The sequence below is a fragment of the Muscardinus avellanarius genome (genome assembly GCF_963383645.1).
Source record: "Muscardinus avellanarius genome assembly, chromosome: 4".
In the NCBI taxonomy this organism is placed as follows: domain Eukaryota; kingdom Metazoa; phylum Chordata; class Mammalia; order Rodentia; family Gliridae; genus Muscardinus; species Muscardinus avellanarius.
In genome coordinates this window covers 74,289,396-75,442,828 of record NC_137789.1, presented here as the reverse complement: position 1 = coordinate 75,442,828, position 1,153,433 = coordinate 74,289,396, and the positions used below count along the sequence as shown (strand labels likewise).

The following is a 1,153,433-nucleotide window of genomic DNA, read 5'->3' as shown; positions in this document are numbered from 1 at the left end:
TAAAAGGCTTTCATTGTCTTCAGGGACAGCTGCCACCTGCCTTCTTTAAGCCCACCGTTGGGAAGTCTTGGTTTGCTTCTGAGCTCATAAACAACGCTTTGTTACAGCACCCAGCCCACGTAGCTCTGATGTGCTTGGCTCTTGTGTCCAGGTTCTGAGGTTCTGTCATCACCCAGCAAAGAATTTTCACCTTCTTATAGAGTTCTTCTGACACACAGGTGTTCTTATATTTATGATGTTCAGCATCTATTTTCAACACCATCAGTCTTTTTAGATGATTCTGTCTAGCCTCACCTGAATGCCTCGCCTGAGGATAATTAATATCAGGTGGAGTGTCACCCGGTTCTTCCAACAAAATGCTAAACAGATGAGAACAGAAATAAAATCTGAATGCTGGTCCATAAAGGAAGATTAAACAATATCTTCCAAAGTTGAAAGCCATTTCTGGCTCTGACTATCTGTAAGGTCCCCTCTCTCCCCTCCTTTCTGAGTCTGGAGCAGCAAAGTGCAGTGGCCTCTGGGTTGTCCTGGGCAGGCACTCACAGGGAGCACAGGCAGGTAGGTGGTTCAGGCTGCTCCGGAGGCCTTGACCTTCCGCCCAGCTCGCGCCCTGTGCTCCGCCTATCCTCAATTTCCTTGCTTCACTTTGTGCACAGATGGGATTCCATGTCACCTCACTTGAGCGAATTCATGATTTCTTTTACATTTGTTGCACTGGAACAACTGTAAAAACCGTAAGTTCACCATCTGTTGAATTAAAGTGACTGACAGCAATTTTTAGGGTTGTTAAGTGTTTGATAGACTCAGATCATAAATGAAAAGTTGGATAATGAATGTTTTCTAAAGAAACCAACTTAAAAAATAAAAAGAAAAGCCTGTTAAAAATGCAAATTACAATGACTTTTCATAAACAGTAGAAATATGTAAATTAGCAATCACCTTCAGTTTTATGTTCAGAAAAAGCTATTATAGGCTTAAGAAAGACATTTTATGTGGAAACAGATTATCTTTTAAACTTTTTCTTTATCATTAGTTGGATTGGGTTAAGTCTCTGAAAATCATTTCTAAGTCTTAAGCTACTTAAATGTGTGAATTGAGCTGATTATGGGGGTGGTAGATGGATGATTAAAGTTACAGACTTTTCTTCCAAGAAGTATTTGCCACATTGACCCTTTCTGAATATTAATTTCAGTCCATCTAAGGAAGGAATGCAGAAAGTTCATATCTTTCAGAGGTAGTAAGGAAAGGGTGGCATGTCTGCATACACAAGTACAGAACTGAATGTAGACAACTGTGCAAATGATGAATTATGCAAACAAATTAACAGCCAGCAGTTATTCATCACCCTGTATATAGCCCTTTAGTGGGCTAGGTGGTGTGAATGATGCAGAGTAAAGGCTTTACAAATACATATCAATTTCCAAGAAAAAAAGACCCAAATACTATTCAGAAGAAAGGAAAAATTGATATCTAAAGTCAATATGCAGCCTTTATTTAACTTTCAACCATAACCCAAATACTTTCATAATTGTCGTTTTTACTTAAATAGGTGACTCTCTGATTCACTTAATACTATGAAGAGTCCTTAAAAATTGCAAACTGATTTTTTTAAGTAACTGTGGAATATAGATGGGTAATACTTAGACACATGAGTGGTGAGGCATTATTTTGGCTGTCAAAGAACACTCTTTAAAAGGATTTGGCTGTTTCAAATGCTTCTTTAGAAACAATACAAACACTGCAACAGCCATAATTCTTAACTAGCATGTTGTGCTTTCCATTTTTCTGAAACATTAATATGAAAGTTTGACATTTGATCATTTGGTAGCTCAAGAGGAAAGAGAATGCACCATTAAATTAGGGTATTTCAGAAAAGCTTTTATTTATGAGTAATAATAATAATAATAATAATAATAATAATAATAATAACAATATAACAATAACAACCACAATAATAATAACTATTATTATTATTAGCAGGATTATTGTTAAAAAATCACAGAACAGAAACCCAGTAGCAGCAGCTGAGCTACATCCATGTTTTCACTTGAAAGGTGGCATCTCAGATGTTAACAAAAAGATATGCTGCAGACACCAGGCAGAACACTTCCTCCTGCAGGTGCTTTGAGCATTTTTTTTTTTTTTTGTTATTGTTGAACATCTTTAAGTTGTCCTTCCTTATTGAAGAGTTGAGAAAGAGGACAGAGAAATAATCAATGTCACCCTGGCTTCTTTCAGTTTCATCCCAACACACCCTTATCTCTCCAAGGCCAGCAGTGACTTTGAAACTAGACCCTCTGGACACCTTGCCAGCAGACTTGTAGTTACCAAGGCTCTCTAGTTATAGTGATAGTACTCAAGCTAAAACTGGCTTAGGGAGAAAGGAGCATTTGGAAGGTGAAGAGCCTGAGTTTATTACTTAGCCCCAGTTCCCATGGAAGCCAGGAGATTGTGTCTAGCTGTGAAATGAGACACAGTCCCATGACGTCCATGGAAACTGGGAATGAATTTCTGAAGCTATGTTCCTGGGTCATGTTCCAAGCCTGTGGCCATTGGGTGGATCAATTCAGAGCACATAAGGTCGGACCAGAGGAAGCCTGGCTACTACCAGGAAAGCTAATGTGCCTTTTCCAGAAGAGGCAATCTGATAAAACACACACATTCTCTCTCACTCTTGCTCTCACTCTCTCACTCTCTATATTGAACCCTCAGGATCATTCTGTCACTGAGCTTCATTTCCAAGTTTTAAAATCTTTTTGCCAAAATATGGAACCAACCTAGATCTCTATCATCAGATGACTGGATTGCAAAATTATGGGAAATACACACAATGGAATTCTATTCAGCTATAAAGAAGAACAAAATCATGCCATTTGGAAGAAGATGGAAAGATCCGGAGATCATTAAGTGAGGTCAGCCAAGCACAGAAAGAGAAGGGACATATGTTTTCTCTAATATGCCCAAACTAGGGAGCATTGGGGATACCAGAGGGACTCCAGATAATGGAGGGGAAATCTCAGCAAAGCTGAGAATGGAAGGATAGGAGAGGAAGAAGGCTGAGGTTGAATAATGGAGGGGATACATTTGAATATGTGTAAAAGTATGAATATGGCATGGTTACCCTGGACACTTGTTGTTGGGAGGTGGGAAGGGGAAGCTGTGTGTGTGGGGAGAGGGCACCAAGCACTGTCTAAATGTATACCATTTTCAATATGTTTCACATATAAATAAAACAAAAAAACAAATTACTCCTACCATGTTTAAAGAAAAAAAATTTGTGAATGGGTCTCATTAAGTCGCCCAGGTTGGCCTTGAACTTGTCCACCTGCTTTCGCCAACCTGGGATTACAGGTGTGTGCCATTGTGACTTACTTCATTATCATTTTAATTCTATTTGATTTGTTAGAAATATTTGAATACAGTAACCCCTTTATGAAGCACTCTTGCTTTCTTTGGCATTACTTAAATTTTCACCAACCCCCTGGGCTGTTTCTAGTACACATTTTTAGAGGATGTACCATTCACAGTACATTCATCAGTGCCCATATAGGTTCTGACCTTCTCTCCTTGGTCTTGCTTGCATACCCTCATCTTTCATTAGATAAGCCCATGAAGGCTCACATCATTTCAACAGGTGCATAGTCCTGGCAGCCACAGCCACTGATGTCTCTGATCACCTAATCTCATTTTTTCCTCCTCTGGAAACAATGGTATGAGATTAGCAAAGTGTGCATGGACTAACCATGGAGGAGCTTTAGCAGGTCCAGTGCTCCATTTACACCACAAGGTCCCAAAGCTTGAGCTTTCTAAGCAGTTATGTGAACGCACACAGTAACCAACCCTAGAAATATGGAGTGTTAATATACAGGGAGCTTTTTTCGATAAATAAGCCACAGGATAAAAATCAGCAGATAACTTACTTGTCTTTTCTTTCTTTTTTTTCTTTTCTTTTTATAGTATTGAGGATGGAACCCAGGAGCCTTCTACCACTGGGCTACACTCCCAGACCTATTTTATATTTTATTTGAAAACAGAGTCTCTTAAGCCAGCTGAGGCTGGCTTCGAACCTGCGCAATCCTCCTGTCTCAGCCTCCCAAGTGCAGGGATTACAAGTGTGTTCCACCATGCCTGGCTCTTACTTGTCTTTTATTACCCTGAAAATGACAAACAAAACTCTTTCCTGGACTTCCTGTGGCCTTTCTGAAGATTCCTATGTGAATAAACGTGTCTATATATCTTGTGAGACTGCGCACATATCTAGAACATGGGTTTTGTTTGTAACATAGGTTTAGTGTTACCAAACAAGTTATGTGGATCCCTGTGGGATTCCAGAGGCAAGTGCAAGTTAGAGATGTCCTCTGCTCATCAAACTTCTTCAAGAGCATGAGGCAGTACCTATGTGAATGTTGGTTTCTGGTTTATTTCCTTCGAAGGTTATATCACAGTATTGAAATTCATTTCTTATTCTCAACAGTAAGGTGAAACAGCCATAGACTTTGCCCCCAACATGGCTTCCTCTTCCAGATGTGAGAAGATTCCGCATAAGATTATAGAATTATAATTCCACTGTTCTGCTTTCTGTGAACTTAACCCATCTCATCTCTCCAGGCAAATAGAGCTCTCTCTGCCCCCATGATCCTTGCAAGTGCCTGTTACAGCAGCCTCTCACCTCTCTCCCCCATTTAAATAGGGGACACTTGAATGGTAAAGGACTTTGTTTCTCTTTGTAGCTCTGTGTCTATCACAGTGCCGGACACATTGTGAAAAATCAATGAATATATGCTAAGTGATAGATGACAGTTATGAAGGCCTCTCTGGAATCTATTTGCTAGAAAACCAAAGACTAAGATTCCTAGGATGTCATGCTAATATGCATTTTCAAATATAAACTATGATAAAGCATGGCTCTATTATTTTACTCTGTTGTGGTTAATTTGAATTTACTGAAATGCATCTAACAAATAATTAGACTTATTCCATAAAATCTTTTAATTGACCCCAAAGTTACAAATTTTAAGATTTAATTATAAAGCAAAAACTTTACAGAACAATAACATTCTGGAGATTACAATATCGATTTTTTTTATGCGAATGGATTAAGTGTGGGTTTTGAAATTTTTTGTCTGGGTGCAAAATCTTCACATTAAAAAATCTGAGTTAGCCAGGCGTGGTGGCGCACACTTGTAATTCCCGCGCTTGGGAGGCGGAGACAGGAGGATTGCGCAGGTTCGAAGCCAGCTGTGCTGGCTTAAGAGACCCTGTTTCCAAAAATAAAAAAAAGTATAAAATAGGTCTGGGAGTGTAGCTGGGAGGTAGAAGGGCTTCCAGGAACCCCAGTACCACCAAAAAAAAATCTGAGTTATTGATATTATATATCAACAAACTGGTCTTATGGCTCCAAAATGGTAGGGTACAGCAGAAATTAAAGTACATTTCTAATTTTATAAACTAAAACAGATGTTAGAAAAATAGCATATTTTATATTAGATCCTAGAGTATATCTACATAATAATGTCTGTGGACTTCCAGAGAATCTAGGTATTCACTATCACATTCTATGCAGAAGCTTTTTAGTTTGATGGAATCCAATTTATCTATTTTTACTTTTGTTGCTGGTGCTTTTGGAGTTCTATCAAAAAATTATTAATACACTTAAACAATGGAGTGAAAGATCTCTACAGTGAAAGACATAAAGCACTGATCAGAGAAACTATAAAGGACACATTAAAAAAATGAAAAAGTGTTTCATGTTTATATTTTTGAAGAATAAGTATGGGTAAAATGGACAAACTACCCAAAGCATTCTATAGATCCAACCCAATTTTCATCAAAATTCCAATGAATTTCTTCACAGAAAAGGAAAAAATCCTAAAATTCATATGGAAACACAAAGTAACCCTTTTCAAATAAATAAGGCTAAAGGCATCACAATACTTAACATAAAAACCAACAACAATGCTACAGTTGCTTATAAAACATGGTACTGGCATAAAAACACACATAGACCAATGGAATAAAATAGAGAATACAGAAATTAATCCAAACTAACACAAACAATTTTTGACAAAGGCACCAAGAACATATAATGGAGAAAAAAATAATAACTTCAACAAATGGCACCAGGAAAAATGAATTGACATCTACTGTAGAAGAATATTAGACCCTATTTTCTTATACACAAAACTCAACTCACAATGTATTAAAGATCTAAATATTAAAAATTAAAGTATGAAACTACCACAAGAAAATGTAGGAGAACCACTTCAAGACATTGGTGTAGAAAATTATAATTTATATAGGACCCCAAAAGTACAGGCAGTGAAAGTAAAAATAAAGTAACAATTTTGAGAAAATTCAGGGAATTAGGGTGAGTTCTTACTAAGCACAATACAAAGAAAACTCTCAAAACTTGCAGGGTCTGATTTTACCAGGAATTATTCTTGAGCTTGTGATACCCAAATGTGTTGCAAAATCATCAGGGAGTGAATGATAGTGGGAGTACCTGCCCAAGCTCTGTTCTTAAATTACTTCCCCAGTCCAACTGCTCCTGATCAGCATTGGGAACAACAAATATTCTGCTCTGATTTGTCTTTAATGCATATATCATAAAGTAATGTGGACTCTCTCTCTCTCGAAGTAGTATTTGCTCCATAATTCCTCTTTAGCTGTTATTTTAATCTACTTAGTGGGGAATTTTTGACAATCAGATTTTTAAAGATAATGAAGCTAAGAATGGCAGCCTGCATGTACAGCTCTGCTGTTGAATGTAGGCAACTGCATGTGTAATGATGGAAATAAATCATCTGTATCGTGCCCAACACTATGTTTAGGTGCTGTGAACAAGGCAGGATGAAGGCTTTTAAAATTTACATTGATTTCTTGGAAACTATTTTAAATAAACATCATAAAATCATTCAGAAAGAAAAAGGCAGGATCAATATTTAAAATCAATATGTGGCCATTATTTTGCTTTTAGCAATGACCAACATTGCCACTTTATAGTTCTCTCCAAGCCTCTGATTTTGTTGGGTGAAAGTCTGATTGACTGGCTCTTTCAAAAAGTCCTATGAGGCATAAAACTGGATGTCTAATAACTAGGATATTGTTAAGAGATGACAGATGCTCATATTGGCATGGCATTTTGAAGGACTTAGGTACTGAACCAAGTACTTTCCATATAAGAAAATCTTAAATTTCCACAAATGTTTATGAGAATTTATTTGGCCAGGACACTAAATATATTCTCAGAGAAGACACTAGGAGCTATCAACATTCTGTCTTTGAATAACTTGTGATCAGTCTGGGGAGACATAATTTTCACATACCAGTGGTTATTAATAATATAATTTAGAAAATTATAAAGTTATAAGCATGGACAAACCCCATAACAGCTTCCCCAGCTAGATCAAATTTTCTACACACCCTGAGCCCACGTTCTCTTCCTTCCCGGTCTTTCAACGTCCTTGTCACTGCCTATGGTATTTCCCAACTTATGCTTTAGACTTTTCAGTCCTGATCTATTTAGCATCATTTTTCATAATTACCTTTCTTTTGCAAAACTTATTATTTTTATTCCAACTCAGTCATTATCATGGATCTAAAGATATTCTCCAATATTTTCTGTATTTGAATAACAAAACAAAAATCCAATACACCCTAGAATTTTTCTTCCTTCAGTCACTACCTCATCTTTCAGTTTATCTTGGCACTGACCTGGGAACATTTGTCTTCAGACACAGTTGCCTAGTTCTCCTCTTGCGTGCTTATTTTCACACAGCTTCAGGGAGCCTCACTCCCACTTGATTATTGCAGAGTGTTTATTTAAGACAGCAGAGCCAGGTGTGGTGGTACATGCCTCTAATCCCCGCCCTCAGGCCGAGGGGGAAAAGGACCACAGGTTCAAGACCAGCCTGGACGACTTAACAAGACCTTGTTAATAAAATAGAAATGGGCTGGGGTGAAGCTTAGAGGTAGAATGCCCCTGAGGTCAATCCTCAATTCCCAGTACTTGAAAGAGAGATAAATGATAGATGATAGATAGATAGACAGACAGAGAAGTATTTCAGATGAGGTTTTTCGGGAGGGGACATCAAGGTTGTTTGTGTCTTTAGGAAAATCAGTCACCTTTCTACTCACTTTATAAAACTTATTATGGCCCTTTTCTTTCCTAAAGTTTTCCATTCTTAGTGTGGGTAGTCTTTCTAGGACCACTTATTTGGAGGATAGTATATTTTGAGATATTTTTATAATGTAGGAAAGACAAAAATCATTACTATTCTATGTGACATCTTTTCTTTAAAAATACTGTGCCACCACAATTAGGAAAACATGCTTGTTCAAATTCCTTTTGAACTGAATGGAATTTGCCATGAACACATTCCCTGGATGGTGGTTAGAGCATGTTGCGGGCTGAAAGGGCAAGACCATCTGATATTTATATTCTACTGTGCATTCTCACTCCTTCCTTCCCTTCCTGGTGCTTACCATCTGACCCAAGACAGAAGGACCTCAATACCAGGCCCCAGTATGAGCCCCCAACCCTTGAGTTCTACCTTCTGGAAGCCTCTTTCTGTCCAGACATTTGAATTGACACTACACATCTTGACTTCAAGAAGGAGTTTATTACAAACCCTCAGGAATTAAAGGCTTTCCTTGTGCAAGAATTGGAAGACCTAGGGGTCCATTCAGGCTCAACCAGTACCAATTCAAAGGGGAAAAGGGGGGTTATGGGGAGGATACTTTTAAATGGACTTCGAGATGCAGCTATGAAGAATACTTCCTGTGGGATGTGCTAAGTAATGGATTTTTATTTCCTTTTCATGCAGAAATTCCAGACTTTATTTCCATTGCTGAGCAGTTTTTTTTTTTCCTTGATACTGGGTATTGAACTTAGGGACATTCTACCTTACAGCTCCAGCTCCAGCCCTTTGTATTTTTTATTTTGAAGCAGGGTCTTGCAAGGTTCTCCTGTCTCATCCTCCTATATACTGGGGTTATAACGGCACAATAATACCTGGCTGTGAGCAGTTAACTTTACAGTCCTCCTGTTAGAGCTTTCCTGTGTGTGGTAGCTGACACTGTACACTCATTTACATGTCATTCTTATTGCACAGGGTGTCAGGCATTGCTCCAGAGCTCACTCATCTCATAGCTAAGAGATGACATTTGCTAGAAAGTCTTTGAGCAGTTTTAGGGCTGTGCTTCAAGGATCCAGCTCATAAATGAGGGAATTTTTATATGTGTATACATCATATGTATGTTGCATATACTGTATAAAATATTTACATATATTATATATACTTATATATATTTATGCTTGGCTTTGTCCACCATTAATTTTTGTCCTTAAAATATTCTTTACTAGAATGACAAGCTTTCAGTAATATTTTCCCAGTAAATGCTGAATTGCATTTAATTTTTAAAAGAACTTGATATTTGTTTGTGTGTATAAAAATAAAAACTATATTTTTAATAAAAATGAAGATATGTCATTACAAATCAAATTTGAGAGAATGTAATTTTCTGTTTCACTTACTCAGAGTGCAGGAATTAAATGTGCTAACAATTGTAAAATATATGAATAATGATAATGGTTTGCTATTATCATATAATGTAAATTTAATTAAAAACATTTAGTTCTATTATGCAATACTTTTTAGCAGTATTTATGCTAAGGAATGTTTTCCTCTTATTTAGAACATCAAATACACTGAAAAATGTATAAATAATTTATTACTCTAGCACTTGTCAACCACACTTTTATAAATGCAATCTAGTGTATGAGAAAAGGCCTGGAGGAAAAAGGCTTCCATCAGTATCAGTTGGGTTACTGATGGACATGGAGTGCAATGCTGCCACCTAGGTAGCTACAATTTACATTTACTCAAATATCTGATTAGTCTTAAAGGGAAGTTTTTATATTCAGGCTGAGACATTTTTCTTAGAACTGCTAAGGACATGACTTTTTAAAATTTCTGAGTGATTTATATTTTAAACTTTGGTCTGAGCTACTGCATATTTCATCTTTAGAGGCCAGGGAGAAATAGACCATGTTAAATACTACATGGTCTGGGAATGAGCATCATAAGGAGCAATTGTGCAATGGTTAGGTGTGTGTGTATGTGTGTGTGTGTGTGTGTGTGTGTGTGTGTGTGTGTGTGTGTGTGAGTGCTATGCAGGGGTGTTCTTTCATCAGAGATAAAATCATTTCAATCATCAGGGTTTTTAAATATTTAAGCTCCATATTTCTTTATCTTGAGGTTGTCAAGAAACTTTCATGATGGTATGTTCCTATAGAATATTCGGGGAATAGATTTACCACAAATTAGAAAATGAGTGCCAGAGAGCAATTGATTATCAGTTAAAACGGTTGGAGAAACTGGGGCCTGGTCGCAGGACCCTGGGCCCTGGGCAGGATTGTGCAGAGCACAGGCCCCTGGAGAAACCAGGGCCTGGTAGCAAGGCCCTGGGCCCCGGGCAGGTGTCAGGCAGGGCACTCCATATCCCTGGAAGAGCCAGGGCCTGAGTCGCAGGACTCTGGGCTCCAGGTGGGATGGCGCGGAGCACGCCAGACCCCTGGAGAGACCAGGCCCTGACGCAAGGCCCTGGGTCCTGGATGCAAGGCCCTGGGTCCCGGGCGGGGGTCAGGCGGGACACAGCGGACCCCCTGAGAAACTGGGCCGGGTTGCAGGACCCTGGGCCCCGGGCGGGATCGCCTGGAGCGCTCCAGACCCCTGGAGAAACCAGGGCTGGTCGCAAGGCCCTTGGCCCTGGGCGGGGGTCAGGCGGGGCATGCCGGGTCCCTGGAAGAGCCAGGGCCCAGGTCACAGGACTCTGGGCCCCGGGCAGAATCATGTGGAGCACGCTGGACCCTTGGGGAAACTGGGCCAGGTCACAGTGCTACTGAGTGCCTGATCCCATAACCTCCTCAAACCACACATACTGTCTTCTCTTATTTAAAAAAAAAAAAAAGGAAAAGAAAAAGAAAAAAGAAAAATATCAGAGAGGGGTCAAGAAGGCCGTGGCAGATGCCAGGATACTGGAGATGCAGACAAAACTTATCCAAATGAACTGGAACTTTTGGAAAAATTCCCCGCGAAGGAGGACTCCTTCTTCTCTATATTCTTAAGAATCTTGGACATCACCTGTAAGGAGAGAGTTTAGTGGAGACCTAGGAGAAAGGCGGTGTTGGAAGCGGTCTTCGCAATGGTGGTGAAGACTTGTATTCAGGAGAGGCAGAAATCGAATCCTACCAACCTTATTTTTTTGAGAAATTACACCAAACGTTGAATGCTGCCATCGCACATAATTAGGAACACTGGACAACATTCAGAGTGGAAAAAGAGCTTGGGAAAGATTTGAAATGGTGGAGGAAGTGGCAATAGCAGTGGCCAGATCTCAGGGGAGGCAGAGATCTGATGCATTATACCTGGAACTTTTGAAGTAATAATCTCAGAGGCAGAATGCTACCACCACGCACCCTTGAGGATGTGGGGCAAATGGCTGGGCGAAGAGGGTGCTTGGTTTGGAGCCTGCCAAGGGGTGAGGCCAGTGACAGAGACAGCAAAGCTGGGATTGAGCCTGCTTTGAGACAAGGCTGATGCTGGAGCCTCCAAGGCCGGGATCAGAGCCTGCCAAGGGGTTAGACCAATGCCGGGGCCAGTGGCCAGCATCAGAGCCTGCCATGAGGCAAGGCCGGTGCTGGGGCCTCTGAAGTTGGGATCAGAGCCTGCCGAGGGGTTAGGCCATTTCCGGGGCCAGCGGCCAGCATCGGAGCCTTCCGTTAGGCAATGCCGCTACTTGAGACCTCCGAGGCCAGGATCAGAGCCTGCCGAGGGGTTAGGCCGGTGCTGGGGCCAGTAAGGCCGGGATCGGAGCCTGCCATGAGGCAAGGTTGATGCTTGTGCCTCCGAGGCCAGGATAGGAGTCTGTTGAGGGGTTAGGCTGAGGGGTCAGAGAGGCTGGGATGGAGCCTGCCTTGAGGCTAGGCTGGTGCTGGTGCCACTGAGGCCGGGATTGGAGCCAGCTGAGGGGTTAGGCCAGTGTGGGGGTTAGCAAGGCCAGAATTGGGGCCTCCCATGAGGCAAGGCCGCTGCTTGAGCCAGTGAGGTCTGGATCAGTCCACGGGGTAGCCAGGCCACTACTGGGGCCGTCAAGAGTGGGATCGGTACTTGCAGTGCGGCATGCACAGAGAAATATCGCAGAAAATAAAAAACCAGATGCTTCCCCTAATCAGCAATAACTAGGAGGAAAGGGGTAACAGGAAGAGGTCGAGTTATAGAAAGGGCCCTATAGTGAAGCAATAAAGGTGACCAATCAGAGGGTATGGAATAGGGGAGGATGGAGCCTCTTTAAAACACAGGAGGTACATAAACAAATGTATCAAAGTTAATCACCAAACAAACATGGGATCGAGGGAGGGGGAGGAAATGGGATGGGGGCTGGATGAGGGCTAATTGGATAATGTGTGCTTGTATATCCTCTCAAGTCTTGTATTCCAATGTGATGTATGATTACAATGCACCAATAAAAATAAGTTTAAAAAAAAGTTGGCATTTCTAATCATGATTCCAACTCCCCAACTCTTTTGGGCTTAAAAGAAAAATAAACACCCCCCAATGCACACATGCATGTGTGTGTGTGTGTGTGTGTGCGCATGTGTGTGTGTGTGTGTGTGTGTGTGTGTGTGTGTGTGTAGTAGTTTGATTGGTGTTCTTCCTCTTCCAGAGATATGTTTGCTCAGAACCAGGAAACCTGACTTCACTTGGAAAAAAGATCTTAGTAAGTTAACTGTCTTCAGATGAGATTATCCTGAAACATCCAAATGAGCCCTAAATCCGATGACAAGTGATCTGTAAGAGAATGACAAGGGGATTTGAGACACAGAGAAGAAGGAAGATGGAGGCAGAGACTGGCCAAGGAACATCTGAAGCCACTGAAAGATGGAAGAAGCAAGGAACGGATCCTTCCCTAGAGCCTTTGAAGGCCGAGGCCCTGCTGAAACCTCAGTTTCAGATATCTGGCCTCCAAAATAAAGAATATATTTCTACTGTTTAAGCCACCTGGTTTATGGTAATTTGTTATAGCAGTTCTAGGGAAGGAAGGCTGGGCATGTCTCTCACTGTGATGGTTTGGATTTAGAATTTTCCCCTAGGTCTCATGGAAACAAGGTAGCAATGTTGGAAGCAGGGCTTCCTCCTCTCCCTGCTTGCTTTCTGCTTCCAGACTCCAGAATATGAGAGCAGAGCTGTGCATCTACGCTTGTTCTCTCAGCTTCCTGCTGCTATTGCCCTGAATTTCAGACCCTGGCCTTATATAGACTGAAGAGAATCTCCAAGACAACTGAGCAAATAAATCTTTTTTCCTCTAAGTTGTGTGGTCATTCATTTTGGATCATGGCAGTGAGTGTTGACTGAGACACTCGTGCACATGGCATGTTCAGGGAGGTCTATTTATTTTTTACACTAAGGCAAAGGTAGCCATTGATTCAGATGTTTACTTTTGGTGAGTTAATTCACATTGCCATGTGATTTCTGGAGCAGTTTTATCTAAAATTTGTATCACTAAAGGTATATGCGTCTGATGAAATTATCCTAAGGCAGATACCAAATCTAAAATTGCCCTCTCCTTCTCTGGAGAGGGTCAAGTTCCTTCTCTCCTCACCTGAGGACTGGCTTGAAGCCTACACATTGGCCTTTTCAAGTCAACTTTATATTATTGTAGCCTCAACATTTCTTCAAATGCAGGAGTTATTTTTAATACTATTTGTGAAAACCACAAAATGAAAAGTTAAGACACAGCAAAATATATTTAGTTCTGATGACAATAGGCCACAATTTCAGGCTGTATAACCTACCATACATTTAAAGCATCAAAATATCTTCACCGGTTCAATCTTGTTCTTCTTTACCTTCAGATTTAGGTCTATGGATAAAAAGGAGTTTTTTTTTTTTTTCCAAGACTGATATTTTTGAGGCAGAACTGATTCCTCAACAACTTAATCGAGGTATCTCACCAGTTGCCTAGCCTTGTGCCTAAATCTTGAGCTTTCTGTCTTTTAGCTTCCCTGAGTTGAGCTTCTTGGACAGGAAAACACCCCGAGCTCCCTTGTTCTCTCTTCCTTCCTTCTTTCCTTGCCTCCTTTCTCTGCTTCTTCTGTTTCTTTTTCCTCTACCTCCTTTGTCTGCCATGTTTTTCAAGCTGTCTTAGACCCCCAGAGCAGCGTTTCAGCTCATGCTTATGCATCTATTTGGTTATCTTTTCACCTCTATTCTCTTTCTGTCGGTCTCTACTACTCTTCCTCCATAGAAAGTCTGTGCTGGCATGACCACACTTCTTGTTTTTGTCCCTTTCCTGTCAGCTGTCTCTGCATATCCCCAACCAGGATTGCCTCTTCCAATCTTATAGAACAAAGAAATGTACAGAGAAATACTTCAGAATTACTATCCCAAGTTCTTGCCTTTAAGTGAAATACAGATTACTCAATCCACTCTACTTTTTAAAAATACTTTGATTGGTGGAATGGGATTATATATCATAGTGAGATTAAAGTGATACAAACATACATGCACACAGTACTTGGTGTATTTGCCAGTTCTTTATTAGTGAGCACTAAGCCCTCCTGTTGCTCACTACTTGCATTGACTATGCTCATTCAGATGTTAAGGGACAAAGGAGGAGGGAGGCAGTTGTGGATGACAGGTGCCTCTTGCAAGGCACCTCACACATATTCTCTCACCATCAGATAGCTAAAACAGGTCTGATAGGACGCCCACAGCTGGAGTTTCTTTTTTTTTTTCTTTTTTTTTTCTTTTTATTTTTTTGCGGGTCTGGGGATGGACCCAGGGGCATTTGACCTCCAAGCTACACTCTCAACCCTAATTTTTATTCTTTATTTTGAAACCGGGTCTCACTAAGTAGTTGAGGCTGTCCGCAAACCACGATCCTCCGGTCTCAGGATCCCGAATGCTGGGATTACAAGTGTGCACCACCATGCCTGGCATACACAGCTGGGGTTTCTGCCAGTACTCCCAGCATGACCAGGATCTCCATCTGGTTCAGGCACAGCTGCCTCCAGTCATGTGGCTCAAGTTGGATGGTTAAGTGGCAGAGAGCGTGGCAGCTATGATCAAGGTCAAGCTGAACTTTTGACAGCTTTGTTTCCAAGGCGCTATGCACAGGACTACCCTACCCCAGGTACTGCTTAGCTCGTCCTCAGTCTTGCCACCCTGGAGGTGTGCGGGGAGACTGCTGAAGAAGAGAATAGAAACCATACACACAAGAGCCTGTCACTCAGAGACTCATTTTGTCTTCACTTTGGTCCCCTATCTCTTTCCATTGCAGTTACCTTTTCCAACCTGAGAGAAATTCTTCCTTCTTCTAGAATGCACACACTATGTATTCAACAACTGACTTATTGAACACTTGCCACAGACAGGCCATTCATCTGCCCAGGCCCAGGGATCAAAATTAGAAGAGTTCTTGCTCTTAAGGAACTTGCAGCTAATTCAGAGTGTCCAACAGCAGAGGGCAGATGGACTCTGGCAAAGCAAGTGTCCGCTGATAGCAAGAAATTCAAGCATGTGTATTTTTTCATTCCAAGAAATACACAACTGCAGAGAAAAGTTAGGTCTATAAATGTGAGTTTGACTTTTTGCACATAAAACCCTTACCCCAAACTGTGAGGATCCCAGTGTAGAGATTTTGGAATCCATGTCTCTGGAAATAATGATGGATAACTACATAAAAATATGTGTTTTTTCTTGTAATAATTATATTTTTAATTTAAAAATATAATAACATAGATTTACCATACAATAAACTTTATCCTTTAAGTTATATCCATAGCAACCTTGTAAGGTTGGGAATAGTTGGGTAACTTGCTCAGTCATCAGCATTTAGGCCACAGGGTGAGGACCTGGAGCAGGGAGTCCAGTCTCCTGAGCCCTGGCTTGGGCTCTACACTTTCTGGCCTCCCTGCATGTCATCTGAAAACTTATGAGGGTTGCTTTGCTCCTGTAGCCAATGGTCATTCTGCCTCAGTATCTGGCCTCCCCCTGCTGAATGAGAGATGAAACATTTCCCCTTGGTAGTAATATATTGAGAGTGGTGTATTTTAATTGAATTAGAGTAAAATTTATATTGTATTTGGGGTATAAATTTATTCTCCCTTTTACAACCCTTCAGGGCCATTTTTATCCTATCTCTAAGTTTTAGCTTTAGCACCAAACTTGGATTCCTGAGTATTTTATTCTTCAAACTCCATTTGGTCTAATAGAATATATTTTTGAACCAGCAGAACTGAAACATTTTAAAATTAATTTTGATGAAAGGAAGGTTGGTATTTTTATCTTACACCAAGACTCAGTATCTCCCAAAATGTATCTTAGGAGGATGTCAGCATTTCTTCAGAGCTAACCGATAATGAAATTTCATTAAGAAAATAATATGCTAACAATATATTAGATTATACATACATATATATGTACAAGCTTCACTGTATACAAAATACAAACACCACTAAACAATTATTAATTAATAAATTTATTCATTTTTTGTGGTATTGGGGATGGAATCCAGGAGTCTTCAACCTCAGGATATACCCTCAGCCTTTTTAAAATTTTTATTTATTTTTGGTTTAGAAACGAAGTCTTACTAAGTTGCTGAGAGCCTCACTAAGTTGATGAGGGTGGCTAAGAACCTGCAATCCTCCTGTCTAAGCTTCCCAAGTCCTGAGATTATAGGCATGCCCCACAACAACTGGCTACAAATTTTTATTTTTAATATTTTATAGTTTATTTTTTAAGAAAACAGGTGCTAATCTTGAGCCTGAGCATCCTTTGAAAGGACTTCCTAGTGAGGATGCCCTAAGCTCTTTTCAGCACATCTAAGAGTGGCTGGAGGTGTGGCTTTTCTCCTGTGTTTGTTTATCTGAGAATATATCATGTTGTACATTTGCCTTATATAATTGTAAGAAGCAGTTAAGGCTTGATATTGTGTCTTCTCCATGCCAATCACTTGTTGTAACCTAGGATTATAAAGACTAAGAGGAGATTGTGTCTGCCCACTGAGTTGCTCAGCTGGTAAGAGAGACAGTGAGCCAACCTGTGTTAGAGAGTGGCCTGACCAGTGGTGACCTGCAGGTAGGCACAGGGAGCTCAGGCAAGTCAGGAAAGGGGCAAGTCAAGTAGACACAGGATTCCAGAGGCTTTTCTAGGAAAGGTGATGCTCAAGAAGATATGAAAGGTGAAAAAACAATGCAGGCATGGAGGAGGCATACAAAGTCTCTAAAGAAGCCAACATGTCTTCTGAAATCATTTATGTATTATGAAATCACAAGTTATGAATTATGATGAAGAGTTTTTTTCTTTTAGGATGTTCTTTCCACATTTATTTTATACATGGTACTATTTTTAAAATTTTTGTTTTTTTAAATATCTACCTGGGAGTGGTGGTGCACACTTGTAATCATAGTTCTTGGGAGATTGAGACAGGAGGATTGTAGATTCGAGGACAGTCTCAGCAAAAAATGAACACTTGCAGTAACTAATGGGGCTTTTGCTCAGAGGTAGAATGTCCCGGAGTTCAATACCCAGTACCACTAAGAAGAAACAAAATACAAAAAAAAAAAAAAAAAAAAAACCAAAAAACCCCCACCTTCTATGATTTAATGTACCTCAACATGAATATTCTCTATTACATTTTCCTATCATTTGTGCCTCCTTGATGTTTGGTGTACACAGAAGTTCACCCCCTATATGCTTCTATACAAACCACAAATTTGATGCAAATAGTACTGATAATGTTAATGTTCAAGCTCATGTCTTCCAGGGTTAGGATAAGTACTGACTGGAACTATGATCAGCAACAACCCTGCTATATAAGGGTCCTCTTATCCTCTCATGCACATAATTACTCTTGAACCAGTCAGTCACTTGGCTGGGTTCTTATTCAGTTTCAATTCACTCAGAGTTCCTAGATTTCACTGATTGGAAGGGATATCAATAAAGATGAAGCATGGATTTTAAACTGAAGTTTTAGTGTTGTCTTACTGCATGATCCCTCCCTTCCCCAGAGTTTGGCTTTCCTCTTTCCATGGAAATTGCAATTTTTGTATTTTCAGCTTTCAGATTCTGTCTTCCATTTCTCCCCTCTCATTTCTCCTCTCTCCTCTTTCTCCACTTTCCTCCTCCTCTATTCTCTCTCTTTTGTGATAAGGGAAATTGAATCCAGGAACAATTTTACCACCGAGCTACACTCCTAACACTTTTTGTTTTTTATTTTGAAACACATCTCACTAAGTTGCTCATGCTGGCCTCAAACTGTGATCCTCTGGTTTCAGCCTCCCAAGTACTGGGATTACAGGCATGTGCCATTGTACCCAGCTTCAGGTTGTCAACACTTAGGATTTTTTATTATACTCAAAAATAAAATTTTTTTAGTATCAATTTTTTAAAAATTTCAATTATTATGTAGAACATATTAAAATGGCATACATTCACATTGTGATTGGTGCCCCCCCAGCTTCCCCTTTCCTCCCAACAATGAGTGTCCAGGTTGACCATGCTATATTCATACTTTTTCACATATTTGAATGTAGCTCATCCATTAATCAACCTCAGCCTTCTTCCTTTCCTATCCTTCCACTCTAGCTTTGCTGAGATTTCCCCTTCATTATATAGAGTCTCTCTAGTTTTCTTAATACTCCTTAGTTTTGGCATATTAGAAAAAACATATGTCCCTTCTCTTTCTGTGCTTGACTGATCTCACTTAACATAATGTTCTCCAGATCTTTCCATCTTCTTGCGAAAGAAATGATTTTGTTCTTCTTTATAGCTGAATAGAATTCCATGGTGTGTATTTCCTATAATTTTGCAATCCAGTCATCTGTTGATGGGAACCTAGGTTGGTTCCATATTTTGGCTATTACGCATTGTGCTGCTATGAACATGAGTATGTATATGTTGCTGTAGTTCTCTGATTTCAACCCCTTTAGACAAATACCCAGGAGTGGTATAGCCATATCATATGGTGGATCTATTCCCAGTTTTTTAAGGAATCTCCACACTGATCTCCATAGTGACTGAACTCGTTTGTACTCCCAACAACACTTAGGATTTTAATGTTCAAACTGATGTCTTCCAGTGTTAGAATAAGTACTGACTGGGAACTATGAAAAACAAGACCACAAATGAGTGTGGAGAGGGGAAGTTACATGCTTATGCTTATGACATTATTTTAAATGTGGAGTTGGGGATAAAACCATCAAACCCAAGGGTATTCTACCTCTGAACTACATCCTCCAGCCATATATACATATATATATATATATATATATATATATATATATATATATATATGTGCATCGTAGTCATATATTACAATGGAATACAAGACTTGGGAGGATATACAAGCACACATCATCCAATTAGCCCTTATATAATCCCCACCCATTCCATCCCCCTCCCTCGATCCCATGCTTGATTGGTGATTACCTTTGAAATATTTGTTTACATACATCATGAGTTTTAAAGAGATTTCACCCTCCCCCATTTCATCCCCTCTCATTGGTCACCTTAATTGCTCCTCTATAGGGTCCTTTCTTCAACTAGATCCCCTCCTATTACCTATTTCTTCCTAGTTTTTGCATATTATGGAAAGCATCTTTTTTTAATTTTCTGTAATATTTCTCTGTGTATGCCACAGTGCAAGTTCTGATTCCACTGTTTATGGTCCCGGCCCTGGTCTGGCCACCCAGCAGACTCTGATCCCAGCCTAGATGGCTCCAAGACCAGCCTTGCCTCATGGGAGGCCCTGATCCCAGCCTCACTGGCCCCGGCACCGGCCTCAACCCTCAGCAGGCTTCGTTCCTGGCCTCATAGGCCCCAGCACGAGCCTTGCCTCATGGCAGGCTCCGATCCCATCCTCGCTGGCCCTGGCACAGGCCTAACCTTTTGGCAGGCACCGATCCCAGCCTTGGAGGCCCCAGCACCAGCCTTGCCTCATAGCAGGCTCTGATCCCGGCCTCGCTGGCCCCGGCACTGGCCTAATCCCTCGGCAGGCTCCAATCCTGGCCTTGGTGGCCCTGGCACTGACCTTGCCTCATGGCAGGCTCCAATCATGGCCTCGCTGGCCCCGGCATCAGCCTAACCCCTCGGTAGGCTCCAATCCTGGCCTCAGAGGCCCCTGCACCAGCCTCACCCCTTGGCAGGCTCCGATCCTGTCCTTGGAGGCCCCAGTGCCCGGGTCCAGCCCTAGCAAGAGTCGGGGGTCCGCGAGCAGTGGAGTGAGGAGTTGGCGAAGTTTGGCAGAGAAACAGCACACAGACACAATGGAGAGTGAAACTGCTCTATTTACTTTTGGTTTTGGCAAGCGTTTTATACTTTCTTTTTTGGCTACATTCTACTCTTACAATTTTTTCTGGAAATAATCCATCAGTAAGTATACAAAAACTAATACATCAAGGCAATGTGACAGACGGCCAGGTTTCTTTTTAAGGGAATATTTCCTCTTACAAGCAACCATGGAAAAGATCAGAAGTTTATAATTAACTACTAATATAATATCAAAATAATATCCTATGCTAAGCATTATACTTTTTGATTAATATATATATCATTGTTTTTTAATCAATAGGCACTACTAAGGAGAGGAACATTTCATACTTTTCCATGTCCCAAGGCTGTGCCTGGGTACCCATCTATTCTGCTGCTGTCCACATACCCATTGTACAACCAAAAGGGGGTAGGGTTACTGGGGGGTCGGTAGCCACTCTACCATAGCCTACCTCTGATTAAATATGCTGGCTTTTTAGAATTCATGACGGTGAGAACAACTTGTCTTGGCTCTCTTTTATGTGTATTGTTAATATTGCTTGGGAAAAACCTGGGGAGGATCGGTTGCCTTTAAGGCTTGTTCTGCTTGTTATTGTCTGAGTCTTTATAGAATTCTTGTTAGATCGGTTATTTGGAAATTTAGGTGGAACTCATACATAAATGTTACAGTTTCAGGAAGTAAATCTTGAATTATTTAAAACAATTTGAAGCCATTAATAACATGAGTCTCAGGTATCTTTTGGTAACAAAACCAATACCAGAAAATCCCCAAATCCCCATGCCTAATACTATTCCCCAGAAGGAGATGCTGCGTGCCTGTTCCAGGGAATGTCTGCCATGCAGCATTCCTGCTAAAGTGAGCCTTACTCAGTTTTAGACTGGGTAAGAAGGTGCGGCACCCCAGCACCAGCCTTGCCTCATAGCAGGCCCCTATCCTGACCAGGCTGGCCCCAGCACTGGCCTCACCCCTCAGCGAGCTCCAATCCCGGCGTCGCTGGCCCCGGCACTGGCCTAACTCCTCAGCAGACTCCAATCCTGGCCTTGGTGGCCCAGGCACCGGCCTAACCCCTTGGCAGGCTCTGATCCCGGTCTCAGAGGCCCCAGCATCAGCCTTGCCTCGTGGCAGGCTCCGATCCCGGCCTTGCTGGTTCCAGCACTGGCCTAACCCCTTGGCAGGCTCTGATCCTGGCCTCAGAGGCCCCTGCACTGGCCTTGCCTCATGGCAGGATCCAATCCCAGCCTTGATGTCCCTGGCATTGGCCTCACCCCAATCAGGCTTTGATCCGAGCACCCTCTTCACACAGCATGTTGTCCCAAGTTCCCAAGCGTGCACGGTAGTAGTGTTCTGCCTCTGGGGTTATTTCTTCAAAAGGTCCAGGTGTGTTGCATCAGATCTCTGCCTCTCCTAAGTACTGGCCGCTGCCATTGCCGCTGCCTCCACCATCTCAATTCTTTCCCAAACTCTTTTCCCACACTGCATGTTGTCCAGTATTCCTGAGCATGCGCGACAGTAGCATTCCACCTTTGGGGTAATTTCTTCAGAAGATCAGGGTGGGATGGATCAGATCTCTGCCTCTCCCAAATACAAGCCTCCACTGCTACCTCAGCCACCACTGCAAACACCGCCTTCCTCTTAGGTCTCTGCTGAGCTCCCTCCTTAAGCATGTAAGGAGGAAGCAGTCCCCCTTTGCAGGGAATTTTTTCAAAAGTTTCAGGTCAGTTAGATATGTATTGTCTGCATCTCCAGAATCCTGGCTGCTGCTGTGGCCATCTTAACCCCTCTCCAATATTTTTTCTTTTCTTTTCTTTTCTTTCTTTCTTTCTTTCTTTCTTTCTTTCTTTCTTTCTTTCTTTCTTTCTTTCTTTCTGAATAAGAGAAGACAGTGTGTGTGGTTTGAAGTGGTTGTGGGATCGGGCACTTGGTAGCAATGAATTTATTCTCCCTTCCAAGAGCAGAGTCCCACAGCCTCACCACACAGAGCAGGATCTGCTGTTCTAAGCACATCATGGCCCGGTGCAGCACAGCAGCTCTGAGTTCCTCGGTACCTGCAGCTTGGCCTCCTGCCTGGCACCAGGCCTTCCCAGGAGCAGGCCGGGCCACCTACCCCAGCCTTATTTTGTATTTCTTATTTTGAAACAGGATCTCACTAAGTTTCAGGGGACCTCACTAAGTAGCTGAGGCTGGCCATGTGCCTGCAATCCTCCTGCCTCAGCCTCCCAAGTACTGGGATTACAAGCTTGTCCTACCAAACTTGGTGACCTGCTACATTTTTAAGGAAAGAATAAAAAACAAAATCATATGATTTAGCCAATTAGTTTCAAAAGTCATGCATGCATAAAGAATTTTACAATATATTTTTATTTTTAATAATTTAAAATATATTATTTTAGGAAAATAGTGTTTATCTTATATGAAATTTCAGCTTAGCTATTATTGAAGATGCTTATTTGGTATTATGTCATTGAGTTTACTTGGAAACATTATGTGGTATATACAGTTGTTATTCCCAAACCACTGCTGAGATTTTTACCTATAACCATACCATGATACCAATAGGTACCACCTGAATTCTGTTATGATAAGCTCTATGTGGCAAAATATGAAAGACAGTCGAGTAGAGTGAGGCATGAGTTTGTCTTCAAAATGATGTTCTAAAAGAGACAAAATTTTCATCTAATCATATATATCTTTTATTTTTGTTTTGTCTCTCTGGGTTCATAATCCAGTTTGTAAAATTGAGCAGTGTACTATCAGGTTTAATAATTTTTTTAAACAAAGAATTGACACTTTTTTTTGCCATATGTGGATGGAACCCAGGGGCATTATACCTCTGAGCTACACCTCTAGCCCTATTTTTTATTCTTTATTTTGAAACAGGGTCTGATTGAGTTACAAAGTACCTCACTTAGTAGCTGAGGCTGTCCAGCATGCCTGGATGAATTGACACAGTGAGAGAGTAATGATCTAATTAGGATTTCTGTTAAAAAACACTCTAGTGCTTGATATCTATCATCAAATTATACAATTGTACATTTTATTCTTGAAAACTGAAATCAAGATAAAAAAGCAATTTATTAAACAATCTTCATTTCTTTGTCTTTTGAGAAAATTGTAGAAGAAAGGAATGATGGAAACCAGTTACTAAAACACATAATATACTTTAAAAAAATATCAAAGTCAATCACTAAGCCAAGCATGAGAAGAAGGGATGGGGAGGAAATGGGGTGGGAATTGGGTAAGGGATAATGGAGTGATGTGTGCATGTATGTCTCTACCATCTTGTATCCTATTAAAATGTATGACTACAATGCACCAATAAAAAATAAAAAAATAAAAAACACTTGCAAATGCAAATACAAAGGCAACTAAAAGAATGATAGCTATTGAACAGAAAAAAATGGCTCCCAGCCCTCAGGGATCTAGAAGAAGTACATGAGACATGATTAAGTTTTGTTTTAGAAATATCATATTGTACCAGATGTGGTGGTGCATCCTTGTAATTCTAGTACCTGGGAGGTTGAGACAGGAGGTTCATAGGTTCAAGTTCAGCTTTAACAACAGTGCAAGGTCCTCTGCAACCTAGTGAGATCCAATTTCAAAATAAGAAATAAAATAAGAGCCAGGTGAGGTGGCTCATATGTGTAATCCCAGTGCATGGGAGGCTGAGAAAGGAGGATCACACAGGTTCAAAGCCAGCCTGTTACTTAGTGAGGCTCTCAGCAACTTAGTGAGACTCTGTTCCCAAATAAAGTATAAAATAGGTCTGAGAGTATAGCCCAGAGGTAGAAAAGCCCCTGGGTTCTACCCCCAGTACCACACACACACACACACACACACACACACACACACACATACAAAAAATAGGGCTGGGGCATAGCTCAGAGGTAGAATGACACTTGGTTCCAACCCCAGTTCAGAAAAAAAAAAAGAAAAGAAAAAAGAGAAAGAAAAAAGAAAGAAAGAAAGAAAGAAAGGAAATAGGGCTGAGAGTGTAACTTGGGGTAGAATGCCCTGGGTTCAATCTCTAGGAGCACAGAAAGAGGGAGGGAGGAAAGGAGGAAGGAAGGATGAATAGATGGATGGAAAGAAGAAACAGAAGGAGGGTAAGGGAGGGCCCTACTGTGAACATTATTATAAAAATTAACAAAATATTTTTCTCTACATATAAAAATAAATAAAATGCAAAAATATAAAAGAAATGGTTTCACTTTTCAAATTTATATTATTGCTAAACATAAAAGTTTAGTTTCTCATATAAAAAGAAAACCTCAATTTGTATTTTAAAAGATAACAATTGGCACATGTAATTTCATAGTAGGAATTAAAATAAGAACCATTGTTTATAAGGTTTAAGTTTCCAGGAAAATGTAGAAGAGTACAATAAGTTAATGTAAACAGTGAAAATAAATTTAGAAATGTACAATTCATTTTATTCTGAAGCAAAAATAAATGATCAACCACAGACTGTTCCTGATGGGTTATTTTGTTTGTTTGTCTTCGTTTGGGTGGTACTGGGGTTCCAAGAAACCCTCTATCACCAGGCTACACTCCTAAATGCCTATTTTTTATATTTTTATTTGGAAACAGGGTCTCTTAAGCTAGTGAGACTGGCTTCGAACCTGCACAATCCTCCTGTCTCAGCCTCCCAAGTGTGGGGATTACAAGCCTGTGCCACCACGCCTGGATCCTGATATTTTTCAAATGTGAAATTCTTTTCAGGTAACCAATGGTTGTGGATTTCTTGGAATTTAAATTTTTACTAAAAATTTCTGAATTCATGGTTTGTTTGTTTTTTTTTGTACTAGGAATGGAACTCAGGGCACTGTACCTCTGAGCTACACCCCAGTCCTGGTTTTTTTTTTATTATTCTTTATTTAAAAATAAATATTTTTGCAGGTCTGGGGTTAGAGCCTAGGGGCATTCAAATCCAAACTATATCCCCTGCCTTATTTTTTCTTCCTTATTTTTTATTGTTACATTGTATTCATACATCATAATGAGATAAAAGAAAAAAAAACTTATGTAGACATATGTGAATATATCACCCAGTTAGCCCCTACCTCATTCTCACCCTTTCTCTCCCCATCTCTCCTTCCCATGCTTGGTTTAGTGGTTGACATCATGTGCTTTAGAGAGTTTCCTTCTTCCCCCTCCCATCCCCTCAGTTATGTTACCTTGTTTGCACCTCTATAGGATCTCATTTTTCACCTGGAGTTCCTCCTATGACCCATTTCACCTTAGCTTTCACATACTAGGGAAAGCATCTGATTTCTTACTTTTTGTGACTGACTAATCTCGCTTAGCATAATGTCCTCCAGTTCCATTAATTTCCCTGTAAATGATGTAATTGTTTTTTTTTATTGCTGAGTAAAATTCCATTGTGTACATATCCCACAGTTTTGTAATCCATTTATCTGTTGATGGACATCTTGGCTGGTTCCATAGTTAGGCAATGGTGAATTGTGCAGCTATGAACATATATACACATGCATTAGTTTAGTAGTTTGGTTTGCTTTCTTTTGGATAAATACCCAGAAGTGGTATTGCTGGGTCAAATGATAAATTAGTTCCCATTTTTCTGAGAATTCTCCATACTGTTTTCCAAAGTGGTTGCACTAATTTGCAATGCCACCAACAATATTTTAGAGTTCCCACTTCTCCACATCCTCACCAGCATTTGTTGTTGTTTGTGGTTTGAATGATTGCCATCCTAGCTAGGGTAAGGTGAAATCTCAGGTAGTTTTTATTTTCATCTTTCTGATTGCCAATGATGCTGAGCATATTTTCATGCATTTACTGGCCATTTGAATTTCTTCTTTCATGAAGTGTCTATTTAGTTCACTTGCCCATATTTTTATTGGATTATTATTTTTTTTAGTGTTGAGTTTCTTAATCTCTCTGTATATTCTAGATTTTAGTCCTCTATCTGAGGAATATGTTGCAAAGTCTTCTCCCATTCTGTTGACTCTTGGTGGAGGATCTTGACAATTTCCTTTGCTGAATAAAAACAGCTCATTAGTTTCATGCAGTCCCATGTATTGAATCACCTTTTAGTTTCTTGAGCCTTGGGGGGTCTTGTTTAGAAAGTTTTTATCTGTGCCTATGTGTTGCAATGTTGGACCCATGCCTTCTTCAAGGATCCTCAAGTTCACTGGTCTAATTTTCAAGTATTTGATCCATCTTGAATTGACTTTTGTGCAGGGTGAGAAAGTGGGATTTATTTCTATTTTTTTTTTTTGCATATGGTTAACCAGTTTTGTCAACACTATTTGTTGAACACACTATCTTTCTTCAAGTGTGTGTTTTTGGCCCCTTTGTTAAAAATCAATTGGCTGTAAGTGTGTAGATTTTGAGTGTTCTCTCCTACTCCACTGATCTATGTATCTGGTTTTGCACTAGTAGCAAGCTGATTTTATTGCAATGGCATTGTAGTATAGTTTAAAGTCAGGTATTGTGATTCCTCCTGCATGGTTTTTGTTGCTGAGAGGTATTTTGGCTCTTCTGGTGTTTTATTTTTGCTCCAAATGAATTTAAGGACTGATTTTTCTATGTCTGTAAGCAATGATTTTGGTAACTTAATGGGTATTGCATTGAATCTGTAGATCATTTTTGGCCATTTGGATAATAATGATTCTGCCTATCCATGAACATGGAAGTTCTTTCCATCTTCTAAGATCTTCAATTTATTTCAATGTTTTATAACTTTCTTTCTAGAAGTATTTTATCTCCTTGGTTAAGTTTATTCATAAGTATTTTAATTTTTATGTGAAATTCTGAGTGGAAGTGTTTTCTGAATTTCTTTTTCAGTGGATTTATGGTTGGTGTACAGAAAAGTTTATGATTTTTTAAGATTGATTTTGTATCCAGACACTTTGCTGAATTTTTTGATCAGTTCTATAAGTCTTTCTTTTGAGTTTGTTGGGTCTTCTAGGTATAATATCATGTCATCTGCAAATAGGGAAAGTTTGAGTTCTTCCTTTCCTTTCCTTTCTGTGCCTTCTGATTTATTTTAGGAAGGTTATATTTATCTAGAATGTTGTCAATTTTCTCCAGATTTTCCATTTTGTTGTAGTATTGTTTTTCAAAGTAATTTCTGATAATTCTTTGAATTTCTGTACTGTCAGTTGTGATATCTCCTTTTTCCTCTCTTATCTTCAAAATTTGGGTTGATTCTCTCTCTTTTTTTAGTTACACTGGCTAGTGGTTTATTTATCTTATTACTTTTTTTGAGGAACCAGCTTTTGGTTTTTTTGGTTTTCTGTATTTTTTATTCTCTACTTTATTTCTGTTCTGGTTTTGACAATTTCTTGTCTTCTACTGGCTTTGGGTTTAGATTGTTCCTGTTTTTTCAAGGGCTTTGAGTTTTGTCATTAAGTTATTTAATGATTTTTTGTTTTTCTTATGTGGGCACTCAGTGCTATAAATTTTCCTCTTAATACTGACTTCAATGTTTCCCAGAGGTTTTGATATGTTGTATCTCTATTTTTTTTTTTGTTTTTAGAAAATTTTAAATTTCACCCCTTACTTTTTCTATGACCCATTCTTCATTTAGAAGTGTGGTGTTCAGTCTCCACATGTTTATGTGGTTTCTTTGAGTCTTCTTATAGTTGATTTCTAGTTTTATTCTATAATGGTCTGAAAAGAGACAGGAAATTATGTAACTTTTCTTGAATTTGTTGGTGCTCACTTTGTGGCCCAGGATGTGATCTATCTTGGAGAAGGTTCTGTGAGCTGCTGAAAACATGTGAATTCTGCTATAGATGAGTGGGCTATTCTATATATGTCTAACAGGTCCATTTGATTAATGGTGTTCTTTAGGTCTGAGGTGTCTTTACAGACCTTTTGTTTAGAAGATCAATATAATGGTGTGAGAGGTGTGTTGAAGTCTCCCAGTATTATTGTAATGGGATTTATATGTGACTTAATATTACAAAGAATTTGTTTTATGAAAGTAGCTGCATCTAAGTTTGGAGCATAAATGTTGATTATTGTTATTTTCTCATGCTGGATTGTTCTTTTTACATTAAAAAATGACCTTATTTGTCTCTTCTAATAAGCTTGGGCTTGAAGTCTAACTTATCTGATATCATAGTTACAACTCCTGCCTATCTTCGTGTTCCATTTGCATGGATTACCTTGCTCTAGCCCTTTACCTTGAGTTTGTTGCTATCTTCATTTGTAAGGTATGTTTCTTGCAAGCAGCATATAGATGGATTATGTTCTTTATTCCATTTTGCCACTTTATGTTTTTTTATTGGGTCATTGAGTCCATTTGCATTCAGTGTGATTATTGAGAGATAATTTTTAATTTCCAACATGTTGAGATTTTACTTCTGCAGGAAATATTGTTTTACTCTTCTTAGTTGTCTTCTGGATGGAAATTCTTGTTTCTCTGGTTCTGGTGTGTATTTCTTGTTTCTTCTTTGTAGTTGATCTCTTTGAGTATTTCATCTAGTGCTGGTTTTGAAGACATAAATTCCTTAAGCTTCTGCTTGTCATGGAAGAATTTTATTTCCGATTTAATTTGAGATATAGTTTTGCTGGGTAGAAAATTTTTGGCTGCAAGTTGTTTTCCTTCAGATTTTGGAATATGTTACTGCAGGCCCTTTTGGGTTTCATGACTTGGTTTGGGAAGTCTGGAGTGATTCTAATTGGTTTCCCTCTGAATGTCACTTTGTCTTTTGTTTTTGTTGCTTTTAAGATTCTCTCCTTGGCTTCTACATTGGTCATTGGTCAATTTGACTATTATTTGGCATGGGGAACCTTTTCTCTGATCTTGTCTAAAGGGAGTTCTATAAGTTTCCTGTACCAGTTAGTCAATTTCTTGTTCTATGTTTGGAAAATTTTCTGCTATTACTTCTTTGTAAAGATTGTTGAGCCCCTTGGTTTCACATTCGTTTCCATCCTCTATGCCAATTATTCTTAAATTATCTCTTTTAAGATGGGCCCATATTTCTTCAATGTCTAATTCCTGCTGTAAAATTGTTTTTTCTATTTTATAAACTATGTGTTCATTTTTGGAGTGAACATCTTCTAGGAGCAAGATTCTACTCTCCATGTGGTCTAGGCAATTGTTTATTATTTGAATAGATGTCTTTACTTCAGTGATTGCATCTTTTTTTATTTCAGACTCTCTCTAAATTCTTTTCAGAATTCCTGTATTAATTCTACAGTTATATTTCTGATTTGGTCTTCTGGAGAATTCTGCAATTCTGTGTTATCCAGTTCTGTAGTTGTGGAGTTGTGGGAGCTTATTGCTCTTTTGTTGTTCCTCCTTTTTATGACTTCAGACGTTTGCCTCTGTTGCTTTTGGTAAATTTCTCTCAGTGTCTAGGTGTTAGCTGTTATATACAAGGGCAGTTTGTATTGTATTCAACAGTGAAGGTTGAAGGAGGCAAGTGCAGGAGTAAATGGAAGTATAGGTTAAAATCTCAGATAGAGTTGAATCGAATGAAAGTATGAGTTGGGTACAATAGTATATACTAGAGATTAGAGATAGTAAGGATAAAGTAGTGTTCTAGTAATCAATGTAGAATTTGTGGTATAATGATATGAAGTGGATTTGGTACAAGACAAGGGAGAGATTAAAAGCAGAAGAAAGATAGGAAAGGGATGGTGAGAAGAGAGTTGGTATGTAGAAAGAAAGAAGCTTGGGAGAGGATTTGGTAATAGGTTAAAACAAAACTACAACAAAAACAACCAGTTATACATACTCACACATGAAAAAAAGGAACAAATTAAACCAAAACAACCTCAACCATGAATTAATGCAACTCTAAAACTAAATGACTATCCAGCATATAGGTCTGCAGCAGTCTCTCTCTGTGCAGATACTGAGTACCGCTGGTACCCTTCCTGCTGTGAGTTTGGTTCTCTGAGATTTTCTCAGTCTATGTAGATGCTCACTCCCATTCAGGCTGTGTTAGGTATTAAGCACAGGTCGCCCTCATGTTTTCCTTCAGTTTGGAGTGTAGGTCTCTCTCTGCCACCATAATTTATGTGTGTCTCTGAGACCAAACTCAATATAGGAGTCTCTGTTCTCCACAGCTAGGCGTGGACTGGTCTGACTTCTCCATGTTCACCATGATTGGGAGATCTGTGGTGATCCCGGAGCTTCTATTAGTTGGGTCTATCTAGATTTTCCTTCCACATTTTCCACTGATCATAGCCTGAGTATTAGAGCTTCTGTTATGTCCAACAGCATCCCCCTCTCCCACTTTCTCCAGGATGTATCCGGAAGTCTCAGACCCAGGGTGTTTATTGGGATTGTGTGAGACCCTAAGGGCGTCCAGCTAGGTGATTTCCCATTGGGGCTGTGAGCTTGCTTACAGTATTATTGAGAGAAGCTCTGAGTCTCTGGACAGTGTGATACTCTCTGTCACCACTCCTCCTTTACTGAGTTGAACCACAAGATCTCAGACCCAGAGAGTTTATCATGGCTGTGTGAGTCTCTCGGGGCACAGTAATTGAGGTTTTTTTTTTTTTTTGATGGCTGAGTAAAATTCCATTGTGTACATATCCCACAGTTTTGTAATCCATTCATTTGTTGATGGACATCTTGGCTGGTTCTATAATTTGGCAATGGTGAATTTGCCAGCTATGAACATAGATACACATGCATTAGTTTGGTTGTTTGGTTTTCTTTCTTTTGGGTAGATGCCCAAAGTGATATTGCTGGATCATATGGTAAATTCATTCCCATTCTTCTGAGGATCCTTCATGTTGTTTTCCAAAGTGGTTGCACTAATTTGCAATGCCACCAACAATATTTTAGAGTTCCCACTTCTCCACATTCTTGCCAACATTTTTTGTTGTTTGTTTTTTGAATGATTGCCATTCTAGTTGGAGTTAGGTGAAATCTTAGGGTAGTTTTGATTTGATTCTCTCTGATTGCCAATGATGTTGAACATTTATTCATTCATTTGGCCATTTGAATTTCTTTCTTCGTAAAGTGTCTATTTAATTCACTTGCCCATTTTTTTAATTGGGTTGTTTGTTTTCTTAGTGCTGAGTTTCTTGAGTTCTCTGCATATTCTAGATATTAGTCCTCTATTGGAGGAATAGGTGGTGAAAATATTCTCCCATTCTGTTAGCTCTTGTTTGAGGTTCTTGATAGTTTCCTTTGCTGTACAGAAGCTCTTAAGTTTAATGAAATCCCACATATTGATTCACCTTTTAGTTTTTTGTGCCGTTGGGGTCTTTATGAGAAAGTTTTTCTCTGTGCCTATGTGTTGCAGTGTTGGACCTATGCCCTCTTCAAGTAGCCTCAAAGTCTCTGGTCTAATTTCTAAGTCTTTGATACATCTTGAATTGACTCTTGTCTAGGGTGAGAAAGTGAGATTTATTTTCATATTTCTGCATATGGTTAGCCAGTTTTGCCAACACTATTTGTCAAAGAGGCTATCTTTTTTCCCAGTGTATGTTTTTGGCTCCTTTGTCAAAAGTCAATTGGCTGTAAGTGTGTGAATTTGGTTTTGTATCTTCTATTCTGCTTAATTGGTCTATGTATCTGTTTTTTTGTGCCAGTACCAAGATGATTTTTATCACTATGGCTTTGTAGTATAAAGTCATGTATTTTGATTCCTCCTGCATGGTTTTTGTTGCTGAGAAGTACTTTGGCTATTCTGGGTTTTTTGTTGTTCCAAATGAATTTAAGGATTGAGTTTTCTAAGTCTGTGAGGAATGATCTTGGTAATTTAATGGGTATTGTATTGAATTTATAGATCACTTTTGGAAGAATGGCCATTGTGATGATGGTTTTTCTGCCTATCCATGAACATGGAATAGCTTTTCATCTTCTAAGGTTTTCTTCAATTTCTTTTTTCAGTGTTTTAAAATTTTCTTTGTAGAGGTCTTTTACCTCTTTAGCTAAGTTTATTTCTAAATATTTTTGGTGGGGGGAAATCCTGAATAGGAGTGTTTTCTGAATTTCTTTTTCAGTGGATTTATGGTCAGTGTACAGAAAAGCTTCTGGTTTTTTAAGATTGATTTTGTATCGAGACAATTTGCTGAATTTGTTGATCAGTTCTATAAGTCTTTTGGTTGAGTTAGTTGGGTCTTCTAAGTATAGTATCATGTCATCTGAAAATAGAGAAAGTTTGAGTTCTTCTTTTCCTATTTGTAATCCTTTGATTTTCTTTTATTGTCTTTTTGCTCTGGCTAGAATCTCTAGTACTATATCAAAGAGAAGTGGTGATAATGGACATCCTTGTCTCGTTCCTATTTTTAGGGGGATTCTTGAAGTTTTTCCCCATTTAATATGATGTTGGCTGTAGGCATGTTGTGGATTGTCTTTATGATGTTTAGATATGTTGCCTCTATTCCGATTCTTTGCAATGTTGTTATCATAAATGAATGTTGGATTTTGTCAAATGCTTTTTCAGCATCTATTGAAATGGTGTGATTTTTGTCTTTGGATCTGTTTATATGATGAATTACATGGATTGATTTTCACATGTTGAACCAGCCTTGCATTCCTGGATAAACCCTACCTGGTCATGGTGTATGATTTTTTTTATGTGGTTTTGAATGCATGTTTCTAGTATTTTGTTTAGCAGTTTTGCATCCATGTTCATCCAAGATATAAGCCTATAATTTTCATTCCTTGAACTGTATTTGATTTTGTTATTAATGTGCTGTTGGCTTCATAGAATTATTTTGGAGAGTTCTGTTTGTTTTTCTATTTAATGAAATAGATTGAGGAATATCAGAATTAGCTCTTCCATAAAGGTTGTACAAAATTCACTTGGGAAACCATGTGGTCCTGGGCTTTTCTATGATGGTAAGCTATTTATTGCAATCTCTTTAATTGCTATTAATTTGTTTAAATTTTCTATATCTTTTTTACTCAGGTTAGGCAGGTTATATTTATCTAGAATGTTGTCAATTTTCTCTAGATTTTCCATTTTGCGAGTATAGCTTTTCAAAATACTTTCTGGTAATCCTTTGAATTTCTACACAGTCAGTGGTAATATCTCCTTTTTCATCTCTTACCTTTGTAATGTGAGTTGATTCTCTCTTTTTTGATTAAATTGACTAGTGGTGTATCTATCTTCTTAATGTTTTTGTGAAATCAGTTTTTGGTTTTGTTGATTTACTGTATTGTTTTTTATTCTCTACTTCATTTATGTCTGCTCTGATTCTTTTTATTTTTTGTATGTGTGGTACTGGGGTTTTTGGAAACCCTTCTACCTCCAGACTACACTCCCAGACACCTGTTTTTTATATTTTTATTTGGAAACAGAGTCTCTTAATCCAGCAAGCCTGGCTTCAAACCTGCACGATCCTCCTGTATCCACTTCCCAAATGCAGAAATTACAAGCGTTTGCCACCATGCCTGGCCTCTGCTCTGATTTAAATAATTTCCCTTCTTCTACTGGCTTTGGGGTTAGATTGTTCCTGTTATTCAAGGGCTTTGAGGTGGTTCATTAGGCTATTTATTTGGTGATTTTCTTTTCTTTTTTTCTTATTTGAGTACTCAGCACTATGAATTTTCCTCTTAATACTGCCTTCAAAGTGTCCCAGAGGTTTTGATATGTTGTATCTTTATTTTAGGGTTTTTTTTTATAGAATTTTCTTAATTTCACTCCTTACTTCTTCTATTACACATGCTTTATTCAGCAGTGTGGTGTTCAGTCTCCACATGTTTATGTGGTTTTTCTTGGTCTTAGAGTTGATTTCTAGTTTCATTCCATTACAGTCTAAAAAGACACAGAGAAGCATGTCACATTTTTTTTTTTGGTGGTACTGGGGTTTCTGGAAGCCCTTCTACCTCCGGGCTACACTCCCAGACCTATTTTTACATTTTTATTTGGAAACAGGGTCTCCTAAGCCAGTGCGTGTGGCTGGCTTCGAACCTACGCAATCCTCCTGTCTCTGCCTCCCAAGCGCGGGGATTACAAGCATGCGCCACCACACCTGGCTCACATTTTTTGAATTTGCTAGTACTCACTTTGTGGCACAGGATGTGATCTATATGGAGAAAGTTCTGTGAACAGCTGAGAAAAATGTGAACTCTGTTATAGTTGGGTGGAATATTCTCTATGTGTCTAACAGGTTTGTTTGATTAATGGTATTCTTTAGGTTTGAGGCATCTTTAATGACCTTTTGTCTAGAAGACTGGTTTAACAGTGTGAGAGGGGTGTTGAAATCTCCAAGAATTATTGTTTTGGGATTTATGTGTAACTTAATGTCACAAAAGTTTGTCTTATGAAAGAAGCTGCACCTATGTTTGGAGCATAGATGTGGACCTATAATTCCAGTACTAGGGAGGCTGAGACAGGAGGATTGTAGGTTTGAGGAATCCTGAATAACTTGTGAGACGCTCATCAACTTAATGAGACCTTGTTTCAAAATAAAAAATAAAGAATGAGGTAGGTATAGCTCAAAGGTAGATTGTCCCTGGTTCATTCCCCAATACCCAAATCAAAGAAATAAATAAGCAAACAAACAGTAAGGATGATCTCCAACATAGTAAAGTCACCACATGCCTTTCCATGCTCTATTCCTTTGAGGCAGGTTACTTAGTCCAGTGACAGTAAAAAGAAAGAGAATTAATTTTCACCTCTGGGGTGGGAGGGATGTTAGAGTTGATATATATATATATATATATATATATATATATATATATATATATATATATATATATGTTTAAGATAACACAGTAATAAATAAATATTTTGAGGGAGATACTTTGAAGCTACACAGGTCAGATGTTTATCTTTAATTTTTTCTCTTTAAAATTTTGCCTATTAGTTTTGGCATTTTCAGTGGATCTTGCCTGCAACAATTATTTCTGGAGCATCCAGTGTTGATGTTCTGCTTACCTCACACCACATTTTTTTGGAAAGCAATTAAAAGTATAAGTACAGGAATAAAGTAATTACATCTACCAGGGTGGTTTAGGACTAAATAAAGTCCATGCACATTGTTTTCTCCTTAATAACATCAGATCTAAGGAGCAGCACATCATCACACTCTGTGGATTTCAGGTGCACTGGAGCCTGAGCGAGGCAAAGATATTAATGGAACAGAAAAGACAGATCCCCCTTCCCAGACAGCACTCATTTGCATACACACAGCAGGAGGTGTGCATTCAGGGGTCTCTTTGAGCAGAAATAGAGACATTCTCAGGGAATAGCAATTCTTCATAAACTTTATAACCTCATTTCAAACTCCAATTGTCAGTTTCCAGCTTTCCAGGTTGAAATCTTAAATCAAGAAAATGTCACACATATACAGTTACTGGCCTAATCTCTTCTATAAATTGCTACCTGTGGTTTCCAAAAACATAGTAAATTGCTGGCAATTGACAAAGTGACTCTCCGCATAGTGAACTTCACTTCGGCAGTTAACAAGTCAGTCTTCAATTATTCATGCACATTATCTCATGTCTAGGCTTTGATTGACAGCCATTGACTTTAGGGTCCTATAACTCCATCTTTTATACTAAATTAAAATTTGTCACCTCATTGTTTCCATGCTTTAGAAATGTAAGATTAAAATTGTAAACAGAAAAAAATAACTATACCCTCTTTATCAGTAGTAAAGGTGATTAAAGGTAAGCACAACTTACTATTCATGTAGAACATGCTGTCTCATGCTGCTCAAAAACAGAACATAAAAGACTAGTGGCTTCAATGTTTTCTAATGGCTCAAATATACAGAGAAATTTTTCTCCATTCAATAATTTTAAGAGAACAATAAAATAATTATTGTATATATAAATGAAAATATGAGATGACCCTATTACATGATGACACATTATCCTAGAAACAAAGTCAGATCATTACCCAAAGGGCTCAATCAAGTAGAATTTTTTTTTCTAAAATAAGTTTGAACATGCAGTACTTCCTCTGAAAAGACTTCTATCATTTTTAGCAACATATTTTCATAAGGTGATTTTTCTGGAATAATATCTTTCCTTGATACAAGTTTTTTGAGCAGTGGGGATTGAACCTTGGGGTATTCTACCTCTGAGCTACACCCCTAGCCCTTTTTCTTTATGTTTATTTTGAAATAGGTTGCTGGGGTCTAGCCTCAAACCTGTAATTCTCCTATCTCAGCTTCTTACATACAGGTATGTGTCAATGTGCCCGATTTTTGATACAGTTTTTAAAATTAATACTGTCTCTAAGCTAAATATTATACTTGTGCCAAGAAGGAGCCTTTTACATTTGAGGAGTACATCGATGTTTGCACAGGGAAAATAACTTCAGGGCATTGTGCCAAGCAGGAAGGTATGCTGTTGTTTTTCTGGTCTATAACACACCTTTGTTAGAGTATGTCTCTACAAGATCACATTCTAAGGGTAGTGACCCATGCTCTGACCCATGATGGCACATGTTTACATTATAAACCACAGGTAGAGAGTCTGAAAAAGAAAGAACATAAATGAACAAGTACAAATTCATTGCAGTAAATAGAAAAACAAACTGCTTTTCCACACGTGGTTGGTTATAAGCATAATTCTTATATGTGACTAGCAGCATTAAGTATTAAATATTAAGGCTGAATTCACCCGGTTTGTAAGTATAGTAATATGCAAACATCACACATTTTTTGCAAAAGTTCTAAAATTTATCAGTCATTTCTAATATTCAAAATCAACATCTCTCATTATTTATTTTTATTCATGAGCTTAAGCACACGCCACAAGTCTCACTGTCACCACTGCAATGAATTTAATGTGATGGAAGCAAAACCTGAGTCTCAGTGTAGCCACAGAGATAATTCTGGACATCAGTTTTCTCTGCCTATTCTCATCTTAGATAAGGCTTCTCAAACATTGTTTCTGGAAGACCTTTGCTCAGTCAATGTGTTTAACACTCTTGTTCTATGTACTCATAATTCTAAGAAATGCCGCTATCATAAGAGTTCCGTATTCTATTTTATTTATTTATTTATTTATTTATTTATTTATTTAGCAGGTCTGGGGATGAAACCCAGGGGTATTCAACCTCCAAGCTACACCACGTGTTCTATTTTTTATTCTTTTTTTTGAAACAGGGTCTCACTGAGTTGATAAGGGCCTCACTAAGTAGCTGAGGCTGGCCAAGAAAAGTGATCCTCCAGTCTCAGCCTCCCAGATGCTGGGATTACAAGCATGCACCACCATGCCCAGCTATTTTGGTTATTTAAATTGTCAAAGTTTTCCAGGCATAGTGGTACACACTTGTAATCCCAGCGCTTGGGGGGCTGAGACCGGAGGATCGCACAGGTTCAAAGCCAGCCTCAGCTACTTAGTGAGGCTCTCAGCAACTTAGTGAGAATATGTTTCCAAATAAAATATAAAAAATAGGTCTGGGAGTATAACCCAGGGGTAGAAAGCCTCTAGATTCCAGCCCCAGTACCACCAAAAATAAAAATAAATTAATAAATAAATAAAATTGTCAAAGTTTTTCATTATGCAGAAAATTTTATGAGAAGAGACCTATCTGATATATTCTCACATTCTAATTTCCATGCTAATAAGTTCTAAATTAAAATTTGTGTATTAGTTTGTATTTTGCAGATTGTATATTTCAGAAAGGCCCCAGCACAATAGCATAATGGAGGGTCTATCCCATAAAAGATAGATGAGGGATGATGCATTAGGTCTACAAAGATGAAGACCTAGGCTTTTTTCTTCTGCACTATTATTCTAATCAGTGACTTATGGCTCAAGGTTATTTTACTGTATCAACTGGCCATCTCAGCTCCAAACCAATCCTTTTAAATGTTTTCCCTACACAATTGCTTTTCTTTCCTTATTATTCTGCTTATCTTCATTTTCAGTCTTAACCTTTTCTAGTAAGGGTTTTAGAATTTTTGTGCTAGGCTTAAGGGAGATTTGTGGGCATTCTGTGTTACCATACCAAACAAATCACAAATCAATGCAACACCACTACAGCATCCCTCATGTTCAAGGCCACCTCAAAGATTTATCCCAAAATTTATCATAAAATCAACAATAAAATTTCTCTGTGAAAAGTAAATGAGAGGTGCCTATATGTTATTTTTTTCAAATAAATTATAGAAGCAAATTTGTGTAGCAGTTGAGTGCCTCACATTTTTTGCCTTACAAAGGCAAAAAAAGTTACAAACTGCAAAAGATCATCATATTAGATATAATTGTAAACTCTTCTCCTGCAAGGCCCTTCAGGTATATTCTCATCCATTATCATTTAGTCATGTAATACTACTCTGTTTTATTACATAAAACTAGCTAAAGGCATACGCTGCTATTCTGTTAAAAAACAAAAAGGGGAGATAAATCTGTTTATCACGCTCTCTTTTATAATCTTATGAGCCATTGCAAATACTTCCTAAAATTTATTTTTATTTTACTCTTAATCGAAGTTTCTCAACCATGAGATTGTATTCATTAAGTATACTAATTAACTTCACAGCAAAAGAATCCATAATCTTAATGACATTTGTTGATAATCTATTTGTTCTTTGTATTGTTGTTCTAGAATGGCCTTATGTTCAGTTCACTTCATCAAGAATTCCACCTGTGTAGTTTAATTCCCTTTAAAGAGGCAGAGCAGCATGTTTCATAGAGGCCTTTCAAGCTGGTTTCTCTGGATCTCCAAACTGTTTCCATTGAAGTTTAGCAACCATGATCTGCTCTTAGTATTTTTTTCCCCAGTAAGTGGCCCAATAAACTCTAATTTATTGAAATAATTATGGGTTTATTAAGAAAAAAAGTGTTCTGGGCATGATGGCACAAATCTGTAATCCCAGTACTTGGGAGGTTAAAACAGGATGATTGCAGGTTTCCAGCCAGTAGCAGCAACTTAACAAGACCCTCAGCAACTCAGTGAGACCCTGTTCCAAAATAAAACATAAAAAGGGCCAGGCATGTAGGCCAGAGGTAGAGTGTCCCTGGGCTCAACCCCCATAACTTCCCTCCCAAATTTTTTATTAAGAAAAAAATGATGTTTTCACAAAGCATTTAGGATAGCTGGGCAAATTTGGAGACCATCATATCTGCAGGGCTCCCAGGGCACCAGAGAAGCCAAATGAGGTCAGATCCCCTCCCAGCCTTCCACCCAGTGTCAGGCTGGCTGAGGATGATGACTTCTGCTGGTCCCCTGTCCTCCACTGAGGCAGCAGCAGAGTCTGGAAGACACAGGATGAGTAAGGTAAAAAGCCTCAAACCACCAACCACTTAGTTTGGTTTATTACGACCAAGCAAGGAAACATGAGACCGTGTGTGTGTGTGTGTGTGTGTGTGTGTGTGTGTGTGTGTGTATCCCTGGAAATTAACACAGGAACATTCTACATCTTGGCTTCACACTTATCCCCATTTTCTTCTTTTGTTCTCTTTTTTGAAACAGGGTCTTGTTAAGTTATTAAGAGTATCACTAGGTTGCTGAGTCTGGCTGTGAACCTGAGATCCTCCTGTCTCAGCCTCCCAAGTACTGAGATTATAGGTGTACTCCACCACACTTGGTTATGAGACCAAATGCTTCCACTTCAGTTTAAACGGGGAAAGTTAGTATGGGAATGTGATATATTTAGGAACTCAAAAAGAGGTATTAACACAGAAGAGTTAGAGAAGGAGTTATTGGAGAAAATAAAATCATTTCATCTTTATATTCCTTAACTTAAACTGAAATAAACCCATTACACATGTAAAATATTTACTTTTCTCTGTTCATTCTCATATTTTTATTGGAGGGCAAATATAGTATGAAATAAAAATGGCAGAGACCATGCATTTCTAGGTAAGTATTCAATTAGTTTTCCACAAATCTTGTTTAACAAGTTAAGTAGAAATAGAGAATAATAAATTCATCTACTGCAGAGGAAAACTAATACAACTGCTCCAGAAAATGAAGAAATAAAACTTACTTGCATTCTGTTTGTGAAGAGAGATATATTGCTATTGCACAGCTATCTGGTTAGTGCAACACCAACCTCAGCAATCAATTGTAGGTTTAGATGGTTTCTTTGTCATTAGACTGAGTAACCTAGCAGTAAATTAAATTTCCTTATTTTCTCCCAAGGAAATGAGTCTCAGAATCATTGTCTTTGTACTAAAGCTCATGCTAAAATAACAACTGAAGTTGTAAATTGCAGGGTTTCACATTATTTTATTTTATTTATTTTAGTACTGGGAATTGAATCCAGGGGGATTCTATCTCTGAGCTACACTCCCAGCCCAAATTTTTATTCTGGGATTACAAGTGTGTGTCACCATGCCCAGATAACCAAACACTTTAAATGCAGCCTGTAATCCCAGTACTTAGGAAGCTGAGACAGGAGGACCAATAAAATATAGCTGGGAGGGCAGACTAGAAGTAGAATGCCCCTGAGTTTAATATCCAGTAACATAAACACACACACATGGTTCTGGGAAGATGGTGATGGAGAAAAGCAGGGCTTACGAGCCCTGCTAACAACCAATCTCTATTACCACAAAATCAGCACCTTTCATAGCCACAGAGGAGGGGAACTCAGAACGGAGCTCAGAGCCAGAGAGGAGATACACCGGCCTCACGCCCGAGGATGCGGCAGCAGCACCTTACTGCTGGTGGCAGCAGCGAGTTCACCGGATGGCTACAAACCAACGCACTCAACAGCCCACCAGGCTCCAGAGAGGAGCGGTGGACAGCGAGTGAGGTGAGCTGCTGCAGAACAGCCAGGCGGAATTCAGCAGATTTTTCAGTGCAGGGAGCATCTAAAGCTCCCAGTGGCTGGGCTCAGCACACCCTGCAGGAACTCAGAGAAGAGTTCAAAACCAAAGAAGAAATACACCAGCCTCACGGCCAAGGGCATAGCAGTGGCGCCATATTGCCACCGGCGGCAACAGCAGCGAATTCAACGAGTCCGCTACAGCTCCATCAGAGCACTCAACAGAAGTGAGTCAAATTGCGGCCCCTAGAGGAGAAATCCCAGTACTCCTCTCCTAGGGACTTGACCCAGTAGAGGAGTGGCAGTGGCAGAGATATCACACCATAGGAGAACGCCCAACCTGGCACCCTCCATGGTCTAAAGCAGCCTCGATTGACTCCCTGGGTCTGAGACTCTGCCATACAACCTAGTAAAGGAGTAGTGGGGATGGAGATACCACAGACTTGAGATCCGGAGCACCTTAAGTGAAGTCTTAGTAACCCAAGGGAAGAACCCAGAGAAGGCATAAACTTCCAAAATCATGGGAAAGAGGAATAACACTGAAGCAATGAATGCCCACAACCCCACAACATCAGAACCTGATAAAACAGAAATTCAGAGATTTCTAGAAGATCAAATCAGGAAAATAACTGTAGAAATAATAGAGGTGTTTTGAAAAGAATTCAAAGAGAGCAAAAAAGAGATAAAGGATGCAATTAATGAAGTAAAATCCTCAATTCAAAGTACAAACAACCGATTAGACCAGATGCAGAATAGAATCTCACTCTTAGAAGATGATCACTCCAAAAATGAATGCATAGTTTCTAATCTAGGAAAAAAAAATCCGAGAGCAGGAATCTGACATTGAAGAAATATGGGCCCATTTTAAGAGAGCTAACCTAAGAATAATTGGAATAGAAGAGGGAAAAGAAGGTGAAACCAAAGGGATCAACAATCTCTTCAAGGAAGTAATAGCAGAAAATTTTTCAAACATAGAGCAAGAGGTCAATACACAGATCCAGGAAACTTATAGAACCCCCTTTAGACAGGAACAGAGAAGAGGATCCCCACACCACATAATTGTAAAAAATGACCAATGTGGAAGCCAAGCAGAGAATCTTAAAGGCAACAAAAACAAAGGGCCAAGTGACATTCAGAGGAGGGCCAAGTGACATTCAGAGGCAAACCAATTAGAATCACTCCAGACTTCCCAAACCAAGTCATGAGAGCCAGAAGGGCTTGGAGTAACATATTCCAAACTCTGAAAGAAAACAACTTCCAGCCAAAAGTTTCCTACCCAGCAAAACTTTCTATCAAATTTGATGGGAAAATAAGAAGCTTCCATAACAAACAGAACCTGAAGGAATTTATATCTTCAAAACCAGTGCTAGAGAAAATACTCAAAGAGATTAACTACAAAGAAGAATTAGGTAACACACACCAGAACCAGAGAAACAAGATTTTCCATCCAACAGACAACTAAGATTGGTTATCTGTGGTGATTCATTATTTATGTTAGTCTTTTACATACCTCTAAAGTGTATTGTTTGCTTTTATTGTTGCTATTTTTTAGGATTTCTCTGTGGGATATAAATATACCTTCAGATATAGCATTTGGAAATATTTTATCCCATTATATCAGTAACTTTTAACTCTGTTTACATTGTCTTTGGATATACAATATTTTTTTTATTTTTTAGGGAGTGTGTTTACCCTTCTGTTGCCTGTGCCATTGAAATCATATCCAAGAAATCACTGCCAATTTTAATGTTGTGAGGTTTAATGACCCAGATTTTCTTCTAAAAGTTTATAGTCTTAAGATTTATATTTAGGTCTTTTATCTATTTTGAGTTAATATTTGTATATGGTGTTAGGTAAGGGTCCAATTTTATTCTTTTTCATGTAATTATTATTTTTCAACAATATTTAGTTAAAAGATTATTATCTCCACCACCAAATGTTCGTGGAAACCTTGTCAAAAATAACTTGACAATATATGGAAGAATTTATCTCTAGGCTTTTATTTAACTCCAATGGTTTATATATCTGCCTTTATAACAGTATTACACTGTTTCAATTATTATAGCTTTATAAGGTTTGAAATCAGAAAATATACATCTAGCTTTGTTCTTTTTCAAGATCATTTTGGGTATCTAGAGTCCATATTCCATATTAGGATAGATTTTTTTCTGATAAATAAATAAATGTATGATAGTTTCACCTAAAAAAAAAAGAAAAAAATATTCTCTGGTAAGAAAGAAAGGAAAGAAAGCAAAAAGAAATATTGAAATGTTATGTTTAAGTCATCAAAAGTTTGGTATCAGACAAATGAAACTGTTATGTGAGATTATCATTGTTAATTTTGGATAAATTGCTATAATACTAGATGTAAACCACTAAGCCAAGCATGGCAAGGAGGGATGGGGAGGGAATGGGGTGGGGAATGGGTAGGGGCTAATTGGGCAATGTGTGTATGTATGTCTACAAAAGTTTTTTTTTTTTAATATCCCATTATGCTGTATGAATACAGTGCACCAATAAAAAAAGAACACACACACACACACACACACACACACAAATATCCAAGTGAATATAATTCTAAAAAAATAAAGTTTTAGTTGTTCTTCACTGTTATGGTGACCTAATTTTAAAGTGTTTGGAAAGCCGGGCCTAGTGGCACATGTTGTTTCTATTTATTTATTTTTAACATTCATTTACTTTTATTTGCATTTATTTTATGCTGAATTTATTCCCATGCCATAATTTTTTTTCTTTCATTTTCTTACTGAATATCTTTTTCTTCTGTGCAACCTCCTCTTCTGGTTTAGGAACAATTTGTTCCTTCTCAGTGAGGATTATCTCAGTGTGGCAGGAGGAGCTCATGTACAGGTTAATTTGACCATGAGCTTTGTACTTACAGCAATGCATCTTAGGGGCTTTGTTCACCTGGATGTGTTCCATGACCAGAAAATCAACATCTAAGTCCTTAAGTTCAGCATTGCTTTCTGCATTTGTAAGAATGCACAGCAAAAATTCATCACTCTTTTTGGGCCACCAACCTTGTGTCCAACCCCACTGTTTGGCCTGGGCACACCTACCAACTCCATGGTTGTAATGCTGGAATGGCAGTTTTATGGGTGTTCTTAAAGTGAACGTGTAGATTTGAACCTCTTGATTTGCATGATTTTGTGGGGTTTTCTGGGTCAAGAGAGTAGCGAACCATTTTCACAGATCACCTCAGGCCACTTACAGGAAGAACAGTTGTATCTATTTAAATGAAAATGAAAACAGCTAAGCTCCATCATACAAAATAAAAAAAGATAAATAAAAATTTGTTAATGTAATAGATGGAATTTTATCACCTAGAGGAAACTTGAATTTGAGTATTCCATGTTTAATACTCTTATTTGATTATTCAAAATGTTCCTGATTCAAAATACCTTATCTGACACAAAAAAATAAGCAAATCTTATAAGTTAGAAAAACAAAATGAATATTAAGCAAGACAAACTATTTTCTCAGCTATGTTCATGGGGATATTTTTCCCTAAAATTTTATTTGTGTAATGTAATTATACGTCATAGTGAGGTTCAAAGTGATATATTCATATATGTGCAGAATATTTCTTTGTGCGTTTTCTTCTGCCTCCTGCCTCACTATCTCCTTCCTACTTTTTCATACATGTTAGTGAGACTGGTAGTGATACCATCATGCATGAACATAATATTATTTGAACCATTTTCTTCCTCAAGCTTCCTTTTATCCCTCTCCTTCCTCCTCCCTCAATCTCCTTCCTCTCATCTACTGGTCTCTTTATTTTTATGGAGTCAATTATCCTTTCTATTTTTCTCTCTAGCTTCCATATATAAAAGAAAATATATGGCCCTTGACTTTTTAAAATTGGTTTATCTCATCATAATATTCTTTAGTTCCATTCATTTTCCAGAAAATGACATAATTTTGTTCTTCTTTAGGGTTGAGTAAAATCCCATTTTGTGTCTATACCACATTTTCTTCATTCATTTGTTGACAGACATTGAGGTTAGTTCCATAATTTGGCTATTGTAAGTTGTGCTTCTATAAACATGGATATGCATGTATCATGATAATATTGTAGATTTAATTCTTTTGAAAAGAAACCAAGAAATAGTATAGCTAGATCATTTGATCTTTTGAGGAAAATCTATACTGATTTTCACAGTGATTGTACTAACTTACAACTATACCAAGAGTATATAAGCATTTCTTTTCCTCATGAGAAGAATTTAAAGTCAGTAATAAGAATGACTTTAAAAAGAAGACTTGGCCGCTGCTGGGCGGGGGCCTTGGCAGTGCGGGCCTCTGTGGGGGCGGGGCGCGCGGCTGGAGGAGGCCTGGGCAGGGCCTGTGGGCTAGGAGGATGAACCGGCTCCACATAGGGAACCTGAGCCCCGCCACCACCACCGATGACCTGTGGCAGCTCTTAGGGGCCAGGGAGCTACCCCTAGCTAGACAGGTCCTTCTCAAGTCCGGCTACACCTTCGTGGACTACCCCGACCAGAACTGGGCCATCCGCGCCATCGAGACCCTCTCGGGTAAAGTGGAGCTGCATGGGAAAATCATGGAAGTTGATTACTCAGTCTCTAAAAAGCTAAGAAGCAGGAAAATTTAGATTAGAAACATCCCTCCTCACCTGCAGTGGGAGGTATTGGATGGACTTTTGGCTCAGTATGGAACAGTGGAGAATGTGGAACAAGTTTTTGCTTCTTTCATAGTCAATACAGACACAGAAATTGCCGTTGTCAATGTCACCTATGCATCAAGAAGCAAAAATAGCCATCGAGAAGCTAAGTGGGCATCAGTTTGAGAACTACTCCTTCAAGATTTCCTACATCCTGGATGAAGAGGTTTTAAACTGTTTTTTGCATACTGCTATGTAATTCTCTGTCTCTCTTTGTTTCTCTCTTCCCTTCCTCCCTCCCCTTCTCCATCCCTGTTCTTTTGAATTCCCTCATCCCTCTCTCTGTCTCAATGCCCTGTATCTATGCACCCCCCCCCCCCCAGGCAAAGCAGTGCTCTGAGTATCACATCACACAGGAACACAAACGTGAAACACACAAACCAGCCTCAACTTACACTTGGTTACTCAAAAGAACAAGAGTCAATGGTACTTGTCCTAGCATTTTGGAAGAGGAAAACAGGAATCCATCAAACCAACCGGCCAAACAAACAATGAAAAATACCATAAAGAAAGAATGTATTTTGTCTTTTTACGTTTTGGTGTATAAGCCATCAGCATTCAGCAAAATGATTTCTTTCTTTAAAAAAAAATTGTGGAGGAAATAGCAAATTACACAAGGTTGTTGGCCCAGGGTGTTAAATTTAGATTTTTTTTTAAGGAGAAAAACACACATAAAAAGCTACCTCAGGTGGTTTTTTTTTTTTTTTTTTTTTTTTTTTTTTTTTTTTTTTTTTTTTTTTTTACCTCAGCATCTTGCTCTTGTGTTTCCCTTAGAGATTTTGTAAAACTGATAGTTGGAGCATTTAAAAAATTTTTTTAAATAAAAATGAGTTGGAAAAAAAATAAGATATCAAATGCCAGCCTGGAGAAGGTGACAGTCCAAGTGTACAACAGCTGTTCTGACCTGTCTTCTGTTAGCCAAGAACCTATATGGCCTTCTTTTGGACAAACCTTGAAAATGTTTATTTTTAAAAAATGACAAAGAAAAACAGAGAGAGAAACTGTTGGAGATGTCCTGAATTTCAATAGGGTACGCGCCATTAGGGCTTTTTGCGCTAAAGGATGAACATGTACTGGTTTATGTGAACAAGCCATTATACCACCAGACTGCAATGCCAGTTTCCTCTACTGCAAACAGTGTTCTGTGACAAAAAAGGAAAAAAAGTAGAAAAAAGAGGAAAGAGAAAAAAAGAAATATATCCAGCTAACAATAAATAAATAAATAAATAAATAAATAAATAAATAAATAGAAGACTTATTTTATTGGTCCTGCCTAATATTTTGGTGAAGTATTTCATGAGAAAATGAGTTTTATGGGCAAGGATGTGAAGTCAAAATAGAAAAATAAAGTTCTATTTTTGGTACTTAAAGTGCTTACATTTCTTAAAGAAATCTAAATGTTTGATAAAGTGTAAAACTCATTAACCAAGTCTATGTGGATGGCCATGTGGTATATCAGGAAAATATCTCACAGTCCAGACCTGAAGATAAAGTCTACTTTCCTCATTGACTACATATGTCTTTTTGAAATATTGCTTAGATTCTTTGAGCTGAGGTTCTTTATAGAATAAGAAAAATAATGCTTCCTTGAGAGTTGCTATAGGTCTACAACAAAAAATATAAATGTAAAATAATGTACACAGAGTAGGCAACCAGGATATGGCAGACATATTTCCTACCATTGCTTTTAGAAGATCTTGAGTACAAATTTATGATTCGTGTAAAATAAACTATTATAAAGTTCATCACATTTGCCTGTCATATGTCTAGGTATAAGTATGGTTTAATTCTACATATTCTGAATACTTGGAGAGTTTTAAACATTAAAGATACTAGGGGATTACTAGGATAAAAATCCCCATGCTTCTCCAAAAAGTAAATAAGAAAGAGCATTAACCTATCATTTTAGCTATCACCAAGATTATCATCAATTTCAATAATTTCAGGCTAATTCCTTTGAAAAATAAAAGTATGATTTGAATTTTCAATATATTTCTCGGTATCTTAAATGTGCCAAATGAAATGAGCTTCATATTTATGTGCTGCATGTATTATTTGGAAGTAAAATTATTACAAATCATGTAACTTCCAAGAAAGCAACAATAGCCTAATTATGCCCTTGTGGATCTTTAAGTGTAGCATGAAAAATAGCCACAGAGACTTCTAGAGATGCCCATAATATTCCTACTGAGAGCAGTTGGGACACCAAGAGAATCTGGCAGCAGATGTAGATCAAAAAGCTATTCACATATTAAAAGACAGGATTTAATTAATAGTATTATATCTGTGAAGTCAGTGTGCAAATCTGAGGCTCTTTCACAAGGAACGGGCTACTTATTTAAAATGTCACTTGATCCTACAGTTTTGCTTTTATCTTAATGCATAGTAGTAAATATACATATCAGGTATTGGCTGAGTGATTTGATGGCTGTTACTAATAACAATAATAATGAACATGGTGATAGCTACCATTTACTGAATGCTCAAAATATGCATTCTTTTACTAAGCACTTTGTATGCATCCTCCCAGTTAATTTTCTCAACAATCCAATTGAGTTGGTGCTATTACCAACTCTATCTTGTAGAAAGAGTAAAATGAAGGCTTTAGTAGATTGAGTAAAAAAATCAGTAACACTGATTTCATTCAAGCATGAGAACACCTAGCAAAGCCAAGTTCTTATCTAGATCCTGGAATGAAATCTTGAGCAATTTTATTCTGGCACAATTCCTTTATTCTCCCTCATGATTAGGAAGTGAGGTTGGGCACATATCTCAGAAGAAAGAGTTCTGCCTCATGGCTTGTATGAAAATGTTCTCCCCTACATGTATTCAAATAGTTACTTCTCAAAATGTCATAAAATTAAACTGTAGTAATGAAGCAAATACAAATATTATGTTACCCGAAGGTAAAAGTTAAAAACATACAATTAGCAAATAGGAAAACAAAATGAGCTGCTTACTTAGTATAGCTAAAGATATTCAAGCATATGTAACCAAAGAAATTTCTAACCCTGGGGAAAAACAAAACCAAAGTTTTTATTTTTTTACTATCAAAATAGCAAAGAAATGACATTAGCAGTGTTAAAGGAAGTGTGGTTACTTACATACCATTTGTATGCTACTTATATTGATTATTTACTGCTGCCTAACAACATCTCCCTACAAGTTAGAGGGTATATAAAAATGAATATTTTTATATCCGTGGTTTGTGTTGGGAGGGACATTGGGAATAGATCATCTAGCTTGGGATTGGTTATGGGGTTGTGGTCAGGTTGTTATTTAGAGATGCAATTATTTGAAAGCTTCCCACAGGGTTGGAGATCATACTTCTAAGACAGCTGATTAACATGACAGACTTAATTCCTCACCATGTGTACTTCTTCATGTGGTTGTTAGAGGATTCTTGCAAGATGATGTCTTGCCTCCTCTAAAACAAGTAATTCCAGAGAATCTGGTAGAAGCCATAATGCCTTCGAGCTAACCTTGGACCTCACATATGGCCACTTATATGACATGCTATTCATTAGAAGAAAGTCCATGAGCATAGCCAACATTCCAGGGAAGTCTCAGAGATTTTGTTGACCTATGCTTAAGCCATCATAATCCATTTAGTTTTTTTTTAAATTTATTTTATTGGTGCACTGTATTCGTACGTCATAGTGGGATACAAACTTTTGTAGACATACATGCACACATCGCCCAGTCAGCCCCCACCCGATCCCCACCCCATTCCCTCCCCACCCCTCCTTCCCATGCTTGGTTTAGTGGTTGACATCTAGTATTATAGCAAATTATCCAAAATTAAAAATGATAATCTCACATAACAGTTTCATTTGTCTGATACCAAGCTTTTGATGACTTAAAGATAACATTTCAATATTTCTTTTTGCTTTCTTTCTTACCAGAGAATTTTTTTTTCTATTTTTTTAGGTGAAACTATAATATATTTATATATTTATTTTTCAGAAAAAAATCTATCCTACTATGGAATATGGATTCTAGAAACCCAAAATGATCTTGAAAAAGAACAAAGCTAGAAGATATATATTTTCTGATTTCAAACCATATAAAGCTACAATAATTGAAAAAGTGTAGTACTGTTCTAAAGGCAGATATATAAACCATTGGAGTTAAATACAAGCCTAGAGCTAAATTCTTCCCTGTATTATCAAGTTATTTTTGACAAGGTTTCCACGAACATTTGGTGGTGGAGATAATAATCTTTTAACTAAGTATTGTTGAAAAATAATAATTATATGGAAAAGAATAAAATTGGACCCTTACCTAATCCCATATACAAGTATTAACTCAAAATAGATAAAAGACCTAAATATAAATCTTAAGACTATAAACTTTTAGAAGAAAATCTGGGTCATAAAGCCTCACAACATTGAAATTGGCAGTGATTTCTTGGATATGATTTCAATGGCACAGGCAACAGAAGAGTATACAAACTCCCTAAAAAATAAAAAAAAAATTGTATATCCAAAGACAATGTAAACAGAGTTAAAAGTTACTAATAGAATTGGATAAAATATTTCCAAATGTTATATCTGAAGGTATATTAATATTCCAACTAGAAATTCTAAAAATTAACAACAATAAAGGCAAACAATACAATTTAGAGATAGGTAAAAGACTAACATAACTAATGAATCTCCACAGATAACCAATCTTAGTTGTCTGTTGGATGGAAAATCTTGTTTCTCTGGTTCTGGTGTGTGTTACCTATTTCTTCTTTGTAGTTAATGTCTTTGAGTATTTTCTCTAGCACTGGTTTTGAAGACATAAATTCCTTCAGTTTCTGTTTGTCATGGAAGCTTCTTATTTTTCCATCTAATTTGATAGAAAGTTTTGCTGGGTAGGAAACTTTTGGCTGGAAGTTGTTTTCTTTCAGAGTTTGGAATATGTTACTCCAAGCCCTTCTGGCTCTCATGACTTGGTTTGGGAAGTCTGGAGTGATTCTAATTGGTTTGCCTCTGAATGTCACTTGGCCCTTTGTTTTTGTTGCCTTTAAGATTCTCTGCTTGGCTTCCACATTGGTCATTTTGACAATTATGTGGCGTGGGGATCCTCTTCTCCAATCCTGTCTAAAGGGAGTTCTATACGTTTCCTGGATCTGTGTATCAACCTCTTGCTCTATGTTTGGAAAATTTTCTGCTATTACTTCCTTGAAGAGATTGTTGATCCCTTTTGTATCACTTTCTTTTCCCTCCTCTATTCCAATTATTCTTAGGTTAGCTCTCTTAAAATGGGCCCATATTTCTTCAATGTCAGATTCCTGCTGTTGGATATTTTTTTCTAGATTAGAAACTATGCGTTCATTTTTGGAATGATCATCTTCTAAGAGCGAGATTCTGTTCTCCATGTGGTCTAATTGGTTGTTTGTGCTTTGAATTGAGGTCTTTACTTCATTAATTGCATCCTTTATCTCTTTTTGGCTCTCTCTGAGTTCTTTTGGAAGCACCTCTATTATTTCTACAGTTATTTTCCTGATTTGATCTTCTAGAAATCTCTGATTTTCTGTTTTATCGGGTTCTGATGTTGTGGGGTTGTGGGCATTCATTGCTTCAGTGTTATTCCTCTTTCCCATGATTTAGGAAGTTTGTGCCTTCTCTGGGTTCTTCCCTTGGGTCACTATGACTTCACTTAAGGTGCTCTGGATCTCGAGTCTGTAGTATCTCAGACCCCACTACTCCTTTACTGGGTTGTATCACAGAGTCTCCGACCCAGGGAATCGATAGAGGCTGCTTTAAACTATAGGGGGTGCCAGGTTGCACGTTCTCATATGGTGTGATATCTCTCCACCACCACTCCCCCACTGGGTCAAGTCCCAGGAAGTACAGTACTGGGATTTCTCCTCTGTGGCCTGCAATTTGACTCACTGTTCTTGAGTTCGCAGATGTAGTTGGTGGCAATATGGCAGCACTGCTTGCCCTCGGCCGTGAGGCTGGCTTATTTCTTCTTGGTTTTGAATTCCACTCTGAGTTATTGCAGCGTGTGCTGAGCTCAGCCACTGGGAGCTTTAGATGTTCCTGCACTGAAAAATCCGCCCGGCTATTCCGCAGCGGCTCACCTCGGCTTGCTGTAGCTGTCCGGTGAATTCGCCGCTTCTGCCAGCAGTATGGCACTGATGCCGCGTCCTCGGGCGTGAGGCCGGTGTATCTCCTCTGTGGCTCTGAGCTCTGTTCTCAGACCGCTTTTCTGTGGAGCCTGGTGATTTTTTTGTTTCTCTGGTGATGGTGTTTTCTGGCTATGAAAGGCACTGATTTTGTGGTAATGGAGATTGGTTGTTAGCGAGGCTCTTAAACCCCGCTTTTCTCGGTCGCCATCTTCCCGGAAGTCCCATTTAGTTTTTAATTTGAATGGAGTTAGCAAGAATGTACGAGGATCCTCTTAAATGCACACACTTTTTTTTTTTTTTTGGTGGTACTGAGGTTCCTGGAAGCCCTTCTACCTCCGGGCTACACTCCCAGACATATTTTATATTTTTGAAACAGGGTCTCTTACACCAGCGTGGCTGGCTTTGAACCTGCGCGATCCTCCTGTCTCTGCCTCCCAAACGCGGGGATTACAAGCGTGCACCACCATGCCCGGCCAAATACACACACTTTTTAAGTCTATAATTTCAGTTGTGGAATTCCAGCAGGTAAAATAAATTTAAGCAAGAAAAACTAATAACATTCATTGTATTATTAATTATATTAGAAAATTTGAAGCAACATGATTGACAGGAAAAAGAAAATAATATGTTATGTATAGTATGATGGCAATGCCGTAACAACTTAAAAAAAAGATTGATAATTCTGGCCATGATATAGTAACTGGTACCAGAATTGTCCTTTTAATGAAAATAACATTAAAACTTGAGCACAAAAATGAAGTAAGTTTCCGGCCATTGAACATGAGGCAGATCAGGAATGTAATATTTGAAGTAACGCAAATTTTCAATGTGATATGCAAAATAGCTCAGCCTGGTTTTCTGATTAGAGAGCCTTTTCTGCTATAGATCAATGTTGTTTCTGCTTGGAAGAAGATGAGATAGAATGTGTTAGAAGATGAGATAGAAGTTCATGTATTAGAAACTCAACTCCCTCCTGGAACAGTGTTGGGAGTGGGTTTAATGGGAAGTGTTTAGGTCACGAGGGATCAACTCTCATGAATGGATTAATGTTTAACATAAAGGGGCTTGAGGCTCTGTGGTCTGTCTTTTGTCCTTTTCTACCCTTTCTATGCTCTTCTCCTCTCTGCTATAAAATGATGCAGTAAGTAAAACTTTCCTGATGTCGGCATCTTGAAATTGGATTTCCCAGTCTCCCAAACTTTAAGTCAATGAATTTTTGTTCATTATAGGTAATCCAATCTGTGGTATTCTGTTATAGAAGCACAAAATGAACTAAGACATCTTTTTTTTTTTAATGGTGGGAATTTACTTGGTTTTATTTCATAAGGTAGGGGCATGATGGGTAAGGAGAGCAAGAGTTTTCTTGAGAAAGCATGATAGCTGAGTAACCAAGGCTTATGATTTACATGTGCAGGATGGTTCCCCATAAAGTTTAGAAAAAATTACCTCCTTTGGGGCTGAAAGATAACGAATCACTAAAGGTCAAGTAGGACTAGAAGATTAAGGGTTCTGGTTTAGCCACACTTGAAGGACTTCACTAAATATATTGACTGTTAATTGAAGACTCCAGAAAGGACAAATCTTCGAAGCAGAAAGCATATCCTAGAATAAAGGCCATGTCCCAAGACTATGTTGAAGATTAAAAGAGACCTTTCTAGCTAATAATTGAAACAAGACATATTGGACAAAAGGATTTGTCGATTAGCTGCTTGCCAAAACAGAACTCAACATGCTGTAAAAGAAGACAACACAGTCTAAGTTACCCTATAATGTATCATCAATGAGGCTCTAAATATAATAAAAAGTTAAAAACACACTAATAAATGGGAATATATAACCCATCATGAAGAAAAATGAAAAAAAAAATGAAAACCTCAAGATGACCTAGATGTTAAAATTAACAAACGAGGGCCTTATTACTTAGTTTTTATCCAGATAATGATATGTTGGTGCTATTTTCTTTTATAAGAAACTTTTCATTTTTAATTGGCAAATAATAATTTCACATATTCATGGATACAATGTGACATTTTGATACACACATGCATTATGGAATGACTAGATTAAGGTTATTCTCTGTTATGGTGCAAATATTTGAGATGAGGACTTTAAAATGCTCTTATAAATATATTCAAGGACTGGAAAAAAAAGAAAATGCGGATGAATCAAAATATGTAAAAATCTTGCCAAAAATATGAGAAATAAAAATAGTAGAAATTCTAAACATAAAAGTACAATATATAAAATTATAAATTAATTAGAAAAATTAGCAAAATTTTGAGACTATAGAAGGAAGTAATATTGAGCTTAAAGATATTATCTAGGCATAGAGAGAAAAGATGGAGAGGGTATCAGAAGAATGGTGCCTTAGGGATTTTTGAGAAAATATACAGCTTTCTGAGATCTGACAAATGTGTGATTAGAATTCCAAAGAGAATTTTATACTAAAAATAATAATGGCTAAATTTTTTAAAATTCAGTAAAATGCATGAGCTTACAGATTAAAAAGGTCAAACAAACTTCAAGCAGAATAAACACAAAGTGAGCACACTTAGGTATATTAGATTTAAACTGCTGCAAAAGAAAGATAAAGAGAAATATCTTAAAAGTACCCAGAGAAAAAGGAATCTTTACATAACTGGAGGAGATATAATGAGGGGAGCCCTGTCCTTATCTGAAACAAAGGAGACCAGAACAAAATGGTAGAACCTTCCAGCTGCTCAAGCCTTGGAATTACAGGCATGTGCCACCATGCTCGGGTGTTCAAAATTCAAAAAGAAAAAAAAATTCTGCCCATTTTGTGAAATTTCTTTTAAAAATGAGGATGGAATTAAAATGTTTTTTTTTTTTTTTTATAAATGGAAGTGAGAGAATATGTTGCCAGCAGACATATACTAAAAGAAATACTTAAGTAAATTTGAAGAGGAGGAAAATAAAATCAGATTGATATATAGAACATCAGGAATTTAATGATAATATGCCAAATATCAGGTTAAATAGGAAAAGTTAAAGATTAAGAAATATATCAAAACCAAAATATAAAATACATATATTTTGTAGTGGTAGTCTTTGAATCATCTGAATGTGTTTCAAATAATCTGTAGATAATTTTTTTAGTACAGAGAGGAATAAATTTGGTTTTAAATGAGTAGTCTGGATGAGAACAGTAAATCCCATAAATAGGGTACATGTAGAGAAATGGGGAAAGAGGTGTCTGTCTGAAGTGGTGGTGTATGGGAACCTTTGAGGAAAATCAAGGAATGAAGAGATGGTCAAGGTTCATGATGCCTTCTGGTCAGGTTCTACTTGTATGCTGTTCTTTCATTTCTCCCTTTTTAAAGTCACATCTCCCACAAGTGTATTCTATACACAACAGTCCCATGTGAATGAAATCTTAGAAAACCAAAGAAGTGAGCTGGAAGATAGACGGCTTTCCAGGAAACTGAAGTGGCAATGGGAGCCCAGGCACAGCAGGGAACGAGGCCATAGATGCCAATTTCAAAGCAAATACCTTCTCTGGTTCAATTGACAATCCATCTCAAACATATTAAGTGGAAGTTTAAAAGATATCACATTACAAGACACAAAGATGGATTAAAAGACAACACAAAAATTAATGTTCATGATGATTATATATATATAATCTGAGGTTATTGTGTAATCTGTATTTGAGAAAAGATACTATGAATGACTAACGAAATAGCAGCACACAATTGAAGAGAAATACTAGTGTGTGCAGGTGTTGAAAATTGCACAGGAAATGCAGTGTCTGGTTCTTTCACACTTTTATTGATGTGAGAGATATAAGAAACAGAGACAGGTTCTGACCATAATGTGCTTATAAGGGAGAACAAATAAAAACCATTTTAGGAGTTCCTAGAGCAAATCCTTATGGATTTTGTATGCTTCCACTGATTCAAATGCCCTTGGTTACACAATGAACTTCACCAGTTTCTGTTAGACAAATTAGCCAAATGTGGAATCAGTTTAGATGTTCATCAACAGACAAATGGATTACAAAGTTATGGGATATATACACAATGGAATTCTACTCAGCAGTAAAGAAGAACAAAATTATGTCATTTGTAGGAAGATGGATGGACCTGGAGAACATCATGTTAAATGAGATTAATCAGTTATAGACAGTGAAGGGTCATATTTTTTCTCATATATGGAAGCTAGGGAATAATCTAGATACAAGAGAGGTTTTAGATAATAGAGGAGAAACTCCACTCCAGTGGAGTCAGGGAGATGGTCGGAGAGAGAGAGAGAGAGAGAGAGAGAGAGAGAGAGAGAGAGAGAGAGAGAGAGAGAGAGAGAGAATGAATATGAGAGAGAATGAGAGAGAATGAGTGAGAGAGAATGAGAGAATATTAATGAAGGAAACACTTCTGTTGACATTATGTATATATGTGAGGATACCAATGCCAATCTCAGTATCATATATGGTGGTGGTGGGAGTGAGAAGGGAGCCAAGGGAAAGCTTACCAAGTGCTGTGTACATATATGTTACTATCACTCTGAACTACATTATGATGTAAGACTATAGCACACCAAAGAAAGTACATAAAGAAAGAACATGTGCAGGCCAGGTATGTTTTCTAAACTGTAAACCACAAAGTTAAGTAGACACTGTTTAGGGTACTTGGAGAAATTTGAGAGCAACTTAAAACAACATACATTTGAATACTATAGTTGCAAATCAAAAGTTAAAAAAATAGATGGAGCTTTTTATTTACTCATATGGTTTTAGGTTCTTCTTTACAATAACAAATTATGCTGTGTGCAAGAAAATATTTAAATCACTAAAATAAAAATTCAACACAGGATGCTCTTCTATTTGGATGGCAATCAAAACATGTTTCTTGAAGAATCAAAATGAAAATCCTGTGCTTGGCCAAGTACAAGCCACATAAACTGATGATATGGTATTTTTAGACAACTCTGGGGCAGCTAATCAGGAATTAGAAATAGAATTCACAACTAAAATGATTGGCTGGTTATGAATAAGTGTTACTCTTTAAAAAGTAGAGATGCTATCCACTATAATATGTTTATTTTTAAGAATTGCTATTCAAACTTTAATACCAATATGCTACATGTATTATATGCATATTCTTGGTCAATACTTTTTCTTCTTAATGATGAGAATGTTTAAGGAAAGTTTCCCCTTAGCCTTTTGAAGCTAAGATCATGCTGTCATTATTCATTTAAAAAATATAGCCAGGAGTGGTGGTGCACGCTTGTAATCCCAGCATTCAGGAGGCTGAGACAGGAGGATCGCCAGTTGAGAACAGCCTCAGCTACTTAGTGAGGCCCTTTGCAACTCAGTGAGACCCTGTTTCAAAATAAAAAATAAAAAAAATAGGTCTGGGGGTGTAGCTTGGAGGTAGAGTGCCCCTGGATTCCATCCCCAGTACTGCAAAAAACAAAACAAAACAAAACAAAACAAATAAAAAAATATATATGTAAAGATATATTGGGAACCAAGTTTCATATAAATATAAAAACTATAACACAAGGCTATTGTTTTAAAGTTTTATTATATTTTATATATTTCCAGCATCATTTGCCATTTTAATTAGCATTTAATGATATTAACTTGTTTGTAATATTAATAATAATGCCAAAGAATAATAATTTATAAGTGTAAATTTTTCATACCAGTTGTTGATCATATGGTTAAAATATTAACTAATAAAGGCCATAGAACTTTTGTGAATATGGTTAGGATTCACAGAAGATTTTCATAGGGAAGGAGAGACTTTCAATCAGACCTCCAATTGCATTTTGGATCTGGACTGCTGCCCAAGGATCACGTATTGAAGGCTTGGACCCCAGTGCAGCAGTGTTAAGAGGTGGGGTGGCATGGTTTGGGAAGTGATTGGTTTATAAGGGTTCTGACCTCATCAATGACTTACTCCATTCCTGGGGTCATATTTGTATGAACTACCGGGAGGTGGAAGAAACTGAGGAGGGGAGCCTGCTTGAAGAAAGTAGGTTGGTAGGGCATATTTTGTCCAGCCTCCCCCCTTTGCTTACTGGCTACCATGAAGTAACTGGCTTTGCTCCATCACAATCTACCTGCCATGATGTTCTCACCTCAAACCCAGAATCAATAGAGCCAGTAGAGCCAGTGGACTGTGGACTTGGAAACCTTGGAAACCATGAGCCAAAATAAATCTTTCTTCCTCTCAGTTGTTTTCCTCAGGTTATTTTGTTAAAGCAAGAAAAAGCTAACATGCCTATAGTCTTTAAATCTGTTGAAATCATGGGATATGTTTCATTAATAGTAAATTTATTATTTTGTATTAGAAAATACCATAATTACTGATTTGGTTTCTTTTTAAAGAAAGCAGAACTTTCTTTAAAAAAGTATTGAATTGACAAAAATTGCATATATTTAGGGTATAAAATGTAATGATTTGATATATGCATATAGTGTGTAATCATTATCACAGTCAAATTAACACATCCATCAGCATCCACACTGTATATTAGATCCAAGAACTTGTTTATATTATATTTAAAAGTTTGTACCTCCAATCAACATCTTCACATTTTCTCTACCCCAGCCTATGGCCATTGGTTATTTTTAACTCAATTGTTTACACCTAGATGGAGATCTTAGAGTCTAACTAATTTAACAACTTTTATATTCAGGCAAAGAAACTATTCCCCCAATAGCCTGGATGACCAGGAATAACAATTTCCTTCAAAAGTTACCACATTAGCCAAGTGTGGTGGTGCATGCTTGTAATCCCAATACTTGAGAGACTGGGACAGGAGGATTGCAAGTTCAAGAACAGCCCAGCAAGTAGTGACACTCTCATCAACTTAGCAAAACTGTCTCTAAGTAAAAATAAATGGGGCTGGGGTGGGTGTAGCTCAGAGATAAAATGCCTTTGGGATCAATCCCTTGTAAAACACACACACACACACACACACACACACACACACACACACACCACTACATTAAATGTAGTACTTTCCCCATTTATTTTACTTTATTAGAGAAGTCCATACATTCTTAGTTTTCTACATTTTCATTGTAGAGGCATACTACTTGTTTTCTGTCAGTGATGAATGACTTTTAAGTGAAATAAATTATAAAAGTATATTTGTTTTTATCAGATTAACTTAAATCAATTATATATTTTACCTAATAATAGACTCATGAATACTGGGTGTTGCCTATAGATAGTCACTATAGTTTCTCAGTGGCTCATAATAGTCAAAAATTTTAATTTATATCCCCTGTATATATTGTCAGTCATGGATTTTTTTCCCTAAAATTTTAGTCCAAGAACTGATTAAATTTGATGACATAATCTCATCCTCCTTTGAAGTGGAAGTTTTCCTGGTACAATTTATTTTTAAAGGGTCATAAAAATTATAACAATGAACTAGTGAAACGGGGGTTTCTTGTGAGAAAACCCCGGCAAGTTCTTGTCTATGGAGAGTGAAGAATGACACCTGCAGACCTCAGGAAGGGGAGTAAAAGGTTTATTGGAAGCAGCAGGGAATGGGGCAAGGGTGGCTGAACACCCCCAAAGGGGCTGGAACTCTGGGTCCAGCAGCTGCCTTCAGGACAATACTTGAGAGTAGCCCAAGCTGAATTGCCTTCAGGTGCAGGCTGCTTTCTTCCAGAGCCAACGCGATCTGCCAGAAGGGAATAGAGAAAAGTGGCCGAACACCCCATAGGGGCCGTCGGAACTCCGGGGTCCAGTAGCTGCCTTCAGGGTCACTACCCGAGTGTCGCCCGAGCCGAGTGCCCATCAGTTGCAAACTACTTTCTCCCAGAGTCCACGTGATCTGCCAGAAAAGAGGTGCAGGTAACCCCTAGGGGCCTGGCCAGCCATGATGTCCAGCAGAGGCCTTCAGGTCACTACTCAAGAGTCGCCCGAGCCACGTGCCCTCAGATGCACTCTGCCTTCTCTCAGGGCCAACACGACCTGACCTGCGAGAGAGAGAACAGCTCCCCAAAGGGGAGGGGGTCCCGAGCAGGAAAGTGCCCGCTTTTGCCATCTGACTGGCCGATGCCTGACCGCTTGCAAGTCCGTTTGTGGTTAGGGTGACTTTGAGATTTCAAGGAGAATTTGCATAGGACATTTGCAAGTTCTTTGAAGGGTCTCCTTTCAGGAATGCCAGACTTGCTCCGTGGGTTTGTTGATTAGGAAACTCAGGATGGCTTTGTGAAGCTCTGATCCTTCTTATCTCTGAGCCTTTGGAATTTCAGGCACTTGTTGCCCCTCAGGAAACTCAGGAAATTAACTTTTTTTTTTTTACCAAGGCCTTTTCCCTATCTGCCTATTTCCTTTCTATCTCCTCACTAGTATTCCTAACTCTAGAGATTTAGAGAACCAGGATAATGAAAAAAAGTGATAAAATAGGATTTGGAGACTTGCAGGTTTCGCTATATGTAAAGAAGTCATCACTCATGAATTATAACTCTCATATCACAAGACCAACTGGACAAACTGAACAGCAATGTTTTTAATGGGCTCATGAGTAAATTGAAATTTCAGGACAAACACCATTGTTATATGAGAGAGGGAGGGAGGGAGAGAGAGAGAGGGAGGGAGGGAGGGAGGGAGGGAGGGAGGGAGAGAGAGAGAGAGAGAGAGAGAGAGAGAGAGAGAGAGAGAGAGAACACACTGAGTTCTGTTTACAGTGAGTAGACTGTCAGAATGGATCACAAGATCCAGCTAAGTTGCTTAAATATGACTTGCTTTGAATACAAAAGCACAATTAGGCTCATGTAAAGTGTACCCGTATTGGGAAGAGGCATCAAAATGTATTAATGTGCCAGTATTGGAAAATTGCTTTGATAATCTCCAAAGTGTAAAATATAATCAGAGCCTAGGTGCTGTGCAAGTACTCAGGCAGGGAGGGGCTGCAGCTGTTACAATGCAGAGTTTTTCTCTGTCTTTACCCTTCATTATAATCATTAACCTAAAGTAATAGCCTTAGAGTCAATTGAAGCCTTTAGCTCTAAAATTACAATAGAGGCAATTGGTGCCTCTGTTTACCTCCTCTCACTGTGATCCGGCCTGAGCATAGGAAAGGTAAACATTGTGTGCGACTTCAAAGCACCCTAGTTGATGAGCAACTAATACTTGCCCAATACAACAGAGCTGAGGGCAGGTACATTCTTGACCCTTATACTTAGTAAGTGCACTGTCCAAAGACAAAGAGGCACCACCTGGCTAAGGAATAAGTAACTAGCCCATTGCCCTGGTAATGCTAATGAGAAAGATACTAATACAAAATCTATTTAAAGGTTGGGGTCCCCAAAAGGGGCCAGATTTACATTTTGGGGGCTCTCCAGCATACGGGTCAGCATGCTACTTTTTCCTTCTATTCTCTATTTCCTACTGCTCTATTTACTACCAATTTTGTAATAAATATTTGTTAAAGCTGCACTGAGCTGCCTGTTAGTTTTAATTTTTCTTTTCAACCAACCTTAGTTTAATAAGAAAAAGAACCAGACTTCCGGGAAGTTGGTGACTGAGAAAGCGGCATTTACAAGTCCCGCTAACAATCGATCTCTATTACCACAAAAACAGTGCCTTTCATAGCCAGAAAACACCATTAGCAGAGAAATAAAAACTGTAAATACAAGGGACTGAGAAAAAGAGGGCTGGAAGAAAAATCAGACACCAGAAAAAAAAAAACAGCCTGCAGTCTGCGGCTGGAGCTGCGGCGAGGAGCCGCACTGGCGCCATCTTCCCTTGCTGCACCAGGATCCATAGAGGAGGGAGACTCAGAACTTAGCTCAAAACCAGAGAGGAGATACACTGGCCTCACGGCTGTGGATGCCGCAGCAGTGCCATACTGCTGGCACCAGTGGTGAGTTCACCAGATGGCTCCATATCAGCGCACTCGACAACCCACCAGGCTCCAGAGAGGAGGGGTTGACAGCGAGCTGAGGTGAGTGGAACAGCTAGGTATAACTCCGCAGTTTTTTCAGCGCAAGGAGCGTCTAAAGCTCCCAGAGGCCAGGCTCAGCACACCCTGCAGGGACTCAGAGCAGAGCTCAAAACCAGAGAAGAAACACCAGGCTCACAACCGAGGGTGTGGCAGTGGGACCATATTGCCAGTGGTGGCAGCAGCAAGTTCACCAAGTCCACTACAGCTCCATCAGCGCACTCAACAACCGTGAGTCAAATTGCGGCCCCTAGAGGAGAAGTCCCAGTACTGCACTCACAGGGACTTGTGCAGATAGTCTCCCTGGTCAGAGAACTTTGCAGGCCAACCCAGTGGGGGAGTGGTGGTGGCAGAGATATCACACCATAGTTTCAGCTTCCCATGGGAGAATGCCCAGCCTGGCACCCCCATGGTCTAAAGCAGCCTTGATTGACTCCCTGGGTCTGAGACTTTGCAATACAACCCAGTAAAGGAGTCATGGTGACTAAGATACCACAGACTTGAGATCCAGAGCACCTTAAGTAAAGTTGTAGTGACACAGGGAAGAACCCAGAGAAGGCACAAACTTCCAAAATCATGGGAAAGAGGAATAACAATGAAGTAATGAATGCCCACAACCCCACAATGTTAGAACCTGATAACACAGAAATTCAGAGATCTCTAGAAGATAATATCAGGAATATAACTGTAGAAATAATAGAGGTGTTTCGAAAAGAATTTAGAGAGAGCCTAAAAGAGATACAGGATGCAATCATTGAAGTAAAGGCCTCAATTCAAAGTATAAACAACAGATTAGACCACATGGAGAATAGAATCTCACTCCTAGAAGAGGATCACTCCAAAAATGAATGCATAGTCTCTAATTTAGAAAAAAAATCAACAGCAGGAATTTGACATTGAAGAAATATGGGCCCAATTTTTTTTTTTGTGTGTGTGTGTGTGGTACTAGGGGTAGAACCCAGAGGCTTTCTACCTCCGGGCTATACTCCCAGACCTTTTTTATATTTTATTTGGAAACAGGGTCTCACTAAGTTGCTGAAAGCCTCACTAAGTAGCTGAGGCTGGCTCGAACCTTTTTGATCCTCCTATCTCAGCCTCCCAAGCGCGGGGATTAAAAGCATGCACCTTCACGCCCAGCAATATGGGCCCATTTTAAGAGAGCTAACCTAAGAATAATTGAAATAGAGGAGGGAAAAGAAGGTGAAACCAAACGGATCAATAATCTCTTCAAGGAAGTGATAGCAGAAAATTTTCCAAATATAGAGCAAGAGGTTGATACACAGGTCCAGGAAACTTATAGAACTCCCTTTAGACAGGATCAGAGAAGAGTATCCCCAAGCTACATAATTGTTAAAATGAATAATTTGGAAGCCAAGGAGAGAATCTTAAAGGCAACTAAAACAGAAGGACAAGTGACATTCAGAGGCAAACCAATTAGAATCACTCCAGACTTCCCAAACCAAGTCATAAAAGCAGAAGGGCATGGAGTAACATATTCCAAACTCTGAAAGAAAACAACTTCCAGCCAAAAATTTCCTACCCAGCAAAACTATCATTCAAATTAGATGGGGAAATAAGAAGCCTCCATGACAAACAGAAGCTGAAGAAATTTATGTCTTAAAAACCAGCACTAGAGAAAATAATCAAGGAGATTAATTCCAAAGAAGAACTAGGTAATACATGCCAGAACCAAAGAAACAAGATTTCCCATCCAGCAGACAACTAAGCAAAGAAGAATAAACAGTATCTCAGACAGAAATAAAATCTTAACATGTTAGGAATTAAAAATTATCTCTCTATAATCACACTGAATGTAAATGGCCTCAACTCCCCAATAAAAAGACATAAAGTGGCAAAATGGATTTAAAACCAGAATCCATTCATCTGCTGCTTTGAAGAAACACATCTTACAGGTAAAGATAGGGACAAACTCAAGGTAAAGGGCTGGAGCAAGGTAATGCATGCAAATGGAACTCGAAGACAAGCAGGAGTAGCAACTATGATATCAGACAAGTTAGACTTCAAACCCAAACTTATTAGAAGAGACAAAGAAGGTCATATTTTACTGGTAAAAGGAATAATCCAGCAAGAGGAAATAACAATAATCAATATCTATGCCCCAAATATAGGTGCAGCTACTTTCATAAATCAAACTCTTTATGACATGAAGTCACACATAAATCCCAATACAATAATACTGGGAGATTTCAACACACCTTCCACAACACTAGACTGATCTTCCAGACAAATGGTCAGTAAAGATGTTTCAGAACTAAAGAACACCATTAACCAAATGGACCTGTTGGAAACATATAGAATATTTCACCCAACTACAGCAGAATTTACATTTTTCACAGCTGCTCACGGAACCTTCTCCAAAATAGATCACATACTGGGACACAAAATGAGCACTAGCAAATTCAAAAAAAGATACATACCTCCCTATGTCATTTCAGACCATAATGGAATAAAACTATAAATCATCTATAAGAATACCCAGAGAAACAACATAAACTTGTGAAGACTGAACACCACATTTCTGAATAAAAATGGGTCATAGGAGATATAAGAGGTGAAATCAAGAAATTTCTAGAAACAAATAAAAATAAAGATACAACATATCAAAACCTCTGGGACACTTTGATTGCAATATTAAGAGGAAAATTTATAGCGCCAAGTGCTCACATAAGAAAAACAGAAAATCTTAAAATAAATAACCTAAGGACACACCTCAAAGCCCTTGAAAAGCAGGAACAATTGAACCCCAAAGCCAGTAGAAGACAGGAAATTATTAAAATTAGAGCAGAAATTAACGAAATAGAGAATGAAAAAACAATATAGAAAATCAACAAAACCAAAAGCTGGTTTCTTGAAAAAATTAACAAGATTGATAAACCACTAGTCAACCTCACTAAAAAAAAAAAAAAAAGAATCAAGCCAAATCATGAAGATAAGGAATGAAAAAGGAGACATTACTTCTGACAGTGTAGAAATACAGAGAATTATCAGAAACTACTTTGAAAAACTATACTCCAACAAAATGGAAAATCTGGAGGAAATTGACAACTTCCTAGATAAATACAACCTTCCTAAACTGAGTCAAGAAGATATAGAACACTTAAACCAACCAATAACATTCAAAGAGATTGAAACAGCAATAAAGAGCTTATCATAAAAGAAAAGCCTAGGACCTAAGTGATTTCTATCAAACCTTTATAGAAGAGCTAATCTCAATATTCCTCAATCTATTTCATGAAATTGAAGAAACCGGGACTCTCCCAAATACATTCTATGAAGCCAACATCATCCTAATACCCAAACCGAATAAAGACAATTCAAGGAAGGAAAACTACAGGCCTATACTTCTGATGAACTTGGATGCAAAATATTAAACAAAATACTAGCAACACACATGCAAAACCACATCACGAAAATCATACAACATGACCCAGTAGGGTTCATCTCAGGGATGCAAGGCTGGTTCAACATATGAAAATCAATTCGTGTAATTCACCATATAGACAGAATCAAGGACAAAAATCACATGATCATTTCAATAGATGCTGAAAAACATTTGATAAAATTCAACAGACATTTATGATAAAAACACTGCAGAGAATTGGAACAGAAGGAACATATATCAACATTATTAAGTCAATCTACAGTAAGCCCACTGACAACATCATATTAAATGGGGAAAAACTTCAAGAATTCCCCCTAAAAACAGAAATGAGACAAGGATGTTCATTATCACCACTTCTCTTCAATATAGTACTAGAGACTCTAGCCAGAGCAATAAGGCAAGGAAAGGAAATCAGAGGAGTACAAATAGGAAAAGAACTCAAACTTTCACTATTTGCACATGACATAATACTATATTTAGAAAACCAACAAACTCAACCAAAAGGCTTATAGAACTGATCAACAAATTCAGCAAAGTATCTGGATACAAAATCAATCTTAAAAAATCAGAAGCTTTCCTGTACACCAACCATAAATCCACTGAAAAAGAAATTCAGAAAACACTTCAACTCAGAATCTCCCACAAAAAAAAAAAAAATACGTAGGAAAAAACTTGACCAAGGAGGTAAAAGATCTCTAAAAAAAATTATAAAACACTGAAAAGAGAAATTGAAGAAGACCTTAGAAGATGGAAGGATCTTCCATGTTCATGGATTGGCAGAATAAATATCATTAAAATGGACATCCTCCCAAAAGTGATCTACAGATTTAATGCAATGCCCATTAAACTACCAAGATCATTCCTCACAGACATAGAAAAATCAGTCCTTAAATTTATCTTGAATAACAAAAAGCCCAGAATAGCCAAGGTAGTTCTTAGCAACAAAAACCATTCGGGAGGAATCACAATACCTGACTTTAACTATACTACAAAGCCATTGCAATAAAAACAGCATGGTACTGGCAAAAACAAAAAAAACAAAAAAAAAACAAAAAACCAAAAACAACAACAACAACAAAAAAGCCATAGACCAATGAAGCAGAATAGAAGACCCAGAAACAAGTCCACACACTTTCAGCCAATTGATTTTTGACAAAGGGTCCAAAAACATACACTGGATACAAGATAGCCTCTTTAACAAATGGTGTTGGCAAAACTAGTTAACCACATGCAGAAAATTGGAAATTAATCCCACTTTCTCACGCTGTACAAAAGTCAATTCAAGATGGATCAAAGACTTGGAAATCAAACCAGAGACCTTGAAGCTCCTTGATGAGGGCATAGGTTCAACACCTCAACACATAGGCACAGATAAACACTTTCTCAACAAGACCCCAAAGGACAACATGCATTATTAGCTATAGTTGATAGCATTATTAGTCAAATTAATTTAATCAATACTTTTAGAAAATTCCACCTAATAGTAGAACAATACTTTATTTATTTATTTTTTTTGCAATACTACCCATTCTACCTCTGAGCTATACCCCAAGCCCTATTTTTTATTCTTTTATTTTTGAAAAAGAGTTTCACAGAGTTTCAAATAACCTCACTAAGTAGCTGAAGTTGTCCTTGAACCGCAATCCTTCAGTCTCAGCCTCTCAAAATGCTGGGATTACAAGTGTGCGCCACCATGCCCGGCAGAACAAAACATATTTTTTTCAAGTTTTAATGGGACTTTCACTAAATTAGATCACATTCAGTATAACAAACACACCCTAACATTTTAAAAGAATAAAAATAATACCAAGTGTGCTTTCAGATCACAATGGAATTAAACTAGAAATTAATAACAGAAAAGTTGTCAGAAAATCTAATTAACACACAGGTTAAAGAGTTTCAAGAAGAGCTTTTAAATATTTAGAAGAAATTAAAATTATCATATATAGCAAAAATAATAATTAGAACTACATATATCACATTAAATACATATAGTTAAAAAGAGATAAATCAAATAATATAATTTCTCCTGTTAGGAAACTAGAGAAAGAAAATCAAATAAAGCCCAAAGCAAGCAAAAGAAAGTGAATAATAGTTTTAAAAATTTTATCATAGCCCGGTGTGGTGGCACATGCTTGTAATCCCTGCGCTTAGGAGGCGGAGACAGGAGGATCACGCTTATTCGAAGCTAGCCTCACTGGCTTAAGAGACCCTGTTTTCAAATAAAAATATAAAATAGGTCTGGGTGTATAGCCCGGAGTTAGAAGGGTTTCCAGGATCCCCAGTACCACCGTCACACACACACACACACACACACACACACACACACACACACAATTATCATATATTAAGAGTTAAAGAAAGAAAACGATAGAGAAAGTCAATGAATCAAAAGCCAGTACTTTGAAATGATCAGAAAAATTGATTAATCTCTCACCAGGGTCATAAAGGAAAAATAAAAAATGTCACTATCAACATTAGAAAGAATGGTCATCACCATTTCTACCTCAAACACTAAAAGGATAATAAGAAAATGCTGCTAACACAATCTTTACACATTTGATAAAGTGGGCCAATTTCTTGATGATGTATATATAAAATAATGTTTAAAAATAAACAAAACACCAGAAGAAACAAAAAACTGAATTATTTTGTCTATTAAACTATTTAAGTAAATAATTTAAAATCTAAAAAACAGCACCATGCACAAATACTTTTACTTGTAAAATCTGCTTACCATTTAGAGAAAATACCAATTCTCCACATTATCTCCCAGAGGACAGAATCTAGTTTAGTTTCCATTTCCAATCCCTGTATCTCTTATTTCTTTTTCTTATCTAATTATACTAACTAGGACTCTGCATACTATGGTAAGTAGAAATGTGTTGAGAGCAGACATTCTTGTCTTGTTTGTGATCTTACAGAGAAAGGGTTCACCTTCTCCCCATTATATATGTTAGCTGTAGGTTTTCTGTAGATGTTCTTTATTTAGTTGAGATAGTTCCCCTGTATCTTTGATGTAGATGTTCTTTTATGTAGATTTTATCTTGTTGAGATTGTTTCCCTGTCCTAAATTATTCTATAAGGCTGTACAAAATCTAAAGATATTATAAAAGAGAATATACATAAAACTCTGCAAAATATCAGCAAATTGATTCCAACTATGTATAAAAATAAGTATACACTATTACCATTTGGAATTTATTCTAGATATATACCATTGGTTCAACACTGGCAAATGAATGTAATCTATATATGCCAAATAAAATATCACATGAACTTATCAGTTGACACAGAAAATGAATTCAATACAATTTAGCACGTGTTTATGAGAAAAATTGCAACAAACTAAGATACAGTGGAACTATCTCAAGTAGATAAGGACATCCACAGAAAACCTACAACTAAAATATATAATAGGGGGGATGTTCTTATATTTACCATAGTACACAGAGTCCTAGTTAGTATAATTAGACAAGAAAAAGAAATAAAAGATACATAGATTGGAAATAGGAGACTAAACTAGCTCTACAGACAATGATATGATCACTATGTAGAAAGTCCCAAGATTAAAACCAAACTAATTATTAAAAAATAACAAGATACTATGTCATAATTAAAAGGACACAAGGTCAACACATGAGAGTGTATTGGTTTTCTATGGCTCAGCATTAAAAATTAGAATTTAAAATTTTAAAATATCAGCTATAATAGTGATTAAATGGGGAAATTTAAAAAATAAATCCAACAATCTTATACTAAGGTATAACTCCATCAGTAGATTTTGAGATCTAGAGATGAACTCTTAATGAAAAAATAGAACTCTAAATAAATGGACATTTCATGGTCATAGATTAGAAGACTCAATATTATTAAGATTTCAGTTATTTCCAACTTGAACTATAGATTTACTGCATGCAATCCCTGTTGCAGTTAATAGAAAACCATTTTTATGGATTTGACTCTGAAAAATATTCTAAAATAAAACACTTATGTTTTAATTTTTGATGTTGGTACTGTACATTGAAACTGGGGGTATTCTACCTCTGAGTTAGACCCCAAGCCCTTTTAATTTTGAAACAGGGTCTCTTTAAGTTTCTGTATTTCTAAATTGCAAAAGCTGGCTGTGAATGTGAAATCCTCCTGTCTAGGCTTTTAAGTACCAGTATTACAGGTGTGTTCCATCACAGTCAACTAAAATGTTTATTTTAAATAATCTGAAAAAGGTGATATCCTTGATACTCACAAATATTGATGATACTAATCTATTTTTAAAGTATTCTAGAACAAGTAGATTTGCATTCTTTTAAAAGGTGTGTCAGTCTCATTAAAATATAATACCTTGAGCTGGAAAACCTTCAAATAAACCTTGAAACTAGCTAAGATGAAGCCTTAAATTGTAATTTTTAAAATAACCAAGTCACATTCAACACTAATCACTTTGTGACTATTGCTCATAGGGCTTCATCTAGAATTTGATATTCTCTAAGTAAAATAATTAGAATACAATGCAAGTTGTTAGTGTTGAGAACTAAATCTTGAAGGGGAGAAAAAGCATGACAGGTGATAAGTTCCTAAGAGGAAACAAGAGGTGAAAATTAAAACTTGTTCAGAAAATTAAAACTTATTCATAAATATTATAATTATCAACATAAACCTCTAAATTTTGTGTCAGGGGAGTCAGGCAATTTACCAATATGACAAATATAATAAATCTATTTCAAAATTATAGTACCTGCTTAAAATTAAAATACATATAAGATCTCATAAGCTGTGTTGTGCAATAACACACATATTAATGCTACTATCAAAGCAAAATTGTCAGGTTGAGTTGACTTATTTTTTTAACTCCTAAATTCATTAATCATTATATTTATTCCCCCATCACTTTTCCTCTTTCTTTCATGTTTCCTCTGTGCCAGGAACTGTATCATGAGCTGTATAATGAGATATATTGGGGATAAGACCCTAGTCTAAACACAAAATTAATTTATATCATTATATTCATAGATGTTATTTCATCTAAAAATCACATTAAAATTGAAAAATTTAAAGGTAATTATTTAGTTAACCACTATGTAGCAGAGTTTGACATTTGAACATGGGAAATCTGGCTTCAGAGATAGTATAGTCTGATTATAAATTATCTGTTCACACACTTAGCAGTTTGCCAAAAGACCAATGTACTGTACTAACAAAACTTATTTCTGGTATTTATGCATGTTTATTATGTATGATAGTTTCACCTAAAAAAAAAAAAAGAAAAAATATTCTCTGGTAAGAAAGAAAGCAAAAAGAAATATTGAAATGTTATCTTTAAGTCATCAAAAGTTTGGTACCAGACAAATGAAACTGTTATGTGAGATTATCAATGTTAATATTGTATAAATTGTTATAATACTAGATGTCAACCAGTAAGCCAAGCGTGGGAAGGAGGGATGGGGAGGGAATGGGGTGGGGATCGTGGTAGGGGCTAACTGGGCGAGATGTGCATGTATGTCTACAAAAGTATTTTCTTTATACCACTATGATGTGTAAATACACTGCACCAATAAAAAATAAATTAAAAAAAAAAAAAAAAGATGAATATTCCTTATCTGAAATGCTTGAGACCAGAGTGTTTTAATTTCTTTAGATTGTATAATACTTGTATACATATCATGAGATATGTTAGGGACAAGACCCTGAGTTTAAACAAAAAAATATTTTTGTTTTATACATACCTTATATACATTGCCTGAAGTTAATATTAGCACATCCAAGTTTTGACTACACTGTCACCTGAGGTTAGGTGTGGAATTTTCTACTTGTCGTATTATATTGGTGCTCAAAATTTTTATTTTATTTTTTTGCAAGTTTAAGAAATTTTATTATTACAAAGGTAGAAAGAAGGGAAGAACAATAAAGCACTGCATCGGGGGATGCAAAGGAGTACCTTGAAAATAAGACAATGAAGTTTTTGAACATAGAACAGTTTTTATAAGGATTTATTTTCTCTCATTGTGCATAACCAATAGTCTATCTGCCTCTGACCTGATGCAGGTATAGGCCCACCCATTATTTCTAGTGCAAGCCTTTGTTATGATTGTAGAGGTTCACTATCTCCCATCTTGCTTGACTAAGTCTTTTTATCTGATCTTCACCTGATTCAGGTGTGGGCCTGCCCATTATCTCTGGTACAACAAGCCTTTTTTATGACCAAGATGTGTTACTTGGTTAGCAAAGTCAGGGATATATGCCCTCTTTGATGAAGGCCGGTACCATCCTCCCACTTCCTTGGGAGTTTTGGTCTATCTGCTAGAAGTTATTTATTATGTCAAGTTGTCTTTAAAATATGAAGGCCCTGGGCTACAACTCTTTTGTGTACTTGATAATAACTTTTGGTGAGGGGAACTCTGCATTACAACAGCTGCCTCTCCTTCCTGCCTGAGTACCTGTGCAGCACCCAGGCCCTGACTGCTTTTTACATTTTTAAAATTAATACCAAAGCAATATTTCCAATATTGACACATTTCTCCCTTGGTCTATTAACTTCCTGATACCTCTCAGGCCAAAGGGAATGGGGATGAAGTTCAATTGAGCTAATTTCATGCTGAGAGGGGATGAAGTGGGGCCCCAGCCTTGAGGGTGCAAAAATGTCACTTGTGAGGATTAGATAAGCTGATGTTTGAGGTGTACATGGCTGTCCAAGGGGCTCCAGCAGATATTCATCTTGGATATTATCTGGAGCATCATCTGGAACTTGATGGCTTTAATTCTGTTGAAGACAAACTTAACCACACAATTTAGTAACCATGGGCCAAATATAAGTATGAATAGAATGGCCTCTAGACATTCTATTCATACTTATATTTCAAAACAAAAATACTTATATCTCAAAACAGGTAGGCTTAATAGAAACTTATTGCAAGTCTTTTAACTAAGTTTTATATAGAACCACCTTTATCACATATGCAAACTTTATTTCTTTACCAACATTCCACAAATGCTTTATGACTTGTCTCAACCATCTTCACCTTAGGAGCAGGCTAAATCTTGATTAAAGAAACATTTCAGGGGCTGGTCTGATATTCCCCTGACTATAGCTATACATTTGGACCTTGGGCCAGGAGAGAAGGTTAATGCTGTAAACCTACCCCTGGTATCTACCAGAAATGGAACAATCTGAGATCTCACTGTAAGGATTGCCCAAGCTTCTTTAGTCTTAACCCAGGTGGCGGGAGCCAGGAGGAATTGTCCTGGGACCCATTGTTGGAAACCTGGCTCTGAGGTTATCCCAAGTCTTTTAGTGGTCTCCCCTGCACTGTGGGCAGGGCCTTGGAGGGCCTTTGTAAACTCCTAGTTGAGGGCATTTATGCTGGAGATGGCCTGGCTTTCAATACCTAAAACATACTTGAGTCCTAGATTTGTGGGATTAACACTCATATGCATGGCAGCCAGAATTTTTCCATGGCATTTGTCCTTTTGTTTTTCCCTTTCCAATTTCTTATTATTATAAACTAAATTGTCAGCCTGCAGTAGTGATTTTAGATTAAATTTGTCTAACTCAAACACCAGTTTTTGTAGTTTATATCAGGATCAGGTGCAGACTGAGTTAAGAATTTGTTTCGGAGGATGGCCTCCCCTTCTACCAAGTGTGGAGTCAAGTTGGTAAATTTTATTATGGCTTCCTTTAAACTTTCAAGGAAGGCCATTGGGGACTCCTCTGCATTTTGATGAATGGCAGCCAATAAGCCATAGTTGATGGGTTTAATCTTAGCTCATTTTAGTTACTCAATTACACAGCATAAAAGATGGGTCCTTTCCCAATCAGGCCTTGTATTGTTATGGTTCCATAGGGGATCATATAATAGGACAACCTGGTCTTCCATTGGGATCATTCATTCTATTTTCACAGAGGGCTATTGGGAATTACAATAATCATCACCTACTTCCCTAGCCACCTTATATACTCATCTCTCTCCAGTGAGGTCAATGTTTAATCTAAGAGCAATTTGATATCCCTCCAGGTTAGGATGTATAAACAATTGAGTAACTTGAATGTCTGCACATATTGTTCAGGGTCAGTGGTATAACTACCAAGGTCTGTTTAAATTTCTTTAAGCCTATCCAGTGAAAATGGTTTATGGACAGATTGAACTCCAACCCCCCCCCCCACACACACACACACTGCTGTCAGGGGAAACATTCCTTTTAGTCCTCTTAAAATTGGTCCTGGCTGTTGTCTTTTAGTTTTGGGTGTCTCTCAGACCTCTCAGTTGGAGGGGGTTGTATCATGGTATGGAGGGAGCCTACTTAGGCACTGCTCCCCAGGTGCTAAGGGTACCTCTACTGGTCCTTTAGATCCTGCAGGACAGTCATCATACTTTGGGGGGGGGCTACCTTATCTTTGGGTTTTGCCTCCACTACTGCTATTAAAATTCCCTCAGGGTTGCAATCTATGAATAAGTCTGAATGGCTCCAAAAATAATTTTAAAAAAGCTGAATATATGGCCTCTCATTGTACTTAATCTCCCCTCTGCAGAACAAGTCTAACTGCAAGATAGTATTAAAGTTTAAGCTTCCTGGTGGTGGCCAGGCCTCCCCATCCCTCAGCAAGTACCATGGCCAGGCTTGAGTGCAAAAGAAAATGAGAGCTCATTTTTTTTTTAAGATCTGAAAAGTCTAACCTATCCCAGTATATGAGGATATATGGGATCCCATCTAAAAGAGAGAGAGAATGTAATTGGAGGGTGTACAGAAGGTCACCCTCCTTCCTTGCTGGGAGCTTGTGTGTGTGTGTGTGTGTGTGTGTGTGTGTGTGTGTACTCGGTGAGAGTGGCCTCACTGCCCACTGGGAAGGGTCTCTATGGGCTTGAGGATTTGCCACTGTTGCCCCTGCCTCACCTCCACCCCTTCCTACCTGCTGGTAGCCTCTCTCTATTTGGATGAGGTTCCCGATATCCTTGTTTGTACCCTAAATATTTTTGATATTTTTAAATTAAGAAAACATTGCAGTTCCAAGAACACTCTCATTGTCCACAGACAGACTGTGGAGATTAAAGCTAAAGTCTTGAGTGTAGGAGGATTCTGTCTCTCATTAATTTGCCTCACTGAGAATGTGGCACAACTTAGGTGGGAATAAACATCTAAGACTAACAAGAGGTTTGAAATGGCCACCCATGGGCGCTCTTCCTTTCTAGTTTCTTCGCTGAGGGCCTTTCAGTGCACACAGGAGCAGTCTCTAATTAGATAATAGTGGAGGAGAGCCCAGGGACCAGAGAACAGATGTCCCTATAACCTTCAATACAGAGTCTGTGTACAGTAGGGGCATGGATTTTTCTGAGCACATAGCCTGCATTTGAAAGGGTGAGCATTCTCCCTGAGTTCTATTTCCCAGAGGTCTTTTTAGCAGAGTGTCCCATATTTGATGGGGACATAATGGATGGGCACTCACTGGGCCTTACAAGACAACAGTCCATTTTCCCAGAACCCCAATATAGATCTTGATACAGATCTAGCCTCACTTATGAGAACATAAGGCAACATCAGCCATTACCTCAAAAGACATGAGGCTCCCAAGTCACTGTTTGTTTGCCTATAAGTTCATATAGTAACCTTGAGAAGGGTCTGGAGTCCCTTCTTGTTTCCTACTCTAATTAAAGGGGAATTTTCCCCTCCCCTGGAGAGTCTGCTCTAGCTAAGTGGTGGCAGGGGGATCTCCATGATCATGGAGAGCCAGTTGGCACCAGTTATCCAGTCATCCTCTAGGATCTGATCACATTTTGGGGAGGGTTATTAACCTTCAAGATGCAGTGGCGTTAGGCCACCATTGGCTGGAGCCCCACTGTTGGGTACCAAAACTGTAATGGTGTGAGATGGTGACATGGGTTCTTATTCTTAGCTAGTTTAGAAAAAATAGCCAGAACTATAGTGCTACAAGATTAAGCAATTTTATTATTACAAAGGTAGAAAGAAGGGACAGAATAATAAAGTACTGAATTAGAGGGATGCCATAAAAATAAGACACTAAAATTTTACATTTTGGAGCATTGCAGATTTTGCATTTTTAGATTAAAGATGCTCAACCTGTAGCAATTTGTGCTATTATTTTTGTGTTACCTATTGTTTAGCCTAGCTTTTGAATGCAAGTTCCAAAGTACTTTGAATGTAATGGAGCATGCCTGTTAAGTATGTCAAGGGCTTTGTAAGTAATAGTGTAGGTTTGTGCTTCTAATATGGTGATCTGCATCCAAGAAGAAAAATAATCCAAAAATATTTTAATTAAAAAATAAAACCACTAATGCAGAACTTGGTTTTTAATAAGTATAATCTATATTTCTTCTACCTAATATCCATATCTCTCTACTTAGAAATAAAAAGATACAAATTTTCAGTGTTGCAAATTTTTTTATGGGCAACCAACCTAGAAAAGAAGTACTTAATACAACAGTGACATAAAATACTTGAGTTTTCCTAAAGTGAACATATGTATTAGCTCTGCTTTCATTTTGAAGTTTCCTATTAGTTGCAATTCATTGAAATGATAATAAAATAGATAGAATTCATTTATTACCACATACCATTTAACTATCAGAGCGCATACATACATATCATATAATCATGTGGATTCTGAGTGCAGAACCACTCAGCCCTTGTGCTGTCCCATGTCTCTACCCTGGCTCAGGTGTTACTACCATTGCCTTGCCCTCCAGTGTCCACTTTCCTAATTTGAATAATTGACTATTATATAATAGACCCCTATAATTTGAGTTTTTATTTCTCCAGGGCTAACATAGTATATTAGATCCTCAAATGAATTAATAAAACATATCAGCTTGTGTCCTTAAATTCTATGCCATGTGCTAGAGTAAAGCTTGTAAAATCTTTCTGTTAGAACTTGCACACCTAGGACAACTCCCTCACTTTGTCTCTCCATTCTGCAACATTCTGATTTTGCAATTTAGCATTTATTGGAAAAGATTGGTAGAAGTCAGCTTCTCTTCACTAGGCTGTACATCTAACAGAAGATGGCATTTTTTATTAATAGGAGTATTCCGGGAAAAAAAATATATATATTCTGGGATGAATACATTTTGTTTTGTTTTGTTTTGTTTGTTTTTGTTTTTTGGTGGTACTGGGGTTCCTGGAAGCCCTTCTACCTCTGGGCTAGACTCCCAGACCTATTTTTATATATTTTTTATTTGGAAACAGGGTTTATTAAACCAGCAAGGCTGGCTTCAAACCAGCGCGATCCTCCTGTCTCTGATTCCCAAGCGTGGGGATTACAAGCGTGTGCTACCACGCCCAGCAGGATGAATACATTTTAAAAGAAAAAGAAGGAAGCAAGAAAGAGAAGAAGAAAAAAAGGGAAGGGAAGAGGAAGAGAAAGGTGTGAGGGAGTTCTGTTATGTAGGAAGGCCAGTAAATAGTGTTGTGTACTGTTGTTGTTTGTTTCATCCTGTTGATCATAAGGGACAATAAATAATTTCAAGCAAAGGTAATACATGATTTCAGAAACAATGCAAAAAATCTATCACAGGGGAAAGAGTTGAGGCAAGCAGCCAGTGATAACCTAAGAGTGGTGAGAGAAGCAAAATCCAAGATAGTGGTAAAAACTCAAGGGAGTATCAACAGAATAAAGGCAATACGACTTTAAAACAGCACTATCGTGCACATGCTCCATCCAATATAAGCAATTGGCTTGAGGATCAGCTGTCATTTTGTGACTAACAGGATACCAACATCATAAAATAAAAAAATATACTAGGTTGTAAAAGTGCTTTATTTTTCTAGTAACAAACTACAACAGATTCAGCATTCAATAATAGTGTGGTATTCTAAAAAACAATGTCATGCTGGCAAATTTCATTCCACCAAATATCTTTGTAGGGGCTGTGCAGAGGGCTATAGAGGCTAGCTTCCACAGATGAAGGACAGACATTGCTTAAAGTCAGGAAAAAAGCTGGTGGATAGAAAAATCTCCAGTGTGTCCTATGACAGGCATTTGGAGCAGAGTGACTGTTCTTTGACCCCTATATCTTAACATTTGTGATATGATAGAAAACTAGGTCTTCTATTTTGAGTTTGCTGCTTTTAGAGAATTGCTTATAATTTTACTTTTTAGGTAGATGAGGATAAATTTATATCAGAACTAAACATTGGCTCATTTTTAGATAGAATATTGTTATTCTCTAAGATCATGGTACTGTAGAGTAAAATAATAATTCTACAACCAAACTGAAAACTAAATGTTTGAATAATTTCTTTGAGAATTTAATTTACATTTATCTATAGGTCTTAATATTTTGCATAACATTATTTTTTCACAAGTAATATTAAACGTAGTCTTTATAAAAAAGAAATAAAGTATAATAAAAACTTTTATTAGATTGTGGCTCACAGTATATGTCTTTTATCTTAGCCTAGAGGAATATATGATTCATTCATGTTTGAAAAAGTTAGTATGTAGAGATTTTGTGTTTTCTTTCTTTCATCTAAATTAATTTGATATGGGCAAATATTTAAAAATGTGTACAGGATAAAATTTATGACTCAACAGCCCACCAGGCTCCAGAGAGGAGTGGTGGAGAGCGAGCCGAGATGAGCCACTGCAGAACAGCCGGGCGGGATTCGGCAGATTTTTCGGTGCAGGGAGCATCTAAAGCTCCCTAGTGGCTGGGCTCAACACACCCTGCAGGGACTCAGAACTGAGCTCAAAACCAGAGAAGAAATACACCAGCCTCACGGCCGAGGGTGTGGCATCGGCGCCATATTGCCACCAGCGCCAACAGCAGCGAATTCACCGAGTCCATTACAGCTCCATCAGTGCACACAACAGTAAGTCAAATTGCAGCCCCTAGAGGAGAAATCCCAGTACTGCACTCCCAGGGACTTAACCCAATGGGGGAGTGGTGGTGGCAGAGATATCACACCATAGGAGAATGCCCAACCTGGCATCCCCCCATGGTCTAAAGAAGCCTTTTTTGACTCCCTGTGTCTGAGACTCAGCGATACAACCTAATAAAGGAGTAGTGGGGACTGAGATCCAGAGCACCTTAAGTGAAGTCTTAGTGACCCTAGGGAAGAACCCAGAGAAGGCACAAACTTCCGAAACCATGGGAAAGAGGAATAACAATGGAGCAATGAATACCCAAAACCCCACAACTTCAGAACCTGATAAAACAGAAATTCAGAGATTTCTAGAAGATCAAATCAGGAAAATAACTGTAGAAATAATAGAGGTGTTTTGAAAAGAATTCAGAGAGAGTCAAAAAGAGATAAAGGATGCAATTAATGAAGTAAAGGCTTCAATTCAAAGTACAAACAACGGAGTAGACAGCATGGAGAATAGAATCTCGCTCCTAGAAGATGATCACTCCAAAAATGAACGCATAGTTTCTAATTTAGAAAAAAAATCCAACAGCAGGAATCTGACATTGAAGAAATATGGGCCCATTTTAAGAGAGCTAACCTAAGAATAATTGGAATAGGGGAGGGAAAAGGAGGTGAAACCAAAGGGATCAACAATCTCTTCAAGGAAGTAATAGCAGAAAATTTTCCAAACATAGAGCAAGAGGTCAATACACAAGTCCAGGAAACTTATAGAACCCCCTTTAGACAAGATCGGAGAAGAGGATCTCCACACCACATAATTGTCAAAATGACCTATGTGGAAGCCAAACAGAGAATCTTAAAGGCAACAAAAACAAAGGGCCAAGTGACATTCAGAGGCAAACAAATTAGAATCACTCCAGACTTCCCAAACCAAGTCATGAGAGCCAGAAGGGCTTGGAGTAACATATTCCAAACTCTCAAAGAAAACAACTTCCAGCCAAAAATTTCCTACCCAGCAAAACTTTCTATCAAATTAGATGGGGAAATAAGAAGCTTCCACGACAAACAGAAACTGAAGGAATTTATGTCTTCAAAACCAGTGCTAGAGAAAATACTCAAAGAGATTAACTACAAAGAAGAATTAGTTAACACACACCAGAACCAGAGAAACAAGATTTTTCATCCAACAGACAACTAAGACTGGTTATCTGTGGAGATTCATTATTTATGTTAGTCTTTTACATATCTCTAAATTGTAATGTTTGCTTTTATTGTTGCTAATTTTTAGGATTTCTAGTTGGAATATTAATATACTTTTAGATATAGCATTTGGAAATATTTTATCCCATTCTATCAGTAACTTTTAACTCTGTTTACATTGTCTTTGGATATACAATATTTTTTTTATTTTTTAGGGAGTTTGTTTACCCTTCTGTTGCCTGTGCCACTGAAATCATATCTAAGAAATCACTGCCAATTTTAATGTTGTGAGGTTTAATGACCCAGATTTTCTTCTAAAAGTTTATAGTCTTAAGATTTATATTTAGGTCTTTTATCTATTTTGAGTTAATATTTGTATATGGTGTTAGGTAAGGGTCCAATTTTATTCTTTTTCATGTAATTATTATTTTTTGACAATATTTAGTCAAAATATTATTATTTCCTCCACCAAATGTTTGTGGAAACCTTGTCAAAAATAACTTGACAATATATGGAAGAATTTAACTCTAGAATATATACATACCTTCTTAATCTAAGATAATTTTTTTCTTTTGAAGAATATGGCAAAAATTACAGAGATGCAAGGGTTTGTAGCTATGTCAGGTTAGTATATATCCATTAGATATGTTACATTGATAAGCAATTAGAAAATCTGCTAAAATATACAATTATATAATGTTTGATGATGGAACTGTATTTCATCCAGTTAAGTTACTATCAACAAGATCATTAACAAATATAAATGATAGATATGATTCTGCTTGTAATTTAGAAAATCCTACCTGCTGTAATAGGACTATGTGACATATTTACACAGGATTTACATTGATTCAATAAAATGAACTAATTGTAGCTATGCTGGTAGCTAGCACCAGGAGCTGGGGAGTAGAAGCAAAAATAGCACCAAAAGTATTTGACTAGATATGTGTGGCAGGGGTTTCACTTGAAAATTTGAAGATATTTAATCTCCTTTGGAAGGAAAAGAAACTTACTTTCTCCAGGATGCTAAATATACCTTGGTTAAGATTCACCATCAGTCAGTTGTGAAGGGGAAATGGGAAAATGCTAGGCAATGCCCATGCCTGAATCACACTTATTTCACGAGTATCCCCTAATTGTGAAGTGATTTGCCACCATTAACTGCAGCCTCATATTGAAAAAATGTAGAGAAGTAACAACAAAGCAAAGTGATCAGAGTAATGTAGGTAAATGGGAAGCCTCATGATTTCTTGTCTTTGCTCATGACCCTACATAGTTCCCAGGAACATCTAGTAAAAATGTAGACATCTGTTTCTCAATCTATATTTAACTTGAAAGTGCAAAGGTAAGGATTGTGTTCAGACAGAATGATCCCTAGGAGCAACTGTGAGGGGATACATTCTAAAATTCCACATTATTTTTAACCTGTCATGTATAATAAAACTTTCAGAGAAATAAAATATATCTTCTATTCTGTCAGAAATGCATGTGTAACATTTCATTTCATGATGTTAGAAAAAAATCACATAATAAAAGTCTGCATGTTAATAACAATTATTATGATATTTATACTCTTTACTGAGAAAGACATCTATTCATTATCTATTTACCTATTTATCTATCTATTTGTCATACATTTTTATGAAAACTTTAAAAACACATTTGAAGTATTTTTTTTTTTTTTTTTTTTTAACAATTTTTTATTGAACATAAATAGTATACATTTACACTATATTTGGTGCCCTCTCCCCCCGCCCCCATTTTCTCTCCCCCCCCCCCACCAATGGTTGGCCAGGTTAACCATGTCTTATTCATAATTTTACACATGTTCAGGTGAAGATGCTCCTTAATCAAGATCGGCCTTTCTCCTCTCCTATCTTTCCATTAAAACTTAGCTAGTATTTCCCCTCTAATATCTGGGGTCCTACTGGTATCCTTTGTGTTTTCTAGTTTGGGCATATTAGAGGAAACATGTGTATCTTCTCCTTCTGTGCTTGGCTGATCTCACTTAACATGATGCTTTCCAGGGCTTTCCATCTTCTTGCAAATGATAAAATTTTGTTCTTCTTTATGGCTGAATAGAATTCCATTGTGTGTATTTCCCACAGTTTTGCTATCCATTCATCTGTTGATGGTGATCTGGGTTGGATCCATATTTTGGCTATTACAAATTGTGCTGCTATGAACATAGGTATGCATATGTTGCTGTATTTCTCTGAATTCAACCCTTTTGGAAAGATACCCAGGAGTGGTATAGCTGGATCATATGGTGGATCTATTCCCACCTTTCTTAGGAATCTCCACACAGATCTCCATAGTGGCTGAACTAGTTTGCACTCCCACCAACAGTGTAAAAGAGTTCCTCTTTCCCCACATCCTCGCCAGCATTTGTTGTTGTTTGATTTCTTTATGCTTGCTACTCTCACTGGGGTTAGATGGAATCTCAGTGTAGTTTTGATTTGCATCTCCCTGATGGCCAGTGATGAAGAACATCTTTTCATGTATCTATTAGCCCTTTGTATCTCTTCTTTTGTGAAGTGTCTATTTAGTTCATTTGCCCATTTCTTGATTGGGTTGTTTGTTTTGTTGGTGTAGAGCCTTTTGAGCTCTTTGTATACTCTGGATATTAGCCCCCTATCAGAATGGTGGCTGGTAAAGATCCTTTCCCATTCTGTAGGCTTCCTCTTTAGGTTATTGATAGTTTCCTTTGATGAGAAGAAACTTTTTAGTTTAATGTTATCCCACTTGTTTATTCTTGCTTTAATTTCCTGAGCTTTGGAGGTTTTGTTGAGAAAGTTACTGCCTGTGCCAATATGTTGTAGTGTTGAACCTATGTTCTCCTCTACTAACTTCACCGTCTCAGGTCTAATTTCTAAGTCTTTGATCCATCTTGAGTTGATTCCTGTGTTAGGTGAGATATAGGGGTTTAGCTTCATCTTTTTACAAATGGCTAGCCAGTTCTCCCAGCACCACTTGTTGAAAAGGCTGTCTTTTCTCCAGCGTATGTGTTTGGCCCCTTTGTCAAAGATTAATTGACTAAAGATGTGTGGGTTTGTTTCTGTATCTTCTATTCTAATCCACTGGTCAGTATATCTGTTTTTGTGCCAGTACCATGCTGTTTTTACTACTATTGCTCTATAGTATAGTTTGAAGTCTGGGATTGTAATGCCTCCTGCGTGTTTCTTGTTATTGAGAATTGCTTTGGCTATTCTAGGTCTTTTCTTTCTCCATATGAAGTTCATGATTGATTTTTCTAGGTCTCTGAAGAATGTCACTGGTATTTTAATGGGAATTGCATTGAACCTATAGATCAGTTTTGGCAGAATGGCCATTTTGATGATATTTATTCTGCCTATCCATGAGCACGGGAGATCTTTCCATCTTCCAAGGTCTTCTTCTATTTCTTTTTTTAATGTTTTATAGTTTTTGTTGTAGAGGTCTTTTACATCTTGGGTTAGGTTTATTCCTAGGTATTTTATTGGTTTTGAGGTTATAGTGAATGGAATTGTTGTTTTTGTTTCCTTCATTGTGGATTCGTTGTTGGCATAAAGAAAGGCCACTGATTTCTTTAGGTTGATTTTGTAACCCGCGACTTTGCCGAATTTGTCGATCAGCTCCAGAAGTCTTTTGGTTGAGTTCTTTGGGTCTTCCAGGTAAAGGATCATGTCATCTGCGAATAAGGATAATTTCACTTCCTCTCTTCCTATGTGGATTCCTTTGATTTCCTTCTCTTGTCTGATTGCTGCAGCAAGAGTCTCAAGGACTATATTGAAAAGGAGAGGTGAAAGTGGGCATCCTTGTCTTGTTCCTGACTGTAGCGGAAATTCTTGCAGTTTTTCCCCATTCAATATAATGTTGGCTTTGGGTTTGCAGTATATTGCCTTGATGATGTTGAAGTACTTTCCTTCTATCCCAATTTTTTGCAGTGTTTTTAACATAAATGGGTGTTGGATTTTGTCGAATGCTTTTTCAGCATCTATTGCTATGATGATGTGGTTTTTGTTCTTGGTTCTATTTATGTGGTGAATAACATGTATTGATTTGCGTATGTTGAACCAGCCTTGTTTTTCTGGGATGAAACCGACTTGGTCGTGATGAATTATTCTCTTGATATAGTTTTGAATGCGTATAGCTAGTATTTTGTTTAGAATTTTTGCATCTATGTTCATTAAGGATATTGGTCTGTAGTTTTCCTTTCTTGAGGTATCTTTATTTGGTTTGGGGATTAATGTGATACTGGCCTCATAGAAGGAATTTGGAAGAGTTCCATCTCTTTCAATTTCCCGGAACGTGTTATGAAGTATTGGTATTAGTTGTTCACTGAAGGTTTTGTAGAATTCAGCTGGGAACCCATCTGGGCCTGGGCTTTTCTTTGGTGGAAGAATTTTTATTGCCGTTTCTATTTCTTTGGTTGTTATTGGTTGGTTTAGGCTTGCTATGTCCTCTTGGTTGAGTGTAGGAAGGTTAACTGTGTTTAGAAATCTGTCAATTTCATCCAGGTTTTCAAATCTATTGGAGTATAAATTTTTAAAGTAGTTTCTGATAATGTTTTGAATTTCTTCACTATCAGTGGTGATATCTCCTTTTTCATTTCTAATTTTGGTAATTTGAGTTGATTCTCTTTTTCTTTTGGTTAGGTTGGCCAGGGGTTTATCAATTCTATTAATCTTTTCAAAGAACCAACTTTTTGTTTTATTGATTCTTTGAATTGTTTTTTTGTTCTCTATTTCATTTATTTCTGCTCTAATTTTGATGATTTCTCGTCTTCTGCTGGCTTTGGGAATGGATTGTTGCAGAATTTCTAGATCCTTGAGTTGTTTCATTAGGTTCTTTACTTGGTGGTTCTCCATCCTTTTTATGTGGGCACTCAATGCGATAAACTTTCCTCTTAGTACTGCCTTCATGGTGTCCCATAGGTTTTGGTGGGTTGTGTCTCTGTTTTCGTTTGTTTCCATAAATTTCTTTATTTCTTCCCTAATTTCTGCTCTTACCCATTCGTCATTTAGTAGTGTATCATTCATTCTCCATGAATTTGAATACTTTCTTTCGAGTTTCCTGTTGTTGATTTCTACTTTTATTCCATTGTGGTCTGAAAAGATGCATGGGATTATATTACATTTTTTGAATTTGCTGGTATTTTCTTTGTGTCCCAGGATGTGATCTATTTTGGAGAAGGTTCCATGGGCTGCTGAGAAGAAAGTGTATTCTGTAGTTCCTGGTTGAAATACTCTGAAAACGTCTATTAGGTCCATTTGGTTTATGGTTTCCTTTAGTTCTAGAGCATCTTTACTCATCTTTTGCCTCGAAGATCGATCCAGTGGTGTGAGAGGCGTATTAAAGTCTCCCAGAATTATTGTATTTGGGTCTACTTGGGATCTTATGTCCAGAAGGGTTTGTTTTACGAATGTGGTTGCACCCACATTTGGGGCATAGATATTTACTATCATTATATCTTCTTGGTGTATTGTTCCTTTTAATAAAAGGAAGTGCCCTGATTTGTCTCTTTTGATGTGTTTTATTTTAAAGTCTGTTTTGTTGGATATCAGGGTTGCTACCCCTGCTCTTTTTCGGTCACTGGTGGCATGGTATATCTTTTTCCATCCTTTCACCTTCAACCTGTGAATGTCTTTGGCTGTGAGGTGAGTTTCTTGCAGACAGCATATGTTTGGATTATGTTTCCTAATCCACATTGCCAGTCTATGTCTTTTGATTGGTGAGTTAAGTCCTTTGACATTAAGTGATATTATTGAAATATGCTTTTTGTTTTCTGCCATTTTGTGTTCTGTCTACTCTTGGGTGTTGTGATCTTTCTTCTTTACTTAAATGGCCCACTTATTAACTTCCTCGCTTCTCTGATTCTGGAGTCTGCTTCTTTTTTCTTCCTTATGATTTATTTCTTTAAGAATTTTCTCTAGTGTTGGCTTTGAATTCATGAATTTTTTGAGATTCTGTTTATCCTGAAAGACTTTGACTTCCCCATTGATCTTGAATAGTAGTTTTGCTGGGTAGATTAATTTGGGCTGGAAGTTATGTTCTTCCAGGGTCTGAATCACGTCATACCAGTCTCTCCTAGCATTCCTGACCTGGGTTGTATAGTCTGGGGTGATTCTTATTGTTTTGCCTCTATATGTCACCTGTCCTTTTGTTCTCACTGCTTTTAAGATTCCTTCCTTGGCCTCTATGCTGGTCAATTTGGTTATTATGTGGCGTGGAGTGGTTTTTCTTTGGTCCTGTCTCAGTGGAGTTCTGTATGCCTCCTGTACTTGAAGATTCAAGTCTCTTTCCATATTTGGAAAATTCTCTGAGATTATTTCCTTGAAGATATTACATATGCCCTTGGTCTGTACCTCTATCCCTTCCTCAATGCCTATTATCCGTAAATTAGGGCGCTTCATATTATCCCATAATTGCTGGATGTTTAGGTTTTGTTGCTGTAAAGATTTCTGTATATCGCTGACTGTGTTTTCGGTTTGGGATGTACTGTCTTCTAATATTGATATTCTGTTTTCCATTTCATCTAATCTTCCAGAGTTTCTTTCTATTGCTGTCTTCATTTCACTTATTGCCTCTTTCATTTCATTCCAGACCTCTTTCTGATTCTTTTTTAGTGTTTCTATTTCACCTTTAACCTCCTCTATACTTGTTTTAAAACCTTTCATCATATTGAACAACAAGATTCTGAACTCCCCTTCTTGCATTTCTAGTAGGTCAGTATTCGTGATTTCTGCTGTCTCTTCATAACTCCTGGTTCTCATATTTATAGTGTTCTCTGTCCTGTTTTTCTGATTTCTACCCATCGTTCGTGAGTAATGTGTTTAGTCAAATCTTAATATTAGGAGTTTAGGAGTATCGGCCAGTCAGCAGAGCCTTTCCAGTGTTGAAAGTGGGTGATGTGGGAGGAGCTGGGGTGATGGGTAAAGGAGTCAGATTAGGTGGAGGATATGTTAGGTTGAGAAGGACTTTAAGTATGATAAAGTAATAACTTGCTATGAATGAGAGAGAGTTAACTACTAGGACTCTTGTTGTTAGTAGAGTAGTTATGGATATAAAAAATACTTTGAGTTTTAAACCATGAGGTATATTATGGGGAAAAGTTTTGGGGGAGAAATGTATGTAGGTTAGTGTGGGAAGGTTTGTAAATAGGGATGCTGGTAGGAGCAGGCAGACATAAAAAAAAAAAAAAAAAAAAAAAAAAGAATCCGCTCAAGATACCAAGACTATTATGTAATCCAAGAAAAAGGAAGGTAAACCAATCAAAGGAGGAGAATGAAAGAAAAGGAAGGAAAAGGGAAGAAAGAGGAAAAAGGAAGAGGAATAAAATAAAAGGAACTAGTAGCCGTGTGAAATAAAGAAATAAGGCAAACTATCCAATGTATATATATATAAAACAACAAGTTAAAGTAAGAGAAGTTTGGCTTAAAAGAAGAAAGAAAAAGAAAAAAAAGAAAACAGCAATAACCATACTAAAACAAAAGCACTTTAAAAGCAAAAGAAAACATAACATCCACATTAAAAGTAAAACAAACAGTCCTACTTATTTACGCATATGGGGTCAGGTCCATATAATATGTGTGTATCTGATTGCTTGGTAGCTTTCAGGATACCGTCCAATGTCTCTTAGTTTTCTTTGTACTCTATTTTTATCTTCTTAAGTCACTCTGGGTGTTTGGACACCTTTTTCTCCTTTAGCTGCTTTAGGTTTATGTGTCCGGGTGTCTGGTTTCACTGTTATTTGATTCTGTACAGTTCACAGATTCTGCGAAATTCTAACCTGTGGTCAGCACATCTGCACTCACCACCCTCGCCTCCAGCCTGTGCTTCCCTACAGCAGGGGTGGAGAGTGACTAAAGTGTAATTGGCACTTCCCCCTGAGGTCCTGAGCAGATTTTGTGGCCCGATGGATTTTCTTGTGTCTCTGGAAATTCCAGCTGGGCTAGCCAGGTGTGGTCCCAAGATGTGCCCTGGGCAAATGAATGCTGGTTCCTGGGTGGCCACACTTACTGCCAGAGCTCTGCCTATTCCAAGAGTGCAGGCTGGATGCCCTGTTAATACTGGACCCTAGTGAGAGTGGGTGCAGCTGTCTATTGCTGCTGGTATGTTCTTCCAAGGTGTATTGAGCTGTGTTCTCACTTAGAACTAAGCATCTGGCTACCAGGAGGTTGGGAATACCCCGCGGTGGGCCAGGGGTGCAGGGTAGGTGCTCAAGGGTCCAGTGTGCGGTGTCCAGCAATGGTCTCTGCGTCCCGCGGGACGTAGAGGCTGGGGGTGCCCCAAGGAGATTTCCGGGTCTCCCAGTGCTTTTGCAGCCTGGAGGGTAGGCTCTGGCAAGGTGGCAGGGGTTAGCCACAGAAGCAGGCTCCAATTTAGGAGGGCAGTGTACAGGCGCTGATTACTAGTAGGGGACAGGCAGGATGCGCGAGGAGAGTGCTCTGAGGCTTGAGCCCGTGGTGGGGGTTTGAGACTGCGACTCCGCACACGCTAGGACCCCAGTTACTAGGGCGCCCTCAGGTACCTGTCTTGGTGCAGGAATCCGTGTGAGTCTCTGTGCCGATGTGATCCGGTCGCTGGTGGGCAGACAGAGTTCTGGAGGGTGCTGCTCGCTGCTTAGGATGCGGTCCTAAGTCCGTTTTTATTCCCGGATTATCTTGCCGTGGAAATATCGGGCAGGCAGCTCCTTGGACAGCTGCCAAAGCAGCCCGCGGCTCAGCGTTCTGGTCCGCGGTCAGATTGTATCTGCAGCAGGTCCCGTGTCCGATCTTTGTTCTTCTTGTTCAAGTTCAGGGTTCCGCCGAGGTACAGGATGTGTTTTGGTTCCTGGTATGTATTTGTTTTGTTGATTTAGACACTGCTTTCTCAGTATTTAAACTTTATTTACTTCAGCTACTGAGAGGTGCTGTGTCCCTCAGTCGCCATTTTGAAAAAAAAAAAACCACATTTGAAGTATTTTAAAATAAGAATTCTTGCATACCATGTTCATAGCACATAACATAGCAGCACAATTCATAATAGCAAAAATATGGAACCAACATAGGTCTCCATCAACAGATGAATGGATTGCAAAATTATGGAAAATATATACAATGGAATTCTACTCAGCTATAAAGTGTCTTTAGAAGGGATTGTGGGATGGTAATTAGTCCTTGGATTCTTGTTTCAAGATGTGTTCTCTTACTTTATTCTCACATACTCCCACCATGATGTCAAGAGGCCCCTCACCAAAGCTTAGCTGAGGCCAGCAGCATGCCCCTGAGCTTCTGGAACCATGAGCTATGTAAGCCTCTTTCCTTTATATGTTAGATTATATCAAGAATTTTATAATAGTAATTTAAAACTAACTTATACATATATAATTACAAAATAAATAACATAATTTGTTTATAACATTTAAAATCAAACTATACAATGCCTGAAAATATTTTAAAAATTTATTAGACAAAAGGTATAAGATGATAAAATTTTTGTGCTATATCTTAAATATTATGGCTAGAGGAAGATATTTTTAACCTCTTTCACAAAGTTTGACATTTTTTCATCTGGGACAAAGGTTAAAATGATTCCCCTTATGGGATACCAGTGTATTTGCCCTGCCATCACTCAATAAACTCCTATACCTCAGGACATGGACCTGTTTAGCCAGTCATGTCCTGCTCAAGTTACAGGACACATATAGATGCATATACTGGGTGTTTATAGAAGTAGATTTTAATTAATATTTATATTTCCTAAAATACTTTATATGATACTTTTACACCTCTACATAGTAAGCATTTTATCTATATGACTAAATTCAATGTTTATTTATATAGTTACTTACATAAATTTCACACAACATGGCATGTTCATGGACATTTACTTAGTCTGGACCTATAGAATGAGTTTTGTACAAATTAAAACTTGATAAAGATGTTTATCTCTTAAGAATTGAATACCATAGCCTTGGAAACACTCATTATAAGTAAATGAGCTGCCATTTATTCTTACTGTTTCTGCTGACTAGAAAGGTGAGATAAGTGTTTACAGCACACCATGCCTCCCAGTAATACACTTAAAAATGTCAATATTATGAGTTAAAGTCTTTACCCTTCTTTGCCTAGAGAAAATGGCTTTCATGCCAGTAATGAAAAGAATTATTTGTGCTATGTTGAGTGACTCTTAATAATCAATAAGAATACTTAGCACTTGTGGGGCAATTTTTATCTACAAACTACTTTCCCGGCATAAACAAATTCATGATGCTATCATTTTCTCAGGAAATGTATGGGAAGAAAAGTTGTAGTTTGCTTGCCATTCCAGATTTCAAAATGTGATTTGTGGAAGCATATATTTCCCACAAATCACGTGGTGCCAAACCATCTTCTGCAGCTAAAGAAAAATATGTCAATGGTAAATTTTATTATTTATAAAAGTAAATCCAGGCATGATGGTGCACACCTGTAATCCCAGTACTTGGGAGGCTGAGGCAAGAAGAGCACAGGTTTGAAGAGAGTCTTACAATGTAATGAGACTCTCAGTGCCTAGCCAGATCCCATTTCAAAATAAAATTGGTCTGAGGGTATACCTCATATGTAGAATGCCCTTGGGTTCAATCCTCAGTACTCCAATGAAAGTAATATATGTTTACTATATGGTCAAATAAATGAAAATACACAAAATATTAAGAAAATAAAGTCCTGCTGAGTAAGATGGTGTATGCCTATAATCCCATAACTTGGGAGGCTGAGAGAGAAGGATCACAGGTTTGAGACCATCCTAAGCAATTTAGACTCTCAGAAGTCTAACTAAACCTTGTTTCAAAATAAAAAGTAAAAGGGGTTGAGGATGTAGGACAGATATAGAATGTCCCTGGGTTCAATCTCCAGTATCAGAGTATCTCCAGTATCACCAAAATATAATCAAATTAATCATATAAATTATTTTAAATCTCATTACATGTAAGTAGATTTTAATATACTTCTAATTATCATCTAATTTTTAAATGGATTTTATTTTTCATTTTTGAATTTTTTTAGATTTTTAAATTTTTTAAATTTTTTAAAAATTTTTATTGGTACATTACATCATAATGGAATACAAGATGGTGGAGACATACATGTACACATCATCCAATTAGCCCTTACCCAATTTCTGCCCCCATTCTCTTCCTTTCCCTTCTTATCATGTTTGGCTTAGTGATTGATTTTGATATTTTTGTTAATGTACATCATGAACATTAGAGAATTTCCCTCTTTCCCCCTCCTATCCCATCAGTTAGGTCACCTTATTTGCTCATCTATAGGATATTCTTCATCTAGAGTTTCTCCTGTGACCCATTTTCTCCCTAGAATTCCCATATTAGGGAGAGCTTCTGATTTCTTCTTTTTTGTAACTAATATCACTTAGTATCATGGTCTCCAGTTTCATCCATTTTTCTTTAAATGACATAATTGTGTTTTTCTTGTGTTTTTCTTTATATCCAAGCAAAATTCCATTGTGTACATATTCCATAGTTTTGTAATCCATTCATCTGTTGATGGACAACTTGGCTGTTTCCATAGTTTGCCAATTGTGAAATGTGCAGGTATGAACATAGATACACATTAATTATTTTGGTACTTTGGTTTCCATTTCTTTTGGTAGATACTCAGAAGTAATATTGACTAATTATATTGTAAGTTTGTTCCCATTCTTCTGAGGACCATTCATACAATTTTCCAAAGTGGTTGCACTAATTTTCAGTCCCATCAGCAATTTAGTAGAGTTCCTACTTCTCCACATTCTCACCAGCATTTGTTGCTGTTTGTGTTTTGAATGAATGCTATTCTAGGTTGGAGTTAGGTGAAATCTAACGGTAGTTTTGATTTGCATTTCTCTGATTGCTACATCTATTTATTGGCCATTTGAGAAAGATTTTAGCTATGCTTGTGTACTAAAGTGTTGGGCCTATATCCTCTTCAAATAGCTGCAAGATCTGGTCTGATTTTTAAGTGTGACCCATCTTGAATTGACTCTTGTGTAGGATGAGAAATTGGGGTTTATTTTCATTTTTTGGATATGGTTAACCAGTTTTGCCAACATCATTTGTTGAATAGGCTCTCTTTTTTTAGTATATATTTTTGACTCCTTTGTAAAAAATCAATTGGCTGTAAGTATAAAGATTTGTTTCTCAGTCTTCTATTCTGTCCTTATTTGTTTGTGGTTGTTTTTTTGTTTTTGTTTTTTGGTTCTGGGGATGGAACTCAGGGCCATTCAAACTCTGAGCTACACCCTCTTCCGTATGTTTTATTCTTTTTTTTGAAACAGGATTTCACTAAGTTGTGAAGGGCCTCACTAAGTAGCTGAGGATGTCCATGAACTACAATCCTCTGGTCTCAGCCTCCCGAATGTTGGGATTACAAGTGTGTTCCACTATGCCCAGTTATATTTTGTCCTTTTTTGAGAGCTCAGAGAACCAGGCTTGCAGGGGGGAAACAGAAAGACACAAGACCACAGTCCCAATCACTGAAGAAGACCAAAATGTAGGGCTATAAACTGACATCATTTTCATAGGTTACAGAGTAAATGAGAGTACTTGGAACATGCTCGAGAACCTATTATAGATGTGAACCGTAAGCAGGTCAAAGAATACACACAGACCTAGGAGGACTTCAGAGGCCAAGTCTGCTCAATATTCATATATTTGTTATGTTGTATTATTTTGTTTTTTCTTTGTTATTTTTGTGTGTGTTTGTTTATACTTGTTTGCTCTCTTCCTCAGACCTTTCACAAGCTTCTTCCCTCATATATATCTACCCTCTTCTCTTTTCTGTCATCCCTTTTTTTTTTCTTTTACCTTCTTTGTCTTGTAATAAATCCACTTCACATCATTATGTTAAGTACTCTACATTGGTTACTAGAATCCTACTATATTCTCACTATCTTTAATATCTACTATGTATTACTTACCAAACTTAAACTCTCATTGTATTTGATCCTATCTGCTACTTGACCCCATTTTTACATTTATAACTTCACTTCCTTCCTCCACACTCAACGTTCACCATAAAATACAACACAGCTTGCCCTTGTATATACCAGCTGATACCAACAAAGTGAGAGAAAGCTATTAAAGCAACACAGATACAAACTTAAGAAACCTGAAATCATGAGAAGGAGGAAGAACAAGAAAGCAATGAGCTTTCATAGTGACACAATAACAGAACACAACAACACAAAATTGCAGAAATTATCAGAAGGACAAATCAGAAATTTAACATTAGAAATGATATAAGATTTTTGAGAAGAATTTGAGAGAGCATTTAATCTTTATGTAGCTTTTGGTAGTATGGCTATTTAGATGATACTTATTCTGCCTATTTAAGAACATGGGAATTCTTTCCATCTATTAAAAAAGAAAACTGAAAAAAAATTATTCACTGTAGCCTCAAAAATTACTTAAGGATATATTAACCAAAGCGGTAAAAGACCTCTACAATAACAATTACAGGACACTAAGGAAAAAATGGTCAAAGCTGGTAATTTTTTTATCTCCTCTTCCTGTTATGCTAGTCCCACCCCTCCCAGCTTTCAATACATGTTTTCAGAAGTTAAGTGCATTTCAATTTTGTGCCAATTCAAGTAGAGATAGAAGGACTTAAATAATAATTGGTGGACCTGATGAATCCATTCAGAAAATTTAGTGCCTATATTTAATTGTTAGAATTTTGGATTATTCTAGACAATTTTTTAACCACTATTCCTCAGTTGTTGCATCTACCTTCACTCAATATACAGAGTTTCAAACTCAGGTGATTTAATGGTAGGGAATCAGTTTCCACAAGTAATTGAACTCTTAAAATTTACTTTTCTAGTCTTCTAAGTCACATTAATATAATGTCCTATATCTTTTTTAATTTCTTTTTTTTCTTTATTTTTTAATTTTTTATTGGTGCATTATATTCATACATCATATTGGGGTAAAAAAAAAACTTGTGTGTACATACATGTACACATCACTGATTTAAACTGTACCCAATTCCCACCCCATCTCCTCCCCATTCCTCCTTCCCCTGCTTGGCTTTGGAGAAGTGGGAACTCCTATATCTTATCAATAGCTACTTTGTAAAGGGTGAGGTTTCAGAGAGGTTTTATAAAGAATTTATAGTGAAATTAAAATTATTAATGTCGACATAAACACATTACACCATAACTAAAGCAGGGCAACTATTGACATTTCTTCAAGCATGAAAAGCCATGATTAATTCCAAACAAGACCTTGAAGAGAAAGGTACTGAAGAAAATTTACTTCCTTGATGATGTCTTTAAACATATTGATGATTAATAGGACATTTTAAATAGTTTGTTTCTGAAGTTACATGATTAATATATACTAATGCAAGCCTCGTAACTGCATAAGACTCCTTTATATATTCACAAATTTTACATAACATTCACACTGAAGGAAATACTTCATTATTTGTCTTTTAGCTGCCACAACTGCTACTTGACTCACAGTCCTTTCTCCATGGTCAAGTTCATTACTCAGCAGCACAATTTGCTAATTTTTTTTTCAAATTTTATCCAATTTGACAACTGTTGACCAGAAGCCCTTACCTTTTTCCCCCTTTCTTTTGCTTTTTTGAATCATTCAGAAGTCATATTGTTGTATTTCAGAACATATATCACAGAGGGCAGAGGGAAAATTGGCATCATCTAAAGGCAATTTCAGAGCCAGAAATTCTACATCTGTTATTTTTCACAAGAGTAAAGATCTCTTTAGCAACTAAAAGTTCACAAACTGTATACAGCAATATCTGAAATTCTAGCAGAATAAGAAATAAGGAGAAACACGGGAATTGACATTATGGTTAGAATACAGTGCAAAGGAAATATTTGTGTTACTGAGTCACAGAGTGGTAATGACTGTCATCAGTCTCTCTGCTTTAGTTATTTTTAATATACTTTTATTTGAAATTATACATTATAGTGAAGTTCAAAGTGACAGAAACATACATGCACACTGTACTTGGTAGGTTGACTTTTCTTAAGCCTTTTCTCCTTCAAATATTACCAGTTCTAATTCAATTCTCTGTTACTTAGCATCTCTCAGACAATTAAAATATATAAATATTTTTATTACCCATTAAATGAAATGTATGTCATATTACAAAAATTAGTTATGTAAAAAATCTGGGCATGGTGGTGCACTGCTGTATCCCTGCACTTGGGATCCCAAAAAAGGAAGATCACAGGTTTTAGCATAGCTTAAGCAATGAGGCAAGACTCTCAGTAACCTAGCCAGACCCAGTTTAAAAAAAATTAAAATGAAATAAAGGGTTATGGGTGTAGCATGGAGATATAGTTTTTCTGGGTTTAATCTCTTATACTACACACACAGATGCAAAATGTGGACATAACATTTCAGTTCAAAAAAATCCTAACACTGTGACTTTTTCTCTACCACCACCTTATGCTATTGTGTTCTCTGGAGAGTGTTGTGAAGAGTGTGAGATAGTAACCAAATAGACTTATTTTTCAAAACTTTATTCATTTATGTAACTTTATTTAAACTAACAGATCTTTTAGTCATTAGCTCTACTTTACCAAAGTCAGAGTTTATAGAAAGGTGAGGATATGGATGAATTAAAAACAATTAATAGCAACACTGTGCTCTATACAAAGGCAGAGAACATTGGGCAGGAGAAAGGCAGAGAACGTTGGGCAGGAGTTATGTCCTCAGGAGTACTCTGGATGATGGCTGGTAACTCCTAAGATATCCTAGGTCATCAGAGGTAGTACAGTTGTTTGCAGACTTTGTGCTGCTGTTGTTTGTAGACTGTATTTGTGAATTTTCTACTTGTTAAATATTGTTTGCAATACCAAAAGCAACAGTGACAGTGATTTTGTGGTAATTTCTGGGCATGTACAGAGTGGCCAAAATATTGAGTCACCCAGTAGGTAAGTGTCATACAGTAATCTGGAAAGCAAATAGGTCTCCTTTATGAAATCTATTTTGTGAGAAACTTTTCTCACTAAATAGACTTTTTCTTGGTGGCTTTACAGCTTGAAATAGTTCTAAGCATAGGTTATAGTGATGTTCAGTGCTCCTAAGCAGAAGAAGGTTGAAAGTGTTTGCGGAAAATTACCTGGCCTGCACTACAGAAATTCAAAAATGCTCAGGGATGGGCACTCTCGGGTATCTCTGGTGGAGAACTGGGGTGTGGTACAGTAGAGGAAAGAATGTAAACAATATTAAAGAAAATTTCTGACAACACCAAGCATTGTCAAGGGGGCAGAGAAAGATTTATATATTGTTAAAAAGATTAACATCTGTTCCACTAATACAAGTACTTTGGAAAACAATTGAGAAAACTGAGTAAAGGTGAAGATGCAGATGGTGTTGGCAAAACCATATGGAGAAAATAAACACCATTTCTCATGCTGTACAAGAGTCAATTCAAGATGATTCGAAGACTTGGAAATCAAACCAGAGACCTTGCAGCTTCTTGAAAAGGGCATAAGTCCAATAGTTTAACACATAGGCACAGGTAAATACTTTCTTATCAAGACCCAAATGCACAAAAATTTTAAAGGAGGATCAATATGTGGAATTGAATTAAACTGAAGAGCTTCTGTACGGCAAAGGAAACTATCAAGAACCTCAACAAAGAGCCAATAGAATGGGAGAAATATTTTTTCAACCAACTCTCTGATAGAGAACTGATATCTAGAATGCCAAAACCAGCCAGCAAAAGTACAGGTTCTGAAGAGAGGCGTGAGGATAAAGAATTTTTAATTCTAATGTGGGGGAGCCACCAGCCTAGTATCTCTACTGGCCAACCCCGGTGTCTGGGTCAATATTTCCTACTGGTTGATGACTATGCCTGGGTCAGTATTCTCTGTTGTGCTGATGCTCCTGGCCAACAACTACTTCTGGGTCAATCTCATCTTTACTGCGCTGAAGCCGGATTTGTTTTTCCAGAGGTATTTATACAGTCACAAGTCAATTAATATTCTCATGCTATCACCACTGGAATACAATACAGACCAATCCAAAGCACATACATTACAGGTAGATTAATCAATACTGTCATGTCATCACCACCTGATCTTTTCCCCAAATCTTGTTGACTCTGGGCGAAGGACAGTCAGCTGAGTCAGAGACACTAATCTAGGGGAAAGCCTTAATGGCTCACCACAATTCCCCCTTCTTTACTATATTCAAAGAAGGCTGTGCCTGTCTTAGGTTGTTTCCTTCAGGTATCAAGGATTACCTCCTTGTCCCAAGGAAATCTTACCCATCATTGGCTACCAGCCAATATACAAAGAACTCTAAGGAGTCTACACACCGATCTCTATAGTGGCTGAACTACTTTGCACTCCCACCAACAGTGTAAAAGAGTTCCTCTTTCCCCACATCCTCACCTGCAATTGTTGTTTGATTTCTTTATGCTTGCCACTCTGATTGGGGTTAGATGTAATCTCAGCGTAGTTTTGATTTGATTAGCATCTCCCTGATGGCTAGTGATGTTGAACATCTTTTTATGTATCTATTGGCCATTTGTATCTCTTTTTTTGTGAAGTGTCTGTTCAGTTCAGTTGCCCATTTCTTGATTGGGTTGTTTGTTTTGCTAGTGTGGGGTCTTTTGAGCTCTTTGTATATTCTGCATATTAGCTCCCTATCAGAGTGGTGGCTGGTAAAGCTCTTCTCCTATTCTGTACGCTTCCTCTTTAGGTTCTTGATGGTTTCCTTTGATGAGAAGAAACATTTTAGTTTGAAGAGATCCCACTTATTAATTCTTGCTTTAATTTCCTGCGCTTTGGAAGTCTTATTGAGAAAGTTACTGCCTGTGCCTATATGTTGGAGTGTTAATCCTATGCCTTTCTCTAATAACATAACAGTGTCTCATCTAATTTCAAAGTCTTTTATCCATCTTAAGTTGATTCCTGTGTATGGTGAGAAGTAAGGATTCAGATCCAACATTCTACAAATGGATAGCCAGTTCTCCCAGCACCATTTGTTGAAAAGGCTGTCTTTTCTCCAGCATATGAGTTTGGCCCATTTGTCCAAGATCAATTGATTATAGATGTGTGGGTTTGTTTCTGTATCTTTTATTCTATTCCACTGGTCAGTATACCTGTTATTGTGCCAGTACCATGATGTTTTTACTATTATTGCTCTATAATATAATTTGAAGTCTGGAATTGTGATGACTCCTGCCTGGTTCTTGTTGATGAGAATTGCATTGGCTATTCTGGGTCTTTTCTTTCTCCATTAAAAATTATAACTGATTTTTCCAGGTCTATGAGAAATGTTGTTTGTATATTAATGGGAATTGCATTGAATCTATAGATCACTTTTGGAAAAATGGCCCTTTTAATGACATTTATTCTGCCTATCCATGAGCAAGGGAGAACTTTCCATCTTCCAAGTTCTTCTTCAATTTCTTTCTTTAATGTTTTGTAGTTTTCTCTGTAGAGGTCTTTTACATCTTTGGTTAGGTTTATTCCTAGTTATTTTATTGGTTTAGAGGTTATAGTAAATGGAATAGTTTTCTTTATTTCCTTTGTTGTGGATTCATTGTTGGCATAAAGAAAAGCAACTGATTTCTTTAGGTTGATCTTGTATCCTGCAACTTTGCTGAATTGGTTAATCAGCTCCAGAAGTCTTTTGTTTGAGTTAATTGGATCTTCTAGATAAAGAATCATATCATCTGCAAATAAGGATAGTTTTAGCTCCTCTCTTCCTCTTTGAATTACTTTGATTTTCTTCTTTTGTCTTACTGCTGTGGCAAGAGTCTCAAGGACTCTATTGAAAAGGAGTGGTGATAATGGGCAACCTTGTCTTGTGCCTGATTTTAAAGGGAATTATTCAGTTTTTCTCCATTCAATATGATGTTGGCTTTGGGTTTATTGTATATAGCCTTAATGATGTTGAAATATGTCCCTTCTATTCCAATTTTCTGTAGTGTTTTTAACATAAATGGGTGTTGGATTTTCTTGAATGCCTTTTCAGCATTTGTTGATATGATCATGTGGATTTGTTCTTAGTTCTATTTATGTGGTGAATAACATGTATTGATTTGCATATGTTGAACCAGCCTTGCTTTTCTGGGATGAAACCAACTTGGTCATGGTGTACATTTCTCTTGATATGGTTTTGAATGTGTATAGCTAGTATTTTGTTTAAAAATTTTACATCTATGTTCATTATGGATATTGGTCTGTAATTTTCCTTTCTTGAAGTATCTGTATTTGGTTTGAGGATTAATGTGATACTGGCCTCATAGAAGGAATTAGGGAGAATTTCATCTCTTTCAATTTTCCGGAACAAGTTGTGAAGTATTGCTTTTAGTTCTTCACTGAAATATTTGTAGAATTCAGCTGGAAACCCTAGGCTTTTCCTTGTTGGAAGAATTTTTTCTGCTGTTTCTATTACTTTGCTTGCTATTGGTTGGTTTAAGTGTTTTATGTCCTCTTGGTTCCATTTAGTTGGGTTATATGTGCTTAGAAATGTATCGATTTCAGCCAGATGTGGTGGCGCACGCTTGTATTCTCCGCGCTTGGGAGGCTGAGACAGGAGGATCGCATGGGTTCGAAGCCAACCTCAGCTACTTAGTGAGGCTTTCAGCAACTTAGTGAGACCCTGTTTCCAAATAAAATATTAAAAAAGGTCTGGGAGTATCATCCAGAGGTAGAAAGCCTCTGGGTTCCATTCCAGTACCACAAAAAAAAAAAAAATCTATCCGTTTCTTTTATGTTTTCGAGTTTGTTGGAGTATAAATTCTCAAAATAGTTTCTGATAATACTTTGAATTTCCCCTCTGTCTGTGTCAATGTCTCCTTTTTCATTTCTGATTTTAATAATTTGAGTTCAGTCTCTCTTTCTTTTGATTAGGTTGGCCAGGGGTTTGTCTATTATTCTTAAATAACCAGCTTTTTGTTTTGTTGATTCTTTGAATTGTATTTTGTTCTCTATTTCATTTATTTCTGTTCTGATTTTAATAATTTCCTGCCTTCTGCTGGCTTTGGGATTAGACTGTTGCAGTCTTTATAGGTCCTTTAGTTGTGTCATTAGGTTGTTTGGTGGCGGCTTTCTGTTCTTCTCATGTGGGCACTCAATGATATGAACTTTCCTCTCAACACTGCCTTTAAAGTGTCCCATAGATTTTGGTAAGTTCTTTCTCTATTTTCATTTAATTCCAGAAACTTCTTTATTTCTCCCCTAATTTCAGATCTTACCCACTCATCACTCAATAGTATATCATTCAATCTCCATGTATTTAAATAGTTTCTTTTGGGTTTCCTATTGATTTCTACTTTCATTCCATTATGGTCGGAAAAGATGCATGGAATTATATTACATGTTGAATTTGTGGGTGCTTGCTTTGTGTCCCAGAATGTGGATCTATTTTGGAGAAGGTGCCATGGGCTTCTGAGAGGAATGTGTATTCTGTTGTTCCTGGTTGAAATATTCAATATATGTCTATTAAGTCCATTTGGTTTATAGTTTTCATTAGTTCTGAAGAGTCTTTACTCATCTTTTACCTTGAAGGTCTATCCAGTGTTGTGAGAAGTGTATTGAAGTCTCCCACTATTATTGCATTTGGGTCTATTTGAGATCTTATGTCCAAGAGGGTTTGTTTTACAAATGTGGCTGTACCCGCATTCAGGACATAAACATTTACTATCATTATATCTTCTTGGTGGATTGTTCCTTTTAATAAAAGGAGGTGACCTTCTTTGTCTCTTCTGGTGTCTTTTAGCTTAAAGTCTGTCTTGTTGGATATCAGTGTTGCTACCCCTGCCTGTTTTTGCTCCCCATTGGCAAGATATATCTTTTTCCATACTTTCACTTTCAGTCTGTGAATGTTTTTTGCTGTAAGGTCTGTTTCTTGCAAACAGCATATATTTGGATTATATTTTTTAACCCACATTGCCAGTCTGTGCCTTTTGATTGAATAGTTAAGTCTTTTGACATTCAGTGTTATTATTGAAATATGTTGTTTGCTTCCTGTCATTTTGTGTTCTATCTTCTATTGGATGTAGTATTATTTCTTCTTAGTTAGATGCCCTGCTGATCAACTTCATCTTTTCTCTGTTTCTGAAGTCTGCTTCTTTTTTCTTCTTTATGGTTTATTTCTTTAAGTATTTTCTCTAGTGTTGGCTTAGATTCATGAATTTTTGGAAGTTCTGCTTATCTTGAAACACTTTTGTTCCAACATCAATTTTGAATAATAGGTTTGCTGGATATAGCAGTTTTGGTTTGAAGTTGTTTTCTCCCAGGATCTGAATTACATGATACCAGTCTTTCCTGGCATTCATGACTTGGGATATACAGTCTGAAGTGTTTCTTATTGTTTTTCCTGGATATGTCACCCATTCTTTGTTCTCACTGCTTTTAAGATTCTTTCCCTGATGTCTATGTTGGTCATTTTGATTAGTATATGGCATGGGGATGTTCTTCTTTGATTTTGTCTTAGTAATGTTCTGTATGTCTCCTGAATATGAAGATCTAAGTCTCTTTTAATGTTTGGAAACATCTCTGAAATTATTTCTTTGAAGAGGTTACAGATGCCCTTGGTCTGTACTTCTATTCCTTCTTTAATGCCTCTAATTCATAAGTTAGGATGCTTCATATTGTCCCATAGTTGCTGGATATTTAGGTTTTGTTGCTGTACTGACTTCTCTATGCTGTTGACTGTGTTTTTGGTTTTGAATGAACTGTCTTCTAACAGTGATATTCTACTTTCCATTTCATCTAATCTTCCAGGATTTCCTTCTATTGCTATCTTCATTTCATTTATTGACTCTTTCATTTTATTTCAGGCCTCTTTCTGATTCTTTCTTAGTGTTTCAATTTCCTCTTTCATTTTTTGTAGACTTGTTTTAAAGCCTTTCATCATATTGTAGATCAAGATTCTGAACTCCACTTCTTGCATTTCTTGTAGGTCAGTATTCGTGATTTCTGTTTTCTCTTCATTATTTCTGGTTCTCATATTTTCAATGTTCTAAGTCCTGTTTTTCTGATGTCTACCCATCTTTTTTGAATATATTGTCTAATGAAGTCTTAGTATTAGGAATTTAGAGGTATCAGCAGGCCAGCAGTGCTTTTTACAATGTTTAGGGTTGGGTGATGGGGGAGGAGCCAGTGTGATGGGTACAGGAGTTGGGTTAGGTAGATGATATGTTTAGGTTGAGTAAGAATTTAAGTATGATAAGGTAATATCTTGTTGAGAATGAGAGAGAGTTAAATAGTGGGACTCTTGTAGTTAGTAGAGTATTTAAGTATGGAGATATGAAATACTTTGAATATTAAGCAAAGAGATATAGTAGGGGAAAAAGTTTTGAGGGAAGAGAGTAGATAGGTTAGAGTGGGGAAGTTTATAAGAGGGGTGGGGTGAGGAGCAAACAAACACAAATAAAGTATCAACACAAGATACAAAATTAACTATTATATAATCAAAGAAAAAAACAACTGAAAGAGGAAAAAGAAAAAAGAGTAAGAAAGAGGAAAAAAAGACAAAAAGAATAAAAAGAACTAGCAACTGTTTGAGACCAGAAAACAAAGCAAACTATCAATATATATATATATATATATATATATATATATATATATATATATATATATATATATATATCCCAAATAAAATAAAATAAAGAAGGGGAAAAAAAACAAAACAACAACAACAACAAAAAAAAACACAAGAAAAAAACCCAGTTCTACTAGTTTATGAATATGGGGTCAGTCCATATAATATTTTAATTTCTGATTGCTGTGGTAGCTTTTGGAGTATAATCCAATGTCTCTTTATTTTCTCTGTACTCTATTGTCAGCTTCTTAAGCCACTCTCTGGGTGTTTGAACACCTTTCTTTCCTTTGATAGCTTTGGGTTTAGGTGTCAGGGCATCTGGTGTCACTGTTAATAAATTCTGTACAAGTTCTGGTTTCTGTGTATTTGCAGTCTGTAGTCAGCGTCTCTGTACTCTCCACCCTAGACTCAGGCCTGTGCTTCCCTACTGCAGGGGGTGGAGGATGCCCCAAGTAGTCTTGGAACCTCCCCCTATGACCCTGTGCAGTTATTGCATCTTGATGAGTTTTCCTGTGTCTCTGGAAATTCTAACTGGGCTAGCCTGTGGGGTCCCAAGATGCACCCTGGGCAAAGGGTTGCTTTAGGGTCCCCAGGTGCACACAATTACTGCCAGAGCACTGCCAGGTTCCAGGGTACAGGCTTGGTGCATGGCTTTCACTGGACCCAAGTGGGGGTGGGCGCAGATGTCTAGCGCCTGGTCCTGGGCTCAGGCAGTGTGCACAGGGCTAGAGCCAGACCCAGGGTGCAGGCTGAGAGCTCTAGACTAGCACAGAGTCTCCAGCTGTGGGGCGGGTACAGATAGGCAGCAGGAGTCAGGGGTGTGGGGCAGATGCAGATGGGTCTTGGGCTTCAGGTGGAGCGCAGGTTCTAGCACTGGTTTCTGGCTCAGGCAGAGCACACTAGGGTAGCACTAGGTCCCAGGGTGTGGGGCGGGCATACATGGCTAGTGCTGGACCTGGTGTGTGGGCTGGGGGCCCAAGGATAGCTCCCAGTCTCTAGGTGCGGGTGGGGCACACACAGCTATCACCGCCTGCAGAGCGGGCAAGGCCCGCAAGCTTAATGCCTGGGCTTGGGCAGGGTGCATGGGCTATGTTCACAAGATGAGTGCCGAGTCAAGGGGTGCGGATGGCACAGACAACTAGCGTGTGTTCTGGGGCGTGGGCAAAGTGCACGAGGATAGTGCTGGGTCCTGGGGCAGGGGACAGGCACCCAGGGCTAGGGACCTGGGGCACACACTAAGACCTGCAGCTTCTCTAGATGCAATCAGATACCTGGCTTCCTTGATCCAGGTGTCTGGAGGATTCACTGTGCCGCTGTGGTCCCATCTTTGGTGAGCACAGAGGCTTCTGGCTCTGGCACTGCTCACTGCTGAAGATGTTGGAGCTCTATGTCCATTTTCAAACTCTTGGGTTATTTTTGCCACGGTGGTGTCAGTCAGGTCCAGGGATTGCGGTTTGGGCCGGCAACCCATGCAGGCACCGGCGGGCGGCCCGGTTGTGTCTGCAGCAGATCTGATCCGTATGCAATTTTAGAAATTAAATGCCATAGGTTAAAAAAGTATATTATTAGCCATGTGTGGTGGTATATGCTTGTATTCACATTATTTGGCAGGCTTAGACAGAAGGATCACAGATTTGAATCTAGCCTTAGAAACTTAGAAGATTCTTGTTACCATAATAAGACTCTGTTTCAAAATTTAAAATAAAGGAGATGGGGGTATATCTAAGAGTTACAATGGCCTTGGGTTTAATCTATGGTACCAATAATAAAAAGAGTATATTAGTGTTTCTTAAAAGGTATAGCAGACTCAGTTTTTTATGAGCAGAAAATCAAGAAATGCATAGACTACTGATTGCCTTTATTTTGAATGTTGATTGACTGACTAAACATTTCATGTTGGAATATTTTCTTTAACAGAAGTACAGAAGAGTTTGCTTAGACATCTTCTGTGACTCAGACAAAATCACCCATCTGGTTTTTAATAATTTCTACATCATGTATCCTAGATCTTGGTGATTTTTAGTGAAAGTCTATGACAGGTGGTCAATATTGTATTGCAGGAACAAGAAGTAAATCATTCCCCTGTGTCTGCCAGTTTCACAGATCGACCTTTCAGATACTGAAAGTGTATTTACTTCAATGCTCAAGTTTCAATTCCTTGTTTTGATTAAAAAACAAATATTTAATATTTATATTTTTGCATTCTTCAAATTTCCTTATTATCACTTGAATATTCAAATAAGAAATTATTGTTCCTAATGTCTTTTTGTCATCTGGTGTTGCTAATTCTCAATAAAATGAATTGATCAGATGGGATAGTTTGAAACCCCTTGCATAAGAATGATACACATACTTAATGAAAGATAGTGTGTAGCATGTATCAGACTTAAATGTTCAGAGAAATCAGGTGTGGTGGCATAACCCTGTAATCCCACTTCTTGAAAGTCAGAGACAGGAGGATTGCAGGATAGAGGCCAGTCTCAGAAATTTAGTGAGAAAATCAGAAATATAAAAACCCTGTTGCAAAATAAAAATTAAAAAATTAAAAAAAGGATGTAGGTGTGGCTTGTAGGTAGACTACTCCTACATTCTATCCCCAGTACTAGAAAAATAATTTTTAAAAAACACTCAAAGGATAAAACATGAGTGAATCTTGTTTATCTCTTCATGGATCATTTGCTGAACATTTGCCCTTTCTACTTCATGCTGCTTCAGATACTGAGGCATGGGAATAAAATCTCATTTTTATGGTGGTTTAAAAAGTGTGTGACATGTCACATGGGATAATGCATGGATGACAAAGAGAAATGTCATCTTCTATTTATGATTTCTGAAGTGCTTTTGACTATGTTATTTTCTTCTCCTCCTTTATCATTCTTGTTTCATATTCAAAATATTAAAAAGTAGCATTTCACTAGACAACAGTATTGCCTAGAGTTATATGAAAGAATATTATTGGCAGAAACAAAGGAATTGTCATTAATTTTAACTGAATTCCCAGAGGTGAAGTCATTCGATGGTGTTAAATTATTATTTTTTTTTTATGCTTTTATTTTTTATTTTTTTTATATATAACAATTTTTTTATTGAACATAAATAGTATACATTTACACTATAGTGTTAAATTATTTTAAATCAGTCAGTATAGAGAAAACTTATTTCACCACAAGGCAGAGATCCAACAAGAATCACTTTTGTTACCATAATTAGCAAATTTGAATTTTTTATGCAAGAATATTGACTCTAAAACTGCTTTTTTGGACATTAAGTCTAAATCTGTTTGGGGGAAAACAAAATTAGAAGGTAAAGATAAACATATGCAAAATTTTCTGTATGAAAGACTACTCTTACACAGTACACACTTACAGATCAAGACAGAGTTACTATTTGCCAAGCTTCTTGGGACTGTGCTTTTCTGTCTGTCCCTTCCCCAGGCTCATTCACTTGCTTTATGCCAGATGAAGCAGCTCCCGGCAGAGCCCCTGCACTGTGGGAAGGTTGATTTATAATCACACTTGTAATCAGAGTAAGGCCAGGCAAAGCAACACAGAAGACTCAGACTCAGTTTGTATTCTCTTATTCATTAGAGTAATACCAATGGTAACTTTGGAGAATTTATTACACTCTCAATTATCTCCATCAATAGTTATAGCTTCTTCACAGGGAAAATACATATATATTTATGTATATATAAAACTGAGTCAGTATAAAGAAACCTTGATTATACATGAAAATGTATAATTTTAAACTTTAATATTTATAACATTTTATATTTTTACTGATATATGAAGAATATTCTATAAAATATAAGTAAACATCTTAGCAACCTTTGGTATTATACCTTAAGTAAAAATAGCACCCTTCTGTGAGAAACCACTTAGCATCTTCTTTCTAGCAGATGGTTCTTTCTACACTGTGCCTTAATAGAGATTCTGGAGTGGCTCCTGCTTACACAACAGCTAAGTGACAAGAAAAGTACTTCTTAAATGTAGAATGAGGGATCATGTTGCTTTCATTGGAAATACTCTTTTATCCAGACTCATTCCAAAGCAAAGTGAGAGAGAAAGACTAGTTTCCATCAAAATCTAACCTTATAGTGCTATATCTATTGATATGGCACTATGGAAGATGTCAGGGTTCAGGCTGAGAATGTTTGATTTGCTTTGTAAGCAATAATTCCTAGACAGAAATCTAAAGTCATGTGGCTAACATTGGTTAAGGAGAATCTGGCCAAATTGCCTGATTGAAATTAATCTATTCCTTTGCCAAATGAATGCAATTCATGGAAGGGAAGGACAGGATGAGGAGGAGAAGGAGGAGGAAGAGAGGAGGAGAAAAATGCTTCAAGAGAATTTGACTATTCTAAGATAAATTATGGCTACAGATTCTTTTTCTGTCCATGTGTTTTTTCCACATTTTCTTAAGATTTTGTACAGAGTTCTTTGAAAAGCAAAACACCTGGGAGAATATCCAGGGAAATATTCTCCTACTGTTCTTCTATTCTCATGTCAAATTTTTACAAAAAAGGCATATATCAAAAGTATATTTACTAATTTCTATCACTTAAAATATGACATGGAGATAGCTCTTTGAGGAAAGAGAGAACATAAATATCAATCCCAAAGCACACTAGTAGGTATCACATACCCAATATCCTGAATTTGCCATGGCAAGAATGCATCTGCATGCAGGGATGATGTTAGCCCTTACAGTCTTTGTGGCTCCACACTCTCCAGTGCATCCTAGTGCTCATAGCGAGTCTGCCAAATTTCTTTCATGTCTAACAACTTGCAAGTCAGGATGATATTGTTTTCTGTGATTCAATAATGGTGTTGTATTGACTCAGAGTCCACAGGGAAAATACTTGAAGGAATCTAGATATAACTCACCTTTCTATGATAAAAATACAGCATTTGACAAATCCAGATTTTTTTTGTCTTTAAAAAATAGTTTATAATGCAATAAAAAGGAAGGCAATTTTAGAAATTGGAATTAAGCAGCCATCTTATTTACAAAGAAAAAAATAGAGAGCTAATGGGGAAATTATACTAAAATCAAAAGTAAAGGGAATTCTGTCCTTCACCAGTAATGCATGATTGCCAAAGAACAATTTTCTTGTCCAAGCATCAGGAAACTCTGGTTTGGGAGAAAGGAGAATGAAAACCAAATAACAGACTATTAAACTTACTGGCTAACTTTTCTCTTGTGAGAAAAACAAATTACTCATTGCTCCCCTTGGCACTTCCATGGCCCCTTTGTTTTTATTCAACCACCCAATTGTACCCAAAGCTACTTCTACTCACACTGATGGGTCCAGCATTAAGCTTGGAAGATATTGGTAGCTCTAGCTTTGGAAATCTTTAGTCACAAGAAAAGCCTGTTATAATTTATAGTCCACATAAGGGATTTAGGCTACCCTGATGAAGTTGAGTCTAGGTCCAACTACAAAACATTTTGAGTTTCATGGCCACCTTTAGAATTTATAACTAGGGACAACTGGATTCCTCATTTTATTCTAGCTAGAGCAGTATCTGTTTTTTGCCATTACCATGCTGTTTTTATACAATGGCTTTGTAGTATAGTTTGAAGTCAGGTATTTTGATGCCTCCTTCATGGATTTTGTTGCTGAGAACTACTTTGACCACACCCGGCTTGCTGAGAGTTTTAATAGGTTCCTGCGGTTGGCTTTGAAACTGCAATCCTCCTGTCTCAGCCTCCCAAGTACTGAGATTACAACTATGTGCCATGACACCCAGATGCCAGTTCTATTTCCTACTTACCACATGCTATTTTTGCTTTAAAGTTTTTTTTTATTAACCCAATATCTGTGATTCTTCAAGAATAGTTTTGTCCATTTTTTCCTCCTGTGATTAGGTTATACTGTCCTGTTTCTTTTCATGCATTGTAGTATTTTGTAGAAAACTAAATTGAATATTGTAACTTGACAATTTTTTATGTTAGATAACCCATTTCTCTAGTTTTTCAGTTGTTGATTGTTGAGGGCTGAAGTTATTCATTTCTTTAATGACTTTTTAAACTATTTTTTACAAAGACTATATTCCTTGTGTTTGTAGTCACAGAGTGTCTGTTTTTTTCAGGTATCAGCCAGTAACCTGACAAAACAAGTAGCCATGTCTTCTCCAACACTGACTCTGCAAATTTTTCTCAGATGGAGCTCTTTTTCAACCCTAATCTAGGCTATATACAACTTTGACTTATGCTTTACCTCTGCTTGCTTAGAACCCACATATTAAGTAGAAATGCAAAACTATGTTCTTGTCAGGTATTCTTTCTCTGGTATGATACAAAGGCCAGCTCAAACTTGAAAAAATACCTCATGCAAGATATAAAACTATATAATTATTTGAAGAAAACACAAGTGTTCTTTGGAATCTTGTATTTGGTAAAGAGATCTTAGATATGCGAAAAGTACAAGTTAAAAAATAAAAATACATAAATGTGGCTTCAAAATAAAATAAAATTCTTTCATATTTAAAAAGTACAATCACAAAAGAGAAAGATAATCACACAACAAAAAGATATTTTAAGATCATAAATATGTTGAAAAACTTCTTTTTGGACTATATAAAGAACAATTACAACACAATTATGGAAAACAAAATGCACAAATAAAATTAAGCAAAGAATCTGAAAAGATAGTCCTCTAAGGAAAACAAATGAATATCCAACAAGACCCAATGGTATAGAAAAGATGCTCAACATTATTAGCAATTAGAAACATGCAAATAAAAATATAGTGGTATACAATATCACATTCTCATTGCTATTATAAAACGACTGCAGTATAATTACCCTAAAAAGCATGATGATGATGAGAATGTAAAAAAATCAGAATCCTCAAATATTGTTGTCAGAATGTAAAATTGGTAACCTACTTTGGAAAAGAATCTGACAGTTCTTCAGAAAGTTATAAAAATAATCTTTAATCCAATAACTCCACTCAGTTTTAGAACCAAGTTATAAATTGAAGCTGTACATCCACAAAGAAAATTCAGTCAAAGCTGGGTGTGGTGGCGCATGCTTGTAATCCCCATACTTGGGAGGCAGAGACAGGAGGATCACGTAGGTTCGAAGCCAGCCATGCTGGCTTAAGAGACCCTGTTTCCAAATAAAAATATAAAATAGGTCTGGGAGTGTAGCCTGGAGGTAGAAGGGTTTCCAGGAACCCCAGTACCACCACCAAAAAAAAAAAAAAAAAAAGAAATTCAGTCAAAAATGTTTTCTGCTGAATTATTCTTAGTAGCCAGAAAATAAACATAGCCTAAAGTTTCACCAACTGTTGAAATAATAAACAAAATTATGACATTCTAAATAATAAAATATTATTTAGCCAAATATAAGAATGGTATAGTGACACATACAAAATGGGTCAACTTTGAAAACATGCTAAATGAAGAAACTAATCACAAAGACTGTATTCCATAACTATACATTATTTAATGATGGGTACATATTCTAAAAAATGCATTATGAGGTGATTTTATGCTCCTGAGGACTTCATAGAATATACACAAACCTACATGTTATCACAATACTTCTGGACTATATCGCATAACCTATTCTTTCTAGGCTGCAAACCTATGCAGCATGCTACTGTACTGAATGTGGCAGGCCACTGTAATACAATGGTAATATCTGTGCATATAAACAAAGAAAATTACAGTGAGAATATAGAATGAGATTTTTGAAATGGTACTCCTATAGAGAGAGTGGTATGATGTAATTCAGACCCTGGAAGAAAGCAACTTTCAACAAAACTGCTATATCCAGCAAGGTTATTATTTAAAATTAATAGAGAAATAAAAATGTTTCAAGATAAGCAGAATATTTAAAACTTTATTAATACTAAGCCAGCACTAGGGAAATACTTAAACTAATAAATCATAAAAAGAAGCAAATTTCAGAACCACAGAAGAGATTAACTAAATCAGTGGAAAACTATACAAGGAAGAAATAACACGGTATCAAACAGAATATAGAACACAAAATGACAAGAAACAAAAATCATATCTCATAATAACACTGAATGTCAAAGGACTTAACAATTAAAAGACATAGACATATGTGAATTAAAAAAAAAAAAACCATAATCCAAGCAGGGCATGGTGGTGCACACTTGTAATCCCAATGCTTGGGAGGCTGAGACAGGAAGATTGCACAAGTTCAAAGCCAGCCTCAGCTACTTAGTGAGGCTCTAAGCAACTTAGTGAGACCCTGCCTCCAAATAAAGTATTGAATGAGTCTGGGAGTATAACTTGAAGGTAGAAAAGCCCCTGGGTTCCACCCCCAGTACCCCCAAAAAACACAAAACAAAACAAAAAACATAATCCAATATGGGCTTGCTGGTAGCTTACCTTATAGCCAAAGACATTCATAGGCTAAAAGTGAAAGGATGGGAAAAGATATATCATGCCAATGGCAATAAAAATTGAGCAGGGATAACAATTATGATATCCAGTAAAACAGACTTTAAGCTAAAATAAATTAGAAGAGACAAAGCAGGACACTTTCTATTATTGAAGGAAACAATACAGTAAGAGGAGATAATGATAGTAAATTTTATGCCCCAAATGTGGTTGCACCCACATTTGTGAAACATCAGGTCTAAATTAGACCAAAATTCAATAATATTGGTGGATTTCAACACACCATGTAAGCCACTAGATCGATCTTCAAGGAAAAAGATGAATAAAGACTCTTCAGAACTAAAGAAAACTATAAACCAAATGGACATGATAAACATATAGAGAATATTTCAACCAGGAACAGCAGATTACACATTCACCTCAACTGCCCATGAAACCTTTTCCAAATTAGATCACATACTGGGCCACAAAACAATCACCAGCACATTCAAAATATGTAATATAATTTCCTGCATCTTTTCAGATCACAATGGAAAAAAAAGTAGAAATCAACAGCAGGAAGCCAAAAGAAAATACATAAGTACATGTAATTGAATGATACATTATTGAATGAGGAGTGGATAAGATCAGAAATAGAGGGAGAAGTAAAAAAAAAATTCCTGGAATTAGACAAAAATAGAGACAACATACCAAAATATATGGGACAGTTTGAAGGCACTACTAAGAAAATTTATAGCATTGAGTGCTCATATAAAAAGAACAGAGAGTCATCAAATAAATAACCTGATGATACATCTCAAGAACCTATAAAAACAGCAACAGTCTAATCCCAAAGCCAGCAGAATGCAGGAAATACTTAAAATCAGAGCAGAGATAAATGAAATAGAGAATAAAAGGACAATACAAAGGTCCAACACAACAAAAAGCTGGTTCTTTAAAAAGATTAACAAGATTGACAAACCCATGGCCAACCTAACCAAAAGAAAGAGAATCAACTCAAATGATTAAATCAGAAATAAAAAAGGAGACATCATCATAGATGTGAAAAATTAAAAGGACTACCAAACCTATTGTGAAAATTTATACTCCAATAGACTGGAAAATGTGGAGGAATCGATAGATTTCTAAGTACATGTAACCTACCTAAATTGAAACAAGAGGACATAGCAAGCCTAAACCAATCAATAGCAAGCAAAAATATACAAACAGCAATAAAAATCCTTCCATCAAAGAAAAACCCAGGCTCAGAGGGGTTTACAGCTGAATTCTATAAAACTTTTAGAGAATAACTAATCCCAATACTCCACAACTTGTTTCAAAAGAGATTGAATTCTTTCAATCTCCTTCTGTGAGGCTGCTATCACATTCTTACCAAAACCAAATAAAGATACCTTAAGAAAAGAGAATTACAAACCAATAATTTTGATGAACATAGATGCAAAAATTCTAAACAAAATGCTAGGTATATGCATTCAAAACCATACCAAGGGAATTATACACCACAACCAATTTGGTTTCATCCCAGGAAAGCAAGGCTGATTCAACTACACAAATCAATACATGTATTCACCACATAAATAGAACTGAAAACAAAAACCACATGATCATATCAATAGAAGCTGGAAAAGCATCTGACAAAATCCAACACCCATTCATGTTAAAAAAACTGCAGAAAATTGGAATAGAAAGAATGTATCTCAATATCATTAAGGCAATATACAATAAACTCAAAGCCAACATCATGTTGAATGGGGGAAAACTGCAATAATTTCCTCTAAAATCAGGAACAGGACAAGAATGCCCACTATCACCACTCCTTTTCAATATAGTTCTTGAGACTCTATTCAGATAAATAAGACAAGAGAAGCATATCAAATGTATTCAAATACATTCGGGAGGCTAAGATCTGAGGATTGAGGTTTGTGGACAGCCTCAGCTACTTAGTGAGGCCCTCTGAAACTCAGTGAGACCTAGTTTCAAAGTAAAGAATAAAAAATAGGGCAGGGGGTATAGATCAGAGGTCAAATGCCACTGGGTTCCATCCTCAGACCCACAAAAAAAGGTATTCAAATAGGTAAAGAAGAATTAAAATTATTATTGTTTATAGACAACACAGTCCTATATATAGAAAACCCAAAAAACTCAAACAAATGACTATTGGAGCTGACTGAAAAATTCTACAAAGTGGCAGGACCAACCTAAATAAATAACTGCTTTTCTATATCCCAACATTAATTAACAAAGAAGGAAATAAAGAAAATAATTTCACTCACAATAACCTCAAAAATCAATGAAATACCAAGGAATAAACCTAAACAAAGATGTAAAAGACCTCAACAATAAAAATTATAAAACATTAAGGAAAGAAATTGAATAAGACCTTGGAAGATGGAAAGACCTCCCTTGCTCTTGGATAGGCAGAGTAAATATCTTCAAAATGGCTATTCTGCCAAAAGTGATCGACAGATTCAATGCAATCCCTATCAAAATACTAGCAACACTCTTCATAGACCTAGAAAAATCAGGCATGAATTTTATATGGAGAAACAAAAGACCCAAATAGTGAAAGAAATTCTCATGAATTAGAACCACATGGTAGGCATCACAATTCCTGACTTTAAATTATATGACAGAGTGATAGTGGTTAAAACAGCATGGTATTGGCACCAAAACAGGCACACAAACTAATGGAGCAGAATATAAGATACAGAAACAAATGAACACACTTATAATCAATTGACCTTTGACAAAGGAGACAAATCCATATTCTAGAGAAAAGACAGCCTATTCAATGAATGGTGCTGTGGGAACTGACTATCCATTTGTAGAAAATTTTGCACAGGAATCAACTTGAGATGGATCGAAGACCTGGAAATCAGATCAGAGACTATGAAGCTATTAGAGGATGGCATAGATTTAACACTTCAACATATAAAGACAGGGAGTAACTTTTTCAACAATATCACCAAATCTCAGGATATTGAAACAAGAATTAACAAGTGGGATGGCATAAAAATAAAATGTTTCTGCTCATCAAAGGAAACCATCAAGACCTGAAAAGAAAGCTTATGTAATGGAAGAAGATCTTTACCAGCCACCACTCTGATAGAGGGCTAATATCCAGAATATACAAAAAGCTCAAAAGACTCTTAGAGTAACAAAACAAATAACCCAATCAAGAAATGGGCAACTGAATTGAATAGACACTTCACAAAAGAATAGGTACAAATGGTCAATAGATACATGAAAAGATATTCAACATCATTAGCCATCAGGGAGATACAAATCAAAACTACACTAAGATTCCATCTAACCTCAATCATAGTGACAAGCATAAAGAAATTAAATAATAAGAAATGCTGGCAAGTATGTGGGAAAATAGGAACTTTTCTACACTGTTGGTGGGAGGGCAAACTAGTTCACCTGCTATAGAGATCAGTGTGGAGATTCCCTAGAAAATTAGAATGAATCTTTCATATAATCTAGCTATACTGCTACTGGGTATCTTTCCAAAGGGGGCAAAGTCAAAGTATTATAGTAGCATATGCATAGCCATGTTCATAGCAGCAGTTACCAATAGTAAAAATATAGAACCAAAGAAGGTCTCCATCAACAAATGAATAGATTGCAAAATTATGGGAAGTACACACAATGGAATTCTACTCAGCTATAAAGAAGAAGAAAATCATGTTACTCATAAGAAGATGGAAAGACCTGGTGAACATAGTGAGATAAGCCAGGCACATAAAGAGAAGAGACATATGTTTTCTCTAATATGCCCAAACTAGGGAGTATTGGGGATACCAGAGGGACTCCATATAATGGAAGGTAATCCTCAGCAAAGATGGAATGGAAGGGTAACAGATGAAGAAGGCTGAGGTTGATTAATGTAGGAGCTACTTCCAAATATGTGTAAAAGTATGAATATAGCATGGGTAACCTGGACACTCATTATTGGGAGGGAGGAAGAGGAAGTAAAGAAGAGAGGGCACCAAGCACAGTCTGAATGTATGCCATTTTCAATATGAGCCAAATAAAAATAAAAATAAATAAAATAAAATCCAGATAAAAATACATATGGGGATGGAGACAGCAGGGTAGGATGCAGAGGGTAATACAAACTTATGGGAAATACACACAATGGTATTCTACTCAGCAATAAAAAAGAACAAAATATGGAAAGACCTGGAGAACATTATGTTAAGTGAGGTTAACCAAGAATGGAAAGAGAAGGGACTTATGTTTTCTCTAATATACCTAAGATAGGGAGAATTATGGATACCAGAGGGACTCCAGGTAATGAAGGTGAAATCTCAGTAAAGCCAAGAAGTAAGGGTAGGAGAGGAAGAAGGCTGAGGTTCATTAATGGAAAAGCTACATGTGACTATGTGTATACATGTGAATATAACATTGTTAACCTGGACACTCAGAATTGGGAAGAATATGTGGAAGTGAGGACAAGGAGGTCATCAAGTACTGTGTGAATATATGTCAATGTTAACATGATCCACATTATGGTGTGAGACCATACTGCACCAATAAAAATAAATAAATAATAAATAATAAAAAAAAGAAATGGTTTTCCTGTATAGGGCACATCTCATGAACAGAGATGGCAGGATTTGTTATTGTTGAGTTAGTGATGACTGGAGAATGAAGAAGAAGGCCTACAATTATCACTGTCCACTACTGTAGACCTTAAAAACATTAAAAACTTAGGTTACACTGAATTTGTCATGTTTTTCTTTTCTCAGTAATAACTTTAGCTTACTATAACTTACTATTAACTACTACTACTATTACTATTTTACTCTTTACTTTCTTAATTTTTACAAATTTTTATTGGTGCATTGTAGTCATACATCATAATGGGGTACAAGATGGTAGAGACATACATGTACACATTGTCCAGTAAGCCCTTATCCAGTTCCTGCCCCATTCCCTCTTCCTCCCTCCTCATGTTTGGCTTAGTGATTGACTTTGATATGTTTGTTAAAGTACATCATATGCATTAGAGAATTTCCTTTTCCCCCTCCCATCCCCTCAGTTAGGTCACCCTTTTGCTCATCTGTACTATCTCCTTCTGTGTCTAGAGTTTCTTTTATGACCCATTTTCTCTCTAGCTTCCACATATTAGGAAGACCATCTGATTTCTTATTTTTTGTGACTGACTAATATCAATTAGCATAATGTCCTCCAGTTCCATCCATTTCCCTGTAAATGACTTAATTGTGTTTTTCTTTATGGCTGAGTAGAATTCTATTGTGTATATATATCCCACAGTTTTTTAATTCATTCATCTGTTGATGGATGTTGATGGACATCTGGGCTGGCTCCATAACCTGACAATGGTGAATTGGGCAGCTATGAACATAGATACGCATGCATTAGTTTGCTAGTTTGGTTTATAATCTTTTAGGTAAATGCCCAGAAGTGGTATTGCATGGTAAGTTCATTTCCATTCTGAGGATCCTCCACACTGTTTTTCAAAGTGGTTGCACTAATTTGCACAATTCATTAGAGTTCCTACTTCTCCACATCTTCAACAGCATTTGTTGTTGTTTGTGTTTTGAATGATTGCCATTTTAGTTGGACTTAGGTGAAATCCAAGGGTATGTTTGATTTGCATCTCCTTGATTGCTAATGATGTTGAGCATTTTTTATGCATTTATTGACCATTTGAATTTCTTTTGTGAAGTATCTATTTAATTCACTTACCCACTTTTTGATTGGGTTATTATTATTTTTTTTAGTTCTGAATTTCCTTAGTTCTTTGTATATTCTAGATATTAGTCCTCTATCAGAGGAGTAGGTGACAAAAATCTTCTTCCATTCTTTTGGCTCTTGGATGAGGTTCTTGACAATTTCCTTTACTGTACAGAAGTTCTTCAGTTTGATGCAATCCCACATATTGATTCACCTTTTAGTTTCTTGTGCCTTTAGGGTCTTGTTGAGAAAGTTTTACCTGTTCCTATGTTTGCAGTAACAGACATATGCCCTCTTAAATGAGCCTCTGATCTAATTTCCAAGTCTTTGATCCATCTTGAATTAACTCTTATGCAGGGTGAGAAAATGTGATTTTTTCCCCATTTTTCTACATATGGTTAACCAGTTTTCCCAACACCATTTGTCACAGAGGCTATCTTTTTTCCAGTGTATGTTTTTGACTCATTTGTCAAAAATCAACTGGCTGTATGTGAGGATTTCTTTCTTTCTTTCTTTCTTTCTTTTTTTCTTTCTTTCTTTCTTCTCTCTTCTTTCTTTCTTTCTTTCTTTCTTTCTTTCTTTCTTTCTTTCTTTCTTTCTTTCTTTTATTTCTTTTTTTGTTGGTCTGGGGATGGAACCCAGAGGCATTTGACCTCTGAGCTACACCCCTGCCCAATTTTTTATTCTTTCTTTTGAAACAGGGTCTCACTGAGTTGCAAAGGGGCTCACTAAGTAGCTGAGGCTGCCTGCGAACTGCGATCCTCTGGTCTCAGCCTCCTGAATGCTGGGATTAAAAGCATTTGCCACCATGCCTGGTGAGGATTTGTTTCTGAGTCTTCTATTCCATTGGTCTATGTATCTGTTTATGTGCAAGTACCATGCTTGTGATTCCTTCTGCATGGTTTCTGTTGCTGAGAACACTTTGGCTATTCTGTTTTTTTTTTTTTTTCCAAATGAATTTAAGGACTGATTTTTCTATGTCTGTGAGGAATGACCTTGGTAATTTAATGGGAATTGTGTTGAATCTGTAGATCACATTTGGAAGTCTGGCCATTTTGATGCTATTTATTCTGCCTATCCATGAACATGGAAGATTTTTCCATCTTCTAAGTTTATCTTCAATTTCTTTTTTCAATGTTTTATAATTTTATTTGTAGAGGCCTTTTACCTCCTTGGTTAAGTTTATTCCTAAGTATTTTATTTTTTGTGGCATATCCTGAGTGGAAATGTTTTCTGAATTTCTTTTTCAGTAGATTTATGGTGGTATACAGAAAAGCTCCTGATATTTAAAGATCTGATTTTATATCTAGACAACTTCCTGAATTTGTTGATCAGTTCTATAAATCATTTGGTTGAGATTTTTGGGTCTTCTAAGTAGAAACTTTGAGTTCTTCTTTTTCTATTTTTACTCCTTTGATTTTCTTTGCCTTAATACTCTGGCCTGAGTTTCCAGTACTATATTGAAAAGAAGTGGTGATAATGGACATCCTTGTCTTGTTCCTGTTTTTAGGGAAAATTCTTGAAGATTTTCTGCATTTAATATGATGCTGGCTGTGGGCCTATTGTAGATTGCCTTTATAATGTTGAGGTATATTTCTTGTATTCCAATTCTCTGCAGTGATTTTTAGTATAAATAGATAAATTCTGTCAAATGATTTTTCAGCATTTATTGAAATGATCATATGATTTTTGTCTGTGGTTCTGTTTGTGTGATGAATTACATGGATTGTTTTTCTATATTGAACCAGCCTTACATCCCTGAAATGAACCCCACCTGGTCATGGTGTATTATTTTCTTCATGTGGTTTTGAATGCGTGTTGCTAGTATTTTGTTTAGCAGTATTTTATCAGTATTTTGTTTAGCAGTATTTTCATCAAAGATATAGGCCTGTATTTTTTCTTCTTTGAGATGTCTTTATTTGGGTTTGGTATTACTGTGATATATGCTTTATAGAATGCATTTAAGAGAGTCTTTTTTCTATTTCATGAAATAGATTGAGGAATATTGAGATTAGCTCTTCTATAAATGTTTTATAAAATACATTTGGGAAACCATCTGGTCTTGGTCTTTTCTTTGATGGTAGGCTCTTTGTTGCTGCTTCAATCACTTTGAATGTTATTGGTTGGTTTAAGTTTTCTATATCTTCTTGACTCAGCTTAGAAAGGTTGTATTTATCTAGAAATTTGTCAGTATCTTCCAGATTTTCCATTTTGTTGGAGTATAGCTTTTCAAAGTACTTTCTGGTAATCCTCTGAATTTCTATACTGTCAGTGGTAATATTTCCTTTTTCATCTCTTACCTTCATAATGTTAGTTAATTCTCTGTTTTTGATTAAGTTGGCTAATGGTATATCTATCTTGTTAATGTTTTTGAGAAATTAGTTTTTGGTTTTGTTGATTTTTTGTATTGGTTTTTATTCTCTATTTTGTTGATTTCTGCTCTGATTTTAATAATTTACCTTATTCTACTGGCTTTGGGGTTAGATTGTTCCTGTTTCTTAAGGGCTTTGAGGTGTGCCATTAGCTTATTTATTAGGTGATTTTCTGTTCTTCTTATGTGAGCATTCAGTGCTATGAATTTTCCTTTTAGGTTAGCTCTTTTAAAATGGGTCCATATTTATTCAATGTTCAATTCATGCTGTCAAATTGTTTTTTGTAAGTTATATACTATGCATTTGTCTTTTTGAGTGATCATCTTCTAGGAGGAAGCTTCTATTCTTCATGTGGTCTAATCAATTGTTTATAATTTGAATTGATGCCTTCACTTCAATTATTTCATTCTTTATTTCTTTTAGTCTCTCTAAATTATTTCTACAGTTACATTCCTGATTTGATCTTCTGGAGATCTCTGCAATTTTGTGTTGTCAGGGTATATTAATGTGGTGTTGTGAGAGCTTGTTGCTTCCTTGTTATTCCTCCTTATGATTTCAGAAGTTTGTATCTGTTGTTTTTGAAAAATTTCTCTCAGTCTCTAGGTGTCACCATGTATATACAAGCACATGTTATATTGTATTCAACATTGAATGTTGAGTGAGGAGGGAATTGAAGTCATAAATCCCAGAGTAGGGTAAAGCCACAGATATAATTGAATGTAATGAGAATATGAGTTTGGTAAGGTAGTATATAACAGAGATTAGAAATAGTGAATATATAGTAGTATTTTAATAACCAATGTAGAGTTTCTGATATAGTGATACAAAGTGGATTTGATAAAAGACAAAGAAGAGAAAAGAATAGGGAGAAAATAAAAATATAAGGAATAGAGACGAGAGTAGGTATGTACAAGAGAAGAAACTTGGGAGAGGGGTTGGGAAGAGCAATCAAACAAGCATGCAGACTCACACACACACACACACACACACACACACAAAGAACAATAAACAAAAACAACACCAATAAATTACTACAACTCTACAAATATATGAATATTCAACGGACTGGGTTTCTGCAATTTTCTGTGCAGATACCAAGTGCCACCAGCACCTTTTCTGCTGCAAACCTGGTTTCTAAGTATTTTCTAATCTATGCATATGGCCATTTAATAGGGATGGATCTAGTGTTAAGCACAGGTCACCCTCCACACTTTCCACAGATATGGAGTCTCAGCCTCTCTCTGTCTCTGTAAGTGGTAGATGCCTCTGAGACCAAACGCAATCTAAGAGTCTCTTTTCTGCACAGCTAGGAATGGGTTGGTCTAACTTCTCCCCATTCACCACAATTGCATGGTCTGTAATGATCCCTGAGATTCTACTAGTTTGATATAAAGTTAAGTGTAGGTCTCCCTCCACACTTTCCACTCATGCAGCACCCTAGTCTATCCTAGTCTCTGCTATGTCCACTGGCACAGTCCACCCCCATCTTCTCTGGTTGAACCACAAATTCTCAGACCCAGGGAGTTTATCATGGTTGCACAAATCCCTGGGGGCACAATTCTGGTTGTTTTTCTGTGAGGACATTGGCTTCACTTATGGTATTGTTGAGCACTGGTCTGGATCTCTGGAGGGTGTGGTGAGCTTGGCTGCCACTGCTGCAAGTTGAAGCCAGTGTTTGTGTAGGAGGAACTGATGGCTTACAATTCTGATGATCTGAAGCTGCTTACTTCAAGTCCTCAGTTGTTCTCTTTTTCTTCCCTGGAGTTGGTTGCATTGAGGCATGCAATGTAGTTTTTTTGGTTGAAAATTTATCTTTCACTTTTTGAACTTTTTTTTTGTTAAAATCCAAATTACAACCACACACATTAGCTGAGGCCAACACAGGGTCAAAATCATAATATCACTGTCTTCCAGTACCATGTCTTTTGTCACTAGAGGGTCTACAGGAGCAAGGACAGGCATGGAGCTGTCATCTTCTGTGACTATAATGTCTTTATCTGTAATCCCTTCTGAAGGACCTGCCAGAGGCTGATTTAAAGTTAACTTTTTAAAATAAATACACTCTATATGAACACATTGGTATATACCTGTAATCTCAGTAATTGGGAAGCTGAGACAGGAGGATCACAGGCTAGAGGCCAGTCTCAGCAAGTTAGTGAGACCCTCAGAAACATAATGAGACACTGTTTCAAAATAAAATAAAAAGAACTGGGGTTTATCTGAGAGATAGAATGTCCTTGGACTCAATCCCTAGTTAACAAAAGAGAGAGAGAGAGAAAGAGAGAAGAAAAGAAGGAAGGAAGGAAGGAAGGAATAAAGAAAGGAATTCTAGTAACAAATTCTCTAATGTACATGATATACATTCACACATATCAAAGTCAATTACTAAGCCTAATATGGGAGAGGAAAGGGAATTGGGCAAGGGCTAAGTGAGTGATGTGTGTATGTATGCCTCAACCATTTTGTATTCCATTAAGATATATGACTACAATGCACCAATAAAAAATACGGTATAGTAAATACATAGACCAGTAACATAGTTGTTTATTATCATTATTAAATATTATATACTGTACATGGTTACATATTCCATGTTTTTATACAACCAGGAGTGCAGTGGTTTTATTTCTACCAGCACCACCACCAATATATGAGCAACGTATTGTATTAAGACATTACAACTGCTACAGTATCACTAAACAATAGAAAATTTTCAACTTTGTTATAATCATGTGAGACCACCAGTGTATATGTGGTTTGTCATTAATTGAAATATCATTATGCAGTATACAACTGAAACTTATTACATTTATATAAAATGTCCAGATAGGCAAACTTATAAAGACAAAAAGTAGATTAGTGGGTGCAAACCTCATGTGTTAAAATTAAATTGCACAGAACTTTGTTTAGGGGTTCGACAAACATTCAAAATTAACTGTGCTGATGGTTGCACAATTCTGTGAATATACGGAAAACCAATGAATTCTATTTATTACATAGGTGAATTATAAGCTTCATGAATAATCTCAATAAAGACATCACAAAAAGATTATAAATCATGTGATAAATTAGAAAACTGTTAGCCCATACTGATCTAAATGAAGGAATGGACAAATTTAATTTGATCAGGAACAGAACATTTCATTATTTAAAAAGTACCTCTGGAGAATCAGTTCAGAAAATGTATCCGAAGTATCCTAACAGAAGTTCCTTGTAAACAACTTTCAGTAAAATCTTTATTAGAGATTTGGATTCTCCAGAGATATAACACTAAAAGTAAAAAAAAGTCACAGATTACCCATTTATCATCTATCTATCTATCATCTATGTATATCTATCCATCCATCTATCTTTTCCATTTTACCAATACATCTATCTGCCTATGCACCTCTATCTTTATATTTAATAATGAATAGTTATTAATATGTTGTGCAAATGTACTAAGGGATTTATTTCAAAGAGTTGGCTCACATGATTGTGGGTATTAAAATTACAAGTTTAAATTCATAAACAGGCAGTGGGCTGGAAAGTTTGGTAGGAGTTTGTGCCAACAGTCTTAGAGCAGGTTTTCTTCTTCATTAATTCTTTCTCTCAAGGATTCTTTCTCTTAAGGCCTGATTGAATGAGATCCATTCCATTTTTAAGACTAATCTCTTTTACTTAAAATCAACTGATCTTAGATGTTAATGATATCTATGAAATATCTTAGCAGCAGTACCTACAATAGTGCTGATTAAATAACTGGTTACTATAGCCTAGTCATGTTGACACATGAAACCAAACTACCTCCACATAAAATACCATTAATTATAGAGAAAGGAAATAAAGTCACAATGGGCCCTGGTAAGAACAAGATCATCAGTAATGACACACATAAAACTATTTGTTTTCTAACAGAACACAATATTACCATCCTTTCTGTGATATCCCTGCCAAAGATGAATAAAAATAACCAAGAAAAACATCAGTGAAACTGCAACTGAAGGAGATTCCATGAAATAAATTACTTTTAATCTTGAAAAATGTCAAGGTCATGAAAGGGATATCATCTTTCTTGCTCTCCAACTTGATTTGACAAGTCTTTGTCTACAGGCTTGGCAAGCAAAAGAAACACCACTGTGTTCATATATGTAGATTGTAAACAATCTTATTTTTTCAGGACAAAAGCTCAGGTTTCTATTTGAGAAAGAGACAGATAAATGGCAGTTGGAATCAAATTTTTTGAAGGAACAGATTTCCTTCACCATGCCATTATGTAGGAATGGCTCTAGCCACAGACAGATACTCACTGACATAAAATCTCTCAAGTGTTATGTGGCACAAATACTACTCATTGATGGCTACATAATTTTTAACTTTGTATATTTTTCTAATAGGACATACTTGTGAGGTTTTTTGCAGTATGAAACCTAGGAGAATTCTACCTCCAAGATATAGCCCCAGTCCTATTTTTGTTATTCTTTATTTTGAAACAGGGTGTCACTAAGTTGCAAAGGGCCTCACCAAGTAGCTGAGGCTATCCATGAACCTGCTTCCTCCTATCTCAGCCTCCCAAGTGCTGAGATTACAAGTGTGCACCACCACACCCAGCTTGAGTTATATTTTTTCTAATTGTAAATAAAGATTTAAGTTGTAAATGTTTTAAACTTTCATGGAGAAAAATTAGATCTGTGTTAATTTATGGCATATGACTTTGTTTCCATTTATGAAGGAGATAGAATTCTCAGAGAACATAGTGCTGGAATGCCAAGGGTTAATTTGCTGGTCTGTTCTGTACCCAAATGTAGAAGTATGTTGTAGGTAAAAATCACATTTTCGATGTATTACTATAAAAATGTGGAGAACTGATCTAACTTATAGTGAATAAAATTACCTATAGGATTTATAAACTGGCTAAATTTAATGGTGAGCAAGATTAAATGATAAACATAGAATATATAGACAAAACAAAAAATGATATGAAAGGCTTTTACAAAAACTTACATGCTAATAATAATAGGCACACTATAATTTTGGGGGGTTCTGGAAAACCCTTCTACCTCTGGGTTACACTCCCAGACCTATTTTTTATATTTTTTTTATTTGGAAACAGGGTCTCTTAAGCCAACGAGGCTTGCTTTGAACCTACATGATCCTCCTGTCTTTTCCTCCCAAAGCGAGGATTACAAGCCTGCGCCACCACGTCCGGCATAGGTACACTATAATTTTCAAAGGCTTCTTATGCAGATAACTTGGCCTAACTCAAGAATTTATTTGTTCTCAAAAGTGGTAAGAAACTGAATTCCACAGGAGAAGGTAAAGGGATGCCCTATGAGATGCCTTCACAGATTTACCAGAAGCATGGGATGGGATTCTTTCAATGTTCTTCTTTTCTCTCATTATAAAACTACCTCTTTTATTGCATCATCCTCTATCTTCTTCTTTTACTCAATTTATTTTTTGTGATTTCAAATTTTGAAAGGTCACAATTAAGTATATTCCTTGACTAAGAATTTGAGAGAAAAAATAAGCAGCATTAGTTAGAGGATTCTGGGTAGAATTCCTGGTACACCCCCCCCCCCCCACAAAAGCTAATCTGAACATAGTTAATGGCTCACAGAAGGAAGTATAAAGGTGTTGGTGATTTAAAAATGTGTGTTTGTTCATTTTTATCAGGCCATCCATTCCTTTCACCTCCCAGGAGGAACCTCTGCACAGGAGAAGATGGCAGAGCTCCTTTTCGTAGACACTTCAATCACATTTAATCCTAAAGTGCAATTAGTACATCTTTAACATGATCATATACATCACTAAATGAGAGCAGATTTTAAATCTGAGCAAGCTACACATTCTCCTGAGGCCTGCATCATTCTCAAAATGTCAAGATGTACTCTGTAATGAGCAAGTAACCGAGCCTCAAAGAAGTTGACAGAGTGCTCTTAGGAATAGAGTTTAAATATAAAAGAGCTTAAATATCATAGTTGCTCTGATTCAAACTTTTGCAAAGACAGTAAAACAAATTTTAAAAGTTCTGGATAACTATGTAAAATGGGTAAATATTAATAATGTGGGAATTAGATAAGAATTTATTAAGGCCAGTGGAATAAAGATAAAGGTAAATTGATGATAGACAATATTTTTCTTTCAGTTCTATTTTCTTATCAATATGAAAGTAGTTATCAATCACAATTCCTCTGCACTAATGTTCATCCTAGTAAAAAAAAAAAACGAAATCAATCTAATTACTAGTGCATAATTAGACCAACATGATTTTTAATTTGGATACAGGGTCTGTTAAGCCAATGCGGCTGGCTTCCAACCTGCGCGATCCTCCTGTCTCCGCCTCCAAAGTGTGGGGATTACAAGGGTGCACCACCACGCCCAGTCCAACATGGTCTTTATAGTAGAGAATTTTGGAGGTGACATGAGAAATATTTACAAATCAGATTATATTTATATAATGTTTATTTTTCTAAAACATAGTGTAGTCCTAATACAGCATCAAAATCTAATTGCTACTAAATCAGTTTGATGAGAATAAATTGATTGGAATATTATTTGAATGAATATAGTCTAAAAATTTTAATTATTTTCTATTCACTATTTTCATATATATCCAATTTTGTCAGTATTGATAATAAAAATATTTCATTTTTATCTGTAAAAAATGTCTTTAAACTCTAGTGGTTAAAATAATCCTTTAAGATTGTATTTTTCCAGACATGGTGACTTATGTAATCAACAATGCTTAAGAAGCCTAATGCCTGTAATCCTAATACTCAAGAGGCTGAGGCAGGAGAATAAAGGTTTGAGGCCAGTCTCAGCAATGTAGTGAGACCCTGTTTCAAAATTAAAAAGAAGTGGGGCCTAAACAGTGTATTTCAGAGGTAGAATGCCCCAGAGTTTAATCCCCAGTAGTACACACACACACACACACACACACACACACACACGAGCATACACATATACACATGCACACACCCATATCTATAAAATAACTGTATCATCACTCTTTTTTAAGAAAATAATTTTATTTTTAACTGACAAATAAAACCATGTGTTGTACATATTAGTGAAGTACAATATGATATTTGATACTTGTATACATTGAATAATGTTTAAGTTAGGTAAAACACTTAGCTTCTCAAATATTCATTTTTTTTATGGTGAAAATATTTTAAAATACTTTTTTCTAGCTTTTTGAAATGTGCTGTACATTATTGTTAGCTATGGCCACCCACCTGTGTAATATGTCCCATCACTCTTGATGATCAAAGGCACACATGAGAAATTCCTGTTACTGTAATAATTCCTGTACCACAAAATATGACAACCAGATTCTACCTAATCTTTCAGCTGAAGAGCAACATAAAGTTTCAGCCTTTAATTTAGCTCAACTTGCACTTAATTCAAATTCCCTTCATCTTGTTTCTGTTGCATTCCACTTTCCTATTACTAGACCTAGATAAATCCTTCATTGGTATCTAACCCCTTCTCTCCTTCCAACATTTAGAGTATTAGTGTCCTTATGGCTACTTGACATTGTAGCCACCTGCAGAATCAGGACACATTTATGTACAAGCTGTGGCTTGGATATCAAAACTGATGATGCTGCACACACAGCCCAATAGGGTATGAACAGGTTTATTACTTACATAATGAGGCTTTCTGGTGAGAGAGCAAGGCAGGCTTTCCAAGCTGATCTGAAAATAGCTTGAGAGATAGAGCTTTATGGAATTTGGTATGTGAGACTAGTATGAGCATTCCTGTAGGGTTATGGGCAGAGGTTTCTAGAGCTTGAATTCCCCAAAGATGCTTAAGTAAAAGAGTACCTCGTACTTCTTAAACACTCCTAGCAGTAGTGCATGGAAACAGAGGCATCCTCTCTAAAGTGGTCTTGGGAATGGCAGGTGCCCATACTGGGCACTCCAAAGGTATGAAAAATTCTATTTCCTTTACCTGAACAAGCATTTCCCCATGCAGATGCCACTGGGTAACAGTGGGTGACAGTGAGTCATTTAATTGTTCTCTATTAGGGAGCTATCTAGTTTTTCTTTTTTCACAAACAACTTTACCATGTTTTATGGATTTAATTAAATCTATAAGGGATTTCATGAATGATAGATATTGAAATACTGTAAAGGTCAACAAAGAACTAATTTTGGCTCAAGCACTAGCAGTGACCCTCCCCCTCCACTTCCCACCACATACAACATTCAATACTGTTTTATGTGTGCATAAGATGAGCCTGATGGCTACTATCTTAACTTCTTGTGAATGTTACATAACTTCAAATGATTTCTTCTATTCAGTTTCACCTCCATGAGTATATTGACAAGTTTAGACTGTGGAGCCACCAGCTATTGATACCTTTATTTTCCTAACATCTGGCTGGTCTACAGAGGAACCCCATGTCTAACTTAAGCTAATACTGTGACCTCTTCTTTTATACTTCATGCATTTTAAAGCAAACACAGCTTTAAAAATTAAAAACTCGCCAGGCGGGGTGGTGCACGCTTGCTTGGGAGGCAGAGACAGGAGGATTGCGCAGGTTCGAAGCCAGCCACACTGGTTTAAGAGACCCTGTTTCCAAATAAAAAAGTATAAAAATAAGTCTAGCCCATGGGAGTGTAGCCAGAGGTAGAAGGGCTTCCAGGAAACCCAGTACCCCACACACAAAAATTAAAAACTCTTTGACATTATAAACAGTATGAATTAGAGTAAACTTTATCTGTGATCATATTATGCAATAAAATTTATGTTATATCAACCAGAGGTATTTTCTCAGTTCTAGAATCCATCTTCCCTAAGGACACTTCATTAATGCATCTCTGATCTAAATTAAAAATGATGGGGTAGAGAACCAGATGTTGCGACCTGGGTAAAAAATTATGATCCCTTTTCTACTGATTGAATGCTATAGGACATTTGCAATTCTTTGCATTGATGATTGCTTGTAAGTGAAATCTATGGACCCATCCTCTGAAAATAATTCAACAGAATGTGTCTTCACTTCAGAAGTTGTCTATAGACCATTTAAGTGGCATGTTTGTATGTCCTTCAAGGATAGATGTGGCATTAAATATTTACTAAACAAAAGCATAATTCTCTTTATAGAAGAGAAACTTCCTCTTTATGACTGAGTAAAATTCTGTTGTATTTATATACCATAATTTTGTGATTCATCTATTGATAGATACATAGGCTAGTTCTATAATTCGGCTATTGTGAGTTGTGCTTCTATGAACATAAATATGCATGAATTGCTATAATATTTTTACTTCATTTCTTTTGGAAAGATGCCCAGAAGTATAATAAATGGGTCATATGGTGGTTCCATTCCCAAACTTCTGAGAAACTGCCACACTGATCTCCACAGTAATGGTACTATTTTGGAGTCCCACCAACAGAATATGAGTTCTTATTTCCCCACATTTTTGCCAGCATTTATTGTTGTTTGTATTATTGACCATAGCCTTTCTAAATGGAGTTAGATGAAATGTCAGTGTAGTTTTGATTTGTATTTTGATCATTGCTAGTAATGTTGAACATTTTTCATTTATTTATTGGCCATAAAGAAGAACACAATTATGTTATTTATAGGAAAATGGGTGGAACTTGAGAATATAATGCTAAGTAAGATTAATCAGTCTCAGAAAGTAAAAAAGTTGTATGTATTTTCTCATATGTGGGAGCTAGGTAGAAATTGGGAAACAAAAGAGACCTCAAAGGAGCAGAGATTCCAATAGAAGTGTTTAGAGGAAGAAAGAGAGGGAATATATATATATATATATATATATATATATATATATATATATATATTATAAGATTGTCAATGTCAATCTCAATTAATGGGAAAGAGAGGGACAGAGGGAGAGAGGTGTTCTGGAAGAAAATTTCCAAGTGTTGTGAGTATGTATATTCCTGTCACTGTATACCTCAGTATGATGTATATAACAATGTATTAATAAAAGTATAAAAGACTGATAACCAAAAAGAAAATAAGGGAAACATTTTACCAACTTGCTTCCCCTAATTTTATAATAAAGATCCTACTCAATTATCAGTCCACTCCTAAGGGGAAGAGGATAAAAAATTCTCTAGCACTAGTCATGTAATTATAGATTAATTGCTTTCTCAATAATGTTTCAAACTAGCTGGTCATGTGGCCTCTCTACCCATAGGTTATCTTAGAATCCTGGACTCAGGGCAGAAGAGACCTTAAAAGAACATAGATGAAATCTTCCATCCTCCAGGAAGGCCTGCAGCTAAATCTTCCTAGATAGAGGTTTAGTGTCCTAATTTTGATGAGCTCCAGGGACAGAACCCTGGACACTTTCTGTTCTGAACAGAGAGAAATTCTTTTTTGCAGCTCAACAATCTCTTCCAGTAGAGCCAGTCTATTCACTCGTATCTGCCTGTTGTTTGAGGTAGAGAATGGGCTCTGTAAAGCTTTTTATTTTCACACTGTATTCAAAATTGAGGCATTTTCTTTTTCATGGGCACTATTTTTCAATAAAAATTCTTAAAGTTACTTTAAAACACTTTTAAACTGTTTAAATTTCCTGTAATGGCTCTCACACCTTTATAATTTATCTGCTTTCCTCTTTATTTCTCTAATCAAGAAATACATTATGTGAGTCAGCTTTCTGTCACTCTAACAAATACTTGAGACAATACCTTACAAAGAAAAAAATGTTTATTTTGGCTCATCATTTCAGAGGTTTTAGTCCAAGATAGAGGGGACCCATTGTTTTTAGGTCTCTAGTTGGGTGCCAAATGACAAGTAACAGAGCAAAATTATTTACCTGTGGTAATCCAGAGGACAAAAAGGCAGAGTAGAAAGCCCATGGTCCGTAAAGGCATCTCTCAGTGACCTGAGCCCCACCTTTTAAAGTTTTCATACCCACCCAAGATCACTGTTCTGAGAACCAAGCCTTTAGTCCATGAGCTTGTGGGGGACATTCAAGATTCCATACATACATACTACTTTTCAGGAGCACTCTAAATCAGTATTGGGAAAACTGTCTTCATTTTAGATGGTTTTTTTTTTCATGTAGGCATTTTTATTTTTATATAGGTTCAGCTTATGTGGAAGAGTTAAAGGGCATGTTATTAAAACTCTAATATAAATTATTCAAGTTTAGGGCATGTCTGAATTAATTATAGCACCTGTTTACTTGGTACTATAACATTGTATAATGCTCACATATGTATTTTATTGCTGATTACAATGAATTATGAACTTTAAAAATATTTTTCTGAGTCATAAAAACATTTACAGGATAAACTTTATAGTATAAAGTTGTTGACTTATGGGAAGATGGTGACCGAGGGAAGCAGCACATATAAGCCCTGCTTGACCGCATTCTTACAAAAGAAAGAAACCAGCATAAATTTGCACAAAGCACCAACAAGTGAGAAGAAGCAGAAAATGAGCTAGAAGGCAGATCAGAGAACAGAAGAGTACCCCACCTGCCTCCAATGGCTTCAGTTGTGGGCACCACAGTGGTGCCATATTGCCTCATCACACTGGGACTGCTGGCATGGTGACTTCCAAAACCCCTTAGAAAAAATCCACCAACTTGAAATGAAGTGAGCAATTGCAACTCTACAAAATTGTAAGCTGTCAATTCTTCCTGCCCACACACCAGCTATGACTTTCAGAAGTGGTGGCTGAGGTTACTGCACTCTCCAGAGATCCAGAATGACACTTAACAACACTGAAAGTGAATCCACCATCCCCAAGGGAAATTGCCCAGCACAGCTGGTCTCCCAGCATGGCCTCAGAGACTTGCTCAGCAAGCAATAGAGATGCAGGTTCTGAGACTTTGCATTTCAACCTGGAGGGGGAGATGGAGTCAGTCTGCTGTTGGACATAGCAGAGGCTCTGATCAGCACACAGCCTCCAGAGCCAATCATACAAAAGTCCTATAGTTCCCAGGGCTCAGATCCCTAGTAGGACCTTTGGAGATCAACACAGATCACCCAGTCATAGTGACTGGGGAGAAGTCAGACCAACCCAACCCTAGCTGTAGAGAACAGAAACTCATACATATACACTGGGTTTGGTCTCAGAGGCACCTGCCACCTATACAGGCAGGTAGAGACTCAAGCTCAGTATCAATGGAAAATATGAAGGGAGACCTGCACTTAACACTAGATTCAGCCCCATTGATACTGGCCACCTGTATAGACTGAGAAAGTCTCAGAGACAGAGGGTTACTACAGCAAAGGTACTGGTGACACTAGGCACCTACACGGAGAGAGACTGCAAAAACCAAGTCTGTTCAATATTTATATATTTGTAGGGTTGCATTGTTTTGTTGTTGTTTTGTTCTGTTATTTTTGTGTATATGCTTGTTTGTTTGCTCTCTTCCCCATCCCTTTCACAAGCCTTCTCCCTCATACATATCTATGTTCCTTTCCCCATCCCTTTCCTTTTTTTTTTTCTTTTTCTCTGCTTTGATATGAAGTGTCTAAATCCACTTTATATCACTATACTAAATACTCTACATTGGTTATTATAATCCTACTACATATTCACTATCTCTAATCTCTACTATATACTAACTTACCAAACACACTTTCATTCTATTTGATCCTATCTGTGACTTTACTCTATTTTTGCATTTACCACTTCCTCACTTTCCACCTCACTCAACCTTCACCATTGAATACAACACAACTTGTCCTTGTATATAGAGCACAACTTCCCAGCTGAAACCTACAGACTGAGATAAATTTATCAAAGGCAAAAAAGATACAAACTTCTGAAATCATGATAAGGAGATAAAACAAAAAAGCAATGAGCTCCCACAACCCCACAGTAAAAGAACCTGACCACACAGAATTGCTGAGATCATCAGAAGGACAAATAAAAAAATCAACAGTAGAAATGATATAGGATTAAGAATTTAGAGAGAGTCTGAAAGAAATAAAGGATACTATCATTGAATTGAAAGTATCAATACATTATAATATGTATTAAAAACAATAGATTAGACTACATGAAGAATAGCATCTCACTCTTAGAAGATGATCCCATAGTATATAATCTAGTAAAACAATTTGATAGCATGAATTGAACATTGAAGAGATATGGGCCCATCTTAAAAGACCTAACATAAGAATAATTGGCAGAGAAGAGAGAATAGAAGGTGAAACCAAAGAGATCAACAATCTTTTCAAAGAAGTAATATCAGAAAATTGTCTAAACATAGAAAAAGAGGCAAATACAGAGGTACAGAAAACTTATAGAAACCTCTTTAGACATGATAAGAGAAAAGGGTCACCAAGCCACATAATAGTCAAACTGACCAATGTAGAAGCCAAGGAGAAAATCTTTTTTTTTTTTATTGGTGCACTGAATTCATACATCATAGTGGGATACAAACTTTTGTAGACATACATGCACACATCGCCCAGTCAGCCCCCATCTGATCCCCACCCCATTTCCTCCCCATCCCTCCTTCCCATGCTTGGCTTAGTGGTTGACATCTAGTATTATAGCAATTTATCCAAAATTAAAAATGATAATCTCACATAACAGTGTCATTTGTCTGATACCAAGCCTTTGATGACTTAAAGATAACATTTCAATATTTCTTTTTGCTTTCTTTCTTACCAGAGAATATTTTTTTTCTATTTTTTTAGGTGAAACTATCATATATTTATATGTTTAATTTTCAGAAAAAAATCTATCCTAATATGGAATATGGATTCTAGATACCCAAAATGATCTTGAAAAAGAACAAAGTTAGAAGATATATATTTTCTGATTTCAAACCATATAAAGCTACAATAATTGAAAAAGTGTAGTACTGTTCTAAAGGCAGATATATAAACCATTGGAGTTAAATACAAGCCTAGAGCTAAATTCTTCCCTGTATTATCAAGTTATTTTTGACAAGGTTTCCACGAACATTTGGTGGTGGAGATAATAATATTTTAACTAAATATTGTTGAAAAATAATAATTACATGGAAAATAATAAAATTGGACCCTTACCTAATCCCATATACAAGTATTAACTCAAAATAGATAAAAGACCTAAATATAAATCTTAAGACTATAAACTTTTAGAAGAAAATCTGGGTCATAAAACCTCACAACATTGAAATTGGCAGTGATTTCTTGGATATGATTTCAATGGCACAGGCAACAGAAGAGTATACAAACTCCCTAAAAAATAAAAAAATATTGTATATCCAAAGACAATGTAAACAGAGTTAAAAGTTACTAATAGAATTGGATAAAATATTTCCAATTGCTGTATCTGAAGGTATATTAATATTCCAACTAGAAATCCTAAAAATTAACAACAATAAAGGCAAACAATACCATTTAGAGATAGGTAAAAGACTAACATAAATAATGAATCTCCACAGATAACCAATCTTAGTTGTCTGTTGGATGGAAAATCTTGTTTCTCTGGTTCTGGTGTGTGTTACCTATTTCTTTGTAGTTAATCTCTTTGAGTATTTTCTCTAGCGCTGGTTTTGAAGACATAAATTCCTTCAGTTTCTGTTTGTCATGGAAGCTTCTTATTTCTCCATCTAATTTGATAGAAAGTTTTGCTGGGTAGGAAATTTTTGGCTGGAAGTTGTTTTCTTTCAAAATTGGGAATATGTTACTCCAAGCCCTTCTGGCTCTCATAACTTGGTTTGGGAAGTCTGGAGTGATTCTAATTGGTTTGCCTCTGAATGTCACTTGGCCCTTTGCTTTTGTTGCCTTTAAGATTCTCTGCTTGGCTTCCACATTGGTCATTTTGACAATTATGTGGCATGGGGATCCTCTTCTCCGATCCTGTCTAAAGGGAGTTCTATAAGTTTCCTGGATCTGTGTATCAACCTCTTGCTCTATGTTTGGAAAATTTTCTGCTATTACTTCCTTGAAGAGATTGTTGATCCCTTTGGTATCACTTTCTTTTCCCTCCTCTATTCCAATTATTCTTAGGTTAGCTCTCTTAAAATGGGCCCATATTTCTTCAATGTCAGATTCCTGCTGTTGGATATTTTTTTCTAGATTAGAAACTATGCATTCATTTTTGGAATGATCATCTTCTAAGAGTGAGATTCTGTTCTCCATGTGGTCTAATGGGTTGTTTGTGCTTTGAATTGAGGTCTTTACTTCATTAATTGCATCCTTTATCTCTTTTTGGCTCTCTCTGAGTTCTTTTCGAAGCACCTCTATTATTTCTACAGTTATTTTCCTGATTTGATCTTCTAGAAATCTCTGATTTTCTGTTTTACCGTGTTCTGATGTTGTGGGGTTGTGGGCATTCATTGCTCCAGTGCTATTCCTCTTTCCCATGATTTAGGAAGTTTGTGCCTTCTCTGGGTTCTTCCCTTGGGTCACTATGACTTCACTTAAGGTGCTCTGGATCTCGAGTCTGTAGTATCTCAGACCCCACTACTCCTTTACTGGGTTGTATCACAGAGTCTCCGACCCAGGGAATCGATAGAGGCTGCTTTAAACTATAGGAGGTGCCAGGTTGCACGTTCTCATATGGTGTGATATCTCTGCCACTGCCACTCCTCCACTGGGTCAAGTCCCAGGAAGTACAGTACTGGGATTTCTCCTCTGTGGCCTGCAATTTGACTCACTGTTCTCGAGTTCGCAGATGTAGCTGTACTGGACTCGTTGAATTCGCTGCTGCTGCCGCCAGTGGCAATATGGCGCCACTGCTATGCCCTTGTCCATGAGGTTGGCTTATTTCTTCTTGGTTTTGAATTCCGCTCTGAGTCCTTGCAGCGTGTGCTGAGCTCAGCCACTGGGAGCTTTAGATGTTCCCTGCGCTGAAAAATCCCGCCTGGCTGTTCCGCAGTGGCTCACCTCGGCTTGCTGTAGCTGTCCGGTGAATTCGTCGCTGCCGCCGGCAGTATGGCGCTGCTGCCATGTCTTCGGGCGGGAGGCCGGTGTATCTCCTCTGTGGCTCTGAGCTCTGTTCTCAGTCTGCTTTCTCTCTGGAGCCTGGTGATTTTTTTGTTTCTCTGGTGATGGTATTTTCTGGCTATGAAAGGCGCTGATTTTGTGGTATTGGAGATTGGTTGTTAGCGGGGCTCTTAAGCCCTGCTTTTCTCGGTCGCCATCTTCCCGGAAGTCCTCCCAAGGAGAAAATCTTAAAGGCAACAAAAGCAAAAGACCAAATGACATTCAGAAGCAACCCAATTAGAATCACTCTATACTTCCCAAAACAAGTCATGAAAGCCAGGAGGGCCTGGAGGGCCTGGAGTAACATATTCCAAACTCTGACAAAAGCAATCTGCAGCCAAAATTTTTCTACCCAGCAAAACTATGTCTCAAACTAGACAGGGAAATAAAAATCTTCCATGGCAAAGAGAAGCTGAAAGAATTTATGTCTTCCAAACCAACACTAGAGAAATGCTCAAATAAATTAACTGCAGGGGTCACTTTCCCACTCGGGACCCCCTCCCCTTTGGGGGAGCTGTTCTCTCTCTCGCAGGTCGTGTTGGCCCTGAGAGAAGGCAGAGTGCATCTGAGGGCACGTGGCTCGGGCAACTCTCGAGTAGTGACCTGAAGGCCTCTGCTGGACATCATGGCTGACCAGGCCCTTAGGGGTGACCTGTACCTCTTTTCTGGCAGATCGCGTGGACTCTGGGAGAAGGTCGTTTGTAATTGATGGCACTGGGCTCGGGCGACACTCGAGTAGTGACCTGAAGGCAGCTACTGGACAACAGAGACCCGACAGCCCTTAGGGGTGTTCGGCCACTTTTCTCTATTCCCTTCTGGCAGACCACGCAGACTCTGGAAGAAAGCAGCCTGCACCTGAAGGCAATTCGGCTTGGGCTACTCTCAAGTATTGTCCTGAAGGCAGCTGCTGGACCCAGAGTTCCAGACCCTTTGGGGGTGTTCAGCCACCCTTGCCCCATTCCCTGCTGCTTCCAATAAACCTTTTACTCCCCTTCCTGAGGTCTGCGGGTGTCATTCTTCGCTCTCCGTAGACAAGAACTCGCAGGGGTTTTCTCGCAAGAAACCCCCATTTCATTTTGGAGGTCCCACCGAGATATCATTTTCCACCGAGATATCATCTATGAGATATCATCTACGGAGGGGTGAGTAATTGCGTGAATCTCCCGGTTTCCTAGTGTTTTTCTGTAGGATGTTTTCTGTAGCTGCTCAAAATTTCAGTAATATTCCATCTGAGCAGAGATTAACTAGTTGTGCCTTTACTCGATCTTAGTGGAGACGCCTTGTACCTTTGGAAGGAAATGTAGCTCACAGATAATATCAGAAATCCCTCTCCAAAGAAATAGACAAAGGGAAAGATTGGTAACTTAAAATGTGCTTAAACATCGGGCTTATTTTAGAAGGAACAAAGTTTGAAGCTGGGGACGCAAAATGTAGCAGACTCTCGCCAGGATTCCCTTCAGAGTCCTCCCCTCAACTAAGAAAGGTTCCAGGTTTATTCAGCTAGGGCGGAACCAGGCTTTTTCAGCTAAAACTTCTCTTGGGAATTTAGGGCCCACAGACAGGCACTAGGGGTACATGCACAGCGGCATGTGCTGACAGTTGTCAGGGTGCTGAGCACAGCTTGCTGACATTCGGCCATTAGGCCCAGGCGTCTAATGGTGGTGACGGATGCCAGTTCCAGCCACGCCGGTAGAGCATGGATAGAACCCGGTAGGCTAAAGCATCATCGTTTATGGCCATGCATGAAACGATATGCGAGCCCAGAGGACGCTCTGGGAAGGTTGCGATAGTGGGAGAAACTATGGGACGCCATTGTTTTTTCCCCTGTCTTTCCGATGGGAAATCGCCCATCTCCAAAGCTCACCAGCACCCCCAGTAGATTGCGTACGGAACAACTGGGGATCCTTATTCCCAGACATTGAGGAAGAAGCATTTGGCCTTCTTCTCCAGTCGTGCCTGGCCTCTATCAGGTGGGAGATGATAGAAGCTGCCCTCCCCTCGAGGAAAATGCAAATTGTGATACCATCTTAGATGCCTTTTGCAGGCGAAAGGCTAAATGGGCTGAACTGCCTCAGGTACAACTATTCCTGGCTTTAAGGGAAGATTAGCAGCATGTAAATACACTGGTTGGAATAATTCAAACGGCAGTAGCACCCCAGAAAAAGAGAAAGATATTGCCAATGTTCCTTCAGCACCTTACTCAGGGTTTCTAGATCAGAGAAGGCCTATACCCCGTCGTATTGGATGCTCAGGGCGTGCACAGGCATCCCTTACCCCCTCCAAGCTTTACCTGCTGGGGATGAACTTGGAGAAACTATTTGGGTACAGGTCCCCTTTTTTCCCTTCAAGATATGAGACAGATTAAGGCAGATCTAGGAGAATTTTCAGATGATCCAGATAGAAGTTTCAGAAACTTAATCAGACCTTTGATCTTTCCGGGAGGAATGTAAAATTAATAAAGGATCAGACTCTCACAACTAGTGAGAGAAGGGCAATTTTAGATGCTGCTCAAAATTGTTCAAGGTTTAAATCTATTAAAAGTTGTTTATGTTTGACTTAAATAGAATTTCCAAATACAGAGATATGATCTTACAAGATACAGAGACTTTAAAATTCCTTTGTGTAATTGATAATTAATATTGGAATAATACAGCTTGTTTTTATCTTTAGCCTAAACTGTTATAACAATTTATATGATAGATTTTCTAAGTGCAGGGGTTTGTGTTTTAACACTTGGTGTTAACTAGACTAAGGGTTAGCGTGTCTGACCAAGGTCAATGTTTAAAACAAAATTATAACTCTAGCCTGACGGCTCAGAGGCAAAGAAAAAGATTTTTGTTTGGCCTACATCTGAAGGCTTATTCTTGATACTGGTTCAATCCTGGAGGCTCAGTCTCCAGCAGCTTTTGTTCTTAAAGGAAAACTTTGTTAAATGTTTGTTAAGTGAGTAAAACAAAACTAAGAAAACACCTTAGTTCAGTTCATGTGGCTTAAATTGCTAACAGTTTAAGTTTGTTAATTTCAAAATTGTCACTAAAAGATTAACATGCTTTGGGTTTCTTCAGGTTAAAACAACTACCATTATATTGTCTTCCTGGTAATAAATGTTTAAGTTGTAATGCCATTCTAAAGATTTGTTTTGTTAAAATTGATGGTTTAATCCACTAGCTGGTTATTAGAAAGGATAAATTAATGGGCAGATGTAAGTAAATAGAATGTGTCTATATCTAAAAACTAAATGTGTTGTGTATCTAGAGTTATCTAAATATGTTAAAAGATTTCAAAAATCAAAAGTTAAAGGTTAAAGGTATAAGTTTTATTTGTATGTGAACTGACCAATAAGATTTTTGTCTTTAATTCAGAGATTTTAGCCTTAAGACCTGGTTTGCATCTGTTTGTCCTGATTGAGTAAATGTCTTCTTGTATAAAAAAATACAGCTGATGGTCGGTCAGGTAACACATTCATTTTAATTGTTAAGGTTATTCTCTAAAATTATAAAATTGTTAATGTTGTCATCTAAAAGATAAAGCTATCTGGTTTTTGTCAATACTGTTAGCTCACATAGACTTATAGTTACCAGTGTAGTCCAGTATAAAATTGGGTCAATGGACTACCAGAGCAAGGCCAGCATAAACATGGGTAAATGTACAAAAAAAAACTTTATAGATATATAGACCTGGCTATTATGTTTGATCTAACAAATGAGATGCATATCTTGTCTCTGGAATGAATGGTCCCATTAATCAGCTTTTAAGTTTGACCTTTGGGATGTCTCAACAACAGAAATAAGGAGACAATTGCAGACACAGGGACAAGCTCATTCTATAGCCCTACATTTGGGTAATAAGTCTTTGCTCCCTCAAGATACCAACGGCTTCCCATACAGAGAGGGAAAGAGCTAAAGGCCTTATACCTGTCATCATGGCAAAGGTGCCTAGGTGTCATGTCAAGGACTGCCCTGAGAGGAGTCCCATCTGCATCTGGGCTATGCCACCTCTAAAAAGCAAGCATGCTACCCTCATCTTCGAAGGAAAGTGAGGTCAGTCTGCTTCCGGAACGTGGCTACCCTCAAAGCTGAGAATTAAGGATGCCCAAGGCTCGGCAAGGCCCCTCTGATCAGCCCTCTGACCAGCTTGGAGAAAGCCTGGGTAGCTCTTGAGGTGACGGGCAAAATGTTGGTTTTTTAAATACAAGGCTTAGTCCTCTGCTTGCTTTGTCTCTTCTGTTTTGTATCTGGGGTTGACAGCACCCCAAGGCCAAAGAAATTTGTAATGTCTTACAAATTCTCTCTTACCCAGAGACCAAGGGGGATCTAGAACAATAGACCCAGCACTCAGTCACCAGTATCTCCCCCCTACATCAGAAATAATAAGTCTTCATGGGAAGTACAATGCTTTAAAGTGTTCTTAAATACCTAAGGTTTAAAGTGACTCCTAAGTCTTTTAAATGATTTTTTATTGCTGATATATAAACAACATTAAATGATATGCTTCTTTTGGGTTTGGTTTTATATAACAACAAAAGACAGACGTAGAGAATACATATGTTAATGAATACGGAGAAAGAAAAGTTTGTGAGACTAAAAAAGCATATTATAAGATTTATTCTGGTTGTCCCAAAGGAAAATAAAGGACCAGATAAAGCCAGAGGGTTCAAGCTAGTTATAAAATATTGATGGAATATTTGTTTGATTGTAAGTTTTATCCTAAAATTGTCCCATATGGGAAAGAAAGGACCAAAATAAGACAAGAAGGCTAAAGTAAGTTGCAGAAGGTGTGTGATAGGTTGCAAAAAAATGTCTGTAAAATGTTTGTTTGCATATGTGATAAAGATGGATTATTAACAAGATGGAGATTTCTAATAAACATACTGTTTATATATTCCCAAAAAAAAGAATTCAGCAACAGAATATACTATGATACAGTTTTAAGGTATGTGGTCAAATAAGATATCCATTGTCTTTGATATTACTTCTTTGGCAAAATTAAAAATTGTGGCTGGTTTAGGAGCAGGAATTGCCCTAAACGCAGCCTCAGTGGCTAATTTAACTACCTCAGTGACTCCAGTGGCCAGTGACACTAGACTAAATTGAGACTCATTGATACACATGGTTTTAGATCACAGACTGGCTCTTGATTATTTGCTAGCTGACCAAGGAGGAGTTTATGCTACATATATATATATATATATATATATATATATATATATATATATATATATACTCCTCAGGAACAGTAAAAACTAGAACTGAGGACATTCTAAGACAACCTAAGTGGCTACAAAAAGGAGCTGCAAAATCTCTGTTACCCAAATGTGAAAACAGATCCAAAATAGGTTTCCATCCATTACCTCGTGGCTGCTGCCCTTTCTGGGCCCTTTAATCATGTTAATTGTCATTCTCATCTTTGGTGCATATCTTCTTAACATGCTAACCAGTTCATCTCTTCTCATTTAGAAAAATTCAAGCTACAAATGGTACTTCAATTGGAGCCTCTCATGAATTTCCAAGCCCCAGTCTACCATGGCCGTCTAGATTGCCCACCTCCGATGGGGTCCTAACTGCCGCTGCCCCACGATGCCCCTTTACAGCAGGAAGTCGCTAAGAGCGGTCATCGCCCCGTTAGGGTTTCCTATTCGGAAGGGGGGATTGAGGAGATAGAAAGGAAATAGGCAGATAGGGAAAAGGCCTTGGTAGAAAAAAGTTAATTTCCTGAGTTCCCTGAGGGGCAACAAATGCCTGAAACTCCAAAGGCTCAGAGATAAGAAGATCAAAGCTTCACAAGGCCATCCTGAGTTTCCTAATCAACAAACCCACTGAGCAAGTCTGGCATTCCTGAAAGGAGACCCTTCAAAGAACTTGCAAATGTCCTATGCAAATTCTCCTTGGAGTCACCACAACCACAAACGGACTTGCAAGCGGTCAGGCATCAGCCAGTCAGATGGCAAAAGCGGGTCACTTTCCCACTCGGGACCCCCTCCCCTTTGGGGGAGCTGTTCTCTCTCTCGCAGGTCGTGTTGGCCCTGAGAGAAGGCAGAGTGCATCTGAGGGCACGTGGCTCGGGCAACTCTTGAGTAGTGACCTGAAGGCCTCTGCTGGACATCATGGCTGACCAGGCCCTTAGGGGTGACCTGTACCTCTTTTCTGGCAGATCATGTGGACTCTGGGAGAAGGTCGTTTGTAATTGACGGCACTGGGCTCGGGCGACACTCGAGTAGTGACCTGAAGGCAGCTACTGGACAACAGAGACCCGACAGCCCTTAGGGGTGTTCGGCCACTTTTCTCTATTCCCTTCTGGCAGACCACGCAGACTCTGGAAGAAAGCAGCCTGCACCTGAAGGCAATTCGGCTTGGGCTACTCTCAAGTATTGTCCTGAAGGCAGCTGCTGGACCCAGAGTTCCAGACCCTTTGGGGGTGTTCAGCCACCCTTGCCCCATTCCCTGCTGCTTCCAATAAACCTTTTACTCCCCTTCAAAAAAATAAAAAATAAAAAATAAATAAATTAACTGCAAATAAGAAATAACTAATAAGAAACAATTTTTCCATCAAGCAAACAACTAAGTAAAGAAGAACAAACATTACCTCAAATAGAACCTAAATCTCAAAATGTTAAGAATTAAAAATAATCTCTCAATAATCACACTAAACATAAATGTCTTCAACTCACCAATAAAAAGACATAAGGTGACAAAATGGATTAAAACCAGAATACATCTATCTTTTGTCTGCAATAAAAACACCTTACAAGTAAAGATAGTAACAAACTAAAGGTGAAGATCTGGAGCAAGGTAATCCATGCCAATGAAACTTGAGACAAGCAAGAATAACAACTATGATATCATAAAGAAGACTTCAAATTAGACTTCAAACCCAAGCTTAGCAGAAGAGACAAAGCAGCTCATTTATTACTGGTAAAAGAAAAAATCCAGCAAGAGGAAATAATGATAGTCAAAATTTATGCCCCAACATAGGTGCAGCTACTTTCATAAAACAAATTCTTTGTGACATTAAGTCACACACACATAGATGCCCAAAAAAATAGTACTTGGAAGTTCAAACACCCCTTTCACACTGCTAGACCAATCTTCCAGACAAAAAGTCAGTAAAGATGCTTCAGACTTAAAGAACACCATCAACCAAAAGGACCTATTAGACACATATAGAATATTCCTCCAAACTACAGCAAAGTTCACTTTTTTCTCAGTTGCTCACAGAGCCTTCTCCAAAATATAACACATCCTGGGCCACAAAGTGAGCACTAGCAAATTAAAAAATGTGACATACTCCCCTGAGTCTTTTCAGACCACAATGAAATGAAACTAGAAATAAACTCCAAGAAGACCCAGAGTAACCACTTAACATGCTGAGACTGAACACCACACTGCTGAATGAGGAATGGGTCAAAGAAGAAAGGGGTAAAATTATGAAATGTATTCATAATTTTTTGTTTTTAGAAAAAAATGTAAATAGAAATACAAAATATCAAAAACCCTCTGGTACACCTTGAAGGCAATATTTGAAGGAAAATTCATAGCATGAAATGCCCACATAAAATGAACAGAAAATTGCCAAATAAATAATCTAATGACACACCTTAAAGCTGTAACAAACTCAACCAAAAAGCTTATAGAACTAACCAACAAATTCAGCAAAGTATTTGAATACAGAATAAATCTTAAAAAATCAGAAGCCTAGCTGGGCGTGGTGGCACATGCTTGTAATTCCAGAATTTGGGAGGTGGAGACCAGAGGATCGCAGTTTGAGGACAGCCTCAGCTACTTAGTGGAGCCCTTCACAAATCAGTGAGATCCTGTCTCAAAAACTAAAAATACTAAGAAATAGGGCTGGTGGTGTAGCTCAGAGGTAAAATGTCCCTGGGTTCCATCCTCAATACTGCCAAAAATAAAAAATAAAAAACAAAAACAAAATAAAACAAAGAAACAGAAGCTTCAAGTATGTCAACTATAAATCCACTGAAAAAGAAATCCAGGAAACACTTCCACTCAGGATATCCCACAAAAATAAATACAATATTTAAGAATAAAATTAATCAAGGAAGTAAAAGACTCTAAAAGGAAAATTAGAAAACACTAAACAAAGAAATAAAAGAAGACTTTAGAAAATGGAAAGACCCTCTATGTTTTTGGATAGGTAGAATAAATATCATCAAAATGGCTATTCTTCCAAAATTTCTACAGATTTAATGCAATACCCAAATTACTAACATCATTCCTCATAGACAGACATAGAAAAACCAGTTTTTAAATTCATTTGGCATAACAAAAAAACAACAATAGAATAGCCAAAGTAGTTCCCATCAACAAAAACAATGCAGGTGGTATCACAAAACCTGACTTCAAACTATACTACAAAGCCATAATAATAAAACAGTATGCTACTGACACAAAAACAGATACATAGACCAATGGAACAGAATAGAAGACTTAAAAAATTTACATACTTACAGTCAATTGATTTTTGACAATGGGTCCAAAAATATACACTGAAAAAAGATAGTCTATTCAACAATGGTGTTGAAAAAAAGATTAATCATATGCAGAATATTGGAAATAAACTCCACTTTCTCACTCTGCACAGAGTCAATTCAGGATGTATCAAAAACTTGGAAATCAGATCAAATACCTTGCAGCTTCTTGAAGAGAGCATAGGTCCAACACTTCAATACATAGGCACAGGTAAAAACTTTCTTAACAAGACCTCAAAGGAAAAATAAATTAAAAGGCAGATCAATACATGTGATTGCATTAAACTGAAGAGCTTCTGTACAGCAAAGAAAACTAACAATAACCTCAACAGAGAGCTGACAGAATGGGAGAAAATTTTTGCCAACTAGTATAGAGGAATATATCTAGAATATAAAAAGAACTCAAGAAACTCACTGCTAAGAAAACTAATAACCCAATAAAACATGGGCAAGTGAACCAAATAGATACTTCACAAAGAAATTAAAATCCCCATAGGCCAGTTATCTTCAAATTAATTTTTGTACATTGTAAAAATTATACTGTTATTATATATTTTAGAACAATATATGAAGGATTATGATTTATCCAGAGGAAAGTTTTATACTACACATTGAGGTTGTAATTCTATGTTAAAATTAGAAGCTAGAATTAGATTAGTTAAATCTCAAGAGACCTGTGGTCCAATCATGTTAGGCCATTTCCACATCCCTGACCTAGGGAGCACTGAGATTCAGGCTAGAATCTCAGTACTGACTGTTTGAAAGTTTAGAAAGTAATTCTGAAAATTAATTTGGCTATGAATATATTAGTAACCTGTGCTAGTAATGTTAGTAGCTAGTGATATAATGTTAGTAGTTTATGATACTAAAATTATTTATGAAAAATGGTAGCTTACAGATTAGAGGTAAAAATAGACCAATAATCAGAATTCAACACAGGCTAGAGAAGTTGCTTAGTATTAACTGAAATTATATAGAGGGACTTTCACAAACAACACAAATACATCATGAAGACTTTCTAAAGTTTAGTCTTATCTTCTGTTTTTAACCATGAGCTTTATATAGTTATTTTTAAAATATTTAGACAAAATTTATATATATTGAAATGCCACAATTTTTAATGAATTTATCCAGGTAATCACCAGACCTGTGAAGATATAGAACATTCAATTGCCTAGAGGTATTTCTCCATGCTTTCTTCCTATAAGTTCTTTTTTATTGATGAATTATAGATATGTATTTTAATGGGGTACAAAATGCTGGAGACATATTCGAATACATCATTTATTTAGCCCTTCTCCAATTCTCACCCCATTCCCTCCCCCTCCCTCTTTCTCATGTTTGGCTTAGTGATTGACTGTGATAAGTTTGTGAATGTACATCATGTATATTAGAAAATTTCCCTCTTCCCCTCTCTCATCATCCCCAGTTAGATTTTTTTATTTGCTCATCTGTGGTTTCTCCTCTTTATTCTAGAGTTGCTTTTATGAACCTTTTTCTCCCTAGCTTCCAGATATTAGGAAGAGCATTCCATGTTTTACTTTTTGTGAGACTAATTTCACTTAGTGTAATGTTCTCCAGTTTCATCCATTTCCCCATAAATGATGTAATTGTATTCTTCTTGATAGTTGAGTAAAATTCCACTGTGTACATATCCCATAGTTCTGTAATCCATTCATCTGTTGAGGGACATCTTGGCTGATTCCATAGTTTGGCAATTGTGAATCATGTGGCTATGAACATAGATACACATGCAGTAGCTTGGTAGTTTGGTTTTCATTTTTGGGGGGTAGATACCAAGAAGTGGTATTGCTAGATAATATGGTAGGCTCCTTACCATTATTCTGAGGATCCTCCATACTGTTTTCCAAAGTTGTTGCACTAATTTGCAATCCCACCAATGTATTAGAGTTCCCACTTCTCCACATCCTCACCAGCATTTATTATTTGTGTTTTGAATGATTGCCATTTTAATTGAGTTAGGTGAAGTCTCAGGGTAGTTTTGATTTGCATCTCTCAGATTGCTAATGATGTTGAGCATTTTTCATACTTTTTTGGATATTTGAATTTCTTCTTTGTGAAGTGTCTATTTAGTTCACTTGCCCAGTTTTTGATTGGGTTATTTGTATTCATAGTGATGAGTTTCTTGAGTTCTCTGAATATTCTAGATTTAGTCCTCAGTAGGAATTTTTTTCAGCTATATGATGAAAAATGATTTTAATTTCCATTTTCAAAAGATAATTAGCTTGGCTTCTTCTTAAGTTTCACATAAATGGAATCATATGTTAAGAATTTTATTTCTGGCTTTTACTAAGGTCCAGAACTAAAGTCCCTCTCTTCTGATGAAACTTTAAGAAGAGCATAATCCTAGTGATCTTGTCTATACATCTGGTTTTATACATGACTCAGAGCTCTGAGGAGCAGCTGTCAGCATGATGCATCCTTCATCTCTACATTTACCTTCAAAGTTAGACATGCTAACCACTAATGCCTGCTCGACTGTAAAACAGAGAGAGAGAGAGAGAGAGAGAGAGAGAGAGAGAGAGAGAGAGAGAGAGAGAGACAGAGACACCATCCCTAATAAGCAAGTCTGCCAGAGATACACACCTTTACTAGGACTGAATTTATTAGATCCATTTTCTTGGATGAGGGGTCTAGGGGATTGAATTCAGTGGAACTCTACCTCCAAACTACACCCCCAGTTCTTTTATATTTTTTGTTTTGAAACAGGATCTTGGTAGATTACTGAGTCTCACTACATTGCTAAGGCTGGTCTTGAATCTACAATCCTTCTGTGTCAGCCTTCCTAGTACTGGGATTTCAGGCATGTGCCACCATGCCCTATTTAGATCCTTTTTTGAGAGTAAGTTCTTGTAGAGGAATCTGGGCAGAGCAAAAGTGGGTGTGAAAACAGTGAAGTGGAGCAGAGCCAGGTGGGTAAAAAAAACACAAAACACTACTCCATCCTCACTCACAGCACAATTTTTCTAGGACTGTTCCTTGCAGGTGAACTGAATTCTTTCTTTAGGTAAAGCATAAATGTCCTGCATGTGGTGGGTGAGATGATGGCCACCCAAAGATGCTCATATTAGAATCCCCAGAAACTGAACAGATGACAAAGGGGAGTTAAGGATGCTATACAGTGGACCTGAAAAAAATTGTCTTTGATTTTCTGGTTGGCGCGAATGTAATCAAGTATAGCTTGAAGGTAGAATGTCTCTGGGTTCAATCCCCAGTATGGGTTATTTTAAAAAATAAAATAGCCTATCATGAAGACTATTGTAATTCAATTATTTGCTGAATTTCACCTTTTTCTCTAAGATATATCATTAAACACCTTCTCTGTGTGTGATTTAAAAAAGAATTCTATATTTTTTAAGAATTCTACATATTAATAAAGTTTTTAATGATTTCATTTTACTTATCCTGTTAATATGTCTTAATCATATATGTTAATTCCAAGACATTTCTCATGTGAATGACTAAAGTTTATTAAAAGGATAATTTTATCCAGGGTATTACAATAGAAAAATTGTTCAATAATGTGGAAAGCTAAAGGAGAAAACCTGTGGCTTTAGAGAAGCAATTAAATAGGGGATTCATAGAGAGGTTGGACAGTGAGTCTTATAGGACTCAAAGGTGAGGTGGAGAGGGATCTTATCTCTGAATGTAGTAGGGAAAGGTATTTCATCATGGTTAGTTGTTTTCAGGAACATAAAGTGGCTTTTTAGCCATTGCTGCTTTGGGGATCATGTGACTCAAACAGTGCTCAACACCATTTCAAACAGGTGGAATATTTCTGAGAAAAGAGACTGAGCGCATTGTCAATAAATAATAAGCAAAGAGCAACAGACAATACAATTCATATGTTTGAGAAAAAGGAGTGCAGTCAGTAAAGCTAGCAGAACTTCTATATCTACTTTAATTTGCTAAATAAGAAAATTTATTCATTATTAAAATTATCCTTAATTAATTGTTTAGAGTAGACTGAAAATTTAAAGACAATCCATACTAAGTGTTTTAATGAGTTAAAACTTTATTAAATACTGACCCAGTTCTTGGGCATATAAAGATAAAAACTCTAGACATTTTTTTTCAAGAGCTCATATTCCACATATGCAAAAATCTTAATCTTCTCCACCTAGTGAATCTGAGAGATGGTATAAAATGTATTAGTCTAACTAAATATACATGGATTTAACAATCCTCACCACAAAAATGAATGATTGAATGATATCTCTGGAATTAACTATATATACAGTTAGCTACAGTCTAATAGGGCAAAAGCAATATCAACACAGATTAGAAAAATATATATGAGGTACACTGTGTTTTTTGGCCACAAATACACTAAAGATAATTTAAAGGTCAATATATCTATTTCCTATCTCTGCTAAGTTTGAGGTTATGTGAGCTGATAGGATAAAATATACTTTTGTAGAATTGTGAAAAATCTGCATTACAATTAGTTTCAATAAATTAGTTATTTTCTCAGGTAAGTATGAGGCAACTATTTGTCATATGTATTACAAATATTTATTTAATGTAGTACTTTTTTCCTTGTGTACCAATGCTTTGACAAAATAAAATTATTTTCTTCCTTTAATTGCCTTAGTAAAAAGAGACAGTAATCAACTTCATTTGACATTTTTTACAATGACTTTTATTATGTCAAAAGGAATTGATGATGGGATAAAAATCTTCATATGATGATAGTTTGTACATCCTGCTGCCAGATTTAAAAAATTTTCTTGTTTCTATGCAATTGCTTATAATGTTCTATGTGTTCAGAGAAAGTGAAATATGATGGTAAGCAAAAGTTTTCCTGATGAGAAAAAAGAAGAGAGCCAGAATAAGGTTGCAAACAAGAATAATCAAACCTTGAGTATATGAACACCCAATTACTCTCCACAGGTAGGAGCCATGTTTGTAATTGAATAAGCAGCTCAAATACCAACATTACAACTGAATATACAGGCTGATCACTGCAAAGTAAAGAGGGCTTTTCGGTAGAAACAATTCTATTGCACCTCTGCAGTATGAGGTGATCCATAAGATTGCTAGAAAATGCCTTCTTTGCAACTTTTTAGCATAAAATTGTAACAAGCATAAAAGTAGAATTTCAGAATTAGAAATGTGTCTGAGAAGATTAAAAGACAAATAGATTTGTTTCAACATCTATTGTTTTATAATCACTAGAAATATAATGAATTAAAATATTTATTGATTTTTATGGGTTGCATAGCTACAATCCTTTCTGTGTTGGAGGATAACATCCTTGCTGCACAGCATATGGAGGGAAAATCATATGGAGCTAAAACATAAAAGCTGGTCTTCTCATCCTGCATGTGGCAACTAATTACTGCTTCATATTAAATCTACTATGACATGACCAGGAAAATGTTGCCAGGGCTCTATCCAGAGGACTCAATTCTGATCCCTAATATTAGAATTCTTCAATTAATGACCCTACTTTCTGAGCTGTTGGCTCTATTCTCATAGTCATTATTCCTTTTTACAAAATAATGGGTGATATTTTCAGCTGACTAATTATTTCAGTGCACTTCTTGCTCAGATAAAGTAGGTAGGCAGAGGCCTCTTTTCATTTTGAATTTACTATGCTTATTTTAGTTCACTTAGGTAATTGTCCATTAAAATTTTTCCTTGGTGAAAATGAGTCAAGTCATTTGAATTAATAAAAAAGGCACATGTCTTACTCAAAACTATCTCAAAATGCTTTAGAGACTTCAATCTAGGATGGAAAACCATAAAGCTTTTAGAAAAAAAGAACATAAGAGAAAATAATTGATATCTAGTGCTAAGCAAAAAGTTCTAGGACTAGACACCAAAAATACAAAGGAAAAATTAATAATTGAAGCTCACCAAATTTTAACAAATATTCAAATCAAAAGACAGAAGAAGCTGGGTGTGGTGGCACACACTTGTAATCAGAGTGCTTGGGATGCTGAGAAAGGAGAATCACACAGGTTGGAAGCCAGCCTCAGGTACTTAGTGAGCTCTCAGCAACTTAGTGAGACTCTGTTTCCAAATAAAGTATGAAATAAATCTGGGAATATAACCCGAAGGTAGAAAAGCCCCTGGGTTTCACCCATAGTACCACACACAAAAAATACAAAGAAAGAAAGAAAGAAAGAAAGAAAGAAAGAAAGAAAGAAAGAAAGAAAGAAAGAAAGAAAGAAAAGAAAAGAGGAGGGAAAGACAGGAGGCACACTGGAAGAAAATAAAACCACACACATATGAAGGTCTTGTAAAAAAATTTATATAAAACTCTAAAAAATTCTGTAGAAGCCAGGCATGATAGTGCACACTTGTTAATCCCAGTACTGCAGAGGCTGAGACAGGAGGATGACAGATTCTAGATCAGCTTTCACAACATAGCAAAACTATCAGTAACTTACTGAGACTCTCAACAACCTAGCAAGACCCTGTTTCAAAAGAAAAAATAAAATGAGCTGGGGGTATAGATTAGAGGTGAATTTTTCTGAGTTCAATCCTCAAAACACAACACACTCACACACACACACACACACACACACGGAGTTCTGTAGAATATATAATCATACAATTAAATTAATTAAATTAGACAGTGGGACAAAGACAGGAACATTTTATCAGAGTGCATACATAGACATCAAATAAGCATGTGAGAAGAAGTTCAAAATCAATTTGCTACTAGGAAAGCAAAACCCCAATGAAATGTTATCATGCACACATCAGAATGGTTTAAACAAAAAGAGTGACAACACCAAATGAAGCATAGCAGCGAATCATGTGTACAAATTTAATATGGTACAGCCACTCTGTAAAGCAGTTTGGTCCTTTCTTTATAAAGCTAAAAATTAAATTACCATATGATGCAGAAGGTTCACCAAAAGCCTGTACTCAAATATTCATAGTAACTTCATCTGTTGCTGAATTTGTCTCCAAAAGGAAAACAAATCAGATGTCCTTTAGTGACTGAATTGTTTATCCAACTGTGTTACATCTGTGCCATAGGATACTATTTGTCATGGAAAAAAATTAAACCATTGATAGATGTAATAGATTATTTTTGGGTAGTTTTGCTGAATAAAAAATCCAATAATCACAAGTTACATGTCATAAAAGCCCATTTATATGAAATTTATTAAATGATAAACTTTTTAAAATGGAGACTAGAGTAGTGGTTATAGGGATTTTAAAAGTGAGTAAGGGTGTGAGAAAAGAGGTGAATGTCTTTGAAGGGGCCAAGTGTGGAATTTTGTTGTTATAAAATCATTCTGTGTCCTGACTGCTACTATATTAATAGCCTGATTTTGACATTGTTCTATAGTACTTTTATAAGATGCTACCATTGGAATGATTGGTAAAGGGATGCAGGTTCTTTCCCTATTATTTCTTACATCTACATATGAATCTATAGCTATTTCAAAAAATAAAATAAAGAAAGATAAATAAGCATTTTTGAGGCAGGTCCCTCTCTTATAGACTGAGAGTCTAGACCTATAGGAGGATACCCAATGGTGCCTTTTCTGATAGCATTGCCATAGCACTAAATATTTAACAAAAAGATCTCTAGTGAAGACAAGATTTATCTACAGTGTTTGCTCTTGTCAGAACACTGACAAGAGTAATACTTGTCAGTATTATTAAGTTGGCATGATTAGTATTAAGTTGGCATGATAGAAATCAAGTCCAAGTAAATACTTCTATCATGACTGATATAAAGGTAACCAATACAGTTATGGAATGCTAGCTGGGAGATGATGCACAGAATTGTGCTCACAAGTCAGTATGAATGAGCATCAACACACTGCTGGTGAGGTGGTCTGTGATGTTCTTTCTTAAAGCATTATGAGGTCTTAACAAAGCATCTAATAGCTTTAATCTTGATTTGATCTTCCTCTCAGCATCTTGGATGTTGAAGAATTCTTGCTTTGAAAGTCTTTTGCTGTCTGGAGAGGCTGATAATGACAATGACAATTTTAATTTCCAAACCAAGAATTTTGTGTTAGATATATTATCTTGAAAATTCTGTCTAAAATTTGCCTATTTTTATATTCTTCAATATTTTATAATATGCCACTATAAGAAATCAATTGACATTTTAATACTCTGCAAAAAAATCTCTGTAACTGGACTCACAAATTCATTTTCTACCTCTAACCAATACAAAGATGAACCTGTCTTTTTCTAATGTGTCACACTAGCTTTCTCAAAGACCTTTAAATCTTTCTACTGCATTTGTCATACAAAAGTCCCAAAGTCAATGCCATACGTTTTATGTTCTTTTTATAGTAAAAACAAGTTTCAGTTATCCATTTCTGTATCAGCAGGGCTCCATTGGAAAGTGCCACTATGTTATGTGGGGAATAGGGCATTGCCTATAGGAATTTCAGTGTGCCTGAGCCTGGAAAGAAAGTTTGAAATGTAGAACTGGAAGAAAAAAACAGCCACTAACCAATATGATAAACCAGGCTGATCCAGTTGCTGAGGAGATAAAAAGAGTTGCTGGTGTTGAAGTTCATGAGACACTGTTTCCAGATGTATGGGTCTGTAGGAAAATGTCTGTGAGCGCTGACTAGAGCTGCTGCTAAAGGGCCTGTAGTTGGGAGACTTTTTGGACATAAATGAAGGAGAACAAGAAGAAGCTAAAACTTTCTGCCCCCATAGAATAACAGTTGCTTCATGCTTCTGCCTTCTAAATTTTACACTAATTTCTTTATGAACAATTCAAGTTTGGGGATATATAAACAATAATAATTTTTGGAAATATGGTTCTGGTTTAAATAAGTTGGCATGATAGAAATCAAGTCCAAACTATATAATGTTAGAGAAAAAGAAAGCCAAAACTCTTAAAATTCAGCCAAAATCAAATTCTATGTCATGTCTAAACAATAATTTTTGGAAATATGGTTCTGGCTTAACTAAGTTGGCAGGATAGAAACCAAGTCCAAACTATATGATGTTAGAGGAAAAAAAGCAAAAACTCTTAAAATTCAGCCAAAATCAAATTCTATGTCATGTCTGTTTCTGTGGTATGATTACAAAAGATAGAGGTACTTGGTTTTGGTCCAACTGGTTTTGGTCCTTAAATAATACTTTTTGAAAGAAAGTTAAAGTTGAGAGAAATGTATTAATAGAACTAGAAAGAAGAGGTGGATCTAAAATTTTCAAACATTTCCATCCTGTTCCCTTCACCACAGATTTATCAGCCTGATGTTAAGACAATGCTTCTTTAATTCAATGTTTTAATAACAATTTTTTAGGTTTCATGTGTAAATACTGTGAAAAGTCTTAATGTTCTTAGGATAAAACAGAGAGACAAACCATTTTTATATGATTTAATCCATAAATTTATGAAATAATTATCTTTATCAAAGTGTAATACATGCTAGTAACTTTGGGAGGCATTAAATAAAATGAGCAAATGTAGATGTAGTGATTTCTCTTTGGAGAGGGATACATATTAATCAAATAATCACACAAGAAAGTACAGTATTTCAAAGATAAATACACTAGATGGTTAGCACATGGTTCTCTGAAAACACAGAACTGCAGTATTACAGAATTCCCTGAAAATTTAAGATGCTAATGAGCATTAGATAATTTTGAAATTGCAGGTCCAAGCCTCATGGAAACCTGGTAATTATATTACACCTCTGTTTCTTGGATGCTTAAATTACTTTTTAAGAATTGGAAACTACAATTACTATTGCATTTCACCTATAAGTCCACAGATTAAAAAAATAGTCACACACAAGAAACATAAGATAATGAAGGAAGCACATGAAGCACAGCAATAAGCAAAAGGGTCAGACAAAGTATGCCAAGAACAAGGGCCACAAATATTACTGGATGGGACTCTTCCCCTGGATGGGTGGTATTGTGGGCACTTCAAGTCACTACAGCAAAATGAAGCAAAGTTTGAGGCATGAGTTACAATGTGAGATGTAAAATATAGAGGGAAACACCTCCATGAAGCCCCTCTCTTTTTAATTTCAATGTTGGGGCAAAATCTCAAGGTTCCCATTTCTATTCCATTCCTTAAAACATTTAACTGATGTTTCATTTTCTACACGAAGTGTGGACCATGTGCAGTATTTTACACATAGTTACTTACTCTTACTGTCTTTTTCTTGTTTTCTCTGCTCTCCTTTCTTCATTTCTTGGTGCCATTGCCCTCATCAATAGGTCCGCAAACCAACCAAGGGTAAAATCTACAGTTAATTCCTGTGTTAGAAGTCCGCTTCTACCCAAATCTAATGTAGAATGCTCCACACTGTGAATGGTAAACCAATCCAACAAAGTGGCATCAGCTCCTTTCTCTGTGTTTCTTTGATAAGTACAACTATCACCACTGAAAATAATGTAAGAGCCAAACAAAAGGAGGACTCTGAAAGATGGCAAAAGACTTCAGAACACAGGACTAAAAGAATATAGCATCTTTAGAAAACAATACTAATCAAATGAAAAATAGGAAACGCTTAGTAAAGAAATAAAAATTACAAGAAGATCCAAAAGGAATTAATAGAATTAAAATACTATTGCTCAAAATATAAAATACCAGATAAACTTAATAAAAAAGTGGAAATGACAGGATAGAAACAGTGAACTTGAGGTCAGGTAATAAGATTTACCCTATTTGAAACAAGGGAGAAAAGTAGCCCTTTCTTTCTCTCTCAAAAATGAATAGAATCATATAATAAACACATAATACATAATCATATAATAAACATATAATAGAACAATAGCTAAAAATCTCACATTTTATCATCAGAATCTCAGAAATAAAAAGCAAACTGAGTGGAACTGAGATTATTTAAAAAAATAATACAACATCAGGACCTGATAAAACAGAAATTCAGAGATTTCTAGAAGATCAAATCAGGAAAATAACTGTAGAAATAATAGAGGTGTTTCGAAAAGAATTCAGAGAGATCCAAAAAGAGATAAAGGATGCAATTAATGAAGTAAAGGCCTCAATTCAAAGTACAAACAACTGATTAGACAACATGGGGAATAGAATCTCACTCCTAGAAGATTATCAATCCAAAAATGAACGCATAGTTTCTAATCTAGAAAAAAAATATCTGACAGCAGGAATCTGACATTGAAGAAAGATGGGGAGGGAATGGGGTGGGGATCGGGTAGGGGCTACTTGGGCAATGTGTGCATGTATGTCTACAAAAGTATTTTCTTTATACCATTATGTATGAATACATTGCACCAATAAAAATAATTTTTTTTAATTTTATTTTATTTTTTATTTTTTTTAACAATTTTTTTATTGAACATAAATAGTATACATTTACACTATATTTGGTGCCCTCTCCCACCCGCCCCCGTTTTCTCTCCCCCCCCCACCAATGGTTGGCCAGGTTAACGATGTCTTATTCATAATTTTACACATGTTCAGGTGAAGATGCTCCTTAATCAAGATCGGCCTTTCTCCTCTCCTATCTTTCCATTAAAACTTAGCTAGTATTTCCCCTCTAATATCTGGGGTCCTACTGGTATCCTTTGTGTTTTCTAGTTTGGGCATATTAGAGGAAACATGTGTATCTTCTCCTGTGCTTGGCTGATCTCACTTAACATGATGCTTTCCAGGGCTTTCCATCTTCTTGCAAATGATATAATTTTGTTCTTCTTTATGGCTGAATAGAATTCCATTGTGTGTATTTCCCACAGTTTTGCTATCCATTCATCTGTTGATGGTGATCTGGGTTGGATCCATATTTTGGCTATTACAAATTGTGCTGTTATGAACATAGGTATGCATATGTTGCTGTATTTCTCTGAATTCAACCCTTTTGGAAAGATACCCAGGAGTGGTATAGCTGGATCATATGGTGGATCTATTCCCACCTTTCTTAGGAATCTCCACACAAATCTCCATAGTGGCTGAACTAGTTTGCACTCCCACCAACAGTGTAAGAGAGTTCCTCTTTCCCCACATCCTCGCCAGCATTTGTTGTTGTTTGATTTCTTTATGCTTGCTACTCTCACTGGGGTTAGATGGAATCTCAGTGTAGTTTTGATTTGCATCTCCCTGATGGCCAGTGATGAAGAACATCTTTTCATGTATCTATTAGCCCTTTGTATCTCTTCTTTTGTGAAGTGTCTATTTAGTTCATTTGCCCATTTCTTGATTGGGTTGTTTGTTTTGTTGGTGTAGAGCCTTTTGAGCTCTTTGTATACTCTGGATATTAGCCCCCTATCAGAATGGTGGCTGGTAAAGATCCTTTCCCATTCTGTAGGCTTCCTCTTTAGGTTATTGATAGTTTCCTTTGATGAGAAGAAACTTTTTAGTTTAATGTTATCCCACTTGTTTATTCTTGCTTTAATTTCCTGAGCTTTGGAGGTTTTGTTGAGAAAGTTACTGCCTGTGCCAATATGTTGTAGTGTTGAACCTATGTTCTCCTCTACTAACTTCACCGTCTCAGGTCTAATTTCTAAGTCTTTGATCCATCTTGAGTTGATTCCTGTGTTAGGTGAGATATAGGGGTTTAGATTCATCTTTTTACAAATGGTTAGCCAGTTCTCCCAGCACCACTTGTTGAAAAGGCTGTCTTTTCTCCAGCGTATGTGTTTGGCCCCTTTGTCAAAGATTAATTGACTAAAGATGTGTGGGTTTGTTTCTGTATCTTCTATTCTAATCCACTGGCCAGTATATCTGTTTTTGTGCCAGTACCATGCTGTTTTTACTACTATTGCTCTATAGTATAGTTTGAAGTCTGGGATTGTAATGCCTCCTGCGTGTTTCTTGTTATTGAGAATTGCTTTGGCTATTCTAGGTCTTTTCTTTCTCCATATGAAGTTCATGATTGATTTTTCTAGGTCTCTGAAGAATGTCACTGGTATTTTAATGGGAATTGCATTGAACCTATAGATCAGTTTTGGCAGAATGGCCATTTTGATATTTATTCTGCCTATCCATGAGCACGGGAGATCTTTCCATCTTCCAAGGTCTTCTTCTATTTCTTTCTTTAATGTTTTATAGTTTTTGTTGTAGAGGTCTTTTACATCTTGGGTTAGGTTTATTCCTAGGTATTTTATTGGTTTTGAGGTTATAGTGAATGGAATTGTTGTTTTTGTTTCCTTCATTGTGGATTCGTTGTTGGCATAAAGAAAGGCCACTGATTTCTTTAGGTTGATTTTGTAACCTGCGACTTTGCCGAATTTGTCGGTCAGCTCCAGAAGTCTTTTGGTTGAGTTCTTTGGGTCTTCCAGATAAAGGATCATGTCATCTGCGAATAAGGATAATTTCACTTCCTCTCTTCCTATGTGGATTCCTTTGATTTCCTTCTCTTGTCTGATTGTTGCAGCAAGAGTCTCAAGGACTATATTGAAAAGGAGAGGTGAAAGTGGGCATCCTTGTCTTGTTCCTGACTGTAGCAGAAATTCTTGCAGTTTTTCCCCATTCAATATAATGTTGGCTTTGGGTTTGCAGTATATTGCCTTGATGATGTTGAAGTACTTTCCTTCTATCCCAATTTTTTGCAGTGTTTTTAACATAAATGGGTGTTGGATTTTGTCGAATGCTTTTTCAGCATCTATTGCTATGATGATGTGGTTTTTGTTCTTGGTTCTATTTATGTGGTGAATAACATGTATTGATTTGCGTATGTTGAACCAGCCTTGTTTTTCTGGGATGAAACCGACTTGGTCGTGATGAATTATTCTGATATAGTTTTGAATGCGTATAGCTAGTATTTTGTTTAGAATTTTTGCATCTATGTTCATTAAGGATATTGGTCTGTAGTTTTCCTTTCTTGAGGTATCTTTATTTGGTTTGGGGATTAATGTGATACTGGCCTCATAGAAGGAATTTGGAAGAGTTCCATCTCTTTCAATTTCCCGGAACGTGTTATGAAGTATTGGTATTAGTTGTTCACTGAAGGTTTTGTAGAATTCAGCTGGGAACCCATCTGGGCCTGGGCTTTTCTTTGGTGGAAGAATTTTTATTGCTGTTTCTATTTCTTTGGTTGTTATTGGTTGGTTTAGGCTTGCTATGTCCTCTTGGTTGAGTGTAGGAAGGTTAACTGTGTTTAGAAATCTGTCAATTTCATCCAGGTTTTCAAATCTATTGGAGTATAAATTTTTAAAGTAGTTTCTGATAATGTTTTGAATTTCTTCACTATCAGTGGTGATATCTCCTTTTTCATTTCTAATTTTGGTAATTTGAGTTGATTCTCTTTTTCTTTTGGTTAGGTTGGCCAGGGGTTTATCAATTCTATTAATCTTTTCAAAGAACCAACTTTTTGTTTTACTGATTCTTTGAATTGTTTTTTTGTTCTCTATTTCATTTATTTCTGCTCTAATTTTGATGATTTCTCGTCTTCTGCTGGCTTTGGGAATGGATTGTTGCAGAATTTCTAGATCCTTGAGTTGTGTCATTAGGTTCTTTACTTGGTGGTTCTCCATCCTTTTTATGTGGGCACTCAATGCGATAAACTTTCCTCTTAGTACTGCCTTCATGGTGTCCCATAGGTTTTGGTAGGTTGTGTCTCTGTTTTCGTTTGTTTCCATAAATTTCTTTATTTCTTCCCTAATTTCTGCTCTTACCCATTCGTCATTTAGTAGTGTATCATTCATTCTCCATGAATTTGAATACTTTCTTTCGAGTTTCCTGTTGTTGATTTCTACTTTTATTCCATTGTGGTCTGAAAAGATGCATGGGATTATATTACATTTTTTGAATTTGCTGGTATTTTCTTTGTGTCCCAGGATGTGATCTATTTTGGAGAAGGTTTCATGGGCTGCTGAGAAGAAAGTGTATTCTGTAGTTCCTGGTTGAAATACTCTGAAAACGTCTATTAGGTCCATTTGGTTTATGGTTTCCTTTAGTTCTAAAGCATCTTTACTCATCTTTTGCCTCGAAGATCGATCCAGTGGTGTGAGAGGCGTATTAAAGTCTCCCAGAATTATTGTATTTGGGTCTACTTGGGATCTTATGTCCAGAAGGGTTTGTTTTACGAATGTGGTTGCACCCACATTTGGGGCATAAATATTTACTATCATTATATCTTCTTGGTGTATTGTTCCTTTTAATAAAAGGAAGTGCCCTGATTTGTCTCTTTTGATGTGTTTTATTTTAAAGTCTGTTTTGTTGGATATCAGGGTTGCTACCCCTGCTCTTTTTCGGTCACTGGTGGCATGGTATATCTTTTTCCATCCTTTCACCTTCAGCCTGTGAATGTCTTTGGCTGTGAGGTGAGTTTCTTGCAGACAGCATATGTTTGGATTATGTTTCCTAATCCACATTGCCAGTCTATGTCTTTTGATTGGTGAGTTAAGTCCTTTGACATTAAGTGATATTATTGAAATATGCTTTTTGTTTTCTGCCATTTTGTGTTCTGTCTACTCTTGGGTGTTGTGATCTTTCTTCTTTACTTAAATGGCCCACTTATTAACTTCCTCTCTTCTCTGATTCTGGAGTCTGCTTCTTTTTTCTTCCTTATGATTTATTTCTTTAAGAATTTTCTCTAGTGTTGGCTTTGAATTCATGAATTTTTTGAGATTCTGTTTATCCTGAAAGACTTTGACTTCCCCATTGATCTTGAATAGTAGTTTTGCTGGATAGATTAATTTGGGCTGGAAGTTATGTTCTTCCAGGGTCTGAATCACGTCGTACCAGTCTCTCCTAGCATTCCTGACCTGGGTTGTATAGTCTGGGGTGATTCTTATTGTTTTGCCTCTATATGTCACCTGTCCTTTTGTTCTCACTGCTTTTAAGATTCTTTCCTTGGCCTCTATGCTGGTCAATTTGGTTATTATGTGGCGTGGAGTGGTTTTTCTTTGGTCCTGTCTCAGTGGAGTTCTGTATGCCTCCTGTACTTGAAGATTCAAGTCTCTTTCCATATTTGGAAAATTCTCTGAGATTATTTCCTTGAAGATATTACATATGCCCTTGGCCTGTACCTCTATCCCTTCCTCAATGCCTATTATCCGTAAATTAGGGCGCTTCATATTATCCCATAATTGCTGGATATTTAGGTTTTGTTGCTGTAAAGATTTCTGTATATCGCTGACTGTGTTTTCGGTTTGGGATGTACTGTCTTCTAATATTGATATTCTGTTTTCCATTTCATCTAATCTTCCAGAGTTTCTTTCTATTGCTGTCTTCATTTCACTTATTGCCTCTTTCATTTCATTCCAGACCTCTTTCTGATTCTTTTTTAGTGTTTCTATTTCACCTTTAACCTCCTCTATACTTGTTTTAAAACCTTTCATCATATTGAACAACAAGATTCTGAACTCCCCTTCTTGCATTTCTAGTAGGTCAGTATTCGTGATTTCTGCTGTCTCTTCATAACTCCTGGTTCTCATATTTATAGTGTTCTCTGTCCTGTTTTTCTGATTTCTACCCATCGTTCGTGAGTAATGTGTTTAGTCAAATCTTAATATTAGGAGTTTAGGGGTATCGGCAAGTCAGCAGAGCCTTTCCAGTGTTGAGGGTGGGTGATGTGGGAGGAGCTGGGGTGATGGGTAAAGGAGTCAGATTAGGTGGAGGATATGTTAGGTTGAGGAGGACTTTAAGTATGATAAGGTAATAACTTGCTAGGAATGTGAGAGAGTTAACTACTAGGACTCTTGTTGTTAGTAGAGTAGTTATGGATATAAAAAATACTTTGAGTTTTAAACCATGAGGTATATTATGGGGAAAAGTTTTGGGGGAGAAATGTATGTAGGTTAGTGTGGGAAGGTTTGTAAATAGGGATGCTGGTAGGAGCAGACAGATATAAAAAAAAAAAAAAAAGAATCCCCACAAGATACCAAGACTATTATGTAATCCAAGAAAAGGAAGGTAAACCAATCAAAGGAGGAGAATGAAAGAAAAGGAAGGAAAGAGGAAGAAAGAGGAAAAAGGAAGAGGAATAAAATAAAAGGAACTAGCAGCCGTGTGAAATAAAAAAATAAGGCAAACTATCCAATGTATATATATATAAAACAACAAGTTAAAGTAAGAGAAGTTTGGATTAAAAGAAGAAAAAAAAAAGAAAAAATAAAACAGCAATAACCATACTAAAACAAAAGCACTTTAAAAGCAAAATAAAACATAACATCCACATTAAAAGTAAAACAAACAGTCCTCCTTATTTACGCATATGGGGTCAGGTCCATATAATATGTGCGTATCTGATTGCTTGGTAGCTTTCAGAATACCATCCAATGTCTTTTAGTTTTCTTTGTACTCTATTTTTATCTTCTTAAGTCACTCTGGGTGTTTGGACACCTTTTTCTCCTTTAGCTGCTTTAGGTTTATGTGTCCGGGTGTCTGGTTTCACTGTTATTTGATTCTGTACAGTTCACAGATTCTGCGAAATTCTAACCTGTGGTCAGCAGATCTGCACTCACCACCCTCGCCTCCAGCCTGTGCTTCCCTACAGCAGGGGTGGAGAGTGACTAAAGTGTAATTGGAACTTCCCCCTGAGGTCCTGAGCAGATTTTGTGGCCCGATGGATTTTCTTGTGTCTCTGGAAATTCCAGCTGGGCTAGCCGGTGTGGTCCCAAGATGTGCCCTGGGCAAATGAATGCTGGTTCCTGGGTGGCCACACTTACTGCCAGAGCTCTGCCTATTCCAAGAGTGCAGGCTGGATGCACTGTTAATACTGGACCCTAGTGAGAGTGGGTGCAGCTGTCTATTGCTGCTGGTATGTTCTTCCAAGGTGTATTGAGCTGTGTTCTCACTTAGAACTAAGCATCTGGCTACCAGGAGGTTGGGAATACCCAGCGGTGGGCCAGGGGTGCAGGGTAGGTGCTCAAGGGTCCAGTGTGCGGTGTCCAGCAATGGTCTCTGCCTCCCGCGGGATGTAGAGGCTGGGGGTGCCCCAAGGAGATTTCCGGGTCTCCCAGTGCTTTTGCAGCCTGGAGGGTAGGCTCTGGCAAGGTGGCAGGGGTTAGCCACAGAAGCAGGCTCCAATTTAGGGGGGCAGTGTACAGGCACTGATTACTAGTAGGGGACAGGCAGGATGCGCGAGGAGAGTGCTCTGAGGCTTGAGCCCGTGGTGGGGGGTTGAGACTGCGCACACGCTAGGACCCCAGTTTACTAGGGCGCCCTCAGGTACCTGTCTTGGTGCAGGAATCCGTGTGAGTCTCTGTGCCGATGTGATCCGGTCGCTGGTGGGCAGACAGAGTTCTGGTGGGTGCTGCTCGCTGCTTAGGATGCGGTCCTAAGTCCGTTTTTATTCCCGGATTATCTTGCCGTGGTAATATCGGGCAGGCAGCTCCTTGGACAGCTGCTAAAGCAGCCCGCGGCTCAGCGTTTTGATCCGCGGTCAGACTGTATCTGCAGCAGGTCCCGTGTCCGATCTTTGTTCTTCTTGTTCAAGTTCAGGGTTCCGCCGAGGTACCAGGATGTGTTTTGGTTCCTGGTATGTATTTATTTTGTTGATTTAGACACTGCTTTCTCAGTATTTAAACTTTATTTACTTCAGCTACTGAGAGGTGCTGTGTCCCTCAGTCGCCATTTAAAAAAAAAAAAAAAAAAAAAACTAAAAATAAATTTAAAAAAATAGCTAAAAACTTCCTAAATTTCCAGAGTCAAGGAGCCCACGAATACCCAAAAGGGATAAACCCAAATAAGTAAATGCCAAGACACATTGTAATTAAACTTCTGAATACAGAAAATGCAGAAAAAAAAACAACTCTTGAATAAAGCCAGAGAGAAATGCCATATAACCCATAAGAAACACTAATTTGTATGATAACAGACCACTTTTAAAACCACTGAGGCCACAGGGAAGGAACACATTCTTCAAGTGCTTAATGTCAACTGTGATGGATTCTGTGGCAAAACTATGCATAAGAAATAAAGGGTAAATAAAGACATTCTGCAGTGAAGGAAAACAGTTTGTCACTAGAAGATCTAGTCTCAAGAGCTGTTTAAAAGGATTCTTCAAAGAGAATCTCTAAAAGGAAAGACTGTTGGAGCATAATGAGGGAAGCAGGAGCAAATTGAGTATGTTTAGTAGACTATTGTTTTTCAAGGAGTTTTATGAATTGATTTTATAATTGAATAAAATTTATCACAATATCTCATTTTAAGGTAGTGATATTTAAATATAGACTTGGTAAAGGGACTTAACTAGAGTGAAGTTTCCATAATTCACTTGAAGTAAAAAGATGTTAATTCACAACAGAATGTGAAGCCACAATGTATATTTTAATACCCATCAAGACCACTATAAAAGCTATACAAAGACATACTCAAACACAAATAAATCAGAAGGAATCCTAAAACCCTTCTAAGTATTCCAAAGGAAGATAAAGGGAACCAGAAGAATAAGAAACAAGAAGAAAACAGCAAAAACCAAGTTATGATATGACAGACTTAAGCTCTATAATATCAGTAATTACATGAAATATAAATGATCTTAATATGTCTATACAACAACAGATATTAGCAGAGCAGATTAAAAACCACATGCTTACTATACTGTTTACAATAACATCACTTAAAGGTCAACAGTACAGGTAGATTAAAGAGCAAATAATGGATGATAGTGTGCAGTGTAAATATTACGCATGATATATTATATAGAAAATACACATACATATATGGGATAAGAACCCATTAAAGATCTGAATGAGAGAAGAGCAAGGGATCCAAATCAATGTGCATCACTGAATGGCTGGGAAGCTCACCTCTAATGCTATAGAGTTTAAAAAGCATGTCCAAGCACATTAAATTTTTTGGATCTCCAAATATATTCATTGAATAGGCATGTTTAACTGGCCCTCTTTAGCAAACAGGGCACCTAGGTAATGTGTCAGGCTACTGTGTCAAATGTTGTGGCCCCTTAGAGAACAGATGAAATTAGATACTTAGAGCAAAGAGAAACTTTACTTCTCACAAAAATCAGACCCTGCAGGGTTGGAAGTAAGATGTAGGCAAGAGCAAAGCAACTTGGCAACAGGGAAGAAACTAAGCTGAGCAGATATGATTTGGAAGGCTGGATTCATAAAAGTCATTTGGCACAGAAAGTGAATTCCATTTTTGAGATGTTGGAAGAGAAACCCAGGGGCGGAAGAAAAGCTATTAAGAGTCCAGTTGGAAGGGTTGGAAGGATTCCCAATTTGCCAAAAAAGAAATAACTTGCTGAAAACTGTGTCATAATTGGCGGAGCTAGAATTGGCCTTTTAAGGTTCCTTACTCAAGTTGGTGGAGATGTGAGTAGAGTCCAGGATGCTCCTCAATATCATGTGACTTCTATAAATTTATTTATATTTTATATTTTTTATTGAAAGTAAATGTTTTACATTTAATCTGTATTTGGTGCCCCCCTCATTTTCCCTTCCCCTCTCCCAACAATTAATACCCAGGGTAACCTTGCTATATTCATACTTTTATACCTATTCAGAAGTAGCCCCTCATTAATCAAGTTCAGCCTCCTTCCTCTTCTAGCTTTCCATTCAAACTTTGCTGAGATTTTCCTTCCATTACCTGAAGTCCCTCTGGTATCCCCAATGCTCACTAGTTTGGGCATATTAGAAGAAGCATATATCCCTTCTCTTTCTGTGTTTGGCTGATCTCACTTAACATAATTCTTCCCAGCACTTTCCATCTTCTTACACATGACATGATTTTGTTCTTCTTTATAGCTAAATAGAATTTCATTGTGTGTATTTCCCATAATTTTGCAAACCATTCATCAGTTGATAGGGACCTAGGTTGTTTCCATATTTTGACTATTAAAAATTGTGCTGCTATGAACATAGGAATGCATATGTTTCTGTAGTTCTCTGTTTTCAACACCTTTGGAAAAATACCTAGGAGTGGTAAAGCTGGATCATATGGTAGATCTATTCCCAGTTTTCTAAAGAATCTCCACACAGATCTCCATAGTGGCTGAACTAGTTTGCACTCCCACCAACAATGTAAAAGAGTTCCTCTTACCCTACATCCTCACCAGAATTTGTTGTTATTTGATTTATTTATGCTTGCCAATCTGACTGGGGTTAGATGGAATCTCAGCATAGTTTTGATTTGCATCTCCCTGATGGCTAATGATGAAGAACATCTTTTCATGAATCTATTGGCCATTTTTATCTCTTCTTTTGTAAAGTGTCTATTCAATTCAATTGTCCATTTTTTGTTTGGGTTGTTTGCTTTGCTAGTGTAGAGTCTTTTGAGCTCTTTGTAAATTCTAGATATTAGCCCCCTATTGGAGTGGTGACTGGTAAAGATCTTCTCCCATTCTGTAGACTTTCTCTTTAGGTTATTGATGGTTTCCTTTGATGAGAAGAAACTTTTTAGTTTTTTAATTCTTGCTTTAATTTCCTGAGCTTTGGAGGTTTTGTTGAGAAAGTTACTGCCTGTGCCTATATGTTGGAGTGTTGAGCCTATGCTCTCCTCTAATAGCTTCACAGTCTCAGGTCTAATTTCTAAGTCTTTGATCCCTCTTGAGTTGATTCCTGTGCATGGTGAGAGGTAAGCATTCAGTTCCATTTTTCTACAAATAGATCGCCACTTCTCCTAGCACCATTTGTTGAAAAGGCTGTCTTTTCTCCAGCATATGAGTTTTGCCCCTTTGTCAAAGATTAATTGATTGTAGATGTGTGGATTTGTTTCTGTATCTTCTATTCTGTTCCACTGGTCAGTATACCTGTTATTGTGTCAGTACCATGCTGTTTTTACTATTATTGCTCTATAGTATAATTTAAAGTCTAGAAATGTTATGCCTCCTGCATGATTCTTATTGCTGAGAATTGCTTTGGCTATTCTGGGCCTTTCTTTCTCCATATAAAGTTCATGATTGCTTTTTCTAGGTCTGTGAAGAATGCTGTTGGTATTTTAATGGGAATTGCATTGAATCTATAAATTATTTTTGGCAGAATGGCCATTTTCATGATATTTATTTTGCTTATCCATGAGCACAGGAGGTCTTTCCATCTTCCAATGTCTTCTTCAATTTCTTTCTTTAATGTTTTATCATTTTTGTTGTAGAGGTCTTTTACATATTTGGTTAGGTTTATTCCTAGGTATTTTATTGGTTTTGAGGTTATAGTGAATGGAATTGATTGCTTTATTTCTTTCATTGTGGATTCATTGTTGGTGTAAAGAAAAGCCACTGATTTCTTTAGGTTGATTTTGTATCCTGCAACTTTGCTGAATTTTTTAAATAGCTCCAGAAGTTTTTGGTCGAGTTCTTAGGGTATTCTAGATAAAGGATCATGTCATCTGCAAATAAGGATAATTTTAATTCCTCTCTTCCTATGTGAATTCCTTTGATTTCCTTCTCTTTTCATTGCTGTGGCAAGAGTCTCAAGGACTATATTGAAAAGGAGTGGTGATAGTGGGCATTCTTGTCTTGTTTCCAATTTTAGAGGAAATTCTTGCAGTTTTCCCCCATTCAATTTAATGTTAGCTTTGGGTTTGTTGTATATTGCCTTAATGATATTGAGGTATGTTCCTTCTATTCCAATTTTCTGCAGTGTTTTTAACATGAATTGGTGTTGGATTTTGTTGAATTCTCTCTCAGCATCAATTGCTATAACGATGTGGTTTTTATTCTTGATTTTATTTATGTGGTGAATGACATGTATTTATTTGCATATGTTGAACCAACCTTGTTTTTCCAGGATGAAACCAACTTGGTCAAGGTATACCATTCTCTTGGTATGGTTTTGAATGCATATGGATAGTATTTTGTTAAACATTTTTGCATCTATGTTTATTAAGGATATTGGTCTATAGTTTTCCTTTCTTGAGTATCTTTATTTGGTTTGGGGATTAATGTGATACTGGCCTCATAGAAGGAATTTGGGATAGTTCCATCTCTTTCAATTTCCTGGAATAAGTTATGAAATATTGGTATTAGTTCTTTACTGAATGTTTTGTAGAATTCAGCTGGAAACCCATCTGGGCCTGGCCTTTTCTTTGATGGAAGAATTTTTATCACTATTTCTATTTCTTTTTTTTTTGCTATTGGTTGGTTTAGAATTCTATGTCCTCTTGGTTCAGTTTAGGTAGGTTAACTGTATTTAGGAATCTATTAATTTCTTCCATGTTTTCTTGTCCATTGGAGTATAAATTTTTAAAGTCGTTTCTGATAATCCTTTGAATTTCTCCACTATCTGTGGTGATGTCTCCTTTTTCATTTCTGATTTTAGTAATTTGAGTTGATTCTCTTTTTCTTTTGGTTAGGTTGGCCAGGGATTTATCAATTCTATTAATCTTTTCACAAACCAGCTTTTTGTTTTGTTGATTCTTTGAATTTTTTGTTCTCTATTTCATTGATTTCTGCTTGAATTTTAATAATTACCTGTCTTCTGCTGGCTTTGGGATTGGACTGTTGCAGTCTTTCTAGGTCCTTGAGTTGTGCCAATAGCATCTAAACTTAGTGATTCTCAGTCCTTCTTATGTGGGCACTCAATACACTTTCCTCTTAATACTGCCTTCATAGTATCCTATAGATTTTGGTAATTTGTGTCTCTGTTTTCATTTATTTCCATAAATTTCTTTATTTCTTTCCTAATCTCTCCTCTTACCCATTCATCATTCAATAGTGTATCATTAAATCTCCATGTATTTGCATAGTTTCTTTTGAGTTTCCTGTTGTTGATTTCTACTTTCATTCCATTATGGTCTGAAAAGATGGAAGGAATTATATTACATCTTTTGAATTTACTGGTGCTTTCTTTGTGTACCAGGATGTGATCTATTTTGGAGAAGGTTTAATGGGCTGATGAGAAGAATGTGTATTCTATAATTTCTGGATGAAATATTCTGTTTATGTCTATTAGGTCTATTTGTTTTATAGTTTTCTTTAGTTCTAAAGAGTCTTTATTCATCTTTTGTCTTGAAGATTGATCCAGTGGTGTGAGAGAGTTATTAAAGTCTCCCAGAATTATTGTATTTGGATCTATTTGAGATCTGATGTCCAGAAGGTTTTGTTTTACAAATGTGGTTGCACTCACATTTGGGGCAAAAACACTTACTATCATTATATCATCTTTGTATATTGTTCTTTTTAATAAAAGGAAGTTCCCTGATTTGTCTCTTCTGATGTGTCTTAGATTAAAGTCTGTTTTGTTGGATATCAGGATTGCTACCCCTGTCCTTTGTTGTTCTCCAGTAGCATGGTATATCTTTTTCTATCCTTTCACTTTCAGTCTGTGAATGTCTTTGGCTGTTAGAAGAGTTTCTTGCGAACAGTATATATTTAGATTTTTTTTTGATCCACATTCCCAGTCTATGTCTTTTGATTGGTGAGTTAACTCCTTTGACATTGAGTTATTATTGAAATATGATTTTTGTTTTCTGTCATTTTGTGTTCTGTCATCTGTTTGGTAGTTTTTTCTTTCTTTACTTAGAAGGCCCTCTGATCACTTTCCTCTCTTCTCTGGTTCTGAAGTCTGCTTCTTTTTTATTCTTATGGTTTATTTCTTTAAGTATTTTCTCTAGTGTTGGCTTTGAAATCATAATTTTTTTGAGAGTTTGTTTATCTTGAAACACTTTTGTTTCTCTATCAATTTTGAATAGTAGTTTTGCTGGATATTGTAGTTTTGGTTGGAAGTTATTTTCATCCAAGGTCCGAATCACGTCTTACTAGTCTCTCCTGGCATAAATGCCCTGGTTTGTATAGTCTGGGGTGATTCTTATTGTTTTGCCTCTGTATGTCACCCAACCTTTTGTTCTCACTGCTTTTAAGATATTTTCCTTGGCCTGTATATTAGTCATTTTGACTATTGTGTTGTGTGGGGAGGTCCTTCTTTGATCTTGTCTTAATGGTGTTCTGTATCTCCTGAAAATGAAGATCTATGTCTCTTTCCATGTTTGGGAAATTCTCCAAAATTATTTCTGTGAAGAGATTACGGATGCCCCTGGTCTGTACCTCTATCCCTTCTTCAATGCCTTTTATCCGTAATTTAGGATGTTTCATGTTGTCCCAAATTTGCTGTATGTTTAGGTTTTGTTGCTGTAATGACTTCAGTATACTATTGACTGAGTTTAAGGTTTTGGATGAACTGTCTTCTAACAGTGATATTCTACTTTCCATTTTATGTAATCTTCCAGAATTTCTTTCTATTGCTGACTTCATTTCATTTATTGACTCTTTCATTTCATTCCAGACCCCTTTCTGATTCTTTCTTAGTATTTCTAACTCATTTTTCATCTCCTCTAAACTTGTTTTAAATCCTTTCATCATATTGTAGATCAAGATTCGGAACTCCCCTTCTTGCATTTCTTGTAGGTCAGTATTTGTGACTTCTGTCATTGTTACACTATTCCTGTTTCTTGTATTTTCAAAGTTCTCAGGCCTGTTTTTATGCTCTTTACATTGTTTGTGGTATTATGTTTAGTCCAGTCTTAGTAGTAGAAATTTAGAAACATCAACTGGTAAGCAGTACTTTTTCGAGTGGCAAGGGTTGGGTGATGGTGGAGTAGCTAGGGTGATGGGTGCAGGAGTCAGGTAAGGTAGAAAATATGATTAGGTTGTGGAAGGATTTACAGGTAATAAGGTTGTATTTGGTTGAGAATGGGAGAAATTTAGATAGTAAGGCTGTTGTATTTATTGGAATATATAAGTATGGAGATGTGAGAAACTTTGTGTATTAAACAAAGAGATACACTTAGGGGACAAAGAGAAAGTTTTGAGGGAAGATAGTATAAAGCCTAAATTGAAGACTTTGTAGAAGGAGTGGGGGAATGGAGGAAAGACAAATGGATAAAGAAACAAAATAAGGTACAAAGGCTAACTTTTATACTTCATGTATAGACAGCAACTTTGACAAAAAAATACTGCCAAAAGAGAACAAAAAAGGTTAAGAGAATAAACAGGATGAAAATAAAATAAAATAAAACAAAACACTAACCACCATATATAAGTAAAAAAAGAAGAAAAAAACTTATTCCCCCAGAACACCAAAAACCAAAACAAACCCAAAGACCCCAAAAATAAAACAAACAATACCAAACAGCAAAAATAAAAAATAAAATATAAAAGGATAGAAAAATAATAAAAAATAGCAGTCCTACTACATTACGAATATACGGTGTATGTGCCACTGTCTTGTATTTGTTTGGAACATCTCTTTCTGGCCCTGTGCAGATATCATGCCTTAAGTGCCCTTCTGTGATACCAGAGTTGAGATGGCCCCCTCTGCGCACACTGGCACTCACAGTTATTGCCCTCAGTGTGTGCTCGCCGGGTCCTGTGGCTCCTCTGTGTTCATGCCTTTACCTGAAAGCCCAGTCTGGGGCTCTGAAGTTCTGGAAGCTCTTCCATATCCCACTGATTTTCTGCTCCCATGGTTAGCAGGTCTGCTTCTGGGTCCCTGAAGGTCTCCAGGTACCTCTGCGGGGCCACCTTTGGTGGGCAAACAGTGCCACTTAGGAGCTCCAGTTAGCTGGCAACTTTAGGTATTGGAACTCTATGGCCACTTTAAGAATTTAGGGCCTCTCTTGGAATGTTATGGTCCCAAAATCCCTGTTTGGGCCACTGGCACCTACACCTGAAATCTGCTGGCTGCCTGCATCTTCAGCTCACTTTCTGCTTTCTTTGTGTGTTGCAGTGAATCTTGGAATTCAGTTGTTGGATTTTTTCTGCCGTAGTCCCCAAGTCTGTTTTGGGTCGTATGCTGAATTTTTTTCTTTATTAAGACACTTCCTTCTCAGTAGTTGAACTTAATTTGCTTCAGCTTGTGAGATTTGCTATGTCTCTCCATCGCCATCTTGATCCCCCGACTTCTATGAATTTAAAGAGAGGCTTTACAGAGAATTTGACATAGAAGAAATCATTCCCTGAAAGTAATGATGTTTCACCTTCCTTTTTAACAACAATCAATGCAGTTGTAAAAGACATTTGTCTCAGCTGATCCTGTCTTGTACATGCTTTTCAGCATTATTTGTTTTAAAAAAACTTAAACTGGAATCTTCTGACACCAATTTTTGAGCCAGAATTTTCTCTTTGCCTTTATTATAGCCATCTTCCTTTGTCTTCTCCTAGATTTCTTTTCAAGTAACTTCCTTTCTGATATTTGCAATGGAAAGTCCAGTACATTTTTATATATATTTTGAAAATTACATCAAATTTTTAATATTTTAAGTAGTTTGTGTCAATTCTGGACATGTTCATGTGATGTAGCTTAATGAGACAAATAAATACCATATCCATTTAATTGTTAGGAGTTATTTACAGCAAAAAACAAAACAAGAGAAATATGATGGTAGGTTCATTATTTATTTTAAGTTATTTTTAAGTTTTATGGTGTTAACATTATTCAGGAGAGTGATAACACTGGCAGTATGCAGATAAAGAGCTAGCATGCTGTATCCTACAGAACAATAAAAGATGTCTTAGTGTAGGCATTAGTTCCAGAGTGGCATGGACAACTGTAGTGATAGGTATTAATCTAATTTTCAGAAACAATTATCTCTACATAATTCCAAATTCCATGTGAGTAGGCAAGAATATAAAGGTGACTAGGGAAAAGAAGAATAGAAAATGCTTCTATCATTCATATATTATTCATTTACTAAGTTCTTGCTGTGTGATGAGAGCTAGAAAGTTGCAGAGGCAAAGATAGCATTGATTTTAAATATGTCTCAGTAACTAATTCATGATCCAGATGAAGCAGTTTACACATTCAAGACTCAAGTCAAAAATCTTCATTCAATTGGATTTTTATAAAAATATCCAAGACTATTAAAATTTGGTAAAGTAAATTCATAATAGCAACATTAACTAACCACTCATATAGCCACTCAATTTATCTCTTTTTTTGCTTGTTTGTTTTTGGTACTATATACACATGTGTGTACACACACACACACACACACACACACACACACACACACATATATATATATATATATATCATATATATGTAGATGTGTCTATACATATATATGTAATATATATGTTACAGAAATATCAATTGCTTTTTAAAAATCATATGAAGCTTTTTTCAATATTTTTTGTTAGAGAATTGTTAAGACCCCTACCATTGTTTTATTCAACTCCTTATAAAGTTCCAAATAGAAAGTTTCTGTCAAACATTACTATTGAGAGAAATTTTCCTTTTTATGAAGAATGCCATGTTTTTCTTTGAAAATTTGAGGCATGTAACTTGCCATTTTATGTTCCCTGTGAATTTGGTATTTGCATCCCAAAGGTTTAGCATACTGTAAAACTTAGGAAAGTAAATGAACTTCCATTTGTGAAGTGAATTAATACATAAATGTTATAGTTTTATTTGGTATGGAGTTTAGATCTTGGTTTGTCAATGATCAACAATCATATTGGGCCATAACATTGGTATATTTATTCTTCTTAATTCCAGTTTTCTACTTTTATTTATATTTTACTATCTTGGTTTTATTTTTATTTCTGCTTTCAATGGGCCCAATTTGTGGTGAAAAAAGACACCTGCACACTTAACAACAATATAAGAAAAGAAAAGATAAAACTCTTAACAGAGATGTAAGCTACATGTTGATTGTTCCCAGAAAAAGAAGCAGTTGGGACTAGCTGGACTCTGTTAAGGGAAGAGAGGCATTGCAAATGTAGGAAATGTTCTGAGGACTTATAGCAGCACATTTTGGAGAAAGTTAATTATTCTGGATGGAGCAAAGAATTCATAAAGAGAAGTATTAGGAGATGAAACTGAAAAGACAACTAAGAGTCAGACATGGGAGGATGGTGAATGCCAGGAATGTGTTTGGTTGTTATATTATGCAAGTAAAGTCACTAAAGTTATTTGAGAAAATGTAAAGGTAACATTGTCTTTCCTTAGGGAAATAACACAAATGGCCACATGAAAGATAATTTGAAGAACTAAGAGACTTAAAAATGGATGGAATTAGAAAGTCTTGCTAAGCTTCCAGTTGTATATAGTAAGGGCCAATAGAGAGGAAGAGAGGTATGGATTAAAAAAAAGAAAAAAGAAAATTTATATGACTTGATTGACCATTAAAAGTATATGAAGATAAAACAGGGCGTGGTAGAGCACACTTGTAATTCCCATGGTTGGGAGGCGGAGACAGGAGGATCGTGCAGGTTCGAAGCCAGCCTCATTGGCTTAAGAGACCTTTTCTCAAATAAAAATATAAGAAATAAGTGTCTGGGAGTGTAGCCTGGAGGTAGAAGGGTGTCCAGGAACCCCAGCACCACCATAAAAAAAGTATAAGAAGATATAGTGAAAGGAATTCAGATTTATAAGAATGTTCTTTAAATATATAAGGGTCCAAAAGAAAAGCAGACATTGAAAAGAAGGCAATATGAACTGTCACCCAGGTATCATGTGCCATGGCATTTTAGGCCATGTGTTCAGTGTTCCATTTTCAACCTAACTCTATGAGTTAGGTTCTTTTTTTCCCTCCAAATTGTAGTTGCATGTACTTCTGAAGGGTCTTTTCCACAGTTACCCAAGAAACAAATGTCCAAGGCAAAATTTGCCTCTGGTGTGTCTGAGTCCAAAGGTCTTCCTTTGTGCACCTCACCTTCTGTGCACCACTTTTCTTCAGAACAGGTTAAGTGCAGGGTTATTGTCCAGCAAAGGGTTGTGAGCGACTAGATGGAGTATCTAGGAGAGCCAGGCTGGGAGGAGAGGGTTCAAACTTCTGAAGGAAGCAGAGCAGAGATTGGTATGTTGTAGTTGCTGAAATCAAGAAGACCATGTGAGAGAAGACTGAGGATGCATCCTTGATTAAACTGCACTTAGTTTGTCCCCATTCAAATGCCTGTTGAATTTTGATTCAGTATGTAACATTTATGAGAGATGGTGAGATCTTTAAGAGCTAAGTAGGTCAGATGACTCCACTCTCAAGAATGGATCAGTATCTTTCTCCAGAGACTGGATTCAGTCTTTGGGGAGTGCGTTGGTTCTTATGGGTCTGGATTAGATTCATAAGCACAGCAGATTGTCCTAAAGCAATGTTCGCCCCCAGGTTCTGACTCCTTTGCACTTGCCTGCTCACAGCTCTTGCTTGTGTTTCAGCCATGTGATGTTTCTACTGTGATACCTCAGCAGGAACTGAGCAGATGCTGGTGGCATGTTTGTGGACTGACCTATCAGTGAGCTGGATAACCTTTCTTATCAATATCTCAGCCTTAGGTATTTTGTTGCAGCCACCTAAACTGGTATAAGATGACCCAAAAGCATGTAGAATTCATATGGAGGCTGTTAAATAGTCAAATGAGAACAAGGAAACTAAGATTAAGCTACAAAGGAGCACATCAAGAAATATTAATGAGTTGGGGATAGTGGAACACACTTGTAATCCTAGCACTGGAGAGACTGAGACAGGAGGATTGCAGTTTTGAGGAAAGCCTCAGCGAGTAGAGACACTCCGTAATTTAATGAGACCTTTTTCAAAAACAAGAAAATAAATTTAAAAAGAGCTGGAGTTGTACCTTAGAGTTAGAAAGTTCCTGGGTTCAGTTCCTTGTAACACACACACACGCACACACACACACGAGTGGTCAGCTGTACCATTACTTCAGAAAGTCACATAGTGGTGAGGGCCAGGAAGAGGCCCCTGCATATTGCAAAGAAATATTCATTGATGATTCTAGAAAAGCAATATCAACCAGGTATCAGATTGTGACATTTGAAAGCAACTCTTTGGGATATTAGGGAATGATGCTCTAATGTCATTTTTTTGTGCTTGTTGATAGTGATGAAAAATAGAGATGGGAAAAAGAGAAAGTAGGTGAATCTTATGAGTGTTTTCTTGTTGATTGCTTTGATTTCCTTTTTCTTTATTGACTATAATGGAGTGTAAAAGTAGATGGTGATAAGATATAAAAATAGCAAAAAGGGGAGGGAGGGAGGGAGGGAGGGAGGGAGAGAGAGAGAGAGAGAGAGAGAGAGAGAGAGAGAGAGAGAGAGAGAGAGAGAGAAGAGAAGAGAATGTGATAGGGGAGCTAAGGAAAAATGTATTATCTTAGTCTCTAACTAGCAGCCTCTGTTATTATGGGCTTCAGGCATAGCTGTGCAGCAGCTGAATGACAAACTCAGCAAAATGGAACCACAGAAAGACTCTTTAACTTAGACATCATATCTAATTAAGTATTCTGGTACATAAAATGCATTCACTGTGAGAATTCTGTCTCTCAGACACAACTGACTCACTATTTAGCATGTTTATGTCAAGAAATATTAGAGATGCTCCCTCAAGCAGATGGTTGTATATTCACATGTGAAATGGAACTTATTTTGACATCTAGGAAAACCCAGGGGTTTATATTTTCTACAGAAGTTTCTATATTTCATTTTTTATAAACTGGAAAACTGTATTTCTCTCTCTAAAGAATACTTCCAAATAGCTCTCCCTACAGATTGCTGAGCTGAGCCTTCAAATCTTCTACTACCTGTTTTTTTCCCAAAACTCTCTTACATGCTAACATATGGACTTCCACTATTAATAGGGGGACTATTTCTCTTTTTAAAAATATTTTATTGGTGCATTATATTCATACATCATATTGGGGTAAAAAACTTGTGTGTACATACCTGTACACATCACTGATTTAACCCCTACCCAATTCCCACCCCATTCCCTCCCATTCCTCCTTCCCTTGTTTGGCTTAGTGGTTGATTTTGATATGTTTAAGTACATTGTGTGTTTTAGAGATTTTCCTCCCCCCCTCCTTTCTCCTCCTTTAGGTTGCCTTGTTTGCTCCTCTATAGGATTTCCTTTTTCATCTAGAGTTCCTCCTATGACCCATTTATGATAGCTAGTTCCTCCTATGACCTAGCTATCACATATTAGGGAAAACATCTGCTTTTTTATTTTTAGTGACTGACTAATCTCACTTAGCATAATGTCCTCCAGTTCCATTCATTTCCCTGAAAATAATGTAATTGAGTTTTTTAATGGCTGAGTAAAATTCCACTGTATATATATCCCACAGTTTTGTAATACATTAATCTGTTGATGGACATCTTGGCTGGTTCCATAGTTTGGCTATGGTGAATTGTGCAGCTATGAACATAGATACATATGCATTAGTTTGGTAGTTTGGTTTCCTATCTTTTGGGTAGATACCCAGAAGTGATATTGCTGTATCAAATGGTAGATATGTTTCTGTTCTTCTGAGGATTCTCCATACTGTTTTCCAAAGTGGTTGCACTAATTTGCAATCCCATCAACAATGTCTTAGAGTTCCCACTTCTCCACATCCTTGCCAGCATCTGTTGTTGTTTGTGTTTTGAATGACTGGCATTCTAGTTGGAATTAGGTGAAATCTTAGGGTAGTTTTGATTTGCATCTCTCTGATTGCCAGTGATGTGGAACATTTTTTATGCATTTAATGGCCATTTGAATGTCTTCTTTTGTGAAGTGTCTATTTAGTTCACTTTCCCATTTTGTTATTGGATGCTTTGTTTTCTTAGTGTTGAGTTTCTTGAGTTCTCTGTATATTTTAGATATTAGTCCTCTTTCAGAGGTTTAGGTGACAAAAATCTTCTCCCATTCTGTTGGCTCTCCATTGAAGTTCTTGATAGTTTCCTTTGCTGAACAGAAGCTCTTCAGTTTCATGCAATTCCACATATTGATTCGCCTTTTAATTTGTTGTGCCTTTGGGGTCTTGTTGAGAAAGTGTTTATCTGTGCCTATGTGTTGCAGTGTTGGACCTATGGCCTCTTCAAGGAGCTTCAAGGTCTCTGGTTTGATTTCCAAGTCTTTGATCCATCTAGAATTGACTTTTGTACAGTGTGAGAAAGTGGGATTAATTTCCAATTTTCTGCATATGTTTAACCAATTTTGCCAACACCATTTGTTGAAGAGGCTATCTTGTATCCAGTGTATGTTTTTGGCCCCTTTGTCAAAAATCAATTGGCTGAAAGTGTGTGGACTTGTTTCTGGGTCTTCTGCTCCATTGGTCTATGTATCTGTTTTTTTTTTTTTGCCAGTACCATGCTGTTTTGATTACAATGGTTTTGTAGTATAGTTTAAAGTCAGGTATTGTGATTCCTCCTGCATGGATTTTGTTGATGAGAACTACCTTGGCTAGTCTGGGATTTCTGTTATTCCAGATAAATTTAAGGACTGATTTTTCTAAGTCTGTGAGGAATGATCTTGGTAGTTTAATGGGCATTGCATTAAATCTGTAGATCACTTTTGGAATTATGGCCATTTTAATTATATTTATTCTGCCAATCCATGAACATGGAAAATCCTTCTATCTCTTAAGTTCTTCTTTGATTTCTTTATTCAGTGTTGTATAATTTTCTTTGTAGAGATCTTTTACCTCCTTGGTCAATTTTATTCCTAAGTATTTTATTTTTTTGTGGGAGATTTTGAGTGGAAGTGTTTTCTGAATTTCTTTTCCAGTGGATTTATGGTTGGTGTATAGGAAAGCTTCTGATTTTTTAAGATTGATTTTGTATCCAGATACTTTGCTGAATTTGTTGATCAGTTCTATAAGACCTTTGGTTGAGTTTGTTGAGTTTTCTATAGTATTATGTCATCTGCAAATAGTGAAAGTTTGAGTTCTTCTTTTCCTATTTGAGCTCCTCAGATTTTCATTTCTTGCCTTATTGCTCTGGCTAGAGTCTCTAGTAATATATTGAAGAGATGTGGTGATAATGGACATCCTTGTCTTGTTCCTGTTTTAGGGGGAATTCTTGAAGCTTTTCCCCATTTAATATGATGTTGGCAGTGGGCTTATTGTAGATTGCCTTAATAATGTTGAGATATGTTCCTTCTATTCCAATTCTCTGCAGTGTTTATATCATAAATGAATGTTGAATTTTATCAAATGCTTTTTCAGCATCTATTGAATTGATCATGCGATTTTTCTCCTTCGTGCTTTTTCTATGGTGAATTACATGGATTGATTTTCATATGTTGAACTAGCCTTGCATCCCTGGGATGAACCCTACCTGGTCATGGTGTATGATTTTCTTGATGTGGTTTTGAATGCATGTTGCTAGTATTTTGTTTAATAATTTTGCATCCAATTTCATCAGAGATATAGGCTTGTCGTTTTCCTTCCTTGAACTGTCTTTATTAAGTTTGGGTATTAGTGTGATGTTGGCTTCATAGAATTTATTTGGGAGAGTCCTGGTTTTTTCTATTTCGCAAAATAGTTTGAGGCATGTTGGGGTTAGCTCTTTTATAAAGGTTTTATAGAATTCACTTTGGAAATCATCTGGTCCTGGGCTTTTCTTTCATGATAAGCTCTTTATTGCTGTTTCAATCTCCTTGACTGTTATTGGTTGGTTTAAGTGTTCTATATCTTCTTGAGTCAGTTTAGGAAGGCTGTATTTATCTAGGAAGTTGTTGATTTCCTCCAGATTTTCCATTTTGTTGGAGTATAGTTTTTCAACGTAGTTTCTGATAATCCTGTAGATTTACACACTGTCAGTAGTAATTTCTCCTTTATCATCCTTTATCTTTATAATTTGGGTTGATTCGCTCTTTTTTTTTTTTTAGTTAGGTTGGCTAGTGGTTTATCTATCTTGTTAATTTTTTCAGGAAACCAGCTTTTGGTTTTGTTGATTTTCTGTATTCTCTTTTTATTCTCTATTTTGTTAATTTCTGGTCTAATTTTCATAATTTTCTGTCTTCTACTGGCTTTAGTGTTCAATTGTTCCTGCTTTTCAAGGGCCTTGAGGTGTGTTGTTAGGTTATCTATTTGAAGATTTTCTGTTTTTTTATGCGAGCACTCAGTGCTATAAATTTTCCTCTTAATACTGCCTTAAAGTGTCCCAGAGGTTTTGATATGTTGTATCTTTATTTTCATTTGTTTGTAGAAATATTTTATTTCACCTCTTACACCTTCTATGACCCATTTTTCATTCAGAAGTGTGGTATTCAGTCTCCACATGTTTATGTTGTTTCTCTGGGTCTTCTTATAGTTGATTTCTAGTTTCATTCCATTATGTTCTGATATGACTCAGAGAAGTATGTAACATTTTAAAAATTTGCTAGTGCTCATTTTGTGTAACAGGATGTGATCTATTTTGGAGAAGGTTCTGTGAGCAGCTGAGAAAAATGTAAACTCTGCTGTAGTTGAGTGAAATATTCTATATGTGTCCAACAGGTCCATTTGGTTAATGGTGTTCTTTAGTTCTGAGGCATCTTTTGACCCTTTGTCTGGAAGATTAGTCTAGTGTTATGAGAGGTGTGTTGAAGTCTCCCAGTATTATTGTATTAATTGCGATTTATGTGTGACTTCATGTCACAAAGAATTTGATTTATGAAAGTAGCTGCACCTATCTTTGCGGCATATATTTTGATTCTTGTTATTTCCTCTTGCTAGATTATTCCTTTTACCAGTAAAATGTGACCTTCTTTGTCTCTTCTAATAAGTTTGGGTTTGAAGTCTAACTTGTCTGATATCATAGTTGCTACTCCTGCTTGTCTTCGAGTTCCATTAGCATAGATTACCTTGCTCCAGCCCTTTACTTTGAGTTTGTTCCTATCTTTACTTGTAAGGTGTGTATATTGTAAGCAGCAGATGGATGGATTCTGGTTTTTAATCCATTTTGCCACTTTATATCTTTTTATTGGGGAGTTGAGGCCATTTAAATTCAGTGTGATTATAGAGAGATAATTTTTGATTCCTAACATGTTAAGATTTTATTTCTGTTTGAGATACTGTGGTGAGCCACCATTGAAAGATGGCACCGGCTTACTGCCTCTGAGCTTGATTAGGCACATGGCTGTGCAGGAAGCAACTCCATATTTGGAGGCTAGGGTTGCGTAACACATGACATGGTGGTGACCTGACAAGCGTGAGCCAGTGAGTGAGTGAGATGTGGCAGGAAGTGATTGGGTGAGTTAATGTTTATAATGCCCTGCACGAGGCAGATCTTCGCCATTCCGCCATTACTAGTATCCTGAATAAACGGCTTGCAAGAGCTTCGTGTCGTGTCTTAATCGCTGGTCGAGGGACACGACAAGATACTGTTTATTCTTCTTTGCTTAGTTGTCTGCTGGATGGGAAATCTTGTTTCTTTGGTTCTGGTGTGTATTACCTGATTCTTCTTTGCAGTTAATCTCATTGAGTAATTTCTCTAGCACTGATTTTGAAGACATATATTTCTTCAGTTTCTGTTTGTCATGGAAGCTTCTTATTTCCCCATTTAATTGAACAATAGTTTTGCTGGATAGGAAATTTTTGGCTGGAAGTTTTTTTCTTTCAGAGTTTGGAATATGTTACTCCATGTCCTTCTGGCTCTCATGATTTTGTTTGGGATGTCTAGAGTGATTCTAATTAGTTTGCCTCTGAATGTCACTTGGCCTTTTGTTTTTGTTGCCTTTGAGATTCTCTCCTTGGCTTCCACATTAGTCATTTTGACAATCATGTGGTGTGGGGATCCTATTCTCTGATCCTGTCTAAAGGGAGTTCTATAAGTTTCCTGGACCTGTGTATTGACCTCTTGTTCTATGTTTGGAAAATACTCTGCTATCACTTCCTTGAAGAGATTATTGATGCCTTTGGTTTCACCTTTTACCTCCTCTATTCCAATTATTCTTAGGTTAGCTCTCTTAACATGGGTCCCTATTTCTTCAATGTCAAATTCCTGCTGTCAGATTTTTTTTCCTAAATTAGAGATTATTCATTCATTTTTGGAGTGATCATCTTCTAAGAGCAAGATTCTAATCTGTTGTTTATACTTTGAATTGAGGCCTTTACTTCAATGATTGCATCCTTTATCTTTTTTGACTCTCTCTGAATTCTTTTTGAAAGTCCTCTATTATTTCTACAGTTCTTTTCCTGATTTGATCTTCTAGAGATCTCTGAATTTCTATGTTATCAGGTTCTAACATTGTGGGGTTGTGGGCATTCTTTGTTCCATTGTTATTTCTCTTTTTTATGATTTTGGAAGTTAGTGCCTTCTCTGGGTTCTTCCCTGGGTCACTACAACTTCACTTAAGGTGCTCTGGATCTCGAGTCTGTGGTATCTCAGTCACCACTACTCCTTTACTGGGTTGTATTGCAAAGTCTCAGACCCAGGGAGTCAATTGAGGCTGCTTTAGACCATGGGGGTGCCAGGCTGGGCATTCTCCCACAGGAAGCTGCAACTGTGGTGTAATATCTCTGCCGCTGCTACTCCCCTACTGGGTTAGACTGCAAAAATCTCTGACCCAGGGAGACAATCTGCGCAAGTCCCTTGGAGTGCATTACTGTGATTTCTCTTCTAGGGGCCACAATTTGACTCACAGTTGTTGAGTGCCTTGATCGAGCTGTAGTGGACTGGGTAACTCGCTGCTGCCACCACTGGCAATATGGTGCCACTGCCATGCCCTTGGCCGTGAAGCTGGTGTATTTCTTCTCTTGTTTTGAGCTCTGCTCTGAGTTCCTGCAGGGTGTGCTGAGCCTGGTCCCTGGGAGCTTTAGTCACTCCTTGCACCAAAAAAACTGCTTAATTACACCCAGCTGTTTCAGAGCTGTTCACCTCGTCTTACTCTCCACCCCTCCTCTCTAGAGCCTGGTGGCTTGTTGAGTGAGCTGAGCAGGCACCATCCAGTGAACTCGTGGCTGCAGCCGGCAGTATGGTGCTGCTGCTGAATCCTCGGCTGTCAGGCTGGCATATCGCCTCTGATTTTGAGCTCAGTTCTGAGTCCCCCTCCTCTCTGGAGCCTGGTGCTGCAAGGGAAGATGGCACCGGTTCTGCTCTGTGCCGTGGCTCTGGCCATGGCACTGCAGGCTGTTTTCTTTTCTGGTGTCTGGTCGTTCTTCCAGCCCTCTTTTTCTCTTTCCCTTGTATTTACAGTTTTTATTTCTCTGCTGATGGTGTTTTCTGGCTATGAAAGGCGCTGATTTTGTGGTAATAGAAATCAATTGTTAGCAGGACTCGTAAACCTCTATGTTTCATTTTTAAATAAGCAATAATAAAACAAATATTCCAGAGTCAATAAAGAACCAAAAGACCATTCTCTGAGAATGTCACAGGATTTGGGTTTTCTATATGTCAAGTTGTAACATGCAAAAGCAGTAATGAACATTTTGCATAATGACAAAATTAAGAGTAATAGAGTATATTTTGACTCCAAAAGGAGAGCTATGACAGAAGCTTTGAAGTCAGAAATTTCAAACTGTAGAGAAATTAGAACAGAAAAATATGAGTGAGCAGAATGCCTATTAATTTGCAATAAATTCAAAGAGTAGAGTGAAATACAGAAAAATAGGCATGACACTCCTAAATGGAAGCCCCATCACAAAATATTGTTGCATTCTAGGTAAAGATAGCAAAGAATCCCTAGGAATGGAGTTGCTATTCCTTACAGTGTATGTTTCACTTTATTAAAAAACCTGGTAACTATTTTTCAAAGTGGCTCAATTGTTTTATTTTTCCACCCACAGTATTTATTATTTTTAGGTTTTTAAAAGACTTAGCCATTTTTATATGGATGAGGTATATCTAACATCTTAATTTTTTTTATCTACAACATAAAGCTGACGTATTTGAAGGTAAAAACAAGATAAAGTAGAAATGCCTTTTTATTCCCAATCTCACAATTACAGTTTAGTCATAAATGAAATAAAGTCCATGGAAATTGTTCAGTGGTACCAACTGGCAACATTAAGAAACTCATGTATTTAGAAGGTTATTGACATGTTCTTACTTTTTCTCAACATTAAGATGTCATCTTTCCCTTTATTATTTGTGAGGCAGAGCAAATCACAATTTCTTTCACACAAAGCTAAGTAAGTCAGACAGGGGAACATTCTGACCCAGAGTATTTTTGTTTATAGCTATAATGTTAAGACTTAGTTGATAGTAGATGACAGCAAATGAGGGTTAAGCGTTTGACAGGGCATCATCTCATCACTTGTAGTGGCTTAAGTTAACAGACTCAATTCTCCACTCCTCCCTGTGTTCACACCTTTTGCCATGTAACTGCAGTTCTGCTCATAAAAATCAGAGTACACGCCGGGCGTGGTGGCGCACGCTTGTAATCCCCGCGCTTGGGAGGCAGAGACAGGAGGATCGCGCAGGTTCGAAGCCAGCCGCGCGCGCTGGCTTAGGAGACCCTGTTTCCAAATAAAAATGCAAAAATAGGTCTGGGAGTGTAGCCCGGAGGTAGAAGGGCTTCCAGGAACCCCAGTACCACCAAAAAAAAAAAAAAAATCAGAGTACACTACCTGAGTGAGATGATGCATACCTACAATCCACTTGGTAGGCTCAGACAGGAATAACTCAGGTTCAAGGACAGCATGTGGTAACTTAGCAAGACCTTGTTTCAAAATAAAAAATAAAAAGTGAGGGTATAAGTCATTTGGTAGAGCAATCCTGGTTCAATCTCCAGTTGCACACATACACAAAGACATGAACACACACACACACACACACACACACACACACACACACACGTGCACATGCGCAGAGTATATTTTGCCATGGCCTGAACTCTGGCTTAGTTGTGTGACTTGCTTTGGTCAATCTGGTGTTTCCAGTTGTGAGGAGCAGAGACTTGACTGAGTTTGCACAGTTGGGCTTGCCTTGTTGGTCATTTCTAATTATTATAAGAAGAATATGCTAGCTTGCCTGATGGTGCCAGGCCAAGAAGGTAGACACACAGAGAGGACCCACAGCAGTGAACTGCATCCTGAGACCCAGCTATTCCCATTGACCTATTATATTAAGAGTAATAGATCATCATTAGGTGCTGCTGAGGTTTGGAGGCTGTTTGTTATGCAGTGCTGAGAGATTGCACACTTGTCCATGACAAAGAGGAGACTAGGATGACTGACAAGTCACTTAGAAAAAGGAATATAATGAGGCCAAAGTGGTCTGTGTGTATGTATGAGGTTTGTGTCAGAGGGTTCATATGGGGCACAGGAATGATGGGGGGATGGTTTTGAATACCAAGTTGAAAAAATATATTGGAATATGTGGAGAAAAAGAATGAAATGACAGAAACATTCTGTTTAACATAGAGCTAAGTAAGATGAGGTCAGAAACTAGGGGATGCAGAAATGAACTATATTTTATACAATGCTTCAATGCCCAAGATAAGAGATTTTAATTTACTGCCTTTCCATCATTACTTTGTTAAAACCCAGAGATGCTCCATTATTACATGTAAACCATTTCTTATTCTAAAACTGATGCAAACTACCTGTTCTCTCATTTAATTCAATCTAAAAGCCAATGACTGTCCAATGTCTCCTAGTAGCAATGTCAGTCACTGTCACCATCAATATATTAGGGAAAAGTGCACCATTCTACAAAGTGCAAGTAACCAAGCAGCAATGCTAATCTTAAGCAGTCTGTGCCTGAAGGCAGCCTTTTAGATCTGGTGAGGAACTGCACCAGATGAAGCATGGGGAGGTTAGAGTCAAGTTGACAGTCACAGGACAGGACAACCAGATGGTAGCACAAGGTCAAACGGATGTTTGAGAGCATTGTGACCAGCAATGGTATTGGCCTGGATTAGATATTTAGGGTGCTCTACAGTAGCTTCCAAAATAGGAAGACAACTCACGCAGACAGGACTCTCCATAAAAAAAAAATCTGGAAGCAAATGGGGTCTTAAAGGTAAGAAGTTAAAATAGAAGCAGCAGACAGGATGCTTCCTTTAGTGAGAATGTATTTCAATCCCACTGCTTGAAGGAATAAAAACACTTCTGCAATCTCTGGGAGGTATGAGAGAAGAAAATTCAAAGTGCACTTGTTGTTACTATTCAAGTAACACAATCCACTGAAGAGTCTCCTTTTTTCTCAAACCAGACATAAATATAGTAATTCTTTTACTATCAAAATTCCTTTGAGTCCACATTGAAACCAGAATTTCTTTGTGCACTGATCTTTTCCTTAAAAGTTGTCATTTTTCTTTCCTTAAATTGTACTTTATTAATAATTAAAACAGGATTCTATGCTATTGTATCTATATGTATTATTAGGCTGTGTATTATATGACACATAAATGTTGTATTATATGTATATAGTATAATAGTTATAGATGTACTGACTTTCACATAATTTACCATCTGCAATTTGAGAGTCACAAGAAATACTGTGTATATATTACATATATGATACCACATCTCTATGTCATCTAGATACAGAGGTGTAGTACTATATATAAATAACATATATTATGCTCTATCATGTTTAGTATTTCATACAAACACATATAAACACCCATACCCAAGTCATCCTTCAGTACTTAGGAGGATTGATGCAGCACTTCTGAGAATACCAGTGCCCATGGGTGCCTTAGTGTCTTCTGTAAATAAGGTGTATTAGAATGAAACCTATATATACCCTCCAGTAAACTTTAGATCCTGTCTCTATGACATATAATGCCCAATACAATGTAAATGCTCTGGGACTAATTCTTATACTGTGATGTTTAAGGAACAGTGACAAGAAAATAAAATGTCTGTACGTGTTCAGTACAGACACACCATCATGGCTCCACCCTTCCAAAGACCCAAGATCTTTATTTTTTTTCTGAGACATAACACTTCACACTTCTGTTAACCTTTATAGGATGATTTCACCTGCTTAATTGATTTTTGGAGCCAATTTCGGTGTGTAATTAGAAGACTTGCTTTTACTTTACAGAAACAAAGCACAGATACCATAGTGGCAAACGTAGGAGGCTGGAGGTAAGCAAGGGTCTTAGGAGTGCTGGGGGAGACTGAGGGCCGGTGGATGAGATGTGGAGCTGCAGCAAAGCAGCCTACATATCATTGCATTCAGGACCAAGACTCACCATAGGGCTCAGAGCACAGCACATACAAAGTTTGCATCCTGGAACTTACAGGCATTTTTCCCCCAGAGGTTTTCAATTCATGGTAGCTTGATTCTGTGCATGTAGAACCTGCATATGTAGAGGGCCAGATGCATGGTGGTGGTTTGTGATGGAAAATCACATTTCATGTCTGTGAATTACATCAATATTAGGGACAGATTGGTAAAACTAATATTTCTGAGTCTTCAATCAGAACAAAAGGAGTTTTGGATTCTAATTTAGATGGCAATGTTATATAGTTAGGAAAATGTCTTTTTTTTTTTTACAAAAGACCTTGAACTTCAATGTCCACTAAATTGTGAAACTTGTTAAGTGGTCATGGATGGCATTATTTTCTAAAGCTCTTATCTATTAAACAGAGGTTAGCCATTGCATTGCAGTTATAAGATATTAGGAATTGCTGTCCTGGAAAAGAGGCCAGAAAATGAGGCTATTGAACAAAAGTAAAACATTTCTGGCTAGGAAACAAGTTACATAAATCTATGTAGAGAAACAAAGCATCTACCTTTGAAAAGAAGAGGAATGAAGTTGGTCTAATCTAATTATGGTATCCAACGTGTTTTAACTGTGCTTCTCTGAAAGGGAGTCTCTAGTCATTTAGAAGTGTCCCTATATTTCTGCCGCACTTGCAAGCTAAGAGTCCTGTAATCTCAACCAAAGTAACAGAGGAAATAAGTGCATGCATAAGTTAACCATTCACAGTCCCAGCTCTGCATCCTCAGGACTCCCTTCAGAGGTTTTGTGGGGAACAAGGCAGGCACATGAAGCTTTGATTTTTTTTTTTTTTCAAGAGCTCTGCAAGTTTCTCATGGCCTCCAGGGGGGATTCTTACCATGACTTGATTCTCTGTACTCCCACTACCATTTAGATAGAAACAAAAGCTGATGCCATTAGAGGTACTGATAACCTCTTCTTCCCTCCCCACCTGGTCATACCACATTAGGAGTGTTGGGGGGTTTTATGCTCAATCAAAGGCACTTAGTAATCTCACATTAGGTACATTGCATTAGGGGCATTTTAGTGATTTTTTGCCTTTTACTTTATTTATATTTGTAAAAGTGAAAGTAAACATGTAATTAAAAGCTGTTAATAAGCTGGGCATGGTGGCACACATGCATGCTTGTAATTGCAGCATTCAGGAGGCTGGGATCAGAGGATCTCTGTTCAGGGACAGCTTCAGCTACTTAGTGAGGTCCTCTGCAACTTAGTGAAACCCTGTTTCAAAATAAAGAATAAAAAATAGGGCAGGGGGTGTAGCTCAGAGTTTGAATGCCCCTGGGTTCCATCTCCAGACCCAAAAACAAACAAACAAAAACAAAAACAAAAACTGTTAATAAATTAGGACTGATGACTTTTTGATAAAAGCATATAACCATATATTGCAGCCAGCACATAAAGCCCTCTGGAATTGCTCTAACTGATTACTGGGCTCCGATTTTCCAATTAAAATGTTTCAAAGATTCCAGCTGGTCATTTGTGCTTCAGAGCAGGCACTGGACTAGGAGTCAATGTAGTGGGGCCTCATCACGGATGAGGAGCATGATGGTGTGGTGTTGGACAAGTTACTTAACCTTGATAAATTTCAGTTACAAGATTTACAAATGGAGGCTCTCATTTCATAGGGTTGTTAAGAGTGTTAAATAAGATCATATGTGTATTTCAGGGAATTATTAAGAGTGTTAAATAAGATCATTGTGTAAGCAATTTGAGATTACACAGAATACATGATTACTGGATGGAATAAAAATTATGTGAGCTGCTCGAGCCTCTCCATACTTTGACACTTTTATTTGTAAAATGAACAAGTTAAACTAAAAAAAAAAGACTTTTTAGGTCTTTCTAAATCTCAAAATCTATGTTTTTATATTTCTTACTAGATTGTACACCAAGAGTAGACATCATTTTTTCTTTTATTTATTTTATTGGTGTATTGTAATCATACATCTTGATGAAGATCAGTGTGGGAGAGAGGCATATATGCACAAAGCACTCCCCCAGTTCCCACTCTTCTCCCTCCCCCTTTCCTCCTATCCATGCTCAGCACAACGTTTGACAAGTTTGTATACATACATCATGTCCATTGAGGTGTTTCCCTCTTACCCTCTTCCATCTTCCTCAGTTGGGTCGCCTTTGTCACCCATCTAAGGATTCTCCTCTTTTGTCTGGAGTCCCTCCTATGTCCTGTTTTTTCCCTGGCTTCCACTTATAAGAAAGAACCTCTGACTTTTCACTGTTTGTGACTATCTAATCTCACTTAGCATAATATTCTCCAATTCCATCCATTTACCTGTAAATGACTTAATTTTGTTCTTCTTAGTGGCTGAGTAAAATTCTAATGTGTACATATCCCATAGTTTTGTAATCTAGTCATCTATTGATGGGTATCTCAGCTTGTTCCATAGTTTGGCAATTTTGAATTATGCAGCTATAAACATAGATATCATGCATTGCTTTGGTAGTTTGGCTTCCATTCTTCTGGGTAAATACCCAGAAGCAGTATTTTGCTGGGTCATTTTGTAGGTTTCTTCCTATTCCACTGAGGATCTTCCACATTATTTTCCAAAGTGATTGTACTAGTTTGCAGTCCCACTAATAAAAAGTTCCTACTTCTCCAATCCTTGCCAGTATTTGTTTTTATTTGTATTTTTAATGATTGTCATTCTATTTTGGGTTAAGTGAAATCTCAGAATAGTTTTGATTTATATCTTTAATTGCTAATGAGGTATCAGTTCTTAAATTCATTTGGAACAACAAAAAACTCAAAATAGCCAAAGTAGTTCTCGGCAATAAGAACCATGCAGGAGACATCACAATACCTGACTTCAAACTACACTACAACTCATACTCTCCCTCATTTGTTTACATCTCAGCCTTACATCTTTTTTCCTTTTGCCAGAGTCAGACATAAGTGGGCACAAGAGAGTGAAAAGGCCACAGCCCAGGGCACCACTGGGCAGAGGTTTGGTTCCAGTCTCCATAGTTTGAGAGCATTCTGTACACTTAGAAACTGAAGATAAGGGTGAAGGATTTCTGAGTAGTGAAGAATAAATAAATGTTTCTTTTCCCTCCAAAGTGGCTACCAAAACATCACTGAAAATATACTGTGGTACTCATTTACAACTTCAAAAGGCAGAACTATAGGGCTGGGTGTGTTGTCACATAATCCCAGTACTTGGGAGTGTGAGACAACAGGATCACAAGTCTCCAGGCAAGCCTCATCAATTTAGCAAGACCCTCAGCAACTTAGCAAGACCCTGTTTCAAAATAAAAAGGTCAAGGGATATACCTCCAAGGTAGAATGCCCCTGGATTTTATCTCATGAGACCATGAGAAAAGCCCACTTATAAAGATGAGTCTGTACCCTGGGAAGGTAGAGGTGAGGTGGAACAATCCTGGGTCCTTGGTGACAGAGCTGGACCACTGATTTACTGAACTTGGCACCAACATTTAAATGAATTCATCCCTATTGCCTTTTTTATATTAACTCTTTCAAAATTACAAGAAACAGTTCAATCAATTTGCCTTGGCCACATGTTCACACCAGGTCAACTGAGTGCCACTACCACCAAACTATACAAACACCAAGGGTAATTGTTCAAAAGGGAAATAGTTACTAGAATTCCTACCTTAAGCAGGGCAAGGATACTTAGTAACCACACAAGCAAGTGTTCATTGTACGTGTGGAGAGGTAAATCTAGCTATCCCTCAATATATGGCTTTATATAAACCAAACATTCAGCACAAATCCTCACAAACTTAATGTATAGCAAATCCAAATTATATTTTAATTCAGGAAGTTTAAAGAAGTGTTAAACAAATTTTAATTTGTTTTTGCCTTCCATCCATGGTGGTCTCACTTCCTCCAATTTCTCAAAGAGAATCTTTTTATCCTTTATAATCCTTTATCTCATCCTGCTTTGGTCTGGGATTGCCATCATTGATTTATCTGCAGAGGAGATAGATGGATTAAACTATTATTAATTGAGTACAACTACTTGTTTGCAATTCATCAATACTGTACTCATTTTAATCCTTTACAAGTTTTAAGGTCATGGAAGAGGGTTGATTAGTCTCTAATAACAAAAGAGAATAAAGAGGATCTGAGGAATTTGAAAAAATATCAAAGTCTCTGAGTTAGACAACAGTGGAGTTGGTACTTGATTCCACATCTGCTGTTACAGACACCTTGTGCTGGAGGTCACGGCATTGATTATTATCTGAGGCATTGTGCAATAGTCACAAGGAAATATTACAACTTCAATTTTTAGTGATCCTCAGATCCTATATTCAGGCTACTTTAAAACTCAGTGAGTTGTACTCTGGGTTTATTGATTGCTTTTCTCTATTGCTTTTTAAAATAGAATATAAAATATGATACCACCCTGCAATACCTAAAGGAACAGCTGCTACATTCCTATTTTTCCCACTTGCTATTGCTTATGACCTATTTGGTCAAATTTAGATTTTTATCTCTATTTTCCTGATAAAAAAAAAGGGCAAAGTGTACTTACAGTTACAAAGGGCATCAAAGATCATTAATTTTGGTCTAATTCTTTTGTCTCTTTTTCTTATTTTCCCAATGTAATATAGAGCAGATAGCATTATGTACTAAAGTTTTTAAATGTTTCATTTTCAACTTATCCAGAGTATATTTTTCAATGGTTGCTAATATACATATTCATTTTAAGATTCAGACAAACATGCATATCTTGAAACTCAAATTAAAGAAAAAATTATTCAAAATAGGAATAGTAACAATAATAGCTAGAGTCTAGCAGCCTGTGTCAGGCAATTTGACAAGGATTTTATTTAATGTTTATTTCATTAATCATGCTCAATACTTTAGAATTTTGGTTTTCTAGCATTAAGAAGTAAGAGGTAAGAAAGATTAAAAATGGCAACTGCAAGACACAGCACATCTCAGTAGCTGGAACAAATAAAATCCAACTACTGAGAAGGTAGCATCATGACAAACAAAATAAAGCAGTGGAAGATACTCATAAACCAAAAAACAAATGGGAGTCACAGTGAAAAAACTACAGTACTATGAATACAAGATTTGCTGCAAAAAGCCCAAGCATATGACTGACCTGGTGCAGCTGCCGGCGCCATCTTGGGCTGCCAGCATGAATCATGAGTGCTGGCTCTGGTGTTGCTGACCCTGGTGCTGCAGCCCCCCCAAATCCTGAAAAATAATCCAAGAAGTTGAAGTGCAGAAAGCAGCAGCAGAGCTCCAACATCTTAAGCGACCAGCATCATACTTGAGTGATAGAGAAAAAGATCCAAAAGCTCTTGCACTCACCAAAGGTGCCACCCGCAGCAGTGCATTATGCCCTCAAGAGACACAGTCCTCAGGACAGCCAGGTAACCACTTATGTTACTCATTACTCAGTGTAAGACCACCAAGAACAGCCATGGGACCCTGGTGGGCTAAGCCTTGGTGGCCCACCCTAAAGATATCTAATTAGAACATCCAGAGACACAGGAAATTCCCATAGCATTCAAGGCATGGTACCTGCACAGGGTCATGGGGGTCACTTCAGACTACACTGGATGCTCTCTGCTGGTGTAGGTCGAGAGGCGCAGGCCCAAGGCAGGTGCAGAGCAGAGGGCCTGAGCCCAGGGTGGAGAGCTCGGATCCTGCCAGAGAGCACAGAGCCCAGGGCATGAGGGTGCACAGAGCACAAGGTGGGGAAGCGCAGAACCCTGAACTTACACAGAACTCATTAACAGTGACACCCAATGCCCTGACACCTAAACACAAAGCTGATGCAGGTGAGAGAGGGGCACAAAAACTCATAAAGTGAGATTCTAACCCCAATCAGAGTGGCAAGCATAAAGTCAAATAACAACAAAAGCTGACAAGGATATGGGGAAATTGGAACTCTTTTTCTCTGTTTGGGGGAGTGAAAACTAGTTCAGCCACTATGGAGATCAGTGTGGACATTCCTTAGAAAATTGGGAATAGATCCACCATATGATCCAGCTATACCACTCAAAGGTATCTTTCCAAAGGGGTTGAAATTAGAGAACTACAGCAACATATGCATGCCCATGTTCATAGCAGCGCAACCATAATAGCCAAAATGTGGAACCAACCTAGGTCTTCATCAAAAGATGAATGGAAGCTGGGCATAGTGGCAAACACTTTTAATCCCTGTGCTTGGGAATCTGAGACAGGAGGATTTCACAGGTTTGAAGCCAGCCTCAGCTACTTAGTGAGGCTCTCAGCAACTCAGTGAGACCCTGTTTCCAAATAAAGTATAAAATAGGTCTGGGAGTGTAGCCTGGAGGTAGAAAGCCCCTGGATTCCATTCCTGGTGCAAAAAAAAGAAGATGAATGGATTACAAAATTATGGGAAATAGACACAATGGAATTCTATTCAGAAATAAAGAACAAAATCATGCAAGAAGATGGAAAGACCTGGAAAGCATTGCATTAAGTGAGATCAGTGAAGCACAGAAAGACAAGAGACATATGTGTTTTTCTAATATTTCAAACTAGGGAGTATTAGGAATATGAGAAGGACTCCAGGTAATGGAGAGGAAACCTCAACAAAGCTAGAAAGGAAGAGTAGGAGAGGAAGAAGGCTGAGGTTAATTAATGGAGGAGTTACATTCAAATATGTATATTAGTATGAATGTAGCATGGTTAACCTGGACACTCATTGTTGGGAGAGGGAAGGAAAATATGGGTGGAGGGAACCAAGAACTGTGTGAATGTATGCCATCTTCAATATGATCCACATAAAAAAATAAAATATATAAAAAGGAAGTGATATGTAGAGAGATTAAAACTTAGTTTTCTGGTAAGTGGCAGAACAGCAGTTTAAGGATGTAGTGTCAGGGAGAATACTCTTAACTCCACTATGTTATGGAAAGCCAACTAATATAGCCATTCTTTTATCTTCTTATCTAACCTATGTTCTCTGATCAATGCAGCCTGTCACATGATTCTTTAAAACTCAAATTCTGTAAGGCTTCTAACTTGCTCATGGTGTCTGGCTGTCTTTCTTAGGCACCTGTGCAGTCATTTTAGTTACTGAGAAAGTTTAAATTCTGGTTTTAAGATTCCCTAAATGTGTTAAAGACTTGGTCCCCAGAGTAGCACTAGAGGGAAATAGTGAGACTTTTAGGGGGTGAGGCCTGGCGGAAGGACCTTAGGTCACTGAGGATATGCCCTTAAAGAAGACGATAGAACTCTAGTCTCTTCTTCATTTTCTTTGCTCCCTGGTTCATGAAATGCATAGTTTTGTCCCATCATGGCTCCTGCTAACACTCTTAGCCCCACTATGTTATGGAAAGTCAACAAACATGGCCATTCTTTTATCTGTTGCTTTTCCACAGGCCCAAAGCAATGGGGCCAAATGAACATGAGATTAGTCAGTCACAAAAAGTAAAAATTGGCCCAGGTGGGGTGGTGCATGCTTGTAATTCCAGCATTCAGGAGGCTGAGATGGGAGAATCATGGTTCATGGACAGCCTCAGCTACTTGTGCAGCCCTTTGCAACTCAGTGCAATCTCATTTCAAAATAAAGAAAAAAAATAGGACTGAGGGTATAGCTCAGAGGTTGAATGACCCTGGGTTCAATTTCCAATACCACACACAAAAAATTGGATGCTTTTTCTGATATGCATAAGCTAGAGAGAAAATGGGTGATGGGAGGGACTCTAGATGAAGAAGGAGAAACCTTAGATGAACAAATAAGGCAACCTAACTGAGGGAAAATTTTTATGTGGATCATATAAAATAAAATTCCCTAATGTACTGATATACAAACATTTAAAAGTAAATCAGTAAGCCAAATATGAGAATGAGGGAGGGGAAAGAAAAATGGGGCAGGAATTGGGGAAGGGCTAAATGAGTGATGTGTACGTGCATGCCTCTACCATCCTGTACCTCATAATTATGTATGATTACAGTGCACCAATAAAGAAAAAATCACAAAAATGAACATGACTATAATGTCCAAGACTGTGATCCAGAATAAATTTTTTCTTTTAGAATTTAATTTTCTGAGGTATTTAATTCTAGTGACACAAAGCTGACTGACACAGTCATTTTTATTTAATCAATTTTCTCCATGTTCTCCATGTTAAGCTAGTTCTATAACCTTGATAACTTCTTCCATAAGTTCTACATGATATTTAGAAGCATAGAACACCCAATGCATAGCATTAATTCACATAACTAAGTCACATATTAATTCATTTATGATAGACTAAAGATAGTGTCACATTCATGTAAATACTGGGGACTCAAGATGAGTAAGAATGAATCTCTATTGTCAAATAACCCCATGTCTGGTGAGGGTTTGAGAGGGGTTCAATTATATATCTTGATAAGCAAGCATTATATTAAATGACATATATCCACTATGGGAGATGGAAGGAAAGTGATAGAAAAATCATGAATCTAGCAAGCCTTCTTTTCTGGAGAAGTGACATCCTTGAGATTATCACTGGGCGTGAAAAATGAAGGAATCACTTCAAATCTCATAAAAGTGTATTGCTGTGACTAGTAAATTTTCCTTGTTTCTAAGTAAAAGAAAAGAAGCCAATGCAGTTTTAGGATGGCATACATGTGATGTCTTTGGCTTCTCAGGAGGTAGAGCTAATATTGAATGGGCTACTGGCAAATAATGTCATCACTGTATTCTATCAAAGCTAAAATTCTTTACATTTTATAGAGTTTCAATGTAAAAATGCAGTATTTGAAGTCATAAAATAATACATTCACAGAAATTAAATATCCAATAAATCTCTTAAGAACTTGAAATGAGTTCCTTAGTGATTATGATAGTCAGCGTTTTGTCACTGTGACCAAAATACCTCAAAAAATAAAGAAAGGTTTATTTTGACTTATGATTTTATAGGTTTCAGTGCATGGTCAACTTACTTTGCCACTGTTAAGGCTGTAGTGAGGTAGAACAGAATCATGATAGAGAGTGTCACGCTGTTTATCTTCTGGTAGCCAGGAATCAGAAAAAGAGAGGAAGAAGCTGGTGAAAAGGCATGCCCTTCTGGAGCACATCGCTAGTGACCCACTTCCTCCAGTTAAGCACTACCTTCCATCATGCCCACCATCTTTCAATAATTCCAGCAAATTATCATTTTATTTCTATCAAAGTATGAATATATAAATTGATTAATCTATTCATAAGGGCCCATAATATCCAGCCACCTCCCAAAGTCTCCACATCTAAACACTGCTGAAATGGGAACAAAATTCTCCACACATGATTTTAGGTGACTTCCTAAGAATCTCATCAGCTACAAAAGTAAAGTTATCACATTCACTAATATTACCAAGAGCAGCCAAGAGAATTACTATGTTTTGTCATTCTCATGATTTACTTCCTAACTTTATTTCCTTGGGTAGTTTGTGGCTGGTGACCAAGCATTGTATGAATTTTAACTGCAGCTTTTATATGGTGACCCACTGCATGTCAAGAAAATGATGTTTGGTAATAATGAGTTTCAGAGTGATATATATATATATATATATATATATATATATATATATATATATATATATCTCACTTAAGAATAATCCATATTGTGGCTTTATTTATACATATTGGCAATGAAGACAACTCATGTCCTAAAGAAGTCAATTAACCTGAAACTAGCAAAGAAATATTGCAACCAAACAGAAATTTAGCCAAGACTCTATATTTGCAACATAATTTTGAAATTCAGTAGCATAAAATGTAGTTGTATCTTCAAAAAATATATGCCATTTCAAATGAGCTTGAAAGGTAACTTTATCTTCTAGGATTGAGTGGAATAGTGATCAATTGGATGGTCATACTTGTAAGTGTCATGTTTTAAACTTTGGCACCTCATCATACCTTTCCTAGGTTTTCATCACTTAGTGGCCCATGGCTTTCCTTCATTTCTTAAACTGACCTCTGTAGTTCTGAGTTTATCCTGCTTAAAAGGGAATCATAGATAGGTTCAACTCCTCATCACATTCTTTGTTGCCTTGAAAACTAAATCTCTATAGCAGAAACTCTGCTTTCCAATCTCTTGCTCATCAAGTATTGTAGCTTTGCCTGATTACAGAATGCACTGCCATGTGCCCACCCAAGATGGAAGTGTGTACTCAATGCAGTGAAGATAATTAATACCTTTCCAGAAGTTTAAATGATTAAGCTGTCATTATAATTAGTTATAGATAACTCTCTTAGCTGACAAGGTCAGGGAATGGGATATACTAATTAATGATTCAAATGAAAGGAAGAAAAAATAAAAGATTTAATGTTTCTGAGATTTAATCTGGAACTGCACAAAATGACTGGATTTAGCCAGAGTTTTTCTCCTCACCTAGACCATTGTATTGCACCATCTGAAAGCCAAGATGCAAAAGAGTTTTGATATAATTTTATCAAACCTGATTTAAATGATCTCTGACACTCTTTCCTTCTTCCAGTTTATAGCTTCTTCTCAGATAAAGGATGTGGGATGAAGTTATTGCCAGCCACAATTTATCAAAACTTGAGACAATCTGAAGCAGTAATAGGAGTAGCTACTAGTATTGTTCAGTAGGAATAGATACTACTACTCCTAGTATTGGAACTACCCTATGAACATTAAGGTACACTCCACCTTATTTTTTCATTCATATAGCCTAGGGCATTTTCTTCATGTGTATTTGTAAAGTTGTAATAAAATGTGTTAAGTTTTCTTATTGGCTTAGGTCAAAGATTTTATGGAAAAATCAAATACAAGCCAAGAGTGGCAGCACACACTTGTAATTTTAGTACTCAGGAGGCTAAAATGGGTGTATCAAAGGTCTGCAATCAGCTTCAGCAATTTAGCAAGGCCCTCTGCAACTTAGTCAGACCTATTTAAAAATAATAAACCTAACCCAAGATGTAAAAGACCACTACAACAAAAACTATAAAACATTAAAGAAAGAAATAGAAGACCTTGGAAGATGGAAAGATCTCCCGTGCTCATGGATAAGCAGAATAAATATTATCAAAATGGCCATTCTGCCAAAACTGATCTATAGGTTCAATGCAATTCCCATTAAAATACCAGTGACATTCTTCAGAGACCTAGAAAAATCAATCATGAACTTCATATGGAGAAAGAAAAGACCTAGAATAGCCAAAGCAATTCTCAATAACAAGAAACACGCAGGAGGCATTACAATCCCAGACTTCAAACTATACTATAGAGCAATAGTAGTAAAAACAGCATGGTACTGGCACAAAAACAGATATACTGACCAGTGGATTAGAATAGAAGATACAGAAACAAACCCACACATCTTTAGTCAATTAATCTTTGACAAAGGGGCCAAACACATACGCTGGAGAAAAGACAGCCTTTTCAACAAGTGGTGCTGGGAGAACTGGCTAACCATTTGTAAACAGATGAATCTAAACCCCTATATCTCACAAAACACAGGAATCAACTCAAGATGGATCAAAGACTTAGAAATTAGACCTGAGACGGTGAAGTTAATAGAGGAGAACATAGGTTCAACACTACAACATATTGACACAGGCAGTAACTTTCTCAACAAAACCTCCAAAGCTCAGGAAATTAAAGCAAGAATAAACAAGTGGGATATCGTCAAACTAAAAAGTTTCTTCTCATCAAAGGAAACTATCAATAACCTAAAGAGGAAGCCTACAGAATGGGAAAGGATTTTTACCAGCCACCATTCTGATAGGGGCTAATATCCAGAGTATACAAAGAGCTCAAAAGACTCTACACTAGCAAAACAAACAACCCAATCAAGAAATGGACAAATGATCTAAATAGACACTTCACAAAAGAAGAGATACAAAGGGCTAATAGATACATGAAAAGATGTTCTTCATCACTGGCCATCAGGGAGATGCAAATCAAAACTACACTGAGATTCCATCTAACCCCAGTCAGAGTAGCAAGCATAAAGAAATAAAACAACAACAAATGCTGGCAAGGATGTGGGGAAAGAGGAACTCTTTTACACTGTTGGTGGGAATGCAAACTAGTTCAGCCACTATGGAGATCTGTGTGGAGATTCCTAAGAAAGGTGGGAATAGATCCACCATATGATCCAGCTATACCACTCCTGGGTATCTTTCCAAAGGGGTTGAATTCAGAGAAAGACAGCAACATATGCATACCTATGTTCATAGCAGCACAATTTGTAATAGCCAAAATATGGAACCAACCCAAATCACCATCAACAGATGAATGGATAGCAAAACTGTGGGAAATGCACACAATGGAATTCTATTCAGCCATAAAGAATAACAAAATTATATCATTTGCAAGAAGATGGAATGCCCTGGAGAACATCATGTTAAGTGAGATCAGCCAAGCACAGAAGGAGAAGATATACATGTTTCCTCTAATATGCCCAAACTAGAAAACACAAAGGATACCAGTGGGACTCCAGATATTAGAGGGGAAATACTAGCTAAGTTTTAATGGAAAGATAGGAGAGGAGAAAGGCTGATCTTGATTAATGAGGGTCTACAACTGAACATGTGTAAAATTATGAATAAGACATAGTTAACCTGGACAACCATTGATGGGAGGGGGGAAGAGAAAACGTGGGCGGGGGGAGAGGGCACCAAAATATAGTATAAATGTATACTATTTATGTTCAATAAAAATTGTTAAAAAAAATAATAAAAACAATAAAACAGGGCTGGGAGTGTTGCTCAGAGGTAGAATTTCCCTGGGTTCAATCCCTAGTATCATAAAAAATAAGACAGAATAAAATGCAAGTGATAGAGATAGCCAATTCTGGAAGGGAGAGTGTAACTCAGTGGAAGAGCTTGTGCTTAGCTTGCACATGATCCTAAGTTCAATTACAAGTGTATGCATGCACAGGAGTACACACATAAACACACACCTCATTTTAAAAATTAAAAAAAAATTATAAGTGGAACATATTGAAAATGGTGTATATTTAGATTGTGCTTCGTGCCCTTCCTCTCCTCATTTCCCTTCCCCCCTCCCAATAAGGAGTCTCCAGGTTAACCATGCTATATTTATAGTATTACACATATTCATTTGTAGCTCCTCCATTAACAACCTCAGCTTTCTTCCTCTCCTATCCTTCCATTCTAGCTTTGCTGAGATTTCCCCTTCATCATCTAGATTCCCTCTGGTCTGCTTGCCAGGTGGCCATAGCTCTGTGTGCCCCACCTGCACCCTGAGATTGTGAGATATACTTGGGCCTCCAGCCCACACTCCGGGTCCAGCACTAGCATGTATGCCTACTGCATGCTGGGACCTATTGCTACTGTCGTGCACCCTGCCTGAGCCAGAGACCAGTGCTGAACCCTGTGCTATCTATGCCTGTGTCCCCAGACCCATGTGCAACCACCCCGCACCCCTGACCCACCACTGTCTGTCTGCGCCCACCCTGCATCTGGAGACTCAGTTCTAGTTTAGAGTGCTCAGCCCAAGCCCTGGGTCAGGCTCCAGCCCTGTGCATCCTGCCAGAGTCCAGGACCAGGCACTAAGCATCTGCATCCACTCATGCCAGTGTCTAGTAATAGCTGTGCACCCAGCCTGCACCCTGGGACCTGACAGTGCTCTGGCAGTAATTGTGTGTGCCCTGGGACCCTACAGCAACCCTTTGCCCAAGGTGCATCTTGGAACCTCATGGGCTAGCCCAGTTAGAATTTCCAGAGACACAGGAAAAATCGTCAAGACACAATACCTGCACAGGGCCTCAGGGGGAGGTTCCAAGTCTACTTTGGACATCCTTTACCCATGCAGTAGGAAAGCACAGGCCTGAGTCTAGGATGGAGAGTGCGGAGGTGCTGACTACAGGCTGGAAATACACAGAACCTGAGAATTGTACAGAATTTATTAATAGTGACACCATATGTCCTGACACTTAAACTCAAAGCTGTCAAAGGAAAGAAAGGTGTCCAAACACTCAGAGAGTGGCTTAAGAAGCTGACAATAGAGTACAGAGCAAATGAAGAGACATTGGATTATATTCTGAAAGCTACCATAGCAATCAGACATTTAAATATTATATGGAACCGACCCCATATTCATAAATTAGTAGGACTGTTTTTTTGTTGTTTTATTGTTTTTGTTTTGTTATTGTTGCTGTGTTGTTTTTCCCCATCTTCTTTTACTTTTATTTGTTTTTTTATATATTTGATAGTTTGCTTTGTTTTCTGGCTTCACACAGTCACTAGTTCTTTTTATTTTATTCTTGTCCTATTTTTCTCTTTCTTCCTCTTTTATTTTTTTCCCTCTTTTGGTTGGTTTTCGCTTTGATTACATAATAGTTAGCCTTTGCATGTAGTGTCGATACTTTATATATGTTTGTTTGCTCCTCTCCCTCCCTTTTACAAACTTCCCCACACACCTCATTTTGATAAGAAGTACAAGAAGTACATTTTGTTTCCATTTAATTTGTGCAATATTTTAAATTTTCTTGGTGCCCTTTTACAAATATCTAATATATTAATTGTGTACCATTTAAAAATATCTACAAGCCAGGTGTGGTGGTCCATGCTTGTAATCCCCACGTTTGGGAGGCCAAGACAAAAGGATCACACAGGTTTGAAGCCAGCCTCAGATACTTAATGAGGCTCTCAGCAACTTAGTGAGACCCTGTTTCCAAATAAAATATAAAATAGATCTGGAAGTATAGCCTGGAGGTAGAAAGCCCCTAGGTTCCACCCCTAGTACCACAAAAAAATGAACAAATATTTTTTAATGTAGTTTAAGAAACACTGTGACCCTGGGACAAGATTCAGTGGACTGTCTTCCTTTCCTGATTGCATCTATGAGTGAGGAATTGACTTATGCCTGCTGGTCTCCTGACTGTGGGCCACTTCCACTTCTTGAGAATCCTCTCAGAGAATCCCCTGTACTCTTTTCACCTGGTCGTCCATTTGCTTAGCTTTCTCAACTTTCTTTGCTGGCTTGTTATTTTTATCTTTTCTCTTTAATACTGTTATGAAGCACATCTTTTTTGTTTCAATTCTACTTTCTACCTTTGTAATATACTCTTCATATGACTTCAGTGATACACTAAAATTATATCTGATCTAATTTGATCTCCACTTCTAATCTCTCTTCTTAGATAGGAGTCTTTTTTTTCCCAATGTTTTGAATAATTTTCTAGTACAACCAACCTGTACTGGAGATTTTCTTAGGAGTTATATCTCCCTTTAATCATTTTTTTTCTTGATACCCAATGCATAAACATTGCCATTGAGATGCACATTCCTTTAATTGTGCTATCTATTGCAAAGAAGTTTTAAAATATATATTTTCTTACTTTTTCTATTTTCATGTCTTCCTCATTTCCCTACTTATTTATTTATTTAGAACTTTATTGAGAAATAATTCACATTCCACACAATTCACTCACTTAAAGCACACAATCCAATGGCTTTTTATATTAAAAGTTACGTGCAGTCTGAGTATGGTGGCACACACTTTTAATCCCAGTACTTGGGAGGCTGAGACAGGAGGATTGCACAGGTTCAAAGCCAGTGTCAGCTACTTAGTGAGGCTCTCAGTAACTTAGTGAGACGTTGTTTCCAAAAAAATATAAAATAGGTCTTGGAGTATAAAGCCCCTGAGTTCCATTCCCAGTACCATAAATGAATAAATAAATAAATAAATAAATAAATAAATAAATGTTATATGCAGACATTATCAAATTCAACTCCTAAAATTTTTGTAAAATCACAAAGAAACCTCATGCTTTTTGCCCTCTTTTTCTCCCTTAGCCATAAATAACCACTAAACTTTTTTGTGAATTTTCTTTTTCTGTACTTGATATAAGTGGTACCATACAATACAAATCTTTTGTAAATGACTTGAACTTTCATGCTTTTAAGACTCATACATCTATGTATCAGTACTTCATTATTTTTAGTGGTCAACAATATTCCATTGGGTGACAAACCACTTTTTACTTATCCAATTAACTACTAGAGATAGCTGGATGATTTCCACCTTTTGGCCATATTGAATAATGCTGGTAAAACATTCAAGTTAAGCTTTGTGTGAACCTATTCTTTCTTTTTCTTTAGGTACACCTCAGAGTGGAATTGCTGAGTTAAATGGTAATTCTAAAGGTGAATTTGAATGCAGATTTCATGGTTAAAATCAGGTGAAGTCCTAAATTGTCTTTAAAAATTTTTTATTGGTGCATTGTATTCATACATCATAATGGGGTAAAATAATTTGTTTAGATATACATGCACATATCGCCCAGTTAGCCCCTACCCAATCCTCAGCCATTCCCTCCCCATCCAGCCTTTCCATGCTTGACTTAGTGGTTGACTTTGATATGTTTAAGTACATTGTGTGTTTTAGAGAGTCTCCTTCTTCCCCCCTGCAATCTCCTCAGTTAGGTTGTCTTATTTGCTCCTCTATAGGATTTCTTTTTTCATCTAAAATACCTCCTATGACCCATTTCTCCTTAGCTTTTGCATATTAGGGAAAGCATCTGATTTCTTATTTTTTGTGACTGACTAATCTCACTTAGAATAATGTCCTCCAGTTCCATCTATTTCCCTGTAAATGATGTAATTGTGTTTTTATTTATGGCAGAGTAAAATTCCATTGTCTACATATCCCACAGTTTTGTAATCCATTCATTTGTTGATGGACATCTTGACTGATTCCATACTTTGGCATGTTGAATTGTGCAGCTATGACCATAGATACACATGCATTAGTTTGGTAGTTTGGTTTCCATTCTTTTGGGTAGATACCCAGAAGTGGTATTGCTGGATCGAATGGTAGATTTGTTCCTATTCTTCTGAGGATTTTCCATACTGTTTTGCAAAGTGGTTGCACTAATTTGCAATTCCACCAACAATGTTTTAGAGTTCCCACTTCTCCACATCCTTGCCAGCATTTGTTGTCATTTGTGTTCTGAATGATTGCCATTCTAGTTGGAGTTTGGTGAAATCTCAGGGTAATTTTGATTTGTAGTTTTCTGATTGCCAGTGATGGTGAGCATTTTTTCATGCATTTATTGGCCATTTGAATTTCTTCTTTCATGAAGTGTCTATTTAGTTCACTTGCCAATTTTTGATTAGTTTATTTTTTTAGTGTTGATTTTCATGAGTTCTCTGTATATTCTAGATATTAGTCCTCTATTGGAGATTGGAGGAGTAGGTGGCAAAAATCTCCAATTCTGCTGGCTCTCAATTGAGGTTATTGACAGTTTTCTTTGCTGTACAGAAGCTCTTGAGTTTCATGAAATCCCTCATATTGATTTGCCTCGTATTGATTTGGTTTGTTGTGTCTTTCAGGTCTTGTTGAGAAAGTGTTTATCTGTGCCTATGTGTTGCAGTGTTGGACCTACACCCTCTTCAGGGAGCCTCAAGGTCTTTGATCTAATTTCCAAGTCTTTGGTCTATCTTGGATTGACTCTTGTGCAGGGTGAGAAAGTGGGATTAATTTCCATTTTTCTGCATATGTTTAACCAGTTTTGCCAACACCATTTGTTGAACAGGCTATCTTTTTTCCAGTGTATGTTGTTGGATTGACAACTTTCTAGATAAATAAAACCTTCCTAAACTGAGTCAAGAAGATACAGAAAATATAAACCAACCAATAACAATCAAAGAGATTGAAACAGCAGCAAAAATCTTACCATCTAAAAAAAGCCCAGGAACAGATGGTTTCCCAAGTGAGTTCTATAAAACCTTTATAGAAGAGATAATTCCAATACTCCTCAATCTATTTCATGAAATAGAAAAAAACAGGACTCTCCCAAATATATTCTATGAAGCCAAGATCACATTAATACCAAATCCAAATAAACACACTTCAATGAAGAAAAACTACAGGCCTATATCTTTGATGAACATGTATGCAAAACTGCAAAACAAAATACTAGCAACACACATTCAAAGGTACATCAAGAATATCATACTCCATGACCAGGTAGGGTTCATTCCAGGGATGCAAGGCTGGTTCAACATATGAAAATCAATCCATCATATAAACAGAACCAAAGGCAAAAATCACATGATCATTTCAATATATGCTGAAAAAGCATTTGATTAAATCCAACATATATTTATGACAAAAGCACTGCAGAGAATTGGAACAGAAGGAACATATCTCAACATCATAAAGGCAATCTACAATAAACCCATAGCCAACACCATATTAAATGGGGAAAAACTTTAAGAATTCCCCCTAAAAATAGGAACAAGACAAGGATGTTCATTATCACCACTTCTCTTCAATATAGTACTGGAGACTCTAGCCAGAGAAATAAGGCAAGAAAAGAAAATCAAAGTAGTACAAATAGAAAGGCAGAAATCAAAATTTCATTATTTGCAGATGACATTATACTATATTTAGAAAATTCAACGAACTCAACCAAAAGACTTAGAGAACTGATCAACAAATTCAGCAAAATGTCTGTATACAAAATCAATCTTAAAAAATGAGAAGCTTTTCTGAACACTGGCTATAAATCCACTGAAAAAGAAATTCAGAAAACACTTCCACTCAGGTTTTCCCACAAAAAATTAAATACGTAAGAATAAACTTAACCAAGGAGGTAAAAGACCTCTACAAAGAAAATTAAAATCTTTTAACTAAATATTGTTGCAAAATAATAATTACATGAAAAAGAATAAAATTGAACCCTTACCTAATCCCATATACAAATATTAACTCAAAATAGATAAAAGACCTAAATATAAATCTTAATACTATAAACTTTTAGAAGAAAATCTGGGTCATAAAACCTCACAACATTGAAATTGGCAGTGATTTCTTGGATATGATTTCAATGGCACAGGCAACAAAAGGGTATACAAACTCCCTAAAAAATAAAATATTGTATATCCAAAGACAATATCCTCTACCAAATGTTCATGGAAACCTTGTCAAAAATAACTTGACACTATATGGAAGAATGTATCTCTAGGCTTTTATTTAACTCCAATGGTTTATATATCTGCCTTTAGAACAGTACTACACTGTTTCAATCATTGTGGCTTTATATGGTTTGAAATTAGAAAATATATATCTTCTAGCTTTGTTCTTTTTTGAGATCGTTTTGGGTATCTAGAGTCCATATTCCATATTAGGATAGATTTTTTCTGAAAAATAAATATATAAATATATGATAGTTTCACCTAAAAAAAAAGAAAAAATATTCTCTGGTAAGAAAGAAAGCAAAAAGAAATATTGAAATGTTATCTTTAAGTCATCAAAAGCTTGGTATCAGACAAATGAAACTGTTATGTGAGATTATCATTTTTAATTTTGGATAAATTGATATAATACTAGATGTCAACCACTAAGCCAAGCATGGGAGAGAGGGATGGGGAGAGAATGGGGTGGGGATTGGGTGGGAGCTGACTGGGCGATATGTGCATGTATGTCTACAAAAGTTTTTTGTATCCCACTACGATGTATGAATACAGTGCACCAATAAAAAATAAAAAAAAATTAAAAAAAAGAAAATTATAAAACATTGAAAAAATAAATTGAGGAAGATATTAGAAGATGGAAAGACCTTCCATGTTCATGAATAGGCAGAACAAATATTAATAAGATGGCCATACTTCCAAAAGTTATCTACAGATTCAACACAGTGCCCATTAAATTACCAAGATCATTCCTCACAGACATAGAAAAATCAGTCCTTAAATTCATTTGGAACAACAAAAATCCCAGAACAGCCAAAGTAGTTCTCAGTAACAAAAATCATGCAGGAGGAATCAAAATGCCTGACTTTAAACTATACTACAAAGCCTTTGTAATAAATACAGCATGGTACTGGTACTAAAACAGATACATAGTCCAATGGAGCAGAATAGAAGGCCCAGAAGCAAATCTACACACTTACATCCAATTGTTTTTTGACAAAGGGTCCTAAATTTTTTTTTAGTTTATAAAAGTTAACTATGTTTTATTATTTGAATAATGTCAAGACCACTTATAAAAACATATTCATCATTGTGTATTCCCATGAGCCACATGTGAAAGATTTAATTTTTCTATATCCTCACCAATACTTGTTACTTAACTAGTTGGCTTTAACTTTATTAGTGAATGAAAAGAGACATCTATTTGTGGTTTTGCCTGAAGATTAATGATGCTGAGAATCCTTTCCCATGATTTTGACCATTTCTGTATCCACCTGGATACATTTATATTGTATGTCCTTCATGTGATGTCATTTATTACCCTGGTCTTGGGCTACCCTTCACTTATTGCTGCTAGTGTGATTTAATTTTTGCATGTTATTCCCTGTCCCCTTTCCTCAGAAAACCAAAATAGCATGAAATATATCTTATTAGCTATTCCTTTCACAGTTTTTATTCCTGTGAAATAATTTATCTTGTATCTCACAGGGGCATCACAACTATAGTAAGATCTTGTGCTTACAAAAGCTAGCATATTTCCTGTCTCTTGTCACATTTATTGTACACAAAGTACAATGGAGCATAGCCTCTTCTTCTGTCGATGTTAATATTCCTTAGTAAAATGAAATGTATAGGGCTGCTTTTTATAGTTTCTATTAAAATAAAAATAATCATGTTTTTCTTTTTGGCTCATAAATATTAATTTTTTTCCCCTAGGCTAGGATCATGTTAGGCAAACAGAACTGGTAGTTTTTATTTGGTAGTTATTCAATCTCTCGTTTACTAGAAAGATGTTCTCCTCTCCTTGGTTCCACATACCATTCTTATTTCAAACTTCTTTACTACTCTCAATTGATTGCATACTTTTTCCCTTTGCATAAACCACATCAGCAGTCACATCATTCTCCATATTTATTATAGAGGCCCTGCATCCCATTCATTTGTCTCCAATTTCCCAACATCCTTACTTGACATGGTGCTGTCTAGAAAACTGCAAAGACATCACAAGGTGTCCTTTTGTTTTTCTCACCATTGCAGCCAGCAGCTTACCTGCATGTAATACTGTTTCCAAAGCCCGAAATACCATAGCTTTGGGAGTGTACAAACAATGGCCTTAAGATAGCATCCAGATGGAAATTGTTTCCTTCGCTTGTGATTTGTAGGTGAGCCATGGTAGCTATGAAAGCAAAGCAACCAGTCCTAGAGCTGTTGGTCTAGTCAGACCCTAAGCCTTAAACACAGTGAACTGGGGAGGCACAAAAGGTGATGAGCGGGATGAGTTGGAGAACTCAGGGAATCATTATTACTTATCAGGGGATCATTATAACAGTTATGAAAATAATAGCCTCTGCTACTTGTTCCTCAGTTATTTCAGCATGGCACACACACAGAGAAAACCCACAGCTCCCAGCCACCAGTTCACAGGTCCCATCACAATGACAGAATAAGTATGCTGTTCAAACTATCAGAAGATGTTTAACACACATGCATATTGGTTTGCGCATGTGCATATATGAGTGTCTTGGTATGAATGGTGTGTAAGTTGAAGCCCATCCTTGCCCCCATTCCATCCCTGGCAAAGAGCCATAAGTATTTCTGCTCATGATTCATATTCATTTGAAGATGTTGTTTCCTGTTCCTTCCTCTGCAGAAATAGCCCCCACTGACTCTTTCCTCTGCCAGGAGAACTGCAATAGTTCTTTCTGTTCCCAGCTCTTCCTCGTGTATCACCTCAGTCAAAGCTGCCTCTGCTTTGCAGTAAAAAAAAAAAAAAAAAAAAAAAAAAAAAAACTCTTCTCATTCTAAAATTGCAGTAAATTTTCATGCTTCTCATTTCCTCCTTTGCATCTGTATCAATTTAGTTTAAAATTCCTGTTACTCATTTAGAATGACACAGAAAAAGTAGTATATTATTTATGAAATTAGAGAAAAGATCCATGTACAAAGAGAAAAAAGAAAAATGTAGTAGAGATTGCCAGAAAGAAAAACATGGGGGAAGTGAGAGAAGTATTTTACATATTTTTAGAATTACTAGAAAATCATGTACCTACTATAAAATGTGCAGTCTCATAGCAATATTAAAATAATGAAAATATAGAAGTCATTCCCAACTTCCTCCCTGTCCCAAATCACATCTGGATGAAAATGTGAGTGATTTACTTTCTTAATACTTCCTTCTGTGTTGTCATACATCTAATGCATCCAGTGATCCAGTAGTTATATGGAACACAGATCATGACACTAGTTCTGAAAATCTAAGGTTTTCTATTCAGTGCTGATACAGAGCAAACAAATGCTCTAACTTGCTTCTGATTGGCAATTGGTAACTAATCTACAAATGATAACAATACCAAATATTGATTTAAGGCCTCCCATGTACCACGCATTCTTATTTTGTTTCATTTAGGTTTCATGTCAGCCTTGTAATCATGTATTGCTTAAGCCTAGTAAATTGAATCACAAGGAATTTGAATAATTTGCCTGAGTTCCTCAGTAAGACACAGGGAGGAGACATAGATCGTCTGCAGGTTATCCAATCACAAAGCTATTGTTTTAAGCCTCACCTTTATGTAACTGTTTATTAAGCTACACACTCTACTGATAGTCTTTAATGTTTCTTGTGTAAGTCAACCTAATTCCACCCTAGGCAAATACCTTATACAACGCTGGGGTCACCACACACAGACACACTGTGAATTGTGCTTCTTGAAGACTTTCCACACTTGGGCCTTCAGTACACTGGGGGGTTTCCATGTCCTTGTTCTCACCATCATAATACTTCTGGACTTAAAAAATCTAACAAACAAGTAAAATAAAATAAAACATTGCTTAGGAAAGAGAAGTGGTGAGGCTTGGGTTCTCCAGTTCTAGTCAAAATGCAGATTCCTGAGCTGATGTATTCGTTTTCAGTGACTATTAGTGTGTGTCAATTTGATTCTCTAGCTTCCAGGCTTTGCTTAAGGTACCAGTCTCCCCCTTTTGATATTATCTCCTCTGATCACTGCACTTTGAACTTAGTTTCTCTATAAGCCAGTCAGCCTACAGATCCAGTAACTCCACCATCACTGTACCCAGAAGGGATTTTAATAACACCAAGAAATAAAGGATGCCTTTCATTAGATTTCAATTTGTACTGTTTACGTGTGTGTGTGTGTGTGTGTGTGTGTGTGTGTGTGTGTGTGTTTTACTGGGGATTGAACTCAGAAGTATTTTAACTCCAAGCTACACCCCCAGCCCTATTTTATTTTTTACTTTGAAACAGTTCTAAGTTGTTGAAATGTCTCAAAGCTGCAATCCTCCTGTCAGCCTCCCAAGTGCTGGGATTACAGGTGTGTGACACCACACCTGGCTGTACTTTTTTTGTATGAACAATTGGGTCAGATTGCCTATAGTTAGGTGCAAGCTCTAAAGAATTATGAGGACTTAGGCAAAAAAGAAAATAAAAATATTTCAAGTCTCTTCTTGTTCTATAAGGTCTATTGACTTTAGGTAGAAAGATGACTTTTAATTGAATAAAAAAAAACTATATTCCTATGCTGAAGGGTCTGACTGAGAAAGTAAACCCTAAGCTAGCTTGTAAATAAGAGAGAGCAAATGATAAATGCTATGCATTATAGGATTTCAATGGAGTTGAAAAAGTAAAAATGAGTATTGATATGTCCAGAAAGTATTAAAAAATGAGTCAAAAATTGAGTAGGCTGTATAAAAGGAAATTAATTTTGGAAAAAATTCTAAGATGTATTATTTAACTGGCATATGATGTGTTTAGAGGAAAATAAGAAGGAAATTATAAAAAAAAGCTCTCTGTCAAGTTAAAAATCAGCTGAGGTTCTTGAAGGATAGTGTAAACATAAAAGTACAGTTACATATCCTAAAACAACATTTAGGTCTACCACATATATATCATCTTTGTCCCATAGATTTATGATGGAATGTAGAAATTTCTATCACCTAATGATGTTATAACACAACATATTACTTACATGTTTGTGGTGATGCTGATCTAAACACTCCTACTGTGCTGCCAGTCATAGAAAAGTGTGACAATACAGTTACATACAGTACATATTACCCAATGATGATAATAAGTAGCTGTGTGACATTTATATTTTAAATTTACTGTAGTATGCTTTCTAATCATCACTTTTGAGTGTCTCTATTTATAGAAATATATCCCTAGAAGTAGTATGCTGTGTTACTCTGACAGCAGGCTCAGACATCTCATGTTTAATGTGTCCTGACTGTGTCACAAGGCCACATGGGGTGACTGACCTACAGCACCTCGGTTTGTGTGAATAAACTCTATCATGTTCCCACAGCGATGATGACATCAACTCTCAAAATGCTGCTCAAAGCATTTCCTGTTTACTAAATAGTACATAACTATAATGAATTTTATTTTATCATCAAAGGACAGTACAAAGTCTTTTTCAGTAAGTCCATCGACTTTGACTCCATTTGAGGTAACAGTAATTTTATGCTTTTAACTTTTCTTGGAGGTGTCCTCTTCAGATTCTATAGGTCTTTGGCTTCTACGTGGTCTGTTTTGCGGCTTTCCTCTTATCCAGCTAAAAGAATGATATTGATTCCACCATCAGGACAGTGAAACAACTGAAATTATCTCTTTCCTATCTGATAACTGAAAATCTAAATGGTGGAGAAATTATAAATGTTGAGCACAAGACATTTAAGCAGCTTTCTCTACTTCAGTGCACAATTCTAAATCCCCCTTGCAATCTTTTCCAACATTCAAACCTGCCAGGAACTAATTAACTTGCTCTGGTTATAGGAAGATGTGGCAGTGTGATTCACAGTTGCTGAATGGCTGCAAGGTATTTAATTTGAACAATGGATGAATTAAAGGGCAGCAGTTAGCAAGAGTATCAGCAGAGAAAGTATGCCTACTTAAATGGTTCTTATTCAATTTTCAAATTGCCTGCCAGAAGATTTATATTGGGATTTAAAAAAAATAAAAAAGATGGTCTTACATTGCAGACACCAGCAAGGGAAGCCACCCCTCTATAATTCAGTGTTGGAAAGCATAGCATAATATTTTTGGTAATAGTTACATATGCATGGATATGAGTGGTTTATGGTGTAGGCTTTCTCTAATCTTATTTTACTGAGTATATAATATCAGCCCATCTGTCAATGATTATCTTGAAAATTTGAGGAGTTTACTGAGGATCTATTAAGTATCTGTTTTACTAATTATGAGTCCTGCACCCCTGCCTCATCTCTTAGTCTCAGAAGTTGTATCTCACTTTGAGTGTTTCTTGCATTCAATGTAAAGAGAGCCTCAGATTAAGATTCCAAACTGGTCCCTGACTTCAGACCCCCAATTCATTTCCATCGTTACTGCCCTTTGTGAATGGAGAAGAACCTAAGATATTGTGTGCTGCCAAGGTCTTCCATATGCCACTTTGTTTATGCCCCATGAAAAGATAGTCATTCTGATGAAGCTAAATTTCACAGCCCAGTCAGATGTCTCCATGGAGTTCTCTCTCATGACAGCTCTGAATTCTTCATATCTTATGCTAGGCCCACTACTGATACCATGGGGAGTGAAAGATACTTAAAACTGCCTTTCCACCTGAGCTGCCTCTCATCTAGTCCAGATGCTCTTGGGGAGGAAATAGATGGTGGCTGAAGAAGTCTTGGGGTCAATTCCCTGAATATTGAGGGTTTCTCTGTGCTGCCGTGGCCCCAGCCCCATTCACCAGAAAGTTTCTTGTATGAATTTCTTGTGACTCTTATGATATAGTTCCACAAGTTTGGTAGCTTAAAATAATTAATATTTATTTTTTCTCAGTTCTGCAGACAAGAAATCTGAAACTTTGATGTGGGCAGAGCCATGTGCCCTCTCTAAGTTCTAGAAAAGAGTCTTTGCTTCTTTATAAAATCTGGTGGTTTACAGCAATCCTTATCTTGTGGCTGTCTCATTCCAATTTCTACCTCCATATCCAAGTGTCTATCTTCCCTTTCTATTTTTTCTATCTTTTTTTTTCTATCTTTTGTAAGTCTATATCTTTTCTCTATCCTTACAAGGATAATAATCTTTGAATTTAGAGCCTATTCTAACCCAATATGACTTCATCTTAATTCAGTACATTTTCAAAGATGCTATTTCTATTTCATTTTTGTGGTACTTGGGATTGAGCCCAAGGGTATTCTACCTCTGAGCTATGCATTCATTTCTATTTTTTAATTTATATTTTGAAACAGGGTCTTGATAAGTTGATGAGAGTCTTACTACTTCCGGAGGCTGTCCTTGAATCTGTGATTCTCCTATCTGGGAGAATACTGGGACTACAGGAATGTACCACCATGCCCAGCTTGCTATTTCTAAATAATGCCATTTTCTGATGTTCCAGGTGGAAATGAGAATTTGGGGGATACAGTTTACCCAGTACAGTACAGTGCTGCTTAATTACTCACTTATGTGAACAGTCTTGTTATATATAATTTTCTCATGATTGAAATTTTGTTTTTGTATTTTCTCTTCTCTCATTTTTTTTTTTTTTTGGTGGTACTGGGGTTCCTGGAAGCCCTTCTACCTCCGGGCTACACTCCCAGACCTATTTTTGCATTTTTATTTGGAAACAGGGTCTCCTAAACCAGTGTGCGCAGCTGGCTTCGAACCTGCGCGATCCTCCTGTCTCTGCCTCCCAAGCGCAGGGATTACAAGCGTGCGCCACCACGCCCGGCTTCTTCTCTCATATTATTATGATAAAATACATACCATTTGAAATTGATTCTTTTTAACCATTTTAAAGTGCATAGTTCAGTGGAAAAAAGTATATATACTTTGTTGTGTACTCATCACCACCATCTATCTCTAGAAAATTTTAACTTTACAGATTAAACTCCATACCTATCAAATAATAGCCCCCACTCCCAGTTATGGCAACCATCATTCTTTCTGTCTCTATAAATTTATCTATTCTAGGTACCTCATATAAATCAACTCTTGCAAAGATTTTTTCTTTTATGTTTGGTTTATTTTACTTTGCATAATGTCCTTAGCATTATAATTAGAATATGTTAGAATTTCCTTCTTTTTAAGCCATGCATAGTGGTGCATGCTTGTAATCCCAGCAATTGGGAGGCTGAGAGAGAAGGATCCAGGTTCCCGGTCAGCCTCAGCTACTTAGTGAGGCCCTCAGCAACTTAGTGAGACTCTGTTTGAAAATAAAGAATAAACAAACAGGGCTGGGGGTGTAGCTCAGAGGTAGAATGTCCCAATGTTTCATCCCCAGTACCACAAAATAAATAAATAAATAAATAAATAAATAAATAAATAAATAAATAAATAATAAAATTCCCTTCTTTTTATGTAGTGATAGTGAATAGTATTCCCTTATGTATATACCAAAAATTGTTTATCTACTTATCTGTTGATGGACACACAGGTTATTTGGGCTCTTATGAAGAATCCTGCTATGAACATTGGTGTAAAATGTCTGTTTGATCATCACTTTTAATTCTTCTGAGAATTTCTCAGAAGTCTCTGCTTTCTTGTCCTTATTGGATGCTATTGACTGAATTGAGGTAGGGTGAAAATAAGTCAAGGAGAATCTTGACTTATAAAGTGTATGATATGTCAGGTTACGAAGTGCATTGCTTAAAAGGAAATACAATTTGTACTGCAAAATGAAGTTATACATTTTTGTATTGTCAAGTTGTAGAAAATGGATGAAGTGTGTAAATGAAGAGAATAGCTGTAATAATGATTTGACAAGCAAAAGGAGCCTGATTTACATAGCAGGGAGACAAATAACAGATAAAAATATACCATGAAATTTCTAGTAGTAGAAAAATAATAAAAGGGAGGGAGAGAGGAAGGAGAAAGAAAAGGAGGAAGAGAATACAGAATTAATAATTTTTTTTTTTTTTTTTTTTTTTTTTTGGTGGTACTGGGGTTCCTGGAAGCCCTTCTACCTCCGGGCTACACTCCCAGACCTATTTTTACATTTTCATTTTTGGAAACAGGGTCTCCTAAGCCAGCGCGCGCGGCTGGCTTCGAACCTGCGTGATCCTCCTGTCTCTGCCTCCCAAGCGCGGGGATTACAAGCGTGCGCCACCGCGCCCGGCTAATAATTATTATTGCTGGGTATGGTGGCGCATACTTGTTATCCCCACGCTTGGGAGGCGGAGACAGGAGGATCACGCAGGTTCAGAGCCAGCAGCGCTGGCTTAAGAGACCCTGTTTCCAAATAAAAATATAGAATAGGTCTGGGAGTGTAGCCCGGAGGTAGAAGGGTTTCCAGGAACCCCAGTACCACCAAAAAAAAAAGTAATAATTATTATTTTTCCTAGCACATGGCTGAATTTTTTAAACATAGAGATAACTCTTTTTGAATGAGGTAATTAGATATGTGTATATATCCTCTTATCAGTAACTCTAATGCACTTAGAAACATATAGCTTCTTATCTTAAAGAGCACCCTATACCTCTTCCTTGAATTTAAGATTATTTTTAATTTAATCAGTCACTCAGTAAAACAGACATAGAGCTATAATGAAGATTAAGTAGACATTATTACTTTTTCTAGTTTGTTTTAAATTACTTTGAAAGAAAGGGAAAAATACTGCAAAGCCTTACATCTGTCCCTTTTTCTTTCTTTTTCATTTCCCAAAGGTGGTGACCAACAGAAAGGTAGAATAAATAATTCCATATGCTTTTCCATTTTCTTCAATAAAAGCACATCTTTATAAAACTTAATATTATAAATTTATGTCAGTTATATCCTATTGTTTTTTCAACATATTTTTTATGAATTTTTGACATTTGCCCTAGAGAATCTTATGTAAATGCTATGAATTTTTTCCATAGCACTGCATAAAAAGTGGAAAAAACTGTAAACAAGCTAATCATCCCAAGCTAAAGTATTAATAAAACTATTTTATTAGTGAAATTAAATGCTATTTATCAGTTAAAATGACTAGATAAAATCTTAGAATTTAAGACAAGTCAAAAATACTCAAACCATGTTCAAAAATTATTTATGTAATTATCTATATTTTAATGATTACTTCATTGCAAATATAAAATATTAAATAATTTTATTCAAAGGCTTTGCTATAATTGTTTTCTTTAACTGAATATATGAAAACCTGTCCAGTTGCATGTTGAAAATCACATTCAAGTCAGCTGCAGAAAGTGGGATTAAGATATTGCAATAAATCCACATTTAAAAAAAAAAACTCATATATCCCTTGTCATTGGCTCTACTAAAAAGAGGTAAAACATTTTTCTTTTTCTAAGAACTATTCTTATTTGCTGTAGCTCTGAACAGTAATCAGATTAGTTTGGTTTCTCTTAGATCTTGATGTACCAACTTTTTCTGCAAAGGCTTTAGGTAATTTTTATTTACAAATTGGCAGCTCACACTACTGCAGAGAATTTTCCTGCATGGGCAACATTAAATTATCTTCTGAACTACTTTCAGGCAATTAAAATAGTAGGGAAATTAGAGTAATGTATTTGTGCATATTACTATTATCAGTAGGTACACAATCAATAAAGCACTATTTTTCAGTAACTATATGAGTGCATAAATATTCAGTAAAACTTCACACAGGGAAGCAAGTATCCATGGAGTCAGTATAAGTATGTTGCCCTCCTACTCAGTTGATGAAATTAAGCAGTTCTTTACTTTCCAGAATAGAGCAGGTCAGCCTTGCTGTGCACTATGCTTTTCCTTGATAGAACTTACTACACCAGCAATTGTGTAGTTGTTTGTATCATCACTTCACTAAGGCTTTTCTTCCCTTTGAGACACTCAGCTGGATGAGGTCAGAGACCTTGCACTGGATTTTTAAGACATCTGAAAAGGGAGGTAAAGGAAATATCCTTATTAAAACGAATCCAAACCAATGGTGTCAGTGAGTACGCACAAAAGATCAGGTAATATTTCCCTGTTTGTGTAAAGTTTGCCACTACATGTGAAAAATTATAAAATGAATAAAAGCACTTGAGTTGGTTATCAAAAGCCAAAACCTTGTCCAGAAATGGCCAATACATGGCACATATGCTGCCACTTCTGACTGCTGTGACTTTGGCAGACATTAGCAATTATCTGGGCATTTTGCCTGGAGAGCTCACTCTCAGACTGTCTATAATACAGTGCAGCAGCCTCTCTCAGCCAGTCAGACATAGCACGTAGGAGACAGCCTGCTCTCCTTCCCTGGCAAAAGTCAACCACACTGTATTTAAATAAGAAAATGGAGGCCTCAAGAGGTGAAAAGTATTCCCCTGAAAACGTATAGAGCAAATTACCATACTTCTCCTGGTTAGTGTATGTTATAGTTTGAATCTGGCATATTCCCTAAGGTTCATATGTTACAGGCTCAGTCTCCACCTGATGACGCTATTGGGAAGTAATGGAAACATTAGAAATTGGAGCCTAGTTGGAGAACACAGGCCACTGGTGTCTGATCATGAGGCATGTAGACCCCTGGGGTGTCTCTGGCTCTTAATTTTCTAGCTCTCTGCTTCATGGCTTCCTATTCCACCACACCCTTCTACCACCATGATATTCTAACTCACCTTGGGCCTAAAGCAATGGAGCCAGTAGAGCCTGGAATGCGACCTCTGAAACCAGGAGTCAAAACATGTCTTTTCCTCCTCTAAGCTGAGTTTCTCAAGTATTTTGTCACAGCAGTGCATTTATGATAATTATTTCTATTTGTACATTAGTTCAGTCAACTTTACTGTCATAAACTGTCTCAAATATATGTAAGAAAATGTTAGCCAGTCAGTATGTATATATAATGATTTTTTTGGAGTCATGTAACTAATTGTTAGTAAGTGAAGAGTCTAGTCAGCTTGCTAAGTAGGCGGACTTGTGTTTTTGAATAAGCTAATTATGTAAGAAACTGTGAAAAGAAAAAAAATGTTGGATTTTCTTTTTTCTAATTATTCCAATGGTAGAAATACATTTAAGAGTCCTCACCATCTTTTCTTGATGCCAGAAAGTTAGTGAAAATGAAGACATAAGCACAAGCTACTGTAGGCAGCTTTAAAAAGAAATGTGAAATTTCAAAGTTGTGTTTCAAACACTTATAATTTTAAAGCAATAGGAATAATAGATAATTGATCCCAAATGATGATTTTAGCTTCCTGGCTGAATTTCAATCAGATTTTTACAGAGGCAATTATATTTTTGTATCAATTACTTAATTTATATATTGATTAAGTATTGACTATAATCTGGTGATATTTCAGTATATATTAAATATCTATGAGGTTTATAATGGATAGATATTTTCCTTGATAACATTGTTATTAACATGATTTATTTGCTATGAAACTATTGGTTATAAGTGCTTTTATTATTTTTCTATGAAAATATATGGACTATTTGTGGTATGGATTTTTTAGACAGATGGGAATTTGTACAAAGAAAGTGCAACTGAAAGCTATCTAAATTGTGTGGGCTTTGGAAGTCAGGGGACAAAAGCCTGCCTTTTTGGCAGAGGAAGGAAAGAAAAAGCAAGGGTCCCCAGACAACAAGAAATGTAACATATTTTAGAACAAACACTCCTATCCTGGCTGCCATAGTGAACAAAGAAGAACAGGGAAGATGGTTGGCCCAAGAGCTAAGGAGTGGCCCACACAGAGACAGTTGCCTAGGCAAAGCTAAGGAGCTGGATTTTAATATAAATCTATTGGAAAATCGTGATTGAGTTATAAGTGCTAAAGTAAACTGACCTATCTTTTTAAAGTGATTACATCCATTTAACTTTGAATTATTGCCATTTGGGTAAATAATTCCTGGCAAACTAGTCACTAAGCATCTCAAGGTCAGGGATAGGTTTTGATTAATCCCTGACTTTTCCACTCATATCTATTTATGACAGAATTATGACCAGGAGTAAACATTCATCATATGTATGAAAGAATGAATGGATTACGGAATGAATAATTGAATATAGAAATCAAAGTATCAAGTGGATACAGTTAAAAATACATATTGGTCCAACCAATTCTAGCCACATCTAAAATCTGAATGAAAAACAAGAAGCACTTATGTCTTATGCCAGAGATGTAATTGGTCTCTGAAATTAGCCTTCTTCAGAATTTTATTTTTTAATTCTTGTGTTAATTTTCTTGTTTTACTTAAGTAATTTCTTGCTGATTAGTATGCATTTAAATGACCAGGGTAAATTTTAAAATTGCATATTTACAGAGAAGTTAAGTTATAGTAATTTTATATGTGTAACAAACAATAATAAAATAAATATAATGATGCTATACAAGTAATAATAGACAAGATAGAGGCAACACAATGAGACATTAAACACTTGAAATATTGAATATTATGGATTTGGGCTCAAATATTCTCAAAAAGCCTTTTAAATGGTAACTCCTCATTCAGTGTTTCTAATATATTGTGTTTTCTCTGCCTAAATGTTTTCTAAATGGGTACAATGTAATTTAAAAAATTAAATTCTCTTTACATGATAAATAGCTATATTAAAGAATTTTCATTATATTTTCAAAATGGATTATAGCCTCAATTGTGTGTGTGTGTGTGATACTGGGGATTGAACTTGCATGAGTTCTGCTTCTGAGTTACTCTCTCAGCCCTATGTTTTTTTTTTTTTTTATTAAACGGAATCTCATTAAATTGCTTGAGTATGTTGCTAACTTGCTGAGATTAGCCAAAAAATGTGTAATGCTCCTGTCTCAGCTTCCCAAGGCATGTGCCACCACACTCAGAAATAGCCTCATACTTTTTAAAATTATTTTCATTGATCACATGTCTTATGACAGGTAGTTCACAGAATCTTTGCTACTATGTGCCAATCAATGATTAAATTATCTATTCAGGCCTGTCAACTTTAGTAGGTGCATTTTCCAAAGTGCACTGCAATCATATCCTTCATTCCATGTTTTCTCCCACATGTCCTTTTCATTATCAACAGGTGGAATTTTTGCCTCCCATGGCAGGGACAGGGCAGGCTGGTGACTGCTGTGTAGCAGAGAAGGGTTTTAGCCTTTATGTATTTGGAAACTTCTGCTTCCTGCTTTTCCAAATGCTAAAACTTGCATGTGTTCTTTTAGTTTAAATTAAATCTTTCATAACATTTATGATTGCATTACAATTATATATTTAATTAGTTACATATTCTCCTAAAGAATGTAATATATTTTTACTACCACATCTTTGGCACATGGTAAGGACTGCATAAGTATTTATTGAATCAATGAAATCCTACCTATTAGGAAAAAATATAAGCTGACCTGCAATCACTTCAATTTTAAAGGACCAGTGTCAAGGCAGACTTCAGACCAGGGCCAAACCACTTGTTACCTGAAGCAGAGACCTCTAATGTCAGATAACTCAGAGGCTTTTGAAGACTAACTAACCTTCCAAGGGTGGGCTCCTTCTCATTCAGACCCAACTTCTTTGCCTTTTTATCGACCCACAGCCCTATTTTTTTTTTTTAAACAGGGTCTCACTAAGTTGTGGAAGGCCACACTAAGTTGCTGAGGCTGGTTGCAAACTTGTGATCCTCCTGTCTCAGCCTCCCACATACTAGGATTACAAGCATGCACTACCATGCCTAGCTGCCTTCTATATTTAGTAGAAAGAAAGACCTGGGCTTCAGAAGAGATTATTTTTCCCTCCAGCTTGAGCTGTATGGAATTCTGACAGATGATAATAGTACAATAGAAGTAGGGATTGGTGAGTTTTGGGAAAAGTGCAAACCTAGCTGCATTGCTGATGTAATAAGCTAACCAACAATAAAGTAACAAGCTCTGTTCTTTAACAAGGGACCTAATTGCATCAAAAAATATTCTGTACTACAGAGAAAAAAATACAATGGAAAAAACACTTGTAGAATAGGAGAAAATATTTGCAAATTATTTATCTGATAATGAATTAACAATAGAATTCATAAAAACTTAACAGCAAAAAACTAATTTAGAAAATTGGTAAATAATCTGAATAGATATTTCTCAAATGAAGATATAGAGCTGGCCAACAAGTATGAGGAATATTGTTTAGCATCATGAAAATGCAAATTAAAACTTCAGTGAGATAGCATCTCACCTCAGTTAGAATGGCTATAATCAACAAACAGACTGTAACAGATGCTGGTAAGCTTATAGAGAAAGAAAAGTTTTTTATATTATGGACAAATGCAAATTAGCACAGTCATGATGGAAACAGCATGGGAGTACTCAAAAAAACTAAAACTAAGCCAAACATATGATTTAACTATCCTAATAATTGGTATTTATCCACAGAAAATGAAATTACTATATCAAAGAGATACTATACTCACACATTTATTGCAGAAATATTCACAGAAGTCAAGAATTAGAATCACTAGAGTTATCCATTAGCAGATGAACAGACAATAAGATGTGTATATGCACAATGAAATATTTTTCACCTGTAAGAAAGATTCAAACCCTGTCATTTGCAGCAACACATGTCAAACTGGTGGAAAACATTATGTCAAGAGAAATATCTAATCACAGAAAGATACCTGCCACATGTTCTCACATATATACAGAAGGTAAAATATTGAAATCAGAGTCAGGGAGAATATACTAGTGATTACCAAAAGACCACTAAAATGAATTGTAGGGAATTAGACACATAGATAAAAGTATGATAATGGACACCAAAATATAGGAGAAGTAAGTTATAATATTTTATAGCAAATTACTGTGATTACAGTTCAACAACATTTTATAATACATTTTATAAAGAACTACAAGAAAGGAGCTTAAAGTTTTTTCATACATACATACACTAAAAGAAATATTTAAGGACATGGAAATGTTAATTATCATGATTGATCATTATACATTATATGTACTGAATTATCACACTGTAACTCATAAATGTGTAAAATGAGTATGTCCAAAATAAATTAATCTTATAGAAGTTACTGGAGGCTGAGGAAGGTGGGAGGAAAGGAGATGTGGAGAGGTTTGTCAATTGGTACAAAATTATAGCTATAGGAGAAGTAAGTTTTCATATACTGCTCAATAGGGTGATCATTGTCAATAATAATGAATTGTATATGTCAAAATACCCGAAGAAAATATTTCAAATGCTCTCTTATAAAGTAATGATTAATGTCTAAAGAGATATGATAATTTGCCATGGCCAGCTTTCCTTGATTTTCCTTGATGTCTGCGTGTGCCCCCATGCTTGACTGACTGGCATATCTCAAGGAGAAGCCCCGAGGGAATGTTGCCTCTGGCCAAAGTACTCCATGCTCTTAGACATAAGCTATTATTCCTTTGGTAAAAATTCTATAGTAATAAGCTCCAATGATGTAAAACGGGACCCCAAGAATTAGGACTGTGGGAGAAACTGAGTCCGTGGAAAATAAATTTTCTAGTAATTTGTCTAAGCCCTTAAATGCCCTCCCCTCGGCTTTGCTCAAGATGTAATTATAGTCAGAATTCAGATGCTGTGGTTGCATTCCAGCTACAGCAATTACAAATGCAGAATTCCTCCCTATCTTTGACCTTCATTCTAATCATTACAATAGAGACAGGGCTAGGAGGAATCTTGACCTTTGCACCTAGTAATAGCACTGCCTGGAGACAGGGCGACACCACCTGGTTAAAATAGTTATGACAGAACAAAAGACAGATATAATAAAAACTTCATGTTGTTTTTGGGCCCTGTCTGCAAAAATATATTTTAAGTGTTTAATAGGGTGAAGCATTCAGACAGCAGATGGTATTGCAGACAAAATACGGCAAACATTCATAGAAATCCTCTAAATCACCATAAATGTACATGGATTTCCCTACGCCAACTACATGTATGAAAGCTGGAATCTCCGACTTCATCCCCATTCAGCTCAAAGGAGGTTGCTAGATAGAGAAGGACATTGGACTAAGCCCTAGTAATAAAAGGTTCCAAAAGGGTTAAAGAAAGCTCTTAAAAACTGAATTCTTCAAGTAATTTTAGGTGTGACTTTTATTCTTCTGGAATTTGCCCACTAAAAGCCTCTGCAGCTGCAAGGCCAAGGCAAGGCCAAAGAGGCTGACTTAAAGCACAAGACCCACCTGCAGGGTCATGGAACTAATTTCAATCACAAAGACCTGTGATGTCACAGGCCTTACTTTTGTCTTGTTTAGCGTTGGTGATTTACATCTATATTTCACTATTGTTTTTTGGTGTTTACACTTTTCTACTAGGGAATCACGGGGAAATAGGGAAATATAAAAAATCTTGTGTCTAAAATAAAGTGGTCAATTTCACAAGAGGCATTTGTCTGTGTCAATCATCTCAGATTTTTCCTGGAGAGGAATCTCCACATTTAGTGTCATAGACAGAAACTTGAAGTTTATTTCATCAAAAAGGGAAAAATTGCTGCAGATAAGTGGCTGCAGAACTATAACCTAAGCCTTTGCCCACCTTTCTGAGAAACTCAGTCCCAAATGGACTCAGTGCCAGGATTTTTTATTTTGCCCAGCTGAGCAAGCCTGTCCCAATAATTACCTTGATTATGTCACTATATAGTATATACATCACATGGGTATCATGTGATGCTTTTACAATTATGACCTGTAGTAGAGTAGAAAGGGATTTGGGAGGAATGTGGGGAAGGAAAGGGGGACACCTGATGAAGGAAATAATTCAAAGAATTCATCATAAACTCCAGGGAAGAGAGGGAACAGGGTGGGATCCAGAAGAAAATAAATTGGATACTATGTATATATAGGTTTCTATCACACTAAGCTTCAATATAATATATGGCTACATTTCACCACTAAAATATATTTAAAAATTAAATTAAACAAAAAGTATTATACAACAGAGAAGCAAACTTTCACTTGAGACATGAAATAGTAACTGCAATCAGATTTACCTTTTCACCATAAACTACTATTAAGCTCTTCAAAATACACGAAGCAACTTTTTGGCACTGGCTAGCAGCCTGCAGGGAAGGGAGGTGGAGTAGCCTCTCTTTCTGCCTTTTTATTCACTGAGCCTCAATGAATGAATAAAGATAAAAATTGTGGAGAAAATAGTCCCACCAAGCTGATGGTGCAGACATTCCATTCTAGGGATGCTCAGGAGACTGTATTTCAGGCAGGTACATGGAGGATGGAACCCTGGTACCCTTTGGGGACTTGTTTCTGGAGTCACTTAAGTCATTTCTTCCAGAGGCCCCAGGGAAGTGATCACAGGGCTCTCTCTTGAAAGGGGTGTTGATGTCACATTGTAGACAGCTCTTGTGAGTTTGGGGAATTTGTTGTGGTCTTATGAAAGCACAACATTCTAGGCTAGTAATTCCATTATATGGAATGGGCTAAGTACTTTATCTTAGGTCTGGTTTCTCTCAAATTTTACATGAAAAAACAAGGAACACAATAAACATTTGCTGTGTCTGGGGCACTGATTCAATAGGAGAGTTCCTAGAGTTCATTGAGAGAAGCCTGGGTTAGGGAAGGAAAAGGACTTCTCTTCCACCTTGTGAGAAGCCAGATCACCAGATCTGCATACTCACATCCCACGTGAGAGAGGTGTGGGCTGAGGGTCTCTGCCCAAGTTGATAAGTTTTGGCCTTTGTTCTTCTATCCCAGCAGCTGCATACACCAGACTGTGTACTTCAAAAAGAAACTGTTAATGAGTAGCCAATGCCACTACTGTCCCTGTTGTGACTTCCACTGGAATTATATTATTTTATAGACATTCATTACTCTTACATTATTTTTTTGGCATAAAGTTGGTTTTACTTTGTTCAGAAGGCTTATCTTTTTTCTTCTGTTTATCTGTGCTTTTAAAAACATTTCCTGAAAGGCAAGCTTGCATTAAGTCTGTGATTTGTTCTATTTAATCATGATATTTAACCTTTAATGACAGTTCTCTTTAATAATTATATTTAATTTCTAGTAGGTTATATTTTCACATCCTTGGAGAAAAGACTTGTGAAAAGGGAAAGTGCCAGTCTTATTTAAGCCACCATGGGGCCTTTATTAATTCATTTTCATGCATCTCTCACTGTAATTTAATTTTCTTGAATATTTTACTAGAAAGGGCAGAATGTATAGGTACTTCAGAGACCAGAAATCTACTGGTTAAATATTTAAATGGCATCATGATGATATTACAGAAAAGGACATAGAAGTTGGATTTTAGGTTGGCAAAAACTATGTATGAGACCTTTGGCAAGTCAAACTGCCTGCACCTCTACCTCCGTATAGGTGATATACTTGGGCCAGATAATTATTAGTGTCTGGACTTTATTTCTGCAAAACAAGTTGTAGATTTACCTAATTATCTTAGTAATATAATCAGTCATTGAAGGTTTGTGACTTTGAAGGATTTTTTAAGATACACATAAACCTTTTGCTTTCCATTTGCAAATTGGTTTTTGAATTGATATGATTTTCCATGATTGCCCATACAAAATGTAGAAATATATTTTTAAATTAGCACAAATGTGATTCAACAATGTTTTATCAATAGTGTATTAATGTGTAAAGTGATGTTCTGTAGGCCAAAGCCAGCCTTATTTGGGGTGGGGGGACAAGTCATTTTGGAACACATCTGTGTCATTCTTTTATGTGTAGTATATGGCTGTTTTTTTATTATGGCATAAATGAGCAGTTGAGATAGAACTCATAGTACCATAAAGCATAAAATATATACTTTCTATTCCTTTCCAGAAAAGAATTGTCTGCCTCTAGTTTCAAACAAAGAAAATCAAACCCAAACAGAAGTCAAAATTTTCATCCTTAGTGTATTAGTTTTCCATCACTATAATGAAATACCTGAATCAAGCTAATTATGATAAAAAGAGGTTCATTTAGGTCATACTTCTGCTTTTCAAAGTCCAAACTGCTCAATATTGACTCAGTGGGCCACCCTTGCCTGTATCACCTTAGAGTGGACAGCAACAACTGGAATACCATAGAAGCAAACAAGTAGATATATCCTAGATTCAGAGCAGAGAGCTGAGTGAGGCTAGGTTTGCTCCCTTTGTAACAAGCCATTCAGGAGCACTCAAGAGGGTAATGAGACCTGCCACCCAAAAGCACAGATGTCCCCAGTGCCCAAAGGGTCCTTGATGGGTCCCACCTCTTAAAGGTTCTACCATTTTTCAGTAAATGGGGACCAAGATTCCAATCAGATAAGATTTTGGAGGGACCAATTAAACAATATCTAAGCCAAATATATGTAATGTAATTCCTCTGGTTGAATCTGGGTGGCAAGATGCTTTCCAAGACTTTAAGCTATACACACACACACACACACACACACACACACACACACACACACACATTATAGTCCCACTTCACAATATAGCTTGTAGTAGTAGTGACATACATATACTCAGTAATTGGGGAGCCCTCTGCACATGCTTCATTTTCCCATACATGACAATGAGATTGGCCTTGGTAACTTCAAATATGTACATAACTTCATTAGAAGTATTTCCTTCATTAATTCTTCTCCACCCTTAACACCTACTCCTAGACCCATTCTATCACTCCACTGAGGTTTTTCCTTTCCATTTTCTAAAGTCTCACAGGTATCCTGATTACTTCCTGGCATTCACATATGAGAGAAAACATGGCCCTTCACTTTCCATGACTGGCTAATCTCAAGATAATCTTCTCCAGGTCCATTCATTTTCTTGTGCATTACATAATTGTGTTTTTCTTTATTACTGAGTAGAAACCCATCATGCATATATCTCACAATTTGTAATCCATTCATTTGTTGATGGACATCTAGGTTGGCCTCATAATTTGGTTACTATGAATTGTGCTACTATGGATATGTATCTATAATATTCTGATTTCATTATCTTTGGAAAGATACCCAGGAGTGGTAGAGATGGGTTGCATGGTGGATCCATTCCAAGATTTTTAAGGAATCTCCACACTGATCTCCATAGTGACTGCACTAATTTGCAATCCTACCAACAGTGTAAAAGAGTTCCTATTTGCTGACATTATCATCTGCATTTATTGCTCAGCAATTAAAGACTTTAAATGCCATGTTCACCAAAACTTGGATAGGGGACTGAGGGCCATCCTCCACCTTTTAAGTTTTGTTGTTTTTTTTTAAATATCAAGGGCTGATTTCCCTATGAAATAGATTGCCAACACCATGGATCCTGCCTCAATAGAGGGATCTAAATGAGTGTAGAGGGTGAAAGCCTCTGAAGACAATTAGGAAAAACAGCTGGGTTTTCATCTGGACCTTGGGTGATTTCCTTAATTTTATCATAATTAACCACCTTATGGGAAATAGCCTGTATGCCCTTGAGAAGGCATAGGATCATATGGTCTCTCGTTTTTAATCTCTCACCCCTACCATTTGGGGTTGGCTGATAATCTCAGTGGGAATCTTCAGAAGGTACTTCAGCCACTTCCATAGGGAGGGCTGGGTTAGTTAAATGAGCCTGGTTGGCTTGTTCTTGGTCAGCCTTTAAAATACAATCCCATTCATCTGGAGTTAAGGCAAAGGTTAAAATAATATGAAGATCCTGCCATGTGAGATCATATACTTGCACAATATATTGTAATTTCTTTATACAACCAAATGGATTAGTAGAAAAAGAACCCATTTTTCTTTCAATTTGAGCAAGGTCTGGGAAGGAGAAAGGGCCATGCATGCAGACTACTTTCTCTGCACTGGCCTCTTCATGGAATAAGGCCAAGAGAGAAGGGGTGGTGTCTTGTAGCGGGTATAGTAACTTATGGGGGATGGCAAGTGGGAGGTAGATGTTGGTCCCTTAAGGGAGGGCGGAGTGAGAGAGAAAGGATCAGGTTAGAGTGAGAGGTTCTTGGAGGGGGCTCCAATGGCAGGTTAAGATTGGAGAGGGAGGAATAGATATGTGGAACTGGGGCAAAATCAGTAAATAGCACCTGTAACCCGGCAAGGTCACAAGATGGTGACTGCATGCCACCACAGTGGGGTGACCAAGATAGTGTCTGTGTGACAGCATGAGATCTCAGCTGCTTGCTATCACAATGGAACAACTAAAGCCATTTGGCAACTGTGTAACATCACAGGGTCACAACTGTGCTTCATTACAATGGGGCAACCAAGATGGCAACTGTGTAATGCCAATAGGTTGTGACTGTGACCTAGCAGAGTTAGAAAATTGTGGCTGCCAGGAAGATTGTGGCTGCTGGGAAATAGCGGCTGACAGGGGAGAAAGGTCAGAGGTACAGGAGAACAGAACAAAGAAGGCCTGGACATAAAGGACTTCTGACCATTTACAAGACCACTTACAAAAGTTGCTGAGGTTGGTCAGGTTATTAACATCTAGAGTTTCATTTTAGGGCCACTGTTACTCATTATTTTGGAATTTTGGCTCCTCATGTCTGGTCCATGCATGAGAACAAAGAACAGGAAACAAGCATCTCTGATATCCTGATCAACATCAAAGAACAGGGACCAAGAATATGAGGGACATCTCCACTCCCTTCTCAGGACTGGAGGAACCAAGAGGATGGGAGGGATTTCTCCACTATCTTCTCAAGGCCAGAGGATGACCTGGTCATCCAGAGGCAACTCTGACAGGGCTATGCATTTGGATAAACAAAGAAGCCAGAAGCAAGAAGCTGGAAGGCAAGAAGCCAGAGAACCCGCTTACCAGAGAAAGGGAAGAAACTTATGCTTTCTGAAAGTGAGAGCAGTCAGTCCAATTAAAAGTCTGAGTTCCAAGTTCCTGGGAGTAAAGAGGAGGGTTCCCGAGAAGAGGGCTAAAAAGAAGAAAGAAAAAATAAAATAAAATCCCACTCATGTTAGGTGGGTTTCAGCACCATATGTAACGTTAGAATTGAGTTGGGTGTTTCAAAGGAGGCAAAAAACAGACAAGTTATTGTGTGAGACCAAGACTTTTTAATTAAACTGGCACCTTTGGGCGAGGTCTGCCAACCATGGGGACAAGGACTGATGACCAGGCAACAAAGTCACGGTCAGCAGAGTCACAGTCAGCAGTGTCACAGTAAGCAGTCATGATGCAGAGAGGAAGTGAGGGTATTTATGTAGCTGGGTCTTGGGAAGGGGCTAGTGGCATGGGAAAGCCAGTCCTCTCGTGACATCTAGAGTCTCACAGCATCTGGAGTCTGCCCTATGATGTCTGGAGTCTCACGATGTCTGAAGTCTCATGATATCTGAAGTCTCGCAATGTCTCTGCTTCTGGCTTTTGGGGTTCCACCTCCTGTCCTGTGAGGAAAGTGGGAGGGGCTGACCTATCAGTTGGGTCTAGTGTTAAGTGTTGGTGTCCCCACACTTTCCACTGATCAAAGCCTGAGTCTTTCTAAGCCTCTGCTATGTCCAACACCAGACCCCACTCCCACCTTCTCTGGGTTGTACCACAAAGTCTCAGACCCAGGGAGTTTATCAGGGCTGCACCAGTTCCTAGGGGTGCCAGGCTGGGCATTATCCTATGGGAACTATGACTTTACTTACACAGTTATTGAGCACTGCTCTGGATCTCTAGAAGGTACAGTAATATCAGCTGCCACTACTTTTTCTCTGGGTTGAACCACAAAATTCAGACCCAGGGAGTACAGTGCAGCTGCACAAGTCAATGGGGGTACAGCGCTGGAAGTTCTCCTGCAGGAACTGCAGTTTTACTTATGATTTTGGTTTGCACTGGTCTGGATCTCTGAAGGGTATGGTGAGCTTGGCCACTGCTGGCAAGATGGTGCCACTAAGGTGTCCTTGGCCATGAGGCAGGCAGGTTTCTTTTCTGGTGTTTTCTTCTTCTTCTTCTTCTTCTTCTTCTTCTTCTTCTTCTTCTTCTTCTTCTTCTTCTTCTTCTTCTTCTTCTTCTTCTCCTCCTCCTCCTCCTCCTCCTCCTCCTCCTCCTCCTCCTCCTTCTTCTTCTTCTTCTTCTTCTTCTTCCTCCTCCTCCTCCTCCTCCTCCTCCTCCTCCTCCTCCTCCTCCTCCTCCTCCTCTTCCTTCTCTTCTTTTTCTCCTCTTATGATTATTCTTATCCTTGGTGTTGGGAATTTAATTCAGGGGCACTTTTTCTCCAAGATACTCTCCAGAGCACCCAGTTTTTGAAACAGGGTCTTTATAAGTTGCTGATGTTGGCCTTTAACCTGTGATCCTCTTGTCTCAGTTTTCCAAGTAATGGGATTTCAAGTGTGTGCCACCATACCTGGCTCTTATTTCTGTTTTTAAACCTAGATGCCTAGATGTTACCCTTGTGCTAGAATATCAGGGTTAAGCCAGTGGTTGATCAAAGTTTGTACCTAAATGCTTTGAAACAGTAATAATTACACATTTTGCTTACTGTTTATTATGTGGATTGAGAACACATTGAAATTTCAAATATATCACAAGTTGGCCTCAATGTTTATTTCCTGCTTATGCAAGGCATTCACATTTGTCTCATGGGAACAAGAAGGTTGGGGTCCCCTCAACTTTATCCTAAGCTGCATAATGCCTTGGAGAGGCACATGGAATTCCAGACCACCAGTAATATCTTGAAACATGTCAAGTCCATTGATAAACCTTTCACATCTGATTTCCCAAATGTCACTATTAAATTTTCTGGTTGGTTGGTTTCTTGCCACAAACACTACTAGAATTTTATTTTTTTAACAATTTTTTAATTGAACATAAATAGTATACATTTAAACTATATTTGGTGCCCTCTCCCCTCCACCCCCATTTTCCCTTCCCCCTCCCACCAATGGTTGTCCAGGTTAACCATGTCTTATTCATAATTTTACACATATTCAGATGTAGACCCTGATTAATCAAGATCAGCCTTCCTCCTCTCCTATCTTTCATTCAAACTTTGCTGGTATTTCCCCTCCATTATCTGGAGTCCCACTGGTATCCTTTGTGTTTCCTAGCTTGGGCATATTAGAGGAAACATATGTACCTTCTCCTTCTGTGCTTGGCTGATCTCACTTAACATAATGTTCTCCAGGGCTTTCCATCTTCTTGCAAATGATATAATTTTGTTCTTCTTTATGGCTGAATAGAATTCCGTTGTGTGTATTTCCCACAGTTTTGCTATCCATTCATCTGTTGATAGTGGTCTGGGATGGTTCCATATTTTGGCTATTACAAATTGTGCTGCTATGAACATAGGTATGCATATGTTTCTGTATTTCTCTGAATTCAACCCCTTAGGAAAGATACCCAGGAGTGGTATAGCTGGATCATATGGTAGATCTATTATTCCCACCTTTCTTAGGAATCTCCACACAGATCTCCATAGTGGTTGAACTAGTTTGCATTCCCACCAACAGTGTAAAAGAGTTCCTCTTTCCCCACATCCTCACCAGCATTTGTTGTTGTTTGATTTCTTTATGCTTGCCACTCTGACTGGGGTTAGATGGAATCTCAGTGTACTTTTGATTTGCATCTCCCTGATGGCCAGTGATGAAGAACATCTTTTCATGTATCTATTGGCCCGTTGTATCTCTTCTTTTGTGAAGTGTCTATTTAGTTTATTTGCCCATTTCTTGATTGGGTTGTTTGTTTTGCTAGTGTAGAGTTTTTTGAGCTCTTTGTATATTCTGGATATTAGCCCCCTATCAGAGTGGTGGCTGGTAAAGATCTTTTCCCATTCTGTAGGCTTCCTCTTTAGGTTATTGATAGTTTCCTTTGATGAGAAGAAGCTTTTTAGTTTGATGTCCTACTTGTTTATTCTTGCTTTAATTTCCTGAGCTTTGGGGGTTTTGTTGAGAAAGTTACTGTCTGTGCCAATATGTTGTAGTGTTGAACCTATGCTCTCCTCTACTAACTTCAAAGTCTCAGGTCTAATTTCTAAGTCTTTGATCCATCTTGAGTTGATTCCTGTGTTTGGTGAGATATAGGGGTTTAGATTCATCTTTTTACAAATGGTTAGCCAGTTCTCCCAGCACTACTTATTGAAAAGGCTGTCTTTTACCCAGCATATGTGTTTGGCCCCTTTGTCAAAGATTAATTGACTAAAGATGTGTGGGTTTGTTTCCGTATCTTCTATTCTATTCCACTGGTCAGTATATCTGTTATTGTGCCAGTACCATGCTGTTTTTACTACTATTGCTCTATAGTACAATTTGAAGTCTGGATTGTAATGCCTCCTGCATGTTTCTTATTGTTGAGAATTGCTTTGGGTATTCTAGGTCTTTTCTTTCTCCATATGAAGTTCATGATTGATTTTTCTAGGTCTCTGAAGAATGTCACTGGTATTTTAATGGGAATTGCATTGAACCTATAGATCAGTTTTGGCAGAATGGCCATTTTGATAATATTTATTCTGCCTATCCATGAGCACAGAAGATCTTTCAATCTTCCAAGGTCTTCTTCTATTTCTTTCTTTAATGTTTGATAGTTTTTGTTGTAGAGATCTTTTACGTCTTGGGTTAGGTTTATTCCTAGATATTTTATTGGTTTTGAGGTTATAGTGAATGGAATTGTTTTGTTGTTGTTGTTGTTGTTGTTTCTTTCATTGTGGATTCGTTGTTGACATAAAGAAAAGCCACTGATTTCTTTAGGTTGATTTTGTAACCTGAGACTTTGCTGAATTTGTCAGTCAGCTCCAGAAGTCTTTTGGTTGAGTGCTTTGGGTCTTCCAGATATAGGATCATGTCATCTGAAAATAAGAATAATTTTAATTCCTCTCTTCCTATGTGAATTCCTTTGATTTCCTTCTCTTGTCTGATTGCTGCAGCAAGAGTCTCAAGGACTATATTGAAAAGGAGTGGTGATAGTGGGCATCCTTGTCTTGTTCCTGACTGTAGCGGAAATTCTTGCAGTTTTTCCCCATTCAATATAATGTTGGCTTTGGGTTTGCAGTATATTGCCTTAATGATGTTGAAGTACTTTCCTTCTATCCCAATTTTTTGCAGTGTTTTTAACATAAATGGGTGTTGGATTTTGTCGAATGCTTTTTCAGCATCTATTGCTATGATGATGTGGTTTTTGTTCTTGGTTCTATTTATGTGGTGAATAACATGTATTGGTTTGCATATGTTGAACCAGCTTTGTTTTTCTGGGATGAAACCGACTTGGTCGTGATGTATTATTCTTTTGATATAGTTTTGAATTCATATAGCTAGTATTTTGTTTAGAATTTTTGCATCTATGTTCATTAAGGATATTTGTCTGTAGTTTTCCTTTCTTGAGGTGTCTTTGTTTGTTTGGGGGATTAATGTGATACTGGCCTCATAGAAGGAATTTTGGAGAGTTCCATCTCTTTCGATTTCCCGGCATATGTTATGAAGTATTGGTATTAGTTGTTCACTGAAGGTTTTGTAGAATTCAGCTGGGAACCCATCTGGGTTCGGCTTTTCTTTAGTGGAAGAATTTTTATTGTCGTTTCTATTTCTTTGGTTGTTATTGGTTGGTTTAGGCTTGCTATGTCCTCTTGGTTGAGTGTAGGAAGGTTAACTGTGCATAGAAATCTCTCAATTTCTTCCAGGTTTTCAAGTCTATTGTAGTATTAATTTTTAAAATAGTTTCTGACAATCTTTTGAATTTCTTCACTATCTGTGGTGATATCTCCTTTTTCATTTCTAATTTTGATAATTTGAGTTGATTCTCTTTTTCTTTTGGTGACGTTGGCCAGGGGTTTATGAATTTTATTAATCTTTTCAAAGAATCAACTTTTTGTTTTATTGATTCTTTTAATTTTTTTTGTTCTCTATTTCATTTATTTCTGCTCTAATTTTGATGATTTCTTGCCTTCTGCTGGGTTTGGGAATAGACTGTTGCAGAATTTTCCCTTGATTTGTGTCATTAGGTTCTTTACTTGGTGGTTCTCTGTCCTTCTTATGTGGGCACTAATGCAATAAACTTTCCTCTTAATACTGCCTTCATGGTGTTCCATAGATTTTCGTAGGTTGTATCACTGTTTTCGTTTGTTTACATATATTTCTTTATTTCTTCCCTAATTTCTGCTCTTTCCCATTCATCATTCAATAGTGTATCATTCATTCTCCATGAATTTGAATACTTCCTTTCGAGTTTCCTGTTGTTGATTTCTACTTTTATTCCGTTGTGGTCTGAAAAGATACAAGAAATTATATTACATATTTTGAATTTGCTGGTATTTTCTTTGTGTCGCAAGATGTGGTCTATTTTGGAGAAGGTTCCATGGGCTGCTGAGAAGAATGTGTATTCTGTAGTTCCTGGTTGAAATACTCTGAAAATGTCTATTAGGTTCATTTGGTTCATGGTTTCCTTTAGTTCTCAAGCGTCTTTATTCATCTTTTGCCTTGAATTTAGATCCAGTGGTGTGAGAGGCGTATTAAAGTCTCCCAGAATTATTGTATTTGGGTCTACTTGGGATCCTATGTCCAGAAGGGTTTGTTTTACAAATGTGGTTGCACCCACGTTTGGGGCATAAATATTTACTATCATTATATCTTCTTGGTGTATTGTTCCTTTTAATAAAAGGAAGTGTCCTGATTTGTCTCTTTTGATGTGTTTTAGTTTAAAGTCTGTTTTGTTGGATATCAGGGTTGCTACCCCTGCTCTTTTTTGGTCACCATTGGCATGGTACATTTTTTCCCATCCTTTCACTTTCAGCCTGTGAATGTCTTTGGCTTTGAGGTGAGTTTCTTGCAGACAGCATATATTTGGGTTATGTTTCCTAATCCACATTACCAGTCTATGTCTTTTGATTGGTGAGTTAAGTCCTTTGACATTAAGAGATATTATTGAAATATAATTTTTGTTTTCTGCCATTTTGTGTTCTGTCTACTCTTGGATGGTGTGATCTTTCTTCTTTACTTAAATGGCCCACTTATTAACTTCCTCTCTTCTCTGATTCTGAAGTCTGCTTCTTTTTTCTTCCTTATGGTTTATTTCTTTAAGAATTTTCTCTACTTTTGGCTTTCAATTCATGAATTTTTTGAGATTCTGTTTATCCTGAAAGACTTTGGTTTCACCATTGATCTTGAATAGTAGTTTTGTTGGATAGATGAGCTTTGGTTGGAATTTTTTTCTTCCAGGGTCTAAATCACGTCGTATCAGTCTCTCCTAGCATTCATGACCTGGGTTGTATAGTCTGGGGTGATTCTTATTGTTTTGCCTCTATATGTTACCCTTCCTTTTGCTCTCACTGCTTTTAAGATTTATTCCTTGGTCTCTATGTTGGTCATTTTGGTTATTATGTGGTTTTGGAGTGGTCTTTCTTTGGTCCTGTCTCAGTGGAGTTCTGTATGCCTCTTGGACATGAAGGTCCAAGTCTCTTTCCAAATTTGGTAATTCTCTGAGATTATTTCCTTGAAGAGATTACAGATGCCCTTGGTCTGTACCTCTATTCCCTCTTCAATGCCTATTATCCATAAGTTAGGACACTTCATATTATCCCATATTTGCTGGATGTTTAGGTTTTGTTGCTGTAGAGATTTCTGTATATCAATGACTGTGTTTTCGGTTTGGGATGTACTCTCTTCTAATATTGATATTCTGTTTTCCATTTCATCTAATCTTCCAGAATTTCTTTCTATTGCTGTCTTCATTTCACTTATTGCCTCTTTCATTTCATTCCAGACCTCTTTCTGATTCTTTTTTAGTGTTTCTAACTCACATTTAACCTCCTCTATACTTGTTTTAAATCCTTTTATCATATTGAACATCAAGATTCTAAACTCCCCTTCTTGCATTTCTAGTAGGTCAGTATTCGTGATTTCTGCTGTCTTTTCATAGTTCCTGGTTCTCATATTTATAGCGTTCTCTGTCTTGTTTTTCTGATTTCTACCCATCTTTTGTGAGTATTATGCTTAGTTCAATCTTAGTATTAGGAGTTTAGGTGTATCATCAAGTCAGCAGAACTTTTCCAGTTGAGGGTGGGTGATGTGGGAGGAGCTGGGGTGATGGGTAAAGAAGTTGGATTAGGTAGAGGATATGTTTAGGTTGAGAAAGACTTTAAGTATGATAAGGTAATATCTTGCTAAGAATGAGAGAGAGTTAACTAGTAGGACTCTTGTCGTTAGTAGAGTAAGTATGGATATATGAAATACTTTGAGTATTAAACAAGGAGGTATATTATGGGGAAAAGTTTTGGGGGAGAAGAGTATGTAGGTTAGTGTGAAAAAGTTTGTAAAGGGGGGTGATGGAAGGAGCAGAACACATAAAAAAAAATCCACACAAGATACCAAGGCTATTATGTAATACAAGAAAAATAAAGGAAAAACCAATCAAAGGAGGAGAATTAAAAAAGGAAGGAAAGAGGAAGAAAGAGGAAAATAGGACAAGAATAAAATAAAAGGAACTAGTAGCTGTGTGAAATCAGAAAATAAGGCAAACTATCAAATATTTATTAAAAAACAACAAGTTAAAGTAAAAGAAGTGTGGGTTAAGAAAAAAATATAAAACAGCAATAACCATACCAAAAACAAAAGCACTGTAAAAGCAAAACAAAACAAAACATCCACAATAAAAGTAAAACAAACAGTCCTACTTATTTATGAATATGGGGTCAGGTCCATATAATATTTGCATATTGATTGCTTTGGTAGCTTTCAGAATATAATCCAATGTCTCTTAGTTTTCTTTGTACTCTATTTTTATCTTCTTAGGTCACTCTGGGTGTTTGGACCTTTCTTTCCTTTAACTGCTTTGGGTTTATGTGTCAGGATATCTGGTTTCACTGTTATTAGATTCTGTACAAATCTCAGGTTCTGCAAAATTCCAACCTGTAGTCAGCACCTCTGCACTCACCACCCTAGACTCCCGCCTGTGTTTCCCTACAGCAGGGGTGGAGTATGTCCAAAGTATACTTGGAGCCTCCCCCTGAGGTCCTGTGCAGATATTGTATCTCGAAGGATTTTCCTGTGTCTCTGGAAATTCCAACTGGGCTAGCCGGTGTGGTCCCAAGATGTACCCTTGGCAAAGGGATGCCGGTTCCTGGATGCCCACACTTATTGCCAGAGCTCTGCCTATTCCGAGAGTGCAGGCTGGGTGCGCTGCTATTACTGGACCCAGGTGTGAGTGGGTGCAGCTGTCTATAGCTGCTGCTATGCTCTTCCAAAGTGTATTGAGCTGTGTTCTCAATTAGAACTAAGCATCAGCCTACCGGGCGGGCAGGAACTTCCAGTGGTAGGCCAGGGGTGCAGGATAGGTGCGCAAGGGCCCAGGTGCACAGGCAGTATGAGGTATCCAGCAGTGATCTCTGCCTCCCGCTGGACGTAGGAGCTGGGGGGTCCCAAGGAGATTTCCGGGGCACACTGAGCTTTCGCTGCCTGGAAGGCAGGCTCAGATTTAGGGGTGGCAGTGGCGCAGGCACTGACTAATAGCAGGGGTCTGGGGCGCAGACCGGGTGTGCGAGGACAGTGCTGGGTTCTGAGGCGTGAGACAAATGCCCCGGGCCAGTGCTGGGTTTGGGGCTGGGGCGCACGCTAGGACCCTCACTTTCCCTGGACGCACTCAGGTACCTGGCTTCCTTGGTTCAGGCTTCCGTGGGAGTCCCCATGCTGTTGTGATCCAGTCGCTGGTGAGCACACAGAATTCTGACGTGGGTGCTGCTCGCTGCTTAAAATGAGGTCCTATGTCCGTTTTCAGTCCCGGATTATCTTGCCACAGTGACTTCAGTAGGGCTCGGGATTGCCTTTTGGTCTGGCAGGCAGCCGGGCAGCCAGCCCACTGGCGGGCGTCCCGATTGTATCTGCAGCAGGTCCGGTGTCGATCTTTGTTCTTCTTCTTCGAGTTCAGGGTTCCGCTGAGGTACCTGGATCTGTTTTGGCTCCTGGTATGTATTTATTTTGTTGATTAAGACACTGCTTTCTAAGTAGTTGAACTTTATTTGTTTCAGCTACTGAGAAGTGCTGTGTCCCTCAGTGTTAGCCTCTATTAGCTGTGTGCTATCAATTTTTTATGATTTTTGGCAACACCCATGAAGTGTTCTCTCAGTCCTCTTCAAATCAGGCTGAACTCCTACAGCTAGACAACTGCCTATTCTCTCAGTTTGTCTTATGTTCCTACACAGTTTAAAAGGAGAATGAGAACTTCTCCAGGATAAAACAGTAGATTCCTTGTATTTTTTTAAATTTTATAAGTTTTCCCTTAATGAACATTTCTGAAACTGTTGTGTTTTTTTGATCAGTTTCCAGAGTCATAAAATGGTAGATACTAAAATAATTTTCTTAATTTTATAATTGCTTCTTGGTATAAAATTTTCTAAGCTTTAATTCTTCTATTCCTAAAATTCAGCTTCTGTAAGTGTCTTAAAACCTAACTCACTCTCGTGTTAACAGGCTGACTTGATTTGTGTAGATGTGATTATCTTTATACTTGTTCTGCCTGAGTTTTGGTGAGCTTTTTGGATGTGCATATTTATGTCCTTCATCAATTTTGAAAAAATTTTAGCCATTATATTTTCTGATATTTTTCTTCCTTCTTTTAGTGATCTCCTTTCATTGGAATTTAAATTTTAATCATTATAATTTATATATTATATCATATATATTTTTTATTTTGTTATAATTTTTTAGTAATTTGGGGTTTCTTGTTTTGCTTCCATTTTTATAATGTCTTTGTGTAATTTGTTTCAGGTTTATCGATCCTACTTTTGGAGGGATCAAAGAGCTGAATCAAGTGTGCTATTAACTATATTTATTCAGTTTTTCATTTCAAGTATTATTTTTTAAAATTATTATTATTATTATTTTTTTTTGGTGGTACTGGGGTTCCTGGAAGCCTTTCTACCTCCGGGCTACACTCCCAGACCAATTTTATATTTTCTTATTTGGAAACAGGGTCTCTTAAGCCAGTGCGGCTGGCTTCAAACCTGCGCAATCCTCCTGTCTCTGCCTCCCAAGCGCGGGGATTACAAGCGTGCACCACCATGCCCGACTTTTTAAAATTTTTTATTGGTGCATTGTGGTCATACATCTTAATGGGGTACAAGATAGAAGACATACATGCACACACCATTCCTTTAGTCCTTCTCCAACTCCCACCCCAATTTCTCCACTCTTCCTTCTTTTCATGTTTGACTTAGTGATTGACTTTGATTTGTTTGTGAATGTACATTAGGGAATTTCCCCTTTTCCCTCTCCTATCCCTCTCAAGTATGTTGCCTTATTTGCTCATCTATGGTTTCCCCTTCCTAGAGTTCCTCCTATGACACTTTTTCTCCCTAGTTTCCACATATTAGGGAGAACATCTGATTTTTTTACTTTTGGTGATGGATGGACTAATCTCACTTAGCATAATGTTCTCCAGTTCTATCCATTTTCCTGCAAATGACATATTTTGTTATTATGACTGAGTAAAATTCCATTGTGTACATATCCCTTAGTTTTGTAATCCATTCATCTGTTGATGGACATTTCACTGGTTCCATAGTTTGGCAACTGTAAACTGTGCAGCTATGAACATAGATATGCATACAATAGTTTGATAGTTTGGTTTCCACTCTTTTGGGTAAATACCCAGAAGTGGTATTGCTGATATAGTTTTTCAGTTTTTTATAATTTTTCTCTTGTTTCTTTTGAAATTTTCATTTTCTGCTGAAATTCACCTCGATCTATGTTATCAGTACAATATATTTCATAAGTTTTAAAAAATATACCTTTATTGATACACTGTAATTTTGCATCATAATGAGGTTCAGAGAGATATAAACACACACACACACACACACACACACACACACATATATATATATATCTTATAGTAGATATTTTATAGTATCTAATATAGATACTTTGTAGTATTTTATAGTAGATATTTTACTGTCCATACCTGCTAACACTAATACTTTGTTCAACTTTGGTTATACTCTTTGTAACAACTTTTTTCCTTGAAGTTTGATTATAATTTCCTAATTTATAGGACTAGTTTTGGTTTGACATGTCATATTATGTTTTATCTTATATTGCATCTTTTGTATAAAATGAAGCAAGTTCATAAGTAATACTTGATTAAATTATTAATAATTTATTTTGTTTTTCTGGATGATTAGAGACTGAACCTAGGGCTTGGCACATGCTAGACAAGTACTGTACCATTGAGCTATATTCCCTTCTCTTTTTTTATTTGATTTTCAAACAGGGCCTTGCTAAGTGTCAAGGTTGGCATTGAAGTTGCAATCTTCCTGCTTCAGACTTTGAGTAGCAGGAATAACAGGCATGCAACACTATACCTGATGCTTTTTAATTTTAGAACAGTGAATACCTCTTTCTTTGCCAGATCTGATTTTGGTGACTAGATGCGGTATAGGTTACAGTTTTTGTCCATTTGAGTTAACACCTGGCTTTATATGTTTGGCAGGTGAGATCAGGAATTCTACTTTCAGAAGGATATGGAACCCAAGGACAGTGCAATTCTCAATATTTATGTTGTGTGGACAGCTTTTGGGGTCACTAGTGAGTTTTCCAACCACCACCTGTACAGCACTTATGCAACTCAGTAGCTCTTATGCTGCCTTCTCGTTTAGATATTTGGAGTTATACTTGAAAGAAATTGTGTATATCTGAAGAAGTACTTCTCCCATGAGATCTTATAGAATCCAACCTATTTGGCAACCGACATTGAAAGTTCCTCCTTATATATGGGGCAGCTTTTGTTTATGGAGGATTATATCTTTTGTTTATTCTCTCCTGAGATATAAAATAAATTATCACTTTCCTTTCCTCTGGGAACTACTCATTTCTCTCTGGAGTTTAGTTATTTTTTTTCTTTTATACATCTTTAGGTTTCTAATGGCTTTTTAAAAAACTGACCTGAAATTCAGTGAAAAATTTTAATTGTTATGAACCTATGAAGTCTTTTGGCTGTTTTTATACTAACAAGAGATAATAGTTTTACTTTGGGTCACTTGTCTTTATATGAGTAAAAAAAAGAAAAGAGGTAACCTGCCATTTAGGCAGGAACTAAGGGCCTTAAAGGTGGTTTTATGTATATATATACAAATATACAGAAATGGGAAAACATTGCTGGATTGTTTTTGAAGTCGTTTTCAAATGTTAAATTGCTTTTGCTGTGTGTATATGTACTAGCATACACATGTAATCTTGTTACTTGGGAGGATGAGACTGAAGAATTTCAGATTTGAAGTCAGTCTCAGAAACAAGAAGATTCTCAGCAACCTAGAGAGAGCCTTTTTGTTTCAAAACAAAAAGATAAACAGTCTGGTGGGTGTAGGTCTAAGGTAGAATGCCCTTTGGCTGAATGCCCACTAATACACACACACACACACACACACACACACACACACACACTACTTTTAATGTGCCAAAGAGAAAAATACCTTCTGTGAGGAGGTATATTTTCACATCTTAAGAACAAACACAAATTGTTTCTTTTTTTACTAAATCTTGTTTTCAGTGGAGGTAGTTGCCTTATGCAAATTTATGAGGAAACAGTGATAACATTTGCCTGAAAACATTCAGGGTGCTCCACATATGAACCTCTGAGCGTAAGAGCAAGTGTTCTTGTTCCTAATGTGTGGGTATGATGTGAGGGAGACACAGTCTGTGTGCTGCTTGGTGTCCCCTCAGCATGGAAACTGAATGTAAGGAATGTTGAGGGACATGTGTTTATCAAGCATTTAGGGGTGCTTGTGTCTTAATTTGGACATGTTATTTCATGCCCAAACACTGTTGAGTTTACTTGCAGAAGATGAGCTGCATGGAGTCAAAATAATATTGACAGAGAAATTTAAGCTGCAGAATAATTGTCTTGATAGTCTTCTGAAAATCACCATCTCCCATATTGTGAATACTACATTGCACTGAAGTGAGTCTTTCTTGTGGAAAAAGAATACATCTTAGTAAATGGTGGGCCTTGGATAGAAATCTTACTTTTTCATTTACTATCTTGGTGATATTTGGCCACATGCATAGTAAAAGATGCCACCCTCTTAAAACTAAAAACCTTTCTAGAGCTTCCTAATGAGCTTCCTTCACATGTGGTACAAGGCTGTGCCACTTCTTTCAGTGTAACTCAGACTGTGTACCAGCTTGCTTTCTGCACCACATATGTCATATCTTAGTTTTCCAAACCTACGAAATTGTTTTGTGTCCTCAAATAAGGAGACCTTGGAAATGCCAGTTAACAACATTTTGATAACAGATATTGGCTTTCCTCCTGTGGCCATGGTCATGTGTGACAGCAGAGGGTCTCTTAGCATTGGTCTATAACACCTCCTGAAGAAGCTGCTGCATGGGATAGAGGGAAGGGAAGAGCAAGGGCCCACTGCAGACTGCGAGCAGAGCATTTTCATTAACAAAGGGCAAGTCTTCAGGGGAAAAGCCTGTACTGATTATTGCTCCACAGTGAGAAGGAAACTTCTTTGAGTCCATTCCACTTTGCTCTTATCTAATGTAGAGAGGAGGGAAACCTAAGAAACATTTCTAAAGGTCACATTCCAGTGACACCATCCTGCTCAAAGACTGAGATTTAAGCCTAGGAGTATAGATTGCTTCTCTTCTAGTTTGCAGGCACACAAATAGGACTCCAATATTGTGACAACATGTGACAACTTAAAGAGCTACAAGTTGCACCTTCTATCAGAAAGGGGGCTTGATGAAAGGCCTAAAGGGAATCAAGAAGAAAGACACACAGATGCTAGTTGAAATGAAGCCTCTGACAGCAGAGCCTACTGTAAACAGAGCTCACATATAGCCTGACTTCTATCCAGATCAATATAAAACCTCACAATAAAAATAAAATAAAATGAAAATGAAAATAAATAAGAAATGACATCAGAATCCTCATCAGAACCCTGCATGTGGTATGAGAGTAAAATATTTTAGAAACTGAGGGAGATAAATACCCTTTAGAATTCAATATCTAGTGAAATTGCCTTTTGACATTAAAGGAGAAATAAACACAAACCAAAAAACTTATGATGTTACTACTCTGAAGGGTGTGGCTAAAAGAAGTTTTTCAGGAAAAAGAAGAATTATATAGGTCAGGAATGCAGAACCAGAAAAATGAGAAGAGTTTTAAGGAAAAAATAAATGGGGGTGAAATTAAATCCTTTATTCTTATAATTCTCTATCCATCTAAGAGATATTTGTTTAAAACATAGAAACAGAGTATTAGATAATTATAGTAACTGAATGAGTGAATTAAGTAACAATAAATAATAGAAACAGGAACAGTTTGTTACAACTTACCTGTGTTCTATATGAAGGGACCAAGTGATATTAGAGGTGGACTTGGGTTAATATATTTTACAAATTATAGAGAAACCACTAAAAGTCTTAAAAAGAACTAAAGCTAATACACAGAGAAGAGGTAAAAGTCCTATCAAGTATACTGCTTTGTTAAAAACAGAGAAAATACAAGAGGACTGGAGAAAAATCAAGCATCAATGGCAGTGAGCAGAAGGTTATAAGCCAATTATTCTTTCAATGTTAATGATCTAAATATGTAACATAAAGACAGATTGCTAAAAGTGGATAATATAAAAGTGAGACCCATATATTTTAACTACAAGGAACAGATTTTAAATACAAAGACTCAGAAAGCTTCAAAGTAAAGTGGTGGAAAAATATACTGTGATAATACTAAAGAAATTGGAGCAATTGTATTCATTTCAGACAAATAAGACTTAAAAACAAAGTTTTAGAGATAAAGAGTACTATTGTGTGATTACAAAGATGTCAGTTCACCAAAATGAACTAATAATTCTTTTTGTGTGTGTGTGTGTGTGTGTGTGTGTGGTACTGGTCTCACTAAGTTGCTGAGAGCCTCACTAGGTAGCTGAGGCTGTCTTCGAACCTGTGTGATTCTCCTGTCTCAGCCTCCCAAGCGCTAGGATTACAAGCATGTGCCACCACGCCCGGCATGAACTAATAATTCTAAGCATGTATGCCCTGAACAATAGATTGTCAGTATGTGAAACAAAAACTTAGTCATGTAAAGAAAAACAGACAATTTTACTATTCTATTTGGAGGTCTCAACACTGTATTTTCATTATTGATACATAAAGCAAACAAAAAATATTTAAGAATATAAATGACCTGAACACAGTATTAATGACCAGATCTTATTGACATTTATGCCCTATCACACAGAACAAGACAGAATAAATATTTTCCCCTCCTTGCACAGGTCATTCACTGAGATACACATTATTATGGACCATAAAGTAGACTTGACATGTTTAAAAGAAAAAAAATACAGAAATGTATTTTCAGACCAATGAAATTTAACTAGAACTCAATAATAAAAATATATCTGGAATAGGCCTGAACACTTTGAGAAGAAGCAGGATATGTAAATGACACATGAATCAGAGAAGTCTCAAGAGGACTATAAAAATATTGTGAAATTAAAAAGAAAACACAACTTTTTGAAATTTGTGTGACAATGCAAAAGCAGTTTTGAGAGAAATTTATAGCATTAGATGCATATAGCCAAGAAGAAATAAAGTCAATAATTTTATTTATATCTTAAGAAACTGAAGAAGAATATCTAGAGCAAACAGAAGCATATAAATAATACAAATTAAAGCAGATATCAATAAAAATGAAAACAGGACAATAGATATAAATTGTTTCCAGAAATGGTTCTTTAAAAAAAGCCAGAAAGAAAAAAAATGTTAAGTCAACCAAAGAAAAACAGAGAGAAAAACCTGGCTTATCTCATAAGAGCATGATATTCTTCAGTTCTATCCATTTTCCTACAAATAACATAATTTTGTTTTTTATGGCTGAGTAAAGTCTCATTATATTTGAATAATAATATAACATTTTAAATGTATTCATCTGTAGATGTGCATCCAGGGTGGTTCTATAAGCTGGACATTGTGCATTTTTCCTCCATAAACATGGATACGCATGTATTGGTACAGTATTATGACTTTAAGTCTTTTGGAAAGATACTGAGAAATAGTATAGGTGGCCTCATTCCTAGTCTTTTGAGACACCTTCATAATGATCTCCAGATTGGTTATCCAATCAATAGCCAATATCCATGTTTGTTATTGATTTATAATCCAAATGATGTAAAGGTTACTATTTCCCACACATACTTACCAGCATTTATTATTGTTTGTATTGCTGATGATTGCCATTCTAATTCAAGTGAGATGATCTAATTCAAGTGAGATGAAATCTCAGTATACTTTTCATTTTTTATTTCCTGATTGCTAAGGCTGCTGAACAGATATTTATTTATTTTCCATTTACATTTCTTTTCTTGACAAATGTCTTTATAATTCAGTTGTCCATTTATTGTTCAGTGTTTTTTACTTTCAGTGCTTTTATTTTTATTATTTTTATTTCTTTAATTTATGTATTCTGAATATTAATCCTCTGTCAGAGGAGTAGCTGGAAAATTTTTCTCCCATTATGTGGACTCTTCCTTAATGCTTTTGTTTCTTTTGATGTGCAGAAACTTAATTTGATGTCATCACATTTATTAATGCTTGTTTTTATGTCTTGAGCCTCAGGATCCTTAATGAGAAATTCACTGCCTGTGCATATTTGTTTTCTTTTGGCAGTTGTTATGTTTCTGATCTAATTCCTATGAGTTTGATCCACTTGGAGATGACTTTTTGGGGGTGAGGGGAGGAGTCTAGTTTCATTCTTCTCCATCCAATTTTCCCAGGACCATGTTGAACAGGTTTTTTCTTCAGTATGTGTTTTTTGGTACCTTTGTCAGAGATTAACTGGCTATAACCATGTAGCCTTATCTCTATAACTTCTATTCTATCACTGTATGAATCTGTTTTTGTCAGTATCATGATATTTTTGTTACTATAGCTTGATCATGTAATTTGAAATCAGGTATTGTGATGCCAATGCATGGCTCCTATTGCTCAGAATTGCTTTGACTATTTTGGTCTTTTATTCTTCCATATGAGTTTTAGGACTGTTTTTTCTAGTTCTATATAAAATTGCACTTGATAGGAATTGCACTGAAACTGTAGATGGCTTTTGGTAATATTGCCATTTTCACAATATTAATTCTTCCTATCCAAGAACATGGAAGTTCTTTCCATCTTCTAATGTTTTCTTCAGTGTGAAGTTTGTTTTGATAGTCAAGTTATTTGTGGAGCAGTTTCACACATTTGAGATTTCTTTTTAAAACTTTGAGGGTGGGTCTAGATGGGATTTACTCTATGTGCAATTCTTCTGTTTTTCTGAGGTATGAGCCTCCTGGGTTCTCTACCAAATGCTTTGAGTGTTCTGTGAAGCATCAGCACTTTGGCAGGTGGTAACTTGAACATCTTCTAGCTATGGGGAGCTCTGGAAATCGATAACATGGAACATGTCTTACCCAAGGAACTTACCTTACACATGAACAAATTAATGTTCAGCAACAAACCAAATTGGCACTGTGCAGATCTCTGGACCTTTCTCTGCATTGGATTCCATGTCTCCAATACTCTATACAAAAGTTTAGCTGCCAGAGCCCCATGAAAAATGCATTTTTTTTCCTCCTCAATTCAGCAGAACAGCCATGGTCTGCTTTATATTCTGACTGTGAAAGTACCTCCATGTAAAACTGCAGGGCACCTTCTAAGCTTCTTTGTTCATTTAATTCACTCAAGGATCACAGTCCTCTGCTGCCTGCTGTCCAGTGTGCAAAATCAGCTTTTTCTGTATTGTCTCCAGCTGTTCCTTTGGCTGCTGATGCCAGAAAGTACAACTTGATACTGATTCCTTCCACATAATTGTGATTTCACAGCTTCCCAGGCACATTTTCTTTATTAAAATCAAAGATTGGTCTCAGAAGTCTTCTTGCCATCTAGCTGGAAGTAGAAATCAGGATTAAAATATTTCTTAGACTATAAAAGTTTGTCAAATTGTGATTAAGTGTCATCCTACTGGGAGTGTACCAGTGTGCTGTAAGAATGGCTAGTGGTCTCTTACGTGTCTCTCTCTCAGTGAGAAGGATTATTTCTATGTCTTATCTTGTACCAAGTCATCACATGAGACTTACAAAGACTAAAGGCATGGCATAAAGCTTAGTATTTAGCCTTGATCAGGTATAAAATCACTGCTAGTGGACAAAAGAGTGCTGAGGAAACCTAGTTTTAGACCTATAAATGGAAATATCAAAGAACTGTAACATGTTTTTTTCACAGCTTCATTATTGCATGTTTATGTTGAAACACAATTTAATTTGGAAGTTTAGGATTCAGTTATGCCTCAGTCTATTCCCCATGAAAAGATCAGAGATAACATGACAATATACTTGAGTCATGATAATATGCCCTGCTAGTCCTAGGCTATTTTGAAGTATATGCCCTTAATTCAAATCAGTGTCACAGATGTATTCTAGGTGAAAATGTTTTTTCTCTTCTTAGAACTAGTTTATTAAAACATTTCTAGCCCAGTGGTGGTGGTACACACTTGTAATCCCAGCACTTGGGAGGATGAGACAAGAGGATCTCACAGGTTTAAAGCCAGCCTCAGCTACTTAGGAAGGCTTTCAGCAATTTAGTGAGACCCTATTTCCAAATTAAATATAAAATAGGTCTGGGAGTGTAGCCCGGGGGTAAAAAGGCCCTGGGTTCCATCCCAGTACCACACACACAAAGAAAAAAATTTCTATAATATTACATAATATCAAAGATAATTGTACAACTTTTTTTGTTTAAGGCTGTTAAAAAAATTTAAGAGGTTTTAGGCCAAGTTTTTTCCTGTACTAAAAAGGCAATGCTGCATTGGAAAATTAAACAAAATATCTAGAGGGACACCTATTCAATAGTTTGTAATGGTTTGAGACTTGCAAATAATAGTCATAATGGTCCTATTTTTTCTGCATGTCTGAAACATTAGAAATCTCCTGTATTCTTGTGGATTATTTTGTGCACTTTACCTATATTATAGAAGTAATAATTTAAAGAGAAATAAGAATAGTTATAAATATATAATCTACATCTGATTATGTAAAGTATTTTACATAAAAGTTTTAAAATATTTTCTATTGTTTATTTTCTTCTTGTTGCATAAATTATCTGTCATATTAAGCAGTTGATAGTGAGTTGATAATGTTTTAATTATACCTTAATTGGATGAGTATAGCTCTTAGGGCAAGTTAATTAACTCCTGTTTATAGGCCTTTCCTTCAGTTGTTCTCAGAGGATGGCAGAAAGATAATTAAGCATTCTCTAGGGCATTTTTTACCATCTTAGCTATAACTGATTGCTAACAAGATAGCAGACAATAATTGACTTATTTTAGGTTAACAGAATAATTTGAAAAGCTTTTAGTTATTCAGAGTATGATAATATAAATTACTCTAGCAATAGTACTTTTCAGAGACAAACTGGAGTTAGAGAAAGCACAGAGATGCCATTTATTGCATTTTTCTATATTTTAAGCTATCTGTAAATAGGAGAACTTAGACATAGAATTGTTGATCAGAGCTCACACTTCATAAATTATAAGTTCATATATAGTAGTAGTTTAGTGTAAATTTTACTTTAATAAATTTAATACATATCAATTTAGCTTGAGCCCCAGGTATATAAGATAATATTGTTGCCACAAAAGAAAAATATATGAATATTTTTACTTTATATGTAGCTACATTTAACTGCAAGAGTGAACTATTTGATGCATTCATATTAGCTTATGATACTGTTTCAAATGATTATTCTGGCTGATTGAATAAAAATGTCATCATATAGTTAGCTCATATATGATTAACATATTTATATATTTACAAAAAATTTATAATCAGGAACTACAAAAACATTTAGATAAAGTATCATGTGTTCTTTAGCAATCCTCAAGCCAAATCAGGAGCAGGCATTTTAATTCCCCATTTTTCTCACTTAACTGTATAATATCTATGCTTGAGTGAACAAATTCATTCATTTAACATACTCTTCTTTAAGCTCATTATCCTTCCCTGGGAAATTTTCATAAAGTGATATGTTGGAGGCAACCTTTACTTCAGTCTTTAAATCTATGTGTGTTTTGAACTTGAAGAAGAAGAGTAGGGCAAACAGCTGGAGCACCACTCCCCCAAGGTCACTCTCTCAAGATGCTTTTGCGTATGGTAGAGCCATTGTCCTATTCACATCACATGCTCTTGCTCAGCTGCCCCTCCAGAAGAAGGCCTTTGTCAATCTCTGCCCTACACCACACCTGCCTGCCTGGCAAGCAGATTCCTCACCCAAGCCTGAATCTGAATTCAACTTACTTCATTCATTAATTTTACCTGAACATTCTGTAACACAATCCAAAGGAGGATTCTCATTCTCATTCATTCTCTCTCTCTCTCTCTCTCTCTCTCTCTCTCTCTCTCTCTCTCCCTCCCTCCCTCCCTCTCCCTCTCTCTCTCTCTGTCTCTCCTGTGCTTTTTTTACCTGCATGGAAAGGAAATGACATTTTCTTTGATTAGTGAAAAAATCAAGTATTTTAATTTTTTTAAATTTTATTGGCGTATCATAATCATGCATCGTAATGAAATTCAGAGTTATAGAGACATACCTGCACACAGCACTTTGCAAGCTTTCTTCTAGCTCCTACCCTACTTATCTCCTTCTCCAGACACCATTTTGATATTGGCATTGTTAATTTTATATATGTATGTAGTATCAATTGAGGTGTTTTCTTCATTAATTCTCCCTGAACCTCCCTCCTCTAGACTCCCTTCACCACTCCACTGGGGTTTCTCCTCTTTGTCCAGAGTCCCATTTATAGCTCAGTTTTTCCCTAGATTACTCATGTAAGAGAAAACAAATGACCATTTTTTGTGTGATTGGCTAAACTCACAGAGCATATTCTCTAGTTCCATCCATTTTTCTGCATATGACATAATTTTGTTTGTTGATGAGTAGAATCATTTGTGTGTGTGTGTGTGTGTGTGTGTGTGTGTGTGTGTGTGTGTGTATTCTCATAATTTCATAATCTAGTCATCTGATGATAGGTACCTAGGCTGGTTCCATAATTTGGCTATTGTAGATTGCATTGCTATAAACATCGATGTACATGCATCACTATAATATTCTGGTTTCAGTCCCTTTGGGAGGATATCCAGGGATGGTGTGGCTGGATCAGTGTTGGTTGCTTCCTAGTCTTATAAGGAACCTCCACACTGATCTCTACAGTGGCTGCACTAATTTTCAACTTCACCAACAATACATGAGTTCTTATTTTCCCACATCCTTGATTACATTTATTGTTGTATGTATTCTTGATGATTTTCTTTCTAATTGGGTCTAGTTGAAATCTTAATGTAGTTTTGATTTGCATCTCTCTGATTGCCAATGATGTGGAATTGGAATTTGGGGAATAGTAGTTATAAGGTTTTTCTAAACATTAAATTATATAAATTTAAAATACATCTTCAGCATTCACTATACATTTTTTCATATACTTACTGACCATTTGTATTTTTTCTTTTGTGAAGTGCATATTTAATTCACTTGCTCACGTTTTGATTGTGTTGTGTTTTAGTGTTAAATTTTTAAAATTCTATTTATATAAACACAAATCTTGGACAGGAATAAAATTTTCCATTCATTTCTATTGTTTTTGGTATTCCTATTACTCAGCAGTTGTTTTCTTTTATTAATTGTAGTAACAACCCTGAACATGAGATATTTGTATAATGCTATAATTAACATGGGGGTGATATAGCTCTTTAGTATCTGGATTTCTGTTCTTTTGGAAATATACCTAGAAATGGATCATATGGAAATTCTATTTTTAATTTGTTAAAGAACAAAATACTATTTTTATAATGAACATTTTATATTCCCTCAAAAGGTATATAAGTGTTCCAATTTCTGGATCAATAAACTTTAAATTTCAGTTTCATTACCTGTAAGTCATAATTTATTTATTTTTATTCTGCCTCTATTTCTTTACTTGAAATTTTGGGGTAATAGTAGTTATGTTATAAAGTGATTCTAAACATTAAATTATATAAACTTAAAAATACATCTTCAGCATTCACTACACATTAGCTAGTAAGTAAAAAATTCTTCACATCCATATCCACAGGCAATTCGTGGAGAGAAAAAGATACCCATGGAGAAAACGTCCTTTAGAAACTTTGTCAGTTGCTTCAGAAAATTGAACCAGCCTCAGAGGCCAACACTGCCCAAACTAACTACTTAGTCAAAAAGCAAAACCATGGGAAGTCAAATTATTTTCTGCCACCACTACTGCATAAAATAGTTAATGTTTAGTTAGATGATGTGTGTTTGATAGAACACAGGGAAACAGATTCCTTTATACACTCCACTAGGAATATGAATGAGTACAGATATTTGCATCTTTGTTTGGCAAGGTTTTCAATATCCTTGAATATTTATTTATTTATTTATTTATTTATTTATTTATTTAGTGGTACTGGGGATGGAACCTTTCTACCTCCGGGCTACACTCCCAGACCTATTTCATATTTTATTTGGAAACAGGGTCTCTTAAGCCTATACAATCCTCCTGTCTACGCCTCCCAAGTGTGTGGATTACCACCACGCCCGGCTATCCTTGAAGATTTAAATCACACTATCAGGAAATTGCATTTTTAGAATTAAAATTAAATAATTAGTCATATGTGCAGATTAAATAATATAGTAGAGTAACATATGTAATGATAAATAAAATTCTCCAAGTGGCCAACAGTGGGTTAATAGATACATTTTTAACACATGGTTATTTTATTTCTATGAAAGAAAATATCACATAATCAAATAAATATACTATAAAATAATATATAATACCATGTAAAGAGTTTCATAATGTAATTTACTATAGTTAAATTCTATATTTATGCATATATATAAAGCAGGAAAAATCTAAATACTTACTTATTTATCCAGACCACAAATTTAAGCACACATACAAAACACCTAAGAGGGATCTGGACAGATCTGTACCAAAATCAGTTCTGACAACGGTTATGAGTAGATAAAATCACGATGCTCAAATTTTATAAACTTTCTACCATAAATTCTTGTAAAATTTGTGAGGAAAACATTAAGGAGCATTTGTTATATGACCAGTAATGCTGTGCAAGTCAGGGTCCTGTGACTTCTAAAGAAGCTTATTTGCTGTCCCCAGTCTTCAGTAGGAGAGTGTTCCTGATTGTGTCAGGGAGGGAATTCAACCCTTCAGAGAAATTTCCATCACACGAGTCTTTTGCGGTGTAGGAGGCCAGGAATTTGAGGGAGTTAATCTTGCAAGGATAGTTACCTCTCCTGGTGAAATACAACCTGTATAAGTAGATTCCAAGTTCGTTTCTACAGTCACAAGCAAATTGAAAATTATCTTTCTGGGGGTAGGGAGCTGAAGAAAAGTTAAAGAAAGTTGCTTCTAGGATGCCTGGCTGCTTTGAATTATGATTTTTCACTCTAAAGTTTGCTAGCCTGTAGACAGAAAGGATGCTTGAATATGTGTATTCGAACATTTGACATATTTTAATGCTTATATCTTTGGTCAAAAGGCATTGTTTAAGGGCACTGAATATTGAGTATAAACAAAAAGAACATCAGCATTTTTCTAGTAGAAAAAAAAGGAAAATTTTCTACCTTAAAAATGCCTCATATCTATAAAGTTTCAAGTAAGACCCAGAAGATTCATCTGATGAAGTGATAAAAATTTCCCTCTGTTGTTTATGCTATAGTCTCTTATTTCTATGGAACAATAAAGCCACTGAACAAAATAGCTAATCGCAGCAGAATTTTATTAAAGGCCACATTGTAAATTTTATCAATCATAATATAAAATATAAATGATGAACAGTCATATTTACCATATATCTTTTTCATCTAATGCTTTATATAAGATCTGCTTATGCATCCCATAGGTATATATTCAGTATAATAAGGGGATGTCTTTACCAGTAAAGAAATTACTCCACTCTTGTAAGAAGACTAATGATAAGATAAAATATTACAAAATATTCACAATTTCCATTATGGTCAAGGCCATTAAAAATAAGTCTAAGCAGTAAAGGGACACTTTGCTGAAGAAATTATTATAAAACTGCAAGCTATAGGATGCCAAATGCAGTGATGATAAAAAAAAAAAGGACATTCTCATTAAGGAGTATGACATGAGATGCACTGAAAGCCAGTACTATCCTCATTTTACAAAAATCAATAGAGAAACTTGGAGATTGAGGTAGAATACTTAAGTCCTACAACATGCAAATGAGGCAGCCTAAATTTGAATACAGATGTATTTGATATCAATATTCTATTTTTTGCATAATTATCTATTTGCTTTCATAGAAAATTGATGTCTAAATTCTTATTCACAGTCAGTTCTGTTTGTTAAGTTATTGTCATTAAATTCAAATTTTTTTAGTGAACAGTTTTTTGTTATTTTGATCTTTTATTTACTAGTTATGTAAAAACTCTTATGATCTTAATGGTTTATTAATGTTTAATTTTTAACAAAATAGACAAATATTAGATATAAATATAGGCCAATTAGTATCTACCCACTGTAAATATAAAAAAATTAGTTTATAAGATTTATATATGACTTAAAGTATATAATCATTTTTCATAATCAGGAGAACATTTCTTATTTTACTGAGAAATTTAAGACAAATTGTCTTAGATGAAAAATACAGAAAGAATGATTTTAGTCCAAATTTGATTATACCAACTCTTAATAAAACATTAAAATATGACCAAAAGTTATGTCTGTATATTTTGCATCAAAGAACATCTCTATATCCTATCAAAGCATAATTAATAATATATATGGCATCAGATTCATGTACTTGATTATAATTTCACTGTGGTCTATTTATCCACCTAATATCACTATTATTGAAACCAGTTAATAGTAGTAGAAAGGTATGTTTAATCACCATAAAATTTTTTTCTTCATAATAGAAAGAAAATAGAAGTATTCTTTGAAAACTTTACTTATCACATAATTTGTAAGATTTCCAGAAAAATTTGTGATAGTCATTCCAATACTAGTTCACTTTGTCTAGTACAATGTCAAGCTTGGGATGTAGCTCGGAGGTAGAATGTCTCTGGGTTCAATCCCCAGTAACTGCAGCCCTCTCTCCCTGGGGGAAAAAAAAGACTAAAATGAATAAAGAAACTGCTAAAATTCTACCTTCGGCAAAAGTTTTACTTCTCTTTGTTACAATCTCTCTGTCTCTGTCTCTGTCTGTCTCTCTCTCTTCACTTTCTCTCTGTTTTTAAAGAATACTTCTGTCATAGATAGATGACAGATAGATAGATGATAGGTAGATAGATAGATAGATAGATAGATAGATAGATAGATACATAGATAGATATAGAAAGAAGAGAGATTTTTTTTTTTACTTGAGATTAAACCTAGGTGTAATTTACCTCTAAACTGCCTCCTCAGGCCTTTTAAAATTTTTCCTTTGAAACAAGACAGTCTTTTTTCCAAAGTATTTTTCTGGCTCATTTGTTGAAAATCAATTTGTTATAACTGTTTCTATATCTCCTATTCTGCACTATTAGTCAGTATATCTTTTGTTGTGCCAATACCATGCTGTTTTTATTACTATGGCTCTGTAGTATAATTTGAAGACAGCTATTCTCATGTCTCCTACATGGTTCTTATTGCTGAGAATTGCTTTGGCTAATCTGTGTCTTTTGTTTTTTCATTTTAAATTTAAAACAGATTTTTATAGTTCTGAGAAGAATGACATTGGTATTTTGATAGTAACTCCATTATTCTGGAGATCAGTTTTGGTAGAATTGCCATTTAGATGGTATTTATTCTGCCTACCCAAGAGTATGGAAGATCTTTCCAGTTTTTAAGATTTTCTTCAATTTCTTTATTTAGTGTTACGTAATTTTTATTGTAGAGATCTTTGACTTCCTTGATTAGATTAATTCTAAGGTACTTTATTGTCTTTGAGGTTATTGTGAGTGGAATTTTTTCTGGTTTTCTTTTTCAGTGAATTCATGGTTGACATTTTCAACAAATGGTTTTGGGAAAACTGGTTATTCCTTTGTAGAAAAATTAAATTAAATCATTACTTCTTACCTTGCACAAAAGTCAACTCAAGATATTTCAAAACCCTGGAAAATAGATCAGAGGCTTTGAAATTACTAGAGGAAAGCATAGATATAATATGCACTGATAGAAACTTCCTCAATCAGATCCCCGAAGCTCAGGAAATTAAAGCAAGAATTACTAAATTGAATTAAATTAAACCAAAAAATGTTTCTTCTTATCAAAGTAAAGTATCAAGAGTATAAAGAGAGGGCCTACAGAATGGGAGAAAATATTTGCCAACTATTCCTCTGGCAGAGGACTAATATTTACAATATACAAATTACTTAAAAGACTTAACTCTAAGCCAGGCATGGTGGTGCATGCTTGTAATCCCAGCCTTCAGGAGGATGAGACAGGAGGATTGTGGTTCGTGGATAGCCTCAGCTACTTAGTGAGGCCCTCTGCAACTTAGTGAGACCCTGTTTCAAAATTAAGAATAAAAAAATAGGGCAGGGGGTATAGCTGGGGGTTGAATGCCACTCGGTTCCATCCTCAGACCTGCAAAAAAAAAAAAACAAAAAAAACAAAAACTTAACTCTAAAAAAATCCTAATAACCCAATTAGGAAATGAGAAATTGAACTAAATGGATACTTCTCAAAAGAAATACAAATGCTCAAAACATGGAAAAATATTCCACATCATTAACAATCAGGGAGACACAAATCTAAACTTCATAGAGAACTGAGCCCAGTGACACATGTCTGTAATCATAGTACTTGTAAATCTGAGACAGGAGGATCACAGGTTCATGGCCAGCCTCAGCAAACTTGTGTGTGAGGCACTCTGGAACTTAGCAAAAACCTGTTTCAAATTTAAAAAATTAAAAAAAAAATAGGGTTGGGAAGTGTAGCTCCCAGGCAGAATGACTGAACTTAATCCCAAGTACCAGAAACAAACAAAAAACTACACTGAGACTCCATCTAATCCCAATTACAAAAAACAATCATCAAGAAGTCAATAATAAATTCTGGTGAGGACATAGGGATGTAGAATTCTTTTACACTGTTGGTGGGACTGAAAATTAGTATGGCTGCTATAAAGATCAGTGTGAAGATTCCTCAAAAAATTGGGAATGGATTCACCATATGATTCAGCTACACTACCCCTGAATATCTTTCCAAAGGGCCTGAAATCAAAATATTATTTAATATATGTATATCTATGTTAATAGCACAATTCATAATAGTCAAATTATGGAACAAAACCAGGTGTATATCAACAGATGATTGGAACGCAAAATTATGAGTTATACATACATTGGAGTTCTACTTATCAATAAAGAACAAAATTATGTTATTTGGAGTAAAAGGAATGAACCTGGAGAACATTAAGTTAAATGAGATTAGCCAGTCACAGAAAGTGAAGGGTCATATATTTTCTCTCACATGTGGAAGCTAGGGAGTAATCAAGATACAAGAAAGAATTTAAATACTGGAGGAGAAACTCCAGTAGAGCTAGGAAGGTGGTCTTGGGGAGGAGGGAGTAGAAAGGGAGAATAAAGGAAACACTTGTAGTGACATGTACATATGTGAAAATACCAATGCAAGTCTCAATATATTTATAGAAAAATGGGGGGGGGCAGGGGAAAACTCATGAAGTGCTATGTGCATATCATTATGAATTGTATTATGATGTGAGACTACAATGCACCAATAAAAGTATATTTCAAAAAAGAAATAAGATCTCACTAAATTTCTGAGGGTCTGCTAAGTTGTTAAGGGTGGCCTTCAACCTTCTATCATCCTGCCTCAACCTCCTAAATCCTTGGATTGCAAATGTGTGCCATCATGCCAGGCTGAAAAAAATCCTTAGCATCAATTAAATAGTATGTATTTTTAAAAATTAAATAAAGCTCTTTTTCCTAAGAACTCACATACATAGTTCATATATTACAACAAATATAATCATCAAAGGAGACTCATACTCCATTTTGTTTCTTTAATTTTTAAAATTTTATTGGTGCATTGTAGTCATACATCTTAATGCAGTACAAGATGTTAGAGGCATATATTTAGTAAGGTATAAGTGATGAAATTATTTACATGTTTTCATATCAAGTCAACAAGTATTTATTGAGCATCCTATATATATCTACCCACATGCTAGGCTTTCGAGAGACACAGAATAAGAATAAATATATCATCCCTAAGAAAGACATCAAAATAGGCTTTCATCCATCACTTTTAGTGATTAAGATAAATCTTCCCTGGCTCTATTCTTGTGAGCATTATTGACTGAAGATCTGACAATCTTATTGAGGAAATGAGCCTTATAAAGTAGAAACAATTGGTAATTAGTACAAAATAATTTATAGCCAAGTGAAATCTTGTACAGTATAAATTATTCATGCTTCATTTGTTAGGATAGAAAAATTATCGTGAGTTAAAATAATAGGAAGGCTTCATCGGAAGTATTCGAATTGAACCTTAAACATAAGTGGGATTGCAGTAGGTAGAAAGAATACAATGTAGGGCTTAGCAAGGAAGAACAGACCAGTATAATGGCGCAGAGAAGGAGATGAGCACATGCAGAAAGCATGAGGGGCACTTAGAGTATTTTAAAGTTTAATTAAGTAAGTTCAATTGTATTAAATGTTAGCATAATCTAGCATATTTATTGTAGCAACTTAACCTGTATTGAAACTGCTTAGCACACGAGTCATGGGGATTTGTAAATGTGACCTGTAGTGAATGGACATATGCTGATGAACCTGAGGTGGTCTAAGATCAGTGGAAGACCAGGGAACAGGGAGCAAGACAAGAGAGTGCACTAGAATCTGCTTAGAGAGATTCACTCTCTAATTCTTGGCTTGACCAAGAAGAGGTAAGTCTTGGGACTGGAAATAGCTTTAGGAATGAAGAAAATAGTCTAGAAAGATCACACACTATTGTGTGAGACAAGATGTATCAATGCTCTAATAATCTGTGAGGTTATTTTTGTCTATTTTTGGGGGGATACTTGGAATTGAACCCAGTGATGTTCTACTTCTGAGATAGACCTCCAGCCTTATTTTACTTTTCATTTTGAGACAGAGTCTCACTAAGTTGCTAAAGGTCTCACTAAGTTGCTAAGATTGGCCTGGAACTTTAATTCTCCTGTTTCAGCCTCCCAAATACTGAGGTTATGGGCATGTGTCACAATGCTCAGCCCTTTTTAAATTTTTATCTATCAATAAGTAGGCTGGTCTTCCCCACTCAGATTTTTGCTTGTTTGCTTTCTTTCATCTACCTGATCCCTCCTTTTGAATTTTGTCATAAAATTGGAATGAAAAGCAGAGGGCACTAGAACAAAAGTGATGGTTAGAATTGGATCAGGGAATAAGTTTTAAAGGTACTAGATGTAAGCTGTCAAACATGATTTATGTGAAAAAAAAGGGGAAGGATTAAGTGTTGCCACATTTACTATGTAATGTATGTAAAAAAAAAAAAACAAAGAATAATTGAAGTTTTGTAATTGCTTGCAGTTGTTGGTGCTGTTGTTCCCAGAACTCTGCTCTGAGACTGAACCATGGTCACTCATGATGTTAGTAGACTCATAAAATGAAAAGTCCAGCTTTTTACTATAATATAAAAGGCAAATCAGTGGCATTGTTCAGCTTATTCACACCCCTAATCTCTGAAGGGCATCCTGATACCCTGTACTTCCAAAGCCTTCTCCTGCTTCCTTGGTCACTCTACTACAAAAAGTCTCTGTAGTGAGAAAGGAGAAGGGAGAAGGGAGAAGAGTGTGTAGAAATGTCTATGATCCACTAGAGATCTGTCCAGAAGAGGCTCTAGATAAAATTCCACTACTGTGCCTGTGACTCATCTCAGCCTGACAGGATCCACGCCTCAAAAAAACCATAAATCTAACTACCTCTTACATTGCTATTATTTCATAGAATCTACACATATGATTATTGGACAGAAGAAAATATTCTTTATGAAACTTCCCTAGAGTTCAGTAGAGATGTTCTCTGATTAGATAATCACATTAGTGACTGTTTATTGAGTTCTTACTGTGTTCCAGGGACTATTCTAACTGCTTGGCAGCTTTTACATATAAAACAGTCCTACGAGTAAGAGTATACTAGTATAGGTACTGACCCCAGAATGAACGGCATAGTAGCATTTCTAACTAGCCAATAGGTTCTTCACTTTAAATATATGTAAATACTATGTATAAAATAAGTCTTTACTGACTATTGATCCATTGGAAAAGATTATTATGAGAGAGCTACAAACATGTCACCCCCAAAAGATAATTTTAATTACAAGTTTTAAGAATAAAAAGTTATTATTATTGTTCCTATTGTTAAATATTGACCAATATTTGTAATATTATTGCTAATAAAACATAATTTCATGGATTTACACCGAAGTTCTCTAGCAGGAAAGATTTTGTACCTGGGGACACTTGGCAATGTCTGGAGACATTGTTGGTTGTTCAGATCAGAAGGCACTAAATGTCCTACAAGGCATAGCACAGATCCTACAAGAAAGGAGCATGTAGATCACAGGTCCATAGCCCTGAGGTTGAAAAACTGTGATGTCATCTATAAATGTTCACTTGGTATTTTATAATAAATGAAATCATTAAACAAAATTTAATACATGTTTATTGATTTCTCTTTTCCTCTATCTTCTATCTTCAAACTGTCAAATGGCTCCAGGAATATATTTTCTAAGTTTGGTTTTAAATCCCACCAATCATCACTGTCAACCTTAGGTCAAATCATTTTTGCTTTGCAAATCAAAACATTTTTGCTTTTGCAATCAAAACATTTGCTTTGTACCTGTGTAATGTTTCCAAAGCCTAAAGACAATAGCCTTTCCTGGCTTCAAACTCTCCATTTGCATTTTTTTTCCTAATTTAAAATCAATCCACTGCAAACCATGACCTGCCATTCACCAAGAGATTTGTTGCTGCCTAAACTCAGTTCTCATTGGTCCCTTTTGCACTGTTTCAGGCACACTGGACTCTTAATTGTCCGTGCATATGCCAAGTTCACTGCTGTTTCAAAGCTTCACACCTTCATTCCCTCTGACCAGAAAAGTCTTTGTCCTGAGTTTGACATGACTTTTCTTTTAAATTTTTTAGGACTCAGCTTGAGGGGAACTTTTTATAAAATACCTTATTCTTGTTCCACAATTGATTTTCTCATAATATTATCACTTTTTGACATTACATTTTTGTGTGTTCTGTACCAGAGATTGAACCCACAGGTGGTCTACCTCTGAAATTCACCCTCAGCCCTTTTATGTATGTATGTATGAATGTATGTATGTATGTATGTATGTATGTATATATTAGAAACAGTCTAAATAGGTTGTTGAGTCTTACTATGTTGTCTTGAACCTGAGATATTCCTGTCTCAGACTCCCAAGTACTGGGATTACAGGTGTGTGTCACCGTGTCTGGATCATCATTTTGTGTTTTTATGTCTTAATTGACTATTCATCACATGTTTCTAAGAATCCGAAGGAAGGGACTTGGCCTTACATTGATCTTGTAACCTATGTCTGGAACAAAAAGAGATCTAATGATTTGGGTAAATAGAAGGGCTGCTGATGAGTAGAGTATTTCTGTCTACATTTATAGTTTAACATTTAGGACTCACACTGGATAAATTATAAAATAGTTCATTGCCAGTGAGAAAGGAAAACCCAGGGACAGATGGCTACAGCATATAAAGCATTTTAGAAATTTTGTAAGATGTATTTCTTTACTGGTGAGACTAGTTGTGATTGATTTAATTTTTCTTCTCCTATTCAGGTGCAGACCTGCTAAATTATGTTTCACAAGATAGAGTGGTCAGATTCAATCAGACCATTCATTTGCACAAGCCAGGGCTCCAAGTAATTACATTTTGTCCCAGATAATTGTAATGTGCCTTCCATTTACATAATGAAATTACTTCATATTATTCTCCCCAGATCTCATGGGAGATATTTTAAAATATTAATATCTGGTAATTATTAATTGTTTATTTCATTTGCTTAACACTACTTAGCATATTCTACTATGTGCAGGTGCTGCTAGTATTTACACACCAAGCAGGACGATCATAATTATTTGCAAAACTCAAAGCTAAACAGTTATTTGGATCTCTATGAAAAAGTAATTCAAATAATTCAGGACCCAGTGTGAAATGTTGAGGGACTGTATAATTGGATTTAATCACGTTCATAAAAAATTAATCAAATAATATCACATAATTTTCTTCTAATTTGTAAGCCAAAATTAATGAAAAATTATTCATGTTAGTGTGATTTAAATTTGGTTTTCACTTAGTCTATGTGTTAGCTTTTCATTGCTATGACAGATACCTGCAAAAAGCCACTTGGAGCAAGAAGAGTTATTTGTCTTACACTCCAAAGGTCTCAGCCCTTGGTTGGATGACTCCATTTCTGTGGCCTGCAGGGAGGCAGATAATGGTAGAAGGGTGCATGTGTGTGGGGGGAAACTGCTTAGTTCATAAGAGCCTTAAGCAGAGAGACAGAGGAAGGGGCTGAGGCAAAATATATTTTTGAAGGCACAACCTCAGTGACCTACTTTCTCTAACCATGGTCCACCTACCTAGAGTGCCCACCACCTCCCAGTAGTCCATTCAGGTACCAACGGAAAAATCAGCTGATGAGGTCAGAGTCCTCATAATCCAGTCACTGCCCAGTAACCTCACCTGTCACCTCGGCTGCATTGATGGCTGGCCTTCAGCACATGAGTCTTTGGGGAACATTCCATATCCACACCCTAATGGTCTGTGAGGTTCTATGGCTGTCATTGTTTTGTAATCAGAAACTGATCCTTTTCTTCATGTTCTTTGCATGTAGCAGAGTACTGGACCAGAGTAGACACAAAATGTATATTTGTTGAACAGAACATACAGAATAATTGTCATTTCCCCCTTGCGAATAACCTGGATATAAATTTGGCTGTTGGGCAGTTTATTTGAATGTTTATGAAATCATATATTGAAAACTGATTTCAAATTCTGCTAGCAATATTTGGCAGTTGAACAGTTAAGTATATTGTAATTTTTCTCTAGCATAAGTATCCTGGTCAGTTGTTTTCATCACAGGGACACCTGTGACTCTCTAGTGATGAGCTTTTGTAAAAACATGAATGCTTGTTTGTTCGTGGATAATTTATACTCGCATCTTGCTTCACCTACGAATTTTATTGACAATGGAATGTAGATGACTGAAGGCATATTATTACTAATATTAAATATTAATATTAAAATAATGTGAAACTAAAAGGAAGTTTGTTTAGCATTAATGAAGACTTTATACAAACTATTATTGTACTGTCAAATTAGCACTGGAGACATGTAAAACTCATTGGCCAAAAAATCATAAACTTGAATCACAGCAATGTCAGTACTTTCATAACTGATAAAAGAAAAGATGTTTTGTTGAAGATAAATACTAAACAATTATAAATTTATTTTATTGATACACTATAGTCTCACATCATAATGTGGATCATGTTGGCAATGGCATATATTCACATAGTACTTGGTGCCTCCTTCCCCACTTTTCCTTTCCCTCCCTCACAATATTGAGTGTCCAGGTTATATTCACATGTATACACATACTTGAATGTAGCTTTCACACTAATAAACCTCAGCCTTATTCCTCCCCTACCCCTCCTTTCTGGATTCACTGAGGTTTCCCCTCCATTTTCTGGAGTCCCACTGATATACATAATACTCCCTAACTTGAGCACATTAGAGAAAACATATGCCCCTTCTCTTTCTGTCCTTGGCTAATCTCTCTTAACCTAATGTTCTCCAGGACTTTCCATCTTCTTACAAATGACATTATTTTGTTATTCTTTATTGCTGAATAAAATTCTATTTAGTGTATTTCCCATAATTTTGCAATCCATTCATCTGTTGATGGAGACGTAGGTTGGTTTCATATTTTTACTATTGTGAATTGTACAAATTATAAATTTTAAAATGAGATGTACAATCTAGGCTAAGCATATATGAAAAATAAGTAAGTCATATTAAACAGAACAAAATAAATAAAACTACCAAAATTCTAAAGTCTATAAAATGCTTATTTTTTCATTTATTTTCCCAGTATTTGGAGGCAGGCCTGAGGGAATCTGAACATGAGCCTTTCTGTTCAGGCATGGCAGGTATGACCACCTGAGCATCTAAGTGAGGTTGAATGGAGGTGGAATCTTGACAGCTTTGACATCCTTTTAATCTGACCTTCTTGGCATGACTCATACAATGGTAATCTAACAGTAGCCCATGGAAGTACACCTTTTTTCTGTAATTGGACATCATAACTATTTTCATCAAAATCACAAAGATAGAAAGTGTGCTCTTCCATCAGAAAAATGACCAAATGTACATAAGCTGGGCAGTATTTTTAAAATTTGACTTTTTGAATAACATTTTGTCCCATCATCCCAGGTGTAGAATATCTATAAAAAATATAGTATATAATATGTTATAGAATATAACTATATATTATATACATATTAAATGCCTTATATAGAGATTATATAGAGAGATGTATTTATATCTTACTATAGTCATATTTAAGATCTGGATTATGATTTATAACCTATTGTAATGCATCTTTGTCAGTTTTATCAAAATTCCATAGAATTGAAAGCTTACTGTATTAATATATATATATATTTTTTTGGTGGTATTGGGGTTCCTGGAAGCCCTTCTACCTCCGGGCTACACTCCCAGACCTATTTTATATTTTTGAAACAGGGTCTCTTATGCCAGCGCGGCTGGCTTCGGGAACCTGCGCGATCCTCCTGTCTCCGCCTCCCAAGCGCGGGGATTACAAGCGTGCGCCACCACGCCCGGCTGATATTTTGAGCAGTTCTTTCTTTGTGACCTTTTCATAATTCAGATTGGATCTTCACCTGAGACTAATTATCTCAGAGAAGAAAATACAAAATAAAAAAGGAAATTTTTCTATTGATAATATAGGCCTTAAGAAGTATTAAATATAATCAAAGCATAATTTTAATAGCTTAATAATTAGGTTTTTCTTGGAGGAAACTCCAAAATGCCAATGCACAAAGAAATGAGATATTCATTTTGGAAGAATGTATAACAATATACAAATGAATGCTTTTTCAGAGAAATTCACTCAGGAGAACAGGAACTGGCTGCTTCTTTCTCCTTCCTTTGGACAAGGACCCAGTGGATGCACATGAGAAAAAACTGTTAGAAATATTTTAAGAGTGGAGGGGAGTTAAAAGTAGATGGAACCTGGTCCCATTTCCCTAGTAAAATCTGAAGTTAAGCAGAAGGGTAAAGTAGCAGATTAACAGGAAATGTGTTATGTTAATCAGCTTTCTGTACTATGATAAAACATCTGAGAAAATTTATAAGGAAGAACAATTTGTTTTGTCTCATGAACTCAGAGGCTTCATTTCATGCTTGGCTGGCTCCTTCTCTTTTGGGCCTGTGGTGAAGCACAGCATCAAGGTGGCAAGGATGCTTTACATCAAAGGTCATCACTTTATAATGCCTGAAAAGGATGAGTGGGGCTGGTATCTCAATATCCCCCTCCAGGGCAAATTTATTAAGGCCTAACTTCCTTCCCCTAGGCTCTACCTCCTAAAAGTTGCACTGACACCCAATAGCACCAGTGGCTTGCAACCAAGCCTTTAGCAAATAAGACTTGAGGGATATTTTAGATCAAACCATAACAGGTGACCAGACATGGCCAGGCAGAAGGTGCATATGCCAATCTCCTAAATCCTCTGGTTTCACATAAAGATAGAGTTTAGCAAAGTCTCCCATGACATTAGAAGAGATTTGGGTGTAGCAATGATTTATGAACCTGTTAAACTATATTAAACCACAGATTCAAAAGAGCTGATATTAGCATATTCAAAGTATGGGTTAATACAGTGATTCTCCAAGTGTGATCCTTAGAGCAGCAAGAACCAGTATAAGTAAGCATGGCATAAGAAAGGGAGAGAATCAGATGCTCAGTCTCAGTTTCTCAGTTTTTGTTCTAAGAAACTTTTCAGGAGATTTTGATGCAGATTCAAATACAAAGACCAGTTTTGTTTTTTTTTTTTTCCAAAATGGCGACTGAGGGACACAGCACTTCTCAGTAGCTGAAGCAAATAAAGTTCAAATACTTAGAAAGCAGTGTCTTAATCAACAAAATAAATACATACCAGGAACCAAAACAGATCCAGGTACCTCGGCAGAACCCTGAACTTGAAGAAGAAGAAGAACAAAGATCGGACACCGGACCTGCTGCAGATACAATCGGATCGCCTGCGTGGCTGCCTGTGCGGCTGTCTGCCTGATATTATGGCGGCAAGATAATCCGGGACTGAAAACAGACTTAGGACCTCATCTTAAGCAGCGAGCAGCACCCACGTTAGAACTCTGTGTGTCACCAGCGACTGGATCACAACAGCGCAGAGATCTCCATGGAAACCTGAACCAAGGACACCAGGTACCTGAGTCTGCCCAAGGGAAAGTACGGGTCCCAGCGTGCACCGTAGCCCCAACCCCCCAGCACTGGCCCAAGCCCCAGAACACAACACTCTCCTCGCGCACCTTGTCTGTGCCCCGGTCCCCTGCTAGTAGTCAGTGCCTGTGCCACTGCCACTCCTAAATCGGAGCTTACTTGCCTGTGTGTCTAGCCCCTGCCACCTTGCCAGAGCCTGCCTTTCAGGCTGCGAAAGCCCTGTATGCCCTGGAAATCTCCTTGGGGCACCCCCAGCTTCTTCGTCCCACGGGAGGCAGAGACCATTGCTGGACACCGCACACTGCCTGTGCACCTGGACCCGTGAGCACCTATCCTGCACCCCTGGCCCACTGCTGGGTGTTCCCACCTGCCTGGTAGCCAGATGCTTAGTTCCAAATGAGAACACAGCTCAATACACCTTGGAAGAGCATACCAGCAGCAATAGGCAGCTGCATCCACTCACACCTGGGCCCAGTAATAGCAGAGCACCCAGCCTGCAATCTCGGAATAGGCAGAGCTCTGGCAGTAAGTGTGGGCATCCAGGAACCGGCATCCCTTTGCCAAGGGTACATCTTGGGACCACACCGGCTAGCCCAGTTGGAATTTCCAGAGACACAGGAAAATCCTTCGAGACACAATATCTGCACAGGCCATCAGGGGGAGGTTTCAATTATACTTTGGTCATCCTCCACCCCTGCTGTAGGGAAGTACAGGCAGGAGTCTAGGGAGGTGAGTGCAGAGGTGCTGACTACAGGTTGGAATTTCGCAGAACCTGTGAATTGTACAGAATCAAATAACAGTGAAACCAGACATCCGGACACATAAACCTAAAGCAGTTAAAGGAGAGAAAGGTGTCCAAACACCCAGAGTGACCTAAGAAGATAAAAATAGAGTACAAAGAAAACTAAGAGACATTGGACTATATTCTGAAAGCTACCAAAGCAATCAGATACACACATATTATATGGACCTGACCCCATATGCGTAAATAAGTAGGACTGTTTGTTTTACTTTTAATGTGGATGTTTTGTTTTATTTTGCTTTTATAGTGCTTTTGTTTTGATATGGTTATTGCTATTTTATTTTTTTTCTTAACCCACACTTCTTTTACTTTAACTTGTTATATATATGATAGTTTACCTTATTTTCTGATTTCACACAGCGGCTAGTTCCTTTTATTTTATTCTTGTTCTTTTTTCCTCTTTCTTCCTCTTTCCCTCCTTTTTTTTGTTCTCCTCCTTTGATCGGTTTTTCCTTTCTTTTTCTTGGATTACACAATAGTCTTGGTATCTTGTGTGGATTTTTTTTTTATGTTTGTCTGCTCTTTCCATCACCCCATTTACAAACCTTCCCACACTAACCTACATACCTTTCCCCCCCAAAACTTTTCCCCATAATGTACCTCCTGGTTTAATACTCAAAGTATTTCTTATATCCATACTTTCTCTACTAACGACAAGAGTCCTACTAGTTAACTCTCTCTCATTCCTAGCAAGATACTACCTTATCATACTTAAAGTCTTTCTCAACCTAAACATATACTCTACCTAATCCGACTCCTTTACCAATCACCCCAGCGCCTTCCACATCACTCACCCTAAACACTGGAAAGGCTCTGCTGACTTGCCGATACCCCTAATCTCCTAATATTAAGATTAGACTAAGCATAATACTCACAAACAATGGGTAGAAATCAGAAAAACAGGACAGAGAACGCTATAAATATGAGAACCAGGAATTATGAAGAGACAGCAGAAATCACGAATACTGACCTACTAGAAATGCAAGAAGGGGAGTTCAGAATCTTGATGTACAATATGATGAAATGATTTAAAACAAGTATAGAGGAGGTTAAAGGTGAATTAGAAACACTAAAAAAGAATCAGAAAGAGGTCTGGAATGAAATGAAAGAGGCAATAAGTGAAATGAAGACAGCAATAGAAAGAAATTCTGGAAGATTAGATGAAATGGAAAACAGAATATCAATATTAGAAGATAGTACATCCCAAACCGAAAACACAGTCAGCGATATACAGAAATCTTTACAGCAACAAAACCTAAACATCCAGCAATTATGGGATAATATGAAGTGTCCTAATTTACAGATAATAGGCATCGAGAAAGGGATAGAGGTACAGACTAAGGGCATCTGTAATATCTTCAAGGAAATAATCCCAGAGAATTTTCCAAATATGGAAAGAGACTTGAACCTTCAAGTCCCGGAGGCATACAGAACTCCACTGAGACAGGACCAAAGAAAGACCACTCCACACCACATAATAACCAAATTGACCAACATAGAGGCTAAGGAAGGAATCTTAAAAGCAGTGAGAACAAAAGGACGGGTGACATATAGAGGCAAAACAATAAAAATCACCCCCTACTATACAACCCAGGTCAGTAATGCTAGGAGAGACTGGTACGACATGATTCAGACCCTGGAAGAAAATAACTTCCAACCAAGGCTCATCTATCCAGCAAAACTACTATTCAAGATCAATGGTGAAACCAAAGTCTTTCAGGATAAACAGAATCTCAAAAATTCATGAATTCAAAGCCAACACTAGAGAAAATTCTTAAAGAAATAAACCATAAGGAAGAAAAAAGAAGCAGACTTCAGAATCAGAAAAGAGAGGAAGTTAATAAGTGGCCCATTTAAGTAAAGAAGAAAGGTCACACAATCCAAGAGTAGACAGAACACAAAATGGCAGAAAACAAAAATCATACTTCAATAATATCTCTTAATGTCAAAGAACTTAACTCACCAATCAAAAGACATAGACTGGCAATGTGGATTAGGAAACATAATCCAAATATATGCTGTCTGCAAGAAACTCACCTCACAGCCAAAGACATTCACAGGCTGAAGGTGAAAGGATGGAAAAAGATATACCATGCCACCAGTGACCAAAAAAGAGCAGGGGTAGCAACCATGATATCCAACAAAACAGACTTCAAACTAAAACACATCAAAAGAGACAAATCAGGGCACTTCCTTTTATTAAAAGGAACAATACACCAAGAAGATATAATGATAGTAAATATTTATGCCCCAAATGTGGGTGCAACCACATTTGTAAAACAAACCCTTCTGGACATAAGATCCCAAGTAGTCCCAAATACAATAATTCTGGGAGACTTTAATACACCTCTCACACCACTGGATTGATCTTCAAGGCAAAAGATGAGTAAAGATGCTCTAGAACTAAAGGAAACCATAAACCAAATGGACCTAATAGACATTTTCAGATTATTTCAACCAGGAACTACAGAATACACTTTCTTCTCAGCAGCCCATGGAACCTTCTCCAAAATAGACCACATCTTGCGACACAAAGAAAATACCAGCAAATTAAAAAAATGTAATATAATTCCTTGCATCTTTTCAGACCACAACGGAATAAAAGTAGAAATCAACAACAGGAAACTCGAAAGAAAGTATTCAAATTCATGGAGAATGAATGATACACTATTGAATGACGAATGAGTAAGAGCAGAAATTAGCAAAGAAATAAAAAAAATTATGGAATCAAACGAAAACAGAGACACAACCTACCAAAATCTATGGGACACCATGAAGGCAGTACTAAGAGGAAAGTTTATTGCATTGAGTGCCCACATAAAAAGGACGGAAAACCACCAAGTAAAGAACCTAATGACACAACTCAAGGATCTAGAAATTCTGCAACAGTCTATTCCCAAACCCAGCAGAAGGCAAGAAATCATCAAAATTAGAGCAGAAATAAATAAAATAGAGAACAAAAAAATTCAAAGAATCAATAAAACAAAAAGTTGGTTCTTTGAAAAGATTAATAGAATTGATAAACCCCTGGCCAACGTCACCAAAAGAAAAAGAGAATAAACTCAAATTTTCAAAATTAGAAATGAAAAAGGAGATATCACCACAGATAGTGAAGAAATTCAAAAGATTATCAGAAACTACTTTAGAAATTTATACTCCAATAGACTTGAAAACCTGGAAGAAATTGATAGATTTCTATGCACAGTTAACCTTCCTACACTCATCCAAGAGGACATAGCAAGCCTAAACCAACCAATAACAATCAAAGAAATAGAAACGGCAATAAAAATTCTTCCACCAAAGAAAAGGCCAGGCCCAGATGAGTTCCCAGCTGAATTCTACAAAACCTTCAGTGAGCAACTAATACCAATACTTCACAACATGTTCCGGGAAATTGAAAGAGATGGAACTCTTCCAAATTCCTTCTATGAGGCCAGTATCACATTAATCCCCAAACCAAACAAAGACACCTCAAGAAAGGAAAACTATAGACCAATATCCTTAATGAACATAGATGCAAAAATTCTAAACAAAATACTAGCTATATGCATTCAAAATTATATTAAGAGAATAATACATCACGACCAAGTCAGTTTCATCCCAGAAAAACAAGGCTGGTTCAACATACGCAAACCAATACATGTTATTCACCACATAAATAGAACCAAGAACAAAAACCACATCATCATAGCAATAGATGCTGAAAAAGCATTCGACAAAATCCAACACCCATTTATGTTAAAAACACTGCAAAAATTGGGGTAGAAGGAAAGTACTTCAACATCATTAAGGCAATATACTGCAAACCCAAAGCCAACATTATATTGAATGGGGAAAAACTGCAAGAATTTCCGCTACAGTCAGGAACAAGACAAGGATGCCCACTATCACCACTCCTTTTCAATATAGTCCTTGAAAATCTTGCTGCAGCAATCAAACAAGAGAAGGAAATCAAATGAATTCACATAGGAAGAGAGGAATTAAAATTATCCTTATTTGCAGATGACATGATCCTTTATCTGGAAGACCCAAAGCACTCAAACAAAAGACTTCTGGAACTGATTGACAAATTCAGCAAAGTCACAGGTTACAAAATCAACCTAAAGAAATCAGTGGCTTTTCTTTATGCCAACAACGAATCCACAATGAAAGAAACAAAGAAAACTATTCCATTCACTAAAACCTCAAAACCAATAAAATACCTAGGAATAAACCTAACCCAAGATGTAAAAGACCTCTACAACAAAAACTATAAAACATTAAAGAAAGAAATTGAAGAAGACCTTGGAAGATGGAAAGATCTCCCATGCTCATTGATAGGCAGAATAAATATCATCAAAATGGCCATTCTGCCAAAACTGATCTATAGGTTCAATGGAATTCCCACTAAAATACCAGTGACATTCTTCAGAGACCTAGAAAAATCAATCATGAACTTCATATGGAGAAAGAAAAGACCTAGAATAGCCAAAGTAATTCTCAATAATAAGAAACATGCAGGAGGCATTACAATCCCAGACTTCAAACTATACTATAGAGCAATTGTAGTAAAAACAGCATGGTACTGGCACAAAAAAAGATATTCTGACGAATGGATTAGAATAGAAGATACAGAAACAAACCCACACATCTGCAGTCAATTAATCTTTGGCAAAGGGGCCAAACACATACGCTGGAGAAAAGACAGCCTTTTCAACAAGTGGTGCTGGGAGAACTGGCTAACCATTTGTAAAAAGATGAATCTAAACCCCTATATCTCACCAAACACAGGAATCAACTCAAGATGGATCAAAGACTTAGAAATTAGACCTGAGACTATGTAGTTAGTTGAGGAGAATATAGGTTCAACACTACAACATATTGGCACAGGCAGTAACTTTCTCAACAAAACCTCCAAAGCTCAGGAAATTAAAGCAAGAATAAACAAGTGGGATAACATCAAACTAAAGTTTCTTCTCATCAAAGGAAACTATCAATAACCTAAAGAGGAAGCCTACAGAATGGGAAAAGATCTTTACCATCCGCCATTCTGATAGGGGGCTAATATCCAGAGTATACAAAGAGCTCAAAAGACTCTGCACTAGCAAAACAAACAACCCAATCAAGAAATGGGCAAATGAACTAAATAGACACTTCACAAAAGAAGAGATACAAAGGGCCAATAGATACATGAAAAGATGTTCTTCATCACTGGCCATCAGGGAGATGCAAATCAAAACTACACTGAGATTCCATCTAACCCCAGTCAGAGTGGCAAGCATAAAGAAATCAAATAACAACAAATGTTGGCGAGGATGTGGGGAGAGAGGAACTCTTTTACACTGTTGGTGGGAATGCAAACTAGTTCAACCACTATGGAGATCTGTGTGGAGATTCCTAAGAAAGGTGGGAATAGATCCACCATATGATCCAGCTATACCACTCCTGGGTATCTTTCCAAAGGGGCTGAATTCAGAGAAATACAGCAACATATGCATACCTATGTTCATAGCAGCACAATTTGTAATAGCCAAAATATGGAACCAACCCAGATCTCCATCAATGGATGAATGGATAGCAAAACTGTGGGAAATACACACAATAGAATTTTATTCAGCCATAAAGAAGAACAAGATTATATCATTTGCAAGAAGATGGAAAGCCCTGGAGAACATTATGTTAAGTGAGATCAGCCAAGCACAATAGGAGAAGATACATATGTTTCCTCTAATATGCCTAAACTAGGAAACACAAAGGATACCAATGGTACTCCAGATATTGGAGGGGAAATACTAGCTAAGTTTGAATGGTAAGATAGGAGAGGAGGAAGGCTGATCTTGATTAATGAGGGTCTACACCTGAACATGTGTAAAATTTATGAACAAAACATGTTTAACCTGGACAACCATTGGTGGGAGGGGGGAAGGGAAAAAGGGGCGGGGGGCAGAGGGCACCAAATATAGTTTAAATGTATACTATTTATGTTCAATAAAAAAATTGAAAAAAAAAGTAAAAATTAAAAAATTAAAAAATAAAAAGTAAAAAAAATACAGGAAATGATTTGTCCACGTTTAAAGTTATTGGACTTCCCTCAAGATTATAGAAAATAAACAAAAATTTTGAAAGGGAAAAAAGAAATCGACTTTGTCTATATACTCACAGAACTTAGTGCTCAAAGTGGACTCCAAATCCCAGGCTCTTCTTCCCTATCGGGTCCTGTTGTAACCTTTTGTGATCTGTACACTTGTGGGGCCACTCAAGGTGATCATGTGTGTTTACACATCATTTCTTAGTGTGTTAAGGTGAGTTCCAGTTTGTTTCCTACCCAGGTAGGGAACATAGTTTGCCTACCCAGGTAGGCAAACTATGAAAATGAGCATACTTATAAAATACAGTACCTATTTTCTCTTAGCATACACAAAAGTATAAACTCTTGTTCATCCAAGTAAATTCAATATATTTACTATCAAAATTGTACTCCTTCCTCCAATAAATGAGATTGGAAACTGAAAAAAAAAAAAAAAACAAATACAAAGACCACTACTAATGGGCATCTACAGAGGACAGAGGATTTCTGGGGACTGTGGACCAGTAGCCAAAGTTCTGAGGAAGAGTGGAAAGGTGGGGAATAGAGTAGGGGCAGAACTTTAAGTTTCAAAGCCTAAACTGATGAAGAAATTACTAAATTTGAGGAAATTAATGTGATGATTTCATTGTTTTCTTCATTAGAAAAGAAAAAGGGAGCTGGGCGTGGTGGTACACACTTGTAATCCCTGTGCTTGGGAGGCATAGACAGGAGGATTGCGCAGGTTCCTAGCCAGCCTTGCTGGTTTAGAAGACCCTGTTTCCAAATAAAAAATATAAAAAATAGATCTGGGAGTATAGCCCGGAGGTAGAAGGGTTTCCAGCAACCCCAGTACCACTTAAAAAAAAATCAGATCCCTTAATAAAATAAATTGGGAATTTCTTGCACATATAATGGTGGCATTGAAAATTCATACACGCTATACATGTCTTCATCTCAAACTTTTGAATTCTTTTTGAACTACCACACAAAGTATCTCTAATATACAGATTTTAAAACAGAAACTTTGCAGTACATATATATGTATATATATGTACATATGTATATATGTATGTATATATATATTGTTTATATGTGTGTATATATATGTATGTGTATGGAACATATGAGTTCTATCTATAAATATATTTAAATTTTTACATTGTATATTAGGTAATATTTTCTATAAAGGTTACATAAAATAATATTTAAATAATACCAGTTACCTGTTTATCTTTCTTTCTGAGTTTCCAAAGTTTCTAAACACTTTAAAACATTTTATAAGTCTTTTACATAAATTATAAATAATTATTGATTCATTCTTGTTTGTGTGTCTGGTTCCATCTGTGGGAATGTGCATTGTGTGTTCTTTCTTGTAACACAAAAGCCTTAATACCAAGATATTTTGTCTAGGTGTGATTGTGGCTTGGTTAAATTGCTAAGAGTTCAGACATGATTATTTATGGTCTTCTGTAATCACTGATTTTAAATATATTTCCTTTGTAAATTTTTATGATGCATACAAAACTGGAAATAATAGATACTATAAACATTAATAAGGCAGTGAAATATTGAGGAGGAAATTTTTCTTAGTCAAAAAGAAGACAGAGATAGGGAGAAAGTAGGGGACAGGGCAGGGAAAAAAAGAAGGGAAAGAAAAAGGAAGAAAGTAGAGAGAAAAATCCTAAACAAATAATTCCAAATGAGGCTAAGTACTTCAAAATGAATCCAATAAATTGCCTTAAATTCCATGTAAAGAGTGTTGAATTATATTTCAGATATTTGACTTTCTTTAAAAAAAGGAAGAACCCAGTAAGCTGGCTAGTTTTTTTTTTTTTTTTTTTGCTTTGTTTTGCAGGTCTGGGGATGGAACTCAGGGGCGTTCGACCTCCAAGCTACACCCCAGCCCTATTTTTAATTATTTAATTGGAAACAGGGTCTCACTGAGTTGCAAAGTGCCTCACTTAATAGCTGAGGCTGTGGGTGAACGGCGATCCTTTGGTCTCAGCCTCCTGAATGCTGGGATTACAAGCATGTGCCACCACGCCTGGCTCAAGATGGTTAGTTTTTAATGTGCATTTTCTCTGTGTACAGCTCTGTGAAGGAGCACACAGGATTCTGCACCTTAAAAAAGTTGTCTCCAACCTGTGCTTCCTCTGGAGCCCTCCCACTTTGGGCACTGTATGTGTGGCCAGGATGCAAGTGCCTATCACTCATTGTGTCCTTGAGTGCTGCGGCTCAGGAGACCACAGGGCTGATTGTGAAATCAGTTATCATAATGTTAGGTTATACAATTTATTAATGGTAAGGTGGTTATAAAATATTCATTTGTAATCAGCATCATATAAAGATGTACACCTAATTATAAAGAAGTACACCTAACATAAAGATACACCTCACATAAAGTACACTTCATATAAAGAATTACACCTAAATTGTAATAGATAAAAATAGAAAAGTGCTGGGCGTGGTGGCCACGCTTGTAATCCCTGTGCTTGGGAGGCAGAGACAGGAGGATTGCGCAGGTTCCAAGCCAGCCGCTGGCTTAAGAGACCCTGTTTCCAAATAAAAATATAAAATAGGTCTGGGAGTGTAGTCCAGAGAAGGGTTTCCAGGAACCACAGTACCAACCCCTTCCCCCCAAAAAAGGAAAATTAATTGCAAGAAGTTGCTATTTCTTTGCTCACCCAATATACAGATGCAGAAATGGGCAGTTAATCTTCTTAGGTTCTTTGTTTAATTTACACATTATCCCTGTATGGTCAACTATTTTTATGCCAGTCTATCATTTAGTAATTCAATAAACATAATACATGTGTGGTTTTGTTCCATAAGTGGTCAAGTCTGTAATATAACTTTTTGAGGTTAAAGTATTCAGAGGCTCTCAACTCATTTTATATTTTTATTATCCATTAATGTTAATTAAATTGTATTCAGAGTTTTCTCTGTAATTTTTTACATTTGCTCTAAAAATTTTTTAATCCATGAAATGAATTTTCTTACTAATATTTGTACTTTAGAAGAGACTATGCCGCTGGAAAAATTAACTTAAAAAGTGGGATAAGTCTATTTCTCTGTTTAAATTATGCATTTTTTCATATAAAATTTAACTATAACATAGATTAAAATACTTTGCAAAGAAACATATTAGTAATATATATATATCCTAAAAGGCATCTTGAAGCCTTACAGATATAAGACATTGAAGTAGTAGTTGGGTCATGATTATCAAACTGAATATTTTTCTTTTCTCCAAAATTACTTTAAAGTTTCAATTTTTAAATTTTTCTATAAATATTATTGTGCTTTATTTTTAATACAAAGAAAAGTTTACAAGCTAATGACTAGAAGATATATTAAACAATTAAGCAGATTAAGCTAGGTAACATTTTTACTAAAGTTAGACAATTTATTATTTATTTATTTTTCAAAATATTTTTAAATTTATTTTTATTGGTGCATTGTAATCATACATCACATTGGAATATAAGACTTGAGAGGATATACAAGCACACATCATCCAATTAGCCCTCATCCACTCCCCATCCCATTCCCTCCTCCTCCCTGGATCCCATGCTTGTTTGGTGATTAACTGTGATACATTTGTTTACGTACCTCTTGAGTTTTAAAGAGGTTCCATCTTCCCCTATCCCATACCCTCTAATTGGTCACCTTAATTGCTTCACTATAAGGCCCTTTCTATAACTCGACCTCTTCCTGTTACCCCTTTCCTCCTAGTTATTGCTGATAAGGGGAAGCATCTGGTTTTTATTTTCCGCGATATTTCTCTGTGCATGCCGTGTTGCAAGTACCGATCCCACTCTTGACAGCCCCAGTGGTGGCCTGGCTACCCGGTGGACTGATCCAGACCTCGCTGGCTCAAGCAGTGGCCTTGCCTCATGGGAGGCCCTGATTCTGACCTCTCTGTCCCCCATACTGGCCTAACCCCTTGGCAGGCTCCCATCCCGGCCTCAGAGGCCCCAGCACCGGCCTTGCCTCACGGCAGGCTCCTATCCCAGCCTCACTGGCCCCAGCACCAGCCTAACCCCTCAGCAGGCTCCAATCCCGGCCTCGGAGGCTCCAGCATCAGCCTTGCCTCACAGCAGGCACCAATCCCAGCTTTCCTGTCCCCGTTGCTGGCCTCGCCCCTCATCAGGCTCCAATCTGAGCACCCTCTTCGCCCAGCAGGTTGTCCCACTTTCCCAAGGGTGCGTGGTGGTAGCATTCTGCCTCTGGGGTTATTACTTCAAAAATTTCAGGTGTAATGCATCAGATCTCTGCCCCCCTGAGTACTGACCACTGCCATTGCCACTGCCTCCACCATTTCAAACTTTCCCAAGATCTTTTTCAACTCTGAATGTTGTCCAGTGTTCCTAAGCATGCGTGATGGTAGCATTCGACGTTTGGTGTAATTGCTCCAAAAAATAAGGTTGGTAGGATCAGATTTCTGCCTCTCCTGAATACAAGTCTACAGTGCCATTGCGGCGACCACTTCCACCACTGCCTTCCGCCTAGGTTTCCGCTAAAGTCTCTCCTTACAGGTGATGTTCAGGATTCTTAAGAATGTAGAGTAGAAGCATTCCTCCTTTTCAGGGAATTTTTCCAAAAGTTCCAGTTCATTTGGATAAGTTTTGTCTGCATCCCCAGTATCCTGGCATCTGCTGAGGCCTTCTTGACCCCTCTCCAATATTTTTCTTTTCTTTTCTTTTTTCTTTTTTTTTCCTTTTTTTTTTTAAATAAGAGAAGACAGTATGTGTGGTTTGAAGAGGTTGTGGGATCAGGCACTCAATAGCATGGCGGTCTGGGCCCCTGTTCTTTCAGGGGTCCTGCGTGCCCTAAGTGACCCCCGCCAGGGACCCAGGGTCCTGTGGCCTGAGCCCTGGTTCTTCTGGGGGTCCAGTGTGCCTCTCGCGACCACGCCCATGGCCCAAGGTCCTGCGACCAGGCCCCAGTTCCTCTGGAGGTCCGGCATGCCCTGCACGACTCCGCCCCAGGCCCAGAGTTCTGCGACCTGGGCCCGGCTCTTCTGGGGGTCCAGCATGCCCCACCTGACCCCGCCTGAGGCCCAGGGTTTTGCTACCTGGGCCTTGGTTTCTCCGGGGTCTGGTATGCTCCACACAACTCCACCTGGGGCCCAGAGTCCTGCGACCCAGGCCAAGTTAGACAATTTATAAGAGTATGTTTGAGAACAAAATTTTTTTTTTTTTTTTTTTTTGGTGGTACTGGGGTTCCTGGAAGCCCTTCTACCTCCGGGCTACACTCCCAGACCTATTTTTTACATTTTCATTTTGGAAACAGGGTCTCCTAAACCACCGCGCGCGGCTGGCTTCGAACCTGCGCGATCCTCCTGTCTCTGCCTCCCAAGCGCGGGGATTACAAGCGTGCGCCACCACGCCCGGCGAGAACAAAATTTTGACATGCCACACAAATACAATGTACACATACATGTATAGTATAACTGGAAAAATATTTACCTTTTTGATTAATATAACATTTTTATTTCTAGTTGTAAGTTTTTAAAGATATTGATAACTACTATAAAAAGCTGTTACTATAATTAGAAATATTACTCAAAATATATATCCCAGAGTGTTTCAATAAATTAGATACTCAGTTTTCAGGCATTTTCTTTTATATTAATTTCTAAAATTAAATAAATAAAATGATTAAGAATCTGAATAATTGTGGATACACCATAAGAACAAAGAGAATAAGAGTAAAGTCAGAGGAAATGAAAAGAGAAGTAAGAGTGTCTTAAAGAGTATGTTCTGGGCAGGCGTGGTGGCATATATTTCAAAGACATAAAGAACAAAGTTATTCTGCCACTTTATAGTAGCAAGCTAAAGAAGACATCTAGCCAGACCAACTGGCTATACTGGAAAGTCTGGTTTTCAGTTTAAAATACTTCCAAGGCCAGGCGTGGTGGCGCACGCTTGTAATCCCCGCGCTTGGGAGGCAGAGACAGGAGGATCACTCAGGTTTGAAGCCAGCCCCGGGCTGGCTTAGGAGACCCTGTTTCCAAATAAAAATGTAAAAATAGATCTGGGAGTGTAGCCTGGAGATCGAAGGGATTCTAGGAACCCCAGTACCACCAAAAAGTAAAAAAAATAAAAAATAAATAAAATACTTCCAATATGATAAACAGGACTCACAGTGAACAAAAGCACGGGACACTGATATATTTTCCAGTGGTGAGTTATTTAAAATGCTGTTGGTCTTACATAGTCAAAGGATTCATAGCATCTACATTGTCCTGATCACTATTCTTATTTATGGAAAATATATGAAGAATCTAAAATATGAAAATATGTCAAAAAAGTCTCAAATGGTCTGCATCTTTAAGGTCATGCTTCTAATTACTCATAAAATAGCCAATTCATCCATTCCGTTTTCATTTTTTTAATCTCCCTTCTCAAAAGCTGGAAAATGTCTTTCTCAAAAACTGTCATCATCAATAAGCCAGAATATTATACACAATTTTCCAGAATTTTAAATGGAGGCAACAGGATTTATATAGATATATAAGAAGAGATTTATTACAGAGTTTGGCTCCCATGACCATGGAGGCTGAGAGGTTTTACAATATGCCTCTGCTAATGAAAGTGGAATCATTCAGTAGGAGTATAATGACCTGAGGACCCGGGGAGCTAGTGGTGTGTGACTCTGACACTGAAAACAGGAGGACAATGGGTGCTGGTGTAAATACTGGAGCCTGAGAGATGCCAAAAGTGTAGGAAGAAAAGGATATTCCACCCCATCAGGAAGAGACAGCAAGAGTGGAGATAGAGATCTATTTCTCTTGTTTTGCTCAGTTCCTCAAAGGACTCGGTGATGCATTCCATCATGGGTGATGTTGGATCTTCTTTTACTCAGTCTTTCTGGAAATGCCTCACAAATATGCCCAGAAATAATTTTAACAGATAGCTTGGAATCCTTTAGACCAGTCAAGTTGACACATAAAAATACCATCATACCAAGGAATTCTGAAAAGTGGTTTTCTTCCAAAAATATAGAGAGTGCATGCAATTGTGTGTGTGTGTGTGTGTGTGTGTGTGTGTGTGTGTGAGAGAGAGAGAGAGAGAGAGAGAGAGAGAGAGAGAGAGAGAGAGAGAGAGAGAAAGTAACATGGGAGTGGGAGTGGGAAATAAGGAAATGGAAGGAAACCAGCTTCAGTAGCAAACAATTTCCTTAACAACATGCAGACTTGTATTCATAATGTCACTTTTTGGAGTTAGAAGTGTTTTCATATTCTGTATTTTCCATTTTAAAGTAGGGAATAGAACTCCTTATATCAGGTTGTGTTTTCTTTTTTAATATATTCTTCACATCTGTTCAAACTACTATTTTTAAATACGTATTTTTTTATCTATAGGGTTTTATGGTTTTCCTTTTTATTTCATGCCTACACTTTTCTTCCTTCATTATATTCAAATAAATTTTGTTCACATTTAAATTCTTTTTCTCTGATTCTAGGTACCCCTTTGATTTTGCCTTGTCTCTGAGACTCTTCCCCTATTTCCTTGGTTGGATTTTATTCTTACTTTTATCACCAAGTTAGTGGTTTCATTTTACTTCCTTTTTAAAGGCTATGCAAATTTTCTATTCGTTTGTGGACTAATGCCATTAATGCCAAGATACCTTGGATATTCTGTAGACAAAGCATCCTGCTTGGTTGCCCAAGGACAGCAGGGGGTCATTAGGATGACAGTGTTCTGTGAGGCATCCTAGAGGCAGCAACAATGATTGTCCTCCCTCCATTCCCAAAAGAGAAAATGTTTATTTCATTGAGTAGATAATTATTTCCCCTAGAACATTTATCTCTGCAGGGGCTCTAAAGACAAATACTCCTCATAGGCTAAACTTCATGTCCATTTTATTAAAGAAAAAGCATTTAAAAATAACATCAATTCTCTAAGAATCTGTTATTACATTGCATTAAATGATCTCCAAGGGGCCTGAGAACTTAATTGAATTCCTGGCAATTATAAAATGTTATCAGGAAGTAGCTCAATAAAGATTTTCTGCTTTTTTGAAGAGAAAAGATAATTATCTTTTGTTAGTCAAGTGCAGACATACCTATATTCATTCCAAGGAACATACATAGAAATATATTTAAAATTTTCCCCTTTGTAAAACTATTACTCAACATAAAATTTCAAGCAAGGAGATGGGTTGATTTTTCAGCAATATTGAATTCTTTCTGAACATTATAGTAAATACTACCTTAAAATATGCATTATCTCCTGAGATTTATGCCATATTTTTATGGCAGAGATTGTCCACATTAAGATACCCTTTGAGTACAAACTTGGAAAGATTACAGCTTTCCATTTCTCATTTTATACCTCAGCTTATAAGGGATAGTTCTAGATAGAAGACACCTTTATCTTTAACATTTTTACTATTTTTTATAGGACAACTAAATCTGTAACATACCATTAAGATTGGTGAAAGACAATTACTAACTGAATGCTTATTCCCCACTGCACTAATTTATAGGTTGAAATCTTGCCCCTCGTTGTGATGGATTTAAAAGGAGGGGGTCTTAGTGCCAGGCATGGTGGCGCACACTTGTAATCCCCGTGCTTGGGAGTTGGAGACAGGAGGATCGCTCAGGTTCAAAGCTAGCCGCCCTGGCTTAAGAGACCCTGTTTCAAAATAATAAAAAAGAAGTCTGGGAGTGTAGCCCGGAGGTAGAAGGGCTTCCAGGAACCCCAGTACCACCAAAAAATAAAAATAAAATAAAAAAAGGATGGGTCTTTGAGAAGTGAGCGATGAGGGTGAGATGGGGTCCTTATAACAAAAACCCCAAAGAGCCAGAGGACAATGTTCAGTGGCTTTAAAACACGTAAACAGGTTTGCAGATGATCCTCTCATCAAAAGATAAAACCCAATTCTGCTCACATTCAATATGGGCTGGCTCAAGTAAATTTCTTGATGAATAGAAAGCATGATTTTACATTGAAATAACATATCATGATTTTTAAGAGTAAGTTAGAAAAAGTGATACCATTTCCACCTGGTTTTCTCTTTGTCAGACTTTTTCCCCCTAGATCCTAGATTATGAGGAAATCAACAGGGCCAGTTGTAGAATACACAGCCCAGTGGAGATCTAGGCTGGCATCCAGTATCAGCTGCCATGAATGTGAGTGAGTGATCATCAAATAACTCCAGTCTTTAAACTGCCAAATGGAACACATAGGAGGCATCACTGTCAGGTCCTGACCACATTAGTTTCATGAGAAAAGCAAATATTGTCATAGTTTTAAGCCATAGATTTCTAGTCCTGGTTTATTAGGCAACAATAGATAAACAGAATACTGGTCATCTAAACTAACAAAATAATTTTACTATTCAATATGACTTTTGTGTTATGTACATTCCCTGAATTACAGAGTATAGTGTGTCCTATACACCAAGTACATGATATTCATTCTCTCTCTCTCTCTCTCTCTCTCTCTCTCTCTCTCTCTCTCTCTCTCTCTCTCTCCATAATTTTCAATGTGCTAATGTGCTACTTTCCTTTTACTCTGCAAATCACTGCATATGGGCTTTAACTATCATGTATTGCAGGTATGAGAACTTCAATTTTAATTTCCTATTATTTTTGTAACTGATACTCCTATCTTATGAATTAGAAAAGTAACAAACCAGTAAGTTTTCATAGATTATTTTATCTGAAAACATTAAATCTTTGGAACCCAGGACTGATGATAGTGGGGACTCAAATGCAACACAGGTTTTAGCAAGAAAAGTAGGACCCAATTACCTGTTCCTGGGCCCTTGCTTTCTCTCTCTGATCTTTCTTCCTGACCTATAAGTGCAAGCCACAGCCTTATCACTCAATATCTTTGAAGTTGAAGACATAAAAGCATGCTATTTTAAGGAAGTGATAACCTCAAACTTGTGGAGCCACCGTAACTGCCCAGCACTGGGTTGAGCCCTTCCATGCTTTGTCGCATTTAATCCTGAGGGGTATATGAAGATACTGGTTATAACACTGCCCCATAGTTGACAGTCCTGGCGCTCAGAGAACTGAAGGCATTGGCCAGATCTCTTGATCAGCAGCAGGGACAGGCACAGTTGAATCAGCCAGTTCCCACAGCCCCACGCTTAGTGACTTGGTTAAATATCACCTCCATCATGGAAGGCACTGGGTCACTGGGACATGGTTTCTATTCTAAGGGATGATAGCATCAACTTCTTGACCAAAAGATTGCACAAGAAGTATGGGGATAATGGAAACTTCGACCATTGATTTGGTATCTTCATTATTTTCTGATGTAAACTTTAATCTGTTTTCCTTTAGGAGTTTATTTTATTACAAACCATGGATTTTGAGATCTGGTGTTTTCATCTTCATTCACATAAAATCTTTTCTAGTTTTATTTTTGAATGTACACACAGTTACTTAAGTCTGTCTTGAAAAGTACTTTTCTTTCTTCATCATGTTGGTTTGGTGTCATTAGAGAATTGGTGGGTTATACAAGTGTGGACATATTTTTGACCACTCCAGTGTATTTCATTTGTCTATTCATCTTTCTTTATGCCACTAACATTACAATACTTTCTTGATTATTGTAAATTTATAGTAGATATTGAAATCACATAATGTGGGCTATCTAACTTATCCTTTTTTTTCCTTTTGGTGGTACTGGGGTTCCTGGAAACCCTTCTACCTCCAGGCTATGCTCCCAGACTGGGGATTACAAGCGTGTGCCACCACACCTGGCTAACTTTTTCCTTTTTAAAGAAATATTTATATTAAACCTATTTTAGGTTGTTTGCATTTCTTTATAAATTTCAAATTCATTTTATTACTCTTAAAAGGAAGAGGAGGAAGAGGAAAGGAAAGATGAAGGTATCAAAGCAAAGAAGCAAAAACCTTCCTGAAAATATGGTTGGGATTTTATTGAATCTACAAGTAAATTCAAAGAAAATTGACCTCGTAATAATACTGAATCTTTCAATTCACAAATATGATATCTTCATTTATGTAGGGCCTTTCCAGTTTATCTAAGCAATATTTTTAACTTTTTAACATATAGTCTTGCATAAAGTTCTGTTAGATTCATAAACATTTCATTATATGCTATTAATGTTATTGTGCATTTAAAAATTTTTTATTTTCTATTATTTTGCAGATAGAATATAGAAAATACAATTGATTCACATTTATTGATCTAGTGACCTGTGACCATGATAAATTCATGGTGTGGTTTTGGGATATGGTTTAAGTGTGTTGAAAACTTGATCCCCAAAATGGTGATATTGGGAGGTGGTAGGGCCCACTGCAAAGTAATTAGGTCATGAGACAACACCTTGGAAGAGGTTAATGTTGGACTCATGAAGTGAAGTAGTTCCCCCAAGAACTAGTCACTATTACAAGAAAATCCTGATGCCTGAAACTATCTGGATTCTGGTCTCTTCCTGTTATCTCTTCTTCTTGCATCTGTTCCTATCATGGTGATACCATCTGCCATGAAGTCCTTACCAGAGACCAAACAGATGGACTGGTCAATCTTGAGCTTTCTGCTTTCAAAACCAGGATATCATTCTTTTCTATATAAAGTACACTGTAATAGGTATTTTCAGAAAATGTACTAATACAGTATTCTGCTTAGTTTTGTGACTTTCATTTATTCCAGTACATTGGTTGAGCAAACTCTGAAGTTAGTGTGTAAGACTCAAAGGAAATGACTTGCTTTAATTTTTAGGTGTATTAGGACATTTTGATTATTCCTTTGTGATGTATTAAATCACATTTACATTTTCAGAACCATGGATATATTTGTGGTATATTAATTCAATAATTTATAATATGAACAACTGTTATTGCATTGTTCTTGTAAGAAAATAATTGATTTAAAAAGAAACATTGAAATAATCTTACTTTATTTTTATTAAATATAGTTCATATTTTGTAATATTAACTAGTTATCTTTCTCCTGTATCACAATGTTTTCTTTTTCACTTACTTTCTCTTTCACAATACAAAATATTCATTCATAGTCTTATTTCTAATATCCTGTATTTCATAAAAATTTCTTGTTCCAATAAAGTCTATTTCCTCTGCCATAAAGGCTACTCATTTTGATCTTAATAATCTATCTTTGTTGTAACTGATTATGATAATAGAGCATCTTTTATTCCAAAACTCTGAAAATAATTACAAACTATTTACCAGAAAGTGTTCCTTGATCTGCTATTTATTTTCTCTCTAAGGAAAGAATAAGAAGATTATAGTAGTAAAAAGGAAAAACATATAATAAATTTCTAAAAATCACTAGGAGAAAATATGAAACTCTATAAAGTAATGTTCTTTTTTATGTCATGTTGTTTAGGGAGTAGAATGAATACTAAAACTCCTTCCAAAATTAAATTTTTAATAATGTTCTATCAAAATATTTTTGGAACAATATAAGTATACTAATAAACACAAACAACATTCTTTCAATAGTAAAGGAAAAATAAAATAAATATAAAATTATATAGTATTTTTGGTTAAAGAAATTATCTTCCTTCTAAGTTATTATAAAAACATAGTTAAAACACCTGTATCTCAGGGTCATTTTTCTTTTTATATGGATGGGGATTGAAGGTCCACATTTTTTTAGAAAATTATTATTTCAATTTTATTCATAGTTTTCCAGCACAATTTCTTGTATACCAAGATGTGTCACTTGGTCACATAACTTTATCACATGGCAAAAGATGTGCTAAAAACAGACATTTAGATTTTAACAAAACCCTCACACTTTGCGTAATTTTTGGTTTGTAGACAGTGTTTTTCAAATTCCATTCCTTCTTTGTGCATTATATCCAGTCGTAGCCATAGGCCTGTCTTGTGCCAGGCACACATCTGTAATTTATACTGGCTCTGATGGATGGATCCACCCTGGCCTGCTTCCTTAAGCAAGACTTGAGTCAGCAAAGGTGTGTGTTAGATATGTCATAAATATATGACATATGATAGTAAAAGCATTTCAATATTGTCTAGGTTGGTCTCAAATTCACTGATGTGCCCACAGTGATCTGATGATTTGAGGAAACACTGACCATTGCCCCTGGACCTGTCCCTAGGTCCTGTCCATTCATCACATGAGTGGTGCTGGCTCTGCCCCTGGGGCTTCACCACCACAGTCAGCTCAGGGCTGAGGTCCCTAGCCCAGAGCTTCTTTCTACACGGCTTCCCCAGATGATCCTGGAAACTGCAGCTGAAGTTATACACATAGTGTTCTATTTATTGTAACTTCTTAAAGAATACTGCTTTCCTTTCTTTCCCTAGCTTCTACAGTGAAGTCTCTGGTCCCTGTTTCAAACATCCATCATCTTTAGCTAGATGCTTCCCATCCTGTGACTTTCTTTTTCTGGTGCAGACACCCAACACATGGACACAGTGCTTGTCTTATTCTAATCTTTTTTCTGGTTTACTTGGTGATGGCTTTTCCCTCCAGTTACAGATAGTTGTAACTTATTTTACACATTATTTTAATACTCTGTGAAGCCTCTTGCCTGTGAGAACAGGTCTTATTATTACAAGAAATCTATGGTTATTTCTGCTTCACATGAGTCAGAAAAATTGACTTCCTTAGTGATTACTTCACTAGACACTACTTTCCATGAAAAAAACCCCAAGATTTCTATATATCTAAGTTAATTTTTTGTTCTAATAAACATTGCATTATGGTTTTCAATAGTTGCAGTATTTGATAACTTATATGCAAATAAAATATTTTAACATTCTATGTAAGAGATTTGTTGAGATATAATTCACATACCACACATTTAAACTTTATAACTTGATGGTTTCTATTATGTTCACAAATTGATGGAACCATCAATACAATCCATTGTAGAACATCTTCATTTCCTCAAAAAAAAAATTAAAACAAACAAAAACACCAAACCCATTAGCAGATAATGCCCACTCCCACCTAAGTACCTGCTGTAAGTACTATGACAGTGAGAACATTTTGGATAACTGTAATTATACAATATGTAGTCATTTTAGTGGCTTATTTAATTTAGCATAATGTTTTAAAATCCATTTATGCTGTGCCATATGTTAATACTTTATTTGTTAAATTTTTTTTTGTACTGGGGATTGATTCAGGGATATTATACCTCTAAGCTATACCTTCCAACCCCTTTTATTTGTTATTTTGAAACAATATCTCCTTAACTTTTTGAGGTTTGTCTCATACCTATGATCCTCCTGTATCAGCCTCCCAAGTACTGGTATTAGAGACATGTCCCACCATTCCCCACATTTCATTCATTTTTATTGCTGGATATCATGCCATTGCTGGATTTTATTTGGGCATACATTAGTTCCTACACATTTGGCAACTTTCACATTTTATTTATTATGGAATGTTTTCATAAGTATCTTTGACAAGATTTTATGTGTACACATGATTTCTTTTCTCTTACATATTGACCTAGTAGTAGAATTGCTATGTCATATGGTAATTTTATTTTTTACATTTTGAGGAGCTTCCAGACTATTTTCCAAAATGACTGCATAATTGTACAGTCCCACCATCTTTATGTAAGAGTGTCAATATCACTACATCTTTGTTAGAACAGGTTTTACTCTGCATTATATTATTATTCACTTGGTATATAGTAGATGGATTTCTTTGAGGTTTTGATTAGCATTCTCACCATGGCTAATGATGTTGAGATATTTTCATGCTTATTGGTTCTTTGTATAAATTCCTTGGACAAATGTCTAGTCTGATATTTTGTCCATTTTAATTGATTTGTCTTTTCCTTGACAAAGCGTTATAAAATTTTTAATATATTTTATAAAGAAAATTCAATTTATCATCTCTATATATACTAGATTTGGCTACTACCTCTGATATAATGTGCAGTAGTGGTGAGAATGGGAACACTTGTCTTATTTATTATAGGCGAAAGACTTTAGTCTTTAACCATTAAGTACATTAGGTGCATCTTTTTGTAAACACCCTTTATCAAGTTGAAGAAGCTTCCTTCTATTGTTTTGTTAAGTTTTACAAAAATGTTGCATTTTGTTTAATACTTTTCCATCTCAAAAGTTGTCTCAGTCAACATTTTTACTGAAATAATCCAAAAGGAGAGAACACACAAAATAGAGCAAGGTAGATTTGTTTGCTCACAATTTTGGAGATTTTAGGGTTCAGGCCATATCAGGTAGGCTGTGCATGGTGGCAGGAAGCAGAGAGATTGGGAGAGAGTGCAAGGGCTCTGCTCTTTACCTCATGGAGGCTGAAAGCAGAGATAGCAAGCAAGACAAAGCACAGCTGCTAAGGCCACACCCCCAGAGACCCACCTTCTCCATCCTCATCCCATGTGCCTAGATTACCACCCAGTAAGTCCATTACAATGAGTTTATTTATTGATGAGATTACACCCCTCCTTAATTCACTATAATAACTCTGAACATTAACACACAAGCTTTTCAGGAGATATTCTATAACAATAGGTGATGATATGATTTCTATATTTCTATCTTCTATTCATACAGTCTATTTCATTTTATATATTGATGGATTTGGTTTGCTACTATTTTGTTGAAAATTTCTGCATCTATTCATAAAAGGGATGTTGGTCTATATTTTCTCTTTTGTGATTTTTTTAAAGTATCAAACTGGCATTTTACTGGTGCCAAATATGAATTGGGAAGTATTTCTTTGTTTCTTTGTTTTCTGCTTTTTGGGGAAAAATGTGAAATATTGATGTTAATTACTTTTTAAGAATTTGGTAGAATTCACCACTGAATCTATTTGGGGGTAGAATTTACTTTGTGAGGATATTAATTACTAATTTAATTTCCTAGTTCTATTTAAATTTTTATTTCCTCATGAGTTCATCTTGGTAGTTTGTATTTTTGTATACATCTTCTCATTTTATCTAAGTTATCTAATTTGTTGGCCTACAGTTGTTTATACTAGTCCCTTATAATACTTTTTTATTAAGATCAGTAGGATTAGGCTTTTATTTTCTAATTTTCTAATTTAAGTTTCATCTCTGTTTTAAATGTTATGATAGTTTGTCATGTCCCTAAGGCTCCGACCTGCAGAGCCCCAGGAAAGAAGACACAAACGCTGAGTCTGCTGATGATACTTCTTCTTTAATGCTTCCCCTTCAATGCACCCAGCAGGCAAATATATATCAGTCTCATAACCCCTCCCTCATCATGCCACCAACCCCAAGCTTCCCACAGCTAGGGCATGCACATTTCTAACCCTCTCATAGGTGGGCTGGTGGTAGCACGAGGCACTGCATCACTGATCATCTGTAGGGCGCCTGATAGGGATCACTGCACAGGTTCAGGGCACTGCCAGCCCCGTGAGCCTTGTGACTTGGCAACATGCCTAGGTGCCATCTTGAGCCACCGCCCCATCCCAGTCTAGCCGAGCGGGCCCCGACATCTCCCCCTTTTTATTTTATTAAAATTAAGGCTCAGGACCGTGCCTGTCTTAGGTTGTCAAACCTCAAGGATCATTCTTACCCGTCATCGGGAAAGCAATAGCATGATTACTCCCCTGTCTTAGGTTGATATGATCCCAGGGACGATCGTACCCGTCTTTGACTACTGATCCAGCATATTGAGCCATATGTGAGGAGATGAGCCAGCTTCAAGGGAAGCCAGAGCTTGCACCAGCATGTGCTGTGGCTCCAATTTCCCAGAAGCATTCTGCCTATCTGTCGGGATAGATTGCCTGCATGGGAAAAATTCTGTTACTGCACAGAGGTTATGCATAATCCAGACAATTTTTGAATACATGGTACCATGGCCATCTGTCCCAAGATGTCGACCTGTTCTTGTAATAGGTCAACTCTTTGATTTACCATAATTATGCCTGCTTTAAGCTGCCTATTTCTTTCACTCCTCCCTTAAGAAGAATCTTACAGAGAGCCTCTTTGACTTTCATAGTAGTTGTAACCTTAGACCCCATGATAAGTCTTGCTTCGTCGCAATCTGCGAGCTTTCTACTTCGTCGCTAAATCCTGCGAACCTACACAGCACTGTACCTGTGAATTTACCCCACAGCTTGCTTTGTCGCAATCCGAAAGCTTTCTACTTTGTCGCTAAATCCTGCGAACCTACACAGCGCTGTCCCTTCGTCGCTTACCTGCGAACTTACCCCACGGTGTTCCCGGGTTTCGGCACCACTTGTCGCGTCCCTAAGGCTCTGACCTGCAGAACCCCAGGAAAGAAGACACAAACACTGAGTCTGCTGATGATACTTCTTCTTTAATGCTTCCCCTTCAATGCGCCCAGCAGGAAAATATATATCAGTCTCATAACCCCTCCCTCATCACCCCACCAATCCCAAGCTTCCCACAGCTAGGGCATGCACATTTCTAACCCTCTCATAGGTGGGCTGGTGGTAGCATGAGGCGCTACATCACTGATCATCTGTAGGGCGCCTGATAGGGCACACTGCACAGGTTCAGGGCACCGCCAGCCCCGTGAGCCTTGTGACTTGGCAACATGCCTAGGTGCCATCTTGAGCCACCGCCCCATCCCGGTGTAGTGGAGCAGGCCCCGACAATAGTTAAATTTTGTCAGTTTTGCTGATCTTTCAAAAAGATATATTTAATTCCTGCTGTTATCTCCCTGCTACAACACAGCTCTATTCCCACCTACTGTGCTGTGCTGCTAATGCACAATAGGCATTTCTCTATATGATAGCTCCAACAATAAAATTACATAAATTATCTTTATAAAGTTACTTTATAATCAGGGAAGAAAGAAGAAATGCATGAATTAATACTTTTATAATCATTACATTTTCTAATATTTTTTTCCATGTGGGTTGAATTACAATCTGGAATAACATTATATGGAATAATATATAAGTATTATATGTTAATAACTTATATTATATATTAATATATTAATAGTTTTATTAATAATACATTAGTTTTATTAATAACATATTAACTATTATGTATTAATAGCTTTGTAACCTGAAAAAAAGTTCCTTTAGTATTTTACAAGTTTTTTTTATTACCACATTCTTTCTATTGTTTATTATCTTAGCATATTTTTGCTCTGCCTTCAGTTCTGAATGACACTTTTGCTGAATCTGAACTTCTCGAAAATTGATTTTTTTCTTTTCAATATTTTAAATGTGTTATCACAGTATTTCTGGCTTCCCTTAGTCTTTATAAGAATTCAGCTGTTAATTTTATTTCCTTATATGGAACCAATTTCTTGTTCCTGATGCTTTAAGATTTTCTGTTTGCTTTTGCATTTACACACACACATTTTTTTTTTCTTTTTGCTGCTAGAGATTGAATTTAGGAGTGTTCCTGCTCTGAGCTACACCCAAAGTCCTCTTTTATTATCTTTTTTTACTTTGAAACAGGGTCTCATTAAGTTGAGAGGCTGTCTTCAAACTTGAGATCCTCCTGCCTCTGGCCCCCAAACACTGAGATTACAGGCATATACCACTACACTTAACTATGTTTTAATATTCTGACTAAGATGTGGCTGGGTGTGAGTCTTTCTGCATTTATCTTACTTGTACCTTGTTGTGTTTCTTGAATGTATGGGTTATTGATTTCTACCAAACTCAGAAAACGTTCAGCTATCATCTTTTGAATATTATTTCTGCTTCTTTTTTCTTCTCTCTTTCTAATACACTCATTTCACATTTATTGATATGCTTAAAGGTATTTTTCATTTTTTGAGGCTCCATTTGTTTGTACTCATTTTTTTTCCCTGTTCTTTGGATTGAATCATTTCTCTTGATCTATCTTCAGCCTTGCTTATTCCTCTAGAGACTGCTTCATTTCCAGATTTGTATCTTTCTTTCTTTTTCTTTCTTCATATATATATATATATATATATATATATATATATATATATATATATATATATATATATAATTTTTTTTTTTGTACTGGGGATTGAACCCAGGGGTTCATTCTTCCTCTGAGTGACACTTCCAGGATTTTTTTTTTTTTTTTGCCACACTGGAGATGGAACCCAGGGGCAGTCTACCTCCGAGCTACACTCCCAGCCCTATTAGCCCTGTTTTTTATTCTTTATTTTGAAATATCATTTCACTGAGTTGCAAAGGGCATCACTAAGTAGCTGAGGTGGGCCTTGAACCGCGATCCTCCTGTCTCAGCCTCCCAAATGCTGGGATTACGAGTGTGTGTAACCATGCCCAGCTCCCAGCTCTATATTTTATTTTTTTATTTTGAAACAGGGTCTCACTGAGTTGCAAAGGGCCTCACTAAGTATCTGAGGTTGTCTGTGAACCATGATCCTCCTGTCTCAGACTCTCAAATGTTGGGATTACAAGCGTGCATAACCACGCCAGCACATATATGTATTTTTTAACGCCATAATTTCCTCTTGGCTCATTTTAAATAATTTCTATCATTTATTGATGTTTTCTATTTGATACAATGTTATCTCTATATCTTTCTTTAATTCTTAAATTGTGACTTTTTAGTGTTCTGAAAATATTTCTAATGACTGCTTTAATGTCAGCCTGAGAAGCCCAACATCTGGGTCTTCTCATGAGTAGATTTTGTTGACTCTTCCCTCAACTCCAATATACTAATACCATTCCTCTGTGTCTACATTTTTTAAATTTTTTGTTGATAACTAGACTTTTTTGTGTGTGTGGTACTGGAGTTCCTGGAAGCCCTTCTACCTCCGGGCTGTACTCCCAGACTTATTTTATATTTTTTTATTTGGAAACAAGGTCTCTTAAGACAGCGAGGCTGGCTCCAAACCAGCATGATCCTCCTCTCTCTTCCTCCAAAGCGCCGGGATTACAAGTGTGCGCCATCACGCCTGGCATAACTAGACATTTTTATAGTGTGTAATAGCAACTTTGAATGTCAGTTCCCTTTCTTGTCTTGTTATTGTTGTTTATTTGTTTTCAGATTTAATTTGTTTTAGTAAAGTTTAGTTCTTGCACAGCATGAGCCTCTTTTGTTGATCCTCAAAGTTTGTAATCACCAACTTGCCCAAGATCACTCTTGGATGACTATGTTTTAAGCAGGGCTGTCTTTACCTCCCTCATTTTTGTTAAATCATCTTTTTCTGATTATATTAAGCTTGTTTTTTAGGTTATTTTAATTGGACAGTTTCTATTGCTTTAGGTACTTTTGTGCAAGAGCATAAATTGCTCTGTATTTATATGCAGAACCTCCTACATTTAGACCTTTTCTCTTTATCTTTAGCTTACTTTTCAAATGTATATGACCCTTCTCTTAATATCATATATCTAAATCATCCACTGTTTTAGGGAGGGATCTTAGATTTGGACTTCTTCACACTCTGCTCTAAATATAGTCAGTTTGCAGAGTATAGTGGTGCACACTTGTAATCCCAGCACTTAGGAGGCTGAGACAGGAGGATTGCACAGATTCGAAGCCAGTCTCAGCTACTTAGTGAGGCTCTCTGCAACTTAGTGAGACCCTGTTTCCAAATAAAATAGAAAATAGGTCTGAAAGTATAGCCTGGAGGTAGAAATCCTCTGGGTTCCACCCCCAGTACCACCAAAAGATAATAAATAAATAAATAAATAAATAAATAAATAAAGTCAATTCTTTTGATGAAAGTTTCAGAACTCTCTGTTCTAAGGCCTACCTCTTACCCTGAGCAGTATCTCTGAACCAGTGGTCCCAACTTAAACTGGGGACAGTAGCTTCCTTCTCTTGGAGTGGAATTCCTGTTTAATGATCAAGAGTTCTGGGTGAAAACAGTAATTTCTGACTGTTGTTTCTTGCCTCTCCCATGGAGGAGCCTCATTTTCACAAGTGAGCAGAGCCAAAGGCATTTGAGACCTCATTCTTCTTGGATTGTCATGCTCTATGTAGGTTCTTTGTCATTTATAATTGATAGTTGTGGTAAGAATGATTCTCTTTCTTAACCACACTTACCTGGAATTATATTTCTGCAGCTCAGAGCCCAGGGTAAAAGTGCTGGCAGCTATACCTCCTGAAGATATGCCAGTTCTGAATGGAACTGGGAGAAAAGGGCCATGTCCAGGTATTCATGGCTAAGGCTTCCCATGAGGTTTGCTTCTGACCAAGCTGGGAGATCTAGGAAGGGAGGCTTGGGGTGATGGCCCAAGTGCTTACAGATACAGCTCTTAGTATGGCTAAGTAGATTTTCTCAAATAAATGTTTCTTTATTTCAGCTTATTATTAGGAAAACTTACAAATACTATCTTATTTAAAATATATTTTCACAAGTGTTTTTATTTCACTAGTATGCAAGTCTTCTCATAGCATCATTCCAAAAATTAAAGCACAATTATCTATTGTACAGCTTCTCTCTACAAGGTACTGTATTCCCTATGAATATTTAATTGGATTAAAAAACCATTCCTATCTTCAATTACTTAATTGAGGTGGCAAAATGTTCTCAATTAGTCATTGTATTGAGCAATTGTGGTAAGCGCTAAAGAAGAGGTACAAAAAGCTGTCAAAGCTCAGTTGAAGGTCAGATGTGTTTGAAGCAGTCTAAAAAGGTTTCTCAGAAAAGTAGGGTGGGAATGTGGGAATGGCTTAAACAAAGATGGAGGAAAATGCAAGATGTAGGGAAGGTCAAGATGTTCAAGGACAATGATGAGGAATTCACTGGGCCTGCAGCAAGAGGACCAAACATCAGACACTGCTGGGGGAGGGGGAAAATCTGTGAATCAGGCCAAAGACATTTTATAAAGATTCTTTGATTCCATATTAAAAGGTTTTTCTAGAGTTTGGGACTAAAGATGTTTTTGAGATAAAAATGACTCAATAGAGTTAAACATCAAAATACCATATGATATATGATGAAGAGTAAACTTATGTGAGTTTTCACCATCATGGAAATGAACTATGAAACGACAATCAAAACAGGGCCTGATTCAGGTTAAAATAAAAGAATGCAAATAAAAACACAAATAGAAGCCCAGCTTAAATGTATAATTTAACACATCAACATGTGTTTATTGAGTAAAGACACATAAATTATTTGGTTTATTTCAAGAACCAAAAGAGCACAAAGGTGAATATAGGGAAAGCTCTATCATTTAATATTTCTAATAAAGTTGTCAAGTTGACAAATATGGTTCAAGACTAAAAGTTTAAATTCCATAAAATAGTAGAGTAAAATATTCTAGTAATGCAAAGAGAAAATGATTCATCTGAAGCAACAAAGGAAGAAGATACAATGGAGAAGACTGACATTCTACCCACATTTGAATGTAGAAAAACTCTTCTTGTGTTGCTCAAAGAAAGTCAATTTCAGTTATGGTATGAGATGTGCCAGCAAACCCCAAGAATTTGGAAATCTTAGAATCAAATCGTGGGGCTCCTCAGAGAAGAACAGAAATTCAGTTTGAAAATTATGGACGTTCCATAAAGCCTTACTTTAAAATATTTTTGCAGATTGAACATCTGATTAAGTCTAACAACTTCTACTAAACAAATGGTTCTTTTTTAACTTTGACCATTTTTGTACTCATATTTCAATTAGGTCAATTTAGTAAAAGCAAGGTAGTGGATGGAGATCAAAGTTTTTTTTTAAACAGCTAAGAAAACAGCTTAGAAGCTGTATTTTTTATTTTTAATATATTATTATATTTTTATAGATATTTTTATTGAAAATAAATGGTATACATTTAAACTGTACTTGGTGCCCTTTTCCCTTCAACCCCTGTTTTCCCTTTCCCCCTACCACCAATAATTGTTCAGGGTAACTATGCTATATTCATACTTTTATACATATTCGAATATAGACCACCATTAATCAAGCTCAGCCTTCTTCCTCTCCTAGCTTTCCATTCAAACTTTGCTGAGATTTCCATTTCATTATCTGGAGTCCCTCTGGTATCCCCTATGCTCCCTATTTTGGGCATATTAGAGGAAAGATATGTCCCTTCTCTTTCTCTGCTTGGCTGATCTCACTTAAGATAATGCTCTCCAGGATTTTCCATGTTCTTGCAAATGACATGATTTTGCTCTTCTTTATAGCTGAATAGAATTCCATTGTGTGTATTTCCAATAATTTTGCAAAGCATTCATCAGTTGATAGGGACCTGGTTTGGTTCCATATTTTAACTATTAAAAATTGTGCTGCCATGAACATAGGTATGCATATGTTGCTGTAGTTCTCTGATTTCAACCCTTTTGGAAAAATACCCAGGAGTAGTAGAGCTGGATCATATGGTGGATCTATTCCCAGTTTTCTAAGGAATCTCCACAAAGATCTCCAAAGTAGCTGAACTAGTTTGAAATCTCACCAACAGTGTAAAAGAGTTCCTCTTTACCCACATCCTCACCAGCATTTGTTGTTATTTGATTTCTTTATGTTTTCCATTCTGACTGGGGTTAGATGGAATCTCAGTGTAGTTGTGATTTGTATCTCCTGGATTGCTAATGATGTAGAACATCTTTTCATGTATCTATTGGCCCTTTGTATCTCTTCTTTTGTAAAGTGTTTATTCAGTTCAATTGCCCAATTCTTGATTGGGTTGTTTGTTTTGCTAGTGTAGAGTCCTTTGAACTCTTTGTATATTCTGGATATACAGATAGCTGCCTATCAGAGTGGTGGCTGGTAAAGATCTTTTCCCATTCTGTAGGCTTCCTCTTTAGGTTACTGATGGTTTCCTTTGATAAGAAGAAACTTTTTAGTTTGATGTCCCACTTGTTTATTCTTGCTTTAATTTCCTGAGCTCTGGAGGTTTTGTTGAGAAAGTTACTGCCTGTGCCAATATGTTGTAGTGTTGAGCCTATGCTCTCCTCTAAAAACTTCACAGTCTCTGGTATAATTTCTAAGTCTTTGATCCATCTCGAGTTGATTTCTGTGCATGTTGAGAGGTAAGGATTTAGTTCCATCTTTCTACAAATGGATAGCCAGTTCTCCTAGCACCATTTGTTGAAAAGGCTGTCTTTTCTCCAGCATATGAGTCTGTCCCCTATGTCAAAGATTAATTGACTATAGGTGTGTGGATTTGTTTCTGTATCTTCTATTCTGTTCCACTTGTCAGTATACCTGTTATTGTGCCAATATCATGCCATTTTTACTACTATTGATCTATAGTATAATTTGAATACTGGAAATGTGATGCCTCCTGTGTGATTCTTATTGCTGAGAATTGCTTTGGCTATTCTGGGTCTTTTATTTCTCCACATAAAGTTCATGATGGATTTTTCTATGTCTATTAAGAATGTCATTGGTATTTTAATGGGAATTGCATTGAATCTATAGATCAGTTTTGGCAGAATGGTCATTTTTATGATATTTATTCTGCCTATCCATGAGCATTGGAGGTCTTTCCATCTTCCAAGGTCTTCCTCAATTTCTTTCTCTTATGTTTTATAGTTTTTGTTGTAGAGGTGTTTTACATCTTGGGTTAGGTTTATTCCTAGGTATTTTATTGGTTTTGATGTTATAGTGAATGGAATTTTTTCTTTATTTCTTTCATTGTGGATTCATTGTTGGCATAAAGAAAAGCCACTGATTTCTTTAGATTGATTTTTTATCCTGAAACTTTGCTGAATTGGTTAATCAGCTCCAGAAGTCTTTTGGTTGAGTTCATTGGTTCTTCTAGGTAAAGAATCATATCATCTGCAAATAAGGATAGTTTTAGCTCCTCTGTTCCTATCTGAATTCCTTTGATTTCCTTCTCTTGTCTTATTGCTGTGGCAAGAGTCTCAAGGACTATATTGAAAAGGAGTGATGATAGTGGGCATCCTTGTATCATTCCTGATTTTAGAGGAGATTCTTGCAGTTTTTGCTCATTCAATATAATGTTGGCTTTGGGTTTATTTACAGTATATTGCCTTAATGATGTTGAAGAACGTTCCTTCTATTCCAATTTTCTGCAGTGTTTTTTAACATAAAGGGGGGTTGGATTTTGTCGAATGCTTTTTCAGCATCTATTGATATGATCATGTGGTTTTTGTTCTTAATTGAATTTATGTGGTGAATAACATGCATTGATTTGCGTATATTGAACCAGCCTTGCTTTTCTGGGATGAAACCAACTTGGTCATGGTGTACAATTCTCTTGATATGGTTTTGAATGCGTATGGATAGTATTTTGTTTAGAATTTTTGCATCTATGTTCATTAAGGATATTGGTTTGTAGTTTTCCTTTCTTGAGGTATATTTATTTGGTTTGGGGATTAATGTAATACTGGCCTCATAGAAGGAATTTGGGATAGTTCCATCTCTTTCAATTTTCTGGAACAAGTTATGAAGTATTGGTATTAGTTCTTCAGTGAAGGTTTTGTAGAATTCTGCTGGAAACCCATCTGGGCCTGGGCTTTTCTTTGATGGAAGAATTTTTATTGCCATATCTATTTTGTTGTTTGCTATTTGTTTGTTTAGGCTTGCTATGTCCTGTTGGTTCAGTTTAGGTAGGTTAACTGGTTAGAAATCTATTTCTTTCATGTTTTCTAGTTTATTGGAGTACAAATTTTTGCTTGTTTGTTTGTTTGGGGGTTTTTTGTTGGTCCTGGGTTCCTGAAGGCTACACTCTCAGACCTATTTTATTTTTTATTTTACTTTTTATTTGGAAACAGGGTCTCTTAAACCAGTGTGGCTGACTTCAAACCTGCATGATCCTCCTGTCTCCACCTCCCAAGCGTGGGGATTACAAGCGTGCACCACAATACCTGGCCTTGGAGTATAAATTTTTAAAGTAGTTTCTGATAAACCTTTGAATTTCTCCACTATCGGTAGTGATGTCTCCTTTTTAATTTCTAATTTTAATAATTTGAGTTGATTCTCTTTTTCTTTTGGTGACGTTGGCCAGGGTTTTATCAATTCTATTAATCGTTTCAAAGAACCAGCTTTTTGTTTTGTTGATTCTTTTACTTGTTCTTTTGTTCTCTATTTAATTTATTTCTGCTTTGATTTTAATAATTTCCTGCCTTCTGCTGGCTTTGGGATTAGACTGTTGCAGTCTTTCTAGATCCTTGAGTTGTGTCATTAGATTCTTTACTTGGTGATTATCTGTTCTTCTTTTGTGAGCACTCAGTGCAATAAGCTTTCCTCTTAATACTATCTTCATAATTTCCATTTTTATCCATTCATCATTCAATAGTGTATCATTCAATCTCCATGTATTTGCATAGTTTCTTTTGAGTTTTCTGTTGTTGATTTCTACTTTCATTCCATTATGGTCTGAAAAGATGCAAGGAATTATATTACATCTTTTGAATTTGCTGGTGCTTTCTTTGTTTCCCATGATGTGGTCTATTTTGGAGAATGTTCCATGGGCTTCTGAGAAGAAAACTACAGACCAATATCCTTAATGAACATAGATGCAAAAATTCTAAACAAAATACTAGCTATACGAATTCAGAACTATATCAAGAGAATAATACATCATGACCAAGTCAGTTTCATCCCAGAAAAACAAGGCTGGTTCAACATACACAAATCAAAACACGTTACTCATCACATAAATAGAACCAAGAACAAAAACCACATCATCATAGCAATAGATGCTGAAAAAGCATTAGACAAAATCCAACACCCATTTATGTTAAAAACACTGCAAAAAATTGGGATAGAAGGAAAGTACTTCAACATCATTAAGGCAATATACTGCAAGCCCAAAGCCAACATTATATTGAATGGGCAAAAACTGCAAGAATTTCTGCTAAAGTCAGGAACAAGACAAGGATGCCCACTAGCACCACTCCTTTTCAATATAGTCCTTGAAAATCTTGCTGTAGCAATAAGACAAGAGAAGGAAACCAAAGGAATTCACATAGAAAGAGAGGAATTAAAATTATTCTTATTTTCAGATGACATGATCCTTTATCTGAAAGACCCAAAGCACTCAACCAAAAGACTTCTGGAACTGATTGATAAATTCAGCAAAGTCACAGGTTACAAAATCAACCTAAAGAAATTAGTGGCTTTTCTTTATGCCAACAACAAATCCACAATGAAAGAAACAAAGAAAACTATTCCATTCACTAAAACCTCAAAACCAATAAAATACCTAGGAATAAACCTAACCCAAGATGTAAAAGACCTCTACAACAAAAACTATAAAACATTAAAGAAAGAAATTGAAGAAGACCTTGGAAGATGGAAAGATCTCCCATGCTCATGGATAGGCAGAATAAATATCATCAAAATGGCCATTCTGCCAAAACTGATCTATAGGTTCAATGCAATTCCCATTAAAATACCAGTGACATTCTTCAGAGACCTAGAAAAATCAGTCATGAACTTTATATGGAGAAAGAAAAGACCTAGAATAGCCAAAGTAATTCTCAATAATAAGAAACATGCAGGAGGCATTACAATCCCAGACTTCAAACTATACTATAGAGCAATTGTAGTAAAAACAGCATGGTACTGGCACAAAAAAAGATATTCTGACGAATGGATTAGAATAGAAGATACAGAAACAAACCCACACATCTGCAGTCAATTAATCTTTGGCAAAGGGGCCAAACACATACGCTGGAGAAAAGACAGCCTTTTCAACAAGTGGTGCTGGGCGAACTGGCTAACCATTTGTAAACAGATGAATCTAAACCCCTATATCTCACCAAACACAGGAATCAACTCAAGATGGATCAAAGACTTAGAAATTAGACCTGAGACTATGTAGTTAGTTGAGGAGAATATAGGTTCAACACTACAACATATTGGCACAGGCAGTAACTTTCTCAACAAAACCTCCAAAGCTCAGGAAATTAAAGCAAGAATAAACAAGTGGAATAACATCAAACTAAAGTTTCTTCTCATCAAAGGAAACTATCAATAACCTAAAGAGGAAGCCTACAGAATGGGAAAAGATCTTTACCATCCGCCATTCTGATAGGGGACTAATATCCAGAGTATACAAAGAGCTCAAAAGACTCTACACTAGCAAAACAAACAACCCAATCAAGAAATGGGAAAATGAACTAAATAGACACTTCACAAAAGAAGAGATACAAAGGGCCAATAGATACATGAAAAGATGTTCTTCATCACTGGCCATCAGGGAGATGCAAATCAAAAGTACACTGAGATTCCATCTAACCCCAGTCAGAGTGGCAAGCATAAAGAATCAAACAACAACAAATGCTGGGGAGGATGTGGGGAAAGAGGAACTCTTTTACACTGTTGGTGGGAATGAAAACTAGTTCAACCACTATGGAGATCTGTGTGGAGATTCCTAAGAAAGGTGGGAATAGATCCACCATATGATCCAGCTATACCACTCCTGGGTATCTTTCCAAAGGGGCTGAATTCAGAGAAAGACAGCAACATATGCATACCTATATTCATAGCAGCACAATTTGTAATAGCCAAAATATGGAACCAACCCAGATCTCCATCAACAGATGAATGGATAGCAAAACTGTGGGAAATACACACAATGGAATTTTATTCAGCCATAAAGAAGAACACAGTTATATCATTTGCAAGAAGATGGAAAGCTCTGGAGAAGATTGTGTTAAGTGAGATCAGCCAAGCACAGAAGGAGAAGGTACATATGTTTCCTCTAATATGCCCAAGCTAGGAAACACAAAGGATACCAGTGGGACTCCAGATAATGGGGGGAAATATCAGCAAAGTTTGAATGGAAAGATAGGAGAGGAGGAAGGCCAATCTTGATTAATGAGGGTCTACATCTGACCATGTGTAAAATTATAAATAAGACATTTTTAACCTGGACAACCACTGGTGGGAGGGGGGAAGGGAAAACGGGGGTAGGGGGAGAGGGCACCAAATATAGTTTAAATGTATACTATTTATGTTCAATTAAAAATTGTTAAAAGCAAAAAGGCTAAGAAGGAATAATAACAACAACAACAAGTGACAAATTCTGGTGAGAATGTGAGGAAAGGGCACTCTTAGCAAGGTGTTGGTGGGAATATAAATTAGTAAAGCTTTTTTGGAGAACAGTATGGAGTTTCCTCAAAAAACTAAAAATATATCTACTTTACGATCCATTTATCCCACTACTATATATGTACTCAAAGGAAAGGCAATGAGCACATAAAAAATGTACCAATATCTATATTTACTAGGACACTTTTTACAATAGCCAAAATATGGTTCAAACTAGATGCCCCTTAACAGATGAAAGTATACAATAATTGGCAGTTATACACAATGGAGATTTTCATCCATAAACAAAAAATGAAATTCTGTCATTTCAGCAAGATGGAGGATGATGTTTAAAGGAAATAAGCCAGGCATAAACACACAACACACACACACACACATGTTCTTTCTCATATGTGAAAGCTAAACAAGTTAACCTGATTAAGAGAGATGGGAAGAACATGTGAGTGTGAGTAAAGGGAGTTTGAATTTGATCAGTGCATGCTTAACCCCAATAATAAGTACAATTAGTACATGTTGATTTAAAATGTCTAATAGCATTAGTTGAATTTTGTACCACACATACACTGCCCATGCATTCCCCTCCTTATGCTTTGGCCTCTCAGGCTGATGGTCCTGCTAAGATGGAGAAGCTTGAGCTGTAGCTGCAATAACAGATGAGGCCTTTGTGTCTTCTGCCTTTGGCCACTTGTCTTTCTGTCCATCTAGGGCACCCTTCAATGGGAGGCCAGTTCCCTGCTCCAGCAGCCCTGTAACAAGGCAATGGTTGGTGCTGTCACAGTGTTTCTCTAATATTTTTATTTAATTGCTTAAGGATATCCTATAAACAATGGCAATTTGCCACTTCTTTATTTCCATCAGTACCTGCTCTCTATAATATATGTATAATTAATATAATTATACTAGTATAATTAATGTAGAATTTAATGCAAGTAATAAAACTCCTAGAATTAATATTTATGTAATTCTTGGTTACAAATCATATTTATGTTAGCACAGTGGAAGCTGGGCTAAAATAAATTCCTGGATTCCAGTCTGCATCAACTCCAGTCTAATATTGTAAGAAAGCATATTCTCTCTAGAGTAGTATTTTTTAAAGTTTTCTGTGGGATGTTAATAAGAAACTCATTTGAGAAACAGCTCCATAATAATAAAATTTCTGAGTTTAGTAAAATTTAATAGATTCTTTATTGTGGAACTTTTCAGGGCTTATGAGAAGCTGGTGTGCATTGTAAAGCTTAAAAAAGGGACTGTAGTACTCATTGTTGTCCAAACATATTTAGCTACAGAATCTCATATAACAGAGCTGAAGAAGAAGTACGAGATGATAGGAAAAATGTCAGTGGAGTTTGGAAGGAGATATTCCCATCTCTCCCTGCTCAGCTCACTGATTAGCCCTTGTATTCCTACTGATAAAGATATTCACGGACATTTGTTAGCTATTTGTCAACAGTTTGGGCCAATCAGATTTAGATAGTATATAACAGCATTTTATACAAAAGAAAATAGGCAATCTGCTGACTATACTACATGTTATCAATTGTGTACATGACACACAATTTTATAGCACTTACTAATAAAATTTAGATAAAAGGATAAACTTTAAAATGGTGCTTTTCATTTGTATACTGAAAATAACCAGGATAATAGCTGTAGACTCCCAATAAGACCAGTAAGAACAATTGTGTATGTCTAATAAAACTATTTTAAAATGCCCCCAACTATTTGATCTCTGAAAATCTTTAAAATATAATTTAAAAGATATTTATTTTTAAATCTAATTAATTAGCTAATTAATTATTTTTTAATTAAAATCAGGGGCATTTACCTAAGAACTACACCCCCAGCCCTTTATTTTATTTTTTATTTTGAAACAGGGCCTTCCTAGGATGATGAGTCTCACTAAGATTCTGAGGCTGGTGTTGTATCTGTGATCCTTCTGTCTCAGCATACTAATCACAGAAGACTTTTGGGGTAGTGTATATCTAGAATGTTCCCTGAAGGCTCATGTATCAAAGGCTTTGTCCTCTGCTTGGTGATATTGGGAGGTGGTAAAATCTTTAAGAGTTGGGGCTTTGAGGGAGGTCATTAGGGGACAAAAACTGTCTTATAAACTTTAAGTAAATCTATTGAACATTTTTAATGTTAATAACTCCTTTTGAATTAGTCATTGAAAATTTGCTTCTAGTAGTTTTTTTTTCATAAAACAAGTATTTCTAAGTCTCATTAACACATGAGTTTCAAAAGCCAAAAAGTGGTTCTTTCCCAGGAGTAAAAGAATAATTAAAAAGGTTCTAAAAATACTCTCACTGGGCCCACCATTTCCCTTCCTAAGGTTAACATTTTCTCATAAAAAATAATTTAGTTGCATTAGAATCAAGGTTGGTACTTATTTTTCAAGTAAGCAGCCTTTTACTTCTGTAAGCAGATTGTTTACAAAGCAGATGTGGATTACAAATAAGCAGAGCAGACATTTTGAATAATTTCTGCTCAAGGTACATGAAAATGATTTTTAAGCATCTTCTAATATTTTTCAGTTGAGTTAGTTTTAAAGTTTCAAAACAAACAAATATATAGCAGCTCTAAAGCTGCTAAAAACATAGTTTTATTGTTCACATTTTTTTCCAGCTTTAAAATATCTTAACTAATGTCTTCATCAGTAATTGGACAACTGAGTACTAAGGTGATTGATTTTAACCTTTGTCTCTTGCAAATTATAATTTCCTAGTTACTTTCTCATCCATGTTTATACTGTTTCTCCCCCCCCCCTTTTAACTACCTTTCTATTTACATAATTTTAAACAAATTGGATAATAAAAGTGAATCTGCACATGGGTTGTTAAGAGTTTAGGTCATTTTAGCCACTTTGCCAACTATTTATATTTTGGACAGAGATCCAGCAGTTTTGCTAAGCTGAGGACTATGAGTACCAGATTAGTTCTAGAAGGTAATTGCAAGAATAGCCATAATCATTACATGCTGAATAAGAACCACTTTATGTAATCACCAAAAAATTGCCACGTCCCCTTGGCTCTTGCCAAGAATCAAAGGACTGAATGTTTTGAGCATGGGTACATTCCATGAACCAATATTTCTCAAATAATTTCAGCTTCAAAAAAGGATTATTTAATCATTGGATATTAGAAATGTTGAAGTTCTGTGGGAAGGCAGTGAACATGAAAACAAAAATTGGACTAGATGCCTAAGAACCAATAGAATGAAGAAAGAACAACACAAGAAGTTGAGAATTCCCAGTAGAATGTAGCAAGTGGAATACCCAACTGGAGTCTTTGTTGCACAAGGTGAAACAACATGGGGGACTGAGAATCTACAGTAACCTGTGAGTTGAGCTGTAGACAGAGCCATGTGCTACATGGGAAACTCTCTTTGAGCACTGGCACTGTTACTCTAAATTAATTGTGTTGTGTGTATGTAAGTGTGGAGGGATGTGATACAATATAGTTTACTCACTAAAGAAATACATAACATAAAAATGAATTGAAAAATTTTTCCATCTCTGCCCACTACTTCCTCTGGTCTCACCCAGCCAGAGAATGGAGGCTTTGTATTCCCTTGCTTTGAGGCAACTGAATGAAGAGGGCTTCTTCTGCCTCCAGGAATGGCCCCAGGAGCTTTGCTAATACAGCAAAGCTCAAGGGTAAGAAAACTCCTAAGCTTCAGGGCATCTCAACCCACCAGAACCTCCACTTGTGTTACATTAAGCATCACATGATAATTACATAGTTTTTATCCTCTTCAACAAAGTTCTTGGGAAGCAGCATACACCAAAGCAAATGCTTTTCATTTTGTTTTGTGTACCCTAGAATTGCAAGTTTAAACCAAACCAACTGAATTTGTGCATTTTGTTTATTAGAGTTCTAGATTGTATTTTGATAAATGCAAATGGGAATCATTTTGATAAAAGGGATCTGGGTAATATTTTGATTAAATGGGGATGTGTTCTTTTAAACATATTTTAGGAAGACTGATATAATGCTTAAAATCTTATTTGAATTTAGAGTGGACAGAATTCGAATCTTGGCTCTACCACTTTGGTTGGAGTGTACTTGGCAAACCCACCTCAGCATCAAATGAATCATCTGAAAATAATAACACAAACAGTATTTTACAAGGTCATCATGAGTCCATATGAATATAAAATTCACCATAGTGCTTGAAACATCATCTGAAACCAGTGGGAAACTCTACTGTCAGAGTCCTGGAATATTTCTCAGTGCTTTAGAGTCTAACATGACCTTTGTATCTGGCTTTATTATAAGTGGAGTCCAATCTAGAACAGATCTTTGTCCACAAAACCACAAAATTATTTTTAAAACTCTATAGATCAATGATAATTAATACATTTGATTTTGGGAAGTCTAAATAACTTGAACTCTTTATAGCTAAACTAATGGTTATCATTGAATAATTTATACATACTCACATGCATACAATTCCTGTAATAATGCTGTAAGATAAATATTACTAACTATATTTCAAACAGACACTAAAGAACAAAATGGTTATGGCTGGTAGACATAACCATAATCTAGGAAGTGACAAGGCCATATTAGAACTCACATGGTTTGACTCCAACACCTGGCCCTTTTTGTTTTCTACCATCTTTGGTTTTTCAGCGAGTACCACACTCCTGGAGGCCAAGAGCTCTAGCATCCCTGGCAGGCGCTCTCACAGCTATTTACTGTGGTTTCTCTGTATTACTGTGCCACAGCCCCTCAAGCTTTTTTCCTGCACTGATGACCCTTAGCAGACAGACACTGACCACTGATTACAACAGCACTTGCCCTGGCTGGGGTGAAGAAACTATGAGTTTCCCAGGTGCATTATAACAATGTTCCACAAATTGGTTGGTTTAAAACAATAGGTATTGTGTGTGCGTGTGTGTGTGTGTGTGTGTGTGTGTGTGTGTGTGTGTGTGTGTGGTACTGGAGATTCCCAGGGGAATTGTACTTCCAAGCTATATCTCCAGCCCTACATTTATTTTTTATATTTGAAACAGGGTCTCACTGAGTTGCAGAGGGCCTCCCTAAGTAGCTGAGGTTGTTCATGTGCTTCAATCTTCCTGTCTCAGCCTTACAAATACTGGTATTACAAGTGTGCACCAACACTCTCTACTGGGAATTTTTTTTTGTCTCACAGTTGAGGAATCCAGAAGCCTTGAGATCAAGAGAGCAATAGGGCCATCTGTCCTCTGGAAGCCAAAGGAGAATCCTTCCCTGATTCATCCTGGCTTCTGAAGCTTTGCTAGAAACTCTGGCCTTCCTGGGATGAAAAGAACACCCCTCTAATCTCTGCTTTTGTCCTTGCATAGAATTTTGCTGTATGTCTATTTTCCCATGGTAGTTTTCTTATAAGGACACCTGTCATGTTGGGCTCATGGTGCATTTCAGTCCAGAATGACTTCATTTTATCTAGTTACTTCTACAATGTCCATATTTCTAAATAAGATCACATTCTGAGGGTTAGGGTTTCAAAATATTGTTTATAAGGAGATGCAATTAAATTCAAAACAGAGAGAAACTGGCTTCTCTGGGTTTTTTCTTTATATTTTCTAAAAATTTGTTTTTTTCTGGGGTCATGACCTTTACTAAGAACTTATGATCAGAAATACTATTGTTATAAAATACAACAGACTTACAGATTCAGAGTAATACAATATTTATTTTTAAGCCATCCACTTGGAACATCTCTTTTGGCTTCTTCCAAAGACTCCTTGAGTATACTTGTGACAGCATAAGTAATTAACAAAACCTAAGTTCACCCACAGATATTAAGCCAGAGTTTGTTCATATCTTCCCTTTGCCATTGACTCAGTGGTTTGGTTTCTCTAGAGTTAGATCTTTGCTACCCTTATCATTTTCCAGAAAAGTTTCTCATCCTTTATTACTCCTCAGTATAACAGCAGCACATCTTTGAGACCACATGAAAATTTAGAGAATAGGTTAAGAGACTGCATCTGAATTTCATTTTATGCTTGAAAATACAGGAGAGAGCCCTTGGCCTAGAGGCAGAGCAGGTGACTAGTGAAGAACAGATGGCATAGAAGAGTGGCCACATAGGCCATCTGCAATGTCATGCTGCCGCCGGCATCGCAGCTTAGTCACTGCTGTGATGAAATGGCTGGGAACAAAAGAAACCATCCAGGAACAGAAAGAGGAAAATGGTTGTGAAGGTGGCTACAAAAACTGAGCACACTGAAGAGATGGGATCATTGTAGGATGATTCCAACAACAAATGAATGAACTGTAAAGATCCCCATTGCTGTTAGTCCTCAGCACTTGCAAATGAAAAGGTTAAGCATGAACTTTGAGCACATTTTTTAGGGAAGGCCCTGGAGAGCCTTAGAGAAGAGGATGTACATTTGTTCCAATTAATGCATGTAATGTTAGCACAAAAACCAATTTCTAGCCTCCAAATAACCCACCTTAAAATATTTCTGCATATATGTATTAACTATACCCAAGTCCTAAAAATTCAGCGAACTCCTAGGCACACTGTGTCCCAGGAATTCAGTTAGAAGTGGGTTATGTGAAGGAAGTGATTTCCTCTATGAGCTGTGCTACGTGGTGACTACAGGCAGTTCAATGTCACAGGCACAACAGAGTACATTTATGATAGTATCCTCATGATATTATAATGGAACTGAAAATTTTCAGTTAACCAAGTGACATTATAACCATTGCCATGTCATAACACAGTGCATCATTCATGTGTTTGTGATGATGCTGGTGTAAACAAACCTGCCAGTCATATAAAAGTAGAGCACATACAGTTATGCACATTACCTAATACTTGATAATAAACTATGTTACTCATTTCTATATTTGCTATATTATAGCTTTTATCATTATTTTATTTTTTGTGGTCCTTAGGATTAAACCCTTACATGCTCTGATCTGAGATATATCCCAAGTCCTATTTTATTTTTCATTTTGAAACAGTCTCACCAAGTTGCAGGGGCCTTAATAAGTTGTTGAGGCTGGCCTTGAAACTATGATCCTCCTGTTTCAGCCTCCCAAGTACTGGGTTTATAGACATGCATCACCATGGTGTGTTTACTTTTATAGCAGCTAGATTGCATAGTTAACTTCTTGGTGACTACCATTTTGTTTGGGGTTAGAGTGAATCTCAGTATAGTTTTGATGCACATCTTCCTAAATGCTAATGCATTGAAGATTTTTCATATATTTAGTGGCCATTTGTATTTTTTCTTTTGTGAAGTGTCTATTTAGTTCTATTGCCCATTTATTGATTGGGTTATTAGATATTGTAGTGTTAAGTCTTTTAAATACTTTGTGTATTTTAGATATCAATCCTTTATCAAAGGAATATCTGACAAAGATCTTCTCCCATTCTGTAGGCTCTCCCTAGACTCTTGATGGTTTCTTTTGATGAATAGAAACTTAGTTTAATGATATTCTATTTACTAATTTTTGTTTTACTTTTCTGAGTTTTGGGGGTCTTATTGAAGATATTTCTTTTTTTATTAATTTATTTTTTAAATTGGTACATTGTAGTCATATATCAATCACATTGGAGTACAAGACTTGAGAGGATATACAAGCACACATCATCCAATTAGCCCTCCTCCAGCCCCCATCCCATTCCCTCCCCCTCCCTCCATCCCAGGCTTCTTTGGTGATTTACTTTGATACATTTGTTTATGTACCTCCTGCGTTTTAAAGAGGCTCCGTCCTCCAGTATTACATACCCTCTGCTTGGTCACATTAGTTGCTTCACTATAGGGCCCTTTCTATAGCTCAACCTCTTCCTGTTGCCCTTTTCCTCCTAGTTATTGCTGATTAAGAGAAGCGTCTGATTTATATTTTCTGCGATATTTCTCTGTGCATGCTGCATTGCAAGTACCGATCCCACTCTTGATGGTCCCAGTTGTGGCCTGGCTACTCAGTGGACTGATCCAGACCTCGCTGGCTCAAGCAGCAGCCTTGCCTCATGGGAGGCCCCAGTTCTGGTCTCGCTGGCCCCTGCACCGGTCTAACCCCTAAGCTAGCTTTGGTCCCGGCCTTGGAGGCCGCAGGAGTGAACTTGCCTCACGCCAGGCTCCGATGCTGGCCATTGGCCCCTGCACCGGCCTAACCCCTTGGCAGGATTCCAATCCAGGCCTCGGAGGCCCCAGCACCGGCCTTGCCTCACAGCAGGCCCCGATGCCGGCCTCGCTGGCCCCAGCACCGGCCTAACCTCTCGGCAGGCTCTTATCCTGGCCTCGGAGGCCCCAGTACCGGCCTTGCCTCAAAGCAGGCTCCAATCCCGCCCTCGGAGGCCTTAGCACTGGCCTTGCCTCATGGCAGGCTCCAATGCCGGCCTCGCTGGCCCCAGCATCGGCCTCACCCCTCGGCAGGCTCTAATCCCGGCCTCGGAGGCCCCAGTACCGGCCTTGCCTCATGGCAAGCTCCGGTGCCGGCCTCGCTTGCCCCAGCACCGGCCTAACCCCTCGGCCGGCTCCGATACTGGCCTCGGAGGTCCCAGCACCGGCCATGCCTCACGGCAGGCTGCGATGCCAGCCTCACTGGCTCCAGCACCGGCCTAACCCCTCAGCAGGCTCTTATCCTGGCCTAGGAGGTGCCAGTATCAGCCTTGCCTCACGGCAGGCTCTGATGCCGGCCTCGCTGGCCCCAGCACTGGCCTAACCCCTCGGCAGGCTCTTATCCTGGCCTCGGAGGCCCCAGTACCGGCCTTGCCTCAAGGCAGGCTCCTATGCCGGCCTCACTGGCCCCAGCACCAGCCTAACCCCTCGGCAGGCTCCAATTATTGAAGATATATCTACCTGGGCCTATATGTTAGAGTGTTGGGACTAACATATGGCCTCCTCTAATAACTTCAGTCTCTGGATTAATCTCCAGGGTTTTTTTTTTTTTTTTTTTTTTTTTTGTGTGTGTGTGTGTGTGTGTGTGTGGTACTGGAGAGGGAAACCTGGGACATTCTACCTCTGAGTTACACCCCAAATGCTATTTTTAAATCTTTACTTTGATACAGCGTTTCACTGAGTTGCCAAGAGGCTAAGTAGCTGAAGCTGTCCTCAAACCTCGATCCTCCTGCCTCAGCCTCTCAAATGCTGGGATTACAAGTATGCACCATCACATCTGACTAGTCTCTAGGTTTTGATGGATCATAAGTTGACTTTTGTTCAAGGTGAGATGTAGAGATTTAATTCATTTTCTACAAAAGGATAACAAATTTTTTCAATACCACTTATTGAAAATGCTATCTTTTCTCCAACACATGTTTGGCACCTTTATGGAAAACTAATTACTGTTAGTGTGTGGATTTGTTTCTATATCTTCTATTTTGTTCCATTGGTCTACGTGTCTGTTCTGTGCCAGTACCATACTGTTTTTATTTATATAGTTCTGTAGTACAATTTGAAGCCAGGAATGATTGTGATATCTCCTGCATGAATGCTGAGGAGGATGTGGGAAAATAGAAACTCTTCTACACTGTTGAGCATGCAAATTAGTGCAGCCAATATGGAAATTAGTGTAGAGATTCCTCAGAAAATTGGGAATGGATTCACTTTTTGATCCAGCTGTGCAACTCCTGGGTATCTTTTTAAAGTGATTGAAATCAGAACATTATATTAATGCATGAATATCCATGTTTAAAGCAATACAATTTATAATAGTCAAGTTATGTAGCCAATCTAGGTGTCCATCAACAGATGAATGGATTAAAAATTATGGGATACCCACACAATGGAATTATACTCAGCAATAAGGAAGAACAAAATTCTGTCAATTTCAGGAAATGGAGGAACCTTTAAATTATTAAATGAGAATATAAAGTCACAGAAAGTGAAGGATCATATTTTTCTCTCATATGTATAAGCTAGGGTGTAATATGGATACCACAGAGACTTCATATAATGGAGGAGAAACTTTAGTGGAGCCAGGTAGGTGGTCTAGGGAAAAGAGGGTGGAGAGCAGGAGAATCATTGAAGAAATCACTTCCATTACATTATGTGCATATGTGAGAATACCAATATCAATCTCTTGTATAGGAAAGGGGGGATATGGGAGGGAGCCAGGGAAAAGATTACCAAGGGTTGTGTGCATGTATATCACCATCACTGTGAATTAGTAAACTATATTATGATATAATGCTACAGTATAGTGTACCAATAAAAGTATAAACATAAATAAATTATATAGTTAAATGGGAATATGAGAATAATCACTATCCCTAAATCTTTTAAGTTTGAAATAATTCCCACTATAGACTGGTTCTTGAATGTCCTCTAAAGACCCAAACATTAAAGGTTTGATGCAGTTGTGGCACATTGGAAGACTATGGAACCTTTAGAATATGGAGACTTGTAATATGTCCTTATGTGTCTGAGTCATGCCCTCATAAGGGATATCCCTCCTGTCCTTTGTTTGGCTTTCTGATTGATGACATCAGTGATTCTGCTTCACCATGTGCTCCCTGCCTTTGCCATCCAGCACCCCATCAGAGGCCAAGGCAATGGTTCCATCCAGTCTTGGACAGTAATGTCCAAAAGGATGAGCCCAATAAACATTCTCTCTTTTAAGTTAATTACCAGAGGTATCTCATTATACTAAATTGAAGCAGACAAATACCTAGTTTGTGATGTTGCCCATAATAAACTGGAGTACTTAAATTCATGATGTGTTTTGTGTAGGAAGGGAGAGCTTCAGGATATCTACTTGACCCTTTACACAAATGGTCATAGCTTATCAGCAGAGAAAACCATGTAGGGATGCTCCCTCTTTCTAAAGATGCTTATTCAAACTGTAAAAATACCCCAAAATGGGATTGAAGAACTCTAGCTTTTCCAGGAGGCTAATATAAAATCTGTACTTTCCTACTGATGTCCATAAGCCCAAAGTAAAATTTGTGATATGCAGCAGTATTTTGAGGTCCAGGAATTAGCACAGTTTCTAATTTTCTTGAAGAATAGGTATTTAGATTTCATTAAATAATTTGATTACAGCTAAAAAATGAGAGTACATAGAGTATTGATTTATTTCAGGGTTCATTTTGAGTATGTCTTCTTTATCTCAAGAAATGGGAACTATTTCAGAATTAGGAATTGAGTGAGAACCAAAGCTCTTTATTGTAGCAACTCAAGACACACTTTTTTCCCCAAGATGTGAATTTCATTTTCATTTTTTTATTTGATTCCAGAAAAACTCATGCTCAGTTGACCATGCAATATTGTGAATCAAAATATTGTAACAGTTCTACTATTTGTTGTGTTCATCATTTTGTCCTCAGAGAGTAAAATGACCTGTGATTTGTCACACTGGTTCTGGAAGAGCTCTCATTCTTCATTGCAGAAGCAATGCAATCTCCTATATCTTTTTCATAAATAGAAACTTGATTTAGGGTGAACACAGGTGGAAATTTAAATAATTAATCTAAATACTTCATTCCATTGAGTACTACCAGTAGGAATTGTCATTTTCTCCTGTCTTATTTTGCTTAGAGCCAATTCCAACTTTCTCTTATTTAACCAACAAGTAACAAAATTGTTACTTGCACTGTTGTTAACCTAATTGTTAATTTGGGTTTATTTATGAAAGCAACAGAAGTCAGTATTAAACAATAAAGGGAGATGTATAACAACACAATTAGATGAGCTCATGAAATAATTAGGTTGCTGAACCCCATATTTGAAAAAGATGTAGGAATCAAAGAGCTCTGAATGGATGGATAAAATGGATGATAGGCCAGCACAGAGTCAGATTTCTGATTGTAATGTATGTTGTCTTTTTAAATCAATAGAGTTGTAAACACAATAAAAATAAATATATGCATTATTGGCAATTGCCTGAACAAAAATTATGTGGTTTTATTGCAAGTTTATTTTGAAGACATCTCTAGAGAGTTTTTTCTTCAAATGTTTACACCAGTACACTAAGAAACAAGAGAAAAGCATTTAATAGAATGGTAATTGTGCTAAGATGAACAATTAGACTACTTCTAAGTATGGCCCCTTCAGTTAGATAATAAACATTTCCACAGTAAGAAAGTGAGTGGTAATTGAAACATTTGCTACTTAGATTTCTGTTGAAATTTCAGCTTGTAGGTTAGTCTTGTTAATATGATCTCAGAACACCCTGGGGCCAATTTCCTTGTTTGGTAATGAGAAGCCGAGTTAAGTTATTGAGTACCTGGAGCAGGCAGTCACTCTTGGGAAGATATGTATAAATTAATTGAGGTCAGAATCAAAAGAAGTGGAAACATTTGTGCAAAATAAAACAAAAACAAATAAACAAAAATCTAACCAAGTCCCATGTCAATATAAGAATTTTAAAAAAGATAATAATGGCAAAGAAAACCACAAGAACTAGAAAATACCAAGCTTCAGAAAAAAGAAAAAAAATTTAGAATTCTACCTCTTATCTGCCAAGGAAATATTACTTAAGATCATAGATAAAGATTAACCTCTGGCTGATAACCTTACAAGAAAGACACTCTAGCAAAACTTCAGAGCTTCTGCTACAGAAGAGATTTCTCCCCATCGGAGAACAGAACAAATCTCTTGAACTGCTTGCATTACCAGGAGCTATGCTTAATATTGCCTGGTAGATGGGTGGGTAATTACTCAGAGGTGGTTTCAGATGATTGAAAGGAATTCAAATAATTCTAAACTCAGATAAAGCACGTATTACTCTTCTGGCCCAATTGGTTCTACCCTTTTATTGAGTTACTTGAATCTGCCTGCCTACTTCAGAACAGAAAGGGGCATATCAATATTGTATTGGTGATAATGCAGGTGGGGTGGTGATGACAAAGGTTAAAAGCCAAAAAATTGCTATATTATGTAATAGGGTTGTTCCAATTCTTTAGATCCTCCATACTATTTTCCAAAGTGGTTGCATTAATTTGCAATCCCACCAACAATGTATTAGAGTTCCCACTTCTCCAAATCCTCACCAGTATTTGTTGTTGTTTGTGTTTTTGATGATTGCCATTCTAGTTGGAGTCAGGTGAAATCTCAGGGTAATTTTGATTTGCATCTCTTTGATTGCTAATAATGCTGAAAATTTTTTCACACATTTTTGCCATTTGAATTTCTTCTTTTGTGAAGTGTCTATTTAGTTCACTTGCCCATTTTTTTATTCAGTTATTTGTTTTCTTAACTGTGAGTTTCTTTAGTTCTCCGTATATTCTAGATATTAGTCTTCTATTGGAGGAATAGTTAGCAAAATTTTTCTCCCATTCTTTTGGCTCTCTGTTGAGGTTCTTGATAATTTCCTTGCTGCACAAACGCTCTCATGTTTAATGAAATCTCATGTATTGAACCTCCTTATAATTTCTTGTGCCTTTGGGGTCTTAATGGAAGTTTTTACCTGTGCCTATGTGTTGAAGTGTTGAACATAATGCTCTCTTCAAGGAGCTGCAAGGTCTCTGGTCAAATTTCCAAGTTTTTGATCCACCTTGAATTGACTCTTGTGCATGGTGATTCAGCAATACCTCTTCTGGATATCTACCCAAAAGAATGGAAACTAAAATACCAAATTAGTGCATGCATATCTTTGCACATAGCCATATAATTCACAATTAAGATGTATGACTACAATGCACCAATAAAATATTTAAATAAATAAATAAAAGCCAAAAAATCATTTCACATTTGGAAGCCCAGTTTATATCCAGTGGAAAGAGTATATGGACTGATATGCTGCTTCATCAACAAATTCAAACTTATTCTATAACCCTAAAAATCACAGATATCCCTTCTATCACATGAAAGTTATAAATAATTTTTGAGCATTCTGGATTTGTGCTTCTGCATGAAGCATTTAACTCACTAAAGGTGAGTTGTTTTACTATGAAAAATACTGCTATCTGTTTCCTTTTAAACATTTTTTTTTCTTTTTTGTCCAGCACAGTCAGACTTCACACATATTTACTGTTAACACTAGGGGTCAGGCTAAGAATAGTCCTGTTTTTCCTGTTATGAATTATACTTGAGATATTTCAACTTTTTTCAGATAAATCTGAATTTCTATTACATATTATTAGATTACTCATCTATGATTTTTCAACAATAAAAATATCTGAGTTTCTCTAAAAACTGAAACAATTTAAAGGGAATAAAAAGAATATTTTTAAATGTTTGTGCTAATATTATAAGTAAAAGTTTAGCAGACAAATTCAGAGCAAAATAATCAGCAATCTACATTTTCCTTACCTAAATATACTATTATTATGCATGTTTAACCTCACCCATTTCCTTCTCCCTGTTCACATTTCTCTCAGATTACAAGTACTATGAAAAAAGCAATAATTTACCACAAACTTGATAATTTTTAAAATCAAATAAATGCATCGAGGCCAGGCATAGTGGCACACACTTGTAATTCCAGCATTTGAGAGGCTGAGATAGTTCACAGACAGACTCAGCTGCTACTTAGTGAGGCCCTTTGAAACTCAGCGAGACCCTGTTTCAAAATAAGAAATAAAAAATAGGGCTGGAGTTGTGGCTTGGAGATAGAACGTCCCTGGGTTCCGTCCTCAGTACTGCAAAAGAATAAAAAATTAAAATTAAATGCATCCATAAAGAGTCATTTTAAGCTTAAGGCTTTAGGTGTTCATGTTTGGTTTTTAATTTATGCAGATTTTAGATACACCTTATACATAGCTTATCTCACTGACAAGTGCTCAGAGAAATAGACTTAATTCCATTTTGCATAGGATTAATAAATTCATTCATGCCACATTCAATAATCAAAGAATAGGATATGGCATAAAGATATAGTTTAAAGTTCAAAAGAAAACTGGAAAATATTATGTTGGGGTTTCATGGGCCATACTAGGTGAAGCTGGTTTCTAAGCAGCATTGTAATAGATTAAAAAAAAAGTATTCTTTGCATTTTGCAACACACCTACACTCTACAGAAATAAGTATGTAAATAAAAAAAGAAGTGCATCTTTTGTGTGAGTTTTTTTTTCATTCACTTAAATAACTTTATAGATATTAGCAACTAAGCCTTTAAAAATGTTTTTAACTTGCCTAAGATTGTGCATGTAGATCTTCATGATACATCCTCTAAAATGAAATAAAAATTTCAGGAAATTATCCTATTTTCAAAGAGCCAATACAATCAATCCTCTTCATATAGGAAAATATGCCTGATGTATCATTTGATTACAAGCCAAATGAAGCACTGCAAAGAATAAGGAAGACTTCCCTAAAGATGTTCTTGTGTTGCAAAAATACACCAAACCAAGGAAGAACAATGACTTCCAGTGTCACTTATTTCCTGTGTACCCTGACCCACATTTTTTATGACTGCTTCCCCCTTTCCTATGGTTGAGAGGCCCAAGAGCTCCAGCTGCTACAGTGTGTTGATCATTTGGCAGCCCTTTAAACTCCCATTTGTATTATTTTCTGCAGAGCTTTCTTCCTAGACAGGTGGGATGCTCTCCATCTATGGAAAATAATGGTTCCTCAAGGATTCAATTTGAAGGTTGAGAGCTAGGAACAGAGAAGGTCTCCAGACTCTTTCTGATACTTCTGTGAGAACAGGTATAACTCTATATTTGCTTAATTATTTTTTCCTATTTTTATTTTTATTATTATTACTATTATTTTTTCAGAAGGCTCTTCCTTTTCCCTCCTAATAACAAAGTTAAAAGCATAATAATAGTATGTGAATTTTTTTTGTGTGTGTGTGTGGTACTGGGGTTCCTGGAAACCCTTCTACCTCCGGGATACACTCCCAGACCTATTTTTATATTTTTATTTGGAAACAGGGTGTCTTAAGCCAGAGAGGCTGGCTTCAAACCTGCGCAATACTCCTGTCTCTGCCTCCCAAGTGCGGGGATTACAAGTGTGCGCCATCGCGCCCAGCAATATGTAAAATTTTATTATAAACTTTTATTGGTGCATTATAGTCTTACATCATAATGTAAATCATGTTGAGGGTAACATGCATCCGCACACTTGATGCCTCCTTATCCCACTCCCTTCTCATAGCTCTATTCCCTGCTTCCCCATACAATGTACTAAGATTGACATTGGTATTTTCATGTATATACATAAAATCAATGATAGTATTTTCTTCAATGATTCTCATTGTCCCCCATCTCCTTCCCATAGACCACCTTCATGGCTCCACTGAAGATTCTCCTCTATTATCTGGAGTTGCTCTGGTATCCTAATACTTTATTGCTTACATATACTAGAGAAAAATATAACCCTTCACTTTCTGTGACTAGATAATCTCACTTGAAATAATGTTCTCTAGGTCCTTCAACTTTATTAAAAATTACATAATTTTGTTTTCTTTGTTGCTGAGTAGAATTCCATTGTGTGTATATTTCACAATTTTGTAATTCATTCATCTTTTGATGGATACCTAGATTGGTTCCATAATTGGGCTATTATGAATTGTGCTGCTATGAACATAGATATGCACATTTTATTGTAGTTCTCTGATTTTAGTACCTTTGGAAAGATATCCAGGAGTGGTATAGATGGACCATTTGGTGAAACCATTCCCAGTTTTCTAAGGAATTGCCACACTGATCTCCATAGCCTCTGAACTAATTTACAATCCCATCAACAGTACAGAAGAGTTCCAATTTCCCCACATCCTTGATTTTTTTACTTTTTTTATGATTGCCATTCTTACTGGGGTTAGATGGAATTTCAGTGTGGTTTTGATTTTTATCTCCCTGATTGCTAATGATGTTGAACCTTTTTTTGAATATTTATTGGCCATTTGTATCTTTTTTGTGGGAAATGTCTATTTAGTTCAGTTGCCCATTTCTTGATTGGGTTATTTGTTTTCTTAGTGTTACATACTTTAAGTTCTTTGTATATTCTAGATATTTGTCCTCTGTTAGAGGAATAACTGGCAAAGATCTTCTCTACTTGTAGGCTTTTTCTTTCAACTTGATGGTTTCCTTTTATGAGCAGAAACTTTTATTTTTTTAAATTTTTATTGGTGCATTGTATATATACATCATATTGGGATAAAAGACTTATGTAGACATAAATGCACACATCACTTAGCCAGCCCCCACCCAGTCCCCAACCTACTCCCTCCCCATCTCTCCCTCCCATGCTTGGCTTAGTGGTTGACTATGATATGAATAAGTACATTGTGTACTTCAAAGAATTTCCTTCTTCCCCCCTCCCATTCCCACAGTTAGGTTGCCTTATTTGCTCCTCTATAGGATCTCCTTTTTCACCTGGAGTTCCTCCTATGACCCATTTCACCCTAGCTTTCACATATTAGGGAGAGTATCTGATTTCTTAATTTTTGCCACTGACTAATTTCTCTTAGCATAATGTCCTCTAGTTCCATCCATTTCTCTGTAAATGCTGCAATTGTGTTTTCTATGGCTGAGTAAAATTCCATTGTGTACATATCCCACAGCTTTGTAATCCATTCATCTATTGATAGACATCTTGGCTGGTTCCATAGTTTGGCTATGGTGAATTGGGCAGATATGAACATAGATACACATGCATTAGTTTGGTAGTTTGGTCCTTTCTTTTGGGTAGATACTCAGAAGTGGTATTGCTGAATTGAATGGTAAATTTGTTCTTATTCTTCTGAGAATCCTCCCTCCTGTTTTCCAAAGTGGTTGTACTAACTTGCAATCCCACCACAATGTTTTAGAGTTCCCACTTCTCTACATCCTTGCAAGCATTTGTTGTTTGTGTTTTGAATAGTTGCCATTCTAGTTGGGGTAAGGTAAAATCTCTCTGATTGCCAATGATGCTGAACATTTTTAATGCATTTATTGCCCATTTGAATTTCTTCTTTCGTGAAGCATCTATTTAGTTCACTTGCCCATTTTTTTATTGGATTATTTTTTAGTGTTGAGTTTCTTGAGTTCTCTGTATATTCTAGTTATTAGTCCTCTTTTGGGGTAGCAGGTGGCAAAAATATTCTCCCATTTTGTTGGCTCTTGGTTGAGGCTCTTGACAGTTTCCTTTGCTGTACAGAAGCTCTTCAGTTTCATGCAGTCCCACATATTGATTCCCCTTTTAATTTGTTGTGCCTTTGGGGTCTTGTTGAGAAAGCTTTTTCTGTGAGTTGCAATGTTGGGCCTATGACCTCTTCAAGGAGCTTCAAGATCTCTGGTCTAATTTCCAAGTCTTTGATTCATCTTGAATTGACTCTTATACAGGGTGAGAAAATGGGATTAATTTCCAATTTTCTGCATATGGTTAACCAGTTTTGCCAACACCATTTGTTGAACAGGCTATCTATTTTCTAGTGTATGTTTTTGGCCCCTTTGTCAAAACTCAATTGGCTGAAAGGTGTGGGCTTGTTTCTGGGTCTCCTATTCTGCTCCATTGGTCTGTGTATTTGTTTTGTGCCATTACAATGCTGTTTTTATTACAATTGCTTTGTAGCATAGTCAGGTATTGTAATTCCTCCTGCATGATTTTTGTTGCTGAGAACTACTTTAGCTATTCTTAGCTTTTTGTTGTTCCAAATGAATTTAAGGACTGATTTTTCTATGTGTGAGGAATGATCTTGGTAATTTAATGGGCATTGCATTGAATCTGTAGATCACTTTTGGAAGTATGGCCATTTTAATTATATAAACTTAACCAACTAGGTAAAAGATCTCTACAAAGAAAATTATAAAATGTTGAAAAAAGAAACTGAAGAAGATATTAGAAGATGGAAAGATTTTCCCTGTTCATGGATAGGCAGAATTAATATAATTAACATGGCCATCCTTCCAAAAGTGATCTACACAAACTTTTAATTTAATGCCATTTCATTTCTTAATTCTTATTCCAATTTCTTGAGCTATGGGGGGTTTGTTGAGAGTTGGAGGTATGCCCTGCTTTAGTAGATTCAAAGTCTCTAGTATAATTTTTAGGTCTTTGATCCATCTTGAATTGACTCATGTACAAAGTGAGAGGTAACAATTTAGCTCTATTTTCTTTTACAACCGGATAACCAGTTTTTCCCAACACAATTTGTTGAAAAGGCTGTCTTTTCTCCAGTGTATTTTTGGTACCTTTGTTAAAGATCAATTGGCTATAAGTGTGAATTTGTTTCTGTATCATCTATTCTGTCCCATTGGTTTATGTGTCTGTTTTGTGTCAATACTAGCTGTTTTATTGTTATAGATTTGTATAATTTAAAGCTAGGAATTGTGATGGCTCCTGCATGGTTTTTATTGCTGAGAGTTGTTTTTGCTATTCTGGGTTTTTTGTTTCTCCATATAAAATGTATCACTGATTTTCCTAAATGTGAAAATTGATACTGAAATTTTGATAGAGATTGTATTGACTCTGTAGATCACTTTTGGTAAAATGACTATTTTTGTTATATTTAGTCTGCCTAACCAAGAGCAAGGAAAATCTTTCCATCTTTCAAGATCTTCAATTTCTTTCTTTAATGCTTTATAATTTCCATTATAGTGGTAATTTACCTTCTTGTCTTGGTTTATTCCTAGATATTTTATTGGTTTTGATGTTTTTGTGAGTGGAATTATTTTCTGAATTTCTTTCTCAGTGGATTCATGTTGAAATTTAGAAAAGCTATTGATGCTTTTAGATTTATTTTGAGTCCAGTTGCTTTGCTGAGTTTGTTAGTCAGTTGTAGTAGTCCTTTGCTTGAGTTTTGAGTTTTCTAAATATAGGATCATGCTGGGCATGGTGTCACATGCTTGTAATCTCAGGATTCAGGAGACTGAGACAGGAGGATCCTGATTCGTGGACAGTGTCAGCAACCTAGAGAGGCCTTTTGCAACTCAGTGAGTCTCTGTTTCAAAAATAAAGACTAAAAACAGGAGTGAGGGTGTATCCCAGAGGTATAATGCCCCTGGGTTCCATTCCCAGTACTTCAAAAAAATTATATATATATATATATGTATATATATTTTTTTCTTTTTCTATTTAAAATATTTTTCTATTTAAAAGATATTTTAAAATATTAAAAGATATATTAAATATAATTTAATAATTTTAATTTAAAAGATAATTTTAATATCTATATTAAAAGATATTTTTTCTTTTTCTATTTAAAATTTTGATATCTTTTCCTGTATTATTGTATTATTATTATTCGAACCAGTGTGATCCTCCTGTCTCCACCTCTCAAGCATGGGGATAATAAGCTTGTGCCACCATGCAGGGCTTCTCATTGCTTTTAAGATTCTTTTATTGGCATCTATGCTAGTCATTTTAATCATTACATGGCATGAGCAAGTCTTCTTTGATTTTGTCTTGTTGATGTTCTGAATGTCATCTATGTGTGAATATACAAGTCTTGTTCTGTGTTATAAATTCTCTCATAATATTGCTCTGAAGAGGTTTCAAATACTCTTGGTTTGTGCTTTTATACTCTCTTCAATGTCTATCATCTGTAAGTTAGATCATTTTATATTATCCCATATTTCTTGGATGTTCAGGTTTTGTTGTATTACTGTCTTTTCTATATGTTAACTAAGTTTTTAGTTTTTAATGAACTATTTTCTAAGAGTGATACTATGTTTTTTATGTGATCTATCATGCAGTGGTGGTTTCTTCTGCAGTCTTTATTTTATTATCGACTGCTTTATTTTGCTAAAAGCCTTTTTTGTTTCTTAATTAGGGTTCCAATTTCTTCAATTTCCCTATTTATCTATTTATATGCTCTTTTATTTCCTTTATACTTTTTTTTAAAAAAACCCAGGGGCAATCGACCTCTGAGCTATACCCCCTGCCCTATTTTTTATTCTTTCCTTTGAAACTGGATCTCACTGAGTTGTAGAAGGCCTCACTAAGTAGCTGAGGCTGTCCATAAACCGCGATCCTCTGGTCTCAGCCTCCTGAATGCTGGGATTATGAGCATGTGCCACCACGCCTGGCTCCTTTATACTTTTTCTGAGAACCTTCTTTTGTAGTGTTGGGGATTGAACATAGGAGGAATTCTACATCTGAGCTACATTCCCAGCCCTATTTTTATTCTTTATTTTTAATCAGGGTCTCACTAAGTTGTGGGGGGCCTCACTAAGTAGCTGAGTCTGACCATAAATCTGTATCTTTTTGTCTCAGCCTCCCAAGTACTGAGATTACAAGTGTTTGCCACAAAATTTGGAATTTTTTTGCTGGCATTTCCTGTAGGTCAGTTTAGTGATCTCCCTTGTTGAGTTGTGAGAATTTGTTTAATCATTGTAATGTTTTTAGCATTATCAGGTTTGTATTTCTGTTGTCATCTTCATCTTTGTGTGAGTGTCCTGTGCCTATTTATCATCTCTTTATAATAAAGTCTATTTGGGGTGGTTATATTTTTGCCTCTACAAATCTATCTCATAGAATCAAACGTTTGACTTTGTTCTACACAGCCCTCTTTAATGATATCTCTTTAATGAGATATAATTTTGGTGCAGGCAACAGGGGTCTCTATTTGTCTGCAGGCCACTATGTTCTCCATGTTCACATTCCATAAAGCTAGAGACTATGATGTTCTGTTCAGAGCCTGTAATATGCTGGTTGAAAGTCAATGCCCCACAGACACCACTACTGCTCTATTGATTGTGACCCATGAAACTGCAGAGTTCTGACCTCCAGCTTCTTTGGCAGTGGGATTAAGCTCAGAAGGGCCAGAGATTGCTATGTTCTGAGCTTGTGTGCCAGCTTGCTGAACTTTTATGGCCCAGGGACACCACCATTGGTCTTCTGGTTACAATCATGTGGAGCAGTGTCATTCACTGGCATGCATGCATGCCAGGAAAACTCTGCTGGCAGAGAAAGTTTTGAGTTCCCAGCTTGTAGCTGTGACCACAAACCCCTGTGGGTCCCTGGCCTCCTTACTTTCAGGGCCCAATCTCTGGCAGGGAGAGATTGTACCATTCTAAACCCTGGGTGTGTGTTGCTCAGTGGTTTAGCCCTAGGGACACCACTGTTGATTTGGGGCTTCAATCACATGAGACCCTGATGCCCTCTGGCCTTGGTGCTTTTAGTGCCCCAATACAGTTGGGTGCAAATTCATCATTTCTGAGCCTGTAACTCATTATTTTATTTCACACCACCAACACTATGGCTGTCTGTCTTGTGGTGATTGCTGAAGACCATGCAAGGGAGCTGCAAACAGCCAAGGTCATTCCATCCTGAATTTCTCTAAAGGCTGTCTGTTAATTTATGTTTCTGCTGTGTCCAGCTATAGCACCCACCGCCTCCTCTGCAAAGATGATTTACAAATCCTGTGAGTTTTTTTATTGCCATGCAAGCCCCTGTGGCTCTGTAGGGCTGTCTCACTGGGAAGTTTTGTTAACACATAGGTTTAATGATTCAGGTCCCTGAAGGCAGAAATAAGTAAGATTTTGCTGTGTAGTCTAGCTGGAAAGTTTATGTGGTCTAGCTGGGCCCTTTGGGTAGTCAGTCTTGGTTGAATGTGGAGAGAAAAGTGTGAGTGCTTTTAATGATGTTCTCCACAAGATTCTGATGCTTATTTGCTGGAGTTGGTCTCTGGTAGTCTTGGTCCTGGCAGGTACCAACCCTGGCGTGGACTGGCAAGATGCTTCTGCTGCTGCTGGTCTCCACTCACCAGACAAGACCTGCAGAGCTCCTTCCAGTACTCTCCTCTCTGCTGCCTCCAATGCTACCATATTTTAGCTGTTGCTGTTTTATTGAGTTGTGGCTTCTTTCCTTCCCTTGTCAAAAGGTAGTCTTCCTGCTGGTTGAGTTCCGACTTTTGGAGTGTCTGAACTATTCTGCATCTCTCTATTCTGCTGTCTTTAACCCATCTTCCTTTTTTTTTTTGTTTAAAGACAAGAGTTCATTTTATCAAAACCACTTTTACCCAAGCACACAAATAACCAATCAAGACACTCTTCTGTTATTATTTTCTATTTCTTTCCCACTCAGGTCTCTAAATCACAGGGTAGTTATGCTCCTACCCTATAATTAGAATAGCCTGGTCCACAATACCCTAAGAAAAAGAACCCAGTTGTGGAATCCTTGAGCTATCAGGGAGAAACTGGCAGTAGAACAAAAAGATATGCTAGCATATATACATATGCATATATATATATATATATATATATATATAATTTAATTTTACATTTGCAAAACAAGATTAGTTTTGAGTAGCTTTGGCAAAAATGTTGTAAGATAGTTCACATAATAACCAAATATTCAGCTTGCTCCTGTAGCCAATTAGAATTAAATAAAATACATTTAATTTTACATTTGCAAAACAAGATTAGTTTTGAGTAGCTTTGGCAAAAATGTTGTCAGATAGTTCACATAATAACCAAATATTCAGCTTGCTCCTGTAGCCAATTAGAATCTAGAATATATAGCACTGTCACAGATCATAAAATACTCAACTGCTATAACATTAGTAAGAATGGCTTACACTATGTAAATGCAATGTAATGTACTCATGTATGTTAATCTTTATTGCTTAGTTCTCTTTTTATGATTGATATGCTCATTAAAAGTTTCCTGGGGATAATGTATTAATAAAAGTAATTCTACAATAGTGCCTTATCATTTAAGATTTTTCTGTGGGTATATTTAGTGAAATGAATAATCTCATCTTAATTATTTACTCTGTGTATTTGTATCAGTATGTGGATTTTAATGCATTTATATTACAAAATCTATATAAATATACATAGGACTGTGTGTTAATAAGAAAGAAAAATAGAAAATAAGTAAAGGTACAGTTTACTGACTTATGTACCCAGCACCATACCAAGCTTGCCACCTCATTATTATTTTTGTTTTACTAGAGAGTGAACTCAGAGACATTCTACCTCTGAGCTACACCCCAGTCCTATTTTCTATTCTTTATTTTGAAACATTGTCTCATTAAGTTGCAGAGGTCCTCACTGAGGTTGGCCATAAATCTGTAATTCTCCTATCTCAGCCTTTCAAACACTGGGATTACAAGCATGTGCTACAATACCCAGCTCACTTCATTAAATTTTAACAACAAAGCAAAGTCCTAATATGAACTTCAGTTTATAGGAGTGCAAATGAAACTCAGATATGTTCACTCACCCACAATCACTCAGTGCATAGTATACAGAGCAGGGTATAAAAATTGCTTCTTCTAGACTTTAATAACTTGAGCTTGAACCATTCTGATATCAAGACCAGCTTTTTCAAAGTCAGTCACCTTTGCTGTCATTCCTGATGCATATACTGAAGCTAAGGCTGACATAACAGGCTACAGTGTGGTAGGCTACATAAAGGAACCTGAGAGTATTTTTTTTTACTGATTTTTTCTTTTTATTGGTGCATTGTAGTCATACATCTTAATGGAGTACAAGATAGTAGAGGCATACCTGCACACATCACTTTAGCCCTTATCCAATTTGCACCCCATTTCTTCTTCCTTCCCTTTTTCTCATGTTTGGCTTAGTGACTGACTTTGATGTGTTTGTAAATGTACATCATATACATTAGGAAGTTTCTCTCTTTCCCACTCTCATCACCCTCAGTTAGTCCTCTTTATTTGCTCATCTATGGTTTCTCCTCCTTTTTCTAGCATTCCACCTTGATCTTTTTTCCCCCTAGCTTCTGCATATTTGGGAGAACATTTTTAAAATCTTATTTTTTTACATTACAAAAATAGAACATGTTAATTTTTTTAGTTTTTTTTTTTCAGGTCTGGGGATGGAACCCAGGGGCATTTGACCTCTGAGCTATACCCCCTGCCCTATTTTTTATTCTTTTTTTTCCCAATGGTACTGGGGTTCCTGGAAACCCTTCTACCTGTGGACTACACTCCCAGACCTATTTTTTATATTTTTATTTGGAAACAGGGTCTCTTAAGCCGGCAAGACTGTCTTCAAACCTGTGCTATCCACCTGTCTTCCCCTTCCAAGCGCAGGATTACAAGCGTGCACCACCACACCTGGCGAACATGTTAACTTTAACAATTTTGGAAATAAAACAAAGGGAGAAAAAGGCAAAAAGTCACTAAATATTAGTTAGAAAATCTATTTTTCAATCATTATTTCAAATCTAGTTGATTTTTTTCCAACACAGATGTAATAATGGTTTGAAATGTGTATTTTGATCTGTATTTTTATAGACACCTCAAAGTATTGCACTCTTATTCATGCCACACTTTAGTTTCAGTATGTCAAATTTATTTGACTTTAAGAGCTATTCTTTATTTTGATTCCATTTAAAACTACAGAAGAACAAATTCTGTGTATATTCTAGATATTAGTCCTGATCTATCAGAGGAGTAGGTGGGAAAAATCTCCAATTCTGTTGGATCTTGGTTGAAGTTCTTGATAGTTTCCTTTGCTATATAGAAGCTCTTCAGTTTCATGGGATTCCATGTATTGATTTGCCTTTTAGTTTCTTGTGCCTTTGGGGTCTTGTTGAGAAAGTTTCTACCAGTGCCTATGTGTTGCAGTGTTGGACCTATGCTGTTTTCAAGGAACCTCAAGGTTTCTGGTCTAATTTCCAAGTCTTTGATTTATCTTGAATTGACTTTTATTCAGGGTGAGAAAGTAGGATTTATTTCCATTTTTATGCATATGGTTAAACAGTTTTGCCAGCACAATTTGATAAAGAGGCTATCTTTTCTCCAATGTATGTTTTTGGGCCCTTTGTCAAAAAACAATTGGCTGTAAGTGTGCAGATTTGTTTCTGAGTCTTCTATTCTGCTCCATTGGTCTATGTATCTGTTTTTTGTGCCAGTACCATGCTTTTTTTTATTACTTTGGTTTTGTAGTAGTTTAAAGTCAGGTATTGTGATTACTCCTACATGGTTTCTGTTGCTGAGAACTATGTTGGCTATTCTGGGGTTTTGATGTTCCAAATGAATTTAAGGACTGATTTTTCTATGTCTGTAAGGAATGACCTTGGTAATTTAATGGGTATTACATTAAATCTGTAGATCAGTTTTGGAAGTATGGCCATTTTGATTATATTTATTCTGTCAATCCATGAACATGGAGAATTTTTTCATCTTCTAAGATCTTTTTTAATTTCTTTTTCAACATTTTATTTTCTTTGTAGAGGTCTTTTACCTCTTTGGTTAAGTTTATTGCTAAGTATTTTACATTTTTTGTGGGATATCCTAAGTGGAAGTGTTTTCTGGATTTATTACTCAATGGATTTATGGTTGGTATACAGAAAAACTTCCAATTTTTTAAGATTTATTTTGTATCCAGACACTATGTTAAATTTGTTGATCAGTTCTATAAGCCTTTTGGTTGAGTTTATTGGATCTTCTAAGTACAGTATCATGTCATCAGCAAATACTGAACGTGAGATTTTCTTTGCCTATTTGTACTCCTTTGATTTATTTTTTCTAGTCTTATTGCTCTGAGTAGAGACTCAAGTACTATATTGAAGAGAAATAGTGATAATGGACATCCTTATATTGTTTCTGCCTTAGGGAAATTCTCACAGCTTTTCCCCATTTAATATGATGTTGTTTGTGGTTCTACTGTGGATTGCCTTTATGTTTACTATGTTCTTTTTATACTTTTTTATTGAACATAAATGGTATAAATTTAAACTATACTTGGTGCCCTCTTCCTCCCACTCCTGTTTTCCCTTCCCCCCTCCCACCAATGAATGTCCAGGGTAACCATGCCATATTCATAATGTTATACATATTCGGATGTAGACCCTCATTAATCAAGTTCAGTCTTCCTCCTCTCCTATCTTTCCATTCAAGCTTTGCTGGTATTTCCCCTCCATTTCCTAGAGTACCACTGGTATCCTCTACATTCCCTAGTTTGGGCATATTTGAGGGAACATATGTACCTTCTCCTGTGCTTGGCTGATCTCACTTAACATAATGCTCTCCAGGAATTTCCATCTTCTTGCAAATGGTATTATTTTGTTCTTCTTTATGGCTGAGTAGAATTCCATTGTGTGTATTTCCCAGAGTTTTGCAATCCATTCTTCTGTTGATGGAGACCTGGGTTTGTTCCATATTTTGGCTATTACGAATTGTGCTGCTATGAACATAGGTATGCATATGTTGCTATAGTTCTCTGGATTCAACCCTTCTGGGAAAATACCCAGGAGTGGTAGAGCTGGATCGTATGGTAGATCTATTCCTAGCTTTCTTAGAAATCTCCACACAGATCTTCATAGTGGCTGAACTAGTTTAAAATCCCACCAACAGTGTAAAAGAGTTCCTCTTTCCCCACATCTTCACCAGCATTTGTTGTTATTTGATTTCTTTATGCTTGCCACTCTGACTGGGGTTAGATGGAATCTCAATGTAGTTTTGATTTGCATCTCCCTGATGGCCAATGATGTAGAACATCTTTTCATGTATCTATTGGCCCTTTGTATCTCTTCTTTTGTAAAGTGTCTATTTAGTTCATTTGCCTATTTCTTGATTAGGTTGTTTGTTTTGCTAGTGTAGAGTCTTTTGAGCTCTTTGTATATTCTGGATATTAGCCCCTTATCAGAGTGGTGGCTGGTAAAGATCTTTTCCCATTCTGTAGGCTTCCTCTTTAGGTTACTGATGGTTTCCTTTGATGAGAAGAAACTTTTTAGTTTGATGCTATCCCACTTGTTAATTCTTGCTTTAATTTCCTGAGCTTTGGAGGTTTTGTTGAGAAAGTTACTGCCTGTGCCAATATGTTGTAGTGTTGAGCCTATGCCCTCCTCTAATAACTTCACAGTTATCTTGATTCTTTGCAGTGTTTTTAGCATAAATGGATGTTGGATTTTTATCAAATGCTTTTTCAGCATCTGTTGAAATAATCATGTGATTTTTGTTTTTTGTTTTGTTTGTGTGATGAATTACATGGATTTATTTTTATGTGCTGAACAAGCCTTGCATCCCTAGAATAAACCCCTACTTGGTCATGGTGTATGATTTTCTTGATGTGGTTTTGAATGTGTGTTGCTAGTATTTTGTTTAGCAGTTTTGCATCCAAGTTCATCAGTGATATAGGCCTTTAGTTTTTCTTCCTTGAGCTATTTGGTTTTGGTATTAATGTGATGTTGGATTCATAGAATGTATTTGACGAGTTCTGTTTTTTTCTATTTCATAAAATAGATTGAGGAGTATTGGGATTAGCTCTTATATAAAAGCTTTATAAAATTCACTTGGGAAACCATCTGGTCATGGGCTTTTCATTGCTGTTTCAATCTCTTTGATTGCTATTGGTTGGTTTAAATTTTCTATATCTTCTTGACTCAGATTAAGAGGGTTGTAATTATTTAAAAAGTTGTCAATTTCTTTCATATATTTCAATTTTGTTGGTGTATAGTTTTTCAAAATAGTTTCTGATAATCTGCCAGATTTCTACACTGTTGGTGGTAATATCTCCTTTTTCATCTCTTATCTTCATAATTTGGGTTGAGTCTCTTTTTTTTGGATAAGTTGGCTAGTAGTTTATCTATCTTGTTTATATTTTTGAGAAGTCAGCTTTTGGTTTTGTTGATTTTCTGTATTATTTTTATTCTCTACTTCATTGATTTCTGCTTTGATTTTAGTAATTTCCTGCCTTCTACTGGCTTTGGGGTTAGACTGTTCCTGTTTTTCAAGGGCTTTGAAGTGTGTCATTAGGTTATTATTTGGTGATTTTCAATTTTTCTTATGTGGGCATTCAGTGCTATAAAATTTCCTCTTAATACTGCCTTCAGAGTGTTCCAGAAGTTTTGATATGTTGTAGATCTCTTTTCATTTGTTTCTAGAAATTTCTTGATCTCACCCCTTATTTCTTCTATGACCCATTCTTCATTCACCAGTGTAGTGTTCAGTCTCCACATGTTTATTTGGTTTCTCTGGGTCTTCTTATAGTTAATTTCTAGTTTTATTCTATTATGGTCTGAAAAGGCACAGGGAAGTATGTCACATTTTTTGAATTTGCTAGTGCTCACTTTGTGGCCCAGGATGTGATCTATCTTAAAAAAGGTTCCATGAGCACCTGAGAAATATGTGAATTCTGCTGTAGTTGGGTGAAATATTCTATATGTGTCTAAGTGATCCATTTGGTTGATGGTTTTCTTTAGGTCTTAGGCATCTTTACTGACCTTTTGTTTACAAGATTGGTTTTTGTGAGAGGAGTGTTGAAGTCTTCCAGTATTATTGTTTTGGGACATGTGTGACTTAATTTCACAAAAAGTTTGCTTTATAAAAGTACCTGCACTTATGTTTGGGTCATAAATGTTGACTATCATAATTTTCTCTTGCTGGATTGTTTCTTTTACCAGTAAAAATGACATTATTCATCTTTTCTAATAATCTTGGGCCTGAAGTCTAATTTGTCTGATGTCATAGTTGCTACATCTACTTGTCTTTGATTTCCATTGGTCTGGATTACCTTTCTCCAGCCCTTTACCTTAGTTTGTTACTATCTTTATTTGTAAAGTGTGTTTCTGGTGGGCAGCAGATAGATGGATTCTGGTTTTTAATCCATTTTACCATCTTATGTCTTCTTATTGGGGAGTTGAGGTCATTTATTTTCTGTATGATTATTGAAAGATGGTTTTTAATTTCTAACATATTGAGATTTAACTTCTGTTTGAGGTAGTTTTTGTTCTTTTTTGCTTAGTTGTTTTATGGGTAAAAATTTTTGTTTCCCTGATCCTGGCCTGTATGACTTATTTCTTCTTTTCATTTAATCTCTTTGAGTATTTTTTCTAATGCTGGTTTGAAAGACATAAATTGATTCAGCTTCTGTTTGTCATGGATGATTTTTATTTCCCTGTCTAATTTTGCTGGGTAGAAAAAATTTTGGCTGCAAGTTGTTTTCTTTCAGAGTTTGAAATATGCTACTCCAGGCCCTTTTGGCTTTCATGACTTGGTTTGGGAAGTTTGTAATAATTTTAATTGGTTTGCCTCTGAATGTCACATGGTCTTTTGTTTTTGCTGCTCTTAAGATTCTCTCCTTGGCTTCTACATTAGTCAGTCTGACTACTATGTGGTGTGATGGACCTTTTCTTCGATCTTGTCTAAAGAGGGATCTATAAGTTTCCTGTACCTGTGTATCCACTTTTTGTCCTATGTTTGGAAAATTGGAAAAAAATTGTATATTACTTCTTTGAAAAGATTGTTGATCCCTTTGGTTTCATCTTCTATTTCCTTTTCTATGCTAATATTCTTAGGTTAGCTCTTTTAAAATGGGCCCATTTTTCTTCAATGCCCAATTCATGCTGTTAATTTTTTTTCTAAATTATATACTATGCATTCATTTTTGGAGTGATCATGTTCTGGGAGTGAGATTTTATTCTTCATGTGGTCTTATTGATTGTTTATAGTTTGAATTGATGCCTTCACTTCAATTATTGCACCATTTATTTCTTTCAGACTCTCTCTAAATTCTTTTCAAAAGTCCTGTATTATTTCTACAATTACAATCCTCATTTGACCTTCTGGAGATCTTTTCAATTCTGTGTTGTCAGGTTCTGTTATTGTGGGGTTGTGGGAGATCATTAGCTCATTGCTTCCTTGTTATTTCTTTTTTCCATGATCTCAGGAGCTTTTATCTGTTTCTTTTGGTAGATTTTTCTCAGTCTCTAGGTGTCAGCTGGTATATCCAAAGACAAGTTGTGTTGTGTTGTATTCAACAGTGAAAGTTGAGTGAGGAGGATAGTGAAGTCATAAATGCAGGAATAGAGTAAATCCACAGATAGGTTCAAGTAGAATGAATATGATTTTGGTATGTTACTATATAGTCTAGATTAGAGATGGTGAATTTTTATTTTTATAATATAAAATTATATTATTTTTATTTAATTTTTAATATTTAGAAAATATTTACTTTCTAAATATTCTAGTAATAGAATATTTAGTAATACTAATACTAGAATATTTAGTAGTATTCTAGTAATCAATGTAAAAATTTTTGGTATAGTGGTATGAAGTGGATTTAATACAAGACAAAGAATTGAAAAAGAATTAAAAAAAAGAAAAGGTATGGAGAGAAGAGAGTAGGTATGTAGGTTGGGAGCGGGGTTGGAAATAGAGCAATCAAACAAGCAAGCATACAAAGACAAAAATAAAAAACCAAAATAATGCATATATAAATATTCAGCTGATTGAACCTCTGCAGTCTTTCTCTGAACAGACACCAAGTTCTCCTGGCATCTTTCCTGCTGCAAGCCTGAGTCTTTCTCAGTCTATGCATATGGCCATTATCAATGGAGCTGGATCTATGGTTAAGTGTAGGTCACCCTCCACACTTTTGACAGATCTGGAGTTTCGATCACTCTCTGTCCCTGTAGTTGGCAGATGCCTCTGACACCAAACTCTAAGAGTCTCTTTTCTGCATAGCTAGTGCAGCGCTGGTCTAAATTCTCCCCATTCACCTCCATTGCGTGGTCTGTGGTAATCCCAGAGATCCTACTATTTGAATCTAGTGTTATGCATAGGTCTCCCCACACTTCCTACTGATTCAGAGCCTGAGTCTATCCAAGCCTCTGCTATGTCCAACAGCAGACTTACTCCCACCTTCACTGGACTGAACCACAAAGTCTCAGGCCCAGGGAGTTTATTGCAGCTGGCGGCACGAGTCCCTGGGGACCCCACTCTGGGCATTCTCCCATGGGGATGTGGAGTTTGCTTACTGATAGGGATTGAGCGGTGTTGCTGAGCAATTGTTTGAATCTCTGGAGGGCATGGTGAGCTCAGCTGTCACTGCTGCAAGTTGTAGGTGGTGTTTGTGCAGGAGGAACTGATGATTTGCAATTGCAATAATTTATAGCCACTTACTACAAGTCCTTGGTTGTTTTCCTGTTCATCTCTAGAGTTGGGAGCAGAGATGCAAGATGGTGCTGCCAAGGTACTCACGGATGGGTTTCTTTTCTGGTGTTATTGAGTGCCGCTCTGAATCTCTGGAGAATGTAGTGAGCTTGGCCGGCTACCACTGCTGGATGTTGTTGATGGATTACAATTCTGATGATCTGCAGCTGCTTACTCCGGGTCCTTGATTCTTTTCCTTTTTGTCTCTGGAGTTGGGTGCAATGAGACAAAATGTTGTTGTGGTGCTGGAGGCTGAAAGGCAGGTGAGTTTCTTTTCTGATGTTGTTGAGTGCTGCTCTGGGTCTCTGGAGGGCGTGGTGAGCTCAGTTACCACTGTTGGAAGTTGTAGCTGGTGTTTGCGCAGGTGGAACCGATGACTTAAAATTCCAATGATCTGCAGCCTCTTACTTCAGATCTTTAGTTGTCTTCCTTTTTGTCTCTGGAGTCAGGTGCAGTGGGGCAAGTTGGTGCCTTGGTTGAGCCCATGGCTGCAAGAAAGGTGGGTTTCTTTTCTGCTCACTGATTTGTCTTCTAGTCTCTCTCTTTCTGTCATCTTTTTTCTTTTTTAAGTTGTGGTTTTTCCTGGCTTTTGTAAGAATGTTGTTTTTAAGGCAATGGAGATCAAGTGTCAGTAGAACTGGTATGTGCTGCTTCCCTTGGTCACCATATTCCTGGAAGTCCCCTAGAACTTTTTTTAAAGCACACCTTACAACCTTTAGAAAGTTACTGCCAGGAGCTGCATGATATAATGACTCTTCTTTCAAATCGGCATTAGATTAAAATAATATTTCCAAGTGAAAAGGTTTATGGTTTCTGTGGGTTGGGAATCCAGAAACAGCTTGATGGAGTTGGGGGGAGTTGGGGTTCTGTCTCACAATCTCCCTTGAAGTTGTGGTCATTCTGTTAACACAATTCCCATTTTGGTGTGGTGGATGCAGCAGTGCTTAGGTGCTCAATAAGCCAGGTAGGGGGCTTTGGCTGGGGCAGGGAGGTGACACTGGCAGGGTAGGGATCCACAGGGTGTGAGGAAGAAAGTAAGGTCGAGTTTCAGAGAGCTCCTGGGCTGTGACTAGAGCCCAGAGGGCAGGCATCTGGGGTGCAGCTGAGAGTGCTGCAGAGCCAGAGCTGCCACAAGGGCTTCTGCTGACTTGCAACCTCTAAGTATGGGGCCATTAATGATATACATTAATGATATGTTATAACCAACATTTTCAAATATTCATTATGCACTGGTTGAAAGGTTAAGTTTCTATTAAGTAGGTATAAAGTTTTTTGTATTAATACAAAAATAAGATTTTTGTATTCATACAGTGTGCAGTGTATAGTTTTATTATGTTGTTTAGCTCCTCAGTATGTTTCATTTTTAATCACTAAACTGTCCTGCAAATAATGTTCATGTCTTTTTATTAGTATGTTCAAGTCTTCTTCTTAGTGCTTTTCTATTTCTTCTTTTTTTTCTTTCCATTTGCTTTCACTTTTTACAGTTTGTGCATTTTAAAGCAAGAAGTATGTTATTTGATATTTAGATATTCATAGCTATTAGATATTTATTGAAAAATGGTATCATTTATCATTAAAGGATACTCCTTTGACACACTTAAAATTACTTATTTTTTCCAATATTTTATTTTGATTCTCTTACTGGTGCATTATATTCTCACATGATATTATAGTTAATAGTGATAGGGATTCACATGTGCACAGCAGTTGGGGTTAGTTTTCCCCAGGCTCCCTCCCCACTCTCCCCCTTCCCAATACAGAATATTGAGATAGGTATTGGTGTCCTGACATATGTACATGATAGCAATAGAAGTGATTCTTTCATTAATTCTTCCACATGCTCCCCCAAACTACCTTCCTCACTCCACCACAGTTTCTCCTCCATTATCCAAACTCTTTCTTATATAACAATTACTCTGTAGATTTCACATATGAGAGAAAATATATTATCCTTCATTTTCAGTGACTGGTTAATCCCACTTAAAAAATGTAATCTAGGCTAATTCATTTTTCTGCAAATGAAATAGTTTTGTTCTTCTTTATTGCTGAGTAGAATTCCATTGTATGCATATCTCATAATTTTATAATCTCTTCATCTGTTCAGATACCTAGGTTGGTCTCATAATTTGACTATTATAAATTATGCTGCTATAAACATGGATATGCATGTATTAATATAATATTCTGGTTTCAGTTCTTTAGAAAGATATCCAGGAGTGACAAAGCTGTATCACATGGTGAATCCATTCTCCGTTTTTTAAATTTTTTTGTTTGTGCCTTGTAGTCATAAATCTTAATGGAGTACAAGATGGTAAAGGCATACATGTACACATCACTCATTTAGCCTTTCTCCAATTCCCACCCATTCCATTCCCCCTTCCTCCTTCTCATATTTGGCTTAGTAATTGATTTTGATATGTTTGTGAATGTATATCATGTACATTAGGGAATTTCTCTAATCTCCCCTTCTATCACCCCCAGTTAGGCCTTCTTATTTCTCAGTTTTCTTAGGAATCTCTACACTGATCTCTATAATAGCTGCACTGATTTTCAGCCACCCCCCTCCAACAGTGTAGAAGTTCTCCTACTTCCTCACATCCTCATCAGCATTTATTGTTGTTTCACTTCTTTATGATTTCTATTTTAATTGGGACTAGATAAAATCTCAGTGTAGTTTTCTTTTTGTTTGTTGTACTGGGGGTTGTACTCAGAGTCATTCTATCCTTGGAGCTACACCACCCAACTCTATTTTTTATTTTTTATTATTTATTTTTATTTTTTGTTTTAAAATAGGATTTTATATAAGGAATTGATTGTTCATGAGATGTTATGGATCCAGTGGCACATGAATACCTAGGGACAACTTTGTGTGTGTGTGTTTGTTTATTTTTTCAATTTGTTTATCTATCCATTCATCCATCCATCATTTATCTATCCACAAATGCTTCTATGAAAATATATAATTCAGTTCAGCATACTGTGTTAGTCTTCTGCTCTGTAATCATCTTGCTGAGAGATAATATTCATTAGGTAAAAAGTTTGATTCTCACTGTTTTTCTGTTGAAAATAATGGTATGTAGATGAAGACAGTTTATATCTATGCAATTTGTGAACAGGATACCAGTGGGATGGGTGACAATACTCTTATTTCAAGGCATTTTCTAAAATTATGCTAAAACTCAAATTTTTATCAAATTTTTATTTTTTGCCTTATTTGGTTTGTTTAGTTTGAGAAGAGATTGAATGTACCTTATTTTATTTTTTTATTCTCTCTTTTTCTTGCAGAACCAGTTTTTACTTTTTGCTAGTTTTTTTCCTTTTCCCCTACCAACTTAAAAGGATTTTCTCTATTTATTGTGCTCTCATCCTTCAGAAATGCACTCAGTCTTGTCATGGTGAGTCCTACACACTATTATATCCCTTCTCTACAGCCAGTGGTCTGACTTACCAAAAATAGTTTTCAGTGTTTTTCCACTTACAGTGGGCTTTCTGTGTGTGATGATTTTAGATCAATGATAGGCCCTTTATTCTCCTATTCTCTATCCCCCACTCACCCAGCTACTCATCTCCTATTTTTCCCAATCTTCCCACTCCATCTGCAACATTTGAGAAATGGCTATGTTGAAAATTGGTGTTTATTTGTGTACTTACAGGGAATTTCAAGTTTGTAGTACTCTCTGAATTCTAGTTACTTCCCTGGTTTTATTTGTTATATTGAGCAAAAGTTACTATGAAGGAGTGGCCCATGGGGAGGATACAGTGTCACAAAGCTAAGGACTAACAATTTTTCAAGAACAATGGAGGGATCAATATGTCAAGTGCTGCTGGGAGGTTGAAAACTGAATACTAACCGATGGTTCAGGTAGCTTTGAAGAGTCTGCTGTTGAGAAACCAGTACAAAAGTCCTATTGGAAGATAGTCTATAGAGAAATGGTGTGGGAAAGTAGGTACAGTCAGTGGGGCAGGAACAAGACATTTATTTGAGAAGGATTATCATAAAAAGTCAGATCCATGTATGGAAGGTAGAGGCAACCACAGAATCAAAGTTATTTTGTTTTTATTTTGTTTCACTTTTAACTTAAGCTATATAGCAGGACTCTCTTATCTAGTCTGATTTTCATGGGTTTAGCTACCTATGTTCAATCACAGTTCAAAAATACTAAATTAAAAATCCTAGCTATCAATAAGTCATATATTCTAAATAACTTGTTATGGTATATTGTAATATATATAATTGACCTATTATATTATTAATATTGTTGATAATCCTTTAGTGTGCCTAATTTATAAATTAAACCTAATCATTGTTATATGTGAATAAGATAAAACAAATATAGAATATAGGAAGTCCAGTACTATACATAGTTTCAGGTATTCATTGGAGGTTTTGAATATTTTTTTGGTATCAAGAGGGATTGCTGTGCTTACAAAAAAGAACATATCTTAAATCTAGCCTGAATTTTCAAAAACTTAGCAGCCTGCATATCAAAGAAACATGCATTGTTACTTTTACAGAAGACACAATTCTCCAGGCAATAAAATTTCCCCCCTAATGGGCAGATCCTCTACTGATGTTTGCCTCCACTGGGTTAGACACTGTGTGTCTGGCTTTTCCTGCTGTGCATGACCTCTGCGTGAATGTCATTTTGTTATGAGTAGTTATAGGTTTATTTTTCTCATTAATGTTTAATTTTCTGTCTAGGTATATGATAATTTATCTATTATAGTGTTGAAGGGAACCTGAGTAGTTTATAGTTTGGGACTATTATTAATAGTGATGCTATATACTATTCATAATTTTCTAGTATATAGTCATATGTTTTTTGATACATGACTTTCAATAAACATATGTATGGATTTCTATAGGGCCTATATCAAAGAATGTAACTGCTGGATTACAAAAGATAATACATTAAGTAACTATAGCAAAAGAACACTAAAATTATTATTTCCACAAAGCATTTTAATAAGAATTTTAATTGTTGAATATTTTGCCAAAATTTGGATGCATTTTGTAAATTTTATCAGTTGTGATAGGCTTTTAATTTGTATTGCACTGATAACCAATGAAGCCATGTGTCTGTTGGCCACTTGAACAATTGTAGTTTCTCTTAGGAGGTGTCAATTCAAGTTGTTTCCCAGGTTTTCTCTTTAGTTAGTTCTTTTACACATTATTGATTTGTATGTTTCTATATACTTTGATTATAAGCAATTTACTGGAAGAGTATATTTTAAGATGTGAAAAATATTTTTGTGCTGGTAAAAATAATTTAGTGATTAAAAATACAGAAGGAAGAACTACAGAAAAAACTGCTTGAGTAAGCAGCAGTGTGGGGGACTATATATAGCAAGAGGTACTGTTCTTTAAGTTCGTGTAATACTTAACAAATTCTTGCTTTTCCTAAGTGTTTCTAATATTTTGCTATCTCAAATATGTTAAGTATTTTAAGTTAATAAAATTTTTCAAATATATTGGGGACTATTTCAACTTTCTAAATATAAGAAGTCACAACTAAAAAAAGTTATAGCCTTTAGTACAAATATAAAGGAAACCTTTTTGTGCTGTGTGTTATAAAGATGTGTGCCCCTGTTTGTGGTATGTGTCCATAGAAGATTGTCATTTGGCATTAAACACTGTTTGTTCATTTGCTTTTCTTTTTTGCTCTAATTTTTGGATAATATTCATTTTTCATTATTTTATTTAACTATATTGCATCCTTTTACATTTAAGTACTTTAAAAAATGTTCTATGTTTTCTCTACTATGCCCAAACTAGGAAGTATTAGGGATACCATAGGGACTCCAGATGCTGGAGATAAAAGGAAGGGTAGGAGAAGAAGAAGGCTGAGGTTGATTAACTGAAGGAGCTACATTCGAATATGTGTATAACTGTGAATGTAGCATGGTCAGCCTGGACACTGATTGTTGGGAGGTGGGAAAGGGGAAGTGGGAGGGAGGCCACCAAGCATTGTGTCAATGTATGCCATTTTCAATATTATCTACATAAAAAAATAAAAATCTTCTTAAGAAAAAAAGGTCCTAATGCATATTTCAACAACTTGAAATTTTTCATCAAAATTTTTTGCATTTTACTTTTAGGACTTATTACAGAAAGCCTTAGTAGTTTTTAAAATTATTATTGATACAGTGTATTCATATATCATAATGAGATTAAAAAAAACTTGTGTAGACATACATGCATACATTACCCAGTTAGAACCTACCCCATACCCACCCCATTCCCTCCCCATCCCTCCTTCCCTTGCTTGGTTTAGTGGTTGACATCTATATGTTTGTTTAAGTACATCATGTATTTAGAGAGTTTCCCTCTTTCCCCATCACATCCCTTTAGTTAGGTTGCCTTGTTTACTCCTCTATAGAATCTTCTTTTTCACCTGGAGATTCTCCTATGACCCATTTCACTTTAGCTTTCACACATTAGGGAAAGCATCTGATTTCCTACATTTTGCGACTGACTAATCTTGCTTAGCATAATGTCCTCCAGTTCCATCCATTTCCCTGAAAATGATGTAATTGTGAGTTTTTTTGATGGCTGAGTAAAATTCCATTGTGTATATATCCCACAGTTTTGTAATCCATTCATCTGTTGATGGACATCTTGGCTGGTTCCATCATTTGGCTATGGTGAATTGTGCATCTATGAACATAGATACACATGGATTAGTTTGGTACTTTGGTTTCCTTTCAGATAGATACCCAGAAATGGTATTTCTGGGTCAAATGGTAAATTAGTTTCCAATCTTCTGAGGATCCTCCATACTGTTTTCCAAAGTGATTGCACTAATTTTCAGTCCCACCAACAATGTTTTAGAGTTCCCACTTCTTCACATCCTCACCAGCATTTGTTGTTGTTTATGTTTTGAATAGTTGCCATTCTAGTTGGAGTTAGGTGAAATCTCAGGGTAGTTTTGATTTGAATCTCTTTGATTGCCAATGATGTTGAACATTTTTTCATGCATTTATTGGCCATTTGAATTTTTTCTTTCGTAAAGTGTCTATTTAGTTCACTTGCCCATTTTTTTATTGGATTATTTGTTTTTTTAGCGTTGAGTTCCTTAATCTCTCTGTATATTCTAGATATTAATACTCTAGTAGTTTTGATTTTTTTAAACCTTATTTTTTTTTTCTTTTTGATGGTATTGGGAATTGAACCTAAAGACTTTCTACCTCTGAGCTACACCCAAAGGCCTATTTTTATTTTTTAATTTTTAAACAGAGTCTCACTAAGTTGCAAAGGGCATTGCTAAGTTGTTGAGGTTGGCCTCAAACCTACAATCATCTTGTCTACAATCTCCCTGGTACTGGGATTACAGAAATGCCACACTATGCCCCAGCTTTATTATTGCCTTTAATTGTTCTGGTATTTTATTTTTGCTAGATTTATTTTTAGCAGTTTCCAATTTACCTAGGAGAAAATACATTACGATCAGTGATGTAATTAATTCATGCCTTAGCTCAAAATTTTATTCTCTCATTAGATCCTCATTGATTTGAAGCCTTTTATATTCCTGTTTTTAGAAAACACATAGTTGAGAAACTAGTCTCTTGATACAATCATTGGGCATAAGATAGGTTTTGAAATATGTAGCTGCTTAAAAGAAGAGAGATGTGAAAAGCTGATAACTACCAATAAAAGATGCCTTTTTTAGACCTAATCAAACAGTTAATTTTCATAAGAGTCCCAAGTGTGCTTTTCTACTCCTGGATGCTAAGGAAAGGCTGACTCTGGCTGAGAATCTTTCTTATATAATTCTGGACAGTTTGTATTTCTGTGGGATCACCTAACAACACAAAATCAATCCCTAAGAAGGCAGCATGAGTTTGTATGATATTTCACAACAAAAAGAATCTTGGCCTCCTACTTTAACCTTCAGCTGTTCTAAAGGAAGGATGGATTGTTTTCAATAATGTTCCTTGTGACATCAGAATCAACTCTATTTTTTTTTAAAAAACAATCCTAGCCTCTTTACAAAGTTAGCCAACATTAATGGGTAAATAGATCTGGTATTCTCATTGATAATGGAGTTTATGATCATGTTCTCACTCTAATAACTTTCCCTTAGTCAGCTAGTTTTTATTTGTGTGTGTGTGTGGTAATGGGGGTAGAACTCAGGTTTTTTTTTTTTTTTAACTTTCCCTTAGTCAGCTAGTTTTTATTTGTGTGTGTGTGTGGTAATGGGGGTGGAACTCAGGGTTTTTTTTTACCTCCAGGCTATAATCCCAGACATATTTTATACTTTATTTGGAAACAGGGTCTCATTAAATTGCTGAGAGCCTCACTAAGTAGCTGAGGCTGGCTTCAAACCTGTGTGATCCTCCTGTCTCAGCCTCCCAAGTGCTGGGTTTACAAGCATGCACCACCATGCCCGGCCTTCCTCTATACCCTATTATCATAAGATAATCACCCCTCAAAGTCCTCCCTCTTACCTACAGCTTTATAGACCCTTAATTATCTGCTTTTCTCATTATCAGCCACCTGAAGGCAGGAGTTATATATGACAGTAATTCTAAACTGATTTGATTCTTAGTTTGCCATGCATCTTTAAATAAAATGCATTCTATAAACAAGAGGAATGTTCCACCAGGAAAAAAATGGGCAAATGTAAGATACTCTAACCTGAGTTAGTCCTGCCATCCACAGTGAGAGGTTATATTTATCAAACCAGTTACTTATCTTCCTTTTCCTGAAGCAAGTGATGGGTCATTTTTGTACTGGAAAGACTGCAGACGATATATCCCAGTGGATAACATAGTTTTAATAATCTTGATATTTTAACTTTTCTTTTTGGCTTTTATATTTCTACCTCACCCAGTCCCCAATATACCTAAATTTGATAAAGTAAGACTATTTTCTTTAAGGCTTTTGGCTATTAACTCTTTAGGTATGAAGAAGAAAAATTTATAATAGAAAGAGACTGACCATTTTAATACCAATCATGATATACAGGGAAAAGTTTTAGAGGTTACAATTGAACTCATAGGCCCTGGGACACATTTCATAGCTTTCTCATTTTAATTCTAATATTTATTAGAGATAACATGCTTTAACATCTGTAGTCCTCTTGCAAGAACTTTCCAGTAACTGATTTCACAAGGAAGTCTTTTGTCCATGGGATCATCCATATCCTAACAATACTCATTCATCAAGGCAAGAGCACTAGGCTTGGGCATGGCACAGTAATTGAGAGATGTTGTCAATCTAGACTTGTTGGATTGTTTCCTCTGGGTTCTCGTTTCTAGATAGATTGTGGCTTCAGGATCAATGACCTGACAGTATAGGTCAACTGAGTTTAATCAGTGATGTCAAAGGAAGTAAGATGAAATTTTTGCTTACTAAGAAAGAGAGAATTGTGCCTGCAGGATGTAATTCTTTAAAAAAATAAAGCCAAATGAAAATATAGAGGTTTGGTGAAGCACACAGTTCATGACTGGTGGCCGTACACAAGCAAGACCAAAATAATATGTTGACCTTTAAATGAGGAGAGCTGGTCATTGAAGCATAGCTGTTGAAGGTTAGCTCACTTAAGAAGTATAGATCTGCCACCAAATGCCTGACATTTAAAAGTGTGATTACTGATGTGAATATTTCATGGATCAACTGAGATTATTTAATATCAGATCTGAGAGTTACTTGTTATTGTGGCCAAAGCATAGTAAGTCCTTTTCTTGGGAAATTAAGATATTTTTGTTATCGTCAAACATTTTTCATACTCCTTTAGATAGAGTAATGCATACCCATATTTCCTGTACTTAACCTTATTTTAGTACCTTGAGTAACCTTACCTTGTAAAATATCATCCCTGTAGTGGCTTAGTACCTTATGATAACTGGCCCTCAGTGGGTTGAGATACTACATGACCAACTTCTTCAAGAATTCAACACTAGGAATCTGGCTTTTTTGACTTCTCAAAACTACCTTCATCTATAATTCCACCTGCAACTGCAGGTCTATACCCATTCCTCAGCCAATACTGACTGCTCATTTTCCTCTACCCTGCCATCCTTTCCTCAGTCCAGAGGAAATTATTTTTAACATAATTTCCATCTGAAACCTAGTTGAAATGTGATCTTTTCCATAACGTCAGGCTCCTCTTCCTTTCCATGAGTCACTAGGATTGGGGACTGTGTACTTCTGCCTCAAGTCTCTGCAGACCTTGGCCTTCTTTATGTGCTAATTTAAAGATGAGGTATTTGCCAAAGATCCAGACCCACCTCTAGTCCAGAGATTCATCTTAAGCTTTGTACTTTGGACTGCCTGTCTATAGCCTCATTTGAACTATATAAATAGTGCTAGAAATTCAGAGGCCACATGGATATTTGAGAAGCTCCTGTTGTCTTCTCTGAAACTAGCCTTTAAGAACAAATTGATTTTCCTTGAATCTTAACTCTATAAATTATTGGAAGTCCAGGTTTCCTTGCATCATTCCAACTCTGTACTTTGTTTTAGCATCCTTCTTACATCCAATCCAAGCACTCACAAATATAACTACTATTTATATGTTAAAGTTTACTAATTATGAAAGGAAGCATTTGTGTGTATTAGAAGACATTGTTAAAATAGCACAATTCATAATCTCATGTAATCAAGCAAACACATACATTGTGAACATCTGTTATAATTTGATTAATGAATAACAAATTTGGCAAAGCAACCTAATCATTGCTTAATACTCAAATGAAAGTAATTGTAAAGAAGACTTGATGTCAAAATTTTATTTTCAATATGAAATATATAATAATATTATTAACATGTAGTTTTAGACTAAAGTGAAAGAGGGGTATACATTTTTAAAGGACTAATGTTTTATGGAAGATTCCAGGTAATGGAAACAAAATCTGCAGTAAATTAGAGTAATACAATATTGCCAGTCATACAACACTGATGTCTGGGGAGTTCCTTCAGTAATTTCAAGTCATGGGAACATACTGGAAAAGCAGGAAAACTCCAACACTTTTTCAGTGCTCAACACAATGAATATTGATTTCATGGATGAATAGAATTTATTCATTTTGGAAAAAATCCAAGCCATTTTTCTTATTGACAAAGGAAAATTAAGAATATGGCAAATAGTGGGCATTATGCAAAAGAAGTCAGTATTAGGAATGTTTCACAAGTGGAAGAAAAATGAATAAGGAAAGGTAACTTTGAATAGATTTATTTAATGAAATGGAAGAGATCAGCAAAAAAGTAAAGAGATGGAGTCACTGCAGTTCTATCATTTTAAGGGTTTGTAAACCAAACATAGTTGTTGGGAAATATGGATGAGGGCCTCTGAGTTGAGAGTAGGGAGTTTTTATGGAAGGGATATATTTTCAAATGATTATTTGAACATGTAAGCTTATTAATAAAACTATAAATTTTCTGGTTTACTTTTACTAACATCTCTAGGTATTTATTGGGTTCTTATTAAGTCAGAGGTTTATAATGGGAGTGAGTTCAAAGGAAGTCTCCAATGCTTGATAAACAAAGTTTTTAAAATTTGGCTACAGAGGCCGGGCGTGGTGGCACATGCTTGTAATCCCAGCACTTGAGAGGCTGAGACAGGAGGATCGCGCAGGTTCGAAGCCAGCCTCAGCTACTTAGTGAGGTTCTCAGCAACTTAGTGACACCCTGTTTCCAAATAAAATATAAAATAGGTCTGGGAGTGTAGCCCAGAGGTATAAAGCCTCTGGGTTCCATTACCAGTCCCACAAAAAATTTTTTTTGGCTACAGAGAAAATGGGCAATAAAGTGACTACCTGCAAGAGAAACTTTAGTGGATGGCATTAGGAAAGGGTGAAGTGAGATAAGATATACTATTTATGGACAGTGGAATAGGAATTTTTTGAAAATTTTCTGTAAAATTAATTTGCAAAGTAAGTAACTAGTTATATTTGACCCAGTATTTCCATTTCTTGGTATTGATTCTAAAAACAAATTTACATGAATTTTTTAAAAGTATGGTATAGAATGCAAGTAGGGCATAATATAAACATATTTTTTTCTTACTGGGTGTGGTGCCACATGCCTATAATTCCAGTAATTTGGGGATGGCATGGCAACAGAAGAATTGTATGTTTAGGACCAGCAGTGTGCAATAACTGAGCAAGACCCTGTTTTAAAATAAAAAAATAAAAAGTGCTGAGGTGTACCTCAGAGATAGAATGCATACAGATTCAATCCCTAGTATTATACAAAAATAAAATTATTTATTTTAATTGATACCAAAGAACAAAATAGAGGTGAAATAAATTATTTTAGACCAAGAGACTATACCATTGTACTCTTACTGACTTAAGTTTTTGAAGTGATTTAAGTAATTTATTTAATAAAAATTATATAAAACTAAGAGCAACTATGAGTATATTATGTTCTTTATATATGATTATAATACATAGATATATTAATAATACTTATATATCAAAAAGTATTAATATTGATTACTTCTTTAGAGATAAGCTTTATCTTCTTTTTGCTTATTATTTTTCAGATTGTAAGTGACCCACTTAAATTGTATATTAGAATTCATATTTATTTATTTATTTATTTATTTATTTATTTATTTATTTTTGGTGGTACTTGGGGTGGAACCCTTATGCCTCTGGGCTACACTCCCAGATCTATTTTTTATATTTTATTTGGAAACAGGGTCTCTTAAACCAGTGAGGCTGGCTTTGAACCTGTGCGATCCTCCTGTCTCTACCTTGCAAGCATGGGGATTACAGGCGTGCACCACCATGCCTGGCTTTATATTGGAATTTAAGTAAATTCAACTTCAGTACTGAGATGTAGCCTGAGGGAAGGCAAGAATAGACAGTGATCTGAACTATGGCTGGTCTTTTCTTAGCACTGACTTTATCTTTCTTGTGATTGAAACACCTCCAGCCTCTGACATCACTGATATTTCCTGACCAAACTTTTAAAATACCCAAATTTCTGTATCACCCCACAACTCAGTAGGTGTATGCCTTAATATTCCTAAGAGAGGGCCGAACTAACCCAGATTGAAAAATGATTAAAATTATATCATCACCCAGAATAACTGAAACAGTTAATGCCTAGAAGCATTCATTGATGAAACTACCTTATAAAATGACTAGAGTAGGATGCCCAGGAGGAAAGAACCTTGCTTTCTTGCAGGCTCTGATACAGGCCAAGCTCTATACCAGGCTTTACACGCATTGTACAATGTTCATTTTTACTAGTAACAGTCAAAAGTTTTGTTTGGTTGTTGTTTTTAGTTGAGCTATAATTGAGACACTGAAAGTCAGGATGTATAGATAGGTAACAATGTCCCCCAGGAGTTGGGCATAGTCACAGCATATTTAACCTGACAACCAGTTATATCCTCTAATTTTCACGAGAAATTAAAAGGCACCTTATCTACCACTTAAGTTCAGATATCTAGACCATGTACATTTGTGCCCAGAGACATGATGAGGCTGAACTTTCAGAGTGCTTGGGTAAGAAAGAAGATTGACAGAAAAATCCAGATCATAGCTTGATCCCCCTAGAGCTTATTGGATGTTTTAGTCATTAAGTTTTGGGTTGACTACTGGGAGTGGGCACAAGGTGTGGAAATGCTTATCTCACAGATTTAGTGCTTACCTGAATGGATCACTCTAGAGGAGGAACTAAACATTTTAGTAGATAGTCTGACTTACCCAGCAGATAGCAGGCAGCCCATGTTATCAGCATCTTAGTGCATGAAAAATGGGCTCTAGGATGTAGCAGTTATTTTGGCAGAAGATGAAGGCTAACAACATGCCAACAACATGTTCCCTTTTTCACAAGGCAGATGTATCTGTTGCCATTGCTAAATGTCCCACCTGCTAACAACAGATCCAGTGCCAGGCTGAAGGATGATGTATAATATGTATAATCCAACTCTGTAGCACCTGTATTATAGCTGACATTTTCAACAATACAACTGGTGACTTTCATTCTGATTGGACTGACACCTATTCTAGGTTTGGATTTGCCTTTCTTGTCTGCAATCACTCAGCCAAAACTACTATCCAAGATGCAGTTTCTGAATCATAACCTAGTATCCTTCACAATATCACCATGGACCCATAGACTCATTTTCTAACAAAGAAGATAAACAGTTCACACATGGTGTTTCTGTCAGCTTTCTTTCAGCCATAATCTAAGGATCTGACTATATACCTTAGAGGAAAAAAGATTTATTTTCTTATGGTTTCAGGGAGAGGGAGAGGGAGAGGGAGAGGGAGAGAGAGAGAGAGAGAGAGAGAGAGAGAGAGAGAGAGAGAGAGAGAGAGAAGAAGAAGAAGAAGAAGAAGGAGGAGGAGGAGGAGGAGGAGGAGGAGGAGGAGGAGGAGGAGGAGGAGGAGGAGGAGGATCCCTTTATATAATCCCAAAGGCTACACCCATAGTAACCCACCTCTAGCCATACCCTACTGGCCTGGATCTCCACCTAGATTTATCCATTGCTGGGATTACAACCCTCATGACTCTACTATATCAAACCTGAATATTAATAAATGATCATTTTAAGGTATATTTTATATCTAACTTTAACACATGGTTATGGTAGTTCCTAATTACATATACACTGTACCATAGAGAAAATGGCGATACAGAGTAACCCTTTCTTAAATTTACAGCTGAGGTGACAGCTTGGAGATGACATGTGTGCTATTACTCTTCCATATGATATGCATCTTGGTATAAATCAATGGCCATGACCTGGTGCATTAACCACGTGGTGAATGCAGAGGTAGAGTATAGGAGTGGTTTAGTCTCCTTCCTCCAGTGACCCAGTGAGTGAACATGCTCCACAGGTTTAGATTCTACAGCTCAGAAATGCAGAGTAAGTATTTCATTGTGTGTATCAGCTTTACATTGCTAGAATACCTATAAGGAAAAGAAAATATTTATTTTGCCTCACAGTCATGGAGCTTCAAATCTAAAATAAGGCCACTCCACCACCCCATTGTTTTGGGTTTCTGGGGAGCGAGAGCGAGAGCGAGAGCGAGAGCGAGAGCGAGAGCGAGAGCGAGAGCGAGAGCGAGAGCGAGAGAGAAGAATGAAGAGAAAGAAGAGTGCAGCACATCATGATGAGAACAAGTGACTAGGTGAATGTGCATGACACAGGCCAGGAAGGAGAGCAAGAGAGAGGAATAGATGGGTAGATGGGGTCCCACAATCCCTTTTCTTTTCTGAGAGCACATCCTCAGTGATATAAGGACCTCCCACTAGGTTCCACTTCCTAAAGTTTCTACAACCTCCCAAAACACTACCTCATTCAAACCATGGCACCCATCAAACAAAAGAGTAATGGTGTGAATGCTGCAGGTCATTATCATCATTATCATCTTCTTCTTCTTCTTCTTCTTCTTCTTCTTCTTCTTCTTCTTCTTCTTCTTCTTCTTCTTCTTCTTCTCCTCCTCCTCCTCCTCCTCCTCCTCCTTCTTTTTCTCCTTCTTCTTCTCCTCCTCCCCCTTTTTCTCCTCCTTCTCCTCCTCCTCTTCCTCCTCTTCTTCCTCTTTCTAATTTATGATTACTTTGGTTAATTTTCATTGCTCTTATGATTACTTTTACTACTTTTGTTGGTACATTGTAATTATACATCAGTGAAATTCAAAGTGATACATAAATACAAGCACACATCACTTGGTGTATTTATCTCTGTATTCTTATGCCAAAAGAGTAACAATGAAAGGTATTACCATAATAACATGTGTGATTTTCTCTAATCATCAAAAGGAGGTAACGATACATGTATAAAATGAGGGCAAGATTTCATGTGAGCAGCACTCAGTGGCTCCTGGTGGCATTACACAGTATGCCTATGTGCAAAGTTCCTGCATTTTGGCAAGTAGAGCTATAGTCTGATAAGAGTGTGGTATCTGAATCCTCAGAGCCCTCAAGTATTAGGTAGGGGTCAAATCATCACAAAGAAGCCACCTATACTAGTAGAAGTGCTAGCTGATAGAGAAGAAGATATAGAATTATCAGTGCAGGAAGATGCTATTAGATAGCAGTGGAGCTTCAAGATCAACTGTACATGCAGTGCTTTCATTTGTCCCAATAACATCCTCTTGTAAGCTTCCCCAGCAATCATAACGACCCAGAATCCTAAAGAAATTGTGCATGGAAAAAGAAAACAACTATATAAGTTCTAAAATAGGTAAACTCTTCTGTATTCTTTTGATGTCTACTCTAGAGTCATTTTTGAGGATGGAGTACTCCAGCTGCTGTCAGTGTTGTTGCAAATGACTAATAAACAGCAGTAGTGACCATATTCTATGGAAAATTGTCCTGGACCAAACATGCTTCACCCAACCTGGAGCCACACACCTTGTACTCTCCTTAGTTGGCCCAAGCCAAGGAAAGCAAATACAAGGATGTGAAAGTACAACTCTCTTGCTCAGTATAGGACAAAATCTAGTATAGCTCTATGATGCCCATTTCAGTCTCCAGCTGAGACATTGTTACAACTTTTCCTCTGTCACATTTTTATCATACCTCCTCTTCTAGAAGCACTCCTGCAAGAAATAGCCTCACCCCAGATTATGCTTCTGGAAAACTGGATTTATGAATGAATGAATCTTAGATCCATGTTAGTGAGTCTTCCAATTGCTGATGATAAGATATCTTTCCTGGAAAAATACTTAGAGCATGCACAAAACATGTACATATCAGCCACCAGAAACTAAAAACCTTCAGAAGTCTCAAGGGCAACAAACCTGTTCTTTTTAACTCCTATGGTATAGGAGAATATTGAAAGGTTTGTTTTTGTTTTTGTTTTTTTTTTTGTGTGTGTGTGTGTGGTGTGTGTGTGTGTGGTATAGGGGATGGAACCCAGGGACTTTTCTACCTCTGGGCTATACTCCAGACCTATTTTATATTTTGTTTGGAAACACGGTCTCACTGAGTTGCTGAGAGCCTCACTAAGTAGCTGAGGCTGGCTTCAAACCTGTGCGATCCTCCTGTCTCAAGCCTCCCAAGCGCTGGGATTACAAGCATGCACCACCATGCCTGGCAAAAGTTTTTAATCTTATATGTTTAGCAACATTCCTCAAAGAGAGATCCAAAAGTTATTGCACTACATGCAAAGGAAGTTCAAGAGCCCCCAAATTGGCATTAATTATTTATGAATTAGCTTGATAAATATTGCATAATCAACTCTATTGATGGAAAAATGCTACTATGTGGGAAATTATGGGAAAAAAAAGACTATGAGTCACAGAATTATTCATTCGAGGTATAACTTTAGTGTAAAGAAGTTTTAACAAACATATTTAACATATTTTAAACATGTATATTAATGGGCTATATGATAAATATTTGTATTTTTAACTGGAAATATATCTTTAAGTATAAAGTGAAATTTTTAAGTAAAAATATTTTATTATATCTTATTTGTAGCCTATTATTCAGTGATATATTAAATAATAATATGACTTACAATCAACTGCATTATATATTGAGTGAAATAAAGTGATAGTTGCATCAGTTAGCATCTTATTCTGCTGTAAATACCAGACAAATTGCCCAACAGTGGCTTAAATAAGTGTATTAACTATGTTCTCAATAAGAAGTCTCAGGCTGATTTAGAAATTCAATGTCATTAGTGACTTGAATGTTCCTTTCTTATCTGTCTGTCATCCTTCATGACAGATGTTGGTGTTTCATTTTATGGTTTTTTTCTCATTGTGGCAATACAACTGCTGTAACTTTAGGCATCATATCTATATTCAAGGTAGAAAGAAGAAAAAAATGACAGAACATAAGAAATCTCTTTTAAGGAATCAAATCTCTCAAGTATAGTTTCTACGTCTCCTTGGAGAAAATGATTTAATACAACCAACCACAGCTTCAAAACAATCCAGGACAAAATGAGTACTGGGTTATTCTCTATTAAGGAATAGCAAAAAGTGTGTGTGTGTGTGTGTGTGTGTGTGTGTGTGTGTGTGTGTGTGTTACTAGGGAATTGAATCTAGAGGCATTCTACCACTGAATTCCATTATTAGCTCTTTTGTTTTTGTCCCACTGGGTCTTTCTAAGTTACTGTGTGCTACTTTCAAACCTGTGATCTTCCTGCCTCAGTTTCCCAAGTACTGGGATCACAGGTATGTACTACTGTGCCCAGCTAGTAAGACCTTTTTAAAGTAAGTGTTTTATTGAATCTGAACATGGCCAGAGCTTAGAAAGGTGTGAAAGCAGATGGATGAGTCCTTTGGCTGAACTGTGTGATACAGGACATGATTAATTGTAAGAAAAGGAAGATTGAATGAAACCTGGATGTCAGGAGTGTGGGCAAGTGGAGCCCTGGCTCTGGGTGTAATCAGAAGTGTCCATCATAAGTCATGGGCAAAAGCCTATCAATCATAGATCGTACTGGAACTGTGAGCAGTGACATCTTCGTGGGTTTGAAGATATCTCACTTGATGTTACTGTTTCCAATGCCAAGTAACCCTCTGGTTTTCTCTGCTAAGGTAAGTTGGTGGACACCTGTATTATTTTCAAATATGGACTAGTATGTTGGTGAATCTAAAAGCTGAGTGTAGTACTCAAGTGTCAGGGTGTAATCAATCTTTCTGCAAATCTCTCCACGATGTTGGTAAAATGTTTTCCAGTAATTGAATCCTTGCTTTACTCTCATCTATTTACAGACTACCTTCTTGCATCTTAAACCTAGAGGGTTCCTTGTGTAGGTTCTAGAAATCTATACTCAGCCAATTTTCTTCCAGTGCCAGAAATCATTATTTTCTTTTCTGCATTAACCTTACTTCAGTCCTTGTCTCATCTTTTCTACACTACTGTAAGCCCCTTGAGCACAAGGAGAGCATCTCTTTATTTGTATCCCTAATGCAATTTTGCATTGAAATTGCATAGGCAGATGACACAATAAACCTTTCTGAATTAACTGATATAATTAGTTAAGATCTTTAAGCATATATCAGAAAAACTTCGAGGGGAGTTTAAATCTCAAGATAAAAACCTAGTGACCTTTTAGTAGCTGAAATCTCAAATAATTCCCTAATCAATTAGCACCTTCAAGTTCTTAGAATGGTTTACTTATACAGTATATGTACCAGTTATTATTCATATGGTCAGCCAGAGGTCTATTTGTCCATGTTCATTAAAACCTGTAAATGCTTCTTGTTACTTTGGAGTCATTGTACCCTTGCATTAAGATATATCCTTATTTCCAATCTACAGAATACCTCTCATTCATTCATTCATTCATTCATTCATTCATTCTGCTCTCTTGCTAATTATCCCTTGCTACAAAACTAATTTCATTGTACCCTTGCATCAAGATATATCCTCATTTCCAATCTACAGAATACCTCTCATTCATTCATTCATTGCTCTCTTGCTAATTATCCCTTGCTACAAAACTAATTAGCTCAAAGTATAGTTGCTTAAAACAAACATTTCTTTTTTTAAGCCTACTGGAGTCCTCTCAGACCACCTTAAATTTTCTCCTTGGTAGCATTTAGTCACAGCCACCTCCAAGCACTAAGCTGAGTGTATAGTTGGGCTGAATCAGTTTTGATATGACATTGAACTGTAAAAATGATCATGGGCCATCTCAAGCTGGAACAGAGGCAGGAGTGGTGTTGGAGCAGGAGATGGTAGAGGCTGCAGCAGGTTCTGAGAGTGGCAGAGCAGGAAGCTTAACAGGGATGCCCAGTCTATCACTGAAATGCCTATGCAGCAGTTGGTTTTACTTGCAAATACCTACAACTAGAGACTCTCCTTGGATTCTGATCTCAGATTCAGAGCCTCCATAAGGATCTGATCTCTCTGTAATTGCTTTTTTTTACTGAAACTTTATTTTTTACTTTATTTTTATGTGGATAATATTGAAAATGGCATAATACATTCACACAGTGCTTAATCCCCCTGCACACTTCCTTTACCCCCTCCCAACAATGAGTGTTCAGGTTGACCATGCTACATTCACACTTATGCACATATTCAAATGTAGCCCCTTCAAACCTTTCATTAGAGTCAAGATTTTGCTGATTAGAACTTGGAAATGCTTGTCTGAGTATTTTCTCTTCTTTGACTGGCACTGGTCCCTGTTATTCAGCCAGATTGTTTTGGAAGATCCATACAGCTTCACCGCCATGCCTGGTACTTGGAGGGCACTGTCTGGAAAACCAATCTCAGCTGAGCTCCTTGGCTTCCCTACATAGTCCTAAGTCTCCTTTATGAGTTATGAATCCATGTCATACCAGACTCCACCTAGGAAGTAAGATTTATAGTAGCCGCTAAGAGATTTAAGGGTTTGAAGTAGAGAATCCCAGGTGCCTTAACATCTGTCCCTGGAACTGACATTATTCCCCCATGCCATGTGTTCCAAGGAGTCTTAGTTCAGTATAGATTCAATAGGAAGTTAAGAATATTCCAAACTTCTCAGTGGGAGAAACATCAAATAATATGGGAAATTTTCAGGCCTTGTTACTTTGCTTTTTTTGTCCTATAGCCACTAATTATGTAAATTTACCACACATGCAAAATGTATTCACCCCCTGCAGGATGCATTATCCCATTGAGGCATCCTCTCAAAGTTCAGAATTTTATCAAAATAAGTATCAGGTTTGGATAAATGTTCTCAAGAGGGGTTCCTTATATGGTTCCTCTTTTCCTGAATACCTTTGAGCCAAACAGGCTAGTCATCAGCACCTCACATACCCAATATGCATTGTGAGACAGAGATGGGGTGACAATGGACACTCCACTTCAAACTCTGTGAAAATAGGAGGAACAGAACAAAGATATACAGAAATGATGAACCCATCCAGGTACATGTTTTTGGCTTAGAATTCTATCAGAATATCCTATCTGATAGACAAGGCTTTATCCGGATTTTAAGGAAATATTCCTGTTCTATTTGGATCCATCTTTCTGGATTTGAGTCATCTTTCATTTTCCATCAGAAATGCACCAGGTTTGGAGCAAAGAGGCTTTTTCGTTCTACTTCCTATCCATAGGAGTTTTTTCTTTTAGCTCAAATATCAAAGTTTTGTTTTATTTACTTATTTTTTTTTTACATTCTGTACCATTTTGTGGGAGTACAAAACTAAAATATTTCTAAATATCAAATTACCTTTCACTTTCTTAGACAAAAGTTTCACCCATGTTATTCCAGAAGGCACTTAACTGCTTTGGGCACTTTGTGAGGTTTTTAGCAAAAACATTGCTAAGAATACACTACACTGATGTCTAAAAAAGATGATCCATGAAGATCCATTATATCTTTCTGATGTACTTGACAATGGGACTTAAAGCCCCATTCTGATTTCAGTCTTTCCCAGAGACTAGTCTAATTGGCTTGGACATAACTTATGCCCTAAAACTATTTTTGATCTTGAAATTCTTTTGTTGGCTGGAAATATTGTCCTGGGTATTCTACAGGTCCTCTAAGACCTATTTGAAGATGGAACCATTTCTATTTCTATTTTTATGCTTTATCATAGACTGTACCATTTTATCATGGCTAGAATAGTCAACATGTCAACATTTCAACATTTTCGCAAATATTTCTGCCTTGAAATCCATTGAGCTAAATCATTCCTCATTAGGTAAGTACATTTCCTTTTTTTCCTCCATTGCTACAAGTCATAAATGTTGCAGGATCTCTATGTAGTCAAGATTTCTTTTCTTTAGTTCCAATAATGTTCTCCTCGTTGTTTTTTAAGTATTTGTGAGCAATCTCCCCAAGGGAATATCAGCTTTCATCAACAGTCTCTGGGAGGCCATTATAGCTTCTTTCTGCCTGATCCTGATGCTAGTGCTTTCAGTTTCTGATTTGATATGGGACTATCTCTCTACTGTTCACAAGTACTGTTTCAGTTATTTATTGTTCTATGATAAAGTGCCCAAACTTAGTGGCTTAGAATAACTTCGGCTTACTTAAATCTCTGTGGTGCCAGAATTTGGGCAGGGCTTAGATAGGTGGCTGATTCTTCTGCTCTGTATGGCATCATCTGGGATCACTTGGCATCTGCCAAGAGAGAGGTCTATCTGAGGGCTCAACTGAGCCACACACACACACACACACACACACACACACACACACACACACACGGTACCGTGGAAGGGATGTTGAAAACACCAGGTTAATGGAACCATTCTTCTTCTTCATGTAGCTTCAGAGCCCTTCCTTCTATCTGCTTTACCTTGAAGGATTATCAGATTTTATTTTATTGTATTTTATTTGCAGTGTGGTCTAGGAATTAAAGGCAAAAGGAATAAACTTTACTTTCTTAAAGATTAGTGACAAATTGGTCCATCATTATTTCTACTATACTCGCTTAATCAATCACAGGCCAGGCCAGATTCAAAAGTAGAGGAAAGAAAATCCAGTCTTGATGAAAAGAATGTTTAAAAATTGACAACCCCTGATCTTTTTCTCCACTCACTATTCAATTGCTAATCCCAGGCATCAAGAAAAATACGACATATAAATTCCTAGAAGGCCTGCACCTAAGTTCCCAGCAATCTCTAGTTTTTAAAGTTTGCATGTCCAGCATAAAAGTGTTTTTTAAAATGTTTGCTGTTTCATATTATCTTATGACCCTATACTCTCCACAATCAGTTCATCTCCTTCACATATATAGCCTATTTATTTCTTCTCTTCTTTTCACTTTACCCTAATCTACCCAGGAGAATATATCAATTCTTCTCTACTTTCTTTCCTGTTCTTTCTTTCTCTCTTATCTATATGCAAAACAAAATATTCTGTTTACTGCTTATCAACATGTCCTATTTGCTTTTTGGGTTTTTACTCCAGCTCCATCCTAAGCATCTTTCCCCTTTGCTCTCTGAATTCCTGCCACATTTACTCTCTGTAGGCTCTTTCAGCTAAAGTCATGTAACCATGTGAAATAATCTTCAGCTGCTATCATGTTGTCAATATGTCTCACCAATTGAATTGCAAGTTCCATAGAGACAGAGTCCTCATCTGTTTGAACACTGCTGTATGCCGGCATCCAGCCCAGTGACTGATACAGGTTTGGTGCTCAGAAATTGTTTGATCAACAAGTAATCCAAATATGAACACTATCAAAGTTAAGTGAAAAATGGCAATAAAATGTACCTCTCACCAAGAAAAGAAGCCAAAAATATTAGGATAAAACTATATATGGTACTCAATGTCACACTATAAGCCTATAAAATGACCAGGGTTCTTTGAAGCCACATAAATTTCTTCATACCTCCTTCTCTGATAAAACTCATTTCCTTATCTTTATTTTTTTGTTTTTTAAGGTTGAAGCAGAGTTCTTTCCTTCCTTAGATTAAATAAGTTTTTGCAAGATAAACAGGTAAAAAGATCAACATTACTCATTAAAAAGGTACTATTTCTCAGAACCCCAAGTTTTAGAGCACAACTACAATAAGCAAATAACTGCTTAAATAGCTATAAATATAAAAAAAAAATAAATAGGTTATATGCCACTTAAAAACAGCATGGGCATGGTACAATTTTTGATATTTGTGTCTTTTTATTATTTTGCAGTATAGATGCAGGGCTAGCATTTTGGAAGGTTTCTAATGTCTCCTGTCTTCTGAATTTAAACAGTAAATGACTGAATGCTTTGGAAGTACTTTCTCACTGTGTAGTTTTTATTTATTTTTCTTTTTTGTGATAATGGGAATGGAACCCAGGGGCATTGTCCCTCTGAGCTACAGCCCCAGCCCTATTTTTTAGTCTTTTTTTTTTCTTTTTTTGAAGCAGGGTCTCACTGAGTTGTGAAGTGCTGCCTCACTAAGTAGCTAAGGCTGTCCATGAACCGTGATCCTCCAATCTCCGCCTCCCTAATGCTGGGGTTACAAACATGCACCACCATGTCAGGCTCACTGTGTAGGTTTTAAGGCCTACATTAAAAAACTATGGTACTCCCAACCCCTGCAAGACTTTGAAGCCATTGCAATTTTGGCAACCAAAGAAACAGTAAATATCTTCAAAGGCAGAAGCAGTATTAGCTTATCATACTATAAGTGCAATGAACCCCCTTAGACTATTTTGTTTGTATTCTTCTCATATTGATATCACTTTTGCAACAGATGTCATTTATTTTAAAGCATAAATCATGGAATATCATTCCTAGAATGAATCATCTGTTCCATATCCCTGCTTTCATATATGAACTTACAGCTCCACACTAATGTTCATTGATTCCATTTGTTAAAAGACCTTTTCAGAAAAAGAATGTTTCAGTTTTGTTCTGTAGCACATGTCAGTGTTTAATAACTCATAAGGCTCTTAGGAAATTCCTCCTTATATCCATCCTAAATTACCAATGGCACATAAGTTTAGAATTCAATTTTAAATAACTGGAATAAATTACCTCTGCTATGGAAACAGACACTTATTCTGAATTTGAAGAAGTGTTGCCTATGTGAAATAAACTGGAAATATTGCTTCTCGGGAATGAAGTAAGTGATTTTCAAGCAGTTTTCTAAGCTCCAAAAGGTGAAGTGCAAAGGTAGGCTGGGTAACTGCCATCAAACATCATGGTGCATAGCCAGTGTGGTGGTACATACCTGTAATCCCAGCATTTAGGAGTCTGAGACAGCAGGATTTCAGTTCATGGCTTAGCTACCCAGTGAGGATCTCTGCAACTCAGTGATATCTTGTTTCAAAATAAAGAATAAAAAATAGGGCTGGGGGTGTGGCTTGGAGGAAATCATGCCTTTAGGTTCCACCCCCAGTACCATAAAAAATACATATATAGCCCTCTGGACACTGTGAACAGCATCATTAGCTCAGCTAAAGTGGCGAGAAAAAGTCAAACCATGACAAGATAAAGTGTGGTCAAGCTGTCTGGATGATGAGTTGTTCTTCTTTTTTTTTTTTTTTAGGAGGAAAAGCTAATAAGACACTTTATTAAATAACATCAAAACTTTACATCTGATATGCCTGAGAACTGATAAAATATAATGTAAATTCTTAGATACATCTAGGTCACTATAACGGAAATCATGCCTTTTCCAGCTTCCTTCTTTGGAACTTGGACACAGCTTCAGAAAACATTATTTCTTTTTCCATATATGTAACCTTTGTTTTTTTTTAAATTTTTTATTGGTGCACTGTATTCATACATCATAGTGGGATACAAACTTTTGTAGACATACATGCACACATCGCCCAGTCAGCCCCCACCCAATCCCCATCCCATTTTCTCCCCATCCCTCCCTCCCATGCTTGGCTTAGTGGTTGACATCTAGTATTATAGCAATTTATCCAAACTTAAAAATGATAATCTCACATAACAGTTTCATTTGTCTGATACCAAGCTTTTGATGACTTAAAGATAACATTTCAATATTTCCTTTTACTTTCTTTCTTACCAGAGAATATTTTTTTTCTATTTTTTTTTTTGGTGAAACTATCATATATTTATATATTTATTTTTCAGAGAAAAAAATCTATCCTAATATGGAATATGGACTCTAGATACCCACAATGATCTTGAAAAAGAACGAAGCTAGAAGATATACATTTTCTGATTTCAAACCATATAAAGCTACAATAATTGAAACAGTGTAGTACTGTTCTAAAGGCAGATATATAAACCATTGGAGTTAAATACAAGCCTAGAGCTAAATTCTTCCCTATATTGTCAAGTTATTTTTGACAAAGTTTCCATGAACATTTGGTGGCGGAAAAATAATCTTTTAACTAAATATTGTTGAAATATAATAATTACATGGAAAAGAATAAAATAGGACCCTTACCTAATCCCATATACAAATATTAACTCAAAATAGATAAAAGACCTAAATATAAATCTTAAGCCTATAAACTTTTAGGAGAAAATCTAGGTCATAAAACCTCACAACATTGAAATTGGAAGTGATTTCTTGGATATGATTTCAATGGCACAGGCAACAGAAGAGTATACAAACTCCCTAAAAAATAAAAAAAAAATATATTGTATATCCAAATACAATGTAAACAGAGTTAACAGTTACTAATAGAATGGGATAAAATATTTCCAAATGCTATATCTGAAGGTATATTAATATTCCAACTAGAAATCCTAAAAATTAACAATAAAGGCAAACAATACAATTTAGAGATAGGTAAAAGACTAACATAAATAATGAATCTCCACAGATAACCAATCTTAGTTGTCTGTTGGATGGAAAATCTTATTTCTCTGGTTCTGGTGTGTGTTACCTATTTCTTCTTTGTAGTTAATCTCTTTGAGTATTTTCTCTAGTGCTGGTTTTGAAGACATAAATTCCTTCAGTTTCTGTTTGTCATGGAAGCTTCTTATTTCTCCATGTAATTTGATAGAAAGTTTTGCTGGGTAGGAAATTTTTAGCTGGAAGTTGTTTTCTTTCAGAGTTTGGAATATGTTACTCCAAGCCCTTCTGGGTCTCATGACTTGGTTTGGGAAGTCTGGAGTGATTCTAATTGGTTTGCCTCTGAATGTCACTTGGCCCTTTGTTTTTGTTGCCTTTAAGATTCTCTGCTTGGCTTCCACATTGGTCATTTTGACAATTATGTGGCGTGGGGATGCTCTTCTCCGATCCTGTCTAAAGGGAGTTCTATAAGTTTCCTGGACCTTTGTATCAACCTCTTGCTCTATGTTTGGAAAATTTTCTGCTATTTCTTCCTTGAAGAGATTGTTGATCCCTTTGGTATCACTTTCTTTTCCCTCCTCTATTCCAATTATTCTTAGGTTAGCTCTCTTAAGATGGGCCCATATTTCTTCAATATCAGATTCCTGCTGTCGGATTTTTTTTCTAGATTAGAAACTATGTGTTCATTTTTGAAATGATCATCTTCTAAGAGCGAGATTCTGTTCTCCATGTGGTCTAATCGGTTGTTTGTGCTTTGAATTGAGGCCTTTACTTCATTAATTGCATCCTTTATCTCTTTTTGGCTCTCTCTGAGTTCTTTTCGAAGCACCTCTATTATTTCTACAGTTATTTTCCTGATTTGATCTTTTAGAAATCTCTGATTTTCTGATTTATCGGGTTCTGATGTTGTGGGATGGTGGGCATTCATTGCTCTAGTATTATTCCTCTTTCCCATGATTTTGGAAGTTTGTTCCTTCTCTGGGTTCTTCCCTTGGGTCACTATGACTTCACTTAAGGTGTTCTGGATCTCGAGTCAGTAGTATCTCAGACCCCACTACTCCTTTACTGGGTTGTATCACAGAGTCTCCGACCCAGAGAGTCGATAGAGGCTGCTTTAGACTGTGGGGGGTACCAGGTTGCACGTTCTCCTATGGTGTGATATCTCTGCCACTGCCACTCCCCCACTGGTTCAAGTCCCAGGGAGTACAGTACTGCGATTTCTCCTCTGTGGCCCGCAATTTGACTCACTGTTCTTGAGTACGCAGATGTAGCCGTACTGGACTCGGTGAATTCGCTGCTGCTGCTACCGGTGGCAATATGGCACCGCTGCCATGCCCTCGACCATGAGGCTGGCGTATTTCTTCTTGGTTTTGATTTCTACTCTGAATCCCTGCAGCGTGTGCGGAGCTCAGCCACTGGGAGCTTTAGATGCTCTCTGCGGCGAGAAATCCCGCCTGGCTGTTCTGCAGTGGCTCACCTCGGCTTGCTGTAGCCGTCTAGTGAAATCGCCGCTGCCACCGGCAGTATGGCGCTGCTGCTGCGTCCTTGGGCGTGAGGCCGGTGTATCTCATCTGTGGCTCTGAGCTCTGTTCTCAGTCTGCTTTCTCTCTGGAGCCTGGTGATTTTTTGTTTCTCTGGTGATGGTGTTTTCTGGCTATGAAAGGCGTTGATTTTGTGGTAATGGAGATTGGTTGTTAGTGGGGCTTGTAAGCCCCGCTTTTCTCGGTCGCCATCTTCCCAGAAGTCCGAGTTGTTCTTGAAGATAGGCATTTTGCTCTGATCTCAGCAAACACACTGTGGCCGCAGCACTGGTCTCAATAAAAACATACTGGTCTCAGTAAAAACACTCATATCTAAACACATGAGAATCAGCTGAATGGAGGATATTGTGCATGCCAATATCTTATGAGCTAGAAGTGGGAGCCACCAACAGAAACTCTTAACTAAAAGGTTTTTTTCATAACACTACTGTATTATCTGCAACTGTACAACTAATTCATTTTCAGGTTAAAGTCTTCTTGCTTCTTCTTTTTTTTTTTTTTTTGTGGTTCTGGGGATGGAACCCAGAGGCATTTTACCTCTGAGTTGCACTCCCAGTCATCTTTTTAATCCTTTATTTTGAAACAAGATATCACTGAGTTGCAGAGGTCCTCAAGAAATAATAGCAAGACTGGAGAAACCGGACCCAGTAAGACGCTGGGTTCTGGGCGGGGGTCGCGGGCTGGGCACGCCAGATGGGGCCCGGGTCGCGGGACTCTGGGCCCCAGGCCGAACTGCGAGTAGCACGCCAGACCCCTGGAGAAACCAGGCCCAGTAAGACGCTGGGTTCTGGGCGGGGTTCGCGGGCTGGGCACGCCAGATGGGGCCCGGGTCACAGGACTCTGGGCCCCAGGCCGAACTGCGAGTAGCACACCAGACCCCTGGAGAAACCAGGCCCAGGAAGACGCTGGGTTCTGGGCGGGGGTCGCGGGCTGGGCACGCCAGATGGGGCCCGGGTCGCGGGACTCTGGGTCCCGGCCGAACTGCGCATAGCACGCCAGACCCCTGGAGAAAACGGGCCCAGAACAGAAAAAGATAAAGAAAAATATTGGAGAGGAGGTAAGAAAGCCGTTATGGATGCCAGGACACTGGAGATGCAGACAAAACTTATCTAAATGCACTGGAACTTATGGAAAAATTCGCCGTGAAAGAGGACTGCTATTGTTAAGAATCTCAGACATCACATATAAGGAGAGAGTTTAGCGGAGACCAAGGAGAAATGCGGTGTTGAAAGAGTTCTCCGCGATGGTGGTGGAGACTTGTATTCAGAGAAGCAGAAACCGGATCTTACCAACTTTATTTTTTTGGAGAAATTACACCAAATGTCGAATGCTACCATCATGCATGCTTAGGAACACTGGACAACATTCAGAGTGGAAAAAGAGCCTGGGAAGGATTTGAAATGGTGGAGGCAGTGGCAATGCCAGTGGCCAATATTCGGGGGAGGCAGAGATCTGATACATTACAACTGGAACCTTTGAAATAATAACCACAGAGACAGTGATCGGAACCTGCTGAGGGGTTAGGCGGGCGCCGGGGCCAGTGGCCGACAACGGAGCTTGCTGTGAGGCAAGGCCACTACTGAGGCCTCCGTGGCCGAGATTGGAACCTGCAGAGGGGTTAGACCGATGCTGGGGCCAGCGAGGCCGGCATTGGAGTCTGCCATGAGGCAAGGCTTGTGCTAGGGTCTCCGAGGTCAGGTCCGGAACTTGCTGAGGGGTTAGGCCGGTGCTGGGGTCAGCGAGGCCGACATCAGAGCCTGCCTTGAGGCAAGGCCAGTGTTGGGGCCCCCAAGGACGGGACAGGAGCCTGCTGAGGGGTTAGGCTGGTGCTGGGGCCAGCGAGGCTGGCATCAGAGCCTGCCATGAGGCAAGGCCGGTACTTGGGCCTCCGAGGCCAGGATAAGAGCCTGCCAAGGGGTTAGGCCGGTGCTGGGGCCAGCGAGGCAGGCATCGGAGCCTGCCTTGAGGCAAGGCCGGTACTGGGGCCTCCGAGGCCAGGATAAGAGCCTGCCGAGGGGTTAGGCCGGTGCTGGGGCCAGCAAGGCCGGCATCGGAGCCTGCCTTGAGGCATGACCAGTGCTGCGGCCTCCGAGGCCGGGATTGGAGCCTGCCGAGGGGTTAGGCCGGTGCTGGGGCCAGCAAGGCTGGCATCGGAGCCTGCCGTGAGGCAAGGCCAGTACTGGGGCCTCCGAGGCCAGGACAAAAGCCTGCCGAGGGGTTAGGCCGGTGCTGGGGCCAGCGAGGCCGGCATCGGAGCCTGCTGTGAGGCAAGGCCGGTACTGGGGCCTCCGAGGCCAGGATAAGAGCCTACTGAGGGGTTAGGCCAGTGCTGGGGCCAGCGAGGCCGGCATCGGAGCCTGCCTTGATGCATGACCAGTGCTGGGGCCTCCAAATCCGGGATCGGAGCCTGCCAAGGGGTTAGGCCGGTGCTGGGGCCAGCGAGGCCGGCATTGGAGCCTGCCTTGAGGCAAGGCCGGTACTGGGGCCTCCGAGGCCAGGATAAGAGCCTGCCGAGGGGTTAGGCCGGTGCTGGGGCCAGTGAGGCCGGCATCGGAGCCTGCCTTAAGGCAAGGCCGGTACTGGGGCCTCCGAGGCCAGGATAAGAGCCTGCCGAGGGTTTAGGCCGGTGCTGGGGCCAGCGAGGCTGGCACTGGAGCCTGCCGTGAGGCATGACCAGTGCTGGGTCCTCCAAATCCGGGATCGGAGCCTGCCAAGGGGTTAGGCCGGTGTTGGGGCCAGCGAGGCCGGCATTGGAGCCTGCCTTGAGGCAAGTCCGGTACTGGGGCCTCTGAGGCCAGGATAAGAGCCTGCCGAGGGGTTAGGCAGGTGCTGGGGCCAGCGAGGCCGGCATCGGAGCATGCCGTGAGGCATGACCAGTGCTGGGGCCTCCGAGGCCGGGATCGGAGCCTGCTGTGAGGCAAGGCCGGTACTGGGGCCTCCGAGGCCAGGATAAGAGCCTGCTGAGGGGTTAGGCCGGTGCTGGGGCCAGCGAGGCCGGCATCGGAGCCTGCCTTGATGCATGACCAGTGCTGGGTCCTCCAAATCCGGGATCGGAGCCTGCCAAGGGGTTAGGCCGGTGCTGGGGCCAGCGAGGCCGGCATCGGAGCCTGCCTTGAGGCAAGTCCGGTACTGGGGCCTCCGAGGCCAGGATAAGAGCCTGCCGAGGGGTTAGGCCGGTGCTGGGGCCAGCGAGGCCGGCATCGGAGCCTGCCGTGAGGCATGACCAGTGCTGGTTCCTCCAAATCCGGGATCGGAGCCTGCCAAGGGGTTAGGCCGGTGCTGGGGCCAGCAAGGCCGGCATCGGAGCCTGCCTTGAGGCAAGTCCGGTACTGGGGCCTCTGAGGCCAGGATAAGAGCCTGCCGAGGGGTTAGGCAGGTCCTGGGGCCAGCGAGGCCGGCATCGGAGCATGCCGTGAGGCATGACCAGTGCTGGGGTCTCCGAGGCCGGGATCGGAGCCTGCCGAGGGGTTAGGCCGGTGCTGGGGCCAGCGAGGCCGGCATCGGAGCCTGCCGTGAGGCAAGGCCGGTACTGGGGCCTCCAAGGCCAGGATAAGAGCCTGCCGAGGGGTTAGGCCGGTGCTGGGGCCAGCGAGGCCGGCATCGGAGCCTGCCTTGAGGCAAGGCCGGTACTGGGGCCCTTGAGGCCAGGATAAGAGCCTGCCGAGGGGTTAGGCCGGTGCTGGGGCCAGCGAGGCCGGCATCGGAGTCTGCCTTGAGGCATCACCAGTGCTGGGGCCTCCAAGGCCAGAATCGGAGCCTGCCGAGGGGTTAGGCTGGTGCTGGGCCAACAAGGCCGGCATTGTAGCCTGCCATGAGGCTAGGCCGGTTTCTGGCCTCCGAGGCCGGGATTGGAATCCTGCCAAGGGGTTAGACCGTTGCAGGGGCCAATGGCCAGCATCGGAGCCTGGCGTGAGGCAAGTTCACTCCTGCGGCCTCCAAGGCCGGGACCAAAGCCAGTTTAGGGGTTAGACCGGTTCAGGGGCCAGCGAGACCAGAACTGGGGCCTCCCATGAGGCAAGGCCGCTGCTTGAGCCAGCGAGGTCTGGATCAGTCCACTGAGTAGCCAGGCCACTACTGGGACCATCAAGAGTGGGATTGGTACTTGCAACGCAGCATGCACAGAGAAATATCGCAGAAAATATAAATCAGACGCTTCTCTTAATCAGCAATAACTAGGAGGAAAAGGGCAACAGGAAGAGGTTGAGCTATAGAAAGGGCCCTATAGTGAAGCAACTAATGTGACCAATCAGAGGGTATGTAATACTGGAGGACGGAGCCTCTTTAAAACGCAGGAGGTACATAAACAAATGTATCAAAGTAAATCACCAAAGAAGTGTGGGATGGAGGGAGGGGAAGGGAATGGGATGGGGGCTGGAGGAGGGCTAATTGGATGATGTGTGCTTGTATATCCTCTCAAGTCTTGTACTCCAATGTGATTGATATATGACTACAATGCACCAATTTAAAAAATAAATTAATTAAAAAAAAAGAAATAATAGCAAGAATTGACTAGTAGGATTACATTGAATTAAAAAGTTTCTGTGTAGCAAAAGAAATAATCAATTTGATTGAAGAACTAACCTACAGACCAGGAAGAAACTTTGCTAGCTAGTTCCCTGAAAGAGGATTAATATCCAGAATACACAAAGAACAAAAACAAAAAAAATCTTTTAAAACAAGTAATCCAATCAATAAATGAACTAATGAGCTTAACAAACATTTTTCTAAAGAATAAAAACAAATGGCCAATAAATATATGAAAAAAAATGCTCAACATTTTTAGCCATCAGAGAAATGCAAATCAGAACTACAGTGAGATGCCATCTAATCTAGTTAGAATGAGGACTATCAACAGATCAAATATAACAAATGCTAGTGTAACTTCAGGGAAAAGAGAAACTTTTAAAGTACAATTAGTACAGCAACTGTGGAAAGCAGTATGAAGGTACCTGAAAAATCTAAAAATAGAAATGCCATATAATCCACCTGCACCACACCTGATTACATAATCAAAGGAATCAAAGTCAACATATAATAGCGATACCTGAATACCTATGTCTTTTTTGTGGCACTCTTCACAATACCAGTTTATGGGATCTGCCTAGGTGCCCATAAACAGATGACTAGAAAAAGAAAATGTGGTATATACGCACACAAAATAGAAACACTGGAGTGTTATTAGACTATAAAGAATAACATCATGCCATTTGCATGGAAAAGGATGAAAATGCAGGGCATTGTGTTAAGTGAAATAAGGCAGACCGAAAGACAAATATCACATGCTTTCTCTCATATGTGGAATCTAGGGCTAAAAGAAGATAAAATGAAAATAGGAGATGAACTTCTCAAGCAGGGAAAGTAGATCAGGAAATGGGTAAGAGGTAATCCATTATTTTATCTAATTAATGTGTTCTAATAATTATAATAAAGATTAAATAAAATTATGTTGCTTCATATTCGATCTTGTCCCCTGATGGGTTCTGGTGGTGGAAGGTAAAGAGTTTGTGTGAATAGTCAATCCACTCTACAGATGAAAAAGTTGTTGGTTGCAAAGCAAGCTCCTGAAGTTGGCTGGTTATGGATTTGAGTCCTTGTTAATTGTGTAACTGGGTAAATGATTTAAACTTTTGAAGCTAAATTACTTTGACAATAAAATAGAGAAAATCATATCAACAGCACAAGTTTACATGAGGATGAAACCATATAGTCCATGAGGAAATCTCAGTGATCTTCACTATTTTCTTTGACAATTAATGTATGTGAGTATGAATGTGCTAATATTAAAGTGATTTATTTATTTTAATTAAGTAGGGCTTTGTCTATCATCAATATAAAGTACAAGATCCATATTCAGGCATTTTTGTGGGCTCAAAAATTAATTTTTATACCATGTTATATTCATTTTTGTGATATAACAAGGGTCCACATCCGAATATGTGTAAAAAATGAATTTTTTTAAAATACCAAATTTGTCCAGTATGGAGAAGTAAGTCCTAACTAGCAAGCATAGATTCTCAATAAATATTTGTGAATATTGTTAATTAATATTCTTCAGTGGGAAAAGTCATTGTTATACAATATAGAGAGATGTTAGCTACAAAAAAAAACTAAAGCTTTCTATAGTTCAAAGGGGGATGGCAGAAGTAGGTAGATAGGAAGACGTGAAAAGTAATATTCAATGTTGATAAAGAGTGTGAACTAGAGCTGGGCGTGGCAGCGCACGCTTGTAATCCTAGCATTCGGGAGGCTGAGACTGGAGGATCGCAGTTCGCGGACAGCCTCAGCTACTACTTAGTGAGGTCCTCTGCAACTTAGTATGACCTTGTTTCAAAATAAAGAACAAAAAATATAGGGCAGGGGCGTGTAGCTCAGAGGTCAAATGCCCCTGGGTTCCATCCCCATACCTGCAAAAAAAAAAAAAAAAAAGTGCGAACTAGCAGAGATATCTTTTGCATATTTTTTCCTGATTAGCACTTGTCAAGAATACATAGAAACATCCTAGTTTTCCAGTTAAACTGTCCACTTAAAAGGAGAATGACACCAAGCTTGACTTCATTTAAACACCTTTACAGATGACCAATGGAAAAGGACATCACTCTCCAATGTGCAGGGCTCGACTCTTTTGTTGGAGGATACATAATCACCTGTGCTAAAGTCAAATTCCCTCTGTATTAGTTAACTTTATGACACTATAATGAGATACTTGAGACAATTCACTTGTGAAGATAAAAGGTTTATTTGGGCTCCTGGTTCTGGAAATGCATGCCCATTGCTGTAGGCCTCTGGTGAGGGCGGTATATACTGCTGGGAGTATGTGGCAGAGCAGACTGTTTGCATGATGAGCCAAGAAGAAGCAGAGAGAAAGACTGGATGGACCAGAGTCCCAAATCCCCTTTGCAAGCAGCACTCCCGCTGATCTTTAAATCTCCACCTCCCCAAGGTTCCACTGTTACCTAGATTGGAACAAGCAGGGCAGAGAAAAAGCACAGAGCAAGCCTTACTGAAAGAAAGTACAAGAAGTGTCCTGCCCAGCTTGTTCAGAGACTTCCAGCCTATTACTTTCAGCTTCAGATTTCCCACATCTAACAATTGTGCACGGTTGCACTAAACCATAGATCAAAACCCAAATTACTCTGCCTAAAAAGGGGTGAGATTTCTAGACGATGTAAGGGACCCATCATGCATTAGGCAAGTCTCTCTTTTTTGGCCCCTCTCCCCTTTATTCCTCTCAGCAACCCTCCTGTGGAACCTATCCAATAAAGCCTGTTTATTTCTACCATATCTGCATCCTCCAAATGAAATCTTTCTTTAGTAGAGACAAGAACCGAGGGAAACTCATGGCCTTTGTAACACCACCACCACCCAGTAGTGCTTCTTTGTGGGTCACACCTTCAGCACATGGCTGTTTGGAAGGACACTATTAGAAATACAGTGCCTCCCATCCAGTTTTCCATTGGATTCTTCCCTTTTCTCTACCTTCACCTCTCCCCATCATTTGGCTCATTATGTGTAGTTCAAATCTAGCACAAAGTGAATAAATTCATCTAATCCTTTGTCTGTTACATTCTTTCACATCTCGATTTGCTACTTTAAAAAAGTCATTTGTGGGACATTTAGTTTATGGTCCAGCATATAAGGAGCTTAAAGTCACTACCCCATCCTAACAAATACAAACCAATACAAATTGAAAAATCAGCAACTTTTTTTAGATCTGGTAGAGAAATGAGACCATAGGACAAAGTGCCATCAAGCATTGGATATATAGAGAGACAGACAGTTGGATATAGAAAACCTCAATTTAAACCCAGAAGTAGTCATTTCCATAGGAAGCCAGTGTCACAGAGAAAACTCTGAACTGTAATGACAAGTTAATGGAGGGTTAGAGTACATAGGTCAGAGAGAGAGAAGAGAAGAGGAGAGGAGAGAGAGAAAGAGAGAGAGAGGTGGGGGAGGGCACAAACCTCAGGGGTACTTAGACATTGAGGGCCACAAACTTTTGTAAATTTTACTATCCAGATCTTTACAAAGTTTTCAAGTGAATATTGGAGAAAAATCAACTAAGAATTCAGCAAGGATAGGGGAAAAGTAATCAACTTAAAATGTGCTAGATCATTCTTTTCTATTAATAAGATATGTTCTAGAAATTAATCTATCAGAGTATTTATCAGAGCCTATCCAACATCAGGGAAGGGAGACACCCAAATCAATCCCCTTGTGGCCATCCTAGGTTTTATGAACCTAACTGAATGGAAAAAAAATGAAAAGTATTTGTGAAATTCACAGCCAGTTAAACAAGCTCAGTGAGAGACTGGGGTCCCGTCATTGGCCTGTGAAGTGTTTTTTCTCTCTGCTCCTCTGATCACTATTTTATCAAAAGTCTATTTACCTAGTTCATCATGCCTGCCTTTTCACACACACACACACAAAAATTATAAGACATATAAAATGGCATAGAGCATAGGTTAAAGAGATAAAGCAAGCATCAGAGCAAAGCTCAGATACTGCAGAATGTGGCAATTTTCAGATTCGGTCAGCAGTCTCACTGTTTTAATTCAAAACACCTGACCACCACAACTTAGAGAAGGGAGATTTATTTACTTACATTTCTGGAAATTTCAGGGGTTCTGTGTAGGTTACATGCAAAGTTACATCTGTGAAGCCCAGGGTATGGCAGTAGGGTCAGAAAATGAAGAAAACAAATGCTCTCTTCTCACATCATAGAAGCCAGAAGAAAGAGAGATCAAGGAGAGGAGGCATCTTATATAATCTTCAAAACAACACTTCCAGAGACCCCTCCTCAAGAACCAAGCCCTGCTTCTAACATGACACCTGTCTCCTTGAGGTCTCAGGAGACATTCTAAAACAAAACCATAAAAATAAATTTAAAGTAATTATAACTAATATGGTAGGTGGTCTAATGGAAAAAAAGCAGATAGAATGTAAGAATAGATAAGAACTGTAAATCAGAGACATAGGTCTTCTGGAGAATAAGCAAAGAGAAATGGCACTTTGATGACGTGAAGGATGCCTTTTGTGAGTTCCTAAACTGACTTGGTACAGCCAAAAAAAGTGTCTGAACTTATGGATATGTCAATAGAAGCATTTAAAACTGAAAAGCAAAGTGAATAAATATTGAAAAAATAAACTGGAAGAGAATATTTAATAACTATGATAAAACTACAAAAGATATCTTATAGATAAAGAGAATCCAAGAAATAAGGTAGAAAGAAAAAGAAGAAATATTTGGAGGAAGAATCACTGATTCTTCCTCAAAAAAATTGTCAGACACCAAACCACAGATCTGAGAAACTCACAGAATACCTACCTACCAGAATAAATCCCCAGAAAAGCTACACTTGGTATGTCAGATAAAATCAAAGGTAAAGAAAAATCTTGAAAGAAGCTGGAGGAAAAAAAAAAAAAACTACCTGGGCGTGGTGGCACACACTCGTAATCCCTGCACTTGGGAGGCTGAGACAGGAGGATTGCACAGGTTCAAAACCAGCCTCAGCTACTTACTAGGGCTCTCAGCAACTTAGTAAAACTTGTTTCCAAATAAAATATAAAATAGGTCTGGGAGTATAGCCTAGAGGTAGAAACCCAGTACCACCAAAAAAAAAAAAAAAAAAAAAAAAACCTAATCTATAGAGGACCAAAGACAAATATTAATCTGAGTTTTTTTTAAATAGAGTAATTATTTAAATATTGAAGGAAAACTCTTTAGAATTCTGTATTATTTTAAAAGTAAAGAAGAAATAAAGTTTTGCTCAAACAGAAAATGAAGGAATTTGTTCTCAGTAAGCCTAAATTATAAAAAATAAGTTAAGCTATTCAAATAAGGAAAATAATGTAGGCCAGAAAATCAGATCCACAGAATGAAAAGAAGAGCATCAAAAAAGGCATACGTGAAGCCAGGCATGGTGGTGCATGTTTGTAATCCCAGCATTCGGGAGGCTGAGACTGGAGGATCGTGGTTCACGGACAGCCTCAGCTACTTAGTGAGGCCCTCTGCAACTCAGTGAGATCCGGTTTCAAAATAAAGAATAAAAAATAGGGCAGGAGGTGTAGCTCGGGTGTCAAATGCCACTGGGTTCCATCTCCAAACCCGCAAAAAAAAAAAAAAGAAATAAAAACGTTTACTTTCTAATTCATCCTTGTTATAATACAAAAGTTTGATAAATAATAGCAATGTATTTAATTATGGATGTGTATATAATATTACTTATGCTCGTATTTAAGTTAAATAAATACCAGCAATGATAGAAAGATGTAAAGAAGGAATTGGGAATATTTTTTATAAGATATTTTTTATAAGATATTTTCTATAGCTCGACTTCTTCCTGTTGCCCCTTTCCTCCTAGTTATTGCTGATTAGGGGAAGCATCTGGTTTTTATTTTCTGCGATATTTCTCTGTGCATGCCGCATTGCAAGTACCGATCCCACTCTTGACGGCCCCAGTAGTGGCCTGGCTACCTGGTGGACTAATCCAGACCTCCCTGGCTCAAGTAGTGGCCTTGCCTCATGGGAGGCCCTGATTCTGGTCTTGCTGGCCCCGACACCAGCCTAACTCCTCAGCTGGCTCCAATCCTGGCCTTGGTGTCTCCAGCACTGGCCTAACCCCTCGACAGACTCCTATCCCAGCCTTGAAGGCCCCAGCACCAGCCTTTCCTCACAGCAGGCTCCGAATCTGGCCTCACTGGCCCCAGCATTAGCCTAACCCCTTGGCAGGCTCCGATCCTGGCCTCGGAGGCTCCAGAAGTGGCCTTGCCTCACAGCAGGCTCTGATGTCGGCCATTGGCCTCGGCACAGGCCTAACCCCTCAGCAGGCTCCAATCCTGGCCTCACTGGCCCCAGCACTGGCCTAACCCCTCGGCAGGTTCTGATCCCTGCCTCAGAGGCTCCAGCACCGGCCTTGCCTCACAGCAAGCTCCAATCCCAGCTTTGCTGTGTCCGTCGCTGGCCTCACCCCTCATCAGGCTCCAATCCGAGCACCCTTTTCGCCCAACCATTTGTCCCACGTTCTCGAGGGTGCGTGGTGGTAGCATTCTGCCTCTGGGGTTATTACTTCAAAGGTTCCAGGTGTTATGCATCTGCCTCCCCTGAGTACTGGCCACTGCCATTGCCACTGCCTCCACCATTTCAAATCTTTCCCAAGCTGTTTTTTCACTCTGAATGTTGTCCAGTGTTCCTAAGCATGCGTGACGGTAGCATTCAACATTTGGTGTAATTTCTCCAAAAAAGTAAGGTTGGTAGGATCCGATTTCTGCTTCTCCTGAATAAAAGTCTTCACCGCCATCGCAGAGACCTCTTTCAACACCGCCTTTCTCCTTGGTCTCCGCTAAACTCTCTCCTTACAGGTGATGTCCAAGATTATTAACAATGTAGAGAAGAAGCAGTCCTCCTTCACGGGGAATTTTTCCAAAAGTTCCAGTTCATTTGGATAAGTTTTGTCTGCATCTCAAGTATCCTGGCATCTGCCACAGCCTTCTTGACCCCTCTCTGATATTTTTCTTTTTTCTTTTTTCTTTTTCTTTTCCTTTTTTTTTTTTTTTTAAATAAGAGAAGACAGTATGTGTGGTTTGAGGAGGTTGTGGGATCAGGCACTCAGTAGCACTGTGACGTTTCCCCAGGGGTCCAGCGTGCTCCTCACTATTCTGCCTGGGGCCCAGAGTCCTGCAACCTGGGCTCTGCTCTTCCAGGGGTCCGGCGTTCCCCACCTGACCCCCGCTCGGGGCCCAGGGTCTTACGACTGGGCCCGGTTTCTCCAGGGGTCCGGCATGCTCCACAAGGTCCAGCCTGGAGCCCAGAGTCCTGCGACCCGAACCTTGTCTCAAGACTTGTTTTTTGACCCAGCATGTGGTCTATCCTGAAAAAGGTTTCCTGTGACATTGAGAAAAATGTGCCTTTTGCTGCTGTTGTGGAAAGTTCTGGATATGTCTGTTAGGTTGCTCGAGTCAGCTGTTTATTGATTTTCTTATATCTTTTATTGAAACTGAGGTATTGGAGGTTTTTTTCTTTGTTATTATCATGAGACTTGCATAAAATTTCTTAAAGACACAATCTGTTTTAATTGCTAATAACTAAAGTTAAATTGAATACAAAAGATCCATACTTTATTACTCACAGATTTGATTATATTTCTACATTTACGTCACAGCTTGTTAACAAACATCCTTCTTCTTTCTTCCTGTTTTCCAGTGCCTGTTCCTTACAAATAATTATAAGAGTATACTATATATACTTAAGTGGCAAGCAAGAACTACCTGAATTCATGTAGTCAAGATTCTCACACTGTAATTTTTCTTTACTTATTTGTAGTATCCAGAATTAATGGGGTAGTAATTCTCACACTAAGTTTTTTTTTTTTTTACTTTTTTATGTGGTATTGGGATTAAACCCAGAAAAAAATCTACCTTTAAGCTAAATTCCAGCTCAATTTTATTTTTTATTTGAAAGCAGGGTCTCATTAGATTGATGAGAGTGTCACTATTTGCTGAGGCTGTCCTTCAACTTGGCAATCCTCCCATCTCAGCCTCTCAAACAAAGGGATTACAAGGGGGCACCACCACACCTGGACACACTGTAATTTTTATAAGTTAAGAAAGGCTAAGTTTGCTGATGTGGTAGTGCACACTTGTAAACCCGGCATTTGGGAGTCTGAGACAGGAGGATAGTGGTTCGAGGACAGCCTCAGCTACTACTTAGTGAGGCCCTATGCAACTCAGTGAGACTCTGTTTCAAAATAAAGAATAAAATCTAGGGCTAGGTTTAGCTCAGAGGTAGAATACCCCTGGATTCCATCTCTAATACAGAAAAAAAAAAAAGGCTAAGTTTACAGGAGAGTCCTAAGAGATTTTAGACTCAATCTACATTTTAAGCCAACATCTTAGAAAACTAAATTGTATTGTACAATAGAGGATAATACACAAGCCCAATTCAAAAGTTATTACCTTTAATAACCTGAATTTGCACAGGAAACTTTGGCTTCCTTTGGCATACATTTCTTAGCCACCCATACTTTGAGAATACAGTAAGCATGAAGCATAAGAGGAAAATAATTTAGATTTTCTTTTTCTTTCTTCTGTTTTCTCCATGGGTTTTCAAGTAACAATGATTGCTTTTGCTCAGGTTTCCCAGCAAAGATCAATATAAAAGCATTTATGCTAGCTTATGTATGATAGAGCTATCACCTATGAGACAGTTTGGTGTTGGACGGAGAGATGCAGGTGATGCAGTAAGGGAAGAGGGATGTGCAGCCCTGGGAGGGGAAAGAAGCAGGAGCAGACTCCAGGAGGAACTCGCTTAATGACTCACTGACTTTAGCCCAGAGACACTGATTTTTATCATCTGACCTCCACAACTGTAAGAGAATAAATACATGTTGTTTTAAGCCATTAAGTTTGTGGTGACTTTTTTAGTAAAAATGGAAAAATAACATATTTTGTTACTGTAAACAAAGAAAAGCAAATAAATACTGAAAAAAACATCATAAATAAGAAATAAGGAAGAAAACAAGAAACAAAAGGGACTTCAGATAAATCAGACACCAGCAGAATAGTGGACTGGGACTGGGGGAGGCTGGTAGGGAGAGAAGAAAGGAGGACTGAGGAAGGGAGCAGGTCAAATAAAGATAGGTTCATTTATGAAAGTATCACTTCTAATGTCACTACCATTTATGGGGCAGGATGAAGGGTGGGAAATACACCAAATGTGTGTGCATGTATGAATATATCACTTTGAACCTTACTATGATATATAGTTATAAAACACCAATAAAAGTATATAAAAATATACAGACTGAAAAGGTTCTATGGTGAGAACTTAGAAGAAGAACCATAGTAAAGATACTCTATAGAATTTTAGAACAGAATGCTGTTAGAAATATCATGAGTAGGGTTACGGCCCTATAGTGAAGCAATTAAGGTGACCAATCAGAGGGTATGGAATAGGGGAGGATGGAACCTCTTTAAAATGCAGGAGGTACATAAACAAATGTATCAAAGTTAATCACCAAACAAGCATGGGATTGAGGGAGGAGGAGGGAATGGGATGGGGGCTGGATGAGGGCTAATTGGATGATGTGTGCTTGTATATCCTCTCAAGTTGTGTATTCCAATGTGATATATGATTACAATGCACCAATAAAAATAAATTAAAAAAACAAGTCTTAACAATTATAAGATTGAAATCATACAAAGGACCTTTCCAGACAAAGGTAGAATGAAATGAAAATAAAAAATAGAGAGAAAACAGAAAAACTCACAAACACAAGGAAACTAAACAGTACTCTTAAAGATTTGGGTAAAAGAAGACATCAAGATAATATTTTTAAAGTACCTTAAGACAAACAGACACATACACACAAAAATAAGTTAATGAAACTTATGAAGTGTTGATAAAGTATTTCTAAGATTATATGATATTAAATACCAATATTTAAAAAGAAAAAATATCTCTATTAAACAGCCTAATTTTAAAACCCAAGTAAAGACAAAAAGTAAAAACTAGGCACTAAGGCAGACCAAAGGAAAGAAAAAGAAAGTTTCACTATAAATAAATAAAATAGAATAGATAAAGCATTAGAAAAAAAACAACCAAACTGATCTATTTTTCCAAAAGATAAATGCAAATGACAAAGTTTTAGTTAGACCAAGAAAAATGGAAGACTCAAAATTAGAAATAAAGAGGAGAAATTTCAGTGGATGACACAAAAAAAGAAATGATAAGGGGTTATTGCAAACAATTAAACTTCAGCAAATTGGATAACTTAGAATGAATTGATAAATTTCTAGAAATATATGACTTGTCATTATCAAGTCAAGGAGAAATAAAAATCCTGAATAGATCAATGACAAACAAGGAGATTGAATCTGTTACCAGCAAACTTTAAATGAAGTAGAGCCTAGGACCAGCTGGCTTCACAGGTAAATTGTCTCCTGAGAATAAAACACCCAAATTAATCTTACATGGTCAGGATCACCTGATTCCAAAGGCAGGTGAAGAAAATGCAAGGAAAGAAACCTACAAGCCAATATCCCCAAACAGTGCTGGAGATAACACATTACCTAATCTCAAAATCTACTGCATGAGTACTGGGACAAAAACAGAAAAATGAACTAATGAATAGACTACAGAGCTGAGAAAAAAATCCATAAATTCAAAATGAAGAGCACACAATGGGGTTTCTTCTATAAGTGGGGTTGGAACAAATGAATATCCACCTTCAGAAGAAGTAAACTGGAACCCTTTCTCACATCATAGATTAAAAAAATCAATTGAAAGTGGATTAATGGATTAAATTGTGTCAAGGCTCCAGGTGATGGAAGGATTCAGGGAAGAGTCCTTAGATAGCTTCAGGTAATGGCCAATTAATGTCTGAGGGGGATTCCACATTTTAACATGAGTATTGCCCTCCCAGTGTGATCTAAATACATATAGATGTTTTCCTTGAGAGCAGAAAGTATGTTTTACTTTTCATTAAACACTATAGACCCACAAGCCTTTGTCTGAAATCCTGAAGTCTAAAAAGTTTTAAAAATACTCTAACTCATTTGGCTACAAAACCTACTTTATCTTGATGTGAGGCCATTTATAAACTTTATTATTCCTAAGTGAATAGTCATGATTTTCACTGCTGACACATTAATGTGTTTGATTATAGGATTCTTCTCAGGGACCCCGTGGGGTCATTTTATAATAGAAGATATATATACTGTTTTACTTCTTTAAATTTGAAAAAATATGCATTCAGAAGCATATCTGGTACCAAGGGTTACATAAAGGATATATATACACATACCATCTAGTTTGGTATCTGCTCTGGGGCAGAAAGGATATTTGACCAATTCTGCATTGTTGAGAGACTGTACCTATGAGACTTTAAAAACTTTGCTTTGATGAGATAAAATTTTATAAGGATGAGAAAGCCAAATTCTGCTCAGACTCAGTTTTCTATATCTTTTTAAATCTAAAAAATCAGAACCAATAATATCGATGGATTTATATCATCCTATTGTTTTCTCTAACAACAAAAATGAATCACACTTCCATGTGAGTAATCTGTACTTACACAAACTTTCAAACTCATATGTACAGTCTCATGCATGGAAGATATTCACAATTCTTTATGTTAGTAATTACATTAGAGGGATGATCAATGTCAATTTAGGGAACAATTTACTTGACTCAGAAACATTTCCAACTTTGAAAAATACTCTGAAAATCCCTTGCTAAGAGTCAAATTGGCTTTTATGAACTTAAAATGATTAAAATTATAACACAGCAACACTAAAATTACAAGAAATAATCTTATTGGAATAACGAGAAGAATTATTAAAGATTGGATAGGAGAAACCCAATGTTTTGAAACAGATTTACACGAAATTTCCTGCAAGATGCATTGAACCCACTGAAAACTCATTAGATTTTTTCATCATTGAAGGAGCTTCATCAAGCCACTATCACTTAACACAGAAAGGAAGCATTATGGAGGCCGGAATGGAGGATGATGAAAACACAAAGAAAGCCAAACATAGGTGGCCTTGGAAGATAGGCATACCTCCGGAAAGAGATTGAGTGTAGGAGAATATGCTCCCCAGGAGTGGGGCTGTGGTGGGAGTGGGGCAATGCCTTCTTACCACTGGAAGTTCTTGGAAACCTTGGAAAATGAAAGTCCTGAGTGCATCTCTGAAATACTGTCTGGAGACATGAAGAAAGCATTTCAGAGGCAGAACATTGCAATAAATCAGTTTAAGCGTGATGAGACACTGAGCCACAGCAGTAATCCTGGGATGGGAAAGCAGAGTGAGGGAAGACCGAATACATTACATTTCTTATTTACCCTTTCCACTTTAAGCTTAGATCCATGCTAATGAGTTAGTAACTCTGGGTTGATGAGCTTGAAGCTGATAGATCTTGCCTCTTTTAGCACATTTTTTATGTTTATAAGGAAGAAAACCTAAGATTAATGAGCATAAGTATGGCAATGGTTAGAAACGTTTTGTGAATGTTTCATGAGAAACTGAAGATGTATAGCAGCCTTGCACAATTGTCATAATCTGATGTATTTTACCATTGCTTTCTGTCACATTTATGGGAAGAAGAGAAGAAGAAAGATGTGCAAATCTGCCCTTGGTGAGATTTGACTACAGCAGCAGTGATGCTCCTTTTTTAATCAAAGCATCATTCTTCTTCATGATGAACTCAGAGAGTAATAGAAACTACATTGAGGAGGTAAGACTACAAATATATGAGGTACCTTTTGCTGTGCTGAAAACAAGTAAAAGATAACATTTTATAGAAATCATTTGCACTGCACCACAATCCATCAGGCTATTAAACATTCCTTGGAGGAGAAAATTCTCAAATTATTAATCTATCTGAAACCAAGTTCTTCACACTTAAGAAAAGCAGAAAAAATTTCCCTAGGGAATTTCTACATTTCTCTAAGCCTGGAAAAAAGAACTTATACAGAGTTTCATCTGCATACCTTTAAATAAGTTAATGCAAAATTTTTCTTAAATGAAATACTCCTCCTGTTAGAAATATTCTACCTCTGTTGGGAATCAGTCATTAGTGCTTTTCTGAATTGAACAATGTTTTGAAGTATCAAGATCTGAATAAAGAACTAGATAAAGTAGCTACCCACCTATTCACTTTAAATTTTCTCCATCACTGTTCATAATGTGTTGCTATTGAAAGATATTGTTATTTATATTTTTATAGAGGGCCTTATATATACCTTACATTTGTTAAGCTCTTTGCCTTTATGGATTATATAAAAACAGAAACAACTTTTACCTGATAAATATTTTGTGAAAATAAATTTGCATATGTAATTATTGCTTATAGCAGTGTGGGAGCCTGTGTGACTTTGGGAATTTCTCTTTATATGTAGACCTTGTCACAGATATAAGTAAAACTAAGAACAGAAAAGAATTACCCAGGAATATAAATATATATTCTGAAAATATTTTTCTACCATTATTAAAATGTCAATAATACTTGATTTATATCAAGTATATCAAGGAACACTTCTGCATCCATTTATAATATAACATAGTATATTGTGGGAAACTGATAAATGTTTTGAAGGGTATTCTTTTGTGAATTTTTCTGGAGCTTTTCTTGGTGCTCTAACTGAAATCCTCATAGACAAGGACAAATGTAGAAATGAATAAAACTTAAGGACAGAGCATCAAGACGGTGATAGTCCTTACAACCCAAGAATCCTGCATCACAGATACATTGTCTTATAAACTAACAAATGATTCTGAAAAGGCAGATAGATTTTTCTGCAAGGTCCTTTTTTATAGAACAATTTTTCTCTAAGCCTTCTATTTGATAATAAAAATGTTCACTGAAGATTTCCATGTTTACATTGACTCAAGAAGTTTTGACCACTGGGAAATACTACTGGAAAGATTATTTCAGAAAGTCTTGAGCAGTGGGTGATAGTCTTCACAGGTACTTCAGTTACAGTGCTTTTCCTCTTTTGGATTTTATATTTATATTACTGAAACACATCTTTAATACCTACTCTTACCTTTTGCTACTAAAAAAAACTTCGGAGGTATGTACATATGAATTTATCTACTACACTGTGGGTGTTGAAATTTCAAGTGAGAAAAATGAGTGATCTCCAGAGCTTTTTAAAAATTGTCTTTTCATAATTCTAAACTTCATCACCACTGGAATTTTTTTGAAAAGTACAGAATAGTTACATCAGTTTAACTCCCCTACTTATACTTTTCAGTATTTGTTGACGTATATACATTATCTTACCATGATATCAGATGTCCTTTTCTAAAAACATATTTGTTTGCCTTTATTGATTTGGGGATCCCACTTTGTACTTCCTGAAGCATTGTAAATGATTCTGAATATAGCTTTTTGCTTTTACTGTTTTGCATAATAACACTCTACCTTGAATGAAGTGGTGCCTTTATTTCACCTTAGTGTCATTTAAATTCGTTAAGGAACATCTTCTCTAAATCTAGAATTGTGTTAAGTTTTATAGGAGATTGTAAACAAAGTAAGTAAAACAAACAAAGCACACAGGCCTTTCTATGAACCTGAGTCTGAGTTCTTCATTTATAGTTTTTTTCTTTCCCTCACCTGGGTTCAAAGACACCTTTTATTCCCTTCTCTCTTTATCCAGTTCTTAAGCTATTTCATATTTGTAGCACAAATATCAATGAATGGACAAGGAACCTGAACTCACTATTAAATAAGATTCTGTAGTCTAATCCCGATGGCTGGGTACCTGTACACTGCACCAAGTGTACATCCCTGTTAATCAGAGGCAAGCACTTGAGCAGAAGTGGCACATACGCTTTTGTGGGCTCTGAGTCAAAACAAGCTCTTCTTTCTCCTTCAGAGGCTAATTTCACTCAAGTACCCAGCCTTAGTCTGCTGTGCAAACTATTGAATAAAGGAAATCCTTTTGGCTTTATCCCTGCAGAATGGTATAGCATCTGCCAGGCAGGCTTTCATTATTAGTCTTCTTCTGTGTTTGGATAAAATTTTCAACCTTAGAATAAGTGATATATTCCTTTTCTGTGTAGTTTTATCTCTTCCAGAATGTCAAATAGTTGGAATTATGTGATAGTTATCTTTTGAAGTCTGCCTTTTGTTCTTACTTACCAAAGCCAATTTGAGATTCCATCACAATGTGTATATGCATAGTTCACTTGATCTTAGTTGTGAATTTTTGTTTGTTTGTTTGTGGTACTGGGGTTCCTGGAAACCCTTCTACCTCCAGGCTACACTCCCAGACCTATTTATACTTTTTATTTGGAAACAGGGTCTCTTAGGCCAGTGCGGCTGGCTTCGAACCTGCGCAATTCTCCTGTCTCCGCCCCCAAGCGTGGGGATTACAAGCGTGTGCCACCGCGCCCGGCAGTTTTTGTGAAATATTTAATTGTATAAATATATAATATTTTTAAGTACAGTAGTCAATTGAAGGAAATAGCAGATGTTTTCAGTCTAGGGTGATTATGAATACAGCTGATACAGGCTTAGTATCTAGGAGCAAGATTGCTGGGTCACGTGGTAAGTGATGCTTTATGCAGTGACGGGAATAGTGTGCATTCTCTTGGGCATTGTAGCAGAGCTCCAGTTTCACATCCTCACCAGTGCTTGATATTTTCCATTATTTGGTTTTGTCTTGTGGTTTTAGCCATTCTGGTATCAATAGGGGGTTATCTCATTGTGATCAATGAGATTTAATTTTCTAATTATTGATGACTAAATGATGTTGATAGTATTATCATGTGTTTACTTGGCATCCACATGTCTTCTTTGTCACTGCCTTTTTTGTTAAGTTTTTATTGAAATTTTCTTGTTTACACAGTTTGTTATGTATTTGGACAAATTTTTTGTCACACAAGTTATTTTCAAATATTTTCTTTTATTATGAAGCTTGTCTTTTAAGTCTTCTTTTAATAGTAACTTAAATAACAAAAATACATTTACAAATACAGAACTAATCACTAAAATGAGAAAATTTTAAATTTTAAGTGACAAATGTAAACTTGCTTGCAAATTTGAATTACTTACTAGATGAAGTACATAATTGTCTATGAAAGAATTAACTTCACCAAAATTAACTTCAGTAGGTTTTATTTATTTTTATTTTTTGGTGGTACTGGGTGTGGAAGCCAGAGCCTTTCTACTTCTGGGCTATACTCCCAGACCTATTTTTATATTTTATTTGGAAACAGGGTCTCACTAAGTTGCTGAGAGCCTCACTAAGTATCTGAGGCTGGCTTCGAACCTGTGTGATCCTCCTGTCTCAGCCTCCCAAGTGCTGGGATTACAAGCGTGCGCCACCACGCCTGGCAACTTCAGTAGGTTTAACAATTACTATAGAAGGAATCAAAGTAGCTCTCAAGTTTCCAACAACAAGCACTAGACCTACATTATTTTGATTGTTTTTTTTAATAAATTTTTATTTGTGCATTGTAGTCATTAATGGGATAAAAAAAACAATGGGATAAAAAAACTTGTGGAGATATAAATGCATACATCACCCAATCCAATCAGCCCTTCCCCAATTCTTTACCCCTTCCCTCTCACTTCCTTCTACCCATGCTTGGCTTCCTGATTGACTTTGATATCAAGTGCTTTAAAGAGTTTCTCTCTTCCCTCCTCCCATCCTCTCAGATAGGTCACCTTAATTACTCCTCTATAGGATCCTTACTTCATCCAGAGTCCCTCCTCTTACCCATTTCTCCCTAGTTTTTGCACATTAGGGAAAGAATCTCATTTCTTTTTTTTGTGACATTTCACTGTAAATGCCAAAATTCCATTGTGTACACATCCCATAGTTTTGAAATCCACTTATCTGTTGAAAGACATCTTGGCTGGTTCCACAGTTTGGCAACGGTTAACTGTGCAGCTATGAACATGGTTGCTCATGTATTAGTTTGGTATTTTGGTTTTCATTCTTTTTGGTAGAGGTGTGATTTCTGGACCATATGGTAAGTTCGCTTTCCTTCTTCTGAGGATCTTACATACTGTTTTCCAAAGTGGTTGCACCAACTTGCAATCCCACCAACAATGTATTAGAGCTTCTATTTCTTCACATCCAATCAATTACAGTTTCTTTCTTCCTTGGAAGTCCTTCTTTTAATTTCCACACTTATTCCCACTTACTGAAATCCTGAAAGCCAGAAGGTAAGTAAATTTGACAAGATCATCCACTCACAACCTTACAAATAGAGGTCACTTGGATCTGGGAATCTGCTGATAATGAGGTGAGACAGCGGCAGCTTCTAGTGCTTCTGGGCCTCATGATTGTAGGGACCTGCTGGCCCTTTGCTGTGGAGCAGGACCTGGTCCCAAGCCTGCCATGTGGCAGGCTCCGGGCCCAGCCTCACTGGCTCCAGGCCCAGCCTCACAGCATGGCAGGCTCCGGTCCTTGTCACCATGGGCAGGACATCTACAGAAGTTTCCATTTTTACTTCCATTTTTTTTCTTTTCTTTTCTTTTCTTTTCTTTTTCTTTCTTTTTTTTTTTTTTTTTTTTTGGTGGTACTGGGGTTCCTGGAAGCCCTTGAACCTCCGGGCTACACACCCAGACCTATTTTATATTTTTATTTGGAAACAGGGTCTCCTAAGGCAGCGCGGCTGGCTTCGAACCTACATGATCCTCCTGTCTCTGCCTCCCAAGCACGGGGATTACAAGCGTGCGCCACCATGCCCGGCTTCATTTTTTTCAAATAGGAGAGAACAGCATGTGTCATTTGTAGAAGTTTGGAGCCTGATTCCCTAGCAGCAATGGATTTTATCTCCCCACTGAAAGCGGAGGCCCACAGCCTCAAAATGGAGAGTGGGATCCACTGCTCCAAGCACACCCTGGCCCCCAGCATAGCACAGAGGAGTAGGCAGCCATGAGCATTGAGGGCTCTCGGGATGCTCGGTGCAGCAAGCTGGCCTGGCCATATGAGTGGAGCTCTCTCCAACTGCCCTGGATATTTTTCTTACATAGTATGTCATCCGGAATTTCTGAGCATGTGCAGCAGGAGCAGTCTACTTCTGGGGAAAGTTCTTCAGAAATTCAACGTGAATTTGATTGGATCTGTTTGCCTCTGCTGAATACTAGCTGCCACTGCCACCACCACCTTTTTGGTCTCTACTAGAGAGTATTAAGAATTAAGAATTTCTGTACATGTGCTGCAGGAGCAGTCTACTTTCTGATCTCTTCTGGGATGTCCCTCCAAAAATCACTTTTCTTGCAGTGACGGGCGCCACACTGCCATCTTGTTTCTAATTACACCATTTTCCACTCTCTCTGCTATATTTCAGAGAGAAGTCATGACTAGAAATGTCTTTATATGTTGTCCCAATCAGCTATTAAACCAAAATCTGTTGTCCAGGGTTTCTCAGAGGGATGCATGTCCTATTTGGCTGCCGCCAAGCATCACCACTGCGGCCCTGGTTGCTGCTGTAGCCGTAGCCACCGCTATCTTTCTCCCTCTTCAATATTTTTTAATAAAAGAAAACAGTACATGTCCTTTGCAGAAGTTACAGGCCCAAATACTTAGCAGCAATGAGTTTTATCTCCCTTCCAAGAGCAGAGACCCAAAGCTTCACCACGGAGAATGGGTTCTGTTGCTCTGAGCACACCTCGGCCTTCTTCACAGCGCAGAGGAGCACAGCAGCCAGGAGCACCTTTGTCTCCCAGGATGTGGGGAACACCAGTGGACCTGGCTATGCAGGGCTCCCTCTGACACACCCTGAACCTTTTTCTTACATGTTGTCCAGAGTTCCTGAGCATGTAGGGCAGGTACAGTCTACTTTCGGGAAGATTTCCTCAAAAGTTCAGGGTGGATTAGATTGAATTTGTCTATTTCTCCCCAATACTGGCCACCGCCACCAACGCTGCCACTGCTGCTGCCATCTTGGTTCTCCTCCCGAGCATTTTTCTTATATAGTATGTTGTCCAGAGTTCCTGAGCATGTGGGGCAGGAACAGTCTGTTTGGGGGGAGATTTCTCCAACTTTTCAAAGTGGGTTGGATTGTTTGGGGGGAGATTTCTCCAACAGCTCCAGGTGGGTTGGATTCGATTTGTCTGCCTCTCCTGAATACTGGCTGCCCCTCCTCCGCCACCGCTGCCATCTTGGTCTGTCTCTTTTCTCTTATATTTTAGGTAGAAAGTCATCACTGTAAATGTCTCTGGATGTTGTCCCAATCAGATATTAAACCAAAATCTGTTGTCCGAGGTTTCTCAGAGGAATACATGTCCTATTCAGCTGTAGCTAGGATGGTCATGGTCGCCACCGTGGCAGTGGCCACCTCCATCTTCCACCTTCTTTTTTGAGACTCAGGCTCTGATTGAACCTGTGTAGATTCTGATCTCATTGTATTGGATTTCTGGAGCTCTTTGGAAACCTTTAGTAGCAGCTCCTCAAACTGCACTGTCTCTTCTCCCATAGTCTCTGCCTTGCTTAGCTCAGGTGCTAGCAGCTTTGAGCCTGCCATGATCCTGGGACAGAAACCTAGGTAACCTCATCTCCCTGAATGTGGGGAACTTTTCCCGGGATCTGAATTCTGAGGCTTACTTCTTGGACCACAATCAACTCCAACAAAGTGATTTATTTAAACACCTAATATTCTGGCAACAGACTACAGTTTCATTCTAGATCAGACACCATCATCAAATCCTTTAGGATCCAGTATTCCTGGGCTCGTTCTCGGTTCTATTTGCTAAAGGTGTAAATAAAAGCCACCTTGATTATTTGCATTGAGTCATAAATTTCTTTTGAGGGGAAGTGTTGACCAACTTATACAGATCAAAAAATCCAAAAGTTACTTAAACTATTTTAGAGCATAAAAAAGATAAAAAATTAAATTTCCTTATATGATTTGCTTCAAAACAATGCTAGGGGATTTGTGGAAATATAAATGAAACAAAGCTTGTATTGAGATCTAAGAAAACCAGGTGACTGATCAGGTGACAAGTCATTAGGGCTAATTATAGTTTTCTCTGTAGTTTAGAATATTTGATATGTTACATAGTGACCATTTTTAGTAAATGCGGCTCCACATCACAATGAATATAAACATTTATAAATAAAAGTGAAAATATCATCAATAACTCATAAAACTATAGAGAATAATTAGTAAAACCAGATTCCTGCCATTATTAAGAGACTTAAACAGAGCAAGCTGAGACAAGTAATTAGAACAAAAAATAATGAGAAGAATTGAACAAATATCATCATTTCATTAATGTAAGGTAAAATCATTCTCTTATGGTAATACATACATGAAACTAGAAATTAATTTTTGAAAAGGGTGAGGTCTTTACAATCAGAATTTTAAAACTTCCTTATGAACATCTTGTGAGACAAAGGCAATAAACAAATCAAAATTGAAGAATTTATTTTAGAAATGAGTAAAACTGTACAAAAGATACTGTAAAGGATAAAACTAAAACAATATTCAAAAGAAAATTTATAACAATATAAATAACAATCAAAACTGAGAAAGGGGAAGAATCAACTAACTACCCATTCCATAAAGCAAGAAATAAACAAAATAAAGGTGAAGAGCAACAGAACAAAAATAAAAACAGGAACTAATTAAAAAACAAAAAAAAAATGAGCTGGGTGTGTTGGCGTATGCTTGTAATCCCCATGTTTGGGAGGCTGAGACAGAAGGCTTGCACAGGTTTGAAGCCAGCCTCAGCTACTTAGTGAGGCTCTCAGCAACTTTGTGAGACCGTGTTTCCAAATAAAGTATAAAATAGGTCTGGGAGTATAGCCCAGAGGTAGAAAAGCCCCTGGGTTCCACCCTCAGTACCACACACAAAAAAAAAAATGTAGCTAATATATAAGTAAGTAAGCTGATTCTTGGATGAAATCTAAAAATAAACCTAACAGATAAACCATTGGCTAACATAGTCAAGAGAAAAAGGAATAAAAACAAATGCTTAAGATGATAGACAAAATAATTCCTGATGTCACACAAAGTTTTAAAAATTGATAAGAGAAGACTACATAATTCTATGTAAATCAAATTTTAAACTTAGATGAAAAGGATTAATTTTTAGGAAAATAAAATTTCCAAGCCAATCTTCCCAAAATAGAAAACTTAAATTTAAATATGTTTAATTTTTATTGGTACATTGTAATCATACATCTTAATGGGGCACAAGATGCTAAGGGCATACATGCACACATCACTTATTTAGCCTTTCCCCAATTACCACCCCATTTCTTCCCTCTCCCTCCTTCTTATATTTGGCTTAGTGATTGATATGTTTATGAATGTACATTGTGTACATTAGAGAATTTCCCTCTTCCTCCCTCCCATCCCCTCAGTTAGGTTGCCTTATTTGCTCATTTTGGTTTTTCCTTCCTCATCTAGCATTCCTCCTATGACACTTTTCTCCCTAGCTTCCCCAGAGGAGCATCTGATTTTTTACTTTTTGTGACTGACTAATCAGAAGTGTGTGTGTGTGTGTGTGTGTGTGTGTGTGTGTGTGTGTATGTGTGTGTACCCAAATATGTTTTTAAAAGATACTTATCTGACATTTTTTAAACATTATGAGAATTTTGCTGCGTGTGATAGCACACACTTTTAATCTCAGTACTTACCTAGGAGGATTGCAGGTTTGACTATAATGTACCAATAAAAAATTAAAAAGAGAAAGACACCAGTTAAAAAATAAAGTAAGTCATTTTAAAGTCTATTTTGCCTATTTAGAAGAATGAGGACACAATTCCAGGGCTGAGGATGGAATATGCACACACTTAGATAATCGGTGACTGGAAACTACTAAGTGCTACTTTCACTGTGGTGCCTTAGAGCATCTGTCAGCACTCCTGGGCCACTGGGGGCTGCAGTCCTGTGAAGCCTGGAAATCCCATTTAGCTTTTTCATGACTCATTGATCTAAGCTTTTAGACACTCTTGAACTTCACGTTTCTTAGAAGGTGGTTAGAACTAGTAGCAGACTGCTCACTAGGGACAACTTGGGATGCCCCTAAAACAGTATTAATGATGACATGTGCTGGATATGTAAGGGAATCTGAGAGGTGGAAAATCATAAGCCCGCAAGGTATATTCTCTCCAATGCTTTCAATTTTGCTCTGGGGTAGATTTTCTCTAAAAATATGTTATCTAAGTGACTGTTAAAAATTCCAATAGCAATAACTCGTCTGTCTGTGACTGTAGCTTTTCAGCATCTCTGCCAAGTTTTATGGTGAAGAGTCTGCAAAGTAGTAGAAATCGGAAATCTGGCATGTACCCAAGACTTATACTGCTCAGGTGCTCTAAATAATAAATATTCCTTATCCGATATTCAATCCAGCTAACTTTTCAGCAGGGGTGAGCACATTTGTCATGAGGCAGAAAAAAGACTTTGGAGTCATTTTGTATGTTTTAGTTTCCACTACAAGTAGAGCCTGAGAAGGGGCTTCAGGGCAGGTAGTTTGTCTGAGACACGATCTCAAAAAGCAGAAGTCAGATATGGAAGGAGAGAGAAAGGCACAGAAAGGAGGGAATCCAATATAAGTGTACATTATTGCTCCCACTGCTTAAGGCAGTTGTGCTCAGCTCATCCAGAACCACTGAGAAATGAACAGACTACTTCCCAGAAATATCCTCATGCATCAGGAGGCTCAAGCCCTTTCCAATGACACCCACTGGTTGAAGGTCACTGCCAAAGGTATTGGTTTTAGGATGATAGTTTAAGCAGTCCAAAACCAGTTCTCTTGACATCTCTGAAAGTGCCGGGGCATGAAGCATTGATGCAAGCTGTGCTGTTTGGGGTAAAGCAAGATAAATCAGATCTCGCATGCTTCAAATCACCTGCTACCACAGGTGAAGCTGCAGAGGAGGTGAGCCAAGTGACATCTGCCGTGGAACAGCCTATTGCATCGTCTAGATTACTTCATTTCCTTCACCAGATCCATGTTGTCACCGCATTTTCAAGGTGGAGACTGGCTGCAATTTCCATCTGAAAACTTCATTTAGGTAGATTTATGCAAACAAGCAATAGTCCTCCCTGTCACAACTGGTACCAATACCAGAAGTGGAAACTATCACCTCTAATTTCCTTCACTCCGTCTAAATTTGTTTCTTACTAACACTTCGGCAGAACTAAATAGCTTATCCAATAGCATGTTTGGAATTTCATGCCTCATGATCTGACTTCTTGTTTGCCCTATTCTTTTTGTGCCATGGATGGTACAATTTCTATCCATAGTTATCAATTGGCAGAGTGATACCAGTAGCTCCATTCTTCAAAGAGGTGTATAAAATGTTCCCAGCAACATTCAAATGACCTTCTTACTCACACAGAAATGCCAAATTTTCTTCACTTCCAGGATCTGTGTGAGCAGAGGCTGAAATGAGGCCACACTATGTCAGCAAGGCCTTGGGAGAGAAAGGCAGGGGATCCACGGTGCTCTATTACATCAGGATTCTGGCAGCACAGAAGTAGGCTGGCTTCATTGTTACTGTCCACCACAGTTAAAAGTGAGATCAGAAATAGTCCAAATCACTGTGAAGGCAGCATATGGCTTGCCTGATGTGGTGTGTTCCTTAAGGAAGGGCAGAATCCCTTCACCTGACTTGCCCTTTCCATCTTGAACACTGGCATGCTGGCTGTCCATCCTGAACACCACCTATCAATAAGACGTCTGTGTGCATGCTTGGAGAGCAGCCAGATACCCCCAGCACATTCTCCTTCACTCTTGTGTACCACTCTGCAGCTGATGCTGATTGCATGTAAAACAGGCCTGCAGACCTTTTTGGAAAAATGTGACTTCACACTGCATAGAGGGGACCCTTGTCTTTCCCCATTCCTCACAGTGCATATCAAAATTAGGCCACACAGAACCTGATATCCTCTCCAAAGGCAGGGAGGAGGATGGAGTTAGTGCAAGGACTGGAGTGACAGACCAGGTTTAATTTCTTTCTCTTAAGCAACTATGCATTCTTTGTCAAGTTTAAGCAAACATTTCCAGCTTTGACTGCCTTATTGTTAACAAGGGAATATTGTCTCTTTCCCAAGTTTGTTAGATGGTCTTATGTGTTTATATACATACAGTATTTAATGTGTTTTATACACTGCTGGTACCCAGCCAATGCTTTGTAAGTATCCCAAAGGACTGGAGCTTTAGCCTGCTGGGCCATTGCCCAGTCTCTGCAACTCCCCAGAATGCACCTCTCTCAGGAATCCTTCACAGCATCCTCTGAAGCATCCTTTGATGCGCTTGGTCAGAGTTGCTCATTGCTCAGTGCCCAGTAATATGCATGGACCAAATATAACAGTTACCTGAGACACTGCCATATGCTTTTAGAAAACACAATGTCTTCTGCACTTCTCCTTGTGTATTCATATAGTAACCCAATTAAAAATAAAATTAATGTAACCTGACTTACAGTTAGAAAACCCCTGCTATACTTTTCTCACTTCCCACAGATCTTGATACATCACTCTCCACTCTTTCACACATAGACTCTATAGCTGGTAGTACTGAAGACTGGTGGCCATCTCTGGTTCATAGACTTAAGCTTGTGCTAGTTCAGGTCTTCAAATAAGCTGTTGCTAAGACAGTTCACTGTGTGAGATATTTGATGGAGAAATGCAATGGATTCTTTTATTTTTTATTTTATTCTTTTTTATGACTTCTTTTTTAAACTTTTTGCTGGTGCATTGTAGTCATACATCTTAACAGGATAAAAGACTTGTGTAGACATGTGCGCACATCACCCAATTAGGACTTACCCAATCCCCATCCTATTCCCACCCCCATCCCTCCTTCCCATGTTTGGCTTAGTGATTAACTTTAAAATGCTTGTTTAATTACATCATGTGCTTTAGAGAGTTTTCTCCCGCCCCCCATCCCCTCAGTTAGGATTCCTTATTTGCTCTTCTGTAGAATCTCCTTTATCTAGAGTTCCTCCTGTTACCCATTTCTCCTTAGCTTTCGCATAATAAGGAAAGCACCTGATTTCTTCTTTTAATGTTATTCTATGAACATATCTTTATTCTTTAAGAGAAAGTAGCACGAGTGGGAGAAAGATTTTTTGGAATATGATGTAGGCTTGGTCTCTTTAAGAGAAAGGTTGAGGAGAAAGGGTCTTGGGGTGTAGAGCAGTTCTGAAGTAGTCTCACCAAGCTGACAGGAGGTCCCCAAGAAATTTCCTGATAGCAGTGCCATGTTTAGTGGCCTTGCTTCACACAGTATTTGACAGAAGCAGCAGTGGAAATAAGTGCTCAGTGTGTACAAATCTATATATACTTAGCTCCCTCATAAAGATTCAGGTTCTCTAAATAAGGTAAAACGTGCAAGGTAGTTTTTGAGTCAGACAGGAAGAGATGGTTCTTATGACATGCAGCATGGATTATCTTGCCCATGAATGGCATTTGGCTCAGCCATTCCAGACCACTCCTATCCCAAATGTATAGGATTTTAGACAAATAGTTAGCCAAGAGGGTTATACCCACTGTTCATCTAAGCAGTAGACTGCAGATTTTTTGCTACATCACTGGGCTTTGGCATTTGACCAACTCCAGGCACTGTGGGCAATTCCTTTGACTGATCCAGAGCCTTCTGTCTCTTTCAGGATATCACTCCTTCATTTCCCCACGCCCTGCACATTTCTTTTTAAGAGATGTTCATGTAGGCTGCACTTGGCAGGTTGAGTGGAGGCCTTAGACTGATCTTTTAACAGAAAGCTTTGTCTCTTTCCTGTGGTTTATCAGACAGTTTCACATACACTATAATGAGTTTGCCAAGCTCATCTTTTGTCTCTATTGATGAGCTTCTGGCTACATTTTTTTTTTTTCATCTAGGAGGAGTCTTTCTCTGTCTACAGATCAATTTGGACTTGACGTTTAAAACTAAGACTTCCTTCCATTTCTGAGTAGTTTTATTGATATCGGTTTCTACACCCTGTCAGTTCCAATGCTATTTAGTATCTTTTCTAATTTAGGGTTAAGAACATTGCAGAAAATATAAACAACCTGGCACTTTTGAGACTTCTTTCACTCCAGTCTTTGTCAGTTGCAGTTTATCTGTTTTGTTGATAACCACGAAGCCAGACAGGTCTTATCTTTTTAGCATGGAAAATTGAATGCCATGAGCTTTTTCTTCCAGGTGGTGCAACCTAGCCAGCTAAGTCAATTTTTGGTGCAGGAGTGTACAATGGTTTCTTGATTTTATCTCCCCAAAGAGAGCTGAGAGTGGCAGGTGTGATGTGATAGGGTGACCAAGCACTTAGAGGCTGGCTGTTCCTGTGGATAATTCTGCACTCCTTTCCAAATTATGAGGTCATTTGGGAAGTATTAGAATACTGTCCAAATTCTTATATATGAGGTCATTGAAAAAAGGTTTAGCTCTCCAAAGAGAGCTTCTTCCTTAGACCATTATCTGCATTCCTACTTAATGATTATTTAGGAATTTAAGTGCTTTACAAACAGCAGTTCATTTTATCAAATCCCTTTTGTGAGGTAGAAAAGGAAGTAAAAATATCATCAAGGTATAATCTCAGTAAGGTCGGTGGTGGTGAAGTAATACAGCCATCAGCGCCTTTCAATTCCCACGGTTTGATTGTTGTACTTAATACTGGTTTCCCCCTTTCTTTTTATATGCTTTCATTTTTAATTGGGTACCAATGGCCTGGCATGCAGAATGTAAGAAAAGTGTGTCACTGACAACAATATATGGCTAGTAAATCATATATCACTGAGAGTTTTTTATTGTATGTCCATTTTTCTTCTGCTAGCTATTTTATTCTAGTCATGTATGGCAAGAGAAAGAAGCTTCTCTCTCTTTCTCTCTCTCTCTCTCTGTCTCTCTCTCTGTTTCTCTCTGTCTCTCTCTCCCTCCCTCTCTCTCTCATTTCCTCCCTCTCTCCCTTCCTCCTTCCCTGAATATATTTTTATTCCGATGACTGTTTTGTTTCATATACTTTTCCTGGGACAACATTTGCTGTTTTCTATCATTGTTTCTTGCTCTCAGTATATTCACTCAGTACAGTGCTACCTTTCAGGGTGGGAGAAAACACAAAAGCAGCCAGCCTCCTCTTTTTGACCTTGAGGTCTGATATTTAGGGGCCTTCTTGCTCTGTGTCCCCACATAACAAAGAGAACACTGAAAGCCTCAGAACCACTTTCAGTTCAATTCCATTAAGTGAAAATTTATGGAAAGTAGTTCCACAGAGTTAAAGGAACACACTTTTTATGATTATTATTATTGATTGCAATCACCTTCAGTCCCATTCTAAACCTGGTATCCAGGGCCCATAGTGGATATGAATAAGGTCTCTGTGACCTTGGACTGGACCAGGTTTTTTTTTTTTTCTATTGTTTGCTCTTAAATATGAGATGCATAAAGTCTATTCTATTTAATGTGCACCAAAGTGAATTTTAATTTTTTGATGGATTTACTTCCAAAAATTATAATATTTTAGGAGTAATATTTTTTGGTGGTATTGGGATTAAAACCAGGGACATTCTACTTCCATGCTACACTCCCTGCCCTATTTTATTTTTTTATTTTGAAACAGGGTATTGCTAGGTTATAGAGATTCTCATTAAGTTGCTGATGCTGGCCACAATCCTATGATCCTTCTTTCTCAGTCTCCCAAATACTGGGATTATGAGGGCTCTTTTTGTTGTATTAAATTTAGGTACCAGGCACAGTGATTGGCCTCAGGGGACACAGGGATGGAGAAGTCACTGCTCCATCTCTCAAGGAGTGTTTAGTTCACTGATTAAAAAGCATAGAAATGAATAAATTTTCTTTAGGTATTTGTGTTATGTGAGAGAAGGAGCTCTTGGGAGGGTCATAACCCCTTGAGGATCAAGGAAGGTATCTTGAAGAGATCCTTGTTTGGTGACCAAAGACATTCCTTTTTAACCAAATGTGCTGATTTTGAATGCAGTATAACTGGAATAAAAGGTTAATGTATTTAGTGAGGAGCATTTTACAGAAATCTCAAGCATTTTGAAAGTTTCTTGAAGAACAATTTTATATTCAAAAGGACTTCAGAAATAGTGGAATTTAGGGAGTATGGCTGAATGTCAAATAATATATTTCAATTATCCTCTTTTCTCATGGTACATAGAGCCTAAAAAATTTCAGATCTTTAGTCATAGATGTTTGTTTGTTTGTTTGTTTGTTTATATTGGTACTGGGGATGGAACCCAGGGGCCTTCTATCTCCGGGCTACACTCCCAGAACTATTTTATATTTTATTTGGAAACAGGCTCTCTTAAACCTGAGAGAAGCTGAGGCTGGCTTCGAACGTGCACGATCCTCCTGTCTCAGCCTCCCAAGCGTGGGGATTACAAGTGTGCGCCACCACACCCAGCATTAGTCATAGATTTTTACAATTTAAATTTGACTATACTCTTGTAGAAAAAAATGTCACCCGATGCCAAAAACTTAATGATTATAAGCCTCATCTTTATACTAAAATTTCATTCACTTCAGACAATAAATTCTGATTAACATTTGTATGGTTGTAAAAGAAAGAACTAGCTGGGCACAGTGACACACACTTGTAATCTGAATACTTGGAAGGCTGAGACAGGGCTCACAACTAGCCTCAGCTACTTATTGAGGCCCTCTGCAACTTAGTGAGGCCCTGTTTCAAAATAAAGAACAAAAACTAGGGCTGTGGGTGTAGTTCAGAGGTAGAATTCCCCTGGCTTCCACCCCCACTACAAGAAAGAAAGAAAGAAAGAAAGAAAGAAAGAAAGAAAGAAAGAAAGAAAGAAAGAAAGAGAAAGAAAGATGGAAGGAGGAGAGAGAGAGAGAGAGAGAGAGGAAGGAAGGAAGGAAGGAAGGAAGGAAGGAAGGAAGGAAGGAAGCAGGCAAGCTAGCTGAACTAGAGATCATCAATACAGTTAAAATTAAAAATTTTAGCTGGGTGTGGTAGCACATGCTTGTAATCCCAGTACTTGTGAAGCTGAGACAGGAGGACCACAGGTTCAAGGACAGCCCCAGTAAGTAGTGAGACTCATCAACCTAGTGAGACCCTATTTCCAAATAAGAATGCCTCTGAGTTCAATCCCAATACCACACACACACACACAAAAAAAAGTTTTCGCAAATATACTCAATCATTGAGTCAAATGTTTTGGGTAATGTCAAAGCATTTATTATTCACCTTATATTATTTATTTATTCATTTTTGTGGTACTGGGGATGGAACCCAGGACATTCTACCTCCTAGCTACACCCCTAGTCCAATTTTTTATACTTTATTTTGAAACAGGGTCTCACTGAGTTGCAAAGGGCCTAAGTAGCTGACGCTGGCCACAAACTGCAATCCTCCTGTCTCAGCCTCCCAAATGTTGGGATTACAAGCGTGCACCAGCACACCCAGCTCTTCACCTTATAATTTTTAGAACATGTAATTGATAAAAATAGGAGAATGTTTTTTATGTTTAGTAAAAATAAAGCTTATTACATTGTGATCCCATTCTCATGTAAGAAACAAGGGTTCCAGAGCTTCGAGCCTTGCCTAAGGCACCTCTGAGGACTGTGCTTTGTGAATGGCAGGGGCCCCAGTGGGTGCGGTACATGTGGCTCCTTGCAAGGAGTGCAGTATATGTTCTTCATTCAGACTGAGAGACAATGGGTAGTCTGGCTCCTTCATTTCATTTTCTTTCCTTTTCATCTGTCTGTAGCGCAATAAAGGAAATTAAAATCAGTGATTGATTGTATTGACTGTGTTATCATCAAGATAGAATATATAAACAATGCACCAAATAAGCTATTCAATCACATATCGTTTCTTTTTTTCTTTCCTGTGTATTTAACTCTGTGTATCATGAGCCAAGTAACTGACACCTATTTAGGAGATGAAAATAAATTCATTTACTCCATTTGAGTGTTTCTCCTGTGTTAATAGAACATTCTGTTTTCCTTGAAGTAATTATATTTAGGAAAGTAAACAAAATATTTATTAAATGGAAATAATGATCATATAACCCCTTGAAAGCAATACTTTTTCATTTTTATCCTTACTTGGTATTAGTTTATTTTAATTAAAAAATTCTTGTGTGAAAATTTTGACATTTTCAATAGACCAGGACATTTTCTTTATGGGAAAAGGCTTTGAATGGGTGTTCTTTTTATTGAGTCAGAATATCTTATTGCATTAGATTTCATTTGGGAATAAGTTTGATACTCTTAAAATAGGGGAGAAAATGTATTCAAACACTTCTAATTATCAAAATTACTTCCAAAGATAAGTCTATGCCCTAGAAGAATCAGATCATATATTTTATTTTATTTGATTAATTACTAATGAGATGGTAAAGACATTTGTGTTTCTAAACGGGCTATGGACCAGCAGTAAATAAAATGAGTTGGCATTACATAGCAGTTAGGCACACAAAAGACAAGTTGAGTCTGGAGGAAAACGTGAGATTTTTCTTAAAAATTATATTTTCTGTCCTCCCTTTTGAGAGAATTTGTGACTTGATCATTGAAATGCTATTCATTTATTTAGTTAAGTATATATAAAAGGAGCTATTTTATAAGTAGTTGTATGATTTCTTAGAGCCCAGTCTCTGTGAGATAGGTTGTGGTAATTTATGAAAGACTGTGATAAACTGATTCAGAAGCATTTTTTGGAATTCATACAATTTTAATGTTTCCAACAATCTACCTGAGAGTTTTCTTTGAAACAATACTCTGTGATAGGGATAAGGCTTGTATATATTTTTAAAAGTCACAATAAATGTTGTATTTCTATTACTTAACCTAAGTATTCCTCCACCCCTGTCCTTATATCTCCTCTCTGGCTCTCCTGAGGTTTCTCCTCATGATCCCTATCCTGCACATATTAAAGAAAACATATGAACCTTCACTCTCTGTGACTGGCTAATCTCATTTAGCATAATGTTCACCAGGTCCTTCCATTTTCTTGAAGATGACGTAACTTTATTTTCCTTTATTGCTGAGTAGAATTCCATAGATTATTTGTATACATGCAAATATACCAACTTCAATTTGGGTACTCTGTATTGGAAGGGAGGGAAATGGAGGGGGCATCAAGTGTGTATATATAAGTCGTTATCAACATGATTTACATTATGATATTAGACTGTAATGCATCAATAAAAGCACAGAAATGCACAAAATAAAAAATAAATGTGGTCATACAAAGAAATGATAAATCTTTGAGGAGAAGGCTATATTACCCTGACTTGAACAACACACAATGCCTATGTGTAGGAAACCAACACATGGCAACCCATAAATCTGTGCAAGTTTATGTGTCACTTAAAATAAGATAAATGAAAACAAACAAACAGAAATTTACTTCTTTCATAAACTCACTGTGCTCTGTTGGACAAGTCACTTAGCCTCCCTGGGCCTCATTTTTCTCATCTATAAAATAAAGATAAACAAAGGAAGTATAATTCTATTGCTGGTAAAGTACCTACTGTCCAAGACTGATAGTCCCGCTATGATAGTTCCAGTTTCTAGATGACAGTAATCAATTTCATTAAAATGGCATATTAGGAGCCGGGCATGGTGGCACATACTTTTAATCTGGTACTTGGGAGACTGAGATAGGAGGATGCAGGTTTGTGGCCAGCCTCGGTTACTTAGTGAGTCTCTGCATAACTGAGACCCTATTTCAAAATAAAGAATACAAAATATGGCTTGGGATGTAGCTCAGAGGTAGAATGTGTCTGGGTTCAATCCCCAGTACGGAAAAAAAGAAAAACGACACATCAGGGATCTTATTTTACCAGGACTTTAGAAATCAGAAGTGGTGAAGCAGAGCCATGTGAGTGCACACAGAAATATAGGTGTATTGTGATGAGTGTGTGTGTATGAGAGAGAGAGAGAGAGAGAGAGAGAGAGAGAGAGAGAGAGAGAGAGAGAGAAAGAGAGAGAATCAAATTATTTAATGCCTGAGTAGCCCTGGGAGCTTTGATTTTGCTTTCTTAAGGCTCTTCTAGGATGTAGATTGTAGATTGGGTATTAACAAAAAAGATGCAGCATAGTAAGAATAAATACCAAAAAATGTCTAATAAGATCAATACTTTCCCTTGATTTACTACTGGATTTTTGTTATTCACATATGATTCTTGGAGGCAAAGCCTGGGGCTGTGCATGAAATATACTTGAACTTTAAACATCAAATCAAAGTAAATAAGAGGAAGGAATCTTTTCATTAGGAAAAATCTGATTGTGTTAATTTCTATAATTAGAAATTATATATAAATAACATGTACTCACATTAGGACAAGCAATTAGAACCAAGAAGAAAGCACAAAAATAAAATGATTTCCAATTTTAAATTTGTTAAGTTATTCCTTCCTCCTTTTAGTTTTTCTTTATTGATATTCAAAGTAAATATTTCTAATTTTGATTCAGAATTTTTTCTTTATAAAAAATAAACTTTCCAAGTATAATGAAAGTTTCTGTTCCCATCTAATTCCCCAAATATCTTAGTTTGTGTGTGCTCACATATGTGTGTAGATATAAACAGTCTGTTTTACAATATGGGCTTTTACAGTTCACATAAATTATATTTTACATAATTTTGCATTTGCTCTTTTCATTCAACATGTTTTCTACTCCCATTATTTATGTATTATTGAGTCTAAGAAATTTAATTATTATTGTTATAATTAATGTTAATAATTGATAAGGTATTCCACAAAGTAATCTTTTTTTATGCTTTAATTTTTTTTTATTTTTATTTTTTTTATTGGTGCATTATATTCATACAACTTATTGGGGTAAAAAACTTGTGTGTATAAACATGTACTCATCGCTGATTTAACCCCTACCCAAATACCACCCCATTCCCTCCCCGTCCCTCCCTTCCTTGCCTGGCTTAGTGATTGACTTTGATATGTTTAAGTACATTGTGTGCTTTAGAGATTTTTCTCTTCCCCCTCCTTTCTCTTCCTTTAGGTTATCTTGTTTGCTCCTCTTTTCTCCCTAACTCTCACATATTAGGGAAAGCATCTGATTTCTTATTTTTTTGTGACTGACTAATCTCACTTAGCCTAATGTCCTCCAGTTCCATCCATTTCCCTGAAAATGATGTAATTGAGTTTTTTTTGATGGCTGAGTAAAATTCCATTGTGTACATATCCCACAGTTTTGTAATCCATTCATCTGTTGATGGACATCTTGGCTGGTTCCATAGTTTGGCTATGGTGAATTTTGCAGCTATGAACATAGATACACATGCATTAGTTTGGTAGTTTGGAGAATCCTCAGAAGAATGGGAACACACCTACCATTTGATCCAGCAATACCACTGTTGGGTATCTACCCAAAAGAAAAGAAACCAAAGAAACCAAAGTAATCTTATCTCTTATTTTCCATTGATTTTTTAAATTATGACTTTTAAAATCAAAATTTAAGAAAAATACTGCTGAGATAAAAAAGATATTTGACCCTTGGAGATGTTTGGTGAATGTTAATTGAATCCTAGGGAATGAACTAGATTAGTAGCCATCTCTTTTTTCTGTGTGTGTGTGTGTGTGTGTGTGTGTGTGTGTGTGTGTGTTACTGAGGATTGAACCTAGGAGAATTCTACCTCTGAACTATAATCCAGGTTCTATTTTATTTTTTATTTTGAAACAGGGTTAAAATAACCGTATACTGGCACTTATTTCTTTCCATATAATGGAATAATTTTAGGAGATTTTAATACAAGGACTACTTATAGCATAGTAGGCATAGCAAGGAAGAACCAGCAAGAACAGAGTTCAATGGTGTCCATCTGTATTGCCCTTTGTTTTGAAGAAGCAAGGGGAAAGAGGGGCTTCTGACCCCAGGGACATTGTCTGCTTGCAGAAGAAAGGTCAGATAGAAGCTGTGGCCTTCAGCCATTGGTCACCTTGTGCTGACCCTTCAGAGAAGAAGACAGATGAGAAACATTCATTCTTCTCTTTTTTATTTATTTATTTTTTGCCTATCTCCCACCTGCATTGACTGAAGCCTGAGGCATAAAGGAAGGGAGACTTCTGAAGTATCCAACTCAATTCAGCCTTCGCAGATATTAAGCAGGTTGTAGAAAAGCAAAACTTGAGTCTAGAGAAGAAGTGGAAATCTTTATCAGGAGTAGATGATAGAGCAAGAAGAGAAACATACCTGAATACTTTGGAGATTCCCAGACACTGAAGGTGAGGTGCCATTAATACTTGGAGCCTCTGGTATCTTCTGGATTCCTTTATTTAAAATATGAGCTCATGCATTTTAAGCAAATTATTAAAATTTCTGATGATAAACATCCAAAACTGTTGAAATTTTTGGTGGTCACATAAATGGAGTCTTGGCTTCACTCTGTCTCACAATGGATCGATTTTAAGGATTCATTCTGTGAAAATGGATCTATATTGTGGCCAGACTGACATAAATGAAAGGCGACAAACTTTTCACCTTGGCTCTTTGATCTCCCTAATTTCCTAACAATTTTACCAGAAGTGGACCCTGATTTGTGGGTAGTTCATAATAAATTGGCTAGGTGATCAAATAATTTAAGAGTTAATAATTGAAAGATGAATGACAAAAGAATGGCCTCTTAAAACAGGCATTGTGCAGGAGGCTATTTTTGTCTCACAGGAGGGAACTAAAGGAAATCCAGGGCAGAGTAAACTCAGTCATCAGGTGCACAAATGACTCAAACTATAGATATCATTCAATGGTACTTTTTTTTTTTTTTTTGGTGGTACTGGGGTTCCTGGAAGCCCTTCTTCCTCTGGGCTACACTCCCAGACCTATTTTATATTTTTGAAACAGGGTCTCTTACGCCAGCACGGCTGGCTTCGAACCTGTGCGATCCTCCTGTCTCTGCCTCCCAAGCACGGGGATTACAAGCGTGCGCCACCATGCCTGGCTTTCAATGGTACTTATTCAGAGGAATAATGGACAAAATGTACCTGTCATTAAGGAATATGCATGACTTCACATCACCAAATTGTATCCAGACCAATGTAGAACAACTGAGTCCCAGATGGCGACTTTCCATCAAGTAGCTAGCCAGAAAACCTGCAGATTGACAACACTGGGATTTATCCATCATCAGAGATTTTTTTTTCAGGTTTGGGGATGGAACCCAGGGGCATTTGACCTACGAGCTATACTCCTGCCCTCTATTTTATTCCTTATTGTAAAACAGGTTCTCACTAAGTTGTGGAGGGCCTCACTAAGTAGCTGAGGTGGTCCATGAACCAAGATCTTCCTGTCTCAGTATTATTGGGGATTTTGATAATCCCTTATCAGGGACTTTGTCTTCACTTAATCTGAGTATAAATTCACCTTTTACATTTGTAGTTTTTCTGTCAGCACTATTATCCATGAGCTTATAATTTGTTTTTATAATCATGGCATCCCAAATAATACTCTTTTTTTACTAGAAAACTCATTTCACTGCCAAAATATATGATAATGGGCTTATATCTATGCAACTTTCTGGATTCACAACATAATCTTATTACACAGGAGAACCTGAAATGATGTGATAGAATCATGTAACAATATTCCCAGCAGGTAAACAACATGCATAAGGTTGGGATGTTTTCCTGTGGTATCTACTAAACCTTTGAATTAGTGTCAGTATATATTATTATTTCTCCTATAGTTAAGACACATGAATCTGAAAATCAATGAGCGGAAGTGGTTAGTTTAAATATTATACTTAATATGAGATTCATAGAATCTTTCTCTCTTTTCATGCAATTTTGGGCTCTTCTGGTTTAGAAACCTTAATTCCCAAGAAAAAATGTTTTCTTAGATGTCACTTTTCATTAAAGTGAAAATTGAAATGATGCTTGCCCATATTTGGTCCTTTGTGAAACAAAAAATAAAGAGGTGAATGTATTGACAGAGACAATTGATCTGGAGATTGCCAAGATAAAATGTGTTTCTCTGTACAATAAGTGCAGAAAGGACTATGTGTAGAATACAGTGGTAGCTCACTAATACCAGGAGTAATAGAAAAAGAAAGAGACAAGCTGTTCTAGTGTTATTTACAGTGCAAAATGCTTCTTCTTCCTAGTATGGTGCCTTGTTAGATACAAATATGGCAGTTTATGCTGTTTTCTCTTTTCTTCTTAAATCAGACTGAATCCAGGGCATGTCCCACTGCTATCTGGTTTTCATTATTTGTCGCAAACAACAAATTTTGTATTAGTATCTTAGGGAATTTTCTCAATCTTGGAAATGCTTTTATTTTCCTGGGATCTGGCTCTGGGTACCCACTCTCTGTTTCCTCTCTCACCCTTGCTTATTTACAACTATTTGGGGGAACCCCTTTTATTTTTCATTCAATGATCACTGCCCTCCGCATTTATCAAACACATAATTTGGGGGAATTTCTCATTTTGTTGTTTCTATTATAAGATTAGGAATCCTCGAATTTATCAGATTGGCATTAGCATTGATATCCTCTCTCTTTTCTTTGCAAATCAAATATTTGATATTTGTTTACAGTGTGTAAAAATGTAATGTGTTGCTTGAATTCTATGTGGAATAAAATATAAAGAAATATTTTGTATGGAGTCAGCATGTTAAAATACAAATGGCTTGGGGAGCTGTTGGTGTAGCTCAGTAGTAGACTACTTGTCTAGTATATATTAGGACCTGAGTTTGATCCCAGCACCATATAAAAAAACAACCCATTCAAATAAATTAGTTGACTTTTCCTATCAACATATCTTGGTGTCAATATTTCTGTTGTATCAGCTTTGTGAATGTATATGTGTGTTAACTGGGGACTGATCCAAAGTGATTTACCACGGAGCTTCACCCCAGCCCTTTTATTTATTTATTTTTTATTTTATATTTTGTGTGTGTGTGTGTGTGTGTGTGTGTGTGTGTGTGTGTGTTACTTGGGATTAAACAAGGGACATTTTACCTCTGAGCTATTCCCTCCAGCCCTATTTTATTTTTTTTAATCTTGAAACAAAGTCTTACTAAATTAATAAGGATAGCCTTAAGTCTGCAATCTTCAAGTCTCAGCTCTGAAGTACTGGGATTACAGGCATGTACCATCATGCCTGGCTCACTTGTTAGATGTTTGATATAAAATAATTTATTTTTATTGATAGTACTCCCTTTTCTTATCTTTAGTATTTGGAATATTTCATTAGAATTAAATTTGTAAGAGGAAAGTCTGACATCTCTGTCACTTAATATTAGTTCTATTTCTTCTTTAAATGACTGAGGATTAGCCGGGCGTGTAATCCCAGCATTTGGGAGGCTGAGACAGGAGGACTACAGTTCTTGGCCAGCCTCAGCTACTTAGTGAGGCCCTTTGCAACTCAGTGAGACCCTGTGACCCTGTTTCAAAATAAAGAATAAAAAACAGGGCTGGGAATGTAGCTCAGAGGTAGAATGCCCCTGGGTTCCGTCGCCAGTACCGCAAAAAAAAAAAAAAAAAGACTGAGGGTTGAATGAAGAGGGGGAGGAGAATGAAGAGGGGGAGGAGGAGGGATGTTTTATGGAGAAGACTTTGGTAAACCTAGCTACTAGCATTACTGAGAGATATTAATGGAATCATATTATATCATAACTTTGCCAAGGTTGGCCAGAAGTCTTGTGGTGGAGAACAAAAATGAACTACAAACAACAAGATTCTTATCTAGAACGAGAATAAAAGAAAGAAACTCTTCAACAAAAGAGGCTGAACAATTATTCCAAAGGCAAATGTGACTCACTTATTTTGTTGACCTATGGTGTTTTGAAATTTTGTTAATTAATCACAATTGTAGGAAGTTGGGAGGGATCTCATAAACATATAGTTTTGGGCTTTGTTTTGACAGTCAATGCTGATTCAGGCTTCTGACAGGCAGCAATTTACAGCGCTGAGTAATGGTTATTCCCTTTATTTTTTTCCGGGGGAGTGTACTGGAGGTTTAACCCAGGAGTATTCTACCTGCAAGCTATACCAGCAGCCCTTTATTTAAAAAAATATTTTTTATTGGTGCATTGTAGTCATACATCTTAATGTGGTACAAGATGGTAGAGGCATACATGCACACATCACTCAATTAGCCTTTACCCAGTTTTCACCCCATTCCCTTTCTCCTTCTCATATTTGGCTTAGTGATTGACATTGATATGTTTGTGAATGTACATCATGTACATTAGACAATTTTCCTCTTCCCCCCTCCCATTCCCTAAGTTAGGTTACCTTATTTGCTTATCTATAGTTTTTCTTTCTTTGTCTAGAGTTTCTCCTATGACCCATTTTTCCCCTAGCTTCTGCATATTAGAGAGAGCATCCGATTTTTTTATTTTTTTTTGTAACTGATTAATCTTACTTAGCATAATGTTCTCCGGTTCCCTGTAAGTGATCCATTTCCCTGTAAATGATGTAATTTTGTTCTTTATGGCTGAGTAAAATTCCATTGTATACATATCCCATAGTTTTGTAATCCATTCATCTATTGATGGACATCTTGGCTGGTTCCATAGTTCGGCAATCTTGAATTGTAGGGCTATGAACATAGATCCACAAGCCCCTTAAAAAAACCTTTTTTGTTTTGTTTTGCTTCTGAAACAGGGTCTCACTAGGTTGTTGATATCTTCTCTAAGCTGCTGAAGCTGGTCTCAAAACTGTGATCCTCTTGTCTCATCCTCCCAAGTACTGGGATTACAGGTGTGCACCCCCCTTTCCCTGGCTGTCTGAGCCCTTCTAACAAGACTTTCCTCCACAGTTCCCTGCATTTCCACCAGCTGGATCCCAAGGTCACACTGCTGCCTGGCTGATGCACACTGCTTGTCAGCATGCCTGCTGCAAAGGGTCATCTGGCATAGCAGAACTGCAAGAATTTTATTTTTTACTCATCAAACAAGGTTAAATTTGAGTAGTAATATTTAGTCACTTGTAGTTATAAGTAATGAATAGATGATCAAATAAATAGAGTATTAAAATTAATTGGAAACTTCTGCAACAGCAGACTTAGTTTTTTCTTTTCAAGGTTTAAGTAAAAGATGCTATTATTTGTGCCAGATTCTCAACTCGCTCTAGCTTTAGATTTGTTTTTTTCTTTCCATATATATGCATCCTTTGAAGTCGACCAGAGCTGACTGCAGAGGACTCTTTGTGCAGTCCAATCAGGCTAATTTCAATTTTAAGTGCAAGAGACAGGCCTGTTTTTCATCGCATCCTCTGTGAAGCTATGGCGGACTGGCTAGTGTTGAGTTAGTAAGGTTTCCAGGAAAAGACAGCGCAAATGCTGTCTTAAGCAACCGCTTAACTAATAAATGGACCTCCAGTCTCAAAGTCATGGGCTGGCTGGTGTGTTAGAACAGAGGAAAGCTTCGCTGGAGCACAGAATACATTTTGCGTTGCACTTTCATCAGAAAAGCTGCCAGTATGGATATTTCTACATGATTCAAATAAGAAACACAAGTAAGGAATCCTATCTATAATAATAAACTTTGAAAAGCAAAACCTGGTAATAAGGAAATATGGTTTTATTCTAATTCGAATATACTTTCTATACATATTCCTATTTTCTCATATTCATCTAAAATATTTTATAGAAATCTCTTTGTCAAGGATATGTCTAAAATAAAATGAGATAAGCTCTTAAAATAATTAAAATTAATAACTAAAATTATTTCAGAATATTGTTGTGTATTATGTGTTCTTAATTATAAAAACTTCAAATCATAATTTGAAAAGAAGCATAGCTCAACTAGATTAGAAAAATTGAAATGTTTTCTAATAATTTTCTTTAGTTTACTGTTCATTGCTTGAATTTATATAATATAAATATAACATGGATTTTCAATTAAAATCAAGGTAATTCTAAAAATTGTTCGAATCAAAGTTACACCCTCCTTTTACTGCATATTCACCACCAGTGTGAGAGAGTTCCAACTGCTTTGTACATATTTCGTCATTTAGTCTTCTAACACTTACATACCTTCTTGAATACCTTTATTATCCTCTTCTCTTCACAGAAAAGGACATGGAAGCAGCATAAGTTTCTCAAAGCCATGGAGTAATCCACAGTAGAGTAGGATGCAGCCCAGCTAATGTGGGTCTGAAGTTTTTAACCACAACATAATGCTGGCTCTTGATTGCTAGAAAAGTATGTTGACATTTAGATTTACAACATTGAACTTTGTGAGTGCTTTCTCCATTAGACGTGAACATTAGATGTGTCTTTAGAGATCTCAGGGCACATTAATTCTCTCTAATTTCCCCTGCCCCTTCTTGTCCTCTTCAGTTTGTCTGAAGTTCTGTGGAAATGTTCTATCCTGAAGGGGGAGTTTGATGAAGGTGAGGGACAGAGGAGCAGTGGGCTAAGTCATCACAGAGCAGTGGACATTTCAAATGAGTCTTGAGTTGGATGAAGAATTTCTCAGGAAAAGTGGAGGGATTCATACATTATGAAGTACCTACCCTGAACTTGGTTGTGAGGGAGGAATACTGGTGGAAATGTGGTCATGCCAGGGAGAAAATAATAAGAGATTAAAATTCATGATAAAGGGCTTTGTCAACCATGCTTAGGACCTCTCCCATGCTTGCACCATAAGTCAGCAAGCTAGAAGGCAGGACTTGCCAAAATCTTTCCACATGCTCCAGGATATCTAGTGTACCACAAAGCTAAAAGTCCTGATAGGTCAGGCTTTCCATCAGCTTCGACTTTTAACCAACTTAGGCATTAAACAAAACAAAACAAAACAAAACAAAACAAAACACATCATCTTTAATTGAGGGAAACTAGCCTAGGCAAGCAAATTTCTTCCAGTCTTTTCATAATGGGTATCTGTCCAGTCAAGAAGTCAGGACTCTCTGGTCCTTTCCCATGGCTCTCCTCCTCCACCCCTGGACTCATCTCACCTATTACTCACTCTTTATCCAGACTCTTTATCCATACACTGTTTATTCTGTGAACAGTGAAATCTAGCATTATTGCAAACATGTTGTTCTATATTTTCATCATCCTACGAAATCCTAGCACTTCCAAGAGCATGAAGATGCCCTTGAAGTTGGAATTGGTTTTACCCTCATTAGTGTTTGTTTCTGATACTAAAGCAGTCTGCCTTAAGTATTTTCAAGAAATTATAGTTCCATTTTTTTTTTTTTTTGGTGGTGGTGGTACTGGGGTTCCTGTAAACCCTCTACGTTCAGGCTACACTCCCAGACCTATTTTTACATTATTTTTTATTTAAAAACAGGGTCTCTTAAGCCAGTGAGGCTGACTCCAAACCAGCGTGATCCTCCTGTCTCCACCTCCCAAGCGCAGGGATTACAAGCATGCACCACCATGCCTGGCTCTATAGTTCCATTCTTAAATAAAAATGTATCAAAATCCATAGCATCAACTTATAATACTGCATTCTGCCCATTTTTATGTAATTAGTCTCTGAGTCACTCTTCTAGATTTAGGAAGAACTTGGGGGGTCTGATTTGTGGATTTGTTTTCCTATTGCGATTTCTAACACTTTTAGGGAAATAGATTTCTTTGACTACTTGATTTATATTTATTTTGCTTCCATTCAGTTTTAGCCACTTCTTTTCAATAATGAAGACTTAGAACTTCACATTCGCCAAATTCATTCATTTCTGAAAGTTGAAACTCTGTAGGTTACTCTATGAATATAGCACTTACCAGAAACAGTCTTGGTTAAGCATTCACTCTAGTCTTCCTCACACCCAAATATTGTCTTGTGTTTTGCCTTGCTACCTTGCCCCTGCTGAGAGACTCCCCAGTTGTCTCCCCTAACTCCATTTATTAAAGAGAAAGGAAAAGTTTTTCTTGTATAGAGGCCAGCAGACAGTGATGGGGTTTCATAATGAATCACTGGTCTGAAGGTGTAGTTCAATGATAGAGCCACAGTAACTCCCCCTAAAATCACTAATAGAATTTATTCACCATAGTATAAATACTCAATAAATTTTCTAACAGTAAAATTCCTCATAATGAATACTTTAATAATTTTATATTATGTGAGTAAAAGCTACTAAAATCCTATGGTCCTGCTCTGGTTACTCTATATTTGAAATTATATTCATAGATGGGTTTATTTTGGCTTGAAAGTCATAGAAACATGAAGAAATATTTGAGTTGTTTACATTACATCATCATGATCTCTGCTTGTGGGCCCATCTGAAAAAAAATGTCATCCCTGACAAGTAGTTTTCATGTCTTAAAATGATTTATTTTAGGTATGTTGTATAAAGTACATAATATCATGCTATAATGCATATGTAAGCATAAATATATATATGTATATATATATACATATATATATATATATATTCCTTTCTCATTACTTGCAATAGTTATATTCTGTAAAGTTGATGGTTACCTTGAGGTTTGCATAAAATATTTTGTAGTTATAACCATCTATTTTAAGTTGTTAACAACTTCAATTGCATATTTTATATTTTTACTTCCTTTTCCCACTTTGTTTTCTTAAGATATACATATACTTATTTTTACATAGGGTATATATTAGTGGTTTTGTGATTATTTTTATTCTTAATATTTTATCTTTTAATTTTATATTAAGTTGGACAACTACTCTTGCACTTCTATTACGTAAAGTACTAAGTGTTCTTACCAAAACAATTAGGCAAAACAAAGAAATAAAAGCATTTAAATTAGAAAGGTGACATAATTGGACCTGGCGTGGTGGCGCACACTTGTAATCCCTGCGCTTGGGAGGCAGAGACAGGAGGGTCGCGCTGGTTCAGAGCCAGCCTTGCTGGCTTAAGAGACCCTGTTTCCAAATAAAAAAGTATAAATAGGTCTGGGAGTGTAGCACAGCGGTAGAAGGGTTTCCAGAACCCCAGTACCATCACCAAAAAAAAAAAAGAAAGGTGACATAATCATACACACATATATATATATATATGTAAATATATATAAAATCTTAAAGTCATATATATATATACATATATATATATAATCTTAAAGAATCAACAACAAAAATTCTATTAGAACTAATAAAAATTCAGTACAGTTTCCAGATACAAATTCAACATTAAAAATTAGTAATTTTTCCAGATACAATTAGCAAAACATCTAAAATATAAATTAAGAAATGAATCTTATTTACAGTAGCAGCAAAAGAATTCGATACTTAAGAATTAAGTTAACCAAAGGAAGACAGAATTTTACACTAAAATTATAAAATAATAATAAAAATTTAAAGAAGACACAGATGAATAGAATGATACCCATATTCATGGATTGGAAGAATGAATATTGTTAAAATGTCCACATTTCCCAGGATGATCTATAGAAATAATACAATCCTTATCAAAATTCCAATGGCATTCTTTACAAAAATAAAAAAATCCTAAAATTCTATTAAAAGATGAATAAATGAAGACATTGTGTAGATAATAGAATACTAGTCCATCTTAACAACAAAGGAAATCCTGTCATTTTTGGCATCATAGATGAACCTGGATGATGTTATTCTATGTGACATAAAAGAAGCTCAAAAAATAAAATGGGTGATCTCAATTAGATGTAGAATTTGGAAAAGTCAGACATATGAGAGCAGAGAATGGTGTTTCTCAGGGGCTGGGAAGTGTATAGTGAGAAAATGTTGGTCAGCTATGCAAGATACATTCTAGAGAGCTAACATAAAGCATGATGACTGTAGTTAATAATACTATTTTACATAAGAAACTCACAAAGATGAAGATATTAAGTGCATTCACTAACAAAAATAAAAAAAGAATAAAGAAGTAGTTTGTGTCAATAATTTTATAATGCATATATATATATATATATATATATATATATATATATATTTCAAAGCATCAAGCTGTGTACCTTTTTAAGTTAACAACTTCAATTGCATAATTTTCCTACTTTGTGTTCTTAAAATATACAAATGCTTCTTTTTACATAGGGTATACATTTCTATTTAGTAAAGTACTAGGTGTTCTTACCAAAACAATTAGGCAAAGAAATAAAAGCATCCAAATTAGAAAGGTGACATAATTACACGCACACACACACACATACCATGATCACCACCAACAACCACCACCACCATACAACAATAACAATAACAAACAGAGTGTCACCTATTTAACCTCAATTGAGAAGGTGTCCATCAGGCACTCAATTTTTTTCCTGCACTGCATGTCTGTAAATGATTGTAAAATGTTGTTAATTTACTGATTTGAAGGTTACAAATAAATTTAACTAGTATGTGAATTTGCTAAAACATACTCTGAAAATAGTAAACATTAGCCTTTTATTCTAGCAGTTTTTGCTCTTTTATATTAGCAAAGAGTGGTAGTTATGTTTGGGTAAGTAGCCTGGAGCCAGCTTCTTGCCTGGGTGTTAAAGGAAATCCCAAACACAATGCAATTTCTAATTTCATGTATAACAACAAAAATTTAACCAGGCCTTTTCTGGTGAAACTTGCATTTGTAGGTCATCCAATAGGCTTCCAGGACTGAGAACAATCTGTTAATTTTGGACAAAGGAGAAAAACTTAGAAGCTCCTTAGCCAGAAGTTTGAGAAGTAAACTGCCTTTGGGTAGGACTACAGGTCAACATTTAGCTAGGCTTTTGTTCCAGATATTAAAATATGAGGACATAGAGACTGAAACCCAACCTTGACTCTTGCTTGGAGAGCCTAGGGATGTAAGAAAGGTGTCAGGGATGAGCCAGTACTGCTGCTTCTGACCAACTCTATAGGAATCCTGGTGGATTTTGACACGACTGTCCTTTGGGGCTGTAACTCTGAATTTTAAATAAAAGTTATTGTCAATTCTTTTTTTTTTTTTTTGGTGGTGGAACTGGGGTTCCTTGAAGCCCTTCTACCTCCGGGCTACACTCCCAGACCTATTTTATATTTTTTGAAACAGGGTCTCTTACGCCAGCGCGGCTGGCTTCGAACTTGCGCGATCCTCCTGTCTCGCCTACCAAGCGCGGGGATTACAAGCGTGCGCCACCACGCCCTTCTTCAATTATTCTTTTAAAACAAAACAGAATTTTGATCTCCCTACTAAATGTGATTCATGGGTGTGACAAATCTGACTACTTCTTCCTTTTCCACCAGGATAAAGGGAAATAAACTATTGATTTATAGAGTTAAACCAATGTATTTTCTTTTCACACCTCTCTACTCTAGCAAAAAAAAAAAAAAAGTAAAAGTCAAATTCTTTTGACACTTATTATTCCATAGCACACTGGAACAGATTGAAACAGATTTCATGGAGCCAGGTACTTTAGTGCCTATTGAAAATCCTTGCTTATTATTCATGCTAGAGAACATTATCACTAGATAAATAGTATGTAGTGATATTAACAGGGCTAAAAAAAGGGGGATTAATAATCACTTGAGGAGCCTACTACTCTCATCTTTTTGGCATGTAATAAATTTTGTGTGTTCTTTTTTCTTGACTTTTACCACCACCCAAAAAACAGTACTTGAACATCTTTGAAATAGAAATGGTCAGAAATTAGGATTCTCAAAAGGTTGAGACCAGAGGATTGTAGTTCGTTGACAGCCTTAGCTGCTTAGCGAAGCCCTTTGAAACTCAGTGAGATCCTGTTTCAAAATAAAGAATAAAAAATAAGGCTGGGGGTGTAGCTCAGAGGTAGAATGCCCCTGGGTTCTATCCTCAGTACCACACACACACACTAAAAAAAAAGGAAAAAAGAAAAGAAATTAGGATTCTATGTGACAGATATGTAAAAAAAGACAAACTTGTAGACATATGAAGAAAAACTATGGCCGGGCGTGGTGGCGCACGCTTGTAATCCCCGCGCTTGGGAGGCAGAGACAGGAGGATCGCGCAGGTTCGAAGCCAGCCGCGCGCGCTGGCTTAGGAGACCCTGTTTCCAAAATGAAAATGTAAAAATAGGTCTGGGAGTGTAGCCCAGAGGTAGAAGGGCTTCCAGGAACCCCAGTATCACAAAAAAAAAAAGAAAAGAAAAGAAAAACTATGCTATTCAAGTCAATTATAGCTTTTACTGATGTAGGATAAATGCAGAGCATAATTATTTTACCTTTTAAATATATTATTTTATAATTAGAAAGGCTTAACTGACTACATAAGATTTGATAATCTTCCCCATTTTAATACTGTGATGAAATAATGAATTCAAGTTGAAAGACAACAACCTGCTTTGATCTACCTGCGGAGTAGATTCATAGAGGAAGAAAGGGTTTGAGGAAGGAAGTTCACGATGCCTCTCAAATGCATGTTTCCTCTCCCTCTCAAATCCCTCAGTCTGACTGAGTTCATATATGACCATCTCTTGAGAAATGCTGGGATTTCATCCCCTTGGAGGAAATGGTTGCTTATAAAATCTTACAGATGGCCCGTTCCATGGGCTTAAAACTTAGGTTGCATCCTGTTAAGGAGAGAACTAATGGGTCCAGTAGTTCCCCAGATTTGTGATTGAGCATCAGAGTCACCTTAGAGTTGTTTTTAAAATTCAGATTATTTGGCCTCTCCCTGCTTCTGTTATGCTGTGTAACAAACACTGCTAAAATGCCTCATGGTTTGTAAACATTTATCTCTTACTCACAGGTGGGAATCTGGTGGTGCTTCAGTGGGAATGGTGATATCGTGCAAATGTTTGTGCATCCCCAAGAATGGAGAGGGAGAGGGAGAGAAGGAGAAAGAGGGAGAGATTCATTGTGTTAAGCTACTAAGATTTAGTATTTTCTATACCAGTTATTATTATTCTCTTTAATATAGTACAAATATGTTCTACTAATGATAAGCAATTGCAATGAAGTTAGAGAAAAAGTGAAAGCACTAACCAGGTGTATTAGTGAACTTTTTTTTTCTAGATATCGTGGGGATTATTCTGAGATCCATGTGGATTAAAAGATATGATTGCAATTTGTAAATATAATCCCAAGCACAGCATTACTATGGACACACAGGCTGCCAAATGTGAGGAGTGGTTTACAAAGTGCAGACACCAGGTGCTGAGCACAATGGTTCAGCGTCTGCTTGGAGGCCAGGTGAACCACAGTGGTGTTTTTCCAGCAACTGGTTTAATTTTATGTATTTTGATGTGTGCCCTCCTCCAAAGTCCATGTCTAACTGCAGCTTAAGTGAGCTCTTTCCTCCCCTTTTTTCAACCTTGGAAATATTTGTTATTGTACATGACATTTTTTTAAAAAAAAGGCACTTCTGCTCCATTTCAGAGGATGATACAATCTGTAAGTTACTCCTTCTGCCAAAAGGATTAGAGACATAAAGGTCCCCATTTTCTTTTCAAGATGAGAACTCATAAAATAGCTCAGTTCTGCTAAATAGAGAAATGGGTCTTTACTGTAGATGTAAAGGACTGGCAGGTGGAAAAGCTGTGGTTAGGGGCAACTTTTTGTGAATATAAGATATGATACTTTTGCAATGAAAGTTGATGTGAACCACACACAAGCAGAAAGTGGGAATATTGGGCATATAACAATAACAGTTGTCATATAATGGCAACATGTAGCATAACTGGCATACAATTACAATATTTAACAAGAGGGCAGGATGGCTTCATTGGTTATCTTCTGGGAAGATAATAATAGAAGATACATAGAAGTGAGCCTGGCAGAATCATCAATACCAGAAAAGAAATATACTTGGTCAAACAAAGTTCTAGTTCTAGTTACTCCTTGTAGGGAGTAGAGAATAGAAAGTCACATGAGCATTCCCACTGTGAACAATCTTTAATACACTGCGTACTTGATGCCTGGGTTCCTGTTCATGAAATGCACGCAACTCTGAGCCCACATTGTGATATGGTAGTTATTCCCTAATATTTCCATTATCTTTGAGAAATCTGCATTCAAAGACTTCGAGTTGTTTTCAGATGTTAAAAATGGGGTTGTATACTACTCATTATTTATTGATGATCCTGGTTCCATGAATGCAACTGTGTCTTAGTTTGAGATTTTATGGAAGGAGATTCTGAGAATTCAAATGTAAATATTCTGTTTGGAAGATGATCTCTGGAAACTACAGTAGATAGAGGAGTGAAAAAGTAAAGCCACCAATAAGAAGGGCCAATAAAAGATGGACTATGAAATACATTACTGCCAGAACCCATCCAACCTGGTGAACTCTGGAAATGGTAGAGTATATGTACTTTGGAGTCAAGTTTAGGGTCCAGGGAACTGAAATATTTATGTGGCAGCTCCTGTCAGTCGCAGGTTGAGAGTTCTTCCTGGAAGGTGTTCTACAGCTGCAGCCTGGACTATAGGTGAAACCCTTGGACATGCCAGAGGAAGTTGACCCTCTGCATACTGAAATGGTAAGGGCAAGGAAAGTCTTTAAGTAAAAACTGACATATAGTTCCAACTGTTTTCAAGAGCCATCAGTTCCTACCACTGCTACACACTACTGAAAACATGCTAAGTAAAATCTAAGATAAACGGACACTGTCTAATAAAGTGGGGTCCCCTGTAGTGATTTGTACCCCTTGCAGGTGAAATCATAGTCTTATTGAGGGCATATGTAGGACCCAGTCAATGCAAAGGGAATACACACAATTTGGCCTTGAATGACACTTCTAATTTTCAAAAGTGCTTCCTTATATCCTAGCAATGTTTTTGCATATCACTACTCACTCTCTCTAGTTACCCATTCCATTTTTCTATTTTCTCATTTAAGAGCATAGAGGAAAAATGTGTGATTTTACTGTTTTAATCGTTGTTTGAAATCCTCTCAATTTCCTGAATAAAAATGTATGGGAGGCTAAGGATTGTAGCTCAGTGGTAGGGTTTGTGCTTACTATGTACAAGATCTTGGTATAGACACCTAGAACCAATAAATAATTAAAATCTCAGGAAAAAAGAGAGTGGAGTTCATTTTAAATTATCCCATTGATTTACAAAACAAGACAAATGCTATATTCATGTCTATACCATAAATAACCAAAACAACTATAACTAAACAGGGAGAGAATTACCAAAGGAAAATGTTTTGATTCAAGAAATGTTATTTATAACTAGTTTTGGAATTAGAAAGAAATAGCCAAACACCACCTTTTTAAAACTAGTTTTGAAACGCAAAGATATAAAGTGCTTATGATAGCAAGAAGTGTCTTTTCTAGAGTATAAGAAGATACAGAAACTATAACTACTACCTCTCTCCCTTTTCCTTCTAACTTTCCAGAACATACATTTTTGTGCATAAGTGAACCGATTCTAACTAAAAGAGTGGTCTCAGCAGGTATGAAGCTGCATTAATGTACTGCAGCCCTCCACAGGCTGGCTTCAGACTTTCCATGTACATGTGTGCACATTTGGCTGCAATGTAAATTTTATCTTTGTTCTAATGGAGCTGGCATACTGTTTTCCCAATGTCTGTCAGATAATCATGAAATGAAGCCAGTTATAGGAGGAAGTAGAAAGGATAATATTTGGTTTGCTCTAGCCATGTTCCCAGGAGAGACTTCACTGTTAAGCAAGCATCAGAGAAAAGGCACATATTTAGGGGCACATTCAGAAACATTTCACAACAAAAAAGGAAGCTTAAGCTGGGCGTGGTGGTACATGCTTATAATCCCAGCATTTGGGAGGCTGTAACAGGAGGATCATGGTTCATGGCCAGTCTCAGCTACTTAGTGAGGCCCTTTGCATCTCAGTGAGACCTTGTTTCAAAATAAAGAATAAAAAAATTGGGCTGGGGATGTGGCTCTGAGGTAGAATCCCCCTGAGTTCCATCCCCATTACTGAAAAAAAAAAAATAGGGCTGGAGGTGTAGCTAGGAGGTAGAACGCCCCTGAGTTCTATCCCTAGTAACACACACACACACACACACACACACACACACACACACACACACACACCACATGGAAGCTTAATTAGGCTATAAATTATTTTACGTGAAAATACAGGACTGTCAGACTTTAATAAAACAGTGAAATAATTGGAAACAAAGTTTAATTAGGAAGAAACCTTAATTTAATGAGGAACTTAAAACTGTTGTCCCAAATCCTGGTACAGGTTGAGTATCCCTGAACTGAATATTAGAAATAAAAGTGCTTCAAAATCTGAATCTTTTGGGATCCCTACATGAGGCACAAATAGAAATGTCACCACTAGCCTCATGTTGCAGGCAAAATGCAGGTGCACTAAAAATATTATATAAAATTACCTTCATGCTGTGTGTATAAAACATAAATGTCATGTTTAGACTTTTTTCCCATCTTAAATATATCTCATTTTGTGAATGCAAATGTTCTAAATCTAGACTTTTGGTCCCAAGCAGTTTGGATCAGGAAATCTCCACTTGTGTTTTAAAGTTCTGTGGATCCAAAAACGTTGGAAACCTAGAAATATAAAAACATGCACTTTCAGATTAGATCTGGCCTCTTAGGAGTGCTGTCTTCTCCTGAGTTATCTTGTAGTTTGGGCAACTCTTCACCCTCAACTTTAAGGGAGATAGGAGGCAGAGAGTTCTCCAAAGGAATTTTTTTTTTTTTTAATCAATCAATAAGACAACAACCAAGAATCCCACATAGACTGGAATGGGATTGAAGTATGTGTGGGTGTGTATATGTGGAATTGAATACTTATTATATGTTCTTTGTGGGGTATACATAAATTTATCTTGCTCCATTTTCTGCTACTGTAACAGAATGGCATAGACTGGGAAAATTAGGAACAATAAAATTTATTGGGATCACGGTTTGGGAGGCTGAGAAGTCAAAGAGCAAGGGTCGCATCTGGTGAGGGCCTTCTTGCTGTACCAAAACATGGTGGAAAACATCAGAGGGTGACAGAGGGTGGCTGGGAAGGGGACAGCAAGGGGTATATTTTCCTTCCTTTATAACTCATTGTTATGGTTTGAATTTAGAATATCCTCCCCAAAAGCTCATGTGCTAAAAGCATAGGCCCCATTGCAGGAAGGCTCAGAGACTAGGGAATTACAGGTGAAGTGGGTTGCTTAGGGTGGGGCTTGGAGACTGCATATGTCTCTCTCCCTTCCTCTAGCCATCTCTGCTTCTGGCAGCCATGACTGAAAGCAGCTTTGTTTTGTGCCATACATCCTGTCACTGCGGTGTCTGCCTTGGAGCTGGCCGACCATGGACTGAGCCCCTAAATCTATGAGACCAATAAACCTTTCCTCCTTAAAGTTGTGCTTTTCAGGTATTTTGGTGATAGTGATGGAAAAGCTGACTAAAACACCCACGCCCATGATCCCTAACTCATTCTTACAATAAAGGCATTACTCCATTGATGAGGACAGAGACTTCATGGTCTTGTCACCTTTTGAAGGTCCCATCTTTTAATATTGTCACAATAACATGTACATTTCAACCTAATTTTCTGAGGGTGCATTTGAACCATAGCAACAGTCAAGACTGTATGCAAAATATTATGCTAAAATATGCATGTTTTCATTTTTCTTTCAACAAATATTAAATTTACCTATTATTATACACTTGAGGAAACAGTAGTGTGTTTGAATGGGGAATACAGTGAATAATAAAGTGAGAATATAAGTGTTTTGAAGAAAAGGAAAATAGAATGACTGGACATTATTTTAAGACTTCCTAAGGCCATGATAGAAAGAAAAGTCAATGACAGCACTAGGTGCCAGGCTATGTCGGAGGGGGATCTACTTTTGTTCACCTGCTCACACTTCCTATTCATAAACCCTTGGGGAGAGGGCAGGGAGTAGCATTGTAGACCTTTGTCCTCCTGGCCCTAGCAAGGCCCTTCATATCATGAGCAGTTAAGAGGTGAAGCACATAGCCTGGTCGATAGTAAAGTGGAGGATGGAGAAAGGGAGGATACCAAAGAGGGAGGAAGATTTTTAGTTCAAGAGTTAATATAATTTAGAAGACAGGGAGACTGCAGAGAGAAATAATGGTAGCTTCAAACAATTGTTATAGTTGTTACTAGTATTGTGTTATCTTTGAATCTTTAAATGCATTAGAGACACATTTTTCAGCCATCTTAAGTTACATAAAGAAACTTCAAAGTGGATTTCCTGGGAGAAAGGTGATGAGAAAGGCGGGGGGGGGGGGGGAATACAAGAAACCATTCTGGTCTCCTTAAGTTACAGCACATGGATGACATGGACCGTGGAGTTTAGATCAGTGCAGAGTATTATGGCTATGGAGCAGTTGGTTTCAGTGCTGGTAAGTGTGACCTGGGTCCTAAGTTTCTGAGGCAGCATGGTAGATATGTTAGTCCAGAGGCACTGAACTGGCTTCCCTGCCCTGGAATTCCTGTTCCTCCATTTGGTAATCAGAGGGTCCCCTGCTCCTTTTTCAACTTTCCATTTCTGGGGATGGTCACAGCACCTCTCTTATGAGCTTGTTCTGGGGCTTAAATGAATGAACATACACAAAGCACTAAGACTGGTACCTGACAAGGACCCAATTAATGTTAGTTGGCTAAGGTACTACTTAAATAAACAAAATCACAAAGTACATAGAGTTACCCTAATAAGTTGGTGAGAAGGAGTAATCCTTGTCAATTTCCACAATTGTCATGGATCTTTGGATCTGAAGAGGCTACAGTAATTTCTGGAGGTTGTGGAGACACTTGTTCATTTCCCCTCACTCTTTGTTCATTCCTCTGGCTTTTGGAGGGGTCCATATATTGAATAAGACACTCTGTAGGGTCCTTTTCCATGTGCTAAATTATTTATTTGCAGGTACTGTATTTTCCTGTTGTTTTCTTCCCTCATGATATGATAGCTAAGCTCATTTTGTATAAAAGCTGCATGCACACATAATCCTCCATCCTGGATGTCTCCAAGGATGGGTGGAAAAGGTTTCTGACTCCATGTTCGCCTTATCCATGACAATGGACAGAAGCAAGCGGATCCTAAACAATGAATATTCTTAACTCTTTTACTGACCCCAAATCTGAGGTAATTCATATGTTCCTACTAACAATTCAATTATATCTTGGAAAGTAAAACTATTACATTCTAAGCATAAAATATCTAGCTAATTGTAAAACAAAAAAATCAGACAGAAGTGGCTTTAATGCCTGAAAGAATGACTTCTAAGTATGGAACAAACGTTTCAAAATCGCAAAGCTCTTTCTTACCGACTTACCACTAAAACCCAGGAGGGCAGCAGTGAGTTATAGACAGTGTCTCTATGCCAAGTGCTGAAGACAGCCTCCTCTGAGTCTACTGACCAGGGGGCTTGTTCTGGTGTGCTCCGGAGCTGCGTGTCCAGTTCCAGGATGTACCGATCCATCACTGAGCACTAGTCAGATTAAATTCTCTGCTCCTTGTGAGAGCTGGCCCAGGATCTTAACTATCCAGGACCAGATTTTACTTCCAAGCCCTTCTCAATTTCTTTCTTTGTGGCAAGAAATCATATTTATCTTTATTCAGAAAACATTCCTATTAAAAACCACTCATCCACTTCCTGGTGTTGTCTTTTCTCACACCAGGATGAGGGTTTCAAAGGCTCTGAGTTGAGAACCCCAAAGTCAGGTCTCGGGGAGTCCTGGCTGGTCTCTGTCCTCTGACCCAAGCATCCCTTTTCCGCAGCGACTGTCAACCAACTCCGTCCAACTTTCCCTCGCAGACTCCAGCAGGGGCGCCCTGCCGGCGATCTACTGCGGCGGACAAAAGCGGCCAGGGCTAGGAGACTCGGAGCTGGCGGGGGACTTGCCCGCAGCCTCCCGGCGCAGGCAGCTGCCACCGCGCTCTGGCCGCAGGTTCCGACCTCTGCCGCGCTCGGGAGCGCTCCTCTACGCTCGGCTACTTCTCCTCTCTGGGCCATTCTTCCTCGGACGCCAAGCCATCCTAATCCTCTCTACCTAGCCGGCAGTTTAGCTAAACCCTTTCTATTGCAAACGCCGGCTACTTCTCCATCTCCTCCAGCCCAGCCCCCCCCCCCCAGCACAACCCCCAGTTAGAAAACCCAGTCCGCGCCTCTGCTGTGACCAGGGCCCCAGAGGGGCTCCGGCCTCGCCGGCCGCCCCAATTCAGGCTCATTCATATTCATTCTTTTTCTCTCCGTTTCTCTCTCTCCCCCAAAGACTCCTAACAAGATAGGCCGATCCTCCCCAGGGGCACTCCCTTTCATTCATCCCCTCCCACCACACACGCGCGCGCGCGCGCACACACACACACACACACACACACACACACACACACACCCCGACCCAGACAGCCCACTGCACTTTGCAGACACCCACCTCCTGCACACTCCCCTCCCCTGAAGCGGCGCGCACCCCTTCACCCTCTGCAGCCTCCTTCCGTCCTCCCGGCTCCCCCTCGCCTAGAAGACGACCTGCACCCGGGGAGCCAGGGACCCCCAAAGACGCGGGTCGAGCGCCTCCCTGACCTCCGCCCGCTCCGCCGGGAAACTAACAAAGGCGGCGCGAGCTCCCGCCCGCGAGCGCGGCCGCGGACCGCCGGGAGGAGCGCTGCTCCGGGTGCGAGGCTGCGGCGCCGGAGGACGCGATCGCCCACCCTGGTGCGCTCGGACGCCGTGGGCACCATGGGCTGCTGCACCGGGCGCTGCTCTCTCATCTGCCTCTGCGCGCTGCAGCTGGTGAGTGCCCGCGCCCGGCCCGGGACGATGCGGACCGAGCTCTCGCTGCCCCGGGACGCGCCTTTCGGGCCCCCACCCCCAGCCCGCGGGTGGGGGCGGGGGTCGGGGTGCTGGAGCGGGCGCTCCAGTGGTCCTCACCCTCCCCGCCGCCCCGACTCGGCTGGCGCTGTCCCCGGCCGGGGCGCTCGGCGGGTCTCCCTTGTCCGCGGGAGGGCGCGGTCGCCCTCTGGGTCCGGTGGCCGGGTTCCCTGCGCCCCCGCCGGGCGTCCCCGCGTGGTCCGGGTGTGCAGCCGCCGCCGAGGTGCTTCTGGAGTGAGCGAGTTTCCAGCCCGGGGTCTGACACCTAGCTCCTGTGCCCTGTGCATTGCCACTGAAGTTTAGTAGTGTTGAGGGCTTTCTCTTCTTGGGATGGCTTCTAGTAATGTTGCTTAACTGGAAGGTGCGCGGGGATGCTCAGATTCCGGGGCGACAGCAGCAGCCTCAACTCTTAGTCAACAGCTCCTGCTTCGGTTCTTCAGCAGGTTGAAAGCGATGGATGAGGAGTCTTGGGACTCCTGGAAGGAGACCTGGCTGTGTGCCTTTAAACACAGTACCTAATCCCAGCCCCTGACCTTCCAATTTCGCGTTGTTAGCTTTTGTGTTGAACGGAGTGGCAGCTGTCACTGGGAGAGAACGGAGTGAACGGGCTCTTTGGCCCGGTGCCTTGTGGAGAGAATGCGTGTAATAGGAAGTTGGAAAACAGTGGAGAAAAAAGACATCTCGGTTTGGAACAAGTACTCTTAATCCCTTTGGAACTTGGACTGACCCCGCTGTCTATTGGATGGCCACTCGAGGCCAAGGCCACAGACCTTTCGTGTCAGACTTTTGAATGTGAGCGATTAATAGACATCTCCCTTTCACCGCGCTTAACACAGATTCTGTAGGCGCTCCGCTCCCCGCGACAGGCTTTTGTGCAAGTCTGGCATTTGTTTGGGCACAAACCACAAAGGTGTAACTAGCATATTTTGACAAGCAAAGGAAAAAAGCTTTCAATGAACTTTACTGAATAATGTCAACTCTTGCAAGACTCATTAACTGAAGGATGAAGCAGTGCTATTTAACAGTTAGTCCTTGTTCCTTGAAGATCTTTAAGTGTTTTCTCTTATCCCTTCCCTTCAGTGTTCCATAAGAACCTCACTTTGGTGCGCTCACTCCTTATGTTCACATAATGCAGGCGTTATTTATATGTTCATGGCTTACAATCCGTTGCTTCTTGCCTGTAAGTCTGTTGAACAATCCTTTCTGACCTGCAAAACTTATCCATAGTATGTGTGCATAGAGTTTTCTTGAAAACCTAATTTGAAAAATTCGCTCAAACATAAATGTTTGCTTCCATTAAAGAAAAAGGCCAAAAGACTGCTTATATTTCAATTTTTAGAAACAGACATGCCTAATAAGTTGGAAAAATGAATAAGTATTTTGTTAAACCTGGATTCTATAAGATTGTGGCTAAGCAATCTGGATTGTATAATTCATAATGGCATAATTTCTCTTTTACATGAAAATAGCATAAGGTTTCTGTGCAGAGCTATTGATACAATTATGACTTTTATAACTAGAATTGTAATATTTGCAAGGATAAATTTTGAAGTTTATCAGACCAGAATGTCTTCATTTTCCATCTACACTTTCTCAGTTGATACAAATGCAACCTATTCTTCATGTCTTTTCTCCAAAGTCTATTTCTCTGTGAATTCTTCATGCTCCAAGAAAATAATACTTCTTTCCTTTAATTTCGCCAACTTAGTTTTTTCTCTTATGACACATTTCATCCTTTCTTTGATTACCTTAAGTTATTTAAGTTATTATCTCTCATAATTAGTCCGTAAGCAACTTAAGAACAGGGACCCAACATCATTCATTTTTGCAAACTCTGTAAATTCTTAATGTTTCTATTACCAGCTAAAACATATTTGCTGAATTTATGATAGATAATGTGTTATATTTGTAATCTATACAAGGTTTGCCATAAACAATTTTTTTGACTCCTGAAATTCTTCCCCAAGAAAGATACCCATTTCACTCTTGGGCAAAAGACATTAATATTCATAGTTAAACAATTTCTTCAAAAGTGATAGTTTGGGGATGATACAGACAGTGAGATGATGATACATATTTAACAACTCAATCTCAAAGAAAGCAAAGCATATATATGTATATATTACATTATTATATCATCCCTGATAATAGTATTGATACAGCATAGTAATAATCAAACATGCAATACTCCAGTGCAAATTCTTTATGGCCAATTAATTCTGGCAGGACCCTTTTGTGGAGCTTGATGAACTCACGTCTGTCATGACCATAGAAAATCATGTGAAGTTAATCTTTTTTGAAAAAATGATTCATAGCTGTACCACTGATCTATCAAGCCATCACAGGACTTTTAAATACACTTTATGTGAAGATAGTTTAGGTTGTGATTGTTTTTTTTAAATAATATGTCTTTCTATCATCATATATGTGTAGACTAGACCTAAAAAAGAACACCAGACCACATCCTTTAGACCTAAGTTATTATTAGTCACCACATTTAAATGAGCCTCAATCACATGCTTTTAAAGTCTGACAGTAACTCTATATGCCGTTCAAAGCCACCTTCCTGAAGAGTTGAGCTTCCTGTGGTAGGCACTGAGCCCCCATAGCTTTAGGCATCTTCCCAACCTCACAGAGGTCCTATTCTAAGACATTTTTCTGGGTGTTGTTACCAGTGGAGACTGTTGTACCTCACAGTGACTTTAAGGTGAAAGCCATATTTACTATTAGACCTAATAATCAATGCAACAAATGTCAAAAATCTCACTTGACTTATAGTCACAAACCAAAAAAAAAAAAAAAAGTATAACAGGCAATCATCTTTCAACACACACATGGAGTACATGTTTTTGTTTTAGAGGAAATCCTCTCAAAATATTGCCTTTTTTTTTTCCTCACAGGGAAAATAAAGTTTCATTTACTTTCTTTCCATAAGGCATTCAAACCATTTTTGAACAAAGACACCTGTGACTATGATACAAAGATAAAATGTTTTGGAGGTGTCTGAATGATGGTGGAGCAGCTGTTATAACAAATTTTAATTAAATTGTATGAAATGTATGGCTTACTTGTCTTAGGTATCAGGCAGTTAATTTAGAAATACATTTCTATTATTATGTAGATATTCTGATACTTTTGTTTTAACTTGGTTTTAACAGCACTTTTCCTTTTTGTGTGCAATATAATTCTTAACCATTTAGTTTCCATTCTCATGCTTTATTTCAATACTCTGGTTCATCCTACAAAATTTAGAAAAAGGTGGGGGAATTAAAGTCCTGGCTAAATAATGAGAACTTCTTTATAATGTGCCTGGTGCTGAAGTCTTCCTGCATTAGTTAATGCTGAGGGGTTGGCCTACACATCATGAATAGCAGAATGAATTCTGGTGCTTTGGAAAAACGTGGGAAGATTAGGAAGTATGTGTGTAGGTCAAGAAGAAATGTATTGACACATAAAGGCTCAGTTTCAGACACTTTAATATTCTGACACCTGTGGCCAGGTATATGATCTTAGAGCTCAGAGGACAAGATTGAAGCAAACATCCAGAGTTGGGAATCACAAACAATCTTGGCATGTAAAGCCCTGGGTAAAATCACCTTGGGAGTGAATGTAGAGATAAGAATAGCAGTGAAATCAGAACTCCAAATAGGGTGAATAGAAGAACAAGGTGCCAGCTAAGAATACAGATGAAATGACCAGCTTGCTTGACAAAACAGATCTGGTATTTCAAGATAAAAGTAGAAGAAAAAAATAAAATAAAATCATAATGCTAGATTTACAAATAATAAAGTTAATAATAAAGATCTAGGCCAGGAAATGATGATTATAAAATTGTATCATTTGACTTTTTTTCTGGGAGGATAAGAGCAAGATAGTTGTCTTAATATGATCAGTTATTAAAAGTTTAGAAATGCTTTTATTTTTTGTAATCTTTCCAGTCAGACAGGTTCTGTAGTATCAAAGTCAGTATAAGAAACAACTCATTGAGAAATCACATTTCATGGTGTAGCATTTTATTTCATGAAAATTAATTAATAATATTATTAAACATTTCCTAAAGCATTAAACAGTCATTTTAAATTAGCTTTTTCATTATACAGTTAACTTGTATTACTAATAATAAGAAACTGTGGGCCCTTCAGCTAACAGAGCATTTTGCTTTTTATGAAGAAACAAGTAAATAAGAGAAAATTCTGAAAGTATAGGACTGAGGAGAGTGCTTTGGAATGAATTCTATCTCCCAAGAAAGGTGTGATGATGTGCTGGCACCCTGAACCTCAAAATGGGAGCTTATTTGTAAATGGGGTCTTTAAAAAGGTAATTCAGTTAAAATGATGCCATTAAGGTAGGCCAAACCTAGTATGACTGGTGGCCTTACCAAAGGGAAATTTGGATACAAAAATATCCCAGCACAGAGGGAAGGAGAAGTGATGGCTGTGGACAGAGTGATGCTTTTCAAGGCAAGGATGCCAGAGATTTCTGGAAAACCAGCAGAAGCTAGGAAGAGGCTAGGAAGAATTCCCTTACCAGTTTCAGAGGGGGCATGGCCATGCTCATGTTGACCTTCTGACCTCCAGAACTATGAAACAAGAGAGTTTTTTTTTTTTTAATTGTTTGTTGTAAGTCTGTCTTGAGGACTTTTATGTAGTGGTTCCCTCCTGGGAGTCTTGGGATCAGGAATATCAGAGTCAACTGAAGGACTTCTGAGAGATAGTGGGTCAAGCTATGACAAAGTCTACCAAGACGAAATACTTTGGAGAAGGTCTCTTTTGCTCAACATTCCAAAAATGACTAACACACAATTTAGAGGAGGGGAGATTTATTTGCTCATAGTCTTAAGATTTAGAGGTTCAGTTTGTGCCAGGCGGGGTATGTGGAGCAGAGAGAGAACGAGAGCCAGTGTGAGCACACTAGCACTCTGATCCTCAAATGATGGAAGCCAGAAGCAGAGAGAGAGCAGAGCAAGAAGACCTCACATAGTCCCCGTGGCCAACCCCAGAGACCCCTACTTAGCAACCAAGCCCTCTTCCAACCTTGATATTTTTTCTGTGATGACTTGGGAGACATTCTAAATCCAAACCATTACAAGTTTTTAGAAATCTTAAATGATTGAAAGCTCTTTGTATGATATTGAGGTACATAAAAATTCATTGTGATTCTGAGATACACAAGTCCAAATTTTATTACTATTATTTAAAATTGACAAATAATAATTGTATATATTTATGGATATGATGTGATGTTTTGCTATATGTATGTAATGTTGAATTATTGAAACAAGCCAACATGTTCATCACATAGCAATTTTGAAAAACATACTACATTTTATTATTAACCATAGTCACTGCTCTGTGCAATAATTCTTGAACCAAAGCTCTTAAATTTGTAATCCTGGCTGTTATTACTGTTAATATATTTTGGATGGTACTTTAAATCAAGTTTTGAGGATCTACATCCTAACTTCCAGGGACAGGAGTCTTAGTATGGCAAGGAAAATCTATATTCATAATTCTGTGCCCTCACATGTAGTTCAGATTTTCTGAAATAAATTTCAGGTTAAAAGAGAGAGAGAGAGAGAGAGAGAGAGAGAGAGAGAGAGAGAGAGAGAGAGAGAGAGAGAGAGAGAGAGAGAGGAAATTGAACTAAGTTCACTGACATGGAAATATTTATAAATACCTGTGTTATTTTGTCATAAAGTATGATCTTTAAAATAATGTCTCTAATTTTGATCAAATTGTTTCCATTCAGTTCTCTTTCACATGGATTTTGCCAAGTTTTTTAATTTTTCTCTAAGAACATAATTATTATATGATTTTGAGAAATTGGTTTTTATCCTTTGAGCTTCAGTAGCATTTACTATCAAAACATGAGCTGCTTTGTCCACTTTTATTTTTAACCTTTCCCTTGAAATTTGTTCCTGTGAAGTAATAATGTATAGAGTAGGGCTCCAGGAAAGACTTGAATGATTATCCAGATTGTATAAGAGAAGAATTTTAAGTAATTTAAACAAAAGACATTTTGAGTTGATCCTACTTAAGAACTTAGTATTAGACATAAAATGCAAAGTGATGTAAGCTTTGCATTGCTTCTTTACAGAAGTACATGATGAATGAGCAGGAAAAAGTAAATTTACATGTTTATTTGAACTCTTCAGCATTTACTTTCATCAGATGAAATTTCTTTTGCTCAAAGGAGCAAAGTAAGGCTAGATAATGTTATAATTAGGATTTAAAAAATAATGGGAAACTTAAAAAGAAAACCACAATGACTCATTATTAATTACGTACCATGGTCTTCATATATTATTTTCCATGTTATATTTAAAGTAACTTTAATATTAATTTTGAAAATAATTCAAACATAATTTTGAAGATTTTCAAAATGTGAGTTTTAGAGATATTATTTGGCAAGTGCTTTATAGGTTTAAAGTATAGCTTCTTTCTTAAGTACATCAAAAGTTCATGCTTTTAATTCCCATTCCCACCCACTAGTGCTAATGTATGTGAATCTTTATATATTGACAGCAGAATATCACATAGCATCCAAAGATAATACTTTATCCATTATTAGTACTCAAAAATGTCAGTTAAATGGTAGTACATGCAGGTGACAGGTAGCACAACTATTTAATTTATATTTTTAATTTGATATATTTTACAACAATATGAAAATAATATGGGGAATAGACTCTGAGTACTCTGTGATGGGACATTCTTATCTAGTCTCAGTAGCTTATGGGATAGGTTTTTTAAGATGAAAATAGTAAAAATGCAAATGAAAGAGTTGACATATATTAGGAAAGATGAAACCCTAGAACTAGTGAATTGTTCTTTCTTTGATACCAGTAAGATAATTTGTGAATTGTTGTTCTTTCTTTGATACCAGTTCTTTGATTTGGAAAGGAAGTACTTTTCCATTGGAAAAGGGAGCTGATTAATTTGCATTCTGAATGGTTCCTGCAGATGTTCAATTCATTTATTAACAAAAGGTACTTGAACGGGATTGAAACAATAAGGTTCTCCACAGAGATGTGAGTTCGGTGGAAATGATGATAAGTCAAAAATATATTGCTGACAGTCTCTCTCCATTCCAGTGATGAGATATATAGTTATACTTTGGTATTGATTAAGATGTAGTATAATAAGAATTTGCCTGTGGAAAGCCACAGGCTATAGAGGTTGATTGGTTAAATAGGTTAATTACGGTACAAAGAGGAATACTCTACACTCCAGTGATGTTTCCTGTACTGATAACTAGTTGTAAATGACCTTAATTAAGATAATGGGAAATACAGAATTCTCATTAAAGAAAATTATTTGTGAAACTTGTATTCAAAAAGAAGTGTGTGTGTGTGTGTGTGTGTGTGTGTGTGTGTGTGTGCGCGCGCGCACGCACGCGCGCGCACTGGGGACTGAATCAGGGCCAAGGACATTCTACCTCTGAGCCATGCCCTCAGCCCTATTTTTTTTTTTTTTTCTGTTTTGAAACAGGATCTTGCTAAGTTGCTGGTAGTATTGCTAAATTGCTGTGAATGTCCTTGAGCTTGTGATCCTCCTGTCTCAGAATCCCCAGAATGGGGATTACAGGAACCCACTTATAAATTCCTGAGAAGGCTATCTTCCAAGGTATAGTCTAAAATGGAAAATAGCTTAGATCTGAAGCTTTTCAAGAAAACACCTAGAGCCATCTTGAGGTACTTAGACGGGACTGTATGAGACTCTGTGGTACTGTAGGCTTTACTGTTGATTCTTAGATATCTCCCTTGAGAAGGGTGATTTTTCTTTTTTCTATCTTATATACATTTGGTTTTTATGTGAGTGATGAGAAGCAGAAGTGAGGAGAGGCCGGAGCCAACTTTTACAGGGGAGGATAGTTATTGTCAGGCTTTCAGGAATTTGGGAAGCTAGTTTTAAACACAGTTATATTAGAAATTAATTACATAGACATAAAATTAAGTTATTTTAAAAAGGCCATAAGGGTATATTCATTCGAGTCACCCCTCCATGCCACTCTGGCATGGGGCTATATTTCTATTTTCTGTATTTCTATCTTTTTAATAAACTTCTTTAAATCTTCAAAAAAAAATTAAAAAGGCAATAAATAGCTGGGTGTGGTGGCGCACCCTTGTAATCCCCGTGCTTGGGAGGTGGAGACAGGAGGAACCCAATTCATCTTGCTTCCAAAGGAAGCAACCCAATTCATCTTGAAATGAATGAAATGCTAGCTTTCTGCAGACCAAGGATTCTGCATCTTTTGCATGCTCTATTTTCTTCAATGGATGAACCATTTTTGGCAATGCTTTCTCACTGTTCATATGTATTCTGCTAATAACAATGGGACCTGGACTCCATAAGAGTTTTAGACAGTAATTCTTCTTGCTGTCTGATGAGAAACACTTCCTTGGCCTTAGAGTGCAGGATTGCCATCGGTTTGGATGTTGTGGCCACACCATTGACTGAATGTCTTAAATGCAGAGCCAATTAGAGGGAAGCCTTAGATGGAGCCTCTGAGCCCTTAGGGGGTCTGCAGAAAACCCCTAACAGTCTTTTCCTCTCACAGAGCTCTGTGGTTGGAAATTCACAGATGGAGTTGTCCTCAGGGATATGGCTCATGTGGGCTCTGTTGAAGCATTTCACAAGTAGGAGTCAATGTTTTGTAACATTTCACAGACCCTACATGGTACAGAGGAACCTTGATCATCTATTATTCATATATTTGTTTGGCCAGACTAAAAATGTCTTTATAAATGCTTTTTAACTCCTTCTTTACTAATGGTACTTTATTAGATAGAAAAAGTTCGGAGGGGAGTGGTTGTTACACATATAAGCAATATTATGATTCAGAAGCTCAATTTTTTTAGGAAAATGCAAAGTATAGAATATTAATTTTCTTAGTATATTTCTCCTTATTGATGACAACCAAGTTTGGTATTTGCAAAAATGTGTATTGGTTTTAATTAAAAATGTTTATTTTTATCTTATATTTAGGAAATAGTATTGTTTTTGTATTTAGAAGACCACATCAAGGCTAAATAGATTATTATATTTAAACATATTTTCAGCTATGTTTTATATTTCTTATATTTCTAGTTATCACATAAAACTTAAGTTGATTCCAAATTATTATTTGATTGCCTTTATGTCAATAAAAGTTTAAAATACTTTTAAGAGAATGGTAGACAAAGCACATTTTATATGTAGAATACTTCTTTAGTTTTTCACATTATATTTAATTATGTGGTAATCTGAGGATTTGGATCCAATTTCACCTACTATGTCTATGTGATTTCCATCACCTAAAATAAAGCACAATGGAGCATCATTATCCTATAGGTATTCTAAGTATGGTTGGCTGCTAGGTAGCTAAGGTTCTCCCTAAGCTGCTCAGTTTAGTCTAGAAGCCATCCTGGTGGGAAGGGGGTGCCTGGGCAAGAAACTGCAACTAGATGGCAGGGTTAGCACTATAAGAGCAACATTTCTTGTGAAATAATTGAACCCAAAATGATATATGAGAGAAGCAGAACTAGGCTAATGGCAGTAGAAATAGGTTGTCTCAATTAATGAAATGTGAGGGAAAAGATAGTGCAGTAAATCTAGGTAAATTTAATAAGCTTCATTTGTAAACCTAAGGAATAAGTTGCACGTTTGTAGAAATCCCTGATAATTTGGGCTCATTGTCTTTCTGTTCCATTCAAGTATAGGGGAAATGGTGTTTTGAGCAGGATTATATTATATATTCATGTATAAAGTACAATATGTGCAACAACAAAAATTGTAAGAAAATCCCAGGTATAAAGATCTAAATAGTAATAAACTCCAGGCAAAAGATGAATCATCAATGTAATACAGTCTTAAGCAGTAAATATTAGAATGCAATAATATAGGCATGCCAGGTTACAATTCATTCTTGACATCAATCAGATATATTTTAATAAAGGTATGTGAGTTTCATATTTCTTATAGTGAAGTATTTTGCAAGATACATTGTTTAAAAAAAAAGAGAAAGAAGCACAGGGCATCAGGGTACATGCTTGTAATCCCAGCATTCCGGTGGTGGAGACTAGAGGATCATGATTCGTGGACAACCTCAGCTACTTAGCGAGGCCCTTCACAACTTAGTGACACCCAATTTAAAAAAAAAATTTAAAGACAAAAAAATAGGGCTGGGAGTGTAGGTTGCAGGTAGAATGCCCATGCATTCCATCCCCAGAACTGCAAATAAATATAAATAAATAAATAAATAAATAAATAAATAAACTAATTTGGAAATACCTGTATTTAGAATAAAAAATGAAAGAATTCAGGTTATTTAGCCTAATGGCAGATTATTCATATCACAAGTAGCTGGCTGTGGTGGTGGACACTTGTAATCCCAGTACTTGGAAGGTTGAGACAGGAGGATTGCTGGTTCATGGACAGCCTCAGCTACTTAGTGAGACACTCTGCAACTTAGTAAGACCTTGTTTCAAAAATTAAGAATAAAAAATAGGGCTGGGGGTGTAGTTCAGAGGTAGGATATTCCTGGGTTCCATTCCCTGTACTGCAAAACACACACACACAAAAACCCAAAAACAAAAAAAGAGCTGTCACGAAGTATTCAACAAATGTATTCCCTCCTTTTCTTTGCTTCAGTCCCTGTTTTCTACTTCCCTGGAATCTGCATCTCACTGTGCAAGTTATTGTCCATACCAAATACAAAGTCAATATTGACAGAGCTAAGACTATTATCTTCCTGTCTTTATTTGGTTTATGTTAAAGATTTTTATCATATATTTAAATCTTTTTTAGAAGCAGAAAGAATAAGTAATTACGATATTCTGAGATAGTTTACTAGAGAAACTTATACACCTTACAGAAATGACCTTTGTCACTTCTTACCCACTCAATTCCAAAGTTTTTTAGTGGTTCTCAGGATTTGGCAACTGGTAACAGCAGCTCTACCCTGTGGTATTGGACTGGGTTTGTGGGTAGCTAAGGTGCAACTGACGCTCAAGTGCACCATAGTTAGCTACACCTGCCAGTTGACTTTTCTGCATTTGCTACTTCTTGTTGAGAAGGATGTAGACACAGAGGTTTATGTCTCGATTTTTTGTATACCACATCCTCACTCTGCAGATGCCAGCTGCAGTTTGATCTGTCCAGTTGTTCATTGAGGTGCATGGCGTGTGTGCTGATGCTCCTGTGACAGCAATCTCCCTCTGTCACACCATGAATCTCTCTCTTCGGTCATATTTCCGTGAGAGTGACACTCCTATGGAGACTCTCTGGCTGCCTAGAGAGCATTTTATGACCCGGCCTTTTCTGCCCCTATGGCTGAGAGAGGAGCCCTGTGACATTTTCAGTAAGACCACTTTCTTGACAGAAGAGAAAAGTGTTACCAGAAACTCACAACTTATGGCACACACTGTGGACAAAACAGGTGCATAAAAGGTGCCATTACAAAAAAGGAGTTTCATGTTAACTTAGGTGTGTATGTGATCAAGTATTAACTGTCTGCTTCCCAAGCCATTATTCAAAATTGCTACCTTGAGCTTGAGAGTAGGTGCATGCTTCTTTCTACGAATTCATTTGCTTCTCAGAGTAAAGCTATGGTGGTGACTAGTCTATAATTATTCTCTTCTACAAAGAGGCAGGTATGACCAAATTCTACAAGCACTTTCACTTCAATAGGATGTATTGTGAAGTTTGTCAAAGAAGATTTTAGAAACGATTTCTGTGATAAACTGAACAATGAAGCAGAATGGAGCTAGTTTTATTAAAAAAATGTGGTATAGTCATTATTAGAAGCAAAGAAATACACTATGCAGATTGCAGAAAAGTTTTATAGACACACAGTAGGTACTTACCATTTGCAAAGCAAACATGTTTTATATTTCTAGGGTAAATTTGAAATGAAATTTTATTTAGATATGATGCTAATTATTTCTTACATTTGTCTGTATTTAGGTCTTTGAGATGGTTCACACCCTCTTTTTATTTTTTTATTCACACTTTATTTTTTTCCCCTTTACTTGGAATTGAATCCAGGGACACTCTACAATTGAGCTACATCCCTAGCCCCCCCCCTTTTTTTTTTTACTTTCTGTCTTGAGACAGAGTCTAGTTAAGTTGCCCGGGCAGAGCTTCAAGTGTTGCTCTTCCTCTTTCAGCCTCCCAGGAAGCTGGTATTACTGGTGTGTGCCCAGGCAGATTGCAGAAAACTACTCACACTTACATTTTTGACACTGTGAAATGCAGTCTCTGGAAAGCTCTGTGTGATAAAACGTCTTCAGCTGCCTTTTTTTAAGTATACATTTTTATGGAAAGATGTGGCATTAACAATATCATCAAGTGACTTCAGATTTCAGGACACAAGGACATTTAAAAAAATTTGGAAGTTTTAACATTGTATCATGCCTTCTCAGCTTGGTATAAGAATTTAAGTATTTGAAAGTTAGCAACCTCAAATATATGGCAGGATTCCTGCATCTATCATGTATGACCACAATGCCAATAAACCGTCCTTTGGGGACAAAACTCTCAGGATATCACATGGCCCAGGAACTGGTATGTTGATTTCTACGTCACCCCAAAGACAAAGCTTCTGTCTTGCTCTATTTTTCCTCTTTCTCTTCCTTCTTCATTCACTTGTCTCTCACCTATCTTAGGGTCTCAGAAAGTGTCTCTTGGGAGCCAGGCACGGTGGTGGATGCTTGTGATACCTTGTTATCCCAGCATTTGGGAGGCTGAGACAGGAGGATCACAGGTTCACGGCCAGCCTCAGCTACTTAGGGAGACCCTTTGCAACTCACTGAGACCCTGATTCAAAATAAAGAATAAAATATAGGGCTGGGGGTGTAGCTCAGAGGTAGAATGCCCCTGGGTTCCATCCCCAGTACAGGAAAAAAAAAAAAAAAAAGGAATTGGCTCTTTGACTGCTCAAAGGGGGAGCTACCAAGAAAGGAGGCCAGTGACTCTGCTCCTGACCTTATTTAGTAGGAAATGTATGCTCAGAGCATTTTAATAAAAAATAGTTAAGATTCCATCTTTTATAAAAGATAGGGTCTAGATAAGAATTGATTTGGAAAAGGGGTTCTACTGCTGAAAATATCATAAAACCACTACTTAAAAGTGTGGGGTACAGTGATTGTAGATTTCTGTAATCTTGCTAGGAATTTTTCATGTTTACAAAATTAAAATTTCTCTCTGCTCGTGCATTCTTCTTGGTAAATGATAGCAAGTCGCTTTAGAAACTGGCACATGCATCAAAACTATGTTGTGTAAGATGGTTATGTTAGATACATGACATACTCAAAGGGGAACATGGCATAATTGAGTGTACCATAGTTGGCTTTTAGAATCTTGAGGACTGTGGTGTGTGTTTTCTGTGGGCTTGAAGTAGGTTCCATCCTTCATTGCCATCACACAGTGGTAATATTTCAAGCAGATGTGTTTGCGCTGTGTTACACTATTTTTAAAAGTATGACAACTCCATCTTCTGAGTTTTAACAAATAATACATGGAACTCTCTGTTTTCCATGATGAAAATTTTGATAGATAATGATTTAAAATTGGAGCAATAGGACAAATCATTCATCTGATTTTCCCACCACAGCTTTTTTCCTTACATAGAAAACTTACCCACCTGTTCTTTTTAAAAATAGATGATTAAGCCGGGCGTGGTGGCGCACGCTTGTAATCCCCGCGCTTGGGAGGCAGAGACAGGAGGATCGCGCAGGTTCGAAGCCAGCCGCCCGCGCTGGCTTTGGAGACCCTGTTTCCAAATATAAAATGTAAAAAGAGGTCTGGGAGTGTAGCCCGGAGGGAGAAGGGCTTCCAGGAACCCCAGTACCACCAAAAAAAAAAAAAAAAATAGATGATTAAATCAGTAAATCTTTGTGACATTTCAATCAAATTTTGGTGTTTTTACATGAAATATTGACTGTTCCTTAAGTTTTATCTTATTTGTTATGATTCTCTTATCTGAAAATATAATACATTAATGTGAATAAGGTTTACGTTTAAAGATGATTGTCTTCTCTAAATTATTTATCCATTCTAATATCCTAAATTACTTCTACTTTTTAGCATTTTTATACAAATTTTTTATTGAAAATAAATGGTATACATTTAAACTGTACTTGGTGCCCTGTTCACCCCGCCCCTGTTTTCCCTTAAGCTCCCCCTCCCACCAATGATTGTCCAGGGTAACCATGCCATATTCATACTTTTACACATTTTCGGATGTAGGCCCTCATTAATCAAGTTCAGCCTTCTTCCTCTCCTATCTTTCAATTCAAAATTTGCTGAGATTTCCCCTCCATTATCTGCCATTATCTGGAGTCCCTCTGATATCCCCTTTGTTCTTAGTTTGGGCATATAAGAGGGAACTTATGTCCCTTCTCCTTCGCTCTATTTAAGGTTAGATAGATGGATTCCTGCCTTTTTTTTTTTTTTTGTACTTCCCACATTGCCTGTACCCTGATTTCCAGCTAGCAGTTGCTCAATAGATACTTGGTGAATACTGGGAAAATGATTGATTATGTTTTCTTTATCATTAGGATGCTTTTGGTGGCAGGAAGCAAAGTACCCAGGTGAAAGTTGTTGAAACAAGTACACTTGAAGTGTAGTTCAGAGATGCTTGTCAGTATACAAACTATTTGTTTCTGATCTGCAGGGAGCTAAGTGTAGTTGTTAAAAGTAAGCATCTAGAAACATTTATAGCAATTTGAATTTATCATGACATTCAAGTGCCTGGCCCTTTTCTTATGAATTTGTTTTTATTATGCTTTACCACTGTGTCCTCAACTGATTGAAACTAAAACTAAAACAATAAAACAATAAAACAACCCCCTCCTTTATTACAGAAGGTTTTTGAAGCACAGGTTTGGGCATACATGTTTATTAGTAAGTCTCACATCATAAGAAATCAAGAGGAACATAGTTCCTGGGTTTGGATACAATAGTACTGAATAGCATTCCGTGGAGCTCACCACTGGTGTTTCTGGGATTCTCTTGATCTTTTATCCTGGTTATAATTTGCCTTCAGCAGTTAGGTGCCTCATGTTTTCCATGAAAATATTCAGCTTCAGAAGGAAATGAGCAGATGCAAGAGCCTTTCCTTTCTTATCCTTCTGTTTTGTATGGAAATATTTTTTTTCCAGATTTCTCCTTGTATCTAATCAGAATTGTGTTTCCTGCCCTAGCTTGGACCAGTCCCTAAAACTCAGTTGTGCCTGAGTCCAGTAGCATTCCCCTTGTGGAAGGGACACCTCACAGGCTGACCTAAGCTGAGGATATCTCAGCAAGAACTGGAAAGTGGCTGTTCTGCAAACTTCTCTAAAGATCTAAAATCACCAGAAATTGACATAAGCGCTGAGAGTGCTTTCACACCTGAGAGAAATCATGATAGTTCAGCTTTATAGAATATCCACATATTATGTTAAACATTTACTCAATTATTCGTATTTTATACAACTACCTTATATAGTCAGTGTTATCTCTCTTATAGATAGTGAGAGGCATCATGGAGAAGTTTATTATCTTACCTTGTCCAAGGTTACATGTCTGAGATTCCAATTAAGTATCATGAATGTCTAGACTCAGCTTCTTTTTCCTGTGCTACAAATCCTTTTAGTTTGGTGCTATTGGGGTGGTTCTGGTGGACCTGATGTCAGAAACCTGAGAAAATCTGATGCAGGAAACTGGTTTAAACGATGGCATCTCTTAATTATGTAATATGAAATATCTTAATGTTTTGAAGCACAGTTATTGAATTTCTGGCACATGGGTCTTCTCTCTGTTGCTATTTCCCATGCATTTATTTCCCCATACAGCATGTGCCATTGCTGCTCTGTAGGTCAGAGGCCCTGCTGTTGTCAGGGGGTTGGATGTAATATGTAGAAGATATATTCTGTGTATTTCTATAATCTAGAAGCAAATTTCTCAATAAAATTCCTGTGCATGATGGATAAGTATAGCTTTCTACTTTCCTAATATTTTATGGCAATGCTCTCTATTAGTAGTGCTGTGTCTTACCTAAATTTTTAATGGGCTTTCAAAGACAATGTTAACCCCAAAAGAGTACCAAACAACCAACTTTCAATACCTCTTTGTAGAATAACCATTTGGTAAACAAAATTGCCTATAAATGGGATTCTCTCTTTTGATCTTTTAGTTTCTTATATTCCAGTTCCCTAGAAAATTGCTTTTGAAGCCATGCATGGTGGCACATGCTTGTAATCCCAGTACTTGGGAGGCTGAAACAGGAGAATCACAGATTCCAGGGCAGCTTCAGTTACTTAGTGAGGCTCTCCACATATTAATGAGATGCTGTTTCAAATTAAAGGATAAAAATAAGGCTGAGGATGTAGCTCAGAGGATGAAGGCCCCTGGGTTCCATTTCTAGAACTGAAAAAAAGGAAAAGAAAGAAAGAAAGAAAGAAAGAAAGAAAGAAAGAAAGAAAGAAAGAAAGAAAGAAGAAAACTGCTTTTGGAAAAGGTTAGATGATGCATCTATACAGAAGTCTATATTTTTCTCTCTTTACACTGTTGAGTCAGGCATACAATCCTAATTATCTTTGACCATGTTCCTTTCTGCAGGTGATATTTGGTTTTATCCTAAGGCAGACTGCATAGCAATTTTCATAGGGCTGGAAAAATAAGCTTAGGAATATTCATCTATGATGCCTGAATATATAGATTTTATTGAAAATCTTATCACTTAGCAAGCTAGCATGAATTGACCTTAAAGTATGTTTTTTCCATCATGCCACCATATATTATAAGTTATATTCAATTGTAAATACTTCAGGTCATCAAGTTTGGCTTGTGCAGCATCTGATGAAGCTCATTAATGTTATTAATACTCATTTTAGATGAAAAACCGTAACATATGTGTAATGAATAATTAAACATTCTCATCATATTCATGATTTTATGAGGTCATAAAAGCAAAACTTGGGACAAAATAAGTCCCTCTATTTTCTAAAAACATGAGTGTACCTTACTTTAAGTAAAATAAAACTAATACTTTATGTTGATACATACATGATGATGAAAAACAAAATTATTTTATTTTAAATAATTTGGAGGTCTTTCTATCCCCAACAATTAACCTAAATCTCACAATTTTTACTTAGAGAACATATTATCAGTATTACAGTAGTGAAGGGGTGGTTACAGTGAACTTTAGCAGGTCTTGATAAATTATTTATTTAGAATTTGAAACAGAGCATTCTCTCTGAAAAATTCAAAATATTTATAGTACACTTTAGGTAGAAGCAATATACAGTGAAGATTCAAATTATACATCTAAATGCATCTGTTTCTGGTAAGATTGAAGTGAGGTATGTACATCACAGCTCATGGTAGCAAGAGAGAACCGCAAATGAGTTTTTCTATTACAGTAAGTTCTGTAACTTGTCCACTATTAGTATTGTCTTTAAGTCTGAGATTTTTGGCAGGCCCAGAGATTGGAAAATATTAGAAAGATTGATTTACTCAGGCCAAGAATTAAGAATAGCTTGGTTTTCTTGTCTGGGAGAAAGTGTCAGGGTATTTCTAAGAGCTAAGATATATAAGCAAGTTCCAACTCTGAAATGGTAGTATTAGGAAATTTTCAAGGTAGGCTGAGCTAAGAAGTGTTAATGTGAACAAATTTAATATTGTTCACGTAACGTGGGCATCTAGGAAGACACCTGTTTACTCAAAGCTGAGAAGATGTAAACTCTATCAGCCTGACCCCCTGCCCTCTTCCCCTTGTGAGATGTTTGCCCAAAGGAGATTTTTAGACGATGGTTGTGTGACTTCTGATATCCTAGGCATGGGCCACTTAGCCCTTGATGTGAGAAGGAAAGGGTTAACACGGTCTGTTAAGCCAGGTGTGGTGGAGCACTCTTGTAATCCCAGCATTCCAAGACAGGAGGATTCCATTCATGGACAGCCTCGGCTACTTAGTGAGGCCCTTTGCAACTCAGTGAGACCCTGTTTCAAAATCTTAGATCATACTAAATTATTTGTATAGATGTCTTATGTTAATTCTGAGTTTTTTACATTAAAAATTGAGTAGAAGGATTTTATTATAAGTGGAGAAAAAGCAGTACATTGCTAGGCAACATCATTTAACTTAAGAAAAGGAAACTATAAATAAAGCAATTATGGTCTTCTGATGACCTAATGACTCATTATTGAAATGAGAGGTCATATGCTAAAATTTATACATATGTTCTATATTAATTTTGATTGTGCCTTTATGTTTTATCTATTAAAATAAATTTTTAGCTGGGCATGATAGCACACACTTGTAATTCCTGCACTTGTGAGGTGGAGAGAGGAGGATAGCGTAGGTTCAAAGCCAGCCATGCTGGCTTAAGAGAGCCAGTTTCCAAATCAAAAGTATAAAATAGGTCTGGGAGTATAGCCCCAAAGTAGAAGGGTTTTCAGGAACCCTAGTACCAACCCCCAAAATAAATAAATAAAATAATAATTTTTTAAAAATTTGGTTGAAAAATTACCCAGTTATTAGTTTCCCTATTTTAAGATAGAGGCAGGCAGTATTCAATAGAATGCTAAGAGAGGTTAAATTTAAAGGGTTAAAATAATTACTAACAATCATTCTTAAATTTATAAGTAGGGTAATTTTGAATGCTTTTAATATTTTCTGTTTTATTTATATCAACCATTGCATTATAATCATTTTGATTCTGATTTTTTTTATATCAACTAATATTTTATGCTTTATTTTTTCCATATTTTATTTTATTTATGTGTGGAACATATTGAAAATGGTATACATTTAGATTGTGCCTTGTGCCCTCTCCCCACCATCCCCCTTCCCCCTCCCAATAAAGAGTGTCCAGGTTAATCATGCTATATTTATACTACTACACATATTTGAATGTATCTCCTCCATTGAACAACCTCAGCTTTCTTCCTCTCCTATCCTTCCACTCTAGCATTGCTGAGATTTCCCCTCCATTATTTGGAGTTATTCTGATATTACCACTACTCCCTAGCTTGGGCATATTAAAGAAAACATGTGTCCCATCTCTTTCTGTGCTTGACTAATCTCACTTAACATAATGTTCTTCAGTTCCTTCCGTCTTCTTGCAAATGCTATTATTTTATTCTTGTTTATAGCTGACTAGAATTCCATTGTGTGTATTTCTGATAATTCTGCAATCCATTCATTTGTTGATGGAGATCTAGGTTGATTCCATATTTTGGCTATTACAAACTGTGCTGCTATGAACATGGATATTCATATGTTAATGCAGTTCTCTGATTTCAAGCCCTTTGGAAACATACCCAGGAGTGGTATAGCCAGATCAAATCTATTTCCAGTTTTCTAAGGAATCTCCATAGTGGCTGAACTACTCTGCACTCCCACCAACAGTGTAAAAGAGTTCCTCTTTCCCCACATCCTCACCAGCAATTGTTGCTGTTTGATTTATTTATGCTTGCCACTCTGATTGGGGTTAGATGGCATCTCAGCGTAGTTTTGATTTGCATCTCCCTGATGGCTAGTGATGTTGAACATCTTTTCATGTATCTATTGGGCATTTGCATCTCTTCTTTTGTGAAACGTCTATTCATTTCAGTGGCCCATTTCTTGATTGGGTTTTTTGTTTTGCTAGTGTAGAGTCTATTGAGCTCTTTGTATATTCTGGATATTAGCCCCTTCTCAGAGTGGTGGCTGGTAAAGATCTTCTCCCATTCTGTAGGCTTCCTCTTTAGGTTTGGTTTCCTTTGATGAGAAGAAACATTTTAGTTTGATGCAATCTCACTTGTTAATTCATGCTTTAATTTCCTGAGCTTTGGAAGTCTTGTTGAGAAAGTTACTGCCTGTATCTATATGTTAGAGTGTTGATTCTATGCCTTTCTCTAATAACTTCACAGTCTCTGGTCTAATTTCTAAGTCTTTGATCCATCTCGAGTTGATTTCTGTGCACGGAGAGAAGTAAGGATTCAGATCCAACTTTCTACAAATGTATATCCAGTTCTCCCAGCACCATTTATTGAACAGGCTGTCTTCTCTAGCGTGTGAATTTGGCCCCTTTGTCAAAGATCAATTGACTATAGATGTGTGGGTTTGTTTCTGTATCTTCTATTCTGTTCCACTGGTCAGTCTGCCTATTGTTGTGCCAGTACCATGCTGTTTTTACTACTATTGCTCTATAGTATAATTTGAAGTCTGGGATTGTGATGCCTCCTGCCTGGTTCTTGTTGCTGAGAATTGTTTTGGCTATTCTGGGTCTTTTCTTTCTCCATACAAAATTCATAACTGATTTTTCCAGGTCTATGAGAAATGTTGTTGGTATTTTAATAGGGATTGCATTGAATCTATAGATCACTTTTGGCAGAATGGCCATTTTGATTATATTTATTCTGCCTATCCATGAGCAAGGGAGATCTTTCCATCTTCAAAGGTCTTCTTGAATTTATTTCTTTAATATTTTGTAGTTTTTTCTGTAGAGGTCTTTAATGTCTCTGGTTAGATTTATTCCTAGGTGTTTTATTGGCTTAGAGGTTATAATAAATGGAATAGTTTTCTTTATTTCTTTCATAGTGGATTCATTGTTGGCATAAAGAAAAGCAACTGATTTCTTTAGGTTGATTGTCTTATTGCTGTGGCAAGAGTCTTAAGGACTATATTGAAAAGGAGTGGTTATAATGGGCATCCTTGTCTTGTTCCTGACTTTAAAGGGAATTCTTGAAGTTTTTCTCCATTCAATATGATGTTGGCTTTGGGTTTATTGTATATAGCCTTAATGATGTTGAAATATGTTCCTTCTACTCCAATTTTCTGCAGTGTTTTTAACATAAATGGGTTTTGAATTTTGTCGAATGCTCTTTCAGCATCTATTGATATGATCATGTGGTTTTTGTTCTTAGTTTTATTTATGTGGTGAAAAACATGTATTGATTTGTGTATGTTGAACCTGCCTTACTTTTCTGGGATGAAACCAACTTGGTCATGGTATACAATTCTCTTGATATGGTTTTGAATGCATATAGCTAGTATTTTGTTTAGAATTTTTGCATCTATGCTCAATAAAGATATTGGTCTGTAATTTTCCTTTCTTGAAGTATCTTTATTTGGTTTGGGGATTAATGGAATACTGGCCTCATAGAAGGAATTAGGAAGAATTTCACCTCTTTCAATATTCTGGAACAAGTTGTGAAGTATTGGTATTAATTCTTCTCTGAAAGTTTTGTCCAATTCAGCTGGAAACACATCAGGGCCTGGGCTTTTCTTTGATGGCAGAATTTTGATTGCTGTTTCTATTTCTTTGTTTGCTATTGGTTGGTTTAGGCTTGGTATGTCCTCTTGGTTTAGTTTAGTAGGTTATATATGCTTAGAAATCTACAGATTTCTTCCATGTTTTCCAGTCTGTTGGAGTATAAAGTTTAAAAATAATTTCTTATAATCCTTTGAATTTCCCCTCTGTCTGTGGTGATGTCTCCTTTTTCATTTGTGATTTTAATAATTTGAGTTGATTCTCTCTTTCTTTTAATTAGGTTGGCCAGGGGTTTTTCAATCCTATTAATCTTCTCAAAAACCAGCTTTTTGTTTTGTTGATTCTTTGAATATTTTTGTTCTCTTTTTCTTTTTTCTTTTTTTTTGCTTTGATTTTAATAATTTCCTGCCTTCTCCTGGCTTTGGGATTAGATTTTTGCAGTCTTTCTTGGTCCTTTAGTTGTGTCATTAGGTTGTTTGTTTGGCAATTTTCTGTTCTTCTTAGGTGGGCACTCAATGCTGTGAACATTCCTCTCAACAATGCCTTCAAAGTGTCCCATAGATTTTGATAAGTTGTTTCTCTATTTTCATTTAATTCCAGAAATTTCTTTATTTCTCCCCTAATTACTGATCTTACCCAGTCATCGTTCAAAATGTATCATTCTATCTCCATATATTTAAATGTTTTTTCCTGGGTTTCCTGTTGCTGATTTCTACTTTCATTCAATTATGGTCTAAAACTATGCAGGGAATTATATTACATCTTTTTAAATTTGCTGGTGCTTGATTTGTGTCCCAGGATGTGATCTATTTTGGAGAAGGTGCCATGGGCTGCTGAGAAGAATGTGTATTCTCTTGTTCTTGGTTGAAATATTATCTGTATATGTCTATTTCCATTTGGTTTATAGTTTTCATTAGTTCTGAAGAGTCTTTATTCATCTCTTGCCATGTAGGTCTATCCAGTAGTGTGAGAGGTGTATTGAAGTCTCTCACTATTATTATATTTGGGTCTATTTGAGTTCTGATGTCCTGGAGGGTTTGTTATACAAATGTGGCTGCACCCACATTTGGGGCATAAACATTTATTATCATTATAACTTCTTGGTGGATTATACCTTTTAATAAAAGGAAGTGCCCTTCTTTGTCTCATGTGTTTTAGCTTAAAATCTGTTTTGTTGGATATCAGTGTTGCTACTCTGGCCCATTTTTTGTCTTCATTGGTATGATATATCTTTTTCCATCCTTTCACTTTCAGTCTGTGAATGTCTTTTGCTGTAAAGTGAGTTTCTTTCAAACAGCATATATTTGTATTATGTTTTTAATACACATTCCCAGTCTATGTCTTTTGATTGGAGAGTTAAGTCCTTTGACATTCTGTGTTATTATTGAAATATGGTGTTTGTTTTCTGCCATTTTGTGTTCTATCTTCTGTTGGAAATAATAATATTTCTTCTTTACTTAGATTCCCTGCTGACTAACTTTTTTTCTTCTCTGGTTCTGGAGTCTGCTTCTTTTTTCTTCTTTATAGTTTATTTAAGTATTTTCTCTAGTATTGGCTTAGAATTTATGAATTTTTTGAAGGTCTTCTTATCTTGAAACACTTTTGTTTCTCCATAAATTTTGAATAACAGTTTTGCTGGATACAGCAGTTTTGGTTGGAAGTTGTTTTCTTCCAGGGTATGGATCACATCATACCAGTCTCTCCTGGCATTCATGACTTTGGATGTATAGTCTTGGGTGATTCTTATTGTTTTTCCTCTATATGTCACCCATCTTTTTTTCTCATTGCTTTTAAGATTCTTTCCTTGATGTCTATGTTGGTCATTTTGATTATTATATGACATGGGGACATTCTTCTTTGATCTTGTCTTAATGGTGTTCTGTATGTCTCCTGAACATGGAGATTCAAGTCTCTTTCCATGTTTGGAAAATTTTCTGAAATTATCCTTTGAAGAGATTACAGGTGCCCTTGGTCTGTACCTCTATACCTTCTTCAATGCCTTTTATATGTACATTAGGATGCTTCATATTGTCCCATAGTTGTTGGATGTTTAGGTTTTATTGCTGTAATGACTTCTGTATGCTGTTGACTGTGCTTTTGGTTTTGAATGAACTATCTTCTTTTTTTTTTTTTGGTGGTACTGCAGTTCCTGGAAGCCCTTCTACCTCCGGGCTACACACCCAGACCTATTTTTTACATTTTTATTTGGAAACAGAGCCTCTTAAGCCAGTGCGCGCGGCTGGCTTCGAACCTGCGAGATCCTCCTGTCTCTGCCTCCCAAGCGTGGAGATTACAAGCGTGCACCACCACGCCCGGCAGAATAAACTATCTTCTAACAGTGATATTCTACTTTCCATTTCATCAAATCTTCCAGAATTTCTTTCTATTGCTGTCTTCATTTCATTTATTGACTCTCTCATTTCATTCCATATCTCTTTCTGATTCTTTCTTACTGTTTCTATTTCCTCTTTTATTTCCTGTAGACTTGTTGTAAAGCCTTTCATCATTTTTTAGATCATGATTCTGAACTCCCCTTCTTGCATTTCTTGTAGGTCAGCATTCATGATTTGTTTCATTATTATTCCTGGTTCTCGCATTTTCAAGGTTCTCAAGCCTGTTTTTTTTTTATGTCTACCCATCATTTGTGAGTATTATGTCTAATCCAATCTTAGTATTAGGAATTTAGAGGTGTTAGCAGGTCAGCAGTACTTTTTCCAATGATGAGTGTTGATGATGGGGAAGGAGCCAGGGTGATGGGTACAGGAGTCAGATTAGGTAGAGGATATGTTTAGGTTGAGTAAGAATTTAAGTATAATAAGGTAATATCTTGTTGTGAATGAGAGAGTTAAATAGTAGGACTCTTGTAGTAAGTAGAGTATTTAAGGATGGAGATATGAAATACTTTGAATATTAAACAGGGAGATATAGTACAATAAAATGTTTTGAGGGAAGAGAGTAGATATGCTAGAGTGGGGAAGTTTGTAAGAGGGATGGGGGAAGGAGCAAACAAACATAAATAAAGTATCAACACAAGAGACAAATGCTAACTATTATATAATCAAAGAAAAAAAAAACACCTGAAAGAGGAAAAAGAAAAAAGGAAAAAAGTAAGAAAGAGGAAATAAAGGACAAGAATAAAAAGAACTAGCGACTGTGTGTGACCAGAAAGCAAAGCAAACTATCAAACATATATTTAAAAAACCCAAATAAAAGGAAAAGAAAGAAGGGGAAAAAGAGAACAAAAAACCAAAAAAAAAAAAAACCAAAACAGTCCTACTATTTTACAAATATGGCATCAGGTCCATATAATATCTGAATGTCTGATTGCTCTGGTAACTTTCAGAGTATAGTCCAATGTCTCTTAATTTGCTCTGTACTCTATTGTCAGCTTCTTAATCCACTTTCTGGGTATGTTGACCCCTTTCTTGCCTTTTACAGTTTTGGGTTTAGGTGTCAGGACATCTGGTGTCTGTTAATAAATTCTGTACAAGTTCTAGGTTCTGAATATTTCCAGCCTGTAGTCAGCACCTCTGCACTCTCCACCCTGGACTCAGGCCTGTGCTTCCCTACTGCAGGGGTGGAGGGTGTCCAAAGTAGTCTGGGTACCTCCTCCTGAGGCCCTGTGCAGGTATTGCACCTTGAGGACTTTTTATGTGTCTCTGGAAATTCTAGCTGGGCTACCCTGTGGGGTCCCAAGGTTTACCCTGGGGAAAGGGTTGCTTAAGGGTCCCGGGGCACACACTATTACCTCCAGAGTGCTGCTGGATCCCAGTGTGTGGACTGGGAGCACACCTATAGCTGGTCCTGGGGTGCGGGTGGGCGCAGACGCCTAGCACCCAGGCCAGGGCTCAGGCAGAGTGCCCAGGGCTAGTGCTGGACTGAGGGCATGGGCTGGGCATTCTAGGCTAGTGCCAAGTCTTGGGGCATGGGGCGGGTGTAGACAGATAGTGGTGGGTCTCAGGGTCGCGGGGTGGGTGCAGACAGCTAGCACTGGGTCTGTGGGCACAGGTGGGGCGCAGATGCTAGCACTGGTCAGGATCAGCCAGGGTGCATGAGAGTAGCAGGAGTTCCCATGGCGTCAGCCTGGCATACACGGCTAGTGTTGGACCTGGGGTGCGGGCTGGGGGCCCAAGTTTAGTACCCAGTCTCTGGGTGCAGGTGGGGCGCACACAGCTAGTGCCATCCTGGGGAGTGTGCAGGGCCTGCGAGGGCAGCACCCCGGAGCTCAGGGAGGGTGCACGGGCTAGGCGCATAAGGATAGCTCTGGGACCTGGGGCAGGGGACAGGCACCCAGGGTTAGCACCAGACCCGCAAGCTAATACCCTCAGCTTCTCTGAACACACCCAGATACCTGGCTTAGTTAATCCAGGTGTCTGGAGGATTCAGTGTGCCACTGTGGTCCTGCCTTTGGTGAGCGCATGGGCTTCTGGCTTGGGTGCCACTCAGAGTCAGGGAGAAATGGGTCATAGGAGGAACTCTAGATGAAAAAGGAAATCCTATGGAGGAGCAAACAAGACAACCTAAAGGAGGAGAAAGGGGGGGGAGAGGAAAATTTCTAAAACACACAATGTACTTAAACATATCGAAGTCAACCACTAAGCTGAGTAAGGGAGGGAGAGACGGGGAGGGAATGGGGTGGGAATTGGGTAGGGGTTAAATTAGTGATGTGTACATGTCTGTACACACAAGTTTTTTGCCCCAATATAATGTATGAATATAATGCACCAATAAAAATAAAAAAATGAAAATAAAAAAGATGTTGGAGCTCTATATCTGTTTTCAAACTCTTGGATTATTTTGCCACTTTGGTGTCAGTCAGATCCAGGGATTGTTGTTTGGGCCAGCAACCTGCGCTGGCTTGGCGGCCTGGCTGTGTCTGCAGCAGATCCAATGCTCGAACTATTTTTTTTTTTTTTTCAGTAGATCTTGCAGTTCAGGGTTTCAGGATTCCTTTCATCGAAAGGATCTGTTTTGGTTCCTGATATATATTTATTTTGTTGGTTAAGACACTGCCTTTGAACTTTATTTCAGCCACTGAGACGTGCTGTGTCCTGCAGTCGCCATTTTGAATCCTTATGCTTTAGTTTTAATGGTAAATGAAATATTTACTTTCATTATTTTTCTGAATTTTAGTTCCCTAGTACTCATGTACCTACTACATAAGGTTCTTTCCTTAGAATTATATTGACCACTAGATTCCAGTTTTAGTTAATGATGCTTGAAATGCCTGTTTTGAAATAAAATCAATGATATATACTATTGAAATTAATAGTTTGTTATTATATAAAAAGTGTATTTCAGCTACACTTTTAATGAACCTGTCAAAAGAGTTATTAGAAAGTTATGCAACAGATATCTTGTTTTACATAATCTGTGTAATTACTAGTGTGTAGTGACCAAGAGGTGGTTTGTATTTTTCAACATCTGGCTTTCTCCAGATGCTCCAAAGTTAAGCTGGGGAAACTTGTTGAGATGTGTAAAGATGAAAATGGACTGCTTTATAAGAAACTGTTAGCTACCAACTGTCTCTTACTCTTCTGACCCCTGCACTGCCCAGTGCTGCCCACACTCCCTCTGTGGGCTGAGATGGTGAATGATCCTATCAGCAAGAGAGATGTGTGATTTTCATTCATATGACATAGCCTGTGTAATAGAGAAATGTATCATTTTCTTTGAAACTGGTATAAAGTCATGCTTAGGGTTAAAATAAAATTTACTTATATAAGGCTACTTTTAGATAGAAAGTTTATAAGAAGAGGATTTAGTATTTTTCTGCTTTGAAATGGATTAAGGCAAATTACTGTAAGACAGCACAAAGTGGGTGAGACAGTGGTTGCAGATGCAGCTCACAGGCTGCATGTGATCTGATTTGAGAGAAGGGTGACCTATAGTGTGCTGCAGAGACCTGGAGACTATCCAGAGAGCATGCCTGATTTTCAGGTTTACTATAAACCTACAGTAATCACAACAATGTGACCTGGCATGGGGATTACCCAAGTAGATTAAAGGAATTTAAAGAGAATGAATAAATCTATACCCAGTTGCTCTATTAATTTTTGATAAAGGTGCATGCCAATTTAGTAGAATAAAGAAAATATTTTCAACAGATGGTGATGGAACACTGGATACTTAGAGAAAAATACTATATAGAAAAATATAAATCCCTATTTTCTTCCATTCACAAAAAAATTTGAACTCCTAACTATCTAGAAGAAACTGAGAGAATATCTTTGTAACCTTGGGATAAACAAAATATGCAAGAGTATTAACCATAAAATGTAAAAAAAGATAGATTATACTTTATTAAATTTAGAAACTTTGATCTGGGTGTGGTGGCACACACTTGTACTCCCAGCATTTGGGAGGCTGAGACAGGAGGATTGCAGTTCTAGGACAGCCTCAGCTACTACTTAGTGAGGCCCTTTGCAACTCAGTGAGACTGTGTTTCAAAATAAAGAGAATAAAAAAATAGGGTTGGGTTGTAGCTCGGAGGTTCCATCCCCAGTACTGGAAAAAAAAAATTAGAAACTTTTATTCAATGACAAACTGTACAAATAAGACAAGACACATGCTTCAGAAAAAATATTTGCAGTCTAGTTTTCTGACAAGAGACTTGGGATTAAAATATTTTAAGAACTAATATAAACCAATAATTAACAGAAAAAATAACAATTTAAAAATACTTGTGTCAATTTCACAAGAATGTAAATAAATGCCAGTATACTTATGAAATATGTTTTCATCATTATTATTTATCAGAAAGATGCAAATGGAAATAAAAAAGTCATTCTTATTTGGAATTCTAATCTTAAAAAGAATAATTTTGTAAGTTGTAGATGGAATGCGGGACAATTTGAACATTCATGTAGTGTTGAGGGGATATAAAATGGTATAATCACTTTGAAAATTTGGTAGTTTCACAGAAACTGAAACATGTATGTATTCTGTGATCCAGGATTCTACTCTAAAGTTTTTACACAAAAAATTTAACATATGTCAAAATAAAAATTTATATACAATTTTCCTTTTAATTAAATTTTTAAATTGAAAAAAATGTAGTAATTTACTATGTTCAACATGTTTTAAAATATGTATGCGTTGTGAAATGAATAGAGATATTTTCATAGGCATCTCATTCATTGCTTATCATTTTTCTGTGATGAGGATTCTAAACATCTATTCTCTTTGTAATTTTCAAGAATACAATAGCACATTGCTATTCATTATATTCACCAGATTGTACAATGGCTCCCTTGAACTTCCTCTGGTCTAACTGAAATTTTGTATCCTTTGAGCAGCATCTTCCCAACCTGCATTCCCAGGCTCTGAAAACAACTTTTCTATTCTTTGAGTTTAATATATGTAGGTTCCACATATAAGAGAGATAATAAGTATTTATTGCTTAATTCATGTAGTATAATGTTCCACAGACATATTCATATTGTTGCAGGTTGATTTCATTCTTTTAAAAACTGAACACTATTCTATATTAATGCCATTTTATAGTAGCATTATATATAAACCCCGAATTGGAGACAACCCTAATGCTGAATAAACACATTGTGTTACTACTCATCAAAGAGAAAGAATGAACTACTCGTGGGAAAATGCAGGTGAGTTTCAAGCATATGATATTGAGAGAAAGAAGACAGGCATTGTATTTTAAAGGAAACATGGAGGTCCTTACTGCATAATATATTTATGTGAATTTCAATACTTATATGGTTGCAAAAGCAGTGTGGTGGTTTCTAATGATTGGGGAGAAAGAGGATTGACAAGAAGGTGGCAATCAATGAGAATTGGTAGCTAAAAGAATGTGCCTGTCTCTGCAAACTCACTGGATTATATAAATAAGATCTTAATGTTTCACTTCTATATAAATCTTTTCTCTATTTTGAAATACTCAGTTGTATATTTCCTTTCACTACTCTGAAAGCTTGAATATTTTAGGTTTCTCATTAAGTAAAAAAAATCATTTTTATATGTTGCAAATTCACCTGCTAATAACTTTCCTAATTTTTCATTCTGATAACATCAAACATGATGCTGGCAGTGGTCATAGGTCTATCATGCATTTTGGCTTTTCATTAGAAAGCTTGAGCTGGGTGTGGTGGTGCATGCTTTTAATCACAGTACTTGGGAAGTGAGATAGGAGGATCATAGGTTCCAGGCCAAGTTCAACAATTTAGCAAGGGCCTTGGAAACTTTGTGAGACTGTTTCAAAATAAAAAATAAATAGGGCTGGGGTATAGCTCATAAGGCTGGGTGTGTGGCTCATAGGTAGGGTGGCCTGGATTCAATCCAAGTGCCACTACCATAAGAAAAAAATATCTTCAATTTGATAATTATTGTGTCTGTTCTCTGAAATGAACAAATAATTATCAATAAATTTCCATGAATATCTGAAAAACAGGCAAATAGATTATTTTCTTTTTAGGCCTGATTTTTTAATTTCATTTTGAGGCTTTGTGGCCATAGGGAACAAATATGTATAACCCCCAGTAGGGTTTTAAATGCTTGTTATTATCCCGTTGTTTTACAGAATTGTCAGGGGCACAAAGCTACTTTAGGAAGAGACCTCATGAGCAGTAATGATTGCAGATTGCAAGAATAGGAGGAGGACTAATGAGACACAATATAGTACTGCTGAATTCACACCAAGTAGAAGCCTCGCTCATTAAATACCTTTCTAAAACCAATTATCTGGAATTCTTTGTTTACTGAATTTTCCAATAAACTGACAATATTTTGGCTTAACACTTGCTAAGCTTGGTTATAGAATGGAAGATAATTACAGGCCAACTCTGACTTGTGACAGAGTTTGTAGATGAAGCAAATGTCAACCTACCTAAATGCAGGTTACTTGATAGTTTTTATTGGGAACTCCAAAGTGAGTGTGACATGGTTTCTGGAAACATCAAGACATTTACAATTTAGGGAGAAACAGCCATGTAAAGTCTTTCCAAGACCATGTTAAGTACTATCAGGTTGCAAGAGGAAGGAATTAGTTCACACTGAGATGGGGGATGCTTCATAGAAAATATTTTATTTGAACAAAAGTAGTACATATTTTTAAATACCTTATTTTCTGATGATAAAAGTAATTCAGATGTGTGGAAAAATTAGAAAATAAAGACAGGTATAAAGGCATTAAAAACAACTGCAATCTTACCCATGGTTAGCCAGCTAATATAAAATATTATTTCTCTTTAATCTTTTTGTTTGTTGTTTAGATAGGTCAAGTGTGTGCTTATCTGTGTCCAGGTAAATGTGTGTATGTATCCAGATGTGTTATGTTGTGAGTTCACATGTCCTTTCGATGCTAAGCACGTATCTGAGGCCAGGCATTTTCTGAGTTCCCATGACAGGTAATATGTGTGCTCCGACCCATTCCCTTGTTCTGTCACTGCCACTTCACCGGATGCCCTGTTTTCCTGCAAGTTATCTATTACTGATTCAAGACCATCTTCCTTCAGGTGGCTGTCTTTTGGGATCCTCTGAATATATTTGCCCTTAGTTGTGGACACAGGAAAATCTTTCAATTTCTCAAAGTTGTCATGGAGATAGGGCTGTTTTATAGAATATGATGTTCGTCTAGGTTCAGGGTGAACAAAGCAGTTGAACAAAAGGAAAATTTTAAATTGATCCTTAGTTTTGTCCACAGGCCCAAGTCTTTCTTCAGGATCTCTTATTGCTCAAATCTCTGATTCCTGGTATACCCCAATGTTGCTATTTTAAATATTTATTTGCAATTTTTTTAGTATTGAAGCTCTATATAGTGTTATTAAATTTTTAAATGTCTTATTATTTGAGCCTGGACCTATTATTGTATCAGAAGATTCATGTACTTTTTTAATGATATAATTTTATAAACTGCAAATATTGATGGTTTCTCTCTTCTTTTTCTTTATACTTGTGCCCAGCATTTCTGTATTTTAGAGTGTAGTACTTGAGATCATTTTAAGTGATTCTTGGACTTTTGCTTAGAAATTTTTCATTCATGTACTTCAGGAAAAAATATAGCAAACACATGAAACTCATTAATTTCTTTGGAAATATAATTTATTATTTTAAAAAATTCACATTTAATGTACTTTAGAAAAAATATAACAACCACACAAAACTAGTTAATTCATTTGGGTATACATTTCTTATTTCTTATAATGTACTGATTTAAAAAGTAATCTTACAGAGGTGTCAGGAAGTATGAAGCTGGCATGTCAAAATTAGTCTGAAAATATTATTCATGTTCATGGAAAAACTGAGATGCCTCCTTGCCTGCCTCTGATGAACACCTTCCACTTTCCATTCTCAGACCTTGAGACCCACAGCCCCATATGCCACATTGACTTGCTCCCCCACAGAACACAATCATCCTTGAAAGAGGGTAAGAAAAAAGCTCCTGCAGGGGTGGGATGAGCCAGCAGTGCATTGGTTAGATATGAAATGTGTGTTTGGGAGAATCTAGAAAGTTGGTAATTTTGTTGTTTATGGAAACCCCTGTGACTATGACTTAGGAGTCATAGTGGGGATGCTGACAGCAGGGGCCAGTCAGTCTCTTCCATACTGCTCTTTCCATTCTGGTGAAGATGGAAGAGTATGTGCTTAGTTCTAGGGAGTATACTCCTTCAATATCCAGCATGGATGAAGCAAAGTGGGCAGAATTTCAACAAGAAGAAATGGGTGAAGCATGAATGTGGTATAAATGAGACGCAAAGATGAGCTCCATAACAGGAGCATTTCACACACTTAAGGCCTCCCACCTAAGTGTGGCCCAGATGCTCACTGTGATGTCTGACTTCATCTGCCACTAACTTGGTGGGAACACCAGCCTCTAGTTTTCAGATTCTCTTTAGTGAAAAGTGGCAAAAAAAAAAAAACATTTTAAAACGTTGGTCCAGGAGTGCAATAGAAGGTCTCTATAATTTCATTTCAAGTATATTACTATTTCTGGAAAATAAAGGGGCACTGTCCTAGGGCTCTTCAATACTCATCCTAAAGTGTCTTCTCAGTATTTCCCTTGATATATATCAGGCTTTACAAATGCTAAAGCTCCCAAAATATAACTTTCACTAGAGAAGAAAGAATCACTATAAAATTGAGAATAGATGGATTATAAACCATGGATCTGAAGTTGCTAGCTATAAAATCTTGACAAAATAATGCATCTATTGAATTATATATTTTATGATGGAGAAAAGTTGGCAGTCTATACAACTGTGTATTGTGCTCACCTACAAAGATAGCATCTGCTTCCTTTGGAAATGATAGCTTTTTGAGGGAAATTTTAGCTTTGCTATATCTCATTATCAAGAGCTATGTGTTCTTTTGAGGGGCTGCTGGAATAAGGACTGAAGTTTTTAAAGCTGAACCTAAACCAGCTGAGGCCAAACTGCTCTTCAGTTGGACAGTCATCAGAGTGTCCCTGACCCCTGTCCTGGACTTCATAATATGCTCTGGGCTGTCCTCTCCTCTTCCCCACAGGGCCGTGTGAGGACTTCAGAGATGTCTACTACTGCAGAGTAACTCCCAGAACTCTTTGTGTGAGAGCAGCTATTATTGGTCCCACTGCCCATGTGAATGCTGCCTTCTGAATTTTGATGAAATTTGATAACTGGTAAATCTTCAGATTTCATCTCTTTGCCCTGGACTTGGAAATTAGGGTAACCCATAATTATGGTTTATATAATAGAATGCCCCTGGTAGAGCCCATGCATTGATGTGCACAGTTGATGTAATGAGTGTTTTAATGTCTTCATTAAATAAATCTATTAGAATGGATTTATTGGGTGGTAACCTATGCAGGTGGGTATGACTAGAGAAATAAGTAATTGAGAGTGTGGTCTTGGGGACTGTGTTTCTTGCATCCCCTTGCTAGTTCTCTCTTGCTTCTGTCCTCTGTGATGTAAGAGAAAAGCACCTTCTTTCTCTCTTCTCCCTCCCTCTCCCCCTTTCTCTCTGCCTCTCATCTCCATATACTGAGCTCTGAAGACTTTAACTGGCCCAGTATTAACTGAATCCTTGAAATCTCCAGAATTCTGGGCAAATAAATCTTCCTTCCTCTAAGATGTATGGTGGTCAGGTGTTTTGGATGACAACAATGAGAATGCTGACTGAAACACCCATTTGTATAGAAATATTTAGACTAGAATGGCTGAACTTTATATGATTTATAAATTCAATTTTCTGTACTTGTATATTAGGGGAAAAACTAAATTAGATACAGCTTTTCTTCTGGACAATTGAATCTGTGTATTCTGCAGGTGGGCATATTTATTTATGATGTGTCTTCTTGTGGTGGCTTACATATTTATTTTAAAGTATGTGGTAGGATATATATTTGTATCTGCATCACAAATATCTGGCCAGGTGCTTGGAATATTTTAGGTATTCAATAAGTGACTGTTAAAATTTAATTTTAAATAGAGCAAAGATGGATTAAGAAAAGAAAGCAATCATACCAAACAATTGAAGGCAACAATTGATGATTATCAATGGGGCATTAATTTGAACCCAAGATAACTAGATTTGGCATACTATCTTCTTTGTAATAAATTGTTCAAGATTTCGTTTCTGACAAAATAGCACCTATGAAAATTACCTTGAAAAATAAAAGAATTTTAAAACTTTTTAGTAGGCCTTAGAGAAGTAAGTGGTGAAATATAGTGGTTAGTATCCTTGACTATTTTTATTTATATGAAAGAAGATGCAGAAATGTTTTTAAATGGACAATTTTTATATACTCCCTTTTCACATCTTCTCCCTCAAAGTCAACCCTCTCACCATGCTAGCTCTGGGCTGCTTCAGGTCTCTCTCTGCCCTTCAGCCTTGGGCCTCTTGGCTTCCAGATCCATGAAATGAGCAAACATTTATGTGTTTGTATGTTGTGAAGGGAAACTGAAGGGGTATGGGGAATTGAACCCAGAGATGTGCTGCTTCTAAGCTATGCCCTCAGCACTTTATTTATTTATTTATTTATTTATTTATTTATTTATTTAATTTATTTATTGCAGTACTGGGGATGAAACCCAGGGGTATTCTGCCTCCGAGCTACAATCTCAGCCCTATTTTTTTAATTTTTTACTTTGAAACAAGGTCTCACTGAGTTGCAGAGGGTTACAGCAAGTAACTCAGGCTGTCCAGAAACCGTGATCCTCCTGTCCTAGCCTCCCAAATGCTGGGATTACAAGCATACATCACTACGCCTGTCTTTTTTTTATTATTATTTTGATACAGGATCTCATTATGTTACTGAGGGCCTTGCTAAGTTGATAGGTCTAGCCTCAAGCCTGTGATTTTCCTGTCTCAGCTTCCTAAGTACTGGGATTACAGGCAAGCACCATCATGCTTAGCCTGAGAAAACTTATTTTTTAATTACTCATATATGATATTTGATTTTAGCAAAATAAAACGGACAAATGTAGCCATCAAAATTTTTTGTGCTGGGGATATAGCAATGAACAAGACAGACAAATCTATGCCTCTTTGACCAATGTAGTTATTCAGCTTTAGCCAAGATCAGCTTGAACATCAGAGGATGAAACTATTGTACATTTTTCTTTGATCCACCAAAACTACATCAAATTATGTAAAAAATTGCTGGCTATGGCTAGAACAATTCACCTTATCTTAGTTTTACTGTGATTTGTGCAATTTCATGTGGATCTAAGACTCTGTGGGGTGTGTGTGTGTGTGTGTGTGTGTGTGTGTGTGTGTTCATGCGTGCTATTGGGGATTGAACCCAGGGGCATTCTACCTCTGAGCTACACCCCCAGTCATGTTTTTATTATTTATTTTTTGAAATAGAATCTCACTAAGTTGCAGAGGGCCTCAGTGAATAGCTGAGGCTGGCTGAGAACCTGCGATCCTCCTGTCTCAGTCTCCCAAGTACTGGAGTTACAAACATGCCCCACCACACCCAGCAATCTGTGTTCAGAGAAAAGATGTTTTGCAGAGACAGGAGGGTATATGAAGACTTATTCATGGAGAAATTTAAGAAGTAAATGTTGGAATTCTTGTTGCCATCTCCTACTAGGGTACAATTAAAGATGGGAGTGGTGAAATATAAAGGAGTTGTAATACTTTGCAAGAGACAGCCTTGGGAACATTACTGCTATCAAGAGCATGACTGACCATTGAATGCGTCTGCATGAACTTTGCAATCATTTCATCAGGACCCACCACAATCTGTGTGGAATTTAATGAGATGGGAATGGAAAAGGCCATTCTAATAAGCATTTAGAAAAAATTCTGTGGGGCTTAGGTTTGAAAAGCTTTGAATACATCACCTCAGATTCAAGGTGTTGCAAAATCTGGAGGTTTAAAAAAAGGAGATATTTTGGTTATTGCAATCAACACCTTCAAAAAAGCAAAAAAAGCAAGATTGATTTCAAGTGATTAAAACCTTGAATTTTCAGTTTGGTGTGATAGAAACTATATTAGGCTTAAAACTTTTGCAGATCTACATCAAGAGGAGAAAAAATAAATATATTCCTTAGCTATATAAATATAAATATATTTCTGAGCCAACAGCTCCTCAAATCCTAGCTCTGGCCCATACTTTGATCTGGGTTTGAGAGCTACATACCAGTTGCTTCTCCTTCTCTTGGCTCCCCCATGTAGGATTCCAAAGTGTAGTGTTTGGCTCTCATCCCCTGCTCATCCATGTCAATATCTTTGCCAGCTTTTCTATCTGTAGCTGCTATTTCCATTCAGTGACTCATTGTAGAAACATAAGAACCTCACACTCCCTCATCACTCCAGATCAATCACTAAGTCTCAGATTCTGTTTCCTAATAGCTGTCAAATGGATTTGCTTTTCTCCATCTCACCAGTATCCCATGATAAAACTGTCACTTCTTGCTAGACCTCTGCAACCACTTGCTACATAGACTGCTCTACTTCCTCATGCCCTCCGCACAGTGATCTTGGGGATAATCTGTCAAAGGGAAGAGTGGCTCGGGTCTGTATCATGACATTCCCCAGTATGGATCCTGCCAAAACTCCCAACCATGATTAAGATGGTTCTCTGTGGTCTGTGGTAAAACTTGCTTTGATGTCTGACTCCCTTTCTCACCTTTGTCCCCCATGCTGTACCCACATTGGCATTTCCCCCCTGTTCTGTAAAGACCTCCATTCTCTTTTTTTTCCGGAGCTTTACCACATGCTGTTCCTCTTAGGTAAACTATGTGGATCTCCCTTCACTTCTTAAAAAACAGGACTCAGTATAATGCCACTTTTAAAAAAGAAGTCTGCTCTTTCCCACCTGAACATGCTCCACCAGTTATAACTGTTGCTTTTGTTCCTTGTGGTATTTATGGTAATGTGTGTTTGTGAGTGAATGTATACACATACATATATAATTGTATGCATGAACACATATGTATACATATATATAATGTGTGTATGCATTTATGTGTACATATCTATGTACACATATATATTCTTAGTGTGTTGTATGTATCCTGAAAAATCCATGTGAATAGGAACCGTCTCAGTGTTCTCACAGCTGTATCCCAAGCTTCCCACAGAGTTCCAAACATTAACTCAGTGAATATTTGTCACACTCCAATATTATGGAAACACATAATTTTATAATACATGGAGTTAATCAACTGGTACTTGTTTCATATTAAGTTACTGTCAAAATTAATTTTTTACTGGATAGTTTCTCTTTCCTTAAGAAAATACTTTGAGATCTCATTTACGGCCACCTCCCCTCTTGCCAAGCCTTCTTCAGTTGCCTTTTGTTTCTGTGGTGCAGTGACTTTCCAGTGACCGGTACTCAGATGAGGGCAGTGTTCTGGGTAATGGGCTTTAAAATGCTTCTGCATTATTCAATTAGCATGGGTTTGCCTCCCAGGGAGACTGAGGGGTCTCTCATCTTGTTAGGAGGAATGTTCCCCACATTGTGAATTTGGAAGTTGATGATTCAAGAAAGGAAAATCTCTGCACATTACCACATAGTCTTCTTGTCTCCTGTATTGAATAGACTTGTATGGTAACATTCTTAGATAATGTGCTAAATGAGGTTTATATTTTAGTTACAAATAGAAATATGGTCCTATTGTAATGATATGTATATCTACATATACATATATATTTCATTTTTGTTACATTTTACACATTTTCCTCATTTAAAATGAAAGAAAATTGTGTTACTGACTTTCGGGCATTATTTTAGTTAAAAAAATCTTTTGACAATTGATATGCTTCTTTGAGTTCTAGTGATGGTCAGAAAAGTCTAGATGATACATTTGGGGAATAGTGTTTGTCAGGGCGTGGATCTTAAATGGCCCACAAAGGTCAATCGGATGAAGGCTTAGCTGTCAGGCAGCCTGTGGTGCTGTTGGGAGGTAGTGGAACCTTTAAGTGGTGGGGCATCATTGAAGGAGGTTAGATCACTTGCGGGGGTGTCCTTGAAGATGACATTGGTACCCCGGGCCCTCCTCTCTGGCTATTTGCTTTCTGAATGCAGTGAGGTGAGCAGTCTTGCTCCACTATGTAGTCCTCACCATGATGTCCTTCACCACAAGCCCAAAGCCAACAGAGCCAGCTGAACATGGATGAAAACCTCTGAACAAGGAGATGAAGTAAACCTTTCTTCCTTTAGAGTTGTTTATATGAGGTATTTTTTTCCCAGTGATGGAAAACTGACTATTGCAGTGAGACTATTGGTTTCTTAAATCATGATCGACAAAAAATCATTTCCTTTTGGTCCATAAGATCTGAGTGGAGACATGATTTTCACATCTTATAGTAGCTATAATCTATCCATACTGTTGACTGTAGATAATATTTGCATCACAAATTAGGTCCCTTTCTGTGTGTGTGGTGGGGTGAGGGTGACCACAAAATAAAAATAAAAGAAAAAATTTTCTTCAGTAACCTGAAACATAATCATATTGTTTTACTTCAAAGTAGACAAAAATCCTTTTTGAAAAGATGCAACAGCAAAATTAAAGAAAAAGCAACACATGAAGGTTTTAATATGGACTCACAGACAGCCTTAGTTACTTAGTGAGGCCCTTTGCAACTCCGTGAGACCCTGTTTTAAAATAAAGAATAAAGAATAGGACTGGGAGTGTAGATCAGAGATAGAATGCCCCTGGGTTCCGTCCCTAGTACCACAAAAAATTCTAATAATTAAAGGAAAAATATGAAATTAAAAATGGGATAAATAAAAGATCTTCCAAAGTATTCTATTGAGCTAAAGTAACTTATCATTTTTGGAGTTTACCTTATATTTCAATGTTTTATGTAAAATGGGAAAATAATTTTTTATATAAAATTTAAAGAAGCCACAGTCAGTTAGCAACAGATGTTTTTGGTGGAGCAGAGAACTTTTGATGAGTATGGGAAGCATATGGAGTGTTTAGGGTCCACTGAATCATTTTTATGTTTCTTAAACTTTTCCTTTTTTCTCCCAAACCAGATTTTGAAGATTGTTTATTGTTGGGACAATTATGAAGTGAAAATTATGAAGATAAAGATAATATATTAAAATATACAACATTAGTATTATTAGCAACTATCCAACAGGCAGATTTCACAAAGGATAATTATTTTAGTGCATGGAAACATAGGCAGTGTCATTGAGATGTATCTTGGATATATTTCACATAGTTAAAGCATTAAATTTCTGCAATCTACAATGTTAATCTCATACTCCTTAGGGATTCTAATACTCCTAATGGATGCCTGGAATAAGGCTAGCACCCAACCTTATATATACCACTTTTTTCTCCCTATAAGATACATATGTGTGATTAAATTTAAAATTAATCACAATAAGATATTAAAATAATAACTAACAATGAAATAGAACAATTATAACAACATACTATAATAAAAGTTATATGAATTTACTTTTTCTCTTTCTTTTTCTGAATACCTTATTGTATAGTAGTAATGACAGTTGACTACAGATAATTAAAACTATAGAAAGCAAAAAACAGATAAAGAGGGATGACTGCAATTAATGTTTGATCTAACTGTATATTCAGAGAAATTTAAGTTCACTTGATATAAACAGTACTGTAAGAAAATCAAAATATTTTCAGGGTCTCTGGCACACACTCTTTAAAATATCAGTACTTTGGAGGCTGAAATAGGAAGATTCCAGGTTCTAGGCCAGTCTCAAAAATTTAGCTCAGAGGTAGAACAGCCCTGGATCAAATCCCCAGGATTGCTGTGCATGGTGGTGCACACTTGTAATCCCCGCACTTGGGAGGCTGAGACAGGAGGATCACACAGGTTTGAAGCCAGCCTCAGCTACTTAGTGAGTCTCTCAGCAACTTGTGAGACCCTGTTTCCAAATAAAGTATAAAATATGTCTTGGTGTATAGCCTGGAGGTAGAAAAGCCCCTGAGTTTCACCCCCAGGACCACACACACAAAACAACAACAAATCCCCAGGATAAAAAAAAAAGCAAGAAACAGAAAATAAAAACACTAAAATTTTATTTAAATGAAACGTTTCTGTGGCTATTGTAGACATATTAAAAAGAAAATTAATTTTAAAAGTCCCCAATTTTTAAAGTTTTGGCACAAAAATAGACATAAAGCACAGTAGGTTTTTTTGTTTTTTTTTTTTTTTTGGTGATACTGGGGTTGGGGTTCCTGGAAACCCTCTGCCTTCGGGCTACACTTCCAGACCTATTTTATATTTTTATTTGGAAACAGGGTCTCTTAAGCCAGCGAGGCTGGCTTCAAACCAGCACGATCCTCCTATCTCTGCCTCCCAAGTGTAGGGATTACAAGCATGCGTCACCATGCCCAGATAAAGCACAGAAGTAGTTGATTATATTTTGAAATTTAACCAATATTAAAGGAATAACTCCAAAATAATGAAGGTAGAGGGAGACTACTTAATCACTATATTGTTAGAAATTTTGGGAATGATGAACATAAAACCTTGCCTGAGGCTGTCAATTTCTGCAGAAAAAAATGATTCTCTATACTTCAAAATTGAGAAATAGGAAAGAGACAATGATTAGATGAGAATAAAACTTGTGTGGAAAAAAACTAAAAAAGATAAGCAAGAAATTAAGGCAATATCGGCAACAATGTAATGAAGGTATTTCTATACAAGAGTTTGTAAATTAATTAGACAAACATTAAAAATTAGTGGATTAATGCCCCAAATTGTTCATAGTGACGATCCTTAAAACATAGAAACTGGAAATGGGACAACCAAGCCCCAACAGAGTGGTGCTCAGTAAATTATAGAAAGTCACCTTGACAGGAAAGTACAGAGCCCTTCAGATAGTGCAGTGGACGAGGAGGCTGCAGAGGAGGATGCTTAAAATGCTGATGCACAGTAATAAGTGAAAATGCAGGATGCAAACCACATGCACTATCTTTATAATGGGGCAAAAAGGGTCTAAAATACCAGAAGGGAATATATACACATTTTAAAAGTTCATAAAGGTGACATGGTGTTTTCTTTTTACTCTATCTAAAAAACTTCAGTATTTTACAGTTTTTAAAATAAAAAAAATACTTTTAAGTTTAAAAGTAAGAATTTGGAAAAGTTCTTATACTCCAGAAGTAATAAATAAACTAAACATTATGAATGTTTTGTAAATTTTACGTATTCTGAAATACTCTACTATACATATGAATATAATATCTCCCACTTGAATATCACACTAAAAACAATTCAGGCTATGTTTTATTTTGTGTAATATACAGATGATACGTTAGGTGTGGGTAATAGAAGTTATTAACATATTTTTATTCCTAAGATAATAATCATTTTGCATTTTACTTGAACTGGTATCACATAGTAGTATATGGATTTTTTTTATGGTGCCATTGCATGAATCTGGTTCATTGTATGAATCTTGTCTTTTCTTTTCTTTTCTTTTCTTTCTTGTGGCAGTACTGGGGATTGAACCCAGGGGCATTCTACCTCTGAGCTATATCCTCAGTCCTATTTTTTATTCTTTATTGTGAAACAGGGTCTCACTAAGTTGCAGAGGGCCTCACTAAGTAGCTGAGGCTGCCCACAAACCTGTGATGCTCTTGTCTCAGCCTCCCAAGTACTGGAATTACAAGTGTACGCCATCATGCCTGGTTCTGCCTTTGCTATAAAGTTAGCATTCTCCTCTTAGAACCAACTCCCAATATGGATTCATATAATGATTCTTCTGAGTGAGAGCCAATCCCACAATCTTCTGTAGGGCCTCTTTTGGCCTTTTGTACATCTTCAGTGCCATTCAACTTTCTAAATAGAAGAGAATTGTAGAATTGGATCCTGGTTCTGCCTGCTCTTCCTCTCTCTCTCAGTTTCCTCCTCTTCATGTTTCAAACATGTCATGCCAATCTCTCTGGGTTCTGGGACACTGAGTCAGTTCTGTGTGCAAAAACAAGAATCAGGAATGAGCTTTTTTTTGCATAGAAATGAAACCAGAAACTAGGTAAGAAAACCCAGGTCTAAATTCCAGGGAGTGGCTAAATACAGAGGGAGTTTGAGAAATAAAATAGAAAATGGAATACAGATTAGGGAACCAGGAGATGTTGTTGTGGAGGCACACATTCATCAAAGGGAGCATGGCTAGGGAGGGTCCAAGAGGCAGGATAAAAAAGGAAGTGCCATTACTCATGTGTTCATTGATTTCCTCAGTGTTCAGTGATTGCCTCCTCTTGACAGACTACATAAAAGACTGGGGATAATGTCATGATCCTCAAGTGCTAGCCTCATGGAGCCCACAAGGGTTTATTGAGTATTTTCCAGGAAAGCTATGCATATAGTATGTCATCAGTAGCATCTTTTGCAATGACATAAGCCAGTCAAATGGGTAGAAGAGTGGGGACTCATGATTATCAGTCTGAATTACATCTGTTCAGTGAGAGGTTATCAGAAGCAATACAGGTTGAAAGGGTAAAACTGAAATGAATATTGAGGGAACATTTTTAAGAAATGAACCCGTCACTTAAGTGGCTAAAAATCTTGGTGTTCTCTATTATGTAGGTTTTTAGAACCTATAGGATATGGAGTTAACTACTTTTCTTCTTTTTGGTGACTCAATTGTTTAAAATGCCTAGTGTATCTCTTAAGGGATAGTTAATAATTACAGCTTCTAGCAGTGTCGCACACTGGTATTGTTCACATCTCAACCTAGTTTGTGTGAACTGGTTTGAGCATTCTCTTTATGACTTTGGTCAAGATTTATGGTTTTCCTTTTAAATATCTTAGCAATATCTCCAGACCCCGACTAACAGTGATAACAGGGATGATGGTGACAAGAACTATAACCATGCTTCTGGATGGTTTCTTTCTTCAGCAGGAGCATTTCAGCTTTATCTTGCCTAGCAGTTCTACTCAGAATGGGAGAAGATGACGATATAGGAATTTAGCCTTCCGTTTTCCAAGTTTTTGAAGTTAAGCTAACTACTCTTCACTTTTGGTGACTCAACTAGTTAAAATCCTCAGTGATACAGTGAGGAGAGCCTGAGGGCTTGGGGCTTCAAAAATGTGTGAAATGCAAATTTCTAATTTTACTAAATATATATGAAGCAAATTAGTGTTCGTCTATAATGTTTTCTAGGAGGTAAATTCCAAGATTCTACTTTAATGTAAAAATATGCTTTATGAAAATATTTCAATGAGACATGACATAAATTGAAAATAAGATAGCTTACATATAAAAATAGTAGCCTGTATTTGCTTTTGAACCCATATCATGGGCTGATCTCACAGTGCTGTGGAATAGACATGGCAGGCACAATCCAACCAGCATATTTTAAACTGAGGATATTGTACCAAAAAGTGCAGCATCAAAGTGACTTTCCTGGAGCAGAGACCTAACCAGGATGATCTCCACGAAGGAGACTCCAAGTTGGCAGGAGTATGTCGTATTAAAAAAAATAATAAGAAAAGGACCAAGAGCCAAAACACAAAGAAAAAAGGGTATATGATGTTCATGTTATTCTATCAGTTTCCTTTTATTCTCATGGAGCCTTTAATGCAGTCTTACTTTTTCAGAATTGGTCAAAGCAGAGCCAAAGATAATTACAATGAGAATCTTCACTTGGTCCAGAGCTCTGGGTGGGGAGGGGCAAGTAGATAGGCTGTGGCAACAGTAGTCACTGAGTGGACCCTATAGAAGGACAGTACCAGGATCCCTGTGCAGAGGATGGGGGCAACTAGCCCTCACTAAGATTCTCCTCCTTAAAAACCCTGGGAGATGCAAGTTCTTATTTTATACAAGGACCAAAATCACACTTCATGAATTAACTCTGTTCCTCATGGACATTCTGGTCCTTACCCATGTTCCAAATGCCACAGAGAATTCCTAAATTCTAAAGATATTTGTGTGTGTGTGTGTGTGTGTGTGTGTGTGTGTGTGTGTGTGTATGTGCGTGGTATTGGTGATTGGACACAGGTGTTCTACCTTTGACCTATACCCCCACCCTATTTTATTTTGAAACAGAGTCTCACTAAGTTGCACAGGGCCTTGCCAAGTTGCTGAGTCTGGCTCTGAATCTGCGATCATCCTGTCTCAGCTTCCCAAGTACTGGGATCATATGCAGGCACAACGACACCAATCCAAGGTCTAAAATCTCATACTTTGTCCTATGGGTCCCAACACCCATTGCCCAGCTCTTCAATCCTATTGGGGTATCTACGACATATCCCTTGTTACCTTCATTTCCTTCCAATTTGTTTACTTATTTACAAAACTGTGACCATACTTACAGCAGTTACTTCAGTGCCCTTTACCAATCTGCTATACTTACCCTGAAAGTTTTTAACCTTGAATCATTCTAGTCATTTACCTACATTTAAGTTTTGAACCATGTGAAGAAAATAACACTATTATATAGTTTGTTGTTGATCCATGATTAGAATTTGCAAATTTATCTAGATACATATAGCTTTCAGGGAGCTATTTTCTTGTTATGAAAAGTGTGCACTTTCATTCCTGAGAGTGATCATTCCAAAACTTAATGGATCACTTCAAGGCCTTTTGTCATTAACATCTATGGAGATTAGTGTGGAGGTTCCTCAGAAGACTGGGAACAGACCTACTACATGACCCAGCTATACCATTCCTCAGTATCTTCCCAAAGGAATTGAAGTCAGGATATTATAGTGGCTCATGCAGATTATATTTCTAGTAACACAGCTCACAATAGACAGATTATGGAACCGGTGTAAGTTTTTGTGAACAGATGAATGGATAATGAAAATGGTGTATTCACACAATGGATTTTTGATTTACCATTTCTAGTTAATTGGTTCTAATTTACTCTTCAATAGATGTAGTATTATTTTGCCCCCTCATTCTTGTAAAGCTTGCTTTGATAAAGGCTTCCTTCCTGGCAAATGATAAAATATTTTTAGGAATTAATTTTTTGGTATTAACTTGAATTTCCTGGAACACTTTTTATTGCGATTTAGTTGTGCTTGACACTCTTTCATGTCCACTGACCTCCTTGTTCTGATGCCTTACTCATGTTTACTAAACATTTATTGAACAACTGTTATGTTCTGCCCAAATGGAGAGTGACCTTGTGTCCTCTGCATTCAAGTGCTGAAGAAGATTGACCCTGGAGAATAGAACATGGTTTAGGACAAAAAGGAGAACTACAGGGGCTTTGTGGGAACACGAGGGACCCACATTCATGTAGAGGGCTGTAGGGGACGTAGAAGGCTTAATTAAAGAAGTGGTATTTATGTTATACCTGAAGGATGAGAAAGAATTGGGTAAAGAGGGGAGGAAGAAGAAACTCATAAAGGAAGATGAGGAATGCCACAATCAACCTATTATACACTAAAAGATTACAGAGTATAAATTGTAAATCCGTTTCCTCCCTTATATCAAGAACTCATTAAAGGGATATTTGGCTATTCTCTGCTAGTTGTCCATGTCTAATATTGTAGCTCAATAATTTGAAAAGAACAATAAATTTTAACTAACAAAAAATGCATATACAATACTTATTTTGAATCAAACTGGATTTGTAGTTTCTTGTGCCTTTGGAGTCGTGTGGAGAAAGATTTACCTGTGCCTATGTGTTGCAGTGTTGGACCTTTGCCCTTTTCAAGGAGCTTCAAAGATTCTGGTCTAATTTCCAAATCTTTGACCCATCTTCAATTGACTCTTGTACAGGGTACGAAAATTTTTTTTTTTTTTTTTTTTGGTGGTACTGGGGTTCCTGGAAGCCCTTCTACCTCTGGGCTACACTCCCAGATCTATTTATTTTATATTTTTGAAACAGGGTCTCTTACGCCAGCGCGGCTGGCTTCGAACCTGCGCGATCCTCCTGTCTCTGCCTCCTAAGCGCGGGGATTACAAGCGTGCGCCACCACGCCCGGCCCAAAAATGGGGTTTATTTCTATTTTTCTGCATATATTTAACCAGTTTTGTCAACACCATTTCTTGATTGAGCTATCTTTTTCTAGTGTATTCTTGTCTCTTTATGAAATCTGTATGACCTTGTTGTTTTCAACCAGACTTTGGCGTCTGCAAAGTAGTTTCAAAAAAGCACAGACCTAGACAGCTGCAAATATTCATAAATGCCACTCTCTACACTCCATAATTCTTTAGTACGTTCCTTGCAATCTTTTCTACAGAAAACTTGGTTTTAATCTTCCCTTATAAAAGTGATTTAGTGGATCAATATGCTTGAACTCTAAAGCCTGGCCGCTTGGCTAAGGTCAGACAGAGTCCCAAAGGAGTAACCTGGTACTGCTTGGCCATGGAGGCTGAGACAGGAAACATGTTTCCCCTGCCATATTTCTTCTTTATTGTTCCCAAGCATTCCTTGGGTGATTTCCTTTGCCTTGTGTGTGTAGATACTGTACAACATGTTTTTAGTATTGGCTAGTCTAAAACATCAAGTAATTTTATGTGATAGTCGTGTTATAAATTTGTAAGCTGATCTATAAGTAAACAGTCATCCATTATCTAGCTAGTGGTGGCTGAAATCTGAGCTGATGTACATCTGACTCTACAGCCTTGTGTCTTTCCAAACATTGCACTATTTGAACTGTTTATTTTTATTTATTTATTTTTTCTGCCAGGAGCTCAACTTGGACTTCCAGCTTTCTTTTGCTCTTTTGAAGACTGCAGTTCTCATTAAGAAAGAAACCTGATTTAGCCTTAATTCATTTATAATATTCATTTATTCATCTAATATTCATTCATTTATAATATTCTGCAAAGTGTTTGTGTGTTATACATGGCTATATATTACAACTGTCGTGTTATGTATTGAGATGTTACTAGGATGAATGTCACACATTATCATCTTTAATGAACTCAAAGATGATGGGAATGGAAGCAGGAGAGTATCTGTAGCTGCAGTTGAAGGAAACAAAGACTAATAGAGACACACAGGATGAAGGGGACACAGGCAGGGTATAGGATCCTTGGGTCAAAAGGTGTTTTATAGGTTCCTGTGGTTAGTGTCAGTTACTGATCTAGGGGCCTTTAATTTTTATGTGCTTGAGTGCATAGCTAAACTTGTCAGACAAAATGGCAGACGGCTTAAGTTCCTAGGTGCTGAGGCTCAGTCTGCAGGGATTGCAATTCACAGAGCCTCATGTTTGGATCCTGGACTTTAGTTTCCTCACTACAGGCTGAGCAGAGGAATGACATGTGGTTAGGACTCCCCTGCTCTGCTGTGAAGTGCACCTTGCTCCTGGTACTCTCTGATCCTGTCCTCCAAGGGCTCTGGCACATGGCCATCCACCAGAGCCAAGCCCAGAATAGCGTGAATGTGGTCCAAATGAAGGAGGCACACACCCTGCTCAAATATCTGTCTGGATAATTTTTCCACGAGGCCGGAGGCCCCACACAATTTATGACCATTCAGTAACTTCTGGAAAGGGTTGCAGATGGGGGAGTAGGAGCAGAAGAAGTGTTCAGTCACTTCATTAGGCTTTTCCATGGCTGAGCTACACTGGATATAGAACTACAGTTATTCAACTTAAACAGGGAGATATATACTCAGATTTTTAAATTTTGGACCAGTTTTTGTTCTCTATTTCTGTTTGTCTCTTTTGTTTTCTATTGCATATGTCTTTTCTGTGTCTGACTACATAAACACACATGCATACATGCGCACAGGCATAAACACAAGCTCTGTGGTTGCTAATAGTCTTAATCTGACCAATATCATTTCAAAAATTAGGCTTTTTAATTTCAGTCAGTGTTTTAGAGTACCATATAAAGTACATAGGTGTTTTATCTTGCAAGATACTAAAGTTGAAATCAAAGCAAGTCAGGGAAGGAATCAGAACAAATAATGTTATATGCATATATGAACACACCACTGAAATCCACTATTATGTATGATTATAAGGTACCAATAGCAATTTTTTTTATTTTTGTGGGTCTGGGGATGGAACCCAGGGGCATTTGACCTCTGAGCTACACCCCCTGCCCTATTTTTTATTCTTTATTTTGAAACCAGGTCTCACTGAGTTGCAGAGGGCCTCACTGAGTAGCTGAGGCTGTCCGCAAACCGTGATCCTCCGGTCTCAGCCTAATAACAATTTTTAAAAAGAAATCAAACCAGGATATCCATTGGGTCTTAATATTTGCATTTTATATTGGAAAGCCTTTCTGAGTGCGATCCTATCCTAGTACCTTTTAGAAATTCTTGTTTTCTGCAGTAGCCACCACAGACTATCATAAAATTAGCCTGAAGGCCACTCCATCCACCTGCTTGCACTTCTCTTCTTACCCTACAAGATTTCCCAATGCATAAAAACATACTCATTCAGAACTGCCCTTTTCCATGCTCAGAATTCCCAACTGCAGCTATTCATGGGGGCATGACTTGGCGGTGTTTTCTACTTCAGGTTTGCCAAATGTGTAAACCAGGGCATTCGTGTGGGTTACCTATTCATCAGGAAGAAAGCCGTTCTCTACACTTGCTCATTAATCTTTTCTGCTTCCCTCAATCACGTGATTTAAAGACACCCTTTCTTCCTACCTCAGCTGGGCTTTGAACTTCTTTGGCAAGCCTCGTCAAAGGGAAAAGTGCATGTCAGTATTTCAGAATAGGCACTGTTGTTAGGTACTGTTCAGAAAATTAATTAAAGTTTATTACACAAAAGCTATTCTCCCTTTAGCTTCTCTTTTAAAGCCTGAATCAATAACAAGGAAAGTTTAAACATTAATTTAGACATATCGCTTTAACATTATGCTTCGTTACAGTGACAGATTAGCTCAAGTTAGTGACCATTAGGGACGTCAATATATGTGGAGATTTGAGACTGATTTCTGGCTTTTGTCCCAAAGCTAGGCACAAAAAAAGTACCCAGTGAATATTTGCTGAATAAAGATAGCAATCCTATAATCCATGTGGATTCAGAGATAATAGAACTAACAGTAAATCTCCAGAGAAAAGGTTAAAGAGTTTGTTTTCTTCTTAGTAAACAAATACATGAAACTGATGGTAGGGTTTAAACGGATCATAACAAAGTTGATGATTTTGTGCTTCCACACCATCCCTGGGGGTTCTCTTTGAGGGGTTGCCTTTTATAGTAGTCTAGGCTGTTAACATTTCCCATACTGTATCACTCAAGAACACAGGAGTCTTTTGACAGGTTTGTGTTGCAAATCATCCAAGCTGCATCCCTGAGCTCTAATGGGTATAGTGAGTGTACAAAGAGAAACGGGGTTCCTAGTCATGGTTTGGGAGTCCTTGGGACTATTAAAAGCAAGGTATAGAATTCAAAGGAGTAGGGGCAATGGGGGAAATGTGATCTCCAATGGTTGATTTACTGGTTCTTTTTAAAATAGTCACACTCTTAGGTTACTAATTCCATGACAATTAAAACGAAATGTGTGAAACTGTAGAATGATCCCTGGATGTCTAATAACCCTGGAATGTTCCACCATGTGAGCAAAGCTTCCCACTCCAATCTGCTGAGGTTTATCACAAGGCCCCTGAAAAACAGCCAGTGGCCGAAAGTCTAATTTCCGGTCCACTCATTTCTTACCTCATGTTTTTTTTTTTTTTCTTAATAGGATTTTTTCCCCAAAATGTTGCTTGCTAATAACACCTATCTATACTTCAAAGTACCCAAGTGGGTTTTATCTGAATCAGATCATGCTAATTGCAGAATACATTTCCTTAAAATGAGAACACATTTTGGAATTATAGGTTAATGTGGTAAAGGGATTTGCATATGTAATTTAGATGTTATGAGAAAATGTTGACTCATCAGAGTATAGCATTGAAAGACACTCCACCTTATTTTTTTTCTCTATAAAATTAGTATTGTAAGAGTATAAATGTGTAAAATGAAAATAACCCATTCAGTTTGCAGAATTGTAACCATACTATAGGTTCCAAGGGAGTGTTTAATATTCTTCCATTTCTAATTTCAATTTTGAAAAATTTGATTAGAACTGTCTTTTTAAAAAACTTGCCAGGAGCAAGGAAGTAGAAAATGGAACAAGACTTCATCTTTTCCCCAAAGAGCCATGGGATCCCAGGCAAGTCATGATTTTACATGTAATTGAAATAGAACAAGCATAGCCATCAGCAAACATTCATTCTACAGGATGGTGTGACTCTATATTGCTGAGGAGATGTGTATCTGTCTAAATTTATTAGGATTGCTCCTACCCCTAATCAAATTGTCCAGCAGGAGGAGAACCAGTCCAAGATCTCAGTGCTCTATGAGCCCCAGTCAAGGGACAGAGAAAGGAAGTGTAGTTGGGTGGAAATATTCTTTGTAAAGATCCAAGTCACTTTAGTTTTAGTGGAATGATACATTTAGCCAAAGGTCAGGTAAGAGAATCCCACATGGAATTCAGGGTGAATGACTGCTGAGCAGATAGATTCCTCAGAGCATCCTTCTCTCATGTTGCTCCCCTTTGAGATCATGTAACAAACTAGCCAGGTCCTGATCTGCATGCTCACCAGGCTGCTTTACCCCTAACAGGTGGCTGGATGGGAGTGCATCCACAGGAAGTCAGTGTGCCCATCAAGCCCTCCTCAGTTCTCCAGTTTTGTTTCTCTTGAATACATTAGAAGAGTCAAGTAGCATTTCGGTTCTACCACTTTGATATTTGTGAGCTTGGGGAATCTGAAACCCCTTTGGAGAAATGATTCATTGCAATAACATGCTTGGGTTTCGCAGCTCATGGAGCTGCAGGAACTTCCCTGGACAATCTGCTGCGGACCCTTGAGAACTTAATGCTCTGCAGCTGGTTTCTAGCTGCACATTAACTGTCCCATATACAGTCCCATCTTAAATATCATCTTACCTAATTGTTTTGAAAGAAACACATAGCTATTTTTCTTTTACTTTAGTTCACTGTCTACTAGAAAAATGCTGCACAACTAGCTTTATTCGTTGGAAAGTCATTGGAAACAAATACAAAATTCTATATGAAATACATTTTTCTCTCTCCTCTTTTCATTTCTTCCATTTCTTCCACCCTTCCTCTTGTCCCTTTCTTTCTTTTCTTTTATCCTCACTCTCTTCCTACTTGTTTATTTTTGTTCTTTCCTCTCTTCCATTTGCAATTTTTGAGCAAAGTGTGCAATAAACATTTTACTCCCTACTAGGTATACAAAGCTCTTAAAATCTTATAGGAATGAGATTCAGACAAGTCCGTAGCTGACATTTAAAGATACTCTTCATGTGTGGCATAGATTCACTTTAACTCCACAGATATGTGCAGCATTTCTTTGTGTGCAAGCAGTACTTTACGTTTCATCGAAGAAGAACAAAGAATTGTGAAGCTTGTCCTCAAATTATTTCTATCCTACAAAGTTTTATTACACGTTTAGATATTATTAAAAGAAACTTTTAGAAGAATGTGAGAAATCTTTGTTAGGTTTTTAGGCACAATAAAAAAGGCGAGAGAGACCGGTGTGCCAAAAGAAAAAGAATTTTAATGCGGTCTTCTCTCGGGGATAAGAGCTGGACCACTCCTGAAGACCTCAGAGCTCCTCTGCAGAAAAGGAAATGCCCTTACTTTTAAAGTTTACGTCTTGTGGGTGAGGTTACGCATAGAAACTCCGCCCCTCTCGCGATATAGCCTGTCTCAAGATATCCCCCAGCAGTCTCCTCCTTTTCTAAGGTCCCTTCCTGTGGGACCCAACCTGTCAATCTTACATTACTTTTACAAAACATTTTGGCAGATAATAGGTAGCACTTGTAGCTGAGTGTTCTTGGATAAAGTGAGTGGTGTCAGGGTGGGCAGTAGGATGGCTTAAGACTTAGAGGCATTGCTTTTTGAGGCACAAGACTCCACAGGTGTGATACATCAGGAAATCATAGCATTTAGTTAGAAGCTGTGGTCTAGGATTGAAGGACAAGTTTGGATAGATATCTAGGTTGAAGTTAGAGTCAGAGCAGTTTCTTCTTATGGCTAAGAAATGGGAGATAATTACTAACTACTGTGAAACTGATTTTGAGAGAATTATACTTTTTAAATTTCTCCTTAACTCTGAGTGGTCTAGTGAGCTGTACCTCAGATGATTATTCATCTTACAGTCCTCAGCCATGTGGCTCTCCTCCTCTCCCATATATGTGAGGATAATAAGATAACCCAAAGACCTGGCATTTGTGAGGAGTAAATGTTATTCAAGCCAGTTTATAAAGCTGTTAAGATAGCTGATCTGTAGAGACTAGTGACAACCATAATCCACTTTAAATAAATGGAACTGAATTCATATAGCAGTGTGACGACTTTGAAGGCTTATTAGGAAAAGCCTTAATGGAGCAATAACTCCATTTTGGGAAGATAATTCTGCCTAAAGAAAATCCAGATACCAGAGAACATTCCTGGGCCTATTACAACATCTTGGAACAAGGAAGGAGATATAGAGTAGGTGCCTTATACATGGAAGGTCATGCTAATGAGTCATGGTGGAGGTAAAAATCAACGGAATTTGGCATCAATGAAAAGCAAGAATCATGAACCAGGCGTGGTGGCACACACTTGTAATGCCAGCATTTGAGAGGCTGAGACAGGAGGATTCCAGTTCAGAGACAGCCTCAGATACTTAGTGAGGCCCTCTGCAACTCAGTGAGACCCTGTTTCAAAATAAAGAATAAAAAATAGGGTTGGGGTTATAGCTCGAAGGTAGAATGCCCCTGGGTTCCATCCTTGGTACCACAAAGAGAGCAAGAGCGAGAGCGAGAGCGAGAGAGAGAGACTAAATCTAAATAATAAGACACTTCCTTGAAGAAGAAAAGGTACCATTAACAGAAGTAGGAAAACAAGCAAGTACATGAAGAGATATGAAATTTGTCAAAAACCATCTTGGCATTCACAGTTGAAGGTTTCCCCATACACCAGTAGGAGGAACTTGTTTACCTTCATAATAAAATATGTATCATTTTGTGTCACTCTTAGAAAGTGACTCAACTACTCAACCATGTGTTGATATTTGAAAGGGTTTGATATTTCCCCCAGTTATCTTGAAAGTTAGTGGCATTCAAACTAAATAAAAAAATTTCCTGTTTCAACTAAAAAAGAAAAAAGCATACTTTAACACTGCAAATAAACAACCATTATAAAACTATACTCAAGACATGTATCAAAAGGTAATTTGTTTCATAAAAATGGTTTTCATATAGAATTTGAACTAAAAAATTAATATCATTTGCCCATCTGTTATTTGTTCAAACTGAAACAATTTGTTTAATCATGATTTGAGAAGTCTCAAGTGTAACATTAAAAAAGATTTAAATTGCCAAGTTTAAATTTCTTATAAATTTATAAATCACATATGCTTATAAGAAACATTCTGTGCTTACTGAAAAGGAAAAATGCCCTGCTAGAATATTTCCTATTTTGACACAGCACATGTAAGTCACATTCAGAAGGGGTTGAAAAGCATGGAACTTTGATGCAGCTATAATCTAATACATGGGGAAAGATAAAACCATCACTTATTTTGTTGAGGTCTGGCTTCAGGAAGTTGGTAGTTAACAGGTTCTGAGTTATATTTTAAGAAAAAAGAAAAATTGAATTGTTGGCAATAAAAATGCTAATCCCGAATGTGTACTCTCCCAAACCCTTGGGTCTGTTACCTCCATAGCACTCAATCGTGGAGCTTCAAATACTTCTAGTGTGTATCTATGTGATTTTCAGTTGAATGTCAGTAAGAGTTATTGTTCAGAGTATTTACATCATCTGAAATAGAGACATGCTTTTGTCATGGTTTAGCATGAAAGCAAGAAGGACTTACAGCTTTGAATCATTCACAATAGTTTATTGTGATTCATTTATTATTTAAAATTAAATTTTTAACTAATAAAAATTGTACACATTTATGGGGGTACCATGTCATGTTTTGTTGCATTATACAATTTTTTAAATATGGTAAACACATGTACTTTTTCAAATATGCATCATCTAAACATTTATCATTCCCTTCTGTGCCGTAACACACCAGACCTCCTGGCTCCTATGAACTGTAACTTAGCACCAGTTGATCAGCATTTCCCACCCCACTGCTTCCTCTCTTAACCTCTAGTAACCACCATTCTACTTGCCCCATCTAGAGGATTAACTTTTCTTTATATTCTGCACATGAGTGAGAGCATGTATAGTGAAACTTTTGATATAACTGCATCTTTCCAAAGGTCCCAGGGGATTTTTGAGCTATTTACACTAAAATAGATGAGATATGATGTCTCCAAAACTTGTCTATTTTCCACAGTTTTGTTGGAGCTGTGTAAATATTGCATTTACCTCAACTATAAATTAATTTATATATGCTGATGCACAAATAAAAATTCTAAAGGTGATATTTTAAAAAATAGGATGGTAAATGATACTCTGTCGACCTGGTGGTAGTGGTAGTGGGCCTTGTTGGTTGCTTTCATAAAATAGGCCATAATTTATTTTCAGACTGCATTTTTATACTGACTTATAAAATGATTCAGTGTCAGAGCAATGACATGCTAAATAGAGAGGAGAACATTAAGTGAAATTTAAATTGAAAAAATGGTCTTAAAGGCTTGAAGAAGAAAATAGATGGGGTCAAAGTCATTACCATATAAGCAAAGGCACAATCTTGACTATTTCTTTTAAAATATTGAAACCCAGGGAATGATCTTTGAAAGCTGAATTCAGTTAGGGACAGAAGAGACAGCTGTGCGTAAAGAATTACAAAGGAAACAGTGGATATTAATTTTAACATTGCTGAAAAAACATTTAAAGGAGGATTAGCATGCTTAGAAAGTATTTTCATAATAGAGATGTTTGTGCACAATAGCAGGTGCTAGAGTGTGTGTGTCTTCCTCCTTAGGTTTCTAAAATTGTTTGTACGCTAGTGGGTCTGTTGGGATTCTGAAGTCCTGTAACATTAAAGTGGGGTTAGCCCTTGCCTGAAGTACCTGATCAGGCACGGAATAGTCAGAGGAGCTGATTCTCTTGCCCACCCTTGGAGGCCTTATAATCAAATCAGAACAGACCCACTCATAGCATGCTTTGCTCTGACTCAGAACCAGCTGGTTCTGTGGGACTATCAAGAAGTCACTGCTCTGCTACAGACCTTACAGGGAGTCTTGAGTGGGTGTGCGTGAGCGCTAATGACTTCAGCATATCCCTGCACAGAGATGGAAGTGTTCATGTCCAGGGCTTTGCAGTGGTTAATCCAAAATGGCAGCCAGGCCACCCAACAAGTAGACCTGGTCAGGAACAATGCAGTACAACTACTGAACGGGGGAGACACTTTCTTCAAACTCACCTCCCTACTGGGATTTGGCTAAAATCCCACCCCTTGGGGACTTATTACGTAGATGCAGCCTTTGGTAACTGATGTTAAAATCCAAGAAAACAAAACAAATAACCAGTGCACACACATGAAAAATGTAACTCCGACTCCTTTTCTGCCATTTTATGTTTTAGCTTTAGGTAAATCTGATTAATGAATATAGTCTACCTCCCCATATCCATGAGTTTTACATCTGCAGATTCAAGTAACCACAGATTGAAAATATTTGAAAAATATTTTTCTGTTTGTTATTCTTTAAATAATATAGTATTGCTGGGTGTGGTGGCACATGCTTGTAATCCCTGTGCTTGGGAGGCTGAGACAGGAGGATCGCACAGGTTCAAAGCCAGCCTCAGCTACTTAGTGAGCCACTCAGCAACTTAGTGAGAGCCTGTTTACAAATAAAATATAAAATAGGTCTGAGAGTATAGCCCAGAGGTAGAAAACCCCTGGGTTCTACCAGCAGTACCACCAAAAAAATAATATATTATAGCAAGTATTTAAATAATATTTACATTTTGTTAGGTATTATAAGTAATCTGGAGATGATTTAAAGTATATGGGATTGAAGGCCGGGAGTGGTGGCGCACGCTTGTAATCCCCTCGCTTGGGAGGCGGAGACAGGAGGATGGTGCAGGTTCGAAGCCACCTGTGCTGGTGTAAGAGACCCTGTTTCAAAAATATAAAATAGGTTTGGGAGTCTAGCCTGGAGGTAGAAGAGCTTCCAGGAACCCCAGTACCACACACAAAAAATAAAGTATATGGGACTGTGTGCATATATAATATGCAAATATCTTATGTAAATTATTGAGCAGCCATGATTTAGGTGTCTTCATGGGGTCTTGGAACAGATCTGCTCTTGATACTCTGTGACAACTTATCAAATTTTGGTAAGGAGTTGAGAGATAAGGAGAGGGAGGCATATTGGTTAACCTGTAAATGAGGGTGGCAGAAAAGAAGCAAATTAAATAATGTATTGTGTACTGTGTCTGGAACTTCAAAAACACATTGCTTCCATGAACCTCACAAAGGCAGGCACTACTGACCCTGTTTATATAATGAGGAAATTGGGGCCCAGAGACTTAAATGACTTGACTATGTTTATTCTGATAAGTTTTGGGTCTGTACTTCTTTCTCATGTGGGTCTGACTCTAGACCCCATGGTGTTTCAGTGCCTGAGACTGCATTCCTCTGGAAGGTCAAGAGGTGGGACAAGAGGCCACCCCAGTGACTTATGGAAGAGTTTTAGTGCCACTGAGCCTTTAGCCAAGCAGTTTTCATTTGGGGATATGTGTGCCACTGAGGTCTGGTCAGGACTGTCCATGGGGGCCTGCTCATGAGGACATTAAGGAAGGTAGGCCTCAGAGCCTCTGCTTCTGTATCATCTTCTATAAAATCCGTCTGCTTGAAATATACCTATAGTCGAAATAGGCTTTCTCACATTACATTCTAAAATTCATTCACCTAAACTGCAAAATAAACCGGGCGTGGTGGTGCACGCTTGTAATCCCTGTGCTTGGGAGGCTGAGACAGGAGGATCGCGCAAGTTCTAAGGAGCCTCAGCTACTTAGTGAGGCTCTCAGCAACTTAGTGAGACCCTGTTTCCAAATAAAATATGGGTCTGGGAGTATAGCCCGGAGGTAGAAAGCCTCTGGGTTCCACCCCCAGTACCACCACACACACAAAAAAAGTAAACTGAAAAATAAACATCTGCCTTCCACTTTCTTGTATTTTTATTGAGATATGCTGTTCCAAGAAGCAAAAACCACAGAGAACTAAAGAAAGAGAGCTTTCAAAACAGTCATGCCAGAATTTAAAAAACTAAAGAAAGAGATTTCAAAACAGACATGCCAGAATTGAAAGTGAATGATTGATAGTGACAGAAAATAAAAATATTATTCAAAAAAGTGTGATTAGTAGAGAAAAAGTTTTCAAACAGGAATAGGTACAGAGGATGCACTTTTATAGGGAAGTGAGATGTCAATAAGAATTTGAGAAGAGAATGAAACTATACAAGATTTATGACCCTTAAAAAAGAGTTTGTTCATGTGTTTTTAAAATAGATGATTTTGGATTCATTATAATATTTTGATTAAGTGAATATATGTAAAACAGGTACATAGTTTGATTTTAAACTATAATCAACTATTGGATAGTGGAATTGACACCTTTCAAAACTACTTAATCGTTTAAATGTTGGTAGCATAAAATGCGTGTGTTTGGAAGAAAAAAATCACCAAGTATATATAAGTAAAAAATGTTGATGATCATTATTCTGTGTACCTTGAGATTGAATAAAAGCAGCTAGTTAGAATCTTTATTATTATCACATTAGAATTAAATTGAGAGAAAGGGAGGAAGGCAAATATATGAGAATCAGCCATTTTCTCCCCTTCTTTCAGCATGGCTTTTGCATATGCAATTTAAAAGATATACTGAGGATGAGGGGGATAGTCTGAGTTTACAAGCACAAGGCCTCTAAAAATTGACTGAAAGAAAACTGTATTTGTTGCTGAATACTCCAGCTTCCTTCCTACTGAATTGTTTCTGTCTCCAATTTTCAGGAGGAGAGAATAGCTGACAGTTGGCATGAAGAAAGATGTATGAAAATAAGTTAAATAAATAGTTCAACCAATGGGAAACTATGGTGTTTAAATTAGTAACTCTAACTCCCTATTATTTACCACCTTATTGCAAGCAAAGAAGTAAGAAGCATTTACTTTGTTTCTGTCTCTGTTATAAGCTAGTGATGAATGTGTGACTTGAACCCAAGGAAATGCTGACAAACTCTAACTCAGGTAAACACTCTTACTCAAGTGCTCATGATTACTGATCAAATAGATAATTGTGGTTTTTCCTTTATAGAATCAGTTGTTCAGATTACATGGGGGGGGAACTCATGGGTATAAGGCTTTTAAACAATGAAAAATATATCTTTAAAATATCACTACATCCAGCCAGGCGTGCTGGTGCATGCTTGTAATCCCCACGCTTGGACAAGAGGATCGTACAGGTTCGAAGCCAACAGCTCTGGCTTAAGAGACCCTGTTTCCAAATTTAAAAAAAAAAGTATAAAATAGGTCTGGGAGTGAAGCCCAGAGGTAGAAGGGCTTCGAGGAACCCCAGTACCACCAAAAAATATTATATCAATACATCCATTTTTTCCTTTTTTACAGAAATTTTTGTGGAATTCTGTTTTCTCTTTTTTTCTGGAAGATAGAAATTATGCAATTATCAAGTATTGATACACAACTGGCTTATAAATTCCCCTAGGATATAAGTGAAAATGTTTCTGTAGAAAAGCAAAGGTGCTCAGGCATAAATGGTAGCAATTTTGAAAAAGTTACTATTAATTACAAGGAGCTCAAGGGGGAAGTAGTAGATGTTATTGGTGTGAATAACAGACACAAGAGCTACATATATAAACAGGTTTGGTTCTATTTGGGAAATTTTCTAAATATTTTGTTCAAATGTTCCAAATGGCATACAAGTTTGTCTTTTTAAAAACTGTGCTATATAATAATACCAGCACCTTTGTCAAGTGATATATACATTAGCACAACCAGTCACAGTACATTAAATTCACATTCACCAAATAAATTTACTATCCTGGATGTTCTATGTTCTTTCACACAGTTATTTGTCCATTCACACAATGTGTATCTGAATGTACTGTGTACAAAGCGCTGGCAACATTGTTGTAAATAATTTAAATCCCATCTGTGTACAGAGGAGTGAAAGAATGTTTTCAGTTAAACTGAAATAAAACGTATTAGTGCATTTTTAAAAATTATTGCTTGTGTTGTTCCTCTCTTACATTAGACTCATTATAAGCAATTTGTAGGTAAATTCATCTTCTGCATAATTATTTGTTTCTTAGATATCTCCCAGGCACTCAGAATAAGGTCGTATGTTAAGGGAAGATTTGAAATATTCTGCATTTATCTTGGCATATGGTGCATTCCTATAGTCTGGGTACTTGGGAGCCTGAGACAGGAGGATCGCAGGTTCACCACCAGCTGCATAAACTTAGCAAGGCCTTTGCAACTTAGTGAAGTCTTGTTTCAAAATAAAAAATAAAATAGATCTGAAGCTGATGCTCGGTCAGAATGTTCCTGGGTTTATTGCCAGTAACACACACACACACACACACACACACACACACACACACACCACTTAATGCAATATTGAATTAAATATTGAACACATAGCAGAATAGTATTTTTAATTGTTAAACTGCTAGGTAAATTTTACCTCTTTCCATATTAAATAGCGCCCTGGAAATGCATATTGAATATATGAGTGCGATTTGTGTGTGCCACCATCCAACTTCCAGTCACATCTCCTTTGTCCCTCTTGCTTGCTGGGAGAGCTCAGTGTTTGTGAAGAAACCAGATTCCTTTCTTTGACTTTAGAGTTACCTTGAAAAAACAAGCTTCAATCTGATTTTTCCTTGTGAAAGAGACTCTCCTCTCAAGTGTCATTACCCCCAACTGCAATGCTAACTGGTACCACATACTTCTCCTGCTTGACAGGGTTAAATATCAGAATTAGTCATCTTGCTTGTGGCACCGTGAGATTTGAGACTTTCCTTGAGAGGCAACCTTTAGTCAAAGAAAATATTGTCCAGTGAGGTGCCCCTATTAGCAAGATTCTGGCTTGGTAAGTAATATGCTAGCTACTACGTACTCTGCAGTGTGTGTGTGTGTGTGTGTGTGTGTGTGTGTGTGTGTGTGTGTGTTATAGGGGGCTGAACACAGAGGCCTTCTAATGCTGAGTTAAAGACCCAGCCCTATTTTATTTGAAACGGAGTCTCACTAAGTTACTGCACGCTGGACTCAAACCTGTGATCCTCCTACCTCAATCTCCCGAGTACTGGGATTACAAGTGTGCATCACCACAATGGGCTCAGCAGATATCTTTTAATGTAAATTTTACCCTTTATTTACAGTAGCTTACTCTTAAGTACAAATACCGTGACTCATATACATTGAACTCAAAATTCTCTTGTGAACAAACTGTGTTTCAGGACTCTAAGTCTTGAGAGCTCTAACTTACAGAAGTTACGTGTGAGATGACTCAGCTTGCTTGTTTGCACTTTCTGTGCTCAGTATGGAGGGCTCCATTGAGGGATAGAATCCCTGATGTTTGGTATGAATATATTGCAGAGGAAGACTTAATAGGCTTTTTATGCCAGAACCATCATGCATGAGACATCTCTTGTTTTTCTGATAAGGATAGCAAGTCTGCTTTAGCACATGTTATCTAAGAAACAGTCATTGTTTAACTGTATATTACAGTTATTTAAAAAAGAAACTAAAAATGAAAATATTATCTAAAATGAAATTTGCTGGAAGCTTTTACATGGTTTCCAGAGCTTGACTCCCAGCACAAATTATAATGCAAACCTAATGTGATGGGTAGTATTATTGCATACATTTCTGTTGCTTATTCACAGGACTTTGAGCTGAAGACCCAGCTATTAAATGTCTTCACCTCAATTTCCAGGATGGCTCCAGGGATTCTTCAGGATTTGCTACAAATGCTAAGGAGGGGGTATTTTTAAAATTCAAATGGGGTGAGCCAATTGTCCATAATACTTCACTGAAGTTGATTTAGCCTGAGAATTTTTTTAAAAAGCTGTTGATCCTGGGTAATTGGAGTAAGAGGATAGCCCTACTTCCAATATTGACAATGTAAATGTGTCTTGGAATTGCTGTCATAATTAGCTAGGGAAAGGGCAAAAATCAAGGGATGTGGCTAACATCTGGTGCAGCAAAGTAATGGCTTCGGCCTCTCTACCCCAGGGACTGATGTCCAGCTAGAAAAAGGTTAAGATTCTTAACATGAAAATTTAGCAACTCCTTGGGAAAGAAGCAGGAGTTTTGATAGCCAAGTTTTTTATTTTCATCAAACTTTTTTCTGGTTCAAGTACTCAAGTATGTATTGTTTTTGGAGAATGAGTAAAAGTATATCAGCATTTATTCTCAATGATTATGGCCGAAAAATGCCTTTACCAATCATCTTTTTGTGCATGTATGTGCAAGCCCATATTATAGTAGAAAAGCACTTTAAATGGGCATCTTCACACAATTGTTGAATAAATACATGAGGGTCATATTCCAAGTTTTTAAGGTCATACAAAGGCATAAGAAAATTAGTGATGCTATTTATGAAGGACCATACCATAGGTGGAGACAAAATATTTGGGAAAAAATCTCCTTGTATTTAATAAAGAACTGCTATTTAAAACATATAACAAACTTAAAGAACAATAGGGAAAATACCTGAACATGCTATACTAAAAGGTATACAGAGACAGCAATGAGCATATGAAAAAATGTTCTACATAGTATCTTGTTAGAGAAATGCAAATTAAAACAATTAAATATCACTTATGCTTATTATGATCCTTATTAGGATGGCTGAATCCCAAACAGTTGGGACATTTGATGCTAGCGAGAGTATGGATGGATGAGTGGGAGTGCACTCATACACCTCTGGTGGGCACACACATGTTTCACAAGGAAGAACACAGGGATGTTTAGGGCCCTGAAATAATTCCATAAAATACTATAACAGTGGATACATTTGTAGAATCAAGTGAATACATACCCAGAATGAACTTTAATGTGAACTCTGGACATTAGTTATTAATACTATTTCAACATAGTCTCATTTATTACAGCAGATGTACCATATAATAAAGGCAGATGTTAATGATAGGGGAATCTGAGGAGCAAGAAGAAAATATCAGGGAATTCTGTACTTTTTTGCTTGTATTTCTGTAAACCTTAAACTGCTAAAATATAAATATGTTTTAAAAGGGGGGGTATAAGCCTATAAACTAGATGCAGTAGAGTCACTAAATGAAAACATTTTTAATGTGTGTAGTACTGGGGATGGAACCTAGGGTCTTCTACCTCCAGGCTATACCCCCTAGCCCTGTTTTATCTTATTAGCAAATAGGGTCTTACTAAGGAGACTCTTGCTGAGGCTGGCTTTAAATCTGCATTTCTCCCATCTCAGCCCCCTAAGTGGTAGGATTATAAAAATTTGACACCATGCCTGACTTGGAAACTTTTTAGTAAGAATTCTATAACATATATTTGTGAGTAACAAAATTACATTTTCTTTCATGATATCCTCTGACAAATTAAAAGTGACCTTTTTTTTACCAGTAATTCAAAACCAAGATTTATTTGATATCAAAGCACAGGCAATGTGTTGAATTAATAGCATTCATATTGGAGATAGGCTGTATTATCAAGTATTATATAATGCATAGGTTTTCAGAAAACATTCATTACAAGAAATAGATAAAAACTGAAGTGTCAGTCTCTTTTAGATTACCTCGATTTAAACAAACAAACAAAAATTTCGTCCAAGAAAAGCAGAAAGAAAGCACTAAATTCCAGAAAAGTCAACAGAACTACAAGGCACATATAAACCATTTTGACTCTTCACTGGTAAGAGCAATGGGATCTTTGAAGATGAACATTTTGATAAGTCTCAGAATTCCGTGCTTGAGAATGAAATGTAGCTTTCTATTCTGCTGATGGTACAAAATAGTAACTCGGCTATTCTTTCTTGCCTGCAAACTTGAAAATCTTAGACATTATACCCTTTCTGATAAAATGAGGAAAAGGAGGAGGAAGAAGAGGTGGAGGAGGAGAAGGAGGAGGAGGAGGAGGAGGAGGAGTAAAACAAATGTCATCCTACAGTGTTTCATCCTTCCAAGTCCTCTCCCGGGTATTAATATATAGTATTATGTCTTTTTTTTTTTTTTTTTTTTTTTTACTTTCCCATGAAAATGAGTTCAGATGGAGTTTGTTCAGACAAACTGTATTTACTTTTTCTATTTGAAAAGATAACTACCACATTACTCACTCTGTCAGTGGACATTGGGTTCTTTCTACATCTGGAAGTTGTGAATAAGACATGCAAATACATGTTTTATCCTTGCTTTCAGTTTTTTTAGAATGTACAAATAGAAGAGGAATTGTTGAGTCATATGGTAAATGGTAAATATAATTTATTTATGTATTTATTTATTTGCCACTAGGAAACTTCCACACTATTTTTCCAAAGTGACCACACCATTCACAATCTCACCAATCGGGTATACAGACTAGAATTTGTTCACATCCTTCTCAATACTTGTTATCTTTTAAATTTTTTATGGAAGTCAGTTTAATGGGATCATTATGGTATTGATTTGAGATTTTCTGTTTAGTGATGTTGAAAATCTTTTTTCATGTTTATTGTCCATTTGTGTGTCTTCTATGAGGAAATGTCTATTTAAGTCCTTTACCTAATATTAAATCAGATATTTTTTGTTGAGCTTTTGAAATTCTCTACATACTCTTGTTATTACCCTTTATAAGACAGATGATTTGCAAATATTTATCCTGTTCTATAAACTGCCATTTCATTCTGTTAATGTGGTCCTTTGATTCATAAAAGTGTTAAATTTTAAGAATTTTTTTCTTTTGTTGACTGTGCCTTTGATATTGTGTCCAAGAAAACATTGATAACTATGATGCTGTGAAACTTTTGCCCTATGCTTTATTATAGTGTTATATTTTACCTTTAGGCTTTGGGTCCACTTTTATTTGTTTTATATGATGTTAGATTCGAGTCTAACTTTATTCTTTTCCATGTAGACATTCAGTTTTCCAGAGACACTTGTTGAATACTCTCCTTTCCTAATTGAATGTCCCTGGAATCATTGGGAACTCAGAAAACAACAAATAAGCAAACAAACAACAACAACAACTACAAACACATCTTTTCACCATCTACAAAGAGAATTACATTGGTTTTTATGTTTGTCTTTATGCCTATGGCACTGTTTTGGTTACCATAGCTTTGCAGCAAGTTTTAAAATCAGGAAATCTGACTCCTCCAGCTTTGTTCTTTTTCCATATGAAATGCTTATCAATTGCACGTGGGAGATAAAAATTTATCAGAACAGTTAAATGTAGATACTACAGTATACCTAGAAAAGAGTACCAATACACAAACATATTATTGTAATAATGTCATTTTTAATAAGAACTCACTCAGTTCAGTATTATTGTCTAAAAAACTTACAAATCCAATGAAAAGTAAAATAGTTTAATATCCTTCACCTTGTTTATGGTTTTCATTTTCTTTCTTAATAGACCTATTTTTTCAGACTTTGTTTTCTTTTATTTCTTAATCAACTTAAATGATTCAAAGTACCAATAATGAGGTAATTCATAATACAAGTAAACATGAGAATCTGTGTGTAGCAAAATTTTTTCTGCTTGTTTGCTTTTCAGAAAGTAAAGAAATGATGTTGATATTATCTCACTGAGATCTCCTGTGTGCTTATTCTTCTGGGAGTAAAGAACCATATGCCATTAAACTAATCCTCATTGTACCAGATGTCATATGCAAAATACGAAGTCCTAGAGATTATGACATGTACATTTTTAGGAGAAAAATATGTTAAGGGAGTAGAAAATAAATTTTTTTACATCGATAAATCCTCTAGAGTAATTAAACTGCAAACTTTGCATAAACTTGTTTATTTTTTTTATTCATTCACTCATTAATTCATTCTCAAATATCTGTTTGGTACCTCTTATGGGCTGGCTGCACTGCTGTGTGTTTGGGACGATGGGATGCTTCTCTTTCTTTCTGCTCACACTCTCATGTGCATAGCCCTGTCCATTGTGCCAGGGTTGTCCTGTGTGACCAGGAGAATGTGGTAGCCATGATGACATTTTTCTTCTGGGATTAGGAAGTAAACACTGTGACTTCCATCTCGGACTTTACCTCTCTCAATCAGCATTTCTGGGGAAACCATGTCACCAGCAGCCCAGGTGATAAGGAACTGAACCAGCAGCTGTGTGAGTGAGGTGGGCATTAGACCTTCTCGACCCAGCTGGGTTTCCAATGACTGTAGTTCTAGATGGATACTCTGGCAACCTCATGGCTGACCTCAGGCCAGCACCCTTAGATAGGATAGTCTAGAATTCCCAAGAATGGGAAGGTGAATGGGGACCAGAGGAGGACAGTGTGTGTAATATAGGAAGGAGTTTGCATTTGTCCTGAAATTATAGGACAGCCACTAGAGAGACAAGAACATGACTATCCTCCAGAAAACAAGACAGACATCTAAGTCTGGAAACCAAGAGGTGTTGGCCATGGAGCAAAAACCATGGAACAGCTTATCAGAAAACATCAGCAAAAGGTACAGGGAGACCAGGATGAGATGCTGTAATTGACAGAAATCTGATGTTAAAACATATCACTAACCCTCCTCATAGTATCTATGCTAAGAACCCAAGACACCTGATTCCTGTGTTTTTCTTTTCTGATATAGCCGTCTCAGAGAAAGGCATCACATACATTTCATTTGCTGAAGAGGAGAATGTGGACATATCTGGAAATAGGCTTCACTGTTTCTTTCAACTGTATCCAATTATTAAGCAAATTTTTATGCCTAATGTCTAAAATATTCCTTGTTTGTCCCTTCCCCTCTGTTTCCAGCTAAGTAGTGTCACATAAACACTTATCATTTTTTCCTCAATTTTTATTATAGTTCATCACAGTTCTGTTCCTACCCATGCTCTGTACTCTCACCAGGTGCATTAAACCAACAACAACAGCAACAACAACACTAACAACAACAATAGAATGAGTAAGCATTCACTAAATGTGAGCACTCCTCTACCCTGCTCAGACATGTGCATGAACTACTGAGGACACAGTCCACGTTTTTCTTCTTAGACACAAATCACTTTTATGCATTCTCTAGCCTCCTCCTTTCTTTCCTTCCTCCTTCCTCCCTCCATCTCTCCCTCTTCTGCCTTCTCTTCTTCTGCTCAAAGCTCTATGCCACAGTCATATTGCAAAGAGATGGGGCTGTTTATACACCTTCACATCTGCACTTTTCTTCAAGTGTATCCCTACCCCCTCCTTTCCTATGTGTCTTTAAAGACTCAGCTAACATGCTGCTGGTCTTGGACATATAAGCTGGTCTCTATAATTCTTTGTGATCCCAGTTTTCATCCTACCATATTCAATTTGTGATTCTCTGGGTAATGTCTCCTGAAGTCTGGAAAACTCCCTGAGGACAATGTTAATAGATAAAAATCTCCCCTAAAGAGCTCATTTATTAATGTTTGGGGCTGATGTATTTGAATCATGAGGGTTATAATTTCAATAGATTTATCCACCGGATTATGGCTGGAGGTGGGTCCCTAGGGGTGTGCCTTGGGGATTATATATGGTTCTCCCCCTGTTCTCTTTCTTGCTTCTGGCCTCTGTGATGTGAGGAACCCAGCTCATATGCTTTCCCTCTCTCGGGCTCCTGCTGCCATTCCCTGAGATCTGTGGTTCCTGGCCTCACATGGATTGAACCAGTAGCTCTAAGAAAATAAATCATTTTTCCTCAAGTGGCTTGGTCAGTATTTTAGAATATAATTGCAAGAATGCTGATCAGAACATACAAGAACCATCACTCATGGACTTGGTGCAGTAAACACAGTATCTGACACAAAATAAGCACTGCATAAATGCCAATAAGTAGGTAGAGCAGTGTGCTCAAATATTCCACTGTTTGTGTCTTCCTCAAAAAATACAATCCAAAGAAAAAGACATCGAGGTTAAGGATATTTTGTTCTTTAAGAGATAGAAAAGATTGAACACTTCCTTCTTTTAAGCTACGAGATCAAAGGAATTTGATTTTTATCCTGGATAAACTGGTGACTTAACAAGCATAAAGAAGAAATGTCTCCCACCTCAACTTCTGACAACTGATGTTTAACTCCAGGGCCAATAGATTATTGTGTTTGTGCAAAATCAGTTCAAGAGTGCTTTGTAATAGTACTTTTAGGATGATAACAAAAATCCTATTTTTATGTTTATTTTTGTCTTTAGATTTGATTCAACTGACTTCTCTCAGAAAAGATTTCTCTGAAGTCATGGATAATTCCCCAGGTAGACAGCCTGGGCAGAATCACACACTGAGTGATCAGGATATGAATTTGAAGGGAACACCTAATGAGTTATTTCCATCTTGACTCTAATAGCAATCCTTTTTACTTGTCTGCCCTTCAACCTGTCTGCATTCCAGCTAAAACTTCAATGGAGCTGTATGTCAGAGCTGCTAAAAGGAATTTGGAAAGGGAATGTGTAAAATCATAAATATTTCAGAGAGAAGAAAATGATTTTCCATCTATTATATCCATAAACCCTTATTTCTTCTTAGCAGACTTTGCTAAAGATCAAGACGAATGTTTCGCAATGTATGCTTCAAACTCCCAAGAACATTCTGTTTCTATCCCAGATGTCCATTGCTAATAAATGACTGGCTTGGAATATTCTAAGTTTACATTTTCAGTATAAATAAAAACTCATCATGAGAAACAAAAGAGCATAGGGCTGGGCGTGGTGGCGCACGCTTGTAATCCCCATGCTTGGGAGGCGGAGACAGGAGGATCTTGCAGGTTTGAAGCCAGCCTTGCTGGCTTAAGAGACCCTGTTTCCAAATAAAAATATAAAATAGGTCTGGGAATGTAGCCCGGAGGTAGAAGGGTTTCCAGGAAGCATCCCAGTACCACAAGAAAGAAAGAAAGAAAGAAAGAAAGAAAGAAAGAAAGAAAGAAAGAAAGAAAGAAAGAAAGGAAGAAAGAAAGAAGGAAGCATAAAACAAATCAAAACATGATATTAGTAGTCCTAAATTAGAGAGGAATGTACATAAAAATGTGTGTAATTTGGGATCACTTTCCCAATTAGGCTAATGAATAACATAACCTCTACATAGGTTTTGCAATTTACAATGATTACTTTCTGTGTACTTTTCTTCATTTCTATCATAACAATTTAGTGGTGCAGGTAATCATGCAGTTTTGTTCTATTCATGAAGAGACTAAGGTCTTAGAATGTTAGGACATTTAGGTCACCCTGCTAACCTCTGAATGAGCTGTGTGTGAAGTTAGGTCTGCAGTCACTAACTTAAACTAGAGTTACCTGTCTCTGAAAGATATTTTCCTAAGGTACTCAAAGACATTTTAAAATTTGTGGTTCATTTCACCTTTTTATGACTCCAGAAATGAAATGTTTCTTGGCTGTACATCAAAAGATTAGCATGTAGTTATTATTTATTTTTATAGCTCTGATGAATCTGATACTAGCTCATTATAGTTCATGTCCTGTTGGCCAAATGAATACAATCTGGATATATGACATGCATTTCTAATGATAATAAAGCAATAATTTTGTATTCTGTGCAGGTGTTCCAGGGGCTACTTAAGGGAAGTTTAATGTCTATTAAGAAATGCTGAAATGTCCTTACTGGAATACTGTGATAGTTACCTTAATCTGGTCATGAATTTCATGAATTTTCATTTCAGGATAAACAACAAGTTTGAAAGAGGGCATACTAAGTGTTCACTGTATTCATTATTAGCTATGCATGTTATTTTCTGTAAGCAGAAGTAGCACATATTTATTCCTGTTTTCAATGCTGTCATTCAATGCTGCACATATGGCTTGGAGCCAAAGCCTCATTATCTGAGAGTATTTAAAATGAGTAACTAAAAGCCCTAGAAAATGTCCAAGTTTCATTTTAGAGATTAGCTACAGTTATCTGTAACCAAAGTACTGGTGAGTAATGGCATTGTCTTACTAGGCTTTACCCCTTTTATGACTGTGGTTCTTCCTCAGGTATCAGGTCAATAAGCCTTTAAGTTCATTTGGAATGTCAGGAGGACTGGAGACCTAGGGTGACTTCAGGAATCAGCATGTGAAACAGACAGCATTGGTGAAAGACAGAGAACCAGCCTAAGTATTTGAAATTTCTTTTAAAAATTATCCTAAATTATTCTATTGGTTCATTGCAATGATACATAATGGTAAGCTTCTATGTGTTAAAAAACACAAATGCACACAGCTCTTTGTGTATTTCTCTCCATATCCTACCCTGATACTCCCTCCTTCCTCCCCAAATTAGTCAGTGAGATTTCCTTAGTATTATTTCAATTATTTCATTCTTCAATCCTCCCTCTTCCCTTCCCTAACTCTCTCCCTTATGTCCCTCCAACTACTCTATATATCTTTTTCTGAATTATATAAAGTACATTGTATTTCCTTTTTTCTCTCTAGCTTCCACATATGAGAAAAAATACAGCCCTTAACTTTCTGAGACTGACTGATCTCAGTATAATATTATCTAGTTTCATCCATTTTCCTGGGAATTAGATAATTTTGTTCATCTCCTTGATTAAAATCCCCAAATTTCTATATGCTGGGCCATGTGAGGATGGCTACCTAGCATTAATAATATTACAAGACTTGTTGTACGCGATCAGTAGTATTTGTAATAAGCTTACAAATTCTACTATATGATATCTGCTTTAGCAAACTAAATTAGTTACCTACAGCTGTGCTAATGTAGTCCACAAACCAGGTGGACTAAAAGAATGAAAATTTATTATTTCATAGTGTTGGAAGCTATAAGTTCAAAATCAAGATGACAGAGGACGCTGGGCTTGGTGGCACACGCTTGTAATCCCCGCACTTGGGAGATGGAGACAGGAGGATGGTGCTGGTTCAAAGCCAGCCCTGCTGGCTTAAGAGACCCTGTTTCAAAAAATTTAAAAAAATGTATAAAATAGGTCTGGGAGTGTAACCTGGAGGTAGAAGGGCTTCCAGGAACCCCAGTACCACCAAAAAAAAAAAAAAAAAAAAAAAAGACAGAGGACCAATATCTTCCCGAAGGCTCTAGGGAAAGATTCCCTTTAAGTTTTTGGTCTGCCAGCAGCCATCAGTATTCCTTGGCTTATAGCTGTGTCTTTCTAGTCTGTCTTTATCTTCATGGCCTCCTTCCTGGTATGTGTCTGTCTAAATTTCTTGTTTAGGGTTGACCATAATTGATCATGGCTCTTTCTTAATTTTATTTCATCTGCAAAAACATTTTCCAGTTCAGCATAACTAACACAAAGGCTTTGGAGATTTGTGAATTTGAAAGTAAATTGCATATTTGTAGTATCATTCCCAAAACTTAGTTCCTTAAAGCACAAACCATTCTTCAGGGTTTTCCAGGCAGTTCTCCAAGTGGCTAGCAGTTTAGCTGGAAGGTCTAAAATGGTTAGCCCTTTCCGGAAGAATGCTTAAAATATTGTATGGCAATTCAGGGCTTCAAGAGCAAGCATAAAACAGATAGAAATTATAAATTTTTACTTTTTTAGGGATAGGCTTACAAAATGGCACAGCGTAGTTTCTACCATATTCTTTTGTTCAATATAGTTTTTAAAGCACTCAAGTTTAAAAGGAGAGATATAACTAACTCTTTTCAGAAGGACCATTGTCTACCTTTTGGCCACAGATTACTCACAGTTCTCCATATTTGAAAATTTAACCCTGTTACAGTGCTGCATTGACTGTAAGAAGATGATAATATAAATTAGGGCATGTATAGGTGAGACTCTTTGAATATGGTTCCTCTCCACTTGAAGACCTGTGAACCCAAGGGATAATTTATCTGCCCTATCTACAATATATAATTGTCTTATAGAAATAGGTTAACTGTACACTTCTTTTCAAGAAGTAGAGAATGGGAGCCACACATCTATTATTGGTCCACAGTAATTCTGAAATTCAACCTGACGCAGGTTATTAATCTATTGATTAGCCTCCAGTCCTGTGCTGTAAAAATGATTGCAATGACTCTTCATGCCCCTTAGCCATCCTCCTTTTGTATAAAAAGACTTTATGAGAGTCATTTGTGTGAAATGATTATCCAGCCCACCAAATAACAGTCACACACTTTTGTTTCTAATCTGTTCTTTTGGCTTAACTTTAGGATATTCTGGGGAAAGTGACACAGTAAGTCTTCTTTTGAGTTGAAAGGGTTACCAGGAATACCTTTAAAATACATAGAGATAAGCTGGGCGTGGGTGGCACATGCTTGTAATCCCCATGCTTGGGAGGTGGAGACAGGAGTATAGCGCAGGTTTGAAGCCAGCCGCGCTGGCTTAGGAGACCCTGTCTCTAAATAAAAATATATATAAAAAATATAGGTCTGGGAGTGTAGCCCAGAGGTAGAAGGGCTTCCAGGAACCCCAGTACCTCAAAAAATATATATATATATACATAGAGATATATCCACAGGATACCTATAGGCTCTATTTGGCTTTCCCTCAAATCTTGAGACCTCAACAAGGAACACCCTTAAGTTTTTCAACCACATGGCCATATTAAACAGCTAGCAGCTTGTGTTTGGCCTTGGTTCTGAGGCAACTTCTGACTTTGTGCATCTATTGCAGGGAGAGAATGGGAATGCAGAACAGTTTTATTTTCATACCCAGAACACCCTGGCTTCTTTATGTTTCCTCTGAAGTCTGCTCGCCAACTGCACGGTTTCTTTTTCAGGCCCTCTCTCTTCCCATATTTTACCCTAGGCAATTATAAAGCCAGTTGGTGTTTCCTCTAACTTATTTCTTGCTCTTCCTTGCCAAATCCTCAAATTCATTAGGTTCCTTTTCTACTTTCTTTGTTCTCACATGCAACACTAAAGCCAAACTTTCTGCTGATACAGAAAATATGTGTCATATTCTGCATCCTCCAATAACATGTTTTCATCCTCCCGTAAGGTAGTACCAATAATCTTTTCCATGTTCTGTGGGCTTTTGCTAACAGTCTGTGAAGTCCTTCTCTCCCCCCAGTTACAGTCTCCATGAAGCCCTTCCTCTCTCCACTGCCTGACTCCAGATCCATGTACACACACACCAGGCTTTATATAGCTGCACCATACTTCCAGTTGGTGACTCTTGTCCCAGTTTTCTACTGTTGCATACAAACAAGGGTCTTAAAACAACAACCTATTTTTTTTTGTGGTGCCAGGGATTGAATCCAGGGGCATTCTACTTCTGACCTACATCCACAGCCTTTTTTTTTTAATTCTTTATCTTGGAACGGGGTCTCACTAAGTTGCAGAGGGTCTTACTAAGTAGCAGCAGCTGGCTGTGGGCCTGGATCCTCCTGTCTCAGCCTCCCAAGTACTTGGATTACAAGCATGCACCACCACACCCAGCTAAACAAAAAACCATTTTATTTGTGATTTTTGCAGACCAAGAATACAGGCTCATCCAGGCTTACTGGGGTATGCCTGCAATCCCAGTACTTGGGAGACTGAGACAGGAGGATCACAGGTTGGAGGCCAGGTCCAGCAACTTAGTGAACCCCACCCACAACAGAAACTTAGTGAAGGATTGGAGTGTAGTTAAGAGGTAAAAAAACCTCTGTGTTCAGCCCGTACAGCTAAAAACTAATTATAAGCTCAGCTTCTCTGAGACATTATTCTACTCTGTGCAATGTCATTTATTGTCATCCGTGTGTGTGTGTGTGTGTGTATGCGTGTGCACATGTGCATATGTTTGTTTTGCTAATAGTAGCTAACAATGATTTCTGTCCCTTTTACTGTCAAATACAATGGTTTTAAACTTGTTTTTGTACAATCGATGATTTACATAGTACCCTAGAATAAACATACCTGACATCCACAACACCCACACACACATAGGTACACATACAGTACATGTATATAAGACATGTGCACTGATATGCATAAGCACATACATACATGAACTTTCAAATAAAAATACGTTTTTTTCAGATAAAAAGAACATATTTTTGTTATTTTTCATTCTTCCTATTGTCTTTAGTTTTAGGAAATTCTAGACATTTTCCACTGAATTGGCTTCACAGCTGCAGTTTAATTTCAGCTGAAGTGTGAAAAGCAACTGGTTTAGGGAAGGCAGAGGACAAGGACTCTTGTGAGGTTTTGTTGCGCTAGCTATTGTTAAAATGTTTTTTATAGAATTTATCAGGGGAATATGAAAGCACTTTTCATACAAATTCTTTACCTACTTGCTTCTTGGACCAAACAGAACATGCCAATATCTTTTGAGATGTTAGTTGACACTTTGCCAATTATGTGCCTGGCAATTTTGAGCTACTAGAAAAATGCTTTAGTTTGAAGTAGTCATAAAACTTTGTTGACTTTGATATGTTGTGAAAATGCCATTGTATTCTTGTAGAAGTCATTATAGCTTATGAAGAAACAAATAATTTTTATTTGTATAAAAGCTGTTTATTTAAGTTGAGAATTTAAACTAGGAAAACAATATGAGAAAATGACCATGAAATGAATTTGGTTAAATATTAATATAATAACTATAAAATATGATAAAATATAGTCATTATGTATTATCTATTAAAGAAATATTTAGTGTTTCATGAATAGTTAAATAGCAAACAAGTCAGAACAAACATTTCATCTGAAATCTATGCTCTACAGATTGAAGAAAACAAGATGACAAACAGATAAAACAATTGTACATTGTAATGAACACCAAGAAAAGAAGAAACAGGAGCTCGAATAGAGAATATTAAGGATATCCCTGGAACCAGGCATGTGATGGAGGCCTCTCTGAGAAGTTAGCATTTAAGAAGAGACTGAAGAGCCAGCTGTGGTGGGATGCACCTGTAATCCCGGTACTTGAGAGGCTGACACAGGGGGATTGCCATTTTGAGACCAGCTTACTGAGACTTTTAGCAATCTAACAGGACCCTGTTTCAGAAAAAAAATAAAAATAAAAAAGGGTTGGTAGTGTAGCTCAAAGCTTGAATGCTATTGGGTTCAAGCCCTAGAATTCATCCCCCCTACACACACACACACACACACACACACACACACACACACATCTTGGTCTGAAGTGGTTGCTGATTTAGGGGCTGAAGCCTCAGAATAAGAGAGGACTATGAAATTAGGAAAGGGAGTTATCTGAGATAATATGAGAAGAGTGTCAGAAAGCCATCTAGCAGGGCCTCCTAGGCTTTAATTAGGAGTTTGGGATTTTTTTTTCCTTTTTTCTCAGCCCCATAAAAGCTATTCAGGTAAGGGCAAGGTATAGCTTACATGTCAAAAAGCTCATTTGACACTAGATGGAATGAATGGGTAAGATTGAAAGTGAGAAGAACATTTGCCGTATGCCTTCTGAACATCCAGGGGTAAATGATTAGTTTGTATATTGACTGTTATCTATAGAATATTTTGCTATTGGAAGTTAAATATATCAGCATGGAGCACCATTAAATTTAATTTTTTTTGTGGATCAGAGATTGAGCTCAGGGATATTCTACTTCCAAGCTATACATCCAATCCTATTTTATTTTTATTTGGAAACAGAGTCTTACTAGAGTGATGAAGGTCTCACTACTTGCTGAGGCTGTCCTCACACCTGCAATCCCTCTGTCTCAGCCTCGCAAGTAATGTGATTACAAGCATGTACCACCATGACTGGCTTGAATTTAAAAGATCAGGTTTTTGTTTAATTTTTCCAAAACCATCCTCTAAATATTGATAAACTTTCTTTTTTTAATTTAATTTAATTTATTTATTTTTTTATTAATTTATTTTTTAAATTGGTGCATTGTAGTCATATATCAATCACATTGGAGTACAAGACTTGAGAGGATATACAAGCACACATCATCCAATTAGCCATCCTCCAGCCCCCATCCCATTCCCTCCCCCTCCCTCCATCCCACACTTCTTTGGTGATTTACTTTGATACATTTGTTTATGTACCTCCTGCGTTTTAAAGAGGCTCCGTCCTCCAGTATTACATACCCTCTGTTTGGTCACATTAGTTGCTTCACTATAGGGCCCTTTCTATAGCTCAACCTCTTCCTGTTGCCCTTTTTCTCCTAGTTATTGCTGATTAAGAGAAGCGTCTGATTTATATTTTCTGCGATATTTCTCTGTGCATGCTGCGTTGCAAGTACCGATCCCACTCTTGATGGTCCCAGTAGTGGCCTGGCTACTCAGTGGACTGATCCAGACCTCGCTGGCTCAAGCAGCGGCCTTGCCTCATGGGAGGCCCCAGTTCTGGTCTCGCTGGCCCCTGCACCGGTCTAACCCCTAAGCTGGCTTTGGTCCCGGCCTTGGAGGCCGCAGGAGTGAACTTGCCTCATGCCAGGCTCCGATGCTGGCCATTGGCCCCTGCACCAGTCTAACCCCTTGGCAGGATTCCAATCCCGGCCTCGGAGGCCCCAGCACCGGCCTAGCCTCACAGCAGGCTCCAATGCCGGCCTCGTTGGCCCCAGCACCAGCCTAACCCCTCGGCAGGATCCGTTCCCGGGTTAGGAGGCCCCAGCACTGGCCATGTCTCACGGCAGGCTCCGATGCTGGCCTCGCCTCACGGCAGGCCCCGATGCCGGCCTTGCTGGCCCCAGCACCGGTCTAGAACTTCGGCAGGTTGTTATCCTGGCCTCGGAAGCCCCAGTACCGGCCTTGCCTCACGGCAGCCTCCGATGCTGGCCTCGCTGGCCCCAGCACCATCCTAACCCCTCGGCAGGCTCCGATCCGGGCCTCAGAGGCCCCAGCACTGGTCATGCCTCAAGGCAGGCTCCGATGCCGGCCTCGCTGGCCCCAGCACCGGCCTAACCCCTCGGCAGGCTCTTATCCTGGCCTTGGAGGCCCCAGCACCGGCCTTGCCTCACGGCAGGCTCCGATGCCGGCCTCGCTGGCCCCAGCACCGGCCTAACCCCTCGGCAGGCTCTTATCCCGGCCTCAGATGCCCCAGTACCAGCCTTGCCTCAAGGCAGGCTGATGCCGGCCTCGGAGGAACCAGCACCGGCCTTGCCTCACGGCAGGCTCCGATGCCAGCCTCGCTAGCCCCAGCACCGGACTAACCCCTCAGCAGGCTCTTATCTTGGCCTCGGAAGCCCCAGTACCGGCCTTGACTCGAGGCAGTCTCCGATGCTGGCCTCGCTGACCCCAACACCGGCCTAACCCCTCGGCAGGCTCCGATCCCGGCCTTGGAGGCCCCAGCACTGGTCATGCCTCATGGCAGGCTCCGATGCTGGCCTCGCTGGCCCCAGCACCGGCCTAACCCCTCAGCAGGCTCTTATCCTGGCCTCGGAGGCCCCAGCACAGGCCTTGCCTCACAGCAGGCTCCGATGCCAGCCTCGCTGGCCGCAGCACCAGCCTAACCCCTCGGCAGGCTCTTATCCTGGCCTCGGAGGCCCCAGTACCGGCCTTGCCTCAAGGCAGGCTCCGATGCCGGCCTCGCGGGCCCCAGCACCGGCCTAACCCCTCGGCAGGCTCTTATCCTGGCCTCGGAGGCCCCAGTACCGGCCTTGCCTCAAGGCAGGCTCCAATCCCGGCCTCGGAGGCCCCAGTACTGGCCTTGCCTCAAGGCAGGCTCCGACGCCGGCCTCACTGGCCCCAGCACTGGCCTAACCCCTCGGCAGGCTCTTATCCCGGCCTCGGAGGCCCCAGCACTGGCCTTGCCTCACGGCAGGCTCCGATGCCAGCCACACTGACCCCAGCACCGGCCTAACCCCTGGGCAGGCTCTTATCCTGACCTCGGAGGCCCCAGTACCGGCCTTGCCTCATGGCAGGCTCTGATGCCAGCCCCGCTGGTCCCAGCACCAGCCTAACCCCTCAGCAGGCTCTGGTCCCGTCCTCGGGGGCCCCAGCACTGGCCTTGCCTCACGGCAGGCTCCGATGCCGGCCTCGCTGACCCCAGAACCGGCCTAACCCCTCAGCAAGTTCCGGACCCGACCTCGGAGGCCCTAGCACAAGCCTTGCTTCATGGAAGGCTCCAATGCCGGCCTCACTGGCCCCAGCATCAGTCTAACCCCTCTGCAGGTTCCAATCCCGGCCACGGAGGCCTCAGTAGTGGCCTTGCCTCACAGCAAGCTCCGATGTCGGCCACTGGCCCCGGCGCCCGCCTAACCCCTCAGCAGGTTCCGATCACTGTCTCTGTGGTTATTATTTCAAAGGTTCCAGGTGTAATGTATCAGATCTCTGCCTCCCCTGAGTATTGGCCACTGGCATTGCCACTGCCTCCACCGTTTCAAATCCTTCCCATGCTCCTTTTCCACTCTGAATGTTGTCCAGTGTTCCTAAGCATGCGTGATGGTAGCATTCGACATTTGGTGTAATTTCTCCAAAAAAATAAAGTTTGTAAGATCCGGTTTCTGCTTCTCCTGAATACAAGTCTCTACCACCATCGCGGAGAACTCTTTCAACACCGCATTTCTCCTTGGTCTCGGCTAAACTCTCTCCTTATATGTGATGCCTGAGATTCTTAACAATATAGAGAAATAGCAGTCCTCTTTCACGGCGAATTTTTCCATAAGTTCCAGTGCAGTTAGACAAGTTTTGTCTGCATCTCCAGTGTCCTGGCATCCATAACGGCTTTCTTATCTCCTCTCCGATATTTTTCTTTATCTTTTTCTGTTCTGGGCCCGGTTTCTCCAGGGGTCTGGCGTGCTACTCGCAGTTCGGCCCGGGGCCCAGAGTCCTCCGACCCGAGCCCCAGCTGGCGTGCCCCGTGCGGGACCCCCGCCCAGAACCCAGCATCTTACTGGGCCTGGTTTCTCCAGGGGTCTGGCGTGCTACTCGCAGTTCGGCCTGGGGCCCAGAGTCCCGCGACCTGGGCCCCATCTGGCGTGCCCTGCGCGCGACGCCTGCCCAGAACCCAGCTTCTTACTGGGCCCGGTTTCTCCAGGGGTCTGGCGTGCTACTCGCAGTTTGGCCTGGGGCCCAGAGTCCCGCGACCCGGGCCCCATCTGGCGTGCCCCGCGCGCGACCCCCGCCCAGAACCCAGCATCTTACTGGGCCTGGTTTCTCCAGGGGTCTGGCGTGCTACTCGCAGTTCGGCCGGGGCCCAGGGTCCCGCGACCCAGGCCCCGGCTGTCGATAAACTTTCAAAGTAACATCAATGCCTTATTTTTCTTTAACAACATGTAGATTTTTAAAAATTGAAATATAATTTTATTCATACAGATATTAGTAATTTCTAAGAGGTGTCAGCAAGCAACCTGTGTTTGTATACCTGTCCTGGATTTTATGTAAAAAAATAGTGTGTATTTTCTAAAGATGGAATATTTAAACTAAGAACTAATAGCTTATTATTAAACCTAAACTTTTATAATACTTTTATAAAGTGATAAGAAGATTTTATTTAGGAATCTCATGTCAGGTGTCAAGACTAAGACAATAGAGAAGAGAAAAGACAAGTGAGCCCAAAAGGTGTAGTGCCTTCTCCTCACCCATCACAATGGTTGTGACTAACAAAAGACAAATTCACTTAAAAGAACAGTGTAACGTATTTATTTGTAAAAGTTTTACATGAGTTAGGTCAAGGAAAGTCTTCTCATTATGCATTCATTCCTTAAACAGACAAGATACAGCTGCCACAAAGCATGATAGATTGATGGTTATATTTTCCATGCTACCCATTAAAGTACTTACATTTTTATTTATCTAGAAATTGCAGCTATATACTTTGAAGCTTTTAGATTACCCTTGGAACCACTCTTGGCAACAGCAAGGTTTCTGTGTAGCTTATTTTGAAATTTACAGGACATACAGACAGCTCACTTGTTAGCCATTAATCTGAACCTTTTAAAGACAAAAGTGGCAGTGGGAACTTTGAAGTGTTTATGTGAAATTATGTGTCATGTAATGATGGGGACATGCTTGGAAAAATGCAGAGACAATTCAGTCATTGTGTGAATATCACAGCATGCACTTATGCAAACCTAGGTAGTCTAGGTCAGTCCCTCCATGAGACCTCTTGATTAAATCAAAAGACACAATATACATAAGATACATGAGACTGCTCTTGGCATAATATGGCTACCTATTTTAAGTAAACTTTTTATTTTGTTGCTGTGATGATGATGATGATGGTGATGATGATGATGATGATGATGATGATGGTGATGATACTAGGGATTGAGCCCAGGGATGTTTTATCTCCAAGCTACACCTAGGAGTCTTTATTTTTATTTTGAAAGGTGTCTTGCTAAGTTTCTGAGGCTGGCCTCAAACCAGCAGTCTTGTCTCAGCTTCCCAAGTACTGCAATGATAGATGTGCACTACCATGCCCTGCCTGCTATTTGTTTTCTTCTTTCTTTTTAAGTACCTAGAAGGAATAGAGTCTAAGTAAAAATAGAATGTAGTATAATAAATGCATACATCTGTGAGATAGTCATTCATTATATTTGACAACTCTTACATATTGTCCATAATTGTCTGAGCCATCCTTTTATAAAAGAAAGCAAAGTAGGTTTGTTTATACCAGACATAGCAAGTGATGCATTGCCCTATGGGATTGCCACAAGGCTAAGAAGTTACTAGGCCATTTAAGGACCATCTTTATATACACAGTCTGTCACTGACTGAAACATTGTTATGTGGTTCACACTTGTATGTGCTTATAAATTCAAAAAGCATTGCTTTTCAGGTTCTGTTATTTTGTTCTTTTATGTAAAGTACATGATTTCATTCTAATTAAATAATTTATTTATTTTTGTGATACTAGGGATTGAAACCAGGGGCATTTTAACTCCAAGTCACACCATAGCCCTATTTATTTATCCATTCATTTATTTATTTTTATTTTGAAATACGGTCTTACTAAGTTGCTGAGGGCCTTCCTAAGGTTCTCAGATTGGTTGTGAACCTGTGATCCTCCTGTCTCAGCTTCCCAAGTAATGAGATTACAGGTGCACCCCATCAAGTGCAGCTTCAAATATATTTATGATCTTAATTTTATGAGAAATAGGAAAGTGATGGAGATGTCACACTGAGGCACCTAGGCTGACACAGAACGTTAACAACAATAGTGAGGTTAAGTGGAATTCTTTCTATAAATAATAGAACATGTGAATTGGAAGAAACCTTAAAGTTCATCTCTTTGGTGACTATTTTTGTCAAGTTAGAGCATTGAGAGAAATTTACCTGAACTCTTCAAAGAAATTACCTTTGCTCAAGTGCAATTCAATATAATGTCTTTAGCCTTTCTTCAGGGCTTCTGTGTTTCTCAAGATGAAAAACCTAAGTTGGTGTGTCATTGTTTTAAAAGCCACAAGCCAAAGTGTTTTCGAAATTTGAGAGAGAGAGAGAGAGAGAGAGAGAGAGAGAGAGAGAGAGAGAGAGAGAGAGAGGAACTTTATCCATGGTCAAGAGGTGCTGGGTATTCCTTTAGCCATTATGAGACTCAAGATTTTATGAGACAGCCATGTTTGATTTTATATATGGTACTAGGGATTGAATCCAGAGGCATTCTATCTGTGAACTACATCTTCAGCCCTCTTTTTTTATTCTTTATTTTTGAAATAAGGCTTCACTAAGTTGCCAAGGCTAGACTCGAACCTACAATCCTCCTATCTCAGCCTCCCAATTACTGGGATTACAGGCATCCACCACTATGCCCAGCTTGATTTCGTGTGTGTGTGTGTGTGTGTGTGTGTGTGTGTGTGTGTGTCCTATGCCTGAGAAGCTGGATGAAGCAGGGTTAAGAAAATATTATTCTGTCTTTCTATTCTGTGATGCCTCTAATTTTCCCTTTAACTCTCTTATGTTCTTTCATTTATAAGTTCTTATTGCAAGCCATCACACAAATGCCTTTCAAAAGCTATCAAACTATAAATTATTCAGAAATAAATGCACAGTAGCAAAGTAAAGATTACAATTCAGGCCTTCCATCTTCCAATTAAATTTCAATCCACTTTTTTACAATTGATAAAGCATTCATATAGCTGATAAATTATTTCCCTGTTGATAAAAATGTTTCCAATGTTTGTGTAAAAGGGAGAAAAAGAACAAGAAATGCTTAACTATATCTATAGCTTTGGTTCAAATTTCAATACTTAGCAATTGCACTTGTCAACAATAAAGCAAAAAAGAAGGGAAGGAAAAAGAAAAGATAGGGAGAAAGGAGGGACTATGAGAGGGAGGGAAAGAAGGAAGGAAGGAAGGAAGGAAGGAAGGAAGGAAGGAAGGAAGGAAGGAAGGAAGGGAGCCTTCTGTTTGTTTTTCTTTGCTTTGGAGATTTGGTAGTATATTGTTTTATTGGCACTCAAAGCCTGAGACTTCAGCACAAAGGTCCTCTCAGAGCTCTTGATGTTTTTCATCTGGTGACACAGGATTACAGGGCTGCTCTTTCATTGGTGTGCTGAGTGGAGGAAGAGTTGTCCCAATAGCCACAGCCAGCAGGGCACAGCTGCCTGTACTCCTTGTAATGTTCTCTGAAAAGAATATATTAATAATGTCAAAAGTTGGGTCCAGCTGTCTGTCACAGAAATAACTGGCCTCAAGAAGTTAGGATTTGCTTTCTTAAAATCCAGTGGTGTCTTGGCAGATGTTAGAAAGATGGAGCTAGTTATTCTTTAATATAAATATTAATATGCAAATATGGACATTTGATAAAGAAGCTGGGATTATTATTACACTTACCAGAAACATGTCTGATGAGGACTAAGATAGTTGAAGATACAAACAAGGAATGTTACCTTGTACTTCTGGCTGTTACACACCATACTTTCTTTTTTTATCACCATTGTTATTGCAGAGTATGAGCAAATTGTTTGAGTCATTATTATTAATTCTTTAGAAAATCATTATTTGGTCTGCATATACCAGAATTGTTCCAGCTGTATCCAAGTTCTGGTTTCATGACATAACTACTGAGCTCCCTGGGAAATTTACTTAAGCAGGTTCTGCCTCCCTCCTCTATCTGCAGAGTGGGGCAGTAATAATGCCTGTATGTGGGATTGTTGTGGGATTGATGAAATCATGTTTGATAGTAGTTGTAATTCACACAATCCTGCCTGGAAAAGAATCAGCATTACTTGAGTCATTGGTATTTTCATAGAAGCCATCATTTTTACTCAGGTGATAAATTATTTTTCTGCTAAAACCTTATTCTTTCATTTATAATATACACAAGACTTCTGCTGCAAAAATCTTATCATGATTTCCGTGGTCACGTTGAGCATCCTGCATAACAAATGTTGGAAAGTGTCGTTAGTGTCTTGTTTATATGAACAAGCATTTCCAAAGTGAGTGTAAAATTTTTGTAGTCCAGAGACCACACTTTGCTTCTTTATAGATGAATGTGATAGTCATTCTGGTTAATGCATACTTAGCATCCAGGTGTTGCTTAATATATTAAAAATTAACATTACTACTGACATTAGAGAATTATTTCAGCAAGTGAAAGATGAGAAAAAATGAAAAAATTTCATCTTGACATGAAAGTTTGGATTGATTGTTGAAATTTAGAAATACACTTGACAATCAGGCTGGTGGGTGGAGGGTTATTAAGGCTTCTGAGGCAACAGCATGCATTGAGCTGCATTTCAATGGATGAAAACCAAGCAAATAGCTAATTTTTTGAGGTAACATTAAATGTCAAGTAGCCCAATCTCTATGACTTCTGTTTACAGCAGTTGATGTGTCTATACACATATGTTGTACCTAAGTGCCTAAGTACACACGGAATTTTCATAGCTATACATTTTGAATTATTTTTTCATGATACTTCTTTTTATGGCATTTTAAAAGTTCTATCTACAGAGGAAACTACTAAAAACATTGAGAAAAGAACACATTAAATTACTTTTTTTTTTGAGCTGGGTAGCTTAGCCTTCAAACATTTTCAACAGACAATGGTGCATTAAATTTCCTATTGTGTAAGTTACTGTTTTTTTTAATGAGTTGGTAGTAGGTAGGGGTAAACCATGTGACTTAATAAGGACTTTACTGCTATATATTTTATATTGCAACCCAGTTGCTTAGAGGTATTGACTGATGTCAGTTTTCTACTTTGCTAAATAGGCAGCATACTACTGTTAAAACTAAGAAATTTGAAATTGTGTAGTGTACTCTATTAGCCAATAAATTACAAGACTTCAGTGATTTTCAAACTTTATTCAACTATTTAACTAACAAGTCCTATCTTCTTGCATTTAAAAACTTTGTAAATAAGTACTCACATGTGTATTCTAAGGGCTATAAAATCATATCCACATAGGTAAGGAGTTGGCTCTCATTGAAGGGATTGAATAGCCTTCTTATGGTAATATTCTAAAATCAGTGTCCATCAGTGGAGAAGAGAAGGATGAATCCAGGTGGTCTGCATGAGCTGCTCTGCATGGAATTATCAGGGGCATTGTAGACAAACAAGGCGGGATGACTCCTCTGTGACTCAGAAAAGTCACAGATTTGACATTTCAGTTACCATCACAGAGTGTTTGAAATGACCAGTGATCTGCTCCAGGAGCAAATGAATGACATACTCTGTCCACTTTACTTTTCATTCATTATGGTCAAATTAAAAATCCAAAAGACAAGTGAAAATTAACAGAAGGAAGACATGAGGAGAGGTGAATGAGAGGATGTTTGCCTCCATTCCTGAAGAACGAACATCAATACCCGCCTGGGAACAGATACGGTCACAAGTGATGTTTTCCAACGTAATCTACAAGTTGGTTCTGGAGGGCATAGTAGAAACGGAGGGTTTTAATGTGAAGACATCTACTGGGAATCCAGGTCACTAAAAGTAGAGCCCTTGGCTGCTCTCTGTGCTGCATAACTTAAAACTGCACTTCTATAAATGAAGATAAGAGCTTTTGTTGAAGTCATTCTCTCCAAAGAGGAAAATGTATTGATGTTTTAGATCACCTGGGAATCTTGGTAATCCCATGATGCTATTAACCTAGCAGGTGCAGTGAAGGGGAAATGTTAGGCATCTGCAGATATGACTCCTGGAATTTTGAAAGAAGATATCAGAAAATTTTAGAAAAAGATACTAATTTTCATATTCAAAGATTCTAAATTGAGAGGTTATCTGAGAGTAGGTAGAAGACATTGAAAAGGCAAATCCTGATTGTACAATGACAAATGATCATAATGAAGATGAAAAGCAAAAATTTCTGTAGGAATATAAGTAGGTCTTTAATAAACTTTTTGATGGAAGAAGTATATAAAATATCAATAAAGAAGCATAACTAAGCAAAGTTTAAAAATAGGTAAATAAACATGTAAGAATGGTACCAGACTGAGGCCGTTAATGGGATGATACTTTATTTTTTCTAATTTTTTATTTTTATGTGGCTCATAGTGAAAATAGTATACATTCAGACTGTGCTCAGTGACCTCTCCCTGCCTTCTGCTTCCCCTCCCCCTCCTAACAATGAGTGTCCAGGTTAATCATGCTCTATTCATACTTTTACACATATTAGGATGTAGCTCCTCCATTAATCATCCTCAGCCTTCTTCCTCTCCTCTCCTTCCATTCTAGCTTTGCTGAGGTTTCCCCTCCATTATCTAGAGTCCCTCTGGTATTCCGAATACACCCTAGTTTGGGCATATTAGAGAAAACATATGTCTCTTCTCTTTCTGTGCTTGGCTGATCTCACTTAACATAATGTTCTCCAGGTCTTTCCATCTTCTTGCAAATGACATGATTTTGTTCTTCTTTATAGCTGAGTAGAATTCCACTGTGTGTATTTCCCATAATTTTGCAATCCATTTCTCTTTTGATGGAGACCTAGGTTGGTTCCATATTTTTGCTATTATGAATTGTGGTGCTATGAACATGGGTATGCATATTTTACTGTAGTTCTCTGATTTCAAACCCTTTGAATAAATACCCAGGCATGGTATAGCTGGATCAAATAGTAGATTCATTCCCAGTTTTCTAAGGAATCTCCACACTGATCTTCATAGTGGCTGAACTAGTTTTCACTCCCACCAACAGTGTAAAATAGTTCCTCTTTCTAATGGGGTGATACTTTAAAAATGTGAATAATTTTTGTGTTATTGCAAAGCTTGTTAAACCAAGAATAATGAGAAAGACATGACAAGATCGTTACAGGTATAGATTGTATGAGGCTACAAAATGACAATGAGAAAGCAAGAATTACCCATTTTACACTTCTATTTTACCAGAGTAGGAGAATAAACTTTAAATTGAATAAATAGACTCTTCATCATTCAGATAGATGACCAGAAAATAAGAAAACACTTGGTATTAAACAAGTTGAACCTTAGACACAATCATTATTAGGTCTCTAAAGAGTTTGAATATATGAGTTTAGAGTCACTGTCAGTATTTTTTTAGAAATTATCTTTGTCCATAGATATGGTAGACTGCCAGAGATAGGCAATCTTAAACAATTCTAAAACTAAGGAAAACATGAATTCATGTAACCAAAAATTATTATACATAGTAAGTAATACCCATCAAAGAGCTATTAAGCAAAAGGCATAAATACTTTAAAAAGAATATTGTGATCACTAGAAAACTTCATGGGGTCACTAAGAACAAATAATCCAACTTAAATTATTTTTACTCTGCTAAAGGATTTCTTGTCTCAGGAAGCATGCTTTTATTTTTAGATGAAACAGTTTGTAAGGCATTGTATATAAATTTAACATCATTACCAAACCTAAAAATTATTTCAATTGGTTCACATGATGAAAAGAAACAGCCAAGATAATACGTCAGCCCCCCAATTGCAGAATAGAGAAAGAGCTATGTAACCATACTCATGTAAAAGTATTCAGAGGTTTCAGTTGTTCTCCATTTGCATGGGACAAAGTTTTCTTCTTGGGATTATAAAAAAAAAGCTCATATAATCTTAAATGCTTTACAAGAATGCAGAGCTGAGATTTAACAGAGTTCTCCACTGAGAAGTCCTTATCTGGGGTATCTGGCTATAAATTTCAAGGTGGACCTTAATAAACAAGAATTTCCTCACATGAGAAGAATGAAAATCTAGATTCATGAGAAACTGTTTAAACAACTAGAGATAGTGGTTTGGAAAGAATTAAGAATGAGGGTTTTATTCAAACACAAGAACAATAATTTGACTCACTTATGTCTCATCCAAAAAGTAAAGCTGACTAAGAAATATGAACCAGAGATTGTCTGTCCTATTCCACAGGGATAAGAAATGTCTTGGTCATATTGTCTTTTAGAAAAGTCCTCTATGTTTTCATATTTCAAGATTTCCTTTAGTAGAGGTAATAGTTTCTTCTGTTTAGCCACATAAATCCTTGAATGGGTCATTACTCAAATATACCCAGATCATCATAACAGCAACCGTCATATTAATCATTTTCAAAATAACTCCATATAAATAAAACGTCTTGAGTATGGCCTAAGACTCATTATTTCTCAAGACTGTTAGACATCACTGCATTGCTTCCCTCATACTTAAACGTGCAGTTGAAGCTGTGAATACAGATGTTCATCTGCTCTCCTACATGGAGACCCAGGTGTCTTCAAGTAGAAGTACAAAAAAGAAAGGTTATTTTGTACTTCATTTTTCTAGGGAAGGTTGGAGCCACTTACCCTGCTTTAGAGGGTCCAGGAATCTGGAACAATGAAATTGGAATTGGGAGTGAACTCAAGAAATTTAGGGGCTGAGCGTTCGCAAAAACCTAAGGAGAAGGTGAGGATTAGGGTTTAGAACTGGTATGGTGTTAGAGTAGATAGACTGTGATCTGTTCAATTGGTAGAAATCAAGATATATTTGATGGATAACACTGCCTTTACACATAAGACTTATATAAAGTTGAGGGAAAAGTAAACCTTGGAAAAGAGTTATTAGAGAAATATGGATTATAACTGGTTATGGGCTTAAGCACTAAAGCTAACTATGATTTTGGCACAGACATGGATCCCAACAGGTTCAAACACACAGAAAATTTGTTAGGATCGATTTATTTATTTATTTATTTATTTATTTATTTATTTATTTATTTGGTGGTACTAGGGTTCCTGGAAGCCCTTCTACTTCCGGCTTACACTCCCAGACTTATTTTATAGTTCTTTTATTTGGAAAGAGGGTCTCTTAAGCCAGCGAGGCTGGCTCCAAACCAGCGCAATCCTCCTGTCTCCGCCTCCCAAGCATGGGGATTACAAGCATGTGCCACCACACCCAGCTTGTTAGGATCTATTTAGAAGGAATAAACAAGCTAGGCTCATTCTCCAGGACACTGGAGTCCATTGAATAGCAATATGAAGAGCACATAACTCCTTAGGATACTTTGTTCAGAAGACAAACTTTCAGCTCTTCTCAGTTTCAGAAGATGGGGGTAGATACATCAAGACCCTCTCCAGGGAAGTTCCTCTTCTGTCCCTTCTTCTGTTTCTCCAAGAACCTGAAGAAACACTCACAGCATTTTTACTTCCTTGAGTGTGGATTTGTCTGGCAAGGAGTTTACTTGTCTTGACAAATTAATGTTTGTGTTTAATTTTGTGTAGTTCCAAATACATTGCCTTATGGGATTCTCTTGCTTAGGTGGTGGAAATGGAAAATGGTGCAGCTGCTGTGGAAAATACTTTGGCAGTTCCTTAAAAAATTTGACAGAACAACCATATGTTCCAGCAATTTTATTTTTTGGATATATATTAGAGTTGAATTAAAGGACTCAAACATGTATTTGCAAATAATTGCTGAAAGGTAGAAATAATTCAAATAGCTTTTGACAAATGAATGAATCCACAAAATATGGTAATACATACAATATAATATTACTTGGCCTGAAAAAGAAGTAGAATTCTGTTTTCATGGTGGTGCAAGTTTGTAATCTCAGTATATGGGAGGCAGAGACAAAAGAACAAGTTTGAGGCCAGCCTCAGCAACTTAGAAAGATCCAATTTTAAAATAAAAAATTAAAAGACTGTTGGTGTAGATAAGAAGTAGAATACTTTTGGGTTCAATATCCAGTACCAAAAAAAAAGGAATAAAATTTAAATTCTATGTGCTGTAACATGGATGAATCTTGAAAATACCAAGCTAAATGAAATAAACCAGACACAAAAAGACAAATACTGTATTAACTGAGTTATATGAAGTACCTGGAATAATCGAACTGATAAATACAAAAAGTCAAATGGTGATTACCAGGGGCTGAGGGGAGAGGAAGAGGGAAGTTGTTGTTGGTGGGCACAGAGTTTTAGGTCGTGATGATGAAACGTTTCGAAGATGGATGGTGGTGATAGTGGCACAAAGTGTGAATATCCCTAATCTCACTGAACTACACATTTAAAATGACTAAAACAGTGACTTTTAAATTAAAGAAATGCTAGAACAATCAAATGATCTGGCATACATGAAATTGACCATAACAGCACCTGTGGTTTCCCAAATGTCCATTAGATGTTTATTTCTACTGAACTGATTGTCCTGAAATAACCTTTCACTGTTTGAGAAAATATGATTCTTAGAAGAAGCAGCATTACAAAAAGTAATGATGGTTTATCTTGAGTTCCCATGCCAGTTTTTTTGGCTGCCGGGGAAAAAGCAGGGTTGCAGAAGTTGTGCTACAGGGCAGACAGGGACATTTCTCCTGGGAGGTTCTACTTGAGTTGTAGATAAATGGCAGAGATGGAGCTAGTGGGATGGCCAAAGGCCAGCTATGAGACTGGCAACGCCTGCCCAACAAGGAGATGTGTTGCAGCCAAAGAACCAGCTAAGTGCTGAAGGGAGGCCTCATGATGGGAGAGCTGCACCCCTGGAGCAGGTCATACTTCTTTCCTGGGCTGGGAGGGATATGTGGAGAAGCCGGGCCATGGTGGAGCCAGAGTTGCTGAGACATGGCCATCCACTCTACTCCATGCTGCTGGCTTCAACACATGTCTCTCACCTCCATGCTGTGCCTCTGTGATGAGCACCCATTTAACCTCTCAGCTTTCTTTTTATTTTTTGTCGGTCTGAGGATGGAACAAAGGGGCATTTGACCTCTGAACTATACCCCCTGATCTATGTTTTATTCTTTATTTTTGAAACAAGTCAGTTTTCTGATGAAGATCTCCCCACAGCCTTTCCAGCAACCCCAGCCAGAAACCATACCATTCGTACTTGACACATTTCTATCATAGCCTGTGGACAAGCTTATTCACTTATGCTGATTTGAAACTATTTACTATACTTTAAGTATATTGAAGGGAAGACCATATTTGTAGTATGAATAGGTATGTATGTGTGTGCGTGCATGCATGTGTGTGTTTGTTGTTTTTTTACTTCAAGAATTATTATGAAATGAATAAGTTAAATTAAAAGCATGCTAAGACTAGGAGGTTATGAAATTTTTAAGCCAGCAAGGGGCTCTGGAGGATTTTCTGAGTGAAAAGAAATAAGCTGAACATTATCTAAACCCTCCCAACATTAAACACAACTGGGGCATTTGATTTACATCTGGAAGAATTACGTAAAATGGTTGCTTTTTGTCTTGTGAGATTACTACTTGGACTTTTCAGCAGGACTTTCTCCCTCTCCATGCCAGATTCCTCATATACACAAGATGGAGTCCATCTGTGGTACTTCCACTACTTGATTCCCTAGGCAGTTGCTACAGAAATATCTTAGGTGTCACTTTAGCAATTGTGGATTGAATGAATTAATTAATGATAACAATTTCAAGGATTCTGCCAGCTACTTACAAATACCTAGTGTATACTATGTACTGTATTCTAGTTTAGTACAGTCAGTCAACTGATAACTTTGGTGCTTTGCACCACTTGAAAGCACAAAAGCCTATCTGCCTGTTTATTACTTGATCATCAATCAAGTCAAACCAATAGCCTCCAAACTCAGAGTGAGGCTATTTTTTTTTTTTTTTTGGTACCGAGGATGGAAATCAGGGGCATTCTACCTCTGAGCTACACCCCCGGCCCTATCTTTTATCCTTTATTTTATTGAAACAGGGTCTCACTAAGTTGCGGAGGGTCTCACTAAGTTGTGGACGGCCTCACTAAGTAGCTGAGGCTGTCCGTGAACCACTATCCTCCAGTCTCAGTCTCCTGAATGCTGGGATTACAGGTGTGCACCACCACACCCGGTTGTGAGGCTGTGTTTTTAAAACCAAAACCAAAAACAACAAAGCCTCAGTAGGCATCTCAGCGCAACATCACATGGAAGACTGAGCTATACAAAACCTGTGATAGGAGCTAGCTGTATACAGTAACCTCTCAGAATCTATGGGTTCTGCATCCATGATTTAACAAAATCATTGAGAAAAAAAAATTCTGGAAAGCTCCAGTAAAGCAAAACTTGGGTGCTGCATGCCATTCACTACAGTGGATGCTCCCAAATGCAGTAATATATGGGGAGGCCCTCTGTATCCTCCTGCCAGCCACAGATATGCAGTACTGCTCCAGCACCATGCTTGAGCAGTGTGCGCCTAGAGTCATCTCTGTAGATATATGTAGATAGGCCCAAGATGCTTTTGCATTTTTTTGCTATTATTTCCTAAGCAATACAGTATAACAACTATTTACATAGCATTTATTTTTATGTTTAGCTATTTATTTATTTATTATTTATAAGTGGAACATATTGATGATTTTATTTTATTTTATTTTATTTTATTTTATTTTATTTTATTTGTGGTACTGGGGATCCTGGAAGCCCTTCTACTTCTGGGCTATACTCCCAGACCTATTTTATGTGGGTTTTTTTTTTTTTTTTTTTTTTTTTGAAACAGGGTCTCCTAAGCCAGCGTGTGTGGCTGGCTTCGAACCAGCGTGATCCTCCTGTCTCCGCCTCCCAAGTGTGGGGATTACAAGCGTGCGCCACACGTCTGGTTTAAGTGGAACATATTGAAAATGGTGTATATTTAGATTGTGCTTCGTGCCCTTTCCCCTCCATTTCCCTTCCCCCCCTTCCAATAAAGAGTGTCCGGATTAATCATATTATATGTATACTATTACACATATCCATATGTAGCTCCTCCATTGAAAAACCTCAGCTTTCTTCCTCTCTATCCTTCCATTCAAGCTTTGCTGAGATTTCACCTCCATCATCTGAAGTCCCTCTGGTATGACCACTACTCTCTAGCTTGGGCATATTAGAGAAAACATATGTCCCTTCTCTATCTGTGCTTGACTAATCTCACTTAACATAATGTTCTCCAGTTCCTCCCATCTTCTTGCAAATGCTATTATTTTATTCTTCTTTATAGCTGAATAGAATTCCATTGTGTGTATTTCCCATAATTTTGCAGTCCATTCATCTGTTTACAGAGATCTAGGTTGGTTGCATATTTTGGCTATTACAAACTGTGCTGCTTATGAACATGTGTATGCATATGTTAATGTAGTTCTCTGATTTCAAGCCCCTTGGAAAGATACCCAGGAGTGGTATAGCTGGATCAAATGGTGGATCTATTCCCAGTTTTCTAAGGAATCTCCATACTGATCTCCATAGTGGCTGAACTACTCTGCACTCCCACCAACAGTGTAAAAGAGTTCCTCTTTCCCCACATCCTCTCCAGCAATTGTTGCTGTTTGATTTATTTATGCTTGCCACTCTGATTGGGGTTAGATGGAATCTCAGCGTAGTTTTGATTTGCATTTCCCTGATGGAAAGTGATGTTGAACATCTTTTCATGTATCTATTGGCCATTTGCATCTCTTCTTTTGTGAAGTGTCTATTCATTTCAGTGGCCCATTTCTTGATTGGGTTTTTTGTTTTGCTAGTGTAGAGTCTTTTGAGCTATTTGTAAATTCTGGATATTAGCCCCCTATCAGAGTGGTGGCTGGAAAAGATCTTTTCCCATTCTGTAGGCTTTGTCTTTAGGTTCTTGAGGTGTCCTTTGATGAGAAGAAACTTTTTAGTTTGAAGAGATCCCACTTGTTAATTCTTACTTTAATTTCCTGTGCTTTGGAAGTCTTATTGAGAAAGTTATTGCCGGTGCCTATATGTTGGAGTTTTGACCCTATGCCTTTCTCTTTAGTCTAATTTCTAAGTCTTTGATCCATCTCTAGTTGATTTCTATGTATGGTGTGAAGTAAAGATACAGATCCAACTTTCTACAAATGAATAGCCAGTTCTCCCAGCACCATTTGTTGAAAAAGCTGTCTTTTTCTCCAGCATATGAGTTTGGCCCCTTTGTCAAAGATCAATTGACTCTAGATGTGTGGGTTTGTTTCTGTATCTTCTATTCTGTTCCACTGGTCAGTCTGCCTATTGTTGTGCCAATACCATGCTGTTTTTACTACTATTGCTCTATAGTATAATTTGAAGTCTGGGATTGTGATGCCTCCTGCCTGGTTCTTGTTGCTGAGAATTGCTTTGGCTATTCTGGGTCTTTTCTTTCTCCATACAAAATTCATAACTGATTTTTCCAGGTCTATGAGAAATATTGTTGGTATTTTAATTGGGATTGCATTGAATCTATAGATCACTTTTGACAGAATGGCCTTTTTGATGATATTTATTCTGCCTATCCATGAGCAAGGGAGAACTTTCCGTCTTCCAAGTTTTTCTTGAATATCTTTCTTTAATGTTTTGTAGTTTTCTCTGTAGACACCTTTTACATCTTGGGTTAGGTTTGTTCCTAGGTATTTTATTGGTTTAGCGGTTATAGTAAATGGAATAGTTTTCTTTATTTCTTTCATAGTGGATTCATTGTTGGCATAAAGAAAAGCAACTAATTTCTTTAGGTTGATTTTGTATCCTGCAACTATGCTAAATTGGTTAATCAGCTCCAGATGTGTTTTGGTTGAGTTCATTGGATCTTCTAGGTAAAGAATCATATCATCTGCAAATAAGGATAGTTTTAGCTCCTCTCTTCCTATTTGAATTCCTTTGATTCCCTTCTCTTGTATTATTGCTGTGGCAAGAGTCTCAAGGACTATATTGAAAAGGAGTGGTTATAATGAGCATTCTTGTCTTGTTCCTGACTTTAAAGGGAATTCTTGAAGTTTTTCTCCATTCAATATGATGTTGTATTTGGGTTTATTGTATATAGCCTTAATGATGTTGAAATATTTTCCTTCTATTCCATTTTCTGCAGTGTTTTTAACATAAATGGGTTTTGTCGAATGCTCTTTCAGCATCTATTGATATGATCATGTAGTTTTTGTTCTTAGTTCTATATATGGGGTGAATGACATGTATCGATTTGCGTATGTTGAACCAGCCTTACTTTTCTGGAATGAAACCAACTTGGTCATGGTGTACAATTCTCTTGATATGATTTTGAATGCTTATAGCTAGTATTTTGTTTAGAATTTTTGCATCTGTGTTCATTAAAGATATTAGTCTGTAATTTTCTTTCTTGAAGTATCTTTATTTGGTTTGGGGATTAATGTGACACTGGCCTCATAGAAGGAATTAGGGAGAATTCCATCTCTTTCAATTTCCCAGAACAAATTGTGAAGTGTTGGTATTAGTTCTTCACTGAGGGTTTTGTAGAATTCAGCTGGGAACCCATCAGGGCCTGGGCTTTTATTTTTTGGCAGAATTTTTATTGCTATTCCTATTTCTTTGTTTGCAATTGGTTGGTTTAGGCTTGCTATGTCCTCTTGGTTTAGTTTAGTAGGTTATATATGCTTAGAAATCTATCGATTTCTTCCATGTTTTCCAGTCTGTTGGAGTATAAATTTTCAAAATAGTTTCTGATAATCCTTTGAATTTCCCCTCTGTCTGTGGTGATGTCTCCTTTTTCATTTCTGATTTTAATAATTTGAGTTGATTCTCTCTTTCTTTTGGTTAGGTTGATCAGGGGTTTGTCAATCCTATTAATCTTCTCAAAGAACCAGCTTTTTGTTTTGTTGATAATTTGAATTGTTTTATTGTTCTCTATTTCATTTATTTTAGCTCTGATTTTAATAATTTCTTGCCTTCTGCTGGCTTTGGGATTAGACTGTTGTAGTCTTTCTAAGTTCTTGAGTTTTGTCATTAGGTTGTTTGCTTGGTGGCTTTCTGTTCTTCTTAGGTGGGCACTCAATGCTATGAACTTTCCTCTCAACACTGCCTTCAAAGTGCCCCATAGAATTTGGTAAATTGTTTCTCTATTTTCATTTAATTCCAGAAATTTCTTTATTTCTCCCCTAATTTCAGATCTTACCCACTCGTCATTCAACAGTTTATCATTCAGTTTCCATGTATTAAAAATAGTTTCTTTTGGGTTTCCTTTTGTTGATTTCTACTTTCATTCCATTATGGTCTGAAACGATGCAGGGAATTATATTACATCTTTTGAATTTGCTGGTGCTTGCTTTGTGTCCCAGAATTTACATAGCATTTATATTGTATAAGGTATTATAAGTCATCTATACATGTTTTTGTTTTTGTTTTTGTTTTTGTTTTGTGGTACTGGGGTTCCTGGAAGCCGTTCTATCTCCGGGCTACACTCCCAGACTTATTTTATTTTTGGAAACAGGGTTTCTTAAGCCAGCGTGGCTGGCTTCGAAACTGCACAATCCTCCTGTCTCCGACTCCCAAGTGTGGGGATTACAAGCGTGCACCACCACGCCTGGCATCTAGACATGTTTTAAAGTATACAGGGGGATGTATACAGGCATATGTGTTTGTGTGTGTAAAAAGATATCATATACATAAGTAGGAAATATGTGCATGCATGTGTGTACACACACACACACACACACACACACACACACAATATCATTTTGTATAAGGGATCCAAGCATCCATGGATTTTAGTATCTGAGGAATTCCAGAAACAAATCATATGCAGATACTAAAGAAAAAATTCATATACCCAATAGAAAATTTTGAAGAACATTTTTCTGCTTCACAAAAAAACACAAAATCAAAAGTAATACAGGTAAGTGTAATTTGATTATTTTTATATGCATTCTTAGTGAGAAATATTAGCCCCAGGATTTTAATGCAATTAGAATTTAAATTCTGCTTTCTGCAAAGTAATGAGTTTTCCTTAGCATTACTGATTTGAAATGATTTCAGGAATCCCAAAGCTATCAAAACATACATTTGATACATAGTCTGGATTATTATCAGTTTTCATGCTTGTATTTACTCATTCATTATTTATCCACTTATTTATTAAACTATCATTCAAACAGAATTTTAGGAATGGTATATTTCAGTTTTCTAAAGAAATTAAAGCTATATAATATATCTCCAGATTATAGAATTCCCCATATTATTAAACATTTTATGAAGTTATTAATCATGCTTTATTAAAGTTTATGTAATGACATCAATTAAAGATGCTGGCACATAGTGGAGACTCAATAAATATTAATTAATTAATTACCTTTTCTGATAATTTTTTGCCAAATCTAAGTAACAAATTTTTCTTACCAAATGTGGAGAGTGATTTTTTGTGGCTAACATTGCAAGTGAAAGAATAACAAAGACAAAAATAAAAGATAAACTAGATCAGCTGGTTTAGGTTTCACAGATATGATGTTAATAGACATTTTCAGGTACTGGGAAATCTTTCAAACCTAAAGCATTGTTTCTGTGAATCTTTTTAGAAACTGAATCTGCACAGGGGATTTGAGAAACAAGAGTGATTTTAGCCCCGTCTCAAATGCTGAAGAGTAGAAGTTTTAACTGAATAGAGTAGGTTGTGTTTTGAAAAGTAAATGGAAAACACATAGGCCATTATTTTTCAAGAAAGTGGGACCATGAGCTTTCTCAAAGTTTTAGACATGTGGAATTCTTTTAGAAAAATAACACCAAGGGATAAAAACAAAACAAATAAAAAAATAATATAAGCATTATTCTTGCCATAGTTACTGTTAATCTTAACATAAATTATATGTAATTTTGAAGCTGAAAAGGGAACTGAAGGCCATGTAGTATAAGCCCTTTTTTCTAGATAAATAAAGATAGAGGTTTTTAAAGCTGAGATTTTATGTCTACCTGTAAACTAGCAAGTTAGGCTGCCAGCTTCACAAATGCTGGTTTAAGACTCCAGACTCCTGGGTAAGAGGTGAAAGGCAGTTGTTATCTACACAAAGAAATGATATCAGACATATGAGCATCCACACACCCAGTTCCTCAGCCCTGGTTCCCACAGAGGACATAAATGGGTCCACCTGACCCATGCACACGCAGTGGGGTGCTTTTCTAAAGAGCCCTGAGTTTAGAAAATTGAATCTTTTCCAATGGGCAAGAAAGAATGTCTGCCCTTTCCCTGGATGAAGATGCATCATTGTTATTCCAAAGAGTAAATGTGCCAGCCCTGTTCTCTAGAGAGATACTCTGTCTCCCAGGGCTATTTTCTATCCAAACATTTGTGTAAACATAGTCCAGCACAAAGGGCAGTTGGCACCTTACTGCCAAGATTTGCAGAAATGTGAAAAGTCTGTGGAGGAGTGTCCTCCAACAGAGATAAGTCACTTGTGGAAGACCACACCAGTGTGTTCAAATCTCGGGTCTTATCACAAACCGTATTATTTTCCCGCAAAAACAAGTCTCAACAGATTTTTTAAATGTGTAGATACTTAGTTCTCGGAAGCCTTGTTTCTCATAAGTGGAGAAGCAATCTTTAAAGTCTTTATGACAAAATTTAGGGAAGTAGTATGGTCTGTGTTATTCCTTAACGTGCAGGTTTTTTATTGCTTCCTTTGCTACTAGGATCAGCATTGGTATTCCAGTTTTGCCTTTGATAAAATCTGGTTGTACATTGCTTTTTCTGATTGAAACAGTGCTGGGAATGAAGAATTGAATCCAAGTGTTAAATAAGCCTGAATATGTTGGGCTTGGTGGTCCATGTCTGTAATCATAGAACTTGGGAGGCTGAAACAGGAGGACTGCAGATTTGAAGCTGGCCTCAGCAACTTACTGAGAACCTCAGGAACTTTGAGAGACTGTTAAAAAGTAAAAAATAAAATAGGGTCCGGATTTAGCTCTCAGGTAGAATACAAAACAACAACAATGTCAAAAACACAAAACGTTTGAGTATAAGGCAATTCAGCATTAAAAAAAAATCTCCAAATTTTCTAATAGGAAAAACTTTTACAGGTCTTCTAAATTTATAATCTCATAGAGTTGTAGATGAAAATCTGTGACTATTTATAATACTTAATGTTTAATTTTAATTACCCATGTGTACTTCAATCACATATGCAGTTGTATAATATGTTAGTAAAATTGCTGTTCTCACATTCCCTGAAAGTGTTATTCAAATTTTTTACATGACTATTCAACATTCAGCAATGGTTGTGGGTCATCAGATGCAGGACTTTCTTTCTTTTCCTCTTTCTTTCTTTCTTTCTTTCTTTCTTTCTTTCTTTCTTTCTTTCTTTTCTTTTCTTTCTTCCTTTCTTTCTGTACACAGGATATTAACCGCAGGGGTATTCTACCCAGAACACATACCCCCAGCCCTATTTTCTTTTTATATTTTTGAAACAGGGTCTTGCTAAATTGCTGAGGCTGGCCTCAAACCTGCTATCCTTCTGTCTCAGCCTCCTAAGTAATGAGATTACAATCCCAGTCTCTATGTCCAGATTTAAATGCTGTCTTGTAAAACCATCATGTCAGCATTATTATAGGTTCATTAGAACCCAGTAATTTTGTTGATGTTAAAAATTTTATCTTAAATCATAAATTCAGGGAAGTAAAGATGTCACTATCTCAAAAATAGAACAACAGAGCCTCTATTGTTCAAGATATTATTTTAAGATGTGTGAACAGTAATAGTAGCAGGCATGAAGACTTAACCCAGAGAGCTACTTCTAAATTACATATTTCCTGGCTTCTCTTATAACCAATTCATTCAATTGAACTCCAGAAACATTTCAACTAGAATTGACAGGCTTTTCAGCCAGTTCTACCAAAGGCCAGTCTTTGACTTGGACCACACCTCAGTTATTTTCTTGGAACTTGAATATAGGCAAATTTTCTCTTTTAGAGGGGCATTAGCCTGTCGTAGTTGAAAAATTACACTTCTAATCCCATTTTCCTCATCATTAAAATAAGGGAAACTATAGATACTGCCAATTTTTAGGGTCACTTTCAGTACGGAACAAAATACAAAGTACAAAAGAACTTTATGAACCATGGTTTACCTGTGTGTATGTATTTATTTATCACATTCTTCTCCTCTTATTTTCTATCTTGATGGTTGGCACTCACTTCCACTTTCACCTAAACATCACTTGGAAGCAACTTTGTTCTACTCCCTCAACAAACTAAATATCAAGCCCTTCCAAATTTATTCTCTTAGAATGTTCTTATCTGTATGGTTCTCTTTTCCTAAGTATAATTTTTTGGGGGCTGTACTCACCTTGTTTTGACAGGACAATGATCACTTGAGACTCTTTTTCACATATCCTTTTTAAGTTCTATAAAGAAATTTTCTCTGAATAAAATGTTCCACAGTCCCCCAAGTTAGTTTTGTATAATAGTATGCTCAAAATTCATGTTGGTGAAAAATGTTTAGTTGCATCTTAAAGGCTCCTAGAAGTCTTAGCCCAAGTTTATACACATAGTTCAGGTTCTTCCTTTTATAACATAGACCTACCCTGTTATCTCTATCCCTCTTCTCCCCTCTTCTGTGCCCCATGTTCGAAACATTTATATTTATAAATACTTATTTATAAATATAAAATTTATATTTAAATTTTTCCTTAGATAATGTTTCTAAGTACCTCGTTTTTTTGTTGACCTATATAGATATCAGGATATTTGTTCTTTGTAGATAACATACATTTTAAAGCACTAGATTAAACACTAGGTTTATAACTATGGATGAAATTTTAAGAGTAAACAGATTGAACATATTGCAGATGTATACTATGAGGATAAAAGATAAAACAGCAGCATAAGGTGTGTCAAATTTATCAAGCCTAGGAATTTTTCATATTTCAGTAACACATATGGAGGAAGGGCCTCAATTATGCCATCGATAGTTTCACCAAGACGTACATGCATTTGTAAGATTGAGAGTCGAAACTAATTAATGTCCTTATCCTTTATTTTTTTAGTACTCAAAAGACCTGAAGTTAGTAGTTTGATAATTAGGCTGTTCTTCATTTTCAGACAGAAATTGGACATGATTAGGAGCGCTGAAGCACTGGGCAGGTCAATTGCTCAACATTATTAAAGCCATTTAATGCATTTTAATGGTGGTTGATAAGGTACAAAATGCTACGTAAGCCAAATGAGAGAATTTTATTTCATTATATGTTAAGTGCAGATATAAATGAGCTCACATTTGCATTTCCATGCATTAACCCCAAGTTTAGTATTTTCTCATAGATATGAGAAGTAGAATGTATAAATATGTGGGAGATGGACCCTCTGAGCCAGCACCTCTCCACACCATTCACTTTTGTGTGCTCAGACACATGAGGTCATAGGGCGCAGTTAAGACAAAGGTATCCTCAGCATTTATGTGACTGAAAAAACATGCTTGAAGCTGTAAAAGCAATGATTGTATAAATGGTTTAATCTGTTTATTTTTACATAATGACAAAATACAAAATAACTTGTGTCGATTATTTTATTTACAATGGGCTTAGAGATTTCACTGATGTGTATAGGTCACCAAACAAAAAACAACAAGGAAAAGAATAGTGTAGAAGATAATATAGTCAACACACAAAATGGAGTTTCAGTCAGTCAAAAAAAATTTGTGTCATTTGTAGGAAGATGGATGGAACTCTGGGCATCATGTTAAGTGAAATAAGCCAGATCCAGAAAGTTAAGGATCGTATATTTTCTCTCATATGTGAAACTAGATAGAAAAATTGGAAAAATGTAATCATGTGAAAAAGAGAGGGGCAAGTAGCATAGAGGAATGGAGTCAGGGAGAATGAAGAGGGGAGGGAGAAGGGAGTGCCTGTGGACTTACACTGACCAAATTATGCTATACGTACATATAAATATGTCCCAACAAAACACTCTATTCTATATAATTATATACACCAAAAAGAAAGGTTCTTTCTGGAGGAGACTCCATTTTCTTAGTCATACTTTTAAAGTCTTAAACTACATTTCATCTATTTTTATTGGTATATTGTAATCATACATCATGATGAAGTTCATGGTTTTGCCCATGCATCTATGGACACAGCACGCGTTGAAACCTTCCCTAGTTTCCTCTCCCAATTCCATTTATTTTAGATAAAATTTCTACATTTAAACTTTTTTCTGAAATAATTTTACATATTTATTTATTTATTTGGTGGTACTGGGGTGCCTGGAAGCCCTTCTACCTCTGAGCTACACTCCCAGACGTATTTTATACTTCTTTTTAAAATTTGGAAACAGGGTATCTTAAGCCGGCATGGCTGGCTTCGAACCTGCACAATCCTCCTGTCTCTGCCTCTTAAGCGTGGAGATTACAAGTGTGCGCCACCACACCCGGCCCATAATTTTATTTTTTAAAGTTTGGAGATTTCAAGAGACCAACTAATATAATTTGATTTATCTGATTTAGAAACAGTTGGGACATAGGCAAAAACAATAGAATTAAACATACCATTTAAAAAATTGATAAAGAGCTAATATATCTTTTAGGATATATGAAGGATACATCAACTGGACCTTCCACATACCCTGATTTCTAGAATAGACCATGCACCAGTATTCCAAAGGAAACTTTAGGTCTAAAAAGCACAGGCAGTTACTCAGGATGACTGCCTCTCTTGTATTCAGAGAACAGATAAAAACAAAATCCCTCTCTTCTATACAATCAAGGAGACCAATGTCTGTCATCCACCAATGGTTGCTGGCTCCACCACTGTGAGGAGAGCAGTGGGGATGGGGCACTAGCTAAACCAGTGTTCTTCTGGAACCCAGAGGAGTGATGTCAGGTGTCTTTTATGCTCATAAACTCCTACTGAGTCTCCTGATTTGGCAACACATGGAGGTTACATTAGTGACAGTAACTAGACCCCACTCTGAAGATGCAACTGTTCTTTCATCCTAAAGCTAGAATAGGAAATAGAAGCATGCCTTGATGTATATATCCTTGGGATAAAAGTCAGTGGAGCTTTATGGTAACATTCCTAGTTGAGGGGACAGAGGTTGATTAGAAGACTATCATATCAGTGTCAAAGGAGGAACAGTTCCACGGCCAAACTCCTCCTTGTCCACCAGCATCAGCCGTCTCTGCTCACATCGAAACACTCAGTTGAGCATAAGACAGGCTCACGACAAATGCACCAGTCCTGGAGTGCTTCCCAGGTTACACACTAGCAGCTAGCCAAGAGGATGATCATCCAGGAAAGCAGGAAGAAGTTTCTGTCCTGACTACTGAGTCGCTGTGTAACTATCCCAGGGGACAGTCATGGTTTTTGCTGTGATTGTTTTCCTGATTATTTTATGTCAAGAAAATTATAAAAAGGTATAACCAGGAGGGGTTAAGAGGAAATTAACTTTATCACTTGAAGTATTGCACAATAAAGCAATAAGTAGTTCTTTCATAAGAGTTATTGAGGGCATGAGAAAGTGGAACTAGTTCATAAAACTCATGGTGGTTCTGAATTAGCCAGAGTCTTTACTATTTTTTTAATGAAGTGTAGCTGATTAGTTTAGAAAGTGCCAGACACTGTCCTAACACATTCTTTGAAGATTACACAATCTTCTTCTGAAATTATCCCCATTAAAAATGGCAGCAAAAGTATTCCAGCCCATCTCTACATCCTGAGCACACAGCCCTGACATCCTACTCTTTCCCACCAGTGAAACAGAATCACAGCGAACAAAATCACAGCTAACAAACCGAGTTCAATTCTAGAAAATTAAATTGACTTGTGCTTGTTTAGTAAGTTGTAAAGGAAGTATAACTGATGCCATTTATTTGAAGAAAATTTTCGTATTTGGTTTGATTTCAGCAGTATTTTTGCTAAATGAGCATTTTTATGGGACTTGGAGCTTGGGTTTATGGGTCATTTGCTCAGCTTTGCCTTTGATGCACATATTTAAAGTGCTACATAATTGACTGAACTGTTTATTTGTTTTTGTGTTGGTAGTTTCTTCTTTCACTATCAGAATAAACAACATGAAAGAAGTGCTTAGAAATAATAAGATTTCATTAAATATATGAATAATGATTAAATGAATAAGTAATGTTAAAAAGTTGCTAATTTAAGCCGGGCATGGTGGCTCACACTTGTAATCCTAGCATTTGGGAGGCTGAGACTGGAGGATTGTGGTTTGCGGACAGCCTTAACTATCTAGTGAGGCCCTCCGCAACTCCGTGAAACCCTGTTTCAAATTAAAGAATAAAAAATAGGGCAGGGGTGCACCTTGGAGATCGAATGACCCTGGATTCCATCCTCAGACCCGCAAAAAAAAAAAAGTTACTAATTTAGGCTATAGTGGCTCATTATCTGTCTATCTATCTTGATAAGCAGAACACAATTGTCAATATATCAAATTTTGTGAGGAGGTGAGATGAGCCATTAAAATTTTTTGCAGATTCATTATTCATTATTTTAGTAAATGAAATATATGTAGTGACTCTACTCATTTTGATTAGCAAATGTGTGTGTGTGTGTGTGTGTGTGTGTGTGTGTGTGTGTGTTACTAGGGAATGAACCTGAGGGTATTTGGGTATTTTACTGCTAAGCTACACTGCAGCCCTATTGTGTGTGTGTGTGTGTGTGTGTGTGTGTGTGTGTGTGTGTGTGTGTTACTAGGGTTCTGGGAAGCCCTTCTACCTCCGGACTACACTCCCAGACCTATTTTATAATTTTATTTGGAAACAGGATATTTTAAGCCAGCGCAGCTGGCTTCGAACCTGCACAATCCTCCTGTCTCCTCCTCCCAAGCACAGGGATTACAAGAGTGCGCCACCATGCCGGGCTTTGTTTTGTTTTGAAACAGAGTCTAAGTTACCAAGCATTGGCCTCAACCTATGATCTACCTTTTTCAGCTTCCCAAGTATTAGGATTATAGGAATGCACCCTGTGACCAGCAGAATATGAAGTATTTTATTGGTATGTTATAATTATATTTAATAGTGGGATTTATTGTAGTGTATTTGTACATTCATGTAACACAAGTTGGTCAATTTCATTCCCTAATACCTACCCTGTCCCTCCCTTCCTCTCTCCTAGTTGCTCATATTCTGAATACAAGTGTGTAGTGATTCATATTCTTAACCAAGTATGCACTTATTTATTTCTAATAGATATAAAGTGATTGGTTCTATTTCTAAATCTAGAAATAAAATTTCTATTTCTAAATCTAGAAATAAAATTTCTTCAACAAATAGCTATCTTGTTCATGTTTAATTTTGCCTTGAGATTTTGTATATGTGGTTTCTTCTACCTATACTATGTATTTCATTTCTTCTGCTTAATTAACTACTGTTTGTCTTTAGGTGTGAGCTTTCATGTCTCTTCTTCCAGGAATCCCTTATAGGCCAATACCTATTCTGAGCTACATACTCTGACTCCCTTCATGATGCTCTGTAACTGTAGAGCTTCTTGGTCTGTTTGCCTCAAATAGACCATAGTGTTGATACTCACTCTAGTGCCTATGGAAGGGTCTGCCTTACCAAGCCATTTTTAAAATATTGAGAATGGATGAGCATCAGGGGCTAAGCAGTTGCTCATGCTATAGGAATTATTATCACTAGATCTCGAATTTGGAAAATAGAATAAGAGCAGAAGAAAGGAATCACAGGATTATGTTCAAACTCCCTTATAGCACTCAATGGTCATAATAGTTTCTGAATTTAAGTGGCAGATTATGCAACCTTCTAGCAATTCCAGAAGCAAGGGACCATATTAAACCAGGAAAATATATATATATATATATATATATATATATATATATATATATATGTATATGTATATGTATATACATACACACAATACTTGGTGAAGAAATAGCAACTGCAAAAATAAAGAGCACAGTGTGCTGAACTCAGGAACAGTTCCCAGGTGGTGGGAAAAGTATAAGAGTCAGAGGCATGAAATCTGCAGAATAAAGAGAAATAGCATGGTGCAAAGACAGTAACAGAAAGTGAAACACCCCAAGGTAGAGGCAGAGAGTAATCATGGAGGAAGGCAGAGAGTTTGAAGAGCAATGTATAGAAGACAGGATAACTCTGGAAGATAGTTATGACTGATCTCTGTTCTACCAGGGAGGGCAGGAAAGCCCCTGCAGCACATACCTGGTGATACCATTACCAGCCATCTGCCACTTTGCACACTGGAGACACCTTTCCAGAGAATTGATTCTCTTGCTAACAAGTTAGGATAATGGTGGCCAGGCAGGTGCTTGTCACTGGAGCTCACTTCCTGGAATGTGTCTTCCTCTAACATTGTCACTACAGCTCAGATTTCATCCTTCCTGAGCTCTTCCAGTGGGCACAGTAGAGGATCCCTGGCAGAGCCTGGAACTTGAATGTTAGACTTCCTCCTCAACACACAGGACATCACTGCTCCCCTTGCAGTTGCTCTGCTCAAAGACATGGGTGAAGCTGCAGCTCCACTTCACCCATGGCCATGTCATCAGCTTTGTGAGGGGATATACTAAAGTGCTACTCAGTGTAAATGATGATTTTGGGTGTAGATAAATATATTACTCTAAAACTACAAATTAACATTCTGTGTTAGAAATGACTTCAATTGTCAGAGAAGAGAGAAATCATTTTTATTCTAGAGTGATTTCTAGAAGTTGGATGGAAATTAATTTGTGTCTGTTCAATAAGTTAACTCCTGAGCAAACCAACATTTGTCAGGAATAACTTGTGAATCTGCCATTTCAATGACTATTTTTGTTTTAAAGAAAGAGGTCATTTCTTTTCTTCAGTCATAAGATAAGAATTTCTGGTTTAAAATTAGAAAAGTATTTAATCTGTTCTTAATTTTTTTATTTCAATAGGGTTAGAAATATTTTTTAAAAACTACATAGAATGATGTACTGTACCATAATAATTGGAAATGGTTAACCAGAGGATATTTTTCATTTGATGTTTTCACACTAAACAGAGGTTTATGTCAGTTTAAAATTTTCCATGTATTCTTTTCTTTAAAACTCACTGGAGTGTAAGAAAAATTGAATGTTTATTAGGCATGTTAATGAGTGAATGAATGGTTTTCTGGATGTGTTCTGTTATAGTTCTATTAAATGAAAACAGTAAAACAAATTAGGGCATTGCTTAATGTATATATTAATGGGCTCAAGCCTCTTAGCATACAAAAAGTCAATTACCAAATCGAGACTATAGCAGTGACTTAAAGGTGATTTAAAAACTTTTGTAAAAGACTTTGCCCCCATCACTCAACTTCTCTAACTTAGAAAGTTTATACAATTATGGAATTTGGTGAGGAAGAATTTAGAACATCTGCTGGCTTTATTTTTTTTACTGAACTTTATTCTACATCTGATCCCTTGTGAATCTAGATATCAAATGAAATTAAAATTTAGGTATCTTTTATTTCCAGCTTTTATGCTTACAAATTCTTGCAATGAGACATTTTATAGATACTGCTTTATACACATACCACATAAATTTTTCTAACATTATAGGGGGGAAATTGCCAAATGATAACATAAGGCCAATTCTTCAACTTCATCAAATTCTAATGCCTCCTTCTTCCTCTCTCCCTGAGGGATGTAGGCTACAAAGTGCATGATCACCATTCAGTGCTTTCCCACTGTATATGTTTGCTCAGCTTTTTTATATGGAGTGGTATTTTATTGTTGATTCTATTTGCATTCATTTGATGAATGTGAGCTTGAGCATCTTTGTAAATTTGACTTACATATTTTTTCCAACAATTATTCAGATAATATTGACAGAAAGAATAAAGAGGGGCATGGAAGATGGTGGTGGCCACAGCTGCAGCAGCAATAGCTGGCACTGGCCGAATAGGACATGTATTACTCTGAGAAACCCCAGACAACAGATTTTGGTTTAATATCTGATTGGAACAACAAACAGAGACATTTTCAACTATGACTTCCTATCTAAAATATAAGACAGACGAGATGGACCAAGATGGTGGCAGTGACTGTGGCAGCCAGTATTCAGGAGAGGCAGACAGATCCAATCCAATCCACCTTGAATTGTTGGACAAATCTTCCCCAAAATAGACTGCTCATGCCACACATGCTCAGGAACTCTGGATAACATACTATGTAAGAAAAATGCTTGGGAGGAGAGCCAAGATAGAGGCGGCAGTGGCCAGTATTTGGGAGGGACAGACAGATTTACTCCAATCCACCTGGAACTTTTGAAGAAATCTCTCTGAAAGTAGACTGCACCTGCCCCACATGCTCAGGAACTCTGGACAACATACTATGTAAGAAAAATGTTTGGGGCACATCAGAGGGAGCCCTGCATAGCCAGGTCAGCAGGCGAGCCATGTGTCCCAGATGACAAAGGTACTCCTGGCCGCTGCTCTCCTCTGAGCAGTGCTGGGGGCCTCAGTGAGCTCCGAGCAGCAGAACCCACTCTCCGTGGTGAAGCTGTGGGCCTCCACTCTTGATGGGGAGATAAAACCCATTGCTGCTAAGTACTCGGGCCCCCAGCTTCTGTAAAAGGCATGTACTGTTTTCTTTTATTAAAAAATATTGAAGAGGGAGGAAGATGAAGGTGCCTGAGGCTGCAGCAGCGACCATATCTACAGTGGTGATGGATGGCAGTGGCTGAATAGGACATGCATTCCTCTGAGAAACTATGGACAACAGATTTTAGTTTAATAGCTTATTGGGACAAAATATGGAGATATTTCCAGTCATGACTTCCTATCTGAAATATAGGAGTGAGAGTAGAAAATCGGGGAATTAGAGGCAAGATGGCAGCCTGGCACCCGCCACTGCAAGAAAAGTGATCTTTAGAGGATCATTCCAGATCAGAAAGTAGATTGCTCCTGCTGCACATGCACAGGAATTCTTAACAACAACATACTCTAGGAGAGACCAAGAAGGCAGCAGCAGCAGTGGCCAGTATTCGGGAGAGGCAGATCCAATACAATCCACCTTGAATTTTTTTTTTTTTGGGGGTAGTACTGGGGTTTCTGGAAACCCTTCTACTTTCAGACTATACTCCCAGACCTATTTTATATTTTTATTTGGAAACAGGTTCAAAATTATACTACAGGACTATAATAATAAAAACGGCACAGAATTGACACAAAACAAACACTAGAACAATGTAACAATATAAAAGGTACAGAAACAAATCTACACACTTATAGACAATTGATTTTCAAAAAAGATGCCAGACATATAGGCTAGAGAAAAGACAGCATTATCAATAAATAATTCTTGGAAAACTGGCTCTTCATTTGTAGAAAAATGGAACAAAATCTTACTTCTCACCCTGCACAGGAGTCAACTTGAAATAAATCAAAGACCTAGAAGATACACCAGAGACTATGAAGGTATGCGAGGAGGGCATGGGTGCTGAGACTTGAACTTAGAGACGTACTACCTGTGAGCTAGGGCCCCATTCCTTTTTCTGTCAACATTAAGCTCCTGTCCTGTTGAACCTCAGTACCTTGCAAAGTCAAATGCAGACAACATATTTTGTTGTTCTGAAGGCAGCTTGTTGTCTTAATTTCAATCCTCCCTTTCTCCTCCCCTTCTCCATTTCCTTTGCACTCTCTCCTTGCATCTCTCCATTCCCTTAGTCTTCCTGTATTTTTATTTGCTTTTCCTATGTCAAGATCCATTGACATGAATCACTTCCATCTTCTTTGCTTTCTCTTTCCCTCCCTCTTTCTTTCTTTCCTTCTTTTCTTCTTTTTTTTCTTATAGAATGAAGTTAATGCCTATATGCATAGTAAGAACTTTTAAATTTCTCCAGAATAAAAGATTCAGTTCCACTTCTTTTTATTATCACTCTGCCTGGGATATTGTTTCATCCTCAGGAGCAACCACAATCTGTAGGCTTGGTGACTGTCTCTGCCCTCCATAAGTAAGGTTTTTCTGTTTCTGTATATTTAGTTTTTCTCCTGAACTCTGGGAGAACTTTACATGTGCTGTAGTTCCTTGATTTCATGCCCTACAGTGTGGACTTTGCTTTCCAATGCATACCGTAATTCTACTTTTTCTGTTTTGTAGTATTTTCATCCACTTGAATTAATTAATTATTTCACCATCTCTATTCCATTACCTGCTGTTTCTAATTCAAGTTACTCTGCTTTCTGTGAACAATGATAAAGGAAAAGACATTTATAAAACCTCCTCCTCATTCCTGTCTTAAATTATTTTCAGTAACTTACTTCTCTCCTTATTTCTTACACACTATGCTGTCTTTACTTTTTTGGTTAGAGGATTCACAAAATGCCATCCCCTTCCTGCTTTTCTTTTCCCCCTAAGGGTTGACAATAGAAACCCATGCTGAAGTTATATTTTAGTTCTACTTTACCCAACCAACATAAATCTTATTGTGATTAGATTTTATTTTATTTTATTTTTTTGGTGGTACTGGGGTTCCTGGAAGCCCTTCTACCTCTGGGCTACACTCCCAGACCTATTTTATACTTTTTTATATTTGAAAACAGGGTCCCTTAAGCCAGCACAGCTGGCTTCGAACCTGTGCAATCCTCCTGTCTCTGCCTCCCAAGCGCGGGATTACAAGCGTGTGTCACCACACCCGGCTTGTGATTAGATTTTCTAGAATGGAAAAATCCATATTGATTAACTATAAAATTCAGGAGATTACAACAGGAATTTATAAAGATTAGATACACAGGTGAATCTTTCCCAAATATATATGAATATTTATTTGATAAAGAAAAAATACATTTAATGCCACACACATACATCCTTTAAATAATATTTAATATTTAGCTGTAGGTAGCAGTAACACTACTTTTACTATTGTTTCTCCAAGACAAAATATTAAAATCAGATGGATCTTGTTTTCTCTTAATTTCTTTGTGTGGGTAGAAGATTAATTTATTACTTTCTCTGAATTTTATACCAATATGCTTCTCTTTTATGTTTCTAACAAAATATTGAATTTTCTGCTTGAAGGAGAAGAAAGCTATCAGACAAATGGATATGTTTAAAAATGTCTCTTCATGTGAATATTCATATCAAAAATTTTGTGTCAGAAGAAGGAACAATAAGTTACTTAACTATATACTTGTTGGTAGTTTTTACAGACATAATTCAATTTTAAGTACTTACTTGTATGCTGGCTTCACTCTAAAATTTTGTTGTTTTCAATTCATTTTTATTTTATGTTTCCAGATTGTTTTATAGAGATGACAACCACTTACAATGTCATAAAATATTAGCATTATGAATATTTACAAAAAATCAGAAGACACATAAAACCATGAATAAACAGCATTTTACAATAGAATTTCTTAACTATAAGCCATAGTTAATATTTTGTTAAATCCAGTTTCCATGAAAATGTTTAATTTTATTTTTGTGTGTGCGGGTCTGGGGATGGAACCCAGGGGCATTTGACCTCGGAACTACGCCCCCTGCCCTATCTTTTATTATTTTGAAACCGGGTCTCACTGAGTTGCAGAGAGCCTCAGTAGCTGAGGCTGTCCACGAACCGCGATCGTCCTGTCTCAGCCTCCCGAATGCTGGGATTACAAGCATGCGCCACCACGCCCGGATGAAAATGTTTAATTTTAAAACAATCTAGTGTTGCACTCATATGCCATGAGAACAGCATTTTCAATAGTAAGTGGAGACCAAAAGGAACTCTGGCTTGATCTATAGAAGAAACAATGTTCACATGCTGTGTAGACACTGAGGCAACGTCAAACATCTTTGCATTAGCACTGCCTCATTTTTTTTTTTTAAATTTTATTTTATTGGTGCACTGTATTCATACATCATAGTGGGATACAAACTTTTGTAGATATACATGCACACATCGCCCAGTCAGCCCCCACCCGATCCCCACCCCATTCTCTCCCCATCCCTCCCTCCCATGCTTGGCTTAGTGGTTGACATCTAGTATTATAGCAATTTATCCAAAATTAAAAATGATAATCTCACATAACAGTTTCATTTGTCTGATACCAAGCTTTTGATGTCTTAAAGATAACATTTCAATATTTCTTTTTGCTTTCTTTCTTACCAGAGAATATTTTTTTCTTTTTTTTAGGTGAAACTATCATATATTTATTTTTCAGAAAAAAATCTATCCTGATATGGAATATGGACTCTAGATACCCAAAACAATCTCGAAGCAAAAACAAAGCTAGAAGATGTATATTTTCTGATTTCAAACCATATAAAGCTACAATAATTGAAACAGTGTAGTACTGTTCTAAAGGCAGATATATAGACCATTGGAGTTAAATACAAGCCTAGAGCTAACTTCTTCCCTATATTGTCAAGTTATTTTTGACAAGGTTTCCACGAAGATTTGGTGGTAGAAATAATAATCTTTTAACTAAATATTGTTGAAAAATAATAATTACATGGAAAAGAATAAAATTGGACCCTTACCTAATCCCACATACAAGTATTAACTCAAACTAGATAAAAGACCTAAATATAAATCTTAAGACTATAAACTTTTAGGAGAAAATCTGGGTCATAAAACCTCACAACATTGAAATTGGCAGTGATTTCTTGGATATGATTTCAATGGCACAGGCAACAGAAGAATATATAAACTCCCTAAAAAATAAAAGAAAATATTGTATATCCAAAGACAATGTAAACAGAGTTAACAGTTACTAATAGAATTGGATAAAATATTTCCAAATGCTATATCTGAAGGTATATTAATATTCCAACTAGAAATCCTAAAAATTAACAACAATAAAGGCAAACAATACAATTTAGAGATAGGTAAAAGACTAACATAAATAATGAATCTCCACACATCTACGTACTCAAGAACAGTGAGTCAAATTGCGGGCCACAGAGGAGAAATCGCAGTATTGGGCCTCCTGGGACTTGACCCAGTGAGGGAGTGGTGGTGGCAGAGATATCACACCATAGGAGAGCGTGCATCCTGGCACCCCCCATAGTTTAAAGCAGCCTCTATCGACTCCCTGGGTCGGAGACTCTGTGATACAACCCAGTAAAGGAGTAGTGGGGTCTGAGATAATACAGACTCGAGATCCAGAGCACCTTAAGTGAAGCCATAGTGACCCAAGGGAAGAACCCAGAGAAGGCACAAACCTCTGAAATCATGGGAAAGAGGAATAACACTGAAGTAATGAATGTGCACAACCCCACAACATCAGAACCTGATAAAACAGAAAATCAGAGATTTCTAGAAGATCAAATCAGGAAAATAACTCTAGAAATAATAGAGGTGCTTCGAAAAGAACTCAGAGAGAGCCAAAAAGAGATAAAGGATGCAATTAATGAAGTAAAGGCCTCAATTCAAAGCACAAACAACCGATTAGACCACATGGAGAACAGAATCTCACTCTTAGAAGATGAGCAATCCAAAAATGAATGCATAGTTTCTAATCTAGAAAAAGATATCCAACAGCAGGAATCTGACATTGAAGAAATATGGGCCCATCTTAAGAGAGCTAACCTAAGAATAATTGGAATAGAGGAGGGAAAAGAAAGTGATACCAAAGGGATCAACAATCTCTTCAAGGAAGTAATAGCAGAAAATTTTCCAAATATAGAGCAAGAGGTTGATACACAGATCCAGGAAACTTATAGAACTCCCTTTAGACAGGATCCGAGAAGAGGATCCCCACGCCATATAATTGTCAAAATGACCAATGTGGAAGCCAAGCAGAGAATCTTAAAGGCAACAAAAACAAAGGGCCAAGTGACATTCAGAGGCAAACCAATTAGAATCACTCCAGACTTCCCAAACCAAGTCATGAGAGCCAGAAGGGCTTGGAGTAACATATTCCAAACTCTGAAAGAAAACAACTTCCAGCCAAAAATTTCCTATCCAGCAAAACTTTCTATCAAATTAGATGGAGAAATAAGAAGCTTCCATGACAAACAGAAACTGAAGGAATTTATGTCTTCAAAACCAGCGCTAGAGAAAATACTCAAAGAGATTAACTACAAAGAAGAAATAGGTAACACTCACCAGAACCAGAGAAACAAGAGTTTCCATCCAACAGACAACTAAGATTGGTTATCTGTGGAGATTCATTATTTATGTTAGTCTTCTGCCTCATTTTTTAAATGGTGTGATAATAAGTTCAAATAGATTCTGTTATTGGGAGCATGTGCATTTATTTGAATTAATGTCACCTTAAATGTGGAACTGATAACTTTGAAAAGACTATGAAGCTTCTATTGTGTATCTCCTCATTCTTGATAAGGGGATACAAAATGGTAATACAATTTTTAAAAATCAGAATAAATATAAGTACAATTTCAAGGCCAGACCAGAATTTTAATTTTTTTAATTTTTAATATGTTTTGTGGTACTGAGGGTGGAACCCAGGGGAATTCTACCTCTGAACTACACCCCAGCCCTATTTTTTGTTATTCCTTATTTTGAAACAGGGTCTCACCGAGTTGCAAAAAGCCTCACTAAGTAGCTGAGGCTGTCTGTGAATTGCAGTCCTCCTGTCTCAGCCTCCTGGATACTGGGATTACAGGCATGTACCACCACACCTGGCTAAGGCCAGAATTTTTAAAAAGAGTATATGCTTTAAGAGGAAAACTCTCTAAATCACATGATGTACTTAAATAAGTCAATCACTAAGCCAATGATGGGAAGGAGGGATGTGGAGGGAATGGGCTGGGGATTGGGTAAGGGCTAACTAGGTAATGTGTGGATGTATATCTCCACTATCTTTTATCCAATTAAGATGTATGATTACAATGCACCAATAAAAATATTTTTAAAATCCTATAAAAAGAAAAAAAGAGTGAATCAAAGATCTAACTATGGAATTTTAATCATCTAATCATACATCTTAATAAGAATAAAGAGGACACAGATGTGGCTTTATTACCCAAATGCCCTTAAGTTAGGAGTTGATAAATAATGAGTGGTGTACCTACACATGCTACTCAGCAGTATAAAAAGAAATGAGTTACTGCTGTACACAGACCATGGGACAAGTCACACATGCACCTTGCTTAGTAAAAGAGGCTAGATGCAAAAGACCATATACTAAATCATTCCTCTTAGATGATATTCTGTAGAAAGCAAAACTGTAGGGAAAATGGTTGCCAGGTGCTGGGAGGGATGAGACTTGACGACAAGGGAACACGATCGGACTTGGGTGAATAATGGAAATGTTCTACATCTTGCCTGTCTGCATTTATCACAGTTTGCAGGGCTTCGCTAAAATGGGTGAATTTTATAATATGTTAAGAATGCCTTATTTTTTAATAGAAAATATGTGCCTCCAAAGGGAATTCAAAGTAGCAAAAATCCAGTACAAAAATAAAAGGAGTATATCAAAATTTTTGTAATTGTGGTCTGGGTATAGGTATTGAGGTGAAAGCGGGTGAGTGCTCATGTAATAATTTCAACATTTGTTCCTGATAGATCAGATTGAATAATATTGATTTAATGCTGGGACTTAAATCTCCTATTCTCCTTTAACTTTTAGTTCATCTAAATCCAGAAATGAATTGCAGTTATACACTTGAATGAAGTTCTATGTAATACAAACACACATGCACAAAGCGCTGTGTATATTTCCTTCCTCATCCTACCTCTTCTCATACATGCTAGTGAAATTGATATTAATACCTTTATATACTGTCATGGTATTATTTGAACTGTTTTCTTCTTAAATCTTTATTTTCCTCCTCCCCATTTCTCTACCTGTGTCTTCTTCAACTATTCTACAGTCTTTTTCTAATTTTTTAATTTTTATTTTTAAATTCTTTTTCCTCATTTAACTTGTCTTTTAAAATTGTGTGTGTGTGTGTGTGTGTGTGTGTGTGTGTGTGTGTGTGTGTGTAATAGTGGGGATTGAATTCAGGTATAGTCTACCTCTGAGCTACACCCCAGCTGTATTTTATTTATTTATTTATTTATTTTGAAATGTGTTCTCATAAAAGGCTAAGGGCCTTGCTAAGTTGCTGAGGCTCACTTTGAACCTGTGATTCTTTTGTCTCAGACTCCCAAATCTTGGAATTAATGCACCCAGCTTGAAAGTTCTTTCTGTTTCCTATTTCTTCTCTGGCTTCCACATATGGGAGAAAGCATGCAGCCCTTGATGTTCTCCAATGGCTAAATTCACATAGCATAATATTGTCTAGATTCATCTATTTTCTCGCAAATGGCATGGTTTTGTTTTTCTTTATGGCTGAGAAGAGAATTCTACAGTTTAGAGCTGATTTTGACATGATCCATTTGGAAATTCTGGTGAAATTTAGAGAATTAAAAACAAAGACTCCCTCAAATCTCAGAAACTACTGAGCTACAGCTACATTCTCTTGCTGCTCAGCCCTTCGTGGTTACATCCAAAGTGGTTGCATTCCAAGTATTGTTACAATTTTTGAGTACAAATGAAAATATTTGGATAACCAGAAAAAAGTCTTACTAACTTAAACTTTGGGGCCACTTGTGGGGCTGTAATGTAGAATATTGTTCTTTACCCCTCATGCACTTTTGGTACCTATTAGAGTTGAGAAATGGCTGCTATAGTCCTAAGCACCCTGGAAGGTGATGAAGTCAAGGTGCAGGGGAGAGGCTAACTGCACTGTATATTTTGTTCTCTCCTTCCTCCTCTCATTTCTCTACATGCATTATTTTTTCTCACAAATCATTCAGTAAGCAGGCATAACACATACTTTCATATAAGTTTCAATTACCTTTTGGATTTCTAAGTACTTTAATCTTTTGTTAATGATGTGTGACCTAAAAGCACTACTGTATATGAGTTCATTGAGTGATTGTGGAGTTTGGCTAAAATGCAGTTTAAGATTTCATGGAATACTTATCTTTACTTGGATGATTTGCTACCTTCATTTTTATATTTAATGGGAAGTCAAAACAGCAGAAAAGCTGATACTGGAGAATAACCATAATGTCTTGTTTTGTCTCTGCCTTTACTATTCATGCAATTTGATCTTAAACCTATTAATAATTTCCTCTTGCTAAATTTGTGGGCATTTTCAAAACTTCTTTTTAAATTTTTTTTTATTGATGCATTGTAGTCATACATCTTGATAGAATAAAAGACGTGTGTAGACATACATGCACACATCATCCAATTAGCTCTTACCCAATCCCCACCCCATTCCCTCCCCATCCCTCCCTCCCATGCTTGGCTTAGTGACTGACTTTGATATGTTTGTTTAAGTGCATCATGTGCTTTAGAGACTTTCCCTCTTCCTCCCTCCCATCCCCTCAGTTAGGTCGCCTTATTTGCTCCTCTATAGGATCTCCTTCATCTAGAGTTCCTCCTGTTACCCATTTCTCCCTAGCTTTCACATATTTGGAAAAGCATCCTATTTCTTATTTTTTGTGACTGACTAATCTCACTTAGCATAATGTCCTCCAGTTCCATCATCACTGGAGGACATCATGCTAAAACTTTACTTCTTATTGTTGGTCTTTATTTAGGGAATAAATAAGCCTTCTTGTACCTGCTGATAAGGCAAGTAGCTTCTGGAAAACAATTTAGCAAAGCATTGTAATATTTGTATACTTCATTTTATTCAAAAATTCTGCTCCTATAACATTAACTTAATAAAAAATTTCTTATTGTTCTAAAATTGCATGAAGAAAAGAGCTGATATGGATCTATTTATGAGAGTTATGTTCTGTAGGAGGTGCTACAGTTCATCCCAAATATTCCCTTTTGGTTCAGATAGAGGTTGCTCAATAGAGTTGTGAACTTTTGGATGAATTTTGCAAACAAAAGATGTTTTAATTTTTCAGTTAAATGAAATATAAATTCAAGAAAATGCCACACACACACACACACACACACACACACACACACACACTCATGTACAATGGAGTTTTACTCAGCCATAAAGAACAAAATTGTGTCATTTGTCATTTGCAGGAAAATAGACAGAACTTGAGAATGTTATGCTAAGCAAGATCAGCTAGGCTCAGAAAGTCAAGGGGTCATATGTTTTTTTCTCAAAAGTGGAAGCTACAAAGAAAAGGGACTTCACCTAATTGAGGGTAGAGATCAATAGAACAGAGGAATAGGATGATGGGGCAGGAAATGGGGAGGGAGAAAGGGAGGCTTGAGAAAGGAAAGCTGTCAAATAATGTTATCATCATATATGAAGGTGCCATTATCAATCTCAGTACCATGTATGGGGAAGGAAGCGGGGGCAGCAAAGTGCTTTCTGGAGGGAAACACACCAAGTTACATGTAACTATATAAATGTATCACTTTGAATCTCATTATGTTATATAATTACAATGCATGAATAAAATTATTTTAAAATAAAAATGGGTTAAAAAGGGTTTGTGTGTTGAAAACCTCCTAACTTAATTTTAAAATCCATATAATTTTATAAAGATTTCATAGAGCAAACATTAGAAATCTCACCCACTTAACCAATATAACCTTAACATTATTGTTACTGAGAGATGAGAGATTGTACTAATGTGTTTCATTCTTATGTTTTATTGTATTCTGTCAGTTTGGAAATTTAGAACTCTTATAAACCAAGGATTTGGGGATAAGTTATTTCAGACTTAGAGTTTAGCAAAGTACTTTTATGGTTGAAATAATAGACCCTTGAAGATGAGGTTGCAAGGCAAGCAAAGCAAGTCTAAAACATACTGAAATGAATATTTAGATTGCACTTTATTGTACTGAGGAAATGAGTTGCCATTAATTGCAGCAGTCCACTCACAGAGAAATTTTCTTGTCATAAAAATGCTCACGGTCACTTCAATGTCATAGACTATAGTCCTCATTCCCTCTCTAGAAATTATACTCACTGACTCCAGCAAGCCATCCTGAAAATACAATTCTCGATTCTCAAAATGAGAATGATATTAGTGTCTATTTTTGAAATCAATTGACTTTTGGCTAGTCCTATTCTCTACAAATTTTATTCAGGTATTTTTCTTACTGGATGGAGTATGTTCCTTAGTACTGTAACTGTAGGCCAACTTTAGTCAGCCTGATTTAACAAATAAAGTTAAGATTTTTCTTTGGCTTCCACAGGAGTGATGGAATGAGTCAGGTTCTGGGGAATTTGTGCATCCAGGCTCAGAAAAATGGGTTGATAGTGTTAAGTAAAATAATGCACATATTTGTTCCCCTGGTAGTAGTGGGGAGGGTGTTGTAGTTTACAACTGTGAATTTGAACCATGAAATGAAATCTTTTTAATGGCAAAGTGCATATTGGTGCAGCTAGTTCTCGTGATTTTACTTTGTAACATCACATTTTTAACTACTAAAGGAAACTGTCAAATTTATTAATTCTAGGGGTGGGGAGAGGAGATTTTTGAAGTGTTGAATTGAGTCTGGCAACGCTCAAGTCAATGGAGACTCAGAAAGTGTGTGTTAAAATCAGTCAGTCACTAAGTCAAACATGGCAAGGGGGAGGAGTGAAAACTGGAAAAGGGCTAAAAGAATGATGTGTGCATGTAGCCTCTACTCTCTTGTACTTCATTAAGATGCATGACTACAATGCACCAATTAATAACAAATTTAGATTAGACATAAAGCTTAGACAGACTTATACAAGAACCCAGAGTAACTCTTAGCAAACTGCAACCACAGTCAACCAGTGAAGCACATCAGTTAGGAAGGAAGAAGAATAATCCTTAATCTTTTTGTTTTATATATGTGTGTCATAGAGATTGGGGAGATGAGACCACTGAGGACATATGAGAGTGGAAATTTTATCAAGATACTAGTTATTCTTTCTACCAGAAGAGAAACAAACTTTGGCTCTTTCAATAAGTTGCAGAAACTGAAACAAAAAAGAAAGAAAAAAAGAGGAAGTAATAGGGGAAATAAATAAGGATAAATACAAAAAACATAGGCCTGAAGTTAATAGTCACCTGTCATAAACACAAATAGCTTCTAAAATGTATTGAACCAATTGAATAATTTACTATTTTAAAATGAGTACAAACCGAAGATTATAAATTTAGTTTATTCCATTAAGTATAATCAAATGTTTTTAAGTTTAAAAAAGAGAATTAGCTATGTTAGCCTAATTTTAATCTGCAAAGTTGTAGCATATTACCTGCCTATTCCATTTCTTAGTTATGAAGTGGATCATTTGAACACATGATATTTAATTGCAATACAGATAATCACAATTAAAACTCATGTGCACATTAAAAAGCTGCATAAATTTGTCAGTATTGGCAAAATTTTTGCTTCCCTTTTGTGAGTTCATTAATCTTTTGATTTTTTTCCATTTTTCATATTTCTTAGCTGTGAAAGCTGTTCTCCCACCTAAAATTAAATAGTCTAAGCTACTTTAATGGAGATGCATTATTTGAAACAAATTGACGATTTTCAGTATTGAATTCAAAGTCAACCTTACACATTGAATTAACCAGATTGCCTCTTTTGCCCACTAGCTGTTGGATTATAAGCATGGCATTTAAACTCAGAGATTCAAACCTTTTGCCTGTAAAATGGGACCAATGGGATCGGCTTATTTCCCTCATATAGTATGATTATCAGTTATGTAAGGCCCATGAACACTAAAGTTCAGTACAAATGCTATGTGTTGATACCAAAATATGCTTCAGGTTTTCCTTTGAAACATGTTTAAAACCTGTCTCTGGCCCACCCTGGAAATTAGAAAATCTGAAGCATTGGCCATGACAGTCATTCAAGGCAATATGCTGAGGAAGGAGCTCAGTTGTGGAAATAAGACACAGATGGTATAGACACTGTCCAGGGTACTTAGTAGCCATGACCCACACAAGTCACTTATTCAGTTATTCTGAATTTCAGTTCCTTTTTTTATTCATCAGAATAAATAACAGTGCTATGTTGAGGGCTACATGTATCATTACAATTATAGAACTTACAGATCAGAAATAGAAGGTGGAATTCACAACCATGGTATATGCAAAACTTACCCTCTTGCCTGGATAAGCAATCAGTTACAGAAAGGGTCTTACAGAATGTTAATATTCTTAGCTCACATATACTCTTAAGTGTGTGTGTGTGTGTGTGTGTGTGTGTGTGTGTGTGTGTGTTTGCACGTGTGCATGCATGCACAGTCTGTGTACTTTGGTGCTATTGTTCTAAGTCATTTTTGCCTGAGATGTTTTAACCTATCCTTTTCTGCCCACTGTGTTTGCTTTTGTTCATGTATGGAGTTCTTATTTTGTGTTGAGGGTATTGTTAAGTACTGGGAATACAGGCAAGAACAAAACGGAGTCCCTATTCCAAGGGTTCTCACAATTAGCCTCTAATAAAAATTCCTTTGATTAAATGTAAAATGTGCAGTTGCAACTGTTTTAAGATATTTGAGCCAGGCGTGGTGGCACACCCTTGTAATCCCAGCATTTGGGGGGCTGAGACAGGTGGATTGCAGTTCATGGACAGCCTCAGCTACTTAGTGAGGCCCTTTGCAACTCAGTGAGACCCTGTTTCAAAAATAAAGAATAAAAAATAGGGCAGGGGATGTATCTCAGAGGTCCAAATGCCCCCGTTCCATCCCCAGTCCTGTAAAAAACTAACTAACTAACTAAATAAATAAATAAATACAATTTTAAAAATAGGGCTGGGGGTGTAGCTTGAAGGTAGCATAAAAAAGAAAGAGAAAGGAGAGAGAGAGAGAGAGAGAGAGAGAGAGAGAGAGAGAGAGAGAGAGAGAGAGAGAGATTTGAAGGATCATGGTGCTGGCTATGAGAACTTCCCTACAGAGTTGGGCACCCCAGGGAAGGAAAGCTTTTTTTTTTTTTTTTTTTGGAAGTACTGGGGTTCCTGGAAGCCCTTCTACCTCCGGGCTACACTCCCAGACCTATATTTATATTTTTATTTGGAAACAGGGTCTCTTAAGCCAGCACAGTTGGCTTCAAACCAACTCAATCCTCCTGTCTCCTCCTCCCAAGCGCGGGGATTACAAGCGTGCACCACCACACAGAGTGTGGGAAGCTTTTCTTGCCTCACTCTGCATCTAACACTCTACCTTTACTGTTGCCCAGTATGTGAGAAACACTGTGCACCATGAAGAGTATTTTAGCAACTCATTTCAAATAAAGAATCAAAAATATATTCATATCTGCAGAAAGGCCTTTGCTGATTTCCTAAATTCTCTAGTGTCTTTTTGCACCTTACCTCTGGTCTTCATCCTTTTAATAGTGACTCCCCATGGGCCATGCCCAACTCACACATCATCACCAACAGTTCTGGGCTTGTCACAGATTAATGCAGTCTTCAGTATGCAGTTTTTGTAAGCACTATAATCTCACCCTTGGAAACAAGGTTTTCTGAGTGTCCCTCACTCCCAGTGAATAGGCGCCTACCCCTCTCTTCCATTCTTGCATCTTGACCTTTGTGTTGTACTCTCCATGACATTTCTTCTGAGTCCAGACTCATATTTTGGAAGCAAATCTGTAAGAATTGACTCTTGCTGCTCCTCCCGTCCTTAATGCCCAGCAGATAATTCACTTTAGAGCACTTCTTATGATGCCCTTACATTCTTTCACTGTTCTGTGGCACTACTTGCCCTAGACTCAGCTAGGCAGTAATGGCTCCCTGGTGAGTTGGTATAGGCAGAGAGTATTTGGAAGATGATCAGATGTTTGACTCAATGAAGAAGATGATATTGGAGCTGGTCCTCAAAAATCGATTCAATTCACATAGGCAGATAAAAAGGAAGAAGGCCTTGCTGGTTGGCAAAATTTGGGGATCATAAATGTACAGTGGAAAGTTACAGATCATATTGGAGGATGAGTACATCCATGACCCATTGGTTTTGAGACACACAAACCAAGTGCTTGCGTGTGGCCAGCTCCTATTCAAAACAGAGAGTGTAGAGGAGAGTAAAACAAACACTTTTTCAGAAGCTGTCAGAGAAGTCAGAAATTATATATGAAACAAGAGGGATCCTGTTATGGGGCTTTAAGATACTAACAAGTTTAGATGTTACTTTTTAAGGAAATTTTAGCCTTTCCAATTATTCTCCTAGAATAATTTAAATAGAAAATAGAAAACGTTTTCTCTAGATATTGGTACATTTATATACAACCCTATTTTTTATTTAGAATTGAGCCTCTGTCAAAATAACTTAAGTCACAATAGCTACTTTTATACTTATTTATTTTATGTGCATTTTGTTTTTCTCTATAAAGCTCAAAGTAATATCCTGCTGGAAGCTCTGCATTTAACACAGATAATTCATTCTAAACTTCTTATGGAATTCAATCATTCGAAAACTTTAGTTTATAAACATAAGTTTTGATGAGAAGGTTAATGTAATGGAAAATTAACAATAGAGTAAAACCATGTTTTATTGCTTAATTAGTCTTTAATTGAGACAGAATTTTATTTCTGCTATGAAAAAATGTTGAGTATATGAGAAAATTGCCCACTCTTTCTTTAAAAAAAACTTTGTCTTTCATATTTATAACTGTGTGCACACATGAACATACACACACTGAAGTGAATAGTTTTATATACATAAACAACAAAATAAGCTCCCTGATTTCCCTTATTTGGGCATTTAGAAATGATGAAGGACTTATTTTCCTTTTAAATTGTTTCTCAAAATCATATTCAGTGTAACAGCTATTTCTTTTAAAAGTTTTGTTCAATTATTGAGCACATCAAAGTTTTAATTTTTAATGGGCTCTGCACATGCATATGCAGCAAGAGGGACCAGGAGGAGTGGAGCTGAAAATGCCAGCCATTTTCAAGTGCACAAAGGGTGTTGATGTGCTTTTCTTTGACATTCTCTTTAGAGAGTGGAAAATAAAAAAGTGCTGGCTCCTGAATGAATAAGAGAACCTGTATTTTGTTCAGCACCAACTCTCCACACGGAATGCTTGCATAGGCTGTCTCTTCAAACTAACCGTAGTGACAAGCACTGCTTACATCCCCCTATTACAGATGAGAATAACAAGGCTTAGGCAGGGCACATGTGGTGAAGGAGCTGGGACTTGAATTTACAAGGGTCTCCTTGCCATGATTTGTAACTGTTGGAGGCAATTTAGTATATTTGGAGAAATTGTCTTGCAACTAAAGTTATTGAATAATTAAATTTGATCAAGTAATGGTTTTGATAACTAGTCCTCTAACGTGGTTTAAAAAAATATGACATCTTTATTGTTTGAAATGCTTAGGTAGATTTGCTTCTAAAGAATGAAAAATAAAGAAAACCTCAAATATGAGCTAGGATATTAGGAGGTTTTTTAGAGATATTTAACACTTTCTAAAAACAAACGGACTCATTCTTGTGCCTCAGTGGGATAACCAAGGCAACCACGTGGACCTGTGGACTGCTTTGCCATAAGTGTGGATGTCTCTTCCTCTTGGATGTCACTTGTGATGTATGGTAGTCTTTTCCATCTTGCTCACCTGCCAAATGTCAATTAAGAATGAGGGCTCAAACATTCTTGAGATAGTGAAGTGTTCCTCCTCTTACTCGACAATATCACTTGCCAGCACTAGCCCTATGCACTAAAACTCTAAGCACCCCAGTTCCCAAGCAGGTATCTTTCTGTGTCAGGGCTTCATCTATACTGAAAGGTACAATTAATGGGGCTGGGTGTCCCCTGTTCTGGTTCTGGGCAGCCCTATCTCTGGAAGAGGTAGGAGAGCTGCTCTAAAACTTCTGAGATACAAAAGCTTCCCTGATCAACCCAGAGTGTCCAAACTTGAGTAATTTCTATTTAACATTCAAGTGAGAACAAAACAAAGGAAAAGCTCTCTGCATTACTTTAAAACATTGTAAAAGCTTTGGTTTTGGCAATCTACAGCTGCTCCTGAAAATGTGGGCACTTAAAGCAGATCACAACAGGTGAATTCAATCAAACGTTCATGTGTAAAATATAAGCCCTGTTGTAAGCCATTCTAAAGAACTATTATGCCAATAAAGAGCAAATGTAATGGATTTTTCCCCATGTGAGGCACAAATGGGGACTTTCTAATTTACTTCTTATGGGGCCTATTGAAAAAAACCCATGGTGATCTACTTCTGAATATCATTGTTTTAAAAAAATATCACTTGGTTTTGCAATTAAAAACATACATTAAACATAAATTATTCCATATTATATTTCTAGAATCATAAAGGTGAATAAAGTACTATTTCCATATTTTCCAAGATCCTTTATCATTTCTGAATGTGTGCAACTTTAATTAGCTTGCTTTCTCTTTCCCTTGGCGTTGACAATTTCTTCTGTAGTTAAAATTTGTACCTTTTTTTTATTTTCCTGGTTTGAGAACGTTTTAGAATACTGAAGATCAGTTTCTCCTTGATTCACCAAGACATTTTTATGTTGTCAATTAAATTCAAGCTGAAATTTTACTTAGCCCAAAGCTTTAATCATGCATGGAACTACTTTATCCAAGAGTTCCTCTTTTTTCCTCCTCCTCCTCCTCCTCCTCCTCCTCCTTTTTTTGTGATACTGGAGATTTTTACCAGGGGCATTTTACCTCTGAGTTATTTTATTTATATTTGGAAGCTGGTTCTTACAAGGTTCATGAGAGTCTCACTACTTGCTGTGTGATTTTCCTGTCTCAGTCTCCCAAATACTGGGATAACAGATGTGGGCCACCATGCCTGGCATTACCATTTCCTTCTTTAACCTCATGAGTCAAAGATCCAGTCTTTTATGGTTACAATGTAATTTGACTAGATGGTGCTTTCTTTAATTATGTGTGTTGCATGTGTGTGTGTGTGTGTGTGTGTGTGTGTGTGTGTGAAGTGTGCATACAGAGATATATACATATAAGAAACAGAATAATGAAGTGATATTTAGCAATATAAAGGTTTGTCTTTTTCCTATACTTGCTCCAAAGTAGGTAAAATGGTCAGTTATTTAAATAGTTGAGTTGAATGGCCTCTCTCCAGACCTAGACATGGATAAATGAAGACACTTCTATCAGCATCCAAGACCAGAGTCATCCGGTTCTTGGCACTGGTACCTCAGAGATCTTTTCAGTACCTGCTGGTTGGTTAATACCAATGAAGATGTGCTAAGTACTGCCATATACTTGATATCTTAAAATTTTACAATCTATGCATGTAGGTTTCTATTTTTCTTTTGTAACTTCTGAGTAAACTTCCTAGATTCTGCGATAAGAAATTTTTTGTTAGGACAGGAGAGCTGGATAGCTTCTTTTCTCTCTCTGCTGAAGTAGTGACCTTCAGGAAGTGCAAAGCTTGCAGGGATGAGTTACCTCCTTGATTTAGTATCTTGAGTAGTAAGCATTGAATTATTCACTGTCTTCAGATGATTTTCTTGATTTCAAAAATTTGATGCAGAAAAGGAAACCAAAATAAAATAATTGGCTTTCACTAAATATTCATACTTATAGATACAAAGACTGCAAAATTCCACAAAGCCTCAGGGCTTATGTTACACAAATCTCAAAGGATGGCCTTAGAGTTAACAAAAGGGTCTCAGTAGGACCTCCTAAATTAAGGGTAAATCAAAGATTAGCCAGACATCATTGTAGTTGCTGTCAAAGAACTTTTAACTATTATAATTTAATATGTAGAACTCTTATTTGACTGTATTTTGTATAAAATAGGTACCTAATTAGTAGCTGCTGAATTCACTCATTCTGGAAGCCTCCTTTTGTTAAACATTTCATTACCCATGGGACATGAGGATCTTTTAAAAAATATGTGAGAAAATGTCAATTTAAAATCAGAGCTCCAGGAGCCACTTTCCTGGAGACATCAGTTCTTCCAAACAGTGCTCCTCTAATGGAATCACCACTGTCACCATCATAATCATCCACACTGTCCTGGGTTTCCTTTCCTGAATGGTGACTATGTGCCAGGACCTCTGTAGATGTAATCTTATTTAATCTTAACCATAAGACTAGAGAATATTACCTCACTTCATAGATGAAAACATAGAAAGCTAAGGTGGATAATGCTATCTCCATTTTGCATGAGACTCAGAGAAATTATGATGCTTACTTAAATCATTCAAACAGTAAAAGGTAGACCGGAATCTAAATAATGCAGTTCCTTCTAACTTTAACTTCATCGTTTCTGCATGATTCCACATCAGATATGGAGAGGAATTGTTCTTTTTATTTTATTCAAAAGAAATCCCAGCTTGTACCCAGGCTTGGTGGCACATGCTTATTTTAAATAGATTTTAATTTTAATCAATGCATAGCAATTGTACATATTTATGGCAACAATCTGACATTTACTTTGTATACTTTTATTGGTGCATTATAGTCTCATATCATAATGTAGTTCAGAGTGTTAGTGACACATATGCACATAATGCTTGGTAGCCCCTTGCTTATAAATCCAGTATTTGGGAGGCTGAGAAAGGAGAATTGCAGGTATGAGGCCAGCTTCAGTAACTAAATAAAATAAAAAATAAAATAAGGCTATGGTATAGTTCAGAGATAGAACACCTCTAAGCTGAATCATTAGTTGCACAAAGAAAAAAAAATCCCAGCATTTGTGTTTGCAGGTGTACAGTAATTATATATCATAATGAGATTCATAGTGTTTTAATTTGCACCTAGGAAAATTCACCCTGGTTACCATTCTACAAATTCTGACAAACACAGTATATAACTCAAATCATTATCAATATGTAGAATAGTACCTTTTGTTTCCTATTCTCTCTAGCTCCCACATATGAGAGAAATACACAATTTTCTGAGACTGGTCTCACTCAGCACAATATTTTCTAGTTCTATCCATTTTCTTGAAAATTACACAATTTTGTTCATTATGGCTGAATAAAATGTCATTGTGTATAGGCTACATTTTATTTTTCTATTCATCTGTTGATTAATGTCTACTTTTTAAAAGAAATTATAAATATGAACAATAGAAATAATGGATGAGTCAATGACTTTCTAGTGTAGCTCTTACTGACCTAGTATGGTTATTGAGGGGAAAGGTAAAAACATTATATTATCAGAAAGGCTGACATGGTCAGGCAGCATGATGCAGGGCAGAGCCAGCAGGTTTTGAGAGGAGATGAGCATTCAGCCACTTACTGTGTGTCCTCAAGCCAGGTACTTCAGCTCCCTACGTTTCAGTTTTTCATATGCAAAGAGTGTCTTACGCAGTTCATGTCACTGAACTCACAAGTTGATGTATCAAAAAGAAAGGGAGAGAGGCAATAAATCATAGGTCTCATACATAACAGGTTATAATTCTCAAATATCTGGGATGTACATGAAAGGTCATAGTGACCATAGTAAAGTTTTTTTTATCAGTGTATGGGATCACCTCTGGTCATAAGGACCCACCCAGGCAAGACCAGGCAGGTCATATAATTGAATTGAATATAAGACAAGAAATGGTAGATTCTGTAGAAAGTATGTATGTGTGTGTGTGTGTGTGTGTGTGTGTGTGTGTGGTATGTGTATTAATTTTTTAGAAGAGTTTATCAACTACTACTTAGTTTAATAAGTAATAAGATAAATATTGCTACATGGGGCCATGGACCACCTGGTAAAAGGGCTCATGTAATTTTTTTCAATAAAGCAGGAATATAGTTTTTTTTGTAGGGTATACATCCCAAATATGAAGCTGACCATATAGAAATATTTCTGTGGTATGTTCTTCCATCGCCTTTGACTCCAGACTGGAAAAGTCACTGTCAGCTTACTTCAGTGTCTTTATTAAACATCCGTTCCACCTGGAGCCTAATGCATGAAGCAAGCTTAGCAGTTTATTTTACCTTCAACATCACCGTGCACTGAGAAAGAATTCATGATTTTATGGAAGACACTTAAAAATTAATAGAGATTTGTTCATTATCTTTGTTCCTTGAAGTAAGATCCCACCCCACTTAGGAAGAGAAAGAGCAGTAAGCTTTCCATCATGACAACATTCTTCCAACTTGGCACATGTTTTGGCCTTTTGAGAAAGTCAATTCAATACTTTCATTATTTGAAGGAATTAGGCTAGATTAAATCTACTGTTGTTTCCATCTCTCATATTCTATGTGTACATAATGATATTTATAGTTATCATGTTAATCTTACTATGTTAGATTTGGATTTAGACTGTGCCCTGGAGACTGCATGAAAACAAGGCAGCCATTTTGGAACCAGGGCTGGGCTTCTGAGGAGAGTGTTCAGGGGTGTGGCTTTGGGAATTATATATGGTCCCTCCTCCCCTTACTTGCTGCCTCTGTTTCTGGACTCCATGATGTTAGAGCAGAGCCCTTGGGCAGCTGTGTCTCTGATCCCTGCACCATGCCTTGAGCTCTACAGACTTCACCTTGCCTAATACAGATTCAGCCTCTAAAATATCCAAAACTGTGAGCAAATAAATCTCCTTCCTCTTCAATTGCTTTTCTATTTCATCTTAAAAGAGAAAATAACTCTGGTATGGCATTTTTTGCTTAAGTAAATATCTAGCAACCAAAGGCAGTTTTATATAAATTTTTAAAAATCACTTTCCAAAAACTTCTCCCATAAAAGTAAGGCTATGGGGTAAATTCTACTCATATGCCTTACTTAATGGGATACAAGATGGTATGCATACATACATCACTCATTTATCCCTACCTCAATTCCTACCCCACCCCCTTCCTTCTTTCTTATATTTGACTTACTGATTAACTTTGGTAAGTTTATTTTATTTTTTTTTAATTTTTTGGTGGTTCTGGGGTCTCTGGAAGCCCTTCTACCTCTGGGCTACACACCCAGACCTATTTTATACTTATTTTTTATTTTGAAACAGGGTCTCTTAAGCCAGCGTGGCTGGCTTCAAACCTGCGATCCTCCTGTCTCTGCCTCCCAAGAGCAGGGATTACAATCATGCGCCACCATGCCTGGCGTAAACTTTGGTATGTTTATAAATGTACATCATGTACATTAGTGAGTTTCCCTCTCCCCCCATCACCCTCAGTTAGCTCACCTTATTTGCTCATCTATGGTTTCTCCTTCTTCGTCTAGAGTTCCTCCTATGACCCATTTTTCCCTAGCTTCTGCATATTAGGAGAAACATCTGATTTCTTAACTTTTGTGACTGACTAATCTCACTTGGCATACTGTTCTCCAGTTCCATTCATTTCCTTGAAAATTACATAATTTTGTTCTTTATGGCTGACTAAAATTCCATTGTGTATATATTCCATAGTTTTATAATCTATTCATCTGTTGAGGGACATCTTGACTGGTTCCTTAGTTTGGAAATTGTGAATTGTGTATCTGTGGACATAGATCCACACGCATTCGTTTGGTATTTTGGATTCCATTCTTTTGAGTAGATACCCAGAAGTGGTATTGCTGAATCAAATGGTAGATTCATCCTCTTTCTTCTGAGGATCCTCCATACAGTTTTCCAAAGTTTTTGTACTAATTTGCAATCCCACCAACAATGTATTAGAGTCCCCACTTCTCCACATCTTCACCAGATATTTTGTTGTTTGTGTTTTGAATGATTGCTATTCTAATTGAGATTAGGTGAAATCTCAGCATAGGTTTGATTTGCATGTCTCTGATTGCCAGTGTTGTTGAGCATTTTTTCATCCATGTATTAGACATTTGAATTCTTTTGTGAATTGTCTATTAGTTCACTTGCCAATTTTTGGATTGAGTTATTTGTTTTCTTAGTAGTGGTCAGTTTCTTGAATTCTTTGTATATACTAGATACTAATCCTCTATTGAAGGAGTAGTTGGCAAAAACTTTCTCCCATTCTGTTGGCTCTCTGTTGAGGTTCCTGATAGTTTCCTTCGCTGTATAGAAGCTCTTTGGTTTCATGCAATCTCACGTTTTGATCTGCCTTTTAATTTCTTGTGCCTTTATGCTCTTGTTGAGACAGCTTTTTTCTGTGCCTATGTGTTGCAGTGTTGGACCTATGCCCTCTTCAAGGAGCTGTAAGGTCTCTGGTCTAATGTCCAAGTCTTTGATCCATCTTGAATTGACTCTTCTACAGGGTGACAAAGTGGAATTTATTTCCATTTTTCTGCATATGGTTAACCAGTTTCGCCAACACCATTTGTTGAACAGACTATCATTCTTCCAGTGTATGTTTTTGCCCCCTTTGTCAAAACTCAACTGACTAAGTGTGTGGATTTGTTTCTGAGTCTTCTGTTCTGCTCCATTGGTCTACATAACTGTTTTGTACAAGTACCATGCTATCTTGTAATCAATGGCTTTGTAGTATAAAGTCAGGTACTGTGGTTTCTCTTGCATGGTTTTTGTTGCTAAGAACTACTTTGGCTATTTGGGTTTTTTTTGTTCCAAATGATTTTTTTATTTTTTGGTGGTACTGGGGATGGAGCCCTTCTACTTCTGGACTACACTTCCAAACCTATTTTATATTTTATTTGAAAACAGGTTCTCTTAAGCCAGTGAGGCTGGCTTCGAACCTGTGTGATCCTCCTGTCTTCTCCTCCCAAGCGCAGGGATTACAAGTGTGAGCCACCACACCTGGCATTCCAAATGAATTTAAGGACTGATTTTTCTATGTCTGTGAGGAATAATTTGGTAATTTAATGAGTATTACATTGAATCTGTAGATCACTTTTGGAAGAATGGGCATTTTGATAATATTTATTCTGCCTATCCAAGAACATGGATGCTCTTTCAATTTTCTAAGATTTTCTTTGATTTCTTTTGTCAGTATTAATTTTTTGTTGAGGTCTTTAACCACTTTGGGTAGGTTTATTTCCAAGTATTTTAATTTTGGGGGTATATCCTGAGTGGAAGTGCTTTCTTTATATCTATATCTATCTATCCATATATATATATCCATATATATATATATATATATATATATATATATATATATATATATATATTTGGTGCTTTGTAGTCAAACATCACAATGGAATACAAGACTTGTGAGGATATAGTAGCACACATCATCCAATTAGCCTTTATCCAATCCCCATCCCATTCTCTCCCCCTCCCTTGATCCCATGTTTGATTTGGTTATTAACTTTGATATATTTGTTTACCTTAATTGCTCCTCCATAGGGCCCTTTCTTCAACCAGATTTCCTCCTATTACCCATTTCTTCCTAGTCTTTGCATATTAGTGAAAGCATCTGATTTTTTATTTTCTGTGATATTTCTCTGTACATGCCACATTGCAAGTTCTGATCCCACTCTTGACGGCCCTGGCACTGGCCTGGACACCTGGCAGTCTCTGATCCCGGCCTTGCTGGCTCCAGCACCAGCCTTGCCTCATGGCAGGTTCCAATCCCGGCCTCAGAGGCCGCAGCACCAGCATCGCCTTAAGGCAAGCTCCTACTATGGCCTCACTGCATGGCAGGCTCTGATCTCAGCCTCGTTGCCCCCAGTACCGGCCTCACCCCTTGGCAGACTCCGGTCCCGGCCTCAGAAGCCCCAGCCCCGGCCTTGCCTCACTGCAAGTTCCAATCCTGGCCTTGCTGGCCCCAGCACAAGCCTAACCCCTCAGCAGGCTCTGATCCCAGCCTCGGAGGCCCCAGCGCCAGCCTTGCCTCATGGCAAGCTCTGATCCCAGCCTTGCTGGCCCCAGCACCTGTCTTGCCTCATGGCAGGCTACAATTCTGGCCTCACTGACCCTGGCACTGGCCTTACCCTCAGCATGCTCCAATCCCAGCATCAGAGACCCCAGCACTGGCCTTGCCATAAGGCGGGCCCCGATCTCGGCCAGGCTGGCCCTGGCACCGGCCTCACCCCTCCGCAGGTTCTGATCCTGGCCTCGGAGGCCCCAGTACCAGTCTTGCCTCACATCAGCCTCTGATCCCGGCCAGGCTGGCCCCGGCATTGGCCTCACCCCTCCGCAGGCTCTGATCCTGGACTCAGGGGCCCCAGCACTGGCCTTGCCTTAGGCAGGCGCCGATCTCAGCCAGGCAGGCCCCTGGACTGGCCTCACACGTTGGCAGGCTCTGATCCCGGCCTCAGAGGCCCCAGCACCAGCCTTGCCTCATGGCAGTCTCCAATCCCAGCCTCACTGGCCCCAGCACCAGCCTAAACCCTCAGCAAGCTCTGATCCTGGCCTTGAAGGCACACGCACCAGCATTGCCTCAGGGCAGGCTCTGATCCCAGCTTCACTGGCCCTGGCATTGGCCTCACCCCTCAGCAGGCTCCAAACCCGGCCTTGGACGGAGGCCCAAGCACCGGCCGTGCCTCAAGGCAGGCTCCAATCCTGGCCTCACTGGCCCTTGGACCGACCTAGCCACTCAGCAGGCTCCTATCTTGTCCTCAGAGTCCCCGGCACTGGCCTTGCTGTGTATCAGGCTCTGGCCTCTGTCACTATGAACAGGTCGTCTACAGATGTTACCTTTTTTCTTCCTTTTTTTTTTTTTTGTTGGTACTGGGGTTCCTGGAAGCCCTTCTGTCTCTGGGCTACACTCCTGGAGACCTCTCTCTCTTTTTTTTTAATATATATTTTTATTAGGAAACAGAGTCTCTTAAGCCAGCAAGACTGGCCTCGAACCAGTGGGATCCTCCTGTCTCTGCCTCCCAAGCACAGGGATTACAAGCGTGCGCCACCACGCCTGGCATTCTTCCTTTTTTAATTTTTTTAATATGAGAAAGCAGTACATACTTTTGCAAAAGCTGGGACCCCAAATACCTAGTGGCAATAAATTTTGTCTTCCCTCCAAAGGCAGAGATCCACAGCTTCACTTCAGAAAGCAGGTTCTGCTGTTCTATAGGCACCCTGGCCTTCCACTCTGTGCAGAGGAGCGCGGTAGCCATGAAAGCTGATGACTCCCAGAACACGCAGTGTATAGGCCCATATCAGCTATGTGGGGCTCCCTCTGATACCCTCAAAACCTTTTGCCACTTGGCATGTTGTTCAGAATTCTCCAGCATGTGTGGTAGGAGCAGTCAGTCTACTTTGGGGGAGATTTCCTCCAAGACTCAAGGTGGCCTGGACTGGATCTGTCTGCTCCTCCAAATTCTGGTCACCGCCACTGTCACTGCTGCCATTGCCATCTCAGTTATCTCCTGAAACCTTGCCCACAGAGTTTGTTTTCCAGAATTCCCGAGCATGTGTGGCAATAGCAGTATACCTCTAAGGACATTTCTTTAAAATTATGAGGGGGGTTGGATTAAATCTCTGCCTCTACCAAATACTGACCACTGCTGCTGCTGCCACAGCCATCTTGGTTCTCTTCTGAGCACCTTATTCACACAGCATGTTGTCCCAAATTCCCAAGCATGTGCAGCGGTAGCCTTCTAACTTTGGTGCGATTTCTTCAAATGATCAAGGTGGATTGAATCAGATCTCTGCCTCTTCTGAATAGTGACTGCTGCCATTGCCACTGCTTCCACCATCTCAATTCCCTCCCAAACACTTTTCCCACACTGCATGTTGTCCAGAATTCCTGAGCATGTGCGGTGGTAGCATTCTACCTTTGGGGCAATTTCTTCAGAAGGTCAAGGTGGGTTGAATCAGATCTCTGCCTCTCCAAAATAATAGCCTCCACCTCTGCTGTTGGCACCAGCACCAGTGCCACTGCCTCCTTCCTCCTTCCTTCTCTGCTGAGCTCCTTCCTTACATGATATGATGTTCAGAATTCTTAAGCATGTGTGGCAGGGGCAGTCCCCCTTCGTGGGGATTTTTTCCAAATGTTCCAGGTGAATTGGATAGAATTTGTCTGCATCTCCTGAGTTCTGGCTGCCGCCTCTTCAATATATATATATATATATATATATATATATATATATATTAATAATAGAAGACAGTATGTGTGTTTTGAAGAGGTTGTGAGATCGAGCACTCAGCAGCAATGAATTTTATCTCCCTTCCAAGAGTGGAGGCCCACAGCCTCACCGCCTAAAGGAGGATCTACTGTTCTGGGCTCACTGCTGTGGCCCCCAGCATAGCACAGAGGAGAGCGGCGGCCAGGTGCGCTGAGTTCCCAGGATGCATGGCTTGGCTCCCCACCCAGCACTGCTCGGCTCCCTCCACCACTGCCAGCTCATTTTTCATACAATGTATGTTGTTAAGAGTCCTCAGCATGCTCGGCTGAAAGTAGCCTTTTCTCTAATCCCTTCTGGGATGTTCTTCGAAAAAACATTTTTCTTGCGTGGCAGGAGCCTCCTTGTCATCTTGCTTCTAATTCCGCCGTTATCCACTCTCTCTCTCCTGTATTCTAGATAGGAAGTCACGGCCGGAAGTATCTCCTTAAGTTGTCCTGATCTGATATTAAACCAAAATCTGGTGTCCAGGGCTTTCCCAAGGAATGCTTGTCGTTTTTGGCAGCTGCCATCTTTCCATCACTCTTTCTCGATATCTTTTTCAGTGGATTTATTGTTGGCATACAGAAGATCTTCTGATTTTTTAAGATTGATTTTGTATCCAGATACTTTTCTGTATTTGTTGATCAGTTCTATAAACTTTTTGGTTGAGTTTTTTTTTTTTTTTTTTTTTTTTTTTGGTCTTCTAACTATATAGTATCATGCCATTTGTAAACAGTGGTAGTTTTAGTTGTGATTTTCCTATTTGTACTCCTTTAATTTCCTTCTCTTGCCTTATTGTTCTGTCTAGAGCCTCAAGTACAATTTTGAGAAGAAGTGGTGATAATGGACGTCCTTGTCCTATTCATGTTTTTAGGGGAAATTCTTGCAGTTTTCCCTACTGAATATAATGTTGGCTATGGGCCTATTATATTTTTTGAAATTGGGTCTTTCTAAGCAACTGTGCAGTGACTTTGAACCTGGTATCCTCCTGTTTTAGCCTTCCAAGTAGTGGGATCATAGGCATGTACTATACCTGGCTATGCCTTTTCTCTCTCTCATTGTCTCTCTCTCTCTCTCTCTCTCTCTCTCTCTCTCTCTCTCTCTCTCTCTCTCTCTCTCTCTCTCTCTCTCTCTCTCTCTCTTTTTTATTTTTGCGGTACTAGGGATTGAACTCAGGATTATTCTATCTCTGAGCTACACTTCTAGATCTTTTTAATTTTTTTTTCCTTTTGAAACAGTTTCTCACTAGATTTTTGAGAATCTCACAACATTGCTGAGGCTGTCCTTGAACCTGGAATTCTTCAGTCTCAGCCTCCCAAGTACTGGTATTATTGTCATTTGCCACCAAGTCTGGCAATCCCTTAATTCTTAATGATATTGTGGGGTGTTTAAGTAAATTATTATTTTTACCTTAGAACACTGGATTTTAACACACCTGAGTAATTTTGCAAAATTCTTGATTTTAATTAGCAGCAGCCTTTTATTATTTTTGTTCTAAAAAAGGTAATATCTATTTTCTGTGAGTTAGTATTTGCATCTCAAATATTATTGTGAAAGTTATACCTGTTGGAACAAAAGTTTTGTTTTTATAAATGAATTTTGGGACCTTTAAGAGCATCTTTTAGAGTGATAATGTACATCTGATTATCTTAACATATACAACTATTAGATTGCCTTGTGTTGTTCAATTCAAATTTAGCAATCTCCAATGGAAAGAGATGAAGATTAAAATTGGGGCATGGGTTTATTTTATGATTTAAAAAATCAAAAGAAAATAGGTTTTAAATACTTGATCATTGGCTATTTAGGCCCTAACAAAAGTAACAGGTGGCAACAAATAAACCCAAGTACTGGGGGGAATCTTCAAGCATAAGTGGGCAAAAAATATTCACACCTAATTGACTACTTTTAACCTGGTCATTAACTGTATGCACCTGATACTTTGGGCACTTTAAAATCATGAACTAAATTAATTTTAAAACAATCATGAAGGTTTCACTATTCTAATTTAAAAATAAAATAACAAATTCAGAGAGATTATACAGTCTTCCTAGGGACTTTGTCTCCAAGCTGGGGTTTGAGCCAGGGCTGTGCTCACAGGCCTCCAGACTTTAAATTCTGTGGTGAGTACTGTTGGCATAAGGCACACCATCCATCCTTTTTCAAGGTGTTAGCTCTTCTAGGTATAACACAATTTATAGGTAAGCAAAAAATCTACAGTCAAGAGAAAAACTCAATTATCAGCTTTAATCATAAACCATGATAATACCTCAAACTCCAAAATTCAAACTTCTTCAGTAAAATTGCCACAAAGACAGAGCAAGACCTCCAGGTTCCCACTGGTTCTGACCTCAATTGAGGGGCAGATAGAGTGCTGGCAACAGGCCGAAAGCCTCTGGAAGACCAGGGAGGGCTCTTACATGGAAACTAGATGCCTAAGCCCTCAAACTGAACATAACCTCATGCATAGGAAAGGAAGTGCTACAAGGTAATAGTGTGTGTACTTCAGGTGATTTAATTTTATTTTGAACAAACACAAATTTTATTATTTATGGGATACCCATGTGTTGCTTCTGTACATATATGAACAGTGGAATGTTCAAGTCAGGTTAGTCAGTAGGTCTGTCACTTCAAATATCTTTCATTTCTTTGTTTGGAGAACATTTAAAATCTTCTCTTTTAACTGCTTTGAAATTTGGAGCAGTACATGGGGAAAGGAGGGTCGTTGGATGAAATGCAGTTAAAATTATAATTCTACAAGAGAGACATGGTCATTGAATGGTGGCTTCTCTTCTGACACTTGATCCTTTACACTGTGAAGAAGAGGAATAAGAGGGGTAATGGTGGAAGTGCCCTTACCAGCACTACTTAGGAAAAGAGGTACTGATAGAAGTGAATTCCATATTAAAGCCAAGGTGGGAAATGAGAGTGACTCTGTGTAGCATCCCAGGGTGGCTGAGACTCTACTCCCTTGGCTGCTCTCTTTATAGATACACAAAGGGATTTGTTAATGCCAATGGTATTTTTTTTTTAATTTTATTTTTTATTGGTGCACTGTATTCATACATCATAGTGGGATACAAACTTTTGTAGACATACATGCACACATCGCCCAGTCAGCCCCCACCCGATCCCCACCCCATTCTCTCCCAATCCCTCCCTCCCATGCTTGGCTTAGTGGTTGACATCTAGTATTATAGCAATTTATCCAAAATTAAAAATGATAATCTCACATAACAGTTTCATTAATCTGATACCAAGCTTTTGATGACTTAAAGATAACATTTCAATATTTCTTTTTACTTTCTTTCTTACCAGAGAATATTTTTTTCTATTTTTTTGGGGGTGAAACTATCATATATTTATATATTTATTTTTCAGAGAAAAAATTCTATCCTAATATGGAATATGGATTCTAGATACCCAAAACGATCTTGAAAAAGAACAAAGCTAGAAGATATATATTTTCTGATTTCAAACCATATAAAGCTACAATAATTGAAACAGTGTAGTACTATTCTAAAGGCAGATATATAAACCATTGGAGTTAAATAAAAGCCTAGAGCTAAATTCTTCCCTATATTTTCAAGTTATTTTTGACAAGGTTTCCATGAACATTTGGTGGCAGAAAAAATAATCTTTTAACTAAATATTGTTGAAACATAATAATTACATGGAAAAGAATAAAGTTGGACCCTTACCTAATCCCATATACAAATATTAACTCAAAATAGATAAAAGACCTAAATATAAATCTTAAGACTATAAACTTTTAGGAGAAAATCTGGGTCATAAAACCTCACAACAATGAAATTGGCAGTGATTTATTGGATATGATTTCAATGGCACAGGCAACAGAAGAGTACACAAACTCCCTAAAAAAATAAAAAAAAAATTGTATATCCAAAGACAATGTAAACAGAGTTAACAGTTACTAATAGAATGGAATGAAATATTTCCAAATGCTATATCTGAAGGTATATTAATATTCCAACTAGAAATCCTAAAAATTAATAACAATAAAGGCAAACAATACCATTTAGAGATAGGTAAAAGACTAACATAATGAATCTCCACAGATAACCAATCTTAGTTGTCTTTTGGATGGAAACTCTTGTTTCTCTGGTTCTGGTGTGTGTTACCTATTTCTTCTTTGTAGTTAATCTCTTTGAGTATTTTCTCTAGCACTGGTTTTGAAGACATAAATTCCTTCAGTTTCTGTTTGTCATGGAAGCTTCTTGTTTCTCCATCTAATTTGATAGAAAGTTTTGCTGGGTAGGAAATTTTTGGCTGGAAGTTGTTTTCTTTCAGAGTTTGGGATATGTTACTCCAAGCCCTTCTGGTTCTCATGACTTGGTTTGGGAAGTCTGGAGTGATTCTAATTGGTTTGCCTCTGAATGTCACTTGGCACTTTGTTTTTGTTGCCTTTAAGATTCTCTGCCTGGCTTCCACATTGGTCATTTTGACAATTATGTGGTGTGGGGATCCTCTTCTCCGATCCTGTCTAAAGGGAGTTCTATAAGTTTCCTGGACCTGTGTATCAACCTCTTGCTCTATGTTTGGAAAATTTTCTGCTATTACTTTCTTGAAGAGATTGTTGATCCCTTTGGTTTCACTTTCTTTTCCCTCCTCTATTCCAATTATTCTTAGGTTAGCTCTCTTAAGATGGGCCCATATTTCTTCAATGTCAGATTCCTGCTGTCGGATATTTTTTTCCTAGATTAGAAACTATGCGTTCATTTTTGGAATGATCATCTTCTAAGAGCGAGATTCTGTTCTCCATGTGGTCTAATAGGTTGTTTGTACTTTGAATTGAGACCTTTACTTCATTAATTGCATCCTTTATCTCTTTTTGGCTCTCTCTGAGTTCTTTTCGAAGCACTTCTATTATTTCTACACTTATTTTCCTGATTTGATCTTCTAGAAATCTCTGATTTTCTGTTTTATCGGGTTCAGATGTTGTGGGATTGTGGGCATTCATTGCTCCAGTATTATTCCTCTTTCCCATGATTTCGGAAGTTTGTGCCTTCTCTGGGTTCTTCCCTTGGGTCACTATGACTTCACTTAAGGTGTTCTGGATCTCGAGTCAGTAGTATCTCAGACCCCACTACTCCTTTACTGGGTTGTATCACAGAGTCTCCGACCCAGAGAGTCGATAGAGGCTGCTTTAGACTGTGGGGGGTGCCAGGTTGCACGTTCTCCTATGGTGTGATATCTCTGCCACCACCACTCCCCCACTGGGTCAAGTCCCAGGGAGTACAGTACTGGGATTTCTCCTCTGTGGCCCGCAATTTGACTCACTGTTCTTGAGTACGCAGATGTAACTGTACTGGATTCGGTGAATTCTCTGCTGCTGCCGCCGGTGGCAATATGGCACCGCTGCTATGCCCTCGGCCGTGAGGCTGGCGTATTTCTTCTTGGTTTTGATTTCCACTCTGAATCCCTGCAGCTTGTGCTGAGCTCAGCCACTGGGAGCTTTAGATTTTACCTGCGGCGAGAAATCCCGCCTGGCTGTTCCGCAGCGGCTCACCTCGGCTTGCTGTAGCCGTCCGGGGAAGTTGCTGCTGCCACCGGCAGTATGGCACAGCTGCCATGTCCTTGGGCGTGAGGCCAGTGTATCTCCTCCGTGGCTCTGAGTTCTGTTCTCAGTCTGCTTTCTCTCTGGAGCCTGGTGATTTTTTTTGTTTCTCTGGTGATGGTGTTTTCTGGCTATGAAAGGCGCTGAGTTTGTGGTAATGGAGATTGGTTGTTAGCGGGGCTCTTAAGCCCCACTTTTCTCGGTCGCCATCTTCCCGGAAGTCTCGCCAGTGGTATTTTTGTTGTTTGTTTGCATTTGAGAATAAAAGACATTCAGTCCAGTCTTAGGAGAATCTGATTTGCCCTTCTAGCTTCTCTAGGGATGACAACCACCTGTGCAGGTCCTCGAGCCTCTTCCTTTTGACATCCAGGAAACCTACTGGACTGCTTTGTGGAGACTAAGTCTTTATTATAGCCACTGTTTTCCAAGGGTGGCATATAATTAAAACATCTTTAGAAAAGACACTGGAATGAAATAGCATTAATTTGATGAAAATAAAGGTCTAATTCAGACTGTGAATTAAAGTCAATTCCATGAAATAATATTAAATGAAAGGGATGAGCATTTAAGATTATGAAATAAATAGATAAATAGATGAAAGGTAGAAGGATAGATGAAAGGCAAGAAATATAAAAAGGAAGACAGCATTTGAATGAGGAAGAGTTTTGGGATATAATGAAGGCAGAAGCGAAGAGATATGTAGAAATGGAATAAAATAGGAAACTTATGAAATCCTATGAATTAAAATGAAAAGTGTCTAACATGTTATTTAGAAATAGAATTTAGTGAAAACAAAGTCATGATAAAAGCAAGAGTAAATGCCAATATTTGAGATAAAATTTGCAGAGTGTGATAGAGAATATGACATGATAGGCAAGCTCTTGAAAGCTTATGTCACACATTGTTTAATGCAGTATGAAGATGAGTGTGTATGTGTGTAAATAATATTTGATTAATTTAGTACATACACATAATGCCAATATACATATTTTTTCATGTTCCATGAGCTGACTTGGTGCCTGCCTCATTTATTCCTAGCTGCAATAATTTCATTTTGGGACATTAACCTTTGACCCTATTTCAGAGAAAATGACTACAAATCATTCAGACAACTTGAAAAAGTTCTAACTTAGGCACTAAAAAAGTATTTAGTAGATAAAATAATATGATAAAAATCAAACCTACTTCACAATTAACATTGCATTAAAGTAGGACTAAGAAATTTGTATGTAAAGTATATACTTTTGAAATTTTATTACTCATTATTTTATTCTGAGCAGTCAAGTTTATTGGCAATTATCTGAGTCCACAATAATTCAAAACTAAGCAAGTAAAATAGAGAAGTTAATTTATTGCACCACCATAAAGACAATTTTGTTAACAATAAACCTTTATAAGTGTGCATTAATTGAAGGAGAGCTTTGTAGTGGAGTGAAGCTCACTTTCAAAGCCAGTTTGCAGGTTTGATGACAGAATTTAGGTAAGTTTTGTAATTAGTAACAATGGGAAACTGGAATACTGAATTATTTTGGAAACTTATGGTTATTTAAACTTCAAAAAGTTATCTTGCTTACTTGGCCCTTTCGTTATGCAAAGAAAATTTCATATGTATTATATTCATTGAACCATTTAATAGGAGTTCAACAAGCCATTAAAATTAATAGGTCATCCAGGGGCAGCATAGATATAGCAAGAAAAAAATAAAACCCATGTTGATTAGCTGTCAAAGTCTTGCATCTGTTTGGCAAGATAAATAGAGAAGCAAATTTTTTGATAATTATCTTTTATTTCCATCATCATATTTCATGCATTTTCATCTTTAATAAAATTTGCTGATTAGATTTAAATAAAAAGTGCCCTAACTACCCTCCTTAGAAACATTAAAAATAAAATATATGACTGGAACACAAGAAAACTGATTTTGTATTCCACAGTCTTTTTTTTTTTTTACTGAACTCTCATAGCAGCACAAATCTTGCTGACAGTGTACATTGGTTTAAAAGGAAGTAAAAGGTGAAGAAAGATTATCATGGGGTAGGACTCTATATTATGTTTTAGTAGAATCTGGGTTTGGGCTTGTAGTTCATGGAAATATAAATTAAGTATTATTAGCTAGGAAGAAACATCAAAGTTGGGTGCCCGCTATTTTCTCAAAGGACCAACATATTTTCATGAATAGTGCAATTTAACATGCTATTTTTGGTGCTGAGATTTGTAAAGATTCTCTCCTAAATTTTGTTCTAAAAGTTTCACTGTTAGAACCTGGTATGATGTCACACGCTTATAATCCCAGCATTTGGGAGAATGATACAGGAGGACCACAGTTTACAGACAGCCTCAGCTACTAAATGAGGCCCTTTGCAGCTCAGTGAGACCCTGTTTCAAAATAAAAATAAAAAATAGAGCTAGAGGTGTATCTTGGAGGTAGAATGCCCCTGAGTTCCATCCCCAGTACAAAAAAAAAAAAAAAAAAAAAAAAGTTTCAGTTAGAGCTCATGTACTTACTCATAACTGGTTGTATATTAGTTTTGTGTAGGCTATGAATAAAGGGCAAAAGCTTTTTTTTTTCCATACACATATTCAGCTATAGTATTCTTTTTACTCAAAAGATGGGATTAACACATTTGACTTTTATTTATATTTTTATTGAAAATTAATTTATAATATCATAATTACGGATTTATTTTTATACTCAAAGTTCTTTTCGGTTGATATCCAGGTCTGTATTGATGTCAACCCCATTCTTATTTATAATGGTGCTTTTATTTTGCATCTCAAGAATCCACTACTTTGGTTAGTCTAATTTCATTCTTTATTATAGTACAATAATAAGTGTTCAATATTTATGCTTCACATGTTATTTTTACTGTTAAAAATAAAGAAATAAATATGCCCAAAATGACTTGCTTTCTGTTCAAATGTTGGCATTAGCTTATCAAATTATTCTATAATGGTGTCTATAATTTCAATTCTGACAGCATTGAATTTATAGTCTCTCTTTTTTTTTTTTTTGGTGGTACTGGGGTTCCTGGAAACCCTTCTACCTTCGGGCTACACTCCCAGATATATATATATATATATATTTTTTTTTTTTTTTTAAACAGGGTCTCTTAAGCCAGCGAGGCTGGCTTTGTTCTAACCAGCGCGATCCTCCTGTCTCCGCCTCCCATGTGCTGGGATTACAAGCGTGCGCCACCACGCCCACCTTTATAGTCAATTAAAAATTTTTTTTATTTAATTTTTTTGAGCTACTGAAGATGGAACCTAAAGGTATTCTACCTCCGAGCAACATCCTCAGCTCTATTTTTTCTTCTTTATTTTAAAACAGGGTCTCACTGATTTGCAAAGGGTTTCACTAAGTAATAAAGGCTGTCCCTGAACCCCTGCAATCCTTCTGTCTCATCATCCAGAATGCTAGGATTACAAGTATGCGCTACCTCACCCAGCTGTAGTCATACATCTTAGTGGAACACAAGATTATAGAACAAACTGAGTTCCTAACAATTACAAATCTATACTATATAACATAGGACTTTTTAAAATTTTCAGTAATATCTATAATGAATATCTTTCATTTAACAATTTGGTTAAATTAATTCCTAAGCATAGTGTTTCTAAAGGTGTTTGGTGCTCTGAATCAAAATTTTAATTTATTTTCAAGTTGTTTATTGCTAGTATAAAAATAAAATCCATAGTCTGAGATGTTGTTAAACTCATTAGTTTTAGTAGATTTTAAATAGATTCTTTAGAATTTTCTATATACATAACATGCTATACAAATAGCTGTATTATTATTATTTTTCTTCTAAACGGCATGTCTTTCATTCGTTTCCTTTTTGCCTTGCTATACTGGCTAGTAGTGGCAAGAGGATACCTTTGTCTTTTTCCCAATTTCAAGGCAATGCCATTAAGTGTGATAATAGCTTCATTTTTCATAGATATTCTTTATTAGGTTGAAAAATTTCCCATCCCTCATCTTACTGAGAAGTTATTTTTAAGCATGAATGATGTTGAATATTGTGAAATGTGTTTTTGTTCTTTTACTGAGATGATAATATAGCTTTTCTCTGTATTATATGGAATGTTGAAATGTATTGTTAATCTTTGGATGTGAAACTAGCTTTGGTTTTACTAAGTAATTACAATTCTTATTCATTTTTATTTATTTATTTATTTATTTATTTATTTATTTATTTATTTATTTATTTATTTATTGTGGTACTGGTGTTCCTGGAAGCCCTTCTACCTCCGGGCTACACTCCCAGACCTATTTTATACTTTTTTTTATTTTTGGAAACAGGGTCTCTTAAGGCACTGTGGCTGGCTTCGAACCAGTGCAATCCTCCTGTCTCTGCCTCCCAAGCGCAGAGATTACAAGCGTGCGCCACCACGCCTGGCTTTACATTTATTCTTAAAGAGTTATTTTATTTAATTTTTTGAATATTCAGTGTGTTTATTTTTTTATGTGGATCATATTGGAAATGGCATACATTCAGACATTGCTTGGTCCCCTTCCTCCCCCTCCAGGCTTCTTCTTCCCCCCTCCCAACAATGAGTGTCCAGGTTGACTTTGCTATATTCATACTTAAACACATATTCAAATGTAGCTCCTCCATTAATCTACCTCAGCCTTCTTCCCCTTTTACTCTTTCATTTCAGCTTTTCTGAGGTTTTCCCTCCATTATCTGCAGTCCCTCTGGTTTTTCTAATAGTCCCTACTTGGGGCATATTAGAGAAAACATATGTCTCTTCTCTTTCTGTGCTTAGCTGATCTCACTTAACATAATGTTCTCCAGGTCTTTCCATCTTCTTGCAAATGACATGATTTTGTTGTTCTTTATAGCTGAGTAGAATTTCATTGTGTGTATTTCTCATAATTTTGCAATCATTCATCTGTTGATGGAGACCTAGGTTGTTTCCATATTTTGGCTATTACAAATTGTGCTGCTATCAACATAGGTATGCATATATTACTGTAGTTCTCTGCTTTCAAACTGTTTGGAAAGATACCCGGGAGTGGTATAGCCAGATCATATGGTGGATCCATTCCCAGTTTTCTAAGGAATCTCCACACTGATCTCCAGAGTGACTTAACTACTTTGCACTCCCACCAACAGTGTAAAAGATCCCCTCTCTCCCCACATCCTCGCCAGCATTTGTTGCTATTTGATTTCTTTATGCTTGCCACTCTGATTGGGGTTAGATGGAATTTCAGTATAGGTTTTTTGTTTGTTTGTTTTTTGGTGGTACTGGGGGTCCTGGAAGCCATTCTACCTCCAGGCTACACTCCCAGACCTATTTTTATATTTGTATTTGGAAACAGGGTATCTTAAGCCAGCACAGCTGGCTTTAAACCAGCACCATCCTCCTGTCTCCGACTCCCAAGAGCTGAGATTACAAGCATGCACCACCACGCCCGGCGCCTCAGCATAGTTTTGATTTGCATTTCCCTGATGGCTAATGATGTTGAACATTTTTTTATGTATCAGCCATTTGTATCTCTTCTTTTGTGAAGTATCTATTCAATTCAGTTGCCCATTTCTTTTTTTTTCTGATTTTTAAAAATTTTTTTATTGGGCACTGTATTCATACATCATAGTGGGATACAAAAAAAACTTTTGTAGACATACATGCACACATCGCCAGTCAATCCCCACCCGATCCCCACCCCATTCCCTCCCCATCCCTCCTTCCCAAGCTTGGATTAGTGGTTGACATCTAGTATTATAGCAATTTATCCAAAATTAAAAATGATAATCTCACATAACAGTTTCATTTGTCTGATACCAAGCTTTTGATAACTTAAAGATAACATTACAATATTTCTTTTTGCTTTCTTTCTTACCAGAGAATATTTTTTTCTTTTTTTTAGGTGAAACTATCATATATTTATATATTTATTTTTCAGAAAAAAAATCTATCCTAATATGGAATATGGATTCTAGATACCCAAAACAATCTCAAAAAAGAACAAAGTTAGAAGATGTATATTTTCTGATTTCAAACCATATAAAGCTACAATAATTGAAACAGTGTAGTACTGTTCTAAAGGCAGATATATAAACCATTGGAGCTAAATAAAAGCCTAGAGATAAATTCTTCCATATATTGTCAAGTTATATTTGACAAGGTTTTCACGAACATTTGGTGGAGGAGATAATAATCTTTTAACTAAATAATGTTGAAAAATTAAAATTACATGAAAAAGAATAAAATTGGACCCTTACCTAATCCCATATACAAATATTAACTCAAAATAAAAGACCTAAATATAAATCTTAAGACTATAAACTTTTAGAAGAAAATCTGGGTCATAAACCTCACAACAGGGAAATTGGCATTGATTTCTTGGATATGAATTCAATGGCACAGGCAACAGAAGGGTAAACAAACTCCCTAAAAAATAAAAAATATTGTATATCCAAAGACCATGTAGAGTTAAAAGTTACTGATAGAATGGGATAAAATATTTCCAAATGCTATATCTGAAGGTATATTAAATTCCAACTAGAAATCCTAAAAAATAACAACAATAAAAGCAAACAATACAATTTAGATAGGTAAAAGACTAACATAAATAATGAATCTCCATAGATAACTAATCTTAGTTGTCTTTTGGATGGAAAATCTTGTTTCTCTCCCTCCCCGTCCCTCCCTCCCTTGCTTGGCTTAGTGATTGACTTTGATATGTTTAAGTACTTTATGTGTTTTAGAGATTTTCCTCTTCTCCCCTCCTTTCTCCTCCTTTAGGTTGTCTTGTTTGCTCCTCTATAGGATTTCCTCTTTCAAGAGTTCCTCCTATGACCCATTTCTCCCTAACTCTCACATATTAGGGAAAGCATCTGATTTCTTATTTTTTGTGACTGACTAATCTCACTTAGCATAATGTCCTCCAGTTCCATCCATTTCCCTGAAAATGATGTAATTGAGTTTTTTTGATGGCTGAGTAAAATTCCATTGTGTACATATCTCACAGTTTTGTAATCCATTCATCTGTTGATGGACATCTTGGCTGGTTCCATAGTTTGGCTATGGTGAATTGTGCAGCTATGAACATAGATACACATGCATTAGTTTGGTAGTTTGGTTTCTTTTCTTTTGGGTAAATGCCCAACAGTGGTATTGCTGGATCAAATGGTAGATTTGTTCCCATTCTTCTGAGTATTCTCCATACTGTTTTCCAAAGTGGTTGCACTAATTTGCAATCCCACCAACAATGTCTTAGAGTTCCCACTTCTCCACATCCTCACCAGCATCTGTTGATGTTTGTGTTTTGAATAATTGCCATTCTAGTTGGAGTTAGGTGAAATCTCAGGGTAGTTTTGATTTTCATCTCTCTGATTGCCAGTGATGTTGAGCATTTTTTCATGCATTTATTGGCCATTTGAATTTCTTCTTTTGTGAAGTGTCTATTTAGTTCATTTGCCCATTTTGTTATTGGATGCTTTGTTTTCTTAGTGTTGAGTTTCTTGAGTTCTCTGTATATTCTAGATATTAGTCCTCTATCGGTGGTGTAGGTGGCAAAAATCTTCTCCCATTCTGTTGGCTCTCGATTGAGATTCTTGACAGTTTCCTTTGCTGGACAGAAGCTCTTCAGTTTCATGCAACCCCATGTATTGCCCATTTCTTGATTGGGTTATTTGTTTTGCTAGTGTAGAGTCTTGTGAGCTCTTTGTATATTCTGGATATTAGCCCCCTGTCAGAATGGTGGCTGGTAAAGATCTTCTCCCATTCTCTAGGCTTTGTCTTTAGGTTCTTGGTGGTTTCCTTTGATGAGCAGAAATGATTTAGCTTGATGCAATCTCACTTGTTAATTATTGCTTTAATTTCCTCCACTTTGGAGGTCTTGTTGAGAAAGTTACTGCCTGTGTTTATATGTTTGATCCATCTCAAGTTGATTCCTGTGCAAAGTGAAAGGTAAGGATTTAGTTCCATCTTTCTACAAAGGGATAGCCGGTTCTCCCAGCACCATTTATTAAAAAGGCTGTTTTTTCTCCAGCATATGAATTTGGCCCCTTTATCAAAGATCAATTGACTATAGGGGTGTGGATTTGTTTCTGTATCTTCTATTCTGTCCACTGGTCTGTATGCCTGTTGTATGCCAATACCATGTTGTTTTCACTACTCTTGCTCTATAGTATAGTTTAGAGTCAGGGATTGTGATGCCTCCTGCATGGTTCTTATTGCTGAGAATTGCTTTGGCTATTCTGGGCCTTTTCTTTCAATATAAAATTAATGACTGATTTTTTCTAGGTCTATGAAGAATGTCATTGATATTTTGATAAGAATTGCATTAAATCTGTAGATCACTTTTGGCAGAATGGGTATTTTGATGATATTTATTCGCCTATCCATGAGCAAGAGAGATCTCTCCATCTTCCAAGGTCTTCTTCCATTTCTTTCTTTAATATTTTATAGTTTTTATTTATAGAGGCCTTTACATCTTTGCTTAGGTTTATTCCTAAGTATTTTATTGGCTTTGAGGTTATAGTGAATATAATTGTTTTCTTTATTTCTTTCATTGTGGATTTATTGTTGGCATATAGAAAAGCAACTGATTTCTTTAGATGGATTTTGTATTCTGCAACTTTGCTGAATGGGTTAATCAGCTCCAGATGTGTTTTGGTTGAGTTCTTTGGGTCTTTTAGATAAAAGATAATGTTATCTGCAAACAACAATATTTTTAATTCCTCTCTTCCTATTTGAATTCCTTTGATATTCTTTTTTTCTCTTGCTGCTGTGGCAAGAGTCTCAAGGACTATACTGAAAAGAAGTGGTAATAGTGGGCATTCTTGTCTTGTTCCTGATTTTAGAGAAAATTCTTGCAGTTTTTCCCCATTCAATATGCTGCTGGCTTTGCATTTATTGTATATTGCCTTAATGATGTTGAAATACTTTCCTTCTCTTCCAATTTTCTGCAGTGTTTTTAACATAAATGGGTGTTGGATATTGTCAACTGCTTTTTCAGAATCTATTGATATGATCAGGTGGTTTTTTTCCTCAGTTCTATTTATGTGGTGAATAACATGTATTGATTTGTGTATGTTGAACCAGCCTTGCTTTTCTGCAGTAAAGCCAAGTTGGTCATGGTGTACATGGTTTTGATATAGCTAGTATTCTGTTTAGAAATTTTACATATATGTTCATCAAGGATATTTGTCTGAAATTTTCTTTGCTTGAGGTATCTTTTTGTGGTTTTGGTATTAATGTGATACTGGCCTTGTAGAAGAAATTTGGGTGAATTCCATCTCTCAATTTTCTGGAACAAGTTGTGAAGTATTGGGATTAGTACTTCACTGAAGGTTTTGTAGAATTCAGCTGGAAACCCTTCAGGGCCTGGGCTTTTTTCTTGTGGCAGAATTTTTATTGCTGTTTCTATTTCTTTGCTTGCTATTGGTTGGTTTAGGCTTGCTATGTCCTCTTGGTTCAATTTAGGTAAGTTATATGTGCTTAGAAATCTATTGATTTCTTTAGTCCATTACAGTATACATTTTCAAAATAGTTTCTGATGATCCTTTGAATTTCCCCACTGTTCGTGGTAATGTATCCTTTTTGATTTTTTATTTTAATTATTCGAGTTGATTTTTGCTTTCTTTTGGTTAGGTTGACCAGGAGTTTGTCAATCTTACTAATTTTTTTTCAAATAACTGCCTTTTTGCTTTGTTGAATCTTTGAATTTTTTTTATTCTCGATTTTATTTATTTATGCTCTGATTTTATTTATTTTTTGCCTTCTGCTGGTTTTGGGATTAGACTGTTGCAGTTTTTCTAGGTCGTTGAGATGTGTCATTAGGTTTTTTACTCGGCAACTCTCTGTTCTTATGTGGGCACTCAGTGCTATAAACTTTTCTCTTAACACCACCTTCAAAGTGTCCCATATGTTTTGGTAAGTTGTGTCTCTATTTTCATTTAATTTTACGGATATTTTTATTTCTCTTCTTATTTCTGATCTTACCCATTCATCATTTAATAGTATATCATTCAATCTCCATGTATTTAAATAGTTTCTTTTGGTCTTCCTTTCATTGATTTCTACTTTCATTCCACTGTGGTCAGAACAGATGCGGGGAATTATGTTACATCTTTTGAATTTGCTTGTGCTTGTTTTGTGGCCCAAAATGTGATCTATTTTAGAGAAGGTTCCATGGTCTGCTGAGAAGAATGTATATTCTGCTATTTCTGGTTGAAATATTCTGTATATGTCTATTTAGGTCCATTTGGTTTATAATTTTTGTTTTGTTTTGTTTTTTTAGTTCTGAAGAGTCCTTACTCATCTTTTGTCTTGAAGTTCAATCTTGTGGTATGAGAGTTGTGTTGAAGTCTCCCAATATTATTGTATTTGAGTCTATTTAAAATTTGATGTCCTTAAGGGTTTATTTTACAATTGTGGGTAGACCACATTTGGGACATAAACATTTTCTATCATTATATGTTTTTGGTGAAAATTCCTTTTAGTAAAAGGAAGTGCTCTGCTTTGTCTCTTTTGAGGTGATTTAGCTTAAAGTCTGTTTTGTTGGATATCAGCTTTGCAACCCCTGCCTATTTTTGTCTCCATTGGTATGAGGTATCTTTTTAATTCTTTCACTTTTAGTCTATGAATGTCTTTGGTTGTAAGGTGAGTTTCTTGTGAGCAAAATATATTTGGATTATGTTTTTAATCCACATTGCCAGTCTATGTTTTTTAATTGGTGAGTTTCCTGCTTTGAAGTTCAGGGTTATTATTGAAATGTGATTTTTGTTTCCTGCCATTTTGTGTTCTATCTTCTGTTTGATATAATTTTTTCTTCTTTACATAGTTATCCCACTGATCAACTTCATTTCTTCTCTGATACTGTAATTTCCTTATTTTTCTTTATAGTTTATTTAAGCATTTTCTTTAGTGTTGGCTTTGTATTCATGAATTTTTTGAGATTCTGATCATCTTAAAACACTTTTTATTCTCTATAAATTTTAAATAATCACCTTGCTGGATATAGAAGTTTTGTTTGGATGTTGTTTTCTTCCAGCATCTGGATTAGACCATGCCAGCCTTCTAGCTGATCCTTGCCTCGGAGGCTCCAGCACCGGCCTTGCCTCACAGCAGGCTCCAATCCCAGCTTTGCTGTGTCCGTCGCCGGCCTCACCCCTCGGCAGGCTCCAATCCGAGCACCCTCTTCACCCAGCCATTTGTCCCACATTCTCGAGGGTGCGTGGTGGTAGCATTCTGCCTCTGGGGTTATTACTACAAAGGTTTCAGGTATAATGCATCAGGTCTCTGCCTCCCCTGAGTACTGGCCACTGCCATTGCCACTGCCTCCACCATTTCAAATCTTTCCCAAGCTTATTTTCCACTCTGAATGTTGTCCAGTGTTCCTAAGCATGCGCAACGGTAGCATTCGACCTTTGGTGTAATTTCTCCAAAAAAAATAAGGTTGGTAGGATCCTATTTCTGCTTCTCCTGAATACAAGTCTCTACTGCCATCGCGGAGATTGCTTTCAACACCACCTTTCTCCTACGTCTCCACTAAACTCTTTCCTTACAGGTGATGTCCAAGATTCTTAATAGTGTAGAGAAGAAGCAGTCCTCCTTCGCGGGGAGTTTTTCCAAAAGTTCCAGTTCATTTGGATAAGTTTTGTCTACATCTCCAGTATTCTGGCATCTGTCACGGCCTCACGGCCTTCTTGACCCCTCTCCGATATTTTCCTTTTTTCTTTTTCTTTTCCTTTTTTTTTTTTTAAATAAGAGAAGACAGTATGTGTGGTTTGAGGAGGTTGTGGGCTCAGGTACTCAGTAGCACTGTGACCCGGGCCTGGTTTCCCCAGGGGGGTCCAGCATGCTCTGCAAGACTCCACCTGGGGCCCAGGTCTGGGCCTCGGCTCTTCCAGGAGTCCAGCGTGCCCCGCCTGACCCCCGCCCAGGGCGCAAAGCCTTGCAACCTGGTCCTGGTTTCTCCAGGGGTCTGGCGTGCTCCACGCAATCCCTCCCAGGGCCTGCTACCCAGGGTCCTGCTACCCAGCCCCAGTTTCTCAGGGGGTCCAGCGTGCTCCGCCTGACCCCTGCCCGGGGCCCAGGGCCTTGTGACCGGGCCCCGGTTTCTCCAGGGGTCTGGCGTGCTCCACGATGTCCGGGTCCCAGAGTCCTGCGAACCCGGCCCCGCCTCTTCCGGGGTCCTGCGTGCCCTGCCTGATCCCCGCCCAGGACCCAGGGTCTTATGACCTGGCCTGGTTTCTCTAGGGGTCTTCCTTGCTCTGTGCTGTCTGGCCCGGGGTCCAGAGTCCTTCGACCTGGGCCCCGGCTCTTCTGGGTTCCGGTGTGCCCCTCCTGACCACCCTCCCCCGGGACCCAGGGTCTTACGCCCGACCCTGGTTTTTCCAGGGGTCTGGCGAGCTCTGCGCTGTCCGGGGTCCAGGGTCCTGTGACCCCAGCCCCGGCTGTTCCGGGGTCCAGCGTGCCCCACCTGACCCCCGCCCGAGACCCAGGGTCTTATGACTGGGCCCAATTTCTCCAGGGGTCTGGTGTGCTCTGCGTGGTCGGCCCAGGGCCCAGAGTCCTGCGACCCGGGCCCCGACTCTTCCGGGGTCCGGCATGCCCCGCCTGACCCCTGCCCGGGACCCAGGGTCTTACGACTGGGCCCGGTTTCTCCTGGGTTCTGGCGTGTTCCGCATGGTCCGGCCCAGGGCCCAGAGTCCTGCGACCCAGGCCTCGGCTCTTCCAGTGTCCAGTGTGCCCCGCCTGACCCCCCTAATTATTTCTTAATATCTCCATTTCCTCTTTCATTCATTCCCTGTATATTTGCTGTAACGCCTTTCATCATATTGAAGATAATGATTAGGAATTCTCCTTCTTGCATTTTTTGTAGGTAAGTATTTGTGATTTCCCTTATTTCTTCATTATTTCTTGTTCTCATATTTTCAGGGTTCTCAGGCTTGCTTTTGTGATGTCTTGGCATCTTCTCTTTCTATGTGATTCTGTGGGTATTCTGTCTGATCCATTCTTAGTAGTAGGAATTTAGAGGTGTCAGCAGGTAAGCAGTAATTTTTTTTTTCAATGCTGAGGGTTGGGTAAAGGGGGAGGAGCTGGGGTGATGGGTACAGGAGTTGGGTAAAGTAGAAGATATGATTAGGTTGAGTAAGAATTTAAGTACAATAAGGAAGTATCTGGTTGAGAATGAGAGGTTAGATAGTAAGATTCTTATAGTTAATAGAGTATTTAGGTATAGAGATGAAATAGCTTGAACATAAAATGAAATACAGTAAGGGAAAAAGTAAAAGTTTATTTATTTATTTATTTATTTATTTATTTATTTATTTATTTATCTATTTTTGGTGGTACTGAGGTTACCGGAAGCCCTTCTATATCTGGGCTACTCTCCCAGATCTATTTTTTATATTTTTATTTGGAAACAGGGTCTCTTAAGCCAGTGTGGCTGGCTTTGAACCTGTGGCATCCTCCTGTCTCTACCTCCCAAGCGCGGGGATTACAAGCGTGCACCACCACGCCCGGCCAAAGAAAAGTTTTAATAGAAGAGAGTAGATAGACTGGCTGTCCTGTTGCCAGCCCTCTGGAGGGCCTGATGTGCCACTGTGGGTGCCACCTCTGGTGCACACATGGTCTTTTGTATCTTTTTATGCATCCTGAAGTGTGGTGTTGGTTGCTTAAGATGTTGGAGCTCTGCCGCCTCTTTCTGCACTTCAAGTTCTTGGATTATTTTTTGGGATTTCTTGAAGCTGCAGCTAAGAAGTTGGCAGCACCAGAGCCTGCACGCAGGGTTTGGGCCAGCAGCCTGAAATGGAGCTGGTGGCGGGCAGGTGGCCACACCAGGTTAGTCGCATGTTCAGGCTTTTTGCAGGGATCTTGCAGCTTAGAATACTGGATTCCTTCTGCCATAGTTCCTGTTTCTGTTTGGTTCATGAGCTTTGTTTATTTTGTTTGCCAAGACGCTGCCTTCTTGGTTGTTGAACTTTATTTTCTCCAGCTATTGATATATGATGCTTCCCACAATCGTCATTTTGAATCCGGAAAAAATACTTCTAACACTTGGGAAATTAAATGGAAAATACACAAGGAGGAAAATTAACTACAGCAAAGCCTTTGTCATATGACAGTGACTTCATGGGCTCACCAGGAGGTTGTGAGGGCTTGTGTGTGGTTCATCGTCCATGGCCAGTCAGAGTTTCTGTCTTGGATTCTTATTTTAAACACACATATATATGTATATATATTTATAATTTAGGTTAGATTTGCTAATGATGTTTAAGAATTTATTTAAATTTGTTCATTATTTTTTGTAAAAACTAAAAGATTTACCTGGGTGCCATGGCTAATGCCTGTAATCCTAGTAGTTGACAGGCTGAGATAGAAGGATCACAGTTTCAAGGCCAGTCTCAGTAACTTAGCAAAACCCTGTTTCAAAATTTAAACATTAAAAAAAAAAATAAGGAGGGCTGGGTTTGTAGCTCAGTGGTAGAATATCTGTGCATTATATCCTCAGTTCCACACATCCACACAAACAAATAAGATTTTAAAAGATTTAAAATAATTTTAAGCCAGGCATGGTGGTGCATGCTTCTAGTCCTACTGGGAGGCTGAGAAAGGACGATCAAGGGTTCAGAGCCAGCCTCTTCTACTTAGTGAGGCCCTCCACAACTCAATGAGGCCCTGTTTCTAAATAAAAGAAAAAAAAATAAAGTTGAGCTGTAGCTCAGAGGTAGAATGTCCCTAGGTTTGATCCCCAGAACCACAAAATAATAATAAAAATAAATAAATAAATTTATTTTAAGCAAAGGAGTCAAGTTTTTAAAGTTTTTCAAACTATTCCTATTTTCTAGTTCTTTATATAAATCCTGGCATATAATTGTCAATTGTAATAAATGTAGTCCTACAAATTTTTATACACATGCAAACATACATATACATGTTAATAAACTATATACGGTACAGATTTTTTGTTTTTGGTGGTACTGGGATTTCTGGAAGCCCTTTTACCTCTGGGCTACACTCCCAAACCTATTTTTTACAATTTTATTTGGAAACAGGGTCTCCTAAGCCAGCTCGCGTGGCTGGCTTCGAACCTGTGCAATCCTCCTGTCTCTGCCTCCCAAGCACGGGGATTACAAGCATGCACCACCATGCCCGGCTACGGTACAGATTTTTAAGGTAGAAATACTTGAGCAATTGATCGGTAAAGGTCTTGTCTGTCAAAATTAAAAAATAGTATACTTATACATGTTTTTAATGTCAGTTTTTTAAAGAAGCTAATGATTTTTCATGTTATATGGTTCTAAAATGTATATTAAAATTGCTCATACAATGAACTTAAAGTCTTCAGATGTATTGCTTTATAAGGTGTTATAATTATAAAAATGTGTCAATTTATTTTGAAGGAAAAGTGGAATTTTAAAAATGTATCGTCAAGTCATTTTAATAGCACACTGTGCATGAATTAGTGCTTACAGAAAAACCTTAACAACCCTTTAATGTAAAAGTAATAAGAAAATTATACACTTTCAGCTGTTTTATTTTCATTCTTACAACACTTTTATGTACAAGAGTTATTGCTTCCTTTTTAGAAACACCCTTTATGTGATTATTTTCCATTTAGAAGCAAAGGAAAACAAGTTTAAAAAAATACTTTCCCAAGCCCAGTTCTTATGGGTTAACCATGAACTGTTACCTAATTTCACTCTCCCCTTAGCATATCATATTCTTCAATATTATTATCCAATGTCAATTTTAGGTTTTCCTTACTAAATCCATTTAGTTTTCAGTATAAATTGTTTTATATTGGATACTAAATGGATTTAAATCAATTAATTTCCAGGCATCTCCTGTTTTTAAAGGTTGAGGCATTTGGGGACATACCCTACATTAAGATATTATTTGTTTATCACAGTAATGTTATTTCACTTATTTACATTAAGCAATGGTGGCTTCTGATATATACCAGAATAAGTTTGATATGTGTCAAATCTCTTCATCTATTTCAGCCCTACTTAACCCTATTACTCAGAAAACTAAATCAAGTTAGTTTACCTTTTAATCTATATAGATTCATTTGTTTTCATATTTATTTTCTTTTATTTATTTTGCTTCTGTGATTTCTCCTAATCACCATTAGGAAAATATCCTCCACCTACCACGTTAAATAAACTAGGGATTGAACCCAGGGATATTCTGTATCTGAGCTCCATCCTCATCCCTTTTTATTTAGAATCATGGTCTCTCTTAGTTGTTGAGGCTGGCTTCGAACTTGCAGCCCTCTTGTCTCAGCCTCTCAAATGCTAACAGTGCTTGAATCCAGCCCGAAGAAACTTGCCCTAGCAAGTATTATAATCCATGTAAATATAGCTTCAAGCTGCTTATAGTTTATAATGGGCATCAACAGACCCCAGTTTATGTCCATACTACTGCTCCCAGTGAGCTGTGGTGTCTTGCAGCATCCTTGTTGCTCTCTCATTGCTGCTTGGACAGAGGCAGGAAAAAGGGGAAATGAGAAAAACGATTTTGGCAAAAGGATGTGGCTTTGTTCCCTAGGTACCAGATCATGACTTCTTTGACATTTGCATGTCAAGGAATTGTGATGCTTAAACTCCCTTAACCTCAGCTTATCATTACAAGAAAGAACCAGGAGCTCTTGAATGGACAGTGAGAGATATATTCAGTTGTTTTTAAATTTTAAATGTATTTTATTTTAAATACATTTATTGGTGTATTATAGTTTCACATCATAATGAAGTTCATCATGGTAGTAACAGACATGCACACAGCATTTACATACAGTTTTTAGCAATTTAATGGTGTGTACAACAGATATCAGCAACGTGTTATTTGGGGAACTGGAATATTTGGAGTATTCTTTGGAACACTCTAGATAAATATAATTAAACTTGCATGCTGTATCAGTGAAATCCTTCACTAATTTTTAAGATTTTAGAATTTAATAGTGGTGGCATTGGCTTCACTCCTGTAAAGACACTGATTCTTGCTACCATCCTGATACTTAATTAAAGTAGAAAATAAAGTTCTTCATTTTACTTGTGTCTTATTACCTATTACCATTGCCTAATTCCTTTAAAAGGTTATGAAAACACACACACATACAACCAAATATTATGAAATTCTCTTTATTTTTTTGCAGAGCAAAACTGTCACAGCATTACAATTGTTTAAATTGATCCATTTCTATATCAAAAGATGTACTTCTTTTTCTCTACAGCACAAGGCACTCTATAGGTAATAACTCATCTAGATCTTTCAAATTCTGCAGAGAGTTGTAGGCAATAAGTAGTATATCCAATTTACAGGGAGGACAATTGAAATAGAGTGATGTCATGAATTGCTGGGAGTCACAGAGCTCAGCTATGATGGAGCTCAGAATGGAATCTGAGTCTCCTGACTCCCAATTAGCTCTCTGTCCACTAGATCACATCCCCTGCTCCTCAGTCCTTGAAAAACAGATAATAAATTTTATATAAAGCTGACTCCCAGTTATGTATAGTTTATAATGGGCATCAACAGACCCCAGTTTATGTCCATACTACTGCTCCCAGTGGGCTGTGGTGTCTTGCAGCATCCTTGTTGCTCTCTCATTGCTGCTTGGACAGAGGCAGGAAAAAGGGGAAATGAGAAAAACGATTTTGGCAAAAGGATAATAGATATGGGAAACATACAACTTGGAAGTTCTGTGGAAACAGAACAACAGGTATGGAATTGGATGGTCAAGACTGTACTATCCTCTCTTTATGCGGATGGATAGGAGTTGAGGTGGAATTTTATATTTACATATTATTTTCTACAGACAAGCATGGGAATAAATAAGCACAAGTTCAGATCTAAACCACACAATAAGCAAGCAGGATTTGAAACTAGAGCTTTTGCAGTTCTGCAAAATATTGCCCTTCCAGGGCACAGATCAATTTCAGGCAAACTGTTGAGTCTCTAACATCAAAGGAATGATGGAGTTGGAAGCTTATAATACAAATGTTAAGACTTACAAATAGGAATGATAACAAATCAAATATATGGCAAGATTCCACAGAGAGATTGTCTCAAGTGTTCAGGTTTCACACAAGTAGTAACTGGTTCATCATTGCCTTGATGGTATAAATGGAAACATCTTCATTGTTAGCAATGTAAAATGGTACGGTGTTATTTTATTTATTATTACCTCATTTTAATTTCTTGATATTTTCTAATTTGTCTTCTTGAAGATTGGCACTGTATTGTTTATTTAGTATAAGAAATCGTAGTTACAGTTTATATGAGCTGAATTTATACAATCTTATTTTTGGTTTCTATACTTGGACGTATTTTTTTTTTCAGAAGATAAAGTTGAGAGTGGTGGTGTATTCCTGTAATCCCAGTACTTGGGAGGCTGAGACAGGAATTGAAGATTCAAAGACAGCTTCAGCAACTTATAAATATTCTCAGCAACCTAGACCTTGTTTCAAAATAAAAAATAAAATATGTCTGGGAATGTAGCTCAAAGGTAGAAATCCCCCTGGGTTCAATTTCTAGTACCTTCCCAAAAAGATAAACTCAAATTATGAAGTTATATTTAATTTTAAGATTTGTTTATAGTAGTGATAATTGTAGAAAGTATAAACTTGCACAAAAATGGTAAATCTTGAAGAAAATAAAAATGATTTACATAATCTCTTGAAGGGGATTTGGGTAGAAACCTTCATGTTTGACCTGTGTGTTTATCATCAACTACTATATCCCCATCCCCTAAAATACTTCTGGCTGAATGATGAGCTCCAAATCAGTATCTAAATGAAGCAATATAAAGCCACCTTTCTGTGAGTTGCAGAATGCCAAGGAAGAAATGAGATGGAGAGATTAAGTTTAAAAACACCTGTTATCATGCTCATGATCAGAGTAAAGAGGAAATAAGAGTCATTTGGTAGGTAGGCTAGCTTCTTTAACATTATTAAAAGCTGTGAGGAAGGGTCTAATGTAGGAGACCTAATGGATGACCCAGAAGAAAGAGAGATGGGGATAATACAAGGCTGCTGAACAAATAGGAAGAGTCTTGAAGCAGAAGAAAATAATTTGGGTCCTAGGAAAGGAAGAACACTCCTTCAGTTCATTCAATAGTGAAAGGGAAAGGAGAGACTGCAAATAAGATTGGTCACTTGAGAGAGATCCTGGATGGTAAACACTGTATTGGTTATCTGGAGAGTGATCAGAAGTATTCACTGTAGGGATGTAGAGAAAGCACAGACAAAGGGAGGGTACTACAGCACCAGGGAGGTTTAGTTGGCTCTTGCTTGAAGATGTGAGGTGAGACCCCTGAAGAAACCGACCCCAGTAAGAAGCTGGGTTCTGGGCAGGGGTCGCGCACGGGGCACGCCAGATGGGGCCTGGGTCCCGGGACTCTGGGCCCCAGACCGAACTGCGAGTAGCACGCCAGACCCCTGGAGAAACTAGGCCCAGTAAGACGCTGGGTTCTGGGCGGGGGTCGCGCGCGGGGCACGCCAGCTGGCGCCCGGGTTGCGGGACTCTGGGCCCTGGGCCGAACTGCGAGTAGCACGCCAGACCCCTGGAGAAACCGGGCCCAGAACAGAAAAAGATAAAGAAAAATATCGGAGAGGAGGTAAGAAAGCCATTATGGATGCCAGGACACTGGGGATGCAGACAAAACTTATCTAAATGCACTGGAACTTATGGAAAAATTCGCCGTGAAAGAGGACTGCTATTTCTCTATATTGTTAAGAATCTCAGACATCACATATAAGGAGAGAGTTTAGCGGAGACCAAGGAGAAATGCCGTGTTGAAAGAGTTCTCCGCGATGGTGGTGGAGACTTGTATTCAGGAGAAGCAGAAACCGGATCTTACCAACTTTATTTATTTTTTTTTTTTTTGAGAAATTACACCAAATGTCGAATGCTACCATCACGCATGCTTAGGAACACTGGACAACATTCAGAGTGGAAAAAGAGCCTGGGAAGGATTTGAAACGGTGGAGGCAGTGGCAATGCCAGTGGCCAATACTCAGGGGAGGCAGAGATCTGATACATTACACCTGAAACCTTTGTAGTAATAACCCCAGAGGCAGAATGCTACCACCACGCACCCTCGAGAATGTGGGACAAATTGCAAGGCTGGTACTGGGGCCTCCGAGGCCAGGATAAGAGCCTGCCGAGGGGTTAGGCCGGTGCTGGGACCAGCGAGGCCAGCATCGGAGCCTTCCATGAGGCATGACCAGTGCTGGGGCCTCCTAGGCCTGGATCGGAGCCTGCCGAGGGGTTAGGCCGGTGCTGGGGCCAGCGAGGCTGGCATCGGAGCCTGCCGTGAGGCAAGGCCGGTACTGGGACATCCGAGGCTGGGATAAGAGCCTTTCGAGGGGTTGGGCCGGTGCTGGGGCCAGCGAGGCCGGCATCGGGGCCTGCTGTGAGGCTAGGCCAGTACTTGGGCTTCTGAGGCCAGGATAACAACCTGCCGAAGGGCTAGACCGGTGCTGGGGCCAGCAAGGCCGGCATCGGAGCCTGCCGTGAGGCGAGGCCAGCATCGGAGCCTGCCGTGAGACATGGCCAGTGCTGAGGCCTCCTAACCCGGGAACGGAACCTGCCGAGGGGTTAGGCCGGTGCTGGGGCCAATGAGGCCGGCATGGAGCCTGCCGTGAGGCTAGGCCGGTGCTGGGGCCTCCAAGGCCGGGATTGGAATACTGCCAAGGGGTTAGACCGGTGCAGGGGCCAATGGCCAGCATCGGAGCCTGGCGTGAGGCAAGTTCACTCCTGCGGCCTCCAAGGCCGGGACCAAAGCCAGCTTAGGGGTTAGACCGGTGCAGGGGCCAGCGAGACCAGAACTGGGGCCTCCCATGAGGCAAGGCCGCTGCTTGAGCCAGCGAGGTCTGGATCAGTCCACTGAGTAGCCAGGCCACTACTGGAACCATCAAGAGTGGGATCTGTACTTGCAACGCAGCATGCACAGAGAAATATCGCAGAAAATATAAATCAGACGCTTCTCTTAATCAGCAATAACTAGGTGGAAAAGGGCAACAGGAAGAGGTAGAGCTATAGAAAGGGCCCTATAGTGAAGCAACTAATGTGACCAATCAGAGGGTATGTAATACTGGAGGACGGAGCCTCTTTAAAACGCAGGAGGTACATAAACAAATGTATCAAAGTAAATCACCAAAGAAGCATGCGATGGAGGGAGGGGGAGGGAATGGGATGGGGGCTGGAGGAGGGCTAATTGGATGATGTGTGCTTGTATATCCTCTCAAGTCTTGTACTCCAATGTGATTGATATATGACTACAATGCACCAATTTAAAAAATAAATTAATAAAAAAAAAGAAGATGTGAGGTCAGTTCTCCCTGGGACAATCAGCAGAGCTTCAGCAGCAGAGACCTACTGTGGAGGAGGAAGAGATCAAGAGGGGTCAGTGGAAAAATGTTGAGGTAGCCACACAGTCATAGTACAGGGTGGGTTGTTCCACATACACCAACAGCACTCAGATGATGGCAGGATGTGGGTGGAGAGGAGTGCTAGAGACTCATAGTGGCACCTTCAGTTAAATAGGGAAATGATAGGAAGTGTAAATGACAAAGAGAAAAGGATACTTAGCAAGCTGAACCTAAATTGCATGCAGACTCCAAAACATGTAACTAGCAATTAACATAAAATATGTAATCCACAAAAGTGTCAAAAATTGTACTAAACCTACTTTGATGTTTACTTGATTATAAATACTTGTCATTTAAGTGAATGTTTCCTTGAACAAATATATGTATGAGAAAAATACAAAAAAATATTTCTAAGAATGTAAATTTGCCATCATATTAAAAAGATTATCTAAGCTGCAATCATTTGTACAAACAGAATAATTTCTTGCAACCCGAGATTACTTAGCACAGTCACCAACCATATTCTTTATGTGGCACTTGTATAAAAAAAGATCTAATATGTGTATTCTGAGTGTTGTATCATAATTCACATTTCACATTTTTAAAGCCCTTTGTGAAATGCACTATCAAATACTAATATTAAGTGTTATTTTGGTTAGTCTATGCTTAATAATCTTATGATATAATCCATGTAAATATAGCTTCAAGCTGCTTATATTTTCAACTCATGAGGGAAGCAAAGGAAGAAAAATTATAGTTCCTATATTTTCAAGTGTGATTTAACCAACTTTAACATCTGTTAAACCAGAGATAGAATGATTACTTCAAAGTTTATAAATCGTCTAGATCAGTACATTCAACAAAAGTTTTATGAGAGCCCCAGAAATACCTGCCTTTCAGTGAACTCAAGTTTTTGACTCCTTAGAGAACCAGATTTGCATTTCTGTGTTGGTAATGCTGCTAATATGAAAATATTTTGCATTGATAAGGACTTAGTAATGCAAAACAGACTTCTGACCTACTTCAACATGATTTTAATATTAATAACAATATGCCTGTTATTATGCCACATTTCAATGTCAGTAAAATTGGTGGGTGGAACAAGACATGAATAAATTTTTCACATATAAACAAGAACATTCCTGTTTTTCAAAGGCAGGCCATTTGGGGAAATCACAGGTACAGGTGAAATATAAAACAAACTGAATAGAATACAGCAGCAAAGAGGAAAAGAACAGAAAAGCTAACTGTAAGTATTGTGTACCACTAACTTGTATCAGTGTCATAAAGATGGAATCAGTTTATGATATGAAACTTCAGAGGTGTTTAAAGAAATTGATAATAGTAAAGTCTAACAGACAAATGCCAATCTGAAACTACTCCACTCCCATGAGTAAAAATTTAGGGAGAGTTTACTAAGTGCCAGTCACTGTGAAAAGTGCTGATAATGTAAAAACTCACAATGAAGTTTCTGGCTTCAACTGTAAGAACTTACATTGAGCTTCTCTCTAACCTTCACATGCATATCGCTTCAGTAGACTTGCTTTGTGAAACTGAAAATGAAGAAAAGCATCAGATTATCTTATGTTTGTAAAAATGGAAGGCGTATACATATGTTTTGGCACTAAAATAATTATAAGCATGCTTAGGGAGCTTTAAGGTATAAGAGGCAAAACTGCCACCTTTCCTTGTCTGAGTGCCTGTGTGGCACCCAGACTCTGACTTTCACATTTTTATTGGAAACCAATTCTTTGGCAACTTACCAATACAAGCACAATACTGTTGTGAACTATAGTCACCTTACTGTGCTAGTTAGAATTTATTCATCTCATGAAAATGTACTTTGGTACCTGTTATCTTTCTATCTTTCCCTTTACTCTTTCTAGTCTCTTGTAACCACTATTCAACTCTTTACTTCTATTTTTTTTTTTTTTCAGTACTGAGGATGGAACCCAGGGGCATTGTACCTCCAAACCACACCCTCAGCCCTATTTTTTTTTTTTTTCAGTACTGGGGATGGAACTCAGGGGCATTCTACCTCTGAACTACATCCCCAGCCCTATTTTTTATTTTTATTTTTTGAAACAGGGTCTCACTGAGTTGCAAAGGGCCTTACTAAGTAGCTGAGGCTGTCCTTGAACCATGATCCTCCTGTCTCAGCCTCCCAATGCTGGGATTACAAGTGTACGCCACCACACCCGGCTAACTCTTTACTTTTATGTCATAAATATTTTAGCATCTACATATGAAAGACAGTATGTACTATTTGTCTTTCTGTGTCTGGTTTATTTCACTTAGTATAATGTCACCCAGTTTCATCTATGTTTCCAGGAATTATGGAGTTTTATTTTTCATTATGGCTGAATAATATTGCACTGAGTATATATACCATATTATCTTCATCCATACATCAGCCAATGGAAAACTAGACTGATTTTTTCTCTTGGCTATTCTTAGCTATATGGAATAGTGCTGAATCAAATACAAGGTTATAGGTATCTCTTTGATACACTAATTTTATTTCTCATAGTAGGATAGCATATCATATATAGTTCTGCTTTTCGCTCTTTACAGGATATTTGTTCTATTTTCCCATAAGGGATGCACAGTGCAGAAGAGCTTTCTTTTCTCTGTATCCTTGCTCATATTTGTTATTTCTTATTATTTTGGTAATTTTCATTATAATTGAAGTGACTTAATTATCTTATCCTGGTTTTGATTTGTATTTCCCTGATGATTAGTGATGTTAAGCTTTTTTTATTCTTTTTGGTGGTACTGGGGTTCCTGGAAACCTTCTACCTCTGGGCTACACTCATAGACCTACTTTTTATACTTTTTTATTTGGAAACAGGGTCACTTAAGCCAGCACAGCTAGCTTCGTACCTGTGCAATCCTTCTGTCTCCTCCTCCCAAGTGAAGCGCGGGGATTACAAGCTTGTGCCACCATGCCCGGCATGTTAAGCATTTTTCATATACTTATAGGGTTTTTGCCTCTCTCTCTCTCTCTCTCTCTCTATATATATATATATATATATATATATATATATATATATATATATTTTTTTTTTTTTTAATTTTATAATGGGGATTGAACCCATAGGAATTCTACCTCTGAGTTACATTCCTATCCCTATTTTATTTTATTTTATTTTGAAACAGTGTCTCACTAAGTTGCTGAGACTGGCCTTGAACTGTGATCCTTCTGTACCAGCCTCCCAAGTGTTGAGATCACAGGTGTGCCCCTCCATGCTCAGCTTGCATATCTCCCTTTGAGAAGTGGCTCTTTAGATCATTTTCTCATATGTAAATTGGATTATTTATGTGCTGTTGGGTTTTTTGAGTCCCTTGTACATTCTGGATATCAATCCTTTGCTGGATAAATAATTTGCAAATATTTTCTCTCATTCTGTAGGCTGTCTCTTAATTCTACTCAGTTTCCTTTACTGTGTAGAAGCTGCTTAGTTTGATAAAATCTCATTTGTCCACTTTTGCTTTTATTACCTGGACTTCTGGAGATTAGGCTGTTTCTTATTCACATATCATGAATTGTTTTTCCTGTGTATTTTTCTAGTAGTTTCACAGTTTTTAGTCTTACATTTATATCAGATACTTTATCCATTTGGGATTGAGTTTTGGATTGTGAACATGCTTGAAAAATGTGAATTATTTATAAATAAATGTGAATTGTTTATAGATTCTGAAAATTTAGCTTTTATTTTATTTTTTATATTTTTGGTGGTACTGGGGTTCCTGGAAGCCCTTCTACCTCTGGGCTACACTCCCAGACCTATTTTTACATTTTTATTTGGAAACAGGGTCTCCTAAGCCAGCATGTGCGGCTGGCTTCGAACCTGCATGATCCTCCTGTCTCTGCCTCCCAAGCGCAGGGATTACAAGCGTGTGCCACCACACCCGGCCTAGCTTTTATTTTGAAATAATCACAATCTTTCTGTTTCATATGCCTATATACAGTAGGATATTTATTAGTATATTTTAAAAAATCCTGAAATAAGATGATACGTGGACAAACATTAAAAATATATATCATAAAATATATCTCAGAGAAGTATGTGGATTATGCAAAGAAAGTATAAAATACAAACACCTAAACTCTGGAAAAAAATCCAAGAATCTGGAAAAAATCCAAAACCTTACTATGATGCATAATTAAGTGCACCTGTGAAAGTATAAAAATAAATATAAAAACATAATTCCTGAGAACCTTTGCTTGAAGCAATAAATGGTCTGACAGAACCATGTCAATGTACATTCTTGAAATCCAATTAAGCATGTATAAATTATATTTAGCCTTAATAAAAAATAATACCAAGTCTTTTCTATAAGAGGCAAAATATAAAAATTTGGTTTAATGTACATATGAAATAGTCTTATTAGCAAAAATAAAAACTGCTCTTGAGTTTTGTGAAAAGAAGTTAAAGAAAAACATTCAGATTCATAAGATGGCTGTTTGACCCCCCCACGGAGCACTTTGATAGTGTTTTGTCATTATATCATTCCTTTAGAATATACTGTGAATTTTGAACAGACAGTTTTGCCCCTTCTTAGAAACCTGTCATTCAGGTTGATACAACACACCACTTCTTTGTTTTAAGCCCTTCTACAGCTCTCTATTTCTTCATGGTAAAGTCTTAGGAAAGGTTGCACCCACAGCCTTAGGTACCCTGTGTCCTTCTGCTTTCTAGCCTCAACTCTGGTTCCTTTATACTTCTTTCTTTTTCCTCTTTTCTAGCCATAACACTTACCCTTCCAGCTACCATAATTTTTCCTTTGTTTTAAGCCTCAATTAAAGTGTTATGAAATTTCAATTTCTTTATAAGCTCACTAATTTCTCATTTTTTGTACCTTATAAACTATCAACAATATATATCACTCAAACTATCATTGGCTGTACATTATTTGGAAACAATATCCAATTGTTGGAAATTTAAGATTCTCTTTTCTTTAATAAGACCATAAGTTCTTCACTCAGTATGGCTCACTACAATGTAACTGAGGATCAGTCATCTCAGGCACCATAATATTTAGTAAATATTGTCTCAAATCCTTTCTTAGGGATGTTATATCTATGCTTAGTTCCTACGCTCAATAGCTAATATTTGACTGAGTACATACATATTAGTCCATAAATCTTTATTGACTTATTAAGTGCAACTAACAAATATTTAATCATGTTTCACTTCATATATATTCAACACCTTAAAATAGAAAAGGCTGCACTTTGCTTGAAACTCTGTCTACTATAACATATGAACTAGGAAGTGAATTCCTAAGAGACCTTATATAATTTTAAGAAATACATTAAATTTATATGATACCCAAAGTTTGTTTTCCAAACATAGAAAATAAAATGAAGATACACTTCCAGGAAGATGGCATTGGAGAAAAGCGGCGTTTAGGAGTCCCGCTAACAATTGATCGCTATTACCACAAAATCAGCGCCTCTCATAGCCAGAAAACATCATCAGCAGAGAAATAAAAACAGTAAATACAAGGGACTGAGAAAAAGAGGGCTGGAAAAACAACCAGACACCAAAAAGAAACCAGCCCGCAGTGTCACGGCCAGAGCCGCAGCGCAGAGCCACGCCGGCACCACCTTCCCTCACAGCAACAGGCTCCAGAGAAGAGGGGGACTTAGAACTGAGCTCAAAAGCAGACAGGAGATACACCAGCCTCACAGCCAAGGACACAGCAGCATCATCCTACTGCCAGTGGCAGCAGCTAGTTCACCAGATGGCTCCAGATCAGCACACTCAAAAGGCCACCAGGCTCCAGAAAGGAGGGGTGGACACAGAACTGAGAGGAGCAGAAGCTGTGGAACAGCTGGGTATGATTGAGGAGGTTTTTTTTGGCGCAAGGAGCGTCTAAAGCTCCCAGGGGCCGGGCTCAACACTCCCTGCAGGGACTCAGAGCAGAGCCCAAAACCACAGAAGAAACAAACCAGCCTCACAGCCGAGGGCACAGCAGTGGCGTCCTATTGCCAGCGGTGGAAGCAGTGACTTCACTGAGTCCACCATAGCTCCATCAGCACACTCAACAACCGTGAGTCAAATTGCAGCCCCTAGAGGAGAAATCCTAGTATTGCACCCCCAGGGACTTGCACAGATAGTCTCCCTGGGTCGGGGATTTTTGCAGTCCAACCCAGTGGGGGAGTGGCAGTGGCAGAGATATCACACCATAGTCACAGCCCCCCACCCCCGTGGGAGAATGCCCAGCCTGGCACCCCCATAGTCTAAAGCAGCCTAGATTGAATCCCTGGGTCTGAGACTTTGCAATACAACCCAGTAAAGGAGTAGTGGTGACTGAGATACCACAGACTGGAGATCCAGAGCACCTTAAGTGAACTCATAGTGACCCAGGGAAGAACCCAGCGAAGGCACAAACCTCTGAAATCATGGGAAAGAGGAATAACAACGGAGCAATGAATGCCCACAACCCCACAACATCAGAACCCGATAAAACAGAAATTCAGAGATCGCTAGAAGATCAAATCAGGAAAATAACTGTAGAAATAATAGAGGACCTTTCAAAAGAAATCAGAGAGAGTCTAAAAGAGACAAAGGATGCAATCATTGAAGTAAAGGCCTCAATCCAAAGTATAAAAAATTGATTAGACCATATGGAGAATAGAATCTCGCTCCTAGAAGATGATCACTCCAAAAATGAGCACATAGTTTCTAATTTAGAAAAATAAATCAATAGAAGGAATTTGACATTGAAGAAATATAGGCCCATTTTAAGAGAGCTAACCTAAGAATAATTGGAATAGAGGAGAAAAAAGAAGGTGAAACCAAATAAATCAATAATCTTTTCAAAGAAGTAATAGCAGAAAAATTTCCAAACATAGAGCAAGAGGTTGATACACAGGTCCAGGAAACTTATAGAGCTCCCTTTAGACAGAATCAGAGAAAATGATCCCCACGTCACTTAATTGTCAAAATGACTAATGTGGAAACCAAAGAGAGAATCTTAAAGGCAACAAAAACAAAAGGCCAAGTGACATTCAAAGGAAAACCAATTAGAATCACTCCAGACTTCCCAAACCAAGTCATAAAAGCCAGAAGGGCTTGGAGTAACATATTCCAAACTCTGAAGAAAAAAAAAAAAAAAAAAAAAACTTCCAGCCAAAAATTTCCTACCCAGCAAAACTATCTATCAAATTATATGGGGAAATAAGAAGCTTCCATGACAAACAAAAACTGAAGGAATTTATGTCTTCAAAACCAGGGCTAAAGAAAATACTCAAGGAGATTAAATTGCAAATAAGAAATAGGTAATATATGCCAGAACTAAAGAAACAAGATTTCCCATCCAGCAGACAACTAAGCAAAGAATAAACAGTATCTCAAACAGAAATAAAATCTTAACATGTTAGGAATTTAAAAGTATCTCTCTATAATCACAATGAATGTAAACAGCCTCAACTCCCCAATAAAAAGACATAAAGTCGCAAAATGGATTAAAAACCAGAATCCATCCATCTGCTGCTTACAAGAAACACACTTCACAAGTAAAGATAGGAACAAACTCAAGGTAAAGGGCTGGAGCAAGTTAATCCATGCTATTGGAACTCAAAGACAAGCAGGAGTAGCAACTATGATATCAGACAAGTTAGTCTTCAAACCCAAACTCATTAGAAGAGACAAAGAAGGTCATATTTACTGGTAAAAGGAAAAATCTAGCAAGAGGAAATAACAATAATCAACATCTATCCCCCAAACATAGCTGCAGCTACTTTCATAAATCAAACTCTTTGTGATATGAAGTCACACATAAACCCCAATACAATAATACTGGGAGACTTCAACACACCTCTCACAACACTAGACAGATCTTGCGTTAAAAGGGTCAGTAAAGATGCCTCAGAAATAAAGAACACCATTAACCAAATGGACCTGTTGGACACATATAGAATATTTCACCCAACTACAGCAGAGTTTACATTTTTCTCAGCTGCTCACGGAACTTTCTCCAAAACAGATCACATCCTGGGACACAAAATGAGCACTAGCAAATTTAAAAAATGTTACATACTTCCCTGTGCCATTCCAGACCATAATGGAATGAAACTAGAAATCAACTATAAGAAGACCCAGAGAAACAACATAAACATGTGGAGACTAAACAGCACACTTCTGAATGAAGAATGGCTTATAGAAGATGTAAGAGGTGTAATCAAGAAATTTCTAGAAACAAATGAAAATAAAGATACAACATATTAAACCTCTGGGACACTTTGAAGGCAGTATTAAGAGGAAAATTTATAGCACTGAATGCTCATATAAGAAAAACAGAAAGTCTTCAAATAAATAACCTAACAACACACCTCAAAGCCCTAAAAAGGTAGGAACAATTGAACCCCAAAGCCAGTAGAGGACAGGAAATTATTAAAATAAGAACAGAAATTAATAAAATAGAGAATAAAAAAACAATACAGAAAATCAACAAAACCAAAAGCTGGTTTCTTGAAAAAATTAACAAGATAGATAAACCACTAGCCAACCTAACTAAAAAAAGAAATAATCAACCCAAATTATGAAGATAAGAGAGGAAAAAGGAGAAATTACTGCTGACAGTGTAGAAATCCAGAGGATTATCAGAAACTACTTTGAAAAACTATAATCCAACAAAATGGAATATCCGGAGGAAATAGACAAATTCCTAGATAAATACAACCTTCCTAAAATGATTCAAGAAGATATAGAACACTTAAACCAACCAATAACAATCAAAGAGATTGAAACGGCAATAAAGAGCTTACCATCAAAGAAAAGTCCAGGACCAGATGGTTTCCCAAGTGAATTCTATCAAACCTTTATAGAAGAGCTAACCCCAATACTACTCAAACGATTTCATGAAATAGAAAAAAATGGGACTCTTCCAAATAGATTCTATGAAGCCAACATCACACTAATACCCAAACCAAATAAAGACAATTCAAGGTAGGAAAACTACAGGCCTATATCTCTGATGAACTTGGATGCAAAACTATTAAACAAAATACTAGCAACACACATTCAAAACCACATCAAGAAAATCATACACCATGACCAGGTAGGGTTCATCCCAGGGATGCAAGGTTGGTTCAACATACAAAAATCAATCCATATAATTCACCATATAAACAGAATCAAAGTCAAAAATCACATGATCATTTCAATAGATGCTGAAAAAGCATTTGATAAAATTCAACATCCATTTATGATAAAAACACTGCAGAGAATTGGAATAGAAGGAACATATCTCAACATTATCAAGGCAATCTACAATAAGCCCACCGCCAACATCATATTAAATCGGGAAAAACTTCAAGAATTCCCCCCCTGAAAAACAGTAATGAGACAAGGATGTCCATTATTACCACTTTTCTTCAATATAGTACTAGAGACTCTAGCCAGAGCAATAAGGCAAGAAAAGCAAATCAAAGGAGTACAAATAAGAAAAGAAGAACTCAAACTTTCACTCTTTGAGGTGACATGATACTATATTTAGAAAACCCAACAAACTCAACCAAAAGGCTTATAGAACTGATCAACAAATTCAGCAAAGTATCTGGATACAAAATCAATCTTAAAAAATCAGAAGCTTTACTATACACCAACTATAAATCCACAGAAAAAGAAATTCAGAAAACACTTCCACTCAGGATCTCCCACAAAAAATGAAATACTTAGGAATAAACTTGACCAAGGAGGTAAAAGATCTCTACAAAGAAAATTATAAAACACTGAAAAAAGAAATCGAAGAAGATCTTAGAAAATGGAAGGATCTTCCATGTTCATGGATTGGCAGAATAAATATCACTAAAATGGCCATCCTTCCAAAAGTGATATACAGATTTAACACAATGCCCATTAAACTACCAAGATCATTCCTCACAGACATAGAAAAATCAGTCCTTAAATTTATCTTGAATAACAAAAAGCCCAGAATAGCCAAGGTAGTTCTCAGCAAAAAAAAAAAAAAAAAAAAAAAAAAAAAAACCATGCAGGAGGAATTACAATACCTGAGTTTAAACTTTACTACAAAGCCATTGTAATAAAAACAGCATGGTACTGGCAAACAAACAAACAACAACAACAAAAAAAAAACAGATACATAGACAGTGGAGCAGAATAGAAGACCCAGAAACAAGTCCACCCACATTCAGCCAATTGATTTTTGACAAAAGGGCCAAAAATATACACTGGGGAAAAAAATAGCCTGTTCAACAAATGGTGTTGGCAAAACTGGTTAACCATATACGTAAAATTGGAAATTAATCCCACTATCTCACCCTGTACAAAAGTCAATTCAAGATGGATCAAAGACTTGGAAATTATACCAGAGACCTTGAAGCTCCTTGAAGAGGGCATAGGTTCAACACTGCAAAACAGAAGCACAGATAAACACTTTCTCAACAAGACCACAAAGGCACAACAAATTAAAAGGCAAATCAATACGTGATATTGCATGAAACCGAAGAGCTTCTGTTCAGCAAAGAAACTATCAAGAACCTCAATCGAGAGCCAACAGAATGGGAGAAGATTTTGCCACCTACACCACCGATAGAGGAATGATATCTAGAATATACAGAGAACTCAAGAAACTCAACACTAAGAAAACAAAGCATCCAATAACAAAATGGGCAAATGAACTAAATAGACACTTCACAAAAGAAGAAATTCAAATGGCCAATAAATGATTGAAAAAATGCTCAACATCACTGGCAATCAGAGAGATGAAAATCAAAACTACCCTGAGATTTTACCTTACCCCAACTAGAATGGCAATCATTCAAAACACAAACAACAACAGATGCTGGTGAGGATGTGGAGAAATGGGCACTCTAAAACATTCTTGGTGGGACTGCAAATTAGTGCAACCACTTTGGAAAACAGTATGGAGAATCCTCAGAAGAATGATAACAAATCTACCATTTGATCCAGCAATACCACTTCTGGGTATCTACCCAAAAGATAGGAAACCAAACTATCAAACTAATGCATGTGTATCTATGTTCATAGCTGCACAATTCACCATAGCCAAACTATGGAACCAGCCAAGATGTCCATCAACAGATGAATGGATTACAAAATTTTGGGATATTTACACAATGGAATTTTACTTAGCCATCAAAAAAAACTCAATTACATCATTTTCAGGGAAATTGATGAAACTGGAGGACATTATGCTAAGTGAGGTTAGTCAGTCACAAAAAATAAGAAATCAGATGCTTTCCCTAATATGTGAGAGTTAGGGAGAAATGGGTCATAGGAGGAACTCTAGATGAAAGAGGAAATCCTATAGGGGAGCAAACAAGACAACCTAGAGGAGGAGAAAGGAGGGGGAAGAGGAAAATCTCTAAAACACACAATGTACTTAAACATATCAAAGTCAACCACTAAGCCAAGCAAAGGAAGGAGGGACGGGGAGGGAATGGGGTGGGAATTGGGTAGGGGTTAAATCAGTGATGTGTGCATGTATGTACACTCAAGTTTATTTCCCCATTATGATGTATGAATACAAAGCACCAATAAAAATACTAAAGAAAAAAATAAAAAATAAATATATACATAATAAAAAATAAAAAATAAAATGGAATGTTATTAGTGAAAGGCTTTCTTTCTCATAAAAAATCTAGTATACTTTTAAGCCACTGTTATGTTAAAATAGTATATATTTATATTCCAAAGCCATAGCTTTCCAAGCTGCAAAGTTTGCTCAAACACTGGCCTTGAGATATATAAGACTATAATATTAAAATATTGTACTCCAAAATATTGTATTCACACATATTGAGATTTCATTTATGTCATTTTGATTTAGATCTAATTTTTTTCTTTTTTTGTGTGATACTGGGGATGGAACCCAGGGTAATTCTACCTCCAAACTACAATCCCAGGCTATTTTTTTATTCTTGATTTGTGTGTGTGTGTGTGTGTGGTTTTGGGGATGGAACCCTGGGACATTCGCCCTCCGAGCTACACCCCCTGCCCTATTTTTTGTTCTTTATTCTAAAACTGGGTCTCACTGAATTGCAAAGGGCCTCACTAAGGAGCAGAGGCTGTCTGCGAACCATGATCCTCCAGTCTCAGCCTCCCAAATGCTGGGATTACAAGCGTGCGTTACCATACGGTTTATTCTTAATTTTTGAAACAGGGTCTCGGTGAGATGCAAAGGGCCTCACTAAATAGCTGAGGCTATCTGTGAATTGCAATCCTCCTGTCTCACTCAGCCTTCTAACTGCTGAGATTACAAGCATGCACAACAACGTCCAGCTTAATATTTATTTTTAATTAATTTCAACTGTTTTAGGTGACTGTCTTTAAGCACAAGAAATACTTAAGGATGTCTTTCTTTTACTAGATATTCCTTTCTCTAATTCTACATTATTTATTTATTTAGTTAGTTAGGTAGTTAGTTAGTTAGTTTTGGTGGCACTGGGGTTTCTGGAAGCCCTTCTACCTCCGGGCTGCTCTCAGACCTATTTAATACTTTTTTATTTGAAGCCAGAGCATTTTATACTTTATATTTGGAGCCAGAGCAGCTGGCTTCAAACCTGTGTGATCCTCCTTTCTCTGCCTCCCAAGCATGGGAATTTCAAGCATGTGCCACCATGCCTGGCTAATTCTACATTTAAAAAGGCAAATTGTGACTTTTCTCAAAATTAGGTATTATCATGGCAAATAAATTTTACATTACTATCTTCTTTCCTTTTCTTAACTTTTTTCTTTCTTTCTTCATTAAAATTTTTCTTAGTTTTCCTAAAATAGTCCTCAAATTTACCTTCCTTTGGACATACTACTTTTATAAGAATTTTAACAAATTTTCAGAAAGCAAAGCTTGTCAAAGAAGACTGATGATTGTTATTTTATTAAAAAAACACAACCCAGAAGAAATACATCAAAAATAAAATAGAAAAGAGTCAGTATGGTATTTGATACTCTCTTCATATAAAACTCTTCTTTTGTCCATCATGAATTTTTTATTTAACTTTTTTATTTAACATTTCCTTAAGTGCTGAAATTGTGATGCCTCCTTACTTTTTTATTCAAATAAAGAACCACACTCACTTTACCCCAGTTATAGCCCTGGTCAGAATACATTATGAAGCTAGCTACCAAGTGCAACCGATGATTTGATTCAGAAACAACTTTTGGCCTAAGATGCATAGTCCTAGGATCAGCCATTTGGTAGTAAAGGAAAACATGCACTACCAATCTTCTAATTCCATTATTTTACATTTTATTTTATGTATTAGTAAGTTCTCTGAATTTCAGAGTTGTACATGAATGATCATGAAAGGTGTTTTAGTTATGGTTCACTAGAGTAACAGAACTCACAGAGTATGCATATGATAAAAGGGAATTTATCAAATTAGCTTGCAGTCCAAAGCAGTCCAAAGTGGGTGCCTTCATACACAAACCTGGAGGGACCCGCAGCTGGTTGAGTGGTCCAAGACTGGAATATCAGAATAGTACTAACTAGATAATGTAATCTCAGTCTAAGATGATTAAGACTAGGAAACTCTGGAGAAACGATGATGAAAGTCTAGTTTAAAGAGAAGAATGACAAACAAGAGTAGAGATGCTTTTCTCAGAAAGAAGCACACATGCATTCACTCTGCTTTCTCCTTTTTATCCAGGCCTGTGCCTTTCAGAACAGTGTTCTTCATATTCAGGGCAGGACTTTCCCTTCAAAAGATGATCATCTTATCAAAACACACAAAATCATATAACTTTAGGTGTTTCATAGTGAAGTCAAGTTGACAGTCCAGACTAACCATCACAAGAGTTGAGGGACACATAGATGAGCAGAAGATGAGGCAGCATCTAGTTATGCCAGCAAGATGATTAGACACCATATGAGCTAGAACAAGACAACTGAATCTAAATAGATGTGAAATGGTGACTAAGAGATATCAAATCATCCACTGCACTATTAAATATAGATGGTTTTCATAATAAAATGGGAAAAGTCCTTCCTTCTTTCAGATAGACTTAACCAATCATATGAAAGAATTCCTTTAAGATAATAGTCAGCTGCACCCCTTGGACGCTGAATTAAGTGAGCTAAGGAAATCAACTGTAGTCTCCATAGCTGGTCCTGAAGCTATAATCATCTTTAACATTTCTCTTCTCTACTACTTGTTCTAAATTTTCCTCCTCCTTATCCAACTCTTGGGCTGGGTCCAGTGATTGCCTAAAGAGATTATCTGAATCCTTATTTCAGAATTGTCTAAATCTTCAGTTGCTTTGGTGTTTGGGGGTCATAGTTACTGCATTCTTTATGTTGCTCTCCTAGCTAGAGATGAAAGCACCAAGTGAGGTCCTATGGCATCCCTTGATTTTTATCCTGTCTCCTCTCTACCTCACATGTGAGAGAAAACATTCGATCCTTGACGCTCTGTGACTGACTGATCTCAGTTATTATCATATATCATTTAGATATTATTATAAGTTATTATCATTATCAGTTATCCTTCTCTAGTTAATATTCTAGTTTTATAGTTATTTTTCTCAAGTTAGTATTGCTTAGTTAGCATTCTCTAGTTGCAGAATTAATTTCTATTTTTAAGGGTGAATGATATTTCATTGTATAGATATTTGGTGCATCCATTCATATACCGATGGATAAATTGTGTTGCTTCTACATTGTAACATTGTAGTTTTATTTTATTTTATTTTATTTGCAGTACTGGAGATGGAACCCAGGGGCATTCTACCTCTGAGCTACACCCCTTGCCCTGTTTTTATTCTTTATTTGGAAACAGGGTCTCACTAAGTTTCAGAGGACCTCCCTAAGTAGCTGAAGCTGTCTGTGACCTGTAATCCTCCTGTCTCAGCCTCCCAAGTGCTGGGATTACAAGTGTGTGCCACCATGCCCAGGTTCACATTGCATCTTTTTGTGAATGAACATTATATATGAACATTACTTCTAGAACACTGCTTTTAGTTTTTAGAGAACATACCAAGAAGTAAAATTGTCATCCTATATAATATTTCCACTTTTAACACTTTATTTATTTTTATTGGTGCATCGAGCCATATTTTGAGGAAGAATAATGATGTTTTTCAGTGTCTTATACAACATTCTCATTTCTATAATCTAAAATTATTGACCACACAACTTAAAGGAAGAAAGATTTATTTGTTCACAATTTTTGGAGATTCAAGTTTCAGTCCATGTGAGGCCTGGTTCTACAAATCTCAGGCCATAACAAAGGGAAACAGAGGGAGGGGGAGAAAAGGGCTGTGCTCTCCATCTTGGAGGCTAAAATCAAGAGAGCAAACAAAGTGATTCAAAGACAAAAGCACAATCCCTAATACCACAGCCCCAAGGACCACCTTCTTCAGCCATACCACACTGGCCTAGTTCCACCAAAAAAAAAAAAAAGTGAGAAAGAGAAGAGAGAGAGAGAGAGAGAGAGAGAGAGAGAGAGAGAGAGAGAGAGAGAGAGAGGAGAAGGAAAAATCCATCACAATGCATTTACCTACTGATGAGATTACAACACTTATGGGTAAACTATATCATTCTGAACCTTAATATACATGGACCTTCAAGGGACAAACTATATAACACACCTTTTTATATAAGAGTTCATGTTTCTCCATATCCCTATGCATCTACTTTTTTTTTTAAAAAAAAAAGGGTAGCTACACACCCCTAACACTTTTTTTTGAAACATGGTCTCACCGAGTTGCTGAGGGTCTTTCTAAATTTCCCAGGCTGATGTTGAACCTGTGATCCTCCTGTCTAAACCTCCCAAATACTTGGATTACCGGCATTACAGTATGTGTCACCATGCTCAGCTTGTGCATCTATATGTAATATGTCCTTACAGGAAGTCAAAATAAAAGCTTTGTATTTGAGAAGAGGTAATTTCCTGAGATAAATATAAGAAATGGCTTAAATTGGAAATATTATGATAAAGTGAAAAATTGGTTATTGTGAAAATCAACTCAGACAATTAAGGTACAGTACAACAGAGTTATGAATAAGTTCTACCTTTTTTAGTGGAAGAATTAAGTATATGTGTACCTGGTGATCTTCTAAGGCTCTATTCTAAAGCAGGAACTGGGATGATATCATGAATAGAAGTCTATTTGGGTGGTGAGCAATTGCCAGGGTTCCTGTGGACCCTGGAGAAAAAGGCTAGTACCAAGGATACAGGGTGCAAAATGAGTGCTGGTGGAATGAACCTGCTTTATTGAGAAATAGCACAGCAGTCAGATATGAGAAAAATTCATTAGAAATTAAAGAAGATAGTGATTTTATGTCATTTTACCAAAATGTTTGTAATTGTTTTTATATGATAATATTACCATGAAGCTAATTTTTCCTTTTGCTAGATGAGTTTTCTTACATTACTTACAAAGATATTCTGAATAATAATTCCTGATTGGGTTATTTTAATACTAGCTATTAAACAGGATTTATTCTCTGAAACCAAAATATATAAACATATTTAACAAAAGCATCTTTATTTTAAGGAGGAACTTCACAAAAATCTAAGATGTACCTCATTATTTCTTTTTACTTTTATATCTTTGCTTTTTTGGTTAAATATAGTTTATACTAAAAATAAATATATTAATAGCATTTTTTCAGTCAATCATATTTTTACTTGCCTAGAACTCTAGTTGAACTGGTTCATAGAAATTGACTAAGATATATAACTGACAGTGAACCAAGATTCAATTTGAAATTATGAATGCAGCAAAGGGAATGGTGGGAAATGATAAGAATTTCAGGAAGAAGGTCTTTATGACAAATAAAATCAAACTATCACAAAATGAAACAAATAACACCTTTACATTCGCTCTTACTCCAGGCTTGTATCTGAGCAGCATTATTGTTATATAAATTGATTTTCTTGTCTCCTAAACTAACAAAGTGTTTTTTAAAAATGTTTTCAGGTAATCTGGAAAAATAAGGTGATTTTTTTTTCTGCTAGGTCTTGTTCCCAGTCAGTGCTAAAAAGAACTGTAAAAATGCTTTACATAATGTTTAATTACCTGTTGAGATGATCCAAGAACAACTAAAGACTTATAAGAAAAATAATTAATTTATTCTAAGAAATATATTCACCCATTTAAATACAAGTGATCAATAAGTATCCTATGCCATAACCCTTTTTTATTTTAATTCTATAATACTGAATCATTTTAGCCAAAAAACTAATAAAAAGAACGTAATGATGAACCAAACAGAGATTTATTCTCACAAAGCTCCTAATATGATAATTCCTCTTTGTAGTCTTCTCAATTTATTTCTCCTTAAAAGACAGACAAATCTTTTGAAATAGTTCATAAAATTCTGGAAAAGGGAATTAGTAAAAATATTAAGGGAAAGAGAGAATCAAAATGGTGACTGTATTGAGCACATCTCACTAGCTGTAACAAATAAAATCTAACTACCAAGAAGGCAGCATCTTGACAAAACAAACAAACAAAAAAGAAATCAGCTGAAGATACTTATAAAAAAAGGGGGGGGGGACCACGGTGGAAGGAAATTCAATATTCTGAACACGATATCCACTGCAAAGAGCCTGAGCATGCAACTGACCTGGTGTGACGGCCAGCGCCATCTCTGGCTGCCAGCCCAAACAGTGATTGCTGGTTTGGTTATGCATCCCCAAGCAAGTTCAGAAAAGTAATCCAAGAACTTGAAGTGCAGAAAGCTGTGGCAGAACTTCAGCATCTTAAGCAACTAGCACCATGCTTCAGAGAAAAAGAAAAAGAACCAAAAGCCTATGCAGGCTGACACCTGCAGCAGCACACTGTGCCCTCCAGAGACCCTGCCTGCAAGACAGCAAGAACGATTGCCCATAACAGCCATGGGGATGGAAGTGTGCTAAGACCTGGTGGTCATACCTGGAGGTAGTCCAGTTAGAACCTCCAGAGACACAGGCAAAGGCTCATAGCGTTCAGGGTGTGATAACTGCACAGAGTCACAGGGGGTCACTCGAAGACTACACTGGACAACCTCCGCCAGTGCAGATAGGGAGGTGCAGGCCCAGGGCAGGAAGGCAAAAAACCCAGGCCTGGAAAGCACAGAGCCTGGGTTTGGAAGGCGCAGAACACAGGGTCAGAAGGTGCAGAGCCCATGCCCAAAAAGCGCAGAGCTGAGGGCCTGAAAGTGCAAGCAGAGGGCCTGAGATCGCAGAGACCAGAACAGAGAGCACAGAGCCAGGACCAGAGGGTGTGGAGCCCAGGGTCAGAGAGTGCAGAGCACAGCACCAGAGAGAACAGAGCCTAGAGCCAAAGAGTGCAGAGTCCAGGGTAGGAAAGCACAGAGCACAGGGTGGGAAAATGCAGAACCCTGAGCTCACACAGAACTCATAGAAACATTGGCATATACTCCAGAATCTATCACAGTTAACAGACATACAGATATTATACAGGCCCGGGCCCTATAAATGTAAATTAGCAAGACTGCTGTTTTTTATTTATTCTTTTTTTATTCACACTGTTGCTAGTTCTTTTTTCTTTTCTTTTTCTTATTTTTTTCTCTTGTTTATTCTTTTTGTATTTGATTTACAATTGTTAGTTTTTGTAACTTGTTTTGCTACTTTATGCTTATTTCTGTGACCCCTCTCCCATTCCTTTTACAAGCTTCCTTCCTCTAGCCTATCTACTCTCTTCTCTCAAAACATTTTTCCCATGCTGAATCTCCCTATTATATAATAAAGGTATTTCATATCTCCATGCCTAAATACTCTGTACTAACTACAAGAATCCAACAACCTAACCTTCTATCATACTCAACCAAATACTACTTTATACTTAAATTCTTACTCAACTTTATCATATCCTCTACTTTACACAACTCCTGTACCCAAAGCACAGTAAACAGCATGCAGAAGTCATCACAGCAACAAAACATAAATATCCAACAACTATGGGACAACATGAAAGATCCTAACTTACAGATAAAAGGCACTGAAGAAGGGATAGAGGCACAGACCAAGGGTATCTGTAATCTCTTCAGATAAATAATTTCAGAGAATATTCCAGACATGGTGAGAGACTTCGACATACACTTTCAAGAGACACACAGAACACTGTTAAGACAAGATCAAAGAAGAACCTCCATATGCCATGTTATAATCAAAATGATCAACATAGAGGCTAATAAAAGTGTAACATGAAGAACTCTAGATGAAGAAGGAAATTCTATAGATGAGCAAAGGCAACCTAACCGAGGGGATGGGAGAAGGAAGAGGGAAACTAAAGCACATTATGTACTTAAACAAGGATATCAAAGTCAATCACTAAGCAAAATTTGGGAAGGAGGGAGGGGAAGGGAATGGGGTGCGATATGGATAAGGGCTAATGGGGTGATGTATGCATGTATGTCTCCACCATCTTTTATTTTATTAAGATGTATGACTACAATGCACCACTAAAAATTTTAAAAATAAATAAAAAATAATCAAAAATAAAAAAGAAGAAAAAGAAAGCAAATTTCAGAACCAGAGAAGAGATGAATTTGGTCAGCTGGGACACTAAGCAAAGAAAAAATAACATTATATCAAACAGAAGATAGATCACAAAATGACAGGAAAAAAATCATATTTCAATAATAACCCTGAACATCAAAGAGGTGAACTCATCAATTAAAAGATGTAAACTCTCAATGTGGATTAAAAAACATAATCCAAATATATGCCGCTTGCAAGAAACTCACCTTTAAGCCAAAGACATTCATCAGCTGAAAGTGAAAGGATGGATAAAGATATGTCAATGGAGACCAAAAATGAGCAGGGGTAGCAATGCTGATATCCAACAAAAAAGACTTTACAACACATCAGAAGAGACAATTCAGGGTACTTACTTTTATTAAAAGGAAAAATTCACCAAAAAGATATAATGATAGTAAATGTTTATGTCCCAAATGTAGGTGCACCCACACTTGTAAAAGAAACTCTTCAGGACATCAGATCTCAAATAGACCTAAGTACAATAATATTGGGAGACTTCAACACACCTCTCATGCCATTAGATCAATCTTGAAGGCAAAAGATGAGTAAAGACTCTTCAGAACTAAAGAAAATTATAAACTGAATAGACCTAATAGACATATACAGAATATTTCAACCAGAAACAGCAAAATACATACTCTTCTCAGCAGCCCATGAAACCTCCTAAATAGATCACATTTTGGGCCACAAAACAAACACCAGTAAAATTAAAAGATAGAATTCTCTGCATCTTTTCAGACCACAGTAAAATAAAAGTAGAAATCAACAACAGGAAGACCAATAGAAACTACTTAAATACACAGAGACTAAATGATACAGTATTGAATGATGAGTGGCTAAGATCAGAAATAAGGGGAGAAATGAATAAATTTCTTGTATTAAATGAAAGTAGAGACACAACTAACCAAAATATATGGGACACTTTGAAGGCAGTGTTAAGAGGAAAGTTTATAGTATTGAGTGCCCACATAAGAACAGATTGTCACCAAGTAAACAACTAGTGACATATCTCAAGGACCTAGAAAAACTGCAACAGCAGTCTAATCCCAAAGCCAGCAGAAGGCAGGAAATTATTAAACTCAAAGCAGAAATAAATGAAATAAAGAATTAAAATAGCAATTCAACCTCCAAAGCACAGGAAATTAAAACAAGCATTAAGAAGTGTGATGGCATCAAACTAAAAAGTTTCTGCTCATCAAAGGAAACCATCAAAGACCTAAAGAGAAAGCCTAAAGATTGAGAGAAGATCTTTACCAGCTACCACTCTGATAGAGGGCTAATATTCAGAATATACAAAAAGCTCAAAAACCTCTACACTAGCAAAAAAATAACACAATCAAGAAATGAGCAACTGAATTGAATAGACAGTTCACAAAAGAAAAGATATGAATCGCCAAAAGATATATGAAAAAATGTACAACATCATTAGTCATCAGGAAGATACAAATCAAAACTACTCTAAGATTTCATCTAACCCCAATCAGAGTGGCAAGCAAAAAGAAGTCGAATAACAACAAATGCTGGTTAGGATGTGGAGAAAAAGGAACTCTTTACACTGTTGGTGGGAGTGCAAACTAGTTCAACCCTTACGGAGATCAGTGTGAAGATTCCTTAGGAAACTGGAAATCGATCCATCATATGACCCAGCTATACCACTCCTGGTTATCTTTCCAAAGGGGTTGAAATTACAGAACTACAGTAAGAAACATATGCATTCCTGCAACGGGCTTGTTCAGCACTGGGCACAATAAATCTGGCACTAAGTCCGCTTGGGACTGAGATTCTCAGAAAGGTGGGCAAAGGCTTCGATTGTAGTTCTGCAGACACTTCTCTACAGCGATTTTTCCCTTTTTCTGAAATAAACTCCTTTAAGTTTCTGTTTCAGGTGCTAAAAGTGGAGATTCCTCTCTGAGAAAAATCTGAAATGACTGACATGGACACCTGCCTCTTATGAAGCTGACAAAGTTTTAATTTTCATAACTAGTACTTATACCCTTATTCCCAGTGTAAACACCAAAGGACAATAGTGAGGCATTAAGTGTAAACAAGAAAAACAGGATAAAAGAAGATCCATGGCATCACAGTTTAAGATTCATCTGGGACCTGCCAATTACAGTCAGCCCCCTTGGCTTTTGTCATTGAAATCAGGTTTCTGGCATCACAGGTGAACCCTAGCGGGCAAGGTGAAAGGAGTGCGCAAAGGCGGGGGTCACACCCAAAGTCTGTTTTGGAGAAATTCAGTCTTCTAGGATCTCCTTTAATCCTTTCAGAGTCTTTTGTTCTTAGGGTTAGTCCATGCCCTCCTCTGCCTGGCAAGATCCAGAGGGCTGCGGTGAGAATTTGTCTGGTCCTGTCTGCTCTGCCATCCCCCTATAAGGCAATACTTATATTACAGTTAGTAGACAGGGCCAAAACATTTTAATACAGGTGATTGGATTTCTATAATTGTTCTTTAATGAATAATCTTGAAGCCAATTTTTATTGCAGATTTTGGGGTTTTTTACTATCCTGTTGCTGAGTCACAAACGGTAGGCTTTTGTTAAGTCAAGGCTTCTGCATCTCTAAGAAAGCAGATGGCCCAGATTCCAGAGAGACAATTTTACATCTCTTTGGAGAATGGGGCAAAAGGTAGGAACTTTGTGTTTGCAACTTCCTCTGCTGGCAGAGAGGTGTTTAGAGCTAATCTGTAGATCAAAGGACCTGCCTGCACAAAGGTTGAGAGAAATTTTGCAGCCTTTCTCCAGCCCCTCAATTCTGATTGTGCTTTAGCAATGCAGAGAAAGTCTGAGGGCTCAGACATTTTACTAGAAAATTTATCTTTCACGGACTCAACTTCTTCCACAGTACTAATTCTTGGGATCCCGTTTTACATAATTGGAGCTTATTAGTATAGAATTCTAAAAGCAAGGAGTATTTTTGCCAGAGATGACACTTCCTTCTCAGGGCTTTCTTCCATGAAGCATTTGCTGATCATACTAGTGTTTGTCATGCGTGTATATGCCGAGAAAGGGCGGTGGCACATACCCATGTTCATAGAAGCACAATTTATAAGAGCCAAAATATGGAACCAACCTAGGTTTCCATCAACAGATGAATGGATTGCAAAATTATGGGAAATATACACAGTGGAATTCTACTCAGCTATAAAGAAGAACAAAATCATATCATTCACAAGTAGATGGAAAGACTTGGAGAACATTATGTTAAGTGAGATCAGCCAAGCACAGAAAGAGAAGGGACATATGTTTTCTCTAATATGCCCAAACCCGGTGGTATTAGGGATATCAGCGAGACTACAGTAAATGAAGGAGAAACCTCAGCAGAGCTAGAAATGAACGGTAGAAGAGGAAGAAGGCTGAAGTTGATTAATGGAGGAGCTACAGTCTAATATGTATATAAATGTGAAAGCATGGTCAACCCAGACACTCATTGTTGGGAGGGGGAAGAGGAAACACGGAGGGAGGGCACCAAGTACTATGTAAATGTATGCCATTGTCAATATGATCCATATTATGATGTGATACTATAGTGTGCCAATAAAAAATAAATTAAAAATTAAAAATAAATTTTAAAATACTAAGGGCAAATGTAATCCTACAATTGTCCTTCACACATCTGAAATCATCAGAGACTAAACTCTTTGCAGAAGTGGTTTTAGTTAATCTCCCAGCCAGAACTGCCTTTCCAGTCAAGGGAAAATTAACCTAACAGCTCCTATTACTTGGAAGAACTTCAAGAAATAGGGAATCATCACTTTCAGCACAAATTATGTTCTTATAACTAGAGAATCCCTTTAATGAATGACTTCTGTGTTTGCAGACAGAACTGTGAGAATGATTTAGATTTGTGACCCAGAAGATCCCTTGTCATATTGATGTGACTTAAGGGTTTAGGCATCAAATTAATCTGTGACAGAAGCTGTACATTAGCATGATTTTTGATGTCTGTCATAATATTGCACATCATCTTTTTCCATGCTCTCTTTGATCTTTCTTGAGGCTGTGTCATGAGAAATAATCTATCTAAAGTGTAATACACTGTCACAGAGAAGATGTTGCCCTGTTCAGACCCCTTAACTTAGAATATATGAATTGAATTATAAATGTGGATTCCATATTTGTTATAAGTATTTGCTTATTTTTTAATCTGATCAGTAAAATGTCTAAGAACAGGCCCTTAGCATCTGACATGCCAGCAATAAAATTGCCTTGCATTTCACACTACCTCAATTCTGCTGACCTCAAAGAAGAGTTTCCATACTTAAAAAGTATGCACCAGGTTGGTTCCATAATTTAGCTCTTGTAAAATGTACTACTATAAGCAGCGAGTCTAGAAAGTCAAGAGCCACATGATTTCTCTCATATGTGGAAGCTAGAAAGAAAACAGGAAATAAAAGACTTCATAAAAATGAGAAGTGAGACCAGTAGAACATTAAAAGGAAATCCAGGTGTAGAGGAGGGATGAGGGAAAAGAGGCTTGGGGAATGAAATAGAATACTAATACAATCTTCATAAATTAAGTATCACTACCAACCTTACTAGTGTGTACTGAGAGTGAAGAGAGATAGTGGAATTGGGTTAGTAGAGACTCATACCAAGAGATGCTGTGTACACATAAAAATGTTATCACTTTGAATCTCAGTAAGGTGTATAGTTATGTTACACCAATAAAATCCTAAAAAATATCCCAATTACTAAAAAAACAGTGTTCACTGGTTCTGGCTGCATCAGAGCCACTCTGCCTCCATCAGTGACTTGAAACCTTTTGAACCAGAGAGCTGAGTCTCATTCCAGGGCACATGAGAAGAGTCTATTGACCATTCTTAGAGTAATTTGTTGACCTTTATATCCCAAGTAGGATAATCTATATTAAATTACTTTAAGCAATGAAAAAATTTAAAAAGACCATTATCACAAATGGAAGCTTAGATATCTATTATACCTTTTCTGTATCACATGATGGAGAATTTTCCTTGAGGTATGTCTCAAATTTCTAGGCTATTATTTTAAATTTTATTTGACAATTAAAATTAATGAATTAGATTAGTTGGATTAAGAGGAATAAAAAATGCTACTGGTAGAAATTCCAGTAGCTTTTCCCCTCAGTGTTTTTAAAAATTTTGTTGGTGTATTGTAGTCATCAATTTTAATGGGTACAAGATGGTGGAGGCTGTCATGCACACATCACTCAGTCAGCCTTTACTCAGTTCCTGCCCCATTCCCTCCACTTCCCTCCTTCTCATGTTTATCTTAGTGATTCATATTGATGTGTTTGTTAATGTACATCATGTACATTAGAGAATTTCCCTTTTCCCCTTTCCCATCCCTTCTGTTAGGTCACCTTATTTGCTTATTTATAGTATGTGTTTCTTTGTCTAGAGTTCTCCTATGACCCATTTTCTCCCTAGCTTCTGTATATTAAGAAGAGCATATGATTTCTTATTTTTTGTGTGACTAATTTCACTTAGCATAATATTTTCCAATTCCATCTATTTCCCTGTAAATGACATAATTGTGTTTTTCTTTATGACTGAGTTTTTTTGTTGTTGGCTTTTTTTTTTTTTTTTTGCAATACTGAAAATGAAACCCAGGGGCATTCTACATCTGGGCTATACCCCCAGCCCGATTTTTTATTCTTTATTTTGAAAAAGGGACTCATTAAGTTGCAAAGGGCTTAACGAAGTAGTAGCGGAGGCCATCTGTGAACCGTGATACTCCTGTCTCAGCCTCCCAAATGCTGGAATTACAAGCATGCACTACCATGCCCAACTAGCTAAGTAAAATTCCATCCATTCATCTGTTGATGGACATCTTGGCTAGTTTCATAGTTTGGCAATGGTGAATTGTGTAGCTATGAACATAGATACACATGCTTTAGTTTGGTAGTTTGGTTTCCATTCTTTTGGGTAGATACCCAGAAGTGGAATTTCTGGATCATATGGTAAATTCATTCTCATTCTTTTGAGAATCCTCTATACTGTTTCCCAAAGTGGTTGCACTAATTTGCAATCCCATCAATAATGTATTAGAGTTCTCACTTCTCCCCATCCTTGCCAGCATTTCTTGTTGTTTGTTGTTTGTGTTTTGAATGATTGCCAATCTAGTTGGAGTTAGGTGAAATCTAAGGGTCCTTTTGATTTACATTTCTCTAATTGCTAATAATGTTGAACATTTTTCATGAATTTATTGGCCATTTGAATTTCTTCTTTCATGAAGTGTCTATTTCACTTGCCTATTAATTTTATTTTTGGGGGGTGTGGGGATGGAACCCAGGTGCATTGGACCTCAAAGCTACATGCTCTTCCCTATTTTTTATCTTTATTTTGAAACAGGGTCTCACTAAGTTGTGGAGGGCCTCACTAAGTAGGTGAGACTGTCCCCGAACCACAATCCTCCAGTTTCAGCCTCCCAAATGCTGGGATTATAAGAGTGTGCCACCACACCTGGCACTTGCCTATTTTTAATTGTGTTATTTGTTTTCTTAATGCTGAGTTTCTTGAGTTCTCTTTATATTCTAGATATTAGTTCTCTATCAGAGGAGTAGATGGCAAAAATCTTCTCTTATTCTGTTGTCTCTCAATTATGGTTCTTGATAGTTTCCTTTGCTTGGCAGAAGCTCTTCAGTTTAATGAAACCCCATATATTGATCTACCTTTTAGTTTCTTGTGCCTTTGGGGTCTTGTTGAAAAAGTCTTCTGTGGTTTTGAAATTGTCTTTAACCCATGAGTATGAAAGTTAGGCAAGGGCATGTAATCAACTCCTTAATATTTTTCAGCCTTTTGTAACTTTCATTTTTCAACCCTAAATTTCTTTATCTTGATTCATCTTGATTGAGTATAACTAAGTTTAATAGTTTGTGCTAGTCCAGATAGTAATACAGATAGGAGCAAAACAGACCTACCATCTCTCCTCACAGAGCTTATGTTACATATGAGCTTGATCCTGGGCATGCCAAAGCAAATGGGGGTAAATTCTAGTGAAAAAAATATACACAAAATAAATAATTACAACTTGGGATAAGTACTGTGATGGGTATCTAATATTCATTATTAAATAAAATCCTACTCTTCTTAGGATTGGTAAGATGTTCTTCAGGAGGGACCATGTGAATTCTTAATTTTAAGTGAGATTTAGAGATTTTTTTTTGCCATTATTGAAAAAATGATTGTCCCAACCTTGTGTCTTCTTATTTGTCTCCATCCAACAATTACTTATGAATAGCCCAAGGTGAAAAAGACATTTTATAGGATACTGTGAATGCTACTATGCTGGGTCAATGACTCTGGTCTCCAACCTCAGAAGGTGAGGGAGGGAGAGAACATAAAACAAAGACAAAAATGTTAAATTATATGGGCTAAAATTTGGGGTGAAAATGTAAAAGACTGGAGCTTCACTCATTTTTCAGGCCATCAGGGAACAATTCATGAATGCAGTGATATTGCAGGTAGCTAGAAATGTTATTAGAAGGCATTCCAGTCCTGAGTAGGGCCTACTGGACAGGAGGATTATTCTATTTGAGCTCTGAAAGACTCGAATCTAGACTTTACTATGGCTTATATTAAGATACAGCAGGATATAAGTGATCCAATAATGTATAATTTGATGAAAATTTTAGAAAAGAACTGCTTCTTCCCTCCCTAATTTCTGCCCCTACATCCTAACTAAAGTAATGGTACAAATTACATCATAAGCAAGAAATTTCTTTTCATAAAGACTCCCAACTCTTTTCAAAAGGAACTACTGCTAAATTTAGGTTAGACTTTTCAAAAATGTCTTCTGGAAAACAGGAGTCCTGAATGTGTTTTGTGATAAAAAAAAAAGTTTCATAATAAATTTGGTAAATACTGCAATTTGCTTTTTTTTTTTTAAATTAACCATCCATATGTATTTGGGTATAGAAGCCCTGTGGTTGAAATATAAATTAGCTGCTATTGAATCTGTCCTGCTCCATTTTTTCATAGAACATCTATTAACATTGGAAAAGCTCCAAGATACATCAATCATTTTTACATGGAAAGATGAGCTCCCTTCCTAATAGTGCACATGAGCCAGAAGAGTGCTTGGAAGGTGCTGAGCTCTGAGCAGGAGGAGATGGGTGGGGAGGGAGTAGAGAGGAAGAGGGAAAGAGTGGACTGGGGATGAAAATAAGGTGGTGATTTTAAATAAGTGTGCAATCCAGATACCACTATCTGACCAAGAGAAGACCATTCAGATACTAACATGCTACCTGGGATTTGCTGTTGTTTATGACCATATTTAGCACCTGCAAGTGTGAGGGCTTCAGAAGATGTCAGGTCTAGTCTTTTTGATGGCTAATGGCACTTTCTCCTGGAGGCCTGCAAACCACTTTCCTATTCACAGCAATATCAGAATTGGATACCTGACAGTCACAGACACAGTGAAATCTCTTCAGCACAGACATCCTTTATTATACCCTTAAGAAAACCCACACATTGACAGGATTGCAATATGACAACAGGGTGTTGAATTTCTGAACAATAGTTCATATAACTAAAATATTTAGTCCATCTAAGTATAAATATGTAGCCCCAAATTAATTTTAATGCTTTACAATTTTCATAAGAGTTGTTGCTAAAAGTCACTATATTTTATTATTATTAGTATATATATATATATATATATATATATATATATATATATATATATATATATATATGGGTTGTACTGTGGTTCCCTCTGGGCTACACTCCCAGACCTACTTTTATATTTTTATTTGGAAACAGGGTCTCTTAAGCCAGCATGGCTGGCTTCGAACCTGCGCAATCCTCCTGTCTCCTCCTCCCAAGCACGGGGATTACAAGCGTGCGCCACCACACCTGGCAGCCAAAATATTTTAACACCTTAAAATTTTCATGAAAAGGAGTTGTTACTAAGCATAATCATGATAATTTTTATGAATTAAGAAGTTCAATGAAAATTTTTACCTTTTTAAACTTACTTAAAATGCTTAGAAATGACTATGCATTGTTATCAAAGATTACAGAGTAATATATGTATATTAGAAATATATATAAATCACTCTGGTGACAAATAATATTTCATGAATATAATTTTGGGAATATTTCTCTGAAATATACATCTGAGCAAACAAAGATTTCACACTTCATATCATATTATAAAATTTTATTGGCTTTTTTATTAAAAATATAAAAATAACACTTTTTCTAGTTATCATATATTCTGCACAATGTACCTAAATATGAGTATATTATAATTTTAATGATATAATTGCCCTCTGTCTTATTACAATGTTTTAATATTATTAAGAAATATAAAAATGAATATCTTACGTATAAATCACTTTGCTCTTTTTTGATATTTTTTCCCTCAAGACATATTCCTAAAAGTAAATTGCTAGGTCATATCATATGAAGAATTTTAAAATTGTAATATAACTAGTTTTCAAATTGCCTTTAAGATATTATGTGTCTCATATGGGGCTCAAGCAGCTTTGTGGAAGAGGCAGTATCTCCCAATATTTACTAATTCATAAGGATTTTAAAATGCTGAGATAATTATTTAAAAGTCTTGTTTTACTCATATTTACCCCAAATAATATTGGGTAACTAGGAAAAGCTTTATTATTCCTGAGTGGAATTGAATTCTTGGCCAATGACTTTAAATAAATCTATTTCTTTAAGAAATTTTTAAAATATTCAGTCATATTTTATTTAGTAATATTTAATATAGAGGCTTTGAAGAGGTATAATAAAGCCATCACATTCTTTCTTGTCAGATTAAGTGGTTATAAAACAGCTGCGAGCATCAAGTTAATGAAAATGAATGTAAATGAAAATGAATGTAAAAATTTTACATAGTTGTCAATAGACGCTCATCTTCATCTTCTTTTGTCATTAGTTGCTAAATATACAATGAAATAATTATGTTAATATTGGGACCATGTTCTTCAGAAATCATAGTTTTATTCACTTAATGAGAATTTTTCACATGTTCACCAATTTCCTAAAGTAACATTGCAAATAATTTTTATGCACATGAAATACAAGGAGAATTTGAACTTATTGTGAAATGAATGTGAGATCTCAAGCTCTGTTATTTGACTTGGACATTGGTATTTTTATTTTTCTCCAAAGTCTCAGACTTTGCATAAATAGAAGTAAGGAGTTAAGATTCCTATAGAGTGAAAAAAAATGTGAGTTTGGCATGAGACATACTAAAAGGAGAGCTACATATTGAAATAGACTAACAAATTTAAGTCTAAAGAAAGTCTACTTGCTAAAGTAAATAACAATTGCTTTAGATTCTTCAATGTATTACCACCCTATTCACATTGTCTCATTTCATAATGTTAAAATATAGGCAAGTGAGTTAGAAAGGATGATGCCTTTATTGTAGATTTCTATTATTATCAAATGTTCAGTAACGTCTGTATGAAAGAAGACTGGCTTTCTTTTGACACATGATGGTTAAAAGCATATGAAAAGCACAAGAAAATTAATGATCTAAAATATCTCTCAGAAAAACCACTGAAAAAAGACTGTAAGTAGAACTAGCTGATCAGTTTACCTTAAGGAATCATTACAACATTTCTCCTGAATGGAAAAAGAAAGCTTTGATACAAAGAGTTAAAGAAAGGAAGATTAAATTTGCTTTTCATAATAAATTCCCCAGGCTTAGAGGTATACACAGATAGTACCATATTTAAATGTTTTATTTACACAGTCTCCGCTTTAGCTCTAGATGTGGATGTCCTGCAGTGTTGACTGATGATGGGCCAGGGATATTCTGTCACTTCTAGCAGTGACTTATTATGCTGCAGAGATAAGTCCTCCCTCTTGCTGGGCTCAAGGAAGGGTCTGTGCAGTTTTGAGTTATGGGTCTCTTTCCATGCAATAAAGATGTCTTGGAATTCTTTGGGTATTTTTTAGAACTTAGGAACTTCAAAATACTTCATGGCAAAACTAATTGCTGTAGTGAGTATAAATAAAAACAATGGGAAAATGACTTTAATATCCAAATAGGGAAATCAGGTAAATATATGAAGGTCCATTTTCCCAGTGGAATTAATGCAATATTTTTTAAATGGACATTTGGGGAGAATTCATAATATCTTAGAAAATTGTGGTGAAAGGACTAAGTTTTCAACTGTATAAAAACCTAAATGATTCTAAAAATACTACCTATGTCAAGAGTGACTGGAATAAAATACAGCAGCAATTTAATGAAACTGGCTTTGCTGTACATGAACCTAATGGTTGTATAATAAGTATATAATTATTGGCAGAATTAACAATAAATCTTTTTTTTGTATAATTCTAAGTCCCTCTATTTAATAACAAATGCTGGGGAGGATGTAGGGAAAGAGGAACTCTTTGACACTGTTGGTAGGAGTATAAACTAATTCAGCTGGTATGGAGATCAGTGTGGAGATTCCTTAGGAAACTGGGAATGGATCCACTGTACCACTGTGGGTACAGTGATCTGGCTGTACCACTCCTGGGTATCTTTCCAAAGGGGTTGAAATCAGAAAACTACAGTAACATATGCATACCCATGTTCATAGCAGCACAGTTTGTAATAGCCAAAATATGGAACCAACCTATATCTTCATCAACAGATGAATGGATTGCAAAATTATGGGAAATACACACAATGGAATTCTACATTTGCAAGAAGATGAAAAGACTTAGAGAATGTTATGTTAAGTGAGGTCAGACAAGCACAGAAAGAGAAGGGACATATGTTTTCTCTAATATGCCCAAATAGGGACTATAAGAATACCATAGGGACTCCAGATAATGGAGGGAAAACCTCAGCAAAGCTGTAATGGAAGGGTAGGAGACAAATAATTGTGAGGTTGATTAATGGAGGAGCTATATTTGAATATGTGTAAAAGTATGAATGTAGCATGGTCAACCTGTACACTCATTGTTGGGGGGTAGGGGAAGTGGGAGGGGGAGAGAGCACCAAGCAACAGTGTGACTGTTGCCATTTTCAGTATGATCCATATAAAAATTAAAAAACTAAAAATACAAAAGTGTACTGTGTATACCATGAGCAGGTGTGTGGCAGAGGGAATTTCATGCCTTTTATAGAGGGATATATCTGCCCCATTCATCCCTTGTCTCTCCAGTTGTGCCTCCTGTTCTCCCATTTCTTTCACTCCCCTCCCCCTTATGTGAGCTTCTTTCTGCACGTTACACATTTGTATCTGTATTTATTTGCACAGATAACAGACATATCCTTATTTGGAGAGAAGAGTAATTTTTTGCTTCCTTTAACATATTTTGACAATTCGGTGTGCTAGAATCAAATGTCCCCTATGTTCACAAACAGGGTGACATTTACATTTGTACTCCATTGCCATAAATCTCTGCTTCACCCTCTGTGTAGTTCATGGATGACCTTGTAAGTCTCATTAATCAGTCTGTCACCCATAATCACCTTCTGTCCCCTACCATGGAAAATCTTTTTTACTCTGCTTCCCATGTATAAAAAGTCCTTCTGGGGTCAGTGTCAGGCATAGCCACTAGGAAAATGCCAGTGTCTGCTCCAGGTTCTTACATCCTCGAAGGCACCACACTCCCAATACTGGAGCAGAGGGTGCTGTGGAACCTCAAGAGGCCAGTGTACTAGGCCATAGAGAGCAAGCGGGGCACAGCACAAGCTCAGAACAGAGAGGTAAGTTGGGCAAAGTATGCCAAACCTTCTGAGCCAAGTTAATTAAGAAGGTTAGGCTTTATCCATGGGTCATCAAGTAACTCTTGAAATACTTCACGGCTCATCAAGTAACTCTTGAAATACTTTAAGCTGAAAGAAAGATTCGATCTGACATGAAAGATAAACAGTGATTCTGGAGGGTCTGTTCTGATACAGCTCATGAGAGATGCACCATGGTGAGAGCCTGAAGTGTTTGGCTGATGAGACCAGCACCCTTTCTTGCCCACAGGAAAAGCTATGTTAAATGCAACATACAGTTTACAAGTTGTCAGGGAGGTGCCACATTTTAAGATACTGTTAGGACAATTACCATGCAGTTCTGGTTTCTCTGTTAGCATAATTTTGATTCCAACCAACCCATGCTTTTCAGTTCTTTAAAAGACCAAACTTAGCAGGTGTTGGAGCCTGGAAGCAAGAAAGCAAATTAAAACTACCACAGCATCGTTTTGGCTAATGAATACATTTCCTTCAAGTGTCTCTGCACTTCAGCATTCATCCTGAATAAAAAATGTGTCCAGCAAACAGATCGTTCCCCTGGTGAAGCTCTCTGTGTCACACTTGGCAGTCTCAGCACTCCATCCAATCTAATTCAGAGTCATTAACATTTGTACTTAGCCACATGGATTCAAATGCTGAGTGTTGTGAGCATTTGTGGGCAGATGTTATCAAAGATGTTCCTTTTTCACAGTTTCCTCAGTTAATTTGCATAGAACAACCATTGGAGGTACATCAACACAGAAGCATTTTTCCCCCTGCTGTTAAGTTCTGTGCATGGGCTTGTTCTGAGGAATCATTTTACTTTACTTCATCAAAATAGCTATTGTTCATATTGGTTGTTTTTATTTTATATAATCAGTTAACAAACAGGTATTAATATAACAAAATATTTTTATTTGGATTTGGATGTAGATTTTAAGGGAAGAGATTCTGGAGCCACTTTTACATTGCATTCTGCCTTCTTTTTAACCAGTGCTGGATAATCTAAGGTACACATTTTATTTGCTCCTTAATACAATTTCAAGGTCAGGGTAGCTGTTGAATTAGGAAAACATCATTAGCTCTGCTATTGATTTGTCAGATTCTCCTCATTTTCCTTCCATACTGAACACTAAGAGGACTCAAAAGAAAAGTACCCAAAGACCAACCCAACCAGACGTGTCCTTCATGTGTGAATCATATTACTTTGCTGTTGTTCTCAGAGTGCTAAAAATCAAAGAATCTCTGTCCATCATTCAGTGGGGATGGAAAGCTAGTCAGACAAAACGTGCAGCTGACAAGGCAGCTGTTTTGTCAGTAGATATGGGAGGAATTAGTTTAGCTCTTTATTGACAAGTGTGTCATGTCCACTGAGTCTTAGAAAAAAAGATTTCCTCCTCTTGTTTTACTATTATCTCCAATTCTGTTATCAGTTCCTTTTCTGTTTTCTTTTTTGTCATTGAACTCCTTCTGTCTTCAAACTCTTGCTACTTGTAATTTCCCTACAAGCTATGTTTTTCTTGAGATTTTGTTATTTGCCCTTCAGTAACTCTCTAATACATTCTTTTCTCTTCCTCCTTTTTCTCTTTTTTTCCATCCAAGGAAATCTAAGAAGTTATCTTTTTTCCAGTGTATGTTTTTAGTACCTCAGTTGAGGTTTTGTTGATTATAGAGGTGTAGATTTGTCTCTAGAATTACTGTTCTGTTCCACTGCTCTGTTTGTTGGTTTTATGGCAATACCATGTGGTTGGGTGGTATGTGGTATATAGCTCTGTAGTATGTCTTGAGGTCAGGTACTGTGATGCCTCCTGAACTGTTTTTCTTCTCCAAGATTGCTTTTACTATTCAGGGTCTCTTGTGTTTCCAATATGAATTTTAGCATTTTCTATTTTCTTTTTCTATTCTGAGAAGAATTACATTGTTTTTTTAATTTTGGTTTTTGTTTGTTTGTTTGTTTTGGTGGTACTGGGGTTCCTAGAAACCCTTCTACCTCCGGGTTACACTTCCAGACCTATTTTTATATTTTTTAATTTGAAAAAAGGGTCTCTTCAGCCATTGCAGCTGGCTTTGAACCTGTGCGACCCTCCTGTCTCCACCTCCCAAGTGTGGGGATTATAAGCGTGGACCACCACACCCAGCTACATTGGTATTTTGATGGGCATTGCATTAGCTTTCTACATTGCTTTTGGTAATAGGTCACTTTTACCAGTATTGATTCTTCCAGTCCATGAGTTTGAAAGCCTTTCTATTTTGTGTGTGTGTGTGTGTTCTATTTCATATATATATATATATATATATATATATATATATATATATATATATATATATATTTTTTTTTTTTCTCACTTGAAATCATTTTATTCTTTTTTATTTTTTATTGGTGCATTATATTCATATATCATATTGGGGTAAAAAACTTGTGTGTACATACATGTACACATCACTGATTTAACCCCTACCCAATTCCCACCCCATTCCCTCCCCATCCCTCCCTCCCTTGCTTGGCTTAGTGGTTGACTTCGATATGTTTAAGTACATTGTGTGTTTTAGAGAATTTCCTTCTTCCCCCCTCCTTTCTCCTCCTTTAGGTTGTCTTCTTTGCTCCTCTATAGGATTTCCTTTTCCATCTAGAGTTCCTCCTAAGACCCTTTCTCCCTAGTTCTTACATATTAAGCCAGGATTGATGGAACACACTTGTAATCCCAGTACTTGGGAGGCTGACAGGAGTATCACAGAATTGAAGCCAGCCTCAGCAACCAAGTGAGGTTATCCACAACTAGTAAGACCCTGATTTAAACAAAAATAAAATAGAGCTAGGGGTTCAGTTCAAAGGTAGAATGCCCCTGGGATCAATCCCCAGAGCCACCAAATATTAATTTTAATTGTAAACATCATTCATTTCCTTGGTTAAATTAATTCCTAGATGTATTTGTTTAACTAGAAATCAACAAGAAGACCAAAAAATTATGTGAATACACGGACATTGATAAACTCTTGAATGAGGCCTGGATCAAAAGAAAAATAAGAGAAGAAATTTTAAAATATTCCTGGAGTTTAATTAAAATAGAGACACAATGTACCAAAACCTATGAAACACTATGAAGGCAGTATTAAGAGGCAAATTTATAGTACTGAGTGCCCACATAAGAAAAAAAGAAAGTCACCAAATAAACAACCTAATGACATACTTCAAGTACCTAGAAAAACAGGAACAGTTTATTCCCAAAGCCATTAGAAGGCAGGAGATATTTAAAATCAGAGCAGAAATCAATGAAATAGAGAATAAACAAATTAAAAGGATCAACAAATCAAAAATCTGGTTATTTGAAAGATTAACAAGATTGTCAAGTCTTTAGCCAACCTAACCAAAAGAGAGAATCAACCAAATTATTAAAATCAGAAATGAAAAAGAAGCCATCACTACAGATAGTGAGGAAATCCAGAGAATCATTGGAAACTATTTTGAAAACCTATATTCCTATAAATTAGAAAATAAGGAAGAAATCAAGAGATTTCTAGACACATACAACCTAACTAAATTGAACCAAGAGGATATAGAAAATATAAACTGACCAAGAGCAAGTAAAGAGAGAAAGAGTAATAAAAATTTGCCATCAAAGAAAAGCCCAAGTCCAGATGGATTTCCAGCTAAATTCTGCAAAACCTTTACAGAAGAACTAAACCCAGTACTTCACAAGTTATTCAGTGAAATTGAAAGAGATTAAGTTCTTCCAAAGTCCTTCTATGAGGCCCATATCACATTAATACCAAAATCAAATAAATATTCCTAAAGAAAAAGAAGTATGGACCAATATAATTAATGAACATATATGCAAAAATTTTAAACAAAATACCAGCCATGTACATTCTGAAAAAGATTACTATTCATATCTCAATACCTCTCTATAAAAATGTTACCTTTTTTATAGTACTGGGGATTGAACTCAGGGGTATTCTATCTCTGAGCTACACCCCAGCCCTATTTTTTATTTTTTATTTTGAAACAGAGTCTCACTAAGTTGTACAGGGCCTCACTAGGTAACTTATTTTGGCTGCAAACCTGCAATCCTCTTGTCTCAGCCTCCCAGGTACTGAGATTACAAGCATATGCCACCAGACTCAGCTAAAAATGCTACTATTTTTAATAAACAGTTCTGGGAAAACCAAATATACATATGAAAAAATGAGAATATATTTATTTCTCTAACCCTTTACAAAAGTTAATCCAAATTAGATAAAATACCTGTGAGATTTGAAACCATGAAACTACTAAAACCATACATAGAGGAAACTGTAAGACTTTAGTACAGGCAGTAATTTCTTGGCTAAGACCCTAAAAACAAAAATCAACAAATTAAATTATATGAAGCTAAAAAGCTTCTGCATAGAAAAATTACCGATCTAGTTGTTATTTAGTTCTAAACTCTTTCTAATTCCCCACAGTATTATCATTTTAATACAGGTTTATGTAGTCATGAGTATATTTGTTTAAACATATATGTGATTTTAATTATCTTTTAAAATTGATTTATTTGTAAATGTTCAATGAACATATTATGTATGATATTAAATCTTTTGAGGCTCTTAAGGCTTGGTTTGAAAATTAATTTATCTCTGACTAGTATCTGGAATATATATAAACATTAAAATTAACATTAAAAAGCAATTAACTCAATATAAATAGGCAATTTAACTGAATAGATGCTTCTCAAGAGAAGAAATACAAGTGACCAATAAATATACAAAAAAGTTCAACATAATTAGCAATCAGGGAAATTCAGGCAAAACTACACTGAAATTTCATCTAAATCCAGTAAGAATGGCAATAATCAAGAATACAAACAATAATATATGCTGGTGAGGATGTGGGGGAAATAGGAACTCTCAGAAACTGTGGGGGAAATAGGAACTCTCAGAAACTGTTAGTAATATTGCAAATTAGTGCAAAAACTATGGAGATAAGTATCAAGGTTCTTTAAAAGACTAGGAATGGAACCACCATATAACCCAGCTATTTCATTCTTTCCAGAAGAATAAAACTCAGAACACTATAGTGATACATGCAAATTCATGTTTATAATAACACAATCTACTGTATCCATATAATGGAATCAACCTAAGTGTCCATCCACAGAAAAATGTGTGATGAAAATGTGGTATATATGTATATATGTACAATGAAACTTTAGTTATTCACAAAGAAGAACACATTATGCCATTTGCAGAAAAATGGATGGAACTATAAAATATTATACTAATTGAGATCAGCCAGGCACACAAAGTCAAAATGTACTTTTTCCCATATATGGAAGTTAGAGAGAAAATAGGAAAAAAGAAGTTTCAGATAAATGAGGAGAGAGACCAGTAGAATACTCAAAGGGATTTGGGAGTAGGAATGTGGGGAAAAGAAAGGAGAACTGATGAAGGAAATAGTTCAAATAATGCTATGTCCATGAAGGTGTCACTATCAGTCCCACTAGTAGGTATAAGGATGTGGGGAGAGTGGGTGAGAGCTGGAGGAAAACACTTTAAGTGATATACGCATGTATACTTCTACCATATCTTACATCACTATGATGTATAATTATGATGCATCAATACATGTATTTTTAAAAAAACTTTCTCTTTCTCTCTGGTATGTTAACTCTTTATTATAATATGACTTGATTTGACTTTTTATTATCAAATCTGTCACTCTATGAACCATTTCAGCTGAGGTTTACAACTTTAATCTGGGAAATTACTGATTATTGCTAATCAGTATATTTCTTGATACATTAAATCCTCTCCATTATTTTTTCTTATTTTAGACTATATTTAGCTGTGTACACATACCTATTTTATCATTCTTAACCCTTCCTTTTATTTATTTTATTGTTTTTATCGTCTCCTGAAGTTTCCTATTATCATTCCTCCATCTGGCCTTCAAGACCATTTGGTCATTTTTAGCTTATTCACTTTAAAGTTCAATATATCAAATTAGGTCTTTGTTTCAACTATTGTATTTTTATTTATGCATTGTAATGATAATCTGAATGGGGTACAAGATGGGAGAGACATATATGCACATGTCATTCATTTAGCCCTTCTCCAATTCCCACCCCATTCCCTCCTCCCTCCTTCCTTCTCATGTTCTGCTTAGTGATTGACTTTGACATGTTTGTGAATGTACAGGATATACATTAGGGAGATTCCCTCTTCCCTCCTCCCATCCCCTCAGTTAGGTTGCTTTCTTTACTCATCTAAAGTTTTTTCTTGTTTGTCTAGAGTTCTTCCTATGACCCATTTTCTCCCTAGTTTCCCATATTAGGAAGAACATTCAGATTTTTCCTTTTTGTGACTGACTAATCTCATTTAGCATAATATTCTCTAGTTCAATCCATTTCTCTGTAAATGATGTGTGTTCTTCTTTATGGCTGAGTAAAATTCTATTGTGTACATATCCCACAGTTTTGTAATCCATTCATCGGTTGATGGAAATATTGACTGATTCCATAGTTTGGTAATTGTGAATTGTGTGACTATGAACATAGATACAAATGCATTAGTTTGGTAGCTTGGTTTTCATTCTTTTAGATAGATACCCAGAAGTGATATTGTTGGATTGTATGGAAGGTTTATTCTCATTCTTCTGAGGATACTGTTTTCCAAAATGGTTGCACTAATTTGCAATCCAACAATATATTAGAGTTCCCATGGGTCTAATGGTAAGACACCTCATTAGAACAAAGTGATAGATGAGATAATAATTTAGCTATACAGAAATATGTGATTGATAAATAAGAAGATGAAAATTATACATTAAAAACTGGTACATGTAAAGTGATGAGCAGGGAAATTGTGGCAGCAGGAATGGCAGGAAGTGACAAGGAAGTGTTCAATTGCAAATGTATTGCAGACATTAACAACTAAACATCCTGAAAACAACTTATGTTTGGCCAGGGTGAAAATGGTCATATATTCACTTTTTCAATCTCAGGATTCAACTCTAAGCCAAGTAAGATTAAATGAAACTAAAAAAATCTTGTTTGTACTTGGTAAGTTATCTGACTAAAGTTTATATAAAAAGGTTTTATAACTTCCTTCAAGAATTATAGTATAAAGAAGAGATCTGAGGCATCTTACCACAGGTGTGAGTAGGATACTGGAGACAGAGGTGATTTTGTTAAAAAACAATCCATTTGTGGTCTTAACAGTTTGATACATGATTATCCTTTCTAGTTTACATAATAACAACTATAATAAAGGGTTAAAATACATGTCCTAATCACTTATAAGCCTTGTTTTATGACTGATATTTTTAGCATACTACATTTTTACTTATACCAAATATATATAACATAACACTTGCACTTTAAATCACTTTAAGTATATACTTTGATGGCACTAAATATACTTTTATCATTACTCAATCATCACCTCTATCCATATCCAAAACTTTCCCATTATCCCAAACTGGAACTCTCTACGCAGTATTGGCTAAGCAGTAACTCTCTCTTCTCTTCTTCCTCTCACCCCTGGTAACCACCATTCTACTTCCTGTCCCCAGGAATTTGACTGTTCTAGCAACCGCATACAGGTAGACTCATATCAATTTTTTTTTTCTATCTTTGGCTTGTTTTACTTAGCTCAATGTACTAATGGTTCATCCCCAGGAAGTTGTGATAATTTTATTCCATTGTATGTGTGCATTGCTTTTGTCTATTCCTTTGTTTCACTTTATTTCCTTTGTTATTGTAGCACAGTAACAAAGATCGAGTGATTTGTAAACAACAGCAATGTGTGTGGCTTATGGTTCTGGAGGGTTAGTCCAAGAGCATGGTACTGGCATACATTGAGGGCCTATGTGCTGTAGGTCACAAAGTCAAGTGAGCACGAACAAGAGAGAAAAGTGAGCTGCAGTCATGCTTTTTGTCAGGACCCATCCCAGGGGTAACTCACCCACTCCTGTGATAATGGCATTAATCCACTTTGAGGGCAGGACCCTCATGATTGAATCGCCTCTTACAGGTCTCAACTCAATATTATTACAATGTCAATTAACTTTCACCATGAGGTTTGGAGGGGACATTCAAACCACAACACCATTTATCTGTTGATGGACATGTGAATTATTCTCACTTTTTAGCTATTATGAACATGGGTGTGCAAAGCTTCCTTTTAAGCACATATGACTTGGGTATCTAAAACAAAATCATTTAGATACTAATGCAAACTGACAAGATATTGGAAATCTAATATTTGGTGTTACTGAGATGCCATTTCTCGTGAACATTTTGAGGCATTTTGTGAATATAAATTGCAGTGACAATGACTATTTAATTTATCAGTCAGAACACAATAAAAAGTAGCATGACTAATAGTTAGAGAAAATAGGCCTAAATAAGGAATATCATCTCAGGCAAACAAGGCAATATGGTACCTTATTATTTGAAAGGTAGTTGAATAAATGGAATCTTATTATAAAGACTGGAAACTGTAAAATTGAAACATTATATTTAATTTCATTAGAAACTACAGTCTGTTTTTCTATTTAAAAAGTTTATTAGTAATTTTAAAGCATGAGGACCCTGTAGTTAAAATAACATCTATTTTTCTTATGATAATGACTTAACATAGTCCTTTGATATTATGTGAAGAAATGGTGATAGGGATAGAGTTGGCACCAAGCAGAGGTGAGTCCACCGTTTTCCATTACTAGCACTTTTGTTGGGAGTCAACCCAAACACTCCATAAAAGTAAAATAATTGAACACAATGAAAAGAGATTCTCTATTTTTAAATAAAATTATTTGGAAATTTATGAAGCTTTATTAATAAAATAAAAATTTCATATATGTAAGTACTTTCTTTGGTTTTCTGTACCCTCAAAATGCTTTGTCTGAAGCCAGGCATGGTGGAGCACACTTGTGATCTCAGCATTCAGGAGGCTGAGACTGGAAGATCGTGGTTCGAGGACAGCCTCATCTACTTAGCAAGACCCTTAGTAACTCAGTGAGACCTTGTTTCAAAAATAAAAAAGACTAAAAAATAGGGCTGGGGGTGTATCTCGGAGGTCCAGTGTCCCTGAGATTCATCCCCAGTACCATAAAAGAAAAAAAAGGCTTTGTCTGTCTCTGGCTATCTTTCTTCCAGTATATGTATGTATATGTGTATATGTATATGTATATGTATATGTATATGTATATGTATATGTGTTATGTATTGTTATGGCATGGACCATAAATCTACCTCAAAAGCCTACATAGTTGATCCCTAGCTTGTGGTTCTGTTAAGCAGTATGGTAGACCCTTTGGAAGATAGGGCCTAGTGGAAGGAAGTTAGGTTATTGGGGCATGCCTTTGAAGGGGATATGAGGACCCGTACTCCTTCTTTTCTCTAATTATTTCCTGGCCTCATGAGAACAGTAGCCTCCACTCACCCCCACAGTGATGTATTGTGCTGCCACAGGCCCAAAGACACTAAACACAGGACCATTGACTGAAGCCATGAGCAAAATTAAACTTTTTCTTCATTAAATTGTTTATCTTATATATTTTGTCACAGTGATAGGAAGCTGACTAATACATGTATAGTATATCAAAAATATATACCTCTAACAGTTTAATATATAGAGAAAATATATAAAATTGTTCTTCAATTTCTAAACCACATTTTGAACATTAAAAAACAAGAAACCTATGTAACTCACATAGAACAATTTCATTATTGTGCAAGATAGAACAGATCTTAAAGTTCAACCTGTAAATAAGTGACTGAATTGCACAATGTTTTAGACCCATATGCTGAGGCTTAATGTGCATTTACTTTTACCAAATCTGATGATAGTCTTTATCAAGTTCAACTTAACAAATACAGACTTATCAAAGCCTAATAAGCCTTGGAAACATCATGTGTAAAACAAAACAAATTGTCATTTTAAAGAGGAAAATTCCCTAATGTACATGATGTACATTCACAAACATATCAAAGTCAATCACAAAGCCAAACATGAGAAGAAGGTAGGGAGATAGAATGGGGTGGGAATTGGGTAAGGGCTAAATGAGTAATGTGTGCATAAATGTCTCCACTATATTGTATCCCATTAAGATGTATGACTACAATGCACCAATAAAAAATTAAAAAAAGAAATTCTATTACACTTAAGTTTTTTTTAGTTACTAAGCATTCTTTTGGAAAATCAAGTCTAGAGAACCAACATTAATTAACTGCCTATACACTAAGCCTTTGTGAAGTTTTTATTTTTATTTTATTTTTTGGTTGTTTTGAAGTGAAGTTTTGTATAAGTATTTCCATTTTGGAGATGAGGAAGTGGCTCAGAGAGGTTAAGAAACTTATTCAGGTTGGGATCTTGGAAATGGAGGAGCAGAACTCAGTTGTTGGTTTGATCTCAAAATTAATAGTATTTAATCTCCTTAATTGCCTATTTAGAAATATGAAATCTTTTAAATAAGCAAATAAATAAAACCTCACTGTTTAAGAAATGTTTTTACTCAGAGTCTTGTGGCAGAATAAAATATTGAAAAGATGTGTGCATGTACGACTCTACAAGTCTTTTATCCCACTAAGATGTATAACTACAATGCACCAATTAAAAAAGAAGAAAACCAAGCCAGGCATGGTGGCGCACGCTTGTAATCCCAGCATTCGGGAGGCTGAGACCTGGAGGATCGCGGTTCGCGGCCAGCCTCAGCTACTTAGTGAGGCCCTCTGCAACTCAGTGAGATCTGGTTTCAAAATAAAGAATAAAAAATAGGGCAGGGGTATAGCTTGGAGGTCGAATGCCCCTGGGTTCCATCCCCAGACCCGCAATAAATAAATAAATAAATAAATAAGCCCATAATCATGGAAGTCAAAAGAGTTTGTTTTAATTTGAGTGTTGCAATTTACTAACTGGAAAAATTACTTTCTTTCTTTATATATCAGCATCTAGTAGTAATTTTTTCAGCCTATCTAGATTAATTCTATGACAGTAAGCATCAGATTATTTATAGTTACCGCATTTTCAAAATTATAAAGACACTCAAAGTAAGGCATCAGGTGGATCTTATTGCAAAAAAATTATTGCAGCACTTTAAATGATAGTTGTAAATTGCTTCTTTATTACAACTTATTTTTATCATAGTATAAAATGTCAACTAGGCCATATTTGAACTCCCAGTAGTACTAGTACTACATTGAGATAACCTCATCTATTTAAGAGTCATAGAAAATCTCACTTAAAAAGTTTATTATAAGCTGGGCATAATGGCACACACGTTTCTCATAGCATCTTCCTTCCTTCCTCTTTCTCTCTTTCTCCTTTCTTTCTTTCTTTCTTTCTTTCTTTCTTTCTTTCTTTCTTTCTTTCTTTCTTTCGTGTGAGTGTTTGTGGTGCTGGGGATGGAACCCAGGGGCATTCTATCACTGAGCCCTATTTTACTTATTTATTTTTAAAGCAGATTTCGTTAAGTTGCAGATTCTTGCTGAATTGCTGAGGCTGGCTGTGAACCTGTGATCCTCCTATCTCAGCCTCCTAAGCACTGGGATTAGAGGTGTGCATGACTATGCCTGGCTCTTACAGAGTTTTTATTTTGCTTTTTTTTTTTTTTTTTTGCTGGTACTGGGGTTCCTGGAAGCCCTTCTACCTCTGAACTACACTCCCATAGACCTATATTTTTATTTGGAAACAGGGTCTCTTAAACCAGCGAGGCTGACTTCGAACGAGTGTGAACCTCCTGCCTCCACCTTCCATGTGCAGGGATTACAAGCATGCGCCACCATGCCCGGCCAGAGTTTTTACTTTCTAACTCAACAGTTTACTATGTGAAGAAGTTTGTAATGTGATCTTTGGAAGAAACTGAATATTTAAAGTGCACCAGAAATCTCAACATGCTTTTTTCATCTAGGATTAGACAGCTTCACTGAACTGGAAAACAAAGCAGTGTTTAAAAAGTTATGAGAGCCATTGCTGCACATATGTTTCCAAGACTGCACATTGCTGTGCTTACAAACACTTCGCTGAGATTCTGAGTGAGTGAAAACAAACCCGAGTACAGAAGTCAGACTCTATCTATAGTGTATTAAATCTGTGCCTACTTCTGAGGCCCTCAACCTCTGCAGTCCATTTTAAATCAGTATTTGGCTGGAAGCACTAACCAACAGGGAAGGCATAAAATATTTAAAGTGCATAAAGCATTTAGTACTGTCAAAATGATCTGTTTCGCCAACATGGCCTCATGTTGGAGCTTTTAGAATGGATTTGTCCATTTGTGTAGGATATTGCTGCAATCAGTGCTTATATTTTATTGAGTTGTGTCATAAAGTCAACGATAAACTTTAAATGTATTTGAAGTCCTATTTCTTTTTACTTTTTAGGAGTCATGGATACCTGATTGAGATAGAATTCTTCAAAATGAGGGAGTTTTACGTATTACAAATATTAAAGCCAAGTTGGTGATACACACTAGTAATCCAAGTACTTGGGAAGCTGAGACAAGAGGACCTCAAGTTTGAAGCCAGGCTCAGCAGTTTAGCAAGACCCTCAGCAACAGAGCAAGAACTGTTTCACAGAAGTTAAAAGGGTTAGGGGTGTATCTCAGAGGTAGAGCATGCTTGGGTTCAGTCTCTAGGACCAAAAAGAATTATATATATATATATATATATATATATATATATATATATATATATATATATATATTAAAAGGTCAATTTGTGGAGTAGAGAAGAATAACTACCACATGTGTCTCACTTTGCCCCTTTACTTCCTGATGAAATTGTCTTATTGAGTCATTAGACAATGCTGTCTACATTGAAATTTAATTAGCCAAAGTAAGTAAACACTCACACTTTGTGATGGACCACAGGGTAAGCTACAACAGGTTGCAAGATAAGCTACTGGTATCACTATCTGCCAGTATTGTGTATAAATGGCTTTGAAAGAAATGAATCTCAGAAAGACGATGAATCCACAACATCTAAGACCAGAACACTAGAGAGAAGAAAATGATATATTTTTATTTTTAATTTATTTTATTTTTTGGTTTTATTATTTTTGCAGGACTGGGGACGGAACCCAGGGTTTTTTTTTTTTTTTTTTGGTGGTACTGGGGTTCCTGGAAGCCCTTCTACCTCTGGGCTACACTCCCAGACCTATTTTATATTTTTGAAACAGGGTCTCTTACGCCAGCGCGGCTGGCTTCGAACCTGCGTGATCCTCCTGTCTCTGCCTCCCAAGCGCGGGGATTACAAGCGTGCGCCACCACGCCCGGCGTCCGAGATATATTTTTAATGTCAATATTATCTTATTCTTTGTGCTTCTGTTATTGTGTGTGTTGGGGGGGGCAGTGGGAATTAAACCCAGGTCCTTGTGTATGGACTCTACCCTTAAGCTATGTGCTATGTCTCTAGCCTGTGACTGTGTGTGTGTGTGTGTGTGTGTGTGTGTGTGTGTGTGTGTGTACAGGTGATTGGACTCATAGGCATTTTGATGATTGGTTTACTGTTTTCAATATTTATTTTAATCATTTCATGACTTTCATCTTATCATCCTTTGGTAGATCATGGAGAAGTTTATGGCCTCACAAATAAATGACCTAGAATAAAACTTATTATAATGCATCAAATTATACTCCAAAAACTTCATTCTACCTGCAGTTACCATCTTCATAAAACATATGCTCAAGGCATATAAGTATTATTAATAGACTTGTAATCTTTAGTCTAAGTCCTTTTGCTGCTATCATATTCAAATGAACTAAATAAAGTTCTAACTCATCTTTGCCATTTGTTAGAAAATTATTTAAATTTTACTTAAAAATTACTTAAAGACTGTCATAGCACATGAAGAAAGAAAATCATCTAGGTTTACTAAATGAATCCAAAATTAATGTGTGAAGGGAATGATGCTTGACTTATCTTGAATTCTAACCCCCAACACTCAATCTAGGTGACTAACTTATTTTTCATTTAGTCTAATATATACATATTCCAAAAATATTAACATGAAACAAGAGTGAGATTGGTGTTTGACAACAGGTAAGATAAAAAAGTAGAAAAGGGGCAAGTAGACATGGAAAGATTAAAAGAACAATTGCTAAAGGTCTGCTTTCAATTACATTTCAGATCTGCTTAAATACTATAATAGACCAATAAAGATGGTCCCCAACTCACAATCATAACTAAATGATTTTTTTAACTTAATGTTTGTTTTTTTTTTACTTTATAGTGGTGTGTTAGCAGTATGCATTCGGTAGAAGCTACTTCAGATCTTGAATTTTGATCTTTTTCTTGGCTAGCAATATGTGGTCTAATCTTTTCTTGCTATCCAGGATAGTGGCAGCCAACCATGCTCCCGCCAACTGCAGCTCCCAGTCAGCTCGCGACCTGAGGGAAGACAGGAGGCACTCTTTGGTGTGCCACGCTGCGAGGCTGGGATGGCTGATAGGTTAGATGTATTAAATGCATTTTCAATTTATAGTATTTTCAATCTGTAGTGTGTTTGTTAACATGTAACCCCACTGTAAGTCAAGAAGCATCTGTAGTTTTCTTAGGCCCAAAGCAAAAGTCACTTGAAAAGATTGTATAATATAATATATACAGGGCTTGCTAAATGTCAGCATTGCTGTAGGCACTTTTTATACTTTTATTGGTGCATTGTATTATACATCATAATGAGGTTTAGAGGTATAGAGTAATAGAAATATACATGCACACAACATTTGATGAGTTGACCTCCAGATCCTACTCTACTACCTCTCCTTCCCCATACATGTCATTCAGATTGGTACTGATAATTTCATATATGTACATAGAGCATTATTTAAATGATTACCTTCATTGCATCTCCTCCCTTTCTGTCTCTCCTAAAGTACCTCCATGTCTCCATAGGAGTCCCTACTCCTTTATCTGAGGTTGCTTTTGTTACTCAATTTCTCTCTAGCTTCCACATATGAGGGAAAAAACATGCAACTATTGTTTCTGAGACTTTATATTCTTACATAGCATAATATTTTCTAGTTTCATTAATTTTCCTTCAAATTACATAATTTTTTACTTCTTTATGGCTGAGTAAAATTCTGTTTATATACCACAGTTTTATAATGCTTCATCTGAATACAAACAGTAATATGTGGGGAAAAGGGATACTTAACATTTTTGGAGGGACTACAAAATAGTACAACTGCTATGGACATTGATCAGTGTGGGGTTTCTCAGAAGACTGGGAATGGAACCACCATATAACCTAGATATATTGCTCCTGGGTATCTTTCCAAAGGAATTGAAATCAGAATTTATAATGATATATGTATAGCCATGCTTATAGCAGCAAAATTCATAGTGTCCAAATTATAAAAACATCCTTGGTGTTCATTCATCAACATCTATAAGCACATTAAATATGACTTACTGAGCTGGGCTTGATGGTGGATGCTTGTAATCCCAGTACTTGGGGCACTTAGACAGGAGGATCCAGATTTGAAGACAGCCTCAGCAGATAATAAAATTCTCATCAACCTAGTGATATTTCGTTTCAAAATAAAAATAAAATAAGGCTAGGTGTGTTTCTTGGAGGCAGATATTCAGTGGACTCAGTTACCAGTAAAACACACACACACACACACACACACACACACACACACACACACACACACAAATAGTGACCTATTTTTTTTTAAAACAACCAAATCAAGGGAGCACTATCTTCACTCTTCACTTGAATAACTGAGGCTCAGAAAGGATAAGTGGCATGTCTAGTAAAACAGCAAGTTAATTGCAAAATCAAGAGGTAGAATGAGGACAGTCTTACTCCAGGGTCTTGGATAATTTCTTTGTGTTTCCTTTTCATAGGTTCTACAACACAGCTCAGAATCAGAAACTAGAACCTTAGATTCCTGCACAGGGACTATCAATCCAATTCCTGAATAATTAAATCTGTTTGAAGAACAATTTGAGTTATTTTTATGTGATATACTTTGAAAGACCTCACTATACCTTTGTGGGAGAGAAAAGTAAGAAATGGTGAATCCAGTTTGTAGGTAGGACAGTAGAGATGGCAAACAGTGTGAGGTACAGTGATTGTTCCCACAAGATTGCTATCCAATGAAGAGTAGATAAATTGTGTTCTAAATTTTGAAAATATTTAGTACAATATCTTTATCTTTTAATTATATTAGTTTAAATGACATTGCATTGAAGAAGTAGCTGTCATTATGACTATAATCACAAGAGTTTAGAAATATATACTTACCATAAAAACATTCTCTATTGAATCTCCTTGTCTTTTCTCTTGAAAACAGCCCTAGATGTTAGAAAATCTGTTTAGCTTAAAAACCCAGTGCCCATTCCTACATAGATATTTAAGAAACAATATGATGAGGCTCCAAGTATTCCCCAAATTAATCTCTAACTACTTAGATGCTTGTATATATCATGCATATTTATGAACAGATGAACAAGGAGATAGATAACTGACACAGAATGTGGGTTGCCTTTCTCATAAGTGCAAGTTTTCTTAAGAGATCTGCAAAAGATAAGCAACTAAAATTTGCAATACATTTTCAAATGACATATACATTTTTACTATCTAAAACACATAAATATTTCTAAACAATATTTGAAAAAATATCAAATTTGGTGTATTTTTCCTCCCCAATCTCATTCTCAATACACTATAGACGTATTTTATATAAATTCACAGACCAAGAGTAACTTGAGCAATTTTCTTCTTTCTTTAGCCAGTTTCATCATTACACATATCTGATTATTTACTATGAAATATAAGAACACTTGAGACTAGGCAAAAGTCTAAAGAAAACTTACTGTACTTGCAAAACAAAATTGAGTTAAAATAAATATCAGAGTGATGTATGATGAAACACCCCACCCATGACATCTGCATTTTTCTGCATTGATTATCACTTGTAAAATATTTCAAGCCACAGTTAACTAAGCTAGCTGGAGTATAGCTGATCCAGAAAATTCAAAATGTTAATAGGCACCTATGAGCAATATGTTTCTAAACTAGTGCTATTTGGTGGGAGGTTCTGTGATAAAATTTGCCATAAAGACAATTTATTGACTCCTAAGAATGGAATGTTTCAAACACTTGAAACAGATTATTTAAATCTTTCTCAAATAATATGCTTGAGACTTTTTAAGTATTTGTTATTCTTCATAGTGTTTGGTTAGTCTAATTACCAAAGGGTTTCTTGCACATACTTGATAGATACAGTGATGGGAAACTTATCTGCATATAGTTGAAACAACCAAGCTAGAAACAAACAAGAAAACTTCAGAAATGATCTCTTAGTTGGTAGGGCAGAAAAGCTAAAGGGGCCATAGCATACATAAGAGAGATGCCCCCATAAAACACTATTGTTGTACATATATGTCATACTTTCTTTATTTTTCAGGTGCCTTAGTTAATAGTTAATTATGCTTGAGCACCACAATGAGGTGCATCCTGTAGAGTAATACAGCAAAAACATGTACAGATACCCTCTGTCAGGGGTTGGGACGCAGGGTGGTGAGAAAAGCAGTTGAGTTTAAATGTGTTCTAACGTGAGGTTTAAATATTGAAGATATTCCTTCGCATGCAGTAATTAAAAAGGAGTGAATAAAAGGAACTTGTGAAATTATCTTTTATTTTGTGTTTGACTTATCCAAGAACATGGCTTTTATAAGTATACATCACTTGGAAGAAAAGATTCATTACAATGTACACTCAAATTAAGTTCAGGAAAATGAGGAAATTTTTTCCTCATGGATGTCAACATTGAATAACATAAAGTGTTTACAAACTGAATAAAAATTACTTAGGTATCTGCTTTACTTGTATGTTTTTACTGAATAATTCAAATCTTCTTAAAAGGAACTTAAGTAATTATAGAAACAATGTGTATAATATTTTAGTTCTACTTGACTATTATGTATGACTAAGAAACAATTGAAAGTTATGAGCTTTTTAAATTTTTGAAATAACAAAGTAAAATTCATCCTTAAACTTTCTCAAAGAAACATTAAGAAATTCTCAAAAATTTGATTGTGTACTTTTCAAAATTTAGACTTTATAAATCACCTCATCCATGATTTTATTGTGTAGATGAAGAAACTCAGGCTAAGAGATGGTATGGCCTGCTTAATGTTGCTTAAACCCAGTGCTGTGGTCTCCACTTCATAGCATGCTAGCAGAATTTATATATTAGACTAACTGCCTTAGAGTAGCCGCAATGATTCAGAAATATTCAAAACTCTTGATCTATTTTTATTATATATTATACAATAGTATTAAAACTATTAATTAGGCTGGAATTTATACCCATATGAATTAATAAAGTCTTGCAGTTGAAATTATGTGAGCACTCTTTGTGTTTCAACCCCTTAAAAACTAGAAACATGGAAAACATAGTAAAACATTGAAAACTACATGTAACAATTAAAGACAAATATACCATGTGCCTTCTCATGATGTTGAAATCTTACCATTCAGTTGATATTTACATATGTACACAGAGAAATTCCAATGCTGGAAATATAACCAAATGCTACTGAATAAAGTAAAACAAATTCCATTACAAAAATAGTATCAAGATGTTGAAATATAATGAAATAAAAACTTGAGGAAGCTAACAGCAGCGTTGGCGTACCACTGGCATAATTCCTGAAATAGCCTGGTAGTAACATTGACTATGTGTCAGCACCTTGACAAGGCAATCCAAGTGAAGTTGGGACATGACAGTGTAGGTACAATGCTAAGGTTTCTCTGATTCTTCTAGATACATCATTTGATAAGTCTTCACACTCTAAAAATTAAAAAAAACACACACACAAAAAGATACCTGGACAGAACAAAGCTGGAGGAAAATGAGAATTCTGGGAGATTTTCCAAGAAATGATTATACATTTGATAATATTTACAAGATTTAAAAGTGTACCTAGTTAGCAATAAGTAATTTAACTTGGGGATTTTATTTTGGTTGGTATTCAATATTTTGAATATATAATTATTTTTAAAAATGGAATTGCTTCTTTTTTGTGGGGTCTGGAGTTGGAAACCGGGCATTCGACATCTGGGCTACACTCCCTGTCCTATATTTTATTCTTTATTTTGAAACAACGTCTTACTAAGTTGCAGAGGGCCTCATTAAATTGCTGACGCTGTACGCGAACTGCGATCCTCCGGTTTCAGCCTCCCAAATGCTGGGATTACAAGCGTGGGCCATCATACCCAGCTTAAAACATGGAATTGTTTCTAAATCTTCATGAGGACCCTGTTACTGATGTACATGTTGTTCATTTTAAATGGTAATTAACTCATTGGACCATAAGATTTGCCTTGGAATTTTCCTTTTAGTTTCTTCTGTTGCAGCAAGATATAAATACAGAAAATTTTAGATGCTGTGAGCCATATATACATCTTCAGATAATTTTTTCCTTAGTATGAGTACTTCCCACTGCAATGTGATTTTGAAGTTAATGTAATCTTAGCCAAACTAAAAAAAGTCATGAGTTGGATCAAAGTGATAAGTAACTCCCAGATGCCCTGCCTTTATTAAAACAATTCCTACAATTTTACATATCATCCCAGGAACTGCCTTTTAAGAATGCCATAGAAATCTGCCCATGAATTGACATAAATAGATGCTTCTGAAAAGAAGAAATACAAATGACAAAAATATATAAAAAATGTTTCAACACCTTAACAATCAAGGAAGTTCAAATCAAGCCTAGGTAGAGATTTCCTCTCATTCCAATAAGAATGGCAATCATTGAGAATACAATAATAAATGCTGGTTAGCATATATGGGAAAGGAATACCTGTACATTATTAGTGGGATTATAAATTAGTATAACCACTATGGAGATAAGTATGAAGGTTCCCCAAAACACTGGGAATGTAAACACCATTTGACCCAACTATAGCACTCCTCCATATCTTCCCAAAAGAATTAAAGGCAGAATGCTATAGTGATACATGTATATCATGTTTACAGCAGCACAGCACAATTCACAATAGCCAAATTATGGAATCAACCTCAGATTCCATTATAAGATGAATGGATAAAGAAAACATAGTATATACACACATTGATGTTTACTCAGCCACAAAGAAGAACAAAATTATGTTATTTGTAGGAAAATAGATGGAATTGGAGGATATCATGCTAAGTGAGGGCAGCCAGTCTCAGAAGTTCAAGGACTGCATGCTTTCACTCACATGTGGAAGCCAAAGAGAGTAGAAAATTTAAAGAAAAGAGACCTCATGAAAATTAGGAGAGAGACCAGAAGAGCAATAGAAGGAGATGGGGGAAGGAGGAGAAAAGTGAAAGAGGTTGGGGGAAAGAAACATACCAAATAATGTTATGTGCAGATATGAACATATCACTATGACTCTCACTATCATGCCATGTACAGTTGCATTCCACCAATAGAAATTTATTAAAAAGAGACCGAGATCCATTTGTCACACTCCTTTTAAATTATCAATCACATTAGAACCACACAATCACAGTTAAAGAGGACTTCAGTGTCAGCCCGCCCTCCAGCAGACTGAGGTCATCTGCTCTGTCGTCCACCACAATGAGCTGATTATCTCATCTCTATTTGACACGACTGATGGCAGAGAACTTCATATACTTTTCAAGGTAGCTCTCTTTGCTCGGGTATGGACACTGTGATGGATTTCTATTTGTGTTTGTAACTCTTTCTTTTAAAGACACTTTCTAATTTCATTTGAAAATCTATTTTCTCATTTTTCAGTCTGAGTTCTTTCTGCTTAGTTGATAATGATTGATAAAATATTGAACAAAGCATGATTCAAGTACAGTTTGCCATAGATTCAAACTTACACATAGAGTTCTTAGTGTATTAAGTTAGATATATGCAGATATAATCAGAAACAATTAGGGCCTGGCATGTACTGTAAATTGCTTTGTTCTTACCATGGCCATAAGCATCTGCTAGCACTCAATTAATTTTTATTCAGAGAGGATTTATTCAAGTCTTTTTCAAGCAGATCGAATAGGCATGTGGCCAAAATTGCTTAAGCTACTACACTGTAATTGCCTAACTATTGATCACCTACAGATTTGCTGTCTCTCCTGTTTGGATGCCTGTGGGTAGGACCTCTCAAGGGGAATGGTTAGTGGACACTACAGTTTAATCTTGTCTTCAACCACTCTAGTTTGCGTTAAACAAAAATAACAGCATATAATAGAAAATGCCAAGCCTATGGCCAGCTTCCTGTGTGAGTATCAACAAGTCTGCCTCTGTCAAGATTAACCTCTCTTTGTTTCTCTGCTGCTGCTGCTGCTGCTGCTACTTCTGAAAGACTCCTATTTAAATCTCAGCCTCATGACTTCTTGTTCACTCATAGTGTTATCTCAACTAAAACTGGCTTAATACACATAAGGGATAAAATATGTAACAGAGAAGAAGCATGTATAAGCAATCATATTAAGTGAATTCATGCTTACAAAAATGATAAGGGATGTTATAAATATGAACATGTCAAAATCCATGAGCATTTGGAAAGGAGGCTGGAGAGTGAAGTGTTGGTTTTGGGGTGATTGACCCAACCTTGCCACAACTTGAGCGATGGTTTTGGTAAAATAGTTACCAGAACCTATATCAGCTGTCACTATGAAGGACAGGAAGAAAGCACATCCTACTGGTCATCTGATTTGGAAAATCTGTAGAGGCAGTTTTTTAAGCATTTGCCTTTATTGACCAAAGTTTATTTTTCAGATGGAGGTCTTTCTGATGTTCTTAAAGCATTTTCCATACATTTGACAAATAAAGACTAGAGAATTTGAACCAAAATTTAAGACACATTTAATGAATGCTCATTATGTTGTGAAGTAACATCTATAAAGCTTAGAATAAGCCGCTGAGATAGGTACTGAGAAGAGAAAGAGCATGCCTAGTTCATTGTTTCAAGGTTTCCCCTCTGGATCGAAGGGACAAAGTTGGAACAATCAACACAAAGAGACTTGAAATACTTTAGAATGCTCTGTCTATCCTATGGGAGTTTCAAAGTCTCTAACTTTGAATGTACCAGACATTCAAATGTCATAGCTGATAGGGGGAAAGATGCGAATTTAGTCCCAGTGACAGGAGAAGAAATATTTTATTAGAGAAAAGAAACCTTTGTGAGTTTGAGCTGTGGGACTCTGAGATAGCAGGCTCCTGTCTTCAGCAGTGCTTGATCATGAGACATCTTGATCTGAGCTAGTGCAAGCTTCAAATTCAGATTAGGGGCCTCAGTCTCCACTTGGAGTGAAAAGTTCAATTTGGCCTTAGCAATTTTGATAGATTCTGCCCTTAGAGATCCAAAATATTCCCAGAAAGTCAGGGTTATCTTTGTATCTCTATATCTATATCTATCTACATCTCTATATAGTATGTAATACATGTGCCATATATGTGAGATATATATATATATACATATATATATATATATATATATATATATATATATATATTCAATCATAAAATAACGTCCTGCAACTTGCCACAGTGTGGGTAGACTTGAAGAACATTATGCAAAGTAAATTGAGTCAAAGAAAAAATACAGCATGATCTTGCTTATATGTAGGATCCAAAACAAGCAATCAAAAAGTCAGCTACATAGGGATAGAGCATAATGGGATCACAGTGGAAGGGAAGAAATGAATAAATGTAGGTCAAGAGATGAAAGTGATAAGTTTGTCTGATGAACAAGTTGAGAACTAATGCACAACACGAGGACAATAATTCATAATAGTGTACTGGGTCCTTGATGTCTTTTTATATTTTGGGTATTGAACCCAAGGGCATTCTATTCCTGAGCTATATCCCCAGCCTTTTTTATTTTTATTTGAAACAAGGTCTCTGTAAGTTGCTTAGGGTATCACTAAGTTACTGAGGCTGGCCTCTAACCTGTGGTCCTCTATTAGGGTTATAGGTATACACTACTGTACCTTTTGCTTGAAGAGTAGATTAGAGTTACCCTGGCCACAGGCAGAGAAATGGGGAACCATGTGAAACAGTGTGTAGTGGAATATATATATTCCACTACAGTAACCATTTTACTCTATGTATTTCATTGCATTATGTTGTATATTTTAACGGTACACAATAAAATGTATTATTTTTTAAAAAGCAAAAGCAAAAAGATAATCTAGAAAGCAGCAATAGAAGAGTAACTTCCTGTATGGGAGCGTGGACAGGAGATCCACTGTGCAAGAAGAGAAGAGAGTCTATGGCACAGATACAAGTGGGTTGGTAGTTGTCGTGATGGGAACATGTGGGAATCCCCTTTTATTGCTTCTATTACCTTCAATGTAGTCAGATATAAAAGCATGTACTTGGAATTGGTGGGAGAACAGGAGAAGAAGAATGGGAGCAGAAACATAACTAACAATGTGCAAGGTCAACTTGTACCAGAGTCAAATCAATATTGTAATTCTGAACAGGCTCATTCTTCATTGCCATTAACAATGCATAGGATGTGACAGACAGCTAGCTTCTTCTTGGAGCTAATTATTTGTTGATTGACACTCAACTTTTTACTTAAGCTCAATGTTTAAATCTTAAAATTTAACATTTTAAGAATGTATAAGTACTTGTGTATATCTGTGTGGATTTGTTGTAATTTTTTAAAATCAGTACATTGGTCGAAGCTCCTGTTGTCAACACCACTTACTGTAGGAAGACTTATCCCCTGCCAAACTGTATCTTAACATTCTCTAGATATCCCTTTGACTTCCTCCCCTCAGCTACATCCTTTACTTTTTTATGATCAGAGATCACAAATTAGAGATTATGGCTGTCTTAAAGCTATGTGCACTCCATCCACAGTTTCTGCCATGAGGGCGTGCCATTTTCTCTCAGAGTATGGATGGCCTCCTCTTATTCTATTGAGTAATAAGAGAAACATTTCAGTCATTTACCAGTCTAACAGCTTCCTGCTCGCTATTTATGGCCTCAGAGTTCCCACAGGGTTTGTGGGATCCCATCTTCTTCTAATACTGCGTACACCTGACCCTTTCATAAAATCTTGTTTGTTCTACCTTTCTGTCACTGCTTTGAAATTTTTAAGTTATTTATAAGGAGGGCTGGTATTTTCATTCATCTTTGCAATCCTACCAAGAGTTTATGTGTCTGTACAAAATGTACAATGAGTAGTAAGTCTCATTTATTATAATTCATTTGAAGATTGCAGGTTCAAGACCAGTCTCAGAAAATTAGAGAGACTTTTTTTCAAAATAACAAATAAAATAGAGCTGGGAGAGTAGCTCAGAGGGAGAATGCCCCTTGTTTCAATATCCAGTCCTAAAAAATACTACTACCACTAGTACGACTACTAATAATGTGTATCCTGTAACAGAAAGAGGATGTTATTAGAAAAAACATTAAAAACACAAAGAACAACAAAATCTGGCGAGGATGTGAAGTGGGAACTCTAATACAATGTTGGTGGGATTGCAAATTATTTCAACTACTTTGGAAAACAGTATGGAGGATCCTCAGAAGAATGCGAATGAACTTACCATATGATCCAGGAATACCACTTCTGGGTATCTACCCAAACGAATGGAAAACAAACTACCAAATTAATGCATGCATATCTATGTTAATAGCTGCACAATTCATGATTACCAAACTATGGAACCAGCCAAGATATGCACCAACAGATGAATGGATTATAAAGGTATGGAATATGTACACAATGGAATTTTATTCAGCCATAAAGAAAAACACACATCATTTACAGGGAAATAGATGGAACTGAAAACATTATGCTAAGTGAAAATAGTCAGTCACAAAATAATAAGAAATTGGATGCTCTCCCTAATATTCCAAAGCTAGGGAGAAAATGGGTCAGAGGAGGAACTCTACCCAATGAAGAAAAAACTATAGATGAGCAAATAAGGCAACCAAAATGAGGGGGACAGGAGGAGGAAGAGGAAAATTTCCTAATGTACATGATGTATATTCACAAACAAATCAATCACTAATTCAAACATAAGAAGGAGGGAATGGGATGGGAATTGGGAAGGGTTTAATGAGTGATATGTACATGTATGTCTCTACCATCTTTTACCAGATTAATATATATTACTACAATGAACCAAAAAATATTTTAAAAAGAAAGAAAAAATGGTAAAATCCAAGTAAAGGTTGACAGTGTACTATGAAATAAATAAAAATAAAATAAATAAAAAATAAGTAAAGGTTGACAGTGAGCTATAAAATATTAAAGTATATGATATTAAAATAATATAAAGTATAGCCAGGCATGGTGACACACGTGTGTAATCCCAGCACTTGGGAGGCTGAGACAGGAGGATTGCACAGGTCCAAAGCCAGCCTCAGGTACTTAGTGAGGCTCTCAGCAATTTAGTGAGAAACCCTGTTCCCAAATAAAGTATAAAATAGTTCTAGAAGTATAATGCAGAGATATAAAAGCCCCTGGGTTCCACCTCCAGTACCACAAAAAAAAAGAAAAAAGAAAATAATATAAAGTATTAAAAACAAAACTTACATGAGGCATTGAGGGGACTCTTTGTATTACCTTTGTAAGCTTTTAGTAAATCTACAATATTCCCAAATTAAGTGCAGTTAATGATAAGTAAATAAAAATTTGTGCAGCATTTATAAAGTGTTATCAAATTAATGAAGAAAGTTAGTGTATCCCATAACTCTCCAGAGAACATGAAGTCAGAAAAATTGTATTTGATAATTACATATTTTATCAAATAAATTAATGTGCAATCTCTCAGGTATAAATACTAATCTGTATGTATATTTGTATTCATCTAGGAGTAAGTTAGGAAGAAAGTCATTAAAATAATTAGACTCATAAAGTAACATTTTAAAAAATAAGGGAATACACGTGACTTCCTTTTTCTTTTTTATATTGTTCTTCAAAAACATTTTAATAACTGTTAGAAGTATAATGCTAAAATATATCTAAAATGCTAGTTATAATGTCCTATTTGAAGATGTTGACAGACAACTATGCTAATAATATTCTAAATCTTCTAATGCTAGAAAAATCTTAGAGCTGAGGTTGTAGCTAAGTGGTGAAATCCTGTCCAGCATGTATGAGGCTCCTGGTGTGATCCCCAGATCTGTATAGAAATACAAAAGAGAAAGGAATAGGTTAGGAATATCTTTGGGCATAGCTTATTTTAGAAATCATAATAATTACTATCACCTGAACTTCTAGTTACATAGTCCTGACTCTGAAACGTATTGGACATGGGATCTTTCTTGATATACAGCACATTTCACACACCTAAACACATCGTTTAGTTACTTGTACCTGAAAACAGAGATATAGCAGTTAATTATCTGTTTGCTATAGTTTGGATCTTGAATGTCCCCAAACATTGGAACTCCCCATACTTGGTCTCCTGGGACATGCTGTTAAAAGGTAGTGAGAACTTTTTGTGATGCAGAGTGGGAGCTTTTACATCACTGGAGATGAGCACTCAAGGGGGATTGTGTGATTCTCTCTCTCTCTCTCTCTCTCTCTCTCTCTCTCTCTCTCTCTCTCTCTCTCTCTCTCCCACTGTGAGGTGAATGGGTTGCTCTGTTGTGCTATTGCACCATGATGAGTCACACCAGGCCCAAAGCAACAGTGCCAATTGATCATGGGCTAAAACCACTAAAATAGTAAATAAATGTTTCCTCTGTATAAGTTGACGTATCTCAGGTATTTGTTAGAGTAATGGACATTAACACTCTATCATGGAGCTAATTAGTAGTAAATCTAAAAATTTGTTCACAAAAATACCTGGGGTTATCATTCACATGTGAAGATAGAATTGGTATTTCAATATACCAAGAAACATTAGAATTTGTTTCTTTGTGTCATGTCCTAAATGATGTTCTGCTTATTTGGAAAACATTTTAAAGAGATAACAGTGTAGCATTTTCAAGTATAAAATGAGAAATTATTATTTTACAGTTTTGTTTTTTCTAGACTGTTCTATCTCAAACATTTTTATAGAACAAAGGGATTAAATGAATAGTTTAATCCATCAGCTACACCCCCATCCTTATTATTTTTTTAATCTTTATTTTGAAACAAGGTGTCACTGAGTTTCACAGGGACTCACTAAGTAGCTGAGGCTGTCTGCTAACCAGCCTCCCAAATACTCAGCAACAACAAACTTTTAAAGAAGGAAACGTTTGGGAATAAATTATATCTCTAACAATAAACCACAAATACATATTATTAAAAAGCCTTTTTCCTATGTACTCAGATTTCAGATGTGGCCAGAATCATTTGAGTGTATCTGAGCTTTATCCACAGTGAGAGTTCTTTTCCTGTCCTCATTTCTTCATCTGGGAGGCCATCCAATATTTCATTCGCTTCGTAAACATGTATTCTGTGTTATGAGTTGGGTTATGTGGAGGTGTCCTCAATGAAACAGACTGTACCTGTTCTGACTCTAGTTGCTTATTTGAAAAACACTAATCCTAAAATAAGACATGCCGCTCATTTTAAAACATTAATTGTATCATGCATTTTTTTTGCTTAAATACATGAAATGACTTCTCACTGGGCTCCATTTTGAAGTGCAAGCCTCCTCAGGTATGTGGGCCCTGTGTGTCTGGCTGGACCTCTCACCTCACTTCTTTCCCTACTCTCCTCAGCTCTGCAGCCAAAGCAGCAGGTGCATTTTATTCTGCAAAGCACCAAAATCATTCCTGCCCAAGGTGTTTGCACTTGCTCTTGTTACGTCTCTGCAAAGCTCTTTTTGGTCTCACCTCAAACCCAATGAGTCAGATTATAGGCCATGTTCCCTTCATGCTATTTCTGTGTACTTTTCAGAAACTATATCACAACAAATATATCATATATGAGAAAATAAAAAATTGGACAGAACAGTACTACACTGTTTCAATTATTGTAGCTTTATATGGTTTGAAATCAGAAAATATATATCTGCTAGCTTTGTTCTTCTTCAAGATCGTTCTGGGTATCTAGAATTCATATTCCATATTAGGATAGATTTTTTTCTGAAAAATAAATATATAAATATATGATAGTTTCACCAAAAAAAAAAAACAGAAAAAAATATGCTCTGGTAAGAAAGAAAGCAAAAAGAAATATTGAAATGTTATCTTTAAATCATCAAAAGCTTGGCATCAGACAAATGAAACTGTTATGTGAGATTATCATTTTTAATTTTGGATAAATTGCTATAATACTAGATGTCAACCACTAAGCCAAGCATGGGAGGGAGGGACGGGGAGAGAATGGGGTGGGGATCGGGTGGGGGCTGACTGGGCGATGTGTGCATGTATGTCTACAAAAGTTTGTATCCCACTATGATGTATGAATACAGTGCACCAATAAAATAAAATTTAAAAAAAAAATGGACAAATACTAACCAAGAATTTTATTGCAATAAACCCATATTCATGACCCACAACCTTGTGAAAACAAAGATGCAAACAATCTAGTTTAAAGATACAAGCAATCTAGTTTCCTTTAACTATCTTGCAATACTAGGAAACCTTACAGACTGATGCATCTTTTTGACCAATATACTATACAAAATATAGCTGATATAAAAATATAATTATCTCCAGTTTAAATTCAACCGAAGTCAATATGGAAACAATACTAAAGCACTGAACATTTTATTACCTATTATTTTTATAGTTTTGTACTTAAAATACTTTAGGAGAAAATAATTTGGAAAGTCCAGATCGCTCTTAAAAATCTAAAGTAGAATAGATTGTATGCGTCCTTTTTCCAAGTGACTGTTTTTATATCAAGGAGAATCACTGTGGTACTCAAAATATTTTATAACTTCAATTCAAAAATATATATATATTTTACTTATGTTACTCCACACATTTTCTTTTAATTTTTTTACATGGATTCAGCCATAAAAACTCAGTATGTGACCAGAAACCTGACTCTGGAGACAACTGTTCAGATGATTTTAAAGAGACCGTTTTATTTACTTGTTTATTTATTTATTATCTGATATTTTGCCTATATATTCCTTATATAACAATGCCATATGAATGGAGATACAAAAAGAGATGAGGATCAAGAAAATCGAAGGGGATATATACTAACCAAAAGTCCGCTAGCTGGCTCTAAGATTTTGAGGAAAGTAGATTTGTCTTACCAGGGCTCAGTTTTCTCATATAAGCACTAAGGGGTTAATCTAGATCAGGGAAAATAATCATGTCCTTGCTGTACACTGGTTTGGTTAGAAAAGGCTCCTTTTGAGTCAAGTGTGGTGGCCCATGCTTGTAATCCTAGCATTCCAGAGGCTGAGACTGGAGGATCACAGGTAGCAGACAGCCTCAGCTACTTAGTGAGGCCCATCTTAACCCAGTGAGACCCTGTTTCAAAAATAAAAAGGCTAAAAATGTAGGGCTGGGGGTATAGCTCAGAGGTATAATGTCCCTGGATTCCATCCCCAGTACTGCAAAGAAAGAAAGAAAGAAAGAAAGAAAGAAAGAAAGAAAGAAAGAAAGAAAGAAAGAAAGAAAGAAAGAAAGAAAGAAAGAGAGAAAGAGAGAAAGAAAGAGAAAGAAAGAAAGGAAGAAAGAAGAAAAAAGAAAGGAAAGGCTTCTGCTCAGCAGTGCAAGGCATCTTTATGTCACACATAGACTCCACCAGAGAGGAATAGAGAGATTGTTCCTCTGAGGTCTGCTAAGGACATGGAATTCAGAAATGAAAATAATTAAAATATACTCTTGATTTTTGTTGTGATTTAATTCCAGTAAGTATAGCATAAATGTGTGGCTGCCACTCCATTTCTCAATGTCTTTATAAATTTTGTTCTGCTTAATGTCATATTTATGTCCCTAGGTAAGCTCTCTGACAGTAACTGGTATCATCAGAATAAGCTGTCAACCTTATTTCTTATTTCTTCTTTCCTTGCTAGCTTCTCAAATTGGGATCAACTAATTCTGAGTAACACAACTCTTACCTAAACACCTAATAAAAGTTTGTTAAATCGCTTAATTCTTCACAATAGTCAACTTTGTTCTCTTCTAATTCAATGTTCTGTTGGTTTTCCTAAAGACCAGAATACATAGGATTTCACTCTCCACAGCCCAATGCCTCTGTGTGAGCCTGAGCTATATGGTTTTTTTCTGAAATACCTTAGTGATTCTTTCTGAGACTTTGCATCTCTAATACTATAGGCCTTCTTAAACCATTACCAGTGGCTATAGTTCAGCATCATGCCTTCTAATTTTTTATAGACTGAAAATCTCTGAGGAATATTTTCTAATCTTTAGTAGCAATGGTAATGATAAAAAAAACGTGTATTGAACAAATACTGTGTGTTTGCAGCAATATGTGGATTATTTCATCTTTTACTACATTGTATAAAACTATTTTCCACTTTGCAGCTGAAACAATGAAAGTTGAGGAAACAGGCCCCCAGGAGGTGAACAGTGCTTTCAGATATAAACCAATGTGGCCTAAAGACAAGGCTGTGCACTTCACTCCACTTTGGACTTTCTACTTCTGCTGGTTGGTTGCAGGTGGGAGGAGACAGAGAATACTGGTGCTCAGTAGAATCTCAGAATTGGGGCCTTCTGCCTTCATTCTCATTTATGAAAATAACATTTCCTCATCCATGTGGAATATGTTCTAAGTTCCCTAGTGTACAGCTAATATCTCAGACAGTACAAAATAATACACTGTGTTCTGTTCTTACTGCAGAACTTAGCATCTTCAACACATGATTTTTATTTTCTGCCCTCAGATTTAGGACTTTCACCTTTTCATTTAAAGACAAGACTTTGTGGCTTCTCTTTGGTATATTTAAATTTCTAGCATCACTACTCTTGTGCTTTGGGTGCATTATTAAATAAAATGAGATTTATTTGAAAACAAACACTGAACTATGATAACAGAACATTTGATAATGGAGACAGTTACTCAGTAGGCTGATATTATATGATAATTAGTGAGTGAGTATCACATATATTACAGTACACTGGACAAAAGAATGATTCACATTCTGGGGAGAATGGATTGGAAAGCGAGGAATTTCATCATGCTATTCAGACAGGCGTGTAATTTAAAATTTATGAGTTGTTTCTTCCAGGAATTTTTCTTTCACTTTATTTTTATACTTTTATTGTTGCATTGTAATTATACATCAAAGTTTGTACATCCAAAGTAATACAAAGATACATGCATAAATCACTTTGTGTACCCCACTCAATTCCCTTCTCCCTCTCTATGCATATTAGTAAGAGTCCTAGTGATACCTTCATATGTGAACATCATATGATTGAAACTGTTTTCTTCCTCATTCATTCTTTTTCCTTCCCCCAATCACATTCCACTATCCTACTGGTTTCTCTCTTTAGTTATTTGAAGTTCTTTTAATTTTCTATTTTTTCTTTAGCTTTTATATATGAGAGAAAGCATATGACCATTGACTTTCTGAGACTGAAAGATTTCAATTTTGACGAGTAGGTACTTCTCAAAAGAAAAAATACAAATTTTCAAAAAATATATGAAAATATTCAAAACCATTAGCAATTAGGAAATTGGAAATCAAAACTTTACTGAGATTCCATCTAACCCTAATTAGAATGGCAATCATCTGCCATTTTCGTTTCAGTGTTTTGAGACCATTGTCGATCTGGGATTACTGAAACCTCAGAAAGTAAAGCTTCAAGAAAAAAGACAACTGCATTTCTATGACTATTTAAAAATATGGACAGGAGTCGGGTGTGGTGGCACACGCTAATAATCCCAGCATGTAAGAGACTGAGACAGGAGGATTGCAGTTTAAGGACAGCCTTAGCTCCTACTTAGTGAAGCCCTTTGTCAGTGAGACTCTGTTTCAAAATAAACAATAAAAAATAGGAATGGGAGTATTGCTAAGAAGTAGAATGTCCCTGAGTTCCACCCCTAGTACTGCAAAAACTAACTAACTAAACAAATAAATAAATAAAATATGGACAGGGAGCTTTGCTGGCACTAAGGATATATAACAAGTAAGATAGGCAAAGTCCTTTCCATCCTGCTTAGTCACTAGCACTGGAAAGAAACCTTAAACACAGCTTTTTAATAGGAATTACATATTTAGAGCTGTGGTAAATTATATCAAAGAAGATTGTCATGCACAGTAAAATTCTGCAAGAGGCTGACCTGACCTTTCCTGGCATGAAAGGTCTTGCCTTTCTCATCAACTTTACTGAATGGCTCAGTAATTTTCCTCTGATTCATACACTACTTCTCTTCCAGGTTCAACCACATAAAGTAACTCCAGCAGAATCCCAGGTCTGAGTAGCCCAAGTGCCAGGTTACGTTACAGCTTGAAGCTCACAGCAGCTCCTTCTTCACTAGTAGAAACTTTACGGAGTGTGCTTATTAACATATTTCAAGTTGCCATTACCTTATCAGACCTCAGCTCTGCTGAAATGTGAGCAATATTGTTTTATTGATTGAGTACCTACTGACTGTGGCAATATGCATACATGCATTATTCTCATACCACTATAGCTTTAATAGTCTGGAGGTAATATTGAAAGTAATTTACTGTCATCTATAGATGGCAGTTCAAATGCTGTGGTAGTTAGAGCTGCCAGTTTGGAAATTCTGGTCTGCATACAAATGAGGTCTCCAGTCTTTTCAGAACTAATTTGATGAGACAAGACAACAGAAAAGACCAAGTTTCTGAAAGACACTACTGATTCAATAGCCATGCACAAGTATGGAAAATGGGAAGAATTTCTTTGGAGCAAAAGTCAGACATACCTTCTCTTATCTTGAGTTTTTAGTGGAGTCAATAATAGGGTCTAAATGATAGTTTGTTAATAATGATAACTAATTTAATGTCTGAACCCTGCTTCTCTGTAATTGCATTGCAGAATTCTACACATGTGTTGAAGGTAGATCAGAGGTTTAGATAAAGAAAATAATGAAACATATTTTTCCCCAGCAGTGATAACATTAAGAATTTTTATGTACTGAACCATTCAATATTTTATTTTATCGAGGGATCAATCTTAAAAAAGAAGCAAACAGAAAACCTATTCTCATAAAAAATCACTTTATATTCATTGCTTTCTTTGGACTAAATGCATTTTAAAAAACTTAAGTTCTATAAATATGTGCAGATCTTGTTGATCTATTTTAACTGCTGTATAGCATTGATAGTTTTCCATTGAAGGAATAAATCACATTTATGTAAACATTGCAGAACTGGGACCATGGGGTTGTTTTCCATTCTTGTTTTTACTAGAATACACTGAGTGATTCAATAAAAACCCTTGGACATATGTCCTTGTGCTCATCTAGTTTCTCTAAGGTAGATACCTACGTGAATTGGAGAAAAAGTTGAAAAAGATGTGCAGTACGATTTCAATGACACAATCTTTAAAAGTCATAAATATTATTTATGGCTGAACCAGTTCATACCATAGAAGTTAAAAAACGTGTAGAAATGGTTGATACCACTTTCAATAGGGTAGATTCTTCAAAGGAGGACTGGATAAAGGAATGGAATAAAGCATTAAAGATATCTATTACAGTTCAGTTCTTTAAAAAAATTTTCTAGATCAAATAGCAATATATTAACATCTGTTTGATCTTGATGATTATACAGATGCTGAATTTTTTTCTGTATTTTAGAATATGCTTGAAATCATAACTTCTGTGAAAATTAACTTTCATTTCCCTTTACATAAAACCATTAAGAAATATTAGCAAATGCCTTTTATGTATACATTCAATTTTTGCCTGGAGGAGGAGGTATATGAGTTAGGAAACCCCCACATGGTTATAAAATCCCCACATGACAGGAGAATTTTCCTGGCCATGAATGTACATGCACTTTCTAGTTCAACTCACTGGGGTAAGGAGTGGAGATGGGAAAAGCACATACAAATCTTGAGTGTCCAAGGAAGTGATCTACAAACAACTTGCCAAGGACCACCCAGCCTGGATTCTGGGATGAGCTGGTCTCTGTTATAGTTGAGACTCAACCCTTGAAATGAAGAAAAACAGGAGACCTTTAATTACACACGAAATTAGAACTAGATCAGGAATAAGCGCCACAGCAACCCAAAGGTGAAGCCTCTAGAAGGCAGGAAGGCAAAGCTGTGCGATGGAAGGGTAAGAAGCTGATGCAGGTGCAACTAAGCTATTACGTCTTCCAAGATGTTCAGTCTTCTTTATCTCAAGTTTTGGAGTAGCAGTAACACAGTGATATCCCTATGAGAATTAAATGAGCAGCATGAGAAAGTGCTTGGCACCTCAATCAAGGTTAGTTCCTCCTACTCCTTCACTAAGGTTAATATGCTTGGGGTAGACTGGTAACAGTAAAGCAGTTATCTGAAGCCCAGTCTTCAGGAGAATCGAAGAAGAATCCCATTGTTGCTGCCACTCCTCAAACTGGGAAATGGGGTTGGGGTAAAAGACTAGGCTCTGCAGTGACCCAGGAGAATTGCAACTGGATGAGGAAGGTAGCTATAAGATTAGATTTGATCACATCAAATAACTATCCTTCAAACTGGTTAGGAGACAGCAGCCACCTGGTTCAGTTACACATGTTTAGGAGAAAATCAGCCCTTCTGCCAAGGACACTGAGTGCTAGGCACCCTCCTTCCTGTTCTGGCCACGGATGGGAACGTGCAGGGAACATTTTCAGTGTCCTGCAAGAGACTTCAGTCTCCTGAGTGAGCTGCACCTCCACAAGCTCCCCCCATCATGGCTCGAAACTGTTTTCTGTTCTGCAAGACTGTCTTACACTTTCAAGCATTCATCTCAATATGCATTTCCAGCAGAGGGTTTTTGAAATCAAATAAGAATCTTGAATATAGGCATTCCCTAGCTGCTGCTACTCTTGCTCGCTGCTGCTTTGTAATTCTCCTTTTATTCAAATTAAATACCTTGCAGTCATTCAGAAGCCTTGCCTTCTGTTGCTACATCTTCCTGCTGTCAGAGCAGTTAATTAGCTCTTGGCAGGTCTGAGATTCTAAAGAGCTCGAAAGGATGATTTGTAATTTGCACTGAAGTACAGCAAGTTGCTTCACATAAATGTGGTTAAAAGTCTATTGTTTGGCATTTGTCAATTTCTACGCCATCTAGATTTTCATTTATTTGGCAGCAGTAGAAAATCGTATTTGTTTCACATTTCTGAAGGGAAAGCTATCATCATTTCTTAGAACCGAACAAAGAAAGACTGTAAAAACCTGAGGAAATCCATAAAAAAGGAAAATGGGATCTTATTGAAGCAAAAAGCCCCTATAAAATCTAGAAAAGGCTTCTCTATGGGAGACCTACACCATAAAATTGATTCTTATTGCTACTGTTACTTTTAAAGGGGTCAAAAATAGGAGACTTACAGAGAATCTTTCCTATTCATCTTCACCAGCAAAATGAAGGCTGTTCTTCTTTGATCAGTGTCCACAATCCTCAGAGGTTTTGAACCTGATAACTTCCCCTGATGATGTATCTTGGGTCATGTCTTGGAGTACTGATCTCCATACACATTATGTGACACTCTTTTAATATTTCTGTTTTTCTTGAAGGACTAACTCACTATTTATTTTCTTTCTGAATCCTTTTCCATACATTCCTAATGGTCTCTCCTTCGAAGGGGCAAATTTGACAAACAAAAGTACAAGATGCATAGTTTAATTAAATTTAAAATGAATAAGGAATAATTAAGCATATTCTCTGGGATAGAGCTTATATCTTAAGTATCTCCCAGACATTCAAGTGTTAAAGACTCTGTTCCCAGTTTGGCATTATTGGAAGGTGGTAAGAAGCCTTAAGAAGTACAGGCTAGTGGAGGGTTGTTAGGTCTTTCGGAGCATGCCCTTGAAGGGAATATGAGACCTTGGCCTCTTCTTCTTTTTCTCTTCCACTTTCTGGTGATCATGAAGTGTGGCTCTACCACATCTTCCTGCCATGATGTACTGCTGCCTCACCACAGGGCCAAAAGTAATGGAGCTAACTGAACATGGGCAAAAACTATAAACCAAAAGGAAACCTTTCCTCTTTTTAAGTTTATCTTGGATGTTTGTTACAGTAATAGAAACTTGACTAACACATCCTAAAATATTTGAGACATAATTTTACCAAGATTTTATGCCTTGTTTATATATATATATATATATATATATATATATATATATATATATATATATATATATATTGTGGTACTGGGGTTCCTGGAAGCCCTTCTATCTCCGACCTACACTCCCATGGGCTACACTCCCAGATCTATTTTATACATTTTTATGTGGAAACAGGGTCTCTTAAGCCAGCGCAGCTAACTTGGAACCTACGCCATCCTACTGTCTCCACCTCCCAATCGCGGGGATTACAAGTGTGCGCAAATGCTGTTTATACATGTACATTATATTTAAACTTGAGGAAACCTAGTCATTCCCTTTCATGGGAACTTGAAGTAACCTTACTGAATAAATAAACTTAAAAACACCTCTTAAACTTGTATACAATAGATAAATAAATAAACAAACAAATATACCTACAGGAAAATAATGAAAAAATGACAATATAAGAAAAAATAGAGCCGGGCATGTTGGTGCATGCATGTAATTCCCGCACTTGGGAGGCTGCGACAGAAGGATTGCATAGGTTTGAAGCCAGCCTTAGCTACTAGTGAGGATCTCAGCATCTTAGTGAGACCCTGTTTACAAATAAAAAATATAAAATAGGTCTGGGAGTAGAAAGCCCTTGGGTTCCACCCCAAGTATTACCCCAAAAAATAAAAAAAAAGGTGAAATAAAAACATTTTCAGGTAAACAAAAGATGAGATCAATTATTTTTAGTAGATCCACACTATCAGAAATGCTAGTAAGAGGTTTTTAGATTGAGAGGAGATGGAACCAAAAAAAAGTTCAGATTTATAGTAAGGAATAATGAATTCTAATAAGGGCAAATAAAAGAGTAAACATAAAAGGTCATTTTCTCTTTTAATTTTTATAAGTCATTTACATTTTTATGTTATGCATGAAATACATAACATTGATTCAAAGTAAATCATGGTAAGTTATGAATGTGTATCATAATTCTATAGTAATAACCATAAAAATAAGAAAAGTCATAGCTAAAAAGCAAATAGAGAGATACTAGAACATATTTGTATCTCTCTTTCCCTCCAAAAGGAAAAGAAAATGGAAAAAAGGGACAACGAATAGAAAAGATAGAAACAAAATAAAGACTATATATTCCTCTGTGGAACCCTATCTTTGTGGTAAACTTCCAGTTTAGAGAAACTATGCATTCCCAACCCTATTGTTTTTGCGGTCTTTGTGAACCTGCAGTCAGAGGCCCTGGGCAGCCTAAAAATTGATATTTTAAACTTTTTTATTGGTGCATTGTAGTTGTAAATCTTAATGGAGTGCAAGATGGTAGAGACATACAGGTACACATCACCCAATTAGCCCTTCTCCAATTCCCACCCCATTCCCTCCCCACTACCTTCTCATGTTTGGCTTAGTGATTGACTTTGATATGTTTGTGAATGTGCATCATGTACATTAGAATTTCCCTCTACCCCCTCCCATCACCTTCAGTTAGGTTGCCTTATAGGCTCATTTATAGTTTCTCCTTCTTTTTCTAGAGTTCCTTCTATGACCCATTTTCTCTCTAGCTTCCACAAATTAGGGAAAGCATCGGATTTCTTATTTTTATGACTGACTAACTTAGCACAATGTCCTTCAGTTCCACCCATTTCTCTGTAAATAATGTAATTGTGTTCTTTATGGTTGAGTAAAATTCTATTGAGTATATATCCCATAGTTTTATGATCTATTCATCTGTTGGTGGACATCTTGGCTGGTTCCAGAGTTTGGCAATTGTGAATTGTGCAGCCATAAACATAGATATGCACTCATTAGTTTGGTAGTTTGGTTTCCATTTTTTTGGGTAGATACCCAGAAGTGGTATTGCTGGATAATATGATAGGTCCATTTCCATTCTTCTGAGGATTCCCCATACTGTTTTCCAAAATGGTTATACTTGTTTGCAATCCCACCAACAATATATTAGAATTCCTACTTCTCCACATCCTCGCCAGCATTTGTTGTTATTTGTGATTTATATCTGTGAATGTTTTTAACAGTTCCATTAAGGTATACTTTACAAGCTATATATTTTACCCATTTTTTATTTTTAATATACTGTTATTGGTACATTATAATTATATATCCCAGTGTGATTCAGAGTGATAGAAATATATATACACACACAGCACTTGGTGTGTTTTTCTCTGCATCCTAACCTGCTCTTCCTCCTTCCCCAAACATGCTATTTTACCCATTTAGAGGTGTATTCAATACATTTTAGTGTATTTACAGAGTTTTTCAACCATAACTATCATGTATGTTTAGAATATCCAAAGAAACATTGTACTAGTGAACCCTTTTCTCCCATCTGTGAAGTTTGAGAATCCTGGGATTCACCCTCGATTCACTTAACCTGGACTCCAGCTGGTAAACTGGAGATAGCTACAAGAATAACCAACTCTCCCCTTTGGGTGACTTTAAAGAACATCTTTGCACTTTGCCTATTTGTGAGAACTTAGTAGTCCACACATATCTTATTATTCAGTAGTGAGAAGAAATGAATGATCAAGCCAGGGTTTGGCCTGGCCCAAGTCTTGTGAGACGTTTCCTGGCATTGTGCAATCCAGGGGCCCTGTGTGAACCCTTGTAGACTTAAAATGAAAATTTCTTGCCAAAGAATGTGAACACACAGTTTAACTCACCAATATAAAGCATAATAGAGAGTAGTGGTCAAGGACAAGAGTATTGAAGTGTGAAGCCAGTTAAGTCTTTGTAAACTTGGGCAAGTTACTTAAAATCAGAAAACTCCATTTTCCTTTTCTTTCTTTCTTTATGATACTGAGATGTGAAACAGTCAGCCAGTAGTATGATGGAAGGGGATACAGGGAGGGAGATAAGGAGGAGAAAGGAGGAATTGATTATAAAAACAAATCAAATGATGCTATGCTCCAGTGTGATCTGTTACTACTAATCTCCCCATTATGAGGAGGCAAGGGGAACAGGGCAGAACCTGCAAGAAAACACACCAACACTTGTGTGCCTGTTTGTATGATTTTGAACCTCACTATGATGTATAATTACAATGCACTAATAAAAGTATAAAAATAATAAATTATTTTAAAAATCACCTGAAGCATACTTAGTACCCTCTCCATGTTAATGATTACTATTATATTTTATAGCTAGGAATTTAAGGTTTGGATTCTGTGCAAACAAATTTGAAGTATTTTTCTGTCCTATTCCATGGCCAAGTAAGAAGGCTTAAGTTTTAGAACCATGGCACTTATTTCATGACAGTGTCTTCACTGAGAAAAAGACTTATGAAAACATTCAGGAAAGTGGCAGGATCATAAATTGTTCATCCTATTCAAATGGAATTTAGAAAAGTTGAGTCTGCACATTTTTTGAAATGATTACTGTAGGGACATGGACAACAGCCCTGCATTGTTTGCTGTTAAAGAAATGTCACAAGTACACACATGCTGTGCAGACAGTTTGTTTCTACAAGTAATTCACAGCCATGTGCCCTTTCCATATACATTTTGGAGGGAATTTTGGATTTAATTTCTTACTTTATCTTCTTATCCTTGTTCCTTGTTTCAGAAATAATACAATGTTTTTCTCCTGCAATCTGAAGGGGTGGCAGGGATTTTAAAGTGAGTTGCTACACTAAGATGAGGAAATGAGAGGCAAAGAGAATGCTGTGACTTGAGGATGGAGAGATGCTGTTAGACTACAAATCCAGCAGAGGCAGCTTTGATTGGGGGAATCATAGGAAACAAGAGCAATCAGGGATAGCTCTGACAGGTCTCCTGGGCAGAGAAAGAAGTTAGTGCAGGAAATGTTCCAGCTGAGAGATAGTAAGGAAACAGCTGGTGAAAATGTTAGAGTATCATTCATGTGGGAAAATCTACATGGAGCTGAGCCAGTTGACAGCAGGCTCCTTATCAGGGCTGGCATAAAGCAAGAATGGGCTGGGATCTATACACTTATCTACATAAGTTATCCACACTTATCCACATTTACACACTCATCCCACTTATATACACATGTCTGTCCACACACAAACTCATTTCTTAGAAAGACCTTTTTTCAAGGACAGGGAAAATAGCATCCTTCCTTTTCCCACTGGCAGTGAGAAATGATACCCTGGTGGAAGAAGTAATGGACATCTATGGGCTTTCTCTGCTTGGGATAGAGCTACAAAGGCTTCTATTTCTTTGATTTTAAGGCTCCCAGAGGGTTCTGCAGTCCTGTCTTCCTGACCACAGAGCCTAGGAAACAATTCCCTCACTGGATGCTTTCTTATGGCTATCCCTTTTATACTCAAATGTATTGGGCTTTCTTGTGTGACAGAAATAATATTTCTAAAAGATAAAAATGCTTGCTTTATTATATGAAGGAAGTTTTCTGAGAGGTGTGTGTTTCAAGACATAAAAAGAAATAGGGAGAAAGAATGTAGAAAAGAGGAACTCAGCAGAAAAACAGAAGCAATCATGACTCCCCCTGAAATATAATCACCAAGGTGAGAGTCATATGGGCACAGGCCAGAAGATGAGAAAAAGAGGAATGACATTCTGGGGTGTAGAGCAGAGAATCAGACCTAACTAAAAATATCAGGGGATTGAGGAAATACCAGAAAAAATATGGTTTCCATCGCTTACTCTGAACTTGAAACTAATATCTTTTCATTAAAATTAATACATACATGACAGGATATCTTTCCCTTTGCATGGTTTTCATTCTGGGTTGTCATGAATACTCTACTGTGGACATTAGGTAGAAGTGTTTGTGTGGACACGTTTTCAGCTTTCTTGGATGATATTAGAGGAGTACACCTAGAAATGAAATTACTGATCATATGTTAAAATTTAGAATAAATATTTTGAGAAACAACCAAGCTATTTTACAAAATAGTTGTATCAGATTATTTTATATCAATAGAGACACGTAAAAAAAAAAAGAAAGTTCTGATCCAGGGTGTGATAATTCTCCCTTGAATTAAAATAATTGGTTTTCACATACTACATATGAATAGGATGCTCCTGCCCCTATAACAAGTAAAAAGTTAAATGACTTTCATTCATTTCCAGATACTTTTATAAGGCAGCACCATTCCCAAAGAGAATCCACAAATACATATAATTTACTGTGTTAAAGATTTGGAAGCAAATTGTCACAAACATAGTGTGATTCTAGAAATATAGCAAAGGGCTAACCATGTAAAAGTATCTTCTTTGACAGATTTTCATGATGTCCACAATTCTCAATATTGTCTTTTGCCTTTGTTAAGCATATAATGATATTTAAAACTCTCCGATAGCTTCTACCATATGCCAGGCAGTATTCTGAGCAATATACACATATAGCAATTTAATTCTCCTCAGTCTAGAAGTACTGTTTTGTCACCCCAGAATATATAACAGAAAACCATGGATAAGGTAGTTAAAATAGCTTTTACCTCTCACAGTTCTGAAGGCTGGGAAGCCCTAGGTCAAGGGAGCAGGTAATAAGATATCTAGTAGGCTTCCTTTCTTACTTACAGATAGCCATCTTCTCTTCTATGTTCATATGGCAAAGAGGTGGGGAGAAGAGAGGAAGGGAGGGAGGGAGAGAGGGAGCAAAAGAGAGAGGAAGAGAGAAAGAGAGATTTTTTTCCTTTCTTATGAAAGTACTACTCCCATCTGAGGACTGAACCTTTCTGAACCAATTATCTCTCAAAGACTTAATTTCCAAATACCATCTCATTGAAAATTAGAATATCATTATGGATTTGGAGGGATCAAAAAGTTACAGGTCTATAACAAGCTCTATTGCTGTTGTGTTTTTATTTTGCTGGTGAGGAACTGAGGCACAGAAAGTTTGTCAACTGGCAGTTAGTGAAGCCAGGTATCCAGCTGGTTGCTGGTTGGAAGCATCATGATCCAGATTGAGTCCAGGCAAACCTTTAACCAGTAGCTTATAATGATGCTGTATAAAGCCAATATCACAGGCTCCAGGGCTCACAAATAAAATGATTGCCCATTACCTTGGAGGAAAGTTCATGTAGTATGGCAATCTTCACCCATAACTTATATTTATGGATGCCTCCACCAAATATAAAATTAACTGAAGAGGTAGATATGGTTCTAGTTAAAAGTACATGCTTCAAAATTCTTAAAACCCACTTCCCTCTCTTGACTTTATCACACCAAGATATGTAGCATGAAGCTTATAACACAGTCTGTAGCATGAAGCAAGCACTTGATTCATATCAGAATTCGTGTTGTTGATATAGTATAGAAAAAATAAATAGAAAACAGGAGGTAAAAGTAAAGTATAACTTTAATATAAGAATCTGACACTAAACTTCCTCAACCTTTATTCCCCAAACCAACTCTCTTTCCCAGGCTTGTCTCTTCCAGATTCCTGGGAAATCTGTAGATATTAGAGGGAACCGAAAGAAACTAAAAATTGCCCTGGGTGTTGTTAATAAGACAAATATTATGTCTTGTAAAGCCTATAGCTTAGGAAACTCTCCAACTTATCTATTTATCAGATAATGGAGAGCTTGATCAGCCTGAGGACCCAAAGGATGACCACCAGACCACCTAAACTACCTCAAGATTACCAGACTTCAGTCATCCTCACAGATCTCCTCCTGCCCACCCTTCATGAAAGCCCCCTATGAAAAAAAAAAGCCCTAAATTCCCAAAGGCACCTCTGTCTCTCTTAAGAAAGGCCACTATCTCTCTTGAATGTGTATTTTCTATTTTTCTAAATAAACCTCTGTCCATGCCTCTGACTGACATGTGCTAAAATCCATTTCAGTTGTGTAATCCAAAAACACATAAATGCTGAGTTAAGGAATCAACATATTTTCTTTAATATTTTCATCACTACATTTATCATTAATCATCTTCATCAATACTAGTACTATAATGATTACCAGTGTTATTAATCATTTTGTTATTAATATAAGTAATGTTCAACATATTATTCCTTTAAACTCAGCTGGAAAGGTTTTTAAAATACTTATATCTTGAGCCATACATAAACTATACCACATAAACCTGTATCTTGATCAGCATTCTCACTAATGTAATCTAAAACAGCTGCCCACACAACTTGGAGGAGAGAAGACTTTTTGCTCACAATATTTGGAGATTCCATAGTTTAATCTGAATTTAGTCTATGTCAAGCCAGGTCTGCAGAGATCTGGACAGGACAGGGGAAATCAGAAAGGAGAGAACAAAGACTGTGCTTCACATCATGAAAGCCAGAATCAAGAGAGAGGGAGAGTTTTTTTTTTTTTTTTTTTTTTTTTTTTCAAAATGGTGACTGAGGGACACAGTACTCCTCAGTAGCTGAAGCAAATAAAACTTCAGATACTTAGAAAGCTGTGTCTTAATCAACAAAAAAAAAATACATACCAGGAACCAAAACAAATCCTGGTACCTCGGGGGAACTCTGAACTTGAAGAAGAAGAAGAACATAGACCCGGACACCGGACCAGCTGCAAACGCTGATCGGCGGCCGCGGGCTGCTTTCGCGGGCCCGCGGAGCTGCCTGCCCGATAGCCCCGATAGTCCCGCAGCAAGATAATCCGGGACTGAAAACAGCGAGCAGCTCCCACGTCAGAATTCTGTGTGCCCACCAGCGACTGGATCACAACAGCATAGAGACTCCCACGAATCCTGGACCAAGGAAGACAGGTACCTGCGGACAACGGGAAGTGCGGACCCTAGCGTGCGCTGCACTCCAACCCCCCAGCACGCCCAAGCCTCAGACCCGAGCACTCCCCTCTGCGCACCTTGTCGGCGCCCCGGTTCCCTGCTAGCAGTCATTGCCTGTCCCACTCTCTCCACTAAATTGGAGCCTACCTGGGTGTCTAGCCCCCCCCCCCCCGCCACCTTGCCAGAGACTGCCTTCAAGGCTGCGAAAGCCCTGTGTAAACTGGAAATCTCCTTGGGGCACCCCCAGTTTCTACGTCCCGCGGGAGGCAGAGGCCTTTACTGGGCACCACGCACTGGATCCTTGAGCACCTATCCTGCACTCCTGGCCCACCGCTGGGTGTTCCCACCCTCCTGCTAGCCAGAGGCTTAATTCTAAGCGAGAACGAGAACTCAGCTCAATACACCTTGGAAGAGCATACCAGCAGCAACAGACAGCTGCATCCACTCACTCCTGGTTCCAGTAAAAGCAGCACACCCAGCCTGCACCCTTGGAATAGGCAGAGCTCTGGCAGCAAGCGTGGGCACCCAGGAACCAGCACCCATTTGCCCAGGGTACATCTTGGGACCACACCGGCTAACCCAGCTGGAATTTCCAGAGACACAGGAAAATCCATCGGGCCACAATATCTGCACAGGACCTCAGGGGGAGGTTCTAATTATACCTTGGTCATGCTCCACCCGTGTCGTAGGGAAGCACAGGCTGGAGTCTAGGGTGGTGAGTGCAGAGGTACTGACCACAGGTTAGAATTTCGCAGAACCTGTGAATTGTATAGAATCAAATAACAGTGAAACCAGACATCCGGACACATAAACCTAAAGCAGCTAAAGGAGAGAAGGTGTCCAAACACCCAGAGTGACCTAAGAAGATAAAAAAATAGAGTACAAAGAAAACTAAGAGACATTGGATGGTATTCTGAAAGTTACTAAAGCAATCACATACGCACATATTATATAGGCCTGACCCCATATGCGTAAATAAGGAGGACTGTTTATTTTACTTTTAATGTGGATGTTTTGTTTTATATTGCTTTTACAGTGCTTTTGTTTTGGTATGGTTATTGCTGTGTTATTTTTTTTTCTTTCACCCCATACTTCTCTTACTTTCACATGTTGTTTTATATATATATATATATATATATATATATATATATATATATATATATATATATTGGATAGTTTGCCTTATTTTTTTATTTCACACAGCTGCTAGCTCCTTTTATTTTATTCTTGTTCTTTTGTCCTCTTTCTTCCTCTTTCCTTCCTTTATTTTCATTCTCCTCCTTTGATTGGTCTTCCTCCCTTTTTCTAGGATTACATAATAGTCTTGGTATCTTGTGTGGATTTTTTTTCTATTCTTTTTTTGTGTCTGTCTGCTCCTTCCATCACCCCTATTTACAAACCTTCCCACACTAACCCTACATACTTTTCCCCCCCAAAACTTTTCCACATAATATACCTCCTGGTCTAATACTCTAAGTATCTCTTACATTCATAAATACTCCACGAACGACAAGAGTCCTAGTAGTTAACTCTCTCTCATTCCTAGCAAGATTTCACCTTACGATACTCAAAGTCTTTCTCAACCTAAACATATCCTCTACCTAATCTGACTCCTTTACTAATCACCCCAGCTCTTCCCACATCACCCACCCTCAACACTGGAAAGGCTCTGCTGACTAGCCGATACCCCAACTCCTAATATTAAGATTTGACTAAGCATAATACTCACGAACGATGGGTAGAAACCAGAAAAACAGGACAGAGAACGCTACAAATATGAGAACCAGGAATTACGAAGAGACAGCAGAAATCACGAATACTGACCTACTAGAAATGCAAGAAGGGGAGTTCAGAATCTTGTTGTTCAATATGATGAAAGGATTCAAAACAAGTATAGAGGAGGTTAAAGGTGAATTAGAAACACTAAAAAAGAATCAGAAAGAGGTCTGGAATGAAATGAAAGAGGCAATAAGTGAAATGAAGACAGCAATTGAAAGAAACTCTGGAAGATTAGATGAAATGGAAAACAGAATATCAATATTAGAAGACAGTACATCCCAAACCGAAAACACAGTCAGCGATATACAGAAATCTTTACAGCAACAAAACCTAAACATCCAGCAATTATGGGATAATATGAAGCGCCCTAATCTACGGATAATAGGCATTGAGGAAGGGATAGAGGTACAGACCAAGGGCATCTGTAATATCTTCAAGGAAATAATCTCAGAGAATTTTCCAAATTTGGAAAGAGACTTCGATCTTCAAGTCCAGGAGGCATACAGAACTCCACTGAGACAGGACCAAAGAAAGACCACTCCACGCCACATAATAACCAAAATGACCAATATAGAGGCCAAGGAAGGAATCTTAAAAGCAGCGAGAACAAAAGGACGGGTGACATATAGAGGCAAAACAATAAGAATCACCCCAGACTATACAACCCAGGTCATGAATGCTAGGAGAGACTGGTATGATGTGATTCAGACCCTGGAAGAAAATAACTTCCAACCAAGGCTCATCTACCCAGCAAAACTACTATTCAAGATCAATGGTGAATCCAAAGTCTTTCACGATAAACAGAATCTCAAAAAATTCATGAATTCAAAGCCAACACTAGAGAAAATTCTTAAAGAAATAAACCATAAGGAAGAAAAAAGAAGCAGACTTCAGAATCAGAGAAGAGAGGAAGTTAATAAGTGGGCCACTTAAGTAAAGAAGAAAGATCACACCACCCAAGAGTAGACAGAACACAAAATGGCAGAAAACAAAAATCATATATCAATAATATCTCTTAATGTCAAAGGACTTAACTCACCAATCAAAAGACATAGATTGGCAATGTGGATTAGGAAACATAATCCAAATATATGCTGTCTGCAAGAAACTCACCTCACAGCCAAAGACATTCACAGGCTGAAGGTGAAAGGATGGAAAAAGATATACCATGCCACCAGTGACCAAAAAAGAGCAGGGGTAGCAACCCTAATATCCGACAAAACAGACTTTAAACTAAAACACATCAAAAGAGACAAATCAGGGCACCTCCTTTTACTAAAAGGAACACTATACCAAGAAGATATAATGATAGTAAATATTTATGCCCCAAATATGGGTGCAACCACATTTGTAAAACAAACCCTTCTGGACATAAGATCCCAAGTAGACCCAAATACAATAATTCTGGGAGACTTTAATACGCCTCTCACACCACTGGATCGATCTTCAAGGCAAAAGATGAGTAAAGACGTTTTAGAACTAAGGGAAACCATAAACCAAATGGACCTAATAGACATTTTCAGAGTATTTCAACCAGGAACTACAGAATACACTTTCTTCTCAGCAGCCCATGGAACCTTCTCCAAAATTGATCACATCCTGGGACACAAAGAAAATACCAGCAAATTCAAAAAATGTAATATAATTCCTTGCATCTTTTCAGACCACAACGGAATAAAAGTAGAAATCAACAACAGGAAACTCGAAAGAAAGTATTCAAATTCATGGAGAATGAATGATACACTATTGAATGACGAATGGGTAAGAGCAGAAATTAGGGAAGAAATAAAGAAATTTATGGAAACAAACGAAAACAGAGACACAACCTACCAAAACCTATGGGACACCATGAAGGCAGTACTAAGAGGAAAGTTTATTGCATTGAGTGCCCACATAAAAAGGACGGAGAACCACCAAGTAAAGAACCTAATGACACAGCTCAAGGATCTAGAAATTCTGCAACAGTCTATTCCCAAAGCCAGCAGAAGGCAAGAAATCATCAAAATTAGAGCAGAAATAAATGAAATAGAGAACAAAAAAACAATTCAGAGAATCAATAAAACAAAAAGTTGGTTCTTTGAAAAGATTAATAGAATTGATAAACCCCTGGCCAACCTAACCAAAAGAAAAAGAGAATCAACTCAAATTATCAAAATTAGAAATGAAAAAGGAGATATCACCACAGATAGTGAAGAAATTCAAAATATTATTAGAAACTACTTTAAAAATTTATACTCCAATAGACTTGAAAACCTGGAAGAAATTGATAGATTTCTAAGCACAGTTAACCTTCCTACACTTAGCCAAGAGGACATAGCAAGTCTAAACCAACCAATAACAACCAAAGAAATAGAAATGGCAATAAAAATTCTTCCACCAAAGAAAAGCCCAGGCCCACATGGGTTCCCAGCTGAATTGTACAAAACCTTCAGTGAACAACTAATACCAATACTGCATAACATGTTCCGGGAAATTGAAAGAGATGGAACTCTTCCAAATTCCTTCTATGAGGCCAGTATCACATTAATCCCCAAACCAAATAAAGATACCTCAAGAAAGGAAAACTACAGACCAATATCCTTAATGAACATAGACGCAAAAATTCTAAACAAAATACTAGCTATACGCATTCAAAACTATATCAAGAAAATAATACATCATGACCAAGTCGGTTTCATCCCAGAAAAACAAGGCTGGTTCAACATACGCAAATCAATACATGTTATTCACCACATAAATAGAAGCAAGAACAAAAACCACATCATCATAGCAATAGATGCTGAAAAAGCATTCGACAAAATCCAACACCCATTTATGTTAAAAACACTGCAAAAAATTGGGATAGAAGGAAAGTACTTCAACATCATTAAGGCAATATACTGCAAACCCAAAGCCAACATTATATTGAACGGGGAAAAACTGCAAGAATTTCCGCTACAGTCAGGAACAAGACAAGGATGCCCACTATCACCACTCCTTTTCAATATAGTCCTTGAGACTCTTGCTGCAGCAATCAGACAAGAGAAGGAAATCAAAGGAATTCACATAGGAAGAGAGGAATTAAAATTATCCTTATTCGCAGATGACATGATCCTTTATCTGGAAGACCCAAAGAACTCAACCAAAAGACTTCTGGACCTGATTGACAAATTCAGCAAAGTCGCAGGTTACAAAATCAACCTAAAGAAATCAGTGGCTTTTCTTTATGCCAACAACGAATCCACAATGAAAAAATAAAAACAACAATTCCATTCACTATAACCTCAAAACCAATAAAATACCTAGGAATAAACCTAACCCAAGATGTAAAAGACCTCTACAACAAAAACTATAAAACATTAAAGAAAGAAATTGAAGAAGACCTTGGAAGATGGAAAGATCTCCCGTGCTCATGGATAGGCAGAATAAATATCATCAAAATGGCCATTCTGCCAAAACTGATCTATAGGTTCAATGCAATTCCCATTAAAATACCAGTGACATTCTTCAGAGACCTAGAAAAATCAATCATGAATTTCATATGGAGAAAGAAAAGACCTAGAATAGCCAAAGCAATTCTCAATAACAAGAAACACGCAGGAGGCATTACAATCCCAGACTTCAAACTATACTATAGAGCAATAGTAGTAAAAACAGCATGGTACTGGCACAAAAACAGATATACTGACCAGTGGATTAGAATAGAAGATACAGAAACAAACCCACACATCTTTAGTCAATTAATCTTTGACAAAGGGGCCAAACACATACGCTGGAGAAAAGACAGCCTTTTCAACAAATGGTGCTGGGAGAACTGGCTAACCATTTGTAAAAAGATGAATCTAAACCCCTATATCTCACCAAACACAGGAATCAACTCAAGATGGATCAAAGACTTAGAAATTAGACCTGAGACTGTGAAGCTAGTAGAGGAAAGCATAGGTTCAACACTACAACATATTGGCACAGGCAGTAACTTTCTCAACAAAACCTCCAAAGCTCAGGAAATTAAAGCAAGAATAAACAAGTGGGATAACATCAAACTAAAAAGTTTCTTCTCATCAAAGGAAACTATCAATAACCTAAAGAGGAAGCCTACAGAATGGGAAAGGATCTTTACCAGCCACCATTCTGATAGGGGGCTAATATCCAGAGTATACAAAGAGCTCAAAAGACTCTACACTAGCAAAACAAACAACCCAATCAAGAAATGGGCAAATGAACTAAATAGACACTTCACAAAAGAAGAGACACAAAGGGCTAATAGATACATGAAAAGATGTTCTTCATCACTGGCCATCAGGGAGATGCAAATCAAAACTACACTGAGATTCCATCTAACCCCAGTCAGAGTAGCAAGCATAAAGAAATCAAATAACAACAAATGCTGGCGAGGATGTGGGGAAAGAGGAACTCTTTTACACTGTTGGTGGGAATGCAAACTAGTTCAACCACTATGGAGATCTGTGTGGAGATTCCTAAGAAAGGTGGGAATAGATCCACCATATGATCCAGCTATACCACTCCTGGGTATCTTTCCAAAGGAGTTGAATTCAGAGAACTACAGCAACATATGCATACCTATGTTCATAGCAGCACAATTTGTAATAGCCAAAATATGGAACCAACCCAGATCACCATCAACAGATGAATGGATAGCAAAACTATGGGAAATACACACAATGGAATTCTATTCAGCCATAAAGAAGAACAAAATTATATCATTTGAAAGAAGATGGAAAGCCCTGGAGAACATTATGTTAAGTGAGATCAGCCAAGCACAGAAGAAGAAGATACATATGTTTCCTCTAATATGCCCAAACTAGGAAACACAAAGAATACCAGAGGGACTCCAGATATTGAAGGGGAAATACTAGCTAAGTTTGGATGGTAAGATAGGAGAGGAGGAAGGCCGGTCTCGATTAATAAGGGTCTACACTTGAACATGTGTAAAATTATGAATAAGACATGGTTAACCTGGACAACCATTGGTGTGTGTGTGGGGGGAAATGTGGGCGGGGGGGGGAGGGCACCAAATATAGTGTAAATGTATACTATTTATGTTCAATAAAAAAATTGTTATATAAAAAAAAGAAAAGTCACGCAATCTAAGAATCCATTATTATATTAATAGTTTTAAATAAATTCTTGAAAAATAAAAAAAATAAAAAAATAAAAAAAAAAGAGAGAGGGAGAAATCAAGGGGATTCTAAGACAAAAAGTACAGTCCCTAAAGCCACATCACCAGTGATCCACCTTCTTCAGCCACAGCCTACCTGCCTAAGTTACCACCCAGTAAACTCATTACAACAAATTTATCTGCTAAGGAGATTACAACCCTCATGACTTAATTGTATCAATTATAAACATTAATACATGAACTCTTTTTGAGACATTCTTCATCTTACCATAATAATCTTTATATCATACCTGGGAGTTACAGGCCCTCATCAGCTATTTTGTAAAACTCCCTAAACAGTTCTAAATTAAAGCCAGAATAAGAACTACACTGGCCACTTAATATTCTTAAGCCCTTCAAGGCAGTGCTGGACAGAGATGTTCTGGGCACACATTGGGATAGAACATGGTACCCCACAAAGCTAATGGCAGAGCATGTTTGCCTGGACCTCAGGACAGGCAGACCCTCTGTGTCTTCATTTTCCAATCCACAGTTTTTGTTTTTTACTGTGTCTAAATGAAGCCTGAAGGCATGAAGTACTGTGTGCATATAGGTCCCTATCATTCTGAACTACATAATGATGTGAGATTACAATCCAACAATTAGAGTATTTTAAGAATCCACAAAAATACAAAAAAGGAAGATTAATAACAACCAGAGCAAAAACAAAAAGTTCCAGTATTGCCCTCGGTCTGTCACTTAGCTCATTGTTCACTGAACCAAGAAGTCTGATACAGAACTGGACGTGGACACATTACTGGAAAGTGACAAATCTTACATAATAACTTTGTTATGATTGTTATAAAGGAATATAGTTTATTAACATTTATGATACCCTAGCTTCCCTGACTTGTGGTTTATGTAATATAGACAGCCCACGACATAAGTACTTATCATTCAAATTCTACAAGTGAAGAAAATAATATAGAGTAAAATCAAGTTGCTCAAATTTACATTGCTTCCACATGGTAAATCCTAAATTGGATTCTAAATCTGACCTCCAAGGGCTCTATTCCATGATTGCCCTGGCTAACACTATCTCAGCCAACATTAGGATGGTTAGCAATATCTTGTCTGGTCTAGACTTACTCCAAATCACCTATAGTCTTGAGAATAATATATCAATTAGGGGATGGTAGGATCAGGCAGGAACTAAGAGGGTTCTAGAAACACTGGATATGTTCAATATAAACTTTACTCAAAGTTAAGGAAGAGACAAAAGATGTGTAATGTCTTGATAATCTTGATGGTTATGATTCCAGATAAAAAATAAGGAATAGCTCAGTCATCAGGAGTCTGAAGTAAATGTCCAATTTAAAAATTTTATGTAACATGCTTTAATCCTTTAAATGTTGGTTAGTGTGCTTCTGTCTGTCACTTCTCCCTGTGGAATCCTAAGTAGTGAAGGAATAAGGGAGAAAGGTAAATGAGAAGATCACATCCAGGTATCTTTCCAGAGTAGTCTATAATTATCTTGATTTTACTTTGAATCAATGATTATTCTTCTGAAAGCAATATTTTCTTTCTATATAACATCTGTTTTCCCAAAAATTCAAATAGAAATTCAATAGCAATACTGTACATTAGTTTTCTGAGACATTCATTTTATAACTGAAAATTTCTGTGTTTTGGCCAATATCTCCTGTTTTCCCCTGCTGTCATTTCACATTTGTCCCTATAAATTAAACATTTTAAAAATTCCATATGTGAGTGAGATTGCTAAGAGACTGGACCTGATGATGTCTTCTACCACACACACACACATATACATGCACATATTAAAACATGTGTAAAAGACTATATGCTACTTAACATGATTATAGTGATCATTTTTTTTCAGAGAGTACATGTATTAAACACTACATTTTATACCCTAAATATATACAGTGTTTGTTAACCATGCCAAAGAAAGCTAAAGGGGGGACCACTGTATAACTTGCCATGTTATGGTGTTTTCAGAATATAGTTGGGGAAGAAATAAGTAAATAATTTGCTAAGTATGTAAGGTTTGAATAGAGAAGTTAGGGAACAGAGAGGAAAAAGAATTTCTGAAAGCCCTAACAAGAGAAAAGAAGCTAGTCTAAGATACTTTCAATGGCCCTAGGGAAGGTATGCTTTGGAAGTGATTGATAAAAAGTTCCCAGATGTTTGTTTGTTTGTTATAAATGGCAGTCCTGAGTTTTACACAGAAAAGAATTTACTGTTTAACTGTTGGTCTTTGAAGCTAGAAACCAGAGTCAAGGACTTGTGGAGTCTATTGAATAGTGATGAGAACCAGGCCCCCTGGGATACATTTTCTCCATGTCTGTAGAGTTCTGAATGTACAGAGAAACAAAAGTGACAACTGATTAGAATAGAGTCACTTCCCAAGCACCTGAGAGGAGTCAGGAGAGAGTCCCTGACAGGGATTAACTTCAGTCCCAGAAATTATCAAGAGCTGGGCTGCATGGACTGCCAGTCACTGTACAATCTGGAGAGTTAGTTACAAACCCAAGAATTTTCATGTTTTTCATATTGATAATCACATCATTGTCATCTCAAATTTATTAATTGACTTTCTGACATGTAATGATAAACTCTCCCTTGATTTACATATTCATATTCTTCAGCATTAATTTCCATCACCTAGTGGATATTAATAATGGCTCAAAATAGCGTGGACTGACATACCTTTCCTCATACTTAATGCCCCAGCGGCACCTCATCCTTTGGAAGCTTTTGCATAGAAAATTTCCCATCAGTGTCTGTGGAGCATTGGTTCTGGGATGCTCTGGAGATACTCAGATCCTCAGATGCTCAAGTCCCTTAAATAAAATAGTACAGTGTGTGTGGATAACCTACACCCACTTTCCTATGTGCTTTTCATCATCTCTAGATGGCTCTGTTACCAATTACAACATAAATGCTATGTTAGTAATTGTTATGCATCTACTAAAAGCCTATACATGTTAAATATAGATGCAGGGTACAGGACATTTAAATATGGAAGACCACTGCACCACTCTACCCTTAACTATTTTTTAGCCATTTCTTATTCATGCTTTAAGACACCTCATAGGTGACACTTTATCCAAGAAGTGCCGAGGTTAGTTTATATGACCAGATTATATAAATTCCTACATATAACTCTGTCATTGGATTTACCCCATTATATTTTATATATTTCATTCCATCAACTCAACTAAAACTGTAAGCATCTTGAGCACTGGTACTAACTAGATCTTTTCTAATTTTTAAATTCCCATCAACTAGCATAGCAGTATCACTGGATAGATGCATATTGATTGACTAACTGATTGAAATAAACAAGGAAGGAATGAAACTCTATAGGAGAGCTTTACAAAAGTCACCTAGACACCAATAGAAATAACCAAGGCTTTAAAATAAGTCCTTTTTTTACTTCAGACTGGCAGTATATGTGTCAGTGTGTCTGTTGATAAATCATTATCTGCTTTGAGACACAATTGACTGTTGGCTATGATCAAAATCCTATATTGTAGAAAATGTCTATCTTCTTAATAAGTTATGTTTCATTCGATTAAAAATCATATTTATTTGAACCATAGGATGTATTTATGGAATTTCTCTGGGATGTGAATGGCAGTTAGGTGCCTCCTCCAGCCCACCAGCCCACAGAATCCTATGTAACTCATGATGTAGCTAAGCTTCTGTCTCTGAGAATCTACGTCCACTGTTTCTCTTCACTGGAATTGATTACAGTCCCTGAGGTCTGTCCAAGATTCTTCCATTCCTCCACTGTCACTTCGAGAATGATAAACCCTTTTCTGTTCAGTATAGTTTCCCATCCTCCTCTTGTCCATGCCCTTTCACATACTTCTGAGGGTTTTTTCTTTAATTCTAAGGTCAGTTTTTATTTTTACAAAGAATGAAATCAAAACAATATGAAACACATTTAAAAGATGTGACTGAATGAGCATGTAGAGTTATACTCACAAAGGCTGAATCCAAGGAATGAGGAAGGCTGTCTTGTTCCTGGGGGCAGCAGGTACCTCTATGATCCCAGTCCTGCTCAGGGACATACCACCCAATGAAGGCCACAGTGGGGCTCTTTTAGATTGAGCTTGGTTGCAGATAGCTTGGAATAGCAGAAGGGTATTCCGGTTTTTCCTGAAATGACCAGTAGATCTAGGATGCCCGCACTCTTTAGCCCCAGGAGCCTTTCTGGTGGAAAGTTCAGCAAACACGTGCGCAGTGGCCCCTCTGGCTCCAGGTCCCTCCAACAGGATCACTGTGGACCATTACTGCAGGGCTTGCTTGTGAAGCTGAGCATGGCCACAGTTCCATCACTATGTGGACATCAGGCTTTGCCCAGTGAGTCAGCATTTTGTGGCTTCTTAATGTGTCAACATCTGATTTTTTATGCAAGCATTAGGCTTCCCCTTTACCAACTTATTTATTGGAAGAGGAGGCAGGAATAGTGATTGTTTGCTTTTAAGTTTTTTTAAAAAAATCTATTATAAACTGGGGTCAAAAAAATTCAAACCAACTGTCATGTTGGGCATTGCAGCAAAAGAGAGGAGACGCCACCAGCAGTGCAGATGAACCTCTGCCTCTGTGCTCTGAGGCTCTGGCTTATGCAACTGGCTATCCTAGGTAACCCTTTGTCAGGGATTTCAAAGGAGAGGCAGCATGGCATCCTGTGTTAAGGTGATGACTTTGGGATCCGTTTTCTGGGTTCAGATTCTGAATCTCCATTCATAATCTTTCCTATTGAAGACAAGTCGCTTCACCAAAGCAGAAGCAACCTGTGTGGGCTTTATATGGTGAATGTGATAATGTACTCTAGATTATCCCTCAGGATAAACACAGATTTATTCATTTCCCATCATTTTCTATGAGATTTCCTCTTTGCTTGGGAAACCTTGGTCTCCACCTACTATTTTCTCATGCAGCCATCTCCGCAGCCCCAAGGCGTACGTACTGAGTGCTTGGCTCTTTGGGGCAGCATTTTAGTGCTCGCTGCAGATCCAGGTGCAGACAGGCATGCTCTGAGCTGTGGATGTGAGGGCAGCAGACTCTCCCATCCAGCCTGGACAAATAGATTCCTGTGCATCACTCACCATATTACATATTACCTATTTCTCTTGGCCCATCAGGAAATGTATTTCCTGGTTCATAGGACCTACAGATCACTGACTCCCACACAGGGACCAGAGAGAAGAATGATCAGCACTTCCCCATGTCGTGTCCTTACACAGTATGCTAAACTTAGGTACCTACCATTTGCTGCTCTGTCCTTGACTTTGATTTTTGACACTGTATCATTGACCTAAGGCAATGTGAAAAAGTAATATCCTTTATTACATCTTCCCAACAACATTTTAGGAGACAAAACCCTAGAGAGAAATATAGGTAACAGTGGCAGTGAGAATTCATGGATCATAGGTTTATGTTCTCACGGTCTATCTTTAAGAAGCTTTGGCAAGCTACTTGGTCTCTGTCTGTATATTTTCAGGGCAAATATGTAAGATTATTTTTATTTTACTTCATGTTAAGAGAAAAAGAACACTTTTATAGCATAAACATGCTACATTCTGTTAAAAACGAGCCATTTATTTATTTGATCAGTAGATGTTTATTGAGTACCAAGTTATGTTTGGGTAGTCTCCTGTGATTGAAAATAGGGAATGAGTTTACATGCAGCTTAAGTCAAAGGAAGTCTGAACTTTACTCTGTTAAGAGTGTGGCACCAAGAGCACTGGGGATGGACAGAACATAACTTCATGCATGAATGATATTGGCAGCTGTTCTGAGGTTGTGGAAAAGGGAGAAGGTAGGAAGCCAGGGAGATCAGCCACGAGGCTGCAGATTCATTCAGGGATAAGAGGTGAGAATCTTAACAGCACTATTATCCTGGGAAAAGAGAGGAGAGGGAATGGGTTTGAGAGTGATGCCAGAGGTCGACTTGAGGGATTTAATGACAGATCACATATAAAGCCCACAGGAAAGTGTTTTAGCTTGAGTGCACAGAAGATTGATAACACATAAACTGATTTCAGAAATATGGGTAGGGGCAGGGCTGAGTGATGACAATAAATCTATGTTAATTGGAAAATAGTTGTAGGCTTTTTAGTGGAATCCATGCCATACAAATGAAAGTGTCAGTTTAGAAGTAAAATAAGGAATAGGATTGAAAGAAATTTGGGGAAATTGTTGGTGCATGGTTAAATCTGGGAGAGAGGATTACATCACTAAAGATGAACAAAATAGAAAAGGAAAATTCTGAGGAGAGTCCGAGATACACCATCATTTAAGAGGTAAAATAACATGAAGTCAGCAAAAGGAGATTGAGGAAGTCATTCGAGTGGAGGAATAGATGAGACTGATGGAATGGGTTATCTGGGAGAAGAGAGTTCAGGACAAAAAGGCAAACTCAAGGAGGATACGGTGGTGCCTGCCTCTAGTCCCAGGACTTGGGAGGCTGAGACAAGGATCACAGGTTAGAGGACAGTTTTACCAACTTAGTGAGAGCCTGTTTTAAAATAAAAAAGGGCTGTAGTGTAACTTGGAGATATAATGGCCCTGGATTCAAACCCCAGCATCCAATAAATAAATGAATAACTAACAAATAAATATCAAGAAGGAAAGCTCAGAACATTCAATTCTTATTTAGCTCAAAGATGAAGAGCCTCATGAGGAGTTAATTCCTACGTGTTTGTCTCAGAGCACAGTGCTTCTTCCTTTTTAAAAAATCTTATTTGTTTAAATTCTTCTATCTAAATATTTGGTGCCCAAATAAATAGTTGGTGTATTAGATATTTGCAGTTATCTCCCATGGTAATTTGAAATATTGCTCAAAATAAGCTTTAAAACAAGTTTATCTCTCACACAGCCAACCATAAGTTGAGTGGGGCCTTTGCTTTTCGACATGGTATCCTTGACCTTAGGCAACGTGAAAAAGCAAAAGCAATATCCTTTATTACAGTTTCCCAAACTCAGAGAGAAAACTGACACAAGCTTTGGATTGGAAAAGTGAGAAAGACATTATTAATCTCCCCAGGGCAGTTTTCCTGCTATTCTTATTACTGCTTGCAATTGTCTTAAGGCTCAGTAATGGTAACTGGCAACAACTTCATTCTTTATCCCTTTTCTGAGGAAAGACTGCAAACTAGAAGAATGAAAGCAGTCGAGCCAGAAGGGGTACCATTTAAGAGAGGGCTGATACAGTTTAGGAAGTTTCCCATCTGCTATTTAGATACCTAATGATTCAGTGAAAGAGGATACATCAGTCATTTCATTGAGCCCCAGCCTGCCTGCACCTTACAAGTATAGACATTGTTCACACCTTTATTTTCTCCTTTTAATGGGAAAGTTGACTGGAATTTTAGATTTCCTGACCATGCTAGATCAGAGAGATTACCATATCAGAATAAAGACTTGATCATTGAAAATGTTAAAAAGGTGTAGTTGCCACCCCATTTTATGAGAGGCTTCAGTGATATTGTGTATAAAATATTCTAGCAAAACGGCAGGCATGCTCAGTGCTCGGTAAGTGCTAGCTGTTCTTACTATTCTATTCATTATGATGATAATCTGTTTGATTTGAAAAACACAGTCTCTCCAATAATGAATTATTCATTTATAGCCATTAAATAAAAATATATTCTCTAATCTTTAGAATTACATACACATTTAAATTATAGAAGGACATTAATCTCACCAATTATCTCTCATAAATTTTATAGGGCTGTGTCTGACAATGAATGAAAATGAAGAGTTTCTGAAAGTCTTTGCAGCCTTAAGCTCCTCTGTGCCTGTTTCTTTTTTTTTTTTAATAAAACTACTTTTGGTAGGTTCTAAGAAATAAACACATTTTTTAAATGATGAGAAATCACAATATTTAAAAGAGCTTTGAGTTTGCATTTATTTTAATTGTGTTCTTTGCTCATAGCAAATATCAATGACAATAAATCAAATTCTTCATTACAGAGTTTGATATAACTCATCAGAGTTGTATGAGATACAGAACTTTATTTCCATACAAGTTGAAGTTCTTACATCATTCCTTCCTGAATACTGTCTAATGCCTTTGGTGAATAACTTGAGCAGAGACATTCACCTAGGGGTGCTGCTGAGAGTGGTCCATCACACCAAAAACCTGGCTTAACATTTAACATCCCCCCACTCCATTGTTTTCTTATGTGTGACTTTAGATTAATCCCAAATCACTTCTCTCTCTCTCTCTCTCTCTCTCTCTCTCTCTCTCTCTCTCTCTCTCTCTCTCTTCTCTCTTTTTACTTATTGGTACAATAAGCCTTTATCCAGTTATCCAGTTTTCTTAAATATTGCTTGATTATCAGATATTAAATATTTTCTTCAGCAATGAAGATTGAATCCAGGAGCATTCTACACTAAATGACAGCCACAGTCCCAGCTACTGGTATTACAGGCATGTACCACCATGCCCAGCTAGATGTTAAATAATTTGAAAGCAACTAAAGTACTATCATAAATATTATTTATTCACATTAGCAGTAGTAACTAATTGTGAGAGTCTCTGCTGTGTCAATTTTGCTAGGCATGGTACTTATTTATCATAGATTGTTCTAGGTATTGCTGTGAAGGCAAGGCATTTTGTAAATGTTATTAAAGTCCATAACCATTTGACCTTTTAGTTAATATGGCTGATCCTGATACAATCAGTTAGGTTTTAGAAAGCAGGGTTGAGACTTCTCTGAGCGAAGATATTCCACCTGTTCCCCTGCCCAAGTGCTCAAACCCACTCTTCCTGATGGCTCTCTGTTTGAAGTTCAGATTTGCTCAACTGGGCCCATTTCCTAGCAATAAATATTTTAGAACATTACCTCCTGGTTCTGCTTCTCTGGTTTACACAGTAACAGTTTACATGACCTCTATTTTTAAAGGAAGGAGAAATACAAAATATAGGAAATAATAAGAAATGAAGTAATCACATTATGCAACTCAAGGATTCAGAATGGCTAATAGAAACCTTCTTCTGAAGGTCTGGAAGAGAGGAGGGCATTGGGAAATTATAAGTACTCATCCAGAATTTTAAGAAAGGAAGAATGTTTTTACTCACATTAAAACAGAAGTTCATGGATGTTCGTGTGAGCCTCAAAACTGTAGGAAATTGATTCATGGGTGTCACATGAAGGCCCAGCCCATCAGTCAAATCCCAGCAGTATTTTCATAGAAGCAACAATGTACCATGTCATACTGAATCAGACTCCTGGATTAGAATCATTGCTGGTTGTTTTGCCTTGGGCAAATTATTTAACACTGATGAAGCTCAATTATATTAGTTTCTAGGAATAATGTGGCATAATATTAGAACCTTTATCTCAGAGATGATCTGAAAATAAAGTGATAAATGTACTTGAAATAAATACTGTAAATAAAATAAAATAAAATAAACACTGTAAATAGTAACTGAGAATTCCCTTGGGACTGTGGATTCTCAATATACTATACCTTTCTCATTTTCTGAACTTCTTAGTTAGAATCAATACTAATGAAAAATCATGTTTAGTAGTGATAATTGTTTATTGTTTATGAGTACTGACATACTCCATACTATTGTTCCACAAGGAAGGAGAAACGGTAAGTTTCCAAATAATTGTGCAATGAGGAGGAGGAGGAGGAGGAGGAAGAGGCATCACATCAAAACGTGTAGAAGCGTTTATTATAAACCAAACCATACCTAAGCACTTCCACGGGTAATGTATGGTTTCCTCAACATCATCAACAGACACTCCAAATTACAAGTGCATTTCAAATAGATTGTACAGGCTTGTGGTCAGCTGTTGTTCTAGATATATCATAAGTCATTGAGAATAAGAGAATCTGTTCTGTCTCAAACTAACAAGTATATGTGATTTGTTTTTTGAAATACTTTGCATCCTGTTCTTCTAGACTTTTGTCTTTCCCTTATTTCTTGATAGAAACCAACACAAATAATGGCCTTCATGAGTTTAATGAGACTGACTGATTAACATCTTACTGTAGCCTAGATTAAAATTTTGAAAAATTTGAAAGCATTAGAATAGGAAGAGCAAATTTCATGCAATGGGAGAGTGAGAATAATGGAGATAATTCTATGTTGTATATTAAGTCTTATTTGAATGACTATAAGAAATAAAAGTCTAGATTGAAAAGAATTATTTGAGCACAATCAGCATATTCTTCATTAGAGAGAATATCTACAGTGAGAGAAAAAGAGGACTGGGAAAGGTACCCTAGGAACACCCTGGGAACATCAAACATTAAGTTACAAAAAGAGAAAAGAAGTCTATAAAAAAAAGGCCAAAAGAAGAGATTTTAAAAAAATGTGACTGTTTCAAAGGGTTTTTTCCCCAGAAATGTCAGTTAATCCTCAGAGCATAAGTCAAGAAAATTGCGAAAATTGCAAACTAAAATTACCTTTTGGATTTATCCCCTAGAGAGATTTTGAGTGCATATACAAATGTATCACTTTGAATCTCACTAAGGCATATGATTACACTACACCAATAAAATTCTTTAAAAAAGATATCACCAGTAAATTTAATGAGAACAGTTTGAGTGGAGTTTTAAGTAGAGAAGATGGATTGCAATGACTTGAGCCAAGAAAGGTAGGTGTGAAGGGAAAATAGCCAACTGTGATAAGCTTTTATAAAAATTTCATGTAAGAAGTAAAGAAAAAAGACAGGGCCATGTTAGAAAATCTAGTAGACCTTGGTCAATAGTGGTTTTCAACAAAAAAAATATATATATAAAGTTGAGTTTCTTTCCAAAAAAGAAGAGTACAGTGTTTGTTTTGCAAATACCATGTTTACATTTAAAACTATTTGTTCTTGGTCACACATCTGTGAAACTTTGTAAATATAGACTCCCAAATCCCTGCCTCTATTATCAGAATCAATAGTTCAAAGATGGAATTAATCTTGTTTAGTCCCAAATTTCTTCTTATTTTACCAGATACTGCATGTACTCCCAATGACTGTTTTCTTCTTTATATCAGAGCTAACCTACTAATGTAAGATGTTACCCAACTGTCTGCAATTGCTCGAATTTTAGTCCAAGCACTATCTTCCAACTATTGTTCTGTTGTGGTAATTAGTTCAACTGTTCTGATTTATTTTTCAAATCTGTGGAGATGTTAGAAATACAATTTTCTGCAATTTTGCAATTATGCTTTTTGCAGCTGCATGTGAATAACGAAGAACACTACCAATAATTTAATTGCTAGCAATTCTGGAAGGGAAGAACAATATCTGGTTTGAGGGCTATTGGAAATCTCTCCCTCCATTATCAGGAGCACTTTATTCCATGGTTACTTCCTGTCTCTCACTCTCCATCATGAATTCAGCGATAGCAGCTGTAGTTAAAGCTGTTTGCTTGCTGTACTTCTGTTTTGCTATAACTGCTGTTTTCAATTACATGGAGGTGATAGGAATCCTCATTAAGTATTTGAGAATCAAAAACCAAGAGTCATTTGAACGAGGGATTAACATTACTAGGACAAGAGTGTGATTATATAGTCAGGACACTGGGCTAAAGGAAAGGGAATCCAGAGTTCAGAACCAGAATAAACAAATACAGAAGTGAGCATAGAGTGTGAATAAATGTTGAAAACACCACCATACCAAAGAATCATACAACCTCTTTTGTGTTTCTCTCTCCAGTGCAAAATTGACTTTTTTCCAGATTGGCCAGTAGTACAAGTATTGTAGAGAAATGGAGAACACAAAACTAGAATTTCTTTCTGTTCTTGGAGAACAATGAGACAGAGACTGTATTAAAACCTTGTAAAATGCATTCTTATAGGACCAGGATGCTATTAAAATGTTTCTCTTAAAAAACTGGTATGGTTGTATGGATGTGTTGTAATTGTTCATACTGGTGAGCGTCACCGTGATACATCCACATATTCACAGCACATTATTTGTCTGCTTTCTTCCTCACACTTCCCTTTCTCCCCTCCTCCTCCTCCTGCCAACCCCCTTCTGCTACTGGACTGGCCTCTCTCCTAATTTTCATGAGACTCCTTTTCCTTTTTTCCTTCTAGAATTTTCTTAATAAATGAAAAATAATAAAGAGAATTAAATTATAAAAATTGAATAAACACATAGATATCTTAAACTAGCACTATTGACTTATACTATCCTCAGCCACATTACCTAGGATGACTTCTCAACAAATCTATGAACTAAAATCACTAACTTTTGTATAAGATAGGTTAGGTTAACCTATCTTAGGTTAACCCTCCCTCACAGCTTAATTCACCAAGCTAATAAGATAACGTGAAGTCTGACTTCCAAGTCACTCCTTCCTTTTGGAAAGTTCTTTGGTGGAGGAGCCCACCTATGCTGACTCCACAGTCAGCCCCACAGTACAGTGAGGGTCCATCACCAAAATGTTGCCCTGCCTTTCCTCACTGCATTAGTCTAAGCAAGAAACTGAGTACAGTAACTGGGTACTGAATTTGGGCAACATTTTTGTGTAGATATAATTTATTATTAGATACTTTTATTGAGATCATCATGCCTTTACCAATCAAACAACTTTTATTTTCTTTTAAATTTTTTATTGGTGCATTATATTCAAACATCATATTGGGGTAAAAAACTTATGTGTACAAACAAGTACACATCACTGATGTAACCCCGACCTAATTCCCACCCCATTCCCTCCCCATGCCTCCTTCCCTTGCTTGGTTTAGTGATTGACTTCGATATGTTTAAGTACATTGTGTGTTTTAGAGATTTTCCTCTTCCCCCTTCTTTCTCCTCCTCTAGGTTGTCTTGTTTGCTGCTCTATAGGATTTCCTTTTTCAAGAGTTCCTCCTATGACCCATTTCTCCCTAACTCTCACATATTAGGGAAAGCATCTGATTTCTTATTTTTGTGACTGACTAACCTCACTTAGCATAATGTCCTCCAGTTCCATCCATTACCCTGAAAATTATGTAATTGAGTTTTTTTGATGGCTGAGTAAAATTCCATTGTGTACATATCCCACAGTTTTGTAATCCATTCATCTGTTGATGGACATCTTGGCTGGTTCCATAGTTTGGCTATGGTGAATTGTGCAGCTATGAACATAAATACATATGCATTAGTTTGGTAGTTTGGCTTCCTATCTTTTGGGTAGATACCCAGAAGTGGTATTGCTGGATCAAATGGTAGATTTGTTCCCATTCTTCTGAGGATTCTCCATACTGTTTTCCAAAGTGGTTGCACTAATTTGCAATCCCACCAACAATGTCTTAGAGTTCCCACTTCTCCACATCCTCGCCAGCATCTGTTGTTGTTTGTGTTTTGAATGATTGCCATTCTAGTTGGAGTTAGGTGAAATCTCAGGGTAGTTTTGATTTGCATCTCTCTGATTGCCAATGATGTTGAGCATTTTTTCAATCATTTATTGGCCATTTGAATTTCTGCTTTTGTGAAGTGTCTATTTAGTTCATTTGCCCATTTTGTTATTGGATGTTTTGTTTTCTTAGTGTTGAGTTTCTTGAGTTCTCTGTAGATTCTAGATATTAGTCCTCTATCAGTGGTGTAGGTGGCAAAAATCTTCTCCCATTCTGATGGGTCTTGATTGAGGTTCTTGATAGTTTCCTTTGCTGAACAGAAGCTCTTCCGTTTCATGCAATCTCATGTATTGTTTCTCCTTTTAATTTGTTGTGCCTTTGGGGTCTTGTTGAGGAAATGTTTATCTGTGCCTATGTGTTGCAGTGTTGGACCTATGCCCTCTTCAAGGAGCTTCAAGGTTTCTGGTTTAATTTCCAAGTCCTTGATCCATCGTGAGTTGACTTTTGTACAGGGTGAAAAAGTGGGATTAATATCCAATTTTCTGCATATGGTTAACCAGTTTTGCCAAAACCATTTCTTTGTTAAAGAGGCTATCTTTTTTCCCGTGTAATTTTTGGCCCTTTGTCAAAAATCAATTGGCTGAAAGTGTGTGGACTTGTTTCTGGGTCTTCTATTCTGCTCTATTGGTCTTTATATCTGTTCTTTTGCCAGTACCATGCTATTTTTATTACAATGGCTTTGTAGTATAGCCTAAAGTCAGGTATTATGATTCCTCCTGCGTGGTTTTTGTTGCTGAGAACTACCTTGGCTATTATGGGCTTTTTGTTATTCAAGATAAATTTAAGGACTGATTTTTCTAAGTCTGTGAGGAATGATCTTGGTAGTTTAATGGGCATTGCATTAAATCTGTAGATCACTTTTGGGAGGATGGCCATTTTAATTATATTTATTCTGCCAATCCATGAACATGGAAGATCCTTCCATCTTCTAAGATCTTCTTCGATTTCTTTTTTCAGTGTTTTATAATTTTCTTTGTAGAGATCTTTTACCTCCTTGGTCAAGTTTATTCCTAGGTATTTTTTTTTTTTTTGTGGGAGATCCTGAGTGAAAGTGTTTTCTGAATTTCTTTTCAGTGGATTTATGGTTGGTGTACAGGAAAGCTTCTGATTTTTTAAGATTGATTTTGTATCCAGATACTTTGCTGAATTTGTTGATCAGTTCTATAAGCCTTTTGGTTGAGTTTGTTGGGTTTTCTAAATATGGTATCATGTCACTTCAGAGAGTGAAAGCTTGAGTTTTTCTTTTCCTATTTGTACTCCTTTGATTTCCTTTTCTTGCCTTATTTCTCTGGCTAGAGTCTCTAGTACTATATTGAAGAAAAGTGGTGATAATGGACATCCTTGTCTCGTTCCAGTTTTTAGGGGGAATTCTTGAAGTTTTTCCCCATTTAATATGATGTTGGCAGTGGGCTTATTGTAGATTGCCTTAATAATGTTGAGATATGTTCCTTCTATTCCAATTCTCTGCAGTGTTTTTATCATAAATGGATGTTGGATTTTATCAAATGCTTTTTCAGCGTCTATTGAGATGCTCATTTGATTTTTTGTCTTTGATTCTGATTTCCATATATTGAACCAGCCTTGCATCCCTGGGATGAACCCTACCTGGTCATGGTGTATGATTTTCTTGATGTGTTTTTGAATGCATGTTGCTAGTATTTTGTTTAATAGTTTTGCATCCAAGTTCATCAGAGATATAGGCCTGTAGTTTTCCTTCCTTGAACTGTCTCTATTCGGTTTGGGTATTAGTGTGATATTGGCTTCATAGAATGTATTTGGGAGAGTCCTGGTTTTTTCTATTTCATGAAATAGTTTGAGTAGTATTGGAATTAGCTCTTCTATAAAGGTTTTATAGAATTCACTTGGGAAACCATCTGGTTCTGGGCTTTTCTTTGATGGTAACATAAATTATGTCATTTGCAATAAAAGGGGTGGTACTAGATAATAGTGTACTAAATGAGCTTAGACAGTCTCAAAAACTGAAGGGGCATAGCATTTTTCTTATATGTAGAAGCTCAAGAGGAATTGGCAACAAAAAGGACTCCAGATAAATAAGTGAGGAGATAAACCAGTAAAATAGTAGAAGAGTATTTGGGAAAGTAGGTAGGGAGGAGAAAAGGAGACTTGATGAGAAACAGGTCAGATAATGCTAGGTACATATTTAAAATTACCACCAACTTCAATCCCAATAATATGTACATATTTAAAATTACCACCAATCCCAGTCTCAGTAATATGTATGGGGGGAGGTAGAGAGATGGGATCTGGAGAGAAACACACCAAGTGCTGTATGCAGTTATATTTTTATTACTTTGAACCTCATTATGATGTATCATTGTAACATACCAATAAAAGCATATTTACAAAAATTTCACGTGTCTCCATGCTTCTCGCTGATTTTGGTTGCTACATAAAATGGTTGCAATAAGTTCAGTAGGAAGTCCTTCTAGTGTTTGAAGTTTAGATTAACATTGATTCATTTATCTACCAATATATGCACTTATTCATCAGACTTTATGATTGAGATGATATAAAGAGCATATTTCAAAGGTACCAGGGAATATACAAAGAGTTCTAAAAGGATACTTTCTGTGAAAGCCCACTTTCACAGAAGCACAGTCAAAAAGTATTGCACCACATGATTAGAGTTGATTGGACTGATTTTTAGCTCCCTCTCTGGGAGCAGGAGTTGCATTTTCTTTGTTTATGCAATTAGTTTCTTAGCGGGAATGTTTTAATTTTAGTCTGTGGCCCCTATTTTCCTGCCTCCTGTCTAGCAGAGCGATTTCCTGGTATCTTAATAACTACAATGGCTATGCTCTGCTAATGGGTATGAGCTTTACAGAATAATGTCATTTCTGAACACTTAGGAGTTTCACAATTAAGAAGGCATTGAAGTTCAAGGTCTTTAAAACAAAAGAAAAGAAGACATTTCCCTAATGACACAGCTGCTATCAAAAGAGTTGATAATCTGGAAAGAAATTGCTTCTTCTGTTTTAAGGCTAAAGTTTTGTTTTTACCTTGACAAAACTCCATCGTATTTGAAATACTTTTTGATTGCTACTGCAAAAGAAATGGAGATAAGCAATTCTATAGTGTGTGTGTGTGTGTGTGTGTGTGTGTGTGTGTGTGTGTGTGTGTGTTTGCTGGGGATTGAATCCAGGAACATTCTACCTCTTAGCTGTACCCCAGCCCTATTTTTTATTTTGAAACTGAGCATCACTAAATTCCTGAGGCAGGCTATAAACCTGAGATCCTCCTGTCTCAGCCTCCCAGCTATGTGCATCATCACACCTGGCAATTTCATAGTTTTTAGTTATAAAACATAGAACATCCAAATAACATAAGGTTGTTGGATGGACCTGGAGAACATTATGTTAAGTGAGATTAGCCATCACAGAAAGTGAAGCGTCATATATTGTATCTCGTATGCAGAAGCTAGAGAGTAATCTGGACACTGGAAGTGAGTTCAAGTAATGAAAGAAAAATTCTAGTGGAGCAATGGAGAAGGTCTAGGGAAAGTAGGGTGGGGAGAAGAAAGAGAAGGAGAATTAACACAAGATACCCTTCTGCTGATGTTATGTGCATATGTTAATTTACCAATGCCAATCTCAGTATCATTTATGGGGAAGGGGAGGGAGTGGGGAGGAAGCAAAGATCACCAAGTGCTTTGTGCTTTTATGTCGCTATCACTCTGGAATACATTATGATGTGCGACTACAGTGCACCAATAAAAGTATATTAAAATACAGAATTTAAGAGAAAGCAAAAGAAAAAATACTGAAAAGTAAAATAAACAAAAAATCTTTATTGTAAATTTGAAACTTAAGATGACAGACTATCTATTGTCTTAGCAATAAAAAAATCACTGCCAATTGAATCAATGTTCTGTGGAATGTGAAGAATGTGGAAAGTAACTTCTAAGTATACCTTGAGTTTTCTTAGCAAGCTCCAAGCAGAAGTCATAGAAGTGTTTATAGCCTTGCAAACAGTTCAATTTAGAACAAACTCTTCTATGGTGGTAAAAAAAAAAAAAAAAAATGATCAGCTAGTTTTTCTGACCTTCCTATCTACCTCCCAGCTACAAGTTCTTGTTTAGTTTCAGGCCTCTTTTTAATGAAGACATTCAGAGAATGCTATTTCATTTTAGAAAACCATTTTATTTTATGAATTCTGGTTAAGAGTGGAACTCAAGTACTTAGTAAGGATTGAAACCATTACTGATTGCAAAATATAAATCAGGAATCCTGACACATACCAATAATCACAGTAGTTGGGATGCTGAGACAGGATTGCAGGTTCAAGGACAGTCTCAGCCATGAATCAAGACCCTTAGCAACCTAATGAAACCCTGTTTTAAAACAAAAATAAAAAAGGTGTAGTTCAGAGGTAGAATATCCCAGGGTTCAATCCCCAGAATCACAAAAACAAAACAAAATACAAAGTACACATTGAGCTAAATTTAAATTGGCATTGGAGTGAGGGACCCTGGGCGGGTGGGCAGGCGCCAGTGGGGCGCCCCTAGGCAACACCCCTCTCCACCCGGAAGGACCCCGGCCCCGACCCTGGGCGGGTGGGCTGGCACCGGCGGGGCGCCCCTAGGCGACCCCCCTCTCCACCAGGAAGGACCCCAGGCCCCGGACTCTGGGCAGGTGGGCAGGCACTGGTGGGGAGCCCCTAGGCGACCCCCCTTTCCACCCGGAAGGACGCCGTGGTCCAGGGCCCCTGGGCCCCCAACCCAGGGCGGGTGGGCAGGTGCTGGCGGGGTGCCCCTAGGTGACCCCCCTCTCCACCCGGAAGGACCCTGTAAAAAAGGAAAAGAAAAAGAAAAAAAGGAAAATATCAGAGAGGGGTCAAGGAGGTGGCAGATGCCAGGATACTGGAGATGCAGACAAAACTTATCCAAATGAATTGGAATTATTGGAAAAATTCCCCACTAAAGAGGACTGCTTCTTCTCTACATTGTTAAGAATCTTGGACATCACCTGTAAGGAGTGAGACTTTAGCGAAGAACAAGGAGAAAGGTGGTGCTGAAAGCAGTCTCCGCGTTGGTGGTGGAGAATTGTATTCAGGGGAAGCAGAAATCGGAGCATACCAACCTTATTTATTTATTATTTTTTTTGGAGAAATTACACCAAAGGTTGAATGCTACTGTCGTGCATGCTTAGGAAGATTGGACAACACTCAGAGTGAAAAGAGAGCTTGGGAAATATTGGAAATGGTGGAGGCAGTGGCAATGGCAGTGGCCAGTACTCAGGGGAGGCAGAGATCTGATACATTACACCTGGAACTTTTGAAGTAATGACCCCAGAGGCAGAATGCTACTACCACCACGTACCCTCGAGAACGTGGGATAAATAGTTGGGCGAAGAGGGTGCTCGGATTAGAGCCTGCCGAGAGGTGAGGCTGGCGATGGACACAGCAAAGCTGGGATCAGAGCCTTCCGTGAGGCAAGGCCGTTATTGAGGCCTCTGAGGCTGGGATCAGAGCCTGCCGAGGGGTTAGGCCGGTGCTGGGGCCAGCAAGGCCGGGATCGGAGCCTGCCGTGAGGCATAGCCGGTGCTGGAGCCTCCGAGGCCGGGATCGGAGTCTGCCAAGGGGTCAGGCCGGTGCCAGGGCCAGCGTGGCTGGGATCGGAGCCTGCCTTGAGGCAAGGCTGGTGCTGGGGCCTCCGAGGCCGGGATCGGAGTCTGCCGAGGGGTTAGGATGGTGCTGGGGCCAGCGAGGCTGGGATCGGAGCCTGCCGTGAGGCAAGGCCAGTGCTGGGGCCTCCGAGGCCAGGAGCGAAGCCTGCCGAGGGGTTAGGCCGGTGCTGGGGTCTCCAAGGCCGGGATCGGAGCCTGCCGAGGGGTTAGGCCGGTGCCTGGGCCAGCGAGGCCGGGATCAGAACCTGCCACATGGAAGGCTGATGCTGGGTTCTCCGAGGCTGGGATCAGAGCCTGCTGAGGGGTTAGGCTAGTGCTGGGGCCACTGGCTGGCATCGGAGCCTTCCATGAGGCAAGGCTGCTACTGAGGCCTCCAAGGCCTGGATTGGAGCCTGCCGAGGGGTTAGGTCGATGCTGGGGCCATCGGCTATCATCGGAGCCTGCCGTGAGGCAAGGCTGGTGCTGGGGCCTCCGAGGCCGAGATCGGAGCCAGCTAAGGGGTTAGGTCAGTGTCGGGGCCAGCGAGGCCAGAACCGGGGCCTCCCATGAGGCAAGGCTGCTGCTTGAGCCAGCGAGGTCTGATCAGTCCACCGGGTAGCCAGGCCACAACTGGGGCCGTCAAGAGTGGGATCGGTATTTGCAACGCGGCATGCACAGAGAAATATCGCAGAAAATTAAAACCAGATGCTTCCCCTAATCAGCAATAACTAGGAGGAAACGGTCAACAGGAAGTGGTCGAGCTATAGGAAGGGACCTATAGTGAAGCAATTAAGGTGACCAATCAGATGGTATGGAATAGGGGAGGATGGAGCCTCTTTAAAAGACAGGAGGTACATAAATATATGTATCAAAATTAATCACCAAACAAGCATGGGATCAAGGGAGGGGGAGGGAGGGAATGGGATGGGGGCTGGATGAGGGATAATTGGATGATGTGTGCTTGTATATCCTCTCAAGTCTTATATTCCAATGTGATGTATGATTACAATGCACCAATAAAAATAAATTAAAAAAAATAAATAAATAAATTGGCATGGAGGTCCAAGAGTACAACACTGTGTAATCTTTGACTCTGATAATCTTGGATATCAGATAATCTTGGATATCTGATCATCTTAGATATTAGATAACTCTGATAATCTCTCTAGGTTCTCAGGCTTCAGAATCAATTTTATTAATTTCTGCATACTGTTTCTGGAATTGAAAACTTTAGGGTTTTTTTTTAACTCTAAGAATCTTAGAATTTGCATCACTATACTTGATAATACATACCCTTGAAGAAACTGAGTTAGTAAGAGGAAGTTGATGAAAGCACTTTACATCACATTTAGAAGCTAGAATCCTCTTTGCTTATTATCTCTCCTCTATTCTCTTCCCTTCTCTTCCTCTTTCCTTTCTCTCTCCTTCCCCTCCTCCTCCTCCTTCATTGCCAGAGGTGTGCTTGTCTTTACAAATGTGCATTGATTGTGTTGGCAAGACTGTCACTACAGGTAAGAAAGACTGATAACCATTCACATCTTTGGGTTGAGAACAATATTTAGCCAGGGTTGATCATAAAACAAGATCCCTGGTTGCTTTGTCAAGGAGGGTGACACAAAGGAGATGGATTGCAACACTTGTTGAGCAGAGCAGAACTGGTCTGAAGGATGCTTTATTTCTATACTTGCAAGTTTTTGGTTATTCAACACCATTGCAAACATTCTACAATGAAATTGCTTTTCTGCTCAGACTCCCCATTGAAATGTAAACTATTATGGTTGATTACTAAGACTATCCATCACCTGCTTTCCCTCAATTTATTATTTATTTATTCTCTACCTTCAACTCCTCTCTCTCTCCCTCTCTCTCTCCCTCTCCTCTCTCCTCTCTCCTCTCTCCTCTCTCCTCTCTCCTCTCTCCTCTCTCCTCTCTCCTCTCTCCTCTCTCCTCTCTCCTCTCTCCTCTCTCCTCTCTCCTCTCTCCTCTCTCCTCTCTCCTCTCCCTCTCCCTCTCCCTCTCTCTCTCTCTCTCTCTCTCTCTCTCCCTCTCCCTCTCCCTCTCTCTCTCTCACTGCATTGCTGCTTTGGCTATCTTACAAGCCTCTGTTCACTCACTGCAGCTCCCACACCTGCAGCCAAGTCCTGGCAGTGTTGGCAGAAGCTCAGTGTCAAGGGAGGCACATTTTAAGCCTCTGCTTGAATCACATCTACCATAATCTTTTTGGCCAAAGCAAATTGCATGGCTAAGTCCTAAGGTTATGGGTAGTAAAGTACACTCAACCTTTTTAGGTAGAAACTAAAAAGGTACATGGTAAAGGTCTTGAATACATGGCAAATGAAGAATTGAGGCAATAATTCAATTAACTAGGTGACATATGTCGTTTCTTTCACTGAATAGAACTATGTTATTGTTTACAAGGACTTGGGATAATAGCCATAAGGAAGGCAGGGTCTCAGACCCCACGAATATTACAATACAAGGGAAAAGAGTGTGACATAGAAGAAGCATATTATAGGTATGGTAATTACTGTGATAAGATCTTTCTTGCCATTCACTCTTTTCCTTCCTCCTTTACTTTTTCCTTCCTTCCTTCTGGAATGTTGTTGTTTTTTTTTTCAAATTATTTATTTGTACCTTAAAAAAAGTTTCAAAACTGATTTAAGTGTCACCTTTTATAGTAAGTGAATTTCCAAGTATACTCCTTTTTGAATCATGTTCTTTCACTTGTATCAATTTAAACTCTCTAGTATTGTGGAGGATTTTCTCCTTTGATACAGAATTTTGTGGCAGTTGTCAGATTGTGCCATGTGATTGACTGTACTAGTGGTCCTTGTACCTGGAACCAGGTATAAGATTTCTCTGATTGTGAAAAGGTGTCCCAGCCCATGGTGACACCATGATGAAGTCTAACTCCAAATACCACATTCTTTGGAGACAGAAACTATATTTTTCTCTTCTTTCTGCTGCCTGTCTAGGACAGAGTGCCACTGAATGATTTCTAATCAACCACAGAATAGTCATGATGTCTCAAATTTATTAGATGGCCATTTCACTGAAGGTCTCTAAGCACAACTCAATTTATTTATGCTAATTAGAGGAAGTCATGTTTTATGTGGCATCGGGGGAGGAAATGAAGGGGCAAAGGATACAGCGTCCGATCTCTAAAGAAGTTAAAAGTCAATGTATACAGTGCTTTAATCAATGTTAGTGAGAAAAGCAGGACTTATATATTCACTTTTATTAACAGTTCAGGCAGCATAGTTTTAAGGATGAAAGTTAGCCATTTCACTAACAAAACAGTTAAACCTGAGATAAACGAGGACTGCAAAAGAATGCATCCTCCCTTCCTTCCTTCCTTCCTTCCTTCCTTCCTTCCTTCCTTCCTTCCTTCCTTCCTTTTCTTCCTTCCTTCTTTCCTTCTTTTTGGAACATTGTTGTTATGCATATTAGGGTGCAGAACAATAGAAACACATGCACGTGACTCTTGGAGCACTTCCCTCCAAGTCTCGCCCCCCTCCTTCTCCCTCCTCTTTCGCCTCCCCCCATATATGTCTTTGAAATTAAATTTGGTGATTTTGTCCACATATGTAGTAGCATTACTTCAACTGTTAACATTCTATATGTCTTTGTGCCCCTTCTTCCTTCCCTAAAGCCCCTCTATCACTACATTAGAGTATCTGCTCTTCTACATGACATTACCCTTATTTCTGAAATTCTCTTTAGCTTCCACATATAAGAGAAATCATATACATTTGATTTTTGGAACTTGCTAATCTCACTTAATATACTATTCTTAAATTCCATCCATTTTTCTGCAAATGGCATAATTTTGTTCTTTTTATGGTTGAGTAAAATTATGTGTATATACCATAGTTTTGTGCTCCAGTCATCTATTTATGGACACCTAGGCTACTTCCATGATTTGGCTGTTTAAAATTGTGCTACTATGAACATGGATACATGCAAGTATCGCTATATATTGTGGCTTCAGTTCCTTTGGGAAGTTGCACTACTGCTGGATCATTTGGTAGTTCCATTTCCAATCTTCTGAGGAAACTCCACACTGATTTCCGTATTGACTGTACTAGTTTGCAGTTCCACCAACAGTATATTAGAGTCCCTATTTACCCACATGCTTGTTAGAATTTATTATTGTTTATATTATTGATGATTGCCATTCTAGCTGGAGTTATATGCAGTCCCATGGATTAGCAATCTCTCCTACAGTGACATTATTATTTTTCTACAGGAACTTCATCATTCTCTGTTGCTGTTGCTTTTCTCCCCTCCCTTTCCTCCTTTTACTTTTTTTCTTCTTGTGTTTTTCACTGTTTTATTATGACTGTCATGGTTGAAGCACCTTCAAAGAACTGGCAAGAGAAGGGAAGAATTAATACTTTATTTGAAGAGAAGACCAGATCTTACAGCACACGATTGGCAGGGGCTTCAGTGAAGCACTTCACAGGAGCATGTTTTCATGAGTCTTCACGTGTGCATCACCTCCTGTTGAGACAGACCACACAGTTCTACTTTAGAACTCACAGTGAGTTGATGGAAGAGCCTGGATTTGAACATAAACATTCCGTCTCTGATCTGTGCTCCTTGAATCTTGTCAGCTTTCTTGGAGATTTATTTTAGTAGATGGAAGCTTTAGATAATGGCATCTTGTCTTCCTTAGCCAAAAAAACCCCACTGTTTTATTATAAATAAAATAAAATTATAATAAGAGATAGAGCACAGTTACATATGATCTTCATGGTATATAGAGTGGGAAGGACTGAGGAAGAGGGCTCATGAGTAGGAGAGAATTTCATTAAGGATATAGCACTTCAGCTGGATATTAAAGATAGGCTGTGTTTGATGTCACTATGGAGGGAGATGGCTGTGAACAGGGAGGATGAGGGATACTGCTGAGAGAGAGAGGAATAGAGGTCACCATAGAGAATAGGAGAAGGCAGAAAGCTCAAAGTTACCAGGAGGAAAATGTGTCTGGATCTATGTTCATCCAAGGAGCTGCAGGGTCTGGATTTTCTGTGCCAAAAAAAACAAAGCACTTCAGTTTCTCATAAAAATTTCACTATGCTAATTATATTCATATAAACATATTCTTACATATTCCTTTTTCAGTTTTTATTTATTAATTATTATTCTTGCTAGTTGTAACTAGATTGAGTTGTGAATTTTGGAAAAGAAAAGATGATTTATAACTGTGTTGTTCCCAGATAGGCTAGCATAATTTTATTGAAATATTATAAAATTCTATGGAATTTGTGAAGAAGTAGGAGATAGAGGAATAAATTTACTCTCTACGAAGGAGTTTCCTTTGGCGGTCCCATCCTCCGCCCCCTTCCCAATAACCCTGCTGAATCCTAACATCTGTCCCATCTCTCTCTTTAAAATTGCTCTTCTAGGTACAGAGTAATCTATATTAACAGCATAGCATTCATTTTGCCCCTTTTGGGCTTTCTCTTCAGGCTCAGTTTGGTTCTTTTGCCATCTTTCAAATGGCTTTCTCCGTTCCCTTTTTGTTACAAAGATTTTTATTTACTTGTATTTTTTCTGGTCTCCTTCTTTCTCTTATCTGCTGGAGATTCCAAGGCTTTTGTTATTCTTGCTGCTCCTCTTACAGAGTCGAACTAAATTCTACTCTCTCCACCCTCTATGTCTAGCCATTATGCAAAACATGAATTATTGCTCTTGTGCATTCCACACAACACAGGCTAGATCAAACAGCTCACGGCCTTCACAGATATTCTTCCTATGGCACCTGAAATGCTTGCTTTATGATGACTTACTTAAAAGCAGAAATCAATTTCTGGAGCAAACATCAGCCAGCCAGCAGACTTACATTTCTTGTATGCAAGCATTCAAATCAGTGTTACTAGATGTATGCTAAATACAATCATAAGCCTGAGTGACTATCCCTGGTATTTACTAACATTGTAACTATGCTAAGTGATGAGTCATGTCTAGGACACAGCATTTTTCTCAGTGGATATACTTTAAATAGCAACAGAGCCCAGCTGGATATTATGCTTAAAGAGAGCTTGAGTGGTCCCAATTCCTAGAGAGGATCTAAAGTGTCCCTGAAAGGCTCGTGTATTATAGATGAGGTATGAGCCCATGGTGCTGTGGGAAGGTGGTGCAACATTTAGAAAGTGTAGCCTGGTCAGAGGAAACCAGGTCACTGAGGGTATGCCCTTGAAGTAGATGCTGAGACTTCCGCCCCTTCCTACCTCCTCTTTTTGCTTCTCAGGCACCATGAGTTCACTGTTCCTTTTTCATACTGCCAAAGGCCCAAAGCAACAAGGCCAAATGATGATGAACTCAAACCACTAAAGCCCTTAGCAAAAATTAACCTTCTGTCTCTTTAAGTTGTTTATCTCATGTATTTTGTCACAGTGACAAAAAGCTAACTACCATACAGTTTTGTAGATATACCAGAGAGTTGCACAGAAGTCTTGTCTATAGTATACTACGTGGCAACAAATGTGGTCATAATAGATAATCTGTTGCAAGGCCACCAAGTTATCTAACAAGACAAGTGCAGAAAGGTTGTAACTCTCTCATATATTCATATTCTCCCCTCTCCACTGCCTTTTTATACCCAACAAAGGCTTCCTACAAACATTAAAATACACAGAGACCCCATCTTGATTCTACTTGCCCCTCCATCCTTGTTCTATCATTAGTCTTTCTGTCATTGCTAAATGTCTTGAAGAACAGCCTTCATGTCTTCATTGCTCTGTACCTTCCAACCCTATTGCCCTGGGTATAGATCTACTAATCCCTGAAAGTAAGCCTTCCAGACTCCACAAAAAAAATCCTACTGCAAAATTGGGTGCTTTCTTTTCTGGTTCTCAACCTCACATAATTTTCTAGACTTTATTCCACTTGCCACCCATTTCTTTCTGACCCACCTTCCCTTGAGTTCTATGACACTATACCCTTCCTGCTTATTTCTTGTTTCCCATTCTGCTTCTTTTTCTTTTTTCTGTTTTTTTTTTTAAATAGTGTCCCAGAATAGATGAAAAGACAATTTTTTTTTCAGTACTGGGGATGGAACCCAGGGGTATTCTCCCAATAAGCTATACTCCCAACAGGATCTCACTGAGTTGCAAAGGGCCTCACTAAGTAGTTGAGGCGTAAACTGCAATCCTCCTTTCTCAGCATCCCAAATACTCCTGTGCCACCACACCTAGCTTCTTCTTTTTCATTTATACTTCTGACTTTTCTTTCTCCACATGATCTCCTTAAATGACTTCTCACCCTTTCCCTAGGCATCGTTTATGCCCAGGTGATTTGAAGTCTGCACTGCATTCACCAGTTATTTTCCTAAGCAACACATTTGCACTTGCAACAGCTTTCTGGGCATGAGTGTTTCTCTGATCTACCAAGTTACATGTGTTAAAAATAAAATTGGACTGTGAGCGGTAAGATGATGGGTCTGGCCTTTGTGCTCAATGTACTGGTGTTAGATTTCTTTTTCTTTCTTTCTTTTTTTTTTTTCTTTTTTGCGGGTCTGGGGATGGACCCCAGGGGCATTTGACCTCCAAGATACACCCCCTGCCCTATTTCTTTTTTTATTATTCTTTATTTTGAAACCGGGTCTCACTGAGTTGCGGAGGGCCTCACTAAGTAGCTGAAGCTGTCCGCGAACCACAATCCTCCAGGTCTCAGCCTCCCGAATGCTGGGATTACAAACGTGCGCCACCATGCCCAGCTCTGGTGTTAGATTTCTGGGTCTTGCTAACTGCAGGAACTTGGAGAAGAACTGAAACTTTCATGAAGCTAAACATAAGACTATGTTTTATTTTGCAGAATGATTTTAAATTATATATAATATCTGAAATAAAACCTGGCAAATGACCATCATTTAATCATCAGGGTATATTCTTCTGTGCACTTTCTCTTTAATACCTTTCCTTTCTGTTGATGACAAGCCTATTGCTTGTCATCAGGATATCAGCATCCCCATAGTAGTTTTCTTTCCCCTTCTGTTCCGATTTCACATTCAGTCACTGGTCATATCATGTAGATCTACATCTTTTTGTTTGTTTGGTACTGGGTTTGAACTCTGGGTAATTCTACTTCTGAGCTGCAACCCAGCCCTTTTTCTTTTAAAATAGGGTCTCACTAAGTTGCTGAGGGTCTTGGTTAGTTGTTGAGGTTGACTCTGAACCTGAAATCCTCTTGACTTGACCTCCCAAGAACTTCTTCATATTCTGTTAAATCTATCCCAGCCCTGTATGTCTGGAGCTTTGCTATTTGTTATTTGGATTGTTGCAGTACATTCAAATCAATTTCTCTGCTCTTGGTTTCTCATTTCTCTAGGCCCTCAACTTTCTCATTATCATAGTTTTTCTTTCATGAAACACAACAATAATTACATTATTCTTCTTTAAAACTTTCAGTAGCTTCTTTTTCCATATAACAAATACCAAAATTTTGTAGCTAGGCTATGGTTGAATTTATAGTGCCATTCCTGCTCTTTTTCCAGATACTTTTCCCACTATGTCTTTTATTCTCTTCAGAGTGTCCACCCCAAACAGGGTATCCCAGTTAATGACATCTTGTAGCCATTTCTTCCTTTTAGTTCTTAAAGCACTTGAATAATTTTTTCCAGTGCTTTCTCAGTTTGTATTTTAGTATGGTTAGTATACAAGTGTTCTTTCTTTCCAAAGGCTAAGTTCTTTGAAAGCAGAAAAAAATAAATGTAATAAAGTTGGTATAAAAGAAACTGAAACAGTAAAAAAAGAACCAAGAAAATTAATTATTCCAACTTTAAGGCCAATAGCTCAATAAGGACCAAGCAGTGGCTATGTTTAAAACTGATCTCTGAACTTTTTACTAGCCAATATTTAATAATTTATCCACTCACCTAGTAATTTGGGGATAAAGTCATGTGCCTAGCATCAGATATCAAATGCTTTTGTGTATGGAAACATACAGAATGGTTGTTGAAATCAAGCACTATTGTCAGATTTTTTTAGTATTTTTGTCAAATAAAGCCCAACCCATACCCAATAGTATTATTGGCATCTTAATTATGGTGTTGTGCATTTATTTGAGATACTAATACTGGTGAATCCTTAGGTGATAACCAGTATGTAACAGATTCCTTTAGTTGCTATAAAATTACAAAATAAATGGTTTAAGATAATCAAACTTATACCTTATTGTTCTTAGGTTAGAAGTCCTGTATGGCTCTCATTGGGCTAAATTCAAGCTAGTGGCAGGGTTGAGTTCTTTTATGGAGACACTAGGATAGAATGCATGTTCTTGCTTTTTCTGGCCTTGAGAGGTCTCCCATCTTCCTTGGCTCATGTCCTTCTTACCACCTTTTATTTTTTGTATTTTATTGTAATTATCAACTGAATTTTACTCAACAATTAAAGTATATGTACTAAATCAGTGCATATGGAATGATACAATTCAGGAAAATATATTGCATAATTGATGTGGATTAGTGACTATAAATAGTATATGGTGATTGAAAATAAATTCAATAGGGAACAAACAGTCCATTTTGGAGGGATCATGATACAGAGGAAAACAAAACAAAAAGTACTATACTATATTGAGTGTGGGGGTGGGGATTGATTAGAGGATGACTAGATACAAAACTTTCTGATGTATCTTTCCCCATCTTTTCGAAGGCTGCCTTAGCATCCTTATGTAGAATAGCCCATACCTTGCTCTCAAGTTTTCCACTTTTAAAGCCAGTGGATAACACTCCACCTCTCTGATAATTACTATATAGGCACCTCTCTCTCTCTCTCTCTCTCTCTCTCTCTCTCTCTCTCTCTCTCTCTCTCTCTCTCTCTCCCCCCCCCCCTTAAAGGCCATGTGCTTAGATTGGGCACATCTGGATAATCCAGAATAACTTTCCAATTTCAAGGTCTTTAGCATAATCACATATCCAGACCTCTTTGTGTGACAGAAGGTTCTACATTCACGTGCTTCAGTTTTTAGTATGAGGATGTTTAGGGGGATCATTTTTCCATTGGCTTTATCATCTTCCTGGTATGTTCTGACTTCCAGTTTTAACTGTGAACATCTGAATTGCTGTTTAACGCAGGAGATTGCATTATGTAATTTCACACTCTTTCTCTAAAGCAATAATAAGTTACATCTTATAATTCACAGGTAAGTGTGTAAGGATGTGTGTGCATGTGTGATTTAAAACATATACAGTTTCTCTTGCTTTGTAAGGTTAGATTTGGGAATTAGAAGAGAGTGTCTGATCTCAAAACTGAAAAAAAAAATAAAAAGAGAGTATCTAGGATAACCATGTCAAAATCTGCTGCCTCCACAGGGAAGGCGAAGTTCCTCTCCTTCCTAATACTTTGCATTTCTCAACACCTGATGTAGACTTGATAATGGGATAAAAGCATCTATTCCATTTCATTGACTGGAGGAAAATGAAGTAATAAAAATATCTTTCCATCTCTAGGAAGCTCTTGCATACATGATTATAGTTTGTAGCTAATGTAAAATGTTTTTGATTGTGAACATGCCGCTTATGTGATCTTCTGAATCAAGATAATTTTTCACTATGTGAATAATTTTCTATTGTTTTCTGAAGTATATGAGTGCTTAGAAAAATATTTCTACTATGTGTCTGTCAGCTCCGCTATGCACGAGTGAAACAATCTTGGACATTGTGTATACAACCAGATGGATGAAGATTTTAGATTTGAGTCTGGAAAGTGAACAAAGCATAAAATGTTGCTTGAGGATGATGAGTTATTCACTGGTACTTATTTGAGATTAAGTAATCAGTATCTCAGTAACTATATTCCACTAGCTGAAAACCACAGAGCTGCTATCATTTCTTTCTCTCTCTCCCTTTTTTAAAAATAGTGTCCCAGAGCCAAGCATAGTGCCTAATACTTGTAATCCCAGCATTTGGGAGGCTGAGACAGGAGGATTGCACAGGTTTGAAGCCAGCCTCAGCTACTTAGTGAGGCCCTTTGCAACTCAGTGAGACCCTGTTTTAAAATAAAGATTAAAAAATAGGGCTGGGGTGTAGCTTTAGAGGTAGAATGCCCCTGGGTTCCATCCCTAGTACTGCAAAAAAAAATTAAAAAATAATGTCCCAGGATAGATGAAAAGACATTATTAAGTCGACTCTTTTCCTTTTTTTTACAAACTTGCTTCCCTGTGCCTCTGCTGGAACAAATTATTCAGCAGATTAAAAATTTTCCTTTTGGGATTTGTAAAAAGAAATTATGCCTTATGAGGCTGCTTACTGAAGTGACCTGTGATAAAGCAAGGGCTTGCAGAAAGGATATGGAAAAAGAGACAGGAATGGGCTCTGATGCTGTATCAGATGACCTTTGAAGAGCTTCTGCAAGCCATGCATTGATGTCTGAGGATGCAATGTATTTTAGTTACACAGTATGAGAAATGATAAAAATCATCTTGGTGTGTTGTTTTCAGTCTTGACTAAGGTGGACATCCATTGTACTCAGTGATTAGGCTTCCTAAAGAAAAATAATATCATTACCTGTAGAAAACAATTCCTTAAGAGTTTGGCATGGTGACACACACCTGTAATCCCAGTGCTTATAAAGTTGAGACAGGAGGATCACAGGTTCAAGGCAAATCTCAGCAAGTTAGTGAGACCATTGGCAACTTAGGAAGACCCAGTTTCAAATTAAAAAAAAATCTAAAGGTCTGGGGGTATAACTCAGAGATGAAATGCCCCTTGTTTCAATTCCACATGCAGTACCAATTCAGTACAAAAATAATAATAATTCCCTACCTGAGCCATTCCCTGGTTAGTCATCGAAAGATGTGTGCTGAGCCAAAGAGAAAGTAGGTCCATGAAACTTTGAATGGGGTGTGGGAGAGGATGCAGTGTGAAGTCTGACTCAAGTCAGAAGCACATGGATAAGGAAGTAAGACTTCCACCTGGTGAGCTTGAATTAATAAGGCCAGGTTTCCCCCACTCATAAACAGTTTGGGCTCAGCTACAGAAAATACCTTATTTTCAGTGTTTGTTTTATTATACCCATTCTTCCCCGCCTTTCCACCTAGGACATCACATTAGACCTGCTGTTCACTTTCTAGCTTAAAAAGAGCCAAAACCATGGGTTTCATTTCACTGCACATCACAGAAGCTCTTTCTTATGGTTTGGATCTACAATGTACCCCCTACTCAAAGTCTTATGTACCCTCAGTCCAGAAATTTCCACAGGTGAGCCTTTGGGGAAGTGGTTGGATCTTGACGACTCATCAGTTGATTAACCTCTTGATGGCTGAATGTACTACAAGGAGGTGGGATCTAATTCAAGGAAATAGGGCACTCAAGGTGTTCTCTGGAAGGGTAGCTGACTACAGACTGAATCTCTGAAGCCATGAGCCAAAATTAATCTTTCTACCTCTAAGTAATTCTTTTCAGGTATTTTATTCTCAGTGATGAAAAGCTATCACACCCTGATTTTTGTCACTTTAGTCTGTGGTTCCTATGATGACAGTTGGAGTCATAGCAATGTCCCTATTTGCTGGGATCTGTTAGATATGACTACTTGGCTTTTTGGGGAGGACATGACAAAATACAGTTGCACTAAGACTTACAATGGAGTTAAATCTTCCCAAAGCATCTTAAGGTAAAAAAACATCAGACGTCCAAAATTTATCTAATACACCTAACTATACCTTAAATGTGCTCAGAATATTTACCTGAGCCTATAGCTGGGCATCTCAAAGGATTATTGCACTTCATATTGACAGCTTGGAAAAATATCAAAATTCAAAAAATAGTACCATTTTTGCTGAATACATATGGATTTCAGACCATCATAAAGCTAAAAGTTGAACCATTACAATTCAGAAACCATCTGTAATGTATGTTGAAATAGTTGGTCAGCTATTTCCAAAACATTCCTCCAAGATGACAAAACCAACAATTCGTAAAAATGATGATGTAGTCCCTCCCTATCCTTACCCCTCAGAAGGGCCCTCATACTTCTCTAAATTTTATTATGAGTTTTCTTTCAGAATAGAGATATGTCAGCATGACTTATTTAGTAAGTTGTATTTTAAGTTAAAATTTACTAAAGTGTATCATACATACACAATTGCACACTAGTCACAAGTGTATGGTGACATAAATTTTAACACGTAAATGAATCCATGCAACAAACCCCCATATTAAGAAACATAGCATTTACATTTTAGTACCTGATGCTCACATGAGGCTCTGTTACAATTCAGTGGTCCTTAAATTAGGATCTTTTTTGAATCTATGTCTTTCCATCACCCCATCATCATCTATACTTTCCTCCCCATATGCACAGCTCTGTCTTTAGTGAAGAGGTAGCTTCCTTACAGTGTCTATATCATGGTCTTCTTCATGGAGCAAGAATATCCAGGACAAATAAAAGACAATTGAAGAACTATGCTCCAGTGTCTTCAAGACCAACATGAAAGAACTCCGTGTGCCACGAATAAGACATGGATCAGAAAGAGTTGGAGATGAAAGCACGGAGTTTTTGTCAAAGTTTTTGCTAAAGCTAAGAAAGTCACTTGTATTCACCCAATGTTAGCATTTACATCCTAGATCCTGTTTTTCTTTCTAAAATAACATGACCACAGCCGGGTATGGTGGCGCACGCTTGCAATCCCAGCATTTGGGAGGCTGAGACCTGGAGGATTGCGGTTCACAGACAGCCTCAGCTACTTAGTGAGGCCCTTTGCAATTCAGTGAGACCCGGTTTCAAAATAAGTAATAAAAAATAGGGCAGGGGGTGTAGCTCAGAGGTCGAACGCCCCTGGGTTCCATCCCCACACCCGCAAAAAAATAAAAATAAAAAAATAAAAAATAACATAATCACCCACCATACCATCTATCCTTGGGAAGGCTCCATCTTGTAAGATTCATGGCTCTGGTTCTTCTCATTCTCTATCTGCCACCTTCACTTACTTCTCTGTGTGCTCCATTACTATATTACTAAAGTTGTGTGTCCCTGGCTTAATCAAAACACGTTTAAGGTTGATATTTCTCATCTGTGGAATATTAATGACATGCAGCAGTAGTTCCTTTTTTATCTCAAAACATTATAAGCATCCAAAGGCCAGGAGTGTGCTCTGATTATTAATTTCCACAAGACATAGGCCCACAATTCCAGGAATATGCAATTTGCTAGAAACATATACCTGAACTTTCTATTAACTCTTTCCTCTGACTTTGATTCTTCTGCTCAAAATTTTATTATAGTTCTTTCAAATATTATCTTATCCATTTTTATGACTAATATTACATATGTAGAGACATTTCTATACATTTTATTTCTACTTCTCCCCATACACCTACTATGGCAAAGCACCTATTCCAGGTAAATAATTTCATTAAGTGCAATAAAAATGAAAGTATTTGGACATAGATCTTGCCCATGAGCAAATAAATGTCCAAGGGACATAGGACATGTGCATAAATTCTTATATTTTAAGGGACAAAGAGATCTATAGATAGTGATATGAGGGATGAAAATGGAGGGTAATTCTTTAGGACTAGGAGAAAGAGAAAATATCATGAAGCAAGTGGCACTTAAAAAGGCCTTTAATCAAGTAACATGGATTTAGGATATATGGTGATTGGAGACTGGGTAAAAGTTATCAAATACCTGGCTGTCCTCTCATTAACATATTGGATCTGTTTTTAAAAATATTGTTATGTGATAATTATACATATTTGGGGATATAATATGATATTTTATTACATGCATATATGTAATGATAAAATCAGGGAGATTAGCATTTCTACAAACTCAAATATTTATCATTTTGGAAGGTTGGAGACATTTAGAGTTCTCTCTTTTTGCTTTAAAATATATTTGAAAAGATATAGTAAATTGTTAGCCATAGTCACTCTACTCTGTTGGAGAACACTAAAACTTATTCCTCTTACCTAACTATTTTGGTGCTATTACCCATCCTCAGTGACCCCTTCCCTTCCCTTCTGCCTCTCAACCCCTGGCAACCTCTGTTCTACTCTCAACTTTTATAGCATCAATATTTTTAGTTTCTACATATGAGGGAACACATGCATTATTTGTCTTTTTGTGCCTGGCTTATGACACTTAACATTAAAAAAATTACCAGCAAAGCTATCCTTCAGAAATGAAGGCAAAATAAGGTCTTTCCCAAACGAGCTATAGCTGAGGAAATTCATCACCACTAGACGAACATTACAAGAAATGCCTAAGGGAGTCATCTGTCTAGAAAATAAAGAACCATAATTGCAGTCATCCCAGTTCTTTCTGTCATCTTTCATTGACAATGCAGGTCAGTACCACATTTCATATCACGCTCTAGACAAGCACTAGAGAAGCAATGGATTTTCTGTGATTACCTTAGAACAATTGTGATTGAATCTCTTATAAAACAAAATCTGTTAGCAAGAAAAAAGAAAAGAAAAAGGAGAAAAAAGAGGAAGTAAAGAAGAATAAGAAGAAAAAAGACAGGAAAAGGTAGAAGAGGGAAAATGGCTTGTAGATGAGCTTTAGAGGCTCAGAGAGATCCATTTGGATTATTCAGGGTTATATTGTGGATAATCTTTTAAATATTATGCCAGCTTTCCACCTTACCTGACCCAGTTGAGTGGCCTTCCCTCTCAGCCATCTTGTTTATTGTATTTTCCTAAGGCTCTGGCTGTTCCTTCTCAACGTCGTTGACTGGTTCCAGCCCTCTGTTGTCTACATAATGAGCTGGGCTCCAAGGTTTCTTTCCAGTTTCTCTTCTCTTGCCATCTAATGGAACCCACATCAACCTGCCAGCCTTACATCTGCTCCTAAAGGGTTCCAGCACAAACCTGAGCCTCCATCTCAGCCTTCAGTCTGATTTCCTCAGTGCACTCCACCCTCAGCTCTCCATACTACATGGAATTCCTGACTTTCTCTTTGGCCTTGTCAAATAAATCACTGTTCCTTTGTGACTTCATTTGAGGAACATTTCTTTCAGGATGCCTTCTTGCAGTCCAGTTCCTATGACTTTGCTCTGAATTCCCTGTCTCCTCAACCCACTTCTTAAGTGCTTCATGCTTATCTCACTGTGTTCAGTCAATGGTTCAGTGACCAGTGACTCCCAGGTCTTTCTAAGGACACTGCAGCCTCCCCACTGGAAGCCACTATCAGTTCCCATCCAAATAATTGGAATAGCCTTACCAGTAGTGTCCTGGCATCTTGAGAGCTATTCTTCAAGCTGTTTTATTCTCACATAACTGCCATGCCATCGCCTTCCTCCACCAGATATTTACACATGTTCTTTTCTGAGCCTTGAATATTTTTTCTATATTCTCCACCTTTACTAATCAATCAACTACTCATGAATCTGAATGAAGCTCAAGAATGTGTACAGTGGGAAAGCCTTTCCTCACATTCAGGTTCATGTCATAGCCTTGAACTATCCAATCATTGCACTTGTCTTTATTTATGACCATAAAGTTTTGTTATTATTTCATAAGTATCTGTTAAAGTGAAAGCTAGTCCTACTTTGCTCATCTGGTATTCCTAATCTCTTTTGTGGTACTTAACGTGTAGTACATATTTAATAAATATAATATTCTGAGATAAAATGAGATAAAATGAATTGTTTGACTTTCTATTTTATACTGAGGAACTGAAACAAGATTAATTTAAAATGATCTTCCCAGGATTTCAGAGTTCTTATTCATGAAAGTTCCTAAACTTATGAGTATATGATTGATTTAAAAAATGATTGGTGCCCGGCGTGGTGGCACACGCTTGTAATCCCCATGCTTGGGAGGTGGAGACAGGAGGATGGCGCAGGTTCAAAGCCAGCCGCACTGGTTTAAGAGACCCTGTTTCCAAATAAAAATATAAAATAGGTCTGGGAATGTATCCCAGAGGTAGAAGACCCATGGGTTCCATCCCCAGTACCACCAAAAATTACAATAAATAAATAAGTAAGTAAGTAAACAAATAAATAAATAAATAAATAAAACATGAGTGATTTTGACAATCAAGCTAATTAATATGTGGCTATTGATAGGTGACTGGCTTGAATTACTGATATTTTTACTTTGCACTTTTCTCTGATATTCCTAATTCATTTCTTTTACCCTAGTTTTCTCTTTGAAATGGTAATGAGGAACTGGAAACATGTCCTCACTTCTGCATTCTGTGATCAAACCAAGGAAAGAGGATGTCTCCGTGGCCATATTCTCCCTGGTTTTAAGGGATTTGATGTTTCAACTTCTTCTATCTTCATTTTCCACTTTGCAGTCATTTCTGTCTCAGACTATTTTATTATTGTTGTTTTTTAAATCCTCTGAAATACCCACCTTGTTTTAAAATTTCACTATTACCTTCACAAAGTTCTTTCATCCAGAAGCTATGTTGGAGGGACAGGCTCTTAGTAATACTTTGACAGGCCCAGATCCTAAAAGACCATGTCTAGCCAGGTGTGGTGGTGCACACTTGTAATCCCTGTGCTTGGGAGGCTGAGACGGGAGGATCACACAGGTTCAAAGCCAGCCTCAGCTACTTAGTAAGGCTCTCAGCAACTCAGTGAGACCCTGTTTCCAAATAAAATATAAAATGGGTCTGGAGGTAGAAAGCCTCTGGGTCCCACCCCCAGTACAAAAAAAAAAAAAAGACTATGTCCATACCACAGTTATGATGCTAGCAAATCTTTGCTCATCAATGAATACACTGTGTGTTAGTCAAACTATGTCTGAGCTGCTGCTATAGGAAAAACTGTGCCTTTCGCCTGGGAAATCTGTTTATGTAACCATGTGCTTAAGCTCAGGTAAATCCTCAGTTTCTCTCTTCTTAGCTTTCCTTTTTTCATCAGGGAAACTTTTATTTATCGTGGTTTTCATTTTCTCTGAACAGATGGTAGATCACCAGCAAGTGACAAACAACCATCTTCCCAGCAAGTATTTAGGAACAAATAAAATTAATAACAAAAACTGGCAAAAGTGCATGGAAAACTCACCAAGAAAATAAGTTTATCACATTATTTAATTTCCAACCAGTAGCATTGATCTACTTTGGGAAGAAAAATTACAAAATGTAAAAATAAACTGAATTTGACAGCTCAGTTAGCTTCACATAAATTTCCTTTGGAACTCAGTTATTGGGATAAATAAATAAATGTTTCACATTGTAGCATTTGTATTCAGATAAACAGCAGTCCTGTTTAGCCTCATGTGAATAAGAAGTGGTCATGCATGTGAGAAATAGATTCCTCATACCTTTTAGGGGAAAAATAGTAAAGTTATTGACTGCAATTGAATATGATACAGAACCTAGCCAACATGGTTGTGAAATAGTAGTCCCTCACATCAGCCCATGCGTGGCCTGAGTTTGTTCACTCAGAATTTCTAGCTGTAAGATATAGGAATAGTTATGGCCAGGACACGCCAGTGCATGTTCATTTGTACTTCTATATTCTGAACTTGTATTGCTTTTCTACATCAAATTTTCTTATTGAAATATAGATAGTGATACAAAAAATATCTTAGTTCTGTTCTGCAATAACAGAATACCTGAGATTAATTTATGAAGAATGGATGTTTTTTCTTACATTCTTTATCATGGGAAGGGTAAGGTGGAGCTTCTTGCTATATCACCTCAAAGCAAAGGCAGAAGGGAAAAAACATGAGAGAGTAAGAAGGGGAGGTAAGAGAATAGAAATCATCCTTTATCAGGAACCTCCTGCAGTGATCACCAAGTCACTCCTGCAATAAAGGCAGCAATCCATCATGAGGGCAGATCACTCAGGCCATAAATATCTCTTCAAGGTCTCACTTCTTGGCACTGTTTTGCTTGAGTTAAGTTCCCAACACATGAGCTTGAAGAACAAATTCAAACTGTAGAACACAGGTTCTCTACATTTCATCAAAAATTGTTGGTGATGTAGCTCAGTAGTTGAGTGCTTGGCTAGCATTCGCAAGGTCCTGGGTTCGATCCCCAGTACTGTGATTGTTGTAGTAGTAGTAGTAGTAGTAGTAGTAGTAGTAGTAGTAGTAGTGGCAGAAGCAATAGTAGTTGTAATTGCATTTGTGTAGTGAGGATTTATTTATACAGAGTTGTGTCTTTTCCATGGAATTAAGTATAACAAATTATATTTCCTCTCACAGAGTAAATATTTCTTTTTATATATCATATCTTAAAACTGCACTTTAATTTTTGCTAATTTGATGAAATTAAAGTCATATCTTGCTTTAGTCTCCATTAATTTGCTTGCTGAGGAGGCTGAACATCCTTTGTATACCTGTAAATTATTTCTATTTCATTATGAATTGCCTAGTGATAACAATTACTTGCTTTTATATTGTTTTGTCTTCTTGATTTGTAGTTTTTTATGTATTTAAAATATAGCTCCTTGCTTATTCTAATTGTAAATCTTTTGCAGTCTGTCTGTTTGTTAACTTTGTTTAAAGTATCCTCTCTTGAACAACAAGGCTAAATTTAGATGTACTGAGATCCCTCAGTTTTTTGGACATGTGGTAAATGTATTTGGTGATATCAGTTTTTTCTTCTATTTATTCTTCTACTCACCCTATAATTCTATATTTTCCATGATATGTTTTTTTTCCATTTTGATTTTTCTTCTACATGATCTATGGTTAAGTTCTCAGGAGTTTTTGCCTTGTTTTGTTTTTTAATTTATTTACAAACTCCCCCCATTACCTTCTGCTGAACAATATATCATTTGTCATTGATTATTGGTATCAGTATTTTTCACATATATAGTTAACATAGCTAGTATTTTATGAGCTCTCTATGATGCATCAGCACTAGACATATCCTGTTAATAGGACTCTGAAATGTATTTTCATATATGACACATATTTTTGCTTTTGCTCCTGTCAAAATGAACTTATATTTATTCATATCTCTTACAAGTAAGTTTTCCAAAATTTTCAAAGTTTTTATGTAAATTGAATTGCATTTATCAAATATGAACATAAACTTGAAGAAAACAGGGATCTTTAAACTGAGAAACCATTTCATTCATTAAAAAGTTCATATCTACTTTTATTTACATATCTCTAAGATCCTCTAACAGAGTTTTATAAGTGTGTTCTACATAGATCTTTCAGGTTATTGGTTGTTAATTCTTAGAAACTTAAAATTATAATTTTATTATAAGCTTAAAATGATAATTTTATTATAAATCTTTGTTTATAGTCCACATCTTTTCTTTTGAGACTAATTCTGTGTGTATGTATGTGTGTATATATTTATAATGAGTTTGACATTTATACATTGAGAGTCTCTCATTGTCAAAAACTTCATTGCACTGAATGAATTATGTATTTATGTATTTGATCTTTACTTGATAGCCAGGATGTTTCTCCTTCAATCTTCTACATTTTAATAGTAGGTACCACTCTAAGTTCCTTCCCAACATCTAATCATAAATCCTTTACTGATATCCTGTCTACACTACTCTCCTTCTCACCATTTCATTTAACCCATCATTAAGTTCTATTTTAATGTCACGTTTATTTACAAAATTGTCTTTTTTAAAATTAGCACATAATTATTGATTGAATAAATTAGTCAATTGTCCTCTGATTTTGTTAACGATGACTTTTATATTGTGGCACCAATACTTTCTTACCAAAGCATAAAATAAAATAATACTATTGTCACAAGTAGAATTTTTTAAATAATATGACTATTGTGAAAAATATAGAGGATATTAATAATAATAGTCTAAAATATGCTTTCGTAAAAAGTATTCTAAAATTATGAAAGTTTATTTCTTACAAATCAAGATCTTCTGAAGATCTAGGTATTTTTCTAGGACAATTATTCTCTATACTGTTTTGTAGTAATGCAGTTGAATGTAGTTGCCACCTTGCTGTGGCAACATAATCAGGAATTAAGTCTTCTTCACTGACATTGGCAGGGAAAAAAAATTTATGAGACCTTTCTTTCATCAGCTATAAATAGCTTTGTATGAAGTGACAAGTTTCATTTCTACTCATATACAATTGTCCAAAACTGGACCTATGTGCAAAAAGGCAGAGTAGTTTAATCCCCCAGGAAGAATAGCAAGTTCCAGTAGTCTTCACACTACAATGTATGTAATCAAGAACAAAAAAGCAAATTTAATTCATGACTTGATGTCCTTCATGTTTCCTGTTAGTACTGACATACTGGGATGTAGACATTCTATTCTTTGTAGGCAATGGAATTTTAAATTTTCCTAAGATAAGATTATCTATAGGTTGTTCACAGCGGTCTATTTCAAAGTTTGTTTTTCCAAATTTCATGAGAAAAAAACCTATCCTGGATGAGTAGGTATAGATATATAGTTATAGATGTGGATGTAGATATAGATGTGAGTGTGTGTGTGTGTGTGTGTGTGTGTGTGTGTGTGTATGTGTGGTTTCAAATAGCCTGGGAGGCATAGAATGAGCTCATCTGAGTGTGGTCATATTGAATCAGGTGAGCTAATTGTGAGATGACTATGAGAGATTTTTGAAACTCACACATAATTCAGCATCCGATTTAGTGTGTGATTTGGGGCTATTTAGTATCTCCTCTGAGTATATGGTTTTTCACTACAAAGTGCTAATAGTAATATTTCCACATCTTAAGGGATGATAGAAGATTAAATAAGACAATGGATATGAGGTATTTGGCATGGTTCCTAAGACATAGTAAATGATAGATGATTCCAGGTATTGAGATATGTGATTTCAACATGTTTCATCTTTAACTTTTGGCATCAAATATATTAGGCACTGAAAGATTAATTTTTCTAAAAAACATTAAGCATGCCTTTTAAAACTATTATTTATCAAAGTTAAGAAGAAAGGCAAAAATAACTTTGAAATACTTTGTCAGTGTATTTGAGTAGTTTATAAGGAATCTCAGCTGTTGCTAAAACAAGCATAAGGAAGCAGATCATTCAGTGATCTGAATTCTAGCTCAGTTTCCTACTAACTAGCTATAGGATTTAGAAGTAACAATAATGCCTGCTTACTGGCTTTGACAGTTCTACCATAAAGGAATTAATGAGGCAATATCTTCAAGTAACTTACTCACTTAAATTCTAATATTAAATAGATTTTACAGTGTGTGAAATGGACATACTTTTCCTAAGGGTAAAAAAAACCCTCTATATTTAATGTGGAACTTTGTATAGATCATGCACAAAATAAGTATCAGTACATACAAAAGAAGTATTAACATAGCCCCTGCCCTCAGGGAGCTCCTAATATCAGTGAAGTTAAATCCTTGGCAATGTTAGCTTATTATTAACAGTTGAAGTAATTTTAGACTAGTATTTCTAAACATTGAAGGACAATTTACTTGCTAACATCCCTATGGTGGTTCATTAGAAGTTCTGGAAGCAAAAATTTTGTCTTCACTTTTTACCTTCCTGGATGCTATGATGTCTGTATACTCCAGATTAACTATCCCAATTTACAAATGGGATATTCTTGAATTAAAGTCACATTGAAGGAAAGATGCCATTTAATGCACATTTTATTGAGATTCAAGAACCTCCGAATCCATGAATATAATATGTGCAATATTAATAGCTACAATCACAGAAAATATACACATGACATCAGTTTTTTCAGTACCATTAAAATTTTTTGTTTCCTCTTGGAAAAAAAAGTCAGTTTTTAACTTAAAGTTATAGAAATGAACACTGACTGTGATAACTCAACATTCTCTGAGAATCTGCAGGATCATTTCATATGATTCACTCCTCTCCTAGACTGGTCAAATCATTGGCCTTTTCTAGCTATAACCATGACCTAACACTTTAAAACCATCTCTTTCAAGTTATAATACTGCTCATATTTTCATAGCCAGTTGCATTACAAATAGTTTCTAAATTTTTAAATTGCCAGGACTTCTTAGCACCATGAACATGCTCTTCGAACACAAATCCTGAGCCACAAACTTACACACACACAATACACTACACAGAGTTGCAAACTTCCACTTATTTCTCATATGCAAACAAACAAATGAACAATCAAAGCCTTGAAATCAATTTGTGTGTGCAAATTAGATGTATGTCCCCTACCTTGGATTTGTAACAAACACTAAGATTACATGGGCTTAAATCTTCTAACTAGTCATGCTTCCAAGCATGACCTGTGGCACACTACTTAAAATCCTTCTCTTCTGACTCCTGCTTTTTCCTTCTTAAGCTTGTAATCCTCTGTTGGAGTTTTGGAACATATGAGAGGAACTATAATTAGAGATCATAGCTGGACGAGGTGGTGCCTGGCTGTAATCTCAGTACATGGGAGACTGTAAAAGAAGGGTTGCAAGATTGTGAAATTCTGGTTCAAAATTACAAAAAGTGCTAGGGGTGTAACCCAGAGGCAGAATGTCCTTGGGTTCAATCCCCAGTAAGAAAAGAAGAAGAAGGAGGAGGAGGAGGAAGAAGAAGAAGAGGAGGAGGAGAAGGAGGAGGAGGAGGAGGAGGAGGAGGAGGAGGAGGAGGAGGAGGAAGTGAAAGAAACATTTATTAAGTAATTATTTTTAGGATGTGACTATTTGCATTAAGAATAGCAAAAATAATATTAAAATTAATTTGGATAATCTTTTATCTAACTCAGTGCACTGAAAATATTTATGCTCTGTTGATGCATTATATTCTTACTCATATTGTAGCCATAGTGATCATGACATACATCACACAGCACTTGGTAGACTTTCCCTTGACTTTCTCCCTATTGATAAAAAAGCATAAATAAATAAATAAATAAATAAATATCAGTTTCTGTCATATTAACCACATTTCAAGTACAAATATGGCTAGTACCCATTGCTCTGGAGATGTAGAACCTCTTATTTTACTGGAAAGTAACACATAGGTCTGAAACTTTTAGAATCAGGTAAAGTGCCACAAAAATTATTTTTAACTATTCTTAAAATTTTGGGTTAAATATGATTCACAAAGAAGGAACTGACTTTGTTTTAATAGAAATATTATGTGATAGATGGATTACAGACACCCTTCTCCACCTCAAACAATAGCCAGATGCAGATGAATAGACTTCTGCTCCATGGGAGAGATTATGTAGCTGTAGGAAAGGATTTCTCTGTATTCAGAATACAGGAAGCCTCAAGATCACTGTCTCTGGAGCTTGTTAAACTTAGGGCAAATATGTCTCTTTTAGGAAGATTTAGTCATAGGACATTTGGAGGATGAGGAATTGTATTTATGTTCTTTTAAGTTCTCTTCCTGCTCTGACTCCACAGTTCTCAGATCATCCACAGGGAGGGAGGCCACAATACCAGCTGTTTTTAAATGTTGTTGTTGGCAAGAGCAATTAATCTTTGTGATTGTGTTACTATTGCTATAGAGTTTTTAAAATTTTTTTGCTTGGGAATAAGTAAGTGATTGAGCTAGTGTTTAGCTATGGTAAGCTATGGAGTGGTGGATGAGTATGTGTCATGGAACAAATGCAATTGATGTGCAGTAAATCCCACATGTATCTGTGAGAGGCACATGTATGCACCTCTCATTTTAATGATCTGAAGAAGATTGCTGAGGTCAAGGACATATTTGTGTTGAACTGAATGCAAAAGGAAAGTCTCTGGATTCACATGCAAATGATCCTCTTGAATTGGTGAATCATGGTCCAAAGGAGTCATCATGGACCTGGACTGTAGATGTGGCTATTAATAAGATAATTTCCAATTTCTCTCAAAAGACTCATGAATGCAAAGAACATAGGGCCTGTCAATTCAAGAAAAAAATGATTCTGAAAACTGGAAACCATTTCTGGCTGATGTCTTCAAATTATTTTCCCTTAATTATTTTCAATCAATTAAGAAAATCAACATGTTTAAGACTGAGAATTTTTATTCTGGTGGAGGGGAAGGGAAGTGGAAGGTTCTATACTGTTGGGTGTACATCCTAAGACATTATGGGGCCCCAGAGGTATCACAGTAGGTAATCTTTGGATGCGTTTATGATTTAAAAGTACAAGTGTCCCAGGCATGATGATGCATGCCTGTAATCCCAGTACTTGGGAGGCCAAGACAGAAGGATCACAGGTCCAAGATTAGCTTCAGCAACTTTAATTAGGTCTTCAGAAACTTAATGAGACCTTGTTTCCAAATAAAATGTAAAACATGGCTGGGGTTTAGTTCAAAGGTAGAATGTCTTTTATTCAGTCTCTAGCACGAGAGAGAGAGAGAGAGAGAGAGAGAGAGAGAGAGAGAGAGAGAGAAAGGAGAGGGGAGGGGAGGGGAGGGGCGGGGAGGGGAGGGGAGAAGAGGAGAGGAGAGGAGAGGAGAGGAGAGGAGAGGAGAGGAGAGGAGAGGAGAGGAGAGGAGAGGAGAGGGAAGAAGGAGAAGGAAGGAAGGAAAGAAGGAAAGAAAGAAGGGGACCAAGGCTTTGAATACTGGCAGAGAGAAGGAAATAATATCCTAACAGCAAGTGTAGATCACTTCTGTGTAAAGCCATCTCTACTTAGGTGTGTGTAATGGATGAAATAAGGGTAAGAAGCTGTGAGTTCTGGCTGTGATGTCAATAGCACTGCACTGTTGCTGGGCTCCTTGAGCCCTGGAGGGGGATGAACTAGAAATCCAGCTGCCTTGTCCAGTCTTATCATTTTATAATTTATAATGTGGTGGAGCATTAGCATAGCCACAGAAAATTTCCACTGTTTATCTTTGCTCCTCAAAGATGGTTATCTAGTCTTAAGAGTAACAGTACTTACTTCCCTATACATAGTAATCTTTATAATGTGGAGATAAAGACAGAATTATGTCAATGTCATTGATAAATCCACTACTCTAGAACAGTGATCATGCATGTGTATGAAACACAAGGAAAAATAAATAATATCTTGGGCAAGAAAGGTTTTAAGCCAGCTAAGACTCAATTGGTTTCAAGAACAGCAAAGAGGCTATATCTCTGATATGTTTAAAGATTTACACTGTAAATTTCAAAGTTTTTTACTACAGAGACTTATGCTGTCATCAGATCTAATTATGAATTAGTGATTGATTCATTTAGGAAATTACTCAACCAAATGGCAGTGAATTGAAAAATGAGCAGACCCTGAAGGGGATGCATTGGCAGTGATAACTAATTCTGTCTGCTGATGGGAATCAGTGTAGGTCTCTCAGAAAATAGTCCTGGACAGAACCAATTACTCACCTTCCACGCACAGTAAGTAGCTTCCTCAGCCCTGCCCTACTGGCATCAATTAACCTCATGACATTCTTCAATTATTTGAACTCTCCAGGCATACCCCATCTAAGGTTGCTAGCTAGAACATTTAAGGTTTGTTTTGCTTTCTTTGCAAAGGTTTAAGATGAACAGCTGTGATATTTCCACTCTTTATTCTTAAGAGTACTCTGTCCATCCATGTTAGCTACTTGCTTACTTTACTGAGTACATCTTGACATTTATAAATGAATACAGGTCTCCAGTGAATTCTTGAGGCACTCTGATTTAATAGCTCACTAGTTTGGTGTTATACATGGTCATATTAAAGATGTATTAATTGTGCATCATGATTGATTTTAACCAAAGGTCTATGAAAAACAGCTCACACAGAACCAAACATTACTTTGCCAATTTTCTTATAGAGGCTACTATGGTGAGGGTTGGTACAGAGACACCCCCAAGGGGCAAATAATTCTGTATAAAGTTCTTTAATTAGCAACAGCTTTACAATTCCTGCTGTGAATCATTAAATGCACTCACAATAGCTTTGATAGGGGAGCTATGTACCAAGAATCCTGCCATAGACACCCCTAATGAGAGATGATTACATTTTTTCAAATGTTTGCACAGGGATGCATACTTAAGAGTGAATTGTAACCTTTCAAAACTGACATTTCCAAAGAAACAAATATGGAGGAGAAGTGGAGGAGGAGGAAGAGGAAGAAGAGAAGGGGGAGGCACAAGAGACAATTTTATAACCAAGGGGAATGATAATAACAGAAAAACCTATACTCCTGTTAAATATGTCAAGGAATTTCACATGTTAATCATTTCTTTCTCTTCTATTTTGTACACTAACTTGTTCTTAGTAAGAAAGAGTTGTGAAGAGAAGTGCTTATATAAGAATGTAAGAGAAAAGAAAATTCAAAAGAATCAATTGCATTTAGCAACTATGACATAGGGTGAGGGGTTGAAAGAGTCAAAGGTGACTCTGGATTTGGTTAAACCTCTTAGAAAATAGGTGCTAGGGCTGGGAGGTAGTTTCTTGTCAGCAAAACTCATTGAAATTTGATTCCCTGGGCTCATATTATTGAGAGATAGTGAGTTCTTTGAGAAGCATTATACTTTTCTTCAGGGAGTGAGTTCTCTCGCTCTTGAATTAGATTGATAACCACAAGAGTGAGTTGTTATAAAGTGAGTCAAGCATCTCCACTTCCTTTCTCTTAAACACAATACAGAAAATCAACAAAACCAAAAGCTGGTTTATAGAAAAAAATTAACAAGATAGATAAACCACTAGCAACTTAACAAAAGAATCAATCCAAATTACAAAGATAATAGATGAAAAAGGAGATCTCACACTGACAGTCCAGAAATTCAGAGGATTATCAGAAATTACTTTAAAAAACTATATGCCAACAAAATCTGGAAGAAATTAACAACTTTCTAGATAAATACAACCTTCCTAAACTGAGAAAAGAAGATAAAAATTAAGCCAACCACTAGTAATCAAAGAAACTGAAGCAGCAATAAGGAGCCTACCATCAAACAAAAGCCCAGGACCAAATGGTTTCCCAAGTGAATTATATAAAACCTTTATAGAAGAGCTAATCCCAATAATCCTCAATCTATTTCATGAAATGAAATGAAAGAAATGGGCTCTCCCAAATACATTCTATGAAGCCAACATCACATTAAAACTAAAACTAAATAAACACAGCTGAAGGAAAGAAAACTACAGGCCTATATCATTGATGAACTTGGATGCAAAACTGCTAAACAAAATACTATCCACATGCATTCAAAACCACATCAAGAAAATCATACATCATGACCAAGTAGGGCTCATGCCAGAAATGCAAAGCTGGTTTAACATACAAAAATCAACTTAGGTAATTCATAAAATAAATAAAACCAAAGGCAAAAATCACATGATCATTTCAATAGATGCTTAAAAAGCATTTGACAAAATCCAACATTCATTTATACTAAAAGCACTGCAGAGAATCAGAATAGAAGGAACATATATCAATATCAAAAAGGCAATATATAATAGGCCCACAGCCAACATCATACTAAATGGGGAAAAACTGCGAGAATTCCCCCTAAAAACAAGAACAAGAAGACAAGGATGTTCATTATCACCATGTCTTTTTAATATAGTACTGAGACTCTAGCTAGATCAATAAGGCAAAAAGGAAATAAAAATGTACAAATAAAAAAAGAAGAACTCAAACTTTCACTATTTGCAGATGATATGAAAATATACTTAGAAGACCCAATAAGCTCAACCAAAAGGCTGACAGAATTGATCAACATATTCAGCAAGGCGTTTGGATACAAAAATCAATCTTAAAAAATCAAAAGCTTTCCTGTACACCAACCATAAATCCACTGAAAAAGAAATCCAGGAAATGCTTCCACTCAGAATATCCCAGAAAAAAATAAAATACTTAGGAATAAAATTGACCAAGGAGGTAAAAGACCTCTACAAAGAAAATTATAAAACATTGAAAAAAGAAATCAAAGAAGACCTTAGAAGATGGAAAGCTCTTTCATATTCCTGGATAAGCAGAATAAATATAAAAATGGCCATTGTTCCAAAAGTGATCTACAGATTCAACACAATACACATTAAATTACCAAGATCATTCCTCACAGACATAGAAAAATCAGTCCTTCAATTCATTTGAAACAAACAAACAAACAAACAAACAAACAAACAAAAACTAGAATAGCCAAAGTAGTTCTCAGCTATAAAAACTGTGCAGGAAGAATCGCAATACCTGACTTCAAACTATATTACATAGCCATAGTAATAAAAACAGCATGGTACTGGCACAAAAACAGATACATAGACCAATGGACCAGAATGGAAGTCTCAGAAACAAATCCACATACTTACAGCCAACTGATTTTAGACAAATGAACCAAAAATATACACTGGAGAAAAGAAAGTCTCCTTAACAAATAATGTTGGCAAACCTGGTCAACCATATGCATAAAAATGGAATTAGCCCCACTTTCTCACCTTTCACAAGGGTCAATTCAAATAGATCAAATACTTGGAAATTAGACCAGAGACCTTGAAGCTCTTTGAAGATGGCATAGGTCCAACACTAAAACACATAGGCACAGATAAAAACTTTCTCAACAAGACCCCAGCAGCACAAGAAACTAAAAGGTGGATCAATATATGGTATTGCATTAAACTGAAGAGCTTCTGTAAAGCAAAGGAAAGTATCAAGAACCTCAACAAAGAGCAGACAAAAGAATATTTTTGCCAACTATTCCACCAATTAAGGACTGATATCTAGAATATACAGAGAACTCAAGAAACTCAGCACTAAGAACACAAATAACCCAATTATAAAATGGGCAAGTGAACTAAATAGACACTTTACAAATGAAGAAATTCAAATGGTCAGTAAATGTATGAAATAAGAAATCAGATGCTTTCCCAAATATGCAAAAGCTAGGGAGAAAATGGGTCATTGGAAGAACTCTAGACAAAGAAGGAGAAACGATAGATGAGCAAATAAGGTGACCTGAGGGTGACAGGAGGGGGAAGAAGAGGGAAATTCCCTAATGTACATGATAGACATTCACAGATACATCAAAGTCAATCACTAAGTCAAATCACTAAGTCAATTACTATGAGAAAGAGGGAGGGAGAGGGAATGGGGTGGGAATAGGGGAAGGACCAATTGAGTGATATGTGCATGTATGCCTCTACCATCTTGTACTCCATTAAGGTGTATGACTACAATGCACCAATAAAAATATTTTAAAAGTAATAAAATATTAGTATTTTATAGGCAAGGTTTGGAAGAGATTAATGAAGGTTATGGAAATGGGATTCCTCCTTTTCCATCATCCTACCATTAATACAACTAATACAATTACTCTTATCATTAAAAATAATCAAACATGCTGGGCATGGTGGCACACGCTTGTAATCCCCACGCTTTGGAGGCAGAGACAGGAGGATCATGCTGGTTCAGAGCCAGGCTCGCTGGCTTAAGAGACCCTGTTGCCAAATTTTAAAAATTATAAAATAGGACTGGGAGAGTAGCCCAGATGTAGAAGGAACCCCAGTACCACAAAAAAAAAAAAAAATCAAACGTTTTGACATGAGGGAAGAAGAGGAGGCAATTTTGTGGGGAAAATGACAGTTTTATTCTGGACTTTGTTAGTTGTAAGTCATCTAACTGGAAGAGAGTTTAAAAGACCAGAGCTTCAGAATGTACTCCAAACTAGGGACAGACATTTATTTACTTACTCACTGTTATTGTTGCTGTTTCATTGACTGTTTGCATTCTTACACACCTCACTTCATTCCATAGAGGTATTTGAAGCAGGACATTAAAAATACTAACAATAACAGTGTGACTGGATAAAATTAATTAATTGGAAATTTTGTTTTGGGAGAAGAATGAAGAAAATAGTGCTGTGCAGTTTCATTATGCTATTCTGTTTTACGTTCTTGCTATTAGTGGGTCACACATTTGACTCTCTGGTCAAAGCTTTCAGTGGAAAAGGCAGAGTAAAATATAAACAATTATAAAATGTAGAATACATAGAATAAAATATAACCATACATCAAGAATTACAGCTTTCCCCTAGCCCCCCTAATGGAATCATTCCCATAGGATCCATAAAGGAACCATTTCAAAATACAATAAACAATTCCACCATTTCTTCCTGTACTAGGTAATATAGTAGAACATTTCAAAAAGTTCTTTTAATGCACTTTAGTGCATACATTTGACCAATAGTGACTTATAGTCTGAACTTATCTTTTAAAATTATTTTGTCATATTCTTAAGTGTGTCCATAGCTTTATTGAAGTTTTAGGTATTTGACATTTGTTCAACAAAAGGGCAATTTGTTCTGATTTTTATATAGCCCAGTACCTTTCACTTTTTACCATAAATACAACCATTTTGAGAGCAATTTAAGAAATACTAGCAGAGCCGAATTCATGCTTATGCTTTGACTTCACTTTTTTCTTTTTTTTTTTTTTTTTTTGGTACTGGGGATGGAACTCAGGGCCATTCTACCTCCAAGCTATACCCCTGATCCTATTTTTGAGGCTGTCTTCAAAACCACGATCCTCTGGTCTCTGCCTCCCGAATGCTGGGATTACAAGGATGTGCCACCACGTCTGCACTAACTTCACTATTTCACTTCAAATAATAGACCCAATGAAAACTCTCCTGTATGTATCAAGGAGATGTGTACACAGCTATTAATTGGAACATTAGTTATGATAGTTAAAAATTGCACATAATCAATTGACCTTTTCAAAAACGATTTTTAATTAAAATGGCTAATTATTTAGAGGTTATGTAGAGGTTGTTAGATAAAGTGGTTATTTATCTAAATTTTCCATAATTTGTTAAACTGAATAGCTAGATATACAAATATGAATGTGAATAAAACAAGAGATCTAATATTGAATAAAGAAGGAAACTTTTGAAAACTCTAAGTGGCACAGTAACATTTATATAAATATTTAAAACCCAGCAAAAAACTCAGCATGATATAGGGCTTACACATACTCATATATATAGTAAAAGTACAAAAATACACATGAGAGTGATGGATGGCAACTTCACAGGACATTTGTCTCTAGAAAGAACAAATAGGAAGGAATTATGAATGCATGTTATTTGCATCCACAATGCATCATGCTTCAAATATAAAAATGAATTCTGATACAAATATAACATTAAGCACATTATATGTATTGGAAATAATACATAATTAAAATAAAAATAGAAAAATAAGATAACCTAGATATGAAGAATTTTCTCCAAATATTCACATTTAGAATTAATAAGATATTCTCAAGGAAGTTACATCAACTATATAAAGCTTCTAAGGCAATTAAAATCTATGTTAAAATTTGTGTAGGTCTTTATGAGATTGTTATTAGTGGCCTTCTCATCTAAAGTTTCAAAAATCTGAGATAATTATTTGATAAAACTACAGCTATATTATCTTTTCTGTGAGTTCAAATATGTTCAAGAGATCTGACCCAGGGTGAGGGCATGCTGATTGTCAACAACTAGTGAAATTTATGTGCCTCAAACTGGACTTTTAGATGGGAACCAAGCAACAATGCACATTACAGATGAGGACTTTAACAGACTACACATTATAGTTTTCCTTTTAAAAACCATAATAAGCCAGGTGTGCTGGTGCACGCTTATAATCCCAGCATTTGGGAGGCTGAGACTGGAGGATCGCAGTTTGCGGACAGCCTCAGCTACTTAGGCCCTCTGCAACTTAGTAAGACTCTGTTTCAAAATAAAGAATAAAAAATAGAACGGGGGTGTAGCTCGGAGGTCAAATGCCCCTGGGTTCCATCTCCTGACCCGCAAAATAAATAAATAAATAAATAACATATCCCCATTTTTTGCTTACATTTCTGAGTCATATTCAGGGGCCAGAGTCCCTCCAAAAGAATGTTCCTGGCACATTTTACAAGAGGCATTGATAATGTACAGGGGATCAGAGAGAGAAACCTGCAAGATAAAAGGTCCATGACATATGGAATGAAAGAGGGGCTGAAGGAATTAGAGTGAGGGTGGATGATAAAGGAAAGGGGTAAGAAGGACACAAAGAAGAATAACATAACACAGTGCACAGTACAAATAAGAATATTTGGATGATTATACATTATTACAGAGGGAAGAATGAAGAAAATATCTTTGAATTTGACAGAAAACCCAAGTTTAGTTCCAACATATACTTTCTAACTTATACATCTCTGAAAATGGAACAGGCCACACTCCACAGCAAATTTCCAACACAGCAAAAATATTCTGGGCTATTACCTAGAAATAGATTTAGTAACTGGGTTGCCCCGAAATATTATACATCTATTCATTTAAAAGGCAACTGTTCAAACAGTAGATTACATTTTTTATTTCTTTGTTATATTTAAAATATGCTTTCTAAAAACCAGATCACTTTCTAAAATCATCTAGAAATGTTCATGAAACATCATAAGAAATCTCCAAAACTTATGAGGGAGAAAATAAAATGCCTTGAGTCTCTGTAAATATAAAATTATGGAATATCAGATCCAAAATAGACTTCATTACACAAATAAGAAGTAAAAGGCCTTCAGGGGACATGGGTGGAGCGCTGTCCCATAACTCACTGGTGGTCTTTCCACCACTTGATCGAGGCTCACCCACAGTAAGTGTCAGTCAGCAGTGCCAAGGACAATGACACAGTCTCAGAAGCCACCCTCCTTCATGCACCCCACTTGGACTTAGGGATGAATGAGGCAGCATCTGAATCCAGCCTCTACATCAAGCACTGATCCCGGTTTTCCCTGTACCACACTGTGGCTTTTTTCATTTTTATGTATTTTCACACTAGTCTCTAAGAGGTAAATCTGTCTTCTTGTTCTGCAGACTGGAATACCATTGCAATCCCCAAACCAGAGGGAGAGGAGCTCACTCATGCCAAGCCCTGGGCCATTCTCCTCCAGCCAGCCCCTATCCCTGGCTGAGAAATGACAGCGTTCCCCACTCAGTTTTAGCCAGTGACTCAACATTTTCACCAAATGACAAGACCCTTGACTGAAGGGTTCCAAACGCAGCAGTCAGACTTGAATCAACATTGCTGAAAGATTTACTGATTCCTCCATTGTTGAAAGCAGAAAATAAGTCAGCTGACTCCAAAAGCTAATAGTTTAACCTACTGTTAAATTTTAAGGCCAATCAAGCTTACTTCCTCAGTAAGAACAAGCCTATCTATCATCTATCTATCTATCTATCTATCTATCTATCTATCTAGGACCATATCTTATTTTAAAAATACCTCTATTGGTACACTGTAATTATACATCACAGCGGGGTTCAAAGGGATATAGATATACATACACACAGGACTTAGTGCATTTTTCTTCAGATCCCATCTGGTTCTTACCCCACTTATACATCATACAGTCAGAAAGAAGAACAAAATTACATAATTTGTGGGAAAATGAATCAAACTAGAGAATATTATACTTGGTAAGACTAGCCAGAAATCATATATTGTAGAAATAAAATAAACCTAGAGCATCCATTAGGTACAAGATACAGTTTTTACATTTCTTACTACTTGTAAAGTTTGAAGACACACAATTTCTACATAATTTTACTATGTACTTGGGAATGAATTCACTGACCCCCAGCTTTTTATGCTCTGTTTCAGATGAGTGCTTGCTTTGTAATGAATACTATAGAGTGGTTAACAGCTAATGTTTTAAAAAGTGTGTTAATATGTCTAACTCAATAACACCAAGATCCAATAATAAACATTACTCAGTAGTGTTCATGCTTTACATATAAAACTGTTTCACAAATGTCAAGAATATAATGAATCCAAGCCGGGTGTGGTGGTGCACACTTGTAACCTTAGTACTCGGGAGACTGAGACAGGTGCATCACGGTTTGTGGCCAGCCTCAACTACAACTTAGTGAGATCTTGTTTTAAAATAAAGAATAAAAAATAAGGCTAGGGGTATACCTCGAGGATAGAATACCTCTGGATTCCACCCCCAGTACCAAAAATAAATAAATAAAAAGAGAGAGAGAGAGTATGTAATAAATCCTAAAGATTTTGTTAGATAAAACCTGTGACTTCATAGCTTATGAAGGGTTTAAAGAGTTCTTTTCTTGTATATGTGTGCATGTGTATGACTTAGAAATATATATCTGGTTCCTTCTTGGCCATTTTTTTTATCTGTGTGATCCTATAAAAAGGGAAGAACAACTGGATGAATGTGAAGATCAACATTATCCCTGACTCCTTCTCTTCAGCTCCGGAGGTTAAGTGTTAAGGGTGGTTGGCCCCTAACTATTCTTCCTCTCTATTCTCAGAGTTAAGTCATAGATAATAATTTTTAATATAGAATAAATGTAGTATGAAACATTGCCATAAGGAAACATGTAAAATATTAGTGTGTCTCTATAGTGGACATTCCATTTGCCTCCCCACAGCATCGAATTTATCCCACCACCCTTCCTCTGTAGAGTATCTACATTGCATTCGTGATCTTCCCCTGCTGTCTCTCTTCTCTCTTCCCCCCCTCCTCCATCTCTCTCTCACATTCCTTGGTGCCACAGTTATCCGTATTAAAAACAAAAAGTAGCTATCCTCTTTGAAAGTAGAGTTGACAGGTGAAATAAACAGGTCCCTGTTTTATGGGGTCCGCTCATAGCCAGAAAATACAACAGCTCCAAAACCTGACCTTCATAACTTTTCAGTTATTGGGACAATATATTTCATCCTCTCTATGCCATGTTGAGTTGTTTATTCTATTATTTGCAACCGTAGCTTAATAACTGGCACAGTAATGATTCCAAATACTTGGGGAGAAAAGGAATTAAGTTACATATCACATGGCTACACTTTTTCCTTTTATCCTACTAAGTAGCAGATAAAATTCCCAATTTTATACATAGAACACCAAGGTACATAGAAACCCAGTAACTTGTCTGAAGTCATAGTGACAAAAGCAGAATTGCAATTAGGTCCATCTGAAGTCAAGGCCTGTCTTTATTCTGCTAGACTAGCAGCCTCTACCCTATTTCTTTTTTTAATCCTGCATAGTAGATAAGCCCATATGGTAAACACATCCCCATGGGCATACTTAGGGTTGAATGTAATTCCTGGCCTCTATCCATAATTCAACCTGTTTATCTCTATTCTGAAAAGCAAATCAGGACACAAGTTGAAGTGGAATTCTTGGAGGATAACTTTGATATTTTTTTAATTTAAAAGACAAAAAAAGTACCCTAAACACACTGAAGCCTTCTGTAGTTTAACTTCAGATTAATTTTGACAAATCTCACTAACACATTGCTTTTCTGCCTCTCACTATGCTTGTTATAGACTGAATGATTATTTTTTGTTCTCTCAAAATTCTTATGTTGGTACTAGGAGGTAGGGCCTTTGAAAAGGGATAAGGTCATGAGGGTGGAGCCCTCATGAATTAGATTAGTGCCTTTATGAAGGAGATCTTAGAAAGCTAGCTCTTCTTACCATGTGAGGGCGGCCACCAGGAGAAGAGAGCCATGAAGGAACCAGGAAGCAGCCCTCAGCAGACACCAAAAATGCCAGCACCTTGATCTTGGACGGACTTCCAGCTTCCAGAGCTGCAAGAATAAGTATTTGTGCTTGTAAGTCACTCAGTGGGTCATATTCTCTTAAAGGGGCCTGAATGGACGAGGACAGTGCTGATGAAGTAGAAGTACCCTTGTATACATTCAGGGTGTGCTGGTGGCATAGAGGTCAGATTGCCAGGTGAGCTTTTCTTCAGGTGAAGGAGAGAATACCCAAACATAATTTCTGGCAGTGGTACAAGGGGCTTCACCTACTATTCGGTCCAGACCTCACCTGCTGTGACTCCCAGTCCCACTCCATTGACCTCACGCTGAGCAGATTTGCTCTTATTAAATGTGCTCATATGCCAGAGTGGTGGTTCATGCCTATAATCCCAGAACTTGTGAGGATGAGACAAGAAGATAAGTTCAAAGCCAGTGCATAGCATAGTGACGTAGCAAGACCCTATTTGACAATAACAAACTAAACTAGGGCTGCAGGGTAGCTCAGAGGAAAAATACTCCCATGGATTCAATCCCAGCATATTCTCTCTCTCTCTCTCTCTCTCTCTCTCTCTCTCTCTCTCTCTCTCTCTCTCCTCTCTCCCTCTCTCCCTCTCTCCCTCTCTCTCCCTCTCTCTTCTCTCTCTTTCTCTCTCACACACACAAACAAAACAATACTCAACACATATAACAGAGTTTCAGACAGCTCACAATCAAGTCATATAACATGTCATCGAAAACCCATAGAACACTAATAGAACATTTGAAATCTAGCAATAAAATGAGGAGAGGGAATGATTAGGCACCTTGAAAAGAGTTATGAGACTCTAGGAAAAAGCTTGAACCTAAAATGTGACTTAAACAAAATACTCATTTCCTAGTTCCATCTTGAAGTCTCCAAATTATTAACAGTTTGTTGCAATAAATATATTTCACACATAACTTTTTTTTTACTATATTGGAACTTTATAGTCTCACATCCCAATGTGGATCATGTTGAAAATGGCTTAAAGTCACACAGTACTTGGTGGATCCCCACTTCCCCCTTTTCCCCCCTCCCAATACTGAGTGTCCAGGTTAACAATGTCATACTCATATGTATACATATATTCGAATGTAGCTTTTTCATTAATTAACCTCAGCCTTCTTCCTCCCATAACCTTCATTTCTGGTTTTGCTGAGGTTTCACCTCTATTGTCCGGTATCCTAATACTCCTTAGCTTGAGCATATTAGAAAAAAGATATGTCCCTTCTCTTTCTGTGCTTGGCTAATCTACTTAACATAATGTTCTCCAGATCTTTCCATCTTCTTGCGATTGACATGATTTTGTTCTTCTTTATTGATGAGCAGAATTCCATTGTATGTATTTTTCATAATTTTTCAATCCACTCATCTGTTTATAGAGACAATGGCATTCTTCTTAGACCTAAAAAAATCAGTCATGAATTTCATATGGATAAAGAAAAAACCCAAAATAGCCAAAGCAATTCTCAGCAATAAGAACCATGCAGAAGGCATCACGAACTCTGACTTCAAATTATACTAAAAGTAATGGCAGTTAAAACAGCATGGTATTGGCACAATAATAGGCACAGAGACCAATGGAAAAGAATAGACCATTGGAACAGAATAGAAGATACAGAAATGAACCCACACACTTATAGTCATTTGATTGTTGGCAAAGGGGCCAAATTCATATGCTGGAGAAAAGTCAGCCTTTTCAACAAATGGTGCTAGGAGAACTGGCAATTCATTCGTAGAAAGATGGAACTAAATCCTTACCTCTCACCATGCACAGGAATCAACTCAAGATGGATCAAAGACCTGGAAATCAGACCAGAGACTGTGAAGCTATTAGAGCAGGGCATAGGTTCAACACTCCAACATATAGGCACAGGTAGTAATTTTCTCAACAAGACCTCCACAGTGCAGGAAATTAAAACAAGAATTAACAAGTTTGATGACATCAAACTAAAAAGTTTCTGTTCATCAAATAAAAGCATCAAAAATCTAAAGAGAAAGCCTACAGAATGGGAGATCTTTACCAGCTACCACTCTGATAGAGAGCTAATATCCAAAATACACAAAGAGGTAGATCTAGTGTGGGGGATTCAAACAACCCAATCAAGAAATGGGCAAATGAACTGAATAGACACTTCACAAAAGAAGAGATACAAAGGGCTAATAGATACATGAAAAGATGTTCTACATCATTGGCCATCAGGGAGATGCAAATCAAAACTACACTGAGATTGTATCTAACCCCAGTCAGAGTGGCAAGCATAAAGAAATAAATAACAGCAAATGCTGGCGAGGATGTAGGGAAAGAGGAACTCTTTTACACTGTTGGTGGGAATGCAAACTAGTTCAGCCTCTATGGAGATCTGTGTGGAGATTCCTAAGAAAGGTGGGAATATATCCACCATATGATCCAGCTATACCACTCCTGGGTATCTTTCCAAAGGGGTTGAATTCAGAGAACTACAGCAACATATGCATACCTATGTTCATAGCAGCACAATTCATAATAGACAAAATATGGAACCAACCCAGATCTCCATCAACAGATGAATGGATAGCAAAACTTTGGGAAATACACACAATGGAATTCTATTCAGCCATAAAGAAGAACAAAATTATATCATTTGCAAGAGGATGGGAAGCCCTGGTAAACATTATGTTAAGTGAGATCAGCCAAGCACAGAAGGAGAAGGTACATATGTTTCCCCTAATATGCCCAAACTAGGAAACACAGAGGATACCAGTGGGACTCCAGATAATGGAGGGGAAATATCAGCAAAGTTTGAATGGAAAGATAGGAGAGGAGGAAGGCTGATCTTGATTAATGAGGGTCTACATCTGAATATGTGTAAAATTATGAATATGATATGGTTAACCTGGACCACCATTGGTGGGAGGGGGGAAGAAAAAATGGGGGCGGGGGAGAGGGCACCAAATATAGTTTAAATGTATACCATTTATGTTCAATGAAAAATTTTGTTTAAAAAAATAAATAAAAATAAAAAATACACAAAGAGCTAAAAAAAAATCTACAGTAGCAAAACAAACAACCCAATTAAGACATGGGCAACTGAATTGAATACACACTTGACAAAAGAAGAGATCCTTATGGCCACTAGATATATGAAAAAATATTCAACATCTTTAGCCATCAGGGAGATGAAAATCAAAACTACACTGAGATTCCATGTAACCCCAATCAGAGTGGCAAGCATAAATAAATCAAATAACAACAAATGCTGGCGAGAATGTGAGGAAAGATGAACTCTTTTACACTGTTGGTAGGAATGCAAACTAGTTCAGCCGCTATGGAGATCAGTGTGGAGATTTCCTGGAAAACTGGGAACGGATCCACCATATGATCAGGCTATACCACTCCTGGGTATCTTTCCAAAGGGACTGAAATTAGAGAACTACAGTACATATGCATACCTAAGTTCATAGCAGCACAATTTGCAATAGCCAAAATATGGGACCAACCTAGGTCTCCATCACACATAATTTTAAAATGGGTTGGTAACTCATAACTCAAACTCCAATAACTTTTTTTTTTCTAGTCAAGACCTAATTTTTGTCAATAGAAACATGCATCCACTCAGTGTCATATTTGGCAGCCACTTTGAATATGATAACAAGGGTTATACTTTGTTATATACTTTGTTTTTAAGGAAAGGATAGAGAAATATGAAAATGTAATTGTTAAAACTGTTAACTAAAGACAGATGCATGTTAAAAATGAAAGAAAATGTTTAGGGTAGTAGAATCAATGTTGATTTTTTTCTTTCTTATTTATTTCTAGAAATGTGTTTAATATGATCTTACTGTTTTCTTTCATCTAATGTAAAATCTTGTTTTTATGTTATTGTTGTACTATAATCTCACATCTTAATATAGCTCATAGTGATAGTGGGATACATGCACACAGCACTTGGTGAGCTTTTCCCTGGCTCCCTCCCCACTTTCCCCTTCTCCACACAAGATAGAAAACACTTCCACTAACATCAAGTACATATGTGAGAATACCCATGTCAAACTCCAATTGCTTTTAAAAATTGTGTCTTCATCCTTTGACCTTAAGAATCATTATCTTGGGAAACTATGTGAATTCAGGAAAGAAGATGATGATATTCATTGATGCTGTTGTTGTTTGAGGAGGATTAGAGGAATAACATTTAAAATAACATAAAACCTTCATTATCATCCTCTGCAATAAATTCCCTTCATATGTAAGGAGTTATAAATAACACTGTATTCTATTTTTTTCCTACTTTTCATTACCTGGATTTGCATTTTTGCTCAAATCCCATCTATCATTCTCTAAGAGCAGTCTGATCTCTTTGAAAAGAGGGCCAAACTCCAGGATCCCCGGTTTGTGGGTTGGTCATATGTTTTTACTCTTTCTGCCACATCAGCTTTCCTCACCAAAGTGTAGTTCCAAGGATCAGAGTCAGGAGCTTGAGGCAAAAAAATAAATAAATAAATAAAAAATGCCTGAACCTAAAAAAAAAAATGAATGCTACTTTTATGGAACTCAATAGCAAATACTCCTGATCACCTCTCTAGGTCACCAAAGCCTAGTTGGTACCTCATGTATTTTTAGTAAGTTGTAGTATTTTGTAGTAGTTTTATTAGATGATTATAGATGTTAAATCTTTGTTGTTTTCATTTCTTTCTATCTGTAGTCAACACACTACACTCTATTGAGTCTTATCCTGACACGTCTCATGGGTCAGTAGTAACTTAGTTATGCATCCTGAAAGCATTGCATGAATTCCACCTGTCTCATTAGTGATTCCCTTTATTCCTAGTTTAAGACTTAGATTAGTTGTGCCTTCCCTATACTTCCTGCCAATTCATGTGTGCTCTCTCTCTCCCTCCCCCCTCTGTCTTTCCCTTCCTCTCATTAAATTGCAGCACTCTCACAGTGCATTATAAGGATCTAGTCACATATCACTTTTCCCAAGCAGATTGGGCTTTTAAAGAGCAAGGTCATAATTTCTTTTGTATTGTAAACCCACTGTCTTATGGCTTGTAGATTTTTTTCTGTGTAAAGAAAACAAGGAACAGACCAACTGAACAACCCACAATGTAGTTTAAATGCAGCGACATAGAAAGCATTTGAAGTAAACAACTGGCCAGCAGCTATTTCTGCCAACACCCTGCTCAGGTGATGCCTGATCTGATTGGGGATGAACAGCTGGATTTAAGGGAAATCACCACCCTCTGCTCTGTTGAGTAGCAGTAACACCACCTATCCTTCTGTCATGGATGCTGGCTCACAGCTGCACAAAATCACCCTTTGTCCTGGGGAAAGGGAAATCTGTATCAGGCCCATGTGACCAGCTTCCTGACAAGTGTTACTGCTCCTCACTGTTCCCCTCAGGTGACTGTAATGAAGTAGAGACTTAATGCACCTCACCTCAGCACATCTGGAGAAATGCGTTTCCACTCAGACTCTCCTTGGGAGTCATGAAAGATGGCTTTTTTCACTGACCTGTTAAAGCTCCTGATCTGATGCTTTCTTTCTTGAACAGGGCTCAATTTAACCATGGCCTCTCTTAAACTGCTGTTAGTCAGTGCTGTCCACGAGGAAGGAGACAGTCATCTAGTATGTTCTGTGTCATCACACCAATCAAGACTGTTATCTGAAGGTTATGGAAATCCTCCTGGCACCAAGTTAGAGGATATCCAGACCTTGCAGGGAAACAAAGCCACTCATCTGTGCCAAGGCTAAGGCTGTGATGTGCTTCCACAAAGCATCCCCAGCTCAGCCCCCAGTCTGAGGCTTTGCACCTTCATGATCTAATCCAAACGATGACAACTATATTTGCACTGAAGCCCCACAGAGAGAAAACGGCATTACGGTGAATGTGTGCTTTGCAAGCTGGAGCATAATAAACATGATGCTATAATTATCATGTTTTCATAGAGCTGGGTAGCTAATCTCTTTATGAGTTAGTGGCCCTGGTAGACAGGTTCAACATTTTGCATTTGTTCTGTGATGATACATGGTCATGCGTTATGTTTGTTGGTGTCAGCATTTTGGAAATATCTAGATGAGCAACACACTGGAGCTATTTTTGTTTGTCAGTCTGATTAGAAGTTAGCATTGTTGAAATCATTTTGTGATCCATCTCTGTCTTGCAGTTCCACTTTGTGAGAAAGCTTTTTAATGTAACCTGTGACAATGGAATATTTCCTTGGCAGCTTCTGATTTTTTTTTTCATTCTAGATTACGTTTACAAATTGATCTAGGTAGTGAGATTTGAAGGGATAGGAATAAACAATTCTACTCCATGTTCCATATCATTTGTTGGCTTGGTACTTTACATTTCAAGATTAGTGAGTCAATATTTTGGATTTAGAAGATGTCACCTACTAGAATATTTGTTTATTCATTCATGCAACAAATCTTTAAGTGTTATGTCGGTCAGCTTTCTGTCACTGTAACAAAACACTCAAAAGAATTGCCTTAAGGGAGGAAACATTTTTTTTTTGGCTCACAGTGTCAGAAGTTTAAGTCTTTTATTGGCCCACTGTTTTGGGAACTTTGGCAAAGCAGCACATCCTGGTGGGGAGTAGTTGGCAAAATGCTCACCCATCGCAGCCAAAAAAGCAAAGAAAGAGAGAATGGGGCTGGGATGCCTTTCAAGGCCATGTCCCCAGTGACCTAAAGTCCTTCAACTAGGCCCCGCCTCCTAAAGCGTCATGACCTCCAAGTAGCACCAGAGCCTGGCTACACAGCCTTCAGCATATGGAGGTTTTTGGGGGGTCATTTAAAATCCAAACCATACCAAATGTCTAACATGTGCAAATTGCACTTCTATGCACTCAGATATAACAGTTAGCTAAACAAAAATTTCTGGATTCATAAGGACAAGGATCATATCAAATATATGCACACAATATGTAATTTTGAAATCAAGAAGAATCACATAGAAATTCCATGACTATTATCTAGAATATACTCACCACTTTGAAAGCAAATTCTTGATCATTGACTATACAAAACATTTAAATTTGTGGTTCATATTGTGTTAATACACATGGGGATTATGTCTGGGCTTTCTATAAAGTCTTTTCAGAGCCAGATACTTTGGTGTATGTCTTTAATCCCAGGACTTTGGGAGACTGAGATTGGTAGATTGCAAATTCAAGAATATCCTCAACAACTTATGAGGCTCCCAGAAAGTTAGTGAGGCCCCAGTTCCAAATAAAAATATACAAGAAAACTGTGGCTGTAGCTCCGAGGTAGAGTGTCTCTAGGTACAATCCCCAGTATCACACAAAAAAAGTCTTTTCAGAATGGAGAATTATGGATAACAAAATTGCAGTCATAGTTCTTATGTGGTTGGTCCTGAAAGATAGCCCGTGGATTAGAATTGGTAATTGGATGGCAGTGGAGAATGTAGGACCCTCAAAGGGCACTCCACATCCCCAGGCCATAATCATCCCCAGTTTCAAGCAAATCATCACCAAGAAAGTTTTATGAAGATGAGGAGTTATCTGACCTTTACCAAGCCACTAAGTTTTCTGTCTCTTTATTCTCTGGCAATTTTCCTGCTTTGCATATGGCAACTTTATTAAGCAACATGGTCATCAAATGAAAGTTCTTGCCCTGAAAAGCCTGGTTCTAGCACAGCATTACAGTGAATACATCTGAGATGCCTTCGTCTGAGTTAAACTGTGCCCACCTGTAGGAAGAGTTGTTTAACTATAACCAAGGCCTGAAGAAATAGACAACTGGGACCTGCATGTCGAACAGCAACCCCTCTGGACAGGCTCTGTAGTGACATTTTCTCCTGCTGAACCATAAAATCATATTCATTTATATTTTGTTAGTTAAAAATGATGAAACTTTGATCATGAATAAATGTATTTCACCCCCCAAACCAAAGAAAGGATGAGCCTCACATAAACTGTAGAAGTCATTGGAAGCCGCTTGTCGTTGAACTGTTCTCATACTTCAATAAGCATGGGAATTACCTGGGAAGTACCTTCTGAGAACAGGGTGTTTTCTCACCTCCAGCCCCCCTCTGTTCATTGTGGAGCCCTGTTCCCAACATAATATTTGCATTTGTTGATGCTACTGTTCCTGGGCCACATTTCAAATCCACTAGTCCAACAGATATCTCTTCTTCACAAGGCTGTCCCTCTTTGTCTGGGAATCACATCTTTCTTCATTGTAAAATATAATGGCATTATGTTTATTGTTTTGTCTTCTCTGTGTAGTTTCTGACTTTGTGAAAGTGTCACACACTGGTCCCAAAGGAAGTGTTCGTAATCAGCTTCCTGTGAAACACAGCTAGACAAATAACACTCTACCCATTGCAGATGCATAATTGGAATTCAAATTGATTTGTGTGCATGCTTTGTTTATGAGTGGAATTATTTATAAAACTTGGAATTGAACTGTCTTTATGGAGACATTACTACCATTCAGTTCAACACTAAATGATTCTTCTTTGCATCCAAAATTGGAAGAGCTAACAGATGAACACTGAGTTGAATTCATACACTGTCTTATCAAAGTACTGGAGACATATGTCACAGTCCACATGCTGCTTCAGTTATATGCATATGCATGTCACACATGCTATATATGCTTATAAAAATTAAAAAGCAGACACATATATGAACCTTTAGTGTTATGTTTTCATATACATTATGTGTATGCATGCTTAAATTCCTTTGAATATAAAATTTAAAATTTCAAAATAATGACCTTAAGTATTTTGAGAGATTACTCTAAATGGAGCCATTTTAAATAGGAACAAATATTTTATTGTATTTTAAGACAAAAATTTACTCCTAGCAAATCCATTATAATAATACCTTTAGAACATAATGCTTGCAAACTCCCATGAGAAGTATAGCTAAAGAAAAGGAGGATAAAAAGGTCCTTTCTTATTAGCTTGAAAAATACATATTTTAAAGAGGTTCACAGATAGAACAATTACACAATAGTTATTCTGTTTATACTAGGTATTAATTTACTTCTGATGTTAATATATGCCCTTGTTTTCAAGGGTGAACTAACCTGGTCAATAGTATTTATTAAATGCTATTTGCGTTTAGTATAGTCTCTATGGAAATTAAGTGAGGGGGCCAGTAGAACAGCAAAATGCTTCCTAGATGTCCTGGGTGATAGATCTAGGGACACATAAAGGGAGACCCTGAAAAATCATGATACAATGACACATAGGAATGAGTTCTATAACCAGGAGAGGTCTCTGGAAGAACCTATAAAATGTGCTTGAAACATTCTCTATCTTTTCTTGTCTCTTGAATAAAATCTGTTGTATCAAACAAAGCAGAGTTCAGACAGGTTTCTTGCCTGTATTCTATTAAATTATATGGCAATCTTGCTAAGAGACCTCTGTTTACTTTCCCCAGTCTCAAAGACATTTTTGTGTATAGTCCTAATGATGCTTAGCCTACCTTTCAGGAATATACCAGACACTCCTGATAGAAAGATTGTAAACGTGGATTTCTTCAGTATCACTGATAGCCTCTACCTCCCATTAGGAGAATGAGGATGCAAAAGACAGCCACAGTTATAAAAAATGAGGACCCCCCTCGCCATATGAGGAGCAAGGACACGCACACATGCACCAGACTCGAATGGTGGATCTTTGCATAAAGTACTACAGCATTTCAGGAAAAAGAAGAGAGAGCCAGTTACTTTAGGCTTTACTTTGGAATAAATTCTCAGTAGGAGCATATTTTGAGTAAGGACAAAATGCTAATATATACTGGCAATTAGATTTAGTAAGAACTCATTGTGTAATGGTCATTGCTTAACTCCAGAATTTCTATATGGCTAGGACTGAGGGATAGCAGTGCAGTTAGAAGGAAGAACTAAGAAGTCCATTTTGAAGCTGTTTGCTAAATAAAGATATCCTTAAGGTTTAGAAGATGCCTTTGTTTTTATTGTGTGTAGTGCTTTTATAATTAAGGATTCTTTGCAATGCCTGAGAGAGGAAACATATGTTAGTTATTGGGATTTGAAGTATTTCACCCTTGCTGCTGCCATTGTTGAAAAGTAACCCATGTCTTTTAAAAGTGCCATAGTGACAAGTTGGTTTTCATAAGGAACAAATTCTTCTCCAGTCTTACTGCCCAGGCACATTCTTCTTTTCTTAGTTTTATTCCCAGCCTCTTCTCCCTAATTTCATCTGATTATATTTAGTGATATTTTAATTTACTTCTCTTTTCTGTCTTTATAATGTGCACCTGAAAATTCTCAACCAATAATTTTTTTGAGTATTAGTGTAAAGTTGCACAAAGACCAATTACAAATTCCTTAGGAATCTCAAGAAATAAACACTATTTGAAAGCACTTGAGAGCCTCCTCACATGCAGAGTGAAGCTGGGAACCTTGAAAGTCGACATTGATCAGATGGCTCTTGAAACACGCTCCGGCTTAGAACCTTGTACAGGATCATTTTTACTTTTCAACACAAGTTCAGAGAAGCCAAGTTCCATGACAATGCTGTCATCTGTGTCTGGCCTCACAGCAGTGGCAACTGTGATAATAGTACAATCTCCCCGGAGCCCGGGGGCTTGGGCAGCAGCTGCTTCCCCTGGGAGAAAGCAGGTGTCTGAGTGCAGAGAAGGAGCAGGAAAGCAGAATCCTAAGGAGCTTCTGAAAAGTGTAGGTCTGGTTGATCTCTGCACATGTGCTTTGGGAAAATAAGCTTATTACAAAATAACTTTATGCTTTTATTTAATTTTTTTCTACAAAATACATCTTTAAAAAACAGAGTTCCAAAAGAAGGTAGATTTAAAGTGTTTATTATCATATGATTCATATTATTTCACATTCATTACCTGTTACCAGTCATAAATGTAATTATTTTTGGATTTCATGTGATAAGAGGATTTTCCACTAGTGACACATTTCAGGTATTCTATATCACTAAATATAATCTCTGATGTTATAGTCTGTCTCAATTGAAATTATTGTTGATTTGTCTTTTGCCTCATCAATATCTTTCTCTATAGCATCTTTTCTATGAGAGTTTTTCCTTCTGCTTTGAATCTTAGAAGATCTCTATTTCAATAATTTTGAGAAATTGAACTAATGCAAGTTCATTTAAGCAGGCAACAAAATACACAACAGCATTCTCCTTCCACAGTGACACTTTCCCTTCTCTCATTGTCCTGTATACTGTCTTACACATTAAATATTAGTCTGCTTGTTGTTCTTTTAGTACTATCCTCTAAGCACTCAGAACAGTGCCCAGTTCATGACAGATATTAAGTGAATGCTTGGCAAATTAATAAATTATAATATTGGCCTTCTTACATTGGCTCTGAAACTGTTTGAAATGTTCATCTATTCATCAATATTTTAGGGAGTTTCTGGAGGGCTGAACCTTGGAGCTACACCCCCAGCACTGTTTCATTTTTTTTTATTTTGAAGTAGGGTCTTAATAAGTTGCAGAGAATCTCACTTCGTTGCTGAGGCTGGCCTTGGATCTGTAATCCTGTCTTGACCTCTGAAGCACTGAGATTATGGGTCATGTACTACTACATCCAGCTCATCAGTTCCTTTTAAACATCAATTTTCACCTGGCATGGTGTCACACACTTGTAATCCAGCATTGAGGAGGTGGAGATCACAGGACTGCGGTTCGTGAACAGCTTCAGCTATTCAGCGAGGCCCTTCGCAACTCAGTGAGATCCTAGTTCAAAAATAAAAGACTAAAAAGTAGGCTGAGGGTGTAGCTCAAAGGTAGAATGCCCCTGGGTTCCATCTACAGTACCGCAAAAAAAAAATAAATAAATAAAAATAAAAACATAAAAAACATCAACTTTCAAATATAAGACAATGATGAATAAATTTCTGGAAAGATAATTCAGTGGGAATAGTTGAATTATTAAGGGCAAAGTCATAGGAACCACAAAATGTGATTTAAAAAACAAAGGAGGGAAGTAAAAATCTAGCTGGACTATCTAGACGGTTAACTGAAAACTGGAAGAAACAAATGTAGGAGTTGAAGTTGGTCAGTTGTGTACTCTTTCTACACATCACTAAAATTAAAAGTACAACATGTGCAGAATTGAAAACACTCTACAGTTGTTTTCCTGACCAATGACACAAAGATGTTCACAACCTGGGTGAATTTTGTCCACTTCTTTCCTAAGTAAACATTCTGAAATGTGCTGTGTGTTCCCAATCACATTCAAGACAAAAAGTAATAAATAAATGGTCTGTACCATGCTTTATTTTGTGTTATTAATACTCTTGGAGACTGTTATGGACTGTTACAGAATTTTATTATTCTTACTTTGTATATAAGTTCTGTGATTTAATATAGTTTAATCATCAACTGGGCCGGGCGTGGTGGCACCCGCTTGTAATCTCCAGGCTTGGGAGGCAGAGACAGGAGGATCGAGTAGGTTTGAAGCCAGTCTCACTGGCTTAAGAGACCCTGTTTCCAAATTAAATATATATATATAGTCTGGGAGTGTAGCCCAGAGGCAGAAGGGTTCCATCCCCAGTACCACCAAAAGAAAAAATCAACTGGTTTGGCAAAAATAAACAAATATTAAGCCGAGTTTGGTGGCACACATCCCAACATTTGAGAAGCTAAGACAACTACTCAGCCTTCTGAAACTTAGTGAGGCTCTGTTTCAAAATAAAGAATAAAAATAGGGCAGGGGATTTGACTCAGAAGTCAAATGCCCCTGGGTTCCATCCTCAGACCCCCCCGCCACACACACATACACACACAAAAAAATATTAGCCTCTCTCTAGTCCCTTATTCCTAATTCCTGCTCTCAAAAGAAATTAAATTATAACTCTTCCAGTTGTTTCTCTTGTCAGTTACCTCCAAATCACAAATTAAGATACTTTTTATTTTATTTTTTAATTTGTATAATTAGCTACTAAATTTCTACCACAAAAGGAGGGCATTTAACATTTTGCATTATTCTCCATCTGTCTCAATCCTATTCAACTAAAATTAACTTTCATTACATATTCCCTAGTATACATAAATCATAATTTTTGATAGATCAACATTCCATGTTCCTGTGATAATATATGCACTCTTCATGTCTCAGAACCCCTGGACTGGGCATTCTATGTGCCTGCACTCCTTCGTAAACCCAAAGACCCAAAGACCTTTCTCTACCTTCATTTTGAGTGTGTTTATTTTTTATTTTATTATTTTTAACTTTCTCTTGGCAGAAGAGAAAGATAAGTTTCTCTTGTTGAGACTTCTTATATACACACAAGTCTATATACACTCAATAAAAATATGCAATATATATTTAGATAATTTGTTTCCTCTTTATTACATCAGAGCAGTTATCCAGTAGACTTTGGAAAAATTGAGTAAAAGAAGTACTTTTTATTTTATTCCAAAATTCATTAGAAATTCAGTTTAAAAAAAATGTAAAATTCTGGGTTCAAAATTGTTTTTCTTTTGAATTTTGAAGATGTTATTTCATTTATCCCTAGCTTCCAGTTCTGCATTAAAAGGTCAATGCCATTCTGATTCCAAATCATTTGTATAAAATCTTTCCCTGGAAGAAAAAAATAGCAGAATTAACTTTATTTTTTTCTGGTAGTCAAAAAGGTGTGGCTACAAATTGTGTTCTAAATATCAAAATGACATAGTTTGGGGAAAGAGGTAACTTTCAGCCATTTTCTTTGGGTGCTTAGTTTAAGACAGAATCTTTCATCTGAAAACTTTTGTTCTTAAGCTTTTTATGAATCTAACTGTGCACTGGCATTTAAAAACGATGGAGAAAGGAAGCATTTCATATAATATTATGTCCATACACTAAGGTTTCTCTACCAGTCTCACTAACATGTGCATATTACTTATGTAATATTTAAAGCACAGGTGACAAGGCACAGCGTGTACCTATGTGCTCGCAAGGGGGGGATGAGGAAGAACTCTCAACATGATAAATGTCACTCATGTTTTCTATTACCCCAATCACTCTGGCTCTTCTATTTATTTTCACTACATACACACACACCTAAACAGTGTATAGCATTTTGTATGTTGCTAAACATACAAGATTTTTCCTCTCAACTTTTTCCAGTGTACTTTTATCAGGCTATTTTATCTTCTTTGACAATAGAAGCAAAATTGAAATGTTAAATTAAAGATGCCATAATTTTGCAATAATATTAATAATATATTTACTATTAAAATTTAAAACAACACAATCTTACTATTCAGATGTAACCATTTTAAAACCTCGTATGTATAAATTTTAAGCTCTTTTTACTTTTAATTACAAAGGTAATTAAATCTAATTTTTAAAATACAGATAGCACATTTTTGTAGCATAAATGCAAAGATTCCATCTTAACCCTGTTATTCCCTAACTCTCTCCAAAGTATAAATCCTTTAATGTTTCTTTTACATTTTCTCAGGCCTCTTTATATGCAATATTCACAAAAAGTACATATTTCCCGAAATCCAAAGATACACTGTATATGAAACACTCATACATAACTGGATATAAACACCAAATTTTAATATTTATTGCATAAATAAAATTAAAACACACATCTTATTTCACAACTTGCTTCTTAAGTGTGGTCATTAAAAATGAGAACATTTTCTAATTTAGAAGATATAAATCTATCTCATTATTTCAGATAACTACATTAAATCAATGTGCAATAATGTACATAAAAATTCATCAGTTGGCAAACCCAGCATTTCCTGTTTTTATCACCATATAAAGCACTGCGATGTATATTTTTGTACACAAATCAATTTGCATATGTATGCAAAATGTCTTTTTAGTCAAATAGATTCCTAAAAGTAGAATTAGTCAATCAAGAGATCTATGAATATTTAATGTTAATGGAAGACTCGGTTGCTTTCCAGAAGGGCAGCCTAAGTTACAACCAAAAATACATAAACATGCCTGTTTCTTTACACCTTTATCAATACTGAATATTCTCAAACTTCAAATGTTTTGCCAATCTGAGCAGTAAAAGAATGTAATTTCTCATTTCAATATATATTTCCTTGAGTTTGAGCATTCATAAAGACTTGATCTTTTTCAGACAGGCTGAATGCTACCAGTTGTCTGACATTCTGCCCAGTAGGTGAAAAGATGCATTTCCCAGCAAGAATTTCTTCTGAGACCTTGCCTATTCCTACCTCTGTCTGTAGTAAACCTACTTTGTGGTTTTTGTGTGTTTATATCAAAATCCATGGATAAGATTTAAGAGGCTTTCACAAATTGTTCCTACTGCAAACCAGTTCATGATCTGGGCGTGATAGTTGGAATGGAAATAGATGAAAAGCTGATGTAATAACCTGGCCATCTAAAAAAGCAGAAATTAGTTTTGGAGTTGCTGTGGCTCTCAGATTTTCTCACATTTTCTGATCTCAGGGGCACATTACAAGATACTGAAGTGGTGGGGAGGGCTGGCATGTTGGAACCTATATTCAAAACTGCAAGCACTCTGGATTTCTAAATCACAAGGCACCCATGGGCACCCACTGCACTTCAAGGTCCAGTTTTGTAAGTGATTATTTCTCCCAGATCATTTCATTGGTCTATTGCTTGTGTTGTGCTTTTGTGAATTACACTCATTTGATGTCTCCATCATTATCACCGTATGGCTTTGGAAAGAGCATGCCGTGAGTATGAACCAGACACTCTTTCTACCAGAAGTCTTTGGACTGATGCCTGTGGGTGAAGCATTCTATATAATCTCATTTCTATTTAAGCATAAGCTTTAAAAACATTGCGAAGAGGGGAACAGAGAACATGATTGTGAATGTCTAGTGATTGCTATACATTTAGCATGCCATCCCTGAGTTTCTAACAGAGGATGCCAGAGACCCAGCCCAGCTTTCAGTATTGAAGGATGGGATCTGTGCCAATGTAGCATATGGTTTTATGTGAACAATGAATATTCTATTATTGAATGTGTCATGCCAGGAAGGAAAGTGGATTTGTGGAGACCTAGTGCAGCTGAGCCTACACCAGAGAGAATCTTTTTCATTACTGGTGTCCATGGTCTGAAGATGGATTGAGAAACTTGCTGGAGGTGCACACAAAGATGCGGTTGTTAATGAGTCACAACCGTGTCCAAAAAGGCCTCAGAAAGTATCAACATCAAATACATTTTAATGACTTGATAGTGTCCCTAATGACTTTCCTTTTGTCTGAGCTGCCAGCTGAAGTAGCATAGTGATTTCATCCCTCTCTTAAAAACATCTTCATCTTTTGTACTTCCTTGAGACATTAACTGAATTCCATACCTTCTTTCCAGACTCTGTGCATTCAGATTTCATTTGTATCTTTGAGAAAAAAACAAAAGTAACTAAAAGAACACTTGTTCAAGATGGATTATTATCAATTAGTTAAAATAATGCTCTGAGCTTATAGTGGCTTTAGTTTACTTTCAGGGGATCCTCATTTATATTTTTCTGATCAAAACGGGAGATTAGAAACTAATAGTAACCTAGTGGTGACAATGATAAAAATCTATATTCCGAGAATTTTGTGTTTTCAAAAAGTTCTACACCCTTAATCAGCTTTTAAATACTAAAATTTTAGGCCATTATTTAAAACAGCCCCTGGCCACCAGCTCTGTACTGGTGGGGGCACATGACAGATTTCTTCCTTTTGTTGCCAGCAAACCAACTCAAAGCTATGGATTGGTGGTTACTGGGCTTCAGGCTGCCAAGAGAGAGCTGGTTAACTGCTCCCATGATTATATTGATTGGCACAAACGTGACAGGCAATAGAGATGAGGGTGTCCTTAGGGCACTGCTTCTCAAATATGAATGCAAATCCAGTCACCAGGGAATTGAGTTAAAGAGCATATTCTGATTTGTAGTTTTCAGTGGGATCCCGAATTCTGTTCCTCACAAGCTCCCAGGTGGTACTGATGCTGCTATTGCTGGTCCATGACCTGCCACGTGAATACACAAAACCTTTTTTTAAATCTTCTCTTTACAGCTAGCGATATACACACAACCTGTGTTGGCTGGTGCCCTTCAGCATTGATTTTCTCATCAGACCTGTCTACAATATGCCCTCTTAGCCTCTCACCTGCACACAAATAAAAGAGAGTCAATTGCTATGATGACATAAAGAAGATTAATGTATTTTTCTGAAAATGTTTTATGCTTTATGACTTCACAAAGTAAACTAACATTGAACTTTAGTAAAGGAACTGAAAATATTCATTATTTTAATGTTTAAACCATATTTCACATTTTCCAAACTATGAATAAAATACTTTGAACATTTGTTAAGAGTGGTAGTGTTGACAAATAGTAGCTAATAAAGGTTTACAGCTTTAAATCTCTTTCATATTAGTACTCACCAAGGGTTTCTATCCTCTTAGCTCCATGGTTTCCCCTATGTGTATAGTCACCAAACTGCTCTGCATACAGCTCTGAAACTATTCTGTCTCTGTCCAAGAACCAAACAGCATACCTGGTGCCTGCAAGTGCTCAAAGAATGTTAAGGGGAAAAGAAAGCTTAATATATAATAAATAAAGTAAGTTAAGACATGTCCACTCTGTGGGATAAAATGTACTTCAGGAAATAGTAATTGTGAAAATTGCAACAATTTTGAAATTTCATATTATGTTAAGTGAAAAGGAGCTGGAGGTAATAATGCAAAAAACAAGAACAGAGGAAAATGAAAACATTAGGCTAGTCGAGGAATAGAGTTGAAAGACTCAACTTCTCAAAGTTATTCATTTTCTATATCAGAATTGTGAATTAATTATATCTGAGACAGAATTTGCAATGGGTAATATTTTGCTATCAGCAGGGGTCATTCGTGCATCCCTCTATGTGCTTACTGCAAAACCCATTCTACCAAAGACTCTCTTCAGATAAACTGAAGACAGATTTTTTAAAGCATCTAATTAACTTTGACTGAGTATATTTTCATAGATTATATTTTTGCTTTCATTTTACCTATAAACTCTGAACTATTCCTAAACCTTGATTAAATTCAAAGGACTCTTAAAAATGAGCTCCTGTTCTGTTCATTTTCTTTTTTTCCTCATCACATACTCAGAAAAATGAATAATAGGATATCAGGTATTCATTTTTTCTAATGGAGAGTAGCAAAACTCTAACATCTTTACATCAAATTGTTTCCTATATTCCTTCTTCTTTGGTTTCTGTGCTATTTAATTAGATTATTTTTCTAGTGTAATATTGCTTAGCTGTAAAAAAATCTAGCCTCGGTAACATGGATGCACTTTCGTCTTTCCGTTTGCAATCAATAAATCTGAAAAGATTATCATGTAAAACCAGAACTAGCTATAGTACCACTTTAAATTTTGCACTTTTCTATGAGAAATAAAAATTTTACTTAGAAATTTAACAGGATGACTCCTGATTGAAATAGCCAGCTAATAGCAGAAGATGAATTCTCATTTCTTAGACTGGCCCGTTGACGCCATTTTCTTAATCCATATAAACATTCTTCTTATCTCTCCCATTCTTCCCCTACCAATTTCTCTATTTTCTTTATTTCTCTTTTTTATGCCTTAAATGATCTGCACTTCTAGATAAATGTACTGAAATTCATTTTTATCCAACAACTTGAGAGGCTATGTTTATATAGCCAGGCTCGTATACAAGAGAAGTGCAAAATTCACTGTAAAAAAAAAAAAGTTATGTCTGTTATACCTCTAGACCCTTAGGAGGCATTGGGAGGGCACTTTATGTGGACTTTGGGAAGGTACATTATATATGTTGGTTGAAAGACTGAACACATTAATTAGAGAATGATTGGCTACCTTACTAGTGAAGTAGAAACTAATGTTGAAAACCAACAAATTATTAGACAACGTACAATTATATTTTGCAGCTCAATGTTGACCACACTTTTGCTGGTATCTTTAATCATGTAGCTGTGTTGGTGAACAGTTCTCTTTCTCCCTTGCTTTGCTATTTGCTGTCAATATTTGAATAGCAATATTCTAAAGAAAAATATCATATTTATCAAATCTCTTTGTGGCAAAAGTAAACATTGGAGTTTTACACATATTAAAAACATGGGTGCATTTAATGCGTTCTAGTAAAATTGGAAGTGCTGCACAGGGTAGGGATTTTATAATTCTTAGAACAGTCACTTTAGTATATTTGTATAGGAGATAGGGAAGAGAGAGTATAAAAGAAAAAGAGAGTGAGTATAAAAGTGAGTATAAAAATATATAAAAATGTATTTGTCTGAAATAAGAATAATATAAATTCCTTATTTCACTTATAAAATCTGAGTGGCATCCGAGAAGCTATTTAGGATTTCTGGTTCATTCTCTGCCAGGAGGTTGCAGGGCCGGCACTGCCTCCTCTTCCTCCCCCTGGCACTACAGTATTTGTGTGGCTGATTTATGTGTCTCTCTCCTTAATGTGAGGGCAGCCAGTGGGTGAACTCCAGCCCACACTTATCCCTTAACACAAATTGAAAACTACATTTTTTTTAATGATATTGTTTGTACAAAGTCACATAGTGAATAATGGTATGAAAAAGAGAAAATTTCTACCAGGTGGTTACTCTGGAATATGAGGATCTAGTTTCTTTATCTACCTCAAAGTTGCTAGAACAGAGAGTCCTATGGGCAAAGCATGTTTGTCTTTTTGTTTTGCACTTATTTTTTTTTTTAAAGACTGACTGGTTCAGATTAAAATATAAGTGCACTTGTTCCATGATAAAGAGAAAAATCCAAGGTGTTGTAGGAATGTTTACTCTGTGCTTTAGTAATTATTTTAAAAGGGAAAAATAAAAAGAAATCCTAAAAGTTGAGATAAATCAGTATTGCATTGTTTGCATTTTTGATGGTGGAATAGAGCTCACTGCTAATTGCATAATTTTTACTCAGCTCATAAAAGTCAGAGAGGACACTAAACTATGACTTTGGAATACTTGTTTCAAGGAAGTTGGAAAATGAGTTTTTAACTTGAGTTCTATTCACAGACAATCAGGGTTTATCATTACAAAAATCAATCAGTTGCTTTGCCAGTACTTTCAGCAAGAACACTTTTATGTGCAAAATTAAGGTAGAAAATAGACAAACATTCATTTTATATATTGGTAGACAAACCTTCATATTGGAGATACTGCTATCTGTGCACATTTTACCTGATTCTCGACCTTTGGCTTGAGTCATCTCTCTCCTGGAAATACACATACTCAATTCTACGAGGGTGGAAGAGTGATCTATTTATGATCATTTTTCTTTGCAAATGCTTTTAATCAAATCTTGTGTGAAATACCAAAATAGTTAAGGACATGGTTCTTTCAACTGATTTCCTTATCCTTGATCTAGGACATAATTTCAAATATCACAGAGTTATTCATACATTTTTTTGCTCTTATTGGTGCATTATTGTATCACATCATAATGTAAATTATGTTGACAATGACATACATGCACACAGTACTTGGTGCCCCCTCCTGCCTTCCCATTACCCTTCCTCCCAGTACCAGGTACCCTACCTATTTGACAATGGTATGTTCACATGTATTCAAATAGTTAATGGTAGTATTTTCATTAATGAACCTCACTCTTCCTCCTCAGCTACCCTTCCTTCCTGGCTCCACTAAGGTTCTCCTTCATTATCTAGAGTCCCTCTTATATCCCCAATACTCTGTGTCTTCTGCATATTAGAGAAAACATATAACTCCTCTCGTTCTGTGCTTAACATAATGTTCTCCAGGGCCTTCCATCTTCTTTAAAATGACAGAAGTTTGTTCTTCTTTTATTGCTGAGTAGAATTGTGTGTTTTCCATAATTTTGTAATCTCTTCATCTGTTAATGAACACCTGGGTTCTTTCCATAGTTTGGCAATACATAATTTTTTAGAAGAGATTGATGATATCATTGACTATTTGTGGGCTATATTTACAAATCATTCTTAGTTCTGTTATTTCCTGTGTTTTACTTGCTAAGTATGGCTTCCAGTTTTTGTTTAAAATTTATTCTGATTAACTAACTAGTTATTAGGAGAAAGAGAATACTCTGCTCCAGGCATGGTGGCACATGCCTATAATCCCAGTACTTGAGAGGTTGAGACAAGAGGATAACAGGTTCAAGACCAGCTCAGCAACTTAGTGAGACACTGTTTCAAACAAATAATAAAAAAGGCTATGGATATAACTCAGAGGTAGAATGCCCCTAGACTCAATCCCCAGTACCATAAAACAGGCAAACAAAAGAGAAAAAGAAAGGAAGGAAGGAAGGAAGGAAGGAAGGAAGGAAGGAAGGAAGGAAGGACTCTGAACCTAGATTTGTATTAGAAAAATACTACCTTATGATTTTGCCAAGCCATTCTCCATTGATGGGGAGTTTAACTATTTATTTACATTAATGTCCTATCTCAATACAGCACCTCCAGACTTGTTATTTGAACCTTAGAGATAGGAGACATGCAATCCTAGGGAGCAACTCATTCATGTTTTGGTTGCTATGAAATATCACTATTTAGTGCTGAAGGAGCATCTGGTTTTTACTACATGTATCTTGAATGGCACTATGTGAAACAAATGAAAAAAGAAACATGCTATTTCTGAGCTTGATGCTGGTTCTCCTCCTTCTCTTTTGTCTGGCTTGATATGTTGATGTCGCAGTTAATGCTGTTGACAAGTATGTACACGTTTAGTTGCCAGCTAGATCTTAACTTTCACAAAAGAACTGCTGGAAAAGTTCTTGTCCTGCGATGGTTGCTGTGATAAAAGGCACCTTTAATTAAATAACCTCCTCTCCCCTCTGTGGTGGGCCCCAAAATGCTGCACTATAGCTAGTAGAAGGTGATTCTGAAAACAAAGGTGGAAATGGAAAATTGTTGGAATCGTGGCCAGCAGTAGAGGGTTACACATAGTTGGCCATACAATTGCAATCATGCTGGTAAATCAATATGTGTTGCCATGGAGAGATGGCTAAAAGAGGAAAAACAGATGGTAGTGGTTGTGGTGGAGACAAAGAAACAAAAGATCCAAATCCCCTTCCATGTAAAAGTTATATAGAACTCAGCAGTTTGGGGAAGAATGACATTGTATATATTTAGAAGCTTTAAATTGATATTTGTATCTTATGAGTGCATAAACATATTATTAAAACCTTCACATTATTCATCTACTTTTCTCAAATCTGGAGTTACCTCTTTCATATCACCTGCCAAAGCATTCACTTATTTTATGCAGCTCATGCCAACACTCATTTTATTTGTTCATTCCATATGATTTTAAGCTACATTGCCCACCAAATATTTTAATTACAAGTTTTATCAAAAATGGCTATGTTCTCATTCTCTGGGGAAGAAAAAGGAATACTGTTAGACAGATGTTTATTGTGTACTCACAATAGGTACAATGCTCTTATATTCACTGTAATTATGCTGTTTTATAAAGATTTGGGCTGACCTAGGCCCTGGATTATTCAAACCTTATATATTATGCCAAAAACACATCAAGAAATGGGCAATTAAACTAAATAGACACTTCACAAGAGAAGAAATGCAAATGACCAATAAACACATGAAAAAAAAAGTTCAACATTCTGGGAAGATATATTTCTGATGGCATGATAGAAATATTTCTCTGAATATCACTGCTGCTGCTAAAAACAACTGTAAATGTCAGATTATTAAAAGTTTTAATCAATGAAAAGTACCAATGATCAGATTCTGAATGTTCAAAAATTGCAAAAAATAAAAAAGATAAACACAAAGCTCATAAAAGGAGATATTATAGTTGTCAAGAACATGGAAACATTTAAAGATCTGTTGAGGATGAAAAGAAAATCTCTTCAGGAGAAAAACAATCACTTCTTAAGAAATCAGAAGAATTGAGAGCACTTTTAATGCTCTGGAAGTAAAATGTACTGAGTTTAAAAATGCCTAAATGTATTGGAATGAAATAAATATATTTTAAGTGAAAAAAACTCATTCAACAAATTTAAAATTAGAAACACTCTCTCTTTGGATTTCTCCAAAACTATCCTTGCCTATTACACCCTCATGAGTGGGGAATTCCCACCTCCATGGCATTTGAATGGAAGAGATCAGTTACTGCAGAGAAGTTTTCTCTTTCTAGGTTGGCCCTTGCCTAGAGAGAGAGAGGACTTTGGCATTTCTGAGTTACCATGCTTCATCTGTTGCAAATGTAGGGTAAACAAGAGAGAAGAAAAATGGGGAAATCACTGACTCTTCACTCCTTGGGTTGCTCCCTGCTCTTTCTACAATCTAACATTAAAAGTCATTCTGTGTTTGTTACATGATTTATACATCTGTATACATGATATCCAGATACCCATGATATCCATGATATGTGTGTTCTTAGCAAGAAGAAAGGTCTATTCCATCTTCCAGCAGGTGAATATCTTTTCTATTTTGTTTAATTTATTCCTATAAGGTTGTTCTTGCAGATCAAAATAATAAATTTATGAATGAGGCACAAATGTCTGTGTAAATAGTTTATAAACTACACATATAGTTTGATTAAATGTTTAATCAATGTGAAAATTAATCTAAAACTTCAGAGAAAGGCCATACTCTGCTGTATATAATCTGGATTCATCCCGATACTCACAATTATTGTTTATTTGGATTTATTTAAATATCAATAAAATTCAGGGTAAAAATATATACTTCATAGAGTTTATTAAGATTGATGAAATACCATATGCAAGGCCTTTCGCAAAGATAGTGCTGTACAAATATTAGCTCTTTTTTCTAACTTTATCAGAAACAGATGTAAATTTGTAAAAACATTAGACTTTACTTTCAAGTAGAGATTCTCTGAAATATACATTGTAGCATCATTAACATCACAAACATGTATTTCTGTAATATTAATATCACTTGGGGCTGAAGCATGAGATAGTAATTAATTATACTAGTAGCATATAAAACTATTTAAAAATTCATGTAAATGACTTTACAAATATAGATCTTGACCAGAAGCAAAGACTTGAGTGTGGCCGAGATAACTGCTCATGATGTGGACCTTATGTGTATTGGGGGAACTGCATCAAAGCTCAAAAAATTTAGTTCTTATTCAATTTCTGTCACTAGAAGAGGACCCAGAAAACAGGTGATATAATACTGTCTGCTTTATTCATCCTACTTGTGTACTTACAGTCTAAAAAACTGAAAACTGAAGCTGACTGAGCTTTACTGGTTCTTTGAGAAGCTTTCAAATGTCCGTAAAGCATCAACACAATTAAAAGAGATGGATTCACTTTGTCCTTTGAGAATCTAAAGAGCAAAGACACATCAGGTTGATGGAACAACACAAGTCACAGGTATCAGTTAAAGACACATGAAAAAAAGAAGGAAAGAAAATGCATGGTCTCACAAGACACACCTCAGTCACTGCCTCAGGCTTTCCCCAGTGTCACACACATGGACCTACTGTGCTGGTAGTTGTTTACTGCAATAGTCAGTGGTTTGCCTTTCCTAGAATATCAACAGGACTAGAATATTTCAGAAATTGCTACATAATAAACTTAGAGTAGAAAAAGCAAAGCAAAGAAAACTATCAAAAAAAATAAAATTAATACTGTTAACCTACTTTAACATCATCACCTGTTTGGGGCATAAATATCTCTTATACATTCTAATTCTTAAATCAGGATACCTTCACTAAAAAGTCTAAAAAGATTTGACATGTTCAGTATTTGTATTTTTTTGTATTGTGCTTAAAGAGGAAACATTTCATTCCATTCTCAAAGTCTCCTTAGCTCTTGTTGAAAATGTGTGCTTTAAAAGGGATTTTCTAAGGAAAGAATTCTTGCAGGTGGTCTCTATGAAAAATATAAATAAGAAAAGGCTTTTAAAGAAACATTTGGCCCATAACCTTGTCTTCTGTCTTCTCATGCTGGGTTGCCATTTATGTAACACCACCATGAGGGTCTTACATGCCAAGGCAGGTCTGTTTTGGCCGGCTGTTTGCAGCATTGTGTAGGTCACCCAGTCTAGGGTTTTGACTTCAGAGTTCTTGGATCCATTATGGCTCCACTGGAGGGCTGAAATTCAATCTTCAGCCACTGTTCTGTAACAAATTGGACTTTGGGCTTTTGCTTGAACAATTGCTTTATTCCTGATTTGAGCTGCATTTCTCGAGGTCTGTGGCTAGGATGAAGAGGACTTAGGTTGGAGGAGTTTGGTTGTAGGATAATTCCTGGCAGGGACAGAATACTTAGAATTTGATCCAAATGATCAAATGACCCTCTACAGAGATCCACCAACATTTTTGGACAAACATTATTTGATTATTCCCTTCTGCCTAGATTTTGTGCAATTTTTCTGTGTGTATTATTGAGTTAGGATATAAAAAGGAATGATAGATTTTGCACCATAGTTTTTCTGGTTTATTTTTGTTTGTTGTTTTATCCCATAGCTTGTTTTATGTTCATACCAGTGTCTTTGGTGCTACTAGAAAACAGAATTATAAAAAATCTTTCCCTTTATGAGAACCTATTGGTAAAAATAAATACTTTTCAAGTTTACTTAATTATAAAAACCTCATTTCCCATAAATAGACCCCACAGCTTGAAATTCTCTGTATTTAGTTAGGCTAAGTGGATTGATTTGAAAAAAGCAAGGACTAAAATAATCCCTGGCAATGAACAACCCCAAACTTATTTTTAATAAGTCTTTGAATTCCTTCCTGGATGTTTTGTGCCCAATTCTTGCCTGTTCTTTGAATTACTCTAATCATATTTGATTTAACTTAGAATGAAGCACATTTTGATGTGCACATCTTCACAGGAAGAGGAGAGAACTCCATGCATCGCACTGAGCTCCATGGGAAGTGTGAGGCTGCTCACTTTGAGGCTCTTTGAACCGCACAGTCCATGGGCCAACCATCCACCCTTGGATTTAATTTTCCTTAAATAAATGGATAATGGAAGCTCAGTTGGCATCTGTAATCTGATGTGATGTAAGATCTTTCGTTAGAGATTGGAATACATGAATTACAAGACTATAATTTTCTTCTCCACTTTCAGTTATTTAATAGTATTAATTTACCCTGCAAGTTCCCATTCATTGGTGAGAGTGAAGATGTATACCAAACTGAAGTGGTTCTCACAGGTTATTGTTCTTTAGACTCTAGTTGAGGACCTTTTTATTTGTTTGTTTTTGGTTTTCTTTGTTTTATTTGTGGTACTGGGGATTGAACCCATTCTACTTCTGAGCTGTGTCGTCAGTTCTTTTCCACTTTATTATTGTTTTAAATTTTGGAACAGGGTCTCCCTAAGTTGTTGTGGTTCTTGCTAAATTGATGAGAGTGGCCTGTAATCCTCCTGTCTCAGCCTCCAGAGTCCTAGGATAATAGACATGTGGCACCATACCCACTTAGACTCAAGTTTTTTTAATTCGTGCACACTTTTCCTGTTCTAAGTTGCCTTGAGCTGAGTTCAGTTTCACACCCCCTTTCTCTTGAGAGCTGCAGTTCTTTCTACCATTGTTCCCCACTCTCAGTCCAAGTCTCACTCCATCACCACTACCTCATACTGTCAGTACAAAACAAGATAAAGCACTTTCAAACCTCTGATAGAAGAGTTTTCTAAAGCATAAGTTCATTTGTGAAACTCCTATGTCTAAGAAATACTGTCTTTGGTGGTTTTCTAACACCTGAAACATTAATTCCAGTATAACTGAGCATGGCTTAATCTTTCTTCCTAATGAGGCACTGTCCAGAGTTTCTTTCACACCAGTGTTTTTCATTGATAGGCTGAAAAATCAGTTCAGTTGGTCTAGCTTAGCATTTTATAATAAAACATAATTAAATGAAACATAGAATACTATGGCAAACATAATAAAATTAAATATTACTTCTTGACACTTTGTTCCTGATTATTGGGTTGAATTAAAATACACACGATACCTACACACAAATGAAGAGAGATCATACAAGGTCACAGGTCTCTTTTTTCTTATTACAAGTAATTCATGTTTATTGAATAAAATATTTAGAAAAATTTCAATAGCAATGTTTTTCAACAATAGTCCACCACTCAGAAAAATTGAAAACATGTATTTAATATTCTGTGTTTCTATACACACATGTGATTTATTGCATGTATGAATGACTATATTAGTATTTCATACACTTACGAAGATCTCAAAGTACTTACTGAATGGATGAAGATTTAAATTTCTTGTTGTTAAATAGAATTCCATTTTAGAAGCAATTATGTTTCCTTCATTTCATATAGTTTTGAATTTCTATATAAATATAGATATTGATCTAATTTATTTTATGGGCATATAATATTTATTTTATGGATATGCTGTTTGTGGTACTGGAGATGGAATCCAGGGGCATTCTACCTCCGAGCTACACCCCCAGCCCTATTTTTTATTCTGTATTTTGAAACCAGGTCTCACTGAATTGCAAAGGGCCTCACTAAATAGCTGAGGCTGTCTGCAAACTGTGATCCTCCAGTCTCAGCCTCCCAAATTCTGGGATTACAAGTGTGCGCCACCATGCTTGGCTTGTGGATATGCTTTTAATATACTATAATATAAGACATTAAAGCAGTTTTTAGTTTTCCCACCCCCTAATTATAGATGTTTTTCTGAGCCTCTTATATAAGAGTAAACATATATGTATATATATACACATATATGTATATATACACACATATATGTGTGTATTAATACATATGCATTTATGTATTCATGGATGTGGATGTGCCAAACATGATTTAAGTATTTTATACTTTAACTCATTTAGTGAGCAAAAGAATAGCCCTGTTATTTCAGTACTTAGAAGACTGAGACTGGAGAACTGCAGGTTTGAGAACAGCCTCAGCAACTTAGCAAGACTCAGAAACTTAGCAAGAACCTGCTACAAAATTAAAAAAAAAAAAAAGCCGGGCGTGGTGGCGCACGCTTGTAATCCCCGCGCTTGGGAGGCGGAGACAGGAGGATCGCGCAGGTTCGAAGCCAGCCGCGCTGGCGTAAGAGACCCTGTCTCAAAAATATAAAATAGGTCTGGGAGTGTAGCCCAGAGGTAGAAGGGCTTCCAGGAACCCCAGAACCACAAAAAAAAAAAAAAAAAAAAAAAAGGCTGGGAGTTATTGGGAGTATTTAGCTAATCTTGAGATGTGGAGATTTTCCTGGATTATCCAGAAGAGCCCAAGGGAGTCACGGTGTCTTTGTAATTGGAGGAATGAGAGGGGAGAAGGAAGCAGAAGCATAATGGCATGAGAATAAATGCCCACAGGGGGCAGGAGGCAGCTTCTAGAATCTGTAAAAGTCAAGGAAATGGACTGTCCCCCATAGCCATGAGAAGGAATGCACCTCTGCAAATGCCCTGGATCTTAGCTCACTGAGACCTGTTCTAGACTTCTAAACTACAGAAGGTAATGAGCTAGCATAAGTTCTGGTGATTCATTAGAGAACTGAAATAGCAACAGGAAACTAATGTGACACTGTCACTCTTGATTGATTGATACCTATGTGCTCAGTCTGCAGGTCTTAATATTTATCAACAAGTCAATACTTACTATTATGTACTTTTGATGAAGAAACTGAAGCTTGACAAAGGGTAGCAAAGCTTCTAGTTTATAAAAAGTACAATTTGCCTCTCCTGAAGGACTGAGGGAATGAGTGAGGTGGACAAGACAGAGGATTAAATCAGGAAACACATAAGCACGCTATGCTATCTTGTCTCTTATGATAAAGCTTATTTCAGAATTTAACCGTATTCAACATTTTGTTAAATGATTTCATGGTGGTGGAGTGAAGACATAAAGTCACAGTTCTGGTACTAATCAGCTGATTGTTCACTTCTTCATATATCCAATAGGATAATAAGTATTGATCATACTTTTGTCGAAGTCAAGTTCAGTGAATAAATACTAAACACTGAACATTAAATAATATCATATCCACAGTATTGTTACATTTTTTTTCTAGACTTTAGAGCATTTCTCTAACATATGGACTTACTCCTAGAAACACTGAGAAGTTGGTGAAATGGTGTCATTGCCAGTTGATATGCTGAGGTGGTGCACAGGACCAGTGAGTACATTTGCTTAGCGAGTGAATTTGGGATGCAGAGGCCCTTCGCATGCCATCTTTCAGCACATCAGCCTCCACTAATCTATGTGCAGTATAACATCTATTCCTCTTTTAGCAGGAACATTTTCTTGATGTGCTTTCCGGTTTCTTACTACTTAAATAAATAGATTTGTAGCACCATGTGTAGCTTTTTTCTGAGATCCTATGTTGTTGACCTGAACTTTTATACTTTCCTTACTGAACTGTAAGAGTAAGAAATGCCCATTCAATTTCTTGGAGATACAGGGACTCAAATACATGGACAGAATTCAAGAAGGCTTTTGAAATGTTGTGGACACTTGCTTCACTTCAACTAGCTCGAGGAACAACTTAGTCACTACACTTGGTGCAAAGGAGCAGACTGTTCTGAGCATTCACCTTCCCACCTCACCTAGCTGCGTGAGCATTGATGCCATGCAGCCACTGGCAGTGGATGCGAACCTTAAGCTATGGGAAAAGGAGGCACCAATTCAAACTCTCGTAAACTTTATCTGACTTTATTTCACCGACTCTTCATGGGTTTCTAGTTTCACTGACATAGTCTCTGTCATTTAGCACTTATGAAAAATAATTAAAACTCTTTCAGACACAGAGATACTTTAATAGTTAATACTTTAATACTCACTTTATTGAATGAACCATATGGCAAGCAAACCAAATCTAGAATTCCTGGATCTGTCTCAAAATCTTTATATATCCTGAGGTAGGCTTAGCTGTTTATGGACAAATAAAATCTTCTCTAGAATAGTGCCTGCTTTATTTAGCATGATGGTAGATCTATTATTAGTAGGGTCATGATGCAAATATTGCTACTGATGTTTTTTTAAAAGACATGAAATAAACTTCTCTAATTATAGATTAAAATATAAGACCATATAATACATATATAAGGCCCTGATCATGTACACAAAAGTTGAGTATCCATATCAAGCATGAAAAGTCACTATGAGTTGAGTGGATAAGTGTTTGTAGACCAAAGAAAACATTGGCAGAGCTGAGGGTCCTATGAACTTTTCATACCTGAAGAAGCCTGCTTCAATAACTAAAACTTCTGTGAAATGGCCTCAGAAATATTAACCTAGCTAATAAAATGTTAATTAGAGCTTTCAAATCCTCACTTTAAGGAAAGATTTAATCCTTTGTGATTATAAAATATTTACACAAAAAATTCCTGAGTGAGAAGTTACACATAAGATGGTGGTAGTCTTACAATATGCTTCAATTTCACAGTCTGTTGTGAGACTGTGGTTTGATTGAATGTTTTTTATGATTCTGCTGACATAAGTAACCTTGTTTTGATCTTTTCCATTGTGTCTGTCTCTAGTGAGCAGAGAAAAACTCCAAGAGGAAGGAGAGTAAAAGGCAGCTCTCTTTCTTACTGTGACAACCCTCCAAAGTGCTCAGTCACGAGCCAGGTGTGGTGGTGGCGCACGCTTGTAATCCCCATGCTTGGGAGGCTGAGACAAGAGGATCGATTACATAGGTTGGAAGCCAGCCTCAGCTACTTAGTGAGGCTCTCAGCAACTTAGTGCGACCATTTCAAAAAAAAAAAAAAAAAGGTCTGGGAGTATATTCCAGAGGTAGAAAGCCCCTGGGTTCCACCTCCAGTGCCACCAAAAAACCAACCAAACAAAACAAACAAACAAAAAAAAACAATAACAAAAACCAAAACAAATTCTCAGTCACTAATGGGAGCCTTTGTCCTTGGTTCTGCTTGGACATACACTACCCTATAGACCCTGTCTAGGTAAATACCCAGGAAGCCATTTTTATAGCTCTTTAATTAGGTATAAATTAATTCCTATAATTAGGAATAATTACTATAAGCAATCATGAAGGATAACACGAAGCGTTCATCATATTAGATGGACTAGTAGACACCTATACTGTACTTTTACTTAAAATCTCATTTTTTTTGTTTTTTTTAACTCACCAGGAAAAGAAGCATACTCTCTTCATCATATTTTTTATAGCTCCCAGATTCTTATCTACCTCAACTTTCACTTAGAAATGATTCCATTGTTATCCAGGTCGGGGCCTCCTGGGCTGTTTCAAACTGAGCACTGATTGGTTTCTCTTTCTTGAAGAATCCTTACGGCCTTCATATTTTTTTTTTAATTTATCTACGTTTATATAAACCTCATGTCCTTCAAGTGTCTCATTCATTCTCTTCTCTTCTGTGGCATCTCTGTGAGTACCCTCTCTGAGTCCAATCCTCCTCCACCCACCCTCCCCGCTCTCCTCTGGATTGGGCGGCCTTCTATTTATTCTGCTTTACAAATGTGGTGACTTCACTGTTCTCCTGAATCACAACCATTATTTCCCAGGTGTCATTCTCAGTGATATGCAAGTAGCTGTTTAACAATAGGCTCTTAAAACATACAAACCCTGGTTTTAACACTACAGAATTTGCATTTTTAAAATATTTCCATAGCAGCCAGTATCAAGCTCCCACCCTGACATCATTGACCCTATATTTTGAATAGACAGATCATGGAAAACAACCAAAACATGGTCTCAGTCATTTCAAGAACATTTATTTTAATCATGACCAAGACAAGTTCTTTATTTGTTAATATTCTATAGAATTATAGTATTTCACAACAACTTATGATACTGTAGGAAAGACAGACAGACAACCTGGAAATCAGGTTGGGCAGTTCATTTGCCACAGAGCTCAGCTGGCTGAGTTGTGGTCTCAGGTCTGGTTCAGAAGAGAGTATGCTCCAGGTCTCAGGGCCTGACTTTAATCCACGCTTAACCAGATCCAAAGGTGAGGACTTGCCCGTCGACCACCAGCACAACGGCCAGTCAGTCTCAGCCGCATTGTCGGTGGCTGACATAGCAAGGTGGCAAAGCTCCTGGACAGTCTCGGGTGCTGACAGGTAGAGTTGTCAAGTTGCCAAGGACTCCACATGGTTGTCAAGGTGCTCCTGGTCAGGAAGCCCTGGCCTGTACATTGCCTACATGGTCTGAGCACTGAGCTTTGTGTCTGGCATCAGTTTACTGCCTCTCATAGCCAGAGTGTGCTGTGCCACACCTGTGTGTGCTGTGAGAGTGATGCTTGCAAGCTGTACGCCCTGCCTGCCAGAGTGTGGTGAGACACACCCAGGTGTCCTTTGGGACTTAAGTCTTTCTTTGACCTTAATGAAGCCCTCTTAAAAAAAAAAAAAAAAAGTCCTCCATATACCCCACACGGAGAAGGGAAGACACTAAAGCCATTCAGAGAGTGAAACTTCTAAAATATGTTGAGATCTTTTCTCAGTTAACAAAGCACCCTGGACATCCTTTATTTTCATTTAGTAGCTCCAGGTCATTATTTTTAATATTGTGCTTTAGGGTTGAAAAGTAGTGTCTCTGGAGAGTATGACGTTCAGAGAGGAAATACTTATGGATAAACTAGACAACAAAATAGCCTAAGATGGTAATTCAATAAAATAATAAAAGATCGTAATGGCTTTTACTTTTGGAGGTGTTTCTCTAGTGTTTTTTGTTGGCTTTTTAAAATTCACTGCTTAAATGTAATTCCCAGAGTTGGTATAGTTGTTGCGGCTGCTTCTTGTTTTGTTCTTGCTGTGATCCTATCCCTATTTATAGTGGCCTTTTACTTATGCTCTTATTTCAAGCTACCTGAAGTCCACTTTTTCAGTTCTCAGAGAATAAATATTAATAGAGAGATGGAGTTTTTTGAACAAAGGAGGCAGAATTTCTAATAAGTGGCATTAATTTGGTTTCTCTTTTGTTATGTGTCTTTTCTTTAATATCATAAAAGGGAACACTATCTATGCATCTTCTGACAGAAGAGAAAATGGGGTTTTCTCTGTTTGAAAAGTTCACTTTAAAGGCTTTTGTGATGCAGGACAGATTTAAAATAGGGTTGCAGTTTCAGAATGAATTGCCTGAGGCTTCTCTCCAGGGTTGCTTTTTGTCTGAGCCCATCAGTCCTGTTTGGACATAAAAACAGTGCATATTTATATCATTGATGGGCCAATAAATAAAACGTTGCATTTTTCTGGGGCAGGTTCTTGGGAACTAATTAGAGTCAGAAGCAGAGACAAATAGGAGGTTGGAAACACAGCGCCGCTCCTCATGTCACACTGATTATTTTGTGCTTTAGTATTTCTGTGCATTTGCAGAGGCAGGAGATGGTGACAGATCACTTCATGATCAGGAAATACTCGTGAAATGAATGGGGATCTGGCGTGCTTGTCTCTAGGTGTTAGCTCTTTTCCTCCATAGCTTTCTGGCAGCAAATCTTTTTTTTTAATTTAAATATACTTTCATTGGTGCGTTGTAATCACATACTATAATGGAGGTAAATCTAAAGCAAGGTGAATGCAGCTTACAGGATGGAGGACCTTTCACTATGTCCAAGAAAATTAAAGCTATTCAGGCATACACCTGCCACATAACTAGAAAAATACCTAGGGTGCCATTTTCATTTGAAAGCTGCAGTTTCCAGTGCCATCAGTGTGGATAATCACTGAATCCTTTTATTAGAATTACTATTTTATCAAAGAAAATCTCTAAAATTGTCTGAAATGTATCAGTATCCAAGTACAGCAGGTGGAATTGTAAAAATTTTAGGTATAGAATACAAGATGTACCATTTATGCATGATAATGACATTGTTGATATTCAGTGGAATCTCTGAAATTCATCTGTTCAACCATAAATGGTTTTAGTGTGTAATTTTGATACACTGAAGAATTATTTAAAAATATAATTATACATAATGCAAGTATAATAAACTATGCCATATCTAAGATTGTTATTGTCCCATCGTTTTTATTTGGGTATCCAAAATGAATTTTACCTAATCTGAGTTTTAATGTACATATATAATCTTACTAAAATGTAGTCCAAATGAATTAACTTTAGTTTTATATCAGGGTTTTGAGCACAGAGTAAGTAAAAAAGTAAACTTCATTTTTAAAATGTATTCTGTTACTATCACTATTAGCACATTAGTGAAAGAAAAAGAAACCAAACAGATTTTATCAACATATATTTCACACTAGAAGGCTACTTGCCTAACATGTGTGAGGCCCTAGGTTTGATCCCCAGCACCACAAATCAACAAATCAATCAATCAGTTCTTTTGACAATGATGTCCAAAAGTACAATTGAAATTAAATATGGAGACGTTTCCAGCAGTGGAATGAAGATTACAAGGTGTGACATTGACTGGGTTATTTGCTAATGAGCACTCTTTGCTTTGTTGCAGCTCTCAGCATTAGAGAGGCAGATCTTTGACTTCCTTGGCTTCCAGTGGGCACCTATTCTTGGAAATTTCCTACATATAATAGTTGTCATATTGGGTTTGTTTGGAACCATTCAGTACAGACCTCGGTATATCATGGTGGTAAGTGTTATTTTTATCATGTCTTTTCATATAAACATTACAAAATTTCCATAAGAAAATGAATGAACTGCTCTAAAGATGCACCTCTAATATTATGTAGGATTGCTGTTCTAGCCTTCAAATAGTCAATCCTGGAAAGAAATGTTAATCTGTGGAACAGATAACACGACGTGTGTTTTACAGTGAGAGCAAAACAACACAGCCATAAGTCTGAGAAGACACAGTTTGGTTCACAGCATAACTGAACTCCAGACTCACAAGGAAATGGAAAATAGGAGTTTGAAAGCATAGGATGGCTGGTGATGGTCTCTATGTTATTATAGGATGCAGTGTACATTAAATAGCAATATGTCACTCTCCAAAGAATTATTAACCTTTAGTGACAGATGTCACTAAACCTAGAAAGAAAACTTACCTAACATAATTGTTTCATCACTAAAAACAATAAACTAATCTTAACCAATTTAATATGTTTCAAATACATGTACTGATGGATTTTTAGTACAAACTCCCAATATATTTCATATTCTTTATTATTGAAATTTTTTCCATTCTGTTAAGAAAAATTTAAAGCATAAAGCCATACTTCAGACTGTGCTAAATATGGTGAGCACACACTCCATTGCAGGGAAATTTAAAGAAGTGCATACTGTGATTCACAACCTAATAAAAGTTAGAGTAACTAGTTGTCTTTTCCATAAAAAGAAGGCACTATCATAGACTGCATATATAAGAAGGTTGTGAGAAACAATTAGCAATAACATAGGTAATTGTAACTAGGAGTTGCCTAGTCTAAAATGCTGATTAAGTCTTAATAAATGTACACAGTATTCAGCAGAACTAATAAATATGTTTGCATATTTATTTATCATTTTCCCCCAATATTGTCATACTGGGGGAAAACATGACTTAAAAATAATCATCTTTCAATTTTTATTTAACCAAATCTGTTGAAAAAAGTTACATATTTTTCTGAAAACACACCAGTCTCCTGCTTTGACTCTCAAAACTGGCATTTGGATATCTTTCATGATATTACAGAGGTGAAAATCATGGCCTGAGGCAGACTCGGCATTCAGCACGGCCCTGGGAGCATTTGATGTCACCCAGTTTGCTGTAGGGCCCAACAGTTGCTGCTTTACTTTTCTCCTCTTAAGAACAGCTTCTGCTGAGCCTCTGTATAATCTACTAGAAAGGAGTTTCCTGGAGTTGGACTTGGCAGTGTCAGATGTTCTAATGTCCTGCAGAATATCAAACCATTACTGGATTCTAAATATGTTCTATTTTGTTAATAAGAACACAAAGCACTTTTACTCTTCACTGAGTTTTTCATTGTGTGCTGCTGGTGTTCTGCGAAGGCCCCTAATGCCAGGTGGCTATGTAACCCATGAATTATTGCAAACTTGGTGTGTTTTTCTTTTCTCCACCAGAAGACTCAGGTGGAGTACAACTATGATATGAATAAGAGCATTTGTGGGGATTTATTGCACAAAGGAGAGAGCTAGTTTCATTCATGTGGAAAGTGTGATGGGGTATCCTAGAGTTTAGAATGTTAGTTGACTTTAGGCACACTTTAAAAGGTGTTTTTCTTTTCCTGGATGAACATTTTAACCTTCAGGGAGGAGGAGTTAGCCTGGTCATCCTGGCACCAAATATTACTTTTCTCTCATATCAATGCCACATCCTGTATGAACTTCTCTGCCCTGCGAAAAGGATGAGTTGTTGGAGCTGTTAAGAGATCACATAGCCAAAAGATGGAAGGGATCACAAGTCATGACGAACAACAAGTTAAGTGGGACTTTGCTGTTGTGATGATTCAGTGACTCCTCCACATTTTCTTACTTTCTGACATTTTTTCTGAGGAGACATGGCAGAGCATCCCGGTTGTAGAACATACCTGGCTTCTGAAGCAGATGAGGTTGTCTGCAGGTGGACAAATTGGGCACATGCCAAGCTTCTGGTGTCTGACACACTGTAAGTTAAGGTGGGAGGTCAGGAGAAGCACACACCATGATGTCAATAGCTAGCAGTCTGGAAGGTAAGGTCCTCAAAGTGTAGATGCCCTTTCAGAAAGGGGGCAAGTGACTGTCTCAGAATAAGGCTATGTATATGCAATAATTATGTTATCTAGTCCTGTTGCTTTTACTTTCTAAAAATTCATATGATTACTGCCCATCACTGTGTTAGATGAGACCTCTTCCTTCTTTCTCTCATATATAGACTTCCTACTTGTTTCCAGCCTTGTCCTTTTCAGTATATTATTTGCATTTTTCTAAACCATGGCTTTTCCTTCTCTGGCTCATTACCAGGGTAAGATCTAAGAATATATTTGCTTGGTATGCCTGACCAAACTCATGTCTTATAGTAATATTTGTCTATCCCTCTTTCCCTCCCTCCCTTCTTTGTCCCCTTCCTTTGTTCTTTTTCTTTTCCTCCTTAGTTATTTTCTAATTTCTTTTCTTCTTTTTCATTTATTCAAAAGATATTCCTTGCGCTGGTTGTGGTGGCATAGTCTTGTAATCCCAGCATTTGGGAGGCTGAGACAGGAGGATTGTGGTTGGAGGACAGCCTCAGCTACTTCATGAGGCCCTTTGCAACTAGTGAGACCCTGTTTCAAAATAAAGAATAAAAAGTAGGGCTGGGGGTGTCGCTTAGAGGTAGAATGTCCCTGGGTTCCATCTCTGGTACTGAAAAAAAATTTCTTTAATTTCTGCTATCTGTTTGTCATCTGATTAGGGTAGGTGTGAGCAAATGCAGGTTCTTGGCCTCCTTGAGCACTCATTTTAGACAGGTGTTGGGGACTGCTTTAGAAATGATATACACAGAAATGTGAAATTACAACCATAAAAAATGACACACAGAACCACATTGTGCTATGAGGTGTGTACTGAGGGGTCTAGCAAGCGACAGGGTGGGGTGCCCAGCAGAAGGGCTGAGATCTGCAGTGTGAGTGAGTGAGTGAGTGAGTGAGTGAGTGAGTGGCGGGCTGGACAGAAGCATCACCGAGCATGTGGTGTAGGAGGGGCTCGGTGGCTGCAGTGGCCATGCACTCATCAAGCATTCACAAGCATTCACAGAGAACTATGTTGTGCTGGGCTGTATAACTAGAGAAGAATGCACATTGCAGTCCCTATTCTTGAGGAGCTCATTATGCAGGGAGTGAAGAAGCAGCTAGCAGCACCCAGGGCTCTGGAGATGGTGGAATGGCCATGAATGTGAAATGAGAATGGTGATGGGCAAAAGCCTGCAGAAGGAACGAGAAAGTGCAGAAACCTGAAGGGGCAGGAGATGCACTTGGGCTCACCTGCCTTGCCTAGAGTTTGAGCTGTGGCTCTAGCTACACTTTCTTAATCCCTCAAGCCACATCCTTTCTTTAATGAGTAATCACAGTCTGCTCCTTTGCCCCTGTGTCTTGAGCATGTTTTGTAATTTGTCCATAGGCAAGTCTTCTCTCCCAGGCAAAGAGCTCCTGGAGGACGTTGACTGCAGTAGACGGTCCAGGCATAATCATGCATTGTTTTCCCATCTCGCCCCCTGTCGTTGAGGGTTCACCCATGTCTCAGCTGCTATTGCTGCTCTCTCTGACACCATTTCCTTTACTTGCCTCTTCCCTGCTTGTTTGGAGTGTGTAGAGAAAGGCAACATTAGAAAAACATCTACAAGACAATTCATACGTGTGCTTCTCTGTCTCTTAATGCATTGTGACATCCAGATCACAGTCATTTTATGTATTAGGTTATCAAGACTCTCAGGAAAGGGGAAGAAGGAAAGCAACACATTGGTTGGAAATCCCTCCTTGCCAAATGTTTCAGTTGGCTTAATTTTCCCAAACACCTTATGAGGTCTGTATTAGCAATTCTATTTTTAAAGACAAGGAAAGATAAAAAAAAAAAAAAAAACCCAAGGGACTTTCCCAGAAGATTCGGACAGAAAAAGGGACAACCAGATGTAAACTTACCTTACTCCTTTTTAGTATCAGGTTCATGAAGCTACATTAGCAAAATCTGTGCTTTGCATCCACCACCACATCCTAGATGACAAGTTGCTACTGTCAGAATAAGCTTTACTATTAGAAATGATCCAGCCCCACTTCCTCAGCCAGTCACAATATATCATTGTCTATGTGGCATCCTAACATGGCTACAAATAGTCTATTTCAGAAAAAAATGCCTAAAGAACCAATAATCCACATGTATGATAAACATTTACAAAGGTTACATTTTATAAGAAGAAGGTGTTTTTATTTGGGAAGGAATCTGTACCCCATTTGTTTGTTTTATTTTATTATGCAAAAGGCATCTGACCCTGAGCTGTTTTTATGAATGCTTTGATTTAACAAACTGGAATTAATTATATCATTAAGAAAAGGGGGGAAAAAGACTAAAAGTGGCAGTGAGAGCAGACCTATACCAGAAATCCTTGCTGAGTTTTTATAAAGTAAGAAAAGAGCTTTTTGACTGCAGGAGATTTTTTCCCCCAAAATCACTTTTGCTCTTCTTAGCATCAGCCTCCATTATTGGCAGAAACAATCACCAATACATGCCAATTAAATTTAATCTACTTCAAGCCTGTGATCTCAGTATTTGAGAAGCTGAAATAGGAGGACCACAGGTTTGAGGTCAGCCTCAACAACTTACCAATACCTTATTTCAAAAAGGGCTGGAGTATAGCTTGATGGTAGATTTCCCCTGGGTTCAATGCCCAATACCACACACACATACAAAGTAATCCATTTCAACCTACCAAATATTTTGAAGTGCCAGGTACTCTCTCTAAGTGCTTACCCAGAGATTAGTGAAATACAGTATCTCTTGCTTCAGCAATTTAATGGAACTCACCATCTACTTTAGCAAAAACACAGATGGGAAGTCGCAGCCATTTCTGACAACAAATAGGGCTTATTAGTGTGTTTAGAGAATTAATCAATCTTATGAAAATGGTTTAGGTCCAGGACCATGCAGAACAGGCTTTCCAACATATATGTCACACTTCTAAACTCCTCAAAGTGGGAACCAGGGCCTCTGAACACCACAGCTGCTCACCTCTCCCACACTCCCTGCCTGCCTCCCTCACCCCAGCCTCTTGAAGGATGTTTTTCAAAATGTTCTCTGCCTCCGCATAATAAACCTTCTGCCTAAAATGTCCTATTCTCCTGATCCTCTTGGAAAACTCTTAAAAATCCTTCAACTAAATTGTCACCTATTAAAAGCCTCACCTAGGGCTAAGTACAGAGAACATGATAACTGTCTTCTCCTGTCCCTCACCCAGTTGTCATCACTTCCCTGCCTGCCCCACCACATTCAGCAGTGTGCTCTGAAAGGCAGGGCTGTGCTATTCACATCTATCCCTGGATTCCCAGTCTATATCTGTACGTGCATACCTCAAATGAGCAAATAAAAATGAATTTAAAGTTACTGAGCAAAGTGACTTTGATGATGAACTAGACAGTGATCTCTTAGAACAATAGCCCATCAAGAGGCTAGCCTCACCACCTTGCTTAGCTCAGTCAAAACCCAGGTGAGGGATTCCACAATGAAACAACATGAGCTGCTCTACGTGTACCTACCATAAGCTGACATACTCCTCAAGACCATTTTTTTTCTAAGAAATATAATATGGTGGGCTTTGGCCCTATGATTGAAGTACTACATCAAATATTGTTTAAAAAAATGCACTCAAATAACTGGTTATTTACCAGAGGAGGCATGAGAGCTGTCCAGATCTCACCACTGCTGAAGATGCACTTCACAGTTTATGTGTTTGTTTCTAGAATACAGAAATAACTTTGTCATATATTTATCCTTCTTGGACTAAATTATTTTAGCTATTCAATGTTGAGGCTTGAACACACTTTTTTGTTTCTTTGGTTAAAGAGAACGTGAAGCTGTAAAATCATATTTATCAACCATGGTGCTACTGTAGAATCAGTTGTTTTCTTTCTGTTTACTCCTATGCCAAATATTATAAATTTACTTATGAATTCTAAAGTAACAGTCTGCCCTAGAATTATTTAAATTTTTATTATTTCACAGATGAGTTAATTTAATCAAGCTGGCTTAATTTAAAGGCAGAAGAGTTAGCTAATTTATTTAACATTCTGAATAAAGATGACTTTGAGAGTTAAAATGAACTCAAAGCTAATTTTATAAATTACAAAAAAAAAAAGCATGCACATTTGCCAGGACAACAGCATAGTTGTTTGGACCTTTATGCACATACTCACATGAAATGAAAAACAATTTAAGTTTAATTTGAAGTGCTATATAGCACGCTTTCTGTATCTTGTCACCACAAATCTCTTTCTGAGCTACTGTTTAATGTGACAGCTCAGTGTTGGGTTTCAGCTCAGTTGGCTGAAAATTTAAATATCCCTCCACAAGGTTTGATTCTGAAGCCCTACAGCAAATATTTTTGCCACATTTTCTCACATGAGAAATGAGAAATATTTCTCATTTCTCAAATGAGAAATAATTTTCCTCATTTTAAAAAACTTAATCCACAGATCATTTTTAAAATAATAAAATGTACGTGACTTGCTTCCATAACCTCACATAAAGTATGTCTTAATAAATGGCTAAATTGTTAGTATGTCATTTTCTCTCTTTGCTTTAACTTTGCATTCATTTTTTACCATTAAAATGTATGGATGGCAGGCTTCTCTTAAAGTTCTTCTGGACATGAGTGATAAATTTCAGAAAATATTAGAATCATGAGCAAGGATCTTACCTTATATTTTATTTTAATTCTAGCATAATATGCATCCTGTGGCTGATTGATACACCTGTGGTAGAGTAGACAACCAAATGGCCTTTCTGATAATTGGAAAATAAGGAAACTCAGAATGTAAAAATAACTCATGTTCTAAACTAATTGCTCAATAGGGAAGAAATAGACTGGAAGACTTCTAAAGTTCATTGCAATTATGAAATGCTGAAATATCCTCATAAAACTAGGAAATATTTAGGGAGCCACCTAAAACATAAGAACATTCTTTTTTCATCTTTATGGGCATTGTCTATGTAAATTAAGATTTAAAATATGTGCTCTGAACATAAGCAAATTAGAAGAGCAAGAGAGAGACATATAGAAACAGAGAGAGAGAGAGAGAGAGAGAGAGAGAGAGAGAGAGAGAGAGAGAGAGAGAGAGAGAGAGAGAGAGGGAAGAAACCGAGAGATTATGCACAGAGTGATTTTTTTTTTTTTTTTGTAGTACTGGGGATGGAACTCAGGGGCATTCTGTCTCCAAGCTACACCGCCAGCCCTATTTTTTATTCTTTATTTATAACAGGGTCTCACTGAGTTGCAGAGGGCCTCACTAAGTAGCTGTGGCTGTCCACGAACCGTGATCCTTCTGTCTCAGCCTCCAGAATTCTGGGATTACAAGCATGGGCCACCAAGTCCAGCTTAGAGTGATTTTTTTTTTAATTTTTTTAATTAATTTATTTTTTAAATTGGTGCATTGTAGTCATATATCAATCACATTGGAGTACAAGACTTGAGAGGATATACAAGCACACATCATCCAATTAGCCCTCCTCCAGCCCCCGTCCCATTCCCTCCCCCTCCCTCCATCCCACACTTCTTTGGTGATTTACTTTGATACATTTGTTTATGTACCTCCTGCATTTTAAAGAGGCTCCGTCCTCCGGTATTACATACCCTCTGATTGATCACATTAGTTGCTTCACTATAGGGCCCTTTCTATAGCTCAACCTCTTCCTGTTGCCCTTTTCCTCCTAGTTATTGCTGATTAAGAGAAGCGGAGTGATTTTTTTTTTTTTGAAGTGGAGAAGTTAAGTCTTCTGTATTGCAAGTATATTTAATCTGCCTGGACAGATTAACATTTTTAGCAAGCTCCATAATGACTAAAAAGTATTTGTTAAAAATGGAAAGTCATATTTTATTTGAATTTTCTTTTAAATTGAATTATTAATTTTAAAAAAAACCTACTTCAAAAGGAAGGCAGGAAGTGCCGGGGGGTTAGGCTGGTGCCAGGGCCAGCAGCCGACATCGGAGCCTTCCGTGAGGCAATGCCGCTACTGAGGCCTCCGAGGCCGGGATCGGAGCCTGCCAAGGGGTTAGGCTGATGCTGGGAACAGCGGCCAGCATCGGAGCCTGCCGTGAGGCAAAGCTGGTGCTGGGGCCTCTGAGGCTGGGATAAGAGCCTGCCGAGGGGTTAGGCCAGTGCTGGGGCCAATGGCCGACATTGAAGCCTGCCGTGGGGCAAGGCCACTACTGGGGCCTCCGAGACTGGGATTGGAGCCTGCCAAGGGGTTAGGCTGATGCCAGGGCCAGCGGCCAGCATTGGAGCCTGCTGTGAGGCAAGGCCGGTGCTGGGGCCTCCAAGGCTGGGATAAGAGCCTGCCAAGGGGTTAGGTCAGTGCCAGGGGCCAATGGCCTGCATCAGAGCCTTCCATGAGGCAAGGCCGATGCTGGAGCCTCTGAGGCTGGGATCGGAGCCTGCTGAGGGGTTAGGCCGGTACCGGGGCCAGCAGCCGGCATCGGAGCCTGACAGGAGGCCAGGCCGCTACTGGGGCCTCCGAGGCCGGGATTGGAGCCTGCCAAGGGGTTAGGCCAGTGCTGGAGCCAGCGAGGCCAGGATCGGAGCCTGCCGTGAGGCTAGGCCAGTGCTGGGGCCTCCAAGGCTGGGATGGGAGCCAGCTGAGGGGTTAGGCTGGTATGGGCGACAGAGAGGTCAGAATCAGGGCCTCCCATGAGGCAAGGCTGCTGCTTGAGCCAGCGAGGTCTGGATCAGTCCACCAGGTAGCCAGGCTACTACTAGGGCCGTCAAGAGTGGGATCGGTACTTGCAACATGGCATGCACAGAGAAATATCGCAGAAAATAAAAATCAGATGCTTCCCCTAATCAGCAAAAACTAGGAGGAAAGGGGCAACAGGATGAGGTCGAGCTATAGAAAGGGCCCTAAAGTGAAGCAACTAAGGTGACCAATAAGAGGGTATGGAATAGGGGAGGATGGAGCCTCTTTAAAACACAGGAGGTACATAAACAAATGTATCAAAGTTAATCACCAAACAAGCATGGGATCGAGGGAGGGGGAGAGAATGGGATGGGGGCTGGATGAGGGCTAATTGGATGATGTGTGCTTGTATATCCTCTCAAGTCTTGTATTCCAATGTGCTATATGATTACAATGCACCAATAAAAATAAATAAATAAAAAACAAAAGAAGGCAGGAAGGATCATCAGTCTCTTAGGAAGAAGGTTGTCTTCATATTTCTGCTTAGACAAAATCTGGTGCATATGCCTGTATTGCTGGAGATCTGTTCCCATATGTCTCTGATAAAACTGGTATCTCAAGCATACTTGGAGTTTTCATCTTATAACAATCCAAAATTCATAACATATGCATTGGGTTATGTTATACTCATAACAGTGCATTAGAAGAAACTACAATTTCAGTGGAAAAAGACAAGTAATAACCCCCTGATGTTTGTGTCATACATGATGCATTGATTGCAAAATAAAAAACAATACCTTCATTCCCAAAACATTGTCAGTTACAAGAATTACATGAGTGAAAAGAAATTTTGTTAAACTGGCAATTTAGTGAATTTGCCATTCAATAGGAGCTAAATTTGTGGAAAGGTTAATTTAAAATTAATCCACAATTACTTTCCTAAGATATTTTAAAATAAAGCCTACCAGGTAAGGCTTAAGCTCTGGAGCCAAACTGTCAGGTGTCACTTGGTAATTCTGATGCTCTGCTGGGAGTCAAATGATTAGCTCTCCACCTCTGTTTTAGGTTGAAGGCTGAATGACATGACCTCTGTAAAGTGTACATCACAGCATCATGAATGAACTAGAATAAGAATTCTTGATATCACTGAACAAGTAGAAGTTGACTTAGCCTTGTAGTTTTCTCTATGGCAAATTCAGCAGTTGCAGCAATAGTGAAACTTGGGAAAGATCCTAAGTATACTCTAATTTCCGTGTTTGTGCTATGATTTTTAAATAGTTTTGTTTTATATTTTTATAAACTTCTTATTTGTTATAACTATGAATTGATTGACTTTCTTAAAACAATACTTGTGCATTTAGGTTTGCAAGCCAATAGTTAATAATCATATGCTTCTCAGGGACAAAAACCAAATCAAATAATGGTATGTGCCTATTTGAGTGTATCACTATGAATCTCACTTATTATGCACATTAATAGTGTCCCAATTAAAATTTGTTTTTAATCGTAGGAATTTAGTTTATATTCTTACTTCATTGTTTACTTCTTTTATTTATTTATTTTTTAAACTTTTTTCAATTTTTTATTGGTGCATTGTGATCATACATCTTAATGGGGTACAAGATGGTGAAGACATACATGATGACATCACCCAATTAGCTCTTACCTAATTCCCACCCCATTCCCTCCCCCTCCCTCCTTCCCATGTTAGGCTTAGTGATTGACTTTGATATGCTTGTTAATGTACATCATGTACATTAGGGAATTTCCTGTCCCCTTCAATCCCCTTAAGTTAGATCACCTTATTTGCTCATCTATAGTATCTCCTTCTTCTTCTAGAGCTCCCCCTATGACCCAGCTTTCTCCCTAGCATATTAGAGAGAGCAGCCAATTCTTACTTTTTGTGACTCACTAATCTCACTTAGCATAATGTCCTACAGCTCCATCCATTTTCCCATAAATGATGTAATTGTGTTTTTCTTTATGGCTGAGTAAAATTCTACTGTGTAGATATCCCATAGTTTTGTAATCCATTCATCTGTTGATGTACATCTTGGCTGGTTCCATAGTTTAGCAATGGTGAATTGTGCAGCTATGAACGTAAATATGCATGCATTAGTTTAGTAGTTTGGTTTCCTTTCTTTTGGGTAGATACCCAGAAGTGGTATTGCTGGATCATATGGTAAGTTTGATCCCATTTTTCTGAGGATTCTCTATACTGTTTGGCTAAGTGGCTATACTAATTTGCAATCCCAACAGTGTTCCCACTTCTCCACATCCTCGACAGCATTTGTTGTTGTTTGTGTTTTGAATGATTGCCATTCTAGTTGGAGTTAGGTGAAATCTCAGGATAGTTTTGATTTACTCCTTTCTGATTGCTAATGATGTTGGACATTTTTTTCATGCATTTATTAGCCATTTGAATTTCTTCCCTTGTGAATAGTCTACTTAATTCACTTGCCCATTTTTGATTGGGTTATTTGTTTTCTTATTGCTGAGTTTCATGAGTTTTCTGTATATTCTAGATACTAGTCCTCTATTGGAGAAAAAACTTCTGCAGTTCTGTTGGTTCTCTGTTGAGGTTCTTTCCTTTGCTGTACAGAAGCTCTTTAGTTTCATGCAACCCCACATATTAATTTGCCTTTTAGTTTCTTGTGCCTTTAAAGTCTTGAGAAAGTTTTTGTCTGTGCCTATGTGTTGCAGTGTTGGACCAATGCTCTCTTCAAGGAGCCTCAAGGTCTTTGGTCTAATTTCCAAGTCTTTGATCTATCTTGAATTGACGCTTGTGCAGGGTGAGAAAGTGGGATTTATTTCCATTTTTCTGCATATGGTTAACCAGTTTTTTCCAACACCATTTGTTGAATAGGGTCTCTTTTATCCAGTGTATGCTTTGGCCCCTTCGTCAAAGATCAGTTGGCTCTAAGTTTGCAGATTTGTTTCTGAGTCTTCTATTCTACTCCATTGGTTTATGTACCTGTTTTTGTGCCAGCACCATGCTGTTTTTATTACTATGCCTTTGTAGTATACTTTAAAGTCAGGTATTTTGATTCCTTCTCCATGGTTTTTGTTGCTGAGAACTACTTTGTCCAAAGTATGTTAGAAGTAAGAAAATAATCCCAATATAATTCTCCTTTTGTTTGTTTTTAGGAAGAGCTCTCTTCTGGGATGAATGTTTTTAATCCATGTCTGGAGCTAGGAGAGGTCCTGTACTTACTACATAGCACTAGTTAGTGGAATGGAGAAGAGGGAGAGGAGGGATGGTGTAGGGAAGAGCTCATTGTTAGTTTCTTTGTACCTGGAAATCAGTTTTTAAATTCTTAACATTAGTTTCTGTGTGCATTTTTGTTAAGTACTTGTGTTCATTGTGCACAAGATTCATATTTATGTCCTAACACTTTAACTTCATAAATGTTCTGAAGTGACTGTATATGGTAATAGGTAGAGCTAGTGAATTAGCCAACTTATAAATACCTTTTTGTCATAATTGTTAAGAAAGGTGCATCTTGGGCATGGAATTTTTATACCTCTTGGCAGTGTGTATCAGGATTTGTTCATACAGCTGGCAGCAAAGGGGCAGAAAGAAGTGCACAACGGGGTAGCAAGTATTTCTCAGATTCACATTTCATTTTAATGTGAGCCATTGGTGTGTGTGCATATTCTGTGCCATCCCATAGTAACACCTTAATTCACTGGTAAAATGCTTTCAAGATAATATTTAAGTAATAGAAATCTGATAACTCTTAGAAACATACTGGCATACTCTTGCTTTATATCTCATTTTAAATGGGAATGCAGTATTTTACTCAACTCTGTCAATATGTCTATCCAAAGGCCTGTTGCTATTTCTGTCTTCAGTGAAATTTTTGTCCCAAGAAAGGCAGGATTACTATTTTTTCTAACAGATTGAGTTGGTGCAGTATATCTTTGGTTATCAAAAATACTCTTGTGGCTTTGGGATTTTGAACTGAATATTGATGTGTAGAAAAGCACGATATAGGCAGAGTAAAGATCATCAAAATGGCCATATTTCCAAAAGTGATCTACAGATTCAAGGCAATACCCATTAAATTACCAAGATCATTCCTCATAGACATAGAAAAATCAGTCCTTCAATTCATTTGGAACAGCATTAAACAGAATAGCTAAAGTAGTTCTCGTTTCTTTAATTCTTTAGTTAATTGTCTTGCTTTATTTGATGTCCTTTCCCTTGTCACTGGCCCTTTTCTAATGAATCAGTGGTAAGAATTGCTCTGTCATTCAACATTTAAAATTAGACTTATTTCAAAAAAAATATCAAAGACTAAAAGGAAAATATCAGACTCATCTATCTGCTTAGCAAGAACACTAAAATTTGCTGTGATTATTGTGAACTGTAGGATGTAGATGGACCAGAATAGAAGACTCAGAAACAAATCTGCACGCTTATAGCCAATTGATTTTTTCTGAAGGGGCCAAAAACATACAATGGATAAAAAAGACCATGTTCAACAAATGGTGTTGGTAAAACTGGTTAACCATATATAGAAAAATGGAAATAAACCCACTTTCTAACCCTGCAAAAGAGTCAGTTCAAGATGAATCAAAGACCTGGAAATTAGACCAAAGACCTTGAGGCTCCTTGAAGAGGGCATAGGTCCAACACTGCAACACATAGACACAGATAAAAAAACTTTCTCAACAAGACCCCAAAGGCACAAGAAACTAAAAGGTGAATCAATATGTGGGATTGCATTAAACTGAAGAGCTTCTGTATATCAAAGCAAACTATCAAGAATCTCAATCAATGTAGATTAGCTATTTTCAATATTCATGGAAATATTTTGTAGTTCAGGAAAGTGTGTTTCATTGCACTTCACACAATTTTTAAAACTGTCGAAATTTACTCATACTAGCGAACTTTCTAAACAGAAGGTATTGCAGCATCAGCAATATCTTCAAATACCAAACACCTCATAATATATTTTTGCTTATGTAAGGTTTTTAATATGTTTTTAACATAAATTTCCAGTGATGTTGGGGTTTCAACTTATTATGTAATTGTGTTATTCTAAAAAACATAAAGCAAAATATTCCCCACGAAAAAAGTAAAATGTGATATCAAATATATCCACGTATAGGACTATACAAATGCATTAAATCATTTTTTAGGTTTTTTTTTTAATCAATGCATTGTAGTCATACATCTTAATGGAATAAAATGACGGATCCAGCCTGTCAGCGATGGGATTGAGTGGAAGGTGAGTGCCGACGGCCCAAACAGAAGCACACGAGCCGGGAGTCGAGTCAAGCAGGATCTTGTTTATTTATCTCAGGCAACCCAATTTAAAGCAAATAACCACAAGGGGGATTTCCAACAGGAAACTATTCTAACCTATCATGCTAAAGGTCACTCCTGCATGAGCAAAGCACATAACTTGTAGCCAATCATTATAGAATGGACGAGGGGTTCACGAACACAGAAGTTTTATTTGAGCCAATAAGGCTCAACATTACTAAATTGGGCTAGTGGGGGCAAGGGGAGTAGTTACACCCTCCATATCCTCTCAACACTACATGTTGCTGATTCATCGGAAGTTTTGTCAGGTGGTTGAGCAGACCCCAATAATAAAAGATGGTGGAGACATACATGCACACATCACCCAATTACCCTTACCCAATCCCCACCCTATAAATTATTTTAAAGCCTTTAAAAATCATAAACAACAAAAACACAAAATGCAAACTTTATTTTACAAGTAATTAAATAGTTCTGATAAGGTTTCTAATAGAAGCATGGCTATTTTATACAATATGTAAAAATAATCATTCTGTTGTGTGACACATAATAAACTTAAAGAATTATTTCAATATTTATTTTAATTTGAAAATAGTATTCAGTGATTGTAAATCACTCATAGAAAGCAATAATTGATATAGCCAGTTAAAAAAATTATAATTTATAGATTTTTCTGGTAATGTCAAATAAATGGGTAAACTGTTTAGTATATTAATTGTGGTTTATAGTGAGTATTTTTCTTAGTCATTAAAGCTGTATCAGTGCTCTGGTTTTCTTTGTCTTCATAAGAAAGTGGGACAGGGAAGGGGACGTGAGCCCTAATACCTCACTGTTCATTAGTTCAATCTACAACCACCTCAATGAAGATTAACCAAGACGCTGTAGGAAAGTATATTTTTATTTGTTAATTTTTGTGATTTTAAAAATATTTATGTTTGTAATTGTATTATTTAATTATAGAGGTACATGCTCTACTCTCAATAAAATAACATAGCAGTTGAAATATTGTTAAATTACTCCACAAATCCATTTTCAAACAAAGTTTTCACCAGATTTATGGAAACTCTGTATTTTGACTAACATGCCTAAAATTTCTGCAGTTTAATATTATAACTTAAAGATTAGATAGATAGATAGATAGATAGATAGATAGATAGTAGGTTACCTGAACTCCCAGAAAATTTTTATAATTTTATTCCCTGAGAAGAAAATACTCAGAAAACAAATCAAACAAGTTCTTAGATGTGACAGTACCTGCAAGTAAGCAAAGGACTTTAAAAATAAATCTGGGTTTATTTGGCCTCCACTGAAGGTAGTAGAAGCCATTGGAGTTTTAATATCTGTATCTTAGGATTCCTTTTAGAGTATTCTCTGTTTGTTTCATCCCAGAAGACTTAGACTTACTAACATTTTTATTATCAACTTATTTAAAATACATACCTTTTATCTCCATATTTTTCTTCTCTTTCTCCCTCCCTCCTTCTCTCCAGTACACAGTGTGGACTGCCCTCTGGATCACCTGGAATGTGTTCATTATCTGCTTTTATTTGGAAGTAGGTGGCCTTTCTAAGGTAAGTTTATCATGCCCTTAAAGTATATTTTGAAAAGATTGCACTTACAAATACTAAGTGCAATATAAAAAATTTCACTTGTAATCTAAGTAACATCACAAATATAATAGTAATAAAAAAGAACCTGGATATCATTCAGGAAAGAATAACTTCAAAATTATTCCCTTATGATTTTGGTTTTAATACTGAAGTAGAACTCTGCCTCCAAGATATTCTTATGTCCATTTAATATAGATAGATAGATAGATAGATAGATAGATAGATAGATGTAGATAGATGTAGATAGATATAGATAGATAGATAGATAGATAGATAGATAGATAGATAGATAGTGTATTCATTTCGAGTTACCCCCTCATGCCATTTTGGCATGTGGCTGTATTTATTTTTTCTGTATTTCTATATTTCTAATAAACTTCTTTAAATCATATATATATATATATATATATATATATATATATAATTTCACAGTGATCTCATTTCCAAAAGTTAAGTAAAAAATTGATTCTGCACACTTTTGTGTTAAAGTAGATAAAAAGGATTGACAAAGAATGAAATCTTTGTATATCTAAGTAGAGCTCATGTCTCTTAACATGGAGATTCCTTTTCTAAAATCCTGGTCAAACAGAAGACAGTTGTCTTAACTCAGCATGATACACATGTTATTTCTTTCTGTCTAGACGTGTCAGAAGATGTCACTGTCAAATGTCATTATGCCTCCTGCAAAAATGCCTTTTGATTGTTATCTAAATGTAAAAGCAATGTTTGCTAAATTTTAATGTGGCTCTTGATTTTTTCTTGTTAAGCCAAACACAATTTCCACTATACAAAACAGTAAAATCACAAAAAGTATAAGAAAGCTGCCATTATTTTTTAGATATTTCATTATCAAGTATGTTTTTCTAACTATTCCAACAATCTCGAGTTCTAAATAGCAAAATGGTCATTTCCTTTCTAAGTAGAATTTATTTAAGAAAATCTAAGAAAACTTATCTTGACTTATCTTGACCAGCACATATACTTTTAGAATTAAATCAAGTCCTTATGGTAAGAAAAAAAAAAAGCATGTTAGATCCATTGAGAGCAAAATATTCTTAAAGGATTTTTTCCAGGAGCAACACAAGTGAGTATTTTTATATAATATAATAACTTTAAAATTAGAGCTTGTTATTGTTTTTCACATAGGTAAGTGTATTTAGGAAACAGAAATGACATGTCCAATACTCAGTTTTATGCATGTGTGCCAACATCTACTGTAAATATTTCTGTTATTAGTTGCATTTCACCACTAATTTCTAAGACAGGAAAAAGCACTTCAGTCTATGTCCAAGTAGCAACTGTAAATGCAGATTATGAAGTAGCTTTAAAATGCAAATCTGATGAATTAAAGTAATAAGCATAGCATTTTAAACCCCAAGTATTTTCTGTGTTGGGATATGAATGGTCATTTTAAATCATGGTTTTATTTGTGGGGTAAAAATGATCTTTTATTTCCTTCCACATAAACTTATTTAGACTAAATTAGACTAGAGGAAATTTGTAGTGTGGAATCGGCATCATAATGTATTGAAAAAAGACTGAATTTCAAATCATAAGTCTTCAGCTCAAATCTTATCTCTGGTGCTTATTAACTATGGGCCATTAGCAACTCATTTAACACTGCTGAGTCTGCATGAATATCATAACAGGGCCAGCTTTGCCAGTAATGATAGTAGTAAATATCTGTTGACTGTTTAGCACTGTTTATGCACATCGTGTGTGGTACCTCAGGTTAGATCTGAAACAACTCTGCAGAGTGATCAAAATGACTAGCAACAGTCATTTGTTCCTTACAAATCTGCTTTCCACTCCTGCTCATGCTTGTTTTTATGAATTAGTTTTTGTAATTACTTCTAAAATATCAATATACATGCCGAAGAGTTTTTTCTGTTTGGTTGTTTAATTTCTTTGGGAATAAAGTTTTTAAATATGGACATAGTAGTCCCAGTTACTCATTTTATCACCCATTCAAATGCCATTAAGCAGTCATACAAGAATCCTTGACCATTAAAAAGACAGATGACTCTGAAAGAAACATCCTAAATATTTTCCCTTGGTCTCCTTCTTATTGCCTCCAATACTGGTAATATCCTGCCAGCTAGCCACTTCAGCTAGTTCAACCTTAGTTGGAATCTGTAAAAAAAAATCTAATCTTAAAAATGGAGCAAAGTTATAGATTCTTGAAAAAACACACCTACCTCTGCCACTCTTCCAGGCTGGATTCCATTATACAAGAAATTCCTCGACAAACATTTTGTGGCTTATGTACTAACTTTCTAGAGCTCTCCATCTCCAGCTAATTCATAAGGTATTTCTTGGAATTGTGAAGATGGGCAGATTAATAGAAACCACTCTATTTTTTTATTTTTTTTTTTACTTCAAACACACTTTCTGGAATAGAGAATCTAAAAGTGGTATTCAGAGCAATTTCCACATCATGCCTGTGGATTGGGGAGTTATTTCAAAGACAAGCACAGCCTACGAGTGGTGGGCATGTATCCCACAGTGCTCTGTTGCTCACAGTTCCCATCCACAAAAGGAAAACAGACCTGGCTCACCTGCAAGGCAGTGAGCAGCCCCACAGGCAGGTGATAATGGAAACAGAGGTCCATGTGATGCTTAGAAGACTAATGGTGCTTATGTGCTCTTGTGTTTTAAAATGCCTCATTTTAATTTATAATAAGATAAATATTGATGAATGTAATCTACATAAGCGAAAGCTCTTCGGGATGCTCATTAACTTTTAAGATTACAAAAGATGACTGAGGCCACAAAGTTTGAGAATCACTACCCTAGAGTAACTGGAATTAAAAAAATAAATTGGTACAAACAGTAAGAAACTTCAAAGCAGATGGTATAAATAAAAACTAAATAATACTGACAGTTTATAATCTAACTGTATCAATAACCATATGGAGTATAAATAAGCTACACATTCCAATGAAAGCAGATAAGAACATTGCATATTTTGAAAAACAGTATCAATGTTATTTATATAAAATACGTTTTAAATATAAATACATATATGCATTGACACATAAAAGATGGGAAAATATGATATGCAAATGATAATCAGAAGAAAAATTTTGTGGCCACATTAATATCAGAAATAGAGTAAACATCAAGTCAAGACTATTAATACAGAAAAATAGACATGTTTTATTATAATAATAACAACAGGGTAAATGTTTCAAATAGACATAATAATCTTAAACTGTGCCAAAGTTTTAGAGTTCATGAAACAAAAACTGGCAATAGTAAGGGAAGAAGTTGACAAATCCATAAACATAGATGAATAGTTTAATATTCTTTTTGTGATTATTGATAGAAGAAATAGAGATAATTTATCAGAAAGAAAAGAACAGAAGGACACAGCAAACCAATTTGTCAAGCTGACATGTATAGGGCATTACATTTGAAACTGAAAAAAAACATATTCTTTTCAAATGCAAATGGAACAAGGAGCAAAATTGTATTCTGGGTCATAAAGTTCTAGTAAATTTCCAGTGACTTGAATGGTACAGAGATTTTCTCTAGCCACAAAAAGAAGAGTACTTTGAAATGCATAGTTCTAAGACCTCTACAAAATCTTTAGATATTTGGAAATTCAGGAATTTTTAAATAATCCACAAATCAAAGAAGAAATTTAGGAAAAAATTAAAAGTATTTTGATGTACATAATAAAAATTACAACAAATTAATATTTATGAGTAAATCCAAAGCAGTGTTTAGAAAAATATAGTTTTAAATTGATACTAGAAAAGTTAAATGTCAATGATATAAGCTGCCACTTAAAAAGATTAATTTAACTATATCTATTATCCCATAGTTGTTTCTTTTAAAAATTTATAAAGTGACAATTTACTAGTAGGAATGATCAAGAAACAAGAAGAAACAATACTAATTATCAAGATCAGTAGAGAAAGGAGATATGTAATTACACACATCCAAATGTGTCCTTTAATGACGAGTCATCTGCCCTGCAGATGAGAAATGCCACTCTTCAGATGGCAAAAACATTTATAGTCAAAGTGCATTTAAAGATGTTATTACATTTTTTCCTTTTCTTTTTTCCTTTTTGTTTTTGGTACTGAGTTTTGAACGCAGAAGGATTCTGCCTCCAAGCAACACCTCCAGCCATTTTTATTATTATTTGGAAACAAGATCCCTAAGTTGCTGAGGGCCTCACTAAATTGCTGAAGCTGTCTTCAATTCCTTCTAACCTCCTATCTCAGCCTCTCAAATACTGGGATAACATGTGTGTGCACTATGCCTGGAAAAGTGATAGTTATTAATGCTTAAATAGTTTATTTTATTAGAAAGAAACTATAATTTGGGATTTTTTTCTTTTTGTTCCCAAGGAAAAAGGAGTTTTCTAGGGTAAGAGTTATATTTGCTATTGTAATGTAAAAGTCACAATTAAAAGTCACAAGAAGAAACATTACTTTGGTTCTGCCATTCAAAGATTGTCATCATAAATACTTTGATTTATGTTTATTCTACACACATTGTATTGCTATGGTTTGTCATTTTCTGTTTTTATAAGTATTTTTGAAATTCTATTGTAGGGAAAATCTATACTCTAATATTTTAAAAATACAGTTTATTAAAATGAATTTTCATACTGCTACTTAATCCTTGGTTAATACATTTCATTTTTATATATTACATCAAGGTGTGTTGGTGGATACTAGGGATTAAACACAGGGGCATTCTACTATCTCCTAGGTACACACACAACCTTTTTTATTTTTTTATTTTGAAAGAGGGTTTTTATTAGATTGCCTCCATTACGTTATTGACGCTATCTTTGAACCTGCAATCCTCCAGTCTCAGCCTCCTACATACTGCGATTACAGGCATGCACCACCATTCCTGGCTAAGAAAACACCATTTTTACGTGCATGCTCTTTCATAACATTTCATTTTGTGAAATGTTAAAGGTTCCTGATATATTTTGCAAAATTTTTCTTCAAAAAGTTCTTCATTCTGTTAGCTGCAAAATATGAGTATACAGAGCATCATTAGCACAAATATATCCCTTTTCTCATTTTAGATGGTGTAGGTGGAGAATAATTAAACAGTAGAAAGAAATAATATTTTTATATTATCTTCTTAATTATGATTTCTTTAAAATTTAATATCTTTCAATGTCCTCAATAACCAGCTTCCCCACTCTTTTTGTTCCTAGCTTGTCTTTTTACGTTTTATGTTATGCTAAAAGTACTCTTTAATCCTTTGGAATTTAATTTTCCTAGATTGTGTAAGGTGATGATCTAAAGAGATAGTTTTGCCAATAATGGTCCAAAGGTACAAACAATATTTACTTCATAAACTTCTCACTGATTTTTAATGTAATATATTTTTATAAGGTCTATTTCCAGAATGCAGTTATTGGTGTCACAAGACCATTTTATTTATATTAGTTTACTTATAATTTATTTATAATAAAAGTTCTTTATCTGCAATCCAGTCTAACCAACCCTATAACCTGACTGCAGACATTTTTTCAGACTATATATATATATATATGTATATATATATATATAATTTTAGTTTAGTTTTTTATTTATTATGTTAAACTTTAATTTATGAAAGATGGAGAAAAATTTGCATTATAGAATTTAGATATCTTAGATGTCTTGAGTAACAGAAGCAATTGCCAGTAGGAGTTCATGTAGGATGAAATCTAAAACAAAGCCATAAATAAAAACCATAATTTGCTCTGAAAATCAAAGTCCTTATAAACTAGTAATCATGGACTGTTCTGGGATTTTTGAGTTACAGAAACCATCTTCAAACCATACATGTGGAAGAGTCGGTGATGGAAAGATAAGGACTTAGAGAACTAGAGGCTGGAGAGCCAGGTGTGGGAACAGCAGGGAGGTAGGGTGGTGCTGGAGGCCCAGAAGTGGGGACTGTTTTGTCAGAAGACAACTGCTTAGCTGGAGAGAGGTTCCAATTGTTGTTCATCTGTTACTATTCAAATTCCTGAAGGGCAATGGGAGGATGTGATTGTACTATCTGGATTCACCATCTGCTTCTTTGCCAGGGCAGGCTGGAGCAGGGTCTAAGATAAGAAGTCTGATTCCAAAACCTGTGGAAAAAAATTCATTTCCATAGAGAAAACTGGGACAGGCTTATGAAAGACAGAAATGTCATTCCAGAACACCACCTAACTATTCTTATTAATTGATGGATTCCATTCTTGTGGGCAAAAATAATTACACCTCCGGCCCATGATGAGGTCCTTCATCACACCTCTAGATTTTCTCTTTATTTTCACTGCTTTCCAGCCAGTCCTGCAGTGGACTTTTGTCATTATGACCCTGAGCGTCCTATTTCTCCCCATATTTTCGAGCACTTGAAGGAAATGAATGACCTGCTTTTAAAAAATGTGGCGTGTAGGGGTAGGAATTCTGTGTGTAAATAGCTAAATGTGTCTGCACTTATGCTGGAACCTTGATTTCCTTTTTCCACAAAATAAGTAAAACCATTGCACTGATGTTATTGGGTCACTGAAAGAATTCAATAAGATAATACATACACAGGGTTTAGAAAGGATCTTGGCACATTGTGAGGTTTCAACAAATAGTGGCTTTCTTTATTACCATGGACATCATCATCTTTATTATTATTATTGGAGAATTCAGACATACTCCTTATCCTGAAAACCTTGGAGACATATGTTTAATAGTACATGAGAGCTGTAAAAAGGAAAATTTGTAGGACTGAGTGACTTGTTTTAAAAAGTAGGAATCAGTCCCTAGTGATAGAACCTCACATCTGCATATTAACTTCACAGCTGTAGTGCTATTAATTAAATCCTCCCCTTCAACACATAAATAGATTCTTGATATATATTTGCAGGCAGATTCTTCTAGTGTCCTTACTGCTTCCTTGAGGAATACTTTAAGCATCTTTGGAAGTCTCTGAGGCTGTTTCTCATGCCACATTTTAAGAGCACCAAGGGCACAATTAATAAGTTATTGCCATTTCTTGAGAAGTTACAAGACTTGAAGCCAATTTTCCCTCCCTAGCAATACATTCAAAGTGTGAAATGAAAACCCATCTCATTTCCTATATATAAGGTTACTGAAAAATAAGTTATTTTGAGAACTCAAGTTGTAGTATTTTAAATTTAATCAGTAATTTTACTTATATGTTATTGGTAAATTGTAATCACATATGGTAAAATTCAGAGTGACAGGGTCATGCATTCACACATCACTTGGTGAGCTTCCCCTAGGATCCCACCTGCCCCCTCCCTTCCCCATACATGATATTGACTTTGGCACTGATATTAATTTTTTATAAGTACATGGCACTGTTTCCCGCATCAAGTCTCCCTTCTCTCCCTACCTTCCTTCTCCAGGCCCTCTTCATCCCTCTACTGTTTTTTTTTTTTTTTTAACTCCAAAAGAATTAGGCTGATGTCTTAATAACATCTTTCTGATTATCTCAAATTGTAGAAATTTCAAGTTAATATTTTTCTAGTTGATTTCTCTTGGGAGATATGTGGAAATTACATATTAGTGATCTTAGGGAAATTTGAATGTATCACATTTTCTTAGAATTCTGAATGTATGTGAGTGTGCATAAGCATACATGAAACACAAAGTGGAATATAAGATATTCTATAAAGACTTATCCTATATTAATTGTGAACACTGATCAGGGTCCTTCTAAAACTTACAGGTAGAGGCTAGAGGAGGGAGATGGGCTAACTCTTCTCTTTTTCTACACTGTTCAGCTGCTATCCATGGGCTCTTTATCTTTCATTCTTACCCCTATTATAAATGTTATTATCTTTATTTTATAGATAAGGAACCTCAGCTAGGAAAGGCTACTTGCTCCTGGCACATGAGCAGTAATGAAGATGTCAGGTCTTGATGATCCCCATTACACCGCATCCCCTTCCACATTCAAGGACCCACCTGCATTTGTTGCTCTGTGTCACGTCTTAATACCACTTTCTGACTCGTGGACATTTGGATTATTAAGGAGATGTAAGCCATTTCCCTGAAAAGCAATAGTAGTACCTTGTGGGCTTCTTTTGACTGAAATTGACATCATTGTTCATGAGAGTCTCTTCTCTTCTAAAAATCTTCAGGGGAATCATTCACCTGGGCAGTCAGGCAGCATCCACGGAGTAATTTTTCTTTTTCAAGGCTCACTCTGACCAAGCACTCTGAATTGTTCTTGTGTGCTTACTGGGGAAGATATTTTTCTTGATTGAGATCCATTTTCCTTCAAGGTTGGATTCTTATATCAGCATTGGCTTTGGACGGGTACCTTCAGGTAAAAAAAATTGTAGACAGAGCAGACGTCTGCATAACACAATGGCATAGGAAGCAGATTATCTGTGCAGGTCTGTTGCTTCCAATCTATCCATTATTTTTTGCAAAACATTCTACATATTTTTGTCTCATAGGGTTATTTTTCTGATCATAATTTCAAACTAAATCCATGATGGCTAGTATGTTGTCTTTTATTTTTAAACACAACTTACTGATTCTACTGATATGCCATAATGTCACACAGATACGTAATTACATGGCATCAATAAAATTCTAAAAAAAAAGAACAATATGTCTGGTAAGTGACAAAGAAATCACTTCCTAGAAACCTACCAAAACTATGCATACTTCTGAAACTATGAGAATCATATTCTATTTACTATATCATGAAGCAAATGGAACATCTATGTCAATGAATACATTGGAAAACTATATACTTGGTTCACTAGAATAGGGATACATTTAGGGTCCTGGGCTGATATTTTAGTATATATAAACCATGCTGTCCTGAAATAGGAGTTTTGTCTGTCATATTGGCTGGTTTTGGTGAGATGCCTATATCTGTCCAGTTATTAAAGTTCTGTTGAGAGTGAGCCAATTTGTGTTGCAATCTTATAATGTTTCATTAGGGGTTCAAATAATTTTTTCTTTAAAACTGGCAGACAGATATATTATTTTATGAAAAGCAGCATATTTTTGTTATATGATTAGAATCACTATATTGAATGAGATTTATGCAGGGATAACTGACTAACTACCTAGAGATCTGTTGGCATATATAATATATATAATTTTTTAAGAAAGGTAAATATTTTGCCAGTGTATTCAGGTCATTGCCTAAATTCATTGTATCATAATCATGAAATGGTTTTATTTTTTAAATAAATAAACTCTCAAAAGTCTTCTCTCTCAAATTCTCCTGTGATTCTTTAGGGCACTGATTATAGGCTATATAACAGTGATGGTCATGAAAACTCCGTTTCATTGTCTGATTCAAATCTGTTCCTTTCCAACTTGAAGCTAATCACCTCATACTTAACAGTGGAGCCCTTGACATACCTTCTCTCCATGATCCAGGTTTCAGTTTAGGAGAGAAGATAGGAAGTAGTCATCATTTTACAGAGCCAACCTTAGGCTAATACTGAAAGCTGCCAGGGATCCTCACCTCAGGCTGGCCTTGATCTATTGCAACTACTATAGTGGCTTCTCCTGATGAATCTCTAAATATGGCCAATTCTTCCAGAAACCTTCATAGAGCAAAATTTTGATAAGTCTATAGTTATTCCAATACAAGAAATTTTGTTAAGCCTCTTGATATATAACATTCCGAATAGACCATGGCTGCCAAATTGCCATTTAAGCATTATTGTCAAAAAATGTTTGTACTGCAGAGAATCCACACTGTTATAGTTTTTAATGGGGTATTTTGTTGTGCTTTTAAAAGACAATTTAGAGATGCTGCTGCAGAATCTCTGCTGCAGTCAATTGAACACGGGATCATTTTAGAAGAACAATGTGGAGAACAAGTAGAACACATGTAAATGCTATTAAGATTTTAGAATTTCTTGTTGTGATGTTAATTAGTTTGTTTTGAAGACAAAGTCTCTTTGTTGTGAAACATCAATTACGGGTACAATCCTAGTGATAGAGAATTTCAGGTGACATTTGCAATGGTTCACAAGTTTACAAAAGGGAGCCTGATAAACATGTTCAGCTGCATTTACTCACTCTTGTGAGCCAGAATAACAGTATGCCACTGGGTAGCCTCATAAAATAAAAATTATACCATTCATTCAAATTCTGATTGAAATCAATAGAAGGGAGCTGCAGTAACAGAGGAGTCTAAGAGGACAGTTACAGCACTACTCCCAAGTGCACGACGAAGGCAAAACACAAGTCATTTCAATGCTTTTTATCAAATTTCTTATGCAGCCTGTTTGGGGGAATGGAGTCACAAGAAACATTAATTGTATTTTTCTCTGTGTGTTTTTGGGGGGGATGTTGGGGATTGGACTAAGAGGCATTCTACCTCTGAGCTCTAGCCCCAGCCCTATTTTATTTTGAAACAGGATCTAACTAAACTGTGAAAGAGCTCACTAAGTTGCTGAGGCTGGCTGTGAACCTCCTATCATTTTTTTTATCCTCCTAAGTACTGGCATTACAGGCATGTGCTACCATGCTTAGTTATAATAACTGTGTCTTAAAGGTTCTTTTTTCTACAGAGAAATTATGTAGAGGAGCCACTGTGCTGTGACACCATGAGGAATTGTAGGTCTGAGGCTTCAGACTGAACTGGGGTCTTGTCATGAGCATGATGGCCCTGATAGTATCTGAACAGTTGATTCATGAGTTTCCTGACTGCAGCAGCCACTGGAAGCCTGCCGTTGCACCACAAGCTCCTCTGGTGCAAGAGCTCTAGCTTAGAAAGGGTAGACCTGAGATTGCAAGCTGAGAGGAATGGTGAGAAGATCAAACTAGGTACAGAGGGAGGCATATGGGAAATGACTGCCCAGAGATTAATATCCAGATGAGAAATGTGAAGGGCAATGTGTTTTGAGTTCTCCTGATACAAGGTGGGGCTAAGATTGACAGTCCATAAATCTGTGTGATGAGATTGTTCTTTGGCATGAAGGTCCTTATAGGTCAGTGTCTGTTCATCCTGGCAGGACTGCCTGGGATGCATCGTAGACCTGCTCAGAAAAGGAAACATGAGGGATTCAAGCTCCCCATTGTTAAAGAAGACTGATAAAGAAGCAAAAAGAGAAGGACCTGGTGTGAAGATTGCTCAAAAACCATGGCAGAACTGGGTGGTCTCAGCATAGGCCACTGAAAGGAGGCAAGAATGACAGAATTAATGGAGAGAAGGCAGAAGAAGCATCTGAGGTCTGGTGATCAGGGTTGAGCCAGGGCCTCTCCAACCTTTGTAAGGGTCTAGGAATGATTTCTTTTTTCATACTTTCTGGCTCAGCATTAACATAAGTACAGAGGCAATAAGGCATTCAGTTGTGTGTATAGTAATCGTGTGTGTGTGCGTGTGTGTGTGTGTGTGTGTGTGTGTGTGTGTGTAGAGAGAAAGAGAGAGAGAGGGAGAGAGAGAATCACCACAACTATCCCACTACTGGTTATACATCCACAGGAAATGAAATCATTGTATCAAAGAGATAACTGAACTCGAATCAACCACGGTATCTATCAACAGGTGAATGGATAAAGAAAATGTGACATATGTACTATAGAATACTATTCTGCCATAAAATAATGAAATCCTGTCACTTGTAGTAATATGGATAAAATTGGAGGACATCATGTTAATTTAAACAATTTAGACACAGAAAAATAGCATGTATTTTCTCTCAAATGGAGCCCAAACCACTTGATTTTATAAAAGTAGAGAGTAGGATAATGGTCACTAAAGGCTAAGACCTAGACTCCAAGGACCAGCATCCACTGGAGGGAGAATTCTATGGGATCATGTGAATCAACTCTTAGATCGTTATCCATGGGAGATGGTCTTGCTTTGCTAAACAAGTTCTAAATACAGGAGGTCTCAAATTACAGACCTTATCTATCAGTGCCCTAGAAATATCAGTTCTGGAACAGCTAGGAGAAAGTGTCAGTCCGCTGGGGTCCTTTAGGGGATGTGTGGAGTTAATTTTCCCAAGCATAAATGAACAAATACGTTTCTCAAATATAAGACTGTTTCACTGAATGGCTCCACTACTTAGCTTAGAGCCACTACTGATTCAAAAAGTATTTCAAGGAAAGATAAATAAGCTTTCTGCAAAATCCCCTTAAGAAAGTATGCTGCTGGAAGAAAATGATATTGAGTTGAGAAGTGCTTTCAGAACAAGCACCATACTCCTATACTTACTTTAGCAACAAAAGTTTATTTTGGCTGATCTGTTTGGGGGCTTGATTTGACCCTGTCTTCAGAACAATGTGCCACAGTTTGATGGCATCATTTCTAAGTGAGCCATCTGATATTGGAGTTTGTGGGCAGAATTTGTCATTTATTCTTGCCCTGTAATTCTAAGATTAATGAAGAAAATACCTTTTCTGTGTATTTGAAAGATTAGGGATATTAAATTTCTTTTAAGTACTAGTTCAAGAAATTAGAGGAAACATGTGTATCTTCTCCTTCTGTGCTTGGCTGATCTCACTAAACATGATGCTCTCCAGGGCTTTCCATCTCCTTGCAAATGACATAATTTTGTTCTTCTTTATGGCTGAATAGAATTCCATTGTGTGTATTTCCCACAGTTTTGCTATCCATTCATCTGTTGATGGTGATCTGGGTTGGTTCCATATTTTGGCTATTACAAATTGTGCTGCTATGAACATAGGTATGCATATGTTGCTGTATTTCTCTGAATTCAACCCCTTTGGAAAGATACCCAGGAGTGGTAGAGCTGGATCATATGGTGGATCTATTCCCACCTTTCTTAGGAATCTCCACACAGATCTCCATAGTGGCTGAACTAGTTTGCACTCCCACCAACAGTGTAAAAGAGTTCCTCTTTCCCCACATCCTCGCCAGCATTTGTTGTTGTTTGATTTCTTTATGCTTGCTACTCTGACTGGGGTTAGATGGAATCTCAGTGTAGTTTTGATTTGCATCTCCCTGATGGCCAGTGATGAAGAACATCTTTTCATGTATCTATTAGCCCTTTGTATCTCCAGATATTAGAGGGGAAATACTAGCTAAGTTTTAATGGAAAGATAGGAGAGGCGAAAGGCCGATCTTGATTAATGAGGGTCTACACCTGAACATGTGTAAAATTATGAATAAGACATGGTTAACCTGGACAACCATTGGTGGGAGGGGGGAAGAGAAAAAGGGGCCGGGGGGGAGAGGGCACCAAATATAGTGTAAATGTATACTATTTATGTTCAATAAAAAAATTGTTAAAAAAATTATCTGACAGAAAAATTCCATATAACAAAGTTAGTTTAATTCTCTAAAAAAAAGAAAAACAGAAATTAGTCCCACTTCAGGGCAGGATGGGCATCAGAAGCACTGATTATGTCTGGGCTGTGCCATCATTAACTGAGATACTGTAGCAGGAGATGTAGTTGTTATTTCCTGTGTACAGTTTACCTTTCAGGCTGAGTACATGGTATGAATTTCAGTGCAACATGAAAAGCCGCCAGGCTCTCTGAAATCAATGGCCATCAGAAGAGCCTAGATGTTGGGTGATATGCATGAATAATTGAAGACTGACTTGTTAACTGCAGAAGTGAAGTTCACTGTACAGAGAGACACATTGTCAATTGCCAGCAATTTACTATGTTTTTGAAAACCACAGGCAGCAATTTACAGAAAAGATTAGGCCAGTTACTGTACATGTATGACATTTTCTTGATTTAAGATGTCAATCTGGAAAGCTGTAAACTGACACCTGGAGTTTGGAATGAGGTTATAAAGTTTAGTAAAGTACTGCTTTTCCCTGAGAAGGGCTGTATTTCTACTGTGAGAGACCCAGAACTCACACCCCCTGCTGGGGCTAAACGTGTGTATGCAAATGAGCATGTCACTGAAGGGTAATGCATCTCCTCACTGAATCATTAAACACCTCTGCATGGCTCAGTGCTCCAACCACTGGCATTTATGAGAGCACAATGCTGAGCTATTTCTTGGAAAAGAAATCTTTGTCCATATGCATTTCTTCAGTCCTGTGCCTTCCTGAGGGATGTCATCACTTTCATCCTGTCCCGGGAGTTTACTTTGCTGTTCTTCATAAGAAAATGATTAAAGAAAAATCCTCTTTTTATTAGTGTAATTTCTTTCCACTTATTCTCCCTATTGGTATTAAGTCAGTAACATTAATCATTTCTTCATATTGAAATTTTTTGTATTTGGAAGGTAGCCTCAGCCCCCAGTGGAATTTGAAACCCTGGGGTATCCTGAAAGATGATTGCTACTGGAAGAATATTCATGAAATACAACACCTCGTAATTTAAGCACAATAAATTTTAACTTATGACTGATCATTTTCAGAGTTTTCCCCCAAATGGGTTTTTGGTATACTTTGAAATTTATTCTCAATATTTACATTAATTTGATTTATTGACTTCTCTTTGGATTCCTAGAAAGCTTAATTATAGAAAATCAGAACTGTGACTACTATTCTGAATCTGAAATCACACATGCCAATACTGATTTTTTTAATTCATTTTAGCTTCCCATATGAGAAGTTAAAGCTTTTTATTTTTATTATTTGGGGCAATAAAATCAGTCCAAAAATTAAGGACTTCTTTCTTTTTTATAATTTACTCTCATTAGTGCATCATAGCCTCATGTTATAATGTAGTTCAGAGTGACAGAAACACACAAGCGCACGGCACTTGGTGAGCTTTTCTCTTCTCTTCAATCTCCTTCCTTTTGCTCATCAAGCTGGATCTTTAACAAAGTGATGCAGTTCCTGCATTTTGCTTTAATAACTCGTATACATTTATACATTTTGTTCTCAGAGCAAAATAATGGATGGTCACTTTATAAATTATTTTTACCCTCTATGTCAAATTTGAAAGGCAAAATGTAAAATACTAGTCATTGATAATAAAAACCATAATGGAACTGTTTAATAAATAGGGGTTAGCATTAGACTCAAGCCCTGACTTTTCCCAAAGGTTTGTTATTTCACTTTTTTTTTTTTGAAGAATTGAAGAAGTTTATTAGAAAGATAGAAATACAGAAAATAGAAATACAGCCCATGCCAAAATGGCATGAGGGGGTGACTCAAAATTAATACACCCATTATTTCACTTTTTAAAAAAATCAATGAAATAAATTCCACATGAATGGATGAGTGGATTATTTCTTTCTTTCTTTCTTTCTTTCTTTCTTTTTTTTTTTTTTTTTTTTTGCGGGTCTGGGTTTGGAACCCAGGAGCATTCGACCTCCGAGCTACACCCCCTGCCCTTTTTTTTTTTTTATTATTATTCTCTATTTTTGAAACCAGGTCTCACTAAGTTGCAAATGGCCTCACTAAGTAGCTGAGGCTATCTGCAAACCACAATCCTCTGGTCTCAGCCTTCCAAATGCTGGGATTACAAGTGTGCACCACCACGCCCGGCATGAGTGGATTATTTCTAACACATTATGTTGAGATATGACACAGCTCATAAGTGGCTCAATCGTCTTTATTGTTTTGCCCCAAACGGTATTCCTGTCACTCTTACAAACACATATGTTCACCTGACAGTTCTGGAAACATGGCTTCGGTGTGGCACTGGACGATCTCATTCAACTTTTTGAAAATATTCTCCTTTATGTAATATAGAGCATCTGTGATTCAGGCATGTAAACTTCAAGTCTGATTTCCTTAAATTTCCTTATCATAAACTTGACAAATATATTTATAATTGCTATAAGAAGAGAAATTGTTAGAAACAGCAGGAAACAAATCTCTAAGGCTTAGATTGTAATATGTTCCTGTTCTGAGGCCTCTTGCTGTGCAGATCAAACTAATGATATTGTCTTGATCCATTTTTTCACCTTTAGAAATTCTCCTTTTTTCACTAAATCATTGAAAATAAATACTTTATTAGGAGTATCAAGCCTACAGGTGGCCTACTTTTGCTTAGCATTTCTCTTGTCTTTTTCTTCCAGTAGCTCTAGGTGCTCCACAGGCTGTGACAGCAGCCATCAAAACAGTTCATCAGGTAGGAGAGGTGAGAAACAGCACTGCTAGAAATGTGCCAGAAACATAGTGCTTACTGGAAAATGCTCGTTTTCTACATATTTTTAGATATAATCTTTCTAGATATTTTACTTAAAGTGAATTCCAACTTTCTTAATTTCTCTTCTTAGCTTAAGAAGCAACCGACTTAGATAGCATTGTGTGAGATGTTCTTGTAGGTGCTGACAATATAATGGGACAAGATGAACTTACCCTGATATGGCTCTTATACTCGTAGAGGAGATTTGATAAGTGAGTAAACATGCGATATAGTATCATGTTGTATTAAGTGCTAGCCAGAACAGAAAGCAGCACAAGGTGCTAGAGAGTGACTTCATGGGAATGGATGGACATCGGGGCCTGCGTGGCAGCAGAGAGCCAGCCGTGCACACATAAGGGGTGATGTGAAGTTCCCAAGAGAGGAACATATTTGGTGGGCTCAAGAAGCTGCAGGGAGGACGATGTTGCCAACTGGGAGCAAGCTGAGGACGGAGGCCCCGTGTCTGGAAGGCTGGGCATGGCAATGTCTGTAGGCACTTTGTAAGCCAGGGGGAGGATTGGGATTTGGTCTAAGTATGGTGAGAACCCAAAAGGGAGGGGGGTTGCACTTAGAAGAGGAACAGGATCAATAATCACTGGGTAAGAGGAAAGAGGGAAAGAAAGATAACCCAGGGAGAAACAAATGTGGTAGCCCAGGTAAGAAATAAAGGCAGTTTGGATGAGGATGATGCAAAAATAAGAGTAAGCAGACCTAAAATATAGTTTGAAAGTAAAGCTGATGGAATTTGCTAATGGATGAGAGGTACATATAAGAGAGATTTACATTCTGTCTCTACCATATGTGCTATAGACTCAGACTCGAAGTTCTCTCACCTGGGAAAGAGCAACAATAATGACATGATGGAGTGGCTGAGAAACCTGAGACCTTCTGTGAACAAAGTATATTTTTGCTGCTTTAAAAAATACTTTCTAAGCCTGGCATGATGGCTCACACTTGTGGTCCCAGTATGGTGGAGGCTGGAACAGAAAGAATACAGGTTCAAGACTAGCCTCAGCAACTTAGCAAGTTCCAGTTTTAAAACTAAAAAGTAATAAATGAATGAATAAATAAATAAATAAATAAATAAATGAAACACAAGGGGTTAAGGGTGTATCTCAGAGGTAGAGTGCCTGAGTTCAATCCCTGGTACCAAGAAAAGGGGAGAAAATTATATACATGCTCTCTTCCCTTTTCCAGTCAGCCTAATCTTTCCTATTTTCTATTGTCATGAACTTCACACTCTGTATATGTTTTTTGAAATTCTTCTCATTTGAATGAGACTTAGCTATATAGAAATTTATATTTTGTTTCTTTGGATAAAATCTGTGTGTGTTCGTGTGTTTTCTGACATTAATCAATTTTCAAATACTACAAAGTTATAGGAACTCAAGTAAATTCTGGCACTATTCAGTTAGCATAGGCCCTACAAGTAGGGCTTAATCTCACATAACTGCATCCACATCTCACACCAGCTGCAAATGGGATTTCCAACCCACCTCCACCTGTGTATGGCTTACTACAAATTCAGGGATTCCCATGACTACCTCTTGGGTGTAAGGACCCAAGAATAACACAGAATTCAAGAAAGTGTACTAATTATAGTCATTTGTTTGTTATAAAGAACAGAACTCAGGAACAGAGAAGAGAGGCATGGGACTTGGATGTGGGACTGAGCTTCCAGGCTCATCATCTACCCATTGCTGTGATGTGCTGATACATCCATCAACTCAGAAATTCCATGAATCTTATCATCTAAGAGATTTTAACAAATTTTTGCTGTTATATCAATAATCCATTAAATTATTGGTTATTGTTTATTAAACTCATTCTCTTGCTCCCAAGTCCATCCCCTAGGAGACTGGGCTGGAAGTCCCAACCATCTAGTCATGTGGCCTGTTTTTCTGGTGAATACTGTTTTGAAGTTATATAATTCTACCCCTCCCCCAAAAGTAATCTGGGTAATATAAACTCATTTAAGATCAAGGGATCTCTTTTAACAGTACAAGAATCCTGTCACTCAGGAAGGAAATCACAAGGGTTTGGGGAGCCCTGTATTAGAAGTCAGTGCAAATACCAGATATGTGTACATATATTTATTGCACCACACTAAATATGGCATCTTGTTTTTGTACTGTTATTGGTGAAGTATAATTATACATCATAAGTTTAAAGGGATACATTCATACATATACACATCATTTGATATCTTTAATTACTAATCCATGGTAAAAAGAATTTTTGGAAGGATCCTGACAATAAATGCTGAAGTCAAACCAGAATGAGAATGATACCTTCTCTAAGGAATAAGAACTTACAAAGTAAAGCTGGGTGTGGTGGTTCACGCTTGGGTGCCCTTGGGAGGAGGAGACAGGAGGATCGTGCAGGTTTGAAGCCAGCTGCACTGGCTTCCAAATAAAAAGTATAATATAGGTCTGGGAGTGTATCTTGGAGGTAGAAGGGCTTCCAAGAACCCCAGTTCCACCAAAAAAGGAAAAGGAAAAAAAAGCAAAGTAAAAAGGAGCCAGAGCTTCAGGACTCCTGGGTGCTGGCAGATTCATTCTGGGAGCTGGATCATTTCTTAGTAACATTAATCTCCCAAAGGAAGTGTGCTTCCTCCTACAATATAGATAAGAAGTGGAAGCTTACAGAGGATGAATATTTTACTCCTGGTCATCCCAGTGATGTCTAGCAAATGTAATGTTTAATCCTGGGATTCTTTCTCCAAGGATAAGATCGTATCCATTATTGACAGTTGCCTCTGCTATAAAAGAGAAACACAAAATGGAAGGAAAAAGATCTTCTTTCTTCCTTCTCCTCCCCTAAGAGCAGTGTTCTGTCTTATCTAAGCAGCAGAAAAACCTGAAACATGAGAGATTTATGAATAAACAAAATTCTGTCTGAGTAGCTGACACCAAGATATATAACATATGATGATAGGAAAACATAGCACAGGAGTCCTGTGAATTCAGGAATCAAACTTTACATCAACATTCATATTTTCATATTTCAGAAAGGCTTTGAATTACCTGAAATATTCTATTCTCACAGCTCTGTGATTAGGATTTGAAGTGAAACATTGGCCACCCTGCTTGCTCTGTTCCTCAGTGATCATTTATCTATTGTGATATCTGCAATGGACCCTTGCCATTTAAAGCAGCTCTACCCACCCAGGTCACCTCAGTTAGTCCTGCCCACAGCCATTCATCCCATGCTGTATATGAATAAACTGTAGCTCTAAGGAATTAAAATCTCCTGAAAAGCCTGAGGCTAAAGGGAGAATCAATCTTAAAATATTCTCACCAAGTCCATGGATATTTCCAAGAATGTGATGTAGGTTGGTAATGGAAGTATCTGATGTGTCAGGATTCAGAGGCTACTTTGGCAGTCTATCAGTGGGGAATGATAGGAGGAGAAAATATTCCAAAGTTGATCCAGTTCAAAGCTACTGTCTCTTCCAGCTGTGTCTGTAAAGTGATGTAATCCCTTATGATGGTTTCCCTTTGGCTGGACATTTAGTTGTGATGGGAAGAAGAAGGAAGGAAGGAAGGAAGGAAGGAAGGAAGGAAGGAAGGAAGGAAGGAAGGAAGGAAGGAAGGAAGGAAAGACTTGTAGTTGAGGGTGAAGTTGAGGTAACATTGCAGTTTGGAGGTAATGTTGTGAGACCTTGGATTCTAACTTGGAGAAATCTATTACCAATTTAAGGAAGTGATTACATGTTAAATTGATGTTGTGCTGTACAGCACCCCTTTTACCGCCTTCTCACAGTGCAGTCACAGGATATAAGTATTCATTTACCTTAGCTGAATTAACTCGGCAAAATCCATACTGGATGTTAGGGTTAGGATCTGGAGTAGCCCCAGATGTTTATATGTTAGGCAATGTAGCAATCAATGTTCAGAGGTGAATTGTTTGAATCATGAGGATTCTGATCTCACTGATTAATCCATTGAATTAATTAATAGTTAGAAGGCACTTTCTGGGAATTGATCAAAATGATAAACAGGTGGAGTATGGCTGGGGAAGTAGGTCACTGGGGATGTGGTCCTAGAGATGATATCTGTCCCTGGCTCTTTCCTGTCTCTTTCTGTTTCCCAGTCATCAGCCCCATGCCCTTTCACCAGGACGTTCTGCCTTATGTCAGGCCTGAACAATGGAGTCAGCCAACCATGGACTAAGACCTCTGGAACTGTGATCCCAAGTAAACCTTTCCTCCGCTAAGTATTCTTGTCAGGTATTTTTTCACAGTGACCAAAGCTAACTAACACACTGGGTCACTTACATTAACAAAGAAATGGAGATGTTCAATCTTGAGTCCATGCATATTGACTAAAAGAACACGGTTAAAGGTCTACTTATCAATGAATTACTCATATTTTTTTAAGATGTCCAAGAAAGTAGTCAATATCCTTGAAACATAAAATGAATTATTGAGGACTAGTCCTAAAAAGAAAAGTTAGATAAATATACTATATACTATGGGAAAGAAAAATATCTTTTATTTCTACATAACTTAGGATCATTGACTGAAGTCCCTGCAACAAGAGACAAATCAGCTAGAGGAAATAATACATATTTATCTAATGTAAGTTTTATGTTGCACAAGTACCTTCATAGGGAAATGAAGACCCAAAGAAGGAAGTGAACCAGAGTTTGATCAAGAGCAGGCAGTTGTGGGGAAATGCAGTAGGACAAAGTAGAATCTAATGGTAATAGACTGGGAGGGGGGGTAGCAAGGCCTATTTGTTCAGATTCCTCCCCCATGTCCCCGTGTCTTCAGAGGTAAGAATGCTCCCTTCCACTAGAAACCTGGTAGACAAAGGGGAAGCTAAGAAAGTCCTTCCTGCACCTGTTGATAACCAAATTGTCAGCTTAAAATCCAGTATCCCATATTACTATATTTTAGGGTAAGAAATATCCTTAGTGGACAAGTCAAGGATGCCAAGGAAAATTTCTAATTCATTATACCTGATGGTTGCCCTATAAGGTGACTTTATAGACAGACATACCCCTCAGAGGCAACAGCATTTTGTTTTTAAGTTCTCATCCTTAGGAACCTGTGAGCCATAGTTATACTCCATTTAAGTGAGATGAATGGTAGTTAGGAACGATACCAATTTTCTCCTAAAAATAAAAAGAAAATTATATTCAGCCCCCTTTACCTCCAACCTCCTCCTACTTTCTTTTTGTATGGGGCTCTTTTCTCAGCTAAGAAAGATGCTGATGATCTTATTAGCATATTAAACAATGGCCTAGGAAGGCTGACATTTCCCAAAGCTCTTTGGTCAATGATTAAAGTAATGAAAGTTGCCAGTTATTCAGGCCAAACCTATAAATGCTTTAAATTCACTTATTCCCTAAAAGGTCAGGTAAATTAAAGAAAAATACAGGGCTGGCCTTGAATAGGCTGAGTGTGGAGATCTTGAGTGCTCTTAAAGGTGGTTGAAACCGGAGACTAGCAATAATTCCAGCCAGCTTCCTGCTATTGATTAAGGAGTAATCGCAAGTACTCATTTGTGGGCAAATTAAGAGATAAGTCCTTTTCAGAAGGTCATTTACATGTCTTCTTTTTAATTAATATTACTGACTGAAGATTTGCAGTTAAATTAGCCCATTAATTATAAAATTCATCATTCTGGAAAGTATGAAAGGCTCATTCATTTAATATCAGATGCAGGTTTTCAATAAATTGCCCTTTCTTCTCACACCCTAATAGGAAAGGTTTGACGTTTTGAATTCTGAATTGTATGGGCAATCATGGCCTAAATGGGTATGTTTTCTTTTTAATGATTATAAATGTAATATATATTTTTATAAAACTTGAAAATTTTATTCAATTGTACTAAAAAGTTTATCTTCCCCATCTATTACTCAAAGATAAACAATATTTTATAAAGCAAATGCATTATTATGGTACTCTTTAATGTTTTATTAAATTAAAATATTTTTATTTTTCTGTTTTTACTTCAAAAAGAGCATTTCTATGTCATAAATATTTAAAAACATTTTAATTAATTTTATTTAGTTTGAGACCATTATAAATTCACATGTGCTTGTAAGAAATAATACAAGAATATACTGAATACCCTTTACACAATTTTAGTCAGTGGTAAATATTGTAAAACTATAGTGTACTATCATAGCCAGGATTTCAACATAGTTGCAGTTAATATACAAAATATCCCATCACCAAACATCCCTCCTATTGCCTTTTTATAACTGTACCTTCTTCCCTTCCATCTGGTTATTAACCCCCGGAAACCACAAACTGTTCTTCATTTCCCTAACTTTATAATTTAAAATATGTCATATAAATGAAATTTCACAATGTGGAATATGTAGGGTTTAGCTAATTTAATGTAGAATAACTCTGAAGACTCATCCAAGGTGCTTAATGTATTAATCATCCATTCATCTTTATTACTGACTAGTATTCCATGGTGTGGGTGTGCCATAGTCTATCTATTCGGCCACTAAATAACATTTGGGTATATTCTACTTTGAGTTCTTGTGAATAAATTTACTATGCACACTTCTGTAAAAGTTTTATGTAGATATAAATTTTTGTTCCTTGGAGAGAATTGCCCCAGGGTATAACTGGTGAGCCATTGATAGCTCCACATTTTGTTTCAGAGAAATGTTAAACATTTTTTCTGGCATAACTGTCCAATTTTACATTTCCACTATCAGTGTATGCTTGATCTAGTTTCTTCACATCCTCACCAGTATTTATTGTTGTCAGTATTATTTTTTCTATCCATTTGGATAGGTGAGTAGTTATAACTCATATTTCTTTTCTTTAATGGCTAGTGATAATAAGTGTGCTTATTTGCCATTGGTGAATAGTCTTCTTGTCATTTTCTCCTTTTCCCTTTGTCTTCTTTTTATATACTTTTATTGTTGCATTGTATTCTCGCATCATAAAGTAGCTTAGAGTGATAGGGACATACATGCACACAGCACTGATGAACTTCTTCCCAGGTCCCTTCTCACCCCTCCTTCCCCCATATATGATATTGAAATTGTCATTGATATTTTCACATATGTACATGACACCAACAGAAATGTTTCCTTTAGTAATCCCTCCCTCTGAGTCCCTCCATTTCTTTACTGAGGTTTCTCCATCATTCCTATTTTCTCACATATTTACCAACATTCGTTGTTGTTTGACCTCTTGGTGGTTGCCATTTTTCCTTCCAGATTATAGCAATGTAAATTTTCTCAGAACCATCAGCAATGAGGCAGCTTTCCAGGCAAAAACCTGGCCAAAATATATGCCTGATAGATGTTTTAAGATAGTTCTGTTACACGTGAGCAATGATATCAGAAGAAAATTTCAGTTGTCTAAAGTTTATATTGATGATCAGCATATACCAGATGATACAATGATTATTTGAGGAAAATGGTCATAATACAAATATTATAGAGTATAAAAAGTTGATAATAGATTTTTAGTACCATAATGAATAGGTGTTTTTAAATAATATAATGCAAGTGTAAATGGGTACTATGATTAGAAAAAAATTTATACAATTGTATAGATATTATTTTAGGGGTTCTTTTTTTTGGTCCTTTTTGGAAACGGGGATCGAACCCAGAGTGCCACACCTGCAAAACAGGTGCTTTGCCACTGAACTACATCCCAGCCCAATAGATATTATTTTAAGTCCTTAAGATATTAATTTATACAGATAGTTATAAAGCCTATCATTGTGTCAAGCATTTATATTTACATTATTTCTTCTAGCCTCATTACTTTATATACAAAATGTTCAGTTCAGAGTATATTTACACTAAAATAACAACACTACCCATGATTTGAAAAAACTGCTATATAAAACTGCTTTGATGTGATATTTTAAAGCATAAATACTCTCAGCACAACTTCATCCCCCATGTCTCATGTATCTGTTTATTTATCATTCACCATCTCCTATAATATGCTGGACATTCTGCTAGAAATAGAAAGCTGGAGTTTGGGTCCAGTAGTAATATATAACTCATGTTTGTATTCCTTCTAATTCGATGGCAAGGATTATCTTATATTTTTATGAATTAATAAACTTTATTTTAGAATAGTTTTAGAAGTATAATTTTCATTCATTGCCTGTCCCCACACACATACAATCTTCCTCACTATTGATATTCTTCACTATGTTGGGACATTTGTCCCACTAATGAACCTATATTGGTACATTATCATCACCCAAAGTATACAGTTTATATTTGAGTTCATTCTAATTAGTTTACTGTTTTTTCTAATTAGTTTAGTTTACACTTGAATACATTCTAATTAGTTTACATTAGAGTTCATACTTGGTGTTTATTATATGGGTTTTAAAAGTGTATAATGTCAATGTAATATCAGACAAAATAGATTAACTGCTCTAAAAATCATCTGTACATTGCCTCTTCACTGCTCCTTTTTTTTTTTTTAACTCTTGGCAACCACCAATCCTCTGTTTTCTTCATAATTTTCTCTTCCAGAATGCCCTATTGTCTTTTCAGACCAGCTTTTTCACTTAGTAATATGCACTTAAGTATTTTTCATACTTTCTCATGGCTTGATAGTTCATTTATTTCTAGTGATGACTATTCCAGTGATTGGATGTACCACATAATAGAGTTTGGATCTGGACTCTATCCCAAAGTCTCATATGTTGAAGGCTTAGTCCACCATAGAGCAGTATGCAGAGGTGGGACTTTTGAGAAGTGACTGGATTATGAAGACTCTGATTTCATCAGTTCATTAATTCACTGAGGGGTTCATAGCTGAGCTGAGTAGACTTTTGGGAGGTGTTAGAGTATATAAAAGGTGACACCTACAAAATGAGACAGTTTGTCTCCATTCCACAGTGGCTACTATTTGCATCCTCATCATCAATGAGTAAGTGTTCCTGTCACTCTACATCCTTGCTAGCATTTGTGTTGTCAGCCTTCTGAATTTAGGCCATTCTTATAGGTATGTAGTGATTTATTTTTCAATTCCCTAATGATATCTGAAACTGAATAGCTTTTTATATGCTTACTTTCATCTGTACATTTTCTTTGGTGAGGTGGCTGTTCAGTTTTTTCCCATTTTTATAATTGGGTTTGTTTGTTTTCTTATTGAGTCATTTGCTCATATGTTCTACCAGTGGGTGGCATGTCTTTTCACTTTCTTAATATTGTTTTTTGCAGTGTAGAAGTTTTTAATTTTAATGAAGTCCAGGTTATCAAACATTTTTTAGAGATTGTTTCTAGATGTTTTATCTAAACAGGCATTGCCATAGCAAATGTCACCCAGCTATTCTCTTATGTCTTCTAGGAGTATACAACTTTGTGTTTCATATTTCAACCTGTATTCCATTTAGTGTTGGTTTTGCTGAAATGTAAATTCTGTGTCTAGATTCATTTTGATGTTTCTGGATGTCTAATTGTCCCAATACCATAAAGACTAACTTTGCTTCATTTTTTTACTATTGCTTCTTTGTAAAAAATCAATTGACTATACCTAAATGATCTATTCCATAGCTCTCTACTCTAGATTGAAATTCTACTGAATTATCCATTGTAGTTCATGCTTTCCTACCCTGGCACTGGTTTATGTAGAGACTTTTGCTGATGTGTTTCTGCTCTAGGAAGTTGTGATTTTTATTATCTGCCTGTGTCTTCAATTTGGGGATAGTAGTTGAGGAAGCCCTGTGACCTTACTTCTCTGATGGCTCTAAGAAGAATTGTTGATTTTTTGGTTGATTGAGCTTTGTACTTGTTATTAGGGCAGAGCAGTGACTTCTAACCTTCTTACATACTACAGTAAACACAAGTTAGTGGTATGTCTTTTAACTTTCAGAAGAGATCCAGAAGACATTTAACAGAGCAGGAAACTAGATTTGTCTGAGGTCATTGGCTAGTACATAGAGAAATGTTGACTTCCATTCTAGTATTTCTGACTCAAAATCTACTTAAACACTGTGCCACACTGAATTACAAAAAAACCCCAGTAATTACATTTTTATTTCATGTATATTCTACCTTTACTAATTACCAGTGCTGGAACCAGGAAAGTTGATTCACTCCACCCTCAGTTTCCTCATTGGAAAATGAGCACAATAATAATTTCTAACTGATCAGATCATGATGAAACAAAGGTGTTTCTTAGGGTTCTTGTTCCATGGATTTCAATGAATGAAGTCCAAGGACTCAGAAAGGTATAGAAATATCAAAATTTATTTTAGATTAGAGAAAGGTTGAGGACAAAGCAGCTCCCTCCCAAAAAGAGGGTGTCCCAAGAAAAGAATTATCTTGAGAGTTAGCTCGTGGAGACTGAGCTACTAAATCTTTCTGAAGTTTTCTATCTGTTTTTATATAATTGGTCAGAATTGGGTTTTGAGGAACCAATGATTTTTGTACAATTTTGATACTTAATTTGAATGACTACCTAAAGGATGGCCATGGCCCTGACTTCTTGGCAACCATCAGTCTGTCACCCTCCAGCTTACTTCTCCCAACCTCAGAGAAGTGGGGAAGCAGATGGCCTCTTTAATTCTTCTTCCCAGGTGCTCTGTCCTGCCTCAATGATGTGATAACAGAGGAAATAAAGTATGTAAATTTCAGAAGGAGAAGAACTTTTATTTGCCAGTGAATTTTGGAAAGTCTCCCAAAAAAAGAGAATATTTCACAAAGAAATTGAAGGGAAAGAGAAATTGTAAATTGCCATGCCCTCCTTTATCTTTTTTTGTATTTTTAAATATTTTTATTAGTGCATTGCAATTATACATCTTAGGGAGGTTCAATGTGGTATTGCATTTTATTTTTTAAATATTTTTATTTGTGCATTGTAGTCATACATCTTAATGGAGTACAAAATGGTAGAGGTATACATACACTCAACACTCATTTACCCTTACTCAATTCTCATCCCATTCCTTTCCCCTACCTCCTTCTCATGTTTGGCTTGGTGATTGATATTAATATGTGTATCCCTTTAGATGGGTCTCTTTTTGAGCCATAATCACTATTTCCCCACTGTTCTTACTATACACAGAGGAAGATCAGGATAGCAAAAGCAAATAATAATTATTGGACCATTCCTAGAGTAATGTTGAACATTGTACATCTTTTATATGGAATAACACAACATAAATAAACAAACAACAAAAAAACCTGTTCTACAATTAAGGAAAATGAGGCAGTGAAAATTTAAACTACTTGCAGAATGTCCAGAGCTTATGAGTCTTGAGTATGCTTTGTTTTTGAGGGGGCTAATTTTCAGACTTCATAGTCCTTCTGATAGTTCTCTATTCATTAGTTTCCACCCCTGAAGTAGAAACATCCCTAGGCCTGTCTTCCTGTAGCACAGGAAGGGCACCCAGTGCTCCTATATTGGCACATTTCAGACACACCTGGAAAAGCTACTCAATGCATAGTGATGTCCATGGAGAAAAACTCGTGGGATTTGTTTGTTCCTGACATGAACTCTTGTTTCATGCTGGACTACATAAGTTCCTGGAGTTGGGAAGTTGAATTGAGATCTCTGAAGAATCCATAAATTGTTCTTACTGGGAAAACACACCATGTGACCTGCAGGGCAGAGACTAGAGAGTATCAGGGGGCAGGTTATGATTTTCTTTAAACCCTCTACACATTGACGCTGGTGCCCTTCTGGACACCAACTTATGCAACATTTTCCAGGGTGAAGGAGGGAGAAACATGGAATATACTGTTGTGTTGTGGCTAAAGACAGGGACTTGGGGAGGTAACCATCTTGACCTGCTACCCCATGGGCAAATAATTTAGATGTGCCTCAATGTTCTAGTTTATAAAATGCACACAATAATATGTGTTCATATTACTTAGAGTGATTATATGTATTAAATTAGATTGTCCATGAAAAGCACAGAAAATGGGATGTGGCATACGTGCAATAAGACAACGGAATCATAATGCACTTGGCTGGAAGATCCTCTTCTAGTACTATTAAGACATTAAGTCACCATCCCTCCCTGTACATGTCCAAAGTTAAGTCAACACTTCAGTGAAATACAAAAGAATACTTACAAGTTTTCAAAGATGTTTGCCAAACTGCCAACTGCATTGATTAAGTATCTGCTTTGCTCAATGGAAGAAGGTAGTGGTGGCCAGTTTTAGAAAAGCATGAAAGAAAAAGGCTCTTCTCTTTAGAAAAGCTTCCTGCCTCTACCCTGAAATGCCTTGAAACAATTGAGATATAGCACCCCAGATTAGGTTTCCAGCATTGAAGTTGTGGTTCTGACAGCTGCAGAAGTTCTACCAATTACACTCTTGGAAATGTGGTATCTCTAATACCTCATGGAATCAAATGTGACTAATATATTTGTAAATAATAGCACAATTACACTAAGATATAGAATGTATCCTGAAGGGCTTATAAACTTTTATTTGGAATTGATGTAATTGAGTTATGAAGGTTATAATCTAGTCAGTATATTTATCTATGTGGTGACCTGTGCTGTTGGCATGTGATTGGAGAAGGTGGGTCCCTAGGTGTGGCCTTAGGGATTGTACTTGAGTCTTTGAATTCCCTTGCTTACTGGCTCTCTCTGCTTCCTGCCTCCTGATGTGGGAGCAGAGCCCTGCTCTCTCCCTCGCTCTGCTTCCAGCATGTGTGATGTGAGGGGCGGAGCCCATGTGCTCTTTCTCCTTCTGCTTCGCATTGCCAGGATCATCTCAGAACTGAGCCCATTATCCAAGAAACTGTGATCAAATAAATCTTTTCTCTAAGTTTTTGGTCAGGTCTTTTGGATTATAGTAGTGAGAATGCTGACTGAGACAAGCACCCTATGCAAAGCTACTTATAATTATAGTATCAGTTCACTGATTCATGGATGCACATCATAGTACCTTCACAAGGATGATCAGGCTGCTCTCTTCTTAGACATGGCTGTGCCCAGAAAGAGTAGGTCATAGGAATTCTTCCTGTGCTGTGGTAAAAATGAAGAATAACATTTCGTGGAGCACTAATACTCTACTCAGGGGCTAGGATGGAAAGGGATCCAGAGAGAAAGGAAGCTGAAATTTTTATGTTTCACATGCTTTGAAAGGTGGCCAGAGCAGGCCCTTGTATAACTTTCCATCAAGATGGCTAAGAGGCAGATGGCAATTACAATAACTACAACTTTCTCTTGACAATTCTTTGGAATTTTGAACTCCTCATCTTAAGTTACCGCTGACTGGTAAAAGGCCTGAAAAGGGTGCATCTTGCATCATCCTCTGGTCTCTGGCTTCTCAATGGTATTAAGAAAAGGCCCACAGAGTAGGAGGTAGCTGGGCACAGGAAACAGAAAGAAGACTGCAGAGGCAGCTGGCTCATTCCTGGTTCTACCCCTTACTGGCCATGTGCACTTAGACAAGCTCCTGAATCTCAGAGACATGGTTTCCTCATCCTTAACAACAGCAGCAGCCACTTGCCAGCTGTGATAAAGGCTGAGTGAGATTCCACATCTATTGTGCTCCTCCCAGGTACTCAGCAAATGAAGTTCAAATCATCATAACTGCCATGGTCTGTCCTAGTGTCTTACCCTCTGAAACACCGTATTGTTTCACCTTGGAGACCTCTGAGTGCTAGTCATGGTTCCCTACACTGCATTTATCTGCTTCACAATTGGGATCACAGAAGCCCACAAAGGCCAAGGTGTTTGATAAAAGCTATAAAGCTGTCTCACACATCAGTTTTGAGAAACATCACATGAAATGGGCCCCAGAGAGGGGAACTGGCCCTATCTTAGCTTCTCAGTCAGATGCTAATATATCATTATCTCAACACTGAAATAATGCTTATATATTTTGCTGCACAACCAAATATAAGCAAATGTTTCCTTGCTGGTTTAATCCATAATTTGCATAGCAAATATTACATATTTTGTCATCACCTGTATTTGAAATTAAGATTTTTTAATGAATTGTCCCATTATCTAACCATTGTTTTTTAACATGACTAGTTTTGTTTTTTCATTTCCAATATAAATTTTTTGTTTTCTGAGTTATAGAATATTATTTTTATTATTCAATACTAAATCATTTTAAGAAATTATTCTAGCCTATTTTCTTACTCTTTCCAAGCATAGATAAGTAAATTTCCTTTCCTCTTGGTATTATTCATCTATTATCTCTACATATTCTTTTTAATTTTATTTTATTGGTACACTATAGTCTCACATCATAATGTGGATCATATTGACAATGGCATACATTCACACAGTACTTGGTGCCTTCTCCTCCATTTCTTCTCCCCTTCAATACTGAGTGTCCAGGTTAACCATGCTACATTCACACTTGTATATATATTCGAATATAGCTCCTTCATTAATCAACCTCAGCCTTTTTCCTCCCCGCCCCTCCTTTCTGGCTTTGCTGAGGTTTCCCCTCCATTATCTGGAGTCCCTCTGGTATTCCTAATACTCCCTAGTTTGGACATATTAGAGAAAACATATGTCCCTTCTATTTCTGTGCTTGGCTGATCTCAATCAACATAATGATCTCCAAGTCTTTCCATCTTCTTGTGAATGACATGATTTTGTTCTCCTTTATTGCTGAGTAGAAGAATTCCATTGTGTATATTTCCCACAGTTTTGTAATCCATTCATCTGTTGATGGAAACCTAGGTTGGTTCCATATTTTGGCTATTGTGAATTATGCTGCTATGAGCATGGGTATGCATATGTTACTGTAGTTCTCTAATTTCAAGCCCTTTGGAATGATACCCAGAAGAAGTATAGCTGTATCATATGGTGGATCCAGTCCCTGTTTACTAAGGAATCTCCACATTGATCTCCTTTAAACAATTTTCTATTACAAGAAGAAAAGAAACATTTTGGTAACCATGTCCCTTTCAGGATGACAGCTTCCACAAGAATAGGAAATATCTTTTTTTCCTTTCTTATTTTATTCTGAACTCCCAGCTGAATGCCTGCAATGTAGCAGTCCTTGATATTCATCTTTTTATTCATCAAATGGGCACTAGAACTCTAAAGACTTTTTATTCATTGAATGGGCACTAGAACTCTAAAGACTAGGGCAAGTCATTTAGCATCTCTGTGATCGTTTTCTCACTTGTGAAATGGAGTTTTGGTTACTGAAGGGATATGCTTTGCATGCCCACTGTGTGCCAGGGAGCAGAAATACGGCAATGAAAACAAGAAAAATATCCTTACCTTCCTGGTCTTGCATCCATAGTGGCATTTACTTTTTATGGCTACTGAGATGATTAAAAGAGATGGTACAGTCATCCTTCAGTGTCCTCAGAGGGCTGACTCCAGCACTTCCAGCCCTCCTCAGTCCCCAAGTCCCTTATATAAAATTATTTACTATTTGCATATAATCTATGAATATTATCACATATTCTTGTGTGTGTTTGTTTATGTGTGTGAGTGTATGTGTGTTACTAGGGATTGAACCCATAAACATTCTACTTTTGAACTACACTCCTAACCTTATTTTATTTCTTACATGGAAACGGTCTTGCCAAGTTGATGAGGATCTCACTACTTGCTGAGGCTCTCCTCAAACCTGCAATCCTCCTGTCTTAGCTTCCCAAGTACTTGAATTATAACATGTGTCATCATGTCCAGCTCTCATATTCTTTCAATAATCTCTGGGTTACTTATAGTACCTAATACAATGTGAATATGTAAATAGTTCGTTTATATATCAACATATGTGTAAACTATGTAAATAATTGCAATACTGTACTGTTTAGGAGAAAAGTTTGTACATGTTTAGCGCAGAGGTCATGTTTTTTTTTTATTAATATTTTCAATCTGCAGTTGGTTGGTTGACTTCCTGGATACAGAACCATCTTTACTACTAAAATCACCAAGAAAATTGTTGGCATATAGAAGGTACTAAATAAATAATGGACATTTTTATTATACAAGATTATGCCTATACTAGAAAGATGTTTTCTGTTGATTATGAGAGAACTGAAAAAGAGCAACTAAAAAAGTAAAAAAGAAAAAGAACAAACAATTCAATGTAAATTCATCATCACTCAGTAAAACAATTCTAAGCGTTAAACTGTGATGGACACAGCAATGTGGGGTGACATAGACCACCTTCAACTGGAAAAAACTAATCAATGAATTTTAATTTCACTCCTTTTCATTTAGCATTTGAATTTATAAAGGCTGTATATGAGCCTATATCTAAAAATTTGATTCATTCTAGTTTTTTTTAAAGGTACATACTAATAATTTAAATGCAATTACATTAGAAAATTGTTTGAGCATGAGCTAGCCTGAGCTATAAAAACATTCTGTAGGATGGAGTTCTTTCCTCCAGTTGAATACAAATGGTGTTCTACAGTAAGGTGGAGCATAAGCCATGGAGCAGGCAATTAAAATGGGATTTAACCTAATTAGTGCTAGAGAACCGAGACTCTTCATTAAAAGTAACACTTCACAATCATGTAATAATGAGATTTTGGTTCTTCAAGCCTGACAGGATATCTGATCCTTACAGAAAATATGTCTAGGTTTTCAAAAATATTCAGCAAGTCATCCAGACCTGCTTTGTTCAAGCTGCGATGTGGTATACATCAGAACTCCTCTGACCTGAGCACTTGCTTCTCCATGACTTTCCTCAAGTAGCTGACTCCACTTCTCATCCTAAGCTCAACAGGCAGGTTTTGTTATCTCAGAGGGAAATGGGGCCATCCTAGGGTGAATGGTCTCATCTTCCCTGCCCTCTTTCTGCAAGCACACCTCAGATGCACTTTTTTCCCAAGTCTACATCCTCAGAAACCTCAGTTTTCTTTCATGTGTTTGTATTCTGCCCTCACTGTGAGTTATCTCCACCATATAAATGAGCCTCAGACCTCCCCTTCAGCAGCCTTGTTGCAGCTACTGCCTTGAAGCTCTCTTTTAAAAGTCATTTCTAGAAGAACAACCTTATTCTTTTTACCTCCACTTTCACACTTTGTACTTTCTCCCCTAAGGGACTGGCTCTTGATTTTCAAAAGAACTGCTTGCTCTGTCTGTGGTCACTAGTGATCTCTTCTTGCCAATTCAAGTTGGCACCTATCAACTTAGGGGGCTTCATTTGACTAAAATTTCCTGTACCATTGAAAACTTTTGCCCACACTCTTTGGGACCCTGTTCAAACTCATGTCCCCTGAAAAACATATTTCCTGGCACCCACACCAGTGTCTTTGCTATGCCTCTGTATTTTTTCTTCAGCTTCTCTGGTCATCTCTTACCATGGCAGGGATTGACTTTACCACCACCCAACCTGTCTATTCCTTCTCTGATGTTTCCTGGATTGTTAAGGATGCCCCTCTTCAATTACAGCCTGTTCCTCAATGCTGAAAAATCTTTTTGTACCTTCATCATTTCAGGGCCCCATCCTGATGCCAGAATCACCTTCCCCAAATGAAAATCTGATCAGTCTGCATGTGTAACTCCATGACTTTTAAACAGAAGCCAAGATATTGAACAGACTACTCAGACTCCCTCGTGGTAACCCGGCTTTTGCTGAATTTCCCACCTCTCCTCACCTTGAACCTCCTCTATAGGTGTTTTTTCACTCCATCAGCTCCAAACTCAGTTTAGCTCCCAGAGGCCTCTCTACCCTCATATCTGCAGAACAACCATGCTGTTTCCAAACTAACCCCTGTCCTCAAAACCCAGCTCAAGGGCTGACTCCCCTGCAAGCAAAGATTTCTCTCCTTCTTGGGGCTCCCAGTGCCACACCCTCCATCTTGCTCTCTGTGCACTTAGCTGACCAGCTGGCAGGAAAGTCTCTCAGTAGGTCTTTAATTACTTAAGGCCTGGTGTATACGTTACTTAAGACATTGTGTATACACTCTCCTGTGAATGTTTTAATCTCAAAGCCTATCATAAGGCACAGATTCGTTATTGCATGCTATCATATGAGAAATTATAACAAAACTAATGGCCCATTGACCACTGAAAAGACAGCCCAGTGTCCCTTTTCCTAAATGCGGAGTTGAGGGGATGTGTTTCTCTTTATGGGCTGATCTTTGTGGCTCCTACCTTTTTTCATATGCAGATTATCACATAAATAAAAGCAACCATATATAGTTCAGTAGTTTTTCACATTTGCAACATAGTTTTAACTTAACATTTATGTATGTTTAATATAAGCTGCAACAGTGGGACATTTTTCTTTTAAATTGAAGCAACTGTTATTAACCCTTCAGAGAACATAATCAAGAAATGCTGAACTAGGGTTGGAAATGAAAATACCAAGACATCTTTCACAAAAATTGGCACAAAATTTACTCTGTTTTTTTTCCTCTGATTCTGAGAAGGAAATTAAAAGCTTCTCTGATGTTGAAATACTTAAGGTGTTTGAATAGTATACCAGTTGATTTATTAAAATGTTTAGTTAGGAGCTAGGTTAAATGAACCCACAGGACTGTCCATTTCACACTATGAGAGAGTCAATTCATACCCTGATATTTAGAAAACATAATAAAAATATGCCCTGGAATTTTTTTATTCTGCTAAGGGTGAATGTTCTCATTCTTTGACCTTATACTGCAGTGATTGCCCTGGGGTTGCATCATGACAAGACAGGAGGAGCTACAGAGGTGGAGCAGGGTACTTCATGGGCTCCTGGTTTCAGATTCAGGAAAACTGCCTAAGAGAAAGGGCTCCGGAGCCTGAAACTGCCCACTCCAGATCCTCTCTCTGCCACCTAATAGCTGTGTGACTCACTGAGTTTCCCAACCTCTATGAGCCTTTGTTTCTGCTTTTGCAAAGTGGGTAGAAATTAATTTAAACTCCTAGGCCTGTTTGAGACAATATTATTTCTAAAATATTTTGAAAGTATTTGTATTTCTGAGTCCCTTTTTTCTACCCTTAATTTTGGTATAACTATTTTCTTTATACCACTATGGATAAGCCCATTTCCCCCCACAGCAGGAGAACTTTCTAATCACTGCACTACTATCTCTGCAATCGTGTGTTCTTGGATGAGGGTTCTATGAATATATCTGTAATCCTGACCTCTTTCTCAAGTGCCTAGTTTCTTGAAATAGAAAACCCATTGGACGGCAAAGCAAATCGTAATAATAATAGTGGTTACTATACCAGGCCCTTGAATAAATTACTTCTAATTTGGTCAGTAGCCCTAATGTAAATGTCAGTAGCATGTAATAAAAATGGACACTGTAGATAGCAAAGATTGATATAGTGAGCAGTAGAGCAGTCCACAGATCCTAAGAAATTTTTTCTTTTTTTACAACTTCCAAAAATTATAGAAACAAAGTAGTCTAAAAACACTTACCACACAAGTATATTTTACATAGCAATAGTTCCTTTCAGAATTTTCCTAGTTACTTTATTCACAATTAATTAATTAATTTTTGTATTATCAAAAGATGAAATTTATAAAAGATTACTCTAGGGCTGGCAATGTGGCTTAGTGATTGAATACTTCAGTAGCATGGGTGAGGGCTTTGGTTGGACCCCCCAACTAAAAATAAAACAGCTATATTTAAAAATATAGTTCCCTGAACAATGTTGAAATTGAAAATTCAAGTCTATCATAGTTCCAAGACCAAAAAAGAGAAGGAAAAAAGAGGAAGAAAGAAAAAGGAAGGAAGGAAAGAAGGAAGGGAGAAAGAAAGAGAAAGAAAGAAAGATCCTCTCCACTTAAAGATGAATCTTGTGTTCATGTATCATTCTTACCTGCAGGGACTATTTTCTTGCACATATTCATGAATGGTACTTCTATCTATGGTCAGAACTTTCCTCTTACACAGAGAATTGAGTTAATTAAGCCAGTATTCTAAACAAGAGGGAATTGTGCCACTGATCTAAATTTTGTTTCAGAAGGTCTCATTACAGAACTCAGAAATCCCAATTAATTTCATGTTCATATTGTAAAATGATAGTAATTAGTAATGGTAAATTAATATTTGAAAATACATGATAGTTAGCTAATCTCATTAAGATTAATTCTAAACTAGGATCTTCCACTTATCATTTTTTGAAAGTTGATTTTTTTTATTTTTTGAAGTGAATAAATGTCCACATCTTACATAAATGTTTTTATTTTTTACACTTATCAACAGCTATCAGGTTCCTCTTTTTAAAATGTGCATTCAATTTATTTTCTTGTGTTTGGAAAAGTATGGTTTCAAGTGTATGACCCTGGGGACAAAAAAAATTCAAATAACCAATTGCAGATGATTTAGGCATAGAACAATTATTTTCCTCTAATTCACAAAGTTTAGTATTTAATCCAAAAACCTGATTTCTCTTTTCATTTCCTGGAGTCTTTGAAGAACACCTCTGAGGCTGCTCAAAAGAGTTCCTGGAAATATTCTTATGAAAGAAGGCTGTGGAAGAAAGACAGGACCTGAGAAGTAGGATGCACATGCAAATGAGCTTCTGGTCTCTGCAGAGCCAGCTGAATTTCTGGCTCAGGGTAGTGCTTTGGTTCTTGGGCATTTGTCATTAATTCATTGGGGAGAGTCAAGATGCATGATGATGGCACAAATATTATAGCAAGAAGAGGTGTTCTAGGGGTTGGCTGGATGCTCTCAGTATTGAGGGGATCTTCAAGAAAGGTCTTTCTGTCCTGCACAGAAAAATGAGAGCCAATATAGGCAGATGAGAAAGATCACACTGGAAAATGTAAGAAGCAGGTTTCCCTGTGGTGACAGATGGTACCCATTTTATGGTGACACACCCTCTGCCCTCAGCACATTATAAAGAGCATACTAGAAAGGCATAGAAGCATACTTATATCAGTTCTGTATGTATTCCAAAAGGAACCACCAACAGGTTTATTGAAGTGGGGCTTTTAATATTCTATAGCTGTAGTAGACCACATAGTAAACTAATAGCATCTTCTGCTTTATTAAAACATATAAAATCTTGGAAATATTAATTTCTTCAAATATGAGTGTTCCTAGACTGTTTGACTCCTGTCAAAAGACACTACTAAAAACAAGCAAATAATTGACCTGTCATAATAAGGTCTGTAAGTCACACAGAAAAATAATTGTAGCACTAATGATAGGGAGAAAGTCTGCCTTTTTAATAAAAATCAAACTCCAGCATTTTTCTCATTAATATAATTTTAAACCTAGTTTAGGCATGCTTTCTACTAGCTCTTGGTCATGTACTAGTTTTTGCACATGTGAACATTACATCTTACAAATCAGGGTTTAGTGTCAGGGATCAGACATTCATGATTTCTTTGTACTAGTTTATAACTAACACATAACACACTCTATTGCTGTGTATTTCACCAAAGAAATAGAAAGGCTCTTTGATAATTGTCAGGAAAGCTGAACTCTTTTGAACAGAGGCTGACTCTTGCATATGAATTGCAGCTAAGAAATTGACCGTGAAATACCTCATCACAATAATGGAACTGTTCTCTGTATCCCATTAATACTTTTTGTAGGCTTCTGATAAGTGGTTGGGAGGCCAATTGGTGCCAGGAATACATCAGTGTGTTCAAGAGGCAATCAGGCTAGGAACTCCAAAGCACAGAGAGGCTTCTTGAGTAAAAGACTACTTATCAAGTTAAATATTTCATTGATAAAGTAAGATGCAAGTTAAGGAAGTGGTCAATTACCTGAAAAACCAAAATTTTAATATGTAAATCACAGAATTGTTTTCAAGAAAACAAAAAGAAGGGAGGGGAGGGAATGGGGTGGGAATTGGGTAAGGGCTAATTGAGTGAAATGTCATGTATGTCTCCACCATCTTGTATCCCATTAGGATATATGACTACAGTACAGTAAAAAAAAAAAAAAAAAAAAATTAAAGAATTTAAAAGTATGTTTGGGGGTGTATCTCGGAGGTAAAATGCCCCTGGATTCTATCCCCAGTACCACAAAGATAAATAAACGAATAAATAAATAAAGTATAAAAATTAAGGTATAATATAAAATATTCTTATAAAAATAAATACCAGCCATAGAGGAGGCCTTTAATGACCTATTTATTGAGCAGAGGAGTCATGCGTCGCCAGGTACCACATTGGGAGCATGGTAAATGTCAGGAGAGACACTAATGAAATAAATGAAATAAATTAGTTCATACAACCATACTGTACTGTGGGGCAAAAATAGTATTTTTTCCATAAAGGTAGTACATGTAAATTGTTGAAGTTGGCAACTGAGAAACTAATAAAAATATTATTTCTATACCTGTGCATTCTGAGATAAGCACTCAAAACCTACTATTAAAATACAAATCAGCTTGTCCCTTTGAATCTTGATGTTCTAATATGTGATCATAATATATTACATAGAATTGTCAATGAAACATTAATCAGAATCCTCTATCTCTCAAATGAACATATACCTGTAGGATACCAAGAGTCTGCAAACAGGGACAGAATTGTTTCCTACATTTATCATCAACACATTTTATGTCCATAGATTACCTTTTTAAGGCTTCTTTTCTTTGCAGTTGGATAGTGTCTTCCAGGCTCTCACAAACCAGTGTAGTTGCGCTTTCTCTCCTAAGAGCTGGTCTATTGATATAATGCTAAACAATACAATGTATAATGTAAACAAAGTAAGTGACTATATTTACATTCTTTTTTCTAGTGAAAGAAATATATACCACGAAATTCACCCCTTAATAATTTTCTAAAGGACATTTACTAATCTCTTTTCTTGAGTAGCTTTCCCCTCTTTACCTTTTCCTACAAAGAAAGTAGGTATTTTGCCTTAAGTTATGTTAAATAAAGAGCAGACATGATGAAATTTCTGTAGGCTATACAGAAAGATGATTTTGAAATTCTATCACTATTTTTCTCAGTTCATATACTAACACATTGTAAACAGAAGTATTTGTTACTGAATACAAAAAAGGCATTCATTTTCTCTAACAAGAAGACAGAGTACAATTACTAAAATGTCCTGTCACTCTGAAATGTATACATTATTAAGCACAGAAAAGTTACCTTCAGAAAATTTTTCAGTTCCATAGGTTTTGTTTTGTTTGTTTTCTTTTTATGTTGTTTGTTTTGTTTGTTTTGTTTTGTTGCGGTTATAGGGATGGAACCCAGAGCATTCTACCTGAGCTACACACCCACCCACCCCCAGTCCTATTTTTTCAGTCTTTTTATTTTTATTTATTTATTTATATTTTGTTTTGAGGTACTGGGGATGGACCCCAGGGACATTCTACTTCCGAGCAACACCTCCAGCCCTATTTTTTAGTCTTTATTTTGAAACAGTGTCTCACTGAGTTGCAAAGGGCCTCACTAAGTAGCTGAGGCTGGCTTCAAACCTATGCAATCCTCATGTCAGAGCCTCCCAAATGCTGGTGGATTACAAGTGTGCACCACCACGCCCTGCTAGTCTTTTTATTTTTTGAAACAGGGTCTCACTGAGTTGCGAAGAGCCTCACTAAGTACTTGAGGCTGTTCTTGAACCACGATCCTTTGGTCTCCGCCTCCTGAATGCTGGGATTACAAGTGTGCACCACAACACCTGGTAGGTCCATAGTTTTAAGGAAATTTTTCTATGTCCTAGAAATAAATGGAAATGACTATAGAACGTTCATGTTAAAAGAATTCTTTGAGATCTTCTTACTCAGCCCTTCTGTTTTGTTTAAGGTAATTTAGCATCAAACAATGAAATAACTTAGCCAAATTGAATTAGAGTGATTGAAATGTGCAGTAAGACTTTTTGACTCCTAGTGTATCCAATATGATTCTCTACGTTAAATACTACTTTACAAATTTGATGTGGCAGGAATAGAAATAATATGTGACATAAAATATTGTCTGTATAGGTAAAGGTTATCTCGTCCAAGACTGATTCCCTACAGGCTGGTCTTCCAGAGGAGGAGCTGGCAAACTGCAAAGCTTCAAGAACACTGGGGACACCTAAGTGTCCACAGCGGGCATTCCTTCCAGAATGTTGATGGGGAAGATTGCCTACTGTATCACATGAGGTGCAAGAGTCAAGCTTTGATCCTACCCCCTGACCACCCTAGGAAAGAGGCTGTTGATAACCCATGCATGCAGCTTAATGAACCCAAAGTAAAAAGGCCAGATCTCCTCCCTAAATCTGATGGCCTCATGAATCTCAATGTGCTGTCACAGAAGGCAGCAGTGGAAGATAACCTGCCCAACAGCTCCCAAGTCAACACTGCTTCAGAAGGCTCCTTATAGGTGATGCTGGATTGTTGATCTTTGTGGTACAATATCCACCAAACAAAATTTCTCGGCAGTACTTCAAACATTACCAAGCAATTCTATTGAGAACGAACTATTCCTGTTCTCCAACACACCATTTGTTAGGTTTCTCATTGTTCTAATGAAGCAGCCATGATGACGCAAACTTCCTTTCAATGCAGTACCAGACATTTTCCATTTGATTTTCCACTGTTCTTTCCTTTAAATGCCCTGATTAGTTTTGCATAGACTACAGTAAAAGACCCCCATGTGCTCTGGATTTAAATTGGTTTTAGCAAATAGAAAGATCCAGTACGTGATGGAGAGGAGGAGGGAGAGTGAGGTCAGGGATCTTACTCTCTTGACCCCTGCCCTGGGACACCACCTCAGACTGGCTGGGCCCCTGGGCCACATGCTTCACTCTGCTTGGCTCTGTCTGGCTGACCTCACACTCACCAGGACCCTTAGGCCCCTGCCTCAGCCTGTGCTAGTGCTTCCTGGACACAGTTATAGTTCTTCCAGTTTGTTTCATTGTCTTTTTAATCATTACCTTCACAAATAAAGACCTCCTCAACATAGCCTGGTTGAGTATGCCAACTCTTTCCTCTTGAGATCCTGATTAATACATACCAGGATCAACATTGTGATATAGAGTATAGCTAAATTGATTTTTGAAAAGAAGAAGACTAGGAAACAGAAAAACTCCTCAATATAAAAATTTTAGACCACCCAAAGAATATATCTCTAATCTATTTTTACGTATGTCGATATGCCTATTGCAAATGTGCTAGAATTACAGAATTATGACTTTTAGGAACCTTTTTTTTTAAATTAAGTTAATCAGATATAAATATAATTTATGTCTGTGGAAGGACTACTACAGATGGATTATTTTATTATAACCAAAAGCTAAGTAATAGCTACATATTGATTATAAATATTGATTTTTGAAAATGACTATGAATATAATTTGCATTTTAAATGTTTTTTTTTGAAATTAATATGTGGTTGGGAGTGCAGCTCAATAGTGGTAGAGATTTTGCCTAGCATGTGTAAGGTACTTTGTTCAATACCCAGGATTAAGAAAGAAATAGAGAGAAAGGGAAAAAATAAATGTGCATCTAAAAGGTCCTTATTTTTAATCATCCACATCAGCTAGCACAGTTTCAAACCTACACAGAGGAGTAATAACTGTTTGTTGATTAATATGTTTGCATAATTAATTGCTTATGTGGTTATCTACATTCAGCTCTGGACTTTTATATGTAGGCAGGCCATCCCTATCTATATTATCACTAGCAAATGTGAACTTTGTTGCATTTCCTCATTACATAGATTAAAGGAAAGCCCAGATGGGAATTATGTAGCAAATATTACTTGTAAGAAAGGTCTTTAACTTTGCTTGATTAGGTTATCATTCACCTAAGTCAAATCACAGCAGTCCCTTGATGGTCTGATTCCAATGCTAATTAAGAGCCAGCTGGGCAGGAGAAGCTAAGGGGTAAAAGAACAGAGGTGGGGTGACTATTATCAGTGAACCCACTTCTCAGCCTCTTCAGATCACAGAGTTGGATGGAATAAAAATAAGGACATTCATGAATTTTAACTTCATTGAAGATGTTGTATGTTCATGCTTTGGACAAAACCTTCCATTTACTCTCAGTTTTTTCTTTGTATTTTTTATGTTTTTAAGGAAAGAAGACTTCTACTAGGTAGTATATGAATGACACTATTTATTTATCACCCTGTGGTACAATGTAATAGAATCATAGCTGCTTTTGGAAAGGGGCAGCAATAAGGAAAGCAGTTGGTTTTGCTGAGGTTTTAATTTAAGTATGAATGAGGAAAACTGCCCATAAAATACTCCAGAAGAGTTTGTCTACACAACCACAGGAACACAGGTTCTAAGTCCTCTCACTTCCTTTTTCAAGCCAAGTATCACACTGGATTGGAGATTTTTTAAATTAGCCAAATTTATATGAAGAGATGTATTTTCCAAAATCTCAAAAATCTCCTTTTTTGAAGTAGGTGAGGTGTGTGTGTGTGTGTGTGTGTGTGTGTGTGTGTGTGTGTGTGTAAAGAGCATCCTTCCTCCGGGGGTTTAAACAATTTGGGGCTTCCATTTATCAACAACTGTTCTTGTCAGTGGTCCAGCTTTGTGGTACACTCACATTTTCCATTTGTTAGCCCAGGAAATAATTTTTACAAGTATTTTCTCATTAATCTAAGGACTCTTTCACAGGATATTGATATTCTACTTCCCAGAAATGTTACTGTTCTTAAAAGTTGTTTTCTGTTCTATGATTAAATCTCTAAACTTATTACATTGAAATATGCACCAAAAACTTTTGGAAGCAAATATAAGATAAAAAAAACCTGTAATTGTTACAATGACATAAAATCAAGGGTATTTTTTTTTCATCCTCTTAAGGAAGTAGATGGCAGACATGTTGACCACTGTGTTTTTGGATATGTGCCTATTAAACAGCATTATTCCTCCAACCATATCGAACTAAATAAATAGGCTTAAATAAGCTTTGATGGTTTAAAAAAAAAACAAAATCCAGTTCTATTAACAATGTGTAAGACATCAGTTTACATTTAAAACTGCAAAACAGTGCACAGTTAGGCTTTGGATTAGTGCCTGTGGAGCTTTTCCATTTACTCATTCAAATTCAATAAGTCATTTAAGATACTAAAGAAAACTAGTGTAGACAATAATATACATAGACATAAAAATGTCTTTACTGAGTTTGTAATAACTTGTTCTGAACATAAAACTCAAATGTGAAAGTTAATTTATATGTTTTTCATGTTTGTAATAAGCCATTATATTTACCCATTTTGAATAGGCTTAGCTTTAACATAAAGTTAATTTCTTTGGAACTCTACTCCATTTAAAAATTCACATTTATGATGTGAGCCCACATTACTTTTTATAGTCCAAAAAATCACCATCAGCATCTTCTGTTCAATAGATAATAAACTGTTTATAGAGCAAAAAATATTATGGAAATTGCACATGATCACATAAAAAACTATAGTATGAAATAAAATAAAAATTGATAATCAAAAAATATTTTCAATGTACAATATATTTAGCCAGTCACAAAATAAAAATGCCATGATAGAGAGCCACAGAAAGAAACAAGTAAGGAATGTCAGCTCAAAGAGATGTAAATAAAATTTTAAAATGGCATGTGCCTCCATCTCCCTGCACACAGTTTCTGGCAAGCAATTTTGATGAGTGCCTAAGTAATTTACTTACTTGCTATGAAATCGTTTTTTAAAGACTGAGTTTTGACACTGTGCATTTCACCAAATCCAGAAGGTAAGAGAGGAAAGAGACAAGTTTTGAAATATATAATAGTAATTGCATTATCTATGTGTTGCTATTTCTTTGAACTACTCAAGGATAAATTCTGCCATAGAGCTCTTGTCTTAAAAGTCATTTTAATACCACCCTTTGTGATTATAGAAGCAACACTGAAAGGTTGTATGTTAAAAAGAAATTGGAAAACAAAAGAGACGAGATAAATGAGTGATGCCAGTAAAATAGTGGAAGGAGATTAAGGAAGGGAGGTGGGGGAGGTATTTGATGAATGAAACAATTCAAATAATGCTATGTACATATCCAAGATTATCAACACTAATCTCAATAACATGTATAGGGAGGAGGAGGAAGGCTTTGGAAAGAAATATGCCAACTGCTGTGCCCATGTATGTTTCTATCACACTGAACTTCATTATGATCTACAATTACAGTGCACCAATAAAAGCTTATTTAAAAATATCTGCAAAGTTAAGACCGCATGCAATTGTTCTCTAACATCCTGGAGAGAAGATGCTGAATGTTCTGGCCCTTGACACAAACAGAAAAGAAGCAGGCACAGCTACTTGTAAAGGGATTCCTGTGTTGGGCTACTTTTAAGCAGTCACTGTGCCAGATCCTGAGGCAAACAATTCTGAACAAAGTAGGCCGAGGACCTGCCCTTGTGCAGACAGAGGAATCTAACCTGAGATTTAATTCAGTGCTTTGGGTGCCCTGAAGCAACTGTGCAGGTGCAGCCAGGCTCCTTTGGGAGCCAGTGGCCTGGCTTGGGAGGGGGCGGGACTCTATAGAGCTTCCTGGAGAAAGTGAGAGCCAGGGTGAGATCAGGAAAAGCTGAAGAAATTAGTGAGGTGAAGAAAATGCGAAAGACTGGGCTCAGCAGAGGGAAGAGCTCTGTGAGAACTCAGATGTACAGGAGTGCTTTGCTGAGTAGTTAGGTCTTTGAGCAAACATGAAACTGACACAAAAGAAAACTATGCTTCACATATGCAAAAGAAACTAAAGGCACAGAATCATGCAAAAGTGTGTGACAAAGCTTGGTATATCAACAGACCAGGGAAAACCTCAAATCCTGGGAAGTCCCATCAGCAACCCCTCTGAAACCTGGTTGGAACAGACTAGTCCTGGCCTGAGCACTGTACACTCCACAGTGCCTCCACCTCTGCTCAGAGAGGTCCCCCTTTTTCCACCTTCTGAGGACAACTGCCTGAACTTTGTTTGAACTGAGCTATGACTTTTAGCAGTCATCCCAAGGGAGCCAGCCATAGGCCAGTGGTTAAATGTCCAGCTAAGCCAATTTTCCTCTGATGTCTTGGCCTTGTAACGTCTAGTAAATAAGTTGATGTATTAAGCAAGGAAAATAAAGCAATACATCAAGTCAGGAAAGAAAATAATCAGTATACCTTGTAGCAAAGTAATCAGTATACCTTGTGGCAAGAGGGTATAATCACCCCCCACCTCCATTCTTACAAGCAAGTTAAGGAAAACAAGGTAAAATTTTAAAGGAAGAAACTGGAAGTCGATGGGCAGACACATTCATAGGCACTACAAGGAGAAAACAGAAACAAAAAGAAGTAAAAATCGAATAGGAGCGAAGCCTAAATCCCCTAGATTGTTGAGAAGCAAGATACAATCCTGTAGATAAAGTTATGGGTTAGCACATAAAACACAGACCACATAACATTGAGGATGATATGTCTAAAGGTAGGGGACAAAGGCCAGCGCAAGTCTTACTAAAGTTTTACATGAAACCACAAAAAGCCTTTCAGATTATTCTTTCAAAGGGAGCACTCTATGCAGAATGGCCTGGAGGGAGGCAGGGGAGGGAGGAAGGTGGCGTGGGGAGGTTGTGGCAGCAGGGCTGGAAGAGAGCTGAGCATGTTTCTAGAGGTAGAAGTGCTGAGGCCTGGTGAGGCTGGATGTGCCCAGTGAGGAGTAGGAAGGAGTGCAGGTCCTGAGGATCCTCGGGTTTCTGATTCAGGAGACTGGTGCATGGTAATGCCAGTCACCACAAGAAGGCATCAAGGGAAGAGCGGCCTGCGTTTGGGCTTGTGGGGTTTCAGCTACCTGTGAGCCTTAAGTGGGATGTCCAGTAAGAGCTGGATCCCTGGAACTGGGACTCAGGAGAGCATCCTAGGAAGAACACTGAGGCCTGAGGATCATCAGATTACAATAGCAGATTGAAATCTGGTGGGGTGATGCCCAAGAAAATGTGTGCAGTGACAAGAGTCGAATGGGAAAGTCTAAAGCACATGGCAGATATTCAATGACTAAAAACGAGGTCCTGTGTCTTAGCCTATATTCCCTAAGAAGCAAAGCTACAGGCTCACCTTTCATTGGGTGGAGGGGTGAAGGTTACCATAGGAGGAAAGTCAGGATAAGAGTAAACTAAAGAGGTGTGGTGAAATACACCAGTAATCCCACTACTTGGGAGGCTGGGACAGAAGGATCACAGTTTCAAGGCCAGCTCAGCAACTTGGCACAGTAACTTAGCTAGGCTCTGTTTAAAATAAAAGATAAAATAGGGATGGGTGTATAGCTCAGAGATAGAATACCCCTGAGTTCCACCCACATTACCACCTATGCACACACAAAGAAAAAACAATAAAGAAAAAGAGAAAATTAAAAGTGAGTTAAGAAAGGCAAAAAAATAAACACACTGGAACACAGCATCGTGTTAGCTTCACAGGGACTATCCTGGTGGTTAGCAACATGCCACATCTCAGGGAGACCTTAAGCAGCTGTTCCCTCCCCTTGATGTGAAGGCTGAGGAAGGGAGCATTTGTCCTCTGGCTCTTTTCCAATTCCTGCCTCTCCTTGACTGAATTCTGCCTTTTATCCCTTGTAGGACGTAGCCTTTCTAGGCAGACCCTGGAAAAGCCAGTGCCTCTGCAGGTTCAGCCTAGTGGAGCCAGGGTGCTGGGGCTTCTCACACTCTCCCTGTAGCAGGAAGGATGAAGGCTTTGGCACAGCTCAGTCAGTAACTCCGGAGACAGACAGAGCTGGCAGTGTTAGGTGAGCAGTGGCCTGGAGGTTGGGATTTTCTACTTGTTGGAATGGCGTGAGTCTCCATAGGTTCTCTTCAGCGAGGAGTTTAACCAGGGACTGATGGTTTGAAAGCACTTGGGAGAGTGCATCACCTAGGCAGGCATATCCTGCCAAGGAACCTGAGAAGGAGTAATGAGAGAGGCATGAGGAAATAATGTTAAAGATCAGAAGAAAAGAATGACTTTCCAGAATGGCTCATCCGTGTCAGTAAGACAGAAACTTCAGCTGACACTTGTGAATCCCTGTGCTTCTGGTTCTTTGTTTTCTTCTCTCTCACTTGGTTCATTTGGTTTTGGTTGAGTGAACATCACCCAGAAGTAGTGAGGGTCAGTACCTGACCCAGCTGCTCACTGTGCGACACTCCTGCTGCCTGCACAGGGTCACTACAGAAGGAGCAACTTATTATCAATCATATGGAATAACTCTTATCTTCACATGGACTTAAAATAAGTCCTTTATTGCAGTCTCATTTTCTCTCACAATAGATTTAATATCATCCCTTCTTTTTTACTCAGAATATATTCCTGAACCGAGGTTTTTACTGTCTCTGTCTTGGAGTAGAGTAATGACAACTGAATTGGTCTTCATGCCTCCTGCGACTGTTTGCTCCAGTCCATTACCAGATGAGCAATCCCAAAAATCATTAAATGTCCCAGCATGAGTTAAAGCAGGGAAGGAAAGACTACATTCCTAAATGCCCTAGAGAATGTATTTTTTTAGTAATGGGCATTGAACCCAAAAGGATTCTACTTTGAGCTATATCCCTAAAACATTTTTATGTTTTTATTTTTGTTTGAAATAGGGTTACACTAAGTTGCCAATGGCCTCTCACTAAGTCACTGAGGCTGATCTCAAACCTGTGACCTCCTATCTCAGCCTCTCAAGTGCTGGAACTACAAGTGTGTACCCTATGCCTGGCAAGGACTTCTTTTATATGTTTCTCTTTTAAGAAAAACAGTCTGCATTCATTACTATCAAATGTATGCATTTCTTTTTTTTTATGGTACTGAGGTTGGAACCCTTCTACCTCCAGACTATACTCCCACACCTATTTTATATTTATTTTATATTTTTTATTTGGAAACATGGTCTCTTAAGCCAGCAAGGCTGGCTTCAAACCTGTGCAATCGTCCTGTCTCCGCCTCCCAAGTGTGGAGATTACAAGTGTGTGCCACCACGCCCAGCCATTTTTGTCTTTTTAATCTCATATTCTTCCTATCTTGATAGTGAAGTCTTTGAAGTTAGAATGATGTTTGTCTGTTTTTTGTTGCTATAACAGAATTCTTGAGAATGGGTACTTATAAGGAAAGAAGTTTATTGATGCTAATAATACTGGAGGTTGAAAGTCCAAGAGCATGGCACCATCAAGTAGCAAACTCAAGGCAGAAAGTGGCTGGCAGATGGGTAGAAGAGATAGAGATAAAACATGAGGGCTCCTTTACTTGACAACAATATGCTCTCACAATAACTAACCCAGTCTTTCTCAAGAAAGGCACGAATCATTCTTAACAACCTAAGTGCTCTTAAAAGTCCCACCTCTCTCTGGGCGTGGTGGCCCACGGTTGTAATCCCAGCATTCAGGAGGCTGAGACCAGAGGATGGTGGTTCGTGGACAGCCTCAGCTACTTACTGAGGCCCTCTGCAACTTATTGAATAAAAAATAGGGCTGGGGGGGTGTACCACATAAAAAAGAAAAGAAAAAAAAATTGCCACCTCTCAACACAACCACCATGGCCATCAGAGTTCAACACGAGTTTCAGAATGGGCAAACCATATTCAAACCATGGCAGATGGTTTTCAGTCGATCTTATCTTGTGGGTAAGGCAAATTAGATAAGAGGAATTTTCCATAAGAAATTACATACCAATATACACATGTGGGTATTTGAGTTTTACATTTCTGATGATCACCATTTAAGTACTCAAGTCAGCCGTGTGGTGCTGAGCTCTCTGTTGGGTCACAGCTGTGGTCAGAGGCATCTTCTGCTCTGCTTAGTCTTCTTAGTATTTCATGGAACAGGTAGGAGAGGACGCAGTGCCAATCCTGGTATACCTTTTAACTTTTTCCTTTTTTTTTTTTTTGTGTGGGTCTGGGGATGGAACCCAGGGCATTCGACCTCCGAGCTACACCCCCTGCCCTATTTTTTATTCTTTATTTTGAAACCGGGTCTCACTGAGTTGCAGAGAGCCTCACTAAGTAGCTGAGGCTGTCCGTGAACCGCCATCCTCTGGTCTCACCCTCCTGGATGCTGGGATCACAAGCATGTGCCACCACTCCTGGCTAACATGTTTTTTGTTTTGTTTTGTTGTTTGGTTTGGTTTGGTGTTACTGGGGGTGGAACCCAGAGGCTTTCTACCTCTGGGCTATACTCCCAGACCTATTTTGTATTTTATTTGGAGACAGGGTCTCACTAAGTTGCTGAGAGCCTCACTAAGTAGCTGAGGCTGGCTTTCAATATGCACGATCCACCTGTCTCAGCCTCCCAAGCGCTGGGATTACAAGCGTGTGCCACTATGCCCAGTTTATCATGTTCTTAAATACATAAAAATATATTCAATACGAACATTGCAAAGGATGTTATAAAATAATACTCAGGACTTTTATAGAGGTTGAAATAATATTTTCTTTATATAAAAATATAAATGTCCATTGCAGGAAGCTTTTCTGACAGAAAATCTTTATCTCATCCTTTGAAGAATCTTGATTTAACATTTCTAACTGTTTTAAAAATTCAGAGAATGCATATATATGTGTATCTTTTAGTGAACCTTCATTTGAATATAATTTTTATTTCCCTCCGTACCTTAAAAAAAAGCATCATTTTTTAAAAGAAAAGAGGAAGCATTTGCAAGATCACTCCTGGGAAAAGTAACTTTTTTCAGGATGACACTGTTACATTTTCTTTATCTTTAACTTCTAACTTACGATTTAATTGTTATTCACATTTTATATTCATATTTGCATGATTAAAAAGGTGCCATATCTTTTTTAAGCACCTCTTTGTGGTCTGAATTTTTAAAGAGAAATACCCAAGGAAGCAAAAAGGAATAACAATTTTCAAGTCTCAGACTAGAACAATTTGCATTATTCTCTAATAATCATTTCATTAAATCTTATTGGCAAATAATTGTTCCCCTGTAGGAGGACCAGGTCTTGGTCTGTTCAGGCTGCTGTAACAAAAGAGCTTAAACAAGATGGCTTATTCAAAATGCCATCAGGCTGGGCGTGGTGGCGCATGCTTTTAATCCTCCCACTTGGGAGGCAGAGACAGGAGGATTGCACAGGTTTGAAGCCAGCCTCGCTAGCTTAAGAGACCCTGTTTCCAAATAAAATATAAAATAGGTCTGGGAGTATAGCCCGGAGGTAGAACGGAACCCCAGTACGACCAAAAAAAAAAAAATGCCATCATATTGGGAATTAGACATGCAATGTGTAAATCTGGGGGTGGAGCATAATTCAGTGTGTAGTAAGTACCAATTCCCTAAAATCTCTAGAAGATTTTTAAAGTTGAAAATATTGAGCACTTCACTTTAAGGAAATGCAAGCTTAAGGAGATGCATAAACAAGCTTAAGGGGATGCATAAATGAAGGAATAAACAAAATGTCCTGGAAAAATAGAGACTCCAATTAACTGTGAGTCTTGGGGACTGGATGATATCAGAATAGGGTTTACATACGAAGAGACTTATCCTGCATCTGAAAGGACAAGTGGTTGATAGTTAGCTAGTCATGCAAAAGGGTCTTTCAAGCCTACACTTCTGTTGGGGTGGGATAGAGATGAATTAATTGACTATATTATTATATTTTGATATTTTTCTATGAAAAAATAAACCTTAGGATATTTTGGGTTATAAATACACACAACCAAAATATCCTAGAAAGTCAGACTCAAGCTCACTGTAGCGCCCACCCTGTGGATTCAGGAATACTAATATTATTTTACTCCCCCCTTCTTTTTGGGAGGAGATGCTCAGGATGAAACATAGGACCTCACAAGTACTAAACATGTGCTTTACCACTGGCTATACCCTCGGCTCTGTTTCCTCGCTCTTAATCATGTAATCCAAGGGACTATGGAGATTTACAAAGAAAGTGAGAGAGGACTTAAAATGCAGAATATTACCAAAACAAATTTAGAGGAAACAGATTATGTGGAAAAAATAAAAACAACAGAGCAGGGGAGGAGGGGACTTATTATAAGCATCCTAAGATGAATAAGGAAAGATTTCACAACACCAAAATGAGAACAAGGACTTTTAAATAATGCAAAAAGCAAAACTGAGATCTTGGAAATTACACATAGTATAGCAGCAAAAAAAAAATAATAATAATAATTCAGTAAAGGAATTGGTAAAATTTCCTTCTCATAAAGAAGAAAGGTGAAGAAAATTTCCTAAGATATGAATTGTGAGACTGAAAGGTTTTAATGGTCTAAAAAATACACAATAAGGAAAGCCAGGTGTGGTGGCACACGCTTGTAATCCCAGCATTTGGGAGGCTGAGACAGGAAGATCCCGGTTTGTGAACAGCCTCAGCTATGTAGTGAGGCTCTCTGCAACTCAGTGAGACCCTGTTTCAAAATAAAGAATAAAAAATAAGGCAGGGGGTAAAGGTTGGAGGTTGATTGCTCCTGGGTCCCATCCCCAGACCCCCCCCCCACACACAAATATACAATAAAGAACAAAACTGTGAAACCCAGAGTAATTGGTACAATTAAAGTATGGAACAAACTTCTGGGGAAAAAAATCTCCAGGTCAAATACAAAAACATAAAAGAATAACTTGAATAATTTCATATTTTCTTTATAAATTTCTAAATATGTTATTCTCTTTGATGCTATTTTAAGTGGGACATTTTCTTTTATATACTTTATCAGTACATTATAATTATGCATCATAATGAAGCTCAGAGTGCTAGAAACATACATGTATAGAGCGCTTGGAGTCTTTTCCTCCAGATCCTACCCTGATCCCCCCCTTTCCTGAACATATTACTAAGACTTGTGCTCATAATTGTACATAGCATTGTTTAAACTGTTTCCATCATCAAGTCTCTTTCCCTACACCCAGGTTTCCTTAACCCCTTCCACTAATTTACTGTAATCTCTTAATGACACAATGAAAGCTGGAAGACAATGGAGAAAAGCCCCTGCAGTTGAAAATTAGAAGGAAAACTGTTTTCTATGTAAACTATAGCCCAAGACAAACTAATAGTGTAAGGGCATAATAAAATCATTTTCAAACATGCAAGATCTCCAAAAAATAATCATATGCACACAATGCAAACACACATCAGTAAGCACAGGAGGCTTATTCCACCAAACAAAGGAATGAAGGAGCAATTAAGCAAACAAACAAGAAAGAGGAAATCACAAGAATCAGGAAATAGGGGACCTGGAACAGGAGAGCAGCAAAGGGAACCCACATTTATGGGATGGGAATCCTAGGACTAGCGCTGGCATCGGCACTGTGCAGGCAGAAGGAAGAGGGAGCCTGTGTGGCCAAGCAAAGCCTAAGCTCCATATCCAACATCTCTTTCTTTAAGTCCAGAAATGGCACGAGCAAATGAGATGGAGGCTCTGGATAGGAAGGAATGATAAGAACCAGTATAGGGGGAAAACAGAGGGGATTAAGGAGAGGATGACAAGTCAGCTGTTTGCAAACCCTGTGGGGGGAGGGGGCCAGGGGGAGTCTGAACTGAACAGGGACCCATGGATTTTTGCTTCTACGCTTTAAAAAGTCCTCCTCTGCCCCTTGGATACATATACACATATAGTAACACTTATTGGCAAAAATACTAAAAAATAATCATCTAAGCATTTTAGAGAGGATACTGACATGATCAGATTTGAATTTAGAATATGACATTGCCTTCAGGTTGGAGAATAGATAGAAGAAAGATTAGAAGAAAGGAAAACATTTAGGCGGCTGTGATTGTGCAGGAAAAATATTATTACATCCTGAATCTCAAATAGTGACAATAGAGACAAACAAGAGGAGGAACAGAATGTATCCAGATAAAAATAGGTAGGACCTATATAAAGCAGAGAGGCAAGGTAAGGGAGCGTGTTGGTGGTTCCCAGGAAACTAGAGTCAACAGCTGTGTTGATTATAGTCTGCTTTCAAAATGCAGGAGAGAGAGGGGAAGGGTAATGGAAGGTACAGAGGTCCATCACAGACCTCTGCTGGAGGTCAGGATGTATCCTTCAGCTGGAGGTGTGGAGCAGGCAGCTGTTTGGGCTTGGATTTCAGGAGCAGGATAGAGATATATATTTTGGCATCCTAAAACACAGGAGATTTCCAAATATGAGTTGGAAACAGATCACCTATGAAGAATATATAAAACAAGAACAAAATGAAGTGAAATTACGGTGGATTGTGGTCAGATGTTGGGTATGGGAGGTGATGAACATGGAAATAGCTACAACCTAGGGAACATTATTATGAAAAGCAAATAGTCCCACTTCCTTCAAAGGTGAAAATAACATCAAGCAGAAAAGAAAAAACAAAAAGAAACACTCTGGCCAAGTCCATTGTCTTTCCTCACAGAAAAATTCCAGGGCTATCTCCAGGGTGTGGGACTCAAGGGAAAATGTGGCAGCTGAGAGAAGACTGCGGCAGTCTTTCTTGAGCAGTAGGCTCCCTGTCCTGGGAAGCATCAGTCCCTGTCTGAAGATGGCTTGGCTGCCGTTCCCAACCAGAACTGCTGTTGACTTCTCTATACACCCTGCTTTCCAATTTAGATAATCTGATTCAGCGACTTGTTCAGATCTCAGTCTTGAAAATCAGGACATAGATTGTTAAGCTTGAGAATACTTCAGTTGCTACTGTTTCATACATCAGAAAATGCTTAGCTAATTAAAGAAACCAAGTAAAGAAGGTGTGTATAGAATTGTGGAATCCTCTGTTTGGAGTTTTTCCATGGTTTTAAGAAACCAGTGTTATAAATTAGAGCCTTGCTTTGTAGACTACAATTATACTTAAAACTCTATTTCCCCAAAGCATGAGTTATTTTAGACTGAATTTTTGAATTGGAGTGTTTTTCATAGTTACTCCCAACTGTCTAGTCCCAACCATTCCCTTAGTCCCTAAATGAAACACTGGTCTCGTTCTCCCTATCAGCTGTTCTGTAACCTTGGCCCCCATCAACTTCTTTTCCTATTTTAAAAAGAAGCCTGTAATAGTGTTCTGTGGGTCTGAGGTTGCCCCCAGCTAAGGCTGTTCAGGGCAGATAAAGAAACCTATACACCACAGAGAAAAAGAAAGTGACTAGTAAATCAGTGTGTTATCAAATAATAGAAGATTTTATTAAAAAATCCATTTATGTAAAATGAATCCCTTTTAAATTAAGAGTATTCTTTGTGTTTTTCTAAACTCATACATTGAGTTTAGAAAGATCAATTTCCAGTAGACAAGGCTATGCTACAGTTTATTCTGGTTATAACTCTCTTCATTTGGCTGTTTTACTCAGGTTAGGAACAGTATCTAAAACATTTTAACTTTCATCCTAGGTAAATATCTGCCTATATATGGAATTCTACTTTTCAAAGTAGCTATCAAAACATATCTGGAATTTGTTATTATTTGTCAGCTGCTCAGAACAGTTTTATAAATATTTTATAGGCCTATAGTGAAACCTCTTAAGATGTCAGAACTATTATAGATATTGAGATAATGTAGTATTACATTTACCCAATAATATTCACTTTAATAGATTGGCTGGTCAATATTCTACATTTAATTATATTCATTTAGATGCATTTTGCATATGTATTATACAAAAAGCAAATTGTATCCTGTTGGATGTCCACTGCCAATTCTCAATGACAGGAAACCAGAACTCTCACAAAGAGCAAGTTACTCTCTCTTCATCCTTTGCTGTTTTCAAAGTCCATCCCATTACTGCTTTTTAATTTCCCCTGTAGGTAAAACACTAAAGAATGAAACTTGGTGGTTTACATATTGCATTATCAATCCTGCAGTTTTTCTGCAGGCAGGCTCTTTATGTTGATCATCATTCTGTCTCACTTACCTAAAATAGTCTTGTGCTCACCATGAGCTCTCAGTAAACTCTTGTTGAACCAACTGTTGGTGCATCCTGTAAAATATGCTCTGCAGACTGTGCAGCAGAAAGAGCCCCACACTAGAAAATGTTAGCTCTGTCAGCAATTCTGGTCTTTGCTTTTTCCTTGGTGACCTTGGGCAGGTCTGTGCTTCTTGGAGCCCTAAGTTATTTATTTGTGAAATGGCGCTAAAACAGCCCTCCTGTCTCTCAGAAGGCATTAAATGGAGCAAATGGGGGAGGCCAGTAAACATCCAAATAACCAAAAGATCAAAGGAGAAAAAAATGATTGAAGAGAAATGCAGGTCCCTTGTTATATCTGTACAGACCAAGTGCCTCAGCATTTAAGATCATCTCCTAGTTATTTGCATTAATGAAGAACAGCCAAAGCATGGATAATCTCAAGCACCTTTTTTTTTTTTTTTTTTTTTGCTTTGGAATTTAACTGAATGTGTTCTGTGTAACATTTTGAGAGCCTGCTCTCAAAACTTGAAATCATTCTACAAAGGTCCAGTTTCATAGCACTACAGTGTGGTAGACTTAAGAAAATCTCTCAATTTTCTCTAGCAGTAAGGAAGCTGGTTACTTGCTCAGCCCTGGAACTGCCACAAGGCCAGCATCATAAACACAGCACATCATCCTCAGCAAAATTTAACTTGGTGGTGAGGATTCAGTGCACCATTCTTTGCCAAACTTTGGAAGCAGTCATGTTCTTTACTTGTTTACTTTATTGAGTGGAGATTTTTTGAGTTTGTCGTTGGGAAACTGAGGGAGTAGGCGCTCGTAGTTCGAATTTATCACTACTTGGCATATTATATGCAAATGAAGCTTACCAACTCATATATTTTGACGGTTCACTTTTGAATAAATGAATATTTCACACCATGAGAATATTGAATCTTTAACATAAGTACAGTATTCATAGCTTCCCTTCCACCCAGTGATTTATCATCAATGAAACATGGGTTTTTGAAATAGTGTTGAAATAATTTGTTTTCTAGCCTATGCATTTGTTGATTTGGTTAATAATTTTACCCTCCCTGTGCAGCAATTGGCTGGTAAACTATTCCGTGTAACTTCAGAAAGTGAAGTATTACCTACTTGTTTCTCTCCTTTATGCCTTCAGGCTACACTGTAATTCTAACCTGTCCTACTTTGCTGTGGACATATTTTTAAGCGACAGAATGTTCTGCATATTTACACTGGAGTATATATCTAAAATGCAGGGGTTATTCAAAGCCCTAAAAATGGAGCAGGGGTGAGAATAAAGGAGTGACAAAACATGAGAGAGAGGTCCAACACTCTGAAAAGGCACTTCCCCAAGTGCCCTCTTCCAGATGAAAATTCATCATTTCCACCTTCCAAGTGTCCATTTCAGTCAGAAATCATTTGTTTCTCTTTGCAGTCACATCAACACTGGCTTGACTCTGCCAAGGTCACAAAGTTAAATGAGTAGCACAGCCAAGAGGTAACCCAAGGGACACGTATTACACTTCATTTCTATGTGCCTACCGAGCCAGACTCCAAGTGTGATTTACTCAGGTCTGCCTCTGTCTTTCCCAGGAGTAGCAATGACCCACTGTCTACCCGTTGCCTCTTTCTCCAACCATGAGAGGAGGGAGTTAGGCAGACCTGAGTTTAGAGCCAAGCTCTGGCTTTTAACAGTTATGTGTTAGGATTATTATATATGTACCTAGTGATGTTTTGAAAGAATTACATGGGATGAGGCATGAAAAATACCTATGGCCTTGCATGAGTTAAACTTTATATTTTTAGTAGATTATAAGTGACAGGGGCATAGTATCTCTGCCTTTGCTGTCATAGTACTGCCTTTGCTGTCATAGTAATGACAAAGGGTTTACAAGACTGGGGTCGACTGCACCTAGATGGAGATGAATGACTGCTCCTTTGTCTCATGTTATCATCCAGTATTCGCTTCTCTTTGGTCCAAGGGTGAGAAGAGATTTGGCCCCACAATGGGTCTCATCCTCTCTGGATGGCTGGAGAACCCAAAAAGTCAGCCTGCTTAGCCAAATAGATTCACTCTTGAGACAGGGTCATGGTCTGAGAGACCCCAGGGTTTCCTGTGTCAAGCACTGGAGCAAGAATCATGGAACCTGGGCTTTGTGCCACCAGACTCCAGCACTGGCTTGATGAGTGACCTTGAGCAAACCACGTTCTTTCTATTAGAGGAAAGAATTGATCCTATGGTCCCCCCTCACAAAGATGCATGAAGATGAATGGAAAAAATCTGAAGCAGCTTCAGGGGAGAGCTCTATAGAGCATGTAACTAGTTCTCTGAGCTATAATTAAATCTGTGGATAGCGAGGAAATTTCTACATCAAAAGCAAACATTGGAAATGTTTAAGTTTTTTTGTTTTTCTCTTTCTAAAGAATAAAGATCCCAATTACGCTGCTGCTGATGATGAGCAGGAAGCTCCATTGTATATTGTCATAGAAGTTGTTGATGCAGTGGGTGATATAGTACCAAAGCTGCTAGTGAGATGTTTAATGGTAGACCCAAGAGCGTAGGACTAAAGGGCTAAGTTGTTCTTGATTCACAAATAAAATGAACCTTGTAACAGGCGGTCACAGATGGCCTCACCCCAATTGTGAATGTGGGCACATTATGGAATGATAATAAATTGTACACTAAAACACTCTGGAAACCCGTATCATCAACCTTTCTGTACCCTTTCCATGTCCACACTCTTCAGCCAAACAAAGGAGATGGTGCAATAGGAGCACAAACAGCCAAGTGGCTCCAGCCCATTCAGTCAGCCTGGTGGAGACGTCCTGGGACATCAAGATACTTCCTATTTTCAGAGCCTTTCCTTCCCTGATTCTCCTTATGGAGCAGCCAGTACAAAATAGGAGGGGTTGAGCTGCACAAAGTGTCTTTCCTACCTTTCTAATATATTTCCAGACACATAAGGAACTAGAGTAAGATAGAACTCCAAAATGCTGGGTTGTTATAGGGATACAGTATCCAGTTAGTTGGAAGCTTCTGAAAGCACAGACACCATTCTTCTTAGCCAATTAGCCTGACTCACTGGGTCAGCAAGCTTAGTTACTGGCTTGGGTCTTTCTGCCATTTTCTCTCTCTCCACCCTCGTGGCTTGCCTGGGGCCATTATGAATATGAGGATGGTGGTGGGGACACCCATTCTATCTGAGCCACAGGCTACAGCCTGGCTTTCTGCTTTTTTCATAGCCCCATGAACTCCAAGAGATCACAGTTTTAATACACTGGGTTCACAAATACAAATAAAGTGCCCTCTCTTCCACTGGATACTTCCTCAATGGAGGAAGATTCTAATCTTCCTCACCAGCCTCTTCTTCCCTGAACAGGGCCAAGAGGGTTAAGGAGATGTGAATGTAGCACCTTCCTGTTTGTTCTAATCCATATCTCCTTTACTTGGTGTTACAGTTAGATATAAAATGGAGCCTGAAGAGCTCATAAATTAATGTTGGGAGTTGATGTAAGTGAGTCATGAGGGGTGGTTGTCATCTCATCAGTGGGTGGTAACAGAGGAAGGTAAGTTGTGGTGAATCCCTGGGGGTGTGGCTTTAGGGACTGTGCTTGTATCTTTGAACCCTTGCTCGCTGGCTTTTTCTTTGTTTCTGGCCTCCGTGATGTGAGAAGTAGAGCCCTTGTATCCCCCTCTCTTTGCTTCCTGCTGCCATGCACTGAGCTTTATGGACTCCAGCTTCACATGGACTGAATGTCCAAGAAACCTTGAGCAAAGAAATCTTCCTTCCTTTAAGTTTTATGGTCAGGCCTTTCACATTATATCAGTAAGAATGTTAACTAAGACATTTTGTAAATAGTCCGTTATGATATAGTGCCTCACTCCAACAAACCTGTTCTGTTCCTCCCTCCCCATCCTTTCCTTTATTCTCCAGTGGTTTCTGGCTATAAGTAAACATGTTGTCCTCCTGAAGTCAATTGGATAAGAAGCCTGATATCATGTAAGGTCTTGAATTCATGCCCCCTGAATTAGCTGTTTGGCCTTGATGCACTCTAACACCTGATGGATTCAGCCTTCACCAAGGAGCCCCACCTGTGTCCTGTCCAAGTGCTGGATCTTACAGGTTCTATGTGGCTCAGGCAGGCCATGCTCTTGTAGAGACCAGCATCTCCCATTGAAGATGAAAGCCCCTCTCCAGCTCCCACTAGGATATTATACCCACTACGGTCATTTTGAGTCTGAAGAGACCAAGCAAACCTTGGATTCAGAGACACTTAGCCCTTGCCAAAATGAGCACCTCTGCAAGATAGCTGGTTGTTGAAACTCTCCCTCTCCCACCAGAAACCATCCCTTGCCCACAGGAGACTTTTGAAATCTCTACTTGAACTACTTCTAAAATGCGGTGACTTAAAATGGGTCCTAAGACCTGTGCTGGCGGCACTCGGGAAGTTGTGGGAAATGCAGAATCTCAAGCTTGCCTCAGAACAGGGTCTGAATCTCATTGTAACAAGATCCCCAGGAGACTCACATGCACAGAGAGGGTTGAGAAGCACTGGAGAAAATCATCTTAATCTTAATATTCCCTAAACAGACCACCTTATCTTTTGCTATTCTCCCTAAGATTATAAGATATTATTGGTCAATTTTTCCCTCTATGAGACAGAAGGTCTTTTATATAGCTTACCACTTATTTAGAACAAGCCAAATTATGACCTTTGATTGAATGAGGGTTTATCATAAAGAATTCTAACCTCTTGCTTCTTTTCCCTACACAGGCCCATTCCAGGGTACTGAGAGGAGGTCCTAGAAATGTGTTCACACTAGCACATGTTTTGAATAATTTGCCAAAGCAGTTTATGCACATTAAGACTTACTGTCTCTTATCACTTTCTGTTTTGTCATATTTCTGGTTGACAGAGTGACATGAGACATAATATGGGGATTTGATGATTTGGCTATAGGGATATTACGTGGAAAATGCATTTGGTTTAAGTTTAGTGAGGAATATTAATGAGCTAATAGGTCATTCTTTGTGTAGTCTTCCCAGTATAAGAAGGGCTTCCACAAATACTCTTATGGCTCGCAAGACGCTGGTAGGATGCTCCAGGGGCAGGTCTGTGTCACTAGGTAAAGATGCCTAAGTGCCCAACATAAACATCTATGAATAGGGAAGGAGAAATAACACTTAAAGGCTTAATTGGAATTGGTGTATTCATAAAAATCCCCTAATTATCTAAACAGTGAACACATGTATATAATATTATTTTTAAGTTTAATCAACTATGCCAGAGTAACAGCAGAATTATCTTTAAATCCTTTATATTTAAAATGTATATATTTTTTGTTTTGTGTTAAGGAAATTGCAGTCTATATAAGCAAAGAAAAGTAACAAAAATATTATAGAAGGATGCCATGAAAATCATTTATTTAAAAGGATTGTTATTCAGTTTATTATGTGATATTTGGTTTTATAGGCTTTAAATATTTATCATTTTTAATTTTTTCTCTTACTAAATTTCTCTTCTAACTTTTGTAATTATTTATCCTTTATCTTGAAGAAGGTCCCAAAAATTCTAAAGACATTTGACCCTTTCCTTAGATTATTGTCCTGAAGAAAATACCTCCACTCTTGTCTGAGTGTCTTTCTCAGAAAAGTAATTTTACATTATGGCACAGATAGAATTGTAATGCTACAAAGTTCCTACTAGATGCATTTATCTAAAAATTGCACCAGTTTATGTTTTAGTGCTATCCCAAAGAACAGAAAATGATTTAGTCTTTAAACCTACCTCACATGAAATGATGGATTTAACTGAACATCACTGTTTATTTTGTTCTAAGAGAGGAAGAATAAGAAAGACTTTTGTGTGATGTAGAATCCCAATTATAGCATAAATTTCCCTTGTGCTTCTCTACAAAGGGGATCTGCTTGCATAATACACATTTTTTTTTTTTTTTTTTGGTGGTACTGGGGTTCCTGGAAGCCCTTCTACCTCCGGGCTACACTCCCAGACCTATTTTTACATTTTCATTTTTGGAAACAGGGTCTCCTAAGCCAGCGCGCGCGGCTGGCTTCGAACCTGCGCGATCCTCCTGTCTCTGCCTCCCAAGCGCGGGGATTACAAGCGTGCACCACCACGCCCGGCTTTATATACACATTTTAAATTGCATCGGAAGTCACCGTTGGTGAGCAAAGAATGAAGTTGTAAGTGGATAAAAGGGACAAGACATCTTTTCCATGTCTTGAAATTTGCACTCATTATTTATGTCAATAGAACCTAAATTATAACTAAACCACAGTGGGAAAATAGCTGATATCAGATTTGAGCTCTGTATTTTAAACAGTAGCTTAGATTTAAAACCATTCTGTATTACTCTGTTCTTGCACTCTATATCCAATCCATCATTGATTCAAGATAACTCTGCCTTTGAGATGTATGGGGCATCACACCAGTTACCACCCTTACCATCTAATCTTTTTTTGCTCACCTGCCTATTGCAATGGCTTCTGTTTCCATTCTCTTTATTGTTCCAACAATTTCCCCATGGCAGCCAGAGTAATCTTTCTAAAAACTAAATAAGATTAATCTATTCTGACTAAGAATGCCTGGGATTTACCTTCAAGCTTAGAATGAATCCAACACTCCTTGTTCAGTCTTCACTGTCTCACATAATAGGCCCTCCCTCGCACAAATATACAACACCTATCACCTGGCGTGCTCTTTTTCTTCACAGCACTACTAGCTATCACAAGTGATATTTTTGTTTTCTTGATGCTTGTCTCCTCCTCTAAAGCATAAAATCCAGGCAGGAATGGAATACTCTTTGTATCCCAATGCCTAGAACTATGCCTAGTTGAATTCTGTAGACGAGTTATTGAAGGAGAGGATAGATACTTACAGAAACAGTTGACACTGTGTACTATAAATACTGATAAAATCCACGATAGACTTCTAATAGAAAGTAGGTTATTTTTGAAATATAGAATTTAGATATTAATTATATTCAAGACCAAAGTTATAAACATACTTTGTGCTCAGTTCCATTTCCATTCCACCATGCATGCAATCTTCCTGCATGATGTTAGATGAACATATATTTATTTATGATTCAACACATTCATTTAATAAACTGTAATAAAAATTCTGGAATGAAAGTCATTAAATCAACACCAGATAACACTGGTTATTGATATAGGTAAGCAATTTACTTAAACATAAACCTGGAAAACAGAAGCTAAAGGATGGAAAAACTATTTATTTGTTTGTTTATTTATTTATTTATTTATTTATTTATTTATTTATTTATTTTTGGTACTGGTGATGGAACCCAAAGGCATTAATACTTTGAGGTATACTCCTCACCCTATATTTTAGTCTTAATTTTTTTTTTATTGGTGCACTGTATTCATACATCATAGTGGGATACAAACTTTTGTAGACATACATGCACACATCGCTCAGTCAGCCCCCACCCAATCCCCACACCATTCTCTCCCCATCCGTCCCTCCCATGCTTGGCTTAGTGGTTGACATCTATTATTATAGCAATTTATCCAAAATTAACAATGATAATCTCACATAACAGTTTCATTTGTCTGATACCAAGCTTTTGATGACTTAAAAATAACATTTCAATATTTCTTTTTACTTTCTTTCTTACCAGAGAATATTTTTTTCTATTTTTAGGTGAAACTATCATATATTTATATATTTATTTTTCAGAAAAAAAAATCTATCCTAATATGGAATATGGACTCTAGATACCCAAAACGATCTTGAAAAAGAACAAAGCTAGAAGATATATATTTTCTGATTTCAAACCATATAAATCTACAATAATTGAAACAGTGTAGTACTATTCTAAAGGCTGATATATAAACCATTGGAGTTAAATAAAAGCCTAGAGCTAAATTCTTCCCTATATTGTCAAGTTATTTTTGACAAGGTTTCCACGAACATTTGGTGGTGGAAATAATAATCATTTAACTAAATATTGTTGAAAAATAATAATTACATGGAAAAGAATAAAGTTGGACCCTTACCTAATCCCATATACAAATATTAACTCAAAATAGATAAAAGACCTAAATATAAATCTTAAGACTATAAACTTTTAGGAGAAAATCTGGGTCATAAAACCTCACATTGAAATTGGCAGTGATTTCTTGGATATGATTTCAATGGCGCAGGCAAAAGAAGAGTATACAAACTCCCTAAAAAATAAAAAATATATTGTATATCCAAAGACAATGTAAACAGAGTTAACAGTTACTAATAGAATGGGATAAAATATTTCCAAATGCTATATCTGAAGGTATATTAATATTCCAACTAAAAATCCTAAAAATTAACAACAATAAAGGCAAACAATACCATTTAGAGATAGGTAAAAGACTAACATAAATAATGAATCTCCACAGATAACCAATCTTAGTTGTCTGTTGGATGGAAAATCTTGTTTCTCTGGTTCTGGTGTGTGTTACCTATTTCTTCTTTGTAGTTAATCTCTTTGAGTATTTTCTCTAATGCTGGTTTTGAAGACATAAATTCCTTCAGTTTCTGTTTGTCGTGGAAGCTTCTTATTTCTCCATCTAATTTGATAGAAAGTTTTGCTGGGTAGGAAATTTTTGGCTGGAAGTTGTTTTCTTTCAGAGTTTGGAATATGTTACTCCAAGCCCTTCTGGCTCCCATGACTTGGTTTGGGAAGTCTGGAGTGATTCTAATTGGTTTGCCTCTGAATGTCACTTGGCCCTTTGTTCTTGTTGCCTTTAAGATTCTCTGCTTGGCTTCCACATTGGTCATTTTGACAATTATGTGGCATGGGGATCCTCTTCTCTGATCCTGTCTAAAGGGAGTTCTATAAGTTTCCTGGACCTGTGTATCAACCTCTTGCTCTATGTTTGGAAAATTTTCTGCTATTACTTCCTTGAAGAGATTGTTGATCCCTTTGGTTTCACTTTCTTTTCCCTCCTCTATTCCAATTATTCTTAGGTTAGCTCTCTTAAAATGGGCCCATATTTCTTCAATGTCAGATTCCTGCTGTCGGATATTTTTTTCTATATTAGAAACTATGTGTTCATTTTTGGAATGATCATCTTCTAAGAGCGAGATTCTGTTCTCCATGTGGTTTAATCGGTTGTTTGTGCTTTGAATTGAGGCCTTTACTTCATTAATTGCATCCTTTATTTCTCTTTGGCTCTCTCTGAGTTCTTTTCAAAGCACCTCTATTATTTCTACAGTTATTTTCCTGATTTGATCTTCTAGAAATCTCTGATTTTCTGTTTTATCGGGTTCTGATGTTGTGGGGTTGTGGGCATTCATTGCTCCAGTATTATTCCTCTTTCCCATGATTTCGGAAGTTTGTGCCTTCTCTGGGTTCTTCCCTTGGGTCACTATGACTTCACTTTAGGTGCTCTGGATCTCGAGTCTGTAGTATCTCAGACCCCACTACTCCTTTACTGGGTTGTATCACAGAGTCTCTGACCCAGAGAGTCGATAGAGGCTGCTTTAGACTATGGGGGGTGCCAGGTTGCACGTTCTCCTATGGTGTGATATCTCTGCCACCGCCACTCCCCCACTGGGTCAAGTCCCAGGGCTTACAGTACTGGGATTTCTCCTCTGTGGCCCGCAATTTGACTCACTGTTCTTGAGTACGCAGATGTAGCTGTACTGGACTCTTTGAATTCGCTGCTGCTGCCGCCGGTGGCAATATGGCACCGCTGCTACGCCCTTGGCCGTGAGGCTGGCGTATTTCTTCTTGGTTTTGATTTCCACTCTGAATCCCTGCAGCATGTGATGAGCTCAGCCACTGGGAGCTTTAGATTTTACCTGCGCCGAGAAATCCCGCCTTGCTTTCCGCAGCAGCTCACCTCGGCTTGCTGTAGCCATCCGGTGAACTCAGCACTGCCGCCGGCAGTAAAGCGCTGCTGCCGCGTCCTCGGGCGTGAGGCCGGTGTATCTCCTCTGTGGCTCTGAGCTCTGTTCTCAGTCCGCTTTCTCTCTGGAGCCTGGTGATTTTTTTGTTTCTCTGGTGATGGTGTTTTCTGGCTATGAAAGGTGCTGATTTTGTGGTAATGGAGATTAGTTGTTAGCGGGGCTCTTAAGCCCCGCTTTTCTTGGTCGCCATCTTCTAGTCTTAATTTTGAAACAGGGTCTCAGTGAGTTGCAAGGGGCCTCACTAAATACCTGAGGCTGTCCCTGAACTGCGATCCTCCTATTTCCGCCTCACAAATTCTGGGATTACAAGTGTACATCACCACACCCAGCTTAAAGAAAACTATTCATTAATTCATACTTATGAATTACATATATATATATCCTTACTATTTTTTTAAATTGGTTTACAGAAAGTTCATAAAATTTTTTTGCTTTAATAAAATGATTATAATAATTAACTGTTGTTTGTCTTCAAGCTGCCTAATATTTAAGACTGTGTTCTCTATCTAGCAGCCATAAAAAAGACCAAGTCAATGGATGACACTTATTCTTTAACCTCAGTCGCTGCAGCTACACCTGCATCTAGTAATAGCCGAAGCATTTCCTATTCCCCAGTAGTCAGGAAGGCCTACCACTGGGACCTGCCTTCAAAAAAGCACTTGCTGCCTATTTGCAAGTTCTGTCCAATCATAATCTCATCTTTTGAGCCCGGGCCTTACTTGCCCAGATAGACCCTAAGCAATGGCTGAGAAGGATTGAGTTACTAATGCTGCTCATTTCTGCCCAATGCATAACTGAATTCCAGTTGTCAGTTCTTGCTTGGAGCTTCCTGTTCAACTGACTTTCCTTTTTGAGATCCGCAACTCAGTCTGCAGGCTGTTCCTGTTCAGTCCTGCTTTACGTGTTGTTGTTGTTGTTGTTGTTGTTGTTGTTGTTGTTTCTTTTTTGACATTCTGGGAGTAGAACCCAGGGGCATTTTTCCTCCAAGCTATACCTTCAGCCCTATTTTTTATTCCTTATTTTGAAATAAGGTCTCACTACTTAGTCAGACCCTCTGTAGAGGGTCTGACTAAGTAGTCTTGAGGCTGACTGCGAACCGAGATCCTCATGTCTCAGCCTTCCAAGTACGGGGATTCAAGTGTGGGCCACCACACCTGGCTTTCCTGCTTTCTATTTTATCTTCACAAGCATTAATATTTAACAAATCTCTTACCCTCTTAACTTGCCTGAGCATATGATTCCAAGAGAAGCACAATGGCCCTGGTTCTAATTTCTTAGTTTTCTTCAGTATGGGAGGAAAGTATTTAATCAAGTAACTTTGTATAGAGTGTATGATTGTGCAGACATGTATAATCATCACTACACAACAAAAGAAAAAGAAATATAAAGAACACATCTTTGCAAAGTTATTTCAAAGACTGGAGTGGCTTCGCAATCTATTCATTTTTTTCCTTCTGTTTGGCTTATAAGAATACTGTGCTTTTGCATCCGTCCATCTGGGGCAATGACACAGTGAGGGCTGCTTCATGATCGATGTAACTGTCAGAACCCCACTGAGTATTTAGAGATTGCATTAGTGCATTACATTTACAAATAGCTGCACTACAGGAAAGTATGATTGCTTCTTCTGTGTGTTCTTCTGCATGTTAAGGAAATCAGCTATCCAAGAGTCATTTAATGGAAAAAAATAATATATTTCCTTTCCTCTTCTTACCACAAGTTTGTCTTACTAAATTATAATGGAAGTAAACTCCCAGTGCTTTTGTCTGCAAAAATTTTATTCTGAGATTGAATTAATATTTTTAAGGCAGTCTTAGATACTCCAAACTACGAAAGGTTAACACAACTGTTACAGGAGAAAAGATGTCTTAAGAAGAAAGTCACGAAGAGTTCCCAGAGAGAGAGGTGGACTAGAATTGGGACAGGTAGGGTCCTTGACATACATAATAGAAAGAAATGTCAACGTGTATCTGGAGAAGCACAGAGGTGTATTTAGGACAGCAAAGAATGCACATTCAAGGGAGAATGCAGGCCAGCTCGAGGGTGACAGGTATATGTGGAGGCTTCCCAACTCCTCTTTTAAAGGAAAGCTAGTGAAAGGGCATAAGAAAGTATATGATGATAACATCAGTCTGGTCTTTTTTGAGATCCTTAGGCTGCTATGGTCTTCATTATATGATCTGTAGATGATGGTGAAAAGTTTCATAAATTAGAGTTTTCCTAAAATATCATCTCTTTATTTAATCTATTTTTGGTGGGCTAATTAGTAGTGCACAAAATAATTTTCATAGGTTGGGAAATTTTTGGAAAATGAAATTTACAGGTTTTTTAGAAATTTGGCCATGACAGACCTGGGGAGAGACTGGCTTGGGTTGTGAGAGGCCTGGAAACATGCAGGACCTAATGTGTGTGTGTGTGTGTGTGTGTGTGTGTGTGTGTGTGTGGTACCAGGGATTAAACCTAGGGGCATTCTACTTCCAAGGTACACCCCCAGCCCTAATTTTTTTAGTCTTTTTTATTTTTGAAACAGGATCTCAATGAGTTGCGAAGTGACTCCTTAAGTAGCTGAAGCTGTCCACAAACTGTGATCCTCCAATCTCCGCCTCCCAAAGGACCTCATTTTAAAATTATATTCTTTGTCCTTCCTTTTTGTCTGCTTTCTACCCATTTTTTTATTTCCTCTATGCTACCACACAGTTAGAATCAAGTCTACACTGCAAATTTTAAAAAAATTAAAATAACCACCATGAATGAAGAGAAGTGGAAAATGAAGACTTACAGAAACATTCTATCTCATTTCCTGCTGAAGAATTGGAAAAGCCAGCCCTTCATTCTTAAAAGGGCTCTGTGTGTGTGTGTGTGTGTGTGTGTGTGTGTGTGTGTGTGTGTGTGTGATATTCTAGAGATTCAATGCCTTTATGGAGTAGCAAAAGGGCTGGTGTCCTCAGTTATGCTCCTTTATCTGAAATATAAAGAACATCTAAGCATCTAACCAGAAACATTACCTATAAGAAATGGCTTCTGCGCCGTCTCTGTATATGGAAGGGTGCTGGTGTTTTAGCCTTGAGATATATATTACCAAATTCAATACTTTAGACTTTCTAACACATAGCCAAAACAGTCACCATGATATTAATTCCTTTATATTCTATGGGCACCTAGAGAAACAGGGATTTGATGGACTATCACTGGATCTATAGATACTATAGTATAAATTTGAGTTGCTAAAATTAGCATAGTAGCACATGCCTGTAATCCAGTTCTTGGGACGCCAAGCAGAAGGATCACAGGTTTAAGGACAGCCTTGGAAACTTAGGGAGACCATCAGCAACACAGTAGAATGTTGTTTCAAAATAAAAATTAAAAAATAAGAAGGACTTGGAGTATAACTCAGAGGTAGAATGCTCCTTAGTTCAATCCCTGGATGTCAATATAAGTAAGTAAATAAATAAATACATGAGTTGCTTTGGCTGGAGAGAGGGAACCATTCTTTCCTGATGGTCCCCAATTTTTTTTAAATGACCCTTCCCACTGTTTGTTTATAGTCCTCTTGGAAGTAAAATTTCAGGTGCCTGTTCTATTAGGGAAGCTAGATTCCAAGTCCTTCCTTCTTTGAAGCATGAGGTCAAAAGGGACTCTCTCCTGGGGCTTTGAAACTAGCAAATTAATTCTTGACAGTGGTGATGTTGCAGATAGATATATAGAGAGACTATATATATATATATATATATATATATATATATATATATATATCCTTCCCCCTCCCCCCTCCCCCCTCTCCCTCTCTCTCTCTCTCTCTCTCTATATATATATATATATATATATATATATATATATATATATATATATTCTAGTAGTGGTGATGGAGTCCAAGAGTCCAAGACAGATTAAAATATAGAAACCTTGGTTTCTGTTCTTCCCAACTTTATCCTCTGTTGCTTTCCTCATTCCTCATGTTTCTAGGCCTTGTCCTTGACTCCTCCCATTTGTACAAAGAATCTCAAGTGTGCTCCTGATATGCAGTTGTATCCTTCAAATAGCTCTGTTTTACTCATGTAACTAGAGTGGCTTTATCTTGCTTATAACCTAGAACTCTAATTATAATGATGCCATCATTGTTAGTCCTGTCCAATGATATCTATTAAAAATGCACAAAGTAGATAAGCAGGTATTTTTCCCAGTGCTTAAATATTCAATTTTTCCAATTACTTGTGTGAAGAAAGTTAGGAATGACAGATGTTTCACATAAAAAGGGAGACACATCTGATGGCTTTCCACAAGTTCATATTGTTTCCTTTTCGACTTTCACTGCTTTTGAACGGTATTAGTATGCTGTTTTCATTCTCACACATTTGAAACTTTTAGGTCTCTGTGGGAGATGGGTCAGCAGGATGAGAATGGGTTCCCTCTCATCCTGCTTCCCTTGATGAGCTGAGATTTTTGAGAGCCTGCCTGGCAACTTTTTATTTTAAAAAATGTAATCTGATCCTGCCCAAGATCATTCTGTTATATCCTTCAGGTGCTCTTGACAATAGTTTCTTCAGACTTAGCCACTTAAAACTTAAAGTTTAGTGCCAAAATTTTATTGACTTGAAAATAGAGATAAGTAAGCACAACAAACATCTCTCATATGTGACATCAAAAAGGTGCTTTAACATGCAGTTGAGTCCTTTTGAAAGGATGTAAATAGATATTTTAATTTATAAAAATTAAACTAAATAATTGCTTATAATTTTATTTATTCCTCTTAGAATTTTATTTTCAAAATGAAAAAGTCAAAATCACTTAGAATGATGATGTAGTGTGCAGTTATTGTATAAGGGTCACTTGTTTTGCAAGTAACATAAAACTCAACTAACCTAACATTTATGTTACACAGGGATCAGGCTTTAGACAGTCTGATTCATAAGATGACAATTTTATTAAAGTCTATCGCTGCTTTTTAAATTTTTTCTTAGGTTCTCTCTTTTCCCATGGTATTTTCTTCAGAAATGCTTCCCTCTTAATATAAAAAATGGCTGCCACAGTCCTAGGCACAATGGCCATACTGATACATCATCCAGCAGAAGGCAATATGCCTTCACTTGATTGGCTCACACACTCACACAAGCCAATCATTGAAGCCAGGGTCCCTGGACATGCCAATTCTTCTGTCTGGATAATATGCCCATCCCGGGGACAATGGTGGAAACGACTTCTCCAAAACCACATGAAGTCCCCAAAGAAACCATTGGAAAAAGGGAAGGAAGAAAACTGTGTAGGCAGCCAACTAGCATCCAGGACTAGTCACTTCCACACAGAGTGATTGCCATGTATATAAGTAGCAAAAATTATATTGAAATATAAGGTTCGAGGTTTGCCCATGCTGCTCACCACTTTATTCTATGGTGTTGACACGAGAAGCCACACAAAGGCACTTCATAGTGCTGTAGACTATGTGGCATGGACCTGCATATCTCAGGTTATCCTTATAAAAGGATAATCCTAGAAATACTGGACCAGAAACACTAATCTACGCTGATAGATCTTATACAATTCATGATTCTGTTATCTGATTCAAAAAGCCAGTTTATCCATAAAGTGAAAAAAAATATTTTGCCTCCAAACTGACCACATAAGTATAAGTAAGCTACAAGCTAAACCAAATTATTATTGGAAGGAAATATATTACTATGGAACCATTAGTCTTGGTTAGTTTTACAATTCAAGTATTTAGTGGAATTGGGGCATTTTCATAGCATACTTTCCCTTTCTGAACAGGATCTGAGCAGGGAAAGTCCTTGACCAGACTAGGGGCCAGAATGGCATCAATGTTTTCTCTGATGTCTTCCATTTTTCTCTACTTTATAGCTATCAATACTTTTACCAAATGATTTTTTTCTTCAGGTAAACTTAAAATTGTGGGGTTTTGTTTTGTTTTGTTTTGTTTTTTGGGTATATTTGTTTGTTTTCTTGGCGGGTTGGTACAGTAACCATACTATGTATTTGAAATATATTCATTCATATTTCTCAAATTACTATGTCAACTTAAAATTTAAATATGTAAAGACAATATTATTGGCAAAAATTTGAGGTTTTACTTCCATTTACCATGGGAATAATATTCTTTACTAGTTTTGTTATAGAATTTACAAATTAACAGATGTAGATGAAAACCATTATTTTGTTGCATCTATAATTCATTGGTCATGATGCATGCCCTATATTATCTTATTTATATACTGTAATAGTCATGTGATATAGGATCCATAAATCATACTTTATAGAAAGAGACACAGAAGTTCAGCAAGGTCTGTAAGCTTCCTTATTAGTGTGTTATTATGTTAAGTAATTATAACAATGTAGGTTCAACTCCATATTGGTCTGATCCCAATAAGCCATTCTCTCTCTCTCTCTCTCTCTCTCTCTCTATATATATATATATATATATATATATATATCAACTATGAAGGAATATTACATTGTTTATTTATTTATTTATTTTTTGCAGTACTGGGGATAGAACTCAGAGGCATTCGACCTCTGAGCTACACTCTTCTATTTTATTTATTTATTTATTTATTTATTTATTTTTGAGGGTCTGGGGATGGAACTCAGAGGCATTCGACCACCGAGGTACACCCCCTGCCCTATTTTTTTTTATTCTTTATTTTGAAACAGGGTGTCACTAACTTGCAGAGGGCCTCACTAAGTAGCTAAGGCTGTCCGCAAACTGCAATCCCCCAGTCCCAGCCTCCCAAATGCTGGGATTAAACCAGGCATAGTGGCACACATTTGTAATCTCAAAATTTGGGAGGATGAGACAGGAGGATCCAGGTTCAAGGGCAGCTTCATTTACTACTTAGTGAGGCCCTTTGTAGTGACACCCTGTTTCAAATTAAGAATAGAAAATACAGCTGAGGTATAGGTCCGAGGTAGAAAGCCCTTACCTCCCCTTACATCCCTTACATCCCCAGTACCCTTACGTCCCCAGTACCACACACACAAAAAAAAGTTGGGATTACAAGTGTGTGCCACCACACCTGGTTTCTAATCCCTTATTAAACTATTAAAAATAAAAACTCTTCATATCTACAGAAAATGAAAATTTTTTCTTCATTATTTCAATGTTAATGACAATTATAATTTTATTTTACTGTTTCTATGCATGAAGTGAAAAATGTCTCTGTATAGCAGAAAGTACAGCACTGGCCAAGAAACCACCTTAGTTTGCAACAACCCTTAATCATCAGCATTAATAATTATACATCAGCATTCATAATTATTGGACAAAAGAGTATGTCAGGTGATGGTGTCAAGAAGATCTTCAAGTTATCAATGTTTGTGGAAAGGATGCTATGATATCAACGAGCAGGAAGTTATATTGGCTGAACAAATAAAAAAGGCTTCATTGAAAAGGTAGCCTGAGAGGGAAACTTAGAAGAACACATGATAGATTTTAACAAGCAGAGATCTGGAAAACATCTTTTGGTAAGAAGAAAAATGTATGAACAAACAAAACAAGGGAAGAGGGTGTTTAAAGGACAGGAAGTACAGACAACGGTGTTGAGCTGAAGACTGTCAATAGCAGGTTGAGAGGGTCACAGTACTCAGTAAACAGTACAGAGCCATTGAAGGCTTCCAGAGGACACATATGTTTAGATTTACAGTTTTAGTCTAGGGATCTAGCATAGTGAGGACTTGAGAAATATATAAAAATATAAGTGTGTATATATATATATATATATATATATATATATATATAATTTTTTTATTTATATATTTTGTGGTTCTGGGGGTGGAACCCAGGGGCCTCCTACCTCTAGGCTATACTCCCAGACCTATTTTCTATTTTATTTGGAAACAGGGTCTCACTAAGTTGCTGAAAGCCTCACTAAGTAGCTGAGGCTGGCTTCAAACCTGTGCGATCCTCCTGTCTCAGCCTCCTAAGCACGGGGATTACAAGCGTGCACCACCACGCCCAGCTATTATATTTTTACATATAAAAATAATAGGGACTTACCAGCTAGATACACTGAAATATATCAAGTAGAGAAAAAAATATGCCGGATCAGAGCACAATAAAGAAAACAGAGAATAATGGTTCAGAAAGACAATGGAATGATCTTCTTGGCTTCCCAAATATGAACTAGGAAATAACCAAAAAGATAAAAGTCAAGCGATAGCAGAATATCTACCTATACTTCCAGAGTAGTTGGGGGTGTGTCTACTCACCTGTGAATCTCCCCTACAGCTATAAAAGATAATCTCTAAATTCCAAGAGAAAAATTAAGTCAGTGTTGTGAGTGTGCAGTGATGGGAGGAGGCATTTGCAGGGTGGGAAAAGTCTTATTTATTAAAACCCTCCATGTAGATCTACAGTGCAGGTACACAGCCAAGGCTGAGCTGCCGCAGAATAACACTCACCTTACTCAACAAACATGTGCAAATTCTTAGGAACTGACTCTCTGGCTTCATTTAGACATAGGGAAGAATTCATGCTGCCATTTTCTTTTTCTTTTTTTTATTGTTTTTGTTGTTTGTTTGTTGTTCATTTTTTTTTTCTGGTACTGGGAATTGAACCCTCTCTCAGCCCACCTTCGAGCTGTACCCCCCTCCACCGCCAGCCCTTTTTTGTTTTATTTTGTTCATTCATTTTGAAACAGTCTCCTTAAGTTGCCATGCATTTCACTAAACTGCTGAAACTGGCCTTAAACCTGTAATCCTCCTGTTTAAAAAAAACTCATGTTGCCTCTGGCCTGGAATTCTGTCCATTTGCCTGTTGGCTTGGAAAACACAGGAGCAAGAACCACTCAGGAAATCACTGTTTATTGCATCAGAAGCAAATCTGTCACCCCCTCTCTAGTCTTACTGCCCTTCTTGTTCTTATTTGTCCTCGTGTCAACTTCCTTCCATTAATGAAGCTCCTTGTGCCCAGCACTAACTAATTTGCATTAGTTAAATAAACATTCTCAAGAATTATGCTTGGGGTTGGGGGGAAAGAACAGTGTCAGTGTCATCAGAAGTATTAAAGTTAATAAGGAAGCAAGACATTCACTGTTAAATTGCTACTAAGTGTCTGATGTTTTGCTATCAATTTGCTTAATCCGTGGAGGGGTAGATTTTGATGGGGATAATAACGAGCTCCATTTGGAAAGATTAGTTTTAAGTACCAGCGAGACAGCCAGGTGGAGATGCCCAGCAGGCCACTGTAAATGGGAACTGGGCTTAGTTGTGGAAGTTGTCTCCATGAGATACTTCATATGAAGGGAAAAGGTAATAGGATTGTCAGAATCCCTGAAGGCTGCTACTTCACAGAGGAGAACAAATGTCCGTGTTCTGCTTTCCATGAGATCCTGGCCAATGACAAAACCTCTCCACAGAGATAACTGATACGCACAATTGAAAGGGGAGGGAAATATGGATGAGGTATCCAGTTCTCCCCCAACTCTCCCCTCCCCCAATCCAAGTCTGGGCTGTGAGACCCTCAGATTTCCCACACAGCTTCTGCCCAGGCTGCCTTGAAATGTGCAGGAAGAGAATGGGCTCTTCCTAGCTTTTGTCTGGAAGCATGCAAGTTAATTATTTTTTCATGTTAATGCTTCTGAGTTTCAGTTTGATCATCTGCAAAATGAGGTTACGGATATGTAACCTACATATCTCAAAGGATTATCATGCACATTAATATATGCAAAAGAGTTTTGTAAGCTGCAAAGTGATGTAAAATGAGAAGTGATATTTTTCTCTCCATAGAAAGACCTTTATCTTGTATCAATTCTACTAAATTTTTCAAAAGCCCTTTACATCACCAAATATCACTAGATTCAGCTCGTTTTTGTTTTTACAGTCTGCATACCTATATTTCTAAATTATCTTGATAGGTATTCACAAAATAATTGAATAATTTACTACAAATCAAAGTTAATTCTTTCTCTTCTGACCTTTTTATTCAGGTGCAGAATATGCATTTTTCTTCTCAGGCTTGAGACATTTTTCCAAAATTTATGGCGGCCTGACTTATGCAGGCAACAGGAAGTAGCAAGAGTAGGGTCAATTTCCCTTTCTGGAAACGCAGCCAGGCTTGAAGAGCTGCACCAGAGGTGTGCCGAACGCCTCTTTAAATGTTGTGCTAGCCACTGAAAGTAGAAATTCTAGGATTTCTCTACCTGGATCAGGAAGGAAGCAATCCAGGGCCAGCAGCACTGCTCCCTCCCTCGCTCACCCAAAGTGGCAATCTGCACTCCCAGGACTGTCAGGCAGTGACATACTGCTCTACAGGAGGCAACAGTGGCCTGGTAGGAAGGAAGCAGGTGGACATGATGTCACCAGCTCACCAGATACACCTGTGATATAGATCACAGTCAGGATGACCAGGCCTTCTGGAAATAGCTTGTGGGCTTTACTTTTTGCTTCTTTTAAATTAGTAAAAAGAGGGTTTATTTGACAATATTTTCCTCTGTGCTGTATATTACCTTTATTTATTTAAAGTAACACACACCAAAAATCCATTTCCTCCATTCTGTCTTATTACCCTCCAAAGAAGTCTATAAGAGGAGTTTTTCAGTTACCCTTGTGGGAAATAGGAAACAAAATAACATGCATAAATTGCTTCTTCATGCCAGGCAGAGTGCTGGGTCTCTCTGTGGAACATTTTTTTGTTTAATGTTCATAACACCCTTTTGAGGTGGCTAGGTAACATTGACCCACTGGTAGTAGCTCAGAGAGACTACATGAATTATGCAAGATGTATAGTTAAATGGAAGGACAGAAATTTATATCCAAGTGTGTCTAGTTCCAAAGAACATGCCTGATAGCTTAAAAAAGAAAAGATACTGAAAATTCACTATGTTATGTGTCAGATTACATTACCAGAGGTTTTCAAAATTAAAAATACTTCTAACTTTGTGGCCAAGTAGTACACGCTTTGTATATTTGTACCCAATTGTGAAATAGTTCTGTACATAACAGTCTTTAACTGTGGTATACAGTTAGACAGACCATGGAACTTTTTGTAGTTTTGCTTTGGGGAGGGTGTTGTTTGTTTTGGTTATTTGCTTGTTGTATCACATTTCAAATAGCTAATAGGTGAGATTCCCCAGGAGACAGACTTGGACATGACATTGCATGCTAGAGGACCACTGACACTTAGAAATGACCTCACATGCTGGAGGACCGCAGAGAGTTAGAGACAACAGTACATGCTGGAGGGCCACTATATACTATAGAGATCATATCACGTGCTGGCAGACACTGAGGTTTGGGCTCAACAACAGCTTCAGTCAGGAGAGGAGGACAGCAGGATGCACAAAGGGAAGCTGTGAGAGGTGATTAAGTTGTAGTAGGTGCCTCTGCCATCCGAGGTTAACTCTGGTGCTACTATAGCCCTTCAGGGTCATCCATAGGTTCCTGGATCACTTTAAAAGGAAGGTCAGCGTGGGAGGCCACAGCCCCCAGGACTCCGCTGGTCTTGAGACCACAACAGATAGTAATTGGTCTCCATTCTGAAATCTCCTACCTTCAGCCAACACTTCTGCTTTCCTAGGTGTCTTACACAGGAGGGCGACCCAAATGTACATCTCTGAGGACTCCGGCCTCTCCTTGGGTCTTAGCACCACAGCTGAAGAAGTGCTACAACACTGGGCCTGGCCACAAGACACTAAACTCCCTAGAGCATAATCCTGTCTCGGATATAGAAATGTTTTTTCCCCTGAACACTCTGCCAAAGCTGGGACATGCAAGATGTCCTTCCTTTATTTTTTATGATGGATTTTTTTCTGTATTATATCTACTCTGAATGTATACACCTTATCTACACCTTATTTTGAGTGGAGTGTTTCCAAATAGATGCTTTTCTAGGTATTTTTCTAAGGTTTTAGAAGTTGTGATGGAGATTATATATTAAATACAAGGTTCCTCACATCAGCTCTGAAATCAGTCTGTATTTAAATATTGGTTTTTTTTTTCCATTTCCTAGTTGTGTGACCCTAGACAGCCAATAGAAAAGTGGGAGTAATAATTACATCATATAGGCATATTGTGAGGATAAGTTACATGGTCATCTAAAATATTAATGAAGCATCAGTCAAAATGCTATGCTTATTGCCGGGAGTGGTGGTGCATGCTTGTAATTCCAGCATTTGGGAGGCTGAGACAGGAAGATCACTGTTTGCGGACAGCCTCAGCTATTTAGTGAAGTCCTTTGCAACTCAGTGAGACCCTGTTTCAAAAATAAAGACTAAAAAAAATAGGGCTGGGGGTGTAGCTCAGGGGTAGAATGCCCCTGGGTTCCATCTCCAGTATTGGAAAAAAATGCAATGCTTATTAATATTAGCATATATTTTAATCAGATTGTGAATACCAAAGAATATATATATATATATATATATAAATATATATATATATATTATAATATATGCCAACACCTTATACCAATTTATGCAGATAAATTTGTTAATTTGTGTTTTTAAGAGCTTACTAGGTCTTAGGAAACTCGTTCAGTTTTTCCTTCTGAAAAATAAGGATAATAGTAGCACTGACTTTAAAGGGCTGTTGTGAGAATTAATACAGCAAATACCACTAAGAATAGAATTTAATAAGCATCAGGTATCATTAGTACCTCTGTGCATTTTTTCACTTAATTCTTGCTGTAGCCCTGTGAAAAGGATACCATTATCATCCCCATTTTACAGACAAGAGTTGGGATAAATTGTCTAAGTATACAGAGCTAGTGTTGTCTGTGACAGTGTTATAGTCAGTATAACTAATCATGATTGACTCAAGCCTAAGTCTGTCTGAAATTACAGTCTGAGGGTCACATCATTTTCATCTTCCAGTGAAAATGATCTACTATTTTGGGCTCTATCACTTCAGGATAGATGATAAGTGTGTTCTCTACCATACAGGAGATCTCTATGAGATCTCTCTACCATAGAGGAATTATCCTGCTTGAAAATTTCAGGCACTAGGAAACATTAATAAATAATTTTCTAACTCTCCTATCTTCTAAACTTTAACTTCATTGAGAAACTATAAAATGTTTATACTTTATAATGACTAATCATGAAGAATGCTATACTTTCTACATGTTAACAGATAAATATACTTAAAAAGTTAGCAATTCTATGATTAGGTAGTATCCTCATGCAGTTACTTAGGAACTTAAAAATATGATCATAGTAGGCCCACAGATATTTTGGAAGTGTCTTATTGGTATATAAAATTATCAGTCACTAAATAAACTTGGTTTTGCTTATGAAGGTTTTCTAAGTTTTCAGTTTCATTTACTCTCTTATTGTTGGGTGAGTGGCTGGGACATGCCAGTCATATGATGGAAAGACCTTAACAAGGTTTCTCAAAGAAAGTGTATGTCCAGGTGTTGGGAAATAGTCATTCAATCAATGAGCCAATTAGAACACATCAAATAATAAATGAATGTTTTACAGAGAAGTAGACCAAGGAGGGATCAGGTGATAGTGATCTCTTCATGAAACCATGATTGATTATTTTTTGGTAACCATTTTGAGGACATAAAATGGAAAAATCACATAACCTTTTCCCAAGAAGCTTGAAGGCTGTTTTTAACTTTACTGTGAGAGAGGCTGAAACATGTTATTGGAAAAATACAGAAAAGGTTAAAATGGGTCAACTGTGGACAAATATCACTTCCACAAGGTGGAAAAGCATTATAAGAGCTAAAAAGAAGAACCTTTAAGGCCAGCTGGGGTTCCGTGCAGAAAGCGATGGGTAGTAGAAGTGAAAGCAGGTGTCCCCCAGCCAGCAGAGAGGGGCACAGCAGGCCGCTCAGCTGGCTGCTCTCCTTTGAGTGTCTTCATTCTTCATTTGACTGGATTGCTGCTTTACTTCACTTTCCAGTTCCAAATATATCACTATTCAGATAGAATGAGCGGCTCAATGCACACCATAATATTGGCAAGGTGTCTATCCTAGACAAGGTGCTATATATATATTTTTTTTTGAGAATCATTTTTTTCCTCTTCTCAATTTCTGTAATGTTTCATGTATGCCTTCACTAAGGCACTCATTATCTTCTACTTTGGATTCCAGATATGATTATCTGAGCTATCTGCTCTTCTTCTACTAGGCTGTGAGTGTCTTAAAGGAAGAATCCATGTCTGTCTTATTTGTATTGCAATACATCACACTCTATAGACATTAAACACTGGTAAGTTGAGCTTAGGAAATCACATAGTATTTGAGACAGCCTAGTAAAATTGACATTAAATACTTAGTTCCACTCAGTACCCACAGTTAGCAACCCCCTACATACTGGTCTCCTAATAACTACTTATAAAAAAAGTAATTTATTATATTATTACCATAGGAACACAATTAATTTATTAAAATGATCAAAAGTAGCATGATGAATACTTATAGTGCAGTTATTATTAATATAATCAGTATAACTATATCATAACTGAATTATAGAAAATGGTTGATCTAGTCTGTATAATTTATTTTCTATTTACATTTTATATATATACATATATATATACATTTATATATATACATTTTCAAAAAATAATTCTGTCTTTGTGGTATGATTTATCACATGATACATGGATACTAGTTCATCTAATAAATGTATCCTAAATCTAGTGAATAATACCAGGACAGGACCTTTCTGTAACATTCTATGCTGTTAGCTTTTCATAGACATGAAAAGGAGGGCAATGGCTCCTTGTAGAAAAGGATGAATAACTCAAGCAAGAATCTATGGAAATACTCAAACCCTTTCAGACGTATTTGGAACTCCCAAGATGGAATCGGCAAGTTTGAAAGCTATATTGTCATGACAAGGAAGAAGAGAGAGAAAGTCAGATATTTCAACACTCAGAGTAACATGGAAGAGATCACCTGTCAGAACTTTGGTGAATTGTGGAACCGGCAGAGGAATGGACTGAAGGTTCACTGGGAACAGGAATCTTGGAAACAGACCATTTCTGACAAGAGTCATCATATGCTTCCTTTTTGAAGTAAGAAGAGTCTAGGGTACATATCTATCAGGTTGGAGGTGAGAGGATACATCTGGAAGAGGCAAGAAATAATAGGACAGAGAAATGGCCAACCCTAACAGAGTAGCAGACAGATCTCCCACAGATGACCACTTCCTAACCATGGTAACCTGTGCATATGTACCTTGCATATGAAAGGTACCTTTCAGATACAAACTACCAGGATCAGCTTCTAGTAGTTCATTCAGTTGTCACTGAAGTAACCCACTGATGAGATTAACCCACTGATGAGATCAGAGCTCATCTTATCTAAAGATTGCCTGTAAGCTCCACCCCAGCGCCCTGCTGAATTGGGAACCAAGTGTTTTTAAAATGAGACTGTGAGAATCATTTTAGATCCACACCACACAAGGCAGAAGGGAAAGACAGACATATTTAAAGCATGGGAGAGACTCCACCCACCTTCACTCACTTGGAGGATGAAGAAGGCTGAAAGCCAGGGAACTCAGCTGCCTCCAGAACCTGAGAAGCAGACCACCCAGCAGCCAGCAAGGGATTGTGGGCCTCAGTCCTGCAGCCACAAGGAACCTAACCCTGACACCAACTTGAATGTGTTTTGAAGTGGATTCTTCTCAGAGCCTCCAAGGAGACTCAAAGCCCTGCCGATATTCAGAGTTCCCAGGGAAAACCATGTGGTCTTCCTACTTACAGAGCTGAAAGATAATAAATTTGTTCTGTTTTAAGCCACTTAAAACAGTGTGGCAATTCACTATGACAGGCAGAGGAATATAATGCAGATATTAAAAGACAATCTGTAATTGGTAACACATGAATGACTTTAAAAGGATTTTGGCTATTGCCCTTTCTTTTACTTTTATTCCCTGTTTAAATAATATTATAATCTCAAAATACTGGCAAAATAAGCACATACTATATTAAAGGTAGGGTAAAAATGACTTGATTTTTATCAGACATACTCTGTTGAACTCTGACATTATAGAATCAAATTTTCTAACATTTTGAGAACTAAAAGTTCATTAAAATACAAAATATATGATTTGAGTTAAAACTTTTTTGCGTGTGTGGTACTGGGGATGGAATCCAGGGGCATTCTACCTCTGAGCTATACCCCTAGTCCTATTTTTTATTCCTTATTTTGAAACAGGGTCTCACTGAGTTGCAAAGGACCTCACTAAGTAACTGAGGCTGTCTGAGAACCACAATCCTCCTGTCTCATCCTCCTTAATGCTGGGATTACAAGCATGTGCCACTAAATCCAGCAAAGTTAAAACTTTTGATGTGTTTGTGTATGTGTAAATGTATCTTTACAAAAATGGTTCATCAAATTTTACATTAAATTATTTAATTAAATAATTGTTCATTTAATTACATAAAATTTTCTTGCTAATTTTTATTCAATTGTAACCAGTTTTGCCTCAGATAAAGTACTTGATACTTTAGAGAAAAGTTTATAAATACAAAGAAATGTTTTTAATGAGCGGAATTAAGTTCTTTGAAACAAATAACTTAACATGAATTTGTTTTATCATTTTGGTACTGGTGACCGAACTCAGGGGCATTCTACCTTTGAGCTACACCCCCAGCTCTCTTTTATTTGGAATATGGTTTCATTCAGTTTCTGAGGGTCTTGTCAAGTTGCTGAGGCTGACCTCAAATAAGTGATCTCCCTGTATTTGCTTTCCAAGTTGCTGGAGTTACAGGAGTGCTCCACTTCACCTGACTTGAACATGTATTTATTTAATATGAAGTTAAAATTATTTCAGTAGGGAGAAAAGCTTTGTCACCTAGTTTCTTGATCTTGAAGTATGGCATGTTACATCTACATCATCCTACTTGGTAGACAATGCCACAGCATTCAGTGGCATAGTCTACCAAGTAGGATGATTCAGTGCTTGCTCTGAATGTTCCAGATTCCCTTTTCAAAAGGTTATAAAATACTGATGCTTTAAACATTGTTTGCAGTTGGTTGCAGTGTTACTAAATCATACGTTGACTGGACCAAATGTGTTTTGGAAAGAACTCGGAGATTACACATGAGAAATTATAGCACATGAATTTGCACACTTTCCTTATCTTCATAAGGAAAATGTTTCCTCTTTTTGCATTTAAGTCTTCCTCACAAGTTTTTCATCTCTTCTAGGGTATTACAGATGTAGAGTAGATATCAGCTCACTTATTGTTTATTTTCACAACATTGGACTTTCGGGTAAAATTTCTTCCACCTTTCCAATTGTAGTCATTCATTAAAACTATGTCTGAAATGGTGGAAGGAAAAACATATCATGTGGACATTATGTTTTAAAGCAAGGATGTGGGGAGGGTTGAAGATAAGGAGAGGCATTTTCAAAATAAGGCAATAGAAAACCATGTGTTGCTCTGTATTTGTTTTATAAATATGTTTATCCATATAAGCCAGGAGGGGAAAAGCATACTAATTATCTTCCACATCATTAAAATAAGATTTTAAATGATCTCTCTGATGCCATGCTTGAATCTTGGCTCTACTGCTTAGTAATTGCATCATCTTGAGAAGCTATTGAAATTTATCTTCACCTTTAAAATGAGGATTATCACCCTTTCTCATAACTTCTACCTTATTATTTGCTGTGAGGATTAGCTGAATTGAGATAACATTGAAAAAGAGCTTAAGAAAAACACCAAAAATATATAGTATCTCTACACTCACACTCCATTTCCAGTTTAATTTTAAGTTTAATTTTCTATAATTTTAGTTATCCACAGTCCACTGAGGTACAAAAACAGTAATGGTAAATTTCAAAAATTAACAATTTACAAATTTGAGACTATACACTATTCTGCGTAGTGTGAGGAAATCATGCAACCCAGCTTGATTGCATCCTGAACATCTCCTCCGCTGACTTTCCTCTTTGTACACTACCCACCTGCTACTCAGCAGCTATCTCCGTTACCAGATCAACTGTTGTAGTATCACTGTGCTTATGTTAAGGTAGCCCTTACTTTTCTTAATAATTACTCCAAAGTGAAAAAAATAGTTATGCTGGTAAATTGGATATGGCAAAGATAAGCTTAGAAGCTGAAAAGTGTTCTATATACATTATAGCATCAGATATTATCTGTGGCTTCAGTCATCCACTGGAGACTTTGGGGAAAATTCCCCATAAGAAAGAAAGAGCCACTGTAATAAACTCTTAATAAATACTAGTCATTTTTATTTAAAATGATAGTGAACAAAGTAATCAGGAATATTTGGAATTGAAACAAAGAAGATGCTGGGATATATTTTGTATGTTAGGGAAAGAAACAGAGAATCTCTGTTCATATAGGGAAGATATGCTGAAGTTATGCATGGTGATGCATACAAGGATTCTCCCAGTCACACTGCCTTTGATGTAATTCTCTTCAAGCACTTTTATATGTAGAGAATATCCAGAAATTAGTTTCCTTAGGTTTAATTAAACATTCAGATTCAAAACTATTATAGACCACAATTGGTTCCAGTAATCAGAGGATTTAGGAAAATACCAGAATTTACCACTAGGGAAGTATTAGATTTTCTTTCCAGAGAGTTCTTAAAGTGATCCGTGAAGCCCTTCGGGACTGAAAAGAGTTTTTAAATAAGTCCAGAAGTTGTACTGTCTTAAAGACTTTATACACCAGGGGACCCAATATCTCTTGCAATTCCTCCATAGGCATATCTTCTAGAGTCCCCACCAGGGACATGTGGCTTACTCAAAGAATCCATTAATGATGGCTTCTTACCAGCATTTATGATCCTATCCAGATGCAAATTGCCAACCATGGATCAGGTTTTAATCATATGCAATCACTCTTCATAATATAGTTGTCACATGTCTTAGTCAGTATACTAGGGAAATGTTAAAGAGTTACCAAAGGTCAAGTTTTCATTTATCAGGAAAAGAGTTATTAGTAGCACTTCACAATCAGTAACTGGGAGATAGCTCAGCAGCAGCAGAGCTCTTGCCTAGCATGTGCAACGTCCCAGGTTCTATCTCTAGGACAGGAAGGAAGAAGTGTTTTTTATGAACATTGATTACCATGACTTCCCAAATGTCAATCCCTATAGAAAGATAAGGCCAGAGGGAGAGCAGGAGAATAAATGCCTTCATGGTGTATAGAGGAAGGAGGAAGATATGAGTAGAAAGTGTGCGTAAGGCTAAATTTCAGAAGACATGAAGTCACAGAAGAAAACCTGGAGATGGAGATCCCCGAATAGTTGCAGGAAGAATAAGGAATGTATTTGGGGAAAGTCCCAGGTGGCATTTTCTCCCAGTGCCTCCCACTGAATAAGTAGAAAGTCATAATACTGATATGAGGAGATGAGGCTACACAAAATTGTTGGAACATGGATGGTAGCCAAGACCTTAAAGAGAGACCAGTGTTATTCAGGAATAAGGGGCAACCTGGAGATAGTTTGAGTGGGTCCACAGCTGTGCAGGTGAACTTACCCTCTCATGAGAAGGGTGTGAGGTTGAGCTGAGAGGGATGAAATCATGGCTGGGGACCTTGGAGTTTAAGCTGCCATTGGTGTGGTCAAGATGACTAGGTAAGATTGTGTCCACTGTGGGCTGAGGGTCTGTGAGTGAGTGAGTGGCTGTGTGTGTGTGTGTGTGTGTGTGTGTGTGTGTGTGGTACTGGGGATGGAACCCTGGGGTCTTCTATCTCTGGGCGACACTCCCAGACTTATTTTATATTTTATTTGGAAACAGGGTCTCTTAAGCTAGCAAGGCTGGCTTCAAACCTGTGCGATCCTCCTGTCTCTACCTACCAAGCGCAGGGATTACAAGCATGTGCCACCATGCCCGGCGAATGAGTGGATATTTATGAGACTGACGCGCTGCCTACTGCACTAAGGAGGCACCTGAATGAGTGAATTTTTAAAAGGCCAGATCACTGGGCTTTAGGGGGAGGGAGCTTAAAGACACATAAGTGATCAAATTAAGATTATCATAAATAACACTAATAAAGTCAATCTTAAAGCACTTATGGCATAAATTTAGAGTCCAATTTTTTAGCCTGAGATGTGGCACTCTTCCATCTCCCTTTCTGTACTGTCTTGTCATCTTGTGAGTGTGACTGGAGCAGGGTGAGTCATCCTCCTCAGGATCACTTTGCTTGACTTTTCAGATTTTTTTTATGAGCAATCTAGTGGGTTGTCTCTGGGGCTGTAGGCTCTGGGGCTGCTGGCTTCAGGTGGCTGTGATGGACTGAGATAGCTAAACTGTTTTTTCTAATACACGTTTATACATTTTTAACATTTGAGAAGCAAAAATAGAGCATTACAGTTACACAGTAGTTAACTTTTACTTTAGAAGTGAAATTTAAATAATCATAGAAAACAGACGGTACAAAACAGAAAATTATGTAATAAACCTCACTGTAAACCTTTTAAATAATTTTTACATATAACCATCTTTATCACACATGCAATATACCTTTTATGAACTTTATCTTATACAAACATTCTTCAACATGTTCAAACCTTCTGTGACTTGCTTTTAGCCTTCTGATATTATTCTATTCCTTCCTTTCCCATTTGGGATAATCTTAAAATAAACTTTACCATACAAGATACTTTATTATTGGTAAAATATTATTTTCTTAGATTTTTACTAATATTTCTCATACTCATATACCTTCTTTCCATCACTTTCTCATCCCTACATAGTCATTTCTTTCTTCCATAATTTCTTTCTTGAATTTTGAAATAATTTTGTATATTTTTTAACAAAATAAGAAACAATTAAAATCAACTATACAAATTTTACAGTGGCTTGGACTTTACAGAGTTACAGTTTTCTCTTCTCAGATATTTACATTTTGTCTTGAATTGACTGAAATAACAAAGTTTTAAACAACCTTGGACAGCAAAGTTACCATAGTAAACAGAAGGAGAAGGGAAAAGAGAAATCTATCTCAATAATTAAAAGGTAGCAGTTTAGGTTTTTTCTTCCTTATTTTTTAAACCCAGTTTTGTTACTCCTAATTACTTTGCCTAGATTTTGTTATCTATATGTGGATTGCAGCTCCCAGGTGATGCCCAGGGCAACTGTCACATCCTGGGTGACTTTTATGACAAAGATTGGTCCACAGCTTGTTTTTGAGTCTAGCCTTACTGAGTGGATTCAAATCAGCACCTTTTCATAGTCTTGGATCAGTGGCTCATTGTTGTGTGTGTGGCAGCAGGGTGACTGGATTTAAGATATGTACCACTGAGACCCCTGGAGACCGTCAGACCCTGGGTCCCAGGCAGGGGTCGGGCAGAGCACGCCGGACCCCAGAAGATCTGGGGCCTGGGTCAATGAACTCTGGGCCCCAGAGGGGATTGCACGGAGCACGCCAGACCCCTGGAGAAACCGGCCCAGTCGTAAGACCCTGGGTCCTGGGCAGGGGTCGGGCAGGGCACGCCGGACCCCTGGAAGAGCCGGGGCCAAGGTTGCAGGACTCTGGGCCCCAGGTGGAGTAGTGCGGACCACGCTGCACCCATGGGGAAACCGGGCAGGGTCTCAGTGCTACTGAGTGCCTGATCCCACTACCTCCTCAAACCACACATACTGTCTTCTCTTATTAAAAAAAAAAAATACAAAAAAAACCCTAAAAAACAAAGGAAAAGAAAAAGAAAAAAGAAAAATATCAGAGAGGGGTCAAGAAGGCCGAGGCAGATGCCAGGATACTGGATATGCAGATAAAACTTATCCAAACGAACTGGAACTTTTGTAAAAATTCCTCATGAAAGAGGACTGCTGCTTCTCTACATTTTTAAGAATCTTGGACATCACCTGTAAGGAGAGAAGTTAGTGGAGACCAAGGAGAAAGGGGGTGTTGAAAGTGGTATCCACGATGATGGTGGAGACTTGTATTCAGGAGAAGCAGAAATCGGATCCTACCAACCTTACTTTTTTTGGAGAAATTACACCAAATATCGAATTCTACTGTCACGCATGCTTAGGAACACTGGACAACATTCAGAGTGGAAAAAGAGCTTGGGAAAGATTTGAAATGGTGGAGACAGAGGCAAAGGCAGTGGCCAGTACTCAGGGGAGGCAGAGATCTGATGCATTACACCTGGAACCTTTGAAGTAATAACCCCAGAGGCCGAATGCTACCACCATGCACCCTCGAGAACGGGGGACAAATGGCTGGGTGAAGAGGGTGCTCGGATTGGAGCCTGCCGAGGGGTGAGGCCAGTGCCAGGGCCAGCAGGCCGGAATCAGAGCCTGCTGTGAGGCAGGGCCGGTGCTGGAGTCTCTGAGGCTGGGTCGGAGCCTGCTGAGGGGTTAGGCTGGTGCCGAGGCCAATGGCCGACATCGGAGCCTGCCGTGAGGCAAGGCCGGTGCTGGGGCCTCTGAGGCCAGGATCGGAGCCTGCCGAGGGGTTAGGCTGATGCTGGGGCCAGTGAGGCCATGATCGGAGCTCACCGTGAGGCAAGGCCGGTGCTGGGGCCTCCAAGGCCAGGATCGGAGCCTGCCAAGGGGTTAGGCCATTACCGGGGCCAGCAAGGCCGGGATCGGAGCTTACCATGAGGCAAGGCCGGTGTTGGGGCCTCTGAGGCCGGGATTGGAGCCTGCCGAGGGGTTAGGCTGATGCCGGGGACAGGGGCCAGCATCGGGGCCAACAAGGCCGGGATCGGAGCTTACCATGAGGCAAGGCCGGTGTTGGGGCCTCCGAGGTCGGGATTGGAGCCTGCCGAGGGGTTAGGCTGATGCCGGGGACAGGGGCCAGCATCAGAGCCTGCTGTGAGGCAAGGCCAGTGCTGGGGCCTCCGAGGCCGGGATCAGAGCCTGCCGAGGGGTTAGGCAGGTGCCGGGGCCAGCAGCTGGCATAGGAGCCTTCCGTGAGGCAAGGCCGCTACTGAGGCCTCCGAGGCCAGAATCAGAGCCTGCCAAGGGATTAGGCTGGTGCTGGGGCCAGCGAGGCTGGTATCGGAGCCTGCTGTGAGGCAAGGCCGGTGCTGGGGCCTCAGAGGCCACAATTGGAGCCTGCCGAGGGTTTAGGCCGGTGTCGGGGCCAGCGAAACCGGGATCGGAGCCTGCCGTGAGCCAAAACCGGTGCTGAGGCCTCTGTGGCCGGGATCGGAGCCTGCCGAGGGTTTAGGCCGGTGTCGGGGCCAATGGCCGGCATCGGAGCCTTTCGTGAGGCAAGGCCACTACTGGGGCCTCTGAGGCCGGGATCGCAGCCTGCCAAGGGGTTAGGCCAGTGGCAAGGCCAGTGAGGCCGGGATCGGAGCCTTCCCTGAGGCAAGGCCAGTGCTGGGGCCTCCAAGCCTAGGATTGGAGCCTGCCGAGGGGTTAGCCCGGTGCCAAGGCCAGCAGCCAACATTGGAGCCTGCCGTGAGGCAAGGCCTCTAGTGAGGCCTCCAAGGCCAGGATCGGAGCCTGCCTTGAGGCTAGGCCGGTGCTGTGACCACTGAGGCTGGGATTGGAGCCAGTTGAGGGGTTAGACCGGTGTCGGGGCCAGTGAGACCAGAATCGGGGCCTCCCATGAGGCAAGACGCTGCTTGAGCCAGCAAGGTCTGAATCAGTCCACTGGGTAGCCAGGCCACTACTGGAGCCGTCAAGAGTGAGATCGGTACTTGCAACGCAGCATGCACAGAGAAATATCACAGAAAAAAAACTAACCAGATGCTTCCCCTAATCAGCAATAACTAGGAGGAAAGGGGCAACAGGCAGAGGTCGAGCTATAGAAAGGGCCCTATAGTGAAGCAATTAAGGTGACCAATCAGAGGGTATGGAATAGGGGAGGATGGAGCCTCTTTAAAACACAGGAGGTACATAAACAAATGTATCAAAGTTAATCACCAAACAAGCATGGGATCGAGGGAGGGGGAGGGAATGGGATGGGGGCTGGATGAGGGCTAATTGGATGATGTGTGCTTGTATATCTTCTCAAGTCTTGTATTCCAATGTGATATATGATTACAATGCACCAATAAATATAAATTTTAAAAAAAGGTAAAAAAATAGATATGTACCACCTTCAGCTCTATGAGAGTTGTACAGTAAGCCTGACAGTGGTTGTTGGATACAAACCTGGACTATTGAATTAGTTAATTTTAAGACAATCAAGGTGAACAGTTTTTAGCAGCTGCCTTTTAAGTTGTTGAAAAGTCTGTTGTTGTTTTTGTCTTACACAAAGGGGTTTTACTATGGCAGCAAAGTTTGGAATCCAAATATGACAGAAGCCTACTACTCTAAGAAATTTTTGGAGAGCTTTCAAGTTGGCTGAAATAGCATGGACTATCTCCTTTTTTTCTGCCTGTAAGTCTTTTTTCTTTTTGGGTGGTTAATCTCAATTATTCCATTTTTTGTTGTAGATCTGGCCCTTTGGTCCCTTTTTAGAGACTTATAGCCGCAGTGTGCAGCTGATCTGCTTTTGTGAAAGAGACTTTAAGAATCCCGTCACTAACATTCTGAAGGAAGGTGTAGTCCAAGGTGCAGAAAGGGAAAGACTTGAGGTCATAAGCCAGAGCCTATCCAAAAATAGTGAGGGAGTTCTTAAACCCTTGAGGCAATCGAGTCCAAATGTACTGATTTTTAGTCTCAGTTTTTGGGTCTTTTCATTGACAGGCAAACAGTTCTTGGCTCACAAAATTTAGGTACTGAGGAAAGCATCCTTTAAGTATAAGATGTGATTTAGCAGCAAACATAGAAGATGTACAGGTTAGGCATAATGGGATGTCGGATGAATGTGGCCTCATAGATGACCCACAAGTCCTACACTGGTTATAGTCCTGGCTTTCTGGCTTTGCCTGTCAAAAGTGTTTTACTGGGACAAGCACAATGTGATAATAGCATGCTGTTGAAGTTTCTTTAAGTGGAGCTGTATTTTTTCCAGAGCCAGCCAGGGGATTGGATATTGGTAGTGATCATAAGTGGATTGTCCTCAGCCCTTACAGGGGCCACTGGGCTACAACCTCTGGGCTGATAAAAGCAGTGTCAATCATTTCGTAGAACAGCTCACAAAAGGTACTGGGGCTCTCATCAGGCTTTTGAAGTGCTTTTTTAATTTTGGCATTATTGGTGGTCTTGGTACCCCCTTTTGAAGTCCCAGGAGGAGGATTATTTGGTATGTTTAGTTTTGCAATGTCTCTGGGATCATTTGAGTCTCCTTGGGGTTCTGTTGTTGGCAGGTATTTTTGAGCATAAGCATGGGGATTTAGGACTTAGACTGGAGAAGGTCACCTAGGAATGTGGCTTTTCAGTGTTTTTGTTGTCGTCTTATTGAACAGGACTCTGTCTCTGTATCTCTGTCATTTGTTGTCATTTGGAATGGTACAGGAGGATGGCAGAGTCAGGCTCCCTTTTTCCAGACTGGATGCCTGGTCAAATGGGCTAGGAGGTGATGATGGGTGCTGGTGGACCTGGCCACTGCTGTCATGTTGATAGTTGGGCTTCATCTGGTTGCTGTCTCCAGTTTTTTTGATTGACCACTAGAGTAGATAGGACCTCACAGCAATGGGGGTTCTGAACCAATTAAAGCCAATTGTCAATGGAAATGTTCTGAACATTTTGGCCCTAAATGTGTCAGGTAATGCCTAGATCTAATGAACCTTTTGACAACCAATTTTTTTTAAAGTTGACCATTTTATCTTACACAGGATGTGTAATCTTTCTGGGGCTATTATAGATCTATAATAATCTATATAAGCATATAAGCCCTTTTTAAAGGTTTTGGTCATGAAGCCTAATGGAATGGGCTTGCTCTGTTTCCTTCTCATTTTCACCTAGAGAGTCTGGACTAGTATTGGGAGACATAACACAATAACAAACAGTCAGATAACAAACAACACAAGCCATTCTCCTCATGCATGTTTTTAAGCTTTCTCTCAGTGTAGGCAGAGTGATACATCACTCTCACTTTTGTTAGACCAAGGACTTTTTAGGTTCCTTGTTAGCTTACCACTTAGCTGTTATAGGATGGCCGTGAATTCATATATATATTTAGTCTCAGCTTTATATATATAATACATAACATATATATTATATATATAATCTTTTGTATCTATTGGGTATTTATTTATTTGTTTGTTTATTTATTTTTAGTACTGTGGATGGAACCCAGGCACTTTCTACCTTCAGGCTACACCTCTAGACCTATTTTTATATTTTTCTCTGAAAACAGGGTCTCACTAAGTTGCTGAGAGCCTCACTAAGTAGTTGAGGCTGGCTTCAAAACAGTGTGATCCTCCTGTCTCAGCATCCCAAGTACTAGGATTACAAGCATGTGCCACCACTCCCAGCTCTATTGGGCTTTCTTATATTTCTAACAATCTTTATAAAAAATATTTTAATTTAGCTGGGCGTGGTGGCGCACGCTTTTAATCCCCACGCTTGGGAGGAGGAGACAGGAGGATCGCGCAGGTTTGAAGCCAGCCATGCTGGCTTAAGAGACTCTGTTTCCAAAAATAAAATAAGTCTGGGAATGTAGCCCAGAGGTAGAAGGGCTTCCAGGAACTCCAGTACCACCAAATAAAAAATTTTAATTTAGACAAATTATCTTTTTAAGTAAAGTAAAATATTTTTGTTTTAGTAATTTTTAACAAAACAGCTTAAAACTCTTTAGCCTATTATATGTAGAATCATATTTTAATTAGAATTTCAACTTAGTAATTTATATTTAATAATTTATGCTTAGTTAAACATGTAGAAGAATGCAATCTTAAATACATTTGATATATTTAGATATGTTGGGTTTTGCTGATGTTAAAAGGGCCAAGAATACTTTATATTATCAATTTACATTTAGTTTTTAACTTACTTATAAACAATTTTAAAAATTCAAGATATATATATGTATATATATATGAAATTATACCATTTGTATTTACTCAATTCACCCATTTTAATAGTTGTTTTAGATTATCCATGAAAATCAAGATATGAAGCAAGCATAATTAGTGTTTTAGCCTTTTTTTCTGTAAAGAAAAATATATAAACAGAAAATGGCTACTATACTTTATTCATCTAATGAAAATAGACAGATACAATCTTTAGCCAAGAGAAGCTTCTGGGGCGAGCCAGAGGTACAGAGAAAGGGTCAGGATTGCAAATCAAAGACTGCTTGTCATAAGAAACTTCAGGCCACTTGCTAGGACAGTGGCAGAAATTATCAAGATCTGTTATAATTTGAAAATCTTGGGTGCCATTTTTAGGCCATTGAGATCATTTATCGAGTTTATATTGGAGCCAAATTGTGGTGGGCCTTAATATAATCCTGAAGTCTCAGAGCAGAGAAAGATTTGAGAAGGCAAGAGAGAGGGGAATCTGGGGAAAGTTTACTGAAGGAAGTGCCCATATTAGGATGGATAAAGGAGCAAGAAAGAAGACAAGAAAGAGAAAGATGAGAGCCAGAGGCTAGAAGACCAAAGAGGCAGGCAAGAACCTAGACAGGAGGAGGCCCCTGTCTTGAAGGTGTCCCCATTCAAGAGGAGCAGGATCCTGAGAATGTCCAGGTCACCTAGACCATGTGTCACTGGCTAGGTGAGGGGGGGCCCAATGCAGAGCAAGGTACCGCTATGGGCAGACAGCCTCTGAAACAGAAAATTTACCCACTGTCTGATCAGAAAGGAGGAGTTAGGAGGATGAGAAGATCCTACAGGCCTAAATAGGTGATGTGTGAAGCCAGGTATTGACCGACAAGAGCCAAGGATTGGAGCTGCAGTGAGAAGCGGCAGCTACCGAGTATGGGCCTAGCAGGGTTGGTCTGAGGACGGGGTCGTCCAGGGATGCGGACCCTCCCAGGTTTCAACACCAGATTTAAGGTGATCAGTGTGACCCAAGAGACAAGAGACCCTGGAAGACAGTCCAATTAGAGAAAGTTGATTGCAGGTGAGGTTAGCTGCCAGGCTGTCTCATACAGGAGACCAGCAGCACTAAGAGGAAGCAAGAAAATTTTTATATCCGAAAAAGCAAGGGAGGGAATTGTTCCAGGAACAGCCAGACTTGGTTGCTCATGGGTGGTGGGGGCTGGCCTTGGTGGTCAGGGTTGGAATGTTCCCCCTTGTGACTGCTTTTTCGCTTTTGCTTTTGTTTTTGGTAACTGCTCCTTAGACTGGGTCCGGCTGCCCTGTGTTATTATGGTGCATCTGTGCTTGTGAAGCCCACCAGGCCCATGCACCCTCTGACCTAACACTACCTGTGAGAACTAAAAAATAATCAAGAGGAAGGCAGCCAGCGACCTTCTGCCTATAGAAGCAACCATGACACTTCTCCTCAGTGTTCTCTTCCTTTTCCACCACTCCAGAAATTCTGATGTCATTGCAGATGTCCAGCTAGGCTAGAATGGTTGATGTCCTCTTTTTGAAGGGAATTAGACTTCAATGAGTTGTTCTCTTGAGATGGTCCTTTCTTATATTTGGGGGAATACTATACTCCTTTCCCTGCCCTTATGAATTCTACTCTCCTTAAAAAATGATATCTCAGCCAGGCATGGTGACGCACGCTTGTAATCCCCACGCTTGGGAGGCGAAGACAGGAGGATCACACAGGTTTGAAGCCAGCCACGCTGGCATAAGAGACCCTGTTTCAAAAATAAAAAATAGGTCTGGGAGTGTAGCCCAGAGGTAGAAGGGCTTCCAGGAACCCCAGTACCACAAAAAAAAAAAATGTTATCTCTTCTGCTTCTCTCTCATTCTTTTAATCTAGGTATATAGGGGAGTAGATATTGAGTTAATAATATCATTAAGAATGCATTTACATATTCATTTATATTATAACATTAATATAATTATGTAATATGTAATGTTATATGTAAATGTTATTATATTAATATTATAATTCTGTCCAACCCCCACTATGTATAACATATCACACACTGAATATGATGTACATAATTATATATTTAATGTGTTATAATATATTTAATATACACTTATATGTACATTATCAAGATAGAGTACATTATATATTTGTATATAATTAGCATATTAAGTATAAATACATGCATATATTATTAACATACATGCTAACAAAATAATGTAAATAAGCTTTAGATTAGTATTTCTGACCTATATTAATGCAGTTGAGTCAATTTCATTGAGATATTCACATAACTTAAAACTTGAGATTTACTGGGTTAACTTAGTCATTGGGTGGGAAGTGACCTTGTGAGAAGAGCAGATTAGAACACAGACTTGCACAGAGGGAAGGCCCCAGGATGAGAAAGGCACTTCTGAGCCAAGCAAGGGGTCCAGAGAAGACAGCAGCCCTGCCTAGCCCTGATCTTGGACCTCTAACCTCCAGAATTCTAAGATAACTCTTTGTTGTAGAGGCTGTTGAGTTTGTGGAATCTGTTGTGGCATCCCAAAAATACTAATACAGTCAGGAGGCAAGATTGAATCTACACTTTGGTTCAGTGGACCAGAGGGCAGTGTGGGCGCTTCCCTCTCTTGCAGGCCCAATTTACCTTTGATGAGATTTGTGATAACAGGTAGAAGGATTTTAAAAAATAATTTTACTGTCTGGGAAATACACAGCTTATGCTGATCAGAGCTCAAAGAAGCAAATTAGACTCGGGTGAGATCTAGTTAGTGTTATTATTATGCTATTTGGTTTAGAAAAAATTCATATTAAAAAGTGTTCAGTCCTCATTTTCAGTCACTAACTTGTAATATACTCTCCCTTTTGTTCAATTTCATTAACTTTCTATTTCTCACAAGTGAAAAAACCTGAATTTAGTAAGCTAATATTCTTTACTTCTGAACCACCTGTGTGGCTCCTTCACCTTAGAAAATTAATCAATAATTATCATTTTAAATAAACCACTAATTCTCCCCTTATTCTTTTCTTTTAACAAAGCAAGTTCAGGAACATCAATTTTTCTTTGCTTTTCCTTTTAGTCAAAAGGGAAATTTTATTTTTTCTAAGCTTCAGTGCTATTTATGATCTCAGTGGTACTCAAATACTTGCCCCAAGAGGTTTAATTAGGATGGTAATGGAATCTATATAGAGAGTGCCTGTAAAACTTTATGAATGAATAGTCAAGATCCTCTACATATTAGAGTGGGAGAAAACAACTTATTTTGACCATGTGAATTTTAAGTTTTTTAGATGAAGTGTTCTCAGATGATTGACAAATAATTCAGGCCAAGCACTTCTTACCTATATTTATAATCCCATTCCTTTTTCTAAGCTTTCTCTCTCCAAAACTCTCCTCATGAGATTACTACATATCCATAAAATGTTAAGAATTATATTTTTAAAAATAAGAGTGATTGTGAAAGCCATGGTGGTATGTCACTCAGATCTTCTTTCAAGAAAATAAAATCTGCTTTGATGAAGTCAGCTTGCTGACAGTCTACAGCTACCGGGTTTTCTGATCTACCACAGCTGTCTGCCAAGACTCCAGTCTCCCCAGGCTACTCCCAGCTATTCACTTAGCATGAAGAGATTACTTAAGCTGGGCCATTTCTTCCTGGCTTAGTAGGCATCTTTAACAGACCATTTTTGCTCTAGGACTCCTCATCAGCCTTTATCAGAGATGCAGGTAAATCCAGGACCCTTCCTTCTCAATCTTCCTCCTTCCCTCTCTCCTTCCCAAGGTGTCAGATCTCCATTATGGAATGAGCTTCCCTGTCTATTCTTGCTCCTCTGTACCTTAACTTTAATAGGAGAAATGTTCTCCTATTAAATCTCTTGCACCTTTGGTGTCTGTGTCATAAAAAAAAAAAACCTGATGGACATGATGATCTTTATGCAACCTACCGAAAAAGAATGCTATTAGAGAAAGGAATAATGATATGCTGTTTCTTTTTTGGTGCCAAACCAGTACCTTATAGGGGAAAAAGGATGTAATTTGTTAAAAGGCTTCAAATCAAGAAAAGTTTTTTGTTGTGCTTTTTTCTTTTTTTAATATTTAAGATAATTAAAAGAAAACAGATGAAGACACCTCTAAAAATGAGTTTGTTAACCCCTACAAAGAATGAGCTTCATTGCAGGATATCATATGTGTCTTCACTTCAACTAGCTGGGATCAGCAGAAAAACACAGAATGATAAGAGATTCAGATGTTTAATCTTCAGTATGATTAGTTTTCAGGTTTCAGAACAAATCTTCAAAGTCTTCATTTTTGTGCCTTCAGGGTTTTCTACCTTCCTTAAGTTCCATTTAAGCTTTGGGAGTCTCCTGGAAAGCTGAGAAAGTCAACTGGGGGCTTTCCCTTCCACCCTGGGGTCATCAGATGTTCTCCTCGGCTGGGTGGGCTAAAATATTCCTTCAAGCAATGCTCTGCTGCGTCCTTCTATCTTCCCAGCATTTTACCTGAAACAAGTAGTCAGTCTCATATTCTCGAGCCCCTCAAACCATCCCTGAGTGGTTCTGCTTCCTTATGGCTCTTCCCAAGAAGGAGGCTGTGATGCCTCTTCCTCTGAAGCATCAAGCACCATGTGTCATTTACTCCTCTACATTTCAGTCATGAGATTATAATATGTCTGGGAGTTCCTGTTCTTTTCTTATCTTTCTCTCAAATATTTTGTCTGTGCCCCTGGGTCTACCTTCCCCTGAAGGCATAGGCCTTTTGGAACAGAAAAGCTAAAAGGAAAGAGGCCTTTTGTGAATGTTATTCTGCGTGCCCTTCTCATGGGGCGACCAGCACAATAGCAACCATCTGCTATAAAAGGAAAAGAAGAAAGCAGAAATGCCAAGAGGGGGAAGAACCATATTATTCTGCCACTTCAACATATGGCTAAATGATAAATTAAAGCTTTAGAGTTGAGAGGGACATTAGAGGTTTCTAATTCGGCCTCCTTTCTGATCTTCTCTATTATGTGTTTCCGACAGATGGTCAAACAGACTCCATAATTTCTGTGACAGATAATTCAGTTCCTCATAAAGCACATTCCAGAATTGTTAGACTTCTTAGAAAGTCCATTCTTATATTGAGCTGGCGTCTGTTTCCATTATAGGCAGCAAAGGATGATGGGAAGAATGTTGGCTTTGAACCTAAATAGACAGAATGGTTCAAATAGTCCTCAAAACTTCAGCTTCTTCATCTACAACATGGAGCTGCTAAGATTAATCTTTCAGAGTCATAAAAAAGATTAATTGAGATGAATATGCATGCATATGTAGTATCGTGTTTATTGTGGTAGATATCTGCTAAACATTAATTCCATATGCCCTAAGATATCCAATAACGGCCCAACTCATTCATTCATTCATGTTCTCATAAAACGTTGATTGAGCTTAAGTCCTGTTTGAAAACCTGTACTAAACCATAATAATATAGCAGGGAATAAAACAAACATATATCATGTTTTAAGGGAGAATAGAGCATCTAAAATTAACCATTAATTACCAATGTAAGTAATTCTATGAAGGAAAATGCCAGAGACTGAGAACATATGCAAAAGGAACCAAGAAGAACAAGTCCACTTTCTATTACTACACACATGTTATCTTCCCCTGTGGAGTCATAGTCATTCCAAGGTCTTCATTTTTCACCAGATGCCTTGTTTATGGCACAGCTTAATTTTTCCTATCAACATGTTGACCATTGAAAAATCTTTCCTTCTATTGACTTTAAACCAATACTAAAATGTTTAGGGCACATTAAATTCTCCATATTATTCTTTTCTTTCAATATGTAAAGTAGCAACTGTGAACATATGTATCCCTTTCCACAGTTTTTATATTCTGTTTGCCAATTTTTCTTTGATATTATATTTGCTTCTGTAATGTTGAGGAGAAAATTGATTTTAAGAGAAACTGCCATTCGTTTTCTTTAGAAAACATTTTTATTTTATTTTATTGGTACTGGGGATTCAACCCAGGGGAATTCTACCTCCAAGCCACACCAAAAGCCCTTCTTTTATTTTTGAAAAAGGATCTCACTCATTCACTGATGGTCTCCCTAGGTTTGTGAGGCTGGCCTTGGGTCTGCAATCCTTCTGTCTGAGCCTCTCAAGAGCTGGTATTACAAGTGTGAGCCATCACACTCACCTGGAAACTTATTTTATAAGTTACTTGTAATATATCTAGAAACGGTCTCTTACGATTCTCTTCATTACTTGTCTTAGTCTATTTTACATGTCTAGTAGCACAGTATCATAGGCAGGGTAATGATGAAGAAAAGGGTTATTTTGTCTCACAGTTCTCCAGCATGAAGGGGCTGCATCACATGATGATTTCCTGATGTCAGAGTCCAGTGGAGATGCAGGGCCCACCTGTGATGGACAAGGAGTACACACAAGAGTAGTGAGCAGTGGCATATTTGGAAGAAAAATCATAGGGCCTGAGAGGAAGCAAGGGGAAGTGGCAGGTTGATCTAATTCACTTTTATGAAACCATAACCCAATCACCTCCAGGAAGCCCCATCTTTTAAAGTCCCCTTTCGATGCTCTAGCATTGGGGACCAAACTTCTTGTGCATGAACCTTTTGGGGACAAATCATGTATAAACCAAGCATAGTTATTTTTGTTCTTAGGATTGAACCAGGGGTATCCCACCTCCAAACTACACCCCCAAACCTTTTAGTATTTTTGTTTTGAAACAGAGTCTCACTAGTTACTGAGAGTTTTGATATATTTCTGAGGTTGTCTTCAACATGAAATCCTCCTGCCTCAGCGTCCCAAATACTGGGATTACAGGCATGCACCACAATGCCCACTTAAACCAAAAATCTTAAGACCTGCCTCTGTGAACAAAACTGCTGTACATCATTAGCATCATCTCTGCCTCCTCCTCCTCCTGCTTCTCTCCCTTCTCCTCCTCCTCCTCCTCCTCCTCCTCCTCCTCCTCCTCCTCCTCCTCCTCCTCCTCCTCCTCCTCCTTCTTCTTCTTCTTCTTCTTCTTCTTCTTCTTCTTCTTCTTCTTCTCTGATAATTGAAGCTAGGGGCATTCTATCTCCAAGCTACTCCCTCAGATTTTTTTTTAATTTTGAAACAGGGTCTTACTAAATTGCTGAGGTAGACCTGGAACCTGTGATCTTCCTGTTTCATCTTCCCAAAAACTGGGATTGCAAGCATGTGTCAGTATACCCATATAATGCGCTGTCACTGAGCTACATTCTCAGTGTAGCATCCCTTCTAAGTTGATGAAGTAAACTAAATGTTCTGGTCTTATGGATTTTCTGTCTAACTGGCCATGGGCGCCCGCTCAGAGAATACAGTACTCAGAAACCAGGTCCCCACACTCTGTTCTGCTCACCCCAGGACATGAGCCCGCAGTATAATTTTGTCTCACATTTCTCATTTTCTTCTGGTTAAAGAAGACTTTGCACGTGCAAATTATCTGTATGTTTTTAATTTCAAGCAGGCATGAATTGATACCATCAGAAGTCCCCAAACAACCAGTTTAGACCATTTGTTCCTTTAAGGTACATTCAACAGCCAAAGTCATCTTGATAAACCTGGCTTCAAAACCTCAGTAGATGATGAGTTTGATCCTGAAAGACTCTTTCAGGAGTCCTTCAAATAGATTTCATGATCTGTGCAGAACATACACATATTTTTTATAATTAAAACTCAGATAATTATAAAAATAAATTTCATGAGTGCTTACTGCATCTTTGTATCAAAAGAACACATTTGACAGAAAATTCAAATATTCCAGTCAGGCATGGTGGTGCACGCTTGTAATCCCAGCATTAGGGAGGCTGAGACTGGAGGATCGGGGTTTGTGGACAGCCTCAGCTATTTAGTGAGGCCCTCTGCAACTCAGTGAGACCTGGTTTCAAAATAAAGAATAAAAAATAGGGCAGGGGCTGTAGCTTGGAGGTTGAATTCCCCTGGGTTCCATCCCCAGACCCACCAAAAAAAGAGAGAGAGAGAGAGAGAGAGAGAGAGAGAGAGAGAGAGAGAGAGAGAGAGAGAGAAAGTTCAAATATTCCTACTCCGTATGTGTCCAGAGTTCCTATACTCCTAGCAGAATTTTCTCTTACAATTTCCTCTTTATCTCTTAGCCACTAATTCTTCATATGTTGAATATAGAATACAAGACTTAGTCATTGAGCAACTTATCCAGTGAAGAGATTTACAAAGTACCAGCTAGACCTGGACATTTTCTAAGGAAAACTCCAATGCAATGAATATGTTTCCTTAGGTAGTACCAAAGAAAGCTCACTGCATTTGACTACTGATCCATCATGCTGAAAAAACATCAAATACAATTCAGAAAGGGAAAAACAGATATGACAAGCTGAGGAGGGGAGATGGGAGGGGGAAAAGGATCCTTAGGCTAGGTGCAGTGGTGCTTGCCTATAATCTCAGTACTTGGGAGGCTGAGGCAGGATAATTGGAGCATAGAGGCCAGCCTCAACAGTTTAATGAGACCCTGTTTCAATGTAGCTGAGAGGATAGAGGGAAAAAGGGAGGGAAGGAAGGAAGACTTCTTGCTTCTTAGGATGGAGTATAGCCCTGTGGTAGACCACTTGGTTCAATCCCTAGCACTACAAAAAGAAACAAGAAGAATGCTCTTCAGCCTTGCTGCATGAATAACTTTGTCTTTCTTCTTGGCCCACCCACCCTTCCTAAGCTGGTAGGCAAGCTGGCTGGGCAATGGCACCAATCACAGGGCCTTCTCTGAGTGGCACTTGTGTGCTGAGTGGGCATTTCCTGACTACACACATTCACCAGCAGCCACTACGTCAGGGGCAGAGACTAAGGAGGCAGGCACTTGTCCCTGAAAGAGGGAAGGAATGTTGCTCTCATGCTATGAATAGATGTGGTTGTTCCCACTGTCTCCCTTGAAAGCCTCATTCTCTGAGGTACAATCTATTATGTCCAGGCACATGTACGATCTGGGAAGTTTTCCAGATTCATTGCTAAGAAGCACGAGGTATTCAGCATTAGTGCCCCATTTTGGTTTCTCTTTCAGCCTGCCTGGCTGGCAGCAGGGAAGGGTAGACAGTTGCCCAGTGGCGGGTATGTAGAGTTGGAGCATTCCGAAGGAGACACTTCCAGCAGCCAGTGTGTCAGTTTGCAGAGCTGATAAAGTCTTCCTTGATAGCTGCACACAGTTGACAGGAGAGAACCATTCTGCTGATGAGGTGACAGCTTGGGTTTGTCTAATAAGCTAGTCTCTGGGAAACTGTATGGTCGTCACTGAGCAGCCTCTCTACAGGAAAGATACAAGCGCAATTGCCTCTGTTACTGCTTCTGACACAGGTGGAAGGACACAGCATGTTTTTTTTTTAACTGCTTCACCGGTTTCTGTTCTTTCTTCCTGTTACTTCAGATCCTGCCTAGAAGCCAAGTGATAAATGATGAAGACAACTTGTTCTCTTAATAAAATGCAGCACAGTGTTGGGCTCCTAATCCTTGCTAACTACAACATAACCTTCATTTAGAGCTTTCCCCAGTTAGTGTGTAGTTCAATGTTTTTCTTACAATAAGTTCCTGAAGCTAAGTAGCCACCTGTGCCTCTCCATCGATCATCACTCATTATCTACCTGGTGAAAGTGTTCTCAGCCCTGAAGCAGGTGTTTTTGTGGAGAGGCTGCCTGAAGTGAGGCTTGGGCCACCTGCTGTGCCTCTGCTCTGGAATGCAGCTCACCTCATTGTCTCTGATCCTGAGCTATTCCAAATGCATGGCTCTGATACCCAGCAGTGTGTGTGTCTGGGGGGGGGGGGGGGGACCCAGGCTGAGGAAAATGTGGCTGCCATCTGCAGTGTGCTAGCCTGAGTCAGCCCAGGTGGAGGGTTCTTCAGTGTTTTCACATGGATTTCCTATTATTCCTATATTTCCAAACTTTTTAACATAATGGTAAAAGTTTGTTGTTGCTATTGGTTTTTGTTTCTGATTTTTACCAAAGTGAGAAAAAAAGAGAAACTCTTAACATTTGAGAATGGTTGAAACCTAAAATTCTGAACAAAGCCCATCTCTGGCTACTTATCCATATGAAAGTAGGGAAACTAGTTTTTTAAAATTATTTTTGTATAGATTCCTTAATGCAAGGTTCATGGAACTGATGCACTTGACACTTCTCTGTATGACCTGACATGTTCCATCAGGCCATTCTGGGCTTTTTCTTTTATTGTTGTTGTGTTCCACAAGAGAGAATCAAAACTCCTAAGGCCACTTGAACCTCTACTCAGAGCTGGCATGCCTCACATTGCTCACGCTGTTGTCCAAAGCAAGTCAAGAAGCCAGCCCAGACTCAAGAACTGGAGACATAGACTCAACCTCTTGAAGGAAGAATCTTCAAAGTCTCATTGTAAGAGGCACAGCCAGTGGAGCAATTTTTGCAACCAAATCACCACAAACTTCAAGAATAAGTAGAATCCCTACTGGCAAAGACAGGTATTAGAATGTTTCCAGATATAAAGAATAATAAGGGGAGAAAGCACAGAAGATGTTCTCTCAAGGGCAACAAAAACTATTAGAACAAGCAGTTAGAAACAGATTTTTAATGGCCGGGCGTGGTGGCACATGCTTGTAATCCCTGTGCCTGGGAAGCTGAGACAGGAGGATCACACAGGTTTAAAGCCAGCCTCAGCTACTTAGTGAGGCTCTCAGCAACTTAGCAAGACCCTGTTTCCAAATAAAATATAAAATAGATCTGGGAGTGTAGCCTGGAGGTAGGCCTCTGGGTTCCATCCCCAGTACCACGAAAAAAAAAAGAAAAAAGAAACAGATTTTCAGAACAAACATTGTGAGTATGCATTGTGCATAGATGAGCACTGAGGTATATAAGAAAGAGGACTAGAAATGACATTTGGGAGGGTCTACTATTCCACAGTAAAAAGTCAGTTTTGTTTTATAATCAGTTAAAGGACCACAAATTACAGCAAAGGAATGCTTGTTTGCAGTATTCAAAACTAATTTTCATTCTGTTATTCTTGAAACTCTCTTCTGCTATGGATGCCAACACTCTTTCCTGGCTTACTTCTTTGTCTCTACTACTCAGTGTTCTTTATTAGCTCTTTTTCCTTGTCCTCTCTCAGTTTTGAACCATCCCACATTCCATCCTTGGCCTTCTCTTTTCATTCAAAAGTTTGTCCTCAGCAATTTTATCTGCTTCATTAATTTTCACTAATGGCATATCGATGGCTCCAGATCTATAACAGCCTCCTAGAGTCTCTGCTGAGCTGTGGACTTTTTTGTTTATTTAACTGCATTCCAGAAACTACACACGTTTCTAACTCAACTTTTCTCAAAGGGCATCTCATTATCTTCCTTTCTATTCTCCTCAATCTCCTGTGTATCCTTTTAGTTAAAGACTAACACACTATGTTATCCGCATAAATGCACAAGCCAGAAAGTCGGGAGAGCCCTGGGCATCCTCTCTCTTCCCGAACTCTCACATTAGGTTTATAGTTCCTGCTAATCTTATTTCCTCTTATTTATCAGTACTAGAATGTTCTACTTATGAGTGGTGCCTGTGGCTCCTTGGGTTCTTCAAACTCTGCAGGAAGGACTAATTTTAACCAATTTTAACTGCAAGATGATTTTATTGATGTTTTAATGACATCTTCATCAGGTCATATTTAAGTAAAAAATCATCTTTCTTGAAGCATTCTATAATCTTCTCCCAAAACCCTAAGAATTTATACCTCATTACATAAGACAGTTGTGTTATCCTCAAAAACTAGAAAGATGGAGCCTTCCAATGTGACTTTTGACCTCTTTATATAATTGGCCCAAGAAATCTCAACTTCATGTGACTTTCAGTCAGATGGCACCTAGTGTTTCTCTACATCTGGACACAAAATGGTCTGGGTTCTTCCCCTGAGTCTAACATCAAAGCACACAATGAATATCAAAATTGCTTATTATAGGCCTGTTCACTGTGTTATCGGTACAGTATACGCTCGCAGTGTAATGCAGTTCACAGTGATAGTGACACACATGCACACAGCAATTGGTGGGCTTTCCCCCAGCTCCCTCCCCAATTCTCCCATTCCCCACACACAGGATATTAAGATTGGCCTTGTTATTCTCACATATGTACCTAATGTCAATGGAGGTGTTTCCTTCATTGACCCTTCCCAACTTCCCCTAGACCACCTCCCTGGCTCCATTGGAGTTTCTCCTCCATTATCTGAAATCTCTCAGGTAACTGATTATTTCCTAGCTTCCATATATGAGAGGAAACTTATGACCCTTCACTTTCTGTGACTGTTCAATCTCAACATAATGCTCTCCATTATGTTGAGATTTTCCTGTAAATTACATAATTTTGTTCTTCTTTACTGCTGAGTAGAATTCCATTGTGTGTATGTTCCATAACTTTGTAATCCATTCATCTTTTGGTGGACACCTAGATTGGTTCCATAATTGGGCTATTATGAATTGTTCTGCCATAAACATGGATATGCACATACTACTACAAGGTAGGAATACCTGATAAACCACATCTTACTTGATAGCTTCCATTATTTATAAACTATGCAGTAAAGTCTACCATTTCATAGTCTTCCACAAAAAACCCACTTTAGAGAATTCCTTGACCACCAAATTCTTTGGCCAATTTTCTTTTCATTTTTAACTTATATTCTATGCTTTTGTAATGTAAACTTGTAATATTTCATATGTCAGTGTCTCTAGTGTTCTCTAGCTGGGCGTGGTGGCACACACTTGGGAGGCTGAGACAGGAGGATCTCGGTTTGAGAACAGCCTCAGCTACTTAGTGAGGCCTCTACAATTTAGTGAGACCCTGTTTTAAAATAAAGAATAAGAAATAGGGCCAGGGGTATAGCTCAGAGGTAGAAGGCCCCTGGGTTCCATCCCTAGTACCACACATAAATAATAGTGTTCTTTACCTAGAAGTGCTCTTCCATAGCATGTTCCCAATGCAAGTCCATCTATCCCTCACCTCACAGATTTTATATTGCCTTCCCCCTGAAGACTTTCTTGCTACCTCTTTCCATATGCAGACTTGAGCCCTCCTTCCTCCCGATGCCACAGCACTTCGTACTTGCACTTGTTTTAATTACATAATGGCATGTCTCTGTGACAAATTCTAAGTTCTAGAAGTGTAAAGTCTAAGTGTTATTTACCTTCTTGTCACCTACACCTAACATAGTGCCTTACATACCTAACATACAATGTTAGGCAATGGTTCAGGGATACCTCCTGAAGGCATAGTGAGAGCAAAGCTTTAGGAAATTAGCATGGAAGCAGCATGGAGAATGAGAGAAAGAGCCACATGCAGGGCTCCAGTTAGGAGGATTTTAAGATCATCCAGGCTGGTGGAGAGGGCAGCAAGGCGAGGCAGAAAATTGCCTATGGATACAAAGCAAAGAATACCAGATGTCTCTGATGAATCCACAGAACTCAGCAAAAGCTTAAAAAGGGGAGAAGGGATAATTTACAAAAATCTAAAATTGAGCCCAGAGCCAAGAGTGGATGATTTTAATAACAAGCCTTGGGAAGGTAGGTGGGAAGCTGGTCTGATAAATGTGACAACGCCAAATGCAGTGTTAGCTACTGCTGTTATGGCGCTTTACTGTTATTTCAGTTTTGAAACCAGTGCTTAGTGGACAGTGGGGCTGAGGAACTGAGGGCTGCACAACCTATATCTAAGAATACTCATGGTAGCCATGGTCAAAGCTTGTTTTTATCACTGCTCTTCTCTGACATTGGGGATCCCATGGTATCTGAACTTTCATGAATCAGGAGGTTTGGTTCCAAGCACCTTAAGATGAATGGTTCTGACAAGAGGAAATACTTTTAAAGATACACAAACATACAAACACATGCACATATGCATGCACACATATGAACACATAATAAAACAAAGCTTTAAGTAAATAAGTATAGGAAGAGCAAAATTATGTGTAAGTGTATATAAACACACATACATATATAAAAGTTTTATATGTGCACAAATAAATATACAATCTTTGTTTATACTGGGAAATTGAGCTTTTGATTTTCATTTTTAACTGTCTTCTGGCAAATTTTCTCTGAGTCAAATATGTAATTTGATTATTATATTTTAATACCTGAAATATATTTTAAGGGAACTTATGTTAGCTATACTAAACTGTTCTCTTAAATTATTGTTAGAAATTTTTCCTTAAAGGCCACTCATTGTAATAGAGTAAGAATGGATCTATATCTGTATTAAAAAGCTTCTGGTGAGTGAATTCATAGTGTTTCTTCCCCCTGAATCAGAATTAATGACTTACTGTTCCCTGAAGATTTCCTATCTAGAGGCAACATACACCATCTTGCTGAGTTAAAATCCTGGTGAAGCTCTGAATTAATTCTTCATTTCTAATGAGAATAGAATAATAGAAACAATAATTCTAATCATACCATGCACTTATAAAGTGCATTTCTTTATAGGGCTCATTTCCTTTTCTGTGTTCTTAATTTGTGCACAGAAACCAAGTGATTAGACAAAGGTTGTACTGTATGCCTGTGTGGTTAGAATCCAATGTGATTACAAATCTGGACTTTTAGATTTACATTTAGGTCTTTGCTTTACATTTACATCTAAGAAAGAAAAATAAGAAATTCTAACTATTAAGTGAAAAAACATAATTTGACACAGGGAAGAAATTTCTAAAAGAGACATTTGTGAAACTTTTTGTTGGAGTATAGATTATAAGAAGCTGTGAAAATTCTTTTACTAGATCTGTATAACAAAGTAAAATAAAAACTAAAAAAAACCAAATGGAATAATTTATTAGGGTCCTTATCTGATTGAGGCAAGGTGACATAGATTATTTTTCAAAGCTTCTACAGTGATATAATTATTTTTTTATATCCTTTATTATACCTTTTCCTAGTAAAACTCAGAAATATATAATGATAAATACAAAATGGTGTAATTTTCTTGCTTTTCTTTTCCTGGGGAAGGAATAAGGGAGGAGACTTTAGTTGAATTTTGGCATACTTGTTCCTCTGTGTCTCTTTCTAGAACTGTAGCCAGAGTGACCCTTTTAAAACATAAGGTGCCCTTGGCAGCCTTCTGCTCACTATCTGGATCACCCCTTTTCCATTTGGAGGAAGAGCCATGGTTTTTACCTGCCCACAAACCCTGTCCCTCTATCCTCATCTTTCATCCTGCCATCTGCCCCCTCACTGGGCCCTTTGCTGGGGACACTCCAGCCCTTGCGGGTGCTCCTTCCCCTGCCTGGGATGCTCTTCCATGAGTTATTCTCATGGCTATCTGCCTCCTCTCTTCAAGTCTCTTCTCAGTTGTCACTGTCTCCTCTGCCTGTAATGAACTCCATTTAATTTTTATAGCATTTGTCACTTTCTGACATACTTCATAGTGTGTTTATTTATTATGTGTATTTTTATGTATATCTCTTCCCCCACCCTCTAAAACCTCCCAGTTTCGGGAACCTATGCTCTATAAGGGAAGGAATGGTTGTCAGTTTGTTTACTGATTCATTTCAAATGCTTATAAATAGTGCTTGAAGCCAGGCATGGTGGCACACGCTTGTAATCCCCACACTTGGGAGACAGAGACAGGAGGATCGCCAAAGAGACCCTGTTTCCAAATAAAAATATAAAATAGGTCTGGGAGTGTAGCCTGGAGGTAGAAGGGTTTCCAGGAACTCCAGTACCACAAAATAAATAAATAAATAAATAAATAAATAAATAAATAAATAGTGCTTGGAATATATCAGGTTCTCAACATGCTTTAAACTAATGAATATTCTAGATATTAGACCTTTGTCAGATGGGTAAGTGATGAAGATCTTGTCCCATTCTGTAGGATTTCTCTGAAAATTCTTGATTTTTTTTCCTATGCAGAAGCTTTTAAATTTAATGGCATCCTATTCATTAGTTCTTGTTTTAATTTTCTGTGCTTTGGGAACTTATGGAGGAAGTTTCTACCAGTACCTATATGTTGTAGTATTGGTCCTATGACCTCTTCTAACAGTTTCAGAGTTTCCAGTCTAATTTCTAAGTCTTTAATCAATCTTGAGTTGATTCCTGTGCACAATGAGAGATTAGGGTTTATATATTGTTGGTGGGAATGTAAACTAGTATAACTGCTATGAAGATCAGTGTAAATGTTTCTCAGAAGATTGGGAATGCAACTAACATATAACCCAGGAAAAGCGCTCCTAGGCATCCTGCCAAAGAAATTGAAATCAAAATATTACAATATTTGCACATCATGCTTATAGCAGCACAATTTACAATAGCCAAATGATGGATCCAGCCTAAGTGTCTATCAACAGATTAATGGATCACAAAACATTGGTATATACACAATGAAATGTTACCTTTGAAGAACAAAATCACAACATTTGCAGGGAAACGGATGGAACTCAAGAATATTATACTAAGTGAGTTTGGTAAGTCTCAAAAAATAAATACCTGTACCTATTCTTTTATTATGTGGACATGAAGATATATTGGAAAATAAAATTCCTATCAGTTAGAAGAACAGAGACTCAGAGGAGGCTTAGGAAGGGATGGGGACAACTTCATAAACAATGTAATCGTTGAAATAATGCTAGAAATGTATATGAAATTACCAATTCCAATTTTAGAGGAATCCTCAGGGAGGGCACAGGAGGAGAGGGAGACCCTGTGAGAAGGTAACCAAGTCATGTGCATGTATGCTTTTGGTACTCTATACACCAATGTTATATAAAATTGCATGCGTTAAATAGTAAAAATAAAATAGTGACTACTAAAACTTATGAGCTCAGAAGGACAGTAATTAAAAGTAAAGATATAGTTTATATATGAAAAGTCTGTAGTCACTCGAGAAAAAAGTTGCTATTCGTGAAAAATTACTCAAAAATACACTTTAGCAGATAGATAACTCTAAATAATATAGACAGGCAAAGTGTAAAATGATTAAGATTAAATACCAATACTAACAAAGTACAGAATTAAATGTTGATCATATTTGGCATTGCTAAAAATAACACACATTCCAGAGATAATTATAGAAAGAATATATAACATAATAAAATAATTTATCATAAAATTAATCTAAAATGATAGAGTAAATCAATACAGACTGGGAAATGCAAATAAAATAAAACCAAGTAAACACAATGAGGCAAATTTTTCATTTTTTAGAGTATTTTAATTTTTTGTTGGTGCATTTTAGTCACATAATCTTAATAGAGTACAAGATGGTAGAGGCATACATGCACAATTTTTCATTTTTTATAGACAACAGCAACAGAATAGGCATTATTTTAGTATGATGACGACATTCAAAGAAAAAGGATCACTTCTAATGAAGACTTCCCCCACTTGAGAAAACTTATCATGTTTCCTCCAAGTGCTTAGTATATCAGAAGCAGTGTGGTCATGGAGCTAGTCCGCATTTTGGAACGTTCCCATTTCTCTGCCATCTTAGTCCCTTCTATTTTCTCTTCCTGAGTGACGACCAAAATTAGACAAAAACTTTATCTTGGTTCTTGCAGTACAGAGAACTCAGCCACACACTCAATCCTTCTAGATGTCCTCCTTCTATGAATTTAGCCCAATATCATACACTTTTTTTATTTTTGAGGCTATATAAAGACTCCATGAGACTCCTGTGGATATCATGACAAGCTTAATTTCTAAACTGTTAAACTATGATGTTTCCTGCAGTGTTCAACAAAGCATAAGACCTTATGCTCTTGAACTAAATAACAATTTGTTGGTAGGTTTTAGCCCATGACTACCTCATTTTAGTACAATTTGGATTCAGCACATTCACTAATCATGCAATTAGTTTCAACTACAAATTTGAGAGAGAACTCTATTTCTTTAAGAAATGTAAATAATTGGAAAAATGCTGAGAAGGAAAGGTGAATTCAAGGTAGAGTTCTACAGCAATCCACTAGAAATCCCCCATATGACTATCAGTCACCACTGAATTACTGTACTGTAAGCAATGACTGAGCTACATATCTGTTGTTGAAACTTCATAATTTTCTCTTAAAAACAAGAATATTGTCTAGAGTTTTTGGCAATTTAAGAACGAGTCTCAGGCAATTATCTCTATTCAGTCTCCATCTTCTGAACCTTTCATAGAAAAAAGAACTCTTGATATGTTATCATTAGACAGATTCTGGCTTCCTTGTGCCCTTAGTATATTTACACATCATCTCTTGATAACTTATTATAAAATCATTTTTTCAAGATACATATTGAGTTTGAATAATTTTTCTTCCATCTCTTCAAAAACTAGGAAATTAATTCAATATAGCTACACAAAAGCTCATCAAAAAAGGTCAAACTGGTTCAAGGAAATTAGGATGATATGCTTCATTATTATAAAGCACACCACTAGATTTCTCTGTAATTATACTTTTAATTCTAAATCACTTGCATTGAGAATCTATATAAAATCATGAGTAATGACCAATTATAAACATCTTTAAATGGCATTGCCCTTCAAAATGAAATTAGTGCTAATAGAATAAACTGCCTTTGATACTGTGAAAAATCTGATTATGCAATTGCTGCTGTAGCTAATTAGGAAGCCCTTTGCATATCAAATGCTCCTAAATATCTGCTTTTCTTCCACTGGATATTCTACCATCTTGAAACGGATGAGTAGGGATGAGAAAGGAGAGTTGAAGTTTGGATCTTCAAATGCCTATCCTTTTATCATTTATTCATCCTTGTCCTGTCACTTGCTGTTAAACGTGCCTGGTTGTTCCTAACATTCCTGGCATTATTATCGGTTAGGGTTGAACTGTGGTCTCTGTGGTAAATTCACAGTATCATATGCTATTCAAATTTATCCACTATGCAGAGTAAATAAAAAGAGAGGGGGTATATACTAAGAATTATTACTTAGAATCCTAATTATTTTTAAACTCATTTTTAAGAACTTGATTATTTAATCATTAGTGGTGATTTTGAAATTTAGAATGACATTAGATAGTTTGGGCTATGTCTCTACTCTCTTAAAATGGCCAACTCAAGAAAATGTATGGGGGCAGAGGTGGTGAGTAGGAAAATCTCAAGCATTTTTTTTAATTATATGAAGAATGTACAGAGTAAAATAAGGTAAGGATCCAGAATACCACTCTAATTCCAGCTTAAACAGTGGTGCTTTGGGTTAGATTGTTATAGCTCTCAGCATTGTAGTTTCCTTAGATTAAAAAAAAAATTGGGAAATAATATTTTTCAGAATTGTCTCAGTACAAATTCACTCAAATATGGAAGTGCCTTGTGAACTATGCATTACTGTACAGGCTCCCAGAAATATAATCTCTTTTCTCATCAATCCCCTAATTCAATCAGAATGGTCAATTTGGTAGGCATGTATTATTTAAACCTTAAATCAACCATTAATTATCACCTTTGGCAAAGAAAAATGGAGATGTAAAAATAACAAGTACTGTATAAAAAGCTAGGATTCGTGATCTGCAGCAAAAGTTTGTATTTATTCAGTTGAAAAGAAGAAATTTACTTTAGAAGCACATTTTTAAAACAACCAGTTAACATTTGTGTTGTTTATATTTTTAAAACAGGTAACTTTTGTGTTGCTTACCTAATTCTTCAAAATGGTTTGAAGAGGCTGTCTTGTCTCTGTTATATAAAAAATTTTAAAAATCTTGGCTGGACTGTATTTTTCAAACTGAAAATATGATATTTTTATACTATTGTCTTCTATTCATTTACTTTATGGACCCTAACTTCTCCATTTTACCCTTGGCCAGAAACAAATTATTTCTAAATATTATTTTTTCATCTCAACCCTTTATCTTAGCTGCAAAATTATACATGGCTAGTTTTTTCTCCTATAAACCCATCTGTGGTTGCTGAAAAGTAAATTATTTTGTTGAAGGTCAGCATTAAATCCAGCCAGATTTACCTTTTATTAATCCCTGTGTGTTGCTTAGGTTGTAAGCTTTTTATCACTGTGCTATAACCACTTTTTGGCCCCAGAATCTTTTTTCTCAATTTGATTCATAATGCCACCATAATGCTATAAATGTTAAGATTTAGCCATCTGGGCATTTTAAAACGTGGCATCAGATCAACAGTCTTCATTTGTTGACCTCTTTTTTTACTCAAGACCAACAGTTTGTCAAAAATGCACAGCCTGTATCCAATAGTTTACTGTGGGCACGTATGTTTTAGTCACGCTTCCTAACTCTCAATTAGAAAACTCTAAAATTTAGTCATTACGTGTTTTATGAATTGTGGAAGCACAGGGGGGTCCCTAAAATGGACAGACAGCTGAAAACCTTGGCAGTCAGTTACATGTGTACCAAGTGAGACCCCTCAGAGATCCATGATTTGCTATTATGCCTGTGCTTGGTCTGTGTTGAAAGCAAAGTAAAATTATAAACTTATAGAGTCTTGTGCAACAGAGTTTTCTGTGGGAAAAAATGATGTAAAGGATACAATCCTCTTAACTATTCCAATTAGCTCAGAGTCTCTGGAACTCAGTTTCCATCATTTGGACATGGTCCAGAATGAAAAACAAATTGCACTTTCCAGACTTTACTGACTGGGATGCTAACATTCTTCAAAATCCAAATACCACTTCTTCCTTGAAGTTTTCTGTGCATGTCCATTTGGAACTATTTTTTTTTTCTTTTGCATTCCAAAGTACTAACTTGTAGGGCTGAAATGCAAAGGTAGTGCATTTGCCCCACCCTACCCCCACACACAAAGGAAACAGGGTGCTCCATCCATCCACAGCAGTCACCTGCTAATTCCACTGAGACATGTTGGGGCCTGAGGGCAGCCCTGTATGCTTGTGAGCCCTTTACACAATGTAATGTCTATGTCTAAATCAAAACCATCTTTAGCACGTATCCGTATGCCATTCCTCTGGGTGAATCCTACAGCCTCTTCACATTTGAAGACTTAAGAAAACAACATTTAAAATCAAGCAAATGTCAAATATCACATACACCTATGCAATTTTCAGTTCTGCCTTAGCTGCTTGTGTTCATTCGTAGAATTTGAATATGTCAACTATGTATTGTATTTGACATGAATATGCAACTTTAAAACCAATACTTTCAGTATCAGTTCCACTCAGAAAGCATTCAATGTAAGACAGTAGAGCATACAATTAATTTAGAGAAATTTTAAAGAAATGGAAAAAAGGACAAAACATGGAGGAAATGTTTAATATGGAAATTGGAGATATTTCAGAAGCAAATATTTGGTTATTAAGATTTCCAAAGTTAGATGCTTATGCAGATAATATGTACAACAAACAAAATGCTTGTTGAAAATGTGTTTTCTAATCAAATTGATAATCATTTTGTTTGTTTTACCAGGGATAAACACTGATGACAGAACCAAATGCCATTTGTGTGTCTTTCTAGATGGTTTACATTTTGCAATTTAGAGGTCAAGGACCAGCACTACATTTTAATGTCTTTTATGAATTATATTGCCAGCATGCTATCGTTACTCACTGATCCATCCTCTAAAAAGTTCCAGATAGCTTAATTTTAAGTTTATCTCAAGTAATTTCATTGTAGAACACACTTAGCAACATGTAGAATTTTTCCCAGAATTTTAATATGAGATGATTGTCCAGTTGTTTCATTTTGATTCATTTGATTCCCAAGTAAAATTGCAACTGTAGAAATATTAATACCCTACAACATGTCAATGTAAACCTCAATGAAGCCATATAACAGAAGAATTTAAAATAACTATCACAGGGAGCTCTGCTGCACTGAATCAAATTGTCAGCATTAATTATTGCCTCCATTTGCACCAATATTTCATTCCTTTTATTCTGTAGCATTATGAGAATGAGCACCATTAGGCTAATATATTCCAAAGGAGCTCATTATGGGTGGGGGTAGGGGAACAGAGGTATTGTTCCATGACAGTGTTAATAAATTTAATCACTTTTACTCTGCAAGCAGTACATACATTCATTACTTTAATTTATTAAAAATACATTACCTAAAACCATAGTTAACTAAGTGATACAATTGCTTCATCTCATGATGTGTGCTATTTTTGGTCATCTTTCACTAGGTATTTTCTGAAGCAGATTCTCATTTTCATTTTAACAATATCATCTTCTAATTTGAGTTTTTAAAATCAACAGACCTTTCAGCAAGAAATCCATTAAATATAAGCTTCTACTTGTGTTATTCAAATTAATAAAAAAAACTTTTGTTATATTTTGTTCTACTTTATTAACTTTATTATTTGATATTTATTTTATTATGACTATGAAAATGGTATTGGCAACTGAGATATATTGTCAGATATGAATACTTTTGCTTTCCTGAACAACTTTTTTTAAATTCTTGGAATTTTTCCCATTGTCTTTAGTTTGCCTCATTTTCTTTGTATTTACCACCAAAATATTTCCAAACTCCCCCCAAATTGTCCAAATATCTTTTCAAGTTGCTTAGACAAAACAACTATTTAATCAATTTTATTTCAATCTCATCAACTAGTTAAAAGACATTAATTCTTAATTTAATTCACCAAGAACCCTCTCAAGTCATTTGAGGCAAATACCATCAGAATTTGTTAACCTGTGTACTTAATAGATAATGTGATAGTAAATCTGGATTTTCAACTTGAGTGCACTGAGAGACACCTAGAATTAAGAGACTATGGGATGTATTGATGGAATGATGTGAAAGAGCAAATTGGGAAGAAGTCTTGCCCTTTCATTTGGGAATCGCTATCAAATAGGCAGGGATCCAGATGCAATAAAGGATGGAAGGAGGAAGGAGTAGACAAGCTTAATTCTTCTTGAGTGGGTACAGATGCTGCTGTTTCATCGCCAGAGGATATTGCACTCCAGCTTTCCTCTTCCAATGTGCACTCTCACCAAGAGTTTGCAGGCCTTTCTGTCTTGAACAGGGTCTGCATCATTTACCCCTTGCATTATAAGGTTCCATTTTCTTGAGCTCAGTTGGCAGCCAGTGGCTCTCTAGCCCACAAACAGCCATGTGGGGACTACCAACTTCTGATGTGGAAGCCAAATTCATAAATCCCCTTTTATAATATTTCTAACCTGTTAGTTCTTGTTCTAAAGAAACCTTAATAAAAAGAATATGATACTATCTGGAAGTTTACTTAGATTTTTTTCTTTTTTTTTTTTTCTTTTTTTTTTTTGTGGTACTGGGGTTCCTGGAAACCCTTCTACCTCTGGGCTACACTCCCAGATCTATTTTTGTATACTTTTTTTTATTTGGAAACAGGGTCTCTTAAGCCAGCAAGGCTGGCTTTGTACCTGCACGATCCTCCTGTCTTTGCCTCCCAAGCACGGGGATTACAAACGTGTGCCACCATGCCCGGCAGATTGTTTATTTTTGAAATAAATTATCATTCAGAATTTCAGAGTTCAATCTTCATATTTCAAGGGACTGTAAGACTTTCGTGAGATTATAGTTTGAGATTTCTGTCAGAGCTCATTAGTGACATCACTAGACCTTGCAATTGATGAGTTCTGGGGAACTGGGCTTCCTACAGACCATAAAAGTAATGCTGGACACTTAGCAGCACTTATTCTGGAAACTCATGACATATGTTTTGGGGATTTTTTTCTGAAATTACTTATCAATAATTTTCTGCCCTCCATGCTCTCTGTGTCTTCTACTTTCTATCCTTCAGGTGTGGGGGAGGAAGAGGTTCTGGGGATTGAACCCAGGGGGTTCTATCACTGAGCTACACCCTCAGCCCTTTTTATTTTGTATTTTGAAACAGAAACTCACTAAGGTACTGTGCAGTTATATCAAACGTGAAATTTTTCTTTCTCAGCTTCTCAAATACTAGGATTAGAGGTGTGTGCCAAGTATCTTGCTTGTGTCTTTTATTTTCTAAGGAATTCCTATTACTTGAGCATTAAATATTATAGAATATGCATCTATTTGTCATGTCTTATTTTGCATTCCTTGTCTTCTATCCTGTTTTCTAGTAGATTTATCAAATGTTTATCTTCCAATGTTTGTATTGAATCTTTTCAGGTGAGCTATTATGTTTCTAAATACAAGTATTTTTGTTGTCGTTATTGTCAATGTCACAAATGTTCTGCATTAATAGTATTTTATCTGGGATTTGTGCATCCTACTACATTTTTTACATTTTTCTCCCTTATTTTCTCTAAGTTGTTTTACTCTTTTACATCTGTTTGTTTTGATCTATATCTTTAGAGTGTTTCCTGAGATTTATCTCATCTATACATGCATATGAGTGAGGAGTTTAGAATCTGATTGGTCCTGCTGAGCACATGAGGGGTTCTGCAACTCAGAGCTACATTGTACATTGACCTAAGTGAGTGATTTGTTGGGTAATACTGTGTGTCAATATCCTTGCCTTTTGGTTTGGGATCACATTCCATGGGGGGAAATAACCAGCAACTTTCAGTTTCTATCTGGAGGAGGGAAGTTATTTAGGGACCAAATCCAGGTAGGAGAAGCAGCCAGGGGTCTTTGATTCAGTATTGGGGGCAGACTTGACTAATATTCATGTTGTCAGTAAAGTATGTGTGCATTTTACAGACAGTACCATTCTCCAACTCAAGATCCTGTTCTCCTGCATAATGAACACATTTCCAAACTGCTGGGGGAGGAAGAACACAGCAGTGAGTAGCAAAAGACATCTGCGATCTAAGTAGTTCTCAGAAAGATTCCTACCAGCCTGCCCGAGTTCAAAACCACCCACTTACCCCCAGGCCAAAAGTAAACGATGCTTCTGTGATTCTGCAAGTGTTAACCTGGACTTGTACCTTCTGTTCATTACTGAAGTGAATTCCCATTCACTCATTTGTCTCTAGTTTCTGAAACTGTATGCTCTTTGCTGCACCCATAGTCTCCATCCTTGTCTTTAGAATAGGTTCCTTTATTATAGTTTCTTTTTCTTTCTTTCTTTTTTTTCCCCAGTACTGGGGATAGAATCCAAGGGCATTGTACCTCTAAGCTACACCCCCAGCTCTATTTTTTAGTCTTTTTTATTTTTGAAACAGGGTCTCACTGAGTTGTGAAGGGCTTCACTATATAGCTGAGGCTGTCCCTGAACCACGATCCTCCAGTCTCAGCCTCACGAATTCATGTGTGCCACCATGCCAGTCCATTTTACTATAGTTTTTTTTGTATGCTTTAGTATTATATTTTAATAAGAGATCACAACTATATAGTTTGTTGGGTTTCTATTTTTTTTCCCGGTACTGGAGATAGAACCCAGAGGCATGCTACCTCTGAGCTACACCCTCAGGCCTAATTTTTATTCTTTATCCTGAAACAGGGTATCCCTGAGTTGCAAAGGGCCTCACTAACTAGCTGAGGCTGTACAAGAACTGCAATCCTCCTGTCTCAGCCTCCCAAATGCTGAGGTTACAAACATGCACTACCATGCCTGGCTACTTTTAATTTTTTACTGTCTCATAGCATATTGAATATAGCAGACACTAAACTTGTGTTTGTAGAATTGAATAGATGAATACTTTATACATAACCATAACATAGTACTATAACATTTTCACATATTAAAGATTTATATAATTAACAAATTAATAAAACTAAATATCTCTCCCCCACCCCCATAATGCAACATATAGACAACACCACAAATTAAAAATCTAGATTAGGAAAAGTTCACAATTATTTGGGTAGACACGTTATTAACTCCTGTTTTATTTGTTTACTTAACAACTATTTATTGAACAATCACAAGGTCACTGACAATCACTGAAAATAATTTTTGTATTTTATTACAAAGCATTTCTATTATAAACTGGATATAATTCAATTAGTAGGAATGTCTCCTAAATGTATGTTTATAGGCTAATATTTGTCATCTCACAAACAAAATCAAATTAAACTTTATGGTTTAAATGTGTCACTAAATACAACTTTGATAGATAAGCTCCTTCGTTCTGTTGCTAAATATAATAATGTAAGTGGAATTTTAGTTTATTGCTTCTATATAAAGCTTCATTGGGCTTGTGATAAGGTTAAAAAGCTAATTACAATGCATTTGGAATTTAGTTACAATCAGGTTGCTGTTATTAATATTTCTTTCAACCAGAATTATACTTAAGACCACTCAATTTTAATAAATCAGATTCAGTCTATTCAGATAATAGAATATTTCCTTAGGGATATTATATTAGATATTTAATGTTTGTACTTGGCTATTTGATCCATACAAGTTTATGGATCAGCATGCAATATAATTTTCTATTGTTGTCTCCATTTTTCATTTTAGAAGTAGATCAATTGCTTATACAATAGTATGGCATTTCTTGTATAACCATTTGCACAAACTAATTAGTTTGCATTTATAAGAAGTATGAATTTTATATTCAGATGAATTTACTGAATTGGAAATCTTTGCATAAAGAATAGCAACATTATTTTAATAAATACATATCTAATAAAATAATATACTAGCTTTGGGGTATGGCTCAGAGGTAAAATACCCCTTGGTTCAATCCCAATTTCACCAAAAAATGGTAAGAAAAACAAGGTTTATGTTGTTAAATCTGGGAAAGATTATGCTGCTGGCAGCTAAAGCACAAAGTGTGAGTGATGTGTGCATGTATGCCTCTAATGTCGTGTATCCCATTAAGATATATGAATACAATGCACCAGTTAAAAAAGAGAAAAATAATAATATACTAGCCTATCTAAATAAAAAATAAAGAAGACTATGTTTTGGTTATAAGCCTTTAGGATTTATTTAACTTTATACTATATACATATATAGAATTTTGATTAAAAGTTAAAAAATAATTGGAAAAAATAACCAATATCTTTTGAATATTTTCTACAGGCCAAATATTTTTGCTTAATAATTTTATTGGTTATTTCATTTATTCATCATAGCATACCTAAAATGTCATGGGTACTTCCATTCTCAAAATTAGAAAATATCAAATCCAACCAAAAGATAAAATAATAAGGTAATAATATTAACAGTAGCTACTATTCCATGAATATGAGCTATGTTTGGGGCATAGTTCTAGGTGTTTTATGTTTTCTCTTTCCTGCAATTTCACTTATTTTGCTTTCAATTATCTGCTGTCCCAAAACATTAAATGAAAATTTCCAGAAAGAAGCAATTTGTAAGTTTTAAATTGCATGTCAAACATCATAAAATTTCACTCTGTACCACTCTATCTGTCCTGGGAGAGAATCACCCCTTTGTCCAGCATGCCCACACTGTGTATTCTACCTGCCCCTTAGTCACTCAGTATCCGTCTCAATTATCAGATGAAAAAGGCATAGTATATCTGAGGTTCAGTATTATTTGTGATTCAGGCATCTACCAGGGGTCAGGATACATCTCTGGAGAATAAGGAGAGACTACTGTATTGCATCCTTTGATCTCTACCACATGTAAGAAGTAGGGGCCATTATCATTCCTGTTTAACAAATGAAGATGAAAGGCTGGAGGGAAAAAGTAACCAGCTCAAAATCACAGGCCAAAGTCAAACCCAAGTAGCTGCATCCATAGTTGGTGCTGAAACAGGATGCTTGGACTACCCGAGAAACGTCATGCTATAGTGAAAACTCTGACTCAAAATGCCCTCAGTCCTGAGGGCCTCTCATGTTTTACATTATATGGTCTGGAGGGAGATGTGGTTTCAAGGTTAGTTAGCTTATGCAAGGATGTCCACATGTCTAGACCACTGCTCTTTAGGTCAGCATTGAACCTGGACTGCAAAGCCAGATAGATGAAAGAACTAAAGTCTTAGTTCAATTGTCATTTATTCCAGAGCCTGAGAGGTTCTTATAGCTTCCTGGGACCCCAGAGGTTATTAGAGGTTACAGAATACATGACAGCAATAGACACATAGCACAATAGATTTCATTCTCCGAAATAGCCAGGTCAAGGTATTTGGTAGAAAAAAAATCTGTCTGGTTACACGTAATATACATATTTTTAGAGCAGTTAGATTAAAACATGCTGATTTAGCAGGAAGCACAATAACACAGCCAAGGCCACATCTTAGTCCAAGGGGCACTGAGTGAAAGACCTTTGTCCTTCTCGGAGCTTTCTCACAAGACTCAATGTGTTCCTTCATAAGAGGTGTCCATTAGACCCTGTGTCTCCACTCATGGACTTGTGTCCTCCCTTGTTCATTTTGCCAGGCCAGCTTGCTTTCCAAAACATGTTTAACCCTCACTGGCTCTCAAGTGAAGTAAGTTATTTAAACTTACCGAGCCCGAAGCATATTCAAAATAACTGGGAATGACAGCCTTGCCATAGGACTGAACAAAAGAAGGCTGCAGCAACTCTAAACTTCATTTCTCAGTTACTCAGTTTCCTCATCTACAAAGTAAGCATAATGGTATTACCTTCCCTGTGAGTTATTATGAGGACTGAAACAGTTAAAATACATAAAGTAGGAAGAACCAGGACCAGGTCTGGCACATTATAAATGCTACATACATATTCACTACTGTTGAAGGCAGATGTTGTTATTATAACAATGTCCAAAAGAAGAAATCAGGATGCTCTCTTAGCCTCGAAGAAGATTGCTTAGCCCTTGTAGATTTTCTGCTTGGCAGGAGTGGGTTTCAAGCCCTTTCTTGAAACAACCACCATTAGACCTACCATGAAGACACTTGGAAACTGAAGGCAAAGTCAACTTCTGTGTTAAGTCAGCTCAGCTTCGTGGGTGGTTGTTGTTGCTTTTTCTTTCTTTTCTTTTTTTTTTCTTTTTTTTTTTTTGCAGGTCTGGGGATGGAACCCAGTGGCATTCAACCTCCAAGCTATACCCCCTGCCCGTTTTTTTTTTTATTCTTTATTTTGAAACAGGGTCTCACTAAGTTGGAAAAGGCGTCACTAAGTAGCTGAGGCTGTCTGAGAACTGCGATCCTCCAGTCTCAGCCTCCCGAATGCTGGGATTCGGGGAAAGCTAACCATGCTCGGCTAGCTTTGTGTTTTTTTTTTTTTTTTGGTGGAACTGGGGTTCCTGGAAGCCCTTCTACCTCCGGACTACACTCCCAGACCTATTTTTACATTTTTATTTGGAAACAGGGTTTCCTAAGCCAGCGCGCGCAGCTGGCTTCGAACCTGCGTGATCCTCCTGTTTCTTCCTCCCAAGCTCGGGGATTACAAGCGTGCGCCACCACGCCCGGCTAGTTTCGTGTTTTTGTAATGAGATATATGACAAGAACTTAGAGGAAGAAAATTTATTTTGGCTCACAGTTTTAGAGAATCAGTCTAGAACCACCCGGCTTTAGGCAGAAACCGTGGCAGGAGGGTGTGACAGATGAAAGCTTCTCTGTTCATGGCAGCCAGGAAGCCAAGAGGCAGATAAAGCCCTGGAGGTCACACATACCCCAGTGACCTACTTCCCCAGCCTATCATTTTCATCATGTCCCTGTAAATCCACACTTTAATTCAAGTTATAATCATAAAGTGGATTAATCCCCTGATGAGAGTAGAACTGTCAGAATACAATCTTTTTACTTTGAATATTACTGCATTGTCTAACATGATTTTTGGGGAGACCATTCTGGAAACCACAACACCTTCCTTGAAGCATAGAGCCATGCAGGTGTGAGTCATAAAAGTAACAGGCTTGTGGCACTCTCTCCTGTCTACTCTGAACATGGCATGAGAGCTCTGAGCATGCAGGTGCCCACAGATTTATGTAAGGCATGATGATTAAAGCAAGATGCAAGTCTTCAGTCTGAATTTGTCCCCAACTTCTGCTAGGAAATGATTAAAACACTGACCCTTCATCCAGAAATAGGGGCAATGTCACTCAGGACCCTTTTGGCTAAATGAAAGAACATCCTCCTCTTCCTTCACTCTTTTTGGTGTGTCTCTATGAAAGCTGTGCAAACAGTGAAATTCCCTCCCCCCAGACCTCTTGGTGGAGGAAGTACAGATACCATACTTTCCAACCAGGCCCTACAAACACGTGAGAATTTTAATGCATGTTCTCCTAACTTTAGATTTATACATCAAATCTAATAATAAGTGTGAAAATGTTCTGTGAATCTGTAACTTACTGCCTATCACTAGAGGAAGGGGTTAATTTACCCCCCTACAGGACTTCTGATTCATCTTCTCGGACTACAGATTAGTTCTTTCCTGATAATGGATTAATGGCAGATGTACAACATTAGGAGCTACGTGGTTCATTAACCCATGACTCCGGCATTTTGGTTTTAAAAGTGAGCAACTTTATAGAACACATATTAGCAAGAACATTAATGAAATGATCAGGATTTAATGTTTCCTAATGGGCCATTATATCCTTTTTGTTCTTGAAGTCAATTAAAAAATACATGAATCTGTGGCATAGAGATTAATATAATTCTAAAGAGCTGGCATTGGGACACTAATAGACGCATAAGTGGGAGTTGCTCCCTTTGGGCTGCAAGTGGGAATCCTAAGGAAAACTTAGAAAATAATAGCTATTAGGAATCATGTTTTAAGGAGCCCAACCAAAATTTGCCTTAAAACTAATACCAACCAAGGAGATGCCCACTATGCTAAGTTAGCAAGGAGGCCACATCCACAACTGAATTATTTTAATTTCAATTTTATTTTAGAAATTACTATAGTGAAAAGGCTTCTGATCAGGGGGAGCACTGTATTTTACTACAAATTGGGGGTTGACAAGAGCTGAAAATAGTTTCACACTCAGAATGTGAGGTATACAGCTACTGATAAATGGTCACATTGTTTACAGAAAGAGTACTCATTACTACCTAAAGCATAGTTTGGAAATACTTCACTCAGTTATTTTCTAACAAGAATTAGTTGGATATTTAGCCTCTTGTATTGAGAAGCTAACATTTTTTGTTGGTCTTTTGTATGCAGGTTTAGTGAGAAATGAGAGACTCAAGAGTCCAAGGTAATGGGCCAATTGAAGCCTTTATTAGTTGGCTAGCAACAGTACCCTCAGTCTAGAAATCTGACTGTAAGTGCACGCCAAGGCCAGGCACAGCAACCTTTTATAATAACAAGGGACCAATAAGATTCTTACACATTTCATTTTAACCCAATCACCACACGAGCTACTGCAAACAAGCCAAATACAGAAGCCAATTAGCCGTTAACAGGGGGCTATGGTGGGAACACATAGCTGTGAGACATATATGGTGATTACTGAAGCCAAACAGTTAGCTACATCCTGTTTAACAAGAACCACATGTTTTAAATCTTGCACTCTCAACTCTACAGTTACAAAATGGCGGAGAAAACAATATGAAATCACTTGAGTCTATGCTTCACTTTCTGCTTTTATCAATTAATTTCTGCCCATTACAAAACTGACATTGCAGTAGAATATACTTTTAATAAAACCAAGGTTGTGTGTTTCCTTTTGTATCCTGTTGTTATAATTAAGACTGATTTTATAATATTGCTATAGTTTGGTGTTCTAAACATTCGCAGAAATGTATTCACCAAAGTCTGATTGTTAATGGTATCAAGAGAGTAAAAACTTAACAAAGGTATCTAGAGGTAAGGCTTTTGTGAAGTGATTGTATTAAATCAGATTATCTGGGTGTGGTGGTGCACACCTATAATCCCAGGATTTGTGAGGCTGCAACAGGGCTCACAGGTTTGAAGACAGCCACAGCATTGTAGCCAGTCTCTTGGAAACCTAGGAAGACCCTGTTTCAAAAACAAAAACAAACAAACAAAAATAATAAAATGTTGAGGTGTAGCTCAGAGTTAAATGCCTCTGGGTTGAATCCCTAGTGCCACAAAAATAATAAAGTAGGTTATTAGGTTAGATTCCTCATGGTTGAATCCTGGTGGCTTTATAAGAAGGTGAAGTGAGAACACAGATAGTCTCCCACCGCGAAATGATGCAATCAAGGGAAAGCTCTTATAAGAGCCTGTACCGTGGTTTTTGGAATTCCAGCTTCCAGAACTGTGAGCTAAATAAATCTCTTTTCTTTATAAAATAGTCAGCTGGGCGTGGTGGCGCACGCTTGTAATCCCAGCGCTTGTGAGGCTGAGACAGGAGGATCGCGCAGGTTCGAAGCCAGCCTCAGCTACTTAATGAGGCTCTCAGCAACTTAGTGAGACCCTGTTTCCAAATAAAATATAAAATAGGTCTGGGAGTATAGCCCGGAGGTAGAAAACCTCTGTATTCCACCCCTAGTACCATCCAAAAAAAAAAAGTAGTCTAGATTATATTTTTTATTATAGTAACAAAATTCTAACTAATACATAATACTATATAAAGAATGTACTTAGCATTACAAATTTGTAGCAAATCTGTGTATGCATCTCTATAGCAAATAAGCTTTGTAAATAAAATATCAACCCTTTTAAATGTACTAGACAAAAACAATTTCTCCTCAAAATTTTGTGATGATGAATCAGAAAAAAATATAGACATAAAAATAAAATGTATGGTGCTGGGTGTGGTGGCGTACGCTTGTAATCCCCGCGCTTGGGAGGCGGAGACAGTAGGATTGCGCAAGTTCAAAGCCAGCCGCGCGCGCTGGTTTAGGAGACCCTGTTTCCAAAAAATAAAATAGGTCTGGGAGTGTAGCCCAGAGGTAGAAGGGCTTCCAAGAACCCCAGTACCGCCAAAAAAATAAATAAATAAAATGTATGATGTTTCCAGAACATGATTTTCTTTATATTATTTCTTATTCTCTTTAACCTATGGTCATGAATTTTCTCAGATAACATGACATACTCCTTGTAAAACAATCTCAGCAAAAAAAAAAAAAATGACAGAGGTAATTAAAGGACTGTCCTTGATTTAGCCTGTGAAGCTTTTAAGCTGTACATATTTAGCACAAGTAATTCTCCAACATTCTAACTCTGGATGACACCAATGGGACACCGGGTTTATTGACTAAACTCCAAGAAATACAGTAAAACCAATTGTTTGTTGATGAGTTTTTAAAAGGCATTATAATGCATCCTGTTTAATTTATGAAACATTTTTATTTAATGCATCAAACCAATTTATCTGTGCAAACACTGTTATTTACATGAATACTATTCCTATTTACGTGTGGTTAAAAATTTTCAATAGTGCTGAAACCATTTTTCAAAGTAGCTAGTAGAACAGTGTCTGGAAGTAGTCAACTCTAGATTCCAGTTCCAATCCTACTTCATATTAGCTATCATCTAAAGCAAACATATCTATATTCAATAATTTTCCTTGTTTTCCTATTTTCTTTCTTTGCTTGTCTTATTGATAGAGTACTTCCTCACTATGAAGTAAATACTCATTTTGTTTCAATAATTCTTTTTGGCTTTTATTTTATGCTTAACTCTTTAATATATATGGAATTAACTATTTGACTTAAAATGCACTTGCTATTTGTTTTATTTAAGAATAAATAATGATGGGTGTGGTGGCACACTCTTGTAATCCCCACACTTGGGAGTCGGAGACAGTAGGATCGTGCTGGTTCAAAGCCAGCCTTGCTGACTTAAGAGACCCTGTTTCCAAATAAAAATATAAAATAGATCTTGGAGTGTAGCCTGGAGGTAGAAGGGTTTCCAGGAACCCCAGTACCACAAAAAATAAATAAATAATAAGATGTACTACATGCACATTTTAGGACTGAATCTTCATAACAGGTATAAATTCATTCTATCTTTTACGAAATGTAAAATCAGTGGCAGTTGACAAGAGAGGCTATAGAAAGATAAATTACACTACAGCACAGAAAGTTCCATGGTATAAAAGGGAGATGTATAGTTAATGGTGCCAGTGGGCACAGCTATTACATTGACTAAGGTTCTACTTCTTGGTAATAAGACGCTGAGTTCATGGTGAGCTCTCTGAGCAAATCAGGGCTCACCATTGTGGATAAAAAGCAGGCATCATAATGACTCTGGGATGACTCTGTGCTGCTAGCCAGTGTTGGACAAGGATGATAGACACACATTATTGGGGGTAGCACCATTGCTACCACTCTCAGTTCATAAATTTGAAAGATTAGAATATCATTATTTTATTCCAGGTAAATATTAGATAGAATTATTCTCAGAATTTTTGCAATATATCTTTTGATTAGAAATCTAAGAGCCATAAGAAGCAACTACCTATTAAGAGTGAACCCTTTTCTTTTTGCTGATGTTCTTCCACTGTTCATTGACACCTTCTCTTATTGACCAAGAGTCTGGTTAGAGTATCTTGAGAAGTAGCCTTCAAGACCTTAATCTACCATGAGAAACATAAATTTTTTGTGTGTGTGGCACGGGGGATAGAACTCAGGAACATTTTACCTCTAAGCTACACCCCCAGCTCATCTAGTGCACTGTATCTGGATTCTACTCTCCCAGGCCTGCACTTTATGAAGCCCCTCTTAAGGGACTGGTGCCAAACACTTGCATGTTTTTCTCTTCCATAGATTCAACTCTAGGTAAAGTATGCATAGAACCTATAATGTGAAAGCTAAAAATACCTATAAAGATACTATTAGCTTAATTTGATTCCTTTCTTTTTTGCAGTACCCAGGGGCCTTCCACCTTTGAGTTACACCTGCGGATGTATTTTTTATTCTTTATTATGAAACAGAGTCTCACTAAGTTGTGGAGGGCCTCATTAAGTTACTAAGGCTGAAGAAAACCTCAGTCCTCCTATCTCAGCCTCCCAAATGCTGGGATTATAAGCATGCACCACCATGCTGGGCTTGAAAATTCCTGAAACAAGCTATTTTTATGAATTATTGTCCTCTAATCAGCTGAACTCTTGTTTAGTTTCTTCACTCATACAGCATTCATATGGAGAATACAGCATTTGTCCAGTTGTATTCTCAATCGATTTTCAGTAAAATAGCAGCAAATAATCCATCTGCCTTATACTCTTTCTGACACATGAGTTACAACCAACACCAATAGTGATGCTATGTTACCCTCCCTGCAATCCTCTGCATACATTTCCATCAGATAAAGAAATAAACCTAAAATAAGTAGTCAGAATTCTGGTATATGCACTCATTTTATTTTTAATTATGACCAAAATGTGTATTTATAAAATTAAGCTATGATGTATACATCCCAAGGTAGAACCTCTTTAAATAATAAGAATCATTATACAAATGCCCCAGAATGTTTTCAATAATAATTTCTGCTATTTTATGATGAGATAATGGCTCTAACAAATTTATATATTTCCATTAAATTACTGGAGCACCTTTCTTTCTCAATGTTAATAAATAAGTATGCATTGTGTGCATACATTCTATGATCGGCAGTTAGAATCTGAGAAGAGTAATCATGGTCTGAGAGGAGTAAAATACATGACAAAAAATACGAGGAATCATTAATTACCTACAAAATTTCACAATGGAATGATGGTCTTGTAACTTGAATTCTGTTATTTGTTAATTGTATATAATGCACAAGTCTGACCTATGGATGCTAGATTTATTGACTAACTTCATAAAATTCTTCTCCTGAGCCTAGGCAGTCGACCTTTCTTTGACAGTAGAAATTATTTTATCCTTCTAGTCCTTTTACCCACACACTATTCCCCAAAGCCAATGATGGCCAAAGCCATCAAATTGTCACATCTTAGCTGCAAATTGGCCAAATTTGTTCAATTACTTAGAAACAAAGCCAATATTTTCAATCTGGACAAAGGAGAAGAGTTGAGAAGACCAGGGAAATTTTTCTTCCCCAAATATTATATGTTTTCAGCTTTATTCCACTTAACCATACTTGAAGAATCATGCAATCTCAGTTCAGCATGAACTGAAATATGTTTGGCTTGTGTTACACATCCACTTCTCCCCTGACATCAAGGGTCTGGGCTGAGGACCATGTCATATCATGCGGAAGTATCTGGAATAGTGTGAAATCATGGGGAGAAGATAGGTCAAAAGAGTTCTGTTCTTGTATAATTCATGTCACATATACTCCTAAATTCCTGTTACTTCCAGTGGCCTAGCCTGTCCTGGCATAAAATATCCCTATCAGTATTACATATATACACTTGAAATCAAAGATATAATTCTTTCCAAATAGAGGCAGGTGTACCAGATATAATCCTTTGTGGAGGACTGTCCTATCTCAATTCTAAAATATAATTTCTGGACTCTTGAATCAAAATTAAAATAATATACCACTTGCCTAAAAAATTATAATATTGTTACATAGCAGTTGGCTTAAAACTAGAGAATTTTAAACAAATAAGAGAAATTTAAACTCTTCAAGGATATACAAATAGTACAAGTTCTAGAATTCAGCCAATCACTGTCTCGTAAAACTGGGATTTCTTTGTTTCTGATGGTAATACTCAATCAGGATACTCGGAAACTGTGCCTCTTAAATCTCATTCACTGGATATGTGCACTGCCACAAGTGCTCTGAGTCCTCCTCCAACCAAATGCTGCCTGCCCTTAGAATCATTGCCCTTCACAGAGGAAATCGTCCTTTAATGAAGCAATAACCTTTGACAGTAAAAAAAATTTAAAACATAGTTTGACTCAAAAACATAGTTTGGGAACCGCGCATGGTGGTTCACACTTGTAATCTTAGTGCTTGGGAGGCTGAGACAGGAGGATCTGGGTCCATGGCCAGCCTCAGCTACTTAGTGAGCCATCTGCAACTTAGTGAGATCCTGTTTCAAAATAAAGAATAAAAAATAGGGCTGGGGGTGTAGCTCGGATGTAAAATGCCCTTGGATTCAATCCCCAGCACCCAAAAAAAAAAAAAAAAAAAAAAGGTTTGAGTCTATTTCTAGAAATCCAATCCTCCAAATTAACTTGTGTGTGTGTGTGTGTGTGTGTGTGTGTGTGTGTGTGTGTGCACGCGCGCGCATGTGTTCCTGGGAATTGATCTCAGGGAGGGTGTTCTACCTCTAAGCTATATCCCCTAAACTTTTTAACTTAATGGTTATGAAGCAGCGGCTCTATGTTGCTGAGAGTCTCTCTAACTTGCTGAAGCTGTCCTCCAATCTGCCATCTTCCTTTCTCAGACTCCAAAGTACTAAAATTACAGGTATGTATCCGCATACCTGAAAAAATTAACTTTTAAGGTGCCAGATATTCCCAAAGTTTGTATCTCATTCTCAAAAAGATTCAAACACATAGTAGAAGGGATTTTCCATCTGTGGAGACTGTGGAAAATCCTGGTTACTGACTGGACCAATAACCATATTTCCCAATCATACCTCTTAAACAGTGCCTCTCAACATACAGAGATCTTGATGCACTATATTTACCCTTAATCACAAATAACATGCCACCAGTTCTTATCATTGGTTGAAAAGGTGCTCAAAGTATCATTCTATATATGTCATCCACCTGACATATAAATTGTCTCTAAATATCTTTAGTCTGCATCCCCCGCTATATTTTTATAGACATGATTATGTATTGGGGGTTAGAAAGCACTAATTAAGAAAACAGGAAGCATTTTGTACTGTGATCAGTAGAGAACTATGATTATAAAAGTGTTTCTGTTGAAGAGAAAAGGAAAGAGAGATCTTGTAGACTAATGATACTTTTAAATTTTTAATGACTGGGAATGGATCCACCATATGATCTGGCTATACCACTACTGGGTATCTTTCCAGAGGAGTTGATACCAGAGAACTACCATAATATATGCATACCCATGTTCATAGCAGCACAATTCACAATAGCCAAACTATAGAACCAACCTAGGTGTCCATCAACAGATGAATGGCTTAGAAAATTATGGAAAATATACATAGTGGAATTCTCCTCAGCAATAAAGAAAAGTAAAGTTACATCATTTGCAAGAAAATGGATGGACCTGGAAAACATTAAGCGATATTATCCAATCACAGATAGTGAAAGGCCATATGTTTTCTTTAATATGTGCAAAATAATGAGTTACTGGGATATAAGAGAGACTCCAGATGATGAGGAAAAACCTCAGGAAAGCTGGGGAGGAGATATAAGAGGCGGTAGACTTAGGTTCATTAATAGAAATATTACCATAGACTTTCTGTATGCAAGTGAATATATACCAACGTCAATCTGGTTGCTCTGTACTAGGAGGGAGGAAAATGAGGAGGGGGGCACCAAGAGTGTGTGCATTTGCATCACTGTCAACACGATTTACATTATGATGCAAAACAATAATGCACCAATAAAAGCAAAATATGAAATTTATAAATATCTATATCATGAGATTATTGTTTTCAGAAGGAGGATACCTCAAGCCGGGTGTGGTGGTGCATGCTTATAATCCTAGCATTTGGGAGGCTGAGACCAGAGGAACACAGTTTTGGGACAGCCTCAGCTACTTACTGAGGGCCTTTGCAATTCAATTAGACCTAGCTTCAAAATGAAGAATAAAAAATAGAGCTGGAGGTGTAGCTCAGAGGTAGAATGCCCTGGGTTCCTTCCCCAGTACTGCAAAAATAAATAAATAAATAAATAAATAAATAAATAAATAAATAAATATACCTCACTGTTTGAAGAGTCTTTGTGTTTAAATAGAGGGGAATAGCAGAACATAAGCAAGCACTTCATATCTTGGCTACCCCGTGAACAGCACTGCAGAGCCGTCAGCAGCAAAACTTGTGTTTCAAGTTTCCCTTCTATTTCAGGCTTCATTTTTCTGTTGTCCACTCACTTGCCATGTCTTTATTTAAGCTCTTCTTTCTTTATAAAAGTCCCACAATATTGTCACTTTAACCACTGAAAGATGCAACCATAAAAACCCATCCAGCATGCCCTGAAGATTCCCTCTGGAAAGTCTCCCTCAACAACAATGCCAGCTTATGGAGGAGAATTTGTTTCATGGCTAAAGGAAGATCTGTGAAAGAAAGGAGTATTTCTACTTTGGATAATAGTATGTGTGTTCATCTTGGAGGTTCTTAGAAGAAGGACACCTACGTCTGCATTTAGAAAAATGCAAGTGTTTTAAGAATAGCCACTACATGTAAGGAGAACAACCAGATATGGGACAATGCCTCACGGAAGAAATGGGCTCCCTGTAATCTGAAAACTTAAAATAATTCAAGTATTGTCTAGAAAGCTTCAAATTCAACTTTTATCAAAGAATGGCTGAAGGTTCTTTGTACAGGAGAAACTACAATTTTGGGGACTGATCACTGCTAATGAGAATGAAATCATTCAATTTTAATATGAGTTAATTGATGGCTTGGAAGCACCCTGAACTCCTTAGAACAGTAGGAAAGGTAACCAATGCAGCTATAGAAGACAGATGTGGAGGCTTAATATTAACTCCTCCCCTTCCTATAGCAAAGTGACTTACACCTTCACAGATACGCATCAAGCAATGTCTGGTATCATAGAGACCCGAATGAGGATCCAGGCATCAAGAAAGAAAGAGTTAATACATATCTTGCTGCTACAATAAAAATCCATCCTGAGAGCTGTATTTAAGTTACTGTCTTTAAATCTTCCAGAGGCTGCCTCCTGAAAACCATTCAGGATGGTTACTTGGCCACTTGAGATTGATAATGACAGATAAGAACCTGCCAGAGAGGTTTTTACCACATCCAACTTTGCAATTAATCAGACCTCTTTCCAGGCTTCATAATTATTTGAGCAAAGGAAGCAATTACAAAAAAAAAAAGTCTTAATTTGCAGAGGACTTTAAACCACACCTACCGCCACATCTGTAGATTAAAAATACCAATATTTATTCCATGTATCTGTGCCTCTCAAAAATGGAGCAACTAAAAGGATTGTATGGCTTTTCTTTTTTTAAGAATTCTATCACATCAAAACAAACTTCTTTTTTTTTCAAATAAGCAATTTTTCTACCTAAACTGAAAAATAAGGAAAAATATTCTTTCCAGGTGGTAAATGTAATAAAAACCAAATGTAAATAAAAAATTTTGCCATTTTTACTTTAAGTAAAATGTGTGTAGATATGAATATGCATGCATGATTTATGAATATACCGAGATACAAATGTAATGAATACACCAAGATATAAATATAACACATTAGTGCCAGCATGAAGCACAAAGGTAGCACAATTTTATGGCCTCAAAATCCTAATTAGCATAAAAGGCATAACATTGTAATCGAATAATTATTGATTAACATGAACGCAAAGAAGCCAGATGTGTTGAATGGGATAGAAATTAACTACGGAAACTACAGATGTTTAAATTTTAAAGATTATCAATTAAGTGTATGATAGTTCCTAAAATATCATCTGTAGACAAATTTTAGTATATTCAGGTACAGCAATAACATACCATAAATTTAAACATGCATGACTATACATTATACTGGCACCTGTACAGTAATAGTAATAGTAATATATATTAGCAACTAGAAAATAACCCCCCAACAAGAGAAGGCCAGTATGACCTTCTATTTAAAATAGACCTTTCTATTAAAATAAAAGGCAAGTTTTCCTGAAGATTGATGATTTTTGCTAACTTCTTACTTTGCTTCCCCTCTGCCTGTATAGGGGTCCTGAGCCCTGTTCACAACAGCCAAGGCATAGAATCAACTAGGTGCTCATTAATAGAGAAATGGGGGAAAATGTGGTGCCTAGACACAAGGAATATTACTCATCCAGAAAAAGGAAGCCTGTCTTTTGCAATGACACAGATGAGCTTAAAGGATGTTATGTTAAGTGAAATAAGCTGGGCACAAAAAGATAAAATTGCATGTTTTCATTCATATATGGAAAAAATCAATATCCTAGCTGTAGGAACTAAAATAGTGGAGACCAGAGGGTATAAACGGAAGCAAAGAGAGGCCTAGATAAAGGCTGGATAACAGATACAAAAATACAGTTATAAAGAAGTAGATTCTAGTATTATATGGCACAGTAGGGTAAATATAGTTTATAATTTATTATGCATTCCAAAATTGCTGGAAGAGAGGATCTACATGTTCCAAAATATCATGCTGTACCCTAAAAATCCATTCAATTAGTATGTGTCAATTAAAGCCTTCAAAGTAGACAAATTCATATCACTTCATCTGATGAGACTGGTTTCTTAGAGTCTTTATTAGGAAACTGGGAGATTTGGTTGATTTCTACTAACAGCATCAGATGACAAAGCTAAGGTAAATTAAGGAAGAAAATTGGGCTTTTTCTCTTAGTTGTATAAAATTTAAGTTATATAAGAGAAAGATTGCTAAACCTCTCCGCTTATTTTTTCATAAGAAATGCATTATGTAAGACTCATGTCAACTCGAAAATGAATGAGACAAGAAAGCACAAGCTAGAAAAATTCTATAAAGCCAACTTCCAACAGATAGTAATTCCCCAAAACTGTGACTCCCAGCTTTATACAACCCCTCGTTAAAACCCACTGTCACCATTGCAACCTTCTTCACCACAGATCACTCCTATCCTTTTTAGGAACAGAAATGGAATCACTAGTATATACTTTCTTGGGTCTGACCTCCTCTACTCAGCTTCTTTAATTTCTAAATTTTTTATTGCCATATGTCTTAATGGGGTACAAGATGGGTAGAGGTATACATGCACACATCACTCAGTCATTCCCCAATTTCAGCCCCATTTCCCCCTCTCCCTCCTTCTCATGTTTGGCTTACTGATTGACTTTTATATGTTTATGAATGTACATTATGCGCATTAGGAAATTTTCCTTCTCTCCCCTTTTCCTATTCTATTATTGATGGACATTTGAACTACTTGCAGATTTGGGCTACTGAAAATTGCTAAAAAGGCTTTTGGTAGACATATACACTTATCTCTCTGCTCTGTGCCTACTAGATGGACCACTAGGTCCTAAGGCTCACACAGATCCAGTAAGGATGCAAAACTTTTCCCTTAGTAACTTCATAAATTGAAACTTCTACAAGCAGTATGAGAGGCACTATTATGAGAGTCACTACACTATTATGTAGTGACTTCCTATTATTTTTATTTTCTTAATTGTTAAGAAAAATGTTCAGTTATTTGCCATGATTTATTGAGCTTTTATTGTAATTTTGACATCTGGAAATCAGTGTACATTGTCTCTAGTTTATAAGATGAATGAGTAAGTCAGAAAATTATTTCTAAAAAGTACTGTGTCATCCCCCTCCCCCAGCCACACAAAGACATAAAAGTACGTGGAAGAACTTGGTGCTTGGGAGAGAACATGTAGGAGAGTTATAGTGCTGAATGGATAGACATAACTTTTGAGAAAATGAATTTGGGGCAAAATCCAAAAATAAACATAAATTAACCAGATAACTTGGACAGGGAAGGTTTGATTGTAGACATGGCAGATGGAGGTAAAGGGCAAAAGTGAAAGATAGGATTCTATGAAGATGGAAAGGAAGCTATGAAGATAGAAATGTTAAAACATTTGGGAAATGGAAAGAAATTCACTATGATCACAGCAGGCATGTGAAAAGAAAAGCCAAAATTGGAGAAGTAGTTAGGAGCAGAATGAGGAGAGACCTTTCGAGCTTTGCCAAGGAGTTAACCCTCTGGCTTTGGACAATGGGAAGCCATTGCCATGTTATAAGCAACTTACATCAACATATTAGGGTTTAAAAATATTATTCTAGTGGTAAAAAGGGAAATAAATTGGAGACAAGAAAAGATGCTAAGATTAAATTTAGAGGCGATGAAAATGGAAACAAGTTGGGAGGTTTATATCTTAACTTTTAGTTTCAAGCTACATGTAATACTTAATAGTAACAAAACAAATCAATAAACATTCATGCTCTCACCATTGAAATAAACTTCTTTTGTTTACTACTCCCCAATCCTTTTTCTCATCTTACCTTCAGAGATGATGGCTTTTCTACATTTTATATTTAGTATATTTTCTATGAATTTAATTTTACTACATGTGTGTGCATTACTAAGAGCTTGAAAGGCACTATTCTTTCTAAGTAATGAAAAACTGGAGTGAGCTGAAAAATCAATACCTCTTCTGTAATCTGTAAGGGAAGTGAGATCAGGAGGAAAGCCACTGTCCCCAAATTGATAGAAGGTACAGAGAATCTCAAAATATCGTGCAGAACTCCATGATCAGAAATCCCTGATGAGACCCATACATGGAGAAAAACTTAACTGTATTGATGAATTAGTGAAGGCTCACTATGGACAGATTTGAGGCTTAAAAATTCTACAGGATCCAGCCATCAAGAGAATCTCACACTTTAGCCGGGTATGGTGGTGCATACTTGTAATCCAGTACTTGGGAAGGAGGCTGAGACAAGAGGATTGTGCAGGTTCTAAACAAGCTTCCAATACTTAGTGAGGCTCTCAGTAACTTAGTGAGACCTTCGTTCCAAATAACAAAACGTAAAATAGGTCTGGGAGTGTGGGCTGGAGGTAGAAGGTCCTAAGTTCCAGCCCCAGTACCACAAAAAGAGAGAAAGAGAGAGAGAGAATCCCACACTTTGATTAATTTTATTTTTAGAGTTCAACAAAGTTTCTATAGTGAGTATCTCAGAAAAACTACCTTGTACTGCTAGCAAGAAAGGAGCAAAAAAAACTATCTTAAATATGCTAAAGCATCCCACTTTTCTAAACAATGTCTGTCATCAGAGAAATCTGTTGGTTGATTGGTTGGTTGGTTGGTTTATACTGGGAATTATATCCAGGGAAATTTTACCTCTAAGCCAACTTTCATTCTTTTTATTTTTTTATATTATTATTATTATTATTATTATTATTATTATTAGTGGTACTAGGGTTCCTGGAAACCCTTCTACCTCCAGGCTATATTCCCAGACTTATTTTTTTATATTTTTATTTGGAAACAGGGTCTCTTAAGCCAGCATGGCTGGCTTCGAACCTGCGTGATCCTCCTGTCTCCACCTCCCAAGCGCGGGGATTACAAGCATGCGCCACCACGCCCAGCTCATTCTTTTTAATTTTTATTTATTCTTTTTTTTAATTTTTTTGAAACATGGTCTTGCTAAATTTTGTAAGACCTTGCTAAACTGTTAATGCTGACCTTGAACCTGCCATCATCCTCTCTCAGCCTTCCAAGTACTGGGTAAGTAAGCCGCACACCATATCTCTACCTTACTAAAGTTTTATTTACAGCCACTCCTTTTTTCCACTTTATTATTTTCTATCAGTAAAACAAAATTGTAAGAACATACTAAAAAAAATAAAAAAATACCACAATGTCAAGAGATAATCAGACATCGGAATTGGACTCAGAAATAGTAGGGATGTTGGAATTATCAGAACAGGAGTTTAAAATGACTATGGTTAACATGCTAAGGGCCATAATGGATGGAAGATCTTGGAGAAACAGATGGACAATATGAGCAGAGGGATGAAAATTGTAAGGAAAATCCAAAAATAAATACTAAAGATCAAAGAAACTTCTACAGAAATGAAGAATGACTTTTAACAGGTCATTAATAGACGGGGAATGACTGAGGAAAGAATCTCTGGGATTGAGGATACCTCAACAGAAACTTCAAAAACTGAAACACAAAGAAAAAGAAGACTAAAAGTTTTAAAAGTCAGAACAGAATATCAAAGAACTGTGGTACAGTTACAAAAAGTATGATACAAGCATAGTAAGAATTTCTACAGAAACAAAAGAAACATTTCAGAAATGGTTGAGAGTTTTCTCTAAATTAATGTCAGATACCAAGTAAAATTCAAGAAATTCAGAGAATACCATGCAGAAGAAACCAAGAATTTTATACTCAAACAACAGAAGAGAAAAAGGGAAAAAAATCCTCAAAGAAGCAAGAGGAAACTCTTTCATATGGAAGAGGAAATATAGGAATTATACCCAAGCAAAAAGAGAGTGGAGTGAATTGTTTAAGGTATGCAGAAAAGAAAAAAAAAAACAACCTCTGGAATTCTATACATTCAGAAATTATCCTTTAGAAATGAAGAAAACAAATCATATACTTATTTTATAAATATTACCTTTTATGTGAAATAAGACTTGTTAAAGTGAAAATAAGGAATATGAAAAAGCAAAAGAAAAATGAAGAAAAAATACAGACTTTTCCAAACAAAAAAATAAGAGAACTTGATGTCAATGGACCTGTTTTGCAAGAAATGTTAGGAAACACACTGGGTATTCTGTACATGTACATTTCTATCACACCACGCCTCAATATGAGGTATGGTTAAAATGTACCAATAAAAGTATATTTTATTAAGGGTTCTATTGTTGGAGGACTCTAGAAGAAAGAGGAGAAACCATAGATATGCAGATAAGGCGACCTAAATGAGGAGATGGGAGAGGGAAGAGAGAAATTCTTTAATGTACATGATGTACATTCACAAACATATCAAAGTCAATCATAAACCAAATATGAGCAGGAGGGAGGGAGAGGGATTGAAGTGAGATTGGGGAAGGGCTAAACAAGTGATGTGTACATGTATGCCTCTACATCTTATACTCCATTAAGATGTATGACCACAATGCACCAATAAAAAAAATTTTTAAAGGTGTATTTTAAAAAATATTAAAAGGTCTTTATTTTTATTTTTTATTTTTTTGGTGCCCTATAGTCTCACATTATGATGTGGATCATGTTGACAATGATATATATTTACAGAGTACTTGGTGCCCTCCCCCACTCACTTTCCCCTTTTCTCTCCTTCCCAATACTGAATGTTCAGGTTAACAATGTTATCTTCACGTGTATACACACATCCAAATGTAGCTTTTCCATTAATTGACCTCAGCCTTTTTCCTCCCCTACCCCTCCATTCTGGCTTTGCTGAGGTTTCCCCTCCATTAGTTGGAGTCCCTCTGTTATCCCTAATACTTTATAGCTTGAGCATATTAGAGAAAACATGTGTCCCTTCTCTTTCTGTGCTTGGCTGATCGCACTTAACATAATATTCTCCAGGTCTTTCCATCTTTTTGCAAATGACATTATTTTGTTCATCTTTGTAGAATTCTATTGTGTGTATTTCCCATAATTTTGCAATCCATCATCTGTTGGAGACCTAGGTTGGTTCCATAGTTTGTCTATTACAAATTGTGCTGTTATGAACATGGGTATGAATCTGTTAATGTAGTTCTCTGGTTTCAACCCCTTTGGAAAGATACCCAGGAATGGTACAGCCAGATCATATGGTGGATCCATTCTCTGTTTTCTAAGGAATCTCCACACTGATCTCCATAGCAGCTGAACTAGTTTGCACTCCCACCAACCATGTATAAGGGTTCCTATTTCCCACATCTTTGCCAGCATTTGTTGTTATTCGACTTCTTTATGCTTGCCACTCTGATTGGGATTAGATGGAATCTCAGTGTAGTTTTGATTTGCATCTCCCTGGTGGCTAATAATGTTGAACATTTTTTTCACAAAAGGTCTTTAAAGGAAAGGCAAATGATAAAGGCCATAAGCTCAGAATTGCATAAGAAAAGAAGGGAATCAGAGAAGAAATTATGTTATCGAAGGTAAAATGAAAATTTTTATTTTTGTTATTCTTAATTGGTCTAGCTGGTAATTTGAAGTAATATCAGCAACAATGTATTATATAGGATAATGCATAAATTTATGCCTGTTTATGCTTATGTATAATTGAAGTTAATGGCAGCAATGGCATAGAAATGAAAGGGACAATTTAGAAAGAGTTTATTATCAACTTGTACTACCATTAACCAATACAATATTATTTAAAAGTAGATTTAAATTATTTGTCAATTTATATGTCAAACAAGGTCAACCACTAAAATATTGAGAGAAAGAAGAGAGGAGAGAGAGGGAGAATATAAATATAACTGATATTGCTAAGTAAGGTGAGAATATGGAATTATATAAAATGCTCAATTAAAACCACAAAAGGCAGAAAGAAATGGAAAATTAGAAATAAAAGGACAATCAAAGTAGTAACAGGTATGGAAGGTATGTATTCAACCACATCAATAATCAGTTTGAACATCAGTGGTCTAATTGCACCATTTGAAATACAGAAATCGTTAGAGTGTATAGAAAGATAAGTCTCAACTTATCTTTTAAACATACTTAAAAATAAGTATGTTTGCTATAACAAAGCCAGTTTAAATATAAAAACACTTCAGATTAAAAGTACATGGGTGCAAGAAGATATGTCACCATCAATCAACTGGATATAATTAACATCTATAGACTAAGATAAGTATACATTGGAGTACACATTCAGATCAAGCTCATGTGAACCATTCTGAGCCAAAAAACAACAAATTTGAAAGACTAGAAATCATACAGTATTAGCTCTCAGACCATAGAGAAATCAATATAAATAAAAGAAAAACTAGAAAATCCAAAACACATGGAGATTAAATAGTGTCTGCCTAAATAATGCATAAGAGCAAAGAAAAAAATACAGATACACTTTAAATTATTTCAAATCAAATGAAAATAAAAACAGATCATATCAAAATCTGTGAGATAAAGTAAAAGTAGGACCTTAATAGAATTTTATAGAATGGAATGCATACATGAGAAAAGAATCTGAGTTTGCACCTTAGGAAAGTAGAAAATTAAGAGCAAAGTAAATCTAAAGTAAGCAGAAGAAAAGAAATAGTAAAACTAAATAAATCAATAAAATTGAAAGCAAGAAATCAATAAGAAAAATCAATGAAACTGACACCTGGCTCTTTGAAAATATCAATAAATTTGGTAAGACTCTTCATTTGCTAAGTGAGATAAGCAGACTCAGACAATGAAGGATCACAAGTTTTCTCTCATATATAAAAGCTAGGAAAAAAAGGGAAGAAAAAGGACATCATAAAAATTAGGAGAAAGATAAGTAGAGTAATGCAAAGGGACTGGGGAAAGGAGGAAAGGAGGAACTGGAATGAACAGGAGGAAACAGACCAAATAATAGTATGTGAATATAAGAATTTGTCACTATGAATCTCTATCATGCATAATTCTAGTGCACCAATAAATAATGAAAAAATGATAAGCCTTTAACCAGGCTAAGAGGAAAAAAGACACAAGTTATAAATATTAGACATGAATGAGAGGACATTACTACAGATCCCATGACATTAGTTGATATTAAAGGAACACTACGAACAACTTTATGCCCATAAATTTGATAGCCTAAATGAAATGGGCCAATTTTTTGAAAGATACAATCTGTCAAATGCCACACAAGAGAACATAGATAATCTAAATAGACTATAACTATAAAATAAACTAAATCAATAATTAAGAACCTTCCAAAACATAAAGCCTGAAGACTACTTGTGTTTTCAGCTGAATTCTATAGAATGTTTAAGGAAAAAACCATGCCAGTGCTCTATAACTCTTTTAGAAGATAGAAACAGAAGAAATATTTACTAACTCATTTTATGAGGCTAGCATTACCCTAATACAAAACCAGAAAAAGATATTTCGAGAAAAGGAAACTACAGACCAATATCTCTCATGATACATAAAAAATATTCAAGGAAATGTTAGCATATTGACTCAACTGTACAACTATTAGAAGGGCTAAAATCCAGGACACTGACATTGTAGAGTGATGGGATCTCTAATTCAGTACTATTGGTAGTGCACGATGGTACTAAGCATTGAACCCAGGAGCATCTACCTCTGAGCTACTCCTCAGTCTTGTATTTTTTTACTTGTTTGTTGTTTGGTTCATTCATTTGTTGGTTTATTCATTCATTCATTCATTCATTCATTCATTCATTCATTGAAACAGAATCTTGCTAAGTGGCTGACAGCCTCACTAAACTGCTGAGGCTGGCTTTGAACCTGAAATTTTTCTGTTTCAGCCCCCAGCCCTGGGATAGCCAGGTACAACCATTTTGGAAGACAGTTTGGCAGATTCTTACATGTTCCTTGACAATTACACAAATGATTTGAATACTTAAGTCCACACAAATCTGCACAAATTTTTCATTTTTGTCTAGAGTTTCCAAATTTTATCCATAGTTTCTAAACAGCCACATTATCTTAACTAGGTATATGGAAAAGTTTGGTCCATGCAGATAGTAAAATATGATTCAGAACTAATAAAAAAAATGAGCTACCAAGCCATGTAAAGACACAAAGGAAAATGAAACATATTTCCAAGTAAAGGAAGGCAATATAGAAAGGCTACTTACTATATGATTCTGACTAGATGACATCCTGACTGAGACAAGATTATAGGGACAGCAAAAGGATCAGTAATTGTAAGGGATTAGTGAGAAGGAGGCATGGGCCGGTGGAGAACAGAGGATTTTGAGTGCAGTGAAATGATTGTGTGTGATATTATAATGGTGGATGGATGCCATTATAATTTGCCCAGTGTACAACTCCAAGAGGAAACCCTAAATAAACTTTGTGTCAGATAACAAATGTGTTCTGTTTTAAACCATTAAATTGTGGTAAGTCTGTTACAGCAAAAATAGGAAGCTAATATAATTCATGTCATCAATTTTTGGAATACTTAATTCATGCCTGTCAAAGGAAAAATACTATTAACAGCTATTTAGGCATGATATGGAAGACTTCTTCCAAGACCATTGTGATATGTATAGGGAGCACTGCAAACAGAGGTTGTACTCAACTTTCAACACAACATGGACAAGCAGGGGAACCTGTTCATATATCAAGGGTGATCAGATATCAAGGGTAGGGTGGCAGGTCTTGATAAACTGACTTATCAGGGTTTTTGCTAAAACTGGATTTAGTAATAAAGTATAAAGATGGGTCTAAGAGAAGATTCAGGATCTTACTAAAGTTTAGACAAGCAGAGAATCTTTGTCATACATGACCTAATTCCCTCCAGGCAAGGAGTAAAATGCTCCAGACTACAATGCATTAAATGAAGCATGCTAAAGTCATCACTCTCTATCATCACAAACTATCATCAGTATTCAACCTGATTTTTACTCCTTCTAAAAGTACTCCCTCTGTGGGCTTCCATCCCCTCTCTCCTTGTCTCCTTTTTATGTAACTGTCTGCCCTTTCTCAGTCTTCTTTGGTTAATGCCTTATAGATCTCTCCAGCCTTTAAATGTTAGATTTATTCAAGACTCTATCCTGGATTTTTAAGTCTTTTCTAAATACAATGCCTCCCTTCATGATCTCTCCATTCCTATGTCTTTAAATTCCATTTATAAGTTGATGACTTGGGAAATTATGTTTTTCCTGAGTTCTAGACTTATATCTAACTTAATAATCCATGTTGAAGTCTATGAGGCATCTCAAACTTAACTAAGAAATTTTTTTTTCTTACACCCAACACCACCTCTGATGTAGTCTTATTCATCTTAGGAAACAGATCCACCATCCTCCTAGTTACAAAATCAGAAACTTAAGAGCCATTGTTCATTTCTCTTCTCTTGTTTCCACATGCTATTCTACTTTGCCTCTCTATTCTTCCCATCTTTGCATCTAAAACTTTTCTCCAAGTCACCTTACCACAATAACCACCTAACCAGCTTCTACTTTTTTCCAATTAAATCTATCCTCTATCACATCTTATTTCTCTTCATATGTCTGGTTCTTCCTCACCTGACAGGTCTTAAGTTAAATATCAGTTATCAGAGAATCCTTTTGGAATACTTGTAGAAAGTTATTCTCTTCCCTTACCCCAGATATTCTCTCTCTCTTTTTTTTTTTTTTTTTTTTGTACTGGGGATGTATGGAACCCAAGGGCCTTCCACCACTGAGCTACACCCACAGCCCTGTTTGTTGTTCTTTTTTATTTTGAAACAGGATCTCACTGAGTTGCAAAGGGCCACACTAAGTAGCGGATGCTGTCTATGAACCGCGATCCTCCTGTCTCAGCCTCCCAAATGCCAAGCTTTCAAATTATGTTCTTTATACTGATTTTTACAATGTATAATTATTTTCTCTACTCTATTGCTTACTTTATTACCTACCTTCTTTTCTAGAACATACATTTCATGTGGGCAAAGATAAATCTCTTTTGTTTACTCCTAAATACCAATGTATTTAAGTTTTTCACATGAAAATTTTCATAAATACTACTTAAAGGAGGGATGAGACTCCATTGCTGTCTTCAGAGGTCCAATCTAGGGAATTAAGCTCCAGAATGAAAATGAAAGTTTTTGTATCTGGTCTATAACCAATGATAGAGAACTGGAAAATCTCAGCATTACCATCTATAAAGATGATAAACCTATCAGTGGCTACTCCTCATCTGCAATCTGTTGAACTGTTATTCATGTTCCACACCAATGGCACAGCCTATGTGACTATCACTCATTGATTCTTCAGAGGAATAATTTCAAAAAAACAAAAGCAAATGCCAGACATTTCCCAATGAAAATGTGAATACCTTGTAAGCCTTTCTCTATTAGTTGCTCTTAATCTTGGAAAAGAATATATAATTGCTGGCATACTTGAATTGGTCCTAAGTTTTTATGTCATAAGCTCCAGATACTTAAACCTCACTTCCAAGCAGTGTTTGCTCTTTATTATATAGATGTCCAGTGCTTGCTGAAACATTTACATCTCAGTAAAAGGAAAATAATTAGAAATGGAAGACAGTAGCTTCGATTTTTCTAATTCACACTCCGAGATGAACAAATACTTCAAAAGAAGCTTCAACTGACACAAATTCTATTATTTGAGCATGAGCTCAAATCTAACCGTCTAAAATTAAGCAAATTCTAGTTTGTTAAGTACATATGGACTTCTCTGTAACATCATGTTTGTCACTTCCAAATGGGCTGGCTTCTGATGAAAAAAAGCAAAAAGACAAAATGGTAGATAGCTACAAATGGATTCAATAATCCCTTGAGTTGCAACAAAGGAGAAAGAAAAGGTGACTATTGTTAGTAGTGGGGAGCATATTTCTAGAAACAGGACTATCTAAACTTAAAGGCATGCCAAAAAAGTAGATGACTAAAAGTACAAAGGAAGACAAGTCCCTTGACAATTGAGAAGTTGCACAGTATTATAAAATAATAAATTAATATTGAGTGTTTGGGGATATGAACTGATTCTAATACTGTTGCTACACTTACTGCGAATAGTATGTGATTGGCCATGTCTGCATAAACAACAACATTCTAAGTCTTCTGGAAGTCCTTTTTGTAATCCAAATACGTGTAGAAAATGGAGACAGGTTTGGAATTCACTGTAATGAGATGAAAAAATTATAAATATTTAATAATTACTTGAATAGGGGAAAAGAAAATATTCTGGAATAATTTATTTTAAGTCACAACTTAATGTGTGAAAAAAAACCCAAATCTTACATTTGGTTCTCCATGTACTGATGACAACTCTCCTCACCCCTTCTTGACTCATACTATTTTATTATGTTGACCCCAAAACTTCATGAGAAAATGCTACAGCCTAGGCATGCTGTTTCTCCAGCTCTTCTTGTACCTCCCTTACTCTTCTGCTTGGTTTCTTTTTCTTTTTTTATAATTTTATGGCTATAATATACATTGCAATGAGAGTCAAATTGATATATTCATATATGCACACATCTGTTGGTGTGTTGCCATCTGAACCCTCCTGTTACTCCCACTTCTCCTTCTATACATGCTAGTAAAGTCGTTAGTGATAGATTCATATATGGACATAAGGGTCTATTTCCTTCTTAAAGCCTCTTTTTCCCTCCTTCACCCTTCTTTGATCCCCCTCCATTATTCTACTAGTCTCTTTCCTTATTATCATGAAATTCCTTTTCTTTCCTATATTTCTTATTTTTTAGTTTTTTATTGAACATAAATGGTATATATTTAAACTATACTTGGTGCCACCATATGATCCAGCTCTACCACTCCTGGGTATTTTTTCAAAAGGGTTGAATCCAGAGAACTATAGCAACATATGCATACCTATGTTCATAGCAGCACAATTTATAATAGCCAAAATATGGAACCAATCCATATATAATAAATAATATATAATAAATAAATAATATCTATATAATAAAAACTCATTAAGGAGAGAAAAATACAAACCATTTCATTTCATTAACGTGGATATTTTTTAATACATAAGAGATAACTCAGAGAATGAATAATTCTTAAAGAGCTTGTTTAGAATTCTTGCTTAACCATAATCTGCAGCTAAAAATAAGGAAATAAAGGCATGGAAACCAATAGTAGATAAAGGCTAATTAATAAACTGTATTCTGTAGTTTCTTCTGGTGCTCTCTCCAGTCTGACAAAGAACTAAAGTCATCTGAGGCCTTTGTTGTTAGAGAGGAAGGGAGAGTTTCATTTGTTAATTTATATCTTGCTTTTGAGAAAATAGGGGGAGGATTTTCTTCTTGATTGCCTTCAGCTCAAAATAATCCTTATGCCATAGTAGCATATTCAGGGGTGGCATATTCTACTACCCTTCAAGTATACTTTCATAAATATAAAGAACATTGCTTATATTTTAATTCAAGAGCCAACAGAAAAGACATGTTACATCAACTTTCCTAACCATATATGATATATCATCATATAACATACTAATTGCAACAAGAGGAAAATAAATAACATTTGAGCTGCTCAAAATTACTTTTAATATTACTTTATCTATGGATAACTATTAACCCAGATATTTCAAGACAATAGGCCTTGATGTGATTACTAAAAGCTTCAAAAGAATCAATCATTTTCTGTTTTTATTTTATTTATATAAAATTCTAGCAATTTTTGAGTTGCATTTCATCTTATATGCCTTATAGAGGAAACAGATTATTATGTGATGTTTTGTATCATTTTTGTTTTAAATCTGTTCTGAAAAAAATAGAAATCAAGGCCAGGTATGGTGGTATAATACTGTAATCCTAGTACTTAGGAGGCTGAGACAGGAGGATCACAGGTTCTAGGACAGCCTCAGTAATGTAGTAAGACTCTTTTTCAAAACAAAAAATAAAATATAAAATATAAAAGGGAACTTCGGGTGTAGCTTGGAGGTTATGTCCCCAGGTTCATTCCCTAGTGCCAAGAAAAGAGAGAGAGAGAGAGAGAGAGAGAGAGAGAGAGAGAGAGAGAGAGAGAGATCAGACACCAACTTAAAATACAATTTAATAGCAAACTGATGTTCACAAATTTTAATACCATCATTGCAAAGAATTGAGCAGTTTATAAATAGTTATAACTCCAGTGATTAAGTGAGAACTATGCTGAGAGATTTTATGAGTGTAACAAATATGTACAACTAGTTCATAAATTGACCTGTGTTTTATTTGCATAATATAAATTTTTGTCAGAGTCATACTGAAAGGAACTTACATTCTATCACAGAAAAGGTCACTAGGTAGGAATGCTTACAGAATAGAAATTGCCATGAATTTTGAGATCATGCTAATTCATCCTGAACTAATGAATTCTATTCAGATGGAAATAATGTATAGTTCTTCTGTAGTGATCAAGATTAACTGTAGGAGATTAAATCTGATGATCAGGAAAGGGAGAGATCAGTGTGTATCGCTGAAGTTTGCCTGCAGGTAAATTGCTTTGTGTTGATCTGAATTCACTAGCAAAAGCAATTATTTTTCTATAATATTTTCCCTTCAGAGGGTAACTGCAAATTATACATGTAGCAAATCAACCACCCACAAAAATGATGTAAAATGTTTTATTATCAATAAAATGCTATTACTGTGAAGGTGACTAAATAGCAAACCAACAACCAAAAACAAACAAAATATATGTAAAATATTATATTTTTAATAAAATTTGAGTCATAATAGGAGTTTGAATTACTGAACTGAAGAAAAATCTAAAAGAATATACTTCTTTTGCCCTGGGAATATTACTCACTGCATGATTCACTTATTGTATACACCAGAGTATGGGGAAGGGTTTTTCCACCACCCCTGCTCATAGACTTCTACCCTTTTAGTGTTAACCATCTATAAATTCAAGGGTTTCCCATTTCTTCCCAGATTTACCTAAGTTTATAGCATTCCAGCCTTAATTGTAGTCACCTGAGCGTGTCCTTCACCACTGGCGTGGAGACTGTCCTCAGAGGAAGCTGGGAATACACAGAAGAGCATCAGCAGCCTGTCATCAGTGAGACGCCTCTGGGCCTCTCAGCTTGCTTGGCTCCATGACACAAGTGACAGTGGACCTTGCTCAGAAAGAATGGAGGCTTGGAAACCAACAAAAGCTGACTATGTGTCTGTATCCACAGCTGCCCTACTGTGTGTGTGATGCCCTGGGCCAGGTGCCGCCTGAACCTCTGTGCTATCACCCCTCCTGTCTTGCACTTTATAGAGTTCCTTGTAGCCATTACTTTTTATTTGGACATCAAGAACTTGAGTTCTCATCTATTCTTTTCAGTCTATTGTTTATTATATAAATACTGTGATATTAGACCTTCATATCTGACAGAAGAACAAGTTGAGTATCCCTCATCTAAAATGTTTGGGACCAAATGGGTTTGAAATTTCAAACAGTTTTTGAATATTTGCATAACATAAGATATCTTTGGAATGGGACCTAAGTCTAAACATGAAATTACCTTATACACAGAGATGGAAGGTAATTTGATACAATATTTTTTTAATACCCTTGTGCTTTGACTGCAATGCATCACATGGGGACAGGTGTGTAATTTTCCACTTGTACTGCCATACTGGCACTCAAAACATTTCAGATTTGGAACATTTTGAATTTTAGATTTTCAGAGTAGTGATGCTTATTTATATTAAAGATATCTCTTGAGGATCAAAAGTTCTGGGCTGTTGTCTGTATAAGAACTCTGGAGACCTTTTGATATAAAAAAATTTAGGAGTGACTTCTTCCTCATTCTTTTCAATGCACTGTGGTGGCATTTTCTAGAAATAATTGAGGAGGAAAGGCCTAGCTCCCCTCCATGCATGAGAAATGGTCAGGGGAGGGGAAAGATGTCAGGTAATGTGAGAGAGATCCACAGTAGTTAAAATTATAGATTGCATAGAATCAGGTCCTAGACCTACTATTAACTTGCTCTGCTACCTTGGGTAAATTAATTTATGTCTCTGTGATTTAGCTACTCACCATATGTATCTAATGGATGCTGTAACAATATACCACAAACATGGTGGCTTAAGCAACACAGATTTCTTCTTTTCATAGTTCTGGGGGCCAGAAGTTTGAAAATAGTTTCATTGAGCTAAATTCAAGGTTTTGCCAGAGCCACACTCTCTCTGGAGCTTTAGAGGAGATTCCTTCCCTTCCATTTCCTACTTCTGGTGGCCAACGTTTGTTGGCTATTGACTGATTCAACCTAATTTCTACCTTTATGGTTCTATTGCCTTCTCCTCTTTTTCTTTGTATCTAATCATCCTCTAATTTTTCTCTTACAAAAAATGGATGGGGTTGTAGTTAGTACTTTTGCAGATAATCCAAAATCATCTCCTAAATCAGGATCTTTGATTTTATTAAATCTGAAACTTCTTTTATTGCCACATAAGGCAAAAGTCACAGATTCCAGGGATTGTGACATAAATATCTTCTGGGATGACAATTATTCATCCTACCATAAATTTGTTTGATAACAGTACCTACACAAAATTCAACCATCTGACCATTGAAAATATTAAAATAAGAAATATTGTGTCTGTACTGAACATACATGTATATATGTATAGACTTTTTTCTCACTGCTTCTTGAATAATACACTGTAACAACTATTTGCATAGTACTTACATTAGATTAAGTAATGAGGTATTAGAAGTAAGCTGGAGATATTTTTAGTTTATAGGAGGATGTACCTAGGTTATGTATATTACACAATTTTATATAAAGAACTTGAGCATATGTAGGTTTTGGTATCTGTACAAGGTCCTAGAACCAACTCCCCATGTATAACCAGAACCAGCTATTATATGTGAAATTCATTTAGAACAATTACTAGCTTGCAATAAATCACTCAGTAAAATTTAGCCTATGATGGTGATATCAATAACAATGCTATAAGAAAAGAAAGCAAAAAGATTTTTAAAAGCCAATAATTTTTCAAAAAATTAAGAAGGATCTTACCTCTAGATTTTTGTTGTGTTCTACCCTTATAAAATTAACATTACTCAAAGCTGTATCTCTACATTAAAAAATTATAACACAATAGTGCAAGAATATGATATATACCGAGATTTTTGGCTTTATCTTTTGATCCTTTCTATTCTAAATTGAAATAATATCAGCAATTTCATCCATCCTGAATTCTTTCCAAGATCAAAGAGGTCATATAATATGATTGTCTGATTTTGTTCTTTTTTCTCCTCTGACTTAGGATACAGATCTGATGACATTCAACATTTCTGTACATCGGTCATGGTGGAGGGAACACGGACCTGGTTGTGTCCGGAGAGTGCTACCTCCGTCAGCCCACGGCATGATGGAGGATTACACCTACGTCTCTGTCACAGGCTGCGTCGTAGACTTTCAATACCTGGAGGTCATCCACAGTGCCGTCCAAATACTGCTCTCTGTAAGTTGTTTCTTCTATGTCTTTATCTGATCAGGATTCCTCTTTATTGGCATTTCATATTTTGTTGACAGTGCTACAGAAGCACACAGGAAACAGCAACCATGAAAATAGCAGCAATTACGGTACCATTAGTCACCCATAATGATGGGTTACACTTTTTTCTTCTTAGTATCCAAAGATTTTGTTTATGACCAGTTTGTTGCTGTGGTTTCTAACTTGAGATACAATCCACACTATTCAATGGAATAATATCACCATCCCCCAGAAGGGTCTATTAGCTACTTCAGGCTCTGCTACTAATGTATTCTTCTCTTAATGCACATTAGTTCTAGAGAAAGAAGGATGGAAATACAGACCCACTCAATGGCTTACTCCATCTAATAAACCTAACATTTCAAATAACTACTCCTGAAAAAGCAAATCTCTCCAGAGACTCTTAGGATTCAGTGCTGGTATACAATTTCATACAGAGAAATGGAAAAAGGAATTGGCTTGATGAGACCACATAAAGTTTTATGAACCAGGGATTCCTTAAAGGTAATTTCTTTCTATTAGACTGTCCTACCCACAGTTTGACCACAGAGTAGATTTGAATTAATTTAAAATTCATAACATCATCAAGAATGGTGCTCCTTTGAGATCTACCAAGGGACTGCTATTTAGTTTGAATTAAAGTACTATACAGCCATTATCAACCACACTTTTCACACAAACTAACCATCTCATTTCTTCTGTCCAACCAGTTAGAGTCAGTAGACGCAATGATATACACACCAGAAATGTAAGAGGGTGTGTGAGAAAAATATATATACCTTAGAATTGTTTCTAGAAAAAATTTGATGTCTTTATCATTTCCTGTATCCATTATCTATTGTTATATAACAAGTGACTCCAAAATATAACAGCTTAAAATGATAATAACTTGATAACAATTTATTGCTTAGTGCTCTGTGGGTCAGGGACTTGGCAGGGCTCAGCTGGGCAGTGCTCCTGCTCCACAGGATTGGGAGCTCTACCAGAAATGAAATGTCAAAGGCAGCCCCACTTACCCTCTGGTACTGGCTGTTGGTTACCACTCTCCTCCATAGGGTGGATGTATTACTCTCAATCTCATTGACATAATCCAAAGACTAGACCACAAAACTTAAAGGAAAACTTATTTGCTGATGATTCCTTGGAAATTTGGGGGTTCAGTCCACATGAGGCTAGAAACCATGGATCTCAGGACATAGCAGCAGAAGCAGAAAGAGGGAGAGGGGCAAGGATTTGCTCTCACATCTTGGAGGCCAGAAGTCAGAGAGAGCAAACAATCATTGGGGATTCCAAAAAACAAGGGCAGTCACTAAGGCCACATCCCCAGGAACACACCTTCTCTAGCCGCACCCACCAGCCAAGGTTACCACCAAGCTACATCAATTTCAATGGGTTTATCCACTGATGAGATTATAGCCCTAATGACTTCACTTATATCAACCTTGAGCTCTTCAGGTGTCACTCTATATCTGATCATAACAGTGAAGAAAACTTGACCAGCTCTCTTAAAACGAGGCGTCTGGATTCTAAGAGGATTTTCAGCATGCAAGTATTAAGCCTCTTAGTAATGCTTGCTACTGTCCCATTGGCCACAGCAAGTCACATGACCATGCCTAGACTCAATAGGAGAGGGCCTGCAGAGGGTACCAGGAGGCATGTCACTCATGTGGCAATCTTACTTTATTTGCTTAATCTATTATTGATTTCATACTGCACATCTCAAGTTTTAAAATGGTGTTTTAGATCACAATTGAATCTCACTTTTCTAGGAAGATAAAAGATTAGCAGAAGAAAAAATTACTTTCTGTGTGCTAGCTCAAAGAAAGGCAAATTTGACAATGAATTCAAAGAAATGGATTATACTTCAATGTCAAGGAATTTCCTTTTCAGATATGTAACAGAGAATCTGATTATTCTAGGTTTCTATAATCATATTTACATGTATACATAAAATATACTGTCATTTTTCCATGTTTATTGAAAGATTGATATACATTAATGGAAAAATTAGTAGGACATAAAATTCTGTAGTAAAATACATATGTTCTTTTAAAAAACATAGAAGCCAATTTTCTCTTTAAAATTTTTTGGTTTATTTTAAAGTATAAAAGAATTCTATTTGTTTTTTATGGCTAAGTAGAATTCTGTTGTGTGAATTTTCTGTAATTTTGTAATCCATTCATCTGTTGTTGGATACCTAGGCTGGTTCCATAGTTTGGCAATTATGAATTGTGCAGCTAAAAACATAGATATACATGAGTTACTATGGTAATCTGGTTTCTATTCTTTGGGTAGATACCAGGAGTTGTATTGCTAGGTCACATGGTAGGTTCATTCCCATTTTTCTAAGAACCATCCACACTGATTTACAAAGTGGTTGCACTCATTTGAATCCCACCAATAATGTATTAGAGTTTCTACTTCTCCATATCCTTGTCAGCATTCATTATTATTTGTGTTTTTAATGATTGCCATTTTAATTGGAGTTATTGGGACACAGAAGGGACTCCAAGAAAAGGAGGAGAAACCTTAGTGGAGTGATGTAGGTGACTTAAGGGAGGAAGGTGGCAGAGAGGGGACTGGATGAGGGAAATACTTCAATGGACATACACAAATTTATCACTGCCAATCACAGTGTTATGCATAAGGAAGGCAAGGGAGTGGGGTGGGAGCTGGGGCAGGGCTCACCAAGTACTGTGTGCATGTATGCCTCTATCACTCTGAACTTCAACATGATGTATGATTACAACATACCAAGAAAAAATATAAATATAAATAAAATCCAAAAATAAAATAATTCTATTATATTCTAAATGTTCTAATCAATATTCTTAATATCAAAAATATTTCCTAGAATCTTTACTATGTGGACAAATCACCCTTCTTTAAAAAACACTCATAGTAAATTGCTAAACCATTTTGTGAATGACACATACACATGATGCCAGATCTTTATAGTGTAATAGAATACTGTGGAATCAAAAAGCCATTTTCCCAAGTAACTCCAAACCCATGTGAATAGCAAGGTGAAAGTATTTGATAAGGAGCTGGACCATCACATAAAAGCATACCCTAAAGGTAACTATAAATAAATAAACTGTATGTGTTGCCACCTAAAAGTACTTTTCACTTATAAATGAATTCCTCAACATTTCATTTGAAGCTGCCAGTGCTGTGTACATAGTTCTGACTATACTATACAATGTTCACAAAACAAAAAGATTTTTTCATTGCTCTTTTCTTCTGTAATACACCTGCAGGACAATATTTTTATACATTGCCTTTTATATTAAAATATATTCTGAATTTTTCATAACTATAAAAGAAAATATAGTAGTTCTCTTTTTACTTTAGGGGATATATTCCAAAAGCCACAGTGGATGGCCAAAGCTACAGCTAGTACTGAATCCTACAATGTAGCTTTATTTTATATATATATGTATATGTATATATAGGTATATGTATACATATATATTTCTATCATAAATTTTAATTTATAAATTAGGCACATTAAGAGATTAACAATAACCATAGATCTTAGTGACCTCGGCATATGATTTTTTTTTTCTTAAGAACTTTCATCTTTTCACTTAAAGTACTTTGTAGCTTCCTCAGCATATCTGAATTGTCAAGGTCATTACTCTCATGCTTTGGAGATTACAAACATTACAGTGTTACTTAACACAATCACTGTTACTATGCTGTACTATGATAGCTAATCTGATAACCAAGACAGCTATTGACTAATGGGTGGGCAATATATACCAAATGGATACACTGGGAGGAGATGATGGATGATTTGTGATCTGGGCAGGTTGGAGCAGGACAGTGCCTGAATTTATCACACTGATACTCAGAACTACATGCAATTTAAAAATTTATGAATTTCTTATTGTGAGAATTTTCTACTTAATATTTACAGTTGATCTTGGTTAAAGGAAACCAAGAACAAAACCACAGATAAACATGTATGCACTGTTGTTATGCTTGATTTTATATTGGTTTCTTATTATTTTAACTTATTTTATTCCATTATATATGTTTACTATTAGAATTTTTACTTTTTAAAATCTTAATTTTTATTCCTTTATTCTGCATGTATTGCCTAATTGCTGAAATGTATACTTTACTGCTGTAATTGATGGTCACAATGTTTCACAGCCTGTGGAGGTTGTAGAGATGGGCAAGCTTCTGAAGGCCTGCTGCATGGGAGTTAGCCCTTTAACTAGTATAGAGATAGAAATGTCTAGAATAGCCTAGCAGAGTAACTGTCAAAATGGCCAGGATGATGGGGGTGAATGAGGGAGGTCCTTTGGGGTTTCAGGAGAGCAGCTCTCTACCAAATGAGAGGAACGTATTGAATAATTTACCCTGGATACCACTCTGCTGGTGAATTGAACAATTCTGAATTTCAGTCTAGAGCTTAAAACTGGAAGAAAGGAAACCCCAGTGTAAGCATTCCTCAGCAACCATGTGAAAAGCAGCAGGGCTTGGTGCCACACACTTGTGATCTCAGTGTTTGAAAGGCTGAGACAAGAGTATCACAGGTTCTTGGCCAGCCTCAGAAACCTAGTGAGGCCCTGTGCAACTGAATGAGACACTGTTTCAAAATAAAAAGTAAAATAGGACTGATGGTGTAGCTCAGAGGTTGACTGGCCCTGGGTTCAACCCTAAGAATGCGCGCGCGTGTGTGCGCGCACGCACGCACACACACACACACACACACACACACACACACACACACAAAAGATTAAAAAAAAGGGGGTTGTAATTTTTTCCTTTAGAATACTATACAGATATCTGCTCCTTTCACCCATAGAATCAATTCACAATGATGGGAACAAGATGACATTGTTACTAATTCAGTCATAGATGCTCACCAGTATAAGAATGCAAGTTAAAATATGATGAAATTTAAGCCTTTGACAAAGCCCCAATTGCTATCGATTGTATCCTTCCAAAATTATAACAAATACTGTTGAAAGTTGTTTTTTTTCTTTATAAATCTTTTTAAATCTCATTAATATTTGCACTTAGTTAGCAAATGCTTAGTATTTGCTTGGAGCTGCTCTAAAAGCTTTAAAAGTATGAACTCATTTAAGCTTCAAAATGATCCATGAGGTATATTACTTTCCAAGATAGAAATATTGAGCTTCATAGTGATTTAACCAGATTCACCCATCTGGTAAGTATGTGAAGGTGGACCTCAAACCAGACTCAAGAGTTCATGCTCTTAACCACAACGCCAAACAGCCTCATGGCATGGGGAAAAAGAGCCCTCAGTTTCCTTGAAGCCCTTTGTTGAGTTCAGTGGTAAACCTGTAAAGCTTTTAGACTGTTAAAGATGAGTTGATAGGATTCACTAGGCAGTTCCATTATTTAAAAATAATAAGAGTTTGCTAGACATGGTGGCACACGCTTGTAATCCCTGCGCTTGGGAGGCGGAAACAGGAGGACCGCGCAGGTTCGAAGCCAGCCATGCTGGCTTAAGAGACCCTGATTCCAAATAAAAAAGTACACAAATAGGTCTGGGAGTGTAGCCCAGAGGTAGAAGGGCTTCCAGGAACCTCAGTACCACCCAAGATAATAATTAATAATTATAATTATAATTATTATTATTATAATTAATAATAATAATAGGGTTCATATAAGTTAGAGTTAAAAGATTTGTAAAGTGAATAATTCAGAATGTTTCCTTTCACCCTTGAAAACATGTCCCAGATACTGTTTTGTTGTTAAAAATGGATACTTTTAATATTCATAAAAATCTAAATCTATCAGTGTGTGTGTATATATATATATATATATATATATATATATATATATATAGTATGTGTGTGTATGTATGCACTTGTTTGAGATATCTAGGTATTGGGATGAGAAAGAAAATATAGCTACATCTTCTGCCCCAAATTTTTCTCAGAATAACCCCTTCTCTCAGAGAATCTGTTTTATATAAAATAGAGGACTTCTGCCTATACAAAATTTTGAACAATATTTCATCGCATAGATTTGTTAAAAATTTAGATCACTTGTGATCTATGCACCATTTCTTATCTCTGTATTTAGTTCTGTACTCAAAAAACTGAATCAACAGTGAATTTTAGAGTTCCACTCACCCAAAGAATCATTCTTTAGACATCAAAACATTAAGAGGGTTAGTGGCTATGGAGAAGAATTGCCATGTTGGTGATATTCAGAAGACTGTGGGAACATATTGTGTCAAGAACCCAGGAAAACTGTTTGAATTTGATGTCCATTTGGCAAGCTGTGACTTTCAGTCATCTATTTCTGGGTGTTCATGTCTATGCAGTGTACTGTGTCTTTGAAATGAATACACATTTTTGTGTGATTTCATTGAAATATAATTCAGATACCACATTATCACCCAGTAAGGGTATACAGTTCCACAGTTTTCAGTATATTCACAGACATGTGTGGCCATCATTATGGTCTATTTAGAACATATTCATCACCTCAAAAAGAACTTCCCACCCATTAGTTATCACAGTCTATGCCACTTTCTAATGCAGAGCTACTACTAACCTATGTTATGTCTACAGATTTACCTAGAATAGATATTTCAGTGAATTTGCCATGTGTGGTTCTTTGTGTCTGGTTCTTTCACTTTGCATCGTCTTTCAGGGTTCACCCTTGTGCACATATCAGGACTTTGTTCCTTTTATGGATGAACGATTATTCTATCACTCACTTTCTTTTAATGCTTGTGCCTGTTATAGACTCATGTGCAATGTTCAGCGATTTTAGAACTATATTCAAATGTATACAGCCCTCATCTGCCCATTGATAAAGACCTAAGTGGAATTTAGGTAATCTCCCTCCTATCTATCTATATAGTATCGCATATCCATTTTCTGGAAGCATCTGGGTTACAGATAACAATGATTAGCTCTTATGTAGATGTATGGTTTTATATTAACCTAAAACTAATGTTGTCACTCACTATAATTAGCATCTATGGATTTTTTGTTGTTTTGTTACTTGTTTTGTTTTGTTTTTGGTGGTACTGGGGTTCCTGGAAGCCCTTCTACCTCCGGACTACACTCCCAAACCTATTTTTTATACTTTTTTATTTGGAAACAGGGTCTCTTAAGCCAGCGCATCTGGCTTTGAACCTGCGATCCTCCTGTCTCTGCCTCCCAAGCACGGGGATTACAAGCGTGCGCCACCACACCTGGCAACGTCTATGGGTTTTAACAACTTAAAGCATGTGAACATTTAAATATCAAATGATTTTTATACCATAACATTCTCCAGAATGATACGTATATGATTAGATTTTATTCTGTATGTTATTCAGTTATCACAGACATTTGTATCTCCAACCACAAAACTCATACCATTTCCAAACAACAGAATTAATTCCCCTAAACCCTGGTGCTCATGATTACTTCAGATATGCTTGCAGTTCTTCATAAATTATTACTGCCCTACTATTTTTAAGTAATCTCCTAAACAATGATTATTAAATGCAAAAGCGAGTTGAGACATTCAGTAGACTTAAATACAGTTTCATCAGAAAATTCAAGGCTTAATTAGAAAGCATATCTAGTACAAAAGGTGTTAATGTAGAAAATAAGAAATCTATTTAATAATTAATCAAGACAAACATTGTGACTGTAGGCTTATGGAGATATTACAGGCAAGAAATTTAATTTTATTGACATTTTACTAAGGTTAATTTAATGCCATTCAGAAGTTGACGGACTTTTCATCTTTTCTCCTAGGTTAAAATAACTATTCAGTTGAAAATGTAGTATTTCATAATAACAGGATTCATTTCAACAATATTTACATTTAAAAGACCAGATTTTTTATAAATTCCATAAAGAAAATTTTGTCATGTCACATTTAGTATTCTTTCTAAGGAAAAACAAGAAGTTTCATTTATTCAGAAAAAACATAATCAGTAGCCCCTACTTTAACAAAGCACTTTGCTTAGAGGTTGAGAGGATAGGACAAGGAGAAACTAAACAACATTAAATTTGACGTGGTCCTACCTATAGTATCTTTTTGTCTGGTATGGAGATGAACAAGGTCATCAAAGTGCCATAAATTTAGGGGAATTTAGGGGGAAAAATGTAAGTTCTAACATTAATTCTAAGTGCCTTCAGGGCCAACAGGAGAAAGTTGTATTCAGAGAAGTTAAGGTGTTTAATTTTTGTCTTAGAGTTTTTTTGTTGAATGAGAAAAAGGGAAAAGGAATTCAACACAGAAGGAACAGCATAATCAGAGAAATAAAATGAGAAATTAGGACAACGGTGCCCAGTTTACTTTGGTTTGAGCAAAGGGCATATATAGAGAGAAGTAATGGCTTAAAGCTGGAAGGAAAGGTTGATAAAGACTGCAGAGGGATTGAGAGTCAAGTCAGTAAATAAGTTTGACTTATTTCTTGTCACATCCTCTTCATGGAAGTCCACTCTGTGACTTAGCATGTTGAAATTTTTAAGGAATTCTGTCATTGAAAACAAAAGTCACTGAAAATAAAGAGAAAAGGAGCAACTCTTCAGATTAAAGGAGACTGAGAACAGATGACTTGATCATAGACCAGAGCATCGGTTAGACAAACAAATGTATGGACCTTTGTATAAGATCTGTGGATTAGAGAACAGTATGGTTCCAGTGTTCATTTCTGTTTTATCATTGTACTGCAGCTGTGTAAGATGCTAATATTTGAGAAATCTGGATAAATGATATATAAGAATCTTTTGTACTGCTTTCACAAATCTTCTATTAAGTCTGATTACTTCAAAATGAAACTTTAAGGTATTTTAATCATTAAAAACTTGCATTATCAAACAATTTTCTAAAGGAAATACTTTGAAAAGTAATGGCAAAATTTAAGGGAGTTACAAAGCATCATTGGGAATGGAAATCAAAGAATAAAGAACATAACTAAGACCTGGGCATGGTGGTTCATGTCTGAAATCTCAGGACTTAGGAGGCTGAGACAAGAGATCACGGGTTTGAAGCCAGCCTCAGCAACCTAACGAGGTTCTCCGCAACCTCGAAAGACCCTGGTTCCAAATAAAAAATAAAAATGGGGCTGGGTGTGTAGCTCAGAATTATAATGCCCATAGGTTCAATCCACAGAACAAACAAAACAACAAACAAAAAACAGTACTGAGACTTGGCAGACAAATGCAAGGACAGATGAAGGGCAAAGTGGTGCTTGGCCTGCACTCCCACCAGGGCAGGGAATCGCTAAGTCACAGAGCAGTTGGGAGAAGGAACCGGCTTCACAAAGACAGTGAGTTTAGATTTGAACACAAGATGAGTCTGGACTCCATTCTCACTCAACATTTTAGGTGCACATATATTTTTAAACTAATTACATGGAGGTTGTAAGGAACTACCCTGTCTTTACATCAGTACAATCTCCATGATGAGCTGCTAGAAAAGGGAAATATCAGAGGCAGCATTTGCCAGAAGAGTTCCCAAGAATGCAAATGTAAATTTTTCAAATGTAAATTTTTGAGAACATGGATTTATATTCTTGCTTGTTTATTACTAAAGTTGCTAAAATTCTACACTTAAAATATGGCCCCCTGTGATTCTCAAAGGGATTCTTAAACTATAGCACCCTCATGTTGTTGGTAAAGATGTGATGAGTCCTATCAATTTTCCCACATGTCAAACAATGATGACATGAGATTTTTTTTTTAATTGCGTTCTCTTGGCCAAGTAATCAGACACATCCCCAGACTACATATAGGATGGAAAACAAAATAACAGGCTTTTGACTAAAGTTTCAAGATTGTTATCTGTATTTTTAGTTTTTATATGTTCACTTTTGTGAAAATGAATTTAATATAACATCATACTACATAATTCAATTATATAGAACTCTTGGGGAATAAATTGTTCTAGAAATCTAAACATAGAAAGTTACTCAAAAGTATTGAAACTTTTTAAATTTGAATAGTGTTTACGTAGAGACTAGTAACATGTTCTTCATCAGGGACCAGTTAGGAAGGTGCCTGCAGAGCTGAATTAGGTAGCAGTAGTACTCTTGAGACCAGAAGACATAGTGGTCCTCAGAGAACAGCCCTGCAGGTAAGAGGTTTGGAAGGCTAAAGACACAATAGCATGAGAGAAATGGAGCAAAGAGACACACACAGCAGAGGTCAAATCAGGAGAACTGTCACTAATTAGATAAAAAATAGTGATGAAAAAGAATCTCTCGAACACACTACTCAGATTTGGAACCAGGTGACAAAATCATGATGTGTTACAGAAAGAGAGAAATAATGGATAGAAGTCCATTAAGTAAGTGTGAGTCATTTTATTTAATCTATCACATGATAAAAATAATAAAAGTTTCATTTTAGTTGAGAAGAAGGATAAAAGAAAGGTCCTTGGCAACCAAGGACTTTGGCCATGCTGGGAAGCACTGAAGGCTGGGAACCCGGCAGAGAAGGTAGAGGGTGGACAGATCAACAGGGCACAGTGAGAGATCAGTTAGCAATTTATATCTAATACAACCTACTATGCTCTCTTCCTTCATTTTTCCTTTTTTTCCAAATAGGCTTATTCTGGAATACAGTGTTTTGATTTTTTAAATTTTGTCTTTTTCTACTCAAATTACCTTAGTACCTTGCCTAGGACAGAACAGACTCTCAATGTATACTATGTAAGTACCAGCATATGAGACATTTATGCATAGGTGTACAAAACTAAACAAGTTACTTGTAGAGACTCGGAGGTCACATTGAAAGAAATAAAACTGCTTGGACAGAAGGACTCAGGGTGTGTGTGTGCATATCCTGAAACTGGTGCACCGGGCCTCTCCTGCTAGTTGCAGAGTTCCTAGTACAGGTTCTGACCATCTCCAGATCCATGAGGATTGGTTTCCTGACTCTGACTTGAAGTATGGTTGCATCTTGCTGCTAGACTATCCTTTTCAGATTGCCAGAAAGGACAGAGGGCTGGGACCTCATAGAGCTTATGGGACGAGATTTATAACTGGTCGTATGATGTTTACTAAAAAAGATTTCTCTGTGTGAGGCTGAGTTTATACTGAAATTCTCCTAATTCACTAGTAATAAAGTTGTGGAAAGGACTTCCGGAAGATGGCGACTGAGAAAAGCGGGGCTTAAGAGCCCTGCTAACAACCAATCTCCATTACCACAAAATCAGCGCCTTTCATAGCCAGAAAACACCATCACCAGAGAAACAAAAAAAATCACCAGGCTCCAGAGAGAAAGCGGACTGAGAACAGACCTCAGAGCCACAGAGGAGATACACGGGCTTCACGCCTGAGGACGTGGCAGCAGCGCCATACTGCCGGCGGCAGCGACGAGTTCACTGGACGGCTACAGCAAGCCGAGGTGAGCCGCTGCAGAACAGCCAGGCAAGATTTCTTGCCGCAGGTAAAATCTAAAGCTCCCAGTGGCTGAGCTCAGCACACGCTGCAGGGATTCAGAGTGGAAATCAAAACCAAGAAGAAATACGCCAGCCTCAAGGCCAAGGGTGTAGCAGCGGCGCCATATTGCCACCGGCAGCAGCAGCAGAGAATTCACTGAATCCAGTACAGCTACATCTGCATAGTCAAGAACAGTGAGTCAAATTGCGGGCCACAGAGGAGAAATCCCAGTACTGTACTCCCTGGGACTTGACCCAGTGGGGGAGGGGCGGTGGCAGAGATATCACACCATAGGAGAACGTGCAACCTGGCACCCCCCACAGTCTAAAGCAGCCTCTATCGACTCTCTGGGTCGGAGACTCTGTGATACAACCCAGTAAAGGAGTAGTGGGGTCTGAGATACTACTGACTCGAGATCCAGAACACCTTAAGTCATAGTGACCCAAGGGAAGAACCAAGAGAAGGCACAAACTTCCGAAATCATGGAGCAATGAATGCCCACAACCCCACAACATCAGAACCCGATAAAACAGAAAATCAGAGATTTCTAGAAGATCAAATCAGGAAAATAACTGTAGAAATAATAGAGGTGCTTCGAAAAGAACTCAGAGAGAGCCAAAAAGAGATAAAGGATGCAATTAATGAAGTAAAGGCCTCAATTCGAAGCACAAACAACCGATTAGACCACATGGAGAATAGAATCTCGCTCTTAGAAGATGATGACTCCAAAAATGAACGCATAGTTTCTAACTTAGAAAAAAAAAATCCGACAGCAGGAATCTGACATTGAAGAAATATGGGCCCATTTTAAGAGAGCTAACCTAAGAATAATTGGAATAGAGGAGGGAAAAGAAAGTGAAACCAAAGGGATCAACAATCTCTTCAAGGAAGTAATAGCAGAAAATTTTCCAAACATAGAGCATGACGTTGATACACAGGTCCAGGAAACTTATAGAACTCCCTTTAGACAAGATCAGAGAAGAGGATCCCCACGCCACATAATTGTCAAAATGACTAATGTGGAAGCCAAGCAGAGAATCTTAAAGGCAACAAAAACAAAGGGCCAAGTGACATTCATAGGCAAACCAATTAGAATCACTCCAGACTTCCCAAACCAAGTCATGAGAGCCAGAAGGGCTTGGAGTAACATATTCCAAACTCTGAAAGAAAACAACTTCCAGCCAAAAATTTCCTACCCAGCAAAACTTTCTATCAAATACGATGGGGAAATAAGAAGCTTCCATGACAAACAGAAACTGAAAGAATTTATATCTTCAAAACCAGCGCTAGAGAAAATACTCAAAGAGATTAACTACAAAGAAGAAATAGGTAACACACACCAGAACCAGAGAAACAAGATTTTCCATCCAACAGACAACTAAGATTGGATATCTGTGGAGATTCATTACTTATGTTAGTCTTTTACCTATCTCTAAATGGTATTGTTTGCTTTTATTGTTGCTAATTTTTAGGATTTCTAGTTGGAATATTAATATACCTTCAGATATAGCATTTGGAAATATTTTATCCCATTCTATCAGTAACTTTTAACTCTGTTTACATTGTCTTTGGATATACAATATTTTTTTTAATTTTTAGGGAGTTTGTATACTCTTCTGTTGCCTGTGCCATTGAAATCTTATCCAAGACATCACTGCCAATTTCAATGTTGTGAGGTTTTATGACCCAGATTTTCTCCTAAAAGTTTATAGTCTTAAGATTTATATTTAGGTCTTTTATCTATTTTGAGTTAATATTTGTATATGGGATTAGGTAAGGGTCCAACTTTATTCTTTTCCATGTAATTATTATGTTTCAACAATATTTAGTTAAAATATTATTATTTCTACCATCAAATGTTCGTGGAAACCTTGTCAAAAATAACTTGACAATATAGGGAAGAATTTAGCTCTAGGCTTTTATTTAACTCCAATGGTTTATATATCTGCCTTTAGAATAGTACTACACTGTTTCAATTATTGTAGCTTTATATGGTTTGAAATCAGAAAATATATATCTTCTAGCTTTGTTCTTTTTCAAGATCGTTTTGGGTATCTAGAGTCCATATTCCATATTAGGATAGATTTTTTTTTCTGAAAAATAAATATATAAATATATGATAGTTTCACCTAAAAAAATAGAAAAAAATATTCTCTGGTAAGAAAGAAAGTAAAAAGAAATATTGAAATGTTATCTTTAAGTCATCAAAAGCTTGGTATCAGACAAATGAAACTATTATGTGAGATTATCATTTTTAATTTTGGATAAATTGCTATAATACTAGATGTCAACCACTAAGCCAAGCATGGGAGGGAGGGATAGGGAGAGAATGAGGTGGGGATCGGGTGGGGGCTGACTGGGCTATGTGTGCATGTATGTCTACAAAAGTTTGTATCCCACTATGATGTATGAATACAGTGCACCAATAAAAAATAAAATAAAATAAAATAAAATAAAGTTGTGGAAAAGGAAAATTTTGGCTCTTGACTTTCTCTAATCTCCCCAAAGAAGACTTTGTTTATAAATGATCAAACTCAGTTAGTCAATACTTATCAGAGTCGTCCAGGAAGACTTCTCTTAGGAGGTGGCACTTGAGCTGATAGGAATGAAATCATTTAAAAAGTGAGGCTACGAATATTCCAGAAGAAACAAAGTCTCACATGGCTAGAACTTGGAAAATAAGAGAAAGAGTGGTTAAGGATTAAATGAGAGAAGCAGGTAGATATTAAGCAGGCATGACACAGAACTTGAGTTTAAGACACAGAAACAATATTACTGTGTTTCAACCAAGATACTAGCAGCATCTGTATTCAGGAAAGTAAATGGAACTGCTCAAAAACTGGATTGAAGAAAAAAAATAGAAAAAATAAAACAAATAGTATGTTTTTACAATAGTCTACAAGACAGAAGGGTCTTGAGGACAAGTGGCAGGTTAAAACAAAAAGAAAGAAGGATGGAGCTTAGCTTTTGCATTTGAGTGATCCAGATAGATGATGCTGATAGTTACTGAGATGAGAAAGTCTAGGAATTTTCTCTACTGGTAGCTTTGCTCTCTTCTTGTAAGAAAGAAAGAAAGAAAGAAAGAAAGAAAGAAAGAAAGAAAGAAAGAAAGGGAAAGAAAGCGAGCCAGACCTAGTGGCACACACCAGTACTTAGGAGGCTAAGAAAGGAGGATCACAAATTTAAGACCAATCTCACAATCTCACAAACTTAGTAAGACTCTCAACAACCTAGTAAGACCCTGTTTTAAAAAGTAAAGTAAAAAGGGCTGAGGGTGTAGGTCAGGATAGAATGACCCTTGGTTCAATCCACAGTACTACAAAAATAAATAAATAAAAATTAAAAAGAAAACAGAATAGCTTAAATAATTAAAGAAATTTTTCTAGATATATCAAGAAACTTATACACTCAGCCTAAAAGAAGCCGCAAAAAGAAATTGAATGTATGCTTTCTCATATTGGAAAATATTGCCATTCCAGTAGATCAAAATTGATTGTCATTTCATAATGGCTTAAAGCAATTAATGCAGTATCAGCTGTTCACATTTGACAAAAAGTAAAATTGCTAACAAGAAATTTATTAGTGTAAATAACTTTCATTTAAAATTGATTTATATAAAATTCAAGAAAATATTTGCAATGCATAATTATTACTTAGTAGCAAAGATAATCAGAAAGTCCTGCAGACAGTGAAACAGGAACAAATTAAAATCTCAAGATACACAACAGCTTTTAATTAATGAGCTAAACTAATCTAAATAAACAGAACTGTGCTGTGAGGATCAGCTCTAAGTGGCTTTAAAACCAGGGCTCATAATAAGAATCATAGCTATTGTTTACTGAACATATTCTATATGCTGGCAACTTCCTTTGAAGTGCTACCATGCATAACCTTGAGACTAATGTAAAACCGGCTTTATTTTTATATATATGTGGGAAAACTAAGACATAAAACAAGTATTTTGTTTAAGGTCCAATAGTCAGTAAATAGGGAAGGGACATCTTACTAGGTTCTAATCACTACAACATGGTCATGGTTATGCTTATTGAGGATACTTTGTTAAAAGATGCAAAAAAAAAAATATATATATATATATATATATATATATATATATATATATATGCTTATCCTTTAATACTTTTTTGGAAAGATTTTAGAATTTAAGACCAGTTTGTAAATTTTGTCTATTTGATGATTTCATGTATGTCAAAATTTTCAAATTATGAGATATCTGTGTCCAACATATATGACTAGCAAACAACTCTTTACAAACTATCCCCATTCATAGAATTAATCATCTGAATGAAAATCTAAACTACAATATAATTCTTTCGGGTGAGGTTTTGGAAGATATTTTGTGTTTACATTGGAACATAAAATTATGTTGGGTTCAGGTAGTGCATAAAAGCAAATGATTCATATATGAAAATATCACTGACAACCATACTAGTATATATGGGGGAAACAGTGAGTTAGTGGGTGGGACAGGGTTAAAGGGACCCACACCAAGAGATGTTGTGTGTACATGTGCATTTTTTCACTTTGAATCTCACTATGATGTACAACTATATTGCACCAATAAAATTCTTAAAATAAATAAGTAGATAAAAATTTAAAAATAGAGAACCCAGAACATGAGAATACAAATTTCAGGCTCTCGTCCCAGAACCTCTCCTCAACCTACCAGTACCTGTTTCACTGTCAAATGTTGCGACTGATGGATAGAAATTGTCTATTGTATCAGAATTCACCTACCACTTATCTAGATGTGTACTTGCATTTTATTTTTTCTTGCCTTGAGTAGATATAGTAAATTTAGTTTTGATTTTTTTTCCCGACAATGGAGTCAGAATTGGCATCTGTATAGGCGCTAAGCTGTAAGAAGGAATGAGTTAATAAAAGTGCAATGCCTTTTATATAAGTTAATTACATTTGTTTTAAAATGCATCTTGATGCTGCGAGTGAGATTCTGTTAGATTTAACTGTGTAAAAGTAAGCTTTAAACCACATTCATATAAATATGTACCAAATAAAAACTGCCAATATATATAGACCACTAAGTAAAATACTTTTATCTATTATATTAAACTGAATATTTTATATTCAATTCTAGTATAAAACTTGTTTCTATAGAATTAGTATCAGAATTCAACAAATATTACTTTAGAACCATTTAAAAATATTCTTGGAAAATGTGATTAAAATTTCATTCTCCGGCCACAGTATTTATTTCTGAAATGTTTCAATGCTGCTTTGCAATGAAGACCTGAACCTTCATTGTTTGCTTTATTGCTACAGTAGTTATCAGCAACAAATATTGATTGAACATTTACTTGGGCCTTGCACTAAACCAGGTAGATTCAATAACTCAATAAAGCAGATATAAAACATGTTGACACAGTTATACACAGACGATTTCTGGTAAGCAAAATTATATAGAAGAAAAGAGAAAAAAATTATCTGACACCTATCAGATGCAGGCATTGTCCTAAGCACTTTATACATATTAACTTATTTAACCTTTCTAACAGTTTTAATATTTGTCTCATCTCACAAACAAGGTGAATGAGGCAAGAAAATGCTCTACTGGCTTACTCAAGGTCACACAGCTAACAACTAGCAGAAGGGAGATTCAAACCTCCCAATAAGAGATCCTCTCTTAAGGATTAGCCTAGGTGCAGAATTGGTTTCCAATGAGATGCAAATGACCTTTCAAATCTCTTTGAAATTCATGGGCGAGTGGTGTCCTAGTTTCTGTTTTCTTAAGCCAGCTGCTGAAACAAGGACCTAGGAGCAGATCTGTGCTGTAGGCCAGGATCTCCAGAGGCAAAAAACTGAAGAACAGCAAAGGGTGGGTTGTTAAGCAAGTTATTGCTATTAGTCAAAGCCACACACCCCGGGGCTTTTCCTCTTCAGTTCTGAGTGTGCTCTCCACAGCCGAAACTCTCCACTGAGGGACAGAGAATCCAGAGTATTTGTTCACCAAATCCTATCCCTGTTTGGTTGAGAGCTTCCTAGGTATGTTAAATCCCTGGCATTCCAGTATGTCTTGCCTGGCAACCAAGAGGGCTTCACTGGGGTCAGAGAAATCCCTCAGGCCAAAAATTGCAGTGGTCATTAACTGCCCACTGTGCTTAAGGTCAGTCACAGGTGGCTAAGGGAATAGAGAGCAGGGATTGGATCGCTGGTGTGTGCTCCAGATGGAGCAACAGCAACCTGTTGTCTTTACCTACTAGCTTCCATACCTCCACTTTTGCTCTTCAAAAATCAGCTCCATTGTTTTTTAAAGAGCTTCACATTTACTCATTTGCTTTTTCCCTCTGCGTTGTGAAGGTGAGCTCTGTTAAGATGAGTGTGACTCCATGAGCTTTCACCTCCCAGAAGGAACACAGGAGCTACCAATCAGCATATTCCCTCTCTTGAACCTTGATTTAGAGATAGTCATGTGACTTAAGCAGGTATCTGAGACTTGGCTCAGAAACATAAATTCTGCCCTAGAAGACTACTGAGCTAAGTGGCATGCCAGGGTAGATGCTGAGGCCACCCTGCAGAAAGCACCTCCTGGAGTCAAAAGCAGAGCTGTGACAAGGAGGCTCAGAGAGACAGAGGCAGGCAGGGGGTCCAGCCAGGCCCAGATCAGCTCTACAGGTGGGCTCCTCCATCCCAGGCACCAGTAAATTCTCTTGTGTGCTTAAATCAGCTAGGAGAGTTTCTCTTTCTAGAATGACTTCATCAAAATATTTGAAGTGCCTAAACAAGCCTCCTAATTTCTATTCATTTATTAATTGATTGGTTGATTGATGTGCTGTAATCCTACATCTTGATGCAGTTCAGGGTGATAGAGGCATACATGCACACAGCACTCATTGAGCCTCCCCGGGGTCCCACCCTATTCCCTCCTCCTCCCCTCCTTCCTGTACTCAGCTTGGGATTGACTGATAAGTTTACTTATGTACATCATGTCCATTAACGCGTCTCCCTCCCTGCCCCTTCCTTCTCCCTCAGTAGGCTTGCCTTAGTCACTCACCGAAGGTTTCTCCTCCTTTGTTTGGAGTCCCTCCTATGTCTTGTTTCTCCCTAGCTTCTGGTTATTAGGGTGAACATCCAACTTTTCACTTTTTGTGACTAATCTCCTAATTTCTGAGTGTTTACTTTATACTTACTTGAAACCCCAGGGTTTTTCACTGAAAATGACCTTCAGTGTCTTCTAGCCTGATCTTTGCAGGATGGGGGCGGGAGGACCATGAACCACTGTGCCATCCAATGTGACAGCCTCTGGCTAGCATTGCTATAGGGCAGAGAGGATGTGCAGGTCCAAACTGAGACGTCCTGATAGTAAACACGTGCTGGATTTTGAAGACTTAGTACAAAAAGGGGAAAGTAGATAAAAAAAGGTGGGCAGTCAGGACATATCACACAAACACCATGATCAGGAAGGAAGAGTTTAATGTCAGGCAGACCTGATGGGCTGCCTCAAGCAAGACAAGAGAGCAGTAGCCCAGTCCTTTGGTGATATAGGTCTCATAGGGCCCCAGGGTGAGAAACAAACAGAAAAGTTCATTAGGAGTGGGGGTTGACATTTACAAAACTGTTTTGTACTTAGTCATGGTCACCTGATTTCTGAGAAGTTGACATAGTTGAAGAGTCATAAATGGCTGCACTTATGCCAATATTCCAGCCTTTTTAAATAATTGGCCCATTGGGGTGGGAATAAGGGTGAAGGTCATTCTTCTTATAGCTGCTTCCTACTGGTAGAGGGTATAGTAGTCTCACATTCCACTGTCTGGGTCTTGTAGGGGCCATTTGGTTATATTGGAGCATTCTCAGGTAAGCAGTAATATTCTCCCAATATCATCTGATTGACCCTTTGGTTAGGGAAGATTTTTTCCCTCTCTAGGACAGCCTCTTGGAGGCCTCTGAAAAGGCATGGTACTGGAAAGATAAGGGTGAGTATGGCAGTAGGGGGCCTAGAAGCGGGAGAACCCAGGTGAGTATAGGATTCCATAGGGAGGAAGACAGGAAAGATTGTCTGGACCCAAAACACTTTTGCCGAATTTTAGAGGCCAGATCCAGAGAATCTGTATGTTTTGCCTAACATAATAGCAGCACTGTTCTCTTAAGAAAAGACATCTTTGAGATCTAGAACAGAGAAGTGAGTGGTGGATGCGAGGAAAGAAGGGTATCAAGGTTTGGGACTACAGGGTGCAAAGGGATAACAGAGGCATTAATTAGCTGGAGGTCTTGAACAAAGCTGTAAGTACCATTTGGCTTTCTAACTGGGGGTATTATAATGAGAGTCAGTACGGTGGAGCAGACCTTTTGTTAGAAGGCTAGAAATTATGGGCTGAAGTTCCCAGAGGCCAGGAAGAGGTAAAGGGTATTTAGATTAGAAAGGGAATTTAGTTGGATCTTTGAGCCTAATTTTTATTGGGGAGTAATAGATGGCCACTGTGGGATTTTGAATATCTCACACTGTGGGATGTATGAGGGAGGAGATATAAAAAGGGGTCCTGGATGTCTTAACGGCAAGAAGGAGGGGGAAATGGAGACAAATCAGGAGAAGGGCTCTGTAAGAGGGAAGAGGAAATAGAGGAGCTGAATTTGTGGAGAAGATATCATCCTATAAGGGGTGTGGGACACTGAAGAATGACCAACAAGGAGTGAGAAAAGGGGACATTTTGAAAAGTGCACAATAAGCTGGGCATGGTGGCACATGCTTGTAATCCCAGCACTTGGGAGGTTGAGACAGGAGGATTACTTAATTTCAAAGCCAGCCTCAGCTCTTAGTGAGGCTCTCAGCAACTTAGTGAGACCCTGTTTCCAAATAAAATATAAAATAGGTATGGGAATGTAGCCTGGAGGTAGAAAGTCCCTGAGTTCCATCTCCAGTACCACCAATAAATAAATAAATAAAATAAAAGTGCACAATAAGGGCTGTGCTTGGTGGGGATGATAAGGTTTTCCTTTCACCCCAACTATGGAGGTTGAGGAAACAGAAGTAGACCCCCAGTATTGGGTTAGCCTAAGTACATGGCTCCAATGTCTAAGAGGAAAGAAATGGACCTACCTGTGACTCAAATAATTACCTTGGACTCTCATGTTGTGATGGTGGTTGTCAGTGTTGGGATCTCAGGCCACGTCAATCATCTATGGCTGGTCCCAGAAGGTCTGAATGAGGCAGGTGGAGCCGATTGGCCTCCTGCCTTGAGAAGTGAGGAGACAATTCATGGCCCAGGGACCCCCTCGATAACATTTGGGACAGGGACCTGGAGGTCTGTGAGGGTTTGGATACGCCCTAGCCCAGTGACCTGTGTGAGGAGGTTGATGAGGTAGGTTGTAGCGCTTTGGCTAGCATTTGGTATTTAGCTCTGTTAGCTAATTCCTCTCAACCATTGTACACTTTAAAAGCCACCTCAAGTAGTTGAGCTCATGGAGTTAGAGGGCTTCTCTCCAACCTCTTAAGTTTGGCCTTCATATTAGGAAAGCTTTGAGAAAAGAAATGATGCATGAGAAGGCTAGGGCCATCTGGAGACTCGGGGTCTGAGTTGATATGTTGTATTAGGCTTTAGGTGAGCCTTTGTGGAAAATTAGATGGGTTTCCATTTTTGTCTTGGATAATTTCATGAAGTTTACCATAATTAACCACCTTGTGGGTGGACTTGTGCTGGCTAGCCAACAGGCATGTAATGAACTGGTCCCTGCTCATAATTCCATTGGGGTTTTTATAGTGTCAGTGAGGCTGTGGATTGGGTACAGCCTCAGAGCATAAGCGGTTAGCTGGACTGGTCTGCTATACTTCATCTGCGTATAAGCTGGCTTGATCTCAGACTCTTCCCTCCTCACAGAGAAGGGTGTTGGCTAAGATGATGTAAATATCATGGAAGGTCAGGTCATATGACTGGGTAATACACTGAAACTTCTTAATATAAGTGGTAGGGTTTGAGGTAAAGGAACTGAGACATTTTTTTTTAATTTGGGAAATGTCACTGTAGGCAAGGATAATATGGACCCAAAGTATTCCTTCAGCCACTTCACACGAAGAAAGGATGGCGGCAGGTTCCACCCAGTGGAAGGGAAAGAGAGCCGAGGGCTCTCTGGTATTAGTACAGGACCTGGTTATGTGAGGACTGGGAAAGGGGAGGGGGAGAGGCAACAGGCATCTTGAGGGCTGGGAGATGGGGGTGGGTGGGTTTTGGGAATGGCAAGAGGAAAAATCACCAGCCAGAAAAATGACAATGATTCAACATAGGAAATATCAATAAAGAAATAAAGATGTAAAAACAGCCAAGTAAACATTCATATGTTGAACCCTAATCACCAAGCTGGTGAGGTCTCTGGTCATCAAAGATGAGTAGGTCATGAGCACTCTGCCCTCAGACATGGGGTTAGTGTCCTTCTTAGAGAACCGCAGAGAGCCAGCTACCCTGTTCACAGTGCGAGGATACAGCAAAAAGCCAGCAGGTTTCTGCCTGGAAGAAGCCCTCAGCAGAACCCCACTACCCTGGCACCCTGAGCTTGGATTCCCCAGTCTCCAAAACCATGAGAAAAAGACTTCTTTTGTTTAAAACACCCAGTCTACAGAATCTAGTTACATTAGGCAAAGTAGACTAAGGCACAGAGAATCTCAGTGAATATGAAAGAGCTGTACAACATGAGCGACCAGACTGACCTGACTGACATTTGTAAAACACTCTACCTAAGAGCAGAATAAAATTCTTTTCAAGAGCACATGGGACATTTTCCAAACTAGACCATATGTTAGGCTGTAAAATAAGTCTCAGTACATTTAAATAAGTTGATAATTATTCAAGTATGTTCTCTTGCCGGGGTGAGTTCTCAGCTCAGGAACACAGGATCTGCAGGATCCTTGGCTAACCTGATGGAAAAGACTTTCAGCACATGCCAGTCAGAGACATGGGCAGAGGTTTATTTGGGGAAAGGGGAGGAAATTCAATTCAAGAAACAATGCACCACCTCAAGATGAGGAAGGCATTTTGGGGATTTCGGGGTTCTCTTCTTATAGGGGACTTTCATGAGGGGTGGGCTAGAGGAGGTGTGTGAGCATGGTCTCAGTCAAGTAGTCCCCAAGGCAGTTTATGGTGGTCTGGTAGCTTGGTCAGCTTCAGGGTGGATGAGCTCAGTCCGGTATTTCTGAGGTGCTTCCTGGTGGTTTGGTGGTCTGGTCAATCTTAGGGTCCTCAAGCTAACTGAGGTCCTCAGTAGCTGATTGACAGATAAGCTGAAGTGTCCTAAATGCTAGAAATATTGTATCTGTCTTGTTATCAATGCATATGGCAATTATAGTTTCTTTTAGTTAACTCTAGGATCTACAAGTTTCCTGGGAATTTGGGAAAGTCAGGCCTCGGAAAGAGAACTGGTATGTGGACTAGAAATTAAAGCACTTCAGCTCCAGGTTCTTATTCTTTTCTTTCTTTTCTTTTTTCTTTTCTTTTTTTTTCCAGTATGGGGGATGGAACCCAGGGGCATTCTACCTCCGAGTTACTCCGCAGCCCTTTTTTATTTTTTAATTTGAACCAGGATTTCACTGAGTTGCAAAGGGAAATAGCTGAAGCTGCCCTCCATCTGCCATCCTCCAGTCTTAGTCTCCCAAATCCTGGGATAATAAGTGTGAGCCACTACACCTGACTTTCCAGGCTCTTAAAGTTATATTTTACTCTTTCTTCCTGTCTGTCTCCCTTCTATCTACTTATTTCTTTTATCCTACACTTTGATCATAAGAAAACTAAACTGAATGGAAACAAAAACAATAAAATGTGTAAGAAACAACCAACAAGGTTATAAGAGGGAGAGTTATAATTATAAAATAAACACATCAGAAATGAAGGTTTCCAAGTAATAATCTAAATGTTCACCTTTAAAAGCTAAGAATAACCAGGAATGGTGGCACAAGCTTATAATCCCAGCATTTGGGAGGCTGAGACCGGAGGATCGCGGTTCGCGGATAGCCTCAGCTACTTAGTGAGGCCCTCCACAACTTAGTGAGACCCTGTTTTAAAATAAAGAATAAAAAATAGGGCAGGGGGTGTAGCTCGAAGGTCGAATGCCCCTGGGTTCCATCCCCAGAGCCCCCTGCCAAAAAAAGCTAAGAATAGAAAATTTCCCCCAAACAAGCAAAAGTAAAGAAATAGCAAAGGCTAAAACAGAAATAAATGAAATAAAAACAGGAAAATCAAGAACATCAATATAATCAAAGGTTGACACTTTTTAAAAATTAATAAAATCGACAAGCTTTTAGCTAGATTGACCAAGGGGGGAAAAATGAATCAAGGTATAAGTTACCCAAATAAGAAGTGAAAGGATATTAACTATTGATCTTATGAAAATTAAAAATATTATAAGAGAATATTATCAACTTCATACCAACCATGAAGTCATTTGTAAGACAAATTACATGAAATAGACAAATTATTAAAACTGACTAAGAGCCTTATTCCTCATAAACCCAGCTGAAGAGCATGGCTTTAGATGCACATCTTGATGGGGGTGATCAGGACTTTCCAGTAAGACCTTGCTTCATCCCAGTACTCCTAAGGGATGGCTACCTTCCCCCATAGCGGCCAGGTTCTGCTTCATTACACATCTACCCACATAGAGGGATGCATGCTGAATTACTTGGCAAAGTTAAAAGCAACACCTTCAGAATCTGTCATGGGTGATCCAGGGAATAGTAACAAAAGGGCACAAAAAAGAGAATTGGTCTTGTAATTGCATTCTGTCAAACAGCTAGATAAGCAGCCAGCAGTTTTGCATTAGAATGCATTTGGTTATCCCATTTACAATGGGCTGGTAATCCCATAAATATTTATTGCTGAACTAAAGAAAGCAGCATAAGCTTTTACCCTTTGAGAAAGGTCTGCCGCATGCACTGTGTCAGTGAAGGATGAAACCCTGATGATTTGGTTAGTTCTTAATATGTTAAAGGCTGGACTGTGCTTGGCACATGCACACAGCTGAATGCAGTTGTGGAAGGCGCATTGCCCCAGGTGATGGTGAACATATGGGTCAGTGGGGAGCTATGGAGGCCACAGCTGCTCTCCACCCTGACCTGGAGCAGGACAATGCGGAACCCGAAGATGAGCAGACACAACCCTGAGTGGCTGGGAATAGGAATCAATCCCTAATGAACAGAAGGAATACAAGGACTGAAAGGGGAAAACTTCCTTGAGATGATTCTGTATCTGTGTCCATTACGCACCATTAATCCTTCACTGTGACTTCTTTGAAAGGCATGGCCTTACTCAAGAAAGAAAAACATTCCATTTCCAAGTCTATATGCTGTATGTGTCAAATAAGCGAATATTTAAAAAATCACTTATGGTTTTGCAAATGTTTCCATAGCCTGTCTACTCCCCAAAAGATTTAGGCAGCTAATAATAAGATTAGAAAAATAAAAATTACCCTAAACAGATATTAATAAAATGAATAGTCAAAAATAGAAAAAGAAAGAGGGAAAAATCTCAACCTGCGGTCTGAGAAAATCTACAATAATTAAACATGGTAATTATGAACATCCTTTGCAAAAAGGGAAGGAAGCGCAATTAATAATTATGATTAAGCTGGGTGTGGCGGCTCACACTTGCAATCCCAGCATTTGGGAGGCTGAGACCAAAGGATCACAGTTCTCGGACAGCCTCGGCTATTTAGTGAGGCCCTTTGCAAATTAGTGAAACCCTGTTTCAAAATAAAGAATAAACAAATAGGGCAGGGGGTGTAGCTCAGAGGTCAAATGCTTCTGGGTTCCATTCCCAGACCCGCAAAAAAAAATAATAATAATTATGATGATGATTATCCTCATATTTTAAAAGTTATTAGAAATTCACTAAAAGTCATCACCATGCCATTTGTTTTATCTTACTGTGTCAGTGTGATGATGACTAATAGACAGCAAGCAAGGGGCTAGCTGTGTGTGAGTGTGTGTGTGTGTGTGTGTGTGTGTGTGTGTGAATACAACATGAACATTTCTATTAATACTTAAAGGGGAAGCTCAGAGGCTACTTGCGAATTTGAAATATTTGGTGTTTTTTAAAACAAATATTCTTAAAGGGAAACAATTTAAACATCTGCTGTATATCTGGCACCTTTCCAGGAGTTGGGGTTATATAAAGGACAAAGTAGATCCGGTCAGTCCTGTCTGCACTGGAAATCTCAACCTGCTGCCTAAAAGAGCTATTAAGAAAAACACATTTTTGAACAAGTAATTGCAATTCTGGTAAATGTTAGCCAAGGTGATGGGTGCATACTTCTCCTGTCAGAATCAGCAAAGAGATCTGACCTGGCCCAGTTAACCAGAGTATTTATCATGGCCTAAGTGTGTGGCGGTTCAAAGCATAGGTCTGGAGCCCAAACATCTGGGTTAGAATCCTGCCATGCCCACACCAGCCATATAATTTCCTCCATATTATTTAGCCTTCATATGTTCTCAGATCCTCATCTCCACAGGTAGAAATAGTAGATATCTACTTTCTAAATAATTATGTTGTCATGAGGATACAATGGGACTCTTCTCCTGGTTGTCACATAGTTTGAGAGTTGAGTACTGGTCTAAAAACTCCTCAAACCTCATTTCTGCTGTCTTCCATCCATCAAAGCAAGTCACAAAACCAACCCAGATTGAAAGGATGGAGAAATGGATTCCCCTTCTTGACAGGAGGAGCTGTGAAGTATTATGGCCATTTTTATAATCTTCCACAGAAAGCAGAAATTAAAAGACCACTGGGAACATCAAAGGGGCAGATATTAGTGTTTGATGCTTGTAGAGAAATAGAAGATTGAAAAATAAAAGGGCTAAGACCGTCCCCTTCTGACACTCTTCCAAGATAGGCACTTAGCGCCCCATCCCTACTCGGAACTCTTTCTGCCCTCGGAATTGAATTCTTCCAACCTGTGGTTCTGTGAGGGCTTAAAGTCTTACTGTAAAGTATATAGTGTTGAAAAAATTGTGCAAAATGATTTGGTGTATGAGTCCACCTCGTTTTCCCCCATTGGAACTTCTCATTCACCCCCACCTGAAATGTAAAAAAGACATTTGAAAAAAATTAGTCGGTTAGCCTCTGATGGGTGACCGGAATAGCCTGTTTTCTATCCTGTTTAATAAATTAGTTCACGAACCCTACTCTGATCGGTAACATAAGTCTGTGACTTGAAGTTTAGTAAAGTACTCCAAACAAACTTTATTTTTCTATGTATTTTTTGCAACATGTGAGCGTTTTTAAAATAAAGTCTTTATGTCCTTAAAAAAAAAAAAAAAAGGGCTAAGACCACACCAAAATCTCTGTCCAAAGCAAACTAAATGAATGTTCTTGCAAATATTTTGTTATTGTGATTTCAAGGTACTTTGGATTTTGGATATAAGATTTCAGATTAGGAGTGTTCAACCAGAAAAGTCTATACCAGTATCTCCAGGTAAGGAAAACTCCAAACTTGGAAACTTCCTGTCCCAACGCTTTTTGAATAAGAGATACCAAACCTGTACTGAATTGACAATTTAAACTGCAACTTTATAATATTTTGCAATTGTGTGGGATTTTTTAAGTATAAATCAATAACTCAGGCTGTTTAGAAAGTCACAATTCGCCGGGCATGGTGGTGCACACTTGTAATCCCAGCATTTGGGAGGCTGAGACTGGAGGATCGCAGTTCACCGACAGCCTCAGCTACTTAGTGAGGCCCTCCGCAACTTAGTGAGACCCTGTTTCAAGTTAAAAAATAAAAAATAGGGCAGGGGTGTAGCTTGGAGGTCGAATGCCCCTGGGTTCCATCCCCAGACCCACCCAAAAAAAAAAGTCATAATTCTGTTTTTTAATTTTTTAATTTTCTTTGACTTTGTTCTTTAAGGAGTAAAAAAATTATTCAGTGTATAGAATAAGGCACAAATTTTCTGATGCATTAGAACAAATTATTGGTGCATTAGAACAAACTCTGCGTATACTCTGATTTATTTCAATTACATTGTTATTTGTGAGCAAAACATAAATGCCTGACTTTCTAGGAAACATACAATGAAGCTGCATCCACATGAGTGGTTCTTGGTATTCTAATCCCCAGTTGCCAAGTAATTGTAGGGCAAATGTATTGACATTTTTCCTGGATGGAATCTTCCTAACAGCTTATATGCCTGCTCCTCACTTATGAACATTAGCACTTTCTAAGAAGGGTCTCTCAGTGGCAAAACTATTGTCCAGGCTCATAACACATATGCCAAAAAAAAAAAAAAATTAACAGCATTGCTTAACCAAAACTACTATATTATGTTGACTCATATAAACTGATATTTCTGGAGATCAAAAGAATCAAACATTGGAATTCCAGAGATTCAAAACACTAAAATATATCTGACAATTCCTTATCGAGCTGAAACTTCGGCCCTGAGGTGATTTTTATCTACCCAGACCTATTTTCCTGTGAGAAGAAGCAGCCAACTTAATGATACTCAGATGAAGAGTGGTTTATGGGGGAAATAAAAACCCTTCCTCTCCCTGGAGTCCACAGAGCTGGATTGAGCTGAATCTCCTAGAAAAGTGGAAATGCTGCTCTCCATCCCTTACCAGAGCACCGCTTTTCCACTTTTCTTTCTCAATCAAATGACTTCTTTGACTTACTTGTGATTTCTTCTCTTTTGTGCCTTCATCTGACTATAGACATGGCACCCCATCCCTTCTCCAGATCATAACCTTTTGTCTGTAGCTTCATCCATCACAACTGAGCACTGGAAGGTAAGTTTTGAAATCCTGAAAGCACAAGTCTCACTGTCTCAGCTTATCTTTTGATGCCAGGCTACAGGTCAGTGACAACTCTCTTTCTTTGAGTCCACGACCCACCAGAAGGTCAATTATTTGTGACTGTGGGCATAAGGGTTAGGAGGTTTGAGTGGATCCCTTTGAGGCTGAGCAGCATGGCCATTTTTCCCAAGAGCCCCTTAGTTCTACATCTAAGACCTAATTACTGGCATTGTATTTTCTGCTCTAAGAATACCTAAGAAATGTGTTCTTAATATCATTACCCAGAATATTTCTCATCTACATCAAACCTGACATTTCTACATTAAATAATTCCTTTCATGGCTAGAGTTTGACCCCCCAAGGGGATGGGGGAAATCACTAATTAAGTTATAACAGCAAGATGCCCCATTTTATTAGCTAAATCCTTCAGAGAATATAGGCAGTAGTTGACAGTCATTCCTTTTTTACCTATTCACATTAGACACGCTGGGATGTGTGCTCTTTGACTTTTAAAATAAAAAGAGTCTCTTTTAATGAAACAGCTACTGGAACAGGTGAGCTCCAGTGCTGGCGGCAGCTCTGTTTCTTCTTCTTATCGCCTCTTATCTTCCTTTGGCTCTCATCAGTCACCCTTGCACATGTACTGGGCCATTTCTCCACGGGAAGTAAGGTGGTTTGACTAGCAACAAATGACCTCATAATGAGATGATTATTTTTAACATGGAGAATCTAGTCTGGCTCCAATAAATAGCAAATGGAGCATGAGAGATATGTCATAGAAAAACCTTTCATTTTTTTCCTTCTGATGTGATATGTAAGTACAAGAAAAAAATCCATTCGACTGTCACTAATAAGTGTTATTAATAAATAAAGTGTCATCAGGCAAAAGTCAAACTCCATAAGAGTGCTGTACTTACAGGATAGTCCTTGACCTCCAAGCTACTCATGCGAAAGTCTATAGCTCTCTCCCTGGCCAAAGCTGCCTAAAAATACTGTTCTTACTTCTATAAATGAGTGTTTATTGAGGTGGGAAGCTGGGGCGGGAAACTAAAGGGTGGAGAGGAGAAACAGGTGTTTCCAAGCTCAATCTCCCCCCCTCCCGCTTGCCTCAGTTTCTTTTCTCTCCATCTCTCACACTCTTTATTTATTTGGAGCAGAGATGCCAGCAACATGAGACTTCCTGACAGCTGCTTATTGCCCTCTGATACTATTTTTACACATCTATTTCACCTTTCCAGCATGGAAGCTTCAGCTGGGTGTCCTTTAACTTCCTTGGGTGTTTTTTCTCCCACTTCTAAAATGGAATTAAAAGAGAATTAATAATTTGACAATGGTACATATACTTTTAATATGCTACATATGCCTTTTAGATAGCATAGAAGCCAGAACATTGCAAATATTCAAAAAGATGCTTAGTATATATTTTCACTCCAACATGATAATCTTAGTCACCTAAAACATTTTTAGGCTCAGAAAATTAATATGATACAAATCACTTCAATCATATCAGCACTGAAATGACTAATTACCAACAACATCTTCAAATAAATGTGTGTATAAAATGGTCCTTACCCTGAAATTCATAATTCTTTAAAATTCTTTAAAATTCACTGAACATCCAGATCTGACCAAGATTCAAGCTTCAAGCCCTTTAAAAGACCATTTAAGAAGTGTGTCAGTAATATTATTTCTGGGTATCCATCCAAAAGAATGGAAACCAAAATACCAACTAATGCATGTGAATCTATGTTTATAGCTGCACAAATTCATAATTGGCAAACTATAGAACCAGCCGAGATGTCCATCAACAGATGAATGGATTACAAAATTATGGGATATGTACACAATAGAATTTTACTCAGCCATAAAGAAGAACAAAACTACATCATTTACAGGGAAATGGATGGAAATGAAGAACATTATGCTAAGTGAGACAGTCACAAAAAATAAGAAATCCGATGTTCTCCCTAATATGCAGAAGCCAGGGAGAAAATGGGTCATAGGAGGAACTCTAGACAAAGGAGAAATTGTAGATGAGCAAATAAGGTGACCTGATGAGGGGGATGAGAGTCAAAGAGGGAAATTCCCTAATGTGCATGCTGTACAGTAACAAACGTATCAAAGTCAATCACTTAGCCAAACATGATAAGGAGGGAGGGGGGAGGAAATAGAGTGGGAACTGGGGAAGAGCTAATTGGGTGATGTGTGCATGTATGCCTCTACCATCTTGCACTCCATTAAGATGTACAACTACAATGCACCAATTAAAAAAAATAAAAAAGAAGTGTGCCGATTGGGCCAACACAATGCCTACCTTTTATGCTCCACTGTTATTTGATGGCTCATGAAGTTAGATGTTACTGGTGATGGTGAGGACAACAGTGGACGAGAGATGCCACTTCTATCAGGGCAGGCAGAGCTGCTCCATCTGACTAGATGATTGGGCTGCACAGAATCAGACATGGTCCTGAGAACTTACCTGGTTGCAGACAGACTAGATGAATTCTTCATCTCAGGCCACTGATGACCAAATGCACAAAAGATCTAGTGATCTTTGAGAATACTTCCGCATGACTCTTAGATCTCAAAGAACTGGTTGAGCTAAGGGCTCTCTCTAGACCTTGCTCCTGTCCTGGACTATGCAGAGGAATAAGTCTATACAGGATGCTGAGTAGGGAAGTTTAGTCTGGGAAAAAGCAAGCATGATGTTTATGATGAGAGAATACTAGTTCTTAACACACACACACACACACACACACACACACACACACAAACACACACACACACACACCACATGAACAGAGTGCTTTCCAGTGCAATGTTTAAAGAACAATAGTCCTACTGTGATGTAACAGGAATTAGATGAAAACATTTAGACTCTAGTCTCTTCTGCATTTTTTACCTGACTTCACCTTTAATACATTCTCTGGAAGAGGCAGAATGTTTTATTTCAGAGAAAGATCCTCCTCAGGAGCCTTCAAACTCTTTTCATAGCTGTTCTACATCAGGAATTGCTTTCATGGTGAATCATAGTATTTTAAGTGGAGTGTGTGTGTGTGTGTGTGTGTGTGTGTGTGTGTGTGTGTGTGTGTTTTGGTGGGAATTAAACCCAGGGGCACTCCATCTCTGAGCTACACCCCAGCCCAACTTTTTATTCTTTATTTTGAAACAGGATCTCACTAAATTGTGGAGCTCCTCACTAAGTAGCTGAGGCTGGCTGCAAACCTGTGATCCTCCTGTCTCAGCCTTCCAAGTACTAGAATTACAATCATGCACCACTAAACTCAGCTGTAAATAGATTTTACAGGCCTTAAAATGTCAATATATGAACCTCTTGACCACTCAAAGTTCAGGAAAATACAATTTACAAATTAAACTATGAGGATCACTATAATAGACTCTTTATATATAGGTAAATTCAATTAACAAGCACGTTTAGAAAACTTCTAGGCATGTAAATTAAGCAAATGGTTCTATTAAAACCCAGAAGATCATAGCCAGGGAGAACACTCATGGATAGAGAAGTCTCCAGTGTCCTCTTGTCATGAGGGAGGTATAGTAGAACATGCTTTTGTTGCTCATCTGTCTGCTGCCAAACTGGAACCCCTTCTGCTCTCACTCACTGCCTTTGTCTGCTGCTTCTAGTGTCTGGCAAAGCATCTGACCAATGGGGAACATTCAACAAATGTCAGAGGAACCGGGTGCCATGTTGCATACCTGTAATCCCAGTACTTGAAATGTTGAGACAGGAGGACCTCGGGTTCAGATCAACCTCAGCAACTTAGTGAAACCCTGTTTAAAAATTTAAAAATAAAATTAAAAGGTATGGGGGTATAGCTCAGAGGTAGAATGCTCCTGAGTTCCATCCCGAGTATCAATAATAATAATAAATAAATATCAATGGAATTAATGCACACATGCATAAATAAATTTATGTTAACAAAATTTAAAATAAGTAGGTAAGTAGCAGTGTCTCAACAAGTTCAAGAAACCATAATCTCATGGGTGAATTATTGTACCTCTCCTGAATAAAAATGTATGTGTTGAAGTCCTAACCTCCAGTGCCTCGGAGCATGACCTGATTTAGGATAGTCTTATTGCAGATATATTTAGCTGAGGTCACACTGCAATAAGGTGGTCCCCTATTTTTATATACCTGGTATCACATTACAAAAGGATAATTTGGTGACAGACCTGCACACAAAGAGAATGCCATGTGAAGATGGGAGTGACACAGACCCAAAATAAGGAGCTACTAGAAGCAAGGAGGGAGGTCTGGAGCAAATCACCCCTAGTGCCTTCAGAGGGAGCAGGGCCCTGCTGTACCTTGAGTTTGGACTTCAGGCCTCCAGAACTGAGACAATAAATATTTATCATTTAAGCCACTCAGTTGGTGGCAATGCTCTTTATAGCAGCACTAGCAAACTAATACATGTAAAAGTTAAGAATTTGGGAATAGAAGCAGGGTATGGTAGCTCACTGCTATAATCCTAGTGTTTGAAAGGCTGAGACAAGGAGGATCACAGGTTCAAGGACAACTTAAGAGAGACTCTCAGCAACTTAGTGAGACCCTATTTCAAAATAAAAAAAAATAAAAGCTGCGCATGGTGGCACACGCTTGTAATCCCCGTGCTTGGGAGGCTGAGACAGGAGGATCGCACAGGTTCGAAGCCAGCCTCAGTTACTTAGTGAGGATTTTAGCAACTTAGTGAGACCCTGTTTCCAAATAAGATATAAAAAGAAGGTCTGGGAGGATAGCCCGGAGGTAGAAAGCCTCTGGGTTCCACCCCCAGTACCACCAAAAAATAAAAATTAAAAAATAAATAAATAAATAAATAATAAATAAATAAAAATGGCTGGGGGGTGTACCTCAGAGATGCCCCTGGGTTCAGTTCTCAGCAACACACACACACACAGCTTCGGAAGTATGAAGAGTCAGTCCCAAAAATGTTGAAAGATGATATAAAGAAAACATACGTACCGGATGATCATCCCAACTGATGGAGCTGCAAGAAGCAGACCCTAATTCTTTGGAAGAGATCAGCAGCACCCTGGCAGTGATCAGATGAGAAGTCAGGAGAAAGACAAAGGAAGCTGGAGCTCTGATAACACGTGGGGGCCCACTTAACAGAGCTGCTTCAAGGTCAGAACCAGCCTGGTTAATTGTTAACTTCAAGTTTAAATTGACGTGGGGTCTAGAAATAAAACAGAGTGCATGTGGGTATTTAGGGACTCTGGAGCTGGTAAGGAGAAGAGATGTGTGTCATGATGTTACTGTTGTATAGTTTGAATCCTAAAGGTCCCCAATGGCCCATGTGTTGGAGGCTCGGTCACCAGCCAGTGTGTGGTGCTACTGGGAGGTAGTGGAACCTAGTAGAAGAAATTAAGCCTTTGGGGATGTGCTCTTGGAGGAGATATTGGACCTTGACTACTCCTCCCTCTTTCTTTTTCCTTCCCTGCTACCCTGAGATGAGTATCTTCTGCTGCCATGCACCCTTGCTGTGATAATACTCCCTTATCACCACCCAAAAGCAGCTAACTGAGTGATAGTGGACTGAAACCTCTGAAACCATGAGCCCAAATAAGCCTTTCATCCTTCTTTAAGTTGACTTACCACAAGTATTTTGTTACAGAAACAGAAGGCTGGTAAACACATCAAATTCATTTAAAAAAATGTTCCTCTCAATAATAAAGCAAACTTAACTTAGTGTAACTTTTTTTTTACTTTGTGACATATTAATCTTTTTTACCTTTTGTTTTGTAATAACATTCAGCTAAAATCAGACACATTATACAGTTATATAACATTTTTATTTATAGCTCTACTTTTATAAGTATTTTTCTATTTTATCAATTTTTTTTTACTTTTGAAAATGATTTGATAAAATCTAAGGCAAACACAAACATGGATGTAGTTTAAGGATCATCATTGTTGTCTTTCACCCTCACAGATCATCCCACCAGAAGGTGTTTGGGGTCAGTAACCCACATGACGCTGTCATCTCGGATAGCAGTGCTTTCCTCCTGGACACATCCCTCCAGGAGGACCTGTCTGAGGCTCTCTTGCAGCTAACCTTTACAAAAAAATAAGTAGAGGTGCACTATAAATAATTATTAAAAGTATAGTATAGTAAATACATAAACTATACACAGTTGTTCATTATCATTATCAACTACATATAAACAATTGTATGTACTATACCTTTATGAGACTAGCAATACAGTAAATGTGTTCACAGCAACCTTATCACAAACATGTGAGTAATGCATTGCGATGTGATGTTACAATAACTATGATGTCAGTAGGCAATAGAAGTATTTTAGCTCCATTATGATTTTTATTATATTTAATTTTTATGGTGCAATGTAATCATACATCTTGATGAAGTTGAAGGTGATAGAGGCATACATGCACATAGCACTCGAGTCCTCCCCTAATTCCTACCCCACTCCCTCTCCCTTCCACCTTCTCATGTTCAGGACAGTTATTGGCCTTGTTGAATTTGTGTATATATACCATGTCCATTGTGGTTTCTCCTTATTCAAGTCTGCCTCCCCTCTTCCATCTCTCTCAGGTAGGTCCCCTCCTTCATTCCACTATTGCTTTTCCTTTGTCTGGAGTTCCTCCTGTGTTCCAATTTCCCCCTCACTTCTGCATATGAGGGAGAATATCTAACTTGACTCTTCACTTTTTGCAACTGACTAATCTCAGTATAATAATCTACAGTTCCATCCACTTCCCTGCAAATAAGGTAATTTTTTTTTTTTACGGCTGAGTAGAATTCCATTCTGTATATATTCCATAATTTTGTAATCCATTCATCTATTGAGGTATATCTTAGCTGGTTCCATAGTTTGATTATTATGAATTGCAATGCTATAAACATAGATATACACTTATTGCTATGGTAATCTGGTTTCTGGTCTTTTGGGTAGATACCAGGAGTGGTACAGCTATATTGTAGGTTTATTCCCATTCTTCTGAAGACCATCCACACATTTTCCAAAGTGATCACACTACTTTGCAAGCCCAACAACAACATATCATAGTTCTTACCATTCCATATCCTTGCCAGTATTTATTATTGTTTGTGTTTTTAATGATTGCCACTCTAATTGAGGTTAGGTAAAATTGCAGGGTAGTTTATGATTTACATCTCTCTGATAATAATGGTGAACATTTTTTCATATATTTATTGGCCATATGTATTTCTTCTTTTGTAAAGTGTCTATTTAGTTCATGTGTCCATTTTTATTGGGTTATTTATTTATTTTTGGTTGTGAGTTTCTTGAATTATTTGTTGAGTACCTTGAGTTCTTTGTATATTCTAGATATTAGTCTTCTATCGGTAAAGTAGCTAGCAAAACTCTTCTCCCATTCTGTTGGCTCTCTCTTGGGGTTGTTGATAGTTTTCACTGCTGTGCAAAACACAATCCTACCTACGTATTAATACTTGTTTTAATTTCTTATGTCTTTGGGGTCTTGTTAAGAAAGATTTGCCCATGTTTATTTGTTGGAATGATGGTATTATACCCTCTTTAAGTAACTGCAAAGTCTCTGTTCTGCTTTCCATGTCTTTGATCCATCTGAATTGACTCCTGTGCAGGGTGAGAAACTGAGATTTAGTTTTATTTTTTGCATATGAATAACCAGTTTTGCCACTATTTGTTTATATGTGTGTGTGTGTGTGTGTGTGTGTGTGTGTGTGTGTGTGTGTTACTGAGAATGGAGCCCAGGGACATTCTGTCTCCAAGTTATACCCCCAACCCCATTTTTTATTCTTTATGGTTTTTTTTTTTTTTTTTTTTTTTTTGGTGATACAGGGGGTGGAATCCAGAGGCTTTCTACCTCCGGGCTATACTCCCAGACCCATTTTATATTTTATTTGGAAACAGGGTCTCACTAAGTTGCTGAGAGCCTCACTAAGTAGCTGAGGCTGGCTTCGAACCTACGCGATCCTCCTGTCTCAGCCTCCCAAGTGCAGGGATTACAAGCATGCGCCACCACACCCAGCTTATTCTTTATGTTTAAAACAGGGTTTCACTGAGTTGCACAGGGCCTCACTAAGTAGCAAAGGCTGTCCACAAACAGTGATCCTTCTGTCTCAGCCTCCCAAATGCTGGGATTACAACCATGTGCCACCACACCCGGCTTGCCAGCACTATTTATTGTGAGTGGAAATGTTTTCTGGATTTCTTTTTGGGTGGATTTATGGTTGGAATATAGAAAACCTTCTCATTATTTTAGATTAATTTTGTATCCAGACACTTTGCTAAATTTGTTAATCAATTTTGAGTCTTTTGGTTGAGCTTTTTGCTTTTTGGGTCTTCTAAGAACATGTTATTTGCAAATAGAGATCATTTCAGTTCTTCTTTTTCTATTTCTATTTCTTTGATTTCCTTCTCTTTCATTACAATTTTATGGGACCACCATTGTATATGCACTCTGGGATAATGCAAAATATCATTCTGTACCATATGGCTCTTTTATTCTTTCACTATTTTGTATATCAAACATTTCATTTATTATACTTCTTACCACAAGGGATAGATTTTTCTTTTTGTTAATTTGTACACATATGCTCTTGTGAATATAAATAATTTATGGATTTTTAAACATGCACTTTAGTAAAAAAGAAAATAATACAATGGATTTCTTCATATCCAAATTGAACAAATGCTTATATTTTGCCATTTTATAAGGTATCCTTGAATCTGTTTTCTCTGTTCCTCCTTGGAAATAGCTGGAAATAGCTGTGTTAGCCTAGAGCTGGTGTGTATTCTTTTTTTTTTTTTTTTTTTGGTGGTGGTACTGGGGATGGAACCCTTCTACTTCCAGGCTACACTGCCAGACCTATTTTATATTTTTATTTGAAAATGGTCTCTTAAGCCAGCGAGAGTCTTAGAACCCGCACAATCCTCCTCTCTCTGCCTCCCAAGCACAGGGATTACAAGCATGCACCACCACACCTGACAGCTGGAATGTACTCTGATCTCAGGTCCTTATCTCATGGATGTAAAGGAAATTATAACATGTATAGATTTTTTTTTTTTTGAGATCCTGGGGATGGAACCCAAGGGCATTCTACCTCTGATTTATACCCCCAGCCCTATTTTTATTTTTATTCTTTATTTTGAAACAGAGTCTCACTGAGTTGCAAAGGGCCTCACTAAGTAGCTGAGGCTGTCCACGAACCGTGATCCTCCTGTCTCAGCCTCCCTAATGCTGGATTACAAGCGTGCGCCACCACTCCTGGCCTACATAGATTTTTTAAGTTTTTTTCTTTTTTTATTGGAGCATTGTAGTCATATATCTTAATGGGATAAAATATGGTGAAGACATACATAACACACATTACCCAATTATCCCTTACCCAATTCCTGCCCCATTCCCTCCCGCTCCCTTCTTCTCATGCTTGGCTTAGTGATTGACTTTGATATGTTTGTTAAAGTACATCATGTGCATTAGAGGACTTCCCTCTTCCTCTTCCCATTCCCTCAGGTCGCCTTATTTGCTCATCTATAGAATCTCTTTCTTCATCTAGAATTTGTCCTATGACCAATTTCTCCCTAACTTTCACATATTAGGGAGAATATCTGAATTCTTATTTTTTGTGAGTGACTAATCTCAGCATAATGTCCTCTAGTTCCATCCAATTCCCTGTAAATGATGTAATTGTGGGTTTTTTTTTAATGACTGAGTAAAATTCCATTGTGTACATATTCCACAGTTTTGTAATCCATTCATTTGTTGATGAACATCTTGGCCGATTCCATAGTTTGGCAATGGTGAATTGGGCAGCTATGAACATAGTTACTCATGCATTAGTTTGGTAGTTTGGTGATGTCGTAAATGCAAGAATTGGGTAAAGCCTCAGATGGGATCGAATAGAAGGAGAGTATGAGTTTGGTAAGGTAGTATATACTAGAGATTAGAGATAGTGAAATGTAGTAATAGGCCAGGCATGGTGGCACATGCTTGTAATTCCAGCATTTGGATGGCAGAGACGAGGATCAAGGTTCGCAGACAGCCTCAGCTACTTAGTGAGGCCCTTTGCAACTCAGTGAAACCTGTTTTAAAGAATAAAAAATAAAAATGCTAAAATATAGGACTGAAGGTATAGCTTGGGGCTAGAATACCCCTGGGTTTCATCCCTAGTACTGCAAAAGAAGAAGAAGAAGAAGAAGGAGAAGGAGAAGGAGAAAATGTAGTAGTTTTCTAGTAACCAATGTAGAGTTTCTGGTATAATGATTTGAAGTGAATATTACAAGAAAAAGAAGAGAGAAAAAGAGAAAAAAAAAGAAGAAAAATAGAAACGGAAGAGAAGAGCATAGGTATGTACAAGGGAGGAAACTTAGGAGAGGGTTTGGGAAGAGGCTAAAAAAAACAGGCATACACACACACACACAAAAAGAACAACAACAACACACACACACAAAAAAAAACCAAAGCAATCTCAACAACAAATTAATGGAGCTCTACAAATAAATGACTATTTAGCAGACAGGGCCTCTGCAGTCTCTCTCTCTCTGCAGATTCTGTGTACCACCTGTGCCACCGTGTGGCACATTTCCTGCTATAAGCCTGGTTCTCTGAGTCTTCTTCAGTCTATGCAAATGGTCAGTATCACTGGGGCTGGATCTAGTGTTAAATACAGGTCACCCTCTACACTTTCCCCAGATATGGAGTCTCAGTGTTTCCCTGCCTTCGTAGGTGGCATATGCATCTGAGACCAAACTCAATGTTGGAGTCTCTATTCTTCACAGCTAGGACTGGGCTCTCCTGACTTCTCCTCATTCACCACAAGTGGGTGTTCTCTGGTGATTCCCAAGATCCTACTAGTTGGGTGTAGTATTAATTGTAGGTCTCCCTCAACACTTCCCACTGATCAGAGCCTGATTCTGTCCGAGCTTCTGCTGTGTCCAGCAGCAGACTCCACCTTCTCCAGGTTGAACTGCAAAGTCTCAGACTCAGGGCGTTTATCATGGCTGTGTGAATCCCTGAGGTGCCATGCCAGGCACTCTCCCGTGGGGACAGTGGCTTCATTTATGGTTTTGGTGTGTGCCAGTTTGAATCTCTGGAGGGCATGGTGGGTTTGGCCACCACTGTTGCAAGTCGTAGCCTGTGTTTGTGCAGGAGGAACTGATGACTTACAATTCCAATGATCTGCAGCTGCTTACTTCAGGTCTTTGGACGTTTTCCTGATCGTCCCTGGAGTCAGGTGCAGTGAAGCAAGTGGTGCTGACAGTGTCCTAGGCCACGAGGCAGGCAGGTTTCTTTTCTAGTGTTGAGCTCAGGATCCCTGGAGGGTGTGGTGAGCTCATCCACAACTACTGGAAGTTGTAGCTAGTGTTTGCGCAGAAAAAACTGATGGCTTAGAACCCCAATGGTATGCAGCTGCTCACCTCAGGTCCCCGGTTGTTTTCCTTTTCATCTCTGGAGTCAGGTGCTGTGAGGCAAGATGGCACAGCCGTGGTGCCTGTGTGGCAAGGCAGGCAGGTTTATTTTCTGCTCTCTGATAAGACTTCTAATCTTTTTCTCTGTCCCTTTTATCTATCATTCTTATTCCTCTATTGTTAGTATTTCTGGCTTTTTAGAACCCTGCTTTTGAGGCACTGAAAATCTGGTGTTAGCAGGACCTGTATGTGCTGCTTCCATCAGTCGCCATATTCCCAGAAGTCAATTTTTAAAATTTGTTTAGTGTCTATTTGTCCTGTTTTTTTCTTACTTTCTAGCTTTTCATTTTCTCCTTTCTGTGAAATTGATGGATTATCTTCTCAATACTCCCAACTTCTCTTCTGCTATTTAATGACATATATATATATATATGTCATATATATATGTCATATATATATATAATGTTACCTTTTAGTAATTCCCTTTAAATTTTACTTGATTTCTTTCTTTCTTTCTTTCTTTCTTTCTTTCTTTCTTTCTTTCTTTCTTTCTTTCTTTCTTTTTTTTTTGTGGGCCTGAGGATGGAACCTAGGGGCATTCAACCTCCAAGCTACACCTCCTGCCCTATTTTTTTTTATTGGTGCACTGTATTCATACATCATAGTAGGATACAAACTTTTGTAGACATACATGCACACATAGCCCAGTCAGCCCCCACCCGATCCCCACCCCATTCTCTCCCCATCCCTCCCTCCCATGCTTGGCTTAGTGGTTGACATCTAGTATTATAGCAATTTATCCAAAATTAAAAATGATAATCTCCTGCCCTATTTTTTATTCTTTTTTTTTTTGAAACAGGGTCTCACTAAGTTGAGGGCCTCACTAAGTAGCTGAGGCTGTCCATAAATCGTGATCCTCTAGTCTCTGCCTCCTGAATGCTGGGATTACAAGCATGCGCCACCACATCCAGCTTAAATTTTACTTGATTCTAAAAATCTAAACTTGACTTACATTTCTACCTTTTTTGCACAAAATAAGAACTTAATAACACTTTTAATTCTGATCAATTCTCTCTCATTGTCCATGTTAATCTTGTCGAAATTTTGGTCTACCCTATTCATAATAAGCACAAGTGATAAGTAATATTTTTATAGCAACTATTCTAATGTGTCACAAGCCTATCATTTCTTTGGTCACTGCTCTGGGTTCAACGTCCCTGCTCCCAAATTATGTTTTTTAGTAGTTCCTTCACTATGAACTTGTGAATGCTTTAGTAGTGCCTTGTTGGTCTGAATGTCTTTCTTCCAGTCTCATTCTGTAATACTTTGACTCATTTGTTTTTCTAAATCACACTAGCTTGTTAGGTATTCACAGAAGGATGTATGTGGGGAAAAACTTGACCTGAAATTCTCATGGGAAAACATTGTTATAGGTAATTATAGTAGTTCTACTATCATATTTAAATCTTCTCAAAATAATTCAAATATAATTTTTAAATATACTGAATGCTTTATCCAAAGCCAGAGCAGTCATAGATTAGTCTTATTAATTCTTACAATCTGAACAAATTGTTTTAATAGCCCTACATTTCATAGATAAAGAAGCTGAAGCTCAGGGTGGCCAAATAATTTAGCTTTGATCACACAACTTAAGAAATTGCATTCGCATCATACAAACCTAGGTCTAAGTCCAGTATGATTCTCTCTAGAAACAATGATATTAATTTTATGTCATCACTTTTATGACATTGAAAACAAAAAGGTTATAATAATAATTAAGATATAGAGACTAGCTAATCTTATTTAATCATCACATAATTCATGGAGTCTTTCCCACCAGGTTCAAAGTGGAAGTCAGATCCCAAACAGAAGGATAAGCAACTCAACATGCCCCTGAGGGCTGGGTCAGCTACTCTGCCTCAGCAGCTAAGAATCCAGAGCTCAGCAGCCTTCTTGAGTAATCATGTTCATGAGTTTTAGATTCAGGCTAGGTTTCTTTAGTCACTTGTTGAGAAATTGAAAAATGGCAAAATTGAAAAAATAGACGACCTTTAAAATACAGAAGAGCCTTTACTCTGGAGAAAAATGTAATTCAGTTTTTCAGGCACATTCTACTTCTTTTATGATTTGAACAGATCTCATGCATGCCAGCAAGTTTAATAGGATATTTTTTGGAGGAGTAATTAATTTCTAGGGTAAAAGGATTTTGTTTTTGTTTCTGTTTTGAAATTTATTTACAGGATGCAAGCATGGGAATTTAAAACCGGGTTTCTGTCCGGACCTTGGACCATATTTGTTTGAGAAAACCCACAAATCACTTTGATCCATGGACTTCAGTTTTTTCATTTAGAATATGTTAAATTTTGCAGGGCATGGTGATGTACTGTTGTAATCCCAGCACTTGGGAGGCTGAGACAGGAGGATTGCACCGGTTCAAAGCCAGCCTAAGCTACTTAGTGAGGCTCTCAGCAATGTAGTGAGACCCTGTTTCCAAATTAAGTATAAAATCGGTCTGGGAGTATAGGCCGGAGGTAGAAAAGCCCCTGGGTTCCACCCCCAGTACCATAAAAAAAAAAGGAATGTGTTAAATTTGAACTACATCTGCCTTCTCATATGTGAACTGAATGCATTTCTACTTATTGGACAAACTAGGAGGTTTTTAAAGTTTTTATTTTTTCATAGTGTATATGTATACATGTAGGTAGAGAGGTAACAGTTTTCTTTATATTTTTCTAAATTTCTGCTATATTGCTACAGTTATAAGTATATATATATATATACTATATATACATATATATTACAAAATATACAATATATTGCTTAGAATTTTTGCATCTATGTTTATCAAGGATATTGGTCTTTAATTTTCCTTTAAGGTATCTTTATTTGGTTTAGGGATTAATGTGATACTGGCCTTATAGAAGGAATTTGGGGGAATTCCATCTCTTTCAATTTCCCAAAACAAGTTGTAAAGTACTGGGATTAGTTCTTCACTGAGGGTTTTGTAGAATTCAACTGGGAACCCGTCAGGGCCAGGGCTTTTCTTTGATGGCAGAATTTTTATTACTGTTTCTATTTCTTTGCTTGCTATTGGTTGGTTTAGGCTTGCTATGTCCTCTTGGTTCAATTTAGGTAGGTTTTATGTGCCTAGAAATGTATAGATTTCTTCCATGTTTTCCATTTGTAAACACATATTTAAAGTAAAATATAGAAAGTTCAGTATAGTAAGGATGAAGGAAGAAAAAGAATCATTGTAGTCAGGGGCAACAGTCTTGATTTAAATGAAAGATACGATTATGTTAGGGAAGCTGCATGCAGTAGGGAAGAGTTTAGGAAATGCTTGATTATGTTGGAATACTATATTAGGGAACTCCAATAATCCATGCAAAAGAAACCCTAAGCAGACATAAACATGGATGTGCATGTTTAGCTAAATAATTGAAGAAAACCTGAGTGTGCAAAGCCTATGTTTTTGTTTAATTATCTTTGCAGTATTTGTTTCTTGGTAGTTTATATTTTCCTGAAGCTGTCATGGACATATTGATAAGTAGAAGTATTTTAATTAATGCTGATTGCATTTTATCTTGAAACACAAAATTTGAAGTCAAAATTGTGTTTGTGCTACAGAGTTTGAACTTTTGGTTCCGTAAAATGAAAGCTTAGTTTGAACTGATACCAATTATTCCTTACTAGAATATCTTTCCCATTTTTAGGATAGTAAATATTTTATTTTTTGTACCTGGCAAACTCAACTATCAAGTACACCACTGCCAAATAAGTAGATGATAATCTGCCCAGTCTGAAATTCACATCAATTAGAAAAGAGAAAAAAATTGGGCTTCAATTTTTGTCTCAGGTATATATTTTCTCTTTCACTATATCAAGGCTCAGGACTCATGTCCATATCAAAGTTCACCTTTAACAATCAAATATGCAAATGCCTTTCCCACCTCTAGGAAAAATTTCAGTCCAGCAAGATTATAACCTTAGAAGGTAAAAGACCAATTGATTGCTTCTCAGCAATGTGATAGGGAATTTCTTGAGGAATGAGAAGGACTTTTTGAGCAAGAAATAAAAATTGGTAGATAATATTTCTTTTCAGGTCATTTTGAATTGTTATTAGTTTTGAAGGGTTCATGAATTCCTAAATCATATACTTCAGTATATATACTTTAGTATGTTAAATTTTACCATATACTAAAGGGTACATACCTGTATATCTTGATTCACATCTTCAGCACAGAAAATTAAGTATCTGTTAAGATTATAAAATATATGAACTTGCTAAAAATGGCCTTTCTGAGCTTCTATATACACTTGGAGAACAAGACGGGTGAGAAATTTCTGAGAAACCCACCATGCCAGGTACTTGTGTCCATATGCTAGTGTGTGTTTTACAAAATGACATTAAGTCATTGAAAAGGGAAATGGGAAAATATTCAGTTTCTTATTTTCGGTACATTGGAAAAGGAAACCCACAAAGGCTGTACTTTTTGAGGCAATGGTCCTATAGCCTTGCTATCAAAAAGTCATTGAATAGAGACTGGTGACCAAAGCTACATATTAGGTCTTAGGGGAAAAAAAAGTTTCCTCTAAGATGTAACTGTGAAAATTCAGTTTCTCATTACTAGTGTATGACCCCTTGTGAAGCTGAAATTGGGTTGAGTAAGGTGGCCAAATCCTTCTGTTATCAAAATGAAGCATATTGTCAAAAGCAAAAGGCACCCTCTGGTCTATCACAGTTGTTCTATTGCTGATTTTATCTTCTTGATGGCAGAGCATAATTTATTTCCTCTCACTGGAATGCAAGAGAATATTTGAAAGATTCTGAGTAAAAACATCGCAAGGAAAATTCGAGTGATAAAAGTATAAATGTGGAAAGCAGGTAAAAATTCCTTAGTATAGTGTGTTTCAATGAAAGAATTAATGAGGTAAATTATTTGGTAATCAATTTTAAAGCATTTTATTTTACCAATATAACATATTTATAACATACATGCTAATTTTGTATGGTTTAGTGTGTATTATATGGGAAGTGTCACAGATTACTTGGATCCCTAAATTAAATAACCTAGGGTGACCTAAGCAAGGAAAATCTAAGAAAGATTTATGTTCTAGCCAAATTTGAGAAATGATTATCAACTCATCTTCTGCACTGATATGGGAGTTGCTGGTGTTAAGTTACAATTACCTTGCTTGCACTAAGTATTAAACTTGTGTTTTGATGTGTAGCCTCAGAATTCCTGGGAATGGTCTTTAAGGTGCTTGCTTCTGCTCAAAATACTTCTCAGTGAAACAATATAGAAATGCAAGAGAAACTGATAATTTCCCCCTTGATATTGCAATGCCAAGTGCAGGTACCCTTTCATATCCACTAGTTCTGCATCCATGATTCAAACAACCCTGTATGAAAAATACTCGGAAATCAATTGCATCTGTACTAAACATGTAGAGCCTTGTTTTTCTTATCATTTCCTAAACAATACAGAACAACAACACTATTTACATAACTTACATTATAGTAAGAATTATAAGTACTTTAGAGATAATATAAAGTATATCAAAGGATGAATGTAGGCTATATGCAAATGCAAAACAATTTTATTAAATAGATTGAGCATCTTTGTATTTTGGTATCCATGGGGGTCCTAGAACCATCTCCTGTGGATACTGAGGAAAGTCTATATAAATAAATTATATATAATACTAAACTGAAAAACTTCGGTGATTATATACATTTCCATATATATGTATTGTTTTTCAGTACTGGAGATTGAACCCAAGGGAATTCTACCTCTGACCTACACACCCCAGCCCTATTTTTTATTCTTTTTTGTGAAACAAGGTCTCACTAAGTTGCAGATGGCCTAACTAAGTAGCGGAGGCTGGCCACGAACCTGCGATCCTCCTGTCTTAGCCTCCCAAGTACTGGAATTACAAGCATGTGCCACCACTCCCGGTTTCAGTGATATATTTTAAAGGTACTTTGGAGTTGATGCCTAACAGCAAATGTATGTAGTTTCTAAAAAATGAGTCATCATTTAAAGTTGTTTGAAATCAGCATCATATTAAGGCCCTAAGACTTCAGCAAAAATGCGAATGTCACTTTGAGAAGATAAAATCCACAGACTGAGCAGCAAAGCCCTTCACTGTGTCACAGGAACTTCAAGGCTGCCATTTTTTTGCTGTGCCGCTCTGCTGTGAGCATGTCTTCCACCTTTATAATCACTGTAGGTTAGCATATTTGGGGCCGTCATTATCTGAAAAATGAGTAAGGCAATTCCTCTAGTTCTCAGTAAAGTGTCATTCTCCAACCTCATCTTCCCTAGTATACACAATTAATTTTCCATACCAGCTGTCTAACATTGAATTTCATAGGAAACAAGCTCTGAGGTAAAAGTTTGCATGCAGGGCATTTAATGATGTGGGCACCTGAGGGTGGGGGACTGAACAGAGGGAAGAGCTGAACTGTAACTCAGTCTCAACAGACATCCTTCAGTGCCAGGGAGCTCCTGAGCTGTAATATTCCTTCAAAAATGCAACTTGTGCATTCAGGAGGCTGAGGCAGGAGGATCGCGGTTCGCGCACAGCCTCAGCTACTTAGGACCTTCGCAACTCAGTGAGACCCTGTTTCAAGATAAAATAATAAAAAAATAGGGCTGAGGCTGTAGCTCAGAGGTAGAAAGCCCCTGGGTTCCATCCCCAGTACCACAAAAAAAGCAACTCCTAGCTGATCTCACTTAGCATAATATTCTCTAATTGCATGCATTTTTCTGCAGAGGACATAATTTTGTTCTTTGTAGCTGAGTAAAATTCCATTGGGTGTATAATTGCAAGAGAGAGCGGAAAGGGGAAAGACTGAGGAAGGAAAGAGTTCAAGTAAGGTTATGTCCATTTTAAAGGCAACACTACAAATCTTACCAACTTGTATGGGGAAAGAAGATGCAGAGCAGGGTGGGCTATGAAGGAAATACACCAAGTCATGCATGCATGTATGTTTGAATCACTTTGAATCTCACTACAATGTGTGATTTCAATGCACTAATAAAAGTGTTTTTAAAAATGCAACTCCAGAGAAGGAGACTGGAGTTTGATGCTCTGGCACTGAACAGCCATTGGATATGAGCTCCTCCTGGGGAGGGGATGTGACCTTGAGTGAGACACTTCCCTCATCTGAGAATCATTCCCCCCAAAACTGAGCAGATACCCATCAATCACAAAACTCCCAAGAGATGAAGGAAACAGTACATCCTCCTGTGTGTGGGATTTGAGTGGCATCGCACAGTAGCCTCTACTCCAGCCTTATCTTTCCCGAGTTTCTCATTGCCTTCCCTATCCATTACTATAATAGATGTAGATTAGATATCTAACCTACTTGGATACTAGATAGCTGTTGGGCCTTGGCAATGTGAACGTGAGTGTAAAATGATTTTGCAACCTAAGAAGAAGAACACAGGAAACAAAAAGCACAGCAGCATGTGTTCTGATGGTAGCCACGATGAACTTGAAAATGCTAAGGAGGGAGAGTTTTACTTCCTGGGGAAATTCAGTTGGTCCTCACAAGACATGGCAAGCTTGGGCATGCCTTCTGTGTGCTCCTCTTGGTCCAAAGCCTTTTCTACTCTCTTCCACTTATTCAGGTCTTCTTCATAGCTCTGACCCATTTCTAACTCTACTATAAGTTGACTCTACTATTCACCGACCCATCTTGTGATCTTGGTGACTTTTGCTTTGCACTATCCCAGTCAACCCTAAATGTTTCATGTTGGTCACCATCTCAAGGAGGCACTGTGTCACAGTACCTGGATAGTCATAGGACGGGTGCCAACACAACACTTAATATGTGAGCTCTGGGATGTTCTAATTATCAGTCAGGTTTAGGGACCATTAAAGCTCAAAAGGACTTTGGAGATATCCTGACCAAGGATCTCAAATGGAAGGGAAATAGGCAAGAAATAAGATATGGATTTCTTGAGATCTACCAGCCAACCAGGCAAAGATTTAAGATTATTACTGAGCCCATAGGTCTCCATCCTCTGACTTACATTATCTCTGTCAATAATAAAATAATTCGCAATCTCAGTCTTAACAAATTTAAGGAAACTTTGAAGTACACGTGAGAAAGTAGATCGTCTTTCCACCAAATTAACGAATTTAATAAACTGAGTGATCTTACTTATAATTTCTGTGATCAGTTTTACTAGATACACATTTTGGTGAGAAACATAATGTCTTTCATTGTAGATACAAAATATTGTTCAGGTAGGTCCATCATAAATTATGTATAGTCACTTGAACAACTTTGGAGAAAAAGGGAATATTTTTGTTATCTCTCAGATTTTTATAGTCTGCCTCCAGAAGGAATCAGGTGTTGTTATGAGTGAAAAAATTATTAGATTAAATAAATCACTGGTTTGACTCATTTTGACAATTTGTGAGTGTGTGTATACATATATGCATATATATATATGTGTGCATACATATATAAACATATATGTGTGTGTATATTTCTGTTATCTTTATGAATAGGTAACCTAAAATCAGTTAAATAAACTGAGTGAAACAAAGGCCTTTAACCCTAACTGATCATCAGGATTACTGAGAGATGTTCACACTCCGAAGACCTTCATTGACAAGATATGAAAAGAGGTCCAGAGGGCTGTGTGTGAGAAGCCCTCCAGCTAACCCTCAGCCAGGTGTGGAAATTTTCATTGTTGTAAACTAAGAGGTGACATGGTTCAGTGTCACTGAGGCACTACACCTGAGAGGGAGGAAAGCCTGTCCATTATGCTTACAGCCCTCAGCAGGAAGGTCTGAGTGAGAGAATGAAGGACTCAGTAGCAGCCTTACCTCAAAAATGAGAAATATATTTTGCATGCATACGGATATCATCCTCAAAGGTGAGTTACAACAAATGCCTCACTGTGATATCAAAATTCATGCCTTAGCTCAGCCCGTCCCCTGCACAGTTTTTATCATGCCAGTTCTGTAAGCCCTCCTCCACTACCTCTAATCAGTGTGAAAATTCCCTAACTAGCTGCTGCACTCAATGACCTATGATAGTTTAATCTCATTTCCTAATTTAAGAGAACAATGGATTATTGAAGAGAAATGGAAGGCTACACAGGTCTTAAGGGCATAAATAAGTATAACAGTAAGAGTGTATTTATCTTTAACAAGTGTCTGTGTATGTTCTGTAACTCAAAGATCGAGTCCACTGAAGTGTTTCCTTCATCAGATCTCCTCCTTTAGGCCCCAACATTCCAGCAGTGTTTCTCCTTTGTCTAGTACATACATAAAATTGTCAATGCCAATTTCAGTATTGGGAGAGGAAGGAGGAAAGAGGTTAAGAGTTGAGGAGAGGCTTACCAAATACTGTATGCATGTATATCTCTATTACCCTGAACTCCATCATGACATATGATGTAGCAATGCACAAAAGAAAGAAAGTGAACATATTTTATTTACTTAAGCTTCCTTAAAACTAAGTATTTATTACAACAGTAGACAAAACTCTACTTAAAAATGTGATCAGCATCTCTACTGACTATTCTATTTAATTCAGAATGATTAAGTTCTCTTAGGTGGTACATATTAAAATTTCCTTAGAGAAAGAGTCCTTTTTCTCTAACTTTGTTAAATAAGATCTCCCATGTTAAATATATTTTTTTAAAAAATCTATCCATTCGACTGTAACAAGGTTGATTTTAAATGGATAAACCCAAAGAAATTGAGTTACATTCCCTAAGCACTCTATAATTACCAAATAACAGGCACTGATTGCTCCAAGACAAAAACCTGATCTCATTAGTACCTGCTGTTTGGGTAGAGAGAAGACAATTATATGTGAAGTGTACTATGCTTTCGGAAATGCTAATTAATTATACATTATTTATTAGAAATACAATGCTCTCCTTGTACTGAAGCTAAGGAAACAGAGGAAGTAAGTGAGAACTTAAGTATCTGAAACAGGCTGAACTGTAATGAACCTCAGCGATTTGTTCTGAATCTGGATTCTTTTGCTGGTTTGGATATAATTATATCCCTAGTATCAGGTTTTACCCTTTATCAGAATAAGCTGTCGTAATCTACAAGTGTGGAAGGGAATTACTCTGTTATCTGGCATGATTTAGCCCAAACAAGCTGTTCTGAGTGGTATATTTTTTCTTTTACACAGATAAATAATATATTAGTAAATAACAAAAATAGCAAATAAATAATTTGCCAAACCCAACCCAAAAGCTGGTAACCATAAAGAGGCAGAAGCTTGGCACGTGCTCCATTCTGACAAAATGCCTTTGCTCTAATATTGTAGAACAATACTCCTGGCAAAGTTGATATCCATTATTCTGCTTGTATACCCTGACATTAGTAATGAAAGACTACAAAGCCATAGGATCTCTTTACACACAGGGCAGAGTGAGGACTTTCAGCTCCCATGAGCCTCGATGTTTGCTTTCCCTGTATTGCCTGTTTAGAGTGCCAAAGAGGAAAGTACAAAGTTGAGGATGAGCAGGGTTGCTGTACCGATCTGCTCTGGTAATGTGATTACAGTATCCACCAATACTTTTAAATATGTGGTGAGCAAATGTTAGAATGTGAAAAATATGAATATTAACTCAGAATTCTTATGTGTTTTATTATCTTACCTAAACTACCTCTTTAGCAGCACTGCACATTGAAAGAAAGCAGAAGACCTAAGTATCTTCCTGACACCTGCTCCTCAGTCTGTGTTACCTTTGCTTCACATTCCAATGAGTGAGTGGATCAGATAGAGATCGAAAGCCAGGCTTAGTGGTGCACACCTGTAATCCCAGTACTTGGGAGGCTGAGACAGGAGGATCTCAGGTTCAAGGGCAGCCTCCACAATATATTGAGACCTGATTTCAAACAAAAAATAAAAGGGCTGGGGGTATAGCTCAGAGGTATAATGCCCCTGGGTTCTATCCCCAGTACCATATACACATACACACACTCAAAGATAGAGGTCTACAATACTATTTAAACTGAGCATGGTTGTACATGCCTATAATCCCAGTATTTGGGAAGTTGAAGCAGGAGATTGCAGGTCTGAAGTCAGCTTCAGCAACTCAGCAAGACCCTCATAAATCTAGCACATCCTGTTTAAATATAAAGTGGAGCTAAGAGTGTCAGAGTAACTGGCTTATTTCACATTATGAAATAATATTTATTTAAATATAAATAAATTTATTTAATAATAAGTATTTCTACCTCTGAGAATGTCCCTAGGTTCAATCCCTAGTCATTCACACACAATTTATACTATTTAAACTTTAAAACAAATCATAGAAATTACAGATTATAAAACCCTATCCAGTTTTCACCATTTGCAACACACTCTTTGATCACATTCCCTTATCATTAAGTAAATGAGCACTCACTCGAAATTCATATGTAAACTATAAATATGTATTACTGTACCAATATATTATGCACGCTTTAAAATCTGCCTCACAAGTATAAATTTTAAAAGAATAGATTAAAATGAAGTAAAGTTTTATAATGAATGTTTATGGCAGGCTTATTAGTGTCAATTGAAATTTGGAAATTACGCAAATGTCCTTCAACAGGTAAAGAGCTACACCAACTAGTATATTTGTACAATGCAAAAAAAGCAATAGTAAAAAAAGGAAAAAAGTACCCCTCAGTATCTTTCCAAAAGAATTAAAGTCAGAGCACCATAGTGTTACATGTTCATTCATGTTTATTTTTTTTATTTTTTATTTTTGGTGGTATTGGGGTTCCTGGAAACCCCTCTACCTCTGGGCTACACTCCCAGACCTATTTTTATACTTTTTTATTTGGAAACAGGGTCTCTTAAACCAGCGCTGCTGGCTTCAAACCTGCACCATCCCTCTGTCTCCGCCTCCCAAGAGCGGGGATTACAAGCGTGCACCACCACACCCGGCTACATTCATGTTTAAAACAACACAATTCACAAATAAATTGGAATGAAACTAACCCAGGTGTTTGTCAAGAGATGAATGGATAAAGAAAATGTGGTATATACACAGTGGAATTAAACTCAGCCATAAACAATATTATGTAATTTACAAGAAAATAGAATAAGAGAAGATTGTGCTAAGTGAGATCAGCCAGTCTCAGAAGGTCAAGGGCTGGACGTTTTCTCACATTTGTGAAAGCTAAGAAGAAAATAGGAAACAGAAGGAACTTTTAAAAATTAAGAGAGAAAGAGGATGAGAGAGAGAGAGAGAGAGAGAGAGAGAGAGAGAGAGAGAGAGAGAGGAGAGAGAGAGACACATTCCTGTGTGGTAGTGCACACTTGTAATCCAAGTACTTGGGAAACTGGGACAGGAGGCTTTCACGTTTGAGGACAGCCTCAAGAAATATTGTTATTGGAAATCAATCAGTGATTTCTAGGATTATAGGTGAGATCAGGGTGTAATTATAAAGGATAGCCTAAGAGAGCTGTTCAAGGTGATAAAATTGTCCTGTATTCTGGTTGTCATGATGGCTATACAAATCTATAATGTGCTGAAATCCACAGAACTATATACCACGGGGGGATATATCTTACTGTATGATAATATAAAAAATATAATGAGAAAAACATAATCAAGTTATAGTATGTGCATTGCACTGGTTCATTATCCACATTAATTTGGAAGCCAAGAGATTAGATAACTTCTAAGTTCTGTTTTAGTGATCATAGTGTGAAATAAGCAGGTTACTCTGACAACTTAAAATTAGTCAAGAATTCTTGACACTTCTCTTAGTGAGTGTTGGTATCTGTATCTCCTCCTCTTGAAACTGAGTGACTCTGTGATTACTTGGACAAACAGAATACAGAAGAAGCAATTCTGTATCCCTTTGAGAAGCCAAGTCCCGAGAACATAGAAAGTTCCACTTACTTTCTTTTGGAACCCTCATTCTTGGAACCCAGCCACCAAGCTGTGAGGGAACCCAAGAAGCTCCATGGAGAATTCCACAAAGAAAGAAGCTATTGCTCTAGCTGAGCATCCCAGAAACATATAGTACCCACTTGCTAGCCAGGTTGGAAATGAATATCCAGCTCCAGGCAAAACACCCCTACTAACAACCCCATGGACCCAGATGAAACAACCCCAGCAAGCCCAAATCACAGATTCAAGAGCAAAATAAATTGCTGCAGTTGTTCCAAGCTACCAAGTTTAGAGTGGTTTGTGATATAGTAACAGGTAATATAGTAGAAGATAAATGTGACAGAGCATAATAGATAGCATCAAACTGAACCCTTTCCTCAAGAACTGGTAGGCCTCCAAGTCATGAGTCATTGCTTTAATATAGACTTTCTTAGTGTGTGTGTCAACCTCAACAACTGAATCAGAATGGTGTGAAGTTCTGTGCAAACTAAAAAACCCTCACTCCATGCTGAGCCTAATGAGTCGGAATCCTGTGAGTTAGGGATCCAGATACCCACATTTTCAACAAGCTGCCCACATGATTCTTATGCAATCTACTGATTAACTCACAGCATTTTAGCTGCACTGAAAAGATTAACTAGAAGTATTTGGACTAAACGGGGAACATTATATGTCACTACCAGAAAAAGCCAAGAAATTCAGTGAAGGAGGAAAAGGCTATACGTAAACCAGATAGAGAGGTTCCTCAAGTATGCCTGTGCTGCAAAACAAATTAGAACCCAGGGTAGATTCATGGAGACAAGATTGAGGAGGCTATTTTTGTCCTTTGATTTTTGTGTTTTGTTTGTTTTTTGGTGATAATGGAGACCCTGGAAGCCCTTCTACCTCCAGGCTATACTCCCAGACCTATTTTATATTTTTATTTGGAAACAGGGTCTCCTAAGCCAGCACGGCTGGCTTCGAACCTGCGCGATCCTCCTGTCTCTGCCTCCCAAGCGCGGGGATTACAAGCTTGCGCCACCACGCCTGGCTTGTCCTTTGTTTTATAGTTTTGTTTAGTGTCCAAATGAATATGAGTGATAAATCATTCATATATAGTACATAACATATGATATGTGTACATATATATAGAAAAAGGTTTTAAATTACAACTGCTTCTCTTTATGTAAATACTGGTTTTATTCATTAAGGTATTTGTGCATAAGCTAGATTTCTGCACTATATGCATCTCATCTTTCATCTCAAAATGAAAGAGAAATTGCCACATCTGCTTCAAATCAACTTTGAAATGAAGTGGGACATAAATAAATTTAATAAATAGTCATTGCGTTTCAATTACTAAAAGCAAAATCACTCATCAAAGGAGAATCCAGAATTCTGTTGTTATAGAGATAATCAAACCTCATGGTGATGAAAGTTCTCTCAAAGGCAGAAACAGAAGGGATCCAAGAGCCACAATGGAATATAGAAAATTTTTAGCTATACCTTCAGATACTAATATTGTCTTTGGTTTCGATTTTCTTTTGCCATGGCTTTAAGTCATCTAGAAAATTTATTTTCAATAGTCAAATGACCTTTTGGTGGCTACTTATCAGGCAGTATCTAAGATTCATGTTTAATTATTACTGGTTTCTTCCAATAAGAAATAAATAAGATGTAAAATTTTCCCTCTGTATTCAATAAGATGAAGTGGACTAAGATTAAATTTTATTTTAATAACAAACTCAAGAGTTGATGTAAATAGTAAATAGCATTAATAAAGGGATTGGATTGTTAGATAATAAATGTTAAAAGACAGTATATTGATATTTGTTTATTAATACAAAGGGCTTGATTAATATAACTTGCCTTAAATCCTTTTAAAATTAATTTATTTTGCTTCTTATAATCTCTGTTACGAATTTTTCTGATTCTTTGAATGTATTTCCATTCTCATAGCTTTATTTCATAGTTGTGTACCCAATTATGAAACTACCAACACACACAAGTAGTTGCATTCCTTAAAATCTTGTGCTAGAAAATATGACATAGAATTCCTATTGAACTCTCATGTCTAAATGTTTTGATACCTTTTACGAATTAAATATTTAATGTAATATACTGTTTGTTTTAGATTTTGAATATAATACATTGTATTATATTCCAGTAAAATATTTAAAAATTGCCAAATTTATTTAGTCCTATTTTTTATCCAGTACTACTTAGATGGCATGATGTTCAGCTGGCCCATTGTAAAAATTTTCAAGATTCCCTTTTAGTAAAAGCCAAAAGACAAAGCATCAGTTGCTCTTAGCAAATACCTTGAATTAGCCTGGTTTTCTGACTGAGAGCAAAGAAGCAAGTCCCCAGCATGGGTGGGGCTGGCTCACTGGTAGAGGTGGATGGGGCTTCTTTTTTCTTCTAGCTGTGGCTCAGAAGGCCTCAAGATCTTTGTAGTGCTGTCTATGCTGAAGATTATTCTGGCATGAATTAGTGTCTGGAGATAACAACAACTGCAACAACAACAAAATCAGCACTCCAGGGCCAGCACAGGAACTTAAGCAGCATTTAGTCTGTTCAAGGAGTTAAAGACACAAATATCTGTGTGACGAGGGGAAGCTAAACTTTTTTTTTTTTTTTTTTTTTTGCAATACTAGGGATGGAACTCAGGGCATTCTACATCTGAACTATACTTCCATCTTTATTTTTTATTATTTATTTTGAAACAGGGTCTCTTTGCATTGCAGAGGGCCTCACTAAATAGCTAAGGCTGTTCACAAACGACAGTCCTCCTATCTCAGCCTTCCAAATGCTAGGATTACAAGAATATGCCACCACACCTGGCTTAAACTTTTTAATAATGAAAAGTGAGTTTGCCTAAAAACTGGAAGTGTGATAGGCATATTCATTTTTAAAGGGAGTAATTGCAGTTTCTGTTAAGTTCCCTCTTGGAATAGATAAGACTCACAGTCTTCCCTCCAGATAGCACTGTTTATTTTCTAAGGAAACATTAGCATGACCTCCTCAGTATTGGGACTTTGCATATGACATTGTGTAGAAAAAATTGGCACTTATTTTTAGTGAATGTAATCTTCTTTCCTTCTTCACAAACTTGAAATTTATTTAAAGTTTTAAGTCTATTGATTCTATGCATCTTCTCGAGATAGGGAAACAACACTATCTCCATTTGAGTTTAAAACATTACTTCATGATTCTCTTAAATCAGTGATTAATGATCAGTAATGATCACAACTGCTGAACTGTACATTGGATATTCAATACTATAAAGAAACATTCCCACCATTGGTGTCAGGAAACTATTTCCTATGCCTGAAAATTCCAGTAAGATTTTTAAATTAATTTTAATTGTTCAGTGGAAAAGTATTCAGTATGAATATGAAAATAATGCATATGACATTATATTACAGTGTCCAAATGATGGCCATAGAATGGTATTTCTCTCTGAACTCTGTAGATCAGCATTCCCTGTTTTCCCATCTGTCTGCTGATTTATAACAGTAATTTTTTGGAATAGGAGATTTGATAAACTAGGATAGGCTATCAGATAATAGTCACACTATCTTCCTAAATTCAGTATGATTTGAGATTCATGAAGCAAAAAAAAAAGACCCTGAGATAATTCACTTTGTATTTTATGCCAAGACAATTTGAATTTACAAAGGCAGTTTGTCTTAATTAAATATGATCCAATAAATCCCCATATGAAGGAGAATGCAGTGGTAAGGAGCTATAGAATGACTGGGAGTAATATCAATAGAGACCTCAAACTTAGTTGAAATTGGCTTGGCAGTGCAGTCCATGTTTATTAAATGTTTACTGTGTGCAAGGCATATTCTAAAGCTGATAAGAATGATGAAAATAAGGATAATCCCTCTTGACTCTTAAGAGCTTATCAGAAAAACAAAAATTATTTGGAGAAAGCAGCTAAACCCTAGGATACAGAAATATGCAAAGGTATCAATATATATGGAGAGGCACAATTTAAAGTATGTCAGAGGAGACAGCTGGGACTCTTAGAAAGAGATTTGCGGATTTTGTAGAAACTTAATTAGAAATGGAAGATGCAAACAAGAAAAACTGTGTGACTAGGGTAACTCTCAAGTTATCCAAGAATTGTCTTATTTGATGTGTAAATGTTATTCCATTTCCAAGTATCTGCATGCATTTCAGCCAGAAAAAAATTCACCCTTCTGATAGAGCAAAGGAAGGCATTGGTCTATAAGGAGCTATTGACCACATATATGACATCATTTGTATTTGTAAGGCACAATTACTAAGTGCAAGAGCTAGAAACATTGTTACATTTTAATTTACATGAAGTAATCCTGGATCATATCCAAGGCATTAATAATTATTTAGCATGTAAGAAACCAGTTTCCAATCATCCAAGTAAAATGTAAACATGATCAAAGCCCTTCAACTAGAACCACAGAGTATTTTGTTCCTGCCTGAATGCTAACTAACTTTCTAGGATGAAAGAAGTTTCACAAATAAATGCTATAATTCTAAGCAATCAAAACAGTACTGGGGTGATTTCTCTAATCATTTTAAGTAGTATTCATATTCCTCAGTCTCTCTATTAGAAGTTGGTAACTCAGACTACCTAATAGAAAAATGCACCTATGGCAAAAAAAAAAAAAGAAAAACAGAAAGAAAAAAATTCCTGTTGAGCATAGGACTTAGTGAGGATATTTGAGAAAGAAGAACCACACAAGTGGGTCTGATCATAGCACCTCAGGGGCAGTGATACGTAAGGGTAGTGGTGATACCCTTGTGCACTTTTCCCAGAAACTTTCAAATTGGAGGAGCCAGGTAGTTAGAGTGTTATATGATCACATATCAACTGTGACCAAGCACTTGTGGCAGGGAGCTTAATGCCTCCTTCCCCCACCTGCAAAGGAGGGCATGTTCTAGTTCCTAGAACCTGTTACTATGCATAAAATAAGTAACTTGGCAGATGTGATTGTGGCTAAAAGCCTTGCAGTGGGGAGACTGCACTAGATTATCTAACGGAGCCACATATAACCATGAGTCTATGCAATTAGAAGGAAGCAAAAAGGTAAGTGAGTCAGAGGTGAGAAGTAAGAATTCAACCAGGTCCTGTTGTAGGCTTTGAAGATGGATGATGGCCTGTAGCCAGGTGTACTATCTATACCCCAGTTGTGCTAGGGCAGTGGAATAGGTTGTCAAGAGACCAAAATGTTAGCCAGGGATAGGATATGAGACATGAAGTTTATTGAAAAAGGCTCACAGGGAAGATCCATGGCACTGACTTGACAAGTGCACCTCAATTTCACACAGTGCCTCCAGTACTTTGTCAGAAAAAAGCTCCTGCATTCTCCCATAATGCTTTGTTCAGTGGCAGCCACTTCCCACAGAGAGGAATTTATAAATTAGGTAACAAAAGCAGTAGCATCTTAGCTTGCATTGTCCCAGTGTATAACCATTATCTCAAGAAATCTGGCATGCATGCAAGAAAGAAGCTTTCTGCAGTTAACGTAAACATGCCCTAAGTCCTAACGTATAGGAAAGAAAGCCAGTGTCCTGGTTTTCTGGACATTCCAAACATTTTCTGGATATTTCTGGACAGAATGTATCTGGACATTCCAGCTTAGACTTGCTCTTACTGTTTCCTTAATTTGGCTAGGATTTGGGGAAGAGGCACTTCAGGGACTGGTATCTTTCCATCTGTCTTTTCTCCAAGGACCACACACCAAGGAACACAGGCAGCCTCTGAGAATCTGGGAAGGGCAAAGACACAAGTTCTCTCCCTGGAGCCTGTTGAAGGAGCGTGGCTCTGCTGACATCTTGGTTTTAGCCCAAGGAGACTGATGTTGAACTTTCCGGTTCTAGAGCTGTGAGATTGTGTTGTGCTGTTTTAGGTGACTCAATTTGTTGTAATTCAAACAATAGAAAATTAACAAAGTGCTTTTTCATGCCTTTTTAAAATTTTTCTTCCCTACTACATAAAAGCATTGCATCTCCTTCCACAGGGAGCTTCTGCTGCAAGAAGGAGTAGTCTACAAGGCAGATCACTCCTTGCATTTGCTGGTGTTTATACAATTTGTGACCTTTCCTCTCTGGACAAACCAAATACCATCCAAGAACTGAGAAAGTTTGAGGACTAGTTCATCAGTTGGCAGAGGTTCAATACTTATGAGGTTCTTTGCAACTTTATGATAAAAGGTTATTTGCAAGCCAACCTAATACTATAATAACAGAAACTGCCAGGGCAAAAACTGAAGGATGAACTTAAAAGCCCCAAACATACAGATCATTCTGCTGACTGATATGCCAGAGACCCTTTGGCCCTAAAGATTGTATTGCAAGTCAATGTAGCATTTCTACTTTGACCCATTAAATAAAGGAATTCCATTCTATAGAAATGATAATGGGGAGATTCTGCAAGGATATCCAATATTATGTATGTAGATAGGAGAGTATCTTTAGAATAACTTCTTAGAAGTCATCTGTATCCATGTTCAACCATAAGAAATGCTTGGTTTTAGGTAATGGTAGGAATTTCAGATTCCATTCAGGAAACTTCAGGTTAAGCCGGGTGTGGTGGTGCACGATTGTAATCCCCACGCTTGGGAGGCAGAGACAGGAGGATCGCGCAGGTTCGAAGCCAGCTGTGCTGGCTTAAGAGACCCTGTTTTCAAATAAAAAAAATATATAAAATAGGTCTGGAAGTGTAGCCTGGAGGTAGAAGGCCCCTGGGTTCCACCCCCAGTACCACAAAAAGAAGAAAGAAAGAAAGAAAGAAAGAAAGAAAGAAAGAAAGAAAGAAAGAAAGAAAGAAAGAAAGAGAGGGAGGGAGGGAGGGAGGGAGGGAGGGAGGGAGGGAGGGAGGGAGGGAGGGAGGGAGGGAAGGAGGAAGGAAGGGAGGAAGGGAGGAAGAAAGAAAGAAAACTTCCGGTTAACTGCTTAACTTCTGAAGTCTTAATCTTTAGGTTAGCATTTTAAATACTTACTTGGTTAAATCAGAGTAAAAGAAAACTTTTATTTTTCATTCAAGAATAGACTAGAGGACCTTTCCAACTTGATAAAAAGGTCCTTCACTTCATTGCCTTCAGTCTAATTCCCACTAGTTCAACATGATCAGATTTTCATAGTTTAGTTATGGTGATAACATTTGGTTTTCATGTTCTGTATTAATTTTATCAGCTCAGAATGCTGATGCATTAGAATTTTATGTTATTCTCATCAAGTCCACTTAAAGGAACATTAAGACAAAAGATAAGAATAAGAAAGAATTCATGGTCAAAAGAGCTTATTTCATTTTGGCAGCTACTCCATCAGGCCATCCTGTAGATACTGATCACTGCCAGAACTGCAGGGACAGAAACACTTAGGCCCTGTGGATCTCAGTATCCCAGACACTTCATGACTCACACTACCATTCCCCAATGGAGAAACACTGCTAAAATGTCCTTATGGGCCACATATATTCATGCTTTCTATCTAAAGGCTGATTTGCCTACCAGGTATATTATGTACAACCATAAATTATCAAAGAATGATTGCCAAGATCTAGAGCATTAGCACTGTTAGATATTCAAAAGAATATTATATCACGGACTAGACTTCTTTTTAGTGTTAATATAAAAGCAGATATGCAAAGTGAGGGAACCTTTCAGAGCTTACACGTGTTCTATTCTTTTGCTCCTAACTGGCTGTATGTTTGACAAATCTTTTTCATTCATAAAAGAGATTAGCTAACATGCTGGTTAGCTGATGAAAATAATATATACCTAATAGAACTTACTTCTTGCCCTACAGTTATTTAACAACCTTCAACATTCCTTCCCCAAACAAGAAGTTTGACAAATCCAGATTCAGGGCTTCTTTTGTTCACTTGTCCCCGCCGTCTCTAGGGACCCAAGCATGAGTTCTGTCTGGGCTCAGGGATGAACAGAAGCAGAGACTGTAGCACCCACAGTGAGTGACAAGGGAGGATCAGACTGGGACTTAAAACTCAGTGACTCATGTGGCATTTCTGTTTATTACCTTGGCTTATCAGTTATCCCAGAAGATGTGAAATAAAATCAAAGGGAAAAAGTGTTAGACATTCACATCATAAGACATGCAGACTGCTGACCAGGCTCAATATCTTGGCAGGCAGCACAAGGAGGAAGAGGAAATTGTCATTATTTAAGCAAGAATCACAGAGTATATTAGGACAAAAAAAAATAGAATGACACAAAGAAAATACAGATCAATCCTTTGGATTTACTACATACCCAGCATGCTACCAGATTCAATCTAACCTTACTAAATACATCATTTATCCTATTTTCTGTACTGTCTTGTTTTATTTAAGAAAAAATATGCCTGCTTTGTGACTCTTAGCTACACATTAGCAGAGTCCTTGATTCTTTAAAAAGATATAGAGTGAATTCAGATTGTCAATTTTCCAAGACTTGATTGTTAGCCACAAGACTAAAAAAACCTACACAACATTTGAGTTTTTAACAATCCATATATGATCACATGCTTATTAAGAAGAATAAAATAAAAAGCACTAACATGATATGAAAAGGGTAGAAGAAGTCTGTGTGCTTTCAGTCTGGTAAAGAATAAATGTATAACAGAGCAGTATGAACTAAAAGAGCTTTGGCAAATAGATTTTCTTAGAAATCAATGACTTGATGATGAGGACAACATTTACCAAAAACCTAAGAAGTGCAGCAAGTGGTTTAGCTTTTAGCTTTTATATTTAAAAAATAAAGAGATAATTTATTTTATTTCTTTACATTCGTGTTTTAAGAACTACTACTTCTTTCACTGTGTTTTCAGCACCTATGGAGAGCTTTAATTATGTTTTAGTAAGTGTAGTTTATGAAACTATGACACCAGTAATAAATGTCAGTTTCATATAAGAAAGCATAATTATTTGGCTATTTTTCAATGTTAAAGGGAAGGTCAATTCCCTTTTAAATAATAATATTTATTTTTCCAATTAACTTGCTCCATAACCTTTCTTGAAGTAAAAATTACCTTAATGGAAAGAGCCTAGTTCCATTTAAACAAAATCAAATAAACATACATATGTGTTTAAACTGCTGTAAAGATAATAAAGAGCCCTTACTTCCCTATGTCTTCCCCCTTTAAAAACTATAGTAACATATTGACTCAACCTTTCCTACCAATCCTCAGTACTAAACAAGTTGTTTGCAGCTTTCACTGTAGTAAGATCCACATCAACAGAGACAGTGTCTGGATCCTAGGTAGTGGTAGTAGATATTGCTTCTGATGGCGCTGATTTCAGTAGCATAAAGAGGACATAGCCCAGCAAATGGAAGGGCAAAGGAGAATGAAATTTTTAATAGCTTTGCTCTCTGGGTGCATTGTCTGAAAGAATCACTCTTGCACTTGACATTTGTTGCCATTTTGCTTTTTCATTTTGAATTGTGGAGCCAGACTGTATCTCTGTGTTGAAGGGAGGAAAAGGGGTGACCTCGGAAATGTCAGAATTATTACCACTGGCAGCCTTTAAGCTTGGATAGATGGGCTAGAGTATTTTATCAGTCTGCTTCAATGCCAACTTCAGCGTAGGGACCTGAAACAAAAATGAGATGCTATTTAAAAATTGGAAGAGGCAAAGTATATTCTTTGATGGGTGTGGCTTCTTTATCAGCAAGGCCATATGGTGTGATAGAAGCAGATGCCCTAGGAATGAGAACACTGTGTGGGCAGACCTCAATGTAGCCTCCCCTTTGCCCTTTCCAATTTGTGACCTCAGACAGGGTCCATGATCTGAGCATTACCTTTCTCATCTGTAAAACGAAATCATACTACCCATCTCACAGGGCTGCTGAGAAGATGAATGAGGTTTTGTATAAGAAAATGCCAGGTTTCACAGAAGCCAGCGTGCCTTTCCTCCATTGCTTCTATATTATTTTAACATTGCAAATAATTTTACACTAATAGGGGATGAAGAAAGAGGTCTAAGGCCTTTGTGAGAGACTGTCCATCCCCACAGATCTCACAGTCTTTAATTCACTTTAGAGGGCTTGTTCTCATTTATTCATACTGAAATATTCTTATTCACACACTGGAGAAATCTGAACAGACAGCAATATTTGCCCACATTTTCTTGCCTGTGGATTTGAGGTCAGTAGATTATGAGTTGATGGTATCTGATAAATTCCTGCCTGATGTAGAGTGATCTGAGCCCAAAATCTTGACATTGAGTTAGTTGTCCAAGATGATTCTTGTGTCTTGAACATGGCCAGATTAACAGCTTGCAAGACATAAACCTGAGATGAGTCTAGATATTTCTACCCATATAATTTTCCTCTGTAGATACATTGAAGCTTTCTGGAACTAAGCTAGTAGTCTGACATCATTTCAGGAAAAAGCAGATGTTATCCTGAGTACTTACTCAAGACCTGAGATAAACAAGGCAAATAGATTTGTCATGAAGGACTAGTCTGTTGTTCCTGCTGCTCAGACAGCTGTGTGTAGACTCCCCAGGCCTCTTCTGGGCTCAGCATAAATGTGTGCCTTGACAAGTGATGATGTCTGCCATGGGGACTGGAAAAGGCTACTGGAGCATATATAATGGAGATCCTATTCCCTGGGAATTCTTGAAGCTATGCTTTGATTCAGTAAGTACACTGGTCTTACCCACACACATAGCATGATGTTATGGTGGACAATTGCTTGATCTGGGTGACATCACCATGAATTCAGAACCATCCTAATCTCTGGTCAATTCTGGAAGAAGTTCCAGTCCCACCAATAAATTTGAATGTCACCAGTAATACATGAATACTGACTGGACCCTCACAGCCTTAAGCTTCTGGGGACTCAGAGGCTTGTCTTGCATCACTAGAAATCACCTAAAGCCCAAGCTAGCTCTGGCAATTTTGCCATTCCTTCTAGAAGCCAAACATAGGCAGATGCTTATACTGCAAAAAATATAAAAGTACATATTTGGCTTTGCCTTGGTGGGATCTTGGGACACAGAGGTCTGTGTCCTTGGGACAGTAAAGTTTGGGAAATATCTACAGTTCTCCACCTGGCCTATTTCTCTTGAATCCAATAATTTTAATATTTAAACCCACTCTTTTTGAACATTATTTTTTCTCTCAACTGAAAACAAAACACACTATTCCCAAAAGAGAAAACATAGGACTTTGAAATAAATTTAAAATCAACCTGCCCTCTACCTTTCCTCCTGAGCCATTGATCTCCTGCCAAATGCATATATTTATGATCAATAAAAATGGCATCCCATTGAGAATTTAATAAGAGACACCTACAGAAAGGCCCCATCTGCCTATCTGTTGTTCCTGTTCCTTGTCAAGAGGAGAGGAAATGATGAACATCTTTTCAATGAACATCAGATATTAAGTAAAATCATTATCAAGAATCAATACCGGACCATTTATTTCTGACTTACAGTGTTAGCACAGATAAGCAACAGTTTAGACAAAAGAGGGGTCCTTGAGAACACACCTGGCCAGATTCATTAAAAAGATGAAATACTCTATTTGAGGTTATTATGTATTTTTAAATATACATGAATAAAGCCCCCCAGACCTTTCTGATTCTTAGGCTATTAGAATACTGCATCACTGGCCAGGCGTGGTGGCGCACACTTGTAATCCCCATGCTTGGGAGGCGGAGACAGGAGGATCATGCAGGTTCGAAGCCAGCTGCGCTGGCGTAGGGGACCCTGTTTCCAAATAAATAAATATATATATATATATATATATATATATATATATATATATATATATATATTAAAATGGGTCTGGGAGTGTAGCCCAGAGGTAGAAGGGTTTCCAGGAACCCCAGTACCACCAAAAGAAAAAAAAAAAGAATACTGCATCACTTTGATGGTTGAGTGACAGTAAAACTTAAATTTTTTTTCTCATGACTCATCCAAAACTATAGTATGTTTTATATCCAAACTATAAAAGCAACAACCTGACATCCATATAAAGAGTACATATCAACCAGGCATGGTGGCACATGCTTGTAATCCCAGCATCTGGGAGGCTGAGAAAGGGGTATCGTGGTTCACGGACAGCCTCAGCTACTTAGTGAGGCCCTTTGCAACTCAGTGAGACCCTGTTTCAAAATAAAGAATAAAATATAGGGCTAGGGGTGTAGCTTTAGAGGTAGAATGCCCCTGGGTTCCATCCCTAGTATTGCAAAAAAAAAAAAAAGAAGTATATATTTGGCTTTGCCTTGGTAGGATCTTGGGACAGAGAGGTCTGTGTCCTTGGGACAGTACAGTTTGGGAAGTATCTACAGTTCTCCACCTGGCCTATTTCCTTTGAACCCAATAATTTTAATATTTAAACCCACTCTTTGTGGACATTATTTTTTTCTCTCAACTGAGATTTCACCAAGAATCATTTATTAGTTTTCTGGAGCAGCCATAACAAAGTATTAGAGAATGGGTGGCTTGAACAGAAGAAATTTATTGCCTCACAGTTCTGGGAGCTGGAATTCTGAGATCAAGGCATTGGCAGGGCTGCTGGACCCCGAAGGCTGTAAAGGAGAGTTTGTTTCACGCTTTCCTCCAGCTCACAGTGACTTACCAGCAGTCTGTAGAGTTCCTGACTTGTAGAAGCATCTACATTCTCCATCTTCACTCTCATATGGTATTCTCCCTGTGTGCTTCTGTCTCCAAATGTTTCCTTTTATTAAGAACACCATTCACACTAGATTAGAGCCCACTGTAATGACCTCACTTTGATTCAGTACTCCACAAAGACCCTAGCACCAAATTTCAACCCATAACAAATCTCCATTATAAAGCAAAGTAAAACTGCTTACCTTGCAGTGAGGTAGAAGGTGAAGAGTCCTCTCTGCTTCTTGAGTCCTCTTTCATTTCTTCTCCTTTCTCTCATGTTTCTTCAAAAACATAGCTTAGGGCTATGTGAAGTACATTTTTTTAAATCACTCCTCCAACAAAATTGGCATGTAACAGACATCTAGCAAGGGTTAAGCCTTGCATTGATCAATGTAATATTAAATGCATATTAAACAACTCAGTCCTGTGACATATTTTCCCTCAAAATGGCAGCCCCTGTGAGGGAGCATGGAAGGCTTTCAAGCCCCCAAGGGAGGTTGTCATAGAACAGTCTCTGAATAACATCACTATAGATTCTCCTTCATTGCTTGGGAGAATGAGCTATTTTCCATCAAACCCTTACCATCAACTCAACAAATTGCTGCTGGCACTTTCTGGTGGGAGCCAAGTTTCCCATTAGCCATAGTGCAGATCAGCAGAACCTCAATGACATGCACAGCTTAGCCAAGAACCAATTTATTTACTGGCCTTCTTCTTCCATCTTGCTGCCAGATCTAGTAATTTCCCAAGTTACAGAGCCAGAAAGCCAATAACAAACCCCTTGCATTTTAATTTCTGAAGGTCCCTAGCTACTCAATTGTGTGCTCTATGCATAGAATTTGTCTGTCTTGCATCCTTGAATAAATAGGAGGCCACAGCACTGTTCACCTTAGAGCAACAAAAAGCAGATAGAAACCATCTGCTAGCTGGAGAACAGCACTGGCTGTGAGTGAGCCCCCTCTTGTTCATCATTCCCCTCCATCAGTCACATCTTGTGTCTATGTTACTCTTCAAGTATATTGGTTTCTATCAAGTTATTCATGAAAGCACTAAAACAAGCATCTTAATTTGTGGCTACTAAGAAGTCAATAATCATACCATTGAGAAGAAAGATAGACCAGGATTCTCCTACCAAACTCTCAGAATACAACCATAAACTCTTTGTCATCCATTCCAATCACAGAGCAGATAAACTGAATATTCCATAAATTTTGCTCTACTGTGACATATGTATTTCTTTTAAAAAATGTACACTCAAAACTACCAGGCTTATGGGGAAAAAAAATGGGTCAAGGGACTAGTGCTCAAAAATGTCACTAGTGACCTATAAGAAATAGGAAACTATTAAAAATATCATAGTTTTACGCATGTTAAATGGCTGAGAAATATGCATGTAGTATAATACATATGTTTATTAGTCACCATTCCTAACACTGTGATCCAAACACTTGATACGAAAAACCTATGGATTTATGTTTCCCACAGTTCTGGAGGTTTCAGTCCATGCCAGTCCAGGCTCCAAGCAGGAATCGTGGCTGGTGGTCCTCAGGGCATCATGGCAGGAAACAGAAAAAAGATGAACTTGTCAGCTCATGAAGGCAGGGGAGAAGGAAATTCTGTGGCCCTGCAAAAAGACAATGTTCCTGGCCGTGGCCCCACGGACCCACCTCCACCCATGTCCTGCCTCTAAATATGGCTTCATAGCTTAACATGTTAGTTTTGGGGTACTTTTTAAATCCAAACCATAACACTATGATATTGTATCTTGAAAAATATCTGCAATTTTCTTGTGTAAGTGTACAGTTCTGGAAAGGTTGCAGTTTGCGAGTGACTAAAGTTGCCTGAAATTTAGTGGAAAATTATAACTCAGACATAGATAAACATGGCTCATAACATATTTGGTAGATGTTTGAGATGTGTGCATTATATGAGTTCCTATATGGTTTGGTTTAGCTGGATGCAGTTTTCTGTGTTCATATATTGTTCCTACCAGATGAATTTATGCATCAGCAAATGAAAAATTTGAATTATGCTTGAATTTTCCCTAATATTTTTAAGTGTTATTTTCTGATTGTTTCCTAATATATGAAGCATATTGGGACAAATTTAAGTTTTCATAGCAGTCATTATAAAAGAACTGGTCATACTTGAAGGTGTACCTTAAATTCATACCATCCATCTGAGGAAATCAGGCCCACTTCTTCATGCATTCGCATCCTTTTATGATATTAATCTTGGATCCCACCCTTTTCCTTTCCAGAAACTACTGCCCTCTGACTCTCTAGCACTTTAATACCAGGGAGCAAATACATCCAGAGGATGCATACATATTGGCTTACAGTAAGCTCTATAAAACTCCTTGGTATTGGAAACCAATGTTGGTTATCCACTTCATACATACATTTGATGAGCTGACTATAATGCTGAAAGGAGAACAACTTCAGCAATCTTTTGGGGGAATTTTAAATATTGTCTGTCCCAGACATAGAGAATCTAACTCACAGGTTACCTTGTGGTCCACATCAGGTTTCCCATTTCTTTTTTCATGGCAGTGAACTGCATATTGAGTGACTTGCTCAACATTTGAATCTATGTAACACAATAAAAGTAGATTATTTGGAGCTCTGAGGAATAGCAGAGATTGTCATGTTATCCACTGGGAGACTGAACTTTGTTCAGACATAATGTTAAAACATTATTACATAGACATAGAAACAAAGATCACTGGAAAGATAGAGTATCCCTGGTCTTGCAAACCTAGTTCAACTATAAGAGATACCAGAGTAGGATTGGTTGGGCTACCACCAAAGGAAAAGAATTTGCTTCAGACCTTATTCTGAGCCTCTCTCTTCCTCAAAGCTGTCAAGTGCATGTATTTGAGGCTTCAGTCCTCCTGCATCTTAATGTTCCCTCCTTCCCTATACCAAAGCTGATGTCCTAGCTTCTTCTTTGCTCCTTTCTGCACTCTGATAATGTAGAACGCACCATTCTCTTAGCATCACCAAGAACTAAAACTATGGTAGTTCCGTCCCACCCCACCTTGTCTTACTGACTTGTCAAAGCTCCAGATCCACAAATGATCTGCTGAGATGTTCGGTTCCTCTTGACTAGCTCTTCATATCCTTGCTTTTTTTTTCTCCACCCTAAACTGCATTTGCCTAGGTTAGCTAGGCAGATCTTAATAGTAATATCACAGAAAGGAGTATTTCTCTTAGTTATTATCACACAAGGAGCTCATGGGTGTCTTTCAGACCAGAGTGAAAATGACTTCGCGAAATTTTTGAGTTTTTATCACTTTCAAAATATTGTGAGAATCCATTGTATTTTTGAATGGAGTCGACTTAGTCACTGCCTTGTTAAAAAAAATTGGCATAGTCACTCTTTCCAAATAATATAATTATAAAGCTATTTTGTAATGTCTGATTACATTAATATATTAACATACTTATTATGAATAAATAATAGTGCTAAAACCATTAGAAGTTTTGCATTTAATTAGCATTTAATATGAATGATACTAGGATTCAACCATGGTTGAGTTTGAATCAGCAGTTTCATCTTCATATTCTAAGATATCTTTAAATGAATGAACACATAAAGAGGGCAGACTCATCACAAAGTAAATTAAGGAACTGAAATGAAAATTTTCTTTATTTATTCCTTTGTCTCACTTGTAAAACCAAGTAACTTTCTTGACACTTAAATGATGCATTGAGGGCTCCAATGTTTTTCTTGTCCCAAGTAAACTTTTAGATTTTTCCATATGGTTTACTATAATGTTTAATTTTAGTTTACTTTAGCTATTGATTACCAAATCTGGGTTTGCCATTGGAAACCCAATTATAAAAGCAATATTATTAAAGCCAGACAGCTGCCCCCTCTGCATGTTAAGGCAGTAAAAACATGATTTGGCTTCCCTTTTTATGGCAGAACCAATACATAACAATCAAATGGAGCAAGAAATCTCTCATGTAGGTGGCAGTGTACAAAGCAGTCCAGTTTTAGAAAGAAAGTAGTAATTTGCCAAAAAAAAGCAATCAAGAAAAACATATAGTATGGAACCAATGGATGAGATCATAACAGTGTCACACATAAAAATCATGATTTTTCATAGGTAAGATAAATTAAAAATTAAAATACATTAACAGTTAAAATAAAAATATTAAAGAAAACTGGATGGTGGGGCTACATACCTATAATCCTCATTCTTAGGAAATAAGACCCTATTTCAAGACAAAGATTTTAAAAGATCGGGTGGTATACTTCAGAGATAGAATGACCCTGGTTTCAATTGCCAGTGTCATAAAGAAGGAGGAGGAGGAGGAGGAGGAGGAAGATGAGGAGGAGGAGGAGGAGGAGGAGGAGGAGGAGGAGGAGGAGAAGAAGAAGAAGAAGAAGAAGAAGAAGAAGAAGAAGAAGAAGAAGAAGAAGAAGAGAGAAGAAAAAGAAGAATCCTGAAATAGTGTAATTGAAAACTAATTTAAAACATTTTCAGAGACAAAAGAAATATATAATGTTCATTATGTCTGAGTTTCTCCTCTTACATACAAAAGGATACATAAAGTCACAAAAATTTTTAGTTCTAAATAAAATACATTAGAGGGGTTTTAAAGGTCATGTCAAATAACTTCAAATTGGATAAAATAATACTGAGTGATTTGCAGCTTTTAGGAGAGAGGGGAAACAATTTAATGGCTTAAAAAAATGGAAATAATACTCAACAAATAGCATAGACCAAAAAGTATAATAATATTCTATAAATACATTAGATAATAAAAGTGCAGCTTTGGGGGTTTCAGATAAGGAAAAATGATAGGAGTTGGTTTTTTTTAATTTTTATTGTTTTATCAACTCTGAAAGGAACTTAAAAACAATTATTTACTTTTCTATCCCACAATGCAGGGATAATAAATCCCAATAAATAGTATCTGTGTGTTTGTATGTATACACAGGTGTAATTGTGCATGTGTGTGCATACATATGTATGTGTGACCACATGTGGGCATGAAAGTATTCTGTATACATATACACATGTGTATGTGTGTAAAGACAAGGGAAATTCTAGAGGCTTCAATCTGCTATATCATGCATCTCTAAAGTTAAGAAAGAATAATCACAGAGTATCATTCTTTTTTATTCAGGAAAAGACAAGCTGCACTAATGGGTAAAATTATGATCTTCAAAGTCATGTATATATGGATTGGAATTCCAATATGCCACTTCTACACCATATCACATAAAACAATCTAATTAATCTTACCATGGCTCAATTTATTATTTATAAAATGTGAATTCATAATATTGTTCTAATGATTGAATGAAATCATGTATAAAGTCCTCAAAATAGCACCTGACACGTGGTGTATGGGATAGGTGCTATTTACTGATAAACATACTATGAACCAAACCCAAATAAAACATGCCAGGAAGTCCAGCAAGAAAATAGGAGATAGAAGGAGAGAACTGAGAACTGACTGATCCATATCTAACCTAGCTCAAAAGATGCATACAAAAAGAAACCTCCAACCTCTGTCAGCATCAACTCCTACATCTCTGACCATTCTTTTCTCAGTAAGCATATGACTGTGCAGTCAACATAGGAAGGGAACTCTTATAGGATGGGAATAGTGGAGTTCCATGATAAGTTTTGCACTGAAAGTCATTTCCATAATGCAAGAAACATTAGTTGATGAAGCCAATAACCTGAGAGTTTAATTTAGATACTGAAAGTAGTACGTTACCTATTTGTATAACTCTATTAAATATCTAAAACATAGAATAAAAAGGTTCTTTCTGAGTGGACCATATGCCAAAATGAAATAGATCACTTGGTTATATTTGCATGAAGGTATTGTCACTGAAAATGTATACATGTATTCATGAACACATGCAAAGAGAAATCAAGATCATAGAGAGCACCCAGCTGTGTAAGAAGAAATGGCTTAAAAACATATCAGCAAGTCAGCAGCTAAATCATTCAACTGACAGGAAACTTGTTTGTGAATCCCATGCCATTGTGCAAAGATTATACTGGATAAAACTAGGATGCATTAGGAGACCAGGGTGCCTGGATTTTGAAAAATATCTTTAAAGGAAAAGGAAGGGGAGTGTGACTGTTAGAAAAGGAAGCAGATGTTCTTACTAGAATAAAATGCCAAATTACAAAAATTTGAGCTTTACAACAGCTTTAAATTACCCTCTGTGGTACATCATAAGAATTTTAAACTTTAATGGAAGCAAACATCATTTTGTCATCCAGACCATAGGGTATTTTCCTTTCTGTGTCTCCTTATCATTACTTCTTGATCTGTTTTCTTTTTTCTTTTATTTTTTCTTATGACCTGGTATTTGCTTCTCTGGCAAGCTAGGAATCTACTAACAAAGGGAAATGGGCCAAAGAGGCATTTATATGAATAATTCAGGCAGAAACAATTTATACCTGAAGTAGCAGAAAGTTTTAGACAAAACAGGATTTTTGCTTGGATTAACCACAGATCTGATTTGGCTTCAGACAAACGATTAGAGTGCCTCTACTGCTCTAACTTTGATTCACCCAAGAGCCATGCTATCTGTGATAAAACCAGCACTATTGTGTTCATGGATACTTGCTTTTGAGCACCACTAGCAGTTCTCATATTCTGAAAAATTTAGTAAGAGAAAATTACATGCTTTCAACATTTATAAACTCTGATAAACTCAAGTGTGTGTGTGTGTGTGTGTGTGTGTGTGTGTGTGTGTTACTGGCTACATCCCCATTAAAATAGGATCTCGTAGGATGCTAAGAATCTCACTAAGATGCAGAGGCTGGCCTCAAACCCATTATCCTCGTTGTCTCAGCCTCCCAAGTACTGGGATTATAGGTGTGTGTCATCATGTCAACTTAAACTTCTGAATACTTGAATGAGTATTGACTGAGAGAACCACCATCAGACATTCCATTGTATGATAGCATCATGTATAGCATTTCCATAACTTGTCAGTGGACCTCAAGCAATGGTTCTACAGCCGCATGAAGACATTCTCTTGATTAGTATTCTGATTTTTCCCTGTCCTGGGTATTGAGTCTGTATTTGATGGGCTCTAGAATCCTCTTTGTATGCATCTTTTGAACTATGGCTGACATGCATCGGTCAGTTCTCAGTTTTCTCCTCCCATCTTCTGTTTTCTACCTGGATTCTCAGGTGTGTCTTTTTTTGGCTTAGTTTCTAGTACACTTACCATTGATACAGGAGGAAAGAAGCAAATGGATGCACTAGATCTTTTCTTCTTGTTCCTGTAGTTTTCTTTTGACAAAAAGAAAACTTTTTGTCAGTTTTTTCCTACTGACAGCAACTGAGCATGTAGAAAAAATGCATGGGGACAAGGAAATTGTAAAACTGATAGCAAACCAAGTAGAATGGGAGAGTAGATGTGCCTTTGGTCTTGGGTCTCTGCGTTCAGTCCCCAGAATCAATCTCTCTCTCTCTCTCTCTCTCTCTCTCTCTCTCTCACACACACACACACACACACACACACACTCACACATACATACATACATAGGAACAATTATAAAAATGATTTTGAAGTAAAATATTGGGAGAAAATATTGCCTTGTGTTGGTATTTGCTCAATAAGCAATTTAATTTAAGAGGACAGTTAACAATATCTATACTAAGAAATAAACTCAATATACTTCTTATAGGGAACTAAAATTACATAGAACTCTGAAATAAAAAAGAGATAAATGGAAGAGTAGAAAATCATTTTGATACATGGTGAGTAAATAATGTAAAATTTCAATAGGATTTTGAAAAGAAATGGATATTCATTTGAGTCTAGAAAGAATGGAAATAACTACATAAAGCCATTTATTCTTACTATTTAGCTTTCGATGAGTGGTGAAAGAAAGACTTTTAAGTTATTCTAAGTACAATAAAAAAATATACTGAGAGAAAAAATGGCGACGGTGGGACACAACACCTCTCAGTAGCTGAAATAAATAAAGCTCAACTATTGAGAAAACAGTGTCTTAACCAACAAAATAAATATATCTCAGAAACCAAAAGTGATCCAGGAACCTCGGCGGAAGAAATCCAGGAACCCTGAACTGCGGAAGAAAAAATAAAAAAGGTCGAGTATCGGATCTGCTGCAGCCACAGTGCGGCCGCTGGCGCCAGCGTGGACTATCCGCCAAAACCGTAGTCCGGGGACGTGACTTACACCAAGAGGAAAATTCTTTCAGGGACCCAGGCTGCCAGTGAGCTGAGCCACCTCCATGCCAGACCGCCTGACACCGGTAAGCCACCTCTGTGCGAGACCGTCCGCTGCCGGTAAGCTGTCCCAGGGGCCCCATGAAGGCTCGGGCTCCACTCACCCCAGCGCCCCCTCGGCACCAGTGCAGGCCTTGACCAGCCCCGAGCACCTTCTCAGATGCTGCAGCTGAGACCCAGCTGATGTTCCAGCACAGACCCAGCCCAAGCCCAAATCTGCGAAGTCCCATCCTGAGGATCTGAGACCCAGCCCAACTTACCTCCCAAAACAGACTCTGGGAATACTGCAGAAGAGATCCAGGAATTTTGACCTGCAAGAGTCTCTGCAACATCCACAAAAGGTGCCATATCGAGTCGCTGACCCAAAAAGGATTTTGAGGAATGGCAACACTGGCAGCCTTGTGAACTGTCTAAGAGTCTGAAAGTGATCATAGAGCTTTAATATCCCAAACTTTGAGATTAGCCGAAACCCTTAGCGGCACTGTTGGAGCAACAGAAGAGGCACCCACATAGACATTGGGAGACCTGCAGGGTACCCGACACAGACCTGCCATCCCCCCAGAGAACCAGAGATGGATGTACAGCCAGCCAGTCAGAGCTCCTGATTGGATGGCCAGGTAAAAGCATGCGCTCAGATGAGCTATGGGAGTCAGTGGGCACGCAGTGAGTGTCACTAGACACTGCAACGACTGAGGGTGCCAGTGTCCGCACAGGGGAACACCTTCAACCCCACTGACACAGCAAGGGTGCTTAAGGTGTGACTTGCACAGAGCCACACTGTACCTTAGTAAACTAGTAGGACTGTTTCCTTCTATCTTTTTTTAATTTAGTTTATGTTTTAATTTTTAATTTTCTTCTCTTTGTTGCCAAGTGTTGTTTTATTGTTGTTGTTGTTGTTTTCTTTTTTCTCTTTTTTTGGTTTCTGGGTCTTTTTTTTTCCGGTTTTTCAGGGTTTTTTTTTGGGGGGGGGTTATTCCCTTTTTTGTTGTTTTGTTTTGTTTTTTTCTTTCTTCTTTTTTTTTTTTTTACAATTATTTGGGTTTCTTTTTTATGTGGATCTTTTACTTTATATCACATGGTTGTTAGGTTGTTTTATTTTGCCTTATGTTTATCCTATCTACTCTCTTAAACATTCTTGTTTTCTTCTAGTGGTCCATTATTGTGTTGTCGATGCTGCTGTTTCTATTTAATGTATAATAGTCTTTCTACCTTACTTTGTTACTTTATCCATCTGTGTGTGAGCCTTCCCCCCACTCCCTCTACAAAAGTCTACAATTCAGACTAGCAACAAGCTTCTTTCAAATCTTTCCCCTTGTCCCCTAACTGAACCTCTTTCTTTAACACACACAGTTTCTCACATCACCATACTTAAATATTCTAATAAATACAAGAGTCCTACTATCTAACTTTCTCCCATTCTCAACCTGATTAGCCCCATTATACTTAAATTCCTCTACAACCTAATTATATTCTCTACCTTACCCGACTCCTGCACCCATCACCCTAGCTACTCCAACATCACCCAATCCTCACCACTCAAAAAAGTACTGCTTACCTGTGGATTCTTCTAAATCCCTACTATTAAGTCTGGACTATACACAATACCCACAATCAATAGGAAGACAACAGAAGAACAGGCCTGAGAACTTTGAAAATGTGAGAACCAGGCATAGTGGAGAAATGACAGAATTCACGAATAATGACCTATAAGAAATGCAAGAAGGGGAGTTCCAAATCTTGATCTACAATATGATGAAAGGATTTAAAACAAGTCTAGAGAGCGGTGCCATATTGCCACTGGCGGCAGCAGCAGCGAATTCACCGAGTCCACTACAGCTCCATCAGCGCACTCAACAACAGTGAGTCAAATTGCAGCCCCTAGAGAAGAAATCCCACTACAGCACCCACAGGGACTTGACCCACTGGGAGAGTGGCAGTGGCAGATATATCACACAATAGGAGAATGCCCAACCTGGAACGCCCCATGGTCTAAAGCAGCCTTGATTGACTCCCTGGGTCTGAGACTCTGCCATACAACCTAGTAAAGGAGTAGTGGGGACTGAGATATCACAGACTCGAGATCCAGAGCACCTTAAGTGAAGTCGTAGTGATCCAAGGGAAGAACCCAGAGAAGGCACAAACTTCTGAAATCATGGGAAAGAGGAATAACAATGGAGCAATGAATGCCCACAACCCCACAACATCAGAACCCGATAAAACAGAAATTCAGAGATTTCTAGAAGATCAAATCAGAAAAATAACTCTAGAAATAATAGAGGTGTCTTGAAAAGAATTCAGAGAGAGCCAAAGAGAGATAAAGGATGCAATTAATGAAGTAAAGGCCTCAATTCAAAGTACAAACAACAGATTAGACCACATGGAGAATAGAATCTCGCTCTTAGAAGATGATGACTCCAAAAATGAATGCATAATTTCTAACTTAGAAAAAAAAATCCGACAGCAGGAATCTGACATTGAAGAAATATGGGCCCATTTTAAGAGAGCTAACCTATGAATAATTGGAATAGAGGAGGGAAAAGAAGGTGAAACCAAAGGGATCAACAATCTCTTCAAGGAAGTAATAGCAGAAAATTTTCCAAACATAGAGCATGACGTCGATACACAGGTCCAGGAAACTTATAGAACCCCCTTTAGACAGGATCAGAGAAGAGGATCCCCACACCACATAATTGTCAAAATGACCAATGTGGAAGCCAAGCAGAGAATCTTAAAGGCAACAAAAACAAAGGGCCAAGTGACTTTCAGAGGCAAACCAATTAGAATCACTCCAGACTTCCCAAACCAAGTCATGAGAGCCAGAAGGGCTTGGAGTAACATATTCCAAACTCTGAAAGAAAACAACTTCCAGCCAAAAATTTCCTACCCAGCAAAACTTTCTATCAAATTCGATGGGGAAATAAGAAGCTTCCATGACAAACAGAAACTGAAAGAATTTATATCTTCAAAACCAGCGCTAGAGAAAATACTCAAAGAGATTAACTACAAAGAAGAATTAGGTAACACACACTATAACCAGAGAAACAAGATTTTCCATCCAACAGACAACTAAGATTGGATATCTGTGGAGATTCATCATTTATGTTAGTCTTTTACCTATCTCTAAATTGTATTGTTTGCCTTTATTGTTGTTAATTTTTTGGATTTCTAGTTGGAATATTAATATACCTTCAGATATAGCATTTGGAAATATTTCATCCCATTCTATCAGTAACTTTTAACTCTGTTTACATTGTCTTTGGATATACAATATTTTTTTAATTTTTAGGGAGTTTGTTTACCCTTCTGTTGCCTGTGCCATTGAAATCATATCCAAGAAATCACTGCCAATTTCAACAATGTGAGGTTTAATGACCCAGATTTTCTTCTTAAAGTTTATAGTCTTAAGATTTATATTTAGGTCTTTTATCTATTTTGAGTTAATATTTGTATATGGTGTTAGGTAAGGGTCCGATATTATCCTTTTTCATGTAATTATTATTTTTCAAAAATATTTAGTTAAAAGATTATTATTTCCTCCACCAAATGTTTGTGAAAACCTTGTCAAAAATAACTTGACAATATAGGGAAGAATTTATCTCTAGGCTTTTATTTAACTCCAATGGTTTATATATCTGCCTTTATAACAGTACTAAACTGTTTCAATTATTGTAGTTTTATATGGTTTGAAATCAGAAAATATGTATCTTCTAGCTTTGTTCTTTTTCGAGATAGTTTTGGGCATCTGGAGTCCGTATTCAACATTAGGATAGATTTTTTTCTGAAAAATAAATAAATAAATGTATGATAGTTTCACCAAAAAGAAAAAAAGAAAAAAATATTCTCTGTTAAGAAAGAAAGCAAAAAGAAATATTAAAATGTTATCTTTAAGTCATCAAAAGCTTGGTATCAGACAAATGAAACTGTTCTGTGAGATTATCATTGTTAATTTTGGATAAATTGCTATAATACTAGATGTCAACCACTAAGCCAAGCATGGGAAGGAGGGATGGGGAGGGAACGGGGTGGGGATCGGGTAGGGGCTAACTGGGTGATGTGTGCATGTATGTCTACAAAAAGTGGGGTTTTTTATCCCATTATGATGTATGAATACAGTGCACCAATAAAAAAATTAAATTAAAAAAAAAGAAAACAAGTCTAGAGAAGTTGAAAGATGAGTTAGAAACACTAAGAAAGAATTATAAAGAGGTCTGGAATGAAATGAAAGAGCCAATAAGTGAAATGAAGACAGCAATAGAAAGAAATTCTGGAAGATTAGATGAAATGGAAAACAGAATATCACTGTTAGAAGACAGTACATCCACAACCGAAAACACAGTCAGTGATATACAGAAATCTTTACAGAAACAAAACCTAAACATCCAGCAAATATGGGATAATATGAAGCGCCCTAACTTACAGATAATAGACATGGAAGAAGGGATAGAGGTACAGACCAAGGGCATTCATAATCTCTTCAAAGAAATAATTTCAGAGAATTAACAATATATGGAAAGAGACTTGGATCTTCATGTCCAGGAGGCATACAGAACACCATTGAGGCAGGACCAAAGAAGGACGTCTCCATACCACATAATAGCCAAAGTAACCAACATAGAGGCCAAGGAAGGAATCTTAAAAAGCAGTGAGAACAAAAGGACAGGTGACATATAGAGGAAAAACAATAAGAATCACCACAAACTATACAACCCAGGTCATGAATGCTAGAAGAGATTGGTACGATGTGATTCAGACCCTGGAAGAAAATAACTTCCAACCAAAATGTATTTATCCAGCAAAACTACTATTCAAAATCAATGGGGAAACAAAAGTCTTTCAGGATAAACAGAAACTTAAAAAATTCATGAATTCAAAGCCAACACTAGAGAAAATTCTTAAAGAAATAAACCATAAGGAAGAAAAAAGAAGCAGACTTCAGAACCAGAGAAGAGAGGAAGTTAATAAGTAGGCCATTTAAATAAAGAAGAAAGACCAAACCACCCAATAGTAGACAGAACACAAAATGGCAGAAAACAAAAATCATATTTTAATAAAATCTCTTAATGTCAAAGGACTTAACTCACCAATCAAAAGACATAGACTGGTGCCGGGCGTGGTGGCGCACGCTTGTAATCCCCGCGCTTGGGAGGCAGAGACAGGAGGATCGCGCAGGTTCGAAGCCAGCCACGCGCGCTGGCTTAGGAGACCCTGTTTCCAAATGAAAATGTAAAAATAGGTCTGGGAGTGTAGCCCGGAGGTAGAAGGGCTTCTAGGAACCCCAGTACCACCAAAAAAAAAAAAAAAAAAAAAGACATAGACTGGTGATGTGGATTAAAAAACATAATCCAAATACATTCTGTCTGCAAGAAACTCACCTTACAGCCAAAGACATTCACAGACTGAAAGTGAAAGGATGGAAAAAGATATACCATGTTATGGGAGACCAAAAAAGAGCAGGGGTAGCAACCCTGATAACCAACAAAACAGACTTTAAACTAAAACACATAAGAAGAGACAAATCAGGGCACTTCCTTTTATTAAAAAAATACATTAAGAAGATATAATGATAGTAAATATTTATGCTCCAAATGTGGGTGCAACCGTATTTGTAAAACAAACACTTCTGGATATCAGATCCCAAATAGACCCAAACACGATAATTCTGGGAGAATTTAATACGCCTCTCACACCACTGGATCGATCTTCAAAGGCAAAAGATGAGTAAAGACTCTTTAGAACTAAAGAAAACCATAAACCTAATGGACCTAATAGACATTTACAGAATATTTCAGGCAGGAACTACAGAATAAACATTCTTCTCAGCTGCCCATGGAACCTTCTCCAAAATAGACCATATCCTGGGACACAAAGAAAGTGCCAGCAAATTCAAAAAATGTAATATAATTCCTTGCATCTTTTTAGACCATAATGGAATAAAATTAGACATCAATAACAGGAAACTCAAAAGAAATTATTCAAATACATGAAGATTGAATGATACACTATTGAATGATGAGTGGGTAAGAGCGGAAATTAGGGAATAAATAAAAAAAATTTATGGAAACAAATGAAAACAGAGAAACAACCTACCAAAATCTATGGGTTACTATGAAGGCAATACTAAGAGGAAAGTTTATTGCAATGAGTGTCCCCATAAGAAGGACAGAGAATCACCAAGTAAAGAACCTAATGACACAACTCAAGGACCTAGAAAGACTGCAGCAGTCTATTCCCAAAGCCAGCAGAAGGCAAGAAATTAATAAAATTAGAGCAGAAATGAATGCAATAGAGAACTAAAAAAAAAACAATTCAAAGAATCAATAAAACAAAAAGTTGGTTCTTTGAAATGATTAATGGAATTGATAAGCCCCTGGCCAACCTAACCAAAAGAAAAAGAGAATCAATTCAAATTATCAAAATTAGAAATGAAAAAGGAGATATCACCACATATAGTGAAGAAATTCAAAAGATTATCAGAAACTACTTCAAAAGTTTATACTCCAATAGACTTGAAAACCTGGAAGAAATTGATAGATTTCTAAGCACAGTTAACCTACCTAAACTCAACCAAGAGGACAAAGCAAGCCTAAACCAACCAATAACAACCAAAGAAATAGAAATTGCAATAAAAATTATTCCACCAAAGAAAAGCCCAGGCCCAGATGGGTTCCCAGCTGAATTCTACAAAACCTTCAGTGAACAACTAATAACAATACTTCATAACTTGTCCAGGAAATTGAAAGACATGGAACTCTCCCAAATTCCTTCTATGAGGCCAGTATTACATTAATCCCCAAACAAATAAAGATACCTCAAAAAAGGAAAACTACAGACCAATATCCTTAATGAACATAGATGCAAAAATTCTAAACAAAATACTAGCCATACACATTCAAAACTATATCAAGAGAATAATACATCATGACCAAGTAGGTTTCATCCCAGAAAAACAACACTGGTTCAACATACACAAATCAATATATGTTATTCACCACATAAATAGAACCAAGAACAAAAACCACATCATCATAGCAATAGATGCTGAAAAAGCATTCGAAAAAATCCAACACCCATTTATGTTAAAAACACTGCAAAAATTGGGATAGAAGGAATGTACTTCAACATCATTAAGGCAAAATACTGTAAACCCAAAGCCAACATTATATTGAATGGGGAAAAACTGCAAGAATTTCCTCTAAAATCAGGAACAAGACAAGGATGCCCACTATCCCAACTCCTTTTCAATATAGTCCTTGAGACTCTTGCCACAGTAAAAAGACAAGAGAAGGAAATCAAAGGAATCCACATAGGAAGAGAGGAATTAAAATTATCCTTATTTGCAGACAATATGATCCTTTATCTGGGAGACCCAAAGAACTCAACCAACAGACTTCTGGAGCTGATTGACAAATTCAGCAAAGTTGCAGGATACAAAATCAACCTAAAGAAATCAGTGGCTTTTCTTTACGCCAACAATGAATCCACAATGAAAGAAACAAATAAATCAATTCCATTCACTATATAACCTCAGAATCAATAAAATACCTAGGAATAACCCTAACCAAAGATGTAAAAGACCTCTACAACAAAAACTATAAAACAATAAAGAAAAAAATCGAAGAAGACCTTGGAAGATGAAAATACCTCCCGTGCTTATGGATAGGCAGAATAAATATCAAAATGGCCATTCTGCCAAAACTGATCTATAGATTCAATGCAATTCCCATTAAAATACCAGTGACATTCTTCACAGACCTAGAAAAACCAATCATGAACTTTATATGGAGAAAGAAAAGACCCAGAATAGCCAAAGCAATTCTCAGCAATAAGAAACATGCAGGAGGCATCACAATCCCAGACTTCAAATTATACTATAGAACAATAGTAGTAAAAGCAACATGGTACTGGCACAATAACAGATATACTGACCAGTGGATTAGAATAGAAGATACAGAAACAAATCCACACATCTTTAGTCAATTAATCTTTGACAAAGGGGTCAAACTCATATATTAGAGAAAAGACAGCCTTTTCAACAAATGGTGCTGGGAGAACTGGCTATCCATTTGTAGAAAGATGGAACTAAACCCGTATATCGCACCATGCACAGGAATCAACTCAAGATGAATCAAAGACTTAGAAAATAGACCTGAGACTGTGAAGTTATTAGAGGAGAGCATAGGCTCAACACTACAATATATTAGCACAGACAGTAACTTTCTCAACAAAACCTCTAAAACTCAGGAATTTAAAGCAAGAATTAACAAGTGGGACAGCATCAAACTAAAAAGTTTCTTCTCATCAAAGGAAACCATCAATAACCTAAAGAGGAAGCCTACAGAATGGGAGAAGATCTTTACCCGCCACCACTCTGATAGGGGGCTAATATCCAGAATATACAAATAGACATTTCACAAAAGAAGAGATACAAAGGGCCAATAGATACGTGAAAAGATGTTCTACATCATTGGCCATCAGGGGGATGCAAATCAAAACTACACTGAGATTCCATTTAACCCCAGTCAGAGTGGCAAGCATAAAGAAATCAAATAACAACAAATGCTGGCAAGGATCTGGGGAAAGAGGAACTCTTTTACACTGTTGGTGGGAGTGCAAACTAGTTCAGCCACTATGGAGATCTGTGTGGAGATTCCTAAGAAAGCTAGGAATAGATCCACCATATGATCCAGCTCTACCACTCCTGGGTATTTTTCCAAAGGGGTTGAAGGCAGAGAACCACAGCAACATATGCATACCTATGTTCATAGCAGCACAATTTGTAATAGCCAAAATATGGAACTAATTCAGGCCTCCATCAACTGATGAATGGATTGCAAAACTTTGGGAAATACACACAATGGAATTCTACTCAGCCATAAAGAAGAACAAAATCATACCTTTTTCAAGAAGATGGAAAGTCCTGGAGAGCATTATGTTAAGTGAGATCAGCCAAGCACAGGAGAAGGTACATATGTTTCCTCTAATATTCCCAAACTAGGGTACATAGAGGATACCAGTGGGACTCCAGATAATGGAGGGGAAATACCAGTAAAGTTTGAATTGAAATATAGGAGAGGAGGAAGGCTGAACTTGATTAATGAGGGTCTACATCTGAATATGTGTAAAATTATGAATATGGCATGGTTACCCTGGATAATCATTGGTGGGAGTGGTGAAGGGAAAATGGGGGTGGGGGAAGAGGGCACCAAGTATAGTTTAAATGTATTCCATTTATGTTCAGTAAAAAAATTGTAAAAAAATAAACTATTTTGGAAAAAATATACTGAGAAAATTAGTCAAAGATTGACACTTTCAGCTTTACTGAGAAAAATTGACAAAAAAAGTTTATGTTCAAGGTGTACAATGTGATGATTTGATATATTTATACACATGTGAAATGATTGCTATGATTGAGCTAATTCACATATCTATTTCTTTCCAGCATTTTATTTTGTGTTTGTGATGAGAACAATTAAGATATACTCACTATCTTATCAAATTACAAGCATACGTTAGTAGTAGTAGTAGTAGTAGTAGTAGTAGTAGTAGTAGTATACATTATTAACTATAGTTACCATGTTGGATGTGTCTCCAGAAATAATTTTTTAACTGCAAGTTTATACCCCTTGAACAACATCCCCTGCTCCCTTCACCTCTCAGCCCCTGGTAACCACCCTGCTACTTTGCTTCTATGAGTTCTGCTGTTTTAGATTCTATGTACTAGTGAGATCCTGCGGTATTCATCTTTCTGTATCTAACTTAAATCACTTAGCATAATATTTGCTAATCTGTGTTGTCACAAGTGGAAGGATCTCTTTTTTTAAGGGGACATAATAGTCCATTGTGTGTACATACCACATTTTTGTTATCCATTTACCACTGACAGACACTTATGTTCTTCCAGACCTGACCTACTGTAAAAAAAAAAAAAATGCTGAATAAACATAAGAATGCAGATCTCTTCAACATAGTGATTTTATTTCCTTTTATCTTTAACAAGTTCCTTTGGAGATATTTTCTGGTATGATGATCTTCTTTATAATTATTTTACACACTAAAGATAATAAAAGATTCCTTTTACCATAATGAGATAATATGTACTTTTGCCCTTTCAACTAGTGGCCAAGTATAGCTCAGCAAATTCATCTAGTAATGTGAAGCAAATGCTACTCTTTTGGTTTCACGGATAGAGGATAGGTCAGGGCTGGAGGTGGGGCTACAGACAGCTGGATTCAGATCCTAGGAGACCCTTCCAGGGGCCCAGTGCAAAGAACAGTGTGGCAGGATGGGGGCTTGGAGTTGAGGAAAGTCGAGGGCACAGGGACAGCCAGAGATGGAGCAGGTGCATGGTGGTACCCTCCCCATAACCCTTTATGTCTGCAGTAAAATGGCCATGCTCACTAGTTTCACATGGAAATAATAAGGATTCAGAGATCTTTGGCTCCCATCTGTGTTTTTTCAAGGAGGCAAATTAATTCAAAAGGGAAGTTAATGATATCTTATACTAGAAAATATAAATAGAATTCATTTAGTTATTTGAAATAGAGCAAAGATATCACAGCAAGCGCAGGCTGGATAACTCTGTTGCTGATAAGTAAGGCAAGAAATACACTGAAATCATAAAAGAGACTTGTAGCTACCATCAGTTTTGAGCTAAGTATCCTAAGAATCTGAGAGGTAAGGAGAACCCAGAAACACCCAGGGGATACAAAGTCCAGTGCATGGTGGCTGGGTTCCATTCACCATAGCACAGCTGAAAATGCATGCCCAAGAACATCTAAGTCCATGCTCAGGACTCAGGGCTCCTTCTTGTCCAAGCACTAGGTACTGGACCTGACAAAGGGTTTTCAGCATTGTGGGACTAATGCATGCTTTTGTTCTTTGAATAAGTAAAAAAGCTTAACCCTGCCAGTGGCATGTGGGCAGAGAGAGTGTGCCTCAGATGGCAGAAGTGAATGTTATAGTCCATACAAGCTCTCTCTTTTAAGACACTGGGTTCAGAGGCACTCCATGCTAAGAACGGGGGGAGAATTAGAAGAAACCAAGCTAACAATGGCAGGCAAGTCTTAATTCACTGTGACAGTGTAGAAGAAAGACAGAAAGAAGATGCCAACTCCCCATGTAGTCAGGTGGTCTTGGGACAAAGGCTCCTGCCATTCGATGTATGAGGGACTGTGGAGGAAGAGAAGAATAACTTGGGGTGGAAAAGAACTGGATGCTGACTCGAAGTGAAGAAAAATATCTTCCCACACTCTCCATACAGTGGTTTCAGCCAATGCTCTTAAGACCAAGGGATGCTGAATCACGAGCCCTTGAATGAGGCCCCAGGGGTAGGATGCAGACATCCCTGTGACTATGGCCCACGGTGAGCAAGGGGTCAGGTGCAGAGTTCCTTACTTGCCTCCCATCTGACACTGCAATTCACTCATTGTGTACCAGGTCAGGTTGGGAAGGGTGTGGTGTCCCTTGAGGCCTGCCAGGTAGACAGGAAATGTAGGATTTCTACCTGGAGTTGGACTCTTCACTCTCATATTGAAATTTTCAAAACTAAAATTATGTTATTTAGTTCTTCATAAATCTGATATGTTCATATTAATGACATTGAATTGTTCATTTTCCTCATGATTAAAATAGAAGGCTTATTTTTATCTCAAATGATCATATTATCATATAGAAAGCTACAAAGAGATCAAATAGGGGGATTTTTATTTCAGCTGATGATCAGATATGTACAGTAATTGGCTTTATATAAAGCTCCCAATTTTTTCTGGTGTTTTAGAATGCTTCGAGGGTTTTTATTTTTTGTAAGGTAATAAATGGATTAGATGTTGGAAAAAAAGAATATATTGCTATGTTAGTTCTATTTCTTTCTGTAAAAGAATTCAACCTTCTACAAAATTCCAGTGGAGATAATATTCTGATTAATCAAATAATCCTTTACTTATCAGTTAATATATCCCCTCAGAAAAAGCAGAACCTAGTTGTGTAATTTTGATGCTCTGACATGAGTCATTCTAGAGGCTACTGGCATATGCATTAACCACTGAGAACCATAATTTATGTTACCCACAGTTAACCGACTACTTTGCTCCTGCTGCTACTGAACAAGAGGCATCAAAGAGTGGGTCTGCCTATGCGGTGTCTAAACCAGGGAGCTCAGTGCTTGGCCTGCCTCTTGGAATTGACCGGTGGTGCCTTCTTAGGCCCAGGCCCCCAGACAATGAGAACTGTTCCCTAAGGAGGTCAGTAGCATTTTATAAAAATGCCTTTGGGTTTCAAATCAAATCCATTCCTCAGAGAATTATAATCCCATCCACAAATAAAGGTAATAAAAGTTTCTTAAATGGTAGAACTTCTTAAAATCAAACTGTCAGTCCCTACATTAAGATACACAGGATATGCTTATTGCATGTCAGATACTACACTTTACTAGGAATTAGTTTCTTCCCAGTCAAAATTTTGTATTATTGTGGGCTAGATATTATTGTTGCCCTTGTTTTATAGAAGAAGAAATAGAGAGATAGAGAGAGGAAAAAATTTGCTGGAGGTCACAATAATAAGTGGCAAAGCTGGCATGTACCACAGTATCGACTCTTGACCACCACTCAAAGGCCTCTCCTAGTGAGGCAAAGGATCCAAATTCACTCGATCTTTAATATCCTTCAGTGCCTCCAATCAGGAGATCTAAGACATCTGAAAATGAAAATCCTTTTCCAAAAGCCCCACAATTAACTACGTAACAAAAAAGGCTTTTCACTTAATGCCAAGCACCTATCCTCTAGTTGGGTCTGGGCCCAGAATTTAGCATGGGGCTAAATCAGAGGCATATATAATTTATAACTTGAACTTTTTTTTTTTTTTGGTGGTACTGGGGTTCCTGGAAACCCTTTGGGATACACTCCCAGACCTATTTTTATATTTTTATTTGGAAACAGGGTCTCTTAAGCCAGCAAGGCTGGCTTCGAACCTGTATGATCCTCCTGTCTCCACCTACCAAGAGCAGAGATTACAAGCATGCGCCACCACGCCTGGCCTTTACATCTTTTTATAAAGAAGTTTGGGGTGAGAGAAGGTGGAGGGCCACAGTTAAAGAGGAGATGATTCCTCAATGACTGGTACACTTAATTTTAAACATAGTAATATATTTCCTTTATTTTTTATTGGTGCATTGTATTTATACATCATCATAATGGGGTAAAAGACTTGTGTAGGGATAAATGCACACAGCAACCAGCCAGCCCCCACTTCCTCCCCACCCCTCCCTCCCATGCTTGGTTTAATAGTTGACTTTGATATGAATAAGTACATCATGCGCTTTAAAGCGTTTCCCTCTCCCCACCTCCCATCCCCACAGTTAAGTTGTCTTATTTGCTCCTCTATAGGATCTCTTTTTTCACCTGGAGTTCCTTCCATGACTCCATTCACCCTAGCTTTCACATATTAGGGAAAGCATTCGATTCCTTACTTTATGTAACTAACTAATCTCACTTAGCATAACATCCTCAAGATCCATCCATTTCCCTGAAAATACCATAATTGTATTTTTTATGGCTGAGTACAATTTCATTGTATACATATCCCACAGTTTTGTAATCCATTCATCTGTTGATGGACATCTTGGCTGGTTCCATAGGTTGGCTAGGGTGAACTGTACAGCTATGAACATAGATACACATGCATTAGTTTGATAATTTGGTTTCCTTTCTTTTGAGTAGATACCCAGGAGTGATATTGCTGGATCAAATGGTAGATTTGTTCCCATTCTTCTGAGGATTCTCCATACTGTTTTCCAAAGTGGTTGCACTAATTTGCAATCCCACCAACAGTGTTTTAGAGTTCCCTCTTCTCCACATCATCGCGAGCATTTGTTATTGTTTGTGTTTTGTTTTGTTTTGTTTTGTTTTGGTGGTATTGGGGGTGGAACCCAGGGGCTTTTCTACCTCCGGGCTATACTCCCAGACCTATTTTATACTTTATTTGGAAACAGGGTCTCACTAAGTGGCTGAGAGCCTCACTAAGTAGCTAAGGCTGGCTTCGAACCTGTGCAATCTGTCTCAGCCTCCCAAGCATGGGGATTACAAGCGTACACCACCACGCCCAGCTTATTGTTCGTGTTTTGAATGATTACCATTCTAGTTGGAGTAAGGTGAAATCTCAGGGTAGTTTTGATTTGCATCTCTCTGATTGCAATTTGCTTTTTTAATTCACTTGAATTCACACACACACACACACACACACACACACACACACACACACACACTTCCAGGATTCCTCAGTTACATAATGAAGACAAAACAAAACAGGATGGAGCTGATGCAGGGATCTTTCCCATGGAGACTTCAGATAGAAAGTTCTTTTTTCTCATTAACTTACCCTACTTCCCAACTAACAGAGACCGAATCTACTAAATTCAGAGAGTAGGGGGCAGGACTAAGCCTGTGGGTGCTGCAATGTCGGTCGCAGTGACGACTCTTACACGATCTTCCTCAAGCAGTTTTATTACCCCAGGTTCTTGTACAGTTCCCGTAGATCTTCTCCATCTTCTCCCCCATCACTCCACCAACCCTCTTAGCTCCCGCCCGCTAGGGCATGCGCGCTTTTAACCTTCTCCTGGGCGGGCAGGTGGTAGCACGAGGCGCTGCTTCACTAATCATCCGTAAGGCGCCTGATAGGGCTCACTGCGCAGGCTCAGGGCACCGCCAGCCTCGTGAGCCTCGTGACTTGGCTGCAAGCCTAGGCGCCATCTTGAGTCCACGCTGGCAACAAGCCTGGGTGCCACCTCGGTCCTGCCGAGTGGGACCCAACATATCTCCCTTTTTGTTTTATTAAAATAAGGCTCGGGATCGTGCCTGTCTTAGGTTGCCGACCCTCAAGGACCATTCTTACCCGTCATTGGGAGAACAATAGCATGATTGTTTCCCTGTCTTAGGTTGAAAGGTCCCGGGGACGATCTTACCCGTCACTGACTACCGATCCAGCATACTGAGCCATACATGGGGAGATGAGCCAGCTTCAAGGGCTGCCATAGCTTGCACCAATATGCGCTGTTGTTGCAGTGTGCGTTGTCGAGTTCGCCTGATATATCCAACCATGAAACATCATGCTACCACCAGCAAGAATGCCCAGAACGCCATGCCACCCCAATCTTTTAAGAAACCCAATGTTCCGTGTATTAAGTCCATTCATTGTTGTACTGCGGCGATTTCCACGTGGGTAGAATTAATTGCAGCGATGGATGCTCATAGCTCAATCATGGTGTGTTCAAATTCACGGCTCCAAGTTCCTAGAAGCGTCTTGCTTAATTGACGAAACAAATTGCCTGCATGGGAGAAATTCTGATACTGCACATACGTTATACATATAGTCCAGATAATTGAGCTTGCTGAGCCATGCCAGCAGCCACATGTGAGGATAGAGCATTCATAGTGGCTGCAATAACTGCCACGGCCACAGAGGCCACAATTACAGCAATAAGAGCAGAAATTCCAAAGTCTCCAAGGGTGCATAGAAGCATAGCAGAAAGTCAGAAAACAGGTATCAATAAAACAACCTAAACTATCATTAACCAAGGTAAAGGAAGAGGGAAAGAAGAAATAATTCCCCAAAGATCTTAAAGAAAACAACTCATCTCTACGGTACCGAGCAGCAGTTTACAACTCTTACGTTAGGAACTAATCTTCTGACCTATCCTTTACACATTAGGCGCCTTTTCCAACTAACCTCAGGTGTCTTCCATCTATGGTGGCGGATTAGGAGAGGGAGGGGGAGGAGCGGAAGGTTTAGGGCGTTTCATTTTTTCTATGAATTCTAACAGAGCTTCTTCCTTCTTAGAAATCTCTTTCGCTTTCAAATTTTCTAAAATGGCTGCTTTCACTTTAGCAACCTTAGACCTTTTCGTCGCAACACCTGCGAACCTTCACAGCGCTGTCCCTCGCTTATCCGTGAGCCTCGCTTATCCGCGAGCCTTATTTACTCCTACACCCCTATCATCGCAACACCTGCGAACCTTCACAGCGCTGTCCCTCGCTTATCCGCGAGCCTCGCTTATCCGCGAGCCTTATTTACTCCTATCTTGTCGAATCAGGACCAGCCCGATTCTCTAACTTGCTTACACTAAAAAATATCCTCCTTAGTGGAGCCCCCTGTTGATCGGGGAAAATAACCCTCCGTAAACGGAGCCTCCTCCTCCCTTTTCGGAGTCAAAGGAGTACTTACCAGCCAGCTGCCCTGGACTGCCGAGGTTCTGATCAAAGCGAAGGTCCCCGTACGGGCCACCACTTGTCGGCCGCAGTGACGACTCTTACACGATCTTCCTCAAGCAGTTTTATTACCCCAGGTTCTTATACAGTTCCCGTAGATCTTCTCCATCTTCTCCCCCATCACTCCACCAACCCTCTTAGCTGCGTCCGCTAGGGCATGCGCGCTTTTAACCTTCTCCTGGGCGGGCAGGTGGTAGCACGAGGCGCTGCGTCACTAATCATCCGTAAGGCGCCTGATAGGGCTCACTGCGCAGGCTCAGGGCACCGCCAGCCTCGTGAGCCTCGTGACTTGGCTGCAAGCCTAGGCGCCATCTTGAGTCCACGCTGGCAACAAGCCTGGGTGCCACCTCGGTCCTGCCGAGTGGGCCCCAACACTGCAGCTAGACTATTGATCACAAATTCAATTGAAGATTCACATTGAAAATCATTTCTGTTATTTAACTTAAACTCTATTGAAGTTATATCCCATGGTGGCTTTTTAAAATAGGCTTTATTTTTACAGGTGGTTTTACGCTCACAGAAAGATTAAACATAAAGTACAGAGAATTCCCAGGTATCCCCTACTCCCTCACGTGCGTAGCCTCCCACTATCAGTGTCCCACAAAGTGCATGTGGGAAATCTCTTTATTTTGTCTTCAACTTTGCTATGAACCTAATAGGCTATATAAAATAAAGTTTATTTACTTCAAATACTAAAATAAAGTTTTATTTTTTTTACAATCAGTGATCACTGTTCCTTGATTATAATCATCACCAAATAATCATGGTTTACATTAGGCCTCACTTTCAGTGTTGTACCTTCCATAGATCTTGACAAATATATGATGACATGTATCCATCATTATAATATCACACATAATAACATTATTGCTGTAAACTTCTTGTGCTCCACCTAGTCATCTGTCCCTCTCTCAAACTCTAACAACAACATTCTTTCACTGTCTTCACAATTTTGTCAGTAGAATGTCATATCATTGAATTCACTGTAGTCTTGTAAGTTTGGCTTCTCTCCTTTACTAATATGCATTTTAAACTCACTCCATGTCTTTTCATGACTTATAACTAGTTTCTATTTAGGCCAAATAGTATTGCATTGTCTGGATGTACCAGAGTTGATCTATCCATTCACCTGCTGACGGATATCTTGGTTGCCTCCAAATTTGGGGAATTATGAATGAAGCTGTTATCAACATTCATGCTCAGGGGTTTATTGTGGACCTAAGTTTTTAACTTTTTTGCATAAATACCAAAGACTATGATTGTAGGTAGAAAGCCTCTGGGTTCCATCTCCGGTAACACACACAGACACACACACACACACACACACACACACACACAAAATAAATAAATAAATAAATAATAAATTAATAAATTAATAAAAAGCATTCCTGTATGCCAGGAAATTTCATTTTCATAAATTCACTGAAAAAGAAATCCAGAAAATGTTTCCACTCAGAATATTTCACAAAAAATATACTTAGGAATAAACCTAACCAAGGAGGTAAAAGACCTCTACAAAGAAAATTATAAAACATTGAAAAAAGATATTGAAAAATTCTTAGGAGATGGAAAGATATATGTTCTTGGATAGACAGAATTAATATCAAAATGACCATTCTTCCAAAAGTGATCTACAAATTCAATGCAATACCCACTAAATTACAGAAATCACTCCTCACATACAGAAAAATTAGTCATTATTCATTTGGAAGAACAAAAAACAGAATCAAAATCCTTAACTTCAAACTATACTACAAAACTATAGTACTAAAAACAGCATGGTATTGGCACAAAAACAGACACATAGACCAATGAAGCAGAATAGCAAACTCAGAAATAAATCTGCACACTTGATTATATAAATCAATATAACAAAATCAATATAGCAAATTGATTTTTGACAAAGACGCCAAAAACATGCACTGGAAAAAGATAGACTCTTCAACAAATGGCATTGACAAAACTGGTTCACCTTATGCAGAAAAATGAAAATAAAACCTACTTTTCACCCCACACAAGAGCCAATTCAAGATGGATCAAAGACTTAGAAATCAGACCAAAGACTGTGAAATTACCTTTCAGCTCCTTGAAGAAGGGAAGGTTATTATTGATTCAATTTTTTTCATATTATCTAGGTCCATTCAAATGCTCCATTACTTCTTGTATGAGTTTTGACAAATTGTCCTTCAAGATATTGGTCAGTTTCATTTGGGTTATCCAATTTGGGGGCAAAGAATTCTTCACAGTATTCCTTTATTTCACTTTCAGTGCCCATGGATCTGTAGTAAAATCTGATCACTTGTTTTTTATATTTATAACTTCCTCTTTTTTCTTAGTGTGGATATAAGGTTGCCAACTTTACTGATAGTTTTACTTTATTACTATTTAATAGTTCTCTATTGAATTTTTGGTTTTGGCCAGGCAAGGTGGCACACGCTTGTAATCCCAGAATTTGGGAGGCTGAGACAGGAGGATCTGGGTTTGTAGCCAGCCTCAGCTAGTTAGTGAGGCCCTCAGCAACAGAGTGAGACCCTGTTTCAAAATAAAGAATAAAAAATTGGAACTTCCGGGAAGATGGCGACCGAGAAAAGCGGGGCTTAAGAGCCCCGCTAACAACCAATCTCCATTACCACAAAATCAACGTCTTTCATAGCCAGAAAACACCATCACCAGAGAAACAAAAAAATCACCAGGCTCCAGAGAGAAAGCGGACTGAGAACAGAGCTCAGAGCCACAGAGGAGATAACCAACCTCACGCCCAAGGACGCAGCAGCAGCGCCATACTGCCAACGGCAGCGGCAAATTCACCGGACGGCTACAGCAAGCCGAGGTGAGCCGCTGTGGCACAGCCAGGTGGGATTTCTCGCCGCAGGTATAATCTAAAGCTCCCAGTGACTGAGCTCAGCACACGCTGCAGGGATTCAGAGTGGAAATCAAACCAAGAAGAAATACGCCAGCCTCACGGCCAAGGGCGTAGCAGTGGCGCCATATTGCCACCGGCGGCAGCAGCAGAGAATTCACCGAATCCAGTACAGCTACATCTGCGTACTCAAGAACAGTGAGTCAAATTGCGGGCCACAGAGGAGAAATCCCAGTACTGTACTCACTGGGAATTGACCCAGTGGGGGAGTGGCGGTGGCAGAGATATCACACCATAGGAGAACGTGCAACCTGGCACCCCCCACAGTCTAAAGCAGCCTCTATCGACTCTCTGGGTCGGAGACTCTGTGATAAAACCCAGTAAAGGAGTAGTGGGGTCTGAGATACTACTGACTCGAGATCCAGAACACCTTAAGTGAAGTCATAGTGACCCAAGGGAAGAACCCAGAGAAGGCACAAACTTCCTAAATCATGGGAAAGAGGAATAATACTGGAGCAATGAATGCCCACAATCCCACAACATCAGAACCCGATAAAACAGAAAATCAGAGATTTCTAGAAGATCAAATCAGGAAAATAACTGTAGAAATAATAGAGGTGCTTCGAAAAGAACTCAGAGAGAGCCAAAAAGAGATAAAGGATGCAATTAATGAAGTAAAGGCCTCAATTCAAAGCACAAACAACCGATTAGAACACATGGAGAACAGAATCTTGCTCTTAGAAGATGATCATTCCAAAAATGAACGCATAGTTTCTAATCTAGGAAAAAATATCCGACAGCAGGAATCTGATATTGAAGAAATATGAGCCCATTTTAAGAGAGCTAACCTAAGAATAATTGGAATAGAGGAGGGAAAAGAAAGTTAAACCAAAGGGATCAACAATCTCTTCAAGGAAGTAATAGCAGAAAATTTTCCAAACATAGAGCAAGAGGTTGATACACAGGTCGAGGAAACTTATAGAACTCCCTTTAGACAGGATCGGAGAAGAGGATCCCCACGCCACATAATTGTCAAAATGACCAATGTGGAAGCCAAGCAGAGAATCTTAAAGGCAACAAAAACAAAGGGCCAAGTGACATTCAGAGGCAAACCAATTAGAATCACTCCAGACTTCCCAAACCAAGTCATGAGAGCCAGAAGGGCTTGGAGTAACATATTCCAAACTCTGAAAGAAAACAACTTCCAGCCAAAAATTTCCTACCCAGCAAAACTTTCTATCAAATTAGATGGATAAATAAGAAGCTTCCATGACAAACAGAAACTGAAGGAATTTTTGTCTTCAAAACCAGCACTAGAGAAAATACTCAAAGAGATTAACTACAAAGAAGAAATAGGTAGCACACACCAGAACCAGAGAAACAAGAGTTTCCATCCAACAGTCAACTAAGATTGGCTATCTGTGGAGATTCATTACTTATGTTAGTCTTTTACCTATCTCTAAATGGTATTGCTTGCCTTTATTGTTGTTAATTTTTTGGATTTCTAGTTGGAATATTAATATACCTTCAGATATAGCATTTGGAAATATTTTATCCCATTCTATTAGTAACTGTTAACTCTGTTTACATTGTCTTTGGATATACAATATGTTTTTTATTTTTTAGGGATTTTGTATACTCTTCTGTTGCCTGTGCCATTGAAATCATATCCAAGAAATCACTGCCAATTTCAGTGTTGTGAGGTTTTATGACCCAGATTTTCTCCTAAAAGTTTATAGTCTTAAGATTTATATTTAGGTCTTTTATCTATTTTGAGTTAATATTTGTATATGGGATTAGGTAAGGGTCCAACTTTATTCTTTTCCATGTAATTATTATGTTTCAACAATATTTAGTTAAAAGATTATTATTTCTACCACCAAATGTTCGTGGAAACCTTGTCAAAAAATAACTTGACAATATAGGGAAGAATTTAGCTCTAGGCTTTTATTTAACTCCAATGGTTTATATATCTGCCTTTAGAACAGTACTACACTGTTTCAATTATTGTATGGTTTGAAATCAGAAAATATATATCTTCTAGCTTAGTTCTTTTTCAAGATCGTTTTGGGTATCTAGAGTCCATATTCCATATTAGGATAGATTTTTTTCTGAAAAATAAATATATAAATATATGATAGTTTCACCTAAAAAAATAGAAAAAAAATATTCTCTGGTAAGAAAGAAAGTAAAAAGAAATATTGAAATGTTATCTTTAAGTCATCAAAAGCTTGGTATCAGACAAATGAAACTGTTATGTGAGATTATCATTGTTAATTTTGGATAAATTGCTATAATACTAGATGTCAACCACTAAGCCAAGCATGGGAGGGAGGGATGGGGAGAGAATGGGGTGGGGATCGGATGGGGGCTGACTGGGCGATGTGTGCATGTATGTCTTTAAAAGTTTGTATCCCACTATGATGTATGAATACAGTGCACCAATAAAAAAAAAAAAAAGAAAAAAAAATTGGGCTGGTGGTGTAGCTCAGAAGTAGAATGCCCAGGGTTCAATCCCTAGTACCACAAAAGGAAAAAATATATAAATTTTTTGTTTTGTTGATTTTTCTACATTAATTTTTTATTTTAAATTTTATCAATTTCTACTATAATTTCATATATTTTTAAAATTTATTTTGGATTTAATTTGCTCTTTTTTCTAGTTTATATATAAACATATTATTGATTTTCTAATTTTCTAATATATAACTTTAATGCTCTAAATTTCTCTTAAGGCAATCTCTCTCTGAACATTACAAATTTTGGTATTTATGCTTTGATTCCATTCAAAATACTTTAAGTTTTCTTGAAAATTTTGTCTCTGAATCATGTGTTACTTAGAAGTATATTGCTTAATCTCCACGTTTTGGAGAATTTTCAGCTACCTTCCTAAAATCACTTTTGCACGTGCATGTGTGTATATGTGTATTACTTAAGATTTGCACCCAAGGGCATTCTATTTCTGACCTTCACCTCTCTCCTTTATTTTATGTTTGTTTGTTTGTTTGTTATTAGTCTGTTTTGAAACATGATCTCACGAGGATGCTAAGTGTTGCTAAATTTCTTTTTTTTTTAATTTTTAATTGGTGCACTGTATTCATACATCATAGTGGGATACATACTTTTGTAGACATACATGCACACATTGCCCAGTCAGCCCCCACCCGATCCCCACCCCATTCTCTCCCTATCCCTCCCTCCCATGCTTGGCTTAGTGATTGACATCTAGTATTATAGCAATTTATCCAAAATTAAAAATGATAATCTCACATAACAGTTTCATTTGTCTGATACCAAGCTTTTGATGACTTAAAGATAACATTTCAATATTTCTTTTTGCTTTCTTTCTTACCAGAGAATCTATTTTTTCTATTTTTTAGGTGAAACTATCATATATTTATATATTTATTTTTCAGAAAAAAATCTATCCTAATATGAAATATGGACTCTAGGTACCCACAACGATCTTGAAAAAGAACAAAGCTAGAAGATGTATATTTTCTGATTTCAAACCATATAAAGCTACAATAATTGAAACAGTGTAGTACTATTCTAAAGGCAGATATATAAACCATTGGAGTTAAATAAAAGCCTAGAGCTAAATTCTTCCCTATATTGTCAAGTTATTTTTGACAAGGTTTCCACGAACATTTGGTGGTAGAAATAATAATCTTTTAACTAAATATTGTTGAAACATAATAATTACATGGAAAAGAATAAAATTGGACCCTTACCTAATCCCATATACAAGTATTAACTCAAAATAGATAAAATACCTAAATATAAATCTTAAGACTATAAACTTTTAGGAGAAAATCTGGGTCATAAAACCTCACAACACTGAAATTGGCAGTGATTTCTTGGTTATGATTTCAATGGCACAGGCAACAGAAGAGTATACAAACTCCCTAAAAAATAAAAAAACATATTGTATATCCAAAGACAATGTAAACAGAGTTAACAGTTACTAATAGAATGGGATAAAATATTTCCAAATGCTATATCTGAAGGTATATTAATATTCCAACTAGAAATCCTAAAAATTAACAACAATAAATGCAAACAATACCTTTTAGAGATAGGTAAAAGACTAACATAAATAATGAATCTCCACAGATAACCAATCTTAGTTGTCTGTTGGATGGAAAGTCATGTTTCTCTAGTTCTGATGTGTGTTACCTATTTCTACTTTGTAGTTAATCTCTTTGAGTATTTTCTCTAGTGCTGGTTTTGAAGACATAAATTCCTTCAGTTTCTGTTTGTCATGGAAGCTTCTTATTTCTCCATCTAATTTGATAGAAAGTTTTGCTGGGTAGGAAATTTTTGGCTGGAAGTTGTTTTCTTTCAGAGTTTGGAATATGTTACTCCAAGCCCTTCTGGCTCTCATGACTTGGTTTGGGAAGTCTGGAGTGATTCTAATTGGTTTGCCTATGAATGTCACTTGGCCCTTTGTTTTTGTTGCCTTTAAGATTCTCTGCTTGGCTTCCACATTGGTCATTTTGACAATTATGTGGCGTGGGGATCCTCTTCTCTGATCCTGTCTAAAAGGAGTTCTATAAGTTTCCTGGACCTGCGTATCGACCTCTTGCTCTATGTCTGGAAAATTTTCTGCTATTACCTCCTTGAAGAGATTGTTGATCCCTTTGGTTTCACTTTCTTTTCCCTCCTCTATTCCAATTATTCATAGGTTAGCTCTCTTAAAATGGGCTCATATTTCTTCAATATCAGATTCCTGCTGTCGGATATTTTTTCCTAGATTAGAAACTATGCGTTCATTTTTGGAATGATCATCTTCTAAGAGCGAGATTCTGTTCTCCATGTGTTCTAATCGGTTGTTTGTGCTTTGAATTGAGGCCTTTACTTCATTAATTGCATCTTTTATCTCTTTTTGGCTCTCTCTGAGTTCTTTTCGAAGCACCTCTATTATTTCTACAGTTATTTTCCTGATTTGATCTTCTAGAAATCTCTGATTTTCTGTTTTATCGGGTTCTGATGTTGTGGGGTTGTGAGCATTCATTGCTCCAGTATTATTCCTCTTTCCCATGATTTAGGAAGTTTGTGCCTTCTCTGGGTTCTTCCCTTGGGTCACTATGACTTCACTTAAGGTGTTCTGGATCTCGAGTCAGTAGTATCTCAGACCCCACTACTCCTTTACTGGGTTTTATCACAGAGTCTCCGACCCAGAGAGTCGATAGAGGCTGCTTTAGACTGTGGGGGGTGCCAGGTTGCACATTCTCCTATGGTGTGATATCACTGCCACCGCCACTCTCCCACTGGCTCAAGTCCCAGTGAGTACAGTACTGGGATTTCTCCTCTGTGGCCCGCAATTTGACTCACTGTTCTTGAGTACGCAGATGTAGCTGTACTGGATTCGGTGAATTCTCTGCTGCTGCCGCCGGTGGCAATATGGCGCCGCTGCTACGCCCTCGGCTATGGGGCTGGCGTTTTTTTCTTGGTTTTGATTTCCACTCTGAATCCCTGCAACATGTGCTGAGCTCAGCCACTGGGAGTTTTAGATGCCCTCTGCGCCGAGAAATCCCGCCTGGCTGTTCCGCAGCGGCTCCCCTCGGCTTGCTGTGGCCGTCCGGTGAATTCGCCGGTGCCGCCAGCAGTATGGCGCTGCTGCCACATCCTCGGGCATGAAGCCGCGTCCTCGGGCGTGAGGATCTCCTCTGTGGCTCTGTTCTCAGTCCGTTTTCTCTCTGGAGCCTGGTGATTTTTTTTGTTTCTCTGGTGATGTTGTTTTCTGGCTTTGAAAGGCGCTGATTTTGTGGTGATGGAGATTTGTTGTTAGCGGGGCTCTTAAGCCCCTCTTTTCTCGGTCGCCATCTTCCCCCACTCTCAAGTGTTGCTAAATTTCTGAGGTTGTTTTTGGTTTTTTTTTTTGTTTGTTTGTTTTTTGTTTTTTGTTTTTTTGTGGTACTGGGATTCCTGGAAGCCCTTCTACCTCCGGGCTACACTCCACGGGCTACACTCCCAGACCTATTTTTTTTTCTTTTTTATGTGGAAACAGGGTCTCTTAAGCCAGAGAGGCTGGCTCCGACCTAGCGCGATCCTCCTGTCTCCGCCTCCCAAGCGCAGGGATTACAAGCGTGCGCCACCACGCCCGGCTGAGGTTGGTTTTAAAAGTACAATTCTCCTTTCTCAGTCTCTCAAGTATTGAGATTACAGGCATGTTAATAATGCTCAGCTTCACTTTTAAACTAATTCTTTTTTAGTCTAAGAGAAGCTATTGTGTGAGTTGTCTTTTTAAAATATCTTTAGATTTGCTTTATGGCCCAAAATGTGGTTTATCCCGGCAAATGTCCCATGTGAGTGAGAAGTGTGCATGTTCTGCTGCTGCTGGATGAAGTAGTCGACAGATGTCAATTATGCCCATTGATTGATGGGTCTGTGGAGTTCAACTATGTCCTTACTGATTTGCTTGTCAGTTACATTTGTCCATCTCAGAAATATTGAAATCTCCAAGTATAAAAGTGCATCTATTTCTCCTTCCAACTATTTCATATATTTTGATACTTCTGTTAGATAAATACACATTAATAATTTTTAAATTTTCTTGGAGATTTGATACCTTTAATATTGTATAATGCCCCAATTTGTCTCTGATAATTTTATTTTCTCTGAAGTTTAGTCTGTCTAAAATTTTATAGCTTTTTTTCTATTTCTTTTAATTAGTCTCACCTAGCATACATAAGGCCCTAGGTTCAATCCCCAGATCTTCTCACCTACCCACCTAAGTTTTTAATTGGTCTTAAATGGAATATCTTTCCCCATCTCTACTTTTAACCCATATGTGTCTTAATACTTGAAGGGGATTTCTTATAGACAATGTACAATTGAATCTTGTCACTAGACCTATTCTGTCAATCTCCATTTTTTTGTTTTTGATATTAAGTATTAAACTCAGGGGTATTCTACCTCTGAGCTACACTCCCACCCCTTTTAAATTTTTGTTTGTGAAACAGAATCTTACTAAGTTGCTGAGAGCTCATTAAATTGCAGAAGCTAGCTTCAAACCTGTGATCCCCCTTTCTCAGCTTTCTAAGTACTGAGGTTACCAGTCTGTGCCAACATGCCTGACTAACTCTGTGTTTTAGTTAATATGATGAAAGGTATTTAAAACGACTATTGGTGGGGCATGGCGGCACACACTTGTAATCCATTACTTGGGAGGCTGAAACAGGAGGATCTGGGTTTGCAGCCACTCTCAGCAACTTAGTGAGGCTGTCAGCAACTTAATGAGACCCTGCTTCAAAATAAAGAATAAAAAATAAAACTGGGGTGTAGCTTGGAGGTAGAATGCCCCTGGGTTCAATCCCCAGTACTGTAAAAAAAATAAATAAAGTAAATAAATAAATAAAGTGACTGTTGATATAGCTGTATTAGTATCTAGCATATTTGGTAATATTTTCTATTTGTTACCCTTGTGGGGTTTTTTGTTGTTGTTTTAATCTCTCTTTTTTGTTGTCTTCCACTCTCTTTTTGCTTTTGTTATTTTAATTGAGCATTTTGTTTGATTGTTTTCTATTTTATATCACATATACCTGCTTTTCTCTTTTACTTTTTTCGCTCTTTCCCTTGGTTTACAATATGTATTAAGAATAAACTAAAGTTCACTTTTAAATAACAGCATAGTATCACTTTCCAATTAGTGTTAGTACCTTAGAACAAAGAAAGAATCCTAAAATCTTCCTTTAATTCCTGTTTCACTGGTATTATTTATCACACTTACACATAAATATACATAATCAAATACATTATTTCTATTACTACTCAAAATATATTATTATCAAGTAGATCAATTAAGAATAAGAAAAATAAGTTCTTATCTTACTTTCACTATACCTTCTCTGATGCCTTTTCTTGTATTATTTGCCTTCTTTCTAAAGAGTTGACTCTCTTGATCTTGTTCGTATAAGAAAGTCTTTATTTTTTTCTCACTTCTTAATGATAATTTAACAGGGTATAAAATTCTAGAATGATGGAATTTTTTTCTCTCAACACTTTCAATATCTTACTCCACTCACTTCTTACTTGCATGGTTCCTGAGGACAAGTCTGTTCAAATGTTTATCTTTGCTCCTCTAGAATGTTTTTTGGTAATGACCTCTTCAAAATTCTGATTTTCTCTGTTTGAATATAATTAGGCTATATATCACTTTTTGGCATTAACTGGTATTCTTTTAAATTCTTTGTCCTGTGTTTTGGTATCTGATATTTATTTGAGAAAAATTTCAATCATTACTTCAAATATTTCTTCTGTTCCAGATCTCTCTCTCTCTCCTTTCTCTTTCTCTCTCTCTCTCTCTCTCTCTCTCTCTCTCTCTCTCTCTCTCTCCTCTCTCTCTCTCTCTCGCTCTCACTCTCTCTCTCTTTCACTCTCTCACTTTCTTTTTTATCTTTGTAGTATTAATATTAACATTTTTGTAGGTTAATAATTGTCTCACAGTTTTTGACTATCTGATCTGTTTGTTTGCTCCTCAATATTTTCCTTTCTTTTGTGTTTGGGATTCAACCCAGGGTCATTTTACCTTCAAGGTATACCCCCAGCCCATTTTTTAATTTTTATTTTTTAAAAGGGTCTCACTAGGTTGATGAGAGTCTCACTACTTGCTGAGGCTGTCCTAGAACTCTGATCCTCCTATCTCAGCCTCCCAACTACTTTGATTATAAATGTGCACCACCATGCCTGGATAGTATTTTCCCTTTGCTTTTCCATTTTGAAAGTGTTTATTGACATAACCTCATGATCAGAGATCTCTCCTCAGCCATGTCTAGTTCATTCATGAATACATAAAAGGCATTCTTCATTTCTTTTACAATTTTTTTGATCTCTGACATTTTTTATTCTTTTTTTAGAATTTTCATTTCTCTGCTTACATTATCTGTTCTTCTCTGTGGATAAGTTTTTCCTTAGCATACTGATCACAGGTCTTTTAAATTTACATTTAGATAGTTTCATGTTCCTTACTATTTCTGAGTATGCTTCTGATGTTGGTCCTGTCACTTCAGTCTTTATTTTTGATATGGTTTGTGGTTATTTTTTGATAGCCAGTCATGATGTACTAGGTAGAGGAACCATGGTAAACAGGACTTCAGGATGTAAGGTGTGGGAGGAGTGAAGCAGTCTGGAGCCTGTGATTAGGACTCAGTTCTGTGGGCCTGTACCTCTGAACAGAGAACTTCACAGTGCTTCTGAGTCTCCCCCTTCCTCCTTAGATAAGACCGGATGGCTAGAGCAGGCTGGAGTTGAGTGAGTAGACTCTGATAAGACCTAATACTTTAGGCTCTATTTGTAAGCTTCTCTTGGAAGCAGGATTGTTAAGAACAGAATATTCTAGGATATTTCAAAATGATGCATTTCCCATTCCCTCTACTGGGAGCATGAAGGAATTTTTCTCCAGTATTCTTTTGTAAGGAGCCATTGGGATTGCTTCAGATAAACACAAAGAGGTGTGGGGACCTTAGTAAATGGGATTATTTTGAATTTTTAACTCTCAAACTATCCAATCCAATCCTCCAGCAATTTACCAATTGATTCAGGTATTCCAGCTCTGGTACTAGTTCCTGCATAGGTTTCTGCTCTATTAAGTTGTGATACTTTGTATCTGCCTATCTGTTTCTCCAGTCTGGCAAGGAGAGTTTTCCTTGCAACTTCACTTCTCTGATTTTTCTAGGAATTGTTGGTTGTTTGTCTGTGTAGCTTTTTTATTGTTGTTAAGATGAAGTGGTGATGTCCAAGGTCTTTACATGCAGGAGCTTGACATTTTTTGTTAGCTTTAGGCATCTTTAAAAGAGAATAACTCTTATGAGTTAGTTTCTTGGCATAATTTCCAAATATTCCTAATCAAATTTATTTGAACCTCTCTAATGGTTCATAAAACAATATTTAATGATTTGTAACATGAATGTATGAGTCTTTCTTGCTTATAGAGCAACAAGTTATATATTCATGTTATTTTCTTTTCTGTTTTCCACAAGCAAGTTTTTATTTATTGGTGCATTGTAGTCATATATCTTAATGGGGTACAAGATGGTGGAGGCATACATACATACACATATCACTCATTCAGCTCTTCCCCAAGATCCTCCCCTTTCTCTCCCCCTTTGTACATCATGTAATTCACAAACATATCAAAGTCAATCACTATGCCAAACAGAAGCAATTTGTGTGGGGGGTGGGGGTGGGGGGTACTGGGGTTTCTGGAAGCCCTTCTACCTATGGGCTACACTCCCAAACCTATTTTTATTTTTGGAAACAGGGTCTCTTAAGCCAGCGCGGCTGGCTTCGAACCTGTGTGATACTCCTGTCTCGCCTCCCAAGCGCGGGGATTACAAGCGTGCGCCACCACGCCGGGTAACAGAAGCAATTTTTAATGATCCATTTTCTTACTCACTGTTCCACATATCTAAGAGTATATTAATTAACTTTTTCATTAATGCAACCAAAATAACTGACAAGAACTACTTTGAGGAGGAAAGGTTTATTTGGGTCATAGTTTCAGAGGTTTATTCCATAGCTGGCCAGCTCTAGGACAGAAAAATCATGGCGGTAGATGATGGTAGAGAAAACACTGCCCAACACATGGCAGCAAGAAACAAAGAGAGAGCCGGGCGTGGTGGCGCATGCTTGTAATACCAGCATTTGGGAGGCTGAGGCTGGAGGATCACGGACAGCCTCAGTTAATTAGTAAGGCCCTCCGCAACTTAGTGAGAACTAGTTTCAAATGAAAGAATAAAAAAACTAATAAAAAAAAAAAAAACTAGGGCAAGGGCAAGGGGTATTGCTCGGAGGTCAAATGCTCCCCCGGGGTTCCATCCCCAGACCCGCAAGAGAGGAGAGAGGAGAGAGGAGAGAGGAGAGAGGAGAGAGGAGAGAGGAGAGAGGAGAGGGAAAAGCCTGGGGCTTCTCTTCAAGGTATACCCTTGAATAGTCAATATCACATCCCCAGTGACTAACGTCCTCCAACCACACCCTACCTCTAAACCTTTTCACTTGTGGATCATGTATTTAACAACTGAACATTTGGGAGAACATTTCGATCCAAAGCATAACAGAGAGGTTCTAAAATACTTATATTCAATTTTTTTGCATGAGTTTCTTAGCCAAATTCTGTGTGCCAGGAATGGACTAGACTCAGAGTTACAAAAAATAAGATAAAGAAAATGAATAATAAAATATTTAAATACTATCAAACATCAGAAGAGGTCACTCAGAATATCACAAAGATAATGCAGTATATAACTAGTGATAAACTAAGGATTAAAATAATGAATCTTATAAGTCTAATAAGAAAGGATTCATAGCTTTCTCCTGATTAAAATCTAACTAAAAATATTTTAAAAGTATGGAAGAGATGGGATTTTTTTTTCTGGTTCTTGAAAATTGGAAAAACTAGGAAATTAATGTGCCATCTAGAAATTCAGAATAGACATGTCATGGAATTTGAGAGATCTAGGTGAGTTCATAAAACCTTCATGGCAGAACACATGGATTAGGCATTAAGGAAAAACTAGTATTAAAAAGGGAGAACTTGGTGAGCAAAGGTCTAGCACTGAATAATGTAATAAAGTATGCGCTGACTTCTAGTCATATTTTGATTTGAAACATCTTATTAGTATTTCTGGTTCTGTGTTGAGAACCACAGTTGGGTGGTATAATAAAAACTAGAGCTTCCTGCAACAAGACTTGGTTGACTTCATGGCAGAGAAAACACATATTAATACTAGCTATCTATTCACCTTCCCAAGCAAAGTGTGCTGTGCAGAAATGGCAGTAAGAATAATTTATTTCAAAATGTTCTTCAGTTGAATACATCCCAGATGTACTGACAGTACCATTTATTAGAATCCAATTCATTTCTCCTCTGATCAGTTTATCTAAAACATAATTAAAATGTCTTAATAATCCCCCTGGAAATATACCAGGCCTACATTTACTAAACTTAAAAACACTGCTTTTCAAAGGGAATTATTGAAACATTTTTAAGCGCTGACAGCAAATATCTATGTATAATTATCAACAAAGATCCCTAGCTATGACTGATAGCTCTGTCTTTGTTTCTGGTTTTCCTATTCTTAGATAATTTGAACAACGATGAAAGGATGGGTTGCACAGGTGTTTTCCACTGCCTACATTAAGGATGCAAGTGAAAACTTGCTGTTCAGGCCATTCTTCCTTTCAGCAGTTTTCTGATTTAGGACATTCAGGATGCAAGTGAAAACCTGTTTTGTTTTTTAGGTCAGTTCTTCCTTTCAAGTAATTTGTGTTTCTTGAGGTTGTTTTCAAATTTTTAGAAAGATAATTTCTTCTTCCTTTGCCTCTTATGAAATAGTGTCGAAAGAGCAGTTGGATATGGATGTATTAAAAGCTAAAGCATTATCACTCTGGACCCATTAGTTCAGTTTTCTTCTTCCTCTAGCTCGAATGTCACTAGGTACACATACTCTCGGTTTGTTCATACTTGCATACTCACTGACTGCTTCTCACTAACAGAAAAACATATTTGAGCGCCCCTCCCAGCTGGCCTGTGTGCTTACCTGGAAGGGAAGTGGTGCCACTTTCCTTGGGTTTGATGTTTTCCATTCATACCACTATCACCAATAAGTCCTTCCTTTCTCACTAGCCAATGTGTCATTTCCCAAAACCTATGAGTTTATAATTGCTAGATGCCTAATTTCATCTGTTTTATACTCTAAAGACTATCGGATGGACATGATTTTACTCTTTAATCTCAGTGAGGCATGGGAGAATATCTAGAAGCAGGGTGGAAGGTACCACAATGAAATTGGACCTGTCTAAGGACAATGTAGGTTGTGGCAGCAGTGGGACACAGATAGATTCAGGTTGGTTTTGCTACTAAGTTTTCAAACATGATTCCTAATTTGCAAAGACAAAATTTTGTTCTTTCTTACCAGTTCATATGCTAAATTTTCTATTTTTAAGATGCAGATAAAATTCTTTCAAAGCTCTTTGATTTTGCTTCAGCCTTTAGCATATGATTTCCTTTTTTTCTCCTTTTTCTCCTCAACCCATTCTTCTTCTTCATCTTCCCTCACCCTTTTTTCTATTCATCATCACATAGTACATACTTGTTCAATGAATGAGGCAAGAAAAAATATTAGAAAAATTCTGGCCCTGCTGATCTTACACCCAATGACCCCAGAAGCAATAGGTCAGCACTCTATAGCTTTTCACAGGATCACAAGCAGCAGAATGGTTGTGGCGTCTATAGGACATTAAATTTTAACCAGCAGGCCACAGGCTCTGAACAGAAAATCAAAGTCTCTAGCCCTGATGAGCTTGGGCCTGAAGAGCATGGTAGACTGTTGCCAATAAGAGACTCCTGTTTGTGTGCAATGACTAATAACTATATCTTGTTAAAGAGATTCTAGGGGACAAACTTAAAAGTTTTATTACATAAGACAGATTCATTGAGGCAAACATAATGTTCCAGCATAGACTTTATTCTAAAGGAATGACAAAGGACTCTCACAAAAGAGGAAGAGGATGTCACACAAAAATAGAAACTGCTGAATCCTGAAAACATGAGAATGAAGACCAACAAGGAAACAATAATCTCCCATAAATCAATAAAGAAAATCATTAATATTAAGTGAAAGAAAATTTCAGAAGGAGAATTCAGAATTTTGATTTTCAATATGATCAAATGCATCAGAAATGAAATCAGAGTAAATGTACAGGAAATGAAACAATATAGAAATAGGAAAAGTGAGCTGTAAGAAAGAACCAAAATGAGGCTTTAAACAAAATGAAGATCTCAATAGAAATTACTTTTGGTAGACTATAGCACATGGAAAATGGAAAATGTAGTCTCACTTTTAGAAGATAACTTTTTCAAAACTGACCACGCAATAAAAAAATATAGAGAAGATAATATAACAACACAACCAAAATATCCAAGAAATAGAGATAATATGAAATGAATTAATTTATGGATAATAGGCATTGAAGAAGGTGCACACCAAGGGCATTATAAATTTCTCCTGAGAAACAATATCAGAGAATATCCAAACATAGAAAAGAGTAGGACATCCACATACAAGAGACATTCAGAACATCAACAAGTGAGATAAAGAAGAATGTCTCCATACCACATAATAATCAAAATGACTAGCATACAGACCAAGGAAGAAATCTTAAATGCATCAATAACAAAGAATGGTGATAAAACAATAATAATCACTCCTGACTTCTCAACCCAAGCCATGAAAACCAGGAAAGACTAGTATGATATACTCCAAAACCCGAAAGAAAACAACTTCATGTCAAGACTGCTATATCCAGCAAAAATATGATTCAAAATACATGTAGAAAGAAAAACCTTCCAAGACAATTAAAAACTAAAAGAATTCATGACTACCAAGCTGGCACTAGATATAATATTTAAAGAAATAAAATATAAAGAAGAAAAATATGAATACCAGAACAGAGAAGGGATAAATTCCACCAGAAGATGGACAAAATAAATATCAAAATGTTCATTGTACAAAAAGGGATCTGCAGAGTCAATGAAATTTCTCTCAAAATACTGTCATTCTTCAGAGACCTAGAAAAATCAGTCCTAAATTTCATATGGAGAAACAAAATACCCAGAATAGCCAAAGCAATTCTTAGCAATAAGAACCAAGGCATCACAATTATTGACTTTAAATTATATTACAGATTCATCTTTTTACAAACGGATAGCCAGTTCTCCCAGCACCATTTGTTGAAAAGGCTGTCTTTTCTCCAGCGTATGAGTTTGGACCCTTTGTCAAAGATTAATTGACTAAAGATGTGTTGGTTTGTTTCTGTATCTTCTATTCTAATCCACTGGTAAGTATATCTGTTATTGTGCCAGTACCATGTTGTGTTTACTACTATTGCTCTTTATCTCACCATGCACAGGAATCAACTTGAGATGGATCAAAGAGTTACAAAATAGACCTGAGACTGTGAAGTTAGTAGAGGAGAGCATAGGTTCAACACTACAACATATTGGCACAGGCAGTAACTTTCTCAACAAAATCTCCAAAGCTCAGGAAATTAAAGCAAGAATTAACAAGTGGGACAGCATCAAACTAAAAAGTTTCTTTTCATCAAAGGAAACCATCAATAACCTAAAGAGGAAGCCTATAGAATGGGAGAAGATCTTTACCAGCCACCACTCTGATAGGGGGCTAATATCCAGAATATACAAAGAGCTCAAAATACTCTACACTAGCAAAACAAACAACCCAATCAAGAAATGGGAAAATGAACTAAATAGACATTTCACAAAAGAAGAGATACAAAGGGCCAATAGATACATGAAAAGATGTTCTACATCATTGGCCATCAGGGGGATGCAAATCAAAACTACACTGAGATTCCATTTAACCCCAGTCAGAGTGGCAAGCATAAAGAAATCAAATAACAACAAATGCTGGCGAGGATCTGGGGAAAGAGGAACTCTTTTACACTGTTGGTGGGAGTGCAAACTAGTTCAGCCACTATGGAGATCTGTGTGGAGATTCCTAAGAAAGCTAGGAATAGATCCTCCATATGATCCAGCTCTACCACTCCTGGGTATTTTTCCAAAGGGGTTGAAGGCAGAGAACCACAGCAACATATGCATACCTATGTTCATAGCAGCACAATTTGTAATAGCCAAAATATGGAACCAACCCAGGTCTCCATTAACAGAAGAATGGATTGCAAAACTCTGGGAAATACACACAATGGAATTCTACTTAGCCATAAAGAAGAACAAAATCATACCTTTTTCAAGAAGATGGAAAGTCCTGGAGAGCATTATGTTAAGCGAGATCAGCCAAGCACAGAAGGAGAAGGTACATATGTTTCCTCTAGTATGCACAAACTAGGAAAACTAGAAGATACCAGTGGTACTCCAGATAATGGAGGGGAAATACCAGCAAAGCTTGAATGGAAAGATAGAGGAGGAGGAAGGCTGAACTTGATTAATGAGGGTCTACATCCAAATATGTGTAAAATTATGAATATGGCATGGTTACCCAGAATAATCATTGGTGGGAGGGGGGAAGGGAAAACAGGGGTTGGGGAGAGAGGGCATCAAATATAGTTTAAATGTATACCATTTATGTTCAATAAAAAATTTAAAAAAATAAATTACATTACAGAGCTATAATAATAAAAATATATCATGTTATTGGCACAAAAACAAATCCATAAACCAAAGGGACAGAATAGAAGTTACAGAAATAAACCCACACACTTAAAGCAAATTGATTTTCAACAAAGGTGCCAAACGCATACATTAGAGAAGGGACAGATTTTTCAACAAATTGTGTTGGGAAAACTGGTTAACCATTTATAGAAAAATGAAAGTAAATTCCCACCTCTCACTCTACATAAAAATCAATAAAGATTTATCAAAAGACATTAGCTGGGGGTGGTGGCGCATGCTTGTAATCCCAGCTTTCGGGAGGCTGATACCTGGAGGATTGCGGTTCACGGACAGCCTCAGCTACTTAGTGAGGCCCTCTGCGACTCAGTGAGACCCGGTTTCAAAATAAAGAATAAAAAATAGGGCAGGGGGTGTAGCTCAGAGGTCAAATGCCTCTGGGTCAAATGCCTAGACCCGCAAAAAAAACAAAAAAAGACATGGAAATTGGACCAGGAACTTTGAAATTACTAGAGGAGCTAGAGGGTGTAAGGGATATATATATATATATTCTGTATTTATTATATTATACTATATTATGTTATATATTATATTATACTATATAGGCTGAGAAAGGAGGATTTTAGGTTTGTGAGGAGCCTTAGTGAGACTTATTTCAAAATAAAGAATAAAAAATAGGGGCTAGCGATGTAGCTCAGAGGTAGAATGCCCCTGGGTTCAATCCCCAGTACTGAAAAAATGGAAAGAGAAAAGAAAAGAAATTACTAGAGGAGGGCATAGGTTCATCACTCCAACATATAGGCACAGGTGGAAATGTCCTCAACAAGACCCCAAATCTGATAAAATTAAAATAAGAATTAATAAATGTAATGTCATTAAGCTAAAAAATGTATGCTCATCAAAGGAAAATACCAAGAGTCTGAAGAGAATGGCTACAGACTGGGAGATCTTTGCCAGCTATTCCTCTGGTAGAAGACTAATATCTAAAATATACAAAGTACTTAAAAGAGTTAACATTAAAAAAAACCTAAAAACCCAATAAAAATGAATAATTGAACTAAATGCACACTTCACACAAGAATACAAATGGCCAAAAATAATAATACATGAACTATATACATGAAAAATAAATACATGAAAAAATCTTCAGCATCATTAGCAATCAGAGAGATGCAAATAAAAACTACATTGAGATTCTATCTTACTCATATAGCATTATTTCATAATCAGATCCAAACACAGGAAGTATAACATTTTGAATGACATCTACAAAACCTCTCTTTAAGTCTTCTTCTGCACCAATCTCAGATTAACTTCACGTTAACACCCTGTGAGGGATGAGGCAGACATTTTTACAACTATCATTATATTAACTAACTGAGAAAAAGGTTTTTGATCTAATGAATTGTGAATAAGATTTATCTTTATACTTTCCAGGCTGTAGTTATTATCCCCTTAGTAATATACTCAAACTAGATAATTGAAAGTATAGATATACATACACTTCCAAAAAATAAATAAAATAAAACTTGTTGCTCTCATTCAAGTTATAATAAATTCAAATACAAAGAGAAGGAAATATCAGATATAAGGATTAGGAAGAAAATATATTCTCACATCAAAATCCCAGTTGTTTAATTTGGTAAAAAATTATTTAGGTACTCGATTTTTTATATATATTTATACGTGCACACAGACTTCTGTTAACTTCTCATAAATAAATAAAGGTGGTGCCACTTCTTCTGAAAAAATTTAAAAAGGTCAGACATACAATCATGAGATTAATTAATACCAAATTTGTTAGGTGGTGTTAACTAGCCCTCTTACTGAGTTTCCTGACCTAAAAATTAACTAAATGCTGAAACAGTAGGAACGCAGGTTCTAAAGCCAGCATAGGAAACTAAGCAAGTCTCTCTTTTGTTTTGTTTTGCCTTAAGTGGCATTTTTAAAGTTAGTGCATTGCATTTTACATCAGAGTGAGATTCAGAGAATAAATATATACATGCATGCAACATTCATTGTGTATTTTCTTTTGATTCTCACCCCACTCCTTCCTCCCCATAGATAGTTTTTACCTCCATCAAATGCATTGAAATCATATTACTATAGGGACACATGCTATGTTTATAGCATTTCTGTGTTTACAGCAGCTCAATTCACAGTAGCTAAACTATGGAACAGGCCTAGGTATTTATCAACAGATGAATGGATTATAAAATTATGGTATATACATACAGTGAAATTCTACTGAGCCATAAAAAATAATACAGTTTTGTCATTTGCAGGAAAATGGATGGAACTCAGAAATATGCTTAGTGAGATTAGCCAGTCACAGAGAGTAAACGGCCATATGTTTTCACTCATAAATGGAAGTTAGAAACTAGAAAACAAAGGAGACTGTTTTAAAATAGAAACAAGCTGGGGCGGGGGTGGCACATACCTATATTCTCAGTACCTGGGAGGCTGGACTGAGGCCACCTTCAGCAACTTAGAGAGACCTCAGCAACTTAGCAAGATCTTGCTTCAAAATAAAAAATTATGAAAGGAGCTAGAGGTGGAGCTCAGAGGTAGAATGTCCTTGTGTTCAATCCACAGGACCCTCCCCTGCACGCACACACACAAATATAGGGATGGAGCAATGGAGCAACTCTTATTCTATAAGCTTCATTTCATCTTAAAAGGGTATATTACTATAAAGCTTTGTTTAATAAGAGGAAACTAAATTCTGCAATATTTTCATGCAACTTTAGACAACCAGTATACTGCTCTATTTATGGGGAGCACGTGATTCTAAATGTAATGGTAATTGTAATCAAAGCTGTAGATAGTTTTGCTCCAGAGATGGAGATGCCTACAATTTTTTTATATAAGTTTGTGCTCAGAGAAACTTGCTCACCTCACCTTCCATCCACGTAATTTACATACTTTAAGGTAGTTCAATGTCTAGATCAGAATGAGAAAAGGCAAGTGGCTCAAAGGTCAGGCAGTCAGGCATGTGGACACCAGAAAACTTGACTGTGCTGCTCCCAGGAGCAGCCACTCCTCACTTTGAGCTGACTCTTGGTATGTACAATTCAGGCCCAATTTTTCTTCTAACTTGTAAGGGAAACTAGAAATTTGAATTTTATGCGAAATTACTCAAAATGTCCTAGTTTTTGGCAACCATCTTAACATGTTAAGGGACCAACCTATGAACATTAGCCTGTGGGCTGTGGGCTGGATGTGGACTGAGGACATCAGAGTGTGACTGTGACATGTGCGCTAGTGATTCAGTGTGGCTGGAGAAGTCAGGGAAAAATCATGCATTTACCAGCAGGGCTGGAGTTACTCCCTGAGTGTGTACACACAAGAATATGATGACTGGAAAAGTAAAAAGTGACGTGGCCCACCAGACCCTGGAAATATCCATGATCAAAAAGAAAGTATGGGATGATTGGACAACAAAGGAGAAACTTTTCCTAACAAAAGAAGAAAGAACATTTTTGCAAAATAGTCTTAAAATGTATGTGGGGATGTTAATATATGCAGATGATTCTTTAAAAAATATTAATTAATTGCCTTTTGAATATCCATAAAGATTTGTGCCTCCAAAAATATTTTCCATAAAATGGAACCACCAATGAAAACCTAAGACCTCATTAAATGGAAACTGAGTTGTCTCAAGATCCAACAAATTATGACACTTTCAAAGTATATTTCTTCCTCAGCCATGTGTTCATTTTTATAATCATAAATCAGATTCAGAAATCTGATTTTAGTCTTAAAAAATGTTGGAGGTTTGATTATTTGGGATAGTGGTCAAATTCTCCAGCATGCAAAATCAAAAAATCAGTTGAGCTGTATGTCAATTATGCATGCTAATTTCCATTCATGAACAAATATCTGATTACATTCATATAATGCAGCTGTGCTTACTTTCATCTTTAATGAAAAGAAAATATCACTCAGAGAATGTGAAAACAGGGATTGAAAATTCAAAGTTTGCTTTTTTTATTACTCACAGGAACTCAAGATTTTCACATTCCTATTATTTGTTTCACTTGTTTATTTTGTGTGGGTGTTATTATTTATTATCATTTTGTTTGTTTTTTAATGTTATCCTCTTGAAATAAAAATGCAAGGACATACTAGAAATTTTAGATTTTCCTCTAAGTCTTTAAACCAAGTATATTACTTTCCTGTTCCAGAGGCAACAGGTGATCTCAGTTATTTGGATAACGTTCAAGAAATACATAGAAATATAGAGCCATACAATCACTAAAGTTAGCTTCATATGAAAGAAAGTCCAAACAAATGCTATTTAAAAGTAAAGATTTATTTTTCTCTCAAATAAGAATGGGCTAGAAGCAGACACACCTGGCCTGTAATAGTAAAATACTTACACACTTTGGGCCTTTTTTCTTCATCATTCTTGGGTCATAGTTTTCAATCCAGTGGACCCAATGTGATGTTAAAGTGAAGTCTATCACATAAAAATTCCATTCAAGAAGAAGGACACATTCAATTCTTTGGTACTTCCTGGGCAGTATATTTTAAGTAGGACACTTTGCAACTCCAAAAAACATGTATTCTGTTGGTAAAGAAAGAATTGATGTTGAATATGCAGCTTGCAACCCACATTAAAAAAAACTCTATGTACGAATACTCCTTCCCCTGCATTTTTAAAACAGCATACTTTACACAATCACACTACTTTTGACTCTATTCTCTACTTTCACTAGATTTCAGTAGGACCAAAACCAAAAGAACAAGCTTAGAGATGATTCTTCTAAAAGAGAGGCATTTCCCAACGCCACTGCTCATGACTTCAATTGCTCCCTGCACTCCTTACTACTCAGTCAGCTGCAAACCAGTAATACCACTATCAACTGAGATCTTGTAAAAATGCAGAATCTCAGGCCTTACCTCAAATCTACTGAATCAGAATTTACAGTTTAACATCATCCCAGATGGTGTGAATGAGCATTTCAGTTTAATAAGCAGTACACACCCTCACCCCTTTTAGAGCCCCATATGACTGATAGCCAAGTTTAGTATGTAAGGAGCCCTCTCCTGACAGAAGGTAATTCCATATCCAAAGCTGATATCCAAAAGAACCAAGAAATAAGTGAGGGCTTGCTTAAGCATCATGCTGCAGGCTTAATAATCTATTTCTAAATGTGTCAGCAGTAAGACATTCTGGTGGTTTGCCCTAATTTCTTGCACTGGGCTTCTTCACCTAGTCCCCAATTCTTTCTTCCAAACTGGAGAAAAGATAGCTTTCAACTCTCTCCCTGATTTCTATTTCTTAAGAAGTTGTCCTTGTTTTCAACTTCCTTCACTCTTTTTAAATGGACCTCCCTGGCTTATAACTTTAATAACAACAGTACTGAGAGTTTATCACCTTCCTGAAGCCTATATCCTGGCTAATCTTGCTTTCATGAGTCAGGACAAGATTGGTGTCTTGGTAAATTTGGTCTGCTATAACAGAACACCATAAACTAGGTGGGTTATAAGGAACATAAACTTACTTCTCACAGTTTAAAGGCTGAAAGTCCAAGATCAAGGTGCCAACATGGTTGGGTTCTGGTGTGGGCTCTCCTCCTGGTTCATAGATGACTGCCTTCTCACTATATTGTCATGTAGCAGAGGAGAGAGAGAAACAGAAGTTACTGGTTGCATCAGGAAAATTCCACCCTCATGACTGAATGTCCTCCCAGAGGTCTTACCTCATGGTGCTACTGCATTGGAGGCTGAGACAAGAGGATTACAAGTTCTCGGCCACCCTCAGCTACTTAGAGAGAACCTCCGCAACTTAGTGAAACCTTGTTTTAAAAATTAATAATATTCTCGCCCACCCAGGGACACCATTACCTATTTTCCTGGGTGTGGAGGCCACGCCTGTAATCCCCATGCTTGGGAGGCGGAGACAGGAGGATAAACCAACCTCGCTGACTTAAGAGACCCTGTTTCCAAATAAAAATATAAAAAGTAGGTGTCTGGGAGTATAGCCCGGAAGTAGAAGGATTTCCAGAAACCCCAGTACCACCAAAAAAAATTAATAATAAAAATAGGGCTGGGGGTGTAACTCAGAGGTAGAATGCCCCTGGGTTTAATACCTACTACTGCAAAGAAAAAAAGAGAGAGAGAGAGAGAGAGAGAGAAGGAGAGAGAAAATTCCATCAGAGGGATTTGGGAGGAAAGAACATGTAGATGGTCAATGCATAGCAGTTGGCTGTGGGCCACAGCCAGAATCACAGGTGACTTTGATAGACACTTGAAAGTGGATTTGGAGTCAATCCTGTCTCCCCAGACCTCAAACATATTTTCTCTACCCTAAGATTTGCCACACCTTAATTGTTTCTGATTGTTCTCTTCTGCCCAAGTGGATTCAACCTAACACTCACGGGGACCATGATGCTAATGTCAAAGAGTAACTTGTTGCTACAGTTGGTGTCTGAAATGTCCCTCAAAGGCCCAAGTGTTAAAGGTTTATTCCTCAGTTTGGTGCTATTAGCAGGTAGTAGAAACTTTAAGAGGTGCTGGGGAAGGGAGGGCTACGTGGAGAATGTTGGGTCATTCAGGTGTGCCATTAAAAAGACTATTGGGACAATGGCCTTTTTCTGTCTCCTCTCTTTGCCTCCCAACTGCCATAATGCACACAATTTTCTCCAGCACTGCAGTGTACTGCCTCACAGTCAGCCTAAAACGTACAGAACCAGCTAACTATGGACTGAAACCTTCAAAACTGTGAGCCAAAATAAGCCTTTCTTCCTTATAAGATATTTATCTCAGGCATTTTGTCACAGTGACAGAAAGCTGACTAACACACTATTGCTCTGTCTCACCATTCTTTAAGTCCACTGTTACCATAGAAAGAATTTGTTCCAGGAACTGTGTCCAGGCTGAAGCAAAAAGGCAGGTTAAGAACCTCTGCCAGAATGGTGCTATTGAAGTTTGGCAGCACCTAATACTTGCAGTCTAGCTGGGGCATAGAGTCAATACTGCAGGAATTTGGATGGATAAAAAGGCCATTCAATTTGACAAAATGCAGGCTGTTAACCTTTAAGAGAGCAATCTCAGCAAAAAAGTAGGGCCAGAAGCCAAATTGCAATGAATTAAAGAAGGAATGAGAAACACAAAAAAGGAGGCAGCTAACATTTATTTCAGACATTTGTGGGTAGAAAGGAGCTATAAGACATAACAGATTCAAGTGAAATTTTTTTAAGATAAGGGAGAACTAAACATTTTTTAAGGCAGAAGGAAAATAATCTGTGAAAAGAAGATATTAGAGACAAACTCAAAGGAGCAAAGGAAAGATCATTGAGAGTCAAGATAAGCATAAAACCTTAGGGATGAATTAAAGGGTAGGCACACCTTTGTCTTCAGGTACATTAAGAAAGAATGAAGAAATTATTGTGGAAGTGAAATATAAAAAGGAGTATCTGCAAATTGGCTCAACTTAATAGTTTTATACTCAACAAAGGAATAAAAAATAGTGATTTGAATTAGATTTTTGACTTCCATAGATTTTATTAATAGTAGGAATCAAACCTAGGGGCATTCTGCCTCTGAGCTATATCCTTAGCCCTATTTTATGTTTTATTTTGAAACAGAGGCTCTCTGAGTTACTGAGGGCCTCACTAAGTTGCTGAAGCTGGCTTTTAACCTGAGCTCCTTCTCTCTCAGCCTATCAAGTAGTAGGATTACAGATGTGCACCACCACACCCAGCTCATAGATTTTTATTGTAGGAAAAAACTTACAGAAAGAATCAATTAGCATATTCTCTTCATTTGAAGAAATGGTTAGTCAAGAATGAATAAGATATAATGACTTGGCAAATGTATCTAAAGGAATCTAGTGGCTGTCAAGATCTGACATCATCTGAAATAATATCTGAAAACTCTGAGCTGGGGCTGAAGGCAGGATTAACTAAGCACTGGAATCAAAGCTGAGGCCGTGGCCAAGGCTAAAGTCAAGAGGTAGCTTGAGAATGGAGCTGAAGGCCAAAGTTAATAAAGCTGAAGAAGTCAAAGTTAACTGGTTCTCATTTGCAGAGCCTGAACGCTATAGCTCTAGTCTTCTTTGTGAACCAAGAGCAAGGGCAAAGAAATCAAATGCATAACTGATACAGGGTTGTGGTAAGCATAGCCATTAAAGGGCAGGAATGAATGAACACCTACAGCAGCATGAAATTACCTCGTGTGTCTCAGTAGGCAAAGAGTTTAGATGCTTCTGGAAGCAACAGAGCCAACTGACCATGGATGGAAACCTTGGAAACCATGAACCCAAGTAAGCCAGTTTATGCCAGGTATTCCATCACAGTGACAGAAAGCTGACTGACCCACTGTTGATTTGTCCCACCATTCAGGACTGACTCCAACAAACCTCAGGAGTCTCTCAAAATCAGCCATGATCCTGGCTATGGTTGACAGTCAGTTGCTATGGACTGAATGTTTGAATGTCACTTCATTAGGGAAATCTGTAACATACAAACCTAATTTTCTCAGATCTAGCTCAGTTAATGCAGAGACAGTTTAAGCTGTGCTAAAGGTATAGGCTTTTGGAAACTAAATGTATATGTTTGATTCTTTATTTCACCACTAACTTGTTATGGGGAATTAAATAAGTAATTCTGATCCTTGGTTTCTTCATCCATAAAAGAGAAATAATGATATTCACTTCAAAAATATGTTGTGAAAGTTAAATTATTAAGGACTTAGCATTAAGTTTTAGGTAAAAGCCTAGGTGATACCTAGCCCCAACTCTCTTTTACTAATTAAATGCAAATATATACCATAATATATTAAAGGGAAATATAATCTAGCTTGAAATATCATGTTATTACCAGAAAAATAACAATATATGCCCATTAAAGTAATCTCTATAATTCTCTATGATGAATGTGATAATTCTCACAAGCTCAGCTGTCACCATAAAGAAAATATACTACCATCACATTTAATCAGGACTATGTACTTCCTTCATGTCATTTTTTAATATATATTGATGCATTATAATCATACATTTTAATGGAATACAAGATGGTGGAGGCATTCATGCACATGTCACTCATTTAGCCCTTCCCCAATTCTCACCCCCATCCCCTCCCCCCTCCTCTTACTTGTTTTAAAATTTTTTTATTGCTGCACTATATTTATACATCATAATGGGATTAAAAAAAACTTTTGTAGACATACATGCACACATCACCCAGTTAGCCCCTACCCGATCCCCACCCCGTTCCCTCCCCATCCCTCCTTCCCATGCTTGGCTTAGTGGTTGACATCTAGTATTATAGCAATTTATCCAAAATTAACAATGATAATCTCACAGAACAGTTTCATTTGTCTGATACCAAACTTTTGATAATTTAAAGATAACATTTAAACATTTTTTTTGCTTTCTTTCTTACCAGAGAATCTTTTTTTCTTTTTTTTTAGGTGAAACTATCATACATTTATTTATTTATTTTTCAGAAAAAAATCTATCCTAATATGGAATATGGACTCTAGATACCCAAAAGGATCTCGAAAAAGAACAAAGCCAGAAGATGCATATTTTCTGATATCAAACCTTATAAAGCTACAATAATTGAAAAAGTGTATTACTGTTATAAAAGCAGATATATAAACCATTGGCATTAAATAAAAGCCTAGAGATAAATTCTTCCATATATTGTCAAGTTATTTTTGACAAGGTTTCCATGAACATTTGGTGGAGGAAATAATAATCTTTTAACTAAATATTTTTGAAAAATAATAATTACATGAAAAAGGATAAAATCAAACCCTTACCTAACACCGTATACAAATATTAACTCAAAATAGATAAAAGACCTAAATATAACTCATAAGACTATAAACTTCTAGAAGAAACTCTGGGTCATAAAACCTCACAACATTGAAATTGGAAGTGATTTTTTGGATATGATTTCAATAGCACAGGCAACAGAAGGGTAAACAAACTCACTAAAAAAATTTAAAAAAATTGTATATCCAAAGACAATGTAAACAGAGTTAAAAGTTACTGATAGAATGGGATAAAATATTTCCAGATGCTATATCTGAAGGTATATTAATATTCCAACTAGAAATCCTAAAAATTAGCAACAATAAAAGCAAACAATACAATTTAGAAATAGGTAAAAGACTAACATAATTAATGAGTCTCAAAGATAACCAATCTTAGTTGTCTGTTGGATGGAAAATCTTGTTTCTCTGGTTCTAGTGTGTGTTACCTATTTCTTCTTTGTAGTTAATCTCTTTGAGTATTTTCTCTAGCGCTGGTTTTGAAGACATAAATTCCTTCAGTTTCTGTTTGTCATGGAAGCTTCTTATTTCCCCATCTAATTTGATAGAAAGTTTTGCTGGGTAGGAAATTTTTGGCTGGAAGTTGTTTTCTTTCAGAGTTTGGAATATGTTACTCCAAGCCCTTCTGGCTCTCATGACTTGGTTGGGGAAGTCTGGAGTGATTCCAATTGGTTTGCCTCTGAATGTCACTTGGCCCTTTTTTTTTGTTGCCTTTAAGATTCTTTTCTTGGCTTCCACATTGGTCACTTTGACAATTATGTGGTGTGGGGATCCTCTTCTCTGATCCTGTCTAAAGGGGGTTCTATAAGTTTCCTGGACCTGTGTATCAACGTCATGCTCTATGTTTGGAAAATTTTCTGCTATTACTTCCTTGAAGAGATTGTTGATCCCTTTGGTTTCACCTTCTTTTCCCTCCTCTATTCCAATTATTCTTAGGTTAGCTCTTTTAAAATGGGTCCATATTTCTTCAATGTCCAATTTCTGCTGTTTAATTGTTTTTCTAAGTTATAAACTATGCGTTCATTTTTGGAGTGATCATCTAGGAGCGAGATTCTATTCTCCATGTGGTCTAATCGGTTGTTTATACTTTGAATTGAGGCCTTTACTTCATTGAATGCATCCTTTATCTCTTTTTGGCTCTCTCTGAATTATTTTCGAAACACCTCTATTATTTCTACAGTTATTTTCCTGATTTGTTCATCTATAAATCTCTGATTTTCTGTTTTATCGGGTTCTGATGTTGTGGGGTTGTGGGCATTTATTGCTCCATTGTTATTCCTCTTTCCCATGATTTCAGAAGTTTGTGCCTTCTCTGGGTTCGTCCCTTCGATCACTAAGACTTCACTTAAGGTGCTCTGGATCTCGAGTCTGTGGTATCTCAGTCATCACTACTCCTTTACTGGGTTGTATTGCAAAGTCTTATATCCAGAGAGTCAATCAAGGCTGCTTTAGATTATGGGGGGTGCCTGGTTGGGCGTTCTCCTGCGGGGAGTTGTGACTATGGTGTGATATATCTGCCACCGCCACTCCACCACTGGGTCAAATTCCTGGGAGTGCAGTACTGGGATTTCTCCTCTAGGGGCCGCAATTTGACTCACAGTTGTTGAGTGCACTAATGGAGCTGTAGTGGACTTGGTGAATTCGCTGCTCCTTCCGCCGATGGCAATATGGCACCACTGCCACGCCCTCTGCCGTGAGTCTGGTGTATTTCTTCTCTGTTTTTGAGCTCTGCTCTGTGTCCCTACAGAGTGTGCTGAGCCCAGCCCCTGGGAGCTTTAGATGCTCCCTGTGCCGAAAAATCTGCTGAATTCCGCCCGGCTGATCCGCAGCCCCTCACCTCGGCTCTCTGTCCACCGCTCCTCTCTGGAGCCTGGTGGGCTGTTGAGTCTGTTGGTCTGGTGCTATCTGCTGACCTCGCTGCTGCCGCCGGCAGTATTACTCTGCTGCCGCATCCTCAGCCATGAGGCCAGCCTATCTACCTCTTGCTCTATGTCTGGAAAATTTTCTGCTATTACTTCCTTGAAGAGATTGTTGATCCCTTTGGTTTCACTTTCTTTTCCCTCCTCTATTCCAATTATTCTTAGGTTAGCTCTCTTAAAATGGGCCCATATTTCTTCAATATCAGATTCCTGCTGTCGGATATTTTTTTCTAGATTAGAAACTATGCGTTCATTTTTGGAATGATCATCTTCTAAGAGTGAGATTCTGTTCTCCATGTGTTCTAATCGGTTGTTTGTGCTTTGAATTGAGGCCTTTACTTCATTAATTGCATCCTTTATCTCTTTTTGGCTTTCTCTGAGTTCTTTTCAAAGCACCTCTATTATTTCTACAGTTATTTTCCTGATTTGATCTTCTAGAAATCTCTGATTTTCTGTTTTATCGGGTTCTGATGTTGTGGGGTTGTGGGCATTCATTGCTCCAGTATTATTCCTCTTTCCCATGATTTCCAATGTTTGTGCCTTCTCTGGGTTCTTCCCTTGGGTCACTATGACTTCCCTTAAGGTGTTCTGGATCTCGAGTCAGTAGTATCTCAGACCCCACTACTCCTTTACTGGGTTGTATCACAGAGTCTCCGACCCAGAGAGTCGATAGAGGCTGCTTTAGACTGTGGGGGGTGCCAGGTTGCACGTTCTCCTATGGTGTGATATCTCTGCCACCGCCCCTCCCCTACTGGGTCAAGTCCCAGGGAGTACAGTACTGGGATTTCTCCTCTGTGGCCCGCAATTTGACTCACTGTTCTTGAGTATGCAGATGTAGCTGTACTGGCCTCGCTGAATTCGCTGCTGCTGCCGCCGGTGGCAATATGGCGCCACTGCTACGCCCTCGGCTATGGGGCTGGCGTTTTTCTTCTTAATTTTGATTTCTACTCTGATTCCCTGCAGCGTGTGCTGAGCTCGGCCACTGGGAGCTTTAGATGCTCTCTGCGCGGAGAATTCCCGCCTAGCTGTTCCGCAGTGGCTCACCTCGGCTTGCTGTAGCCGTCCTGTGAATTCGCCGGTGCCTCCGGCAGTATGGCGCTGCTGCCGCGTCTGCCGCGTCCTCAGGCGCGAGGCCGGTGTATCTCCTCTGTGGCTCTGTTCTCAGTCCGCTTTCTCTCTGGAGCCTGGTGATTTTTTGTTTCACTGGTGATGGTGTTTTCTGGCTATGAAAGGCGCTGATTTTGTGGTAATGGAAATTTGTTGTTAGCGGGGCTCTTAAGCCCCGCTTTTCTCAGTCGCCATCTTCCCGGAAGTCAACATAATTTGTTTTTATTTTGCGATTTTCATAAGGTACAGTATATCTATGGCATTTTTAAAACAAATATATGTTAGATCTTTTAAAAATTTAGACAGTTCACTGATTCCTGAAGTAAAATAATGTTTTCTCCAAAAAAGTAAAAAATATTTTAAGCTACTTTATTTCATCTTAAATGTGTTGAATAACATCCTGACTCCCAAAATCCCTTCTGGAGGCTCTTTCTGGAACTTGTTTAGGTATAAACATGCTTCACTTTGATGGAGATTGGCACATGGGTCTTATGTCTTTTCTAGGAGGGTCAGATATGACACAAATAAGGATGCTGAGAGCCACCACTGGCACCATACAAACACAGATGCTCTTTGAGAACCTGCAGCTATGTCTCATGGACCAGAGTTGCAGCGCATGACAGTTTAAATATCTCTGTTTTAACAGCTTGAGTGAGGCTTGAACAGCCCAGAGCTTATCCTCAGCTTCCAGAATTCACAGTTTGTTTTCATCAGTGGTAGAACCAAGATTTCTCATATGTTGTTTCTTTAAAGTTTTTTTTTTCTTGGACCTGAGCAATAGCCCTAATTTTCCAAAAGATAAATTCCAAACATTATAGAACAGAAAATTTAACCCCATCCCTGTCCCTACTCCAAAATGGAAAATATTATTAAACATATTATTTGAGAACTCTGAGTGGCAAAGATATGAAACCCCTTAGAAATCAACATAAATATTCTAAGAGTTAACCTCACTTCATGTTTGGACCTAAGTACTAGAGTATGCTTGTATTGAAATACATGCTACACCTAAACTTCAACAAAGCATCTAGCAATCAATTAAACTACAATAAAAGTAAATTTGTTGGGGCAAAGCAGGTACCTATATCATGCCACACAAGTTGTGGGATTGTTCTAAATCCATCCTGAAACTTAGTTTGAGCAATAAGAAAAGTATTATAACTAAAAAGAAAAACAAGGAAAGCAATTCCTCATTCTTATTGACTCAATTTTTTAGGAATAAATAAATAATAAATAATGATAGAATAAATAAATAATAAATAAATAATGATAGTTGTCCAATTTGCATTGAAAGTGTATATAATATAACCAAAGGTACATTTTGAGAACAAGCATCCCAGAGCTGTGTTGTGCTTTTCTCCTTCAATTTTATGCTTTTAATGTTGAAGAAAATTCTTTTAAAAGTTTAAGCCACCATTTAAAAATACACAGTACAGAGTTGAGTGGCTAACAGAGAACACTTGGTTCTCTTTAAGGATTACTATGAAAATTACAGTCTTCTTGGGGATCCTCATCCTGAATCTGCCCATGTTCATAATGTAAATATCGCACATTGAGCAGCAGTTAGCAGAGGGGTCCACATCAGGGGCTCCAGACCCAGAGTGTGACTTCTTACTGAAGTAGTTTGGGGAAAAGTTAATTAACTTCTCTGCCTCAATAATTTTATAACTTAATTGGTGCTTTATAGCCTTACAGTGTCACATCATAGTGTAGTTCAGAGTGATGGTGACAAACATGCACACAGGACTTGGGGAACTTTCCCCCATCTCCCTCCCTACTCTCCCCTTCCCCATACATCACATTAAGATTGGCACTGATATTTTCACATATGTACATAATGTCCATGGAAGTATTCATTCTTCCTCTTTCCTCTACTGAGATTTCTCCTCCATTGTCTAAAATCTCTATTGTAGCCTGATTATTTCCTAATTTCTTCAGATAAGGGGAAACATGACTCCTCACTTTCTGTGATGGGCTAATTTCACTTAACATACTGTTCTCCAGGTTCATTCATTTTCCTCCAAATGACATAATTTGTTCTTCTTTATTGCTGAGTAGAATTCCATTTTGTGTACATCCCACAATTTTTAATCCATTCATCTGTTGGTGAACAGGTTGTTTTCATAATTTGGCTATTGTAAATTGTGCTGGTATAAACGTGGATATGCATGTATCACTATAATATTCTGATTTCCATCGTTTTGGAAACATACCCAGGAGTGGTATAGCTGAATCACATGATGGATCAATTCTTAGTTTTCAGTTTTCTGAGGAATCTCCACACCTATCTTTGTAGTAGCTGTAGTAATTTGCAGTCCCACCAGCAATGTAAAGGAGCTCCTATTTCCCTACATCCTTCCCAGGATTTATTTATTTTACTTCTTGCCATACTAAGTGGTATTAGATGGAATCTCAGTGTAGTTTTGATTTGCATCTTCCCTGATGTTAATGATGTTGAACATTTTTTCATATATTTATTGATTATTTGTATTTCTTCCTTTGCCTCAATTTTCAATGTCAGAAATGTCTCTCCTAAGACACTTAAGGTTTCCCCAAACTGAAGAATACAAAAAGAGTCAGTATTTTCTAGTAAGCCAGAGATAAGATTCAAAATAAGCCCTAGGAACAATGGGTTTGAGTAGCTCAAGAGTGAGGTCAACAGCTCAGATGAGAAGGGGTAGAAGGTCCAACAATCAGGTCTGAGGTTTGTCTAAATGGACACAGACAGAGGTTGTGTCTATGTCTAGGTTCTGCTCCTGTTTTGAACCTGACTCCTTTCAAAGGATCAGGCATAAAGAAGGCAAATCTCGATGCACCCAGGATGATTTATAAGTCTTCATAGCTCATGGACATCTACATTCAACCTAAGATCTTACTGGTCATATTCTAACATCATCATAAGAATAACCTTCTAACCCCAAACACATTAATAGCCATCACACATTTACAAATTCCATTTTAGTCTATATTTCACTTAGTAAAATAAGTAAAGATTAGATGGTTTTTCTTTATAGAAATTTTTTTCTCCAAATCACCTAACACTCAGTCACAAAAGTCCTATCAAACTCTTCACATAATGCCATTAAAGAATTATTGAATTCTACAGTAGGCACTTAGGAAAGTCCTAGATACAATAATCTACTTAAACAGGCATGTTTTTAACTCTACTTTAATAGACACCATTTTTAAGAAAGAGTTAGATATTGCTCCTAGCTCAACGTCTTGCCACCAGAAATGCACCAGATGACACTCCCTGTGAGTCAAAGTAACATTTCTGTCCTCCATGACACTGCTCAGCTGATTTTTGCAGCGTTTGCATCACAGAAGCATGTTGTGAAGTCTTATCTTTCTTGGTTGAGGCCAGCAAATCATTTGTTTTTCATTTTGAAACTGTCCACACAAGTGCTTCCCGTACACGTAAAGGCCATAAATCCCCAGAGCCGGAATAAATGGGATGCCATTGCTGTAGTGCATTTTTATGGTCATTGTGGAAGAAACAACTTATTTCCATATTCATTGATTCATTTGGAGTCCAGGGTGCCAGTGGGACTCTTAGGAGAGGAAACCAAATGTCTTCACATAATTTTAGGCTTCAGTTGGCATAGTACACCTCCATAAACAGACACAGCTCTAATGCTGGATTCCTGAAGAAAGAATATAAGAGGCTTGATTAAAAATAAACAAGTTAGGTATTACTAAGGCACATTCTCCTAGAGTGATCCAAGTAAATAGGAAGCCAGTTCCTCCCAGGACTCCTTCCCATGAGAATTCTAAGACCCTAGACTTCTGTTAAGCTGGGAATGCAGGAGAAAGCAGATGGGCACAGGTGACAGTTGCACAAAAAGGCACTCTTGGGAGCCATAGAAAAAGAAATGTGTCCACAAAGCACTCTAAGATGAAATTGTCCACCTGCTGCCTATTCTTTGGTCTCTGTATTTTCTGACAAACCCCTAAAAGGAAAGATAAGCTTGCTCTCAAACCCAAAACAGGGTGAACCACTGGACAAAACTGAGCCCCTAGCCCTCTAAAAGGTAGAGCCAGAAGTTTCTTAATTTAGTGACTGTGTGTTATGTATCAATGACATGAAGCAGTGCCTGGAAACTGCCATCTAGAGATGTAAGAACAACGTGCTGAGACAGTTCAGACTAGAGGTGGATCAACTGGAAAAATCAAAGGGTGACATTTACAACCAAGCTGAAAGGATGAGAGGGTTTGTACAAGCAGAGATGTGGGAATGGGGTGAGAGGCGTGTGGCAGATCAAGGAAAGACCAGGGGTGTTCAGGGCATGGGAGCACAGGTGTGTGGCAGAGAACAGTAAAAGATAAGTCCTGAAAGCCAGGTTAGGGTACAATCACAGAGAGCTTGGAAGGGAATGAGAAGTGCATGTGTGCTCAGAGAGGAAAAATGATCATTGCTCTTGAGGACCTAAGACTGTACATCAACATTTAAGAATGTATTTGTGCCCATCAGAATATAAACATGCTATAATATCACTAGCCTCAAAGAAGGAAGAAATGAAGCCTTATATACTTCATGTTTCCTCCAGCTACTACTCCTATCTGCTTCCATTTTCAGCAAAACTTCTTGAAAGAATTGCTGACCTAACTGAGGGAGTCATGGCAGGGTGGGGGGGAGAGGAAAATTCCCTAATGTACCTGATGTACATTCACAAACATATCAAAGTCAATCATAAGCCAAACATGAGAAGAAGGGAAGGTGAGGGAATAGGGAGGAAATTGAGAAAGGGTTAAATGAGTGATGTGTGCATATATGCCTCTGCCATCTTGTACTCCATTAAAGTGAATGACTAAATTCACCAACAAAAAAATTTAAAAAATAAGAATTACTGGCTTCCTCTTTTCTTTTGAATCCACTCCCATAAGATTTTTGCCCTACCCTCCATCAAAATATCTCCCATCAAGATTGTCTTCCAAGCCAAGAGTGGTGGCACATGCTTATAATCTCAGTACTTGAGAGGCTGAGACAGGAGAATTGCAGGTTCGTAGTCAGCCTCAGCCACTTAGTGAATCCTTTGCAACTCAGTAAGACCCTGTGTCAAAATAAAGAATAAAAAGCAGGGCTGGAGGTATAGCTCAAAGGTAGACTGTCCCTGGGTTCAATCTCCAGTACCACAAAAAAAAAAGATTATCCTCCACATTACCAAAGGCAGTGGTCAACATCTGACATCTGACAGAGACTGCTGACATAGCCCATTGTCCCCAATTTCTGTGCTGCTCATACTTCTCCAGTTAGTCCTTTTCAGTCTCTTTTACCGGCTTTATTGTCTTCCAGTCACTAAAATCTTATAAGGCTCCAAAACTTTATCTGTGGACCCCTTTACTCATTGTCTTAGTGATCTAATTCAGACTTGTGACAGTAAGTACTATCTATACCATCTTTCATCTAAATTACACTAAGTGTATAATTGATCTTTTCCTGAACGATTTGTGTTGTGTTTTTAGCAAGCAACTTTAGGGATGAGGTAACATTTTCTTCTTCCCATTCCCAATGCAAAGTACACTTGGGCTGAAGATGTGGCTTAGTGGTATAACATTTGCCTAGCAAGCATGAGGCCTTGGGTTTAATCCCCAGTGCTAAATAAATAAATGAAAAGGCAAATTAGCTTCCATTTCTATATGCAGTTCAGGAGCTGGGCTTTGTGGCGTGTACCTATAATTCCAGTACTTGGGAGGCTGAGACAGGATTTCAGGTCAGAAGCCAGCATCAGCCATTTAGTGAGACACTAAGCAATTTAGTAAGACTCCATTTACAAATAAAAAAAAAATAAAAAGGGTTGGGGGTATAGCTCAAATGCCCCTGGGTTTAATCCCCAGTACAACAAAAGAAGAAAAAAAAAAGCTCAGTGTTCCCTTCCTACCAGATAGTCCTCTGTGTGCAAGTATCCATCATGCCCTAAGGGACATGAGAAATGTAGCAAAGGGATATGAAGCTCATGCTGCTCTGTAAATAATATAGTCCTTTGTCTCTAACCCAGAATCTCTATAATAGTAATATACTAATTAATTTATAAGTAAGGTAAAAAATTAAAACCTTGGACAAATCTGACATTAGGTAGCTATGCTTTCTCTTATAAGCAAATTAATACCAACGCAAATGAATTGCATACATAAACTTTCTAAAAAAAATGCTCAACTAATTGCATTCACTAGGACAAAGCTCTACACAAACCAAAGTGTGCCAGCCTCTACTCGCCTGCCAAGGAGCCTTCCTCAAAGATTTTATAGAGTCATTTAGAATCTGAGAAAAAAAAACTCATAAAGAGCATTTTAGAATTTCGTGTTAAATGGGGAAGTTTCTTATTATTCAAAGGTCACGTGAATAATAAGAAATTTAGGAAAGTGTTTGAGGTGTTTCTCCTGTTCAAGGATCCTTTTGACTTCCCATAAACCCACTTCCTTTCTCACCAATGCCTCTCCTCTCTGCATTTCCTAGATAAGCTTTACTCATCCAACTGTTTCAACTAAAAGTGGTTCCTGGAGACTCAGGATTTCAGAGATGACTTAATTCTTTGATTCTCTCTTAATAAGATCTACAAGTAGAAATACACATAGCCAATGGTTGTGGTCCAAGTGTCTGCATGTGTGAGACTTAATCCTGCCAATACTTACACAGGGCCTGTGGGTCAAAACAAATCAATTCCAGGTTCAAATCCTATTTGCAGAAACTAATCAATCTCTACACAAAAAATGGTGTTCAAATCTAGTCTTATGTCATTTGCATGCATATAAACATATCAAAGAAAATGGAATTCATGCTGTCCTAATTTATGATGCAGAAAAGAAAATAACAGAATACTATAAAGAAATAGATGGCTTTAATGGAAGGGGAAGTTATATTTAACAGGAATAGCTCTTTCAAACTTTACTAAGAGCAGAAATAATCAGGATTATCATCCTGTTGTTATTTATTTTGCATTTGTTTGCTATTGGCAAGAGTGCATTTTATTCCATTTCTTGTAGACAAGCAGAAAGCCACAGGGACTCTTTCAACTTGTATTCCGGAAAGCCAAGAAATACACATGTCAGCCATCTCCAGTTTGGTGATTAACAGGATGTCTAGACAGGTTCTTGTGAGGATAACATTATTAATTAAACAGCAGTTTGGTTAATCACAATAGCAAAAGTAATTTTTGAATAAATATTTTATGAATGCACCCATCAATAAAGCAAAGTAAATGGAAAGTTTTAATTAATTCATTTGTGATAATATTAAGATTATGGTTGGTAAATTCTGTTTGAGGGCCTAGAGAATGATCTAATATTTTGACTGTGGCATGTCTTTGTATTATTGTTTCCAGCTAATGGCACTATATATTTCAATTACCTGGCCAAAAATCCTTTCATGTCATCTCTCAAGATAACAGTAAGGTCCATTAGTGAGCAATTGGACCTGACAAATTTTCTCTTGGTAGATATTGTTCTGTTCTTTTAAAACTGTGCATTTTGTCAGCAAGAAAAAATTTGCTGGAGATGGAAGGATAGTGTATCTGTCAGCATTCTTACAGTTATAATCTGATATGTGCATGTATGCCTCTACTATCTTGTACTCCATTAAGATATATAACTACAATGCACCAAAAAACAAAAATAAATTAAATTAAAATTGACCACATAACTTAGAGGAAAGGAGATTTATTTTCTTATGGTTCCACATTCAGTTCATTTGAAGCTGGGAACCTTGGATCTCAGGGCATGGTGGTGGGAGGAGGGAAGAGGGAGAGCACAGGGGCTGTGCTCCTCACATCATGGAGGCCAGAAGCAAGAGCAAGAGTGAGGGAAGGAGGAACCATATAACCCTCATGGCCACACCCCCAGCCAAGGCCACCACACAGATAAATTTATTTTAATGGATTTATCCACTGTTGGGATTACAACCCTATGACTCAATTACAACACTTTCAAACATCAATTTATGAGCTCTCCAAGGATGAATTTTATTTCTAACTATAACAGATAGTGTGCTGCTACTACAGTTAAATACCTGGGCTTAGTTTCTTTTAATAAACAGGGTTACTATTTAGAAAAATAATATATTGATATTATCCACATAGACATTGATATTATCCACAAATATACATTGATATTATCCACATAGACAGTGGATATTTTTATTTTATTTTATTTTATTTTTAGACAGTGGATATTTTTAAAAATCAGTTAATCTAGCCAGGCATGGTAGCACACGCTTGTAATCCCCACACTTGGGAGGCAGAGACAGGAGGATCACGCAAGTTCGAAGCCAGACACGCTGGCTTAAGAGACCCTGTTTCCAAAAATAAAAAAGTATAAAATAGTTCTGGAAGTATAGCCCAGAGGTAGAAGGGCTTCCAGGAGCCCCAGTACCACCAAAAAAATCAGTTAATCTAATATTTCTAGCATAAAGTATTGCCTTAAGCTGTAGAGAAGAAATACAAGCTACAATGAACTGAAATGAACACATTTCTGAAAAAAATATCCGAAAAGCTTGCTCTCTTTTGCCTTCATTAAAGTTCACCTGTGCTAATCTTACGCATTCTTTCTAACTTGCTCAATGTCTGGTCCTATCCCTAGACCTTTCTTTTTTTTTTTTTTTTTTTTTTTTTTTGGTGGTACTGGGGTTCCTGGAAGCCCTTCTACCTCCGGGATACACTCCCACGGGCTACACTCCCAAACCTATTTTTTAATATTTTTATGTGGAAACAGAGTCTCTTAAGCCAGCGAGGCTGTCTTCGAACCAGCGCGATCCTCCTGTCTCCGCCTCCCAAGCGCGGGGATTACAAGCGTGCGCCACCACGCCCGGCTAGACCTTTCTTTTTATTTTAATTATACTTAAGTGAATGATGAAATCATAGCTACAAAGCTTGCATCTACTTATTAAAATGTTAGTCATCTTGTCAACCTCTTTCTCTTCAGCCTGGTAAAATGTTTGCATTAGAATCATATAATGGTTCCCTACCAAAAAAAATTTCCTATTATAAGATTCCTTATAGGGCATTTGGATTTGGATTTTTAAATATATAAACATATAACACAATTTATAAGTCAGCTATTAGCGGGTAATATCTTCTAGGCCTATGATAACAGCTGGAAGACAAACTAAAAGTTGGCAATATAAACTTAGTTATAGGTTAAGATTTTTCTATTGGAATGGAATTTTTTCCAAGGGAAAGTGCTCTCCTGTTGAATTTTCAGGCTCAATTCCATCAAATTAACTCTACATATTGATATGTTAGAATAGTGTTTCAGCATGACTGGGTTTGCTCTCCAGGGACCTTCTCATCAATCCTCTGGCCTTTCTTCCAGTAAATGCCAATAGACCAGCCAGTAAATGCTGATGGGCCTACCAATAAATGCTGATAGGTCCAGACATGCCAAATTGAATACGCCAATGTTAGAAAATATCAAAAATATATGTTCCTTGTCAAAGAGACTAACAATATGCTAATATATACATTAGACATCATTTTTATCTCAAAAGACATCAATAAAAATGATAGTTCATCTTTAAATTAACATTAAGGTATAGATAGAAATGTTACATTTTTCTTTAAAAGAATAGTCTACTAGAATAGGAAAAGAATATTTGTTATAGTATTGAATTATGAAAGCCTTGTCTTATACTGTAAAAGTCTTAATCAATCAATATGTTCTAATGTATCTTTTCTTACCTCACACCTAACTATATGCAAAAATAAAATTTTGTGATTTTTAAGTGATTATTTAACTTTGATGTGGAAAATATGGAATATAAAAGCTCTCATGCAACTATGGGCTTATTATCCAATAAGGGCCTTTCAAGATAAAATTGGTAATGCAGCATCTAAATTTCTGTCTGTGTGTAAAACAACAGAATGAGGTCACAAATAATTCAGTCATAATATAATTCATCCATTCTACCTCTATTTTTCTTCTTCTTTGCATTGAAACTGAAAGTTACCCAGAGGGGCAGTCATTTTAGTCCCAATAAGAAGAGACCCTTGACCTGTTTGGCTGAAACTTGGTCTAGCTCTTTAAGGCTCAAAAGAAATCTTACCTATCAATATTTATGTAATCAGAACTCAGATCGCCTGAATTTATTAATCTAATGGTCACACTATTTCAAATGGCTTTACTCATTTTTTGCAAGAATCTGTAGACTGAAGATAAAACTGTGGACATACACATACATTTTATTTTTTGTTAAATAGCAAAGCTAACATGTATCCTTCTTTTAGTATAAGTTCTTTGTTAGGTACAAGGCAAAATACAAACAATGAAAAAATGCAAACAATGACCTAATTAAAATTAAAAGACAAGACTACCCAAGTTTAAAATTGTCAATAAAACTTTTGGAAATAAATGCTGTTTAAAATAATTATGGTCTGCTTTTAGGACACATACTTAAAGTTATAACAACATAAACCACATAGATGTGCAAATACTAAATTCATGATGATAGTTTTCTACCCTGTATCAAAAGACAGCATTTGCTGAGAGGAAAAGATCAATATACAAAATGATTCCTTGAAGTTCCTTTCAAGTCGCTTTTTACTTCATACATTAAAATTTCAGTAATTAAGCCGGGCGTGGTGGCGCATGCTTGTAATCCCCGCGCTTGGGAGGCAGAGACAGGAGGATCGCGCAGGTTCGAAGCCAGCCGCGCGTGCTGGCTTAGGAGACCCTGTTTCCAAATAAAAATGCAAAAATAGGTCTGGGAGTGTAGCCCGGAGGTAGAAGGGCTTCCAGGAACCCCAGTACCACCAAAAAAAAAAAAAAAAAATTTCAGTAATTACTTCAGTATCACTTCTTCATCTACCGTAGCTCAAGCTGTGCAGACACCCTACTGAGAACCTAAAATACAAGTTTATAAATGTGGTAGACAGGATTATGGTCCCCAAAATGTTCCCACATCCTAATCCTGCAGCCTTGAACAAATTGCTATTTGTGGCTCAGTGGACTGAATTAAGGTTGCAAATAGAAGTAAAGTGATAATCAGGTGTCCTTCAAAAATGCCTTAAATTGGAAGAGTAACCAAGATTGTCAAGGTTTTTTTCAATATAATCACTTGCACCCTTCAAAGTGGAGCAAGAAAACAGAAAAGGGAGAAACACAGAGACCACTGCAGCTGCCTGAGAAAAAGATCAGCCAGTGTTGCTCGACTGCAAACAGAGGGATGCAGCCATGAGACAAGGGATGCAGATATCTTATGAAGCTAGGGAAAGCAAGAAATGAACTTTGCCAGATCTTCCAGAAGAGAAACAACCCTCCTGACACTTTGATTTTAGCTAACGAGTCCCATTTCAGGCTTCTAACCTCCAGCACTGTAAAATAATAAAATAATAAATTTGTCTTGTTTGACATCACTAAGTTTGTGTTATTATTAGTGGCAACACAAAACCAATACAACAGAGCTCTTGGTACATACATGCAGGTACATACACATGCACATGCCCATAAGGGAGAGTCCACTATGGACTAGAAAACTGTGCAGATGTCTTCCAATATGTGATTTAGTAAGAAAATGTACCAGTGTTGTGAAGCCACCACTAACACTTGCTGACATAAAGAAAAAAATGGCAATAAATAAAGCTTTATTCCTTAAGACTTTATTTAAATTAATAAAACAACATCAAATTAATAAATGGTCAAAGAATTTCTGTTGATTTATAGAGAATGCTAATAAAATATTAAAATGATTCAGATGCAGTAAAATTATTACAAAGTAAAGTGATGCCATTTTGTTTTCTTGATCTATTTTTTAAATGAAAATAACCTGTAAGGGTATTAATAAGGGTATGGCAAAGCGAGCATTGTTAGTTACTGCTAGAGTAGGATAAGGGATATTGCTAACTTATTTTTTGTTGTTTTTAACTAATACATAATAATTATACATATTTATTGGATTAAATATTGCAAAATAGCTAGGAGAGGATTTTGAATATTCTTACCACAGAAAAATTATATAACCTTTTCAAAAACCAATTCAATAATATGTAAAAAATAAGTAATATAAGTTTTTGAGGGCACTTTTACTATGATAACTCTATTTCTGGAAATCAGATAGTGAAAAATATAGAAAAATAATTAATATTTGTTATAATGTTATTTATCATGGAAAATGACTTTCAATACTATAATAGTACTTAAATACATCACAATATGTTGAGAAAATGCTAACTTATGTAGTTATTAATAATTAAGGTTATGACAAATATTGGGTCATAAAAGTAGAACTGTGAATTATAGCAACTGTGTAAAAGAAGATTGGAAGGAAATCCATTAGAAAGTGATTAGTGATGGAGAATAGACCATTTCTTTCTTCTGTATGGGACTGGTTTATCGAATGAGCTGGAATACAGCCAAAGGACAGTTTTACTCATTCTCCCAGTGCTGCTTGGTGTTCTTGCTCTATCTCACCCTTCTGATCATATTTCAAGCAGAATTTCTAGGCCTTTTGGCTCCTCTAAACATCAATTTTTCTGGTCCAGGTCTAGGACAATGCACACTCTCACCCATTAAAAACTCTGCTCCTCTGCTTGAGCCTGATTTTACTTGCGGATTTGTGTGAGAAGGGGACATGTAGCTACCTTGTCCTCTTCTTACTGCACCTCTTCATAGGCTGCTCTTTTAGTTTGTTCCAAGAATGAAATGGAAGGAAGGATGAGGAAGCAGGGGTCAGGAGTGGGGCCTTACCATGACTGGTTCAGCTGTAATCTGGCAGGAGATGCTCCCACCCTGGCCCTCCTTGGAAATCCTCACCTGCTTTTGTGAATTGTCAGCCTCTTGGTTAGCCATTTAATGTGCCTACCCACCTTCTGTACCCAAAGTACCAGCATCCTCCTGATGTCACCTGTTCAAAGCAGGAAGTCCTTTTGAGTGGAGTCCAAATTCAAAACAGCAGAGAAAGCTCTCTTCAGAGGTGTTTGTCTTCATCGTGTATTCCTAACGCCAGGCATGCAAGTCCTGCACAGCCCTCAGATGCCATGCCCACCCAGTTCAGTCTCTTCACACTGTCAACCAGAAATCTGTCCCGCCAGCCACAGCCTATTGTCTTATGACTCTTCCAAGCATGAGTTGGGTGCCAAGCTCCTCAGACACTCCTCTGAGGCACTCTTCACTGGGTTCAAAAGAAGGAAATGTGCCAGGGGGTGTGGAACCCAGCAGGCAGCTCCTTCCCTCAGTAAGGCCTTATAAAACCTCACTACCTAACTTTTCAGCTTTCCAGGGCTTCTTGGTCTTTGTTCATACTCTATTATTGTTGTTATTGTTGTTGGTGCTGGTGGTTGTGGTGGTGGTAGCGGTACTAGGGATTGAACCTAGGATCATTTTTCCTCTGAACTACACTCCCAGCCCTATTTAATTTTTATTTTGAGACAGGGTCTCACTAAGTTGCTGAGATTGGCCTCGAACTTCTGATCCTCCTGCTTCTCAGACTCTCAAGTAATGGGGTTAGAAGCCTGTACCACCACACCTGTAGTCTTGAGATAAATTAAAACTCAGGAGCCTAATCCATGTTGGAAGCTGGAAATTCTAAATGTATTTTTAGCTGCAGTGGGAACTCCAGCCTTTGACACCAGGGCTATGAGAAAAGTTTCCTTTCAAATGTGATTTTATAATGACAATGCAGGTGGAAACAGACTTTAACAATAGAAAGAAAGGCAAGAAGATAGACTACAGAACTTGGAGTAATTTTAGGCTAGACTAGATTCATTGACAATTTTGTCCTCCCAGAATTGTAATGTGAAATAAAAATAATCTTCTCAGTATAATAAGTGCAGGAAACATATGAAAAGCTACAAAGGCTCCACTCCATGCTTGTATTTATTCTTTGAACGACTGGTATCCAAAGGATAAATTATCTCTTTCATTTTACCACTAACTAATCACCAGAAAGTTAATGCATTTTCTTATGATAAAATTAACAAAACAATTTAGTAGCTAGATAGAATTTACATTCTCAGAATATTTTTAATAATTGAGTAGATGGATGCTATTTAATTTATAAGCAGCATGTTTTGACTTTTTGTGGCTATTAAACATTAAAATAGTCAAAGTAGTAATGAGCAAAGTACAAATTGCTCTATAAATAGTAAAAACAAAAAAATATATGTTATGAATAATCTGTGCTGATTTGTAAATCTCAAATCAAAGTCTAAGTGAAATATCTAGAAATTGTTTATCCCCCCATTCCTGTCTGCTTTTTAGAAAACTATTAAGGTGATAGGGAAATTAAAAGACTCTTTAAATAACAGCTATGTATTTAAAAAAATAATATTTTACTGAAAATTTATAGAAGTTACTAATGTGTATACTATATCTTTATCTATTATATTATATAGGTTACCCAGGGACATTTGGCATAGATTTGTAAAGTGTCTGCTCTTTTCCTCCCTCACAGTTGGTTGGCTTTGTGTATGCCTGCTATGTGATCAGCATTTCCATGGAAGAAGAAGATACCTGTAAGTACTGTTATATTTCCCTGAAGGTTCATTTTGGATGAGATACAGCTTCCAAGGCTAGTCCTTACAGGACAACTAATTCTTTCATATTTAGAATCTAAAATGATTGATCTCAGCATAGAAGTTATAGTCAAAGGCTGGCAAACTACTCTGCACACAAAGTGGCACTAAATACCGAAACACTCTAAGTTGTATGACTACATGCACAGAAACTCTGAAGTCTAAGTATTGCTGTCATATCAAATCTCAGTAACTTCCCATCAGAGACCTAAACAATATGCTGAGTAGATAATTAGGGCTTGTTTTATTTACCACTAATTATGAGTTTGCTGGTGGCAGAACTCCGAAGTTTGATTAATAGGAGTAATACCAAAATAATACATTGTAGCAAGATTGATATGTATATAAACTAAGTAAAATGCAATGAGAAAATGAAAACCTACAACCTTCAGGGTGGAATATAAATAAATACCAGAGATGCTAAAAAAAAAAAAAACAGAGTGAGTGGGATGCTTACAAGGTAAGCAGAGCACCCAGAAGAGAGACATATTTTATAAACTGAAGTTATGTAATAAGAGATTTAGCAGCATAGGTCAATAAACAGCACTTATTGTGCACCTGCTAATGTAAAAGTCTTCACACAACTCTCTCACTGCCTTGTGTAATCCCAAAGAAAATTCCAATTTACTTTTAAAAATGAGTTGTCTTCCATAAATTATATCTAACTAAACCGAAGATTTGATTTTGTTATTACAATTATTATATGAATTACAAAATGGACAAAATGAGAATGAATAGCTAGCCATTACAACTTCTTTCTAGAACAAAACTTCAAAGATGCCTGATGAATTCTCCTCACCAAATAGATCTAGTGCCTGATGTACAGACTCCACTAGATAATGGGATCGTCCCTCAATGTATTTAACCAAATGTATGAAATATTAGACTTTGAGATTTATTATCTCAGGCAACAAAAACATACAAACATATTGCATCATATATTGTATGCTTATTTGGGATTTTTCTTTTTAATGTTGAGTGAACCAGAGTTTCTGACACATTAAAATAGAGTTGTAATGACTACCAGATTTCACTTTGAGGTTAACTTTAAAGACCGTGTTTTCAAACATGTCATTTAATAAATCAGACCAAGTTAATGTATAGAAAGTCAGTAGCAAGCCAGGTGTGGTGGCTCATGCTTGTAAGCCCAGCATTTAGGAGGCTGAGACCTGAGGATTGCAGTTCCAGACAGCCTCAGCTACTTAGTGAGGCCCTCTGCAACTCAGTGAGACCTGGTTTCAAAATAAAAGGAATTAAAAAAAAAAATAGGGCAGGGGGTATAGCTCGGAGGTTGAATGCCCCTGCCCCAGACCCGCAAAAAGAAAAAAAGAAAGTCAGTAGCATGCTTCAACTCACAGGCAAGACAGGCTTCACAGCCAGAAGCAATTAGCTGAGCATGAACAATTTTAATTGGAATTGGGACTTAAAGGAAATTATTGGAATTTGGGCCAAATCAATAAATTGATTCACTGATAAATTCCATCTGACTCTCTTATAAGGTACTTTTTAGAAAGTATCCCCTAACCATGCTGCTACCACCACACTCCTTTTCTCTTTGCTGAATTGGTTGGAGGCTTTCAAAAGATTCCAGTCCTCAAGGGGGAAAAAAAGATGCTAGGTCTCAGTCCTTTCTTATTGTGGAAGGAAAAGCAGACTGATCACTAATCTCCTTGAGTAAAATTGGGAAATACAAAGTGGCATGTAAAATAAAAGACTCATCTAAACTTGGTAAACTTCATTTTGACCTTCTATCAGCCTTCTTTTAGAGTAATGATGTTGCTGTACATAGATTGCATCACAACTGGCAGATATTGTAGTCCCATTGACTTTGATGTCTTTAATTAACTTAAATTCCTCTATAGAAATATCTGAATCAGCTATTTTAATGCCCATCAAACTGAGATTGAAGCAGCTGCTAACAGACTATTCTATCAATGGTTTAATTCTAGTGTTTGTTATTAGGGCCATATATTAAGTTACCGAGAGACATCTGGATATAATAGTTGTGTTGCCATCAATTCAAATAATACTTAGAGTCAGAAAGAGCCTTAGGTGCTCAAAACAAAGTAAATGTGCCCAACTTAACATGATAATCTGCTGGAAGAGAGATGACAGTGAAAAGTAATCAAAAACCTTTTAGTCTGATAGTTCTCCAGCGAGGGCCATTTTACATTTTTATTGGAAGAAGTAGGAATCAAAAGTGCAGATGTAATTAAATTGTCTCAGCGTCTTCAGAAAGCAGATGTGAACCAAAAGTAATGTCTATGGCCAATTGTCATGATCTCATAGACTAGTACAATTTGTGCCAACACTTAGCTTTTAGGTACAGTAATGAACTGCCCTTTGGATATGACATTACCAACCCACAGTCAGAAAGATGTGTCCTTTAAATTGTTTTTCTAAAACTTAGATGCAAAATAAGTAAACAATACTGGTAACTTTCCAATTTGTCTAAGTGTATTTCTGGAAAGCTTATTCTAAAAGGTAACTGCAAATACAGTGTAATGTCACAGTATTTTGGCAGACAATATATCATTTATCATTTTGAATCCTCTGTGAACTAATGAAAATTTCTGCATTATTCAGAACACAAAGATAAGCCTTGTTCTTGGGCTGAAAGCTGTCAGCCAGCCTTAAAAATTAATAACAGCCTCTGCTTCTCTGCTCTGTACTGCCTAAGCAGTTCTATGGAACTAACATTTTAGGCCGACATTTCTTATGAAGGGTAATAAATGCTGAGAAAATATCCATCTCCAGCCACCCATCTCCTTAGTTACCTCTCAGCCTTTTTACTATTTCTTATATAGGTTATGATCATAGGTCAAAGACGATGAAATAAAAAGCTGGAAAAGGCAGAGTGCTAGGTGGTGGCCAGTGGTTTCTATCATTTCTTCTAATGAAAAAACCAATTTATATCTCTTTCTTCCATTTTATATTTTCTCTTTTATATACCTATCAATTTCTATGAGGATTTTTTGTGAGAATAGGCTTTTTGGAATCTGTAATCATAAACACCTGTCAATGTCTTGTTTGTGAACCATCTACTACTAAAAATGAACTTGCCATCTTGCTACTGTCTTAGACTCCCTTTAATGCAAGGAAGTGTAGAAACGGCAAAATATGCCCCAAAGTAATGCTTGATTGTATAAATACTGTCAGGCCTTTTCAGAGGATCTATTTTAACATTGCTTTTCATATTAGGATATAAATTGCACTTTGGACATTTATTTGGGCTCACAAAGTCTAGTCTGAGTTGCATATGTTTAATGGTGGGAAAGAAGCATATTTTAAAAGGAAATTAATCCCACAGATCTAGACTTTGAATTTTACATTGAAACGCTCAAAGTAGGTCTTTAGACTACCATTTGACCCTTGTTAAAATGCCTTTAGGGAACTCTTCTTTGGAAGAAAGCATGGCTATTGGAAAAACTTCCCGTATCTCTACTGTACTGAGGTGTCCTGCTGGGTGGTGTTCATGTATGTGCCTGCCTGCCCATGTATTCCTTCTAAGAGGATGAAATGATGTTACTATAGTAATGAAGAGTTGGAAACCTTTTTAGAAACTCTTGTCTGCTAAAAATTTACTATAGAAGCTAAGGGTAAAGGTACTAATTGATTAGCTTGAATGTTTATTTCTGAATTTCCTTCCTTGGTTTAAAATGTGTGGAGAAAACTCAGAACTAATGTGAGCACATCAGTCACGTGGGGAAGGATGTGGGAGGAACCTAACATCCCTCAGAAAAGAAAACTGGTTCACTGTTTTGTGCCTCTGACAATCTATGGACATTTGAGGTTGGAAAGACAAAAGAATCCTGTGAGAATCAAAGATAGAAAAAAGTGTGAGACTTGGTTCCTAAAGTTATGGTCATCAGTTCAAAGGAGTCACAGTGTTTGTCCACTATGATATTAAGAATCTACTTGTTCTCAGAGAGTAAAACTTTCCTTCAGTAACTCTGTGATTTGTTCTGTATAGGAACCTGATGCCTGATTCCTCTGTCTGCCTCACTAGAGCTTACATTTAAAGCCTGATGTATTTCTTGTAATTTGCTGAGATGGCTCTGCCAAACAGCTGCACAACCACCAACTAAACTCCCCACTAGAATAGAAAATTTATGAGGACAGGATATTTGTTTTTGTCCCTGCCATAACCCTAGAGTTTAGAAAATTGCTTTGCACATAGCATGCAATAAAATGTTGATTTCATGTTAATAAACAGCTTTTCTGGGCCCAGGAACTCATTTTTCAATATGGATTTTCAAACTTCAAGAACTACCTTTGATGAAATGATCCCACTTTATGTTTGTTTGTTTGTTTGTTTGTTTGTTTGTTTTTGTGGTACTGGGGATGGACCCGGGGACATTCTATCTCCAAGCTACATCCCCAGTCCTATTTTCTATTCTTTATTTTGAAACAGGGTCTCACTAAGTTGCAAAGGGCCTCACTAAGTAGCTGAGGCTGTCTGCAAACCACAATCCTCCGGTCTCAGTCTCCCGAAAGCTGAAATTACAAGTGTGCCCCACCACACCTGGCTTCCACCTTATGTTTAGATGCCCAATGCATTTACAGATATTGATTTGAGACAAGTGAAAATCCTGAATTTCTTTAACATAATTAGATATATTTTTAGTAACTTTAAGGTTATAATGTAGAAAGACAGATTAAACCACCATACCATATTAGAAGAGGAGTTTGGTTTTGGAGACTCCCAGACAAGATGTCCCTGAGAAAGCAGAGAGTTGGAAGGTAAATGCACTAAGAATAACCCAGTTACCTGGAATGAACTCATTTGCAAACTATAACTCAGGGGACAGAGCTACTGTAAAGAGTAGGGACAGTTGGTGGTGACCCCAGCCAGCCTGCACATGGGAAGGTCAGAAAACACAGGGTAGACTCCAGTGCTGTGATCCAGGATTCCAGTGTTTGGGTACAATATCAAGATAGTCTCCCCCAAGAACAATATCACAAGCATGAAAATACCCAAAGCAGAAACCCAAGCAGGACTTTCCAGTCCTGCTTAAACTCACAGGCAAGACAGAAAACACTGTTACTAAGATTAGCTCCAGTGTCAGCACTAACCTCACAGCAGTGCGGCTCCTGTGTTATTAGCTATCTTGTAAACCAGGACTCCTATAACTCAGACTGACTGGGGAACATCTACAGTCAGTATTCTACTCTCCTAACTACCTCATCTCCAGCCGGATGTTTCCCTGAATTCCCCAGGCCCTTTCACACCCAGCCATTGAGAAGGCACCCTTCTTCTCTGGACCTATCTCACCTACATTCTCAGATCCCATCTTAGCTTTCTCCAACCAAATTTGGTTGCCCCCCCCACTCTCTTCAGGCTTACCGTATAACTACTGACATGTGAGATGGTCTCTGCTGGGATCTGAAGGCCACCCTGCAACTCCAACACTAATTACATGGACAGTGCCCATGGTGGGCTTATTTCAGGGTGCAATTAGGACTGCCAGATTTTGTCCATCACTGATTTACACACAACCAGAATCAGTAGCCATTGTGTGTGTATGTGTATGTGTGTGTGTTCAGTAGCCGTGTGTGTGTGTGTGTGTGTGTGTGTGTGTGTGTGTGTGTGTGTTACTAGGGTTTGAACCCAGGGGTGTTTCACCTCTGAAGTATATACCCAGCCTTACTTTTTTATTTTGAAACATGGTCTCAATAAGTTTCTGAGTTTGGCTGGGAACCTGCAATCCTCCTGTCTCAGCCTACCAAGTACTGGGATTACAGGCATGTGCCACCATGCCCAGCATCAGTAGCCATTTTAAAATATTCCAATCTCTCTTCTCTCTTCTGCAGAGTGACCCTGTGAAATATCAGCCTTACCCCTAAAACAAGCCGTCTATACAAATGACTGTCCTGCTCCCACTTCCCTACCTCAGACAGAGAGGAGCCAACAGGTTTCTACCACTGCCTATAGCTCGAAGCTGTGCGGTGTGTCCTTAAGTCAGGAAGGAAGTCTCCTCTGTCCAGATAGTACAGACTCGAGAAGAGAGATTTGGGATGCAGATGTGATAATAAAGGAGCATAATGACAAATTAAAAAATAAATAAATAAAATCACTCACATACTGTGGCATGCCAATGCAGAGTAAGAAAAAATGTACTATATAAATTATACCAATATCTTGAGCAATGATTTTAGCCTAGTTACTTGTAAAATTCAAGAACCCAGGAGGAGAGCAGCGACAACAGCAAAATTGTGTGTGTGTGTGTGTGTATGTGTGTGTGTGTGTGTGTGTGTGTGTGTGTGTGTTACTGGTACTGAGAAATGAACCTAGGGACATTCTACCTCTGAGCTATAACTCCAGCTCTATTTTATTTATTTTTTGAAGCAGAGTCTCACTAAGTTGCTGAAGCTGGCCTTGGACCAGCAATCCTCCTGTCTCAGCCTCCCAAGTGCTAGGGTTACCGATGTGTGTCATCCACCCAGCCCCCTATGTTTCTATTTAATATCTAAATTCCATATTCTAATCTCAACTCCCCTCATATTCTTTTCAATCCTCTTAGTATGGCTCTGACAACCCAATTTTAAGTATACTGAGCTATTCTGTATCTGTCCCTAAACTGCTTAGTGACTCTGAGAGCAGCACCTATTCTGATGGAACTTTGTGGTATTCCATGAGAGCCATTTAACCATGCCAGGTCATCTTCAAATTCCTTACAAATGAATGCTTGGAAAGTTCAGTGTTTAGAGAATCCCCCTCTCTTTTTAGATTATCCCTACTTTTACTTTAGCTATAAGAAATTGAGGTCTAAAGAGATGATGAGATTTCTGGCCCCCTTCTCCTCTTCTGCCCCTTAGCATCCTTAGCATGAAGAACATTGCTGCCACTATCACAAATAAATTAGAAACCAGTAGATTCTACCTACTAGAAAGAGCCTTTTGGCTCTCACCTAACTGGAACTACCTTCATCCATGGCTATCATCTTCCTGACGTAGAAGAGGCTTCCTTTTGTCCCGTGGCTTTTCCCACATATTGAGTCCCCTTGTTCCATTAATTCTCCATCTAGTCTACCCAACCTCAGCCACCCAGTTTCTTACTTTAACTGTCTCTATTTCCTCAGCTTGCAAACATAGTCACAAAAAATGGAAAAAGAAGCCAAGCGTGGTGGCACACACTTGTAATCCCAGTACTTGGGAGGCTAAGACAGGGGGATCCGGGTTCACCAACAGCCTCAGCTTAGTGAGGCCATCTGAACTTAGTGAGACCCTGTTTCAAAATAAAGAATAAAAAATAGGGCTGGGGCATAGCTTGGAGGTAGAATGCCCCTGGGTTCCAACCCCAGTACTGTCAAAAAGAAAGAAAGAAAGAAAGAAAGAAAGAAAGAAAGAAAGAAAGAAAGAAAGAAAGAAAGAAAGAAAGAAAGAAAGAAAGAGAAAAAGAAAAATAAAAGGAAATGACCTCTGACTCCTCATCTGTTATGTATTTAAATTCTTTGTCTCTTGTGCTTCTTCCCTTCACATCTAGATTTTTCTATAGACTACTCCAGACTGACAGAATTCACATCCCACCTCCCATTTACTGTCCATCTGCTGTTCTCTATCCTCCTGTCCTATATTATCCCAGAAAATCTCTTCTTAAAGGCCAGCCACGACCTTCTAATTATCAAATTCTCTAAGATTTTATCAAGGTTCATTAGAACTGATGGCTTGGGTCACTCTCTGCTGCTCCCTCATTGAAATTTTCCCTTTCTGAATTTCCAGGCAATCACATTACTTGAGTTCTGTTGGGCAAAGCCCGCCTCTTCAGCAACACGTTTTTATCAATTAAAAATTATTTTTATCCTTACACAAACCAAGAAGAATTCTGATGCAGATACAGCTAATAAATTTTGAAGAACTTATTCCAGCTACTTTTGAAGTAGTAAATTTTCATTAAGTTCTTGAAATGTTAAGTAGCCATCTCCATAATATAGTTAATACTCATGATGTTTTATGATAGCGTTTTACAGATGATAGGGCAATAAAGCAGAAAATTTTAAAGACTAGACAATAAAAGAGATGTTTATACCTTTTAAGGAAAAAATGGCACATAATAGTCGCGAAATCTATAGTCTTAGACCAAATATTTAAGATGGCATGGAGATCTGATTTTATGATTCCTTTAAAGAAATGTCATACAAGTAGCTGGCAATAAAAGGCACATATGGAACACTCATCTTATATTCTTTATATTAACTACTTTACTGGTCATGAAAAATAATAATTTAGAATTCTTTCTGGGAGCAGTATTTGAAACTGGAACCTAAATTAAGTATTAGGGAGTATTCATCTGAGTTGAATACCAACATGAAAATCAATATGAGATAAAGTAAAATAATAACAAATTATATCTAAATTATACCAAACTAGCTTTTTCTATTTTGTCACTTTTTTTTTCATAGAAAGAAAATTATTTGTTTTTTACCCCATTATGATGTATGAATACAATGCACCAATAAAAAATTTTTTAAAAGAAAATTATTTCTGTGTGTGGGTGATTACAAGAACACAGAAAGTCCAAGGATATCTTCCTTTGCCACAGTTCAATTAACTGCAAAACTTCTGTTTCCCAATGCTTATTCATTGAATACCACCTCGAGAGATTTTGTAATAGCCATGTGCAAGCTTGTGTCAGAGACTTACTAGCTATGTAGTAAACGCATTTGTGTGTTCTTCTCCCTGACACACAGCTTTACTGGCATACCTCAGCCTCCAAACAGTCAGGTAGCTCATAACACTGAATCAATACTCTTCCCCTTTCTACTTCTAGAACACAAACAAGAATGGGAGCTCTAGAAGCCATGTTTAAAATGGAGCCACGATGTGCAGGCAGCTTGAGTCTCTGGGCTATTGCTCGGTGAACAGACAAATGGTCACATGGCTTGAGAATAGAATATTAAGTGTCTTTGAGGCCAGAGGCACTGAAGAAATCCCTGGGGACAGGCTCCCAGAGAGAGAGACCCCTGAAGATAAACCTGCTAGAGTCTACCTGTCATTCAGGGGGAACAGAGCATTTATACACTCAACAGGCACAGGTGTGCTCCTGTATGCCTGGGAAGGCCTCTTGGAGGAGATGGCATTGAAATGAGACCTAAACAATAAAAGGGAGGCCAGGAGGTAGAGGACTAGGTGCAGAGCATTCCTGACCAAAGAGATGGGTGTGCGTAGGAAATCACCTCCTGGAAGAAGCTTCCAGACAAAACAAAAGTGAAGATTCCAGGAGCTGGTTCATATTCACTGCTCTGCAGAGTCATAGAGGTGATTTTCCTGGGCTGCTGATCTTAAAAGAGTAGGCAACCTTAAGAGCAGACCGCACCAGGGGCTTCATTTTAAAGCCAGTATGAAGCAGGTGTGCTCTGGGAGGGAATGGAAAGCAACCTACATGTGAGACACAGTGCACCTGTTTTATGTCCTTTTCCTTTGCTCCCTACTTTACTTCATTTTCTATTATTCACCTGCATGTTTATTTCGAAAAGTAAAGCAAATCTTTTTCTTTCTATTTAAAAAAAAAAACCGCCATCTTAGTTACTATTGCTAATGTGGAAGCCAGGGAGGACATCATAAGAACTGTTTTTCTTTGTTGTTGTTTTTTGTTTTTTTGTCCTCACAAGCACAACAAAGCTGGAGAGAAAGAGGTGAGGACAAGAGTTTATTTAGGACTTTGGTACTGAACATTTTCTGATGCCCATGAGAAAGGATTTTTCTACACAGAAAAAATGGTACTTATATCTACTCAGGGTTTTTGTTATTATGCGATTTCTTAAGGTGACAAATTTTTTAAACCTTGCTTTTTCTTAAGCACTAACCGCTACACAGAAATTTCAGTAGCCCTATTATAGAACTAATACATTTTCATTTTGAGATAACTTTTGCTTCTTTTTATTGTGGTAAAATGTAAACAATGTAATATTATCATTTAATAATTTGGGTGTACAATCCAATGCCATTCAGCACATTTTTAATGTTACAAAACCATCACCACTACCCATTTCCAAACCAGGTTCCTTATCCCAAACAGAACCCTTGTACCCAACAATAACTCCTCATCTTCCTGGCCCCCAACCTCTGGTGACCTCTAATCTACTTTCTACTTCTGTGTATATGCTTATTTTAGAAACTTCATGGAAGTACAATCAGAGTACCTTTCACTTTATAACTGGCTCATTTCACTTACCACAGTGTTTTCAAGGTTTATCCATATTGTAGCATATATTAAAATTTTATTTCTCTTTTTTTATAAGGCTATATAATCTTCCACTGAACTTTCATTTCTATTTGATCTATTTAAATTCAATACTGAAACTATTTTCATCTATTTTAATTTACAACTTAAACTACTTAAATATTTATCCTACTTTGAATTCATTATAATTATCACTTTTTTATGTCCTTTAAATATTCATCCTAGCTGGGCATGGTGGCGCACGCTTGTAATCCCCACAGTTGGGAGGCTGAGACAGGAGGATCACAAAGGTTCGAAGCCAGCCTCAGCTACTTAGTGAGGCTTTCAGCAACTTAGTGAGACTCTGTTTCCAAATAAAATATAAAAAGGTCTGGGAGTATAGTCTGGAGATAGAAACCCTCTGGGTTCCACCCCCAGTACCACCAATAAATAAATAAATAAATATATATATATATATATATATATATATATAAATATTCATCTTAATAAACAGACTATTTATTGGTTTTTAAATTACTATAGAAACTCTAATAAAATAAACTTATTCATAAAATAAAACTTAAATTATATTAAACATCATACAAATTTGATTAGAAATTCCATTTATTTCAACCTGAAATCACAAGTGAAAATTCAGTTACTCAAATTAATTTTTTGAATTGATTTTATAGGGTAAATTTGTCAGATCTAACATACTCTGATTATGTTAAGAATTACAAAGATTTTGCATACCAATCAGATGCAGCTTATCCCAGTGATTGTAAAAGCCTAACCTGTGCTATACAAAGAGTATTAACACTGTGAGGCTGTCTTACCTCTGTCTCTTGATAGTATATTGGGTTAGAAATATACTTCTTCAATTAATAAGAGCATCTTAAACAACTTGACATTGCTACAGGTTCAGGGTTTTTCATCTGGGAAAAAGACATAAATTTCAAGGGGATCCTCCTTCCTCTTAAATTTAGACTATAAGACCTTTTTTACCAAAAAAAAATATTTTGTTAGAAATAGTGAAAATCTCATCCTATGCCTTTCAACTGTGATTAATATCACAGCAGCTCAGAAGAGGACTCAGATGCTGTCAGATTTGCGTAGACAGAAGACTTCACTCCTATTAAGAGTCTCCTCTAGGTTGATTTTATATTTTTTAGTTGTTTAAAACATGTAATGGCTTCCTCCTATCTTGTCTGAAACTTTCTTGACATTCCATTGCTTCTGTTGTCACTATTGCCTGATGGATTTTGTTTTATTTCCAAAATGGTAGTTTGCCAACTCCTATAGATATTTATGTGTTTGTTAAAGCTCCATTTCTCTCATATATTTCCTTGTTTTGAGGTCACTGACCTGTCCAGATGTAAAAGTGCTTATAGCCTGGATCCAACATAGAATTATTTTTTTAGATGTCTAAACAAGTTTAGATGGCTAATCACTCATTAATTTGTTGATTTTTTATTTTTATTTATATTTTAATTTGCAGTACTAGCGATTGAACCCAAGGGCATTCTATCTCAAAGCTAAACCCCTAGTCTTACTTTTTACTCTTTATCTTGAAACGGGGTCTCACTATGTTGCAGAGGGCCTCACTAAATATCTGAGGACCACAAACTTTTAATCCTCCTGTCTCAGCCTCCCGAGTACTAGGATTACAAGCATGTGCCACCATGCCTGGCACTAACCGGTTGACTTATTTATTTATGAAATAATTATTTAGAGACTTCTGTTTGTTCGACCATGAGGATACAGAGATGAATAAACCTTGATCTCTATCCTGAGAGATCTTACATTTCTCATAACTGATCTAGGTATGTATACAATTGCAGAAGAATGAAGAGAAGATAATGGTGTATGTAAAATGAATCAAATGCACAGAAACATAGGCAGAGACCGTGTCTCAAAAAATCAAGCATAGGTGCTGAAAGTATGTGAATATGTCATATATGGAGAATACTACATCACCAAGAAAGGAACAAGAAAACACATTTTAAATACCAGAAAGACATATAATAGCCTAGAGCTGGAAAAAAATCATAGAATATTTAGGAAATTTGCCTATGGAAAAATCTGGACCTTTCAGGAAGTTTTGAGCAGTTGAGTATGTTCAGTTTACTAAGTGAATGGCTGGTCAGCTTTGAGAGACCTTGGATTCTGTTTTGCACCAATTATTCCTAACATTTTTTATGGTTGCCACTCAGAGAATGCCAACATTTATAGGCACTTGGAGGTAGATACATTACTCTTCTCCAAACAACTAGCCCAGAGCTAGCTATGCCAAGTGTCATTAGCTCACAGGCATGACAACACACACTCTCTCTCTCTCTCTCTCTCTCTCTCTCTCTCTCTCCTCTCCTCTCCTCTCCTCTCCTCTCCTCTCCTCTCCTCTCCCATCTCTTTCTCCAAGGAATTAGGGCATCACTGTCTTGTCACATCTGTACCCACACAGTTCACCATTTGAGATGCTCTGCTGGCTGACATGGAGCCCATAGAGAGACTTTATCTTGGGAATGGTGTGATCGGATTCATTTTTTTTTTTTTTTGAGCAGTAATTGATAAGAAGAGAAAAGAACTTACAAAAGAGACCTCAGGGATAAATGGCCTCTTGTAGGCATACTGTCTTCGGAAAGGGAGAATCAAAAGTATTAATAGGGGCTATAGAAAAAGAAAATAATATTTCAGAGGGGAAATGTCCAAAATGTAGTAGCAGGCAGTAAAAAGAAATTATAGAGAGATGTCAAAGCCAACAAGTATTTGTCACTTGATTTATAGAGCAAAGTAAAACACTAGATAGAATGATAAAAAATATATTAGAGGAAGAGCTGGATAACTATGAAAAATATGATGCATTGGAAAAGAATGTGTCTGAAACTATTGAGACGAATTCTTAGAAATGTTTTTAGCCTCATACTTTTTTTTTTAAAAAACTGGGGATTGAACCCAGGTACATTCTACCTCTGAGCTACACCCAAGCCCTATTTTTAATTCTTTATTTTGAAACAGGTTCTCATTAAGTTGCAGAGGGCCTCAGTAAGCAGCTGAGGCTGGCCATTAACCTGCAATCCTGTCTCAGCCTCCCAAGCACTGGGTTTTACAAGTGTGCACCACCACGCCCAGCTTAGGCTCATACCTTTTGAACGTGATTTTTCCTTTCAGCTATTCTATTGTGCTTCGTTGACCCCAAAAAGATTCTAGAAATTATTTATCCCATTATTTAAATATTCTATATTTCTAGCAAATCTTTAAATGGGACACACCAAATATAGAAAACATCAGAGTTCAGAGATCTGGACCCACAAGAGGAGCAAAAGCCAGAAGTACAACCAAATAAAAATGTAAAATAGCATCAAAAGCAGAAATAAGGTGTATTCATATTTTTATCTTATTTTGTTCACAATAAAATGAGCCCAGCCACACTGATAGAAAGACCTTGAGTCACCACTGAATCTGAACAGACAGAAATTGAAAAATTGCAGAAACTTTGAAGGACCTTCAGGAAAACAAAACTATAGTTGATAGCTGTGACTAGCTATTCCATCTATTACTGAGCTACTGAGGAAGATTAACTGGAGGGTTAAGAGCATATCCAGTAGAGTGAAAGAAAACACTATTTGTGTAGCTTTCAAAAAGCTAAGAAACTTAAAATAATATAAAATATGCTATTAAAAATTAAGAAAATAAACAGAAAACTTTAATATTGCCAAATATGAGAAAACCAACACAAAACAGTCTGTGTTGGGCTACAGAGGGGAATGGGAATGGTGGGAACAGGTATGCCATAGGTACCTTTATTATGAGACATCTCTTGCAGCAAAGCACCACAAGCAAAGTGCAGTGCTGGAACAAATCATCAAAGCATTCCTACTGGGACAAAGCAACCATTTCCCTCAAAGCAAGCATCAATGACAACACACCAAAGCCATCAAGGGCCAGTGGATCCTGTGAGAACAACCAGAAGAAGCTTATCACTGCATCTAAAAGAATAACATAAACATGAGGGAAAAGTCATTGTGTGTACTTTGCACAAAGAAGATGTATTATCTGCAAATAATCCAAGGAGTGAGTTACAATACTCAGAGATCTCCCCTCAAGGTTTGCACTACTGGGCCGGGAGGGAAGGGTAGAGAATAAACCTAATGAGAGTCCAAAGCTAAAGGGAAGGTGAGGAGACGACCATGTGAACATCTCGAGAGCCAAAGATCTCTATCCCTGAGTTACAGGGTAGGTGATTTTAAAAATTATTTCTCACAGCCTCAGTCCTTGCTTATCTGCTTAGAAAGTATTCAAAAAGAAAGCACAACTAGGTAATGCAGGAGGTTTATTTAAAGAAGTCAAGGCACCATATGAGAAAGGCCATGAAGCGAGGGGAAGGGTCATACTAGGATGTACCATTCCCAGGAACGGGAAGGTGGCTGGGCAAGGGGATTATACCCCAGATCTGGTCTCTGAAGCAGTCTATCTCCAGGTATGGGAAGTGGTCTGGAAAAGGTGTTATGCTCCAGAGATGGGGTCTGGAACAGGCCATTTTGGGAGGGAAAAAGTGGCATGGAGTGCTCCATGTGTTGGGTTTTATAGTTTCTCTGGACACCTTTTTTATAAGTATAACATTTGGGGCAATTGACATCCCTTTGCACATCACACTTTAGTGACTCCAAGTTGTTTCTCTGACCCTTCCCACAGAGAAGGGGACATAGGTGAACAAGGCTTTGCAAATAAACTTCCCGTCAGTTGCAGTTGACCCTACCTTTGCCCCTTGCCAGAGAAGGGGGTCAAGGTGAATCTTTGCAGGTCAAGTCGATCCCAGCTGATCCCACCTGCTAATGCTAGCTAGCTACATAACACCTACATCCCCAAATTCTCAGCAGCAGCCTGTGGAGAGGGTGCACAGCCCTCCATGTGACACAGTATGCAACTTCTACCTCTGCTGTTTTTTCTTTTATTTATCCCCCCCCCTTGGCTTCACATGAAGAAGCTCACCTCTCTAGAATGAAAAACATTCATAAAAAATAAAACCTCTTGGCTTCAAAATGCAGCCAACTAACTCATATCTCCTCCTCCAAATTAACTATGCTTTCCAAATATTAAAACTATTAGTCTCATGTTCAATGCCAGTTAACAAATGACAGAACATATTTCTAGGGAACAGGGAGAAGAGTATGTTGGGATGTTCATAAGCCATTACATAATCCTAAACCGAAATTTTGAAAATCGATTATTGATAAATGTGTGGTCAAAATATTATAAACACCTAAATAATATTATCAGCAGCTTCCTTGCTGTTTCCTGCATATGGTCTGTGTGCTACGACTTTATAACCCTGGTCTTGGGATAATGACACCCTGTGATGTATTCATTGTCCTCATTTTGCATATGAGTAAACTGAGATTTTCCCCAGCTCACACAACTTGCAAGAAGTGGAGCTAATATGTGATGCAGATATCTTGGGTGTGAGAGGCCACATGCTTTCCAGCATGTAGAAGTCAAGGATAACAAAAAATTCTTGATCAGTAAGTAAAGATATACTGCTTATGTAGAAGATTAGACATTGGCTAAATAAAAGGAGACAGAGCATTAATATTAAATATGGGCAATAATACAAATTACTGACAATTTAAAAAAAATATTGGGCTAATTCACTAAGACACAAATATTTCTGTGGCCAACCCTAACACAGAGCCATATACAGAAGGCAATTACAGGCCACATAATTACAGCCTAGATAAGTTACAGATACAAAATCACTACAATTTTTAATAATAAAACGGAGGCATTGGCCTTTTGAAAATATTTCATGGAATCTAAGTGTCATGGCAAGTTAATGCCCAACATCACCTACTTAAAAAGTGCCTACCAATCAGTAATAGTTAATATTTGAAATCATTCTTCTTTTTGAACTACCATTTCACTTCCCTCATATCACTGTTCCACTTCTCTTGTAAATTTCTCACCTATATTTGTTTATTCTTTGACTTTTTCCTTAGTCTATCATAACTTTCTGTACCAAGCAATTGTATATAGAAATTTTACTCTCTTTTCATGAATTAAAGTTCTCAATTTGTATAGTCCAAGTAATCTTTAAAGATACATTTGTTGTAAGCACTTTTTGCATGTCATTTTGCATGCCATTTAAGAAGCTTTACCTAAACCAAGCCCATGAAGGCATTCTTAATTTATTCTTTATTTATTCATTTGGCATCTTACATTTTGAACTATTGACTTTGATATATTATAAGAGGTAGGAATCAACATTCTTCTTTTATTCCATATATGCATATAGTTATTCTAAAACCATTTATTTAAAAATTAGCCTCTTCCCATTGCCCTAAGATAACATCTTTGTCATGAATCAAGTAGGTCTACTTTTGGAACTCTGTGTTTCATTGACCTATTGTCTTGTGCAAAGAGCATACTCCTCTACTATAGTTTATTTGGAATAGTTATGATATCTGGCCACATAAGCTCTTCAACTCTTTTGGTCTTTAAGATTGTCTTTACTAATTTTAAATCTGCCACCATACAATAATCAGCATTTTAATTAAACTGCTGAGTTTTTTATTGGGATTGCTTTGAATCCATAGATTAATGATTCACAGATCAATTAGTATCTTCACAATATTGAATTACATGATCCATGAATGTTTTATATTCTTTTACTTGTTTAAGACATTTTTAATTTATCTCAGTAACATTTTGCTTTATTTGGTGGGGAGGAATTGAAAATCATTTTAGGTTTATTTCCATAAATGAAGATTTAATTATTCCCAATGATTAGAAAATATTTAAGTATTAAAGTTTTTCTCTGGGTAGAGTTATAATTGCAATTATTGACTATCAACATGTGTGAGTAAATGCAAATTGCTACAAATCTTGAAGAATAAGTTCCAAACATAAAATAAAATATTTCTTGGAAAGGCATCTCTCAATGAAATAGATGGAACAATTTTGTTTCAATCAGTTCATGTATTCATAGATGGAGATTAATTATTGACAGAAAAAAATAAGCTACCTCAATGTTTGGCTAGTATTATTTATAGAAACCTATTTACAGAAAAACTCTAATGATGGAAAAAAATTGTTATGGCAATCCCTTGATTTTTTAAATTCCTTGCTTCCTGTCTCAATCATTATTATTCACACTGCTATAATTAAAAGCAACTGACCACACTAAGAGAAAACTTAGAAGAAGGAAGATTCCCTTGCTTACAGTTTTAAAGATTTCAGAGGTTCCATCCATGTCAGGCTAGGTCTGTGGAGTCAGGGAATGGGGATGGAAAGCAGAGAAAGACAGAGAGCAAGGACTTTTATCTCACATCATGGAGGCCAGAAACCAAAGAGAGCAAATGAGAGACTTCAAAGATATAAGCATAGTCTCCACAATCACATCCCCAGGGAATCACCTCCTCCAGCCACATTCTACCTGCATAGGTTACTACCAAGTAAATTCATTAGAATGAACTCATCTACCTATGAGATTATTCCATCCTAACTTAATGGCATCAATCTGAACATTAATACATGAAGTCTTCAGGGAAGACTTCTTCTATATCTAAACATAACACTCTCCCAAACATTTTATTGTGTGTGTGTGTGTGTGTGTGTGTGTGTGTGTGTGTGTGGTACTGGGGATGGAACCCAGTGACATTCTACCTCCAAGCTACACCCCCAGCCCTATTTTTATTTTTATTTTGAAACAGGGTCTCACTGAGTTGTAAAGGGCCTCACTAACTAGTAGCTGAGGCTGTCCACAAACCACAATCCTCCTGTCTCAGCTTCCCAAATGTTGGGATTACAAGCGTGCACCACCACACCTGGCTTCCCAAACATTTTTGAGCATATACTTTGTACCAGGCACTATTCTAGATGCTGTTGTTATAGCAATAAACAAAACAGATTGAGATTAGATGGAATTCTTACCTCACAAATCTTAAATTATAAAAAGAGACACTAACAACAAATGAGAATTTGAATCCACAGAACTTGTGGAAATAAAGAGTCGACTTTAGATAGTGATCTATTATCAAAAATTATCTTAATATACTACTAGCAGATAAATCAGGTTCTGTGGGGGGTGCTGGGAACCAGGAGACTTCTGAGTTACACCCTCATCCCTATTTTTTTGTTTGTTTTTATTTTGAAAAAGGGTCTTACTAAGTTGATGAGAGTCTCATTCCTTGCTGAGGCTATCCTTAAATCTGTAATTTTCTGTCTCTGCTTCCCAAGTACTGGAATTATAGGAGTGTACCTCTCAGCCCAGCTACTTTAATTTTTTGAAAGTAAAAAATTAAAAACCACTTACTTTGTCATTTTTAGCTATTACTTAAATATCATCATAGAAAATCAAAACTGCTATTTTGTTTGTTACCCTGAAAGTTTTACCCCCAGGTAAAAATCTTACATCAATGTAAAATTTCAGAGAGCTGAAATAAATGTCCATAATTGCAGAATAGGGTGGAGACAATTGTGGAAGGGAATGAGAGATTCATGAACCATAATGGTCATAGGTGATTTTTCAAGGAATATACAGCTTGGAACTAAGGCTCTTAAAAATGACCACTGCCTTGGTTTGAATGTGACTTCTCCTCTCAGAAACTCATGTTGATATTTGATTGATATTGTGATGGAATTGAAAGGTGGAGCCCTTAGATTAAGAGGGATTATTGTCATTCAGGTGTGGTGGCTGTAGTCCCAGTACTTGAGGCTGAGATAGGAGGACCACAAGCCTGAAGCCAGTTTCAACAATTTAGCAAGACCCTGTTTAAAAATAAAAATGAAATATAAATGGGAGTATGGCTTGGAGGTTGAATGCCACTAGTTTCAATACCCAGTACCAAAATGAAGGGAAAAAAAGAGATACTCGTGTCTTTCTCAAGAAAGAAGGTTGTTATAAAGCAGGTCTGTCTCTACCCCTTTCTTTCTCCTGCATACACTCATTTGTCCTTCTGCTTTTCCAACGTACTATGAAGCAGTACAAAATCTCTGGCCAGAAGATGTTGTCATGTGCTTGAACATTCCAGCCTCCAGAAGCAAATGAATTCCTTTGCTTTATAATTCATCCAGCCTTGGGGATTGTGAGAGTAACAGATAATCCCTATATATGCCTATACAATATTTGGGATATCTTGCATTTACCTACAACACACATCCCCAACAAGAGACCACTGGTATTTTATTGCCTCCCCTGTTCCTTTACAAGGTTAGAAAAAAATGGGGATGCCTAATAGAGCTGGGTTGCTTCCAGAAACCCCCCCAATACTCTGGGTGATTACTCCCAGTATCTCCCATGCCAAATTGTCATCCAGGAAAACTGAACTGTGTCAGATCTGCACATCAGTATCTGCGACTGCTGGGGACAAGACAGAAGGGAGAGAGTCCATTTGGCTACCAAGTCCATTCTACTACAAAGCAGGAAGAGATGAAGATGCTAGAGAGCTGACCAGCCCAGAGCATCTTCCGGGACTGCACATTTCACTCTTCCACCTGAAGCCATGTGCCCTGGCACATCTCATTGGCCCCACACACTTCCTTTCTTAAGTTCTATGTGCTTTCTGAAAAGTGAAAGAGATTTGCAACTAGCCAAATCCTAAAGGGGGCAGCAGGGAAGCCTAAAGCTGGCCCCTGGGTGTCACCTTCCTGCTAGGATGGCTCTTTATGTTCACAGAGTTATTTCAGGCAGGTGAAGAACAGCCTCAGCCTCCCACTCTGGGCATTAGTAATATTTTGGGGCACTGTCAAATCCCCTGTGCCCAACAAACACATCATGGTGCCCCTGCGGCCCCTCTGTGTGCTGCAATCGGCCTGACCATGCCCTGTGGTTTGGCACAGCAGGTTAGGCCTTCTGAAAGCTCAGATTCTTTGGATGGAAGACAGCAGCAAATTAGTGACACCGCAGAATAGCTTGTTCCCTAGTAACACCAGCAGAGTTTAGTTGCCAGCTATTTCTGAAATAACTGGTCTTTCTTAAACACCCTCATTACCTGTGGCATGCTGCAAAATCCTCTCTGCATGAAGGAAGTCGATGTCAAACCTCTATCCCAGCTTTTCTTATACGAATTTATATCACAGGACAAATAAATCACAACATAATGGCCTGGTTGTGGACTTCTTCAAGGACTTACCAATGCTCTCTTAAAGAATTATTGCTAGACTTGGCAACTTATAAGCACCTATTTAAGACAACTTCTAACTATATAGCAATAACAGTGATAGGCCAGAAGGCAAGTTCAAAATAAATACATTGAGGCTGAGGTGGAGCTCAGTGGCAGAGATGTGTCTAGCATGGTCAAGGCCCTGGGTTCAATACCTGGCCCACATTCCCAAAAATAATCAACACAATGATCGGTCCTCATCTTCCTGAGTGTCTTCTCTGAGCCCAAGTCCTGTTACAGGGCTCTGTTCTTCAATCAGTGACAAGATGGTATGCAACCTAGTGAATCTGAAGTCAAAAGCCCACATTTTGGTTAATTATTCCATGAATATAGTGAAATTTGGAACATAAATGACAGCTTGAATGTAACTGAAAATGGTGTGTTTCAGAATTAGATGTATCAAGGTTAGAGGCTGAACTCTAACTCTGAAGTTCTTCATCTGGGGCCCATATAGGCAAGGGGCTGAAAACTCCAGGAAAGTGTTTAACAAATATACATGTGGTAATTTTTTCAAAAGAATTCCATAATTTTTATAAGATTACAAAAGAGAGCTGTAATCTTAAAAATAACAGAAACCATGACCAAATGCTTGCAAACTTTATTATTTTTAATCCCCATCCCTAGTTGATTCATAGAGCAAACACTTGTTGTCTAGTACTCCAAGGTACTGTGACCTATGATTTGGGAAAATAAATAAGTCAAAGATCAAAAATATTATAGTGACAAGAAGAAGAAAAGTCATGTATTTCACCTCCTAAGCAAAAGCCAGTGAGGGACCAGCTTATGCATTACAGACATTCACTTATTAATTTTTGTAGTAAATCTATTGGAAGTTACTACTAAGTATTGTGGTAAAATTTATTTTTCAAAAATAGTTTCAAGATTTCCTGTTTAACTTCCTCATCAAGAAGTAGAGTTTGTGTGGCCTGATCATAAAACTTGACTGTCAGAGACGCTGACATAACTTTGCTGCCTGGCTTTCTATCTTGGGTCACTAGCCCTTGGAATCTACCTACCACACTGTGAGGATGCCTAAGCCACTTGGAGAGGACGGTATAGAGAGCTGCGAGGTCTGCAGCATGCACCCTAAGCCGAGCCAGCAGCCAGAAACCCACACCCACCTGTCAGCCATGGGACTGACTACACCTCCGGCCCCCTGTAAAGTGCCCAACTAAGGCAGTGTGCAGCAGAAATAGGCCTTTCTGAGTTTTGCTCTAATTGTAGATTCATGAGCAATCTAAATGATGAAATTGTTTTAAGTCATTATTTTGGCCCAATGTGTTATATTATAATAGAGCAAGCAGCTGCTCATATGAGCCAATTGTCACTAATAGTTCAAATACGGTGTCCACACTCGCAAAGTGACACTGCAGTTCAAAACAAGCCCTACTTGATTTATCAAGAGGATGGAGTGATATCTGTAACTTGTTTTTTGCTTTTTTGTTTTGTTTTTGTTTTTTTGCAGTAGAGGATTGAATTCAGGGGCATTCTACCTCCAAGCTCTACCACCAGCCCTGTTCTTTATTCTTTAATTTGAAACAGGGTCTCACTAAGTCGCAGAAGGCCTCACAAAGTTGCTGAGGCTGCCCACAAACTGCGATCCTCCTGTCTCAGCCCCCCAAGTACTGGGATTATAGGTATACACCACCACGCCCAGCTGGTAACTTGTAATTCTTAAAGGAAATCTGAAGAAAATATGATAAAATGCTCACATCAATTCAGTCTTAATGGTAGAAACACAAGGGTCTATTATTTTATATGTTTTTCTGGTTATTTGGAGTATTTTATAATTTACAACTATCATTTCAAAGATAAGAACAAAGAACACATCAAACTTTAAGACGTTTAATTAAAATCAAAGATGTATGTATGTAATTAAGATTCAGACATTAAAGGTGAATTAAACTCAATACTGTACAAAATTGCTGGACTTTCTGAAATCAGAAATACAATTAAGCTGGGCATGGTGGTGCACACTTGTAACCCCAGTACTTGGGAAGCTGAGACAGGAGGATCGTGGGTTTGTCGCCAGCCTCAGCTACTTAATGAGATCTTGATTCAAAATAAAGAATAAAAAACAAGTCTGGGGGTGTAGCTTGAAGGTAGAATGCCCCTGGGTTTCATCCCCAGTTTTTCAAAAAATAATAATAATAATAATAATAATAATAATAATAATAATAATACAATGAATGTGATGTCTAGCTCATGAAAGAAGAGCTTGTTTCTGTTTGGCCGATTCTAATCTCTTTGCTCCCATCTCACCCTGTGGCTCACATCTTGATGTGCATGTCCTGAACTTTTAGGTCAGAAGAGTCTTAAAACGCCAAAGAGATTTGCAGAGATAGAATGAAAATTAGACTCCAGCCCACAAAGGAGGATCCATATATCAATTGTGGGTTTACAATAAGCACCAGAAGTATCTCCCCAGGGAAGGGAAACATTAGCACTTTGATGGTCTCTGAGAAACCCAGGGAAATTCTCAGCCATGAGGAGAAGTCTCCCAGTAAACCCAGCTCACACGATATAAAGTGAATATTTCTCACATGAAGTGGCTGGATGAAAACAAGCCACCTTGCACCTGCTCTGTCCTGTATACTCAGGTAAGGGAGGAATAAACTGCCTTCACTTCTGAGTAAAAATAGTCGGGTTTGCAATGGCTGAGCAGGAACCGAGTCAGTATCATGAATGGAAACTTTGTTCATGGCCTAAAGACATTGTCCTATAGACAAATCGAGAAGTTTAAATTAGTTACAAATTTCTATTTGCACAGTAGCATATTGCTCTATATCTGTAATAGCTCTGTAATTCCTTGGGTTGGGGGAGAATTCTTACCAGGAATTTGCATGGCTACTGCGAGTAACTGCAAAGATATTGGGTGACAACATTATTTCTTCCAAGAAGTTGCTTGGCTGTGCTGTTGGCAGTTGGCACAGGAAGTACATTTGAAAGAACTGCAAACAGATGGATTTCCTGGTGATGGCTCTTCCCAGGAGATCTTTGATGGTAATACCTTAGTTTCCGAGAACAGTATAGACAGCAATGCTCTGCAGAGCTGACTTTTCTGCATAGTGGATGCCAAATCTTAATTGTGTTAATTTTTTTCTAAAACACATTTCACACTTCCAGGGTGTAATAACCAGAGTACACAGAATTCAATACACTTTCTGCAGATCCCCAGCCAACTGCATCTGGATGCTTCATTTTGTCTCCCAGCTCTGCCCTGTTCACTCTAGAGTACAGATCCTGTTTGGTGTTCTTGCTGCTATAACTACAGATTTCCCAGGATGCTTCCATTCTAATCTCCTTTGAAAACCTGTGCGGGCCTCTTCTACACCTTGTCATGTTTCATTGAGATTTCTCCAATTATTTCCACTACACAGAACGTAATTTAGCATTTTCTCCGATCTTCCTCATGAAAGTGATTTTGAAAATGCATAGTTGCTTTACTTTTTGCCTTTCTATAAACTTAGGCAAAACCTGAAGGTCTTTCTTACTGAACTGTTTTAAAGACTTCTTATAAGTTTTCTTTTTAGGAAAAAATCATTATTTTTAAAGCATTTGACATCATTTAAAAAAAACTTTCAGATTTTGTGAACTTACACCTCAATTTATGCCTTTATTTGAATTGTCATCCCGCTCTTGAAAATGAAAAGTGTTGGTGCGTGCAGAGTGAATTGTTTTTAAATATGAAAATATCATCATCTTGTAGTATTGTGGGTTCCTGTTGCCAAAATTGTTGTTTCCCATGCATAAAACTTTCTATATATTTTCACTTTCTTCATTATTTACTATTCAATGATTCTTCCCTAATACTTAGATTATTTTGTAGTCTTGTCCAGTTCTGGAATCTTTACATTATATTGTAATATTATAATATGTATTATATTATATTACAGTTCTTATTCATAGAAAGTTTTACTTATATGTGACTTTTTTTTCAGAGGCTTGTGAATTTTGTACCACATTCAAATTCTGGTATGCAGAGAAAATGTAGCTCATTTGTAATGTCCTCAATGGGGTTGAACATACATCCCAGTTGGTTAAAAAGTCTCTGCTTATATAAGTCCTTTGGCATCCCTTCTGGATTAGACTTTGTCTCGGATTTTTTTTTCAAATTAAATATAGTATTAAGAGTTGTATTAGGAGAATAATTTAGAATGGTAAGCAGTCAGTACCTTCAAGCTTTTGTGATGGTCTCTTTGAAGCAGATGAGGTAGAAATGCAATTAATAGGATTCTCCTTTCAACATGTGGTTGAATCTATAAGAAAGACAACACTGCTCTCTTCCACAAAGCTTAAAAGGCACAACGTATCTGGCACTTTCCTTTCTAAGGCAGTACACAGGCTGATCACTGAAAAGTAGGAACTTGGACAGGGGTGTTAGAGATAGCCAATGCTTTCCAGTCTCGGGTGAACACGAGAGAAGTATGGAAAGCCACAGGCCCTAGCTGATAAAGTCAGGGATCCAGAAAGTGCATGCTAAGGCATGTTAATACATTAATTCATTAGAGGAATAACTTACTTTCTTTCTTTCTTTCTTTCTTTCTTTCTTTCTTTCTTTCTTTCTTTCTTTCTTTCTGGTGCTGGGGATTGAACCCAGGGGTGTCCTACCTCTGAGCTACACCCAGAGCCCTATTTATTTTTTGACTTGGAAAGAGGGTCTTATTAAGTTGCTAAGGCTGGCTTCAAACCTGTTATCCTCCTGTCTCAGCTTCCCAAGTACTAGGATTATAGATGTGTGCCACCATGCCCAGTGGGAAGAATTTCTTTACTTTTTTTTTGTCTTTTTTGTGGTACTAGAGATGGAACCCAGGTACAGTTATACTTTTGAGCTACACCCACATACCAATTTTATTATGTAATTTTGAAACAGGTCTCACTAAGTTGAAAGGGACTCGCTAAGTTGCTGAGGCTAGCCACGAACTTGAGATCCTCCTGTTTCAGCCTCCAGAAGTACTAGGATTACAAGTATATGCTGCCATGCCTGGCTCAGGAAGAATTTCTTAACACGTTAAAATAATAGCACTAGTTTTATATACCTTTACATAATACCAGTATTGCATCAGATGTTTTAAACATAAAATCAGCCAATTATTTTTAATAATGATTTTAAATTAATTTTTAAATCCTATTCAGGCATCAAAATAAACTTTTGAAATGTTCATTCTAAACCAGGCATGGTGGCACTTACTAGTAATCCTAGTACTTGGGAGCCTGAGACAAGAAGATTGCAGGTTCAAGAGCAGCCTCTGCAACTTAGTGAGAGAGACCCTGTTTCAAAATAAAAAAATAAAATAGAAGCCAGGCGTGGTGGTGTATGCTTTTAATCCTAGTAAGTGGGGGATGAAACAGGAAGATTGCAAGTTAGCCAATAGCCTCAGCTACTTCGTGAGGCCCTCTGCAATTTATTGAGACCTTGTTTCAAAATAAAGAATAAAAAATAAGGCTGGAGGTGTAGGTCAGAGGTAGAATGCTCCTGGGTTCTATCCCCAGTACCTCAAAATAAATAAATAGAATAAAATAAAATAGATCTGGAGTATACCACAGAGGTAGAATAACCCTGGGTTCAATCTCCAGTGCCACAAAATAAATGTTCATTCTATATAAAAGAAAACTCTGATATTATTTAAGTATTGTAGTAGCTCAATTAAGAAGTAGATATTGTTGACAAAATGTGTAGAAATAACAGAAAATATGAATTTTGGTAGGGCATAACATGTAAATTAAAAAATAAAATAAAATCACAGTTTTTTATGAATAATGTATATAAAATTAATCACAGTATACTTTTTTGTTAATAAAACTGATAAAGCAAAAGTATATTTGGAATCCAGGTGCACAGATAAATTATAATTGTATATAAATAAAGCTGCTACATTTTACCAATAAAAATACAAACTCTATTTTTCTATTTTTATTGGTGCATTTTTGTTATATCATAGTGATGTTCAAAGTCATACAATCAAGCACACAGGTCTTGGTGACTTTCCCTTAAGGTCTCACCCTGCTACCCAGCCTCCTTGTACATAATAGTGATATTGGTAGTGATACCTTCATACATGACACAGCATCATTTGAATTGCCTCTTTTATAAGATCCTTCCTTCTCTCTCCTGGCCCTTCCCCTTTCCACTTTTATCTATTCTACTGGTCACCATTCTCAATTATCTAAAGTCCCTTCTGCTCCTTATTTTCTCTCTAACTTTCACATATGAGAGAAAACATTTCACCTTTGACTTTCTGAGACTGGCTGATCTCATCTAACATAATATTCCCTAGTTCTACCTATTTCCCTGTAAATGACATAATTTTGTTGTTCTTTATGGCTGAGTAAAATTTCACTGTGTATATATCCACATTTTTATTATCCATTCATCTATTCATGGACACCTACGTCGGTTCCATAATTTGGTAATTGTGAACTATGCTTCCATAAACACAGATATGCATATATTACTATAGTTTTCTTACTTTAATTCCTTTGGAAAGATATCAAGGAGTAATATAGCTAGATCATATGGCAGTTCCATTTCTAGTCTTTTGAGGAACCTTAATACTGATGTCCATAGTGGATGTACTATTTTTCAGACCCACCAATAATATCTAAGAGTTCTTATTTCCCCACATCCTCACCAATATTTATTATTGTTTGTATTCTTGATAGTTGTTATTCTATCTGAAATTAGTTGGAATCTCAATGTAGTTTTGATTTTCATTTCCCTGATTGCTAACGATATTGAGCAAAATAGTCCTAAATTTAAATGGAAAAGCAAAAGAAATAAAGCAGTCAAAGCAATTCTGAGCAATAAGAACCATGCTGGAGATATAAATATCTGATTTCAAATTATACTACAGAGCTATCATAACAAAAGCAGCATGGTATTGGCACATAAACAGACACATGGACCAATTGATGAATAGAATAGAATAGAATAGGGTAGAATAGACAGAAAAAAATCTAACACTTGCAGCCAGTTCATTTTCTTGAAAGACCCAAAAACATACACTGAAGACAATACAGACTTTTCAACAAGTTATTCTGGGAAAACTGAATATTCATTCATAGAATAATGAAATTAGATCCTACTTTGTCTCATCTGATAAGTGTCGGCTCAAGATGGATTTAAAGGCCTAGAAACTAGACCAGAAACTTTGTAATTACTACAAGAGGGCATAGGATCAACACTTTAGCAAATAGACACTGGTAGAGACTTCCTCAATAAAACCCCCAAGCTCAGGAAATAAAACTGAGAATCAGTAAATGGAATGTCATCAAGTTGAAAGATTTCTTCACAGCAAAGGAAACCATTTGAGAGTCTAACGAGAGAGCCTAAAGAATGGGACACACTCTAGTTTTCAATTTATCTACATGTGTTTGTATACATATGTATAAAATACGTAAACTAGAATATTTTTATGATGAGGCTAATGTTGAAAACAAAAAGAAATTTAGCATGGAAAACACATTTCCTTTGTTTCTTTCTCTTAATCACTCAGGCTTAAAAGAACTACCTTAAAAATAAATCTATCTTCTAGAATGGTTTGTGAGTATTTTTATGAGTGAATTTTTTACAGTTTAGATGAACTATATTCAGGCTCAATTAAAAAATTTAAATTATAAAACAAAGCACCCCAAAAAAGTCAGCTTTCAAAGATTTTGTAAATTAATTGTAATATGCAAAAGCTTTAAAAATAAAAACATTGACTTTTATCTTCATAGACAGATTAAATAATAAGGCATACACTTGTAATCCCCGCGTTTGGGAGGCAAAGACAGGAGGATCGCACTGGTTCGAAGCCAGCCTTGCTGGCTTAAAAGACTCTGCTTCCAAATAAAAAATATAAAAATAGGTCTGGGAGTGTAGCCTGGAGGTAGAAGGGTTCCATCCCCAGTACCACCAAAATAATAGTAGTAGTAGTAGTAGTAGTAGTAGTAGTAGTAGTAGCTCAAGTGTTACACAGGATTTGATTTTTTGTTGTAATTTCCCTTTGAAATGTCTTGACTTGAGATTCTTTTGGTAACACTCCTGGTTTCAATTGAACAAACCTGTATTCTGATTCAGAATAAAGTGAAGTTGATTTGAGAGGGATTAAATTATGCAGCATCTATATTTGCTGAAAACAACCACAAATAGATACAATTTGCAAGTTTTGCCCAAGAAAGATGCTGCTATGGAGGCAAAATGGCAATATCTAGGAAAATGTTTATACTAAAATACATTACACTTGTCTTCTATTTACAAACTTGCTTGGCATTTATCAACACCAGTAAGAAGAATATTTCCTCAGTTAAAAATATCATGGCATTTTTTCTTTATTTTCTCTCTCTTTCTTGCTTGCTTTCTTTCTTATTTTTCTTTTTTTTTTTTTTCCTTTGCTTTCTCTTCTTATTCAGGAGGCAGAAACCAGAGGACTGCAGTTCGAGGACAGCCTCAGCTACTTAATAAGGCCCTTTGCAACTCAGTGAGACCCTGTTTCAAAAAATAAAAATGGCTAAAATATAATACTAGGGATATAGCGTGGAGGCAGGATGCTTCTGGGTTTCATCCCCAGTGCCAAAAAAAAAAAAAAAACTATGGCAGCCAGACATGGTGGCACATTCTTGGGAGGCTAAAGCAGATTAACACAGGTTTGAGGACCTCCACAACAATGTAATAAGATTCTCAGCAACCTAGAGAGTTTCTATTCGAAATAAAAAATAAAAAGGGCTGGACATGTAACTCAGAGGTAGAATGTCCCTAGATTCAGTTCCCAGCACCACACACACCCACACACCCACACATACACATACACACGCACGCACACGGTGCACACACTCATGTACTATGGCTTACAGAGTCACTTAAAATGTCAACAATTTTAAATTTACTAACCACAAAAGGAAACTTTGAAGAAGGTTATAAATAAATGCATAAGCAAAAAAGTAATAATATCAAATATATATACTCATTCCAAAATACCAGATGTATTAGAAACAAATATGATTAGGAATCAAATTGCATGAATTTATGCCAAAAATAATGATTGTGTTCATGCTACACCTTAATGTCCAAATGACCAATATAGAGATATGTTTTATTTTGCCTTGAAATATAGGGGCATAGCTTGTCTTTATATTTAGAAAACTTATTTTAATTATAATTTTCAAATTGAACTGTTCTATTCACAAATATATGTATTTATAATTTTGTGTATTTAACACCATCTTTAACTTGAAAAATTTACTTTAACTTGATGAATGTGATCTTCCTTCTAAAATTCTGCCCCCTAATCCAGAGTAAAGGAAAGGATTTTGATTAATAGCTAACCTAATAAAAAACAGTTAAAACTGACCACTTCCATGATGACTTTAGTTTCTCTCTCTCTCTCTCTCTCTCTCTCTCTCTCTCTCTCTCTCTCTCTCTCTCTCTCTCTCTCTCTCTCTTCTCTTTCTCTTTTCCTTCCCTTACCCCTCTCTCTCCCTTTGAAAAAATTATCAGTATCTCAGATTGACTCTCTCACTGTTTATTTCCTTAAAATGGTGTCCAAGCAACTTATGTGACTTGGTAGACAAAAGATAGGTATAAAAAGGGTTGGAGATGGAACTCAGTGGCTGAGTGCCTCTGGGTTCAATCTCAAGTAACACCCCCACACACCCACACACACACACACACACACACACACACACAGAGATAAGCTTCAGGCTTCTCTGCCCTCCAGTGCTGCCTTGAGATGTCCTTTCCACCGATTGCTGGTAATATACAAGTCTGCAAATGTGGTGTCTGCTAAGTGAGCTGGTGAAGCGTTGATTGTCCCAGCTTGGCTCCAGCTCCAGTAGAAGAATGGAGTGGTTCAGGGATTGTTGAGAGTGGCTACAGCTAATTAAGAACTTAATTGTTCTTCTATGTTATTTTCTCTTTCTATAAATCACAGTTCACTGAAATGCCCATCTTGAGCTGAGGATCTGATACCATATTTGCATATTGTATCTTAGCATGCTTACAAATATGTGTGCATATGCATACACACACACACACACACACACACACACACACACACACACACACATTCCCTAGACAATTCAGTGCTCCCACATGCCTATATACTTGCTAATATTAGAGTGCTGTCATAAAAACAAAACTTGGTTTAATGTAATTAATATTTTTCATAAACTCTAAGAGAATTAAAGAGTTGAGAAAAATATTGAAGCTTTGATCTAAACAGAAAGAAATTAGAAAAATGATTGCAGAGACTAGCAGGTCTATAGAGACTATAAGACAAGCTCCATCAGAGAAGGCACGGGACCTTGGCAAAAGTTAGATGCCTGTTATTTTAGGAGTGACTAGAGGACAGAAGGCATGGAGATAGTTTGTATAACTTCTCAAAAACCTTTCTAATTATGTAAAGCATATTCTTAAGAAAAAAATGGATTTTAACAAGAAGAAAAAGTACATTTTTGAGCTATTGCAGGCAAAGGCATGTCTATATGTCTATGGACAAATGCATTACTTAAAATTGTATGCTATTTAATATTGTTTTTTTTTACTAAAACCAATAATGATTATTCCTTTTTCAGATCATAAAAGCCCAATTTATTTTGTGCATTCCTTAAAATTTCCACATTTTTCTGACTATTGACTATTTTTAGTAGTCCTTTACACTAAATATATAGATTTCCATTTTATGGTAAATATATATTTTTGTTAATTTTATTCTTAAGTATTCTACTTTAAACAATTAGTAATGTATGTATTTTTATTTACACATTTATTCATCTTGGGCTGTTATATTTCAGTTGATTTCATAGGTGGACTTGATACACACTCCTACTACCAGGATCATGTTGAGTTAAAGCCCGTTAAACCTGTAAGTAAAGGTGTGATGATATAGAAAATATTAATCCTTCTAACCTAGACAAAACTAACCAAACTTGAAGTAATTTGGACCTACTACTAATTGTCGGATTAATTCTCTACTCATATCTAAAACACACCTTTCATATATAACCTAACATCATCATTACTATTCATTTCAGAAAGCATTTGAAGTAGAGGATAAGGTTTAACTTTCTAAAATGATATTTTTGCCTTATTTTTTATAAATTATTCATTGTTCCTGAAAATGAAAATATTTTTTTTCTTCTGCAAAAGTAGAGGTTGAGTGTGTGTATCAAAGCAGCATAGCTGAGCGGGGAAGGAGAGGGGCCTGAGTCAGAACCCAGGCGCTGCCTGTGTGGCACCAGGTGCCTCCCTTAACATCTCTGAAGCTCATTCTTATAGGCCATGAGATGGCTACATGGGGGAAAGGATGGACTAATAAACTGTACAGTATATGTACAGCTGCCTATGGTTATTATCCTTTGTACTCAAATGTTTGACTAGAAAGTTCAAAAACCAGTTTGCTATATCCCCAGAGAACATAGAAAAAGTCATCAACAATTAAAAAAGTGTCACTAAAACTGGACCAGTGTCAATTGAAGATAAGCAAGGAATCTTGACCAACTGACTGACAAAATACTAGAAAACAAGAAAATAGATGCAGTGACTCCAATCCTGGAAAACTCAAATAGGCAATTGTGTATAATAAAATTAGCTATGATATGCTAAGCAATCTGCTTGTATTATCTCACTTAATCCTTACAAAAATATTGTTACTATACTAACTGTTATACCCGCTTTGTGAATAAGGAAATGGGATTTCAGTTAGTAAGTGTCTAAGCTGAGATCTGTCCTGGATGATAAGTGTCACATCCTGGAGAAGGTGAACTTGCTCAGATTAACCTCCTGCTCTTTCAGCCCATTGTTCTATAATTCCATGGTGAAAGAGGAAATCATACATAACATGGTCCCTGGAAAAGCAAATATGTAAGAAAGGCTTCATCTGTTGCCTTTTATCACAGTGGTTCCTGACCGAATCTGCAACCCTGCTCAGGATCTTTGGGGACTGAAGCCCTAAGAATCCTGCCCAGTTGTTCTACTTCCCCAGAGTGAATTAATGTTCATCTGGCAGAATGATCTAAAATAAATATAGCTGACAGGCTACACAAATCAGCACTTTGTCTGTCACATGGTAAATGTTTAAATAAATTTTGGTTTCAAGTAAATCCAGTTTGTAAAAACATTCACCCTATATAACACTCCAGGACCAAGTAGTCACTGCAGTATTATTCATGTTTCTGAGTACTCCTAAGTGATGTACTCCAAGAGCCGAAATTTGTGGATTTGGGGAGTTCATCAGAGATTTTGACAATCATAAGGACAGCCAGTGCCTTGGAAGTGAGAACTAAAACAACACTGAGTGGTGACTAGGAAATTCTTTATGTTTGTTATGAGATCAGAAGATGATGGATGGTTTCTTTCATCTTGCTGTGAAAAAATAACTCTGCAGAGAAATTACGATATGAAAAATGTTGCAGTGTAAGCTAGGTCTTTCAGTTTGGGAAGGTTATGAAGAACTGCAGTTGATCAATGTTGGTAATGGAATCTTCTTCTTTGAGTGACTTAAAAGTATAAACTTCTGTGTAACTGTGAACCTCAAAGAGTGTTCTGTGGAATGTCCTGGGGGCAAGTGACTTCTACTTATGTTCTCTGAAGTCCTTTCCATCTCTGTGAATGAAGAACACATGAAATTTCCTCTTCAGAACACCTGTGGGCTTTGATCCGCTGTGCTCTCTCCTCAAAGGATTTTCTTAACATCGCTGTTCGCTGTTGAACTCGCACCACTTTAGCAGAATGTAGCATAAACTACAGGCCACAAAAAGTAATAGAACAAGTTTCTGCTTTGACAGATTATGCATATTATCATGTCAGATGAATATGGAAAGCCTTTCAACCATGAAGAGAGTAGGAATCTGAAAGATCAAACTAAGCCTGAATTGAAACCATTGTGCATGAAACAATTTCAGAAGTCGGTATGTGTGTTCTTCCCCAGTATGCAAATATTGCAGCATTTATCCAGTGGCATCTGTCAGACTGCTTGATTCTTTTTAATAAGGACTTTATATTGAATTCCATTGTACCCAGCTCATTGGTATCATATCACCCTCCCCTTCACGCAACAGCTTGCAGAAAGAGCCAACCTGCTGTGCTAAATTGTTAGAGATAGGAGTGAACACTGGTTTTTAACTTTCATTAAGCCTCTCTAATCTCCATGGAGTACAAGGCTAGGTTTCATGAGGAAGCCACTTTCCTAAGAGGATCAGAAGAATCCTTGGCATAATCCCAGGCATGAGTACATAAACAGGTAGTTTTCAACTTGAGATGAGCAGATACAAGCTGACAGTGCATTTGAAGGTAACAGTGCAGAATTGTGCAAAAAGCCTTAATGCTCATGTTTTATTAACACATTGCCCACAGTCAAATTTTGTGTGAATATGCCTGCCTGGGTGTGGCTGTGATTGCAGTGAGGTGGATCACATTTGGGTTTTGTCTTTGACACTTTGTCTCTTTCTTCAATAATGACATCAAGCTATCAAGCCACTGATTAAATAAATCTGTTTACTTCAGTTTAGAGCCATTGACAAATTAGCCTCAATGTGTATGCCCTGGGTACTGAAGACATAAAGACAAATAACACTTGAGATTTGACCTCCAGCAGCTAATGATCTAGGAGGGGAGACCTACATAGACATAGACAACTAAATGCAAAGCAGCGCCCCCAAGCCAACTTCATGCAGAAAGGAAAGCAGGGCTTCTCATTTGGTGAAGAAAGGCTTCACTGGGAGATGATGCTGAAGTGATGTCAAGAAGATGATGGGGGAGTTTATCAAAAGAATAAGCATAGTCACTCTGGGAGATAGTTTGGCAGCTTCTTATGAAACACAACATACTCTTACCATATGATTGAGCAATTCAGCTCTTTATTATTTACATAAAGAAGTTAAAAAGTTAGGACCACACATCAATGTCTGTAGCAGCTATACTCATAATTGTCAAAACTCAGGGAAAAACCTAGGTGTCCTGCAGTAGGTGAATGGATTAAATAAACCATTGCAATTCAAACAATGTAATATGATTCATCACTAAGAAGAAATTAGCTATCAAGTCATGAAAAGACAAATGCATATTACTAAGTGAGAGAAGCCAAACTGCAAAGGCCATATACTATATGATTCCAACTATGTGGCATTTTGAAAGAGACAAAACTATGGAGGCAATAAACAGATCAGGGATTCGGAGAAGGAAGAAAGAAATAGATGGAACACAGAGGCCTTTTGGGGACAGTGAAAATATCCTGGATAATACCACTATGGTAGATACATATTAGTATATATATCAGCCAAATTCATAGAATGCACAACATCGAGAATCCTAATGTAAAATGTGGGCTTTGAGTAATAATGATGTGTTTGTCAGTGGTAAAAAATAGACCACTCTGACAGGGAATGTTGACATTGTAGGAAGCTATGCATGTATATGGGAAATATCTGTACCTTCCTTTCCGTTTTACTATAAACCCAAAACTGCTCTAAAAGAAAGTCTAAAAAAGGTAGCAGAAGAAAAATAGGCATCTCCAGCATGGAGACTGATTTGCTTGACCATTCTACAGTGAACCAAGTCAACATTCATAACTATCTAATCTGATGTCTGCCAAAGTTCTTTAAAACACTGAACAAACCTATAAGAAAGCAAATGTTTAAGCAAAGGGGGAATCTCAGCAGTTCCTGATGCAGACACTTAGATCTTAGCAGCCATTGTCTCACCATCTATACAACATCACTCTTTATGCCTGAAGCTATAGAAATACTTCTAGTAGTTTTCATCTGGGTCTGGCTTGGGACCTGTGACACATATTTGTGCTGGGGTCCATCATCTTGCCACATCTGAGAGTAAGGAAGTGTAAACTCTCACCATAGCCACAGCTTGTATCTCCACCAAAATCTCCTCCATCACTGATCCTACCCACTGATTCTGATTTTCATGGAGGTAAAGAGTAAGGATGGATCAGGATGGAGTGTGTGTGTGTGTGTGTGTGTGTGTGTGTGTGCGCGCGCGCACGCGCGCGCGCGCGCGTGTGTTTTGAACCCAAGGGCGTTGTGCCTCTGAGTTACATGACAGCCTTTTTTATTTTTATCTTGAAACACGGCCTGCTAAGTTGCAGAGGGCCTCACTACGTTTCTGAGGCTGGCCACAAACCTGTGATCCTTTTGTCTCAGCCTCCCAAGTACTAGGATTACAGGTATGTGCCACGACAAACAGCTAATGATGGTGCTTGTCTTTTTATGACAAGTGGTCCAAGGGTCATTGGAACTTTGAAGAGGGAATCTCCACATTGGCTTAAAGTGGAGGCAGCAATAACACCAGGGGAGGAGGGTTTATGAAATCAGATTTGCCTTCAGGAGGAAAAAGAGTGTGACATAAATCCATACAGCTATGGAAGCAAGATCGAATTTTGAAGAACATCATAGGAATCAACTAAATTAAAGTTTGTCAAAATCATAACCAGTTTATTTGCATCAAAATGGTTAGCAACTGGGTATCAGGAAAATTAAGCTCTGTGTAACAGTAATTCTTCACATAAAAATAATTAGACTGAGGCAGTTAATCAGAGAGGGAGCAGCTAAATTCCAGACTGAGCATACAGTAAAGAGAAGGCTCAATCTGATTATGAGAAAAATTTCCACGAAGAAGACGCCCCATGACTGCAGTTAAGAAAGAATTGATTGGAAAGCTGACCCTCGACTTCCTCCTCACATTTAAGAAATAATTTCTAAGGCTTCCAAAGGAGAGCTTGACTTTTCTTTGGTATCTTGACTTGTCTGATTGCCTTTGCTGGAGGCTAATTTTGCTTCACAAAAATTGCTACATGCCATGTGGCCACTGCTGATTGAGGAGCTGTTATTGCCACTAAGTGCTGAAAGACAGAGGAGGCTAACCCCCATTCCAAGCTAGCACTGCTGCCAGCTCCACGGTGCCTGCCCTGCCAGTTTTCCACCTCTAATAGTCCAAGACCACAGGAGATGGCCTCTGGTGATCAGGCAGTAGGACCTACGCAGAGGTGGTCATGAGTATCTGTTCTTCCCTGAGAAAAGCTTTTTTCTATCAATCAGTACACCATATGTGAGCTGGAGCCCTGCTAGAATATTTTGCATTTATAATATTTTGTACTTCTAGATCAGGCATTGGCATGCAAAAAACCTCTGTGTGTGTGTGTGTGTGTGTGTGTGTGTGTGTGTGTGCGCGCGCACAAGTGCACACACACAGAAACACATGCAGGAGTTGGGAAGATTGTATGATATGCTTTAAAATCCTACTTTAGCCGGGCGTGGTGGCGCACGCTTGTAATCCCCGCGCTTGGGAGGCGGAGACAGGAGGATCACGCAGGTTCAAAGCCAGCCGCGCTGGCGTAAGAGACCCTGTCTCAAAAATATAAAATAGGTCTGGGAGTGTAGCCCAAAGGTAGAAGGGCTTCCAGGAACCCCAGAACCACCAAATAAATAAATAAATAAATAAATAAATAAATAAATAAATAAATAAAATCCTACTTTAAAAACCAAGAATCACCAGCCATGTGTTAGCAAACTATAACTGGAGAAACCTAAAGATGAATAAAATGGTAACTTTTTGTCTTGGTTCTGTTTTCTTTTGTCCTTGACTGGATTTAACAGTTTAATGTAAATATCCACCAAGAATGCTAAGCTACGTAAAGTTCTGCTTGCTGTCTGTCCCCAGCGGCATGCAGTGACTGCTGAGATCTGCTCATAGGAATGGCTGGCTCTCTGTTCTCATTACCAGATGTGGAGTTCCCTCCCCTGAGCCCTGCCATCAGTCCCTGGAAATGGAAGCACTTTCTGAGGCATTATCCCTCCAGGGCTGTCTCAAGGGCCCCACAAATGCAATGCACTCAACATCAACCTAGTTGTCCCAAAGGAGAGATGGGCTTTGCTGTGTGCCTCCTTGACTTAGCTCAGAACCCATTGCTCTCTCTCATTTGGGAACTCTTTTTATTTCACTGGAATTAATAGGTTTTTGATCCATCATAAGAAATGGTTACATCATTCCAGGGACTACTAAGAGCACACGAGGCCATTTGACTGTGCAGCAGTGAAATACCTGTGTTTACATGGCTAAGGGGGTTCAAGCTCACCATTGTAATGAGTACAGTCTGAGCATCCCTGTCCTGGCTAGGAAGGAATGAAGCCACTGACAGCGCAGAGGCAAGAGGGCCTGGTGCAACCATCAGGACTGAGGGTCAGTCATGTGCCCTGTTCTCACTGAGCACAAGAGAGCATTTCTTCTGACATGTGACCTCATTCTCACTCCCAGAGCCTTGTGGAGCCCGCTTCTCATCCTGACTAGTGTAGCACATAAATCCTTTTCCAAGATGAGGAGGACCATATGTGAATGGTGGACATCTGAATGGAGTCTTTCAGATAAAATGTCTGTTCCCAAATTTTCCAGAGCTCTCAATACTTTTTCTGGTATTTGTCATTTATGCCAATAACTGGAAAATAGACACACAATGATGTGGAGATGTGAAGTGCCACCACCTCCAAAATAAACCATTAGCAACATAAGTAAAAATAACTTCACTAGAGAATTAACTTCATCAAAGAAAGTATTCTCTGTTTTCAAAATTAAAGGTAATGAACATAAACCATATTTCATTAAGTACAATTTTTATTTTATATGCACATTAAAATATTATCTCTATTCTATGACTGGGTTTGTGAAGAAACAAGATATTGGAAAGAACAAACAAAATACAGAGAAAAGCATACACACACACACACACACACACACACACGCGTGCGCGCGCGCACACACACACACACACACTGTTATTAAGTCCAGCCCAGTCTTAGAGTAGAAAATGCAAGAGTACAAAAATAGCAGAGTGGGTTAAATCTTACCATAAGGGAACAATGAGCCAAATCTAGAATGTGGATACTAATAAGGAGCAAATTTTTTTAAAGGATAAGAACTGTTATTGATCAAAATGAATAAAGTTTAAAGACATAAGAGTCAAAAGCAATGCATATACCTTACTGGATTCTGATTTCAACAAGTCAATGTAATGAGATCTTTCTAGACAATTAGGGAAATTGGACTATAAACTGGATATTAAGTGATATTAAGAAATATTGATGGATAGGTCAAAATTTAATAAACTAATATTTACCAGATGAGCAGAATCTCTCAGCCTCTGAACTTTTTATTTCACACCAACAAATTCTTTGCAGTGGGTTCTTTAGGAATATTTTGCGGCATCCTTGTTCTCTGTCTACTGATGCCAGAGGCACCACTTTCAACCAATATGTGACAAACTGTCTCCAGACATTGGCAAATGTCCCCTGGTGAAGAGTGACTATGTCAAAGATGAATAGAGATGTGCATGAAACAATATAATGTTTGGGATTTCGTTTTAAATGCCTTAACCACTTATGGCATTAAAAAAAAAAACACTTAAGAACAGTGGCAGTGGATAAATGAAACTTTTAACTGTATAATTTTAATTTTTGTTCATGCTGAATGATGAATACATAAGGATTCATATTACTATTCTTTCTACTTTTGTGTTAGATTTTTAAAAATCAATTTTCTTAATAAAGCTTTGTGCAGGGTAAAGATGGGCTTTCCTTTCAATGCCTTCTCTCAAAATCGCCTTACTTTCTTCCTCAAAAGCTTCTTGAAGAATATTTTCGAAAGCTCAAAGGATCAGTTTCAGAATTCTTACCTGGCATCATAGAAACAGTCTCAGCCTGCTTTACTTCTTCACCAATCTATGTTGCAAAAGTCCAGGAACAGCCGGGCGTGGTGGCGCGTGCTTGTAATCCCAGAGCTTGGGAGGCTGAGACAGGAGGATCGCACAGGTTCAAAGCCAGCCTCAGCTACTTAGTGAGGCTTTCAGCAACTTAGTGAGACCCTGTTTCCAAATAAAATATAAAAAAGGTCTGGGAGTATCTGGGAGTATAGCCCAGAGGTAGAAAGCCTCTGGGTTCCACCCCCAATACCACCAAAAATATTTTAAAAAAAAGTTTAGGAACAGAAAATATTAGCTAGAGACAGAGATGAAAATAAAAATAATGTGGTAGATGCTTTGAAGTTTCCTTAACCCCCTACCAATATACATTAAAAAAGAAACACATCTTCTGTTCTTACCCTACCCTCACTCTAGAAGTGTCTCATGTGTTGAGTGGATAGATGAGCTTGAGGACATTGAATCTCCCTTTGAACTTAAAAGTTGTGTGAAATTATAAATTTTCATCATTATAACCTCATCCCTTTATCTTTTCATTTAAATATCTATTAAAATGCAAAGAGGTAAAGAGGGCAAACATATGGGTTTGCCATTCAGAACACAGAGAAATAGAAGAGAATATGAAATGTAGTAGGAAAGTTGAGAGAGAACTGGAGGCTAGCAACTCCTATGCTGTGTGGGAGAGACATGACTTACAGTCAAGAAGAGTAGCTGTCACAATGTCAAAATTAGGGGGTTTTTTCAACTATCAAAATTCTATGCCAAGCCACGAAGTCATTGAACTGAGCTAATGAAGAGAAATTTCTAGATGTATGGAACAGTCTTTATAACTGGAACAGGTGGTTATAACTTATTTCAAGGGAAAAAACTTACATGCCTGAGTGACATCATATAATATGAGTTGCTATTAACAAGAAGAGAAATATGGCAGAGTAGATATGAGAGTCTTCACAAGGAAGAATTTCAGCTAAGCCTTCAAAGGCAAGTGGGATTTGGATCAGCTAAGACTTTACCTGAGAGAAACAGTGAGGGCAAAAGGATTTGACAAATTCTTAAGGATCAGCTATATAGCAAGTGGCATGTCAAGGTTGATTTTGTGCAAAGATGCATAAATCAGAGCCCTCCCTTCCCAAGGCTTGCTGCATAAAATAAAGAATATGCACAGCCTTTGTCAAAAGCATAGAGAGGAGTAGTTGAACAGGGGCATGTATATTAGTCAAGGATCTCTAGAGGAACAGAACCATAATGACATGTTCATGTATAGAGAGAGAAAGATTTTAAGAAACCGTTAAGGAATTGCTTCATACAATTTGGGAAACTGGCAAGTCCAAAATCTGAAGGTCATGACTGCAGACGGAAGACTCAAGGAAGAGCTGTTGTGGCTTGAGTCCAAAAGCACTGTAGAGGCAGAATTTCTTCTTCCTCGGGAAACTTCAGTGTTTTCCCCTTGAAAGCTTCCACTGATCAGATGAGGCCCAGACACAGTATGGAGGGCATTCTGATTTTTCAAAGTGTGCTAATTTCTTTCACAGTGATGCTTAAACTAGTGTTGAACCAAAGACCCAGGTATAACAGCCCAGCAGAGTTGATACATAAAATTAACCATCACAGGGTGGGGTATAAGTAAGGATCATAGGTCCACAGTTAGATGGAATGAAAGCCAGACTAGGAGGATTCTTGAGCAGTCAACCAAGAGAATGACGTAGGAAAGTCAGGCATGGGGTGTGTCTAGTAGTTTAGAAACATGAAATGACCTTGTCATTTTTACTCCAGAGGCAACAGTGGCAATTACTACACGTGTCCTCACCATTGCTGTGTGCCTGGCATCTCTCTCCCAGAACATCAGTCCTACACTCTGAAGCCCGATTGCCACACTCTAATTGGAAAAGCAGAAAAGCCCAAGTGTCTAGCTTTCTTATTGCTACTGGGAGACAGAAGGCATCACACCCAGAAGCTATTTTGCATTTCAAAAGGCCTGGATGAATAGAAAGGATTTTCGTTTTCACTGCTGACAATCTTTAAAGCATTTCATATTTTCTGTTTTAGGTCGAAATAAGTAATGACATTGACTCTGAAATGCGGCTGCTGAATTTGACATAGGGACAAAGCACCACTGACAGCCAGCCCTCTGGATCCGACTCGTCACCTTCCTCCCAGAGAATGGACTGTGCCTCTCCACTCTCCAGGAGTCACGGAGTCCTCCATCACAGCCTGTGTAGAATTAGCATTGTTCGCTAGATGAGTTCTAGGTGCTTGGGTGGGTATTTTTTTAGTCATTTTCTTCTTAAATGAACACTTGTAAATTGTAAAAAAAAAAAATGGTTTTTAATTTTTTTAACAATATTTATGTGAGGCATGCAAAATGAGAGAAAAGTCTGTGAAAACCTACAACATTTCTGAGAGAAACATCAGTGTGTGTTATGAAGGTGTGAGGTTGGTATTGCTGGCTGCTAAGGTTATCCTAAGCTCAGTGGATTCGCGCTGGCAGATCTTGTCTGTGGTCATCAGATACACCTGGGTACAAATAATGGATCCAGCTGTCAGACAAGATGGGTCACTGTTTCATTACCACAAGGCAAGAATGGAGTTCTCATTTCTTCTCAGCTTCTCAAAACCCAGAACAATACTATGGTAATCAAGATTTTCAGAATTGTGCATGATATCTTGTTCTTCCTGTATTTTGAAAGAGTCTATATATCATGGGGGTGCATGAGTGGTTGAAATAATTAGTGGAACCCCTTTCTTCTTTGGTGGAAACATGGGTGTCTTTGAAGTCCATATTTCGTGCTCTTTATCCCTCTCCTAACACTAATGTCACATCTAAATACACAGTTCATGGCTGTGTACCAGGAATCACAGCCATAAATCTGCAATCAGTAATTTTGCTTTGAGGATATTCAAAGGGAGCATTAGGATGCTGTGGAATTCTCTCAAGTACTTCTTAAGAAAATATTTATGTTAAATGCATCTAAAGAAAATATTTATGCTGCAGCTGCATCAACTTTTCTTTCTCCTACCTCACCCCAATAACCAAGACCATGATATAAAAATCATGATTTCCTGTGGAAATAAGGACTGTCTTAAAACATATCACAATTTGTTTTTGTTTTAAACTGGCATAAAATTTACATATGGTGAATGCATAGATATTAAGAGTACAATTTTATTAGTTTGAAAAAGGTACACACTTGCTGGGTACAGTGGTGCATATTTGTAATCCCACTACTTGGGAAGTTGAGACAGGAGGGTCAAAGGTTCAAGACCAGCCTCAACAACTTAGCAAAATTCTAAGCAGCTTAATAAGACCCTGCTTAAAATTTTTTAAATGTTTTGAAGGGCTGGGGCTGTAGCTCAAATGTAGAATGTCCTTGGTTTCAATCCCCAGTACCAAAAAGAAAATAAAAGACAGAGAAAAAGGAAGATGTACACACCCATGTAACCAAAGCCTCAGTTAAAAGACAGAACATTTCAAGCCAGGCATGGTGGTGCAGCATTTGGGAGGCTTGTAATCCCAGCACTTGGGAGGCCTAGACTGGAGGATCACGGTTCAAAGACAGCCTCAGCTACTTAGTGAGGTCCTTTGCAACTCAGTGAGACCCTGTTTCAAAAATAAAGAGTAGCCTGGTGTGGTGGCGCACACTTGTAATCCCTGCGCTTGGGAGGAAGAGACAGGAGGATCGCGCAGGTTCGAAGCCAGCCGCGCGCGCTGGCTTAGGAGACCCTGTTTCCAAATAAAAATGTAAAAATAGGTCTGGGAGTGTAGCCCAGAGATAGAAGAGCTTCCAGGAACCCAAGTACCACCAAATAATATTAATAATAATTATAAAAAGAGTTAAAAAAAAAGGGCTGGGGATATAAGTCAGAAGTAGAATGCCCTGGGTTTCATCCCCAGTATTGCCAAATAAATAAATGAATAATAAAAAGAACATTTCCATCACTTTAGAAAACTTCCACATGTCCTCTTTTGAATCAGTTGCCACATTCCCATAGAAAACCACTGTGATACTTTTCTTCACTGATTTTTTTCTGTCCTCAACATAATATGTATACTTTTTTCACATTTCTCTTTTCTATTTCTCTCAATTGCTCTTTTCTATATGAAAATAAATTTTATTCACTTTGTGTAGCAACCAAATTAAGCTTCCCATCGGTCACAGAGTTGCGCATATGTGCAGTGTACACTATTTAGTAAACAGATTGTTAACCTAGCCCATGCGTACACCTAAAATTGTTGCAAATATTGGTATTCATGTAAAAGTTCTCCTCCTCCTCCCCCTCTTTCCCACCTTTTCCTTCTCTTTCTGCTTCTTCATCCATAGATTTTATGAGACTCTATTAAGCATCAAAACTTAATGTAACTAACTTTGCCCCAGTTCTGAGTTCATGCCAACTACAGTGAGCTCCTGGAAGACTGGTAAGCTGATACTCATTACCTCCTGACATTTTTCATAGTACTGAATAAACCCAGGTTCAAAATGAAGAGGAGCTAGTAGGGACCTTGGAGATGATGAAATCCAAGCTGCCATTCTGCATGAAGCCTAGGAGCTTTCATGGGCTTGTCCAGCGCCCTGCATTTGTACAGAGGCAAGGACTACAGCCAAAAGAAAAGAACACATCAGGTAAAAGTTGAGGTTTGGGCCCCAGTCCAACACTTAGAATAGCTGCTGACATCTTGCCCTGGAGCTTCCCTACTCTAAGAAGTGGGACATTGATCCCTACCTCCCAAGGGTGAGGCAAGGATCTTATTAAAGAAAAGGTAAAAAAAGACAGGAGATACTCTGTAAACTATGAAGCATCCCATAATTGAAAAAGTCCATTATTATCAGTCCTGTAAGAATAGTAAGTTGGCCCTCATCTCAAATGCTATGAAAAGCCCATGGAAACAACAAACTTCTGTTTCCTAAAAAAGCACTGGAAAAATATGCCCATGTTTTAAAAAGTTTAAAATAATACAGATTACAATTGCATTTTAATTTAGAGTGAATTTTATATTTAACTTCCAAAGCAGTAAACAATATTATTTTGAAAAACCTAACAAAACATCAGTTGTATAGATGATCAGAAAATTAGGATAAAATTATTTAAGCATTTAAAACCCTCATTTCATTAGTCGTATGCACTCATATAAGAACATGGTTAACATTTTACAAGATAGTAGCATAATCAATATTTTTATCTCATGTGAATTTATACATCCTTCTAAGATGCACTTCAGAGTCCTAACTGCAGATAATAGGTATAAAAAGGAAATCCTTACATTTGTGATTTTTTAAAAAATTCTCAACATAAGTAACTACTTAATAAGGCAAGCATGTTAACCTTTCTTCGCTTACATAATAACATTATAACTGTTTCAGTCTTCAGTTCATAAGGATTGTCCTCAAGTTCTGGAAAATTTGTTACTTATCAGAAGATGGAAGGATCTCCCTACTTCTTTCTTTTTCTTTTCTTCTCACAGCCTCTCACTACACTTGAGAGGCTCTGCTTCCTTACAGCGAAGGGATAGAGAGCAATGTGGAATTCTGCAGTAACACTTGAAAGTTTCACATGAATCTGGATAACTCCAACAGGGTCCTGTCATGATTGTTGCTCCTTAAGAGTGAGCATTTTCAGTTAATGCTTCTGCCTTTTATTTTATTAAGTCCACTCTGCCCTGTGCATATTCAAGAGAATTTTCAATAGTGACATATTCACTATATTGGTGTTCTGGCAAAATCTTGGCTTTTCCATATGCAGTTGTGTTTCTAGTCAGATTAGTGGTAAATGTATACACCACTCAGCCTGTACTCAGTTGCCAGAATCATATCAACCATCTTAAGTGATTGCACATCTGCAGGCTCAAGTGTTCTCCTCAGTAGAGGCCCTGTGCAAGGTAGAGATAGAATACCCACTGCCCTTCAGCCTCTAGTGCTGAGTGGGAATAAAAGGGAAACTGGAAAGGCAATGCTTCCTCCTCTTCTTTCAGCCACCTTCTCATCAACTCTTGTAAACCTTGGCCAGAACTTTCCCAGGCTGTACTTTATGTCTGTACTTTATGTCTTCTGTAAATGACTTATCCTTTCTCGACAGTCTTCTGCTGACATTGTTGTGTGGCGGAACAGCAAGCTGGAATGCCCACAGTTTGTCCTTTATTTATTGGAGCTCTGTTCACATTTTATAGTAGCAAGAGTTAAGCAAGGGAGCTACGAGAAGAGCTCAAGAATTCCCCGAAGTCGGGGGTGGTGGCGCACGCTTGTAATCCCAGCATTCAGGAGGCTGAGACCTGGAGGATCGCAGTTCACGGACAGCCTCAGCTACTTAGTGAGGTCCTCTGCAACTCAGTGAGACCCGGTTTCAAAAAATAAAGAATAAAATACAGCAACATATGCATACCTATGTTCATAGCAGCACAATTTGTAATAGCCAAAATATGGAACCAACCCAAACCACCATCAACAGATGAATGGATAGCAAAACTGTGGGAAATACACACAGTGGAATTCTATTCAGCCATAAAGAAGAACAAAATTATATCATTTTCAAGAAGATGGAAAGCCCTAGAGAACATTATGTTAAGTGAGATCAGCCAAGCACAGAAGGAGAAGGTACATATGTTTCCTCTAATATGCCCAAACTAGGAAACACAAAGGATACCAGTGGGACTCCAGATAATGGAGGGGAAATACCAGCAAAGTTTGAATGGAAAGATAGGAGAGGAGGAAAGCTGATCTTGATTAATGAGGGTCTACATCTGAACATGTGTAAAATTATGAATAAGACATGGTTAACCTAGACAACCATTGGTGGGAGGGGGGAGGGAAAACGGGGGTAGGGGGGAGAGGGCACCAAATATAGTTTAAATGTATACTATTTATGTTCAATAAAAATTGTTAAAAAATAAAAAATTTAAAAAAGAATAAAAAATAGGGCAGGGGGTGTAGCTCAGAGGTAGAATGCCCCTGGGTTCCATCCCCAGACCCAAAAAAAAAAAAAAAAGAATTCCCAGAGACAGAAAATGGGAAGGGCACCAAATATTCTGCAGCAGCACATCTCAAACACCACGTAGGAAAATCCCTAAGCAAATGTAACCCCAGGAATCTTAGCCTTCCACCTGCCATACAAAGTGAGGGGACGTATCCCTAAAATGTATGAAATCCGTCTTTCCACATCTCTGATGTGGCTGGCTCATTGGTTTTGAAGATAACCTGACATCTTGTTTTAGCAAAATATTGATTCCTTTGCTTTTTTCTAAGAAAAAAAAAAAAGCCCTGATATTCCTAAAGGCATAACTAAAGGAGGCAGCCAGTTTCAAGCAACTGAATCTAACAAAATATGGCAAGACGGCAATCTGTCTCACTTAATGAATGGGACACTCCTGATTGCGAGGAATTTGTCTTCATTAGAGCCAGCTAAAATATACATTGCAACACTAAAGAAAACCATCATAATTCTGCTACATCAAGAGGTGAATAAAAACAAAGTGCTTTTTTTTCAATCTTCTCAGATTAAAAAGGAATCTTGCAGAAAATAAACAGATCTTCATTTTATACCTTTTGTAAAAAGTATGGTCCCCACATTTTAAAATATATTGACCCACTGTGGAGAGAGAATATTTTGGCCGATTACTTTTTAAAGCAAATACTCATTTATCATTTCTGAGTTACTTTAATATATAACTAGGAGAAATTTTATAGTTGATTGGAATTCAAATATTTTAACTTGACATTTTAGCTAAAAGTAGTGTCTGCTTTCTTTCAAGGAATAGCTGAATTAAGCAGAAAAAAATACAAATAAATGATTTTTTTAAAACTTAGAAACCTAAAAATATATTTTAAAGATTTCCTTTCAATTTAAGAGTGATCTGTAACCTTTTTTTGGTAGAAGGTCTGTTGAAGTATTTATAAGCCATGTTTAAGTATTTGTGATAAACAGTACCACAACTTAAGAATGTTATACACAAAAATATAACCAACAGAGAATTACTCTTTATATAACTGGATGGTGTACAATTCGAAAAGGGAACAGATTTTCTTTTTATTTTTCTTTTTTTCTCTTTCTTTCTTTTTTTTTTTTTTTTTTGTTGTTGTTGGCAGTGATACTGGGGATTGAACCCAAGGACATTCTTTCCGCAAGATACACACCCTGCCCTATTTTATTTTTAATTTGGAAATAGGATCTCACTAATTTAGAAAAGGGCCTAAGTTTCTGAGGCTAGCCTGAAACCTGCCATCCTCCTGTCTCTGCCTCTCAAGTACTGGTATTACAAGTGTACTCTACCACACCAAGCTGAACTGATCTACTTTTAGTACTAGGAAAATGTATTTCTTAATAAAGATTTCTCAAAAAGGGAGAATTATGAAAAGTCAAATTTGTGAGTAGCATCTCTTTTCTATATGAAAAAGTTAGCTTCTTATTGAAGGCTAAAAAAAATACTATTTCCATAAAGTAGATAAAACTTCTTAAATATTAGTATTTATAGAAAAACTTGTATCAGGTGAAACATTAATCATCTTCTAATTTGCATCCATTTAAAGGGTAAGAATTATATTAAATGCTAAACACTTAAAAATGAATTATTCAAGGAATCCAAAATATGCTTTGGCTTGAACTTGAAAGCCAAATTAAGTAAAAAGAATAGGTGATAAAGAGGAAAGAAGGAAGAAAAGAGAGAATGTGATAGAAAAGAAAGAAAAGAAAATAGGGCAGTAAGAAGAAAGAATTTTAAATTAAAAGTCTTCTTAATTTAGATTTGGACCATGTCAACCCTTAATTCAGAGTTTTTGTTCTTATTTCTTTGATTAACTAAAAATATAGAATTATTTTACATTTAGGGATGGTTTTCTTTTCCTCTTCAGAGCTGCTAAGAAACATATTATTTGAAATAACCATAATCTATATAATTCTCTTCTTCTCATAGAATTTGCTTTGGCAGATAACTTGTCAGTCTGCACTAGTCAGGATTAGACTTACCTACAAGTGACCACACATACACACACCACACACACACTTACACACTCACACACACATAGGCTTCAGATAAAGGTCTATTCCTCTTCCTATTCCAAAATTCTGGAGACAGCCAGCATAGCACTGGAAGTGGGTTTCCTAGAGACAGGGAGGAGGACCCCGATCTTCCTCTGCTGCTGCATTTTGTGTGGCTTCCATTCTCAAGATCATAGCATGATTCAAAATGACTGGTGAAACTCAAGCCATTTCTTTCATGTTCCAGCCAAGGAGAAGGATAAAGAAAGTAAAGAAGAGTGCTTCTTTCCTCTAAAGTCATGACTCTCAATTTGTCCACACTACTTCTGCTTATATTGCATTGGCCAAAACTTGATGCACCCCACACTTTGCTGCAAAGGAAGCTGGGAATTATAGCCTTGATCCTCGATGATCTTGTGCCCATCTAACATGGGACTTCATAGCTTACTAAGAATAATAAATGTATATACAAGAAGACTTAGCACCCTCTGCCACACAGTTCAAACAAGTTGTCATGATTTGATGGGATAGTGTTTTATTTATTTTATTATAATGCATTATAGAAAATACACACATATTCTTCAGCAACACGAGGCGTTTAGTCACTAAGTATGTGAAATGAAATTTTCTGCCTCATCTTATTTCCTTGTCTAGTCTTTATGATGAGAAAAAAAGTAAACCTATATATAGCACTAGATTCTTCTAAGTTTACTAACATACAGAGTATATTTCAGCTTTCCTTCTCTTGATGTTGAAACTAAAACTGAAGAGACCTTCTAATGCACTGCTTGGTCCTCACTGTCCTATGACAGTAATAAATGTCCTAACAGTTAAGCTATTTTATTTTGGCAGGATCTTCTCTTCTGAATTGATGAGTAGTGTTATTATTTCCTTGTTATTCAACTCAACAAACACATAATGGACATAGTGTTTAGAGAGGTTGGCAGGGCAGATAAATGAAGAGTATATGATCCTTCCTTTTCTGGTATTTTCTCTCAGGTAATGTTGGGCCTCTTTTCCCCTTCATCTGTTTTTTTTTGTGTGTGTGTGTGTTTGTTTGTTTAAAGAAACAGTATTAGCTAGAGAAGAATAAATATTTAATTTCTGTAAGAAAAATACAATTGAGGGCAATTTTTAAAATTTTGTAAATATATATATATATATATGTGTGTGTGTGTGTGTGTGTGTGTGTGTGTGTGTGTGTGTGTGTATTGGGGGTGGAACCCAGCGGTTTTCTACCTCTGGTCTATACTCCCAGACCTACTTTATGTTTTATTTGGAAACAAGTTCTCACTAAGTTGCTGAGAGGCTCACTAAGTAGCTGAAGCTGCTTTGAACCTGTGTGATCCTCCTGTCTCAGCCTCCCAAACACAGGGATTACAAGCGTGCGCCACCACACCAGCTTTAATTATATTTTATTGTACATTCTTTCTAGACATGTGAGTGTATCTGTGTGTATGCATGTGTGTGTGTGTGTGTGTACACATCTGTTGTCTGTGTGCGCACACGTGTGAGGGGAGAGGGGAGGGAGAGAGAAAAGAGAGAGAGAGAGAGAGAGAGAGAGAGAGAGAGAGAGAGAGAGAGAGAGAATATCTCCCAGGGACTCTTCTTCAACAATATCTCATGAAGTGACTTCTGAAGTGTTGATTATATTCTCCTAACACTTAATCTTAATGCACCCAAATCTGGCAGCCTTGGCTGATTGATGACTTAATAAGATTGGATGACTTATTCATCTTATACACACATATCTATACACAAACTTCAACACCTGAGTATACTATTTGCTAAATAATCATATTGTTAAACTGTGCCATGTGGACCATTTCCTTAAAGGACACAGCACATGATTATTTTTGGAAGTTAATGTTGAAAGAAATGAGATGTCTGGTCCAATGTGCCACTTCTCTACAAGATAAAATTCTTGCACTGCAAAGCACCTCAGTGATTCCTTTGCCCAATTCACAGATGTGTAGATGGCGGCCATTAGTTGTGATGGCTCTGCCCCACGTCCTGTCCAGTCTGCTATGCGAGTTCTCAGTCCAGCCTCCTCTCCTGTACTTTGGGTGGATATCTGCTGCAACAAGTCCCTACGAAGCCAGCCCTGAGCAGTTGATGGAATGTGGTGCCTTTCTTGTCTAGACTTGGCTGGCTTGATATCCAGGCTTCACTCCTCCCTCACCTTCCCTCTGCTTGGATCTGAGTGTCAGAAAGTTGCCTTCCAGGGGGCTTTTGTCTTTGCTTTTTTTTCATCTTTGCTTTTGTCTTCTCGGGGCAAATAAGCAACCTCAGCCTTCAGATCACTGTTTTGTGCTCTTCAAAACATAGTACCATTTGATCCTGGCTGTTGCCTTCTTTTATACTCTTTATACTTTATGTTTAAACATAAACCATATGCCCTAGACAAGCCTTCCAATGATTTTTGACAACCAAAATGAAGATTAGTTTAATTTTGACTGTTGGATGTCAGACCCTTCTAAAAATTTCTGTCCTGGGGAAGTGATTTTGCAAATAATTGCTTAATGTCATTTCTCAACTGCCTCACAGTTTCATGTCTCCTCGTCTCTCTTTAAAGGTGATTATTCTCTTCCCCTTCTGCGTTCTTAAATCTATTTAAACCTAAAATAGTCACTGGATGCACTTTTAAAAGACAGTTTATGAGTATCATCTATCTAGTAGGAAACCAAGAGCCTAACATTGCACTTATTACTACCCAACTAAGGTGATGGTAATACAACTATACATTGTACACATGAATGTGAAACAGCTTTCTGCTCTGCCAACAAAATCTGCATTGTATTGTATAGTGTTTTATTCACATTCCCCAGGATCTTTATTATTATAAACTATCATTATTTAATTCATTTATTCAACCAACATGTACAAATATTTATTTAGGTTCTTCTACAGCTTTGCATTTTTTCATTTTTATTTGTTTTGTTTTGGGTTTGTTTCTAGGTTTTGTTTGTTTGTTTGTTTTCATACAGGGGATTGAACCCAAGGGCATTCTACCTCAGAGTCACACCTCTGGCCCTACTTTTTTTTTTAAATTTTGAAACAGGGTCTAAGTTGCTTAGGGTCTTGCTAAGTTCTTGAGGCTGGCTTCAAACTTGCAGTCCTCTGTCTCAGCCCCCAACTACTGGGATTACAGGCATGCACCACCACATGTGGCCTGCCACATTTTAAAATAATACGAAAAAGTATTCTCTGGGGGTAAAATGTAATATATGGAGCAACAAGTTCAATATCTTTAAAGAATGGAATTGGGGGCAACACTTGTTTCTGTTGGACAAACAAAGCTCATTGATTCCTTTTATTATTTTTAAACCACTTATTTAGTGAAATTATTTTTAAAATCAATTGATTAGTATTAGATTTTCTGACATCACAAAGGGAAGACATTGATTACAGAACTCAAATTATCTAAAGTTCATCTAAAAATCGAAATTACTTGGCTCTCTGTGATGTTTTCTTTGTGCGCTGAGGCCTGGAAAGTCTGGTCTCAAGTCTCTGAGCTTGAGTCAGATCGGTCCCATTAATCTTTGTCAAAAAGCGGTTGGGGCAGTGGCTTCAGGGTAGGATTGAGAAGACAAACTCCTGGTCCTATTTTATTCTTTTTTCATTTGTTTCAGGGCCCAGGGCCATCAAATTTCCTTGATTTTATTCTGTCTGAGTCTCACATTTCCATACCTATAAATATGGCTCTGCATAATAATTACAACCTTTAAGAAAATGGAGAGTTTTTATTAAAGTTTCTCTGCAGATCTAAGATGCTGTGTGACAGATGCTGCTGGAAGGCCAGAGTATTATTAGCATCAGTGATAATTGTAATAAAAATATGTCTCATTTTCTCTTAAAGACACAGACATTCCATTTTTCATTCTGTTTAACTCATGGAAAAATGTGGGTGTTAACACTTCAAAACGATTTTACATCCGTAGGGGAAAATCTGAAATGAGAAGAATTAATATCCACATCAGTTCCTAAAGCAAAAATGCCTGACACAGAATAACAAAGCTGTTTTTCTCCCTCCCATAGTAACATGTAGGTGAGAATTCCCACTGAGAACTTCTGACCTGAAAACACTAAGGAATTTCTGCCATTGTAGGTTAAAAATGATAAGATTTAAAAATGATCTTCTAAGTTGTGCTTACCTTTCTGATTTTTCTGGAACTCACTATATGTAACAAGAACTTTGCTACCTAATAGCTTCATTTAGCCATAACACACCCGAGAGACAAAAAATAAACAAAAATGGCCTCTGACTATCCCAAAAAATTTTGTATACTCCATACTCAGAATTTTATTCATAAGAAAGTCTTTAACCTATTATTTATTTTCTATGTACTCTTAATTGATATAGAATTCTAATTTATTTCAATGAAATAGTTTTGAAGTATGTACAGATTAGAAGCAGAAAACAAAAAAGGTAGATACCATATCAAACAAGCAAAAGTACTGATAGTAATTAAGCATACTATCTCTAAAAGAACAGAGAAAGAAAACTAAAAGAATCTAGATCACAGTTGTGGAGGATAGTTAAGATAAAAACCAATAAAACACATATTTAAAAACATTGAATTTATATTATAATAAATTCAAATTGATAATTTGAATTTTTTCTGATAACCCTACAGATCTTTGGTGTCTACAGTGAGAGTGGAAGTCTTTTAAATGTGGCATTGCTGTTTCCTACCTTATCCGCCCAACAATTTAAGATGGCCCTGTGGTCATTATAGTTCTTTTATATAGGTAGGGTGCTATAAATTACATTTTGGAAGACTATCCTCAAAAAATGGTTTATTTTGTGTGTGTGTGGTACTGGGGTTCCTGGAAACCCTTCTACCTCTGGGCTACACTCCCAGACCTATTTTATATTATTTTTATTTGGAAACAGGGTTTCTTAAGCCAGCACAGCTGGCTTCGAACCTGTACGATCCTCTTGTCTCCACTTCCCAAGCGCGGGGATTACACCATGCCTGGTAGTTTAAAGTATTTAAAAAAGCAAAGCATTAGTAATAACCCTAGTCCATGTATGTCCTGAATAGAAGTCAGGAGAACAGTGAGAAGCTAGTTATCTCTGGGAGAAAAAACAAAAACAAATAGATTTCAAGATTGTGGGCCCAAGTTCCCTAGAATTCTCCTCTTTTATAAATGGTTCTCCACATGGTAATTACCAAATTATTTCTTCTGGTAGAATGCTCTGATGTTTTTTTTTTTTTAAAATTCAAAATCCTAGCATATTTCACAGAGATGTGAAGCCTTTACAGAAAGCATGGGTGTTTTCTGTAAATGCTTTCTCATGAGACCCACAAGATCTTGCCTACATTTACCAAAACAAGCCCCATCTTGTCACATTCTTGTCCTGTCAGCATTGAGTGAAAGGACCATCTCTACTGATGGTAGCAACTTCTATAGAACTGGGACATTTCTCCTCCTCATTCATGGGTCTGATTTGCCCCTTGGTAAGTAAAACTGAAGATACCTAGAAGATACAATTGATCTGGAAACCTCCCTGCAGGTAGCTACTATACTAGCATCTGGTAAACCAGCCACATTGATAGGATTCAATGACCATCTTCAAGCCAATCCACCTGCCAGTGCCCACCAGTGGCAGGTTACGACTGTCACCTATTTCTTCCAGAACACCCCTGCTTGGTGCCTCCTAGGTATGAGGTATTGTGCAGACATTACAGATATAAAGGAAAATAGTAACAGACTCTCCCCACAGGGAGCTCGTAGTTCAAGACTGTTAATACTGTGTTAATACTCTAGACCCTAAAAAAAATGCTTAACAGTGCTTCCTCCACACAAGGTGGTCCCTAATGGGTGATGTCAGGACTTTCTTTTTCCACTTCTGAGCCCCTACAAGCCTAGGAGTGAGGAAAGCCTATTTACAAACTTCCTCTGTACACATTCAACCAATACTTAGTGAGCATTTGCATTTTGTAAAAACCAAAATGATAAGAAAAAATAAGCCACATACACAGCTTTCCTTAAAATGTTTACTACGGAAATCCTAATGGCTCTCAGGCACTCTATGCATTTCTTTCCTTGAATTCAGCCTCTGCAACCAACACCTGCTCACTCTATGATTCTAAAGTCTCTCTAGGCCTGAAACCACCTTTTTTGTCTGGCCAGATGTGTGCTACATGTGTTGTTTTGACTTTCTGTGAAAAAGCAAATGGACAAAATAGGTTTCCTGTCACTCGGGATCTGAGCGACAGATTCCAGAACCATGATCAGCCATGTCAACAAACCAAAGCAAGTCTGAAGGACCTGTAAGTTTGTATGCAAGATAGCCAGTGTGCAGCTCCTAACAACCAAAACAGTTATAACCACCACTTGCTGTGGCAATGCCAACATTTTCCTGTCACTTCTGCAGTGATCTAAAAGTGGTGTCATGGGGCCTAGTTCAGTTGGTTGGTATTTCAGTAAAACCCAGCACAGACAATTGGAACTCACTAAGGAAGCAAAAGGAGTTCTCAAAGGTGTGATTGCAAATGAACACATAATAGTTTCTTATTGTTTCTGACAAACGTACTACTGTTGCTATTACTACTGAACATGGGATAGCAATATTTAAATGGTGAGAATGGCTCTAAGGCTCTATTTGTTGCTGTGATCCACAGAATGAGAGTTTGTTCTCACATTTGTAATTCCAACTCTGCCATCTTATGGAAAATACTGGAATTGCTGAAAGCATTTCGTTATGTTTCAAAAAGGAAAAGAACTGCTGGTAAGCCAACAGAATGACCAGGACAGAACAACTTCTATTTCTACAGGTTTTTAAATTTTTAACATTTTTACCAGCAGAAATCATTTTTTAAAAACCTTTCAATCTTCGATAATTCTTAGATTGCTTGCCAACAAAGATGCCTCTCAAACACTGGAATTCAATGTAAAACTCTTGAGCGATATTTTGTACTGATATGAATTTCTACTGTCCCATAACAATGTGTAGTGACTTCACTGTATATTAATTTCTTTTCTATGGGATTTCTAGCTACCAGATGAATCAAGTGAAAAAAAGTGAATTCTGTCAGAAATTATGATATATAAGACACTGGTAGCTATTAAAAAAATGAATGTCTTTTTTCCTATACAAACTGGTATTGAGACTTGTTTTCACAATTACTTTTTACATTTTTGTGCATATAATACCTGTATATTATACTCATATTCTAAAGTGACCAGAAAGTGTTATTTAATAGAAATGCATACATTTTTATGTCTATCTGAACCCCTGGATTCTGAGTAAATTTACAATAAGTTAGCAGTATTACACAATTCTTTTCAATTATGAATAAAAATGTACATTGAAGTAGAAGATAACTACTGTCTTTCATGTATTTTTCCTTGTTACTCAGGTTGTTTTAGTGACTGCTATAGTTTGAATTCTAAGGTCTTTAGGCTTGATCTCTAGGCCATGATGCTACTGATAGGAGCTGGAAACTTTGGGAGGCGGGGCCAAGTGGGAGGGCTTAGGTCATTGGGGGTAAGGCCCACCTGCCTGGCTCCTGTCTCTTCCTCCCTTCTGTGTTATGACCAAAGGTGAGTAACTGTCCACTCTGGTGCATGCTCCCTGCCCAGCTGTGCTACTTAACCACAGGCCCGGAAGCAATGGGGCCAACTGATCATGAACTGAAACCCCCAAAACTGTGAGGCAAAATGACCCTTTTCTTTTTATAGGTTGATTTATCTCAGGCATTTGCTACAGTAACATGAAGCTAACATATTTCCCTAGAGATCTAAGCATGATAATTTAAATATATATATAGTTTTTCTATCCCCATTGGTCAAAGATTAAAGTATAGTCTAGTCTCAGAACACTTATCTACTCACAAGCAAAAAAAAGAAAGGCAAATTTACATTCTTTATCATGTTGCCTTTCCTTTGGGATAGGCACTTGAATTCCTATACCTATTTGGGCAAATAGAAAAATATATGTTCCTATAATATAATTACAGCTTTACAGCTATGCATTTAAACCACAGACTATTCTTTCCCTGTACTTTCATTTTTATTTGAATCAAAATCACTTAAAGATCCTCTCTTATTCAAGTTGAGACAGAAGGATTGCATGGTCAAGGCCAGCATGTGGTAATATAGCAAGACCCTATTGCAAAGTAACTAAAAATGCTGAGGGTATAGCTCAGAAGTAGAATGCCCCTGGGTTCAATCCCCAGTGCAATAACAATAAAACAATCATCTCTTAAATCCTCCTCTCCAACCCTACTCTCTGCATCACTTGTAGTTCTCGTCATTCTTTCGTTCAATAGTATCCTACTTGACCCTTCTCCTTTTTCCTAAAACTCTGCTTTCAGTATATATACTGTATATATGCATATACTTAAGGCATGGTCTCACTATGTTAACTAGGCTAAACTTGAACTCCTTGGCTCAAGTAATCCTCTTGTCTCAGCCTCCCAAGTGCTGGAACTACAGACACACACCAACAAGACACACACCTACCAGATCAGTATATTTCTAAAATAACAAACTTTATGCATGGTGGTACATGCAAATAATTCCAGTACTTAAGAAGCTGAGATAAAATGATTGCAAGATAGAGGCCAGCCTGCACAATTTAGTGAGGCCCTCAGCAACTTAGGAAGACCATGTTTCAGAGGTAGAATGTACCTGGTCAATCCACAGTAACACACACACACACACACACACTCACACACACACACACACACGCACGCACATACACACACACACACACACACACACACCAACAAAAAAAAAACTAAGATTTCTCTTATCACTCTGCTTAAATACATGTTGAAGCAAAATAATCAGATCAAAAATCCATATCTATCTATCTATATCTCTCTCTATATATATGTACATATATATATGCACATATATATATGCACATATATATATATATATAAACTTCCATTATTTGACCCACCTGAATTATCAAAATTATCTCATTACTCTTTCTCCTACTTTGCACATCCCTTTCTTACTGCAGTTTAAACAACCCTCTGCTTTTTCAAGCCATGTGACTTGGGAGCTCTTTCTGTGTCATGCGTGCTGTGGTTTTGATGTGTCCTCTAAGGGTCAAGAGTTGGAAACTTAGGCCCCAGAGCAAAGGCACTGAGAGGTGGATCTCTAAGAGGTAGTTAGGCACAAGGGGTCTGCCTTCATGGATGGATCAATGTCACTATCTTAAGAACAAGTCCATTATAAAAGCAATGCTTTCTACTTTTCCCTTTTTTCCCCCTCTTGCTTTCTACTGCATTCTTTCCTAGCATTTGATGCCCTCCATCAAGATATGAATCAGCAAGAGAGCCCCGCCCAATGCTGCCTTTGATCCTGGACTTCCCAGACTCTACAACTATAAGAAATCACTCTCTATCCTTTATAAGTTACTGGGTCTGTGGCATTCTATTGCAGCAGCACAAAACAAAATTCATACTAATATATGTACATACCAGCTTGAATTCTGAAAATGTTTTCCCATTCCCTAAAGCAAGTCCAACTGTGTCCCATTAAAAATTTATCCAACCTATAATTACTAAGCATTTTTATGTGGAAGGTGATGATTCTTCTAGACAGAATTGGCTTCTTTGTATTCTCTAGACTTTGGTATTACTTTCATTATTACACAGTAACCCCTAAATAAAACTACAACACTGTGAGTTCTGAGCACTTTTGTAACTAGGAAGCATGGTAGATTTTGGCAATCATATTGCCCTGTTCATTTCCACTAAGTCTCCTTTTGCCTGGAACCATATGGTTCTCAATATACACTCCAATACCCCTGGCAAGTAAGAAGACACCCAGTCTGCGCCTGTTCAATGGTTTAAATACACTCCATTTCAGGCACTTACATTGACTCTTACTGAAATTAACTTTGTTAAATTCAGCCAGTCATTTAAATCTGATATTTTTGAATATTAACTTTAAGCCAACTTATTCTTCTCATATTTATATATCTATACATTTTCAAACATTTTTTATTCAGAAGTTAAAAATCATTGAATAGGGCAAGAATTAGTATGTGACTATTGCCAAATGACCACATTATTCAAATCAGTCAGGCCCCAAATGCTCTTCTAGAATTGGGACGATGCACTTCTTTAGAAAAATTGCCATTCTGAGCCCAGACTCATCATTTTCCTAATCTCACTAGTGCAGTTTAGTGTATTAATGTTACGAAAGAGAAATAAATTTTTCTGACCTGAGATGTTCTTTGATCATTCATATTGGATTTTAAAACCACCACTGGATTTTGTAAGATATTATAAATTATATCCTAACATCTAGCCTGAAATTTCTTAAATTCACCAGTTAGTGATATGTCAAATCTACCTTTTTCCATGATTGGAAAATTTTCACATAGATAATCAATTTTTGGTCTTCTGGGATCTCTCTTCCTCTCCAGTCCTCCAAATTATCCAAGAGCAATTATTTCACCTTCACTTCTATTCAGTCTCCCATCAAGTAGTTATTGAACCTCTACGATGTACCAGGCACAGCACTGAACTCTGGGTTTCATGGTTTCATCTTGAATCAAATGATTATAATTCATAATATATATCAAAGGAATACAATATTTAAAGAGCTCATAGTTTGATTCTCTGAATCTTGGAAGGTTACACATTGAGGGACCAGCTAGAGTTTTCTTTTTCTCGGTGCAATTAAAACAAACTAGTAAATGAATTAAAATAGGTTCCTGTGCTCACTGAAGCAGCACATATACAAAAATTGACACAATACAGAGAAGATTAACATGACAGCTGCACAAGGATGACATGCTAATTCATGACGCATTCGATATTTCAAATGAATAAATACAAATAGAGATAATAATCACAAAAAAAATAAATTTGGAGAAAATCATCAAATACATTAAAATTAAATCATACTGTGATAAGGTGTGAAAAATTAGTAAAACTATGTGATAGAGAAGAAATGGGTTTGGGAAGATGAGTAAGTGTAATCACTTTCAATGGTACTCTTTTGGACAGTAAGTGCCAACAAATACTAGGAATTGCTTACATCTTTAAGAATCAGAATTTCTGGCAAGGAATGAGGGTCCTGCACTGTTCCTCTTGCTTAAACAGCAGTTAAATTTAATTTTCTTCTTCTCTGCTTTTGTCCTCTTAATCTATTGAGAACACCCGGATACCAACATAGATCAAAGTACATGCTTGTTCAGCTCACCGTGACACTTAATAATCTGACATTAGTCAATATGTTGGGAATGGAAATTGAATCACAAAAGACATTTCTACTTCCAGATTTTGTAGAAGTGACTTCATCAAGTTTGCTTTCAAAAGGTGTTTTTTCCCAAAAGCTGACGTCTCCTTCATTGGTGCTATAAAAGAACCCCAATGAAGACCAAAATCAGCAGAAATATCTGCTCCTACAAGGCTTGCTTCTGTCTGTCATTTTGATAAGTGAGAAATAAAAAAAGACTGGGTTTCTCCAGTTAAAGCAATCATTTTGGAGCTCATTCATTGAACAATTCTTTAAGCAACAAAGAAAGAATCCAGAGGAATCAAAGCTGGCTGAAGCAATTTAGTTGGGCTGCAAATAACTTTTACAAAGAAAACAGCTTTAGGGGAAAGATCTGTTGGAAGCCAGAAAGAGCTACCATTTAGAGTGATGCCTGTCCCATACCCGCCCTTACTCCCCTCTATCTGCCCTTCTCTTTTCCCTTCCCCCCATGGCTAAGCTTGGTTAATAAGCTGTGTATGTCATCTACGCCCCCTTCAGGTATGGTACTTGGGGACTAAGGGCTAGAGACCACCAGTATAGAGTTTAATACACTCAAAAGTATAGCTCAGAATTAAGACAAAAACAGCTATTTTTCTTTTATTTAAAAGATAATTATCCAACCTCTTCTGCTATCTTAAGGTAGGATTTTTAATGTTGGGGAAACCTATCTAGTGAAGTTGAAGCCTAGACATATCTTGCTGTCTCCATACTCAGAATCATGTAAGTACCTGGATGATACATCAGAGGTGAATCCAAGGACAGAAGTAACACCCAGCTAATGAGGGCATAAAGTAAGCCTTCCTGCGTAGCTTTACCCCAGGTAGAATTCAGGGAACCAGTCATCCTTTATCTGGTTTTGCTATTACCTGTAGCCGCCAGAGACTGTGTTTTTCCAGAAGGAGAAGGAGAAAAAAGGAGAATAGAGGTGAATGTACAGTATATATATATATATATATATATATATATATATATATATATATATAGTGTGTGTGTGTGTGTGTGTGTGTGTGTGTTACTTGGAATGAAATCCTTCTACCTTTGCGCTACACTCCCAGACCTATTTTATATTTTTATTTGCAAACAGAGTCTCTTAAGCCAGTGAGGGGCTTCAAACCTGCACAATCCTCCCATCTCTACCTCCCAAGCACAGGGATTACAAGCGTGTGACACCACGCCTGGCTGGGAGCTTTATATTTTTTTTAATTGTATTATCCACATGTTTCAATCAGCATTTTCACTGCTCTCAGTTAAAACACTTGACCACCACAATATTCTCAGTTTTGGAGATTTCAGGGGCTCAGTCCATGTTAGGCCAAGTGAAGTAAATGGCATTCAGGGCATGTCATGGGGAGCAGAACAAGGGCATGAAGGGGCCAGAATCAAGAAGGAGAGTAAGGGGAGGAGGGACCAGCCACACTCCCAGGGACCCCTCCCCAGCAGCCAAGCCTTGTCTTTGTGAGTTCTCAAGGGACATTCTACATCCAGAATATTAAATCCATAACACTAAAGCATCTTTATGTAACCTTCAATTCAGAGAGGTGGAAGAGTGTTAGGCAGGTGAGGAAGGATGAAAGAACTCTACCTCCTCCATATTATTTCTGCTTTGTAAGAGAAAATTGGAAGCTAAGACAAAAAGCATTTCTCTGATAGATCACAAACCAGAAAAGTAAGTTGTAGCTCATAAGCCATATTATCTGCCTTTAAGTTGCTAATTTATATCTTTTTATTATTCCAGAGTCTTTATAAATTTTCCCTTCAGTATAATTCACTAATGAAGGTTACTGTAAATTAGAACATCAGTACCAACACATGAATATTTAACACTAATATTTAATACTAACATATATTTGGGACTGTGTGTATTTACCATGCACCCATCTGTGGACTTAGCAATATTTAAAAAGTTTTCCTATGTAAAGCTAGGCATGGTGGTACATGTCTGTAATCCCAGCATTTGGAAGGCTGAGACAAAAGGAGTGAAGGTTTGTGGTCAGCCTCAACTACTTAGAACTGTCTCAAAAGAGTAAAATAGGGCTGGGAGTGTAGCTCAGGGGTAGAATGCCTCTGGGATCCATTCCAAGTACCACACAAAAGATAAAAATAAAAAAGATGTCCTACAGATATACCCACATCTGTGTAAAAATGTTATTCATTGCTTTCACTGAAGCACCTTTGTTGTAAAAAAAAAAAAAAAAAAAGGTTAGAAACCATCCAAATGCCTATTTGTAGGAAAGCGCCCATATAATTGTGGAGCAGTCTCACTCTACAGTCATCAGAACAGAATGAGGAATTCTGTGTACTGGTGAATTTCCAAGGTGGGAAATGGGGAAGCCACATGTAGCAGTTATGCAAAATACTGTCTTGGTCACGAACAGAATCTCTCATGAAAGAATTAATTCACACTGATCTCTGGGAAGGAAGACAGAGTGGCTGGAGGAATAGAAATCAAGGAAGGAAACCTTTTAGACTTTCCTTATACAACCTATATGTACAAGGAAATTCAAATTTGCAATTAATTAATTAATTAATTAAATGTTTGGCCCTTCCACCAGCAGTGCCCTGGGCTACAGAGAGAAGAGCCACCACTCCTCATGTAAGCTGGAACGTCCTGGGGAAGGAGCATCACCTTGGAGCCAGTTTGACTAGACATTTCCTGTAGGGAGTGGGGAGCCCAGGAGTCTACCTCTCCCACATGCCCAACTTCCAACCAAAAATGAGATCTAGGTTTTCCTTTTACTAAGGAAGGTGGCATTTTCTTTCATGGACAAACATACTCTGCTTTCTTATCATTTTTCCAACTTAGCTACCGCTCAGAAAAGTAAACAGCAAAAGTAGGTGAACCATAAAATTAAGCCCACATCACTGGGGTGTTAACTGAGGCCATTAAATTTGTCATTTGGGATCTAAATATTGGAGTAAGACTGTGATCATATTGTTAAATTGTACCTAAAGTTGAATAATCCAGAATAATAATATAGCAAACAGTATGATTGAAAATTTTGAAAAACTACTCAAGCTTTCCAATTGGTATTTACATTAGCACATTCCCATCCTTAATGACACAAAGTAAAATAGCTTTACAGCTGCTTAATGCATCAGGGCTCAGAAAATCTGGAGGAAAAGCAGATGGCTTATGTATATCGGAGATCATTTTAATATTAAACAAATGAACCACAATTAGGTGGGCGTGGCAGAACCGCATCCTGTTGCATGCTTAATCCTGAACAGTGGATATTTCTAATGCTTGTCTTCTGTACTCTGCAGGAGTTTATTCCAAATGACCACAAGCCAAAGCCTGGGAATATTCAACAGGCTAAGGATGGAGGCAGGAGAAAATGAGGATTCTCACTGCACAGACATGAATGCTCCAACAGAGGCTGCTCTGCCTGTGCCTGGGAAGGAGACAGGGCTGTGTTCATGTAGCTCAGCCTCTGCTGTGCTGAGTGCAGAACTAGGGGACAAAACAGAAAAAAAGGCTAAACTGATATGTATTAGAAATGTCATGGAGGTATGTGGTAGAAAGAAGACTGGAGAAGTAGAGGAGAAAAGTAGGAGGAGAGAATGGAGAGGCAGAAAAGATGGCGTGACATGAGAATATTAAAAAGGGGGCACAACCATTTCACAATGTAAACATAGATCAAAACATCAACTTGTTCAATATACAATTCCTATTTGTCAATAGCACCTGAATAATGCTAAAAAATTAGAGAGAGAGAGAGAGAGAGAGAGAGAGAGAGAGATTGAGATTATAATATATATAAGAGAATCCCTAAGAGTGGTCCCAGGTCAGCATTACTTGGGAACTTGTTAGAAATGTATTGTTCCGCAAGCCAGTCATGGTGGCACATGCCTGTATCCCAGTACTTGGGAGGTTGAGGCAGGAGGTCACAGGTCACAGACAGCCTCAGCAGCATGACAAGACTCTCAGCAACCTAGTGATACCTGCTTCTAAAGAAAAAAATAAAAAGGGTTGTGTGTGTAGCTCAGAGGTCGGATGACCCTGGGTTCTATCCTCAATACAAGGAAGAGCGGGGAAGGGGGAGGAAGGAGAAAGGAAAGAGGGAGAGAGAGCAGGAGGGAAGGATGGAAGGAAGGAAGGAAAGGAGGAAAGTAGGGAGGAAGGAAGGAAGGAAGGAAGGAAGGAAGGAAGGAAGGAAGGAAGGAAAATGCAGAGTCTCAGACCTCATTGCACACCCACTGAATCAGAAATTCCATGGCAGGCCCAGCAGCCTGTGCTGCAACACACCTTTCAGGAGATTCTGAGGAAGTCCGGTCAACACCTTCAGCTTAACAGGATATCTAAGCTGACCTGTGTTATCAATATCCACACTAAACACAAAAGTGATGCAAAATTTCCAGAAGCTGTCCTTGGCAGACCAGCTAGGTAGGCAGTAGACCTACTAACTGCAAATGTATTTAGAAAATGATCAGCCCCCCTCTAAAACAAAACAACAAGACATTCATTTTTTTCCAGAAATTAAGCACCAAAATTGTTGGGTGGGGTGGGGATAATGAGGACAGGCATGAGATAATAGAACATTAGGATTAACTTGTGAAAGGAAAAAATACAAACTAGAAATTTTTTAAGTCACGGCCGTGGATATGAATGGAAAAGTGAACAGAAAATCCGAATTCTGTTTTTTAAGTTAAAAGATAAAAAGAAAACAATAAAGAATATTTGGAACTAATAACTCACCTGTCACCTTGGTGGTAGCACAGTCATGAGGTGGGAAGAGCTTGTGCCTTTAATCCCATGGCCATGGGTTCCTGTGCTGTGATCCACCAGCTTTGAATTACATCATTCCATGTAATCCCCTGAACACTGGGGATTTGCATGTTTTTATTTCTTCTTACTTTATTACTAGAGATAGTACATGTATTTAATTTTGGCTATCAGTAATTTTCAGCTTAGCTAATAAATGTGCTCTTTTCCCAGAAAAGAGAGAGTGGAAGAAGAACTTGAGAAGAAGTAAGTGGAAGATGAAAAAGAATAAGATTCAAAGGAGGAAGGAGGGAGGAGAAGAAAAAACAGAAGGAACCATGTCTGGAAAATGTGTTAGGAATCTTAGCTCATGTTTGACAATGCAATTGCCCCTGCTTCACATCTCATTTACAAAGTAATAATTTTATCCCAAGACCTCTATTATTCCTCAGTGCTTTTTGGAAACAGATGTTTGCTTTTCTCTGCAATATGCTACAGAATTGACATAGATTTTGAGTTGGAAGCAAGAATTTCTCATGTTATTTAAGTAGAGTTACTGAAATCAAGACTGTGAACCCAATACATTTTCTCAGTACATGTGATATTTGGGCCCAGTGGTCTCAGCAGGCAGTTAGTGATTGTGATCAGAGGCTTGAGAAGCCTTCAGGTCACCAGGTCATTGTCATTTATTTTATGACATGGACACCATATTCTATAGAGAGGACAAATCTACTCAGAGGGTAAATTGAAAGGTGAATACCTAAAGCAAAAGCTAAGTGCAGTCAAAATTTCCTTTGAAAAGACTGCAATTCACCCTCAAGTACAGCGCTTGTGAGCTTGATTGTTCATTCACACTCGGCCCAGGCAGGAGCTGCTCCGGCAGTGAGTGTTCAGGCCTTCACCAATTATCTATGCGGGACTAACCACATGCAGGAGTGATGATACAGGTCAAAATAATATCCTGGTCTTCCTGTGAATTGTGTTCTGGGTAAAGCAGCAGGAAATAGTATATGAGCAAGCACATAAAATGATGTGAGACTGTTTTATAAGCTGTGGAGACACATGTAGCAAGGGAGAGGGAGTGCAGTGCCAAGACAAGAGTCATTGCCCCATGTAGAGTGAGCAGAAAGGCCTCTTGGAGGTCATGGTTGGTCAAGGCTGGGAGGAAGGTGTGCAGGAGCCAGGCAGCTCTCTGGGAAGGGCCTTGGAGTGGAGGGAGCTGCAGGTGCCAGGGCCTTCTGTGGAAGTGTGCTTGGAGGGTGGGCACACTGGAGTGGAGCGAGGAAGGGCAGGGTGGGTGGGGATGGGAAGTAACAGCCAGCAGGGGCCAGATCCCTGGGGCCTCGGAGGCCAGTGTAAAAAGCTGGGCATTATTGAGTGAGTTAGGCAACAACTGGAGGGTTCAGCACAGAAGAGTAATATGGTGGCACTGGAGTCTTTGAAGGATCACTCTGATTCCTTTGTTGGAAAGGGACAACCAAGGAGCAAAGGCAGAAGCAAGTGGCAGAAGAGGCTGTGATGATTTTCCAGGTGAGAGATGAGGGCAGCTTCTACCACAGCAGTGGTGGCAATATGGTTACTAGTGACTGGTTCTGTGATCATCAGGATCACGTGGTCACCAGTCAGATGAGTACATTGAAACAGGTTTTCTGTGGTCTGAATGTTCCCCAAAATTCACTCATTGAAACTTAATGTGATAGTATTAAAAGGTTGGCTCTTTAGGAGGTGATTAAGTGGTGGAAGTAACAGGCCTTTATGATAGAGCATCATGCAGTGTTCAGCCCTTTATGGCCCTTCTGCCGTGTGAGAACAAGGCAAGAAGCCCTCGCCAGACACCACACCTGCTGACACCTTGATTTTTTTATTTCTTGGCCTCTAGAACTGTGAGAAACACATTTTCTTCTATATAAATAACCCTTGCTCAGGCATTTTGTTCCAGCAACACAAATAGACTAAAAAAATTTCTTGCAGTGGAGGATGAAACTGAAACTTCTCTGGACCTACTGACCAAATATCCATCCCCCAAAGTGGAAAACAAGATGCTAAGTCCTTGTCTACAGTGATACAAGGTACTGTACTCTTTCAGCATAAAAAAAGAGTATTAGTGCCAAAAAAGTTGAACCAGCTTTCAATCAGATATAAACCAGCTTCCAATCAGATATACAGAGAAAACTTCCAGTATAAAGGAAACATGAATGACACTATGAAGAAAACAGAATAAGGAGACATTCTATAGGACAACTTATGATTAGGTCTTGCAACTTGAGAGGCTTGGCATGCTAGATATTTATTTATTTATTTATTTATTTATTTATTTATTTATGTGGTACCAAGGAATAAATTCTGGGGCATTCTACCTCCAAGCTACAACTTAAGCCCTAATTTATTTTTTTATTTTGAAACAGGGTCTCAGTTGCTAAGGGCCTCGCTAAGTAGCTGAGGCTGGCCGTAAACCTGTGATTCTCCTGTCTCAGCCTCCCAAATACTGGGATTACAAGAGTGCACCACCACACCTGGCTTTCTTTTTCTTTTTCTTTTTTTTTTAATCACTCACCACACAACTACAAATCCTTAACCTGTCCTCTTGATAGTAGGGTTTGGGATGGTATGCCTGAATTCTGTGATTTGTAGATTTTCTGCCATCTAGTTTTCTCAAGCATGTTTTTCATGCATTTTTTCCTCTCACTGTGAATTCATCTATTTGATTTCTGGTGATTATTTGAATGGTGTGTGTGTGTGTGTGTGTGTGTGTGTGTGTGTGTGTGTTACTAGGAATTGAACCCAGGGATGATCTACCACTGAGCTACGTTCTCCTTTATCTCATATATATATATATATATATATATATATATATATATATATATATCTTTTTTATATTGAGACAGGGTCCCACTAAGTTTTAGGCTGGCTTCCAACTTGTGATCCTCCTGCCTCCCCCCTCTATAGTCAATGGGATTACACATGTGCATCATCACACCAACCTGAAAGATGTAAAACCTACCATCAAGATCTGGCCTCCTGGAATCAGATTGATTTTTCTGATGACTAAACCAACTAAGGAGACTATGAAATAGCAGTTAGTAATGTCATTACAAAAATTAAAAGAGAACTGAAAGGGTTTTCCACCCTAACAGATATGAGGTGATATCTCATTGTGGTTTTAATTTGCATTTCCCTAATGATTACTGATGTCAAGCATTTTTTTTTTCACAAACTTGTCGGTCTTCTGTATGTTTTCTTTTGATAAATATTTGTTTTCCCTTTCTCCCCCCCCCCCAGCACTTGGGATAAAATCAAATAGCACTTTACCACCAAGCTGCATCTCCAGCCCTTTTTATCTTTTATTTTGAGGCAAGGTCTTGCTTAGTTGTCCAGGCTGGCCTTGAACTTGCAATCCTCCTGTTTCTGCCCCTGAGTAGCTGGGATTACAGACATGCTCCATAGTGCCCAGCTCCTTTGCCTATTTTGTGTGTGTGTGTGTGTGTGTGTGTGTGTGTGTGTGTGTGGTACTGGGGGTGGAACTCAGGGGCTTTTCTACCTCCTGGCTACACTCCCAGACTTATTTTATATTTTATTTGGAAACAGGATCTCATTAAGTTGCTGAGAGCCTCACAAAGTAGCTGAGGCTGGCTTCTAACATGTGCGATCCTCCTGTCTCAGCCTCCCAAGCACTGGGATTACAAGTGTGCACCAGCACACTTGGCCTTTGCCTGTTTTTTAATTGGCTTATCTATTTTCATGTTACTGAGATGTTTGAGTTCTTAAATATTTTGTATATTAACCTCTTATCATATGTATGGCTTGCAAATACTTTCCTCTACTCTGTAGACTTTCTCTTGACTCATTGTTGTTCCCTTTCCTCTACAGAAGCTTTCTAGTTTGGTGCAGTCCCACTGTCTGCTTTTGCTGGCTGTTTTTACAATGGGCCTATCATTACTCCAGCAATGTCATGAAGCTTCTCTCCTACATTTCCTTCTAGTCATTTTAGTTTCTAGCCTTATATTTGAATCTTAAATCTATTTTCAGTTGCTTTTCATACATGAGATAAAGATCCATTTTCATCTTTCTGCAAGTGGATATCCTATTTTCCCAGCACCATTTGTTGAAGAGACTTCCCTTCCCTCACTGTGTGTTCTCGTTTTTATTAAAAACCAATTGCCTATAATGTGTAAGTTATTTCTGCTGCTGATGAGATGTAGAGAAGGAAAACTCTTGTACTGAAAACAGTACAAAGCTGCCTCAAAAACTTAAAAATCAAAACTACTATATGCTCCAGCTGTCCCGTGTCTGAGTATATATCTGAAAGAATTGAAATCAATATGTCAAAGAGATATCTGGACTCTCATGTTATCCTTGCAACATTATTCATAATAGCCATGATATAAAATTAATCTACAACCTAAGTACCCATCAACAGATGAACGGATAAAGAAAATGTGGTGCATATACATGACACAATGCTAGTTGGCCATAAAAAGAATGACATTGTTTATCGGATTTCAACTTGTCACTGTGACAGTGTGAATGAACCTGAAGGGTGATATGCAAAGTGTAACAAGCCAGCCACAGAAAGGTGAATATCACACCATCTCAATTACCTGTGAAATCTAAGTTTAAAAAAAAAAAAACAGTTGGGTTCACAGAGTAGAGAATAGAAGAGCATGGATGGGAAGCAGGAGGCAAAGGAGAGCAGCAGCCGAAGAGTATGAAGTTGTGGCTAGGAGGAATACACTCTGAGATCATTGCACAGCAGAGTGCACTATAGCCAATGATAAAGTAGCTATTTCAAAATAGATAAGAAAATAGACGTCAAGGGTGTCATGAAAACAAAAAAAAAGAAGCAAGGGATACTTATGATAATTAATTTAATTTTGTCATTCCACATTTTATACATTTATCAAAACATCACATATATTCCATAAATGTAGTAATTATGACCTGTGAATTAAAAATAATATTTTGTGGCACTGGGAATTGGACCCAGAGGCGTTCTACCTCTCGGCTTCACCTCCAGGTCTTTTTTATTTTTTGTTTTAAAACAAGGTCTCCCTAAGTTGCTGAGGGTCTTGCTCAGTTGCTGAACCTGGCCTTGAACCTATGATCCTCCTGTGTCAGCCTCCTAAGTACTGGGATTACAGATATGTGCCACTACACGTGTCTTATATCTTTTTAATGCCAGGTAAAGAGAGTATTTCCAGGGGGAAAGAAGAGCAGCAGCAGGACCAAATACTCTGAGAGACGTTACACAGGGACTTGGGGTGCTGGATTTAGCCACGCAGGGGCCATCAATATCCTTGAGGATGGATAATGGGAATAAAAACACCAAGTCCAGTGGACTTATTTCTTTCGGCTTATAAGGTAGAATTTTAAAAAATGTTTTATAGCTTAAAAGCCAAGCAGCAATGTCATGGCATGGGGCCGGCACTCACAGCCAGAGGGAGCCTCCGCAACAGGAGAAGGGTGTGGTGTTGTAGGTCCCGCTCCACATAGGCACCAGGTCACTGCAGGTCTCAGGCAGAGAAAATGGACCATGTAAATATGAGAGGGTGCCTTCCTCCTCCTCTTAGATGTTATATACCCAAATTAGTTCATTCAAGAGAAAAGTTCAAGTTAAAGCCTTGAACCAGGCATAGGAGCTATAAAATAACTCATGGTTGTTCATCCTCAAAAGCTAACCACAAACTAGTAGAGAAAAAGGTAGATATTAGTGATCACATGCAAGGCTAGAAGACCCCAAAGAAGTCAAGTCCACAGACAGCCGGCTGTATGTGCTAAGGCAAATAAGAATCACTGAGCTTCCTTTCCTCATTGGCAACATAGTGATAGCAATAATAATAACAGCTGTTTCAGGAGTTACATTAGTTAAGTGAGATGTTCATCAAGTGTTTTTATACGAGGCTCTGCAAATGACAGTTCCCATCCCTTGCTTCTGCCCTTCATGTTTGAGTTCTCTGATCAGAAGTTGGAGGCTAATATTTTCAGGTCAGACATGAAAAAATTAAGCTAATCAGAGTTTAGCTGCAAGTTAAAGGTTATGCCCTTGGAATTAGTTGCAGAATTATAACTTTTGTAGAAAATTTCTACAAAATACCTCACCTATTCTCTTCATGAATGAATATCAAGGTCATGAAAGACAAAAAAGCTCAGGAACAGATTACAGGAGACATAACAATTAAATACAACTTATGATTCTGGAATGGATCCTGGACTGTTATAGTTAGATATGACTGTCCACTAAAGAGCTTTGTTAATATTTGGAGCTGATGTAATTGAGTCATGACATATCAGTTGAAAACCCAGCAGCAGATAAATCCTAATGGATTTATCTGAGGTATAGCCTGGGCCAGTAGGGTGTGGCTGCAGGGGGTATATCCCTGGGGTTATGGCCTTGGAGATTATATGTGGTTTCTCCTCCTCCTGCTCCCTCTTTCTTGCTCCCAGACTCCATGACATGAGTAAAACCATGGGCTTTCCCTCTCTCCACCTCCCATCCCATGCCCTAAAATCTGCAGTATCTCACCTCACATGGACAGAACCCAAAACCATAAAAAATAAATCTTTTTTCTCCATTACACAGTGAATATTTTAGATTATAGCTGTAAGAATGCGACTGAAACATGGACCAAACAACAATTTTTTTCATTTTCTATAGAAGACAATAAATAGTAGCTAACTGGTAAAATTTTAATAAGGTCTGTTGATATTGATTGTGATATAGTATTATGTAAGAGAATGTCCTTGTTTTTAGAAAACATACATTGAAGTGTCTTTAGAAAATATGCATTGAAGTGTTTAGTGCAAATACATCTGCAATTTGACTTCAAATGGTTAAAAAATAATATTTATGTATGTGTACGTGTATGTATGCATATATGTACATACACAAACACACAGAGGAGGGAAAAATGGCAATGCCTATATGTAAAAATGTTAACATTTATGTATTATAGATGAAGGATGTTTGCAAATTTTTTGTTCAATACTTGAATTTATCTATGAAACTAAAATTATTTTAAAATTTAAAAAATCTTAAGAAAAAGCTGTAAGCTTGGTGTGGTAGCACATACCTGCAATCCCCATACTTGGAAGGTTGAGACAGGAGGAAATAGGGCTGGAGATAAAGCTCAGAGGTAGAATGCACTAGGGTTTAAATAAAATTTAAAAAAAAAAAGATTTTACTATAAAAGGCAAAGCAGATGGCTTTTATATTATAATGGTTTTAGAAATCCTGCAGAAGAAAAAGAAGTCAAAATTAGCATTCAGGCTTTGGAATGGAAGCACATCCGAATGACCTGAGCCAGAGCCCTGGCAAGGTTCATAGTATTCTGAAGGCCCTAATTAGAAGCAATGAGACCCATGCTGGCAATACCTTGACATGCTCTCATTAGCTCAGCATCAGTCCTTTCAGTAAAGTACAGTTCAACACAAGGGCACCATTTTTTGTGGTTTCCAACATGCCCTGAAGGCACTACATGGTTTTTCAGACCTCTCTGTTTGAAGCTAAGAAAAGGTAAAAGCTTAATCACGGTTGAAGAGCAGCACTAATCTGCACACATCTTATCCTACCTCTAAATAGCTGGTCTGGGGTAATGAAGTGCCCCAAATTACATAATGTCATTACTCTGTAGCCTCTTGGAATGTAAAGCAGGAGCCTGCAAACTTTAACCACACTACTTTATGCTTTGTTTCATTCTGCTTTGTTTGTTTTGTGGTTCTGAGGATTGAACCAAAGGGCACTCTACCTCTTAGCTATACCCTATTTAATTTTTTTTTTATTTATGTTTTGGTAGTACTGGGGTTCCTGGAAACCCTTCTATCTCCGGGCTACACTCCCAGACCTATTTTTCATATTTTTTTTTTTGAAAACAGGGTCTCTTAAGCCAGCAAGGCTGGCTTCAAACCTGTGTGGTCCTCCTGTCTCCGCCTCCCAAGCGCGGGGATTACAAGTCTGCGCCACCATGTCCGGCTTATTTTTTTATTTTAAACAGGATCCCACTAAATGATCAAGTGCTCCTGGCCTAAAAACTGGTATCCTTCTGTCTCTGCCTCAAAAATACTGGTATTACAGGCGTGTGCCACCATGCCTGAGTTATACTAAAATATATTACAAATGTTTTCTAATTAAACTGGAAGTACTGGAATGAAAATAAGCAGAAATTAGGGGGTAGAAAAAATGACGATGGAGGGATGCAGCATATCTCACTAGCTAACTAAAACAAATTAATTTCAATTACTGAGAAGGCAGCATCTTAATAAACAAAATAAATATGGCTTATGACCCAAAACAGACCCAGGGACTACAGTGGGAGGAATCCAGTAACTCTGAAATGCAAGATCCACTGAAACACTGCAAAAAAGCCTGAGAAAGCGATGGTCCTGCTGTGGAATTGGACGGCTGCTGGCGCCATCACAGGCCACAGACCCAAACAGTGACTACCGGCATGGCAGCCCCAAGAAATTCAGAAAAAAAACAAAAAACAAAAAACCCAAGTGTTTGAAAGTGGCCATAGAGCTCCAACATCTTAAGCTGCAAGCTCATCCAAGCACCTGAGTGGCACCATTTGCTCACCAGAGGTGGCACCCACAGAGGAGTAGGGAGACCTTCAGTGACCTGGAACTGTACCTGGTAACCGTGTGCGCACAATCAGCAGGATCCAGAGGAGCAGCCAGCCCGCCTGAGCCCCAGACTGGGCTGCCAGGTAACAGCACGAGCTCAGATGAGCCATGGGACCCGGCGTCCACCCAGTGTGTGCCACCGGACATAGCAATAACAGTGTGTGCCCATTGTGTGCCGGGACCTGGAGGGCTAGTCCAATTAGAAAGTACAGAGATACAGCGCGATACCTGCACAGGGCCACAGGGGGTCGCTCCAAGACTACATTGGTGCAGGCTACAGGCTGGAATTGCACAGAACCCTGGACTTAAATAGAACTCACCTAACGTGACTCTTAAACGAAAAGTTATTAAAGGCGAGAACGGGGCACAAACATGCAGAGAGTGTTTTCAGAGGCTTTCAATAGCATACAGAGCAATAAGAGATATTGGGATTTACTCCAGAAGCTACCACAAAGATCAGACATTCAGATATTATACTGGCCTGCTCCATATTCGTAAAGTTGTAGGACTGGTTTGTTTTGGTTTGGTTTGGTTTGGTTTGGTTTTTGTTTTGATTTTTTTGTTGCTTGGTTTGTTGTATTTGGGGGTTTATTTTTTCTTTTTTCCTTTTATTTGGGTTTCTTATTTGTTTGGTGGTTTCACTTTGTTATCTCACACGGTTGCTACTTCATTTTATTTTATTTTATTTTTATCCTTTTTTTCTCTTAATCCTTTTGTTCTCTTTCGGTGGTTTATTTTTGTTTTTGTTAATGTTGTTGTTTATTTTTGATGTATAATAGTTAGCCTTTGTATCTTATTTTGTTACTTTATTCATATTTGTTTGCTTCTTCCCCCACTCCTTTTACAAAATTCTTCACTCTAGCCTATCTACTATCTTCTCTCAAAACATTCTCTTTGTCCCTTAACTGTATCTCTTTGTTTAATACTTAAAGTTTCTCATATCTCCATACTTAAATATTCTACTAATTACAAGAGTCCTACTATCTAACCTTCTCCCATTAACCATATCTCAACCAGATGCAACCTTATTATACTTAAATTCATCTTCAACCTAATTATATCCTCTACTTTACCTGACTCCTGCACCCATCACCCTAGCTACTCCACCATCACTCAATCATCACCACTGGAAAAAGTACTGCTTACTTGCTGACTCTTCTAAATTCCTACTACTAAGGCTGGGTTAAACATAATACCCACAAACAATGGAAATACATTAGAAAAACAGGTCTGAAAACCTTGAATATATGAGAACTAGGAACAGTGAAGAGACCATGGAAATCATGAATACTGACCTACAAGAAATGCAAGAAAGGGAATTCCAAATCCAGATCTACAATATGATGAAAGGCTTAAAAACAAGTCTACACAAAATGAAAGAGGAAATAGAAATACTAAGAATCAGAAAGATGTCTGAAATGAAATGAAAGAGTCAATAAATGAAATGAAGACAGCAATAGAAAAAATTCTGGAAGATTAGATGAAATGGAAAATAGAATATCACTATTAGAAGAAAGTTCATTCAAAACCGAAAACACAGTCAACAACATACAGAAGTATAAAACAACAAAACCTAAACATCCAACAATTATGGGACAACATGAAATGCCGTAACTTATGGATAAAAGGCATTGAAGAAGGGATAGAGGTACAGATAATGGGCATCTCTACTCTCTTCAGAGAAATTCAGAGAATTTTCCAAACATGGTTAGAGACTTGGATCTTCATGTTCAGGAGACATACAGACCACCATTAAGACAAGATCAGAGAAGGACCTCCCCATGCCACATAATAGTCAAAATGACCAACATAGAAGACAAGGAAAGAATCTTAAAAGCAGTGAGAACAAAAGGACAGGTGATATATAGGGTCAAAATAATAAAAATCATCCCAGACTATACAAACCAAGTCATGAATGCCAGGAGAGACTGGTGTGATGTGATCCAGACCCTGGAAGAAAAGAACTTCCAACCAAAACTGCTATATACAGCAAAACTATTTTTCAAAATTGATGAAAAGCCAGGCATGGTGGCACACGCTTGTAATCCCTGCGCTTGGGAGGTGGAAACAGAAGGATTACGCTGGTTCAGAGCCAGCCTCACTGGCTTAAGAGATCCTGTTTCTAAATAAATATATAAAATAGGTCTGGGAGTGTAGCCCAGAGGTAGAAGGGCTTCCAGGAACCCCAGTACCACCAAATAAAAAAAATTTAAAAATAAATTAAAAATAAATAAAATTGATGGAAAACCAAAAATGTTTCAAGATAAACATAATCCCCAAAAATTCATGAATTCAAAGCAACACTAGAGAAAATACTTAAAGAAATAAACCATAAATAAGAAAAAGAAGCATACTTCAGAACCAGATAAGAGAGGAAGTTGATCAGTGGGGTATCTAAATAAAGAAGAAATAACAGGCTACCAAACAGAAGACAGAACACAAAATGACAGGAAACAAAAATCACATTTTAATAATAAATAACTCTGAATGTCAAAAGGCTTACCTCACCATTCAAAAGACAACATTGTGGATTAAAAAACATAATCTAGGGTTAGGCCAGTGCCAGGGCCGGCGTGGCCGGGATTGGAGCTCACCATGAGGCAAAGCCGGTGCTGGGGCCTCCGAGGCCTGGATCGGAGCCTGCCAAGGGATTACACCGGTGAGGGGGCCAGCGGCTGGCATTGGAGCCTTCCGTGAGGCAAGGCCGCTACTGAGGCCTCCGAGGCCAGGATCGGAGCCTGCCGAGGGGTTACGCTGGTGCTGGGGCCAGCGAGGCCGGGATTGGAGCTCACCATGAGGCAAGGCTGGTGGCGGGGCCCCCGAGGCCGGGATCAGAGCCTGCCAAGGGATTAGGCTGGTGCTGGGGTCAGTGGCTCGCATTGGAGCCTTCCGTGAGGCAAGGCCGCTACTGAGGCCTCTGAGGCCAGATAAGAGCCTGCCGAGAGGTTAGACTGGTGCTCGGGCCAGTTAGGCTGTCATCGGAGCCTGCCGTGAGGCTAGGCCAGTGCTGGGGCCTCCAAGGCCGGGATCGGAGCCTGCCGAGGGGTTAGGTCGGTGCCAGGGCCATCAAGGCCGGGCTTGGAGCTCACTGTGAGGCAAGGCCAGTACTGGGGCCTCCGAGGCCGGGATTGGAGCCTGCCAAGGGGTTCGGCCAGTGCTGGGGCCAGTGAGGCTGGGATCAGAGCCTGCAGTGAGGCTAGGCTGGTGCTGGGGCCTCCAAGGCTGGGATTGGAGCCTGCCGAGGGGTTAAGCCGGTGCCGGGGCCAATGGCTGGCATCGGAGCCTGCCGTGAGGCAAGGCCGCTACTGGGGCCTCCGAGGCCAGGATCAGTCCACCGAGTAGCCAGGCCACTACTGGGGCTGTCAAGAGTGGGATCGGTACTTGCAACGTGGCATGCACAGAGAAATATCGCAGAAAATAAAAATCAGATGCTTCCCCTAAGCAGCAAAAACTAGGAGGAAAGGGGCAACAGGAAGAGGTCGAGCTATATAGAAAGGGCCCTATAGTGAAGCAACTAAGGTGACCAATCAGAGGGTATGGAATAGGCGAGGATGGAGCCTCTTTAAAATGCAGGAGGTACATAAACATATGTATCCAAGTTAATCACCGAACAATCATGGGATCAAGGGAGGGGGAGGGAATGGGATGGGGGCTGGATGAGGGCTAATTGGATGATGTGTGCTTTTATATCCTCTCAAGTCTTGTATTCCAATGTGATATATGATTACAATGCACCAATAAAAAATAAAAATAAAAATAAAAAATAAATAAAATAAAATAAAAAACATAATCTAGCTGGGTGTACTGGCATACGCTTGTAATCCCCACACTTGGTGGGGGGGGGGGGAGGCAGTAGGATTGCGCAGGTTGGAAGCCAGCCTCACTGGCTAAAGAGACCCTATTTCCAAATTTTAAAAAATATATAAAATATAGGTCTGGGAGTATAGCCCAGAAGTAGAAGGGTTTCCAGAAACCCCAGTACCACCAAAAAAAAAAAAAAAAAAAACCATAATCCAAATATATGCTGTCTGCAACAAACTCACCTTATAGCCAAAGACATTCACAGACTGAAAGTGAAAGGATGGAAAAAGATATACCTGCTATTGGCAGAAAAAGAACAGGAGTAGCAACCCTGATATCCAACAAAACAGACTTTAAACTAAAACACATCAAAAGAGACATAATGATAGTAAATATTTATGCCCTAAATGTGGATGCAACCACATTTGTAAAACAAACCCTACTGGACATTGGATCTCAAATAGACCCAAATACAATAATTCTGGGAGACTTTAACATACCTCTCACACCACAGGATCAATCTTCAAGGCAAAAGATAACTAAGGACTCTTTAGAACTAAAGAAAACTATAAACCAAATGAACCTAATAGGCATATACAGATTATTTCAACCAGGAACTACAGAATACACATTCTTTTTAGCAACCCATGGAACCTTCTCCAAAATAGATCACATTCTGGGACACAAAGCAAGCACCAGCAAATTCAGAAGATGAAATATAATTCCTTGCATCTTTTCAAACCATAATGGAATATAAGTAGAAATCAACAACAGGAAATACAAAAGAAACTATTTAAACACATGGAGATTTAATGATACACTATTGAATGATGAGTTGGTAAGATTGAAAATTAGGGGAGAAATAAATATTTTTCTGGAAATAAATGAAAATAGAAAAAAAAACTTACCAAAATCCATGGGACACTTTAAAGGCAGTATTATGAGGAAAGTTTATAGCACTGAGTGCCACATAAGAAGGACAGAGAATTGCCAAGTAAACAGCCTAATGACACAACTCAAGGACCTAGAAAAACTGCAACACACTATTCCCAAAGCCAGCAGAAGGCACGACATTATTAAAATCAGAGCAAAAATAAATGAAATAGAGAATAAAAAAAAAAACAAAGAATCAACAAAACAAAAAGCTGGTTCTTTGAAAAGACTAATAGGATCGATAAATCCCTGGCCAACCTAATCAAAAGAAAGAGAGAATGAACTCAAATTATTAAAATCAGAAATGAAAAAGGAGACATCGCCATAGACAGTGTAGAAATTCAAAGGATTATCAGAAACTATTTTGAAAATTTATGCTCCAATAGACTGAAAAACATGGGAGAAATTGATAGATTTATAAGCACACATAACCTACCTAAACTGAGCCAAGAGGACATAGCAAGCCTAAACCAACCAGTAGCAAGCAAAGAAATAGAAATGGCAATAAAAATTCTTCCATCAAAGAAAGCCCAGGCCCTGATGGGTTTCCAGATGAATTCTACAACACGTTCAGTGAAGAACTAATACCAATATTTCACAACTTGTCCCAGGAAATTGAAAGAGATGGAATTCTTTCAAATTCTTTCTACAAGGCCAGTATCACATTAATCCCCAAATCAAATAAAAATACCTCAAGAAAGGAAAATTATAGACCAATATCCTTAATGAACATAGTTGCAAAAATTCTAAACAAAATACTAGCTATACATATTCAAAACCATATCAAGAGAATAGTACACCATGACCAAGTTGGTTTCATCCCAGAAAAACAAGGCTCAACATACGCAAATCAATACATGTTATTCACCACATAAATAGAAATGAAAACAAAAACTACATCATCATAGCAATAGATGCTGAAAAAACATTTGACAAAATCCAACACCCATTTATGTTAAAAACACTGCAGAAAATTGGAATAAAGGAACGTATTTCACAATCATTAAGGCAATATACAACAAACCCAAAGCCAACCTCATATTGAATGGGGAAAAACTCCCAGAATTTCATCTAAAATCAGGAACAACACAAGGATGCCCACTATCACCACTCCTTTTCAATATAGTTCTTGAGACTCTTGCCACAGCAATAAGACAAGAGAAGAAAGTTAAAGGAATTAAAATAGGAAGAGAGGAATTAAAACTAACCTTATTTGCAGATGACATGATCCTTTATCTAGAAAACCCAAAGAACTCAACCAAAAAAACTTCTGGAGCTGATTAACCAATTCAGCAAAGTTGCAGGATACAAAATCAACCTAAAGAAATCAGTGGCTTTTCTTTATGCCAACAATGAATCCACAATTGAAGAAATAAAGAAAACAATTTCATTGACTATAACCTCAAAACCAATAAAATAGCTAGGAATAAACTTAACCAAAGATGTAAAAGACCTCTATAACAAAAGCTATAAAACATTAAAGAAAGAAGTTGAAGACCATGGAAGATGGAACAATCTCCCATGCTCATGGATAGGCAGAATAAATATAATCAAAATGGCAATTCTGCCAAAAGTGATCTATAGGTTCAATGCAATTCCCATTAAAATACCAATGTTTTCTTCATAGACTAGAAAAAATGATCATGAATTTTATATGGAGAAAGAAAAGACCCAGAATAGCCAAAGTAATTCTCAGCAATAAGAACCATGCAGGAGGCATCAAAATCCCAGACTTCAAATTATAGATCAATAGTAGTAAAAACAGCATATTATTGGCAAAACAACAGGCAGATTGGCCAGTGGAACAGAATAGAAGATACAGAAACAAATCTACACACTTATAGACAATCTTTGACAAAGGGGCCAAACTCATATGCTGGAGAAAAGATAGCCTTTTCAACAAATGGTGCTGGGAGAACTGGCTATCCATTTGTAGAAAGATGGAACTAAATCCTTACCTCTCACCATGCACAAGAATCAACTGGAGATGGATCAAACTTAGAGAAATTAGACCAGAGACTGTGAAGTTATTAGAGGAAGACATAGGCTCAACACTCCAACATATAGGCACAGGCAGTAACTTTATCAACAAGACCTCCAAAGCTCAAAAAATTAAAGCAAGAATTAACAAGTGGGATGGCATCAAACTAAAAAGTTTCTTCTCATTAAAGGAAATAATCAAGAACCTAAAGAGGAAGCCTACAGAATAGGAGAAGATCTTTACCAGCCACCACTCTGATAGAGGGCTATTATCCAGAATATACAAAGAGCTCAAAAGACTCTACACTAGTAATACAAACAACCCAATCAAGAAATGGGCAAATGAACTGAATAGACACTTCACAAAAGAAGAGATACAAACAGCCATAGATACAAGAAAAGATATTCTACATCATTAGCCATCAGGGAGATGAAAATCAAAACTACGCAGAGATTCCATCTAACCCCAGTCAGAGTGGCAAACATAAAGAAATAAAATAACAACCAATGCTGGCAAGGATGTGGGGAAAGAGGAACTCTTTTACACTGTTGGTGGTAGTGTAAACTAGTTCAGCCTCTATGGAGATCAGTGTGGAGATTCCTTAGGAAACTTGGAATACATCCACCATATGATCTGGCTCTACCAAAATCCTGGGTATTTTTCCAAAGGGGTTAAAATCAGAGAACTACAGTAACATATGCACACTTATATTCATAGCAGCACAATTCATAATAGCAAAAATATGGAACCAACCCAGGTCTCCATTAACAGAAGAATGGATTGCAAAATTGTGGGAAATACACACAATGGAATTCTATTCAGCTATAATGAAGAACAAAATCATGGCATTCGCAAGAAGATGGAAAGACCTGGAGAACATTATGTTAAGTGAGATCAGCTAAGCACAGAAAGAGAAGGGACATATGTTTTCTCTAATATGCCCAAACTAGGAAGCATTGGGAATACCAGAGGGACTCCAAATAATGGAAGGGAAATTTCAGCAAGTTAGAATGGAAGGATAGGAGAGGAAGAAGGCTGAGGTTGATTAATGGAGGAGCTACACCTGAATATGTGTAAAAGTATGAATATAGCATGGTTACCCTGGACACTCACTGTTGGAAGGGAAGGAAGGAAAAATGGGGATAGCGGGAGAGGGCACCAAGCACAGTTTAAATGTATATCATTTATTTTCAATAAAAAAATAAATAAGCAGAAATTAATAAAACAAAATAAGCAATGACTATTTATAAAAATTTCATGTAATCTATAAAAGAAATGAAATGTTGAGAAAAGGGAAGGTCATTTGACTCTGATGCCAGAAAGAGTAGTTATAAATATGGAACAAAGACTTGGCTACCAACTCTACTCTAAAATCAACTTGGCTGGATTACAGTTTAAAACATATCATAGAAAATCAGGAAACAAATGAAAACAGAAATAAAGAGAGGTAAGGACTTCCTTTGTGTAAAGAATGATAACCTGAACAAACATTAGGACTCCAGCCTCCACAATAAGAAGGGGATAGGAATCAAAGGAATACAAATAGGGAAAAAAGAACTAAAATTATCTTTCTTTGCTGATGGCATTATCTTTTACTTAGTAGATCAAAAACACTCAACCATAAGATTTCTGGAGGAGATAAATAGTTTCAGTAAAATAGCAGGATACAAAATTATCCTACAAAAATCATTAGCATTCCCTTACATCAGTCATGAATCCACTGGAAAAGAAATACATAAAACTACTCCATTCATAATAACCTCAAAAAGAATAAAATATCAGGAATAAATTTAACCAAGAAGGTGAAAGACCTCTACAATGAAAATTATACATTGGTAAAGAACAAAATTAAATAAGATTTTAGAAGATGGAAAGACCTTCCATGCTTTTGGGTAGGTAGAATAAATATAATCAAAATGGCCATCCTACCATAAGCAAACTACACATTCAATGCAATCTCTATCAAAATACCATTGTCATTTTTCATAGACCTAGAGAAACTAGTTAAAAATTCATATGGAAAAACAAAAGCCCAGAATAGACAAAGCAATTCTCTTCAATAAGAACCATGCAGGAGGCATCATGATACCTGACTTCAAATTATACTACAATGCAGTCGTTTAAAAAAAAACAGCATGGCATTGGCAAAAAACAGAACAGAATAGTTGCCTCAGAAGCAAAGCCCCATATATATAACCAGTTAATCTTTTATAAAGGTGCCAAAGACATACATTAGAGAAAAAACAGCCCTTTCATCAAATGGTGCTGGGAAAAATTGACTATCCATATGTAGAACATCCAATATTTCTTCTTTTGTAAAGTATCTATTAATAGTTTACTTGCCCATTTTTAATTGAGTTATTTAGAGTTTCTTGGCAGCGAGTTTGAGTTCTTTGTATATTCTAGATATTAGTTCCTTGTGAGAGGAATAACTGGCAAAGATCTCCCATTCTGTTGGCTCTCTTGAGGTTCTTGATAGTTTCCTTTGCTGCACAGAAGCTCTGCAGTTTAATGCAATTCCACATATTAATTCTTGAATTTCTCATGCCTTTGGGGTCTTGTTGAAGAAGTTTTTGCCCATGCCTATATGCTGGAGTGTTGGTAGAATGCCCTCTTCGAGTAAATGCAAAGTCTCTACTCTAATTTCTGGGTCTTCCTGATGCTATTCCTAAGGTTTCAACCCTAACCACCTCCCAAAGGATCCACTTCCTAATAAAATCATTGTGGGGATTAGGGTTTCAACATATAAACTTTAGAGAAAGCAAAGCTTCAGATCATACCAGCATTCAAATATAATATTCAAGGCAATTAGGCTCTAATAAAACTCTGCAATTATATGTTACAGGTGCAGTATTTTGATCCTTATGGGAAGCAATTTTTCAATTGAATCACGAACCAATTCTTATTGATTGATTGATTGATTGATTGATTGATTGCGTGTCCAGGGGCATTCGACCTCCAAGCTGCACCCTCTGCCCTATTTTTATTCTTTATTTTGAAACAGGGTCTCACTACGTTATGGAGGGCATCACTAAGTAGCTAAGGCTGTCCGCAGACTGCAATCCTCTGGTTTCAGCCTCCGGAATGCTGGGATTACAAGTGTGTGCCACCATGCCTGGCAAGAACTAATTCTTAATAACTCAATTTTGGAGACTCAAACTAAGAAAATCGTATACAAGATGAAGAGGGGCAAAAGCACAAAGGTGTTAAACACAAAATGACCTCCAGAGCCTGTTCCAGAACCAGGGAAGGGTGCCACTTGACACTAGAGTGTCCATCAGATGCCACAGTGCTTAGGGAAGATATTATAGTGATACATACATATCAATTTTTTATACCAGCACAATTCACAAGAGCCAAATTGTAGAGCCAGCCTAGGTGTCCATGGATGACAAAACTGCCGTATATTCACACAATGGAATTTTACTCAGCCAAAAAAACAAAAATTGCTTCATTAGCAGGAAAATGGATGGAACTAGAGAATATTGTGCTAAGTGAAATTAGCCAGCCTCAGAAAGTGAAAGGTTGTATGTTTTCCCTCAAATGTGGAAGCTACAAAGGAATTGGGAAACAAAGGAGACTTTAGATAAACAAGGAGACATTCCAGTAAATAGTGGAAGGGAATGTGGGGAGAAAGATGAGGGAAGAGAAGATTCAATGAAGGAAATAGCTCAAATAATGTTATGTACATATGTGAAATAATTAACACCAATCTCAATAACGCATATGGGGATGGGGAGGAAGTGAGATGGCATCTGGAGGGAAACATACCAACTACTATGTACATGTATATTTCTATCACTCTGAACTTCATTTTCAAATATAATTACAATGCCCCCAATAAAAAACAATAAACCAAGAAGCAAGGCCAATGTCCAATCCCTGATGGGTCAGAGATTCTCTCTGGCTGTCTCAAGCAGTGACCAGCAGGCAGGTACACCAGAGGAAGTGTGGAAGCAGCCAGGAGGAAAACCATAGTTCCTGGGAAAGTAAAGCGCCCTTCCATCCCTCCCTTGGTTTACCTTGGAGGCTGGCATGTGCTTGAAGATGCCAGTTGTAGGTGTGAATCTTGTCCATGAATAAGGAACATCAAACAGATAGATCTAACTCAGAGGCCTCAAAATCCAGGCTTGAACTGAGGGCTGCACTGATAAGTTGGTGTTTGGGCTTTCCACAGAGGCATGGGCTTTCACTGCTGTTCAACAGGAAAGGGAATAGGCCACTGCGCTCTAGCAGGGGAGCATTTTTCATTTTTGTGAGGCTGGCACTGTAAGTCTCAGAAATGTAAGAAAAGGTAAATGAAGGGAAATTCATATCAGAACTACTGGGGGAGCTTCTAGAAATGAGATTATAGCATACAGCTACTGGCCTGGGCACAGAAGGCACAGATCACTGGAGTAGCTACTGTTTTTTTGTTTCTGTATCAGATGCTTTGGCATTTGGTGTTTTTCTGACCAGGGAGGATCTATCCCTCCCACCCAAATCTAGCTAATTCTTAGAGATCACAAACTCTCCTACAAGCCAGAGTGCCTTTCATAAGCAAAATAGCCAATTCAAAATCCATTAATTCCTAACCCCTTTATGAGCTTACACTGAGGGACAGTATTCCCTGTGTTAATTACCCCAGGCTCAAGCACCAACAACTAGTTATGCAACCAGACAATCATAAACCTGTTTAGGCTGCTTAGCATTTCTGCCTCCCCCATTTCTTCTACAAAATCGACAATAAAGGCTCTTCCCTAGAGTTCTCCTTGTTCTATGCCTGCAACCCACCTCAGTGTCCCTCCTGTGGCCTGTGTGGGTGGTACACCATGATCCCCTCTTCTGGTATCTGTAAATAAAAACATCCCTTTTAGATGGCATTGTCTCCTAATCTACTGACTTTCCCTTATCAGAACAGAAAAAGAGAATCTACATGTTAAGACAGTGGCCAATGAGCAGATGTTGCCAATAAGCAACATCCAGACTAGTTTCACTGGTTCTTTTAGTAGTCAGCTTTTAATCACTATAACAAATTACCTGAAGGAATCAACTTGAAGGAGGAAAAACCATTTTGTCTCGTGATTTCAGAGGATTCAGTGCACTGTCTCTTGGCCTCATTACTATGGGCTGTGGTGAGGCAGAAACACGGTGGCAGGGAGCACCTGACAGCAGAGATTCTGCTCGCCTCACAGCAGCAGGAAAGCAGAGGAGGAGGAGCCGGGGTCAAAATATACCCTACCAGGGCACACCTCCGAGTCACCTCCTCCCACAAGTGACTTCCTCACCTTCTACAGCTTCCACCACCACCCAACAGTCTATTTAATTATTAATCCATCAGTGGATGAATCCACTGACGACATCAGAGCCCTTATAAACCATCCAGTCACTTTCCAAAAGCCCCACTTGTGAACCTTGCTGCACTGAGGACCAAGCCTTCAACACGTGAGCCCTTGGGAACATTTCCAGATCCAGACTACACCATGTGAGAAGCCACAGGGTCTAATTGGCCCGACACTTGGACAAAGAGTTTGCAGATGCAGAATTGCCCCTCTCAATGTGCTCAGTACCTCATGCATTTGCTCTGGGAGTATCCAGCTCTCAAATAGGGCCCAAGGCCTGCCCAGCAGACCCACAGCAGCAGAAGCTAAAGAAAACTGTGACCTGAAACTACTAAACTGGAGCAGGGGAAAGTTGTTATGCAACAAAAGCTTTTGAAACATTGGCTGAAATCCCAGAGGTCAACAGGCTCTCAGTCTGGGCCTGGAACCACTTCCCCTGCCAAGAATGGGACAAACATCATAAAAAGCCTGGCAGACACATGCAATGGAGGTTCCTCCCAGATGCGGGGAACTTCTACAGGTGCACTGTGCTCTAAGGCAGGCAGAGAGATCTGGCCCTGGGAAGCTATGGCATCATCAGTCCGCTGCAGCGCCCCTCACTGAGAATGTTCATAAGCAGGAGCCCAGGAGATAGGAGCAAAGGCCTTTCTGTGGTGTGCCCTTGCAGATATTAGGGGGCCTGAGGAAGCCTCATCCTTCAAACTACTACTATATACATAGGAAAGGATTAAAATACAATCATCACATTGGCCATCCTTGCTTAAGCACAGAGCTAAAGTGGGACACTGGGCTGGGCAATCTTCCCCACACACAGGGAGGCTCTGCTCCAACACACTGACCACAAAGCAGCAGGCCCTCATCCAGCTGAGGCCAAGGCTCGGGCTGCTGACCTTGCATGGCACTCAGTGAATCCAAGGAGGCTAGGTAAGAAAAATTGAAAAAAAAAAAAAAAAAAAAAAACCAGCCCCTGAATATCCTACTCCAAAAGAGACCAGAGAGAATGTGAAATAGAAGAGGTGTGAAGCACAGTGGCTGGTATTCCAGAGTGATTCTAACCCAGGAGACCCCTACAGGGAGCCCATATAGCTGGGACATTGGTAGAAAATAACTAAAGAGCCAGCCTGTGCTGTCTTTAAGGTAACCAGCCTAACTTAAGGTGCCCAAATCAAATGGTGGTAGCTCTTACAGACATGTTTTGCCATTAGTGGAAATAAGTAGCTGAGCATGGTGGTGCATACCTGCAATCCCAGGATTTTGGAAGCTGAGACAGGGGGATTTCAGGTTCTAGGCCAGCCTCAGCAACTTAGTGAGACTCTGTTTCAAAAAAAAAAAATGGGGGGGGAGGGAATAGAATATAGGTATAGCTCAGAAGTAGAATTCCCCTAGGTTCAATTCCCAGTACCAAAAAAAAAGAAGAAGAAAGTGTTAGTGGTGGTCGTTAGTGTAATCCTTCCTACCATCCTGAGTGACCCTCCTGAACACAGTAAAGTAAGCTGTGACCTACCCAGACATTGGGGCACTTACCCTGCACTTTCCTGGCTTGTTGGAACCTGCTCACACTTCTGGCTTTATTCTGTTCAGTCACTAAGTCTAGGTTTCATTGCTTGTCACTAAATTGTTCTGGTCCTTTTGTTCTTGAATTTGACTCCCCTTGTGCACTTTGTCTCAGTTTTGCCTTATAACCCCACTTTGAACCATGTCAAGTAAAATTCAGCCTTGGCTGAATCTTCATCTGTCTCCTACACTGATCTATGTTGAACTCAGTCAGCTTAATAGCTTAGCCATCCAACTTTCACAAAGGGCAAAGATCCAAGAGCTGATGGGCAATCACCAACACAGAAATAGGCTTTTGATCCAGTTAGGCAAATTAAGCAGGATACAAAATATATCCACAGTGGTGTGAATTCTTTATATCATTACATTGTCATTGTTCTAAAATCTAAGTTCAAAACTTCTTTTATGTGGCTATTTCTCTTCAAGAGTCAATCATCATCTTTAATTATAACCACAGATTTGCATATGTTACTTGGTAGCTCAGTTGTCTCCGGGTAGAGACTAGCAGTAAAACCAAATAATTCAGGTTCTTTAGAGAAGAAAAAAGATGTAATATCCATCCTTCAATTTATTTTACAAAATTGATAGTTTTTGTTGCTATTGTTTTTTCTGTTTATTTGTTTTTGTTTTTGTTTTCGGATGGAACCCAGGGCAGCATTCTACCTCCAAGCTACACCACCGGTCCTATTTTTAGTCTTTTTTATTTTTTGAAACAGGATCTCACTGAGTTGCTAAAGACCTAAGTAGCTGAGGATGTCCGCAAACCGTGATCCTCCAGTCTCCTCCTCCGGAATGCTGGGATTACAAACGTGAGCCACCACACCCAGCCAGGATAGTTTTAACTATTGGAAAAGTACAGTTGGTATTTTAATTCAAGTTGAAAATTTCTATTGTGCTACTTTATAAGATTAGAAATTTTTTTTCAGAACATCAGAATACAAAAGTATCTACATCTCTTTTTAAAAACTTGAAAAATGGCTTTAAGAACTCTGAAGTACTTAAGAGTATAAACAAAGTTTCATGGCCAAGAAATCATGAAATCTGTCCAAGGTTACAGTAAAAAAAAAAAAAAATGGCAAAAAATAGAACTTGATCCCTGGCATCCTGACTCAGGTACTCTTATCCACTAGGAAGTTGGAATATATGACATATAAACTAGACCAGAAAGAATTATGGGACTATTTTTTTTTTTGGCTTGGTTGGTTTTTGCTCATGAACAATTCAATATAACATGAAGGTATGACTAACCTAAAAACAAATATTATTTAGGCTTCATTAATGGAAATAATAAATTCCTATTGCCTACCATAATAATCTAAATTTCCTTCCATTCTGAGAGTTTCTCATTCTCTTAATCCCTGGAGTTTCTCCCTGAGAACTGACTATAGCAAAAGATGTTAAGGTGACTATAAATTCTAATCTATATTCTGAAACAGGCTGGCTCCTAATTAATTTTATGAGAAACTATAAATGTCAAAAACTAGAAGCATGCCAAGATTATACAAAAAAGAACATGTCCAAGCAAGAAAACTAATAATTAAGACTTTTCCTTAAGTTTGAAGGAGAAACTAAAATTTACATTTGGTGAGAAATTGCAATCTGTAGGAAAAAAAATACAAAGCGTATTCCATATTTACTAAAGCACTTCTATACATACCTTTCAGGAAATGGTCAAGGAACTCTCTGATTGATATTCTGCCTTCTCTGAGGGTTGCCCCAGAAGCATCTTTCATTACATGATGCTTAGGCACCAGGATAAAGGGAATTTAAATTTTATATACAATCCACAAAGGTATGAATATGAATGGCCCTAAAAATGCTTAGAACTGCATATTTTTACTGAATTTTTCAGGACCTCCTCATAGGTCAGAGTGAAAAACATGTGATATTCAAGGTAAGTCAATGTTTACAAAAACATTTTCATTAAATAAATATAATTGTATGAGTAAACTGTTCTTTTGTTTTTTTAGCAATTTCCTAAAATGTACTATTAAAACCAGTTGAATGCAAACACAACTGGTTAAACACTAGGTTAAATGGTTCTCTCCTGACATCTAGTGTTTCTCTTATGTTACTGCAAAATGCCTGTTAATTTTATTTTGTTGTTTAAAACAAGTTCTGGCTGGGTTGTCTAAGTCACTGAGGCTGGCCTTAAACCTGTGATCCTCCTGTTTCAGCCTCTCAAGTACTGAGATTACAGACATGCAACATCATGTCCAGCTTCGTTACTTTTTTATGTACTTTTATTGGTGCAATGTAATTAGACATCATACTGAGGTACAGAGTGAGAGAAATCACATGCACACAAAACACGTTTCCCTCCAGGTTCTACTCCACTCCCTCCTTTTCCCCTTACATGTCGTTGAGATTGGTATTGATAATTTTAAACTTAGGAACTGCTTAAAGAAAACAGTCAACACTCCAGCATGTAGGCATAGGAAAGAAAGAAAGAAAGAAAGAAAGAAAGAAAGAAAGAAAGAAAGAAAGAAAGAAAGAAAGAAAGAAAGAAAAGCTCAGGAAAAAGGAAATGGCATCAAATTAAAAAGCTTCTGCATCGCAAAAGAAATAAGAACATGAAGAATGTGAGAAAATCTTTGTAGCTACTCTTCTGGCATAGGATTAATATCCAGATTAAAAAAAGAACTCAAGAAACTTACCACCAAAAAATTCAAATAACTCAATCAATAAATAGGCAAATTAACTCAAGAGACATCTCAAAAGCAGAAATACAAATGGCAAATAAATATGTGGAGAAAATATTCACTATCTTTATCAATCACAAAAATGGAAATCAAAATTACACTGATATTTCATCTCATGTTAGAATGGTAGCATCAAGAATACAAGTAATAGCTGGGTGTGGTGGTGCACACTTGTAATCCCAGCATTCGGGAGGCTGAGACAGGAGGATCACGGTTCCCGGACAGCCCCCCAGCTACTTAATGAGGCCCTCCACAACTGTGAGACCCTGTTTCAAAAGTAAAGAATATAAAATAGGGCAGGGGATGTAGCTCAGAGGTAGAATGCCCCTGGGTTCTATCCCCAGTATCACAAAAAAGGAACACTGTGAGTGGGATTTTAAATCATAGTATAACCACTACTGGAGATTAGTGTGAAATTTGTCAAAAAAAAACTAGGAATGGAACCACCATATGATTTAACTATATGACTCTTTGGCATTTATCCAAAAGAATCAAAGTCAGCATAGTACAGTAATACATGCGTACTCATGTTTAGAGCAGTGCAATTAACTGTAGCCAGATTTCATAACCAACCTAGGTGTCTGTTAACAGATAAATGAATAAAGAAAATGTGGCATGTATGCACAATGGAGTTTTATTCAGCTTCAAAGAGAAATTATGTCATTTGTAGAAAAATGGATGAAACTAGAGAGAATTAAACTAAGCAAAACAAGCCACACTCGGAAAGTCAAGGGTCCTAGGTTTTCTCTCATATGTGGAAGCTAGAGGAAAAAGGAAAGAAGGTGAAGGAGAGCTCATGAAAATAGAAAGAAGATCAGAAGAACAGAAAAATGAGACCGGGGGAGGGAGAATAAAATGGGACAGGGAAGGTACTGGTGAATGAAATTTATCAAATTATGTATGTGCATATACAAATATGTGACAACAAACCTCACTATTGCATATAACCATAACATACCAATTAAAATACATAAATACATTAAAATAAAATAAAATTGTAACCCCTTCCCCAGTGTGTGTGGGGAGGAGGAGTCAGAGAAAAAAGAACAAATTCTTAGAATCAAAGAATAAAAATACAACATATCAAAATCTCTAGGACACAATGAAGGCGGTTCTGTTCTAAAAGGAAATTTTATAGCTGTAAGTGCCTACATAAGACATTCAGAAAAGCCAGGCATGGTGAAGCACATCTCTAATCCCAGTATTTGGGAAGCTAAGACAGGAAGAACACCAGTGCAAGACCAGCCTCAGCAACTGAGTGAGACTCAGCAACTTAGCAAGGACCTGTTTCAAAACAAAAAATAAAAATGGTTGGGGGTGTAGCCCAGAGGTAGAATGCCCCTGGGTTCAATCCTCAGTATCAAAAAGATTAATAATAATAATAATAATAATAATAATAATAATACCAAGCTGGGTGTGATGGTTCATGCATGTAATCCCAGCATTTGGGAAGCTGACACCAGAGGATCATGGTTTGCAGACAGCCCCAGCCTACTTAGTGAGGCCCTCTGCAACTTAGTGAGACCCTGTTTCAAAATAAAGAATAAAAAATAGAGCTGGGTGTGTAGATCAGAGGTAGAATGCCCCTGGGTTCCAACCCAATAAATAAAAAAATAAATAAATAAATAAATACTCTAGAAGTATCTAAAAAAACAATCTCATGATGCATATCAAGACCCTCAAAAAGCAAGAACAAACCAATTTTAAGACCAGCAGGAGAAAAGAAATAATTAAGATAAGAGCAAATATATAGAATTATAAAAAACAAAGGATCAATTTAAAAATAAGTTGGTTCTTTGAAAAGATAAACAAGATTGATAAACTCTTAACCAAACTAACCAAAAGAAAGAGAAAACCCAAATTAATAAAATAAGAGATGAAAAAGGAAATATCATCACAGACATAATGGGAATCCAGAGGATCTAGAGACTGTTCTGAAAATTTATACTCCAATAAATGAAAAATCTAGGAAAAAATGATAAATTTTTATATATGGCCCATGAAAACTGAATTAAGAGGATAAAGAAAACCTAGGCAGATCAACAGAGATTTGAAAAGGAGGGTTCTCATAAAAACAGAAGGGAGGCCGGGATACAGGACGGAAGCTGGGGGAGGACGAGGTACTGGGGAGCAAAACTGGCCAAAGCGGATTACGTATAAGTACAGAGAAGTCACAGTAAAGCCCACCATTATGTATACTTATAATACATTTAATAAAATATATCAGTAAAACAAAAGATTTCCTATACTTCAGACCTTTGAGGGAATATATGGGATGATGAGGAATAAAAAAAGACAACATAGATTAAGAAGTGTTCAAATGTACTGAAATTAATGAACAACAGCTTTTTACTTATTTTCTGTGGAGAAAAAAGTTCATTTACAAGTAGTCACAAATAGGTACCAAGGGCCTACTGTGCTAGACATTGTGGAAGATAAAAGTTCAACACTCAGACTGTCTTTAGGATGTGTTCCCTTTGACTGTGGAGTTAAAGTAATATCTGTATATCTCTATACGCATACTGTGCACTCATATGTGCGTGCACATGCACACACATGCGCGCACGCACCCACCTCCCCACGCACAATATTTCTGAGACCCAAAAAAGACATCACAAGGAAACAGGTACAAAATTTTCAGGGATGGGGATGTAGCTCAGCAGCAGAGCACTTGTCTAGCATGTGTAAGGCCCTGGGTTGAATCCCAGCACTGCAAAATAACACTAAAATAAAAAGTCTTCTGCAATAATGGGATGGGTGGGTAGTGGTAGTATTTATTTTTAAAACCAATAAATCAAAAAAATATTTAATCTCAAAACATTGTTTTCTAATCTTCAGATTTAAGAAAGCTTTTTTATAAAAAACACCATGATTATCTGTTGAATTATCAAATATGATATAAATAATAATGTACAAAGTGAAGAATCAGATCTAATCACATAGGAAAGGAATCTCTGTGGATTTCTAGTATTTTCACGAGTAACAGTTTACTATGATGATTTAGTCACAGAACAGCCAAGTTGGTCTATAAATATATTGAAGACTTTCAATTAAAAATGTAACATTGCTGGAATGAAGAAATATTTCCAGTAAAAACTGGCTGGAACTGATAAATCAGGGATTCCTCCTCTTCAGATTTAGATTCAAAGTGATGATTGTTTTTTCGAGCTGCAAGAAAAACAAAGTTTTTTTTAAAAAAAAAAAAAAAAGACTGGATGACAAGATTTTTAAAAAACGACTCTGTATTTCTTCCTGCAATCAGCATTAAGTAGAAAACACCAGTAAGAAGAGAAAGGCTTTACAAATACAGCAGCACCTGACTTCAGCAGTTACCTAACATACAGCAGCTCTACTTGCCCTGCTCGGGATCCCATGAGGCTCTTGCTCCACGATTCATTAAAACACTAAGTGGCTATATGTGCACCAGATGTGAAACAAAGCCTGGGATGAATACAAACTGGACCAGGGCCTAACACCTGAAAAGTCAGCCTCACAACCACCCAAAATCAAACCATGCAACATGTTTGCAGTTTAAGTTCACTAAGGGGCAATGAGAGTAAAAGGGTGGAGAGACTGGTAAAGCAGAGGCAGATGGAGAGTGAGGTGTTTCACAGACCAGGCAGAATTATGACAAACGAGGAGGCATTTGGTGTGGCTGAAGTCTACACGTGTAGGGTAAGAAGTCAGGCTCCACTCTAACATCAATGTATGGTAACATAGGTTCTGCTGGGCTTTTTAGACAGGAGAGTGGCAGATAAAGACCTCAAAACTGTTATATGCCCAAACTAGGAAACACAGAGGATACCAGTGGGACTCCAGATAATGGAGGGGAAATACCAGCAAAGTTTGAATGGAAAGATAGGAGAGGAGGAAGGCTGATCTTGATTAATGGGGGTCTACATCTGAATATGTGTAAAATTATGAATAAGACATGGTTAACCTAGACAACCATTGGTGGGAGGGGGGAAGGGAAAACGGGGGCGGGGGGAGAGGGCACCAAATATAGTTTAAATGTATACTATTTATGTTCAATAAAAAAATTGTTAAAAAAATAAATAAATTTTTAAAAAAGACTGTTATGTGGACAGGCATGGTGGCACACGCTTATAATCCCAGCATTCGGGAGGCTGAGATCGGAGGATCACAGTTTGTGGACAGCCTCTGCTACTTAGCGAGGCTCTTTACAACTCAGTGAGACCCTATTTCAAAAATAAAAGACTAAAAAATAGGGCTGGGGTGTATCTCAGAGGTAGAATGCTCCAGTGTTCCATCCCCAATACCATAAAAAAAAAAAACCTGCTATGTGATCACAATTGCAGCAAAAGCTGCTCTGCCTCCTGTTACTCTCCTTCACTCCCTCACCGACAACAGGAAAATGTTCTTAAATGCTGCATATGGGGGGTTTTGCTTTCTTTAATTTGGAGAGTTTATCGTGAAACTACCCATTCAATTGCACGTATTTCTAAACTGAAATGAACCAAGTATGAAATAGTTGGCTTTCCAGTAAGGGCAGAAGGGTAGATAAAAACTTGGGAAAGTCTGAAAATGAGATGAAAACAAGGCTCAGCAGCATCTTCAAATGGTGGTGCCCCACCTCAATGACGTTCTATTCATTGCAAGCTGTGTTCGTACCTCTTACACCCACATCATCAGCTAAATGGTAAGGATCTATACCCATCTACACCTCTCGATTTAAATCACAAACATAAATGGCATGAAAATCATGGCATTTTCATCATTAAAAAGCAGGTAAAGCTTATTAACTTTCTCCAACATGCCAATGACAGCCTGAAAATCACAGATTGGTAGGTATATATTCTATTTCCATATTGTCTTAGAAATGTAACATCTAATTCTCAGAGGTTATTATAATTAAAGCATTATTCCTCAAAAGAAGAATGAGGGAGAATATAAAAAAAAAGTATCCAAGAAAGAAAGAAAAAAAAATCATTGTTCTTTAAACTGTTGTTTAAGAATTCAGCCCACTTACCATCTACAATACTGCTAAATAATTGTCCCAGTATTAACTTAAACATCTACTATCTCAATTTCAGGCCTTTCATTTATTTAATTTTTTAAAGTTAAACCTATAGACCTTATGGAAGTTACAGAGTAAAGAGGTCATAAAAGTCCAGATGAGGGCAATATCCTTAAAAACTACACCCACATATTATGTACCCACATATTACCTTCAGAAACAAAGAATTCTGCTAAGTAAAATGCAGTCTTCACAGCATTAGGTTCATGGGAAATGCCTGATTTCTCCCATTCATAAGGTGCTTTCTCTGGGTGCCACTGGACACCATATATCGGATATTTCTTTCCTGTATAAAAAACACAAACCAGCCAATTTAATAATGGCTTAAGATCTTTCTTTACATATTCTATATAAACATTATTTTATAACTCACTGCCTTGAAGTAAAATTATACATATTCTTTCAGAATTATTCTGTATGAACAGAATAATTTCTGTTCATAGTCAATGTCAATTCCTGATAACATATTTCACTGATTTACAACCTTTTACAATTTGCAGTATGATCTGCTTTTCCAGATAACCGCAGTAAAGTAAAACAGTTTTAGAAGAAATCCAAGTTCAACAGTACACATATTGTTTTGCTTTTTTGTGGATTGTACCCAGAACCTCATACATGCTAGGCCAGGGAATAATATCTCTAACCTCAAGTACATATTTAATTAGTGACATGAGTTTCTTCTTTTTAAAATTTTTTATTGGTGCATTATAGTCACACATCTTAATGGGGTACAAGATGGTAGAGGCATACCAGCACACATCACCCAATTAGCCCTTACCCAATTTCTGTCCCATTCCCTCTCCGTCCCTCTTTCTCATGTTTGGCTTAGTGATTGACTTTGATGTTTGTTAATGTACATCATGAACATTAAATAATTTCCCTTTCCCCCCTCCCATCCCCTCAGGAGTTTCTTCTTGATATGTCTCTCTCCCTTTCATACACTGTTTTTATCCTAAAATGACATATTCATCTGAGAATGAATTATGCCAATACCTCTGGCATCCTTTTACATTAGTTAATTTGTCTCAGCCTAAATTGTGTGTTTCTCCTTGTTTATGGAATGATGCATGACTTTATGGTGTAGATTTTTAAAATAGTTTTTAAAAGATTAAAAGTTAGTGTTAAAGACTTCTTCATAATGATATTCAACTATTTTTCAAACTCTTAGATATCTTAAATCAAAAAATGGTGTGATCCCTCGGATTTGCTTTAAAAAAAAATAGTTCAATGTGAGGAGAAAGCAGATACAAAATAAGAATGGCCATGTACAGGCTGACAATTGTTGAAGTTAAGAGACAGAACCAACAGGGTACCTGAATCCCTAACTTCCAACCCAAAAGTTTCATTTAAATAATCTTTCAGCATCTATCTCTGAGGTTTACCCAAAGCCCTAGAAACACAGAAGAAGAAGAAGACACAGTTGCAGCTCTCAATGAGCTTAAACAAATACAAAGCAAGTATAATGGAAGAGCATGGGAGAAATGGGGAGGATTGTGGCAGAGAAGGCTTCTCGGAGATGACAACAGCTGACGAGGTTTTCAAGACCAGAGTCCACAAAGAGAAGGGAATGGGAAGGAAGCTTCTCAGAGAAAAGGCAGAGAGGTGAGAGACAGAGCTTGTGGAGGGCAACATGCTCTGAACGGGGCCACAGGAACACGGGTGAGAGGGGAGGCAGGGAGAGAGCCCAGAGCAGGTGATCTGGTAAATCCAGACTTTATTCTGTAATGGTGATGAGCCACAAGATCAGACTAGTATTTCAGCAGGATCATCAGTGACTGAAAGATGGAGGTGTGGTGCTCTTAGGAGGCAAATGTGGCAATCCAGGGAAGCAGACAGGACAAGAAGCAATGAGGATTAGATGAGGTCCTGAGGGTAGAGCACCATGATGACATCAGTGGCTTCATAAAAAGAGAAGCCTGAGTTAGCACGCTTCCTCGGTCTCGCCATGCGAGGCACTCAGCGAGGTTGTGATGCAGCAGAAGGCAAGCTGCCAAGCAGACAACTGTGATGCTTCCAGACTTCCAGCCTCCAGATCATGAGCTAAATAAACTCTGTTCTTTACAAACTCCTGTCTTGGGTATTCAGTTATAGCAAACACAATGATATGATTGATGTTCTTTGAACAGCATGTACTACTTCCACTTTGTTCCACTGAAACACCACTCACCAGCCTCCCTAAGTCAAAGACAAAAGCAGAGTCCATCTGACACACACAAAAAACAGATGGAGTCTTTTCCTTCTCTGTGCTCCTCAATTTCTCCCAGCACCTCCCCTGTCTAACCTATCCCGTCAAACTCTGTTCACAGGTGATTCCATCTAAGTCTCATCCAGTCTCTTCCTCCTGGGAGAGAGAGAAAACAGTCTATAAAATGACATCTCTAATGGCTTCTGGCTAACCCCTCACCTCGCACTGCATTTCAAGACCTTTCCTGCTACCTTGCTGTGTGCTGATCAGGTCTGGGATGCTCCCCACTTTTTTAGGAGTTTGCTACCTGTACAGATGAGTAAGGAATACTCTAAGACAGACAGACCCAAAGAGAAGACACCCAAGGAGATATCCAAAAAACGGCCAATATATATCTACTGAGACAAAAAATACCCATTATTTGAGACACATATATATTTAATAACAGGAAAAAAGGAAATATCCATATGTGTTATGCTTAATTCATATCATGTTCATAAGTCATCCTAAGCATTCAATCTATTCTAACTTACTGGAAACTATCAAGTACACTTAACTATAGTAGGGAAGTACACTAAACTATAGTAGGGTTTACTAACATTTGTTACTGCTTACAGTTGTCATTCCTATCTGAAAAAAAAATGTAGTGAAAAATAAAACAAATCAGCCACCATGTCAGCTCTGCAAGTTATCACTACCTACTTTGCTTTTCTCCTTTAGTTCTTCACAGGGAACTGTGACTCAGGAAACTCAAAGAGTTCATAGGGGCTAAAAGCCCAGGGACCTGGATGCCAACTCACATGACAACCAAACTCTTTGTTCTATTTGTTCTATTTTCCCTGCTTTCTTCTCACTACTTTTATTCACTTGACAACATTCTTTTTTCTATCTCCCTTTTTAGTTTCCAAAATTGTAAAATATAATTTATCAAATGCAAAAATAATATGCACACAGCTTACAAAACAAAATGTGTATATGGTTTTCCATCATTGAAAGGACATAAAACAGGACTGATCCTTCCAAAGTCCATCCCAACTGTATTCCTCTCCCTTCAACACAGTGAAAATCTTTTGTTGGTGATGGTCTTTGTCCATTATATGCATTACAAGCAACTCCCCCCCACACTTTTTTTTTTTAAATCTTCTGTGTTATTTTTTTTTTAAATACAACTTCATTTGGTTGAATTCATCAATATTTTACTTCAGGTTTATGTTGTTTTTTGTTTTTGTCTTGAAAACTCCTTCCCTTACACAAAAGCATAAAGATATTCTCCTTTACTTCTTCTAAACCTTGTTATACTTTTCCTTTCCTCTTAGGTCTTTTATGCACTTGAATTTTTATTTTTTAATATGGGGGAAAAAAGTTTCTCTCTGCCCCACTTTCTTCCTTCCCTCCAAGAGTTTTGACTGGACATGTTAGAATTTCTCAACTCTAGCCTCTTAATTTTAATCCTTCTATCAACACATCTTACATTTCTGTCTGTGGATTCTGAATTGTTCCTTCAGATAAACTGTCTATTCTAGTTCACTAATCTAATTATGGCCAACCTTCTGATTAATGTGTCTTCTGAGATTCTTATTTCAATTATATTCTTAATTCTAACCCCTAAATTTGGTTCAAGTCTGAATTTTTGTGCTTATATTTTTAAGTATCTCTTATTTCTTCATAATAATCTCTTATTTATCATAATACTGTATTTCATAATTTTACTATCTAAAGTTTGTGCAGGGATGACTATGTATCTGCTATTTCTGCAAGTGTCTCATAAATGGTACTTTGCTTCCTTGAGCATTAGTGATTTTTTGGCCAAGAACTGCTCCTGTTACTTCAAATTTTGTATGCAGAAAGTTCTTGAAGTCTGGAATACATGTTTGATATATTCCTAAGACAGCTATTTATTTACATTTGATTTTACCATGCATGTGTGTACACTACCAATCTGAGACTACTTTTAACAAAATTCTTGACTTAAAATGTGTCCAGCTTCCCAGTTAGCATAATATGCCACCTGTCACTACGAGTGCTTAAGGCCTGGTCACCTCACTGTCCCACTCCCTTAGTGTGGTACAAGAGGCAATTCTCCTTGCATTTCTGCAGGCAGGATTCTGGGTATAGTCAGAGTCCACCCTTCCCTTGCAGGGATAGCCTTTCAGGTTCTGCTCTACGGGGTACTCTTATATAGGGAGGAACCTGAGCTTTGTTTCGGATTCTTCTGACTCAACAATAATGCTGGTTTAAATATTCCCATCATCTCAGAGTTCTGGCCTTGAACAGTCTTAATTTTCTTGCCATTTCATCAAGTATGTAGAAGAGAATCTGTCAAGGTCCTTAATCTGCGATACTGCTAGAAACATAGCCCACTTTCTTCACTCATTTTATCCTCCTCCCTACCACCTTATTATTTGTTTTTCATCTTCAGCACTGCATTCTAAAAAAATCCAGATAAATAGTAAATGATTTAAAACATGGGTGAAACATGACTTCTCCCCCAAAATGCTCTCAAATCCATCTTAAGGCCCCAAAGTAACATAATTGTATTTGTAAGAAAAGCTGTGTAAAATCAAAATTAATAAAGTTTACATGCTTCAGTGATATATACCTTCTATCGATGAAATGAACTCCATCTTGTCACCATCAATATTTGTAGTTAACACACTGAAAAACTTCTTTAACTTTTCATTATTTGTAAAATTCTAGAGTATAAAATAAAACAAAATAATTAATTTTGTAATTACTCTAAATTTATTTGTTTCATTGTGTATTGATGTGGTACCTTCATGGAGAGGCTCAATTTGTGAAAATTTGCAGTAAGAGGTTCTGCTGCTAGTGAATACAATAAGTCATCAGGAAAACTGTGGAACATTCTGCTTTGCAATGCATCTGAAATAATTTAGGCACAAGACAAAAATGTAAAGAGAAGTCATTATTAAAAAGTATCAAGGTGACTACATAAGTAAAAAACACTATTTCCACAGAAGCACTCATGTCAAGCCTAAAATTAATCTAAATTCTAATATGTCCCAGACTTATTTTTCTTTTAGAATTTTAATATCAATACATAAAGTTTTTCTGATATAAGAATTTGTTCAGCTAGCCATAGAATAAGCAGCGAATCTTATCTCCAATTCCCCCAACATCTCTGAAAAACAGATACAGTTTTCCAAGTGTTATACAATTGTTTTCCCAGAAAAGGATCCAGAATTTCCAACATATTTCTGAAGGTACCTTGGACTTAAAAGGTTAAAAACAACAATGTGGAAAAAAACATTAACCAAGCCAAATTGTTTCTAGTCAGTAAACAGCTCAATAGCTCTGTCATCAGACAAACAGACTCAGACACCACCAGAGTTTAAAAAAAAAAAAAAACATCCTGATGTGCTAAAGGCTCTGAGGACAGTTGTTCCAAACCAGAGCCCTCATTCTTGCTAATGGATTCCATGAGAACACCAGTACCTTGGAACTCTTTTTGCATAAGAGTTTTGCCACACACACAACCAAATTAATCTGAATGAAAACATGCTCTTCTCATAGAACTCTTACAGTGATTAGGTGATAAAATGAAAAAAGAGCTTTCAAAAATATAAGGCATTGTAAAAGTTTTATGGATGTCTATTATTTTCCTTCTAAAATCCTTATGAAAACAGGAGTAGTTGGTAATATTCAATTCTGATGATCCAGAGATCTAACAACCTATAAGAATCATTATCTACTTATACCATAGAATAAAGAACCTGTCTGGCCTTTGTTCTAGGTACCTTACAAAAAGCTTCTAAAACCCTTGGAATTTCCTAGGTGATATGATTGTTTTTGTTATGCTAAAAGGGTGATTCTGGTGGGCCCCTAGGTTATCTCAGGATAGGGTTGATTACCAAAAAGACTAATCACATGACTAGGACTTTGAGGGACCAGAACTCTGGGATGAAAAAAGGGCTAGAGATCGAGTTCAATCCTGTGGCCAATGATTCAGTCAATCATTCTTCTGCAATGAAACTCCAATAAAAACTCTGGATACCACAGTTCATTGCAGTTTCTGGCTGGTGAGAGAATACAGAACTTTATTGAATTCTATAAATCATTTTGGTGACTTATCAAACATCAAAAGTAATGCCAATTCTCAAATTTTTAGCAATCTGGTAAGAAGAGTGGGTGGCCTGAGGATATGATTTCTGGCTGATATCAGAAACTGGGGAACATACCCTTTAACTTCTAGGGTCTAGACTAATTCAAAGTGTTTAATACCAGAATTAAATTCTAGTACACCAGTTGAGGTTGAAACAAAGTAGACAGCCATGGGGAAAATGTTGACACCATAGTCATAATAGATAACATCTATAAGAGTTAAATCACTCAGCACACTGACTAAAAAATACTTAATTCTCACACATACGTACAAAAACAAACCCCTACTAGGTAAATCTTTTGCAACAAGAAATTTTAAGCTAAGAAAGGCTAAATGATTCCCCAAGGCCAAAGTAAGAAAACTAGGACTCAAAACCAAGACCAATTTCAGAACTCTTAATCACACATAACCCTGATATAACAAGCAATGAGATATTGGAATTCAAATTCTTTAAATCATCTTCATAAATCAATACAAAGGTACTCATTCATAACTTTAGCCCATGTAGATAATTTAAAAATTAATGTCATGAGCCTTGTAAATATTCATACTTACTACTTACTAATCTTGTTCAGTAAATATTTTTAAAATAGTTGAAAAGAGTAGCCTCACCTCTAGTGAAGTTCAGTGACAATATTGTATGCGTAGTATTTTTTGTGGGAATTAATAATAACTCCTCACTAATCAGAACGGAAAGCTCCTCAAACCCAAGGCATGTGCCCCACACAGGAAAGTAGTCTCCATCATCAAAACTCTGTAGAATCGGAGAGAAAAAAAACTAAGTTTATTCAAACTCTTCAAAACAAAAATTGTACCTATGGTACATCATCGCTAGGCAGGCATCAGTGTTATGCACAGGTTTCTGAAAAATTGTCCAGGATTCATAACTAGGTTATCAATCTCTCTTCAGACCAAACTCCCACACAGGCTAGAAAAAGTGAGCTATGCCATATTATTTATCTTAACCTAATGACTATAAAGGCCTAGATATTTAGTTTTTAAGTAATTATCTCAAATGCTAAAAGCAGTCATTTAGAAAAATATTTAAGAAAACGTTGGCAAAACACTAGGGCCAGCAAGATTAATTATGAAATTGCTGTTAATAGTTAAAGGGAGAAGCCGGGTGTGGTGGCACACGCTTGTAACCCCAGCATTCCAGAGGCGGAGACAGGAGGATAGTGGTTTGCAGACAGCCTCAGCTACTTGGTGAGGCCCTTTGCAACTCACTGAGACCCTGTTTCAAAAATAAAGAATAAAAAATAGTGCTGGGATGTCACTCTTAGGTAGAATGCCCCTGGGTTCCATCCCCAGACCCATACACACACGCGCGCGCACACACACACACACACACACACACACACACACACACACACAAAATAGTTAAAGGGAGAAACAGCAAGGATCTACACTGTGGTACAAAGGCAGGCCCAAAGCAAGACATTACAAAGGAAAAGTCAGAGACTGCATGGTAAATGAACATGGTCCAAGTAATTGTGAAGAAAGACCAAACAGGGTTGAGTGGACTGGCAAGAAGAACAAATTCAAGACAAAATAACAACACAGAAACAATGTTCAGTACATAATAAAAACATAAGGGGCTACAAAAAGATTCTAGAATTATTAAGCCACATGAGGATGCGGTTCATATCTAGAAGCCAAGAATTAGAAAAAACACACAAAAACCAGGTTGAAAAGTGACTGGTTGCTAAAGAACAGATGCCTAAAAAGTTAAAAGGGCTGAGCTAGGGTAACTGTGAAAGAAGTGTTACCACATGCTTATAAAATAATCATCCTAGGTTAATTACATCTGTAATAACAGTACTTGGGAGGTTCAGACAGGAGGAGCACAGGGTTTGAGACCAGCCTCAGCAACTTAACAAGACCCTCAGCAACTTAGTGAGATCCTGTTTCAAATTTAAAAAAAAAAAAAAAAAAATGAAATAGGGCTGGGTGTATGTAGCTCAGAGCTAGAATGCCTTTGGGTTCAAACTCTGGTACCAAGAAAAGAAACAACAAAAGAATCATCCTCATAGAAACTGTTAAATCCCATCTGCCTTTATAAGTAAGAGCTGATATATTTACCTGTATGGCTAAGTCATAAAATATATTGGCCACTCTAGCATAGCTTGAGTTCAGGAGATTAGCACTGCCTCCAGGGAAGAGGATTCTGAAAAATATTAGAGAAGATGCATTTTACTCCCATACATGCAGAGAAAAATAAAAAATCCTTTCATTTTAAAGCAATATTTTCCTTATTGTATTAGCAGTAAGGTTATTAAAGAAAATTAGAAATATAAGGCAAATATATCTATTGGCAACTCTAGCTATTCAGAAACTACTATAGCTAACAACTTGTAAGTTTATCTCAGAACAATAAAAATTGAACTATACATGTCAAAGTTTAGAAAATTTGGGATATGCAAAATACTACTTTCCATATTCAAACAAATATTCTGTTCAAAAAAACATATTCTGCTTCTTCTATGAGTAAGGAAAGGTATTACCCTGAGACAAAGAAAAGTAGCTTTTGCTTTTAAGAAGATCACAGTAGTGGAAAATATGTAAATAACTGTGTGGTAGGACATCTGCCATACTACATAGAAAACTCTGGAGTTAAAAGTAAAGTAGCTTACTCAAGACTCCTTAGCAGTTCTCTCTTTCCATTAATTCAGTATTAAAAAGTCTGCCTCTGACCAAATTTAGCATGTCTAAGCCTAATGGTCTTCCATACAGTAAAACTTGACTGACCCTCCCAGATAGATGGCAAGCACCTTGAAGCAGCACTCTTCTTCATCTCTGTATTCCATAACCAACTAGGGGATTCCCTGCACAAATGGAGCTCAAAAAGGTGCTTTTGAAGGTGAATTAGAGTATTGCCTTTTTTCTGGTGACACTCAGAAATAGTAAGTTACAGTCCCTGGTTTTCCACAGTTCAAAGCCCAGCTTTCCATGCCTGTGCTATGGAAGAAAGTATGGTCCTACTGGAGAAAGAAGTGGTGTCAATACAGGACAAAGGTGGGGAAGATAAAAAAGGGTCCCCCCCCCTTGTCAATCTAAGAACCACTGATGGTTTCTACCAAGACACTCAGCCTCTAGACAAGCTGACTACCAAAAATATTTATTCCTGTCTACACAACTATTTCTGATTCCTTTTCGAATAGGAATGCAGTTAGAGGAAAGCAAAAAGATATAAAGTAATTCAAAGACGTATATTTTCAGAGTTCTTCCATTATATTCTACCTGGGTTTAATTATCTTCGTCATTGCCAAAGTATTTTGTACATACCAGGCATTATAAATGTTTTACCAACTTTCATAGTAAATAGTTAATGAACCAAACTGAACAAGTATTTTTAACACAGTATTAAAAGAAACGCAATATATACATGAAAATATTTTAAAAGTAAAACTAGTAACAAAGCTTTTTTTTTTTTCAGAAACTTTACAATAAAAAAATCACTTCCAACCCCACTGATAAATGACTAATGTAAAATTTTGCTATTTTGACTTAGTAGAAATATGCCATGTAAGCCAGGCATGGTGGCACATACTTGTAATCCCAGCATTCAGGAGGCTGAGACAGGAGGATCTTAGTTCAAAGACAGTCTCAGCTACTACTTAGTGAGGCCCTTTGCAACTCAATGAAACCCTGTTTCAAAAAAAAGAATAGAAGAGCCCTGCGTGGTGACACAAGCTTGTAATCCCAGTACTTGGGAGGCTGAGAGAGGAGGATCTACAGGTTCAAAGCCAGCCTCAGCAACTTAGTGAGACCCAATTTCCAAATAAAATATAAAATAGGTGTGGGAGTATAACCCAGAGGTAGAAAAGCCCCTGGGTTCCACCCTCAGTACCACAAAAAAATGGAAGGAAGGAAGGAAGGAAGGAAGGAAGGAAGGAAGGAAGGAAGGAAGGAAGGAAGGGCTGTGGATGTGGCTCAGAGTTGGAATGCCCCTGAGTTCCATCCCCAGTTGGAATGCCCCTGAGTTCCACCCCCAGTACTGAAAAAAAAAAAGAGAGAGAGAAAGAAAAGGAATATGCCATGCATGTTTCCTCGCCGTGACCTTAAAAACAAAGCAAACAATAAGTATACTACAGGTACCATCCTATGTCTTGCTTTTTTTAAATAAGAATTATTTACATGAGAAAAGTGATCCTAAGCTCCTAAGCATTATCTATAGATATGCTAATTTAACTTCTGCATAGTATTTTATTACATGCATATATTTTATTTCATTTAATCAATACCAACCTGATGAACCACTGAGTAACATCTAATTGAGAGCTTTTTCAAGTTTCTGGGTCAATAGATATGTGCGTTTCTAGTTTCAAAAGATACTGCAAAACTATCCCTAAAAGGACTATATAATTTACACCCATACTAATAAATATGAAAATACTTGTTTCCTCATACCCTCACCTTGCTTATTAACAAACTTTCTGAGCTTAGCTAACCTGATAATTAATTGCTTCATAAACTTTTCTTCCTTAAATTAACAGTATTGTAAAACTTTTTTTTTCATTTGATTAGAAGTCTTCTTCTTTGAGCTAACAAATCACATTTTTTTTGTGTGGTGAAACTAGAGAACAGAAATTTTCTTCCTCAAGTTCTATTCAAATTACTTCAGAAAGATAGCCAATCAATATCCTCAAATGTAGGACATATAAATCCCCAAAGAAGTAGTATGGCTTGCTATTCAAAGTGGCTTAAAATTACTTCAGACAAGCTCTGAAAGAACAAAGATTATGTTATACAATTACAAAATTAAATAAAATTATATTCCTATTGTGTAACAATTACATATTTCCTAATCTGCCTCCTACTCTTTACAGGACTTCTGCATTTCCCAACAAGCATTTCATTTCCTATAAAAGAATTCAGAAAACTAATGTTATATCACTCTAAGACAGCTGCATAGAAACACATATATTTAGATGTATTTATTTGCAAAAGCAGATTATATAGACACTTATTCACTGTATCAAGACAACTGATACTTATGACTAATTTGTAGAGTATCAAGCCAACTTACCCATTGATAGATTTAAATAATTTTTTATACTTGCTTTGTGGAAGATCAACCCTGAAAAAATAAAAACAGTTCATAAACACATTCATTTCTGAATCTTATAAAAAAAATTACACCAAATGAAGTTACTACATTAATATTTAAAAGTCAGATAAAAATGATTCTTGCCAGGCATGGTGGCACACACTTGTATTCCCAGCATTTGGGAGGCCAAAAAAAGAGGATCACAGTTGGAGGACAGCCTCACGTACTCAGGCCCTTTGCAACTCAGTGAGACCCTGTTTCAAAATAAAGAATAAAAAATAGGGCTAGGGGTGTAGCTCAGAAGTAGAATGCCCCTGGGTCCCATCCCCAGTACTGCAAAAAAAAAAAAAAAAAAAAAAAAAAAAAAAAAAAAGATTCTTAAATACTAGACAATATTACCTACTTCTCTATCTTTCTAGGGGCAGTTTCTCAAACTACATAAAAGTCACATAATTAT

At 37.4% G+C, this 1,153,433-nt stretch overlaps 2 protein-coding genes and 1 pseudogene across 3 annotated transcripts in view; 1 reads left to right on the top strand and 2 right to left on the bottom strand.

The window, feature by feature from the left end:
- Positions 1–43,681: 43,681 nt before the first annotated feature.
- LOC308261620 (large ribosomal subunit protein uL22-like) lies at positions 43,682–44,158 on the bottom strand (annotated as a pseudogene). Its single transcript has one exon. The product of its transcript is annotated as a large ribosomal subunit protein uL22-like (transcript).
- A 372,070-nt stretch (positions 44,159–416,228) lies between these two features.
- NKAIN3 (sodium/potassium transporting ATPase interacting 3) lies at positions 416,229–1,088,874 on the top strand (the record flags this gene model as incomplete). Its single annotated transcript, XM_080695337.1, has 7 exons — positions 416,229–416,282; positions 747,743–747,880; positions 763,345–763,425; positions 911,716–911,913; positions 1,047,658–1,047,718; positions 1,078,871–1,078,941; positions 1,088,821–1,088,874. The coding sequence occupies 7 exons, from the start codon at positions 416,229–416,231 to the stop codon at positions 1,088,872–1,088,874; spliced, it is 657 nt and encodes a 218-aa protein (XP_080551463.1).
- A 50,647-nt stretch (positions 1,088,875–1,139,521) lies between these two features.
- The window catches only part of GGH (gamma-glutamyl hydrolase), a gene marked incomplete at its 5' end in the record, with an annotated part of 21,557 nt that continues 7,645 nt past the window's right edge, over positions 1,139,522–1,153,433 (bottom strand). Inside the window, 7 exons of the mRNA XM_080694771.1 lie at positions 1,139,522–1,139,751; positions 1,141,773–1,141,907; positions 1,146,406–1,146,499; positions 1,146,580–1,146,686; positions 1,148,539–1,148,680; positions 1,150,009–1,150,093; positions 1,152,956–1,153,006. Of these exons, the coding sequence (XP_080550897.1) occupies positions 1,139,630–1,139,751; positions 1,141,773–1,141,907; positions 1,146,406–1,146,499; positions 1,146,580–1,146,686; positions 1,148,539–1,148,680; positions 1,150,009–1,150,093; positions 1,152,956–1,153,006 (736 nt within the window). The 3' untranslated portion in view covers positions 1,139,522–1,139,629. The remainder of the gene's footprint in view (positions 1,139,752–1,141,772; positions 1,141,908–1,146,405; positions 1,146,500–1,146,579; positions 1,146,687–1,148,538; positions 1,148,681–1,150,008; positions 1,150,094–1,152,955; positions 1,153,007–1,153,433) is intronic.